Source organism: Mastigoproctus giganteus, chromosome 6 (genome assembly GCF_048544385.1).
Source record: "Mastigoproctus giganteus isolate SK-2022 chromosome 6, ASM4854438v1, whole genome shotgun sequence".
Classification (NCBI taxonomy): Eukaryota; Metazoa; Arthropoda; class Arachnida; order Uropygi; family Thelyphonidae; genus Mastigoproctus; species Mastigoproctus giganteus.
In genome coordinates, this window is record NC_143580.1 from 159,912,896 (window position 1) to 160,966,424 (window position 1,053,529).

At 37.1% G+C, this 1,053,529-nt stretch overlaps 3 protein-coding genes across 4 annotated transcripts; all 3 read left to right on the forward strand.

Annotated features, from left to right (window-relative positions):
* Nucleotides 1–966: 966 nt before the first annotated feature.
* LOC150084701 (fasciculation and elongation protein zeta-2-like) lies at nt 967–216,080 on the forward strand. 2 transcript variants are annotated; one of them, XM_090375435.1, is made up of 9 exons: nt 967–1,288; nt 35,583–35,691; nt 68,132–68,260; nt 116,929–117,075; nt 126,070–126,175; nt 152,559–152,797; nt 180,803–180,878; nt 198,623–198,688; nt 215,433–216,080. In XM_090375435.1, the coding sequence occupies exons 1-9, from the start codon at nt 993–995 to the stop codon at nt 215,447–215,449; spliced, it is 1,185 nt and encodes a 394-aa protein (XP_090231561.1). In that variant the 5' UTR covers nt 967–992; the 3' UTR covers nt 215,450–216,080. The 2 variants fall into 2 exon arrangements, with proteins under 2 accessions (XP_090231561.1, XP_090231562.1); XM_090375436.1 differs by lacking the exon at nt 116,929–117,075.
* Nucleotides 216,081–260,221: 44,141 nt separating this feature from the next.
* Nucleotides 260,222–932,687, forward strand: Ino80 (chromatin-remodeling ATPase INO80). The gene is made up of 38 exons (XM_090376565.1): nt 260,222–260,360; nt 269,372–269,519; nt 305,928–306,025; nt 318,213–318,277; nt 335,253–335,387; nt 369,858–369,981; nt 401,214–401,266; nt 414,657–414,839; nt 427,010–427,063; nt 445,870–446,073; nt 464,563–464,752; nt 482,854–482,921; nt 503,419–503,491; nt 519,453–519,553; nt 533,785–533,898; nt 543,113–543,208; nt 572,973–573,175; nt 591,152–591,236; nt 614,694–614,811; nt 621,093–621,178; nt 633,829–633,996; nt 645,397–645,496; nt 668,328–668,435; nt 698,975–699,074; nt 730,883–730,963; nt 749,336–749,612; nt 759,955–760,071; nt 773,289–773,514; nt 797,119–797,246; nt 825,878–825,972; nt 854,300–854,372; nt 865,238–865,396; nt 879,064–879,166; nt 894,763–894,845; nt 903,645–903,788; nt 916,336–916,462; nt 924,088–924,333; nt 932,264–932,687. The coding sequence occupies exons 2-38, from the start codon at nt 269,374–269,376 to the stop codon at nt 932,461–932,463; spliced, it is 4,731 nt and encodes a 1,576-aa protein (XP_090232691.1). The 5' UTR covers nt 260,222–260,360; nt 269,372–269,373; the 3' UTR covers nt 932,464–932,687.
* Nucleotides 932,688–973,902: 41,215 nt separating this feature from the next.
* LOC150084703 (putative glutathione-specific gamma-glutamylcyclotransferase 2) lies at nt 973,903–1,039,568 on the forward strand. The gene is made up of 3 exons (XM_090375437.1): nt 973,903–974,327; nt 1,028,371–1,028,406; nt 1,038,914–1,039,568. Exons 1-3 carry the CDS (start codon nt 974,193–974,195, stop codon nt 1,039,445–1,039,447), a joined length of 705 nt encoding a protein of 234 aa, XP_090231563.1. The 5' UTR covers nt 973,903–974,192; the 3' UTR covers nt 1,039,448–1,039,568.
* Nucleotides 1,039,569–1,053,529: the final 13,961 nt, after the last annotated feature.

The following is a 1,053,529-nucleotide window of genomic DNA, read 5'->3' on the forward strand; positions in this document are numbered from 1 at the left end:
ATATTAAATTTATCTGACAAGATAAATTTAAGTTCATTAAAAAAATACAATTTTCTTCTGGGGGGGGGGGGGACTTCTGCTAATATTCCAAACTAACAAGTCGCACACTTACTGCTGCTAAACAATTCATCAATCAACAACAACAAAAAAAAAAAAAAAAAAAAAAAACACTTACCTGATCAGTTGGACGCCCTGAACCACTGTCCTCAGCTTGTAAACCCTTTTGCTTGAATGCGTCCGAATTAGTAGCGTAAACTAATCTAACCTTTTTTCACTAAAATGAAAGTGTATTAAAAAATTCACACTTCTTTTGCTTGAATCCCTTCCGAATTATTGGCGTAAACTAACAACCTTTTCTTCACTAGACAAAAATTAAAGTCTATTAAAAACCCACACCTTTTTGCTGATATGACTTAACCTTTTTTCACTAAATAGAAATAAAGGCTATCAATTAAAGACGTGACCTTTCCCTGTGAATGTTTTTCCCCTTCTAATTGCAACTACTTTTCTCAGTTCAGGTCCGTCACGTGATCTTTCCCTGTAACTCGCCATGTTACACTAGGAGGGGAGGAGTAATCACGTCCGTCACTTTGACTGTTCATCAGCCATTCCCAGTGGCACCCTAATCTAGACTTTAGCCGAATACGGCTGAATACGTTTTTAATTCTTTTGCTGGCTTTAAAAGACTAATAAATATGAAAATAACCCCCCCCCCCATATATATATATATATATATATATATACATATACATATATAACTGGAATTGCTGGCTTTAATCTTAAAAAAAGTATAATTTAAATATAATGAACGAAAAATAACACTTAAAAATATGGAAATTGCAGTGCTTTCTGAAGTATCTTTGCAACTATACTATTTGGCTATTGGTGCTCTCGATAGCGACAAAAATTCACGATGTCAATAAACTGCTTCGCGCATTGCAGGCGTTAGGAGTGATGTGAGGGGGGGAAACAACACACAACGTTATTCAAAGATGGCTGAACTTAAAATTCAAGCTCCTCTTGCACAAACCGAGGACTGGATTGATTTTACTGACTTTCAAAATTCCGGAGACAATGAAAAACCTTTCAGAGATTCTTATTCCAGTCCGGAAACGAATGAAAATTCGCTAGTAGATACCTTCAGCGATACATTTTCGAACTCACTTGAGGATTTAGTAAACACTTTTGACGAAAAAATAACGCAGTGTTTCTATAATTATGATGAAAGTGTTGAAAAACTTGCTCCCGTTCAGGTTCGAACACAAGATGAAATTATGAATGATTGTCAGTAAGTATAAATGAAGTTCCAGACTGCTTTTCTTTTAAAGGGTTTGTTATTGTCACCCATTAAGGTGACAATAACTTGGGTATGCAAAACCTTTGATGAAAGTACATTATTTGATTTAAAATATTCTTTATGCGAGATTGCGATGTTATGCAGAATGGGTAGCAGTTGTTACTTATGTTGAATCGTAGTTCTTTAAATATTTACTTTGAATTTTTAAAATGACAATGAAAATTACATTATTAATAGGTTGGGGAAAGTCAAGATTTAAGGAGACAAAGTTGAGTATTTTGTAGTGGCAAAAAGATTGCCAGAAAAATCGAGAGTAGGAGTGTGTTGTAGGCCTAATCACTCTGGTTAGTATTGGTCACTCACACACCAGAAAGGCTTTTGTGGATTTATTGGATGATTGTTTTCTACAGCAGCATGTTTGGGAGGCAACCAGAGGGAGTAATACTCTTGATCTGATTATCAGTAGTGATTCTTCATGCATTAAGAATCTGCAGATAAAGGAATCACTAGGTGGCAGTGATCAGTGTGCTGATGTGGGATTTACCCAAAGAAGTAACAACCATCAGGGATGAAGGGAAGGGATTTTGCTTTTGTAAAGGTGACTACTATGGTGGTCTGAGACAGTTTTTAAATTCCATACAGTGGGACCAACTGATGATGTTACCAACAACAACAAAATCTAAATGGGGAGTATTGAAGGAAGTAATCTTGAAGCAACTAGGCTTTCATACTAACTAAGAAATATTGTTCAAGGTTTAGGCCAAAATGGATGTCAGGTGAACTAATGAGACATGTGGCAGAGAAGAAAAATGGATGGAATACATATAAATTAACAGGTGACATGAAAGCTTATGGAAGATATAAGCTGGTCTGTAATCAAGTCATGAAGGAAGTTAGGCAGGCAGAGGCAGATTGCGAGAAATCTTTGGCAAAGAAAAATATCAGTTCTTTACTTATGTACACTCTAGAAGGAAGGGGAGGAATCAGATTGGTACACTTGATATCGATGGTTCAACTGTTGATGATCTTACTCAGGTAGCTAACAAACTAAATGATTATTTTGTATCAACATTTACACATGAGAAGTTATTCAGGGAGGGCAATGTCAAAGGTGAATTAAACTTTGGCATTGAACTAAATGATTTTGTAATAAGTTAGAGCAAAGTGGAGTAGAAATTGTTGAAAATAATCATAAGAAAGGAATTTGAGGTGGATGGGATCTATGCAGTTATATTAAAGAAGGCAGCAAAGGAAGTAAACAAACCCTAAAGCATAATATGAGAGGCTCCCTTGGACTTGGGAGTGGTACCCATGGAATGGAGATGTGCAAATGTGACCCCAGTTCAGAAAGGAGGATCAAAAGGTGACATAATTAATTACAGACCTGTTAGTTTAACTTCTGTTCTGCAGAAATTAATGGAGGCACTGGTTAAAGCAGCACTGCAGGATCATCTAGACAAGACTTCAGTTATAGTTTGGACACAGCATGGGTTTGTTAAGGGGTAGTCTTGTTTGACAAAATTTGATTGGATACCATGATGTGGTCACAAAGGAACTGGATGCAGAGAATAATTTTGATATCATATACTTGGATCTTAGGAAGGCTTTTGATACTGTTGCCCATGGAAAAATGTTGTACAAATTGGAGCAATGTGGCATTAAGGGCAAGTTTCTGCTATGGATAAAGGGATGCTTGAGTGGGAGAAGACAGAGTGTGATAATCAATGGACACTGCTATTTGTTCTTATGTTATTAGTAGAGTTTCCCAGGGTTCAGTGTTTGGTCCATTGTTGTTTGTTTTCTGTATTTATCAATGAGATATATCAGGATGATGGTATATCAGGGTTATTGTCTAAGTTTGCAGATGATACGAAGGTTGGCAGGGTTGGTAATGATAGTACGCTACTGCAGCAACATCTGGAAAAGTTGAGCAGATGGGCTGAAAGGTGGCAACTGAAGTTTAATATTGACAAATGTAAAGTACTGCATATGGGTAGCAGTACCCCAGAGTAATGTATCAACTGTGCGGTACTACACTCAGAGTGGTAGAGATTCAAAAAGACCTGGGGGTAATTGTGCAGTCAGATATGAAGTTTTCTGAGCAGTGCAGAGAGGCTGCTAGAGCAGGTCATGGGGTCTTATCCATGATATACAGGAATTTTGCTAGCAGGGATAAGAAGGTGATTATCTCCGTATATAAAGAAAAGGTTAGGCCACACCTTGAATACTGTATACAGCTCATTTTAGGAAGGATGTAGAGCTGCTGGCACAAGTACACAGAAGGGCAAAAAGATTAGTGAATGGAACAAATGGTTGCTCTTACGAAGAGAGGCTTAAGTTTTGCAAATTACAGTGTCTGAAGACTAGGCATCTGAGAGGTGATCTGATTGAGGTGTATAAGGCCTTGAATAGTCTGAGCAAGATCAGTGCTGATGGGATTCTTCCTATTGCCCAGATTAATTGCCTGAGGGGACATAAATTGAAGATGAGGAAAGACAGTTGTAGAATAGATGTACAGAAATTTGCCTTTAGCCAGCGGGTGGTTCCTGCTGGAACAAACTTCTGTCATAGAAGGTGACAGCTTAAATAAATTCAAGGCAGGACTAGACATCCATTTGGAGCAAATGGATAAGTGAAATGGGAAGGTATTTTATTTTGTTTTTTTTTTTGTTTGATGCTGTATAATCTTGTTTTCTTGCATCATATTCCTCTACTAAAGCTAATGAAGCAAGAAAGCAAAGCTTAAACAACATTAGCCGAAAGGAAAAAACTTTTTGCTCATTCCTTCTAAAAATTTGCTCAATCCATTGAATTTATTCAAATTACCCATTTATAAACAACAGGTGGAAGTTTATTACTAAAATCAAATCATCTGGCTGAATGCAAATTTCTGCATGTGTGCCCTGTAATCAACCTTTTTCAGTTTAATTTCATGTTCCTTTTTGTTTGTCATCTATGAAAGAGTAAAATGCATATTTAGTTAATGTTACCTTTTTAAAGCCTTAAAATTTCCCCAGGGGCTCCCATCTCGTATGGGCTTAGCACAGCCATGGTCCTGAGCTGGATATCATCATTCTTCTCTTTCTTGATGATTCCTTTCTACTTCTCTCTCACAGGGTAACTCTGGAATTTTTTTTGGCTGGTGCAGCATAAGCCTCAGGCTTCTTTGCACCATATGGCTATTAATAATAATAATAACGCTGCAATAAAGTCACCTTGCAGGTGCCTAGTTTCCAGATACTGCAGTATATACTCTTGGTAAGAATAACCTTTTGTGCCACCAACTCATCTTGTTGTTGTTGTTTTCTGCATCTCCATCCAACAGATGTTGCCTTCCTAAAAGGATGTTTCCAAACCTCTATAGAAATTTTGAAATATGCAAGTATTCCAGATGACAAAAGTACCTTGATCTGATCCCTGTGCAGACATCTGACCATGACATTTTGTAACCCAACCAACAATATATTCTTATTATTAACTATATGGTGCAAGGAAACCTGAGTCTTATGCTGCACCAGCCAAAAAAAAAAAAATTCCTGAGTTACCCTGAGAGAGAGAGAGAGAGAGAGAGAGTGAATCAAAAGTAGAAGGGAATCACCAAGAAAGAGAAGAATGATGATATCCAGTTCAGGACCCTGGGTGTACCAAACCCACCAGATGTGAGCCCCTGGGGTTATATTAAATGCAATAATCACCGCTTTGTCTTTACTAGCCAAATTCATGTGCATTGTTACTGAATTGTGAAAATTCATAAGAACTGTTTTTATAGGGATGGTAGGATACACTTTAGAAAAGGTATAGGAATATTTCCTGATGCTATTCGGTGTGTTGGAAAGCTGCTAGCTTGGAAAGATATACCTACTAATAGATTAACAGCACCCCCAGGCAAAGGTGAAATTGATTTTTGCACTTCCCTTGAGACACATAGCAGCCTGGAAATAAAGGTGTCAGAGATTTTAAGACCTACTTGGAGCCTTCATGGAACAAGCAAATACATGGGCTGTATTAGGGTTATTAACAGTAAGAGTTAGCATTAGTAGAGGCATATGATGCAAGAAAACAAGCTTATGCAGCATCAGCTAAAAAAAAAAAAAAAAAAAAAAAAAACCACGCTCCCATTTCATCCCTCTGTTCGTTCCAAGTACCTGTCCAGCTCAACCTTGAATTTATTTAGGCTATCAACTTCCACAACAACGGATGGAAGTCTGTTCCACCAACCAACCACCCGCAGGCTGAAGGCAAACTTCCGTACATCTGTCTTTCCTCAATTTGAATTTATGCCCTCTCAAATGATTATTCTGAGCAAGAGGAAGAATTCCATCAGCATTAAGCATGCCCAAACCATTCAAGGCTTTATACACGTCAATCAGATCACCTCGCAGGTGCCTAGTCTCCAGACACTGTAATTTGCAAAATTTAAGCCTTTCTTCATAAGAGCAACCCTTTGTTCCATTCACTAACCTTGTTGCCCTTCTCTGTACTCGTTCCAACAGCTCTACATCCTTCTTAAAATGAGGCCTCCAGACCTGTATACAGTACTCAAGGTGTGGCCTTATACAAGGGAATAATCACCTCCTTATCCCTGCTAGAAAAATTCCTGTATATCATTGACAAGACACTATGAGCTACTCTTGCAGACCATCTGCACTGCTCAGAAAACATCATATCTGCCTGCACAATTACCCCCAGGTCCTTTTCGTTCTCTACCACTGTCAGTGTAGTACCACAGAATTAATACATCACTCTGGGTTGCTGCTTCCCATATGTAGTACTTTACATTTGTCAATGTTAAACTTCATTTGCCACCTCCCAGCCCATCTGGTCAACTTTTCTAGATCCTGTTGCAGCAGCGTACTGTCATTAGTGTCCTTAACAACCCTGCCATCCTTTGTATCGTCTCAAACTTGGACATTAAGCTTGATATACCATCATCAATATCATTTATAAATACAGAAAACAGCAATGGACCCAATACTGAACCCTGAGGGACTCCACTAATAACATTAGTCCACGATGAGCAGTGTCCATTGATTACCACTCTCTGTCTTCTCCCACTCAACCATCCCTTTATCCATAGCAGCAATTTGCCTCCAATACTACATTGCTCTAATTTGTGCAGCAGTCTTCCATGTGGAACAGTATCAAAAGCCTTTCTAAGATACAAATATAAGATATCAAAGTTATTCCCTGCATCCAGTTCCTTTGTGACCACATCATAGTATCCAATCAAATTGGTCAGACAAGACCTGCCCTTAACAAAACCATGCTGTGTCTGAGCTATAACTGAATTCTTGTCCAGATCTTTAACCAGTGCCTCCATTAATTTTCCTGGAACAGAAGTAAAACTCACTGGTCTAGAATTACTTGTGTTGCCCTTTGATCCTCCTTTGTGAATTGGGGGCACATTTGCACATCTCCAGTCCATGGGTACATCCCCTGAGTCCAAGGAAGTTCTCATAATTATGGCTAAGGGTTTGTTTACTTCCTTTAATATAACTGGATAGATCCCATCCACTCTGGGTGCATTTTTTATGTTTATTTTCAACAATTCTCCTCCACTTTCCTCTCAGTTATTACAAAATCATCCAGCTCATTGTGAAACTCACCTCTGGCATTCCCCTCCGTGAATAACTCTTCATGGGTGAATGTAGATGCAGAATACTCATTTAGTTTGTTAGCCACCTGAACAGGATCATCAACAGTTGAACCATCAATATGAAAGTGTCTGCAATTCTGCCCAGACACGATAGGAGGGAGTATATGATGAGAGCCCTGTCAATCAATTCGGCCCTGGAAAGATTGTTCAGGGCTCAAGGGGTAGAATTTTTTTCAGCCTGGTCTGTACTTGTTAACAGGAGAGACTGCTTCTACAGGGATGGGATACACTTAAATAGAAAGGGTGCAAGAATGTTTGCTGATGCTATCGAGGCAATGTTAGGTGGGTCGGAAAACTGCTAGATTGGGGGGATACAAGGACTAATAGATTAACAGTAGCCACTGGCAGAGGTGAAAGTGATTCTTGCACTGCTTCTATTGGAATGAGCCGCAGCCTGGAAAATAAGATGCAGGATATTTCAGAGACTGCTGGGAATCATTGGGGTACAAGTAAACACATGGGTTGTGTTAGGGTAGCTAAGAAAAAGAACAGGTGCATGTATACTTGTGTGTACACCAATGCTAGGAGTTTAGTAAATAAATTTGATGAATTTGAGGTATTGCTCAAAACATCAAAGGCAGATATTGTGGGGATTTCAGAGACGTGGTGTCACACAGATATAAGGAATGCAGAACTGGAATTTGGGGAGTACAATGTCTACAGAAAGGATAGACAGGATAGGAAGGGAGGAGGGGTTATGCTATTAGTTAAAAAACACATAAAATCCAAGGAAGTGAAGCCAGTCGACATCGCTGGACAGTGCAGTGTCGAGTCAGTTTGGTGTGACATAAGCATTGGGAGATCAAAATTGAGAGTAGGAGTGTGCTATAGGCCTAATGACTCTGATGAGTATAATAAGAAACTGTACAGGGAAATAGAGCGGCCAGTAAATCAGAGAGTCTTATAATGGGGGATTTTAATTTCCCAGATATTGACTGGAATTTTGGAGCTGGTCACTCACACACTAGAAAGGCTTTTGTGGATTTATTGGATGATTGTTTTCTACATCAGCATGTTCGGGAGGCAACTAGAGGGAGTAATACTCTTGATTTGATTATCAGTAGTGATTCTTCATGCATTAAGAATCTGCAGATAAATGAACCACTTGGTGGAAGTGATCACAGTGTGCTGAAGTGGGAGTTACTCAAAGAGGTAACTACCATTAGGGGTAAAGGGAAGGGGTATTGCTTTCGTAAAGGCGACTACAATGGACTGAGACAGTATTTAAATTCTATACAGTGGGATCAACTGATGATATTGCCAACAGCAAATTCAAAATGGGAAGCATTCAAAGAACTTATCGTGGAAGCTACTAGGCTTTACGTACCAACTAAGAAATATTGTTCAAGGTTTAGGCCTAAATGGTTGTCAGATGAACTAATGAGGCATATGGCAGAGAAGAAAAATGCATGGGATACATACAAATTAACACGTGACACGGACGCCTATGATAGATACAAGTTGATCTGTAACCAAGTTACAAAGGAGGTTAGGCAGGCGAAGGCAGATTACGAGAGATCCTTGGCAAGGGATGCGAAGAAAAACAGCAAAGAGTTCTTTACTTATGTAAACTCTAGAAGGAAGGGGATGAATCAGATTGGTCCACTTGAGATCGATGGGTCAACTGTTGATGACCCTGCTCGGGTAGCTAACAAACTAAATGAATATTTTGCATCGACATTCACACATGAGGAGTTATTCAGCGAGGGGAATGCCAGAGGTGTATTCAACTCTAGCAGTAAGCTAGAGAATCTTGTAATAACTGAGAGCAAAGTGGAGGAGAAATTGTTGAAGATAAACACAAGAAAGGCACCTGGGGTGGATGGGATCTATCCAGTTATATTAAAGGAGGCAGCAAAGGAGGTAAGCAAACCCTTAGCCATAATTATGAGAGCTTCCTTGGACTCAGGGGAGGTACCCATTGACTGGAGATGTGCAAATGTGACCCCAATTCACAAAGGGGGATCAAAGGCTGACACAAGTAATTATAGACCTGTGAGTTTAACTTCTGTTCCCGGAAAATTAATGGAGGCACTGGTGAAAGAAGCACTGCAGGATCATCTAGACAAGACTTCAGTTATAGCTAGGACACAGCATGGTTTTGTTAAGGGGAAGTCTTGCCTGACCAATTTGATTGGATACTATGATGCAGTCACAAAAGAACTGGATGCAGGGAATAACTTTGATATTATATACTTGGATCTTAGAAAGGCTTTTGATACTGTTGCACATGGAAGACTGCTGCACAAATTGGAGCAGTGTGGCATTGGAGGCAAGTTGCTGCTATGGATAAAGGGGTGGTTGAGGGGGAGAAGACAGAGAGTGGTAATCAATGGACACTGCTCATCGTGGACTAATGTTATTAGTGGAGTCCCTCAGGGTTCAGTATTGGGGCCTTTATTGTTTTCTGTATTTATAAATGATATTGTTGATGGTATATCAGGCTTCCTTGGACTCAGGGGAGGTACCCATTGACTGGAGATGTGCAAATGTGACCCCAATTCACAAAGGGGGATCAAAGGCTGACACAAGTAATTATAGACCTGTGAGTTTAACTTCTGTTCCCGGAAAATTAATGGAGGCACTGGTGAAAGAAGCACTGCAGGATCATCTAGACAAGACTTCAGTTATAGCTAGGACACAGCATGGTTTTGTTAAGGGGAAGTCTTGCCTGACCAATTTGATTGGATACTATGATGCAGTCACAAAAGAACTGGATGCAGGGAATAACTTTGATATTATATACTTGGATCTTAGAAAGGCTTTTGATACTGTTGCACATGGAAGACTGCTGCACAAATTGGAGCAGTGTGGCATTGGAGGCAAGTTGCTGCTATGGATAAAGGGGTGGTTGAGGGGGAGAAGACAGAGAGTGGTAATCAATGGACACTGCTCATCGTGGACTAATGTTATTAGTGGAGTCCCTCAGGGTTCAGTATTGGGGCCTTTATTGTTTTCTGTATTTATAAATGATATTGTTGATGGTATATCAGGCTTAATGTCCAAGTTTGCAGACGATACGAAGGTTGGCAGGGTTGTCAAGGACACTACTGACACTATGCTGCTGCAACAGGATTTGGAAAGGTTGAGCAGATGGGCTTCGAGGTGGCAAATGAAGTTTAACATTGACAAATGTAAAGTACTACATATGGGAAACAGCAACCCCAGAGCAACGTATCAACTCTGTGGTACTACACTGACAGTGGTAGAGAATGAAAGGGACCTGGGGGTGGTGGTGCAGGCAGATATGAAGTTTTCTGAGCAGTGCAGACGAGCTGCAAGAGTAGCTCATGGTGTATTGTCAATGATATATAGGAATTTTTCTAGCAGGGATAAGGAGGTGATTATTCCCTTGTATAAGGCAATGGTCAGGCCACACCTAGAGTACTGTATACAGGCCTGGAGGCCTCATTTCAGGAAGGATGTAGAGCTGCTGGAACGAGTACAGAGAAGGGCAACTAGATTGGTGAATGGGACAAAGGGGTTCTCTTACGAAGAAAGGCTTAAGTTTTGCAAATTACAGTGTCTGGAAACTAGGCACCAGCGGGGTGATCTGATAGAGGTGTACAAAGCCTTGAATGGTTTGAGCATGCTCAATGCTGATGGGATTCTTCCTCTAGCTCAGAAAAATCACCTGAGAGGGCATAAATTCAAATTGAGGAAAGACAGATGTAGGATAGATGTGCGGAAATTTGCCTTTAGCCAGCGGGTGGTTGGTGGGTGGAACAGACTTCCATCCCTTGTCGTGGAAGTTGATAGCCTAAATAAGTTTAAGGCTCAGCTGGACAGGTATTTCGAACGAACAGAGGGGTGAAGTGGAAGTGGTTATTTTTATTTATTTATGTTACTTTTTTTTTTTTTTTTGGCTGATGCTGCATAAGCTTGCTTTCTTGCATCAAATGCCTCTGCTAATGCTAATATCCAGTGGACCAATTTGATTCATCCCTTTCCTTCTAGAGTTTACATAGGTAAAGAACTCTTTGTTGTTTTTCTTTGCATCCTTTGGCAAGGATTTCTCATAATCTGCCTTTGCCTGCCTAATCTCCTTTGTGACTTGGTTACAGACCAGCTTATATCTATCATGGGCTTCCATGTCACCCATTAATTTATATGTATCCCATGCATTTTTCTTCTCTGCCACATGTCTCATTAGTTCATCCGACATCCATTTAGACCTAAACCTTGAACAATATATCTTAGTTGGTATGTAAAGCCGAGCAGCTTCCAAGATAAATGCTTTGAATGCTTCCCATATTGAATTTGCTGTTGGTAACATCATCAGTTGGTCCCACCGTATAGAATTTAAATACTGTCTCAGACCACCGTAGTCACCTTTACAAAAGCAAAAACCCTTCCCTTTACCCCTAATGGTATTTATCTCTCTGAGTAAATCCCACTTCAGCATACTGTGATCACTGCCACCTAGTGATTCCTTTATCTGCAGATTCTTAATGCATGAAGAATCACTACTGATAATCAGATCAAGAGTATTACTCCCTCTAGTTGCCTCCCGAACATGCTGATGTAGAAAACAGTCATCCAATAAATAAACAAAAGCTTTGCTAGTGTGTGAGTGACCAACCCACAAATTCCAGTCAATATCTGGGAGATTAAAATCTCCCATTATAAGACTCTTTGCGTTACTGGCCCATTCTATTTCATTGTACAGTTCCTTATTATACTCATCATAGTTATTAGGTCTATAACACACTCCTACTCTCAATTTTGATCTCCCAATGCTTATGTCACACCAAACTGACTCGACACTGCACTGTCCAGTGATGTCGACTGGCTTCACTTCCTTGGATTTTATGTGTTTCTTAATTAATAGTATAAGCCCTCCTCCCTTCCTATCTTGTCTATCCTTCCTGTACACAATGTTCTCCCCAAATTCCAGTTCTGCATTCCTTATATCTGTGTGACCACGTCTGATATCCCAACAATATCTGCCTTTGATGTTCTGAGCAATACTTCAGATTCATCAAATTTATTTTCCAAACTCCTAGCATTGGTGTACATGCAAGTATACCTGCACCTGTTCCTATTCTTAGCTACCCTAACACAACCCATGTGTTTACTTGTACCACAATGACTCTCAGCAGTCTGAAATACCCTGCATTTTGTTTTCCAGGCTGCTGCTCATTCCAATAGAAGCAGTGCAAGAATCACTTTTACCTCTGCCAGTGGCTACTGTTAATGTTCCCCCAAGCTAGCAGTTTTCCGACCCACCTAACACTGCCTCGATAGCATCAGCAAATATTCTTGCACCCTTTCTATTTAAGTGTATCCCATCCCTGTAGAAGCAGTCTCTCCTGTAAACAAGTACAGAGCAGGCTGAAAAAAATTCTACCCCTTGGGCTTTGCAAAATTTTTCCAGGGCTGAATTGATCGACAAGGCTCTAATCATATACTCCCTCCTATCATGTCTGGGCAGAATTGCAGACACTTTCAAATTCAACCTAATTCACCGCTTTTTTTGAACAGTAACCTGTACTTGTTAAGTAATTCTGCCGGTCTCCTACTCTTAATATCATTAGCAATATCATGAGTTGCATGTTCACTATTGCTAGGAGCTTAATAAATAAATTTGATGAGTTTGAAGTACTGGTCAAGTCATGACAGAGATTTCACCTGTGAATCAGGCAACACAGCGGCAATCCCCAGGTTAGAATGCACTGGTCCCACAGGAGGTAGATATTGTTAGTGACTCTATTATCAGAGAAATAGGAAATATAGGTGGAATGGGACCAGGATGTGACTGCCAGGGGAAAAAGCAGATGATGATCAGATATCATGTTTTAGGGCACAAAAGGTGATATTGTATATGTTAGCACTAATGATATTAAGAGTAGGAGATCTGAGGACTTAACAAGTACAGGGAAATTTTGGAAAAAAGTTGCGAGTTGGAATTAAATTCGAAAGAGTCTGCAATCCTGCTGAGACACTATAGGAGGAACTATATGTTGAGAGCTTTGTCAATCAATTTGGCCCTGCAGAGACTATGCAAGGCTCATGGTGTAGAATTTTTCTCACCATGGTCTGTGCATGTTGTTTGTTTGTTGTTTTTTTTGGAGCATTAGCAACTAAGGCCATATTGCTCTGGGGATATGTGATGGTCATTCCCTGACTTTTCCGCATCCTCCTTATTTGGTGGTCACGGGCTCAAACCTCAGCCTAATCAAGAAGCTTGTGCTACACACTGCTGCACCTGGCTACAGAGGTGCCTCTGTGCATGTTAATGGGAGAGACTGTGTTTACAGGTATGGGATACACTTAAATAGGATTGCAAGACAGTGTGCTAAGCTTGCTTTTTTGTATCATTTGCCACTACTTGGTGTCATTCAGGTATAAAGGATTCATAATTTAAACATTTGAAGTAAAATGTGTACAGAACAGATGGAGGGTAATGCTTTTAGTTAAAGGGCACATAAAGTCTAAAGAACTGCATCTAGTGGACATGGGTGTCCAGTGGAATGTTGAGTTAGTCTGGTGGTTTGGCTTAATCACTGAGAAGGCAAAAGTGAGAGTACAAGTGTATTACAGGCCTAATAACTCTGAACAGTACAGTGAACACACACACACACACACACACACACACACACACACACACACACACACAGAGAGGGAGAGGGGGGGTCCAGTAAATCAGAATGTCTTATAATGGAGGATTTTAACTTTTCAGATATTGATTGGACCCTCTGGGTTGGTCACTCACACAGGAGCAATACTTTCATGGATTTATTGGATGATTTTATTTCTAAACCAGCAGGTTAGAGAGGCAGCAAGAGAAACCAGTACTGTTGTTCTAATTATTGGCAGCAACCCTTCGTGCATTAAGAACCCATAGACAAAAGACCCACTGGGTAACAGTAATGTGGGATTTACTGAAAGATGTAACTACTATCAAGGGTAAAGCGAAGTGAAGGGTTTTGCTTTTGTAAAGCTGACTACAGTTTTGCAGACAGTTTCTAAATTCTGTGCAGTATGTCCAACTGATAAAGTTACCAACAGCAAATTCTAAATGGAAAGCATTCAGAGATGCAGTAGTTGGTTAGTATAAAAATAAAACTTATAGATAGTTGGTATAAAATGCCTAGTAGAAGCTACTAGGCATTTTATACCCACTAAGAGGTACTGTTCAAGGTTTAGACATCAGTTTACACTGATGTCTAAACCTTGAAGGGTAACTCTTAGTGTTCAAGGTTTAGACATCCGACTTATGTAAGGGTTGCGTTCCGCCAAACACTACGTAAGTCGGAATTTTCCCCATGCTTGTGCAGCACTTGCAACTGTGCTTGTTGAATCGATTGAATCAAAAAAAAAAAAGAAATGTTCAATGAACATGTAAATAGAATTATTTATTGTATTTATTCAATTTTTTATCTCATGCGCAGGAAAAATCTCAAAATTATAAAATTACAAAAAAAGAGAGAAGACAGGCATAACGTCAGTAAGTTTTACCTCTCGAGCATCGTTGCTGGAATCGACGTCTTCAGGTGATAAGTACACTGCTGTGGAGATTGAAGGATGTAGAGATTTAGAAGGGGTCGGCCGCTCAGCCTTACAAAAGAACATATTAATGGATGACTGGAAGGTGGCTTTTTTCTTTTCATCGTAGATTTCTTTGTAGCAAGCAAGCAAGCATTATCATTCACCCCTCTGTTAACCTTTAAGAACTGTTCACTGTCAGGATCCATCTTCTCAGACCTCGCCATTGCCGATGCAATTTCACGAAATGCCATTGCATCTGTCTCGTGATGAAGTGTTTTGGCTCCTCGTTTAGTTCATCATAAGCATTGCCTGTAAGTCAATAAGTTCTTCGTTAGATAATTCCTTCTCTTCTTCCTCTATTAGCTCCTCCACGCCTTTGGCATCAACCTCCAACTGAAGTAGCTTTGCAACCTTTTACAATGTTATCTGTCATATGATTCGTCTTTTTCAAATCCTTCGAAGCCTTACACATGCCGTGGGCATATTTTCTTACATGCGCCATTTAAACAACTTTTAGTAATTTCTGCCCAGGTCTTATTAATGTTTAAGATGGCATGGTAAATATTGTAAGATTTCCAAAGGTCTCTTAATGTAAAATTTTTCTCATCGTCTACAGCAGACAATGCCTGAGGCAAATGTGCGTAAATAAATAGTATGCTTTTAAATTCGAAATAACACCCTGATCCATAGATTGGATAAGTAAAGTTGTGTTTGGCAGTAGAAATATGACTCTCATGTTCGAATTGAAATCACCTAGATGCAGATGATGTCCAGGAGCATTATCTAATAGAAGCAAAATCTTGAACGGAACGTCGCAGTCTTTACAATATTACTCAACCTCGGGAATGAAGCAGCATTTAAACCAATCCTCAAAGAGAGAGATTTTTATCCATACTCTCTGGTTCGATCGGAAGTGGCTTTATTGATGCCCTTAAATACGTGAAGATTTCCAGAATGGTACACACAAGCAGTGATTTTAATCTGTAATCTCCCCTGTGTTAGTCCCAAGCAAGAGCGTGTTTCTCTATCTTTTGAAGCCTTGAAACCTGGCATTGTCTTTTCCTCTTTGGCAATGTATGTTTGATCCAGCATTTTTTTCCAATACAGAGCAGTCTCGTCAGCTTTAAAAATTTGCTGCGTTGCATAGCTGCCTTCATCAATAATTTTTTCCAACACATCACAAAATTTTTTTGCAGCTGCAGAATCGGCAACTTCACCGTATACTAACGTTGTGGAAACCGGCGGGATGCTTGAACCTATTAAACCACCCGTTGCTTGCCACGAACTTGGCTTGGGGTTCGCCGTACTTAATATCTTCATAAATACTTCTTGCTTTTGCTTGAATGGCCATTCAACTCAAGAACACTTGCTTCTGAATCTAATTTTCCATCCATATTGTTAACAGCAGCTGTTCCATCTTTGATATAGCACCTGAGCACTGTTTTCTGATCACTGTTGATCTTAAGTGCATTTATCCTTTGACACGTTCTTTTATATGCATACTGTCCTTTAAAATAGTATTCACTGTTGAAGTAGTGAGACTTAATTCCCCTGCAATAGTTGTTGCTATTTGGTTTTTAGGAGCATTAGCAACTAAGACCATATTGCTCCGGGGATATGCGGTGGTCATTTCCTGACCTTTCTGCATCCTCCATATTTGGTGGTCACGGGCTTGAACCCTGGTCTAATCGTGTGCTACGCACTGCTGCTCCTGCCCACCTGGCTATGGAGGTGCCTCCTTGCAACAGAAGACAAACTTTATCCTGCTCTGTACTTCTTAATCATTTTCATCTTTTCTAAATCAATTTTGTTTCATTTCCTGTCACTGCCAGCACTTGCATTTTCTGTTGGTCGCTTTCCCTTCCTCGTTGTAATACGTAAATAGGAATGAAGAGAATTTTCTGAAAATTTGTTTTTTATATGATTGAAGATTTCAGTGAAGGGGAACACATTTTACCTTAATACCATAACAAAAAAACTCACGCAATTCCAGTTTTGGTATTATTACAAATGCAATAAAATCGAGTTTACTGCCCGTTTATAACAGATTACACTAACAGGAAAGCCCAATAAACCAGAAAGTGCAAATTGTTGTTTTTATTGTTTTCTGGTAGTGACCTCCAAAAATGTTTTCGAAAAATATCACAAAGGGGTTCAAAATTGATTCTTATAACGGAACATGTGATAATAATGAAAGTGTAGTGCAATTTCCATTATAAAAGTGACCTTTTAGAGAGATAAGTATCTTAGTAATTCAGTATTGTGAAAATTTCAACTTCCGAAGTCTTGGAACGAATTACCAAAAAAAAAAACCAGTGTGTAATTAAGTTCACATTACGATATTTTCAAGATACCTCCATTTATTCCGACGGGATGCAAAATACATTTCCACGATTTTTTTAGGTTTGCACCTGCCGGCAAAAACTTACGTAAAGTCGAGTATTACGTAAGTCGGAGAGTTCCTGTAAATGATCAGATGGTACATTTCCTCAAAGTAGATATAAACTAGTTTACACTAAATTCTGCAAAGAGTTTAGCCAAGATATGGCAGATTACAAGAAATCTGTTGCAAAGAAATGAACCAGAGGCTTTACTTATGTAAACATAATGTATAAGTTAAACTTAAGGCATCATAGGTTTAAGAGTATAAATAGTCTATATAATATTGGTGTGAATGCACCATAGATCACTCTTAAAGGCAAAAAACTACGTTTGTATCGTAAAAGGGCATAATTTTAACTGTATCTCATATTGTGCTCCTCCTTCACAACGAGTTGCCATGTATTGCACTACTTCAAATAAGTAATGCTTCACTAAAAAGAGAAGACGGCACCATTATTAATTTTTTAGGGATGGGAATGTTGGAAGTGTGTCAAATTGTGACAGGGAGAGCTGAATGATTTTGTGATAATTGAGAGGGGTGGAAGAGAAATTGTTGAAACTAAATGTGAAAAAAGCACCTGCAGCAGATGTAAGCTATCAAATTACATTAAAGGAGGCAGCAAAAAAATAAGCAAATCTTTATCCATGATTTTAAGAGCATTCTTGAATTCAGAGGAGGTTCCTATGGACTGTAAATGTGTGAATATATTCTCACTTCATAAAAGGGAGTCAAAGGATGACACGAGTAATTTATAGACCCTAGCCTGACATGTTCCAGGGAAAATAATGGAGTCGCTAATTAAAGAATTGATGCAGGACCATCTAGACAGGAGTGCAGGCATACTTCAGTAGCAGCATAGGTTTGAAGGGAGATCTTGTCTGACCAATTGAATGGATACTAAGATGCAGTGACAAAGGAACTGGAAGCCAAAAATAATTTTGATATCCTATACTTGGAATTCAGGAAAGCTTTTGATACTGTTGCACATAAAATGCTGCTGTACAAATTGAAGAAATGTGACATTAAGGTCAAATTACTGTTATAGATAAAGAGCTGGAGAAAATAAAGAATGGTTATCAATGGTCACTGCTCTTTTTGGACAGGAGAGACTACTTTTACAGGGATGGGATACACTTAAATAGAAAGGGTTCAAGAATATTTGCTGATGCTATCAAGGCAGTCTTAGGTGGGTTGGAAAACTGCAGCAGATGTAGATTAACAATAGCCGCTGGCAGAGGTGAAAGTCATTTTTGCATGGCTTCTGTTGGAATGAGCAGCAGCCTGGAAAACAAGGTGCTAGGGATTTCAAGGACTGCTGGGAGTCATTGTGGAACAAGTAAATACATGGGTTGTGTTAGGGTAACTAAGAGTAAGAACAGGTGCATGTATACTTGCATGTAAACCAATGCTAGGAGTTTAGTGAATAAATTTGATGACTTTGAGGTTCTGGTCAAAACATCAAAGGCAGATATTGTTGGGATATCAGAGATATAGTGTCACACAGATATAAGGAATGCAGAATTGGAATTTAGGGAGTACGTGTTCAGATAGGAAGGGAGGAGGAGTTATGCTGTTAGTTAAGAAACACAAAAATTTAAGGCAGTGCTTACAGCTGACATGGTTGGACAGTGCAGTCTTGAGTCAGTTTGGTGTGACATAAGCACTGGGGAAATAAAATTGGGAGTAGGTGTGTGTTATAGGCCTTAATGACTCTGATGAGTACAATGAACAACTGCACAGGAAAATAGTGGGCGAATAAATCAGATTGTATTATAATGGGGGATTTTAACTTCCCAGATATTAACTGAACTTGTTGGGTTGGTCACTCGCACAGTAGCAAGGGGTTTTTCGATTTATTGGATGATTGTTTTCTACAGCACCATGTTCGAGAGGTAACCAGAGGGAGTAATACTCGTCATCTGATTATCAGCAGTGATTCTTCATGCATTAAGAATCTGCTGATAAAGGAACCACTAGGTGGCAGTGATCACAGTGTGCTAATGTGGCTGCAATTGCCATTTTGGACCCAGCCTTAACTGTTACAAAAATTTCTAGTCTTTGTACTACACATGCTGTGTATGTTTGTTTGTTTGGCCAGATTTGTGTAGTTTCCCTGTACTGTGTTCTCAATATGGGGATTCTATGTAGCCTTTTGTAGATTATCTTGATATAACTTTGCAATTATTTAACGACAAACATGTCATCATAATGATGGATGCTAATGCTGAATCTACGCTCTGGAATAGTGCCCATACAAATGAAAAAGGTGGATTGCTGGAATATATTATTCTGTCTCATTGATTAACTATCTTAAACACATCAGGCCATCCTCGAATTTGTGTGACGCCATTAGGTCATTCGTATATTGATGTCACTCTAGCAACTGCAAGTGTTGCTCCCAAACTCAGCAATTGGAATTTGCATACAAGCTGGTTGACTAGTGACCACACTGTCACAACATTTCATCTTGGAGGTGATGTCATGCGATCAGGATTGGATTCTACAGATGTCCATAGATTTTTATACGAAAAATGGCAGATCTTTGATGGCTACCTTACGGAGTCTTTTACACAGGAACTGCTGAATACGGTCGATCTGCCAACCCGCACTGGACCAGCGTGGCAGATTATGGTCCATTTCCCTCAGCATGAATTGTTGAGGAGGCTTCCATCCTGCAGTGGGTTGATAATGGCTGTACTTTACTTTTTTACGGAGTCTTGCCTCCGTAGCCGAGTGGGCAGGAGCGGGAGTGCAGTAGCACACGCTCTTTGAGTAGACCGGGGTTCAAGCCCCTGACTGCTGAATACGGTCGATCTGCCAACCCGCACTGGACCAGCGTGGCAGATTATGGTCTATTTCCCTCAGCATGAATTGTTGATGAGGCTTCCATCCTGCAGTGGGTTGATAATGGCTGCACTTTACTTTTTTACGGAGTCTTTTACACAGGAACAGCTGAACTCTATGAAATCTCTACCTGTCAATGATCAGGATTTTTTACAAACGAAAATCTTAACAGCTTGTAAAATGTAAATATATTATAGAAAATAGAAACCTTATCATGTACCGTGGTGATCCCCTGTTCTATCTCAGTTGAAATCATTGACCAGGCAAACAAGACGAGAGTATCAAAGAGCAAAAAGAGATAACTGTGCTATAACGGAAGAAAGCCTCTTTGGAAAACTTGGTGAGTACTCAGGGAAATGCTGATCCCTGAGGACTTATCTATAAGCTGTTGAACAACAAGGTTCCGCCTAGAGAGGTATTTGCTTCGGCCAGAGTGGCAGATGATCAGGATACTTTGTCTTGGCCACCCACTATTAATAGGATCCTTGATGTTATTATTCATCAGGATAATGAAGATTCTGTTCATCCCACAGAAGCAGAAATCAAAATGAAAAACTCTACCTGTACCAGTTCTCCTGATGAATCCCCTTTCTCAATAGAGAAGATTGACTCTGCTATTAAATCAATGCACTCTGGAAAATGCCTGGGTAATGACGGCTTGGAGGTTGATGGGATTAAACAGGTTTGGAAGATTGTTCCTGCTGTTATCCTTGCTTTGTTTAACTCTTGCCTTTTGCAGGGCATTTTTCCTAGGGCATTGAAGGTTGCTAATTTGAAGATTTTACTAAAAAAAAAGCCAGAAAAGCCAGAGTCTGATCCATCCTCTTACAGGCCTACTTGTATTGCCTTGCTCCCTGTTTTGGGCAAGGCACTTGAGAAGGTTATTGCTGGATGTGTTTTGATTGCTTACACTAATAAAAGACTTCCGTCTCCAATGCAATATGGATTTACATGTGGCAAGGGTACAGAGGATGCTGCTTCTCTTTTAGCATCACAGGCGGAGACTGCAACTAAATATTTGCTTGGTCTCTTTGTGGACTTCAAAGGGGCCTTTGACATTCTTTGATGACAAAGTGTCCTGGAGGCCGAAGTGTCAAGAGCAATATGTAATCTTTTGTCAAGCTATTTCTCACATCGTCCCATCAACTTCGAGAGTGGATCTGTACAGGTCTCTAGGAATGTTTCAAAGGATGTCCACAGCGGTTAAAATTGAGGTCCCTGTGTTGAAATGTTGTATTTGACTCTCAGCTTAACAGAAAATTTGAAGCCATCACCATGATTGCATGTGCTGATGACCTTACCATTCTTGTGCAGGGAAACTCAAGGACATCTTTGGAAGTTACAGCCAATCACGTACTGCAAGAACTTTCCACTTGGTCTGAAATACACAAACTCCAGATCTCAATGGCTAAAACATCTCAGACGTTGCTGATGGGTAAGCTAGATAGGGGACGCCCTCCACTGATCAAGTATCGAGGACAGTCCATTAAGTATAATTCCACAACTAAGTATTTAGGCATTTATCTTGATGACACCTTTCTGCCTCATGTAAGGTACATAAAGGAAAAATGTAAATCAATTCTAGCAAGATTATGATTAGTAACCAGAAAGGAGTGGGGTCTGAGAGGTCACTCTCTGACTATATTACAATTGTCTTTTTGTCTGTTATTACCTATGGTGCTGGTGCTTGGGGCTATTGAGCTACTAAGTGTGCTGTGATTAAACAGTTGTTATAGGCCCAGCATGCTGCTCTCCTGATGTCTAGAGCATGTAGGACTACATCTACTGTGGCTTTATAGGTTCTGTTGGGAGCGCCTCCGTAGCCAGGTAGGAAGGAGCAAAAGTGCGTAGCACACGCTTCTTGATTAGACCGGGGTTCGAGCCCATCACCACCAAATACGGAGGATGCGGGAAGGTCAGGGATTGACCATCGCATATCCTTGGAGCAATATGGCCTCAGTTGCTAATGCTCCTAAAAAAAAAACCAAATAACAGCAGTTCTGTTGGGAAAACTACCAGTACATTATTAGATCCAATACAGATACATGAATTATCATCTGAAGAAAGCACGCCCTGTTTCCTTGGAAGATGTGCAGCTTGATTTGAGTGCCTCTTTGGCTTCTGAAAGGAAAAGACTGCATTCCATCTACATTGAAAAGTGGCAAAGAGATTGGAATACCTCAGATCTTGGTAGTGTAATGAGAGAATTTTACCTTTAGTTAGAGAGTTCAAGAAGAAAGAATTTTTATGGTTTTCTCCAGGTTGCATAGCACATTCCTGCTGTTGGGTCATGGCAGCATTAATAGTAAACTTTATAAACTAGGACTGTCTCCTATTGCACTTGTCTGTGTGGGGCTGAAGAGAATGTGGATCATATCTTATTTGATTGTCACTACTATTTGGACTATAGACAAGAACTTCAACTTACTGCAGGACACTTCACTAGTGAAAATAAATTTTTACTTGTTCGATCTCAGGATGTATTTAATGCTCTCAATACATTTGCTACACGAGCCCAAGATTGTAGACTGTTGTTCTTGTGACTCTTTGTACCTTATGGTTGGTGTACAAAAAAGTGACTTTAACTATGAGTTCTCACAGTGATTACTTGTATTAGATGGTAACAATTTAATTGTTATATATTAGAACTACTAGATTTCTACTGCCTCTGAAGATTCTACTTTTTGTTCCTTGGTAATGCTACTCCAGTGGATTATCCTTTTGGACTTGTATTGTTTGAAAAACTGTTGAAGGCAACTAAGACTTTATATTGATTGCATATAGTACATATATTTGTTAATGATGAATCTTTCCCTATTAATAGTTTGATGGGGTGAAATTTTATTCCATGATATTTGGACTCTTTCCTCAACGAAGAAAAGAATGTCTTTAGGAGTTTTCTCTGTTTGCTGATTCTGATACCAGGATGGGACTTTTGGTAAGATGCCAGGTGCCCGTCATGATGACAGCAGAACAGAGCACAAAATTTACACACGTGACCAGTTATGGTGAAAGCCTCACCACAAGAAGTATACAAGCAGCTAATGGGGGAAACCCTGGGGTCCGCAACAACTACTTAAATACTTATACTTATTATATTTTGAAACACTATTAATTATGATCACTTTGGCTAATACACACTGTCCTACCCTATTTGTAGATGTACAGACACCTGCATATTTTCAAATAACCTTTATTTACAGGAAAACTACAGGAACTCCCTGACTTACGTAAGGGTTGTGTTCTGCAGAATGCTACGTAAGTCGGATTTTACATAAGTTGGAATTTCCTTAATTAAGCATTTAGGGAAATTCCGCACTCGCAACTATGTGTGCTGAATTACATGTAAATAGAATTGTTAAATTTTTTTTATCTCATGTGCAGGAAAAATTACAAAGTGTACACAATTTACAAAAATTTAAAAATTATAAAATTACAAAAAGAGAGAGGAGACAGGCATAACGTCAGCAAGTTTTACTCAACTTCCACAGCAGCAGCATGCTTTACAAGCATGCTGCTGTGGAAGTTGAGGGCTGTGGAGATTTAGAAGGGGTTTTTCCTAACTCATCACAAAATTTCTCTGCAGCTGCAGAATGAGCACTGGTGACTTCACTGCATACTTCAATATTTTGGAAACCAGCGCGATGCTTGAACCTATTAAACCACCCGTTGCTTGCCACGAACTTGGCTTGGGGTTTGCCACACTTATTGTTATCTTCATAAATACTTCTTGCTTTTGCTTGAATGGCCATTGGACTCAGGGCACTTGCTTCTGAATCTGATTTTCCATCCATATTATTAATAGCTTTTTCATCTTCGATGTAGCACCTGAACACTGTTTTGTGATCACTGTTGATCTTAAGTGCATTGATCCTTTGACATGTTCTTTTATATGCACACTGTCCCTTAAAATAGTATTCGTTGCAGCGAGACCTAATTTCGTGCAATAAATGACAAACTTTATCCTGCTTCGTACTCATCTTTAATTTCTAAATCAATTTGTTTTTTTTCCTAGCACTGCCAGCACTTGCATTTTCCGTTGGTCCCTTTCCCTTCACCATTGTAATAAATAAATAGGAATGAAGAGAAGATTCAGAAAATCTATTTCTGTTTTTTATATGATTGAAGATTTCAGTGAAGGGGGGAACACATTTCACCATAATAACGTAAAAACCCACACAATTCCATTTATTGGGATTATTGCAAATGCAATAAGATCAAGTTTACTACCCATTTATAATAGATTGCGCAAACAGAAAAGCCCAATAAATCAGAAAGTGCAGATTGTTTTTATTGTTTTATGGCCTCCAGAAATGTGTTTTAGAAAATCACAAAGGCGTTCAAAATTGATTCTTATAATGGAACATATGTTTTAGGTGGTAGATGACTCTCATCAACCGGTGCAGTACCACCACTTTGCTTATTGGAGGCTTGAACTATTAAACTGTTTAGTCTCTAGAGCAAAGGTTCCCTTATATTTCTCCTTCAACCCATGCATGGTACTAAGTACTATAGGTTTTGATACCTTTCGTGTTTGAGGATTTTATAAAAAAAATAATAATAAAAACAACAATGAAAGTGCAGTGCAATTTCCATTATAAAAGTGACTTTTTAGAGAGATAAATACTTAGTTATATAGCAAAAATTTTCTTTCAACTTCCAAGGTCTTGGAATGAATTACCAAAAAAAACAATGTGTTATTGGGTTCACATTATAATATTTTCACAAATCTCCACATATTCCTACAGGATGCAAAATATGTTTCTACGTTTTTTTAAGTTTGCACCAGCCGGCAAAAACTTAAGTAAAGTCAAATTTGCGAAAGTCGAGTATTACGTAAGTGAGGGTGTTCCTTTACTAATGTGTTTGAAACCTTTGGCCATTGTGACAGATTTTAGTCTCTGTGGAACACTGTCCACCAGATTTTTTAACATGAACTTCTGACATTTTCTTCCATTCTTCCATTTGATCTTTAAAGTGGTGACCAGTTCAGCCTTGTGTTTTGGACAGTCACTCCTCACATACACCTGATGATCCAGTTCATTCTGTGGGATGGACTGGATTGTACTCAATCCTATATACAGTGAAGCTCAAAAAAAGTCATTCCCTCCTTTTTTAGGTTGTTTGTCCTTAAACTGGCAGCTAATCTTTTAGAAATGAATTAACAAAAGAACATAAGTAATAACAATACACATATGAAACTATTAATTGCAGAAAAATTTGCTTTTATGCTTTATGGGTAAATATACTATGAAAATATACTATCAGGATATTCTTCCTGATGAGGTAGAACATGCATTGAAGAAAATGAAGAATCGGAAAGCCCTGGGGGAAGATGAAGTTACTGTAGAGTTGTTAAAATTGGGAGGAAGAGACATAACACAAAAACTGGCAAGGCTCTTCACAAAGTGCATTAGAAAAGGTGTGATGCCTAAGCAGTGGAATAATGCAATCATAGTTTTGCTGCATAAGAAAGGAGATAAATCAGAAATTGGAAATTATAGACCAATTAGCTTGTTATCCCATATCTACAAGTTGTTCACAAGGGTCATTACTAACAGATTAGAAAGAATACTTGATGAGAATCAACCGAAAGAGCAAGCTGGCTTTAGGACAGGATTCTCAACTATGGATCACCTTCACGTAATATCACAGCTAATGGAGAAAGCAAATGAATATAAAACACCATTATGCCTGGCATTTGTGGATTATGAAAAGGCATTTGACTCCATACAGCATAAGGCAATGTTTCGGGCACTGGAAAGACAAGGCATAGATACTCCATATATTATGATTTTGAAGAAAATATATGAGAGTGCTACATCCTTTATTAGACTAGACAAAGACAGTAGCAAATTTAAAATCGAGAAAGGAGTTCGACAAGGAGACACAATATCTCCGAAGCTGTTTACTGCTGCCCTTGAGGAAGCTTTCAGAAGATTAGACTGGTCGCAGAAAGGAGTCAATGTGAACGGAGAGTACCTAAACCATTTACGATTTGCAGATGACATTGTGGTCATAAGCCACAATCCCAAAGAATTAGAGGAAAATCTTAATCAGTTATGCACAGTTAGTAAGGATTTTGGACTAAAGATGAATATGGCTAAAACAAAAGTAATGATGAACAAGTATGTCACGGAAAGGGAAATAATGATTGAAGGAGCAGTAATTGAAAAGGTGGAGTCATATACTTATCTGGGACAAGTTATTAGCTGTAATAATGATAAAATGGCTGGAAGTCAAGAGAAGAATAAATTTTGGATGGATAGCATTCAGGAAATATAGTCACATACTGAAGAGCAATATCCCAGTTTGTCTGAAACGTAAAATAATGAATCAATGTATACTCCCCACCATGACTTATGGAAGTGAAACTTGGGCACTCACCAAAAGAATGGAAGAGAAGCTAAGAACTACACAGCGAAGAATGGAACGAATTATATTGGGAATCAGACTGTTAGATAAGAAGAGAAACACATGGATTAGGCAGCAAACTCAAGTAAAGGACATTCTTATCAAAACTAAAGAACTAAAATGGTCTTGGGCAGGACACATAGCTCGAAGACATGATGACAGATGGACTAAGAAAATAACAGAATGGTACCCAAGAGGAGCTAGAAGAAAACCTGGAAGACAAAGGCGGAGATGGATAGATGAAATTCATGAGTTTTTGAGTAGTAAATGGATGGCCAGTGCTCAAAACAGAAGGAACTGGAAAGTTGCTGGAGAGGCCTTCATCCTGCAGTGGATTGAAAATGGCTGATGATGATGATGATACTATGAAATAAGTATTTTTCTCTAGAATAATAACATGGAACCATAAGTAACCTATAATAACAAAAATTCTGTGAAAGCAGTGATTTTTTTTTTTTTTTTTTTTTTTGTTACTGTGATGACAGACAGCTATATAACCAAAAACACAGCAAAATGCATACTAATATTTCATTTGCCCACTCCTTATTTTAATGGCTGCTGCACATTGCCGTGGCATTGATTGGATAAGGTTCTGAATATATTTCTGGGAAATTTCAATGCACCAAAAACAGATTGTCTCTTGCAGCTTTCTAAGTGCTTTTGGTTTCTTTTGGATTACTGAGACATCCATTTTGTTCCAACAATTTTCAATTGGATTGAAGTCTGACTGTTCCCAGGCAGTGTTATTGTGCAAACTGATTTATCCCTCATCCATTTTTGCACCTTTGGACAGTAAAGACAGCAAAATAAATTACATTTATTTAAGCAGGCTTTAAACGTTTCATAAATTTAAAACTTTTGCTAATTTTATGAAGTAGCATGTATGGTCTTTGAGTAGATCAGGGTTAAGGCCCTTGACTGCTGAATACGGTTGATTTGCCAACCTGCACTGGACCAGTGTTGCAGATTATGGTCCCTTTCCCTCAACACAAATCGTTGAGGAGGCTTCTATCCTGCAATGGATTGATAATGGCTGCAGTTTTCTTTAATTTTTTTTTATTTTTGGTTTTGGCACTCTATAACATGAAGCAGAGTCATCCTGAAAAATGCAACTGGCAACATCCCCATAGTGATCCCTAATTGTGGGAAGTAATTTTGTTTCAAGAATGTCCTTGTACACCACAGCATTCATTGTAACCTTCACAACTCCTCTATGTGAAATACAGCCCCATACCATTTGAGATGCAGAATGTTTTACTGTGGAAAGTACAGTAAGGATGAAATTCTTCTCTTCTAACAGTCTGCTGGCCATCTGAATCATGCAAGTTGAATTTTGATTCATCAGAGAAACTAGCCTCATTCTACCGATCCTCAGACCAACTAGCATGCTCTTTTGCCTGTTTTAGACACTGGGCTTTAATTTTTTGCATGAAAAGTGTCTTTTTTTTCTTGGCGATGTACTACTAATCTTGATGAGAAAGGGCATCAATGTATAATGTAGACACCTTTACAGCGTACTTACCTTTACTCCTGCAGTCTCCCCTTATGCTGTTTTTAGATCTGTCAGTGGGATCTTCTGTTTTGGATATACATATGGATCAAAAAAAAAAATATGTTCTGCACTGCAGAAAATATTCGTGGATGTCCACTTCTTTTCTTTCTGTTTAGACTGCCAGTTTCTGATCATTTTTGTAATAATTTTCATTTCTAATTTCATTTATAAATTTCATTTCATTAATAATTTTAATGGCATTTCTTAATACCATTGTTGACTGATTACAGTGAATTCTTTTAGCTATTTCATCCATAGAATGACTCTCTGTGTTCAGTGCAGCAGCAGCGACACTTTTCCAGTGTGGTGTTAATTGTGAAAACTTAGCCGTAGTAATAGTATTTGCTATATAGTGCAAGAAAGCTGCAGGCTTTTGCTGCACTGGGAAAAAAAAAAAAAAAAATCCCAACCAAGTAGATAAGAAAACACTTAATTATATGCTTCCCTTCTCACATAAGAAACCATCCAGTTGACCTTCAAAATTATTCACTGTCAGCCCCAATTCCCTGCGAGTGCAACTTGTTCCAGCAATCAATGACTCTCTGGCTAGAAGAAAACTTCCTACAATCTAATCTAAACCTCAAGCCCTGTAATTTAAATTTATGATCCCCTAGTTCTGGAATTCCTTAGAACAGTGATAATTCCACCTTCATTCATTTTACTAATCCCTCTCAGTACCTTATAAACCTTAGTCAGGTCACCTCTGAGATATCTAGTTGCCAATCTCTGTAACCCAATAGCACATAATACTGGGCTTGTGGCATATGTCCACTGTATTTATACTACCTCTAGGTGATGCAATCATGTATGGCATGTGAAATCATCTAAGAAAGCTTGCTAGAGATGGATGATGCAACAAGGTAGTGATATTACAAAACATTTGTTCCTTGAGGGTGTTGCAGACAATCTCACAGATATGCCAAGCTGTGTTTGCTACTTGGGAGTCTAAACGATGATGGAAGTGATATTCGAGTGACACTCAAATCAAGTGGACCAAATTTTGTCAAAGTTAGTTGATCTGCGATAGCCAAATTCTCTGTCTGCACCTTCATGATGGTGGGACTGTTAGTAACCCTTGGTATAACCCCCATGTGCAAGTCCTGAAATACGGCACCTAGCACATTATGGATGATCATCCAGGTGCAAACAAACATAAGCGGGGGTTGAGGTGTGGCACCCACACCACATGGAGAAATGCTGCCCCTCTTGTGTTACCAGACAATACTAGGTGGTAGATGACTCAACCAGTGCAATATCATCACTTTGCTTATTGGAGGTGGTGGAACCCATGTTTAGTCTCTAGAGCAAAGCTCCGGTAAACCCCCTAATCCCATCTCTTCCATCATGCAGTATTATTGATGTCTTTTGAGGTTATGATGGACATCATGGTAAAATCCAATCTTTCTTACATTTCAAGGGTACAGCTCAAAAATGGTAATCACAGGATGGCCGCTACTTAGTACACCGGACTGAACCTGTTGGTAACTCCCTAGGAAACTTTTGGATCAGCTAGTGTATAATCTCTTTGCCTCTACTCTGCCAGATAGCTAATGGAGGTAGTCTGAGTACAGCAGGCCCCTGTTATAACGCGGTTCACTTTACTCTGATTTGCTATAATGCTGTTCTTATATTATAATCCGACTATATCTGACTATAACACTCTTTTACAGATTGCATTTTTGGCATATTTAACGAAATCGTTTCATTTGATGGCGTCGATAGCGTGAAAATGAATAGCAAAACAGCATTAAAACGTTTCCCACGCCGACTTGAGAAATTTTCCCATACTCAGTGAAATTTTCTCACATGCTAATTTAATTGCAGTACACTGACTTGTTCGTAGTTCCGAGATAAACATTTAAAAAAATGATCAAATATATTGCTTGAAATATTTGCGTTATATGCATTTATCCGAAGTCTAGTCATCACTCAGTACAGTATTAGACATCGTGCGTATCGGACAGTTTACTTGAACATTGTATCGTAATTAATGCAACCAACGCAGTTACATTTTTGAAGAGTTAATAATGGCCGATAAGAATGAAAAAGCAACATCTGGGCGCAGTACGAAGACTATAAATGTAAGAAAAAGACTGAATTTGAAAATTAAATTAGACATTTTGAAGCGAATAGATTCCCGTCAGCGACAAGCGGATGTGTGCCGTAATTTAGGACTTGCAAGTTTAACTGTAAGAACAATTATAAAAAAATAAAGAATTAATTTTAGCAGCGGGAAGGATAGCTGTTCCACTGCAAGCAACTAGGGCTAGGCCGGCTATTAGGATTGAAATGGAAAAGACTTAACTAATTTTATTGAAGATAATGTCCAATGCAGAATTCAGTTAAGTTAAATATTATAAAAAAAAAGAGAGAGAGAGAGAGAGAGAGATTAGCCAATATGATGATCTGAAGAAAACTCACCTAAAAAAAAAAAAAAAGTGGAACCATTTAAAACTGGTAAGGGCTGGTTGAATATATTTAAAATCTAGGGAGAAGCCGCAAGTGCAGATCAAGGAGCCGAAACTTTCAAAAAAGAACTTGTTAAAATTATTGAAGAGGGTTATTATGTGTTATACTTCTCAACAAGTTTATAACGTAGATGAAGCAGGACTTTTGTGGAAACGAATGCCTAAAAGAAGTTTCACATTGAAAAAACATGCCAGGTTTCAAAGCGGCGAAGGATCGGGTGACTTTATTGTTGGGTGGTAACACTGCGGGGGATTTAAAATCAATACCCCTTTTAGTTTATTTAGAAGAGGACCAAAGTTCAACCCAAAATCGACACATTTTTTATGATTAAATTCATCAATTAAATCAATTTAGATCAATTAAATTTGTGATTTTAATTGGAATTTTAAGTTTAATTTTGATACGTAAGTAGTTACCACATAATTATATATGTATGTAATGCAGAATATTTTATATGTCGGTCAAATATTTTGACCGACATTTGTGCATCTTTTCACTATCGTTTATTATTGATTAGGAAATATCCTATGACACCGACCACAACTTAACATATGTTACCTTATGCGAATGTGGAGCTTGCTTAGCGCGGATTCACTTAGTGCTCTGTTTTTACGGAACAAATTATCAGCGTTATGCTTTGACAATGCTCCCCATACAGTAGTGTGTATGGGGGGCATTGTCAAGGCCATGTTTGTTAAAGAGAACTATGGGTATATTCTTACCATGTGTATGCCATATCCAAAAATTTCATTACTTCATACAGCATGTCCCCCACCTTTTCTTACTACTGAATACTGCATGAATTATCAAACTAACAGGGCAAACTCATCTGCTAAGAAATCTAAACCTCCCAAACACTTTTTGTTCATTTCACAAATGTCTCAGTTCAAATCCAAATGATTTCCATTTCCACTTACAGTCTGTCAAACCCCATGTACTTTTTCTGACAGAATCTCAGTCATTGGTTAATTCAACCACTGTTCATCCCAGTTGTCCGAATTATTCGCTCTATGATTCCTTACACTTGAAAGGATATACTTCTGCATATGTTCGTTCTGATATTCACTTTCAGAGACTTAGTAATATGGAATGTCCTGTTTTCTATCTTCTCTGGCTTAAAATCTCTCTACCACATTCTGTCAAATTCATCTGTTGCCTCTTATCATTCTCCCAACTCCACTAATCACTTGGAACTCTTTGACCTCCTCTCTTTGAAACTTTACTTTCTCCAGTCCAACTTTCCTAACAGTGAGGTAATTTTCCTTGGTGATTTTAACATTCACAACTCTAGCTGACTTCCATTTTCTAGTAACATAGACCCAGCCGGTCGAGATGCTGAGGCTTTTACAATGATTGCGCACGGATTGTTCATTTACTACCAGAATACCAGACAATCCTAACCATGCAGCCAACACGCTTGATCTCTTTCTCACAAACAACCTTTCTAAGTAGACTGTCGAGGTGAGTGGTTCCCTATGCACCTCAGATCACAACTTGATGATGGTCTCTTCTCCATTGGAGCCTTTCTCTCATTGCCATTCTCATACTCATGTTATTTGACATTACAAGAATGCAAAATGGGATGATCTGAGAGATTTCTTTTCCTTGATCAGATTACTGTTTCAAAACTTCTGATGTCATTTTTTGCTCAGATCGTGTCAGTAAAATTATTCTTGTAGGGATGGAATCCTTTATTCCATACTCCACCTTGAAATCTCATTTTTTATCCAAACCTTGGTTTTCCAATAAATGTGTTAAGGCTGTTCAAGTGAGAAATGTGGCATATCATAATTGGCTTTTTTCCAAATCTCCAGGTTCATTTTTTGCCCACACCAAAGCTCGCGACAATTGTAAAGCAGTTATTAATCAGTCCAAACTAGATTTTGAACAAGCTAAGAGTAGAAAACTTGTTTCTTGTCCAAATGATAGCCAAGCATTTTGGTCCCTTGCCAAAAGCTATTGGTCGCAACTTTTGCCCTTCTCTGTTCCCACCATCTGTCAAAACCAAATGGTTCAATTGCCACTTCAGCCAAAGATAAAGCTGACCTGCTTACATCCTATTTTGATTCCAACTTGTGTATTGATCTGGGTAAACCACCTTCCGCCGTTTCCAGCACACTCTATTCAGTGCCTCCTGTGGTCTTCCGTAAAAAGGATGTCAGAAGGATTTTGATCAATCTTGATGCTAAGAAAGCTCCAGGTTCTGATATTTCTCCAATTATTATTCAAAACCTGTGCTCCTGAACTTACTCCTGTTCTGTGTCACCTTTTTATTACTTTCTTATTCTATCAGTGTTTTTCCTTCTGCTTGGAAATTAGCTCATATCCTGCCAGTTCCTAAAGAGTGACAAATCTCTTCCATTGCAATTACTTCTACTCATTTTAAAGTAACGGAGAAATCAATTAACCACCAACTCTTAAACTATCTAGAAACTTTGCATCTGATCAACAATTGCCAGTATTGATTCTGTCAGTGCTGATCCACTGGTAATATTCTGGCATATGTTACCCATCTATGGACAAATTCAATGGAATGTTTGGTAAAACTCAAGCAATTTCTCTTGAAATATCAAAGGCTTTTGATCATGTTTGGCTTAAGTCTTCTGAATAAGCTTCCATCTTATGTTTTGCCAACTGATTTTTGTAATTGGGTATCCAGTTTTCTCTGACTGCTCGCTGTGGGTGATGATAGATGGCTCTCTGTCTTCTAACTTCTCCACTAATGCTTGTATTCACCAAGGTTGAATTCTCTCTCTCTCTCTCTCTCACTCTTTTCCTGTTGTATATTAATGACCTTCCATTGACCAGAAATCATATCCATAGTTTTGCTGATAACAGCACATTGCATTTCACCTTCCAGTTTGCGAAACCGTGCCCTGCTCAAACTGCTTCAACTTCTCGAATATCCACTATCAAATCCTTAAATGCTGATCTCCAGGTAATTCTCCAGTGGAGGCAGAGATAACTTAGTTTATTTCAATCCTAAAACTCATTCCTGTCTTATATCTCACAAAAAAAGGATTCTTCTGCTCTTATGTTTATCTTTGATGACAATGATTTCTAAGCAAGCCCATATATCTCTATCGGGTATTACTGTGACTTCTGATCTCTCTCTCTCTCTCAGCATAAGCACATTACAAATATGGCTTCCCCTGCATCTAAATAATGGTTTTCTCTTACACTCTTGCCATTACTTTTCTTCCAAACAGCTGTTCATTCTGTACAAATTGCAAATCTGCCCTACCATGGAATGTTGTTGCCACATCTGGGTGATGCCTCCAGAACCTCTCTCTCTCAGGCTTCTAGATTCCATTCAAAAGAGGATAATTAGTTAATTAATGACATATCTCTAACCAAGTGTCTCCACTTGTCTCATAGACATTCTGTTTTTGCCGTATGCTTTTTCTATAGATACTTAGGTACTTTTTGATACTTTTTTACTTAGGTACTTTTTGATACTTTTTTTACTTAGATAATTTTTGATACTTTTTTTACTTAGATACTTTTTGATGCTTTTTTTTACTTAGATACTTATAGATACTTTTTCTATAGATATCTATAGATGTGTCATGGATACTGTTCTTTTGAGTTGGCTTGTTGAATCCCCCCCCCCTCTCTCTCTCTCTCTCTTTCAAAGCAGTCAGAACACATGCTGCAACTAGTCAACATCCTTTTACTTTCCAAATTCAAACTCACAGAACGAACTTTTCATTTTCCTTATTTATTCATTCAACTTCCATTTTCTGGAACAACTTCCTTTCATACGTATTTCCTGAAAATTACAATCTACAGAAGTTCAAGTGTAATGTCAACAAATATCTTCTCAACTTCCATGCATGGTACTAAGTACTATAGATTCTACTACCTCTCGTGGAGGATATTATTAACCCCTGAGGATAATATTGACAGTATTGAGCTCTGACCTCAGTCCTATAGGTTTGAGGTTAGGGCTCTGGGCCAGCCAATCCAACTTTTTAATCCTCTTGTTCTCAAACCAGTTCATCATAGCACAAGTGGTATGACATGGAGCATCTTCCTGCTGATGCAGGTATTGACCTTCCCTGACCTCCATTCACAATGTAGGGAATGCATTATTGCCCAGGACATGCAGACAGACCTTAGCATTCACATTTTTATCCAAAAAAAAGCAATGGTTCCTGGTTTCAATGGCCAGGAACCATTGAAAAACCATGAAAAATAGTCCCACACCATCACACTACCTCCAAAAAACTTTATTGTTGGGTGATACAATCCAGCAGGTAGCTTTCTCTGGTCATCCACTGCACCTAGCTAGGCATGACTATTCAGACTGGTAGGCCATGTACCATGATTTGTCAGTCCAAAGCACAACTTTCTGTTGGTTTACCATCCAAGAACAGTGGGCTTTACGCTAAGCTTGATGGGTCTGGGATTAGTCGGAGTGAGCAGTGGCTTGTGGGTGGCTGCACAATCAGATAACCCATGATGTGCAGCATCCTTCGCACTGTACTAGTGCTGGCCTATGTGCTGTGACAACATTGATCTGCATTCTGAGCAGATGATTCTTTGTAACTTCAGCTCTTCTGTCAGGTTTTATCAGATTTAAAGTTGTTTCATGATGGTTTCAGCACCATTTCCATGTGCAGATGACATCACCACTCATTGACCTAGGGATCTTCAGTGCTTTTGAAATGTCATGTACAGACTGATTGCTTATTAGCATTACCATAGGCATATGACACAAGAAAGCAAGCCTATACAGCATCAGCCAAAAAAAAAAAGTCCCATTTCACACATCCATTTTATGTAGCACCTTATCACTATCTCCTCGAAGGGCTATGACCATTTATAGTTGTCTGAAATGTGGTGCTTGGGTAGGACGTGACCAGCTTTCACTTGGTGGGTGTCCAGATATTAATGCTAGGGCAGTGTATATGGATAACCCATGATATATATGAAATAAAACTATTCTTATTGTGCAATTTTAATGAAATTAGGAATACCTCAATAAATGTATTTAAAAAGAGCACCATATAAAATTTATGAAAATCCATTCATTATAAGTAAAGTTCTTATGTGGATGAACATGATGGACATCCTGAAGCTAATTGGCACTTTACCCATTTGTGAATATGCCTAAAAAGGGATATTTAATCCTAAAACAAAAACTAATTAGAGAATAGAAAGCCCAGAAAAGAAACAGTTTTTATATTTTGAAAATTTTAAACGAAGTAAAGCTAGGCTGAAAGGTTACTGGCAAAACCTGCACTTCTCCCCTCTGGCTATTCTACTGGCTGGGTATTTTTGTAGTGTTGTAATGCATTTTTTTTAGAAAAAGATTTCATTTCTTCGTATTTCAGGGGCAGTTTCAGATTAAACAACTTTATTATAAGTAAATATGCCGTTTTGTGAATTAAAAATTTTTAAATTGCAGAAAATAAGCAGGGTTTCTTGAATTTTGATGACTTATTAAAATGTTAATAATCATTTATTACAGAATGTGGTGGACACTAACTGGGAATTTTGGCAATATTCTTCCTATTGATTGGACAAAGTCATGTGCCCAGAAGCCTGAAATTACCTCTCTCAATTTAAATCAAAAGCAGGTATAAAAATATTGATCTATAAGAATATCTTCACTTTAAAAATTGAGAAATTTAATGTAGTAATTCAATGTGTTTATTACAGAAACTTACAAACCAAAGTTAAATATTCAGCTTGCAAAATCTTTTTAGTACTGTTTTATTTAACTGATCTTTATTTTTCTTAGGCAATTTGGATACTTTATCATTATTGCAAATGCACTATAGATTGGATCAAGTTTTGAGTACAGTAAATAATTTATATGGCGTTAAAACAGCAATGCATATAGTCAATGGGTTTATATAATATGCATTTGTTACCTGTAAAGTGTACTGTATATTGAATAACATTGAACAATAAATTTTAACCTTTTATCAGTCTCTTCAACAGAGATATATTTATAGATGGTATTAGGAAAATAATGCACAATGATTTGCAACTCATGTAACATAAATTTTGCAAAATTGTGTTGTGGCAAAAACCAGCCAGCAGTATTTGTGATATGTCATACAGTATAACCCTTTATGTATATGTGTACAAGAGGAAAGGAAACCATGGAGAATAAAAGTTTAATTGCAAAGTAATTTAAAACATGCATAACTGTAAAAACCTTATGACAATTTCTGCTTTGTGATGTGACAAAGATGTCATACCAAACAGTGTATGGTACAAGATACTTATTGTCATTTCCCCACTCATAGTAACAAATGTTCAGTGGCCACCCAGCATTGCAGGGTGTTAAAGTACAGTACACCAATTCCTTTAATCTCAGGCATGTTGTCACTTTGGTCATGTCAAAAAGGGCACATTTCTGCAAAGAAAAATACATCATTCAGTATTTTTGATAAAAAAAAAAAAAAAAACCAAAGGCAAAAAATAGCTTATAATGGTGCACTTTATAATTTTATTTCAGTGCTATATTGGATAATAATAATAAATAATACAGTGAATGCTGGTTATTTTTATCAACCTCTTATAATCAAAAATGAAAATCCAAAACCATTTATATTATGTTTTTATTCTGCCACTTTATATGATCATACCACCATTTATTTTTATTAATTTTCGTTTCAGTTAGGAGAAATATGTCTTCCATCTAAATTGTGTATAAGTTAGAAATTTATCAATTATTTACAACCATGACCATGCTAAATAACGTTTGCGACCAGTACCTTTTTAACTCCTAATCCCTGCCACATGTCTGTAGTTGTAGCTTTCTGGAAAAGGTTGAGTGTGCCTGTGAACAAAAGCAAGTAAACAATCATGAAAATTATACTTTTGCTATCTAGGTGGGGAAATGAGCAATCAGACCCACCGTTGTGAAGTTTATCAACTATGTATGATAAGTTATTGGTGTTTAATTGCACTGTCCAAACATTTAAGTTTTCCCACAAGTGACCACATGATCTCACTGTATATGTGCAATACTGTATCCACTGTCTGCTCTCCGTGAATAGTTCAGTTTGCAATTGATATCCATTGAGAATTAAACAGTTATTTATTTTTTCTTAGAATAGAAATGTTGCATAAATGTTGTAGAGATTTAAGTTCAAATGAAAATAACAAAGTTTTTAAGTGCTTATGATAATCTTACCTAAATTTAGTCAGAGAAGCTGCATTGAAACTTGCTGTTTCACAGTCTCTTTTGTGTAAACTTTTAAAGAATAGAAAATCCCATGAATTAGGGAAAAAAACTCTATGGAGAAAAATTAAACTCAGATACAGGTTCAGCACAAAAATGAGTGGAAAATGTCTTACCTAATTTATTGGAAAAATTTAGTCCTGACTAAATAATTATTTAGTCAGGACTAAATTTCAGCACTTAGTGAAACTGTGTCTATTTCAGAGCAATGCCTGAGTGTACTTTATTATTCAGAAATGAACATTTGACAGCTGAAAATAGCAGAAAGAAAAAGTGCTGTACTTATGTAATGAATGGAAGCATGGGTGTCAGTGAGAAGGAACAAATTCTAATTTTTATTAATTGTTATTAATACTAACTCTTATTTTAGTTGTTTTTAAACTTTAATTATTCTGTCTTAAGTTAATTTTAAAGTATTATATTTGAAATTACATTGCACACCATTGCATTCCCACCCTGGTGCGAGAAAGATGAATGTACGAAAACAATTTAACAAAAAAAAAAAAAAAAAAAAAATTAAATGTATAAAATGTAAAAAAAAAGTACAAAAAAGAGAATGGAAGCAGAGTGTGAATGGGAATTAAGTGTATGAGATTGTGCATCTTTCTCTCCTTTCCCCCCCCCTGTCAGATAGGAGGATGGGCAGATGGCCCTCTGCCCATCAAGCTGGCTACTTAGCCAGCTTGGTGCGGGATGCAGACACTGGCAAGCACAACTTGCTCCCTGGCCAGTGTGTGATAGAGCACCAATATAGGCACTCCAACATAGGAATCTCTTTCCCCATGAACTTTCACTCCTACCACCCGGATTGGTTGTTATCTCACTCCACCCACTCCCCAACCGGTGTAGCACCCTTTCCTCCATCTGGTGGGTCACCCCACCACCTGCTATCACATCCCACTCCCAGAGCAGGATGGGCATCCTGACCTGGGAGATTCTCTTCTGTCCCTTCCTTTAACCAGGCAGGTGCCTTCACTACTGCTCTCCTCTATTCTTCTACCACTTTCACCCTCTGCCCTACTTCCTATCCCCTCATTACTCCTTTCACAGTTTCACTTTTTTCTCACAATTTCACTTTTTCCCTATCTAGCTTTGGCTACCACAGGGTTTGCCCTGCCAGTGCTTCATGCTCCCTACTGCCTAGACCACCTCCTCATGGTGCTGGATGGTAAACTAGAGGTTTCTGTGCAAAAACACAAGCCCCTAAGCTAAGAGGCTGAATGAACTACACAACCAATATAACCCACACTAACACTTCACAAATACTCACTAACCTACATAAATCTGGCTGGCCTTTTCAGGGTTTTGTATTCATCACATTGCCTGACGTGGAGTTCGGGGATCCTCCCCCCAGAGCCACATTACAGATAATACTATGTATGTCTTATTGCACATAAGACATACTATCTTATGTGCAATATGACAGCGACAATATAAAAAAAGCTTTTCATAATTGGGAAAAGTAAGCATCCACATGTCTTCAGAGGGACAAAAAAACCTACCAGTTGAATATGAGCAACACAAATGCATTAATGACATCTCATATTTTCATTGACTTTCTGAAGGAATGGAACAGAGAATTATCGCATGTCAGTAAAAAAAAATTATACTTACCTCAGATAACTGTACAGCTCATCCAAATGTGCAGTCGAACAACATAAAACTCATATTTCTTCTAGCGAATACAATGTCCATAGTGCAACTTTTGGATCAAGGGATCATAAAGGTTTCCAAAGCATTGTACAGGAGTGCAATGCATTGAAAAATTATTGCAGAAATTGAAGAAAGCAACAATGCCTAAACTAAGGACATAGCAAAAACAATTAACTTCTTAGATGCAGTATGTATGGTGGTTAGTGCTTGGGATTTAATTTTCGAACAAATAATCAAAAACTGTTTTCCTAAACCCAGATTTATTCAGCCAGATGTTGTGATAAATATTGAAGACAGTAGTGCAGTGCCAACAGAGTATACCAATAATTCATTTAATATTACACAATTTCGACGAGTGGGTAAAATTTGATGAAAATCTTCTGACAACAGATGATCTATCAGTAGAGGATATAGTTGATGGAATTATACCAGATAAACCTGACACTGAGGAAAATAAATTCTGATAACAAAGATATCAAGGTCTGAATATTTATGCCAATGGCCACATTAGGAAATCTGAAGTGTTACAGAGTGCATTAGAACTTAAGGGAGGGAAAAGTGAAGACTGCAAATTATTGTACTGGTTACAAAAATGTATTGAAAATTTAACTGCTAAGGATTTAAAACCAGAAACATTGGAGAAATTTTTTAAATAGGTCAGTACAGTAAGTCCCCGACATACGTAAGAGGTACGTTCCATAAGTCGAGTTTTACGTGACTCGGGAATGACTAATAAAATATTGCTACTATATCCCTGTTATGCCAAAATTACAAAACCACATATCCCCAGAAGAATGAAGAAAAATAGTTATATATTTTTCAATTAATTATTTATATATTTTTATATATTACTTATATATTTTTATATTAGTTATATATATATATATAAAAATTAGTTATAAAAATATATAACCATTTTTATATATGAGGGTAATTCAAAAAATAAGTTACTCTTGACTATTATAGCCCAAGAGACATTTATTGAGAGGTATGTAACATTATGCAATAGAAAGCACATACCTTGCACTAATTTTCTGCATAGGCACTGAGTTGGTGTAAACACTTCTCAGAACGTGTGACTTAAGGTTCGATTCCCTGATGATAGAAATCTACTCCTTAGTCATTCAGCCACCATCAAACTGCTGTTTGCACCTGCTCTTCATTTGCAAATCGCTGTCCCCCCCATATGTTCTTTCAGCTTGCCGAAGATGTGATAGTCTCAAGGCGAAAGATTGGGACTGTACGGGGGATGTTGCCATACCTCCCATCCAAAACTTTGGAGCAAGTGTTGTGTTGTGCTTGCATTGTGTGGCGTGGCATTGTCTTAAATGAGAACACCTTTGCTTAACTTTTCAAGGCTCTTGTTTTTCATGGCATTTTGACATTGCATTTTCCCCATACACCGTCATTATTTCACAGTGAATCTCGGAAAAATTCAGACATTTCGCCTACAAAAATCATACCATTCTGCATACCTCAAACTTGGACTAACATTCTTGCTGATGTGCCATTATGAATGCTTGATCCTACACAACTGTTACCACTACATCAACAAAACTCACCTACTAGGAGGTGCACGATATGAATTCCATTCCGCACAGGTGCCACATTTGTTGTGCAGTTATACCAAGAGATGGCAGCAGGTGTAACTTATTTTTTGAATGCCTCTCATATATATATATATATATATATATATATACAAAGGGTACTAGGAAAGTTTTGCAATATGACGCAACAATGAATCACAGGAAGCTGCTTGTTGCTGCATGTTGAGACATGTTCATACGTGCATAGTAGCCACCGCGCCAAGTCGATGGGCTCAGTTATTCATTAGTAGTGAGAGTGTAAAGTGCTTGCGATGGCATCGTGGTCACGAAATGAGATAAGGACAGTTTTGCGGTATAATTTCGTGCGTGGTTTAACCATAGACCAGTGCTTAGAAGAAATGACTCTTGCACTAGATGATGATTGTCCACATCGTACAACGATATTCAGGTGGTATAGAGAATTCCAAAGGGGAAATTTCACTCTGGAGGATTCGGAGAGGCCGGGAAGGCCACGAACGTCAGTTACGGAGGAAAACGTTACTGCTGTGAGGAAAATGCTTGACGAAAACGTGAGTGACCTACCAACAGATAGAGGATACTTTGGGCCTAAATGCACCAGCAGTTCGTTCGATTCTGCAAGATCATTTGCACGTGAAGAAACATTGTTCTCTCTGGGTGCCGCATCAACTGACTGAAGAGCAGATGACACGACGTGTGACTTGGTGCCGGGAGATGTTAAAAAAGTTTGATAAGGGACAATCTCGGTATGTGAACAACATCGTGACAGGTGACGAGACTTGGCTGTACTATTACGATCTGCCGACCAAGGCTCAAAACAAAGTTTGGGTCTTTGATGATGACGACACACCCGTAATTGTCAGAAAATCCCGATCTGTAAAGAAGAAAATGATAGCTGTATTTTTCAAATCGAGTGGAATTGTGGAACGTGTCGTTTTGGACACGCAGAAGACAGTCACAGCTAAGTGGTATACTGAACAATGCCTGCCTAAAGTCATTGGATCTATGAAGAACCTGCGGCCAAAGTCAAGAATGGACACCTGGTACCTCCATCACGATAATGCTGCAGCTCACCGCGCCAAAGCCTGCACCGAATATTTGACCACGACAGGACTGAAACTTCTCGAGCACCCTCCCTACAGTCCAGACCTTGCTCCCTGCGACTTTGCACTGTTCCCGCATGTGAAAATGAAGGGAGGCGGTTTTCCAGTGATGAGGACCTTCTTCGGGCTTGGGACAACGAGTGTGCTTTACTCCCTAGTGGAACTTGGCAGAACTGGTTTAAAGATTGGTTTCGGAGGATGGAGAGGTGTATTGAATGTAGAGGAAATTACTTTGAAAAAATTAAATAAACAAAGCTGTATTGCAAAACTTTCCTAGTACCCTTTGTATATATATAACTCCAGATCTTGGGTACTAGTCCAATTTTGACAAACGAACAGAAACAAAGCAGTGATTGGCAGGTGTCATCACTCACTGCTTTCCCCGCCCACTGTCCTCCTAGGTTGATATGCCTAGGGTGTTTTTCCCCCCACTTGCTGCTGTTTTTAAATCGGGAACTCGTTTTCTGATTTTAAAACAGCAGGATGGGGGAGATAAACACCCTACCTAAGCTAAGCACCTCCCCTCCTCGATGACACAAAACATTCAGAAAGAAAATGCCTGCACAATAATCACCCAGTCACGGAACTCGGCCATACAATCACTCTGTTTGATGACCATGCCCACTGAGTGGAGATAAGTGGTACCCAAATAATGGAGTTTAATTAAAACTTTATCTGGGGACAGCTGTGAAGTAGCCGGAGTGGCACATAAGAAAAGAAAACATAAAAGGAAGAAAAAAAAAATGCATGTTATTGTACTGTAAAAAAATGATATGTATTTCTTTTGTTGTTATAGTTGACTTCATTGGTGCTGCTCCCTTCACTGCTTCTCGTATTCTGTCTTTGTCTTTTATTATTGTGTTCACTGTTGACACTGACAAATCTAAATTGTGTGCGATACTTGTTAATGTTTGACCATTTTCATACATCCTTATTATTTTAATTTTCCGATCCAAATCAATCGCTTTCCTTTTCTTGGTAGATTTACTAGTACCGTTGTCATTTATTCTCTTAGTCAGCACCATGATAACAGTCAGAATGAAATTTTCTGTAAAAAACTTCACAGGGTAAAGGGGGAAACACTATCATCACCTCACACGAGCTCACATTTTACTAAAACACATTTCTGGAGGTCACTGCCATAAAATAATAAAGACAATTTACAGCTTCCGTTTTATTGGGCTTTTCTGTTATTGCGGTTCATTATAATTCATTATACGGGTAGTAAACTCTATCTTATTGCATTTGCGATAATACCGATAGCTGGAATTCTGTGAGTTTTTATATTATTAAGGTGAAGTGAGTCCCCCCTTCACTGAAATGTTCAGTCATATAAAAAAAAAAAAAAAACAAATTTTCAGAATCTTCTCTTCATTCCTATTTTTAAGCCTGTTACTCCGAATCTCACTTGTGCAATTTTTTCATGCCGTGTTCGTCATTATTGCTTGCTTGTTTATTTATTATTATTTTTTTTTTTACTGTTTTAAATTTTACAATTGGAAAAAAAAAAAAAAAAATTGAGTGAAAATTTACGTTAAGTGTTGAAGTTACTTAAGTTGGGGACTTACTGTATGTTTATAATGTGTTTTTTCTTTATTTTATTATTATTTTTTTAAAATTTCAATGCTGAAATTGGTTGATATGTGTTTAAATTGTACTTATGTATATAGAGTACTATACAGTAGGCCTTCTTTACTGGCGCCTCCGCAGCCAGGTGGGAAGGAGCAGTAGTGCGTAGCACATGCTTCTTGTTAGACCGGGGTTCGAGCCCGTCACCACCAAATACGGAGGATGCAGATAAGGTCAAGGGAGCGACCACCGCATATTCCTCGGAGCAATATGGCCTTAGTTGCTAATGCTCCTAATAACAAACAAACAAACAGTAGCCTTCTTTATAACGCGGTTCGCTTTATGCTGATTTGCTGTAATGCTGTTCTTATATTATAACCCATATCTGACTATAACACTGTCACAAATCACTATAACGTTCCTTTACAGATTGCATTTTTGACATATTTAACGAAATTGTTTCATTTGATGGAGTCGACAGCTTGAGAATGAATAGCAAAATAGCATTAAAACATTTCCCATGCCTACTTGAGAAATTTTCCCACGCTCAGTGAAATTTTCTTGTACGCTAATTTAATTGCTGCACAGTGACTTGTTATGTATTCCGAGATCAACATTTTAAAAAAATTATCAAGTATATTGCTTGTAATATTTGTGTTATATGCATTTATCCAAAGTCTAGTCATCACTCAGTACAATATTAGGCATTGTGTGTAACGGACAGTTTACTCTAACGTATCATAAGTAATGCAATCAATGCAATTACATTTTTGAAGAGTTAATAATGGCAGATAAGAATGAAAAGCAACAACGTCTGGAGTCAATACGAACTATAAATGTAAGAAAAAGACCTGAATTTGAAAATTAAATTAGACGTTTTGAAGCGAATCAATTCCTGTCAATGACAAGTGGATGTGTGCCATAATTTAGGACTGGCAAGTTTAACTGTAAGAACAATTTTAAAAAATTACAATTATAATTTTAGCAACGGGAAAGACAGCTGTTCCACTGCAAGCAACTAGGGCTAGGCCGGCTATTAGAATTGAAATGGAAAGACTTTAACTAATTTTATTGAAGATAATATCCAATGCAGAATTCAGTTAAGTTAAATATTATAGAGAGAGTGTGAGTGAGTGAGTGAGTGAGATTAACCTATTACGATTTGAACTCACCTAAAAAAATATATATATATATATATGGAACCAATTTTAAAACTAGTAAGGGCTGGTTGAATTGATTTAAAATCCAGGGAGAAACCGCAAGTGCAGATCAAGGAGTCGAAACTTTCAAAAAAGAACTTGTTAAAATTATTAAAGAGGGGTATTATATGTTATACTTCTCAACAAGTTTTTAACATAGATAAAGCAGGACATTTTTGGAAATGAATGCATAAAAGAAGTTTGATATTGAAAGAAGAAAAAAACATGCAAGGTTTCAAAGCAATGAAGGATCGATTGACTTTATTGTTGGGTGGGAAGTGGGCCAAAGTACAACCCAAAATCGACATATTTTTCGATTAAATTGATCAGTTAAATTAAATCAATTTAGATCAATTAAATTCCTGATTTTAATTGGAATTTTAAGTTTAATTTTGATATGTAAGTAGTTACCACATAATTATATACGTAGGCAATGCAGAATATTTTATTTGTTCAAATATTTGAATATTAAATATTTTGACCGATATTTGTGCTTCTTTTCACTACTGTTTATTATTGATTAGGAAATATCCTATTGCACTGACCGCAACTCACAAATACATATATAACCTTATGGGAATACGGTACTTGCTTAGCGCTCTGTTTTTCCCGAACGAATTATCAGTGTTAAGTGGGGGTTACTTGTATATACTGTATTGGATAATAAATAAATATTAGTAATATAAACAATTTTCTATACTTTATCAAAAAAAAAAATCAATTTTTATAAACTAAATGAAAAAAGTGTCACCCACTGTATTTAATTAAAAAATATATGTACATATTAGTACACTTATATTTTCAGCTTTTTTTTTTTTTTTTTTTTTTTGAATAACAATACAATGTTATTATTCAAAAAAAATTATTATCCTGCTTACCCCTCTTCCAGCATGATGCAAACCAAGAGAAATCAAAGCTGGAACCAAAGCTCAACAGAAAACACAGCATGTACAAATGAAAATCAACACACTTATACACAAATACTGAGCCTTAAAGAAATTATGGCTATATTTCAATTAAAAATTGAGTTAATTGAATTAATTAAATTGATAATTTAATTAATTCAGTAAAACTATACGAGAGGATTGAATTATTAGAGGAATACTAGAATTCACACCACTGTGAATTCTAAGAGTAAGAGAGGGGCTTAGAGGGGAACAGGTATCCTGTGTGTTATCAGACACTCAGCCTAAAACACTGATGGATCCAATATCTCTCTATTACAGAAGATTTAGGGAGGCAGTCCGGTTGGCCTGCCTCCCTAAAATCCACTCATGCACACCTTCTCAATGGTAAGCCCTGTTACGTCACTTAGGTGGCAACGAATGTGTAGAGTGGTTCTCTTCAAAACGCCTGGTCAGCGCTAAGAGGAAAAGACCAAACCCTCCAGCAATGAGAGCACAACAATACAAATGGCCCTCAGTCCCCAGCAGCTTTCACTCTCTCTCTTACGGCAGCGAGAGGATCAGAGTGGAAGCAGAGGGGTGCTAAGAATTTCTGGGTACGACCAGGCTGCCATGCACGGAAATTGAACTTGGCCTGTTATAACGTATGATCACTCATCGGTGAAGACAGGATATTAGAGCTGGAAAAGGAATTAGAAAATGTGAATTGGAATATCATCGGTTTGGCTGAAACAAGAAGAAGAAATGAATCACTTATAAGTTTATCAAGTGGAAATCTGCTGTACACCAATGGAAACAGTGAAAGGAGTGAAGGTTGGAGTTGGGTTTCTGGTCCATAAAGATTTTAAAAACAACATTTTGGAATTCAAAAGTACATCACCAAGGGTGTCAAGACTAATACTCAAGATTTCTAAGAGGTACAAGCTGAAGATTATAATGATTTATGCAGCAACATCGAGCCATGATGATGAATAGGTTGAAGAAATGTACACTGAAATTGAGAGTCTTCTAGATGAGCAGAAAACCCACTACACTATTATTATGGGGGACTTCAATGCTAAGGTTGGATAAAGGCAAAACAGCGCAGAAAGAGGAATTATAGGAAATTTTGGAATTGGTGAAAGAAATAAAAGAGGTGAAAGACTTGTGGAATTTGCAGAATCTCAAGGAATGTCAGTAATGAACACTTTTTTTCAAGAAAAGGGTGAACAGAAAGTGGACATGGAAGAGTCCAAATGGATTAACAACTAATGAAATCGACTTCATCCTCACTAACAGAAGATATATTGTGAATGATGTTACCGTCCTGAATAAGGTAAATGTTGGAAGTGATCACAGAATGGTAAGATGTACACTTGATGTAGGAAAGGAAAGGAAAAAACTGACTCGAGTAAATAATACAAAGGTCTTTGAAATAACAGAGGAGGAGAAAAAGCAGTATGCACTGGAACTTAAGAACAAGTTTGAGCTTCTGCAGACTGCTCAGGACCAAGATATCGACGAGGAATATTACAACTTTCTGAAAATGATAAAGCCCAAGAAACTTATAGGGAAACAGAAATACAAAGAAGAAAAAATTAGTCAAGAAACACTTGTCATGATGAACCAAAGACGACAAATGAAGAGCAAGAAAAACACTGACAGGGAGAAAATTGAGTATACTGAGTTATGCAAAGCCATTAGAAAGAGACCCAGAGAGGACATAAGAAGATTTAACACAAAAAAAGTAGAACAAGCATTAAGGGAAAACAAAGGATTTAAATCAGCAGCCATGAGCAGTAATACAGAAAGACAAATGATACTGAAACTGAAGAAATAGCGATGGTGTACTTATAAACAGCAGAGAAGGCATAATTCAAATAGCAGAAGACTACTATAGAGAATTATACAAGGAGCGAGGGAATGATACCAGCAGTGGGGAAGATGGATTGCAAAGTAGCAACACATACGACATACCCGATATTCTTCCTGATGAGGTAGAACATGCATTGAAGAAAATGAAGAATCGGAAAGCCCCGGGGGAAGATGAAGTTACTGTAGAGTTGTTAAAATTGGGAGGAAGAGACATAACACAAAAACTGGCAAGGCTCTTCACAAAGTGCATTAGAAAAGGTGTGATGCCTAAGCAGTGGAATAATGCAATCATAGTTTTGCTGCATAAGAAAGGAGATAAATCAGAAATTGGAAATTATAGACCAATTAGCTTGTTATCCCATATCTACAAGTTGTTCACAAGGGTCATTACTAACAGATTAGAAAGAATACTTGATGAGAATCAACCGAAAGAGCAAGCTGGCTTTAGGACAGGATTCTCAACTATGGATCACCTTCACGTAATATCACAGCTAATGGAGAAAGCAAATGAATATAAAACACCATTATGCCTGGCATTTGTGGATTATGAAAAGGCATTTGACTCCATACAGCATAAGGCAATGTTTCGGGCACTGGAAAGACAAGGCATAGATACTCCATATGTTATGATTTTGAAGAAAATATATGAGAGTACTACATCCTTTATTAGACTAGACAAAGACAGTAGCAAATTTAAAATCGAGAAAGGAGTTCGACAAGGAGACACAATATCTCCGAAGCTGTTTACTGCTGCCCTTGAGGAAGCTTTCAGAAGATTAGACTGGTCGCAGAAAGGAGTCAATGTGAACGGAGAGTACCTAAACCATTTACGATTTGCAGATGACATTGTGGTCATAAGCCACAATCCCAAAGAATTAGAGGAAAATCTTAATCAGTTATGCACAGTTAGTAAGGATTTTGGACTAAAGATGAATATGGCTAAAACAAAAGTAATGATGAACAAGTATGTCACGGAAAGGGAAATAATGATTGAAGGAGTAGTAATTGAAAAGGTGGAGTCATATACTTATCTGGGACAAGTTATTAGCTGTAATAATGATAAATGGCTGGAAGTCAAGAGAAGAATAAATTTTGGATGGATAGCATTCAGGAAATATAGTCACATACTGAAGAGCAATATCCCATTTTGTCTGAAACGTAAAATAATGAATCAATGTATACTCCCCACCATGACTTATGGAAGTGAAACTTGGGCACTCACCAAAAGAATGGAAGAGAAGCTAAGAACTACACAGCGAAGAATGGAACGAATTATATTGGGAATCAGACTGTTAGATAAGAAAAGAAACACATGGATTAGGCAGCAAACTCAAGTAAAGGACATTCTTATCAAAACTAAAGAACTAAAATGGTCTTGGGCAGGATACATAGCTCGAAGACATGATGACAGATGGACTAAGAAAATAACAGAATGGTACCCAAGAGGAGCTAGAAGAAAACCTGGAAGACAAAGGCGGAGATGGATAGATGAAATTCATGAGTTTTTGAGTAGTAAATGGATGGCCAGTGCTCAAAACAGAAGGAACTGGAAAGTTGCTGGAGAGGCCTTCATCCTGCAGTGGATTGAAAATGGCTGATGATGATGATGAAGAGAGCTGCACATTCTGCTTGCCTAGGATTATCAGTTTAATTTTGTGTCAGCTGAATTTTGTAAGACTGTGATACTCAGTTGACTTTCTGTAATGATTTTCCTATTCATTCAACCACTTCATCTGCCACATGGGCGCCTCCGTAGCCAGGTGGGAAGGAGCAGCAGTGCGTCGCACACGCTTCTTGATTAGACCGGGGTTTGAGCCCATCACTACCAAATACGGAGGATGCGGAAAGGTCAGGGAATGACCACCGCATATTCCCGGAGCAATATGGCCTTAGTTGCTAATGCTCCTAAAAACCAAATAACAAACAAACAATCTGCCACATGCAGTCTGCCTGGTGATTTTTTCTTCTCAACATTGCCATTTCTCTAAACTGATTATATCAACAAGAAATAGCTTTGGGTCAAAAGGATCTCATCTATATTTTGTGGCTAAAATTATGTTGCACAGTCGCATTCCACATAACACAAATGCTGAACTTTCTCTTGTATGGACACTATCTTACCGACACTAATGCCACTATGATACTGACACTGGCATAAACAAGGAAACTTTTAGTTTGTTGATATTTTGTGAAAACAATTGCTGCTGTTGTCTGATTTAAAATTTTTAATAAACTACAGCTTATACAAATATGGGTGTTCTTTTATAATGACCTTATATGCTGTCTGAAGGACATACAAAGTGCAAGCCAAAAATTTTCTGATCTGGCCACTTGGATTGCTTGTAGTATTGCTGTGTGGCATTTTACACTGCTGAACTAATTCACTTGGAGCTAATACCAATAGAATTTTGTGCCTTTGTGCAATTAGTAAGTTTCTTTTGAGTGCACCTTGTGATTTTTGTAGCAGAGTAAGATGGTAGGTGTTAAGGAACAGCAATTCGTATCAAATTTTGTCATAAACTTGGGGAAAACAGCTTCAGAGTCAACAACACAGGAGGTGTTTCACACAATTATAACTGATAATAGTGAAACAATGGATTGGCAATCAACAGTACAAGTGATGGCACAGGTTTGTCCAGAAGATGTGTTGGATGAGAATGGGGAACAAACTTTGATCAGGACCTGTAATGCTGGATATTTTACAGATTACAGGCATACCTCGAATAACGAATAGGATGCGTTCCACGAAATTACTTCGTTAAGCGAAACTTCGTTTTCAGAGGTAAAAATACTATGGCCAGAATAGGGATACGTTCCTACGTAAAGAAAATGAAAAGCTTTTTTTTTTTTCGGACAAAGAAAAGTTTTATTAAATAAACAGTCAACTTACATACAAAGTGAAATCACATTTTAAAATACGAGTCTAAAGTTGATTGTTTATGCTCTTTTTCTCTTTCATTTAACAATTGCCTATACGGAGTTATTGCATTTCACTGATCGCTTAACAATAATACGTCTTCCTAAATCAGGATCATTTTCACTAAAAAAATTTAAAACGTTTTCAATGTCATTTAAGCACCTTTTTAAATCTTTGGTTTTTTAACACTTTTTCGGCTGGAACTTCTTTAACGTCGTCTTCATTGCTAACAAGGTTTTCTAAATCTTCCACTGAAAAACCATCATCTTCTGCATTCAATAAATTTCTAACATCCTCTTCATCGACATTTTCGAAACCTATTGATTGAACCATCTGGATAACTTCATTTCTAATTTCTTGGATGTTATTTTCTTCTTCTAGTACAACTTCTGGCCATATTTTGCGCCAAACTCCATTTAAGCATTTCTTAGTGACTTCTTTTCAAGAACTATCAATGTTTTCAATTGCGTTTTTAATGGTGTAGTTTTTCCAAAAAGTTTTAACTGTCATTTCCTCTTTATCCTCTAGTTCAGTTAAACTGCTTAATGTTCGACGCAGATAATAAGCTTTAAATGATGCTATTACTCCCTGATCCAATGGTTGAATCAGGGAAGTTGTGTTTGCTGGAAGAAACACAACTTTGACAGGAATGCATGTGTCCAACGTGTTAAGATCAGTAGGATGTCCCGGAGCATTGTCTAACAACAAAAGAGCTTTTTCTTCAAAGTTGTTTTTTTGACAATACCGTTTTACTTCAGGACAAAAGTGGTTAACAAACCAATCAGTAAATAACTCCTTGGTAACCCACGCTTTTCTATTTGCTTTCCATATTACAGGTAAATTCATTTTTATGTTACCTTTTAACGCCCTCGGATTTTCTGAATGGTAAACTAATAACAATTTTAATTTATAATCGCCAGAGGCATTTGATCCAAAGAGTAACGTTAAACGGTCTTTGGCTGCTTTGAACCCAGCAGCTGATTTTTCTTCAATAGAAATGAAGCTTTTTGTTGGTAGCCGTTTCCAGAACAAACCGCTTTCGTCAACATTGAACACCAAATTTGGAAAATTTTCACGTTCAATTATTTCCTTTAGTTTTTCTGGAAACTTATTTGCAGCTTCTCCTGTTAATTTTACACTATGAATCCTGACCCGTTTTTTAAATTTCTCGAACCAACCACGAGAAGCCCCAAAGGTTTCCATAATTTCTTCAGTTTGTTTAGATTTCAGGTGATTAAACTGGAATATTTTTTTTTAATGTTAAATGGGGCTTGAAATTGCGGACTTCGTTATATCGAAGCTTCGTTATCAGAGGTAACGTTAACCGAGGTATGCCTGTATAATGATTCTTTGTTTGAAAGAATATCAAATTCAAAATCAAATTTGAAAGAATATCCAATTTTTAATACTAAATATTAATAAAACTCCTGGGCTGGATTTAGTAGAGAATATTGCAATAATTAAATTTATAGATTTTTATCCAAGTGTAGTTTTAAATATATATATATAATAAATATTTATTGGAATGTATTTTTTCTGATTTTTGAAAGAATGCACTCCTGAAATTGATAAGAAAACCAAGTAAGGAAATTACTAATCTAAAGGCCTTCAGGCCAGTATCATTATTATATAATCTTGGTAAACTGTATGAGAGATTGTTGTATGGGCAATTACAGCAGTTACTGATAAATAGAAGAATTACCTTGTGTCATCAATTTGGTTTCAAGAAAAATGTCTCAACTGAAGTTGCAATTAATGCACAGCTAAATTATATACATAATTCAAGATTTAATTATCAATTAGCTTTCAAAGAACAGAGCATTCAAAGGCCTAGTGGAGTCCAAAAGTCTCAGAAAGCTTCCAGATCAAACAAAATATGCACAAGAGGTGGAAAAACTCTGGCTCACCCTCAGACAGAATTGCATTCTCCCGAGCTAGGATGCTTTTTATTGGGAACAAGGGGGAGGCATTAAAACTTCACCTAGAGGCTACCGTAAATAAGGGGAAGCCCTTCCATAGAAGCAAATCAGAGGATGCCATCGACTCACTCAATCTGAGCAATTGACTCGACCATATAACTAGGTTTGCAGCTCAGCCAGAATCCACTACACCAGTGGAATTCCCAATCAATTCGATTTCAACAGACCCCTTAAATTCAGTTCAACTCACCAAATATCAGCTGATCGATGCAATAAATAGTTTAACACCTACGGCTACATCCGGCGCCAATGGGATTCCTCAGTTTATGCTGAAATGCCCAAGTACATTTATTGTTGATCCCATTCTGTCGTTATTAAAAAATCATTCATCAAAAATTCTTCCCTCCTATATGGCATGTCTGTCTAGTAAGACCGCTGCCAAAAATACACTGCTTCTCAGCCTTGTCACTTCCGTCCGATTTCTTCTGCATCAAGCCTATTAAAGCTCTTCGAGAAATCTCTTCTGAAAACGTTAACCACCCAAATAATGACGCATCAGCCACCGTAGATCCACTATGCCACCCGGTCAAGATCCACCTCCACAAATCTAGTCACGACCGCTACCAAGATCCTCGAGGCATTTGATTCCTTGTCCGTTCACGCATTGGCAAGGCTACTACACGAGTATTATCTCATTGGCAGAGACGTGCTCTGGTTTATTCAGACAATGCTTGAGAACAGGACTATTATTGTTCGTGATGCCAATCATTGCTAAACCGGAACTATTACAGTTTGAATCCCACAAGGTGGGGGTCTTCTCTGGTATCTTGTTCTCATCTGTTCTTCTGCCTTTTGTGACTGGCCGAACTGATATTATCACCTTCACTGATGATATAAAGCTGTTCACTGCTATCAACCCTGGAGACACTGCTGACTACACAAATGCCTTAATCCTACAGAAAATCCAGAAACCTCGAGGCTTTCCTCTCTGGTTTCGGCCTTCACATCAATCCTGAAAAGTCAAAACAGTTGACTTTTTTGCTCAAATGGAACCCAACAATGGAGCAACCCAATCTAAGACGATTTGCAATTTCTGCTGTTCAGCAACACACCGAAGTGGGCATTATTTTTGACCAGAAGCTCTCCTTTCTACCACACATAGACCACCTGCAAATAAAGTTCTGTCGACTCCAGTGGATGCTTAAGCAACAACTTGTGCATGGCCATGACCAAGCTGTTGGATGTAGATATATTAAGATGTGCCTATCCAGTCATACTTTATGGTGCAGAAGTCTGGACCTCAACTGCCACAATACATCTGAGACAGATTTTCCCGGGCAAATTTTGGCTACTGAAGTGGGCCATATGGAAATTTCAGCTTCTCCCTGCACCAAGGACCACCCAGATGGCAGCAGCTCTAAATATCAGACGTCTTCCTGCCATTAGCTATGAGAGAAGACTCGTGTTTGCTGTAAAAATGATGGTTGGCATTATTTCGGAACTAGACTTCTGGGCTAACTGTGGATGGAGAATCCCAGTACCAAGCCTTAGGGCCAATCCAGTCCTTCAGGCCACTCCAAACCAGTTAAAGTTATCTGATCGGTTCTTACCATGCAAATGCTACAGTTCATACACTTCTTGGATGGTGACCTCTACAAGTTTGCAGTTGATAAAAAAATATAGGCAGAACTTACTCCATAGACTTCCTTCTCAGGACCACATCACAGGACATTAGAACCTGCCCCCGAGGACCTGTCCATCACTGCCATGGATCTATCACTACATTGTTCAGCTTTCTGTGCCTGCTCAGATGACGCCAGCACTGTAAAAGGACTGCTCCCTGGAGAATAATTTAACTTAATAACATGCTGTTGTATATATATTTTCATATGAAATTTGTCATTTGTTTTTCCCCAATGTTTAATCCCACACTTGTATAATTAGTAATAATATTGTTTTTTTTCCTCCTATCTCATCCTTGTTCATTACATAGTATTAGCCTCTACTGTAAACCCCTGAGTTGTAGCCGTGAAGGGTATTGTGTACGGCATGTGCGTTTTGCATGCAATAAAGAGCCCTTCTTCTTCCTTATTTATAGATTTTTAGGTGGCATTTGATGCCGTTTGGCATCAAAGTATTTTATAAGAGTTAAGGAAAGTTAACTGTCCTTTTAATATAAAGTTATAAGTAGTTATTTGACCAACTGGCACATTACTGTTAGATTGTAGCATTTACAATTTAATAAGAGTGTTACTAGGGGATGTCCACGGGGGTCTGATTTGGAATTTAGTGATAAATCAGTGGTTATCGAGATCATTTGATTATGTGGAGAGTTGCTTTAAGATTGCTTTTGCTGACGATTTGGTCATTTGCATATCTGGGAAATCAAGGAGAATGTTAGAAGACAAAGTGTGGAAGATTATACATGATTTATGCAAGTGACTATAACTAATAAGCTAAAGATTTCTGCAAACAAAATGGTGATGATGTTATTAAAGGCAACCTTGATTATAATAGGCCACCCACAGTAAAAATAAATAATAAGCAAATTCCACTGGTTCCTCAGACTTAGGTATCTGGGGGTTATATTGGATCATAAGTTATCTTTTTTGCCACACTTAAATAATTTAATGAATAGGGTTAGGAATTTTAGTATGGCAATTATTAGAGTATCTAGATCTGAGTGGGGATTGCAAAGAAGTGTTAAATCTTTACTACAAGGCAGTATTTCTGCCAATTGTGGTTTATGCTGCATCAGTTTGGGTAAACTGTGTCAATAAGATTAAAATTTAGGGCAAAATTGTATTCCTTACAGAGAGTTCTGTTGCTTGCTATGCGCAAAGTATGTAGAACAGTGTCAACACGTGCCTTACAGGTTATTGCTGGCCATATGCCTCTTCATTTCTATATTGTGTACCTAGCTTTCAGTTATTACATAAGGAGAGGCAAGCAATACACATTTATGAGTATTAGCAATAATGCTACAGGAGATCCCAAAAAGGAAAGAAAACTCATATTAAGGAAAAAATGTTGGTTCTTTGACAGCAGAGGTGGGAGGCTGGTATAACAGATTCTGTTACCAGATTATTTATTCCGAACATTCGGTTTCCTTTTAATTATAAGAAGAATAGATGGTTCTATCCTAATATGGAACTATCTTATTTACTAACTGAGAATGGTTCATTAAGAAGTAAATTATACTATTTTGGCTTACAGTCATCTGCTTTGTTTGTGTAGATCTGAGGAAACTTGGAGTCACATATTATATAATTGTCCTATATATTTACCTTATTGAGATGACACCTGATTTTAGTCTTGGTAATGAAACTCTGTCTATATAACTGGATAGATCCCATCCACTCTGGGTGCATTTTTTGTGTTTATTTTCAGCAGTTCTCCTCCACTTTCCTCTCAGTTGTTACAGAATCATCCGGCTCATTGTGAAAGTTTGGCTCACCTCTGGCATTCCCCTCCGTGAATGGCTCTTCATGGGTGAATGTGGATGCAGAATACTCATTTAGTTTGTTAGCCGCCTGAACAGGATCATCAACAGTTGAACCATCAATATGAAAGTGTCTGCAATTCTGCCCAGACACGATAGGAGGGAGTATATGATGAGAGCCCTGTCAATCAATTCGGCCCTGGAAAGATTGTGCAGGGCTCAAGGGGTAGAATTTTTTTCAGCCTGGTCTGTACTTGTTAACAGGAGAGACTGCTTCTACAGGGATGGGATACACTTAAATAGAAAGGGTGCAAGAATGTTTGCTGATGCTATCGAGGCAATGTTAGGTGGGTCGGAAAACTGCTAGATTGGGGGGATACAAGGACTAATAGATTAACAGTAGCCACTGGCAGAGGTGAAAGTGATTCTTGCACTGCTTCTATTGGAATGAGCCGCAGCCTGGAAAATAAGATGCAGGATATTTCAGAGACTGCTGGGAATCATTGGGGTACAAGTAAACACATGGGTTGTGTTAGGGTAGCTAAGAAAAAGAACAGGTGCATGTATACTTGTGTGTACACCAATGCTAGGAGTTTAGTAAATAAATTTGATGAATTTGAGGTATTGCTCAAAACATCAAAGGCAGATATTGTGGGGATTTCAGAGACGTGGTGTCACACAGATATAAGAAATGCAGAACTGGAATTTGGGGAGTACAATGTCTACAGAAAGGATAGACAGGATAGGAAGGGAGGAGGGGTTATGCTATTAGTTAAAAAACACATAAAATCCAAGGAAGTGAAGCCAGTCGACATCGCTGGACAGTGCAGTGTCGAGTCAGTTTGGTGTGACATAAGCATTGGGAGATCAAAATTGAGAGTAGGAGTGTGCTATAGGCCTAATGACTCTGATGAGTATAATAAGAAACTGTTCGGAGAAATAGAGTGGGCCAGTAAATCAGAGAGTCTTATAATGGGGGATTTTAATTTCCCAGATATTGACTGGAATTTGGGGGCTGGTCACTCACACAGTAGCAAGGCTTTTGTGGATTTATTGGATGATTGTTTTCTACATCAGCATGTTCGGGAGGCAACTAGAGGGAGTAATACTCTTGATTTGATTATCAGTAGTGATTCTTCATGCATTAAGAATCTGCAGATAAATGAACCACTTGGTGGCAGTGATCACAGTGTGCTGAAGTGGGAGTTACTCAAAGAGGTAACTACCATTAGGGGTAAAGGGAAGGGGTATTGCTTTCGTAAAGGCGACTACAATGGACTGAGACAGTATTTAAATTCTATACAGTGGGATCAACTGATGATATTGCCAACAGCAAATTCAAAATGGGAAGCATTCAAAGAACTTATCGTGGAAGCTACTAGGCTTTACATACCAACTAAGAAATATTGTTCAAGGTTTAGGCCTAAATGGTTGTCAGATGAACTAATGAGGCATATGGCAGAGAAGAAAAATGCATGGGATACATACAAATTAACACGTGACACGGACGCCTATGATAGATACAAGTTGATCTGTAACCAAGTTACAAAGGAGGTTAGGCAGGCGAAGGCAGATTACGAGAGATCCTTGGCAAGGGATGCGAAGAAAAACAGCAAAGAGTTCTTTACTTATGTAAACTCTAGAAGGAAGGGGATGAATCAGATTGGTCCACTTGAGATCGATGGGTCAACTGTTGATGACCCTGCTCGGGTAGCTAACAAACTAAATGAATATTTTGCATCGACATTCACACATGAGGAGTTATTCAGCGAGGGGAATGCCAGAGGTGTATTCAACTCTAGCAGTAAGCTAGAGAATCTTGTAATAACTGAGAGCAAAGTGGAGGAGAAATTGTTGAAGATAAACACAAGAAAGGCACCTGGGGTGGATGGGATCTATCCAGTTATATTAAAGGAGGCAGCAAAGGAGGTAAGCAAACCCTTAGCCATAATTATGAGAGCTTCCTTGGACTCAGGGGAGGTACCCATTGACTGGAGATGTGCAAATGTGACCCCAATTCACAGAGGGGGATCAAAGGCTGACACAAGTAATTATAGACCTGTGAGTTTAACTTCTGTTCCCGGAAAATTAATGGAGGCACTGGTGAAAGAAGCACTGCAGGATCATCTAGACAAGACTTCAGTTATAGCTAGGACACAGCATGGTTTTGTTAAGGGGAAGTCTTGCCTGACCAATTTGATTGGATACTATGATGCAGTCACAAAAGAACTGGATGCAGGGAATAACTTTGATATTATATACTTGGATCTTAGAAAGGCTTTTGATACTGTTGCACATGGAAGACTGCTGCACAAATTGGAGCAGTGTGGCATTGGAGGCAAGTTGCTGCTATGGATAAAGGGGTGGTTGAGGGGGAGAAGACAGAGAGTGGTAATCAATGGACACTGCTCATCGTGGACTAATGTTATTAGTGGAGTCCCTCAGGGTTCAGTATTGGGGCCTTTATTGTTTTCTGTATTTATAAATGATATTGATGATGGTATATCAGGCTTAATGTCCAAGTTTGCAGACGATACGAAGGTTGGCAGGGTTGTCAAGGACACTACTGACACTATGCTGCTGCAACAGGATTTGGAAAGGTTGAGCAGATGGGCTTCGAGGTGGCAAATGAAGTTTAACATTGACAAATGTAAAGTACTACATATGGGAAACAGCAACCCCAGAGCAACGTATCAACTCTGTGGTACTACACTGACAGTGGTAGAGAATGAAAGGGACCTGGGGGTGGTGGTGCAGGCAGATATGAAGTTCTCTGAGCAGTGCAGACGAGCTGCAAGAGTAGCTCATGGTGTATTGTCAATGATATATAGGAATTTTTCTAGCAGGGATAAGGAGGTGATTATTCCCTTGTATAAGGCAATGGTCAGGCCACACCTAGAGTACTGTATACAGGCCTGGAGGCCTCATTTCAGGAAGGATGTAGAGCTGCTGGAACGAGTACAGAGAAGGGCAACTAGATTGGTGAATGGGACAAAGGGGTTCTCTTACGAAGAAAGGCTTAAGTTTTGCAAATTACAGTGTCTGGAAACTAGGCACCAGCGGGGTGATCTGATAGAGGTGTACAAAGCCTTGAATGGTTTGAGCATGCTCAATGCTGATGGGATTCTTCCTCTAGCTCAGAAAAATCACCTGAGAGGGCATAAATTCAAATTGAGGAAAGACAGATGTAGGATAGATGTGCGGAAATTTGCCTTTAGCCAGCGGGTGGTTGGTGGGTGGAACAGACTTCCATCCCTTGTCGTGGAAGTTGATAGCCTAAATAAGTTTAAGGCTCAGCTGGACAGGTATTTCGAACGAACAGAGGGGTGAAGTGGAAGTGGTTATTTTTATTTATTTATGTTATTTTTTTTTTTTTTTTTTTTTTGGCTGATGCTGCATAAGCTTGCTTTCTTGCATCAAATGCCTCTACTAATGCTAATGCTAAATACTTATACAGCCAGGCCTCGCATAATGTGAGTTTGATTAACGCGTTTTTCAGTTACTGCTATTTGAAAAAATTATACCACTTTTCACTTTACATGATGCAAATTTCCAGTTAACGCGATGTTTTTTTTTTTTTTTTTCCCATGTGGTAGTTGAAAAAGATTTGAATTGCGCATTAAGCTTACCATGCGTCGGACAGGCAATAAACAAAATGTTTGCCTGCTTCCCGCCTCCAGTGTGTTTCATCAACCATCGGAAGAAGATGTGTTACTTGTTGGTCTTCCACTAATAAAGTCAATGCAGACTTGCATTTAAAAAGTCTAATTTTTCTAAATTCTAATTCAAATTTTTAAATGATACAGATGAAAATGCTACTGTGAAGGAGATAGTAATCGTGGCATGTGATGCAAGAAAGCAAGCGTATGAGCTTATGTAGCATCAGCCAAAAAAAATTTCACACAAACATACCCTCTAAATGTTTGTCCAGTTCCTCCTTAAATTTATTTAACTTACAATTTTCACAATGACAGATTGAAGTTTGTTCCAGCAATTAACCACCCTCTGGCTAAAAGCAAATTTCTGCACATCTATTCTACACTGTCTTTCCTCAATTTGAATTTATGCCCCCTTGGGTTCGTAATCTGAACAAGTGGAAGAATCCCATCAGAATTCAGCGTGCTCAACCCATTCAAGGCCTTATACACCACAATCAGATCACCTCGCAGATGCCTAGTCTCCAGCTGCTGCAGTTTGCAGAATTTAACCCTCTCTTGGTAAGAGGATCCCTTCATTCGCCTCACCAAAATTGTTGCCCTTCTCTGTACACACTCAAGCAAATCTACATCCTTCCTAAAATGAAGCTTCCAGACTTGTATGCAGTACTCAAGGCGTGGCCTGACCATTGCATTATATAGAGGGACAATCACCTCCTTTTCCCTGCTAGCAAAATTCCTGTATATCATTGACAACACCCCATGATCTGCTCTGGCAGCCTGTCTGCATTGCTTAGAAAACTTCATATCTGACTGCACAATTACTCCCAGGTCCTTCATTTTCTACCACCCTAGGTGTAGTACCACACAGTTGGTATGTTCCTCTGAGGTTACTTCTACCCATATGCAGTACTTTGCATTTGTCAATGTTAAACTTCAGTTGCCACTTCTCGGCCATCTTCCCAAATTTTCTAGACCCTGTTGCAGTAGCACACTGCCATTACTGTCATTAACAACCCTGCCAACCTTTGTATCATCTGCAGACCTCTACACTAAGCCTGATATACCTTCATCAAAATCATTGATTAATATAACAACAGTGGACCCAACACCGAACCCTATGGGACTCCATTAATAACATTAGTCCACGAAGAGTAGCGCCCATTGATTACTACCCTCTGTCTTCTCCCACTCAACCATCCTGTTATCCATTGTAGCAACTTACCCTTAATACCATTCTGCTCCGATTTGTACAGTAGTCTTTCATAGGCAACAGTGTCAAATGTTTTGCTGAAATCCAAGTATATGATATCAAAATTATTTTTTGCATCCAGTTCCTTTGTAACCACATCATAATATCCAATCAAATTTGTCAGACAAGACTTTCCCTTAACAAACCCATGCTGTGTTTGAATTATTGCTGCATTCTTGTCTAGATGATCCTGCAATGCATCTTTAACCAGTGACTCTATTATTTTACCTGGAACAAAAGTTAAACTGGTCTGTAATTATTCATGTCACCCTTCGATCCCCCCTTTGTGAATTGGGGATACATTTGCACATCTGCAGTCCATGGGGATCTCGCCTGAGTCCAAGGATGCTCTCATAATTATGGCTAAGGGTTTGCTTACTTCATTTGCCACCTCCTTTAATATAACTGGATAGCTCCCATCCACCCTAGGTGTCTTTCTTATATTTAACTTCAACAATTTCTCCTCCACTTTGCTCTCAGTTATTACAAAATCATTAAGCACCCTGCTACAATTTGATAAACCTCTGGCATTTTCAATCCTTAATAACTCCTCATGTGTGAATGTAGATGCAAAATACTCATACAGTTTGTTTGCTATCTGAGCAGCATCATCAACATTCAAACCATAAATATTAATGTGGACCAATCTGATTCATCCCCTTCCTTTTAGAGTTTATATAAGTAAAGAAATCCTTGCTGTTTTTCTTAACATCCTTTGCCAAAGATTTCTCGTAATCTGCCTAGCCTGCCTAACCTTCCTTGTGACTTGATTAGAGACTAGCTTATATCTGCTATAGGCTTCTGTGTCGCCTGATAATTTATATGCATCGGTAAAAGAACTAGATGAAATCTTTCGTATCACAGAGAACCTCAAACAAAAGGTTTGAGGTTCTCTGTGATATTTATTTTGCCAGGGCCCAGAGAAGATTGTTGTTGGCTATTGGAAATTGATGGATGATAAGAGAAAGTCAACACAGTTCAAACGACTCTGTTCAAATGTTTCCATAACAAATTGTTTCTTCATTGTGTATTTTATGTCAGAGGTTCCCAAACTTTCTCAGTTCACGGCCCCTTATATTGTCTCAATAATATTTTTACGGCGCACCTAGACCAAAAGATATGCCTGACAGCTCCATTTATTAAGTAGTTAGGTCCAAGCAACTTAATAAGAAATGTTAAAACTTAACTACCTCGAGCTAGTAGTTCGCGCGGTGTTCGACAGATGTCAAGTATTGCTGTGTTTCCCTCGAAAGTTTAAAATATTTCACGGTGCATAGTTTTGGAACCGCTGTTTTATGCGATAAACTGTTAATTCCATAATTATTTTCATTATCTTTTACATGGTATACAGTTAAAAAGTTATTTAAAAGGTATTGTTAAAATTCTTTATGGACATTTCTGAAAGTCAAGGACCAATTATAATTTTTCCTATTGATTAATTATATTCCTATTGATTATTATATTTGATTAATGCATTTCCATTTTGTGCGATGTGCTCGTGGGACAAATTAATCACGTTAATTTAGGTCAGCCTGTAATTGTTATGTAGTAATGCAAGATTTTGCCAGGCAAGTTTTCCATAAAAGGTGAAAACTTGCCACACGGATAGTGTGGCAAGTTTTGATGATTTCTGTAATTGAAAAATAAATTTTTTTTTCCTTCTCTGTTTCAAACTTGCATGTTTTTTATTTTATTTTATTTATTTATTTATTTTATTTATTTATATATGTTTTTTGCAGGCACTGCAAAATTGGACAGTGTGGGATGAATATACTTGTGGGCTTGATTGCGGATTTTTTCTTTTTTCTTCTTCTTCTTCTTCTTCTCCCCACCATTTGGGTATTGGTTACTTTGTTTTCCACTATGTGGTGTGGGGTTAAGTTTTTTTTTTTTCCTCCGTTATTTTTTATTTTATTATTTTTATTTATTTATTTTTTTTGTTGGCTCCCACCCCTGGGCAGCCTGGGATCTGGATTGCTGCTGCTGGGCCGTTTTAATGCATGGGGGCACCCTGCAGATGCCAGGGGCCCTCAGTTGTCGATCTTAAATAATTTTTTAAAATACCCTCTGTCCCATATGTTACGTTGCTGCTGAAAGCACTGCAAACACGGAACATAATGATATGTTTTTATATGTTATTAAATAGTTTAAAGTGCCGAAAATATTAATATTTAGAAAAATAATTAACAAATTAAATTTTCGCTTATGATTGTAAATTAATAATATTTATATAATCATATATTATGATGTTAGGAATACAAATAATGCTAGGAATGCGACTAAGAGAGGCCCAGAAAAAAATTAAAAAATTAACTGAATGGGGGCTACATTTGGAAATTTGCTTGGGGGGGCGAGAGTTCTTAAAATGACCCCAGATTGCTGGCATCCTCTGGTCTAGCACTTCTACTGGAGGGTGCAAGATTTTTGTTTAGCTAGCACAGACAGATTGGTGGACTAGGGCCTGCCTTGATGTGCCTGGGGTTGGGTGCCGGGTAGCTGTTTCCAAGAACAATAAAGAACAGTGACAACAGGTAGATTTGGACACATGTCTATGGGCCACCGACAACCATAAATAAATAAATACATACATACATACCAGCAACTCTTAGGAGACCATGTGCATGCTGCCATGTCGCATATTTTCCAGACAGAAATGGCTCTTCCAAGACAGTGTGCCATGTCATCGGGCCAGTACTGTGTGCAAGTGGTTCAATAAATGCAGTGGAACACCTATGAGATGTTGTGGAACAGGATGTGAGTTATATGTACAAGCAACTGCCATCTATTCTGACACTGTGGAAAGACTTACAGGCTGCAGGTCCCTATGTATGTCTTCAGCCATCTAGGTGAGTCAATGCCTAGCTGAATAGTGGCTGTTATCCGTGCGAACAGTGGTCCAACATGGTATTTGGTAGGTGGTCATAATTCAGTGATCACTGTATTGTGACTACCTATCTTGTGTATATACTGAATGTATATACAAGATAATATACAAAATATCCATCACTGCATGGATATTTTGGATATTATCTTTGTATTTTGTATATCATGGACTAGGGTCAGCCATCTAGATTGAAAGGAAAATCAATGGTAATGAGGTTTCTCTTTCTGTGATCAATATATGCATCAAAATGAGAGAAGTTCATCTGTGTTTGAGATCCAGCATAGGATCCGTTCCATAAGTAATACCAACTCATTGCATCAGATTTCATTTCCCAGAAAACAAGCTCCAGTTCATAATACCAAGTGTGATTCACTGCTTTTCTAAAATAGCCAATTCCATCTCTTGACAATCCCCTGTTGTAGCCATCGGTACATGTGGGTCTACTGTGGTTAACCCACTTCAAGTGACCTGACACAGTCCAGAAGGTCAGTGACATTAGTCATATACTGAGTAAATAGTGAACTGGACAATTCCATTTGTTCCTTTGTCTATAATTAGCATTTATAGTTGAACATTGTATGGTATTATTGTAATTGTGTTTGCTGTTATTATCTGTTTTTTTTGTAGTTTCTAGTATCAGTAATTTATTGTTAAAATTAAGAGCATTAGTAGAGGCGTATGATGCAAAAGAAAAAAAAAAAACTTCCACTTCACCCTTCCGTTCGTTCAAAATACATGTCCAGCTGAGCCTTAAATTTATTTAGGCTATCAACTTCCACGACAAGGGATGGAAGTCTGTTCCACCAACCAACCACTCGCTGACTAAAGGCAAATTTCCGGACATCTATCCTACATCTGTCTTTCCTCAATTTGAATTTATGCCCTCTCAGATGATTATTCTGAGCAAGAGGCAGAATCCCATCAGCATTGAGCATGCTCAAACCATTCAAGGCTTTATATGCCTCTATCAGATCACCTCGCTGGTGCCTGGTCTCCAGACACTGTAATTTGCAAAACTTAAGCCTTTCTTCGTAAGAGCAACGGTTTGTTCCATTCACTAACCTTGTTGCCCTTCTCTGTACTCGTTCCAGCAGATCTACATCCTTCCTGAAATGAGGCCTCCAGACCTGTATACAGTACTCAAGTACTGTATTAAGTAATCTGCTCCCATAAAACATTCAAGTGCTATTATTTTCAATTGAACCAGGAAGGGTTATTTGGTTTTAAATTTTCATAAAGATTCCAAAGTTTACTTTCACAAATAATTCTCCTTTTAGCAATTATGCTCATGTTTTCTAAAGTGTTTGATCAAGATTCCAGTCATAGATGTTTCCCAGATATGCTATTTTTTCAAGTTGATAAAGCTGAATTAAACAGTCGATGTAAACTTTTTTTCACCTGACATTTGATCCATCTCAGTGTATGCTTATGAAATATGTGAATAATATAAGAGTTACTTAATTTTTAAATTATATTTTAAATTGGAGAAAATTAATGTTTCCTACTCCACTCTGTTTTGTTATTAACTTTCAGATCTACCCACGTAGTCATGTTTTCAACTGGAACTTAGTCATGTTTTCAACTGGAACTTTCTTATATTAATATCAACAAGTGGAACTAACAAAATTTAGTTAAATATAAATGTGGAATAGCATCTTTTTTTCATGTGTGTAGCCTTAAATAAAACCAAATGTAAAGAACCATAAACCATAAAAACCTTTGGTGTATGGTTTTTTACAAAAAGCCATAAAGATAGCTTTATGCATAATTTACTTATAATCATAGACACAACTAGTAGAACTGTTTTTAATATTCATTGTTCAGGAAAAAGGCAGGAAAGGTTACATAGTGCTTCTGGGAGAAAAAAGTAAATACAGGTAACCCTCATATAACATGGTTGTTAGGTTCCGATAAAATCTCACGTAGTGCGAAACCATGTTATACAGGACTAAGAATCAGTAGAAAAAGGAGGGATTACATTCCAAAAGCTAACAAAAATATGTCATTTTTTTTGATAACTATCAGAAACTTAATTTTTATTAAAAATAGTAATAATTGAACAAACGTCTTAAACTGTGATACATACATGTCAGATAATGTATGTTCATTTAATTTCCTTCCTCTTTAGACCGGGGTTCGAGCCCTTCACCACCAAATATGGAGGATGCGGAAAGGTCAGGGAATGACCACCGCATATCCCGGAGCAATATGGCCTTAGTTGCTAATGCTCCTAAAAACCAAACAAACAACAACTGCTGCTAAGCACAATCAAACGAGAATGTTTTCCCCATTGCAGAATATCTTCACCTTTTGAATCTTCTGCTGCAGCATCTAGATTTCGTGTATCTTCTGCTCCCTTTAAAAAATCAGTAATCCAGGATTGTTTGCTTTTGCTTGATAGATCTTTGTAAATTGCATCATATGGAGCTAAGCATTTTTGAAGCTCCCATTTGAATTTTGTGTTCCTTTCAGTGGAAGAATCTACATTAAAAAAAAAAAAAAAAAAAATAAGATTCTAATTGTTCGGATAAGTTTATGCCTTCCCATATGCTTTTTTAGTTTAAAATTTGTAACTTCAGAATTTTTATCTGCATTATCATCCTCAGAATTGATTTGGTTTACCTCCAATGACATTTCCACCAAAACTCTTCACCAGCTTCTTTTTCTACCAGTAATTCTTGAATGTCTTCAGTAGTCATATCATCAAAACCTTCCCCTCCTACCAACTTAGAAAGTTCAACTATTGCACTGATTCTGTTTTCTGCCTGTTCGACCATATTTCCTGAATGAACTGACTCTGGCCATACATTTTTCCAACATGCATTTAATGTTCACTATTTTACTTCTTTGATCGATAAAGCTGTGATTCCAATACAGTCCACAACTAAAAAATGTTTCCATGCCTCTATCACTTCAATAGATTTGGAATCATTTTTTTCCAAAATCCATTGTAATGGATTTTGGGGAGGGAAAAAAAAAAAATTGTGATGTAATGAGTTTTAAAGGTAGTTATAATGCCTTGATCTAATTGCTGAATTAAAGAAGTTGTATTATGTGGTAATATTCATTGTAAGGGGGGCATGTTTACCTTTTAGGTTACTGTGGTGGCTGACTGACTGGAATGCCTTTCAACATCTGGCAGAGTTTAACCTCAGTACAGTCAGTCAGGAGCCTATGAACATTGTCCATGCAGCAGCAATTACAATTCCAGAAACATCCACCCGGTTTCCACCATTTCCAAAACCTTGTTGGAATGCTGAATGCATATCAGCAAAAAAGGCACAAAACAAAGTTTGGGGGATATTCTTATGATATCCTGCCACAGCCATTACCTAGCCTTCAATGCATGTTCCAAAGCAATCCATATAAGCCATCAGAGCAAAAAAGAATCATGGATCCACTTTGCATCCATTATTACCCAATCGACCAGCACTAAAGGTTTCTAGGACAAAATCTGGAAAATGAATGGGAAATATACATTACACCCTTCATCGGTATTGGAATATAATGGATGCGTTATTGCAGGCCCAACTGCAATAGTCAGTGCTCTTGGGGAGACTTTTTCTACCATCTTGTAATATCTTTGTACTCCTCCAGAGTTTCTGTTCCTGAAAGATAAACATGAGAAACAGCTAGTTAACTTCAAATGTAAAAATTCTCATCTTTATAATGGGCCTTTCACCATAGAAAAGTTAAAAGTAAATCTAACACTTACCATGGTAAGTGCTTTTGGACCAGATTTCACCCATTATGATATGATCAAACATTTGTCAGCAAAACTCATGGACTAACTGCACTTTCTGTACAATAGAATCTTTCTAGAAGAGCAGGTTCCTTTTCTAAGCGAAGAAAATATCCAGAAATTCCAACAAACTACTGTCCTATTGCTGTGACTAGCTATCATGCAAAATCCTGGAAAGTGGTAAATGCCTGTCTTATGTGGGAGCAAATGAGCTCTTTTCCAGCAAGCAGTGTGGCTTCTGAAGGAATAGGTCCACTTTGTTCCATTTAAATCGGTTGAAAATGTCCATTTCAGATGCCTTTTTAAAATGATAACACTTGGCGTCCTTGTTCTTCGATATGGAAAAGGTTTACAACACAACTTGGAGATTTGGAATTTTAAAAGAACTTTATAGCATTAGCCTTAGAGGTCATCTCCCAGCTTTTATTGAAAACTTTTTTATCCTGTCATTCCTTCCAAGTTCATGTGAGTTCTGTCTTCTCTCAATCTTTTTGCCAATAGGAGGGGGTATCGCAGGGATCAGTTTTAAGTGTTACAACTTTTGCCATTAAAATGAATTCCATCATAGGACAATTTCCTCCAACTGTAAACTGTGCCTTTTATTGATGATTTCAACATATTTTCTCAATCCTGCAACATGAAAGTTATCGAGATACAGCTGCAGTATGATACCGATCACCCGAAATCATGGGCAATGAATAATGGTTTCAGGTTCTCCCTGCAAAAGACCATTTGCATACATTTTTGCCACAAGTGCAACCTTTACCGCAAACTCGATATGAGACCGGATAGAATGCTATTCCAGTACTACCTGAGACTAGATTTTTGGAGTTTGTGTTTGATAGACGGTTGACTTAGATACAATACATATGTCAACTATGTATGAGGTGCATAAGAGGTTTGAATATTTGACATGCTGTCTCTTCTAATTTTTAGGGTGCTGATCGATGCACTTTATTGTGCCTCTATCATGCATTTGTTGATTTTGTGTTGATTTTGTGATGTTATGTGGAAAGAATATGTAAAAATACATGTGGTAATTGATGATGGTACTTATTGTAACAACAATTACCATCCAACAATTATCAGCAGTTACATTTTATTAATTTTCTTAATTCAAAGATATTTGTAAAATCTTATGTTACCTTTTTTCTCACTTAGGATGAACAAATAAATACACCTGAAGATGAGTTAACTAAAGACTTGTACTCTGTTATAATGTCTAATCTTCAACATCAGCCACTTTTTACAGCAGAAGAAGTTTTGGAGGAAATAGACAACATGATACAGGTGAGTGAAAATTAAAAATAATAATTAAAAAAAAGCTTTATGCCTTTATTTCAAAAGTCGTACATCACTTTGATTTTGATATGACCATAGTACTATTACAGAATATTTTGCCAATTGGTAGAAAGGTTAGTAAGCAAAGAATAAATTGAAATTGTGGAGAGACCAGATACTGTTTCCTTGTTCCAGTAATGTTTTGAATATTTGTCATTTCTTTTGTTGCTTAGAATTTTACTCAAGCTTTTATCTAATTTTTTGTTATTTTTTTTTTAATATTGGCTTTTCCCAAGCCATATCTCATTTGACCTTAATAAATATGATGCAAAATCTTTTTTAAGCCTGAAGCATACGGGATGGAATCGAGAAATTTGGGGACTGATCTAATAGTATTAGTAGTGGCAAATGATGCAATAATGGAAGCTTATAAAGCATCAACCAAAAAAATTCCTTCCCACATCATATCCATCTATCTCCCTCCCCCCCACAATAATTTGTCTAGTTCTTCCTTGAATTTTTTTCTAACTATCCATTTCCAATTTGGCTTGTTTCCAATTCTTCAGTTTGACACAAACAATAGTTTGACATAAGTACTGGAGAGAGGGATGCAACCAAGTAAATAATTGACTCTGGTTGGTATAGGTGTTTTGTGAATAAAGATTGTGTTCGTAAAAGAAAAGGTAAAAAACTTATCTTTATGTGATCAGTTGATTGTTCCATTTATTTTTGAGCATCATCTAACTGGACAGGTCTATCTCCAGTTTCTGCAAAATGAATTGCTGGAACTGTTAGAAATTGTACCTTTGGCTACATAATGTCAAATGTATTTGAAATGCAGTGGAGCTCCTCTTCATTGTTCACATGCAATGGTTATCATCTAAATCAGTGCTTCTCAAACTTTTTTGGATCAAAAAAGTGCCCCTAAAAAAAAAAAAAAAGCCCTCGCCAGTGCTTTTTTTTTATCCCACCAATATAAAGTGAAGCTAAATAACTAAAATGAATATTTGTCTGTTTGCCTCCAAAAACGTAAATGCAGCCCTGCATGTATGTGTGTGAATTATAAAGAACACTATTTACTGCACTTTATTCCTTCTTCGTAAAAAATTACAACTACATAAATAAAGTTAGTTATAGTCACTTAAATTAAGTCATAAAAATTAAAGTTAATTACATAAGTAAGTCATGATATTAATGGAAATAGTTAATTATATTTTAATATTTAATGCGATGGATAAGCTTGGTAGAGATTTATTAGCTTATCAATATTACGTTTAATATCTGTAAGTAGAAGTTGTAAATCGCTACGTTTAACAACATCCAGACAATTCCTTTGTTTTGTCAGCAATTGAGATACAGCACTGAAACTGGTTTTGACTAGATATGATGTTGGAAAAGAAATAAGTAATTTTTTTACAATTCCCCACAATGCAGGATAATGGTCAGGGATTTTCTTTTGTAACCAAAATTCCTGATATGAATTTTGAAATTTTGGCTTCAGTTCAACTTCATTTTGTAACTCAATCAATTCTTCTTCTACAAAATGTTCACCCTCGTCATTATTTAAAAAAGGATTTATAACCCAATCTGGAATTCAAATTAAGGAGACCTTCGAACCTTTCCTGCATATCTCTGTGCAACATTTCTAGATGATTACAAAAAGTTGGTAGAGTTTCATCAGCTATTTTTTCTTTTTTCTCTATTTCCAACAGATTTGGAAATTGATACAATTCACGTCATACTACTTTGCGCATAAAAAGCTTTAATTTTGAAATAAATGCTGAAATTTGAGTTTTTGTCTTAATAAGTGTTACATCTTGTCCTTGTAAATGTAAGTTCATTGAGTTTAATCTAGTAAATAAATCTGCAAGATAAGCAATATCAGTTTTCATTTTCTTGAGGTCATTACTAAGGTCATTGTTCTTATCTGCAAAAAACTCGACAACAGTACCAAAGAGTTCATAAAATCTGTTGAGACAGTTGCCTTTTGACAGCCACCGAACCTCGGAGTGAAATAGCAATCTTTCAAAATCTTCACTGTTTTGATCACAAAGCTTTTGAAATATACGATCATTCAAAGAATGTGCTTTAATTTTGTTTATAGCAGTAATAACAGTTCGTAGAGAATTGTGCAGTTGATCACCAAGTTTTTTTGCAACTAAATGCTGACGGTGAATGACACAATGAACAGTAATAATATTTGGCACAGCAATTTTAAATAAGCCATAAAACCCTTGTAACAGTCAATCATTGATGGTGCTCCGTCCATCCCCTGTCGTCCTCTTTCATGCCTAACACCACCATGGATAATTCAAATGCCCCCCAGGGGCGATATCGCCCACTTTGAGAAGCACTGATTTAAATGATTGGTTCCCTTCAGATGGTTTAGTCACAGTGGTCCACAGAATTGCCCACCTAGGTCACTGGCCCTAAACCTTAAACAGCAGGAAAAAATCTAAACCTTTAGATTTTTTCCTGCTGGATTAAATGAAAGATCTTGTATACCACACAAAAGTGCAAACATGAGCTACATTACTTGATCCACTGTTGAATAGTGCAGCATGCAGAAAAGACAGCCAGTGATGAGCTTAGGCAAGTGTGCTATTCATGTGAGTGGCGAAATGAAGTTAAAGGTAGTGTTTGTGAATCTGCTCTAACCATACATGTGTTATGTATAGACTGTCCTAAATAAATAACTCATTACTTTTTCAGTTGCATTTGTGTCTATTGTTATTTTTGTTTTATATTGCTCATAATTGCTGTTTTTTTTTTCTAAGATTAAAACAGCCACAGCCATTAAAACTGTAATCATTTGAATGGAACCCATGTTTTTATTCATTTTTAACCCAAAATTGCTTCAGAAATCAGCTCTAAAGTTATGCCATATCTTTATGAATCATCCTACACACACACACACACACATGGGTGATAGTATGGATGGATATTTACTACTTGATTACAATTTGGACACTGCGCAAGTTACTCACATTAGCATTTTCAAAATTAAGTTTGGATTTATTTATTGCTTTTTTACACTGTTGTGATGTTGAGTGTAGGCAGGCAATGAAGCTGGAGGTTTGAATAGAAGCCAATTAGTGATATGCTATGTTCTTATAACACCCTTATCACATTTATTGGAAAACTAAAGTTTAGATAAAGGACAAGGTGGAATGAGGAATAAGAATTTCATGCTGACATGAATATACTGTCATTTACATTAATTGAGCAAATGCTAGATTCAGGAAGCTTAAAATAGCAGTCAGCCAAGGAAAAGAGAAATAAATATGTGTGTAGATCATTCCATTTTTCATGTTGCAATGCGAAATGACTGTCAAATGTAAATATCTATTGGTGATTGGGGGGGAGGACAGAGAGAAGAAATGACAGATGAAGAAGTTGTGACAAGTCACCGGTAACAGCAAAAGTTTCAGTATTACCAGCTAGTTCTATGGAATATTAAAATCACCACAGAAAATGACTTCGTCAGGAAAGAGGAAAGTTAGCATATCTTATCGTAGAAAAGCAGATAGTATTAGTATTAATAGTGGCAAATGATGGTAGAAAGCAAACTTATGTAGCATCAGCCAAAAAAAAAAAAAAAAAAATTCACCTATCCCTTCCAATAGTTTGTCTAGTTCTTCCTTTAATTTATTAAGACAATTCCACTTCCATAACAACAGATGGGAACTTGTTCCAATCAACCATCTGTTGGCTGAAGGCAAACTTCTGCACATCTATTCTGCAACCATCCTTCAGTTTGAATTTATGCCCTCCCATTAGCATTGAGTTTGCTCGTCAAAAGCCTTAAACACCTCAATCATAGTCTGTACGTGATAGCACCTCACAGGTGCCTAGTCTCCAGATGCTGAAATTTGCAGAACTTAAGCTTTTCTTGATAAGAGCACTCCTGTGTTCCCCCACCAATCTTGTTGCCCTTCTAAGTACCTGTTCCAGCAGTTCTATATCCTTTCTAGAATGAGACCTCCAGATCTGTATGCAATACTCAAGATGTGGCCTGACCATTGCCTTATACTAGGGCTGTTCAATAAAGAATGATCAGAATTTTTTTTTTTTCATAACTTATCTTTATTAATCATTCAAATTTTGATGCTTTTTTGTGGTCCCCATTTGATGAAATGCACCTACTCCAATTTCTGACATTGTTCAAAAACATGATGGATGGAAGCAGTGTTTTGACATATGTCTGAGACTCGCATCTGATATCTTTGCAACTTCTTCTGATGACTGGAACAGTTTTTCTCGCAGCTCCTCCTTTAACTCTGGAAATAAATAATATTGCAGGATGCAAGATCAGGGCTATAGGGCAGATGAGAAACACATTTGACATTAATGCCGGCTAAGTACTCAATGGCAGTATGAGCAATGTGAGGTTTCACATTGCTCTAATGTAACATCTGCCCACCTGCATACAGTTGTGGTCATTTGTAATGAATGTGATTCTGCAAAGTATGCAGTACAGTTCTATAATAAGGTTCTGTAACAGTCATAGGATATGGCACAATATGAAGGTATACTGTTTCTTGAATGTCAAAAAAAGAGGCAACCATAACCTTTCTTGCAGAAGCTACAACTTTTGCTTTGTTCGGTGTTGGCGATGAAATAGACTTCCAAAGATAGCTTTGTTGCTTACTACTGGATTGAAATGACTAAGCTGATGAAGCCATATCTCATCTGCCATTATCACCTTGCAGAGGTGATAATGGCAGATGAGATATGGTTTTCTTCTGATGACTGGAACAGTTTTTCTCGCAGCTCCTCCTTTAACTCTGGAAATAAATAATATTGCAGGATGCAAGATCAGGGCTATAGGGCAGATGAGAAACATTTGACATTAATGCCGGCTAAGTACTCAATGGCAGTATGAGCAATGTGAGGTTTCACATTGCTCTAATGTAACATCTGCCCACCTACATACAGTTGTGGTCACCATATAATACAGTTATGTCTTTACCATCAGACGGGCAAAGTTTGATGAACTTAGAGCTGCTCAGAACAACGACCTTCAAGTGCAAACACAAACTGGGGTCGGATAGCATTTTCCCAACTGATAAAAGTGTAAGACTGAAGATTACAATACTATGCTGGCATCATGGTTGGCACTCCTTGAAAAGCTGACTCCCAGAGAGTGCTTGGCCTTTGGCACTCGCACAGTGGCTCCTGCCCCTGTGACTTTTGATCCCTCTACCCATCCCCTATTTCTCCTTACTCGGGTGGACTGCCTTCTCTATCTGTCCACTTTAGCTTGTTCCTCACATTCAGACCCCCTTCCTCTTGTTCCCCAGGCCTTCTCTTCTCTTCTCTCTCTTTTTTTTTTTTTTAACTTGGTCTTCGTCCAGGACGCTCAGGCGACCCTGGCGGAGACCAGCCAGAGAATAAAGGGCAGCCTGGCTACCTCCTAGCGGTGTGTGCGGGCAACGTGAGGTCCCACCAGGGGCCCCGCGGCCAAATGCCAGGACAACCAACAGAACCTAACGCAATATGTCATATACAACAGACAACACTTTTCTGGCATTTACAGTAGTTCTGTATTTCTTCACAGCGTACATATGGCGCAGATGTGAGAAATCACAGGTGGCTCCTGACCCCAACACTATGCAACTATCACCTTGCAGAACCTCACCATCTTCAGTAATCATCTGTTGAAACTCCTGAAAAAATGCCAACTTCCTGTTGCTGAGTTGTTATTTGATTTTTAGGCGCCTCCGTAGCCAGGTGGGAAGGAGCAGCAGTGCGTAGCACACGCTTCTTGATTATTCGAGCCCGTCACCACCAAATATGGAGGATGCAGAAAGGTCAAGGAATGACCACCACATATCCTGGAGCAATATGGCCTTAGTTGCTAATGCTCCTAAAAACCAAATAACAAACAAAAACAAACAAACATTTGGTTTTTAGGAGCATTAGCAACTAAGGCCATATTGCTCCGGGATATGCGGTGGTCATTCCCTGACCTTTCCGCATCCTCCGTATTTGGTAGTGACAGGTTTGAACCCCGGTCTAATGAAGAAGCGTGTGCTATGCACTGCTGCTCCTTCCCACCTGGCTACGGAGGCGCCCGTTGCTGAGTTGTGAGTATTCTTGGAACATAGCATGCACAAACACGTGTCATATGCAAGTTGTCATGGAGAATACCATGCATGCTTCTTACTGATGTTCTCAACATCTCTACGAGTTGCTTTACTGTTATGACAATCTCTCACAATTACAGAAGCAGTGCTTATGGTTTCTGTGATTGGAGCTCCAGGACTGCCGATTTTTTGATTGGATCACATCCATCTTTAAACTGCTAAACCATCTGTGTGCTGTGGTATATGGTAGAGTAGATTCACCATAAGCCTCTTTCAACGTTTCATATGCTTCAGAGAGCAGCATACTGCTCCTCGCATGTCGTGTCCATTGTTACATCTGTGAAACTGAATATGTGTAAACTCTGCTGACTGCCAAAGTCATACCACATGCACAAGCCAACTGCACAGTTGCTATGTGATGCAGCTTAGTTTGGTCTTAAATTCTGCAGCTCATCTGGAATTAGCAAGCAGTACAGTTGTGTGTGAAAAATTATTACCATTCTTTATTGAACAGACCTCATACAATTGGAAAATAACCTCCTTATCCCTGTCAACAAAGAAATTCATATCAAACTGCACAATTCTTTTTATTATCTGTTACTTTGCCATGTTCTTTTTATTATCTCTTACTTTGCCATGTTCTTTTTATTATCTGTTACTTTGAGTCGAGTACCACACTGTTCATACATTACTCTGGGATTATTGTGACCCATGTGCAGTTCCTTGCATTTGTCAATGTACAACTTTAATTGCTATTTCTCAGCCCATCTGCCTAATTCTTCTAGATCTTGTTGCACCAGCATACCTTCATCACTGCCATTAACCACCTTGCCGACCTTTGTATCATCTGCAAACTTAGACATTAATCCTGATATACCTTCATCTATATCATTAAGAAATACAGAAAACAACAATGGGCCCAGCACCAAACCCTCTGGGACTCCACTAATAACATTAGTCCACAAAGAGCAGTGTCCATTGATTACCACTCTTATCTTCTCCCACACACCCACCCCTTTATCCATAGCAGTAACTTTCCCTAAATGACACACTGTTCCATTTTGTGGAGCAGTCTTTTGTGGGCAACACTATCAAAGCCTTCCTGAAATCCAAATACAGTAAACCCCAGGTATTCGCATATTTGGCGTCGCTGATTTAATGTAAAATGAAACCTAAAAAAATGTGAATTTTAAAGCGCCGTGAACGTTTTCCGCCATAAAAAAACATGGGCGTGGCTAAAATTATCTTTCCCGGTCAAAACAGCGCTCAGTGGGTGGGGGAGAGGGGTGACAAAATCCCAAGCGTGGATGTTTCTCACTAATCCTTGTTCAGTATGTGTTATGCGCTTGTCATGGAAGGTTTCGTTGTTTGCTTTTAATTTATATGCTTATAAATTGTATAAATTTATCAATTTATAAATTGATATGCTTACAAAAGTGATAAATCTAGCGTTTTGCAGTGTAAAACAGACTTTTTCGAGTGTGTTAACGGAAGAAAGTGACTTTATTGTGGACAAGTTTTTTCTAACCAACCCGTACAAAAATATGGCTACGAATAACGAGAAATGTGAAAATATGAAAGAAGGTGATGACATTAGCGAATAAAATTGAGTTATTAAACAAAATTTCTAATGGTGAAAGTGTCTCCTCAGTGGCAAAACATTATAAAATCAATGAGTCAATGGTACGATCAATCAAAAAATCAGAATAAAAAATCAGCCATAGTATCCGTAAAAATGCGCTAATTGCTTCAAAAATTTGCTCTGTAACTCGTGATGTTAAATTAGAAAAAATGGAAAAGGCTTTAAATCTGTGGATAGAAGACCGAACTCAAAATAAAATTCCGTTAAGTTCACTCATCATTCGTGAAAAGGCAAAACGCCTTTATCAACACTTTAGCGAAACTGGTGATAGCACTGGCGGGATAAGTTTTTTAGCTATATCAAAGGTGCTGGATTGAAAGATTTGTTTGAAATTTCTAATAAATATTACATTTAATATTAAATTGTTTCTTATTTCCATTTTGATTCCTTATGCTTGCATTTCAGGCACCTCCGTAGCCAGGTGGGAAGGAGCAGCAGTGCGTAGCACACGCTTCTTGATTAGACCGGGGTTCGCGCCCGTCACCACCAAATACGGAGGATGCGGAAAGGTCCGGGAATGACCACCACATATCCCGGAGCAATATGGCCTTAGTTGCTAATGCTCCTAAAAACCAAATAACAAACAAACAAACAGCTTGCATTTCACTATGTTCTGTCTATGTACATAGTCATATTGTGAAGGTACATATAAAACATACATAGACAAAATTTTAGACTAGTTTTTCTTATATATTTCATACTTTGGAACGGAACCCCTTTATTACTATGGGAGCCATAACTCAGTATTCGCATTTTCCGTATTCGCTGCCTTTCTCAGGAACGTAACCCCCGCGAATAGTGGAGGTTTACTGTATACAGCCACTCCCCGACTTATGTAAGGGTTGAGTTCTGCGGAACTCTATGTAAGTTGGAATTTCCCTAAATGCTTATGCAGCACTCACAACTATGCTCACTGAATTTGATTGAAGCAAAAAAAAAAAAAAAATATGTTCAACGAATGTGTAAATAGAAATATTTATTCAATTATGTTATCTCACATGCAGGAAAAATTACAAAGGTGTGCTTTGAAATATACAATAAAAAGATTAAGACAAGTGCCAGTACAAACACCTCAAGGGGCACTCGCTTCTGGATCTGAACCTTATTATTAATAGCATTTCCATCTCCGATTTAGCACCCAAATGCTGTTTTGTGATCACTGTTAATTCTTTAACACATTGTTTTATATGACCCTTTAAAATAGTACTTGCTGTTGAAGCAGCAAGACCTAATTCTCTCGCAAGTACACAACAAACTTTGTTCTGCTTCGTACTTCTTAATCATTTTCATCTTCATTTCTAAATCAATTTTATTTTGTTTCCTCGAACTGCCACCACTTGCACTTTCTTTGGTTGTTTTCCCTTCATTATTGTAAATAGTAAATAGGAATGAAGAGAAGATTCTGAGAATTTGTGTGCTTTTTATGTGATTGAAGATTTCAGTGAGGAGAAACACACATCACCATAATAACGTAAAAATCAACACAATTCCCATTATCGGTATTATCACAAATGCAATAAAATCGAATTTACTACCCATTTATAATAGAGTTCACTAACAGAAAAACCCAATAAACCGGAAAGTGCAAATTGTTTTTATTGTTTTATGGTTGGGCCCACCAGAAAAGTGCTTTAGAAAAATATCACAAAGGCATTCAAAATTGATTCTTATAACCGAACATATGATTAAAAAGATGAAAGTGTAATGCAATTTCCATTATAAAAATGACCTTTTTAGAGAGATAAATAGCTTAGTTATATAGTGAAAATTCCAACTTCTGAGTTCTTGGAATAAATTACCCAAAAATTTTGATTTCACAAAACCTCCATTTATTCCTATTGGATGCAAAATACATTTCCACGAATTTTTTAAGTTTGCACTGGCTGGCAGAAACTTACGTAAAGTCTAATTTATGTAAGTCGTGGAGTGCCTGTATATGATATCAAAATTAATTTTTGCATCCAGTTCTTTTCTCACTGCATCATATATCTAGTCAGATTGGTCAGGCAAGGTCTCCACTTAACAAAAACCCATACTTTGTTGAAGTATAACTTCACTTCTGTCTAGATGGTCCTGCATTACTTCTTTAACCAGTGACTCCATTATTTTTCCTCTAACAGAAGTTAAAGTAACAGGTCTCTAATTACTCATGTCACCCTTTGTTCCCTTTGTGAATTGGGGATATATTTACACATCTCCAATCCATAGGGACCGGATTGAATCCAAAGATGCTCTTGAATTATGGCTAAGGGTTTGCTTACCTCCTTTGCTTCCTCCTTTAACATAATTGGATAGATCCCATCCACCCCAGGTGCCTTTTTTATGTTTAACTTCAACAATTTCTCTTCCACTTTCAGTTATCACAAAATCATTCCACTCCCTATTAGAGGTTGATAAACTTCTGGCATCCCCTCTTTAAAGAATTCCTTATGTGTGAATGTAGATGCAAAATACCTATTCAATTTGTTGAATAGCTATTTGGCAGCAACCTGAGCAGGGTCATGAACAGTTAAACCATCAACGTAATTGGACCAGTTTGATTCAACCCCTTGTTCTTCTACCGTTAATATAAGTAAATAAATCTTTGCTGCTTTTCTGGCATTCTTTGCCAGAGATTTCTTGTGTGTCTACTTTGGTTTGCATAACCTCCTTTGTAACCTGATTGCAGAGTAGTTTATATCTACCATAGGCTTCTGTATCACCTGATAATTTATATGCATCCCATGAATTTTTTTTTTTTTTTTATAACTTCCGGCATCCACTTCCCTAAAGAATTTTTGTGTGTGAAATGCAGTATATCTATTCAGTTTTTCAGCGACATGATATTGATCATCAACAGTTAAACCATTGATATCAAGTGAACCGATATGATTCATCTCCTTCCTTCTAATGCAGAGGTAAAGAAGTCTTTGCTGTTTTTCTTTACATTCTTTGCCAAAGATCTCTCATCTGCCTTGGCCTGCCTAACCTCCTTTATGACATGATTGAAAACTAGTTTATATGTAACATAGGCTTCTGTATCACCTGACACAGGCGCCTCGGTAGCCAGGTGGGAAGGAGCAGCAGTGCGTAGCACACGCTTCTTGATTAGACCGGGATTCGAGCCCGTCACCACCAAATATGGAGGATGCGGAAAGGTCAGGGAATGACACCACATATCCCCGGAGCAATATGGCCTTAGTTGCTAATGCTACTAAAAACCAAATAACAACAACAGCTTCCTTAGATTCAGGAGAAGTAAGTGCAGATCGAGATGTACTACAAATGTGTCTTCTATTAAAAAAGGTAGTCCAAAAGGTGAATTATTAGTATTAGAAAGGCCACATGGTGCAAGGAAGCCTATGCTGCACCAGCCAAAAAATAAAAATAAATAAAATAATAATTAATAAGAGAAAAGGAAATAGACAACCTATGTGTTTCCCTCCTCCCGTAGGTAATCATCCAACTGACCTTTGAATTTTCCAAACTGTCAGCCTCTACCACCCGTGTAGGTAACTAATTCCAGTAATTCATTTTATAATTTATAAAATAACTTCCTGCAATCCAGTCTAAACATCACTCCCTGTAACTTGAATTTATGGCCATAGTTCTAGAATCATTTATAAATGTGAAAATTTCATCTTCATTCATTGTACTTGTGCCTCTCAGATTCTTAAACACCTCAATCAAGGTGCCTAATTTCCAAACTCTGAAACCCACATATTCAAAGTCTTTCCTCATATGGATGCGCTTTTGCCGATCTCACCAGGTGAGTTACCCGTCTTTGGACCCTTTCAAGCACAATGTCTTTCTTTAGGTGCACCATACTTGAACACAGTATTCCAAGTGTTGTCTGACAATAGCCTTATATAATGGGATTATGACATCCTTATCTCTACTAGCAATGTTCAATAAATCATCGATAGGACACCATGGGTCTTCCTTGCAACCTGTTTACAATGCTCAGAGAACTTCATGTCTGACCGTATCATAACACCCAAGTCCCTTTCCTACATTACCGGCTTTAGTTCAACTCCACGAAGCGTATAAGTTATTTTGGGGTTACTGTTCCCCAGGTGTAATACCTTACACTTTGCTGGATTAAAGCATAGTTGCCATTTTTCTGACCATCCCTGAAGTCTTTCTAGGTCTCTATGAAGAAACTCTGCTTGGTGGTGATCAGTAACTACTTTACTAATCTTTACATCATCTGCGAATTTAGACATCATGCCCTCTATCCCTTCATCAATGTCATTTATGAAAATCAAAAACAACAGTGGTCCTAATACTGATCCTTGTGGAACCCCACTTCTTACATCAGCCCAATCTGAGGAATAACCATTTATCACAACCTCTGCTTTCCAGCTATCCATCTAAGGATTTTCCCTGTGATTCCAACCTGTTCCAGCTTATAAAGTAACTGTTCATGTGGGACTGACTGAGTCAAATGCTTTGCTGAAATCCAAATAAAACAATGTTGAAATTATTACCTAAGTCGAGCTCTTGAGTGTTCCTGTCCAAATAGCTAACCAGATTAGTTAAACATGATTTTCCCTTTACAAAATCATGCTGAGAATCCTTCAGAATTCCATTTCTATCTAAATGATCCTGAATTCCACCCCTGATCAGTCTCCATGGTTTTCCCTGCTCCTTAAGTTAGACTGACTGGCCGGTAATTTCCCACTTCACTCTTAGAACTGCCCTTATGTATTGGAGATACTTTGGCACTTTCCTAATCCACCGGAATTACTCCCGAGTCCAGTGATGTTGTCATAATTTGCCTCAATAGTTCAATGTACTCATTGCTGCCTCCATTAAGATTATAGGGTAATAGCCATCGCCCTCAGGAGCCTTATTGGCCTGTAGGCTCAATTTTTTCATTAAATAAACATGTGAAATTTCAACATTATTAATTAAATTTTTTTTCAACTTCACTCCCATAATATCTCATTAACACAAAGGGTTTTTCTTCTGTAAATATCGATGCAGAGTAACCATTGAGTTCATCTGCAACTCCAGCTAGGGTACCTAATACTATCCCATGCCTAATACATAAGGGTCTGCTCTGGTTTGTCCTTCTCTTTGCATATATATATGTGAAGAATTCCTTATCCCCACTCTTTGCTCTTTTTGCCAGCAATTTCTCATAATTTGCCTTTGCCAGCCTAACCTTTTCTGTGGCACTATTAATATCAATTTGTCCCTGTTATAGGCTACAGTACTTTTTATTGCTCTGTAACTTTTCCGTTCTGTCTTTTTCTGCTCAAGTAATCTGTCAACATCCTTATTCATCCAACTTGGAATCTTCCTCGTGGAGTTTTTTTTTTTAATGGTATATAAGCAAGATGCATTTAGGCTTAAAGCCTCAAGCTGCAAGCAAATTCAGACTATGTATATATTAAGTGCAATAGCATCATTAATACACAGCCATTTCTGAATAAACAGAATATTTATAAGGCGGCATAGTTTTAAGTTATATATCATATTGTGAATACCTTCACAACGAGTTGCCATGATATTGCACTACTTCGAATAAGTAATGCTTCACCTATGGAGAAGACTAATGTTACTTATACTCAGATAGGTACCACCACCCAGATTAAACCGGGGTTCGAGCCCATCACCACCAAATACGGAGGATGCGGAAAGGTCAGGGAATGACCACCGCATATCCCAGAGCAATATGGCCTTAGTTGCTAATGCTCCTAAAAACTAACTACCTACCTACCACCCAGACGGCACCATTTCAGGGCTATTTTATATTTGTGTGGGATTATAACTCGACTATCCAGTTGTCCCTATTAGACTTAGAAAAGCAAAAAGATAGAGGGAAAGTAATAGTAGGAGTGGAAGAGGAAAAGAAACTGTGTAGAAGAATGAAAGGGACAGTAACTCCTTCAACTCACACCACTGAAAAACTTAAACTTCTCGAATAGGCAACGCTTCCCCAGTGGACAAGGCTGTTACCTATTCTTGGAAACTCAGGACATCATTAGGCTTTCCCTGGTGCCGTTTCAGGGCTCTTTGGCCTTTCTTCAGTGTCATCTTAAATGGGAATGTGGCATCTTAAGCTGTTGTACCCAAGTGATGCAATGATGGCAAAACAGTTATGAAGTAAAATAAATAAAAAATAAATTGCAGCCATTATTAACCCACTGCAGGATGGAAGCCTCATCAACAATTCATGCTGAGGGAAATGGACCATAATCTACCATGCTGATCCAGTGCGGATTGGCAGATCGACCGTATTTAGCAGTCAGGGGCTTGAACCCCGGTCTATTCAAAGAGTGTGTGCCACTGCACTCCCGCTCCTGACCACTCGGCTACGGAGAAGTATAACTCCACAATATGAGAGATGCCTGATTGTATATGATGTAGTACTAGTAGTAGTCGCATGTGATGCAAGAAAGCAAGTGTATGAGCTTATGCAGCATCAGCCAAAAAAAAAAATCACACCATTCCCTCCAAATGACTGTCCAGTTCCTCCTTAAATTTATTCAATCTATCAACTTCCACAACGACAGATGGAAGTTTGTTCCAGCAATTAACCACCCGCTGGCTAAAGGCAAATTTCCGCACATCTATTCTACATCTGTCCTTTCTTAATTTGAATTTATGCCCCCTTAGGTTCGTAATCTGAACAAGTGGAAGGATCCCATCAGAATTCAGCGTGCTGAACCCATTCAAGGCCTTATACACCTCAATCAGATCGCCGCGCAGGTGCCTAGTCCCCAGCCACTGCAATTTGCAGAACTTAAGCCTCTCTTGATAAGAGGATCCCTTCATTCCTCCTCACCAATCTCGTTGCCCTTCTCTCTACACGCTCAAGTAAATCTACATCCTTTCTAAAATGAGGCTTCCAGACCTGTACGCAGTACTCAAGGCGTGGCCTGACCATTGCCTTATACAGAGGGATAATCACCTCCTTTTCCCTGCTAGCAAAATTCCTATATATCATTGACAAAACCCCATGACCTGCCCTGGTAGCCTGTCTGCATTGCTCAGAAAACTTCATATCTGCCTGCAAAATTACTCCCAGGTCTTTTTCATTTTCTACCACCTTAAGTGTAGTACCACACAGTTGGTACGTTTCTCTCGGGTTACTTCTACCCAAATTCAGTACTTTGCATTTGTCAAGGTTAAACTTCAGTTGCCACTTCTTAGCCCATCTGCCGAAATTATCCAGATCCTGTTGCAGTAGCATTACTGTCATTAACAACCCTGCCAACCTTTGTATCATCTGCAAACTTCGACATTAAGCCTGATATACCTTCATCAATATCATTGATAAATATACAAAACAACAGTGGACCTAACACTGAACCCTGTGGGACCCCACTAATAACATTAGTCCACGAAGAGCAGCACCCATTGATTACCACCCTCTGTCTTCTCGCACTTAACCATCCTTTTATCCATTGTAGCAACTTACCCTTAATACCATTCTGCTCCAATTTGTACAATAGTCTTCCATGCGCAACAGTGTCAAAAGCTTTCCTGAAATCCAAATATATGATATCAAAATTATTTTTTGCATCCAGTTCCTTTGTAACCACATCATAATATCCTATCAAATTTGTCAGACAAGACTTTCCCTTAACAAACCCATACTGTGTCTGAATTATTGCTGCAGTCTTGTCTAGATGATCCTGCAATGCATCTTTAACCAGCGACTCCATTATTTTACCCGTAACAAAAGTTAAACTAACTGGTCTGTAATTACTCGTGTCACCCTTCGATCCCCCCTTTGTGAATTGGGGATACATTTGCACATCTCCAGTCCGTGGGAACCTCCCCTGAGGCCAAGGATGCTCTCATAATTATGTCTAAGGGTTTGCTTAGTTGCTTTGCCGCCTCCTTTAATATAACTGGATAGATCCCCTCCATCCCAGGTGCTTTTATTACGTTTAACTTCAACAATTTCTCTTCCACTTTGCTCTCAGTTATTACAAAATCATTAAGTATCTTGCTACAATTTGATAACCTTCTGCCATTTTCAAACCTTAATAATTCCTCACGTGTGAATGTAGATGCAAAATACTCATTTAGTTTGTTTGCTATCTGAGCAGGATCATCAACAGTCGAACCATCGATGTCAAGTGGACCAATCAGATTCATCCCCTTCCTTTTAGAGTTTATATAAGTAAAGAAATCCTTGCTGTTTTTCTTAGCATCTTTTGCCAAGGATTTCTCTTAATCTGCCTTCGCCTGCCGAACCTCCTTTGTGACCTGATTACAGATTAACTTATATCTGCCATAGGCTTCTGAGTCGCTTGATAATTTATATGCATCCCATGCATTTTTCTTCTTTGTTACGAGTCTCATTAGTTCATTTGACAACCATTTAGGCCTAAACCTTGAACAATATTTCTTAATAGGTATGAAACTTTTAGTAGCTTCCACGATTAATTCCTTGAATGCTTCCCACTTAGAATTTACTGTTGATAACATCGTGAGTTGATCCCACTGTACAGAATTTAAAAACTGTCGGAAACCACTGTACTCGCCTTTACGGAAAGAAAAACCCTTTCCTTTACCCCTGATGGTAATTAAATCTTTAAGTAAATCCCACGTCAGTACACTGTGATCACTGCCACCTAGTGGTTCTTTTATCTGCAAATTCCTAATACATGAATGATCACTGCTGATAACCAGATCAAGAGTATTACTTTCTCTGGTTGCCTTTCGAACATGCTGCTGCAGAAAACAATCTTCCAATAAATCCACAAAAGTCTGACTAGTGTTTGAGTGCCTAACCCACAAGTTCCAGTCAAAATCTGGGAAGTTAAAATACCCCATTATAAGACATTCCGAATTACTAGCCCACTATTTCTCTGTACAATTGTTCATTGTACTCATTCGAGTCATTAGGCCTATAACACACTCCTACTCTAATTTTTGATTTCGCAGTGCTTATGTCACACCAAACTGACTCAACAGTGCACTGTTGAGTCAGTTTGGTGTGACAGGAGGCCTCTTTTCAAGAAGGATGTAGAGCTGCTGGAACGAGTACAGAGAAGGGCAACAGGATTAGTGAATGGAACAAAGGGGTGCTCTTACGAAGAAATTCTTAAGTTTTGCAAATTACAGTGTCTGGAGACTAGGCACCGGTGAGGTGATCTGATTGAGGTGTATAAAGTGTTGAATGGTTTGAGCATGCTCAATGCTAAAGGGACTCTTCCTTTTGCTCAGAATAATCACCTGAGAGGGCATGAATTCAAATTGAGGAATGACAGATGTAGGATAGATGTGCGGAAATTTGCCTTTAGCCAGCGGGTAGTTGGTTGGTGGAACAGACGTCCATCCCTTGTTGTGGAAGTTGATAGCTTAAATAAATTTAAGGCTCAGCTGGACAGGTATTTCGAACGAATGGAGGGGTGAAGTGGAAGTTTTTTTTTTTTTTTGGCTGATGCTGCATAAGCTTGCTTTCTTGCATCATATGCTAATACTAATGATAATCCCCTCCTTATCCTTGCTCGCAAAATTCCTGTATATCATTGACAAGACCCCACAACCTGGCAGGCTGTCTGCACTGCTCAGAAAACTTCATATCTGACTGCAAAATTACCCCCACGCCTCTTTCATTCTCCACTACCCTGAGTGTAACACCACATAGTTGGTACATTTCTCTGGGCTTACTGCTACCCATATACAACTGAAGTTTAACATTTGTCACTGTTAAAATTCATTTGCTACTTCTCAAGCCCATCTATCTAACATTTGCAGATCCTGTTGCAGCAACATACTGTCGTTACTCTTATTAACAACCCTGCCTACCATTGTATCATTTGCAAACCTTGACATTAAGCTTGAAATACCTTCATCAATATTATTGATAAATTTACAAAACAACAAAGGGCCCAACACCGAACTCTGAGGGACACCACTAATAACATTAGTCCACGTAGAGCAGTACCCACTGATTACCACTCTGTCTTCTCCCACTCAACCATCCTTTTATTCATTGTAGCAACTTTCCCTTAATGCCATACTGCTCCAATTTGTACAGTAGTCTTCCATACACAACAGTGTCAAAAGCTTTGCTGAAATCCAAGTATATGATATCAAAATTATTTTTTGCATCCAGTTCCTTTGTAACCACATCGTATATGATGTGGTTACAAAGGAACAAATATCCTATCAAATTTGTCAGATAAGACTTTCCCTTAACAAACCCATGCTGTGTCTTGTCTAGATGATCCTGCAGTGCATCTGTAACCAGTGACTCCATTATTTTACCTGGAACAGAAGTTAAACTAACTGGTCTGTAATTACTCATGTCACCCTTCGATCCCCCTTTGAGAATTGGGGATACATTTGCACATCTCCAGTCCGTGGGGACGTCCCCCGAGTCCAAGGATGCTCTCATAATTATGGCAAAGGGTTTGCTTACTTTCTTTGCCGCCTCCTTTAATATAACTGGATAGATCCCATCCACCCCAGGTGCCTTTCTTATATTTAACTTCAACAATTTCTTCTCCACCTTGCTCTCAGTTATTACAAAATCATTTAACTCCTTGTTAGAGTTTAAGAAACATCCTGCCCTGTCCTCCTTGAATAATTCCTCATGTGTGAATGTAGATGCAAAATACTCATTTAGTTCGGCAGCTATCTGAGAATGATCATCTACAGTCAAACCAATGATATCAGGTGGACCAATCTGATTCATCCACTTCCTTTTAGAGTTTATATAAATAAAAAAAAGTCTTTCCTGTTTTTCTTTGCATCCTTTGCCAAAGATTTTTCATAATCTGCCTTTGCTTGCCTAACCTCCTTTGTGACTTCATTACAAACTAGCTTGTATCTACCATAGGCTTCTGTGTCACCTGACAATTTATGTGCATCCCATGCATTTTCTTCTCTGCCACAAGTCTCAGTTCATCTGAATGTAGATGCAAAATACTATTCAATTTGTCTGTAAACTGAACAGAGTCATCAACAGTAGCCCACTGACATCTAGTAGCCAAATGTGCTTCAATCCCTTCCTTCTAAGGGATTGAATATAAGCATAGAAGTCTCTGATGCTTTTCTTTGCATTCTTTGCCAGAGAGTTCTCATAATCTGTGTTAGCTTGGCTATCCTCCTTTATGACTTGATTACAGACAATTTGTATTTACTATAAGTTTCTGAATCACCTGATAATTTAAAAACTTCCCTGTCATGTTCTCTTCTTCTCTGCCACTTGCGTCAATAGTTCATCTGACATCTAATTAGGTCTAAGCCCTGAACAGTATTTCTTCTTTGGCAAGAAAAGCCTAACTTCTGTGATTACTTCATTGAATGCTTCCCATTTAGAATTTGCTGTTGGAAACATCATCAGCTGGTCCCACTGCATAGAATTTAAAAACTGTCTGAGACCACTTTAGACATTCCCTCTACCCTTGACAATAGTTATGTATTTAATAAAATTCCACATTAGTACACTGTAATCACTGCCACCCAGTGGGTCTATTTCCTGCAGATTCTTAATGCATATAGAATCACTGCTGATAGCCAAATCAAGAATAATGCTTCCTCTTGTTGCCTCTCGAAAATGTTGATGTAGCAAACAATAATCCAATAAATCCACAAAAGTGTTGCTGGTGTTGTAAGTGACCAACCCACAAGTTCCAGTCAATACCTGGGAAGTTAAATTCCCTAAAAATAACACAATGCTAACATAAAATAGGAATAATAATACAATAATATAATACTAACATAAAATAGCACTAATAATAAATACTATAATATAATAGCAACATAAAATTAGCACTAATAATAAATATTTTAATATAATACTAACAATAGGTGGTAGACAATTCATCAACCGGTGCAATACAACACTTTGCTTATTGGAGGCTTGAAGCGATGAAACCCATGTTTAGTCACCATAGCAAATTTTCCGGCATCCACTCCCCCCATCTGCTTCAACCCATGCATGGTACTAAGTATTATAGGTTTTGATACCTTTCATGTTTGAAGTTTTCATAAAAAAATAAAATAATAAAAAATAAATGTCTCTACTATCTCTACAATGTCTGCATTTGATGACTTAACAGTACTTCAGATTCATCAAGTTTAATTATAATGCTCCTGGCATTATAATTAGTGTATATGCATGTTCTTACTCTTAGTTACCCCTACACAGCCTGTGTATTCACTTGTTCCATGATGATCACAGCAGTGCCTGAAATCGACACCATGCTTTCCAGGGTGCTGCATTTTCCAATAGAATTTGTGCAAGGATTACCCTCATCTCTGCTTGCAGCTCTGGTTAATCTATTAGTCTGTGTTTCCCCCCTCAGCTAGCAATTTTTTGACCCACCTATTACTCAATAGTATCAGCAAATATTCTTGTGCCCTTCTTTTTAAGTGTATCCCATCCCTATAAAAACTCTCTCCTGTTAACAAGCACAATCCATGGCTAGAAATATTCTACTCCATGAGTCTTACACATTCCCTCCAGGAGCATATTGATTGACAGGGCTCTCAACCTGTACTCCCTCCCATCATGTCTGGGCAGAATTGCAGACACTTTGAAATTCAATCCTAACTCGTGAGTTTTTCCCAACATTGCCCTATACTTGTTAAGTAAATCCTCAGATCTCCTACTCTTAATATCATTAGCACCAACATGTACAACAATATCACCTTTTTTTTTTTGTCCTTAAAAGATAACATCTGTTCTACAACTTCATCTACTTTTGCCACTAGCAAATATATCCTAGTCCAATTCCACATTTCCATCTTGCATAACATATTTCCCATTTCCCTGACAATAACCACTTTTTCTTTTTTTTTTTTTTATGAAAACCCCAAACACAAGTGGTATTAGAACCTTTAGTACTGTGCTTGGGTTGGAGGTTGAGAAGATGAAAAAAGATATTTGTTGACATTGATCTTGAACTTCAGTAGACTGTAATTTTCAGGAAATATGTATAAAGGAAGGTTGTTCCAGAAATCGGCAGTTGAATGAACAGACGAGAAAGATGAAAGTTGGTTCTGTGAGTTTGAAGTTGTACAGAAAATGAATGTTGGCTGGTGGCAGCACGTGTTCGGGCTGTTTTGAAAGAGAGTGCAGGAATTATAGAAGCCAATTCGGAAGAACAGTGCCCATGGAAGTATCTGTAGAAAAGGCATGCAGTAGAAACAGTATATCTAGAGAGGAGTCATAAATTAACCTTACTGTCCTCTTTTGAATGGAATCTAGAAGCCCGAGAGAGATTTTGGGGGCACCACCCCAGATCTGGGAACTATATTCCACGGTAGGGTTTGTATAGGGTGAACAGCTGTTTGGAAGAAAAGTAATGCCGAGAGTGAAAGAGAAAACCAAGTTTTTTAGATGCAGAGGAAGCAATATTTGTAAGGTGCTTGTGCCAAAAGAGATTAGAAGTCAGGGTAATCCCCAAAAGAGATATATCATTTTGCCTAGAAATCGGAGTGTCACCAAAGATAACCATAGGAGCAGAAGAATCCTTTCTGCGATATTATTATTATTATTATTATCTATATGGCAAAAGGAAGCCTGAGGCTTATGCTGCAACAACAAAAAAAAAAAAAAAAAAAATCCCTACTTACCCTGAGAGAGAGAGAGAGAGAGAGAGAGAGAGAGAGAGAGAGAGAGAGAGAGAGAGAGAGTAGAAGTAGAAGGGAATCACCAAGAAAGAGAAGAATGATGATATAAGACAAGACTGAGTTTTAGAAGGATTGAAATCAACTAAGTTATCTTTGCCCCACTGGAGAATTACCTGGAGATCAGCATTTAAGGAATTGGTAGGAAATATTCGAGAAGTTGAAGCTGATTGAGCAGGGCAAGGTTTCTCAAAATGGAAAGTGGAATGCAATGTGCTATCATCGGCAAAACTATGGATAGGATTTCCAGTCAATGGAAGAAGGTCATTAATATACAAGAGGAAAAAAGTGGAGGAAAGAACTGAACCTTGGGGGACACCAGCATTAGTGGAGAAGTTAGAAGACAGAGAGCCGTCTACCCTCAGTGAGCGGTCAGTGAGAAAAATAGATAACCAATTACAAAAAACAGTTGGCAAACCATAAGATGGAAGCTTGTTTAGAAGACCTTTATGCTGAACACGATTGAAAGCCTCTGAGATGTCAGAAGCAACTGCTTGTGTTTCACTGAACTGTTCCGTTGAATTTGTCCATAAATGGGTAACATAAGCCAGAATATCACTAGTGGATCGACACTGATGGAATCCACACTGGCGATCGTTGATCAGACGGAAGGTTTCTAAGTAGTTTAAGAGTTGGTGTTAATTGATGTCTCCATTACTTTAGAAAGAATAGAAGTAATTGCAATGGGATGATAATTGAATGGGAGGGATTTGTCACTCTTTTTAGGAACTAGATGGATATGAGCAAATTTACAAACAGAAGGAAACACATCTGGAATAAGAAAGTGAAAAAAGGTAGAAAAGAAAAGTTGTAAGTTCAGGAGCACAGGTTTTGAGAACAAGCGCAGAAATACCATCAGGACCTGGAGCTTTCTTAGCATTCGTCAAAATCCTTCTGACATCCTTTTGATGGAAGACCACAGGAGGCATTGAATGGAGTGTGTTGGGAATGGTGGGAGGTGTTTTACCAAGATCATTAATACGTGAGTTGGAAGAAAAGTGGGATGCTAGCAGGTCAGCTTTATCCTTGGCTGAAGTGACAACAGAACTATCTGGTTTTGACAGAGATGGGAGCAGAGATGGTCAAAAGTTGCGGCCAATAACTTTGGCAAGAGACCAGAATGCTCGGCTACCATTAGGGCAAGAAGCAAGTTTTCTACTCTTAGCCTGTTCAAACTCTAGTTTGGACTGATTAATAACTGCTTTACAATTGTTGCGAGCTTTGGTGTAAGCAGAAAATGAAACTGGAGAATTAGAAACAAGCCAATTACGATATGCAACATTCTTCTCTTGAAGAGCCTTAGCACATTTATTGGAAAACCAAGGTTTAGATAAAGGACGAGATTTTAAAGTGGAGTATGGGATAAAGGATTCCATTCCTGCAAGAATAATTTCACTGACACGATCTGAGCAAACGTTGACATCAGAAGTTTAGAAACAGTAATCCGACCAAGGAAAAGAAGAAAAGAAGTCTCTCAGGTCATCCCATTTTGCATTCTTGTAATGCCAAACAACACAACGTTGGGAATAGCCATGAGATAAAGGTTCCATTGGAGAAGAGACAATCACCAAGTTGTGATCTGAAGTGCCTAAAGGACCTATCACTTCGACCGTGTACTTAGAAGGGTTGTTTGTGAGAAAAAGATCAAGCGTATTGGCTGTATGATTATCCGGTATTCTTGTAGGTAAATGAACAATCTGTGCAAGGTCATTAGTAATTGCAAAAGCCTCAGCATCTCAACCAGCTGGGTCGGTGTGACTAGAAAACGGAACCCAGCTGGTGTTGTGAACATTAAAATCACGAAGGAAAATTACCTCACTGTTAGAAAAGTTGGACTGGAGAAAGTCAAGTTGCTAAGAGAGGAAGTAAAAGAGCTCCAAGTGATTAGTGGAGTTGGGAGAACGGTAGAGACAACAGATGAATTTTACACAATGAGGTAGAGAGATTTTAAGCCAGAGAAGATCAAAGAGAGGAGATTCCAAATTGCCAAGTCTCTGACAGGGAATATCGGAACAGACATATGTACAAGTACCACCTTTGAGGCGAAAGGAATCATATAGCGAATAATTTGGGTATCTGAGATGAGCAGTAGTTGAATCAACCGATAACTGAGATTCTGTCATAAAAAGTACATTGGGTTTGGCAGACTGCAAGTGGAAATGGACATTGTTGAGATTAGAATTGAAATCACGTATATTTGTGAAATGAATTAGGAAGTGTTTGGGAGGTTTAGATCTTTTCGCAGATAAGCTTGCTCTATTAGTTTGACAATTCATGGTGTATTCAATAGTAAGAAAAAGTGGGTGGTACATGCTGTACGAAGTAATGAACTTTTTGGATATGGCGTACACATGGTAAGAATATACTCAGATCCTTGACATAACGTGGTCTTGACAATGCTCCCCACATACACACTACTTGGACTCCCTCCAGTCACTATCTGGCAGAGTAGAGGTAGCAAGATTATACATTAGCTGATCCGGACGCCTCCTAGAGAGTTACCAGTAGGTTCGGTCCGGTATACTAACTAGCGGCCGGCCTGCAAACACCAGTTTAGTGCTGTACCCTCGAAATGTAAGGAATATTGGATCTCACCATGATGTTTATCATAACCTCAAAAGTCATCAATCATACTGCATGATGGAAGAGATGCTTACTTCCTTTGCTGCCTCCTTTAATATAACTGGATAGATCCCATCCACCCCAGGTGCCTTTCTTGTGTTTATCTTCAACAATTTCTCCTCCACTTTACTCTCAGTTATTACAAGATTATCTAGCTTACTACCAGAGTTGACTACACCTCTGGCATTCCCCTCGCTGAATAACTCCTCATGTGTGAATTTAGATGCAAAATATTCATTTAGTTTGTTAGCTACCTGAGCAGGATCATCAACAGTTGAACCATCGATATCAAGTGGACCAATCTGATTCATCCCCTTCCTTCTAGAGTTTACATAAGTAAAGAAATCTTTGCTGTTTTTCTTTGCATTGTTTGCCAAAGATTTCTCATAATCTGTCTTTGCCTGCCTAACCTCCTTTGTGACTTAGTTACAGACCAGCTTATATCTGTCATAGGCTTCTGTCTCAAGTGTTAATTTATATGTATCCCATGCATTTTTCTTCTCTGCCATGTCTCATTAATTCATCTGACATCCATTTAGGCCTAAATCTTGAACAATATTTCTTAGTTGGTATGTAAAGCCTAGTAGCTTCCAAGACAAGTTCCCTGAATGCTTCCCATTTTGAATTTGCTGTTGGTAATATCATCAGTTGGCCCCACTGTATATATAGTATTTAAATACTGTCTCAGACCATCGTAGTTGCCTTTACGAAAGCAATAACCCTTCCCTTTACACCTGATGGTAGTTACCTCTTTGAGTAAATCCCACTTCAGCACACTGTGATCACTGCCACCTAGTGGTTCCTTTATCTGCAGATTCTTAACGCATGAAGAATCACTACTGATAATCAAATCAAATCAAGTATATTCTTGATTTGATTTGATAATCAAATCAAGAATATTACTCCCTCTAGTTGCCTCCCGAACGTGCTGATGTAGAAAATAATCATCCAATAAATCCACAAAAGCCTCTTGTCCCCTTGTAAAGCCTCTTATCCCCTTGTATAAGGCAGTGGTCAGGCAACATCTTGAGTACTGCGTACAGGTATGGAGGCCTCATTTTAGGAAGGATGTAGAGTTGCTAGAATGAGTACAGAAAAGGGCAATAAGACTAGTGAAAGGAACAAAGCTGTGCTCTTATGAAGAAAGGCTTAAGTTCTACGAATTGCAGCTTCTGGAGACTAGGCACCTTTGAGGCGGTCTGATTGAGGGTATAAGGCCTTGAATGGAATGAGCAGGCTTAATGCTGATGGGATTCTTCCTTTTGCTCAGATTACAAACCCGAGGGGGCATAGATTCAAACTGAGGAAAGACAGTTGTAGAATAGATGTGCGGAAGTTTGCCTTTAACCATCGGGTAGTTGATTGCTGGAAGAAGTTGATAGCTTAAATAAATTCAAGGCAGAACTAGACAAACATTGGGAGTGAATGGATCAGTGAAATGGTAATGGGTTTTTTTTGTTCATGCTGTTATAAGCTTGCTTTCTTGGATCATATGCCTCTACTAATGCTAATGAGGGGTTGGCAGAAGTTTATAATTGCCTTTAGGGAAGGGGTTCTTTAGGGAAGGGGTTGGCAGAAGTTTATAACAATAACAAGGAGTTAAATGACTGATAACTGAAAGGAATGAGGAATTGTTGAAGCTGAACAACAAAAAAGCACCTGGAGTGGATGGAATCTATCCTGTCATATAAAGAGAGGCAGCAAAGAAGGTAAGCAAGCATTTAGCCATAAATATGAGAGCATCCTTGGATTCAGGGGAGGTCTCTATGGATCTAGGGTCGGTCAAAATGAGGATCAAAAGGTAACATGAATAATTGCAGTGATACAGGAATGAAATTATACTGCAGTCACAGCAAATGGTAGTAATTGTCTAACCAATTTGATAGGTTACTATGATACTGTGGCCAAGGAACTGAATGCAAAAAATAATTTTGATATCAAAATTATTTTTTGATTTCACTGTTGATTCTGTTCCACATAAAATACTGCTGTATAAACTGGATCAATGTGCCAATAGCATTAGTAGAGGCATATGATGCAAGAAAGCAAGCTTATGCAGCATCAGCCAAAAAAAAAAAAAAAAAACCCCCCACTTCCACTTCACCCCTCAATTCGTTCGAAATACCTGTCCAGCTGAGCCTTAAATTTATTTAGGCTATCAACTTCCACGACAAGGGATGGAAGTCTGTTCCACCAACCAACTACCCGCTGGCTAAAGGCAAATTTCCGCATGTCTATCCTACATCTGTCTTTCCTCAATTTGAATTTATGCCCTCTCAGGTGATTATTCTGAGCAGGAGGAAGAATCCCATCAGCATTGAGCATGCTCAAACCATTCAAGGCTTTGTACACCTCTATCAGATCACCTCGCTGGTGCCTAGTCTCCAGACACTGTAATTTGCAAAACTTAAGCCTTTCTTCGTAAGAGCAACGGTTTGTTAAATTCACTAATCTTGTTGCCCTTCTCTGTACTCATTCCAGCAGCTCTACATCCTTCCTAAAATGAGGAAGGATGTATACCTGTATACAGTACTTAAGGTGTGGCCTGACCATTGCCTTATACAAGAGGATAATCACTTCCTTTTCCCTGCTAGAAAAATTCCTAAAAATTCCCATTGAGGGCAAGTTATTGCAATGGATAAAGAATGGTTAAGTGGATGAAGATAGAGAATGGTTTTCAATGGACACTGCTCTTCGTGGACTAATGTCATGAGTGGAATTCCCCAGGGTTCTGTGCTGGGCCCATTGTTATTTTCATTATTTATTAATGGTATTCTTGTAGGTTTATTAGGCTTAATATCAAAGTGTGCCTATGATACAAAGGTTGGCTCGTTGTTAATGACAGTAATCAGGGTGAGCTACTACAACAAGAACTAGGAAAATGGGGGTGATGGGCTGAGAAATGGCAATTGAAGTTTAACATTGACAAATGCAAGGTACTTTATATGGGTAGCAGTAATCACAGAGTAACTTATCAACTGTGTGGTACTATGCTCAGGGTTGTGGAAAATGAAAAAGACTTTGGGTTAATTGTGCAGTCAGATATGAAATTATCTGACAGTGCAGACATGCTGCCAGGACAGCTCATGGGGTTTTGTCAGTGATATACAGAAACATTGCTAGCAGATATAAAGAGGTGATTTTTCCTTTGTACAAGGCCATGGTTAGGCTGCATCTGGAGTATTTTATACAAGCCTTGGGGCCTCATTTTAGGATGGAGAGAAGAGTGACCAGATTGGTGAAGGGAACAAAAGGGTGCTCTTACCTAGAAAGGCTTCAATTCTGCTAATTCCAGCTTCTGGAGACTAGACACTCTAAGGCCTTGAATGGAGTAAGATGATTGATTGAGGTGTTTAAGGGCTCGAATGGATTGAATAAGATGAAAGTGAACGGTATTCTTCCTCTTGCTAAGGCTACACACAGGGGGACATAAATTTAAGTTGAGGAAGGATGGTTGCTGGATAGATGTGTGGATGTTTTCCTTGTCAGTGGGTTGTTAATTGTTAGAACAGGCTTCTATCTATTGTTGTGGAAGTGGATGGGCAAATAAATTCAAGGAAGAACTAGACAAATTCTTGGAGGGTATGGATGGGTGAAGTGTGTTGCTTTTTTTTTTTTTTTTTTTCTTTTCCTTTTGATTGATTCTATAAGCATGCTTCCTTGCATTATTTTCACTACTACAACCTGAACTTATTAAATACAGGATGAAATACTTGTATATATTTCTCAATGGGATAGTTCACAGCTCTGGACCTATCTTTATGCCACTGTTTTGTCTTCATGCATCAAGTGGACAGTGCTGAATAACTTGCTCGGCAGGAGTCGTGTTCCACTAATTTTTAAATTGCAAATGATATTGTGAACACATGCAGAACAAAGGAAAAGATGGAAGTTCTCCAAAGCAGATTGGAAAGCTTTGCACTAGTATTGCCCTGAACAACCACATCATCCAGATGGAATCGATAGATAATATCACTGAGCATATTACCAAACAAATACTTATTAGCAGCTGCCAAGGCCTTACTACAATTGTCTAATGAAAAACATACTTATACAAAAAAAAAATTTGTACTAAACATTCATAGAACATTTTTCCTAAGTATCCGACAACCTAAAACCTGATTAATTACAAAAGACATAAGGCTAAAAGCAAGACAAATAATATTAACAGTGGAAAAAAAAAAAAAAAAGACTCCTGGATATGCTTTGTTTTGGGTATTACTAATGGTAGTACAGATGCCAGATTAATATGGGGAAAAAAATCCAGCAATAAAATGGTAAATACTCATGGATATCATCTCCAGTTTTCAGTTGTAATGGGCAGAAGTATCATTCACAGTAGATATAGCAAATGCCCTTGCAGTAAACTTCTGTAAAATATCAACAGTAACTGCATATGAACCATCTTTTCAAAACACCAAAACCTTATCGGAACGATATGCAAGATAAACTTTAACACCAATGTTTACCTTTTGTTCAATCAGCTCTTCATCATACGTGAGCATAGTCTTTATTCTTGAATGCACAACAGTATCGCTGGTTCTGATGGTATTTATAACATCATTCTAAAACAGTTGAATGAAATAGTATTGGATTCTCTGTTGATTTTTGATAATTGAATATAGGTGACCCCCGCTTAACGCTGATAATTCGTTCCATAAAAACAGAGTGCTAAGTGAATCCGCGCTAAGTGAAGCAAGCACCGCATTCCCATAAGGTAACATATGTATTTGTGAGTTGCGGTCGGTGCCATAGGATATTTCCTAATCAATAATAAACGGTAGTGAAAAGATGCACAAATGTCGGTCAAAATATTTAATATTCAAATATTTGTACATATAAAATATTCTGCATTACATAAATAAAAATGTGGTAACTACTTATGTGTCAAAATTAAACTTAAAATTCCAATTAAAATCATGAATTTAATTGATCTAAATTGATTTAATTTAATTGATGAATTTAATCATGAAAAATGTGTCGATTTTGGGTTGAAATTTGGCCCTCTTCCAAATAAACTAAAAGGGGTATTAATTTTAAATCCCCCGCAGCGCGTTACTATGCAACAATAAAGTCAACCGATCCTTCACCGCTTTGAAACCTGGCATGTTTTTTTCTTCTTTCAATATGAAACTTCTTTTAGGCATTCGTTTCCACAAAAGTCCTGCTTCATCTATGTTAAAAACTTGTTGAGAAGTATAACACATAATACCCCTCTTCAATAATTTTAACAAGTTCTTTTTTGAAAGCTTCGGCTCCTTAATCTGCACTTTCGGCTTCTCCCTGGATTTTAAATCTATTCAACCAGCCCTTACTAGTTTTAAATGGTTCCACATTTTTTTTTTTTTTAGGTGAGTTTTCTTCAGATCATCATATTGGCCAATCTCTCTCTCTCTTTTTTTTTTTAGGTGAGTTTTAGTTAAATTAGTTAAAAAAATTAGTTAAGTCTTTTCCATTTCAATCCTAATAGCCGGTGTAGCCCTAGTTGCTTGCAGTGGAACAGCTATCTTTCCCGCTGCTAAAATTAATTCTTTATTTTTTTTTTTTATAATTGTTCTTACAGTTAAACTTGCAAGTCCTAAATTATGGCACACATCCACTTGACCGGAATCGATTCGTTTCAAAACTTCTAGTTTAATTTTCAAATTTAGTCTTTTTCTTACATTTATAGTCTCGTACTGCGCTCAGATGTTGTTGCTTTTTCATTCTTATCGGCCATTATTAACTCTTCGAAAATCTAACTGCATTGGTTGCATTAATTATGATACAATGTTCAAGTAAACTGTCCGTTTCGCACGATGTCTAATACGGTACTGAGTGATGACTAGACTTCGAATAAATGCATATAATGCAAATATTACAAGCAATATACGTGATCATTTTTTAAAATGTTGATCTTGGAACTGCATAACAAGTCACTGTACTGCAATTAAATTAGCGTTCGAGAAATTTCACTGAGCGTGGGAAAATTTCTCAAATCGTCGTGGGAAATGTTTTAATGCTGTTTTGCTATTCATTTTCAAGCTGTTGAATCCATCAAATGAAACGATTTCGTTAAATATGCCAAAAATGCAATCTGTAAAAGAGCGTTATAGTCAGATACGGGTTATAATATAAGAATAGCATTATAGCAAATCAGCGTAAAGCGAACCGCGTTATAACAGGGGCCTGCTGTATTGTCAGAAAATTCATCTGTAATGTTGTTGACATTCTATTGTTTTAGCCATTCTGAAGGCCTGGAAAAGATCAATCAGATTTACGTAGTTGCAGGCCGATTTCTTTCTCTTAAGTTGCCTAGGCAAGGTATTAGAAAAAATTATATATACAAAGTGGTTCACACAGTTTCTTGAAACTAAAAAATTTAATGAACAAAAACCTGTATGGTGTCAGACAAAATCAATCTACACTGGACATGATGGTCAAAATGGAGTCAGATATCTGTAATGCCTTCATTAGAAAGGAACATAGTCATGGTGAGATTTAATGTGGAAAAATATTTTGACACCTTGTGGAAATTTGGCATTCTTCAAGACCTTTGTGTTGTTGGACTCTGTTACCTTGTCTTATACAAAGTTTTTTTTTAATTATGCAGAACCTTCCAGGTATGCCATCAGAATGTTGTCTTGATCATACAAGAAGGTGTTCTGCAAGGTTCAGTCTCTCAATTGTTGCCATGTTTTGCAAATACATGAAATGTATTTGCAAAACATGGCAACATTTGAGAGACAATTTAGACTGTGATTTAAAACAATATCGTTTTGGATGAAATTTAATGGTTATTACCTATCAGAACAAAAATTGACATTAATTCACTTTTGTAAAAAACAAAGCATACATCCTGAACTCTGCCAAGTGCCCAAGTCATTCTGGTCACCAGTACACCAGATTAATCAGCAAAGGTAAAGAAAGCCAACACGAGAACCATGGCAAACTTTGGAAAAGTTTTACTGGACAAACTCATTTCCTGCTACCGCAGTTTTTCCCTACATTCTCAGTAAACAGATGGTGCGCGTTATAGGTAGTGGCAGCAGAAGTCGATAATGATGTATAGATTAGTTTTTTCTCATTATTAAAAGCAGATTATTGGAGTTCGTGAGAGTGCTGAAATCTATTTACAGGTACACCCTCCAGACTGCTTCAGTCTTAGGGAATTTATCCCCCTTTCCTGCTGTTTTAAAATAGAAAAATGACTTCTACAGATGGTGCATGTTATCAGAAGTGGCAGTAGAAGTCTTTTTCCTATTTTAAAACAGCAGGAAGGGGGGATAAATGCCCTGACTGAAGCAGTCTGGAGGGTGTACCCGTAAATAGATTTCAGCACTCTCACGAACTCCAATAATCTGCTTTTAATGAGAAAAAAAACTAATCAATATATCGTTATTGACTTATACTGCCACTACCAATAACATGCATCATCTGTTTACTGAGAATGCAGGGAGAAACTGCAATAGTGGGAAACAAATTTGCCTGGTAAGTTCCTAGAAGTTTGCCATGGTTCTCGTGTTGGCATTCTTTACCTTAGCCGATTAATTTTTGACAGCAAACTTACATTTTCTGCATGTATTTCAGATTTACAAATCATTTGTGTGAAAATATTAAACATCCTTAGAACTTTCTCTGCATTGTTATGAGGTATGGATCACTATACACTGTTACATTTATATCATGCCTTAATCAGATACTACATAGATTACAGCTCTGCCAGAAAATGCATACTTATAAAGTTGAATACCATACAACCCAGTGCTCTGTAAATAGTCTTGGGAGCTTTCACGAGTTCAAAGCCTATACATAGAAGCCGAGGAATCCCCACTTCATCTTAGGAGGAAAAAACTACTGCCGAATTATATGGCAATTTTTGCCACATTGTTCAGTAGTAAATTTTCACATTCATTGTGGATTTCCATAGTCTCTCTTCCCATAGAGTTCAAAAATATCTCTTTGAACCACAGTTTGTGTATAACTCAACAGCAAACCCAGTGAAAACAATCCAACTGGTTGTTGTTATTTGCTTTTTAGGAGCATTAGCAACTAAGGCCATATTGCTCCGGGGATATGCGGTGGTCATTCCCTGACCTTTCCGCATCCTCCGTATTTGGTGGTAACGGGTTCGAAATCAGCTGGAATCAGACTACAAGAAATAATGGAAATCTGGGACATACACCTTCACAATATGTACTGAGAAACACAAACTGGATCCACCTTGGAACACAGGAAAACCCTTTTTGGCAATGGAACAAAAACTCGCTAGACACCCTCAGCATTAGGCAGTTGCATGCAGTCCAGTCCCTAGACAACTCTCACAAAGTCCAGATATACTGTGGTACCTTGGTTTGTGAGCATAATTCGTTCTGGAAACGTGCTCGTAATCCAAAGCACCCGTATATCAAAGCGAATTTCCCCATAAGAAATAATGGAAACCCAGATGATTTGTTCCAAAACTCAAAAATATTCATATACTGTAAAAATAATTAATACAAAATACATACCTTTTTTATATTTTTAATATTTAAATTTAATATACATAAAGCAATCGAATTTATTAATTATTGGGTAGGACGACTTTCACTGTCTCTAAAGGAATCACTGCTGTCTGTTGACTTTTTCTTTTTGTGCGACTTTAACAAGGAATCTTTCCAATGACACTTGCTTTTGCCTCCTTTTGAGGATATCACGGAAATCAGATTCATCGCTCGCACTATTACAAAATGAGGAGGCACGCTTGATACACATAAACAAAGCTGCGCACGTGTAGCAACTGAATAAACAACACCGTAAAGGCAAAGATACACTATTAACACCTCACATTTCACTAAAGCACATTTCTAGGGGTTACTACCATAAAACAATAAGAACAATTTCCAGTTGCGTTCCTGCTAGTGGAATCTGTTATAAACTGGTAGTAAATTCGATCTAATTGCATTTGCAATTATACTAGCTGGAATTGTTGGTTTTTACGTTATTATGGTGAAATATGTTTCCCCTTCACTGATATAAAAAACCATAAATACATTTTCAAAATCTTCTCTTCATTCCTATCGTGTTGCGTTCGGTTGGGGTGATTCTGCGTTCGACTGCCATTTATTGTAAACACAAAGGCGAATTGTGCATAAGCGAATTCGGTTCGTGTTATATAAGATATCGTTCCCCTATTTATAAATCGTGTATGATCGAATTCGTTTAGCATAAACACGTGTTATACGAGGACTGACTGTACTCGTATTGCAAGACCTCGCTCGTTTATCAAGTTAAAATTTATTAAAAATTTTTGCTTGTCTTGCAAAACACTCGCATACCAAGTTAATCCTAATCCAAGGTACCACTGTACATTGACAGGTTGAAAATGCAAACCAGCATGGGAGTAGTAGCAATATCTTGTTCATCATATGTTACTGTCTCCCTTCCAGTAGAATGCAGTGTTATACTGCAGAATTATATGCAGTTCAGCTAGCATTAGAACAACTATCAACTTATCCATTCCACAGACCTTAATATATACCAATTCTTTGTAAGTGCATGAAGCAAATACAATCTGAGTTGAGGCGTATCCATCTGAGTATCCATCCCACAGACTTTAATATATACCAATTCTTTGTAAGTGCATGAAGCAAATACAATCTGAGTTGAGGCAATTAAGTGCAAAGGCAAACTAATAACAAACTATTCCAGATAAAAGTGAGACCACGACTTTGGCTTTATAGTTTCAGACAAAATTTACATGAAGTAGTAGTTATTTTTTGTTCAGAGCATGCTTTAGTCATATTCATTTGGCTCACCCACCAGTTTCTGTTAAAAGGTAATCTACCCCAGTGTCAATTTTGTTGTAGGCAACTTACAGTACAGCACATTCTTGTTGACTGTAGTAATTTAGGCCTGACGTAGCCAAGTGGTCAGAATCACGAGTGCAGTAGCACACGCTCTTTGAGTGGACTGGGGTTCAAGCCCATGACTGCTAAATACGATTAATATTTGTATTGATTGATTTATTGTAAACTCCACTGACCTGGTGGTCGTGCCGGAGTATAAACAAGAACATTTTAAACAGTCCTGATTCATGATGAACTTTTGGATTAGCACATACTGGCCTCAGAAGCCCTTGTTACAAAAAACCGTAATTTCAACCAACCAACCAATTCTAGAAACTAAGCATTTGTGTGCTGACCTAACTGAAGTGTATAAGGTTTTATATAGGTTAAGTAAACTAAATGCTGATGGCATCTTTACCTTTTCTCAGATGAAACACACACGGGGGCATAAATTTAAAATTGAAAACGATGGTTGCAGAATAGATGTGCAGAAATTCACTTTCAACAGAGAGTAATCAATTGTTGAAATAGACTTCTACTTAATGTTGTGGAGATAGGTAGTTTGAATAAATTAAAGAAGGTTTGGACACATTATTAGAAAGAATGGGGAAATGAAGTGCGTACTTGTGTTAGCTATGCTTCTTTATATCTTGTTACCATTACTAATACCCGTGAAAAGGCTAAAAATTTAATGGGAACATGCAGCGTACCTGAAGATATATTTTCTCTGGTTATTCTTGTCTCTAAATGGTTGTAATAATAACAACAACAACAAATAATATGGAAAACACTGAACCAGAACTAGAAGAGGAAGAGCAAGAAGTAGTACAACCCAAAGCAACCGAAGTGGGAACAGATGAGATTGTAATATCTAGAATAGAAGACAACTGCCGACCGGGCTAGCCGAGTGGGTAAAGTACCTGCCCAGCAACCCAAAGGTCGCGGGTTCGATTCCCGCCTTGGGCTTGGATCAAAGTACTGCAAAAACCTTGGGAGGTGCAATATGGCCATAGAAGCCGATGCGCCAACAACTACCAAATCAAAAAAAAAAAAAAAAAGAAGACAACTGGCAGACAGCCCTAGTATAAGTTGAAGCAATAGACTCCACAAAGACCCACACCATACCAAAGTAGAAACACAATAGAATTCTTTGGCAAGTTACAGACTGCCTAAATTGATGAATGATATCAGATTACCTCAACAACAAATTAATGATAAGCACCATCTGCACAGCTGTATATCTTCTCTTTATCAAACTGATTGGAAAAGTAAAGAGCATTCTCAAGAAAGAAAATACTCATAGCAAACATGAGACCAAGAATCAGAGGATAGAAGTACAGTAATACCCCGAAGTTACATGATAGGTGGGTCCGACGAAAATCACGTAAGTCGGAATACAACTTTGCATATAAATACATATAAATTTTGTTTAATTGGGACCAAGGATTAACAAAAACACTAGTTTAGAAGAAAAATATTTAATAAAATTGCAGTTCTTTATACATATTAATACAAAATATGTATTAAAAAAATAAATGAGTTACGTAAAAAAGTTATTTCGATGTCGATGGCTTCATAAAATCTAACAAATTCGTCTGACGACACACAGCGCCTTCTTTTTTTCACGCAGAATTTCTTCGTATCAAGCTAATAATTTTCTTATTCCTTTCTTTGTAGCTATAACGTGTTATTTGTTGGAGTCTGTTTTCTAAAATTTTTAAGCCCTTTTCAATTGAGCTGAGACCTGTCAAGCTTGCAATTGTCATGTGCTTTTTTAGTGGAACTGGGTCTGAAGTGTCGGATACTTAAGTGACATTTTGCTCACGCATCTCTATGAGCTCATTCATTGTCAGCTCCTGACTATGTGAATCCATTAGTTCATTGACATCACCATTGACTTCCAAATCTAATTGCCTGGCAAGATCAACAACTTCTTCTGTCACATGAGCGACATGATCAGTTTCTGGCGTTGTTTTCGTTTCAGTTTTGAAAAAAAAAATGGACAAAGTTACTTCCAGACACCATTCAATGTTTTTTTTTGTGAATTTCATCCCAAGATTCTTTGATGATTCTTACGGCATCTAAAACATTGAATTCTTTCCAAAAGTCTTTAACAGATATCTCATTATTTTGTCTAATAGCTTCATTCAGATGTGCAAACAAACGCCACGTGTACTAAACCTTGAATGTTTTGATGACTCCCTGGTCCATCGGTTGAAGCAAGCTGGTTGTGTTTGGAGGCAAAAACACAACTTTCACATGTGGGTTGAAATTAATTAGGGTGGCAGGAGGTTGACCGGGTGCATTGTCAATAAGAAGCATCACTTTAAATGGAATCTGTTTAGACTTGCAATAACGCTCGACTTCGGGTATGAAGTGGTGACCAAACCAGTCCTCAAAAACGGAAGCTGTCACCCAAGCTTTATGATTTGACTTTCAAATCACTGGTAAGCTAATTTTAGATATACACCAAACGAAAAAATCAAGAACCACGTAACTCCGACTATGCGTAAGTCGGGGTATTACTGTATAACAAGACACCCAAGAGACAATGCTGATACAAAGAAAACTCAGCAGAAAACAATCAAATCTTTAACGAAAACAAAGAGTCTTCTACAGGGGCATCAGCCAGCTCACCAGAAGGCAATTGAGGACTTCTAGTACAGTTTATGGAGCAGTGATGTTAGGCATAATGCCCAGGCCCCATGGGGAGACCTAGAATGGAAGAAACCAAGGACACTGTTGATGATCCTGCTCAGAAAGCTGATAATCTGAATGAGTATTTTGCATCAACATTCACACATGAGTAGTTAAGGGAGGAAAATGCCAGAAGTTTATCAAACTGTAACAGGTGCTTAATGATTTTCTAATAACTGAGAGCAAAGTGGAGGAGAAATTGTTGAAGTTAAACATCCTGGGGTGGATGGGATATATCCAGTTATATTAAAGGAGGTGGCGAAGGAAGTTGTTGTTGTTATTTGGTTTTTAGGAGCATTAGCAACTAAGGCCATATTGCTCCGGGGAATTTTCAGTGGTCATTCCCTAACCTTTCCGTATTTGGTGGTCACGGGCTCGAACCCCGGTCTAATCAAGAAGCGTGTGCTATGCACTGCTGCTCCTGCCCACCTGGCTATGGAGGTGTCCCCGGCAAAGGAAGTAAGCAAACCCTTAGCCATAATTACGAAAGCATCCTTGGACTCAGGGGAAGTCCCTATGGAATGGAGATGTGCAAATGTATCCCCAATTCACAAAGGGGGATCTAAGGGTGACACTAGTAATTACAGACTGTTAGTTTAACTTCTGTTCTGGGTAAAATAATGAAGTCACTGGTTAAAGATACATTGCAGCAATAATTCAGACACAGCATGGGTTTGTTAAGGGAAAGTCTTGTCTGACAAATTTGTTTGGATACTATGATGTGGTTACAAAAGAACTGGATGCAAAAAATAATTTTGATATCATATACTTGGATTTCAGGAAAGCTTTTGACATGTTGCACATGGAAGATTACTGTACAGATTGGAGCAGTATGGTATTAAGGGTAAGTTGCTACAATGGATAAAAATATGAGTGGGAGAAGACAGAGAATGGTAATCAATGGGCGCTGCTCTTCGTGGACTAATGTTATTAGTGGAGTCCCACAGGGTTCGGTGTTGGGCTCACTGTTGTTTTGTATATTTATCCATGATATTGATGAAGGTATACTGAGTGTGTACATATGTAAATTTGCAGATGATACAAAAGGTTGGCAGAGTTGTTAATGACAGTATGCTACTGCAATAGGATCTAGAAAATTTGGGCAGATAGGCTGAGAAGTGGCAAGTGAAGTTTAACATTGACAAATGCAAAGAACTGCATATGGGTAGAAGTAACCCCAGAGAAATGTACTAATTGTGTCATACTGCATTTTGGGTGGTAGAAAATGAAAAAGATCTGGGAGCAATTGTGCAGTCAGATATGAAGTTTTCTGAGCAATGCAGACAGGCTGCTAGAGCAGGTCATGAGATATTGTCAATGATATACAGGAATTTTGCTAGCAGGGAAAAGGTGATTATCCCTTTGTATAAGGCAATGGGCGGGCCACGCCTTGAGTACTTCATACAGGTCTGGAGGCCTAATTTTAGGAAGGGTGTAGAGTTGCCTGAGTGTGTACAGAGAAGGGCAACAAGATTGGTGAGGGGAAACAAAGGGGTTCTCTTACCAAGAAAGGCTTAAGTTCTGCAAATTTCAGCAGCTGGAGACTAGGCACCTGCAAGGTGATCTGATTGTGGTGTATAAGGCCTCGAATGGTTGGAGTATGCTGAATTCTGATGGGATTCTTCCGCTTGCTCAGATTATGAACCTGAGGCGGCATAAATTCAAATTGAGGAAAGACAATTGTAAAATAGATGTGCGGAAATTTGCATTTAGCCAGCAGGTGGTTAACTGCTGAAACAAACTTCCATCTGTAGCTTAAATAAATTCAAGGAGGAACTGGACAAACTTTAAGAGGGAATGGATGTGTGAATTTTTTTTTTTTTTTTGGCTGATGCTACATAAGCTCATATGCTTGCTTTCTTGCATCATTTGCCTCCATTACTACTACCATCTCCTTGTCCCAGCAAGAAAAGTCATGCATATCATGAACACAAGATGTCCTAGCAGCCCATCTGCATCAGTGAACATACATGTCATACTACGATTTATGGTCCTGTCTATAATGACATAACTGTTTATATCCAGTAGACCAGCAGTTTCCAGCCGGTGGTTTGTAAAGCCCCAGGGGTTTGCAAAAGTGTTATAGGGAGTTTGCACTAAAAATTCTGTAATGGCATCTGCTTAGATTTACATAAGTATATTATTCTCAACTACAAAATATAACTAATAATAAAAAATAATGTAAAATAAAACTAAATAAAAAGTAAACGAATTTCTAAAGAAAGAATCCATATCTCCCACAATTCCTTATAATTAGTTTACTATCTTACAGTATATCATGTTAAATAAATGTTTTCCATACTAAATTTTTTTTTTTTTTTTCATTCTCAAGGAACATTGTTATGTATAGGTACTTACTTTTTTTTTTTTTTTTTTTTTTTTTGTCTAGAAACTAGAGTACAGTACTTAGTACTGTGCATGAGTTGAAGGTTGAAAAGATGAGAAAAAAGATACTTGTTGACATTAGACTTGAACTTCTGCAGATTGTAATTTTCAGGAAATACATAAGAAACAACATTGTTCCAGAATATGGAAATTAAATGAGGAAGAAGAAAAGTTGGTTCTGTGAGTTTGAACTTGGACAGTAAAAGAATGTTGACTGGTTGCGACATGTGTTCAGCCAGTCAACATGTGTTCAAACTGCTTTGAAAGAGAGAGTGGGAATTATAGAAACAAATTCAGAAGAACAGTGCCATGGAAGTATCTATAGAAAAGTCTTTGAAACAAAAGAGTGGAGAGACTCTGTTAGAGATGAGTCATTAGTTAACCTAACTGCCCTCTTTTGAATGGAATCTAGAAGCCTGAAAGAGGTTTTGGGGGGCACCGCCCCAGATATGGGAACAGTATTTCGTGGTAGGCCGAATTTGCGATTTCTATAGAGTCAACAACTGTTTGGAAGAAAAGTAACGCCGAGAGCGAAAGAGAAAATCTAGTTTTTTAGATGCAGAGAAAGCAATATTTGTAATGTGCTTTATGCCAAAAGAGATTAGAAGTCAGGGTAATCCCCAAGATCTTGCCTAGAAATCAGAGCATCATCGAAGATAAACAAAAGAGCAAAAGAATCCTTTTTGTGAGATATTAGACAGGACTGAGTTTTAGAAGACTGATCTCCAGTGGGAGAATTACCTGGAGATCATTTAAGGAAATGTCGTCTATATTTGAGAAGTTGAAGCTGTTTGAGCAGGGCAAGGTTTCGCAAAGCAGGATATCTGGTCAATGGAAGAAGTTCATTAATATACAAGAGAAAAAGAGTGGGAGAAAGAACTGAATCTTGGGGAAAGCCAGCATTAGTGGAGAAGTTAGAAGACAGAGAGCCGTCTACCAGTGAGCGGTCAGAGAGAAAACTGGATACCCAATTACAAAGTTTTTATAAGTGACATAGCATAATAATAAAAATTATTACTGTGTTATTTATACTTTGTAAAGCAGTTATTAATCAGTCCAAACTAAAACAGCTGGAAAATCATAGGATGGAAGCTTATTTAGAAGAACTTTATGCAAACACAATAAAAAGCCTTTGAAATATCAAAAACAATGGCTTAAGTTTCACCAAACTTTTCCATTGAATTTGTTCATAGATGGGTAACATAAGCCAGAATATCACCAGTGGAATGACACTGATGGCATCCATACTGGCAGTCGGTCAGATGAAAGATTTCCAGATAGTTTAAAATTTGGTGATTAATTTATTTCTCTATTTCTTTGGAAAGATTATTACTTAGAAGTAATTGCAATGGGATGATAATTGGATGGAAGAGATTTGTCACCCTTTTTTAGGAACTGGCTGGATATGAGAATTTTCAAGCAGAAGGAAAAGTGAAAAAAATACTACACAAAACAGGAGTAAATTCAGGGGCACAGGTTTTGAGAACAAGCGGAGAAATACCATCAGGACCTGGAGCTTCTTAGTATCAGATTCATCAAAATCCTTCTGACATCCTTTTGATAGAAGACCACAGGAGGTACGGAGAATGGAGTGTATTGGGAATGGTTTGAAGTGATTTACCAAGATTATCAATACATGAGTTGGAAGAAAAATAGGATGCTATCAGGTCAGCTTTATCTTTGGCTGATGGGACAACAGAACCATCTGGTTTTGACAGAAATGGGAACAGAGACGGGCAAAAACTGCGGCTAATGACTTTGGAAAGAGACCAGAATGCTCGGCTACTATTTTTCTTCTCTTAGCCTGTTTGAAATAGTTTGGACTGATTAATAATTGCTTTACAAAGTATAAATAACACAGTAATAATTTTTATTATTATGCTATGTCGCTTATAAAAACTTAGTACAGAAATATTTTATAAGATTTCAGAGAATATAGGCTTAGTGGTTCACTTTAAAAATATTATGTTGAAAGGGGTTCGGGATGAAAAATATTACGTTGAAAGGGGTTCACAAGTCAAAATAGGTTGGGAACCACTGCAATGGGAAGAGGTATTGAAGAAATACGGATAAACTTATTTGTGAATGGACTTTAAAAGCATGTTGGTTTATTTGTATATTTGGCTGACAATCTTTGTTAAAGAGAAACAAAGAGCTTTTTTATTTCTCTTTCAGAGTTTCAGCTGTGGAATTTTCTTGAAACAACCAAGTCTAATGATAAATAGCAAAGAGATTTATACCTTTCATTTTTCTAGACTTTCAAAGCATTTTATTATGAGAATTTTCACAGATAAGCTGAACCTTTTTAAGAAACAAGTATATACAAAATTGTGAGTTTTTTGTAATTTGATTTTTAAAGTTTTGGACATGCAGTCTTTTTCACACTTCTAAAAATCAGTAACCCTGGAAAATACAAAAAAAAAAAAAAAAAAAACTCAAATGAATTTCTAGAAACTAAAACATCTTAAAAGTTTTCCTTTCTGTTATGCTTAGTTAACCAAAAAGTAGTATATGCATTTTTCACATGTACAGAACACAATTTGTTACCTTATGTGGCTATGCTAGCCATGAAAAATGAGAGATACTAATTTTTCCACACAGATACACCAAGAAATACAAAGGCTGATTAAAGATTATTTGGTTTGAATTCATGAATCTAAGATATTTTATGATATAGGGAATAGGCTTCTTCAGCATGTTCACTTGCATTCCACTATTCCTCTCAGTGCTGGAAGCACTCCTCAAATTTAATTTTGGAACTGCCAAAAACTCTTTTGTCAAGTTCTGTTTGTTTTCACATCTTCAGATCTTTTTCTTTTCAAATTTTTGAAGTGTAGAGAATGTGTACCTATAAGTATGCATGTAAATGGAATGAGAATAAACTGAAATTTATTTATATAATTAAAAATGGCTGAAATAGATATAATTCAAAGATGAATGATTATAGACTATATGTAACTGTCAACACACAATAGTAGTAGAATGTAGCAGAATAGTACTAGAAGTAGCAACATGGCATTAGTCGCCAATGCTCCTAAATCCCAACAACAACTAGTTCTCACTAGTTAAACTGCTTTCACTGGTAGAACAGTGGTTATAACAGTCTTTCTACACTGTATGGAAAAAAGTTTAGCTCGAATTCCATGAATCAATGACACGAAAAATTTTTATGGACTTGCGCAGCATGGCTGAGTTAATCTGTCTCAAGGGATGGTTTCGTGATACTTTCTTCTGAAACTTGAATATTCGTCCAGTACACAGCAAACAGACTAAATAAAACACTCAATTACAGACACAATGTACAGATATCTCATAGCCCTAGTTGCTCTGGCGATTAGCACATAGCTTATCAAATATAATCTAACCTTACTTAATCAGCTTAAACTAGAACGTCTTGTTTCAACTCTCAATTATTGTTCCACAACATCCCAGAGGTATCCAATTGGATACAGATTTATGCTCTAAGCTTGAAATGTCAGGTTCACTATTTTATTCGCTTTAAATCACTGTTTATAAGTGACAGTTCTGTGCGCCAGAAAATTTGTAATTTCCTGGCACACATAATTGTCACTTTGATACAGAAATGCCCCATCGGCAAAAAAATTGTTGCACTGTAAGTAAGTCAGAATTGCTCCCAATATAATAAATGAGAACTGCATTCATGGTCTCATTGATGAGAGGCAGGGGTCAAAATCTAAGCCACCATTTTTTATCCCTGTAACTCGCATTTTTCTTCCAACAACAGAAATTCGACCACAGAACATATGCAATTTACAAACAGTATATAAGAAGCAATATGGCCTTAGCTACTGATGCTCCTAAAATCCTATTATTACTACTACTACTAACACCTAGCTAAAACAGGTACACGCCATCACACTACCATCACTGAACTTCGTTGCGGGCACAATAGAAACTCGGCGAAACCAATCCTTGGGCATAGGCTACACCAAACTGTATCCTTATGATGCACATAAATAATTTATATTAATTTAAAAAAAAACTCTGTTCACCTGAGACAATGAAACTGGTAAAGTTAAAAAAAATTCTTAATACAACTGCTACATTTGGAAAAGTATCTGTAAAATCGATTTTAAAAATATATTATAAAACTTCAAATGGAATAATATTGTCTTCAAATTTGAAGAACACTAAATTCTTCAGATAATGCTAAACCATCAGTATCGAATTCATTACGATCAATGTCAATTAACTTTATATGTAAATGATTTAATAAATCATTTACATATGTGACCATTTTTTAAATTCGGAAATATTATAAAACATTTTAAATATTTTACATGTTGTTTCATATTTGTAAACCTTTCAGTTAATGAGGAAACCGTCGTGTCCATAATTTGAAAAAAATACTAATAAATAAATAAATAAATAAATAAATAATTTTGAAATTTAGTTGCAGATCCTGAATATCGAAGTTTGCAGATGATATTGCTAACCTTTGTATCATTTGCAAGTATACAATAGTAATGACGTACTGTCATTACTATTAATGATAGTAACGACAGTATGCTACTGCAACAGGATCTAGAAAAGTTGGGCAGATGAACTGAGAAGTGGCAATTGAAGTTTAACATTGTTAAATGCAAAGTACTGCATACAGGTAGAAATAACCCCAGAGAAACGTACCAACTGTGCGGTACTACACTCAGGGTGGTAGAGAATGAAAAAGACCTCGGGGTAATTGTGCAGTCAGATATTATTGTTTGGGGATTTATTAGGCACATTGGCATCTGTGGCCATAGTGCGCCAGTCAGATATTAAGTTTCCTGAGTAGTGCAGACAGGCTGCCAGAGCAGGTCATGTGGTCGTGTCAATGATATACAGGAATTTGCTAGCGGGGGTAAGGAGGTAATTATCCATTTCTATGAGGCAATAGTCAGGCCGTGCTTTGAGTACTGCGTACAGGTCTGCATTCTTATTTTAGGAAGTAGTGTTGTTAGAATGGGTACAGAGAAGGGCAACAAGATTGGTGAGGAGAACGAAGGGGTGCTCTCACCAAGAAAGGCTTAAATTCCGAAAATTGTAGTGTCTGGAGACTAGGCACTGTGAAGTGATCTGATTAAGGCCTTGAATGGGCTGAGCAGGCTCAATGCTCAACAAACCTGAGGGGCCATAAATTCATATTGCAAAAGGACAGTTGTAGAATGGATGCTCGGAAATTTGCCTTTAGCCAACAGGTAGTATTGCTGGAACAAACTTTCATCTATCGTGGAAGTTGATGGTGCAATATAGCAATGACTTAATTTATCAGTACTCCCCTCATGTCTGCATGGGTAGCACAGTGGTATCGCCATTTTTCTTCCCACACTGGGTGGAAAACGCCCGGGTTTGAATCCCATCAGTGACGCAAGGAATTTTAGTGGGCTGTTTCACTCCATGGCTGGATTAGTCCGTCTCAGGCGTAGATCGCAGGGTTTTTTCGTCAGGCAAATCAACCTGAGAACACACGCAATTTACAGACAGAAGTACGGGTAACCTGAATATAATAATACTCACCTCACTATTAAGCCTATTGGCTCAATATTATAATTAAGTCAATTATATTATTGAGTAATCAATATGGTACTTTATTAAGGTTTACTGTAAATTTTTCATTGGACTTTAGCTTAAATAAACTCAAGGAAGAACTGGACAAACTTTTAGAGCGAATAGTTGTGTGAAATGGAAAATTTTTTTTTTCCATTTCACAGCAAGCTTATACAGCTGATGCTGTATAAGCTTGCTTTCTTACGTCATATGCCTGCCTCTACTAATGCAAATGCTTCTACTAATGTTGCAGCTTGGATAAACAAAAAAAAAATATAGTTTAAAGTATTGTAGTGGCTAACAGATAGGATCAACAGTAACATTGTATTTTCCTGCTCTCCTCTTACTGCTACTTATACTTGTCAGAATTCTTCTTGGCAGGCAGGGCAGAGCAAATGTGCAGTAACAAACCAATTGTAGTTGTACTATAGGATTAGTTCAGAACAAGATAAAAATGTTGAAGGATTCTAATTTTAACAGGTGAACATTGATTGAACTCTTCTTCTTCTTTTTTTTTTTTTTTTTCCTTCTTTCAAATATTGTCCTCGTTAGAAAACACAAAATAGAATTTTTCACAGTCAAACAAGAGAAATGACCCGTGAAGCTGAATGGAATGCTCTGAAAGCAAACTGTATATTTTATGTGCTAGTTCATTGAAATTATACATATAAATTCATATAAGAAATAATTAAAAGGTTCAAAATTATAAGTTAACCAATGTTTGATGTTTTTGAAATTATATAAAGTTAGGAGGAATATCTCATCCTTTCATATACATTTGCGGTAGGATTTAAAGTACAGCAGTGGGCTTAATGAACAATCTTTGCCTTCACAAGTTGTTGCGATATCACATTACTTACAAAATGAATCACCAAACGATTAATCTGACGTTATTAATACTTGAAAGATAAGATTACTATAAAAGCCCATTTCAGGTCTTGCTGATTCTCTAGATGATCTTAAGTGACAAATAATCAGACAAAATACAAAAAATATCCATAATAATGTTTAAAAACATGTTTCAATATCTGATATCTGCAGTAGCACTAACAATCATTCATAATGGCACTCATATTTTCATTTCAAATTTTCTGATTAACTAAACATTTTGGTGTGTACTTTTCTGTATTCTATGTGTTTTATTGAATTATTTTATGTAATAAAATAATAACTACATGAAACTTAAGAGTTCTTTCATCTAGTTTTTCATTTATTCAATAAAATAATTACACGAAAGGACTATTTTTGTGATTTCATGTTTTTTTTTTTTTTTTTTTTTTTTTTATTACAAATTTTAAACTGCTTACTCAAAAAACAGTATTACCATTTACAAAGAAAAAACTTCATCACGATGCATTGCACTGCTTTCAAAATTTGAGGAGTGATCATTTAATTTGCGGAACGTGCAAGATTTTACGTTTACCATGTAACTGCACTAGAGGCGCTCTCCCTGATCGCTAGTGAGTAGACTCTGTATGCATGCCAGTACAGTTTCATGTTGGACATACAGATTGAACAGCGATGTGTAATTCATTATGTGTTAGAAGGGCTTAAATGCATCGGAAACAATTGTTGAAACTTATTTGGTTTTTAGGAGCATTAGCAACTAAGGCCATATTGCTCCGGGAAAAATTGGCGCCTCCGTAGCCAGGTGGGCAGGAGCAGCAGTGCGTAGCACATGCTTCTTAATTAGACCGGGGTTCGAGCCCGTCACCACCAAATATGGAGGATGCGGAAAGGTCAGGGAATGACCACCGCATGCCCCAGAGCAATATGGCCTTAGTTGCTAATGCTCCTAAAAACCAAATAATAACAACAATAACAAAGCTCCGGGAATATGTGGTGGTCATTCCCTGACCTTTCCGCATCCTCCGTATTTGGTGGTGACAGGCTCGAACCCTGGTCTAATCAAGAAGCGTGTGCTACGCACTGCTGCTCCTTCCCACCTGGCTACAGAGGCGCCTCAGAAACAATTAAAGAGATGAATGAAGTGTATGGTACTGGGTAGGATGGCCATATTTAAATGGCACAAGCGATTCAATGAAGGCCATGAGGCTGTTGCAGATGACCCAAGACCTGGTCAGCCTTCCTCCTCAACTCCTGAGCAAATCACAAAAGCCCAGGAAATTTTGAATGAAATTAAATTAAACTTTGTGAATTAGCTGTTAGAATGTCCATTTCATATAGTAGTGCTCACAATATTGTGAAAGCTCGCCTGAAAATGTTGCAAATCTGTGCCTGCTGGATTGCACTCAGTTTGATTCCAGAACAAAAACAGCAAAGAGTTGCAAAGAAATGCTTGATCGTTTTGAAACATAGGGTCAAAACTTCTTAAATTGAATAATGACTTGTGATGAAATTTGGATTTTTCACAATGATCCAGAGATGAATGAGTGAACGCATTCTGATTCAAGAAGACCTAAGAAATTTTGAGCTTCTCATTCGATTGACAAACAAATGGGTCGTGTTTTTTGACATAAAAGGCATTCTTGTTATACACTTTGCCTCATGGAACAACTATGAATAAGGAAGCATACTCTGAGGTTCTCAGAGTCAAACTTCACTGTGCCATTCGTGAGAAACTTGAACTTTCCTGTGTGAGGCTGTTTCTCCATCAAGACAGTGCCAGGCCCCATACAGCTAATATTGTGCAGTAATCACTGCCATAGGTGCCGAGGTCCTACCACATCCCTCTTATTTATCAGACCAAGCCCCTTGTGATTTCTTCCTGTAGGCGCCTCCGTAGCCAGGTGGGAAGGAGCAGCAGTGCGTAGCACACGCTTCTTGATTAGACCGGGGTTCGAGCCCATCACCACCAAATACGGAGAATGTGGAAAGGTCAGGGAAATGACCACCGCATATCCCGGAGCAATATGGCCTTAGTTGCTAATGCTCCTAAAAACCAAATAACAACAACAATAACATTTCTTCCTGTTTCCATGTCTGAAGATAGCTTGAAAAGGCAAGCGTTTCACGCCCAACAACAGTGGTTGCAGAGCCACAATGGAAGCACTTCGGTCTTTCGAAAAATGGCTTGCAATAGGTGCGGATGTGCGGATGCGATGGTACCGAAAGTGTAAGTTAAAAGGAGAGTTCAGATGATGACTTATGATAAGATCTTGCACCAGCCCACAAATTAAATGATCGTCCCTCATATATATGTATTGGTAGGAGGTTAATCTACCATTTACTTAAGAGATAACCCCCTAGTTTCAAGACTTATCAGTTCCTCTCACATAGCTAAAAGGCAGAAACCTTTTAGCGATAGTGTTACTTTTAAAGTAGTGTAATATCAAGGCAATTTGTGGTAAAGGCAAAGTTTATTCTGCTGTGGGCAATAAGACTGTTGCATCCAGTAGACAGTTTAAATCCTTCTGGCTGCCCAAATATGCGAAAAGACAAGATATCTCTCCAAGCGTCATATAACTTAAAAGACCAAATACATTTTAATAATGTAAATTGTTATTATATGAATAGAATTGTGATGTTATATATATGTTTCTTTCATTTCTTAGCAATAAATACTTTCAACACTGACATCAACAATTTTGGGACGCATTACCGCACGACAGTGGTAAAATTAGAAATTCTGTCTGCACTACCACCACATGTTATTATAAAAATATAACAAATTCCTTGCTTTTGTAAGTTTAGCACTGAGTTCCCTACTTTCAAGATTTGGACTTGCCCTGCAATCATGTGTATTGGGCAGCTAAAGCTACACCCTGCCAAGCAGGATTCCATTAAGTGTACTCTTTCTCTCTGCCTGCATTATTACAAAACAATCTCTAAATCCCCTGTGTTTTATTCATATTAATTTTATAAATTTTTAATATTCAACCTAAATTCTAATTTTGTTGCTAACATATACTTAGTGTCGTGGCTATATCCATATATATGATGAATAACATATTTTTCCCCACCCATCCACCAGTTGCCATCATGTTTTCTGGAAGCTTAAATTTATTAACACAGCTTCTGACATTGTGATGTAAACTTGCTCTTTTAACTTAGTTTTTGGTTTTGTTTAATTGAAATCATTTTTCTTGGTTTAATTGAAATTTTTTACTTCACCAGCTTATTTTCAAAGCTATATGGACCAGTATTAGTGTTACTACAGATCCTACCTGTTAATCACTCAACAATACATTGAACTATTGTTTAGCTTGTGCGCGCGTGCACACACACACACACACACATTGTATCTTACTTTTCATCTAACTCTTGCATTAATAATCTCGTAAATCCCCTACCATGCTAAACACATCCCACTCAGTATCTTCCTTGGTTTTCCAACAGAAAGCGATTGGAAGAATCCTGAACAATCTTAATGCCAAGAAGTCTCCAGGTCCTGATGGCATTTCTCCATTTGTTCTTAAAACCTGTGCTCCAGAGTTAATAACTTGTTTTGTGTCATCAGAAAAAAGTCATGGGAAGCCATATCTGGTGAGTATGGAGGCTGTCTCACTTGTGGAATATTTTCTTTTTTTAGCTAAACACTACTTCACAACTGGGTGGAGTGGTAGGTGCACTGGCTTCAACATGCCCCATTCCCAAATCTTTAATTAAAGGGGCATGGCATGCTATAAAGAAATGCCTCTCTCATCAGTTATTTAACAAATTGTCATCTCTCATTTTGCACTAAATTATGCACTTCAACTACTTGTTTATCATTTCTACTAGTTGAAGGATGTCCAGAATACTCATTACTTTCAACAGACTTTCATCCCCTTTTAAATGACATCATTCAAAAACCTATGCATGCCTCATTCTTGGATCAGTGCTAGCTGCATAAGCTTCGTTCGTAGTCTGATGAGAGCACAGATCAATGCAATTGTATTGATTTGTGCTCTCAGATACAGCTGATTGCAAAACATTACAAAAACACTGACTTTCATATTCCAATCACAAACAACTGAAGCAGTGGGATGAGATGTAAACATGCCAGGATATGTGGTAATGTGTTAGTCAATGCTCATCAAAGCAGCACTCCCACTAGGCAGTATATTTGAAGAATAATTTTGGTGTGAACAATAACAAACATTCTTTCCCACACCATAAAGTCAATGTCAAATAGTGAAAGCTCTGCACATTTCACATTGTGAATAATGAGTTGTTTTTTTATGCTAATTTTCAGTGGCGTAGAGAGAGACTCACAGATTGCTTTGAATCTACACTGTAGTAGAATTCCAGTTATCTAATTTTTTTTTGATTTTTCGCCTAATATCACTAAAAGAAATTGACACATTTAATACTTAACTGTAAGAAACAAAAATAAAATTATAAAATTTTAATAAAAATAAAAATAATAAAATTGTGATGCCTTTATATATACCATTATAAATGAAGCAAAGGAGAGTAAATTTCATCTGTTCACTTTTATATAATGCCAACCATAATAATATGCATGAAAACTTCACTGCAAAAAAAAAATAATAATAAATAAATAAAGTTAATATATAAATTACTTCAAATGAAAGTTTATGTAACAATCAAATGCAGACATCTTGTTACTTTTCTATCAGAATTTTTATGCATCACATCAGAGAAGTGGCATGGATAATCTATCCAGCCTGCTTGGTTTCACTGACCCATCAAACTTCTTAGTTTTTTGCTATACCTTGTTATTTAAATTTTCTATGGTAGTCCCTTGATTTAATTTTCTATGAAGTTTCTCTGGACAGTTTGATATAAATTCCTTAGATGTTTGAACAGCAATGAATATACACCACTTGAAGTCAACAGCCAGTAAGCCTAAAGCATTTAGATCACTTCAGATTGCTACCAGAAGTTTGAATTGTAACAAGAATTAAATAATCAATTAATATACTATATACAGTACAAGTTAATGTATACAATGCATTACATTACATTTGAGTGTTAGATTTTTATTTCTTAAATTAATTAGATTTTTCTTTTTCTGTGGTTAATAGAACTGAAAAGTAAATAACTAATTATCTGGTAAATCAATTACTAATTGATTGACTAATAATATATGAAAATAATTATTTTCACGTCATTGTACGTATTTTCCAACTTTATAATCAGCATGTGAAATGCAAAACATATTTCAGGCTTTGCGATTTAATAAATTAAAACAGTTTTAGTATACTTTTAGTATACTAAACTTTTGATCAACAAAACTTTTGTAATGCAGTTTACTTATTTCTTCCTGAATTTTAATAACGATTGAAATATAATTTATTTAATGTTTCCCTTTGATTAATATAATAAGCAAATAATAATTCATAATTTATGTATTTATTAAACGATAATAATAAAAAAAAGAGCAAAAAGCAACAAATATAAATTTCCTGTGCTTCAGGTGCAATATATGGTATATGGATAGCCTATGTGATATGTATGAAAAGAAATACATCTGTATTTGCTGGATTTCTATTGGTCTGATTTGAATGAAATTATGGTATTGTTTGACAGATCTTTCTAAAAGAGTTAGATATAAAATTTAATGAAAATCCATCCTCTGGGGAGTCAAGTTGCCAAATGCAAACAGACAGATGGAAAGACATGCTGAAGGTGATAGTTGCTTTATGCATATATAACAATGTGCCTTAAAATACTGTCATATTTCAAGCAACAAAATACTGGTATTTATTTTAAAAGCTGCACATGCATTTTCAGCATGAATAATGTTTAAATAATAATGAAAATTTATTATTTAATTTTCTTTCATTAAGTTTTATCCTACTTATCTTTTATACTCTATAGAAATTACATTTAAAGTCAGTTATCCAAAAAAAAAGAAAAAAAAAAAGATTCATTTAAAAAAGAGTAACATTTAAAAAAAATGTTTTTTGGGCTATACAGATTCTGCTATATTTATAAATGATAAATGATTATAAATATACAAACACATTTATAATAAATAAATAATATTTAAAGTATTAATTGTTTGAATCGTTACCAAAACAGATTTGCCATAATATTATTTTTGCTCAAGTTATTTTTTGTGTTAAATTAGGTTGATAAGCAGATGCAGTTTTGTGTGAAGTATAAAGGTAGTATTTGTTGAAAACAACAAGAAATGAACTTTTTATAAAATAAAAATGAAATATTTCACAAATAAAAATATTACAGATGTTACTCAGTACATTTCAGTGAATTATTGAAGTCTGTAGCTTGATTTAATCAGATACGGCTGTTATTTAAATTAAGGGATAAATGGAATAAATTAACTTAATGTTGAAGTGAAAATAAATACCTTTTTATATTAAATCTTAAGAGTTATTTGTATGCTTTACTCCATTCAATTTTTGTTTATGGAGATCATTCTACTCCCACTGAAGAGCTAGGCTGGATAATTGTCACTAAGCCTTGAGCTATGTTCAATGTAGAGTCTAATACCATTATCAGTAGTTCTACCTAAGTTGCTAATATCTTTTTAACTTTTGTAGCATCACAAGGACAGGTGTTTCTGAGCTACTGGCTTATCATCAACTGGCAGGTGGTTTCTATTAGTGAACATATGCAGAACTATGAATAATGTATTTTGTTAAAGTGAACAGCCAAGTATTGTATGGAAATAAAGTTTCCATTTAAATACGTTTAGAACTCTTATGTGTACCTTGCCTCTTAGCCCCTAGAACCATGAGTTAAAGGCACACATAATTGGAGTGGTAATTGTTTAAATTTAAGGGAAAGAAAATATTAAGATAGAATAAATTAGGATTTAACATTGAATTGAATAAAATGAATTCATGTAAAATATTAATAGCACTAATTAAACCAAGTGGATCGTTGTTATGAAGGTGTGTGTGTGTGTGTGTGTGTGTGTGTGTGTGTGTGTGTGTGTGTGTGTGTGTGTGTGTGTGTGTGTGTGTGTGTGTGTAAAGTATTACAATAAGTAAGTTAAACTAACACATAATAGAACTATGTAAAAATTGGTAAAGTTTCTAGATTTCATGGGTAGTCCTGTTTATCAGGCCTAAAATTGAGATATTAACGAAGCCAAAATTACACAAGTTATTTTAAAGTATGGAGGGTGCAGAAGAATTGCATAAGGATCAGAAAAAAGGTGGAAGGTGCACTATTATTCCATTCCATTCTATTTTCTTTGTTGTTCAGTATTATACTTTTAAATATTATTAAAAGGAACCTAAAATGGTGGTTGGAGAGGCAAACTTAGTGTATACTCCTCCTCCTAGGGCTTGGCTTCCTTTTTTATAGAAAATTGTATACTTTATGAAATATACAAATTACCAATAATAAATGAAGATAATTATACAGAAACTCCCTGACTTAAGTAATACTCAATTTACAGAAATTAGACTTTACGTAAGTTTTTACTGGCCGGTGCAAACTTAAAAAAATTGTGAAAACGTATTTTGCATCCCATAGGAATAAATGGAGGTATCGTGAAAATATCGTAATGTGAACCCAATAACACATTGTGTTTGTTTGTTTGGTTTTTTTTTTTTTTTTTGTAATTCGTTCCAAGTCCTTGAAAGTGGAAAATTTCGCTATATTACTAAGCTATTTATCTCTCTAAAAGGTTATATTTATAACCTTTTAGATGTAACCTTTTAAATGGAAATTGCACTACCTTTCATTGTTATCATACGTTCCTGTTATAAGAATCAATTTTGAACCCCTTTGTGATATTTTTCTAAAGCACGTTTCTGGAGGTCATGACTATAAAACAGTAAAAACAATTTGCTTTCCGGTTTATTGGGCTTTTCTGTTAGTTCATCTAATTATTAACGAGTAGTAAACTTGATCTTATTGCATTTGCGATAATACTGATAACTGCAATTGTGTGGGTTTTTATGCTTATTATGATGAAATGTGTTCCCCTTCACTAAAATCTTCAATCACATAAAAAACAAATTTTCAGAAACTTTTCATTCCTATTTACATATTAAAATGATGAAGGGAAAGGGACCAATGGAAAGTGCAAGTGGTGGAAGTGCCACGAAACAAAACAAAATTGATTTAGAAATGAAGATGAAAATAATTAAGAAGTAGTACGAAGTACGAAGCAGTACAGAGTTTGTCATCTATTGCCGTAGCCTAGTGTCATCTATTGTCATCTGCCGTAGCCTAGTGGTCAGGCGCGCTGGTGCATAAGTACACGTGCCTTGAGTGACCGGGGTTCAAGCCCGTGACTACTGAATACGGTGCTGTTTCTTGTATTCTATCTATCTTGCGAACTCCTCTGACCGTTTTGTCATCCCGGAGTATAAACAGAAAATTTATTTATTTATTTATTTATTTATTGCAAGGGAGTTAGGTCTAGCTGCTTTAACAGTGAATACTATTTTAAAGGACAGTGCATGTGCAAAAGAACATGTCAAAAGATCAATGCACTTAAGATCAATAGTGATCACAAAACAGCGTTCAGGTGCTATATCGAAGATGGAACAGCTGTTAATAATATGGATGGAAAATCAGATTCAGAAGCAAGTGCCCCTGAGCCTAATGACCATTCAAGCAAAAGCAACAAGTATTTATAAAGATATTAAGGATAAGTACGGTGAACCCCAACCCAAGTTCATGGCAAGCAATGGGTGGTTTAATAGGTTCAAGCATCGAGCTGGTTTCCACATCATTAAAGTAGCATTAGTAGAGGCATATGATGCAAGAAAGCAAGCTTATGCAGCATCTGCCAAAAAAAAAAAAAAAAACCACTCCCATTTCACCCCTCCATTCATTCGAAATACCTGTCCAGCTGAGCCTTAAATTTATTTAGGCTACCAACTTCCACAACAAGGGATGGAAGTCTGTTCCATCAACCAACTACCCGCTGGCTAAAGGCAAATTTCCCCACATCTGTCTTTCCTCAATTTGAATTTATGCACTCTCAGGTGATTATTCTGAGCAAGAGGAAGAATCCCATCGTATGCGGTGAAGTCGCCAGTGACAATTTTGCAGCTGCATAGAAATTTTGTGATGTCTTGGAAAAACTTATCGATGAAGGTGGCTATTTGATGCAGCAAATTTTTAACGTTGACGAGACTGTTCTTTATTGGAAAAAAATGCTGGATCGAACATACATTGCCAAAGAGGAAAAGACAATGCCAGGTTTCAAGCTGTCAAAAGATAGGACCACACTCTTGCTTGGAGCTAATGCAGCGGGAGATTACAGATTAAAACCACTGCTTGTGTACCATTCTGGATATCTTCGTGCATTTAAGGGCATCAATAAAGCCACCCTACCCTTGCATTTCCAATTGAACCAGAGAGCATGGATAACAGTATCTCTCTCTGAAGATTGGTTTAAATGCTGCTTCATTCCCAAGGTTGAAAAATATTGTAAAGACAACATTCTTTTCAAGATTTTGCATTCTATTAGATAATGCTACGGGACATCCTATGCATCTAGATGATTTCAATTGGAACGCGAGAATCATTTTTTCTGCCAAACACGACTTCACTCATCCAACCTATGGATCAGGGTGTTATTTCAAATTTAAAAGCATACTATTTATGCACAACATTTGCTCAGGCATTGTCTACTGTAGACGAGAAAAATTATGTTAAGAGACTTTTGGAAATCTTACAGTATTTACCATGCTATCTTAAACATTAATAAGGCCTGGGGGAAATTACTAAAAGTTGTTTAAATGGCACATGGAAGAAAATATGCCCACGCCCCGTAAAAGGCTTCGAAGGTTTTGAAAAGACTATTCATATGAAGAGGTTACAGATAAGATTGTAAAGGTTGCAGAGCTACTTCAGTTGGAGGTTGATGCCAAAGACGTGGAGGAGTTAATAGAGGAAGAAGAGAAGGAATTATCTAATGAAGAACTTATTGACTTGCAGGAAGCTCAAGATGAACCAAATGAGAAGCCGAGATGCTTCGTCACCAGAGAGACGGCAATGGCAAGGTTTGAGAAGATGGATCCTGACAGCAACCGATTCGTGCTTGCTACGAAGAAATCTACGATGAAAAGAAAAAAGCCACCTTTCAGTCACCATTAATGTTCTTTTGTAAGGTTGAGCGGCCAACCCCTTCTAAATCTCCACAGCCCTCAACTTCCGCAGCGGCATACTTATCAGCTGAAGATGTCGATTCTGGCAACAATGCTCGAGAGGGTAATACTTACTGACGTTATACCTGTCTCCTCTCTTTTTTGTAATTTTATAATTTTGAATTTTTTTTAAATTGCACGCTTTTGTAATTTTTCCTGCACATGAGATAAAAAATTTAATAAATACAATAAATAATACTATTTACATATTCGTGGAACTTTTTTTTTTTTTTTTTGATGCAATCAATTCAGCGAGCACAGTTGCGAGTGCTGCACAAGCATGAGGGGAAATTCTGACATGTAGTGATCCGCGGAACGCAACCCTTACATAAGTCAGGGAGTTCATGTACATCTTATCCTGCTATGACACACAACATGCATTCCAATAAAATGGCACATAGTAGAAATATACATCATAGAATGCACATTCCATATAACAGTCAGGGATAGGTTCCATAAAAGTTATAAATTGTCAATATTTACCTCACTTTTAAACTTTTTGTCATGAGCTGGATATCATCATTCTTCTCTTTCTTGGTGATTCTCTTCTACTTTTGACTCTCTCTCTCAGGGTAACTCGGGAATTTTTTATTTTTTTTTTTGGCTGGTGCAGCATAAGCCTCAGGCTTCCTTGCGCCATATAGCTAATAATAATGATATATTTTATACCATGATTGGTAAATAACATTAAAACTCAAAAGTTATTAAAAAATATTCGTTGAAATCAAGCATGTGTGACCAATATTGTTTTGTTTTTTGTCTTAATTTTCAGTTAGATAAGGTGGGGGGGTCTTCTTGTATCAGGCTGGTTTTTTAAAAAATGAGTGTAAGGTTGGTTGCTTAGCTTGCTTTTTTCTCCCCTCTTCTAAAATAAATCCGTAATTACTAATCAGATCATCCAATTTTTTTTTGAACATATCATCCAATTTTTTTTTTATGTCTGAATTCATGTCAGAAACCATTTTAGCCTGAACTTTGCAACTTCTATTTTTATTTCAATATTTAATACTTTCTTTCTTTTTTTTTTTTAAACACTATTGTTTTTCTTGTACTCATTTTTATAGCATGGGTAGTAAGAAATACATATACAGGGTGTTTCAATTAAAAGGGACTAGTCTGTCAATTGTTTTTAGGTTTAGGCATTTTGTCACCTGGACTTTTTTTTTTTTTTTTTCATATTTCAGCTGAAATTTCTGAATTTGATTTTAAAAATTGACTAAATATTTCTGTTTAGATTTTATTATTTCTAAATTAATATTTTGCCTAATCAGCTGTTTTTTTTTCTCAGTGGGTTTAGTCTAAAAGCATCATCAGTATACTTCTGAAACCAATTTTATTTGTGGGGGGGAGGGAAGAGAACAGTAATAAATAAAGTAAATGCAACAGTTGTATTTGATATCCACCCTTCGGTACACTTATTTTGGCAGTTTGTATATCTGCACACTACAACCATTGTGTTATCATTATTTTTTTAATTCTTCAAATGGACTAAACTGAGGATGAAAAAATGCAATTGATTAGGCAAAATTTTAATTTAGAAATTGTATGTTCAAAAGTTTCATCCCAAATATGACAGAAAAGGTTCAGATGACAAAATTCTGAAACCTAAAAATAATTGAACTACATGCCAGTGCCTTTTGATTGAAACACTCTTTATGGGAACTGTATATACATTTTTACACAGAAAATATATGCAATACTCGCTCGTGAATAATCATAAACTGAAATGACTACTGAAAAAGAGTGTAATATGCCATCGCATAGGTTTTGTAGGCATAATTTGAAATGCATGTTGTAAAAAGGCATGCTATAGCAGAATGAGCTCTATATAAATACTTCTGTGTACCTACACTCTCACACATGCATATAACTAAAAAATATTGAAAGCTGTGGATTCCAATAATGAACTATTGAAGTTAGAGTGAACTGCCAATAACTTTTCTGTGACTCAGTTCATCAATCTTTGATTAGTGGATTTGTGAGGTTTACTAGCCATCCAAAAAGTTTTGATTTTATTAGCTTGTACAGAGTAATTTCTGTAAACTTAATTTAAAATAAGTTATAAAGAGATTTGATTTAATTTTATGTTTATTGTCATAATTCACAGTATGTGCAATGGTCATGTTACACTCTAACATTTTCCACCAACATGGCTGAGATCTATATTTGTACAAGCTTGGGGAATGGGTGGCTAATGCTTTTGTTACATAATATTGGGGGATGGATAAAAAGTTACAAAAAATTTTAAAAAAATCATGTGTAATTTGTGAAATAGCTCCTTACATTAATATATATTATATCATTACAAATATTTCTCTTGTATTTTTTTTTTTTTTTTTTTTTTAATACTAGTCACTCATCATACCATTTCAGTTACAAATATAATGAAGTGGTCAAGTGAATTAAAAATTCACCTTGTATGTGATACAGTTTATTTCATTGAAAATAGCACTCACCATCATCTATAACAGCAGCTTCGTATGCTACTCCAGAAAAATCTCCTGATTCTGACTACAGAGATAAAGTGGCCTATTACTGTGGAATGTATAAAGATGGTAAGTCTGAATGCTGAAGATTTTTATACATTACCTTAGATAAGTTTTGGATTGTTGTATCTCTGCTGTTTATTAAAAACTACTCATAGAATTATAACTGCTGTAACAGCTTTTGTTGTGAAGTTGAATTTCACCTTGAATTTAATGAAAGGTTATGCCTTTTTGCTTATCCCTTCATCTTGGATTTGGTATAGCTTTTCCAGTTCTCTGCTATTCTTGCAGAGAACCTGCACATATAACAGCTCTGCATGAATAGCTGGTTATCCTTGTCAGGTTACATCCTCTCTGACATCAAGCTTAAAAGTTGCTCTTTGAGGTTGAGTTCAGAGCACTACACATGACATAAATGTTGGAAATGTTTATTCCACCAGCTCTCAAAATTTGTGTACATTATAGTACTTATTACTGTGAAAGAGAGACCAACTTCACTCAGTTCTGCAAACATTAAAAATGCTGTCTTGTCTAGAATGGCACTTCACAGTTTTGTACGTCTGAGCACTTAACCCATAACTAACTGCACAAGTGATTTTCTTTTTTTACACACACACACACACACACACACACACACACACACACACACACACACACACACACACACACACACACACACTCTTAATGGAGTTACTTATTTTTTCAGAATTGTTCACTTTTTCATACCACATTTGTTTTCAATTTTCTTTAAACACAACTGTCAAAAATCCATTTTTATTTTTAAAAAGAAATAGTTTAAATTTGAAAATAAAATGCCTCTGCAGCACTGTAGATTTGTTTCTTATTCTCTCTCACTTGAATATTATCTCCATTATTATCTTTGAAAGCAAGCAAAATGTCAATAGAAAAACCTGTGCCCTTCAGCAATTGAGCCTTTGTTCCCAACTTGCATTATGATAAAGCTTTAATAATGATTGGATATGAGAGGTAATTTTAAATTGTTTTTCAGCATGTGCATTTAATTATCAAGACAGCTTAACTTATCCTGTATATTTACTTTTTGTGCAGTAACTAACAGAAGTTACTGGAATTTTCAATGGAAAAATCAAAGAAACACTTTTGTTGGAAGGTATTAAGAGTTTCAGCTTGTGGTACCGTGTAGATGAAGAGCAGGACATCACTGAATGTAAATGTGCAGAAAAGTATGCTGCTTTAAGTGCCAGAAGCATGGACATCTGTTGGTGGTATACCATCCTGTGCAGGATGTGCATCAATATAACCCTAGTATAACTATCAAGTTTATAATCCTTCCCAAATTGAATTTTTTTTTCTGTTAAAGTGGTTAAATTGAAGCTGCAGCCTGTGTATCCTCAGCATGTCTTGTGTCAGAATTTAGTTGTGCACCTTTTACAAAACATAGTGGAAAGATGAGGTGATGACTAACAAGATTCTAAGACATTTAACGAGGATCTGGATATATTTCCTGTTTGGAACTTTGTTTTTGGTTTGCCATTCTAGTCAGTGAGAGTATTTCCTTGCCTGTGTTCTGTGTTGAAAAGAACAAACTGACTTGAAGGATATGTTTTTTAAAGCAAACATTCAAGATAACAAAAAAGTTGAATTTGTATTAACATCTGTAAACCAAGGACTCCTATTATAAGAAATAAATATATAATTTAAGATTAGTGCTTATTGGACTAATTTGTGCTATCAACTATTTGATAATATTTTGTAACACCAAGAGTGATTGTTTTTATCTGTTGTTTGCAAGCTTCCCTGGATGACCTCGATGTATTTGGGTATATTTCCTGCCTTGCCTTCTTTTTTTATTATTATAGCAAATAGAGGAAATTGAACTTATTCTTGAGTATGTGAATGATGCGAAAAATGAAAGGGCTAATCAGAAATATGAAACAGAAATTTGTTTCATATTTCTAAAGTGTCAATCAAGACAAAAACATTTACCTAGAATCACTTTCTGTATTGAGCAAGAGAAAATGTTACACTTAAGGAACGTCTCCTTTGATATCCTATATTCCCTTTGATATTCCTGGATCCATTTGATGCATATGCCACTGCCCTGTTATCCTCCTTGTTGCATCTGATACTACTCTCTTTCCCATTAAACAGACAATAATCTGTTTTATTGTCTAAGATTCCCATTCCTTTTCATTCTTTATGATCTTCAAAAGCTAGCTCTCACAATCCCAGAGTTGTTGAAAGGGAAGCCTAATGGTGTTATTTTGCTCCTCATGGAAGGGATGGAAATCAGCAAGAATCTCTTCTGGTAGGGTCACTGATGGTTGTTAAGAGGCTAGTCACATAATAAAATCAACATACTATGACACAAATCACAAAAATTCTACACAGCATACATGACTAATTATTCAGTAATGCTCATCACAGAGGCACAAAGCAGGTTGTATAGGAATACTTAGGTATAGCCATAACAATGACACATAAATTTAATGGCATTCCATCAAAATCGAATCCAAGGTCACTACCAGATAGAGGCTATTTTGGGTCTTCTTCTTCACCTTCCATTAAGTGTGCTGCTTTTGAGTCTGTTTTAGGTACAAAGAGTTTCTTTTGTCCTGTCTTAAGTGTAAAGAAGATAACTATTGTCTTTAGTAATTCATCACTAATAAATACTGGTGAATTACTAAAGACAATTGTTAGATGTTACACATTAGCTATTAATTGAAATTGTTATTCAAAAGCATTTCAGGATTGTTTATATTATTTATTTTTGTTAATATCATATTATTATAAAATAGTACATTTAATATCTGCATTCACTCCCACTGCTACTTCAGTGAATCTACTTCAGCGAATCTTCAGAAAATTTATTTTCTAGAGTAGCTTTATATTCCTAGTTTAATTTTTAACTTCAATAAAGATTTTGTAAGTTATTACTTAGTATCGGTAAGGGTATCCAATCCACGTGTTTTACAAGGTTTGCAGCTCGGGTGCATGCAACATTTTTAGCTATATTTAGCCGCTTTATTGACTTAATTGTTATATTAAATTATTTTCTATAAAAATAATTTAATATAACAATAATAGACCTAGTCAAGATCCTTGGTTTATTCTGAATTTATATAGCAAGATTTTGGAAGTTAATTAATACTTAGTGGCCGTAGATTTACCATTCTTAACTTGCGGCCATAGTGTTAGTTAGCTTCACATAAAAAAAAAATATATATATAGTATTATCGATCAATCAGTAAAATTTATTAATCTTGTTAAACTTCATTATCAATTAAATTGTATTTTTTGACTAAATAACGACTTAGATTTTACAAACGTAACATTATTAATTAATACATAACTCGATACTGAAAAAAATAAAATAAAATATATATATATATATATATATATATATAGTGTTATAACTGCATTGGGTTATAATTTTGTACTGAAATTGAATTTTATTGAAATTAAATCTAAATCATGACTCAGACCAGAGGGAGTAATACTCTTGATCTGATTATCAGTAGTGATTCTTCATGCATTAAGAATCTGCAGATAAAGGAACCACTAGGTGGCAGTGATTACAGTATGCTGAAGTGGGATTTACTCAAAGAGGTAACTACTACAAGGGTAAAGGGAAGAGTTTTTGCTTTCGTAAAGGCGACTACGGAGGTCTGAGACAGTATTTAAATTCTATACATTGGGACCAACTGATGATGTTACCAACAGAAAATTCAAAATGGGAAGCATTCAAAGAATTAATCTTGGAAGCTACTATGCTTTACATACCAACTAAGAAATATTGGTCAAGGTTTAGGCCTAAATTAATGTCAGATGAACTAATGAGACGTGTGGCAGAGAAGAAAAATGCTTGGGATACATATAAATTAACACGTGACACAGAAGCCTACGATAGATATAAGCTGGTCGGTAACCAAGTCACAAAGGAGGTTAGGCAAGCAAAAGCAGATTATGAGAAATCTTTGGCAAAGTATGCAAAGAAAAACAGCAAAGAGTTCTTTACCTATGTAAACTCTAGAAGGAAGGGGATGAATCAGATTTATCTACTGGATATCGATGGTTCAACTGTTGATCATCCTGTTCAGGTGGCTAGCAAACTAAATGAGTATTTTGCATCTACATTCACATATACAGTTCATGGGTAATGAGTATTTTGCATCTACATTCACATATGAGGAGTTATTCAGGGAGGGGAATGCCAGAGGTGAACTAAACTCTGGCAGTGAGCTAGATGATTTTGTAATAACTGAGAGGAAAGTGGAGGAGAAAACATAAGAAAGGCTGGAGTGGATCGGATTATCCAGTTATATTAAAGGAGGCAGCAAAGGAAGCAAGAAAACCCTTAGCCATAATTATGAGAGCTTCTGTGGACTCAGGGGACGTACCCATGAACTGTATATGTGCAAATGTGACCCCAGTTCACAAAGAAGGATCAAAGGGCGATACAAGTAATTATACACCTGTTAGTTTAACTTCTGTTCCAGGGAAATTAATGGAGATGCTGGTTAAAGACGCACTGCAGGATCATCTAGACAAGACTTCACTTATAGCTCGGACACAGCATGGGTTTGTTAAGGGGAAGTCTTGTATGACCAATTTTATTGGATACTATGATGTGGTCACAAAGCAACTGGATGCAGGGAATAACTTTGATATCATATATTTGGATCTTAGAAAGGCTTTTGATACTGTTGCACATGGAATACTGCTGCACAAATTGGAGCAGTGGTATTGGAGGCAAATTGCTGCTATAGATAAAGGGATGGTTGAATGGTCATTAGTGTTAATAACACTAACGACCGTATGCTGCTGCAACAGGATCTAGAAAGGTTGAGCAGATGGGCTGAGAGGTGGCAAATGAAGTTTAACATTGACAGATGTAAAGTACTACATATGGGAAGCAGTAACCCAGAGTAACGTATCAACTCTATGGTGCTACACTGACAGTGGTAGGGAATGAAAAGGACCTGGGAGTAATTGTGCAGGCAGATATGAAGTTTTTTGAGTAGTGCAGACGGTCTGCAAGAGTAGCTCATGGTGTCTTGTTAATAATAAAAAGTGTCAATGATATACAGGAATTTTTCTAGCAGGAATAAGGAGGTGATTGTCCCCTTGTATATGGCGATGGTCAGGCCACACCTTGAGTACTGTATACAGGTCTAGAGGCCTCATTTTAAGAAGGATGTGGAGCTGTTGGAACGAGTACAGAGAAGGGATTAGTGAATCGAACAAAGGGTTGCTCTTATGAAGAAAGGCTTAATTTTTGCAGATTACAGTGTTTGGAGACTAGGCGGCTGCGAGGTGATCTGATTGAGGTATATAAAGCCTTGAATGGTTTGAGAATGCTTAATGCCGATGGGATTCTTCCTCTTGCTCAGAATAATCACCTGAGAGAGCATAAATTCAAATTGAGGAAAGACAGTTGTAGGATAGATGTACAGAAGTTTGCCTTTATCCAGCAGGTAGTTGATTGGTGGAACAGACTTCCATCTTTTGTTGTGGAAATTGATAGCCTAAATAAATTTAAGGCTGTGCTGGACAGGTATTTGGAATGAATGGAGGGATGAAATTGCAGTGCTTTTTTTTTTTTTTTGGCTGATGCTGCATAAGCTTGCTTTTTTGCATCATTTGCCTCTACTAATGCTAATCCTTTACTTCTAAAATAGACTGTTCTTGGTGACCTTGAGTTCACATCTCATTGTGGCACAGCTGTACATATGCTCATACTTACGGGTTCTTTTAATTTTCACCCCCCCCTCCACACACACACACTACCACCATCAAGTAACCTTTCCATGATAAATTTATATGCATTGGGTGTAGGCTTGTACAGTGAGTTTTAAGAATTTGAAAATTCAAAAAGATTTAAATTTTTTTATGTAAATGCTGTTAAATGTTAATTTCTTATTTTGTCTTGGCTTCCCTCTGCCTATTAGAGTGAAGTTATTTCAAAAAATCAAATCAGAATTTGTTTTAAAAAAATTATAAAAACTCACAAGAGAAGATGTATAGTAGAGCATTGAAAATCCGAACAGCATTAATTCGAAATATCAGTAATCCGAATGAGCCAGCATTTATTTATTTTTTATGCTAGTGCCTTAAAACAATTACAGTAAGCGCCGGTTATTATGATCACATTTGTGAATTGAATTTTGATTCTATTAAACAGCAGTTCTATTAAATGAAAATCGGATGAATATTATCCACAATTATAAAAATGAAGATATAAAGCACAAATTTACACTTTTATTAGCTTGCCAATTACAAAATTAAATGATATGTGAAAATCAACAAACAAACTGAATGCTGAATTGACAAACGATCAACAAATTAAATGCTATTCAACTATACTCTTGCTGAAAAGAGAGAGAGAGATCTGGCAACAAAGAAATGAAGTTCTAAAAATGTGCAGCAAAAAATAAGTAATTATTTTTATTAAAGGCTTATTCATATGTTATTGTGGCTGAAAGTTCCATTTGTTTTGTTACTTATGAATAAAAATACGTATGTTCAACTTAGTGTTTTTATTTCTAAACTTACTGAACCTTTTTTTTTAGTCTCCAGAACAGTATTTTTGATAAGTATAAAAATCCGAACTACACCCCCATCCCAGTTAGTTTGGATTATCGACAATCTACTCTAAAAGTATTTTCTAAACCTATTTATATATGACTTGATATATATATTTCATAAACTTCTAGATCTGAATTCCAGCTTCTTTTGAATTTGTAAGCCAAAATCAGACAACGGTCCTACAATTTTAAAATCTCTCTTTTTGCTACCATCAGTATAAATTATGTGTACATACAATTATTTATAAACACAGAAAACTGATCAGCACCTACTGAAAGATTTGTAATGTACTTCAAACCATTATCTGAAACAACCTTGAAAAATGCATAGCTGCCAACTCTTCAGATTTATGACAGAGATTTATGTACAGTAGTAGTCTTTCATGTTGCACATTGGAAGACTACTACTGTACAGTTTCAAAAAGCTTTCCATGAAATCCAAGTATATGACATCAAAATTACTTTTTGCATCCAGTTCCTTTGTGACCACACATAGTATCCAATCAGATTGGTCAGACAAGACCTGCCCTTAACAAACCAATGCTGTGTCTGAATTTAACTGCAGTCCTATCTATGTGATCCTGCAGTCCTTCCTTAAACAGTCTCCGTTATTTTTCCCAAAACAAAAGTTGAACTAACAGGTCTGTAATTATTATTACCCTTTGATCTCCCTTTGTATATTGGGGACAAATTTGCAGATCTGCAGTCTATGGGGACTTCCCCTGAGTCCTAGGATGCTCTCATAATTATGGCTATAGGTTTGCTTACTTCCTTTGCTGCCTCCTTTAGTATAACTAGATAGATCCCATCCACCCCCAGGTGCCTTTCTTATGTTCAATTTCAACAATTTGCTCTCAGTTATTTCAACATCATTTAGCTCCCTGCTAGAGTTTGATAAGCTTCTGGCCTCCACTTCCCTACAGAATTCCTCATGTGTGAATGTAGATGCAAAATACTCTCTGTTTGTCAGCTACCTCAGTAGGATCATCAACAATTGAACCATCAATATCTAGTGGACCAATTTGATCCATTCCCCCCCCCCTTCCCTCTAGAATTTACATAACTTTGCTGTACCTCTTTGCATCCATCCTTTGCCAAAGATTTCTCATAATCTGCCTTCACTTGCCTAACCTCCTTTGTGACTTGATTACAGACTAGCTTATATCTACCATAGTCTTTTGTGTCACCTGATAATTTATATGTATCTGATGCATTTTAATTCTCTGCCACAAGTCTCATTAGTTCATCTAACATCCATTTAGGCCTAAGCCTTGAACACTATTTCTTAGGTGGTATGAAAAGCCTAGTAACTTTCAAGATTACTTCCTTGAATGCTTCCCATTTAGAATTTGCTATTGGTAAAATCATTAGTTGGTCTGATTTTATGGAATTTAAAAACTATCTGAGACCCTGTAATCACCTTTACAAAAGCAAAAACCCTTCCTTTTACCCATGATGGTAGTTACATATTTAAGTAAATCTGCAGATTCTTAATGCAAGAAGAATTTGTGCTGATAATCAGATCAAGAGTATTATACTCTCTCTGGTTGCCCCTCGAACATGCTGCTGTAGAAAACATTCATCCAATAAATCCGCAAAAACCTTGCTAGTGTGTGAGTAGCCAATCCACAAGTTCTAGTCAATATCTGGGACGTTAAAATCCCCCATTATAAGACATTTTGATTTACTGTGTTGTGTTGTGTTCTTAATTCCTGTTTTGTGTCACCCTTTTAAGTAATCAATTGGGATTTTCCCATTTTGTTATAAACACATTTCCTTTGCAACAAAATAATGCTTCTAAAAAGTTTATTTTTCTTGGATAGCATTGCAGCTATGCTGATTTTAACTGAATGTTATTTACTTTAAGTACTTACACTTATTTTTTCACATTCATCTCCACTTGGTACAAAAGATACACATTTTCTCCACTACTTTTGAACCAGAACTTGCATCCCCTCTAATGATAGTTGTAGTCAGCGTAAAGAGACTTCTTGACAACTGCAATGACGGCGACAGCATCAGAAAAGTGTTCCCCTACAAAGGCCAAACAGGTGGAAGTCTGATACTGCAGGGTCAGGCTGGTATTGGGGAATCAGATTGAACATCTAACCCTGTTCCAGGAAATCCACAAGGATAACTTCCCAAAAAAAAAAACCCACTTTTTTTTTTTTTTTTTCACTGGATGGCTGACCCTTGAATTTCTTATCAGTAAATCCTTGTAATACTGCTCCATAGACTGCCACTTTCACTCCAATTCACAATTGTGTATGCAAGTCTCATCTTCATTGATAATGCTTCCAAAAAATTGTCGCTCGTTATCTCGTGCTATTGAATGAGGTCAACATATGCACTTTCTGCTTCTTGTGATGGCATTAGCATTCATGGAACCTACCTGGCACACAATTTCCTGTATCCAAGATTGTCCAGAATTGTTTTTCAATGCATTAAAGCATGTTCCCACTCTCTTACACATTTTCCATTTTGTAATGCATCTGCCTTCATGACTCAGTTTATACACCCTCTCCTCATTTTCCACTGTTACTTCAGTGTGATGACAGCCTGATCTTGGCATGGTCTTCAAACCACTACCACCATTACTGACATGTCACATTGACTGTCATCCCCATAAATATTCAGTGAATCTGAAGGTTTTCTGCATTCAGGAGCTCAGTAATACACTGCTGCTTCATATACATATTAATGTCACCCTCCACCTCTGCTACCCAGTATGCAGTATTGAAAGTTGCAAGGAGGTTTGTTTAAATTTTTGCTGACACCATTATATTTTGTATATTCTGAGAAGAAAAGATAAAATCGTTTTTCATTATATTTGGCATTAATAAAATGACCAAATCAAACATTCCATAGGTAAGTCAGACTAGTCCAAAAAAAACTTTATCCGTGAGAAAAGTAACATGTTGATATTAGTGAAAGTAGGGTCAAATCATGATTATAGAAAAAACTTCATTGTTTTATATGCAAATTACATAATGATATGATAGTTCAGTGAAAATTTGCATTCAGAATAAAGCAGAGACATCAAAATATGTAGTACATTACCACATATGAGCAGATTAATTTTTGATCTGTGCATCTCTCTCTCTTTTTCAATTTTAAGTGGCAGGAAACATGATGTAATCAGAAATTTGCAAACAGATAAGCACAATGACAGTGTTTGCAGTGCATAGAAAGAAATCCAAAAGTAATATTGCATTTTATGGTGACAATAATCTCATACATGCTGAATGTTTATTTGAATCTCATTTCATACAACATAATTTTCCTTTGAGTTATGCTAATTATTCAGGCCTGTTGTTGTTAAGAAATATGTTTTTGGCAGCTATGAAAATAATCCATTTTCCAAATGTGGGTCCTGAGGAGGCCCACATTTGGTGTGTGCATACATACAAACAAAGGTAATGCAAAACTAAGTAGTCAGTTGCACTTATTTCAGTGCCATTGGAAGAAGATTTTCATTAAAAAAAAAAAAAGAACAAAGATACAGTAGTAACTCCAGTTGTAATAATGGAATAGACATGATGGTAAAACTTCAAAAAAGAAACCAACTTTCCCCAGTGACAGAACCAAAGTTTCTGTCAAAGAAAGACACACACATATGCTTGCAGTTTTAAATTTGCAAATCCCTATTTAATTGCATATTCCTCATCCCTCTGGATTATAAACATTTCATTATTTATATAAACTGTCACTGATGAGAGAATCAGTAGTGGGCATTGCTTAATGACCCCGGGTGCGAAGTGTTCCGTGGCCAAGCGATTTCTAGTGCATTTCTAAAAGTGATTTCTGCAAAGAGCATTTGAGCGAACAGATTCTATTTTTTGTTTCAAAAACCGATTTCTTGATTTTATTTGTATATCAGAGTAGCACTTTCGCTCTACAAGAAGTAGGCAGAGGCCCAGAAAGGGAACCCACCTTTCTGTTTCTTTTTTCTATAAATACTAATTTACTAACTCAGCTGCTTGGTCACCTGCTTGGTCACCTCGTGGCACTGCTCCTGCCTCCCTGTGGTGGGGCAGGTAACCTGGGTGGTAAAGATAAACCCCCAGGGCAAAAAGGAGCCATCATGGATTTTAACAATTTTCCACCCTTAGAGCCTTAAAGCTCAAGGCAAGAATTCTGTCATGATAACAACAGTAGTCAACCTAAAAGGCTTTGAACAGAAGCACACTCTCCAGACATTCCCAATTTTTTGGTGATACACTCTTCTGTCCATCCAGCCTCTGGGTAAGTTATCTCCATTCATGATTCAAAGACATCTGGAATCTATTGCAGGGTCACCAAAAATGGTAAAGCAACTACAATCCGGAGATATCCTGATTGAAACAGCCACCACCAAACATTGAGTGGCTGTTAAAGACAACGACATTTGGTGGGTTGCCAGTATCTGTTATTCCCCACAATACCTTAAATTCATCAAAAGGCGTCATCACAGAATGGGACTTAATTACAGTGTCTGAGGAGGAATTAGTTCAAGAACTTAGCAATCAAAGGGTAATCAGTGCTAAAAGAATAATGACAAAAAAAATATGGAAATCTCATTCCAACTCTTTCCATCATTTTAACTTTTAGTACTCCTGATTTGCTATCCTCACTAAAAGCTGGCTATTTAAATTGCCGAATTCGCCCATACATCCCGAATCCTCTCCACTGTTTTAAATGGCAGAAATATGGCCATTCGCAGCAGGCATGCAGAGGTGACGCCATCTGTCCTATTTGTAAATCAAAAGATCATACTCAAGCAGATTGTCCAGCTGCAGTTCCTATTTGCCCCAACTGCAAAGGCAGTCACCCTGCCTTTTCTAAATCATGTGAAATGTGGAAAACAGATAGGAAAATCGAAAAATACAAAGAGGAACATAAAGTCACATCCTGAGCCACGCAGACAAATAATGTTGACCATGCCTAGTCCATCTTATGTCTCTCAAACCCGAAGTTTTCATACAACTGCAATTCAAACAGATGTGCCAATACCGCCCAACACCTCGCTAGCTAATTGGGTTAAAGCAACTTCATCAACCACTGGAAAAGATAATTCTAAAACTAAAACCAGCAATGCCACCAACACCCCAATTAGTATTCCAACTGATACTTTGACAGTCTCAAATGACAAAGAAAATTTGAAACCTAATAAAGACTGTAAGGAAACTGATCCACCCACCAACACTATGGAAGTGGATATACACCTAAATTATGAAGAACTTATCCTAGAACTCCATGCCAATGACATTATGGATACTGGATGCCTCTTATTCCCAAAAAAAAAAAAAAGACTGGAAAAAATGTTCTGCATGCAAAAAAAGTCAGATGAATCATCCTCAGCCAAACCAAAATAATGCCTAACATCATACAGTGAAACTTTAGAGGACTAAGCAGCCATTCTGATGACTTAAGGGATTTAATCTCTCAGGTTAATCCCATAGATATATGCCTACAGGAAACATTCTTGTCACCCCAAGTTTCACCGAAATTCTCAAATTATATGATATACAGAAGAAATAGGAGCCCAGAGTCTCCTGCCCATGGAGGAGTAGCCATTCTTGTAAATTCTAACATACCATCCAGACCAATCCAATTAAGAACCACCCTAGAAGCTGTGGCAGCTCGGATTGCAGTTGGTATTTCAGTTACCATTGTTTCGATTTATATTCCACCATCTCTACCACTTGCCCTTTCAGAACTTGACAACCTCATTACACAACTCCCAACTCCAATTTGTCTTTTCAGTGACTTTAATGGACACCATCCATTGTGGGGATCAGCTACAGTGGACAGAAGAGGCAAGTTGATTGAGGAATTTATAAATAATAATGATCTGAATTTATTAAACTCTGAATCTCCTACCTACAGGATCTACTTCTGAAATTGACTTGTCAGTTTGCTCACCTTCCATCTTGCCAATCATGACATGGTCTGTATTAACCGATCCTTTTAACAATGATCACTTTCCGATTATTTGTTCCTTGTAGTTAGGGGTAACTCCAAATCCTGATCAACGATCCACTTGGAAGTTTAAAAAGGCGAACTGGGATGGCTGTTCTGTTCAAATACAGTGGATTCCGGTTATTTGAGCCACAGGTTAATCGGGGCAGCCATTTATTTGGGGCAAATCTTAAAAAACAGAAACCAATCGAGAAAATAGCCAGGGTTTACTTCGCTTAATTGGGACAAAATGCCATTTAATCGGGGCAGGAGACCTCAGCACTGGAGATTACCCTACGATTGTCTCCGACTGTACCACGTAGTTCAGTTGGATTTGTGGAGGTCACAACCATAAAACAATAAAAACAATTATCAGTCACCTGTTTATTAGGCTTTTCTGTTAGTGCAATCTATCATAAACGGATAGTAAACTTGATCTTACTGAATTTACGATAATACTGACAACTGGAATTCTGTGGGTTATTATGGTGAAATGTGTTTACACTTCCATGGAATCTTCAATCATATAAAAAAATTAATTTTCAGATCTTCTCTTCATTCCTATTTTTAAAGCTTTGTAACTTGTTACTCCATTCTCACTTGCGCATATCGTGTTACTTGGAATTTGTGTGTGCCATGTTTTTTGTTATTGATTGCTTATCTTTTTACTGTTTTAAATTTTAACCCCCATCCACAAATGTCAGTGAACAGAAATGTCAACTAGTTTAGTTAGTATGTACATATTACAGTACGTATTAATTATTCCGATTATTACGTGTATTCTTCCGAATTTCACGTATCATTTAATTTTTTAATTGGCAAAGTAATAAAGGGTAAATTTGTGCTTAATATATCTTTACTTTTATAGCCTGTGGATAATATTCCTCCTGTTTTCGCTAATTAGAATAGCTGTTTAATAGAATTAAAATTCAATTCACAAACATGATCACAATGACCAACACTTACTACACATCGTATAGTGAACGGTACTTTACTATGGTGACTCCATCGTAACGTCGTTTGATTGTACAGTGAACTAATTGTAAAGGGGGGTACATTGTATTTTTAACTATTTACATGAAACTTCGGATAATTGGGGCAGTCGCTTAATCGTGCCAAAATGCACTAGTCCCGATGTGTCCCAAATAACCGGAATCAACTGTACTTCTAAACAGACTTTCTGTTCAAAAAGAACCTATTGATGATGTTAATACTTACATCACCAATCAGATTCTGACTGCCTACATTCCAAAGTTTCCATTTCACTAGTGGAATGCAGATTGCTTCACTGCCAAACAGGGGGAAAACAGAGCTTGGAATAATTTCTGTAAGAATCCCACCACTAATAACCTCATTGCTTATAAAAGGCTTAAAGCAAAAGCAAGGCAAAATTAGACAGAAAGTGAAACGAGACTCGTGGATCACTTTTGTCTCAACAATCACAAAAGACACCGACACACGCCTTATCTGGAAAAGAATACAGGCATAAATGGGGAATTTGCTCGTTTGCCCTCTCCAATACTTCATTGGAAAGGGAAAGACCTATCTACAGCTGTAGAAGTTGCTGAATCATTTGTTACAATTTCTGCTTCTGCCTCCTATGCGTCCACATTTCAGAACATCAAAGCTAGTGCAGAACAACATAAAATCAATTTTTTCACACACCGCTCTTTCCCGTACAACCAACCCTTTACATTCATAGAACTTCAAGAATCGTTAAACAGATTTTCAAATAGTGCCACAGGCCCAGATGGAGTTCATTACATTATGCTGAAGCATTTACTTGAAGAGTATTTGAGTACCATGTTAATCTTTTATAATCAGATATTCTCCGAAAATGCCTATCCTTCTTCCTGGCGTCATTCTTTCATTATTGCCTTACCAAAACCAGGAAAAGATCATTCCTGTGTTGAAAATGATAGGCCAATATCTCTTATGAGCTGCATGGGTAAAATTTTCAAAAGGATGGTTTATACTAGGCTTACTTACATCCTGGAGTCACAGAATCTCCTTCCAGATCATCAGTATGGCTTTCGGAAGAATAGACCAATGCTGGACGTGCTTATCAAAGCTGAATCTCATATCCGCAGTGCCTTTGTCACGAAACAACGTCTAGTCATGGTCAACCTAGATCTTGAACATTTGACGCTACATTGCATCATGGGATTATTATGGACCCTTACCATTTGAGGCTTAGGGGCCATTTGTCAAAAATAATTCAAAATTTTCTGCATTTGCATTCTTTTCAGGTTCGATATAAAAACGTACTCGCTGCATCTCACATTCATGAAGAAGCAGGGCTGGCCCAAGGGGGTGCGAGCGCACAAGGCCTCGCGTTTCTGAATGCCACAAGCCGCTGACTGATTTTGCAAAATAAAAATAGTTTCATTTTTTTTTTGTTGTTTAATACTGTCGCAAAATCTAGCAGCATCACCATAAAATGGCCATATTTTTAATATACATAAGAAATAAAATGTCAATAGTCATGTTATTAACATTATCTGAAAGCCCGCCAAGAATTCTCCAAAGAACGTGGAAAAATATATTTTCTTTCAGATATATTTAAAATATCTCTCCTTATAAATAATAATTATATAATAATTTATTGGAGTTTCATTTGAAATTATTGAATAAATATTCCCCCAAATATATATATATATAAATAAATAAATAAATAACATATTCGTATCTATTTCGCAACATGACTAGTAGAGACAGAGATGCAGGAAGAAAGTATATGTGTGGCTCTGATAAATTGAAGAAAAAAAGAAAGAGAGAAGAAATTGTGGAAAAACAGAGGAACTCCCTTGCAAAATTTTTAAAAACCGAAAATGTGCAACTGAAGAAATGCATAATTCACAATTACTGGAAGATCAAACTCCCGGAAATGAAATTACGCCGTGCGACATCCACGAAAACGATCCTGATCATTATAAAGCCAGCTCTCGTCCTAATGAAGAGGAAAACGATGATAAGAAAACTGTAGAATAGGAAGATAATCATGAAGCAGAGGGAAACGTTTTTTTCAGCGTCGAACAAAGAACAAGATGAATTATTCCAAAGACGAAAATGTCAATATCAATGATCCTGGTACTTGGCCCGAAATTATAACTGATAAATTTAGAATGGCTATCATGCAAAATGGCGTGACACAAGTAAAAAACTACAATTTTCCGAAAGATAAAAATAACAGATAAGATTTTCTGAAAATTATTATTTAAAAAAATTAACGAATGGGGAATGTCAAGAACGAAGGTGGTTACTCTACTCAAAGTACAAAGATGCAACATTGTGTTATGCGTGTAAGTTGTTCTCTTCAAATACCACTTCTTTGTTTAACTGGACTTAACGATTGGGTACATTAAAGTTCGCAATTATAAAGTCATGAAAGATAAGAATATCATTTACAAGCTATGTACAAATTGTTACAACTTGAAAAGAATTTGAAACTTGGAAACACTATTGACAAAGAACATGAAAAAATAATTAAAAACAAAACACAGCGTTTAAAATGTGTTTGTGAACGAATAGTGGCTGCAATTTTATATTTATCAGAACATAATTTGGCATTCAGGGGCAGTAGCGATGCTTTATATAAACCGCACAACGGTAATTTCTTAGGTCTCATAGAATTACTTGCAAGATTTGACCCAATCATGAAACAACATTTGGATCGGTGCATAGAGTCAGCATCACGTTCCTATTTATCTCATAGAATACAAGATGAACTGATTTCTGCTTTGGCTAAAAAAGTTAGAAAGGAAATAATAAATACAGTTAAGTATTTCACAATTTTATTAGATAGATTGCACTCCAGACGTGAGCCATCAAGAACAATTTGTTCTTGATTTGTTGCAAAGACTTAAATGCGACCTTGCAAAACGATATTGATTGCATTGATTTATTTAATGAAATCAAAATTTGTCTTCGAGTTTTGCCTACCAGGATCACAATATTACAATATTTACTGAAAAATAATTTATTTGAATTGTATCCAAATTTTGTTACTGTTCTGAAAATTATATTGACCTTACCAATTACCGTCGCATCTGCAGAAAGATCTTTCTTAAGATTGAAAATAATAAAAAATTACTTGATCTAGCATTAGTCAAGAACGATTTACCTCCTTAGCCATTTTATCTCTCGAATCCGAAATAGCCAAAAAACTAAATTATGATGATATTATCAACGAATTTGCTATAAAACATGTAAGAAAATGAAAAAACAAAAATCACATATTGTGACCTTATTCGATTAAGTCATATGCCAAATTGTATTTTATAAGTATATGAAGCAATTATTTTTCTTATTTGATTTTTTAAAGATTTTTTTGTGATTGAAATGTTAATTTTATTAAAATAATTTAATTATTTATCATTTTCATGTAATCCTTTCTAAAACAATTTGTGCAGTGTAATAAATATCAAAATGCAATAAATTATTCTGTTGTACGAAATTAGTATCGAGGCCCCGCAAGTCAACTTTGCACCGGGCCCCACTTTTGTTCGGGCTGGCTCTGTGAAGGAGTCCTGCAGGGATCAATACTTAGTCTAACACTATTTTCAATCTTAGTTAGCAGCATAACATGAGATATCCAAAAAACCGTTGAAACTTACATGTAAGTGGATGACCTTGTACCATTTCCTGTCAGTCTCAAAGTATGAACACCATTGAATGGCAGCTCCAACTTGCCATTACCAAAATACAATCCTGGATTTCACAGAATGGCTACCAACTATCAAAAAAGAAATGCACTCTCACTCACTTTTGCAAGAAACAAACTCTCCATCCCGATCCGGAACTACAAATAAACAATATTCCAATCCTGCTTGTTAGTACCATTAAATTTCTTGGACTGATATTAGACAGCAAGCTGAACTTCTAAGCTCACACCTCTCATTTAAGAAATACATGTCTAAAGCATCTGAATATACTACGATCAGTCTTGGCTATGTCATGGGGCACTGATCAGTATACTCTACTGCATCTTTATAGAACTTTGATCCATTCACAGCTAGATTATTGTTGTCCCATCTATGACTTTGCCAGGACCACTACTTTACAATGTTTAAATGTTATCCAGCATAGTGCTCTCAGGACAGCATTGGGCACTTTTAGGACTTCCCCAATCCAGAGTCTATATATCGAAGCACATGATCCTCCATTACATCTTCGCAGGAAATCATTACTGCTCCAATACACTGCTAAGATCCAGAGTCTTCCTTCTCACTCCGGTTGGGAGTATCTTTGTAATACTCGGTGGGATTTGTTTTATGAGAGCAAGCCAAATGAAAACAGACCTACTTCACTCAGGATTAAAGAGCTTTCTCAGAGTTGGAATATCAATTTAAGCGATATTTTTCAGAATGCAACTCCGCCTGTTCTACCTTGGACGTACGTTTCTGCCTCTCATGATACACATTTTCTGGAGTGGGGGGAAGAATACTGTACCTTCCTTTAATATCCAGCAGTTGCACTTAGCTCACACTACTCTGAACTTCCATGCCTGTAAAATCTATACTGACTGATCCAAAACAGCCAGTAAGATTGGTGCTGCTGCAGTTTTTCCTTCTCTTACTGTTACAGCCTCACTACCATTAGCCTGCGGCATCTTCACAGCCGAATTATATGCCATCAAATTAGCACTTAGTAAAATTATTGAACTTTTCATCTCACCTGCCATAATTTATCCTGACTCCCTCAATGCTGTTTCTGCCATAAGGAAGAATTTCTCATCTTCTATCTTACCTTGAAACACATTCATTCTCAGCTATTTTCCTGCAGCATGTCCAATCAGTTTTTGCTGGATCCTTGGCCATTCTGGCATTCCGGGAAATGAAAGTGCGGACCTTGCAGCTAAACATCCTCAACCAGCTGTCCCAGAGTATCCTCTGGTTCCTTACGCTGATTATAAGCCTGTTATTCACAAAGCAAGTTATGACAACTGGTCACAGATCTGGAAAAGAAACGCTGACAGCAAACTTTACCAGATAAAGCAAGAACCAAACATGTGGCTCTCAGGCTTTCTACGAAACAGACGAGGGGAAGTGGTACTGGCAAGACTCAGAATTGGACACACTCATCATACCCATCTGTTCCTGCTACTGGGAGAAGATCCACCCCAGTGTTCATCCTGTGACATTCAAGTTACTGTTAGATTGTCCCTTATATTCAACTATACGGTCAAACACTTTTCAGTCGGTCTCTTGGCATGATTTACCTCTCACATGATTTAACTCATATCCTGGGAAATGATGCAAGCACAGAAGGACTTGTAATCTATTTAGGCTGCCATAGCCTAGTGGTCAGGCACACATGTGCATAAGTACACGTGCCTTGAGTGACCAGGGTTCAAGCCCGTGACTGCTGAATACGGTGCTGTTTCTTGTATTCTGTCTATCTTGTTAACTCCTCTGATCATTTGGTTGTCCCGGAGTATAAACAGAAAATTTATTTATTTTATTTTATTATTTAAAATGTATTGGCCCATACAGGAGTATTTAATTTAACATCTATACCGGTATATTTCAAATAAATAAACTATGAGCAGACACAATTTGGCCTCAGTAGCCCCTGTGTCGTTAATCCAAATACCAACAACAACAACAACAGCATTGCTTAACGAGGATGCCATCGCTTGATTGGTCAATAATTGGAATGTATAAATACTTCTCTGATGTGTGGATAAAAGTTACTGATTAAGAAGACTCCCTTGGACAGCTCTATAGCCATCTCAGGGTGTATCCCAACCACTTCACCACTAAATATATGCTATTATCAATGAAAAGTGTACATTTAATATAAGTTTCCTTGGAAATCTGTACTAAAAACATAGTACATGTTTTTAGTACAGACTTCCACAGCTTAGTGTTTAGTTGGAGTCATTAAAACAGAGCACTAAGTGAATCTGCATTAAGTGGGAGGAGATTTACCAATAAGAAATAATGTAAGTTATTATAATTGGTGTGATCAGGATTTCTGTTTGATTTTAAGGCACAATTACTCTATAAAAGAATATTAAATATTACTGAAACATGAAAACCTTTACATGCAAAAATTTATGCAATAACACACACACACACACACACACACACACACACACACACACACAGTATGATCATGAAAATAAAGAAAATTTACCTTAAAATTATGGAATCTTTTATATTGTGTTTACATTATTTACAATGGTTTGTGATACTCTTAATTTTAAGATTGCTCAAATTCACTTAGTGCAAGAGCTTGAAGATGGACAGGATGGTTTTTGCACTGGGATATCTGCAGCGGCTGATGCTGAAGACTGATTTCCCTTAGAGACCAAGGGAAAAATCTAGAAAAGAGTTGTTTAGTTTTCTTCTTGTTGTTATAGATTGTCCCACAACTGCTGATAGTATTTTCAATTATTCTACATACCTTGAGAGATCTTTCTGTATCCTTGTCTTGGCCATACTTTTAATGGTGATGATCTTAAGCGGTTTCATGTTCTTCCTTTTCTGTTTCTTTTCAATATCTTCAGTGGCTTATTTCTGTTTGGCAATATTTTCTGTGATTTCTTCATTGCTTAACTAATCTTTCTGGTTCTCAGTTCTCAGTGAGTGTGTATCTTCAGATTCTATATCATCCCACCAAGTTCCTTGCCAAGCTCTGCTATGTTGTTTTTAGTCTTCTCAATATCAGAGCAATGAATTCCCAACACTTCTTTCCCAAAGCTTTCTCCACACTCCATTTGTTAATTTTTGTTGCACTTCCTACAAGGCTTTTATTAATAGTATGTTTAATGTTGTTTTCTCCTGCACTTACAACTCTAATATCCCAAGAAGGGATAGGCCTTGAAAGCCACTATTGCTCCTTGGCCCATTGGTTAGATGACATAAGTGGTATGGGGGAGGCATAAAAATGACTTTAGCATTAAACTCTTGTCATTGTCCTTGTGCATTATCCAATATCAAAAGAGCTTTAATGCTCACAGTACTGTTCAACTGCTGGACAAAAATAATCTGAAAACTATGTTGGGAAAAGACTTCTGGTGATCCAAGCTTTCTTATTAGATTTTCATATGATTGGTAACTTTAATTAAAAAAATCTGTCAACAGTGCTGGAGCTTTCTGAGTGGTAGATTAACTGGAGCTTCAACTTGGTCTGCAACATTAAGGGAAAAGGTATGTTAATAATGAGTATTGTGTTCAGATGAGGTGTGAATATTTCAAGAGTTGAGAATTTAATTTCTTGATAAACATGATCAATTCATCCATAACCAGAATATAGCTGAGAAATCAAGAGTTGTGTGTGTGTACATTGCAAGATGAGACACTGACAAAAGTTTTCACTTTTATTCATATTTTGAGCAGCAGTTCTTGTATAGGCATACAGTGAAATAGATATAACTGCTGTTCGTGTAATATTCTTTGTGCTTAACCTTCTGCGGATGTCGAAGTACAGAGTATTTGCTCTTCACATTTTCAGTTTGTCAAAATCTTTCTATATTAGCATTTAGGCCTAATAGTTTCAGCATATCTGTTTCTCTAAGTTTTGTACTAATACTAAATAAGTACTAATATTTTGTACTAAAATAAGTTTTGTACTAATTGCGCTTGAAATTTTTTTGCCCATCTGTCAACAGCTGTAAAATTCTTATGAATCTCACCATAAATTAAAATCATATCAGTTAAATTAGCAAAAGTAAATTGATTGTGGTGCCTCAATGTGATTTTAACAAGTGCTGTTCAATAAACATAAGGTAGTCATTGTGGAATCTGAAACTCAAGTAATAGACTTGTTGATATTGCTTTTAAGTACTCTGTTCCTGTGTTAATTTGGTATGATTCATATAGTAGAATAATACTATTTATGTTGATACATATGCTTTCTGCTTTTTACAGTCATATTTTTATGATATAAATTTGAAAAATGTTTTGCCATTTTACACGGTTTTGTAATTTAATATTAATGTATAACTTTTAATAACACCTTGGAAGTAGAAATTTTTGAAACATATGATTATGGAAATTTTTTCTTATTTTTAGCTGTAGAATATACTCCTACATTTGTTGCATGCAATTTTGAAACACCATGTAATTAAATAAAACTGGCAATACTTCTCATTGCAATCACCATAATTTGTTCAGTTACATGCACTCAATCCTTCCAACTCCTCCATTAAAATTTCTCCCCTTTGAAACTTAAATTTTCTCCCTTTTTAAACTTAAACTAAGAGTTTAAAAGTTGAAGAATCTGAGTTTTATGTCCAAGTTGGAGAAAGGATTAAGTAAGCTTCCAAATAAGTGTTAATTAATTATCCAAAGATTCAATGCACTCACTCCTTCCAACTCCTCCATTAATATTTCTCCCCTCTGAAACTTAAATTTTTACCTAAATTTTAACACTCCGTCACCTGGAGTGTTAATTCATATACCCATGTGTATTGTGTTCTCTGCTTGATTTGCCTGTTCTGTTGGATGAAAACCCCCAGTTTCTGGGAAAAAAACCTTGCTATCTACACCTGAGACTCACTAACTCGGGCCTTTTCCACTCGGTGCGGGGAGGGTGGTGATGATAGCACTGTGCTATGCATGCAGACTAAACTTGATATAATAAAGAAAATAGAATGAGGGGGGGGCATCACCACCTCTATTAATAGTTAATTAGAACTGATTAATTGAAAATTTATTGAAGCATCGTTTCTAAAAGCTTCTATTATTCTAGAGGGGGCGGCATCACCACCTCTATTAATAGTTAATTAGAACTGATTAATTGAAAATTTATTGAAGCACTTTCAATTCATTTATTGAAAATTTATTGAAGTTTATTGAACCCTGCCAACCTTTGTATCATCAGAGGCGGCATCACCACCTCTATTAATAGTTAATTAGAACTGATTAATTGAAAATTTATTGAAGCATCGTTTCTAAAAGCTTCTATTATTCTAGAGGGGGCGGCATCACCACCTCTATTAATAGTTAATTAGAACTGATTAATTGAAAATTTATTGAAGCATCATTTCTAAAAGCTTCTATTTAGGAATTGTCATTTCCTTGAAAGGAATTGCTTTTAGTAGTAATAATAATAGTAATCGTGGCATGTGATGCAAGAAAGCAAGCGTATGAGCTTCACCACCTCTATTAATAGTTAATTAGAACTGATTAATTGAAAATTTATTGAAGCATCATTTCTAAAAGCTTCTATTTAGGAATTGTCATTTCCTTGAAGGGAATTGCTTTTAGTAGTCACCACCTCTATTAATAGTTAATTAGAACTGATTAATTGAAAATTTATTGAAGCATCGTTTCTAAAAGCTTCTATTTAGGAATTGTCATTTCCTTGAAGGGAATTGCTTTTAGTAGTAATAATAATAGTAATCGTGGCATGTGATGCAAGAAAGCAAGCGTATGAGCTTATGTAACATCAGCCAAAAAAAAATTCACACAACCATTCCCTCTAAATATTTGTCCAGTTCCTCCTTAAATTTATTTAGCCTATCAGCTTCCACAATGACAGATGGAAGTTTGTTCCAGCAATTAACCACCCGCTGGGTAAAGGCAAATTTCCGCACATCTATTCTACAGCTGTCTTTCCTCAATTTGAATTTATGCACTCTTAGGTTCGTAATCTGAACAAGTGGAAGAATCCAATCAGAATTCAGTGTGCTCAACCCATTCAAGGCCATATACACCTCAATCAGATCACCTCGCAGGTCCCTAGTCTCCAGCCACTGCAATTTGCAGAACTTAAGCTTCTCTTGATAAGAGGATCCCTTCATCTTGTTGCCCTTCACTGTACACGCTCAAGCAAATCTACATCCTTTCTAAAATGAGGCCTCCAAACCTGTATGCAGTACTCAAGGCGTGGCTTGACCATTGCCTTATACAAGGGGATAATTGCCTTATACACCTCCTTATCCCTACTAGAAAAATTCCTGTATATCATTGATAAAACCCCATGACCTGCTCTGGCAGCCTGTCTGCACTGCTCAGAAAACTTCATATCTGCCTGCACAATTACCCCCAGGTCCTTTTAATTCTCTACCACTGTCAGTGTAGTACCACACAGTTGGTACGTTACTCTGAGGTTACTGCTTCCCATATGTAGTACTTTACATTTTTCAATGTTAAACTTTAGTTGCCACTTCTCAGCCCATCTTCCCAAATTTTCTAGATCCTGTTGCAGTAGCACACTGCCATTACTGTCATTAACAACCCTGCCAACCTTTGTATCATCTGCAAACTTCGATACTAAGCATGACATGTCTTCATCAATATCATTGATAAATATACAAAACAACAGTGGATCCCACACCGAATCCTGTGGGACTCCATTAATAACATTAGTCCATGAAGAGCAGCGCCCATTGATTACCAGACACTGTCTTCTCCCACTCAACCATCCTTTTATCCGTTGTAGCAACTTACCCTTAATACCATTCTGCTCCAATTTGTACAGTAGTCTTCTATGCGCACCAGTGTCAAAAGCTTTTCTGAAATCCAAGTATATGATATCAAAATTATTTTTTTGCATCCAATTGTTTTGTAACAACACCATAATATCCAATCAAATTTGTCAGACAAGACTTTCTATGAAACCCATGCTGTGTCTGAATTATTGCTACAGTCTTGTCTAGATGATCCTGCAATGCATCTTTAACCAGTGACTATTATTTTACCCGGCACAGAAGTTAAACTAACTGGTCTGTAATTACTCGTGTCACCCTTCGATCCCTCTTTGTGAATTGGGGATACATTTCCTCATCTCCAGTTTGTGGGGACCTTCCCTGAGTCCAAGGATGCTCTCATAATTATGGCTAAGGGTTTGCTTAGTTCCTTTGCCACCTCCTTTAATATAACTGGATAGATCCCATCCATCCCAGGTGCCTTTCGTACATTTAACTTCAACAGTTTCTCCTCCACTTTGCTCTCAGTTATTACAAAATCATTAAGCACCCTGCTATAATATGATTACCTTCTGGCATTTTCAATCCTTAATGACTCCTCGTGTGTGAATGTAGATGCAAAATGCTCATTGTTTGTTTGCTATCTGAGTAGGATCATCCACAGTCGAACTTTTGATATCAAGTGGACCAATCTGATTCACCCCTTCCTTTTAGAGTTTATATAAGTAAAGAGATCATTGCTGTTTTTCTTGGTAAAACTGCAATTGGTTTTTCTTGGTTTTTCTTAGCATCCTTTGCCAAAAATTTCTCATCTGCCTTCGCCCACCTAACCTCCTTTGTGACTTGATTACAGAATAGTTTATATCTGCCATAGGCTTCTGTGTCGCCTGATAATTTACATGCATCCCATGCATTTTTCTTCTCTGCCACGAGTCTCATTAGTTCATTTGACAACCATTTATTCCTAAACCTTGAACAATATTTCTGAATAGGTATGAAATGTTTATTAGCTTCCACGATTAATTTCTTGAATGCTTCCCACTTAGAATTTACTGTTGGTAACATCGTCAGTTGATCCCACTGTACAGAATTTAAAAACTGTCGGAGACCACTGTACTTGCCTTTACAGAAGCAAAAACCCTTTCCTTTACCCCTGATGGTAATTAAATCTTTAAGTAAATCCCATGTCAGTACACTGTGATCACTGCCACCTAGTGGTTCTTTTATCTGCAAATTCCTAATACATGAATGATCACTGCTGATAACCAGATCAAGCATATTACCCTCTCTGGTTGCATCTCGAACATGCTGCTGCAGAAAACAATCATCCAATAAATCCACAAAAGTCTTACTAGTGTGTAAGTGACCAACCCACAAATTCCAGTCAATATCTGGGAAGTTAAAATCCCTCATTATAAGACATTCTGATTTACTAGCCCACTCTATTTCTCTGTTGCACATTGCACAAAAGTACTGATTAACAGTACTGTTTTCGGTTTAGTTTTGGTTTCAAATCAGTTTACTTATTTGTTTACATGCATTTTATGGCGCTATGATTGATTCTGGTTTACTCATTGTTTACGTGCATTTTATGGTCATATGATTGATTCTGGTTTACTTGCATATAAATTTGTTTATGTGTCAGTTAATTGCATTTTTTGGCTATATTATTGATTTTTTAGATAGTTTTAACTCTCTCTCTCTCTCTCTCTCATTCAATGGTCTCAAGTGAATTAGGTAGTGATAATAACACAAATGAGAAACTAAATTGGAAGTTATAAAATAAATTTACACTGCTTTAATGTTTTGTAACAATCTAAAAATTAATATCACATGCTGTTATTGTCAATAATATAAATACAGTATACATCTATGGTTCTGTAATTTTAAGGTAATTTTTCTTGAACACATACTTTGTTTTATTTATGTATTTAAAGTTTTAAATATTTTTTTTACATTTAATATTGTTATATAAAGAAATGGTGCATCAAAATCAATCAGAAATGGTGCATTAAAATCAACCTGGCTGATTTTAATGCATTTAAAATTATTTACATTATTTCCTATGCCAAAGATTTCTCATAATCTTCCTACGCCTGCCTAATAAATGTTCCCTCCCCCACTTAATGCAGATTTATTCTGTTTTTCCAGCCCCAGTTAAGTGTACTGGAGCTGGTGGATTATGCCAGTATTTGTGAGTATTCAATTTAAATACACAATGAAACTGAAATTTGGTTTTGGATTTCTGTATTTTCTGAATTTAAAAAAAAAAAAAAAAAAATTAAATGCAACTTAAAATGAGTACAGTTTGGCATATTAGGTTGTATATGTATTTCACCCAGGAATGAAAGTTCTTTAGTTTGTTATCAACTGAATATTATCATGCTTTGTGCTTTTTCTATTTGATTCTATATTTTGAAGTGCTCTTTTGGTATAGTGAACTTGTCAACCTTCAAATAAATATCAAATGTAATATTAATTCTTATCATTCCTCATTTCTTTTAAAGCATTTTCATTCTTTTAGCTCTATTTTTAATATTATATTGAATAACATTTCTTTCATTAGATTTGAAATCACTGAGCTTAATGCAACTGACTAAGGTGTTTGATGAACTGGAAAGATTAATTCAGGAGTATTCAGAAATGCTTATTCAGGAATTAGCATTGCGAGATGAACTTGAATTTGAAAAAGAACTGAAAAATAAATTTATATCGTTACTTCTCAGTATTCAAAACAAACGTCGGCTTCATAATATGGAGAGGAGGAAAGGTCATTCGATAGGAGTTAATGGAATTGAACCAAAGGTAATAAGTTTGATTTTTCTCTTTTTATAAAATTCATATTAAGATATTTATTTATTTATTAATTTTAATTGCTTCCGGATGTATATTTTAAAAATTAAATAATTTAAATTGCATTGAACAGTACATGGTATCAATTAATTCAGGTATTTCTAAGTACATTGCAATTGCAACCTCGATATAATGCAAGTGTCAGGTAACAACTTTAATACCCGTTTTATTAGTGAAACACATTTTAGCAAAAAATAAATAAATTTTTCCCAGTTTTTTCCTTGTTAATATACACTTTGCTTAGTAAATAAATATTTTATTTACTATTTTATGAGTATACAAACTAAAAGACAAAGTATTAAAGGTTGTATCATTCCCTTTACATTCTACTAATACTGTAATTGTCTTACATTTAATGCATCCGTTTCGAAATATCGTGTAATGTCAGATGAACTAATGAGACTCATGGCAGTGAAGAAAAATGCATGGGATGCATATAAATTATCAGGTGACACCGAAGCCAACTGTAGATATAAGCTGGTCTGTAATCAAGTCACAAAAGAGGCAAAGAAAAACAGCAAAGAGTTTTTTATTTATGTAAACTCTAGAAGGGGATGAATCAGATTGTCCACTTGATATCGATGATTCGAGTGTTGAGGATCCTGCTCAGGTAACTGACAAACTGAATGAGTATTTTGCATCTACATTCACACATGAAGAGTTATGCAGGGAGGGGAATGCTATAAGTTTATCAAACTCTGGCAAGGAGCTAAATGATTTTGTAATAACCGAGAGCAAAGTGAAGGAGAAATTGCTGAAGTTAACACATTCGCTGCCGATCACGCACCAGCGCGTGATGTCGCAGCAGTATTGAAGAGCCGATCACGCTCTGGCACGGGATGTGGCATCATTACCCAGTAGCCAATCACGCGCGAGCGTGGGATTCATTAGACTTTTGTATGAAGTTGTCAACTTCGGTTGGCATTGTGTTTCTGCTGTGTATATTTGTTTCGGCGTCAAGTTAAGGGTGTAAACTACATGTAGTTGTATGTGGTGTTGAATATTTTGTTACGTGACGTGCGGAAAAGCTTTGTAATATGAGTTGTGCAGATGACAGTTTAGCAGGCCAGTCATGCCCAAAAAGAAGAAAAGTGCAATATAAAAAATCCCTTACAGATGAAGAAATTGCAAAGATGTTGGAGGATTTATCTGATGTATATCCCAGTGACGTCAGTTACGACAATGACGACGATTTTATCCCTCCAAAGGACGATTCGGAAAGTGTAGATGAAGAAGATATTGTGGAAGAGGCTACACTTTCACTGCAGGATCCCGGTAAGTTGGAAAACGTCATGTGGGAAAATGACGCAATATCGATGGAACAGTTTCGTTTCACAAAATCCGAGTCTTTACTGCAACCCGTGCCAGGTGATAATCCAGTAGATTACTTTCGTCATTTATTTACCGACAATATCTTGGATGAAATAATTACACAAACAAATGTTTATGCTCATGAAATACTTCTTCCCCGAGAAAATAAAGAACATTCTCGAATAAATGCATGGAAGGACACCACTAGAGATGAAATGCTGGTATTTTTAGGATTAATTTTACATATGGGAACCATTCGACTGAACCGCATACAAGATTATTGGAAAACAGATAAGCTGTTCGGATTACATGTGTTCGCAGATAACATGAGCAGGAATCGTTTCTTATTATTACTGCGGGCCTTGCATTTTGCAAAAAATCCAGAAAAGAAAGAGGTATGTCCACGGGATCGCCTATATAAAATTCGAAAAATGGTGAATCTGTTCAATGCACGAATGTCGGAAATATATTATCCAGGACGTGAGATTAGCTTAGATGAGTCTATGATATTGTGGCGTGGAAGGCTTGTTTTTCGACATTCAAAACAAACGCCATAAGTACGGCATCAAGTTATATATGATCACAACGCCTACTGGCATGGTTATCAAATTTCAAGTGTATACCGGTATGTTAGATGATTCTGGTGGAAAAGGACATGCACAAAAAGTCGTCATGAACTTACTTGATGGGATGTTAGATGTCGGGCATAGCATATATTTATGGACAATTATTACAATAACTATGAACTCGCTAAGTGTCTCGCTGACAGACAAACCCATTGTACTGGGACAATCAGAAGTAATAGGAAAACATTTCCGAAAGAGGTTTGAGAAAAAAAGCTGAAGAAAGGGGAAACTTTATCAAGGTGTGCCCGTGGTGTAATGATTGCTAAGTGGAAGGACAGAAGAGATGTCAGTTACATATCTACAGAATACCAAAATGATATGGTGGAAATGCAGAACAAACAAGGCGAACTGAAGTCAAAACCATTGCCTATAATTGAGTATAATAGGTTTATGTCAGGCATTGACAAGCAAGATGAAATGCTTGCCTATTATCCTTGCGAAAGGAAAACCATTAGGTGGCCTACAAAAATATTTATGCATATTTTGCAACTAATAATGATTAATGCACACCATATCTATAATAAATATTCATATAACAAGGTGCAACTTTATGACTTCCGTTTATCAGTGATCAGATCTTTATTGAAACAGGCATCTGATCTCCCTCATACTGTGCATGATGTACCTGAACTGGAACATGTGCTCAAACCACGGGAAGAAAGAAAAGGTGGAAAGATATTGAGGAAGCAATGCAAACGTTGCTATTCTGAAGGGAAACTTAAGGATACAATCTATATCTGCAGTGTTTGTGAAGCATCACCCGGCTATTGCTTAGATTGTGCGAAAATTATTCATAAGTAACATTCTTACACATAGAATTTATAATCTGTAGTGGTTCGGTATGAAATAAAACGTATTTCTTAATGTTACCATGTTTTCTGTTTTATTATTTACAAACTACATTATTATGTTTTTGTGTCACGCGCCAGCGCGTGATTCGGCATTTAAAGCCAAATTTGACCTCCAGTGCCTATCACGCGCTGGCGCGTGAATCTCCAAATCTTTTGGAAACTGTTTATACGACACTTAAATATTGATATCGTATACCGAACAATCCCTTATTACCAGTTTTCAAGCTTTTTCGTTATGGAAACACAGTCGGCTTCTGGCGATAGTCTCCGCCAGGCTATTGACGATAGCATGCTGCCTCATGACCGGCAGCGAACGTGTTAAACATAAGAAAGGCGCCTAGGGTGGATGGGATCTATCAGTTATATTAAAGGAGGCAGCAAAGGAAGTAAACAAACCCTTAGCCATAATAATGAGAGCTTCCTTGGATTCAGGGGAGGTCCCCATGGACTTCAAATGTGACCCCAATTTACAAAGGAGGATCAAAGGGTGACACAAGTTACTACAGATCGGTTAATTTAACTTCTGTTCCAGGGAAATTAATGGAGGCACTGGTTAAGGAAGAGATGCAGAATCATCTAGACAAGACTGCAGTTATATCTTGTCTGATCAATTTGATTGGATACTATGATGTGGTCACAAAGGAATTTTAGGAAAGCTTTTGATACTGTTGCACATGGAAGACTACCGTACAAATTGCAGTATGACATTAAGTGCAAATTGCTGCTATGGATAAAGGGATGGTTGAGTGTGAGAAGACAGAGAGTGATAATTAATGGACACTGCTCTTCATGGACTAATGTTATTAGTGGAGGCCCGCAGGGTTTGGTGTTGAGTCAATGTTTTCTATATTTATTAATGATATTGATGAAGATATATCAGGCTTAATGTCCAAGTTTGCAGATGATACAAAGATTGGCAGGGTTGTTAATGGCGCTAATTTCAGTATGCTGCTACAACAGGATCTAGAAAAGTTGAGCAGATGGGCTGAGAGGTGGCAAATGAAGTTTAACATTGACAAATGTAAAGTACTACATATGAGAAGCAGTAACCCCAGAATAACATATCAACTGTGTATTACTATACTCAGTAGTGCCAGTTCACACTGGTATTATACTCAGGGTGGTAGAGTATGAAAAAGACCTAGGGGTTTTTGTACAGTCATATATGGAGTTTTCTGAGCAGTGTAGACAGTTGGCAAGTGTAGCTCATGGTGTCTTGTCAATGATATACAGGAATTTTTCTAGCAGGGACAAGGAGATGATTACTCACTTGTCTAATGGTCAGGCCATCTTGAGTAATGTGTACAAGTCTGGAGACCTCATTTTAGGAAGGATGTACAGCTGCTAGAATGAGTACATTACCATTTTAACCTCCATTCGCCGAATCCGCTACCGAGGCCGTAGCCTATCCGCGGTAATGTCAGAGAATGGGATTTTTCCTAACTTTTAGAATTCAATTTTGTTAATAAATAAATAAATAATAACCGAACAATAAACAATTCCTATCTGGCCACTTAGCCGCATGCAAGGAGAATCAACTTTGATTTTCTATCCATTGATCCTAATTGGATGAGTTGACATCCCTGCCACTTGGAGGCGTGCCACTACTACCCAGCAATCTAAATCTTCTTTTAAAGATTTCCGAAACGTACTTATTAAAATAAGTAAATAACCTTTTATCAGTGAACATAACATGGAGTCTCTCTTTCTCCAGATAGCCAATTGATAGTTCCAATTCTATTCTCAAGTCAACATAATAATTGCAGTCAAGCATAACATGCTCAGATGTTTCAAGCTCTCCACATTTACACAACCCATTTTCTTTAAATCCAAGCTGAAAGAGTCTCAATGCCAATCCATGTCCAGTTAACAAAAACGTAGAACAAAGACCAAACTGTTGCCACAACTTTCTTTTAACATCAATTATATTAATTCTCGGCAAAAACATAAAGGTCTGTCGTCCTTTTTCAGATGTTTCCCATTCCATTTGCCATCTAATTTTAACTTCTTCTAAAACTCTGTTCTTTTCATTTTTAACATCTGCTCTTGTATAAATTTTTCCTGGTTCTGGACAAGTTCTTATTCTTACTATTGTCTTCCTGATGTTTCGCTTAGTAAGATATCCAACTCCAGCTATTAATACTACATACTGGACTGGCAACCTACCTGATATTACCTGCAAGGCTTCTGTGGACACCGTCCGACATGCCCGAGTAATCCCTAGTAATGCAAATCTTTGTGCTTGTAATAGGTGTTTTTGAATAACCTTATTCCCAATCCTATGAACCCAAGCCCCGGCAGCATAACACATTATAGGTGAAAATAAACAATCATATAACAGATTGAGGCCTCTACCTTTTATACCCCAATCTCTTCTAATCACCCTCCAGAGCTTGGCATATAAGGTTTTAATTTTAACTTTGCTAGAATGAGTACAGAGAAGGGCAACGAGATTGGTGAATGGAACAAACGGTTGGTCTTACAATGAAAGTCTTCTGCAAATTGCAGTGTTTGGAGACTAAGCACTTGCGAGGTGATCTGATTGAGGTGTATAAGGCCTTTAATGGTTTGAGCAAGCTCAGTGCTGATGGGATTCTTCCTCTTGTCCAGATTAGTCTCCTGAAGGGACGTAAATTCAAATTGAAGAAAGAAAATTGTAGAATAGATGACTCATGTTTTCCATTACATTTTTTCATTGCAGTTTTCAATTGCTTTGAGCTTACTTTCTCTCATGCAAATTCAGTATAGTAGTCAATGTCTTTCAGTGTAAATGTTTTCAGTAATTCATAAACTTCAGTTTCTGAGTTCACGACACCAGCAAGGAGTGAATAATGTTCTGATGCAATGGTACAAACCCACCTTCAAACCATGAAGCAAAAATATCACTCATCATCCAAGTAATACTTGGATGATGAGTGATATTTTTGCTTCATGGTATGTTTCATAAATCACAGGTAGAGATTTCGTATGGACATGCTTAATTTCCCATCTTTTTTGTACACAGCAAAACAGTAATTCTCTTTTTGTTAGTTTTCATGGGTTAGTTTTCATTTTGCTTTGTTGAGTTCCTTTTTAATATCTAGTGACTTATCAGGAAGACATTGATAGTACAGTGCTGTTTTGTCGCAGTTTTACAACTATTCATCTGTGAATTCATCATCTTTAATCACATTATACAGAAATTTAGGAAACACTTCTGCTGCTGTAATGTCACCAAATGCAGATTCACCTACAAGACTAACCTAGGATATCCCATGATGAACCTTCCATCTCTAAAGCCAAAGTTTTAAATGTATCATCATCTCCACTGAGTAGCTTATGAAATTGAAATGCCTGTGCTTTCAAAATTATGGCATTTGTCAGTACTCTTTTATTGCCCTTCTGTAGAAACTTGTGTAAGCATTAGTCACATCACTGTTTTCAAAAAGTCTGATTTTCTTACTTTGGAGGCCTAGCTCATCTATGAAATCTACAAATTAATGCAGTTTTTCTTCCTGTTTCATCCAACAGCAGATCGTTCCTTTTGGTATTCCATACTTGCAAAATATGCTGCATTTTGTTTCACCACTCTTAACTTGTTCAATAATCTTTAACTTTTCTTCAACTGTATCATTTTTTCTTTTGGCAGCAAGTACTTCAGTCTTGCTGATTTACTAATTTTGCTGTGTATTTATTTCTGATGCCCTAGAATTTACCATGTTTTAAGAAAACTAAATCAAAGCCAAACTGTTCAGCCTATCATGGTGCCAAAGTATAGCACATGATTTCCACAAAAATCACTTGTCAGTTCATGTATATTTTTGTCTAGCTTAGCCCTTAGCAGTTGTTGCCATCCTGAGTGTAACTTCTAGTCGAACAAAGGATGTCATGCGTTGTTGTTTACAAAAATTTACTTTGTAACTAACGTAATGTACTTGATGAACAGTAGCCATATTCTATTCCTCTCCAGAGGTAGCTGTTTGTAATTAGTATTCCACTGATAAGCTCTTTTATTGCATCTCTAGCTGAAGGGTGACTACAGTAATTAGTCTGTGACGAGTCCTGTTGTTTACAAAAATTACTCTGCCGCTGAATATATTAAAGCGAATATACTCTGAGTGGACATAAATCATGGGATACCTACCTAGTAACAGGTAGGCCCACCTTTTTTTGCCCGGATAAAGGCAGTCACATGGCGAGGCATTGAGTCGACTAGTTCACGAATGCTTTCCACAGGTATTTCCATCCGTGCCTGCTGCACCACTGTCCATAATTCCAACGTGGTGGAGGATCCAAAGCTCGAACGGACCTTTCCACAGCATCCCAAAGATGCTCCACAGGGTTCATGTCCAGTGAATGTGCAAACTAGCAAAACAACAAGTGATACATGTTAGGATGATAATGATGAAGAAAAATGGCATTCTCACTCCAATCTGATCAGTTATTCTCACCTGTAACAATCCTTCTCTTCCCCATTCAGTTAAAACAGGATATTTAAATGGAAAAATCACTCATATATACCGAATCCAATAAGTAACAATCCTTCTCTTCCCCATTCAGTTAAAGCAGGATATTTAAATTGCAATATTCACCCATATATACCGAATCTAATAAGGTATTACAATTGTCAGCGATACGGACACTCTCAAGCAACATGTCGGAATGATCCTATCTGTCTGCTCTGTGTATCAAAAGAATACAATCAAGCAAACTGTACTTTAACTTCACCACTCTGTCCAAACTGTCACGGAAATCACCCTGCATTTTTTAAGACATGTAAAATGTGGATATTGGGAAAACAAATACAGAAATACAAAATAGAAAATAAAGTATCTTATCTGGAAGCAAGAAAACAGATACTTTCAACCAAACCTTCACATTCCTATGCTTCGGCAGTAAAACAACAGCAAACTATAGCTACTCAAATGGAGGTGGTATTACCTCCAAATCAAACACCAGACTGGAGTAAAGTATTGTTAATGACCAAAACTTCAAATGAAAAATCCAGTGTTAAAGAGCAAGATATTTCCATGCCTGGAAAGCAAATATCAGAATTAACATCTTCAAAAACGAAACATACAGCATCTAGTAAACTGTGTAGACAGAAACATACAAACAGATGAAATGGATATTGATGAACAGGCAGAGAACATAGTGGAACTTCACCCTGCAGAAGATATTGTTACACCTCATCCTATTTTTCCGAAGAAAGACAGACCCAAATATGAAAATGAAATAATGCAGCATATTATTATACAATAGAACTGTCATGGTTTATGTGGAAAATTGGATGAAATAAGAGATATTATTCAGCAATATAAACCAGTCTGCATTTGCCTTCAGGAGACCCATCTAACACCTCAATCTTTATCCACATTTCAAAACTATACACTATTCGTGAGAGACACAAATGGTAATACAATTGCCAAAGGAAGAGTGGCAATTTTGGTGAATACAAATATATCAGCTAAGCAAATAACATTAAAAACAAATTTAGAAGCAGTAGCATTGAGAATAGCCATCGGAATTTCTATTACAATCTCATCCCTTTATCTTCCATCAAATCTTCCTCTCTCCAGATTGGAATTAAACGATCTTAGTATGCAGCTACAACCTCCCTATTGCCTCATGGGAGATATGAATGCCCATCATCATTTGTGGTTCTCTTCTCACATGAACAGTAGAGGTAACTTGATTGAAACTTTTCTGGATGATCAACAACTGAATTTACTGAACACAGAGTCTCATACTTATATTAGTTTGGCTATAGGTATCACTTCTGCAGTAGACTTAACAATATGTTCTCCATCGATTTATCCAAATATAGACTGGTTTGTATTAATTTATCCTTACAACAGTGATCATTTTCCGATAGTATGTTCCATACACGCACAATTGACTCTAACAGAAGGAACCAGAACAGTATAGAATTTTAAAAAAGCCAACTGGAGTAAGTATATGCAATTAATCCAGCTGGATAAGCAATTAATAGAATCCCTGCCAATCAATAGATGATGCTGTCATATATATCAACAACCAACTGTTAGGAGCATAAAAAGCTACAATACCTCAAATGAGTAAGGCAAGGCAGGCATGGTACAACTCTTTGTGGAATGCAGAATGTGCGACAGCAAAAACAAACTCATGCATGGAATGAATTCCAGAAATATCCATCTAATGTGAATTTGATTACATATAAAAAAGCCAAAGTGAAGCAGAGGCGAATTCAGAGAAAGGCCAAGAAAAATTCTTGGATCATGTTTGCTTTCATACTTACTAGAAACTCGAGTCCTGGTTTGGTGTGGAAAAAAATTCGGACTTTGAGTGGAAGATACCTGAGCATGCAGTCTCCAATTTTCCATTGGAAAGAGCAAGACATTTCCTCAACAGAGGAGATATCAGACATTCTGGCTGAATCTTTCGCTTCTACATCAGCAGTTACCAGCTACAGCACTGATTTTCAAAAATTTTAAAAATCAGCTGAACGGAATAAGTTAAATTTCTCTACCACTACATCTCATTCATATACTCTGCTATTCATAACAGAGGAATTACTTACAACCATTACAAATTTGCCTAATAGCGCACCAGGTCCTGATGGCATTTATTATACTAAGATACAACACATAAACGCTGATTCTCTGAATATCCTACTAGCTTTATATAATATATAATTTTTCTAAACAACTTGTATCCATCCATATGGCGGCATGCAATTGTCCTTACATTTCCCAAACCCGGAAAAGATCCTTCCTATACATATAACTATTGCCCTATCTCATTGGCCAGCTGCTTAGGAAAAATCCTTGAACAAATGGTGCATAACAGATTTACATGGTTGCTAGAAAAGAGAATGTTTCATCACTCCAGCAATTTGGATTCAGGATAAATAGATCGATGCTAGCTAGATCTACGTGTCAAAGTCAAAACAAACGTTAGAAACACATTTATAAGAAAACAGCATATGTCGATGGTAAATCTAAATCTTGAAAAAGCTTTTGACACAGCATGGAGATTTGGAGATTGCATAAATATTTTACAGTTAGGATACAGAGGAAAACTTCCTCAATTTATAGAAAAATTCCTTACTGACAGAACATTTCAGGCACAATATAAAGGGTGTCTATCCACAATACATGTACAACAGGAAGGAGTCCCCCAGAGCTCAGTATTAAGTGCAATCCTATTTGCCCTTAAGGTGAACAATATCACAAAGGTTATATCACCTTCACTTGAAATCTATATGTATGCAGATTATTTTTCCATTTCATTTCAATCACAAAGCATAAACGATTGAGCGACAGCTCCAATTATCCATAAACAAAATAGAAGCATGGGCAAAATATAATGGATATAGAATATCTGAGAAAAAATCAGCTGTTATACACTTCTGTAAAATCCGTGGTCTTCATCCTGAACCAATTTTATACTTAAATAATTTTTCTCTACCTGTTGCTCAAAATTTCTCCTTCTTAGACTTAACATTAGACAGGAAACTAAACTTTAATGAACATATATTAAAACTTCGAACTAGCTGCCTCTCAAAACTTAAATTTTGCTCAAAGTACCTTTAATGGCCTGGGGAGTCAACAGGTACATGTTACTAAAATTATATAAAACTTTGATTAGATCTCGATTGGATTATGGATCTGTATATGCTTCAGCAAGACGGAGCATGTTACATCGCCTAGATACCATTCACCATAGCGCCCTCTGCATAAACTCTAGGAGCCTTTAGAGCTTCACCAATTTACAGCTTGCATGCAAATGCATCGGAACCCCTGCTGCACCTTCGGCAAGATTATCTTCTATGCATATATACAGCAAAAATATGCAATCAACCATCACATCCAAATTGGCCCATCCACCATGGACGAGTAATTATGATCGCGCTGCCTCTCACTTAATTTGAGTTTGGGAAATGCATTTCCAGCAGGCCCCGCATGCCAAACGATTATGGCTGAGCGATTTCACTGTGATTTTCCAAAAAAGTGAATTCTAGATCTCTTTTACATTCCTCTCCTTAAGAAATCTTTTTATTTAATAGCAGCTCTTGTATCAAAAGTACTGGTAGCGAGCAAGGAAAGTAACAGTTCTTTGTTTTTCATATTTTATAGACTAACCCCTACTGATTTCACTTGGTCACACTAGGCATTGCTCCTACCTCCCTGTGGCCATGCCACAGTGAGGCAGGAGCAGAAAAGTTCATATGCCACTGGCTAAAAGGAGCCAATATAGAACACAATATGTTTCCCTCTTTAGACCGACAAGCTGTTGGCTAGAGACAGAAAATGACCATGACTTGTTGCAACCAAAGAGGTTAAAAACCAATTCATCGGCAACAGACTTTACTGCATTTTTAATAATGCATTCATTATCAGAATAGCCTCTTAGTAACCCCCTTTCTAATCCAAAAACACTTGGAAAGTATTGCAGGGTTTCCCAAGATGGTTAAGAGACTGCAATCAGGGGACACTTGTTGAAAGTGTAAACCACAGGCATTCTGAAAAACATTTACAAAAGACAAATTTTGCTTAAATTCCAGTGAAAGTAACTCCCCGTGCAACCCTAAATACATCCAAGGGTTTTATATCTAGTTAGGATCTTTTGAATGTGACGGAGGAAGAAATTAAAGAGCTTCAGGAACAAAATGTAATTGCTGTCAAAAGAATTATGATCAAAAGAAACAATATACTGACACCTACCAGAAATATTATTCTCACCTTTACAGTCCAAACCTACCTTCATCAGTAAAAGCAGATTATCTACTTTGCCATATTCATCCTTTCATTCCTAATCCATTGAGATGTTATAAATGCCAAAAGTATGGCCACTCTCAAACGGGTTGCAGAGGGAACCCAATTTGTCCCAACTGTGGATCCTCTGAACACAGTCAAAGTGATTGTTCCGCGAAAGAAATGATCTGTCCTAACTGCAAAGGCAACGGTCCTGCTTATTCTAAAACGAGGTGGAAAATGGAGAAAAAAATTGTGAGATATAAAGTTGGAAACAAAATTAGTTAGGAAGCAAGAAAATTAATTGTACCAAGTACACCAACTGTACCTATGCCAGTATTGCAAAAAATATCAAACAATAGCCACTCAAACTGATGTTACCATTCCATCAAGCATATTAATCTGACTGGGCTCGGGCTGTCCTCTCTCAGCAACAGTCCAATGCCCCTAAGCACTCAGACCAAACAAGTAATACGTCTCTTACAATACCAGCGAAATCTTCTCTTCTGCCAGTGATTGCTACTACTTCAAATAACCCTATTTTGACTTCAAAAAAGATTATTCAGGACACATCAATGGATGCAGAGTATTCATCCAAACAGGAAGATCCAATTCTGGAAATATTTGTAGCAGAAGATATGGACACCAGTCACCCTAACTTTCCAAAAAGTGACAAACCAAAGCCTGAACATCATAAGACAGCCACGTCAAGTACAGCTTCTTCTAAATTCAAATAATACCTTATATTTTACAGTGGAATCAGAAGCTTTCGTGTCAACACTGACGATGACATTCAGTACTTAATTAATCGCAACTCTCCAGTTGATCTCTGTCTACGGGAAGCTTATTTAACTCCTCAAATTTCTATTTCCATAAAAAACTACTCAATCTATAAAAGAGATCAGAATACTTCAGATTCTGCTCGTGGTGGTGTAGACGGCGTGATTAACTCACAGATCCCAGCTGGGCAAATCATTCTCCAAACCAAAAATGAAGCCATTGCTGTCAATCTGATTACTTTGATTGCTTTAACACTAGTCTCAGTATAAAGATCTTGAACTTTTAATGCAGCTACCCTCTCCTATCCGCCTGCTAGGGGATTTCAATGGCCACCACCCTTTATGGGGATCATCTAAATTAGACAGACTCAGCCGATTGATTGAAACTTTACTGGAAGAGCAAAACCTCACTCTTCTTAATAGTGGCTCGCACACCCTTATACGGTTACCTACTGGACAGACTAGGCGCCTCCATAGCCAAGTGGGAAGGAGCAGCAGTGCGTAGCACACGCTTCTTGATTAGACTGGGGTTCAAGCCCGTCACCACCAAATACGGAGGATGCGGAAAGGTCAGGGAATGACCACCGCATATCCCGAAGCAATATGGCCTTAGTTGCTAATGCTCCTAAAAACCAAAATAACAAAATAACTAACTGGACAGACTTCTGGGTTGGCCTGTCGATTTGCTCCCTGGTACTGTTTCCAGTCATGCAATGGTCCACTCTGGCTTATCCCAAGGGCAGTGACAATTTTTTAATTGTTTGTAATCTGATGACTACACAACCACCATTAGACCAACCCTTCAGGAAATAGAAATTCTCTAAAGCTAATTGGGGCTAATTTCAGTCAGCAATCATTCTGGATAAAAAAACTATTCAACTACAGCCCATATATAAAGTCTATGGGCTGCAGTTGAATAGTTTGATTATATCACACTGATAGTATCACATCTCATCTTTTAGTTGCAGCTAAATACTCAATTCCATTATCAAATTCCCCGACCCGACGGCACTTCAACTAAGAGTGCACAAGAGTGAAGAAGGAAAAAAATAAAGCGTTTAATTTATTATGTCGATCTCCAACCAAAGCTAATCTAATTAGCTACAAGAAGCTAAGGGCAAAAAGCATGTTTCATTCAAAGGCAAGCCAAGAAAGATTCTTGGACTCCGTTTGCATCTATTACACTGGTTTACAGTGTATCTGGGGTTTGAGTAAAAGTATGTGGCAGTTATTTATGCATGTTTACTGATTACTAAACCGAAGTCCGTTTCTTTCTATCACGTAAAGATTTTTCACAATTCATTAACAAAATATTACCTAGGTATTATACGCAAATGTGTACATAACTATAGTTTCTGCATTGGTTTACAAGTTTTATACCCCTATATTCGTAATCAATATCAAATATTTGCCTAAATACAACAGATTGTGCATGTTTAACCCAAAGTAGCCGACCTTGACCCAAGAAGGTAGATGGCCCCACCCCACTCTTCCAGCCCATCTGTGATTCCCAGAATTTTATTTTCCAAGTGGAGTCTGGGAGACTCCTGGATGTAGTTATGGGTTAAACTTGTCTGAGCATGCACTCACTTGTTTGTACAGTCCACTCAACCACAGAGCCTATATAAGTAGCACATCCCTTATGCAGTCACAGTACTCCTGTAAAAACTGTCGTAAACTTTCATTGTGTGTTAATTTTCTTTTAGTATGGCAACCAGAAAGTGTATAAACATCCCGACATATTTTGTTACATATGTGGTTGTTTTGTTCCTGTAAAGCAGAAGCAAAATATTACAGATTTTGTAAAAAAAATCGTATTATGCATACTTTGACATAAACCTAGGCGATCAGGATAAATCATGGGCACTGCATTAAGTATACCATACATGTGTTGAAAATCTTAGAAAATGGAGTCAAGGAAAAAAGGTGTGCTTGCTATTCTTATGGTGTGGTGCGAGCCAGTAAGCCATGCCAAATGTTATTTTGGTTTATGTGACGTTAAAGGTTACAATTCAAAAAATAAAAAGGACATCAAATATCCATATCTACTGTCAGCCATAAGACCGGTTTCGCATGGTCCTGATCTGCCTGTAAAAAATCTCCACCAGAAACTTTGGAGTCCACATCTTCTTCCATCGAAGCAGAAGCTAAAGAGGTTAGCAAAGAGGAATGTTATCAACCAGAAAATATTTTAATGCCACAGCAATTCACACAAGTCAAACTGAACGATTTAGTAAGGGACTTAGTTCTTCCAAAGTATGCTGCTGAAATTCTGGGATCAAGCGAAGAACTTACTTGCTCCGGGTACATCATTTTCCTGGTACAGAAATCATGAAAGGGAGTTTATACGGTATTTTTCACAAGAAGGTCCTCTCGTATATTGCAGTTTAATAAGTGTCTTAGGGGCTCCATCATATGTTCCTAGTGAATGGAGACTATTTATAGACTCTTCTACTAGTTTAAAAGAGGTTCTCTTGTATAATGGAGATAAGTACACATTTATGTCAGTTGCTCATTCAGTCTACTTAAAAGAAACTTATGACAATCTAAAGTTGCTTCTGGAGAAAGTTAAATATCAAGATCACGAATGGCAACTATGTGGAGACTTAAAAGTGTTATATATGTTGTTGGGGGCAACAGGGTGGGTACACTAAAATGCCATGCTTTATTTGTGAATGGAATAGCAGAGCTGAAGTGCTGCATTTGACAAAGAAGCAATGGCCTCGAATGCACAATCTTACACCAGGGTCACAAAATATTGTGCATGAAAGTTTGGTGAAGCCAGATAAAATACTTTTACCTGCACTGCATATCAAGTTAGGCATAATGAAGCAATTTGTTAAAGCATTGAATAAGGATAACAACTGCTTTAAGTACCATTGCAGTAAATTTCCCGGTTTATCTGAAGCAAAACTTAAAGGGGTATCTTCATTGGTCCCCAAATTAGAAAATTGGTTTTAGACAGTCAGTTTGAAACTCCTATGACTGACGTTGAAAGGGAAGCCTGGATTGCTTTTAAAAGTGTAATGGAAAACTTTCTGGGAAATCATAAATCACAGGATTACGAGAAAATTGTTCAAAATATGCTCAAAGCTTCGCAATTTAGGTTGCAATATGAGCATCAAAATTCACTTTTTGCATGCCCATCTTGATTTTTTCCACGAAAATCTTTCACAGATGAACGAAGAACAAGGGGACAGATTCTATCAGGACATAAAGGAAATGGATCAGAGGTACCAGGGAAGATGGAATACAAGCATGATGGCTGACTACTGCTGGTGTTTAAAAAGACAGAAACCTGGCACTGTACATAAAAGAAAAATGATTAAACGTTCTTTTCAAACAAAGAGACGAAGGTCTGATTAATGAAGGTTTCAGAATTTTGATTAATACTTGTTAGTATTTACGTATTTTTTGATATATGAAAATGTAATCCTATCAATTTGTCATTACTAAATACAATAAAGTTATATACTTCCATAAAAAACAATACTTTTTTATTTCTTAAATTGTGTTGTATCTGGATGTGATAGAAAAAAATCTAAGTCATATCTGAAATCACAGCAACATATTTCGGCAGTAGGACCTAATGAAATTCAAACCCCAGTGAACAAACTTAAATTTGTAAACTAGTGTTATCAATAAAAACACAGGCTCCAGATTAATATGAAAGAAAATTAGGCAGCTTTCTAAGAAGTTTCCAACCATCCTTCCCCAATTCTTTCCTGCAATGGGAAAGAACTCTCTGCTCCTCTAGATATAGCGAATGCCTTGGACAAAACCTTTGCCCAGGTTTCAGCTTCATCAAACTACACTCCAGATTTCCAGAAAATTAAATTTGCCACCAAACAGAGATCCATCAACTTTCGAACCTCACTATCACTTCCATATAATCAGCCTCTTCAATACTGTGAACTTTTACAGGCCATCAGAACATCATGCAACACTGCTGCTGGGCCAGATAGGATATATTATATTATGTTACAGCACCTTGATGACAAAAACTTACAACTGCTGCTAGTTTTTTTTAATCAAATCTTCCTAGAAATTGTTTATCAGCTTTTTGGCACCATGCTACAGTTCTGGCTTTTTTGAAACCCGGAAAAGATCCCTCCGGTCCTTATAGTTAAAAGTCAATCTCTCTGTCAAATTGCCTTGGTAAAATTCTTGAAAAAATGATCCGCAGTCCATTTGGATCATTTAAAATCAACATCTACTGAGTAATTGTCAACTTGGTTTGCCCAAAACAGGTCCTCCTTAGATCTGATGATCAAGGCTGAATCTGAAATTCACAGTGCCTTTGTTAAAAACGAACACCTTGTTATGGTCTGCATAGACCATAACAAGGTGTTCATTCCAAGGAAGGCATTTGATACTACCTGGCAGTATGGCATTCTCATTGATCTTCATACTCTTGATCTATGAGGCAACCTGCCTATATTCATTAGGAACTTCTTCCAGAGCTGCCCTTTCCAGGTTCATTATCAAAACTCCTTTTCTTCTACATTCTCACAGAAAGAAGGCCTACCACAGGGGTTGGTATTGAGTATAACCCTATTTTCCCTTAGAATTGATTCCATTACAAAAGAACTCCCAAATGCTATGGAGACGTATCTTTATGCTGACAATCTCTCTATTTCTTGCCATTCTCAGAACATGAGAGCTATCGAGTGGTAAGTGCAGATATCCCCTCAATAAAGTACAAAGATGGACTATGCTTGATGGTTATAGTCTTTCCCATCATAAAACAGTTGCAATCCACTTTTGCAATTAACATAAATTGCATATAGACCCTGAACTTTGGATATCAAATTCCACCATTCCAATTGCTAACAATATCAGATTCTTGGGATTGATTCTTGACAGCAAGTTAAACTTCTTTGAGCACATTAAATTAATATGTACTGCCTGTCTGATAAAGCCGAACATGCTAAGAGCTTTATCTGCCCTGTCTTGGGGAGCATGTTGTACAACTTTGCTGCTCCCATTTAGATTATGGTGTCCCAGTTTATGATTCTGCCCGAAAGAGTGTATTATGCTGGCTCGATTCTATACAACACAATGCACCGCAGATTGCTCTTGGTGCTTATAGGACATCTACAACCTATAGTCTGTATATTGAAGCCCATTAGCCCCCTCTGTACCTTTGCAGAAGAATGTTACTACTTAAATATACAGCCAAAATACAAAGTAGTTCTCTGCACCCCATTCTGCCATACCTCTTTAATCCACCAATTCACAATCTCTATAGAAATAAACCAAGTAAAATGCGACCAGCAGGCTTACAACTCCTTGAAATATCACAGAATTGGAATGTTCCTCTCCACAATAGGCAGCAGATAGAGAATTTTTCTCACCCACCATGGACTTCCTTTCTTCAACCAACCTGTGGTACTTATTTTCTCCAGTGGGGAAAGAATTGGCTACCGACTCTCAAGATGCAACAACTCCATGCTAGCCATATTCAAAACTATGTTGACTTCTTATCGATATATACTGTTGGTCCCAAATCTCATTCAACTGTTGGATCAGCAGCAGTATTTCCCTTTGCTATCATATCAGCTTCTCTTCCACCTGAGTACAGCAACTTTTCAGCGGAACTATATGCAATACTATTAGTTGTAGAAAATTTGACTCTTCATCCATCTGCAAAATATTTAGTTTACACAGACTCAAGCTCAATTAGAGCAATGCAGAATCCCTCTGATAAGGATCACCCTGTTTTAAATAAAATCAGAAATTTGCTGTTAAAAATTGAGGATCGTCAACAACTAGTGAACTTTTGCTGGAATCCAGCAAAAGTTATATTAAGATCTGGATTTTATGAATCAGCAAATTTCTGATTTTATTTAAAACTGCGTGATCCTTATGAGAGGGATTCTGCATTGCTCTAATTGAGCTTGAGTCTGTGTAAACTAAATATTTTGCACGTGGATGAAGAGTTAAATTTTCTAGAAATAATAGTATTGCATATATTTTTTACTAATAGTATTGCATATAGATTTAACCTCTGTCTTTATTCCAGTGTCTGATTATAATATCATAATTCAAACAGCATACCGAGCAAATAATAAACTCTTCCAGTTTAAACAGGATCCAAAATTTTGGCACTCAAGCATTCAAATAGTTTGGCAGGAAGTAGTACTCACACATATTAGAATAGGGCATACTCATCTGACTCACCTGCAAGAATGTTTGCTGATGCTATCGAGGCAATGTTAGGTGGGTCGGAAAACTGCTAGATTGGGGGGATACAAGGACTAATAGATTAACAGTAGCCACTGGCAGAGGTGAAAGTGATTCTTGCACTGCTTCTATTGGAATGAGCCGCAGCCTGGAAAATAAGATGCAGGATATTTCAGAGACTGCTGGGAATCATTGGGGTACAAGTAAACACATGGGTTGTGTTAGGGTAGCTAAGAAAAAGAACAGGTGCATGTATACTTGTGTGTACACCAATGCTAGGAGTTTAGTAAATAAATTTGATGAATTTGAGGTATTGCTCAAAACATCAAAGGCAGATATTGTGGGGATTTCAGAGACGTGGTGTCACACAGATATAAGAAATGCAGAACTGGAATTTGGGGAGTACAATGTCTACAGAAAGGATAGACAGGATAGGAAGGGAGGAGGGGTTATGCTATTAGTTAAAAAACACATAAAATCCAAGGAAGTGAAGCCAGTCGACATCGCTGGACAGTGCAGTGTCGAGTCAGTTTGGTGTGACATAAGCATTGGGAGATCAAAATTGAGAGTAGGAGTGTGCTATAGGCCTAATGACTCTGATGAGTATAATAAGAAACTGTTCGGAGAAATAGAGTGGGCCAGTAAATCAGAGAGTCTTATAATGGGGGATTTTAATTTCCCAGATATTGACTGGAATTTGGGGGCTGGTCACTCACACAGTAGCAAGGCTTTTGTGGATTTATTGGATGATTGTTTTCTACATCAGCATGTTCGGGAGGCAACTAGAGGGAGTAATACTCTTGATTTGATTATCAGTAGTGATTCTTCATGCATTAAGAATCTGCAGATAAATGAACCACTTGGTGGCAGTGATCACAGTGTGCTGAAGTGGGAGTTACTCAAAGAGGTAACTACCATTAGGGGTAAAGGGAAGGGGTATTGCTTTCGTAAAGGCGACTACAATGGACTGAGACAGTATTTAAATTGTATACAGTGGGATCAACTGATGATATTGCCAACAGCAAATTCAAAATGGGAAGCATTCAAAGAACTTATCGTGGAAGCTACTAGGCTTTACATACCAACTAAGAAATATTGTTCAAGGTTTAGGCCTAAATGGTTGTCAGATGAACTAATGAGGCATATGGCAGAGAAGAAAAATGCATGGGATACATACAAATTAACACGTGACACGGACGCCTATGATAGATACAAGTTGATCTGTAACCAAGTTACAAAGGAGGTTAGGCAGGCGAAGGCAGATTACGAGAGATCCTTGGCAAGGGATGCGAAGAAAAACAGCAAAGAGTTCTTTACTTATGTAAACTCTAGAAGGAAGGGGATGAATCAGATTGGTCCACTTGAGATCGATGGGTCAACTGTTGATGACCCTGCTCGGGTAGCTAACAAACTAAATGAATATTTTGCATCGACATTCACACATGAGGAGTTATTCAGCGAGGGGAATGCCAGAGGTGTATTCAACTCTAGCAGTAAGCTAGAGAATCTTGTAATAACTGAGAGCAAAGTGGAGGAGAAATTGTTGAAGATAAACACAAGAAAGGCACCTGGGGTGGATGGGATCTATCCAGTTATATTAAAGGAGGCAGCAAAGGAGGTAAGCAAACCCTTAGCCATAATTATGAGAGCTTCCTTGGACTCAGGGGAGGTACCCATTGACTGGAGATGTGCAAATGTGACCCCAATTCACAAAGGGGGATCAAAGGCTGACACAAGTAATTATAGACCTGTGAGTTTAACTTCTGTTCCCGGAAAATTAATGGAGGCACTGGTGAAAGAAGCACTGCAGGATCATCTAGACAAGACTTCAGTTATAGCTAGGACACAGCATGGTTTTGTTAAGGGGAAGTCTTGCCTGACCAATTTGATTGGATACTATGATGCAGTCACAAAAGAACTGGATGCAGGGAATAACTTTGATATTATATACTTGGATCTTAGAAAGGCTTTTGATACTGTTGCACATGGAAGACTGCTGCACAAATTGGAGCAGTGTGGCATTGGAGGCAAGTTGCTGCTATGGATAAAGGGGTGGTTGAGGGGGAGAAGACAGAGAGTGGTAATCAATGGACACTGCTCATCGTGGACTAATGTTATTAGTGGAGTCCCTCAGGGTTCAGTATTGGGGCCTTTATTGTTTTCTGTATTTATAAATGATATTGTTGATGGTATATCAGGCTTAATGTCCAAGTTTGCAGACGATACGAAGGTTGGCAGGGTTGTCAAGGACACTACTGACACTATGCTGCTGCAACAGGATTTGGAAAGGTTGAGCAGATGGGCTTCGAGGTGGCAAATGAAGTTTAACATTGACAAATGTAAAGTACTACATATGGGAAACAGCAACCCCAGAGCAACGTATCAACTCTGTGGTACTACACTGACAGTGGTAGAGAATGAAAGGGACCTGGGGGTGGTGGTGCAGGCAGATATGAAGTTCTCTGAGCAGTGCAGACGAGCTGCAAGAGTAGCTCATGGTGTATTGTCAATGATATATAGGAATTTTTCTAGCAGGGATAAGGAGGTGATTATTCCCTTGTATAAGGCAATGGTCAGGCCACACCTAGAGTACTGTATACAGGCCTGGAGGCCTCATTTCAGGAAGGATGTAGAGCTGCTGGAACGAGTACAGAGAAGGGCAACTAGATTGGTGAATGGGACAAAGGGGTTCTCTTACAAAGAAAGGCTTAAGTTTTGCAAATTACAGTGTCTGGAAACTAGGCACCAGCGGGGTGATCTGATAGAGGTGTACAAAGCCTTGAATGGTTTGAGCATGCTCAATGCTGATGGGATTCTTCCTCTAGCTCAGAAAAATCACCTGAGAGGGCATAAATTCAAATTGAGGAAAGACAGATGTAGGATAGATGTGCGGAAATTTGCCTTTAGCCAGCGGGTGGTTGGTGGGTGGAACAGACTTCCATCCCTTGTCGTGGAAGTTGATAGCCTAAATAAGTTTAAGGCTCAGCTGGACAGGTATTTCGAACGAACAGAGGGGTGAAGTGGAAGTGGTTATTTTTATTTATTTATGTTACTTTTTTTTTTTTTTTTTTTTGCCTGATGCTGCATAAGCTTGCTTTCTTGCATCAAATGCCTCTACTAATGCTAATCTACTCACAGATGATGATTCTCCTCAGTGTTCACACTGCTCAGAACATCTAACAGTCAAACATATTTTGATTGATGTCCGCATCATCGCTCTCTGGCTAAACTCCGAGAACCGATAACATTAAATCATATCATTGGAGAGGAGGCAAATACCAATGAACTTTTCTGTTTTTTGAAACAAATTGGAACGTATGAACGAATATGATTAGTATCTGAGCTAAAATGAAATTGTGCTGGCTTCATATTACTTATTTTTTTTAACATACCTATGATTAGGTGCACTATAGCCACAGAAGCTTGTGCACCATTAAACACACACACACACACACACACACACACACACACACACACACACACACACACACACACACACACACACACACACACATTTCTGCAGTAGATATAAATTCAGAACCTCCTCGGCTGCCGACTGTGCCTTTGTCCATATCATGTCTTACAAACTGGAAGAAAAAAAAGACATATCTCCAATCGTTATACAGAAACTCTACGCACCACACAGTTTTGAAAATAGGAACAGTCACCAAATTTACACTGGTGGATTAAAATCGAACAACTCAGTAGGTGCTGCAGTGGTTTTACTGGAATATACTATATCTGTCTCCTTGCCTATTGTTTGCAGTATTTTTGCAGCTGAATTACAGTCTTTATTATTTCTATTACATAGTCATAGAAACTAGCTCTGGATGATATTAACAAGCACCAGCTTCTTCCTTCTGTAATCTATACTGACTCCTTTAGTGCAATAGCAGCTCTACAGAATAGCAAATATTCTTCAACCCCTTGTTTCAACATCTTAAAAAACAACTCAAAGATTTTCTTAAGCAAGAAAACAAGTTTCTATGTGTTGGATTCCCAGCCATGTTGGAATCCCAGGAAATAATGATGCAGACCAAGCTGCCAAAAATCCAGATCTTAATAAACATGATAACTTTCAGTTCATACCTTTTACGGCTTATAGGGATGTCTTTCATACCAAATATACTTCCAATTGGACACAGCTTTGGAGGGACTAACCATGCAATAAACTCCACCGAATAAAAAAAAATCTGTTTTTGGAATTCTGGTTCTCATACAAATAGACGGGAAGAAGTTATATTGACAAGACTTTCCATTGGGAATATCTTTCTCACACATAAACATCTACTTCTAAGAGAAGATCCCCTGCCCTGTCTGTCAGATACAACTTACAGTAAGGCACATCCTATTCAGCCGTTTGTACCACCTCCTTCCGATCATTAGCAAACTTGCACACTCCTCTGACTCTCTTTCATATACTTGGTGACAAAGCAAACCTAAATGAGCTCTTTATATATATATTAAATACCTTGGAATAATAAATACACTTTGATATATCCATAAATCATTAAAATAAAGATAGTAACTCTGACAGACACATATTGACCTTAGTTGCCCTTGTGTCGGGAAACCTACATAACAACAACTACTATGAATAAAGGGATAGTTAAGTGTCAGAATACAGGGTTTTTATAACCACCCTTGGTTATAAAAATAGTATTAATGGACTAATAGTATTAATGGAGTCCCTCAGGGTTGTGATGGGCCCTTTACTGATACAAAGTTGGCAGAGTGGTTAAACAGTAATCAGGGGTATGCTACTCAGTGATTACTAAATGTTTGATGACTGTAATCAGAGTAGAAAAAGTAGGTGAGAAGTGGTAATTGAAGTTTAACATTGATAAATGCAAGATACTGCATATGGTCAGCAGTAATTTCAGGATAGCATATTAACTGGGTGGTATCACATTCAAGGTGATGAAGAATAAAAGAGACTTAGGGATAGTTGTACAGCCCAACACTAAATTCTCTGACTAGTGCAGATAGGCTGCTAAAACAATTAATGAGGTTTTGTTGATGATGTTCAGGAATATTGCCCGCAGGGACAGAGAAGTAGTTATCTCATTTCATAAGGTCAGGCAGCCTCTTGCATACTGCAGTACACATCTTGAAATCTCTGTTTAAGAACTATGTGGAACTGTTGGAACAAGTACAGAGAAGAGCACCTGAAGATTACACTTACAATGAAAGCTTCAGTTCTACAATTCACTGAATTTGGAGGCGCCTCCGTAGCCAGGTGGGCAGGAGCACTAGTGCGTAGCACGCTTCTTGATTAGACCGGGGTTCGAGCCCATGACCACCAAATACGGAGGATGCAGAAAGGTCAGGGAATGACCACCGCATATCCCCGGAGCAATATGGCCTTAGTTGCTAATGCTCCTAAAAAAAAAACTCAAATAACAAATAACAAACACAGAATTTGGAAACTAGGCACCTGTAAAGGCACTTGACTGAAGTTTTTAAGGCTTTAAATGGATTGAGTACACTAAATACATATCATACTTATTCTTTCTTGGATTACATGCAAGTGGGCTTAAACTTAAATTTAAAATGGAAAGTTTGGCTGAATAGAGAGAAACTGGATGGTAGTAACATGTTTTCATTTAAATCTCAAACTGAAATATATAAATTATTCAAAATTGATATATATAATATTTTAATTATATTCGAAATATATAAATTATTCGAAATATTGAAAGAATAATTTAAAAAAGTGCTAATGTATTTGTAAATATACTCATGAATATTAATGTATTAAAATTTTGACCACTATTATTGACATATTGTCTTCAATACATTATATTAATAAGATAAAAAATTTAATTTAAAAAAAAAAAAAAAAAAAACACCCAGTAAGGAATACTGATAATGTTTTTGTTTCAGTGATGCAAATTACAGTGTCTGGAGACTAGGCACCGGTGAGGTGAACTGATAGAGGTGTATAAAGCCTTGAATGGTTTGAGCATGCTCAATGCCGATAGGATTCTTCCACAGGGCATAAATTCAAATTGAGGAAAGACAGATGTAGGATAGATGTGCAGAAATTTGCCTTTAGCCAGCAGGTAGTTGGTTGGTGGAACAGATTTCCATCCCTTGTTGTGGAAGTTGATAGCCTAAATAAATTTAAGGCTCAGCTGGACAGGTATTTCGAACAAACGGAGGGGTAAAATGGGAGTGGGTTTTTTTTTTTTTTTTTTTTGACTGATGCTGCATAAGCTTGCTTTCTTGCTGTGCATGGATGAAACAAGTCAAAAATTATGTTGATAGAATCACTTCAAGATTTTGTTGTATGGCTTCTGCTTGCTGACATTACAAACCATAGTTAGGGTTTCATATCTCGGTGGCATTGAATAAGCCCAAGGCCTTCTGAAATCAACTGTGTCAGTTATTAGCTTTTATCAGAAAAGAATGTGTTGAGAATTCACTGCCCGCCAATTATGAAGCATTTCAAGAAATAAATGGATGAAACAAGTTAAAATTTTTAATGTATTACTCAATCAATTACATTAATATATGCAGTGAAAGAAAATCAGAGTGAAAACTATGCTGATATGATTGTAAAATTTTACATATACAAATGTGGCAACACCCACGTTTGTATATGTAAAAATGATTTATAATATCTCATTTTTGTATTTTTCATTTGGTAATAAACTGATTTTACACACAGCTACCAACTCTCTGCATTTATGATGGAGAATCCATCTTTTTTTACATGATTTAATTCTTCTCTGTCTCACTATTGTAATACAATTGGTGATAGTTTCTTTTCACAAAACAGTTTTTCTCAGTCTTTTTACGTTTTTTTTTTTTAATATAAAAAATAAAACAAAGTTAAAGCTGGAATTTCCCACCCCAATTTAAAGCAATGGGAAATATAATGTAATCATACATTTGCAAACAAATAAATATTTATTTGCATTGTTGTCATGAATATATTCTTCTTCTGAGTTTTTCTGATCATACAGATGTGTTGCTCAGAAATGTTTCCCAATGAAATAGCAAAAAATAAAAAATATACAGTTGTTGAAAAATAAAAACAACAGCAGCATCTTTATTGAAATTGCACATATAGGAAAAGGAGAGGTAGTGATGGCTCTGAAAAGTTGGCCATTTTTGATTACTACAGATAGCAGTAATCAAATTGATTGCAAACTATATCCCAATGTCACTGCATTGGGATATAGTAATATAGTATGGGATATAATAATAAAGTAATTGTCAAATCGAAAGCAGTTTACTCTCAGTTCCAGCGTTGGAAGGCGACTTTACAAGGTACAACATTGGACATCTGAATAACCTGAAAGTATGTGGAATTCCTTTAGAAAACTGTCTAGCCCTTAGTCTTGATAAAGCACCTGTTATGGTAGGTTTGAAAACTGGAGTAGCAAAGGTATTAAAAGATGAGATGGAGCATTTGGTGATATGCTGTCCTTGTTATTTTATTAATTTGTGTGCTAAAAAGGGTGCTGTATACCTTTCTGTGAAAGTGGATGAATACTTGTGGAAATTTGATACTGTCTAGAGAGAAGCGATAAAAGGAAGGATAAATTTAAACAATTTCAACAGATGCATGCCACTGAAGTAAGAACGATTTTGAAGAGTATGTATTCATTGGCTGTCTCTGGTTAAATGTGTAATTAGTTGAATAGTGCCCAAGATTGTTGCTAGTAGAACAGTGACAACCTTTGACAATCCTGTTAGAAGTTATTAGAAAAGCAATATGAGCTCTTTTCAAAGTTACCAAAGTGAAAAGTACAATAAGTGAGTGATACTGACTCATTTTCAAATCCAATTCATGACCAAAAGCTTTGCAAGAAAACAATGATTTCAAGAAAAATAACTTTTGAATTGCAAACCTCTGGTAAAAGTAATCCAAAACATGCCAAACAAACATATAATTCTAGGCATGTTATTCTCACTTGTACAGAAAGTCTTTTCATGTTTCTCTCTTTCGGCTTGAATAAAGCAGTTTCTTTTAAATGTTGTGGCAAATTTTTAAAATCTGAACAGTAGTTCTTCAATCCAACATACCTCACATCCACATACTGAGATTGATATGTTGAAGAATGTTATGTGCAGATTTATTTTACCAACAGTTCAAATCTTTCACTTCCATTTTGAAAATTGACTACCATAGCAGACTAAACCAAGTGGATGATCCAGACTTAGCCTTAGGCATTTCTACTGCTAAGGTCATGAAGAGTCTAGACCAGGAGAGGATTCTTTTCTTTCACTTGGGGAGGAAGTAATACCTGGCTGCATGTGACTACATGGTGCACAAGTTGCCATTGAAAAATAAGGTTCTTTTAAATGTTGAGCTAGCACAAACTGCATCACTTGGCAGTACATCATTTTCTGATTTGAAATATTTCATGATCAATTTTCCAATGCTTTTGGTGGCATTAAAGAAAATGTATAGTGGTTCTTGGTTGGAGAACTGATGTGCTTAAAATATAACAAATTATCCCAAGTTGTGCTTGACATTTTAAGACTCCCTTATAGCAATGTTGGGTGTCAGAGAATATTTAACCAGATTGGTAGGGGGGGGTAGAATTCAGATCTTTGGAAATGCTCTTGGAGGCCAAGTCTGAACAACAGTGTCATTGTTATAAACAAAACTGACTCAACGTTTCTAAAGAGAGCAAAGTCTACAGCGGTATTTTTCTTGAAGCAATCGAAATCAATTGTTGTCTAATAGCATATACAACAGAAATCCACAGATTAGTTAAGCTAATGTTGTTAAGCATACTGTACTGGTAAATGATCCCAGGCTATATTTTAATTAAAATGTGTATTTTGCAGTGAAATTTAATTTTTACTGCTTTAAAAAAAAATTCTCCTGTTTCAGCCCAAAAATTCCCTGTTTTCCTTCTGCTTACAAATACCTGATCTCCAGCTTTTTGAAGATCAAAAGTTGGCAGGTGTGTGTGTGTGTTATTTTTTTGAGAATGGCACTATATAAAATGACTAAATTGCAGGATTTATATATATATATAAAGTTCATTGGCTTTTGTGTACCAAACCCTACCCATGGACTCAGAAAATCTGCAAATAGAGCCTTCAATCTAAAAAGATTGAACATATTTCCACTGATTTTTTTTTTTTTTTTTTTTATAGCTGTTCTGTTTTTTTGTTAGTTTCTGGTCATGTCCTTAGAGATTGTATTCACAGATTCGTACTGTAACACACTATGCAGTGCATTATGGAACTGTTAATATATTAAGTAAGCATTAATCTAATAATCAGTATTGCTGCTCTTGGTAGTGAAGTGTTTAGAGGAACAGTTCTCCCCCCCCCCCCCCAAACCACTCCATTAACTGTAATGAGATGTCTACATTCTGAATATTATGTTTATATGACAATTATATCACTTAGTTTTACTCTCCAGAATGGGGTAACTAATTTTGTTTTTGATATTTATTCTAAGAAACTTTTTGATGAGGAAGCAATAAGTTGTTCTAATTTTTTCTCCTTTCTGTTTTAGTATCTCACAACTGTTATTCCATATGATAATGAACAGGGATTGCCTGATAATAAAACATTAGAGTTTCTTATTAAAAGTAAGTAATTTTTATAAAAAGCAATTTTCTGTTGGTGTACTGGTTTTTGCAATTTATCTTTTTTTTATTACAAAGAGCATCTTCATTACCATTTATTTCTGTTTGAATTCACATACTATTTTGTTGATTATCTATTATTATGTTGGCTGTTTAGTTGTTGAGAAAAGGAAGAAAAGCAAAATTCCCTTAGTCAAAAATTAGAAGTATAACATGATGTCAGCTAAATAATGATTATTTATTTACACAGTAGACTCTCGATTTTCCGGGATAGATGGTAAAAAACAAATGCCGGATAATCGATTTCCCGGTTAATCCAATAATACAGAAGTCCCCGACATCCGTAAGAGATATGTTCCAGGACTTCTTACATAAGTCGACTTTTATGCAACTCGGGAATGACTAATAACATTGCTACTATATTATTATTGACAAATCTGAATTCGGCACGATACTTGTTAATGTTTGACCATTTGCATATATCCTTATTTATTTTAATTTTCTGATCCAAATCGATTGCTTTCCTTTTGTTGGTAGATTTACTAGTACCGCTGGCACTTATTCTCTTAGTCGCACCATGATAATAGTGAAAACAAAATTTTCTGTAAAGAACTTCACAGGGTTAAGGTGAAAACTCACTATTATCACCCCACACGAGCTCACATTTTACTAAAGCATGTTTCTGGAGGTCATTACCATAAAAACAATTTGCACTTTCCGGTTTATTGGGCATTTCTGTTAGTGCATTTAATTAATTATAAATGGGTAGCAAACTCGATACCAATAGCTGGAATTCTGTGGGTTTTAATGTTATTATGGTGAAATGTGTGTCCCCCTTCACTGACATCTTCAGTCATATAAAAAAAGCATTAATAAATTTTAAAAATCTTCTCTTCTTTCTTATTTTTTTGCTCGTTACTCCGTATCTCACTTGTGCAATATGTGCATGCCGTAATCGTCGTTATCGATTGCTTATTATTTTTTTGTTTATTCTAAATTTTACAATTCTAAAAAACAAAAAAAAGGATGAAAAAAAATTTATATAAGTCTGAAGTTGTGCAAGTCGGGGACTTACTATATCCAAAAATGCTCAGCAACCTACATAAAAAGTATGGTGATAGATAAAAAATTTTACCACGCACTACTCGCGTGTCTAATATGATGCTTCCCTTTATTTTTTACTATGTCCATTTTAAATCTAATAACTTCCCTTTAATTTTTACAATATCGTGTATGGTTTGGTCACCAACGTTATAATGGTTCTTTAGAGATTTAACGGATGTACCATTTTCAAACTTTTGAATATTCAAGTTTTTGTTTAACTGAAAGCGCAACTCTTTTGTGTCTACCCATTATTTTCACAATTTCTAAACAAAAATAAAATATTTACTATAAAAAAAATTGACATCCCTGACATAAATAACAAAACAAAATTTTTGTATTTTTGCGGTGCAACGGAACACAAGAATCAACGCGACGCACTAAAACTAAATATTTGTTCTGTTTTTTTATTTTTTTGAGTGGCGGTGTGAAGACAGCAGGGTTGCAAGATAATAGGTACATTATCACCCAATGACGACTTATAATGGCGCTTTTTCTCGCTGTAGTTGGCCAGTTTCCTCCTGCATGGTTTTACAGGCACCATTAAATTTAAAATGTTTTAGCTCTTAATTCGTGGAATTACAGCCTTTATCTATTAAAAACTAAAGGGACTAATGCTTAATCCTTTTAGCCCTTAATTCATGCTTTCTACAGCATCAGCTTTATTGCCTAAAGGCCAGAGGTGTGAACAATGCATACTCAGGTCTCTCGAAATTAGTTCATTATATGGAAATTTTCTTCATTATATGGAAACTATTTCCAATGTAATGATCAAGGGGAAATCAAAAGAGTTTGCTACTTAGAAAATTTCGCCATGTGGAAGTTCGTTAAAGAGAGGTGCGACTGTACTACATAGATTTTTAAAAAAACTTTTTGTTAGAGTTTTGTTCATCCAAACATTGATACATATTTTTCCGTCATCGGTAAAAACTATTATTATTAGAAATTTTTATCACTGCTTTAGAAAATATTTGCACTGAAATGGGCCCCTCTTCGTGTGAGCCCCCCCCGGCCATGGCCGGTTTGGCCATAGTGTTAACGCAGCCCTCAACAAAGAGCTGATTATCCCATAGTATAAAGCAATGATTAGGCCACATCTTGAGTACTACATACAGGTCTGGAGACTAAAATTTAGGAAGGATGTGGATCTGTGATATGAGAGGAGCAATGAAATTAGTGAGGGGAACAAAGGGATGTTTGTACCACGAAAGGCTCCATTCTGCAAATTACAGTGCCTGGAAACTAGCCATATTCAAGGAGATCTGCTTGAAGTTTTAAATGGATTGGATAAGCTCATTGCTGATGGATTCCTTCTTCTTGCTTGTACTATAACATGAGAGGGCATAGATTCAAACTGAGTAAGAATCGATGTGTGGCAATTTGTTGATTAGTTGGGTTTTGAAACAAACTTCCATTAGTCTTGTTGAAGTAGGTATTTTGAATAAATTCAAAAAGAACTAGAAGACAAACTAATTAGAAGGGATGAAGAGGTGACAGATGAAAAAAAGTTTGTTTGTTTTTTTTTTTATACTATATAAGTTTGCCTTCTTGTATCATTTCCACTAATAATACTAATTATGACTCAATGACAGCAACTGTAACATCTAAGCTCAACCTTGGGGCTGCTATATCATGTCTCATAGCATCCCCCTCCCCCCATACTTCTCCTTCAACCTATGCACGGTACTAAGTACTATAGGTTTTGATACCTTTCGTGTTTGGGTTTTCATAAAAAAAAAAATAAAAAAATAAGGTGACCAGGTGCCCCAGTTTACCTAGATTTTAGCATTTTGTCGCGGTGTCCCGAATTTTTTTTTCAGGATGCACTAATGTCCTTGGTTTTTTATATTAATAGTGGTGGTTTATGTAGTATCTCTTCCCCATTGATAAGTAAATATTTTGGAATCCGAACTACTTAATTTACTTTTCTTAAATAGAATGTTGCATTAAGGCAACATTCTTCCATGTTTGCTGTCTGAACCTCAGTAGTAGTACTGAGAATTCATGGCAAATTCTTCAAAATATCATTAGCATTAGTAGAGGCATATGATGCAAGAAAGCAAGCTTATGCAGCATCGGCGGAAAAAGAAAAAAAAAAAAAAACCTTTCACTTCAACCCTCCGTTCGTTCGAAATACCTGTCCAGCTGAGCCTTAAATTTATTTAGGTTATCAACTTCCACAACAAGGAATGGAAGTCTGTTCCACCAACCAACTACCCGCTGGCTAAAGGCAAATTTCCGCACATCTATCCTACATCTGTCTTTTCTCAATTTGAATTTATGCCCTCTCAGATGATTATTCTGAGCAAGAGGCAGTATCCCATCAGCATTGAGCATGCTCAAACCATTCAAGGCTTTGTACACCTCTATCAGATCACCTCGCCGGTGCCTAGTCTCCAGACACTGTAATTTTCAAAACTTAAGCCTTTCTTCGGAAGAGCAACCCTTCGTTCCGTTCACTAACCTTGTTGCCTTCTCTGTACTCGTTCCAGCAGCTCTACATCCTTCTTGAAATGAGGCCTTCAAACCTGTATACAGTACTCAAGGTGTGGCCTGACCATTGCCTTATACAAGGGAATAATCACCTCCCTATCCCTGTGGCGCCTCCGTAGCCAGGTGGGAAGGAGCAGCAGTGCATAGCACACGCTTCTTGATTAAACCGGGATTCGAGCCCGTCACCACCAAATGCGGAGGATGCGGAAAGGTCAGGGAATGACCACCGCATGACCCGGAGCAATATGGCCTTAGTTGCTAATGCTCCTTAAAAAAAAAAAAAAAAACCCAATCCCTATCCATGCTAGAAAAATTCCTGTATATCATGGATAAGACACCATGAGCTACCCTTGCAGCCCATCTGCACTGCTCAGAGAACTTCATATCTCCCTGCACAATTACCCCAGGTCCTTTTCATTCTCTACCACTGTCAGTGTAGTACCACAGAGTTGATACGTTGCTCTGGGGTTGCTGTTTCCCATATGTAGTACTTTACATTTGTCAAGGTTAAACTTCATTGCTACCTATCAGCCCATCTGCTCAACCTTTCCAGATCCTGTTGCAGCAGCATAGCGCCAGTAGTGTCCTTAACAACCCTGCCAACCTTTGTATTGTCTGCAAACTTGGACATTAAGCTTGATATACCATCATCAATATTATTTATAAATACAGAAAACAACGATGGACCCAACACTGAACCCTGAGGGACTCCACTAATAACATTAGTCCACGATGAGCAGTGTCCATTAATTACCACTCTCTGTCTTCTGCCGCTCAACCATCCCTTTATCCATAGCAACAATTTGCCACCAATGCCACACTGCTCCAATTTGTGCAGCAGTCTTCCATGTGCAACAGTATCAGAAGCCTTTCTAAGATCCAAATATATAATATCAAAGTTATTCCCTGCATCCAATTCTTTTGTGACTACATCATAGTATCCAATCAAATCGGTCAGGCAAGACCTTCCCTTAACAAAACCATGCTGTGTCTGAGCTATAACTGAATTCTTGTCAAGATGATCCTGCAGTGCTTCTTTAACCAGTGCTTCCATTAATTTTCCTGGAACAGAAGTTAAACTAACAGGTCTATAATTACTTGTGTCAGCCTTTGATCCTCCTTTGTGAACTGGAGTTACATTTTTACATCTCCAGTCTGTGGGTACCTCCCCTGAGTCCAAGAAAGCTCTCATAATTATGGCTAACGGATTGCTTACTTCCTTTGTTGCCTCCTTTAATATAACTGGATAGATCCCATCCACCCCAGGCGCCTTTCTTGTATTTATCTTCAACAATTTCTCCTCCACTTTATTCTCAATTATTACAAGATCCCATGCATTTTTCTTCTCTGCCATGTCTCATTAGTTCATCTGACATCCATTTAGGCCTGAACCTTGAACAATATTTCTTAGTTGGTATGTAAAGCCTAGTAGATTCCAAGATAATTTCTTTGAATGCTTCCCATTTTGAGTTTCCTGTTGGTAACATCATCAGTTGGTCCCACTGTATAGAATTTAAATACTGTCTCAGACCATCGTAGTTGCCTTTACAAAAGCAATAACCCTTCCCTTTACCCCTGATGGTAGTTACCTCCTTGAGTAAATCCCACTTCAGCATACTGGGATCACTGCCACCTAGTGGTTCCTGTATCTGCAGATTCTTAATGCATGAAGAATCACTATTGATAATCAAATCAAGAGTATTGCTCCCTCTAGTTGCTTCCCGAACGTGCTGATTTAGAAAACAATCATCCAATAAATCCACAAAAGCCTTGCTAGTGTGTGAGTGACCAACCCACAAATTCCAGTCAATATCTGGGAAATTAAAATCCCCCATTATAAGACTCTCTGATTTACTGGCCCTCTTTATTTCCCTGTACAGTTTCTTATTATACTCGTCAGAGTCATTAGGCCTATAGCATACTCCTACTCTCAATTTTGATCTCCCAATGCTTACGTCACACCAAACTGACTCGACACTGCACTGTCTAGCGATGTCGACTGGCTTCACTTCCTTGGATTTCATGTGTTTCTTAACTAATAGCATAACCCCTCCTCCCTTCCTATCCTGTCTATCCTTTCTGTAGACGTTGTACTCCCCAAATTCCAGTTCTGCATTACTTATATCTGTGTGACACCACGTCTCTGATATCCCAACAATATCCTCCTTTGATGCTTTGAGCAATACCTCAAATTCATCAAATTTATTTACCAAACTCCTAGCATTGGTGTACACGCAAGTATACATGCTCCTGTTCTTTTTCTTAGCTACCCTAACACAACCCATGTGTTTACTTTTACCCCAATGACTCCCAGCAGTCACTGAAATATCCTGCATCTTAATTTCCAAGCTGCTGCTCATTCCAATAGAAGCAGTGCAAGAATCACTTTCACCTCTGCCAGTGGCTACTGTTAATCTATTAGTCCTTGTATTTCCCCAAGCTATCAGTTTTCCGACCCACCTAACACTCCCTCAATAGCATCAGCAAACATTCTTGCACCCTTTCTATTTAAGTGTATACCATCCCTGAAGAAGCAGTCACTCCTGTTAACAAGTACAGACCAGGCTGAAAAAAATTCTACCCCTTGAGCCTTGCACAATCTTTCCAGGGCCGAATTGATCGACAGGGCTCTCATCATATACCCCCTCCTATCGTGTCTCAGCAGAATTGCAGACACTTACAACCCTAATTCACGGCTTTTTGTCAACAGTGACCTGTACTTGTTAAGTAATTCCGCCGGTCTCCTACTCTTAATATCATTAGTGCCAATGTGTACAACTATATCACCTTTTGTGCCCTTAAAAGATGATATCCGCTCTACAACGTCATCAACCTTTGCCCCTGGCAGACATATCCTGGTCCTGTTCCACCTATCCTTTTTACAAAGCATGTTTCCCGTTTCCCTGACAATAGAGTCACCAACAACTACTAGTTCCTTTGGGGACCAGCGCATTCTGCCTTGGGGGTTGCCGCTGTGTTGCGTGATGCCCAAGTGCAAGCTCTGGCGTTGGTGTGGGCAGCTGAGAGCTTGATGAACCCTCACTTTTAAACCTTCGAGGGCATCCACCCTGTCCTTCAAGCTCTTATATAGACCCATAACAACGCTGAGTTGTCGCCTGATTTTCTTACACTCCTTGCATCGCGCACATACAAAGACATCCCCCATGGCAGTATCATGTCCCATACCTGAATGCTCCACAAACATCTCAAGCAAATAGTGTATTTTAAAAGGCTGTGATTCAGAAAGCAACTTCTCCCCCCCCCCCCCCTCAGTTCTCCACTGAGCCACAGCACTCCCATTAGCTTGAGCCTTTTGCTTTGCTGCTCTGGTCTGAGTCATGATTTTGATTTAATTCGAATAAAATTTCAATTTCAGTTCAAAATTAAAACCCTAAACTTGTATCCTAACACAGTTATAACGCTATATTTATGTTTCAGTATCGAGTGTTATCTACGAAATCCCTTTATATAACTTCCGTATCAAGTTAAGTATTAATTATTTATTTTTGCTAATTATTTTTATTACGCAACCTAAGTTGTTATATGTATATAGTTAAAAGTACAATTTAATTGACAATATTATATTATGTACTATACTATACTAAGCTTATGCTATCTAGTTCGAGATATTTTGTATCGCATAACAATGGCGGTAAATCTGCGGACATGTAAGTAGTAGTAGTAGTGGTGGCATGTGATGCAAGAAAGCAAATGTATGAGCTTATGCAGCATCAGCCAAAAAAAAAAAAAAAAAAATTACACCATTCCCTCCAAATGCCTGTCCAGTTCCTCCTTAAATTTATTCAACCTATCAACTTCCACAACGACAGATGGAAGTTTGTTCCAGCAATTAACCACCCACTGGCTAAAGGCAAATTTCCGCACATCTATTCTACATCTGTCCTTTCTTAATTTGAATTTATGCCCCCTTAGGTTCGTAATCTGGACAAGTGGAAGGATCCCATTATAATTCAGCGTGCTGAACCCATTCAAGACCTTATACACCTCAATCAGATCACCGTGCAGGTGCCTAGTCTCCACCCACTGCAATTTGCAGAACTTAAGCCTCTCTTGATAAGAGGATCCCTTCATTCCCCTCACCAGTCTTGTTGCCCTTCTCTGTACATGCTCAAGTAAATCTACATCCTTCCTAAAATGAGGCCACCTGTACGCAGTACTCAAGGTGTGGCCTGACCATTGCCTTATACAGAGGATTAATCACCTCCATTTCCCTGCTAGCAAAATTCCTATATATCATTGACAAAGCCCCATGACCTGCCCTGGTAGCCTGTCTGCATTGCTCAGAAAACTTCATATCTGACTGCACAATTACTCCCAGGTCTCTTTCATTTTCTACCACCTTAAGTGTAGTACCACACAGTTGGTACGTTTCTCTGGGGTTACTTCTACCCATATGCAGTACTTTGCATTTGTCAAGGTTAAACTTCAGTTGCCACTTCTTAGCCCATCTGCCCAAATTATCCAGATCCTGTTGCAGTAACACACTGCCATTACTGTCATTAACAACCCTGCCAACCTTTGTATCATCTGCAAACTTCGACACTAAGCCTGATATACCTTCATCAATATCATTGATAAATATACAAAACAACAGTGGACCCAACACCAAACCCTTTGGGACTCCACTAATAACATTAGTCCAAGAAGAGCAGCACCCATTGATTACCACCCTCTGTCTTCTCGCACTTAACCATCCTTTTATCCATTGTAGCAACTTACCCTTAATACCATTCTGCTCCAATTTGTACAATAGTCTTCCATGCGCAACAGTGTCAAAAGCTTTCCTGAAATGCAAATATATGATATCAAAATTATTTTTTGCATCCAGTTCCTTTGTAACCACATCATAATATCCTATCAAATTTGTCAGACAAGACTTTCCCTTAACAAACTCATGCTGTGTCTGAATTATTGCTGCAGTCTTGTCTAGATGATCCTGCAACGCATCTTTAACCAGCGACTCCATTATTTTACCCGGAACAGAAGTTAAACTAACTGGTCTGTAATTACTCGTGTCACCCTTCGATCCCTCTTTGTGAATTGGGGATACATTTGCACATCTCCAGTCCGTGGGAACCTCCCTTGAGTCCAAGGATGCCCTCATAATTATGGCTAAGGGTTTGCTTAGTTGCTTTGCCGCCTCCTTTAATATAACTGGATAGATCCCATCCACCCCAGGTGCTTTTCTTACGTTTAACTTCAATAGTTTCTCTTCCACTTTGCTCTCAGTTATTACAAAATCATTAAGTATCCTGCTACAATTTGATAACCTTCTGCCATTTTCAAACCTTAATAATTCCTCATGTGTGAATGTAGATGCAAAATACTCATTCAGTTTGTTTGCTATCTGAGCAGGATCATCAACAGTCGAACCATCGATGTGAAGTGGACCAATCAGATTCATCTCCTTCCTTTTAGAGTTTATATAAGTAAAGAAATCCTTGCTGTTTTTCTTAGCATCTTTTGCCAAGGATTTCAAGGATTTATATGCATCCCATGCATTTTTCTTCTCTGTTACGAGTCTCATTAGTTCATTTGACAACCATTTAGGCCTAAACCTTGATCAATATTTCTTAATAGGTATCAAACGTTTAGTAGCATCCACGATTAATTCCTTGAATGCTTCCCACTTAGAATTTACTGTTGGTAACATCGTCAGTTGATCCCACTGTACAGAATTTAAAAACTGTCGGAGACCACTGTACTTGCCTTTACGGAAGCGAAAACCCTTTCCTTTACCCCTGATGGTAATTAAATCTTTAAGTAAATCCAACGTCAGTACACTGTGATCACTGCCACCTAGTGGTTCTTTTATCTGCAAATTCCTAATACATGAATGATCACTGCTGATAACCAGATCAAGAGTATTACTTTCTCTGGTTGCCTCTCGAACATGCTGCTGCAGAAAACAATCATCCAATAAATCCACAAAAGTCTGACTAGTGTCGATTAACTTCCAAATCTCGCTGAATAAAATCAGAATAAAGTAAGGATCCTGACTAGCTACTTACAGAAAATAATTTGATATAACAATTGGTTAATAAATCAGCTAAATATGGTAAAAAAAAAAAAAAAAAAAAATCTCTCGTTCAACGGAGCTTCAACTTGTAACACTTGGATTTGATACCCTTACCGATACTAAGTAATACCTACAAAATCTCTATCTAAGTTAAACTTTAAACTAAGTATCGTAACTAGGAATATAAAGCTACTCTAGAAAATAAGTTAATATGCCAATTTAAGCTAATAAAACAGAAAATAAATCAGAAAGAACTTCTCTGTTCCAGGAGTGGCAATAGCTACGTCCGTACAGGCTACCCTTGTCCTCAAACTCCAAATATTCAAGGTATAATTTCCAACTGTCTTCTTGAACTTTTTTAAGTTTATTCAGTCACAGCTCTATACACACATTACGCTCTGATACCTGGTGAAACCATATGTTGTGTGCTCTGTGATATTTCAAGAAGAGTAAAAAGAATATTACACATTCTTTCAGTGGATAACAGGAGTGGACATCCAAATCCACAACACATTTACAGAGATGTTGTGCTTAATTTACTAATACTAATTAGTAAATTTATCAAGAGAGAAAGAACTAATAATGAAATGGAATGTGAACTGTAAAAATGATACATAAACATTGGTCACAGCAGACAGTCTGACATAACCAACCATGTTAATACAAAAAAAAAAAAAAAGTATAAAATCAAATCAACTTGCCTTGGAAACGCTGGATTTTTTAAAATATTTCCAGTACTTTTGAGAAGAAAAAATCCAGTCGAGGACTGTCTTACTGTAGAAATTAGTTGACAATGGTCTATCATATCGTTAAGCACCACCATGCCTTTAGAACAGCTGATTGTAACAATGAACTATTTAAAAAAATATTTTGTGACTCAGAAATAGCTGCTAAATATCCATGCTCATGAACTAAAACTGCAGCTCTTATTAAAAACGTTATTGAGGTATTTTGTAGGTAAGATTAATTGGCAGATTTAAAAAAGTTATTGTGTTTTGGAACATCTACAGACACAAGCAGTTGCAAAATGGAAAAGATTTCCCCTTTAATTACACTAGTTTACAAATTTAAGTTTGTTTAATGGGGTTTGAATTTCAATAGGTCCTACTGCCTAAATATGTTGCTGTGATTTCAAATATGACTTAGATTTTTTTCTATCACATCCAGATACATCACAATTTAAGAAATAAAAAAGTATTGTTTTTTACGAAAGTATATAACTTTGTTGTATTTAGTAATGACAATTTGATAGGATTACATTTTCATATATCAAAAAATATGTAAATACTAACAAGTATTTATCAAAATTCTGAAACTTTCATTAATCAGACCTTCATCTCTTTGTTTGAAAAGAACATTTAACCGTTTTTCCTTTATGTACAGTGCCAGGTTTCTCCCTTTTTAAACACCAGCAGTAGTCGGCCATCATGCATGTATTCCACCTTCCCTGGTACCTCTGCTCCATTTCCTTTATGTCCTGATGGAATCTCTCCCCTTGTTCTTCACTCATCTGCGAAGATTTTCGGAGGAAAAAATCAAGATGGGCATGCAAAAATTGAATTTTAATACTCGTATTGCAACCTAAATTGCGAAGCTTTTCGAGCATATTTTGAACAATTTTCTCATAATCCTGTGATTTATGATTTCCTAGAAAGTTTTCCATTACACTTTTAAAAGCAATCCAGGCTTCTCTTTCAACATCAGCCATAGTAGTTTCAAACTGACTGTCTAAAACCAATTTTCTAGTTTGGGCACCAATAAAGATACTCTTCTTAAGTTTTGCTTCAGATAAACTGGGAAATTTACTACAAAGGTACTTAAAGCAGTTGCCATCCTTATTCAATGCTTTAACAAATTGCTTCATTATGCCTAACTTGATATGCAGTGCAGGTAAAAGTATTTTATCTCGCTTCACCAGACTTTCATGCACAATATTTTTTGACCACGGTGTAAGATTGTGCCTCCGAGGCCATTGCTTCTTTGTCCAATGCAGCACTTTAGCTCTGCTATCCCATTCACAAATAAGGCATGGCATTTTAGTATACCCACCCTGTTGCCCCAACAACATACATAACACTTTTAAGTCTCCACATAGTTGCCATCTGTGATCTTGATATTTAACTTTCTTCAGAAGCAACTTTAGATTGTCATAAGTTTCTTTTAAGTAGACTGAATGAGCAACTGACATAAATGTGTACTTATCTCCATTATACAAGAGAACCTCTTTTAAACTAGTCTTAGAAGAGTCTATAAATAGTCTCTATTCACTAGGAACATATGGAGCTCCTAAGGCACTTATTAAACCAGCGATATCACTGCAATATACGAGAGGGCCTTCTTGTGAAAAATACCTTATAAACTCCCTTTCACAATTTCTGTACCAGGAAAATTATGTAACTGGAGCAAGTAAGTGCTTTGCTTGATCCCAGAATTTCAGCAGCCTACTTTGGAAGACCTAAGTCCCTTACTGAATCGTTCAGTTCGACTTGCGTGAATTGCTGTGGCATTAAAATATTTTCTGGTTGATAACATTCCTCTTAAATAACCTTCTTTAGCTTCTGCAGATCAGGTCCGTGCAAAACTGGTCTTATGGCTGATGGTAGATCTGGATATTTGATGTCCTTTTTATTTTTTGAATTGTAACCTTTAACGTCACACACACAAAAGTAACATTCGGCATGGCTTACTGGCTCGCACCACACCATAGAAATAGCAAGCACACCTTTTTTCCTTGACTCCATTTTCTAAGATGTTCAACACATGTATGGTATACTTTATGCAGTGCCCACAATTTATCCTGATCGCCTAGTTTTATGTTATGTTAAAGTATGCGTAATACGATTTTTTTACAAAATTGGTAATATTTCGCTTCTGCTTCACAGGAACAGAACATCCACATATGGAACAAAATGTCAGGACTGTTTATTCACTTTGTGGTTGCCATACTGAAAGAAAACTAACACACAATGAGAGCTCACGACCTGTACAGGAGTACTGTGACCGCATAAGGGATGTGCTACTTATATAGGCTCTGTGGTTGAGTGGACTGTACAAACAAGCGATTTCATTCTCAGACAAGTTTGTGAGTGCATGCTCAGACAACCCGTAACTACACCCAGGAGTCTCCCAGACTCCACTCGGAAAACAAAATTCTGGGAATCACAGATGGGCTGGAAGAGCGGGGTGGTGGGGGGCCATCTACCTTCCTGGGTCAAGGTCGGCTATCTTGCAGTGTGTGTGTAGTTACGGGTTAAACATGCACAATCTGTTGTATTTGAGGCAAATATTTGATATTGATTATGAATATAGGGGTATAAAACTTGTAAACCATTGCAGAAACTATAGTTATGTACACATTTGCGTATAATACCTAGGTAATATTTTGTTAATGAATTGTGAAAAATCTTTACGTAATAGAAACAAACAGACTTCGGTTTAGTAATCAGTAAACATGCATAAATAACTGCCACATGCTTTTACTCAAACCCCAGATGCACTGTAAACCAGTGTTATTTATGCAAAACAAAAGGAATTCAGATAAAAATATTAAAAATTTAATCACTACCAAATGAAACTTCTGATTCCATTATTAATTTTATAATTAACACGCTTTGTAAGTATGATGTTGATATAAAAAAAGTGAGTGGCTTAACAGATTTTGTTTCATCATGGTCACATTGGTTTTTTTTTTTTTTTTCAAAATTTGAATTTTAAAAACAGACGTCAGAATTTGAGAAATGGCATAGCTTTTTGTTTGCCATTCCAGCACACTGTTGATTTCAAAAAAGTCCAACTAAGAAGTTTTTTTTGAAATCATCATACCCAAATTCATAAAGAAACATCAAGAAATGCAAATAAAACAAAACCTTGTTTGAAAATTTGTTACATAGTGTTATTTGGATGGGCTGAAAAGGAGGCAGCTAAAGTTTGTTACTGGAGAAAGCAAGGTCTTGCATCTGATATCCAAGAGTAACGTGTTTTTTTTTTTTTTAATATCATCAAGTTCAAGATTGCAGATAATGAAAAAGGCTTGGAAGTAATTGTACAATCTGATATGAAGTTATTAAAATGTAGATAGGCAGTTTGAACACATTGGGTTTTGTTTGTGATATATAGGAATTTTGTTAGTAAAGATAAAGAAAGGATCATTTCATTTTATAAAGCAGTGTTTAGGTCACATCTTGAATATTATGTACCAGTTTGGCGATCTCATTTTAAGAAAGATGTGAACCTGTTCACATTTAATTTAATTTTTAATTAAATTAAAAATTAAAGAGTATAAAGAAAAGTAATTAGATTGCTTAAAGCACTGAAAAGTATTCTTATCAAAAGAGAGACTTCAGTTCTGAAAGTTACACTGTTTAGTATATGCAGAATGACTTAATCCAGGTGTTTAAGTGCTTGAAAGGTTTTGTAAACTAAATGCCCAGTGATTTTTATGCCTAGTCAGATGACATACACAAGATGGCATGAATTTAAATTGAGAGGATATAATTTTAGATTGGATGTTCAAAAGTTTTCCTTTAGTCAAAGAGTGTTGACTGTTGGAATAAACTCCCACTTACTCTTGTTGAAATTAAGTTTAAATGAGTATATTCATAAGAATTCTTATAAATATTCATAAGAAATGAAATTGTGGCTAAGGTAAAGAAAGTCAACACGAGAACCAAGGGAAACTTTGGGAATCTTTTACCGGACAAACTCATTTCCCGTTACCACAGTTTCTTGGTAAACAGATGATGCATGTTATCAGTAGTGGCAATAGAAGTCGATAACGATGTATTGATTAGTTTTTTTCTCATTATTAAAAGCAGATTATTGGAATTCGTGAGTGGGCTGAAATCTACTTATGGGTACACCCTCCAGACTACTTCACTTAGGGTGTCGGCGCCTCCGTAGCCAGGTGGGAAGGAGCAGCAGTGCGTAGCACACGCTTCTTGATTAGACCGGGGTTCAAGCCCGTCACCACCAAATATGGAGGATGCGGAAAGGTCAGAGAATGACCGCCGCATATTCCGGAGCAATATGGCCTTAGTTGCTAATGCTCCTAAAAACCAAAACAACAACAACTTAGGGTGTCCCCCCCCCCAGCTGTTTTAAAATAGGAAAACGAACTTCTATTGCCACTACCAATAACATGCACTGTCTGCAGAAGTCATTTTTCCAAAGAAAGAGTCCTATGACTGTTCCAACGTTGTGTAGTGTGTCATTATAACAGTGTGAAATGCAGTGAATTGTGAGATTTCTGTCACTTTTCTGTGGTTGGACCACTTTTTTAATCCATTTGGTATTTGCTCAAATTGTGTCATTGAAATTATTCTTACAGGGATGAAATTTTTTATACCCCATTCCACTCTAAACATTTGTCCTTTACCTAAACCAATGTTTCTCAGCCACTGGAAGAATCTAGAAATTTTATTGCAATGTGCCCTACCTGCTGTCTTAAGTATGTCTTCAGTGTAACATTGTTGATTCATGGATGTTGTTACTAAGCTCATATCACCATAAATACACACACACATTGATTGAAATAATAACTGAAATCTTAACATGCTCCATTTCCTGCTTGATACTTCAAGCTTACTACAACGACAACATCAAACTCTTTGGTGTTGTCATTGTAGTAAACCAGCCCTACGTGATTTGAGGTGTCTGATAGTCTGTGTGGTCTGAGCTGTCTCTGTGTCTGATGACATGGGCATTGCCATGCTGATGTTGACAAATCCCATTTCTGTAATACTGGCATAGTGTAGATAACATATAATTGTTCAAAATATCCAAGTAGGTTTTGGACTTTGTAGTTTGAGACACTACTGCCAACAGATCACCCATGTTTAGTCTCTAGAGCAAAGTTTCCGGCATCCCCTCCCCCATACTTCTTCAACCCATGCACGGTACTAAGTACTATAGGTTTTGATACCTTTTGTGTTTGGGGTTTTCATAAAAAAAAAAAAAAAAAAAAAAAAAAACCTTGAACTAGCTGAAACAGCTCCCATGCCATCAGACAAAGAATGGATTTCAAAATTTGCATATTTATCTAATATATTTTTGCTTATAAATTAGCAACAAAATAGACGAATTTAAAAGAAAAAAAATAAAGGTTTGGTTGGAAGATGACAAAGAAATAATTATGAAATGGTTCCTCATTTTCGGATTTCGTAAGCTCAGCAGCTTTGTGTATTAGAATGTTTGTTGAATGACTGTTAAATGCTGAATGGCTGTTGTTTGTTTGTTTTTTTTTACCATGGCAGTAATCAACACAGAGGAGGATTTTTTTAACTGCAAGGATTAAAGTGTGAAAGAACAACAGTAATTACACTGAATATTTTTCTCACTGAATGTTTCTGTAGTTTATTATGCTATTTCATTTTAAATTGTATTGTTTTTATTGTTGATTTATGCCATTTTTGTGATAAAATAAATTAATGAATATGAATATATTATTTTGTCAAAAATTATTGTTGATTTTTTTCATTTATTCATTGCAGAATTTAAAAAATTAAAAAAAAAAGTTATTTGCATTATTTTATTTTGAACTGTGGTAGAAAATTCACTAATCTATATTATATTTTGAATTGATTGAGAAATGGTGAATTAGATGACTTTGTCAGGCACCACAATGCCATCCATGACTGCACTACAAGAAGGATTTAAATTTCATAAACATTTATGTGGACAAATAGATTTAGCTAAGATGGAAACTGATTTTGATTGTATTTCTTGATTATGAGAATGTGACAAGAAGCAGTGGCGTACGGTAGTGTTACTTTTTTTTTTGTTTTGGCTGATGCTTTCTGACCTTTCTTGCATCATTTGCTGCTACTACTAATACACTGAGTGGACAGAAATCATGGGATACCTACCTAGTAATAGGTAGGCCCACTTTTCCTGGATAAGGGCAGTCACACAGTGAGGTATTGAGTCCACTAGTTCACGAATATGAAGGCATTGCTGGAAGAGTCCATTGCCCTATGGACACATAACCTGAACCGTTGAGAGATATGTGTAGACATACCAGAGGTCCCAGTGTGTGCCAGTTGAACATGCCCCATACCATTACCGACCATCCACCTGCCTGAACAGTTACTTGTTGACATGATGGGTGCATAGCTTTGTGCAGTTTCCTTCAGATACGCACCCACCCATCTGCTCAAAATAACTGGACTCTTTGGACCAGGAGACCCATCTCCAATCATCCAGGGTCCAGTGCCGATGTTCTTTCACCCAGTTAATATGTAGAGTCCTGTGTCGTGGTGTTAGCAATGGGACTCTGGTGGTTCAGCGGCTCCCATAACCTATTGCAGCTAATGATCATCTTGGTGGAGACATTTCTGGCACCTCCCTCGTTGAAGTTTGCAGTGATTTGTGCCACTGTCACTCTCCGGTTGGTTGAAACAGTGCGAGACCGACATCGACAGCCACGTTCATTACCTTTCTCCACCCAAAGCACTGTCCACAATGTTATGCCGGAAATGCATATTCCCGATACACTCTTGATATTGTTGAACAGGGATAGTAAAATTTCTGTACCACCTCTGCAATAGAGTGACCTGTGCATCTGGCACCCACCATCATCCCTCTTTCAAAGTCTGTTTATATCTCACGATGTTTATCCATGCTAACATCGAATTACCGTCTATGTGAATGCAATGATGCAGTGTACCCATATACCTGCCAAGTGGTGGGTTCGTCCACTATTGAGAGGGGTTACAGCATTGCATTACCCAGGAACCAGATATCCCATGAATTCTGTCCTTTCAGTGTACTATATACTAATACTATGTCATGGCTGATGGTAGAAAATTGCCACCGTACATTATTCTAAAAAAGAGGACACTACCTAAAGGTTTTTTTTTTTTAAGTTGGCTTTCAAAAAAATGGGGCGTGCATCTTATTTGGGTATTATTGGTATTCAAATTAAGGAATTAACTAAGCTTACATTTACTGCATTCTAAACAATTTAATAAATAACTTAGTCATGCTAAATAAATGTTTCTGTGCATAATGGCTAGAAAAATATAATGCAAAACATTAAATTTTATTTCAAATTTGTGCTATAGCAGATAGCAACAAGAAATAGTATGTAGATCACCATCCTTTTGTTTTCTTGCAGTTTTACATGCTATTAATGATGACAGCCCAACAGTTCCCACTCTGCTTACAGATTATATATTGAAAGGTAAGGATTTTTTAATAGAATATGATTAATTAACAAGATTGAACAGAAAATCCATGATTCTGTTAATGTATATTGGAGTGTACATAATTACATAATCTCTGTAAGATTAATTTCATATTGGCTATTGTAGAGATTATGTACAATTAGTCAAAATTGCCAACTTCAGAGAATCTTTCAGTTTTATATACTGTTTGATCATTGCTTATGTAGTCACACTTCAAATCTGACATCCTCAGGGACATAGCATGTTCTGGGGTTTTGAAAAATATTTTTTTCGGTTATGCATAATATAGCCTGATTATTCAGGGATAATTCATTAGATAATGCAGTGGCCCTGATTCCTGTAATCTCCACAGAATGTGATATTCACCAGTGTTAAGCCAAATTGTTAACCCATACTGCCCAACAGATTGGTTCAGTGGGTAATTACTTGCCTAAGTATTAAAGATTGTCAGTTCAAATTCTGCCTCTGGTATGGGTATTGTAATTGTTTAATAATTTTTAATATGTGAAATTGCGCAATAATTAGGAAATTGTTGTGAAGACAAGAAGAAAAGATATCGAATGAGGGATAGTTACAGTAAATGCTCTACAGTTTTATGAATTAAAGAAATTAAATGAATAGGAAAGAACACTGTTTACAAGAAAACCTTATGTTATATATATATATATATATATTTATTTAGAAACAAATTGTGTACATTTGATTAAAAATGTAATTAATAAAATGATTCCAAGAAACTATCAAGGGTACAGAGACAACCATTAGTAATTGCTCACATGATTTAAAGGTCTAGTTATCTCAAACACTGCATAGTTTATTTGAATCCCCAGAGAAATGGAAAATAGAACTTCTGTAACTGGCTACTGCCTATTATTTACAAAGAGGACATAAACAAAAAAAAAAACAACAAATATTAAAGGTTTGGTACATTAATGTTTTACATTACTTTCATGTAATGAAAATTAATTATTGAAAAAATTGTTTTATCGCAAAACTAGCAAAAGATTAATCAAAACGAATGAGAATGCTGTCAACCATTCCTGGTTGACAGCATTCTCAAAGACAAAAATTGTTTTGATTTATTGTTACTCTCAAATGGAGAGCAGAAGGATATTTAAAAATTTTGTTAAACCTAAATGAGATTTGGTATCCAAATCTATATTTTTTGAGTATTGTGTTCCAAATGCAACTAATTTTTAATCAGTTTTGACTTCTAAATGTTCAGCAGAAGCGGCAATTATCAGTTATTAACTTTATTCTTAACACAATACTCAAAAAATATAGATTTGGATACCAAATCTCATTTAGGTTTAACAAAATTTTTAAATATCCTTCTGCTCTCCATTTGAGAGTAACAATAAATCAAAACAATTTTTAAGTTCCTCAATCAGATCATTTGCATCAATACCACAAAAATCGCCATTTGCAGAATGGCATGTTTCGTGAGAGTGCAGTATCTATATTTTTAAAATCACTAATATTTAAAATCCTAAAATGCAATATAATTTTTCATACATTTTTTCCCCCCTACCCTGAGATGAGCATAGTTAATTTTTAAATGAACAATGTTTTTGAATAATTCTTCTGCATCTGCATTAATTTGATTACTAAATTCATATTTGAATAATTTTCTTTTCTTTAGTTACCTCCTCATCTTAAGTTCTGGGCTTATGTACAGATTTTTGGATGGTGCATAGCTCAGACTATACACGGCATTTTGAAATCATTTGGCAATATTTTCTACAAAGAAAAAAGAAATAATCCTTTAAATGTTTTAAAACAATGAATATGTGCAAGATTTTTGTAACATTTTTCTCATTATATTCACCTTATATTTTGTACTGTATAATTGTTCTTTTAAAATTCAAAAGCTATTTAGATGTCGATGTGCCGATACAACTTCTGATTTAATTGTAATATCTGTGGTGTTTCAAAGTTTTCTCTAAAGTCTTGTTTACTCTGGATGTTGGAAAATATACCATTTTGCTTTGTCCATTCCAGCTGTGATTTTGATAATGGTTTTGCTGATAATAAAGAGGCAGATTTTTTAAATTTCCCATCCAGCAATTTTTTTTTACAAACAGTAAGAATTGTTTTCTTAGGTACACATTCCATGTGTATACAGTATGCATGCTACTTTGTGACTGATGGCAGTAGTGCCACGTTCCTATGTGCTGCCAGTAAGCAAAATAAAATTTGCCGCCCCCAATGTTGAATACTGATAAGTGTTAACCAATCAGAAAACAATATCAAAAAAATTTGATGCCCTCCTGAACTGCTGGCCGTAAGCAACGCTTACCTCACCTACCCACTTGCAGCAGCCCTGACTGATGGATGTAGACATGCCTGGTGTGTTTAGACATATCACAAGCTGCAAGTCAGTTAGCTGCATAAACCTGTGAAGTGATATATTTTGTTACATTTAGAGTAACTATTTTATGTCAGAATAATGCCAGGGGTCAAAAATGTATATGCCACATATTTCAGAATTAAATTGGGTGACCAAGATTTAAAAAAAAAAAAAAAAATGACCTTCCCCCACGCAAAGTTGCCTTACATGTGTGGAGGGCTTGCAATTGTGGAAAAAATATAGTAGAAAAAAAGCCAAAATTTTCCATTCCCTTGTTTAAGAGGGAATCTCAGGATCATATTAGTCACTGCTACATTTGTTTTGTAAACATAGGAGGTTATGATATGAAGAATAAGCAGAGCATTACATACCCCAACAACATTTAGCTGTAAGGCCAGTACACTGTGGACCTGAATTACTGGTACTACCTCCATCAGTTGTTCTTGAACATATTCATCAGATGCCTAATATGATAATTGTAATCTAGATGATGGTATAAACTAGTTTTTGTGAAAAAGAAATTCAGAAGATTCAAAAGTCAAATTCAAAGCAATTCTTTGTGGACTCTCACAAGATAAGAGTTCACTTTGAACTCTTATCTTGTGAGAGATTTATATCTACCCAAAGGACCAGCTGACATCAGGAACAGTCTTTTCATGGTATAGATATCGTGAAAAAGAATTGGTTCCCCATTTTTCCAAAGAAGGCTCGATAACATATTTCAACAACATTCCCAAAGTTATGAACTTTTTTGTAATTTTCTATCAGCCAACAAAGTTTAGACTATTTAAATAAATAAATAAATAAATAAATCTTTATTGTGAAGTAGAATTACAGCACAATATCCCATCACGGCGACGAGCGCCAGGGGTTCACATATAGATAACATAAGTACAAATTCGAATGGCTACAAAATATAGCGAACACATACAAAAGGCTACAAAATACAGATTACAAATGCAAAACGAAATACAAATACATCATAGAAACAAGGAGCTGAACACAAATAAAGAAAAACAAATACAACTTGGCAGTGATTCAGGTTTCAAGAGCTTTGATAAAGTTGTGTCTGTCCTTCTTTTTACTTATTATGGTGTCGATGTCAGCGTCCACACGGTTGAGGGCAGCGAGCATCTGCTTGGGCAGAAATCTTTCGGTGAGTACAAGCCTGTTGTGGTGAGCCACAAGTGCTGGTACCGACCTTAGGCTTGGCTGTGGAATCCTCCAAGAGCAAGCGTTCCAAATATTTGGAGATGATATTTGGCCTGAGATGAGTTTGGCTGTGAAGACTAGCCTCTTTTCAACTATCAGGAACTTCAACCTCGGGATGTCGCGTGCTTGTGCCATCATGGTAGTTGTGGTAGCGAGAGGTAGCCGAAGCTTGTTATTCGCCCATTTCAGTAGCCAGTATTCAGCAGTGTACACCCGCTTAAGGTGTGTATGTGCAGCAGAGGCCCATATTTCTGCACCATAGAGAATGGCAGGGTAGACGGTGGAGGTGATGAACCTTTTAACAGTGGCAGGATGTCGGACGTGTAGCAGCTGCTGCTTTGAGATCCACCGTAGACGAGAAAATCTGGTACTGAGTTTGTCGATCTGGTTGACAAAGGACATCTTTTGGTCGAACAGAACGCCAAGGTCTGTGTGCGAGGGTACGTTTGGTGACTCATAGAAGCATAGCCTCGAAGGAGTTCTTTTTCATAATGGAAACAAGTGTGCATCCATTCCTGTAGCCCATTCAGCACACTTAAAGGAAAACTATGAAACTGTTAAGCTTCTTTTGGAAAAAATTCAGTACAACGGTCATGGTTGGCTAGCATACTGAGGAAAGTGTGACCACCAAGACAGTCTCTGAAGCCAGGTTCAGAGAATGTTAAAGATGAGCCACTAGTAGATTGAAACAAAGTACTGTTACTTGCTCGCACTTAAAGCTAAGTTTAATGAAACAGTTCATCCGACCTCCGAATAAAAATATTAAATATTAAAATTTTTTCAAGTATATTTGCACTACATTACTAAATTCCCGTTTGTTTACAAAAAAATTGAAGCAGGAATTTTTGTTGGACCTCAAATCTGCAAGCTGCTGCTGGACTCTGTATATGAAGAATCCATCAACCAAATTGAAAAAACTGCTTGAACTGGCTTTAAAAATGTAGTACATAATTTTTTTGGGAAACAGATTATGAGATGATAATGAGTAAGATGATGGAGAAGTTCAGAAAACTTGGCTGCAATTTGTGTGTTTAAGGTACACTTTTTGTGCTCACATCTGAACTTTTTCCTAGAAAATTTAGACAGTTTAAATCAAAAGCAGGGGAAAAGATTCCATCAGGATATAAAAGAAATGAAAAAAAGTACCAAGGGGAATGGATTATCAGTGTGATGGCCAACTACTGCTGGATGCTAAAAAGAGGAACAGCCACCAAAACTAGCTGCCTGAGGAAGTCAAAAAGGTAGCAGTTTAACCTATCCCCATTGACATGACAGGAAGGTGTAACTTTTGATATTTCATTTTTACATATTTTTATTAGTGTTTCAAATATAAAATTAACCTGTTTGTAATACGCCCAAATTTATAACCATGTGACTTTCATGGTTTTGGGTCATTGAAAAATATTTTCAGAGGGATGCTGTTTCAATTTCAATGCAGAAGTTAAAATGACTATTGAATAGTTCCCTCAACAGAATAAGGAATATATAGATTAGTGAAACAATTTGACATATGTCTAATTGATAAAAGTGCCTTTTAACAATATTTCAAAGCCTTAAATGTGTTTTAGTTGAACAACCCCTTATATGTGACCATATTAGCACACGCTTCTTGATTAGACCGGGGTTCGAGCCCGTCACCACCAAATACGGAGTATGCGGTGGTCATTCCCTGACCTTTCCGTATTTGGTGGTGACGGGCTCGAACCCCGGTCTAATCAAGAAGCGTGTGCTAATATGGTCACGTGCCATATAGTGCAAGGAAGCCATGGGCTTTTGCAGCACTGACAAAAAAAAAAAAAAAAAACTCCGAAGTAAATAAGAGAAAACACATGTTATATGCTTCCTTCCTCACACTCGTATCTAGTTGACTTTTGAATTCATTCAGTCAGCTTCAACTACCTGCGAGGGCAACTTGTTCCAGCTATCAACGACTAAAAGAAAACTTCCTATAATCCAAGTATATCCCCAATTTACAAAGGGGGAGAGATCAAAGGGTAACACAAATAATTACAGACCTGTTAGTTTAACTTCTGTTCCAGGGACCCTAGTTCTGGAATTCTTGAGAAGAGAGAATTCCACCTTCATTCATTTTACTAATCCCTCTCAGAGCCTTATGAACCTCAATCAGGTTACCTCTGAGGTGCCTAGTTGCCAAACTTTGTAGCCCGCATAATCAGTCTTTCCTCATACGGTCGTCCTTCTGCTGATCTCACCATTTGAGTTGCTCGTCTTTTGACCCTATTCAAGAAGCTCAATGTCTTTTTTCAGTGGTTGTTTCAATACTTGAAGACACTATTCCAAATGTGGTCTTACAATTGCCTTATACAGTGAGATTATGACATCCTTATCTCTATAGGATGGCATTCGATAAATCATCGATAGAACGCAACACAGCGGCAACCCCCAAGGCATAATGCCCTGGTCCCACAGGAACTAGTAGTTGTTGGTGACTATATTGTCAGGGAAATAGGGAACATGCTTTGTAAAAAGGATAGGTGGAACAGGACCAGGGTATGTCTGCCGGGGGCAAAGGTTGATGATGATGTAGAGCAGATATCATCTTTTAAGGGCACAAAGGTGATATTGTTGTACATGTTGGCACTAATGATATTAAGAGTAGGAGACTGGCAGAATTACTTAACAAGTACAAGTCAATGCTGAAAAAAAGCCGTGAGTTAGGGTTGATTTTGAAAGTGTCTGCAATTCTGCCCAGACACGATAGGAGGGAGTATGTCATGAGAGCCTTGTCGATCAATTCGGCCCTGGAAAGATTGTGCAAGGCTCAAGAGATGGAATTTTTTTCAGCCTGGTCTGTACTTGTTAACAGGAGAGACTGCTTCTACAAGGATGGGATACACTTAAATAGAAAGGGTGCAAGAATATTTGCTGATGCTATCGAGGCAGAGTTAGGTGGGTCAGAAAACTGCTAGCTTTGGGGGTGATACACGGACTAATATATTAACAGTAGCTGCTGGCAGAGGTGAAAGTGATTCTTGACTGCTTCTGTTGAAATGCAATTGAGCAGCAGCCTGGAAAGCAAGGCAATGGGGATTTCCAGGACTGCTGGGAGTCATAGTGGAACAAGTAAATACATGGGCTGTGTTAGGGTAACTAAGAGTAGAAACAGGTGCATATATACTTGCATGTACACCAATTCTAGGAGTATAGTTAATAAATTCGATCAGCTTGTGAAGTGCTAGTCAAGATATCAAAGGCAGATATTGTTGGGATATCAGAGACGTGGTGTCACACAGACATAAGCAATGCATAATTAGAATTTGAGGAGTACAATGTGTACAGAAAGGATAGACAGGACAGGAAGGGAGGAAGGGTTATGCTGTTAGTTAAGAAACACACAAAATCTAAGGAAGTGCATCCAATTGATGTTGGTGGACAATGCAATGTTGAGTGTTTGGTGAGACATAAGCACTGGGAAAGGAAAAACGAGAGTAGGTGTGTGTTATAGGCCTAATGAATCTGATGAGTATAATGAACCATTGTGCAGAGAAATAAAGTGGGCCAGTAAATCAGAGTGTCTTATAAGGGGGGATTTTAATTTCCTAGAGCTTTTGTGGATTTATTAGATGATTGTTTTCTACAGCAGAATGTTCGGGAGGCAACTAGAGGGAGTTAATACTCTTGATCTGATTATCAGTAGTGGTTCTTCATGCATTAAGAATCTGCACATAAAGGAACCACTAGGTGGCGGTGATCACAGTGTGCTGAAGTGGGATTTACTCAAAGAGGTAACTACCATCAAGGGTAAAAGGAAGGGTTTTTGCTTTCGTAAAGATGGCTAAGGTGGTCTGAGGCAGTATTTCAATTCTATACGGTGGGACAACTGATGATGTTACCAACTGCAAATTCAAAATGGGAAGCATTCAAGAATTAATCTTGGAAGCTACTAGGCTTTTCATACCATCTAAGAAATATTGTTCAAGATTTAGGCCTAAATGGATGTCAGATGAACTAATTAGACATGTGACAGAGAAAAAAAATGCATGGGATACATGTAAAATAACAGGTGACACAGAAGCCTATGATAGGTATAAGCTAGTCTGTCATCAAGTCACAAAGGAGGTTAGGCAGGCAGGCGAAGGCAGATTAGGAGAAATCTTTGGCAAAGGATGCAAAGAAAAACAGCAAAGAGTTTTTTATTTATGTAAACTCTAGAACAGGGGTTCCCAATTGGTGGTTCGCAAAAATATTCCAGGGGATTCGCTCTAAAAATTCTGTAATGGCGTCTGCTTAGATTTACATAGGTATATTATTGTAAACTACAAAATATAACTAATAATAAGCAATATAAAATAAAATAAAATTAAAATTAAAGAATTGCCAAGGGAAGAAACCACATCTCCCACAATTACTTATAATTACTTTACTATCTTACAGTATATCATGTTAAATAAATATCTAAAATTATTTCTTGACTAAATGTTTAAGAGTATGAAAAAGGTTGTTTATGCATGTGTAGTGCACTTCCATCATTTCTACTACCCAGTTAGTATGCATGCATCATTTGATTACATCTCATACTGTGAATATCTTCACGAGTTGCTGAGGTATTGCACTGCTTTGAATAAGTAACGCTTCACCAGTGGAGAAGACTAATGTTACTTATTCTTGGCGGATACCACCACCAAGACGGCACTGTTTTGAAGCTTGTTGGCTTACTCATTGGTGGGTGGGCAGGTATCCTGTTGTTTCAGTAATGACATTCCAATTATGAAGTATAACTCCACAATATAAGAGATGCTTGATGTGTGCATGGTTTAATCTAAATATATTTCTTGACTCAATTTCTAAAAGTATGTAAAAGATTGTTTATGGCTGGGTAATGCGATATATAATCAACCGATGCATGCATAATATGTAGGTAGTAGAAATGATGGAAGTGTATTACCCATGCATAAACCTTTTTCATACTTTTACACATTTAGTTAAGGTGCCTCCGTAGCCAGGTGGGAAGGAGCAGCAGTGCATAGCACACATTTCTTGATTAGACCGGGGTTCGAGCCCGTCACCACCAAATACGGCGGATGAGGAAAGGTCAGGAATGACCACCACATATTCACAGAGCAATATGGCCTTAGTTGCTAATGCTCCTAAAAACCAAATAACAAACAAACATTTAGTCAAGAAATATTTTAGATTAAACCATACACATCATCAAGCATCTCCCATATTGTGGAGTTATACTTCGTAACTGGGTTATCACTATTGCAACACCAGGGTGCCTGCCCACCCACCCACCGAAGATAAGCCATTCAGATCCAAAACGGTGCTGTCTGGGGGGGGGGTCTTGATGAGGCCCTCATTACCACGAATAGGTAACACAATCTTCCCTAAATAGGGAAGTGTTGCCTATTCAGGGGATTCATGAATGTTTGAGCAGTGAATGTGAGGAGTAACTGTTCCTTTCCTCTTCCTCTCCTACTATCACTTTCCTACACCTTTTTTGCTTTCCAAAGTCTAATAGGGACAGTAATTGGATAAAAGCGTATTTTATCCCATACCATTCTTCAAATGGTGCCGTCTAGTTGCTGGTAACTGCCGAGAATAAGTAACATCAGTCTTCTCCATAGCTGAGGCATTATTTATTCAAGGAAGTGCAATACCTCAGCAACTCGTTGTGAAGGTATTCACAATATGAGATATAATCGGAAGACGTATGCATACTACCTGGGTAGTAGAAATGATGGAAGTCCATTATCCATGCATAAACAACCTTTTTTTAAATAAATATGTTTTCCACACTAATTTTTTTTTTTTTTTTTTTTTTTCATTCTATAGGATCATTGTTATGTATGGGTACTTTTTTTTTAATTGGTTGAAAAGACGAAAGAAGATATTTGTTGACATTAGACTTGGATTTCTGTAGATTGTAATTTTCAGGAAATTCGTATGAAGGAAGTTTGTTCCAAAACACAGAAATAAATTGAATGAATAAATGAGGAAGAAGAAATGTTGGTTCTGTGGAATTGAACTTGGACAGTAAAAGGATGTTCACTGGTTGCGGCACATGTTCGGACCTGTTTTGAACAAGAAAACAGGTCCGAACATGTGCTTATATAATTTCCCACTCTATATAAGAGTGGGAAATTATATAAGCCAGTTCAGAAGAACAGTGCCCATGAAAGTATCTGTAGAAAAGGCATGCAGCAGAAACAGTACATCTATGAGACAGAGTATGGAGAGACTCTATTAGAGATGAGTCATTAATTAACCTAACTGCCATTCTTCTGTATGGAATCTAGCAGACGGGAACAATATTTCATGGCAGGCCGGATTTGAAATTTCTACAGAGTTAACAACTGTTTTTTTTTTTAAAAGAAAAGTAACATCGAGAGCGAAGGCAAAGTTTTTTGGATACAGAGGAAGCAATATTTGTAATATGTTTTATGACAAGAGAGATTAGAAGTCAGGGTAATCCCCCAAGGTCTTGCCTAGAAATCGGAGCGTAATCGAAGATAAGCATAGGAGCAAAGGAATCCTTTTTGCGAGATGTAAGATAGGAATGAGTTTTGGAAGGATTGGAATTAAGTTTCTTTGCCCCACTGTCGAATTACCTTGAAATCGGCATTTAAGAATTGGCAGTGGATACTCAAAGTTTAATTTGTTTGAGCAGGGCAATGTTTCTCAAACTGGATGGTGGAAAGCAATGTGCTATCATCAGCAAAAGATAGGATTTCCGGCCAATGGAAGAAGATCATTAATGTACAAGAGGAAAAGAGTGGGAGAAAGAACTGAACCTTGGGGAACATCAGCATTAGTGGAGAAGTTAGAAGACAGAGACCCATCTACCATCACCTGCAGTGAGCAGTCAGAGAGTAAACTGGATACCCAGTTACAAAGCTGGCAAACCATATGATGGAAACTTATTTAGAAGACCTTTATGCCAAACACGATCAAAAGCCTTTGAAATGTCAAGAGCAATGGCTTGAGTTTCACCAAATATTTCCATTGAATTAGTCCATAAATGGGTAACATAAGCCATAATATCACCAGTGGATCGACACTGACGGAATCCATACTGGCGATTGTTGATCAGACAGAAGGTTTCTAGGTAGTTTAAGAGTTGGCAGTTGATTGATTTCTCCATTACTTTGGAAAGAATAGAAGTAATCGCAATGGGACAATAATTGGATGGAACGGATTTGCCACACTTTTTAGGAACTGGCTGGATTTGAGCAAACTTCCAAGCAGAAGGAAAAATACCTTTGGAAGAAAGTGAAACAAGACAACACAAAACAGGAGTAAGTTCAGGGGCAGGCACAGGTTTTGGGAACAAGTGGAGATATACCATCGGGACCTGGCACTTTCTTAGCATCAGATTCATCAAAATCCTTCTGACATCCTGTTGACGGAAAACCACACGAGGCCTCGAATGGAGTGTACTGGGAAAGGTTTGAGGTGATTTACCAAGATCATCAATACATGAGTTGGAAGAAAAATAGGATGCTAGTAGGTCAGCTTTATCTTTGGCTGATATGGCAACAGAACCATCTAGGTTTGAAAGTGGTGGGAACAGATGGGTAAAAATTGCAGCCATTAGCTTTGGCAAGAGACCAGAATGCTCGGCTACTATTTGGACAAGAAGCAAGTTTTCTACTCTTAGCCTGTTCTAAATCTAGTTTGTACTTATTAATAACTGCTTTACAAAGTATAAATAATACTTAATAATTTTGATTATTACACAAGGTTGCTTATAAAAACGTAGTACTGGAAATATTTTATAATAAAAATTCAGAAATATTATACGATTTCAGAGAATACAGGCTTAATGGTTCACGTTAAAAATATTGTGTTGAAAGGGGTTTGCAATAAAAAAAATATTACGTTGAAAGGGGTTTGCAGGTCAAAAAATATTGGGAACCGCTGCTCTAGAAGGAAAGGGATGAATCAGATTGGTCCTCTTGATATCGATGGTTCAATTGTTGATGATTCTGCTCAGGTAGCTAACAAACTAAATGAATATTTTGCATCTACGTTCACACATGAGGAGTTATTCAGGGAGGGGAATGCCAGAAGTGAGTTAAACTCTGGCAGTGAGCTGGATGATTTTGTAATAACTGAGAGGAAAGTGGAGGAGAAATTGTTGAAGATAAACATAAGGAAGGCACCTGGGTGGATGAAATCTATCCAGTTATATTACAGGAGGTGGCAAAGGAAGTAAACAAACCCTTAGCCATAATTATGAGAGCTTCCCTTGACTCAGGGGAGGCACCCATGGACTGGAGATGTGCAAATGTGACACCAATCCACAAAGGAGGATCAAAGTGAGCCACAGGTAACTACAGACCTGTTAGTTTAACTTCTGTTCCAGGGAAATTAATGGTGGCACTGGTTAAAGAAGCATTGCAGGATCATCTAGATAAGACTTCAGTTATAGCTCGGACACAGCATGGGTTTGTTAAGGGGAAGTATTGTCTGTCCAATTTGATTGTATACTATGATATAGTCACAAAGGAACTGGATGCAAAGAATAATTTTGATATTATATATTTGGATTTTAGAAAAGCTTTTGATACTGTTGCATACGGAAGTCTGCTGCACAAATTGGAGCAGTGTGGCATAGGTGGCAAATTGCTGCTATGGATAAAAGGATGGTTGAGTGGGAGAAGAGAGTGGTAATCAATGGACACTGCTGTTCGTGGTCTAATGTTATTAGGGGAGTCCCTCAGGGTTCAGTGTTGGGTCCATTGTTGTTTTCTGTGTTTATAAATGATATTGATGATGATATATCGGGCTTAATGTCCAAGTTTGCGGACTATACGAAGGTTGGCAGGGTTGTTAATGACACTAATGACATTACGCTGCTACAACAGGATCTAGAAAAGTTGAGCAGATAGGCTGAGAGGTGGAAAATGAAGTTTAACATTGACAAATGGAAAGTACTACATATGGGAAGCAGTAACCCCAGAGCAACGTATCAACTCTGTGGTACTACACTGACAGCAGTAGAGAGTGAAAAGGACCTGGGGGTAATTGTGCAGGCAGATATGAAGTTGTCTGAGCAGTGCAGACGGGCTGCAAGAGTAGCTCATTGTGTCTTGTCAGTGATATACAGGAATTTTTCTAGCAGGGATAAGGAGGTGATTATTCCCTTGTATAAGGCAATGGTCATGCCACACCTTGAGTACTGTATACAGGTCTGGAGACCTCATTTAAGAAGGATGTAGAGCTGTTGGAACGAGTACAGAGAAGGGCAACAAGATTAGTGAATGGAACAAAGGGTTGCTCTTATGAAGAAAGGCTTAAGTTTTGCAAATTACAGTGTCTGGATACTAGGCACCTGCGAGGTGATCTGATTGAGGTGTATAAAGCTTTGAATGGTTTGAGCATGCTCAATGCTGATGGGATTCTTCCTCTTGCTCAGAATAATCGCCTGAGAGAGCATAATTTCAAATTGAGGAAAGGCGGTTGTAGGAGAGATGTGCGGAAGTTTGCCTTTAGCCAACCGGTGATTGATTGCTGGAACAAACTTCCATCTGTTGTTATAGAAGTTGTTAGCTTAAATAGTTTCAAAGCAGAACTTTACAAACATTTGGAGTGAGTGGATGGGTGAAATAAGGGGGGGGTTTCACTAATGAAAATTGGTTTCAAACTAATGGAAGTTTGTTTTCACAGAGTTCGGTTTTGGTAGCAGCCACCAGTTCCTCATCCTAGTCCCACAAAGAGGACCATCCAGTATGACCATAGATTAGTGTGGAACCGGAGATAATTGCTGCGAACTGGAGGGGGAAAAACAACTTTAGGGTCCTAATTAAAGTGTTGGAAATCCCTCCCCAGGAGTCTAACATGGTTTGGTTTCATCTCATCAGCCTCACAAGGCACCTCAAAAAGGAACTGGTATTGGATCAGGAGCAGGAAGAGAGGAGAGGGAAGGTTATGTGGAAAGGTAGGTGAGTTGGAGTCCATGTCTCTGGATAATTTGCATTCCAGAGGTAACCTGAGGGGTTTCCCCCCGTCCATAAGAAAGGGTCCATATTTCCAAAAATGTTCTGGCAAGTGGGCCCAGCCAAGGTAAGCCCATGCAAAGCCTGTCAAGCACATATATATATACTACCATTTGGAAAAGAGGAGTTTCTAACTTAATTTTTTCAAAGTTGAGATTGTTTATAATTGTTCAAAATTCCAATGAAAAACATGGGTGTGAGGGCACAAAGCATTGACCAGGTGTCTCCAGCTCATGAGAAGTCTACACCATTATATCCCCCCACATACATTTCTTCAAGTTGAACTGTTTGAATTTTACTAACTGCACATAATTTTCTGATGCCAATCTGACACATTACTATAAAGAAGACTCATAAGTAAATTATTAAGTAGAGTTTATAATATGTGACAAATATAAAGTTCTCTGAAAGGTTCAATATAGCATTAACTTCCCTTTGCAAAATTCAGAAGACATCCATTTTTTCTAGACCATTTGGACAAATAAAATTTGAAATAGTTCTAGTTGATCAAATTTAATGACAGAAGGGTGCTTCCTCAGTTTCAGATGATAGTGAATGCCAAACTGGATTTTAAATTTTTAGCAATTAGGTATTGGTTCATATAATTGGAAAGTTATTGTGTATGGAGTATTCCCTCCTTTTTTAAGTGTCACTAAATTAGTTAATTTATATTTTTTAACATGGAGCATAACATTATTTTATTAATATTTACTCAGATTATACCACAGTTTATGGGATAAGTGCAGAGAAGAACATAGACTGCGAAGCAATGCACCTGGTTGACTTAGGTGGACAGAATTATTGAGTCAGTTTGGTAGTACATAAGCACTGGAAAAACAAAAATGAGGGTAGGGATTCATTATAGCCCAAATGACTGTGATGTGTATAATGAAGAGCTATACAGACAAATGCTGTTAAACTGAATAAGTATTTTTGATTTATAGATGGGCAGACCAATTTATAACTGAGAGCTAAATAATTTTGTAATAACTGAGAGGAAATTGGAAGAGAAATTGCCAAGGCTAAAAGTAAACAAGGACTGATGTGATCTATTCAATTATATTAAAAGAAGCAGCAAAAGAGTAAACCATTAGCTGTAATTATGAGAGCATCCCTGGATTGAGGTGAGATAAAAGAGAAGTAAGTAATTATAGACTTGTAAGCTTGACTTTTGTTCCAGAGAAAATAATGGAGTCAGTGAACAAAGTAGTGCAGGATCACATTCATAGAAACAAAATTAAATGGCATTGATAGCACAGATTCATTTAAGGAAGATATTGTCTGATTGGCTATAGTAGCAAAGGAAACTGGATGCAAAAAATAATTTTGGCATTGTATATTTAGATTTTAGCCAAGCTTTTGATACTGTTCCACACTGCTGTATAAATTGGAGCAGTATGGCATTAGAGGCATGTTACTGCTATGGATCTTTATCCAAAGCAGTAACATGCTATGTTTGGTTAAAAGCATGAATGGTTATTGGTGGAGTCCCTCGGGGTTCAGTGCTGGGCCCTTTATTTGTTTTCAGTGTTTATTAAGATATTGATGAAGATATGTCAAGTTTAATATCCAGGTTGGTTTGCAGATGATTCAAAGGTTGGTTAACAACAAAAATCAAAGTATGATTCTACAGAAAGATCTAGAAAATTGGGCAGATAGGCTGAGAAGTGGCAATTAAATTTTAACATTGAAAACTGCAAGTTACTGCATGTGGGAATCAGTAAGCCCAGAATATTACATACTAATTGGGTAGTACTGAACTCAATGGGGTAGAGAAAGGAAAAAGACCTAGGGTGAATTGTAGTCTGACATTATATTTTATGTGCAATGTAGACAGGCTGCTGAGACAGCTCATTGGATTCTACCAATGATATACATAGGAATTTTGCCAGCTTGGATGAGGAGATGATTGTCTTGTTGTATAAGGCACATCTTGAGTACTGCAGATCTGGAAGACGCCTCCGTAGCCAGGTGGGAAGGAACAGCAGTGCATAGCACATGCTTCTTGATTAAAAACCGGGGTTCGAGCCCGTCACCACCAAATACGGAGGATGCGGAAAGGTCAGGGAATGACCACCGCATGACCCAGAGCAATATGGCCTTAGTTGCTAATGCTCCTTAAAAAAAATCAAACAAGCAGATCTGGAAACCTCATTTTAAGAAAGATGTGGATCTCTTTGAACAGGTACAGAGAAGAGAAACCAGATTAGTCAAGAAAACAAAGGGTTCCTCTTACCACAAATGATTTTGATGCAAATTGCTGTGTTTGGAAACTAGACAGTTGCAGGGTGACTTCATTGAAGTATTTAAGGCTTTAAGTGGATTTAGTAAACTTAGTGATGTTTGCTTTCAGCCAGAAAGTAATTGATTATTGGAACAAACTACCATCTGGTGTTGTGGAAGTGGGTAGTAGTTGGAAATAATTTAAAGAAGAATTAGACATATTAGAGTGGATGAACAAATTAGCATTAGTAGAGGCATACGATGCAAGAAAGCAAGCTTATGCAGCATCAGCCAAAAAAAAAAATTCCTATTTCACCCCTCCATTCATTCCAAATGCCTGTCCAGCTCAGCCTTAAATTTATTTAGACTATCAACTTCCACAACAAAAGATGAAAGCCTGTTCCACCAAATGAGGTGGTTAGTGTTGTTGTTTTTTTTTTTTGTTTTTTTTTGCTGTTGCTGTATAAGATTGTTTCATTGTATCATTTGCTTAGAATAATACTATGCCTTTTACATTGTGAAAGAAAGTGTAGCGCTTATTTATATAAAATTATTCCCATAAAATATTTGCTTCATTCTATCCATTATTCTGATATTCCTTTACTGTAGTATTTCACTGTTTTTTAGCTGACAGTCCTATCTGATCACTTAAAAATTAATGAATAATTTATAAGCTGCCATCCTTAAGAAATTGTTTAAAATTCCTTTGTCTAGATAATTTTATTGGACAGTTTACCTTCCAGGACTTTCAGATGCTAGGCAAATTTGCATATCAAAATTAAAATAATTATCCCACCAATAATTAGCCTAAGCCAAATTGTATTATTAATTCAATTAGTATTTCATTAAAAAACTAAGTCATCATATCTAATAAGTGATATATTTTGGCATATATATCTATATTCACCCCCCCCCCAAAAAACACAGTATTGTTTGCTGTCATTAACATTCATGTAAACACTGACTAAAAATGAAATCTAATTTGAATTTCAGTGCTCTGCCCAACTTGAGGAATTCCAGAAAGCTGAAAACAGACTGTTTATGAAGTTTTCCAGTTCATAGGCTTACTTTTTTTTTTTTGTTCCTTAGATGAATGAATACCTATTATGTATATGTGTAGTTCTGCGCTTTAATAGTTATTCCAGCTGAACTTAAGAAGAAGAATTTTTTTATAAAGGCGTGACTGTTGGCCCATCAAACTGTTTATCAAATAATTACGATATCTTGATCTTCCCTACAGTTTATGAGAGTTATAAATATATTTCTGTTTTTAGTGTTCCATTATTTTTGAGGTCACAAGTGGCACTGATGATAGTATAGAATTTATTGCCAACATTGAAGTTTCCATATTTGTATGGAGGTTGGTTGTACGTAAAATTTGTAATGTATGTATTAATTTCCTTATTTAACTGTTTATTTATTATTTATTTGAAATGAAATGTCTGTCATCATAAAGTTGCTTATTCATTTAGCGTATTTTGTAACTAATTATGTTCTGTATTCACATTTGTTCAAATTCAGATAAAACTATATGTGCTAATATTTAATATACATTACCACTACCACTAGATCTTTATTATCGTCACCATCATCATCATCTTCACTGTTATTAGTAGTAGTATCATTTTCATTCACGTACGTTTTTTGTGATAAGTATGATTTAGAGACAAAAAAAAAAAAAACTAGATGGGTGGAACACACAATTTTCGAAAAATTTTAAATTAGTTGCTTAGAATAATGATCATTTTAAAGTTTTATTTTTCTGAAATATAAAATTTTTTTAAATTTTTGTTTTCTGGATCAGTGTTCTAAAGCTGACATAGCTTTGGCTCATTAGCTAAACTAATAAGTAAACCAGTCCCTTGTTTGTTTTTTTTTTAATTGACTTGTTTTTATTGCCATGTTATCTAGTGCCTAAATGTATCTCTGAAAACTCATATCCTCTAGATGTATGCTCTCACACAGGTTTCCTTCACTGATCACAATACTCCCTGATTGCAATTTTGTCATTAGAAATTCATTGTTTGAAAACCAGGATGTGCTTTATTTGTGGTAATTGTGGTCAATCATGTTCAGAAAATGTGATGATTTAAAGTGAAAAAAAAAAAAGTCAATTAAGAGCTCGACTCTTGCAGTAAACTCCCATTATAACATTCTCTAAAAAAGACTAGCCCCTAAATGGGCCCGGCCCACTTACTACAAAGGTCATGAGTGGGAAAATGTTAAGCATGATACCATTTTTTGGGAACTCTTTTCATGTTTTCTCAATTTATTTGGCAGATGAATTTTTTCTTTGTTTGTGAAACAATGCCTTATATATAAGTTAAACCTGCACACTTAATGTGCTGCACTTTCCTTGCTTTTTTTGGCACTGTCAACTTTTTATCATACTATTAAAAAAGAATGAAAAATTTTATTAAATTAAAACTAAACATACATTGAGTATTATAAACATGATAAATGTAGTATTAACATTGTAATACTAATGCTGTCATTTATGAAATTTATCTATGCCAAATGAGCGCGCACACACACACACAAAAAAATAATTTATGCACAAATAAATTAAACTTAATTGTGCTTAACAATTGAATTTAAAAGAGAGAGAGAGAGAGAGAGCATGCATTTGCAACGAAAGAGGCTAGAGTTGAAACACTGAGTTGTAAAGAGTGGTGGCATTTATATCCTCAAAGCTTTGAGTTAAACATGAAATGAAGAAATGTCACATGCACTATAAACAATTTCTATGAAGTAAACGAGCTGCACCATAAATGATTCCCGGAATTTAGTCCTATTATTCCTTTCCCAAATCTGGGATTATCTCTTCTCGGTTTTATATCTGGGTTTATCTCTTCTTCAGATCTTAAAAATCAGTATAAGCAAGAAAGCATTTTAAACAGGATGATATAGATGTTAAAAAAATATATGGTGCTTTACCGGATTGCCAGCGGGACCAGTAGTGCTGTAAGCAAGAGTGTTATAACAGAAGTTTATTTGTTGTAACTAATTAAAAGTTGACAAAAAATATGCATAATTTTTTTTTCTTGTAGCCAAGCTTATTAATTCCCCTCCCAGTCTTCAAGGATACCTTTACCTTGCAGAATGGGGAAATAGGGCATTGGTGGAGAACCCTTGCAAATGACAGATTTAAAAGTAATGGAGAATATGGTTGTATTCCCAAAGAATTGGAAAATACAGAAATATAAATTAATAGATTTATTAATTTAGAAATTAATAACATGGCTAATTAGCATTAACAGAGGCATATGATGCAAGAAAGTAAGTTTATATAGCATCAGCCAAAAAAAAAAAAAAAAAACCTTCCCATTTCACCCATCTATTCACTCCAAATGTTTGTCTAGTTCTGCCTTGAACTTATTTAAATTGCTTACCTACACTACAACAGATGGAAGTTTGTTTTAACTATCAACCACCCGCTGGCTAAAGGCAAATTTCACACATCTATTCTACAATTTTCTTTGCCCAATTTGAATTTATGCCCCCTCAGGTGAGTAATCTGAGCAAGAAGAAGAATCCCATTAGCATTGAGCTTGCTCAATCCATTCAAGGCTTTATACACCTCAATTAGATCACCTCTCGGGTGCCTAGTCTCCAGAACTGCAATTTGCAGAACTTAAGAAGCCTTTCTTGGTAACAGCAACCCTTTGTTCCACTCACAAATCTCGTTGCCCTTCTCTGTACTCATTCCAGCAGCTCTACATCTTTCCTAAAATGAAGCCTCCAGACCTGTGTACGGTACGTAGGTGTGGCTTGACCTTTGCCTTATTCAAGGGGACAATCACCCCCTTATCCCTGCTAACAAAATTCCTGTATATCATTGATAAGATACCATGAGCTACTCTTGCAGCCTTTTTGCACTGCTCAGAAAACTTCATACCTGGCTGCATAATTATCCCCAGGTCCTTTTCATTCTCCACTACCCTGCGTGTAGTACCACCCAGTTGATACGTTACTCTGGGGTTACTGCTACCCATATGCAGTACTTTACATTTGTCAATGTTAAACTTCAGTTTAACTTTGACAAATGTAATTACATAATTAATTAATTAATTATAATTAATATAATTCAAAGTACAGGCATACCTCGAATAACGAATAGGATGCGTTCCACGAAATTACTTCGTTAAGCGAAACTTTGTTTTCAGAGGTAAAAATACTATGGCCAGAATAGGGATACGTTCCTACGTAAAGAAAATGAAAAGCTTTTTTTCGAACAAAGAAAAGTTTTATTAAATAAACAGTCAACTTACATACAAAGTGAAATCACATTTTAAAATATGAGTCTAAAGTTGATTGCTTATGCTTTTTTTCCTCTTTCATTTAACAATTGCCTATACGGAGTTATTGCATTTAACACTGATCGTTTAACAATAAAACTTCTTCCTAAATCAGGATCATTTTCACTAAAAAAATTTAAAACGTTTTCAACGTCATTTAAGCACCTTTTTAAATCTTTGGTTGTTAACACTTTTTCCTCAGGAACTTCTTTAACTTCGTCTTCATTATCTTTGTCTTCATTGCTAACAAGGTTTTCTAAATCTTCCACTGAAAAACCATCATCTTCTGCATTCAATAAATTTCTAACATCCTCTTCATCGACATTTTCGAAACCTATTGATTGAGCCATCTGGATAACTTCATTTCTAATTTCTTGGATGTTATTTTCTTCTTCTAGTACAACTTCTGGCCATATTTTGCGCCAAACTCCATTTAAGTATTTCTTTGTGACTTCTTTCCAAGAACTATCAATGTTTTCAATTACGTTTTTAATGGTGTAGTTTTTCCAAAAAGTTTTAACTGTCATTTCCTCTTTATCCTCTAGTTCAGTTAAATTGCTTAATGTTCGACGCAGATAATAAGCTTTAAATGATGCTATTACTCCCTGATCCAATGGTTGATCAGGAAAGTTGTGTTTGCTGGAAGAAACACAACTTTGACAGGAATGCATGTGTCCAACGTGTTAAGATCAGTAGGATGTCCCGGAGCATTGTCTAACAACAAAAGAGCTTTTTCTTCAAAGTTGTTTTTTTTTTTGAGAATACCGTTTTACTTCAGGACAAAAGTGGTTAACAAACCAATCAGTAAATAACTCCTTGGTAACCCACGCTTTTCTATTTGCTTTCCATATTACAGGTAAATTAATTTTTATGTTACCTTTTAACGCCCTCGGATTTTCTGAATGGTAAACTAATAACAATTTTAATTTATAATTGCCAGAGGCATTTAATCCAAAGAGTAATGTTAAACGGTCTTTGGCTGCTTTGAACCCAGCAGCTGATTTTTCTTCAATAGAAACGAAGCTTTTTGTTGGTAGCCGTTTCCAGAACAAACCGCTTTTGTCAACACTGAACACCAAATTTGGTGGAAAATTTTCACGTTCAATTATTTCCTTTAGTTTTTCTGGAAACTTATTTGCAGCTTCTCCTGTTAATTTTACACTGTGAATCCTGGCCCGTTTTTTAAATTTCTCGAACCAACCACGAGAAGCCCCAAAGGTTTCCGTAATTTCTTCAGTTTGTTTAGATTTCAGGTGATTAAACTGGAATATTTTTTTTTTATGTTAAATGGGGCTTGAAATTGCGGACTTCGTTATCAGAGGTAACGTTAACCGAGGTATGCCTGTACAGGTAACCCTCGTATAGCACAGTTATTAGGTTCCTGTAAAATGTTGTGTTTTGCAAAATTGTGCTATACGGGGACTAAGAAAAAGGACAAAGGGGGGGGGTTCAGTAATCTGGGTTTGTTTGCGTTTGCTTGATAAATCTTTGTGAATTTCATCATATGGAACTCAGTATTTTTGAAGCTCCCTTTTGAACTTTGGACTCCTTTCATTCAAAAATCTGCATTCAAAAAATAAGATTCTAATTGCTCGGCTAACTTTATGCTTTCCCCTATGCTTTTTAGTGTAAAATTCAAAAGTTTAGAATTTTCATCTGCAATATCATCATCTGAATTGATTTGATTTTACTTCCCATGCCATTTGCACCAAATCTGCTACGCCGGCTTCTTTTTCTACTAGTAATTCTTGAACATCTTCAGTAATCATATCTTTTTTTATTTTTTTAGGAGCATCGGTGACACGTTACTCTGCACATATTGTCTATAAATTGCGTGTGTCCCGAGATCGATTTTCTGTTTTGGTTGACGAAAAACTAGCGTTTCTGGGATGAAAAACCATGCTACCCTTGTCCAAGCCAGACTAACTCAGCATGTTGTGAAAAAATCCTATAAAAATTCCTGCCTTCATCAACGGGATTTGAACTCTGGTATTTTCCATCCGGTGTGGGGAGGAGGAGGGTGATTCTATCAACTGTGCTACCCACTTGAGCTTCAATAGTCATATCATCAAAATCTTCCCCTCGTACCGATGTATTAAGTTCTACTATCCCACCGATTCAGTTTTCTGCCCGTTCGATCATATTTCCTGAATGAACTGACTCTGGCCATACATTTTTCCACACACATTTAACGTTGACAGTTTTACTTCTTTCAGCAGTAAAGCTATGATTCTGATACAGTCCACAATTGAGAAAAGCTGATTCTGATACAGTCCACTATTGAGAAAAGCTATGATTCTGATACCGTCCACAATTGAGAAATGTTTCCATGCCTCCATTACTTCAATAGATTCAGAATAAATTTTTCCAAAATCCATTGTAACGATTTTCTGATGGAATGAGTTTTAAAGGTAGATATAATGCCTTGATCTAATGGATGAATGAAACAAGTTGTATTAACCCAGTACAACCGTGGCGGTAGGAACATAACTTCAACGTTTGGATGACTCAAATCTTTTGGATGGCCTGGTGTGCTATCCAATAGTAATAAAACTTTGAAATCTAGATTTTTCCACAAGTTCAATAGCACAGAACGCAACATGGGGATTTCTAAAATTTTTTTTGATTAGTGAGTCAACAGCAGGGATTCAAAAAGAGTGTAAACGTTGAAAAATCACATCCAACATATAACAGGGTTTTCCCTGCACAAAAGCTCAAAAATACCCTGTTATGCGAGGTTTACTGAAATTCTCTAACCGTGTTATATAAGTACCATGTTGTGCGAGGATTGCCACAATTTATCAATCATGTTAGAGCGAAACCGTGTTGTAGAAGTACCATGTTATACAGGGGTTGCCTTTATCTAATATTTTTATTTTTTGGCGTGTTTAATGACTTAATGATAAAAATGAAGACTGAACTAATAGCCAAGTTTCATTGTAGTTAAGCAAAAAATCCTTTCAAAAATATGAAGTAAGGTAAGACTCAGGAAAGTTCAACTATTAAAATTCTCTTTAAATATGATAACTGATTGCTGAACAGTTCTTGCGGTATAACTTTTCTTATATAATTATGAACATTCTTGTATATGAAAAAACAATTTTATATTTGTGTGATGTTATATACTAGTATCTTTTCATATACATATATAAAAAGACATAATTTTGTACTGTAATAACTCATCAGTCAAAAGTTACCATATAAATATTCAGAGCTAAAACCTGAGACTGTGGGAAAATTTACAGACATAAAAGTTAGTGCAAATGCAGCATATCTATACACAATAAATTTACCATAGTTATTATAGTGGCATCATTTCATTTCATCTCATATTGTTGAATACCTTCACAATGAGTTGCTTACCATATAAATATTCAGTGGATACCACCACCCAAATGTGGATTTTCATCTATTTTTTTCAGGGCTATTTGGCCCTTCATCAGTTGGTAGGCAAGTATATTGATGGTATAACAGCCAGCAAACCAGTTGTGAAAATAATTCCGCAGTATTGAGGGATGCCAATTGGAGTTTAGTATTTAATACGTAATAAATATCCACTGCTAAAGCCTCATATTAAATTACTAAACACCAATTGGCAGATCTCATATTGTGGAATTATTTTCACAACTAGCTTGTCAGTTGTAATACCATCAGGGTACCTACCTGACCACCAATGAAGGGGCTAAATAGCCCTGAAAAAAATAGATGAAAATCCACATTTGGGTGGTGGTATCCACTGAGAATAAGTAGTCTTCTCTATTGGGGAAGCATTATTACTTATTTGTAAATAAGTATATAAGATTGACTTTCCTTACTGTATATTTTTGAAACTATTTTTTGCTTGACTGCAGTGACCCTTGACCATTAGCGAATTCGGTCTTCATTTCTGTCATTAAAATACCATCAAAAAATAAAAATATTAGTGAAAGTAGTTTAACTTGCATTCTTAATTTTTCCTATTTCTTTTGTTAAAAAATAAAGTTTCCCTGTTTTCCAACTTACTAGGAAAATTTAGTATTCGTATTTTCCATTGATTTTAAGTTTTGCCAATTGCAAGAGATCTGTGCATTAAATAATGCATTGAAATGGAAATAAGCTTGGCTGTTGGAAGGAATCTAATTTTCCTCGATGATGTTGTCTTTTAGATATTCTTAATCATTGGAAGTAACCGATTTAATTCACAGATGCAAACAATTGTATTTGCATTTCATTATCTGTTGGTTCTTTGAAATCTTTGTGAAATATGCTCTTTGTGCTGTTTACTTGATAACCATTGTGCATTTATAAATATTTATAATGAACTCTCTTGAAAAAAAAAACTTAATTTTCACTTAAGTCTGCTATATTATGGAAAATACTTTCAAGCTTTGTTTCAGGTAAGACTCTATTTTACAAAGCATTTATTGAAAACTATTTTTGAGATTGTTTAAAATTTTGCTAGAAAACAGTTGTATATGACTTAATAAAATTTTAAATTGAGCCAACATTAGGCAATTAAGCCAACAATAGGTACATGTTGTTTTGCAATATGTACACATGGAATGGATTTGTATCCCAAAATTGTGTATATGTTATACTGTATACTCATTTATGAATATTTCTGCTGTTGTTGTTTTTTTTTTTTTTTCTCTCTCTCTCTCTTGGTCAGTAACTCCTAAAAACATTCCAGAAAGAAAATATTGTATGCATGTTGACTGATCGCAATTATTTTTAAAAAAAAACTTCTGTAACTTCAATGATTATGATGACTTATTTTCAGAATGTAACCTTTAGATACCTTATAATCCACCCAACAATAGGTTTTTGAATGGATATAAAATTATACTCTGTGTTAAAGAATTGATTTCTTTTGGACTGACTCTGTTAAAATAAAAATTTTAATGGCCAGTTTGATACATATTTGCTTATCATTGGCCTAAAGGTAGTAAAAGCATTAAAACTAACTAATAAAAGCCTTTTGCTGAAGAGAACAAAGAAACTGCATTGTTCCTGATGGCTAGAAACATTATAAATTTGCAGCCCAAAACAATATATCCATCCTTGGCCTCTACAAAGGTAATCCAGGAAGAAATTTCAATATAATGATGCTTGAAAAACTAATTTGAGACTAAATTTTTTTATTTAAAAAATGGTATAGTGGCTATGACATATATTGTTTTCTAAAGAAACTGTTGCACATACCTAATTTAAAAAGATGGCATTTGGTATGTGTGCAATAGAACTTGGACTTCAGCTCATACAAATTAATCCTATGCAGTTCAGTAGTTTATCTTGTCTTAGCATATATATTAAGCCTTGGTTCTTTAATTAGTCCAAAATAAATCAAGTGTTAGTGTTTTATTATATACCTGTTTTCAAAAATACTAAAAACATGGCTCCCTATCTGTCAACAATTCCATATGCATTGCAAAAATTGAATGTCATATTCAATAGTTCCCCCCCCCCATATCTAGTAGGTTTCTACTGTGTTTTATTGAAAATGCATATACTTATGAACAATTCTTATAAATGCAATTGCTTATTAATATTTCTCACTAATTTACTGGTCAATAATATTGTAAACATTGTAAAAATAAAATGTTTTGTTTATCATGCTGTAAGCATTGTAAAAATAAAATGTCGTATTTATAGTGTCAATAATGTTTTATTTTGTTAATTGCCTAACAAAACATTGTCTTTAGAATGTTTATAATGCAACTGCAAAAAGTATTAGCAGTGGCAAATTATACAAGAAGGCAAGCTTATGCAGCATCAACCCAAAAAAAAAAATCCCAATTCACCTATCCATCCCCTCCAACAGTTTGTCTAGTTCTTCCTTGAATTTATTTAAGCTATCCACTTCCACAGCGTCAGTAAATCTATGTTCCAGCAACCAATCACCTCTGTTGACTAATGGCAAGCTTCCACACGTGCAAAAAAGAAAGATTCCCATCAGCATTGCACTTTCTCAATGCTGATGGGAATCTTCCTATATAGCATTGACAAAACCCCCATATGCTAGCCTATCTGTACTGCTCAGAGAACTTCATATCTGACTGTACAATTACTCCCAGGTATTTTTCATTTTCCACTACCCTGATTGGAAAATGACTGCTGCATATGGGAAGCAGTGATCTGGGATTACTGCTGCCCATATGCAGTACTTTGCATTAAATAAATATTAAATGGGATTTTGAAGAATAGAGCCATTTTTGTACTTAATGCATTCCATATTTTGAAAGGATTTTGAAAACCCCTGGTACCGGGACACCATAATGTGGAGACATTTCTTGTCTCTTTTGCTTCATAAGTACATTCAAGAGTCAAATATTTATAGGTAAAATGAAAAACATTTTTTAACGAAGTATTCGATACACCTGTCACCTTTATCCTACATTTTCAGTTACTAAAATATTAGTATTGGCCATATGGTGCAAGGAAGCCTAAGGCTTATGCTGCACCAGCCAAAAAAAAAAAAGACATAATAATATAAAATTAAATTAACAAATAACTAGTGGGCTTTGCTTCTTTTGATAAAATAAAATATTTACAGAATTTTTCAACACAGTGTGTCTCTTCCTCAACTATGAATACATAAATACCTTACATATGGAAATAAAGAATGATACCACGTGGTCATTTTTGATAAAGTGCGTGCACAAGGTTTATCTAGCATGACTACGTAAAAACAGAAGCTTTGTTTTACCACAGTAAAAGCTTCTGTTATGTATTACCACGTAATCTGCATCCCTCTTCTCCCATTGGCTGAATAAAAATCACTAGGAGGAAAATTATTTTAATGTACAGAAAAATAAAAAAAAAGGAAATAGACAACCTATGCATATACTTTCTCCCTTTGAATTTCCCCATACTGTCAACCACTCGTATAGGAAACTTATTCCAGTTATCTACATGGGTGGTTCCAGTTTTTAAATCGCTGGCTAAAATAAAACTTCCTGCAATCCAGTCTAAACATCTCCCACCGTAGACAAGAGACAATATGGTAACTGACTTCTCCTCTGTTTCCAGAGGAGAAGTCAGTTACCATATTGTCTCTTGTCTTGAAGCAATCAAGAAGGCTATACACCAGATGCTGTGGGACAGTCCTTTTCTGTTGATCCTGCCGTGCCTTTACAAAGGACTGAACTGGTGTGAAAATTTCCTGCGTTCACCCAGGAAAACATGGGACACACTTAGATGAGATAAGCCATTTTATATATCTAATATACTTACCTAATAGTGAATAGGTCCCCCTTTAGCCCTCAGAACATTCTAAATTTTTCAGAGCATTTACTTGAAGTGCTAAAAGCACACAGGATGCTTGTTCATGTTGACTGAATTGACCCAGTTGCAGATTGGATGGTTGTAGATGTCTGCTCTGAAGAATTCATTCCACCTCATCCTGCAGGTGCTTGGGTTAGATTGAAATTTGGTTACTGCGGTGGCCACTGTTGAATTCACTTGTTCCTGGAACCAGGTCTGTATAGTTCTGACAGGATATGTGACATGGTTCGTTATCCTGTTAGAAGAACCTATTTACAAATGTTTATTTTGCAGCCAGGAAGGGATGAACTTGGTAAGAAACATTTTCCAGATAACCCGTACCAGTGTTGTTCCACTGGTATCAAAGCACCCAAATGTGTACCACAAAACACTTCCTATACAATTACGCTGCTGCCATCAACCTACACTGCCAACACCTGGCAGGGCCCCCTGGATCCATGCTGTTTTCACAATATTCAGATTCTCTCATCTGCATAAAATGGCATAAAAACACCAGACAACGTTTCCAGTCTTCCACTGCCCAGTTTTGATGTTCTTCAGCTGAATGTAACTACATTTTTGTGACCAGGAATGGAATCCTGTTGGGCCATCACCTCTGATACCCTATCCATGACAAGGTAAAACAAGTGCATTCTGAAATTCTTTTTTGATTATCACTGTTGTAATTCATTGTTATTTGAAGTAATTATTGTCGGTGACTATTATCGGGCAAATATGTTGTTCAGAAAGGATAGTTAGAATAAGATCAGGGTATATCTGTCAGGGGCAAAATTAGATGATGTAGAGCAGATATCTTTTAAGGGCACAAAAAGTTATATTGTATGCGTTGCCAGTAATAATACAGTCGAAGCTTTTTAGTGACCCAACACGTTATAATGCCCTTTGTTACTGGCCACAGCCAGTGTCTCATAACGTAATGCTATTTTACATTCAGTACAACAAAATCGAAAATAAAACAATTTCTTTATAATGACTATAAATTTCTACCTTTTAATCTGAATTTTTACTTTACTTTTTTATTATAATATTCACTTTTAAAAATGACAGCGCTTAAAATATATTGAAGTAATTAACAACACTGAAGTTTCCGGAACAAGCCTTTCTTGGTAAGAGCACCCATTTATTCCCCTCCCCAATCTTGTTGCCCTTCTCTGTACTTGGTCCAGCAGCTCCACATCCTAAAATGAAGCCTGGCCTGCATGAATTTCCTCAATTCATCTGACATCCATTTAGGCCTAAATCTTGAGCAGTATAATACTGAAGGATTTGCACTGTACTTTGGGATCAGGCAATTGTTGGAATGTTTCCATCTGTTGGGAAAGATACCATCCCAAAGATAGGAATTATACAGTTGGATTAGCAAGCTAAGGTGATTAGCCTACAGATAAACAGCTTGACCTTTAATGAGAACTAGGCCCGGGGCTTTACCAGATTTTATTTTAGAGGCGTTATCAACTTCAGCATGTGAGAAATCTTCATCCATAAGTGAGGAAAAGGAACTGTCGTTCAGATTGATGATATCTCTTTGGTCTCTTCAGTATTAAGGCTCAGATGATCTTTAATCACTAGTGCATCAAGGATCTTATCCATGATAGAAGTCCATGTAGTGGTTTCAAGACACCCTTCAATTGTTATAGAATCAGTGATATCCACAGGAGAGATCTTGTTATGGATGATTTTGTGAATAATGCCCCAGGGATTGGTGTTTCCTTTCCTTTTGACCAGATTCTTCCAAGCATTTTGCTTTTCACAGTATATCAGATTTGTATATTTTCTACGTAATGTCCTGAAGCGGTCAAGAAGGCTATACACCAGAAGCTGTGGGATAGTCCTTTTCTGTTGATCCTTCCGTGCCTTTACAAGGACTGAACTGGTGTGAAAATTTCCTTCATCCACCAAGTAACACTGGAAGACGTGAGCACTTCCTCATTGATGCATTGAAAGCGCGTAGGAGAGTGTTTGAATGTAATCTTTTAGTTTTCCACTCATAAGTTTATAGTGCTTGGGTGGATTTGCGTTAATCATCAAGAAGAGTGGTCAGAGGCATCCCACTTGGCATGCTTTATTGCATATCTGATTGTGTCATTGGATTGCTAGATATAAGAATTTTTTGCAAGATCAAAGCAGATAAGGCAATGATCGCTAGAAGTAGCATATTCACGAATGCCAGTGGGAAATGACATCACTTAAGGAAGGTTTGATGGGGTAACACCAATGTTAGTCTCACCAGTAGTAGAGCAATAAGAAAAAGGTAGATTGATAATCTCCAAGGCACACAAAGCTATTAGTTCCTCCAGAATATGTCCTCTGAAATCTGTGAATGGGTGAAACCAGGCAACTGACTTCTCATTTGAGTCAAGGGCAATAAGGATCCGCCTGCCCACAAGGAGATCAAATGCATACTAGATTTCTGCAATGCCTGGCTCTATATCATGGTAAGCAGTAAAAACTGATGCATCCAAGTCACCTTCCAAAGCAGCTGTAGCCGTGTGTGTGTGTGGTGTAAAGAGGTTGGATTTGAGTGATAACAGTGTGGGTTTCTGATGACTGCAAAACAGGTGGGACCCAAGGTTTGTATTTTTCAATATGAAATTGGGTACCCTGAGACCCTCAACAAATGCAGTATGGCTCTTGAAAGAGGACATCAATGTCCTGTTCAAGATGTCGGGACAGCTGATTCGACTGAAATAGCCTTTTGTGCATTAATTTGTGCATATTCCAGCCTGTATGATTATTCTTGGGTTTATGGTCCATACTTCTGTTGTAAGGTTAGTAGCTACTTGTTGGTAGGCTGGACAAGCACTATTGCAGATAGAATGGGCAGCAGGCTTATCGATGTTTTACAATTGGCACGCATCTAGGTTGCTGATCCTTCACAGGACAATTGTTAATTAAGTGACCAGAGTTGCCACAGTGTCCACACACCTAGAGGCGATATGCCCATAACCAAGGCATTTGTTTACCAGATCAAAATCTCTGAAGCACTGCAAGGACTAACCTACAAAAATATGGGACTGCTTGTTGAGAATGGTTCTTATATTCGGGTAAGTCTCAACTACACAATTTAAATTATCCCTGGATTTGGTACTGGTTAAGTATTGTATAAAAATCTCACTGTTAGCCTCATCAAGATCCATGTGCTCGGTCAAATTCCGAGGTGCAATTTCATTTAGAAGTTCCTCTTTGGAATTGCCTTTATCCACATCAAAAGTAAGCAGGATAGGCTCTCTGACCCATGGCATCTCCATGATCAGGCCGTTGCAATGTTGAAATTTCTCCAAGTCTGCTTTGGAAGCAGCCTCAATAATGATGCCTCTGTCTTTAATTTTTTGCAGATTTGACTTTAATACTATACTCCCCAGTTTTGGTCTCTGAGAGTTGAAGACTTCCTTTTTGACATCTTCGCTGCTTGGAAGTTTACTGTCCTCTTTTCCCTTGATAATCAGCATGTGTTTTTGTTCTCGTGGAGGAACCTCGTTTGATTTCACTACAGTGGAAAATGACACAGGAGCACATTTTGGAGAGACTTCGACTGTGATGTCAACCAGCTGTCAACACGGGTTACGTTGTGTTTCTCATTCATTATCATATATCATCCAGCTTATATAGCATCTTTTACAAGGTCCCCCCACCATCTTGTGATCTTTAGGGAAGCAGGTTTAGTGATCCTGACCCAAGCAGCACTCCATTCTACACTTGAGTGAAGCAATCTGCTCAATATCTGTTGTAAAAATAGATAAACAGGGCAACAACATACAGTGGATTGAAGAAAAAAAAAAAAAATTATTTTTAGGCCACCCGAATAATTAAATTCATCTTCCATGCTGTTTGTCTTATACTTGTTAATTGCGTATGTTCTGTGGTCAATTTGTCTGTTTTACTGGACGAAAAAGCCCAGATTATTGGGGGAATTGCCTTGCTATCTACACCTGAGACCGATTAACTCAGCCATGCAGTGAGAAGAGCCCATTAAAGTTCCTCACATCATCGGTGGGATTCGAACCCTGGCCTTTTCCACCCGGCGTGGGAAGGACAGTGATGATACCAGTGCAGACATCCAGGGGATTCCCTAGCCGTTTGGAATATGGTGTAGATCAATCCAGGCCAACCAGGTGATTTTTATGCTACTGATTAAATCATTGAGAATGACAAGCGCCTATACTCAGAATGACTAGAGCCTGCCGTACACCCTCCATGGAAGCCATACAATATTTCACGTGTATGATACTAACCCTGGAAATATGTGATGCCTTCCTTCGACTTCGACACAGCTTATGTGAACATGAGCCAGTAGAATTTCTAAAGCTCACTACCTGTGTCATCAGATAATCAAGACAGAACAAGCGATTATGGGTTAAATTATACAAACTTCGCAAAATCGGTAAACCATTAGTAATAAAGCGGAAATCATCCAGAATTTCTTCACTGCTGTGATAGCATTACTAAATGAATATGATGCAAGAAAGCAAGCTTATACAGCACCAGCCAAAAAAAAAAAGCTTCATTTCACCCATCCACTCGCTCCAAATGTTTGTCTAGTTCTGCCTTGAATCTATTTAAGCTATCAACTTCTACAACAGATGGGACTTTGTTAGAAGAGTCAACCACCCGCTGCTGCTGCTGCTGCTAAAAGCAAACTTCTCCACATCTATCCTACAACTGTCTTTCCTCAATTTGAATTAATGCCATCTCAGGCGATTATTCTGAGCAAGAGGAAGAATCCATCAGCATTGAGCATGCTCAAACCATTCATGCCTTTATTCATCTCATTCAGATCACCTCGTAGGTGCCTAGTATCCAGACACTGTAATTGGCAAAATTTAAGCTTTCTTCGTAACAGCAACCCTTTGTTTCATTCACTAATCTTGTTGCCCTTCTCTGTACCTCGTTCCAGAAATTCCACATCCTAAAATGAGGCCTCCAGACCAGTGTACAGTACTCAAGGTGTGGCCTGACCATTGCCTTATACAAAGGAATAATTACCTCCTTATCACTGCTAGAAAAATTCCTGTATATCATTGACAATACCCCACGACTTGCTCTGGCAGACCGTCTGCATGGCTCACAAAATTTCATATCTGACCGTGCAATTACCCCCAGTTCCTTTTCATTCTCTACCACTGTCGGTGTAGTACCATGCAGTTGATACATTACTCTGGGGTTACAGCTTCCCATATGCAGTACTTTACATTTGTCAATGTTAAACTTCAGTTGCCACCTATCAGCCCATCTGCTCAAATTTTCTACATCCTGTTTCAGTAGCGTACTGTCATTAAAAACCCTTTAAACATTCGTATCGTCTGCAAACTTAGGAATCAAGCCTGATATACCGTCATCAATATCACTAATAAATACAGAAAACAACAATGGACCCAACACCGAACCCTGGGGGACTCCAATAATAACATTAGTCCACGAAAAGCAGTGTCTATTGATTACTACTTGCTATCTTCTCCCACTCAACCATCCCTTTATCCATAGCAGCAATTTGCATCCAATGCCACACCGCTCCAATTTGTGCAGTAGTCTTCAATGTGCATCAGTATCAAAAGCCTTTCTAAGATTCGAATATATGATATCAAACTTCCTTTGTGACCACATAGTATGCAATCAAATTGGTCAGACAAGACGTCCCCTTAACAAACCCTGTGTCCAAGCTATAACTGAAGTATTGTCTAGATGATCCTGCAGTGCTACCTTAACCAGTGCCTCCGTTAATTTCCTGGAACAGAAGTTAAACTAACAGGTCTGTAGTAATAACTTGTGTTTCCCTTTGAACCTCCTTTGTGAATTGGGGTCACATTTTCACATCTCCAGTCCACTGATACTGTCCCTGAGTCCAATGAAGCTCTCATAATTATGGTTATGGCTATCATCATCATCATCATCATCATCATCATCAGCCATTTTCAATCCACTGCAGGATGAAGGCCTCTCCAGCAACTTTCCAGTTCCTTCTGTTTTGACCACTGGCCATCCATTTACTACCCAAAAACTCATGAATTTCATCTATCCATCTCCGCCTTTGTCTTCCAGGTTTTCTTCTAGCTCCTCGGGTACCATTCTGTTATTTTCTTAGTCCATCTGTCACCATGTCTTCGAGCTATGTGTCCTGCCCAAGACCATTTTAGTTCTTTAGTTTTGATAAGAATGTCCTTTACTTGAGTTTGCTGCTTAATCCATGTGTTTCTCTTCTTATCTAACAGTCTGATTCCCAATATAATTCGTTCCATTCTTCGCTGTGTAATTCTCGGCTTCTTTTCCATTCTTTTGGTGAGTGCCCAAGTTTCACGTCCATAAGTCATGGTGGGGAGTATACATTGGTTCATTATTTTACGTTTCAGACAAACTGGGATATTGCTCTTCAGTATGTGACTATATTTCCTGAATGCTATCCATCCAAAATTTATTCTTTTGACTTCCAGCCATTTATCATTATTACAGCTAATAACTTGTCCCAGATAAGTATATTACTCCACCTTTTCAATTACTGCTCCTTCAATCATTATTTCCCTTTCTGTGGCATACTTGTTCATCATTACTTTTGTTTTAGCCATATTCATCTTTAGGTTATGGCTAAGAGTTTGCTTATTTTCTTTGCTGCCTTCTTTAATATAACTGGATAGATCCCACCCAACCCAGGTGCCTTTCTTATGTTTATCTTCAACAATTTTAACTCCACTCTGCTCTCAGTTTTTACAAAATGATCTAGCTAAATCCCAGAGTTTACTACATCTCTGGCATTCCCTTTCCTGAATATCTCCTCGTGTGTAAATATAGATGCAAATTACTCATTTAGTCTGTTAGCTACCTGAGCAGGATCATCAACAGTTGAACCATCGATAGCAAATTGTCTAATCTGATTCATTCCCTTCTACAGTTTACATAACTAAAGACCTCTTTGCTGGTTTTTTTTTTTTTTTTGCATCCTTTGCCAAAGGTTTCTCGTAATCTCCCTTTGCCTACCTAATCTCCTTTGTGACTTAGTTATAGACCAGCTTATATCTATCATAGGCTTCGGTGTCACCTGTTAATTTATATGTATTCTATGCATTCTGCTAAACCTTGAACAATATTTCTTAGTTGGTATGAAAAGTCTAATAGGTTCCAAGATTAATTCTTTGAATGCTTCTCATTTTGAATTTGCTCTAGGTAACATCTGTTGGTACCACCGTATAGAATTTAACAACTGGCTCAGACCACTAGTCACCTTTACGAAAGCAAAAACCCTTCCGTTTTTCACGTGATGGTAGTTACCTCCTTAAGTAAATCTCACTTCAGCACACTGTGATCACTACCACCTAGTGTTTCATTTATCTGCAGATTCTTAATGCATGAAGAATCACTACTGATAATCGGATCAAGAGTATTACTCCATCTAGTTGCCACCTGAACATGATGCTGTAGAAAACAATCATCCAGTAATTCCATACAAGCCTTGCTAGTGTGTGAGTGACCAATCCACAAATTTCAATATATCTGATAGGCTTCTTCACTCCCAGCACCCTGATCTGAATTCTAACTTGGAGACTACCTGCATAACTAAAATTAACAGAACAAAGTTTTCTGCGTGAATATTTTATCGTGAACAGTGTTGCCGAAGGAGAATATTCCACATAATAGGCTTACGGCATGCAAATTCCGAGTATCCAATAGAAATCGATCCACCACCACCACCGTACAGAGCCACACATACAAATTATTTATGCCTATGAAAAAGTGGGTTGCAATGACATGATTTCATATCTGGGGTTTTTTTTTTTTTTTTTTTTGGCTTACCTGGTGGGCTCACCACATCTGCAGTACTCAGAATTGCATGTAATTGGCGTTTATATGATTCCTTTAAATGGCAGACAGTCGAACAACCTAAACTGGGCTTCTGCTTGCGGACGGTGGTATGCTGGCTTAATGTGTCGCGCAGTGTTGTCTCGACACTGCCAGCAGTTTCAGGAGAGAGTAACCATTACAAGAAGAGCTAGCAAAGGTCTCTCCACTGTTACTTCAAGGAGAACAGACTGCTATATGACTCTAACAGTAAGACAGAACCCGATATTCTCCTGTGATCAACTGTCCTCTGACTTTTGCGACATGTGAACACATTTCGAACCGGGCTGTGTTAAGAAGGTGCAATTCAGGTGGACTATGCAAGGAAGCCAGTGGTTGGTGTTCCATAAAAAGAGGTCATCGAAACTGGTGTCATGAACATATGCCCTGATACTCTGACAAATGGGGTACAGTTCTGTTCTCTGATGAGTCCCGTTTTAGCCAACTAACATTCTAGACGTCATTAGCATTAGTAGCGGGCATATGATGCAAGAATTCAAGATTTTATAGCATTCGCCAAAAAAAAAAAAAAAAAAAAAAACTTCATATTTCACCCATCCATCCACTCCAAATATTTTCTCTAGTTCTGCCTTGAACTTATTTAAGTTGTCGACCTTGATTACAACAGATGGAAGTGTGTTCCAAAAATCACCACCTACTGTCTAAAGGCCAATTTCTGCACATCTATTTTACAACTGTCTTTCCTCAATTTCAATTTATGTTGCCTCGGGTGAATAATCTGTGCAACAGGAAGAATCCCACTAGCATTCAGCTTGCTCAACCCATTCAAGGCCCTATACACCTCAATCAGATCACCGCGCAGGTGCCTAGTCTCCAGCAACTGCAATTTGCAGAACTCAAGCCTCTCTTGGTAAGAGGATCCCTTCATTCCCCTCACCAATCTTGTTGCCCTTCTCTGTACATGCTCAAGTAAATCTACATCCTTCCTAAAATGAAGCCTCCAGAACTGTACACAGTACTCAAGGCGTGTCCTGATCATTGCCTTATACAGAGGGATAATCACCTCCTTTTCCCTGCTAGCAAATTCCTATATATCATTGACAAAACCCCATGACCTGCCCTGGCAGCCTGTCTGCATTGCTCAGAAAACTTCATATCTGCCTGCACAATTACTCCCAGTTTTTTTTTTTTTTTCATTTTCTACCACCTTAAGTGTAGTACCACACAGTTGGTACGTTTCTATGGGGTTACTCCTACCCATGTGCAGTACTTTGCATTTGTCAAGGTTAAACTTCAGTTGCCACTTCTTAGCCCATCTGCCCAAATTATCTAGATCCTGTTGCAGTAGCACACTGCCATTACTGTCATTAACAACCCTGCCAACCTTTGTATCATCTGCAAACTTCGACATTAAGCCTGATATACCTTCATCAATATCATTGATAAATAGACAAAACAACAGTGGACCCAACACCGAACCCTGTGGGTCTCCACTAAAAACATTAGTCCACGAAGAGCAGCACCCATTCATTACCACCCTCTGTCTTCTCCCATTTAACCATCCTTTTATCCATTGTAGCAACTTACCGTTAATACCATTCTGCTCCAATTCGTACAATAGTCTTTCATGCGCAACAGTGTCAAAAGCTTTCATGAAATCCAAAAATATGATATCAAAATTATTTTTTGCATCCAGTTCCTTTGTAACCACATCATAATATCCTATCAAATTTATCATACAAGACTCCATTAACAAACCCATGCTGTGTCCGAATTATTGCTTCAGTATTGTCTAGATGATCCTGCAATGCATCTTTAACCAGTGACTCCATTATTTTACCCGGAACAGAAGTTAAACTAACGTCTGTAATTATTTGTGTCACCCTTCGATCCCCCTTTGTGAATTGGGGATACATTTGCACATCTCCAGTAAGTGGGAACCTCCCCTGAGTCCAAGGATGCTCTCATAATTATGGCTAAGGGTTTGCTTAATTGCTTTGCCGCCTCCTTTAATATAACTGGATAGATACCATCCACCCCGGGTGCTTTTCTTATGTTTAACTTCAACAATTTCTCCTCCACTTTGCTCTCAGTTATTACAATATCCTGCTACAATTTGATAAGCTTCTGCCGTTTTCAAACCTTAATAATTCCTCATGTGTGAATGTAGATGCAAAATACTTATTCAGTTTGTTTGCTATCTGAGCAGTATCATCAGCAGTCGAACCATCGATGTCAAGTGGACCAATCAGATTAATCCCCTTCCTTTTAGAGTTTATATAAGTAAAGAAATCCTTACTGTTTTTCTTAGCATCTTTTGCCAAGGATTTCTTGTAATCTGCCTTCGCCTGCCTAACCTCCTTTGTGACCTGATTACAGACTAGCTTATGTCTGCCACAGGCTTCTGAGTCGCTTGATAATTTATATGCATCCCATTCATTTTCTTCACTGTTACGAGTCTCATTAGTTCATTAGATAACCACTTAGGCCTAAACCTCGAACATTTCTTAATAGGTATGAAACTTTTAGTAGCATCCACGATTAATTCTTTGAATGCTTACCACTTAGAATTTACTGTTGGTAACATCGTCAGTTGATCCCACTGTACAGAATTTAAAAAAATTCTGAGACCACTGTACTCACTTTTACGGAAGCAAAAACCCTTTCCTTTACCCCTGATGGTAATTAAATCTTTAAGTAAATCCCACAACAGTACACTGTGATCACTGCCACCTAGTGGTTCCTTAATCTACAAATTCTTAATATACGAATGATCACTGCTGATAACCAGATCAAGAGTATTACTCTCTCTGTTTGCCTCTCGAACATGTTGCTGCAGAAAACAATCATCCAATAAATCCACAAAAGTCTGACTAGTGTGTGACCGACCAAACCACAAGTTCCAGTTAATATCTGGGAAGTTAAAATCCCCCATTATAAGACATTCTGATTTACTGGCCCACTCTATTTCTCTGTACAATGTTCATTGTACTCATTCGAGTCATTAGGCCTATAACACACTCCTACTCTTATTTTTGCTTTCGCCGTGCTTATGTCACACCAAACTGACTCAACAGTTCACTGTTCATTTATATATCAACTGGATGCACTTCTTTTGATTTTATGTTTTTCTTAATTAACAGCATAACACCTCCTCCCTTTCTATCCTTTCTGTACACATTGTACTCCCCAAATTCCAGTTCTGCATTCCTTATATCTGTGTGACACCACGTCTCTGCTATCCCAACAATATCCGCCTTTGAAATTCTTGACCAACACTTCAAATTCATCAAATTTATTTACTATATTTCTAGCATTAGTATACATGCTCCTATTCCTAGTTACAATAACACATCCCATATACCCACCTATTTCAGGATGACTGCCATCCGTCCCTGAAACCCCCAACACCCTTCGCTCCAGGTCGATACTTATTGTAATAGAAGTTGTGCAAGAATCGCCTTCACCTCTGCCTGTGGCTACTGTTAAACTATTAGTCCTTGTATTCCCCCAAGCTATCGGTTTTCCGACCCACCTAACACTGCCTCGATAGCATCAGCAAATATTCTTGCACCCTTTCTATTTAAGTGTATCCCATCCCTGTAGAAGCAGTCTCTCCTGTTAACAAGTACAGACCAGGCTGAAAAAAATTCTATCCCTTGAGCCTTGCACAATCTTTCCAGGGGCCGAATTGATCGACAAGGCTCTCATCATATACTCCCTCCTATCGTGTCTGGGCAGAATTGCAGTCACTTTCAAATTCAACCCTAATTCTCGGCTTTTGTTCAACAGTGATCTGTACTTGTTAAGTAATTCTGCCGGTCTCCTACTCTTAATATGATTAGTGCCAACGTGTAAGATGATATCCGCTCTACAACGTATTTTAGTATTTGTTGCAAATTACCACATAACCTGTACTCTCTTCCCCTACTAGCTGAATAAATATTACTAGAAGGAAAATTATTTTCATGTATACTAAGATAATAATAATTGACTGCTGTAAAACTTTTCACATGGTTCCTCATGGAAGGCTGTTATATAAACATTAGTAAATTGGGAATTTTATTAAGGTTTTTGTTAGATGATGGTTGCCATAAAAAATAAAATAATAATAAATATTGACTTGAATTGGAATGCTCCAATTCTTACGGTCGTTTTTACAAACTTGCGAACCCTAGACAAAATAACTATAGACGGTCCCCTTTCCCTTAGTTTTTATTAAAATTATGCCGATTTTTTTTTTTTTTTATGTTTTCGGAGTAATTATTAGAGACAAGAAGTGTTTGTTGCAATTGCATTTTTTTAAATTTGCTCACCGCATCACAAAGCTACATGTCAATAATCTGTTATTCGATAATATTACAGATTTGACAATGTATTTTTACGAACAATGGTTCTTTGTGAAACATTCGAAGTGTACATATAATTACTAGATATTTGAAGCTACTCATTGTACGTATCCAATGTATATGGTTAGTTTTCCTCATAACGAAATCATTTATTAGCCAAAAAAAAAAGTTTGATTCTGGTGAAGAGAAAGGATGTGTGTTTACAAGATGAAGGAATTCATGAAAGAAATAATTTCTTAAACATGACTACCCAACCAAGGCGCCAGATGAAATGTGCAAATTTTCTTCGAGGAGCATTGGACAGTAGTCGTAATGTCTTCTTCATGGTTATAATAACATTTTTTATTGCTAGTACGTTTTTCCACCAACATTTTTCTGTAGATAAAGTAGATATTCGACCTGCTTCAGCCGCAACAAATTATAGTAAGAAACAACCTTTGATAAAGCATATTTTGGATTCAGGGTTTAAAAAAATCAAGAATGTTTTTTACAGAATACTCTTATACTTTATCCGTACTGGATTCATCATTAAGATCAAAACTATTAGAAAAGAAAATGATGTACTGCAAAGTTTTTGCCATATTGCTAACTGGACTACTGAAAGTGTCACGAAACGTTTAAACCAAATGACTCTTGTACGATGGAATAAAGTGAACGAGAGGATTAGAATCAGCGTTTATGGTTGTATTTGTAAAATGACAACGCCAACATTTTTGCAGTCCATAAAAAAATTGTACGAATATTTTGTTTTGATGACAGAAAATATTAACTTGGAAGCATTTCACTTTCGAAGCGTGACCAAAATTATTAATTTTTACGCTGCTTTTGAAAAAACGGTTAATCAAAAAATTCAGCTGTATCGTTACAAAGTACTAAAATGTTTAGAATGCATTAAGGAAACTGGGGATAAGAATTTCAGTAAACGAGTATCGGATTTTTTCTCTGGTTTAATAGATTACATCAACGAATTTGTAAAACCCATTTGTGTAACTGAAATATTAGCTAAAAAGCTGAGGGACGAAAGGAAAATGCAGAGTGTCACAAAAATGTGTCAGATACTGGAGGAAAAGATGAACATGCTTACAGTGCGAAATATACTGATAATATTTATTTTTATTTGTCTCAACATATACTCAGTACTAATGAAAGCAAGACTTTTCTTGCACCGAAGGTTTCTGACTGAAACTATTGAGAAATTGCCTTGCTCTGAGCTACAATTAAAATTTGGCGAGTATGGAGAAGAAAACGAAATTGAAACGATGGCGCCTATTGAATTACTCAGCAGGTGGATGGAAAAGCAAACAGCTGCGATATCCAATGAAGGACAATTCATAGAGGACATCGACCATCTTTGTTCCTTGGAGAACAATTCGAATTTAAAGGATGAAAAATGTGATGAAATTTTGTATCTCATATCGAGATTGGAAAAGATGTTAGAAAAAAATGATATTAAACAGGACACAGAATTATGTCTTCCCACCGAGAATACAGACTTTGATGTTATCTGTTATCCGACCGTCCAACATTATTTAAATACTTGTTTTATTGTTATAGATGAAGATGACAGTCAAATCAATGGAAAGTGATAGTACATTAATAAGAAAATATTTTGTAAATTTATATATAATTATTCTTTTAGTATTTGATGATCTAAATTGTCATTAAAGTTAAATGAAATTCCTTAATGCGTGTTTAATTTATAAGCAACCATATGATGTTTCACTGGGCAATATCAGATATTTTTCTGAGAAATAGCATTATTTTGCTAGATGTAATAGCATAATTATTTATCGTAATTCATTGTTCTTTTTATTTATTTTTATAAATATGTTAGAAAAAGGAAGAAGAGTCATTGTTAAACTCCAGCAATCTGAAGGTGGAGCAATAGTTCGGGAGTAGTACCCAAAATGCTTTTCTATTCCTTTCATAGTTTACTGAAATTTTTGTATATAGAGCGAATATACCAAACAAACAAACAAAAAAAAAAAAAATCTCTAAAATTGGGTGAAATTGACCAGTAGTGCATTCAAATGAATTGGAATCCTCGAGGCGCAGAAGTCTCCTTTATAGAAATCACTATCTTTTCGAGTCATATGGGCTTGGTTTTCAACATGTTACATTAAAGCTGTCACAATCGTTATGGAACTTCATAACTATGTGTGTGTGTGAGACAGAATCTCAGATATTCTATCTGCCTCGCTACTTCAAATTTATTTAATTTAATTTATTGCTCCAAATTATCGTTGTTTATGTTTCTGTGAGACAAGTACAGACGTGCAGACAAGTACAGACGTGATTATTTTCTACAGTACATGATGAGAGCCTTGTCAATCAGTTCGGCCCTGGAGAAATTGTGCAAGGCTCATGGGATAGAATTTTTTTCAGCCTGGTCTGTGCTTGTTAATAGGAGAGATTGCTTCTACAGGGATGGGATACACTTAACTAGAAAGAGTGCAAGAATATTTGCTGATGCTATCGAGACAGTGTTAGGTTAGTCGGAAAACTGCTACTTTAGGGATATTCACAGACTAATAGATTAATAGTAGCTGGAGGCAGAGGTGAAAGAAGTGAAGCTTGCACTGCTTCTATTAGAATGAGCAGCAGCCTGGAACACGACGTGTTGGGGATTTCAAGCACTGCTGGGAGTCATCATGGAACAAGAAAATACATGGCGTGTGTTAGAGTAACTAAAAGTAGAACAGGTGCATGTATAATTATATGTACTAGGAGTGTAGTATATAAAATTGATGAATTCGAAGTGCTAGTCAAAACACCAAAGGCAGATATTGATCGGATATCAGAGACGTGCTGTCATGGATAAATAAGGAATGCAGAATTGGAATTTGTGTGAGTACAGTGTGTACAAAAATGGATACACACGATAGGAAAGGAGGAGCGATTATGCTGTTAGTTAACAAACAAAATCTAAGGAAATGCATCCAGTTTACAAGGATGGACTGTGCAACGTTGAGTCAGTTTGGTGTGACATAGGCACTGGGAAGACAAGGATGAGAGTAGGAGTGTGTTATAGGCCTAATGACTGCATTGTTCACCAACATCAATTGGATGCACTTCCTTAGATTTTACGTGTTTCTTAACAGCATAACCCTTCCTCCCTTGTCTATCCTTTCTGTACACACTGTACTCCCCAAATTCCAATTCTGCACTGCTTATGTCTGCGTGATACGTCTCTGATATGCCTTTGATGTCTTGATTAGCACTTCAAGCTTATCAAATTTATTAACTATACTCCTAGCATTGGTGTACATGCAAGTATACATTCACCTGTTTCTCCTCTTAGTTACCCTAACACAGCCCATGCATTTATTTGATTTCCAGGCTGCTGCTCATTCTAACAGAAGCAGTGCAAGAATCACTTTTGACTCTACCTGCGGCCACTGTTAGCCTTTTAGTCTGTGTCCCCCCATAAAACTAGCAGTTTTCCGACCCACCTAACACTGCCTCGATAGCATCAGCAAATATTCTTGCACCCTTTCTATTTAAGTGTATACCATCCCTGAAGAAGCAGTCTTTCCTGTTAACAAGCACAGAGCAGGCTGAAAAAAATTCTACCCCTTGAGCCTTGCACAATCTCTCCAGAGCCGAATTGATCGACAAGGCTCTCATCATATACTCCCTCCTATCGTGTCTGGGCAGAATTGCAGACACTTTCACATTCAACCCTAACTTGCGACTTTTTTTCAACATTGACCTGTACTTGTTGAGTAAATCTGCATATCTGTTAATGTCATTAGTTTATTAATTAATGACCTCTTAATGTCATTAGTTCCAACTTGTACAACAATATCACCTTTTCTGCCCTTAAAAGATATCTGCTCTACAACGTCCCTGGTCCTGTTCCAGCTATCCTTCTTGCGTAGTATATTCCCCGTCTCCCTGACAATAGAGTTACCAACAATAACTAGTTCCTTTGGGACCAGCGCATTCTAACTTGGAGATTGCCTCTGTGTTGCCTGATGCACAGGAGTGAGTTCTGTCTTTGAGCTGGGCAGCTGAGAGCTTGATGGGCCCCTCACATTAATTTCTTCGAGGGCACTACCCTACATCTCAAGCTGTCATAGACGACGATCAGAAAGCTGAGTTGCCACCTAATTTCTTGACCTCTAGACACCTAGCACACACACACAAAAGCATCCTCCTTGGCTATATAATGTTCTGTTTTAGAAAGGTCGGCAAACATTTCATATTTCGCCCTTTTTTTGAGACTGTGATGCGTTGGAGAATCAGCCCCTTCGTTTCTCCCCCGAGTCACAGTACTCTCGCTAGTCTGTGATCGTTGCTTGCAGATCTAGTCAGGGTCATGATTTCCGTTTAAATACAATTTAATTAACAATGAAATTAAATAAGATTAATAATATTTTGATTAATTGATAATACTATAATAAGCTAACAGATTCCTAATTGAGTGCTTCGTATTACGCTATCTAGTTTTACTTTATACCTTACACTATCAATTCCCGATATATTTCTTATCGATTACAATATGGCGGCTAGTTCAACAATATTGACGCCAACACCGGGAGTCGTAACTTCAAAAAATCGCTAGTTAAATGCAAAATAAGAAACTTACGAACGCTACTAAACCTATTTAATATCTCTGTAAAACACAATGTAGTATGTTAATTAACGAAGAATACGGTAAAAATTAAAAATACTTATCCATTTACAGCAGCCAAAAATCCACTGACCAAAATATAAATTATTACTAATATAAAAAAAAAAAAAAAAATTAGCGAGATCAAGCATCTCACTTAAACTAAGGGACAATAATATGACAGTAATATTTTTTGTTAGGAACATAATTGTATATTGTGAATAAACAAAATATTATATGCGTAAAAATGCTATTATAAATAAAGATTGTAGTTAATAAACACATTTTTTATTATTAATATTCCTTATATTATAAACAAATAATACATGTTATAAATAAAAAGTGCAGTTGATGAAGTACATATTTATTATAAATATTACATTCATCATAATTAAACAATGAGGGGTGGGTCCACAGAGGTGAATCAAACTCAGAAGTAGGCCACGAGCAAAAAAAGATTGAGACCCACTGGTCTAGGTCAGTAGTTTCCAAACTACTGAGATCCACGGACGCCTTCAAAAATTAAAAAAAAAAAATTCGGGGACCTCCAATATACGCATATATTTCTGTGTGTGTCTGTGCATATGTTTCTGTATGTGTGTATACAGGGTGTCTCAAAAATATTCGTACAAACGTTTAGGGGAGGTAGGTAACATCTAAAGGAATGTGAATCGCATAGGAACCCATAACCGGAACCGTCACCGTAAGGCGGTACACGGCGCTGTTCATCAGTTCGCGAGAGAGAAAATTTCTGGTTTACTCATTCAAGCTGCGCCTCCGTAGCCAGGTGGGAAGGAGCAGCAGTGCGTTGCACAGGCTTCTTGATTAGACCGGGGTTCGAGCCCGTCACCACCAAATACGGAGGATGCGGAAAGGTCGGGGAATGACCACCGCATATTCCCGGAACAATATGGCCCTAGTTCCTAATGCTCCTAAAAACCAAACAACAACAACTCATTCAAGCAGTAGTCGCCGCACGAAGAGCATGCATCGATATATGAACTGTGAGCTGGCACTGTGTGTGCCATCTTGTGTATGAACTAGGTGTATGGATTAGCAGAGGGCAATGGACGAGCCGCTCAACGAATTGATGGAGAACGCTTCCCAGACAGATATGTACCAGACCACCGTTTGTTTGCACGTGTGCATCAAAATTTATGCAGTTATGGGTCATTTAGAGGTAACAGGAGTAGTGCGGGCAGACCACGCTCGACGCGAACTCCCGCCATGGAAGAAAGCGTGTTGAATGCCATCCAGAATAATCCTACTACCAGCACACGTGCCGTTGCCTTTGCCTCAGGAGTGTCTCGTTGCAGTGTACAGCGTGTCTGGCACGACGATTCCTTATACCCCTTTTATCTCTAAAAGGTTCAGTTATTGCTCCCCAAGATCATCCTGTACGTGTGGCTTTTGCGCAGTGGTTTCTCCAAGAAAGCGTTCAAGACTTGAATTTTCTAGCCTATGTTTTGTTCACGGATGAGGCTTATTTCACTCGGGAAGGCTTATTCAATCAGCACAATGCTCATGTGTGGGCTCACGACAACCCACAACGTGTGCGCCCCCACGCGGCACAACATCGCTTTGCAATAAATGTGTGGGCAGGTATGGTCAGTGACTGCTTAGTCGGCACATACCTGTTACCATCCCGCATGAACTTCGCTAAATATCGGCTCTTTCTTGAACAAGTTCTACAGGGTTACTTGACGATGTTCCAGCAAATGTGAGACGCAACACTTGGTTTCAACATGACGGGGCGCCTGCGCATTATGGAATGTGTGTTCGTGACCATTTGAACAGGCGTTTTGGGCATCGATGGATTGGCCGTGGTGGACCCGATGCCTGGCCTCCACGCTCACCTGATTTATCGAGCCTTGCTTTCTTTCTGTGGGGGGGGGGCCCTCAAATCTATCGTATGAATCGCCTGTGGAGATGGAAATGGATCTCGTGGCGAGACTCGTCTGCGCTGTTGCTACTGTCAAAGAAACTCTAGGTGTGTTCGACCATGTCCGCCAATCCATGCTGCCTCGGTATCACGCATGCATCGCGTCTCATGGTGGAACCTTCGAGCATCTGTTGTAATATCATGAAATGCATCCATCTCGTACTCCATTGTTAATATTATGTCAAATAAATGTTTGCCACTAATTACTGTCTTGTGTCATTTCTCCTTCTTTTGCCTCTGCTACTACTTTCCCGTGACGTTTCCGGTTATGGGTTCCTATGCGATTCGCATTCCTTTAGATGTTACCTACCTCCCGTAAACGTTTGTACCAATACTTTTGAGACACCCTGTTTATGTAGGAACACTATTTTTCTGAAAAAAAAATTTAATTTTTATTTTTAAAACAACTGAACTTTATTCCTATTTTTACATAAATATATAATAATAACTTTATTTATCATCAATTTTCTAAACATAGAACGAATAAATTGACCAGTTTCAGAGGTTTCGCGGACACCCTAGAACTGGACTACAGACCCCAGTTAATGACCCTAGGTAATTATCTCAAGACCAATTTTTGTGATTTTATAAGTTTAGTTCAAAGAAGTAGGCCTGACGTAGCCCAGTGGTCAGGAGCGAGAGTGCATATCACGCGTTCCTTGAGTGGACCGGGGTTCAAACCCGTGACTACTAAATACGATAAATATTTGTATTGACGATTTATTCTAAACTCTACTGACTTGGTTGTCGTGCCTGAGTATAAACAGAAAATTTATATGTATTTAATTTATATGTCATATGTGAATATCTTTATTTATAAAAAATATGTGTATTGTATTGACATCTGGAGAGGGGGGTTAGAATTCCATCCTTCCCACATGTTTCGCATTGGAATACCTAGGATCTGGTCACTTTATGTATACCCAGCTTGTATCTGGCTCATACCTAAAGTGGGGTATACATGTGTGAAAATTAATTACTTTAGATATATCAATGGACATGTAAAAATTGGTCTTGAGATAATTACCTAGACCAGCGGTTCTGCAACTGGGGTCCGCGGACCCCTGGGGGTCCGTGTGCCAGTTCCAGGATGTTGGCTGGTGGCGGCACGTGTTCGGACTGTTTTGAAACAGAGAGCGGGAATTATAGAAGCCAATTCAGAAGAACAGTGCCCGTGGAAGTATCTGTAGAAAAGGCATGCAGCAGAAACAGTACGTCTATGAGACAGCGAGTGGAGAGACTGTTAGAGATGAATCATTAATTAACCTGAATTCTGAACGGAATCAAGAAGCCTGAGAGACGTTTTGGGGGCACCACCCCAGCTGTCCCCTCCATACCCTGCCACCCTATTTCTTCCCTCTGGTGGGGCATGGGCATGCCCCACTGTAAACTGGAGTTGCCTTCCCTTTCGGCTCCATATTTCTGTCTATTTGCCCCCCAGTCTTCAGCCTTCACCCCGCTCTATCTGATAGCAACGTGGACACGCCCCACACAATCTAAAATCACCAATCTAAATTAATTTTGCCCAACATTTTGGACTTCTAGCGCTCCCCGCGACGCGTACGCGATTTTTTTTTTTTTTAAGGTCCTAGCCACTGAAATCTTAGGAAATTAGGTGGCAGGACCTGCCAGAGTGAACTATATACTAGTGAGTACCTGGTCTGCCTCCACATGGTTAAAGTGGGACAACGTCGGGCCTCAGTAGGGGTCTGGCGGCTAAATGACCAGATGAACAACGGTACAAGGCATCAAATATATACAAAGTCCATACACTTTTAAATCTCTGGCTTTTCCAGTCAACTGGTTCACCCACAATGTAAACTACGCGGAGATGGGGGAAACCCCTGGTGCCGCTTGACCCTAAACACACTTTACACTTTACACTTTACATCCCAGATGTGGGAACAATATTCCATGGCAGGGCGGATTTGCGATTTATACCGAGTGAGCAAAAAAAAAAAAAAAAAAAAATCAAATTATTATTTTAGGGTTTCCCGTAATTAAATACATTAACCCGTATTTGTATCTGTAAATTGCGTATGTTCTATGGTTGATTTGCCTGTTTTGCTGGACGAAAAACCCCAGTTACTGGGGAGAAAAACCTTGCTATCTACGCCTGAGACTAACTAACTCAGCCACGCACGGAGTGAAAAGAACCCATTATAGTTCCTCGCGTCATCGGATTCGAACATACAGAGTGAGCAGCTGTTTGGAAGAAAAGTAACGCTGAGCGAAAGAGAAAACCAAGTTTTTGAGATGCAGAGGAAGCAATATTTGTAATGTGCTTGCGCCAAAAGAGATTAGAAGTCAGGGTAATTCCCAAAAGAGATATATCATTTTGCTTAGAAATCGGAGTGTCACTAAAGATAAGCATGGGAGCAGAAGAATCCTTTTTGCGAGATATAAGACAAGACTGATTTTAGAAGGGTTGAAATCAACTAAGTTGTCTTTGCCCCAGTGGAGAATTACCTGGTGATCAGCATTTAAGAAATTGGTAGCAGATATTCGAGAAGTTGAAGCTGATTGAGCAGGGCAAGGTTTCTCAAAATGGAAAGTGGAATGCAATGTGCTATCATTGGCAAAACTATGGATAGGATTTCCAATCAATGGAAGAAGGTCATTAATATACAAGAGGAAAAGAGTGGGGGGAAAGAACTGAACCTTGGGGGACACCAGGATTAGTGGAGAAGATAGAAGATAGAGCCATCTACCATCACCCTCAGTGAGCGATCAGAAAGAAAACTGGATAATCAATTACTAAAAACAGTTGGCAAACCATAAGATAGAAGCTTGTTTAGAAGGCCTTTATGTCAAACACGATCGAAAGCCTTTGAGATGTCAAGAGCAATTAAGTGTGTTTCACCGAACCTTTCCATTGAATTAGTCCATAAATGTGTAACATAAGCCAGAATATCACCAGTGGATCGACAGTGACGAAATCCATACTGGCGATCGTTGATCAGACGGAAGGTTTCTAGGTAGTTTAAGAGTTGGCGGGCGGTTAATTGATTTCTCCATTACTTTAGAAAGAGTAGAAGTAATTGCAATGGGACGATAATTGGATGGGAGGGATTTGTCACCCTTTTTAGGAACTGGCTGGTTATGAGCAAATTTCCAAGCAGAAAGAAAAACACCTTTGGAATAAGAAAGTGAAAAAAGGCGGCAAAGAATAGGAGTAAGTTCAGGAGCACAGGTTTTGAGAACAATTGGAGAAATACCATAGGGACCTCGAGCTTTCTTAGTATCAAATCTTGATGCTAAGAAAGATCAAAATCCTTTTGACATCTTTTTGACGGAAAACCCCAGGAGGCATTGAATAGAGCGTGTTGGGAATGGTGGGAGGTGTTTTACCATGATCATTAATACATGAGTTGGAAGAAAAATGGGATGCTAGCAGGTCAGATTTATCCTTGGCTGAAGCGACAACAGAACCATCTGGTTTGGGCAGAGGTGGGATCAGAGATAGTCAAAAGTTGCGGCCAATAACTTTGGAAAGAGACCTGAATGCTCGGCTACCATTAGGGCAAGAAGCAAGTTTTCCATTCTTAGCCTGTTCAAAATCTAGTTTGGACTGATTAATATCTGCTTTACAATTGTTGCGAGCTTTGGTGTAGGCAGAAAATGAAACTATAGAATTAGAAACATGCCAATTATGATATGCAACATTATTCTCTTGAACAGCCTTAGCACATTTATTGGAAAATCAAGGTTTAGAAAAAGGACGAGATTTTAAAGTGGAGTGTGGGATAAAGGATTCCATTCCTGCAAGAATAATTTCACTGACCCGATCTGAGCAAACGTTGACATCAGAAGTTTTGAACCAGTAATTCGACCAAGCAAAAGAAGAAAAGAAGTCTCGCAGGTCATCCCATTTTGCATTCTTGTAATGCCAAACAAAATGAGGTTGTTTATTTCTGTTTTCCTCTCTAGATGGTGCTAGTAGTATTTTCAATTTTATTTTTACCTTGAACTGGTCTGAAATTTGGGTTGGCTTGCTTGGCTGCTGGTGATGTATCATCACAGCTCAAAGGTTCCCTGTTAGTTTCAGATTAGATGTTACCAAATTAAACAAAGTGTGGCTCCATCTGTTGGTAGAAAGCTGAAAAAAAATTTTACCTGTGCAAATCCTCGCCAAGAATAAAGTGTATATTTTTAACAGCTAGTAAAAGTGTTTTTCCAGAAACTAAAAAATTTGAAATGTAAAATTTTGAAAATCAGACTGTTTATTTTGTCTATATCTTTAAAACCAGTTAAGTTTTTGTAAGCATTAACATCTTTAGCATTTAATTTTAAAGTTTATTTTCGCAATAGTACTTATCCTTAAAAATAAAGAAACACAGTCACGGATAAAATTTAGAAAAGCATAGTAATAGTATTATTTCTTGCCTCACGTGCTTCTAATAGAGGCACGTGAGGCAAGAAAGAAAGCATATGAGCTTATGAAGCATCAGCAAAAAAAAAAAAAAAAAAAAATTCACACAACCGTTCCCTCTAAAAGTTTGTCAATTCCTCCTTGATTTTATTTAAGTTATCAACTTCTACAACAACGGATGGAAGTTTGTACCAGCAATTAACCAGCTGCTGGCTAAGACAAATTTCCGCACATCTATTCTACAGCTGTCTTTCCTCAATTTGAATTTATGCCCCCTTAGGTTCGTAACCTGAGCAAGCAGAACAACCCTATCAGAAGTCAACATGCTCAACCCACATAAGGCCTTACACACCACAATCACATCACTTGGCACGTGCCTAGTTTCTAGCCGCTGCAATTTTCAGAACTTAATCCTCTCTTTGTAAGAGAACCCCTTCATTCCCCTCACCAATCTTGTTGCCCTTCTCCGTACACGCTCAAGCAAATCTTCATCCTTCCTAAAATGAGGCCTCCAGACCTGTACGCAGTACTCAAGGCGTGGCTTGACAATTGCGTTATACGAAAGAAATCACCTCCTTTTTCCTGCTAGCAAAATTCCTGTATATCATTGACAAAACCCCATAACTTGCTCTGGCAGCCTGACAGCATTGCTCAGAAAACTTCATAACTGACTGCACAATTACGACCAGGACTTTTGCACTTTCTACCACTGTAAGTGTACTACCACAGAGTTGGTACTTTCCTCTGGGGTTTCTTCTACCCATCTGCAGTATTTTGCATTTATCAACGAAAACCTTCAGTTGCCACTTCTCAGCCCATCTGCCCAAATTTTCTAGAACCTGTTGCAGTAGAACACTAGAATTACGGTCATTAACAACCATGCCAAACTTTGTATCATCTGAAAACTTCGACACTAAGCCTGATATACCTTCATCAATATCATTGATAAATATACAAAACAACAGTGGGCCGAAAACCGAATCCTGTGGGACTCATCTAAGAACATTAGTCCACAAAGAGCAGCGTCCATTGATTATCACTCTCTGTCTTCAACCACCACTCCACAACCCTTTTATCCATTGTAGCAACTTACCCTTAATACCATTCTGCTCCAATTTGTACAGTAGTCTTCAATGCGCCTCAGTGTCAAAAGTTTTCTGAAACCCAAGAATATGATATGAAAATTATGTTTTGCATCCAGTTCATTTGTAACCACATCATAGTATCCAATAAAATTTGGCAGACAAGACTTTCCCTTAACATACCAATTCTGTGTCTGAATTATTGCTGCAGTCTTGCCTAGATGATCCTACAATGCATCTTTAAACAGTGACTCAATTATTTTACACGAAACAGTAGTTAAACAAACTAGTCTGTAATTATTCGTGTCATCCTTCGATCCCCCTTTGTGAATTGCAGATACATTTGCACATCTCCAGTCTGTGGGGACTTCCCCTTAATCCAAGGATGCTCTCATAATTATGGCTAAGGGTTTGCATAGTTCCTTTGCCACCTCCTTTAATACAAATGGATAGATCTCATCCACCCCAAGAGCTTTCCTTATGTTTAATTTCAACAATTTCTCCTCCATTTTGCTCTCAGTTAGAACAAAATCATTAAACACCCTTTGACAGTTTGATAAGCTTCTGGCATTTTCCTTCCTCAATAACTCCTCATGTGTGAATGTAGATGCAAAATACTTATTCAGTTTGTTAGCTATCTGAACAGGATCATCAATAGTCGATCGAACCATCGATATCAAGTGGACCAATCTGATTAATCCCCTTCCTTTTAGAGTTTATATAAGTGAAGAAGACCTTGCTGTTTTTATTAACATGCTTTGCCAAAGATTTCTCGTAATCTACCTTTGCTTGCCTAATCTCCTTTGTGACTTGATGACAGACTAGGTTATATTTGCCATAGGCTTCTCTGTCGCCTGTTAATTTATATGTATCCCACGAACTTTTCTTCTGTGCCACGTGTCTCATTATTTCATTTGACAACCATTTAGGCCTAAACCTTGAACAATATTTCTTAATCGGTATGAAAAGCCTAGTATCTTCCACGATTAATTCCTTCATTGCTTCCCACTTAGAATTTTCTGTTGGTAACATCATCAGTAGGCCCAACTCTACAGAAATTAAAAACTGTCTGAGACCACTGTATTCACCTTTACGGAAGCAAAAACCGTTCTCTTTTACCCCTGATGGTATTTATGTCTTTAAGTAAATCCCACATCAGTAAATCCCACATCAGTGATTACTGCCACCTAGTGGTTCCTTTATCTGTAAATTCTTCATACACGAATGATCACTGCTGATAACCAGATCAAGAGTATTACCCTCTCTGGTTGGCTCTCGAACATGCTGCTGCAGAAAACAATGATCCAATAAATCCACAAAATTTTGCTAGTGAGCGAATGACCAAACCACAAGTTCCAGTCAATATCTGGGAAGTTAAAAACCCCCATTATGAGACATTCTGATTTACTAGCTCTCTATTTCTCTTTACAATTGTCTGCGCGGTTGCACAGTGGTATCGTCGCCGTCCTCGCCACACTGGGTGGAAAAGGACTCGGTTCGAATCCCGTTGATGACGCGAGGAAGTTTAGTGTGGTTTTTTTCACTCTGCGGCTGAGTTAGTCGGTCTCAGGCGTAGATAGCAAGGTTTTCTCCCGAGAAACTGGGGTTTTTTCGTCCTGAAACAGGCAAATCGACCAGAGAGCACACGCAATTCACAGACAAAATAAATATGGGTTGATGTAACCGTTTACAGGGAACCCTAATATCATAATTTGTTTTTTTTTTTCCTCTGTACAATTGTACTCATTAGAGTTATTAGGCCTATAGCTCACTCCTACTCTTATTTTTGCTTTCCCAGTGCTTATGTCATGACAAACTGACTCAACATTCCACTGTCCATCTATGTCAACAGGGTCCACTTCCTTAGATTTTATGTTTTTCTTAATTAAAAGCATAACCCCTCCTGCCTTTCTATCCTCTCTGTGCTCATTGTACTCTCCAAATTCCAATTCTGCATTCCTAATATCTGTGTGACACAATGTCTGTCTTATCCTAACAATATTCGACTTTATTGCTGCTAAGTACCGTACATGTACTAGGAACAATAATTCTCATCACGGCGACATAGCCAGTAGTTAAAATTAAATTTTCTGTTTATACTCCGGCACGACAACCAAGTCTGTAGAGTTTACAATAAATCGTCAATACAACCATTTATCGTATTTCGTAGTCACGGGCTTGAACCCCGGTTCATTCACGGAACGCGTGCTAAACATTCTCGCCCCTGACCACTCGGCTACGTCAGGCCTGAGACATTGATATCTTGACCAGCATATCAATTTCAACAAATTTATTTACTTTACTTCTAGCATTGGTGTACATGCAAATACACATGCAACTATTCTTATTCATAGTTACCGTAACATAGCCCAAGTATTTATTTGTTTTATGATGACTGCCATCATACCCTGAAACCCCAGTATCCGTTGCTCCCGTCCGCTGCTCATTCTAATAGAAATAGCGCAAGAATCACCTTCACCTCTGCTTGAGGCTAATTTTAACCTTTTAGTCTGTGAATTTCTCCAAACTAGTAGTTTCCCCTACCCATCTAACGCTGCCTCGATAGCGTCAGCAAATGCTGACGTTATCGAGGCAGCGTTAGGTGGGTAGGGGAAACTCTTGCACCCTTTCTATTTAAGTGAACCCTTTGTATTTCTCTCCTATTAACAAGCACAGACCAGGCTGAGAAAAATTCTACTCCTTGAGCTTTGCACAATAAGGAATGCAGAACTGGAATTTGAGGAGTACAATGTCTACAGAAAGGATAGACAGGGTAGGAAGGGAGGAGGGGTTATGCTATTAGTTAAGAAATACATAAAATCCAAGGAAGTGAAGCCAGTCGACATTGCTGGACAGCGCAGTGTCGAGTCAGTTTGGTGTGACATAAGCATTGGGAGATCAAAATTGAGAGTAGGAGTGTGCTATAGGCCTAATGACTCTGATGAGTATAATAAGAAACTGTACAGGGAAATAGACTGGGCCAGTAAATCAGAGAGTCTTATAATGGGGGATTTTAATTTCCCAGATATTGACTGGAATTTGGGGGCTGGTCACTCACACACTAGCAAGGCTTTTGTGGATTTATTGGATGATTGTTTTCTACATCAGCATGTTCGGGAGGCAACTAGAGGGAGGAATACTCTTGATTTGATTATTAGCAGTGATTCTTCATGCATTAAGAATCTGCAGATAATTGAACCACTAGGTGGCAGTGATCACAGTGTGCTGAAGTGGGATTTACTCAAAGAGGTAACTACCATCAGGGGTAAAGGGAAAGGTTATTGCTTTCGTAAAGGCGATTACGATGGACTGAGACAGTATTTAAATTCTGTACAGTGGGACCAACTGATGATGTTACCAACAGCAAATTCAAAATGGGAAACATTCAAAGAACTTATCTTGGAAGTTACTAGGCTTTACATACCAACTAAGAAATATTGTTCAAGGTTTAGGCCTAAATGGATGTTAGATGAACTAATGAGACATATGGCAGAGAAGAAAAATGCATGGGATACATACAAATTAACACGTGACACAGAAGCCTATGATAGATACAAGTTGATCTGTAACCAAGTTAGAAAGGAGGTTAGGCAGGCGAAGGCAGATTACGACAAATCTTTGGCAAGGGATGCGAAGAAAAAAGCAAAGAGTTCTTTACTTATGTAAACTTATGTATGTAGGAATGGGATGAATCAGATTGTTCCACTTGATATCGATGGATCAACTGTTTATGATCCTGCTCAGGTTGCTAACAAACTGATTGAATATTTTGCATCGACATTTACACATGAGGAGTTATTCATCGAGGGGAATGCCAGAGGTGTATTCAACTCTGGCAGTAAGCTAGATAATCTTGTAATAACTGAGAGTAAAGTGGAGGAGAAATTGTTGAAGATAAATACAAGAAAGGCACCTGGAGTGGATGGGATCTATCCAGTTATATTGAAGGAGGCAGCAAAGGAAGTAAGGAAGTAAGCAAATCCTTAGCCATAATTATGAGAGCTTCCTTGGACTCAGGGGAAGTACCCATGGACTGGAGATGTACAAATGTGACCCCAATTCACAAAGGAGGATCAAAGGGCGACACAAGTAATTCTAGACCTGTGAGTTTAACTTCTGTTCTAGGAAAATTAATGGAGGCATGGTTAAAGAAGCACTGCAGAATCATCTAGACAAGACTTCAGTTATGGCTCGGACACAGCATGGTTTTGTTAAGTGAAAGTCTTGCCTCACCAATTTGACTGGATACTATGATGTGGTCACAAAGGAACTGGATGCAGGGAATAATTTTGATATCTTATATTTGGATCTTAGAAAGGCTTTTGATGCTGTTGCCCAAGGAGGACTGCTGCACAAATTGGAGCAATGTGGCATTGGAGGCAAATTGCTGCTATGGATAAAGGGATTGTTGACTGGGAGAAGACAGAGAGTGGTAATCAATGGACACTGCTCATCGTGGACTAATGTTATTAGTGGAGTCCCTCATTGTTCAGTATTGGGTCCATTGCAGTTTTCTGTATTTATAAATGATATTGATGATGGTATATCAAGCTTAATGTCCGAGTTTGCAGACGATACGAAGGTTGGCAGGGTTGTCAAGGACACTACTGACATTATGCTACTGGAACAGGATCTGGAAAGGTTGAGCAGATGGGCTGAGAGGTGGCAAATGAAGTTTAACATTGATAAATGTAAAGTACTACACATGGGAAACAGCAACCCCAGAGCAACGTATCAACTCTGTGGTACTACACTGACAGTGTTAGAGAATGAAAGTGACCTGGGGGTGGTTGTGCAGGCAGATATGAAGTTTTCTGAGCAGTGCAGACGGGCTGCAAGAGTAGCTCATGGTGTATTGTCGATGATATATAGGAATTTTTCTAGCAGGCATAAGGAGGTGATTATTCCCTTGTATAAGGCAATGGTCAGACCACACCTAGAGTACTGTATACAGGTCTGGAGGCCTCATTTCAAGAAAGATGTAGAGATGCTGGAACGAGTACAGAGAAGGGCAACAAAATTAGTGAATGGAACAAAGGGGCGCTCTTACGAAGAAAGGCTTAAGTTTTGCAAATTACAGTGTCTGGAGAGTAGGCACCGGCGAGGTGATCTGATAGAGGTGTATAAAGCCTTGAATGGTTTGTGCATGCTCAATGCTGATGGGATTCTGCCTCTTGCTCAGAATAATCACCTGAGAGGGCCTAAATTCAAATTGAGAAAAGACAGATGTAGGATAGACGTGAGGAAATTTGTCTTTAGCCAGCGGGTGGTTGGTTGGTGGAACAGACTTCCATCCCTTGTTGTGGAAGTTGATAGCCTAAATAAGTTTAAGGCTCGGCTGGACAGGTATTTCGAACTAACAGAGAGGTGCAGTGGAAGTGGTTATTTTTTATTTATTTATTTTTTTAAATTTTTTTGGCTGATGCTGCATAAGCTTACTTTCTTGCATCAAATGCCTCTACTAATGCTAATGCTAATGATGCATCGTGAGATTTGAATATCTATGTGAGTTTGGAGGGTCTGGTAGAAGATCTTGAATATATTAAAGTGGGAGACCCATCGAGCTCTCAGCTGCTGAACTCAATGCTAGAGCTGACTTTTGGGCATCAGGCAACACAGCGGCAATCTTCATGGCAAAATGCGCTAGTCCCACAGGAGTTAGTTATTGTCAACCACTTTGTTGTTAGGGACACGCCTAATATATTAGGCAAAAAAGTCTGTGTATAGCACAGTGTTATCGTGCCGACCGGGCTAGCTGGGTGTGTAAAACTCCTGCCTGGCCACCAAAAGGTGGCGGGTTCGATCCCGCTTCGTTCCGGACATTACGATGGTATGGTGCCGTACTCTTCGGTTGGACCTCCCGGCCACGATACACGAAGGAAGCAGGAGAAAACTGGTTCTGTCGTGTATTGCTCACATCATACGATTAAAAAAAAAGAAAAAAAAAAGAAAGTGGTATCTTCACCGTTCTCCCCAAACCAGGAGGAAAAAACGCTCGGGTTCAAATCCCGTCGATGACGCGAGGAACTTTAATCGGATTTTTTCACTCAGTAGCTGAGTTAGTCAGTATCAGCCGTAGATAGCAAGATTTTTCCACAGAAACTAGAGTTTTTTCGTCCAGAAAAACAGACAACTCGACCTGAGATCACATGCAATTGAGAGAAACAATTCATAAACGGGTATATATGTAACCATTTACAGGCGTCCATAATATAATAATAATAATAATTTTTTTTGTGCAAAAAAGATACATGGAACAGGACCGGGTTATGTCTGCCACGGGTTAAAGTTAATATCTTTTAAGGGCACAAAGGGTGACCTTGTTGGCCACGTTGGCACTAATGACAGGAGATCTGCAGATTTATTTAAGAAGTACAGGTCGCGAGTTAGGGTTTGGGCAATTTTGCCCAAACACGATAGGAGGGAATATATGATGACTGCCTTGTCAATTAATTCAGCCCTGGAGAGATTGTGCAAGGCTCAGGGATTTTTTTCAGAGTGGTGTGTGCTTTTTAACAGGAGAGACTGCTTCAACAGGAATGGGATACATTTAAATAGAAAGTTTGTAAGAATATCTGCCGACGCAATCGAGGTTGTTAGATGACTGCTAATTGGGGGGGGGGGTGAGATTCACAGTAGTTGCAAGCAGAGGTAAAAGTGATTCTTGCATTGCTTCTATTGGAAGAGCAGCAGCCTGGAAAGCAAGGTGCTGGGGATTTCAAGGTTGGATGAAAGTCATCAAGAAACAAGTAAGTTTCTTGGGCTGTGTTAGCATAACTAAAAGTAAGAACAGGTGCATGTATACTTGCATGTACACCAATGAAAGGAGTATAGTAAATGAATTTGAAATGCTGGTCAAGATATCAAAGGCAGATATTATTGGAATATCGAAGATGTCGTGTCACACAAATATAACGAATGCAGAATTGGAATTTGGGGAGTATTCTGTGTAGAGAAAGGACAGACAGGGAGGAGGGATTATGCTGTTAGTTAAGAAACACATAAAAGCCAAGGAACTGCTTCTAGTTGACATTGGTGAACAGTGTAATATTTAGTCAGTTTGGTGTGACATAAACAGTGGGAAAGCAAAAATGAGAGTAGGAGTCTAATTCTAAATGGAACGCATTCAAGGAATTAATCTTGAAAGCTACTAGGCTTTTTATACCAACTAAGAAATACTGTTCAAAGTTTAGGCCTTAAAGGATATCAGATGAACTCACGAGACTTGTGGCAGAGAAGAAAGATGCATGGGATGCTTATAAATTATCAGGCTACACAGAAGCCTATGATAGCTATAAACTAGACAGTAATGGAGTCACAAAAGAGGTTAGGCAGGCGAAGGCAGATTACGAGAAATCCTTGGCAAAAGATGCTAAGAAAAACAACAAGGATTTCTTTACTTATATAAACTCTAAAAGTAAGGGGGATGAATCTGATTGGTCCACTTGACATCGATCATTCGACTTTTGATGATCCTGCTCAGATAGCAAACAAACTGAATGAATATTTTGCATCTACATTCACACATGAGGAATTATTAAGGTTTGAAAATGGCAGATGGTTATCAAATTGTAGCAGGATACTTAATGATTTTGTAATAACCGAAAGCAAAGTGGAGGAGAAATTGTTGAAGTTAAACATAAGAAAAGCACCTGGGGTGGATGCGATCTATCCAGTTATATTAAAGGAGGCGGCAAAGCAACTAAACAAACCCTTAGCCATAATTATGAGAGCATCCTTGGACTCTGGGGAGGTTCTCACGGACTGGAGATGTGCAAATGTATCTCCAATTTACATAGGGGGATCGAAGGGTGACACGAATAATTACAGACCAGTTAGTTTAACTTCTGTTCCGGGTAAAATAATGGAGTCACTGGTTAAAGATGCATTGCAGGATCATCTAGACAAGACTGCAGCAATAATTCAGACGCAGCATGGGTTTGTTAAGGGAAAGTCTTGTCTGACAAATTTGATAGGATATTATGATGTGGTTTCAAAGGAACTGGATGCAAAAAATAATTTTGATATCATATATTTGGATTTCAGGAATGCTTTTGACACTGTTGCGCATGGAAGACTATTGTACAAATTAGAGTAGAATGGTATTAAGGGTAAGTTGCTACAATGGATAAAAGGATGGTTAAGTGGGAGAAGAAGAGAGAGGGTGGTAATCATTGGGTGCTACTCCTCGTGGACTAATGTTATTAGTGGAGTCCCTGTGGGACTCCACTAATAACATTAAGGTTCGTTGTTGGGTCTACTGTTGTTTTGTATATTTATCAATGATATTGATGAAGGTATATCAGGCTTAGTGTCGAAGTTTGCAGATGATACAAAGGTTGGCAGGGTTGTTAATGACAGTAATGGCAGTGTGCTACTGCAACAGGATCTAGATAATTTGGGCAGATGGGCTAAGAAGTGGCAACTGAAGTTTAACCTTGACAAATGCAAAGTACTGCATTTGGGTAGAAGTAACCCCAGAGAAACGTACAGCTGTGCGGTACTACACTTACGGTGGTAGAAAATGAAAAAGACCTGGGAGTAATTGTGCAGTCAGGTATGGAGTTTTCTGAGCAATGCAGACAGGCTGCCAGGGCAGGTCATGGGGTTTTGTCAATGATATATATTGGAATTTTTCTAGAAGGGAGAAGGAGGTGATTGTCCCTCTGTATAAAGCAATGGTTAGGCCACGCCTTGAGCGTACAGGTCTGGAGGCCTCATTTTAGGAAGGATGTAGAATTACTTGAGCGTGTACAGAGAAGGGGAACAAGATTGGTGGGGGGAATGAAGGGATCCTCTTACCAAGAGAGGCTAAGTTCTTCAAATTGCAGTGGCTGGAGGCTAGGCACCTGTGCGGTGATCTGATTGAGGTGTATAAGGCCTTGAATGGGCTGAGCACGCTGAATTCTGATGGGATCCTTCCACCTGTTCAGATTACGAACCTAAGGGGGCATAAATTCAAATTAAGAAAAGACAGATGAAGAATAGATGTGCGGAAATTTGCTTTTAGCCAGCGGGTGGTTAATTGCTGGAACAAACTTCCATCTGTTGTTGTGGAAGTTGATAGGTTGAATAAATTTAAGGAGGAACTGGACAGGCATTTGGAGCGTATGGTGTGATTTTTTTTTTGGCTGATGCTGCCTAAGTTTATAGACCTGCTTTCTTGCATCACATGCCACTACTACTACTACTACATTTCCCTTACTTTGAACTTCGTGTTAACAGTATGTCAGAGAAGGCTCAGTGGATGATTGTGGCTGCCTCTTTTTATTTTTTTTATTCTTTATTATCCTTTCAATATTTAATGGAATCTTTCATTTTGGTGAAGTGTTTAGTTAGCCAGTCTTTATAATTTATATCGCACTATATATTGACCCCGGGGGCTCACATCTGGTGAGTATGGGCTTGGCAAACCCAGGGTCCTGAGCTGGATATCATCATTCTTCTCTTTCTTGGTGATTCCTTTCTACTTCTCTTTCTCTCTCTCAGGGTAACTCGGGGAATTTTTTTTTTTTTTGGCTGGTACAGCATAAGCCTCAGGCTTCCTTGTACCATATGGCTAATAATAATAATAATAATAATAATAATAATATATGACAATCCAATGCTGTTTTTCACGCATTTGGCTCAACCGTTGTTTGTTCCCATGTGATAAACAAATGGATAATGTGTTTGGGTCACATTTTACCAATCAAAAAAAAAAAAAAAAAAAAAAAAGAAAAGAAAAAAAAGCAAGCAGCTTACTCCCGGAAGTTATTAACACAATGTTCTAGAAAATATTGCAGCTGATTCCGTTTCAATGTCCCTCTTCATGCTAAGAAGACTTTGGTATGGTAATGACAATTAGGGCTGGCACATCAAGATTTATATTGAAAATAAAGCATTTTCAATATATTATATATCTTTGAATAAAATAAATAGTATTTCACAATTAAATAGTAATTTTTTGACTTTAACTCTTTATCTGAAAGACAATTAAACCATTAACCTGCTAAACATTTTTGAATACAAAGGACAATTTCTTAGTTCAAGAGTATAGTGTATATGGCGAACTGGTGCCCCCTGCGAAATGAAGGTAGAGTCATGAGTAGGTTTTTAGTGTGGATTCGCAAGTGTTATAAGGATGACTGTTGCTATCGCCATTTTGTTTACGAAAGGAAATTTCACTCGCTCTTTTATAAGCATTCTGAATCGGAAACGGAGTCTGCTAACAAGGTAGGGTCATCACTTGACATTGTGGTTAGTTAGTGCCATGTGTTGAATTAAAGCTTCGACCAAGTGGTAAAATGTTAAAGGGCTGCAATTAATGTTACGATAGGAATGTATATATAGCTGTAACTATTTAATTTCTTGAGTGTAAAAGCTTAGTTGAACATTTAAGTTGGAATTCTGAAGTTGTGTCAAGGAACATTTTGGAATGTTGAATTTATTTTTCTGTTGTATGCAGCTACTCTGTTTATTTAATTTTAAATCTTCGTGTACTAATGTAGATTTACTGGTGAAGGTGGACAATTTTTTATTCCTAATGGAGATTTGAAATTCGTTCCAGCAGTTTTTTTCAAGTGCGTACGTTTTGGACTGATGAGCAGTAATGAAACTTTTTCACCTAAGTTTGATCAATGCTTAGCTTATTCACATATTCCAAATACTTAAGGTACGCATCAGCTACTGTAAGCAGCTGAGATAATGTTATTTATTATAAGAATTTATTATTATTTGAAATTGTTTTTTGTTTCACAAGTCGATTAATTAAAATTCATGCCAGAGTTGCACGTCTGGAGCAGATTTAGCAAAAGTTGATTGACATGAAATATTTTCACAATTATGCTTAACTTCACCACATGCTATGATAAATATGTCATTAAAATTTAACCAGAATATGATTAGATTCAGAGTAAACAAAAACACGAAACATTTTAAGTGGTACTTTAGTACCAGTGTATTAAGTGTTATTTTAACCCAAAGAGGAACAAAGTGTTTAAAGTTTTTCCCTTGTGAGAAAACACTTATTACCATTAGAGAGAGTCACTCTATCTTGATTAAAAGTTTTTGATTTTGATCTTTTGATTAAAATTTTGATTGTGTTGCTGATTAAAAAAAATTACCTTGATAATTTACGAATTGTGAGTATGAATTAATTCATTATTAATGGTCACAATCACATGAAACACTTTTTTTGTGCCTATCAAGGAATCTCATTTGGAAGATTGGATGCACTCGTAGGCCAGAACCAGAAACTCTTCCTCTTTCACAAAAAGTGGATTTATGTATCTTGCACATTGTGTAGTGTGTATTTTGCCAATTCATTTTGAACTGTATATTCAAAATATAACCAATAGTGATTATTTTTAACCAAAAATTATTGGTCATAGAAATTATTGGATAGGTGGTTGTACAAAAATTGGACCTAATAGTCTACTCAAAATCAGTATACAGTATTTAAAACAGCCTGGGCAGCTTGTATTTGAATTGAATGAAATAACAAAGTAATTTAAACTTAATTTGGTTTTTAAAACATTTCCGTTTCTTTTAAAACAAATAATGGAATTGCATGTGATGTGTTATTAAAATGAATTTGTTACATTATGGCATCTGAAAAAACTTTCACAAAAGCATCTTTCGTTAAATTTTTTTCCCTCTTTGTATTGACGCATTGAATTAAACAATTTTTTTGCACTAACAATATATTTTAATGCTTAATTGTTATTTTTATTCCAATACAAGCTTTAGCTTTTTTAACATATTTACTGGAATAATATTTTGCAATATTTTCATTCTTGTCATACCCGGTCTTTGGATTGCAGTGTGTTTTCTTTGTTCCAATCATCTGTTATTTTTTGCTTTGTCTTTTGGGTCCATTCAAATATCAGAATGTCGATGTTAATCAATTTTCTCGTAGCGGTGCACAGTGATATATAGATTTTAAAAATAATCATATATGCATAACAAATATCTTTGCTGTTTTCCTTTTTGTTTAGATTAGAGCAATCTTTGACTGTGAAACTTGCTTTGAAGTTTTTAATGATTGTGGCTTGGTTAACTTTATCACTTGCACTGTAATCTTTACTGATGAAAGATCCTTCATGGTGAGGAGAGGCTGTGAGAGTGAGGTTGAACCTATCAAATTAGTGACTTCAAAATTACAGATAACTGTTTATTAGAAAAACTTTCAAGCCTAAAGGTGAGTAAGGCTTCTGGAGTTGATTGTATATACTCAGTAATTTTGAAGGAGGTGGCCAGAGAGTGCATTGAGGACATCATTGGACTTGGGAGAGATTCCTTTGGATTGGAAAAGTGCCATTGTATCGCCAGTGCTTAAAGGTGTTTCTGAGAATGAAGTCTAACTGCAGAATGGTTAGTCTGACTTCAGTGGTAGGAATAATCTTGGAGGCAATGATTAAGAGTGCAATCCAGGGATATTTAGATAGAAATAGTATTTTGAATGGAAAATCATTTAATTAACCTGGTTAGCTCTTTTGACATAGTTACTCATGAGTTGAATGTAAGGAACAATTTGGTCATTGTTTATTTCGATTTTAGCAAGGCAATTGATTTGATTACTGTATAAGCTGGAACATGTTAAGATTACTGTCATGATTCTAAGGTAGGTCACAGAGTGAATGCAAGGCAGGAAACAGAATTGTGAATAATGGATTTTCTTCAGATTGGTGTAACATCAGATGTAGGATTCTCCAAAGCTTGGTTCTTGGACAACCATTGTTTCTGATTTTTGTCAACAATTTTACAGGGTGTGTGTTGTCAAAACTTGCAGTTGCATGAAGATTGGGAGAGTAATTAATGGTCAATGATTGCCACGGAGTGCCTTTTCAGGATGACTTATTTTATTACTATTGTTATTGTTGTAATAACTTTTATTTTTTATTTATTATTAAATTTTTTTTTTTTTTTGATGGTGCAGCAAAAGCCCGTGGCTTTTTTGTATTATATGGCTAATAATAGCAGTGTGGAAATGGCAGGAACATCAACATATGTACGTGGTTGGCAGTGGTGGTTGAAAATGTCTTTGCCATCAGATATCCTTGTATGTGTATCAGAGCACTTAAGATACCTAGGCAAAACATACCTGCTCCCCAAACTAGAAAATTACTGCACTGGTCTACACTATCTGTATGGCTCCACTGTCTCTTGTCATTGCCACACTCATACCTTTCTATTGGCATGATACAGAAGGAAAATGACTGGAATAAGGAAAACCACACCTTATTCCAGTCATTTTCTGTCCACCCATGGTGTTTGTGGTACCAAGTGAGATGCAGGTTTTTGTGACATGTAGTCAGAGAGGATATACATTTTGCTCTTTGTGTTTGTATGCTGTTGAATAGTTCTACTGAAAGTGCTCTGAACTGTCCCACATTTTATTGCAGTCAGATGCAGCATCAACTATTTTGTTGATCCACATGAGCTTTGAGCTGCTGCAGTAGTCTCTCACCTTGTTTGTCTACCATTTGTTTTGTGCCACATGTCAGCTGGATTTTATCTCACGTATGTCACTCCTGGCAAAGTTGTATGTTGAGAACAGACCACTAGGTGCATTGTCTCAGAGATGTAAACACCTCCCTCCATGCCATATCTCACCAACTTGTATCAACAAGTATGCCTTATTGAAATTTCCTCTTATTGCGATGGCTTTCTGTACTCATTACGTGTAACACTTCATGGTGAGGTATAATCCTCATTTATATTGTCTGGATCCAATGTGATTCATTCTCTCCATACTTCCCTGATGTGAATTTGGCAAGTCTCTTCTGGTTTTCTTGCAACATAATGATTAGGCAATATGATTTGGCTGACATTGCAGCCAGATCAGCCATTCCTACAAGTTTACTTGGCTCATAGTCCACTATGCAGTTCCTGTAGCGGAGATGGGAGAAACCCCCTGTGCTGTCAGACAACTAGCACTTAGGCTTCTCCATAGCCAGGTGGGCAGGAGCAGCAGCAATGCGTAGCACATGCTTCTTGAATTGACCGGAGTTCGAGCCCGTGACCACCAAATATGGAGGATGCGGAAAGGTCAGGGAATGACCACCGCATATCCCCAGAGCAATATGGCCTTAGTTGCTAATGCTCCTAAAAAAAAAAAAAAAAACTAAACTATCACTTAGTCCCCTATATAGGAAAATGATAAGAATTAAGATTAATTAAGAATGGGCAAATGATTTAATTAAAAATGGGCAAGTGATAAGAATTAAGTTAGGTTCCCAAGGTTTCCCAACACGAGCACATCACATTTTTCCTGGCATGAACAGGCTGCAAAAAAAAAAAAAAAAAAAAATTCCAGATTAAATCTGTAATTATATTTTGCATGTAGACATGTATAGTATGTTACATAGAGTTACCCTGGAATGCTAGTTCAACTCTGCTGTGGTAAATTTTGATGATACAGGATGTTATAAAATGGTCAGAAATATGTGTAACGTTATGTTTTGTGCAGTGTGCGTGTTGTTTTGTTGTTTCTGGCCACTTTGTCACATGTAAAGCCTGCCAAGCACCCGTCTACACCATGAGGAGGTGGGCTACAACTAAGCCCTAGTTGTGGTGGACTCCAGCTATCTTATACTGAATGCTCAAAAAAAGTTTTTGGGATAGTTAAAAAAAAAAAAAAAAGAACAAAACAAAAAAAAAACAACATTCATCCACTGGTGGAGTGCTAGACCAGTGATCTTATACCCAGGGGACCGAGGCACCAAGAAGATCCTACCTCTAACACAAAAAAAAAAAAAACAGCAAAATTTAAATTAAAAAATCCTGCCTCCACTAGTGAAGCACAAGACTAGTGGATGGCAACCTTGTGTTTAGGAGCCCCATTATTGGCGCCAGGAAAATCTCTCTTCTAGCTTATGACTAAAGGTCAGCATTCCCCTCCCCCCCCTCTTGAAGTCTGATGTTCCATTTCTGATGTAGCTGAGTGATTTAGTGAAACAGTACAGAAGTTCATATGCTTTGAGTGACTGGTTCAAGACTGTGATGACTAATATATATGATGATCATGTATTCTCCTACCTTGTGAACTCCTATGATCTTATGTGGTTGTCCTGTAGTATAAACAGAAAATTTATTGCAAATACTGCCTTAACAATCCTTTATATTTCAATTAATTTCCTCTATTTAACAATGTAGCATATTTTTTGTTACTTTTAAACTTTTGTCTGATAGTCTTAAACACTCGTATTTTATGTTAGTGATTGTGGTTAAAAATGAAAAAATAAATTTTAAAAATTATTAAATTTACACAAATATAATATAGAATAGCATTACACTTTTCTCTATTTTGTCTTATTTTTACCTGTTATACAGGTAACTGTTTAATAAGGTTACCAAAAAAACTTTTATTTTAAGTGACATTTTGGTTCATTATTGTCTATCTGATGCTCCAAAAAAACTAGACGAAATCAAACCAAACCCTGAGTTTGGTAATACTAATTTGTTTTTCTTTCTTTCTTGTTTATTTTTTATTCATTTATATTTTTTATATGTTAAATGCCAAATTCCTTAAACAGAAAGCTTTTGAAGTCCTAATATAAGAAGAATTTGTGTGACATTCATTTATTGTATCATAGGGGAAATGGGAATAGGCATATTTGTAAATAGTGTAGATCAGGAGTCAACAACCTGTGGCTCTTTGAACATGTAACTGCGACTCTAACGTTTAGTCCACATGTATAACAGCGATGTATTTCTGCAAGCAAATATTTTCGAACACGAACTATATTAAAAATAAATTAAGAAACCATCCGAACAATGCAAGTCTTTCAGCATGTTGGAAGATGAAAATTACAGCATACTCACTGTAATTAGTGAGTATGCTGTAATTTTATTATTATTATTATTATTAGCCATATGGTGCAAGGAAGCCTAAGGCTTATGCTGCACCAGGCAAAAAAAAAAAAAAAAATTCTGAATTACCGAGAGAGAGAGAGAGAGAGAGAATCACCAAGAAAGAGAAGAATGATGGTATCCAGCTCAGGACCCTGGTTGTGCTTAGCCCATACTCACCAGATGTGAGCCCCTGAGGGTTATAATAGTACTTTAGCTGATTCCATTTAAATAATACATTTTTTGTATTACATTTGCAAATGTAATACAAAGTTAAAAATAACTTACATTACTTTATATATACTGTACTAACAAACATTTACTAACCACGTAAACACTATCACTGCATTCTCCCCTGGCCTGCACACAACTGAAGAATAACAGTAAGTTGAGGTGCCCAGAGGGTGCAGTGCAGAAAGTAAGAGCTGAATAAATGAGATGAGAGCTAGAAGAATGAATAAAAGTGAAGCGTGTGAGAAAAAGAACACAAACCATAAATGCTACATTAAGTACATTAACCCTAGTTTTAATTAGTATATAAATTTACACTACACATCATTGCATCCCCTCCTGGTGTGTGAGAAAAAGATGAATGAGTTGAGTGAAAAAAAAAAAAAATATATATATATATATATATATATATATATATATAAATAAAACTTGGAAAAAAAATGATAAAATAAGAAAAAAGTATTAAAAAAAAAAAATGCAGCAAGTAAAGTGAGAATGCAAATTATGAATGAAGTAAATGTCTCCCCCACCCCTTTGCCTGGTGGGTTCCCCACCGCCAGCTAACGTATCCTACCCCCGTAGCGGGATGGGCAGCTTGACCTTCATACCGGATTTGACACTGCTTGGACATGACACCGACGAAGACATGCGGCTTTGCTGCCAACATATCTTTGCTGGGCACAACATATCACACTGCACAGACATGGCCCACACACTTTCAAGTCTCTGGCTTGACAGTGCACTGTCCTCGATACTGCGGAACACAACAGAGATGTGAGAAATCCCAGGTGCCGTCTGACACGAACATACTTTATAACCTTATAACATGGAAAGAATCTATAGTACTTTAGTATTATGTGTAAGTTTGATCGGTTGAGGAGACAAATGATATTGGCTGACATTGAACTTGATTTTCTTGAATTGTCAGGAAATGCATGTGAAGGAAAGTTGCACCAAAGAACAGATGGGATAAATGAGGAAAAGTTAGCTGGGTTAATTTGGACTTTAACTGTAAAGGAATGTTGGCTAGTTGAGGCATGTGTGTAGGAGAGAACAGTCAGATGAACAGCTCTCATAGAAATATTTGTAGGAAAGGTACACTGCAGAAACTGAATGTCTGGAGTTGTGATTTTGTAAGTGATAAATAATCAACCTGACTGCCCTCTTCTAGATAAAGTCTAGTAGCTTAAGAAAAATTTTTGGGATATCACTTCAGATGTGGGAACAAATTCCATGGAAGATTCATGATTTGCACAGTCAGAAAAGTTATTTGTTATTTGATTTTTTTTTTAGGAGCATTAGCAACTAAGGCCATATTGCTCCGGGATATGCGGTGGTCATTTCGTGACCTTTCCGCATCCTTCGTATTTGGTGGTGACGGGCTCGAACCCCGGTCTAATCAAGAAGCGTGTGCTACGCACTGCTGCTCCTTCCCACCTGGCTGCTCCTTCCCACCTGGCTACAGAGGCGCCTGTCAGAAAAGTAACACAAAGAGTAAAAAGAGAACCAAGGTTCTCCTTTTACTCTTTGTGTTACTTTTCTGATGTAGAGAGAAATGCAGAAGAAGCAATATTTGTGATGTGTTTATTCCAAGAAAGTTTAGAAGTTACGGTTAATTTTCAATAATGAGGAAAGAATATTGTACTTTCTTGTAATATTAAACAATTACATGTAGATTACTCTATCTAATTCTCAGACCTGTGAAATATATACTGATGGTTTGAAAACTGGCATTTGTGTAGCTGCTGTGGGAGTCGTCCCTTCTTTTACCACATCAGTGTCATTAAAATTATTTAGTATTTTTACTGTTGAGCTTTATCCCAATGAATTAGCTCTGGGTCGGGTTATTGAATATTCTGTTTCATGTAACTTAGTATGTACATACCCTCTCCTTTTTGAACCCTATATTAAAAAGCATATGATCGCAGTTACTGTCTTGCAAATTAATTCAACCAAACTAACATTTTCCTGGATTCCATGCCACTTTGTCATCACCGAAAATGATAAAGCTGATTGTGCTGCAAAACAACCCCACAACCATCCCTGTACAGATTATAAAAAGCTTTTATATATGCAGCGGCAATGCAGAAACTACCGGTCTTAACTACGGCAACCTGAAGTTAATATAATAATAAATTCCTACAGAAAAAAAAAAAAAAAAAAGACCCAATACTGTAGGAATCAAGCTTCTGGCATAATAGATGGGAAGAGATGGTACTGGCCAGATTCTTATTGGTATTTCCTACTTAACTCATATTTTTCTTTTGGGAGAAACCCTCCTCAGTTATAGTATTGGACTCAGCTAGCAATCAAACATATTCTCGTTATTTCACTATCTGTAAAACTATATTTGACTTATTATATAACTTTCAGGAACCTTTAAATCACTTTTATATTCTTGGAAATAATGCCAACTTTGATAAGTGATTCTGATACATAAAGTGCATTTGTCGGTTCGACAGAATTAAAATTTTTTTTTAGACTTAATGGCATTAAGGTGATCATGAACAGGTAACAATTTGACCCAAGACACCTCTTGCCTCCAAACAACAACAAGAAGCTAGCCATGTATTATTCCCAGTAGTAATATGTGATCTTTTCTAGAAATAAGACAAATGGGTTTTGGAAGTAAACCGATTTTTCTTTTTGCCATAGAAAAATATCTTGAGATCAGCATTTAATGAATGCTTCTTGAATATCCACTTTTGGTGTTCGTTCAAGAAGTTTCAGCTGTTTGTGCACAGTGGATTGTTGAACTTCGATGTGAAATGTGTATATCATCAGCAGAAATGGACAATTTCCAGCCAGTGGAAAAAAGTCATTAATATACTTTATCAAAAGAGTGGGTGAAAGAATAGAACTTTGGGACTAGAAGCATAACTGAACGTGATTAGAGAAACATTCTTTGAAGTTTGCATTTCTCTGAATTAAAGAATTAGTACTTTCTTTGTGAGTGTTGCTGAAATGGATATTATTTGACATTGTAACAGGACGTAATATTGATTTTGTTTTTTAACTCTAACATTTGCTTGATTTTTGCATTAATCAACCGATGTCTGCTTATTGCTTTGTGTATTTCAGTATATGGTATAGTAATGGTCATTAATATCTTTCTGCATTAATTTTTTTTTTTTATTTTTTTTTTTTAAATTTTAATGTAGGTATGGCTAATAGATCAATATCTGAAGCCTCCATAAGTAATGATCATGGACTTCTGGCAAAACCTTTACACCACCAACGCCTGGAGCGTGCTGTTTGTTTAGATGCATTTCTTGACTATGTTCAGAACATATTTAATCCTTCTCTGAGGTAATAAATTTGCTTACATTTTATATTAGCATATCTTCATATGCCTATCAGCTTTTATGATTTCTTATAAAAAATTGTCTTATGGTTTTACTGATAAGCTTACTTTTTTAAAAATAATTTTAGTCATATTTCTGTTATGATTTTTAATGAAGACATGCTAAATGATGGTCATGTTTACAATATGTTTGTGTTGGGCGTATGCTTATTTGTGGATCTCCATGACGTTACAGGGATTTTGTTATTAGTCACTCATATAGAGAGAGGTCTGGGTTTGATTCAGAGACGACGTATCTTATTCCAGCAGTGGTAGTGTCCCCAGTTGTAACATGGTGGTATGAGGCCATAGGCTCACTTATTTCTTTTTTATTTCTTATAAAAATTTTTTGGTTTTTTACAATTGTTGTTATAATATATTAGTATGTACATCAATTTCTAAATAAATTGCAGTACTCATTAAATGTAATTATTTGTTTTCATGAAAAATTTAAATTTAAGAATTTTTTTTTTTTTTTTTACATTTGCTTTTTAAAAGCAAACTTTTAATTCTCTTGGGCTAAAACCACTATAAACATCCAGCGTAAACATGAAAATTTTAGCCACTTTGGTTTCCAACTCCATAAAATCATTAAACATGAAAAAATTCAAATTAATGCATGTGCATATTACTATATTGGCCTCTTCAATTGGGGTTATAGTTGGCCAATCCCAGGCAGAGAGAATGTCTCCCCCCCCAACTTATTTCAAATTTTTAAATCTGCACCACTACATACAGATTCACCCAAACATTCATTTGTACAGGCTTGTAATATATTTTGCTCAATGTGGTCTTAGATGCTGATGTGTTATATAAATAATAACAAACAACAGGAATTAGTATTATGCAGAGTGTATGCTGTAACTGGTATAAATATGATGAAATTGGGGTATTCTCTCGGGAAACTATTCCCAGAATACCTGTTAAAACAAGATCATCATCACTCCCTGGTCTTGTGCAAGGGACTGAAGGGAAAAGCTCAAAAAAGAAAAAGTCAAGAAGAAAAGGTGCTGATGTAAGTCAAATAGCATTTTCAGACTGATGTTCAGGAAAAGGATAAAAATAGAAAGAGAAAGGAAGACAGTATAACTGAGAAACCTGAAAATGAAGTATTTGAACACGTCCAAGAAATCTGTAAAAGATCGAAGTTTTTTATGGGATGAGAATAGTAAAGTCTCTATGGCAGCAATTCAAATAGTAATGGACTTCTGAGATAACTTGGAAACAAAGGCTTGTAATGTTTTCATGGACAACATAGTTCTAAAAGACAGACTTGAAGGAAAGTGGATAAAGACAGTGAAAGTTATTCTTCAAAAGTCAAGTAGAAGTCTGATACTGAGAACAAAGCTCCAAAAGTTATGATTATTACTTATGCTATTAAAAATAAAGTTAAAAATTGGCAGGTGTTGGAAGATTATGCAACCAGTGATCATAACATCATCTCCTTCAGTATTGTTAACAGAGATTAAATAAGAGAATGTTGTGATACTGGGAGATATTTGATTAAAAACACAGGCTTAAGTTCCAAAGTTTGTATATAAGGTATGTTAATGAAGTAGATTGGCAGAAAGCCAGTTGCTGGGGATTTCAGGAACTGCTGGGGATGATGAAACAAGTAAATACATGGGCTGTGTTAGAGTAACTAAGAGTAAGATCAGCTGCATGTATACTTGCATGTACACTAATGCTAGGAGTATAGTAAACAAATTTGATGAATTTGAAGTGCTGGTAAAAACATCCAAGGCGGATATTGTTGGGATATCAGAGACTTGGTGCCACTCAGATATAAGGGATGCAGAATTGGAATTTGGGGATTACAATGTGTACAGACAGGATAGGAAGGGAGGAGGGGTTATTGCTGTTAGTTAAAAAACACATAAAATATAAGGAAGTGCATGCATCCAGTTGACATAGATGGACAGTGCAATGTTGAGTCAGTTTGGTATGACATAAGTACTAGGAAAGCAAAAATGTTGGTAGGAGTTTGTTCTAGGCCCAATGATTGATGAGTAAAATGAACAATTATACAGAGAAATAGAGTAGGCCAGAAAATCAGTGTCTTATAATGGGGGATTTTAACTTCTCAGATATAGACTGGAACTTATGGGTTGGTCACTTGCACACTAGCAAGGCTTTTGTGGATTTATTGGATGATTGTTTTCTACATCAGCATGTTCGGGAGGCAACTAGAGGAAGGAATACTCTTGATTTGATTATCAGCAGTGATTTTTCATGCATTAAGAATGGGGACTTCCCCCCCCCCAATAAGGGGGGGAAGTCCCCACGGACTGGAAATGTGCAAATGTATCTCCAATTCACAATGGGGATCAAAGGGTAACAAGTAATTACAGACCTGTTAGTTTAACTTCTGTTCCAGGGAAAATATTGGAGTTACTGGTTAAAGAAGCATTGCAAGATCATTTAGACAACACTACAGCAATAATTCAGACACAGCATGGGTTTGTCAAGGGGAAGTCTTGTCTGACCAATTTGATTGGATACTATGATGTAGTCACAAAGGAACTGGATGCAAAAAATAATTTTGATATCATATACTTGGATTCCAGGAAAGCTTTTGATACTTTTGCAAATAAAAGACTACTGTACAAATTGGAACAGTATGGCATTAAGGGCGAGTTGCTACAATGAATAAAAAGTTGGTTGAGTGGGAGAAGACAGTGGTGGTCACTGGGTACTGCTGTACATGGACTAATGTTATTAATGGTGTCCCTGAGGGGTCAGGGTTGGGCCCCTATTATTGTTTTGTATATTTATCAATGATTGATGAAGGTATATCAAGCTTAATGTCAAAGTTTGCAGATGATACAAACGTTAGGGTAGTGGAGAATGAAAGAGACCTTGGGGTAATTGCACAGTCAGATATGAAGTTTTCTGAGCAGTGTAGACAGTCTGCTGGAGTAGGTTGTTGGGTCTTGTCAATGATACACAGGAATTTTGCAAGCAGGGATAAGGAGGTGATTATGAAAAATCAGGCCTGACCATTGCCTTGTATAAGGCAATGGTCAGGCCACACACTGAGTACTGCATATAGGTCTGGAAGTCTCATTTTAGGAAGTAGAGTTGCTAGAACAAGTACAGAGAAGGGCAACAAGACTGGTGAAGAGAACAAAAGAAATGCTCTTATTTGAAGAAAGGCTTAAGTCCTGCAAATTGCATCTTCTAGAGACTAGGCACCTGTGAGGTAATCTGACTGAGGTGTATAAGGCCTTGAATGGATTGAGCAGGCTTAATGCTGATGGGATTCTTGTTGTTCAGATTACAATCCTGAGGGGGCATAGATTCAAACCGAGGAAAGACAGTTTAGAATAGATGTTGGAAGTTTGCCTTTAGCCAGCAGTTAGTTGATTGCTGGAACAAACTTCCATTTGTTGTTGTGGATAGCTTAAATAAATTCAAGGCAGAACTAGACAAACATTTGGAATGAATGCATCTGTGAAATGGGAAGGTTTTTTTTTTTTTTTGGCTGATGCTGTATAAGCTTGCTTTCTTGCATCATGTGCCTCTACTAATGCTAACTTTCAATTTGGCCACTAGGCCCAAAGTGAGAAAAATCAACTTTATGCTTCCTATCTGTAAATATTAGTCAGGTGGATTCCCGTCCCTTCTATGAGGAGGCGGGCTACCTCTATCTCACATTAGTGTTTTCCCATCTTCTAAATACTTCACCCATGAAGTCATTAAAATATGTAAATAGGTGACGATCTGTGAACAGAACTCAGAGTTGCTCTTTCTCTAAAATACCAACTGATCTTTCCAATTTAGATCGACATCCAAATAACAATGACAATCTAGCATATCTGTGGTGAACCACAAACATCTAGCTGATGTTTGTGGTTCAGATATGAAGTTTCTGAGCAGAATAACCACAAACATCTAGCTGATGTTTGTGGTTCATCACAGATACAACCCTGCTCACATAATCTTAATGACAATTTATATGCCAATCCTTGTCCAGTAATGAGACTTGACATGAAAACCAAATTGAAGCCATGGTTTTAGCTTTGGATTGATAATTTTATTATTGGGGAAAAATGTAAAGATCTGTCAGCCTTTTTGTACATTTTCCCAATCATCTTGCCACATGTCCATTATTTGCAAAACAATTCTCTTTTTCTCAGATTTCAAATCAACTCTAGAATAGTTCTATTTTTCTCTGGGCAAGGTGTTATGCCCAGAATAGCCTTCTAATATTATATTTTGTATAATGTAATAATCCAGCCAGCAAAACCCCATACTGAACAGGAAGCCTTCCAGAAATGATCTGTAAAGCTTTAGAGGAGACGGTGTGGCATGCACATGTCAACCCAGAGGAGCAAATCTCTGAGCTTGAATCAAATATTTCTGTATAATAACATTATTAATTCTGTGAACCCAAGCTCCATAGGCTTAGGTAACGATTGGGAGGAACAAACAGTCATATATAATAAATTTAAAGCTCGTCCTTTGATTCCCCAATTGGTCCTAATGATCCTCCAAACCTTGGCATATAATGTTCGAATTTTGGTTTTCAAAAACTTGACGTGCTCAGTAAAAAAGATACCCCCTCAAGGTATAAACCTAAATACCTCGTGACTCTAACATACCGAACCGCATCCCCATAAAGCCTAACAGTAGGTGCATGATTTATACTAAGGCACCCCTTCAGAAGCATCTGAACAGTTTTTATATTGGAAATTTGCAATTTATAATTTTGACACCAATTTTCTAACATATCTAAAACCTCTGCTGCTCTGTTTTCAATCAAAGAGCAGGAGTTTCTTTGTACTAATACAGCTAAATCATCAGCATAAACTATAAATATTATGCCGGAAATCTGTTTCTTTAAAAATTCATCAAATAGGATGTTCCATGCAAAGGGGCCAATTACTGATGAGCCTTTTACTGAGGCCATTTACTGGACATCCACATGAAATCTTCTTAATAATTTAAGTATAGCTTGTCTTTTCTCTAGAACAAAAATAACTCGTAAATACAGAATATAAATTCTGTGAACAATTAGAAATCCTTATTCTACTCAAGATACCCTCCAACTGTAGCCAGTCGAATGCTCCCCTGAAATCCAAAAATATAGCAAGGACGTACCTGGTATCACTTCACTCCACTGTGTATCAATTGATACACAGCATCCTTTTATCCTTTTCTGAACCCAAATTGATTTCTAGAGGACAAGTTTTCTGCATCATACAATCATTAAATGGTTGATCAACAGCCGTTCATACTTTGCCTATAACAGGGAGCAAAGCAATAGGTAGATGCGACCCTGTCTCTAAGCATTCTATCTATACCTTTAACAATTAATCACCCAAACATTCTTCCAGCATTGGGGGAAGTCTCCTTCTTATAAACATTAAATAACTCAACAATTAATCACCCAAACATTCTTCCAGCATTGGGGGAAGTCTCCTTCTTATAAACATTAAATAACTCAACAATTAATCACCCAAACATTCTTCCAGCATTGGGGGAAGTCTCCTTCTTATAAACATTAAATAACTCAACATACAATTCGGGTTTCAATTCATATAACTTTTTCATAACAGCAACTTCAATTTTATCTAGGCCTGGTGACTTGCCATCCTTTGCATGGCTAACTTCTTCAATCGAGAAATTTTTCTCTGCATTCACTGACTGATACTGAGCATTTTCAATAATCATTTGTTATTATTCTAGGCTTTCATTCCCAATTCTAATATCAAGAAAGAGTCTTCCAGAATTCTGCCCACAGAATCTTGCCAAGTTAAAGTTTGATTTTTGCCAACTCCAATGGTATTAAGAACTTCAAATAGATTTTTCTAATTTGTTAGTACGGTGGATTCCAGTTATTTGGGCCACCAGTTAATCGGGGCAGCCATTTATTTGGGGCAAATCTTAAAAAACAGAAACCAATCGAGAAAATAGCCAGGGTTTACTTCGCTTAATTGGGGAGACCGCAGCACTGGAAATTACCCTACGATTGTTTCCGATGGTACCACGTGGTTCAGTTGAAGTTCTGGAGGTCACAACCATAAAACAATTAGCAGTCACCTGTTTATTGGGCTTTTCTGTTAATGAAATCTATCATAAACGGACAGTAAACTCGATCTTACTGAATTTGCGATAATACCGATATTATGGTGAAATGAGTTTCCATGAAATCTTCAGTCATATGAAAATATTAATTTTCAGATCTTCTCTTCATTCCTATTTTTAAAGCTTTGTAACTCGTTACTCCGTTCTCACTTGCGCGTATCATGTTACTTACAATTTGTGTGTGCCATGTTCTTTGTTATTGATTGCTTATCTTTTTACTGTTTTAAATTTTAACTCCCACTCACAAATGTCAGTGAACAGAAATGTCAACTAGTTTGTATGTACATATTACGGTGTGTATTAATTATTCCGATTATAACGTATATTCTTCCGATTTTCACGTATCATTTAATTTTTTAATTGGTAAGGTAATAAAGAGTAAATTTGTGCTTAATATATCTTTACTTTTATAGCCTGTGGATAATATTCTTCCTATTTTCCGCTAATTAGAATAGCTGTTTAATAGAATTAAAATTCAGTTCACAAACGTGATCATAATGACCGGCGCTTACTACACATTGTATAGTGAACGGTACTTTACTATGGTGAGTTCATCGTAACGTAATTTGATTGTACAGTGAACTAATTGTAAAGGGGGGGGTACATTGTATTTTTAACTATTTACGTGAAACTTTGGATAATTGGGGCAGCTGCTTAATCGGGCCAAAATACACTAGTTTTGATGTGTCCCAAATAACCTGAATAGACTGTACTTTAAAAACAGTACTCCATGGATCTCGGGATCCTTGCTCTTCAATATATTTTCTCCACGACATAATCTTAGCCCTATTGACAGCTTTAACATATTGTTTCCTTTGCTCTCTATATAACTCTAAATAAATACAACATATATCTAAATTTCTATATCTTCATTGCCTCTGATATTGCCTTCTCAGTTTTAAAGTTTGAGACCTGAGTTGACTAAATTCTTGACTCCACCAAAAAACTGGCTTTGTAACCATATTCTTTTTCATACACGAATTACAAATTTTCACTAAAATTTCAGTCAATTTTTCAGCATTCTGTTCAGATGTTAACACTTGCCAATGCTGCTCATTCCAATAGAAGCAGTGCAAGAATCATTTCCACCTCTGCCTGCAGCTACTGTGGGCCAGAAAACTGCAGGCTAGCAGTTTTCCTACCCACCTAACATTGCCTCGATAGCATTAGCAAATATTCTTGCACCCTCTCTGTTTAAGTGTATCCCATCTCTGTAGAAGCAGTCTCTCCTGTTAACAAGCACAGACCATGCTGAGAAAAATTTTACCCCAGGAGCCCTGCACAATCTCTCCAGGGCCGAATTGTTTGACAAGGCTCTCATCGTATACTTCCCCCAATATCGTGTCTGGGCAGGATTGCAGACACTTTCAAATTCAACCCTAACTTGCAGTTTATTTTCAACATTGACCTGTACTTGTTAAGTAATTCCTCTGGTCTCCTACTCCTAATATCATTAGTGCCAACGTGTACAACAATATCACCTTTTGTGCCCTTAAAGATATCTGTTTTACGTCATCAACTTTTGCCCCTGACAGACATACCCCGTCCTATTCCACCTATCCTTTTTGCACAACATATTTCCTGTTTCCCTGACAATTGAGTCACCAACAATAACTAGCTCCTGTTGGTGACTCAGTTGTCAGTGAAACTGGAAATATATTGTGCAAAAAGGATAGGTGGAATAGGACCAGTGTATGTCTGCCAAGAGCAAAAGCTGATGACGTTGTAGTTCAAAAATAAGAAAGGAAATTATGTGTGGAGCCATTTTTGTTGTCTATACCAATCCACTGTAAACAACTCTGATTCAGTTAACAGCACAACGTTGCAGTTGATAGTCACGGATAGGTTGTGGCATTTAGAATTAATGGAATCTTAAATGTAATGTAACTGGTATAAGTGATTTAGCATCTAGCTATGTTTTTGTGCTTGCGAATATCAAAGTTAGTTATTCTGAATTATTTATATTCATTACAAATAATGATCCCGGGTGAGAAGAGTGAGAATCATGCGTTTGTATTTTGCTATTTATGCTGATGTTGAAAGAAAAATTTTTTTTATTGAAAATGATTCAGATGTTATCCAGAAATTCAATTTTCAGAATAATTTCTATATTTATTTTTTGAGGAACATTAATTTAATATTTTTAATTATTTTGTGTGTCTTTTCTATATATTTTTTCTAGGTTGTTTTCTAATAATAAAAAAAAAAGGTCCTGGAACAAAAGATCAATAGTTAGTATAACATAATAAATAAAACAGGAAGAAAAGAAATTATGATGGCAAAAAAAAAAAAAATCTACGTTAATACTCCAGCACAACTACTAGGTCAGAGGAGTTTATAATTAATCATTTGGCAATGAATGCAATTGTTAACTGTATTTGGTAGTCATGTGGGTTTGCACCATGATTCAATCAAATGTGTGTGCTACAGAATCTTGTTTTCTTGACTGCTTAGCTATGTCGAGCCAAGCAAATAACTTTAAAATACAGTTTATATACTTTATAATGACAATTTTCTAGAAGCACTGTACAGGGTGTTTCGTAACATGTGGGCCACACTTTCAGGAGTGATTCACATCTTTAAGCAATAAAAAAGTTCTTATAAATATGTCAGGCTGAACAGTAATGTAGTTTTTTTTATTATGAAAACACAAAAGGTATTAAACCTATAGTACCTAGAACCATGAGTTTAATGTTGAAAAGAAGAAAAAGATACTCGTTGACTTGAATTTTGGTAAATTGTAATTTTCAGGAAATGCATGTGAAGGGAGTTGTTGTTCTAGAAAATGGAGTCAAAGAAATAAACGAGGAAGTTGATTTTCAATTTAGATAGTAAAAGGATGCTGACTAGTTGCAATACATCTTTTGTAAGAGAGAGAAGACAGAAGCCAATTCAAAAGAACAGTGCCCATGGAAGTATCTGTAGAATAGGCATGCAGTAGAAATGGAATGTCTATGAGACAAAGTGGAGAGACTTTGTTAGATATGGGTCATTAATTAACCTAATTGCCCGCTTCCAAGTGGAGTCTAGAATCCTGAGAGAGGATTTCAAGGGCACTGACCCAGATGTGGGAACAGTATTAGATGGTAGAGTGGATTTGAGATTTCTACAGAGTGAGTAAATGTTTAGAAGAAAAGTAATGCTGAGAATGAGAGAAGCACAGTTTTTTAGATGCAAAGAAAGCAATATTTGTAATGTGCTTATGCTAAGAGAGAGGTTAGAAGTCAGGATAATCTCTAATAGAGATAGGTGATCTTTGCTAGAAATCTGAGTGTCATTGAAGTATAGAAAAAGAAGCATCCTTTTAGTGATATAAGACAGGACTGAGTTTTGCAAGGATTGAAATATTTAAGTATTGCTTTGGTATTTAAGGAATTAGTAGTGGATGTTTGAGAAGTTGAAACTGTTTGTGCAGGGCAAGGTTTCTTAAACTGGAAGGTGGAATGCAATGTGCTATCATCAGCAAAACTATGGATAGGATTTCTCAATTTTTTTTGACTAGTGAGTCAACAGTGTGGAAGAGTTGGATATTTTGAAAAATTACATTCAACATAATAGCAGGGTTTCCCTGCACAAAAGCTCAAAAATACCCTGTTATGTGAAGTTTACCAAAATTCTCTAACCGTGTTAGAGTGAAACCATGTTATATAAGTACAGTCAGTCCTCGTATAGCACGATAGTTGTGTTCCTAGAGACTCAAGTGCAATGCAAAATCATGCAATATAAACCACAGGCCCTATGGGAAAAATAGGGTTAGGTGCCTACCACCCAAGATTGAACACACATTTGTAACCAGAGCATTACCAAACACAATAAATAATCGTAATAAAATACGTATTTTATTACGACTATTACGTAATAAAATATTCTAATGCTTTTGCTTCTATCGTAAGTAGATTTGTTTTTTGTTTGATTTTCTATCCAAACAGACGTACAGCTGTTCCATCTCTTCCAATTCTTTGTGTCTTAATCTAATGGATTTTAATTACACTTTGAGTTGTTCCTGCTATGAAAGTTTGTTTTCTCTGCATTCTTTGTAACCTAATGCTCCTAAAAACCAAATAGCAAATAGCGACCTGCTGATCAAAGAGGACCACTGTATCACAATGTGCAAATTGTGCAGTTATAGGGAAACCTGCTGTGATAACCATCTTAAAGGAACTAGGCTACAAGGTTTGCATCTGGTGGGTTCCGAAAAGGCTGACACACGAGCACAAAGAAGCCTAGAAAGTCATCTGTATGGAACTTTTCCGGTGCTACAAGAGTGACGGAGAGGTTTTTCTTTCGCACATAGTCTCGGGTGATGAAACCTGGGTCCACCATTATGAACCTGAAACAAAGAGAAAGTTGATGAAGTGGCACCATCAGAATTCACTGCACAAGAAGTTTAAAAGACAGCCTTCTTTCAGTAAAGGCATGGCAATAGTGTTTTGGAACAAATATGGGGTCTTGCTTGTGGACTTCTTGGAGTGTGGCACTACAATCAACTCTGATCGATATGTGTAAACACTGAAAAAGTTGAAAGCCCGCATCCGTAGAGTTCGGGCGCCTCCGTAGCCAGGTGGGAAGGAGCAGCAGTGCGTAACACACGCTTCTTGATTAGTCCGGGGTTCGAGCCCGTCACCATCAAATACGGAGGATGCGGAAAGGTCCGGGAATGACCACCGCATATTCCCGGAGCAATATGGCCTTAGTTGCTAATGCTCCTAAAAACCAAACAAACAAACAACCGTAGAGTTCGATCCGACAAAAACCGCAATGAGATTATTCTTCTCCATGACAATGCAGACCCCACACCAGTCTGTGCATGATGGAGGCCATTGCAAAACTGGGGTGCACTGTTCTTCCTCACCCCTTTCATTGCCTGGATCCTGCACCTTTCAAATATCACCTCTTCGGCATCTGCTGAAGGAGTTGCAGTACAAGTACAATAGGAGGCATTACTTGTACCACTCCTCGTACACTGGTGAGTCAGATGGTTGGAGCATGATTGGGGGCTATTCGGCAGACCAACTTTACTTACTGTGCTCTTGCTAAGCATTATTGTCATGAACAGCATGTTAATTGTGACTTATGTTTCAATGTTGAAATTTTGACTATTCACATGATCCTTGAAAGTGCTCCATAGAGCTGTGACGGGTTCCAACATTAATTGCATTTGTAGAACCCACGTACACTATTATGGAAGCAGTTATTTTACGTGATAAGAGTGGTGAGCTTGTAATGTGACAAATGTGTCATCCTACTTCTGCAGAGCCTTGCAGCTGATATTTTCTCCCCCTCTGTTTCTCTTTTTTTCTTCTTTTCTTTTCTTTCTCACCCCACATCCCCCAGGTGAAGGGGTGGGTGCCACCCAGCTTGCACCTCCTTGCCTGGTGAGTACCTCCACTGCCCTCTGTCAACTCCCACCCTCAGGGTAGGATGGGCATTCTGCACTGAGCCCCCTCTACTGTCCACCCCACTTCAACCAGGCAGGTGCCTTTACTACTGTTCTCTTCTTTCTTTCTACCACTTTAATCTCCCACCCACTTCCTGTCTTCTCACTACCACCTTCAATCTTTCACTTTTTTTTAATGGGCTCTCCCTGTCTGTAGCCTTGGCTATCACAGGTTCGCCTTCCCAGTGCTTTACACTCCCTACTGTCTGGCCTGCCTCCTGTTGGATGGTAAACTAGAGGTTTTTGTGGGAAAACCTAGATTAAGAGGCTGGATGAACAATACAACCTATACTAACACTCACTAACATACATAGGCCTTTACAGAGTTTTGTATTCATCACATTGCCTGACACAGAGTTGGGTGAAACTGCCAGAACTGTATTACAATTAACACTATACACCATTTTCATGATCTGCATTGGTCTATTGTAGCATGTGTGCAAAATACAATGTATGTCATACTACTTGTTTTCAAAGTTGATAAAGGAGCACATTGCTCTTAAAGCTTCTTAGTCCAGTGTTCTCCCCTGGACCTATCGAATGGGTGCAGTGCCCAGTGAATTTAACTGACCGCCCAGCTAAACTTTAAGCGATTCTCGCAGTATCATATGGTACTACTCCCTGATCTCAATCAATATTAATTCGAACATAGTATGTAATCGAGGTAAATGTGAGAGGAGCATATAATGTTAAATTATGCAATTAATTTTTGCTCTAGATCCAGAGCTTAAGTCACATTTATAAATAACAGAAAATTTTATAATATTGCGAAGTATTACATTCGCCACCTGACTGGCAAAATTTTCTGGGGAGAACACTGTAGAGTATATTTTGTTTTTATCTCTTAAAATTTATCTGTATATTTTATTTCTGTTTGTCTTAGCGTCTATGCTTTATATAGTTTTTGTATATTGTACTTTATTTTTCACTGTATTTTGAACAAAGTAGTTTTATATTTTGTCAGTAGTTACAAGATTTGTTTCAGTATGCTTATTCTTGATGCACAAGGCTTTTTTGCTAACACTAGGTTCAGTCTTCCAGTGTTCTAATACTACATTCCACTTTCCTTTTCCCTGCACAGACAGTTTCAACTTCTTGAATATACACTACCAATTCCTTAAATTCCAGTCTCCAGGTAATTCTCTAATGGGACAAAGAAAAGTTAGTTAATTACAGTCTTGTCTATTTCTCACAAAAAAAATAAAAGAAGAAGAAAAGCTTATTCTGAGCATCCTTGTACAGCTGCTAAATCTAAATGTTCTCTTTATTAAAAACCACAATCATATTCTAGTGAGAACTTGTTCATAGAGAATACTTTTAAAGTGCAGCCTTTTCTTCCTTTCTGTTTGCTGCAGTACCAGATCCATTTTTTCATCACCTTAATTTCTGGTGGTTCTTGGCTGCCAAACAATATTGTTCAGGTTAGGATGTCCCATCAAATCAGTAACAAGTTTAGAATAGTGAGGTTATTCTCTGAGTATTTGAGTCCATGAGATGGTTTCTGAATTGGCTTGAAGAATTGATTTGGATATAGTCTGGGATGACCAGTATCTAGTATTTCAATGCTTATTATTGTGGGTAATATGCAATTCTTAAGAGTTAATGTTATTGATATCTTCAGTGTATGGAATAATTTAAACTCTATGCTGTAGACTAGTTGTTTTGTCTTATTAACTAAATTTGCTGTTCTAATCATAGTTTGAGTTTTGCAGGTGATGCAAAAGCTGACATGGTGGTTAATGACAGGAATCAAGGCATACCCCTGTAACAAGACCTAGAAAAATTGGACAGATGGGCTGAGAAGTGGCAATCGAGGTTTAATATGGATAAATGCAAAGTACTGCATATAGGCAGTAGTTATCCATAATTATCAGCAGAATAATGTACCATTTTGGTGGTGCCACATTCAAGTTGGTGGAGAATGAATTGATACTTAGAGATCTAGGGGTAATTGTGTAGTTCTTAAAGATCTCTGAACAGTGCAGACATGGTGCTAAGACAGCTCATGGGGTTCTGTTAATGATATAAAGGAATTTTGCCACCAGGGACAAGATGATTATCTTGTTGTATAAGACAGTGGTTAGACCATGTCTTGAGTACTGCATGCAGGTTTAGAAGCCTAATTTTAAGAAAAACATGGGTCTATTGGAATGTGTGCAGAGAAGAGCAACAAGATTAGTCAGTGACACAGAAGGGCACTCTTCCATAAAAGACTTCAATTCCCCAAATTGCAGCATTTGGAAACTAGGTACCTGGATAGTACAAATAAGGGGACATAAATTGGAAAAAGGTGGCTGTAGGATTGATGTGAAAATTTGCTTTCAGCCAGAGCATTGTCAATTGTATAATTTTTCCTTAAATTTAAGGAAGAATTGAACAAATTATTTGAGGGAGTGGAAAGATGAGTTTTTTTTTTTTTTTTTTTAGAGGGATTGAATATTGCTTCTGTGCTGATCTTCCATGACACTTAGATTTATAGATAAAATCAGATCTGTATTGAGGATTATCCTCACTTAAAACTTCCCTTTGGTAAGCACATCACAAATATTGCTTCTTCTGCATCAAAAAAACTGCATTGTCTTTTTTTTTTTTCTTGGCATTTAATTTCTTCCTAACAGCTACTGACTCTGTACAGACCATTTATGGAATATTGTTCCCACAATTTGGATGGTGCTTCTCAAAACCTCTTACCCTCCTTGACTGTTTCAGGATAATTAATGATTTGTCTCTTATAAATTCTCTTCAATGTCTCAAATTTTCAATTTCTGAATTTTTTGCCATTTTTGTCGATATTTTCCTGGACATTGTACCTCTGAATGGCATTTGTAATTCCACTGCTCTCTTCTAAACTAGTCTGAGCACATGTCACCAGTCTAAACCAGTCAACATCCATTCACTACATAACTCCAAACACAGAACTAACTTTTCCTCTCCTTTAAATATCCCTTTTAATTCTGTTCTCTGGAACAATCTTCCTATACTTGTATTTACTAGAAATTACAGGAAATTTGTATAATTTCAACAAGTATCTTCTGGCTTCTCAATCTTTAATCCATGTATAGTACCAGGTGTTATAGGTTCTAATATCTTTCATGTCACTCCAAACACAGAATTAACTTTTCCTCTTTTGCAAATATCCCTTTTAATTCTGTTCTCTGGAACAATCTTCCTATACTTGTATTTCCCAGAAATTACAGGAAATTAGTCTGATGCCAACAGTGGGTTTTAATAAACATTCTGGCAAATATTTATATATTAAAAAAGAAAAAAGAAAAAAACGGAATTTTCTGTGAGTACACAAGAGTGTGCTTGCAGAGAATTTCAGCTTAGTAACTATATTCTTCTCCTTTACAGAGTGCATTGAAGTGCGAAAGGTGAATGAAGATGGTGACTGTTTAGGGAATCAAGCACCATGCAGTCATTGAGTACCTTCATTTAAAGGGAATGTCAGTGAAAGAAATTCATTAAAACATGCAGCAAACATTAGGGGAATCCTGTTATTCATACACCACAGCCAAAAACTGGATTGGAGAATTGAAGTGTAGATGAGACAATGTTGAAGATGCACCCCACAGTGGGGATAGGCATGTTAGTGTTGATACCTACAAATGTGGATGCCATTCATGATCTGATCATGCAAGACCACAGAATAACAGAGGCACATTGAGAATGACATTCAGCATCTCCCATACAAGTCCATGATATGGTGAATGTTTTAGGAATGAAGAAGGTTTCTTCAAGGTGTGAGGTATTGTCAGGAGATATTTCAGCATTTTGAAGAGCTAATAAAGCTGTTTTGGTGGTGGTATGTCACTATGGATGAAACATAAATTTGTTGATAATAAACAATCAAAACAGTGGAAGCATCCTTCTTCTTCTTCCCCTCCTCAAGTTCAAGTGCAGAAGTCGGCTGGGAAAATCATGGATCCATCTTCTGGGATGCAGGAGTGATCACGGTTGATTTCCTGGAAATCAAGTGCTACTATCAGTGCTGAGTATCATTCTAACCTATTGAGACATTTCCACAAGGATCTGAATCTCAGGAAGTGTGAGAAATTGGCCAAAGGAGTCATCTTGCCTCAATGCAGTGCACCAGTACTCACAGCACTGGTGCATTAATGCAATGTACCAGTACTAAAAAAAGAAAAGAAGCATTCTCCAACCTTCCAGCATTCCTTCTATGAGAGGCCAGAAACTTTTCAACATTCTCCTCATATATAATTGATGTCAATTATGTGTAGCTTACTTCAGAATAAATCTCAAAATTAAAATAGATTACCAATAATTTTGGGCCAAAAATGTACCCAGACCTGGGAATGCCTAAATGGGTACTGGAAGAAACTGTCACCTTAAATATTAATAGAAATTAAATTTATCAACAAATTGCTTTTATTAATTTACTTTAAGTTAATTTGTGAAATAACTCTAGCTTTTGTACTTTTTTAATGTCTATAGAAGCTCGGAGGTCTGAATCAGTTATATTGCCTACCCAGCTATCACTCAATGTACATTTCAAACAGATAAAAAATGTGAAATGCTTACAGATATAAATGCTAATAAAATGTCACTTTTTCTTTGTTTTGTAAATTTGTTTCTGTTTCTGAAAGTAATCAATTTTTTTTTTCTAGGGAATATTAGTAACTGTAAAAGTCACAATCTTGAAAGAGTTTGTTACTCTGCCATCAGACCCATGTAATTCATGGAATTTGAATCTATTCAGGATTACATAGTGCTGCTCTTGTGCATCATTTGTTTATTTATTAAACAAGGTTTTAAGGATGTCACCAAACCAATTTAAAACAAAGCATTGGCTATAGCTTTTAAATGCTGTATAAAAATCAGCACATGCCTTTTTAAAAGTAATTGTTGTTCTTGCAAATAAAGTACTTTAATTTTACAGTGCTTATTTTATTATTGACCAAGAAAGAGGAATTTATTCATAAAAACTTGAAGTTTGTTGTTTTGGAGGTGAGACTTTCACTTGGTAACTTTTTAACAACTGGCTCACTAAAGAAAACAAGACAAGAATATGTGTGTATATATTTATTTTAAGGTTTACTGATTTAGAACAATCTGGAATACAAAAATTTCAAATGATAATAAAATATTCTTTTTTTTTTTAATTATAATTTAATTGTAGCCAATTGATCATCACAAAATGTTTTCATTGACTTTTGCCAAGTCTTGAATCTATAGCCAATCTATGGTTGCAATTCAACCATGATTTGGCAAATGGAGTTGCATCCTACTCCACTAACTTTTTCCCAATAAATTTATTGTCATTCAAACTGATATGTAATCTAATGTTAAACTATTTTCCACCCTTGTACAAATTATGTTCATTAACCTGAAACCTCTTTTAGCTTCAGCACTACTGATTGCAATAGTTCTATCTTTTAGCTTTTTGAATACTTTCAGGGACTGAAAAAACATTTTTTGATTCTACATTATTATTTATAAAATCCCGAAATCGTTCAAATCAAATCAAATTCAATTTCATTTTAAAATTTCACTTAAATGGTGCATTTTTTTCACCAGCTGTTCATGGCGAAGTTAGTTCTTCATAAGGCCAAGTAGATGGTTCTAATAAATTGAAATAATTTAAAATGTTTCATCATTATTTCTGTTTGATAAAAGATGTAAATTTGTGTGTTGAATTATATTTTCTAGTAATGTATTCCTAGGAAGAGCATTGAATTTATTATTTTTATTAAATGGAATATCTTTAAACTTATCTGATTTAATGATTAAATCTTCAACTTGAGATTCATGTTTTCCTGTACCAACCTTTAAATTTCCCAAAGCTCTTATTGTGCATTTGTTTAATATTTGCACTTTCTGAATGTTAGTTGATCTTGACTGAAGTGCAGTTGAAAGTAATGAAAATTCTTCAAGTATGTCTATCATTAAAACAAGTTCTTGCAAAAAATTAATGTTAGCATTAGCTAATCTCTTTGCCAGACACGAACAACTTGAAAAATGCATACATAATGCAGGATATGCAATAGCAGCTTGTAAACTACATGCCACCCATCATGGTCCCAGTACGCGACCAAATTTAATAATTTCAAGTTTCTAGCTCAGTGTGCTTATTTCATGTGCCGAAATAAGCACACTCTGGCGGGACTTTCCATTCACCATATACAAACTTATCACCTAAATGCTGCAAGCCATTGTGGATTGAAGTGCATGCTGCTCTACAGTTTATAACCATTGTCGGATTAGCATTAGTAGAGGCATATGATGCAAGAAAGCACGCTTATACAGCATCAGCCAAAAAAAAAACAAAAAAACTTCCTATTTCACCCATTTCTGCAACTGTCTTTCCTCAATTTGAATTTATCCCCTCAGGTGTATAATATGAGCAAGAGAAAGAATCCCATCAGCATTGAGCTTGCACAAACCATTCAAGGTCTTAATCAGATCACCTTGCAGGTGCCTAATCTCCAGATGCTGCAATTTGCAGAACTTAGCCTTTCTTGGCAAGAGCAACCCTTTGTTCCCCCTTCTCTGTACTCTTTCCAGCAGCTCTCTTTCCAGCAGCTCTACATCCTTCCTAAAATGAGGCTTCCTGTATGCAGTACTCAAGTGTGGCCTGACCATTGCCTTATTATACAAAGGGATAATCATCTCCCTATCCCTGCTAGCAAACAACCAGCTCTCAAAATTCTTAAAAATTTAACAATCGGCTTGCGCGAGCTGGCTCCAGCACACTACTGCTAGCTAGTAGCGGTAAATGAAATGTTGAAATTATTAAGATGCAAAATAAATGGCTGATTGATTGAGTTTTGTTGTAACAAAGAATATGCTATTCCTAATGGGTTAATAAGGCATGGCATAACCAAGTGGTCAGTGGTGGGCTCAGCAATACATGCATTGAGTTGACTGTGGTTCTACATGACTGCTAAATATTGTGAAATAATATTAATTTGAAGTTCACACTGAACTTCATGTAAGGAATCCTTGAAATTTTATAATTTAGGGACTTAAAATGTAAAATTTAAAATCATTTGTTACCCATTGAACTGTCATCCTACTTTGCAAAAATGAAAAGCAGGTTTAAGAGATCACCATGTCTGTGTTCCTCCACTAATAAAATTTAGTGTTCATTCAGTTTAGTACAAATTAATTTTATAGATGACATGAGGAGCTATTAGGAGAATCCCAATGGATGGTGTACTTTATCTTGATCTGTCATATTAAAACAGGATGGCTGCCATTAAAATTGAAAACATTGCCCATTTAGAATTTTCTTGTTTATCATGAAAGTTTATCATAAAAATAAACCATTTCTGCTTCTGTTGGATGGGTTTATTTTTATCTGCCATCTTGAATGCGATGGCTACTTTTCAGATTATTATTACTACTATAGAACTCTTGTGTTTGAAGATCCATCCATACTAAATTTGTAATAAATGAGGGGACGGCACATAGGGGGAAACCCTGGAGACCGCCTTAAAAAACAAGAATATCTTAATACACGAGGGGAAGGTGTCCTAAAGTATCTTGACAAGAGTATTTTAATTTTGATCCACCATGTTGAGCCAGGTTGTATGGTGGAACAAAACTTTTGAACTTTTCATGCCATCCTAGTTTTAATTGTAATTGTGGCTAAATTTCTCATTAAAAAAATTGCAAGAAATTGATATAGTGCACTGTGATGTGATATACTTACTAAAATATACTTAGATGAAATATCCTGTTTTACTATTTTGTGTGGTAGATATTAAGTCGGCTACATTGATCCACTTGTTGCTTCTGATTACAGCATTGATGATCTGGAACTGGTTGCTAATATAAGCTAAATAAATGTTTTGTATTCACATTTATATGTGAGGAAGATTTTGAACTCTGAGGATACTTATTGCCTAGCTAATTCTGAATAGGAGTGAAGTGGTTTTACAATAACTGAAATGGGACAAGAAGCAAACCTATTACAATTAAAAGTGAACAAAGCACCACAAGCTGATGGAATGTATCCAATTATACAAAAGGAAGCTGCAAAAGAGTTTAGCAAACTGTTGGTTATTATAATGAGAGCATTCTTGAACTCGTGTGAAGTCCATTTAGATTGGAGATGTACGAATCTTATTCTTGTTCGTGAATTCTTCTTCATTCACTTTACTGTCCCAGTCAATATGTTGAATGTCTTATTGATTTGTTAGTAATAATTGTAGATTTGTCCAACTGAAAAGTTGAAGGTTTTAGTTTTTTCACTTTCTGTAATAGTTGCTGATAAATCATTGTTGTGATCCATCTCACCACTATATTGTCAGAGTGGAATTTGTCTCATTTGTTTAGCTGCTTTCTCTCTCAAAATTTGACTTGCATGCATCTACTAAGTAAGACAATTAAGTTTTCTCCTGTGGTGAAAGGCTTTTTAGTTTTGGCTATTCAGATTGAAATTAAGAATGATGTTTTAAACATTGCATATGTTACTAATTAATTGATTCTGGCCTTTGCATTAATTTTATTTTCTCATAAAAACACCCAACTGGCTTATTTTTATACTGTTATTGTTTTTTTATCAGAAGTCTTTTTAGTTTTGCTGGAAACATGGCTCTATTTGGTAAAACTTCTGAACAAATAACATGCTGTGAACTGCTGTCTTGACTTGTGAAACTGTACTTAATATAACCAGGATTAAGACTGATGCCTCAATCTACGGAAAGATTCACTAAATGGACAAGTTAGTGCAGCTGCATCATATTAGTAGTAGTATGTAGTGAACAACTGAAGTAAGTAAATTGGCATCATTTTTGTTCTATATCATATTGTGAAAACCTTCACAATGAGTTTCCCTGATATTGTACTACCTCGAATAAGCAACGTTTCACCGATAGAGAAGACTAATGTTACTTATTCTCTTAGTGGATACCACCATCCAGATGGCACCATTTCGATTATATGAGAATGAGGATTATATTTGCGATATACTGTTTTCTGCTTTTTCTGATCTGACTGTGATGATGAGCCACATGGTTTATTACCGATGTTTCTTTTGGAAGTATTCACTCATTTCAGAATTTTTCATAGAGTTAACTTGGTCCATATTTATTTTGTGGATACAAAGTACTTGATTTCATTAGAATTAATGGAAATACATTGAGGTAATTACCTTATCAGTATTGAAAATACCGGCAAGGTAATTTTATTAATGTAAAAGATTTCTCATGTGCTGTCAAAATATTGATTGGAAAATGGTTATGCAATAAAACATTGCACAACCATTTGCTGTTGCTTTTAAATGTATGCAATGGTAAGGATAAAAAATGGATACATAAACAACCACAATGGAACACACAACAAATGAACATCCACAGGTGGGGCTAGATTGCAAGATTTAAAAAGTGGCTAAATTTAATATAGCAGCCATACTGTGATTATCTGCTGGTGCTCATGTGGTGGCAATTTGGAGAAAAGTCTGTGGGGTATTCACTAAAAGTTAAGTATATGTCCTGTCACGACTAACAGAATGGTTGTGAACTCCATCATCTTATGTCGGGTAGAAAAGGCATGAGTTTGATTGACCTGTTATAAGACCTATATATTTACGAAGTTATATATTGGCTTTATTAGCCTGCCAAAAGCTCTGATGGGTAGCATTAGCGAGTGAGAGTGCATCATGCTGTAAAGCAAGTGATATTATGACTGAAATGTAGTTTCCTACGTTGTCTTCACTCTGAAAAGGATAACAGATGTCATGAGAACACTCTGCCTGAACTACGATGACTGGCCAAAGTACATGCTATGAGTTTCATCCACCTTTTAAGCAAGGAAGGCTCAATTACCATGCTAATTTGTTTCTGCTTATGATACTCTCATTTGTCTCATAGTTCAATTTTAGTTTTATTGGCAAAACGCTGTCTATTTCTATTGCATTTCAAAATGTTTTATACTGCTGTTTCCATTGAACAAAAACCAATAAAATTGGTGGATTTTACTATCGGACCATAAAAAAAGAAAAAGAGAGAGAAGAAAGTTTGTTTTTGTAAGCTAAGATTCTTTACAATTCATACATATTATACGTGGTGAGGCTGCATAGATTCACTTTTTAACAAGATGATCAAATAATAATTAGAAACAGTATTTTCTATATGTTGTATGGAAGGCACAGGCTTTTTCTGCACTGGCAAAAAAAAAAAACCAAGTAGATAAGAAAATACAAATTATATGTTTCCCTCGTCACATAAGTAACCATCCATTGACCTTTGAAATGGCGCCTCCGTAGCCAGGTGGGCAGCGGCAGCAGTGTCTAATCAAGAAGCACACGCTTCTTGATTATACCTGGGTTTGAACCCGTGACCATCGAATACGGAAGATGCGGAAAGGTCAGGGAATGACCACCACATATCTCCGGAGCAATATGGCCTTAGTTGCTTATGCTCCTAAAAACCAAAAAACAAACAGACCTTTGAAATTATTCAGACTGTCAACCTCAATTACCTGCGAGGGTAACTTGTTCCAGCAATCAACGACCCTCTGCCTAAAAGAAAACTTTCTACAATCCAATCTAAACCTTTTCCCCTGTAACTTGAATTTATGCCCCCTAGTTCTGGAATTCTTTATAACAATGAAAATTCCACCTTCATTCATTTTACTAACTCTTTTCCAGAACCTTATAAATCTCGGTCAAGTCACCTCTGAGGTGCCTAGTTGCCAAGCCTTGAAGCCCACATAATTGGAGTCTTTCCCTGTACAGTTGTCCTTTTGCCAATTGCACCATGAGAGCTGCTCATCTTTGGATCCTTTCAAGAAGCCCAATACCTTTTTTTTTTTTTTTTTATAGATGAGGTCTCCATACTTGAATACAGTATTCTGTTTCAATTAGATTATTATTAAAAGTTAATGATGGTAAGCAGTTCCACTGAAAGGGTTTACAGGTTTGTTTATAAGTTCATCATTAAATAAAATCGCACTGCAGAGGTTGAGTAATGATCTGAAAAGAATTTTTTTTTTTCATTCAAAACTGCATATACAAACTTTACTTGCAAAGTCAAATTGCATATCATAATGTTCATAACAAAGCCTCATAAGTTCGAAGTCCAAGTTGTCAGTTAATGGATCTGGTACGATAAAGGATTAAGTCTGTTTTATGATCAGCAGGATTGGGCGCAGATTTGTAGGAGCAAATGGCTATTTCATGCCTACTCATCTCTGAAAATTCTTCTCTAAGGCCAACATAATAAACTTTAGTACACTCAGTGCCGAAATTTTTTGGAAAGTGGATCAAAAGACTATATACACTCGATAATTTCATAATCTTAACAGGATATTCTATGGTACCAGATGAACATGGATAAAGCTGAAATTCTCGATCTGTAGTGCCCTCAGTATCATCAAATGTAAGATTAGGCCTATTTTTGAAAAGTCTCATTCTTGAGGGATGAGATTTATCTTCTCCACCTGCAATGATTATTCCTTTCAGCTTTACATTTCCTGTAAAAGGAATATTAAATAGAAACTCTTCATCAGCATCACTTTCCACATAAAAGTTCTGTGGGTGTTTTGTGTTCTGATTTACCACAACAGTGCTATGTCTGGCCATAAATCAAAAATTCTGTAACAAAAATTGTTTGTTAATTTTCAAGCTGTTTCACATAAAGGTTCATTAGATTTTTAAACAAGTGAATATGAAATGGAATATATCTTCTATAGTTCATTGGAAAATAGGAAGTGGTCTTAGTTACAAAATATTCCATTTAACAGTTCATTCACATTTTTCAATTTTTAAACGAATACAAAGGGGTTATTCGTTTAAAAATTGGGGCTATTAAAGGAAGAAATCTTATTTTGAAAAATATTTTGCAGGCCACGATTTTTACTAGTGGCAAGAAACCAAGCTTATATAGCTTAAGAAAAAAAAAAAAAAAAAAAAAAAAGGGAGTTTAATCCTACAATCAATCACCATCTGACCAAAGGTAAATTTCTGCATGCCCAACCTGTGACCATCCATCTTAAATTTGAATTTATGTCCCTCGTGTAGTCTGAGCATGAGCTCATCAGCATTGAGCTTATTCAATCCATTCAAGGCCTTATACATCTCAATCAGATCTCGTAGTTGTGCCTAGTCTCCAGATGCTGCGATTTGCGAAACTGAAGCCTTTCCTGGTAAAGAGAACCATTTTGTTCCCTTAACCAGTCTCATTGCCCTTTTCTGGACCTGTTCCAGCAGATCTACATCCTTAAAATGAAGTCTTGTATGCAGACTTCTACTTTAGACCTGTATGCAGTACTCAAGATATGTCCTAACCATTGTCTTATATAGTGGGATAATCGCCTCCTTATCCCTGTTAGCAAAGTTCATGTATATCATTGATAAAACCCTCCTCATGAGCTGACCTGGCAGCCTATATCTACACTGCTCAGAGAACTTCATATCTGACTGCACAATTACCCCTAGTTTCTTTTCATTTCCCACTACAGCACAGTTGGTGTGTTACTCTGGGATTACTGCTGCCCATATGCAGTACGTGCATTTGACAATGTTAAACTTCACTTACCATTTCTCAGCCGTCTCCCTAATTTTTCTTGATCTTGTTGCAGCAGTAGCATACCTTCATTACTGTCATTAACCACCCTGCCAACCTTTGTATCATCTGCAAATTTATACAATAAACCTGATATATCTTCATCAATATCATTAATAAATACAAAAAACAACAATGGGTCCAGCACTGAACCTCATGGGACTCCACAAAGAGCACTGTCCGTTGATAACCACTTTCTGCCTTTGTCCAATCAGCCATTCCTTTTTCTGTGGAAGTAACTTGCCCTGAATGCCACACTTCTCCAATTTGTATAGCAGTTTTTTTTATGTGCAATAGTATCAAAAACTTTTCTGAAATCTAAGGATGTCAATATTCTAGTTCCTTTGTTGCTGCATCATAGTATTCAATCAAATTTGTCAGACAAGATTGCCTCTTAAATTCTTGCTCTGACTATAGTATAATTGTATTCCTGTCTAGATGATCATGCATGACTTCTTTAACCGGATACTCCATTATTTTCCCTGGAACAGAAGTCAGACTAACAGGTCTGTAATTACTCATATCACTCTTTGATCTCTCTCTCTTTTGTCATGGGTGAAGTTTGCTTACTACTTTAGCTATCTCCCTAATTGGATAGATTTCATCCTCAACAAGTACCTTGCATTTGTCTTCAACAGTTTCTCTTCCACTTTCCTGTTGGTTATCACAATCATTTGGCTCTCTGTTATGATTTGATAAACTTGCGGCATCCCCATCCATAAAAAAATTCCTTATGTGAATGTATATGCAGAATATCTGTTCAGCAACCTGATCAGGATCATCAGTAGTTAAACCATTCATATTTGGCAGACCAATGTGATTCATATCCTTCCTTCTTTCTGGTTTTTGCATAAATTAAGTGGTCTTTGGTGCTTTTCTTTGCATTCTTTTCCAGACACCTCTTAATCTGCTCCTTTGTGACTTGGTTGCAAACTAGTTTATGTAGATTTATTCAACTGTATAATTTTAAAACAAGGGTGTAGGGGTAAGGTGGTCATTTATCCCTCTTTTTAAATTGTCCTGCTTTCATCCTTAACAGCTTTATGTATAACAAAGTCACAAAAGCAAAATTAATTTGAATTTGGTGCTTTGTACTGCTATTCATGGCACTTTCTCGAATGGTATAATTCTTTCTTATCGTAATAAGTAATTTATTTATCTATGGTTCTTGATGTGTTTTGGTCTTTAGATTCTCTTGTGCCATAAAGCATCTGATAATAACCATTGTTGTGTGGGACCGTTGCTTATATTTTAAGTTAGCTTATATTTTAGAGGCTCTATCCTAATAGTTTCCATATGAAGAGGGAAACAAATATATTTAGTATGAATGGAATACAAAACAATGTGGGTTAGAAATAAATTGATTTAAATGCAATAAATGAAATGAGCGGTTTTAAAGTAAATGAACTGCAGCATTTATAATCTTAAAATACTCCTTACATTAATTATGTTGGTTGACCTGACCAACGTAATTAATTGTAAGGAGTCCTTTCCTGACCATGAGAGTGGCCTGTCAACTGCTCTGTTGAACCTAGTAATTCTGTCACCTTGATAAAAGGTCACTGTTTGGCTACCCAGTCATGTTACTGTAGTTTAGTTGGCGTGGTGTTTTCTGTTGTTTATTCATCTGTTTTAGACATTTTTAGTCTATTTAAATATGTCATTGCAGATAGTGCAGGGTTATACTCACTATTTTCCCACACCTCATGGAAAGGACTGGATTAGATCTTGTCAATAATGCCAGGAACTTTTATGGCTTTTTTCCACATATTTACTGCATTAGTTTATTTCGGCTGAGAGCAGCATTTTTTTTTCTCCTGGAAATATTGTCTTTTTTGTTTACCAAACTGTCAACTGAGCTGGGAACATATGGTTTACTTTTTTTGTGTTTAAAAATATATGAATTTTAAAAAATATATGAATTTTAAAGTGTGGTCCATTCTGAAATGAAAAGCAAAAGTATGTTACATTTTTGCTTCTCATTTCACAATTGATGTGAGATTGGTGGACATATTTTCCAATTTTTTAAAATGTGAAGTGCTTCATGAAAATCAAAAGCAGTGAATGGAGTTAGTATTCTTAATAGGAACCACTCACTCCCAAAAGCACAGAGGCAGTTCTTGAAAATATACTTTGGTAATTGTCAGTTTCTTTTGCAAAACACTTCTATATTGAGGCATTGTTTACATAAAAACAGTGCAAAGAAACCAATTTGCAGTAGACTACTAAACAGGCAGCAAGGCATGGTGGGGTTCCATAATCAAAGCTTCCGTGTGCACATATATCATTAATAACGAGTGATATATTGTCACCTATGACTTTGGTTTCATGACCTAAGGGAATGCTGTGCTTCATTGTGCATTTATGTTTGCCATTCATATTTTGTTCATAAATATAAGGCTTTGTCCAACACTGCCAAACTATCAGTAGTTCCAAGATGTCTATTCAAGGTGTGGACTGAATTCTGAGAAACAGCTCTGGAAAAAATTTAACAAAACACAGGTTCTGCTACTGTGCCCCCCTCCCCACAACCCTTTACTTAGTCCCCAAAAGAGGGTATTTCTTTAAAAAAAATTTACAACAAAGTTAATCACTGTTTGGGTTTCCTTACTTTAAAACATAGGTCCAGACAGCTGATTCTTTCATTGTGCATTGACTCTATTAATAAACATCTTAAAATATAAAAGAACAACATGATTCGTGCATAAAAAAAATGTTATATTTTGGCTTTTCGAATGAAAATATACAAGATTATAATTTACCGTTCCCAAAAATCTTACATATTCAGATCTCTTATTTAAGAAGTAAAATCTTTAAACTAAAATGGCCACTATGGTTAAAACTGTATTTCCTTTATTACTAAAACTTCTTCATTTTTCTTTATTAACAGATTGAGGAATTCAAGTTTAAATTTGATTTCCCTAAAAAAAAGTTGTAAATCCTCTTTATCAGTGTTCCCTAATCTTTTATCTTATCTTGATCTTGTTTTCCGTGTGGTCTGCTTTTTGAGTTAATAATAAAAAAAAAAATTCAGTAATTTCCATTATTAATGAAGAATCTGCATGCAGCATTAATTTTTTTAGCTTTTATGATAAAATTTTCTCCCCACCTTGATAGTGCTTGCTGTTATAGAAATGAAAGTTTCCCACCCCTTTTTTTTTTAGTGTGAACCTTTTAAACATTCTCCATTATCTTTTTTGGGATTTTTCATCACTAGCAGTTTTACATTTGCTCTTTCTTTTGGCCAGTAAAATAAGTGTTCCATTTTTAGCACAAACTTTTAAGCTGCACTTTCATAATTAACATTTTTCCATAAAATGCAAGTTACACAAGTTTTATTCATTCTTCCAATTTTAGGCATCTTTGACTGGAACAAAACCTTTTTTTACTTTTGAACCCACTTAATAAAATTCTCAACTTGGAACTTAAATTTCGCAAGGCAGCTTTATGCTATTAGCACATTAAGTACAGACTCTAAACTTTTAGTGCTCTCACTCTCTAAACAAGCTGTAACCAAGTGAAGAATGTCATCACTTGTGCATGTGTTTTCATTGACAATGCATGGCTTTAACTCTAAACGTGTTTCTGGTCAACAGTAAATCGCTGCTAGTTTAGCTAAATTCTAATGTCTATTCTTTATAATCAAACAAAGGTTTCTCTACATCAGCATTTCCCAAACTTTTTTAGTCACGGAACACTTCATCTCACAATATATTTACAGAACACTTATGAAACAAGTTTAGTGGGAGCCAAAGAACTGTTTACTAATATTTTATTACATACGATGCACTGTGCATCAGGAGCATCTTTATTTCCAAAACATGTAAATCCAAAATTCAAGTAACTGTCATCATACTTTCGTTTTGGTTTTATTAGTTGGTTCCTGTTTTTTCACTTTGGATTTTTGGTTCCTGTTTTTTGAAGGAATTGAAATCCTCACTTTGAAGTGTGACAATATTGTGTTCATTTTCATCGACCACAATTGCAATACTAGAAGTACTTGCTTTTCGTTTTAAAGTTCCTTTTGTCAACCACAAATCCATTGTCATTTATTTTAATAATAATATTTCGAAATACTGATAATTATCAAAAAAATTTATACAAGGAAGTGAGTTTAGTTATGCTATCTGTTCGCTTCTCCCTGCCCTTCAACCCTTGTACTCCAGGCTAAATCGCATATAAATGGCATATTGGATCGCTACATTGCTACTTTTTCGTAGATGTCATTATCTCTATGCATACTTCTCTATGTTAAAGCCTGCCAAAATAGTGTTCTGCTGTATATTTGATTATTAGTCTATGCCAGTATATTAATAACTGAAAAAAATTGTTAAAAATTATAATGATACAAAAGTGGTGTACGCTACAAATATGCAAAATTTATTTTATTTTTTAAATTATTAATTAAGATTTTTCATGGAACACTTGTTCATTCTCATGGAACACAGTTTGGGAAATGCTGCTCTACATAAAGGTAAATCTGTTACATAGACTTAAATTAATGAATAACGTTACAACAACATAGCAGTAACAAGAAGTTTGCTTAATTTTTGCTTAATCTTGTTGATCTCTTAGATTATGATTGTCATATTTAAACTCACTGTCCTTGAATCAGGATGTGAAGGGGAATCTCCCGAAGCATCAATGCTATGAGTTTCTCCTCTCAATATTTGATTGCTCAGATTCGTGTACTTCTGAACTCACTTCAGGTCTAACATGTTCAGCATTACGGACAAGATTATTGGGTGCAGAGTTATTTTTGCCACAATACTGTCCCCTCGATGTGGGCACTTCCCAGTGACACTGCTCGACCTCCAGATTAGCATCACTGGGATCCAATGCCGCAGCCTATGTTCCAGGCTAACACCATAGGAATCTGGTGTGTTTGCTGTGCCCTGCGACCTGTGGAAATTAGGAAAGGGGGTTTAGGAGCCTTGCTTCAACAAGACAGGTGTCCTGAATGGCTCAGCCAGTATCAATTGGCTAGTGGGCAAATGTTGACGGCATGCCCTACTCTAATGGTCCGAGAGACTGGATTCAGCCTGGTGGAGGTGCAGGTATAGTGTCTGGTGCGGGTATAGTGCATCTGCCATCCCACTTCCAAGTGCATTTTTGCTTGTCAAGTAGTAAGCGTTCCTTTGGGCTTCATGGTGAGTGGGGAGCCTAGGCACTGAACAAACATAAAAACCACTATGAATCCTTGTTTTTTTTCTGGTAGGGACCCCTACTACCAGAAAAAAATACCAGAGACCCAGAAAATGCTACCCCAGGAAAAAAAAAGACCTAGGACTGAAGATACATGAGGTCAGTACCTCGATACCTGATTGTTCATTCTATCAATGAAAAGCCCATAGCAAAAATGCCACCCTTCATCCAAAAGGGTTTGGAAGGGCTAGTGGGCTCACCCAAATTGGTAAAACGTCTTCGTTCTGGTGACATCCTACTTGAGACAAAAACTGATAGGCACTCTGAACAACTCCTCTGAGCAACATCTATTGGGGGAATACCAATTGTAGTAACCCCAACAAGATAGTCAACTCATTCCGAGGCATAATCATGGAATGGGATCTACTCGAAGTGTCTGAGGAGGGAATCGGTTCAGAACTAAAAAGCCAAAAAGTGACAGCAGCAAAGTGAATGTTTGTACATCGGGATGGGAACTTAGTCATGACTAGAAACCGCTTCCTTGCTTTTAACACACCAATATCCCCAAATGAGATTAAAGCTTATTTGGAACATATGGACATACTATGCAGTTGATCCAAACTGCACAGCATGTCCATATGTTCCAAATCCATTAAGGTGCTCTAAGTGCCAGAAATATGGACATTCACAAATGGCCTGCTGTGTTGCTCTTGCATGGGCAAAATGTGGTTCAAAGGACCATGAGATAATGTCATGCAAAGCTCCAAAACCCACCTGCATTAACTGCCAAGGCAAGCACTCTGCCTACTCTCGAGCATGCTAGAGGTGGAAGGAAGAAAAGGAAATACAATGACTAAAGGCAGAACTGAACATCTCATACCAAGAGACCAGGAAAGCAGTAAACCAGTAAGTAGCCGTAAGGCAACCAAAAAAAGGTATCCATGAAATGTTTGATTTTGACTCAAAATGGAAATGAGCTCAGAAAAACTAGCACAGAAATCTCGGTCAGCTGCCACTTCATTATCAACACCTCCTAGTGCTACAGCATTACCAAAAGTGAGCACTAAATAATAGCAACTTATTCTGAAATGATTTGATGTCACCAAACAAATCAGACCAATTTTCCTTTCCCTTGTAGTTTTAAATTAAGAGCATTTAAATGACTAGAAATGTATGAATTGCAAGATCAGACATCCACTCCATATTTGATAGTTGTTTTATTGGTTTGCCCTTTTCTGTGTTGAAACATTCATTGATGTTTCAACATCTACATTAAGGCCATGTGATCTTGTAAAATGTACAGTTGAAATAACCACATACATAATGTGTTGGAGATCCAATACTTTCCCATAAAGAGCTTCTTGATGCACAATGCAGTGAATTCCAATTGGAGTTTCAGCTCTGATATCTATCACTTTCTTGGTTGTTCTACCCATAAGCCCAATGTTTTTACCAATCATGTTTTTTGTACCGCATGGTACCAGTTGTGACTCCTAACAGGTTTTTAATATTTAATCCCAACTTTTAGATAGATTGGCAAAAATTTTCAGAAAGATTTTCACCTGTAGTTGTTCTTCTCCTACTCTGTAGATCAGCTAAATCTTCAACTGGTACAAAATCATTAATTCCACGTATGAAGATGAGGAGTTGGGCTGTGTCATTTACATCAGTATTGTCATCCAGTGCCACACTAAAATATTTCATTTGTTTTATGTTTTCCAAAAGTTGTTCGAACAGATTATTTCCAATATCTTCTACTCTCCGCATAATTGTTTGTCGAGATAAACTAATTTCTTGTATCATTGTTCGTTTCTCCAGACAAATTTCTTCCACAACTTTTAACAAACAACGCTTAGCAAATTCACCATCATTGAACGATTTACTTTCAAAAGCGATCAAATGTGCAACTTGATAACTGGCACATACAGCAGATAAATTTCTTGACTGATATATTGACGTTTTCAATGTGTTTTGTTGTTTTCTTAATTAGTTTTGTAACTTTGAACACTTCTTTTTGCAGCACTCCTTTATGTTGATCATAAGATTTATGATTGGAATCACTGTGGTTTTAAATTATATTTTTTAAAATCTCACAGTCTCATGACACACTAAACACACTGCTTTTTCGTGGTAATCAATGAAGAAATAGTTTTAATTCCACCTTGGATCAAAAACACAACACTCCAAATTGATTTTCCCCTTTTGAAACATTTTTAAGAATAATTTTTTAAAATTCAATACAAATTATATAATTAATTCAATGCAATGAATTAATTATATAACAAGCTATATCAAAATACATAAATGTATTTAGCGTACATGTGACTGCACTGAATCACGGGTACCAGTTTGATACAGTTGAGCTGGACACTTGCATGCCTGTACTCACAGTGGTAATTGAAACTGTTTTAGTTCACTTTCCGCATGGGCCTTATAAAAATTATTCGCGGGCTGGATCTGGCCTGTGTGCCGTAAGTTGGACGCCACTGCTCTACATGATGCTTGAAATATAAAAGTAAAGTAAATTAAATTAGAATGATAATTAAAAAAATAAAAATAATGCCAGTAGCATGGCAAGACAGAAGAGCGATAATAGTCAAAATTAAACATAACAATCAAACCAACAGGGAGGGAAGAGATGGGTAAGATGCAGTAGAAACTCTCCAAGATAATTTAGAAATTCTAAATATAAAGATAATAATCGATTAAATTTTGAAAGCCAATTAAATAGCAATTTAATGGTGCCCCCTCTGACGGGCACCAAGTCCAAATTTATGTGAAATATCACCAGCAGAGAAGTAAACCAACTACAATAAAATGAAAAAAACCAAAAAATAGACTGACCATTACGCCCCATCCCAACAGAGGACCACAAGGCCAATAATGGTCAGGGAATCGCTGCATTTTAATCGCTAGACAAATCGCCGCAAAGGCGAGTCGATCGAAAGATCAGTCTGCCATCTGATCCCCAGATCGAACTGCCAATGCAGAAGACTTGAATACCTGTGGTCCTGATGCAGCGAAAATTAAAAATAGGACAGATACTAGAACTCCAATTCAAAGCCACACCACTGACAAAAAGTAATCTTAACCAGATTATATAAACGAATAATTAACTATGGATGGCAGCACAGGCGCACCATTAGCAAATCTGCCCACTACTGTTGTGATATACTTATATTTGAATAATGTTTGAAATAATTGAAAACTGAATCTTTCATAATAAAAAGATAAAGCAAACATCTTTCAAAATTTAATCGATTATTATCTTTGTATTTAGAATTTCTAAATTATCTTAAGAGTTTCTCTGCAATATTTTTACTCTCGTTACCCTTCTCTTCCCTCCTTGTAGGTTTGATTGTTATATTTAATTTTTATTATTTTCACTCTTCTGTCTTGCCATGCTACTGGCATTTTTTTTTTTTTTTTTTTAATTATCATTCTAATTTACTTTACTTTTAGTGCCTCCGTGGGCAGGAGCTGCAGTGCGTAGCACACGCTTATTATTATTATTATTATTAGCCGTATGGTGCAAGGAAGCCTGAGGCTTATGCTGCACCAGCCAAAAAAAAAAATTCCCCAAGTTACCCAGAGAAGAGAGAGAGAGAGAAGTAGAAAGGAATCACCAAGAAAGAGAAGAATGATGGTATCCAGCTCAGGACCCTGGGTGTGCCAAGCCCATACTCACCAGATGTGAGCCCCGATTAGACTGGGGTTCGAGCCTGTGACTACCAAATACGGAGGATGTGGAAAGGTCAGGGAATGACCACTGCATATCCCCGGAGCAATATGGCCTTAGTTGCTAATGCTCTTAAAAACCAAATAACAACAACAACAATATATTTTTTATTATTATTTTTTTTTATGGCATCCAAGTGCACTGATTGTTTGTTGCTTTATTTTTTAAGTCACCCTTGACAGTTTCTTCAACATCCTGAAAGGTCTTCTACTTTTAACATGTATCTTGTTATTTTGATCTCTTTTTCCTTACATATTTCAAAAGAACTAAATCTCCTTTGATAGGCTTAATTTTTCTCACCTGGGTGAGAAAGTTTTTCACTATAGTTCTTTATAATTTCATTAGTGACTCTAAACTTAGTGGTTTTCTTGTCAGTATCCTCAAATCCACTTTCAAGATTGATTGAGGAGATGTCATGAGAAAATGAAGGCTCATGACTTTAAAGAATTAAAAAAAAAAAAAAAAAAGCTTCTCTTCAATTCTACAATGCCATGCTGTGTTATAACAATACGTTGTTTGACTCAAAAAAGCTGTCCCATGCTTCCACATGGTTTTCCATTAATTTACCAAGAATCTGCTTGATCGATTGATTCAGACATTCCACTAGCCCATATATCATTCCAGTTATGATATAAGTTGTCATAAATATTTTTTTAATACCCAGAAGTTTAACACATTTGCAAAAGGTACAGTTTGGTTCTCTGTCATTCAAAATAGATTGAGGGCAGTGAAAATGACAAATGATACCTTTAATCAATATTGAGGCACTAGACTCCATCTTCTGATCTGGAAGAGCGAACGGTTCCATCCATCTGTAAAATAAATTCACAACTACTAAAATATATTTACTAGCAGTTTGTGTTGTTGGAAGGGGTCCAACCACATCTACAGCATTATAGTGGAATGCACATGAAGGTTCTCTGTCTGGCCTGAATAGGGCCCTTCCTTTAAACTTGGCATGAACTTCACAAGAATGGCAAGCTTTAAAATATTTAGTAATATCTTGAACCGTAGCCAAAAGAAATTATCTGAAATACGGGTTATAATCTTGTTGACTCTCAAATGTACTGTCAAACAACTTATAGGTCTTGCAAATCCATTGTTGCATTCTCTAGGGTGCTACTGTAGCATCTAAAAAATGTCCATTGATGTTGCCTTTAATTCTCACCAGGCCTCGGTTATCAACATAAAACAAACCATCATTTGTTAAATGGAAATTCAGATTTTTATTGCAGAGAAAAAGAGACTTTTTTTTTTTTTGCTCTGTGACAGTACTCTGATTATCCCAAGCACTTGAGGCGCCTCCGTAGCCAGGTGGGAAGGAGCAGCAGTGCATAGCACACGCTTCTTGATTAGACCGGGGTTCGAGCCCGTCACCACCAAATACGGAGAATGCGGAAAGGTCAGGGAATGACCACCGCATATCCCGGAGCAATATGGCCTTAGTTGCTAATGCTCCTAAAAACCAAATAACAAACAACAAACAACAATCCCAAGCACTATCTTTCAAAGTTTTCAATAAAATTCCAATAACTGAGAAAATTTCTTCATTTGGTTGGGAATTAACTCTATCCTTGTGTAAGGGAATCTTCACCACCAGAAGGAAAGTTGCCCTTCTTTCCTTATAACTTGAGGTGAAGTTCTGTTTTTTCCAATATTTGGTACTCATATTCACCAAGCAGACTACGTTTTTCCTCAAAGATGAACTTAACACTGTGTCCAAGAAGAAAATCTTCACATAAAATTAGGTTATCAGTGGAGGCTATGTCATCCGATGTTTTGAATGTAGCAAAGAGCTTTGGTGGTCTGGAATAATCAGCAATTTGAATTTAATAATTTCAAACACATATACAGAGAAGGATTCTGAGCCAGTTACCTTTACTTGCTTTTCAAGCTTAACCTTCAGCTTCTCAACTTTCTCAGGAACCCTGCAAATGATTTTATGTGCTCCTAAGTCCAAAAGAGCAATGACCTTGTTGCTATCAACAGTCACTTCCAAAGAGACCATAGCTCCATAACGCACTGGTTTACTGGGTTTTCTGCTTCTTTAACAAGGGCACTCAAAGGAGAACTCGTTTCTTTATTATCATCTTGAGATCCACAGGGTGGCAAAGTTGGCTTTTGCATTTGGAAAGTTAGGTTGTAGTGCACAATTTTCCCACATCTGAAACATGAAATTTGTTCGGGTTTTTTTATTTACTAGCCCAACCTAATTGGTTTTGTGTAGTGGCATTAGTGAGAAGATTTAAACCAGCTTGATTCTTTGAACTTTGTTCAAACTTTCAAACTTTGTCTAATAAACAGCATAAAATCTTGATGCTCTCTCTCTCTCTCTCTCTCTCTCTCCCCCCCCTCCATATTCCGGCAGAATTCTTCCACGAGGCTCCTGTTCTCTTTTCATTCTGATTCAGAAGCTTCAGCTCCTTATGGAACTGACTTATTTCATCTTTCTCACTATATTCAGAGTGTGGGAAATATCCTTACCTTCTCATCTTATTGTCATTTAGCTTGCTGTCAAAATGGATGTTTTTAATTTTACTGCAGAGTTCTAAACACAGATGAATGTACACTGGATCCCTCTAGAAGATTTTGACCCTCATTTGTTCAATACCAGCAGTAAATCAGTAATGTACATGATGAAAAGATGGAAAATGAGGCATCCTACAAAATCCTAACCATCAGGTTTTATATTCAAGTGAATCTTTATAGTGAATCTTTGATGGAAAACCTTCACAGGCTCATCTGACCCTTTTGTACAATTGAGAATCTGGTGAAAGTTTGAAGAAAGTCTTATACAGCACTCACTTATGTAGAAGGTCACAAAAGCAAACTTTTTCTTCACAGTTTATCATTGTGACATTTTATTGCAATGTAAAGTGTAATTAAAAAAACTGACATTTTATTACACTGAGCAGTGTAATAAAATTGCACAATGTAAACTTTTAATATGGAGAGAGCAGAAATTAAATTAAAATGAAGACAGTAGTTCTAATTCAGATTTTACTATAATACACCACTATGCGAGATGTGAAAGATGATTGTAAAAAAAAAAAAATGAAGGTTGACTTATGATGAATTTTAGGCAAAATCGAAGTTGACGTATAGCCATGATATTTAGTAATATTATAGTTCTGATAATTAGAGTTTTCACCTTTATCTTTTTAAAGATTTGTGGAGTACCACTTGAGAAACTATTTGTGTGTGTGTGTGTGTCCAGCGAGGTGGAATATAAGCAAATTTGGTGCTTATACTAATTTGAATTTAGTTTAAGAAAATCTTGTTTTCATGTTTAACCTAGCTAATGTTCAGCAAACTGGATTCATTTTAAATTCGTAAAGAAAACACGAAGCCTAAATACCAGCAGTAAATTTTAATCTATAGTGCCCTTTGCGTCTGTTCAGCTTCTGAATCAGTAACCTTCTTGTTTTTCTAGGGATAGGGAAAATGAAATTGAACCGGACAGTAATTCTCTATGTGATGGTGAAGAAAGAGTTGCTAAATTGGTTAATGGATTGCATAACTCTCGTCAAGGTAAGATAATAGGCCAATTTCTTGGGAATGGAAACAATTTTTGATATATTTAAGTAAATGGAAATGTTTATTATTAATTATAATTAAGTAAATTAAGTATTATATATAATTAAGTAATTGAAAATGTTTATTATTATATACACATGGATTGAACTAATGCTTGGCAAATGTGACTGTTCACACCAGACCATTTAAGCTAGGCCCTCAGATTAGAATTATTTTTTTGTGGAAATACATATTAAATTTGAATACTTAACTATTTTGTTTAAAATTCAATTAAAAAAAACTGAATTTTAAACAAAGAGTTCTTGCATATTGTTTTTTATTAATCTCATTTGCTGCATAATAAATACAAGCTTGTGAAATACAAGCTAGAATAAGAAGAAACTGCAGTTTCTTCTTATTCTAGCTTGAATCTAAAAATATAAATAGAACCATCCTGTATTAAATAATATTTATTCTAAAAAATTAAATGACAGGCTGACAAAGGAATTAGTATTGATGATAGCCTCATTGTAGAGGGCTAAAATTTTAATAATGTAGTAAGAAAGGCATAAGTGATAATCAGAGTTATAAGGTGAAGTTTACTTACCTCCACAGAAGTTTTTCACTTCATATTTTTGTTGCATTCAAAAAATACTTTAGGCGGTTGTAGGCATACAGTATTATTTATTTTGCTGAGTGTCATGTTGAAGTTTATTTTCTGGAAGATCTTAATTTAAGTTAACATTGTGCGATAAGCATATATCTGTTAAGAGGAAAGTTTCCTGTGTATTCTTTTTTGTATTCAGATCTCATAGGAGCTAGTTCACCCAAATTTTGCATAGCCTCCTCTATCCAGGATTGAAAGTTGGAGGCATTGCTTGGATCCAAAATAATATAGAAATTATTTTAAGTGTTCATCAAAGTGATTTATAGAGTGAAAAATAAAGGGTCTAAGCATATTTTGTGACATTCATGATTAGTAACTCACTCAAAATCATAAGTCTGATAGTGTTTAATATGTGATGCACAAAATTTGGATTTGTCTAGATAGAATGGTTCTTACTGTTAAGAAAGGGGCGCCTCCGTAGCCAGGTGGGAAGGAGCAGCAGTGCGTAGCACACGCTTCTTGATTAGACCGGGGTTCGAGCCCGTCACCACCAAATACGGAGGATGCGGAAAGGTCAGGGAATGACCACTGTATATCCCGGAGCAATATGGCCTTAGTTGCTAATGCTCCTAAAAAAAAACCAAATAATAACTGTTAAGAAAATAACTTTAAAATATGTCCATATGAAGCTTACCTTATATTAGCTTGAATAAATTAGCTTGGTGCAGGTGATCAGTAGTTGCTACTGGAGTCATTATACGAAGTATGATCAAAAAGTTTGGAGGATTTAATGCTGCAATCTTAGAATTGCAGCATTATAGCAAGTGACATGTCACAAAATGTGTGGTGACTCTAGTAATGCATAAATCACCATTCATCTATGGTTATGAATCAAGTGGTTTATGTTTTGCATTTTAAAATTAGTGAAATTACAGAACAGAGAATTGGTGTCAAATTTTGTTTCAAATTAGTGAGAAGTGCAAGAGAAACTCGTGAGGTGTATTAATAATACACCTTCAGAGAAATGCTGTATGCCGTTGAAGGGCCTCTTGTCCATATCAAGATGATCCTTACTCTGTTAACTCTTCAACTTTAAAAACTAATGATTCAATTATTATGTTTGTGATCTAATCAGGAATGATTGACATTTAATTATCCACAAAGTTGCTAGCCAAATTGGCATTTCTTGTGGGACTTGTCGTTTAATTTTAACACACAATATTTGTGAATTCAGTGCATTTCGGTTCGTCTCATCCTCTTCTCCAAGACCCAAAAAAGCAAGACAATCTCAAATCAAGTTCTACAGCTATTCTCTCTAATACTATGTCAATGGCGGCATGGTGACCTGACCCATTGAAAATAGTGTTCGATAAATAACATGATAGTTCTCACTATGTATCCCAAAGAACACAAAAAAGAATATCACCAACGTAATATGAAAATTGTGTTTATCACAATTTTAACTCTTGCAAGACAAATTCATAATGATGAATTTGCCTTGTATGATCAAACAGTGAACCAGGAACACCCCCAAAACAGTTCTATGGTGATTGTGTGATTCTGTTTGGAGAAAACAGCCAGAAAAGTGGGTTTCAGGAAACTGACAATCATTTTGACAGTGCTTTCCATTCAATAATTTTTTTTGTGAAGCAGTTCATCACCGAGGTCTGTCATATTTATTGGATTTAGGCTCCCTGTGATTTTTTTTTTTTTGTTTCCTTAGCTTAAAGCCCCCTTGCAATGACACTTAGGAAATTATTCACATAGAATAATTTCTATTTTGTTTAAAGTCAGGAACTATTATCTTTCTAGAAGAACCCTGTTAGAAATACTTTGAAGTTGTGAAGCATAGGAATTGGTGGGTACTGTCAAGGAGACAACTTTGAAGGAATTATTCAGATAAAAACTCCCCTCAGAAGGAGTTTCTATCTGAATAGCAATAAGTTCGATCATTTCCCAAATGTAGTTCAGTCTCCACATTTTTGATCACACTTCATATGGGGTTCTGAGGTTTTTATCAAAAAATATTTATTGGAACAAAATATGAACTGTGCTACATGACTTCCTACAAGATATTCTTGTTGAGGTGTTACATTATGCGCTTCTTCTACGTATAATACAATTTTTGAAGGCAGTCTTTGAATCCATCTGTTGTGGAAGTGAGTGGTTTGAATAAATTTAAAGAACTAGACAAATTCTTGGAGGGTATGGATGGGTAAAGTGTGTAGTTTTTTCTTTTTTTTTTTTGACGGATACTTTAAGCTTGCTTTCTTGCATCATTTTCCACTACTAATGCTAATCCTCCTTCTGCCATGAAATTGAGAAGTTGCCTTGGCAATGGTGATCATTTCAGTTTGGAAGCCTTCATATGTGAATTTCCATAGTTTGACAAAAATCGACATTAGCACAGTACAGTAAACCCCCGCTATTCGCGGTATCTGTATTCGCGGTTTCGCGTATTCGCGATCGCCGATTTAATATAAAATGAAACCTAAAAAAATGTGAATTTTAAAGCGCCGTGAATATTTTCTGCCATAAAAAACATGGGCGTGGCTAAAATTATCTTTCCCGGTCAAAACAGCGCTCAGTGGGTGGGGGGAGAGGGGTGACAAAATCGCGAGCGTGGATGTTTCTCGCTAATCCTTGTTCAGTATGTGTTATGCGCTTGTCATGGAAGGTTTCGTCGTTTGCTTTTAATTTATATGTTTATAAATTGAATAAATTTATAAATTGATATGCTTACAAAAGTGACAAATCTACCGTTTTGCAGTGTAAAACAGACTTTTTCGAGTGTGTTAACGGAAGAAAGTGACTTTATTGTGGACAAGTTCTTTCTAACCCCTACAAAAATATGGCTACGAATAACAAGGGAAATGTGAAAATATCAAAGAAGGTGATGACATTAGCGAATAAAATTGAGTTATTAGACAAAATTTCTAATGGTGAAAGTGTCTCCTCAGTGGCAAAACATAAAATCAATGAGTCAACGGTACGATCAATCAAAAAATCGGAAGAAAAAGTCTGCCATAGTGTCCATGAAAACGCGCTAATTGCTTCAAAAATTTGCTCTGTAACTCGTGATGTTAAATTAGAAAAAATGGAAAAAGCTTAAAATCTGTGGATAGAAGACCGAACTCAAAATAAAATTCCGTTAAGTTCACTCATCATTCGCGAAAAGGCAAAACTCCTTTATCAACACTTTAGCGAAACTGCTGATAGCACTGGTGGGATGTTTTTTTTGCTAGCAAGCAAAGGCGCTGGTTTGAAAGATTTGTTTGAAATTTCTAATAAATATTACATTTAATATTAAATTGTTTCTTATTTTCATTTCGATGCCATATGCTTGCATACATAGACAAAATTTTAGACTAGTTTTTCTTATATATTTCATACTTTGGAACGGAACCCCTTTATTACTATGGGAGCCATAACTCAGTATTCGCGTTTTCGGTATTCGCGACATTTCTCAGGAACGTAACCCCCGCGAATAGCGGGGGTTTACTGTAAACTGAAATAGTTTTGTTCAGTTTGCTATGGCTGAACATATGTTCTAAGGGAAAGCCATTGCATTTACTGACAGTAGATACCTGGCATGTTCAAACCATATAAGTGAAGGAGCCTCCCTCCTGCTGTGTGGCTGATGTTCCATCAGATGTCTCAGAACTTCTACTCTACTGTGTATATCTGTACAAAAGGCCTAATGCAGTTAACCCCCGCTATTTGCGGGGGTTATGTTCCTGAGAAATGCCACAAATACCGAAAACACGAATACTGAGTTATCGCTCCCATAGTAATAAAGGGGTTCCGTTCCAAAGTATGAAATATATAAGAAAAACTAGTCTAAAATTGTCTATGTATGTATTATATGTACCTTCATAATATGACTGTACGGCATCGAAATGAAAATAAGAAACAATTTAATATTAAATGTAATATTTATTAGAAAGTTCAAACAAATCTTTTAATCCAGTGCCTTTGCTATAGCTAAAAAACTTATCCCGCCAGTGCTATCACCAGTTTCGCTAGTTTTGGTAAAGGAGTTTTGCCCTTTCATGAATGATGAGTGAACTTAAGGGAATTTTATTTTGAGTTTGGTCTTCTATCCACAGATTTAAAGCCTTTTCTTTCTAATTTAACATCACGAGTTATAGAGCAAATTTTTGAAGCAATTAGCGCGTTTTCACGGACACTATGGGTGGATTTTTTCTTCCAATTTTTTGATTGATCGTACCGTTGACTCATTGTTTTTGTAATGTTTTGTCACTGAGGAGACACTTTCACCATTAGAAATTTTGTCCAGTAACTCAATTTTATTTGCTAATGTCATCACCTTCTTTCATATTTTCACATTTCTCTTGTTATTCGTAGCCGGGTTAGAAAGAACTTGTCCACAATAAAGTCACTTTCTTCCGTTAACACACTTGAAAAAGTGTTTTACATTGCAAAACGGTAGATTTATCCCTTTTGTAAGCATATCAATTTATAAATTGATAAATTTATTCAATTTATAAGCATATAAATTAAAAGCAAACGACGAAACCTTCCATGGCAAGCGCATAACACATACTGAACAAGGATTATCGAGAAACATCCACGCTCACGATTTTGTCACCCCTCTCTCCCCACCCACTGAACGCTGTTTTGACCGGGAAAGATAATTTTAGCCACGCCCGTGTTTTTTTTATGGCGGAAAATGTTCAAAGCGCTTTAAAATTCATTCTCTTAGGTTTAATTTTATATTAAATCAGCAACCGCAAATACAGATACTGCGAATAGCGAGGGTTTACTGTATTAACAGATGAGAGATTGAGATGTACCCTATGTTTTCCAGCCTTTTTGTTGCATTATTTGTGGGGGGGGGGCAGAATGGCAGCTTTATTTATGAACAATGCTCTGTTTTGTTTAAAGTGACCAGACGTACCAGATTATGTGGGATAGTCCAGATTTAAGTTTTGTCTCGCATTGCAAACTGCCAGAAAATGTCCCAGATTGGACCTGTAGCCTCCATGCTTATATCATAAATCACGATTTTGCATTTTTTATTTTATTTTGCATCCTTGTGACACCTTTTGCCTCATAGATGGTGCTGGCTGACCACAAAAACTGTCATCTCGCATCTGTCATTTGTGATTGAAGTTTGTTGTTAGAAGGTTAGATTAATAATTAATTGGGTGCAGTTTTTTTCACACGATAATTGTAACTTTAGACAACAAAAACAAATACATATTTATTAATTGCATTAAGTTTATTTGTATTTTCAAAATGAAAGTAGCGTTAAACCTAAATTCTAAATTAAAAAAATAATAATTTCAGATTTACCCTCCATGTCAAAGAAACAATACCATATATTTACTGATGAATAAAAAGAAGAATTTGGTTTCATGAAAAAATCCAAAATTGAGCACAATGTACACTGCAATATCTGCAACAGGGGGTTTTTGATTGCGTCAGGAAGAAACAATGATATCATAAGGCATATTTCTTCTGATAATCATAAACAGGCATTATCAGCTGCAGCTTCTTCAACAAAATTAAGTAGTTATTTTCGAAAAGTTGATTTCACATCCAAAGAATAATTTGGCAATTGCTGAGGCAATATTCACGTAAAATACCATTTTTCATAATCAAACATTTATATCAACCACACAGATTTGTACAGCCACACTCATTTGTAAATTATTCGAACAAACATTCACCTGTGGTTATACAAAAACCGAAGCAATTATAAAAAGGTTACTTGCACCTTATACGATTTTTGAACTTTTGAAAACGTTAGAAATAATTATGTATGCATCAAATCACAACAGACATTAAAATATTTCCCTTTTTAATTTGTTTCTTTGACTGAAAAGTAGCGGTGCAAATGAAACTCTTGGATTTTGTATCTCTCCCAGGAAAAACTTCTGAAATACTTAGACTGAAATAATAAAAAAAGAATAATTTAGAAAATAAACTTCTAGCAGTTTGCGCTGATAATGCTAATACAAACTTTTGAGGTCTTCTATGAAAAGGAACAAATACTGTTTATAATGAGCTAAAGAACCATCTTCAGAAATGTGAAAAAATGGGATGACACCCCCGACAAACACTGGTTAAGATCATAGCATCCTTCAATGTTGTGTCTCTATTTAACTCTATTCCAGTCCAATAGGCCGTCGTTTGTATGTACTAGACAGCTTCTAGAGAATGATCCCAGCTGATTGGATAGAACATCACTATCTACGTAAGATATCTGTGCAGCCCTTATTCAGTATATTTGAATAATATTCAGTATTCAAGCCACACTCTTACCTAAAATTGGCCACATTGTTTGAGTTAGGATTGCTTTAACTCTTCTGTAAAAGCAATCATATAACATTGGAAGAGAGCAGCAATCATTTCCATGGAATATTTACAGCATCGTATTCTCTTGAATCACAAATTAATGCAGGTATTTATTGAACAATTCTTCACTCCCGTGTGACTGTACAGTGTTCCCAAAACTGCAGAGGACCGGAATCGAATCAAAGATTTCATTGCATGTGGACAAAATGAATTTGTAGTGTATATGAAATTCTGAGAAATATTCAGATCAAATACATGTTTCTTACATTAAACCTTCTCATGGCAAGTTTCAGCATTTAACAATGCCTCTTAAATACAGTATACCCTTATTAATTGAATATTGGATTATTCAAAATGGGATGTGATGTTTTTTTTTTAATATAGTTAATGAAAATTTGCTTGAATACTGCATGTAGTATCGTTATACAGTATATTTGTAGTATCATTAAATTTTTGATTTCTGTTCATTTCCCCAATAATTATATTGTATTATAGTGTAATAGGACTGGGGTGCGTCTTCAAGGGGAAAAGTATATAATGTTGAGCAATTATCATCTTTTAAGGGCAGGAAAGTTGGTAATGTTGTTGTTCATGTTGGAACCAATGATATTAAGAGTAGAAGATCACAGGACTCGCCTAATAAGTACAGGGCAGTGTTGGGGGAAAAGTCATGAATTAGGATTAAATTTGAGTTCAATTCTGCCTAGACACAATAGAGGGAGTACAAGTTGTAGAGCCTTGTCAGTCAGTTTGCCTTTGGAGAGACTGTGCAGGTCTTATTGGGCATAATTTTTCTCAGAGTGGTCTCTTTTTGTTAATAGGAGAGACTTTTTACACGGATGGATACACTTAAATACAAGGGGTGCGGGGATATTTGCTGTTGCTATCAAGGCACTGTTAGGTGAAAACTACTAGCTTAGGTGGATACAAAGCCTAGTAGAGCACAGGCAGAGTGAAAGTGACTCTTGCACTGTTTCTATTGGAACATGCAGCAGGTTGAAAGGCAGGGTCACTGGGATTTCAAGCCCTGCTGTCATCATGGAACAAGTAAATACATGGACTGTGTTAGGGTAACTAAGAGCAAGAACAGGTCATGTATACTTGTATGTAACTTAATGCTAGGATCATAGAAAATAAATTTGATGAATTTGAAGGACTGATTAAGTCATCAAATGCAGACAGGGATATTGTCACTCAGACATAAGGAATGCAGAATTTGAATTTGGGGAGTACAATGTCAATAGAAAGAGTAGACAAGAATGAAGGAGGGATTATGCTGTTAGTAAAGAAACACATAAAATCTAAGGCCGTGCATCCAGTTGACATTGGTGGACGGTTCAATGTTGAGTCAGTTTGGTGTGACATAAACACAAAGAAAAAATGAGAGTAGGAGCATGTTATAGGCCTAATGATTCTGTTGCATATAGTAAACAACTACACAGAGGAATAGTGGGCTAGCAAATCAATATGTCTTATAATAGGGGATTTTAAGTTTATAGATATTGACTGGAACTTGTGGGTTGATTAGTCACACACTAGCAGCTTTTCTGGATTTATTGTATGACTGTTTTCTATAGCAACATGTTATAGAGAGGCAATAAGAGGAAACAGTACGCTTGATCTGGTTATCAGCAGCAGATTCTTTATGCATTAAGAATCTTTAGGTAAAAGACCTACTGGGTGGGTCATCACAGTGTTCTTATATGGGATTTACTTAAAGGTATAACTACTGTCAAGTGTAAAGGGAAAGGCTTTTATAAGGAGACTATAATGTTCTTAGACAGTTTTTAAATTTTATACAGTGGGACCAAATGATGACATTACCAACAGCAATTGGGAATCATTTAGGGAGGTAATTGTTAGAGCTACTAGGTTTTCATACTAAATAAGAAATATTGTTCAATGATTGGACCTAAATGGATGAAGTAATGAGACTTGTGGCAAAGAAGGAAAATGCATGGGATACATATAAATTATCAGGTGATACAGCAGCCTGTTGTAGATAGAAACTAGTCTGAAATCAAGTCACAAAGGTGTTCAGGCAAGCTAAGGCAGATTATGAGAAGTCTCTTGCAAAGAATTCAAAGAAAAAGCACCAAAGACTGCTCTACATATGTAAAAACCAGAAGGAGATGAATCACATTGGTCCTAATGATATGAATTAGAAGACGAAATGCACAAGGCATAAATGGATAAACTATGGTGTATCTACCCAATATTATATAGTTAATTAGATATGAATGGATTAACTGTTGCTGATCCTGGTCAGGTTGCTGACAAACTGAATTGATATTTTGGATATAAATTCTCATGAGGAATTTTTTAGGGATTGGGAGTTTATCAAATCATAATAGGGAGCTAAATTATTTTGTGATAACTGAGAGGAAAGTGAAAGAGAAATTGTTGAAGCCAAATATGAAAAAAAAAAAAAAAAAAAAACCAGGGGTGGATGGGAGATCCCATCCACCCCAAAGGAGGTAAGTAGTCCCTTAGTAATAATCATGAGAACAACTTTGGATTCAGAAGAGGTCCCTATGGGCTGGTGATGTGCAAATAATCCCCAATTCATAATGATGGATCAAAAGGTGAATTGAGTAATAATAGACCTATTAGCTTAACTTGTGTTTCAGGGAAAATAATGGAGCCACTGGTTAAAGAGGTAACGCAGGACAGTCTAGACAGGAAGGCAGTTATATTTCTTAAGGTTAATCCTGTATGATCAATCTGATCGGATACTATTATACAGTAACCAAGGAACTGGATGAAAAAATAATTTTAATGTCATAAAACAGGATTTCAGGATACTGTTTGCATATAAAAGATTGCTGTACAAATTGGAGCAATATGGCATTAAGGGCAAGTTAAACCTATGAGTAAAGGGATGATTCAGTGGAAGCAGACAGGGTACCATCTGAAAATGTAGGCTCAATGCTATAAGTTTGCAGATGATACAAAGGCTGGCAGGATGGTTAATGACAGTAATCAAGCTAAGCTTCTGCAAGAAGATCTACTAAAATTAGGCAGATGGGATGAAGTTAAAGTGTAACATTGACAGATGTGAAGTACTGCATAGTGGTAGCAATAATTAATAGGTTAACACACTGTTAATTAACACATTAAAAATCTGTTAATTAACACATTAATTAAAAGATTAACACACAAACTGTGTGGTGCTACACTCAGAGGAGGGTTGTGATAATTGTGTAGTTTGATATGAAGTTCACTGAGCAGTGCAGACAGCTACTCTACAGTTATTTCTTTATGTATGAAGGAGAAACTAAATGTAGAATTGTCATGAAGGAGAAGCCCCTAGGACAGGTCTTGGGGTTTTGTTAATGATATACAGGGATTTTTCTTGTAGGGATAACAATTATCCCATTGTAGAAGGTAATGGTTAGGCTGCATCTTGAGTTCTGCATACAGGTCTTGGAGGCTTCATTTTAGTTATAATGTTGATATGCTGGAACAGGTGCAAAGAAGGACAGTGAGATTGGTGTGGGGAAGAAATGTGTACTCTTACCAAGGAAAGCTTCAGTTCTGTGAATTGCAGTGTCTGGAGACTAGGAGACCTGTGAAGTGATCTGATTTAGGTGTTTAAGGCTTTCAATGGATTGATCAAGCTCATTGCTGATGGCATTCTTCCTCTTGCTCAGACCACACCCATGAGGGGGGGGGCCAGAATTCAAATTGAGGAAGCTCAGTTGCAGAATAGATGTATGGAAGTTTTCCATCAGCCAGTGGGTGGTTGATTGTTGGACGAACTTTTATCTGTTGTTGTTGTGGGAATGTGTTGTTTGGATAAATTCAAAGAAAGACAAACTATTGGGCAGATAATGTGGGAAGTTTTTTTTGTTTTTGGCAGATGTTTTATTGGCTTGCTTTCTTGCATCATTTGCCCCTACTGATACTAAATTGTGTGTGGAATTGCTGAGATTTAACATAATTGTGACTTACATTATGGGTGCACAAGTATCCATTGTTTGCAGTGCTTAAAAAAAAAAACAGACAAAAAAAAAACTATAAAATATGTGATTTCTCAACCTCTAGTCCAGTGGTAAACATCATTTCAGGCAGTCAGCTGCAATGTGCAACAATGTTCAGTATTCTTAATTCCATCCTGATGAGATGACATGATAGTTTTTCAAACTTTTCATTTAAAAATTTATTTTTTTACCCCTTTAAATGTGATCGAAAATATATCTGCATCTTGGCTAGAAAACACTGCCAACAACATGCGTTCTGTTTGGTAGAATGTTTTGCCCTATTTGGTAAATTTCCCTGGTTTTGAATTGCAAGTTCAGATAATTGCCAAAGACATTGTTTGAAAAGACTTGCAATTTGAAACTTTGGACACACTCAATGTACGTGACTGCATTGACTCACATGTGACTCAGATGATGCAACTTTCCTTGAAATTGACAAGCAAACTGCATATGCAGAAGAGGAAAGCAATTATGAAGTGCCACCGAAACAGTTTTCAACAGAAGAACTGGAGAAAGTTTTTTGGGGGGTTGACATGGTCTGCGAGGTGATTAAGAATGGAGATCCGAATTTGAATATAGCATCAAGATACAGCAAATTTTGCAAGATGGGATTTGATGCTACAAAGACTTATACACTGAGAAAAAGAAGAGGTGGCTTCACCAGACTTCATTATTGAAATACCTAAATAAACAACTGCTTTTTTAAAGTTTTTTTTCTCATCTCTCATGATGTTACCTTTTCATTAATAAAATTTTGCAATGTTTTTTTTAAATTTCAAATCCTTTTAATTGGCTATCAAGTGCAAATTGTTATAAATTTATTATAATTTGTTTATAGACTGTTTCTCTGGTATGCATTCAGTTAAAACCCATTTTTCGGTACTAATTATCAGTGCTCTGCGGGGTATTGCTGTGAATTTTTCAAAAAAAAATATTTTTTTAATTTTTATTTTTTCTTATTATCTGATTTGGTACTAGAATTAAAAATAATTTTAAAATGTATCATCTTAAGCTTTGGGTAAAGCTTTTATTATTTGGTTTTAGATGTTAGACAAATTTCTGTTAGTTCAACATAAAAGACTTCAAATAAATTTTGATGTGGTAATGTCCATATTGTAAAATATACAAAAACCTATATTTTTTGTAGCCCAAGAACAACAATGCTATCATTTATGGTTGTTATTACTCCTCAGCTTTGAATTGATAAAAATAAAGCTAATGTGGGTTTTCTGTATATGATCTCTCCCCCCCCCCCATGGTCAGTATTAATAATTTTTAATTCTTTCAGAGAGGTCCACCATGATGAGATTTTATAACTTCAGCAAGGTGAAGAAAAACCGAAAGTGGTTAAAGGTAAGGTTTTCATGTGTTATTAAGATTTTTTTTTTTTTTTTAAAGAAGGAAAATGCCATATATTATAAGGAGGTTAATTTTATCACAAATTTATTTACATAATGCGTCACTGGTGATGTCCACATTATTTTGTTTGTTGTGAACACTGATAAATTGGCACTTTCATATTGCCATATCTGCAACAAAAATGAAGGCCGAAGACTGCCTTTTCATATTCTTGGCCATCTGATTTGACTCTGCCTTGCAAAAAACAGGAATTTGATAATGGATCAAAGTTTAACTTTATCTGTGATGACTCGCTGTCATCACAGACATTTTGTTACATAGCTCTGTAACAAAATAAAAAAAAAACAGTTAGCACAATGAAACTTCTGGCATATATTACTAGATAAACAAGCAATACAGTCAATTAAATATAATGTTCATAGATACATAGAAGGTCAGGGGAAACTTTCTGATACCTCACCCCCGTAATAATATTGATTTTGTGTGTCAAATTGCTTCACTTCATGCAGTGATTATAGCTTATGTACTTAAGAATGAGTTTTAAGACTGTCTAGACATTAAAAAGTTCCAGGGCTGAATTTCTATTTAAACATATGTAATATCTATAGATAATTATGTAATGAATTTTTCAAAATAATGATGTTTGCTGTTTACTTTGGCATTGCAAAAAAAAAAAAAAAAAAAAAAAATTTGAAGTTTTTTTTTTTTTTTTTGAAAATTCCTTGAGTGTGTACTACTAAGTGATAATTTCCAAGACTCAAATTGCCAGGTTGAAATGGTCGGGCATATTAGTGATTTTACCAAAGCTCTTGTATCCCAAATAAAAACAATTACAACACTTCCACAAGAAATAAAGATTTATTAACTAAGATATCAAGTGTGTTGTCATTTAATTTGGTAACTGCAATATTATCAACTCTTAGATAAGCTTTAAATTACTGCCAGTCCATCAGCGTAAATTCCTGCTGCTCACAACAGGATGTAAATATAATCCTGCCTATTTTTTAACAGAAAAAAAAGTTTTTTAAATTTCTTAGACAGGCTGTCAGTTCAAGAAAACGATAACAGTGCTCTTAATTATGTATTCAGCCAAAAAAAAAAATTGTCCAAGAACTTATTTTTTCAGTATTATTCTTAGTTATTTAAAATAGCATAAGATTTTATGTTAAAATCATATATTTTTTAAAATCTGTCTTCATTCCTAGTCCTTAAAATACAGTACTTTCCGTGAGGAAAGTGGAACACTAATGTGTTCCACTTTCCTCATATAAAACAAAGTGGCTTACCTCTGTTACCTTCATTATCAATAATAATAAACTCCTGAAAGGTTAGTGTGTGTAATAATGTGTTATCTTTATTAGAAATATTGACTGTATGAAAAGTTTAGTATTCTTCTTCCTTCAGGCATCTGCAGTTCAGCACTTTAGATCAGAAAAAGTTCCTCTATTTTTAAGCAATTGATGCTCATATAACAGGATCAGATGAAAACTGGTGCACCAATGCAGTTTTGAACACAACTTTAGTTGGGGAAAAAAAAACTGTATATATTAGTAGTGACAAATGATGCAAGAAAGGAAGCTTATACAGTATCAACCAAAAAAAAAAAAAAAACACCCCTATATCCAGTGTTGCCAATTTAGCTGTTTTCCCGCTAGATTTAGCGGAATTGCTTCAGGTTTGGCGGATTAAAATATGTAATAGCGGATAGCGGTTTTTTTTTAGCGGAATGAGTTTAAATGAAAAAATTTAAAATATGTTTAGCATTTTATATATTTTGGCAATGTAACATTTAAATTTAGAAATATTTATCAATATAAATATTTCATAATTAAAATGTTTTATTGATATACATCGTAAACATAGTAGGGATATCTTATTTAATAGTTTTTTCTTTATAAAGCGAAGAATCGGTTTTATATTATTCAGGGATATCCTGAGGGGAACCACAACAATTTCAATACGTAGTTACACTCGTGGTCAAACGACTGTTGGTTCATAGCTTTAAATTGTTGAATCAAATCTAAAAATGTGTAAAAAATTCTAATGAATTAGCCCCACCTTTTTTTTTTTTGAAACTGCGAATGAATGGCATTGGATTATTTTTCTTTGTCGTAATTGAATCATCTGGAGAAACAAAATAATAGCGATGAATAACCTCATCATGGGTATAATTAATGTCTCGGTAGAGATCTTTATATGCAGGCCATCCATCACCGATGATTCTTGTACCTGACAATATTCTCTTTCTTATAATTGATAATAGAGTTGTTTTATTTCTATTTTGTACCGGAACTCAAAAAAAAACATCGTTTGGTAAATCTTTCGAATGCACCAAAAACCCATTGTGTTGCTATTAGTCATCCTCTATTATTTTATTATTAGCTATGCGGTGCAAGGAAGCCTGAGGCTTATGCTGCACCAGCCAAAAAAAAAAAAAAAAAATTCTGAATTATTGAGAGAGAGAGAGAGAAGTAGAAGGGAATCACCAAGAAAGAAAAGAACGATGATGATATCCAGCTCAGGACCCTGGGTATCCCAAGCCCATACTCACCAGATGTGACTCCCTAGGGTTATTATATATTTTCTTTTGAAAAATGCTGATTCGATAGGTATTCCATTTTCTGAAACCCCCACTAGTTAACTATCTTAATCAATTATTGATATCATGCAGATCTCCCTCAGATCTTTACATTTTCCGATAACAGTGTTTTTTTTTTTTTTTTTTATTGATATTTACATGAAGAGCAATGTGATCTTGAGACCAGTCTTAGGAGCAGAAGTATAGAAATAATAAATTTTGAGATAATGCTATTGTACTGTCTAATATTCTTTGTTTTATGGCAAGGTTTCTTACAACCCCATCTAAACATCAGTTTTACATTTTACTTTTTGTTAGCTGCATTTCAGGTTTGCAAACTTCACTAAAAGCTGTACTTTGCAAAATATGATTTTTCGCCAACCAAGAAATCAAGTGATTTCTATTGCCACTGCATAAATTCATCAACTCTGATAAATGGTAGTTGTTATTTTTGACTTCTTCCTCAGAATAAACTGCATTTGATATGCAATTTGGAGGTTTTTGTCTGGACATAATGTAGGGTCTTAAAATTTTTTATGGCGTCCATTAATAGGATTTAACCCAAATGAAAATTTAAAAAGTTGGCGGGTTAAGTGTTAAAAATAGTGGATTTTGAGCATGCGGCTAGCAGGAAGTATTATTAAGAGTTGGCAACACTGCCTATATCATGTCTATTTCCTCTCCTTGCATTTTTTGAAACTACTTACTTCTACAACACCAGATGGAGTTTGTTGAAACAATCAACTACTGGTGGCTGAAGACAAATTTCCCCTCCTTCTTGTATTATAATATCTTCTCTCCTTCTGCAACCATTCTTCCTTAATTTTAATTCATGCCCTCTTTGTGTAGTCTGAGCAAGAGGAAGAATTTTGTTAGCATTAAGCTTACCCAGTCCATACAAAACTTTAAACAGCTTGTCAGATCTCCTCGCAGGTGCTTAGTCTCTGGATGGTATGGTTTGCAGAACTGAAGCCTCTCCTGGTAGAGTACCTTATTGCTTCACTCACTAATCTTTTTACTCTTCTCTACATCTATTCTAACAGATTGATGTCCTTCCTAAAATGAAGGTTCCAGACCGCTATGCATTACCCCAGATGTAGCCTAACTATGCCTTATAGCAGCTGCCGAAATTCTTGATGAAGTCCCATGAGCTGTCCTAGTAGCGTTCTACAGTGCTCAGATGATTTCCTGGCTGCACAATTACCCCCAGGTCTTTTTTCGTTCTCCACTATCCTCAGTATGGTACCACACAATACGTTAATCTGGGATTACGGGGTGCCTCCGTAGCCAGGTGGGAAGGAGCAGCAGTGCGTAGCACACACTTTTTGATTAGACCGGGGCTCGAGCCCGTCACCACCAAATACGGAGGATGTGGAAAGGTCAGGGAATGATCATCGCATATTCCCGGAGCAATATGGCCTTAGTTGCTAATGCTCCAAAAAACCAAAGAACAAACAACAATCTGGGATTACGGCTACCAACATGAAGTACCTTGCATTTATCAATATTAAACTTCAATTGCCACTTCTAAGCCCATTTGCCTAATTTGTGTAGAGCATTTTACAGTAGCATTTTTTTTTTTTTTTTTTTTTTTTTTTATGAAAACCCCAAACATGAGAGGTATTAGAACCTATTGTACTTAGTACCGTGCTTGGGTTGGAGGTTGAGAAGATGAAAGAAGATATTTATTGACATTAGACTTGAACTTCTGTAGACTAATTTTCAGCAAATATGTACGAAGGAATGAATAAACAAGGAAGATGAAAAGTTGGTTCTGTGAGTTTGAAGTTGGACAGTAAATGGATGTTGGTTGGTGGCAGCACGTTCACACTGTTTTGAAAGAGAGAGCGGGAATTACAGAAGCCAATTCAGAAGAACAGTTCCCATGGAAGTATCTGTAGAAAAGGCATGCAGCAGAAACAGTACATCTATGAGACAGCTAGTGGAGAGACTCTGTTAGAGATAAGTCATTAATTAACGTAACTGCCCTCTTCTGAATGGTATCTAGAAGCCTGAGAGAGGTTTTGGGGACACCACCACAGATGTGGGAACAATATTCCATGGTCAGGTGGATTTGCGATTTGTACAGAGTGAACAGCTGTTTGAAAGAAAAGTAAAGGTGAGAGAGAAAGAGAAAACCAAGTTTTTTAGATGCAAAGGAAACAATATTTGTAATGTGTTTGTGCCAAGAGAGATTACAAGTCAGGGTAATCCCCAAAAGAGATATATCATTTTGCATATGAATTGGAATGTCACCAAAGATAAGCATAGGAGCAGAAGAATCATTTTTGCAAGATATAAGACAAGACTGAGTTTTAGTAGGATTGAAATCAACTAAGTTGTCATTGCCCCAGTGGAGAATTATCTGGAGATCAGCATTTAAGGAATTGGTAGCAGATATTCAAGAAGTTGAAGCTGATTGAGCAGGGCAAGGTTCCTCAAAATGGAAAGTGGAATGCAATGTGCTATCATCAGCAAAACTGGATATGGATTTCCAGTCAATGGAAGAAGGCCATTAATATACAAGAAGAAAATAGTGGGGGGAGAGAACTGAACCTTGGGAGACACCAGCATTAGTAGAGAAGTTAGAAGACAGAGAGCCATCTACCATTACCTTCAGTGAGCAATCAGAGAGAAAATTGGATAACCAGTTACTAAAAACAGTTGACAAACCATAAGATGGAAGCTTGTTTAGAAGACTTATGCCAAACAAGATCGAAAGACTTTGCGATGTCAAGAGCAACTGACTGTGTTTCACTGAACTTTTCCATTGAATTTGTCCATAAATGGGTAACATAAGCCAGAATCTCACCAGTGGATCAACACTGACGGAATCCATACTGGCGATTGTTGATCAGACGGAAGATTTCTTAGAGGATAGTTTAAGAGTTGGCGGTTAATTGATTTCTCCATTACTTTAGAAAGAGTAGAAGTAATTGAAATGGGATGATAATTGGATGGGAGCGATTTGTCACCCACTTTAGGAACTGGCTGGGTATGAGCAAATTTCCAAGCAGAAGGAAAAACCCATTTGGAATAAGAAAGTGAAAAAAGGGGGCAGAGAACAGGAGTAAGTTCAGGAGCACAGGTTTTGAGAACAAGTGAAGAAATACCATCGGGACCTGGAGCTTAGCATCAAGATTCGTAAAAATCCCTCTGACATCCTTTTGACGGAAGACCACAGGAGGCATTGAATGGAGCATGTTGGGAATGGTGGGAGCTGTTTTATCAAGATCATTAATACATGAGTTGGAAGAAAAATGGGATGCTAGCAGGTCAGCTTTATCCTTGACTGAAGTGGCAACAGAACCATCTGCGTTTGAGAGAGGTGGGAGTAGAGATGGGCAAAAGTTGCGGCCAGTAGCTTTGGCAAGAGACCAGAATGCTCGGCTACCATTAGGGCAAGAAGCAAGTTTTCTATTCTTAGCCTGTTCAAAATCTAGTTTGGACTAATTAATAACTGCTTTACAATTGTTGCGAGCTTTGGTGTACGCAATGAAACTGAAGAATTGGAAACAAGCCAATTATGATATGCAACGTTCTTCTCTTGAACTGCCTTAGTACATTTATGGGAAAACCAAGGTTTAGATAAAGGACGAGATTTTAAAATGGGGTGTGGAATAAAGGATTCCATTCCTACAAGAATAATTTCACTGACATGATCTGATCAAACGTTGTTTGATCAGATCATGTCAGAAGTTTTTAAACAGTAGTTTCAGAAGTTTTTAAACAGTAATCCGACCAGGGAAAAGAAGAAAAGAAATCTCGCAGGTCATCCCATTTTGCATTCTTGTAATGCCAAACAATAAGAGGTTGAGAATAGCCATGAGATAAAGGCTCCATTGGAGAAGAGGCAATCACCAAGTTGTGATCTGAGGTGCCTAAAAGACTTCTCACTTCGACCTTGTAGTTAGAAGGGTTGTTTGTGAGAAAAAGATCAATCATGTTGGCTGTATGGTTAGGATTGTGCTGTATTCTTGTAGGTAAATGAAAAATGTGTGCGAGGTCATTAGTAATTGCAAAAGCCTCAGAATCTCGACCAGCTGAGTCTGTGTGACTAGATAATGGAAGCCAGCTACAGTTGTGAACATTAAAAGTTGGGAGAGCAGTTGAGACAACAGATGAATTTGACACAATGAGGTAGAGAGATTTTAAGCCAGTGAAGATCAAAAAGAGGAGATTCCAAATTACCAAGTATCTGATAGAGAATATCGGAATGGACATATGCACAAGTACCACCTTTGAGGCTAAAGGAATCATACAGCGAATAATTAGGCAACTGAGATGAGCAGTAGTTGAATCAACTGATAACTGAGATTCTGTCAGAAAAAGTATATGGGATTTGGCAGACTGTAAGTGGAAATTGACATCATTGAGATTAGAACTAAGACCATTGAGATATACTAAGAACTAAGTATATTTGTGAAATGAACTAGGAAATGTTTGGGTGGTTTGGATCTTTTTGCAGATAAGCTTTTAGTTTGATAATTTGTGTTATATTCAATAGTAAGAAAAAGTTCTGTATGAAGTAATGAAATTTTTGGATATGTCACATGGTAAGAATATACCCAGATCCTTGACATAACGTGGTCTCGACAGTGCCTCCGACATACACACTAGTCGGACTCCTTCCAGTCACTATCTGGCAGAGTAGAGGTAGCAAGATTATACACTAGCTGATCCGGAACCCTCCTGAAGAGTTACCAATAGATTCAGTTCAGTGTACTAACTAACGGGGCGTCTCCGTAGCAAGGTGGGCAGGAGCGGCAGTGCGTAGCACACACTTCTTGATTAGACCAGGGTTTGAGCCTGTGACCACCAAATACAGAGGATGCGGAAAGGTCAGGGAATGACCACCGCATATCCTCGGAGCAACATGGCCTTAGTTGCTAATGCTCCTAAAAACCAAATAACAATAATAACAACAAGAACTAACTAACGGCCGGCCTGCGAATGCGATTTAGAGCTCTACCCTCGAAATGTAAGGAAGATTGGATCTCCCCATGATGTTCATCATAACCTCAAAAGTCATTGGTTATACTGCATGATGGAAGAGATAGGGAAGGGTTGACTGGAACTTAGCTCTGGAAACTAAACATGGGTTCCACCACTTCAAGCCTCCAATAAGCAAAGTGGTGGTATTCCACCGGTTGATGAGAGTCATCTACCACCTAGTATTGCCTGGCAACACAGAGGGGACGGCATTCCTCCGTGTGGTGTGGGTGCCACACCTCGACCTCTGCTTACGTTGGTTCACACCTGGGTGGTCACCCACAGTGTTCTTGTGCATGGAGGTAATATCCAGGATTACTAACAATCCCATCATCATGAAGGTGCAAGCAGAGGATTTGGCTGTCAGAGACCGTCTGGACTTCGCCGAAATTGGGTCCACTTTACTTGAACGTATGCACACCCTGCTTACTGTGATTAACCATCCTGTCAACCTTTGTATCATTTGCGAACTTAGGCATTAAGCCTTGTATACCTTCATTAACATCATTAGTAAATACAGTAGGGCCATGCTTTTTTGGTGTTCCGCTAATACTGCAGTTTTCAATTATATCTATGTTCATTATGTTTGGTGTTTGTTCTGCTTTTTCAGCATTTTTTTAATGGTACAGTCAACAGTATGATTGCATGCCTACTGATTGCATTTTTTTTTTTTTAGGCCTAGCTGTATTGTGCACTTAATATATGATAGTGTAAACATGTTATTAGGTTTTTATATGCATTTGCAAGTGAAAAAAAAGGCCGTGTTGCACTTTTCGCCAATTTTTGATTTGGTTTTTGATTTTGAGCAGGTTAGGCTCCGGACCCTACAGAGGATCCGGAGCCTAGCCTGCCATATGAGTGGGCCCTACTGTATAGAAAACAACAACAATGGGCCCAGCACTGACCCCTGCTTTACTCAATAACAGTAAAGCTGTGCCCATTGATAACCACTCTTCTCCCATTCAACCATCCCTTTATTTATAGCAGTAACTTACCCTAATGCCACACTGCTCCAATTTATACAGCAGTCTTTTATGTGCTACTTTCCTAAAATCAAAGTATATGATATCTAAATTGTTTTTTGCATCCAGTTCCTTTGTTACTGCATCATAGTATTCAATCAGATTGGTCAGACAAGATTGCTCCTTAACAAATTCATTCTGTGATTTTCATATAACTCCATTCCTGTCAAAATTATCTTGTAATATTTTCTTTTATCACAGGCTCCATTATTTTCCTTGGAACAGAGGGCAAGTTTACAAGCCTCTAACTAGAGTGGCTCTTCATTTAGTTTTGCATTTGTCTCTCGTTAGTGTAAGTTATCATTCATATAAAGTCTTATCTAAAAATAATCAAATTCAGCATGTCTATTAACTCTTTCAGACCCGTGTAGGTGAGTAATAATGTTGTTTAACCAAGTGCAAACCTTAGCAACTGGTTTTTGTTTTTCACACTTTTTCTTATTTTTAACTAAATAATAAATTCCATTAACTGCCTCTTCTGCTGCGTTTTGCCTTTCATTATAATCTTCTGAGTGGACTCGCTCATCTCTCAGTCTTCAGAATTTAGTTTGTCATCTGTACATTCAGTTATCCATGTAATAGTAATGCTTCACTTTCAGCACTAAAATTACTAACTCTGATTATTTTAGAACACAAATTAAGAGTGAACAAGTTCACTCTTAATTTGTTCAAAAGAGGGTAGGAATCAGTTGGGGATGATCCAAGGTCTGATTGGTCAGAAGCAGTCAATTCTGAAAACAACTGCCATCATTGAAGAAAAACTTTAGAAAAACAGAAGAATTAAAGTGTTTGAAGTTTTAAAAATACCTAACATTTCCCATGGATGCATTTTAACAATAATACATGAACATTTGGGAATGTCCAAAGTTTGTGCTTTGGACATTCCCAAATGTTCGTGATGGGTTTCCAGAAACCTTTTATGACAAACATTAGAGGATGGAATCATTAAAAGAGAATTTAAAATTAATTCTTTTCAATCCAGATGGATTTTTAACCTGTTTAGTTGGTGATGAACGTCTACATTTTTATGACCTTAATCCAAGTTAAAAAGCATTCCATGGAAGCACAGGGGATCTCCAAATCTGAAAAATTTCCAGGACATAAAAAACGGATTGTTGTTAATTGTGATTACCTTGCACCTAAAACCACAATAGCAGGGCAACATTATGATAGCCTTATGTCAAAGTTAAAAGCAGCTATTCTGGGAAACCCAATCTTGTGGATTGTAATGTAAAGAGAATCACATCTTAAATTGAGTACTCCTACTCCACATTTTGATCTTTTATTCAGATGATATTGCTAACTGTCAGTGATTGGTAAACTATTAATTGCTTAATGTAGGAGTTTTATTCATTCCGTATTAGATAACAATTATATTTTTCTCTCATATAAAATAGCAGTATTAAAATTTTAAACCTAAACAAAGATAACATTCATTAAAGATTCTTATAAATAGAAAACAAAAGTCAGTTTCTCTATTTTTATTCCTACCATTCCTCCACTGTTAAAAATCAGTGCTTTGTATTAATACTTAATGTCATGAAATATAGTTTGCAGTCTTTGCACAGATATGGAATAGATTACAAGAGTTCCTTATTGGTGTAAATTTCTCCACAGAGTACTTAATTTATATGTCCATATTTCTCTTGCCTTGAACGAGTAGTTTCTGGTACTACATAAGACAGTGTATGCAATTCTTAATATATGGGAAGTATCTTATTTCAGTTCTACCACAATGTTGGTCACCAGCTTATTATGATGATTTAAGTTTTATTGTGATTATACACAGAGCTCAGTCAACATGTACAATTTTCATTAAATTGTTTATGGGTTTATGATACATTATTTATTTAAATTGCATTTTAATTATAAATTACAAGTATGTGCAAGTTGTTTTATCTCTTGAATTTCTCTGAAATACTGTAGTTGTGTAGACCAGTGTTTCTCACCATTTTTTTTAATTATTGCCTCCTAAAAGGCTTTTTCAGTCAATTTTTTTCCCTAATTATCTCCCATGGAGTTTTAAACAAGAAAATACTTTATACTTATTCTTTTTATTAAATGGGATCCCTGAACCTATTGCTTCTTAGCTAAAAGTTCAATATTTGGTATGATGTTAGTAAGTTTAATTCTAATATATCCTCTTGAACATATCAGTTCTGTTTCTTTCCTTTGTTAATATTTTATTTACTGAACTAAAACCACTTTTAACCATATAAGACATTGAAACAAAGAAGTACTCTGGTCATTTCAGACCACATTGTTTTTGACCTTTACAACACAGCCATTTCACCTTTTTCGAATTTATATTTGCATTCTTTGTTATATTTTAATTCAAGTTCTTGAATTTCCTCACTAGCAGACCTGACATTGCATCCAATTGGATCTAACATCCATGGCTTCGCTTCAGAAAAAAAAAAAATAAATCTGAAAATCTATTTTTTATTTCACTTTTTAAAGAACAAAAATTATATGAATAATTCTTAAGATCATTCTCAGAGAGATTCATTGATTTCAGCTAACTCTTGCATACCATGAAATTATTTTCTCATTAAATTGCTTACAAATATTTCCAGTTTTTCAGTGAAGGCTTTTAATACGCGTTTGCAGAATATCATTGTAATTAATTTCCCTTGAAGTTGAAGTGATACTTCATTAAGTTTTTGAAAAATCCAAGCCATATAGCAGGAGAGACTGCTTCTACAGTGATGGGATACACTTAAATAGAAAGGGTCCAAGAATATTTGCTGATGCTATCGAGGCAGAGCTAGGTGGGTCGAAAACTGCCAGCTTGTCGGGGGGGGGATACACAGACTAATAGATTAACAGTAGCTGCCGGCAGAGGTGAAAGTGATTTTTGCACTGCTTCTATTGGAATGAGCAGCAGCCTGGAAAACAAAGTGCAGGGGATTTCAGAGACTGCTGGGAGTCATTGCGGAACAAGTAAATACATGGGCTGTGTTAGGGTAGCTAAGAATAGGAACAGGTGCATGTATACTTGTGTGTACACCAATGCTAGGAGTTTGGTAAATAAATTTGATGAATTTGAGGTGTTGGTCAAAACGTCAAAGGCAGATATTGTTGGGATATCAGTGAGGTGGTGTCACACAGATATAAGGAATGCAGAAATGGAATTTGGGTAGTACAATGTGGATAGGAAGGGAGGAGGGGTTATGCTGTTAGTTAAGATGGCGCACTAGGGCAATAATGCCCATGCACCAAAAAAATCCTCAAACAAGCTATTAGTTAAGAAACACAAAATCCAAGGAAGTACAGCCAGTCGACGTGGCTGAACAGTGCAGTGTTGAGTCAGTTTGGTGTGACATAAGCACTTGGAAAGAAAAATTGAGATTAGGAGTGTGTTATAGGCCTAATGACTCTGATAAGAGTCATTATAAACAACTGTACAGAGAAATAGTGGGCCAGTAAATCAGAGTGCCTTATAATGGGAAATTTTAATTTCCCATATAATGACTGGAATTTGTGGGTTCGACACTCACACACACACTAGAAAGGCTTTTGTGGATTTATTGGATGATTGTTTTCCACATCAGCATGTTCGGGAGGCAACAACAGGGAGTAATATTCTTGATCTGATTATCAGTAGTGATTCTTCATGCATTAAGAATCTGCAGATAAAGAAACCACTAGGTGGTAGTGATCACAGTGTGTTCAAGTGGGATTTACTCAGAGGTAACTACCATCAGGGGTAAAGGGAGGGGGGGTTTGCTTTCATAACGGTGATTACTGTGGTCTGAGACAGTATTTATATTCTTTCCAGTGGGACCAACGTGGTGTTACCAACAGCAAATTCAAAATGGGAAGCATTCAAAGAATTAATCTTGGAAGCTACTAGGTTTTTCCTAACAACTAAGAAATATTGTTGAAGGTTTAGGCCTAAATGGATGTCAGATGAACTAATGAGACATATGGCAGAGAAGAAAAATGCTTGGGAAACATATAAATTAACAGATGACACGGAAGCCAGTGATAGATATAAGCTGGCCTGTAATCAAGTTACAAAGTAGATTAGGCAGACAAAGGCAGATTACGAAAAATATTTGGCAAAGAAAAACAACAAAGTATTCTTTACTTATGTAAACTCTAGGAGGAAGGGGATGAATCAGATTGATCCACTTGATATCGATGGTTCACTGTTGATGATCCTGCTAAGGTAGCTAACAAAGTAATTGAGTATTTTGCATCTACATTCACATGAGGACTTATTCAAGGAGTGGAATGCCAGAGGTGAATTGAACTCTGGCAGTGAGCTAGATAAATAACTGAGATAATAACTGTGTAATAACTCAGTGTAATAACTGAGAGCAAAGTGGAGGAGAAATAGTTGAAGCTAAACATAAAAAAGGCATCTGGGGTGGAAGGGATCTATCCAGTTATATTAAAGGAGGCAGTAAAGGAAGAAAGCAAACCCTTAGCCATAATTATGAGAGCTTTCTTGAACTCAGGGGAGGTACCCATGAACTGCAGATATGCAAATGTGACCCCAATTCACAGAGGAGGAACAAAGGGCAACACAAGTAATTACAGAGGCGCCTCCGTAGCCAGGTGGGAAGGAGCAGCAGTGCATAGCACACACTTCTTGATTAGACCGGGGTTCGAGCCCGTCACCACCAAATACGGAGGATGCGGAAAGGTCAGGGAATGACCACTGCATATTCCCAGAGCAATATGGCCTTAGTTGCTAATGCTCCTGAAAACCAAATAACAACAAGAAGAAGTAATTACAGACCTGTTAGTTTAACTTCTGTTCCAGGGAAATTAATGGAAGCACTGGTTAGGAAACAGCACAGGATCATCTAGACAAGACTTCAGTTCTAGCTTGGACACAGCATGGGTTTGTTAAGGGGAAGTCTTGTCTGTCCAATTTGGTTGGATACTATGATGTGGTCACAAAGGAACTGGATGCAAAGCATAATTTTGATATCATATATTTGGACCTTAGAAAGGCTTTTGATACTGTTGCACATGGAAGGCTGCTGCACAAATTGGAGCAGTGTGGCACTGGAGGCAAATTGCTGCTATGGATAAAGAAAAAGGATGGTTGAGTGAGAGAAGACAGAGTGGTAATCAATAGACATTGCTCTTCGTGGACTAATTTTATTAGTGGGGTCCCCCAGGGTTCAGTGTTGGGTCCATTGTTGTTTTCTGTGTTTATTAATGGTATTGATGATGGTATATCAGACGTAATGTTCAAGTTTGCAGATGACACGAAGGTCGGCAGGGTTGTTAATGACACTAATGGCCGTGCGCTGCTGCAACAGGATCTAGAACAGTTGAGCAGATGGGCTGAGAGGTGGCAACTGAAGTTTAACATTGACAAATGTAAAGTACTGCATATGGGAAGCAGTAACTCCAGAGTAATGTATCAACTGACAATGGTAGAGAATGAAAGGACCTGGAGATAATTGTGTAGGCAGATATGAAGTTTTTTGAGCAGTTCAGATGGTCTGCAAGAGTAGATCATGGCGTCTTGTCAATGATATACAGGAATTTTTTTTGCAGGGATAAGGAGGTGATTATCCCCCTGTATAAGGCAATGTCAAGCCACACCTTGAGTATTGTATAGAGGTCTGGAAGCCTCATTATAAGAAGAATGTAGAGGTGCTGGAACGAGTACAGAGAAGGGCTACAAGATTAGTGAATGGAACAAAGGATCCCCTTATGAAGAAAGGCTTAAGTTTTGCAAATTACAGTGTCTGGAGACTAGGCACCTGCGAGGTGATCTGATTTTTCATATAAGTACAAAGCTTTGGATGGTTTGAGTATGCTCAATGCTGATGGGATTCTTCTTGTTCAGAATGATTGCCTGAGAGGGCATCAGTTCAAATTGAGCAAAGACAGTTGTAGGATAGATGTGTGGAAGTTTGACTTTAGCCAGCGGGTGGTTGATTGCTGGAACAAACTTCCATCTGTCGTTGTGGAAGTTGATAGCTTAAATGGATTCAAGGCAGAACTAGATATCCATTTGGAGCAAGTGGATGGCTGAAATGAGAAGGTTTTTTTAAAATTTTATTTGGCTAATGCTATATAAGCTTGCTTTCTTGCATCATGTGCCTTTACTAATGCTAATGTTGTTTTTTGTGTTTGCTGATCTCCTTTGCTAAATCTGTGTCTCCACTTTCTAAAAAACTAATTATCGTATCAAAAAGGTTGATAAATCTTGTTGGACAGTTTGCCTCAGAAAGGCATCTGACTTCTGTGTGTAAAGGAGGCCTCACACACTGTTTCTTGATTATCAACACAATATTCTAAAAAGGCAACCATATTTGCTTTGTGACTATTTTATTGATGGTTTTAATAAGTATACTGAGAGATTTATTAAGAACTGGACTAATATTTTTTGCATTCAGATGTTGGTGCACAGTGCGGTGTATTGCAATAACTTTTGGACATAGTTCTTTCAGGGGAGCTATAAAACCTTTGTCTTCCAGCCGTGGAGGTAGCACAATCAGTGGCACAGGATACCAAATTTTCCAGTGGTACTTGTTTTTCAATAAACTATGGTTTTTTTCAGCAACAAAAATGGATGTGCCAGTACAGCAGTTTCTATAGATTTTACAAACAATCTCTTGCAATTTACGATCATCAGCGAAATAATGAACGTATGCCATTAGAAGGGCCTTATTGTCAGTAACTGTGAATTCATCAATCTGAATAGAAAATTTTCTAGTTTTTAGTTTGTCAAATAGCCGCTCTTCAATGTTAACTGACATCTCATCAATTCGTCTTTGAATTGAATTGTTGCTCAATCGCAATGCAGTTAAAATACTGGAAGTATTTAGATGCATCACTGTTGATATTACAATCTCTAATGCGGGTCGTATAATAGTCTCAGTAACTGTATGAGCACTATGAGTTTTTGCAGTGATTTCTGCAATTTTATAAGATGCAATCATTCCATCATTTTTTTGTGTCTTCTTAAATAAGGAAGTAACAGCGTTACTGTTTCCCCAAATTCTGTTTTAAATTTTTAAAATATTCAATATATTTACTAATTTTATCAGGATGTTTCATTAGTGATCTAAAAGTCTTGATGATTTCATAGCCTCATTTGAAACAGAACTGTTACACAGAAGACATATGGACTGTTTTGAATCGAATGGGCTTTCAATAAAACCATAAGCTAGATATTCATCCAGATAATGTCGACACTTTTTCTTTTCAGCACTTGACATGACTGATGATGGACTGAATAACTAAAGAATTAAATAATAAAATATAAACTGTTTTTATTTAATTCATAGCCCATGTCACTCACAAAAGCACCCTGGATCAAAAATAAACAACTCCCACAAGCAAACAATAAATCAATACTAACTGTCACTTAGAAAGTAGAAACAGTAGACCGAAACATTTCCTCATCCCATCATGTCTCATATCGGCCGCTGTAGCCGAGTGGTCAATGCAAGGGTGCATAAGTACACGTGCTTTGAGTGAACAGGGTTCAAGCCCATGACTTCTAAAGATTGTGCCGTTTCTCCTATTCTCTGTATCTTGTGAACTCCTCTGAACGTTCCGGAGTATAAACATAAAATGCATTTATTTATATATTGACCAGTGAATAAATAAACCATGTCCACTGCACCACTGCCAAAGTTGCAGCTGTCAGAAATGCGCAAATGCCAAAGATTGCAGAGACATTACCTCTGAAAGCACTTAGGCATATAATGCCTATGAAAAAGCAAAGGTGGTTGAATTAAATCACTCCTAAAATAATATATATGTATATGTTAAAAATCAGTTGTCTCAGAGCAAAAGAAAACCCAATGAGAGGAATTAAATATTAAGGAATAAGATGTCGTTGGGTAGGGTTGAACTTCGGAGGGCCACAAACCATTGTAATACCCATGATCTTTTCAACCCCCAAAAACCAAATTTTTCCCTCTTGGGGGAAATGTCACCCCCATTGAAATACCCTGGTGTAGACTGATTGTATGAGCTTACAATAAACATGAACTCAACACCAGAAGCCTCATAGGTCATTGACTGCTTTTTACTCCTTTCTAGTCTCTCTTTTAGCCTTTAGCCCCGTGAGGATAATATTTTAACCAATTCTTCTGGCCCTCAGTGTTTTTTTTTTTTTTTTTTTTTAGTTCTTTTGGTTGTCAGTTTTGATGAACTAATACACAAAAAGAGCCCTTTTTGCAAAGGGGATGGTTGTTAATATTTAATTCCGTGATATTTTACTCTTGCCTTTCTTGACAAATTAAGAAGGGGTCTTAAAGTTTATAAGTAATTGACGCTTAACCTAATTAGATTTTCCACAGTTAGCAAGGCTTTTAGATGATAGTGTTATATGAGTCACACTAGGAAGTTTTAGATGCAAATTTTGGCTAAAGTTATTGGTATTTTACAGAATATTTTGGTAAGTGATTCATCTGAAAGTGAAGAGGGTAGTGATGATACAATTACTGAAGATGAGTTTCAGAACATGATCAAATTTCATAAACTTAAGAAATCAGCCCAAGGAGAATTTGAGACCAATCCTGAGGTATTTTGATTTTATCAACTTTTAAAAGTTTTAATGTATTTATAATGTAAAATTTTTTTCTTTTCAGTGATAATAATAGTGAAATCTTGGAACTTAAAAGTAAAATTTGATGAAGGTCTAAAATTCTGACCTATGCATAATAATGGATAAAATTTTAATGCATAATAAAATATCTAAGAGAATTAAAAGTGCTAAGATCTGATGTAGCTTTCTAAAAACTTTGTTTTGTTTATTAACAGCATACCCATGTCCTTAAGGTATACTAAATATAAAGAATTATATTTTCAACATACATCTGTGAACAAAATCATCCATGCATTGTACTCAAGATTGAAGCATAGGCACTTGAGCCAGTTCATGTTCTAAAACTATGAGTCCTTTGGTGGCTGCATCTAAGGAAAGAAATTTGGTGCCCCTCTTGTAAGAAGGGGGGGGGAATACTTACACAAGTTCTCAGCTATAGCAAACTGTCCATAATGACTCCTTGAATTCCCCCCCCCCTCCACAGGACAGTTAGCTTGCTTTATGATGATGGGCTTACTGATTGTTAATTCAAACTTCATTTATTTTTCTTCTCTTCTCTTTCTTGTTATACTTATCTTCATAACACAATTCTATAGTGTTATGAAGATAAGTATGCTGACTTTAAATGTACATAAATACCTGTGCTAGATAGTTAGATCCCTAACTTGCTAGTGGCAGCTCACTGTCTACCAGCCACACACTCAACACTACACCATGATACACTTAGACCACTTCACTTGAGCCTTTATTGGAATGGTATCTGCACACTTTACACTGGCGTTTACAATAAATAAATGGCGCCTCCGTAGCCAGGTGGGAAGGAGCAGCAGTGCGTAGCACACGCTTCTTGATTAGACCGGGGTTCGAGCCCGTCACCACCAAATACGGAGGATGCGGAAAGGTCATTCAGGGAATGACCACCGCATATCCCGGAGCAATATGGCCTTAGTTGCTAATGCTCCTAAAAACCAAATAACAACAACAACAACAACAATAAATAAATAAAAAATTGTAATCCCTCAGGCAAATCCTGAATATGTTTTGCTTGTTTACCTAATGTTTCCATAATCTGGTATTGTATGAAGTGTACAATCGTATTCCTATTGTAAAGAAGAAAAGAAGTGTACAATAGTATTCCTAAACTTTGCAGTGTTTTTAACTTCTGTACAAAAATTCCAGCCTTTCCTCTCAGAATACATTATATTTCCATATGAGTGGAAAATATGTATTCATGCCATATTTGGATATTATCTAGTAATACTATTTGGGCAATATTGATTAAAACTTGGTAATTCTTGGATAATAAAGAATGAATGCAATGAAATGGTCAGATATGACTAATCAGAACATTGACATATTGAAATCTGTCGCTAAAGAACTTATTTAGAATACACTGAGGGAGGGGTAGGATATGTGTCTGCAAAGGGCCACCACCACTGCTCTATTTTTGTCTGTCTTCAAATATAATATAGTTTGACTATACTTTGTCACAAATAATTTCCATGTTACAACTGACTAAGTACAAAAATCTAAATAATACATTTAGTAAAATAATGTACAGGTGAAGAATAGAAACTTAAAACCAGTTATGAACTGATAAAAATACACTAGTAAAAGTGATAAAATTATGAAACACCTAAGGTATATGGAAACCTATCCATAAATAGATACCATATGACTGTCATCATAAAACTGTGTCACATAATAATGTTCTGGGGCATGACCACATTCAAGGGAAGTTGGGGGGAATAAGAAGAAAAGAAAATGATAAATTCAGGGAAAAAAATCAGTTGAATAGAAGAAGACAGCATATATTAGATCATATGTACATAAAGGATGCCAGAACTTTATGCACTGCAAAATTGTAGAACCCCTAGAATGGGATGCATATGAGTTTCTTTGTTATGGTTAATACTGGGACCCAAACTTGATGCAAAAATATGGAGGGATTGTGCACCTTTTTGGTCATTAATTTATCTGTTTGCTCTCTGCTTCTATTAATTTATGAGAGATGCCAGCCTTCTTGGAATGATCACTTTTCTATCATATCCACTATGATCAGTGGAAGGACTTGCCATGCTAGAAACTTGATTGTGCTTATTGATAAATGCTGCATTTTGAATCATCTGAAGTTACCCAAGATCCAATTAGCCATGCAGTAAACCACCTGATGGAGAGTATAATATATAACAGTATGTATTGTCACTTCAACAGATACTGTTATATATTATAAGTATGTGTTGAACTGGCAACACATGCTTTTCCAACAACATCTGCTTGATTCCCTTTGTGTCCTAAGCTGTGTCAGACATCTGACTCCATAGCCACTAGAAAAGCTCAGAATAAGGTATGGATCTATTTCTTTCAGCCTTATCCATTCAGCTTGATCCAAAGTTGTATGAGATAAAATCCAGTAGATGAGAGAAAAACACCCTTCATGCCCTCTACCAGTCTTAGAGCATAATGGCTTAATGGTTGCTAAGTTGTGGGAAGAAACTTTTGTGCAGATCTCCACCAGAATTTCTTACTGTTATACAGTGGTGGACAAAAAAAAAACTGCATCACTTGTGAATTTTGCAAATAATGTGTTTTGCACTGCATTATGGGTTGCATAAATGTTCGAAATGCATTTGTTAAATGGGATATATCTCTCTGTGAATGAAATCCAATAAAAAGATTCCACTTGATACACCTAATTGCCATAAATATCTTCCCAAAGGGTAAAATGCATAATTAATGGAAATATGAGAAATCATGCAAATGGCAATCATGACAACCAAACATACATTTTATTGCATTTATGTATACAAACTGAAATGACAAGTTAATACATAATTGTATTATGTACTGTAAATTAGCAAAATAATCCTCAATATTTTGTTGTTCCTCCTCAAGCTGCAATTACAGCCTTGCAACGATATGGCACAGAGTTAATCAACTTCTGGATATACGGTTGTCCAATTTCGTGGTACCACACCCTTACAATGCTCTCCTGCAGCTGAATCTTACTTGTTGGCTTCTTCTGAGCAATTTTAGATGACATTTATGTACCAGCAATTTTCAATAGGGTTCAAATCTGGACTGTGCCAGGCCAGTCCAACACTGTAATGCCAGCATTTCTGAGGTATGACTGCACTTCTGAGTCCTGAAAAATGCAGTTTTGGACGTCTGTGTGGTGATCCCTAATAACAGGTTTCAGGCACTCCTCCAAGTAGGTTTCTGCATTCACCATTCCATTAATAAACTTAATTCGCTCCACCCCTTTGCTTGATATGCATCCCCAGACCATCTGACCAGCAGGGAACTTTACAGTCAGTGTTATGAAGTCAGGATGGTATGCCTCCGATTTTTGTCTTCTGATGTATTGCTTCCCATCCGAGCCATGTAGGTTGAATTTCGATTCATCAGAAAAGATGGTGTCCCATTGCTCTTTTGTCCATGAAACTTGAGTTTTAGCCCAAGCAAGTCACTTCTTTGGCCTATCAGCCCAAGAAGAAGCCTTGGATAGTGCGTGCTCTTGTTTCAACTCCAGAGGCCATCTCAAAGTCCAGTTTTAGAGCAGGAGCACTTGCATGGCGATTATGAAGGCATAGCAGTTTCAAATATTGATCATGGGAAGGTGCAGTTGCTCTCACGGCCTGATCCAGGTCTTCTCTTCACATCACCCGTTTCATGCTTTAATTTCACCATCCGGGATACTGTTGACTGGTGGCAGCCTATTTTATCAGTGATAGTACATGTAGAAAGCCCTTCCTGGGACAGAGCAACAGCTCCACTTTTTTTTTTTCTTGTGTTAACTGAACATATGGAGCCATGCTTACACCTCCACAAAACAGGATACTAACGAGCATGTATACCCTTCCATCATTATCTGATGCAATACCTTTGCTTTGTGAAAAAAAAAAAAAAAATTACTCTAATCAAACAATATCTTATACATTTCACTACAAATGTTACTTTTTGACTGCCACTGTAGATAGGTAGATAGAGAAAAAGTATTGAGGATTAATTTTTCTTCCATGGGGTTTGAACCTTATAACCAGCTATTTACTAAGGAGAAACACTGCAGATTGCAATTTCTGTTTCTACCTCTATGCAGAAGTGCCAGACAACATCCACTATGCTATGCTAAAATATCTGCCAACAACAGCTATGGACTACTTGTTACCTTTGTACAGGCAAATATTTCTTGAAGGGGAATTTCCCAGATTCCTGGCCCAAGGGATTTTGTCTTTTCCGAAGCTGGGAAAGGATCCTCACTTGTTGAGTAACTGTTACTTGATAGCTTTAACTTGTTGTCTAAGCAAAGTCTTGGGATGGATGGTGATTGCTGGGTTAATGTGATATTTAGAAACAAATCAATTCCTTTCTGGTTCATACCCAGTTTGGTTTTTGAGAGGACAGTTCCATATTAGAACACTTATTTCAGCTTGAAACAAGCATCTGCATTTATAAAATCAGAATACTTTGTGGTAGCTTGGAGATTTATCGATTTCAATAGACCTTCATAAATTAGGATGGGGGGGGTGGATATCTCTTTCTATCTCATCTTTATATATATATATATATATATATATATATATATATATATATATATATATATAAAAAGATGTGTGTGTGTGTATATATATAAAAGTTCTTTGTCTGACCGTACATTTAGGTACAGTATTTTTTTCTCTCATTCCTTTAACCAAGAAGAAGGCATACATATAACTCTGCTATGCGTAACACCCTTTGCTATCAAGATTATCTCTATAGCAGCTTAGCTACTGCCACCAGTTTCCAATGCTTTTTATATTGATGACTTCAGTATTTTCTGACAGTCTCTCATAACACCACTTATAGAGACAATCGCAGCATGCCATCAGTTGCCTTTGTAAATGGGCACTTCACAATATCTTTATGCTTTCATCATAGAAAACAGCCTATGTTCATTTTTATCATAAGTGGAATTTCAGCTTTGACCCTGAATCAGTGTTAGCTGGAAGTGCTATTCCAGTGAAATCAGAAACATAGTTTATAGGGGTTATATTTGATTAAAATCTGACCTTTCTTCAGCTTATCTTACTAATATGGACAAAGCGTACAAAGGGCATCAACATTCTTCAGGCTCTGTCTTCCACATCTTGGGGGTATCAACAGATGTTCTTTCCTTTGCTTGTTCTGGGCATTGGTCTAGTCCAAACTTGACTATGGTGCTCAAGTATAGGTGTTTGCTAGAGAGGAGTTTCCCTTCTATAGCTATATATGATCCATCATCACACCTTTATTGCTACAGGTGCCTTCCCATCTCTCTGACTGGTAGCTTATATATTGAGACCAATTAACCATTACTATCACATAAGTGTGAGCTGCTTTCACTCTGATATGTACTTAAACCACAGTCCATGTGATATTATCCCATATGGCTATCATTGTTTGTACCACATTAGGAAGTGATCTGTGATGTTCACCCCAGGACCAGCCAACTATTTGGCATTGAAGTCAGAGATATTAATTTTCACCTGACAGTTATCTTGCACCTCTCTATAAGAATCCTTTCCCACCCTGGGAAAGGATTCTTGAAGGGAGGAATATTCCAGTAAAAAACTGGAATATCCACTTTCCAGTTTGTGACTTGTTTTTTTGGAAAGGGGGAAAATGTACTACACCATCATCAGTTTACCGGCCATTACATGCTGAATGCAGAGCTCTGCTTTTGGACTTCTTACCAAACTTTATAGATGGTTTTAAATCTGAATATGTAGTGGGATCTCCAGCAGTTTTTCTGGATACTACTTTATCCCTGTTGATTCCTGTTGCTTGTATTGCAGAGCTATACACCCCAGAACATACAAACTAGCAGTATAAAAAGTGTATGTTGTATACTGGTTACTTAAGAAGAAGGCGCCTCCGTAGCCAGGTGGGAAGGAGCAGCAGTGTGTAGCACACGCTTCTTGATTAGACCGGGGTTCGAGCCCATCACCACCAAATACGGAGGATGCGGAAAGGTCAGGGAATGACCACCGCATATCCCAGAGCAATATGGCCTTAGTTGCTAATGCTCCTAAAAATCAAATAACAATAACTTAAGAATACTACACTCTGCAAAATACTCACTGTTATCACTCGGTTTTATGTAGGATTTGCTGTTCTCTTTCTGAGAATATGGTTTGAATGTCACATTTCTTTGATTCCAGGTCAGTGGAATTAGAGGCAATGAGTTAGCAGACAAGGCAGCCAGATCTTAGAGGCCCTCAATGATCATAGTTACTTGGTTCCATATATGTACTGTAAATGATAATCTGTCACCAGACTGCAGATTGGTAAACTTTATGGAATGAATAAGAGAAATTGTATAAAACTATGGCAGTAATCATGGTATGCAATTCCAGTTCTAAGAGAGCAATTACTCTGGCCCAATTTTGCACCGCAAAGCTGGTTCATTCACTCACTCTTTCTTGCTTGACCTGTTGCTGTGTTGGAGCATACTGCTTTGTAACCACATTTTAGGAATGAATGATATGGGGGCAGGTGTTAAAGTTTTTATCGCAATATAGATTGCAAAGGTCTTCATGAAAGATCTGTGTTGTGACTCTTCTTATTTGTCCACAGAGATTTTCAGGTTTGTAACTATATTGGTTTTCTTTACAGAGGGCATTGAAGAGTGGAAGGTGAATGAAGATGGCAGGTGTTGAGGGAATCAAGTATAGTGCAGCATTGAATACTCATTTAAAGAGAATGTTGCTGAAAGAAATTCATGAAAATTTGCAGCAGATATGCAGGGAAATCTTGTCCTTCCTATACCATGGTCAGAAACTGGGTTGCAGAATTCAAGCATGGATGAGACAGTGTTGATGTCCCTGCAGTGTTAGGCCTGTTACTGTGTCGACACCGGCAAATGTGGATATTATTCATGACCTGATCATGTAAGCTCGCAGAATCACATTAAAGCATATCAAGATAACATTCACATATCCATTAGTGAGCTCACAATGTGGTGAATGTTTTAGAAATGGAGACATCTTTGTTAGGTGAGTCCATAAAATGCTGAATGCAGATCAGAAGTGGGAGATAATGAGGTGTTATGAGATTGTGCAACATTTCGAAGTTAATGAAGCTCAGTTTTGGGAATAGTATATCATTATGGAATAAAAATGCATGCACCAATTTGACTCTAATAAGAGTCAAATTGGTGCATGAAAATTGTCAAATTGAAACAGTGGAAGCATCCCTCTTCTTCCCATCCTAAAAATTTTCGAGTGCAGAAGTTAGCTGAGAAAGTCATGGCATCCTTAAGGGATGCAGAAGGAGTGATCGTTGTTGATTTCCTGGAACGAGGTACCACTAGAATAATACAATGCTGATATTATTCTAACCTATTGAGATGCTTCCACAAAGAATTGAAGCCCAGGAAGTGTGATAAATTGACCAAAAGAGACATCTTGCATCAAGAAAATGCACTGGTGGACACAGCATTTGTGACTTGTGCAAGACTGCATATCTGTGGCTTCGAGCATATTGCACATATGCTGTACTCAGCATATTTGGCTCCATTGGGCTATTTTTTTTTATTGGTGGTCAAGAGATTGCTACACCATCTTTTAGGGCAATAGTTTTGTCTTGTTGTAACAGTGCCCAAAATCAATGTTTGTTTTAAACTCATTTGTTGCAACAGTCACTCCACAGATTTCCTTGGGCTATAAATAACACTGGTTGGTATCAATTTCCGCACTGAAATAATTTTGACAGATTCTCGTAGGAAATATGTTCAGAAACTCAGATGTGTTTAAAAAGTTCTCATCACACTATAATTTTTCAAATATCATAGGTTTATGAATGAAAACCTGTCATTAACATATTCCATATAGTTTTCCTTTAATCATCCCTGTAGTTAGTTTAATCATCTTTTCCATCTATTTTAGCTATTTATTTTTTATTTAATTCTTTTCAAGAACATTCGGGAGATTTCTAGAGAATTCAGGAGCTTTCTACAACAGTTCTGGACTGATCTGGAACATCCTAGAATATTGTTACATGCAGAAGGAAAGGTCAGGATGTTTCTGGAAGGGTCTAGAACTTTCAACAGAGTTCTCTAGGAACATTGTGAGCCTTCTAGAAACTTCTTCACTCAGGCGTACGAGGGGGTATCAAAAAATCCGTACCCTTACCTAGAAATAATAGCCCTAGAAAGGTAAAACTTCACAGGAACTTTAACCCTTTTATATGTACTCTCCATGTATAGTAACACATTTCTCCCATTTATGGATCAGTTGTTTAATGTCTTGATCATAGAACTCTGCACTTTTTCCCTAAAACCATGATTCCACTTCATTGATGGCTTTGTGTGAGACCAAGCATGCCACTTTGAAGTTTAACATGGAAAAATGCAGTACTTTGAATTTTTCAATGTTAAACTTCAGTTGCCACCTCTCATCCCATCTGCCAAACTTTTGCGTTTGTTATTTCCCAAATGTAAGACAGACCTTACATTCTGTTACGTTAAAACAGAGGTGCCACTTCTCTGACCTTTCAGAAGTATATCTAATTGGTGTTGAAGAAGCGCTGATCATTAAATACTCTCTCAATCCTGGCATCGCGTCCTGTATCCCTTCTTTGATGCCAGCTAAGAAAATCAAAAACAACAGTGACTGATTTATGGATCAGTTGTTTAATGTCTTGATCATAGAACTCTGCACTTTTTCCCTAAAACCATGATTCCACTTCATTGATGGCTTTGTGTGAGACCAAGCATGCCACTTTGAAGTTTAACATGGAAAAATGCAGTACTTTGAATTTTTCAATGTTAAACTTCAGTTGCCACCTCTCATCCCATCTGCCAAACTTTTCTAGATTGTGTTGAAGTAGTGTACTGTCATTAACAATCCTGCCAACCTTTATATCATTTGCAAACTTGGACATTAAACCTGATATATCTTCATCAGTATCATTGATAAATGTAGAAAATAACAATGGGCCTGACACGAACCCTGGGGGACTTCACTGATAACATTAGTCCATTGATTACCACTCTGTCTTCTCTCATTCAACCATCCCTTTTTCCATAGTAGCAATGTGCCCTTAATGCCATACTGCTCCAATTTGCACAGCAGTCTTCCATGTGCAATAATATCAAAAGCTGAAATCCAAGTATATGATATCAAAATTTTTTTTTTTTTTTTTTTGCTTCCGGTTCCTTTGTGACCAAATCATAGTATCCAGCCAAATTGGTCAGACAAGATTTTCCCTTAAACTCATGCTGTGTCTGAAATATAACTGCAGTGTTGTCTGGATGACTGGCAATGCCTCTTTAACCAGCGACTCCATTATTTTTCCTGGAACAGAAGTTAAACTAACAGGTCTGTAATTACTTGTGTCACTCTTTGATTCCCCCCTTCATGAATTGGGGGGGCCTCTGTAGCCAGGTGGGAAGGAGCAGCATTGCGTAGCACATGCTTCTTGATTAGACCGGGGTTCGAGCCCGTCACCACCAAATATGGAAGATGCGGAAAGGTCAGGGAATGACCATCGCATATCCCAGAGCAATATGGCCTTAGTTGCTAATGCTTCTAATAAAAAACAAACAAACAATCATGAATTGGGAATACATTTGCACATCTCTAGTCCATGAGCACTTCCCTGGAATCCAAGGATGCTCTCATAATTATGCCTAAGGGTTTTCTTACTTCCTTTGCTGCCTCCTTTAATATAACTAGATAGATCCCAACCATCCCAGGTGCCTTTCATATGTTTAGCTTTAATAATTTCTCCTCCACTTTGCTTTCAGTTATTACAAAATCATTTAGCTCCCTGTTTGAGTTTGATAAACTTATGGCCTGCACTTCCCTACAGATTTGCTCATGTGTGAATGTAGATGCAAAATACTCATTTAGTTTGTCCTGAGAAGGATCATCAACATTTGAACCATTGATTTCAAGTGTACTAATCTGATTCATCCCCTTCCTGTTAGAGTTTACATAAGTAAAGAAATCTTTGCTGTTTTTCTTTGCATCCTTTGCCAAATATTTCTTGTAATCTGCCTTCGCTTGCCTAACCTCCTTTATGACTTGATTACTGACTAGCTGATATCTACCATAATGTCTGTGTTGCCTGATAATTATATGCATCCTGTGATGTGGCGCATTATAGCCTTAGTTGCTGACGCACCAATAAAACTGTAAACAACAACAGCATCCCATGAATTTTTCATCTGTGCCATGAGTTTCTTTAGTTCATCTGCCATCCATTTAGGCCTAAACCACAAACAGTATTTCCTAGTTGGTATGAAAAGCCTAGTAGCTTCCATGATTAATTCTTTGAATGCTTCCAATTTAGAATTTACTATTGGTAACATCCCACTGTATAGAATTTAAAAACTGTCTGAGACCACTGTAGTCATCTTTATAAAAGCAAAACCCCTATCCTTTACTCTTGATGGTAGTTACATCTTTAAGTAAATCCAACAATACACTGTTATCACTGCCACATAGTGGTTCCTTTATCTGCATTTCTTAATGCATGAATAATAATTCCTGATAATCACATCAAGCGTATTACTCCCTCTGGTTGCCTCTCAAACATTCTGCTGTAGAAAGCAATCATCCAATAAATCCACAAATGTCTTGCTAGTGTGCAAGTGACCAATCCAAAAGTCCCTGTCAGTATCTGGGAAGTTAAAATCCCCCATTATAAGACAATCTGATTTACTGGCCCACTCTATTTCTCTGTAAAGTTGTTTGTTGTACTCATCAGTCTTAGGCCTATAACACACTCCTACTCTCATCCTTGCTTTCCCAGTGCCTATTGTCATACCAAACTGAAAATTGACTCAACATTGCACTGTCCATCTATGTCAACTGGATGAACTTCTTACATTTTTGTGTTTCTTAACTAACAGCAATAACCCCTCCTCCCTTCCTGTCCTGTCTCTCCTTTCTGTACACATTGTACTCCCCAAATTCAAATTCTTCATTTCTTATGTCTGAGTGGCACCATGTCTCAGATATCCTAACAGTATCTGCCTTTGATGTCTTGACCAGCTCTTCAAATTTATTTACTTTACTCCTACCATCGGTGTACAACCAAGTATATATGCACCTGTTCTTATTCTTAGTTAACCTAACACAAACCATGTATTTGCTTGTTCTATGATGACTTCCAACACTTCTTGAAATTTTCAGCAACTTGCTTTCCAGGCTGCTGCTCATTCCAATAGAAGCAGTGCAAGAATCACTTTCACCTCTTCCTGCAGCTACTGTTAGACTATTAGTCTGCGAATCTCCCCAAACTAGCAGTTTTCTGACCCATATAACACTGCCATGATAACATCAGCAAATATTCTTGCACCCTTTATATTTAAGTGTATACCAACCCTGCAGAAGCATTCTGTCCTGTTATCAATTCCTGTGATTGATATATTAGGGACTACTAAACAAAGTAGTGAAAGAGAACCTTGAATTTGTTTAAAATATGGTTACTACAAATCTTGTGCAAGCTTTGGATGTCACAGAGAATTTAATCAAATTTTTGGAAACATTCACACTTTCAATGATGTTTTTAATGTCCTAAGTTATAATAAAAGGAAATCTAAGAGATTTAAAATTGAAATCGACGAAACAGGCCACACTTCTGAATTATCTTTAAAAGGGTAAGTGTATTTTTAATAATGATGCATATGTATTTTAATTTTTTTAATTTGCTTGCTTTAATTTTTTAAATTTATATGCATTTTTATATTGTTCTTATATGTTAATTATGTATACTCTATATTTACTTTTACTTTATCTGTACATTTTCACTTTTACTTACTACATTGATGCTTTTATTATATTAATACATGCACGATTTTTATGTTCATGGGTGTTACCAATAATGATTACATCAAGTAAAAATAATCGATCCCATGGTGCTCATTAAAACAAGTTCAGATCTGTATAAAATATGATCACATTATTTTCCCTCTCGAACCTGAAAAGTTCAAGAGAAGGTGCTCTTGAATAGATTTACAAACTTATAACAGACAATACAAAAAGGCACAGGACGTCTTGCCACATTAGTGGACTAATTCTGGTCACAACAGATAGCCATTTTAAATATTAATTTGGCAAATGAGCTCTTTTTTTACATCAACAGCAAGGTTTTTTTTTTAATATGATATGCAACATTATTTGCAAGCTGTATTATGTTAATTTTTTTTTATTTTCAGTAGATTTCTTATTAAACACGTGCATTGCAATATCTCATGCACAGATATAATGACTTTCTCCAATGGTATATCCTTATTTGAGGAGCACCATGTGATAACTGTGTAAGATGGCCCTGTTTTCTTTTGTTGTGTTTTTTTTAACAATTTTAACCATTGAGTGTTTACAATTTAAGCAAGTCAACATGTTTCTTGAAAAATCTTATGTCTTTGTATTGAGCATAGTTGGGCATAGTTGGTTTCTAAGAGGTACAAGCTAAAGTAGGGATTTTTATAAATTTGGCTAAATGCCCGGATTTTTATATTATACGCCATTTTTTTTATGCAAACTCAATGAAAACTACCAAGTTATGTTATACAGAATCTTTTTCGGAATAGGAGATGATTCTTCAATTCGAATTTCCGTGTTGACAATTAGGTGGAAGACCCCGACGACGCTCAGTTTAGTGCATTGAGATTGTTACCAACCCACACCTGCTTCAGAATTTACGCACATATAAATTTTATATAGTCTAGAAATACAATATTTTGGTTTAGAGAGTAGATAACGTGTGAAGATCAGATGGTGTGCTAGAAAAAGATATATAAATTACAGGAATTCCAGCATGTCAAATAAATATTGACAGTTAGAGGGACTGTTTTCTCTAGAAATTGATTGCAGCATATGAAAATATGGATTTGAGCTGTGTGCACACCAAATTGATCGAAAGTTGTGTACTGTCCACTAAATTTGGTATACTTATCAACGATCCAATCAAGAGGCAGACACTAGTTTATTTAATACCAAAGTTTACCTCTTTTTAAAATACTGTTTTTCACTTTAATTACAAAAATATTTATTATCCATCTTTATGCCTGTAGGTACTTTTCTGCAATTAGGTTAGTTTAGTTGTGAATGTAAAACATAACCTTAATAAAATTTATGCTTCACTACTTACAATAAAAATATTTATTATTATTTCAATTATAAAAATTAATAATTAATGCCTAAAAGGAAGTGCATGTTTACAGAAGAGATGAAAAACAAATTTCTATGTTTTGTATCTGGCCGAGAGGAATGGGAAGCTGAATGTAAAGTTTGCAGAATGGGGACATACGTTTCAGTAGCCAATAAAGGGGTTGGTGATTTGAAGCATCACATTGAAACTGAGAAGCACAAGAAAGCAGTTCAAGGTGAGGCCTCTTCGGAAAAGGTTACAGATTTTTTTGTCAAAGCTGTCGGTAAAATAGAATATGATCTGGCGGATGCAGAGGGTACCTTTGGTTTTCACACTGTTAAACATCATAGTAGTTACAAATAAATGGATTGCACAACTGTCATGTTAAAAAATATATTTTTTGATTCTGAGATAGCAAAAAGATTTTCCTGCACTAGAACCAAGACAGAAGCCATTGTAAACTTTGTACTTGCAAATCATTCCCTTAATGTTACTGTAAAAACTTTAAAATAAAATTGCATACTGTGGGGTCTCAACTGATGGAAGTAAGCATGGTTCTGAAAAAATCTTCCCATTAATTATTCAGTATTTTGATGTAAATGAAGGAGGGTTACAAACAAAATTAATTGAATTACAGAAGATGCCTAACGAGACTGCAGATACCATTTCTACGTATGTTAAAGAAACTCTTGAAAAAAATGGTTTGTGTGAAAAATGTATTGCATTCACTGGGGACAATTGCAATACAATGTTTGGAGGACTAACACGAAATGAAGAAGGGAATAATGTCTGCAAAATTAAAGAAATTGTTGCATAACAAGACTTTGATTGAAGTGGGCTGCCCTGCACATATTTTGAACAATTGTCTTCAGAATGCTGCAGAACTTTGAAGTTGATGTAGAGAACATTGTTTTTAAAATTTACCAGTATTTTCATAATTATACAGTCCGGACTGAAGAGCTTAAGGAATACTGTGAGTTTGTTGAGATTGAATATAGACAGCTCCTTTCTCACAGCAAGATGAGATGGCTTTCATTATTTCCAAGCATCACAAGGCTCATAGATATGTTTCCAGCTTTACAGGCTTATTTTCTGTCCCAAGAAAAACCTCCCATTGTGATTAAAAGTTTCTTTGAAAATGGATTTAGTGAGATTCATCTTTGGTTCATGCAATCACTTATGAGTGTATTCCATACACACATACAATGAATTGAAAGAGAAAGTAACTCAGCTGCAGAAGTGCTAGCTGTCTTAGTCTCAGTGAAAGAAATTATCTCGAAATGGATGGATCATGCCATTATGAGTAAAGGAAATGCTATACAAAAAACATGATGGACTTGCACTTGAATGTGAAATATTTTCTAGTGATACAAAAATTCTGTATAGAAATTGCATGGAATATTTAGATAAGTGGCTTCACCACATGGAATCCATTTCCTGTTTTATGTGGATGAAAATGAATGCAGTACCAAGCTGGAATGATGTAGAATGTTTTGCTTCCTACTTGATTGACAAAGGGGTAACAATTGATGATGTTAAGTGTTTTGACCAATTTAACAATTTGAAGAAATTTTTTTACGGTCAAATGAATAATAAAGACTTCAAAAACATGCTTAGACATGAAAAGTGGGCCAAATATTTTAGTAATTCAAAAAATATTGAATTCCATTCAGAATTGTTGAAAATTGCCCAGTTTTTCTTTGCAATTCCTCCTCGCAATGCAAATGTAGGGAGAGTATTCTCTCTAATGCAAAGTCAGTGGACGAAAGAAAGGAATAGGTTAAATGTCAGTTCTGTGAAAGGTATTTTGTTTTTGCAGTACAAATTCAATGCGTTGATTTTTACACATATTTGAGAGACAATCCAGAGCTATTGAAAGAAATAATTTCTCAAGACAAATATGAATGTACTAATCCTAAACATCAGTAAATGTGTTTTACATTGTCTTTATTTTATTATTTGCATAATATATTTGTCCTCTTTCTGTCCATTTTTTTTAATCCAAGATGAACTTTTTTTCCTCTTTTATTCGCCCCAAAACATGTAAATTTCCTCTTTTTATGAGTGCAGAAGATGGTAACCCTAGCTAAAGGTTATAATGATTTATGCACCAACATCGAGCCATGATGATGGAGAGGTCGAAGAACTGTACACCTGAAATTGAGAGTCTTCTAGATGAGCAGAAATCCCACTACACTATTATTATGTGGACTTCAGTGCTAAGGTTGGAAAAAGACAAAACAGTGCAGAAAGGGGAACTATAGGAAATTTTGGAATTTGGATTCTGCAAATTTGTGGAATTTGCAGAATCTCAAGGATTGTTGTAATGAACACTTTTTTCAAGAAAAGGATGAACAGAAAGTGGACATGGAAGAGTCCAAATGGATTAACAACTAATGAAATCGACTTCATCCTCACTAACAGAAGTTATCTCGTATCGTGAATGATGTTACCATCCTGAATAAGCACTTCCTAATTCATTTCACAAATATACGTGGTCTCAATTCTAATCTCAACGATGTCCATTTCCACTTGCAGTCTGCCAAACCCCATGTACTTTTTCTGACAGAATCTCAGTTATCAGTTGATTCAACTACTGCTCATCTCAGATGCCCAAATTATTCGCTGTATGATTCCTTTCTCCTCAAAGGTGGTACTTGTGCATATGTCCATTCTGATATTCCCTATCAGAGACTTGGCAATTTGGAATCTTCTCTGGCTTAAAATCTCTCTACCTCATTGCGTCAAATTCATCTGTTGTCTCTACCGTTCTCCCAATTCCACTAATCACTTCGAGCTCTTTGAATTCCTCTCTTTGTAACTTGACTTTCTCCAGTCCAACTTTCCTAACAGTGAGGTAATTTTCCTTGTTAATTTTAATGTTCACAACTCCACCTGGCTTCCGTTTTCTAGTCACACCGACCCAGCTGGGCTAGATGCTGAGGCTTTTACAATTACTAATGACCTTGAACAGATTGTTCATTTACCTACAAGAATACAGGATAATCCTAATCATACAGCCAATACGCTTGATCTTTTTCTCACAAACAAACCTAAGTACGCGGTCGAAGTGAGAGATCCTTTAGGCACTTCAGATCACAACTTGGTGATTGTGTCTTCTCCAATGGAACCTTTATCTCATGGCTATTCCCAACCTTGTGTTTGGCATTACAAGAATGCTAAATAGGATGACCCGCGAGACTTCTTTTCTTCTTTTCCTTGGTCAGATTACTGTTTCAAAACTTCTGATATCAACGTTTGCTCAGATCGTGTCAGTGAAATTATTCTTGCAGGAATGGAATCCTTTATCTCACATTCCACTTTAAAATCTCGTCCTTTAACTAAACCTTGGTTTTCCAATAAATGTGCTAAGGCTGTTCAAGAGAAGAATGTTGCATATCATAATTGGCTTGTTTCTAATTCTCCAGTTTCATTTTCTGCCTACACCAAAGCTCACAACAATTGTAAAGCAGTTATTAATCAGTCCAAACTAGAGTTTGAACAGGTTAAGAGTAGAAAACTTTCTTCTTGCCCTAATGGTAACCGAGCATTCTGGCCTCGTGCCAAAGCTATTGGTTGCAACGTTTGCCCATCTCTGCTCTCACCTCTGTCCAAACCAGATGGTTCTGTTGCCACTTCAGCAAGGATAAAGCTGACCTGCTAGCATCCCATTTTTCTTCCAACTCATGTATTAAGGATGTTCGTAAAACACCTCCCACCATTCCCAACACGCTCCATTCAGTGCCTCCTGTGGTCTTCCGTCAAAAGGATGTCAGAAGGATTTTGATGAATCTTGATGCTAAGAAAGCTCCAGGTTCCGATGGTATTTCTCCACTTGTTCTCAAAACCTGTGCTCCTGAAATTACTCCTATTCTTTGGCGCCTCTTTTCACTTTCTTATTCCAAAGGTGTTTTTCCTTCTGCTTGGAAATTTGCTCATATCCAGCCAGTTCCTAAAAAGGTAACAAATCCCTCCCATCCAATTATCGTCCCATTGTAATTACTTCTACTCTTTCTAAAGTAATGGAGAAATCAATTAACCGCCAACTCTTAAACTACCTAGGAACCTTCCGTCTGATCAATAATCACCAGTATGGATTCCGTCAGTGTCGATCCACTGGTGATATTCTTGCTTATGTTACCCATTTATGGACTAATTCAATGGAAAGGTTCGGGGAAACACAAGTAGATGCTCTTGACATCTCAAAGGCTTTCGATCGTGTTTGGCCTAAAGGTCTTCTAAACAAGCTTCCATCTTATGGTTTGCCAACTGTTTTTAGTAATTGGTTATCCAGTTTTCTCTCTGATCGCTCACTGAGGGTGATGGTAGATGGCTCTCTGTCTTCTAACTGCTCCACTAATGCCGGTGTCCCCCAAGGTTCAGTTCTTTCCCCCACTCTTTTCCTCTTGTATATTAATGACCTTCTTCCATTGACTGGAAATCCTATCCATAGTTTTGCCGATGATATCACATTGCATTCCACTTTCCATTTTGAGAAACCTTGTCCTGCTCAATCAGCTTCAATTTCTCGAAAATCTGCTACCAATTCCTTAAATGCCGATCTTCAGGTAATTCTCCATTGGGGCAAAGACAACTTAGTTGATTTCAACCCTTCTAAAACTCAGTCTTGTTTTATATTTTGCAAAAAAGGATTCTTCTGCTCTTATGCTTATCTTTAGTGACATTCTGATTTCTAGGAAAAATGATATATCTCTTTTGGGGATTACCCTGACTTCTAATCTCTCTTGGCACAAGCACATTACAAATATTGCTTCCTCCGCATCTAAAAAACTTGGTTTTCTCTTTCGCTCTCGGCGTTACTTTTCTTCCAAACAGCTGCTCACTCTATATAAATCGCAAATCCACCCTGCCATGGAATATTGTTCCCACATCTGGGGTGGGACCCCAAAACCTCTCTCAGGCTTCTTGATTCCATTCAGAAGAGGGCAGTTAGGTTAATTAATGATTCATCTCTAACAGAATCTCTCCACTCACTCTCTCATAGACGTACTGTTTCTGCTGCATGCCTCTTCTACAGATACTTCCATGGGCACTGTTCTTCTGAATTGGCTTCTATAATTCCCGCTCTCTCTTTCAAAATGGTTCAAACGTGCCGCCACCAGCCAACATCCATTTACTGTCCACCTTCAAACTCACAGAACCAACTTTTCATCTTCCTCATTTATTCATTCAACTGCAGTTTTCTGGAACAACCTTCCTTCATATGTATTTAAATTACAGTCTACAGAAGTTCAAGTCCAATGTCAACAAATATCTTCTTTCATCTTCTCAGATTCCAACCCAAGCACAGTACTAAGTACTATAGGTTCTAATACCTCTCGTGTTTGTGGTTTACATAAAAAAAAAAAAGAAAAAAAAAGGGTAAATGTTGGAAGTGATCACAGAATGGTAAGATGCACAGTTGATATAGATAAAGAAAGGAAAAAACTGACTCGAGTAAATAATACGAAGGTCTTTGAGATAACAGAAGAGGAGAAAGAGCAGTATGTACTGGAACTTAAGAACAAGTTTGAGCTTCTGCAGACTGCTCAGGACCAAGATATCGACGAGAAATATTACAAATTTCTGAAAGTGATAAAGCCCAAGAAACCTATAGGGAAAAAGAAATCCAAAGAAGAAAAAATTAGTCAAGAAACGCTTGTTATGATGAACCGAAGGCTACAAATGAAGAGCAGGATAAACACTGACAAGGAGAAAATTGAGTATACTGAGTTATGCAAAGCCATTGGAAAGAGGCTCACAGAGGACATAAGGAAATTTAACACAAAAGTAGAATGAGCATTAAGGGAAAACAAAGGACTTAAATCAGCAGCCATGAGCAGTAATACAGAAAGACAAATGATACTGAAACTGAAGAATAGCGATGGTGCACTTATAAATAGCAGAGAAGGCATAATTCAAATATCAGACGACGACTATAGAGAATTATACAAGGAGTGAGGGAATGATGCCAGCAGTGAGGATGATGGATTGCAAATTAGCAACACATACGACATACCCGATATTCTTCCTGATGAGGTAGAACAGACATTGAAGAAAATGAAGAATCAGAAAGCCTGGGGGAAGATGAAATTACTGTAGAGCTGTTAAAATTTGGAGGAAGAGACAACAAAAACTGGCATAGCTCTTCACAAAATGCATTTGAAAAATGCATTTTGTGAAGCCTAATGCGATGCCTAATGCGAAGCCAATGTGATGCCTAAGCAGTGGAATAATGCAATCATAGTTTTGATGCATAAGAAAGGAGATAAATTGGAAATTATAGACCAATTAGCTTGTTATCCCACATCTACAAGTTGTTCACAAGGGTCATTACTAACAGATTAGAAAGAATACTTGATGAGAATCAACTGAAAGAGCAAGCTGGCTTTAGGACAGGATTCTCAACTATGGATCACCTTCACATAATATCAAGTTAATGGAGAAAGCAAATGAATATAAAACAGCATTATGCCTGGCATTTGTGGATTATGAAAAGGCATTTGACTCCATACAGCATAAGGCAATGTTTCGGGCACTGGAGAGACAAGGCATAGATACCCCATATATTATTATTTTGAAGAAAATATATGAGAATGCTACCTCCTTTATTTGACTAGACAAAGACAGTAGGAAATTTAAAATCGAGAAAGGAGTTCGACAAGGAGACACAATATCTCCAAAGCTGTTTACTGCTGCCTTTGAGGAAGCTTTCAGAAGATTAGACTTGTCGCAGAAAGGAGTCAGTGTGAATGGAGAGTATCTAAACCATTTACGATTTGCAGATGACATTGTGGTCATAAGCCACGATCCCAAAGAATTAGAGGAAAATCTTAATCAGTTATGCACAGTTAGTAAGGATTTTGGACTAAAGATGAATATGGCTAAAACAAAAGTAATGATGAACTAGTATGCCACAGAAAGGTTCATAATGATTGAAGGAGCAGTAATTGAAAAGGTGGAGTCATATACTTATCTGGGACAAGTTATTAGCTGTAATAATGATAAATGGCTGCAAGTCAAGAGAAGAATAAATTTTGGATGGATAGCATTCAGGAAATATAGTCACATACTGAAGAGCAATATCCCAGTTTGTCTGAAATGTAAAATAATGAACCAGTGTATACTCCCCACCATGACTTATGGAAGTGAAACTTGGTCACTCACCAAAAGAATGGAAGAGAAGCTGAGAACTACACAGCGAAGAGTGGAAAGAATTATATTGGGAATCAGACTGTTAGATCAGAAGAGAAACACATGGATTAGGCAGCAAACTCAAGTAAAGGACATTCTTATCAAAACTAAAGAACTAAAATGGTCTTGGGCAGGACACATAGCTCGAAGACATGATGACAGATGGACTAAGAAAATAACAGAATGGTACCCAAGAGGAGCTAGAAGAAAACCTGGAAGACAACGGTGGAGATGGATAGATGAAATTCATGAGTTTGTTGGTATTTAATGGATGACCATTGCACAAAACAGAAGGAACTGGAAAGTTGCTGGAGAGGCCTTCATCCTGCAGTGGATTGAAAATGGCTGATGATGATGATGGTTTCCAAATGCCTTTGAAGTTTAACAGAGATCAGTGAACTGTTGTATAGTATTTTGTTGCACATGTGCAAAACATTAGGAGCATCTTTATTGCTGTGCCTGCATTTACAATGATCAAATAGCTATTTGGACACTTAAAAAAAAAAAAAAAAAAAAACCCTATGGCATTAAAAGATTTTTTTCATGGCTTACATAATATCAAAAATTTATGTGTGTGCTGCTGAAGAAGGAACATGCTAAGATTTAAAAAAAAAAAAAAAAAAAATTTATCTACTGTGAGCTGCAGAATATTCTTCATGGTTCTGAATGCTTCATCCAGGCACAGTGTTTATCATAACTTGTCAGTTTTGTTACAAGGTCTGTAAGTAATGCCTATTGGGTGACAAAGCATTTTGCACTTAAATTAGCATCGTGAAGTTTTATATATTTCTAGCATAGCTGTTTTGACATAGATAGTTTTTGATAGTTCCTTTCCAAGTCAGGAGAAAATTCAGCAGACCAGATTCATGAAAAATTAGTGAAAGTGTACCAGCAAGACGTTATTAATATAAGTAATGTTTGTAGAGATGGCTTGCACATTTTAAAGGAGACACTTACATTGATCAGCGAAGGAGTGGGACTAAAGTCTTTGTGCATTGAAGAAAACACTAGCATTTTGAATAATGTGATTCAAAAAGAGAGGACAATAATAATATATGCATCATTACAAATATGATTGTTGTAGGTGCTAGGGTGTTCAAAGAGAAGTGTATTAACTATCTTAGAGACATTGAGTTATAGGAAATTATGCTGCAAATAGGTGCCCAAGCTGTTAGTACAAGAAATAAAATTCTCCAGGCAGGAGATCAGCGAAGACTGAAAATCTCCTTGAAGGTTGTAGGAGTGAATTTTTTTTTTTTAAATGCAGATTATTTTTAAAGGCTTGATAACAAGTGATGAGACCCTATTATGACCCTTATTCTAAATGCCAATGTATATAATCCATAAACTTCACTGAAGGAAAAAAATCACAAGTTGCCAGAACGTCACAAAAAAGTGATTTGGGACAAAGAAAACATAATTTTGGTTAATTTTTTTTTTTTTTTTTTGGAGAAAAGTCAGACTGTAACTAAGGAAAGATATTGCTAATCACTTGGTAAGCTTAATAGGGTTATAAAAACAAAAGAAAAGCTCTGACAGAACACCAAATCATTACATCATGATAATACTATGCTGCACGCTGCCCATATGAAAATTGCAGAAAATTGGAGTCTTATCTAATTTTTGAATAAAGCTTGAACTTGGCTCAGTCTGATTTTTTTTATATTTGGACATCTTAATGGAAAACTTTGAGTGATGAGGAGCAGATGGTGACAATGATAGTGACAAGCCAGTTGCAGGGTTAGTCCTTTTATTGTGCCTATGTTGGTTTGACAATGACAAAAAAAATTATTGATAAACAAGATGTGTCTTGTTTATCGTCTTTGCCTCTAGAACAGTGTAGCAGCTGTTCAGTGAAAATGGCATCTGTGACACAAAGTGTGCATTGTGTTGTTTGACTTGCAGAAACAGATTTCCTGTGAGTGTTCAGTGATTGTTCAGAATAAGAATCCATCTGATGTGAAATTAATTAAGTGGTGATGGGAAAATTCTTGGAAAAAAAAAAAAGTTGGAAAGGGAAGGAGCAGTGGCAGATCAATTTCTGATGAGACAGTGGTAAACATTCAAACTACTTTCTCATGATTGCTAACAATATCATGAGACAAGCTCCACATTCAAGATACTGAAGGCAATGGTTCACAAGGTATTATACAAGCATTTGATGTTACATGCTTACAAGGTACAAATTATTCAGAAATTAAAACCTAGTGACCATCCAAAACACACAAAAATATGCTAGTAACATTTTGAACCTCATTGATGAGGATGATTGCTTCTTGCAACGTGACTGCTTTTAAGACAAGTCTATGTTGTATGTTAGTAGTAAATCAACAGACCTCTGAATTTGGGGATCTGAAAACCTGCACGTTCTTAGGGAGTATATTTGAGTATATTTAATATTAGCATTAGTTGAGGCATACGATGCAAGAAAGCAACCTCATACAGCATCAGCGAAAAAAGAAAAAAAAACAAAAAACAACCACCTTCCCATTTTACCCATCTGGTCACTCCAAATGTTTGTCTAGTTCGGCCTTAAATTTATTTAAGCTATAAACTTCCACACCGACAGATGGAAGTCTGTTCCAGCAATCAACTACTCGCTGGCTAAAGGCAAACTTCTGCATGTCTATTCTACAACTGTCTTTCCTCAATATGAATCTATGTTCCCTTAGGTTCTTAATCTGAGCAAGCGGAAGCATCCCATCAGCATTGGGCCTGCTCAAACCCATTCAGGCCTTATACACCTCAATCAGATAACCTTACAGGTGCCTAGTCTCCAGATGTTGCAACTTACAGAACTTAAGCCTCTCTTGGTCGGCGCCTCTGTAGCCAGGTGGGCAGGAGCAGCATTACGTAGGACACGCTTCTTGATTAGACTGGGGTTCGAGCCCATGACCACCAAATACAGGGGATGCGGAAAGGTCAGGGAATGACCACTGCATATCCCCGGAGCAATATGGCCTTAGTTGCTAATGCTCCTATAAACCAAATAACAAACAAACCTCTCTTGGTAAGAGCACTCCTTTGTTCCTCTCACCAATCTTGTTGCCCTTCTCTGTATATTCGTCGCTGTCTGAAGATTGACTGGTGTGGGCTGATGCATGATAGGATAATCGGTTCTTTCTTCTTTGTTGAGAACATTGTTTCTGCAAATATGTGTATCTGGATACAGCCACTAATTACATCATCCCTGAGCTTCAGGATAGGCAGTCAAATGTCATCGTTCAACAAGATTGGGCATCCCCTCATTGGGCAATTGATGTTTATGAAATTCTAGAAACAAGATTTCTAAATCTATAGATTGGCAAGGAAAGACCAATCCCATAGCTCCATAATCATCAGACATTACTCTGTTGGATTTTTCATTTTGGGGTTACGTGAAAGATTTGGTTTTCCCTACAGTTGTTTTTGATATCAATAATTTACACTAATGCTTTGTAAGTGCAATTGCTACAGTTACCCCACAAATTTTGGAAAACTTGTGGCATCAGTGTGAATATAATTTTAGATAATTTAATACCCACTAAGGGTGCACATATATTTTATTAATAATGTAACAAAACTGAGTATATTTATCTACTTCTGTTTAAAGCTGTTTGTGATTACCAGTGTTCATTAAAAATTATAGACTACTGTAATCAGGGTAATTATTTGTGGACACTGTATAACAAGAATGGATAATGCTGCTTCCTGCATTGTATATTTTGGAAATTTAATTATAGATATGCGTTGCTATATCATAAACCATGTCTTAAATAAGTTGTTGTTGTTGTTTTTTTGGAGCATTAGCAACTAAGGCCATATTGCTCCGGGATATGCGGTGGTCATTCCCTGACCTTTCCACATCCTCCATATTTGGTGGTGACGGGCTCGTCACCACCAAATACGGAGGATGTGGATGAGGGCCCGGTCTAATCAATAAGCGTGTGCTACGCACTGCTGCTCCTTCCCACCTGGCTACGGAGGCGCCTTTAAATAAGTTATAGGTACTAAGCACTAGTAACATTATTTTTAATAAAAATGTGGCATAATGCTACATTGTGCCAACCTCTTCAGTTTTATATTAAGCATTTTAGAAGGAAAAATATTGCTGGTCTTTATTTATTATTATTTTTTGTGTTATTTATTCACATAACATGGAACAGTTTGGGAAGCACTGGCTTAAAAGATTGTGACTTATCTTTTAGAAGAGGAAATTTGCTGCAAAATGAGTTTGTCATTAACTTTCAGACAGTTGAAAGATTTGGGAAAAGAATTGCACAACAGCTGCTACATTATAATGGAGTTCAAGAGTAGGATTTTATGAACAGTGTTTTCGTTGGCAGAGTTTAAGATTTGTGGTTTCAAATCCCTCAAACCGTACTCCACAAAGTGGAAACATCTTTCATAACTTTATATAAAAATGTGCTGCTATCAGTAATCAAAAGTAAAGCCAGCAATTATTTCTGATAATACAGATGCTGTTATAGTGACCAGTAGAGTGCCTCAGTAAATGGCTGTTTCAACTGCTTGTTACAAAAGTTTTCTCCAAAAAAAGTTGTCCAGAAACTCGAAACAAGTGGTGTGAACATTGATATCTTGTTCTCTTCCACTTAAAAACACTACCTAAATGCAAACCTCCAGTCAGACAAACAGTTTGTATTCATTAGCATTAGTAGAGGCATTTGATGCAAGAAAGCAAGCTTATGCAGCATCAGCCAAAAAAAAACAAAAAAAAAAAAAAACTTCCACTTCACCCCTCTGTTCGTTCAAAATACCTGTCCAGCTGAGCCTTAAACTTATTTAGGCTATCAACTTCCACGACAAGGGATGGAAGTCTGTTCCACCAACCAACCACTCGCTGGCTAAAGGCAAATTTCCGCACATCCATCCTACATCTGTCTTTCCTCAATTTGAATTTATGCCCTCTCAGGTGATTATTCTGAGCGAGAGGAAGAATCCCATCAGCATTGAGCATGCTCAAACCATTCAATGCTTTATACACCTATCAGATCACCTCGCTGGTGCCTAGTCTCCAGACACTGTAATTTGCAAAACTTAAGCCTTTCTTCGTAATAGCACCCCTTTGTTCCATTCACTAATCTTGTTGCCCTTTTCTGTACTCGTTCCTCATTTCTTCTTGAAATGAGGCCTCCAGTCCTGTATACAGCACTCTAGGTGTGGACTGACCATTGCCTTATACAAGGGAATAATCACCTCCTTATCCCTGCTAGAAAAATTCCTATATATCATTGACAATACACCATGAGCTATTCTTGCAGCCCGTCTGCACTGCTCAGAGAACTTCATATCTGCCTGCACAACCACCCCCAAGTCCCTTTCATTCTCTACCACTGTCAGTGTAGTACCACAGAGTTGATATGTTGCTCTGGGGTTGCTGTTTCCCATGTGTAGTACTTTACATTTGTCAATGTTAAACTTCATTTGCCACCTCTCAGCCCATCTGCTCAACCTTTCCAGATCCTGTTGCAGCAGCATAGTGTCAGTAGTGTCCTTGACAACCCTGCCTACCTTTGTATCGTCTGCAAACTTCGACATTAAACTTGATATACCATCATCAATATCATTTATGAATACAGAAAACAATAATGGACCCAACACTGAGCCCCGAGGGACTCCACTAATAACATTAGTCCACGATGAGCAGTGTCCATTGATTACCACTCTGTCTTCCCCCCCTCAGCCACCCCTTTATCCACAGCAGCAATTTGCCTCCAATGTCACACTGCTCCAATTTGTGCAGCAGTCTTCCATGTGCAACAGTATCAAAAGCCTTTCTAAGATCCAAGTATATAATATCAAAGTTATTCCCTGCATCCAGTTCCTTTGTGACTGCATCATAGTATCCAATCGAATTGGTCAGGCAAGACTTCCCCTTAACAAAACCATGCTGTGTCCGAGCTATAACTGAAGTCTTGTCTAAATGATCCTGCAGTGCTTCTTTAACTAGTGCCACCATTAATTTTCCTGGAACAGAAGTTAAACTCACAGGTCTATAATTGCTTGTGTCAGCCTTTGATCCTCCTTTGTGAATTGGGGTTACATTTGCACATCTCCAGTCTGCGGGTACCTCCCCTGAGTCCAAGGAAGCTCTCATAATTATGGCTAAGGGTTTGCTTACTTCCTCTGCTGCCTCCTTTAATATAACTGGATAGATCCCATCCACCCCAGGTGCCTTTCTTGTGTTTATCTTCAACAGTTTCTCCTCCACTTTACTCTCAGTTATTACAAGATTCTTTAGCTTACTGCTAGAGTTGAATACACCCCTGGCTTTCCCCTCGCTGAATAACTCCTCATGTGTGAATGTCGATGCAAAATATTCATTTAGTTTGTTAGCTACCTGAGCAGGATCATCAACAGTTGACCCATCGATATCAAGTGGACCAATCTGATTCATCCCTTCCTTCTAGAGTTTACATAAGTAAAGAACTCTTTGCTGTTTTTCTTTGCATCCCTTGCCAAAGATTTCCTTGACATCCAATTAGGCCTGTACCTTGAACAATATTTCTTAGTTGGTATGTAAAGCCTAGTAGCTTCCAAGATAAGTTCTTTGAATGCTTCCCATTTTGCATTTGCTGTTGGTAACATCATCAGTTGGTCCCACTGTATAGAATTTAAATACTGTCTCAGTCCATCGTAGTGGCCTTTACGAAAGCAATACCCCTTCCCTTTACCCCTAATGGTAGTTACGTCTTTGAGTAAATCCCACTTCAGCACACTGTGATCACTGCCACCTAGTGGTTCATTTATCTGCAGATTCTTAATGCATGAAAAATCACTGCTGATAATCAAATCAAGAGTATTCCTTCCTCTAGTTGCCTCCCGAACATGCTGATGTAGAAAACAATCATCCAATAAATCCACAAAAGCCTTGCTAGTGTGTGAGTGACCAGCCCCCAAACTCCAGTCAATATCTGGGAAATTAAAATCTCCCATTATAAGACTCTCTGATTTACTGGCCCACTCTATTTCCCTGTACAGTTTCTTATTATACTCATCAGAGTCATTAGGCCTATAGCACACTCCTACTCTCAATTTTGATCTCCCAATGCTTATGTCACACCAAACTGACTCGACATTGCACTGTCCAGCGATGTCCACTGTCTTCACTTCCTTGGATTTTATGTATTTCTTAACCAATAGCATAACCCCTCCTCCCTTCCTATCCTGTCTATCCTTTCTGTAGATATTGTTCTCCTCAAATTCCAGTTCTGCATTCCTTATATCTGTGTGACACCAAGTCTCTGATATCCCAACAATATCTGCCTTTGATGTTTTGAGCAATACCTCAAATTCATCAAATATATTTACTAAACTCCTAGCATTGGTGTACACGCAAGTATACATGCACCTATTTCTATTCTTAGCTACCCTAACACAACCCATGTGTTTACTTGTACCGCAATGACTCCCAGCAATCTCTGAAATATCCTGAATCTTGTTTTTCAGGCTTCTGCTCAATCCAATAGAAGTAGTGCAAGAATCTCTTTCACCTCTGCCAGTGGCTACTGTTAATCTATTCGTCTTTGTATCCCCCCAAGCTAGCAGTTTTCCGACCCACCTAACACTGCCTTGATAGCATCAGCAAATATTCTTGCACCCTTTCTATTTAAGTGTATCCCATCCCTGTAGAAGCAATCTCTCCTGTTAACAAGTACAGTCCAGGCTGAAAAAAAAAAATTCTACCCCTTGAGCCTTGCACCAGGGCCGAATTGATCGACAAGGCTCTCATCATATACTCCCTCCTATCGTGTCTGGGCAGAATTGCAGACACTTTCAAATTCAACCTATTTCACGGCTTTTTTTCAACAGTGACCTGTACTTATTAAACAATTCTGCCGGTCTCCTACTCTTGATATCATTAGTGCTAACGTGTACAACTATATCACCTTTTGTGCCCTTAAAAGATGATATCTGCTCTACAACGTAATCAACCTTTGCCCCTGGCAGACATACCCTGGTCCTGTTCCACCTATCCTTTTTACAAAGCATGTTCCCCGTTTCCCTGACAATAGAGTCACCAACAACTACCAGTTCCTTTGGGACCAGCGCATTCTGCCTTGGGGGTTGCTGCTGTGTTTCACGATGACCAAGTGCAAGCTCTGGTGTTGATGTGGGCAGCTGAGAGCTTGATGGGCCCCTCAATTTAGTTCCTTCGAGGGCATCCACCCTGTCCTTCACGCTCTCATATAGGCCCATAAGAACGCTGAGTTGTTGCTTGATTTCGATACACTCCTTGCATCGTGCACACACACAAAGACATCCCCCATGGCAATATCATGTCCCGTACCTGAATGCTCGACAAACATCATGCAAGCTGTGCATTTTAGAAGGCTGTGATTCAGAAGGCAACTGCCCCCCTCAGTTCTCCTCTGAGCCACAGCACTTCCATTAGCTTGAGCCTTTTGTTTTGCTGCTCTGGTCTGAGTCATGATTACTTTTAATTTAAATAAAATTTCAATTTCAGTTTATAATCCTAACTTATCTCCCAACACAGTTATAATGGTATATATATTTTTTAGTGTCAAGTATTAACTATCTCAGAGTTCCCTTTATATAACTTCCGTATCAGTTATGTATTAATTAATTATGTTACGTTTGTAATCTAAGTCGGTATATGTATTTAGTTAAAGTGCAATTTAAATGCCAACGAAGTTCAACAAGTTTAACAGATTTTACCTATCGCTGAAACTATTATAACCTATACTATACTAACGCTATCTAGGTTCGATATATAACGATCGTATGACAAAGACAGGCGGGAATTTACAAACGGTAATCTATGGACACTTAAGTATTAATTAACTTTCAAATCTCGCTGTCTCGATTCAGAATAAACTAACGATCCTTACTAGGTCTATAAGCTACTTACAAAAAATAATTTGATCTAAAAAATAATCAAGAAGCGGTTAAATATGGCTAAACTTCTCGTTCAGCGGAGTTGTAACTTGTAACACATGGATTTCATACCTTACCGATACTTTTATGCAATTACAAGGCCGAGTAAAGAATAAATACACCAGATTAATCAGAAATATCACTAAATAATGCTATACTACTAAATTTAAATCAAAAGTTTTAGAAAAACAATAATTTCAAATCAATAAATAAGAAAAATCCACTTAGTGGCTTTGAACACGTCTGGCCCCTACTAACCTCGCAGCAGACCTGGATGTTTGGCTGAGGAGGCAATGAATAAATTGACACCAGTGCAACCTGTACAAAAAAAAACAAAATTGCACACCACAGAATTTATTCAATTGTATTAAGAATTCTCAATAATAGGAATATTGCACTGACAAACCAGATATCAATGCATACAAAGAAATGTTACCTATGGATGCCCACAGGGTTCAGTACTGGGCCCTTGTTTTTGGAACCTGGTGTTGGGGTAGTTCCTGGGAGCAGACACAAGTCAGGTGGACAAGGTCACCTTTGTTCTCCTTGTGAAAGGATGACCTTGTTCTCCTTGTGAAAGGATAATACCAGCACTGCCCTAGAAGCCAGTGCAAACCATGCCCTGAACCTTCTACATGACTGGGCAAAAACCCACAAGCTGATTATCTCAATTACAAAAATCCATCCTCTTAAAAGGAAAGATAGACAAGAAAATGGCCTCAGATAAAGAATGCAGACAAAACACTAGCCTTGGCAACAGAGTTAAAATATCTGGGAGCCATTTTTGACTCTAAACTCACCTTCCCTCATCTTGGAAATGTTGATAGCAAAGTGAGAAGCTATGCTGGTATGATAATTAGAGTTAGTAGAACTGACTGGGGCTTAAAAAGATGACACTTACAATCATCTACAAGGCTATCTTCCTCTCAGTAATAACTTATGAGGTTGGAGTGTTCTATCCTAGAATATTGTTAGCCAACAACAGAATTAAACTAGGATCTATCCAACATGTCATTTTACTCACAATAACTAGGGAATTCTGCATTGTCAGTGCCCCTACCCTACAAGTCCTGCCTGGTGCACTGCCACTAGATTTGGAAGAAATAAGAGGCTTGAACTGTAGGCTTAGAAGACAAATCCCTGCCAACATCTTGGGAATTAATCTTGACTTAACAGCTGATCCCAAACATGAGAAGAAGCAAATACTGACCTGTCTATACCAGCAATGGCAGGACAAGTGGGATCAATCAGACAAAGAAGTTGCTAGATGTTTTCTGTCACAGGTAACCCTGATGTCCCATAAACCACCACCCCCTGGTTTGCACCAGGTTTATACACCATGTTTTTGCTAATAGAACATGGTTCCCTGAATGTAAAACTGTCAGTTGGCCCTCATAAAGGACCTTAAATGTACCTATGTACCTTAAATGTATGGTGCTGATGAGAATTGGGCCCATGTCTTATGACTACCACAGTTATCATCCCACAGATGTATATTAATCAGCAAAATAGGACCTGAAAACCACAGAGATGAGCAATTGCTCACCGCTGATGACATGCATTACGTGGCCTTCTCTGAGTTTGCTTAAAAAGTTTTTGAGATGAGGAGAAGCCATGCTACAATTACTTAAAGTGAGACCCTCCACTTGTCAACTATTTACCTGATTATGACTTGAACTCAAATGTTTTTGGCCTGCTAGAATGTAAATTCATTTTATTTTCAGTGTTATTTTATATATATGATTTTATTTGTATGTTATTTATTATCCTATGTATGATTGTGAGTGAATGTGTATTACTAAGTGTGTATGTAAGTGAGTGTATTTGTGTAAGTATATGAGTGCATGTAGTGTGTGTGTGTGTGAGTTTTCGTAAGTGTTTGGTATGTATGTCTTCAAATTAGTGAGTAAATTTGGTGTTTTGCTTCCATGTACTTTGTATGTGTGCATAATACTGTAATATGCTGGGTGGGAAGTGAGCCTGCTTAAATCAAAGGGAAAAAAAAAACAGTGTGTGAGATTGTCTTATTCAGGGTACAGTTATGAATGTGTTGAATGTGGATTGAATGAGAACATTCAACTGAATGATTGAATGTTCACTGTTGTACCCTGAATATATATAAAAATTTAATGTTATCTCCAGGTTAAACAGTACAAATGAGAGTGTAAAGACTGGCCACTTGTGTAAACTATGCGATGACTGTGTGAATGCACTGTGATTTGCTTAAAAGAGAAAAAAAAAATCCCCCCTCTTGACTTCATGTCCTGTCCTCATTTAGGTGGCACTTATATCCTATCCGAATGTGTGATGATGGATGAAACAAGGTAAATGAGTTAGTAAGTGTTGTAACCAATCTGTGCCTAACTAAATATATGGATTTCGGTTATAATTTGGGTCACCGGTTAATCAGGGCAGCCGTTTATTTGGGGCAAATCTTAAAAAACAGAACTCAATCGAGAAAATAGCCAGGGTTTTACTTTGCTTAATTGGGACAACATGCGTTTAATCGGGGCAGAAGACCGCATTGCTGGAGATTACCCTACGATTGTCTCCAACCGTACCACATGGTTCGGTTGGATTTCTGGAGGTCACAACCATAAAGCAATAAAACAATTAGCAGTTACATGTTTATTGAGCTTTTCTGTTAGTGCAATTTGTCATAAATGGGTAGTAATTGTGATCTTATTGAATTTGCGATAATGCCGACAGCTGGAATTCCTTGGGTTAGTATGGTGAAATGTGTTTACACTTCCATGGAATGTTCAATTATATAAAAAAAATTAATTTTCAGAATCTTTTCTTCACTCCTATTTTTAAAGCTTCGTAACTTGTTACTCCGTTCTCACTTGTACGTATTGTGTTCCGTGCAGTTTGTGTGTGCCGTGTTCTTTATTGATTGCTTATCTTTTTACTGTTTTAAATTTTAACCCCCACCCACAAATGTCAGTGAACAGAAATGTCTACTAGTTAGTATGTACATATTACAGTATGTATTAATTATTCTGATTTTCACATATTTAATTTTTTAATTGGTAAGGTAATAAAGGGTAAATTTGTGCTTAATATATCTTTACTTTTATAGCCTGTGGGTAATATTCCTCCTATTTTTGCTAATTAGAATCTCTCTTTAATAGAATTAAAATTTAATTCACAAACGGGATCACAATAACCGGTGCTTACTACACCGGTGCTTACATCGTACGATTTGATTGTACAGTGAACCAATTGTAACGTGTGTGTGTGGGGGGGGGGTCCATTGTATTTTTAACTATTTACTTGAAACTTCAGATAATTGGGGCAGCCGCTTAATCGGGCCAAAATGCACTAGTTCTGATGTGCCCCAAATAACTGGAATAGACTGTAATAATAATAAAAAATTATAATTGTTAGTATGATAGCTGTATATTGAGTGGAATAGGTTAGTATGTGTTATTCTAGCAGGCTCCCCTCCAAATTGGAATGCAGTGGGGTTAACCTACATGGAGCCCCATGCACACTGTTGATGTCATTCCCTCTCATTTGTGGCGTGGGATATGCTGACATCGGTTACAGCTGGTCTGGCTGGTGTAGGACTATCCTCAGTGCAATCTCTGCCCAATATTGGGCACCCTAGCCTTGTGCTTTATTCCCAACTTATCTATATTCCCTTTCCTCCCATCCCTATTTTTTGCCTGGTGGACACTACCACCACAAATTTTTTTTTTTTTTATGTGAACCCCAAACACGAGAGGTATTAGAACCTATAGTACTTAGTACCGTGCTTGGGTTTTACTTTTCTTGTCTGTCCTGCCCAGGTGGATGATGGGCTTCTTTCCACAGGGGTGCCCCTCTGTTCTTTCAATTTTTCTACTTCTTGGTGGACATATATCTTTATAGCCCGCCTTCCTATCATTCACCTTAACCTTCTTGCCTTGTCCCCTCTCCCCTCTACTGTCACCCTTTCACATCTCACCCGCTAGAGCAGTGGTTTTCAACTGGGGGGGGGGGGGCTGCAACAACATTCCAGAGATGCCACGTAATTTGCATTTAAGTTATTTAAACTTTTGTTTTAATTTATATATTTATTTCATTATAAAAAGGTGTACGGTATCTTTTTAATTTTGTGGTGATCTATAACTGATGTTATTTAGTTCCTCTATATAAAGAATGAAATTATTATATATATATAATTTGTATTGTGAATTGTAATTTTGTTTATAGTTGTGTTATTGTAATAACTATCATACAATATGTATGATATATTTTACGTATGTTATACACATACATATAAAATATGTTATACGTATACAAAAATATGTATAACTTTTTTTTTTTTTTAATATTACACACCCACACACGGAATTGGATCTAACAGGCAGAAAATTGAGTAGGGGTGCCACAAAATAAAATAAATTACTTAGGGGTTCCGTTACTAAAAAAAGGTCAAAAACCACTGCTGCAGAGGTTTTTTTACACTGGGGCTCTCCCAAGCACAGTCCAGTGTTCACCCCTGCCGTAGTCTCTCTGTTACTATACTGGCTGCCTTCCTGAGGCTGCAGGCGGAAACTTGGTGTGTCCTACTAGGGACTCTGGTTGCTAAATGCGGAGGAAAAACAGATCAACATAACTCCATACTACACTATGCAAACTAACGCTAATACCTACGCTATCTCTGGCATTTACAGAGTTGGTACTGCGTCACAAAGCATACTTTGTGGTTTGTAGGGAATGCCACTAGACAAGAAACACTATACTATGTTCCCATCAAGCATGATTACAAAACATGATTTCATAGAAATAATTTTGAATTTTTAAAGGAATGTGGATGGGATTTATTTTGAAATCCATCCCACTATTCTGATATCAGTCTGTTTGAGTATTTTTTTTTTTTCGGAGGATTGTGGTTTGCACTGAAGTGAGTTGAGCCATTTGATATCGTGTTAAGGTTGGTTGGATAACTATAATGAAGAAAACCTACCCCTTGGTAAGTTTTCATCATTACAATTAGCTAATCAGTGGAAGACATTTGGGAGTCAGTTATTACAAAATAGGACATAATATTGAAGAAATGTAATTTTGATAGTGTACAATAAATAGTTAACATTTACATTGCAGGGTACTGCCTGTTACTTTTGTGTTAATATTGATAAGTAGTCTGTAGGAATTTATTCTCTGTTAATATATTTTAAACTTTTAATTGTTTTTTTAATTGTTTTTAATTCTTTGCAAGTTGTTTACTGTATTTTTTATTTTCAGTTGCGCCAATATCAGTACTATAGTGCTGGACTTTTGTCTAGCTATGATAAGTTTTATGAACATCAGAAACTTGTATTAGGTGGAAAAAAGAAATCAAAAGAAAAGAAAATAGATAAAAAGAAAGGTAGGTAATTATAGTTTTACTTGTTAAAGATAAACTAAAATAACAGTAATTAACTGACTGGCAGTTGCATGAAATCTTGTGTTTCTGTAGGATATAACTGTTTTGAGCAACACATAATTGTAAATATTCATTAAATTCCATTCATTAGAGAATTCTAAAATTTTTAATAGTAAAATTGTGGGAAAAAAATATAGAAAAAGTGGCACAAGTTACTCCTGAGAAAACTATGCATGTGTGTGTGGGGGTGGGGGTCAAATTAACCTCAGTGCAGCTGTCAGCATGATCACTGTTTTGTCAAATAAGCAAGTCAGTCTGTGTCAGAGCATTTTTCAGCAGAGTGTTGCAGAATATCATATAATATGAACTCCATTATGCTAAATTGTAGATTTCTTCATTAGTTAATAATGGCCATTTAAGGATAATCTGTAATTCCTGTGATGTCTTGCTTGGGTTGAAATTTCAGCCTGCTAGTATCTTCCTGCTTATGTCAACAATACTAAAAGTAACGGATCTGATTATGCTTTTCGTTAGAACTGATTTTGATCTGATTTTGCTTTTCGTTAGGATTTCAAGTTAGTTAATTCTTCGGTTCATCACAAGAGATGTTCTGAAATTGGGCATTTAATCAGTATCATTTGTACAGATTGCTGTGCCTCTTCCTTTTTTCTATTTATAATAGGCAGGCAGACTCTGCTATGTTTCAGTGTATACTACCATTCTTACTACTTAAACATTCAATCAATTACATTGGTCAACACTTAAAATGTTGCAAAAATGAAAATACCCAATCTTGACTAATTTTATGCTGCTGAACATGAAAATCCCTTTAAAATTTGTCAATTGGCTCTTGTTTTGGAATTGCAGTTGGGGTCTCATATTAGCAAATTACTCTACATTATCAACTATGTCTCTTGGCAAAATGGCAATACCACAATTTCAGTACCACCATGCTCTTATAATGTGATCGGCAACTGTTGCCTTGCTCTGCATCACATGATAAATTGTTGTCACATCAACGTCCTCTGTGAGATTTCTACTTTGTGTGCAGTATTTGAGTATTTGTAAGATTAATATGCCCTGTAATTGTGTGAATAATCCGGCTAACTCTTGTTACTTACATAGCGTCACATTAGCTTCAAGAAAGCTTCCCTTAACTCGAGCCATAAAAAGCCTTATACACCTCAGTCAGATCACCTCGCAGGTGCTTAGTCTCCAGATGGTGCAATTGCAGAACTGAAGCCTTTCTTGGTAAGAGCAACCCTTTGTTCCACTCACCAATCATGTTGCCCTTCTCTGTACTCATTTCAGAAGCTCTACATACTTCCTAAAATGAGACCTCCAGACCTTATATGCAGTACTCAAGGTGTGGTGTGACCATTACCTTATACAAGAGTATAAAACTACTATGACTTATGCATAAAACAACATACACACAGCAATGTGACCTATCCATAAAACAAATATACACAAATGTGTGGTTTCTTTGATTTTGATAACAGTGTGGCAACTGTGATTTGCATGATTGTGCAGATTGCAGAAGCTCTCTTGACAGGTTTGTTGCTTTAGAGGTGTGGAATAAGAGTTGTACATTCTAGTACATTTGGAGAATTGTGAAAATTTATTGCCCTTATTACCCTTTTTTGAGCCAGTTTTAATTAAAGAGAGAAAGAGAACCTTTATTGCAACAGAAAGAAGGTATACATACGTACAGTTGGACCTCTCTATAATGAAATCAATTGTTTACTTGAAAAAGTTCGTTAAAAAGCAATTTCATTATAAAGAAATATGACCTTTTCAACAATGAAAAATACTGCAATTCAAAATTCAGAAATATAGTAAAGGATGGGATATAAATCAGAAATAAGTGGGAATGAATAAATTTAACATTTTAAAACAGTTAATTTATTATTACATACATATTAAGAATTCTTTTAAGTGTACTAATACATAGTGCATGATGCGCACAATATAGTGCACTTTTAAGAATTATTTCGTAAAATATTTGATTATTTTTTGTTGTACACCAGATTTTACTGTACATCATTCATAAAAATGGTTGCATTTGTTTAAACACCCAAATGTATTTTTTGGCACATTTTCTTCATACCGAAGACCTTGAAGTTTCAAATACTGCCAAAATTTCATGTTTGGAAGATTTAATATTGCCCTCATTTTCATCCAACTCACCATCGACATTGTCATTAGTTCTTTGAATACTCTCCAAAATATTGGTACTCAGATGACATTATTATAAACTCCAAAAAATTCATAACGAACAAACAATAACGGGAAAAAGTAGAAGTGCTTAATAGTGTAGATAGAGGCGTTAAAACAATTTCTTTTCTTTTTTTTTTTTTAACGCCTCTATCTACACTGTTAAGCACTTTCTTTTTCCCACTATACTCAAGTATTTCCTTAGGATTAAGGAGTAACCCTAAGGATTAATCTAATGGATAAGGATTAATCATAAGGATTAACCTAATCTCAATAAATTAATCATAAGGATTAACCTAAGGAACAAGGATTAAGGTTAATTGTGCAGCAGCTAAAACAAAACTGATTTAATGACCACTTGTACCTACCATGTAAACAGAGTCAGGTGAAAGTGTGGATCACTCATTTCTGCGAAACAACAGATGAATTTCCAGGATAAAGGAAAATCACTCCTAATTCATTAATAGGGTGCTTACAGTAGAAAACAGGTTGACTAGGGCCAACATCCACGTTTGGAATATTGTCTTAATATTTGCCAGTGGCTGTGGACACATAGCAATTGACCAGCACAACTTCTCGGTACAATAGAGACAGTTGTATAGTTGTACACACACCACTCAATTTTGGAATGTTTTAGCTCTTAATTCTTTATTTCTACAGCATCAGCTCTGTTGCCTAAAGGCCAGAGGTGCGAACAATGCATACCCAGGTCTCTTGAAACCAGTTCGTTATATGGAAATTTTCTTTGTTGTAGGGAAATTATTTTCAATGTAATGAAAGAGGGAAATCAAAAACAAATTGCTACATAGAAGTTCATTAAAGAGAGATCCAACTATGTATATACCTTCTTTCATGAGCACACAAATAAATTTTTCTAAACGTTTGGTTTTATAAAAGTGGTTGCTGTATTATTATAGTAGTAAGACCTAACTTTAGAAAAACCGTGGAGCAATATGATTAATTAATAACAGATTATTTTATCATGATAGGCAACATATGAGTAACGTGTGCGCTTACTACTCGCTTGCGTGCGGCACACACACATACATACACACAGTGATAATGTATGGCTCATCAGTGTGACAATCAATCCATACTAGGATAATCATCATACTTTAATTGATTATGAATAATAGATTAATTTCACAATAAACAACAATAAAAATTACATTTATATATGATTTGAGAATTAACATTGGTCCTAAATATGAGATCATAAATTATTTATATTTCTCAGTTACAAGTTATTTATTCTGGAAGGCTTTTATTTAACTAGTTGAAATTGTTCGCGAGTCAGGCTGCACATTAGGTTTTTTTTTTTTTTTTTTTTTAATGACACCAAACATGAGGTATTAGAACCTATAGTATTTAGTATTGTGCAAGGGCTGAAGGTTGAGAAGATGAAAGAAGGTACAGAATTGAAATTTGGGGAGTACAATGTGTACAGAAAGGATAGACACGATAGGATCAGAGGACGGGTTTTGCTGTTAATTAAGAAAAACATAAAATCTAAGGAAATGCATCTAGTTGTCATAGATGAACAGTACAATGTTGAATCAGTTTGGACATAAGCATTGGGAAAGCAAAAATTAGAGTAGAAGTGTGTTATAGGCCTAATGATTCTAATGAGTACATTGAACAGTTGTACAGAGAAATGGAATGGTCCAGTAAATCAGAATGTCTTATAATGGGGGATTTTAATTTCCCAGATATAGACTGGAACTTATGGGTTGGTCACTCGCACACTAGCAAAACTTTTGTGGATTTATTGGATGATTGTTTTCTGCAGCAGCACGTTCGAGAGGCACCCAGAGAGTGTAATACTCTTGATCTGGTTATCAGCAGTGATCATTCGTGTATTAAGAATTTGCAGATAAAGGAACCATTAGGTGGCAGTGATCACAGTGTACTGATGTGGGATTTACTTAAAGATATAATTACCATCAAGGTTAGAGGGAGAAGGGTTTTTGCTTCCTTTAAAAACTGTCTGAGACCATAGTGACTACAGTGGTCTCAGATAGTTTTTAAATTCTGTACAGTGGGATCAACTGATGATGTTACCAAGAGCAAATTCTAAGTGGAACGTATTCAAGGAACTAATCGTGGAAGCTACTAGGTTTTTTTATACCAATTAAGAAATATTGTTCATGGTTTATGCCTAAATGGATATCAGATGAACTAATGAGACTCGTGGCAGAGAAGAAAAATGCATAGAATGCATATAAATTATCAGGTGACACATAAGCCTATGGCAGATATAAGCTAGTCTGTAATCAAATCACAAAGGAGGTTAGGCAAGTGAAGGCAGATTAAAAGAAGTCTTTTGCAAACGATGCTAAGAAAAACAGCAAGGACTTCTTTACTTATATAAATTCTAGAAGGAAGGGGATGAATCAGATTGGTCCACTTGATATCGATGGTTCGACTACCGATGATCCTGTTCAAATAGCTGTTAATCTGAATGAGTATTTTGCATCTAAATTCAGGAGGAGTTATTAAGGAAGGAAAATGCCAGAGGTTTATCCAACTGTAACAGGGTGCTTAATGATTTTGTAATAACTGAGGCAAAGTGGAGGAGAAAATTGTTGAAGTTAAATATAAGAAAGGCACCTGGGATGGATGGGATCTATCCAATTGTATTAAAGGAGATGGCAAAGGAAGAAAGCAAACCCTTAGCCAAAATTATGAGAGCATCCTTGTACTCAGGGGAAGTCCCCACGGCATGGAGATGTGCAAATGTATCTCCAGTTCACAAAGGGTGATCTAAGGGTGACATGAGTAAATACAGAAAAGTTGGTTTAACTTTTGTTCTGCGGAAAATAATGGAGTCACTAGTTAAAGATGCATTGCAAGACTATCTTTAACCAGTGACAAGACTGCAGTAATTCACACAAAGAATGGGTTTAAGGAAAAGTCTTGTCTTACAAATTTGATTGGATACTATGATGTGGTTACAAAGGAACTGGATGCAAAAAATAATTTTGATATCGTATACTTGGATTTCAGGAAAGCTTTTGACACTGTTCTGCCTGGAAGACTACTGTACAAATTGGATCAGTATGGTATTAAGGGCAAGTTGCTGCAATGGATAAAAGGGTAGTTGAGTGGGAGTTGACATAGTGGTAATCAGTGGACATTGCTCTTTGTGGACTAATGTTATTAGTGGGTGTTGTGCCCACTGTTGTTTTGTATATTTATCAATGATATTGATGAAGATATATCAGGCTTAATGCTGAAGTTTGCAGATGATACAAAGGTTGGCAGGGTTATTAATGACAGTAATGGCAGTTTGTCACTGAAAAAGGATCTAGAAAATTTGGGCAGATGAGCTGAGAAGTGACAACTGAACGTTAACATTGGCAAATGCAAAGTACTGCATATGGGTAGAAGTAACCCCAGAGAAACATACCAACTGTGTTGTACTACACTAACAGTGGTAGAAATTGAAAGGACCTGGTGGTAATTGTGCAGGCAGATATGAAGTTTTTTGAGCTGTGCAGGTGGTCTGCAAGAGTACCTCATGGTGTCTTGTCAATGATATACAGGAATTTTGCTGTTAAGGAAAAGGAGGTGATTATCCCTTTGTATAAGGCAATGGTCAGCCCACTCCTTTAGTACTGCGTACAGATCTCAGGCCTCATTTTAGGAAGGATATAGAGTTGCTTCAAAGTGTACAGAGAAAGGCAACATGATTGGTGAGTGGAACGAAGAAAGGCTTAAGTTCTGTAAAGTGAAGCAGCTGGAGACTAGGAACCTAATAATTGATTTTATTGAGGTGTATAAGGCCCTGAATTGGTTGAGGATGCTGAGTTCTGATTGGATTCTTCAGCTTGCTCAGATAATGAACCTGAGGGGGCATAAATTCAAATTGACGAAAGACAGTTGTAGAATAGATGTGTGGAAATTTGACTTAAGCCAGCGGGTGATTAATTGCTGTAACAAACTTTGATCTGTTGTTGTGGAAGTTGATATCTTAAATAAATTCAAGGAGGAACTGGACAAACAAAATGGATTTGTGAAATTGTTTTTTTTTTTTTTTTTTTTTTTGGCCAATGCTTTGGCTGATGAAGCATATGCTTGCTTTCTTGCATCACATGCTTCCATTACTATTACTACTAATTGATATTAGACTTGAATTTCTGCAGATTTTAATTTTCAGGAAATACGCATGAAGAAAGGTTTTTTCAGAAAAGAAAATTTGAATAAATAAATTTGGAAAATGAAAAGTTGATTCTGTGAGTTTGAAGTTGTACAGTAAAAGGATGTTTACTGGTTGTGGCACTTGTTTGGAAAAGGCATGAAGCAGAAACAACTTCTGTGAGACAGAGTTGTTAGACTGTGTCATTAATTTGCTTAGCTGCCCTCTTTTCAATGGAATCTAGAAGCCTGAGATAGGTTTGGGGCCACTTTCCCAGATGTGGCAACAATATTCCATGATTTGTGACTTGCATAGATTGAACTGCTGTTTGAAAGAAAATTAATGCGGAGAGCGAAGAGAAAACACATTTTTCTCAAACACTGATTTCTTGAGAGCAAAAACTCTTGGCATTACTTTTCTTCCATTAAGTATTAAGACAGGACTGAGTTTTAGAAGTATTGAAATGAACTAAGTTATCTTTGCCCCACAGGAGAATTACCTGGAGATCAGTGTTTAAGGAATTGGGAGTGGATAATTGAGAAGTTGAGGCTCCGTAGCCGAGTGGTCAGAGCAGGAGTGCAGTAGCACACTCTCCTTGAGTAGACCGGAGTTCAAGCCCCTTACTACTGCTAAATACGGTCGATCTGCCAACCTGCACTGGACCAGCATGGCAGATTATGGTCCATTTCCCTCAACATGAATTATTGAAGAGGCTTCCATCCTGTAGTGGGTTGATAATGGCTGCAGTTTACCTTTTTATTTGAGAAGTTGAAGGTGTTTGTGCAGAGCATGGTTTCTCAAACTGGAAAGTTGAATGCAACATGATATCATCAGCTATGGATACCATTCTGTTCAATGGAAGAAGGTCATTAATACATAAGAGAAAACAGGTGGGAGAAAGAAGTGGGGATCACCAGCATTACTGGAAAAGTTTGTTTTCTACAGCAGCATGTTCAAGAGACAACCAGAGAAAATAATACTCTTGATCTGATTATCAGCTGTGATTATGCTTTAAGAATCTGTAGATAAAGAAACCACTAGGCAGTGATAGATAAAGAAACCACCAGGCAATTGGCAGTGATCACATTGTACTGATGTAGGATTTACTTAAAGATGTAACTACCATCAGGGGTAAAGGGAAGAGTTTTTGCTTTCATAAAGGTGACTACAGTGGTATCAGAGATTTTTTAAATTCTATACCATGGAACCAACAACAAATTGTAAGTGGGAAGCATTCAAGAAATTAATCGTGGAAGCTACTAGACTTTTCTTACTGATTAAGAAATATTGTTCAAGGTTCAGGTCTTGGATGTCTGATGAACTAATGAGACTCATGGCAGAGAAGAAAAATTCATGAGATGCATATAAATTATCAGAAGATACAGATGCCCGTGGTAGATATAACCTAGTCTGTAATCAAGTCATAAAGGAGGTTAGGCAAGCCAAGTCAGATTATACAAAACCTTTCGCAAAGGATGCAAAGAAAAACATCAAAGACTTCTTTTCTTATATAAGCTATAGAAGGAAAGGAATGAATCAGATTGGTCCACTTGATATCAATGGTTCGATTTTTGAGGATTCTGCTCAGGTAGCTGACACACAGAGTATTTTGCATCTACATTCACACATGAGGAATTCTGTAGGGAAGTGGATGCCAGAAGCTTATTGAACTCTAACAGAGAGTTGAATGATTTTGTAATAACTGAGAGCAAAGTGGAGGAGAAACTGCTGAAGTTAAACATAAGGTAAGTACCTGGGGCAGATGGGATCGATCCAGTTATATTAAAGGAAGCAGCAAAGGAAGTAAGCAGGCCATGATCATGAAGGCATCCTTGGACTCAGGGAGGCCCCCACCGACTGAAGATGTGCAAGTGTATCCCCGATTCACAAAGAGGGATTGAAAGGTGGCACGAGTAATTACAGACCTGTTAGTTTAATTTCTGTTCCAGTGAAAATAATGGAGTCCCTGGTTAAAGAAATGCTGTTGGATCATCTAGACAACACTGCAGTTATAGTTCAGACACAGCATGGGTTTTTTATGGGGAAGTTTTGTCTGACCAATTTGATTAGATACTATGATGTGGTCTCAAATGTCTGGATGCAAGAAATAATTTTGATATCATATACTTGGATTTTAGCTTTTGATATTGTTGCACATGGAAGACTATTGTACAAGTTTGAGTAGCATGGCATCAAGGGTGAGTCACTACAATTTATAAAAGAATTGTTGAGTAGGAGAAGAGAGAGAGAGAGAGAGAGAGAGAGAGAGAGAGAGAGAGAGAGAGAGAGAGTGGTAATTAATGGACACTGCTCTTCAGACTAATGTTATTATTGGAGCTCTCCAGCCCACTGTTGTTTTGTCTATTTATCAGTGATATTAATGTCCAAATTTGCAGATGGTCACTACAATTTATAAAAGAATTGTTGAGTAGGAGAAGAGAGAGAGAGAGAGAGAGAGAGAGAGAGAGAGAGTGGTAATTAATGGACACTGCTCTTCAGACTAATGTTATTATTGGAGCTCTCCAGCCCACTGTTGTTTTGTCTATTTATCAGTGATATTAATGTCCAAATTTGCAGATGGTCACTACAATTTATAAAAGAATTGTTGAGTAGGAGAAGAGAGAGAGAGAGAGAGAGAGAGAGAGAGAGAGAGAGAGAGAGAGAGAGAGAGAGAGAGAGAGAGAGAGAGTGGTAATTAATGGACACTGCTCTTCAGACTAATGTTATTATTGGAGCTCTCCAGCCCACTGTTGTTTTGTATATTTATCAGTGATATTAATGTCCAAATTTGCAGATGATACAAAGGTTGTTAATGACGGTAAGGATTGTACACTGCTGCAACGGGATTTAGAAAAGTTTAGCAGATGGGATTAGAAGTGGTGACTGAAGTTTTAACATTGACAAATGTAAATTACCGTATATGGGTAGCAGTAACCCCAGAGTAACATACCTACTGTGCTCTACTATTACACTCAGGGTAGTGGAGAATGAAAAAGACCTGGTGGTAATTGAGTCAGATATGGAGTTTTCTGAGCAGTGCAGACAGGCTACAAGAGTAGCTCATGGGTTCTTGTCAAATGTATATACGAATTTTATTAGCAGTAATCCAACCAAGCAGAAGAAGAGAAGAAATCTTGCAGATCATTCAATTTTGCAATCTTGGAAAGCCAAACATGAATTTCAGAATGACCACAAGAGAAAGGCTTCATTGGAGAAGAGATCATCACTAAGTTGTGATCTGAGGTGCCTAGAGGACCACTCACCTCGACTGTATACTTAGAAGGGTTGTTTGTGAGATAATGATGAAGCATGTTGGCTTTGTGGTTTGGATTGTCTGATATTCTAGTAGGTAAATGAACAATCTGTGTGAGGTTATTAGTGCCGACCGGGTTAACCATGTGGGTAAAGTGCCTGCCTGGCAACTCAAAGGTCGTGGGTTTGAATTCCGCCTCGGGCTTGGATCAGAGTAAAAATACAAAAAATTTTGGAAGTGCATTATGGCCACAGAAGCTGATGTGCCAACAACTAAAAAAAAAAAGAGGTTATTAGTAATTGCAAAATCCTTAGCATGACCAGCTGGGTCTGTGTGAATAGAAAATGGAAGCCAGCTGGAGTTGGGAACATTAAGATTACCAAGGAAAATTCCCTCACTATTAAGCAAGTTGTACTGGAGAAACTCAAGTTTCAAAGAGAGGAAATCAGAGTTCCAAGTGATTAGTGGAGTTGGGAGAATGATAATGGCAATAGATGAATTTGATAGAATGTGGTAGAGAGATTTTAAGCCAGAGAAAATCAAAAAAGAGGAGATTATGAATTACTAAGTCTCTGACAGGGAATATCAGAATGGACAAAGCATGAGTATCACCTTTGAAACGAAAGGAATCATAGAGTGAATAATTTAGACAACTGAGATGAGCAGTCACCCGTTAACTGGGATTCTGTCAAAAAAATTAATGGGATTTGGCAGACTAAGTGGAAATGAACATCATTGAGATTAGAACTGAGACCATGTATATTTGTGAAATGAACAAGGAAATGTTTGGGAGGTTTAGATCTTTTTGCAGATGTTTGTCTTATTATTTTTACAATTCATAGTCTATTCTGTAGTAAGAAAAGGTGGGGGACATGCTGTATGAAGTAATGAAATTTTTGGATGTGGTGTACACATGGTAAGAATATACCCAGCTCCTTGACATAACATGGCCTCGACAATGCCCTCGCATACACACTATGTGGACTTCTTCCAGTCACTAGCTGATTCGGAAGCCTCCTAGAGTTACCAATAAGTTCGGTCTGGTGGACTTTGTTGCTGCCAGCCTATGAACACTGTTTTAGAGCTGTACCCTCAAAATGTATGGAAGATTGGATCTTGCAGTGATGTCCATTACAACCTCAAAAGACATCAATCACTCCATGATGGAAGAGATGAGAGGGTTGGTTATATATGTAGAGATTATATATGAATGGTTATTATACAGGGTGTCTCAAAAATATTGGTACAAACATTTAGGGGAGGTAGGTAACATCTAAAGGAATGTGAATCGCATAGGAACCCATAATCGGAAACGTCACCATAAGTCGGTACACGGCGCTGTTCATCAGTTCGCGAGAGGGAAAATTTCTGGTTTACTCATTCAAGCAGTAGTCGCTGCACGAAGTGTATACATCGATATATGAACTGTGAGCTGGCAAACATGCACCTAGTGTATGGATTAGCAGAGAGCCCACACAGTGTGCGCCCCCATGCTGCACACCATTGCTTCACAATAAATGTGTGGGCAGGTATGGTCGGTGACTGCTTAGTCGGCCCATACCTGTTACCATCCCGCATGAACTCCGCTAAATATCGCATCTTTCTTGAACAAGTTCTGCCAGGGTTACTTGACGATGTTCCAGCAAATATGAGACACAACATTTGGTTTCAACATGACGGGGCGCCTGCCCATTATGGAAGGTGTGTTAGTGACCATTTGAACAGGTGTTTTGGGCGTCGATGGATTGGTCATAGTGGACCGGTTGCCTTGCCCCCACACTCACCTGATTTATCGAGCCTTGATTTCTTTCTGTGGGGATCCCTCAAATCTATCGTGTATGAATCTCCTGTGGAGACGGAAATGGATCTCGTGGCGACACTTGTCTGCGCTGCTGCTGCCTATCAAAGAAACTCCAGGTGTGTTCAACCGTGTCTGCCAATCCATGCTGCATCAGTGTCATGCATGCATCGCATCTCATGGTGGAACCTTCGAGCATCTGTTGTAACATCATGAAATGCCTCCATCTTGTACTCCATTGTTAATATTATGTCAAATAAATGTTTGCCACTAATGTGCCTCTGCTACTACTTTCCTGTGACGTTTCTGGTTATGGGTTCCTATGCGATTCACATTCCTTTAGATGTTACCTACCTCCCCTAAATGTTTGTACCAACATTTTTGAGACACCCTGTATATGTGGATGGATGGGAGGGTTATATATTAAGGGTTATTATATATGTGGAAGGATGGGAGGATATATTTGTAAGTATTTTAGATTTTTTTTTTTTTTTCCCTATAAATTTCTTTGCAAAAGAAGTTTAGTTTATGTTAATCTGAATATGTAAGTGACGTGACTGCATTGTGGCAGTTGATTTGCTAGTATTGGAGTAGTCAACTTCAGCTGTAATTAGGTACATAAATTTTGGAATAGCTAATTCTGTGTAATTGAACAGAACAAAAAATAAATAAAGCAAATAACGTTGAAATGCAGTTAATTGCATTTTGTGTTTGCATGCATAATTTAACTGCTGCAGTGTGTTAATTAGCTACTATTGATTTGGAAGAAAAGTCTGGAAACATCATTTGAATAGTGCTCACATGTAGTTTTGCGACATTCTGCTGAAGCCATATCTGTATTATAAAAGGCTTGCTTTTTTTTTTTTTTTTTTTTTTTTTTATTTCTGAAAGTCAGCAGATATGTAATGTTCCTGTAGTAGCAATCACCTGCAAGTTTGTTAAGATGTGCATCAAAGCCTTGCACAAACACTAGCATTCGGAATGGGAGAATTCATCCACCAAGCACTTAGGCAAGAGAAGCAAGGATTTAGCAAAGATTCACAAAACAGTGAGGGTGGGGGGGGGGCTTGCCACAAGTTTGTTCCATAGTAGTTGAGTAGTGGTTATTTCAATCAAAAGTGGTATTCAGTTGTTTAGTTTCACTGAGCACCAAAAAATGCTGAATTCCCAGGAATAAAGATAGTCATTTGGTCCTTTGATAGAGCTGTGATTTCCAATTAGTATACTTCAGCAGCCAGAACTCTATAGCAATGATGGGCTCAATTGTATGTGAGTGCATTATGAATTTGGATGTGCTTTCTAATTACTAAGTAGTCTTTGATGTACAAGAGGTGCTGCTTAGCAAACCATCTGAGACTTCCTGCACACAGTGTGAGATTATTGTGATGTTGATGAAATCAAAGTTTTAAATATTTTAAAATTGGAATTAAATATTACTGAGATCTCTGTGGTTGAGACAGTTCAGATAAGCAGGGGGGAGCTTGCCACAAGTTTGTTCCATAGTAGTTGAGTAGTGGTTATTTCAATCAAAAGTGGTATTCAGTTGTTTAGTTTCACTGAGCACCAAAAAATGCTGAATTCCCAGGAATAAAGATAGTCATTTGGTCCTTTGATAGAGCTGTGATTTCCAATTAGTATACTTCAGCAGCCAGAACTCTATAGCAATGATGGGCTCAATTGTATGTGAGTGCATTATGAATTTGGATGTGCTTTCTAATTACTAAGTAGTCTTTGATGTACAAGAGGTGCTGCTTAGCAAACCATCTGAGACTTCCTGCACACAGTGTGAGATTATTGTGATGTTGATGAAATCAAAGTTTTAAATATTTTAAAATTGGAATTAAATATTACTGAGATCTCTGTGGTTGAGACAGTTCAGATAAGCATGTTATCATTGTAACAACAGCTATCAGTAAGGTGTGTGTGTGTGTGTGTGTGTGTGTGTGTGTGTGTGTGTGTGTGTGTGTGTGTGTGTGTGTGTGTGTGTGTGTGTGTGTGTGTGTGTGAGTGAGTGAGTGAAGGAAGTGAGTGGTATCTTGTCTGCCTCTGAACACAGAGAGGAGCACAGCCATTTAAACGATGAAGCAACAGTTGATGCTGCCCAAGGAAGCTACAAAAACGTTTAATGAGACTCAAAGAGATTCATATGTTGCTTAAATGGCTGTGCTCCTCTGTGTTCAGAGGCAGACATGATACCACTTCTTGTATCTAGGTTAATGGTTGTGTAGTGGTTTGGAAGGCATAATGGATTTGAGATGATTTATCTTGTACACTTGAATGAATCACTTAATGAATAACCACATTGAAAAAAACCAAGTGACTAATGTGTCATTGGTTTTATTTAGATCGGAATCTTTTATAGCCGTTTAAAAAACTGAGTAAACTCAGTTTTTTAGCCTACATTTCTGATGCAAGTACTCACATGCACAACTATCTATGTTGTACCCACCCTTAATGATTGTGTTTTTCATATGTGCAGCTTCATCAGTAATGTACTAATGTCAGTAATTAATATCGGTGACTACAGTAAATAACTTAGCATTAGTAGAGGCATTTGATGCAAGAAAGCAAGCTTATGCAGCATCAGCCAAAAAAAAAAAATAAATAAATAAATAAATAAAAAATAACCACTTCCACTTCACCGCTCTGTTCGTTCGAAATACCTGTCCAGCTGAGCCTTAAACTTATTTAGGCTATCAACCTCCATGACAAGGGATGGAAGTCTGTTCCACCAACCAACCACCCGCTGGCTAAAGGCAAATTTTCTCACGTCTATCCTACATCCATCTTTCCTCAATTTGAATTTATGCCCTCTCAGGTGATTATTCTGAGCAAGAGGAAGAATCCCATCAGCATTGAGCATGCTCAAACCATTCAAGGCTTTATACACCTCTATCAGATCACCTCGCTGGTGCCTAGTCTCCAGACACTGTAATTTGCAAAACTTAAGCCTTTCTTCGTAAGAGCACCCCTTTGTTCCATTCACTAATCTTGTTGCCCTTCTCTGTACTCGTTCCAGCATCTCTACATCCTTCTTGAAATGAGGCCTCCAGACCTGTATACAGTACTCTAGGTGTGGTCTGACCATTGCCTTATACAAGGGAATAATCACCTCCTTATCCCTGCTAGAAAAATTCCTATATATCATCGACAATACACCATGAGCTACTCTTGCAGCCTGTCTGCACTGCTCAGAAAACTACATATCTGCCTGCACAACTACCCCCAGGTCCCTTTCATTCTCTACCACTGTCAGTGTAGTACCACAGAGTTGATACGTTGCTCTGGGGTTGCTGTTTCCCATTTGTCATTTACATTTGTCAATGTTAAACTTCATTTGCCACCTCTCAGCCCATCTGCTCAACCTTTCCAGATCCTGTTGCAGCAGCATAGTGTCAGTAGTGTCCTTGACAACCCTGCCAACCTTCGTATCGTCTGCAAACTTGGACATTAAGCTTGATATACCATTATCAATAACATTTATAAATACAGAAAACAACAATGGATCCAACACTGAACCCTGAGGGACTCCACTAATAACATTAGTCCACGATGAGCAGTGTCCATTAATTACCGCTCTGTCTTCTCCCCCTCAATCACCCCTTTATCCATAGCAGCAGTTTGTCTCCAATGCCACACTGCTCCAATTTGTGCAGCAGTCTTCCATGTGCAGCAGTATCAAAAGCCTTTCTAAGATCCAAGTATATAATGTCAAAGTTATTCTCTGCATCCAGTTTTTGTGACTGCATCATAGTATCCAATCAAATGGGTCAGGCAAGACTTCCCCTTAACAAAACCATGCTGTGTCTGAGCTATAACTGAAGTCTTGCCTAGATGATCCTGCAGTGCTTCTTTAACCAGTGCCTCCATTAATTTTCCGGGAACAGAAGTTAAACTAACAGGTCTATAATTACTTGTCGCCCTTTGATCCTCCTTTGTGAATTGGGGTCACATTGGGGTTACAAATCTCTAGTCCATGGGTACTTCCCCTGAGTCCAAGGAAGCTCTCATAATTATGGTTAAGGGTTTGCTTACTTCCTTTGCTGCCTCCTTTAATATAACTGGATAGATCCCATCCACCCCAGGTGCCTTTCTTGTATTTATCTTCAACAATTTCTCCTCCACTTTACTCTCAGTTATTACAAGATACTCTAGCTTACTGCCAGAGTTGAATACACCTCTGGCATTCCTCTCGCTGAATAACTCCTCATGTGTGAATGTCGATGCAAAATATTCATTTAGTTTGTTAGCTATCTGAGCAGGATCTTCAACAGTTGATCCATCGATATCAAGTGGACCAAACTGATTCATCCCCTTCCTTCTAGAGTTTACATAAGTAAAGAACTTTTTGCTATTTTTCTTTGCATCCCTTGCCAAAGATTTCTCGTAATCTGCCTTCGCCTGCCTAACCTCCTTTGTAACTTGGTTACAGATCAACTTGTATCTATCATAGGCTTATGTCTCACGTGTTAATTTGTATGTATCCCATACATTTTTCTTCTCTGCCATATGTCTCATTAGTTCATCTGACATCCACTTAGGTCTAAACTTTGAACAATATTTCTTAGTTGGTTTGTAAAGCCTAGTAGCTTCCAAGATAAGTTCTTTGAATGCTTCCCATTTTGAATTTGCTTTTGGTAACATCATCAGTTGGTTCCACTGTATAGAATTTAAATACTGTCTCAGTCCATCATAGTCGCCTTTACGAAAGCAATAACCCTTTCCATTACTCCTGATGGTAGTTACCTCTTTGAGTAAATCCCACTTCGGCACACTGTGATCACTGCCACTTAGTGGTTCATTTACCTGCAGATTCTTAATGCATGAAGAATCACTACTGATAATCAAATCAAGAGTATTACTCCCTCTAGTTGCCTCCCGAACATACTGATGTAGAAAACAATCATCCAATAAATCCACAAAAGCCTTGCTAGTGCGTGAGTGACCAGCCCCCAAATTCCAGTCAATATCTGGGAAATTAAAATCCCCCATTATAAGACTATGATTTACTTGCCCACTCTATTTCCCTGTACAGTTTCTTATTATACTCATCAGAGTCATTAGCCCTATAGCAAACTCCTACTCTCAATTTTGATCTCCCAATGCTTATGTCACACCAAACTGACTCGATACTGCACTGTTCAGTAACGTCGACTGGCTTAACTTCCTTGGATTTTATGTATTTCTTAACTAATAACATAACCCCTCCTCCCTTCCTATCCTGTCTATCCTTTCTGTAGACATTGTACTCCCCAAATTCCAGTTCTGCATTCCTTATATCTGTGTGACACCACGTCTCTGAAATCCCCACAATATCTGCCTTTGATGTTTTGAGCAATACCTCAAATTCATCAAATTTATTTACTAAACTCCTAGCAAGTATACATGCACCTGTTCTTTTTCTTAGCTACCCTAACACAACTCATGTGTTTACTTGTACCCCAATGATTCCCAGCAGTCTCTGAAATATCCTGCATCTTATTTTCCAGGCTGTGGCTCATTCCAATAGAAGCAGTGCAAGAATAACTTTCACCTCTGCCAGTGGCTACTGTTAATCTATTAGTCCTTGTATCCCCCCAATCTATCAGTTTTCCGACCCACCTAACACTGCCTCGATAGCATCAGCAAACATTCTTGCACCCTTTCTATTTAAGTGTATCCCATCCCTGTAGAAGCAGTCTCTCCTGTTAACAAGTACAGACCAGGCTGAAAAAAATTCTACCCCTTGAGCCTTGCACAATCTTTCCAGATCATATACTCCCTCCTATCGTGTCTGGGCAGAATTGCAGACACTTTCAAATTCAACCCTAATTCACGGCTTTTTTTCAACAGTGACCTGTACTTGTTAAGTAATTCCGCCGGTCTCCTACTCTTAATATCATTAGTGCCAACGTTTACAACTATATCACCTTTTGTGCCCTTAAAAGATGATATCTGCTCTACAACGTCATCAACCTTTGTCCCTGGCAGACATACCCTGGTCCTGTTCCACCTATCCTTTTTACAAAGCATGTTCCCCGTTTCCCTGACAATAGAGTCACCAACAACTACTAGTTCCTTTGGGACCAGCGCATTCTGCCTTGGGGGCTGCCGTTGTGTCGCGTGATGACCAAGTGCAAGCTCTGGCATTGGTGTGGGCAGCTGAGAGCTTGATGGGCTCCTCACTTTTAATCCTTCGAGGGCATCCACCCTGTCCTTCAAGCTCTCATATGGGCCCATAATAACCCTGAGTTGTCACCTGATTTCCTTATACTCCTTGCATCGCGCACACACACAAAGACATCCCCCATGGCAGTATCATGTCCCGTACCCGACTGCTCCACAAACATCAAGCAAGTAGTGCATTTTAATAGGCTGTGATTCAAAGGGCTACTGTCCCACTCAGTTCTCCCCTGAGCCACAGCACTCCCATTAGTTTGAGCCTTTTGCTTTGCTGCTCTGGTCTGAGTCATGATTTCGATTTAATTTAAATAAAATTTCAATTTCAGTACAAAATTAAAACCTTAAACTTATATCCTAACACAGTTATAACGCTATATTTATGTTTTAGTATCGAGTGTTATCTACGAAATCCCTTTATATAACTTCCGTATCAAGTTAAGTATTAATTATTTATTTTTTACTAATTATTTATGTATAGTTAAAAGTACAATTTAATTGACAATGAAGTTCAACAAGATTAATTATCTAATTAATTGACAATATTATGTACTATATACTAACTATATTCTGCTATACTATATTAAGCTTATGCTATCTATTTCGAGATATTTTGTATCACGTAACAATGGCGGCAATTACGAACGTTAAACACGTGGATTTGATACCCTTTCCGATACTAAGTAATACCTACAAAATCTCTATCTAATTTAATCTAAGTATCGTCAATAGGAATATAAAGCTACTCTATAAAATAAGTTAATATGCCAATTTAAGCTAATAAAACAGAAAATAAATAAAAAAAAAACTTTTCTGTTCCAGGAGCGGCAAAAATGTACGTCTGCACACACAACCCTCGTTCTCTTGTTGGCTTCATGCTTTTCTTTGTTTGACCTGTCAGTGTTGGCATAAAATTTTGTAACTTGATTTTTGGTGTGGGAATGAAAAAAGCTTATCAAATCAAAATTTATGTACTTTACATTATGAGTGTTCACTTTTGGTCATGAAAAAGAACTTAACTTTCTGCTTTTACCAAAGGCTGAGTTCTCAGCACTAAGGACTTTGGCTTATGTTCATTTAGAGACAAATACCATCATCCATGGTTCTGCCTAAGCTTCTAAAATCTTTTTAAATTATAGCATCACCAGAATAGGTGAATTTGATATACATTTAAAAATCTGTAAACCTTATAAAGGTATTAGTATCTTAAGCAGAAACCCGTATAATGGTCTTTTTCTCTGAGGAGAATATAAGCCCTCGCCTTAGCAAGGAGGACATGATCTATAGTGAGAGCAGAAAGTCCGTGATTGAAATCGAATGAGATAAAGTGTATGAATTTTGATTTGATTTCAACTACTGCTTTGAAACACCCTGCAATCCTATAGTATTGTAAAATGTTTATCCCATAAGCAGTTTTGAATATTTCTCATTGGGATTGAAAAATTCATGGTCAATGGTGGGAAGAAGTTATATCTTCATGAAAAGTTCCACAGTGAGGGTGCCATTTCTGTTATTAATCTTAAAATACATTAGCATCTAAGGCCATATTGTGTTCCGTATTTTCACAGGCCAATTTGTATATTGTTTGAGCTGTAAAGCTCTGAATAACTCAGAGGAACTTTACCCCATCCTCCACAGATTGGCTAACTACCACTCAAATTGAAGAGACTTTTAAGAATCCTTCCTGTCTCTAGTGGAATTCAAATCCAGACCTCTCTGAGTGACAAGTTCAAACCACTTATACTGTCATGGAGGATGGCAGAAGTGCAAAATCACATAGAAGAAGATTTTGACCACAGTTCTGTTCATAATCATTGACCAATAATATTTTAGGGAAGAAAGCCTCAAACCATGTAAAATTCAAACTGTGACATTAGTTAGTGCATTTGCATTATTACTATATAGTTAAATTTTTTATACAAACTGAATTTTGTACATTTGCATCATTATTGTGTTGTCTCATGTTGTGAAATCCATCACAACAAGTTGTCCTCCTTATATTTCAAATACGTAACTCTTCCCCATTAGAGAAGACTACTGTGACTTATTTTCAGTTGAGTACCACCACTCAGACAGCACTGTTTTGAAGCTATTTGCCTTCTCTTCAGTGAAGCCAAAAAGAAGTATTTACCCAATCACTGATGAGAAGCTGAATAGCTTCAAAATAATAAATAAATTTTTTTTTCTGTTTATACTCCGGCACGACAACCAAGTCAGTAGAGTTTACAATAAATCGTCAATACAAATATTTATCGTATTTAGTAGTCACGGGCTTGAACCCCGGTCCACTCAAGGAACGCGTGCTATGCACTCTCGCTCCTGACCACTGGGCTACGTCAGGCCTAATGCTGTCTGAATGGTGGTACTCAACTGAAAAAAAAAAAATTGTAACCAGTGGTGGGATTCAAATAATTTAACAACCGGTTCGCTGCCCTAATGACCGTTCTAAGTATAAAAAAAACTATATACCGAAAGGTAGTTTATTATTTTATGCAGTTAATACTTAAATAAGAACAATAAAAGAGGTCCACAAAACTAGATTATGTTATAAGAAAGAGTTTTAAAATATTAATGAAAAAATATTAAATAATACCTGACAAAACTAAAACTGTTATTTAAGATATTTCCATATTGCTTCTTGATTGGCGTCCTCGCTTGCAAGTTTCTTCGCTTTTATCCGAGCATCATCGGCTGAGTGATTTATCCTTAACCACTGTAGGAATAGGATCCCATTCCTTTAGAGGTAGGCCGATTAGACTAATAGTCATTGTGTTTGATATATTAGAAACAGTTAGGCGACTTCTCATCTCTGAACATATGTTTATCTTTGAAAAACCCCTTTCCACTTCTGCTGAACTTACAGAGCAATTGTTCTGACAATATTTTTAGCTCTTTGAACACTTTCAGGAATTGCATAATTCTGGGAATTTTTTAAAACCTTTTCCAAGAAATCTCGATAATCATTAATATCAATTTGGTAATTAAAAATGTCATTGAATACGAGCAATTGTTCTTCAGCTGCTTTCCATGGAACTAGTACTTCTTCAATATTCCAGTAATCTGGCTCCAAAAAATTGAGAAATTGTAATTTATTCTTATCTTGAAATTGGCTACAACTTGCTTTTAAATGTTCACAATCCATTAGTCTTTTTTTCAAATTCGTTACGATGTTTTCTAAAAGTCTTTCTCGAGGAAGCCCGAGACAAATCGATGATTTTCTACAAATTTTATATTTTTGAAGGTTTCTGAAGTAATTAATTCATCAACTTTTTTTTCGTATGGACCCTTTTCCTTTCCAAGCATTTGAAATGCTTTAATAGATCTTATCACGAGTTTTTCAGCGTTTATTATGTCTATATTTCTTGCTTGCAGTGCATTTGAAAGAAGAGAAATTTCGTTTAAAATATCAATCATCAATGCCAAATCAGTTATAAAATATATATTTTCAAGACGGGCAGCCATACCTAAGTACCTTTTATTTGAATAAAAATAGTGATGTAGCGCTGGATAAGCGCGCCACACAGCTAGGGTTGACCTTAAACTACAGGCAGCCCATCTTGGTCCCAAAACTCTACCAATCTTTATAATTTCAATTCCAAGTTTTTCGGATATTTTGGAAAGTTCAATTTGGTTCTTATTGGATTGATGAAAAATAGTATATATCTTATCAATAAATATTTTAAAATGATTTATTTGCTTTGTTTCCTTTATCGAATCATCTAAAACAAGATGGAGGCAATGATTTAAACAGTGCCATATTATTATGTTTGGAAACTCTTTTGCAATCCTAGTGCTCATTCCAGATTTTCTCCCAAGCATAACGCTGGCACCATCTGAGCAAAATCCTATTAAATTTTTTTCTAGGTAGTTCTTAGTAAGCCCAACATTATTTAAACTTCCCATAACTGAAGAACATATTGTCTCTGCATCTTGTTTTTCCAATTCAACTAGTTCAACGAAAATTGTTGGTGATGTAACTGAATCCAAGGCCAATTCTAATGCAACAAATTCTGATTTTGGTTTCTTATTGAAAAAAATCTGTCAAACTCTGTTGCCTTTTCATCCTTTTAAGGGCTACTGCAAAAAATTTTAAAAAATGTTTTATTTTAATATATTATAGAGCAGGAGCAGATATGTGCCAATATATTTGAATATTTTTACTGGTTCTGTCCACGTATGGTCATATCATAAACTTTTATAAACAAAGCACTATGCTTATACCATTGATAAACATCAGTCAGAACATACATTTTCTTCATTTTATCGATACTGAACGAAAATTTCTTGCTGAATTAATAAATGGCATAGAATACCAGGCGCCCACCTTAAAGAGAACCCTGATCACAAGTGCCATTTTAACAACCGGTTCGCCGAACTCAACAAAAAATTAGGTACCGGTTCTGCTGAACCGGTACGAACCGGCTGAATCCCACCACTGACAGTAACCTTCTCTAATGCAGAAGTATTAGGTATTTGATGTATAAGGAGAGCAGCTCGTGAAGGATTTCATAATATGGAATGTTACAATAGTGATTGCAAATGTACAACATTTGGTTTGTCTAAAAAATTTAACAATGTAGTAAGGATGCAATCATTGACCATAAATGGAATTTATTTGCTATTGATTTGTCTTGTAAAATTTCCTTAAGTACTAAAGAATACAATAGGATTAGAAAGAAATGAGTTCCCGAAATGAATGTTACTTTATTTTTGTTATTTTTTTAAAAAAATCATTGCCACACAATGCAAGGGTAATTTTTTCAGGGCCAGTTGCAACATTAAGCTTTGCTTTGGGCATTTGTCTGTTGCTTGGTATGTATAGAATAGATCCCGTCTGGCTGATGAATTTTGTTGTAATTTGGAAATACAGTTGGAACTCTCTCTTTAACGAACTTCCATATAGAGAATTTTTCTGTTTAGCGGAATTTTTTGATCTCCCCTTGGTCATTACATTGAAAATAGTTTCCATGTAATGAAGAAAATTTCCATATAACTAACTAATTTCGAGAGACCTGGGTATGCATCGTCCGCACCTCCGGCCTTTAGGCAATAGGGCTGATGCTGTAGAAAGCACAGATTAATACCTAAAAGGATTTAGACTTAATCCCTTTAGCTCTTAAAAGCTAAAGGGATTAATTCTTATGAGCATGAATTAAGAGCTAAAACATTCCATAATTTACTCATTCCCATAAAACCTATACCCGATAAGTCGAGCTTTTACAAGTTGTCCGTAAAATCTATTCATCCAAAACCTCTACTTTACTGAGAAGTCACACTGGTCAACTGCTATCTATGTATCCACAGCAATTGGCAAAGATTAAGGCATATTCATGTAGATTGGGGAGTTAAAAAAAAAATTGCTTTAAAATTTGGTATCTTTGTCAATAGTGTGCCAACCATTCTGAAAAACCATGTTTCGATTGACAAACTGTTTGAGGAAACGGAACCCAGTTGAAAGTGTGCGAAATTATGCCTGTATGATTATTTTATGTAGATGAAGCCGTTATTAAGTGGGTGATGTTGATTCAAGACCAAAACATGCCAATATCAGGGCCATTAATAAAAGAAAAGGCTATGGAGTACACATCTTTTCTGGCCCCGGGTGCCAAGTGAATCTTGAGGCCAAGCGATCTTCCCTGCGACTTCCACTGTGATTATATTAGAAAGATAAGTTTTTCCCTTTGAGTTCAGATGTTTTTTCTTCCGTTATTCAAATATATAATAAGAGTTTTCTTTCTTAAAGCATAAGGACGAAGTTTCCAGAAAGGAAAGTAACCTTTCTTAATTTTTCTGTGTACTAACCTTCTATTTTACTCGCTTTGTCACTTGGTGGCATTACTTCTGCCTCCCCGTGGAAGGGCTGGACCTGGGTGAAAAGACACCACCACGACTAAAAGGAGTTTAAAATGGACCAAAAAACTAACAAAAGATTGGAGAAAGTTAACTCCAATGTATCTGATGACTCACAACTGAACATGTCTGGGGCTAAGAGAATGAAAATCAATGCCTCTCAGCCTACCGTTCCTTTCTTTTTGGTGATACATTTGTTATCAACATAACCCATTGGGAAATTATCCCCATTCTTAGTCCAGAAGACTATAGAGTCTATGGTTGGATCACCAAAAATGATAAAACGATTATTATCAAGTGATCTCTTAGTAGAAACCTCACTAAGTCATCAATCTGAGAAATTGCTAAAAAAAAAAAAGACTTGCAGGACTGCCAGTTGAAATTACCTCACAATTCCCTGAATACATCAAAAGGTGTTATTTATGAATGGGACCTTTTAACTGTTTCAGAGGAAGAGTTACTGTGCAAGCTAACAGAACAACAAGTGATATATGTTAGGAGGATAATGAAGAAGAAAGATGGCATTCTCACTCCAACCTGATCAGTTATTCTCACCTTTAACAATCCTTCTCTTCCCCACTCAGTTAAAGCAGGATATTTAAATCGCAAAATCCGACCATATATACTGAATCCAATAAGGCGTTACAACTGTCAGCGATATGGACATGTATCGCTGACAGTACGGATAGGATTCGATAGATCTCAAATCCTACGAGATCTATTTCAGTAAGAATACAGAGGGCAACTTCCACAATTTATAGAAAAATTCCTTACTGACAGAACATTTCAGGTATGATATAAAGGCTGTTTATCTACAATATATATACAGGAAAGAGTCCCCCAGGGCTCAGTATTAAGTGCAACCCTGTTTGTGCTGCGGGTGAACAATATCACAAAGGTTATAGCACCTTCACTGGAAATATATATGTACGCAGATGATCTTTCCATTTCATTTCAATCACAAAGCATGAACACAATTGAACAACAGCTCCAATTATCCATAAACAAAATAAAGCATGGACTAAAAATAATGGATATAGAATACCTGAGAAAAAAATCAGCTGTTATACACTTCTGTAAAATGCATGGCTTCATCCTGAACCGAACTAATACTTAAATAAAATTGCTCTATCTGCTGTTCAAAATTTCTCCTTCTTAGGCTTAACGTTAGATAGAAAACTAAACTTTCATGAACATATACTAAAGCTTCGAACTAGTTGCCTCTCAAAACTTAAAATCTTGTGCACAGTATCCTCAATGGCCTGGGGAGCCGACAGGTACACATTACCACAGTTATATAAAACTTTGATTAGATCTTGTTTGGATTATGGATTATGGATCTCCTGTATATGCTTCAGCAAGAAGGAGCATGTTACATTGCGTAGATACCATTCACCATAATGCTCAACGTATAGCCCTAGGAGCATTTAGAACTTCACCAATTTACAGCTTGTATGCAGATGCATCAGAACCCCCTCTGCACCTTCAACAAGATTATCTACTGTGCATGTATGCAGCAAAAGTATACAGTCAGCCATCGCATCCAAATTGGTCCATTATTCACTATGGGCGAGTAATTATGATTGCAAGCCAAATGAAAATAAACCAGTAGTACTGCATCTCAGACACTTAGCAGCTCGAGTTTGGGAAATGCATTTCCAGCACATTTCTGCAGTAGATATAAACTCAGAACCTCCTTGGATGCCTACTGTGCCTTTGTCCATATCACACCTTACAAACAGGAATAAAAAAGAGATCGTTATACAGAAGTTCCACGCACTGCACAGTTTTGTCAAAATAAGTCATCAGATTTACATGGATGGATCAAAATCAAATAACTCAGTAGGTGCCACAGTAGTTTTACCAGAATATACTATATCTGTCTCCTTGCCTCAGCTTGCAATATTTTCACAGCAGAATTATATGCTGTTAAACTAGCACTGGATGATGTTACTGAGCACCAACTTCTACCTGCTCAAATCTATACTGACTCCCTTAGTGCATAGCAGCTCTACAGAATAGCAAATATTCCTCAAATTCCGTGATTCAGCATCTTAAAAAACAACTCAGTTTTGCATAAAGCAAGAAAACAAGTGTCTATCTGTTGGATTCCCAGCTATGTTGGAATCCCAGGAAATAATCATGCAGACCAAGCCGCAAAAAATCCAGATCTGAATGTATAAGATAACTTTCAGTTTGTACCATTTACAGATTATAAGGATGTATTTTGTACCAAATATACTTCCATTTGGAAACAACTTTGGTGGGACCAACCGTGCAATAAACTCCGCAGAATAAAAAAGATCTATGTTCATGGCATTCTAGCTCACATACAAATAGACAGGAAGAAGTTATGTTGACAAGACTGCGCATTGGGCATACCTTCCTCACTCACAAACATTTACTTCTAAAATAAGATCCTCCGCTCTGCTCTGTCTGTCAGATACAACTTACAGTAAGGCACATCCTGATTGATTGTCCATCCTATTCAGCCATTTGAACCACTTCCTTCCAATCATTAGCAAACTTGCAAGCTCCTCTAACCTTCTTTCATATAGTTGGTGACAAAGCAAACCTAAGTGAGCTCTTTATATATATTAAACATCTTGGAATAATAAATACACTTTGATATATCCATAAATCATTAAAATGAACATAGTAACTCTGACAGACACATATTGGCCATAGTTGCCCTTGTGTCGTGAAATTTGCATAACAACAACAACAACAGCACATCTTTTATGGGTCATAAAACATTCCGAGGCAGTTGTCGTTGGCTAGACAAATTTGAAAAGAGCCATGGCTTACTCAAAGTTATTTCTGGTGAAAGTGGAGTTGTAATGGAAGAAGACTTCCATTATGCATTACAATCTTCAATGGAAGTCTTCTTCCATTACAACTCCTTTAATTTACAATCATACAGTGTTTCCAATCCCTCTTCCATTGCAATGGAAGAAGGATTGGAATGAAACAATTTGAAAAAAATTAAGGACTATGAGCCCAAAGACATTTAACGTTGATGAAACAGGTCTGTTTTTCAAATGTTTGCCGAACAGGGCACTGACTTTAAAAGGTGGTAAAATAGTAAGGAGAGAATTAGTTGTCATTGGTGCAGATATGGCTGGTAATAAAAAACTGAAGTTTACAAGTAAAAGTAAACAACCCCAATGTTTCAAAGGAGTATAGTCATTAGAGTTAAACTACAACAAAAAAAAAAAGCTTAGATGATAAGTGAAATTTTTGAACAGTAGATTTAAATTTCGATAGAAAGATGACGAAAGAAAACAGAAAAATCATGTTGATTGTTGACAACTGTCGTGCCCATCTTCACTTTGTAATTTCGAAACTTAAAAGTTTCAAGCTTGTTTTCTTCCATCCGAATACCTCGTCTAAACTGCAGCCAATGGACCAAGACATTATCAAGAATATGAAAATGTACTACTGAAAGTGCATACTGAAAAGAATTATACTGAGAATATAAACCAGCCAATCTATAGAGGTGCCTCCGTAGCCGGGTGGGCAGGAATGGCAGTGTGTAGCACATGCTTTTTGATTAGACCGGGGTTCGAGTCCGTGACCACCAAATATGGAGGATGCAGAAAGGTCAGGGAATGACCACTGCATATCCCCAGAGCAATATGGCCTTAGTTGCTAATGCTCCTAAAAACCAAATAACAACAACCAATCTATAGATTTTGTCATAGATTAGCAGATGTGCATATCTGATGAGATGGCATCAGGCAAAAAAAAAAAAAAAAAAACACCCCATTTTACCCATCCATTCACTACAAATATTTGTCTAGTTCTGCCTTGACCTTATTTAAGTTGTTGCCCTCCACTACAACAGATGGAAGTTCGTTCCAACTATCAACCACTCACTGTCTAAAGGCAAATTTCTGCACATCTATTCTACAATTGTATTTCTTCAATTTGAATTTGTGTTCCCTCAGGTGAGTAAACCAGGCAAGAGGAAGAATCCCATCAGCATTAAGCTCATTCAAACCATTCAAGGTCTAATACACATCAATTAGGAGACTAGGCACCTCGCAGGTGCCTAGTCTCCAGAAGCTGCAGTTTGCAGAACTTAAGTCTTTCTTGGTAAGAGCAACCCTTTGTTCCACTCACCAATCTCGTAGCCCTTCTCTGTACTCATTCCAGCAGCTCTACATCTTTCCTAAAATGAGACCACCAGACCTGTATACAGTACTTAGGGTGATTATTAAGCCTGACCATTGCCTTATACAAGGGGACAATCACCTTCTCATCCCTGCTAGCAAAATTCCTGTACATCATTGACAAAACACCATTCTTGCAGCCTGTCTGCACTGCTCAGAAAATTTAATATTTAACTGCACAATTACCCCCAGGTCCTTTTCATTTTCAACTATCTTGAGTGTACTACCATCCAGTTGATACGTTACTCTGGGGTTACTGCTACTCATATGCAGTACTTTACATTTGTCAATGTTGAACTTCAGTTGCCACCTCTCAGCGATCTGCTCATCTTTTCCAGATCTTGTTGCAGTAGCATACTATCATTACTGTCATTAACAACCCTGCCAACCTTCATATCATCTGCCAACTTAGACATTAACCCTGATACACCTTCATCTGTATCATTGATAAATACAGAAATCAACAACGGGCCCAACACCGAACCCTGGGGGATTCCACTAATAACATTAGTCCACGAAGAGCAGTGTCCAATGATTACCACTCTCTGTCTTCTCCCACTCAACCATCATTTTATCCACTGCTGCAATTCATACAGCAGTCTTCCATGTGCCACAGTATCAAAAACTTTCCTAAAATCCAAGTATATGATATCAAAATTATTTTTTGCATCCAGTTCCTTTGTAACCACATCATAGTATCCAATCAAATTAGCCAGACAAGACTTCCCCTAAACAAACCCATGCCATGTCTGAACTATAACTGCAGTCTTGTCTAGATGATCTTGCATTGCTTTCTTAACCACTGCGTCCATTAATTTCCCTGGATCAGAAGTTAAACTAACAGGTCTGTAATTACTCATGTCACCCTTTGATGCCCCTTTGTGAATTGGAGACACATTTGCACATCTTCAGACCATGGGGGACCTCCCCTGAGTCCAAAGAAGCTTTCATAATTATGGCCAAGGGTTTGCTAACTTCCTTTGCTGCTTACTTTAATATAACTGGATAGATCCCATCCACCTGGGGAGCCTTTCTGATGTTCGATTTCAACAATTTCTCCTCACTTTGCCCTCAGTTATTACAAAATCATTTAGCTGGCTGGCAGAGTTTGATAAACTTCTGGCATTCGCCTCCCTGAATAACTCCATTTGTGAATGTAGATGCACAATACCCATTCAGTTTGTCAGCTACATCTGCAGTTTCATCAACCATCGATGTCAAGTGGACCTGTTTGATTATCCCCTTTCTTTTAGAGTTTACATAAGTTAAGAAGTCCTTACTGTGTTTCTTTGCATTGTTTGCCAAAGATTTATTGTCATCTGCCTTTGCTTCCCTAATGTCTACCATAGGCACCTGTGTCTCCCGGTAATTTGTGGTCCCTTCATTTTTCTTCTCTTCCACGAGTCTCACTAATTTGTCTGGCATCCATTTAGCTTCAGCCTTGAACAGTATTTCTTAATTGGTATGAAAAGCCTAGTAACTTCCAAGATTGATTCCCATTTAGAATTTACTGTTGGTAACATCATCAGTTGGTCCCACTGTATAGCATTTAAAAAACTCTTGAGACTACTGTAGTTACCTTTATGAAAGCAAAAACCCTTCCCTTTACTCCTGATGGTAGTTACCTCTTTGAGTAAATCCCACACCAGCACACTGTGATCACTGCCACATAGTAGTTCCTTGCATTAAGAATTTGCAGATTCTTAACGTATATGCATGAGGAATCACTGTTGATAATCAGATCAAAGTATTACTCCCTCTGATTGCCTTCGAACATGCTGCTGTAGAAAACAATCATCCAATAAATCCATGAGTTCCAGTCTATATCTGAGAAGTTAACATCCCCCATTATAAGGCAATATGATTTACTGGCCCTCTCTATTTCTCTGTACAGTTGTTCATTGTGCTCATCAGAGTCGTTACACCTATAACACACTTCTACTCTCAACTTGATTTTCCCAGTGCTTCTGTCATACCAAACTGACTTTCTTGTTGGCAAACTCCAATTCGTTATTTTGAAAATAGGCATTATTTTATTCCATTGTTTAGGACAGTGGTTTTCGACCCACTGCACTGTCCACCCATGTCAACAGGATGCACTTCCCTTAGGTTTTGCTGTTTCTTAACTTACAGCATCACCCCTCCTCCCTTTCTATTCTGTCTATCCTTTCTATACAAGAGTTCGTAAAAATTTGTGATCAAGATGTGATGGAAACAACAATAAAGTATTGTTTTGCAGAAGCAGGTTTTGCTAAAATGCCAATTAATAGCAATGAGAAGGTTACTACCACATAGTATTGAGCAATCTGGGAAAAGCTCCAAGTGAGAGGTTTGATCAGTGGAGAAATTGTTCTTGATGAATTTTTAGTAGTTGATAATGATGTCCTAGTAGCTGATTATCCAAATGGCTGATATTGTCATTAGTTCTCTGAATATTAAAGAATATTCAAAGAACTAATGACAATATCAGCATTGAGTTGGATGAAAATTAGGGCAATATTAAACCTACTAAACATCAAAAGTTGGTAGCATTTGAAACTTTGCTTCGAGGCCTTCTGTGTGAAGAAAATGGGCCAGGAAATATATTTGAGTTTTAAACAAATGTGAACATTTTTATCAATGGACTGTAATATCCACTGTACAACAAAAAATAATCAAATATTTTATGAAATAATTCTTAAAAATGTATTAATATATTGTGCACCATCATGTATGTAGTCATTTCTTTATATATATGTATATATATATATATGTTTTAATAAATTAATTGTTTAAAATGTTAGAAAATATATTCATTCCCACTTATTTCTGATTTATTTTCCATCTTTTACTATATTTCTGAATGTTATATTGCAGTATTTTTCATTGTTGAAAAGGTCATATTTCTCTATAACAAAATTTCTGTTTAATGAAGTTTTTCACGCGAATGACCGATTTTGTTATATAGAGGTAAGACTGTAGTTCTTTTAAAAAAAATTAATTGTAGGCCATATTCAATTCTGCTGCAACCTGGGAAATTAGGGTGCCACTTTCTTTTATACATTTTTACCTAGTTAAATAATATACTAGCCTAGGTGGACAAATCTCATCAACTTGGCTGATGTACCATGTCGGGTATGCGAGGTTTTTTTTTTTTTTTTTTTTTTGTGTGTGTGTGGGGGGGGGGGGGGAGTTTGGTAATCATTTGTTGTTTTTGAAGGTTGGCTGTTGCTGATAGTGTATATCATAAGTAATATATATAATGTAAATTTAGATCTGAGTGCTGCCATGAAATATGTACAGCCCTTTGATAACTGAGTGTTATACCAGATTATTATTTTATTTTTTTGTTTTATAATATATCAAGATCAATTTGAAACTAGTATGGATATTTATATGTATGGTGCATTTGTTATCATTCACAGTTGAATTTTGAGTTTGGTATTATAATTATTATTCTTAATGAATTCAAATCTATGTAAAAACTAAAATTAATTTTTTTTGCACAAAAGAATTTCAGAATTTATCTACTTCTTGGGATATTTAATATTTTGTAATTTGATGTTCAGCTGTAGCAAAATATACTCAAAGCTATGCTTATAACGTGTAAAAAGATACTGCTCTTAATATATATAATTTAATAGTGATTTCTTTTCATTTTTTTAGGAAAATTTAAAAAGGTTAAAATGGAGAACAAAGGGTCAAGAGATGCGTCAAAGGTTAGAAATTATATATGAAGGAATGAAGTAAATTCACACACACACACACACACACCAGAAACAGAAAAACTTAATTTAAATATCTATTAGAATTATGTTATAGTTAATTTTAGCATTCCCCAACAGGGTTCCTCTTAACCTGGAACCCTCATGGATTTGGAAAGTATTCATGTCTTAGGGGAGATTTTAATTATGTATCTGTACATAAACAGATTCTGGTACAAAATCTAAAAGAAGAGTCCTTAATAGCTATATATGAGGTTTATGAAGTTGTTACAGTTGTATGGGATACATCAAATACTGAAGTAACAAATGATCCCTTGACATTGACACCTGTATGTGATGAGGGGACTTCCCAATGACACTGCATGGTCCTCCAGATTACCTTCACTGGGATCCAGTACCTACAGTTAGGTTCTAGGCTAATGCCATAGGCATCTTTCATGTTTACCCTGTGCTGTACCCATGGCAAGGGCTGTCGGTGTGATAGTTTGGGAGACACTTTTAATCTCTGTATGGGTGGAGGCTATTGCCCCAGAAGGTGGAGCAGCATCAGTGGGTTCAGCAACAGGGCTTTGGTCAGGGGCCAATGCCAGTGGTTGCCCCTCATTTTGGGTCACAAATTCCGAGCAGAGGAGAGCAGCCCATGTCTCCATGGTCTCCTTAGTTTTCTTGTTGGCCTTCTTTTTCTTTTCTTTTTTCCTCGCGAGATATCCACTTTTGAGCTGGATCTTTGGCGGGGTACTAGTTGGAGGGGGATTCTCTGGAACTGTTTCAGGCTCCTCCTCACTAGCAGAACTGAAACTTTCCCTCCCGCTCATGTCAGGTGAAGGGAGTGCAGGATGAAAAGCAAAGCACAAGTGTAGCGATGTAGCATTGACAAAAACCAGCAGCTTGTTGGGCTGGAGGTTGGGCTGTCTGAGGAGATAATTTTTAATTTGCACTTGCTGCGAACTTGCTTCTCAAGTTGCTAGGGGGCACTGCGAATAGCGTGCTGTTACAATCTGAAGGTTTTGATCAAGTTTCCAAGCACTAATTAACTATACTGATTGTGGAGACAATTGAATTAATTCCACTCATTATACTCTATAACACATTATGAAATAAGGGGATTATAAATTTAAGAAAATAAGCAGCAGCATAATTAAAATATAGGTTCATGGCAGTTTTCAAATGCAGGAATTCCAGCAACCAATCACAGAAGAAAGCACTGTTCACGTGACTTGTTTCCGGAAGAAGCAATGGCCGACTATTTGCTAATTAATTTATCGCTAAATGTGGCAACAATACTAAGAACCCCATAGTCTTCTTGGTAGTGAGTATAAATGATATAGAAACAATAACAATTTCCCCAGTGTTCCAAAAGTACAGTTAATCAAACTAACAAGCAGCAGGAACAGTATTAACTGACACTATAGAAATTATTACAAGACATACCATAGGCAGAACTACAGTGGGAGCGGCCATTACATACAAACAACAACGAGGTAGCATGTCTGTACAATGCAAATTAGAAAAACGTTAATATCTTCTCACTCACTTAAAATTTAGCCACAAAAATACATGCACCAACTCACCAACTAATATGGAGTCGACGACACTACTTTAAAATCGCTAATTCCAAAAGTAATCCATAATTTGAACGAACTTTTGAGGAGCTTCACAAACACAACATAACTATATAATTCGCCGCCTGACGTCACACACATATCTGGCCCATTTGTAGTGATACTGTTCTTCACAGAGATACGAGGCGGAGTTGAACTAACGTTCTAGGAGCCGCCCATTACAAAAACACATGTCCACATGTCCACATGTGCTGTACCCATGGAAACTCACAGAAGGTGGATCTGGTGGTTGAGGGGCTTAGCTTTCAGCACACCACTTTGGACCCCCTGCTTTAACAAGATTTGTGATCCTGGATATCTTGGCCAAAATCAATAAGCTAGTGGGTTTGTCTGCAACGGTCAACTGTGACAATGCCGTGCCCCTTCCCACTGGACAGCCTTGATGTTCCACTCCTGAGTGCATTCATTGCTTGCCAGGTAGTGGGCATCCCATTTGAGCTCCATGGTGAGGTTTGGAGCCTGGACAAGGAACTAAAATAATAAACACTTTGAATCCTGAGAATCTAAGCTTTTGTTCTGGGACCCCAACATTATCCTTATCAGAAAATGATGATAATGAAACAGACACCATTCACTTCAGAGAAGAGGCCCAGAATGGAAATGATATCATCAGGTCCAACACCCAGATATCTGATAATCCACTCCATCAGCAAGAAACCTATAGGGAAAATGTCACCTTTCTTTATTCACCTTTCTTTATTTAGAAGGTTTGGCAGGCTCCCCAAAATCTGTAAAATGGCTATGTTCTGGGGATATCCTTATAGAAACTAAATAGAAAACTTATAGAAGATAAATGTTCCAAACAGCTCCTCCTAGCCAACTATTGGGGAGAATGCCAATTACCCTAACTCCCCACAAGACACTTAACTTATCCAGAGGCATGATCTCTGAGTGGGATCTTCAAGAAGTGTCAGAAGAGATTGTAGTTACTTCAGAACTACAATCACAAGGAGTGACAGTTGCAAAGTGAATGTTTGTACTTAAGGATGGGAATCTAGTGCTGACTACAAACCTAATCCTTACTTTTAATATACAATTCTTTACTTATTTTTAATATACTGATAAGATTTAATCCTAACAAGATTAAATCTGGCTATGTGAACTGCACAGTACGTCCATATGTTTTAAATTGTTAAGGTGCTTAAAGTGCCAGAAATATGGACATTCACAAATGGCCTGCCTTGGTGCTTTTGCATGTGCTTGTTGTGGTTCAAAGGACCATGAAATTACATCATGCAAAGCTACAAAACTGACCTGCATTAATTGCCAAGGCGAACAACCTGCATACTCTTGAACATGCCAGAGGTGTAAGGAAGAAAAAGAAATACGACTAAAGGCAGAGCTGAACATCTTATATGAGCAGGCCAGAAAAGCAGTTAAGTCAGTAAATAGCAACAAGGCAACATATGCTGAAAAGGTTGCCAAGAAATGTTCCATGGGCTCAAACCAAAATGATTGTACCACCAAAAGAGTCATTTACACTCATAGCCTGCTATATACCGAGCTCAGCAAAGCCAACACAGAAAATATAGTCAGTTGATTATATATGAAGGAATGAAGTAAATTCACACACACACAAATTCAACAGCTAGCAGCAGCACAAAAAAAAAATGAATGTTGAATCCAAGGAGGTACCCGATGAAACAATCTTGGAACTCTTTGCAGAGGAAGAAATGGACACAGGATGGCATCTATACTTACCCACAAACCAAGACTAAAAAGAGTAAGCCTCAGCACTTCAGAACTGATTGACAGGTCTGCCAATTCCAAATAATGGCCAAATTCCCAGCATGCATAACATTATTATTCATAAGGATAGAATTGTGGATGGCCCTGCTCATGGAGGAGTCTGAATCCTCATGGGCAACCAGACCCCATTTCAGTCTTTGTGACTTAAGACCAACATAAAGGCTGTAGCAATTTGCCTTACAGTGAGATTTTTATTAACTGTCTGTATATTTGCCACCTGGGACTGACTGATCCCCCAGAAAGACCTTGATTATCTTGGTATGGTATGCAGCTTTCCCCCCCCCCCCCCCCCTTCCTCTCTTTTCTTACCTCTTGAGGACTTCAATGGATATAACACCTTCTGGGGTAGTGAGGATATCAGTGCAAGGGGATGAGTCATAGAGTATATGCTCACTGACAAATGACCTCTCCCTTCTTAATGTGGGAACAAACACTTTCCACATTCCTATCCATATACGTTTTCTGTCATTGATCTTTCTGTCTAATACCCTTCTTTCTTTCTTTCCTTCACTTACTTGGAAGGTGGAGGAGAATCCCTATGGATGTGATCATCCATAGGGATTCCCCATGATTACTACACCAATTAGTGAGAGACCATGGCTTCCATTTAGGTTTCTGCAGTGGAAGATTGATCAGGCTGACTGGAATACATCTCAACATTTGGCAAATATTGACATTGCTTCAGTCAGTCAGGAGCCTATCAATTGATGCAGTCACATACATTACAGAAAGTATTGTCCATGCAGCTGCAATTGCAATTCCAAAAATATCCACCTGATTTCCACCATTTTTGAAACCATGGTGGAATTCATAATGCACAGCAGCAAAAAAGGTGCCTTGGGGGATATTCTGCCAATATCCCACTATAGAAAATTTAATATCATTTAAACATGCACATGCCAAAGCATGCTATGTACAATGTCAGAGCCAAATGGAATCTTGGATTTGTTTTACTTCTTAGATAACCCAGGCTGTTAGTTCAAAAGTAGTCGGGGATAAGGTTTGAAAATGAAGGTCAAATATTCACCAGGCCTTTCTATGATCCTCGAGAACAATGGATGTCCAATTGCAGATTCAACTGCAATTGCAAATAATCTAGGAGAAACATTTGTAAAAATCTCAGCAATAACATCATTCCACCCAGAGTCCTTGGCCCTGAAAGAGGAAAGAAATGTCCATTAAACTTCTCCTCAAAAGGACTTGAACTATTCAACAAGCCCTTTATGCAGGAAGAATTAAATGCAGCTCTCTTACATGAGTCAGTGCAGTGGGGGCCAGTCCACACAAACCACGTGCCACTGTAGAAACAAAATTTCAACATCGTTTCTCTGTAAACGTGTGATGCGGTATCATCGACAGTCAATTGATTGGGTCTGTTATATTACAAAATCGTCTTATAGGGCCCATTTACCTAGAATTTATGCAAAACGAACTTTCACTACTATTGGAAGATGTTCCCTTGGCTACAAGAATGGGTATGTACTTTCAGCATGATGGAGCTCCTGCACATTATACCCGTCTGGTGAAAAAAATATCTAAATTGAACTTTCTCTGAACGATGGACCGGCCGTGGTTGGTCCCTTTCATTGGCTACCAAGGTCTCCAGACCTCACTCCATTAGATTTTTGTTTGTGGGAATGGATGAAAAGCACAGTATACAAAGAAAAGGTGAATACAAGAGACGGATTGTTTGCTCGCATTTTGGATACTGGTGCTCCCATAAAGGAACGCCAAGGTGACCTCAGAAGAACAACACCTCATATTACCACAAGAGTTGCAAAGTGCATTGAGGTTGGTGGTGGTGTGGTTTTCGACCATTTATTGTGAACTGTAAAAAATTTGTGAATTTGTGTTTTGTATCATTTAAAAAGTCAATAAATACAAACAAGTCATTTATCGTTCTTTAATACTTCTCATAATGGCTTTGTGCACGCCAGTTTCAAACAGATGCATCTCTATATCCATTGAGAATTGGACACATGTTTATAAGAACTTTTTTACTCGGAATAATTGATACTATATAACCTCAAAAAATATTTACTATTCCTCCCGAATCACTCTGTATTATGTGATATTATATTTTTTTAATGACTAAGTTACTACACCTGGACTGGTGAAGTGTAAATTATAGAAAATAATAGTGGATTTTGCATTGTTTCACTCCAGTAACATTTATTGTGTACCAGTACTTGATGGTAATGAGGAACATAATTGAATGATTAATGAAGCTTCAGTTCTGTGATGTTTTGTGGCACTCAGCCAGTCCTCCATGCCCGGTTAAAAGTCCATGATTTGAGTATACTTGTTGTGTGTACTTTATCATATCTCTTGGCTAGGTGAAATTAACATTAAGTTGTTGTAATTTCATCTGTAATCTTCTTGACATTTCAAATAAACTCAGTTACTTTTTTGACACAGCTTGAAGGTATATTTATTGACCCTCCAGCACTTTTTTTAGTTTTAAATTTGAATACATGTTAATAATTACATGTTTTGTTTAATATGATAATTTAGTTCCTTCACTGAATTTTTTGAATAAACCTTTGCCCATTGCAGTTGAAGGTTTATGTGCACAAATTTAATGCACATCTAAACTTTGATGTGAATAATTTTATTCACATCAAATGAAAAACTGAAATTATTTTCTTCACATAAATTATAGCCCCATTAAAATGTTACTTAAATTGCTAACATTTGTCTCAGTGAATTGTATTATCTAGCCTAGTGACATATCTTATTGCACCTCTTCCATAGACCTTAACAATGACTTTATTTGCTGTTGCAAATTATAAATACAGGTTCTTTTTTGTTCCCTTGACCTTTGGGCAATATGTGATTGTGTGAACATTTCATCCTGGCATCATCTATTTGACCTAAAACCAAACTATTCTTTCTGAAGTTTATACTCAGCAGTAACTGTTACTAACTCTCTAAGATACTTACATAGATTTTGCCTTTTAGGTATAAGTTGTGAAATTGCACTGTAAGTTCAACATTAAGCATCATTTCTCTTTTTTATATTAGTATAATTAATGGCTTAGTCTTTAGAACTTTAGAAAATGCTCTCTAGTTCAGCATTTTATGAAAGACCAACGGACCTTGGGACTTCACAATAAAAGAGCTTTTTTTTGCAGTAGGCAACAGTCCTATTAACAGTGATGGGAAATACATATATACCTATAACAACTAAGTATATGCTATATATGTTAGTATTAGTAATGGCCACATGGTGTAAGGAAGCCTATGGCTTATGCCCCACCAGCCAAAAAAAAAAAATAATAAATAAATAAATAAAATAATAATAATAAAATAAAATAACAAAAATACATAAAATAAAATAAGAATAAAAACAAATTAATAATAATAATAACAAGAAGAAAATTTTAAAAAAAATTAAGAGAAAAGGAAATGGAAAACCTATGCATTTCCCTTCTCCCTTAGGTAATTATTCAGCTTACCTTTGAATTTCCCCAGACTGTCAGCGTCTACCACCCATGTAGGTAACTTATTCCAGTCTAAACATCTCCCCCCTGTAACTTGAAATTATGGCCCCTAGTTCTAGAATCATTTATAACTGAAAGTTTGATCCTCATTCATTTTGCTTATGCCTCCCTCTCAGAGCCTTAAACACTTCAGTCAAGTCTCCTCTAAGGTGCCTAGTTTCCAAGTCTTTCCTCATATGGACATCCTTTTGCTGATCTCACCAGGCGAGTTACCTATCTCTGGACCCTTTCAAGAAGCACAATGTCATTCTTTAGGTGCGGTCTCCATACCTGAATGCAATATTCCAAGTGTGGTCTAACAAAAGCCTTATATAATGGGATTATGATGCAATTGCTTGATAAATCATCGATAAGACACCATAGGCCTTCCTTGCAACCTGTCTACAATGCACAGAGAACTTAGTCTGACCATATTGTAATACCAAAGTCCCTTTCCTCCACTACCGGCTTTAGTTCAACTCTGCCAAGTGTATAATTTATTTTGGGATTACTGTTCCCCAGTAACACTTACACTTTGCTGGATTCAAGCAAAGCTGCCATTTTTCTGACCATCCTTGAAGTCTATCTAGGTCATTGTGAAGAAGCTCTGCTTGGTGGCGATCATTAACTACTTTAATAATCTTTACGTCGTCTGAAAATTTAGACATCAATGTCATTTATGAAAATCAAAAGCAACAATGGTCCTAATACTGATCTTCGGGGAACCCCACTTCTTACATCAACCCAATCTGAGGAATAATCATTTATCATAACCCTCTGCCTCCTGCCCTGAAGCCATCCAGCTATCAATGTAAGGACTTTCCCTGTGATTCCAACCTGTTCCAGCTTATAAAGTAACCGCTCATGTGAGAGTTAAATGCTTTGCTGAAATCTAAATAAACGATGTCGAAATTATTCCCAAAGTCCAGCTCTTGAGTAACCCTGTCAAAATAGCTAACCAAATTAGTTAAACATGATTTTCCCTTTACAAAACCATGCTGAGTATCCTTCAGAATTCCATTTCTATCTAATTGATCCTGAATTCCAACTTTGATCATTGTCTCCACGATTTTCTCTACTACTGAAGTTAGACTAACTGGCCAGTAATTTTGGGTATATTCTTACCCCATGTGCGCCCTATCCAAAAATTTCATTACTTCATACAGCATGTCCCACCCACTTTTTCTTACTATCGAATACACCATGAATTGTCAAACTAATAGAGTAAGCTTATCTGCGAAAAAATCTAAACCTCCCAAACACTTCCTAATTCATTTCAGAAATACAGGGTGATTCACTACCAGTGCGACAAACTTGCAGGAGGTGTAGGGGGCACAAAGACGAATCGAAATCACATAGCATTGCAGGGTCTGAAATGCCTTCGTCATGCGGTAGAGGACCTTGAACGGGAGGTTGCATGAACAGCGATTCCACTGGAAGTCAGCATTTGCGAACCGGTTCACGAGGCAGTAGGATGGATGAGTATTCAAACGTTGAACTAGCTGACATGCACCTCGCATATGGAGCTGCAGACTGTAACAGGCGCACCGCTCTGCGCTTGTACCAGGAACGTTTCCCGCACAGGCGTGCTCCTCATCATATGATTTTCACACGTGTGCACAGAAGGTTACGTGAGACTGGTTGTTTCACGAGAGGTACCATGAATCGAGAGTGAATGACGAGGACGCCAGACAATGAGGAGAATGTCCTACGTCTTGCAGAAGGCAATCCGAGTAAGAGTACTCGAGCGATAGGCCAACGATTGGGTATTTCCAAATCCACTGTATGGAGGATACTGTCAACAAACCAAATGAGTTCATACCATCTGCAACGCATCCAATCATTGGAGCCTGCAGATTATCCACTCCGGAGGACTTTTGCTACTTGGTTTCTTCAACAGAAACAGTTCGCAAATGCTGACTTCCAGCGGGATCGCTGTTCACGCGACCTCCCATTCAATGTCCTCTACCACATGACGAAGGCATTTTGGACCCTGCAATGCTATGTGATTCCGATTCGTATTTGTGTCCCCCTACACCTCCTGCAAGTTTTTCGCACTAGCAGTGAATCACTCTGTATATGTGGTCTGAATTCTAATCTCAACAATGTCCATTTCCACTTGCAGTCTGCCAAACCCCATGTACTTTTCCTGACAGAATCTCAGTTATCAGTTGATTCAACTACTGCTCATCTCAATTGCCCAAATTATTCGCTGTATGATTCCTTTCGCATCAAAGGTGGTACTTGTGCATATCTCCCTTCCGATATTCCCTGTCAGAGACTTGGTAATTTAGAATCGCCTCTTTTCGATCTTCTCTGGCTTAAAATCTCTACCTAATTGTGTCAAATTCATCTCTTGTCTCTACTGTTCTCCCAACTCCACTAATAACTTGGAGCTCTTTGACTTCCTCTCTTTGCAACTTGACTTTCTCCCTTCCAGCTTTCCTAAGAGTGAGGTAATTTTCTTTGGTGATTTTAATGTTCACAACTGCAGTTGGCTTCCGTTTTCTAGTCACACTGACCCAGCTGGTCGTGATGCTGAGGCTTTTGCAGTTACTAATGACGTTGCACAGATTGGTCATTTACCTACAAGAATACCAGACAATCCTAACCACACAGCCAAAACGCTTGATCTTTTTTTCACAAACAACCCTTCTAAGTACACGGTCGAAGCGGAGAGGTCCTTTAGGCACCTCAGATCATAACTTGGTGATTGTCTTTTCTCCAATGAAGCCTCTATCTCATGGCTATTCCCAACCTCGTATTGTTTGGCATTACAAGAACGCAAAATGGGATGACCTGCGAGATTTCTTTTCTTATTTTCCTTGGTCAGATTACTGTTTCAAAACTTCTGATGTCAGCGTTTGCGCAGATCGTGTCAGTGAAATTATTCTTGCAGGAATGGAATCCTTTATCCCACACTCCACTTTAAAATCTGGTCCTTTATCTAAACCTTGGTTTTCCAATAAATGTGCTAAGGCTGTTCAAGAGAAGGTCGTTGGATTTCATAATTGGCTTGTTTCTAATTCTTCAGTTTCATTTTCTGCCTATACGAAAGCTCGCAACAATTGTAAAGCAGTTATTAATCAGTCCAAACTAGAGTTTGAACAGGCTAAGAGTAGAAAACGTGTTTTGGCCCTAATGGTAGCCAAGCATTCTGGTCTCTTGCCAAAGCTATTAGCCGCAACTTTTGCCCATCTCTGCCCCACCTCTATCCACACCAGATGGTTCTGTTGTCACTTCAGCCAAGGATAAAGCTGACTTACTAACATCCCATTTTTCTTCCAACTCGTGTATTAATGATCTCTGTAAAACACTTCCCAACACACTCCATTCAATGCCTCCTGTGGTCTTCCGTCAAAAGGATGTCAGAAGGATTTTGACGAATTTTGATGCTCAGAAAGCTGCAGGTCCCGATGGTATTTCTCCACTTGTTCTCAAAACCTGTGCTCCTGAACTTACTCCTATTCTTTGCCGTCTTTTTTCACTTTCTTATTTGAATGGTGTTTTTCCTTCTGCTTGGATATTTGCTCATATCCCCAAAAAGGGTGACAAATCCCTCCCATCTAATTATCGTCCCATTGCAATCACTTCTACTCTTTCTAAAGTAATGAAGAAATCAATTAACCGCCAACTCTTAAACTACCTGGAAACTTTCCGCCTGATCAACGATCACCAGTATGGATTCCGTCAGTGTCGATCCATTGGTGATATTCTTGCTTATGTTACTCATTTATTAACCAATTCAATGGAAAAGTTCGTTGAAACACAAGCAGTTGCTCTTGACATCTCAAAGGCTTTTGATCGTGTTTGGCATAAAGGTCTTCTAAACAAGCTTCCATCTTATGGTTTGCCAACTGTTTTTTGTAATTGGTTATCCAGTTTTCTCTCTGATCGCTCACTGAGGGTGATGGTAGATGGCTCTCTGTCTTCTAATTTCTCCACTAATGCCGGTGTTCCCCAAGGTTCAGTTCTTTCCCCCACTCTTTTCCTCTTGTATATTAATGACCTTCTTCCATTGACTGGAAATCCTATCCATAGTTTTGCTGATGATAGCACATTGCATTCCACTTTCCCTTTTGAGAAAACTTGCCCAGCTCAATCAGCTTCAATTTCTTGAAAATCTGTTACCAATTCTTTAAATGCCAATCTCCAGGTAATTCTCTAGTGGGACAAAGACAACTTAGTTGATTTCAACCCTTCTAAAACTCAGTCTTGTTTTATATCTTGCAAAAAGGATTCTTCTGCTCCTATGCTTATCTTTGGTGACACTCTGATTTCTAGGCAAAATGATATATCTCTCAGGGGATTACCCTGACTTCTAATCTCTCTTTGCACAAGCACATTACAAATATTGCTTCCTTTGCATCTAAAAAACTTGGTTTTCTCTTTTGCTCTCGGCGTTACTTTTCTTCCAAACAGCTGTTCACTCTGTGCAAATCGCAAATCCGCCCTACCATGGAATATTGTTCCCACATCTGGGGTGGTGACCACAAAACCTCTCTCAGGCTTCTTGATTCCTTTCAGAAGAGGGCACTTAGGTTAATTAATGATTCATCTCTAACAGAGTTTCTCCACTCACTGTCTCATAGACGTTCTGTTTCTTCTGTATGCCTCTTCTATAGATATTTCCATGGGCACTGTTCTTCTGAATTGGCTTCTATAATTCCCGCTCTCTCTTTCAAAACAGTCTGAAAACGTGCCGCCACCAGCCAACATGCATTTACCGTCCAACTTCAAACCTTTCATCTTCCTCGTTTATTCATTCAACTGCTGTTTTCTGGAACAACTTTCCTTCATACATATTTTCTGAACATTGCAGTCTACAGAAGTTCAAGTCCAATATCAACAAATATCTTCTTTCTTCTTCTTCTCAACATCCAACCCAAGCACGGTACTAAGTACTGTAGGTTCTAATACCTCTTGTGTTTGGGGTTTACATAAAAAAAAAAAAAAAAAAAGCATACTGTACTGAAACTCGTCATCCCCTATCTCCGGGTGGCACCACGTTTCCGTAAGCCCTATTATTGTCAGCATTACTTGTCCTAGTGAGCAGTTAAATGAGTACATACTATTGTACTTAAAAAAATGGTTAAAATATATTTTTATGTGGATAGTTTTATTATTTACTGTGCTTTGGCTTCTTTCTCAAAATAAAAGTGATTCATGTTTGAAAAAAGTGTGAGGAACACTGCTCTAGATAATGCAACATAACCAATGTGACATCCCCCCCCACACACCCCACCCAGCTTTTAGCATTTCATGTCTAATATCATTCACACTTGCTGTCTTTCCCTATCTGATATTTCCCTTTTCACTATAGCAATAGTATTAAAGATAATATCTATTTCAAGCCTTTTCCCTTCTTTTGTGATGTCTTCAGCTTCTTGTAGCAGTTCATCAAAGTATTTATGCTATATTTCTAAAATGTCTTCTAAAGTTTGCTGTCATCATTTTTGATTACTGCAGTTAGGACTACTCTTCTCTGTTCTGAGATTTTTAACTTTACACCATTAGACCTATTTGAGTGATACTGATTAGATTTCTCAGATATCACAGAACAAGCTCTGTAAATTCCACCCTTTGCTATTACCTCTCTTTGTAGCTTTTGAGTTTTAGGTGCATCAGTGACTTCGACAATATTGTGCCATTATATATTATGTCAGTATAAGTGTGCCCACTGCAAGTTTACTTGTTGTGCTGACTGAAAGACCTGGAATAACTTATTGGTTAGGGACCTTATTCCCTCCGTCTGAGATCAACTACAACTTTTGAAGATTTTGAAATTCCTTTAATCTATAACAGGATTTCCCAAATCCAGACCTCTCCAAATGAGTAATAAGCAGCCAAATCACTATAGCATGGATGACACTTGTCTTTGTGAAACAGGATTTTCCAGGAATGAATTTCTAACTACAGTTATCTTTGCTGAAGTATCATATTTTAACAGGATAAAAATGAATATAGGCTTACTTACATATTTAATTTGAAGGATGAGTCTTTAAAGGCTGGGGGAAAGACAAATGATACTATGTGAATACAGTTAGTCCTCGTATAACATGTGTTTGCACTACATGAATTCGATCATACACCATTTATAAATAGGGGAATGATATTGTATATAACATGAACCGAATTCACTTATGCACGATTTGCCTTTGTGTTTACAAGAAATGGCAGTTGAATGCATTTGTACCATTATTGTGTAGTCACCACCCACTACTTGCCTTTGTTAATTATTTGGCTTTTATGATTTCCTCATTTTGGCCTCATGACAAGTTTCAGCAGGATATCAAAACATTGTCATGTGTTTTAAGTACTAGCATTGAGGTAGTTATTCATATTTCCTACTGTAACCATTTACAATAAAGTCACTTCAAAACTAACACATAGAGTTATCCAATGTCTGTTAAATACGTTCCTTAAATTATTTTTCCGATGGAGTTTTTTTATTATAATTTTATACTTATGTACTACTGTTTCCTTTAGTTACATCAGAAAATTCTAAGTGATATTTTCTTTTTTATATAGGAAAACAATATGGGTCTGTTACATGTGAAACAAGAAGATAGACTGTTTGTGAAAGTCACCGAGGATGGTTCTCCAAGTTTTTCTAAGTTGCATTGCAAGAAAACGCATGCATCACATGAAGCAGTGATGGTAATGAAGAGACGTCGCTTATGGGTAGCCCTTGTGAAAAAGGAAATTGGGAGAGTAAGTCGTTTTTCTCGCGTATCTGTTCCTATCCTCCCATTCTGATTACTTGCTTTTCATCCAGTGATAAAATATTGCTTGAAAAAGTCCATTTAATTCATTTAAAAATTAAGTTTCCAATAAATAATTTTATGTACTGCTTAGTAATTTTCAAAATAATTTTTTTATAGTATATAGTAATTTTACTGCTTAGTGTTGATATTATCTTAATTACTGAATGCCTGAATTTTTCCAAAATTGTACTCCAGTAGAATTGCTTTTCTCTCCCCCACCTTTCCCTCCTAGGTCTCATGGCAAGACTCAACATTTCGTTTGTTTTATAGGTACAATTTTACAATAGGTCTGCATACTGGTTGCTGTATTAGATTTTTGGCTGAGCCTAATAATATTGTTTTAAATTCATACAAATCATAGAACAAATCTCACTGTTCCATGTTGTCAAGTTATTCTTGAAGGAAATATGAGTGCTAGTATTCAGGCCTAGATTACAGTGAAAATTGTGACGCACCTTCAGTGAGGAATAACTTAGTTGCATAATTAGAGACTCTCCTGTACGCATATAATATAATAACAAAGTAAGAGTAATGTCATGAAATGCCTGCAGGTTTTGGTTTGCATATGCTCATTGCTTCTTTCACAGTTTACTGTGCAAAATAATAAAATATCACTCTGAAAACTTAAAAGAAAGCAAAAATAATTGAATTGAAAGTAGTCAATGGGCCCTAATGCAGACTTTACTGTAATATGCTAATATGCAAGATGTAAAAAATGACTGAAAAAGGACAACTCTAGAAAATGAGAATTTATACAACATATGTTCGTGTCAGACAGCACTTGGGATTTCTCCCATCTCCGCGTGTGTTCGCTGTATCGAGGACAGTACACTGTCAAAGTGTGTGGGCTATGTCTGTGCAGTGTGATGTGTTGTGCTGAGAATTTATACAGTGAATACTTAATATTTATTCACTGGAAAATTTGACATAGTTGAGTGATAAATCAACTATGTCAAATTAAAAAGACATGTTAAAATGACAATTTATATGGGGATTTTTCTTATCTGATGTAATTGTTTCATAGTCAAGTTGGCATTATTTCTAAATTGACTTTTATAAAATACAGTTTGACTGTATTTTCAAATGTTTTGTGTATTTTTTTTTTGTACAAAAGCTTTTCATCAAGATCCCTGCTACATGCCTTACCTTACCCTAAGATTTATACTGTTGTCATGCATCAAGAAATAAAGTTTCCTTAGCATTAGTAGTGGTATGAAGCAAGAAAGCAAGTTTATATAGAATCTTCCAAAAAAGGGGGGGAAAAATTTCCCAGTCTCAGCCATCCATTCCCTCCAAAAGTTTGTTTGGTTCTTTCTTGAATTTATTTAAGCTATCAACTTCCACAATGACACATGAAAGTTTGTGCCAGCAATCAACCACTCACTGGCTAAAGACAAATTTCAGTACATCTATTCTGCAACTATCCTTCCTCAGTCTGAATTTATGTTCCCTAAAGTGCATAATCTGAGCAAGGGAAAGAATCCCATCAGCATTGAGCTTGCTCAATCCATTCAAACCTTAAACATCTCAATCAGACCATGTGGCAGGTGCCTAGTCTATAGGCTCTTCACTTTCATAACTGAAGCCTTTTTGATAAGCACACTCATTTGTTACCATCACTAATCTTGTGGCCCTTCTACTTACTCATTCCAGCAGCTCTATATCCTTCTAAAGTGAGGCCTCCAGACTCCACACTTTGAGTACTGCATGCAGTACTCAAAGTGTGGCCTGACCATTGCCGTATACAAGGGGATAATCACTTCCTTATCACTGATAGCAAAATTCCTGTATATCATTGACAAAACCCCATTAGCTAACCTGGCAGCATAACTGCACCACTCAGAACTTCATACCTGACTGCACGGTTATTCCCCAGATGTTTTTCATTTTCCACTATCCTGAGTGTAGTACCACACAGTTGGTATGTTAGTCTGAGGTTACTGCTGCCCATATGCAGTATTTTGCATTTGTCAATGTTAAACTCCAGTTGCTACTTCCAAGCCCATCTGCCTAAATTTTCTAGATCCTCTTGCAGTAGCATACTGTCATTAACAACCCTGCCAATCTTTGTATCATCTGCAAACTTGGACATTAAGTCAGATATACCTTCATCAGTATCATTGATAAATAAAGAAAACAATGGGCCTGGGAAACTACACTAATAACATTAGTCCACAAACAGCAGTGTCCACTTATTAACACTGTCTTCTCCCATTCAACCATCTACCATAGCAACCTCCCATTTACCATAGCAACAACTTACCCTTAATACCATGCTGCTGCAATCTGTACAGCATTGTTTTATGTGCAACAGTATCAAAAGCTTTCCTGAAATCCAAGTATATGATATCAACATTTTCTGCACCCAGTTTCTTTGCAATCACATTGTAGTATCCAATTGAATTGGACAGACAATTTTTCCTGAAGATATCCACATTGCATCTGAAGTATAACTGTAGCCTTGTCTAGATGATCCTTCAATGCTTCTTCAACCAGTGGCTCCATAATTTTTCATGGAACGGAAGTTAAACTAACAGGTCTGTAATTACTCATGTCACTTTTTGAAATTCCCCTTTGTGAATTGTAGATACATTCGGACATCACGAAGACCACCGCTGAATCCAAGCATGCTCTTATAATTATGGCTAAGGTTTTCCGTTCTTCCTTTGCTGCCTCCCTTTATATATAACTTGATAGTTCCCACCCACCCCAGGTGCCTTTCTTATGTTTAATTTCAACAATTTTGCTTCTACTTTCCTCAATTTTTACAAAATCATTTAGTTCCCTGTCAGAGTTTGATAAACTTCAGGCCTCCACTTCCCCAGAGAATTCCTCGTATGAATGTAGACACCAAATACTCGTTCAGTTTGTCAGCTATCTGAGCAGGTTCATCAGCAGTTGAACCATCGATATCAAGTGGACCAATTTGATTCATCGCCTTCATTCTACTGTTTACATAAGTAAAGAAGTCTGCTGTTCTTTTTTGCACCCTTTGCCAAAGATTTCTTGTAATCTGCCTTTGTTTGCCTAACTTCCTTTGTGACTTGATTATAGACTATCTTATACCATAGTCACCTCATAATTTATATGTATCCCATGCACTTTTCTTCTCTGCCTCATGAACTACTGAGCCATGTAGCATATGTATCCCATGCACTTTTCTTCTCAGTAGTTCATCTGACATCCATTTAGGCTTAAACCTCGAACAGAGTATTTCCTAGTTGGTATGAAAAGTTTAGTAGCTTCAATGATTAATTCCTTGAATGCTTCCAATTTAGAATTTGCTGTTGGTAACACCATCAGTTATTCCCACTTTATAGAATTTATAAACTGTCTGAGACACTGTAGTCACCTTTATGAAAGCAAAAACCCTTCTCTTTACTCCTGATGGTGGTAGATCTTTTAGTAAATCCCACATGAATATATTGTCACTGCCACCTAGTAGTTTCTTTATCTGCAGATTATCACTGCTGATAATCAGAACAAGAGTATTACTCCCTCTAGTTGCTTCTTGAAGAGGCTGCTGTAGAAAACAGTCATCCAATAAATCCACAAAAGTCTTGCTAGTGTGCGACTGACCAACTCACCAGTTCCAGTCAATATCTGGAAAGTTAAAATCTCCCATTACATTATAAGACATCTTGATTTACTGTCCTGCTCTTTTTCTGTACAGTTGTTCATTTTACTTATCAGAGTCATTAAGCCTATAACACATTTCTACTCTCATTCTTCTTTCCCAGTGCTTATGTCGCACCAAACTGACTCAACATTGCACTACCTTAGATTTTGATTGTTTCTTAACTAACAGCATAATCCTTCCTATCCTTTCTTTACACATTGTACAGAAAGTTTTCTTTATCTGCAGATTCTCCATATTCAAATTCTGTATTCCTTATATATCTGTGACACCACATCTCTGATATCCCAGTAATGTCCACATTTGATGTTTTGACCAACACTTCAGCTTCATCAAATTTATTTGCTATGCTCTCCTCTTTTCTTCTCTGGCTTAAAATATCTCGTCCACCTGTCAAATTCATCTGTTGCCTCTATCATTCAACGAACTGAACTAATCACTTGGAATCCTCTCTGAAATTTAATACATGGGCTGTTAGGGTAACTAAGAATAGGAATAGGTGCATGTATATTTCCATGTAAACCAATGCTAGAAGTATAGTAAATAAATTTGATGAATTTTGAAGAATCAAAGTGCTGTCAAAGAAATTTGATGAATTTGAAGACGTGGTGTCACACAGATATAAGGAATGCAGAATTGGAATTTGGGAAGTACAATGTATACAGAAAGGATAGACAGGGTAGGAAGGGGGGAGGAGTTATGCTGTTAATTAAGAAAAACAATCTAAGGAAGTGCATCCCGTTGACATAGATGGACAGTGCAATGTTGAGTCAGTTTGGTGTGACATAAACACTGGGAAGGTAAAAATAAAAGTAGGAGTGTGTTATAGGCCTAATGACTCTAATAAGTACAATAACAATTATACAGTGAAATAGAGGGGGCCAGTAAATCAGAATGTCTTATAATGGGAATTTTAACCTCCCAGATATTGACTGGAACTTATGGGTTGGTCACTCGCACACTAGCAAACTTTTGTGGATTTATTGCATGATTTTTTTCTGCAGCAGCTTGTTCAAGAGGCAACCAGAGAGGGTAATACTCTTGATTTGGTTATCAGCAGTGATTATTCGCGTATTAAGAATTTGCAGATAAAGAAACCACTAGGTAGCAGTGATCACAGTGTACTGATGTGGGGTTTATTTAAAGATATATAATTACCATCAGGTACCCATAATGGTAATTATATTAAGGGGGAAGGGTTTTTGCTTCCATAAAGGTGACTACAGTGGGACCAATTGATGATGTTACAAACAGCAAATTCTAAGTGGGAAGCATTCAAGGCTTTTCATACCAACTAAGAAATATTGTTCAAGGTTCAGGTCTAAATGGATGTCAGATGATCTAATGAGACTCATGACAGAGAAGAAAAATGCATGGGATGCATGTAAATTATCATGCGACACAGAAGCCTATAGCAGATATGAGCTAGTCTGTAAAAATCACAACAGAGATTAGGCAAGCAATGACAGATTACGAGAAATGGGAGTTGCCCATTGGTTGGGTATTTCATTCCCCTGATGCAGACCTGTTGCTGCACTAGCAGCAACAGGTCTGCACCAGGGGATGAGTTTGTTTCAGATTTAAAATGTTGTTTTAAATGCTTTCTGATTTAAAGACAATGTGCTCATGTTAAGTTAAATTTTGGTAATATTTTCAAAGAATTATACTCAATAGAACTAATTAAAATAACCACTTATGATGAAAAGATTTTAATTTTGTAGTCACACACCGTTGTCATTTCAATTCCAATATGTTATGCCATACATGTAGGAATATTATAATTACCTAAAACATTTGATATGAAATCAAATACAGTAAACCCCCGCTATTCGCGGGGGTTACGTTCCTGAGAAATGCCGCGAATACTGAGTTATGGCTCCCATAGTAATAAAGGGGTTCTGTTCCAATGTATGAAATATATAAGAAAAACTAGTCTAAAATTTTGTCTATGTATGTATTATATGTACCTTCATAATATGACTATGTAAAAGACAGTACATAGTGAAATGCAAGCATATGGCATCGAAATGAAAATAAGAAACAATTTAATATTAAATGTAATATTTATTAGAAATTTCAAACAAATCTTTCAAACCAGCGCCTTTGCTAGCTAAAAAACTTATCCCGCCAGTGCTATCACCAATTTCGCTGAAGTGTTGATAAAGGAGTTTTGCCCTTTCATGAATGATAAGTGAACTTAACGGAATTTTATTTTGAGTTCGGTCTTCTATCCACAGATTTAAAGCCTTTTCCATTTTTTCTAATTTAACATCATGAGTTACAGAGCAAATTTTTGAAGCAATTAGCGCATTTTTACGGACACTACGGTGGATTTTTTCTTCTGATTTCTTGATTGATCGTACCGTTAACTCATTGATTTTATAATGTTTTGCCACTGAGGAGACACTTTCACCATTATAAATTTTATCTAATAACTCAATTTTATTCGCTAATGCCATCACCTTTGATCTTTTCACATTTCTCTTGTTATTTGTAGCCATATTTTTGTACGGGTTTGAAAGAACTTGTCCACAATAAAGTCACTTTCTTCCATTATAAGATTATATGATAAAATAAAGTCACTTTCTTCCATTTGCAGTGTAAAACAGACTCGAAAAAGCCTGTTTTATACGGCAAAACTGTAGATTTATCACTTTTGTAAGCTTATAAATTGATAAATTATATAAGCATATAAATTAAAAGCAAACGACGAAACCTTCCGTGACAAGTGCATAACACATACTGAACAAGGATTAGTGAGAAACATCCATGCTCGCGATTTTGTCACCCTTCTCCCCCCACGCACTGAGCGCTGTTTTGACCGGGGAAGATAATTTTAGCCACGCCCATGTTTTTCATGGCAGAAAATGTTCACGGCGGTTTAAAATTCAAATTTTTTAGGTTTCATTTTATATTAAATCAGCGACCGCGAATACAGATACCGCGAATAGCGGGGGTTAATTGTATATACAGGGTGTTTCAGTTAAACGTTTCAGAACTTCTAAGAGGGGTAGGGTACATCCTGACAACTCGAAATCATATAGCAATGTGGGGTCGGAAATGCTTTCCTGAAGCGGTGTTGTACACAGAAGCACCATAAAGAAAAGAGACCGTAAGTGAGAAATCGTTTTAATAATACATGAAAAGAAGCAAAAGGTACATGGATTAAAGTAAGTGTTCGAAGTTTCTTCCACGGGCTACAATGCACGCCTCACATCTCCGACGCATGGACATCCGAACATTCTGGAATACTCCAGGCGAATTTCGAATTTCTTCGGCAACTACTGCGATTCTTGCAACTAGCTCCTCAGCATTGTCAACAGGGGTGTCATAAACTAGCGATTTCATATGACCCCAGAAATCAAAATCAAGACATGATAGGTCGGGTGACTGAGCAGGCCAACGCACGGGACCACCACGTCCGATCCACTGTTGACCAAATGTGACATCCAGGTAGTTACGAACATCTCCGCTATAATGGGCAGGGGCTCCATCGTGTTGGAACCACATTGTGTGTTGCGTCGATGCAGAAATCTGTTCATCTCTCAAAAGTTGTGGCAATACTTGCTGCAGAAAGATCAAGTAGATAGGTCCGGTTAGATGACACGGTAACAGGTAAGGTCCGATGAGGTGATCTCCCATAATACCGGCCCATACATTGACCGAAAATCGAATCTGTGCTGCACGACGTCGTATTGCATGCGGGTTCTCGACCGCCCAGATATGGTCGTTATGCGTGTTGAAAATTCCTTCCCTTGTGAAGGATGCCTCATCGGAAAACAACACTTCAGCAGGAAAAAGGGGATTTGTAGCACATTTTCCAAGGTACCACTGTGCGAAAGCAATACGAGGTGCATAATCCTCCGGTTGCTGTGTCTGGACACGCTGCCTGGAGTATTCCAGAATGTTCGGATGTCCATGCGTCGGAGATGTGAGGCGTGCATTGTAGCCCGTGGAAGAAACTTCGAACACTTACTTTAATCCATGTACCTTTTGCTTCTTTTCATGTATTATTAAAACGATTTCTCACTTACGGTCTCTTTTCTTTATGGTGCTTCTGTGTACAACACCGCTTCAGGAAAGCATTTCCGACCCCACATTGCTATATGATTTCGAGTTGTCAGGATGTACCCTACCCCTCTTAGAAGTTCTGAAACGTTTAACTGAAACACCCTGTATAATTACCTAAAACATTAGATATGAAATCAAATATATATAATTACCTAAACATTAGATATGAAATCAAATATATATAATTACCTAAAACATTAGATATGAAATCAAGTAAATATAATTACCTAAAACATTAGAATATGAAATCAAATACCAATTCAGGCCACAATACTTATTCACCCTTCAAATTTTGGGACAAATAGGTAAAATTAAAGGGAATTGCAGAGTTAATATGGAATTTAGAAATTTGGAATTTAAATTTAAAAATTTAAATCAAATTGCTTTGCTTTACAGTCATGTTTATATATACGATATTGCCAAACTCCTAATTTGTTAAAAATACCTATTGCTATACCTATCGTTCACATTCCATGGGTGATGCACATGGGTTGGGACATTGAGCTTAGTGGCTTTAGTGTGTCATGTTTGATAATATGGTATCCTATGACCAGGGAATCATTATAGAATGCTATATTATCAGTCAATCTGTTCATGCCATTGAGAGGAAACTGCAATAACATAGAGCAGTCGTGGGTAATGTAGTTGTGAAATTGAAATGCCATGATGTAAACTGCAGGAGGGAATCATTTGTGTAGACTGCAGAAATTGATGGAAAAAGACTGGAGGATGCTCAGAAGGGCAGTATGCAGATCCCACCAGTCTTCATTGTAGGTTGTCAATCAGGAATTAGGGAGGCCAAAAGAACTAATGAGTTTTGGACTCCCTAAGCGATAATAAATAAGAAGACTGCATAGGGTTGGATTTTGTGAAAAAGCTGCAGCACTCACATCTAAAAGTGGTTGCCTGACAACCACTTTTATATGTGAGCAAGATAATGCACGATAATGTACAATAACGACTGACTTTGGAACCAAACATCTCAATGTATTGCATGTCTTTGACTTCCCTTGCACAACCCATTGTAATTGGCCTCTGGAATTGGAAAACCATGTTGTTGTGTGTGGACAATCATAGTATGTGATTTTCTGATCTGATGGTTATGTTTGGGTCTCATAGATACCTGTGAAACATTGTTTACCAGAGTGTACTTGCTGTTCCAACTGTATGGTTTGGCAGGGGTGCTGTCACTCACCACATTTTTTATGGTTTGGGCTTGGTTTGTTGTTGTTGTTCCTGAAACAATGAAATGTGGTGTTCTGGGCAGTTTTGTTATTGCTATGTTGTGGCAGCAGTATAGGGAAGGGGGACCTCTTTATGGTATACTGCACATCCTGTAGTGACTTGGTTTGAAGATATGGGCATACAGAAATTTCATTGGCTTGCCCACAACCTTGACATTTACACCAACAGACACTTTTAGGGCTACCTTGAATGTTGATTTCACGCTGTGCAGGCCAAATACACATATGCACCTGCATATGTGTATTTGGCCTATGTAGTTAGTAGTATGATTTGACTGCTCTGTTGGAAGATAGGATATTCTTGATATTCTATTATCAAGGATTAGTTTGTAATCTGCTTACAAGGATATACTATGTAAATAATGCCACAGGTTGGCTGGCAATATTATTAAATATTTGATAACAACAACAGCTTATATCATGCAAAGGCTTGAAAAAAAATGGCCAAACATGCATGTACTGAAGAATGAATATAACATACAACTGTTGTCCCCCTTCCCCAAATAAATTTAGTTTATGTTCATTTCAGAAGCACTACAGTTACATTTCTAGACTGAGGAAGGGAAACAACTTCCATTTGATGAAAAAACAGGTGATTAGGCAAAATTTTAATTTAGAAATAAAATCTAAACAGTAATACTTAATCTAATATTAGCACCAAATTCAAAAGGTTCAGCACAGATATAACAAAGGGTCCCGATGAGAAGCAGTCAAAATCTAAAAATAACAGAGATGGATCCTGGTGCCTTTTAATAGAAACACCCTGTATACATGTAAATCTGTATTTGTATATAAGCAAAAAATTTTAAAAACAGGTGTAAAGAATTCAATATGTTAATTAATGGTGGAAAATGTGGAAAATACTGCAAAGTTAATGCTAAGTCTTAATTTAAAATTTTTAATTATTTATTACTTAAATATGCTATTATACAGTAATGGGATTTTTTTTTTTTTTTTTTACACTGGTGCAGCAAAAGCCTGTAACTTCCTTGCACTATCTGGCTAATACTACCAATGCTAACACACATGAAGTCATGTTTCTTGCAAGAGTCACAGCATTATGATTATTTGAAAAAAATGGAATACTTTGAAAACATTCATTCATTCTTTCCTGGAATCACTAACTGAAATTGCTAAGTAGTAGTAGTAGTAGTAGTGGCACTTGATGCAAGAAAGCAAGTGTAGGAGCTTATGCAGCATCAGCCAAAAAAAAAAAAAAAAAAAAAAATCACACCATACCCTCCAATTGCCTGTCCAGTTCCTCCTTAAATTTATTTAACCTATCAACTTCCACAACGACAGATGGAAGTTTGTTCCAGCAATTAACCACCCGCTGGCTAAAGGCAAATTTCCGCACATCTATTCTACATCTATCCTTTCTTAATTTGAACTTATGTCCCCGTAGGTTCGTATTCTGAACAAGTTGGAGGATCCCATCAGAATTCAGCGTGCTCAACCCATTCAAGGCCTTATAGACCTCAATCAGATCACCACGCAGGTGCCTAGTCTCCAGCCACTGCAATTTGCAGAACTTAAGCCTCTCTTGGTAAGAGGATCCCTTCATTCCCCTCACCAATCGTATTGCTCTTCTCTGTACACGCTCAAGCAAATCTACATCCTTCCTAAAATGAGGCCTCCAGACCTGTACGCAGTACTCAAGGCGTGGCCTGACCATTGCCTTATACAGAGGGACCATCACCTCCTTTTCCCTGCTAGCAAAATTCCTATATATCATTGACAAAACCCCATGACCTGCCCTAGCAGCCTGTCTACATTGCTCAGAAAACTTCATATCTGACTGCACAATTACTCCCAGGTCTTTTTCATTTTCTACCACCTTAAGTGTAGTACCACACAGTTGGTACGTTTCTCTGGGGTTACTTCTACCCATATGCAGTACTTTGCATTTGTCAAGGTTAAACTTCAGTTGCCACTTCTTAGCCCATCTGCCCAAATTATCTAGATCCTGTTGCAGTAGCACACTGCCATTACTGTCATTAACAACCCTGCCAACCTTCGTGTCATCTGCAAACTTCAACATTAAGCCTGATATACCTTCATCAATATCATTGATAAATATACAAAACAACAGTGGACCCAACATCGAACCCTGTGGGACTCCACTAATAACATTAGTCCACGAAGAGCAGCACCCATTGATTACCACCCTCTGTCTTCTCCCACTTAACCATCCTTTTATCCATTGTAGCAGCTTACCCTTAATACCATTCTGCTCCAATTTGTACAGTAGTCTCCCATGCGCAACAGTGTCAAAAGCTTTCCTGAAATCCAAGTATATGATATCAAAATTATTTTTTGCATCCAGTTCCTTTGTGACCACATCATAATAACCAATCAAATTTGTCAGACAAGACTTTCCCTTAACAAACCCATGCTGTTAAGATAAGGCACTTAACTTAATGTGAGTCGTGAGCTAAGATTGTTCGTTTATTGGGCTTTGAGGTGTATCCCACATGCTTTGTCTGGTGCTTAAACTACCTAGCAGGTGAAATTTTCCCTTATTCAACCACTTGACAATGCTGTTCTATACCAGTTACTTCCCCCCCCCCTCCAACTTTTGTGTTGGAAATGAGCTATTTACAATTACAAATAGCTATATTTTAGCTATTTGTAATTTGCATAGTATTTATAGGATTGTAAATTTCTCATAGTATTTAAAAAAATCAACCATTTTTATCCATATTACTTTCTGGAATGTGTCAGATTTTGTGCATTCTGTTTGCAAGTATGCTTTTTGCATTTTCTGTACATTCTTTTTAATTTTGCATTACTGTGTTGGGATTCTGTCTCCAAAACAGTGAGATGGATTTTTAAAATTTTATATTCTTTAAATATTTTTTAATGCAGAATATCAAATTATTTCAACACCAGCATTGAAATGCAACTGTTTATTTTGTTAATTATCTCATTCCTCTGCCATACAATAATTCTTTTATGTTACCTGAAATGTTTTGGCAAAGAAAGGTTTTCAGCAGTTTCTTCATAAACAGTGTTCTTTAGCATGTATTGATATCAAACATGATCCAATTGCAAATGTGACTATAAGATTCTTCAACTGTGTTTTATAAAAATGAAAATACATTATTATACATTATTTTACATTATTATCACTCCTGCTGTTCTCTAAATAGGTGTCTTTTTCAGGCCCAAAAACAAAAGGCAGCAACCCATAAAGAAGTATTAACCACTGCTAAGAGAGTAAGTGCCTTCATTTTTAAATATCAGTTTAGTAACCCTTAAGTAAACATGCTACAAGTTGTAAAGCCACTGATTGAATGGAATACTGGTGACACTCCAATGTAAAAAGAGTATAGTAGTTATAGTATAGCTTTTTATGGTTTATTTTTTGTCACTGCTATTCTGAGTGCCGTGAAATCATAATCATGTAAATATGTGTTCTGTTTTGTATTTGTATTTGTTTTCTTTTGGGTTCAATTATAAATTCCTAAGTCCTAGAGGGCACTGACACTCTTTAAAAATTACAGCTATGAATTACAGGCTCCAAAAAAGCAATAAGTGTTTGCCATTTTATTTATTTAATTATTATTTTATTATTTTTATTTTTTTTATTACTTTATAAGCAGCTTTATAGTTCTAGTTACGCTGGTTATTTTTCATTTAGATAGTTTTTGTAGGTTACTAATTAATGTATGTAAAACCATTGTTTTGTTCGAATCTTGCAGCCATTGTTTTTGTATGGAGAGTGGTCGGGAATTCAAATTTTTAAATCTGGTAAATAGGTAGCTCTAACTTAAAATTATATAGCGTAATACGCATCACTGCATTTAGGATTCTATTAGATAGTGTAGTATTGATAATTAATTAAATTTATTGATCTTATTAATTTTAAATATCATGCCCCAGACTAGAGCAGCAAAGCAATGGGCACAAAGTGGCAGGAGTGCTGTGACTCAGGAGAGAAAACTGAGGGGGGGGGGGTAATTCTCCAATGCATCAGAGCCTAAAAAAAATGTGCAAATTGCAAAATGTTTGCCGAACTCTCTGGAACAGAACATGATCTAGCCAAGGAGGATGTCTTTGTGTGTGTGTGTGTGTGTGTGTGTGCGTGTGTGTGTGTGTGTGTGTGTGCGCGCGCGCACGCGCGCTAGGTTCAGATAGTGTCTAGAAATTAGTCATCAACTCAGCGTTCTGATTGGTATCTATGAGAGCTTGAGGTGCCCTCAAAGAAATTAATATGAGGAGCCCGTCAAGCTCTTGGCTGCCCAACTTTAATGCCAGACAGAGCGCACTCTTGTGCATCAGGCACCACAGTGGCAATCTCCAAGGCAGAATGCGCTGTTCCCACAGGAGTTATTGTTCATGACTCTGTTGCCAGGAGACAGTTAATATATTGTGTAAAAAGAATAGATGGAATAGTACCACGGTATGTCTGCCAGGGGCCAAAAGTTGATATTGTGCAGATATCATCTTTTAAGGGCACAAAGGGTGATATTATTGTACACGTTGGTACTAGTGATATTAAGAGTAGGAGATCTGCAGATTTACTTAACAAGTACATGTCAGTGTTGAAAAAAAGTTGATTTAGGGTTAAATTTGAAATTGTCTGCAATTCTGCCCAGACACGATGGGGGGGGGGGGTGATGAGAGCCTTGTCCATCAGTTCAGTCCTAGAGGGATTGTGCAAGGCTCATGGGGTAGAATTTTTTTTCAGCCTTGTCTGTGCTTGTTAACAGAAGAGACGTGCTTCTACAGGAATGGGATACACTTAAACTGAAAGGGTGCAAGAGTGTTTGCTGATGCTATCGAGGCAGCATTAGGTGGGTTGGAAAACTGCTAGCTTGGAGGGATTCACAGACTAAAAGGTTAAAAGTAGCTTCAGGCAGAGGTCAAGGTGATTCTTGCACTACTTCTATTAGAATGAGCAGCGGCCTGGAGCAAGGGATGCTCAAGGTTTTAGGGACTGATGGCAGTTATCATGAAACAAATAAATACATGGGCTGTGTTTGGGTAACTAAGAATAGGTGCATGTATACTTGCATGTACACCAGTGCTAGAAGTATAGAAAATAAATTTGAGGAAGTTGAAGTGCTGGTCAAGACATCAAAGGCAGACATTGTTGGGATATCAGAAATGTGGTATCACACAGATATTAGGAATGCTGAATTGAAATTTGGGGAGTACAATGTGTATAAAAAGGATAGACAGGATAAGTAGGGAGGAGGCATTATGCTGTTAATTAAGAAAAACATAAAATCTGAGGAAGTGCATCCAGTTGACATAGATGGACAGTGCAATGTTGAGTCAGTTTGGTGTGACATAAGCACTGGGAAAGCAAAAATAAGAGTAGGAGTGTGTTATAAGTCTAATGAGTACAACAAACAATTGTACAGTAAACCCCTGCTATTCGCAGGGGGTTATGTTCCTGAGAAATGGTGCAAATACCGAAAACATGAATAATGAGTTATGGCACCCATAGTAATAAAAGGGTTCCTTTCTAAGGTATGAAATAATAAGAAAAACTAGTCTAACATTTTTTTCTGTGTATGTATTATATGTACCTACTTAATGACTATGTACATAGACAAACATAGAGTACATAGTGAAATACAAGCATATAGCATCAAAATGAAAATAAGAAACAATTTAATATTAAATGTAAAATGTTTATTATTACATTTAATATTAGAAATTTCAAATAAATCTTTCAAGAACATATCAAGAATATGGGTTGCTGGGCGAAAAATAACTCGCAATCAAAGTTTGTTTCTTCATTTTTTTGTTGAGCTCCTTTTGAATTTTCCTGTAAAGCAAGAGCAATTGTTCTAAGTCTCATTTAAACTTGATGCATCTTTCTAAATTAGGATCTATTTCCACCACCTCTTCTGAAAGTTGTATGGAGAGGCTAAAGATTTCCTTTAATGATTTACTATTTAATTCTGGTCTAACAACGTCTAGGTCTTCCTCCTCAGGATCACTTTGGTTCTCATTTGACCTTGTTACTAATTCATCCAACTCTTCTATTGTAAGTTCATCTGCATGAGTCTCAATAAGTTCCTGAATGTCTGTTGCATCAATGTTTTCAAATCCCTCACCTCCTATTCCCTGTGCAATTGCTACAATATCAGAAGCTAGTTCATTGACATTAGGGATTCTTTTAACAACAACCACTTCTGGCCACAATTTTTGCCAATACGTGTTAATTATAGATGCTCTAATCTCATCAACTGGCAATCTGTGATGTTATAATTTTTCCCACTTTGACTTACAGTTAAGTCACTCCCTTTCCATATTTTCAATTAAGCCAGTAAAAGTTCTCCTAACATAGTAGGACTTAAATGTAGCAACTGCACCCTGGTCTAGCAGTTGTAAAAGTGATGTGGTGTTGGGTGGCAAAAACACAATTTCAACGTTTAGGTGGTCAAATCCTAGACTTCTTGGATGTTCTGTCTCGTTATCAATAAGAAGCAGAACTTTGAAAGGCAGAGATTTAGAGATTTTGAAACTAAGTAACTTTCCACCTCTCGCACAAAGCTATCATTAAACCATTCTCTAAAAAGTGTAGTTGTTACCCAGGCTTTTTTATTTGATTTCCAATAAACTGGAAGTTGATCTTTATTCTTTTCCTTCAAAGCACATGGATTCTGCGATTTCGTTTTGTGTTAATTTTGTGTTAAGTATGTTACATTACATTCATTTTGTGTATGTAATGTTAAGTACATTCATTTTGTGTTAAGTATGTTCTGGCTGGCATTCTCTTCCAAAACAACCTGGTTTCATCTGAATTGAACACCTGTTTGGGAACATATATTCTTTGTCCGTAATTAATTTTTTTAATTCAGTCAGGAAACTTTCTGCAGCCACGAAATCCACTGATATAGACTCGCCTACAAGTTTCATGTTATGGAGGCCATATCGATTTTTAAAACTTTCAAACCATTGTTTGCTAGCTAAAAAACTTATCCCACCAGTGCTATCACCAGTTTTGCTAAAGTCTTGATAAAGGTGTTTTGCCTTTTCAAGAATGATGAGTGAACTTAACGAAATTTTATTTTGAGTTCGGTTTAAATCCACAGATTTAAAGCCTTTCCATTTTTTCTAATTTAACATCATGAGTTACACAGCAAATTTTTGAAGCAATTCATGTGCTTTCACTGACACTATGGCAGATTTTTTCTGCCAATTTCATGAGTGTCGTACCATTGACTCATTGATTTTATAATGTTTTGCCACTGACGAGACACTTTCACCATTAGAAATTTTGTCTAATAACCGAATTTTATCACTAATGTCATCGCCGCCTTTGATCTTTTCACAGTTCCCTTGTTATTCGTAGCCATATTTTTGTAAGGGTTAGAAAAGAACTTGTCCACAATAAAGTCACTTTCTTTTAACCGTTAACACACTTGGAAAAGTCTGTTTACACTAACACACTGCAAAACAGTAGATTTTTCACTTTTAAAAGCATATCAATTAAAAGCAAACAATGAAACCATCCATGACAAGTGCATAACATATACTGAACAAGGATTATTGGGAAACATCCGCGCTCACAATTTTGTCACTTCTTTATCCACACCCACCAAGCACTGTTTTCAGCGGGCAAGGTGAATTTAACCACGCCCATGTTTTTTATGGTGGAAAATTTTCACGGCACTTTAAAATTCACATTTTTTTGGTTTCATTTTATATTAAATCAGCGACCATGAATACAGATTCTGTGAATAGCGGAGGTTTATGGTGCCGTTAGACACTTAACACACTTTGCACTTTGTACAGAGAAATACAGTGGGCTAGTAAATCAGAATATCTTATAATGGGGGGTTTTAACTTCCCAGATATTGACTGGAACTTGTGAGTTAGTCACTTGCACACTAGACTTTAGTGGATGTATTGGATGATTGTTTTCTGCAGCAGCATGTTCGAGAGGCAACCAAAGAGTGTAATACTCTTGTTACTATGATTGGCAAAGGATGCTGTTGATCTGGTTATCAGCAGTGATTATTCGTGTATTAAGAATATACAGATAAAGGAACCACTAAGTGGCAGTGATCACAGTGTACTGATGTAGGATTTACTTAAAGATATAATTATCATCAGGGGTTAAGGGAGGGGGTTTCTGCTTCCGTAAAGGTGACTATAGTGGTCCCAGACAGTTTTTAAATTCTGATTAGTGGGACCAACTGATGACGTTACCAACAGCAAATTGTAAGTGGGAAGCATTCAAGAAATTAATCGTGGAAGCTACTACACTTTCCATTCTGATTAAAAAATATTGTTCAAGGTTTAGGCCTAAATGGATGTCAAATGAACTAATGAGACTTGTGGCAAAGAATAAAAATGCATGGGATTCATATAAATTATCAGGAACACAGAAGCCTATGACAGATATAAGTTAGTCTGTAATCAAATCACAAAGGAGATTAGTTAAGTGAAGGCAGATGCGAGAAATGTTTGGCAAAGGATGCTAAGAAAAACAGCAAGGACTTCTTTACTTATGTAAAATCTAAAAGGAAGGGGATGAATCAGATTGGTCCATTTGACATCGATGGTTCAACTGTTGATGATCCTGCTCAGATAGCTAACAAACTGAATGTGTATTTTGCATCTACATTCACACATGAGGAGTTATTAAGGGAGGAAAATGCCAGAAGTTTATCAAACTGTAACAGGGTGCTTAATGATTTTGTAATAACTGAAAGCAAAGTAGAGGAGAATTTGTTGAAGTTAAACATAAGAAAGGCACCTGGGGTGGATGGGATCTATCCAGTTATATTAAAGGAGGTGGCAAAGGAACTAAGCAAATGCCTAACCATAATTATGAGAACATTCTTGGACTCAGAGGAAGTCCCCACAGACTGGAGATGTGCAAATGTATCCCCAATTCACAAACTTCGTTTAACTTCTGTTCCAGGTAAAATAATGGAGTCACTGGTTAAAGATGTTTGCAGGATCATCTAGACAAGACTGCAGCAAAAATTCAGACACAGCATGGGTTTGTTAAGGGAAAGTCTTGTCTGACAAATTTGATTGGATACGATGATGTGGTTACAAAGGAACTGGATGAAAAAAATAATTTTGATATCATATACTTGGATTTCAGGAAAGCTTTTGATACTATTGTGCATGGAAGGCTATTGTACAAGTTGCAGCAGAATGGTTTTAAAGGTAAGTTGCTACAATGGATAAAAGGGTGGTTGAGTGGAAGAAGACAGAGTGGTAATCAATGGACTCTGCTCTTCATGGACTAATGTTATTAGTGGAGTCCCACAGGGTTTGGTGTTGTGGCCACTGTTGTTTTGTATATTTATCAATGATATTGATGAAGGTATATTAGGATTAATCTTGAAGTTTGCAGATGATACAAAGGTTGGCAGGGTTGTTAATGGCAGTGTGCTACTGCAACAGGATCTAGAAAATTTGGGCACATGGGCTGAGAAGTGTCAACTGAAGTTTAACATTGACAAAGTACTGCATATATGAGTAGAAATAACCCCAGAGAAACATACCAACTTTGATAGTTAGGGTGGTAGAAAATGAAAAAGACCTGGGAGTAATTGTGCAGTCAGATATGAAGTTTTCTGAGCAATTCAGACAGGCTTCCAAAGCAGATCATGAGGTTTTGTCAATGATATACAGGAATTTTTCTAGAAAGTAAAAGGAAGTGATTATCCCTTTGTATAAGGCAATGGTCAGGAGGTCTGGAGGCCTCATTTGAGGAAGGATGTAGATTTGCTTGAGAGTGTACTGAGAGGATTGGTGAGGGGAATGAATGGGTCCTCTTATCAAGAGAGGCTTAAGTTCTGCAAATTGCAGCTGCTGGAGAACCAGCACCTGTGAGGTGATCTGATTGAGGTGTATAAGGCCGTGAATGGGTTGAGCATGCAGAATTCTGATGGCATTCTTCTGCTTGCTCAGGTTACGAACCGAAGGGGGCATAAATTCAAATTGACGAAAGAAAATTGTAAAATAGATGTGTCTAAATTTGCCTTTAGCCAGTAGGTGGTTTAATTGCTGGAACAAACTTCTGTCTGTTGTTGTGGAAGTTGATAGCTTAAATAAATTCAAGGAGGAACTGGACAAACTTTTAGAGGGAATGGTTGTGTGTATTTTTTTTTTTTTTTTTTGGCTGAACCTACATAAGCTCATACACTTGCTTTCTTGCATCACATGCCTCTATTACTACTCAGCGTTGTTATGGGCCTATATGAGAGTTTGAAGGACAGGGTGGATGCCCTCGAAAGATCTAAATTGAGGGGCCCATCGGGCTCTCAGCTGCCCACATCAACGCCAGAGCTTGCACTTGGTCATTGCGCAACACAGCGGCAACCCCCAAGGCAGAATGCGCTGGTCCCACAGGAACTAGTAGTTGTTGGTGACTCTATTGTCAGGGAGACGGGGAAATATATTGTGTAAAAAGGATAGGTGGAACAGGACCAGGGTATGTCTGCCAGGGGCAAAGGTTGATGACGTAGAGCAGATATCATCTTTTAGGGGCACAAAAGGTGATATAGTTGTACACGTTGGCACTAATGATATTAAGAGTAGGAGATCGGCAGAATTACTTAACAAGTACAGGTCACCGATGAAAAAAAAGCCGTGAATTAGGGTTGAATTTGAAATGTCTGCAATTCTGCCCAGACACGATAGGAGGGAGTATATGATGAGAGCCTTGTCAATCAATTCGGGCCTGGAAAGATTGTGCAAGGCTCAAGGGATAGAATTTTTTTCAGCCTGGACTGTACTTGTTAACAGGAGAGACTGCTTCTACAGGGATGGGATACACTTAAATAGAAATGGTGCAAGAATATTTGCTGATGCTATCGAGGCAGTTTTAGGTGGGTCGGAAAACTGATAGCTTGGGGGGGGGATACAAGGACTAATAGTTTAACAGTAGCCATAGGCAGAGGTGAAGGTGATTCTTGCACAACTTCTATTAGAATAAGTAGCGACCTGGAGCGAGGGGTGTTGGGCGTTTCAGGGACGAATGGCAGTCATCGTGAAACAGGTGGGTATATGGGATGTGTTAGAGTAACTAAGAATAAGAATAGGTGCATGTATACCAATGCTAGAAGTATAGTAAATAAATTTGATGAATTTGAAGTGTTGGTCAAGACATCAAAGGCGGATATTGTTGGGATATCAGAGACGTGGTGTCACAAAGATATAAGGAATGCCGAACTGGAATTTGGGGAGTACAATGTGTACAGAAAGGATAGATAGGATAGGAAGGGAGGAGGTGTTATGCTGTTAATAAAGAAAAACATAAAATCAAAAGAAGTGCATCCAGTTGATATAGATGAACAGTGCACTGTTGAGTCAGTTTGGTGTGACATAAGCATGGCGAAAGCAAATATAAGAGTAGGAGTGTGTTATAGGCCTAATGACTCGAATGAGTACAATGAACAATTGTACAGAGAAATAGAGTGGGCTAGTAAATCAGAATGTCTTATAATGGGGGATTTTAACTTCCCAGATATTGACTGGAACTTGTGGGTTGGCCCCTCACACACAAGTCAGACTTTTGTGGATTTATTGGATGATTGTTTTCTGCAGTAGCATGTTCGAGAGGCAATCAGAGAAAGTAATACTCTTGATCTGGTTATCAGCAGTGATCATTCATGTATTAGGAATTTGCAGATAAAAGAACCACTAGGTGGCAGTGATCACAGTGTACTGACGTGGGATTTACTTAAAGATTTAATTACCATCAGGGGTAAAGGAAAGGGTTTTTGCTTCTGTAAAGGCAAGTACAGTGGTCTCCGACAGTTTTTAAATTCTGTACAGTGGGATCAACTGACGATGTTACCAACAGTAAATTCTAAGTGGGAAGCATTCAAGGAATTAATCGTGGAAGCTACTAAAAGTTTCATGCCTATTAAGAAATATTGTTCAAGGTTTAGGCCTAAATGGTTGTCAAATGAACTAATGAGACTCGTAACAGAAAAGAAAAATGCATGGGAGGCATATAAATTATCAAGTGACTCAGAAACCTATGGCAGATATAAGTTAATCTGTAATCAGGTGACAAAGGAGGTTCGGCAGGCGAAGGCAGATTACAAGAAATCCTTGGCAAAAGATGCTAAGAAAAACAGCAAGGATTTCTTTACTTATATAAACTCTAAAAGGAAGGGGATGTCTCTGATTGGTCCACTTGACATCGATGGTTCGACTGTTGATGATCCTGCTCAGATAGGAAACAAACTGAATGAGTATTTTTCATCTATATTCACACGTGAGGAATTATTAAGGTTTGAAAATGGCAGAAGGTTATCAAATTGTAGCAAGATACTTAATGATTTTGAAATAACTGAGAGCAAAGTGGAAGAGAAATTGTTGAAGTTAAATGTAAGAAAAGCACCTGGGGTGGATGGGATCTATCCAGTTATATTAAAGGAGGCGGCAAAGCAATTAAGCAAACGGTTAGCCATAATTATGAGTGCATCCTTGGACTCAGGGGAGGACCCCACGGACTGGAGATGTGCAAATGTATCCCCAATCCACAAAGGGGGATCGAAGGGTGACACGAGTAATTACAGACCAGTTAGTTTAACTTCTGTTCTGGGTAAAATAATCGAGTCACTGGTTCAAGATGCATCGCAGGATCATCTAGACAAGACTGCAGCAATAATTCAGACACAGAATGGGTTTGTTAAGGGAAAGTCTTGTCTGACAAATTTGATAGGATATTATGATGTGGTTACAAAGGAACTCGATGCAAAAAATAATTTTGATATCATATATTTGCATTTCAGGAAAGCTTTTGACACTGTTGCGCTTGGAAGACTGTTGTACAAATTGGAGCAGAATGGTATTAAGGGTAAGTTGCTACAATGGATAAAAGGATGGTTAAGTGCGAGAAGACAGAGGGTGGTAATCAATGGGTGCTGCTCTTCTTGGACTAATGTTATTAGTGGAGTCCCACAGGGTTCGGTGTTAGGTCCACTGTTGTTTTGTATATTTATCAATGATATTGATGAAGGTATATCAGGCTTAATGTCGAAGTTTGCAGATGATATGAAGGTTGGCAGGGTTGTTAATGATAGTAATGGCAGTGTGCTACTGCAACAGGATCTAGATAATTGGGCAGATGGGCTAAGAAGTGGCAACTGAAGTTTAACCTTGACAAATGCAAAGTACTGCATATGGGTAGAAGTAACCCCAGAGAAACGTACCAACTGTGTGGTACTACACTTAAGGTGGTAGAAAATGAAAAAGACCTGGGAGTAATTGTGCAGGCAGATATGAAGTTTTCTGAGCAATGCAGACAGGCTGCCAGGGCAGGTCATGGGGTTTTGTCAATGATATATAGGAATTTTGCTAGCAGGGAAATGGAGGTGATTAACCTCTGTATAAGGCAATGGTCAGGCCACGCCTTGAGTACTGCGTACAGGTCTGGAGGCCTCATTTTACGAAGGATGTAGATTTACTTGAGCGTGTACAGAGAAGGGCAACAAGATTGGTGAGGGGAATGAAGGGATCCTCTTACCAAGAGAGGCTTAAGTTCTGCAAATTGCAGTGGCTGGAGACTAGGCACCTGCGCAGTGATCTGATTGAGGTGTATAAGGCCTTGAATGGGTTGAGCATGCTGAATTCTGATGGGATCCTTCCACTTGTTCAGATGACGAACCTAAGGGGGCAAAAAAAATCAAATTAAGAAAAGACAGATGTAGAATAGATGTGCGGAAGTTTACCTTTAGCCAGCGGGTGGTTAATTGCTGGAACAAACTTCCATCTGTCGTTGTGGAAGTTGATAGATTGAATAAATTTAAGGAGGAACCGGAAATTCATTTGGAGGGAATGGTGTGGTTTTTTTTTTTTTTTTTTTTTTTGTTAGCTGATGCAGCATAAGCTCATACATTTGCTTTCTTGCATCACATGCTACTACTACTATTCCCAAAAAGAGGATTTAATTCTGAGAATTCAAATTTGTCTAGCCCATAGGTTCCCAAACTTTTTCAGTCCACCGCCCACTTTGCAAGACAAATTTTGTAACGCCCCTCCATTATAACAGTTTTCCGCATTCAAGCCGTTTGATATTTTCGACATTAACAGCAACTAATGATACATTACTGCTTATGCCATTAAATTATTGAAAAAGTAGTGGCCAATATGTGCTTCATCTTGAACACAGTTATTGCTATTCCGATTTTGATGAAACATAGCCCATATGTAAAGTGTATGTTCGAATAACATTATGCACAGTTTCCTACAATGGTTTAAATATGAAAATTTGGAATACATATTAGGAGATTGTATTACATTAGTAAAGAATCTTATTGTAATAATTAAAACACAATCAAATGTATTAGAAAATTGTTTATTTCAAACTTACAAAGTAAAAATACAAAAAAAATAAATTAATGTGAAGGATGAGCCTGATGCATTTTTAAAAGTTTGTTAATATCGGGTTCAACTTTCGTTAAAACAGTCGTAAATCGCCACTCTCAGTTATATGTAATTGGTTCCTTTTCTTAGTAAATTCGCTACAGCACTAAACCCACGCTCAGTCAAATAAGAAGAAGATGGAAATGCAATTAAAAATTCCTGCACTATTTCCCATAATCCAGGGTACAGTGTCAGTATTGATTTCTGAAGCCAGAACTCTTGGTATCCTCTTTTGAATTTTATTTTTAGTTCTTCATTTGTTGTGAGTTCTATGAGTTCCTCTTCTAAATTTGATGATCCTGCTATGTTTACACATGAGAAAGGATCTAGAACCCAATTTGGTATATTCATGTTTAGAATATCCTTGAATTGCTCATTAAAATCAGCATTGGTAACCTCCAAGTGTTGGCAGTATGTAAGTAACTCTTCCTTTTTGAGAGACACTGCTGATAAATTTTAAAAGTGGCTATATTCCCCTCAGCCTTGATTCTGCTTGAACAGAATAAGTTTCCCCACAAAAGTGGCAATAACTTTTTTGTTTTAATTAAATTCCATTCATCACCTTGTAATTGTAGATTGACTTCATTAAATATTTTATAGAGGTCTGTCAAATAAGCGATGTCATTTTTGGATGTAATCAGATTGGCCCGCAATGTGTCATCTCTGTTTTCTAGGAACTCTAGTACTGAATCTAACAAATTGTAAAATCGATTCAGAGAAATACCTTTTGAAAGCCAATGAACTTCTGTGTGAAGCAGCAAACAATTGAAATCTTCATCATTTTCACTACAAATTTGGCTAAACAATCTGTCACTCAATGAATTGCTTCTAATCTTGTTGACTGCTCTAATAACATAATGGAGCGACGTATGCAGGCGTTCACTTAAATTCTTCGCAACCAAATGTTGACGATGAGGAACACAATGTATAGCGAGTACATTTGGTGCTGTTTGTTTCAGATACGCTACGAAACCCTTGTGATGCCCTGTCATTGCTGGAGCACCATCAGTAGCAGCAGACAAAATATTACGAATAGGAATGTCTTTCTCTTGAAAAAACTTATTCATGGTATTAAATATAGATTCTCCCTTTGTATCCGCTTCCAAATTTTTAGGCAATAATAATTCTTGACAAACTTTTTCTTCTTTTATGAATCGTATGTATGAAAAGAGTAGTGGTTCATTATTTGGGAGAGTTGATCCATCGAGTTGAATGGAAAATTGGCATGTCTTCAAATAAACGCACAATGATTTTTCAATGGCTTCAACCACTTCATCGATTCTTCTTTGCACTGAATTATTGCTCAAAGGAATTTTCCTGTTGATATCTGACACTGGCTTATGAAGCACAGTGTTTATTACTTCTTTTACTGCCGGCAAGATTAATTCCTCACCAATTGTGTGTGGTTTTCCCGCTTTTGCAATTAATAATGAAATATTATAAGAAGCTTGTAATCCATCATTATTGTGTTTAGTGGACGACGCAAAAAGTTTTTATATAGTTGGACATTTAAAATATTTTTCTTCTAGTACTTGAAAATAGGACAAATCTTTATCCTTTTCGTCAGCATGCATTTTAGTCAAATGCTCTTGTAGCCTTAGAAGGCTTCATTGCTTCATTTGAAAATACTTTTTGGCAGATCAAGCACATAGGTAATAATTGGTTCATAGGAGACTGAATAAAGTCATATTTCAAAATACTCAATACTGTACTGTCGACATTTCTTCTTAGATTCAGACATAATGAAGTAATAAAATTTGCAACAATATTCACAAAATAAAAGATTTAACATTAGCATTAGTAGACGCATATGATGCAAGAAAGCAAGCTTATTCAGCATCAGCCAAAAAAAAAAAAACAAAAAAAAAAAAAAAACAACCATTACTCCCATTTCACCCCTCCGTTCGTTCGAAATACCTGTCCAGCTGAGCCTTAAATTTGTTTAGGCTATCAACTTCAACACCAAGCGATGGGAGTCTATTCCACAAACCAACTGCCCGCTGGCTAAAGGCAAATTTCCGCACATCTATCCGACATCCGTCCTTCCTCAATTTGAATTTATGCCCTCTCAGGTGATTATTCTGAGCAAGAGGAAGAATCCCATTGGCATTGAGCATGCTCAAGCCATTCAAAGCCTTATACACCTCTATCAGATCACCTCGCCGATGCCTAGTCTCCAGGCTCTGTAATTTGCAAAACTTAAGCCTTTCTTCGTAAGAGCAACCCTTTGTTCCATTCACTAATCTTGTTGCCCTTCTCTGTACTCGTTCCAGCAGCTCTACATCCTTCTTGAAATGAGGCCTCCAGACCTGTATACAGTACTCAAGGTGTGGCCTGACCAATGCCTTATACAAGGGAATAATCACATCCCTGTCTCTGCTAGAAAAATTCCTGTATATCATTGACAAGACACCATGAGCTACTCTTGCAGCTCGTCTGCACTGCTCAGAGAACTTCATATCTGCCTGCACAATTACCCCCAGGTCCTTTTCATTCTCTACCACTGTCAGCATAGTACCACAGAGTTGATACGTTGATCTGGGGTTACTGTTTCCCATATGTAGTACTTTACATTTGTCAATGTTAAACTTCATTTGCCACCTCTCAGCCCATCTGCTGAACCTTTCCAGATTCTGTTGCAGCAGCATAGTATCAGTAGTGTCCTTAACAACCCTGCCAACTTTGGTATCTGCAAACTTGGACATTAAGCCTGATACACCATCATCAATATCATTTATAAATACAGAAAACAACAATGGACCCAACACTGAACCCTGAGGAACTCCACTAATAACATTAGTCCACGTTGAGCAGTCCATTGATTACCACTCTCTGTCTTCTGCCACTCAACCATCCCTTTATCCATAGCAGCAATTTGCCTCCAATGCCACACCTCTCCAATTTGTGCAGCAGTCTTCCATGCGCAACAGTATCAAAAGCCTTTCTAAGATCCAAATATATAATATCAAAGTTATTCCCTGCATCCAGTTCTTTTGTGACTACATCATAGTATCCAATCAAATTGGTCAGACAAGACCTGCCCTTAACAAAACCATGCTGTCTCTGAGCTATAACTGAATTCTTGTCCAGATGATCCTGCAGTGCTTCTTTAACCAGTGCCTCCATTAATTTTCCTGGAACCGAAGTTAAACTAACAGGTCTATAATTACTTGTGTCAGCCTTTGATCCTCCTTTGTGAATTGGGGTTACATGGGTACCTCCCCTGAGTCCAAAGAAGCTCTCATAATTATATTTGCTTACTTCCTTTGCTGCCTCCTTTAATATAACTGGATAGATCCCATCCACTCCGGGTGCCTTTTTTATGTTTATCCTCAACAATTTCTCCTCCACTTTCCTCTCAGTTATTAGAAAATAATCTAGCTCACTGCCAATGTTTACTTCACCTACGACATTCCCCTTCCTGAATAACTTCTCATGTAGATGCAAAATACTTGTTTAGATTGTTAGCCACCTGAGCTGGATCCTCAACTGTTGAACCATCAACATCCAGTGGACCAATCTGATTCATCCCTTTCCTTCTTGAGTTTAAATAGGTAAAGAACTCTTTTCTGTTTTTCTTTGCGTCCTTTGCCAAGCATTTCTCATAATCTGCCTTTTCCTGCCTAATCTCCTTTGTGACTTGGTTACAGACCAACTTATATCTATCATAGGCTTCCATATCACCCATTAATTTGTATGTATCCCATGCATTTTTCTTCTCTGCCATATGTCTCATTAGTTCATCTGACAACCATTTAGGCCTGAACCCTGAACAATATTTCTTGGTTGGTATGTAAAGCCTGGTAGCTTCCAAGATTAGTTCCTTGAATGCTTCCCATTTTGAATTTGCTGTTGGTAACATCATCAGTTGGTCCCATTGTATAGAATTTAAATACTGTCTCAGACCATCATAGTCGCCTTTACGAAAACAAAAACCCTTCCCTTTACCTCTGATGGTAGTTACCTCCTTGAGTAAATCCCACTTCAGCACACTGTGATCACTGCCACCCAGTGGTTCCTTTATCTGCAGATTCCTAATGCATGAAGAATCACTACTGATAATCAGATCAAGAGTATTGCTCCCTCTAGTTGCCTCCCGAGCATGCTGGTGTAGAAAACAATCATCCAATAAATCCACATTGAATTTTTTTTTTTTCTTTTCTTGCTGGAGTTTGAATGCTATATTTTAATGATATGCCACATCAGTTAGCTACTTTAGATAAGCTGCTCTCCCAAGAAGAGATATATATATATATATATAGTGGTGTTCATTTAACTTCTTGCCATGTGTGGTGGTTATTTTGATTAAAATCACACTTTAAAAAAAAAATTGCAAAAGCATTTTGATCCCCCACCCCAGCTCAGTATTTTTCCAGGAAAGATTTAATTTCTCTGTTAAATATTGGGGAAATTTCTGTTGAATTGAGTGGGTCAGAATACTCTACAATTTATTAGGTTGTTTTTTTTTTTTTTTATTTTGTGAGTGCCATTGTGTTAGAAGTGCCCCTGCTGTGAAAGCTCTTGAGAAATGCATGGTACTGCATATGGGTAGCAGTAATTCTGGATTAACATGCCAACCATGTGGTACCACTTTGATGGGTTGTGGAGAATGAAAAAGACCAGGGGAAGTAACAGTGCAGTCAAATATGAAGTTTTCTCAGTAGTGAATATTTGCTGCCAGGACAACTGATGCAGTTTTGTTAATGATATACTGGAATGTTTCCTGCAGGGATAAGGAGTTCATTATCCTGTAGTATGAGGAAATGGTTCAGCCATATCTTTAGTATTTCACACAAGCCTGAAAGCTTCATTTTATTGAAATGGATATGTTTGAATGGGTGCAGAGAACAGCAATGGGAATAGTGAGGTGGAACAAGAGGGTGCAAGGAGACCTGATTGAGATGTTTAAGGCTTTGAATGGATCCCTTCTCATGCCCACCTAGCATATCCAGGGACATTAATTTGAAATGAGGAAGGCTGGTTTTAGGATAAATCTATGGAGATTGGCCTTTAGCTAGCGGGTAGTTGAATGTCAGAACAAACTCATCTGGTGTTGTGGAAGTGGATAGTTTGAATAAATTCAAGGAAGAGTTAGACAAACATTTAGAGTGGATGGACTGGTGATATGAGAAGTTTTATTTATTTATAGGTTTTTTTTTTTCCTTGCATTATTTGCTACCACCAATACTATATCTTAGTTTTATGTATTTTTAATTTAGTGCATAAAATAATATCTGTTTGAACCAAAAATAAATAGTGTACAGAAAAGTAAAGAGCAAAATTTCATGATACTAAATGAATTTTTCAGAATCAAAAAATCTGAAAGTTCATACAGCACCCTTCACTGCTCAGTTGAGAAAGCATGTTGACTGCTGCTGTTTTGAAAATGTATATGCATGTGCAGGCAGAATAACCTGTGCAGCACTACCTGCACAAACTGGAATGATTTTTATTTTAGTAATTTATATCCATTTGTAATCTTTAATCATGAAGATTTCTATAAAAAAAGTCTTTGAATTCAAAGGCAGAAAAAACATGAATTTATTTCCTTTCCCTTTTACATTAACACCACATAATCAAACTGTCGACACGGAGCAGGATCCTCATCCATGTTTCTGAATCCAACAGCTATCAAAACAGCTATGAATATCAAAACGTGGACTAACACCACCACATTTATTAAAATGTCTAATGAGATATTTTACACAATTTTTCCTGCTCTGATCATCTACTCTTTCAGATTTTAGTGTAATTGTTTCATTTCATCATGTCATTTCACCCTAAGTAACTTATGACTTTTCCTCTCTTTTCTGCATTACTGATGGATTTTAAATCATCTTCAAGCACACTCATTTGCACTATTCTTTATCTGAAAGTGTCTTTCTAGATTTCAGTTAATATCAGAATAGAAAGATTCCCAGTGTCACCATAAACAAGTATCTATACACTCACAAAGCTTTCACGCTTCCACAAAAAGTCCGATGAAACACTGATTGACATCCTAGATATGTAGGGCCTGTGAAAATTACATTGCAACTTCTTTTCGTATAAAACAAATTTCTGGCAGTTCACTTCTGTGCCTGTACCTACCTTAATTTCTTGCTTTTTCCTAGTCACAATGCATTTTGTCCTTGAGAAACAAATATAATTTGACTCTTTGTTGTAAAATTTTTATCTGTGATATTAATTTACTCGTAAATTTAATTGTGTAATCTCTCTCTCTCTCTCTCTCTCTCTCTTTCTTTCTCAGGATTAGATCATTCTCTCCTAACAGCCATAGAAAGGAAATTTAAATTTTGAACCAGCCAGTCTACTTGGAGGTCAAGGTTGTAGGGAATGTACTGTTTATTTGATATACTCTGCAAAAAAGGGATGCCTACCTCCTAAAACAGCCATTGTCAAAAAGAATTCTAAAAGAAACATAAGAATGATTTTTGTGTTTGTTGTGAATATGTGTTGAAATTTTACTTCGGTAGTTTTTGCCCCAATTAGTAAAGGCAATTTATAATATCCAATTTATAATTAATTGAAAAATCCTGTATTTGTCTCAAATATTGAAAAGGTTTACCTTTTACATCCATTCAACTCCCTATTACCTGTTTATGGTTAAAGGTCTTTCCATTTGTTGCTATAGTTAGTTGATCCCAGGGTGTGTCCACCAGTAAGCTGTACACATTTTTTTCCTTACACAATGTGCAGATTGGTCCACCAATTTGCATGTAGTAGATGAAATACATATAATTCATCTACTGCTGTAAACAAATTGGATCAGTGTGATCATTTCTGCTGATTTGAGAAGAAGCAGCTTCCAACTCATTCAGCTGAAACACTGAATCAACAGATGTATAGGTATTAGTAATTCAATGCTGCTAAAACATTTAATAACAGGAGTAGCAATATAAGATTTATTCTCACGAAAATATAAGGAAATTAAAACTGCAGGAAAAGACTTTCACTTTGTCTACAGACTTAGAATAGTAAATTGGAATAGGGCAGTTCCATCTTTCTATAGTTCAACTTAATTTATATTTTGTGTAAGTGTAAACATAGTTGCTGATGTGCCTAATAAATCCCTAAACCAACAACAACAACTAAGTGCAAATTTCAAGCATCTACAATCTCTCTATGGCTTAAAATATGAATAGGAACCACATAGTTCCACCTATTTTGTTGCTTACTTTAATTTGTATATTTTCTCTAAGCACAAATTTCAGTCTACACAGTATCTCATAGTTCAGCACTGTTTGCCAAAGTTGAACTTAACAGTATTTGTTTGGAAGCTGTCAGGTGGCTAGAAAAGCTTTAGAATGATGGCACTTTCAAATAAATAAGAATATACTCTTCTTTGAAGAAATGAGGGCTAATCATTTGAAGAAATGAAGGCTCTTCATTTGTGAGCAGCTCAATATGTGTTAACTCATGATTAAGTTAATGTTGCTTAATTCAGTGATAACTAATTTATTTTTCTAATTAATAAATAATTAATAAGTCATTAAAATAATGACTTATTTATTTTTCTTAGTCTTGTAAAACTCTGAATAGTTAAAAGAAGAAGGGAATGGTTCCACTGTATAAATTGAGTGATGTATTTGTTTTATGTTTAATATGCTGTTGAAAACATTGAACTTTTGATAAAAACAAACATTTTATCATTTTAGCTTGCCCAGGCTTGCCAGCGGGAAGTGAGGAAATCTGCACTTCTTTCTCAGAAAGTAATTAAAGATACTCCTGGAAGGGCAAAACGACTGACAAAAGAAATGCTTCTTTACTGGAAACGATATGAAAAAGTTGAAAAAGAACACAGGAAGAGAGCTGAAAAAGAAGCTCAAGAACAGCTTCGAATGGATATTGAACTTAGAGAGGTATTGTTATTCAGTCCATTTATAGTTTCACTTTCACACACACTTTCACTCACTCACTTAAACCATTGTTTACTTAGGAGTAACAAGTGCTCTCCAGGGCGATTCTTTGTCAGAACTTTTTTTTAAAAAGTTAAAAAAAAAATTTCACTGTTGAATCAAAATTGCCCTCAGAGTTTGTATTACATTTATGCTAACCAAGTTAAACATTTGTACAGGACCTGTCAGTTATATATATATTTATTTTTGTAATCACAGAATGTGTTAACACACAACATCCTCATTATATATCAGTAGCCTTGTGTCAAGTAGTGTGGAACCATTCAGTGAAGCGACTTTTTAGTTAAATAGTTTTAGTTGCCTGAGTCAAAGGAAAAAACTGACTTGAGTAAATAATACAAAGTTCTTTGAGATAACAGAAGAGCAAAAAAAGCAGTATGTAATGGAAATTAGGGACAAATTTGAGCTTCTGCAGACCTTTCAAGACCAGTAACTTTCTGAAAGTGATAAAGCCCAAGAAACCTATAGGTAAAAAGAAATTTACAGAAGAAAAATTAATCAAGAGATTTCATGATGAACCAAAGACGACAATAGCAAGATAAACACTGACAAGGACAAAATTGATTATACTGAGTTATGCAAACCCATTAGAAAGAGACTCAAAGAGGACATAGAAGAAGATTTAACACAAGAAAAGTAGAACAAGCATTAACAGAAAACAAAGAACTTAAATCAGTAGTCATGAGCAATAATACAGAAAGACAAATGATACTGAATCTCATGAATAGTGATGGTGTACTTACAAATAGCAAAGAAGGCATAATTTAAATAGCAGAAGACTACTATAAAGTATTATATAAGGATATCCTTCCTGATGAGGCAGAACATGCATTGAAGAAAATGAAGAATCAAAATGCCCCAGGTGAAGATGAACTTACTGTAGAGATATTAAAAATTAGGCATTTTATATTCATTTGCTTTCTCCATTAGCTGAGATATTACTGGAAGATGACCATAGTTGATAATCCTGTCCTAAGGCCAGCCTGCTCTTTTGTTTGCCATTATGCCTGGCATTTGTGGATCATGAAAAGGCATTTGATTCCATACAGCATAAGGCAATGTTTTTGATACTGGAAAGACAAGGCATATACATCCTATACATTATGGGATGTATATGCCACTTCAACTAAAGGATGCAAGAACAAAACACGTTTATAAATGCTGTTATTGGCTGAGAGAAAGGATCATGTGGTCTGGTTGGAAACAGTTGTAAGGCCATTGTAAAGTGAAATAAGTAGGCACTGGCTAACATGATCACTGGTTAGTAGAATCAGCTGCTTTATAGAATCAAATTTCAAAACCAATTCAAATCATTAAAATGCACTACACTTTCATTGTTATCACTACACTTTCATTGTTTGGTATTAAGAATCAATTTTGAATGTCTTTGTGATATTATTTTTCCAAAGAACATTTCTGGAGGTCACTACCATAAATCAGTAAACACAATTTGCAATTTCCAGTTTGAGTTTTTCTGTTAGTGCAATCTATCATAAATGGATAGTAAACTCAATCTTATTGCATTTGCGATGATACCGATAGCTGGAATTCGTTATATTTTTATGTTGGTGAAATGTGTTTCCCCTTCCATGAAATTTTCAACTGTATAAAAAACATTAATAATTTTTCAGAATCTTCTCTTCATTCCTATTTTTTTAAGCTTCGTAACTAGTTACTCTGTATCGCATTTGTTATTCTCTGTATCGCATTTGTTATTGAATTTTTCTGTTTTTTAATAACTGATCAACAGTGATTAACCCTTTGTCAGTCACTATGTATCTCTCAGATACATAAGTCATATGTCTTTGTTTCTTGGAACAAGATGTAGCAGTGCACTTGTGCTTCTCAGTAGCTTAATTGATTGCTCGATGGAAACCATTAGAATTGGTTTTGTTTTCCCAAGTTTTTGGTTTCAATTCGGTCTGCTATTTGTATCGGTGAGATGCAATGTGACTTCGCGTGTAAGTGATGCTGCATTGCTTTTGATGGCCGGGATGGATTGCTTAAACCAAATTAATGCAAATGTTGCCAAAATTATTCATGCTTTTCTGTTTTCTGAGGAAGTAAGTGATGAAAGCATAGATGATGGGACAGAATCTGATGAGGATTACGCTGAAACAAGAGAAGGCAACTCGGAGAGTGCACAAGATGCTACATCAGAGGAGGAAAGTTGCAACAAATGGGATGACACTGATAGTTTTTTTATAGGAAAGAATAAATCAACACAGTGGAAGAAAGTAAAGAGATCAACAAAAATTCGGTGCAGATCTCAAAATCTTCTAACAAAATTGCCTGGAGTTATTGGTAATGCAAAAAACTTCAGCACGCCCTCCAAAGCATGGAACTGCTTTATTACAGACAATTTTAGATGAAATTGTTGAATACACAAATCAGTATATTCAAATTGTTCAGTCAAACTACAGCCTGGAAAGAGAAACCAAATTTACAGACAAAATTGAGATAAAAGCTTTCATTGTCCTCTATTTAGGTGGAGCACTTTGGAGTAACAAACAGAGATTGGAAGAATTATAGGGAACTGATGGAAATGGCTTTGAAAAATATCTCTTAGTAATGAACCAGAGGCACTCAAGTTCCTCATCAGGTGTATAAGATTCAATGATCGAGAAACCAGGGATGGTAGAAGAAAACAAGATCACCTCGTCCCTATAACAGAGATTTTCACTGAATTTGTGAAAAACTGCAAAACTTGTTACTCTCCAGGTCAGAATCTAACTATTAATGAGAAATTAGAGGCCTTCAGAGGAAAATGTGGTTTCAAACAGTATATACCTTCAAAGCCCAACAAATATGGACTCAAAATACATGCCTTAGTAGATTCTAGGGTGCCGTACTCTTACAATCTTGAAATATATGCAGGGAAGCAACCCTACATATATTTCATACTAAATCAGTAGTAGACCAGCTGATGTTGTCAAAAGACTGGCAGAACCTGTCCATGCGACTGGACGGAACATTACAGCAGATAATTGGTTTACAGATGTTAATTTAGTTTAGAATTCAGAAAAAGGAAACTTATGTCGGAACAATAAAAAAGAACAAACCGCAACTCCCAGTCAAATTTGTCAGCCAAGAAATGACCTGAAAAATTGATTGTTTAACTTCAGGCAACAATTGTTTTTTATGTACCAAAGGAATCAAAGAATGTCTTCTCGATTTCCTCCTCTCATTTTGATGTTGCCATTGACTGTGAAACAGGTGATCAGCTGAAACCAGAAATTGTAACATTTCATAATGCAACCAAGTCTGGAGTAGTTACCGTGGATCAGATGTGTGTGAGCGACTTATGTGGATCAGATGTGTGTGAGCGACTTATGTGGATCAGATGTGTGTGAGCGACTTATGTGGATCAGATGTGTGTGAGCGACTTATGTGGATCAGATGTGTGTGAGCGACTTATGTGGATCAGATGTGTGTGAGCGACTTATGTGGATCAGATGTGTGTGAGCGACTTATGTGGATCAGATGTGTGTGAGCGACTTATGTGGATCAGATGTGTGTGAGCGACTTATGTGGATCAGATGTGTGTGAGCGACTTATGTGGATCAGATGTGTGTGAGCGACTTATGTGGATCAGATGTGTGTGAGCGACTTATGTGGATCAGATGTGTGTGAGCGACATGTGGATCAGATGTGTGTGAGCGACATGTGGATCAGATGTGTGTGTGAGCGACATGTGGATCAGATGTGTGTGTGAGCGACATGTGGATCAGATGTGTGTGTGAGCGACTTATGTGGATCAGATGTGTGTGTGAGCGACTTATGTGGATCAGATGTGTGTGAGCGACTTACGTGGATCAGATGTGTGTGGTGCAAGCTTTTTGGCGTTGAATGATGGTGATATTCTATGTCAGTGGTTCCCAAACTAGTGAAATCTATGGACCCTTTCAAAAATAAAAATAAAAAGTTTGTGGACCCCTATATACAGGGTGTCTCAAAAATACACGGCATAACTTCAGGAATGAGTTCCTCATATGTAGACAATAAAAATATTTTATATCAACATTGTTCCGGAAATGCTTGGTTCCCGAATTATTAACTGGAATGTCTTGTCTCCCGCATTGATTTCCTTCATCACAAGGTACTTTTTTTTTTTTTTTTTTTTTTATTAACACACAACTGTATATACCTTCTCTAATATACATTAATCAATTTATATACAATATTTATATACAGATTTTATATACATACTCTTATATATATACTGTAGTCTTTCTGTACATTTGATTGTGTGTGTCCTGATAAGATCATCACAAGGTACTGACAGAATCTGGTGGTTTTCCATTACGACCATGTACTCAAATCAGGAGCAAGCAGATATGCACTTTATGTACAGTTTGGCGGACGGCAATGCTCTGGAGGCTTGTCGTTTGTACTACGAAAGGTTCCTAGAACGAAGATGTCCAGACAGGAAAACGTTTAAAGGTATCCATCGCCACCTTTGTGAACATTGGACCTTTACACCTCGTGTTGCCGACAGAGGATGACCAAGATCAGCGACCTCTGAAGTAGAGAGGTGAACCAACTGCCTTTTCGCTCATTTGATTTAAACCCATTAGATTTCTTCTTGTGGGCAATTTAAAGTCATTGGCCTCCGGTAGCCGATGTGAAAACTCTCCGCGATCGAATTATGGCAGGTTGTGAAACAATACGAAACATGCCAGGAATTTGACATCGTCTTTGCAAGTCCATGAGACGTCGAGATGTTGAGGCCTGTATTCAGGCAGAAAGTGGACATTTTGAACAATTACTATAAGGTGATGTGAACAGTTAAGTGTCATAGACGGACCTTCAAAACTCGGAAACCAAGCATTTCCGGAACTATGTTGCTGTAAAATATTTTTATTGTCTACATATGAGGAACTCATTCCTGAAGTTATGCCGTGTATTTTTGGGACACCCTGTATATATGCATGTTTTTCTGTGTGTATATGTATGAACACTGGGTTTTCTGAAAAGAAAATTCAAAGTTTTATGTTTAAAACAACTCAACTTTATTTTTATTTTTACATAAATGTATAACAATAACTATTTATTATCAATTTGCTGTACATAGAACAAATAATTTGACCAGTTTCAGAGGGGTCCAATTTGCACACCTAATTTCACAAAATTGGGTCCGCAGATCCCATTTTGTGAAATTAGGGAAACAATTTTTAGGCAAATAGGGAATTTTCATTTACCATGTGATCTACATGGAAAATGAAAAAGAAGTAAAGAGCCGCAGACTCTTCTTCAAGCAACTCTCTGCGGAATTAGTGGCTGAAGAACTTCATTGGAGGAGCCAGGTCCCTCGAGGTGTGAACTCCCTTCAACCAAGGTTCCAGAGTACAGTAAACCTCCGCTATTCGCGGGGGTTACGTTCCTGAGAAATGCCGCGAATACCGAAAACGCAAATACTGAGTTATGGCTCTCATAATAATAAAGGGGTTCCAAAGTATGAAATATATAAGAAAAACTAGTCTAAAATTTTGTCTGTGTATGTATTATATGTACCTTCATAATATGACTATGTACATAGACAGTACATAGTGAAATGCAAGCATATGGCATCGAAATGAAAATAAGAAACAATTTAATATTAAATGTAATATTTATTATAAATTTCAAACAAATCTTTCAAACCAGCGCCTTTGCTAGCTAAAAAAACTTATCCCGCCAGTGCTATCATCAGTTTCGCTAAAGTGTTGATAAAGGAGTTTTGCCTTTTCACGAATGATGAGTGAACTTAACGGAACTTTATTTTGAGTTCGGTCTTCTATCCACAGATCTAAAGCCTTTTCCATTTTTTCTAATTTAACATCACGAGTTACAGAGCAAATTTTTGAAGCAATTAGTGCGTTTTCACGGACACAACGGCGGATTTTTTCTTCCGATTTCTTGATTTATCGTACTGTTGACTCATTGATTTTATAATGTTTTGCCACTGAGGAGACATTTTCAGCATTAGAAATTTTATCTAATAACTCAATTTTATTCGCTAATGTCATCACCTTCTTTGATTTTTTCACATTTCCCTTGTTATTCGTAGCCATATTTTTGTACGGGTTAGAAAGAACTTGTCCACAAAAAAGTTACTTTCTTCCATTAACACACTCGAAAAAGTCTGCTTTACACTGAAAAACGGTAGATTTATCACTTTTGTAAGCATATCAATTTATAAATTGATAAATTATTCAATCTATAAGCATGTAAATTAAAAGCAAATGACGAAACCTTTCATGACAAACGCATAACACATACTGAACAAGGATTAGCGAGAAACATGCACGCTTGTGATTTTGTCAACCCTCTCCACCCACCCACTGAGCGCTGTTTTGACTGGGAAAGATAATTTTAGCCACGCCCAAATGTTCACAGCGCTTTAAAATTCACATTTTTTTAGGTTTCAATTTATATTAAATCAGCAACCGCGAATAGCGGGGGTTTACTGTACTCAGCTTTCTAGAAGTGCAGAACAGGAGAGCAATCACAAGTAGTGCACTAATTGTTGGCAAGCAACAAAGAGAACCAGACTGACAAGGTATTCTTTCATAAATTGTAAGAGCTACCTGTGCTTAGAGCACACACACAAATGATTTGTGCATCAGCTCTAAAAAAGCAATGTTCTATGAACAAGAAAATGAAAAAATTTTTATATAAAAATATTTCATATAAAAAATTTATGTAAAAATGAAAACTTCTTAATGTATAAACATTTGAAACTATTGTATATGTTATTTATGAATTAACTAGGGTGATTTTTAACATAGTCTTTAATTTTTTGATATGAAAACTGGTATGTATCTAAGATACATTGGTGACCAACTATGTTCGTTTTGCTGGTGCGTCCAACGAAGGGTTAGTCCAAACTAGATTTCAAAAAGGCTAAGAGTTGAAAACTTTCTCCTTGTCCAAATGGTAGCCAATCATTCTGGTCTGTTGCTAAAGCTATTGGCTGCAACTTTTGTCCATTTTTGTTCCCTACTCAGTCAAAATCGGATGGTTCTATTGCCACTTCAGCCAAAGATAAAGCTGACCTGCTAGCGTCCTATTTTTCTTCCAACTTTGTGTATATTGATGATCTTGGTAAACGCCTCTCACATTCCCAGAACACTCCATTCAGTGCTTCATGTGGTCTTACATGAAAGGATGTCAGAAGATTTTTTTCAAATCTTGATGCTAAGAAAGCTCCAGGTCCTGATTGTATTTCTCCACTTGTTTTCAAAACCTGTGCTCCTGAACTTACTTCTGTTCTGTGTCGCTTTTTTTTGCTTTTTTATTCCAAAGGTGTTTTTCCTTCTGCTTGGAAATTTGCTCTCATCCAGCCAGTTCTAAAAAGGGTGACAAATCCGTCCCTCGAATTAACATCTCATTGAGATTAATTCTACTCTTTCTGTAAAGTAATGGAGAAATCAATTGACTGCCAACTCTTAAACTATATAGAAACTCTCCATCTAGTCAGTGATCGTGAGTATGGATTCCGTCAATGTCGACCCATCTGCAGACATTCAATGGAAACGTTTGGTTAAACTCAAGCAGTTGCTCTAGAAATTTAAAGGCTTTTGATTGTGTTTTGCATAAAGGTCTTATAAATCTTATGGTTAGCCAACTGTTTTTTGTAATTGGTTATTGTTTTCTCTCTGACTGCTTACTGAGGGTGATTGTAGATGGCTCTCTGTCTTCTAACTTCTCCACTAATGCTGGTATCCCCCAAGGTTCAGTTCTTTCCCCCACTCTTTTCCTCTTGAATATTAATGACCTTCCATTGACTGGAAATCCTATCCATAGTTTTGCTGATGATAGCACATTGCACCTTCCAGTTTGAGAAACCTTGCCCTGCACAAACAGCTTAAACGTCTCAAATATCCACTACCAATTCCTTAAATGCTGATCGCCAGGTAATTCTGCGGTGGGGCAAAGGTAACTTTGTTGATTTCAATACTTCTAAAACTTTGGTGACACTCTGATTTCATGGCAGTGTGACATGACTAATTAATGTAGGCTTTGATTATGTATCTGAGCAGGTTTTTTTTTTTTTTTTTTTTGTGATGTGGAAATCGATTCTTTGTGAAGAGAACTTCCTTCAGACATATGGAAATTCTATGAGAGACTAACAATTTCAAAAGTTTATTTTTAAGTACGTGCTAAATATTATGTATGTACTTAATAAAGTGGCCTTTTTTTTTTTTTTTTTTTTTTTTTTAGTGTTTTAGAACACCATAATAAATCACCATATGTTGTGGTTTCCTGAAGTGAGTGATGTATGGATGTTTCCAATGATTCTCATCTTATAATTATATTTAATGTATGCATATCATTTACATTTGATTTAATGTTTGTTTGGGCTTTACTTTTAGATCATGGCTGTTGAATATTCTATTTCTAGAAAGCATGGTGGCATCTTGTCATTTCATGTTTTTAGGACTTGGGCATTTAATGTATAGATACTTGTATAAATTTTTTTTAAACATTTGCCTGAGAGCTTTCAATTAATCAGTCTTTTTTAGACTATATGCAGAGTATTGAACAGTATATTTGCACAAGAACAGAAAATACATTATCATTATCATCATTTAGAAATCATTGATGAAGAAGATGATTACATGTGTGAGTGATCTCACTCCCAAATTCAGAGAAATTACAGGAAAGCAAAAATCACAAATTATTCAGCGGCCATGTGAGCCAGCAAGTTAAAATTTTGTTTCAGAATGACAGGTAAATTATTTGAAAATTGGCTGAAGGTAAATTTGTGATATCTTTTGGTACTGTTCCATATAAATGACTGATGGACAAATTGGAGAATTGTGGCATTAAGGGCAAGCTACTGTTTTGGTTAAGGGGATGGTTGGGTGAGTGAAGCAAAGAATGGTTATCAATCGGCACTGCCCTTCTTTGACTAGTGTTATTAGCAGAGTTCCCTCAGTTCAGTACAGGGCCCATTGTTCTTTTTCTCTTCTTCAAGAGGAGTGTTTCCATTTACAATGGGTTTCCTCAGCCTACAAGTTATTTCTTGTTAGGAATTTTTTCCCGCCATAAAGTGCGGTTCTGTGTGTCTTGGTCAGTTAAGCCCCAGACTGTCATGCACTCCCGTACTCCATCCATCTGTGTCCTCCTAGGTCTTCCTCTTCTTCTTCCAGGAGGTATCCATTCCAGGATAGCCTTTGGATATCTTTCTTGCATCTGTTTTACATGTCCATACCATGTGAGATGCTTTTCTTTGATGGTGTGAATAGTAGTCTTTTTCACTACCATTTTTTCTCTTAGGTCTTCATTCCCTTTTTTCTCTTAGGTCTTCATTCCATTTTCTGTCTCTTCTAGAAGTTCCTGCTGAATGTCTCCAAAAATCCATTTCTGTGGAGAGCAATTTGTTTTCCACTCACCTATTCAATGTTCAGGTTTCCGCTCCATACAATAGAAGATTTTGTACAGTCGTTTGAAATATAAGTTTCTTTGTTTTATTTAGGATATTTTTGCTCCACAGAACAGAGTTTAACATGTCAATAGCCTTTCTGCCATCTGCAATTCTCTTATTGATCTCTGCTTGGATGATCCATCACTTTGTAAGATTGATCCAAATATTTGAATTTATCGACTTGTTTGATTTTAAAACCTGCAATATTTAGAACGTGTCCTGGTCCTGAAGACAACATTTCAGTCTTACTAAAATTGATTTTTAGACCCCATTGTTTATATTCCTCAAACAATTGACAACATGCATACTTTGCTGCATCTTCTAAGTCTTGTGGTATCACCACCTGATCATCTGCAAAAAAGTAAATTGTGAATATAGGTGTTCTTATTAATCGGCAGTCCCATTTTATTCCTTTTTTTTTTTTTTACCAGGATCTTAGGCAGATGTCGATATAAATTTTGAAAAGTGTTGGTGACATGCAACAACCTTGTAATAAGCCTTTTGAAGTGTGGAATTCAGGTGACAAAGCTGATCCCACTTTAATTCTGCATCTGTTATTCCTGTAAATTCCCTTAATAATGTTAATCAGTTGTCCATCAATATTTGCCTCTTTCAGTGCTTCCCATAAGAGTTTTCTTGAAACACTGTCATATGCCTTTTCAAGGTCAATGAAAATCACAAAGGTTTCTTTTCCTTTTGATTGACATTTTTCAAGGATCTGTCGTACTGTTGAGATATGGTGTATACATGACCTCTCGGCTGGAAAACCACTTTTTCTTCTGATATCTTGATTCGGGCTTCTAAATGGTTCCTGATCCATTTTCCAAGGATCTTTAACAGTGGGTTCAGGACGCATATTCCTCTGTAATTTGGACAGCTTTTCCAATTGCCCTTATAAATTGATGTAATATATCCTGTTATCATCTTTCGGTATTTCTTCTCCTCTCAGTGTACTATTTAACAGTTTTTGTATCAGAACAGCCACTCCTCTTCCTCCATATTTCAGAAGTTCCATGTAAACTCCTCCAGGTCCAGGTGATGATTTGCCATTCCTTCCTTCCTTTAGCAGGAGTTCAACTTCCCTAACAAACTTTTAAGCCCGAGTCTTCTATACCAAAATCCTCCATCATCTTGAACTCTTCCCGGTCTTCTTTTAAAAGTCCTTCATAGTACTCCATCCAATCTTTCAAAGGTATTAATTGCAAACCAGAATTGTGTTTATTCTGTTTTCTCAAGTCTTTAAGGACCTTCCACGATTCCACTGATTGTTTGAAGCCCAATTTGCTATTAATAGTTGCGCATAATTTTCAACATAAATGTTCCTATATGCATCATTCCTATCACCCAGCCATTTCTGATATGCAAGTTTCTTTTCCTCTACAGCAGCTCTTACTTTCTCTGTAATCCACGTCTTTTTTGGTCCTTGGCTTTTGTTTTTGCCTAGGATTTCATGAGCTATTTTTTTTTTTAACAGTATTTTTTAAATATTCGTAGATTTCTTCAGTATTACCTTTTATCTCTATGTTAATTGCAGCATCCAGTCTCTGGGTGAAGTTGTTTCTAATGCTGTCATCCTGGAGTAGGTCAATGTTAAATTGATCCACTTGTAGCATTTCTCCTTCCCTGCATTGTTGGCTGTCCACACATTTTCTTAATCCAGTTCTACCTCAGTGTTGTTTTAACAAGAAAATGATCAGATCCACATTCGGCTCCTCTATAAACTCTGACGTCTTTCAATAGATATGTCCTTGAATGTTTTGAAATAATGTAATCTATAACTGATCTGATTTGTCTTGTCTCCTGTGACCAAGTATATTTATGTATATCCTTGTGTTGGAAAAATGTGGTGTTTATTCTCAAGTCGAACTGTTCACAAAGATTGCATAGTCTATCTCCGTTGTCGTTCCTCTCTTTTTCTCCAAATCTTCCAATAACTTTGCTATTTTGTTCAGTTCCTACTCTTGCATTGAAATCTCCCATTAGAAATATCTCTTTGGTCTTATGGATTTTTTCTATCAGATCCTCCCAAAATTCATCCTTCAAGGTATCGGCGGTGTCATTAGTCGGGGCATATATTCCCAAAATACATATTTCTCTCCCATACGTTGTCAGTTCCAATGAGATCGTTCTTTCATTAATAAATTGCCAGTTTTTGATGTTGTGTCTCAATTTCTTTTTATCAGCAGTAGAAACTCTTGCTCTTTCACTCTTATTGACTCCACTCCAAAAATGTTAGTATTCTTCCATTATTTCCTCTCCACATCCCTTTTTCTTTGTGTCTTATAACATGACAGTGTCAAACTTGAATTTTTGCAGTTCATCCGGAAGAAAGTTTCTTTTAGTTGAAAGGCCTTGAATATTCCAGCATCCCAAAATCATAGTCCTTTTCTGTTTGCTGAGTCGTTTCCAAAAGTGCAGTCCGTTTTCACTTGTAGGTCATTTAGTATTTGTGTATTTTTTACACTGAACGAGGAGCTAGCCCGTTGCAGCAACCCCCAACCTGGAGGGCTGGGGTATCTCTCTTAGTCTGGCCCTTACCCTTTGACCTGTCCAGCTTGGGAGGCCCTACCAGTAGCTAAGCTACCGCCGACTTAGCTCTCCAGGTCTTCGGGACACACAAGCCCCCCCTCCCACTGTGACAAGGTAGAGAATACTATCGGGGGAGCTGGGCCCATTGTTGCTTTCTATATTCAATAATGGCATTGAGAAAGAATATCAAGCTAAATGACTAAGTTTGCAGATAATAGGAAGGTTAATGAAAGTAATCAGGGTATGCTGCTGCAACAAGATCTAGCAAAATTATGTAGATGGGTTGAGAAATGACAGTTGAATTTTAATATTGACAAGTGTAAGATACTGCATATTGGAAACAGTAATCTCCGAATAACATACTAATTGGATTATATCACGCGCAAGATTTTCAGGTGTTCAGGGTTGTGGAAACTCTGTAAATGGAATGTTATGTTATTCATGGATTAATGAAAAATTCTTCCCAAAAGCACTAACTTGCATTTATCAATTTCAAACCTGAATTGCCATGTTTCATCCCATCTACCTAGTTTATTAGAAAGAGACCTGGGGGGGGGGGTAATTTTAAGGCCAAATTAAGTTCTCTGAACAAGGTTAAGATAAGCTGCTAGGATAGCTCATGGGATTCTGTCAGTGATACATAGAAGATTTTATCAGTTGGGATAAGGAGTAATTATTCTGTTGTATAAGACAATGGTTAAATCATATATTGAGTACCGAATCTCAACTACAGATTACTCAACTACAACTTGTACCGAATCATATCCCAACTACACTTGTTCCAACAGATATGGATATGTTGGAACAAGTGTAGGGAAGAGCAGTGAGATTAGTGAGTTGACTAGAATGTAAATAAGTTCTGCAAATTGTAGCAGGTGGAGACTAATCACTTGCGCCTCCCTAGCCAGGTGGGAAGGAGCAGCAGCAGTGCATAGCACACGCTTCTTGATTAGACTGGGGTTCGAGCCCATCACCACCAGATACGGAGGATGCAGAAAGGTCAGGGAATGACCACCGCATATCCCGGAGCAATATGGCTTTAGTTGCTAATGCTCCTAAAAACCAAATAACAAACCAACTAGCCACTTGAAAGGAGATCTGATTGAGGTGTTTAATGTTTCTGGGGCCATAAGATTAAATTGAGGGAAGGGTGGTTGGAAGATAGACATGTAGAAATTTGATTTCAGCCTGTGTAGTTGATTGTTAGAACAAACTTCTATGTGGTGTTGAGAAAGTGAGTAATTTGAATAAATTCAAAGATGAACTAAGCAGGTTGTTAGAGGGGATGGACAGTAGATGTGGGTTTCCCCCCTTTATTTTTTATTATTATATTTTATTTTTTGCTGCAGGTATATGTGCTTCGTTCCTTGCATAATTTGTCCCCTCACTAATAATACTAATCTGTCCTGCAACCATTCTTTTCCTATTTAAAGAATACCATCACCATTCAGTTTATTCAATGTGTTTAATTCTTTAAACACTTAATTCAGGTGTTCCAGCAGTTTCCTAATTGCCAGAGGCTGTTGTTTACAGAACTCAGATCTTTATTGGAGAGTACTGTGCTGGAGAAAATAAGTACTTGGAGAGTACTTGTCCCCTCTGGCACAAAATCCTGATGTTCTTTTTTGAACCTTTCCCATAGTTCTTGTATCCTTCCTGAAATATGGTTTCTAATCATTCTACAATTGCCTGGTAGAGAGTGCTATTCACTTCATCCCTGCTGACAAAGTTTCTAGATATCAGACAGAACTGCATGGGCTGTTATAGCAACCTGTCCACTTTTCTGAGAACTTGATGTCAGCCTTTCCAATTACCCCTAAGTTTTCTTACCTGTAAGCACATTGAGTTTGGAAACTCTGCAAATAGTATGTTAGTCAGGGATTAATGAAAACTTCTTCCCAAAAGCACTAACTTGTATTTATCAATTTAAAACCTCATTTGCCATGTTTCACCCTATCTACTTTATCTAGATCTCCTTCAAGTGATGTATAAGCCATGTGCTCATACGTGGCTCCCCTCACTGTTTTTAATGCCCTGATATTATAAGTTATATTATATAAGTTTGATATAATTTGCTAACATGCCTACATCAGCAAATTATACATCAAACTTGAAACACTTACAAAATGGCATTAAAAACAGTGGGGGATCCAACACCAAATCCTTTATTACTCCACTTCATAATATTGAAGAGTGGTGGCCATTAAATAACTATTCACTCGCCATATAACCATCTCCTTGTCCATTATAGTTACTTGCCCCACACAGTTCCAATTTATGCAACACTTATTCATGTTGAATGGTATCAGAAGTTTTACTGATATCAGGTACGTGACATCAAAATTATTTTTTAACGTCTAGTTCCATTGTGAACTAGATGTAAAATTTTTACATCTAGTGATAAATGAGGATTTTTTTTTTTTACATCCTCATTTATCATTAATCCCCTTAAGAAAATCCATGGTTAATTGGATTTCCCTGTTGGGACGATCTTCCACTGCTTTTTAACTGTCGTCTCCAGTGGTTTCCCTGTCAGACATATTTGTAATTACTCACTTCACTGCCGACTGGGCTAGCCGGGTGGGTAAATTGCCTGCCTAGCAACCCAAAGGTCGCGGGTTCGAATCCCGCCTCGGGCTTGGATCAGAGTACTGCAAAAACCTTGGGAGGTGCATTATGGCCACAGAAGCCGATGCGCCAACAACTACCAAAAAAAACTCACTTCACTCTTTGAATTATTTGTAAATTGGTGAGACATTTTCATGTTTCCAGTCATTAGGGATATCTCCTAAATCCAAAAATGCTTTCGCTGTTATAACTGGAAATTTGCTTACCTCTTTTGCTATTTCCCTTAATATTTAGAGATCTTATTTTCCTTCCCCCCCCCCTCTCTCTCTCTCTCTCTCTCTCTTGTTCGTTATAAATTTATTCAACTTCCAATTAGAATTAGCTATACTTTATTATTCTCATCTGTAAAAAAATTCATGTTTATTTTGATTACAGACATGTTTATTTATTTTAATCATAGATTAGGACTTGATTGCTTAGTATTTTATACTTAATGCAGAACTCTGTATCACCTTATAATTTATAATCATCCCATTTTTTTCCTCTTGCTTGTTTCATCAGTTCATCTAACATCCATTTAGATCTAAAACCTATACACTGTTTCTTAGTTGCTAGTGAAAGCTTAGCATCTATGAATACTTCCTTAAATGCTTCCCATTTGGTATTTTTGTTAACAGCATTAGTTATTAGTTAGACCCATTTAAAATTTTAAAAATATCTTGGACTATTGTAGTTACCTTTGCAGAAAAAAAAACCCTTCCCTTTACTCTTGATAATAGTTATATCTTTAAATAAATCCACATTAGTACTTGGGTGAAAACTATCCTCTAGTGGCATCTGTACTTGAAGATCCTTAATTCGTAAAGTATCGATAATCAGAGCAAGAGTATTGCTTTCTCTTCTTGCCCCTTCAACATGTTTGTATAGAATGCAGTCATCTAGTACTTCAGATGGGTGTAAATACCAAAATCTGTTTTAGAAAAGAAAGACAGCTATTCTAAGTAGGCTGATAAGTAATATAGAAAACCATTTTAAGAATAGAGAAGAGAAGACTTGTAATTAGTTTAGATTAGATAATTTTTGAATTGGATATGACTAGTTACTAATAAGAATAGAATATAATATTACATATAAGGAGAATGTTCTTACCTTAACTCAAGGTAAGATCTCATGAAATGTTTCTCCTTTGAAGCTAGCACTTGCAAAATTGATTAAATTTTCAGCTTGTATTTTGCCTAGTTATACGAGAGTATGTGAGAGAATACTATGATAAGATAGTTATATATCTGGCCTAGGATAAAAAATATGCCTAAATCTGACATGGCCCTTGTGGAGTAACTTGTGGAAAATTAACCAGTATTTTATGACTAAATCAAGCTCCCCCCAGACAAATTTGAAAGAAAAAATTAACGAGGGTTATTGTAGGAAATGGAATAATGGCTGAATATTGTTGAATTATTACAAAATAAGGAAAAGGTTATAGGCCAAATGACAGTGACAAAGTATATAAAAAAAAAAATATGTGGACAAATGTCCATATATTTATTTTTTATTCTTCTAATAGTCATTTGGCCTATAGCATATTCTTCCCATTTTTGTTTTCCAGTGTTTATTAGGCCAAATGAATTATGCTTCTTGTTGTGAAACACACAGATTCTACAACATCCTATATCAGTTGTGTGCTGTTGTAGAATCTATGTGCTTCTTAATCAAGACCATAATTCATTTCTCTCCACCCACCTGTCCTTCCTGTATATATTGTACTTGCAGTATTCAAATTCTGCATCATAGAAAACCATAAAAATGTCATTTTCCTTTGTCACTGTGGTCCCACTACAGTAATAATTTATCCTAAATGTGTAATTGATAAGCAGAATAAATTTGTGCAACAACATTCACATGAAAATAAGTCTGAATTCGCATACACTAGTGGTTCAATGTGAAGCTTTGCTTCACTGAAAATAGAATACAGTGGATGCCACTTATTGTGATCACTTTAGGACACAGCTTATTTAATAATAACTTATTGATAACAATAATCAAAGGAACAAGACTGCAGCTGTTCAGCATTGTTTATTGTCATAGAGCGGAAATGTGTACATAAAAAGATGGAAATGGGCAGAAAGAAAAATCAAAATAAAGCAATATAAAATACATTAATATGACTGTCCACTATTTCTTCCATAAGGTCATCAGTAAAAATGAAACTGTTATGATGTTTTTGGAAATCCACACACACACACACACCATTAAAAACAAATAAAGCAAATATTAAAATCAAGGATTAGAAAAGGGGGATAAAGTAAATAAAGCCAACCCGAGAACGACGAGAAACATTGGATAACTTACGTGGAAAATTAGTTTCCCGACACCAGACACTAGCACTGTTCGCTCAGTAAACAGACTGTAGGTGATTATTGGTCTGGAGCCGAAATCGAGAAGGATATATTGATTGACAGGTAGGCATGGCAAACGATGAAATGATTGGTGGTGGGCGCGACAGACAACAAGCTACTGTGTAGTCATTGGTTGGCATTATAATGTGTATTTATGAGTAAAGAACAGTGCATAATAGTTTTGTGATGAACGGTAAACAGGTAATAGTAGCAATGAATCTTTTAAAGATGGAAGAAATTTGTAAGGAATATAAAACGTTGGTTGATTTTTTGTTGAAAACTAAATTAATAACAGTTACGTTCTGTTCGTTTTTATGTTCTTCATTATGTTTTTTTTCCTCATTATTAAAAGCAGATTTTTGGAGTTCATGAGTGCTTTTAGCATACTGTTGATTTAGGTTTGGTTACGAAAAAAGGAAAAGGTTTCCTTTTCCTTTTGTGGAAAAGGAAAAAGGAAAAGGAAACGAAATATAACGAAAAATTTATTTTTCGTTATATTTCGTAACCTGACCTTAAAAATAAAAGTACAATAATAAAAAAATTAATATTTTGTTAATAAACAACTTATGCACTAGTCTATCCATGATTCTAAAGGAAAAAGGTTAGATTGCCCCTCCATTTCAGGAGGGGTTCAAGCTCCCATGGGATTCAAGTGGAGGTAACCTGACCTTTTTTTCACCATTATGAAAGCATTCATTAGGGCAAGTTACCATTAGCACTTCTGAGTGATACTAAACCATGCCTACCTGTCAATCAATATATCGTTTTCAACTTTGCTCCAGACCGATAACACCTACTGTCTGTTTACCAACAAGCAGTGCTAGAGTGCCATATCGGGAAACTAATTTTCCGCATAAGTTATCTGATGTTTCTCGTCATTCTCGTGATGGCTTTCTTTACCTTCGCCAAAAAGGATTATTGATTTCCTATAAAACTCAGTTTGGTTGGAGTGTAGTACTTTCTTTCAGAATAATGACACCAACAACCATAATGAATGGTACAAAGCAAAATCAGTAACTGGCCACATGTATTGGAGTTCAAGAATAGAATCGCTTCCACTGCACATGCATAAACTATGATAAGGCAAAAAAGAATAACATAAACTGAAGAGCTGACTACAGTAATTCGGGTTTTTTCTATGTATTGGTATGAGTCTGATTGGGACTTCATAAAAGTGATAACATTATTCGAATGAAAACATTATCCGTGATTTCAATAAGTGGCGTGCGCTTGTAGATGTTTTTCATTTTATAAGATTGTCTGGTTTTCTCAGTCTGGGAAAGCAGGTTGTGTTGTGGGCTATGTGAAAATGGTCTGATTCATTTTTGTTGCCTTTTGGTTGCCCATCCATGACATAAAGGGAAACCAGGTTTGTTCATTTATGAGTTTCTATGATTTCTGTTTCTGTACAGAACTTTAAACCTTTTAAATACTAAAGTTAAAACATTTAGGACAATTTATGAAAATTGAGTATTGTAAGCAAGGATCAAAATTTTAATGGAAATAACAAGGCCTTTAATATTTCAGGCAAAGAGGCAACAGAGAAAATTAAACTTCCTAATTACTCAAACAGAATTGTATGCTCACTTTATGAGCCACAAAATTTCAGGTGTGGAAGGTATAGAAAAAGAGCAGATTCTGTGTCAGCTTGATGAAACAAAAAAAGATGCTGAATCTTCATCGAGAATGTTCCTTGATATTGATGATGATGACTATGGTAAGTTAAATTATAATTTTTGTTACTTGTTATTAGTAATTTAGATAGTTACAGTAAGTCTTAAAGTACTGTATAATTAGACTAAATTCAAAAATATCAAAGGCTTAATTTTTTCAGTACTCACCTTGATCGATCTGCATTTGTTATTAGGGTGAATAATAAGAGATTGGCTAATTTTAGGGTGATTAGTTTTTTAAGTTAAGGGGATAAGTTACGGGTAAATGATAATTATAATGGAAACAGGATTAAAATATGCCCAAGGAAGTAGAAGTGTACTTACTCCGTCCTTGGTTGTCATGAAGTTGATTTAAAATTAATATTCTAAATTGTGAATAAGCCAATAGTTGTAACGGTGGACTTCCGTTGAAACGTCTTCAGTTGGCTAGTTAAGTGAAAGGGAATGCGTACTGTATTTAAGAAGAATTTTGTAATCCCATGATGCATTTTGCCACAAGCAGAAATCTCAGATTGGTGAGATTCCAAACCGGAGAAAGATTGAAGGGGAGTTTTGCATTTAAAATGTTTAAGTCGGAGTGGTGATGGAATGACTCTATTGTAGGATTGTAGGATTCGTATTGTAGGATTTTGTAGCTATTTTTTAATTTTAATATGGTAATAGCTGAATCAACTAGGGGGGGGGGGTGTGGTTGTTTGAGTGAACATGTAATGTGAGTTCAGTGTAATGCGTATGTGAGTGCTGGATTGTCCTGTTCTGAAATTATTGTAATGATAATAAGCTCTTGTATTAGAGGAATGGGTTGAACCGAATTTGGTTGTGGTACTGCCAATATAACATGCATTACAATTTTGTTGACATTTAATTAAATAAATGTATTATTCATTTCGCTTGTTGGGTATTTATGTGTTTCTTTATATTTGTTGAAAAGTGATCCAAGTTTATCATAGGTAGAAAAAATAAGTGTGATGTCTGTACCTGCAAAAATTTGTCCAAATTGTCCTGCAAGACCACTGTGGAAGGGGAGAATGAGGCGTGTATTGCTATTTGTAATTTGTTTTATAGGGTCATTAATATTGTTTTTTTTTGCAATGGAAATAGTTTGTTGAATTAAGTGTTGTGGGTAGTTTCTGGCTATAAATATTTTTGTGAGATATTGTAACTCGTTGGATAGGTCATCTTGTGAGGTACTGTATTTAATGGCATTATGAATTTGATTATAGAGAACAGATTTTTTTGTGCTAAGAGGATGATGCGATGTGAAGTGTAGGAATTTCCCTGTGCGCGTATGTTTTCTAAAAATCTTAGTTCCTAGTTTAGTACCTGTTTTATATATATAGGTGAGATTATGAAAGTTGATTTGGTTATTAGTTTCTGTTTCAAGTGTGTATTTTAATCTGTCTTGTATTGAGTTAAATTTTGTGAAAAGGTTATCAATTATAATTTTATTTCCTATTATGAGTATATCAACGGCGTATTGTATATATAGCTTTATTCCGGAGGGGTAAGGTTGTAGGATTTGATTTTCTACTGTAGCTAGGTGAATTTCGGATAGGGGCAGAAATTCCTAAACCCATTGGCAAGCCGAATACTTGTTGGAAGATCTGATTATGAAACCTGAAATGTCTGGCGTCTAATAGTAAAGAGGTAAGTTCTAAGATATTATTTATAGAAAGGGAAGTACGGTTGATAAGGGTGCTGTCGGCAGTTAAGTATTCACGTCAGGCTTGTAAGGTGAAAGGTATATGTACATTGGTGTATAATGATACATCAAAGGATGTTGTATCATTGTATGTTGCATCGCCCTCCCTATCCGAAATTTACCTAGCTACAGTAGAAAATCAAATCCTACAACCTTACCCCTCCGAAATAAAGCTATATATACGATACGCCAATGATATACTCATAATAGGAAATAAAATTATAATTGATAACCTTTTCACAAAATTTAACTCAATACACGACAGATTAAAATACACACTTGAAATAGAAACTAATAACCAAATCAACTTTCTTAATCTCACCATATATAAAACAGGTACTAAACTAGGAACTAAGATTTTTAGAAAACATACACACACAGGGAAATTCCTACACTTTACATCGCATTATCCTCTTAGCACAAAAAATCTGTTCTCTATAATCAAATTCATAATGCCATTAAATACAGTACCTCACAAGATGACCTATCCAACGAGTTACAATATCTCACAAAAATATTTATAGCCAGAAACTACCCACAACACTTAATTCAACAAACTATTTCCATTGCAAAAAAAAAACAATATTAATGACCCTATAAAACAAATTACAAATAGCAATACACGCCTCATTCTCCCCTTCCACAGTGGTCTTGCAGGACAATTTGGACAAATTTTTGCAGGTACAGACATCACACTTATTTTTTCTACCTATGATAAACTTGGATCACTTTTCAACAAATATAAAGAAACACATAAATACCCAACAAGCGAAATGAATAATACATTTATTTAATTAAATGTCAACAAAATTGTAATGCATGTTATATTGGCAGTACCACAACCAAATTCATTTCAACCCGTTCCTCTAATACAAGAGCTTATTATCATTACAATAGTTTCACAACAGGACATCCAGCACTGAACTCACATTACATGTTTACTCAAACAACCACACCCCCTTAGTTGATTCAGCTATTACCATATTAAAATAAAAAAATAGCTACAAAATCTTACAATACGAAGCCCTTATTATAGAGTGGTTCCATCACCACTCTGACTTAAACATTTTAAATGCAAAACTCCCCTTCAATCTTTCTCCGGTTTGGAATCTCACCAATTTGAGATTCCTGCATGTGGCAAAATAAATCATGGGATTACAAAATTGTTCTTAAATACAATACACGTTCCCTTTCACTTAACTAGCCAACTGAAGACGTTTTAACAAAAGTTCACTGTTACGACTATTGGCTTATTCACAGTTTAGAATATTAATTTTAAATCAACTTCATGACAACCAAGGACGGAGTAAGTGCACTTCTACTTCCTTGGGCATATTTTAATCCTGTTTCCATTGTAATTATCATTTACCCGTAACTTATCCCCTTAACTTAAAAAAACTAATCACCCTAAAATTAGCCAATCTCTTATTATTTACCCTAATAACAATTGCACATCGATCAAGGTGAGTACTGAAAAAATTAAGCCGTTGCTATTTTTGAATTTAGTTGTTATTAGTAATAATTAAATAGCAAACTGTTATTGCTTAAACTTTTGTGTAAAGAGATGAATACAGAACGTTTTTAACACTTGGTTTTGAAGTTGTCACTCTGAAATCGAAATTGTAAATATTAATTATAGTGCCAAGAATAAGAAGTGCAGTAGCTAAATCAATATTTAAATTGCAGAATACATGGGTCTATCAAGTGCTCTTGAGACCCCCTACTAATCCACCCATGTTTAGTGACCAAACATTGCAAAGAGCTGTCATAAGCAAAAAATGGTTGAGTAACATTGTTGTGTATTAGTAACTTACATTTTGCAATCCCATTATTATACTAGCATTTCAATCTTTTGTTATTTGTATTAATATATGGAAATTTGATTATGCACTGGTTACTTCTGTGATGAGATATTGTATGCCTGCTTTTTTTTTTTTTTTTTTTTTTAAATGAAAACCCCAAACATGACAGGTATTAGAACCTATAGTACTTAGTACCGTGCATGGATTGGAGGTTGAGAAGATGAAAGAAGATATTTCTTGAAATTAGACTTGAACTTCTGTAGAAGGAAATACGTATGAAGGAAGGTTATTCCAGAAAACGACAGTTGAATGAATAAATGAGGAAGATGAAAAGTTGGTTCTGTGAGTTTGAAGTTGGACAGTAAATGGATGTTAGCTGGTGGCGGCACATGTTCGGACTGTTTTGAAAGAAAGAGCAGGAATTATAGAGGCCAATTCAGAAGAACAGTGCGCATGGAAGTATTTGTAGAAAAGGCATGAGCAGAAACAGTACATCTATTAGACAGAGTGGAAAGACTCTGTTAGAGATGAATCATTAATTAACCTAATTGCCCTCTTCTGAATGGAATCTAGAAGCCTAAGAGAGGTTTTAGGGGCACTGCCCCAGATTTGGGAATAATATTCCATGGCAGGGCGGATTTGCAATTTGTACAGAGTGAACATATATTTGGAAGAAAAGTAATGCCAAGAGCAAAAGAGAAAACCAAGTTTTTTAGATGCAGAGGAAGCATTATTTGTAATGTGCTTGTGCCAAGAGACATTAGAAGTCAGGGTAATCGCCAAAATAGATATATCATCTTGCCTAGAAATTGGAGAGTCACCAAAGATAAGAAAAGGAGCAGAAGAATCCTTTTTTTGCGAGATATAAGACAGGACTGAGTTTTAGAAGTATCGAAATCATCTAAATTGCCTTTGCCCCACTGAAGAATTACCTGGAGATCAGCATTTTAGGAATTGGTAGGAGTTATTTGAGAAGTTGAAGCTGATTAAGCAGGGCGAGGTTTCTCAAACTGGAAAGTGGTATGCAATGTGCTTCATCAACAAAACTATAGATAGGATTTCCAGTCAATGGAAGAAGGTCATTAATATACAAGAGGAAAAGAGTTGGGGAAAGAACCGAACCTTGGGGGACACCAGCATTAGTGGAGAAGTTGAAGACAGAGAGCCATCTACCATCACCCTCAGTGAGCGGTCAGAGAGTAAACTGGATAACCAGTTACAAAAAACAGTTGGCAAATCATAAGATGGAAGCTTGTTTAGAAGACCTTTATGCCAAACACGATTGAAAGACTTGGCAATGTCAAGAGCATCTGCTTGTGTTTCACTACACTTTTCCATTGAATTTGTCCATAAATGGGAAACATAAGCCAGAATATTACCAGTGGATCGACACTGACGGAATCCATACTGGCGATTTGTTAATCAGACAGAAGGTTCCTAGATAGTTTAAGAGTTGGCAGTTAATTGATTTCTCCATTATTTTAGAAAGAGTATAAGTAAGTGCAATGGACTATAATTGGATGGCAGTGATTTGTCACCATTTTTAGGAACTGGCTGAATAGAGAATTTCCAAGCAGAAGGAAAAACACCTTCGGAATAAGAAAGTTAAAAAAGGTGGAAAAAAAAGGAATAAGTTCAGGAGCACAAGTTTTCAGAAGAAACAGAGAAATACCATCAAGACCTGGAGCTTTCTTAGCATCAAAGGTTCATCAAAATCCTTCTAACATCCTTTTGATGGAAGACCCTAGGAGGCATTGAATGGAGCACGTTGGAAATGGTGGGAGGTGTTTTATCAAGGTCATTAATACACGAGTTGGAAGAAAAATGGGATGCTAGCAGGTTAGCTTTATCCTTGGCTGAAGTGACAATAGAACCATCTGGTTTTGAAGAGGTGGAAGCAGAGATGGGCAAAAGATGCGGCCAATAGCTTTGGCAAGAGACCAGAATGCTCGGTTACCAATAGGGCAAGAAGCAAGTTTTCTACTCTTTTCCTGTTCAAAATCTAGATTGGACTGATTGATAATTGCTTTACAATTGTTGCAAGCTTTGATGTAAGCAGAAAACGAAACTGAAGAATTGGAAACAAACCAATTACGATATGCAACATTCTTCTCTTGAACAGTCTTACCCCATTTATTGGAAAACCAAGGTTTAGATAAAAGACGAAAAGGGGGTAAATTTCATTCCTGCAAGAATAATTTCACTGACCCAATCTAAGCAATTGTTGACATCAGAAGTTTTGAAACAGTAATCCGACCAAGGAAAAGAAATCTCGCAGGCCACCCCATTTTGCATTCTTGTAATGCAAAACAATACGAGGTTGGGAATAGCCATGAGATAAAAGCTCCATTGGAGAAGAGGCAATCACCAAGTTGTGATCTGAGGTGCCTAAAGGACTGCTCATTTCGACTGTGTACTTAGAAGGGTTGTTCCGGTATTCTGGTAGGTGAATGAACAATCTGAGCGAGGTCATTAGTAATAGCAAAAGCCTTGGCATCTCGACCAGCTGGGTCTGTGTGACTAGAAAATGGAAGCCAGCTGGAGTTGTGAACATTAAAATCACCAAGGAAAATTACCTCACTCTTAGAAAAGTTGGACTGGAGAAAGTCGTTGCAAAGAGAGGAAGTCAAAGAGCTCCAAGTGATTAGTGCATTGGGAAAACAGTAGAGACAACAGGTGAATTTAACAGATGAAATAAAGAGATTTTAAGCCAGAGAAGATCGAAAAGAGGAGATTCAAATTACCAATTCTCTGACAGGGGATATCAGAACAGACATATGGACAAGTACCACCTTTGAGGTGAAAGGAATGATACAGTGAATAATTTGGGCAACTGAGATGAGCAGTGGTTGAATTAACCGATGACTGAGATTCTGTCAGAAAAAGGAAGTGGGGTTTGATAGACTGTAAGTTGAAATGGACATCTTTGAGATTAGAACTGAGACCACATGTATTTGTGAAATGAACTAGGAAGTGTTTGAGAGGTTTAGATCTTTTTACAGTAAAGTTTGCATAATAAGAAATGAAAACATTTAGATCTTTTTACAGATTAGTTTGCATAACAAATAAATGATTATTTTTTATTTATTGATAAGCCCTGTATTGTAGTTTGAGATGACTGATTCTGTTGAACAAGTAACATGTCATGGCAAAATTTTGGCTTGATCTTGGAAAATTAGCTTCAAGAACACAACAACAATGCAAACATTTGGTAGCGAACCACTGAAACATTGAAATTGCAATAGTCAGGGTTCTCAACATTTAATAATGGCTATTTTTCAGATGATTTGGCCATCTATAAACCTTTCAGGAATGATACAGGCATTTCTTGCATATGATATTTAGTTCATGTTATCTGTTTCTCAATTTGTGAGCTTGCCATCAGCATATTATACAGCTTCTACTACTTCTGTGCCATTGATTTTAGATATGCACAGTAGTTGCAGAATTTGCACTTGTTACTGTGTGATGACTAAAAGCAGAATTGCATGAGTGTGAATGTGTCAAACTTTATTCTTATGGAATGGAATTTCCAAATTTTCTTTCCGGTGTTGTAACTATTCAATCAAACTGCAACAATTGCCCATGTGGAAGAGTATCATTTCATGTCATTTGAGAACGGCATAACAGATGCTATCAGTTGTCACAATCTCGCACAACAGTGTCGCAACAGTGTTGCGACACTGTTGCGCATGGAAGACTACTGTACAAATTGGAGCAGAATGGTATTAAGGGTAAGTTGCTACAATGGATAAAAGGATGGTTAAGTGGGAGAAGACAGAGGGTGGTATCAATGGGTGCTGCTCTTCGTGGACTAATGTTATTAGTGGAGTCCCACAGGGTTCGGTGTTGGGTCCACTGTCGTTTTGTGTATTTATCAATGATATTGATGAAGGTATATCAGGCTTAATGTTGAAGTTTGCAGATGACACAAAGGTTGGCAGGGTTGTTAATGACATTAATGGCAGTGTGCTACTGCAACAGGATCTAGATAATTTGGGCAGATGGGCTAAGAAGTGGCAACTGAAGTTCAACCTTGACAAATGCAAAGTACTGCATATGGGTAGAAGTAACCCCAGAGAAACGTACCAACTGTGTGGTACTACACTTAAGGTGGTAGAAAATGAAAAAGACCTGGGAGTAATTGTGCAGTCAGATATGAAGTTTTCTGAGCAATGCAGACAGGCTGCTAGGGCAGGTCATGGGGTTTTGTCAATGATATATAGGAATTTTGCTAGCAGGGAAAAGGAGGTGATTGTCCCTCTGTATAAGGCAGTGGTCAGGCCACGCCTTGAGTACTGCGTACAGGTCTGGAGGCCTCATTTTAGGAAGGATATAGATTTGCTTGAGCGTGTACAGAGAAGAGCAACACGATTGGTGAGGGGAATGAAGGGATCCTCTTACCAAGAGAGGCTTAAGTTCTGCAAATTGCAGTGGCTGGAGACTAGGCACCTGCGCGGTGATCTGATTGAGGTCTATAAGGCCTTGAATGGGTTGAGCACGCTGAATTCTGATGGGATCCTTCCACTTGTTCAGATTACGAACCTACGGGGACATAAGTTCAAATTAAGAAAGGACAGATGTAGAATAGATGTGCGGAAATTTGCCTTTAGCCAGCGGGTGGTTAATTGCTGGAACAAACTTCCATCTGGCGTTGTGGAAGTTGATAGGTTAAATAAATTTAAGGAGGAACTGGACAGGCATTTGGAGGGAATGGTATGATTTTTTTTTTTTTTTTTTGGCTGATGCTGCATAAGCTCCTACACTTGCTTTCTTGCATCATGTGCCACTACTACTACTACTATCTCGAGGTGTTAATTTTTTGATTGAAAGCCTACTTCACTATGAATACCTTCCTTGAGATATATGGTGATTTAAAGGTACTCACCATTTTATTAGGACTACAAAAGGGTTACACTAAGTATTGTTGCGTTTTAAAGTGGAATAGTCGTGCAGCATAAGCCATAGGCTTCCTTCCCCCATGTAGCCATTGCTAATACTAATACTGCTATCACTTTACATACGAGGGATATATATTTATATAGCAATACCATTAAAAGTTTTATTACAGTAAAAATACCAAGTAATTTATAAAATGAAAAATATACAATTTTACATGAAATTCATAAAATCCTTAATGTCATAATAAATACATATATTACATGTGTAAAACCAAATGACACATGCACAAACAAATGAAATGTTTACGAGTAATATTTAAGATAAAAATTATATAAATTTTTATAAATAAAATATAAATAAAAAAAGAAAACACTGATATTAAAATAACTAAAAAATATATAAATATTAACTGTAAAAAATTATTCAATACATATATACTGGAGAGCTTGTCTGTTATTTAAATGCATAATTCAAAATATATTCGAAGCAAAATATTTTACCTGGAAAATTTTACATTTTACAAAAAAATTAAATAAAAAAATATGAGAGTGGGGTTGTGGGATATTGGTGATATTATCATTTTCCTTTGTTTTATCTACCACTCTGTTGCTATTTACTGTTGTTTTCCGCTTGTCACAATGTTGAGGTGTTAATTTTTTAATTGAAAGCCTACTTCACTATGAATACCTTCCTGGAGATATATGGTGATTTAAAGGTAATCACCATTTTATCAGGACTACAAAAAAGTGTTTGCCATTTTATTTACCTAATTATTATTTTATATTGAACTTTATAAGTAGCCATATAGTTATAGATACGCTAGTTATTTTTATTTTTAATTTAGATAAGGGTTTTGTAGATTACTACTTAATATACTTAAAACCGTTGTTTTATTCGAATCTTGCAGCCATTGTTTTTGTATAGAGTGGTAGGGAATTCAAATTTTTAATTGTGGTAACTAGGTAGCTCTAACGTAAAATTATATAGCGTAATTCGCATCCCTGAATTCAGTATTCTATTAGATAGTGTAGTATTGACAATTAATTAATTAAATTTATTAATCTTATTAATTTAAAATATCATGCCCCAGACTAGGGCAGGAGTGCTGTGACTCGGGGGAAAACTGAGGGGGGTGATTTGGCAACGCATCACAGCCTAAAAAAATGTGCAACTTGTGAAATGTTTGCCAAACTCTCTGGAACGGAACATGATCTAGCCAAGGAGGATGTCTTTGTGTGTGCGAGGTGCAAAGAGTGTCTAGTAATTAAGCATCAGCTCAGCGTTCTGATGTGCGTCTATGAGAGCTTGAGGTGTAGGGTAAGATGCCTCAAAGAAATTAATATGAGGGGCCCATCAAGCTCTCAGCTGCCCAGCTCAACACCAGAACTCACTCCTGGGCATCAGGCAACATAGCGCCAACCTCCAAGGCAGAATGCGCTGGTTCCATAGGAGTTAGTTATCGTCAGGAGACAGGGAATATATTGTGTATAAAGGATAGATGGAATAGGACCAGGGTATGTCTGCCAGGGGCAAAAGTTGATGATGTTATAAAGCATATATCATCTTTTAAGGGCACAGAGGGTGATATTGTTGTACACGTTGGCACCAATGACATTAAGAGTAGGAGATCTGCAGATTGACTTAACAAGTACAGGTCAATGTTGCAAAAAAAGTTGTGAATTAGGGTTCAATTTGAAAGTGTCTGCAATTCTGCCCAGAAACGAAAGGAGGGAGTATATGATGAGAGCGTTGTCAGTCAATTCGGCCCTTGAGGAAATGTGCAAGGCTCGAGGGGTAATATTTTTTGCAACCTGGTTTGTGCTTGTTAACAGGAGAGGCTGCTTCTACAGGGATGGGATACACTTAAATAGAAAGGGTGCAAGAATATTTGCTGATGCTATCGAGGCAGTGTAGATGGGTCGGAAAACTGCTAGCTTTGGGGGGGGGGGGGATTCACAGACTAAAAGGCTAAAAGTAGCTGCAGGCAGAGGTGAAGGTGATCCTTGCACTACTATTAGAATAAGCAGTGGCGTGGAGCAAAGGGTATTGGGGATTTCAGGGACTGATGGCAGTCATCATGAAACAGGTGGGTATATGGGATGTGTTAGGGCAACTAATAATAAGAATAGGTGCATGTATACCAATGCTAGAAATATAGTAAATGAATTTGAAGTGTCGGTCAAGACATCCAAGGCAGATATTGTTGGGATAACAGAGATGATCTCTGCCATCCCAATAGTGAAGCAGCGAGACCTAATTTCATGGAATAGATGACAAACATTTTCCTGCTTCGTGCTTCTTCATTATCTTCATTTCTAAATCAATTTTGTTTGCACTTCACTGTCCGTTGGTCCCTTTCCCTTCACCATTATAATAAGGAAATAGGAATGACGACAAGATTCTGAAAATTTATTTGTTTTTTATATGATTGAAGATTTCAGTGAAGGGGGAACACATTTCACCATAATAAAGTAAAAACCCACACAATTACAGTTATCGGTATTATCGCAAATGCAATAAGATCGAGTTTACTACCCATTTATATAAGGAATGATATAAGGAATGCAGAACTGGGATTTGGGGAGTACAATGTGTACAGACAGGATAGGAAGGGAGAAGGTGTTATGCTTTTAATTAAGAAAAACATAAAATCAAAAGAAGTGCATCCAGTTGACATTGGTGGAAAGTGCAGTAACGAGTAAATTTTGTGTTAACATAAGCACTGGGAAAGAGAAAATGAGTAGGAGTGTGTTATAGACCTAATGACTCGATGAGTTCAGTGAACAATTGTATAAAGAAATAGAGTGGGCTAGTAAATCAGAATGTCTTATAATGGGGGATTTTAATTTCCCAGATATAGACTGGAATTTATGGGTTGGTCACTCACACACTAGTAAGACTTTTGTGGATTTATTGGATGATTGTTTTCTGCAGCAGCATGTTCGAGAGGCAACCAGAGAGGGTAATACTCTTGATCTGGTTATCAGCAGTGATCATTCGTGTATTAAGAATTTTCAGATAAAGGAAGCATTAGGTGACAGTGATCACAGTGTACTGATGCAGGATTTAGTTAAAGGTATAATTACCATCAGGGTAAAGGGAGGGGTTTTTGCTTCCGTAAAGGTGACTATAGTGGTCTCAGATAGTTTTTAAATCCTGTACAGTGGGACCAACTGATGAAGTTACAAACAGCAAATTCTAAGTGGGAAGCATTCAAGGAACTAATAGTGGAAGCTACTAAATGTTTCATACCTATTAAGAAATATTTTTCAAGGTTTAGGCCTAAATGGTTGTCAAATGAACTAATGAGACTCGTGGCAGAGAAGAAAAATGCATGCGATGCATATAAATTATCAGGCGACACAGAAGCCTATGATATATATATATATATATATATATAAGCTAGTCTGTAATCAAGTCACAAAGGAGGTTCGGCAGGCGAAGGCAGATCACGAGAAATCTTTGGCAAAGGATGCTAAGAAAACAGCAAGGATTTCTTTACTTATATAAACTCTAAAAGGAAGGGGATGAATCTGATTAGTCCACTTGATATCAATGGTTCCACTGTTAATGATCCTGCTCAGATAGCAAACAAACTGAATGAGTATTTTGTATCTACATTCCCACATGATGAGTTATTAAGGTTTAAAAATGCCACAAGGTTATCAAATTGTATCAGGGTGCTTAATGATTTTGTAATAACTGAGAACAAAGTGGGGGAGAAATTGTTGAAGTTAAACATAAGAAAGGCACCTGGGGTGGATGGGATCGATCCAGTTATATTAAAGGAGGCAGCAAAGGAAGTAAGCAAACCCTTAGCCATAATTATGAGAGCATCTTTGGACTCAGGAGAGGTCCCTACTGACTGGAGATGTGCAAATGTGTCCCCAACTCACAAAGGGGGATTGAAGAGTGACACGAGTAATTACAGACCAGTTTAACTTCTGTTCCGGGTAAAATAATGGAGTCACTGGTTAAAGATGCATTGCAGTATCATCTAGACAAGACTGCAGCAATAATTCAGACACAGCATGCGTTTGTTAACGGAAAGTCTTGTCTGACAAATTTTATTGGTTATTATGATGGGGTTACAAAGGAACTGGATGCAAAAAATAATTTTGGTATCAAATACTTGAATTTCAGGAAAACTTTTGATGCTGTTGTGCATGAAAGACTACTGTATAAATTGGAGCAGAATGGTATTAAGGTTAAGTTGCTACAATGGATAAAAAGATGGTTGAGTGGGAGAAGACAGAGGGTGGTAATCAACTGGTGCTGCTCTTTGTGGACTAATGTTATTAGTGGAGTCTCACAGGGTTTGGTGTTGGGTCCACTGTTGTTTTGTATATTTATCAATGATATTGATGAAGGTATATCAGGCTTGGTATCGAAGTTGGCAGGGTTGTTAATGACAGTAATGGCAGTGTGTTACTGCAACAGGATCTAGAAAATTTTGGCAGATTGGCTTTGAAGTGGCAACTGAAGTTTAACATTGAAAAATGCAAGGTACTGCATATGGGTAGAAGTAACCCCAGAGAAACGTACCAACTCTGTGGTAATACACTTAAGGAGGTGGAAAATTAAAAGACCTGGGAATAATTGTGCAGTCAAATATGAAGTTTTGTGAGCAATGCAGGCAGGCTTCCGGGACATGTCATGGGGTGTTGTCAATGATATACAGTAATTTTGTTATCAGGGAAAAGGAGGTGATTGTCCCTCTGTATAAGGCAATGGTCAGACCACACCTTGAGTACTGCGTGCAGGTCTGGATGCCTCATTTTAGGAAGGATGTAGATTTGCTTGAGCGTGTTCAGAGAAGGGCAACAAGATTGGTGAGGGGGAATGAAGGGATCCTCTTACCAGCAGAAGCTTAAGTTCTGCAAATTGCAGCAGCTGGAGACTAGGCGCCTGCGAGGTGATCTGATTGAGGTGTATAAGGCCTTGAATGGGTTGAGCACGCTGAATTCTGATGGGATTCTTCCACTTGTTCAGATTATGAACTTAAGGGGGCATAAATTGAAATTGAGGAAGGATAGATGTAGAATAAATGTGCGGAAATTTGCCTTTAGCCAGCGGGTGGTTAATTGCTGGAACAAACTTCCATCTGTCATTGTGGAAGTTGATAGGTTAAATAAATTTAAGGAGGAACTGGACGAATATTTATAGGGGGTTGTTTTGTAATTTTTTTTTTTTTTTTTTAAGCTGATGCTGAATAAGCTCATATGCTTGCTTTCTTACATCACATGCCACTGCTACTACTACTTGCATTTCTTTCTTTCAAAATCTTCTCATTTTATAATTATCCTCACTCTGTTTAGTTTAAAAAAAATAAATTATGTTTTGCATTTATGTATGTTAGAAATAACAAATTTTAGATAAATTCAAAAATCGGAAAAATTATTAAAAAAAATCATGCTTTAAGTTTGTTAGGGAATATGAAGAAAACAAGCATGCTTCCTAAGTGTTCTGGTAGGTATCCAGTTTACCAGTAATAAGTAAATGTAAAAAATTTACAATCTGCTGTAGTTCTTCTTTGATGCAGTGGAAGAAGTCTAAAGAACTTATACCACTCATAGGATTTCATTTCTTTGAATGTTAAAAACCTAATCAAGGATCTCTGATGGACATGTTCAATTTGACTAATGTGATTTTGGGGTTAGGGGTCATACTTGGGAAGTATATTCAAAAAGTGTCAGCAGCAACAAGTTTTATGATTACTTGCCATCGAAGTTTCAGAGTTGTATAGCCATGCCAGATGATTGTATAGCCACTCCCCGACTTATGTAAGGGTTGCGTTCTGCAGAACTCTACATAAGTCAATTTTACGAAGTCGGAATTTCCCTAAATACTTATGCAGCACTTGCAAATTTTATTGAAGCAAAAAAGAAATGTTCAACGAAGATGTAAATTAGAATTATTTATTACATTTTTTTATCCCATGTGCAGGAAAAATTTCAAAATTATAAAATTACAAAAAGAGAGAGAGGAGACGGGCATAAAATCAGCAAGTTTTACATTATGAGCATCATTGCCAGTATTAACTCTTCAGCTGATAAGTACGCTGCTGCAGAAGTTGAGGTCTGTACAGATTTAGAAGAGGTTTTTTCCAACATGTCAGAAAATTTCTTTGCAGCTGCAGAATCGGCACTGGTGACTTCACCGCCTACTTTAATGCTTTGGAAACCAGCGCAATGCTTGTACCTATTAAAACACCCTTTGCCACGAACTTGGCTTGTGGTTTACCATACTTATCCTTAATATCTTCATTGATACGTCTTGCTTTTGCTTGAATGACTATTGGACTCAGGGGCACTTGCTTCTGAATCTGATTATCCATCCATATTAATAGTATTTCCATCTTCGATATAGCACCTGAATACTGTTTTGTGATCACTGTTGATCTTAAATGCGTTGATCCTGTTCTTTTATACGCACACTGTCCCTTAAAATATTATTCACTGTTGAAGCAGCGAGACCTAATTTCATGCAATAGATGATAAACATTTTCCTGCTTCGTGCTTCTTAATCATCTTCATTTCTAAATCAATTTTGTTTCCTTTCCTAGCACTGCCAGCACTTGCACTGTCCGTTGGTCCCTTTCCCTTCTCCATTATAATAAATAAATAGGAATGACAACAAGATTCTGAAAATTTATTTATGTTTTTTATATGATTGAAGATTTCGGTGAAGGGGGAACACATTTCACCATAATAACGTAAAAACCCACACAATTTCAGTTATCGGTATTATCGCAAATGCAGTAAGATCGAGTTTACTACCCATTTATAATAGATTGCACTAACAGAAAAGCCCAATAAATCAGAAAGTGCAAAATTTTTTTTTTTTTTATTGTTTTATTTTAGTGATAATAACAGTCTCAGTGCTACAGTGTCCTGCTCCGATTGTACGGTGGCATGTTGTCCCAACTAAGTAAAAAAACTGGCTATTTTCTCGATTAGGCTCTGTTCTTTAAGATTTGTCCCAAATAAACTGCTGCCCCAAATAACCAGAATCCACCATATTAAATTTGCTTAGTGTGGGAAAAGAAATCCACATAAACAGTTTCATTTTTTTTGTTTTTCACTACATTCCCTACATAAGAAGGGATCATTAAGTAATCTGGTCATATTTTCAAAATATATTGATTGTAATAAAAACTAGAAGTACATAATGCGACATTTATATTTCATTTTGTCTTTTGGCAAGATTGTTTTAGCATTTGTTCCAGTGCACTGAATACTGTTAATGCCTTCATAATAGAAATTTGTCTTTACTTGCAATGTAAACTGGTCTTTGATAGCCGTAGTAGTAGTGGCATGTGATGCAAGAAAGCAAGTGTATGAGTTTATGCAGCATCAGCCAAAAACCATTCCCTCTAAATGTTTGTCCAGTTCCCCCTTAAATTTATTTAACCTATCAACTTCCACAATGACTGATGGAAGTTTGTTCCAGCAATTAACTACCCACTGGCTAAAGGCAAATTTCTACACATCTATTCTACATCTGTCTTTCCTTAAATTGAATTTATGTCCCCTTAGGTTCGTAATCCAAAGCGGAAGAATCCCTTCAGAATTCAGTACTCAACCCATTCAAGGCCCTATACACCTCAATTAGATCACATGTAGGTGCTTAGAGTCCGGCCTTTGCAATTTGCAGAACTTAAGCCTTTCTTGGTAAGAGGATCCCTACATTCCCCTCACCAATCTTGCTGCCCTTCTCTTTACACGCTCAAGCAAATCTACATCCTTCCCAAAATGAGGCCTCCAGACCTGCATGCAGTACTCAAGGCGTGGCCTGACCATTGCCTTATACAGAGGGACAATCACCTCCTTTTCCCTGCTAGCAAAATCCCTATATATCATTGACAAAACCCCATGACCTGCCCTGGCAGCCTGTCTACATTGCTCAGAAAACTTCATATCTGACTGCACAATTACTCTCAGGTCTTTTTCATTTTCTACCACCTTAAGTGTAGTACCACACAGTTGGTATGTTTCTCTGGGGTTACTTCTACCCATATGTAGTACTTTGCATTTATCAAGGTTAAACTTCGGTTGCCACTTCTCAGCCCATCTGCCCAAATTTTCTAGTTTCTTTTGCAGTAGTACACTGCCACTGTCATTAACAACCCTGCCAACCTTTGTATCATCTGCAAACTTCGACACTAAGTCTAATATACCTTCATCAATATCATTTATAAATATACAAAACAACAGTGGATCCAACACTAAACCCTGTGGGACTCCATTAATAACATTAGTCCACGAAGAGAAGCACCCATTGATTACCACCCTCTGTCTTCTCCCACTCTCCAATTTACCCTTAATACTCTTTTATCCACTGTAGCACCCTTACTCCAATTTGTGCAGTAGTCTTCCATGCGCAACAGTGTCAAAAGCTTTCCTGAAATCCCAGTATATGATATCAAAATTATTTTTTGCATCCAGTTCCTTTGTAACCCCATCATAATAACCAATAAAATTTGTCAGACAAGACTTTCCCTTAACAAACCCATGCTGTGTCTGAATTATTGCTGCAGTCTTGTCTAGATGATCCTGCAATGCATCTGTAACCAGTGACTCCATTATTTTACCTGGAACAGAAGTTAAACTAACTGGTCTGTAATCACTCGTGTCACCCTTCGATCACCCTTGTTGTTATTGTTTTGCATCTTCATAATATTTCCAAACAGTTGACTGGGACTTGATCAGTGTTGCAGCCTAGTAATATATCATATAACTACAGTAGGCTTTCAAAATAACGGTACCCTTGGGGATTCAAGGTGCCGTTAATTCTGTTTTTCCGTTATCTAGAAAGTTTTATTTTTAATGTATTTAATGTAGAAATAGAGAGCTTAAGAATGCAATTTTATTAACTGCACATAAAAAAAACATAAACATGTTGCCATTAATACTTCTGCTTACACCCCATTCTATTTTCTTTATTATCTCAAGTTTAGTCTGCTCATGTAGCACAGTGGTATTGTCACCGTCCTCCCCACACCAGGTGGAAAAGTCCAGGGTTTGAATCCCTTCAATGACGCGAGGAACGTTTATGGGATTTTTTCACTCCTTGTCTGAGTCAGTGGGTCTCAGGTGTAGATAGCAAGGTTCCCCCCCCCCCCCCCCCCAGAAACTGGGGTTTTTTTGTCCTGCAAAACAGGCAAACTGAGCAGAGGACATATACAATTTACAGAAACAATACACATGGGTACATGAATTAACATGCCAAGCAAATTGAGCAGAGAACACATACAATTTACAGAAACAATACACATGGGTACATGAATTAACATTCCGGGTGACCCTAATGTAATAGTTTGGATTATATGAAGTTTGTCACTAAGTTTTAACGTTTTTCTTCTTTTCTTCTCTGTATGAGGTTTATTAACTTTAGGAGCCATAGTGAGGGATTTTTAATTTAAAATAAATGTAAAACAGCAGTATAATCCATGATATTAGTATATAATTCACTTTGAAAATGGCAAATGTAAACAAATACTATAATCACGTGACTTGCTGTTTTCTTTTTTGGCACTGCAAGACATCTGCGCTGTGTGTATACATCCGATCTCAGTGTGCCGTTATTTCGACAGTCTGCTGTAGTACTTTATAAAGGTAGTTTGTGTGACCTAACATAACACACAAAATTCTGATTATTTCTTAATCCCTTTTCATTTATAAAAAAATATTTAATTTCTGTTTCCTGAGTTATTTTTTTCATACCTTTCTTTTTAAAGATTCAGAAGAGATAAAATCCCATGCTCTTCAGAATGCCGAAGAAGCCTATAAGACACACCTGGCAAGGGTAAGTAACAGATATTCATTACACTAGTTTTGCATTGTTGTCTGATCTCTGTGAAACTTGTTAAATTAAAACATGTTTCTGTTGAGAAAATTCTACAAATCATAAATACAGGTGAACCCCTCTAAAGCGTTATAATGATCAAGTGACTCTCTGAGTGATTTATAGAGCATTTTCTTACTGTGACAGTTCTTGTTAGATTTTGAAAGTTTTTCTTTCAAGACTTTTGCAGATTTTATTGGATGATTGTTTTCTGTAGCAGCATGTTTGAGAGGCAACCAGAGGGAGTAATACTCTTGATCCAATTATCAGCAGTAATTCTTTAGCATTAAAAATCTGCAGATAAAGGAGCCACACAGTGTGCCGATGTGGGATTTACTTAAAGATGTAATTACCATCGGGGGGGGGGGGGGGGTAAAGGGAAGGGTTTTTGCTTTTGTAAAGGTGACTACAGTGGTCTCAGATTTTTTTAAAAATTATATACAGTGAGACCAACTGGTGATGTTACCAACAGCAAATTCTAAATGGGAATCATTCAAGGAATTAATCTTGGTAACTACTAGGTTTTTCATACCAACTAAGAAATACTGTTCAAGTTTAGGCCTAAACGGATGTGACATGAACTAATGAACTTATGACAGAGAAGAATGCATGGGATGCATATAGCATATAAATTGTCAGGTGACACAGAAGCAGATGGTAGATATAAGCTAATCTATAATCAAGTCACAAAGGAGGTTAGGCAGGCGAAGCAGATTACGAGAAATCTTTAGCTAAGGATTCTAAGAAAAACAGCAAGGACTTCTTTACTTGTATAAACTCTAAAAGGAAGGTGATGAGTCAGATTGGTCCACTTGATATTGATGGTTTGACTGTTGTTGATGATCCTGTTCAGATATTTGAAAAACTAAATGAGTATTTTGCATCTACATTCACACATGAAGTCTGTAGGCGGGTGGAGACCAGAAGCTTATCACATTCTGGCAGGGAGATAAATGATTTTGTAATAACTGAGAGCAAAGTGGAGGAGAATTCGTTGAACTTGAACATAAGAAAGGCACCTGGGGTGAATGTGACCTATCCAATTATATTAAAGGAAGCAGCAAAGGAAGTAAGCAAACCCTTAATCATAATTATGAAAGCTTTCTTGGATGCAGGAGAGGTCTCCAAGGACTGAAGATGTGCAAATGTGTCCCCAATTCACCAAGTGGGATCAAAGGGTGACACAAGTAATGACAGATCTGATACTTTAACTTCTGTTCCAGAGAAAATAATGGAGTCACTGGTTAAAGAAGCAATGCACGATCATCTAAATAAGACAGCAGTTGTAGTTCAGACACAGCATGGATTTGTTAAGGATAAGTCATGTCTAACAAATTTGATTGGATAATGTGATGTGGTCACAAAGGGATTGGATGCAAAAAATAATTTTGATATCATATATTAGGATTTTAAGGACGCTTTTGATACTGTTGCACATGGAAGACTACTGTACAAATTTGAACAGTATGGCACTAAGGGCAAGTTGCTACAATGGATAAAAGGATGGTTGAGTGGAAGAAGACAGAGTGGAAATCAAAGAACACTGCTCTTCATGCTAGTGTTATTAGCCGAGTTCCCCAAGATTTGGTGTTGGGCCCGTTGTTGTTTTCTGTGTTTATGAATGATATTGATTAAGATATATCATGCTTAATGTCTAAGTTTACAGACGATACAAACATTGGCACGATTGTTAATGACAGGAATGATAGTAAACTACTGCAACAGGATCTGGAAAAGTTGAGCAGATGAGCTGAGAGGTGGCAACTGAAGTTTAACAATGACAAATATATAGTACTGCATATGGGTAGCAGTAACCCCAGAATAATGTACCAACTGTGCGGTACCACACTCAGAGAAGTGGAAAATGAAAAAGACCTGGGGGGTAATTGTGCAGTTAGATATGAAGCTTTCTGAGCAGTGGAGACATTCTGCAAGAGGAGCTCATGGTGTCTTGTCAATGATATACAGGAATTTTGCTAAAAGGGATAAGGAGGTGATTGACCCCTTGTATAAGGCAATGGTCAGGCCACACCTTGAATACTGCATACGAGTCTGTAGGCCTCATTTTAGGAATGATAGAGATGATTGAACAAGTACAGAAAAAGGCAATGTGATTGATGAATGGAACAAAGGGTTGCTGTTACTAAAAAAAGGGGGTTTAAGTTCTGCAATTTGCAGTGTCTGGAAACCAGGCACCTGCATCTGATCTACATGAGGTGAAAAAGCCTTGAATGGTTTGAGCAAGCTCAGTACTGATGGGATTCTTCCTCTTGCTCAGATTACTCACCTGAGGGAACATAAAATTCAAATTGAGGAAAGACAGTTGTAAAATAGTTGTGTGGAAATTTGCCTTTAGTCAGTGAGTGTTTGATATTTGGAACAAACTCCTATCTGCTGTAGTGGAGGTCAACAACTTAAATAAGTTCAAGGTAGAACTAGACAAACATTAGGAATAAATGGATGTGTAAAATGGGAAGGCTTTTTGTTTTTTTTACTAATGCTATATAAGCTTGCTTTCTTGCATCATAAGCTTCTACTAATGCTAAACTGAACAAACTGAAAACCTGTTACTTTGTAGGAGTTACTTGTAGAGCAGGGATTCTCAAAGGGGGCGAAAATTGGTTTTTGAAGGAGGAAAAAATCATGGGTATTAAAATCGTTTGTGGACCTCCAAAGTTCAACCCTACCCGACGACATCTTATTCCTTAATATTTAATTTCTCTCATTGGGTTTTATTTTCCCCTGAGACAACTGATTTTTAACATATAGGTATATTGTATTGGGAGTGAGTGAGAAATTTTGATAAAAGGAAGATAGTGGGTGTGATTCAACCACCTTTGTTTTTCTTAGAAATTTAATGCCTAAGTGCTTTCAGAGGTAATGTCTCTGCAATCCTTGACATTTGCACTTTTCCGACAGCTGTGACCTTGGCAGCAGCATGGTGGGCGTGGTTTATTTATTTATTTCTTTTTCATTTTTCAATATATGAGGAATGGATGGGATGAGGAAATGTTTCAGTCTGTTTCTATCTACTTTCTAAGCGACAATTAGTATTGATTTATTGTTTCCACATGGAAGTTGTTTATCTTTGATACACAGTGCTTTTGTTAGTGACATTGGTTATGAGAGTTAAATAAAAATATTTTATATTTTACTACTTAATTATTTGTAGTTATTCAGTCCATCATTCATATCAGGTGCTGAAAAGAAAGTGTTGACAGTATCTGAATGAATATGTAGCTCACCATTTCCCAAGCATTTTTTGCTCATGGAGCACTTTTCATCTCACAATATATTTATGGAACCCTTACGAAACACGAGATTAGCAGGAGCCAAATAACTGTTTGTAATATTTTATTATATACGACACACTGTGAATTAAGAGCATCATTATTTCCAACACAATGTAAAGCCGAAATTCAAATAACTGTCATCATACTCTTGTTTTGGTCTTTTATTAGTTGGTTCCTGTTTTTTCACTTTGGATTTTTCAGAGAACAAAAGGCTGTGATTGTTCATCCCCACTTTGAAGCGTGGCAATAATGTGTTTGTTTTCATCGACCACAGTTGCACTACTAGAAGTACTTTGCTTCTCGTTTTAAAGTTCCTTTTTTCAACCACAAATCCATGGTCATTTATTTTAATAATAGTATTTCTAAATACTGATAATTATCAAAAAAAAATTTAAACAAAGAAGTGAGTTTAGTTATGATATTGGTTTGCTTCCTCCTTTTTCAACCCGTGCACTCCAGGCAAAATTGCATATGAATGGCATATTAGATCACTACATTGCTACTTTTTCAGTAGAGGTAATGAGATGTCATTACCTCTACTGATATTTCTCTATGCAAAAAGCATGCCAAAATAGCATTCCACGGTCTATTTGATTATTAGTCTATGCCAATATATTAATAACCGAAAAAAAAAAAATATATATATAATGATACAAAAGTGGTGTCCGCTGCAAATATGCAAAATTTATTTATTTTATTATTATTTTTTTAATTATTAATTACAATTTTTCGCAGAAGACTTGTTCACATCTCACGGAACACAGTTTGAGAAAAGCTGATCTAGCTTATGGTTTTATTGAAAGTCCATTTGACTCAAGACAACCTGTGTCTCAAGTGTAATAGTTATTTTTCAAATGAGGTTATGAAACCATCAAGTCTTTTAGATCGCTTAAAAAGGAAACATCCTGATGAAGTTGGAAATATATTGAATATTTTAAAAATTTAAAACAGAATTTTGAGCAATAACACTATTACTTCCTTATTTAAGAAGATCACACAAACAAATAATGGAATGATTGCATCTTTTAAATCCAAAATCATTGCAAAAACTAGTAGTGCTCATACAGTTGCTGAGACTGTAATACCACCCACATTAGAGATAATTTCAGTAGCAATAGTGATGCATCAAAATCATTCCAGTATTTTAAAAATATTACTATACAGCAATGTTTCGATTAGTCTTCAAATTGAAACATTACCATTCAGCAATGTTTCAATTTGAAGACGAATCGATGAGATATCAGTTAACATTGAAGAGCAGCTAATTGACAAACTAAAAATGTGAAAATTTTATTTTCAGATTGATGAATCCATTACTGACAATAAGGCCCTTCTAATGGCATAACTTCGTTATGATGATGTTTGTAAATTGCAAGAAGAGGCATTGTTTGTAAAATCTATAGAAACTGACTGTACTGGAGCATCCATTTTTGCTGCTGTAAAAACATGATTTGATGAAAAACAAGTATCATTGGAAAAATTGGTATCCTGTGCCATTGATGGTGCTACCTCCGTTGGTTGGAAGGCAAAGGTTTTATAGCCCACCTAAAGGTAGCATGTCCCAAAGTTCTTGCAATACACTGCATTGTGCACCGACATCATCTGATTGCAAAAAATATTAGCCCAATTCTTTATCAATCTTTCAGTACAGTTATTAAAACCATCAACAAAATAAAGTCACGTAGCAAATATGATCACCTTTTCAGAAAATTGTGTTGATAATGAAGAACACTATGTGAGGCTTCTTTTACATACAGAAGTCAGATGCTTTCTAAAGGAAACTGTAAGAAGATTTATAAACCTTTTTGATATGATAATTATTTTTTAGAAAGCGAAGGAGACACAGGTTTAGCAAAGGAGATCAGCAGACACAAAAACAGCATATACTACATGGCTTGGATTTTTCACAAACTTAATGAAGTATCACTTCAACTTCAAAGGAAATTAATTACCGTGATAGACTGCAAATGCATATTAAAAGCCTTCGCTGAAAAACTGGAAATGTTTGAAAGCAATTTCATGGTCATGCAAGAGTTAGCTGAAATCAATGAATCTCTCACAGAAAATGATCTTAAGAATTATTCAGATCATTTGTGTTTCTGTAAAAAATTAAAAATAGATTTTCAGATTTATTTTCTTTCGAAGTGAAGTCATGGATGTTAGACCCAATGGGATGTGATGCTGGGTCTTCTAGTGAAGAAATTCAAGAACTCATTGAATTAAAATGTAATGAATAATGCAGATATAAATTTGAAAAAGGTAGAATGGCTGAGTTTGAGTTGTGGGGATAAAAAACAACTAAACTTCTTTATCTAACAATGTGGTCTGAAATGGCCGAAGTACTTCTTTGTTTTCCAATGTCTTATATGGTTGAAAGTGGTTTTAGTTCAGTAAATAAAATATTAACAAAGGAAAGAAACAGAATTGATAGGTTCCAGAGGAGACATTAGAATTAAATTTACTAACATCATACGGAACATTGAACTTTTAGCCAAGAAGCATTAGGCTCAGGGATTCCATTGAATAAAAAGAGAAAGTATAAAGCATTTTCTTGTTTAAAATTTCATGGGGGGCAGTTAGGAAAATTTTTTCTAAAAAGCCTTTTAGGGGGCAATGATTAAAAAAAGGTTGAGAAACACTGTTGTAGAGCACAGTATATTTATTCTTTAACATTTCTAGTTCATTGAAATTTCCCTCTGCTTTCATTTTGTCAATGGTTTTGGCATACCTTTTTCTCTAAGTCACCTCTCAACAGCAGCAAGATTTTTTATTTTTTATGAAAAATAAATCACAGAAGTGGTATTGAAATCTGTAGTATACTAAGTACTGTGCTTGGTAAAGTGGATAAGATAGAAGATACTCTTTGATATTATTGAATTTATATTGATTATAACTTTTTCGAAATATATGTAAAGGAAGTTAATATCTAGTAGTTGGAGATTGATAAGTCCCCTGCAGAGCTTGCATTGACGAATACTACACCTTTATGTATCCAGTTGAATTGATTATTGTTACTGAGTTTGTTAGGCAGCTGTCTACATAAGAAATAGTGGGATTGTGAAGGCCCCTGTAATCACAGCATGAGCATTTGAGTTGATAGTGATGGTCTGGATGAAGATGAATATAAAAGCCAAAAGTGATATAGTTCTGAAAAATTGTAAAACTATACTATAGATTGTTTGAATACCATAAAATATAAAAAACTACAAATGAATTTTAAAAATGTTACAAAATATAAAATGTTAAAAGATGCAAAGGAAAATTAAATATACAGTAACTTCTTAATTAACACGATGGTTACGTTTGAGAACATCTTGCACAATTTAAATTCATGTGTAAATGTAAATAATCACCAAAAAATGCGATAATAGGCCTATGAGCCTATTATCTTGCATCTAAGTTATCCCTACCAGTTTGTTTTCTTTGGTTGGAAGACTGGGCACTCTAAAGAAAATGAAATGATGAGCAACCAAAGAGATTCAATCACCTTTATTGATTTATTTATATATATATATTTTTTTTTTTGTACAGTAAGAAAAAAGATGTTCATTATAACTAGCATATACAGTACAACACAAACAACAATTGAGAGAGAGAGTGAGAGTGGGGTGGGGTGGAGGATGGCCTTAGGCAGATTGAGAGGGTTTGTAATGTTCAGATTCCATTCCCTTGGATTTGGACCACAAAGGTGAGGGTGGGAATGTTACAATAACCCGGGAGTTAGAGGGTTCACTTGACTGTTCCCTTGAGCGCTTGAAAAAAGAATCGATAGTTAGTTACTTTGCACGTTGTCTCTTCTCGCACAACAACACATAGTAACAACCAAGTTGTAGCATAACTTTATGTTGCGCTTTAGAGCTTTGTTCAAGATTATGGTCTTTATCAGCTAACAGATTTAGGTCTTCATCTATAAGATTTAATGTTTTTGATATTCCTTTCACTGTCAGGCTCTGTTCTTTAACCTGTGGGCTTTCCCTCGCTGCTGCCTCCTCCTCTTGAATGTGATACTGCTCCAGTGCAAACAGATCTTCATTTGACAATTCTTGATGATGCAAATCAATTATATCAATGATATCAGTTGCCTCCACTTCAGTAAACCCTATCTTTTTTAGTGAGTGTCACGCATTTGTCTTTAGTTTGTGCATAATCATTGTCAGTATCAGAGCCCTTTGAACATATTCCATGAACTTTGAATACAGTTATGTGGAACTGCACAGCACGGAGCATCAATGGATTTTAAATCATCTTTTTTAATTGAAGGTCTGCCAATATTGCTGCACACTCATCTGTTTGTGGTTGGTCTTGTCAGTTAGGTCAGCCAGAGTGCACTTTAAATACAGAGCCTTAAAAACTTAATTACATGATGGTCCTTAGGCTGGAGTATTGAGGTTGTATTTGCCGGAAAAAATACAATCTTGATATTAGAACAGACATCAGCAATACTGGGTGGATGGCTTGTGGCATTATCAAGAATAAGTAACATGTTGAATGGAATTCTTTCTGCCTTGTAATACACTTCCAATTCTGGTCGTAACTGAGATCCAAAATAACTCCTGTAAATAACAGCAATCGTCCAACCTTTAGGGTTTGAGTACACGGGCATGTCCGACCTGTCATAATCTTTAAGGGTACGAGGGTTTTGATAATGGTAAATGCACACAGGGTTCAGTTTATGATCCTCCATATTAGCACCACACAGAAGTGTTAGCTGATCTTTTGCAGCCTTAAAGCCAGGCACAGCCTTTTCAGCAATGGAAAAATAAGTGCGATCAAGAATTTTTTTTCCCTCCAATATAAACCTGTTTCGTTGAAGTTGTATAGCTGTTTGGGTATGTAATCCGCTCCTATGATCGCCTTCAGTTTCGTAGGGAACGCATCTGCAGCATTTTTATCGGCTGATGTAGCTTCTCCACATATTTTCACATTATGAAAACCACACCTTTTACAAAAATTCACAAACCATCCTGAACTTGCCGAAAAGGGTTTAACTTCCCCATCCTTATGTTCTTTTAAATCATCACAAAGGTTACGAGCTTTCTCTTGCACTAGGCTAATATTAACATGCTTTTTTATTTTGTTCACGACGAGCATATGCCGACTTTTGTGCAGTTAAGGCCATACTACTCTTAACACATTCTTTAATTTATCAGCATTATCTCAAGTAATGTACTCTCATTCAGACTCAAGAGCATGTTTAATGCATGCCATGCTCTCACCTCATTCGTAGTGCTTAAGAACTTCCAGTTTGATTTCAAGCGAAATTGATTTCCTTGAGCATTCACCATTACTTTCACTAGAACTATGAGGATGCTTACTAGCCATAAGGGTAATAATAAAACAAAATAAGTAAAAATAAGCACAGAAGTAAAAAAAAAAAACAATATGCACTTCCAGTAGACCACCAAATGACAATCTTCAGCAAAACAAAATGAGAAAATGGTGGGTTATTGAGCTGCCTCTTGTGGTGCTTTCCATAAATATGGTTGCCCCATGTTATTTTAAATTTGCGTAATTTAAACGCGTAATTTAAGAAGTCACTACTATGAATACCACAAAAATATCAAGGAAGGAAAATTAATTGACAATGTCTCATCAGGGACAACAATTTTGTTCATTTGTTAAATTGTAAGGTCTGACGCTATCAGTTCATTGCTCTGATTGGTTGCTTAGTAGGTTTTGGTGTCAAATTCAGTTGAAGCAACTGAATAGGATAGCCAAGCTCCAACATTGGCAATGCTTTAGATCAGTAGTTCTCAACTTTATACCCCCACCCAAAATTTGGCAAGGTTATTGTAGGTAGAATGCTAAGAAAAGGGTGTTTTTTTTTCAGTTTTTTGTGTGTATTGTGTTATAATGGAACAAAAATAATATTGCAGAGAAAGTACAAAAGGATTACAAATGTGATTAAAAACATGCCACGGTTTCATCTCACATAGCAATTGATTGATCACATTACACACATTATTCGTTTGTTCGTTGGTTGGACATTAACCAGTGCACACATATAGCACATTGCTGCACTTGATTGTATCTGGTGGTTATGCATTTTGGAACTTCATAGCAAGTCAGTTTTTGGAATAATTTTGAGATTTTTTTTATTTAGTATACTAAACTAGTAAACAATGGTTTGAATCCATATAGTCACATAGGATAGTTTATTTTTGTATTTAGTTAGGTACAGGCAACCCCCATATAACCCCCATTCGTCTTTGTCTCCCCCCATTGGGGGGAGACAAAGACGAATAGATTGACAGTAGCCACTGGCAGAGGTGAAAGAGATTCTTGCACTGCTTCGATTAGAATGAGCAGAAGCCTGAAAAACAAGATGCACGGTATTTCAGAGACTGCTGGGAGCCATTGCGGTACAAGTAAACACATGGGTTGTGTTAGGGTAGCTAAGAATAGAAACAGGTGCAGGTATCCTTGCGTGTACACCAATGCTAGGGGTTTAGTAAATAAATTTGATGAATTTGAGGTATTGCTGAAAACATCGAAGGCAGATATTGTTGGGATATCAGAGACGTGGTGTCACACAGATATAAGGGATGCGGAACTGCAATTTGAGGAGTACAACGTCTACAGAAAGGATAGACAGGATAGGAAGGGGGGAGGTGTTATGCTATTAGTTAAGAAACACATAAAAACCAAGGAAGTGAAGCCAGTCAACATCGCTGGACAGTGCAGTGTTGAGTCAGTTTGGTGTGACATAAACATTGGGAGATCAAAATTGAGAGTAGGAGTGTGCTATAGGCCTAATGACTCTGATGAGTATAATAAGGAACTGCACAGGGAAATAGAGTGGGCCAGTAAATCAGAGTGTCTTATAATGGGAGATTTTAATTTCCCTGATATTGACTGGATTTTGGGCGCTGGTTACTCACACACTAGCAGGGCTTTTGTGGATTTATTGGATGATTGTTTTCTACATCAGCATGTTCGGGAGGCAACTAGAGGGAGTAATACTCTTGATTTGATTATCAGCAGTGATTCTTCATGCATTAAGAATCTGCAGATAAATGAACCACAGTGATCACAGTGTGCTGAAGTGGGATTTACTCAAAGAGGTAACTACCATTAGGGGTAAAGGGAAGGGTTATTGCTTCCGTAAAGGCGACTACGATGGACTGAGACAGTATTTAAATTCTATACAGTGGGACCAACTGATGATGTTACCAACAGCAAATTCAAAATGGGAAGCATTCAAAGAACTTATCTTGGAAGCTACTAGGCTTTACATACCAACTAAGAAATATTGTTCAAGGTTTAGGCCAAAATGGATGTCAGATGAACTAATGAGGCATATGGCAGAGAAGAAAAATGCATGGGATACATACAAATTAACACATGACACAGAAGCCTATGATAGATACAAGTTGATATGCAACCAAGTTACAAAGGAGGTTAGGCAGGCGAAGGCAGATTACGAGAAATCCTTGGCAAGGGATGCAAAGAAAAACAGCAAAGAGTTCTTTACTTATGTAAACTCTAGAAGGAAGGGGATGAATCAGATTGGTCCACTTGATATTGATGGGTCAAGTGTTGATGATCCTGCTCAGGTAGCTAACAAACTAAATGAATATTTTGCATCGACATTCACACATGAGGAGTTATTCAGCGAGGGGAATGCCAGAGGTGTATTCAACTCTAGCAGTAAGCTACAGAATCTTGAAATAACTGGGAGTAAAGTGGAGGAGAAACTGTTGAAGATAAACACAAGAAAGGCACCCGGGGTGGATGGATCTATCTAGTTATATTAAAGGAGGCAGCAAAGGAAGTAAGCAAACCCTTAGCCATAATTATGAGAGCTTCCTTGGACTCAGGGGAGGTACCCATAGACAGGAAATGTGCAAATGTGACCCCAATTCACAAAGGAGGATCAAAGGCTGACACAAGTAATTATAGACCTGTGAGCTTAACTTCTGTTCCAGGAAAATTAATGGAGGCACTGGTTAAAGAAGCACTGCAGGATCATTTAGACAAGACTTCAGTTATAGCTCAGACACAGCATGGTTTTCTTAAGGGGAAGTCTTGCCTGAACAACTTGATTGGATACTATGATGCAGTCACAAAAGAACTGGATGCAGGGAATAGCTTTGATATTATATACTTGGATCTTAGAAAGGCTTTTGATACTGTTGCACATGGAAGACTGCTACACAAATTGGAGCAGTGTGACATTGGAGGCAAATTGCTGCTATGGATAAAGGGGTGGTTGAGGGGGAGAAGACAGAGTGGTAATCAATGGACACTGCTCATCGTGGACTGATGTTATTAGTGGAGTCCCTCAGGGCTCAGTGTTGGGTCCATTATTGTTTTCTGTATTTATAAATGATATTGATGATGGTATATCGGGCTTAATGTCCAAGTTTGCAGACGATACAAAGGTTGGCAGGGTTGTCAAGGACACTACTGACACTATGCTGCTGCAACAGGATCTGGAAAGGTTGAGCAGATGGGCTGAGAGGTGGCAAATGAAGTTTAACATTGACAAATGTAAAGTACTACACATGGGAAACAGCAACCCCAGAGCAACGTATCAACTCTGTGGTACAACACTGACAGTGGTGGAGAATGAAAGGGACTTGGGGGTGGTTGTGCAGGCAGATATGAAGTTCTCTGAGCAGTGCAGACGGGCTGCAAGAGTAGCTCATGGAGTATTGTCAATGATATACAGGAATTTTTCCAGCAGGGATAAGGAGGTGATTATTCCATTGTATAAGGCAATGGTCAGGCCACACCTAGAGTACTGTATACAGGTCTGGAGGCCTCATTTCAAGAAGGATGTAGAGCTGCTGGAACGAGTACAGAGAAGGGCAACAAGATTAGTGAATGGAACAAAGGGGTGCTCTTACGAAGAAAGGCTTAAGTTTTGCAAATTAGAGTGTCTGGAGACTAGGCACCAGCGAGGTGATCTGATAGAGGTGTATAAAGCCTTGAATGGTTTAAGCATGCTCAATGCTGATGGGATTCTTCCTCTAGCTCAGAAAAATCACCTGAGAGGGCATAAATTCAAATTGAGGAAGGACAGATGTAGGATAGACGTGCGGAAATTTGCCTTTAGCCAGCGGGTGGTTGGTTGGTGGAACAGACTTCCATTCCTTGTGGTGGAGGTTGATAGCCTAAATAAGTTTAAGGCTCAGCTGGACAGGTATTTTGAACGAACAGAGGGGTGAAGTGGAAGCTGGTTTTTTTTTTTTTTTGGCTGATGCTGCATAAGCTTGCTTTCTTGCATCAAATGCCTCTACTAATGCTAATGCTAATAACACGGTTCTTCTGCAACATGGTTTCACTCTAACATGATTCATAAATTGCGGAAATCCTCACACAACATGGTACTTAAATAACATGGTTTCGCTCTAACATAGTTAGAGAATTTCAGCAAACCTTGCTTAATAGGGTATTTTTGAGCTTTTGTGCGGGGAAACTCTGCTATTATGTTGGATGTAATTTTTCAAAATATACACTCTTTTTGAATCCACGCTGTTTGACTCGCTAGTCAAAAAAAATTGAGAAATCCTTGTATTTTGTTTTGTTGGGAAATCCCTGTGTTACATTCTGTGCTTGTTGAACTTGTGGAAAAATCTAGATTTCCAAGTTTTATTACTATTGGATAGCACACCAGGCCATACAAAAGATTTAAGTCATCCAAACGTTGAAATTATGTTCCTACCATCACAGTTTTACTAGGTTAATACAACTTCTTTCATACGATCAAGGCATTATATCCACCTTTAAAAGGCGCCTCCGTAGCCAGGTGGGAAGGAGCAGCAGTGCATAGCACATGCTTCTTGATTTAGACCGGGGTTCGAGCCCGTCACCACCAAATATGGAGGATGCGAAAGGTCAGGGAATGACCACCGCATATCCCCGGAGCAATATGGCCTTAGTTGCTAATGCTCCTAAAAACCAAACACCAAACCCACCTTTAAAACTCATTAACATCAGAAAATCATTACAATGGATTTTGGAAAAAAATTGATTCAGAATCTATTGAAGTAATGGAGGCATGGAAACATTTCTCAATTGTGGACTGTATTGGAATCATAGCTTTATCGCTGAAAGAAGTAAAACTGGCAATGTTAAATGTGTGTGGAAAAATGTATGGCCAGAGTCATTTAGGAAATACGTATGGTCGAACTGGCAGAAAACAGAATTGATGCATAGTAGAACTTGCTACGTTGGTAGGAAGGGAAAGTTTTGATGATATGACTACTGAAGCCCTCGTGGGTAGCACAGCTGTTTTTGCAAGAGGAATTTTGTATGTCTTTTTCACAACGTAGCTGAGTTAGTCGGGTTCAGACTAGGGTAACATGGTTTTTTCCTCCCGGAAACACAGGTTTGTTGTCCTGCAAAGCAGAAAATCGATCTCAGGACACATGCAATTTATAGATAGTATACAGAGTAACGTGGCCTTAGTTGCCTATGCTCCTAAAAAAATAAAAAAGATATGATTACTAAAGACATTCAAGAAATACTGGTTGAAAAAGAGGCTGGTGAAGTGGATTTGGTGGAAATGACATTGGAGGTAAAACCAAATCAATTCAGTGGATGATAGCACAGATGAAAATTCAATACTTCTAAATTTTACACTAAAAAGCCATATGGCATAAAGTTAGTCGAGCAATTAGAATCTTATTTTTTGAATGCAGATTCTTGAATGAAAGGAGCCCAATGTTCAAAAGGGAGCTTCAAAAATGCTTAGTTCCATACTATGAAATTCACAAAGATTTATCAAGCAAAAGCAAACAAACCCAGATTACTGATTTTTTAAAGAGAATAGAAGATACATGAAATCTAGAATGGTGTATTTTTGTTAGCTTTTGGAACATGACCCCTTCCCACTTTGTACCTTTTCTTAGTCCAGTATAACACAGTTTCGCACACCACATTTTAAAGAAACCTAACTGCCATGTTAAATGAGGGTTACCTGTACTTATAAAGTTACAGCTTGCTATTCAGAATGACCTTGTCATCTATACAGTAGACTTTCAGAATAACGGCACTTTTGGGGATTCAAGGTGTGTTATTTCGATTTTTCCATTATCTAGAAAGTTTTATTTTTAATATATTTAGTGCAGAAATAATGAGGCTAAATAGAGAGATCAAGGATGCACATTTATTAACTGACCTAAAAAACTTAAACATGTTGATGAGCCATTGTTATATTCTGCCATTAATACACTCCTGCTTACACCCCGATTTATTTTCTTTATTATCTCAAGTTTAGTCTGTGTGAGTAGCACAGTGGCATCATCACTATCCTCCCCACACTGGGTGGAAAAGGTCTGGGTTTGAATCCCGTTAATTACGCAAGGAACTTAATCGCTTTTTTCACTCTGTGGCTGAGTTATTTAATCTCAGCTGTAGATAGCATAGATAGGTTTTTCCCCTAGAAACTGGGGTTTTATGTCCAGCAAAACAGGCAAATCGACCAGAGAACACATGCAATTTACATACACAATACACATGGGTATATGAATTAACTTCCCAGGGACCGTAATGTAATAATTTGGATTATATGAAGTTTGTCACTAAGCTTTAATGTTGTTCTTCTTTTCTTCTCTGTATGAAGTTTAACTTTTGGAGCCATAGTGAGGGGTTTTTAATTTAAAAGAAATGTAAAACAGTGGTGTAATCTGTGATATCAGTACAGAATTCACTTTAAAAATGGCAAATGTAAACCTATACAGTAATCATGCAACTTCCCAGATAAGAATTCTGATCCCAGATAAGAAAAGTCAAATGCATACTGCTCTGGTTGAAGGTGATCTTGTTTTATTGAGAGACTATTGTCAGGGAAACAGGTAATATTTTTTTGTAATAAAGATAGGTGACCAGAGCCAGGGTGTTTCCCAGGAGCAACAATTAATGACATTACTAACAGATTGCCAGATTTTAAGGGATAAAGAGGGCAGTTTTATTCGTGTGGGATTAACAATATTAAACGAATATTTATCCATTTGTTGGATAAATATAGGACCATGCTGAAAAAATTCTGTGAGTTTGGTCAGAATATGTATGTGCCTGCAATTCTGCCCAGGCACAGTAGGAGAGATTATATGCTTTAAAGCCTTTGGGGATTAACTTGATTTGAGGGAATCTTCCAGGTTCTGGGGAGGGGGGGGGATTTTATCAGTGTGACTAACACTTGTAGATAAAGGATCTGTTTTATACAGATGGTTTCCATTTGAACAAAGGTAGTGCAAGGATTTTTGCTAGTATCATTGAGGACACTTTAAGGGTTCAGGAAAACTGCTGGTTAATGTGCAGAAGATAGTGCAGAAGGTAACATATAGATCTATATTTATCTTGGTTCAAAGTAATGCTTGCACTCACCTCAAGAATTCTTGATTGTTGCCACAACAGCCAGTGTTGACTCAGATGTTCTGAGTGTAGCAATGTTTCAAAAGAATGGGATGTGAAAAATAGGGAAACAAGCTTAAATAACTTCAAGGGGTGTGTCAGACTAGTAAACTGTAGAAGAATACTTAGTGTTAACTATGTCTACAGTAACGTCAGGAGTGTTATTAATAAAATGGCTGAATTTGAAATCATGGTTAGGACAACTAATGCTGATATAATAGGGCTAACAGAAATGTGGTGCCACCTGGAAATTCGTGTTAAGTTCCATTATGGTATATAATAATGTATTTAGGGAAGATAAAATGAATGGTGGTGTCACCCTCTTATCAAAACAGGCTGATCACGTAAAGGGTGTTTGCCAAGTCTGAAGTTACATTTGCCCTCATAGAATCTGTGTAGTGTGAGTTTATTGGAAGCAAAGGTATGGGAGTGGAAGTAATCTACAGACTAGCAGATTGCGAAGAGTATGAAAAGTCTTTACATGTAAATGGAAAGGGCAAGCAAGTGCGAATGTCTTATCTGCTCCAGTTGATTGGAATAAGTGGGAAGGATACTCGCCTTGGCGGAAAATTATTCTAAATAAGATGATTATTATTGTATAAGCATGTCAAAGATAATACTATGGGTGAGAATATTTTCGACCTCATTACTCACAAATTAAATGACATCACAGGGCTCGAAATACAAACCATTGGCAAGTAGCAAACATGCAGTGGTCAGTTGGAAGATGAAGAAACATGTTGCAGTATTAAAGAGCACTGCTTTTAATTTCGGAAGAGGGGACTTTGACAGTTTAAGGCACTATGTGGCTTCTATTAATGGGTGGATTGCAGATTGAGAGCAAATACACTTGAATTATGGAATACCTTTTAAAGTGAAATTCGTAGAAGCCATAAATGAGTTCGTACCATTAAGAAAATATTGATGGAGGAGCATGCCAAAATGAATGAATGAATGCAGAGCTGGCTGGTCATATAGAGTAGAAAAAGATAGCATGGGACAGTTACAGAGTGATCAAAAGTACTGAAGCTTATAACAGCAACAAGTTGATGTAATAGTACCACAGATAAGGTTAGAGGCCAAGGCTGCATATGAGAAAGTGCTGACTAAGAGAGCAAAGAATGGAGACAAGAAATTTTTTATGTATGTGAATATAAGGAAGAAAAAAGTGAATCAGATCGGACCCTTTTGCACTGGGTGTGGGGAAGTCTTAGAGAACACAGCATATGTTGCAAATGTATTGCACATGTACTTTGTATATGTCTTTACTGAAGAAAGACCCTTCATGCTGAGAAGCTATGTAAATGAGGCTGAGTCATATGAAATTAGTGATTTTGAAAATACAGATGACTGGCTATTAGAAAAACTTTCGAGCATCAACTCCAGGAGCAAGTAAGGCTGCTGGAGTTGATGGCATATACCCAGTAATTTTGAGGGAGGCCACCAGGGAGTGTATTGAACCATTGTGGTTAATTATGAAGGCATCTTTGGAGTCAGGAGAGATTCCTTTGAATTGGAGAAGAGCCCATGTTTCATCAATACATAAAGGCAGTTCTAAGGGAGAAGTTGATAACTATAGAAGAGTGATTTCAGTGGTAGGAATAAATCTTATAGGCAATGATTAATATTGCACTCCAGGGACATTTCAGTAGATGTGGCATTCTGAACATGGTTTTGTCAAGGGGAAATCATGTTTATCTAACTTAGGAAGCTAATTTGACAGTTAATCATGACCTGAATGTAGCGATTTCACTATCGTTTATTTGGATTTAATAAGGCATTTGACTCAGTCCTCCCTGAGAGGTTATTGTATAAGCTGGAACATGTTGTGATTACTGGAAAAATTCTAAGTTGGATTACTGGGTGGCTGTAAGGTAGAAGGCAGAGGATTGTAATTAATGGATATTCTTCAGATTGATCTTAAGTCAGAAGTGGAGTTCCCCCAAGGATCGATTCTTAGACCACTGTCTCTAATTTTCATAAACAACATCGACGATGGAATAGAAGGTTTGATGTTAAAATTTGCTGATAATGTAAATATTAGTGGAATAGTTAATGACCAATACCAAGCAGTACTCCTTCAGGATGACTTCGATGGGCTGCAAAAAAGGTCGAAAAGTGACAGCTTTATTTTAATGCAGCAAAATGCATGGTCTCTAATTTTCATAAACAACATTGATGATGGGATAGATGGTTTGATGTTAAAATTTGCTGACAATGTAAATATTAGTGGAATAGTTAATGACCAATACCAAGCAGTACTCCTTCAGGATGGCTTCAACGGGCTGCAAAAATGGTTGACAAGTGACAGCTTTATTTTAATGCAGGAAAATGCATGCTCTTACACTTTGGGAATAATAAATTATACACTTGGAGTTGAATTGAAAATAGCAGAGGTTTTTTTAAAACCAGTAGGCGACAGGTTGTGAGTAACAACTATTTTTGTTAGTAGCATTAATGTTCTGTGTCGCAATTTTGCAATGAAATTAAATGAATATCAACTTTTGCTTTAAATCTGCAACAGAAACATATGAAATGTTAAAAACTGTTTATGGTGATGAAATATTAAGTTAAACCAGTGTGTTTGGGTAGTATAAGCAGTTCATAGATGGACATGAGGATGGTCATCTCAAGAAGAGGGCGTCTATACAACTAAAAATGAGAAAAGAGTTGTAAAATTTTTGGAATTTGTGGAAAGTGATTTTCGTTTGATGCTGAGAATAATTGCTGATGAGTGGGATATGAATAGGGAGATGATTCATCAAATTCTGCATGAAGATTAGGGAAATGGAAGATCTTTGCAAAATTTGTGCCACACAGCTTCATGGATGAGCAGAAGCAACTTTTCTTAAAATGAAGACCATTTTTTTTCAATCTGTCACCAAGTTTTTTCAATAATTCTATTGGTAATGGCATGTTGAGGCCTTCCAGCTCATGTAAACTTGTCTTAATACTAGATTCACCCATTCACTGTCTCTAGTGGAAGAATATAGTTATATCAAGAAGGATATGTTAAACATCTTGCAAAGATCAGTAGCTTTTACATGCAGATTAGCTATGTGCTGTTTCAATATATAGAAACATTCTTCCTGCTTGGTCAACTCAATTCACATGGCCATAACGAAGTTACATGGATTCACATTTGTCACTCATATCTGTAACGGGGGAAGTAGTATCAATGAGTTTGTTAGTGTATTTTATTAGTGTATTTCTGATATTTATTGAACGATTTGCTATATAAACATAATTTACAGGGAACACTACACTGTTCATATAACCAGGGAACACTACACTGTTCCCTGGTTATATCAGATTTCAGTGGATGGCTGTGACCCATGTGATAAGACAATTGTGCTGAATGATGTGTACAATTTTTCTCTAATTCGTTGCTTCTCTAAAAGTCTAGGAATCCTTTTAATGTTACACTGTTGAGCATGACTTATTGCACTGAAATACCAAACACAAAGATACATTTACATAGCTTTGAATTCGGCATTGTTTTAACAACTGAAAAATAAAACCATGCGAATGCATGAGGATTACCGGGGAAGTGCTGATCAAACAGTTGGTATTTAATACTTATATATGAACATACAAAATTTTCAGAAATACTTTATTTTTATCATAAATATTTTGTGATAAGTCAACATAAAAAAATTCAAGAAACTTATTTTATGACTTTAAAAAAGTCTGTAAATTTTGTTGTTTTTTTATGGGAGAATCTTTTCTTTAAGATCATATCTTAATGACATTAATTGTAAAATCTTTACTTTGCTCAATTTCCTGCTGTGCCTCTAACTGCTTATTCACAGTCTCTAAGCCTTGTAATACCTCCTAATCTTCGGAATGTCATCATTTTCTTCTGTCCTTTTCTCATTATTGATGCCTTCAAGAATGCTTTCATCTGTTAATACCCCACTTTTTTACTCTGTCAATTATTTAGCTTTTCCTTGATGGTGTAAGACTGTTTTATTAATGTTCATCATAACCCATGAAATCAGTTCATAATTTATTATGAATGATAGTTATATACATCTGTAAAGCTTTCAAAAATGTGAAAATTCACTGATACACTCGAAATAGTTATAAAAAAGACAACTGGCACAGGTAAGTTCTCAAACTATGGATTAACTTTTTCTGTTTGCAGTGACAACCCTTACACTAGCAGTAGCTACTTGATACAAACTGAAGTGGCTATAACAGTGTAGTGATTAGTAAGCTTGAAGAAGATTATTCTGCCACTCAAAGAAAGGATAAGGTAGGAGAGGATTTCATCAAATGAAAAAAAAAAAAAAAGAAAAAAGAATTGCTTTGTTTGATAAACATTCTTTATTGCTTCTTAACTCGGCTGGATGGTATATGTCCCTGGGATTTCCAGCTTTTTCTATCCCTCACCAAGACTGGGTCATTTGAGTGGGAAGCTTCCTGCAGTACAAGGTTTGCAGAATCAACATTAATATTTTCCTCAGAATTTCATTCAACAGCAGGGTGAGGCAGAAAGATCTGCAATGTATCTGAATTCTCAGTATAAATGACTGCATTATAATAAAGGGGAGCAGTGTGCTTATATTTTATGAAATATTGATGGCTGTGTAGAACTTACTGACTTTATTATGAGAGTCAGTCTTACTGACTGACTCTCATAATAAAGATATATTTCAAATCAGAATTAATAAGCTGTTATAGAACTACCATACAGATTATTTGAGCATTTATTTTCAATTCAGTGATTTCTTTCTTTATTTTTTATTAAAATTTTATTGGATTATAATCAAATTGTTTTTTTTTTTTTTTTGTTTCAGACAAGAGCCTTTGATTTTGAGGTATCAGACTCACTAAAGAATCGTAAAGTTAATAATGAAGTACAACAAGATTGTAAGTGTTTTAACAAATATGGCTCCTGTGGTACCATTAAAACATTTAGAATGTTTTAATGGTAATTCATTAAATTTAATTTAAAAAATAATTTATTATATACTCCTTTACCTCTTTTAAAAATAAAAATCTAATAAAAAAAATTGTTTATCCACAATTGACAAAAGGCACCCACTCATTATCATAATGTTTTTAAAAAAATATCCTAATATTTCCTCTACCTCTGTATTCTCTTAATTTATAATCACTGAAACTTTATTCACTGTAACTTTAAAAAAAAAAAAAAATGCTTCATTTAAAATTTTATCACAGAAAACTACAAATAATCCCATAATGCAAAATTGACAAGTCAGTGCATCTTCTTTAGCAGCACTTAAAAGCTTTAACTGCTGTAAATCACAGTAGTTAAAGAAAGCCTTTATTTTATATTGTTTTATTTTATATTTTATATTTACTTATTTTATATATGCCTTTATTTTATATTCTTATGCCTTTATTTTAATAATAATACTTAGTGAATTTGACCTGATATGATTGGCAGAGTACGTGCAAGGTGCTAATGTTCTCAGCATAGCTAAAATTACATAGATAATTGTTAGTAACACTGTTTCCTGTGTTCATTGAAGTTCCCTACTCTTATTTTTATTGTTTGTTTATTGTAAGTTAAAAGCATTGCCCTTTCAGTATGACTTATTCTGGATTATGGTACTGTTCAACAGAGATAATAAGGAAGGTGCAAAGAATATCAATAATCTCTTTTTGCTATATCAAACACAAATTTCCGTTGTGCAGGAAATATACAATTGTCTTTGATATAACAAAAAGCAATTATTGATATTCCTTATCATCTTGGTTGAACAGCACCATAATCTACTTTATTGGACCATGGGGGTTTAGGCTATTTGCAAAAATATGGAAACCTAAGGGGTCTCATGATTTATGACCCGGCTTGTGCCCAAATAAGTTTACTGGCAGAGAGAGAGAGAGAGAGAGAGAGAGAGAGACTTCATTGCAACTAATGAATATAGGTAAATAAGTAAAGTTGCAACTGTCCCATCACGGCCAAAGGAGTGGAGCTTACATTACAATTAAATAATTATGTACAAAACAAATAAAAAGTAAAAATTTTAAAAATATAACGTTATTATGATTCCTTACATAATGCAGTATTAACTATATTTACATGCTGCCTCGCTTAAGGTTAAATTTACAATAATATACATGAATGGCACTCATACCTACTCTGCGAAGACTCATTGATGCGGTTTTGTTTAAAGACGCGTCGGTATGGTGAGACTTTGTTCCCACGCGTTGTAAACAAGTTTTGTCGTAGCACAGGAGAGCTTGGTGGCAGATGGTGTGAAGAGGAGCACGGACTTGTTCCTGTTGGCTTCTGTGATTCGAGTGAACTGCTAAGATCTTTTTCCTATAGGTTTTATTGGTGCAGAACTTATTCAAGTCATCATCGAGGTGCTGTACTTCTGCTAGCATTTGATTTGGGAGGAAGTGATCTGAGTTATGAAACTGTCGATTCTTCGCACAGAGCATCTGGGTTGACTGAAGTTCAGGCTTGGGTATGTGTCAGTAATATGAATTCCAAATGGATGCTGTTGAGATTTGGTCTGCCACCTTAACTGTGGCTACCAGTTGCTGTACTTCAATGATTTCTGTTAGTCGCTGCATCCCCAGTGAAGTAGCTAAGGTGGGGAGACCATTTCCGGTTAGCCCATTTAATGATTAAAGTGTGAGTTCAATCTCTCTCTCTCTCTCTCTCTCTCTCTAAATTAAAATGGAAATGGGCAGGTCACATATCAAGAAGAAATGACAATAGAATGATCAAATGAATTTTGAAATGCCTAAGAAAAACACCCAAGATATGGTGGATTGATGAAATTGTGAAATTTGCTGGTATACAATGGCAACAGAAAGCACTAGACCACGGATATATATATATATATATATATACAGTAAACCCCCGCTATTCGCGGGGGTTACGTTCCTGAGAAATGTCGCGAATACTGAGTTATGGCTCCCATAGTAATAAAGGGGTTCCGTTCCAAAGTATGAAATATATAAGAAAAACTAGTCTAAAATTTTGTCTATGTATGTATTATATGTACCTTCATAATATGACTATGTACATAGACAGTACGTAGTGAAATGCAAGCATATGGCATCGAAATGAAAATAAGAAACAATTTAATATTAAATGTAATATGCCTTTTCTGGCAAAAAAGCTTATCCTGCCAGTGCTATCACCAGTTTCGCTAAAGAGTTGATAAAGGAGTTTTGCCTCTTCACTGGGTTTTCTGAAAAGAAAATTCAAAGTTTTATGTTTAAAACAACTCAACTTTATTTTTATTTTTACATAAATGTATAACAATAACTATTTATTATCAATTTGCTGTACATAGAACAAATAATTTGACCAGTTTCAGAGGGGTCCAATTTGCACACCTAATTTCACAAAATTGGGTCCGCAGATCCCATTTTGTGAAATTAGGGAAACAATTTTTAGGCAAATAGGGAATTTTCATTTACCATGTGATCTACATGGAAAATGAAAAAGAAGTAAAGAGCCGCAGACTCTTCTTCAAGCAACTCTCTGCGGAATTAGTGGCTGAAGAACTTCATTGGAGGAGCCAGGTCCCTCGAGGTGTGAACTCCCTTCAACCAAGGTTCCAGAGTACAGTAAACCTCCGCTATTCGCGGGGGTTACGTTCCTGAGAAATGCCGCGAATACCGAAAACGCAAATACTGAGTTATGGCTCTCATAATAATAAAGGGGTTCCAAAGTATGAAATATATAAGAAAAACTAGTCTAAAATTTTGTCTGTGTATGTATTATATGTACCTTCATAATATGACTATGTACATAGACAGTACATAGTGAAATGCAAGCATATGGCATCGAAATGAAAATAAGAAACAATTTAATATTAAATGTAATATTTATTATAAATTTCAAACAAATCTTTCAAACCAGCGCCTTTGCTAGCTAAAAAAACTTATCCCGCCAGTGCTATCATCAGTTTCGCTAAAGTGTTGATAAAGGAGTTTTGCCTTTTCACGAATGATGAGTGAACTTAACGGAACTTTATTTTGAGTTCGGTCTTCTATCCACAGATCTAAAGCCTTTTCCATTTTTTCTAATTTAACATCACGAGTTACAGAGCAAATTTTTGAAGCAATTAGTGCGTTTTCACGGACACAACGGCGGATTTTTTCTTCCGATTTCTTGATTTATCGTACTGTTGACTCATTGATTTTATAATGTTTTGCCACTGAGGAGACATTTTCAGCATTAGAAATTTTATCTAATAACTCAATTTTATTCGCTAATGTCATCACCTTCTTTGATTTTTTCACATTTCCCTTGTTATTCGTAGCCATATTTTTGTACGGGTTAGAAAGAACTTGTCCACAAAAAAGTTACTTTCTTCCATTAACACACTCGAAAAAGTCTGCTTTACACTGAAAAACGGTAGATTTATCACTTTTGTAAGCATATCAATTTATAAATTGATAAATTTATTCAATTTATAAGCATATAAATTAAAAGCAAACGATGAAACCTTCCATGACAAGCACATAACACATACTGAACAAGGATTAGCGAGAAAAATCCACGCTCGCGATTTTGTCACCCTCTGCACCCACCCACTGAGCGCTGTTTTGACCGGGAAAGATAATTTTAGCCACGCCCATGTTTTTTTATGGTGGAAAATGTTCACAGCGCTTTAAAATTCACATTTTTTTAGGTTTCATGTTATATTAAATCGGCGATCGCGAAACCGCGAATTCAGATACCGAGAATAGCGGGGGTTTACTGTGTGTGTGTATATATATATATATATAAAGAACAATGTTTTTTATTTTTAGACAATATAGCCTAAGATATATGTGTAACCATAACTTACAAGACCCCTTATAGTAACTATAATTAGCGAAGTCATGCTAAATCGAATGTTAACAAAATACCAAATCAGAGTTTATGTATATAAGTACATATTAGGTACTTCTCATAGAACTGTCGATCTGTGTCTTACGCTCTGAAAAAGTTGTACCCATAGTTCTTTGGGAAGGAATAAATTTTTTTCTTTTCATTTGATCTTGTCCAGAGGTCACCTTTGTTCATATGGCTTCTAATTGGTGGATGCTATTTCTCTAATCGCATTTGTCAGTAGAGGGAGTTTTGAATTTTCTTTTGTTTCACGCTGTAGCTCGGGCCAGTCCATGTCCTTGGAAGTATCAGTAAAAACGTTTGCATTTTTCTGAAATATAGTCTTGCGGTGCTTTTACCATGACTTTCATTTATGCATTTAAGTCTTTTAACCTTAGTTATAAGGTACGTGTCTCTTTACACAACAAATTACCAGCAACCCGACTAAGGGGCGGGGATTTACACACCCGGTAATTAATTTTCCGAAGCTTGCTGTCTTTGCCTCTACTTTTATCTATTTGCTATCTAACTCTCATATCTTATGCCTCAAAATCTATTAGAGTAATTCGAGGGAAATTGAGGTGTGCTACTATTCCTGTTGCATTTTCCTTTCGTCTATTTCTTGGGCCTTTGCTTTGCTTTTCCTACCCATTAAGCTACAGAAACACTCATGTAAATATTCTAATAATGTAAGAATAAAGCTGTCTGTAGGGATATCAGTTATATTTTGCCAGTCAACCCTTCGTATATATTTCTATTGCGAGTTTCACTTTTTGCACGTTTAGCAAATTTATGCTATTCTTAACTTAAATTTAATCTTAAATTTGATCTTAAAACTATTATGTTTACTATATTTAGTATATATTAATATGGTGAGACTGGTATATAACTAGAGAAACAGATGGCTCATGTTGTTATTGATGGCATATATTGAGAGGTGCTAGCCCCATGTTGATGAGCCGTTCAATGTAAGCCTTATGTAGTAGCTGCATTACGATACTTTTGATTTGGTATTTGATTTAGTATAATTTTGCTAATTATAGTTGCTATTAGGGATCTTGTAGGTTATGGTTACAAACATATCTTAGGCTATATATTGTCTAAAAATAAAAATAAAACTTATTGTTTTTATAATTTAGCAGGCATATGTAATATGTAATCAAAACTGATGGCATTAATCTATCCTGACAATTTCACTTTTCAGTTGTTTATATCACTTAGATATTAGAGATTTTATTTCTTCTTTTGTATTAATATAATATATGTATATTATATTAATATATATATGTGTGTGTGTGTGTGTGTGTGTGTGTGTGCGTGCGCGCGCACACACACACACACGTCACAATATTATGACCCCCCCCCCAATTCAGACATCACACATGCTTAGCGAATCATACAGCATATGTGTCAAGTTCACACATTTGCAAGCATATAAGGCTTGATGTTCGACATCTGTGAACATAGTAACAGCCTCTGTCATGGGCAAAGCATGCAACCTATCAGACATAGAAAAAGGCATGATGATCAGCTATCAGGCCAGGGGTGCCAGCATTTCTGAAACAGAAGACTTTGTGAAATGCTTACGTGTTGCAGTGGTGAAAGTGTATCAAGACTGGATGAATGGAACAATTTTGATGACCCGATGTGCCAGTTGTGGAACCACATTCGCCATTGATCCCAGAGGTAAACATCAGCTAAAACGGGTGGTCAGTACCAATTGGTGTACCCGTTGCTTAACCGGCCATTCAAATGAACCTAGGTACCAGAAAGGTCTCCAACATGATAGTGCAATGAACCCTGTTGCACATTAGGCTCTGGAGCAGACACTTGGTGACAGCACCCATGCTGACAGCCATTCATTGTAAACAACGGCATCGGTTTGCACAGTAATACCGACACTGGACCCCAGCCTGAAACCTCCAAGAACAGACACCCGGACACGATTGTTGGCAGAAGGCAGGCTGGTGGGGGCAGCGTTATGATCTGGGGAAGGTTTTCATGGCATGGCTTGGGTCCGCTGATACCTCTGGAGGGCACCCTGAATGTAAACGGTTACCTATCAGTTGTCGCTGATGTAAACCCATACTTGTTGACAGTGCTCCCTGGGGGCGATGGTATCTATCAGCAAGACAGTATGCCATGCCACGTTGGCAGAATTGTCTGTGAGTGGTTTAAGGAGCACGATGAAGACTTTAAGCTACTCCCTTGGCCACTGAATTCCCCGAATCCTGACCCAATTGAAAATCTATGGGACCACCTTGATCGACACATCAGACGGATGGATCTTTCACCAAGGAGCGGACAGGAACTCCAATGTGCACTGCAGTCTGCATGGTCACAGATACCTGTAGCAACCTTCCGTGGACTTATTGAGTCCCTCCCACAGCTGCCTGTGGTGCATGCTGCGAAATGCACATATTCTGGATACTAGGTAGGTGGTCATAATAATGTGACTGGACCCCTGTATATATATGCAACCCGAGCACCACCTTTATCACTCTTTCTCATTATATCTGCTATCCTTAACCCTATTTACTTTCCTTCTTGAGCGCAATTAGGTTTTCGAAAGCAATCAAGATGCTATTTTCTACTATATTCAATGTTTTCGCCTTACAATAAGTTCAACATCTATATCGCACTACTTTACAGTCAATTCTCCGTTTTCCTGGAAACGTGCTACATGCATTTAATCCATTCTCACCCAATCATAATTCTATGTTCTGTTTATTTCCATTTTCCTACACATGTGGTTGCTTCAACTATTAGCAGGAATCTCCTATGCTGCGTTCGGGCACGCAGTCCGCAGCCCTCTCCCCAGCTTCAGCATGGCATGTTACTAAGTACCACCTCGACCTACAAATTTATTTTCCTAGTACTTTCTTAGTTTTTTCACTTTTACGCCAGTTGTTATTATTATTATAGTTATTATTATTAGTATTTCTTCCACCTCTCTAGGGTCAGCTGCGAGATATACGTCAGCTTTCACACTCTTTTCCCGCTTTTATTCTCTCAGTTATAACAGTAATTTATACTGCATTCAGCATAATTTACACTGCATTGAGTATATCACATGTTCGAAACAGAGGCCCTTACTCGTTTGTTACATTTCCTTTTGTTTCGGCAGCTGACCCCTGAAGAAATCGCCAGAATCATCGCAGTTGCAACCACGGGTAATTTTACATTACTAATTGCATATTTATTTTAGGTATTTTCTTGCAATTTTCCTTACAGGTGCTTTCTGGTAATTTTCTTTACAGGTACTTTCTGGTAATTTTACTATGGATTCAACAAATAGTTCCTTTAGACTACTCTGCACCCTATACCTATAGACTATATATATATACACACACACACAGGAATGAAATAATGTTAAATTGTAGAAATGTAGAAGACGTCCTGTAGTTTAAAAGCTAAACCCCTACAAAATACATAACCCATGGCTCGCAGAGCCATCAGTTTCTGTTGTGATCTGCCTGTATAACTAGGACCGAAAGATGTCGAAATGGACACATAAGTTAGGTATTAAAATAAAATAGTATAATAAAATAGAAATTAATACTGCATTAATTTTCATATGCAAATGACATTTAGCCTGACCGATAGCTGTAACAAAATAGTAAATAAGCAATGCCGAGAACCAAATAATCTGCTAAACATAATAAGCTAAATTAGCTAACAAAAGGAGAACGGAGAGAAGGCTAGTTAAAGTAATAGTACCTCAATCCTCCCCCCTCAAATTGCTCTAATAGTTCATGAGGTATGAAAAATAAGAATAAGATAGTGAAAAGTGTTTATGTGATTATACATAGGATGGTACCAGGAGCGTAACTTCCCAACCCTATAAGAAAGGGATCCTGGTATAGTAAGATAATATCAGCAAAGAAGAGCTGATAAAAAAAAAATGGTAATACATAACGGAAATATATCGAGGTTTAGCTATAATAAACCATTTGGGCTTATGGTATGTAACTATAAACAGCTTGCCCATAACTTAGATAATGGCTACAAGGAGGCCATATGCAATTGCCACTTACCACAATACCACGATTATGGGGATACGCACTATAAACATGTTATTACGGTGGACCTTAATTTGGTTCCAGACACTGAACTGCGTTTATTACTATCCTATGGTTTTAAATATAGACATAATACCCTACCTAATGCTAATAAAATTACAAACAGTTACATTCGGACCTTATGCATTTTTGCTTAAAACTAGCCTATAAACATAATTTACCATTAGAGGCTTTCTATAAATGGTTGGTGCTTACACATACTGACTTTAATCAGCATATACATATGACCCATAACACCAATTGGGATATTAAAATATTTGATCTGCACAAAATCAAACAGCAATTAAAGAAATTACAAGCTAATTTTATCATAACTACTATAGACAAGGCCGCTAACAATTACAGTTTCATATGCAAAAAATTCTATGCCACACTATTACAAAATGAACTATATAACAGTACCACTTACACAAGAATAAATAGCAACCTTAGCACGATTACTAAAAAGTTACTTGCCGTACAAAAAAAGTTAAAACTGAATAACCACAACACCAACTTCCCTTATTTATATGGTATACCTAAGTTTCACAAATCGCCTATAAGTTTCAAATTTATAACATTATGTAGGAATAGCTATGCTAAAGTCCCACATAAAAAGCTGGTTGACCTGTTAAGCATCATTTTTAATAAATTGCTTTACTAGAATTATTAATAACAATAGCCCAATTTTAGCATACTTGAAAGGCAATAAACATAACATCAAATATATTAACACTTTTGATTTTAAAAACTTATTTGCTAGCATTCCACGTGATAGTTTAAATTTAGTTTTAAAAAAATATTACACAGATTATAGTAACATCTTACCTTTCCAACCTAATTACTGAGATAATTTATTAAATCTTTGCATTTTTAACAGTTTTTTTTCTTTATTTTTTATTTTTAACATCTATAACGGTAGCAACGTTTTCATACAGCATACAGGCATTGCTATGGGGGCGTGTAGCTCTTGCCTAAGTGCTAACCTGTATTGAAAATTGCTAACCGTTTTGAAAATAATTTCAGTAAAGATATCATGTATAGATATATTGACGACCTAATTGTGTTTAATTATCCTAACTTTCATGCAGAAGCTACAAAATATTATCCACAGGAATTGGTTCTATACTAACATGAATGGTACTAATAAAGCTACCTATCTGGACATAGACATGCATATAAATAATAATTATTTATATACTAAGGTATATGACAAACGCAGTGAATTTGAGTTCAAATCTAGTTGGTTTACCAATATCTCTATACGTATCCATAAAAACATTATAGTTTCACAATGTATCAGGAGGATACAAATTTGCAAGAATACAAGTGATATTATCGACACTCTTATCGACCTCAAATAAAAATTAATAGGTAACGGATTCCCAAATAATTTTATTATGAAGAATATGTATACGGCCATGTCTATAGCCCTTAAAAAATACCACGTTAACATAAACCTTTTGGAAACCATATCAGCTGTTAGACAGCTTTAGCAATGGTGTATTTTTGGATAAATATATATTGTACTTTTTGGTTTTTGGATTTATAACTATTGGAATCTTGGAATTTGGTTTATTACATCGGTATCTCTTACGAGTAATGGTTTCTACATAGCCTATGTATATACATGTACATAGTAGGTACTGCTGTAGTAACACGGCATATATAGCTTACACTCATTGAAAAAGTCGTACCTATATGTTTTGCTACAGTAGGAATTAATTTCTTTCCTCTTCTACCACCGAGAACTGTGAACTGGATTTGGTTCTGCTTTCAACATGATAGAGGGCGCTTCCCATCCATTTATCTAGTAATTTCATTTTTGTAGCTGCTTGACACATCTGAGGTGGCACTGTTTTCATCTAGGTGAATATATGACATGTGCTTTGACATGGTCCTTCTTGTCTACGCTTCAACAGGGTAAGGTAACGTATATTTAACGCCGTATTACCTAGTGTTTTCACCATGGGTATATCCTACTCTCTATGACCTTAACCTTTTCACTATGAATATTGCCTATTTAGCATTTAGGAATTTATATTAGGAATTAGCCATTCCGGTATTCCACTTTTCAATATATTTCGTTATATATTACCATTTTTTATCGGCTCTTATTATCGGCTGATATAATCTTATAGGGTCGGGAAGTTACGCTCCTGGTGCCATCCTATAAACAATCGTATAAACACTTTTCCTTCACTTTTTACTTTTAACTATCTTATTCTTATTTTTCATACCTCAAGAACCATGAGCTATTAGAGCAATTCGAGGGGGATTGAGGTACTATTACCTTAACTAGCGTTCTTTCCACTCTCCTTTTGTTAGCTAATTTAGCTTATTATGGTTAGTAGATTATTTGGTTCTCAGCATTGCTTATTTACTATTTTGTTACAGCTATCGGTCGGACTAAATGTCATCCAGCCTGTCTTCTGCAAAATTACTATTAATAAGCTACTTAATTTCTATTTTATTATACTATTTTATTTTAATACCTAACTTGTGTCCATTTCGACATCTTTCGGTCCTAGTTATACAGGCAGATGATAACAGAAACTGGTGGCTCTGCCAGCCATGGGTTATGTATTTTGTAGGGGTTTAGCCCTCGACAAAGTCCCTTGCAAAGTATATTTTCCCATGGTTGGCTAATTATGTATATTTTTTATTGAATTTAATATTTATGTTTAACCATTGTTGCCTAGGGTCCGGTTTGTTCTTGGATTGCTTCGGGTATTTTAAACTACATTTTTACAATTTAACATTATTTCATTCCTGTATATATTTAACGACGGATGTAATGTTCTAACGGATGTAATATTCTATTTAACGACGGATGTAATGTAATGTTCTATCTAGATTGCATTAATCTGATTGGTTTATAAAATCTTATAATATCCCAGTTCTACGCTTTAGTAATTTGATTCTATATGTACAGTCGATTCCGGTTATTTGGGACACATCGCGACTAGTGCATTTTGGCCTGATTAAGCGGCTGCCCCAGTTATCCGAAGTTTCACGTAAATAGTTAAAAATACAATTTATCCCTCCCCCCTTTACAATTAGTTCACTGTACAATCAAATCACGTTACGACGAACTCACCACAATAAAGTACCGTTCACTATACGATGTGTAGTAAGCGCCGGTCATTGTGATCACGTTTGTGAATTGAATTTTAATTCTATTAAACAGCGATTCTAATTAGCGAAAATAGGAGGAATATTATCCACAGGCTATAAAAGTAAAGATATATTAAGCATAAATTTACTCTTTATTACCTTACTAATTAAAAAATTAAATGATACGTGAAAATCGGAAGAATATACGTGATAATCGGAATAATTAATACGTACTGTAATATGTACATACTAACTAGTTGACAATTCTGTTCACTGACTTTTGTGGGTGGGGGTTAAAATTTAAAACAGTAAAAAGATAAGCAATCAATAACAAAGGACACGGCACACACAAATTGCAAGTAACACAACACGCGCAAGTGAGAACGGAGTAACAAATTACGAAGCTTTAAAATTGGAATGAAGAGAAGATTGTGAAAATTATTTTTTTTTATTTGATTGAAGATTTCATGGAAGTGTAAACACATTTTACCATAATAACCCACAGAATACCAGCTGTCGGTATTACCGCAAATTCAATAAGATCGAGTTTACTGTCCGTTTATGATAGATTGCACTAACAGAAAAGCCCAATAAACAGGTGACTGCTAATTGTTTTTATTGTTTTATGGTTGTGACCTCCAGAAATCCGACCGAATTACGTGGTACGGTTGGAGACAATCGTAGGGTAATCTCCAGTGCCGAGGTCTCCTGCCCCGATTAAACGGCATTTTGTCCCAATTAAGCGAAGTAAACCCTGGCTATTTTCTCGATTATTTGCCCCATATAAACGGCTGCCCCGATTAACCGGTGGCCCAAATAACCGGAATCCATTGTGTGTATATATATATATATATATATATATAAATAAAATAATATATATATATATATATATATATATATATAAATAAAATAATATATATATTTTATATATATATATATAAATAAAATAATATATATATTTTATATATATATATATAAAAATGATAAAGATGCAATGAAATTACTGAAAGTCTTAGTAAACAGGAATGAGAAATTAAAATATATAAAAAATATATATAAGACTGGGTTATGGATCCGGGGTACTACCGTAAATGTAGAAAAAACCAGCAACCATAATGAAATATAGACAAAAAAATAATTATTGTGTATTTGGTAGGGGAGTTGAGCTATCAGGTGTAATAACCATGGAAGAAATGAGAGAACCCGTATGCTAAAAAAACAAATTACCTGAAATAAAATGCAGTTAATATAAGCATAAGGACTTTAACTACATACTGTAGTTAAAGTCCTTATAATACTTGAAGTACTATCCTAGGATTTTAACTACTTCGTCTGGGGGTTGGCAGCGAAAATCGTAGGTGCCACTGCAATAAGCCAGATCTCTGTTTCTGTTTTGATGTACACATAAAAAGTATACATCATAGCCGACCCAACAGAGACCAGAAGGAAGAATAAAAGAATAAATAAACTTTAAAAAATAATAATAATAAATAAATAAGTTCATGCTAATAGAATTCTGTGGAAAAAGAAAGAAATCTAAGAGAGGGGGCAAAACAAGAAAACTTATCAAACAGATGAGGCAAAAAGCCAGAAGAAGGAGAAACAAAAACTAACAAAGTAGTGTGGAAAAGACACTAAACTTGGTAATAAGTAGATATCTACTTACAAACCATAGGTACCCCCATGGGTAGCCCTGCTAGCTGCATCTTAGCTAACCTATATCTATACTGGTCTGAGACAGCTCTACCCTCAGACATACAGCTTTATAGATACATTGATGACTTGATAATTTTCAACTACCCTACTTTTAAACTGGACTTTTGCTGGTTTTTACCCCTGAGAACTGACCCTGGATAAAACAAATAATAACCTTTCAGCCAACTATCTAGACATAAATATTGACAGCCCTCATACTGCTATCAACATATACAACAAAAGAGAGGCTTTTAGCTTCAGTGTAGTCAGTCTTACCCATTGGCATTCTAACATTTCTAAAAAGGTTTAGGCAAATAAAATTCTTTCCCAATGTATAAGAATTGCGACAATATGCAATAGTATCAGTCTATTGTCAAACAATATTAAAATACTCTACAATAAATTACTACAAAATAAATTCCCAGCTGTTTTACTCTACCATCACTTCAAAAAAGCATTTAACATTATTAAATTTAAAAACATTACAAACTATGACTTAGTTCTAAACAACATGTTTGTAGACTAACTTCCTTGACATTCAGGCCTGTACATATTGTATAGTTTTATACCCCCAAGATTCTTTCGTGTCTCACAGTGTGAAAAGCTTATGCCTACGGATTGTCTATATACGGGGGTATTATATTATTTGTCTTGTCCTGTCTTCATTATTGTTTATTTTACTTTTTTTCTTAAAAATAATATTTTAATTTTAATTTCATTAACATTGCCATTATTGACTTAAACACGAGGCAATTGTCCAGTCATCCGTCCAGGGACCAACTATGGTACGGGTTTGCAACCATGCACAACCCGAGCACTGCTTTATTCACCTCCATTCCAATTACTTTCTGCTGTTTTTTTTTTATTACATTTTATTTCTCATGATCAGTTAGGCTGGCCAAAAGCAATATCAAGATGTTATTTCTCTACTATCACTACAGGGTGGCCACTGAAAGATTGAAGGGTTTGAAAAAGTCATAACTTGTTCATTTTTAATATTTTTTATTATTTTTTTTTTTTACAGGTTATAGAACATCCCCTGGAGATTAAAATGGCTACATATGATGTCCAGTAATGAGTAAAACTCGTTGGGTTTTTCTATTCCAGTGAAAGATCAATTATTGAAACTCAGAGAAAATACCAGCAACATTTTCAAGTCCTCCTAGCAATAACATGATTCGGAACATAATCGCCTGGTTTGAAAGAACTGGATCAGTCGGCGATCTTCCGGGAAGAGGCCTTAAGCGCACTGACGCAGCAGTGGAAGCTGTATGGCAGAGTGTTCTTGAGGATCCATCTGCCTCTACCTGTCATCGCTCTGCTCAACTAGGCATCGCCAGAACATCACTTCAGAAGATTCTGAAAGGGTGGTCAGTCTTTCAATGGCTACATTTTAATCTCCAAGGGATGCTCTATAATCTGTAAAAAAAGAAAATAAAAAAGATTAAAAATGAACTAGTTATGACTTTTTCAAACTCTTCAGTCTTTCAGTGGCCACCCTATATTACAGAGTTGTCTTTTCCACACTACTTTGTTAGTTTTTGTTTCTCCTGCTGGCTTTTTGCCTCATCTGTTTAATTGCTCACCTCTCCGTCACACGGGTGCAGTTCCTGTTTATGAATTCACCCCCCCCACACCACATGGGGCCACTTCAACTGACATATATACCGCACATGAACATTCGGCTCTCTCCTTTGGTCCCCATTGACTTTCAGCATCTTCCATACAGACAGTAAGTTTTCTTGTTTTGCCCCTCTCTTAGATTTCTTTGATTTTATATTTCATTCTTTTTCCACAGGATTCTATCGGCATGAACTTATTTATATATTATTATTTTTATTTATTTTTATTTTTTAAAGTTAATTTATTCTTTTATTCTTCCTTCTGCTCTCTCTCGGGTCGGCTATGATGTATATGTATACTTTTTACGTGTACATCATAATAGAAACAGAGACCTGCTTATTGCGGTGGCTTCTACGATTTTCGCTGCTGACCCCCAGACGAAGTAGTTAAAGTTCTAGGACCCACAGCTTTAGGTACTAACAATAATTATGCTTATATTAATTGCATTTTATAATTTGTTTATAAAATGCAATTTTATAAACAATAGGTAATTATACAAGTAATTTGTTTTTGAGCATACGGGTTCTCTCAATTATTCCATGGTTATTACACCTGATAGGTCAACTCCTCTACCAAATACACAAATACACTGATAATTACCTTTTTGTCTATATATTATATATATAGTATTTTATTTCATTTATCTCTAATTACACATGTATGCATGTATATATTAAATGAGAGGTTAGGACTGGATAGTTATTAGCTGTTTAGTACTTATACTGCTAATTCAAGGTTCTTTGAAATAAGTTCTAGGACCCACAGCTTTAGGTACTAACAATAATTATGCTTATATTAATTGCATTTTATAATTTGTTTATAAAATGCAATTTTATAAACAATAGGTAATTATACAAGTAATTTGTTTTTGAGCATACGGGTTCTCTCAATTATTCCATGGTTATTACACCTGATAGGTCAACTCCTCTACCAAATACACAAATACACTGATAATTACCTTTTTGTCTATATATTATATATATAGTATTTTATTTCATTTATCTCTAATTACACATGTATGCATGTATATATTAAATGAGAGGTTAGGACTGGATAGTTATTAGCTGTTTAGTACTTATACTGCTAATTCAAGGTTCTTTGAAATAATAAAAATTTTAAAAATATTTTAGAGATTAGCATGAAAATTGCATTAGGTTAAAGTAAAAATTTATATGCAGTTGGCTAATTCTTGGATAGAAATGATTTGTAACGATGAAAATATAAAGTACTAAATGTGTTCAAGATTTTTACATTCACTGTAGCTTTAAATTTTTTTTTTTTTTTTTATGATCAATACTTAGTTACTGAATTTTATTTTTACTTTGACTGAGTCAAAGTAAAAAAATATTAGTGCAGGCATTTGTCTTGATTAAGATTTTGTTTGCATACCATTTTTATTTATAAATGCAGCCATAGCTGTTTTAGAAGCAAGTTTTGCTGCACATACAATTGTTGCTGACTGTATACTGAAGCAGCTTCTTTCACAAATAAGTTTTTTTTTTTTTTTCCCCCCCTCTCCCAGTTAATGAAAACTTTCGACTCACCAACCCAAGTCTGAGTACAGATGAAGACCTCCCACAACCTGAACTCTTTGTTGGAAAGTTAAAAACGTATCAGCTGAAGGTCAGTTTTTAAGAATATTTATAATTAATTTTTATATTGCTTCTGCATTATATTAATAAGGGACAAGTATAACGTTGACTGCTGTCTCTAGATTTTGAGAATCATCCAGTGCATTTTTACACCTGCCAACATTTCTGCTTTTGTCCAGAAATTTTCTGAAAATTGTGCATATATTAGAATTTTATTGAACATTTATTTTCTTTTGGATTTTGTCAAATTTTATGTTTTTCAGTTGCATCTCTACCAAATTGATTGGTATAGGCTCTGAGTCACCATTAGGTAGATTTGGTTTTGTTGCTTATATTTGTGTGTAGTGTTTGGGTTGGGGGCATCTCTGGTGGTTTCCCACAGCTGCACCCTGTACTCTGTGCTGCAGTACTCTCTAAAAGCCAGAAGTGTGAGTAGTGTGTTGTTTTAGATTGTGTTGACATCTGGCTTTTTGCCACAGGGCCCCTGATGGGACTCCATTAACATCTGGGAGGTAGCCAGGCAGTCCGAAAATCTCTGTCTAGTCTCTTCTAGGGTCGCCTAAGCTTCCTGACAGAGACCACAAAAAAAAAAAAAAAAAAAAAAGAGAGAGAAAGAGAGTAGGAAAGCGAGGATATAGTTGAGGGAGGAAAGAGGATGAGCCTTGAGGACAATGGCAAAGATATCCTCAAGTGAGATGGAGATGTCTCTATCAGGAAGGGGGGGGGGAGAAGGGGTACAAAAGTGACAGTGCAAGGGAGGACTGTGTAGGTTGCCGTTTGGCAGGTAGAGTCAAGGCCAAGTGATGTTTAGATTTTTAGATCCAGTGATCATCCAATTGTTAAAAGGTTATAGCATAGACAGGGTTTTCCACTTCTTGAACAGGTCCTGGGCGAAGCGGGTGAAGGCAGTATAGTCTTCTTTGTTTTCCAGTATTTGGTGCTCAAGGTTTTTTGGAAGATAGGGTATCCTTGTGAATAGAGTACATCTTATATCCTCATAGATTTCACAATAGTACATAAGATCGTCCCAGTTTTCAGGAGAGCCACATTGGCACAGGGGGTCATCAATTTTCCTTTGATTGATCTGTAATCAATAAAATGAGACATACAAGCCAGGGGAGAACCATGAAGGCGACTCTGGGTAGGTTCTGGAAATTTCTGGGATGAATTTTTTAGTGATATTTCCTTTAGTAGAATTAGTCCATCTTGATTGCCAAGTCTGCATCGTGTTGTGTCAGCCACTTTTTTTCTGCCTTGGTACTGTTGGCAGGACCAGTTGTGAATCCAAGGCATGGGTGGATCTCCCCCTGGAAAGACTGTACAGCAGCCCACATCTGACAACCTCCAAGTCCATCTGAAGTACACCAGCCAGCTCCTGCAGAGCATGGGTTCTGACAGTGCAATAGGCCCTTGTAATGGTAAGAAGGATGGCACGTTGAATTGTTTTTAGTTTCCACCTGTAATTGCTTTTTGAAACCATACCCTAAATCCACAGCTGATAATGGGCACAAAGACAGCTCCACAGTAAATAGAGGGCATGCTTTTTCAGGCCCCAATCTCATCGTGAAATTTTCTTTATTATTGTAGCGTAGTTATGTGATATTTTCTTTGTAAGGTAGTTCAGGTGTGGACTGAAGGAGAGATGTCTACCCAATATAATTCTGAGATATTTAAGTTTTGAGGACAGTTGGATAGTTTTGTTCTGTATCTTTATTTGTTGTGGTCTTGTGGGTTGGAGCGTCCCTTTCAGCAGTAGGGAGTTTGTTTTTGCAAATGAGATATGTAGCTGGTTATGTTCAGCCCATTCCTGCAGGCTGACAAGAGTCCTGTTTGCTATGTTTTCTAATTGTTTTCTGGAGTCCACTGCTAGGGTAAGGATCAGATCATCTGCATATGTTTGGGAAGCAACATCTTGTAAGTTCTCAGCTAGAAAGTCGTCTAGTACTATATTCCATAGGACAGGCCCAGGACTGAACCCTGGGGGGCATCCTTTCTATGGACTTCTCCAGAAACTGAGCTGTGTGGTGCTTTAATTGTTATGCTTGTTTGTGAGAGAGAATCCTTGATGCAACAGTAAAGGTTTTGTGGAAGGTTGCCTGTACGGAGTCTGCTGAGCATGCTTGGCCACCAAAGTGAATCAAACGCCCTGCCAAAATCAATTGAGATCATCAGGAAATATTTTTTGGTGGAGTTTCTTGCAGCAGAGATGATGCTTTCCAACACATCCACAATGGAGAAGCCCTGTTTAAAAATCCATATTGATTTGGTGATTGTAGGCCTGCATTGTTATAGTGGGTGACTGATCTGTTATGCAGTAGGTGCTTAAAAAAGTTTACTAAAAATTGAGAGAAGTGCTATGGGCATGTATGAGTTTGGTTAGTCCTGTGGCTTGGTTGGGTTTTTCAGGATGAGGCGTACATTGACTTCTTTCCAGGCAGATGCTCAATGCTGATGGGATTCTTCCTCTAGCTCAGAAAAATCACCTGAGAGGGCATAAATTCAAATTGAGGAAAGACAGATGTAGGATAGATGTGCGGAAATTTGCCTTTAGCCAGCGGGTGGTTGGTTGGTGGAACAGACTTCCATCCCTTGTGGTGGAGGTTGATAGCCTAAATAAGTTTAAGGCTCAGCTGGACAGGTATTTTGAACGAACAGAGGGGTGAAGTGGAAGTGGGGGTTTTTTTTTTTTTTTTTGGCTGATGCTGCATAAGCTTGCTTTCTTGCATCAAATGCCTCTACTAATGCTAATACTAGATGGGAAGTGGCCAGTGTTTAAACATTTTTAGAGAAGGAAGGGGATGAATCAGATTGGTCCACTTGATATCGATGGGTCAACTGTTGATGATCCTGCTCAGGTAGCTAACAAACTAAATGAATATTTTGCATCGACATTCACACATGAGGAGTTATTTATCGAGGGGAATGCCAGAGGTGTATTCAACTCTAGCAGTAAGCTAGAGAATCTTGTAATAACTGAGAGTAAAGTGGAGGAGAAATTGTTGAAGATAAACACAAGAAAGGCACCTGGGGTGGATGGGATCTATCCAGTTATATTAAAGGAGGCAGCAAAGGAAGTAAGCAAACCCTTAGCCATAATTATGAGAGCTTCCTTGGACTCAGGGGAGGTACCCATAGACTGGAGATGTGCAAATGTGACCCCAATTCACAAAGGAGGATCAAAAGCTGACACAAGCAATTATAGACCTGTGAGTTTAACTTCTGTTCCAGGAAAATTAATGGAGGCACTAGTTAAAGAAGCACTGCAGGATCATTTAGACAAGACTTCAGTTATAGCTCGGACACAGCATGGTTTTGTTAAGGGGAAGTCTTGCCTGACCAATTTGATTGGATACTATGATGCAGTCACAAAGGAACTGGATGCAGGGAATAACTTTGATATTATATACTTGGATCTTAGAAAGGCTTTTGATACTGTTGTACATGGAAGACTGCTGCACAAATTGGAGCAGTGTAACATTGGAGGCAAATTGCTGCTGTGGGTAAAGGGGTGGCTGAGGGGGAGAAGACAGAGAGTGGTAATCAATGGACACTGCTCGTCGTGGACTAATGTTATTAGTGGAGTCCCTCAGGGCTCAGTGTTGGGTCCATTATTGTTTTCTGTATTCATAAATGATATTGATGATGGTATATCAAGCTTAATGTCGAAGTTTGCAGACGATACAAAGGTAGGCAGGGTTGTCAAGGACACTACTGACACTATGCTGCTGCAACAGGATCTGGAAAGGTTGAGCAGATGGGCTGAGAGGTGGCAAATGAAGTTTAACATTGACAAATGTAAAGTACTACACATGGGAAACAGCAACCACAGAGCAACGTATCAACTCTGTGGTATTACACTGACAGTGGTAGAGAATGAAAGGGACCTGGGGGTGGTTGTGCAGGCAGATATGAAGTTCTCTGAGCAGTGCAGACGGGCTGCAAGAGTAGCTCATGGTGTATTGTCAATGACATATAGGAATTTTTCTAGCAGGGATAAGGAGGTGATTATTCCCTTGTATAAGGCAATGGTCAGGCCACACCTAGAGTACTGTATACAGGCCTGGAGGCCTCATTTCAGGAAGGATGTAGAGCTGCTGGAACGAGTACAGAGAAGGGCAACAAGATTAGTGAATGGAACAAAGGGGTGCTCTTACGAAGAAAGGCTTAAGATTTGCAAATTACAGTGTCTGGAGACTAGGCACCAGCGAGGTGATCTGATAGAGGTGTATAAAGCATTGAATGGTTTGAGCATGCTCAATGCTGATGGGATTCTTCCTCTCGCTAAGAATAATCACCTGAGAGGGCATAAATTCAAATTGAGGAAAGACAGATGTAGGATAGACGTGCGGAAATTTGCCTTTAGCCAGCGAGTGGTTGGTTGGTGGAACAGACTTCCATCCCTTGTCGTGGAAGTTGATAGCCTAAATAAGTTTAAGGCTCAGCTGGACAGGTATTTTGAACGAACAGAGGGGTGAAGTGGGAGTGGTTTTTTTTTTTAATTTTTGGCTGATGCTGCATAAGCTTGCTTTCTTGCATCAAATGCCTCTACTAATGCTAATGCTAATTTCAGACTCTATTAAGTCCAGCAGAGGCGTCTTGCAGTTCCTAATCTTGGCAGTTGTTGAGAGTCAGTTCTTCCAGAGTGAAGGGAGGTTCAGTCTGTTGGGTTGAGTATGCTTCATTTTCGTGGCAGAGCTGGGTGGCAGAAGTGGCCATCTGCTTGAAAATAGTTGAGGATATTATTTTTTGTGCTTTGCCAGGTTGCTGTCATTGTGCTGTCCGGTAATTTTTTTGTTGGGATTACTTCACCCCTTGCATAGTTTGTTGATAGTCACTTTGAAGACAGCATGGATCCCTTGGAGGGATCCATGCTGCCCATCGTGAAAACGGGGTCCTCCCAAGATTTCTTCTTTCTCTTCTGAATGAGAGCAGTGTATTTGTTTTGCACTTGTGTATATTGTTGCTGGAGCACCTCGACCTCCATCTCAGGCCACGTCGAGGCAGTCGTTTTGAAGTGGATGTGGAGTTTTATACGGGATCCCTCAACACATTAGCATAGGTAGGGGTACTCTGTAGCATTTGGTTCCCCTACCATCAAGATACGCCTCTAATAATCTTGCTGCATTTTTCTCTATCTCAAGATGTACATTCAATAAGGCTGTCTCCAGTTTAGTCCATAGACCTACTATCTCTCCACACAGTACAGTGGCGATTTGGCTGCTGGACTCTTGTATTATGTTTTCTATTTGTATCCGAAGGGTCGGGACCTGTTCAACCACTGGGCCATCTGGGAGGTTGGGTCAGTATTTTCTGTCTTATTAATTTCATAATTTGTCTCTACTTGAAGGTCTGAGTTGCCTTTGGCATCTATCTATCTACCAAGGAGAGGATACCAAGTCTTTCCGACTTGGTATCCTCTCCTTGGTCATTAATAGCGTTAGCATGGCTTTGTTTATCCAGCTGACTGAAATACCACATGGCTGTCACTGACATGCCTCCTTCTACTATGCTGTAGCACTTTCGCTCCTAATTCCCTTTGAACATGATGACAAAATACTCATTTCAGTGTCATTTCCTATCTTAATTTTTACTGAAGTAATTTTATTTTCCTCAACCAACTCCATATTACTAAACATTTTTCTTAACTTTACTTAATCCCTCATCAAAATCATTCTCAAGAGTATTGATCTTAACACTTTTCTCCTATTGCTTCTTCTTAAAGCAGGAGACTTACTGTATGTTGAACACAGTGATCCAACTGAACTTTCTTCCCCACCATAGCATTTTTGCCTTTGATGGGTGTTTTAATGGGACATTCAGACGATCTGCATGGTGTCAAAAGTGTAGTACTCTCATCATTGCTATCATTCTCACTATCCAATTCTGCCAACATGACAGCGTTACCCATGACAACCTCCCATTCCATCAATTTCTCACTCACACCTCCAGAGACCAAAGCCTCAGCAGATTCTCTTCTTGCACCCTTTGACAATTTTCCTTGTGATATATTTTGATCCTGAAATTCCAGCTTATGTGTAGAATTTCAGTTCTTCCTCAATTTACTTGTGATTGCTGACTTAGTGGTCTCTCTACTAACATTAGACTCTTTTTTTTTAAATCCATAAAATCTGCAACATCCTCTAGTTCCACACCATAAATTTCATCACATGTGAGACCACCCCTGTGTGAATCTAACTCCATTTAACAAATGATTTATATATATATATATATAGCGAGCAAATAGAATACGTGAACAGAATTTATAAATAACTAAACAATAGAGTCTAGGAGCGAGAGAAATACTAAAAATACTAAAAGGAGAAGAGCTGATTAATGCCATCAAAAATAACATGATAAAACATTACATCAGTCTTAATATGTTAAAAGCAAGTAATAGATAAGTTAGTGGCAACAGAACGCTATACTAGCCATTACTGGTCCTTAGTTCAAACCTGGAAAGGATACATATAAATAGAAGAGTAGAGAAAATAATATAATATAATAGATAAATCATAAAGGTAGAACATAACATAAATAAGTATGGTATGTTAATTATAGGAGATAGTAACACAAAGAAAGGGACTTTTTCAAGGGCTAACCCTTTCACTGATAGCTCAGCTCAGTTAATTATAGGAGGACACATTGAAAGGGTTAGCCCTTGAAAAAGTCCCTTTCTTTGTGTTACTATCTCCTATAATTAACATACCATACTTATTTATGTTATGTTCTACCTTTATGATTTATCTATTATATTATATTATTTTCTCTACTCTATTCTATTTATATGTATCCTTTCCAGGTTTGAACTAAGGACCAGTAATGGCTAGTATAGCGTTCTGTTGCCACTAACTTATCTATTACTTGCTTTTAAATATATATATATATATATATATATATATATATATATATACAGGGTGATTCACTACCAGTGCGACAAACTTGCAGGAGGTGTAGGGGTACAAAGACGAATCGGAATCACATAGCATTGCAGGGTCCGAAATGCCTTTGTCATGCGGTAGAGGACGTTGAATGGGAGGTCGCGTGAACAGCAATCCCGCTGGAAGTCTGCATTTGCAAACTGGTTCCCAAGACAGTAGGATGGACGAGTATTCAAATGTAGAACTGGCCGACATGCACCTCGCATATGGAGCTGTGGACTGGAACGGGCGCGCCGCTCTGCGCTTGTACCAGGAACATTTCCCGCACAGGCGTGCTCCTCATCATACGATTTTTGCACGTGTGCACAGAAGGTTACGTGAAACTGGTTGTTTCACGAGAGGTACCATGAATCGAGAGCGAACGACGAGGATGCTAGACAATGAGGAGAATGTCCTACGTCTTGCAGAAGGCAGTCAGAGTAAGAGTACTCGAGCGATAGGCCAACGATTGGGTATTTCTCAATCCACTGTACGGAGGGTACTTTCAACAAACCAAATGAGTTCATACTACCTGCAACACGTCCAGTCATTGGAGCCTGCAGATTATCCACTCCGAAGAACTTTTGCTACTTGGTTTCTTCAACAGAGTGTGGCAGACAGTGCATTTGCTGCGTCCGTATTGTTCACGGATGAGGCAAGTTTCACAAGAGAGGGAACCTTCAATCAACGTAACGCACATTTGTGGGCTTTGGAGAACCCCCATCGCAAAAACATGCAACTCAGTGCCGTTTCTCTGTCAGTGTTTGGGCCGGCATTGTTGGAGACCACCTCATTGGACCATACCTTCTGCCCCCTCGTCTGGACGGTAGGGCACACTTGATCTTTCTACAGCAAGTCCTGCCCGAACTTATTGAAGAAGCACATGTTCCTCAGTCTTTGCGCTGCTCAATGTGGTTCCAGCATGATGGGACTCCCCCATATTACACCAATGATGTCCGCCAACACCTAAACGTTACATTTGGACAGCATTGGATAGGTCGTGGTGGTCCGGTTCGTTGGCCTGCTAGATCGCCGGACCTATCATGCCTGGACTTCTTTTGCTGGGGTCAAATGAAGACATTGGTGTACGAGACCCCCCATTGATTCAGTTGAAGACCTTGTCGCTCGCATCTCTGTAGCTGCCGGGGAGATTCGAGACACGCCAGGAATCTTCCAGAACGTTAGGAATTCCGTACAGCGACGCTGTGAAGCCTGTGTGAAGTCTGTGTGACTTCTGGTCGAACTTTCGAACACCTTCTGTAGCATGGCTTTTTGCCAATGTAAAACTTGTCATTAAAATGATTTCTGTTACACTAACGAGTTGCTGTTTCTGTTCTTTTTCTTTGCTCATGTGACCTCCCACATGACGAAGGCATTTCGGACCCTGCAGTGCTATGCGATTCCGATTAGTCTTTGTGCCCCCTATACCTCCTGCAAGTTTGTCACACTGGTAGTGAAGCACCCTGTATATATATATATAACAATGGCTGTATATGCCTTTACTAATTAAACCTCAAAATCTTTAAAAATCTATATCTTTTGTGATAAGATGATATTTTGTCCCAATAGCAGCTCTTCAAACTTTCAAATACTGGCAGCTGGAATTGACAGTTAGAATAAAGAATGCTCTAACTGTGAAAACACACATTGTAAACATATCCTATCCTTGATTATAAATATTTATACAGAGAGCAGCATATGCTGTCTACTGAAGTCACATGCTTGGCATGCACAGATTTTGGCCTTGTGGTTTGTATTAGACTGGGGCAGCCGCATCTTCGTGGTTCTTGTAATAACCTTTTATGCTTGGTAATAAATGTTTTCCTCTTCCACACTGACTCTCACAATTAAAGGGGAAAAAATACTACTTTGTTGTCACCTGATTGCTTTTGACTTCACTGCATGTGTGCAGCCAGTGGATTCAGTGGATCTACCTGATCAATGAATGTGGGGGCAGGCAGTTTCCATACATTGATTACACCATTATTACTATTAAGTTACTATTATTATTGTAAAAGTTGCTTTTTATTGTTTTCCTCCTTTTATTATAAATAGCAATTTATTTACATTTTTGTTATACAATAAACACCCGTTATTCATGCTATCTGTATTTGCAGTCCCTGATTTAATATAAAATGAAACTTAAAAAAATGTGAATTTTAAAGTGCCGTGAACACTTTCTGCCATGAAAAACATGGCATCGTTAAAATAATCTTGCCCGTTCAAAACAGCGCTCAGTGGGTAGGGGGGGAAGGAGAGGCATGACAATTTCAAGCGTTGATCTTTCCCGCTAATCCTTGTTCAGTATGTGTTATGCACTTGTCATGGAAGGCTTCGTCGTTTGCTTTTAATTGATATACTTACAAAGGTGAAAAATCTATCTTTTTGCAGTGTGCTAGTGTAAACAAACTTTCAAGTGTCTTAATGGTTAAAAGAAAGTGACCTTATTGTAGACAAGTTCTTTTCTAACCCCTACAAAAATATGGCCACGAATAACAAGGGAATTGTGAAAAGAACAAAGGTGGTGATGACATTAGCAAGTAAAATTGAGTTATTAGACAAAAATATCTAATGGTGAAAGTGTCTCGTCAAAGGCAAAACATTAAAATCAATTAGTCAACGTTATAATTAATCAAGAAATTGGAAGAAATAATCTGCCAATGTGTGCTTAAAAACGCACTAATTGCTTCAAAAATTTGCTCTGTAACTCGTGATGTTAAATTAGAAAAAATGGAAAAAGCTTTAAATCTGTGGATAGAAGACCAAACTCAAAATAAAATTCCGTTCACTCATAATTCATGAAAAGGCAAAATGTCTTTATCAAGACTTTAGCGAAACTGATGATAGCACTGGTGGGATAAGTTTTTTAGCTAGCAAAGGCTGGTTTGAAAGATTTTTTTTTGAAATTTCTAATAAATATTACATGAATATTAAATTGTTTCTTACTTTCATTTTGATGCCTTATGCTTGTATTTCACTATGTACTGTCTATGTTTGTCTGTGTACATAGTCATATTATGTAGGTACATGTAAAACATACATAGGCAGGCAAAATTTATTACTATGGAAGCCATAACTCACACATTTTCAGTATTCGCTGCATTTCTGAGGAACGTAACCCCCTCGAATAGCAGGGGTTTACTGTATTTTATCGTAAATAGTAATTTTTAATTTAAAGTCAATAAATCCTGCTAAGTGTATTTTTATCAAACAGGTGACTAGAATTGAAAAATATATTTTTCTGTGATTCACCTGTGATTTTTTTATGTATGTTTGGTTTTTTTTTTATATGTTTTAGATTAATTCTTTTAATTATGTGTTCTTGAAAATAACACTTTGTAGATTACCTGAAGATCAGGTTATTTTCTGTAAGTATAGGTTTCCTCCGAATATATTAATAGAGTTATTGTGTCATACTTAACACTTTCAGTTTTGTTGTTTGTAATTGAGGTAATTCAAATTCTCATATAATCTAATATACTATAACAATTGTGGCAAGTTGCTGCCCTTGTTATAGTATATTAAATTGATACAGAATAGCATAAAATATATCCCAAACTTGATAGCTTAAGGTATGACATAAAACTACATAGCATTGTATTGGGAATCTGTTAGCTTAGTATAGTATTATCAATTAATCAGTAAAATTTATTAATTTTATTAAATTTCATTATTAATTAAATTATGCTTATGTGGAATCATGACCCAGACTACAGCAGCAAATCAACGAGCAAAAATTAGCGGGATTGCTGTGGCTCGGGGAGAACCGAAAAGGGCGATTCCCTAATGCATCACAGTCTAAAACGTTTGTGCAAAATGTGAAATGTTTGCTGACCAATGAATGACATTAGTTCGACTGTTGATGATTCTGCTAAGATAGCTGACAAACTGAATGAGTATTTTGCATCTACAGTCACACATGAAGAATTCTATAAGGAAGGAGAGGACAGTAATATACTAAACTCTAACAGGAAGCTAAATGATTTTGTAATAACGGAGAGCAAATTGGGGGAAAAAATCATTGAAGTTAAACATAAAAAAGGCACCAGGGGTGTGCCCTTTTTAATGGAGTCACTGGTTAAAGATGCATTCTAGAATCATCTTGTCTAGATGCAGTAATATTTCACATACAGCATGGGTTTGTTAAGGGGGGGGGTCTTGTCTGACCAATTTGATTGGATGCTACAATATGGTCACAAAGGACCTGGATGCAAAAAAATAATTTTGATATCATGTACTTGGATTTCAGGAAAACTTTTGATTCTGTTGCACATGGAAGACTGCTGTACAAATTGGAGTGGTATGGCATTAAAGGCAAATTGCTACAATGGATAAAGGGATGGTTGAGTGGGAGACAATAGAGAGCGGTAATCAATGGACACTGCTCTTCGTGTACAAATGTTATTAGTGGAGTCCTCCCAGGGTTCAGTGCTGGGCCCATTTTTTTTGTATTTATAAATGATATCGATGAAGGTATATCAGGCTTAACAACACTGCCAATTTTTGTATCAGCTGCAAGTTTGCAGATGATACAAAAATTGGCAGGGTTGTTAATTACAGTAAAGACAGTACGCTACTGTAACAGGATCTAGAAAACTTAGGCAGATGGGCTGAGAAGTGGCAACTGAAGTTTTATATTGACAAATGCAAAGTAACCCCAGAGACACGTACCAACTGTGTGGTACTACACTTAGGGTTGTAGAAAATTAAAAAAATCTGGGAGTAATTATGCATTCAGATATAAAGTTTTCTGAGCAGTGCAGACAGGCTGCCAGAGCAGGTCATGCGGTGTTGTCAATGATATACAGGATTTTTTCTAGTAGGGAAAATGAGGTGATTATCCCCTTGTATAAGACAATGGTCAGGCCACACCTTGTGTACCGTGTGCAGGTCTGAAGACCACATTTTAGGAAGGATGAAGAGTTGCTTGAGCAAGTACAGAGAAGGGCAAGAAGATTGGTGAGGGGAACGAAGGTGTCCTCTTACCAAGAAAGGCTTAAGTTCTGCAAATTGCAGCATATGGAGACTAGGCACCTTCCAGCTGATCTGATTCAGGTGTATAAGGCCTTGAATGGTTTGAGCAGGCTCAACACTGATGGGATTCTTCCTCTTTCTCAGATTACAAAGCTCAGTGGACATGAATTAAAATTGAAGAAAGACAGTTATAGAATAGATGTGCGGAAATTTGCCTTTAGCGAGCAAGTTGTTGATTGCTGGAACAAACTTCCATCTGTCATGGAAATTGATAGCTTAAATAAATTATTATTCTTAACAAATTATATAAATCCATACAGTGTGACCTGACCCAAAGGTCACGAACGGTCACTGGTTCGAATGCCGCCTCGGGCTTGGATCAAAGTACTGCAAAAACCTTGGGAGGTGCATTATGGCCACAGAAGCCGATGCGCCAACAACTACCAAAAAAAAATCATATTGTAAACTTAATCTCCCCTTGGAGACCCCACTGGCGCTAATGACTGGATTTCTATTCATGCTTAACTATCCCTTGGGCAGCATATGTGCTGTTTACTGGGAAGATATCTGCAATTTATATATTTTTTATGCCAATTAAGAATTTTTTTTTTTTTTTTTTTTTCTGAAGCCACAGAAGCTCTGTCTTCTATTTCCGATCTGGAATTTCCATAAACCCGGATCACAAGATCATTAGCTATGCCACATAATCAACTGATTTAATCTCCTGATGAAGCACATTCCAGGCAAAGGATCTTAACCAAAACAATATGGATTTAGACCTGGAAGTTCTTATCATTGATTTTTATCATGCACGTTAGACATCAAACTAAAACTAAACTGAGTCTCTTCAAAATCATACAGTAGATGTTTGCCTGCAACAATGCCAACAACGTTGCAGGAAAAGGCACTATTAGTGAAGCTGTACAATCAGAACAGCAACAATGCAGCTGTGGCTATCAGAGAATTCCAGCATCAGAAGTGCATAAGGCGTGGTGGACCTATGACTGTTTGTGTTGTCCACAAAATGATTGCAAAATTCGAAGTGACAGGACATCTTGGTTTCGACCTCAGGTCGAAACCAAACTACAGCAGCTGAAGCATGATGATGCAGATATTCGTTTCACATACGCACTTCAGTTTGTGGCACGAATGACAGTGGATATCATTTGGCCATGGAACATCTTTTGGAGTGATGAAGCCCACTTCTGCTTAAATGGACAAGTGAATATGCACAACTGTTGCATTTGGGCAACAGAAAACCCTCAATTTATCCAAGAGGTTCCATTGCATTTTCCAAAAGTGACAGTATGCTGTGGATTTATGGCCGCATTCATGATTGGGCCATATTTTTTTGAATAGGTAACACCGATTGAATCCCTCACCTGTTCCCTCACTGGAAAGTGATATTTTGAAATGTTGGTAAATTTTGCAGTACCAGAGCTGCAATAACGTGGTTGCCTTCAGGATATTCATGCAAGATTTCATGCCACCCTACATCTGCCGTTGTGTCCAAAGGTTGCTAAGGCAACACTTTACAGATGAACATGTCATCAGCCGTTGTTTCCAGACATCCTGGCCACCCTGATCACTCGACCTCACCACATGTGACTTCTGATTGTGGAGTTTTTTGAAAAACCAGGTGTATCGGAAAGGACGTCAAACTCTGGCAGATCTGAAGGACAGTATTAGATGTCATGTGCTGGCTATTCCATTTGACATGAGGCGCCTCCGTAGCCAGGTGGGAAGAAGCAGCATTGCCTAGCACACGCTTCTTGATTAGACCTGGGTTCGAGCCCGTCACCACCAAATACGGAGGATGCGGAAAGGTCAGGGAATGACCACCGCATATTCCCGGAGCAATATGGCCTTAGTTGCTAATGCTACTAAAAAAAAAACCAAACAAAAACCAGTTGACATGTTATGATTTGCTGTAGAAAATAATGTTCTTCAAATGGAAACTGTCGTTGACCAAAATAGAAGACACGGTGAACAATTGTAGCCCTGTTCAAGTGATTTATATTGCCACAGTGCCATATAGTGACATATTTTGTAACTAATCTTTTTTTTTTCCAATAAATGGCGAGCACTTTCTTTATTGTACCTGTTGTCCAAATGTCTCTTGAGTATGAGCCTTAGAACTCACTCCAGAGCATTCTACATAGGAATACTTTAATTTTAACAACCCTGTATATATATCTTTTGGGTGGAGGAGGAGGTTAATAAGTTCATAAGTTCATTTTAATAATAGCACTCTGCAAAAATATATTGCAGAGTGCTATTCTGTATCAGTTTCCCTTTGTCTTTTTTTAATTTTTTTATTTAATATAAAATGTGCACATTATTATAAATAGCATTGTATTATATTGTTTAGGGAATGAACTGGTTGTATAACTTATATGACAAAGGTATCAATGGAATATTAGCTGACGAAATGGGTTTAGGAAAGACTGTGCAGACTATAGCGTTTCTTGCCACGCTGGTTGAGGTATAGTTTCTTTTCATTTTTAAATTGTATACAGCTAATAATTTTTATTCTAATTCATAGTGTATGTACTAAATAAGTTTAATGCCACTTGTATTTTATTATTGGCATATTATTTCAATGTTTCAACACAAAAATAACCATGCCACAAGACCAGTTCATACTTTAGCATATCATTAATATATGAGATTTTCTAGATACCAACCAACACTTGTTACTTTCCATTTCTGCTAGATTATTGAATCCTATAGCAAGAATGATGTGGAGGGGATGGGATATAATAGCAGTGAAATGATAAACAAATAAAAAATATATATAATATAACCAGACCATTTGAAATACAGACTAGAAAAGCATAGGAAAACACTTGTTTCAGACTCATCTTCTGTTTACAAGACCCAAAGGTTCAGATGGCATACACAAGCTATTCCAGAGTTTTAAACTGTTAAATGCAACTTAGTTTGTGAACACACTTTTGATGTATAGATGTAATATATACACACTTTTGATCTATAGATGTAATATTTATCTATACAAAAATAAAAAAAAAAACAAGAGGGACACCAGAAGGACTACTGCACTATGGTCTTACTAGTCTGTCCAGCAAGAGAACTTGTATGTGACTACTCTCAGATAGTGATTCTTTTAGATATAAAAGGCAAAGGTCTAACAACTTCACTTGCCATATTTTGAAGGTTTTTTTTTTTTTTTTTTTTAGGAAATAGTATGTTGATTGGGGTGCCTTGCTCCTGACTACACTTTTGAGTTGGCACTCATGACAGGTTTTATATAATCAGAGTTCTTCATGCATACCCCTCCAGAAATATTTCTTCACTATTTTAGACAAGGTTTTATCAATGCCCGAATGTCCTATGAGGACATTTCTATGATAGGATCTAAAGATCCACGGTTTCATGCCTTGTAGAGCTACAGGTGCTGCATCTTGACCATATCAGTTTAAAATCTCGCAATCATAGTTTTGCTGCATAAGAAAGGAGATAAATCAGAAATTGGAAATTATAGACCAATTAGCTTGTTATCCCAACTGGAAAGTTGCTGGAGAGGCCTTCATCCTGCAGTGGATTGAAAATGGCTGATGATGATGATGAACCTCACGTGAATCCAGATATTAAACAGTACTGCATTTCTTTTCCCTGGGATGCAAACACCACAAAGTAGCTCCATTTTGGAACCCACCTGCCCCTCGACGTGGGCACCTGTACGTGGTGAGGGGACCTCCCAGTGACGCTACTGGACTTCCAGACTAGCATCACTGGGATCCAACGCCCACAGCCCAGGTTCCAGGCTTACATCAATGGAATCCGGTGTGTTTGCCGTGCGCTGCGACCCGTGGAAATTCGGAAAGGGGGATCCTGGTGGTTGAGGGGCCCAGCTTCAATACACCACTTTGGCCCCTGCTTCGACAAGACGGGTGGTCCTGGAAGGCCCGGCTAGGATCAATCGGCTAGTAGGCTCGCCTGCGAGGGTCAACCGTGTCAATGCCACGCCCCTACCCTCATGGTCCGAGGGACAGGATTCAGGCTGGCGGCGGTGCAGGTATAGTGTCTGGGTAGCCCTGGTGTTACACTCCCTAGCGCATTTATTGCATACCGGGTAGTGGACGACCCTTTGGGCTCCGTGGTGGGTGGGGAGCCAGGGCACTGAACAATTTAAAATTTCTATGAATCCTGATAAACTTAGTTCTTCAGGGGCCCCAACCCGGTCCCTATCTGAAAATACAGACGGAGAGGCAGATATTATTGCGAAAAAGAGACAGCGAACTGAAACATCATCATCAGGGCCTGTCCCAAGATTTTTAATTATACACTCGACGAATGAAAAACCGATTGGCAAAATGTCACCCTTCTTTATACAGAAAGGGTTAGATGGGTTAGTAGGGTCACCCAAATCAGTTAAGAGGCTCCGTTCTGGAGACCTCTTAATTGAAACCAAAACTGACAGGCAGTCTGAGCAGCTACTCCGTGCAACATCAATCGGAGGAATACCCATAACAGTAACACCACATAGAACACTAAACTCATCGAGAGGTGTCATTTCGGAATGGGACCTTCTCGATGTAACCGAGAAGGAAATCTGCTTGGAACTGAAACCTCAGGGAGTTATAGCCGTCAAGAGAATTAGTGCGCGTAGGGATGGGAAACTTGTTAAAACCAGGAGTGTTATCCTGACTTTTAACTCTCCCAAACCTCCTGATGAGATTAAAGCTGGATACATCAACTGTTCAGTGCGTCCATACGTTCCGAACCCCTTACGATGTTTTAAATGCCAGAAGTACGGACATTCTCAAATGGCCTGCCGTGGAGTCCTTGCATGCACCTGATGCGGTGCAAAGGACCACGAAACAACAGCATGTTCAGCCGCAAAACCCACCTGTATTAACTGTGAGGGAGAACACCCGGCCTACTCACGAGCATGCCAGAGGTGGAAAGAAGAAATACAACGGCTGAAGGCAGAGCTAAACATATCGCACCAGGAGGCAAGGAAAGCGGTGAAACCGCTCAACATCAACAAACCTACCTACGCCCAGAAGGTAGCAGGGAGGTGTTCCATCGGAACACAGACGGACATGTCCATCCCTCCAAAAGAATCATTTACGCCCATCGCACGCTATCTTTTAAGCTCCCAAAAACCTGTACAGAAGGACCAATCAGCTGCCACTCCGATATCTGTACCTCCTAATGCTCCAGAAGTAACAAAGGCAATCACCAAAGAAAAAAATAAGAAAGGTGAAGTACCTCCTACTACCCAAGAAAACATGGAGGTCGAGCAGAAGGATGTACAAGAAGATTCAGTTTTGGAGCTCTTTGCTGAGGAGGAAATGGACACTGGTCAGCGTCCGTACTTCCCCAGGAAGGATAAAACCAAAACTGAAAAAGGTAAGCCCTCAGCACCTCGGAAGCCGCCTGACGGACCCACCAAGCCAAAATAATGGCTAAATTCCTACAATGGAATTGTCGTGGATTCCGGCAAAATACTGATGACATCAAGGCCCTCCTGCAAAAGCACGAGCCAGTTTGCTTTTGCTTGCAGGAGACTTATCTGAAGGCAAATGATGATCCCACCATGCACAACATCGCAATTTTTCGAAAGGATAGAATTGTGGATGGTCTTGCTCATGGAGGAGTGGCTATCCTTGTGGTCAACCAGACCCCAGTTCAGCCATTGCAAATTACAACCAGCATAGAGGCTGTTGCAATTCGCCTTTCAGTGGGATTTTTATTAACCGTCTGTTCTATTTATTTGCCACCTGGGACTGACATCTCCCAGGAAGACCTTGATGATCTTGTAACGCAGTTGCCTCCCCCTTTCTTACTTCTCGGGGATTTTAATGGACATAACACCCTGTGGGGTAGTGCTAACCTTAATGCAAGGGGACGAGTCATAGAGCGCACGCTCAATGACAATGACCTTTCCCTTCTAAATACTGGAACAAACACCTTCTTCCACATGCCTACCCGTACCCTTTCTGCGATTGATCTCTCTATCTGCTCCCCTTCTCTACTCCCCTCACTCACCTGGGAAGTGGAGGAGAACCCATTCGGAAGTGATCACTTCCCTGTGATAACCTCGCTACACAGTGGGAGACCATGTCTTCCCTTCAGGTTACCACGGTGGAAAATTGATCAGGCTGACTGGACTGCCTTCCAACATCAGGCAAATTTCCACCTCAATACCGTCAGTCAGGAGCCTATCAATGATGCAGTAACGTACATCACAGAGGTTATGGTCCAAGCAGCTGCGAATGCTGTTCCAAAAACATCTGCCTGGTTTCCACCATTTCCCAAACCTTGGTGGAATTCCCAATGCACAGCAGCAAAAAAGGCTCAAAACAAAGCGTGGGGGGTATTCCGCCGATATCCTACCACGAACAACCTTATAGCGTTTAAACGTGCACGAGCCAAAGCATGCTACATCCGCCGTCAGAGTCAATGGGAATCGTGGATCCGCTTTACATCATCTATTACCCAGTCTACCAACTCTAAGGTAGTCTGGGATAAAATCCGGAAAATGAAGGGAAAACATACATCCCACCCTACTTCAATCCTAGATTATAATGGATGCACTATTGCAGATCCAACTGCAATAGCCAACTCTCTTGGGGAAACATTCTCTAACATCTCTGCAACATCTTCGTATTCCCCAGAGTTCCTGGTCCTGAAACATAAAATAGAAAAACAGGCACTTAATTTTAGGTGTAAGAGTGACTGTCCCTATAACGGGGAATTCACTATACACAAACTGAAAAGAGCCCTCACTCTTTCCAAAGCAAGTGCTGTTGGACCAGATGGCATCCATTATGAAATGATTAAACATCTTTCACCAAAATCTATGGATTATCTGCTCACTCTGTATAACAGAATCTTTATTGAAGGGTTTCCGGATTCCTGGCGCAAGGCAACCGTTCTTGCTTTTGCTAAGCCAGGAAAGGATCCAAAAGTCACTATAAATTATCGTCCCATTGCTCTGACTAGCTGTTTGTGCAAAATCCTGGAGAGAATGGTTAATTCTCGCTTAATCTGGTATTTAGAATCAAATGACCTTCTCTCCAACATCCAGTGCGGCTTCCGAAGGAACCAGTCCACTTTGGACCATCTTATTAGACTGGAAACATCCATCCGGGATGCTTTCCTAAAACGCGAACACTTGGTGTCGGTGTTCTTTGACATGGAGAAAGCGTATGACACAGCTTGGAGATTTGGCATATTAAAAGATTTGCACAGCCTAGGCCTTAGAGGGCATCTTCCTGTGTTTATTAAAAATTTTTTAGCCAATCGATCTTTCCAAGTTTGTGTGGGATCCTCACTCTCTCGTTCCTTTAGCCAAGAGGAGGAAGTACCACAAGGATCAGTTTTAAGTGTCACGCTTTTCGCCATCAAAATAAATTCCATCACAGAACAACTTCCTCCAACTGTAAACAGTGCCCTCTGTGTTGATGACTTCAGCATTTTTTGTCAGTCATGCAACATGAGGGTTATTGAAAGACAACTGCAGAAAGCCGTTGATCGACTCAATTCCTGGGCACTTGCTAATGGCTTCAGGTTCTCGCCGGAGAAGACCGTTTGCGTACATTTTTGTCGTAAGCATAATCTTCATCCCGAACCTGAATTAATGCTCGGACAAAATGCTATTCCAGTAGTGTCAAGCACAAAATTCTTGGGACTTGTGTTCGACAAAAAGTTGACCTTTCTTGAACATATTCGTCAACTTCGTACAAAGTGCACGAAGGGACTAAATATTCTTCGCTCTCTCACCTCTACGTGTTGGGGAGCAGATAGGTGCACCCTACTACGTATTTATCGTGCACTTATACGATCCAAATTGGACTACGGGTCCCAGGTATACTCCTCTGCTAGAGACAGTGTCCTTCGATGGTTGGATCCCGTCCACCATCAGGCTATCCGTATCGCTACTGGAGCATTTCGAACATCTCCTGTCCAGAGCTTATACGTCGAAGCAAACGAACCACCGTTATCCCTTCGACGTAAGCAGTTGTCTTTAAGCTATGCTTTAAAGCTGAAATCCCTGCCAGACCATCCTACGTGGACACCTGTCTTTGAGCCACGTTGGGAAAACTTGTACAATACCCGTCAGACTGCCAATCAACCTTTTGGTATTCGTGTCCAAGAGCTACTAAGAGAGTTTAACATCATGGTAGACAAGGTTGCACAAACACCAAAAGAGACTCTTCCACCCTGGCATGCTCATACTCCATCGTGCGACTTCTCCCTTAAGAAATGTTTAAAATCTGAAACCTTGTCATCTGTCTACCATCAGCTCTTTTCCGCACACCGAGCTGAGTATTCCGACTTCCTGCCCGTCTACACAGATGGCTCGAAGTCTGAATCGTGCGTAGGATCTGCTGCTGTCTTTCGGGACACTATAATATCTCAGCAGATTCTTCCTGAATCCAGCATGTACACTGCAGAGCTGCATGCTATAGAGTTAGCCTTGGATCACATTCGAACTTCTCAATGCCAAAGGTCAATAATATATTCTGATTCTTTGAGTGTATTACAGGCTTTATTATCTTTGAGACACAACTGTCATCCAGTTCTCTCTCGGGTTCAGCAGAAAATATATTCTCTTCATAAATACAAATTTGATATCCGCTTCTGCTGGATTCCTAGCCACATTGGGATAAAGGGAAATGATTTGGCTGACACTGCAGCCAAATCAGCAGCTCCCACTAACAATTGTTGCCTGTCAGTCCCCTATACAGACTACAGGCAAATAATACACCAAAAGATATATTCCCAATGGCAAGAACTATGGCATAGAGAGAGAACAAATAAATTATACCAAATAAAGCCTCTAATACAAACATGGCAGTCCAGTCTGCGCAGGAATCGGAGCGAGGAAGTTGTTCTTGCCCGACTCCGCATAGGACACAGTCATCTGACACATTCGTTTCTGCTGAGGGCGGATGATCCTCCTATGTGCGAGCAATGCGACACCATTTTATCCGTTAAACATATTTTATGTAACTGTTCCAGTTTTAGTAATGCTCGTTTTATCGCTTTTAACCATCTGACTGAGCCTTATACACTCAGTCAGATTTTATCCGACAATGACAATGTGTCTGCTGTTTTTAGCTTTTTAAAATCAATAAACATTTTTGCTCGTGTATAAAATTTATATTTTACTGTGATTTTTATTGATTATACCTTTTATACATTTTGACATAGTGACCTAACTAATTAGGTCACTGAATGTTTAAACTTTTTTACATATGACCTGGTCTTGGCGCATTATAGCCTAGGAAGCTTATGTGCCAATAAAAAATCAAAAATCAATCAATCAATCGAACCCACCTGCAAGGTGGAACAACAGATTGAAGACCCTAGAAAAATAATTTCTGAAGTTATTAGATGTTAACATGAATCTTACAGCTGTGTAGAAACTTAGCAGTGGCAAATGATGCAAGAAAGCAAGCTTATATAGAACACTGGCCGAAAAAAAACCCCAAAAAACCACACCTCCCACCTCCCACCTCCCCTATTCATTCCTTCCTATAGTTTTAGTTCTTCCGTGAATATATTTAAACTATCAACTTCCACAACAAATGGAAGTTTGTTCCTATAATCAACAACCTGTTTGCTAAAGGCAGACTTCTACACATCTATTCTGCAACAATCCTTTCTCAATTTCAATATGTGCCACCTTGTGCTTAGTCTGAGCAAGAGAAAGAATCCCACCAGCATTGAGCTTGCTCACTCTATTCAAAGCCTTAAATACCTCAATCAGATCTCCTCGCAGGTGCCTAGTCTCCAGACACTGTAATTTGCAAAACTTAAGCCTTTCTTAATAAGAGAACCTCTTTGTTCTGCTCACCAATCTCTTTGCATCTCTCTGTACTCGTTCCACCAGCTCCACATCCTTCCTGTAGTGAGGCCCCCAGACCTGTATGCAGAACTTAAGATGTGACTTGACCATTGCATTGTGCAATGGGATAATCACCTCCTTGTCCCTGCCAGCAAAATTCCTGTATATCATTGACAAAACCCCATAACTGTCCTGGCAGCCTGTCTGCATTGCTCAAAGAACTTTTTATCTGATTGCATAATTACCCACAAGTCTTTTTTCATTTTCCAATACACTGAGTGTAGTACCACACAGTTGGTACATTTTTCTAGGATTACTCTGCTACCTATATGCAGTACTTTGCATTAATCAATGTTAAATTTCAATTGCCATTTCTCAGCCCATCTGCTTAACTTTTTCTACTTCCTGTTAAAGGAACACACTGTCATTACTATCATTAACTACCCTGCCAGCCTTTCTATCATCTGCAACCTTGGACATTAAGCCTGATATACCTTCATTGATATTACTGATATATATATATAGAACACAACAATGGATGGGCCCAACACCAAACTCTGGGGAACTTCACTAATAACATTAGTACACAAAGAGCAGTGTCTACTGATTACCACTTTGTCTTCTCCCACTCAACCATCCTTTTATCCATTGCAGCAACTTACCTTTAATACCAAACTGCTCCAATCTGTACAGTAGTATTTTATGTGCAACAGTGTCAAAAGCTTTCCTGAAATCCAAGTATATGATATCAAAATTATTTTTTGGATCCAGTTCCTTTGTGACCACATCATAGTATCCAGTCAAATTGGTTATACAAGACTTTCCCTTAACAAACCCATGCCCTACCCATAACCCCACTAGAATTGAATGCAGGCAGCTCTCTCCCAAAGAATAAATCTCCACACAGAATGGCTTGACATTACAATTGTTTAAAGCCTTCTGGGATCATCTTTATCCTCATTTTTCTATGAATGCTTGAAGCACACATCTGTGAATTGCCAGTGACAGTTAACTTAATTACTCATCTAATTCCTAAGAAGGAAGACTAGAGAAACCTTCAAAACTGCAGTTTACTTAATAAATACATCCTGAAAATAATTTCTTAATCCATCATAAATCATCCAAACATACAGAAAGGTAGATACATGCCAACTGTATCTTAATCCATGACCTCATTAACACCCAATCTGCAAGAAAATTTGGCACTAGTTAGCCTTTACTGGGAAAAGGTTTTTAATAGATCTGCCTCTTTGAAGTCTTCAATGTCAATGTATATGGTCTTTACATCATGAAATTCATTCTTCTGCTTATACCAAGGGAAAAATTTCTGCCTGAAAGGAAATAACCAGCTCACTTGCGTTTACCATATTAAAGAGGAATTGAAGTGGTGCAGAAAGCAGGCACCTTATTTTCTGGACCATTGTGTACACATTTCTATCAAACCATTCCTCAAAAAAATTGACATCATAAAATTAAAAAGAAACCTACTACTATATTTATATATGAGACAATATCATCATTATTATGCGTAATGTTAAAGAATTCAAAGACATTCAGTCTTTGAATTCTTTAACTTCTAAAATCTTTAACTTCTTCTTTGAATTCTAAAACTAGTATTATAATCCATTAGTAAGTGATCAAGCATTGGTGTACTTAAAACATAATTTTTTCCAGAAAAAAATGAAAAAGTAGGTACCTCTTAGGCTGTGTTATTATGATCAGGAGGATGACTACTACTACCTACTGCTGCCAGGTTAAAAGTAGTTTTGATAAAGTTTAATAGATTACACCACTGTTGTTAAGGCTTTTAAATAATAATTTTATTGTATATTTTTTGAATGTTTCAAATGAACTTTTTTCCCACCTCCTCCAGACGCAGGGTATTTGGGGTCCATTTCTTATTATCGCTCCAGCCTCAACACTCCATAATTGGCAACAGGAATTCACAAAATTTGTTCCAAAATTTAAGGTAGGTTAATTTTTTTGATAATATTTAAAGTTAAGCAAAGCTCAGAAAGATAAAGTAGACTAGCCTAATCAGTATATCATTTTCTAGAAACAAATAGCACAGTTATGGCTATGCTGTGGAATCAAGTACAGGCACTGCCCAAATTACGTAATACTCTACTTATGTAAATTTAACTTTACATAAGTTTTTGCCAGCCAGTGCAAACTGAAAAAAAAAAAAAAAAAAAAAATATGGAAACGAATTTTGCATCCCATAGGAATAAATGGGGATATTGTGAAAATATAATGTGACCCCAATAACACATCATTTATATATTTATTTGTTTTATTTATTTATTTATTATTTTTTTTTTTGATAGTTCGTTCCAAGACCTCGGAAGTTGAAATTTTCGCTCTACAACTATACTATTTATCTCTCTAAAAGATCATTTTTATAATGGAAATTGTATTAGTTTTATATAAATTTATGTCAAATAAGCAACAAAAATCACTTAACTAAAGGATGCAAAAACAAAACAAACAGCCCACACATTTACAAACGCTACTGTTGGCTGAGAAGAAGGGCTACGTGGTCTGACTGGAGAGTGCACTGCACTTTCATAGTTATCATATGTTCTTTGTTTTTTTTTTTTTTTTTTTTATGAAACCCCCAAACACGAAAGGTATCAAAACCTATGGTACTTAGTACCGTGCATGGGTTGAAGGGAAGTATGGGTGGAAGGGGGATGCCGGAAACTTTGCTCTAGAGACTAAACATTAGTTTCACCACTTCAAGCCTCAGGCGTCTCCGTAGCCAGGTGGGAAGGAGCAGCAGTGCGTAGCACACGCTTCTTGATTAGACCGGGGTTCGAGCCCGTCACCACCAAATACGGAGGATGCGGAAAGGTCAGGGAATGACCACCGCATATCCAGGAGCAATATGGCCTTAGTTGCTAATGCTCCTAAAAACCAAATAACAAACAAACTTCAAGCCTCCAATAAGCAAAGTGGTGGTATTTCACCGGTTGATCTGTTATAAGAATAAATTTTGAATGCCTTTGTGATACTTTTCTAAATCACTTTTCTGGAGGTCACTACCATAAAACAAAAACAATTTGCACTTTCTGGTTTATTGAGCTTTTCTGTTAATGCAATCTATTATAAACAAGCAATAAACTCAATCTTATTCCAGTTGCGATAATACCAATAACTGGAATTGTGTAGCTTTTTATGTTATTACGGTGAAAGGTGTTTCTCCTTCACCGAAATCTTCAAACATAAAAAAAACATAAATTTTCAGAATCTTTTGTTCATTCCTATTTACTTATTACAATGATGAAGAGAAAGCAACCAACGAAAAGCGCAAGTGGTGGCAGTGCTAAGAAACAAAACAAAATATTGATTTAGAAATGAAGATGAAAATGATTAAGAAATAAGAAGCAGGACAAAGTTTATCATCTATTTTTTTTAGCATGGGAATTAAGTCTTGCTGCTTCAACAGTGAATGCTATTTTGAAGGACAGTGTACGTATAAAAGAACATGTTAAAGGATCAACAGTGTTCAGGTGCTGTATCAAAGTGCTATATCCATGGATGCAGAGTACTCATCCAAACAGGAAGATTCAATTCTGGAAATATTTATAGAAGAAGATATGGACACTGGTCATCCTACCCTTCTAAAAAGAGACAAACCGAAGTCTGAACACCATAAGACAGCAACATAAGGTACAGCTTCTTCTAAATTCAAGTAATGCCTTATATTTTGCAGTGGCTTTGCAGAGGCTTTCATAACATTGATGACATTCAATACGTAATTAATTGCTGCTCTCAAGTTTGTGTCTGCCTGCAAGAAACCTACTTCTCACATTTCCATAAAAACTTCTCTATCTGTAGACGAGATCGAAATACATTCGATTCTGCTTGTAGTGGTGTAGCTATTTTGATTAACTCAAAGATTCCAGCTAGGCAAATTACTCTCCAAACCCAAATTGAAGCTGTCGCTGTGCATCTGATTACTCAGATTGCTTTAACACTAGTCTCAATCCATCTCCCACCAAATCATACCTACTGTTAGAATGATTTTGAAGAATTTTAATACAGCTACCATCCCCTATCTGCCTGCTAAGGGATTTCAATGGTCACCAGCCTCTATGGGGATCATCTAAATTAGACAGACACAGTTGACTGATTGAAACTTTACTGGAAAAACAAAACCTCACTCTTCTTAATAGTAGCTCGCACATCTCCACACCCATAAACAGTTACCTACTGGACAGACTTCTGCAATTGACCTATCAATTTTCTCCCCGATACTGTTTCTAACCATGCAATGGTCCACTCTGAATGATCCCATGGGCAGCGACCATTTTCCAATTGTTTGTATTCTAATGAATACACAACCACCATTAGACCAACCCTGCAGGAAATGGAAAATTCTCTAAAGCTAATTAAATTTCAGTCAGAAATCACTTTGGACAAAAAAAATTATACAACTTGAGCCAGGGCACCTCCGTAGCCAGGTGGGCAGGAGCAGCAGTGCGTAGCACACGCTTCTTGATTAGGCCAGGGTTCGAGCATCAAATACGGAGGATGCGAAAAGGTCAGGGAATGACCACCGCATATCCCTGGAGCAATATGGCCTCATTTGCTAATCCTCCTAAAAAAAACAAATAACAATAAAATAACAACAACTTGAGCTCATAGATGAGGTTACTAATTATATCACATCCCGCCCTTTATTTGCAGCTAAATGCTTGATTCCGTTATCGAATTCCCAGACCCGATGCCACTTCAACTATTGGTGGAATTTATTTCGTCCAACTGCAACTACAGTTAATCTTATTAACTATGAGAAGCCAAGGGCAAAAGTGCATCTCATTCAAAGACAAGCCAAGAAAGATTATTAGACTCTGTTTGTATCAACTATCAATAGAAACACTAACCCAAAATGAATATGGAATAAAATTAGGCAGCTTTCTGGGAATTTTCCAACTGTTCCTTCCCCAATTCTTTCCTGCAATGGGCAACAACTCTCTCCTCCTATGGAAATAGCAAATGCCTTGGACAAAACTTTTCTCAAGTTTCAGCTACTTCCACCTACACTCTGGAATTCCAGACCACCACAGAACAGAGACCCATCAACTTTTGAATCTCACTGTTACTTCCATATAACCAGCCCTTCCAATACTGTGAACTTTTGCAAGCCATCAGAACAATATGCAACAGTGCCGCTGAGCCAGATGGGATATATTATATTATATTACGTTATGCTACAGCACCCTGATGAGAAAAACTTACTACTGCTGCTGCTAGTCATCTTTGACCGAATCTTCCTGAAAATGTTTATCCAACTTCTTGGCACCATGCTACAGTTCTGGCCTTCTTGAAATATGGAAAGATCCCTCCAGTCCTAATAGTTACAGACCAATATCTATGTCAAGTTGGCTTGGTAAAATTCTTGAAAAAATTATCCATAGTCAACTCACTTGGATCATTGAAAGCTAACATCCACTAAGTAATAGTCAGCATGGCTTTCACCAAAACAGATCTTTCCTTTGATTTGGTGATCAGGGCTGAATCTTAAATTTGCAATGCTTTTGTGAAAAACACCTAGTTATGGTCTCCATAGATATAGAGAAGGCATTTGATTCTACCTGGCATTATGGCATTCTCCGTGACTTCCATAATAATGGTCTACGATGCAACCTGCCTATATTTATTAGGAACCTCCTCAAGAGCCACTTTTTCCAGCTCCGATATCAAAATTCCCTTTTTACTACATTCTCACAGGAAGGAGTACTGCAAAGGGTCAGTATTGAGTGCAACCCTGTTTGCCCTTAGAATTGATTCCATTACAAAAGAACTCCCAAATTGAGGCATACCTTTATGCTGGAAATAGATCTCTTTCTATTTCTTTTCATTCTCAGAACATGAGATCTATCGAAAGGAAATTGCAAATGTCTCCCAATAAAGTACACAAAGTGGGCTGAGCTCAATGGATATCGTCTTTCCCAACAGAAAACAGTTGCAGTCCACTTTTGCAGTCAACGCAAATTGCATACAGATCCTGAACTTCGGATAAGGTACTCAAAGTGACAACATAAAAATATGTAACTGCTTTTATATAAAGATATCAACACATGGGCAGGGGGGGGTTTAAAAAGTTTGTAGCTTTACTATGAAGTGGACTCATACCAGTGGTTTTTTTTTTTTTTTTATGTATTTATTAAAGAAGGTGGTCCCAGCCAGCTTTCCTGGCAACCCCATCATCTGTTGCAATACTGCACAGGTAATTTCTAATATAAAATATACTACCACTAATTGGTTATCATTTCTGCCACATGGAGACAGCCAGGGATTGTCTGCCAGCAAACACGTGATATCAAATACAGCATCAGTCATCTGCCAATGTATTGATAGCATCAATATAATACCCCCAATCTAGAGGGTATGTTAGTTCGTTAGTTCATATTTCAATGAAACAGCTATGTCACACTAAAGCTGATCAAGAGTCTGCTGGTCTTGGTTAGAGCATAGTCTTTCTCACGAGGAAATATTTAACTGCTTCACCTTGCCACAGAAAGTTGACTTTGCATTCACTACATAAAATCACAATCAGGATATGTCAAGCACTTTGTTCTCACAACAAATGCAGCTGATGTACCCATCATGTAGCAATGGTGAAGATGTAATCAAGAATAGCACTGCTCAGAAAATGGAATTCAATTCATATACAGGTCCATGCAGTAATGGAATGAACGGGGGGATGTAGCATCATTTCATTAACTACTAAGGAAACGCAGCTCAGTAGCAGACCAGTCTGAACCAACATCTTCAAGAAGCAAAGTAATGATTTGCTATTCATCAGACTTATTTTTGTTTCCCAAGTTAAATTTTAAAAATTCAAAATAAATGAAGAGATATTGTTGGAACAAGTGTGCAGCTCCAATGAGACTCTGCTGAAAAATAATGCACACCAGTGTTTGTCCAGCCAAGTGAAATTTAAGTTTGGGAAACAAAAAGAAGTCTGGGACCAGATTTGGTGAATAAGGTAGGTGCAGCAGAAGAATTGCAGTTATATGGCAACCACAGTTTGGATTTGTTGAGGGGATGATCTTGTCCGACTAGAAGCTTTTGATACTATTCCACATAGAAGACGGCCTATACAACTCAGAGCTGTGGAATTATGGGCAAGCTACTATTATGGATAAAAGGATAGTTGGTTGGGAGAAAACAGAGAGTGGTTATCAGTGGGCACTATTCTTTTTGGACTAATGTTATTTGTGAGGGGTTGCCTAGGGTTCTGGACAAGGCCGTTATTCTCAATATTTATTAATGAAGGCATAGCTGGCTTAAGTTTGCAGATGAAACAAAAGGTTGGCAGGGTGGTTATGACAGTAATCAGGGCATACTTCTGCAACAAGACCTTTACAGATGAGGTGCTAGAACAGCTCATGGGATTTTGTCAATGATATACAGGAATTTTGCCTGCAGGGGCAAGGAGGTAATTAGGTCACATCTTAGGTACTGCATACAAGTTTGGAAGCCTCAATTTAGGAATGATGTGGATCTGATGGAACTGGTGCAGCAAAGAGCAACAAGATTAGTGATGGAAATAAAAGGGCACTTTTGCTAAGAAAGATTTCAGTATCTGGAAATTAGGCAGCTACAAGGAGATCTGACTGAGATGTTTAAGTCATTGAATGGATTGAGTAAGTTGATGGCATCCTTACTCTTTTTCAGAAAATGCACGCAAGAGGACAAATTTAAATTGAGGAAGAATGGTTGCAGGATAGATATGTATAAATTTGCGTTTAGCAGCAGCTAGTTGATTTTTGGAACAAACTTCTATCTGGTACTGTGGAAGTGGCTAGTTTTAATGAATTATTTATGGAGAAGCTGGACAAATTACACTGCTCTTTGTTTTGAAGAGAAAATTGCTCTGTTTTCTCAGTGGGGGTGTTTCTGAGTCGTTTTCTGGTGCTGATTTTAAAAGTGATCTGTTTGTTTCCATCATCTCAGGTTTCTTCGAAAATCATTAGAAAAAATTTTGATTTTTCACAAATTTTTATTACAATGGGTAAAATTTTTGTTTTTTAGATTTTCTTGCAGATCCTTCTACTTTACATTCCCTCTTCAGCATGCGGCAATAGTCAGCCATCATATTGACATTCCACCTACCCTAATACCTCATTTCCATGTCTTTAATTTCCTGGTAAAACCTGTCTCCCTATTCTTCAGTAACACTTCCTAGATTTTCTGGGACGTAGTCACTGTGGGAGTGTAAAAATTATACCTTGATACTAATATAGTACATGATACTAATAAAAATTGTACATGATACTAATAGCCCGGATTCTTGAAGTTAGCCAACATATTTTCAACTATATTTTTGCAGTCTGTATCCTTGTTGCTTCCAAAGAAGTTCTCAACAACAGACCCAAAGTGAATCCATGCTTGTTTTTCTCTTTTATTCATAGTTTCCTCAAAATTTCACTTTACAAATTTGAGGTCCAACAAAAATACCTTGTTTTAGCTTCTCTTGGGTGATCAATGGGATGAAACAAAAGTAGTTGAAGCAGGGACCTTCCTGAGGTAAAACTTTTACAAACTGTTTCTCAAACCCAGTTGGATGTACAAAGGATGAAAGAAAGACAGTTTTGGGTTCTACCAGTGGTTTATGAACTATATTCTTTGATCCAGGCAACAAACTGCCCCTCTTTGGCCCAACTTTGTCGGGCTGAGAAATGGCAATTGAAGTTTAACACTGATAAATGTAAAGTACTGCACATGGGTAGCAGTAATTCCAGTGATGTACTATTTGTATGGTACTACACTCAGCGTAGTGAAAATGAAAAAGACCTGGGGTAATTGTGCAATCAAATATGAAGTTCTCCGAGCAATGCAGACAGGCTGCCAGTACAAGTTATGGGATTTTGCCAATGATATACAGGAATTTTGCTACAAGGGATAAAGAGGTGATTATCCCATTGTATAAGGCAATGGTCCGGCCACACCCTGAGTACTGCATACAAGCCTGGGGGCCTCAATTTAGGAAGGATGTGGAGCCGCAGGAACAAGTTTAGAGAAGGGCAATGAGATTGGTGAGGGAAACAAAGGGGGTGCTCTTAACCCCAGGGGCTCACATCTGTTGAGTATGGGCTTAGCAAACCCAGGGTCCTGAGCTGGATATCATCATTCTTGCTTTCTTGGTGATTCCCGTCTATTTCTGACTCTCTCTCTCTCTCTCTCTCTCTCTCTCTCTCTCTCTCTCTCTCTCTCTCTCTCTCTCTCTCTCTCTCTCTCTCTCTCCCCCCCCCCCAGGGTAATGTGGGAATTTTTTTTTTTTTTTTTTTTGCCTGGTGCAGCATAAGCCTCAGGCTTCCTTGCACCATATGGCTAATAATAATAATAAATATGAAATTCCACCATTCCGATTGCCAGCAATATCAGATTCTTGGGACTAATCCTGGACAGTAAGCTAAACTTCTTTGAGCATATTAAATTAATACATACTACCTGCCTTAAAAAGATCAACATGCTAAGAACTTTATCTGCCCTGTCTTGAGGAGCAGTTCTTATGATTTGCTGCTCTTTTATAGAGCAGTGATTAGATCCTGCTTGAATTGTGGTGCTCCAATCTATGATTCTGTTTGAATGAGTGTACTACGCTGGCTGGATCCTATTCAACATAATGCACTGAGGATTGCACTTGGTGCATATAGGATATCTCCAACTCATATTGAAGCTCATGAGCCTCCTCTGTATCTCCACAGATAAATGTTATTACTTAAATATGCAACCAAAACAGACTTCCTTTTCGCATCCTATTCAGCCATACCTTTTGATCAACTGCTACTCAGTATCTCTAGAAATAAACCAAGTAAAATATGAACAGCAGGCCTATGGCTCCTTGAAATATCACACTATTCCAATGTTCACAAATTTTTAATTTGAGATTGGTACACTAGTTACGCCAGGGCTCATGTGCCAAACATTTTGTGTGACTGAAGTTTTATGTTTGCATTTTAGTGCGTATTAAATTTCCTTATTTAATAACAACTCATCTTTCAAAAAGTATTTGAAGAGAATAAAGAAGGAAAGTTACCTTTCCTTATTTTTTACTAGTTTAGTTACTAACACATATTAATGTTCATTTGGTCATACCCCAGTACTCCCACTTCCCCTGTGATAGGGCTGGTCACCTGGGTGGAAGAGATCACTCAGGATCAGAACAAGTTTCAGTGGATCAGAGTCTCCAAGACCAAGACTTATACCAACACCAGAGAACGTGACTCCAGTCATTCATAGAGAGAGAGAGAGAGAGAGAGAGAGATTGGCGCCTCCGTGGGCAGGAGCAGCAGTGCGTAGCACACACTTCTTGATTAAACCGGGGTTCGAGCCCGTGCCCACCAAATATGGAGGATGCGGAAAGGTCAGAGAATGACCACCGCATATCCCTGGAGCAATATGGCCTTAGTTGCTAATGCTCCTAAAAACCAAAATAACAAACAACAGAGAGAGAGAGAGAGAGAGAGAGAGAGAGAGAGAGAGAGATACAAAATCACGAGCAGATAAAGGTGGTGATGCACTCCCTGTCTGGTCATTATCATCATCGTTTTTCCTGAAGCACCCCTTATCTGCTCAGGTTATAGGGACTATCACCATTCCTGATACAAAAATGACTAGAGCTTGCTGTTGGATCCCCAGAAATGGTGAAATGCCTCAAGAGTCGGGACTCACTACTTGAAACTATAAAATCAAAACAGTGCAACTATTAAAGTTAATAACCTTTAAGGGAATATCAGTAACAGCCACTCTCCATAATACCCTAAACATCTAAAAAGGTGTTTTGTCTGAATGGGACCTGCTAACTGTGACTGAAGTGGAAATAACTAGAGAACTTAGTAAACAAAAGATGATTCTTGCAAGATGAATTAATATCAGAAAAGGTGGCAACCATATTCCAACCAGGTTCATCATCCTGTCATTTAGCACTCAAGTTTTTCCACCCACAGTGAAATCTTGTTACTTAAGCTGCAAGATTCAGCCTAACTTACCAAATCCCATTCAGTGATTTAAGTGTCAGAAGCATGCCCACTCTCAGACGATGTGTTGAGGAAATGTTGTGTGCTCTGTTTGTGGGTTCTAAAGAGAATTTTCAAGCAGACTGCAGTTTCCACTCCCATCTGCCCAAACTGCAAACTTCAAAGGAAGCCATCCAGCTTTTTCTGAAGCATGTGACCTTGGAAAACTGTGGGGGAAAAGTCTAAAAATATGCATAAAGTCATATATCCTGGCCATGAAAGGTTCTTTATGCATGCTCAACCACTCTTGCATATTGATCACTCAAAGCTGCCACTCACCTGCAACACAAACAGATGTCTCAATCGAACTGTACACTTCTTTTGCTAACTGGGCTAAAAATGTGCTAGCAAGCTCTAAAAAAATATATATAAAATATATGAATCCAGTAACACTCTGATTAGTATCCAAACTGATACTATCTCAACCTCTCATGAAATAACTAAACCTAAAATTGTTGAAGTTCAGAAGAAAGTGGAGTCAATCACTTGTAGGTGATGTTCACTCAAACAATGATGACAAATCTAGAATTATTATGCAAATGATACCATTTGCATAGGTAGCCTGGCCTTTTCCCAAAAGAGACAAATTAAAGAAAGAAGAGCAGAAGCCATTCTTGCTTTAATTTGCCTGTCTATTTTTTTTACCCACAAAAAATAGACAGATCAGACTTCCTGAACTAAACATAAATCTTCTTAGGATTTATTCCATTATTACAATGGTTCTCCTCAACCTAACATTGAAAAGTGATTCCCTTATTCTTTTTTTACATTTTCTTCGATCTTCTCAATCTCCATCCACCAGTCCTCTATTCACAGCTGCTCTCACACCTTCTATCCACATCCTTCTTGGTCTTCCTCTCTTTTTCCTTCTCCATGGCACCTCGGCAATCTGTTGTCCTTCATTCTCTTCACATGGCCAAACCACTCCAATCTTTTCTCCTCTATTTTATTAATGATGGTTTTTTTGGACATTCATTTTATTCCTTATCATGTAATTTCTAACTTTTTCAGTACTAGCCTTTCTTGCTGACCTTCACACAAAATCCATCTCAACGGCCAGTAGTTTATTTTTTTGTCTTTCAGTTAAGGTCCAAGGCTCACATCTATATAATAAAACACTTTGCAGTATTTCATTATATATTTGATGTTTAGTTTTGTTAATAATATTTTTATTCCATAGCACAGAATTAAGCACTCCTATGACCTTCACCCAGTCTCTCAATTTCCAACGCAGATGATCGGTCAGCCTGAATAATTGCACCCAGGTATTTAAATTGCTGTACAGTTTCACCTATATTCCATGTAAATCCAGAACCTCCTGACCTCGATTCATGTACGCTGTCTTATTAAAATTAACTGTCAGTCCCCATGTTTTATATTCTTCTAGTAACTTTCTCCCCATTCTCTATATTCTTCTAGTAACATTTTTTCCTTATGTAGTTTACATCATCATTGTCCGGTTGCTACCACAACTTGGCTGTCTGAAAACAGTATATTGTAAAGGTACTTATTTTGACCAAGGGGAACACCCCTTGAACTGCATGCTGTGACCATGGTCTTAGAACAACTTCCAGGTATAGCTTAAACAAAGTAGGTGATAAACAGCATCCTTGAAGTAGCCCGTTTGGCAGTCTTAAATTTTCTTGATATTTTTGAACCAATTTTTATACAGCGTGTATTTTTCTTGTAGATTCTTCTAATTATTTCAATTAATGGCTGACTAATTGACATTTTTTTCATAGCCTTCCACAGAAGATTTCTTGGCACATTATCATATGCTTTCTCTGAGTCTATGAACAGTATACCTATATCTTGGTTTGTAGCCTGACATTATTCCAGAATTTGCTTAACAGTGAATAAACAGTCTATACATGAGTGTCCAGTTAAAGCCACACTGTTCCTCAGAAATAACAATCTCTTGTTCCAGTTTTGATTTTATCACTTTTCCAGATAGTTTAGCGATAGAGCTCATAATACAAATTACCCTATAGTTGGAGCATCTTTTGTCACCTTTCTTGAAAATTGATGTAATGTATCCGATGTCATCTCATCTGGTATCTCTTGGCCATCACATAATTTGTTGAACAATCGCGTTATTAGATTTGTAACTTTTCGACCTCCATATTTAAGCAGCTCCATGTTAATTATATTTAGCCATTTTATTGACTTAATTGTTATATTAAATTATTTCTATAAGTAGCTTATAGACTTAGGCAAGCTTTGTGGTTTATTTTGAATTTAGATAGCATGATTCTGAAAGTAATTAATACCTAGTGTCCACAGATTTATGGTTTGTAACTTGCCGACATTGTTATACAATACAACCGTATACCCTGAACTAAATAGCATAAGTTTTGAACATAAAACTAGATCGCGAATATAGTAGTATCAATTAATCAGTAAAATTTACTAATCTTATTAAATTTCCTTGTCAATTAAATTGTACTTTTTTAATTAAATACATATAACCACTTAGTTTTTACAAATGTAACATTATAAATTAATACGTATAACTTGACAGGAGATAAAGTCATATAAAGTAACTCGAAGATAATATTCGATGCTGAAATATGTATACAGCAATACCCTGCATAGCACTGATAATTGGTACCGGAACTATTACGTGTTATGTTAAACCATGCTGATTGAGGTATAATTATAATGTGTTTTAATTGAATGCATACTAGAGAAACAGTCTATAAACAAATTATAATAAATCTATAAACAATTTGCACTTGATAGCCAATCAAAAGGATTTGAAATTTAAAAAAAATATTGCAAAAATTTTATTAGTGAAAAGGTAACATCATTAGAGATGAGAAAAAAGCAGTTGTTTATTTAGGTATTTCAATAATGAAGTCTGGTGAAGCCATCTTTTCTTTTTCTGGACGTACAAGTCTTTGTAGCATCGAATCCCATCTTGTAAAATTTGCTGTAGCTTGCTGTTATGTTCAACATTCGGATCTCCATTCGTAATTGCCTCGCAGGCCATGTCAGCCCCCCAAAAAACTTTCTCCAGTTCTTCTGTTGAAAATTGTTTTGGTGCAACTTCAGTGTTATCCACTTCAGAATTGTTTTCCTCTTCTGCATATGCAGTTTGCTCATAAGTTTCAAGGAGAGTTGCATCATCTAAATCGCATGTGAGTCAGTGCAGTCACGTACATTGGCAGTGTCCAAAGTTTCAAATTGCAAGTCTTTTCCGACCTTCACACAATGTCTTTGGCAATTATCTGAGCTTGTGATTCAAAATCAGTGAAATCATTTACCAAATAGGGCAAAACAATCTGCCAAACAGAACGCATGTTGCTGGCAGTGATTTCTAGCTAAGACACAGATATATTTTCGATCATATTTAAAGGGGTAAAAAATAAATTTTGAAATGAAAAGTTTGAAAAACTATCATGTCGTCTCGTCAGGATGGAATTAAGAATACTGAACACTGTTGCACATTGCAACTGACTGTCTGAAATGAACTGTTGTCATAAGCTGTTATTTGGGTGTGTTTTTTTTTAGGAGCATTAGCAATTAAGGCCATATTGCTCCGGGGATATGGGGTGGTCATCCCCTGATCTTTCTGCATCCTCCGTATTTTGGTGGTCATGGGCTTGGATCCCGGTCTAATCAAGAAGCATGTGCTATGCACTGCTGCTCCTGCCCACCTGGCTACGGAGGCGCCGAATTGTCACATGCACATGGTAGACAACAGAGTTGGCACCGCAGCATGTATGTATAGTACCCGTCTAGGCTATTGAATGAGTTTTAATATGTGCAGTAAATTTTTGACTTAATTGAAAACCATGTTATAGTGAAATCTATAACATGGTTTATAGTGAAATCTATAATCTGTGCTGTTTGAAGCTGTGCTAAGGCGGAGTATTGCTGTTTATAGTGTTATAACTGCATCGGGATATAAGTTTAGGGTTATATTTTGTATTGGAATTTTATTTGAAATTGAATAGAAATCATGACTCAGACCAGAGCAGCAAAGAAAAAGGCTCAAAGTAATGGGAGTGCTGTGGCTCAGGGGAGAACTGAAGGGGAATTGATGTTTGGAGCAATCAGGAACAGGACATGATATTGCCAAGGGGAATTTCTCTGTGTGTATGCAATGTAAGGAGTGTGAAGAAATCAGGTGCCAACTCGGCATTGTTATGGGCCTATATGAGAGCTTGAAGAACAGGGTGGATGTCCTCGGAGGTTTTTAAATTGAGGGGCTCATCAGACTCTCAGCTGCCCACATCAGTGCCAGAGCTTGCACTTGAACATCACACAACACAGCAGCAACCCCCAAGGCAGAATGTGCTGGTCCCAAAGGAACTTAAAGTAATATATAGACTTTAAGCAGATATCATCTAGTTGTCGGTGACTCTATTGTCAGGGAAATGGTGAACATATTGTGCAAAAAGGATGGGTGGAACAGGACAGGGGTATATTTGCCAGGGGCAAAGGTTGATGATGTTGTAGAGCAGATATCATCTTTTAAGGGCACAAAAGGTGATACACGTTGGCACTAATGATATTATGAGTAGGAGACTGGAGGAATTACTTAACAAGTAGAGGTCAATGTTGAAATAAAGCTGCAAGTTAGGGTTGAATTTGAAAATGTCTACAATTCTGCCCAGACACTATAGGAGGGAGTATGTGATGAGAGCCTTGTCGATCAATTCAGCTCTGGAGAGATTGTGCAAGGCTCAAGGGGTAGAAATTTTCTCAGGTGCTTCTACAGGGATGGGATACACTTAAATAGAAGGGGTGCAAGAATATTTGCTGATGCTGTCGAGGCAGAGTTAGGTGGGTTGGAAAACTGCTAGCTTGGGAGGATACACAGACTAATAGATTAACAGTAGCCACTGGTAGAGGTGAAAGTGATTCTTGCACTGCTTCTATTGAAATCAGCAGCAGCGTAGAAAACAAGGTGCAGGGGATTTCAGAGACTGCTGGGAGTCATTGCGGAACAAACAAATACATGGACTGTGATAGGGTAGCTAAAAATAGAAACAGGATCATGTATACTTCTGTGTACACCAATGCTAGGAGTTTTGGTAAATAAATTTGATGAATTTGAGGTCAAAACATCAAAGGCAGATATTGTTGGGATAACAGAGATGTGGTGTCACATATAAAAGGAATGCAGAACTGGAATTTAGGGAGCACAATGTGTACAGGAAGGATAGACAGGATAGGAAGGGAGGAGGGGTTATGATATTGGTTAACAAACATAAAATCCAAGGAAGTACAGCTATTCGACATGGCTGGACAGTGCAAAGTCAAGTCAGTTAGGTGTGACATAAGCACTGGGAAAGCAAAATTGAGAGTAGGAGTGTGTTATAAGCCTAATGACTTTGATGAGTATAATAAACAACTGTACAGAGCAATAGAGTTGGCCAGTAAATCAGTCTTATAATGGGGGGATTTTAATTTCCCAGATATTGACTGGAATTTGTGGGTTCATAATTCACACACTAGCAAGACTTTTGCAGATTTATTGGATGATTTTTTTCCTACATCAGCATGTTCAAGTGGCAACCAGAGGAAGTAATACTCTTGATCTTATTATCTGTAGTGATTCTTCATGCATTAAGAATCTGCAGATAAAGGAGCAACTAGGTGGCAGTGATCACAATGTACTGAAGTGGGATTTACTCAAAGAGGCAACTATCATCAGCGGTAAAGGGAAGGGTTTTTGATTTCATAAAGGTGACTACGATGGTCTCTGACAGTATTTAAATTTTATATGGCGCCTCCGTAGCGAGGTGGGCAGAAGCAGCAGTGCGTAGCACATGCTTCTTGATTAGACTGGGGTTCAAGCCCGTGAGCCACCAAATATGGAGGATGCGGAAAGGTCAGTGAATGACCACATCATAACCCCTGAGCAATATGGCCTTAGTTGCTAATGCTCCTAAAAACCAAATAACTGCAACAAAATTATATATTCTGGGACCAACTGATAATGTTACCAACAGCAAATTCAAAATAGGAAGCATTCAAAGAACTTATCTTGGAAGCTACTAGGCTTTACATACCAACTAAGAAATATTGTTTAAGATTTAGGCCTAAGTGGATGTCAATTGAATTAATTAGACATGTGGCAGAGAAGAAAAATGCATGAGATACATATAAATTAACAGATGACACGATATGATAGATATAAGCTGTTCTGTAACCAAGTCACAAAGAAGGCTAGGAGGCAAAGGCAGATTACAAGAAATATTTGGCAAAGGATCAAAGAAAAACAGCAAAGAGTTCTTTACTTATGCAAACTCTAGAAGGAAGGGGATGAATCAGATTGGTCCACTTGATATTGATGGTTCAACTGTTGATGATCCAGCTCAGGTAGCCAACAAACTAAATAAGTATTTTGCATCTGCATTCACACAAGAGGAGTTATTCAGGGAGGGCGAATGTCATAGATATATTAAACTCTGGCAGTAAGCTAGATAATATTGTAATAACTGAGAGTAAAGTGGAGGAGAAATTGTTGAAGATAAACATAAGAAAGGAACCTGAGGTGAATGGGATCTATCCAGTTATATTAAAGGATTCAGCAAAGGAAGTAAGCAAACCCTTAGCCATAATTATGAGAGCGTCCTTGGACTCATGGGAGGTACCCATGGACTGGAGATGTGCAAATGTGATCCCAACCCACAAAGGAGGATCAGAGGGAGACAGTTAATTACAGACCTGTTAGTTTAACTTCTGTTCCAAGGAAATTAATGGAGGCACTTGTTAAAGAAGCATTGCAGGATCATCTAGACAAGACTTCAGTTATAGCTCAGACACAGTATGGGTTTTTTAAGGGGGAAGTCTTGTACAGTCGGTCCTCGTATAACACGTGTTTACATTACACGAATTCGATCATACACGATTTATAAATAGGGGAACGTTATCTTATATAACACGAACCGAATTCGCTTATGCACGATTCGCCTTTGTGTTTACAAGAAATGGCAGTCGAACGCGGAATCACCCCAACTGAACGCAACACGATAGGAATGAAGAGAACATTCTGAAAATGTATTTATGTGTTTTATATCAGTGAAGGGGAAACACATTTCACCATAATAACGTAAAAACCAACACAATTCCAGCTATCTGTATAATCGGAAATACAATTAGATCGACTTTACTACCAGTTTATAACAGATTCCACTAGCAGAAACGCAACTGGAAATTGTTTTTATTGTTTTATGGTAGCCCCCAGAAATGTGCTTTAGTAAAATGTGAGGTGAATAGTGTATCTCTGCCTTTACGGTGTTGTTTATTCAGTTGCTACAAGGGCGCAGCTTTGTTTATGTGTATCAAGCGTGTCTCCTCATTTTGTAATTGTGCTTTATTCTCTAAAAATTAGTAAAATACTTAAAAGGTGTGAAAAGGAAGCGTCCTGGCGAAGACACTGCAGATTCAGAGAGAAAAAAAAAAAAAAGCAATATCGATAAACAGAGGCGGACTGGGTCAAAAATTCTTACCCGGGAAAATTTATAGTGGCCTCATACTACGGTTTATGGCCAAAATTACACTGGCCTCCGGCCCACCGGGATTTCCCGGGTAAGGCTTATGGCCAGCCCGCCTCTGTCGATAGAGAAAAAAAAAATGAAATTGTGAAACGCTTTGAGCGAAATGAAAGACCATGTGATATTGCACGTGCTACACACCTGAATGAGGCAACTCCGAGAATTAGAAAGAATGCAGAGAAAATAAAAACAACTTTCATAGCGGGAACAACTCAAAGTGTAATTAAAATCCATTAGATTAAGAGACAAAGAATTGGAAGAAATGGAACGGCTGTCATCTGTTTGGATAGAAAATCAAACAAAAAACAAGTTTGCTTACGATAGAAGCAAAAGCATTAGCAACATTTTATTACGACTTACATATTATAATTTATACTTACTTATTATAAAATACGTAAGTATTTTATTACGACTATTTTATTTAATATAATAATTTTTTTACTATTTTATTAATAAATTTTTTATTATTTAAATAAATAATAAAAAATAAATATTTTTTATTATTTATTATATTATAATAAAAATTAAAAAAATTATAATATTATTTTTCATTACGTATTTTAATTGTTATAAAATACGTAAGTATTTTATAACGATTAAAATTACCCGATTATTTATTGTGTTTGGTAATGTTTTAGTTCCAAATGTGTGTTCAATCTTGGGTGGTCGGCACCTAACCCCACTTTTCCCATAGGGCCTGTTGTTTATATTGCACGATTTTGCATTGCACTAGGGTTTCTAGGAACACAACTATTGTGCTATACGAGGACAGACTGTATGACCAGTTTGATTGGATACTATGATGTGGGCACAAAGGAACTGGATGCAAAGAATAATTTTGATATCACACATATTTGGATCTTAGAAAGGCTTTTGATACTGCTGCACAAAGTGGAGCAATATGGTATTAATATTGCTGCTATGGATATAGTGATGGTTGAGTGGGAGAAGACAGAGAGTGGTAATCAATGGACACTGCTCTTCGTGGAATAATGTTATTAGTGGAGTCTTCCAGGATTCAGTGTTGGATCCATTGTTATTTTCTGTACTTATTAATGATATTGATTATGGTATATCAGGCTTAATGTCCAAGTTTGCAGACGATACGAATGTTGGCAGGGTTGTTTATGACACTAATGACAGTATGCTGCTGCAACAGGATCTAGAAAAGTTGAGCAGGTGGGCTGAGAGGTGGCAACTGAAGTTTAACAATGAGAAATATAAAGTACTGCATATGGGAAGCAGTAACCCCAGAGTAACGTATCAATTGTGTGGTACTACACTGACAGTGGTAGAGAGTGAAAAGGACCTGGGGGTAATTGTGTAGGCAGATATGAAGTTTTCTGAGCAGTGCAGACGGTCTGCAAGAGTAGCTCATGGTGCTTGTCAATGATATACAGCAATTTTTCTAACAGGTATAAAGAGGTGATTATCTCCTTGTATAAGGTAGTGGTCAGGCCACGCCTTGAGTACTCTATGCAGGTCTGGAGGCCTCATTTTAAGAAGGATGTAGAGCTGTTGGAAAGAGTACAGAAAAGGGCAACAAGATTATTGAATCGAACAAAGGGTTTCTCTTACGAAGAAAGGCTTAAGTTTTGCAAATTACAGTGTCTGGAAACTAGTCACCTGTGAGGTGATCTGATTGAGGTGTATCAAGCTTTGAATGGTTTGAGCAAGCTCAATGCTGGTAGGATTCTTCCTCTTGCTCAGGCTAAGAACCTGAGGGGGCATAGATTCAAAATGAGGAATGACAGTTGTTCAATAGAAGTTCGGAAGTTTGCCTTAAGCCAGCAGGTGGTTGATTGCTGGAACAAATTTTCATCTGTCGTTGAAGTTGATAGCTTAAATAGATTGAAGGCAGAAGTAGACAAACATTTGGAGTGAGTGGATGGGTGAAATGAGAAGGGTGTTTTTTTTTTTTTTAATTTTTTTTTCTTTCTTCTTCTTTTGGCTGATGATATATAAGCTTGCTTCCTTGCATCTTGTGCCTTTGCTAATGCTAATTCTACCTGGGCCTGGTGCTTTTCCATTTTTTGCAATTTTTATTTTCACTTCATTCATTTGGAGGTTCAATCAATCGTTTTTTCCGTGATAACTGTCTCTATTTCAGTTTCTCTAAATTCCTCTCTTCTTTCATTCAATAGCTGTTCATAATAATTGACCGATTCTTCCAGATCTATCATTTCCAGTCTAGCATTTTGCTTATGAGGTTTCCTTAAACTCTTCAGTACTCTCCATGCCTCTGCAGATCTTGTATATCCTAGTTTGGTGTTCACCTCGGCACATACCCTATTCCAGGACTCGTTCTTTGCCTTGATGACTTCCGCTTCCACTTATTTTTTTCTTTATATACTTTTCTATATTTTTTGAGCTTAGCTATCTTTGGGATGCTTCCTTTTTCTCCTTTATTAATTCATTAATTTCCATGTTCAGCCAATCATTTTGTTTCATCTTTTGAGATTTTCCTAGTGCCTCTCCAGCAGTTTTCTTCACTGTTTCCTTTTGGTATTCATATATCTTTTGCACTATAGGTTTCATCTAATTCTTGGTCTAATCTTCATTAATACAAGCCGATAGAAAGGATGCATAGAAATGGTGCAAGAATATTTGCTAATGCTATCGAGGCAGTGTTAGGTGGGTAGGAAAACTGCTAGCTTGGGGAGAGACAAAGACTAATATATTAACAGTAGCCACTGGCGGAGGTGAAAGAGTTTCTTGCACTGCTTCTATCGGAATGAGCAGAAGCCTGAAAAACAAGATGCAGGATATTTCAGAGACTGCTAGGAGTCATTGCGGTACAAGTAAACACATGGGTTGTGTTAGGGTAGCTAAGAATAGAAACAGGTGCATGTATACCTGCGTGTACACCAATGCTAGGAGTTTAGTAAATAAATTTGATGAATTTGAGGTATTGCTCAAAACATCAAAGGCAGATATTGTTGGGATTTCAGAGATGTGGTGTCACACAGATATAAGTAATGCAGAACTGCAATTTGGGGAGTACAACGTCTACAGAATGGATAGACAGGATAGGAAGGGAGGAGAGGTTATGCTATTAGTTAAGAGACACATAAAATCCAAGGAAGTGAAGCCAGTCAACATCGCTGGACAGGGCAGTGTCGAGTCAGTTTGGTATGACATAAGCATTGGGAGATCAAAATTGAGAGTAGGAGTATGCTATAGGCCTAATCACTCTGATGAGTATAATAAGGAACTGTACAGGGAAATAGTGGGCCAGTAAATCAGAGAGTCTTATAATGGGGGATTTTAATTTCCCAGATATTGACTGGAATTTGGGGGCTGGTCACTCACACACTAGCAAGGCTTTTGTGGATTTATTGGATGATTGTTTTCTATATCAGCATGTTCAGGAGGCAACTAGAGGGAGTAATACTCTTGATTTGATTATCAGCAGTGATTCTTCATGCATTAAGAATCTTCAGATAAATGAACCACTATGTGGCAGTGATCACAGTGTGCTGAAGTGGGATTTACTCAAAGAGGTAACTACCATTATGGGTAAAGGGAAGGGTTATTGCTTTCGTAAAGGCGACTACGATGGACTGAGACAGTATCTAAATTCTATACAGTGGGATGTTACCAACAGCAAATTCAAAATGGGAAGCATTCAAAGAACTTACCTTGGAAGCTACTAGGCTTTACATACCAACTAAGAAATATTGTTCAAGGTTTAGGACTAAATAGATGTCAGATGAACTAATGAGACATATGGCAGAGAAGAAAAATGCATGGGATACATACAAATTAACACGTGACACATAAGCCTATGATATATACAAGTTGATCTGTAACCAAGTTACAAAGGAGGTTAGGCAGGGAAAGGCAGATTACGAGAAATCTTTGGCAAGCGATGCAAAGAAAAACAGCAAAGAGTTCTTTACTTATGTAAACTCTTGAAGGAAGGGGATGAATCAGATTGGTCCACAGAATATCGATGGGTCAACTGTTGATAATCCTGCTCAGGTAACTAACAAACTAAATGAATATTTTGCATCGACATTCACACATGAGGAGTTATTCAGCGAGGGGAATGCCAGAGGTGTATTCAACTCTGGCAGTAAGCTAGAGAATCTTGAAATAACTGGGAGTAAAGTGGAGGAGAAACTGTTGAAGATAAACACAAGAAAGGCACCCGGGGTGGATGGGATCTATCCAGTTATATTAAAGGAGGCAGCAAAGGAAGTAAGCAAACCCTTAGCCATAATTATGAGAGCTTCCTTGGACTCAGGGGAGGTACCCACAGACTGGAGATGTGCAAATGTGACCCCAATTCCCAAAGAGGATCAAAGGCTGACACAAGTAATTATAGACCTGTGAGTTTAACTTTTGTTCCAGGAAAATTAATGGTGGCACTGGTTAAAGAACACTACAGGATCATCTAGACAAGACTTCAGTTATAGCTCGGACAGCATGGTTTTGTTAAGGGGAAGTCTTGCCTGACCAATTTGATTGGATGCTATGATGCAGTCACAAAAGAACTGGATGCAGGGAATAACTTTGATATTATATACTTGAATCTTAGAAAGGCTTTTGATACTGTTGCACATGGAAGACTGCTGCACAAATTGGAGAGTGTGGCATTGGAGGCAAATTGCTGCTATGGATAAAGGGGTGGTTGAGGGGGAGAAGACAGAGTGGTAATTAATGGACACTGCTCATCGTGGACTAATGTTATTAGTGGAGTCCCTCTGGGTTCAGTGTTGGGTCCATTATTGTTTTCTGTATTTATAAATGATATTGTTACTGTCCGTAACAATATCACGTGTTAATGTCCAAGTTTGCAGACGATACGAAGGTTGGCAGGGTTGTCAAGAACACTACTGACACTATGCTGCTGCAACAGGATCTGGAAAGGTTGAGCAGATGGGCTGAGAGGTGGCAAATGAAGTTTAACATTGACAAATGTAAAGTACTACATATGGGAAACAGCAACCCCAGAGCAACGTATCAACTCTGTGGTACTACTCTGACAGTGGTAGAGAATGAAAGAGATCTGGGGGTAATTGTGCAGGCAGATATGAAGTTCTCTGAGCGGTGCAGACGGGCTGCAAGAGTAGCTCATGGTGTATTGTCAATGATATATAGGAATTTTTCTAGCAGGGATAAGGAGGTGATTATTCCCTTGTATAAGGCAATGGTCAGGCCACACCTTGAGTACTGTATACAGGTCTGGAGGCCTCATATCAAGAAGGATGTAGAGTTGCTGGAACGAGTACAGAGAAGGGCAACAAGATTAGTGAATGGAACAAATGGGTGCTCTTACAAAGAAAGGCTTAAGTTTTGCAAATTACAGTGTCTGGAGACTAGGCACCAGTGAGGTGATCTGATAGAGGTGTATAAAGCCTTGAATGGTTGGAGCATGCCCAATGCTGATGGGATTCTTCCTCTTGCTCAGAATAATCACCTGAGAGGGCATAAATTCAAATTGAGGAAAGACAGATGTAGGATAGATGTGCGGAAATTTGCCTTTAGCCAGCGGGTGGTTGGTTGGTGGAACAGACTTCCATCCCTTGTTGTGGAAGTTGATAGCCTAAATAAGTTTAAGGCTCAGCTGGACAGGTATTTCGAATGAACAGAGGGGTGAAGTGAAAGTGTTTTTTTTTTTTTTTTCTTTTTTTTTTTGCCTGATGCTGCATAAGCTTGCTTTCTTGCATCAAATGCCTCTGCTAATGCTAAGCTCATAATGCTCATTTTTTAGTGAGTCCATTGTATCTTTCGGTGTGAAGTTCACTCCTCTCAAGGTCTTTCTTCCTTTTCTCCTTCCTTTTTTGGCACATCCATGGGAATAACAAGCCTTCACCAAAAAGTGATCAGAGCCACAATATGCTCCTCTCTGGGAGGAGTGAATTGTGATGACATGATCAATTTATTGATTTTAGTTCTTTTGTTTCTTGGAACCGTGTGAACTTATGAATGTCTCTATGTTGGAGGAAGGTGTTGCTAATCGTCAGCTTATATTGGGAACAAAGTTCTATCAGTGTCTCTCTGTTATCAGTCTTTACATTTTCTCCGTATCTTCCTACCACTTCATTGTCCACTCTGGAGTTCAAATCCCCCATTATGACTATCTCTCTGCAACGTGGAATTGCTACTATACTTAAATACTGAATAAATTCATAAAGTTAAACTGTAGATGCTTTTGCTTTAATTTAGGTTTAGTGAACTGATTTATATATCCTCAAAAAGGCCTTTGCGGTTGGGAGAATAGTTCATATCACAAATTTAAATAAATACACCAACCATTTTGATTAAAATAGTTTAATATTATAAAAATATAAATATAAGAAAATGTACCAAGCGATGTACTAAATATTATTTTACAGTGGATACTGTAAAATAATATTTAGAAAACTGATTTACTGATTAAAATAAAATAAAAATTTATTACGAAAATGTTAAAATACAATAAAATACAAAAATTAAAAGCGATAAAACAATGATTGTAGCTTTCGGGGGCATCCGCCTCCTTCCTTAACAACAATGCTACTTGGGCAACACATCCTTTAGTATCAGGTTCACGGCACCCGTGACTGACCAGGCGCATGTTCAGTATTACTTTCATGTGCGCCAGAACCGGAAGTGGCTCGAGAATTTGGAAACGTGAAGCGCTCATCTTTTGCAAAGACTACAGCTTCCAAGATGGGGTGGAGCCGAACGCCCCTATTCGTGCTACTGTTTTCGGACGAGCCAATTCACAAACTCTCCAACCACTTAGTCCCAGAACCTATGCTCCCGGTCAAGGATGACAGCATTCTCAGGGGAGACATGGTGCTGTTTTTCCCAATAATGCTCAGCAATTGCGGATGTATTGAACTCTGCGGTCTGTTTGGCTCTGATGTGTTCCCCCCAGACGGTCTTTTAGTTGCCGTCCTGTCTCCCCCACATAACACTTCCCACAATCCAGGCATCTGATCTCATATATAACCCCACTACTAGAGTCCCTAGCAATGGGGTCTTTGACCTGTGACACTACCATGTGCAACCTCCGGCCCGGAAGTTGCACATAGTGTGCCTGAAAGTCAAGAAGCATCCTTGCAATATGATTCGATAAGCCCGGATAGTAGGGAATATAAACTGTGGTGACTGGAACGGACGGTGTTGTTTCATGATTAGATTGCACGTCTCTACTATATTAATCAATGACCCTCTGGGGGTAACCGCATTTTATAAGGTCCGTCCTGACTTGCTCGGTTTCTTTCTCTCTCTCCTCAGAGGTAGCACAATGTGTTCTAATCCTACCCAAAAGTGCCCTGGCAACACTATTTTTGTGCTGCGCAGTCTGCACTGACCTGTAATGGGTGTACTGGCTCCTACACATTGGTTTCCTGAAGATTGTAGTTCTAAGCCTGGAGCCTTCTCTGTACACCATCACATCCACGAATGGGAGGGTACCATTCTACCTCTGAGGTAAACTGTATGAAAGGAGAGAAACCATTGAGAAAACTATCCTCCTCCTCCTCCTCTCTCCCCTTCTGTACCATAGTGAACGTGTCATCCCCGTATCTTTTCCACCTATGCATAGGGAACTCCGAGTTTGCAAAAATCCTATTCTCTAATTCTTTCATTGCTAGATTTGCTACCAAAAATGGGCTACGAAAAACTCATAAAGTGGGGGTCCCCGCTACGACCCATTGTTTCTTTTATTGGTAGTCCTACTTATGCTTTGTCAAAATTTCTGGCACAGCTGATTTCCCCTATAGTGGGACGATCTGTGTTTGTTATCAAAGATAGTGTGGAATTTGTGAGCTTTGTAAAGAATCAAAATGTAGAAGAGAATGAGGTAATGATGCCGTTAGATGTAATATCATTATTTACTTGTATCCCCATAGTACATGGGGTGGAATGTGTAAAGTTAGCCCTGCAGAAAGATGATACCTTAAGTGCCAGATCTCATTTAAGTTTGGAGGATATATTTTTTGTGGCGTAGAGTTATGCCTCTCTAGTACCACCTTAGTATTTCAAGGAGTAATGTACAAGCAGATTCACGGCACAGCTATGGGTTCTCCGATTAGCACAATTGTCGCAAACCTAGCAATGGAAGAATTAGAGAATAGGATTTTTGCAAACTCCCTACGCATAGGTGGAAAAGTTACGTAGATGACACGTTCACTATGGTACAGAAGGGGAGAGAGAGAGGAGGAGGATAGTTTCTCAATGGTTTCTCTCCTTTCATACAGTTTTCCTCAGAGGTAGAAGTGAATGGTACCCTCCCATTCCTGGATGTAATGGTGTACAGAGAAGGCTCCAGGCTTAGAACTACAATCTTTAGGAAACCAATGTGGGAGCCAGTACACCCATTACAGGTCAGTGCAGACTGCACAGCACAAAAATAGCATTGCCAGGGCACGTTTGGGTAGGGTTAGAACTCATTGTAGTACCTCTGAGGAGAGAGAGAGAGAGAGAGAGAGAGAGAGAGAGAGAGAGAGAGAGAGAGAAAGAAACTGAGCAAGTCAGGACAGACCTTATAAAATGCGGTTACCCCCAGAGGGGTCATTGATAAATATAGTAGAGACGTGCAATCTAATCATGAAACAACACCGTCCGTTCCAGTCACCACAGTTTATATTCCCTACTATCCGGGCTTATCGGATCATATTGCAAGGATGCTTCGTGACTTTCAGGCACGCTGTGTTCAACTTCCGGGCCGGAGGTTGCACACGGTAGTGTCACAGGTCAAAGACCCCATTGCTAGGGACTCTAGTAGTGGGGTTATATCAGATGCCCGGATTGTGGGCAGTGTTATGTGGGGGAGACAGGACGGCAACTAAAAAACCGTCTGGGTGAACACATGAGAGCCATTCAGACCGCAGAGTTCAATAAGTCCACGATTGCTGAGCATTGAGTCTCCCCCGAGAATGCTGTCATCCCTGACTGGGCGCACAGGTTCTGGGACCGTAAGTGGTTGGAGAGTTTATGGATTGGTTCGTCCGAAAACAGTAGCATGAATAGGGATAGGGGTATTTGACTTCACCCCATCTTGGAAGCTGTAGTCCTTGCAAGAGATGAGCGCTTCACGTTTCCCCATTCTCGAGCCACTTCCGATTCTGGCGCATGTGAAAGTAATACTGAACGTGCGCCGTGTTGCCATGTGTTGTTCACGCCATGGGTGCCGTGAACCTGATACTAAAGGATGTGTTGCCCAAGTAGCATTGTTGTTGAGAAAGGAGGCGGATGCCCCCGAAAGCTACAATCATTGTTTTATCGCCTTTAATTTTTGTATTTTATTTTATAGTAAATCAGTTTTGTAAATATTATTTTACAGTATCAACTGTATCGTTTGGTACATTTTATTATATTTATATTTTTATATTTTTACAGTATTAAACTATTTTAATCAAAACGGTTGGTGTATTTATTTAAATTTGCAATATGAACTGATTTATATATCAAATCAGTCCAGGTGTATGCTAACAGGAGACATTTCTGTCTCCTGTAAGCATACAAATTTTGCCACAAGTTTCTCTCATATTCCTAAACCATATTATGTATAGAAGAGATAACAGTTCTGAGTTTGCTTGCAGTAGGAATATTGATATTGCATCAATTCATATTCCACCTTCTTATATTTGCTCTCAGACTGAACAACAATCTTATCAGTAGCTATTGTCTCTCTTCTGTTTACTTGGTGATTTCAGTGGTTGCCATCCATTATGGATATCTTCCACCATGGATATGGGAGGCCAAACTAATTGAACCATTCCTTGATAATCATAACTTGATTTTATTGAATTATGGCTATCCAGTTCACGTCTTGCCGTGTGTGGATACCACTTATGCCATCGACTTATCCATCTGTTTAGCCTTTCTTTTTACAAGCATGGGATTGTCGGTATTGAGCTTCTCATTCCACAGTGACCACCATTTCTCTGTTATCTTCACACTTCAAACACACATCGTTTCATATCCTACAGAATGTACCATTTGGAATCTTTAAAAAGTAGTCTTGAATAATTACTCCACTTGCACAAAAAAAAAAAAAAAAAAAAAAGCCAGAGCTAGGCAAGTTAGCAAAAATCAAAATGTGACTTGTACATTACTTTTGCTTCTAACTCTCAACAAAAATACTTATCCCTCACCTTATCTGGAGAAAAATACAAGCACTGAATGGGAAATTACTACCTTCACAATTTTCTGTAATATGATGGAATGGGCATTACCTATTTTCTCTTACTGAAATCACAAATGTCTTAGCAGAATCATTCTATAATATATTCACTTCCTCTTATGCATCTTCCTTTCAATGCATTAAAATTAGAACTGATGAAGAGCATTATAAAGTTAATTTTTCAAGACATCTATCACTTCTGTATAATCAGTCAGTTACCATGACAAATCTCAAGGAGTAATTGATCAGATCTCCAGATAGTGTAGCAGGACCAGATGGGATTCTTCAATATTAAAAACTTGTCTGAGCAGACTTATTGCACTTTATTATTCTCTTATAACTGAATTTTTTAAGAAAGCATCCATCCTCTCTCTCTCATTGCACCATTCTTTTATTTGTGCAGTACCAAAAAAATTCATTCAAAATATGAATTTTTTGGTATGGTACATCACATATTTATATTGAATTTTTAATATGAATATGTGATGATTTAAGCAAGTATTTTTATTTTGAACAATTTCATTTTAGTGTGTGCATGTTAATTTTTACATTTCAAGATAACCCCCCCCCCCCAAGGAGACTGATGTGAGGGCATTTTGTTTTATTGTTTGCAAATCTGTATAAACTCTTCCCATCATTAGCTATGCAACAAATATTCTTGTATTTATCTCTTGTTTTCACTACCAAAAAAAGTTACTTTTTTTATATTCATGCCTGCTCTTCTCATATTACACAGTAGCCTGTCAACTGCCAGTATGAAAAGGGATCAGACTGTAAAATAGTTTATTTGTCCTAATTTCATGTTTAGCCATTTGGGACAAAATATCTGTTTGCATGTGTTGACGTAATTGTTCCAAGTTCTCCCTTCATGTGGGCGGAGAAGGAAGTAGTTGCTTCATGACACTATAGCTGTTGATAGTGATTGTTCTGCAGCAGGAGCACTTGTTCCCCAATTTTTATGGTGATAGTAGTGATTATAAAACATACTGGACTCTTATTGTGAAGGGTGATATTCTTACTTTCCTGTGCTGTAGTGCATTATTTTTGTTTAAATAACGAACCCAAATGAAACATCTCCATTTGATACCCCAAAGTAAAAAAATCTTGATTATAGAATAAAATATGTCAACATTCACTATCAACACTCAGTATGAAAATATATCAATGTTCAATGTTGAAGCTCTTTTCAGAAAGATGTAATTGTTGTATGCTTCATTTGATACACAAATTGTATGACATATTAATTCTAAGCAGGGTTGGATCACATCACAAGTGGCCTAAAATCAGGCCACTGTGAAGTTTTAATTAACTTTAAAAAAACATACGAAACAATTGCAATGTAAAGTTTTAACTTTAAAAGTTAAGAAGTAAATGTTCCCATTACATTATAGAAAAAAAGCCTTGTCTAACAAGTACTCCTTCATTAATTGGCCCCAGGCAAGAGTTGCATGGTTTTTCCCACAGTAACTCTGAGGTTTGTTTCAGCCAAAATGCAAATTAATTGCAGAATACTTGCAATTTACACACACGGTATACTGATGCTTCATAGCCTTAATTGCTTTGCTGATTAAAACACACACATACCTAGATTTTGTTTTTCCAGTCTTTTACAGTTTTCTTTCCTTCCCTTTAAGAAAAGGAGTCTTTCCTGAGCATCCAATTTAGTTTTCATAGAAAAACCAGTGACAGATTCAGGGTAGGGGTACACGTTCCCCCTTCGATTTTCGGAGAATATACACCAGTTGTTTAAATTCCCTTTAACTACCAAAACAATTTATTTTTTCATTGTTTACTTAGGATTTTATCTATTTTTGCATTGTGGCTCAGTTTTTTTTTTTTTTTTAACTGACTATAGTTGGCAACACTGATGCTGATGTGATTGCCATTTTAGTTTGAGGAGTCACACAGTTTGGTCATATGTAACGTTTACTTCAACTGTGTGCTTGTGTCCACCAGTCACATTATGTTTGAGTGTCATAATTGTTTTGTTCTCTGCATTATTTTGTGCCTTATTTGTGCACAAACAAGGCACAAGATGGTGCCCCTCCTGTCATTTTTTTCTGGTTCTGTCACTGGAAAAATCTCTTTTCTCGCCAATATTTTATTTATTTATCGTTTTGAATATTTTCATTAGATTCTTTTAATTGCGTTAATTTTATTTTTAATTGTTTTATTTGAATTGATTTTAAATTGATTGAATTGATTATTTAATTATTTATATTTTACTCTGATGTACTGGTAAGTTGTCGATTTTTTTTCGTTTTTTCCGTTTTAATTTCTGGAGGGTATCATACGGAAGTGTTCTACGCACTATATTGAGGTAAACTCCTCTTATTATTTTGCTAATTTTATTTATTTATATAATATTTAAATTACTTACTGTAATTGTAGTAAAAAATAATTTAATGGAACAAACATGGTTTTGTTTACACAGTTTTCCAAACTGTTATTTATTTTTTTCCATTACCCTTTCTTTCTTTCTTTCTTTCTTTTTTTTTTTTTTTTTTTTGTCTTTTCTTTTTATGATGCAACTGATTTCTTGAGAAGCATACAATTCAACAGATGAATGTGATATATTGTACTTTCCAAACATACTTTACCAGTGAATGATGCACATTGAATCTCAGGTAGAGGGAAGGGTCCTTTCCCCATGAGTTATTCTGGGTTTTTTTCGGACTGAACACATGCTACAGATGTAATATAAAATGGCACAGTATGGTCCAAAGTTGCTGTGTGGGGGGCCATTAGACAATGCGTTATTAATTAATTAGGAGTGTTGGTTAATCTGGCAAGTGAATTAAGTGGAGTTTGGTTAAGACAATTTCCCATCTGAAAAGGGTGCTTCGTAATAATAAGGAAGGTATGCCTTTTATGTATTGCTATTTATATGCTGTGAATCAAATATATCAGTTATGTGTGATGAATCCATACTGTAGGTTTGAATTAAATTGTTTTTAATTGAAAATGTTTGACCAACAGGAGTAACACTTCTTCTTCTCTCTTCTTTCTTCTTCTTCTTCTTCTTCTTATTATTTTTTTTTCACAATTCATTTTTAATTTTAGGTTTTGCCATACTGGGGAAATACAGGTGATCGTAAAATATTGAGGAAATTTTGGAGTCAGAAGGACCTCCATACAGAGCATGCTTCATTTCATGTATTGATTACTAGTTACCAGTTAGTAGTACAAGATGTAAAATATTTCCAGAGAATTAAATGGCAGTATATGGTGTTAGATGAAGCTCAAGCTATTAAAAGTACTTCCAGGTAAATTGCTCTTATATTGATTTTATATGTAGGTGATATTAAATACTAAAATAGCATAATGGGAAAATGTTTCGCAGATATCTTGGTATAAATTACTATATATATCTTGATATAAGTTGTATTGTTGCATTGGGCCTAAAGATTATGTTGAACAACAAAATGGTTTGTTTCATAATTCTGAATGTGCTGAATGTGCAATATAAAAACACTTTTATATTGCCCATCCTTTCTAAGATAAAGGAAATCAAAGACTTGTATACAGATAAGCTCATTATCACTAACAGCACCCATGTCTAATGGACAGAATGTGAATGCAGATAAAGTATGGTTAAGGATATGTTTCAGTCCCTTTTTTCAGAGGCAGTGAGCATTTCTTTAATAGTACCACCATAATTTTCCACTCTTATCATCGCCTAGGAGGTTGGCAATAATCTAAACTTCCATGTTGCTTTCTCAATTGCATGTAATGTGGCTTCAAATGTTCTGTCTCAAAAAGTTTTATAATTTGCAGGCTAACAAAAATACTATCATTAATTTTGGCTTAATTTATTCTTGGGAATTTATTATTTTAGTATAAAATCCTGTTACCCGAATGTGAAACTGAACGAGGCATAACTGATATATATCGCTTGAAAGTCCATATCCATATATTGAATGCTATACGCTTCCTATGCATCACTTGATTATTCTTCTTTCAAAGCTCATCTTCCAGGTGCAGCCCAAGGTGTCAATCATTTCATAGGAATTCATTCGTTCTTCAAAGTGTTCTCTTTAAACACAACTTTTGCAGTAATGAAATTCTTTTTTGTTCAATATACTGTTTTTTTTTTTCTTATTTTGTATTAGACTAGCCCTTTCATTTTGAAAGAAGCAGGCAGAAACCCAGAAAGGAATTTTTCTTATGCCACTAACAAACTCACTCACTCACCTGGTCACCCCACCACAGAGAAGCACTGTTCCTACCTGCCTTTGGTGGGGGCTGAAAACCTTGGCAGTGACTCCAACTCCCCAAGGCCAAAAAAGTAGAAAATCATAGAATACAATAACTTTCCACTGATTAAGATTGCAACTGCTTTTAACTTTGCATTCTTTGCTAGACTTCTCTTAAAAAATGCCTAACCTTCTTTGCGATTTTATTGCAGAGTAGTTTATATTTATTAAGGGCTTCTTTTTTTTTTTTTAGGAGCATTAGCAACTAAGGCCATATTGCTCCGGGGATATGCGGTGGTCATTCCCTGACCTTTCTGCATCCTCCATATTTGGTGGGCACGGTTTTGAACCCCGGTCTAATCAAGAAGCGTGTGCTACGCACTGCTGCTCCTGCCCACCTGGCTATGGAGGCACCTTTAAGGGCTTCTGTTATCACCTTATTTCTATGCTTCCCACACATTATTTTTCTCTGTCATGAGTTTCATCAGTACACCTCACATCTATTGAGGTCAAAACCTTGAACAGTATCTCTTAGGTATAATAAGCCTAGTAGCTTCTATGATTACAAATGCTTCCTCAAATGCTTCCCATTTAGAATTTTCTCTCGGTAACTTTATCTATTGATCTTAATGTATTGAATTTAGAAAAAATCTTTATCTCCTCCTTATTCTTTGGAGTATGAACTACGTTGAGAGGCAGCTGCAAATCTCAATAGATTACATGGATTGCGGGTGATACAGAAAGTTAAAGACAGTTCTGTCAGAAATCTACTGCCATTCATTTCTGTAACAAGTACGAGATGCATCCTGATGTCATTCTCTTCCAGTAGTGAATATTATTCATCTTTTGATAGCAGGTTAAATTATCTAGAGCACATCAAACACCTTCAGTCTACTTGTAAAAAAAACATAATAAATAAATAAATGAAATGATATTCTCCTGGCCATTTCAGCCCCATCATGGAGTGCCGCTCATTACACCTTTCTTCACTTATATAGATCCCTAATCAGGTCGTGCATGAACTCAGTGCTCCTGTTTATGATTTTGCTAAGGAGAGTGCTTTGTCCTGCCTTGTCCCTATCCAGTATTCTCCCCTCAGACTGGATAGGGACAAGGCAGGACAGTTCACTCTGGATGTTTTGCAAATTGCTCTTGGTGCTTTCAAAAATTCTCCAGTAAAAAGTCTGCGAATCTCCCAACTATCAAGAGAAAGATTTTGCTGCTGAACTATGCAATCAAAGTTCAGAGACAGCCCACCCACTCACCCACATTTGGTTGATGCTTGGCTAGCACAAATTACCTGCTGCTATCAGATTAGGAACTAACAGAAACCTGCAATATGCATAGTCCTTCGAGATTCCATATAAAACCATACCCTCCGTGACAATTATTTACAGCAATGAGAGAAAACACTTTCTAGCAGATGTTAGACTTTTGGGCTGAGTTGTTCTGATTTTGAAAAATCAGAACCATTTTGTAATTGCAGGAGTTAAGGTGTGATAAAGTCCTTTAGCATTACAGAAGTGTGAAATGGAATGATCTTAATTTCATTTGAACTATTGTTTTAAATCATTTGATTTTAATATTTGTCCAGATCATGTCATTGAAATTATTCTTGGAAGGTGGAAATTCTTTATTCCTCATTTTTCCGTAAACCTTTGTCCATTATTTGAACTTTGGTTTTCGAATATGCGTAATAAGGTTGTTCAAGAAATTTTGATATAAGCCGTTTGCAATAATATAATATTTTAATTGGCTTCTGTCCAAATCTCTAGTTTCATTTTATGTCTACAATAAATCTTGAAACAATTGTAAAGTTATTAACAAATTCATATTCAATTTTGAAAAGGCTAAAAGTAGAAAATTAGCTTTCTGTTCAAATTGTAGTTGTGACTTTAGGTTTATGAAAAAACGTTTTTTTCTGAAACTCTTAACCCTTGCTTGATGATTTTGGTAAACTTCCTTTGGCCACAGTGAACACTATCCATTCATTTCCTCCCTCAGTCTTCCATAAAAGGACATTAGAAGAAATCTGAAATATAATTCCAAGACTTGTCCAGGTCCTGATGTAAATTGTGCACTAGTTCTTAAACCATGTGGTGGAGAGCTTGCTCTTATTTTGTATCTCCTTTTTGCATTCTCTTATTGCACTGCTATTTTTTCATCTGCATGGAAATTGCTCATATCAAGTTAAATAACTTGATATGAGCAATATCAAAACTTACCTAAAATCTTTCCAAAATAACGAAGAAATCTGTCAGTAGTGGCCAACTCGGGCACTAATTTTAATCTTCCCTCTGATCAAGATCATCAATGTGGAATATTTTAAAATCAACTAAATTATAATTTAGTTGATTTTAAATTATAAATAACTGGCAATTTATTTTACAATTTTTTTTTTTTTTTTTTTTTTTTTTTTTTACAATCTGTAAGAATTTTTTTTCTCAATTTTTTCCCCCTCTTTTAAAAACATCCAATTTCACTTTTAGCAATAATTTCACTGTAGCACTAGACAATCAGCTCAAAATAAGCAAATTAATATTTAAGAGCATTTCACTCATTTTTGTACAGGTTTCAGGGGAAAGTTCAATGAGGCCCAATCTGCTGCTCTTGACATTTCTGTGTTTTGATTATTTCAATAATGGTCTTTTAAAGATGCTTCTGTGTGTATGGGTTTATGGTAGTAGGATATCTGCTAAAGCCATATGGAGTGGATTTTTTTTTGTAAATTTTAGAAATATAAAAATTAAAACTTTTTACCAGAATGCTATTAAATATTAATTTGCTTATTTTGAACTGATTGTCCAGCATTACAGTGAAATTGGATGTTTTTAAAAGAGGGGGGGAAAATTGAAAAAAAAAATACTTACAGATTGTTAAAAAAATAGTAAAATAAATTGACAGTTATTATTATTATTTAACAAAAAATGTTTTTTTTTTTTATATTTAACTATTTCCTCTATGTATTTTATGTGCTGAATCCCAGTGTCATTGGTTTTTTTTATAGTTTTTTTGCAGAAATCAAAAGTTTACTTTTCTAACATTTACCAACACAAAACAAAAAATTAGTCACACTTGTGATTAGGACATATAACAGATTGAACCATGTATATGTATATTCAGTGCTTGTTTGCTTGCATTACTGAAATTAGATTATATGGTTAACTGGTTTTCTCTGTTTTTCTGTGACAAAAACAGAGAAAAATGGGGATGCAGAAAGATATTGAGTGGCAAAAAGAAATAACAGCATTTGGCAGGTATAAAGGACATTCTGTTGGGACTACATCTCAGAAGCCTCTTCAAGTGCCATATTTCTCTTATCAGAAAGAATTTGATGCCTTATTCAGGAACTTGCATCTAATCATCCATTGAACTCTTGTATAGAAGAGAGGTATGTATGCTGGGACTTCAAGATGCTGAGATACCTTTTGGATTTGCAAGGTGGTTCACTATGTTTCCTTGCTTTCTCTCCCTCTCAGACAACAGGGCAGTAGATCAGCCGACAGGAGAACACTATGGTGTGCAACAATTTACTTGCGGCATGGTGCATACAATGTATAAAATGGCCCCTTAGCTCCAAGAAACCATCCTGCTGCCACCACTCCATGTCAAGCTGGCACTGGTCAAACAATTTGTTAAAATACTAGATCCTTAAGATGAAACCTACAAGCATGTACAGTCTATTTTTCCAGAATTGTGTGATGGAAGTGTGAAAGATGGCATATTTATTGTTCACAAAAAAAGCAGTGTGACTAATGTTGAGCAAAATGCCTGTCAGTTGTTTTGCCTTGCAGTTGAATGTATTTTTTTGGTAACATTTAAGAATAAAAATTACAAAAAAGATAGGTAAGTTGATTGACATTCATAGGAAAAATGTACAGAACGTCATCAGGCTCCATTATTTTTCTTGTACCAAATATGGGCAAGGTTAGTGAGAAGAATGAGAAGAGATTGCACTAGGACACACAGTCAGTGGAGAAGAGGTACGAAGGAAGGTGGGATAGGGCTGTGATGACAACTGTTATCTGATTCCTGGTTTTGTAATGATCACATTGAGCACAAAAAAGATGTCAAATATACATTTTTAAGGAAACCCAAGAAGAGTATGTATTTTTTTTTTTTTTCTTGTTTACTTGTAGCAAAGCAGTTAAACATTTTTAATAAATCTGATATAGTATTATTGGATATTTCTTTCATTTTGGGAAAAACTGTTGATGCTGTTGAAAATTTTTTTTATCATGTTTGATTTTTACAGTATTTTTGTGCTTGCATCTAATAAAACTGTTTTCTGTTAGTTGAAAACACAACCCTTCCCCATCTCTTCCATCATGCAGTATGATTGATGACTTTTGAGGTTATGATGAACATCGGCAAGATCCAATCTTCCTTACATTTCGAGGGTACAGCTCTAAAACGGTGTTCGCAGGCAGCTCGCTAGTTAGTACACCAGACCGAACCTATTGGTAACTCTCTAGGAGGCTTCCAGATCAGCTAGTGTATAATCATGCTACCTGTACTCTGTCAGATAGTGACTGGAAGGAGTCCGAGTAGTGTGTATGTGGGGGGCATTGTCGAGGCCACGTTATGTCAAGGATCTGGGTATATTCTTACCATGTGTATGCCATATCCAAAAATTTCATTACTTCATACAGCATGTCCCACTCACTTTTTCTTACTATTGAATACACCATGAATTGTCATACTAATAGAGTAATCTTATCTGCGAAGATCTAAACCTCCCTAACACTTCCTAATTCATTTCACAAATATATACATGGTCTCAATTCTAGTCTCAACGATTTCCACTTGCAGTCTGCCAAACCCCATGTACTTTTTCTGACAGAATCTCAGTTATCGGTTCATTCAACTACTGCTCATCTCAGTTGCCCAGATTATTCGCTGTATGATTCCTTTCGCCTCAAAGGTGATTCTTGCACACATGTCCGTTCCGATATTCCCTGTCAGAGACTTGGTAATTTGGAATCTCCTTTTCGATTTTCTCTGGCTTAAAATCACTCTACCTCATTGTGTTAGATTCATCTGTTGTCTCTACCGTTCTCCCAATGCACTAATCACTTGGAGCTCTTTGACTTCCTCTCTTTGCAACTAGACTTTCTCCAGTCCAACCTTCCTAACAGTGAGGTAATTTTCCTTGGTGATTTTAATGTTCACAACTCCGGATGGCTTCCGTTTTCTAGTCACACAGACCCAGCTGGTCGAGATACTGAGGCTTTTTGCAATTACTAATGACCTTGCATGGATTGTTCATTTACCTACAAGAATACCGGACAATTCTAACCATACAGCCAACATGCTTGACCTTTTTCTCACAAACAACCTTTCTAAGTACACAGTCAAAGTGAGTGGTCCTTTAGGCACCTCAGATCACAACTTTAGCATTAGCATTAGTAGAGGCATTTGATGCAAGAAAGCAAGCCTATGCAGCATCAGCCAAAAAAAAAAAAAAAAAAAAAAAAAACCACTTCCACTTCACCCCTCTGTTCGTTCAAAATACCTGTCCAGCTGAGCCTTAAACTTATTTAGACTATCAACCTCCACTACAAGGGATGGAAGTCTGTTCCACCAACCAACCACCCGCTGGCTAAAGGCAAATTTCCACACGTCTATCCTACATCTGTCTTTCCTCAATTTGAATTTATGCCCTCTCAGCTGATTATTCTGAGCAAGAGGCAGTATCTTCACAAATATATACATGGTCTCAATTCTAGTCTCAACGATTTCCACTTGCAGTCTGCCAAACCCCATGTACTTTTTCTGACAGAATCTCAGTTATCGGTTCATTCAACTACTGCTCATCTCAGTTGCCCAGATTATTCGCTGTATGATTCCTTTCGCCTCAAAGGTGATTCTTGCACACATGTCCGTTCCGATATTCCCTGTCAGAGACTTGGTAATTTGGAATCTCCTTTTCGATTTTCTCTGGCTTAAAATCACTCTACCTCATTGTGTTAGATTCATCTGTTGTCTCTACCGTTCTCCCAATGCACTAATCACTTGGAGCTCTTTGACTTCCTCTCTTTGCAACTAGACTTTCTCCAGTCCAACCTTCCTAACAGTGAGGTAATTTTCCTTGGTGATTTTAATGTTCACAACTCCGGATGGCTTCCGTTTTCTAGTCACACAGACCCAGCTGGTCGAGATACTGAGGCTTTTTGCAATTACTAATGACCTTGCATGGATTGTTCATTTACCTACAAGAATACCGGACAATTCTAACCATACAGCCAACATGCTTGACCTTTTTCTCACAAACAACCTTTCTAAGTACACAGTCAAAGTGAGTGGTCCTTTAGGCACCTCAGATCACAACTTTAGCATTAGCATTAGTAGAGGCATTTGATGCAAGAAAGCAAGCCTATGCAGCATCAGCCAAAAAAAAAAAAAAAAAAAAAAAACCACTTCCACTTCACCCCTCTGTTCGTTCAAAATACCTGTCCAGCTGAGCCTTAAACTTATTTAGACTATCAACCTCCACTACAAGGGATGGAAGTCTGTTCCACCAACCAACCACCCGCTGGCTAAAGGCAAATTTCCACACGTCTATCCTACATCTGTCTTTCCTCAATTTGAATTTATGCCCTCTCAGCTGATTATTCTGAGCAAGAGGCAGTATCTTCACAAATATATACATGGTCTCAATTCTAGTCTCAACGATTTCCACTTGCAGTCTGCCCAACCCCATGTACTTTTTCTGACAGAATCTCAGTTATCGGTTCATTCAACTACTGCTCATCTCAGTTGCCCAGATTATTCGCTGTATGATTCCTTTCGCCTCAAAGGTGATTCTTGCACACATGTCCGTTCCGATATTCCCTGTCAGAGACTTGGTAATTTGGAATCTCCTTTTCGATTTTCTCTGGCTTAAAATCACTCTACCTCATTGTGTTAGATTCATCTGTTGTCTCTACCGTTCTCCCAATGCACTAATCACTTGGAGCTCTTTGACTTCCTCTCTTTGCAACTAGACTTTCTCCAGTCCAACCTTCCTAACAGTGAGGTAATTTTCCTTGGTGATTTTAATGTTCACAACTCCGGATGGCTTCCGTTTTCTAGTCACACAGACCCAGCTGGTCGAGATACTGAGGCTTTTTGCAATTACTAATGACCTTGCATGGATTGTTCATTTACCTACAAGAATACCGGACAATTCTAACCATACAGCCAACATGCTTGACCTTTTTCTCACAAACAACCTTTCTAAGTACACAGTCAAAGTGAGTGGTCCTTTAGGCACCTCAGATCACAACTTTAGCATTAGCATTAGTAGAGGCATTTGATGCAAGAAAGCAAGCCTATGCAGCATCAGCCAAAAAAAAAAAAAAAAAAAAAAAACCACTTCCACTTCACCCCTCTGTTCGTTCAAAATACCTGTCCAGCTGAGCCTTAAACTTATTTAGACTATCAACCTCCACTACAAGGGATGGAAGTCTGTTCCACCAACCAACCACCCGCTGGCTAAAGGCAAATTTCCACACGTCTATCCTACATCTGTCTTTCCTCAATTTGAATTTATGCCCTCTCAGCTGATTATTCTGAGCAAGAGGCAGTATCCCATCAGCATTGAGCATGCTCAAACCATTCAAGGCTTTGTACACCTCTATCAGATCACCTCGCCGGTGCCTAGTCTCCAGACACTAATTTTCAAAACTTAAGCCTTTCTTCGTAAGAGCAACCCTTCGTTCCGTTCACTAACCTTGTTGCCTTCTCTGTACTCGTTCCAACAGCTCTACATCCTTCTTGAAATGAAGCCTTCAAACCTGTATACAGTACTCAAGGTGTGGCCTGACCATTGCCTTATACAAGGGAATAATCACCTCTCTATCCCTGCTAGAAAAATTCCTGTATATCATGAATAAGACACCATGAGCTACTCTTGCAGCCCATCTGCACTGCTCAGAGAACTTCATATCTGCCTGCACAACCACCCCCAGGTCCCTTTCATTCTCTACCACTGTCAGTGTAGTACCAGAGAGTTGATACATTGCTCTGGGGTTGCTGTTTCCCATGTGTAGTACTTTACATTTGTCAATGTTAAACTTCATTTGCCACCTCTCAGCCCATCTGCTCAACCTTTCCAGATCCTGTTGCAGCAGCATAGTGTCAGTAGTGTCCTTGACAACCCTGCCAACCTTTGTATCGTCTGCAAACTTGGACATTAAGCTTGATATACCATCATCAATATCATTTATAAATACAGAAAACAACAATGGACCCAACACTGAGCCCTGAGGGACTCCACTAATAACATTAGTCCACGATGAGCAGTGTCCATTGATTACCACTCTCTGTCTTCTCTCCCTCAACCACCCCTTTATCCATAGCAGCAATTTGCCTCCAATGTCACACTGCTCCAATTTGTGTAGCAGTCTTCCATGTGCAACAGTATCAAAAGCCTTTCTAAGATCCAAGTATATAATATCAAAGCTATTCCCTGCATCCAGTTCTTTTGTGACTGCATCATAGTATCCAATCAAATTGGTCAGGCAAGACTTCCCCTTAACAAAACCATGCTGTGTCCGAGCTATAACTGAAGTCTTGTCTAAATGATCCTGCAGTGCTTCTTTAACCAGTGCCTCCATTAATTTTCCTGGAACAGAAGTTAAGCTCACAGGTCTGTAATTACTTGTGTCAGCCTTTGATCCTCCTTTGTGAATTGGGGTCACATTTGCACATTTCCAATCTATGGGTACCTCCCCTGAGTCCAAGGAAGCTCTCATAATTATGGCTAAGGGTTTGCTTACTTCCTTTGCTGCCTCCTTTAATATAACTGGATAGATCCCATCCACCCCGGGTGCCTTTCTTGTGTTTATCTTCAACAGTTTCTCCTCCACTTTGCTCCCAGTTATTTCAAGATTCTGTAGCTTACTGCTAGAGTTGAATACACCTCTGGCATTCCCCTCGCTGAATAACTCCTCATGTGTGAATGTCGATGCAAAATATTCATTTAGTTTGTTAGCTACCTGAGCAGGATCATCAACAGTTGACCCATCAATATCAAGTGGACCAATCTGATTCATCCCCTTCCTTCTAGAGTTTACATAAGTAAAGAACTCTTTGCTGTTTTTCTTTGCATCCCTTGCCAAGGATTTCTCGTAATCTGCCTTCGCCTGCCTAACCTCCTTTGTAACTTGGTTGCATATCAACTTGTATCTATCATAGGCTTCTGTGGCATGTGTTAATTTGTAAGTATCCCATGCATTTTTCTTCTCTGCCATATGCCTCATTAGTTCATCTGACATCCATTTTGGCCTAAACCTTGAACAATATTTCTTAGTTGGTATGTAAAGCTCTAGTAGCTTCCAAGATAAGTTCTTTGAATGCTTCCCATTTTGAATTTGCTGTTGGTAACATCATCAGTTGATCCCACTGTATAGAATTTAAATACTGTCTCAGTCCATCGTAGTCGCCTTTACGGAAGCAATAACCCTTCCCTTTACCCCTAATGGTAGTTACCTCTTTGAGTAAATCCCACTTCAGCACACTGTGATCACTGCCACCTAGTGGTTCATTTATCTGCAGATTCTTAATGCATGAAGAATCACTGCTGATAATCAAATCAAGAGTATTACACCCTCTAGTTGCCTCCCGAACATGCTGATGTAGAAAACAATCATCCAATAAATCCACAAAAGCCCCTGCTAGTGTGTGAGTGACCAGCCCCCAAATTCCAGTCAATATCTGGGAAATCCCCCATTATAAGACTCTCTGATTTAGTGGCCCATTCTATTTCTCTGTACAGTATCTTATTATACTCATCAGAGTCATTAGGCCTATAGCACACTCCTACTCTCAATTTTGATCTCCCAATGCTTATGTCACACCAAACTGACTCAACACTGCACTGTACAGCGATGTCGACTGGCTTCACTTCCTTGGTTTTTATGTGTTTCTTAACTAATAGCATAACCCCTCCCTCCTTCCTATCCTGTCTATCCTTTCTGTAGACGTTGTACTCCCAAATTGCAGTTCTGCATCCCTTATATCTGTGTGACACCACGTCTCTGATATCCCAACAATATCTGCCTTTGATGTTTTGAGCAATACCTCAAATTCATCAAATTTATTTACTAAACTCCTAGCATTGGTGTACATGCAAGTATACCTGCACCTGTTTCTATTCTTAGCTACCCTAACACAACCCATGTGTTTACTTGTACTGCAATGGCTCCCAGCAGTCTCTGAAATATCATGCATCTTGTTTTTCAGGCTTCTGCTCATTCTAATAGAAGCAGTGCAAGAATCTCTTTCACCTCTGCCAGTGGCTACTGTCAATCTATTGGTCTTTGTCTCCCCCCAAGCTAGCGGTTTTCTGACCCACCTAAGACTGCCTCGATAGCATCAGCAAATATTCTTGCACCCTTTCTATTTAAGTGTATCCCATCCCTGTAGAAGCAATCTCTCCTGTTAACAAGTACAGTCCAGGCTTAAAAAAATTCTACCCCTTGAGCCTTGCACAATCTTTCCAGAGCCGAATTGATCGACAAGGCTCTCATCATATACTCCCTCCTATCGTGTCTGGGCAGAATTGCAGACACTTTCAAATTCAACCCTAATTCAAGGCTTTTGTTCAACAGTGACCTGTACTTGTTAAGTAATTCTTCTGGTCTCCTACTCTTGATGATGTCTCTCCTCGAAAGAGGTAGTTGTTTGTGCTTGTAACTTTAGGTGCATCTGAATCCCACAACTTCTACAATGCATTATTTTATGATTTCCATATCGCTAAATGACTTGCTTCTTCTTCCAAGTATGTATGCTACTTTATATATTGCTGCTGTCCATCTTTCATTGTTTTCTAAGTGCAGACTTTCGAGGTTCTTCTTCTAGTTTAGCATATTTGTTGTCCTTATGAGTCGTATAATGCTGATATACATTGTATTTCTTCACTGTTGCTAATATGGCTTTGCAAGCAAACACATCATTTTATCTTGCACTGTAACAACAATTCTCATTCTTCATTAAATACTCTCTTTTCTTCCTTTAATACTCTTTTTCTTATTTCTTGACATAATCAGGTTACCAGTAAAAATTAAAAATGAAATACACATATTAATTGAAGATTCAGTTTTGAAGGAAACAAACACTGGAAACCGATGGTACTGGGGAGAATGACCAGAATGTCAACTGATATTGATAGCAGTCAGCGAGATGTATCATTTCTAATAAATAAGGCAAAGTTGCCAAATAAAGTTCAGTTTCAAGTGGAAGTGATGTCATATCATCTATATAGGAAAAATAATATTCTGTAAAGATTAGTGAATTAGAATAAATGCTTTATTTTGTATTTGCTTTAATATATAATTCATTATTATTTTTCCTTAACTAGAAAAGTCAATGCATACATTTTCTTTAACATGTTACAATTCTTTCTTAAGAAGCTCTAAGGCCTGTGATGGGAATCACTCAGTGGTTGCCACTGACAGGCCTTTCGCTAACTACACAGTTACCGATATAAATAATTTTACCTCTTCACTTTGTTGTGTCCTCTATCGATTTATAAAATGTTTTTATGCTTCTTTTGGTAGTGCATAGTGTAACTGTAAACTAAACTATATAAGGAGGGTAACAATATATAAAAAAGGGAATAGATAAAATTTACATTAGAGATAGACAAAAGGCTGCAGGCTCCCCACCCCTGGTATATATGCTTTCATTGCTTCCATGATTATTGCTTTGAAGGTATTTAATGATTCTGATGTATTCACACTCCCTCTATAATCTATCCAAAGGATCAATGCCATGTAGCACCTTAAACTGCCATAGTCCCCTTTCCAAAATTAAAACCCATGACTTTGCCTTTAAATACTACATCTTTCCTTATTTTTCAACTAACGACTGTGTGATCATTATCCGTAAGGAAGGGGAGGAGAGAAGTTTACTAAACTCTAACAGGGAGCTAAATGATTTTGTAATAATGGCAGCAAAGTGGAGTAGAATTTGTTGAAGTTAAACATAAAAAAAAGGCACCCGGGGAAGATGGAATCTATCCAGTTATATTGAGGGAGGTAGTGAGGGAAGTAAGCAAACCCTTAGCCTTAATTATGAGAGCATCCTTAGATTCAGGGGAAGTCCTAATGGACTGGAGATATACAAATGTATTCCCAATTCACAAAGGGTGATGCAAATAATTATAGACCTGTTAGTTTAACTTCTGTTCCTGGGAAAATAATGGAGTCACTGGTTAAAGAATCACCTAGACAAGACTGCAGTCATAGTTCAGAGACAGCATGGGTTTGTTAAGGGGAAGTCTTGTCTGACCAATTTGATTGGATACTAAGATGTGGTCACAAAAGAACTGGATGCAAAAAAGAATTTTGATATCATATACTTGGATTTCAGAAAAGCTTTTGTTACTGTTGCAAATGGAAGACTACTATAGAAATTGGAGCAGTGTGGCATTAAGGGCAAGTTGCTACGATGGATGAAAGGATGGTTGAGTGGGAGAAGACAGAGAGTAGTAATCAATAGATACTGCTCTACATGGACTAAAGTTATTAGTGGTGTCCCCCTGGATTCAGTGTTGGGTCCATTGTTGCTTTGTATATTTATCAATGATATTGTTGAAGGTATATCAGGCTTAATGTCCAAGTTTACAGATCATGCAAAGGTTGGCAGGGTTGTTAATAACAGTGAAGACAGTATGCTGATGCAACAGGATCTGGAAAAGTTGGGTAGATGGGCTGGGAAATGGAAATTGAAGTTTAATGTTGACAAATGCGAAGTACTGCATGTGGGTAGCAGTAACTCCAGAAAAATGTACAACTATGTGGCGTTACACTCAGGGTAGTGCAGAGTGAAAAAGACCTGGGAGTAATTGTGCAGTCAGATATGAAGTTCTCTGAGCATTGCAGACGGGCTGACAGAGCAGGTCATGGAGTTTTATCAGTGATATACAGGCAGTTCTCGCTTTACAAGTTCCTGGGTTTACGAGTTTTTTTCCCCCAAGTAACAACAAAATCGAAAATATGAACATTAATTGCAAAAAATGAATGTTAAACATTCATAAATACCGCATTCCAAACCATGTGTGTAGCTATACAATACAGTGTACCCCGATTTACGATATTAATCAGTTCCAGAGACACATCGTAATGTGAACTTAATAACACATTGTTTTTCGGTAATTCATTTCAAGCTCTAGGAAGTTGAAATTTTCGCTGTATAATTAAGCTATTTATCTCTCTAAAATATCATTTTAAGGTCACGAGTGTGACCTTAAGGCCATATAAAAGGTCATGAGCGTGGTTTGTAAATTGTATTAGTTACCAATTCAAATCATTAAAATGCACTACACTTTCATCGTTATCATATGTTCTGTTATAAGAATCAATTATGCCTTTGTGATATTTTTCTAAAGCACATTTCTGGAGGTCACGACCATAAAATAATAAAATCAATTTGTACTTCCCGATTTATTGGGCTTTTCTCTTACTTCAAGCAATTATAAACAGGTAGTAAACTCTGTCTTCTGGCATTTGCAAAAATACCAATAGCTGGAATTGTGTGGGTTTTTATGTTATTATGGCGAAATGTGTTTTCCCTTTACTGAAATCTTCAATTGTGTAAAAAAACAAATTTTCAACATCTTCTCTTTATTCCTTTTTTTTTTAAGCTTCGTAAACTTGTTACTCCCTCCGAATCTTGTTAGTTGCAATTTGTGTGTGCCATTAAAAAATGCTTATGCATGCAGTTGTGAAATTTATAATTAAAAGAGAAGATTATCTTGGAAACAAACGCCTCTTGAAACATTTCTGAAGAAGATGACTCCTTGTGCAACAAACCAGCGAGTACCAAGCCAATAATGAGTGATCAACGAGTGTGCATTTAGTCAATGATGAAGAATAAACATTCTTTAACATTTGTAAGCCATAAATGATTTCTCTAATATTATAATTTGCTTGAGTTTATAGGCTACGTTTTAATTTCTTTGGATAAATCAATCATTGTTTAAACATAAACTAATTAGCTAACTAATTTCATTGTTGAGAATGTAACCCCTATTTTAACCTTATGTCTATGGGAAATAAATTCCTGCTTTACGAGCATGCACTAGGAACAAATTAACTCATAAAGACGAACTACCTGTTTACAAATTAACTCATAAAGACGAACTACCTGTTTACAAATTTTGCTAGCAGAGACAAGGAGGCGATTATACCTTTGTATAAGGCAATAGTCAGGCCACACCTTGAGTACTGCTTACAGGTCTGGAAGCCTCATTTTAGGAAGGATGTAGAGTTTCTGGAGCGAGTAGAGAGGGCAATGAGATTGGTGAGAGGAACAAAGGAATTCTCTTACGAGGAGAGGCTTAAAAAATGTGGAGACTAGGCACCTGTGAGGTATATGTGATTATACCTTTGTATAAGGCAATAGTCAGGCCACACCTTGAGTACTGCTTACAGGTCTGGAAGCCTCATTTTAGGAAGGATGTAGAGTTTCTGGAGCGAGTAGAGAGGGCAATGAGATTGGTGAGAGGAACAAAGGAATTCTCTTACGAGGAGAGGCTTAAAAAATGTGGAGACTAGGCACCTGTGAGGTGATCATATTGTGGTGTATAAGGCCTTTAATGGTTTGAGCAAGCTCAATGCTGATGGGATATTTCCACTTTCTTAGATTAAGAACCTGGGGTGGGTGTGCATAGATTCAAATTGAGGAAAGACAGGTGTAGAGTAGATGTATATAAGTTTGCCATTAGCCAGCGGGTAGTTGATTGCTGGAACAAACTTCCATCTGTTGTTGTTGTGGAAGTTGATAGCTTAAATAAATTTAAGGCTGAACTAGACAAACATTTGTAGTGACCAGATGGGTGAAATTGGAAAGTGTGTTTTTTTTTTATTTTTTTTTGGCTAAGGCTTTATAAGCTTGTTTTCTTGCATCATATGTCTCAGCTCATGCTAATACACCAAAGGTTCCTGTACTTTAAGCCCTGTGATGTCATCTGATTCATGAATAATGAAGAAGTATAGAATGTTCTTACTCCTAGAATTTTCTACAATATGCTGGTACAAATAATATAGTTTATTGAAATATTTTGTTCTCCAGGGGCAGATTGAAGTTGTCCCTAAGTACATTCATACTTTCTTGCTTGCCCATTCCATCTGTGTGTAGAGACTCTCATCATACTCTTAAATGTTTTGGTCCATAGATTACTCCCACTGTCATTATACCTTTGCTTTCAACTAACTCACGCTACACAGACTCTATTTCTCACTTTGCAAAAGCTCTTTTTGACTCAGTCTACTTTTGTTAAGTAACATCACCCCACCACCACCCCTTCTATCTTTCCTAAATACATTATACATACAAAGGAGGTTAGGCAGGTGGAAGCAGATTATGAGAAATCCTTGGCAAAAGATGCTAAGAAAAACAGCAAGGATTTCTTTACTTATATAAACTCTAAAAGGAAGAGGATGAATCTGATTGGTCCACTTGACATTGATTGTTCAGCTATTGATGATCCTTCTCAGATAGCAAACAAATTGAATGAGTATTTTGCATCTACATTCACACATGAGGAATTATTAAGGTTTGAAAATGGCAGAAGGTTATCAAATTGTATCAGGATACAAAATATTGAAGATAACAAAGGCACAATACTATGCATCACTCCCGCAAGCACTGAATAAAGGGTCTAAATGAGGCAAGTTTCAAAATTTTCACGAAAGAAATTTTTTATTTACTCGCAATTTTTTCCCCACAATTAAATCTATTGTATTTTCAAAATTGCATAAAAGTTAAATTTGGTGAAGCTGCTTTTTTGGAGAACATTTGATAGCAAATTTAATAGGAATAAAGAAGCAAAAAACTTTCTACGGTTGAAATTTGATGCAATATTCAGCGAATCTGTTTCTAGTGGGTAACCATCAATAAGGTGTGTTCCATAACTTGCCTGGCAAACAAGATAGATGGAACGGAAAAATATTGAGCATTTTCTTTTACGCTATCGCTCCGATCACTCAGTCGTAAATCAGTACACCTGCATCATGCCATGATACAGGTGGGAAGATAAAAGGTACCCCCTCCTAGATTTAGGTCACTTGCCCATGAGATTCGTACCTAAAATAAAATAAAAAAATATGTTTAAAACATAAAGCAGTTGAACGATCCAGACAAATGAACAAACAAAAGAAAATGTGCGTAACAAAAAAAAATTATATTCGAATCCGGTTTTAGAAGCTCGGTTTCGGTTTTAACAACTCAGTATGAAAACCGATTTAATCGGTTTTATAAAACCAGTTTGCAAGCCCTAAATAAAATATACCAAATTACTGAAATAAGATATAAAAATTAAAGAAATTAATTTAAACAAATTTTAAACAAGAAATTTGTCTACCGACACATGGTGTTAATCAACTTCACTTAGTCCCTACACTACTCTACTCACCTTCAGGAGTCAGATTGAAACATGTCTGCTGTCTTTGACTGCCTACAGCAGAATCAACAACAGTTGTAAGGAAACTGCTCATTTCCTGTCCAAGTATCTGTAATTGTGAACATTAAGCCTGGTTCCTTTTTGTGGAGTATGGGCACCAGGTATAACTCACTGTAGTAAACCCTGCACCTCTATATGAGGCCAACTAAATAAAACCTAACTGAAAAAACCATAGATATTCTTTCTGTTAGCAAGGGGAATTGAACCCATACATTTCTAAGCAATTTGTAATTATGTATGAAAATAAATTAAAATGTTGCTCTTTCTGTTTTCAGAATATTTTGCAAGCTTGTAGATACATTCCTCTTTCTTTCATTGACCTTTTATTTACAAAAACTAACACAAATTATTTTCCTCAAAAATATCTTGCATCCCACAATTCACACCACTGGCCTAATGTATAAGAAATGAATAACAGGTCCTCTTTATAATTGAAAATTAGTGTTCTATTTAATGTTCAATACTAAAAATTAGTTATCATTATTTTTGTGACAGCACCTTGTATGTTACTTATTAACATGTACTAAAATTTACTTTTATGAAATGCAGTGATAAAATGAGACTTGTGCACTTCAGATAGTAATTTTTTATTTTAGTGTCCGATGGAAAATTCTGCTTGGTTTCAACTCCAGAAATAGGCTGCTTTTGACTGGCACACCAATTCAAAATAGCATGGCTGAGGTAAGAATTTTCTTAAATTATGATTCTTTAATTATTATGTAATCTCCCTCTCTAAAACTGCATAATATTTCGTCCATATACTTCAAGCATATGGAAACAATAAAAAAGAAATACATTTGTTTATGAGAAGGAAATCATAGCTAATCTAAAAATCAAGCCCATTTCTACTTTCATTGTGGTGAGGTATTTATTTGGGGCTTAAAGGGGAACAGGCATTCTTTATATTATGAGATATTCAGTCTAACAACTGATGTAACTTCTCCTAACTCTTCTAAAACAGAAAGAATCCGATATCTTTCTGTTTTAGAAGATTTAGAAGTCCAGTTGTCCTGCCTCCCTAAAATCTAGTCATTAACACCTCGTTGGTAAGCCCCATTATGCCTCTTTAGTGGCAACGAATGTGTAGAATGGTTGTCTTCAAGATGCCTGGTTGGTGTGAAGACCAAACCCTCCAGCACTTTATTAAATTTGGCAACACAATGAAACAAATTGCCCTCAGTCCCCAGCAGGGTTTCACTCTCCCTCTTATGGCAGCTAAGACTGCAGTAATATTCAGATCAGCATGGGTTTGTTAAGGGGAAGTCTTGTCTGACCAAGTTGATTGGATACGTGATGCGGTCACAAAGAAACTGGATGCAAAAAATAAATAATTTTGATATCATATACTCGGATCTTAGGAAAGCTTTTGATACTGTTGCACATGGAAGACTACTCTACAAATTGGGGCAGTATGGCATTAAGGGCAAATTGCTGCTATGGATCAAGGGATGGTTGAGTGGGAGAAGACAGAGTGGTAATCAGTGGACACTGCTCTTTGTGGACTAATGTTATTAGTGGAGTCCCCGGGGGGGTCGGTGTTGGGTCCATTGTTGTTTTCTGTATTTATTAATATTGATGAAGGTATATTAGGCTTAATGTCGAAGTTTGCAGATGATACAAAGGTTGGCAGGGTTGTTAATGAAGTAATGGCAGTGTGCTACTGCACAGGATCTAGATAATTTGGGCAAATGGGCTAAGAAGTGGCAACTGAAGTTTAACCTTGACAAATGTAAAGTACTGCACATTGGTAGCACTAACCCCAGAGTAATGTATCAACTGTGTGATATTACACTCAGGGTGGTAGAGAATGAAAAGGACCTGGGGTAATTGTGCAGTCAGATATGAAGTTTTCTGAGCAGTGCAGGCAAGCTGCAAGAGTAGCTCATGGTGGCTTGTCAATGATATACAGGAATTTTTCTAGCAGGGATAAGGAGATGATTATCCCCTTGTATAAGGCAGTGGTCAGGCCACACCTTGAGTATTGTATACAAGTGTGGATGTCTCATTTTAAGAAGGCTGTAGAGCTGCTGGAACAAGTACAGAGAAGGGCAACAAGATTAGTGAATGGAACAAAAGGTTGCTCTTACAGAGAAAGGCTTGATATCAAATGATATCAAATAATCAGTAAACATGCATAAATAACTGCCACATACTTTTACTCAAACCCCAGATACACTGACACTGTAAACTAGTGTTATTTTCATATGGTAACCAGCAGGGTAAGGCATGTGTGCAAACTGATATTCATGCTGCTGACCTACACTAATTCCTACCCTAATACAACAAAATGCACATAACACCATACTTATTTCTTGCCATTTTACAGAGTTCTGTATTCATCATAGTATACCATGGTAGAGTTGAACAAATGTTTAGGCCCTATACAAGGCACTACTCATACCCACAAGCTGATCTATGCTTTGTTTCCTCCACCATTAAAAATTATTAAATATCATAGATGTATGTCTGTGCCTGGAAATAAAATTGGAGTACCAATTGGAACACCTGACTGTGTTTTCTCCAAGAGACCTAAAAAAGCACAAGCTTGATGAAATGTGAAGATCATTCTTATCATATTTTGTAGCTGACAGGTCATTGTTTAGTATGAATTTGTCCCACATGGTAAAGCAGTAAGGATATTACAAAACAGGTATATGACAATTGTAATACTGCTTGGAGAACTGGAAAAAGTGGGCTTCAGGGAATTAGACCCTGCTTCATGATAATGCCTGTGCAGCACCCCATGTGGTTTTTCACATCTATGCTCATTGAATTTATCTCCGTTTTTATTCTCCTCAATCTTAAAGTCCCTTTGAAATTCACAGATTTGCAATGATTGATGAAATTATTCAGACTTCAATGCATGAACTAGTAGCATTTCCAAAAGAAGCCTATCATATAGCTGCCAAATCTCCAGATTTACCAAGGAGAATCCATTTGTTTTACTCACTTTGGCCCTTCTCCATCTTGCCATTGTTAGCTGTAATGGTGGTGACAATGAGTTTCTCCACCTTTTTGCAAAAACTAATTTTTTTTTTTTTTTTTTTTTTTTTTTACATCTTTTCTTTTTACAAAAAAAAAAAAAAAATAAATGAATAAAGCTACATTAAAACAGTTTTTTTTTTTTTAAATTTTGCAACTTTCTGCTTAATTTCTTAATTTTTTCAACGTACAAGGCCAATTCATTAATGAATTGGTGTATTGAATTGGATTGGTGTATGTTGCAAAACAAATGAATGATAATAGCGTTCTCTGTGCAGTCATTTCATAATACTTGTATAGTGCAAAGATATTTAACAGTGTCTTTCAGTAAGATGCCAAAGAATACAACATAAAATTTCAGAAGATATATATATATGAAAGATTTTCTACGTATTGTAAAATTGAAAAAGTGATATATTTGCCTTGTGTACTATATATGTAGATGCGATTTTCCAATTTCAAGAGGGGGAAGTGTGATGGAATCAGACAGTTGCCAGCAATAAGGGTAATGACAGTATACAATGAATAGAAAGAAATGCGAAAATACATGTTACCCTTTCACGATGGCAATGATGTAATATGTCCTGAATGCTTATTTGTATCCACTGTATTTTACTCTTGTATTGATCATGAAGGCAAGTTCTTCAGAAATTCTTCCTGATAGCAATAAGCAAAAAATTGTGGTTATGGACAAATAAAAACAACAGGCATTGTTAGTGAAATTGCACAGATAGGAAAGAAGAAGTAATGATGGCTCTGAAAAATGGCTGATTTTTGATTTCTACAGATGGCAATGATCAAAATCATCCTGTTGTGATGACCTTTTGTGATAAATATAAAATCATCAACTTGAAAGCCACTTGCTCTCAGTGCTAGCATTGGAAGGTGACATTAGAGATTATAGTACAGTGGTCTCAGACAGTTTCAATTCTGTACAGTGGAATCAACCAACGATGTTACCAACAGTAAATTCTAGGTGGGAAGCATTCAAGGAATTAATCGTTGATGCTACTAAAAGTTTCATACCTATTAAGAAATATTGTTCAAGGTTTAGGCCTAAATGGTTATCAAATAAACTAATGAGACTCGTGACAGAGAAGAAAAATGCATGGGATGCATATAAATTATCAAGCGACTCAGAAGCCTCTGGCAGATATAAGCTAGTCTGTAATCAGGTCACAAAGGAGGTTAGGCAGGCGAAGGCAGATTACGAGAAATCTTTGGCAAAAGATGCTAAGAAAAACAGCAAGGATTTCTTTACTTATATAAACTCTAAAAGGAAGGGGATGAATCTGATTGGTCCACTGGATATCAATGGTTTGGCTGTTGATGATCCTGCTCAGATAGCAAACAAACTGAATGAGTATTTTGCATCTACATTCACACATGAGTTATTAAGGTTTGAAAATGCCACAAGGTTATCAAATTGTAGCAGGGTGCTTAATGATTTTGTAATAACTGAGAGCAAAGTGGAGGAGAAATTGTTGAAGTTAAACATAAAGGCACCTAGGGCGGATGGGATCTATCCAGTTATATTAAAGGAGGTGGCAAAGCAACTAAGCAAACCCTTAGCCATAATTATGAGAGCATCCTTGGACTCAGGGGAGGTCCCCAATGGACTGGAGATGTGCAAATGTATCCCCAATTCACAAAGGGGGGTTGAAGGGTGACACGAGTAATTACAGACCAGGTTAACTTCTGTTCCGGGTAAAATAATGGAGTCACTGGTTAAAGATGCATTGCAGGATGATCTAGACAAGACTGCAGCAATAATTCAGACACAGGATGGGTTTGTTAAGGGAAAGTCTTGTATGACAAATTTGATAGTATATTATGATGTGGTTACAAAGGAACTGGATGCAAAAAATAATTTTAATATCATATATTTGGATTTCAGGAAAGCTTTTGACACTGTTGTGCATGGAAGACAATTGTACAAATTGGAGCAGAATGGTATTAGGGGTAAGTTGCTACAATGGATAAAAGGATGGTTAAGTGGGAGAAGACAGAGGGTGGTAATCAGTGGGTGCTGCTCTTCATGACTAATGTTATTAGTGGAGTCCCACAGGTTTTGGTTTTGGGTCCACTGTCGTTTTGTATATTTATCAATGATATTAATGAAGGTGTATCAGGCTTAGTGCCGAAGTTTGCAGATGATACAAAGGTTGGCAGGGTTGTTAATGACAGTAATGGCAGTGTGCTACTGCAACAGGATCTAGATAATTTGGGCAGATGGGCTAAGAAGTGGCAACTGAAGTTTAACCTTGACAAATGCAAAGAACTGCATATGGGTAGAAGTAACCCCAGAGAAACGTACCAACTGTGTGATACTACACTTAAGGTGGTAGAAAATGAAAAAGACCTGGGAGTAATTGTGCAGTCAGATATGAAGTTTTCTGAGCAATGCAGACAGGCTGCCAGGGCAGGGCAGGTCATGGGGTTTTCTCAATGATATATAGGAATTTTGCTAGCAGGGAGAAAGAGGCGATTGTCCCTCTGTATAAGTCAATGGTCAGGCCGCGCCTTGAGTACTGCGTACAGGTCTGGAAGCCTCATTTTAGGAAGGATGTAGATTTGCTTGAGCGTGTACAGAGAAGGGAACAAGATTGGTGATGGGAATGAAGGGATCCTCTTCCCAAGAGAGGCTTCTGCAAATTGCAGTGGCTGGAGACCAGGCACCTGCGTGGTGATCTGATTGAGGTGTATAAGGCCTTGAATGGGTTGAGTAAACTGAATTCTGATGGGATCCTTCCACTTGTTCAGATTACGAACCTAAGGGGGCATAAATTCAAATTAAGAAAAGACAGATGTAAAATAGATGTGCGGAAATTTGCCTTTAGCCAGCGGCAGCGGGTGGTTAATTGCTGGAACAAACTGCCATCTGTCGTTGTGGAAGTTGATAGGTTAAATAAATTTAAGGAGGAACTGGACAGGCATTTGGAGGGAATGGTGTGATTTTTTTTTTTTTTTTTTGGCTGAAGCTGCATAAGCTCATACACTTGCTTTCTTGCCTCACATGCCACCACCACCACTACTACTACTACTACAGAGTACAACATTGGACAATTTCAGAACAACCTGAAACCATATGGATTTCCTTCAGAGAGGTCTCTCTCTCTCTCAATCTTGCCCTTGTCCAAGAGCCCTACTTCCCCTATGGTAAAGTATTGGATATCCCCTCTCTACTAGAAATAGTAATTTGGACTAGCCATGTGTCTCTCCTCATTCAGCTATAATAGTCTTCAGTTAATGTCTAGATGACTCCCAGCTGCCAACTTGGAGACGGTCTTAGGTTCTTGGATTTTGCTCTTCAAACATTGTAGCTACCCTTACGAAAGAAAAAGCATTTCCCTGCACCGACTCTAGAGGGTTACCCTTGGTTGAATTTTTGCAGAAGTATCATCTAATTGTCTCTACCCTCCCAACGTGCTAACAACTTTCAATTCCACCCAAAGCTCATCTCACATTGATGTTACTACGATAACTTCTCTAAATTCCTTTGTAACTTCATGGAATTTTCTTGGTGACATGATATCCTTGGATCTTTGAGTCAGTTATCCTACTTGGTACTCTAAAGGAATCCCAAGTAGCATCAGTAAACCCCATTAATAGATTTTTTTCTGGAAGACTGGGAAACTGGGAACAGTTTTCCATACCCTTGTCTCCCAACATCAAGCGACTCCTTGGTTGACCAATCACACACTAGCAAGACTATTGTGGATTTCTTGAATGACTTTTTTTACAGCAGATTTTAGCGAGATAACAAGAAGAAATATTCTTGATCTTGGTATTGGCAGTGATTCTTTATGCATTAAGACCTGCAGGTAAGGTGGCAGCAATCAGTGTACTAATGTGGAATTTAATTAAAGATAACTACTGTCAAGGGTAAAGGGAAATGCTTTTTCTTTCGTAAGGGTGACTACAGAGGTCTCAGATATTTTTATATTCTATGCAGTAGGACCAACTGATGATGCTACCAACAGCAAATTTTAAATGGGATATATGCAGAGAAGTAATCAAAGAAGCTATTAGGCTTTTCATACCAACAAAGAAATACTGTTCAAGGCTTAGACCCAAATGGGTATAAGATGAACTATTGAGACAATGGCAGAGAAGAAAATTTGCATGGGATGCATATAAATTGCCAGGTAATACAGAAGCCTATGGCAGATATAAATTAGTCTGTAATCAAGTCACAAAGGAGGTTAGGCAAGCTAAGGCAGGTTATGGAAGATTCTGGTAAAGAATGCAAAGAAAAATAGCAAATACTTCTATGCATATATTAACAGTAGAAGGAAAGGTTTGAATCACATTGTGCCATTTTGATGTTCATGGGTAATGTTGATGACCCTGCTCAGGTTGCAGACAAATTGAATAGATATTTGCATCTGCTTCACACATGAGGAATTCTTTAGGGTGGGGGATGCCAAAAGTTTATCAAACTAACGAGCAGCTAAATGACCTTGTGATAACTGAAAGGAAAGCGTAGAAGAAATTGTTAAGGATGGACATAAAGGCACCTGGTGCAGAATCTATCCAATTATATTAAGGGAGGTAAGCAAACTCATAGCCATAATTATGAGAGCACCTTTGGATTCAGGGGATGTCGCTATTGACTGCAGAAATGCAAATTCCCAATTCAGAGAAGGGGATCAAAAGGCAACATGAGTAATTACAGACCTGTTTCCTTAACGTCTGTTCCATGGAAAACAGAATCACTGTTTAAAGAAGTAATGCAGGACCATTTGGAAAGACATGCAATTATACAGCAATCACAGCATGGATTTGTCAAGGGGGTGGTCTTGTGTATCCAATCTGATAGGTTACTATGACACGGTGACCAAGGAACTGGATGCAAAAAATAATTTTAGTATTAATATTAGTAAAGATCATTTGGTGCAAGGAAACCTAAGGGAATTAATTAATTAATAAAAGAAAAGGAAATATACAACCTATGCATTCCATTCCTCCTGTAGGTGTTGGGCCCATTGTTGTTTTGTATATTTATCAATGATATTGATGAAGGTATATCAGGCTTAGCGTCGAAGTTTGCACATGATACAAAGGTTGGTAGTGTTGTCAATAACAGTAATGATTGTATGCTGCTGCAACAGGATCTGTAAAAGTAGGGTAGATTGACAAAGAAGTGGCAACTGAAGTTTAACATTGACAAATGCATAGTGCTGCATATGGGTAGCCGTAACTCCAGAGAAATGTACCAACTATGGTACATTTCTCTGGAGTTACACTCAGGGTAGTGGAGAATGAAAGAGACCTGGAGGTAATTGTGCAGTCAGATATGAAGTTTTCTGAGTAGTGCAGACAGGCTGCCAGAGTAGGTCATGGGGTCTTGTCGAAGATATGCAGGGATAAGGAGGTGATTATCCTCATATATAAGGCAATGGTCAGGCCACATCTTTAGTACTGCGTACAGGTCTGGCGGCCTCATTTTAGGAAGGACGTAGAGTTGCTAGAATGAGTACAGAGAACGGCAACAAGACGGTGAATGGAACAAAGGGGTGCTCTTATGAAAAAAGGCTTAAGTTCTGCAAATTACAGCTTCTGGAGACTAGGCACCTGTGAGGGGATCTGATTGAGGTGTATAAGGCCATGAATGGATTGAGCAGGCCTAATACTGATGGAATTCTTCCTCTTGCGCTCAATTACAAACTTGAGGGGGCATAGATTCAAACTGTGGAATGGCAGTGGCAGAATGATTGTGCAGAAGTTTGCCTTTAGCCAGCAGGTAGTTGATTGCTCAGGGCAGAACTAGAGAAACATCTGGAGTTGAAATGAGAATTTATTTATTTATTTATTTTTTTTTTTGGCCGATGCTGTATAAGCTCGCTTTATTGCATCATATGCCTCTGCTAATGCTAATATTTAGCAGAGAAAATCAACAAATTTCCTTCCATGTGTATTTGAATTTCCCATCAAGTGTAGTTCCAAAACCCTCAAATGTGGGAACTGACACACCTTCCAAATGCCTACTCGTACGTTTTCTGCCATTGATCTTTCTATCAGCTCCCCTTCTCCACTCCCTTCACTCACTTGGGAAGTGGAAGAGAACCCATATGGAAGTGATCACTTTCCTGTGATAACCTTACACAGTGGGAGACTGTCTTCCTTATAGGTTACCACGGTGGAAGATCGATCAGGCAGACTGGAATGCCTTCCAACATCTGATAGAGTTTGACCTCACTGCAGTCTGTCAGGAGCCCATCAATGATGGAGTCACGCACATCACAGAAACGTCCAAGAAGCTGCGAATGCCATTCCCATCTGACTGAGCCATATACACTCAAATTTTAACCGACAATGACAATGTGTCACCAGTTTTGAAATGTTTAAAATTGATTAATATATATACACTTTTGTGAAATATAGAATTTTTTTTCTCTTGTAGTGATTTTTATTTGTTGATACATCTTCATAATATGTGAACTTGACAAGGTAACCTTTTTGCCAATTTAAGGTTACCAAACTCATCTTTTTGAATTTCAAATTTTATCTTTTTCATGAGCACTATAACCTTGTTGTTTTTGCACTAAAAAAATGAAATCAAAATCATCACACTTAACAGATTTGCCTGTTTTTTTTTTTTTTTTTTTTATCAGTAGTTTTGTCAATCGCAATTATTTGAACTTGCACTTCCTCATTTGCTGTAATTCTTATTTGTCACTTAATTGTTAGACTGTAGTTAATTCTATTATTTTGCTGGAGACAGTAAAATAATAGAATTAATAAATAATAATAATAGAAATGCAGATTACGGTAAATCCGCCGTAGCTGAACATTTTTGGGAGAAGCAACATCATATCTCCCCGGACGAAGCAGTCATCACTGATCAGGCGCATAGATTTTGGAGAGTGGCTCGAGTAATTCGCAAGTGGCTCGAGAGCCTACGAATTAGTTCTATTGGGAACAATATAAATAGAGACACGGGTACACGCATTCATCCCCTCTTTGAGGCGGTAATCCTTGGAGGGGATGAACGTTTTCGCCTGGAACGCTCCCGAGCCGCTTCCGGTTCCAACATGTACGGGAACAGTACATGGTTACGTGAGATGCACCGTGAACCTGCTGGTATTTAATGAGGCACCGCAGTATAGAAGTACACTGTTGAGGAAGAAGGCAGAAGCCTTTGAAAGCTTCAGTTATTTTAGCGCTTTTAATCTAGTATATTTTATTGCATTTTAATTCAGTATTTTATTAACATTTTATTTATATATTCACTGTAAGTTACATTTGTTTTATTTTATCCTAATTCAGTATTTTATTATCAGTAACATTTTGTATAATCGTATTTTGTTTGATCTACTGTAAATTTATCGTAAACTTAAACAAACTTTTTAAGATTTTGGTTTCCGTTTTTACTTCAATGGTTGGTGAGAAACACTAAAAATTATAGTATGAATATACCCAACCCCAGAGGCCTATTTGAAGAATTTTGCTGGAGGTCAGGGCTTGTGCAGCATTGACCACAGGATTCCTGGCACCCACTAGTATTGCACTCCTTCCAATGGGTGTGGGATTTATATCCATCCTTGGACCATTAGAACAGTAGAAGTTGCCCACCACTTCGTTCGTTGAGGCTAATCAACACATAAACATAACACAAAATTGCCCATCACAAAAAACATTCTATACACATGCTGGTCTCTCTCTCTCTCTCTCTCTCTCTCACACACACACACACACACACACTTCCTTTCACATGAGAGTGTGCTGGCCGAGTTGAATGGTAGTTCTAGGTGCAGGTAGGTTTATATTCTGTTCTTTTCTTTTCCTGTTTCAGGTCATTTTGTAGGTTAATATTGATCCCTAAATGTCCATTGGCATCTGCCTCAAGACTATAGTTGAGGCCTCTTCAGATCACTTTTAGGTCAGGTAGCATTGCGCCAGCCAGGACCTACAAAGCAATGGTACTGACTGTGCAGCATGGCCTAGTTATTATGAGTAATATGAAATGCTGGATGGATCCTAGTTTGTTTCTGCTGTGCTGTTGGCTATCAACTTCCTACGAAAAAAAAAAAATTACAAACATGTCCATAAAATTAATCTTGCTAATATGTACGTCTAAATTTTTAATCTAAATTACCATTAGCATTAGCATTAGTAGAGGCATATGATGCAAGAAAGCAAGCTTATTCAGCATCAGCCAAAAAAAAAAAAAAAAAACCCCACTCCCATTTCACCCATCTGTTCGTTCGAAATACCTGTCCAGTTGAGCTTTAAATTTGTTTAGGCTATCAACTTCTACAACAAGTGATGGAAGTCGGTTCCACCAACCAACCACCCGCTGGCCAAAGGCAAATTTCCGCACATCTATCCGACATCCGTCCTTCCTCAATTTGAATTTATGCCCTCTGAGGTGATTATTCTGAGCAAGATGAAGAATCCCATTGGCATTGAGCATGCTCAAACCATTCAAAGCCTTATACACCTCTATCAGATCACCTCGCCGGTGCCTAGTCTCCAGACTCTGTAATTTGCAAAACTTAAGCCTTTCTTCGTAAGAGCAACCCTTTGTTCCATTCACTATTCATTGATTCATTCATTGATCATCAAATTCATTGATTCTTCATTTCTGTTTTCCTGTGATAAACTTGTAACAGTATCCAGCACTTTTTGGAAAAAATTAGTTAAAATTGTTTGCTTAGAAGCACGCTGTTTTTCTCGATAAATTTCTCTATTGGGGGAATATTATAATTCCCCCAATAATCTCGAATTGAAAGACTGCTGTTCCATCAGTAGGTTCAACCAATTGTGAAAAAGATCTTCTTAGGTAATAAAGTTGAGGAAGCTATAAACCTTGGTCCATCAGCTAAATAAATGAACTTGTATTCACTGGAAGAAAGGTAACTTTCACATTTGGGTGCAGATCAGACAAATGTACAGGATGACTCTGTGCAATATCAAGAATCAGCACAATTTTGAATTCTATGTTCTTCAGGCAATATCTTTTGTTTCATTACAAAAGCAATTTAAAAACCAATCCTCGAAGATTTTAGCTGTCATCCAGGCTTTTTTTTTGCTCAATTTCCAATGAACTGGTAAGGTGCCTTTTGATATTCCTTTAAAATCACAAGGATTTTTTGACATATAAATTAGAATCGGTTTACACTTAAAGTCACCATCTGCATTGCCACATAACAAAAGTGTTAATATATCTTTTGTAGCTTTGAAACCCGGGGTGGTTTTCTCTTCTTTTGAAATGTTCGGCTTGGCATACTCTTCCAAAATAAGCCATCTCATCAGCATTAACACTTTACTTGCTAGATTGCCCTCAGTCTCAATAACATTCTTTATAGTTTTCGGATACAAAGCTTCTATATCTGCACTGGCCGCTTCAACCATTAATTTTAGATTGTGAAGACTTTGACGTTTTTTAAAATTTTCAAATCAACCCTTACTAGCCTGAAAGATGTCTGCATTGGATTAACCAGCTTCTTCTTGTAAGCGATTAAAAATTTGCAGAGTTTTGGCGTGAATAATATCTGAACTAAGAAGTATTCTTTTTTTGATTAAGAAGATCTATACAGAAATTAAGTAATTTTTAAGTTTTCTCTATTAATGGATTTCTCACTTTTGTAGTGCTTTTTGCAGCCAGAACTAGAGAGATAACTGAACTTTAAATTTTCTCAGCATTTTCCCTAATTCGTCGAATGCTAGATTCATTTATGCTGTATTTCTTGACCAATGTTGCAACCTTTTTGCCATTCTCTAACTCAATTTCTCAACCTGTGTGCCACGGCACACCAATGTGCCATGGAAAATGCAAATAAGAAATCAAATTTTTATAATAAAAATTAATTCAAATAAAAAAATTAGTTTATTTATGCTGTGCCAATTTGCGTTCCTTCCAGTGGCTAATGTGACGTCACGTTTAATTCCTAGTACTAGATCTGTTCACCTTTATTCACCTTTTTATTCCTAGTACTAGAATTGTTCACCTTTATTTGACCATTTTATCACTTGAGGGATTCTCTTCCAGGCACCCTACAGTGCATTTTGCAGTTTTATATATGTGCATAATGCATAGGGCTATGAATTAATTGCAAGCAGCATACTAAGAAATTTCCTTTCTGTTTTAAAAGTGCTTTTTGTGTTTTTATCTTTAAAACATCATATTCAGTTAATTCATATAGAACAGTTATTTTCAATTAACTGTATTTAGCTTCTAGAAGTAAATTTAATATTTTTAGAAATTATAAGCAATGGATAAATATTTAGTGAAAGAAAATCAGAAGAGGCAACTTGATAACAATGAGCTTGGAGAAAATGACAAAAACAAAAACGAGCAACCATCAACATCAAAAAAGAAAACTTGTGTCGTAAATATGATGCTGATGATTATTTGGCAATGGGATTTTCTTATACCGGTACCCAAGATTGTCCTCAACCTTTGTGTGGTATGTGGTTTAAAAGGGGCTTAGAGGAGAACAGGCATTGTGTGTGTTATCAGAGACTCAGTCTAAAAAAACACTGATGGATCCAATATCTTTCTATCTCAGAATATTTAGGAGAAGTCTGGTTGGCCTGCCTCCCTAAAATCCACTCATGCACTCCTTCTCGATGGTAAGCCCTGTGACGTCACTTATGTGGCAACGAACGTGTAGAGTGGTTCTCTTCAAGACGCCTGGTCAGCGTGAAGAGGAAAAGACCAAACCCTCCAGCACATGACAGCACAACGAAACAAATAGTCCTCAGTCCCCAGTGGCTTTCACTCCCCTCTTAAGGCAGCGAGAGGATCAGAGTGGAAGCAGAGGGTGCTAAGAATCTCGGCGTACGACCAGGCTGCCATGCACAGGAACTGAACTTGGCCTGTTACAACATAAGATTGCTCATCGGTGAAGATAGGATATTAGAGCTGGAAAAGGAATTAGATTAGAAAATGTGAATTGGAATATCATTGGTTTGGCTGAAACAAGAAGAAGAAATGAATCACTTATAAGTTTATCAAGTGGAAATCTGCTGTACACCAATGGAAACAGTGAAAGCTGCGAAAATGGAGTTGGGTTTTCTGGTCCATAACGATATAAAAAACAACATTTTGGATTTCAAAAGTACGGCACCAAGGGTGTCAAGACTACTATTCAGGATTTCTAAGAGATACAAGCTAAAAGTTATAATGATTTAAGCACCAACATCGAGCCATGAAGATGAAGAGGTTGAAGAAATCTACACTGAAATTGAGCAGAAAAACTTCTAGATGAGCAGAAAACCCGCTACACTGTCATTATGGGGGACTTCAATGCTAAGGTTGGAAAGAGACAAAACAGCACAGAAAGGGGAAACTATAGAAAATTTTGGAATTGGTGAAAGAAATAAGAGGTGAAAGACTTGTGGAATTTGCAGAATCTTGAGGATTGTCAGTAATGAACCCTTTTTTCAAGAAAAGGGTGAACAGAAAGTGGACATGGAATAACCCAAATGGATTAACAACTAATGAAATCGACTTCGTCCTCACTAACAGAAGATATATCGTGAATGATGTTACCATCCTCAACAAGGTAAATGTTGGAGGTGATCACAGAATGGTAAGATGCACACTTGACATAGATGTAAGAAAAGAAAGGAAAAAAACTGACTCCAGTAAATAATACAAAGGTCTTTGAGATAACAGAAGAGGAGAAAAAGCAGTATGTACTGGAACTTAAGAACAAGTTTGAGTTTCTGCAGACGGCTCAGGACCAAGATATCGATAAGGAATATTACAACTTTCTGAAAGTGATAAAGTCCAAGCAACCTATAGGTAAAAAGAAATCCAAAGAAGAAAAAAATTAGTCAAGAAACACTTGTCATGATGAACCAAAGACGACAAATGAAGAGCAAGATAAACACAGAGGAACTGACAAGGAGAAAATTGAGAATACTGAGTTATGCAAAGCGATTAGAAAGAGACTCAGGGAGGACATAAGAATATTTAATACAAGATAAGTAGAACAAGTTTTGCTGCATAAGAAAGGAGATAAATCAGAAATTGGAAATTATAGACCAATTAGCTTGTTATCCCACATTTACAGGTTGTCCACAAGGGTCATTACTAACAGATTAGAAAGAATACTTGATGAGAATCAACTGAAAGAGCAAGCTGGCTTTAGGACAGGATTCTCAACTATGGATCACCTTCACGTAATATCACAGCTAATGGAGAAAGCAAATGAATATAAAACACCATTATGCCTGGCATTTGTGGATTATGAAAAGGCATTTGACTCCATACAGCATAAGGCAATGTTTCGGGCACTGGAGAGACAAGGTATAGATACCCCATATATTATGATTTTGAAGAAAATATATATATGAGAACGCTACCTCCTTTTTTAGACTAGACAAAGACAGTAGCAAATTTAAAATTCAGAAAGGAGTTCGACAAGGAGACGCAATATCTCCGAAGTTGTTTACCGCTGCCTTTGAAGCTCTCAGAAGATTAGACTGGTCGCAGAAAGGAGTCAGTGTGATTCGAGAGTACCTAAACCAGTTATGATTTGCAGATGACATTGTGGTCATAAGCCACAATCTCAAAGAATTAGAGGAAAATCTTAATCAGTTATGCACAGTTAGTAAGGATTTTGGATTAAAGATGAATATGGCCAAAGCAAAAGTAATGATGAACAAGTATACCATAGAAAGGAGAATAATGATTGAAGGAGCAGTAATTGAAAATGTGGAGTCATATGCTTATCTGGGACAAGTCATCAGCTGTAATAATGATAAATGGCTGCAAGTCAAGAGAAAAATAAATTTTGGATGGATACCATTCAGGAAATATAGTCACATACTGAAGAGCAAAATCCCAATTTGTATGAAACATAAAATAATGAACCAATGTATACTCCCCACCAATGACTTATGGAAGTGAAACTTGGGGACTCACCAAAAGAATGGAAGAGAAGCTGAGAACCACACAGCGAAGAATAGAAAGAATTATATTGGGAATCAGAATGTTAGATAAGCAGAGAAACACATGGATTAGGCAGCAAACTCAAGTAAAGGACATCAAAACTAAAGAACTAAAATGGTCTTGGTCAGGACACATAGCTCGAAGACATGATGACAGATGGCCTAAGAGAATAACTGAATGGTACCCAAAAGGAGCCAGAAGAAAACCTGGAAGACAATGACGGAGATGGACAGATGAAATTCATGAGTTTGTGGCTAGTAAATGGATGGCCATTGCACAAAACAGAAGGAACTGGAAAGTTGCTGGAGAGGCCTTCATCCCGTAGTGGATTGATAATGGCTGGTGATGATGATGTGGTTTAAAATTGTCGAATGAATCAATGGTGCCGAGTAAATTGCATCTTTTTTTTTTTTTTTTTTTACAAAACACGAGAATTTATTGTCAAAAACTATGGAGTATTTTAAAAGACTGCAAGCCTCTACCAGAAAACAAAGTACAGAGTTTTATAATTTGGCTATAATTAGTAGCCGAACTGGTGGCAAAAAGAAAAAAAAAAAAATCTCACCCGATTGCAGAAAGTGATTTTACCAGCATGTCAGGTAATCGTGAAAGGAATTTTGGGTGAGGAAACTGGGAAAAAAATGGCAGTACCACTTTCGAGCAGCACAATTAGCAGCCATATAAAAGAAATGTCTGATGATATTGAAGAGCAAGTTGTTCAACATATTAATTTTGGCAAACTGTTTGCATTGAAAGTGGATATTATACAGATATTAACATTAAACTCAACTAATATCATTTGTCAGGTTTATCGAAAACAACACAATTATTAATCTTTTTTTTTTTTTTTTTTTTTGCTAAGAACTCACTGAAAGAACAACTGGCCAAGATATTTTCGAAGTAATGAATAATTATTTACAAAAGTGTGGTATATATTATGGTAGTCATGTGTTGGCATTTTTACCAATGGTGCTCCCCCATGACATAGAGCACCAAAAAGATTTGATGGGATTTTCTTATACTGGCACCCAAGGTTGTCCTCAACCTTTGTGTGGTATGTGGTTTAAAATTGTTGAATGAATCAATGGTGGCGAGTAAATTGAGTTTTTTTTTTTTTTTTTACTGCAAGCCTCAACCAGAAAACAAGGTACAGAATTTTATATGGCTATAATTAGTAGCCAAACTGGTGGAAAAAAAAAAAAAAAAAAGAAGAAGAAATCTCACTTGATTTGCAGAAAGTAAAATAGTAAAACAACACAATTCAAATATTATTACAACACACTGTTTTACATAGAGAAGTTCTAGTAGTGGAGACAGTCGTACCTGATTTAAAACTTGTACTTGATCAAGCGGGTAACATGGTCAATTATATCAAAACTAGACCACAAAAAATACGTATTTTTGGAAAATTTTGAGGAACTGGAGTCTGATCATTTTTCTTTAATAATGCATACTGAGGTTTGGTGGCTATCGAAAGGAAATGTACTTATGCATATGTATGAGTTGCATGAGGTAATAATGCTCATATATTTTTTTTTACTGGAACAATCCGAATTTTGTGATTATTTAAGTGATGAAATTTGGTGCTGTTAATTAGCTTTTCTAGCAGATTTATTTGTGCAGCTAAATAAATTAAATATCAATATGCAGGCTCAGAGGAAAAATTTACTTACTACTACCTACAAGTTGCCTGCCTTTAAAGAAAAGTTGAGTGTATAAAAATAAAAATTTAGAAATGTTTCCCTTGACTGCCAAAATGATTTATAATAAAATAATTAATGTAATAAGCGAAAGGCGCCTCCGTAGCCAGGTGGGAAGGAGCAGCAGTGCGTAGCACACGCTTCTTGATTAGACCAGGGTTCGAGCCCATCACCACCAAATACGGAGGATGTGGAAAGGTCAGGGAATGACCACCGCATTTCCCGGAGCAATATGGCCTTAGTTGCTAATGCTCCTAAAAATCAAAACAACAACAACAGTAATAAGCGAAACATTAAAGCTGTTGAAGACAAAAATTGAGCATTACTTCTCATCCCTTGATACCAAAAAAATATTTGTGGGTAAGAGATCCATTTGCAACAAGAAACCTTCCAATGCTAGAACCTAATTTGCAAGAGGAAGGAGAATTGGCCGAAATCCGTATACCAGTTGCTGGAAATTCACTTTAATAACACTAATATTAGCAAATTTTGGATCAGAATTCAAAATGAATTTCCATGAATTTTGGAAAAAGCAATTAGAATTTTATTGCTGTTTTCCACTTCCTACTTGTGTGAAACAGGGTTTTCTGCTTCATGTGACATTAAACAAAAACTAAACAGAGACTAAAGTCAGTAGAAGAGGAGCTGAGAATAAGCCTATCCACAATAAATCCTCGAATTAAAAAAACTGTTTGCTCCCATCAAACCCAGCCATCTCATTGATTAAAATGTTAAAATTGTTTTAACATTTTAATATTTTTGTATGTTTTCTTTTAAATTTCATGTATGTTCCTTTAAATAATTTCATTTTAAAATTTCTTTTCAATTTCAACCAATTCATGCATGTTAAAAAAAGAGACATTAAAAGCATTTAAAACAAATAATAAGTGTCTTTTTTAAATATGCCCAAAAGAAATAACTTCCAGTTTGTGGGGAGGGGGGGAATATATATATTAAAACACTTTACTTTTAATTTAATTTAATTCCTTTTAATTTAAATTAAAACACTTTACGTTGCATGAAATAGAAAAAGATTTTCTGTACAGCTAACGTAGGATAACTGGTGAAAGGGTTATCGAATTAGAAAATTATTTCAAAAATAACTAGACAAACACACCACCATTTGTTGCTATGTTTAGTTATAAGAATCAGTTTTGCACACCTTTGTTATATTTTTCTAAAGTACAATTCTGGAGGTCATGACCAAAAAACAATTTGCATCTTCTGGTTTATTGGACTTTTGTCTTAGTGCAGTCTATTATAAATGGGTAGTAAACGCAATCTTATTGTATTCCTGATAATCCCCATAGCTGGAATTCAGTGAAATGTGTTTACCCTTCAATGAAATCATCAGTCATGTAAAAAACATAAGTAAATTTTGAAAATCTGCTCTTCATTCCAATTTTCGAAGCTTTGTTAATAAAGATTGCACAGGTAGCAAAACTCTTAGTGCATTCTAAAATTTTGATAGTAAATATCTAACCGTGCAATAAAAAAAACACGCAAACAAGGGATTACTGTATGTATGATATCAAAATTTATTTTTGCACATCCATTTCCTTGGTCACTGCATCATAGTAACCTATCAGATTGGTTAGACAAGCCACCCTTTAACAAATGCAGTCTATAACTGTGGTATAATTGCATTCATATCCAAACGGTCCTTCATTGCTTCTTTAACCAGTGACTCCATTATTTTCCCTGGAACAGATATTATGCTGACAGGACTGTAATTACTCATGTCACCATTTGATACCCCTTTATGAATTGGTGATCCATTTGTACATCTCCAATCCAAGCATGCTCTCATAATTTTGGCTAAAGGTATTCTCACCTCCTTTGCTGCCTTCCTTAATATGATTGCACAGATCTCATCCACCCCAGTGCCTTTTTTTATGTTCAGCTACAATGCCTCTTCCACTTTCCTTTCAGATATCATGAGATCATTTAGCTCCCCATTGGAATTTGTTAAACTTCTAACAATTCCTCCAATAACGAATTCCTTATGTATGAATGTAGATGCAAAATATCCGTTCAATTTGTTTTCAGCGATCTGAGCAGTTAAGAGTTAACCCATTGATATCAAGTGGCCCAATGTGATTTAACCCCCCTTCCTTCTATTGTTAATATAAGCATAGAAGTCTTTCCTGCTTTTCTTGCCATTCTTTGCCGAAACATTAGCATTAGTTGATGGAAAAAAGAGTTTATATATCATCAACAAAAAAAAAACCCTTCCCATTTCACCCATCTGGTCACTCCAAATATTTGTCTAGTTCAGCATTAAATTAATTTAAGCTATCAATTACCACAAAAGCAATCAACTGCCCACTAGCTAAAGACAAACTTCCGCACATTTATTCCACAACTGTCTTTCCTCTATTTGAATTTATATACCCTCATACGAGTAATCTGAGCAAGAGGAAGAATCCCATCAGTATTGAGCTTGCTCAAATAATTCACGGCCTTATACACCTCAATCAGATCACCTCGCACATGCCTATTCTCCAGATGCTGCAACTTGCAGAACTTAAGCTGCTCTTAGTAAGAGCACCCCTTTATTGCTCTCACCAATCTTGTTGCCCTTCTCTGTACTTGTTCTAATACTCTACATCCTTCCTAAAACAAGGCCTCTAGACTTGTACAGTATTCAAGGTGTGGCCTGACCATTGCCTTATACAAAGGGATAATCACCTACTTGTCTCTGCTAGCAAAATTCCTATATATCATTGACAAACCTCCACGACCTGCTCTGGCAGCCTGTCTGTACTGCTCAGAGAACTTTGTATCAGACTGCACAATTACCCCCAGGTCTATTTCATTCTCCAATTCCCTTTGTGTAGTACCACAGAGTTGGTACGTTTCTCTTGGGTTTATGCTACCCATATGTAGTACTTTGTATTTGTCAATGTTAAACTTCAGTTTCCACTTCTCACCCCCATCTGCCTAACTTTTCTAGATCCTGTTGCAGCAGCATACTGTCATTACTATTATTAACAATCATGCTAACCTTTGTATCATCTGCAAACTTGGACATTAAGCCTGATATACCTTCATCGATATTATTGGTAAATACACAAAACAACAATGGGCCCAGTACCGAACCCTGGGGGACTACACTAATAACATTAGTCCATGTAGGGCAGTGTCCATTTATTACCACTTTCTGCCGTTTCCCACTCATCCATTCCTTTATCCATTTCAGCAACTTGCCCTTAATACCATACTGCTCCAATTTGTACAGCAGTCTTCCATGTGCAAGAATGTCAAAATCTTTCCTGAAACCCAAGTATATGATATCAAAATTATTTTTTGCATCCAGGTCCTTTGTGACCATACCGTAGTATCCAGTCAGATTGGTCAGACAAGACTTCCCCTTAATACGTCCATGCTGTATCCGAACTATTACTGCAGTCTTGTCTAGGTGATACTGCATCACTTCTTTAACCACTGACTGCATTATTTTCCCCAGAAGAGAAGGTAAATTAAGAGATCTATAATTATTTGTGTCACCCTTTGAATCCCCTTTGTGAATTGGGGATACATTTGCACATCTGCAATCCATGGGGATCTCCCTTGAATATAAGGATGCTCTCATAATTAAGGCTAAGGGTTTGCTTTCTTTCATCGCTGCCTCCTTCAATATAACTGGATAGATTCCATCTGCCTCAGGTGCCTTTTTTATGTTTAACTTCAACAGTTTCTCCTCCGACATTCTCATAATGTGCCTTAGCTTGCCTAACCTCTTTTGTGATTTGTTTAAAGACTAATTTATGTCTATCATAGGCTTCGGAATCACATGATTCCGAAGCCTATGATTTATATGTATCCCCTGCACTTTTCTTCTCAGACATTTGTCTTAGTAGTTCACTTGATCCATTTAGGTCTGAGCCCTGAACATTATTTCTTTGCTGGTATGAAAAGCCTAGTAGCTTTTATGATTACATCATTGAATCCTTCCCATTTAGAATTTGCTGTTGGTAATATCAGTTGCTCCCACTGCATAGAATTTAAAAACTGTCTGAGACCTTGTAGTCACTGTTACAAAAGCTTTTCCCTTTACCCTTGACAGTAGTTACATCTTTAATTGAATTCCACAGTATAATGTAAAATACAGACCCAACCAGTGGGTCTGTATTTTACCTGCAGATTGTTAATGCATGTAGAATCACTGCTGATAATCAGATCAAGAATAATACTTCTTGTGGTTGCCTAACATGCTTCTCTCGAAACCAGTAATCTAAGAAATTTCCTAGTCGTGTGTGTGTGTGTGTGAGAGGGAGAGAGAGAGAGAGAGAGAGAGAGAGAGAGAGAGAGAGAGATACCAGCCCACAAATTCCATTCAACATGGAAAGTTAAAATCCCCCATTATAAAGACATTCTAACATTCCTACTCTCAATTCTGTTTGCCCAGTGCTTATATCACACTAAACTGGCTAAACATTCTACTGGTCTTCCATGTTAACTGGATGCACTGCTTCTGATTTAATATGCTTTTTAACTAAGAGCATAGCTCCTCCATCCTGTCTGTTCTTCCTGTATAAATTGTACTCTCTATATTCAAATCAGCTTCAGTTGTCGGACTGACACCCTGTCTCTGCTATCCTTACAATGTGTGTATTTGATGACTTAATCAGTACTTCAAATTCATCAAGTTTATTTACATTGCTCCTTGCATTAGTCTACATGCAAGTATTCATGCACACATTGTTACGTTTAGTTACCCCTTACACAGCCCATGTATTCACTTGTTCCATAAGACCCACAGCAGCAGGCCTGAAATCCTCGACATGTTGTTTTCCAGGCTGCTGCATTTTCCAATAGAAACAGTTCAAGAATCACCTTTATCTCTACCTCTGATTCTCTTTAAAAGGATGATTGAGTGGGAGAAGAGAGAATTGTTATCAGTGGACTTCCTCGTGGTTCGGTGTTGAACCTATTGTTTTTTTCCTCTATTTATTAATTATATTTAAGGTGTATCAGACTATGTATATATTGCCTAACATGCATTGCCTAACCTACACTGTGTATTAATGATGCTATTGCACTTAATATATACATAGTCTAAATTTGCTCGCAGCTTGAGGCTTTAGCCCTAAATGCATCTTGGTGTATCAGACTTAATGTCTAGGTTCGGAAATGATAGGCGCCTCCGTAGCCAGGTGGGAAGGAGCAGCAGTGCATAGCACACTCTTCTTGATTAGACCGGGGTTCGAGCCCGTCACCACCAAATACGGAGGATGCGGAAAGGTCAGGGAATGACCACCGCATATCTCGGAGCAATATGGCCTTAGTTGCTAATGCTCCTAAAAACCAAATAACAAACTAACAAATAACAATCGGAAATGATATGAGGGTGACAGGGTGGTTAATAACGGTAATGACAGTATGCTACTGTAACAGGATCTGGAAAAATTAGGCAGTTTGGTGGAGAAATGGCCAAGGTTTAACATTGTGCACTCAGCTTTCGACACTCCTTGGACATGACACCGGCGAAGACAATCTGCGGCTTTGCTGCCAACACGCCATTGGCTATCCGAACTGGGTACTCTAACCTGGTTCCCTTTAAAACCCCATCCCCAGGCAGGGAATGGAGGAGACGGATCTCTGTCTCCTCTCCTCCCTGCCTACCCCCCATATTTCACCTGGTGGGGCTCGTCTCCACTGACCTCTTTGGGGGATGCCTACTCTATCCGTCCCTATTCTTCTATCTGTTTCCTCCCCAGTCTTCAATCTCCCCCCCCTCTCTCTCTCTCACTAAATCGACCGAGTACACCCCTTAACAATGCCGCCAAATTATAACCAACGTCTAAATTCTACCGGTTTTGTGCAAATCTCTAAGATATCTAACACTATCAGCTTTTATCTAGCGTTACATGTCTAAATTTAATAACATCAAAATTTTGCCCGACCTATTTGGCCTTTAACACATCTCTTTAGTGTTCAACCCTAACCAGCGATTTCCTAAAGCAATCCCATTAAGCATTAATGTCAAATGCATAAACTTTTTTTTTTTTTTTTTTTTAATAGGCCCTAGCCACTGAAATCCCAGGAAACTAAATGGCAGGACCTGCCAGAGCAAATTGTTGTGATACTGGATACACCCGGCTAGCCTCCACGTGGCAGGGTATGGGCAACGTCGGGCCCCACTAGGGGCCTGGCGGCCAATAAGCCGGATAAACAATGGGCACAACATATCACACTGCACAGACACGACCCACACACTTTCAAGTCTCTGGCTTGACAGTGTACTGTCCTCGATACAGCGAAACACACGCGGAGATGGGAGAAATCCCAGGTGCCGTCTGACACGAACATACCTTATACCTTATGTGCACTCAGCCTTTGTAGCTGACTGCACAATTATCACCAGGTCTTTTTTGTTCTCCACCATCATCATTGTGGTAATAGCTTTAAAGATCATAAAAAAAAAAATCAGAAATGTTAACTTTAGTTCTCTTTATCTATGAAAAATTTATTTTAAAAGATTCAAACTTATTTGCTGTTTGTGACTAGAACTAAACAACTATGTAAATTATTTTCTTGTAGTTATGGGCATTACTGCATTTTATTATGCCAACTCTTTTTGACTCGCATGATGAATTTAATGAGTGGTTCTCAAAAGATATTGAAAGTCATGCCGAAAATAAGTCTACTATTGATGAAAGTAAGAAGTTTCATTATTATGCTATTATTGTTAATATTTTCTTGATACAACAGATTTTGTTCCATACTGTTTATATGTATTTCTATTATAATTATATATTGATAATGTTCTGTATAAGTAATTTAGTATTTTTTAGGTTTATTGTAATTTTATGCAAATGCACTTTTGAATAATTAAATCAACACTAATTGCTCTTTATTGGGTTTTGGAGTAAAATTCATATGCCATTCTTGTTGACCCAACCAAATACTGTACTCAATCAATGGAAATTTTAAATAAAGAAAAAAAAAAAAAAAAAAAGTCCCGTTTTTAAGGTACATAGAATGATTGGAAGAAAAGGAAAACTCCAGAAAAGCCATTGAGATAGAATGCAGACTTCATTTTCACAAAATGAAGCAAATGGAATGACTGGAATAAGATTTCTGAAGTGAAAATTCCAGAAAATTAGTTAGCAGATATAACCCCGGGGGGCTCACATCTGGTGAGTATGGGGGCTTGGCACATCCAGGGTCCCGAGCTGTATATCATCCTTCTTCTCTTTTTCGGTGATTCCCCTTCTACTTGTCTCTCTCTCTCTCTCTCTCTCTCTCTCTCTCTCTCTCTGGGTAACTTTGGAACTTTTTTTTTTTTCCTGGTGCAGCACAAGCCTCAGGCTTCCTTGCACCATATGGCTATTAATAATAATAATAATCTCCTTTGCTGTCACAAGCTGAAGTTATGAATTTAGAGAGAATAAAGTAAAACTTATCAAATGAAGAATAGGTGGAAATACCTGGGAAGAAGTAGGAAGAGGTATTTGCTTGCAAATGCCATATCTCGTTTGGGGTGAAACCATTCCACTTGGTGAAAGAATGTGGTGATTGAAACTCCTCAGTCCAACAAAGAATGAGTTGAGTTGCACTAGCTCCTACACTATGATGACAAATAAGCAACTGAAGCTGTAAAAAAAATTAAATATTAATATCCATAAGAACAGCACCTATAGTAAGGATAAAGTATATAATAATTTTGTTTCAAACTTAATTTTGTTTCAAATTTATAAATTAATTTATAAATTGAGTAAAATGAAATAAATTTTAAGAGATGAGAACCAAAGGAAATGTTTGAAAAATAACAAGCATTAGTTGAAAAGCATGACCAGGCATTAAAACAAATTAAACCATACAAATGTGATGGAATGACTTTGTTGTTCCTGCATTTTTTCATGGGTTTAATCTACTTTACTTGACCAAACAGTAGTATTGAATCCTACACTCAAGATGCATGTTGTATTTGGCAAACTGCTTTCTTGTTAAATGCTGAGTAGTATGAATCAATATGTCAATTGGTCGGTCAGTCGGTCAATACTGTATATTAACTGTCAGTCACAGTTAATATACAGTGTAAAATTAACACTGTATATCATTATAGAAAAAAAGATAATGTGAACACATGATGTTATAGTCTGTTATGTCAACATATCACTCAATCAATGGCTCACATTATCTTTTTTTCTATAATGATATACAGTGTTAATTTTAAGATTGACCAGTGAATTGTGTAAATCAGGGGTCGGTGACGTTCTTGAGTGAAGAGCCATTTTTGATCTAATTAAAAAAAAAAAAAAGAGAATCCAAAGAGCTGCACTTCAGCTCAAGATGGGAGGGGGGCAATTTTTTAAGAAATGGAATAGAGGGAGAAGGTGTTTTATTAACAAAATATATATTTTGAAATGTTATTTATTAATAATATTTCTAATTAATGTGACTTTTGCTGCTGAACTTCTTGAGCGAGTATTTCAACATCAGGGAAGTATGCCATAATTTTCATCTTTAAGCTTTCTAAGAGATTCTCATTATTCAGATGGTTTCTTTTGAAATATAGTTTGTTTGAAAATATTTGGCCGCAGAAATTCATCGAACCAAAAACTGAGAGAAGTCCAAACGTAAATATTTTCAAATTTATATATGTCCAGTATGCCACACCATGCATCAAACACAATTTGGTCTTGCTTTTTCAACTTATCTATCGCCATCCATTTGTGTAGAATTGCCAGGGGGCAGTTCTACATAAATGGATGGCTGCCTCTCCAAATCCTCAATTTCAGTTTTAAGGCATTTTAGTCTTGCACTCCATGTGTCCTTGATTTTTGTCCTCTAACTCCATTTCAAACTTTTTGCTTCATGTGGGCTAAAAGTTTGAAACTTGCTCTCTTAGTTACATGCTCTCTCAGTTACATGCTCTCTGAGCATGTAACTGAGTTACATGCTTAGAGAGCTGCAGGTTGCTGGCCCCTGGTGTAAATCACTACAACATACTATGGTTGACTTGCGATTTGAACATTCCTATTCGTTAGCTAGTTATATCAGGTGCTAATTACTAAACTTGTCAAATGTTATCCAGTGGCATAGAAGATGCTTTTCTTTTAACCAGTCAGCAGCAATTTTTTTTTATAGTATATAAAATTTTTTCATTTAACCCCATTAGTTGATTATAACCTGTTTGTTTTATGGATTGAGTTTTATCTTTTAGCAGTAGTGGCAAAAGATACACGGAAGCTAGCTTATATAACATTAATCCAAAAAAAAAAAAAAAAACACTACCTGCCATTTGTCACCCCCTTCCTTTCTAATAATTTTTATAATTCTTCCTTAAATTTATTCAAACTACCTAACTCCAGCTAGAAGTTTTTTCTAACAATCATTCACTCTCTGGATGAAAGCATATTTTCTCATATATATTCTACAATCATGCTTTTCAATTTAATTTATGTCCATTTATGTGTGTCATCTGAGGAAAAGTTAGGATGCTATTCCCATTTAATTTATTCAATCCATTTAAGGCCTTAAACACTTCAGTTAGGTTGCCCTACAGGTGACTAGTTTCAGATGTTTGTAATTTACTAAAATCTATTTTGATCCTTTTTTGCCTCTGACTAATCTTGTTGCTCTTCTCTGCACTCCAATGGATTTCAGTTGATTGACATACTTCTTAAAATGAGGTTTCCAGACCTGTACTCAAGATATGGCCTAGCACATTAATGTGGTCATAGATATGGCCTAGCACATTAATGTAGTCATATTGACACACTGGGAAACAGTCATCTTGAAAGAGCGGTTGATACATGCCAAGAGATTGAACAGGCATTCAACACGCAAATTATATAATAATATCACGACTTCTATAAACATCTTGACGAACCTTTAAGGTTGCATAAAGAAGATTATAAAATTTCAGTATAATATTTAAAAAAAAATCGTTTGTCATTACGTATGAGTCAGGCTACCCAAATGCAAAATTTAAAGGGGGGGGGGGGGATTCAGGCCATAATCCAAAAGTCACCACATGAAAATATTTTAGTGCAAAAATTAATCTTCCGTTATAAATTTCATGTTTACTCTGTATCTTCCCCCCCCCCTAGCATGTTAAAAAAAAATGTGGTTCTATAGTTCTGTTTCACTGAATAGAAAACAATGTGCTTACCTACCTTTAACAGAACCTATACTTTACTTCTGGAAGTGTCTGGGTGTAAGGTTATATTTATTAGAATTAGATGGTGTGTAAACTTGTTTCTTCCTTTAGAAGTTTAAATTTTACCTTTTGAGATTGGCAGAATTTTTTTTTTTTTAGCATTGAACTGTCATAAGATAAAGAACAAACAAAAAACTAGTACACCAGTGGATATTTATACATAGTGATTTCTTGTATAATGTAAAAATATTTCATAAATAAAATCAGATAAATTCAGCACAACTACCCAATCCTTAAAAAATTTCTATAATATTGAAGAATTGCATCTTTTTCTTATTCTGTTATGAGAAAATAACATTAAATGTGTTGCTCTTACCAAAACTTCTTATTAATATATTTATTAGAACCTCTTGTAATGTTTTGTTTCCAAACCAGGTAAATAGGTAACATTTGTTAATCCCTTTAAACAATCACATAATTCAAAAACGTTACGAGTATATCACACGTTGTGTGTAAACTTTCTTCCTTTATTATGACTGTAGCAGTCATTTTGTTCGCCACTGAACTGTACATAATGTTGGAAAAATAAGCAAAGTTTAAAATTATATTTTTGTTTAACTGCTTCATGGATTATCCTGAGATATCTTGTTTTTAGTTTTAAAAGTTATTTGGAACTACACGAAATATCTCAGGATACAATAATCCTTGAAGCAAACAATAATACCTCCAAATTTAGGACCGAAACGTATTTTCTCGGGCATTTATCTGGCTAATTTTGCATTAGCCAGGTAAATCCCGAGATTTCTCAGGATTTTCTTATGCCGGACAGCAGACAACTGGCTTTCACTTTACTTATATTGTACAGCAATGTCAGAACAGTAGCGTGCGTTCGTGTGCTGCCAGTAAGCAAAATATAATTTGCTGTCCTAAATAGAGAACTGAATTCACAAAAATAATGCAAAAAATAATAATAATAATATATCGAAAAATATTTCGGCACCTCTTGAACTATGAATATGACTATGATTGGAAATTCACTATAGATGTTTAATGAACATCAATACTTGTTCAGATGAACAAGTATTGACATTCAAGTATTGTGGGAGCAAAAGTTCTAAAAGTAGGATGGTTTTCCCTGCAAATGAATTAAAAATCCAATACTGCATATTTGCTTGAAGAATCAGTGAACATGTTAAGATCTGTTGCTGATTGGTGTCCACATGTATCAATACCAATTAAACTTCAATTAATATGGACCATGGTATTCACATGCATCTTATTTTTAAACCTTTGCTGTTATGTGAGTTAAGCAGATGTCCTTGTCATTCCATTCCTCTGTTTCCTCCTCTCCTGCTATTACCTAGACCTTTTTCATTCTACTCCAGCATATCACATTTTCCTTTTCCACCCTTTCTCCTCCATGACTCGTGCTTGCTCACATGATTAGCTGTACTCATACAGTGTATTTAAACCATGCCAACCACTCATACTTCAATCAAAGTCTGCATGATACAGCAGCTGATGCTATATACTTATTTATTGTGTTTTTATTTTATTCATGTATATCTTTAATGCATTTAACCAGTGTATTTTAATTTGCTTTTATTCGGTGTATTCTATTTGTAATATTTTGTAACCTTTCTTTCAAATTGGTCAAGAGTCTACAATAACTTATTCATCAAAATTATTTATTTCAATATTTTCTTTATCCGCTTTTAATGGTTTGTATGGATTTCTAGAAACATTATTACATTTCGTTTTTATTAATGACTTTCTCAAAGAAATAGTGTACATTCAATTTAAGTATTTTTATATTGCTTGATTTTCATGTTTTCCTACTGTCCATTTCCACCTTTTTATGTACAAATTTCTGCTTTGCATCAATAAACAGTTGAACAGCTGCATCGTGTTTCATCAGTTGTTGTTACCAATTAAGCTTTGTACCCAAATGGTCACAAGCCATCTGGTTTATATATATATATATATATATATAATTCTTTTTTTCTGGCTAATTATGCTGTCTGCTTTGTCTGAATGATAACTGTTTTTTTTACCAAAACTTTTCCTAACCACGGTGATCAGTGGATTAATTTTCACACCCAAATTTATAGATGTTTATATCTATTGCTTCCAGTAGAGATTACCAATTAAATTGAAATTATACAAGACAGAAAGTAAATGAAACTATAGAAGGCAGCAGTGGTAACTGCCGCTGATGTCACTTTTTAATGAGAATGCTTTTTTATATCTTGTTGATATGAGCAAACAGTAATTTTTGTTAAATAATTTTTTTTCGTGTAAATGCCTCTTTTGAGACACATGTATCAAACATAAGTATATTATTCTCTCCTCATTATTATTATCATTAGCCATATGGTGCAAGAAAGTCTGAGGCTTTTGCTGCACCGGCCAAAAAAAAATTTCTGTGTGAGAGAGAGAGAGAGAGAGAGAGAGAGAGAGAGAGAGAGAGAGAAGAATGATGAAATCCAGCTCAGGATCCTGGGTGTGCCAAGCCCATATTCACCAGATCCTGAGGTTAAATAAGACATCTGCTCATTACATTAAACAAAGCAAGTAAGGAAGGCAACAGCAGTGCCTGCTGTTGGTGACAATTTTTCAGAGTGTATTTTTAAATTCTAGGTATGCACTTGCATGCACAGTGGGTGCACACTAAAATTTGCCTCTACTTCTGAACTAAAACATCTCTTTATAATTGGACAAATTAAGAAATTTCATTTCATTTTTTTTTTTTTTTTAAATTTTTAATAGTTCTCAGAGAAAATACTTTTAATTGCAAGTGTGATCGTAGTTTTTTATTTATTCTCTTGTAGAGCACCTTTCAAGGCTACACATGATTTTAAAACCATTCATGCTTCGTAGGATAAAGAAGGATGTAGAAAATGAACTTTCTGATAAGGTAAATGAAAAATTTATTGCATATAAGTACAGGTAACCCTCGATTTACGTCGGGGTTAGGTTCCTGGAGGGAATGGCACAAATGGAACCCTTTATATAATAGTCAATTGGAAATTACAGGGTTAGGTTCTGGCACCGATTGTTTTACTTTATTAGCATTCTTCCTAGTTGTAGTAATAGTTGGTGGAGGTATATTCATAGCCCTGCATGCATTACGGCGACTTTCACCAGATTCCCTCTTCCGAATATTGCACTAGGATTCAATGAACTACTTTTACTAGACATGCCACCTCTTTATTCTATTAAATTAAAAACTTTATAACACGATGGCAAAAACTGCACATGACTATCACTATTATTATATTTAATTTATTAATAGCACACTTATAAAAAAAATGTTAGCGTAAACATCTACTAACTGAATGCTTCACCACATTGACCTTTAACACCCGCATCCACGAATGGCTACTTTGAGGGTGGGAATCTTTCTCATCTCTGATATGGATGCGCTAATTGCTGATTGGCTCAGATTGTATTAAATCACGTGAACAGTGCATGATACATAGCACAGTATGATGCCGATAAATTTTGTCTGACGATTTTAAACTTTCAATTTATAAAAAAATTAAAAAAAAAAAAAACCCAAAATAAATAAATAAAAATAAAAGTGCCGTTGTCAGTGAGAGGTGCTATTGTGAATCGACACAAATCGGACTGGCGGAAAACGAGGCTACCTGTAGTTAGTTTTTAACCATTTTGATGCTTTTTTTTTTTTTTTATCAAAATGTTTAGTTTATCATAAAATATTTAATTATGCTTCAGTCTTTTCTAAGATTGCTTTGGAATTTAAATACCATAAAGAGCAGATTTTAAGAAAATGCGTTATAATGCATGAAATTATATATGATATGAAACCCCTGTGTTGTGCTGAATGTAACTGGCATTACCTCACTTGTCCAAAACCATATACCCTAATAGCTTAAGCTCCATATTTCACTTTCCCTAAAAGAATGTGCCCTACGTTCCATTTACCCTAATTGCATTGTCTATATCCATCTTGCCCTATTCCAGCATTTCCATTGTGTGTATTCTATTTTTTCCAGAGAGGTAAAAATGTACTTCAAAAACATAATGAAAAAGATAAATGAAAATGATAAAATGAAAATACAGTAATAAAAAAATTGTTTTGTTAATAAACATTTTATTTTTCTTTATGTATAAATGTTTTGATATCAAATAAAGAAATGAACACAAGTTTAAAATACAAATTTAAGTTTAAATTATAGTAATAATTTAGTTAATATGAATCAGAGCTGTAATACTCAATACGTTCTACATTGATAATAATATTTGTAAAATCAAAATCAAAAACTTACATTAGAGTAAAAAATAAATATATTTATTTTTTACTCTAATGTAAGTTTTTGATTTTTTTCATTTTAATTTTTGGAGAGTATCATACGGAAGTGTTCTACGTACTATATTGAGGTAAACTCCTCTTATTATTTTACAAGTAATAATTTAGTGGAAGAAAGTAACCAACTGCTTGCACAAAAGTGTGTAAATCGATGTCCCCGATTTGGCTATCTTCTGTTAATTTCATTAATTTCTTATTAATGCCCTCGTATTTACAAATTTTACAAGATGGAAGATTTCAAACATTTACTAATCCTAATATACTCTTAAATGTGTCAGAGTTTCCTAAGCAAAAGGTGTCCTGGTTTTGTCCAGGCCTAATTTTATCATTTCCACTTTCAGGGCATGGCAATCTGAACTCCAAACTGTTTACTTTGGAGTTGGCTGCCTCGTGCTTTGTATGTGCGATGTTCCAGAAACAATAGAATGCTTAGTTTTTAATTATAATTTGTACGTAATAATTCCTAAGACAGGAATTATAAGTTTTGACTGATGAAGTAATAGTAATGGAGGCATGTGATGCAAGAAAGCAAGCATATGAGCTTATTTAGCATCAGCCAAAAAAAAAAAATTCACACAACCATGCCCTCTAAAAGTTTGTCCATTTCCTATCTTGAATTTATTTAAGCTATCAACTTCCACAATGACAGATTGAAGTTTGTTCCAGCAATTAACCACCCATTTGCTAAAGAAAAATTTTTGCACGTCTATTCTACAACTGTCTTTCCTCAGTTTGAATTTATACCCCCTCAGGATTTGTAATCTGAGCAAGCGGAAGAAATTCAGCAGAAATTCACCCATCAGAATTCAGCATGCTCAACCCATTCAAGACCATGTGCACCTCAATCAGATTACCTCGCAGGTGCCTACTCTCCAGGCACTGCAGTTTACAGAACTTAAACCTTTCTTGGTAAGAGGATCCTTCGTTCCCCTCACAAATATTGTTGCCTTTCTCTGTACATGCTCCAGCAACTCTACATCCTTCCTACAATGAAGCCTCCAGACCTGTACGCAGTATTCAAGGCATGGACCATTGCCTTATACAAAGGGATAATCACCTCCTTTTCCCTGTTAGCAAAATTCCTGTATATCATTTACAAAATCCCATGACCTTCTCTGGCCGCCTGTCTGCATTGCTCAGAAAACTTTACATCTGATTGCACAATCATTCCTAGGTCTTTATCATTTTCTACCACCCTAGGTGTAGTACCATACAGTTGGTATGTTCCTCTAGGGTTGCTTCTACCCATATGCAATACTTTGCATTTGTCAATGTTAAACTTCAGTTGCCACTTCTTCACCCATCTGCCAAAATTTTCTAGATCCTGTTGCAGTAGCACACTGTCATTAACAACCCTGCCAACCTTTGTATCATCTGCAAACTTCGACACTAACTCTGATATACCTTCATTAATATCATTGATAAATATACAAAACAACAGTTGGGCCCAACACCGAACCCCATGGGACTCCACCAATAACATTAGTCTGCGAAGTGCAGTCAGTGTCCATTAAATATTTGTATTGACGATTTATTGTAAACTCTACTGACTTGGTTGTCGTGCCGGAGTATAAACAGAAAATTTATTTATTTATTTATTTATTACCACTCTCTGTCTTCTCCCACTCAACCACCCTTTAATCCATGGTAGCAACTTACCTTTAATACTATACTGCTGCAATTTGTACAGTAACCTTACAAGCACAACAATGTCAAAAGCTTTCCTGAAATCCAAGTATAGGACATCAAAATTATTTTTTTGCCTCCAGTTTCTTTGTAACCAAATCGTAGTATCCAATCAAATTTGTCAGACAAGACCTTCCCTTAACAAATCCATGCTGTGTCAGAATTATTGCTACAGTCTTGTCTAGATGATCCTGCAATGCATCTTTAACCATTGACTCCATTATTTTAGCTTGAACAGAAGTTAACTGGTCTGTAATTATCTGTGTCACTCTTTACATAAGTAAAGTTTTTTGTGTTTCTTTGCATCATTTGCCAAAGATTTCTTATAATCTGCCTTTGCTTGCCTAATGGCCTTTGTGACTTACAGGACTATCTTATATCAACCATAGGCATTTGTGTCTCCTGATAATTTATATGCTTCCCATGCATTTTTCTTCTCTTCCACAAGACTAACTAGGTCATCTGACATCCATTTAGGGCTAAACCATGAACAATATTTCTTAATTGGTATGAAAAGCCTAGTAGCTTCCAAGATTAATTCTTTGAATGCTTCCCATTTAGAATTTGCTGATGGTAACATCATCTGTTGGTCCCACTGTATAGAATTTAAAAAATATCTGAGACCACTGTAGTCACCTTAAGAAAAGCAAAAACCCTTCACTTTGCCCCTGATGGTAGTTACATTTTTAAGTAAATTCCACATTGTGATACTGCCACCCGGTGGTTCCTTTATCTGCAGATTTTTAATGCATGAAGAATCGCTGCTGATAATCAGATCAAGAGTGTCGCTCCATCTGGTTGCCTCTTGAACATGCTACTGTAGAAAACAATCATCCAAAAAATCCACAAACGTCTTGCTAGTGTGTGAGTGACCAATCCACAAGTCCAGTCTTTCGTAAAGGTGACAATAGTAGTCTCAGAGATTTTTTAAATTCTATACAGTGGGACAGACTGATGTTAACAACAGCAAATTTTAAATGGAAATCATTCAAGGAATTAATCTTGGAAGCTTTTCATACCAATTGAGAAATGCTGTTCAAGGTTTAATAAATGATGTTGGATCATGTAGTGAAATGATGCAAAGAAAAACATTAAAGACTTTACTTGTGTAAAAACTCTAGAAGGAAGGGGATAAATCAGGTTGGTCCAATTGACATTGATGGTTCAATTGTCGATGCACCTGATGAGGTAGCTGATAAACTGAATGAGTATTTCGCATCTGCATCTATACATGAAGGGTTATTCAAGGAGGTGAATGCCAGAAGTTTATCAAACTGGCAGGCAGGGAGCTAAATGATTTTGTAATAACTGAGACCAAAGTGAAGGAGAAATTGTTGAAATCGAACATAAGAAAGGCGCCTAGAGTGGATAGGATCTATCAAGTTATATTAAAGGAAGCAGCAGCGGAAGTTAGCAAACCCTGAGACATAATTATGAAAGCTTCCTTGGACTCAGGGAAGCTTCCCATGGACTTTAGATATGCAAATGTGCTCCCAATTCACAAAGGGTGATCAAAGAGTGACGTGAGTAATTAGAGACCTGTTAGTTTAACTTCTGTTCCAGGGAAATTAATGGAAGCAGTGGTTAAGGAAACAATGCAGGATCATCTAGAGAAGACTGCAATTATAGTTCAGACACCATGAGTTTGTTAAGGGGAAGGCTTGTCTGACTAAATTGATTGGATACTATGATGTGGTCTCAAAGGAACTGGATACAAAAATTAATTTTGATGTCATATACAGTAAACCTCCGCTATTCGCGGGGGTTACATTTCTGATAAATGCCACGAATACCGAAAACACGAATACTGAGTTATGGCTCCCATAGTAATAAAGTGGTTCCATTCCAAAGTATGAAATATACTGTATAAGAAAAACCAATCTAAAATTTTGTCTATGTATGTATTATACTACCTTCATAATATGACTATGTACATAGACAGTACATAGTGAAATGCAAGCATAAGGCATCGAAATGAAAATAAGAAACAATTTAATATTAAAAATAATATTTATTAGAAATTTCAAACAAATCTTTCAATCCGTCGCCTTTGCTATAGCTAAAAAACTTATCTCGCCAGTGCTATCACCAGTTTTGCTAGAAGTGTTGATAAAGGAGTTTTGCCTTTTCACGAATGATGAGTGAACTTAACGGAATTTTATTTTTAGTTCGGTCTTCTATCCACAGATTTAAAGCCTTTTCCATTTTTTCTAATTTAACATCACGAGTTAGAGCAAATTTTTGAAGCAACTAGCGCGTTTTCATGGACACTACAGCGGATTTTTTCTTCCAATTTCTTGATTGATCGTACCGTTGACTCATTGATTTTATAATGTTTTGCCACTGAGGAGACACTTTCACCATTAGAAATTTTATCTATTAACTCAATTTTATTCACTAATTCCACATTGTGATACCTTCCACATCACCTTCTTTGATCTTTTCACATTTTCCTTGTTATTCGTAGCCATAATTTTGTATGGGTTAGAAAGAACTTGTCCACAATAAAGGCACTTTCTTCCGTTAACACACTCAAGTCTGTTTTGTACTGCAAAAAGGTAGATTTATCACTTTTGTAAGCATATCAATTTATTCAATTTATAAGCATATAAATTAAAAGCAAACGACGAAACCTTCCATGACAAGCGCATAACACATATTGAACAAGAATTAGCGAGAAACATCCATGCTCTCGATTTTATCAACCCTCTCCCCCCACCTACTGAGCGCTGTTTTGACCGAGAAAGATAACTTTAGCCACGCCCGTGTTTTTTTATGGCGGAAAGTGTTCATGGCGCTTTAAAATTGACATTTTTTTTTTTTTTTAGGTTTCATTTTATATTAAATCAGCGACCGCGAATAGCGGGGGTTTACTGTACTTGGATTTTAGAAAAGTTTTTGATACTGTGGCACATGGAAGACTACTGTACAAATTGGAGCAGTGTGACTTTAAGGGCAAGTTGCTACAATGGATAAAAGGATGGTTGAGTGGGAGAAGACAGAATGGTTATCAATGGACACTGCTCTTTGTGGACTAATGTTATTAGTGGAGTCCCGCAGGCTGCAGTATTTGGGCTCATTGTTGTTTTCTGTATTTATCAATGGTATTGATGAAGCTATATATCAGGGTTAATGTCAAAGTTTGCAGAACGATAAGAGGGTGGCAGGGTTGTTTATGACACTAATGATAGTATGCTACTGCCACAGGATCTGGAAAAGTTGAGTAGATAGGCTGAGAGGTGCAACTGAAGTTTAACATTGACAAATGTAAAGTATTGCATATGGGTAGCAGTAACCGTAGAGTAATGTACCAACTTGAAGGTAGTGGAGAATGAAAAGGACCTGGGGTAATTGTGCAGTCAGATATGTAGTTTTCTAAGCAGTGCAGACAGGCTGCAAGAGTACCTCATGGTGTCTTGTCAATGATATACAGCAATTTTACTAGCAGGGATAAGGAGGTAAATGTCTTCTTGTATAAGGCAACAGTCAGGCCTCATCTTGAGTACTGCAGACAGTTCTGGAAACCTTATTTTAGGAAAGATGTAGAGCTGCTGGAAAAAGTACAAAGAAGGGCAATGAGATTGGTGAGTGGAACAAAAGTTGATGTTACCAAGAAAGAGTCAAGTTCTGCAAAGTACAGTGTCTGGAGACTAGGCACATGTGACGTAATCTAATTAATGTGTATAAGGCCTTGAACGGTTTGAGCCAGTTCACTGCCAACGGGATTCTTCGTCTTGTTCAGATTATTCACCTTAGAGGACAAATTCAAATTGAGGAAAGACAGTTGAAGAATAGATGTGTGAAAATTTGCCTTTAGTTAGCTTATGGTTGGAACAAACTTTCATCTGTTGTAGTGGAGTTCAAGAACTTAAATAAGTTCAAGGCAGAACTATACAAAGATTTGCTACCCATATGAATTTGATGGGTGAAATGGGAAGGGGTTTTTTTTTTTTTTTACCCCTTTTTGGCTGATTCTTTTATAAGCTTGCTTTCTTGCATTATATGCCTCTGCTTTTGCTAGTATCTGGAACTTAAAATCCCCCATTACAAAACAATCTGATTTACTGGCCCACTATTTCTCTGTATAGTTGTTCATTCTACTCATCAGAGTCATTAGGCCTATAACACACTCCTACTGTCAACTTTATTTTTTATTTATTGTACTTGGTGATCTGTACCAACCTTTGGCAACCTTGCCATAAATTAGACTATCGTACACATTTAGAACATCATACAGAAAATGCAGAAAATTATCTTACAAACAGTATCATACAGATTTAAAATAAACAAATATTTAATGTTCAATAATGAATCAGAATTAAAGCCTGGCTTATGATGTATCCAGTTCAGAGATTTTAGGTATATCATATATCCTAAATTTACTCAAACTCAGAACAATCTGCTCACCAAAATATTAATGTCCAGCAATTGAATTACAATAAAGATCAGCTCATTGTCTCCTAATTCATAGATTATAATATAGATCATTATATTCAAATATACTCACCCCACCAAATTATTCTTAAATTTTGCCCAATAATAATAGTTGAAACCACTCTAGAGAAGCTTCATCTAGTTAACATTCTATGATATGTTAATAAAAAATTATTTCGTAATACCTGGAAATCACAAGTTGTAATCATAAGTCCATGCAGCATCCAACTGATGCTACATGGACTTATGAAGTCCATGCAGAAGTTGTTGAGCTATGTTTGATATTCAGAATAGGGTTGTTTCATAAGTAATAGAAATTGAGTTCCAAGAAACTTCATTGCATCAAAGTTCAGTTCCCAGAACAGGTTCTAGTTCATATAATAACAGGTGTGAGTCGCTTTTCTAGCATTGGTTATTCCATCTCTTGACATCTTTTCATGTTGTATTCAAATACAACACTCAGATAAATAGACAAATTCTGTATGATCTAGTAAAGAGTTTTAATAATAGACGATAAATGACACGTATCTTTCAGGGTTAAATGGACCCCTTCTTCAGCAAAATTCTAATCCGATAAAGATGTTAGAGACAAATTTTTAACAGATACAGAGTTGTGCGTGCATGAGATTAAACATTCAACTACTAGGATGCTGCTCATTGTTGTTGCACGGATGTGTGTGTGTGGATTTGCTGCCAGCATTTATCCAGTTTCAAGATAGTTGCTTCTAAGATATCCAGTTTCAAGATAGTTGCCTCTAAGATAAGTCTTGTGCCCCTTACAGCGATTCATAGTTCTTGAATTGCACGAGATGTTAAGCGACTCTAGCCAGAGGTGGTGCTAAAGTGTCAGGATTGGTCAATCACTTCATAGTCGTGCTTGGGATTAAGGTCATGGTGGGTCAACCAGAAGTGTTCCGTGATTGCAGATTGGTCAGTCTCACCAAGGCGAATTGACCTGTCGTACTCTGCAAGGTGGTCTTGAAAGCATCTCGAGCTCTCCCCCATGTAGCAGCTACTACAATCTTTGCAAGTTATGCGATATACCACACTGCTGCGCAAAAGAGGAGTGATTGGAGTCTTCATGTTAGAAACCAGAGAATGCAAGCTTCTACCGGGTAATTGTGCATATTTTATGCAATATTCCCGGAGGATTTTTGAAATCTGGCCCGACATGCCCAGATAGTAAAGAATATAGGCAGCAGGTATATTGTCATGCATTGATTATGGTGTCGGGTGGATCGAGAGCTCCTGTGCTTGCAATGAGCACTTGTCCAATATGTGGGTTGGATGGCCACCATTGACCAGATCAGTTCTAACTCTGGAAATCTCAATACCCTAGCTTCATCTGAGCTGGAATGGCTAGAAGCATGGGAGAATTGGGTGCGGGCGGTGCTGTTAAGATGGCTAGGGGCGTGCCTTGAGCTGTAGTTGGTAAACTGCCTGCACCACATTGGCTTATGGTATACTGAGGTTTCCACATGTTTTACAAAGACTTCTAAGAATGGAAGGGACCCGTCAACTTCCAACTCTAAAGTGAACTGGATGAACACTGACAACGAATTGAGGTACTCCAGTAATGTTGCTTCAGAACCAGATTAGACCTGGGTTCAAGCCCGTGACCACCAAATACGGAGGATACGGAAAATAACAGACAACATAAGCTTCAGAACCACATGGGATGACAGTGAAGATGTAATCGATGTATCTGCACTATGATGTAATAGGCATTGGTGGGTTCAGGAATATCTGTTCTTCCATGGCAATGTTGGCTATGACGGAGCTAACAGGAGCATCCATGGCAGTACCGTGCACCTACTTGTATAAGGAATCCCTGAAGGTGATGACCCCTGCCTGATAAGCATCGGTTGATGGCGGTACAGATGTCCTCTGCGGTTAGTGATGTTGTGCTCGGCAGATTTGAGTCAATCTCCAGAAGCCTCCTGGCACATTTTACAGCCTGTTGGATTGGAATTGATGTAAACAGGGACACTAAAACTACATCAAATGACACCATAATCTCACTGTCAGGGATTGAGAGCTCTTTAATAAGGTGAATGAACTCGCCGCTGTTAGTGACAGTGTGGGCGGAATTTCCCACAAGAGGTGTAAGGAGTTGTGCAATATATTTAGATAGTTCATATGTAAATGCATTGCAGCAGGACACAATGGGCTGGAGGGAAATGCCTGGCTTATGAATCTTAGGTAGGCCATAAAACTGAGGCAGTTCGCAGTCTGTGGCATGCAGAAGCCACCGAGCCGAAGCAGAAATTTTCCTTGATTTAAACCGTGCATAGACTAGTTTGATAATGCTTGACTCCAGGCATCCCAAGACTTTGATAGGTGGATCTGTCACAAGTTCAGAGACATTGGGGTCTTGTAGCAGGATGAGGGCTTTCTCTAGATAATCTGTTCGGTCTAATATGACAGTGTAGTGTCCCTTGTCTGCGGGAGGCATGATGATGGTGTTTTCTCTTCTTATGGAGGAAAGAGCAGCGTGCTGTCAGTGATTAAGGTTGGAGCCGGTGGACTGTATGCATCGGAGGATTGAGGCTGTTTTTAAGCAGATTTCATTATCAGCTTCTTCAGGAAGGTTAGTAATGCTTGCTTCTAGTCCCATTGCAAATTGTGTGATCGGTGGCTTCGACAGCAAGACAGCGAAATTCATTCCGGCGGTCAAAATGTTGAGCTGCTCGATGGTTAATTGTTTGTTGTTCAAATTCAAAATGAAGGAAGCATTATTAGTTGAGTGGGTGTTTGTCCTTGAGGAGTGGGCTTCTCTGTTCAAACTCACAAATTTACGTTGATTTGTAAGTTCTTCAACAACAGTATTATCCAGCCTTTTGACAGAATGACAATGGCAGTTTACCCATACTGACACATACTCTTGCTTCGAAATTAGAAATGGCAGCTGATAAAGTAGCTGCGTGCGAGTTTTTATTGGTTTATTTATTTGTGTGTGTGTGTGTGTGTGTGTGTGTGTGTGTGTGTTCCTCCAGCAAGCACAGAATTTAACATGGGAGGGGTTTCTGACCTATTACATTAAAAAGGATTCTTAGTATAAACAGCGAATATAGACTGAAATTAGTGCTTGATCTAATTATCCACGATGAAAATTGTCAAAATGAAATGTTCTAAACAAAGTTAAAACTAAAAGTTAATTGTGTTATATACTAAATGTTTTATTATTTATTAAATGTTAATTATGTATTAATTGCTGAAAGTTAACTAATTAAACTACAAATACAATGGTCTTGAATAAAAAAAAAAAAAAAAATCTAAGCAACCAGCAACAGCGAATTTCATTTTTCCAAATTATTGAACCTGCCAACGCAGACTTTTTCAAAGTGTATGCTTCTGTACAGTGGACACCTTCATCTGACCCAGTTGCGTCTCCTTTAGAGGTTGGTTTCACTGTATTTGAATCAACAGTTTAATTCTTAACTCCCAATACTTTTGGGAGTTCCTGCTAAACTGTTCTCTTGAAATTGTGTACTTTTTCTCTGGCTGTTAGCTGTTCCCAAACTGGGTCTCTAAACTTGTTTGTCTAATCTTGTTTGTCTCATTCAAAAGCATTGCCCCCCCCCCCTCCAAATAATTTTGCTTTTTTTCAGCTTTAAGAAAAATTTTTTTTTTTACTTATATAAAAACTTCCCGTATGAAGAACTTTTTTATTCAATAGCTTGTATCTTTAACAAAGGGGGAAAAAAACTCCTTAATCAATGATTTCATTGAAAAGAAATTAAAAACTCACTCCTTATTATACCTTGAAACAAAATTTACTCTGCACCATTTTTATAGTTTCATTAATTATCTTTGCCATATTTAATATTCAACTTGTCATTTGAAGAAACTTACCTCACTATAATTTAAATACCATCTGTAGTTCAAACAATCAAATACAAAAAAAGAAAGCTATGATTCTTTTCCACTAAAGGAACATCCACCACTGATGGAATCCATTTATTATAATAATTTTGTTGCAAAGTTTTTTGGTTAGCCTTTGGTTGCTAGTTTCATTCTTCTGTTTGGTTAATGTATAAACTCAACCCAACAGCTCTTAAAAAATAGTTGTACATACTAATAAATGCTTAATCATGTATTGATAGTTGATCGTAATATTTTTCACCTTTGATTAGTATGTTGATGAAAAATGGCATTAATTAATTAGAACATAAGCAAAATGATACTAATAATGCAAAAGCCTTAAACAGTTTCTATCTAATCAACTATTTCCAATTCATTCATGAGCATCATTCACACTAGGTATTGCCAGTCATTCAATAATAGCTAATATTCATTACACAATATTTTGCACCCTAACATTACTTAATGACATTGTCACGTAGATTATTATTTATACAGAAATTCTAAACCTTTTCACCAATCTGCTAAAACCTCAAACTTTAGTTCACTTTAATGGTATTCAGAGGAAAGTGTTTGTTTCATCTGGCATTCCACAGGGTGATAGGTACTCTTAATTAATTTTAACTAATTTTAATTCTTTGAATCCTTCCTTATATCACAAGATTTCCTCTCAACAGTAATTAAAAAATTTTCCAGTTGTTGCCTGTTTAAACTTTCTATAAATATATCTAAATTTGAAACTGCATATTTCTTCTCAAAGAGGCCTTTTGATGTGTCTCTTTGGATAAGAACTGAGCATAAACTTTCTTCAGAATGAAAGTTTATGCTCGGTTCCAGAGACACTACCATATCATAATATGGTAGTGTCTCTGCAACAAACCAATGAGTGCCAAGCCAATAATGATTAATCGAGTGTGCATTTAGTTGATGATGAAGAATAAACATTCTTTAACATTTGTAAGTCATAAATAATTTCTTTATTATTATAATTTGCTTGATTTTACAAGCTGTTTTCATTTCTTTGGATATCAGTCATGGTTTAAACATAAACTGATTAGCTAAATGATTTCATTGTTGAGAACGTAACCCCTATTTTTAACATGGTCTATGGGAAATAAATTCCTGCTTTACTAGTTTTCGCTTTACATGTGTGCGATAGGAACGAATTAACTTGTAAAGCTCTGGAACTACCTGTATATATGTGTATGTATATATATGCATTTTTTTTTTTTTTTTTTCTCTGTTTTCAGATTGAGATACTCTTGTATTGTCAGCTAACACAACGACAGAAATTACTCTACCAGGGATTAAGGAATAAAATATCTATAGAGGATTTAATGCAGTCATCTTCATCTACTCCTTCCCAAGCCCAATCTGCCACTTCTAGTTTAATGAATTTAGTGATGCAGTTTCGTAAGGTATTTTTTTTTTTTTTTTTACTAAGTACTTCTTAATAAAGGAATTATTTTACTTGAATTATCTTTCACATTAGTTCTAAATATCAAAAAACAGTATCAATAATCATTAAGTTGTTGTGTTTAAAAATAAATGTTTAAATGTAAAGAAAGTTAAAAGCAGTGATTAAGGAAATTCAAATTTCTAACCAGATATGAGCATATAGGTTCTAGGATGGATGTCTTCAAGTATTCAAGTAAGTTACAACAGATATATTGAAATTTATAAGCACATTTCACAGAAATGTTAAAAAAAAAAAAAAAGAAAGGAAAGCAAAATGGTAATAGGAATCTGTCTCAGAAGAAAAATAAATGCATATAAAATGCTGAGTACATGCTGAAAATTTCATTGAACATACTCTTTATCATAACTGTTTTGCTCCACAAGCTGTATTTTAAAAAGAATGCTGTTCTAGTATTTTGTCAGACTAAATACTTGAAGAAGAGTTTCATTTTTGAACACATACACAGCAAATCCTTTCAGCTTGACTAAATACACCATTGATGGGTGAACTTGCACCACAATGAACTACTAACAGTGGAAGAAAGCTAATAGAATGGTAAAAAGTGTACTTAATGCCTTTCCTTGAATTGGCAGTTAATGAAACTATGATGACTCATATCGCAGAAGCTTCTGCGTATTTTTCCACTGGTGGTCACAGAAAGGAGCAAAATGACTAAAACAGATGCTAGCATATTTTATGTCCGATGATGACTAAACACACAATGATTAACGTGTGTTGTATTCAAATATTCTAAGATACATAATGGAAATGAGCTACAATTCTATAAAGACAAGTATAAAAAAATGATATAAAAATAAGTACACATTTGCCAAGATGCTTTTCATAAAAAAAAAAATAAAAAAAAACCTGAATGTTTGTAGTTATAAAAATATAAGCAGAAATACTTCACTCCAGAAAATAAGTATTGAAGGTAACAGACAAAAATTCAAGTGTTGTTTTTTTTTTTTTTTTTAAATCAACAGCACCTAATTAATTAATGGGAAGGAGAAAGGAAAAAACTCACAATAGCAGAGTAATTTTATGATTGAGAATTAGATCAGTATGAACCAAATGTGATTACTAAAGTTGTAATAATCAACCAAATACGTGCCTTAACAGAATAAGCATTAAGGAAAACAGCTATACCCCATTTGTTTGAAAGACTTGTGGAGGTGGGGAGTTAACTTGCCTCCTTATACTTCATGCAAAATTTCAACTTAGGTGAGAATATTCCTGTTATAAATAAAATGCCTGAAAATTATTGGTAGGGTATTGAAAATTGCTCAGAATTGTGAAATTTATGACATTTAAATAGGTATTAGGGAATTGCAGTCTTTAAGGTTGGGGAGAAAAAAAAAAAAAAAACTTCTTCTGCAAAATTTTTTTTAAATAACCTTTTGCTAAATATTAGAGAAATGCAGCCTTTGACGATGAGAAGGGGAGGGGGAAAACAATTTTCTTCATGGTACTATGATACAATATAGTACTATATAATTCATACTAAAGAATATTATTCACTTAGAAATGAATTAAGCATTTTTTATATAGGTAGGACTGTGTAGAAAGAAGATTTTTAACATTTTAATAGTATTGAATTCAAAACCAATCCTGAAGACCCACTAAAAAAAACTTTCATGTTTAGTTACAGATGAAACTTGTGAAAATCCTATCATCCTGCATTGTCACATTGAGCTTAAACAGCAAGGCTTTAAAATGTAAGGTTCTTGATCATAATCTATTAGAAGAAAGTAATTTAATGAAGTATTGCTAAAACTCCAAAAAAGTGCCTTAAAGAAGCTTGTCAAAAAAGAACAAGTTGGACTTTGCAAAAAAAAAAAAAAAACCCTCTGATGTGCAAAAATTTTCATTAAAATTATAACCTTATTAGAAAAGCTATAAGAAGACAACTAGCAAAGTACCCATATGTACAACATATTACAATGTGTGACTGTTCAATGACAGGTTAATTACTTAATAATTAACTTGTCATGAACACTTTTGTTGCTGACATGCCCATGTAAGGCACAGTTTCTTGTGTCTTCCAGTGAGTGTGGGTGTCAGTCAATGGCTATCAACTGCTGCATCCTATAAACTAATGCTGAGTGCAGAATCCATCTGTTGTACTGGGTGGTTAGCTGGATCACTGTGCTACATTGTTGCTGTTATTGCTAGACGAGATATACAACACTCACCACAGGCATCAACCACAGGTTCTAAATGTGCTCAGTTGGATTGAGATCAGATAAGTTGGGTGGTCCCATGGAAGGATGGAAAATTTCCATGTTCTTGAAACCAGTTAGTAACATGATGGGCCTTGTAGCATGCCATGTTGTCTTGTTGATAGATGCCAGAGTTGTTTGGATATACTGTCATCATGATGGGATGTGGTGATGATAAAAGGTAAGCATTCCCATCAAGCCGTTAATTAACAGTGATTGTAATGCCCAGGACCTGCCAGGAAAATCAGTAAACCATAGCACCACATCCTCCAGGCTACTGAACACTGACAGTACATCCAGGTTCTATAGCCCCAATTTCCTCTCTCCAGGTGCAGACACACCCATCAGCATGATAGAGTTGAATGGGATTTGTTAGAGTTGGTGACAGATATCCATATGTTAGAGGTTCAGTGTTCCTTCAGAGTAATGAACACTTTTCCTGACATGCCCATGTAAGGCACAGTTTCTTGTGTCTTGCAGTGTGTGGGTACCCATCAATGGCTATCAACTGCTGCAAGCTATATGAACTAATGTCCAGTACAGAATCCATGTGTTGTACTGGGTGGTTAGCCAGATCACTGTGCTGCATTGCTGCTGTTATTGCTAGATGAGATGCACAATACTCACCACAGGCATCAACCACAGGTGGCTGTTCTTATGTGGTCTTTGGCTGGTTGTTCAGCCACTGTTGAGCCAGTCACAGTAGACTTGTGATACCACAGAATGTTGCATTTAACCATTTTTAGCTGTTGTTGAGATATTGGCACTTGCATGTCCCCCCCCACACACACACACACACACACACACACACACACACACACACACACACACACACACACACACACACACACACACACAATCATTCCATATTTGAAGTTGGAAAGATCTTGATGCTAACTCATTCTCCCTCACAATGTCCCAGTGCAAAGCAAATTGCAGTTTCTAGTGTGACTCTGTTAGCTAGAGTTACTGCAGCCTTATTGCTTTTCTTGATTGCAATTGACTGCCTTCACTCAAATCAAACTGCTTCATTCACACCATTCTACTTTGCTCACAATGTACTGCAACCCTTTTGCTTGCAATGTACTGCACATTCTTTACTGACTTGACCACAGGTGGCACAGCTCCTGCCTCCATGCGGTAGAGCTGGAAAACTGAGTGGAATAAGCAGAGTTAAAGGAGCAAAATGAATACAGATCCCTACCCAATGCTAAAATCATCACCCACCACCAGTATGGTTGGCTACCTTGATGAAAATGATAATCCTAAAAGACTGACACAATGGTGCAACTCTGCCCATTGTTCGTAATTATTCAATCTCTGACTAGATGACCTATGAGTATATTAGCATTAGCAGAGGCATATGATGCAAGAAAGCAAGCTTATGCAGCATCAGCCAAAAAAAACTTTCACTTCACCCCTCCATTCGTTCAAAATACCTGTCCAGCTGAGCCTTAAATTTATTTAGGCTATCAACTTCCACTACAAGGGATGGAAGTCTGTCCACAAACCAATTGCTGGCTAAAGGCAAATTTCCGCACATCTGTCCTACATCTGTCTTTCCTCGATTTGAATTTATGCCCTCTCAGGTGATTATTCTGAGCAAGAGGCAGTATCCCATCAGCATTGAGCATGCTCAAACCATTCAAGGCTTTGTACACCTCTATCAGATCACCTCGCTGGTGCCTAGTCTCCAGACACTGTAATTTTCAAAACTTAAGCCTTTCTTCATAAGAGCAACCCTTCGTTCCGTTCACTAACCTTGTTGCCTTCTCTGTACTCGTTCCAACAGCTCTACATCCTTCTTGAAATGAAGCCTTCAAACCTGTATACAGTACTCAAGGTGTGGCCTGACCATTGCCTTATACAAGGGAATAATCACCTCTCTATCCCTGCTAGAAAAATTCCTGTATATCATGGATAAGACACCATGAGCTACCCTTGCAGCCCATCTGCACTGCTCAGAGAACTTCATATCTCCCTGCACAATTACCCCCAGGTCCTTTTCATTCTCTACCACTGTCAATGTAGTACCACAGAGTTGATACGTTGCTCTGGGGTTGCTGTTTCCCATATGTAGTACTTTACATTTGTCAAGGTTAAACTTCATTTGCTACCCCTCAGCCCATCTGCTCAACCTTTCCAGATCCTGTTGCAGCAGCATAGCGTCAGTAGTGTCCTTAACAACCCTGCCAACCTTTATATCATCTGCAAACTTGGACATTAAGCTTGATAAACCATCATCAATATTATTTATAAATACAGAAGAAAACAATGGACCCAACACTGAACCCTGAGGGACTCCACTAATAACATTAGTCCACAATGAGCAGTGTCCATTAATTACCAATCTGTCTTCTGCCACTCAACCATCCCTTTATCCATAGCAACAATTTGCCACCAATGCCACACTGCTCCAATTTGTGCAGCAGTCTTCCATGTGCAACAGTATCAGAAGCCTTTCTAAGATCCAAATATATAATATCAAAGTTATTCCCTGCATCCAATTCTTTTGTGACTACATCATAGTATCCAATCAAATTGGTCAGGCAAGACTTTCCCTTAACAAAACCATGCTGTGTCTGAGCTATAACTGAATTCTTGTCAAGATGATCCTGCAGTGCTTCTTTAACCAGTGCTTCCATTAATTTTCCTGGAACAGAAGTTAAACTCACAGGTCTATAATTACTTGTGTCAGCCTTTGATTCTCCTTTGTGAATTGGGGTTACATTTGCACATCTCCAGTCTGTGGGTACCTCCCCTGAGTCCAAGGAAGCTCTCGTAATTATGGCTAACGGATTGCTTACTTCCTTTGCTGCCTCCTTTAATATAACTGGATAGATCCCATCCACCCGAGGTGCCTTTCTTGTATTTATCTTCAACAATTTCTCCTCCAGTTTACTCTCAATTATTACAAGATCATCTAGCTCACTGCCTGTGTTTATTTCATCTATGGCATTCCCCTTCCTGAATAACTCCTCATGTGTGAATGCAGATGCAAAATATTCATTTACTTTGTTAGCTACCTGAGCAGGATCATGAACAGTTGAACCATCGAAATTTTTTCCCTTCCTTAATTCAGAAGCACATGGAAAGTACTTTAAAGATTTAAAATGGCTAAAACACTGCAGTCAAGACTACTAGTGGAAACTATGATACAAAGGCATTCTGAAAACTCAACTTGCTAACTTCATTACCAGTTGCACATAATATCTTCACTGCTAACTACATGCTGAAAGTTAGCACTTGACCAGATTGTTGAACTTTTACATTTCACCTGCATTAATCTATACTGACTTCCTCATACCAGCATTCTGCTATAAGGGAGAATTTCTCTTCCTACATTTTATTATATATGAAGTGCATTAGGCCCACTATAGCCAGTGTAGCTTATGTGCCACTAAACACATACACACTGCATTGGTTTATACGGATATGTATAATATCTCTTTTAAATAAACTGTGAACAAACACGATTTGGCTTCAACAGCCCTTGCATTGTTTGTTAAACTTCATACCAACAACACCAACACCCTACCTCTCATTGGAATGCAGTAGCTTTTCAGCTGAACTACATGCAATTAAATTGGGTTTAGAAAACTTTAATTCCGAATACTCTTTAAAATGTTATTTGTGCTGATTCCCTCAGTTCAATTATGGCATTTTGTAACTTCTGTTATAATATTCATCCCATTTTGAAACAAACCAGAAGAGACCCCATGCTATTGCAAATTACAGAACACCATTAATTGTTCACCTTTTGTTTGATATTGACAAATGCAAAGAACTGCATATGGATAGAAATAATCCCAGAGAAATGTATCAACTGAGTAGTACTACACTTAGGGTGGTAGAAAATAAAAAAGATCTGGGAGTAATTGTACAGTCAGATAAGAAGTTTTCTGAGCAATGCAGACATGGTGCCATAGCAGGTCGTGGGATATTGTCAATGATATACAGGAATTTTGCTAAGAGGGAAAAGGAGGTGATTATCCCTTTGTATAAGGCAATGGTCAGGTGATGCCTTGAGCACTGCATACAGGTGTGGAGGCCTCATTTTAGGAAGGATGTAGAGTTGCTTGAGTTTTAGAAGATTTAGGAGAAGTCTAGTGGTCCTGCCTCTCTAAAATCTACTCATTCACAACCTTCTAGTTGGTAAGCCCTGTTACGCCTCTTTGATGGCAACGAACGTGTAGAGTTGTTCTCTTAGAGATGCCTGGTCAGTGTGAAGAAGGAAAGAACAAACCCCCCCAGCACTTTATTAAATATGGCAACACGACAAAACAAGAGACCCTCTGTCCCCAGCAGGCTTTCACTCTCCCTCTTATGGCAGCTAAGACTGCAGTAATATTCAGATCAGCATGGGTTTGTTAAGGGGAAGTCTTGTCTGACCAAGTTGATTGGATACTATGATGCGGTCACAAAGGAACTGGATGCAAAAAATAATTTTGATATCATATACTTGGATCTTAGGAAAGCTTTTGATACTGTTGCACTTGGAAGACTACTCTACAAATTGGAGCAGTATGGCATTAAGGGCAAATTGCTGCTATTGATAAAGGGATGGTTGAGTGGAAGAAGACAGAGAGTGGTAATCAATGGACACTGCTCTTTGTGGACTAATGTTATTAGTGGAGTACCCCCGGGGGTTTGGTGTTGGGTCGATTGTTGTTTTCTGTATTTATTAATGATATTGATGGAGGTATATTAGGCTTAATGTCTAAGTTTGCAGACAATACAAAGGATGGCAGGGTTGTTAATGACAGTATGCTACTGCAACAGGATGTATGAAAAGTTGAGCAGATGGGCTGAGCGGTGGCAAATGAAGTTTAACCTTGACAAATGTAAAGTACTACATATGGGAAACAGCAACCCCAGAGCAACGTATCAACTCTGTGGTACTACATTGACAGTGGTAGAGAATGAAAAGGACCTGGGGGTAATTGTGCAGTCAGATATGAAGTTTTCTAAGCAGTGCAGGCAAGCTGCAAGAGTAGCTCATGGTGTCTTGTCAATGATATACAGGAATTTTTCTAGCAGGGATAAGGAGGTGATTATCTCCTTGTATAAGGCAATGATCAGGCCACACCTTGAGAACTGTATACAGGTCTGGAGGCCTCATTTTAAGAAGGATATAGAGCTGCTGGTACGAGTACAGAGAAGGGCAACAAGATTAGTGAATGGAACAAAGGGTTGCCCTTATGAAGAATTTGCAAATTACAGAGTCTGGAGACTAGGCACCTGTGAGGTGATCTGATTGAGGTGTATAAGACCTTGAATGGTTTGAGCAAGCTCAATGCTGGTTGGATTCCTCCTCTTGCTCAGGCTAAGAACCTGAGGGGGAGCATAGATTCAAATTGAGGAAAGACAGTTGTACAATAGATGTGCATAAGTTTGCCTTTAGCCAACGGATGGCAGATTGCTGGAACAAACTTCCATCTGTCTTTGTAGAAGTTGAAATCTTAAGTAAATTCAAGGCAAAACTAGACAAACATTTGGGTGAAATGGAAAGGTTTTTTTTTTTTTTCTGATGCTGTATAAGCTTGCTTTCTTGCATCATATGCCTCTACTAATACTAAATGTTAATGCTAATGTACAGAGAAGGGCAACACGATTGGTGAGTGGAATGAAGGGGTCCTCTTACCAAGAAAGGCTTAAGTTTTGCAAATTGCAGCAGCTGGCGACTAGGAACCAAAGAGGTGATCTGATTGAGGTGTATAAGGCCTTGAATGGGTTGAGCACAAAGAATTCTGATGAGATTCTTCCGCTTGCTCATATTATGATCCTGAAGGGGCATAGATTCAAATTGAGGAAAGAAAGTTGTAGAATAGATGTGTGGAAATTTGCCTTTGGCCAACAGGTGTTTGATTGAAGGAACAAACTTACATCTGCTGTTGTTGAAGTTGATGGCTTAAATAAATTCAAGGAGGAACTGGACAAACTTTTAGAGGGGAATGGATGTGTGAAATTCGTTTTTTTTTTTTTTTTTTTTTGCTGATGCTCATACGCTTGCTTTTTTGCATCACATTACTACTAATATATCACTATATCACACATTGTGGAATTTTGGGGAATGAACTGGCTAAATAAACTACAAAAAATCCAAACACCTTACATTTTTTTTTTAACCAATATCCCTCTTCCAGCCTCAGATTGTTTTGAACAATGGAAACACTATAGCATGCTCGAACCAACAGTAAGCTTTTTCGGTTTAAACTAGATCCGAAAATTTGGCATTCCAATGTCTGTACGTTATGGTGAAAAGAAATAATCTTTGCCTTGTAGAATAAATTTCAAGATAGTTTGTACAAGTTATTAGAAGAGAATGGACAAATGAAGTGATAAAAAGGGGGGGGGGGGGTGTAGAGAAACCAAAAACTAATTTTAATGTTAACAAAAGGAAAAAAAAAAAAGAAAAACACCGTGTGTACCCTGTGTGCATGAAAGATGTTTTATTTTATGTAAAAACATCCTTGACTTGGACGAGGTTAAAGGGGTTTAGTATGAAAACAATCTGAACACAGTGAACATTTTAAAGCCTTTATTTTATTTTATTTTTTTTCCGACAGTTTCATGAATTTGAGGTTACAAAACTACATGTTCACTAGGTAATTTACTTACAATGGGTTTGTGATAGCTAAAATATATACATACACTTGAGATTGTAAAGAGTGTAAATGTCTTTGAAGCACAGCATCAATTATAGTTCCATGATTAGCAGTCGATACAGAGCTAGACATATTTAACATTATTCCAAATTTATTTTCTAAGAAATCAGTCAAAGGTCTGGATTGAGTATCTGCAAAATTAATGTTGAAATCTCCACTTAGTATCATTGGTATTTGGTCACATTTCTTGTGAGAAAATTGTAGCAATTCAGCTCCTTCAATTGTGTAAGGAAGTGAAACGAAATGAATGAATTCAATGATGTAGTAGTGGCATGTGATGCAAGAAAGCAAGTGTAATGAGCTTATGCAGCATCAGCCAAAAAAAAAAAAAAAAAATCACACCAGTTCCTCAAATTTATTCAACCTATCAACTTCCATAACGACAGATGGAAGTTTGTTCCAGCAATTAACCACCCGCTGGCTAAAGGCAAATTTCTGCACTTCTATTCTACATCTATCTTGAATTGTCCTATGAATATAGTACCCATTTTCACAGCTTTCTCTCCAGCTTGCAGCTTAGTTTGCATCATTGTGTGTAGTTTACATTAGAGCCATTGATGCTTTTAGGGAATTAAGACATCGTTGGTGTATTTAAATATTGATTTCAGAATGTACTATTACAGACTTTATTCTCTGTGTTGAATAAAATTAGGAATGCTCAAACAATTCAGTTAAAGTTGAAATAGTAAAAAAAAAACTAACTCTGCTTTTTTTTTTTTTTTTTTTTTATACAGGTACCCCAATTTTGTATTTACAAAAGTGGAATACCCCATTATAATGTAGCTATGACTTTGTTATAATCAAGTGTCTCATTTTATTGCCAAGTGGTCTGGTCAGCATACCAATGACCAGTGGTGAGCTATAGTGGGCTCGCGAGAGCCCATTGTTATTTTTTTTTTTGAAGATTTGCGAGCCCATTGTTGAGACGATCATTTATTTTACAAATGAAATCCTGGATGCAATTTGAGAATCCACAGCGGAAACTACGGTGGGGTGAACAAAGCCCCATTCCCAGCACTTTAATGGCGCAATCAATCAATTATGTATTTTAAAATCGCTTCATTTTTGATTTAATTACAGTCGGACCTCTATTTAACGAAGTTTTTTATAGCGAATATTTTTATTCCCCTTGGTAATTACATTTAAAATAGTTTCTGCTGAACGAAGAAAATTTCTGTATAACGATGGATTAGGAGGGACAACTTTGTATTTTTTTTAATTTTTTTTTATGTGAAACCCAAACACGAGAGGTATTAGAACCTATAGTACTTAGTACCGTGCTTGAGTTGGAGGTTGAGAAGACGAAAGAAGATATTTGTTGACATTGGACTTGAACTTCTGTAGATTGTAATTTTTTCTGGAAGACAAGATACAATGGATTTATGATAACTGAAGTAAGAGATGTATACTTGCAAGTGCCATATCTAAATATCTCTTTAAAATAGCACCAATTGATGTACTGATCTTGTATTTGAAGCAACATACACAATGAAATGGAACCTAACAATGAAATGTAACAAAAATGTGAGACGAAAAAAGAAATTGTTGACAAATATTTGTATAGTTGCAATCATACTTACTGCAGCAGTAACTTCAGGAAGCATGATTGTGACGTCATGCTATTCAAAGATTCTAAAAAGTTAGAACTCCATAAAAACCTTAAAAACCTTGTTTATCTGCATGGTTAAAGGGTAATAAGCCGTGTCTGTCCAACTCCCTAAATCATCCCCTGACTTGAGATGTCACACCGGTCACAAAAAATGCGTCATGTGCTCTAATCACACTACTAGTAGTGCGAGCGTGGGAAGCACCTCTAGCGGAAGCCGCGGATGACGTCACTTCCATGACTGATCAAATTTACTCAGTAGAAAGTGGAAAAACAGCGAGCCCATTGTTAAAATATTCACAGCTCACCACTGCCAATGGCTGAAGTCAGCTAAGGCCTCCTGTATTCAGCAACCATACTCAGTCCTGAAACTCCTTTTTTGTTGCCCCTGTTATATGTTATCTGAAATGGTTACCCATAAAAGAGTTACTCTTTAGAAGGCCACCTGGACTTTATGGTCATGTTATATCTACTCACAGCCAAAGATAAAGACCTCAATGCATGCATCTAGTATAGCTTCAGACCATAATTTGCAAGGGGATTTTAGGTAACATTTTTCAGTTTTAAAAATGCATCTTATGGTCAAAAAATGTGTGTGCATTTAAAGAAAAAAACACACTTTTTTTTTTTTTTTGCATTAAAACAAAACTGTATTTTATTTTTGAATTTTGTACCTTTTTTCACAACTATATAAACTTTATTTGATAATTCATGCTGAATTAGACAATGTGATTTATTGTTCAGAAACCAACATCCTCCGATTCTTGATTGCTAGTGTTTGGACTTGTATACATCTTTTTATTTATTTATTTATTTATTTTTTTGTTTTAATTTTTCTTCCATGCTGTATGAACTTTATTTTTCAGGTTTGCAATCATCCTGATTTATTTGAAAGGAGAGAGGTAAAATCTCCATTTTTAATGAAGATGGAAACTCAGATTCTCCCAAAGCTTTTATATGAAGAAAGTAAGTATTTTGTTTCCGAATATTGTTTATATATATTATTTTGGGAATAGCAGATAACTATAGCTCTTGCCAAGTTTATGGCACAGAACAAAATATGTGCAGAATTTTAGTCAATCAAAATTGAGTCTATAATCCAGTGCAATGTGAATGTCCATTATCAGCTGAAACTTACTTGTTTCTGAAGTTAAACTGCCAAATAAAAAATGGGTTTTTGTCAGATGTTAAAACTGAAGTTTTACTTAGTCAAGGAAGAAGAAATTGTTTCTTGTGTAATAGCATTTTGTTAAAAGGAAGCTGAAAATGAAACTCATTTTAAAATTAAACTTCTGTGATAACGGGATTGTTCAAACAAAGCACATATTGAATAAACAATGATTCTTTAAATATCCCAAATCTCCTAAAAAAGTATTGTTATATTCATCCCATAACTGAAATCAATTTTTTTCAGTGCATAATATATAGAACTATAAATAGAACTTCATATAAAAACTCATTTCATGTCAAAAATTAAGTATATTTAACGAAAATGCCAAGTTTAAAGTAAAGAAGGGTTATAAAAAGACAGGCATATTAATGGAGTAAATATAAATCCGGTTGTTCTAATTTTAAAATAAAAAAAGCAACAATAATAGGATATTCATCAATACAGAGAAAGTGGGCAGTTAGATGAAATGCTTAATAGCTCTCACATGGTAAAAGAAAACTGAGAATGTTAACCCATTAATTGACAGTAGGTCATTGATATTTCCTGAAAGTAACGAGTGCCCATTTAATTATATACCATGCAGGAAGAAGGATGGGATTTGTCGAAAATATACTTCTAATATACAGGGTGTCTCAAAAATATTGGTACAAACATTTAGGGGAGGTAGGTAACATCTAAAGGAATGTGAATCGCATAGGAACCCATAACCAGAAACGTCACTGTAAGTCAGCACATGCCGCTGTTCATCAGTTCGGGGAGAGGGAAAATTTCTGGTTTACTCATTCAAGCAGTAGTCGCCGCACAAAGAGCATGCATCGATATACGAACTGTGAGCTGGCAGACATGCAGCACCTAGTGTGTGGATTAGCAGAGGGCCCACACGGTGTGCCCCCCCCCCCACCATGTGGCACAACATCGCTTCACACTAAATGTGTGGGCAGGTATGGTCGGTGACTGCTTAGTCGCACATACCTGTTACATACCTTAGTCGCACATACCTGTTACCATCCCGCATGAACTTCGCTAAATATCGGATCTTTCTTGAACAAGTTCTACCAGGGTTACTTGACGATGTTCCAGCAAATGTGAGACGTAACATTTGGTTTCAACATGACAGGGCGCCTGCCCATTATGGAAGGTGTATTCGTGACCATTTGAACAGGCGTTTTGGGTGTCGATGGATTGGCTGTGGTGGACCCGTTGCCTGGCCCCTACACCTGATTTATAGAGTCTTCATTTCTTTCTGTGGGGGCCCTCAAATCTATCGTGTATGAATCGCCTGTGGAGACGGAAATGGATCTCTTGGTGAGACTCGTCTACACTGCTGCTACTGTCAAATAAACTCCAGGTGTGTTCAGCCGTGTCCACCAAACCATGCTGCATCGGTGTCACGCATGCATAGTGTCTCATGGTGGAACCTTCAAGCATCTGTTGTAGCATCATGAAATGCATGCATCTCGTACTCCATTGTTAATATTATGTCAAATAAATGTTTGCCACTAATTACTGTCTTGTGTCATTTCTGCTTCTTGTGCCTCTGCTACTACTTTCCCGTGACGGTTATGGGTTCCTATTTGATTCACATTCCTTTAGATGTTACCTACCTCCCCTAAACGTTTGTACCAATATTTTTGAGACACCCTGTATAGTGCCAACCAGATAACAGGAAATTATCATGAAGAAATGAACTAGATTAATTTTGAGAAATTAAGAAATTAAACATCTAGCAGTATTTTAGTAATTGACACTGCTCCATATAATAATATTTTAGGTAAAAAAAAAAAAAAAAGTTAAATCAGATGCAGATCTTAATCCAGTTGAATTACTATGGATAAAAACCAAACAATTGCCACTGCCAATAAAATTATCTTAAAATTGGACGAAGTTATAGAATTATTTATTAAGAAGCTTTTGAAAATTGACAGTGATATGGGAAGAATGTTGCAAATATGTTATTCACATTGAAGATGAATGCGTGATCAGTCCATTAGTTACTGATGAGAATATTGAAGTTTTCATTATAAAGTTTAATGAAGAAACTAGTTCACCCAATGAGGTCAGTGAAGGTGAGTCATTCTAAAAATAATACCTATTGTACAAAATAAATTTTTATTTCTAAAACTCTGTGCTGTGCTCAGTATTCTGTTTTTAATAAACTATACAGTTTAAATTATTAAAATCTGCATATTTGACAGATACATAGCAGCAAATTTATAGTTTTAAGCCTAATACACTAAAAAAGCAAACTCAGATTTTTCTCTGCTAAATGAAAAGAGATCTTTTTAAAGCATTTCTTGTAGTATTGAAACTTTTGCTTAGAATTTTTATTTTGATTTTTAATCTATATATGCTTAAGTGTACTAAATCATTTAAATAAAATAAATTTTAGTAAGTTGAAATCATTGTTTGAAAATGCAAATACAGTGGACCCCACTTTACGATTGGTTCACTGTACGATCAAATCACTTTACGATGGACTCTCCAGAACAAAATGCTGTTCACTATAAGATATGTGGTAAGCGATGGTCATTGTGATCACGTTAGAGAATTTAATTTTAATTCTATTAAATGGTGATTCTAAAATAGGAGGAATATTATCCACAGATAAAGATATAAAGCAAAATTTTGCACTTTATTAACTTAACAATTAACAAAATTCAATGATACATGAAAATTGGAAGAATATTTTCCACAGGTTAGCAAAATAAAAATCAATTTACACTTATGTACATAGCTTAATTAATGCATGCTAACTAACTGATATTTCTGTTCACTGACATTTTTTTGGTTGTAAAATATAAGCAATCAATAACAAAGAACATGGCATGCACAAATTGCAACTAACACAGTATGTGCAAGTGAGATATGGAGTAACAAGTTTATGAAGCTTAAAAAGTAGGAATGAAGACAAGATTCTGGAAATTTATTTATTTTTTATATGATTAAAGATTTCAGTGAAGGGGAAACACATTTCACTATAATAAATAAAAATCCACAGAATTCCAGCTATCAGTATTATCACAAATGCAATAAGATCAAGTTTATGGCCCATTTATAATAGATTGTACTAACAGATCTATTAATCTATTTTTTGTTAATAGATTATTAACATCTATTAATCTATTTTTTGTTTGTTTTATGGCCACTGCCATAAAACAATAAACTTATGTTTTATGATTTGAATTAGTTTCCTAAATTTTGATTCTATAAAGCGACTGATTGCGGTGGACTTGAGATTGTCTCTGACCGAACTACGTGATCCTTCCTCTCAGCTAATAGCAGTGTTTGTAAACGTGTTGGCTGCATGTTTTGTTTTTGCATCCTTAGTTGAAGATATTAGTTTTAATCAATTATTTTTAATCAATATGTACAGTTTCCATTATAAAAATCGCCTTTTAGAAAAATAAATAGCTTAGTTGTGTAGTGAATCAACTTCCAAAGTCTTGGAATGAGTTACCGAAAAACAGTGTTATTGGGTTCACATGATATTTTCACTATACTGTGGTTTCTCTGGAGCAGATTAATATCGTAAAGCGGGGGTCCACTGTACTACTCTATCCACAAGAAATGCATCTTTCCCTAAAGCGATAATGAGAAGAATCCTTGCAGAGAACTGTACTTGCAAACTTGCCCCAACCTGTAATTTGTTGGATTAATAAATGGAGTTGGATTAATAAATAAAAGGTTACATCATGATCTAACATGAGTAGAATTTGAATTAACATTTTTGGAAGGGCAAAATGATTGCATAGAAATAATATTATTTCTATGCAATGATTCTGCACTTGTGTAGTATTTGTATTTAAAGTATACTTAAATTATATCCAAACTGCACTCTTTCTGCAAGATATCTTAATAAGTGGGTATCAGGGAATAACTCTCATTGGTTAAAGGACAGGGTTTAAAGTGTAGCCTGAATTTACTGTATCTGTGGTTATCATGAAAAATAGTCTGAGTGTTGGTACCGTAGAATTGATTTATTTCGAAAGCTCTCAGTATCAGCTATGTTATCATTGTTCAACAAAAATGTTTTTAATTACTTCACAGTTGTTACTTCTGTACATCTTAATGAATCTGATATTTTTTAGATTGCATTTTATAAATGAAGTCTTTGAGAGGCAAAAACTTTTTTGAAAGTTCAACTTTTTCAGATCACCCAGGTTCTATACAAAAATACTATACATAAAACAGCCCATTAGCATCAGATCAAATCATTTAGGATTGTGGTTCTTCCCCCCCTTCCATTGCCATTGCATCATATTCCTACACTTCCACAAATATGTAATCATGCATGTGGAAGTGTAGAACAGATTTCCTCTTCAGATGCTCAGAATGAGAGTGCCCAGCAAAGAAATCTGTTTATAGATAAAAAGCCAAGGTGCGTTGCACAGCAGATGTATATACTTAGGGATGGGAATCTAGTCCTGACTACAAACCTCATCCTTACATTTAATACACCATTATTTCCTAATGAGATTATAAAGCTGATCATCTGGACTGCACAATAGGACCATAGGTTCCAAAAATAAAGGTGTTTCAAGTGCCAGAAATATGGATATTCACAAATAGCCTGCCATGATGCCTTAGCATTTGCAAATTATGGTGCAAAAAACCATGAGTAAACATGAGTTAATGCTGGTGGGTAAACCATGAGATTACCCACCAGCATTAACTGCCAAAGTGAGCACCCCCACCTACTCTCAAGCATGCCAGAGGTGGAAGGAAGAAAAAAAAATACAATTAGCATTAGCAAAGGCACATGATGCAAGAAAGCAAGATTATATAGCATCAGCCAAAAAAAAAAAAAAACCCTTATTTCACCCATCCACTCGCTCCAAATGTTTGTCAAGTTCTGCCTTGAATCTATTTAAGCTATCAACTTCTACAACGACAGATGGAAGTTTGTTCCAGCAATCAACCAACCCGCTGGCTAAAGGCAAACTTCTTCACTTCTATCCTACAACTGTCTTTCCTCAGTTTGAATTTATGCCCTCTCAGGCAATTATTCTGAGCAAGAGGAAAAATCCCCTCAGCATTGAGCATGCTCAACCCATTCAAGGCCTTATACTCAATCACCTTGCAGGTGCCTAGTCTCCAGACACTGTAATTTGCAAAACTTTTCTTTATAAGAGCAACCCTTTGTTCCATTCACTAATCTTTGTTGCCCTTCTCTGTACTTGTTCCAACAGCCCTACACCCTTCTTAAAATGAGGCTTCCAAACCTGTATACAGTACTCAAGGTGTGGTCTGACCATTGCCTTATACAAGGGGATAATCACATCCTTATCCCTGCTAGAAAAATTCCTGTATATCATAGACAAGACTCCATGAGCTACTCTCGCAGACCATCTGCACTGCTCGAAAAACTTCATATCTGCCTGCACAATTACCCCAAGGTCCTTTTCATTTTCTACCATCTGTCAGTGTGGTACCACAGAGTTGATACGTTACGCTGGGATTTCTGCTTCCCATATGTAGTACATTTACATTTGTCAATGTTAAACTTCATTTGCAACATCTCAGCCCATCTGCTCAACTTTTCTAGATCCTGTTGCAGCAATGTACTGTCATTAACAACACTGCCAACCTTCGTATCATCTGCAAACTTGAACATTAAGCCTGATATACCATCATCAATATCATTTATAAATACAGACAACAACAATGAACCCAACACTGAACCCTGAGGGACTCCACTAATAACATTAATCCACGAAGAGCAGTGTTCATTGATTACCACACTGTCTTCTCCCATTCAACTATCCCTTTATCCATAGCAACAATTTGCATCCAATGCCACACTGCTCCAATTTGTGCAGCAGTCTTCCATGTCCAACAGTATCAAAGGCTTTTCTAAGAATCAAATATATGATATCAAAGTTATTCTTTGCATCCAGTTCCTTTTGTGACTACATCATAGTATCCAATCAAATTAGTCAGACAAGACTTCCCCTTAACAAACCTATGCTGTGTCAGAACTATAACTGAAGTCTTGTCTTGATGATCCGGCAATGCTTCTTTAACCAGTGCCTCCATTAATTTCCGGCGCCTCTGTAGCCAGGTGGGAAGGAGCAGCAGTGCTTAGCACACGCTTCTTAATTAGACCGGGGTTTGAGCCCGGCACCACCAAATACGGCGGATACAGAAAGGTCAGGGAATGACCACCGCATATCCCGGAGCAATATGGCCTTAGTTGCTAATGTTCCTAAAAACCAAATAAACAAACAAACAAACAAACCATTAATTTCCCTGGAACAGAAATTAAACTAACACAGTCTGTAATTAACTGTCTCCCTTTGATCCTCTTTTGTTGATTGCACATCTGCACATCTCCAGTCCATGGGTACCTTCCCTGAGTCCAGGGAAGCTCTCATAATTATGGCTAAGGATTTGCTTACTTCCTTTGCCACCTCCATTAATATAACTGGATAGATTCCATCCACCCCAGGTGCCTTGTGTTTATTTTTTTTTCTCTCAGTCATTACAAGATTATCTAGCTTACTGCCAGAGTTGAATACACCTCTGACATTCCCCTCCCTGAATAACTCCTCATGTGTGAATGTCGATGCAAAATATTCATTTAGTTTGTTAGCTACTGAGCAGGATCATGAACAGTTGAACTATCGATATCAAGTGGACCAATCTGATTCATCCCCTTCCTTCTAGAGTTTACATAAGTAAAGAACTTTTTGCTGTTTTTCTTTGCATCCTTTGCCAAAGATTTCTCGTAATCTGCCTTCGCCTGCCTAACCTCCTTTGTAACCTGGTTACAGACCAGCTTATGTCTGTCATAGGCTCTGTGTCACATGTTAATTTATATGTATCCCATGATTTTTCTTCTCTGTCATGTCTAATTAGTTCATCTGATATCCATTTAGGTCTAAATCTTGAACAATATTTCTTTTTTGTATGAAAAGCCTAGTAGCTCCAAAGATTAATTCTTTGAATTCTTCCCATTTTGAATTTGCTGTTGGTAACATCATCAGTTGGTTCCACTGTATAGAATTTAAGTACTGTCTCAGACCACCGTAGTCACCTTTACGAAAGCAGAAACCCTTCCCTTTACCCTTGATGGTAGTTACCTCTTTGAGTAAATTCCACTTCAGCACCCAATGACTAAAGGCAGAGCTGAACATCTATAGGAAAAGCAGTTAAACTTATAAATAGCAATAAGGCAACATTATGTTGAAAATGTTGCCAAGAAATGTTCAGTTAGGACTCAAACAGAAATTATCACATTTGCCGGCTATTTGTTGAGCTTAGAAAATCCAGTGCAGAAATATCAGTGAGCTTCCACTCCAATTTCAATACCTCTTTTTGCTCTTGCACTTCCAAAATTGAGCACTAAATTAACAGTATAGAAAACTGAATCACCCATGCTGGTGCAAGAAAAAAATGTATGTTAAAATCAAGGAAGTAAATGATGATTTAGTCTTGAAACTCTTTGCGGAGGTAGAAATGGACACAGGACAGTGTACATACTTCTCCGAAAAAGATAAATCCAGGATTAAAAAAAACTGAACCTTCAGCACTTCGGGAGCCAACTGATAGATCCACCAAGCCCAAGTAATGACTAAATTCCTACAGTGGAATTGATCTGGATTCCTGCAAAATGCAGAATAAATCAAGGTACTCCTCTAAAAGCATGGACCAGCATGCTTTTGCTTACAGGAAACTTATCTAAAGCAGATGATGACCCCCCCCCCCCCACTATGCATAACACACCATTTTTCATAAGAATAAAATTGCAGATAATGCTCATGGAGGAGTCTCTACCCTTGTGGGCATCCAGACCCCAATTCAGCCCTTGCTACTTGCAACCAACATAGTGGCTGTTGCAGTTCGCTACCATGGGATTTTTGTTAATAGTCTGCCCTATTTATTTGCCACCTGGGACTGATATCTACCTGAAAGACCTTGATGATCTTGTAATTCAGTTGCCTTCCCATTTCTTACTTCCTGGGGATTTTAATGAACATACCACCCTGTGGGGTAGTGCTGACATCAATGAAAGGGAATGAGTCATAGAACATATGCTTACTGACAATGTCCTCTCCATCCCAAATGTGGAAGAAACATCTTTTTCCACAATTAGTCTTGAAACTCTTTGCGGAGGTAGAAATGGACACAGGACAGTGTACATACTTCTCCGAAAAAGATAAATCCAGGATTAAAAAAAACTGAACCTTCAGCACTTCAGCACTTAGGAGCATCTACCTGTACGTTTTCTGCCATTAATCTTTCTATCTGCTCCTCTCCTCTCCTCCCTTCACTTGGGAGTTGGAGGAAAACCCATATGTAAGTGATCACTTCCTTGTGATAACCAACATAATTAATGGAATCTGTGTCTTCCTGCTAGATTACCATAGTGAAAGATTGATCAGGCTGACTGTAATGCCTTTCAACATCTGGCAAATTTTGACATTACAGCAAAAAAAGGCTGAAAACAAAGCTTGGGGGATATTCTTGCGACAGGATACCATGGCCAACCTTATAGCCTTTAAGTATGCATGAACCGAAGCATGCTACATTTGCCATCAGAGTCGAAAGGAATTGTAAAATTCGTTTTAATGGTGCAAAAATGTCAATGGTTCACATCATTTATCACCCAAATGACCAATGTTAAGATGGTCTGAGAAGAAATCTGGAAAATGAAGAGAAAATACACAGCATGCCACCCTGTCAGTCCTGGAATATAATGGATGCACTATTACAGACTCAACTATAATAGCCAGTGCTCTTGGGGAGACGGCACCTCCGTAGCCAGGTGGGCAGGAGCAGCAGTGCATAGCACACACTTCTTGATTAGACAAAGTTCGAGCCCGTGACCACCAAATACGGAGGATGCGGAAAGGTCATGGAATGACCACCGCCATATCCCCGGAGCAATATGGCCTTAGTTGCTGATGCTCCTAAAAACCAAATAACTAACAAGCTCTTGGGGAGACATTTTTTAACAATCTCAGCAGCATCATCATCATATTCTGCAGAGTCTGTTCCTTAAACACAAAACTGAAAAACAAAAAAAAAAAAAAAAAAATCCTTAAATTTTACATCCAAGGGTGTTTCCCATAAAATTGGGCCATTTACCAAAAACAACCTTCTCACCCTTATGAAGGCTATCACCCTTTGACCAGAAACCATTAAACACTGTTCATCAAAATCCGCGGATCTCCTGGTCTTCCTATACAACAGAATCTTCATCAAGGGACAGTTTCCGGATTCCTGTTGCAAGGCAACTGTTCTTGCTTTTACTAAGCCAAGAAAGAATCCTAAATCTCCAAAAAACTATCTTCCTATTGCTCCAAATAGCTCTTTGTGCAAAATATTTGAGGGAATGGTCACCATTCGTCTTTTATGGTACTTAAAATTGAATGACTTTCTCTCCTACTTTCCGTGCATTTTCCAAAGGAATAGACCATTTGGACCATTTACCCTGGGAACATACCCTTCTATTCAAGTTGCTTTCCTAAAAAGAAAGCACCTGGTGTCCATCTTCTTTGACATGAAAACAGCAGACAAACATATCTTGAAGATTTGGTATTTTAAAAGATCTTTATAACCTCAGTCTAAGAGGTCACCTTCCTGTTTTTATTAAAAACTTCTTAAAAACTTCAATGGTGACCCGTTGTCTTTTCGAAGTTCGAGTAGGAGAGAGGTACCCTCTCCCCCAAGAGAAGGGGGGGAGGGTACCTCAAGGATCTGTCAAGTGCTCCACTTTATACCATTCAGGTAAACTCCATTACCAAAACAACTTCCTTCAACTATAAACAGTGCACTCTATGTAGATAACTTCAGCATATTTTCTCAATCTTGCAGTATGAGGGTTATTGAGAAACAGCAAAAGTTATTGACCATCTTAACTCCTAGAACGTGGCAAATGGTTTGGGTTCTCACCAGAGAAGACCATTTGCATCCATTTTTTTTGAAAGCCTTCACCCCAAATCCGAATTAAGACTTGAACAAAGCACCATTCCAGTAGTAATGGAGATGAAATTCTTGCGACTGATAATTCTCCAGCACATTTTTATTAGTTATATGCACAAAATGCATGTTGGGGCTTAACATTCTCTTTGCTCTCTCTCTTGTACTTCTTGGGGTGCAGACCGATGCACTTTACTCCATCTGTATCGTGCAATTGTATGTTCAGAATTAGATTGAGTCTCAGGTATATTTGCCCACTAGAAAGAGCATCCTTCGGTGGCTTGATCCCATTCACTATCATGCCATTTGTATTTGCTACTGGTGCATTCAGAGTATCACCTGTCCAAAGTCTGAAGCAAATGAACCATCTTTGTCGCTTCAGTGAAAACAGTTGTCTCTATAGTAATCCTTTCAGCTGAACTCCCTGCTAGATCACCTCACATTTACATCTGTTTTTTACCACAATGGGAAAATCTTTATAACACACATGACTGTCAACCATCCATTTGGTATTTGTGTCCAAGAGTTACTCAGAGAGCTTAACATCGTCAAAGCAGTCCCTTCCACCCTGACATGCTGAAACTCTCGCATGTGACTTCTCCATGAACTACATGAAGTCTGCTGCTCCACCTGCCTTCTGACTTCTTATCTATGTATACAGGTGGCTTGAAGTCAGAATCATAAGTGGGATCTGCAGTTGTCTTTTCTGACTATAGTATATCTGAGTATATTCCCCCTCAATGAGGCGCCTCCGTAGCCAGGTGGGAAGGAGCAGCAGTGCGTAGCACATGCTTCTTGATTAGACCGGGGTTCGAGCCCGTCACCACCAAATACGGAGGATGCGGAAAGGTCAGGGAATGACCACCGCATATCCCGGAGCAATATGGCCTTAGTTGTTAATGCTCCTGAAAACCAAAATAACAACAACAACCCCCTCAATGTAGCGTATCCACTGCAGAGCTGTATGCTGTAGAGTTAGCCTTGAACCACATAACCTGCCAACATCATCATCATCTGACATATATATATATATACCGATTCTTGGAGTGCACTCTGGGCTCTATTAACGATGATAGTCTACCAACCCTGTCCCGGGTTCAGCAGATAATATGCTCTCTCTATGAAGGTGGATTCAGTATCCACTTCTGCTGGATCTCCAGCCACATGAGCATTACTGTAAATGATTTGGTTGATAATGCAGCCAAATCAGCATCCCTGATGAATAATCTTGCCTTTCAGCCCCCTGTAAAGACTACAGGAAAATAATCCATAATAAGAGTTATTTGCAGTGACAAGATTCATGGCATGGGTAACAAACAAACTATCAGATTAAGGCTGTAATCAAACCATGTTGTATACATATATACAACTTTTTGATGAGGTAACCTCTTTAAAGATTACCAAAATGTGGTAACCTTTAAAAAGGTTTAAAGAAGAAACCTTTAATGTTCAAGTATTGAGACTGCACCATTAAAAAAAAAAAAAAAAAAAAAAAAGATTGAGCTTTATGATAGGATCCAAAGATGGGCAACTTGCCTGGTGAGATTGGAAAAAGGGTATTCATATGAGGCAAGACTGAATATGTGGGTTGAACTGCTTGGAAATTAGGCACCTCAGAGGCAACATGATTGAGGTGTTTAAGGCTCTGAGAGGCAATAGTAAAATGAATGAGAATGAAATTTTCACTAGAAATGATTCTAGAACCAGGGGCCATAAATTCAAGTTATGGGAGAGATTTTTAGACTGGATTGCAGGAAGTTTTATTTCAGCCAGCGAGTTATAAATTACTGGAATAAGTTACCTACATGGGTGGTAGAGGCTGACAATTGGGGAAAATTGAAAGGTCAGCTGGTTAGTTATCTATAGGAGTAGGGAAACACATAGTTTGTCTATTTCCTTTTCTTTTATTAATTATTTTTGTTATTTAAAATTTTTTATTATATTATTTTACTCTTTTTATTTATTTATTTAATTTTGGCTGGTGCAGCAGAAGCCTTAGGCTTCCTGATGCATGATAACCATTGACGTTTTTGCACCATAAAAACAAATCAAAACTATACCTTTTTTTTTTTTTTGTTTAACTGTGACTTTCAGACCCGTCCGGATGCAGTATTCTATGTATGAAAACACCAACATTTTTATAGAGAAGGATGATGGCCTTCTCATTGCCTGCTTATAATGCATTTTGAATGTAACATCCCACTTTAGTGCATCCTTTCTTTTGTATCATAGTCTGCAAGTCTTTCTCATCCTTCTGAAATAGCACAGCTTGGTTCTGATCATTAACCATCCTTCCAACCTTTAAGTCATATGCAAACTTTGAACACTTCCATTATATCCATTTAGGAAGGTAAGAAACAAGAGAGGTCTGAACACTGATCTCTGAGGGACCCACTTGCTACTCCAGTCCATTCTGGAAAATACTCATATATGACCAGACTGTCTCTTCTCCCTCAACCAAATATAATCCTCTAATGAATGTACTCTGTTTATGCTGACCTTCTCTAATATATGCAATATCCTCCTTTAAGAAATCATATCAAAATTCTTATTACAATCCATATATATAGTGTCATATGTGTAAGGCAAAATGTCTCCTTCATGAAACTATGCTGGGACCCATTTCGAATACTATTCTTTTCTCTATGGACTAAGAGTTAGTCGTATAGTGCAAGAAAGCCAGTCGTTTGCTGCACTGGCCCAAAAAAAAAATAATAATAATTAAAAGAATAAAATAAAAGAAGATATATAAAAAGTAAATAAAAAAATAGACCAATAAATAAATAGACAAAAATAGACCAAAATAATAGAGCAAATGTTATCTAGTCGACCTTTGAATTTCGTCAAAGCATCAGTCTAAACTATCCGTGGAGGCAACATGTTCCAGTATTATATATATATATACCTTGCTGGCTAAAAAATGTTTTTTACAATCCACTCCAAACCTCTTCCCCCAAGGTTCATATTTATGCCACTAATTCTGGAATCCTTTATAACAGCTAATTTTACTATACACTTCATTTTACTATACATTCTTATGACGCTATAAGAGCCTTATAGACCTCAATCAGATTCCCGGGTTGCCAAGCTTTGTAGCCCACATAATCAAACTCTTTTCTCATATGGTTGGCCTTTAGCCAATCTTACCATTGCCTGTCTCTGGATTCTCTCAAAAAGCTCAATGTCTTTTTCTTTATGAGGTATCCATACTTGGACACAGTATTATAAGTGAGTTTTACAATTGCCTTGTATAGTGGGACTACAATCTCCCAAAGACACCATGAGCTTTCCTGGCTACCTGTTTACACTGCTCAGGGAACTTCATATCCTCCACTATCATAATTCCCAGATTCCTTTCTCCTTCTATTTTTATTTCAACCCCACCAAGACCTTGCATTTTTCTGCATTAAAATACCAGTATTGAAATTCAAGTTGTCCTGGAATGCTCCCTGGCACTGATTACACTACTCTACATCTTGAAAAAAAAATCACTGTTTTCTTAGAAAAAGGTGTCTTTGAATCATTTTCTAATGCTGATTTCGAAAACGATTTCCGTTTGTTTTCATCACATAGGTTTCTTCAAAAATCATAAAAGAAAATTTGTGCACTGAAATTATAACAAAATGCTACTTTTACCAGACTTTTTAAAACACTATTACATGCAACAAAAGTATAAATACAGTGGTATCAAAGAATTTAAAAAAAGAGGCTATTAACACTGGCCATAGAAAAACAAAAAAACATTTTTGAAGCATCTGTATATTACAGAACCTTCTGAAAAGGCAAAAACCTCAGTCACACCATGAAATTTCATCTCATTAGCAAAATAACGGCTCTAAGAAATTAATATTTCTCATTTCAATTTCAGAAGTAAAACACTATTAAAAAGGGCAGTGGGATAAAAAGTCCACTAAACACTCGCCACTCATTTTAAAAAATGATCTGTGATGGGTCAAATTTTTCTTTCTCTGATTTTCTTGCAGATCCTACTTCACAGTCCCTCTTCAGCATCTATCAATAGTCAGCCACTGTGTTGACATTCCACCTCCACTGGTACCTCATCTCCATGTCTTTATTAATGTCCTAGTGAAACCTCTCACCCTGTTCTTCACTAATACTTCCTAGGTTTTCTGAGAAGTAGCCAATGTGGGAGTGTAATGTACCTTGATACTCGTGTTTCAGCACAGCTTCTTGAAGTTTGTCAACATATTTTCATATTTTCAATTATATTCTTGTAGTCTTGATCCTTGTTATTTCCTAAGTTCTCAAGCTAATCCTTTTTTTTTTTTTTTTTTTTTTTTTTATTCATAGTTACTTCAAAATCTTAGTCCATCAGTTTTCAAATTTGGAGTCTAACAAAAACACTTTGTTTTAGTTTCTCTTGGGTGATCAATGGGAATTTAATACAAAGGTAGTTGAAGCTGGGTCCTTCCTGAGGTAAAGCTTTCACAAACTGCTTCATCAAATATCATTCTGATGTGCAGAGGTAGAAGGAGGGCATTGTGTCTTCTAGTGGTTTCTGAACTATGTTCTTTGATGCAGGCAACAAACTCCTCTCTTTGGCCAAATTGACATACCAGTGCTTACTCCTTGCCTGACTCTTCCCCCCACACAAAAAGCAAGGCATTTTTGTGTAGCCAGATTGCTATTCAAACATGCCTATTTAAAGTCAGCACAGACTAACCAACCAACCAACCATCTTCTTCATACTTAATATATGTCAACAACTTCAAGTTCTCGTGTTTCCTTCTAATGCACAAAGTGAGCTGCTGGAATTAAAATGTATAAATATGTATAAATAAAAATGTAACACATTGCAATTATCTTGCATCTAAATCTCCAGCTTCTTTTCGTGCCCAAACTAAAGCTCACAGCAGTTTCAAAACAGTTTTTAATCAATCCAGATTTAATTTTGAACAGGTATGATAAGAGTGGAAAACTTTCATTTCATTCATATGGTAATCAAGCTTTCTGGTCTCTAGCCTGTTGACTGCAATTTCTGTCCATCTGTACTTCTAACTCTATACTTGCCTATCTCTGTACTTAAAACCTCTTGGTTCTGTTGCACCTTGTGTTTCCTCTAAATCTGGTATTGCTGACCTTGATAAATTACCTCCTGCCACACCTAGTATATTTCACTCAATGCCTTCCATGGACATCAGACAGAAAGATATTAGAAGATTTCTGATGACTCTCATTACAAGAAAGTTACAATCCTCATGGCATTTCTCAATTGTTCTCCCGAGCTTGCCCCTTTTCTGTCTCACCGTTTTACACTTTCTTATTCCACTGGTGTTTTTCCTTCTTTATGGTAATTTGCACACATCCAATCAGTTTCCCAAAAGGATTACAAATCCCCAGTGTTCAACTGTTGCTAATCCTTTTTCACTTATATCATTACAGGTAACCCTCGTAGAACACAGTAGTTCGGTTCCTACAAAATCTCGTGTAATGCAAAACCATGTCATACGGGACTAAGGACCAGTACAAAAAGGGGGTGGGGGTAACGTTCCAAAAGCTAACAGAATACACCATTTTTTTTTTAATAACTATCGGAAACTGAATTTTTATAGTACTAATAACTTAATATTTTAACTTTATTTTTATAATAGTAGTAACTTAAATAGTAATAACTGAACAAACATCTTACCTTACAAACTGTGATACTTATATGTCAGATAATTTACATTCATTTAATTTTCTTCCTCTTCGTTGCTGCTAGGCACAATCTCTTCTGCAGCATCTAGAATTCATGTACCTTCTGCTTGCTCTCTTTAAAAATCAAGAACTGCACGCTTCAAAAGTCACGATTTTTTATGGTCTCAAACAAGCACAAAAGTTCAATTGCACAGAACCTAACCCAGAGATCTCCCAACAAAATACAGTGGACCCTCGCTTTAAAGATATAAAGCACAAATTTAACTTTATTACCTTACCAATTAACTAAGTTAAATGATACGTGAAAATCGGAAGAATATTTTCCAGTTAGCAAAATAAAAATAAATTTATGCTTATGTACATAGCTTAATTAATACATACTATAATATGTACATACTAACTAATTGATATTTCTGTTTGCTGCCTTTTTTTTTTTTTTTTTGGTTGTTGTAAAATTTAAAACAGTAAAAATGATAAACAATTAATCACAAAGAACACTGCACCCACAAGTTGCAACAAACATGATATGGAGTAATGAGTTTCAGAAAATTTGTGTTTTATGTGATTGAATATTTCATGGAAGGGGAAACACGTTTCACCGTAATAACGTGAAAACCCACAGAATTCCAGATATCGGTACTATAACAAATGCAAGAAGATCGAGTTTACTACCTATTTATAATTGATTACACTAACAGAAAAGACCAATAAACCAGAAACTGCAAATTGTTTTTATTTTTTTATGATTGTGACCTCCAGAAATGTGCTTTAGAAAAATACCATAAAGGTGATAATGACTAGCAAGTCAACAGCAGGGATTCACAAAAAGGAATGGAAATGTTGAAATTACATCTAACATAATAGCAGGGTTTTCCCAGCACAAAAGCTCAAAAATATGCAAGGTTTGCCGCAATTCTCAAACCGTGTTAAGGCGAAACTCTGTTATATAAATACCGCGTTGTGTGAGGATTGCCGCAATTTATCAATTGTGTTAGAGTGAAACTGTGTTGTAGAAGTACCATGTTATACGGGATTTGCCTGTATTTCAAAAGTAATGAAGAAACCTATCAAGTGCCATCTCTTAAACTATCTCAACCTTCCATCTAATCGGTGATCACTACTCCAAATTCCATCAATGTTGGTCCACTGTTGAAGTATTGGTTTTTATATTCAACTTTTGACAAATTCATTTTGATATTTATATTTGGCAATAAGGTCTTATAAACAAGATCTCATCATATGAATTGCCTTGCAACTGGGTATCCAGTTTGCTCTATGACCATTCACTGCAACTGATAGCAGATATCCCTCTATCTTCTAACTTCTTTGAAGATAAAGAACTGAACCTTCCTCTATTATTCATTCATTCTTTCACTCATATCTTCTTATTTTATTAGTGATATTCAGATGATATCTTAGCTGCTGATGTGCCAATAAAACCCAAAACAACCAACCAACTAATCCACTGACTAAAACTGAAAGTGATATTCAGCCAGGCCTCACATGACACTGGTTTAATTAATGCGTTTTTCAGTTACCACTATTTGAAAAAATTATACTACTTTTCACTTTACAAGATGCAAATTTCCAGTTAACGCAATCTTTTTTATGTGATAGTTGAAAAAGATTTGAATTGCGTTCTAAGCTTGTCGGAAGGGCAATAAACAAGAGTTGGCCCGCTGCCTCTCTCAGTGTTCCATCATCTATCAGAAGCAGTGTTACTTGTTTGTCTCCTGCTAAAATTTTTGCATTTAAAAATTCTAATTTTTAAATGCAAAAAAAAAAAATAATAATAATAAAAATTTTTTTTAAATGAGCCAAATGAAAATGTTACCGCAAAGGAGATAACAGTAAAAGACCTAGATGAAATCTTTCATATCACAGAGAACCTCAAACAAAAGGTTTGAGGTTCTCTGTGCTATTTATTTTGCTAGGGCTCAGAGAAGATTGTTGTCGGTTATCAAAAATTGATTGATGAAATGAAGAAAGCCAACTCTGTTCAAATATTTCCGTAACAAATAGTTTCTTCATTGTGTATTTTATGAAATAAACATTTAATTCTATAATTATTTTCATTATCTTTTACTTGGTATACAGTTAAAAAGTTATTTGAAATGTATGTTTAAAATTCTTTATGGACATTCCCTGAAGGTCACGGACCAATTGTAATTTTTCCTATTGATTATTAATTTTCATTAATGCGTCTCTATTTTGTGTGATGTGCTCGTGGGATGAATTAATCATGTTAATTGAGGACAGCCTGTACACAGCTTTGCTGATGATAGCACTCAATAGCCCACCTTTGAGAAACCTTGCCCTGCACAAAGCTTCAACTTCTCAGACATTCACCAATTTCTGAAATGCTAAGCACCAGGTAATTCTCCACTTAGTTCACTCCAGTCCTATCTTTATGTCAATAAAGAAACTACTGCTATTATGTTTGTCTTTGATGACACTGAAATGTGTGGTGATATTTCAGACTGACAGTGAGTGATATAATGTATTATGGCAGTTATATCACTGAATTATATGTCATAAAGTTTGCTCTAAAATATATTTTACATCTGTTAATTTTAAAAAACAGTATAATGTATACTCACTAACAGAATGCTCTCTTAGATTTTCAAAATGCCACCTCACCTAGCCATCTCATATTAAAGCAAATAAAATCTCAGTTGATAGTTATCTTCTTTTAGATCAGATCATACTGGAGACAAATGTACAGCTCATTCTGCCAAATACCCACACACAGCCTTAAGACATTGTCAGGGTTTCTAGATAAGATTACATTAACTTTCCTCTTGGCATGATAGATCATAAGTATTGCTTCCTATGCATAAAAAAAAAAAAAAAAAAAAAAATCTTCTTTTCTATCTTATTATTTTCTTCTTAGCAGCTTTTCTCTACAAATCTCATATCTTCCCTGCTATGAAACGTTGTTCCCACATTTGGTGTGCTCCCAAAACCCCTCTCAGTCTTCTAGACTTCATTCAAAATTTGGTGGTTGGGTTAATTGATGGCCCATTCTTACAAAGTCTCACCACTCTGTCTCATAAATTGAATGTCTGAGACAGGGAGTGGAGAGACATCAGTACTAGCATTTTTTTGATTATAGTTCTGCTATGAGATTAAAATGTAAAAATCAGTGGCCACGGTAAACCAAATCTAAAACAATAGCTGAAAAACCAGAGACAGAACTGTGACTTCTACCATTCATCTGAACAGACAGGACGGATAAAAGAAAAATCCTATTATACCACCAAAGAGTACAACATACTAATGCAGCAATTAAGGTTATGGGTTGCAAATTGTGATTATTCTACTTGAGTACTGTGATACGTCAATGATTTCAGTAAATAAACTCACAAAAAAAAAAAAAAAAAAAAAGTCATTCACCAAAGGAAGAGTACTATACATCTATGATAAATAAAATAAAGATAGGAAACCCAAAAGCACCACTTCTTCGGGAAGTGTCATTTATGAATTCAAAAAGGAATGTCTTTTAATCATTGACTGCTATCCAGCAAAGTATCAACGGATGTCCCTATACAACCCAGATACAAGATATAATTAACAAAACTGAACTAAACAATTAGATAACATAAATGCCATGACTACTAAATTTTATATTTTAAAATGAACAAATGTAATGAATAAAATGAAAATTGCTACATAAACCAGCAGTTGACAATTCTAAACTAAATGGAGATATCTAAATTAAACAAAATCATAAAAACAGATTAAGAAAAATTGATCAATTTTAATAAAGTTTAGTCATAGTAAAGGCATAATGTTGTCCATTGCAGTTTCCTCCCCATCTTTAATTTATACGTACATGGCCATTTCTAGTTTCTTTCATTATGTTTTTAATTCATTTTGTTGTTTAATGAATAACAAAATGAATGAACTGTATTATTGTTATTATTATTAGTCACATGATGCAAGGAAGCCTGAGGCTTATGCTGCACCAGCCAAAAAAATTTCCCGAGTTACCCTGAGAGAGAGAGAGAGAGAGAGAGAGAGAGAGAGAGAGAGAGAGAGAGAGAGAGAGTGAGAGAAGAATGATAATATCCAGCTCAGGACCCTGGGTTATTATTGGTTAATTCATTTAATCCTGTTTTTTATGATGTGATGTTAGATTAATTTGCATTTAGCTTAATTTTGTTGAATGGCATGATTAATATGTAGAAGTTTGCATTTTGTTATGGTAGCCATGACATTTGTTATTCTATTTTTTTGATTCAGTTTTTTACTTTGTATTTTATCTGGATTGTATAGGGAAATCCATTGACACCTTGCTGGACAGCAATCAATTGAATGAAATAAAATCCTCTGAATTTGCAAGGGCTGATGCTGTTTTATTTATTGTGGTTATAGTATTCTTCTTTTGGTAGATATGAGAGTGCCCTACCCATCCTTGGGCAGGGCATTGAGCATTTGCACTGGTAGAGATGGTTGTCACCTTTGTTTTTTAATTTTCCGATTTTATTTTAAAAAACTAAGGTATCTCAATGTTCACGTAGCAGAATCACACCTTGCAAAGTATAACCTTAACTGCTGTGTTAGTTTGATAGTATAATAGTGTTCTTTTTCTACATCTTTTCTTAATTATAAATACAGAATATAATGATTTTCAGTGTTTGTTATTTAAGAGAGAAAAAGGAAAATTCATGTATATCCATTTCTAGTCCAGAGCTAAAAATTGATCTTCATGATTTAACTTTTCTACCCACAGAAGACTATTCTCTCTCTGCTGTACATACTGCTCTTCCCCACCCACCCAGGAAAACATATTAAATGCATCTTGTAAGCCAGTGTTTCCCAAACTTTTTCAGTCATGGAACACTTTTCATCTCACAATATATTTACAGAACACTTACAGAACATAAGTTTAGCGGGAGCCAAAGAACTGTTCGTTAATATTTTATTACATACGTTGCACTGTGCATCAGGAGCATCTTTATTTCTAACGTATGTAAAGCCAAAATTCAAATAACTGTCATCATACTTTTGTTTTGGTCTTTTATTAGTTGGTTCCTGTTTTTTCACGTCTGATTTTTTGGGAACAAAAGGCTGCGATTGTTCATCCTCACTCTGAAGTGTGGCAATATTTTGTTCGTTTTCATCGACCACAATTGCAATACTAGAAGTACTTTCTTCTTGTTTTAAAGTTCCTTTTTTCAACCGCAAATCCATGGTCATTTATATTAATAATAATAATATTTCAAGATACTGTTAATTATCAAAAAAAATTTATATGAGGAAGTGAGTTTAGTTATGATATCGGTTTGCTACCTCTTCTTCAACCTGTGCACTCCAGGCTAAATTGCATACAAATGGCATATTAGATCACTATATTGCTACTTTTTCCTAGATGTCATTATCTCTACGCATACTTTTCTATGCAAAGCCTGCTAAAATAAAGTGTTCTGCAGTCTATTTGATTATTAGTCTATGCCAGTATATTAATAACTGGAAAAAAAAAACACGTTAAATATTATAATGATACAAAAGTAATGTACGCTGCAAATATGCAAAATTTATTTATTTTATTTAATTTTTTTAATTATTAATTACAAATTTGCAGGAAACACTTGTTCATATCTCACAGAACACAGTTTGGGAAACGCTGTTGTAAATGATGCCCTTTTGCTTCCTTTTGCTCTCTTCATTATCTGCAAGAACTTTAATCACTCTGCCATGTTGTATAGAAGATCTACCTTATTTGAAAGTTTCTGCTCTTTTTTAAACAAATAAAATTGTATAACTGCCAAATGCATCCTGCTTATTCCCTAAGTATGTGCCTTATTTAACCATGATCAAGTTGTTAGGTGCAGTATGTTGTGTTGTAAGCAGCCTTTATATATATGAAACCATCATAACAATAAATAACCATGCTATCAACACAGTGGTCAGATAAGAGGAGAAAGTTTTAAAAAGCATATTTCATAAAATGCTATATCCAAGCAATGCCAACAACAATGAAGGGGCTTACTTCAATGAGTAGTACCTTCACCTGTTTGAAGATGAAATCATATCCAACAAACCAGAACAAGACAAAATCATGTGTGAAGTTCCCAGAGCAGCTCCTAGATTAACCAAACTCCTCTAGAATCCAGTTGTGGCACTGGAAGAAAGATCTTTTGTCACAAACACCAGGATGCACCAGAATAGATCCAATATATTAGTTTAGAAGCAACAGAACAATCCAAAACACATGAATTTAGAGATTTGAGTGTGAGAGCTTGGTGATATAAAGGCTAATTAAGCATGTGTATGTTTAAGATTACATTCATAATAATGATATTTTATTTACTTGAAAGTAAAGCTGTCTTAAATGAGAATCTAAAATTAAAATCAATACAAAAGATTAAAGTAATTGATATTAAAGTTTGCTACTAATGATAGAACTAAACTCACCTTAACAGAAATCTGTTTGTCATAGGCTTATAGTAGTAAAAAGAATCAAATGTGCTATTTATCATAACTGAACTTTGAACAGCTAAATGAAATGGTGTGATTATTGCACTTAACTTTATTAGTAAGTGTTGCTTTATTTGTGTGTGTGTTTTTGGAAACTATAACACATTTAGTTTATTATAATGTTGATAAAAAGACATCTTTTTACCAACATAATAATTGTGTAATATTAGTTATAAAATGAAGACCCTGTTTTTAACCGTAGCTTATGTCAAAAGATGTTGTGAACAACAAATTTAGACCATAGGATATGATTTTAATTTCAGATTATTCACTTCCAAAAAAGGGTGGGGGGCTTTTATTCCACCTGGATTTGTCACATCTTGCACATATTTCAGCAAATATTGGTTCCTATCATGACAAAACCATCGAATGTCAATATTGAGACCCTTCGATAGCCCTATGACAGTTCTAATGACATTTCAATTTACCTACATTTAAAAATAAGGGCTTCTTATACATAATTATTTTTTATATTTTCTAACTGAGGCTCTAATTGGGCTTAATCTTGAGTGTCATTATTAATTATGATGATAGTAATATTTGAAAATCATTCTGGATTAGGTCTCCTGCTTGTAAAAGATGTAGCAAAATGGAAGCTTCTGCTTAACACATTAGGAATTTTTCATCCACAGCATATTCATCATTCTCTCTTTCCAGAGTTAACACCAGGCAAGTAGCTTCTTTAGTCTGTCCTTTAATAATTTCCTCAGGAACTGGTAACTAACATAAGTATTAATGGAATGCACACTATGGTTAGGGGAGACATAAAAATTTTAATATATATTGACATTTCATGAATTATAATATAAATTCTAATGGTAGAAGTGACAGATTGCAGTTAGTTTCATCTGATATGATTATTTTGGTAAGTGATATGACTGGCCCTCCAAGGAAACCAGTGGTTAAGTCATTGTAAATATTGCTATTTTGCCCATTCAGTATAAATAAGATGATTAACATGAGTCCTGATGTGGTGACAACTACAAAAATTAGCATTTTTTCTGCATTATATTAGATGACTGGTGACACTTTTGCAGTAAAAGTAAATGGCGGAAAACATAAGTGCAGTTACAATGGGGAAACTGCAACTCTCTCTCTCTCTCTCTTTTTTTTTTTTTTTTTAACTGAATATTATAGAGTATTATTTACTATAAGAGCAAGTGATATAGTGTTGGTTTGTTTGTAATATTTGTGTCATCTGGCATTGTCAGGTGCTCACTTTATTCATATCCAATACTTTGACACTGCAACAAGTGCTGTCTGGCCCCAAATGCCAAGTGATAGTTCCCAAGTGATTTCTAGTGTTTTTCCTAGAAGAACTAGGGCGAGTACTAGTTCTTTTATAAATCCTCCTTGCTTTCATCGTTACTGCTGACTGCTTGCAACATTACTGCCTTCCTTCGCAAGCAATGTCACTGCTAACCCCACTTGCAACAGTACTGTCACATCCACTAGGATTGTACTGCTCTCTTAGTCTTCTGATTGCTTGGTCACTGATTGGCACTGCTCCTGCCTCCATGTGGTGGGGCCGGTAACCTAGGAGAAGAAAGTTTCTCTCCGAAGGAACAATTATGGACTTCAATAATTTTCCACCTTTAGAGTCATCAAGTTCAAGGACAGAAATATCCAATGAAAATGACGCTAACCTAACCAACCTAAAAGGTTTCAAAGAGAAGCACAGTGTCCGAACATACTTAACTTTCTAGTGATACAATCTCTAGAAATCTAATCGAAGTCGGCAAGTCATCATTTATGAACCAAAAGTATTTGGAATATATTGCTGGATCAACAATAATGAAGTGACTACAATCCAGAGACCTGCTAGTTGAAACAGCCACTTCCAAACATTCTGTGTTGCTATTAAAGACAATGAAATTTGGTGGACTGCAAGTATCTGTTACTCCCCACAATACCTTAAATTATCAAAAGTTGTCATCACAAGGTGGGACCTACTTGCAGTGTCTGAGGGAGAATTAGTTCAGGAACTTAGTAATCAGAAGGTAATCAGTATGAAATGAATAATGATTAAAAAAAAAAAAAAGATGGAAATGTCATTCTTACTCGATCCATCATTTTAACTTTCAGCACTCCTGATTTGCCATCCACAGTAAAAGCTGGCTACTTAAATGCTGAATTTGGCTGTGCATCCCAAATCCCCTTTTTTGTTTTAAATGCCAGAAATATGGCCACTCAGCAGGCATGCAGAGGTGATGCCATATGTCCTATATGTGGATCAAAGGACCATACACAAGCAGATTGCTCAACCTCAACTCCCATTTGTCCCAACTGCAAAGGAAGCTGCCCTGCCTTATCTAAATCATGTGAAATATGGAAAACCAGAAAGAAAATTATAAAATACAAAATAGAACATGGTCACATGTCCTGAATCATGCAGACAAATCATGTTGACCATGCCTAGCTTATCCTATGCATCTCACACCTGGAGCTATCGTTCAACTGCAGTTCAAACAGATGTGTTGATACTACCCAACACCTCTCTAGTGAATTGATTTAAAGCAACCTGATAAGCCTAGAACTAAAAAAGAGAAGCAACTAACACTCCAATTAGTATCCCAACTGATACTACAACAGTCTTGCATGACAGTGAAAAATTGAAAACTATTAAAGATAGCAAATAAAGTGAATCATCCACCAACAGTATGGAAGTAGATGTACACTCAAATTATGAGGAATCCATACACTAGAACTTCATGCAGATTACATTATGGATACTGGATGCCCCAACTCCCCCCCCCCCCCAAAAAAAAGGGAAAAATGGCATGCATACAAAAAGCAGCCAGATGAATCATCCTCAGCCAAACCTAAATGCACATCATCCTACAATGGAATTCAGATGACCAACCAGCCATTCTGATGATTTAAAGGATTTACTTGCTCATTTCAATCTCATAGGTTATGTTTACAGGAAATATTCTTATCACCACAAGTTTCACCAAAATTTTCAAATTATATCATGTACAGACAAGGCAGGAGCTCAGAGTCTCCTGCCCGTGAAGGAGTAGGTATTCATATTAATTCTAACCCACTGTACATTCCCATACAATTATCAGCCTAGAAGCTGTGGCAGTTCGTATTGCAGCAGATATTTCAATTACTTTTGTTTCCATTTATATTCCACCATCTCTACCATTTCCACATTCAGAACTTGGCAACCTCATTGCACAACCCTCAACTTCAATTTGTCTTTTTTTGGTGATAATCCTGTGGGTCCTGCTACAATGGACACAAGAGAATTTATTGAATAATATATGAATAATAATGATCTTAATTTACCAAACTCTGGATCTCCCACATAATTTCACTTACCCTACAGGATCTACTTCTGTGATTGATTTCTCATTTTGTTCAATATCCATCTTTCCAATCATGACAGGGTTGTTATTAACTGATCAATGGTCACTTATATATACAATTATTTGCTCATTACATATGGGTAACTCCAAATCCTGACCAATAATCCAATTGGAAGTTTAAACAGGCAAACTGGGATGGCTTATCTGCCTAAATACAAAGGGTACTAGGAAAGTTTTGCAATACAGCTTTGTTTATTTAATTTTTTTCAAAGTAATTTCCTCTACATTCACTACACCTCTCCATCCTCCAAAACCAATCTTTAAACCAGTTCTGCCAAGTTTCACTAGGGAGTAAAGCACACTCGTTGTCCCAAGCCCGTAGAAGGTCCTCATCACTGGAAAACCGCCTCCCTTTTAGCTTCATTTTCACATGCGGGAACGGTGCAAAGTTGCAGGGAGCAAGGTCTGGTCTGTAGGGAGGGTGCTCGAGAAGTTTCAGTCCTGTCGTGGTTAAATATTCGGTGCAGGCTTTGGCGCAGTGAGCTGGAGCATTTTCGTGATGGAGGTACCAGGTGTCCATTCTTGACTTTGGCCGCAGGTTCTTCATAGATCCAATGACTTTAGGCAGGCATTGTTCAGTATACCACTTAGCTGTGACTGTCTTCTGCATGTGCAAAACGACACGTTCCACAATTCCACTCGATTTTAAAAATACAGCTATCATTTTCTTCTTTACAGATCGGGATTTTCTGACAATTACGGGTGTGTCGTCATCATCAAAGACACAAACTTTGTTTTCAGCCTTGGTCGGCAGATCGTAATAGTACAGCCAAGTCTCGTCACCTGTCACGATGTTGTTCACATACCGAGATTGTCCCTTATCAAACTTTTTTAACATCTCTCGGCACCAAGTCACACGTCGTGTCAACTGCTCTTCAGTCAGTTGATGCGGCACCCAGAGAGAACAAAGTTTCTTCATGTGCAAATGATCTTGCAGAATCGAACGAATTGCTGGTGCATTTAGGCCCAAAGTATCCTCTATGTGTTAGTAGGTCACTCGCCTGTTTTCGTCAAGCATTTTCCTCACAGCAGTAACGTTTTCCTCCGTAACTGATGTTCGTGGTCTTCCCGGCCTCTCAGAATCCTCCAGAGTGAAATTTCCCGTTTGGAATTCTCTATACCACCTGAATATCATTGTACGATGTGGACTATCATCATCTAGTGCAAGAGTCATTTCTTCTAAGCACTGGTCTATGGTTAAACCATGCACAAAATTATACCGCAAAACTGTCCTTATTTCATTTCGTGACCACGATGCCATTGCAAGCACTTTACACTCTCACTACTAATGAATAACTGAGCCCATCGACTTGGCGCAGCGGCTACTATGCACGTATGAACATGTCTCAACATGCAGCAACAAGCAGCTTCCTGTGATTCATTGTTGCGTCATATTGCAAAACTTTCCTAGTACCCTTTGTACATCTAGACAGAATTTATGTTCAAAAATAACCTATTGATGTTGTCACTACTTACATAACCAATCAGATTCTGACCGCATATGATGCTTCTATTCAAAAATCCAAGACATCGCATTCACTGAAATCACTGGTGGAATGCAAATTGTTTTAATGCCAAAACAGAGAAAAATTGTGCTTGGAATAATTTCTGCAAGTAGGTTACCACTAGTAACCTAATTGCCTATAAAAGACTTATAGCTAAGGCAAGACAATGGTTGAGACTAAAGCTTTTGCCTCAACCGTTACAAAAGATACCAACACACGGCTCATCTGGAGAAGGATACAGGTCCTAAATGGCAAATTTGTTCAGCTGCCCTCTCCCAAACTTCACTGGAAAGGGAAATATATATCTACTCCTGATGAAGTTGCTAATGCGATAGCATAATTGTTTGCCACAATTTCTTCTTCTGCCTCTTGTGTGTCCTCTTTGCAGAACATCAAAGCAGTTGCAGATGGTGCAAAATCAACTTCTTCATGCACTGCCCCTTCCGTTTACATTAATAGAATTTAAAGAATCATTAAATGGATCTTCCAACAGTACTGCAGGCCCAGATGGTGTTCATTGCATTATTCTGAAGCATTTACTTGAAGAGGACTTGTGTAACCTCATGATTTTCTACAATTGGATCTTCTCTGAAAAGGCCTATCCTTCTTTCTGGTGCCATTCTTTCATTATTGCCTTAACAAAATCAGGCAAGAATCCTTCTCTACTTGAAAATTATGGCCAGTATCTCTCACAAGCTATGTGGGTAAAATTTTCAAAAGGATGCTCCAACAACTACTATTCGCAATTTGAGTTAACGTGACACAGGATATGCCAAAAACTGTTGAGACTTACATGTATTCAGATGACCTTACCATTTCCTAACAGTCTCAAAGCATGAACATCATCGAATGGCAGCTCCAACTTGCCATAACCAAAATAGAATCCTGGTCTTTGTGGAACAGTTATCAACTATCAGAAAAGAAATGCACTGCCATTCATTTCTGCAAGCTACAGGCTCTCCATCCTGATCTGGAACTACAAATAAACAAAACTCTAATCCCACATGTTAATACCGTTAGAGTTCTTGGATTAAACATGCTGGTATTAAACAGCAAGCTAAACTTCCAAACTCACATCACTCATTTAAAAACTACTTGTCTAAAGCATTTGAATAAACTTTGATCAGTCTCATCCATATCATGTGGAGCCGATTGGTACACCTCTACAAGTCTCTAATCCATTCACACCTAGATTGCAGTTCTCCGGTATATGACTCTTCTAGGATAAGCATATTAGAATGGCTAAACATCATCCAGCACAGTGCTGTGAGACAGCCTGAGAGCTTTCAAGACTTATCCAGTCCAAAGCTGGGAGATGGTGGATGTAATGGCAGATTTTGTGCTTCATTTACAATGAAGCACATGATCCGCCATTACAACTTCACAGAAAAACATTGCTGTCTCACTATGCTGCTAAGATCCAAAGTCTCCCATCACCTCCTAGTTGGGAGTATCTGTGTAATACCCGGTAGGATTCCTTTTATGAGAGTAAGTCACATGAAAACTGACCTGCGTCACTCAGACCTAAAGAACTTCATACTTGGAATGCTGATCTAAGTGACATTTCTCAAGACACAACTCTTCCTGCACCACACTGGTTACATTTTTATTCACTCATGATGATCACTTTCTCTAGTGTGGAAAGATGTTTTATCCTTGGCGGAATGGGATATTAGCAGAAATGAGGAGAAGAGTGAACAGGGCTAGGAGAAATTTCCAGAGGGTACGGAGAAGAATAAGTGAACAAATGGAGGATTTAAAGAGGCAATACCAACAAATAAGATGGGAATATGTTGGTAGAATTCAAAAAGAGAAGAGAGAAGCATGGCGAAACTATGTAAAAGAGGAAATGAATAAGAACGTATGGGGATTACCATACAAATTATTATATTATTTGATAGAATGAAAATTGATCAAGTTTATGGTACTATTAAAATAGAAAATCAGAGTACAAGGGACTGGGAGTCCATGCGTGGTTTGCTCTCCTCATTGTTTCCTATAGATTAAATAAGTTTGGATAGTAGAGAACAAAGACAGATCAGGAAATTAAATGATGAATATGTGGGGGAGCAGGAATTTAAAGGTTAATTACGGAGGAAGAATTGAAGATAGCATTGGAGAAAGTTAAGATAAAGAAAGTACCAGGCAGAAATGGATTGCTACCTGAAGTGATAAAGAAGTTTGGTTTGAAATTTGGAAAGAAATTGGTAGAGTTATATAATGTGTGCTTAAATGAGAAAATCTTTCCTAGTTGTTGGAAGGAGGCATACATGAAAATATTATTAAAGAATAGAGAAAAAGAGAGGACGGATCCTGGATCATATAGACCAGTGGCATTATTAACGGTTATCACAAATGTTTTTGATGAATAGATTGGAGGAATATTACGAGAGTAATGGAGTGAGCGGCCGTAGGAAGTTTGGCTTTCGGAGGAGCAGATCTACTGAAGATGCTGTGGTTGAAATGGTGTCATATGTACAAGAGACTTCAGAAAATTATGTCCTGGGTATATTTCTTGATTTAGGGGGGCATTTGATTGTATGTAGTGGCCAAGCTTTCTAGCAAGGATGAGAAAAATGAAGTGTACTGGGCAGTTCTATGGAGTTTTAAAAGATTATTTTGGCGCCTCCGTAGCCAGGTGGGAAGGAGCAGCAGTGCGTAGCACACACTTCTTGATTAGACCAGGGTTCGAGCCCATCACCACCAAATACGGAGGATGTGGAAAGGTCAGGGAATGACCACCGCATATTCCCGGAGCAATATGGCCTTAGTTGCTAATGCTCCTAAAAACCAAATAACAAACAAACAACAAAAGATTATTTTAAAGATAGGAAAGTTACAATTGTAACAAAATATGGGAAAGTTACTCAGGAAGTAACAAGAGGTGCTCCACAAGGTTCAATCATAGGTCCCTATAGTTGGAATATTGTATTGGATGATCTACTGGTTCAAGAGTGGGTAGGATGTGAACTGGTAGCATATCCTGATGATTTGTTAATAATGGTGGTGGTGGGAAAGTCTAGAAAAGAATTGGAGGAGAGAATTAAGAGGGCTATGGGACAACTGGAGAAATGGGCTGAGGTCCATAAAATGGAGATATCGATGAAAAAAACTCGTGGTTCTGCTCAAAGGGAAGATCAGTGAAAGACGGCCAACTGCAAAAATATTTGGTACGTCGATAGCATATGCCACCTTTGTCAAATATCTAGGAGTTTATGTGTATGAAAGGATGATTTTTTTGCCTCACATGCAGAAATTAAAAGATAAAGTGAGGATGATTTATTTAAACATTAGGAAAGTCAGAAGGGTAGAATGGGGAGTGAAAGGCAAGTCCTTTATAAATGACCTTCTCTATTAATGTATATTTCTACCAATTGTGACGTATGCATGTGGGGCTTGGGGTCATAGAGTGACTAATAGCCATGTTAAAAGAAGTCTTATTTCAGCACAGATTTGCCCTTCTGGCAGTGACACGGTCCTGCAGAACCATTTCAAATGATGCACTGCAAGTTATTGCAGGAAAGGAAACCAGTGGATCTGATTATACTTGAAAGGATAATGGAATGTGCGATTAAGAATAATAAGAGAATAGAATTTATGGGAATAAAATCTCGTAGAGAAGAGAGTATGGAAGACACGATTTGAAAGTAGAAAAGAAAAGGTTACAACAAGATATAGATTGTATATGGCAGGAAAGATGGAGCGGTTCTCCTAAGGGGCATGTTAACTTTACCTTTCTGCCTGGGGAGAAAACTATGCAAAGAGATTTCGTCTTGGTCGGTCTAAGAATGTTCCAAACAATGTTAATAACTGGACATGTTTTAAAGAAAAGACTGGTAGAGCTTGGTGTAGAAGAAAATCCAATGTGTGTTTGTTTAATGGTAGAGGATACAGAGCATATTTTACGGCAGTGTGTAAGATATGATATACCAAGGAATATGTTAATTATGTAGATTAGCTCCAACTCATACACCTGGAGTGACTTGTTTAAGAGTAGAGAATGGAATTGCTGAGAAATTTCACTAGAGAAATAAACAGGATTAGACAATTGTGAAAATTTGTATATATGTAAAGTGTTTTTATGGAGTTGAGATTTAGTTGGAATTGGAATTTATTGATCTTATAGCTTATAGTTGTATAAAAAGGAAATGTTAAAAAAAAAGTATAAAATACAAAATACAATAATATATTGATGAATTTTATTGTTTAGAATTTTATATTGATTTTAGAGTTTATAGTTGTGTAAAAGAAAATGTAAAAAGTATAAAGTACAAAAATATATTGATGAATTTTAAATGTTTAGAGTTTTAATTTGGCTGGAACAAGAATCACAATTTATAGAAGTTTGCCTTTGAAGTTTAAAGTTTAATTGAGCTCTAGATAGTGGTTATCTGCCTCTTCGGGGCAAGGGCAGTAACATATCCTCAATGTTTGATTTATCATAAATAGGATATGATTAAGGATCAAAAGATTAAAATTGATAGGATAGAGCAGTGGTGGCCAACAAATCGATCGTGACAAATTTTAAATATATATAAAAATAGATTAGTGAAATGCACACAGTTACGTTGTGGAGAGTATAGCGCATGTGTTGAATTCTTATTTACTTTACTTAATATTAATGACTGGACAGTACTTATACTTAATTTAATAACCTTTGATTTAAAATTAATACAACGAAAAAGAGCAAAACATATTTTTATCAAGAGTGGTAACTAGAATACTTTTTTGTAATGATAAAAGAAAAATGTTGTTTGATTTGCAGTGGCTATACGCAAAAAAAAGGAAATTTAGAAAGGCACTTCATGCACTGATTTCTGCATATAAATATCAATTTTTGGCAATGGCTAAGGATTTCAAAAAAAAAAAAAAAAAAAAAAAAATCTGATCATTTTGAAAATATGCAAGATAATTTGCAAAAATATCCTTTTTTTGAATTTAATAGTGAGAAATATGTTTCTGAAATTGAGAAAGTTGTGGATGATTTTGAAACCATATTTCTTATCCATTTAATGTCGACTTAGATACAAAACAAATCGCTGAAATTTTTCACACAGAGGAAAGATTACTTGAAAATGAAATTATTACATTGCAAAACGATATTTTTCTTAAAGCCAGAAGAAGACTTTTGGAAATATGTTTGCCTAGAAAAGTACTCAAATGTAAAAAAATGCAGTGAACTTTTAAATTCCTGTTTTGGTTCCACATATCTATGTGAATCGGCGTTTTCATATTTGAAACAAACAAAGATAAAGAATCACTCTACTTACACACTTGCATACAGAAGATTCTTTACGGTTGACCTTAGCAGCTGCTGATAAGGCAGCCATAGCCGAGTGGTCAGCACGCAGGTGCATAAATACACGTGCCTTGAATGACCGGGGGCCTGTGGCTGCTAAATATGGTGTTTCTTGTATTCTGTCTTGTGAACTCTTCTGACTGTTTGGTCGTACCGGAGTATAAACAGAAAATTTAATTTATCACAGTATATCCCCGATTTTGAAAGCTTGACATATGAAATGAAGACACAAACTTCGCTTAAATTAAAGTTTTAAATACGTATGAATTTAAGATAAGAATTCTGAATTGTATTTAATTTTAAATTTTATAAACAATATTTTTCAATATGTGTTGATTAACTTTTTTAACCATGTACAATGAAATTCTTGAGATGGTAAATCATCGCACATTTTGAAGAAAAAAAAGTAGATCGCATCACAGATTAAGTTGGTCACCCCTGGGATAGAGGAATAAAGCATGGATGAGCTTATTGCTCAGGAAGTGCAGGTACAAGTAGGTGTTAGGATAGTATTGATGATGATGTCTCTTATGAGGGCTGTATACTGATTCCTGAGAGATTCTATAAGAATCTCTCAGTGCATCTACCTCATTTTGTGGCCAAGATTTTCTGGCTCTTTGAAAATTTATCCTCACCTGGTTCCCCTCTCTCCTGAGTATAGTCAGTTCAGGGCACCACCAGAGGACTGCCTGCTTCCTCGGTTTTTTCCGTGGGATAGTCAGGTTTGCTGTTTGTGTTAAAATGTTTGCCGTAGTCAGAGCTTGTTCGTCCGGGCTGCAGTTGCCTGATCTAGATCACTCATTCAGCTGCTGTATGTTCTGCAAATATTTTTGCAGAACATACAGCAGCTGATCTGCAAAAACAGTTTGCCTTTTTAAGGTTATACCTTTTGATATTTAACAAGGAGCGTTGGGTTGTTGTAATTGCCTGTTTAGTTTGAAGGTGATGACTCTGTGATCTGATGTGGTCCAGGTTGGCTTGACACACCAGTCTTTAATTTTATAGGCTATTGAATTGGTGGCAAGAGTGACCTCAGTATCACTCTCCCACATGGTACTGCTAAAAGTTGGTAAGTTATTAGGTTGATTTATCACTTGAAAGGGTGAGGTGGCTATAAAATCTGATGATACCTGGCCATTGTGTGTGCCTGCTCTGTCTTCTGTACAGCTATGCTTTAAGGCTGACCGGCAGTTGACAACAAAATGCCGGTTGTGAGCCCAGGGGTTCACATCTGGTGAGTATGGGCTTGGCACACCCAGGGTCTGAGCTGATATCAACATTCTTCTCTTTCTTGATTTTCTTCTACTTCTCTCTCTCTCTCTCTCAGGGTAATTCAGAAATTTTTTTTTCTTTTGGCTGGTGCATCATAAGCCTTAGACTTCCTTGTACCATATGGCTAATAATAATAATCAGCGCATGCGCCCACACACACACACACACACACACACACACACCACTATGATATTTGCTGTAGGTAGCAGGTCTGTGACTGCTTGTAAATATTCTATGGTAGCATATCTTCACCAGGTCTGGAATAAAGTGAGGTAACATAGAACTGTGTCACAGCACTATGATGTGAGCACACATTGCCACTGGGAAGCAGAGGTGACCCACCTGAGGTGTATTCTATGATTTTGTAGCTTCTTGGATATCCTTGAACCCTATTCATATGTGTGTATGGTTCTTGGAGTACCAAGATGTCTATGTCATTTTCTTCTAATTTGAGCTTGATCTGATCTACAACAGCTCTTGCTTTTTGAGCATTCAGTTGGACGAGATTTATAACCCTAGTCACATTTATATTTTCAATCTGGCCCATAATTGGTCCTAGTTGTATTAGCTTTACCATTTTTTTTATAGCAAGGGAATTTTTCATCCCTGATGCTGTGTGCATAGTCAGTTAGCCATACTGCCTTGCAGGTTGCACATTTTGGCTGCTGAGACTTATTTTTGCACCTTTTGTAATCATGGCCAGTGACTGCACAGTGACCACAGACAGGTTCTTTTTGACTGCAAACCCTGGCAGTATGTCTCCATACTTATGACATTTAAAACATTTTTGTATGGGGACATGTTCCCTGAATTTATGGCTGGTCCAGTCAGCATAGATTCTCTGTTGTTCCTGTAGTGCCTTCCATATTTTAGGTGTCATTTCTGCTATTATGTTAAATAATCCATTTCTTTTGCTTTTGTTCCTCTTTTTAGAAGGAATTCGGCTGCAAATTCATCTATTGTCATTATTCTACTGAAGTTTTTATAGTATATATCGATAATTAGGTCTTTTTCTAATGTTGCCTCTGGTACATCAAAAATTAAGATGAAGATTTTTTCCTTTTGGCTTTTCTGTTTTAAGCCCAAGTTTTGTGACTTCAGGTATTGCCTCTACCTTTTTTAAATCCTCTTTATTTGCTACTTCCAGTAGCTCCCCATTTTCTTTCACTTTTCTCATACTGTTAATTTTTATGTCCTTTAAGTAGGGCTTTAGTTATGTCATCACTGTTAGTCACGGCGCCCAGCATGCACATACGTATCATATGCAAATGGTTGTATAGAATACTGTGTATGCTTTCAGCTGATATTTTCAACATCTTTTCCAGTTACCTTACTGTGGGTTTTGTGGTAATAGCAGTGGTTGGAGCTCCAGGTCCACTGCTGATTTTTGTGATTGAATTATGCCCATCTTTAAACATTTTGAACTACATGTGGAAGTATAGTTTCACCATAAGCCTCTTAACATTTCTTATGCTTCATGAGATAGAAACAAAATTTGAGAGCAGCATGCTGTTACTCATGTGTCATGCCCATTGCTACATAGGCAAAACTGAACAGGCACAAACTTGACCCAACCACCAAGGACCCACTATGCGCACGAGTCAGTTGCTATGTGACGTAGCTTGGTTTGGCCTTAAATTCCACAGCTAAGCTAGATATAGCAAGCAGAACAGTTGTTGATGAAAAATTATCATTCTTTTTTTGAACAGCTGTCATATATATCACTCATTTGGTGAGATTTGAGTGTCATCAGTAAGTGGAGGAATTTCTAAAGATCTCTTCAATCAAGGCTATAGTTTGTGTGGGAGAATTGCGACACTATATTCACCTATTTGTCCTATTTTATCTGGGTGTTCTCTTTTTAGCAGTGAACACGAGTCAGCTGTTACTTAAGTTAAAAAAACAAGAATAAAATTTTTATTAAGTTAAGAACAGTTTGACAACTTTTTTTTAGCTTATTAAAAATTTTATTCTTGTTCCAACATATTTAAAATGGAACTTGGTAATGCTTTCAGTTATGTTATCTGTTTTATATAATAAAATAGGCAAATAGTTTTTGAGGTAGTAAACTTAAATTTTCTTCTATGCTGGTATGAACACCACATTAGAAGAGTTTACAACCTTTCTTTTTTTCTTTTTCTTTTTTTTTATTGAATACGATCATATCCATATTTAGTATTCATGTGGGCTCACACAGAACTCAACTCAAATGCATGTGCTACTGTACTTCTTCACTTAACCACTCTGTTACATTAGGTTTACTATAGCATATCAGAATTTTTTTTTGTTTTACTCTTGTTTTGTACTCAGTTTTTGAACCTAATCTTTCATATGTTTCTTTTCATGTACCAGTAACTCAGAATGTCTTATAATGGGGGACTTTCCAGATATTGACTGGACCGTGTGGGTTGGTCACTCACAACATAGCCAGATTTTTGTTGATTTATTGGATGATTGAGACCCTTCATGCATTAAAAATCTGCAGATTAAAAAAAAAAAAAAAAAAAACCTATTAAGTGGCAGTAATCACAATGTATTGCTGTGGGATTCACTTAAAGTTGTAACTACTGTCAAGCAAACTATAAATGCAAGGTGACTTCAGTGGTCTCAGACAGCTTGTAAATTCTGTGCCGTGGGACCAACTGGTGAAGTTACCAACAGCCAATTCTAAATGAGAGTTATTTGGGGATGTTATCATAGAAGCCACTAGCCTTTTTATATGAACTAAGAGAAAGAGTTCAAGGCATAGACCTAAATTGATGTCAGATAAACTGATGAGGCTCATGGAAGCTAAGAAAAATTTATGGGATGCATATTTATTATCAGGCAATACAGGTGCTTGCAGTAGACATAAAGTAGTCTGCAAACTGGCATAAATTCAATTTGAGGAAGAATGATTGCAGGCTGGATATGTAAATTTGTCTTCAGTCTCAGAGTGATTGATTGTTGGGATAAATCATTAAAGGGAGTGGATAAATGAAATGGAAAGTTTGGGTTGCGTTTTTTTTGTTTGTTTGTTTTTTTATTATTATTGGCTCTATAAGCTTGCTTTCTTATCACTTGCCACTATTAATTAATTAAAAAAAAAAAATTCTAGAGCTAACTTTGATCTCTTCCACTGAACCCCTACCAGTATTATAAGAAACAAATACACTGATCCCTAAGAGACTCATTTGCCACACCACACCATTACATCCTAATGAATGCCTATTCCTGACAATCCTTGAATCCTGTTCTTAAGACAACCCTTAATTCATCTTAGCATTTTCCTTTTAGTTCCAATTTTTTCCAGTTTACGCAAATTTCCATTCTGGCCATATGAAAACCTTTACTGAAATCTAAATCAAGGAGTCTAAAAATTATTGATTTCAAAAACATTTTGTTCAGTCAGAGTACATAGATTTAAAAATACAATATAATTTTCTGGATAATAATGTTAGAAATCTTATCACTTGCCTCATTTAGTTTAAGTCTCAGATTTTTAGATCTCCACATAAGTTGCTTTATATAATAAAAAAAAATAATAATAAAAATATTAAATCCTGCAACCACCATATTTTATATAAGATAGCAGTGATGTAGCAGTATTGAATGGTGCTAGCTCTCGAAAAAATACCATATTATTATTGTATTATATATTATGTGTTTAATTATAGGGTATAACAATGAAGTCCAACTTAGGTTACCTAAATACTTGGCCTTATGGCTCTATAGGTATACTTTTACTCCGAATACCTATATTCCATATTCTTATTAAATTTCATTTGTCATTTGATCCCCTGGGTATATCGTTCAATAAATACTGTAATATAAGTTTTATAGACTGATGTAATGTTTAATTAATATCTTGATGGCATTAATCTGATGTGACACTCTTTTTCCAATTCTCTATTTTTTCTACATTTTTAACACTTTTTTTTTTTTTTTTTTTTTTTTATTTGGTAGTTGTTGGCGCATCGGCTTCTGTGGCCATATTGCACCTCCCAAGGTTTTTGCAGTACTTTGATCCAAGCCCGAGACGGGAATCGAACCCGCGACCTTTGAGTTGCCGGGCAGGTACTTTACCCACTCGGCTAGCCCGGTCGGCATTTTTAACACTAATTTCATATATGTTTATATATACAGTCTGTCCTCGTATAGCACGATAGTTGCGTTCCTAGAAACTCTCGTGCAATGCGCAATCGTGCAATATAAACAACAGACCCTATGGGAAAAGTAGGTGCCGACCACCCAAGATTGAACACACATTTGGAACCAAAACATTACCAAACAATAAATAATCGGGTAATTTTAATCGTTATAAAATACGTTAAGTATTTTATAACGATTAAAATACGTAATAAAAATATTATAATAAAGTATTTTTAGTATTTTTTAATACTAAAAAAGTATTTTTTACAGATAAAATACGTATTTTATTCGTAAAAAATTTATTATATTAAATAAAATAGTCCTAATAAAATACTTACGTATTTTATAATACGTAAGTATAAATTATAATACGTAAGTCGTAATAAAATATTGCTAATGCTTTTGCTTCTATCGTAAGCAGACTTGTTTTTTGTTTGATTTTTCTATCCAAACAGATGACAGCCGTTCCATCTCTTCCAATTCTTGTGTCTTAATCTAATGGATTTTAATTACACTTTGAGTTGTTCCTGCTATGAAAGTTGTTTTTATTTTCTCTGCATTCTTTATAATTCTCGGCGTTGCCTGATTTAGGCCTATAGCACGTGCAATATCACATGGCCTTTCATTTCACTCAAAGCGTTTCACAATTTTTCTCTATCGACAGAGGTGGACAGAAGCCTTACAGGGGAAACCACGGTGGGCCGGAGGCCTGTGTGATTTTGGCCATAAACCATAGTATGAAGCCACTATAAATTTTCCCGGGTAAGAATTTTTGATCCAGTCCGCCTCTGTTTATCGATATTGCTTTTTTTTTCTCTCTCTCTGAATCTGCAGTGTCTTCGCCAGGACGCTTCCTTTTCACACCTTTTAAGTATTTTACTCATTTTTAGGGAATAAAGCACAATTACAAAACGAGGAGGCACGCTTGATACACATAAACAAAGCTGTGCGCGTGTAGCAACTGAATAAACAACACCGTAAAGGCCGAGTACACTATTAACACCTCACATTTTACTAAAGCACATTTCTGGGGGTTACTACCATAAAACAATAAAAACAATTTCCAGTTGCGTTTCTGCTAGTGGAATCTGTTATAAACTGGTAGTAAACTCCATCTAATTGCATTTGCTATTATATCGATAACTGGAATTGTGTTGGTTTTTACGTTATTATGGTGAAATGTGTTTCCCCTTCACTGATATAAAACACATAAATACATTTTCAGAATCTTCTTCATTCCTATCGTGTTGCGTTCAGTTGGGGTGATTCCGCGTTCGACTGCCATTTCTTGTAAACACAGAGGCGAATCGTGTATAAGCGAATTCGGTTCGTGTTATATAAGATAACGTTCCCCTATTTATAAAATCGTGTATGATCGAATTCGTGTAATGTAAACATGTGTTATACGAGGACCGACTGTATAACGAATACATTGTACAGAATTGTATTCATTGTATATTTAAATGTATATCTGTGCATGTATGCCACTTACTTGCTGAATCCTCCGGTCATTGACTGGAGGTCTACAAGCAACTGGCAGACATGTACGGATATACATTTAAAACTGCATAACAGAGCCTTCTGAGCCTTAGCTCATATGTCCTGCATCAAACTTCTTATAAAAAAAAAAAAAAAAAACCTCTAACAATAGAAATAATAAAACTCAATAAATGCAATTTTAAATAAGCAAAAATTAATATGGTATGAATGCCTGATCATTCAGCTCTACACGTATTGCTACTCTAGCCACTCTGCAATTTATTGCACTGCTTTTATCTTTTTTTTTTTTTTTTTTTAATATTTTAATATCAACACTTATTATGTCCATACCAATAATAATTTAAAAAAAAAAAAAAAATCCCCACCCAAAATTTTGTACTTATTGACACCTCACCTTTTTAATTTCATGGTAAATGGGCATGCAGCTTCCTGTGTTTCAACCCCAAAAATATATAGACAGGGTAAATGTGTCATGCTAAACACAAGCGTAAAGTGAGAGAGAACTTGTTCAGAGCTCACCAACCACTGAGTGTGAAGCAAGTGAAAACATAAGTGTTGTGAAGTTTTAATTTATTACCTAATAATTGTATTTCAACGAATCAATTATATAAACATATGCAAGTGAAAAGAAACCAGAATGAAAACAATAATGACATTATGCCAAAATTTGGTAATGCCTCTTGGAACAAAGCACCCACTCTGGAAAGCCCTGCTGACCTAGTGAAGCCACACTTACTAACTTAAATTGGTGTCTAATTTATACAGTCTAACAGTAAATTCATCAATCTCTTTATCTTTTTCTAATTTCACTTAACTTTTTGTTCGGTTATCTAACTCCAACTGTTAATCATCAAATTAGACTCCATTATTATATAACTGGTCTTCAACAGAAGACTGATCGGAAGGAGCAACCTTGCTCATCATTCTTAATCATGCACTCACTTACTAGTCAGCCTATGAGCAAATTGTTTCCCTTTGTCATACAAAAACATCTGGAGGGTATTGCAGGATCTCCCAAGATTGTGAAGAGACTGCAATCAGGAGACTTACTAGTAGGAACCACAGACATTGAGAATCTATTACAACCTACAAGCCTTGCTGGAATTCCAGTAAAAATATCTCCTCATGCAACCCTAAATTCATCTAAGGGTGTGATATCCAGTTGGGACCTATTAAATGTCACAGAGGAAGAAATAAAACAAGAGCTACAGAGACAACATGTACTTCAAACAAGACGAATAATGATCAAAAAAGATAAATCAACCAACCAGAAATATTATTCTCACCTTTAATACACCCAACTTGCCCTTCTCCATAAAAGCAGGTTATTTGCTTTTCTGCATCTGCCCTTATATTCCAAACCCTTTAAGATGTTATAAATGCCAAAAGTATGGCCACTCACAAACTATATGCAGAGGAGTTCCTGTCTGCCCCAATTGTATGTCCTCACATACAAAGTGACTGTACAGCTACAAAAATGACCTGCCCAAATTGCAAAAGTGACCATCCTGCATATTCTAAGACATGTGGAAAGTGGAAAACCGAGAAAAAAAATAGTAAAATACAAGGTTGAGAACAAAGTCAGTTACCAAGAAGCAAGAAAACTAGTTGCACCTACTATAACCAAAAATATGACCTATGCCAATGCTGTAAAAAAGTATCAAGCAGTCTCCACTCAAACTGAATTTCTGATTGGGTTAGAAATGCCCTTTCTGAGCAACAACAAAGTGTATGCACAAAACAATCCAAGTTTTCCGACCAGGCAAATAATACTCCCCTGACAATACCAGCACCATCTCCTCCTCCAATGATAGAAACCATATCGCATAGTACAAACTCAAATGTAATGAAAAATATTCAGGACAAAACTGTGGACACAGCTGGCACATCTGTACAGGAAGATCCCCTTTTAGAAATCTATGCAAAAGAAGAAATGGACACTGGCTGGTCAGTTTTCTCCAAAAAAAGATAAACCAAAATTCGAATGCCATAAGCCAGTCACCTTCAAAAAGCAGTCGATCAATTAAACACAAATAATGCCTTGTATTTTACAGTGGAACTACAGAGGCTTTCATTGCAACACAGTTGATATCCATTATCTAATTAACCAAAATTTTCCAGTTGCCCTTTGTCTTCAGGAAACTTACCTAACCTCGCAAATTTCTCCTTCGATAAAGAACTATTGCCTTTATCGAAGAGATCGTAATATAGCAAATGCTGCCCATGGTGGTGTAGCAATCCTGATAAATTCAAAGATTCCAACTAAACAGGCGCCTCCGTAGCCATGTGGGAAGGAGCAGCAGTGCGTAGCACATGCTTCTTGATTAGACCGGGGCTCGAGCCCATCACCACCAAATACGGAGGGTGCGGAAAGGTCAGGGAATGACAACCGCATATTGTCGGAGCAATATGGCCTTAGTTGCTAATGCTCCTAAAAGCCAAACAACAACAAAAACAAACCACTCCAACTAAACATATTCCACTTCAAACTGAAATAGAAGCTGTTGCTGTTCATATAACTCTCCTTATTTCAATAGCACTTGTCTCAATCTACCTACCACCAAACCACACTTACTCTTTAAAAGATCTTAATCTCTTCATACAGATACCTCCACCTCTCTGTATATTAGGAGATTTTAACTGGCACCACCCCTTATTGGGTGATCCTAAACTAGATAGACATGGTTGACTCACTGAAAGCTTTCTAGAGTCACAAAACCTCACCATATTCAATACTGATGCACGCACTCACATACAGCTCCCAGCTGGACACACCTCAGCAATAGATTTCTCCATTTGTTCTCCTGTACTGGTCCCGACCATGGAGTGGTACATTATAAATGATCCTATGGGCAGTGACCACTTTCCCATTGTATGCAACTTTTTAATAGCACAGACTCCTTCAACCAAACTTTGCAGGAAATGGAAATTTATCCGAGCAAATTGGGCCAAATTTCGGTTATCATTCTCTCTTGATGAGGAAAAATTCCAGCTCCAGAATATTGATAATGTAACAGATTACATCATATCACATCTTCTAAAAGTGGCCAAGGACACAATTCCATTATCAAATCCCCCTGTCGAAAGCATTAGAATTACTGGTGGAATGAGGAATGCACAAAAGCAAAGAAAGCAAAAATTAAGGCCTGGAATTTATTTCAGCAATGTCCAACCAGAACCAACCCCATTAATTATAAGAAGTTAAGGGCAAAAGCATCCTATATTTGTTACAAAGACAAGCGAAGAAAGAACCCTGGACCTGTTTTGCATCAAGCTTTAACAGAAACTGATCCCAAAATAATATGGAAAAGATCAGACAGTTATCTGGGAAGTTTCTTACCATACCTTCTCCAATCCTCTCCTGGAATGGGCAAGATCTATCCAGTCCCTTACATATTGCTAATGCTTTGGGCAAAACATTTGCTGAAATCTCAGCAGCATCATCCCGACAAATTAAAAACACTAGAGAAAAGTATGCTATTAACTTTCAGACTGCCCCTTTTCTTCCATATAACAAACCTCTGCAATATTCTGGACTTTTGCATGCCATTAGAACAGCTCACAGTGGTGCTGCAAGGCCAGATGGGATTTATTATGTCATGCTAAAACATCTTGATGACAAAGCTTTGCACCTGCTCCTAGTTTTTTACAATCGTATATTTTTAGAAAATGTTTTTCCAGCTTCTTGGTATCACTCTACTGTTTTGGCATTCCTAAAGCCTGGGAAAGCTCCAACCAACTCCCATAGCTATAGACCAATATCTCTCTCAAGCTGCCTGAGAAAAATCCTAGAAAAAAATTGTCCACAGAAGACTCGTCTGGATCACTGAATCAGAACATCTAATGAGCCATAATCAGTATGACTTTCATCAAAATAGGTCATGCTTGGATCTTATGGTCAAGGCTGAATTCGATATTCGAAATGTTTTTGTTAAACATGAACATCTTGTAATGGTTTCAATAGATATAGAGAAGGCTTTTGACACCACCTGGCAGCATGGCATACTTAGTGATCTTTTCCCTCTTGGTCTGCAAGGCAACCTTCCTATATTTGTTCACAACTTCCTACATACTAGATTGTTTCAAGTTCAATACCAACATGTCCTCTCTGCAACCTTCATGCAGGAAGGTGTTCCATAGGGATCCGTACTGAATGCCACTCTTTTTGCTCTTAGAATAGATTCTATCACCAAACATCTTTCAAATACAATTGAGACCTACCTTTATACAGATGACCTTTCCATGTCCTACCATTCCCAAAACATGAGGTCTATTAAACGGCAGCTTCAGATATCACTTAATAAAATACAACAGTGGGCCGGCATCAATGGCTATTGACTCTCGCAGCAGAAAACAGTTGCTATCCATTTTTGTAGACAACGCAAACTTCATCCGGATCCTGAACTTCAAATTTCTAATATCTCCATCCCACTCACTAATAACATCAGATTTCTAGGATTAATCCTTGATAACAAGTTAAATTTTATAGACCATATTAAAAATGTATGTACTTCCTGTCTAAAAAAGATAAACATACTCAGAGCTTTATCCTCCCAAACATGGGGTGCAGATCGTACCCCTCTGCTTCAGCTATATCGGGCATTAATCAGATCCCATATTGATTATGTAGCTCCCATCTATGATTCAGCCAGATTGAGTGCATTGCACTGGCTTGATCCAATTCAACACAGTGCTTTGAGGCTTGCACTTGGTGCTTTCAGAACATCACCAGCACATAGTCTCTACATTGATGCCCATGAGCCCCCACTAACTTTATGTAGGAAAACACTATTATTGAAGTATGCTGTCAAGATACAAAGTTGTGCCATGCATCCCATTCAGTCATACATGTTCAATTCACCATTAGAAAACCTCTTCAGAAATAAACCTAGCATGGTAAAGCCAGCTGGTCTTCGCCTTCTTGAGCTGATGCAAGTTTGGAATGTTTTCATCCATTCCATACGACAGGCAATAACTTGTACTCAACCACCATATGTTCCACCTCCTATACCAATGTGTAACACTTACCTCTGTCAGTGGGGAAAGAACATTTTACAAACATCAAATATCAAACAACTTCATGAAGCTCTCACACAAATATATATTGATTTTTCTCCAATTTATACAGATGGCTCTAAATTTAATTCAAATGTTGGCTACAGTGTTCCCAAATACCAATATTTCAGCATCCCTTTCATCTGAATTCAGTATCTTCTCAGCTGAATTATATGCAATTAAACTAGATTTACAAAATCGCTGTTCTGACTTCTGCTTTAAAATCTGTTATTTACAGTGATTTCCTCATCTTAATCATGGTTTTATGTAATTCCTCAGGTAAAGTTCACCCTGTTCTAGAAGAAATAAGAAGCATATTATTAAAAATTGAAGAAGGCCTTCAACTGGTCACCTTCTGTTGGATTCCTGCACATTCCGGTATTTTGGGCAATGAACTGGCTGATAAAGCTGCAAAAAATCCAACAACCGTAGACTTAACTAATATCCCTGTTCTGCCTTCAAACTATGCATTAACCATTCAGTCTGCATGCCTGTCAGAATGGGCAACAATATGGCATTCTCAAACTAATAATAAATTCTTTCAATTGAAATTCTTTCAATCCAAAAATTTGGTACTCCAGTGTCCACACATCAAGACAAGAGGAACTAGTCCTTTCAGAGGCAAGAATAGGCCATACTGATCTCCCAGTGTACACTTTGTAATATAAATCTAACTATTAAACACATTCTCATTGACTGCCCCTACTATAAACAAGATACAGCTTCAACCCTGCTATCACTTCTCAATCTTGGTAAACCAATAACACACTAGTAAGGCTTTTGTGGATTCATTAGATGATTGTTTTCTACATCATTATGTTAAGGAGGCAACTAGAGGGAGTAATACTCTTGATCTGATTATCAGTAGTGATTCCTCATGCATTAAGAATCTGCAGATAAAGGAACCACTAGGTAAAGCTGTGATCACAGTGTGCTGAAGTGGGATTTACTCAAAGAAGGAACTACCATCAGGGGTAAAGGGAAGGGTTTTGCTTTCATAAAGGCGACTACGGTGGTCTGAGACAGTACTTAAATTCTATACGGTGGGACCAACTGATGATGTTACCAACAGCAAATTCAAAATGGGAGGCATTCAAAGAATTAACCTTGAAAGCTACTAGGTTTTACATACCAACTAAGAAATATTATTCAAGGTTTAGGCCTAAATGGATGTCACATGAACTAATGAGACATGTGGCAGAGAAGAAAAATGCATGGGATACATATAAATTAATGGGTGACATGGAAGCCTATGATAGATATAAGCTGGTCTGTAACCAATCACAAAGGAGATTAGGCAGGCAAAGGCAGATTATGAGAAATCTTTGGCAAAGTATGCAAAGAAAAATAGCAAACAGTTCTTTACTTATGTAAACTCTAGAAGGAAAGGGATGAATCAGATAGATTGGTCCACTGGGTATTGGTGGTTCAACTGTTGTAGCTTATGCACCATCAAACCCTCATATCAACTATAACTGGTCTTCAATTCCTCACACTAACTTAATGGATTACTACCTAAATACCTTTATCAGAATTGGACCACTTCATATGCCAGATTACTTCTAGTTCAGTTTGTATATGTAATCTTTTACTGCTCCATCCTAAACCACTATCCTCTGATTCTGAACATGAAACCACACTGAATGCTTCACTTGCAGGTCATTACTGACTACAGCACAGCATACATGAGTAATGAACAAGATAATCCATTGCACTACCATCAAATGTCATACCATTTCAACTCCTTTTCACCATGCAGCAGCACTATAAGTGAAGTTATTTATTTTTATTTTTATTGTTTTTTTCTGATAATTAGCATCTTCTATCAGTTTCAAGCTCAGCAAATTAGGGGATAATGACACAAGTATACAAAAGATTAACCACTTTTCCTTTCAAACTGCAACTAATTTGTGCAACCCTTTTAATCTTTGAAAATGTCTTCATAATTTTATCTCTTACACACACACACACACACACACACACACACACACACACACACACACACACACACATGATGTATTCATTATTCGTGCTACGATTTATCATAATCCATAGATACAGTACTTTTTTTTTTTTTTTTTTTTTTTGGCAGGGAATGAACTGGAACACTTCATTCTTACATTTGGTGATCTAAAGTCCCATTTATCATCATAACTCCTGATTTATTATTTGTGTACATGATCATTTTATCTTTACACCAGAATGTTAAATTTTCAATTGACAATCTCATGCTGCTTATAATGAAGTAGTCACCATTTCAAAAGATCATTGCAGGAACAAAATATCAACAGTCATTAACTTGTCCCAGGAATTCATCCAGGGCACACCTCCATAAAAAAATTTGGGCAGAGCCTCAGTGACAATCCTTATTTCCCTCCTTGATTATTTGTTCAAAGCTAGTCTTGAACAACCACTGCCTTTTTGGCTGATTAAGTAGAGTTTTTTTGATTTTCTAGGCAATCATCTTGTTTACGGAGTTGGATTGTGGTGGGGGTTCGGTGTATTTTTAACAACATCAGGCAGTATTTAACTACTTATAGACATTAGTTTATTTTGACAGATGGAACATTAGTTTATTTAGTTTGACAGGTGGAACATTAGTTTATGACAGACATTAGTTTATTTTGACAGGTCATAATTTTTTTAACTAATGGTCAGTTAATTGTTTGCCTATGCTACAGCATAGCATAAATACTTAAAATTGTTATCTGGCTATAATTTAAAATCCTGATGCTTAGTCTGGGGACCTTAATTAATGAGAATGACCTTACTGTTCTGTGTGTTGGGGTTTGAACCTGTGGAAATATAATTAAACTTAAAAGCTTAAAACAAGTGATTTTTGGAAATTGTAGTGGGGACTGTATTATGATTGAATTTTGATTAATAAGTATAGTAAACCCTCAATTTAACCTTACTAATGGGGGGGGTGCATGTTTTATTGTTCTTAATGTAAAAAAAAGCTTTAGTACTGTATAATTTTATATTATATAGTATTGTATAATATAAAATTATGTTGCAATTTGGATTTTAATTTACGGATATCTTTTTTTTTTTTATGGTGTAAATTTCATAAACACGTGCTACTGGGATGCCTTGTTCTAATTTCTCAATTAGCTCTAATTTCTGTGCCACATTTAAGTTCACACACTTTCTTTTAACTCCTCTGTAACTTGATGCCATTTTAAATTGTAAGGATTGCAAAATTATTTAATAAATAAAGTCAATTCTGAAATCAAAGAAACACTCTGTAGACGAACTGACCACACGATCGCTTGAGACCGAAACAAAGCGAGTCGGTAGACCTGCAGTTTAGTGCCCCAAGTCACGTTCAGCTCGCAAGTCACCGCCTGCTGTTATATGTAATCTAGGAAAACAGCTATTTGAACATGTTTTCAGAAAGACAAAAAACAATTTCCTGAACTTGATTATAAAAATAAAAGTAGGCAATTATCAAAACAATAATGGAAATCGGTAATTATTATTAATTTTTAATTAATAATAACACTGAAGTTTTGTATAACCTAAAACAAGATAATATAGTCGAGATTAATATGTACATTACTGTATTATTATTTGTCCAGTCCAAGGATCACAGCCAATCAGAGCTTCTTCAGAGTGACCTAGATAGACTTCAGGAATGGTCAGAAAAATGGCAGCTATGCTTTAATTCAGCAAAGTGTAAGGTATTGCACCCGGGGAACAGTAACCCCAAAATAACTTATACACTTGGTGGAGTTGAACTGAAGCCAGTAGTGGAGGAAAGGGGCATGAAGTTCTCCAAGCATTGTAGACTGGTTGCAAGGAAGGCCCATGGTGTCCTATCGATGATTTATCGAACACTTTCTAGTAGAGATAAGGATGTCATAATTCCATTATACAAGGCTGTTGTAGACTACACTTGGAGTACTACATTCAAGTAAGGAGACCACACCTAAAGAAAGACATTGCGCTTGTTTAAAGGGTCGAAAGACAAGTAACTCGCATGGTGAGATCGGCAAAAGTGTGTCCATGTGAGGAAAGACTTCGAATATGTGGGTTGTAGAGCTTGGAAACTAGGCACCTTAGAAGAGATTTCATTGAGGTGTTTAAGGCTCTGAGAGTCATAAGTAAAATGAATGAGGACGAAATTTTCATGGTTATAAATTATTCTAGAACTAGAGGTCATAATTTAAGTTACATGGGAAGATGTTTAGACTGGATTGCAGGAAATTTTATTTTTGTCAATGAGTTATAAATTACTGGAATAAGTTACCTACATGGGTGATAGAGGCTGGCAGTTTGGGAAGTGCATAGGTTGTCTATTTGCTTTTCTCTTATTTAATTTTTTTTTTTAATTTTCTTATTTTTTTTTTATTTATTTATTTTATTATTTTTTGTTTATTTATTTATTTTATTTTATTTTTTTTGGCTGGTGCAGCATAAGCCATAGGCTTCCTTGCACCATGTGGCCATTACTAATACTAATCTGGAAAGTTTGGCTTTGAAATTGGGAGTAGATAATGAATGTTTGAAAGAGAAATAATGTTTAGAGGGACTAACTGAATACATTGCAGTAATTACAGGTTTGAGGTGTATTGGCAAGCTATACAGTGAGGTTGTTAAAAATGGTGTTAAGGAAAATTGGAAGGATGACCTAACTAATTATGACAGCCATGCAAATAATGGGCTTAGAAATAATGTTAGTTCTAATAATGTACTTCTGATGAGGCCTGATTCTAACTTAAGTCTAACATGAATGTAGAAAAAGCAGTCTCTAAAATCATAGAAAATTTGCTTAAAAGGATACAAATTAGGCGGATGCGAAGACTACCTGACAAGGGTATTGAAATTGAAACTGATTCTGACAAGGAGCTTGAAGATATTAGGACAAATGATCTCATAAAGAAATTGCGATTGAATATCGTAAGCCTAAGAAACCTGGTTTAAAAATAATATTATATGGTATAATTAAGGATATAAATAAAGACCTACTTAATGAGTTATATGAAAGAAACCTAATACATATGGGTCTATGCAGAGATGATATCAGTGATCAGGTGAAAATCCATTTTTCTAATGAAAACAAAAACAAAAAATGGAAGTAACTGGATATTGGAAATATCCTGTAGCATTAAAAAGTTTCTTGATAAAAAAACATGGATCTTTATTGGATTGATGTCCTACAGGTTTAAGGAAATTCATTTGGTTACCATTTGTTATAATTGTCAGAGGTACAGGCACACTTCTAAGGCTTGTAGAAGTGATAGGCTGGTTTGCAGTCATTTTGGTGTAACAGGTTATAATTTTAAATTCTGTAAAAATAAAAACACCTCTGTGTTGTTCCAATTTTAGTGCAAAAAAATAGGTCTGCCGATCATTTGGTTAGAGATAAGAAGTGTCCTGAATACATATTTGCACTGAAAGTTACTAAGGAAAGAATGTATTCTGCGCTTTATGGTAATGAGCAATAGCACTCTTACCCATAGAAATAACTTGTATGGCAATCTCAAGTGATCCAAATGAATGCGCAGCATGCAAGATCTGTGACAGTTGAACTAAGATTAGTTTGTGAATGTGAAAGAATTGACAGTGTTTAGGAACCTTACCAACTAACTGGATATCCCAACTCTTAGAATTGTCTCAAAGAAGTGTGACAAACTAAGGGCTACTATACTAATTTTGAACTCTGTCTGGTTGTCAAAGGAATCAAATCTGGTTGTGACCAGATTTGATTCCTTATGTACATCACATGCAGTCTGTGTTGGTATTTAAGCTAGTTGGGGACAATTTTTCATTATATCTATGTACTGTCAGCCTGATGCGGACCTTCATTGCTCTCTTAGCTATTTGGAAGAGGCGTTATTCAGATTGAAAGGCAGAAAAGTGATTATCTGTCTGCATTCAAATGCTAAAAATCTTTTATGACATTCTAGATTTGTGGATGCCAGAGGCAGGTTATTGGAAGAGTTGATATCCTCATCTAAACATGCTTGGTGTGACTTCATTAATTAACAATATCCTAGTCAAAAACAAAAATATTATTGCTAAAGGGGACCTACCTGTTCATAGAGAACTTCATGTGCTGATTGGTTGTGAAAGTTCGAGTGAAAGCAAGTAATACTTGCTTTCTCACAATGTTTTTCAATTGAGATACTTTTTTTTTTAATTCTAAATTATATGCACCTTTCTTAAAAGTTTAAAATCCGTAGCCGAGTGGGCAAGAGCGGGAGTGCAGTAGCACACGCTACTTTGAGTAGACCGGGGTTCAAGCCCCTGACTGCTGAATACGGTCGATCTGCCAACCCGCACTGGACCGGCATGGTAGATTATGGTCCATTTCCCTCAGCATAAATTGTTGAGGAAGCTTCCATCCTGCAGTGGGTTGATAATGGCTGCACTTTACATTTTATACATATCAAAATATTTAATTGTGAATTTAGCTTAAATTCTCAAAAGTCCATCTTAGATTTGACACCCATATTCATTTTCTATCTGAAAAGGTTGCAAAATTTGTTAACATGATAGCAAGAATTACTAGGAAAGATTGGGGTTATTAGATGTAGGGCACTATCTCTTATGACTGTGTTTTCCTTCCTAGTGTTTCTTATGGTATCTCAGCTTGGATAGACTGTGTTAATTTTAAAAATAATATAAGAAAACTGTATTCCATTCAGGGGATGGTGCTCCTGAAGATGGCTCTAGTTTGTAGAACTGTCTCCACTGATGTGCTACAGATTGTCACAAAGGAAATGCCAATTGACCTCTTTCTGATTTACAGAGTAATAACTTTCAACGTTCGGCGTGAAACTCCTTTATTATTCGTGATCTTGAGTTGGATTTGGCTAATGATCCTAAGAATGAGGCCAAGCAAATCTTAGATATCTTAATGGCTCTTTGGAATCATAGATGGGCTAACTCAAATTAAAAAAAAGTAACTCGTAGGTTCTTTCTCTCTGTTGTTGATGTTCCAAAAAAAAAAAATGGTTTGTGCCTAATCTACAAACTACATTTTTGTTAACCGGTCATGGCTCATTTTTAGAAAAACTAAATCAGTTTGGTGTTTTGGAAAGGTTGCAGTGTCACTGCACTGCTCTGGAGAATGGAGTCATGTTTTATATTATTGTCACGAGTACTGGGATACTTGGTGGCAGTGATCACAGTGTGAGGTGGGATTTACTCAAAGAGGTAACTACCATCAGGGGTAAAGGGAAGGGTTTTTGCTTTCATCCAGCCGACCGGGCTAGCCGGGTAGGTAAAGTGCCTGCCTGGCAACCCAAAGGTCGCGGGTTCGAATCCCGCCTTGGGCTTGGATCAAAGTACTGCAAAAACCTTGGGAGGTGCATTATGGCCACAGAAGCCAATGCGCCAACAACTACCCAAAAAAAAAAAAAAAAAAAAGCTTTCATCCATAGCAGAGTGGTCAGGAGCGGGAGTGCAGTAGCACATGCTCTTTGAGTAGACAGGGGTTCAAGCCCCTGACTGCTGAATACGGTCAATCTGCCAACCCGCACTGGACCAGCGTGGCAGATTATGGTCCATTTCCCTCAGCATGAATTGTTGAGGAGGCTTCCATCCTGCAGTGGGTTGATAATGGCTGCACTTTACCTGTTTTTTACTGGGATCTCAGAAATGAATTTTTTTTTCTAGTCCCAATCTTGCTCACATGACTGAGGGCGATGAGTCTCAATTAAGACTGAGGAAGATTTTCAGGCTTTTCAAAAATTTTCCAAGGAATTATTCCAGGGAAGATTAGTGCTGCTTGAACTCGAGAAAAGAACAGTAGAAGACTTAGACTATTGACATGAATTCTGTGTAACAGTTAAAGATGCTGAAATAAACAGTATAATTGACCTGGTAGTTAATGATCATTGTGTTCCTTTGTAAACAGGCTAATCTTATTGGACAATTTATGTAGTTACTTGTGACCATATTGTTGTCTTCATCTCACGTTGACTTTGTAAGATCAGTGGCCCCTTGCCCCACATTTGGTCTTATTCATGTTATATGTCTCATTGTGCCATGTGCTTGTCCTATGATTCCTTGTGCTGCAATTTATATTTCTGTATATATATCATATGAATCTATATATAATATATATGTATATAGCATAATTGCCAGTTTCTGGCTAGGGGCCGCATGCTAATAAAAATTTAAAAAAATGAATGAATGCCCTTTTGGCTGTGAAAGAAAAAGTATATATATTTCCTTTGAACAACTTGTTCTTCTTAACCATTACATAATACTACACCACCAAAAGTTATAAAAGGCCCCACAAAACTCCACGAATAATATAATTTAATTTGTTGCTTGTACAGGAACTTCGGGGATATCAAATATTTAACTAGTGCCCAGTGTTGCATTTCATAGATTCTCTTCTATGCCTTTTAAGTGGCTCCATCTATTGCTCAGAATTTTAAATTGTGTGTGAAGTAGTCAAAATACCTGTATGAGTAATATTAACCAAAAAAATGGAGTTCTGCATTGTTATTATGCAGAAATAGGATAAACCAGGCTTCCTGCACATAGTAAATACTGTAGCAGGAAGGGTTATTTCATTAGTATATATTACGGTTGACAACCATCACACATTTCCTTGGAAATGTGTGATGGTTGTCAACCGTAATATATACTAATGGTCAAATGGATGCATAGGCTTTCTCCTTGATAATATGTTAATATTGAGAGAAATGGGGGGGGGGGGGTTGTATGCTATTTACTTCATCCATAAGGTAACATACTATGTGAGAACAGAGTCGAGATAAATGTGTCCTAGAAATACTCTAGTCTCAAGAGAAATTCTGGTATTGATATTGTCAGAAATAGCTTGTAGTGTAAAAACCTTTGTGCAGTTCCAGACTACAAAATCATTATTGTGAGGTATTGAGAAAAAAACTGGATGAGATTGCATCAATTGTGTTAATGTTCATTGCTCATTGTATGCATTGCATCTTGAATAGTGAAATGACTTTCAGTGATTCTTTAGAATCCGTTTTGTATTTTATTCATATGTGTTATTTTATAAAGAAATTTAATATATGAAAAAAGTTTTAGAATTATATAGGCTGCTAAACATTTGTTATTCCTAATTTTTAGGCAAAATAAAGCACAGTGACTGCTGCTTTTCTTTTACTCGTTTCATAAATCTTTCCCCAGAAGAGTTGTCAAGAATAGTCCTTAATGGACTTCTAGTAAGGTAGTAATTTCTCTTTTAAATAATTTAGGTCATGCAGTTAAATACATATTTATTTCTTAGATTAGCAATTCTCAACCTGGGGTGTGGGGGTCCTGGAAGGATATTATGGTGTTTATGATGCACCATAATAAATTATAAATACCAAACTGAACCTCAGACAGAAGAAAGGAACTAACCTTGTTAATGGTTGAGAAATGCTGATCTTAGTTTGTTTATTATTTTAAAGGAACTGCAAAGTATTTCTTGTTGTTGTCATTTTATGTTAGTATCTTATTTAATCTTGGGACATCCATTTTTACAACTTATTCTAAACATTAATATAAAGAATATTATGTTGTTGAAGAAGCAGTAATTGAAGAGGTTGAAGTTTTTTTATCACTGACTTTCAGAAATAATCACCTATTTCCACCCCTAACTTTAGGCTGTTCAGGGTTACTGTAGCTATAACTTGTAATCATCACAATGACAACCCCTCCTAAGAAGCACCACACAGATTATCAAGAATTCGTTTTAAACTATGTTAACAAAATGTGTTTATAAAGTTACCCCATTAAAAAAAAACAAATACAAAAAAATTAGGAACTAAATAACATGACCTCATGTGGGCTTGTCATGCAAAATTCAAATTGAAAATCATGTTCATAAGTGTACAATGTCCTGCCGGAGAGTTAATTATAAGCATTAGCATTAGAAGAGGCATATGATCAAGAAAGCAAGCTTATATAGATCAACCAAAAAAAATTCCAAAAGTTTGTCATTTATTATTTTACTATTATTTTCAAACAACTGTGAAGAAGTATTAAAAATACATCCAATTATAAAAAGGCCAGAAAAACCAACACTTGCTAAGATAATGGTAATTGTGATTGGTCTTAAATAATGCTGCTAGAAACAATAAAAATCCACACTTTACAATCCAAATTTTTTTAAAATCCAGCACATATTCCAATCTGTAAATATTTAGAAAACAACCCTGCACTTGTATTTATATCAGTGATACCAGTCTTTAAGAATGCATGGAAAAAGATGACATTTCTTTATTTTATTCACAGCTCCAAAAGGAAAATTTTATAAAACTGAATGCTAGTTAGTAAACTTGCAATTCAGTTTTGCAACCTATTTTTAATAATCAAGTAAGTGTGTTACATCACTGATATGCGACAATTTTAAACAATGTTCTGGTGTGCCCATTAGGCCTTTAGGGGGGGGGGGGGATATTGTTTGTTTGTTCAGTGAGGTAACTTAGCATAATCTGCTCTTGCAAGTTACAACTACGTGGCTGATCATCTGAGATCAAAAAGAGATTGAAAATTCTCAGTGTGAGTTGAGTACATTTGGAAAAATCTGTCATTAAATGTATAGATAATTGTTTTCATAAGCAGCAACTTTACTGATGAACATAAACAGTGGATTTAATTTTGCACAACCCAAGTTTTTGCTGGCGACATAACTACTGATGCAGCTATCTTTGTTATTACATCTGAGAAGCTGAACTTCTCCAATTACATTATTAAGAGCAAAATGCAGTGTAAATTGATAAAGCTTGTGCACACCTTCTTTTAATTCTTCCTTAGAAGAATAGTTAATTAATTTTGATCTTTCCGTACTAGCATGCCTTTAAAATTGACACTAAAGTACATGGCAACAGTTGCATTGGTTTTTATCATTTGTTTCTGTTTATTGTCATTTTTGTGTATTTTTAACAAATTGAACTGTTATTTTTATTTTATATCATTAACACTACCATTAAAAATGTTTTGTAGTTACTATAAATGTTTAGAGATGAAAAAGGTTCATGTTGTTAGTGCTAAATATTTATAGAAATGTGCTTCTCCAGAACTGTTCAGCCACTATTACCTCTTTAAAATATGAAAAATTTTAAAATTTTACACTTCCCAATCCCCAAAGGTGCACTAGGTTCTAAAGACTGTTGTAATAATCATAATAGTAATAATAGCTGTTAAAGTCAAATAAAATTTCAAAATTGAAGTTAATTTTTTAAAAAAAAATATTCAATGAAAACACAAATAGAGCAAGCATTAATCCCTCTGCCACAAGAAGAAAACATTATTATCACTGAATTTAAAATAGAATTGGATAAGTAAGAGGTAACCTATAAAAATTTATGATATATATTCATATTCGTTTGGACCAAATGTTATGTCATGTGATTACGTTAAATTCTATGACAGTTTTGCTTTTAGTTGGTGAAGTTAGAATAGAGATACACACTTCTCCTCTTGATAAACTAACAGATCAGAGTGTTGGAATAAATATTTGAAGAAAAGTGAAAAGACGGACAAAGACAAGTTTTTAGTTGGGTTATCCTGGAGTGTAATTTCCTGTCTGTGCTAATGATGGCCCTGAACATTGTATAGTGATCAGAAAATGGTTGTATGCAATGAAATTATATGTAAACCATTAAGATTTACAGCCAAAATTGCAAAATTTTATTTCAAATAACTACACCAAACTACTACTGACACATTATCACAGGTGGTATAGGTGTTATGGAAGGTGAAGTGCTGAAGGACCTAATGAAAGTCTTAAATTAGAACCTAATAAGAATAACTTGCAAAAAATTAGGAAAGAGATATTAAAATACAAATATTACAATATAGGTTAGCTCTTGAATATAATATACCTACCAAATACTTTAATAGCTGGATAAGAAGTGTAGTGGACAATAGGACAAATGAGTTAAAAGGAAAAATACATGTACAATCAACAGCCTTGAAAAATACAACCATTAAACATCAAATTAGCGAATTACAAAATAAAATTATAATTATGAGCAGTTAAAGCCACAAATAATTTCACCATAATTTGTAAAAAATTACTGGCTGAAGAAAAAAAAATAGCAACATTCAGAAAAAAAAAAGTTACTATCAGAAAAATGTGTATTATTAATAAAATCGTAGCATACTTAAAAAAAAAAAAATAAAAAAATACTTAAGACCAGTTAGTTTCAAGTATATAACTAGCAGCAGAAATAGTTATGCCAGTGTAATTGAAAGTAGGTTTGAAGAGATACTAAAACTGATACATAGAGGATAGACAGTACTTACATAATTAACAGTAATATTGAAATTTTTAAGACATATAAAAAAAACAATTCCAACGTTGGAATTGTTTCACAAGCAGTTGAATTAATAAATATCAGCAGCAGTATAAAAAAAAATTATATGAAGCACTATGGTTATTAAAAGAAAACTTTAAAAAAATGGAATTCTTACTAATCTGATTAAATTCTGCTTAAATAATATGCTGAGCAAAAGCAAAATAGAAGGTCCTCTTTTAATACAGTTGATTATCTAACCCAGTGTTTCTCAACCTTTTTGTTGTTGCGGCACACTTTTTACACGGTAAAATTTTGCAGCATACTACAATCACTATTATACTCATATATATATATATGTACATTCATAATAAATATTACTTATAAATAATATATATATTATATTTATGTTGGGTATATTTAATAATACACTTATTATTTTTTAAATGTTTTTAATGTCTCTTTTTGAACATGAATTGCATGAAATTTAAAAGAAAATAAATTATTTAAAAGAACATACAGGAAATAAAGGAAAATATATAAAAAAAATTAACATAATTATGTAAAAACAAAAAAATATATATAATTATAACATTTTAATAAATGAGATTGTTGGGTTTGATCGGAAGCACACAGTTTTTGTTTAATATGAGGATTTATTGTGGATAGGCTTACTCTCAGCTCTTCTTACAACTGTACTCTCTCTCACTTATTTTGTTTAATCTCGTTTAAAGTGGGAAACCCTGTTTTGTGCAAGTAGGAAGTGTAAAACTGCAATAAAATTCTAATTGCCTTTTCCAAAATTTGTGGAAATTCATTTTGAATTTTGATCCAAAATTTGCTAATATTAGTGTTATTAAAGTGAATTTCCAGCAACTAGTCAATACAGATCACAGCCATTTCTTCTTCATCTTGCAAATTAACTTCTAATGTTGGGAGGTTTCTTGTTGCAAATGGATCTTTCCCACAAATATTTTTTGGTATCAAGGGATGGGAAGTATTGCTCAATTTTTTGTCTTTAACAGCTCTTATGTTTTGCTTATTACATTAATTATTTTATTATAATTTTTTTTGGCAGTCAAGGGAGACATTTCTAAATTTTTTTCATTTAGATGTGTTTTCCATATACTGAACTTTCTGTAAAAGCAAACAGCTAGTCACTGGAAGTGAATAAATTTTACTCTGAGCGTTGCATTTTGATATTTATTTTATTTAGCTGCATGAATAAATCTGCTAGAAAAGCTAATTTACAGCACTAAATTTCATCACTTAAATAATTGCAAAATTCTGATTGCTCCAGTGAAAAAAAAAACTAGCATTTCCTCACGCAGCTTGTACATACACATGAGTACATTTCCTTTTGATAGCCACCAAACCTCAGTATACATAAATAAAGAAAAATGATTAGACTCCAATTCCTCACATAATTTTCCAAAAATACATATTTTTGTGGTCAAATTTTGATATAATTGACAATTTAAACACTTGATCAATTACATGTTTTAAATCCGGTCCGGTTTTAAATACTCTCCTCTACTAGAACTTCTCTGTATATAAAACTGTGTGTTATAATAATGTTTGAATTGTGTCTTTTACTAAGTTTACAAATCCTTTTAGTGCTCCTGTCATTGTGGGAACACCGTCATTACAAATGCCAACACACAACTTCCATAATATATTTCATTTTAGCATTAGCATTAGTAGAGGCATTTGATGCAAGAAAGCAAGCTTATGCAGCATCAGCCAAAAAAAAGAAGAAAAATCCACTTCACCCCTCTGTTCGTTCAAAATACCTGTCCAGCTGAGCCTTAAACTTATTTAGGCTATCAACCTCCACCACAAGGGAATGGAAGTCTGTTCCACCAACCAACCACCCGCTGGCTAAAGGCAAATTTCCGCACATCTATCCTACATCTGTCTTTCCTCAATTTGAATTTATGCCCTCTCAGGTGATTTTTCTGAGCTAGAGGAAGAATCCCATCAGCATTGAGCATGCTTAAACCATTCAAGGCTTTATACACCTCTATCAGATCACCTCGCTGGTGCCTAGTCTCCAGACACTGTAATTTGCAAAACTTAAGCCTTTCTTTGTAAGAGCACCCCTTTGTACCATTCACTAATCTTGTTGCCCTTCTCTGTACTCATTCCAGCAGCTCTACATCCTTCTTGAAATGAGGCCTCCAGACCTGTATACAGTACTCTAGGTGTGGCCTGACCATTGCCTTATACAATGGAATAATCACCTCCTTATCCCTGCTGGAAAAATTCCTGTATATCATTGACAATACTCCATGAGCTACTCTTGCAGCCCGTCTGCACTGCTCAGAGAACTTCATATCTGCCTGCACAACCACCCCCAAGTCCCTTTCATTCTCTACCACTGTCAGTGTAGTACCACAGAGTTGATACGTTGCTCTGGGGTTGCTGTTTCCCATGTGTAGTACTTTACATTTATCAATGTTAAACTTCATTTGCCACCTCTCAGCCCATCTGCTCAACCTTTCCAGATCCTGTTGCAGCAGCATAGTGTCAGTAGTGTCCTTGACAACCCTGCCAACCTTTGTATCGTCTGCAAACTTGGACATTAAGCTTGATATACCATCATCAATATCATTTATAAATACAGAAAACAATAATGGACCCAACACTGAGCCCTGAGGGACTCCACTAATAACATTAGTCCACGATGAGCAGTGTCCATTGATTACCACTCTCTGTGTTCTCCCCCTCAACCACCCCTGTATCCATAGCAGCAATTTGCCTCCAATGTCACACTGCTCCAATTTGTGTAGCAGTCTTCCATGTGCAACAGTATCAAAAGCCTTTCTAAGATCCAAGTATATAATATCAAAGTTATTCCCTGCATCCAGTTCTTTTGTGACTGCATCATAGTATCCAATCAAGTTGGTCAGGCAAGACTTCCCCTTAACAAAACCATGCTGTGTCTGAGCTATAACTGAAGTTTTGTCTAAATGATCCTGCAGTGCTTCTTTAACCAGTGCCTCCATTAATTTTCCTGGAACAGAAGTTAAGCTCACAGGTCTATAATTACTTGTGTCAGCCTTTGATCCTCCTTTGTGAATTGGGGTCACATTTGCACATTTCCAGTCTATGGGTACCTCCCCTGAGTCCAAGGAAGCTCTCATAATTATGGCTAAGGGTTTGCTTACTTCCTTTGCTGCCTCCTTTAATATAACTGGATAGATCCCATCCACCCCCGGGTGCCTTTCTTGTGTTTATCTTCAACAGTTTCTCCTCCACTTTACTCCCAGTTATTTCAAGATTCTGTAGCTTACTGCTAGAGTTGAATACACCTCTGGCATTCCCCTTGCTGAATAACTCCTCATGTGTGAATGTCGATGCAAAATATTCATTTAGTTTGTTAGCTACCTGAGCAGGATCATCAACAGTTGACCCATCAATATCAAGTGGACCAATCTGATTCATCCCCTTCCTTCTAGAGTTTACATAAGTAAAGAACTCTTTGCATCCCTTGCCAAGGATTTCTCGTAATCTGCCTTCGCCTGCCTAACCTCCTTTGTAACTTGGTTGCATATCAACTTGTATCTATCATAGGCTTCTGTGTCATGTGTTAATTTGTAAGTATCCCATGCATTTTTCTTCTCTGCCATATGCCTCATTAGTTCATGTGACATCCATTTTGGCCTAAACCTTGAACAATATTTCTTAGTTGGTATGTAAAGCCTAGTAGCTTCCAAGATAAGTTCTTTGAATGCTTCCCATTTTGAATTTGCTGTTGGTAACATCATCAGTTGGTCCCACTGTATTGAATTTAAATACTGTCTCAGTCCATCATAGTCGCCTTTACGGAAGCAATAACCCTTCCCTTTACCCCTAATGGTAGTTACCTCTTTGAGTAAATCCCACTTCAGCACACTGTGATCACTGCCACCTAGTGGTTCATTTATCTGCAGATTCTTAATGCATGAAGAATCACTGCTGATAATCAAATCAAGAGTATTACTCCCTCTAGTTGCCTCCCAAACATGCTGATGTAGAAAACAATCATCCAATAAATCCACAAAATCCACAATTATTTTTGTAAATAATTATTCATTCTTCGAAAATATCTTGGCTAGTTGTTCTTTCAGTGAGTTCTTTACAACAAAGAACCTGGACTGGTTCATATGCAGTTAAGTTGAAAGACTTTCTCCAACAGGTTGCAATTAACAACCAGTTTCATTAGTAGCATTGATATTCCATGTTATGATTTTTCATAACATGGAATATCAATTCCATGTTATTGCAATGGAGCAATGAATGAATATCAAATTCTGTAACAGAAATGTATGATATATTAAAAACTGTTTATGGCGATAAATATTAAGTCATACCAGTGCATTTAAATGGTTCAAAGACAGACATGAGGATGTTCACAATGATCCAAGAAGTGGGCATCCATCAACTTTTCAAAATGAGGACAGAGTTGCAAAATTTCAGGAAATTGTGGCAAGAGATAGTTATTTGACCCTCAGAATAATGGCTGAATAAGGAGATGATTTATCACATTCTGCATTAAGATTTAAGGAAAAGGAAGTAGTTCTGTATAAATTTGTTCCGCACGGCCTCACAGATTGAGCAGAAGCAATGAAGAGTCATCATGCAAAGACTTCATTCAGAATGGTCAAGTCTCCCAATGTCCTCAGCTGTATTGTTACTGGATATGAGTGTCGGGTGTTTCACTACAACCCAGAGATGAAGCCTCAGAGCAGCATTCAGTGGACTTCAAAATCATCACTAAGGCCCAAAACGTCCAGGATCAAGATGATGCAGATTGTATCACATTTGGTGCTGCATTCTATATATAACGCCTTCAAAGAGTGTAGAATGGCATTTCCTGGTCGCAATTACAAGAGAAAGGCAGCTGATTCTTGTTTCTCAACAATGCTACTGCCTATTCTGCACTTGTTGCGAAGATATTTCTTACAAAACATTGCACTGTGCAGATGAACCATCCACGCTACTCGATGGATCTAGAACCAACAGGCTTCTACATCTTTCACCTTGATGTGGGCACCTGTCAGTTGTGAGGGTACCTCCCAGTGATTCTGCTTGGTCCTACAGTTTAGCAACCCTGAGATCCACACCCGCAGTCTACATTCCAGGCTAATACCATAGGAATCTGCTGTGTTTGCCATTCACTGCAACACATGGAAACTCGGAAAGGGGAATTCTAATGGTTGAGGGACATAGCTTCAACACACCACTTTGGCCCCTGCTTTGACAAAATGGGTGATCCTGATAGGTCTTGCCGGGATCACTTGGCTGTTGGGTTCCCCATCAAAGGTCAACTGTGTCAATGCCATGCCCCTACACTCATGGTTTGAGGGACAGAATTCAGGTGGTATGGTTATGGCATCTGTGGAGCCCAAGCCCTGAACCTAAATTAAAAACACTATGAATCCTGATATTGTTATTTCTTCTGGGCCTGCCAACATGGTCCCTATCAGAAAATAAAATTGCAGAAATGGACAATGCCAGTACATTGAAGAGTCCCCAAACAGAGATACTGTCAGGTCCCATTCCAAGATTCTTAATCATGCATTCAAAAATGGAGAAACATATTTGAAATGCCACCCTGGAAGTCACCCGACTTCCACAAGTGATGGAAGTCGGTTCCACCAACCAACCACCCGCTGGCCAAAGGCAAATTTCCGCACATCTATCCGGCATCCGTCCTTCCTCAATTTGAATTTATGCCCTCTGAGGTGATTATTTTGAGCAAGATGAAGAATCCCATTGGCATTGAGCATGCTCAAACCATTCAAAGCCTTATACACCTCTATCAGATCACCTCGCCTGTGCCTAGTCTCCAGACTCTGTAATTTGCAAAACTTAAGCCCTTCTCTGTTCCCGTTCCAGCAGCTCTACATCCTTCTTGAAATGAGGCCTCCAGACCTGTATACAGTACTCAAGATGTGGCCTAACCATTGCCTTATACAAGGGAATAATCACCTCCTTATCCCTGCTAGAAAAATTCCTGTATATCATTGACAAGACACCATGAGCTACTCTTGCAGCTCGTCTGCACTGCTCAGAGAACTTCATATCTGCCTGCACAATTACCCCCAGGTCCTTTTCATTCTCCACCACTGTCAGTGTAGTACTGCAGAGTTGATATGTTGCTCTGGGGTTACTGTTTCCCATATGTAGTACTTTACATTTGTCAATGTTAAACTTCATTTGCCATCTCTCAGCCCATCTGTTCAACCTTTCCAGATCCTGTTGCAGCAGCATAGCGTCAGTAGTGTCCTTAACAACCCTGCCAACCTTTGTATCATCTGCAAACTTGGACATTAAACTTGATATCCCATCATCAATATCATTCATAAACACCGAAAACAACAACGGACCCAACACTGAACCCTGAGGAACTCCACTAATAACATTAGTCCACGTTGAGCAGTGTCCATTGATTACCACTCTCTGTCTTCTGCCACTCAACCATCCCCTTATCCATAGCAGCAATTTGCCTCCAATGCCACACTGCTCCAATTTGTGCAGCAGTCTTCCATCTGCAACAGTATCAAAAGCCTTTCTAAGATCCAAATATATAACATCAAAGTTATTCCCTGCATCCAGTTCTTTTGTGACTACATCATAGTATCCAATCAAATTGGTCAGGCAAGACCTGCCCTTAACAAAACCATGCTGCATCTGAGCTATAACTGAATTCTTGTCTAGATGATCCTGCAGTGCTTCTTTAACCAGTGCCTCCATTAATTTACCTGGAACAGAAGTTAAACTAACAGGTCTATAATTACTTGTGTCAGCCTTTGATCCTCCTTTGTGAATTGGGGTTACATTTGCACATCTCCAGTCTATGGGTACCTCCCCGAGTCCAAAGAAGCTCTCATAATTATGGCTAGGGGGTTTGCTTACTTCCTTTGCTGCCTCCTTTAATATAACTGGATAGATCCCATCCACCCCAGGTGCCTTTTTTATGTTTATCCTCAACAATCTCTCCTCCACTTTCCTCTCAGTTATTACAAAATCATCCAGCTCACTGCCAATGTTTACTTTACCTACATCATTCTCCTTCCTGAATAACTCCTCATGCGTGAATGTCGATGCAAAATACTTGTTTAGATTGTTAGCCACCTGAGCAGGATCCTCAACTGTTGAACCATCAATATCCAGTGGACCAATCTGATTCATCCCTTTCCTTCTTGAGTTTAAATAGGTAAAGAACTCTTTTCTGTTTTTCTTTGCATCCTTTGCCAACAATTTTTCGTAGTCTGCCTTTGCCTGCGTAATCTCCTTTGTGACTTGGTTACAGACCAACTTATATCTATCATAGGCTTCCATGTCACCCATTAATTTGTATGTATCCCATGCATCTTTCTTCTCTGCCATATGCCTCATCTGTTCATCTAACATCCATTTAGGCCTAAACCGTGAACAATATTTCTTAGTTGGTATGTAAAGCCTGGTAGCCTCCAAGATTAGTTCCTTGAATGCTTCCCATTTTGAGTTTGCTGTTGGTAACATCATCAGTTGGTCCCACTGTATAGAATTTAAATACTGTCTCAGACCATCATAGTCGCCTTTACGAAAACAAAAACCCTTCCCTTTACCTCTGATGGTAGTTACCTCCTTGAGTAAATCTCACTTCAACACACTGTGATCACTGCCACCTAGTGGTTCATTTATCTGCAGATTCTTAATGCATGAAGAATCACTACTGATAATCAGATCAAGAGTATTGCTCCCTCTTGTTGCGTCACGAACATGCTGATGTAGAAAACAATCATCCAATAAATCCACAAAAGCCTTGCTAGTGTGCGAGTGACCAATCCACAAATTCCAGTCAATATCTGGGAAGTTAAAATCCCCCATTATAAGACTCTCTGATTTACTGGCCCACTCTATTTCCCTGTACAATATCTTATTATACTCATCAGAGTCATTAGGCCTATAGCACACTTCTACTCTCAATTTTGATTTCCCTATGCTTATGTCACACCAAACTGACTCGACACTGCCCTGTCCATCGATGTCGACTGGCTTCACTTCCTTGGACTTTATGTGTTTCTTAACTAATAGCATAACCCCTCCTCCCCTCCTGTCCTGTCTATCCTTTCTATACACATTGTATTCCCCAAATTCCAGTTCCGCATTCCTTATATCTGTGTGACACCACATCTCTGATATCCCAACAATATCTGCCTTTGATATTTTGAGCAATACCTCAAATTCATCAAATTTATTTACCAAACTCCTAGCATTGGTGTACACGCAGGTATACATGCACCTGTTTCTATTCTTAGCCACCCTAACACAACCCATGTGTTTACTTGTACCGCAGTGACTCCCAGCAGTCTCTGAAATATCCTGCGTCTTGTTTTTCAGGCTTCTGCTCATTTCAATAGAAGCAGTGCAAGAATCACTTCCACCTCTGACAGTGGCTACTGTTAATCTCTTAGTCCTTGTATCCCCCCCAACTAGCATTTTTCCGACCCACCTAACACTGCCTCGACAGCATCAGCAAAAATTCTTGCACCCTTTCTATTTAAGTGTATCCCATCCCTGTAGAAGCAATCTCTCCTGTTAACAAGTACAGTCCAGGCTGAAAAAAATTCTACCCCTTGAGCCTTGCACAATCCCTCCAGGGCCGAATTGATCGACAAGGCTCTCATCATATGCTCCCTCCTATCGTGTCTGGGCAGAATTGCAGACACTTTCAAATTCAACCCTAATTCGCGGCTTTTTTTCAACAGTGACCTGTACTTGCTAAGTAATTCCGCTGGTCTCCTACTCTTAATATCATTAGTGCCAACGTGTACAACTATATCAACTTTTGTGCCCTTAAAAGATGATATCTGCTCTACAACGTCATCAACCTTTTCCCCTGGCAGACATACCCTGGTCCTATTCCACCTATCCTTTTTACAAAGCATGTTCCCCGTTTCCCTGACAATAGAATCACCAACAACTACTAGTTCCTGTGGGACCAGCGCATTCTGCCTAGGGGGCTGCCTCTGTGTTGCCTGATGACCAAGTGCAAGCTCTGGCATTGATGCGGGCAGCTGAGAGCTTGATGGGCCCCTCAATTTATTTCCTTCGAGGGCATCCACCCTGTCCTTCAATCTCTCATAAAGCCCCATAACAACGCTGAGTTGTCGACTGATTTCCTTGCACTCCTTACATCGTGCACACACAAAGACATCCCCCTTGGCAGTATCATGTCCCGTACCCGACTGCTCCGCAAACATCAAGCAAACAGTGCATTTTAAAAGACTGTGATTCAGAGGGCAACTGCCCCCCCTCAGTTCTCCCCTGAACCACAGCACTCCCATTAGCTTGAGCCTTTTGCTTTGCTGCTCTGGTCTGAGTCATGATTCCGATTTATTCAATAAAATTTCAAAGCAAAATTAATTCCTTAAGTTAAATCCCAAAACAGTTATAACACTATATTTATTTTTTCGGTATCTAGTGTTTTCTACGAGTTCCCTTTATACAACTTCCGTATCACGTGTACCACTATAGTTATGTATTAATTATTTGTTACGACCAAGTCGTTATATATATATATATATATATATATATAGTTAAAAGTACAATTTAATTGACAATAAAGTTTATCAAGATTAATAGATTTACTGATTAATTGATTGACAATATTATATTATGCACTATACTACACTAAGCTTATGCTGTCGTGTAAAAATGGCGGGAATTCACGAACGGTACTTCTACGGACTCGTAAGTATTGATTAGCTTCCAAATCGCGCTATCTCAATTTAGAATAAACTAAGGACCCTGACTAGGTCTATAATCTACTTATAGAAGATAATTTGATATAACAATTGGTTAATAAATCGACTAAATTTGGTTAAAAAAAAAGACCTCTCGTTCAATTTGTAACACGTGGATTTGATTCCTGTTACCGATACCTACAAAATCTCTGTCTAAGTTGAACTTTAAACTAAGTATCGTAACTAGGAATATAAAGCTACTCTAGAAAATAAGCTAATATGACAATTTAAGCTAATAAATTAGAAAATAAATCAAGGAAAAACTTCTCTGTTCCAAGAGCATTGAAGAGCTTCGTCCTCACAGGCTAACTTCGTACCCAGACTCGAACCCAAAGTTAAAAGGCTTTGTTCTAAGGATCTCTTAATTGAAACCAAAAATGACACACTCTGAACAATTTCAGTCAGAGGAATACTGATTACTGTGATACCTCAAAAAATGCTAAATTCATTGAGAGGTGTCATCTCAGAATGGGACCTCCTTTTACTGAGGAGAAAATCTGCTCCCAACTAAAGCTACAGTTAGTGATAGCTGTTAAAAGAATTTTAGTGCATAGGAGTGGGATTTTAGTACCAACCAGAAACTGGTTCTTACATCTAATTCTCCAACATCTTTTAATTCAGTAACATCCAGCTACATGAATTCCACAAGGCCACACATCCCAAACCCACCACAATGTTTTAAATACCAGAAATAATGGACATTCACAGATGGCCTGCAATGGAGGACATCTGCGAATGCCCTCACCATCTGGGAATATCACCTTCCCATGCTCGGTGCAATGCAAAAGACCATGAAAGCAATACATATAGAGTCACCAAACCACATGCATTAACTATGAAGATGAATGCCCTACATACTCAAGGTCATGTCACAGATGAAAACAAGAAAATCAAATACATTGATACAGAAGAGCTGAATATTCTGTATCAGCAGGCTATGAAACTGGTAGTGTCAATAAGTAGCAATAAGTCCACAATAACACCCAGAAGGTTTGAGAGAAGCAGTCTGTTTGAACTGAAACAGATATTCAATCCCAACCAAAGAACCTTTTGCTCCTATTGCACTCTACATATTGAACACTTGAATTCCATTACAAACTAATTGATCAGTTAATTTCAGGGTAACTCAGAATTTTTTTTTTTTTTTAGCTGGTGCAGCATAAGCCTCAGGCTTCCTTGCACTATATGGCTAGTAGTAGCTGCCACTCCTATATCGATACCACTTACTGCTTAACCTCTTAACTAAATGAAATACAGTATTCCCCATACAACACTGTACTTATATAACATGGTTTTGCTCTAACATGGCATTTTTGAGGTTTTATGCAGGGAGGAACCTTGCTATTATGTTGGATATAATTTTTCAACATTTCCATTCTTTTTTTGAATCCCTGTGTTAGGTTCTGTTCTATTGAACTTGTGCTTGTTTGAGATGATAAAATATTGACTTCAAAGCATGCAGCTCATGATTATTTTGGTTTTTATTTGAGCATTTATAAATTTTTCCAGGTATTTATTACTAAATTTTGTTCTTAAGGACCGTATTGAAATCATTTCTTTGGTTTGAATTAAATTCCAGCCTTAAATTATGCATAAGGAAAGTAAAAAGGTGCTGCTCAAACTTTATTTCTCTAGAATCAAAAATACAAATTTTGGATTGTCTTGAAAGAAAGGGTGAAAGGTATCATACATTGCAAAAAGTGGATTTAAATGAAGCAACAATCTGAACCATAAAGAAAAAGGAACAGAAAATTAGAACTGCTGTTTTTGCAGGATCTTTTTTCTCTGCCAATAATTGGGAAAATGGAAAAAGCACTCAGTATTTGGATCGACTATAGCAGTAAAAAATGGATTCCATTAGATGGCAATGTAATTAAACAAAAGGCACTTAAAACTTTTAACTATTTAAAAGAAAATGGAGAATCTTCTGTTAACCTGGAGTTTGATGCCTGTAAAGGTTGGTTTGAGTGATTTAAAACCACTTCTCATTACATAATATAAGAATTCAAGGGGAAAGTGCATCGGCTGATAATGAAGGTGCCAAGAAGTATGCAGAGGAATTTCAAAAAAATTATTGAAGAGCATGGATACACACCACATAAAGTTGGTCCGCACAAGGTAAAAATGGCCAACAGAACATTTATTTCAAAAAATAGAAAAGTGCACCAGGTTTTAAGGCATCAAAAGATCATGTAATGTTACTTATGTGCAGTAGAGCATCGGAGGAGTACATGATAATACCTATGCTGATTTATAGTTCCTCTAATCCTCGTTCAATGAAAGGTGTAAATAAAATAGCTTTACAGGTATATTGGAAAAAGCAAATAAAAAAGCTTAGGTAACTGCCAATTTATTTAAAGAATGGTTTCTAAATTGTTTTGTGCCAGCTATAGGAAACTAAAGTGGAAAATTCTAGATTTCAAAGTTTTATTACTATTGGATAATGCACCAGGTCATCCAAAAGATTGAAATCATCTAAACATTGAAGTGATGTTCCTACCACCTAATACAACTTCTTTAATTCAGCCACAAGATCAATACATTATATCCACTGTTAAAACTCATTACACCAGAAAATCGTTAGATTGGATTTTGGAAAAAAATTATTCCGAATCTATTGAAGTGATTTAAGCAGTGAAACATTTTTCATTTGTGGACTGTATTGGAATTATAGCTTTATCAATCAAAAAAGTAAAACTGTCAACATTAAATGCATGTTGAAAAATGATGTCCAGAGTTCGTTCATTCAGGAAATATGGTTGAACCAGAAGAAAACAGAATCAGTGAGATAGTAAAACTTGCTAAGTTGGTAGGAGGGGAAGGTTTTGATGATATCAATACTGAGGACATTCAAGAATTAGAATTAGCATTAGTTGAGGCATATGATGCAAGAAAGCAAGCTTATAGAGCATCAGCCAAGAGAAAAAAAAAAAATCCCTTCCCATTTCACCCATCCTATCACTTCAGATTTTGCCTAGTTCAGCCTTAAATTTATAGAAGCTATTAAATTCCAGAACAACAGATGAAAGTCTGTTCCAGCAATCATCTACCTGCTGGCTAAAGGCAAACTTCCGCACATCTATTCTACAACTGTCTTTCCTCAGTTTGAATCTATGCCCCCTCAGGTTCTTAATTTCAGCAAGTGGAAGTATTCTATTTGGATTGAGCCTGCTCAAACCATTCAAAGCTTTGTACACCTCAATCACACCACCTTGCAGGTGCCTAGTCTCCAGATTCTGCAACTTGTGGAACTTAAGCCTTTCTTCATAAGAGCACCCCTTTGTTCTTCTCACCAATTTTGTTGCCATTCTCTATGCTCGTTCTAGCAACTCTACATCCTTCCTAAAATGAGGCCTCCAGACCTGTACACAGTACTCAAGATGTGTCCTGACCATTGCCTTATGCAAAGATATATAAAATCACCTCCTTGTCTCTGCTAGCAAAATTCGTATATATCATTAACAAAACTCCATGAGCTGCTCTGGCAGCCCATCTGCACTGCTCAGAGAACTTCATATCTGACTGCACAATTACCCCCAAGTCTTTTTCCATTCTCCACCTCCCTGAGTGTAGTACCACACAGTTAGTACGTTTCTCTTGGGGTACTGCTACCCATATGCAGTACTTTGCATTTGTCAATATTAAACTTCAGTTGCAACTTCTCAGCCCATCTACCTAACTTTTCTAGCTTCTGTTGCAGTAGCATACTATCTTTACTATCATTAACAACCCTGATATATACCTTCATCGATATCATTAATAAATACAACAATGGGCCCAGCACCAAAACCTGTTGGACTCCACTAATAACATTAGTCCACATAGAGCAGTGTCCATTTATTACCATTCTCTGCCATCTCCCACTCAATCATCCTTTTATCCATTGCCACAACTTGCCCTTAATGCTATACTGCTCCAGTTTATACAGCAGTCTTCCATGTGCAAGGGTATCAAAAGCTTTCCTGAAATCCAAGTATATGATATCAAAATTATTTTTTGCATCCATTCCTTTGTGACCACATCGTAGTATCCAATCAATTTGGTTAGACAAGACTTCCCCTTAACAAACCCATGTTGTGTCCGAACTATTACTGCAGTCTTTTCTAGGTGAATCTGGATCACTTCTTTAACCAGTGACTCCATTATTTTTCCTGGAACAGAAGTTAAACTAAGATCTGTAATTACTTGTGTTACCCTTTGTGAATTGGGGTCACATTTGAACATCTCCAGTGCATGGGGACTTCCCCTGAGTCCAAGGAAGCTCTCATAATTATGGCTAAGGGTTTGCTAACTTCCCTCGCTGCTTCCTTCAATATAAATGGATAGATTCCATCTGCCCCAGGTGCCTTTTTTATGTTTAACTTCAATTTCTCCTCCACTTTGCTCTCCGTTATTACAAAATCATTTAGCACCCTGTTAGAGTTTAGTAAAAGTCTCTTCTCCCCTTCCTTACAGAATTCCTCATGTATGAATGTAGATGCAAAATACTCATTGTTTTCAGCTATCTGAGCAGGATCATCAACAGTTGAACCACCAACATCACATGGGCCAATCTGATTCATTCCCTTCCTTCTAGAGTTTACCTAAGTAAAGAAGTCTGTTGTTTCTCTTTACATCCTTTGCTAAGGATTTCTTATAATCAGCCTTCGCTTGCCTAACCTCCTTTGTGACTTTATTACAGACTTATCTGCCATAGGCTTCTGTGCCACCTGCTAATTTATATGCATCTCACACATTTTTCTTCTCTGTCACAAGCTTCATTAGTTCATATGACATCCATTTAGGCCTAAATCTTGAACAGTATTTCTTATTTGTTATGAAAAGCCTAGTAACTTCCAGGATTAATTCCCTGAAGGCCTCCCATTTAGAATTCACTGTTTTTAACATCATCAATTGATTCCATGGATACAATTCAAAAGCTGCGTGAGACCACTGTAGTCACATTTAATAAAACAAAAACCCTTCCCTTTATCCTTGATGGTTGTTACAACTTTAAGTAAATCCCACATCAGTAGACTGTGATCACTGTCACCTAGTGTTTCCTTTATCTCCAGATTCTTAATGCCGGATAATCACTGCTGATAATCAGATGAAGAGTATTACTCCCTATGGTTACCTTTCGAACATGCTGCTGTAGTAAACAATCATCCAATAAATACACAAAAGCCTTGCTAGTGTACGAGTGACCTACGCAAGTTCCATTCAATATCTTGGAATTTAAAGAACCCCTTTTATAAGACAATCTACTCTACTGGCCCACTCTAATTCTCTGTACAGTTGTTCATTGTACTCATCAGAGTCATTAAGCCTATAACACACTCCTACTCTCATTTTCCCTTTCCCAGTGTTTATGTAACACCAAACTTACTCAACATTGCACTGTCCACCCATGTCAACTGGATGCATTTCATTAGATTTTGTTTCTTAACTAACAGCATAACCCTTCCTCCCTTCATACCCTGTCTATCCTTTCTGTACACATTGTACTCCCCAAATTCCAATTCTGCACTGCTTACATCTGTGCGACACCATGTCTCTGATATCACAACATTATCTGCCTTTGATGCCTTGATCAGCACTTCAAATTCATCAAATTTATTTACTATACTTCTAGCATTGGTGTACATGCAAGTAAACATGCACCTGTTCTTACCCTAACACAGCCCATGTATTTACTTGTTCCACAATGACTCCCAACATTCCTTGAAATCCCCAGTACCTCTCTTTGCAGGCTGCAGCTCATTCTGATAGAAGCAATGCAAGAATCACTTTTACCTCTGCCTGTGGCTACCATTAATCTGCTACTCTGTGACCCCCCCCCAAGTTAGCAGTTTTCCGACCCACCTAACACTGCCTCGATAGCATCAGCAAATATTATTGCACCCTTTCTATTTAAGTGTATCTCATCCCTGTAGAAGCAGTCTCTCTGGCTTTAATGGTTAATTACTGGGAGAAAAAGAACTGGTGAAGCAGATTTGGTGGAAATGGTATTGGATGTAAACCAAATCGATTCAGAGAATGATGGTGCAGATGAAAATTCTAAAGTTCCAAATTTTACACTAAAAAGCATACAGGAAAGCACCTAGTCAAGCAATTAGAATCTTATTTTTTGAATTCAGATCCTTCAACTGAACCAAGCACAAAGTTCGAAATGGAACTTCAAAAATGCTTATCTCCTTACAATGAAATTTACAAAGATCTTTCAAGCAAAAGCAAACAAATCCATTTTTACTGATATTTTTTAAAAAGCAGAATTTGCACAAAATCTAGATGCTGCAGAAGAAAGTTTAGAAGGGGAAGATATTCTGCAACAGAAAAAATGTTCTCATTTGATTGTGCTTAGCAACGATAAAGAGGAAGCAAATTAAATGAATGTACATTGTTGGACATACAGCAGACTCTCGATTTACTGGGATTGGATTAACCGGGACACTTGAAGAAACAATCGAAAACCATGAAATTCAAGAAATAAACATGTTTTGCAAGTCATAAATAAGCGACAAGAAGCAGCATTATAAGTAGTGATTAGGAGATGAATGTACCTATTCCCGCAACCTCCGCTGTCTTCACAACCACCACTCAAAAACAGTAGAAAGAAGACAAATGTTTAGTTTGTTTTAGTGCAACACATGGATTATTGTGTTCAGTCGCACCGCAAAACAAATTTTGTTTCATTTTTTATGTCAGGGATGTCAATTTTTTTATAATATATATATATATATATATATATATATTGTTTAGAAATCGCAAAAATTATGGGTAAACACAAGAGATTTGCTTTCAATTGAACAAAAACTTGAAATTATTCAAAATTTTGAAAACAGGGCATCCATTAAATCTTTAATAAACCATTATAATGTTGGTGACTAAACATATGCAACATCATAAAAATAAAGGGAAGCTATTAGATTTTGCAGGCACATCTGATAGCATTAAAGGCATGATTATCAGAAAAATAATGAAACAGTCTACATACGAGGATCTAGACAAGGCAATGGTGTTGAGGTTTAGCAAACAAACAGCAGAAGAGCCAAGGCAAAATATTTCTTTGGTGAATTAAAATTGCAGGATGATTTTACCACATCTTCTGGATGGTTGATCTTGTTTAAACAGAGGGGCATGGCATCGTCAAATTGCCATTCAAGTTGAAAAACTAAGTTATGATGCTCTGGCCGCCCAAGAATTCACCAGTGGGTTTCAAAAATTTATTGAAACCAGTGAACTTGTGCCAGAGCAAATTTACCATGCTGATGAAACAGGATTGAATTGGAGATGTCTTATTGAAATTTTGAAAAAAATCTGACTGGTTTTTTCAAATTGAACGCAATTTACAAAGGTTCTGCAGCATAGAAATCAATAAAAAGCATAACCTTAAAGAGGTCTTGGCGTAAAATTTTACCAGCAAACGATGAAGGATTCTTAGGATTTGAAGAAAACTGTGACCATCTGGTACCAGAAATGTTATGAAATTTGCAACAAATTGGGGAATGGGGATGTGTCAATGAGCATTCAATTCATGATTCTGACAAAGATTTATCTGGCCATGAAGTACTAAATTATGAAGAAATTTTATATCATGTAACGACTACTACACCACCACTAAATAATAATGGTGAACCTGAAGAAGAGTTTATATTGTCACAAAAATTTAGCCAGTGTTGCTTAAAACCATGCAGAAGCACTTCTTGACTACGTGGAGCAACAAAACAATAGTTTTCTAGTGGAAAAAATGGTTTGAAGAAATATCCAAAGCGCCAATCATCAAAAGGTTGCAAATGACAAAAAACAAGCTTCTATACTTTCGTATTTTTCTAAGTAAATTGATTTTCGCTTATCTCTCCTATTTTGCATAAAATTAAAATATGTTAAAAACAAAACATGTTTTAAAGAAATCAATAGACTTTTTAAAATATTGTGAAAATTATTGTGCACCCCCATCACAAGCATACACATTACCTATAGGTATGTTTTTAACCTGTGTATGCATCATTGACTACTCGTGTCCAATATGTGTGCATATTGGACACGAGTAGTGCATAGTAAGTTTTTTTTTGTTTTTTATATATCGCCATATTTATTAGGTACGTTGCTGAACATTTTTCGATATTTTTGGATTTTCCGGAAAATTGAGAATCTACTGTATATGTCAGAGTTTCTCAACCTTTACTAAAAGAAGCTAAAATTTTAAATTATAAATAAAAATTATACAATCAAACTTGGTTATAACGAGCACGGAAATAACGAGTTCATGGCTGTAACGAGCAAAAAGCCATAATGATTTTAATTTATGCATATTCTTATACTGTCGCTCACTGTTATAACGAGTGTACTACATGGATATAACAAACAAATTTTGATAACTATGCAAACATTCTTAATTGCTCTGGTTGTCGGAAAAACCCAATTCTTGGAATAGACGAAAATGAAAGGGCAACTTAGCTTTATGACCACCTGCATCGGATTAGCGGCTGGTTTATAACCTTGTTGTCCTCCAGGGATGGAGGCCTATACAATAGTGCATTGGCATTCCGCTTGTCGCATTACCCTATTTACAGATTGTCTTGTATTCACTGAACCATAAATTTATTTCGGGACTTCCAAGAATTTTAGAAACGGGACTTCTAAGAACTTTGTATGCATTTTGGGACTTCTAGGAACGTTTATCCATTTCGGGACTTCTATGAACTTTGTATGCAGATCACTTTATCATTTTAAAGTAAAATCAGTTAGAAACGCACCTTTCCTTTGGAAATGGTAACAAAAGAAAGTCTCACTCGATTCGCGAAAAAGTCGAAATTATTATGTGGTGCAAAAAATGTTGAAGTGTGTAAAAAGTTTTCTTTATCCTCTTCAAGTGTATCAACATTGTGGAAGAATAAAGATGTTTACATATTGGCACTGGAAAAGAACATAACCAAAAAAAAAAAATTTAGAAATTGTAAGGTTACAAACGTTGAGTAAGCATTGCTTCAATGGTTCACCACACAAAGAAGTCCTGGATTTTCAATAGACTGTCCAATCTTGAAGGCTCAAGCAGAAAAAGTTGCTAAACACTTTGGATGTGATGATTTTATTGGTAACAACAATTGGCTGGAATGATTTAAAAACCTTTTTTTTTTTATGCAAAAATTAGGGGAGAATCTCGATCTGCAGATCCAATAATGGCAAAGGAATGGATTGACCATGTTTGGGCAGAAATCAGGAAAGATGTCAATGAGAAGACATCTACAGCAGTTGTGCTACTGCAACAGGACCTAGAAAACTTGGGCAGATGGGCTGACAAGTGACAAGTAATCCCAGAGGAACATACCAACTGTGTGTACTACATTTAGGGTGGTAGAAAATGAAAAAGACCTGGGAGCAATTATGCAGTCAGATATGAAGTTTTCTAAGCAATGCAGACAGGCTGCCAGAGCAGGTCATGGGTTATTGTCAATGATATACAGGAACTTTGATAGTAGGGAAAAGGAGGTGATTATCCCTCTGTATAAGGTTAATGGTCAGGCCATGCCTTGAGTACTGCGTACAGGTCTGGGGGCCTCATTTTAGGAAGGATGTAGATTTACTTGAGCATGTATGTTGTGGAAGTTGATAGGTTGAATAAATTTAAGGAAGAACTGGACAGGCATTTGGAGGCAATGGGGTGATTTTTGTTTTTTGTTTTTTTGGCTGATGCTGCATAAGCTCATACACTTGCTTTCTTGCATCACATGCCACTACTACTACTACTACTTGTCTGTATATAAAACAGTGTGTTGTAATAATACATGTATTTGAATTGCATCATTTTACTAAGTTTACAAATCCTTTTATTAGTGCTCCTGTCATTGCAGAAGCACTATCGGTAGTATTAAGCCATCACACGACTTCCATAAAGTGCCACACTTTTGTAAATTATTAATTACTTCAATAATATCTTGGCCAGTTGTTCTTTCAGTAAGTTATATTGTTATTATCATTGTTATTAGCCATATAGTGCAAGGAAACCTGTGGCTTATGCTGCACCAGCCAAAAAAAAAAAAAAAATTCTTTACAACAACAACAATAATAAAAAAATAATAATTGTGTTGTTTTCGATAAATGCCATTAATTGGGTTTTCCCGCTAATATCTGTAGAATTATCTACTTGCAATACAAACAGTCACCCAAAATTATTAATACGTTGAACGACGATTATTCTTCAGATATTTTAGCCATACTTTAAAATTCTGTACCTTGTTTTCTAGTAGAGGCCTGCAGTCTTTTAAAATATTCCATAGTTTTGGATGATAAATTCTCGTGTTTCATAGAAATAGAACGTTGCAATTTACTCGGAAGCATTGATTCATTCGACAATTTTAAAGCTTATATACCTCACAAAAAAGGTAAAGGACAATCTTAGTTACTAGATTTATCTACTACTACGAAAATCCCATCGCCAAATAATCATCATCATATTTACGACCTGTTTCCTTTTTTTTTTTTAATGTTGATGGTTGCTCGTTTTTCTTTTTGGTATTTTCTCCTAGCTTGTTATCCAGTTGCCTCTTCTGATTTCCTTTCACTAAAAATTTATCCATCGCTAATAATTTCGAAAAAAATTAGGAAGTTACTTCTAGTACAACTGTACTAATACAGTTAATTGAAAATACAAACCATTTGTGTGCACAGCAGGGGTGTACCTAATAAAGTGGCAGCATAGTGTGTGTGTGTGTGTGAGTGAGTGAGTGAAATGTAGCAGGGGTGGCCAAAAAATCGATCGTGGCTTTAATTTTGGTCAATTACAATGAATTTTAAATATAAATAAAAAATAGTCAGTCTAAATGTTATTATTATTATGCACCCCACTGCATATGCTTCTTGCAAATCCGTTGAACCACTTGACTACTTTTGTTGCCGAACAGCCGCTAGGTGTCTCTTGTGAAAATTCACGCCGTTACATTGTGGAGAGCATACTGTATGTGTCGAATTCTTATTTAGCATACTTAATATTAATAACTGGGCAGTACTTTTACGTTAATTTAATACTCTTTCATTTAAAATGAATCCTACGAAAAAGAGTAACACGTATCATTTTTATCAAGAGTGGGAACTAGAATACTTTATTTGTAATGCTTCCGTGGCTATACCCAAAATAGGAAATTTAGAAAGGCACTTCAACACTCCAATCTTAAATACCAATTGGATTTTCTGCCTAATAGTGATCTTAGAAAAAATAAATTAAAAGAACTTAAATCCAGATTACTTGCACAACAAAATTTCTACATGAAATTTACAATCTAAAGCAGTAACTGTAGCATTATTTAAAGCAAGTCATCTTCTTGCAAAAAAATGCAAACCATTTTCTGATGATCAATTCATCAAAGATGCATTTTTAGGAAGAACAGATTCTCTTTTCAAAAACGTTAAGAATAAAAAAGAAGAATGGGATTCTAGCAGGACAGCTTTATCCTTGGCTGAAGTGACAATAGAACCATCTGGTTTTGACAGAAGTGTGAGCAGCGATGGGCAAAAGTTGCGGCCAATAGCTTTGCTAGCATTAGGGCAAGAAGCAAGTTTTCTACTCTTAGCCTGTTCAAAATCTAGTTTGGACTGATTAATAACTGCTTTACAATTGTTGCAAGCTTTGGTTGTAGGCAGAAAATGAAACTGAAGAATTGGAAACAAGCCAATTACGATATGCAACATTCTTCTCTTGAACAGCCTTAGCACATTTATTGGAAAACCAATAAATTTGATAAAGTTTTAGATAAAGGATGAGATTTTAAAGTGGAGTGTGGAATAAAGGATTCCATCCCTACAAGAATAATTTCATGGATGCGATCTGAGCAAATGTTGACATCAGAAGTTTTGAAACAGTAATTCAACCAAGGAAAAAAAGAAAAGAAATCTCGCAGGTCATCCCATTTTGCATTCTTGCAATGCCAAACAACACAAGGTTGGGAATAGCCATGAGATAAAGGGTGCCTCCGTTGCCAGGTGGACAAGAGCAGCAGTGCGTACCCCGGTCTAATCAAGAAGCGTGTACTTCTTGATTAGACCAGGGTTCGAGCCCGTGACCACCAAATACGGAGGATACGGAAGGGTCAGGGAATGACCACCGCATATCCCTGAAGCAATATGGCCTTAGTTTCTAATGCTGCTAAAAATACAAATAACAAACAAACATGAGATAAAGGTTCCATTGGAGAAGAGACAATCACCAAGTTGTGATCTGAGGTGCCTAAAGGACGACTTAATTCGACCGTGTGCTTAGAAGGGTTGTTTGTGAGAAAAAGATCAAGCATGTTGGCTGTATGGTTAGGATTGTTTGGTATTCTGGTACGTAAATGAATAATCTGTGCGAGGTCATTAATAATTGCAAAAGCCTCAGCACCTTGATCAGCTGGAGTTGTGAACATTAAAATCACCAAGGAAAATTAACTCACTGTTAGGAAAGTTGGACTCGAGAAAGTCAAGTTGCAAAGAGAGGAAGTCAAAGAGCTCCAAGTGATTAGTGGAGTTGGGAGAATGATAGAGATAACATATGAATTTGTCAGAATGAGGTAGAGAGATTTTAAGCCAGAGAAGGTCGAAAAGAGGAGATTCCAAATTGCCAAGTCTCTGACAGGATTATCGGAACGGACATATGCACAAGTTATTCGCTGTATGATTCCTTTCACCTCAAAGGTGAAAGGAATCATACAGCGAATACACTCAAAGGTGAAAGGAATCATACAACAAATAATTTGGGCAACTGAGATGAGTGGTGATTGAATTAACCAATAACTGAGATTCTGTCAGAAAAAGTACATTGGGTTTGGCAGACTGCAAGTGGAAATGGACATAATTGAGATTAGAACTGCAACAACATACATTTGTGAAATGGACTAGGAAGTGTTTGGGAAGTGTAGATCTTTTTGCAGATAAGCTTACTCTGTTAGTTTGACAATTCATGGTGTAATCGATAGTAAGAAAAGAGGGGGGGGAATGCTGTATGAAGTAATGAAAATTTTGGATATGGCATACACGTAAGAATATACCCAGATCCTTGATATAACATGGCCTCGAAAATGCCCCCTGCATACACGCTACTTGGACTCCCTCCAGTCACTATCTGGCAGAGTAGAGGTAGCAAGATTATACACTAGCTGATATGGAAGCCTCCTAGAGAGTTACCAATATGTTCGGTCTGGTGTACTAACTGGCGGCTGGCCTGCAAGCACTGATTTAGAGCTGTACTCTCGAAATGTAAGGAAGTTTGGACCTTGCCATGATATCCATCATAAACTGAAAAGACATCAGTCATACTGCATGATGCAAGAGATGGGGAAGGTTTGACCAGAACCTGGCTCTGGAGACTAAAAATGGGTTCCACCACTTCGAGCCTCCAATAAGCAAAGTGGTGGTATTTCACCAGTTGATGAGAGTCATTTATCACGTAGAGAGTTATCTACTACCTACCAACTAATTGACATTTCTGTTCAGTGACTTTTTTTTTTTTTTTTGGTTGTAAAATTTAAAACAGTAAAAAAGATAAACATTCGATAACAAAGAACATGGCACACACAAGTTTATGAAGCTTAAAAAATAGGAATGAAGGGAAGATGCTGAAAATTTATTTATGAATTTTTATATGATTGAAGATTTCATGGAAGGGGAAACATTTCGTCATAATAATGAAAAAACCCACCAAATTCCTGAATGTCTCTAGAACAGTATTATCGCAACTGCAATTAGATTGAGTTTACTAACTGTTTATAAAATATTACACTAACAGAAAATCCCAATAAACCGGAAACTGTAAATTTTTTTTATTGTTTTAAATGTGCTTTAGAAAAAAAAATTTCACAAAGGCATTCAAATTAGCAGGTCTCAATTACTCAAGTTGTTTGTCCAACTGTCTAATAAAGTTTCAAGACTTTAGGACCTCCACACATTTTTTTACTCTATGTCAAAGGCATTCAAATTGATTCTTATAACCGAACATATGATACTGATGAAAGTGTAGTGCATTTTAATGATTTGAGAATTGGTTTTTGAAAAATGGGTTCCACTGATTTGAGAATTGGTTTTTGAAAAATGGGTTTGACTAAAAATGGGTTCCACCACTTCGAGCCTCCAATAAGCAAAGTGGTGGTATTTCACCAGTTGATGAGAGTCATTTATCACGTAGAGAGTTATCTACTACCTACCAACTAATTGACATTTCTGTTCAGTGACTTTTTTTTTTTTTTTTGGTTGTAAAATTTAAAACAGTAAAAAAGATAAACATTCGATAACAAAGAACATGGCACACACAAGTTTATGAAGCTTAAAAAATAGGAATGAAGGGAAGATGCTGAAAATTTATTTATGAATTTTTATATGATTGAAGATTTCATGGAAGGGGAAACATTTCGTCATAATAATGAAAAAACCCACCAAATTCCTGAATGTCTCTAGAACAGTATTATCGCAACTGCAATTAGATTGAGTTTACTAACTGTTTATAAAATATTACACTAACAGAAAATCCCAATAAACCGGAAACTGTAAATTTTTTTTATTGTTTTAAATGTGCTTTAGAAAAAAAAATTTCACAAAGGCATTCAAATTAGCAGGTCTCAATTACTCAAGTTGTTTGTCCAACTGTCTAATAAAGTTTCAAGACTTTAGGACCTCCACACATTTTTTTACTCTATGTCAAAGGCATTCAAATTGATTCTTATAACCGAACATATGATACTGATGAAAGTGTAGTGCATTTTAATGATTTGAGAATTGGTTTTTGAAATTCGATTTTATAAATTCTACATATCTACTGATTCTACTAACCAGTGATCATGTTAGCCAGCACATACTTATTTCACTTTATGATGGGCTTACAACTGTTTCCATCCGGACCACATGGTCCTTCCTCTCAGCCAATAGCAGTGTTTGTAAACATGTTGGCCGTGTGTTATGTTTTTGCATCCTTTAGTTCAAGTGATTTTTTTTCATGTTATGCTTTAATCAATATATTAGTTTTAATCAATTTTTTTCAAATCAATATGTACAATTTTCATTATACACATCACCTTTTAGAGAGATAAATAGCTTAAATATATAGCAAAAATTTCAACTTCCAAGGTCTTGGAACGAATTACCAAATAACAATGTGTTATTGCATTCACAGTACAATATTTTCACAATACAGTTGTGTCTCTGGAACAGATTAATACTGTAAAGTGGGGGTCAGAATACAGATGGAAAGAACTAAACACGAAGCCGGCAGAGGAAGCTCTCCAGCTACTGGCCCTAAAGCTCACAAAATCTGCCTGTGAAGGAGCATCGAGGGTCATAAGGATAACCAGGAAATCCAAGAACTGGATTTCCTGGTTATCCTTATGGTTTAATCCACAAATAAAATGTCTTTTGTAAAAAGCAAAGACTTTACAGGAAATGGCTGAAGACAGGACATCCTAATGACTACATTCTGTACAAAAAAGTGTGTGCTCACTTTATAAAGCTGAAAAGAAAAGCACATTATGCAGCTGTACTCCTCCCTTCCTATCCTGTCTATCCTTTCTGTATGCATTGTACTCCCCAAATTGCAATTCTGCTTTCCTAATATCTGTGTGACACCACATCTCTGATATCCCAACAGTATCCGCCTTTGATGTCTTGACCAACACTTCAAATTATCAAATTTATTTACTATATCAAAACTAAAACATGGAAAAAGGTTCATTGGTGATAACAGAAAAAAGGGTCTCATGACTGCCAAGGGCTTTACCGAATGGTCCAAGAAGACATTTGGACAACATCCCGCACCCAACGAATTAGCAACCAAAGAAAACAGGAAGAGAATAACTGATTTACTTCACTGAATCGCAGAAAAAGAAGAATCCGTTACAAACTAACTAAGAAAAATACCTCTAACAATTATCAAAGAAAACCTCATGAAAGCCATAATGAACTTCCTAATAAAGCAACTGTTGGTCCTGATAACTTCCCTCTTTTCATGGCAAAAATCAGCAGCCCTTACTTTATTGAGGTGTTGCATCACACTTTCAATGAAATCATTCAAAAAGGTACTCTCTCTCCTGTATGGAACAGCTACATAGTCAGGCCCATTCCCAAAATAAAGAAACCAAAAAGTGCCCAAGTCTATAGACCCATAGCCATAAGTTGCATCATCTTGAAAATTTTTGAGATGACCCTTCTCTCAGCTCTCACCCAACACTGCTTCAGACATCGTCCTCTGCACCTACACTGGACGAGCAACCATCACAAATCTCCTTGAGACCCTTTTCCAGATACAGAAAGCTCTCAACAATAAGGAACAGCTCGATATTATCTTCCTCGACATATCCGCAGCTTTTGACAATATCTCTATAACGGCACTGGAACAAATTTTATCTTTCTACTTCAAAATTCAAGGCAATCCTGTAGATTTTAAAAAAATGTTACATAAAATCTCCTGCAGATTTTATATAACATTCTGAAGGAAAGATGCCTCAATCTGTAAACCATTTTTCGCATCCCATAAAGACAACTTTATTACATATGCTGATGACCTGAAATTCTTCGTCAAATCTAAAGATCTACAGCAAGTTAAGCAAACAAATCACAAGCTAATACCATAATAAAAGAACTGGAGCATTACCTCAACTGTATTGGACTACGTTTAAACCCAAGCAAATCTGCTCAGATGATGCTGGTAAGCACATGCAAAGTTACACAGGTTAAATTGCACGTAGACCTTGGCCTAAAATGTAATGAGGGACTAACATTCTCCGAGCACTTTGATTACATCAAAGCAAAAACATATGCAGTGCTCTGGGCTGCATATGGCATTAGAAACCCAGACCTTGTTAAAAAGTATATCTTGGAAAATATACTTCCCATCCCACTGTGTGCTTCACAGATTTGGTCCTCTGCCCCACTGAGCAACCTGAAAGCTTTCCTTAGTATTGAATACTGGCTCTTGAGATGGCTGAACAGATCTCAAATCACCCATTTACTAGAGCCATCCTATTTTCCAATCTCAGCATTCCTCCCTGGAAACAGACAAGAAACATTTTCACATTAGCCCAACTGCTAACAGGAAGATTAGATACTCCCAATGTTGACAGCTTGTTTCACTATCATCGAGAAGCCACCAGGATTGCTAAAACAAGACATCCTCTTCAAAGCAACTTAAAAAACCTGGACAGCCTAAGTCACTTTTTTCTAGCAAACACAATAGAACTCTTCAATCAGCTAGGAAGTGAACCAGAAAAGCTCTGTAACAAAAAAGCCTACAGATTGCAAGTCTTTGCTGAATCCTATCATCTTGTACAACTGTAATGCACAGCCACTTGGCTCAGAAACTGCATTTAATTTTGATCCCTTTTAACTATATATTCTCAGTATTCTAGATGCCAACCTAAGATGTCAAAATTTTAAATATTCTGTTATAAAAGCATAATTACTCGTGTATTCCAAAATTCTGTATTCAACCTTTCAGGGTGAACGTCCCATGGACTTTGTAACCTTTTGCTCATGGGGGTCCACTTCACAACTTAGAATGTAACTCTCACCCTTCTAGACAATGGTTGTCCCAGAGGTGTCACTTCAACAGAGAAATAAATTGATAATAATAATAATATATTGTAAAGATTAATGGAATGGACAATGGTCCATAATCAGTTTACTTTTTTCTAGTCCTGTGGTGCATTTTCTAGCCCTAATGATAGCCAGAAAGGATCTAACAACCATAATAGTATAATAAGTAAGTAAATAAAAGTAGTAGAGATAAGAGGAGTAAACAAATAAAAGTTGTAGAGAGAAGAGAATACCATAAGTATTCTCTTATCTCTACATGAAAGAAAATATGAAAGAAAAGAGAAAAGAATGGTAGGGAAAAAAATAATACATATATGAAGAAATAACTCGATATAATTATACACAATATATTGTCATATATTGCACAACAGTAGGTGAAATTAGGCAGGTAATAAGGATAGAAATAGACGTTCCTACTCCCGTATTATACTAATAGCCCAGAGTGTGGAAAACTGATAATTTTAGGAAAGTGAACAGTATGTGACTGAAGAATATAAAGTTTGTAGATAGAGTTATCCGGGAATGTGATTTCCCATCCATGCTAGTAATGGTCCTGGTCGTATATATGAGTAATAAGCAGAAAGCTGCAGGAAACTAAAGAACTGTAACTATAGATTATGTACAACACTAAGAAAATAAGGTGAAACCGATGAATAGGACTAAAGGACTGACTATTAAGCAAACTCTACTGGTAGTCCAGTTTCTGTGTGAACAGAAGTTGTCCTTGCAAGAATACATACCCCCACCATTTTCATTTCACAAATGTAGTGAAACATTCTGCTTGACGTGTGTGCACACTGTCTATATAGATAGATATATCCTTTCCATTTGAATCTCATCTTTTAATTCTCTTTCAGCTCACAGAACTCATTGTAACTCAGTAACCTTCTAGAGGACTCTGCAGTTTTAACTGGATTCTTCTTTAAATATGAATTTAAATTTAGCACATTTAAGTATATTCCATTCACCTCAGTTGAAGTAGAAAGATATGCTGTTTCAAAAAACATGTTTTCTCTGATAGGAGACAAAGTTAAAATTTTGAAATTTGAAGAAAATTTGTGTTTTAATTGTGTTGATTAGCTACTGGACTTGTTGTGACTGTGTTGCCAGAGACTAAATGTTAAAGATTATATAGAACCTTTTTAAAGAGCACCTGATACCCACTGTACATTCTACAAAAGCTGTGTGTGTGTGGTCTATATAGATATATATATACTCTGTGGATGTGTATATCTGTTTATGGGGTAGTGATGATACCATTATTCCATCAGAAAAATGTTTCTCCTGTACATTCTACAAAAGCTGTGTGTGTGTGGGGGGGGGGGGTCTATATAGATATATATACTCTGTGGATCTGTATATCTGTTTATGGGGTAGTAATGGATAGGAATCCTCATTATTTATAATTATAAAGATTATTATTAATTTTTTTTTTTTTTTAGGTGGTTAGCTATATTTTTAACTATGAAAGCTACATATAGGATATACCATAAAGCAGTATGGCATAGTGGTGCAGAGCTCTGGTAAGAAAATCTACTCTGTAAATTTATTTTTCTTAATTTTTAAAATTCAGTTGTGACAAAACTTAATATAACTTTTCAAGAACTTAACTCTAATCCTAAGTTTAGTATGTTTGTTTTTACTCTGCATGGCCAGTCATGCATGCTATGTGTAGTCATACTGCCAAGAGAATGAACTCAAGGTCACCACCTCACTCAGTTTACTTTAGGAGTAAGCAGGTGATGGGGTGATTATGGTACTTTGATTTTTAGATAATTTATAATATTAAACAAAGGTGATCATATAAATGAATAATGTATACAATCAGTTCTTGTCTATGATAGAAATCTGATATCTGCATCCCCCTTCCCCTTTCCTACCTTGCTAATCCCATCTACTTCTTAAATAGACTGTGTATTATGGTTACCTTCAGTTCATTCTCATGGCGGTAGAATTATAATTACTTACTCCATGGCACTACAGTCCTTGTAGAACCTTGGTCTCCTCAACGATTTTTCTCCAGCTGTCTCTTTCCCTGGCCATTGCTCTCCATCATCTCACCCTAAGCTGTCGTAGGTTGTTCTCTATGTCATCCACCCACTCCTTCTCATTCTTCTTCCTCCCGGTTGCCCTTCCATTGCTTTCGTTGGCTATCTGTTCCCCCCCCCCCATTCGTATCACATAGCTTACACATCTAAGTCTTGAGCTCTTTATCACTCTTGCTATATCCTGTTCTCCATACAGTTCCTTCAGCTCTTGGTTTGTCCTTATTTTCCACTCTTCCCAGACTTTTACCAAGCCAAGGATTTCGTTATCTTCCTTTATTACCTTCCTTTCCAACACATTTAAAGATTTTTTTTTGTCCTTTTTATTAAGCACTCATGTTTCACTAGCATAAGTAACATACCACCGTTTTGTATAAAATTAATTTTGTTCTTCTAGAGAGCAGCCTTGATTGAAAGTGTTTCTGCAGGGAAAAATAGCATTTATTACCAGCATTAAGACAAGCCTGAATTTCTGGGGTGTTACTATTATATTATCATGTTGAATCATAGCTCCCAGATATTTGAAAGATTCTGTTCTATTGAAACTATGCCTCACTGTTTGCCAGATCTGTTGGGTACTTTGTCTCTCCATCCTACTTGTAATCAAGCCGTTTTATTTTCATTTACCTTCAACCCAACCCCTTTCTGCTTCTTTCTCAAACCCTTCAAAAGCTATCCTCAGAATATTTGGGAAAATATGTCAAAATATTCTGGAAGTCATCTACATAGACTAAGTGCTGGTAGTCTTTTATATATGATCACATTGGAGGTGGCTGATACTTTCCTCATAACCCTCTCCAACACAAAGTTAAAAAAGGACTGGCGACAAATGGTCCCCCTATCTCAGCCCTCTCCCTACTTTGAAGGACTCAGAGATTCCCCTTGCACCTTAACCTTGCACTTGCTTCCTTTCAGAATGATCTTCATCAGCCTTACAGGCTTTTTTTTTTTTGGTATTCCCAAGCTTCTCATCATTTCCAACAACTGCACTCTATCCACACTATCATATGCCATGCTGAAATCAATAAAGATGGTGCAGATCTACATTATATTCGTAGCACTTCTCCAAGATCTGTCTGAAGGTGGAAATATGGTCAACAGTCAACCTCCCTACATCAAACCCACTTTGATATTCACCAACTATTCCTTCTGCTAGTCTTGATATTCTTCTAGTCAGGATGAAAGATAAAATCTTATAAGTTGCACTAAGTAAGGCAACCCCTCTGTAGTTTCCACACATTAGTACTATTTGTGTGAGAATAGGATTATAGGTTTTTGTATTTATGGTTTTGTGTGTTGGGCTTCTAGGGAAACCATGAGAATGAGTATATATACAGGTGACCCCCGCTTAATGCTGATAATTCGTTCTGGAAAAACAGAGCTATAAGCAAGCGCCGCATTCCCATAAGGCAACACATGTATTTGTGAGTTGCGGTCGGTGCCATAGGATATTTCCTAATCAATAATAAACGGTAGTGAAAAGATGCACAAATGTCGGTCAAAGTATTTAATATTCAAATATTTGTACATATAAAATATTCTGCATTACATACGTATATAATTATGTGGTAACTACTTACGTATCAAAATTAAACTTAAAATTCCAATTAAAATAATGAATTTAATCATGAAAAATGTGTAGATTTTGGGTTGAACTTTGGCCCTCTTCCAAATAAACTAAAAGGGGTATTAATTTTAAATCCCCCGTAGCATTACCACCCAACAATAAATTCAACAGATTCTTCGCCCCTTTGAAACCTGGTATGTGTTTTTCTTCTTTCAATATGAAGCTTCTTTTAGGCATTCGTTTCCCCAAAAGTCCTGCTTCATCTATGTTATAAACTTGTTGAGAAGTATAACACACAATACCCCTCTTCAATAATTTTAACAAGTTCTTTTTTGAAAGTTTCTGCTCCGTGATCTGCACTCAGACGTTGCATTTTCATTCTTATCGGCCATTATTAACTCTTCGAAAATGTAACTGTGTTGGTTGCATTAATTATTATACAATGTTCAAGTAAACTGTCCGTTATGCACGATGTCTAATACTGTACTGAGTGATGACTAGACTTCGGATAAATGCATATAACGCAAATATTACAAGCAGTACACTTGATCATTTTTTAAAATGTTCATCTCAGAACTCATAACAAGTCACTGTACTGTAATTAAATTAGCGCGAGAGAGAATTTCACTGAGCATGGGAATATTTCTCAAGTCGGCGTGAGAAACATTTTAACAGTATTTTTATATTCATTTTCAAACTATCACTCCATCATGACTTTCATCAACCGGTGAAATACCACCACTTTGCTTATTGGAGGCTTGAAGTGGTGAAACCCATGTTTAGTCTCTAGAGCAAAGTTTCCGGCACCCCCCCCCCATACTTCTCCTTCAACCCATGCACGGTACTAAGTACTATAGGTTTTGATACCTTTTGTGTTTGGGGTTTTCATAAAAAAAACGAAACGATTTTGTTAAATATGCCAAAAATGTAATCTTTAAAAGAGCATTATAGTGATCTGTGACAGCATTATAGTCAGATACGGGTTATAATATAAGAACAGCATTACAGCGAATCAGCATAAAGTGAACCGTGTTATAACGGGGGCCTGCTGTATATATATATTTATATATATATATGAGAGTCTAATTGTTTTGTTGTAGAGCGGGCCAGCAGAAAATCACCTAGAAATTTCTTGGCTAATTCTCTCCCCTAACCACATGGAGGAGGGCTTTTTTTTTTTTTTTAATGAAAACCCCAAACAAGAGAGATATTAGAACCTATAGTAATTAGTACTCTGCATGGATTGGATGTTGAGAAGATGAAAGAAGACATTTGTTGATATTAGACTTGAATTTCTGTAGACTGTAATTTTCAGGAAATACGTATGAAGAAAGGTTGTTCCAGAAAACGACAGTTGAATGAATAAACAAGGAAGATGAAAAGTTAGTTCTGTGAGTTTGAAATTGGACAGTAAATCGATGTTGGCTGGTGGCAGCTCGGCCGTGTTCGGACTGTTTTGAAAGAGAGAGCGGGAACTATAGAAGCCAATTCGGAAGAACAGTGCCCATGGAAGTATCTGTAGAAAAGGCATGCAGCAGACAAGTACATCTATGAGACAGAGTGGAGGGACTCTGTTAGAGATGAGTCATTAATTAACCTAATTGCCCTCTTCTGAATGGAATCTAGAAGCCTGAGAGAGGTTTTGGGGCACTGCCTCAGATCTGGGAACAATATTCCAAGGTAGGGCGGGTTTGCGATTTGTACAGAGTGAACAGCTGTTTGGAAGAAAAGTAATGCCGAGAGCAAAAGAGAAAACCCAGTTTTTTAGATGGAGAGGAAGCAATATTTGTAATGTGCTTATGCCAAAAGAGATATATCATCTTGCCTAGAAATAAGCATAGGAGCAGAAGAATCTTTTTTTTTGTGAGATATATGACAGGACTGAGTTTTAGAAGGATTGAAATCAACTAAGTTGTCTTTGCTCCACTGGAGATTGGCATTTAGGGAATTGGTAGCAGATATTCGAGAAGTTGAACCTGATTGAGCAGGGCAAGTTTTCTCAAACTGGAAAGTGGAATGCAATGTGCTATCATCAGCAAAACTATGGATAAGATTTCCGGTAATTGGAAGAAGGTCATTCATATACAAGAGGAAATGAGAGGGAGAAAGAACTGAGCCTAGGTGGACACCAGCATTAGTAGACAAGTTAAAGACGGGGCTATCTACCATCACCCTCAATGAGAGCGGTCAGAGAGAAAACCATAAGATGGAAGCTTGTTTAAAAGACCTTTATGCCAAACACGATTGTAATCCTTTGAGGTGTCAAGAGCAACTGTTTGTGGTTCACTGAACTTTTCCATTGAATTAATCCATAAATGGAGTGTCACCATAAGCCAGAATATCACCAGTGGATCGACACTGACAGAATCCATACCGGCGGAAGGTTTCTAGATAGTTTAAGAGTTGGTGGTTAATTGATTTCTCCATTACATTAGAAAGGGTAGAAGTAATTGCAGTGGGATGATAATTGGGTGGGAGGGATTTGTCACCCTTTTTTAGGAACTGTCTGGATATGAGCAAATTTCCAAGCAGAAGGAAAAACACCTTTGGAATAAGAAAGTGAAAAAAGGTGGCAAAGAACAGGAGTAAGTTCAGGAGCACAGGTTCTGAAAACAAGTGGAGAAATACCATTAGGACCCACATCTTTCTTAGTATCAAGATTGTTCAAAATCTTTCTGACACCCTTTTGGCAGAAGACCACAGGAGGCATTGAATGGAGCATACTGGGAATGGTGGGAGGTGGTTTACAAAGGTATTTTAATACACGAGTTGGACAAAAAATGGGAAGCTAGCTGGTAAACTTTATCCTTGGCTGAAGTGACAATAGAAGCATCTTGTTTTGACAGAAGTGGGAACAGAGATGGGCAAAAGTTGCAGCAAATAGCTTTGGCAAGAGACCAGAATTCTCAGCTACCATTTGGTAGCCAAGCATTCTACTCTTAGGTGTCTTTGATGTAGGCAGATAATGAAACTGAAGAGTTGGAAACAAGCCAATTACGATATGCAACGTTCTTCTCTTGAACAGCCTTAGTACATTTACTGGAAAACCAAGGTTTAGGACGAGATTTTAAAGTGGAGTGTGGAATAAAGGATTCCATTCCTACAAGAATAATTTCACTGACACGATCTGAGCAAACGATATCAGAAGTTTTGAAACAGTAATCTGAACAAGGAAAAGAAGAAAAGTAAACTTTGGATTTTTTTTAAGGCATTTCATCCTGGATTTCTTGACATTGAAGCTGATTACAGATGAAGAGAAACTGAATTGGGTAAGGCTGTTATTCTTTGTTGCTTTAATATATTTTTGTGACTTTAAGTTTTTTTGAACAGCATGATTGCTACAGCATCAGCGATCCTACTGTCTCAGCTTCAGACTTGCTTCCACTTCCAAAACACGTACTTTTAAGTATACCATATTTAAAACTGGTTACTTTAAGGTTGTTTTGTATGGGGAATCTAGTTCTAATAACAGAGTTAGAATTAGTAGGGCATATCATGCAGTAATGCAAACTTATACAGCATCAGCCAAAAAAAAAAAAAATTGCCTTCCCATTTCACCCATCCATTCACTCCAAATATTTGTCTAGTTCTGCCTTGAACTTATTTAAGTTGCTGACCTCCACTACAACGGATGGGTTTGTTCCGACTATCAACCACCCACTGGGTAAAGCCGAATTTCCACACATCTATTCTACAATTGTCTTTCCTCAATTTGAATTTATGCCCTTCAAGTGAGTACTCTGAGCAGGAGGAAGAATCACATTAGCATTGAACTTGCTCAATCCATTCAAGGCCTTATACACTTCAATTACATCACATCGCAGGTGCCTAGTCTCCAGAAGCTGCAATTTGTAGAACCTAAGCCTTGGTAAACCCAACCCTTTGTTCCACTCGCCAATCTTGTTGCCCTTCTCTGTACTCGTTCCAGCATATCTACATCTTTCCTAAAATGAGGCCTCCAGACCTGTATGCAAAACTGAAGGTGTGGCCTGACAATTGCCTTATACAGGGGGACAATCACTCCCCTTATCATTGCTAGCAAAATTCCTGTATATCCTTGACAAGACACCATGAGCTACTCTTGCAGCCTTTTTGCACTGCTCAGAAAACTTCATATTTGACTGTAGAATTACCCAAAGGCCTTTTCATTCTCCACTACCCTGAGTGTAATCTGACCCAGTTGATATTTTGTAGTTACACTGCTACCCATATGCAGTACTTTACATTTGTCAATGTTAAACTTCAGTTGCCATTTCTCAGTTCATTGGCTCAGCTTTTCCAGATCTTCATGCAGTAGCATACTATCATTACTGTCAACAACCTTGCCAACCTTGGTATCATCTGCAAAATTAGACATTAACCCGGATATATCTTCATCAATATCATCGATAAATACCGTAAACAACAATGGCCTGAACACTAATTCCTGGGGAACTCCACTAATAACATTAGTCCATGAAGAGCAGTGTCCATTGATAACCACTCTCTATCTTCTCCCACTCAACCATCCTTTTATCTATTGTAGCAACTTGCCCTTAATGCCATACTGCTCCAATTTGTACAGTAATCTTCCATGTACCACAGTATCAAAAGCTTTCCAAAAATTCTAGTATGTGATATCAAAATTGTTTGCATCCATTCCTTTGTGATCTCATCATAGTATCCAATCAAATTTGTCAAGCAAGACTTCCCCTTAACAAACACATGCTGTGTCTGAACTATTACTGCAGTCTTGTCTAAATGATACTGCGTCGCTTCCTTAACCAGTGACTGCATTATTTTCCCCGGAACAGAAGTTAGACCAACGGATCTCTAATTACTTGTGCCATCCTTTGTGAATTGGGGACACATTTGCACGCATCCTCAGTTCATGGGGACTTCCCCATGAGTCCAAGGAAACTTTCATAATTATGGCTAAGGGTTTGCTTACTTCCTTGTGTTTAACGTCAACAATTTCTCCTCCACTTTGCTCTCAGTTATTATGAAATCACATAGCATGTTAGAGTTTGATAATCTTCTGGCATTCCGCTCCTTGAATAACTCCTCATGTGTGAATGTAGATGCAAAATACTCATTCAATTTATCAGCTACTTGATCATGATCATCAATAGTCAAACCATCTGTGTTAAGTGAACCAATCTGATTCATCCCTTTACTTCTAGAGTTTACATAACTCAAGAACTCTGCTGTTTTTCTTTGCATCCGTTGCCAAAGATTTCTCGTAATCTGTGTTCGCCTTCCTCACCTCTTTTGTGACTTCGTTACAGACTAGCTTATATCTGCCATAGGCTTATGTGTCGCCTGATAATTTATATGCATCCCACATGTTTTTCTTCTCTGCCACGGGCCGCATTAATTCTTCTGATATCCATTTAGGCTTACACCTTGAACAGTATTTCTTAGTTGGTGTGAAAAGCCTAGTATCCTCCAAGATTAAATCCCTGAAGCCTTCCGATTTAGAATTCACCATTGGTAACATCATCAGTTGATCCCACTGTATAGAATTTAAAAACTCTCTGAGACCACTGTAGTCACCTTTACAAAAGCAAAAAAAACCCTTACCCGTGATGGTAGTTACATCTTTTAAGTAAATCCCACATCGGTACACTGCGATCACTGTATTACGAATCTGCAGATTCCTTTATATGCAGATTCTTAACTTGTGAAGAATCACTGTTGATAATCAAATCAAGAGAATTACTCCCTCTGGTTGCTTCTCAAACATGTTGCTATATAAAACTCATCCAATAAATCCACAAAAGCCTTACTAATGTGTTCGAGTGACCAAACTACAAATTCCAGTCAATATCTGTGGAAATTTAAAATCCTCCATTATAAGACATTCTGATTTACTTGCCCAATCTATTTCTCTGCACAGTTGGTCATTATACTCCTCAGATTCATTAGGCCTATAACATACACCCACTCTCATTTTCCTTTTCCCAGTGTCAATTGGATGCACTTCCTTAGATTTTTATGTTTCTTAATTAACAGCATAACCCCTCCTTCCTTCATGCCCTGTCTTTGCTTCCTGTACACATTGTACTTCTTATATCCGTTTGGCACCACGTGTCTGATATCCACTTTTTTGATGTTTTGACCAGCACTTTAAATTCATCAAATTTATTTACTATACTTCTAGCATTGGTGTACATGCAAGTATATATACACCTATTTTTACTTTTAGTTACCCTAACACAACTCATGTATTTTTTTGTTCCACGATGACTCCCAGCAGTCCTTGAAATCCCCAGTACCTCGCTTTTTCAGGCTGCTGCTAATTCTAATACAAGCAATGCAAGAATCACTTTTACCTCTGCTTGTTGCTACCCTTAATCTATTACTCTGTGAATCCCCCCCCTCTAAGCTAGCAGTTTTCCAACCCACCTAACACTGCCTTGATAGCATCAGCAAATATTCTTGCACCCTTTCTATTTAAGTGTATTCCATTCCCATAGAAACAGACTATACTGAGAAAAAATCTAAACCGTGAGCTTTGCACAAACTCTCCGGGGCCGAATTGATTGACACATATTTTTAGATCTTGATAAAGTCTACTTTGGCTCAGGCGATTTTCCTGCCAAAGCTAGAAAATCACGTTACTTGAGTGTTATTAGGTCAAATCCATCAAATAAGGTATCATTAGATTTGTTAGTCTACAGACTTAGATTATTGCAAAAAGGTGTTAAAATCGAATAAGATGTAAAAAATAACCAATGATCTAAATATGGATATAGGCAAGAAGGGGCTTTCTGAGCATGATGTCGGAATTCTCTGAGAGAAACCCCCAAATAACACAACAAAGAATGAACTGAAACTGTTCCCCAGGTCCTTTTAGCACTAAGAAAGAAAAGGCTCAAGCAGAAAACATAGGTACAGTCAGTCCTCGTATAACACTTGTTTACACTACACGAATTCGATCATACACGATTTATAAATAGGGGAATGATATCTTATATAACATGAACCGAATTGGCTTATGCACGATTCGCCTTTGTGCTTACAAGAAATGGCAGTCGAACGCTGAACAGTCGAACCCAACTGAACGTAACACGATAGGAATGAAGAGAAGATTCTGAAAATGTATTTATGTTTTTTATATCAGTGAAGGGGAAACACATTTCACCATAATAACATAAAAACCCACACAATTCCAGCTATCGGTATTATTGTAATTAGATCGAGTTTACTACCAGTTTATAACAGATTCCACTAACAGAAACGCAACTGTAAATTGTTTTTGTTTTATGGTAGTGACCCCTAGAAATGTGCTGTAGTAAAATGTGAGGTGTTAATAGTGTATCTCTGCCTTTACTGTGTTGTTCATTCAGTTGCTACAGGCGCGCAGCTTTGTTTATGTGTATCAAGCCTCATTTTGTAATTATGCTTTATTCCCTAAAAATTAGTAAAATACTTAAAAGGTGTGAAAAGGAAGCGTCCTGGTGAAGACACTGCAGATTCAGAGAGAAAAAGAAAAGCAATATCGATAAACAGAGGCGGACTGGGTCAAAAATTCTTACCCATAAAAATTTATAGTGGCCTCATACTATGGTTTATGGCCAAAATTACACCGGCCTCTGGCCCACCGGGGTTTCCCCGTTAAGGCTTATGGCCAGTCCGCCTCTGTCGACAGAAAAAAAAAATGAAATTGAATTGTGAAACGCTTTGAACGAAATGAAAGACCATGTAATATAGCACGTGCTACAGACCTAAATGAGGCAAGGCCGAGAATTACAAAGAATGCAGAGAAAATAAAAACAACTTTCATTGCAGGAACAACTCAAAGTGTAATTAAAATCCATTAGATTAAGATACAAAGAATTGGAAGAGATGGAACGGCTGTCATCTGTTTCGATAGAAAATCAAACAAAAAACAAGTTTGCTTACGATAGAAGCAAAAGCATTAGCAATATTTTATTACGTAATAGAATACGTAAGTATTTTTTTACGACTATTTATTGTGTTTGGTAATGTTTTGGTTACTAATGTGTGTTCAGTCTTGGGTGGTCCGCACCTAACCCTATTTTTCCCATAGGGCCTGTTGTTTATATTGCACGATTTTGCATTGCACGAGGGTTTCTAGGAATACAACTATCGTGCTATACGAGGACTGACTGTATAAGGGAAATCAATGAAAGTGAACCACAAAGAAGTGAAGAAAAGATAGTTTGGAAAACTAGTGACAGACCAATAGAATAACATCTGCAGTAAGATTGCAGATTGTTAACTGTTGGGCTTAAAACAGCCCAACAGAACTGTCTCTGTTCTAAAATGAACAACTGAACCTAGAAAACTTAGAAAAACTTAACCTAGAAAATCAAATATTGAAAACCAAACTCGAAATGACTATTGAAGAAAAAGAGAATTACAAACAAATAAATATCATGTCATGTGCACAAGTGGTAAAGACCAGTGCAAGAAAAGAAAATGCCAATCAAAATCAAGTGATAACTAAGCAGATAAATACTGCTAAAGAAACTAATATTATTATTCTGAAACCAAAAGATGACTCATATATAAAGACAAGTGAACCTGTTAAGGAAACAGTCATAAATAAACTGAAACCACATTTGAAAGATAAAAGTAATCATCATCATCATGAACTTGATCTGGCTTAGGTCTTTTAAGACCTGTTCCATTGTAGCTCTTGGAGGTCACTTTGATCTCACCATCATTGTCTTCGTTGACCCACATCTGTCTCTCTTGCTTGTAGGTTTGTAATTAAAGGCTAATTTTGGGTCCGGTTTGGGTTCATGTGGCTGATCCATTTTTTCTGATACCGTTTTATGTCATTTACTATGTTATCTACTTAAATAATCTAAGAAAAACCAGAAATACTGGTGTCATGCTAGAGGTGAAAACAAAAGAAGATTTGAACAGGATACAAATTCACCCTGAAATACCAAAACTGTGCTTAAAATTAGACAAACCAAACGGAAGGAATCCAAATATATTAAATTTTGATATTACAGAGTCAACTCCCGAAAGAGAGCTTATGACCAAGTACTATTATAAAACCTGGACATCCGAACTGTGGATGTTTGCTAATGAATTTATACTGAAGAGATGAACTGAAAGTAGAAAGAATGGGCAGCTTAATGTTACTGCTGAAATTTCACCCAGACTTAGGCAACGTTTAAAAGCACAACAAAAAATCTATGCTGGCTGGACCACTCATAGATTTAGGAAAAATTTCCATATAACAAAATGTTACAATTGTCACAAATATGGGCACACTGCCAGGGACTGCAGTCAGAAAGAACCTGTCTGTGGTCACTGTGCAGTTCCTGGCTATGACTAAAATGGCAAAAATAAAAATCACCAGCCTGCATGCAAGGCAGCGTGGCTGACTGACCATGCCCACAGTATCAGGGATGACAAATGTCCCTGTAATAAAAAAATGATTGAACTTATACAGTCTAGGACAAATTATGGGCTAGATTGAAAACATAAATGAGACTAGAGCTTTAAATCTTGTCAAATTGAATGCTCAAAGAGCAAGAACTGTTGTAGATCAGATAAAACTGATTAGGAAAAAATAATATATATATCTTGATACTCTAAGAATCCTACACACATATGGGTAGGGATCAAGGATACCCAAGTGGCTGTAAATCATAGAATATGATTTTACAGCAATAGTAGTTAAAAATACTGACCTTACAGTCAGAAAGGTGGGACACTTCTCCCCAGCAGTGTGTGCACATATCACCAGTGCTGCAGGATAGTTCTATTTTATTTCAATATACAATAGACCATGTATTATTGAATAGTGCAAAGATATAAATCACCGTATTGAATACTTACAAGTAGTTATAGATTTGCTACCTAATTCCAGTGGCATTATGTGTGTGCTGATGTCAACTGCCGATCAACCTTATGGTACAGTCTTGCAGGCAAACACAATGGCCAGATGCCTACTGAATACGTACCTCCATATTTCAAGTATTGAATCAGCCAAATAACCTGCCAACTTTCACCAGAACTGTGTGGGAGAGTGACATTGATGTTCCTCTTGCTATAAATTGAATAGCTTATAAATTACATACTGGTGTTTTCCTTATGTTCTATGATCTGATGTGGGCCGCGCTGTCCAGCCAGCCTGGACCACATAAAATCATAGAACAGTTATTCTCAAACTAAATAAATAGCCCAACAATCCCTCTTTGATATCAAAAGATATAACATAAAGAAAGCAAATTGGAATATTTTCACATTACTTACAAGATGAGCTGTTGTAAGTAATGTGAAACTATCCGGCAGGCCAATCCATACGAACAATGTCCTCACTTTTCAAAAGCATATCAACAGCTGCAGTGCAATGGGGTGTGCCGTTATCTTCCATAAACACGAACTTGGGGTCAATGGCACCTCAGAACAGGCGCATGTAGAGAAGGATTACCTCAGTACAGTAGCGTGCACCAGTTGCAGTACCGCCTTCCAGTATCTGGAGTTGTATATGTCCATCCAAGATAATGCCTCCCCAAACGAGACCACCTCATATCGATCCCTTTCAGTGATGATTGCGGAGTGATACCATGTGCCAACCTCTCGCCAGATTAGCTGACGTCCAGAATGGCTGCTGAAACTGAATATACTCTCATCAGTAAAGAGTACCTTGAGTAAAGATTTTGTGGTTGTGACCTTGCACACCAGTGTATATGGTGTGTTGTGTTTGTTTTATGCCTGGCAACTCATCCCACATGTAATGTGAAATTGTGACAGTTATCCTATATTGATCTATTTGCTCCCTTTCTCTCATCCCTTTGTTCACATGGGAGGTTGAAGAAAATCCCTATGGGAGTGATTACTTCCTTGTGATATCTCTTCTGACCTGGAAAAAGAGCATGCTAACCATAAAGGATATCCCATTTCACAAAAGTTTGATAAGGCTGACTGGAATGCCTTCGAACATCTTGCACAATTTGACATCACAAGAGTCAATCAGTCAGCAGCCCATCAATAATGCAGTTTTCATTTCAGAAGGTATTGTCCACACGGTAGTTGCAATTCAAAAAACGTTTACGTGATTTCCAAAACCTTGGTGGAATTCAGAATGCAAGCAGCAAGAAAAGCCCAAAACAAGGCATGGGGGATATTACCACTGAAAATTTAATAACCCTTTAATATGCATGTGCCAAACCATGCTATATGTGACATCAGAGCCAAAGGGAATCTTAGATCCACTTTACCTCCTTCATAACCCAGGCTGCTAGCTCAAAAGTTGTCTGGGATAAGATTCTGAAATGAAAGAGAAATATCCACCATGGTCTTCATTGATACTAAAGCATGATGGATTATCCAAATGCATATCCTCCAACTGCAGTTGCAAATACTCTTGGGGAAACATTTCCAAAAATTTCTTCAATATTACCATTTCCTCCAGAGTTCTTGGTCCTGAAAGAAAAATGTGAGAATTCACCAAATTTCTCTTGAGAAGAGCATGAACCATACAACAAGCACTTTACAGAGGGAGTTAAGTGCTGCACTCATTCTCTCATGAGCAAATGCTGTGGAGCCAGATGACATCTGCTATAAAATGATAAACCACCCCTCAATATGATCTAAGGATCATCTAGCCTTATTTAACAGAGTATTTCTCAACAAAGAATTTCCAGATTTCTGGAAGAAGGTAATCACTCTTGCCTTTCCCAAACTAGGATAGGATCCCAGAAATTTAAGTATCGATTGTCCCATCGTGCTGACAAGCTGTTGTGCTTCCCGAAAAAATGGTTAATGTTTGCCTCATATTATATTTGGTAACAGATGGTCTACTTTCCAGTGTGCAGTACAGCTTATGAAGAAACAGAGCCACTTTGGATCATTTAATTCAGACTTGAGACATACATTTGTGATGCTTTCATTAAATTTGAGCATCTGGTAGCAGTTTTCTGTGATATCAAAAAAGTATATGACACAGCCTCCAAATCTGGCATATTACAAGATCTCCATAACTTTGGTCTTAGGGGTAGCCTTCTGTTTTAATTAAAATCTTTGTAATTGCCAATTTCAAGTTCATGTAGGATCTACTCTCTGTCTGATGAAATCTGATGAGGATCCATTATAAGTGTCACGCATTTTGTCATCAAAATAAACTCTAGCACAGAATAACTTCTACCAACAGTAAACAATGTCCTCTGCTGTAATGATTTTACCATATTTTTTCATTCATTTAATATGAGTGTCATTAAAGGCAACTGCAAAAAGCCATTGAACACCTTATATCTTGGTCTTTGGCTAATGGGTTTGGATTTTCATTGCAGAAGACCATTTGTGTGTACTTTTGTCACAAACGTAATCATCTTCATCCTGACCCAGAATTAAGTCCTGGAGTCAAATTCCTGGAACTTGAGAATTTAGAACATATTCATCAGCTAAGGACAAGATATGTGAAAGGGCTTTAAATCCTTCGTGCCCTTTTGTCAACTTCATGGGGTGCAATCCATTATACCCTACTCTTGTGAATACTAAACTTGATTATGGTTCCCAGGTTTATGCTTCTGCTAGAGATAGTGCACTTCAATAGTTAGATCCAGACCATCACCAGCCCATCCGCAATGCCATGAAAGCATTCTGTACAGCTGCTGCCAAAGCCTCTACATTAAAGCAAATGGGCCATCTCTTTCCCTTCAACATAAACAGTTGTCCTTTCAGTACACTTTCAAATTAACATCCCTACATAACCATTCCACATGGACATCAGTCTTTGAGCCAGCCACAATGGGAAAATCTCTGAACCACCCCTCAGACTTCTAGCCAACCTTTTGGTATTCAAATTTGAGGGCTGTTAAGTGAACTAATGTGATGGTAGACAACATAGCCCAGTCACTAGGGCAATTTCTTCCACCTTTGATTTCTCCCTCAAGATCTGGAAGAAGGCTAACACACCACCAGCAGCTCTTTACATCTCATCATATGCAGTGTTCTGACTTGTTGCCAGTCTACACTGATGCCTCAAATTCAGAATCATATGTTGTCCTGTTCAAAACAATATCCAAGCCTATATATTGCTGAGTTGGATGCAATTGAAATGGACCTTGATCACATTAAAGATAGCGATTACTGAAAGTATGTGATACATACTGATTCGGCATGTGTGTTTCAGGCTCTATTATCAGTGAGATGTAACCCTCATCCAGTCCTGTCCCAGATTTGGCAGATACTTTTTTCTCTTGTTGAACCTGAATTTGACATTTGCTTCAGCTGGATTCCATGCCACATTAGGGTCGGAGGAAATAAATTATCTGATACTGCAAAAATCAGCCATTTCCCTGAATAACCATTGCCTTTTGGCCCCCTATACAGAAAACAATACACATCAAACTGTTCCCAGTGGCAAGACTCTTGGTTTGGACAAGCCCCAAATAAACTACACCAAATTAAACCTGTAATCAAGCAATAGCAGTCCAGTCTACTGAGGGTCCAAAGGAAGGAGGTTCTTGCTCCACTTCACATAGGTCACAGTCATCTGATACACTCATTCCTGCTGAGGGTGACCTACCCATGTGTGAGAACTGTGAAATTATTTTAACTGTTATTCATATCTTTATGGAATGTATGCTCTTTACTGCAGAATGCCTTTAATGTTTTACAGATTTTATTGATATGGCTGAAATCTTTAGACTCAGCCAGATTTTAGATGACAGAGACAATATGTCTGTTTTTAACTTTTTACAATCCCTTAATTTATACACACATATTTGAATTTATCCCTTTATACTTTTGATATTAATGCACCATAAAACAGGAAATAACCAACCAGCCAACCTGGTTTGGAAATCATTTGCAAAAGTGAACATTTTGTCTTCATTCATTTTACTTTTCTTTCCTTTTAGAGCGTGCTATTCCTTAATTACGTTTTTGTTAAAGAACCTATTTACCAATCTCTATCTGTATCTTTCTGTTGATAGTCACTGTTCTATACAACACTGTTCTGTTGAATTATCATTAGCCATTTATTCTGATAGCTGATCATGTAGAGCAGCAGTTCTCAAACTTTCTGAGCCCACGCCTCCCTTGACCTATAAAATTTTCTCAGCACGTCCCTTGAAGTCAAACATTTACAATTGTGCAATTTCTTATTTTTAATATGTTAATACAATAATTATTAATGTGTTGATACGTTTTCTTCATCAAAAATACACCAAATATTTTCTATAATTATTTATACATTAATAATACAGATAAAATAGTAGTAGATATCTAATAGTAAAAAAAATCTCATTCTTAATACATTTTTAATACTTGCCTTGAAAATCTTACATAAACTATTACATTGTTTGCAATGCCCCTGGTAAATTATGGTGCCTCCCCAAGGCATTGCGACACACAGTTTGAGAACCTCTAATGTAGAGTATTGCTTCAGCTGAAGCTGTTATTATTAAAAGTTTTTAAATAAAAGTATTAATGTCATAAATGTAAAATGTCATAATGCCATCTTATTTAGCAGCACAACTTTGAAAAAATTAGTGCAGCAGTTAACTCTGCTAATTTAAAAATTCATAACTGTTCCATGCAGTAACATTTTCATATTTATTATTATATGTACAGTTGGGCCTCGACTTAGGATGACATTGACATCTGATATTCTCAGGAACTGATATACCTTTCATATGATCATTTATTTTAAGGACCGATGATATTTGCAGGTACTGATATAGCTGGAACAATACATGTATGAAAATTTTCAGATGCTTGGTGCACGGAACATTACTCGTACAATTGTTCTCAACCAATTAGCATCTTTTTTTATTGTTTGACAATGTTATTGTTCAGTGCATGGCGCACGGAACATCACATATACAATTGTTTCAGATCTATGACAATCTGAAACTTAAAGCTCCATCAACCTCTTCTGGAAGCAAATGCTCAAGAGAACATACATCACTAAGAATGAGGAGAGTTTACCTAGGCATAAGCCTATGAAAGATAGGCTCACTCTCCTGTTGGGTGCCAATGCCTCTTGAGATTTTAAGCTGAAGCCTTTGCTTGTGTATCACTCTAACACCCCCAGAGTATTTAAACAAAAAAAGGTCGACAAAGGCATGCTGGGAGTGTTTTGGTGCAGTAACAAGAAGGCCTGCATTACAGGATTATGTCTTCAATGAATGAGTGCTTGGGGTTTTCTGTCCTTCAGTGATGAATTATCTTGAGAAAAATAAGCTTCCTGTGAAGGCATTGCTCCTACTGGATAATGCCCCAGGCCATGATCCCAACCTTGTTCAATCTCTTGAGACACAATTTGTCTTTGTTCAAGTCAAATTTTTGCCACCCAACACCGTTCCTCTTCTTCAACCAGTGGACCAGCAAGTGATTGCAAACTTCAAGAAAATCTACACCACGAAAATGTTTGCAAGTTGCTTTGCAGCGACCTCTGGTGAAAATGTTATCACCCACAAAGATTTTTGGAGGGTGAAGTTCAACATGCTGGATTGTGTGAGGCTGATTGTAAGTTGTTGGAATGATGTTTCCACCAGGTGCTTAAATTCAGCCTTGAAAAACATCTGGCCTTTAATTAATTTGAAGATGGTGCTTTGATAAATGATATTGTTACTCTTGATAAACCAATGGGTCTGGAGGTTGGCGAAGAGGATGTGGAGGACCTTATTGGCAGTCGAGCGTGAGCTAACAGCAGAGGAGTTACAAGAGTTGGAGAAAATTATAGAGTGTGACACTGAAGAGGAAGAAAAAGACACCCAAAAAGTGTAAGCTGAAGAGTTGAAGACTGCCATTTCTGTTGGGAGCATTTAAAAGAAGTGGTAAAAAAACACCAAACTCTTGATGTGCAAAATGGAAGACAGTCATTTCTTACTTCAGGAAGCTACAAAAAAGTTGTATAAAACAGTCCACTTTGGACAGTTTCTTTGCCAGTAGCAACAAAAGACTGAAAAGACACCTGATGCTTGATATAGTCCCACCACTACCACTATGCCACCATTGATTTCATCAGCTCTGCACTTCAACTCTAAGGTAAATGCTAATCTATTGTTTGTGTTTTTTTTATTTTTTTTATTTTAAGTTGTTTTGTGACTGTTTATTAAATCTACATTTCAATTCATTTTTAATCATCTTCATTTTTAATATAAAAATGAAGTATAACATATATAACCTGGGGAACGAATTACAAGAAATCAATGTATTATTGGTTTCAACTTGCAATATTTTCAACATACAATGGGTTTTGTGGAATGAATTACCATCTTATGTTGAGGCCCCACTGTAATTTGTATTCGCAGTTAATAGAATTATATTATATATCTTTTACTTTTTCAATTGTATTATAGCTACCTAGGTCATGATGGGTTATTGCTGTTGCCATTCATTTCAATTTCCAGCCTGCATTTGGCAAACAGTGCCTTATATCCACTATTATTCACATCTTGCTGTGATCCAGTGTACACTCTAACATCCCAATTAGTTCATTGTACTCCTGAAACTCCTCAACATTATGAAATGAGACTCCGGAAATGGCGTGTGACATCATTATCATCAAAGGCCACTTGCAGTTCATCCAGTTTTCTTAATCATTCATCTCATTTATCTCTTTTATCTTCAACAAAGGTATGTCGCTTCTTTGTACATTGTAATTATATACTACTGATTATCATTCGTCATACCTCCTATTTTCAATAAAAAGAAAACTTATTAATGTTGAAAAAGAAAAAATATAAAAATGAAACTATTAGGCATTTACATTTTTAATTGCATAAAATTATTAAGTGCAAAAAAAATATCAGTATTACACATTTCTCTTTATAGTGTGAGGTGTGATCAGAAAGTTTAGAGACTAACTTGGCACCTTGAAATTGTGGCATTGCAATGAGTTGTGACTTATTGCAACATGTTCAGTGACCTGTCTATACATATTACACTTGGATCACCCTTTTATCTGTAGTCAGTTCTGAATTAGCATGCCTTGAATAGTGGTGTTATGTGCTAAATCACATTTTAAAATGAGATGAAATTTTATTTCAATTTTGGGAAAAGTGCAACAGAAACCCAAGAATTGTTAAAAACTGCTTTCTCAGAAGATACTATATGTGCTTCAAAGTTTTTTTCAGGAGTTCGCAAAGCGTAATGCCAGCAGCTTGTCTGTCAAAATTGATTTTTGCTCTGGCCAGTCCTTCAACTTCAAAAATGCTAATTCTGTTTGGTTATGAATCATTTAACTCTCCACAAAGGCCTGTCATAGCTGAGTGATCGTGAGAGAGAGTGCAGTAGCACATGCTTTTTGAGTGGAATGGGTTCAAGCCTGTGATTGCCAAATACGATTAATGTTTGTATTGATAATTTATTGTAAACTCTTCACCTGGTGGTCGTGCTGGAGTATAAACAAGAATTATTTTTTTTTAAGTAATTGGTATTTCTCTTGTCAAAATGATTGAAACGTCAGTCGATTTTAACAATAGATTTTTGGAATGTGGCACATTTCAGCAAAGTTTGTGCCTTGCATCCTCACTGATTATCACTGAGTAGCAGGTTCTTGCTTGTCAGGACCTTCACAAATGTGTCGTTGCTGACTCACACTTTGTTTCTTCCATCGTTACTTGGGATGAATCGTTGGTGTATTGCTATATCCAGTAAGTCCATTCCTCTCAGTCGAAGACTTGGGTTTCTTTAAAGCTCAAAAAAAGTGAGACAATTTTGATCAAAAATAGAAGAATGTGGTAATCATATTTTTTGACTTACAGGACATTGTTCATTATGAAGTGACTGATTTTTGATCAGTGTATTGTTCTGGGAAATGTGTATGCAAGGGGGAGAATAGGCTTTAGTGCATTAAAAACAATTGTGGACAATCTGGGATATAGCAAATTGTCAAGTTGTTCCACAAATGCTAATGATAGATCACAAGGAGTAGAGAGTGCAGACTTGTGCTGATCTTTTGAAGTTATATAAGGATGACAGTATCCTTGACTACATCATTGAAAATGAGATGTGGGTAACTACTATGAATGAGACTCAAAGCAGCAATCTGTGGAGTGGCAGCACAAGTATAAAAGAAGAAATTCGAGGCTTAATCATTGATGAAAAATCCTGGGTTCCATTTTTTGAGACAAAAGTGGGGATATCCTTGTTAGTTTTCTGTAATGTGGATACAATCAATTCTGCTCACTATATGGAGACTGGAGAAGCTGAAGACACAAATTTCAAGAGTGAGGCCCAAGAAGAAAGGAAAATTTCTCCTTCAGCATGACAATGCCAGACCCTATCCCAGCATCCTTACAAGAGAAACCATTTCAAAATTCAGGTGAACTGTTCTGCCACATTCCTTGTACAGCCCTTGTGTCATCAGACTTTCACCTAATTGGCTTCATGAAGGACTGGTCATCTTTGGGTTGGAAACACTTTGCCAATTATGATTTGCTGTCATTACAACTGTCACAAGTAGCTCTTGAAGGCTGATAGCAACTTTATCAAGTGGGGAATATAAGCTTTAGTTCCATCATTAGAAATGGCATATCTGCAGTGGTATCCAATAGAAAAATTGAGAAGCATTATTTTTGGAGCACCCCTCTTACATATTTGATATACACTGAGTTTGCTTTGCATTAGCAACGCCTACCCAATACCTCATGGGGCCACCTTTTTTGCCCATAATTTAACCTTACCCACACGTCTTGGCATGGACTCCACAAGGTGTTGCAGGATATCCTGTGGTAGTGCTACTCATGCATTTCACAATGTGTTCAATAATGCCCACACATGGTTAGGTGGATGGTTGTAGCATCAAATGTCCTTTTCCAATAAGTCCCCAACCTCATTTGGGTTGAAATCAGGTGAGTTGGGAAGCCATAGGAGGATGGAGAGTTTATTGTTGTGTTCCTAAAACCATTTAGCAACCTGATGGGCCTTGTAGCATCTAACACTGTTGTCTTGGATGCCCCAGCTGTCTGGATGCACTGTCATTGTAAAGAGGTGTACTTGGTTGTCAACCATAGATTCCTCATCAGGTTGGGTGTCTGCGGGAACCCACAGGTTACCTGCAATGCAGATCGGGTTTTACTGTTAATAAGAGGAGAACAATCTCTCCACACTAATGGAAATTTAAAATTGAGCACTCGATGTTTTTATTCAAAACTTGAAATTGTGGAAATGGGATTGATCCAGTGGATGCAGTCCCCCTTAGTTTCAGAGGTGTTATAAATAGTTTCTTGCAATTAAGTAATTTGCATAAATTATACAGTGTCATCTGGAGATGCCAGGTAACATTTTAGGGTATACTGTTTGGTTCAATTTCTGTCATTCACATTCCTCCCCTTTCTGGAAAGACCAGACGGATTTAATTCTTGCCATTCCTGCCCGGAGCCAGCAAGTGAAAGTTTTTCAGCATCCCTTCTAAAATCAAGAAAGACAGCTAACCTGGAAACTATTGATGTCCTGTTTCCACATAGCCAAAAAAAATTGTAAAATTAATTATATTTTTAATATATTTAGCAGGGCCACTGTGCTGCTTTGTTACGAGATGTGATAAAAGACACTCTCATGGGTGTCAACCATACATGGCCATCACATGTGTGACTGCTGGCTGTTTGGCTCTGTTGATCTGGTAATTGTAGACTTGCGTGAACACAGAACAGGAGCACTGAACCATGTTGGCTCTTATCAAGTTACTAGCACCTGCCTATTTTGCCCCCACAATCATTCCACATTTGAAGTTGGAAAGATCTTGACGCACCCATTCTTCCTCACACACTCAAAACTCATTGCCGCATGTGCAAACTACAACATCATATCAGTCATCCCTGACTTTGCAACTTCAGCAATATCACAGAGAAATCCATTCCTACACAAGGGGTTGCTAATGTAATGCCAATTCAAGTCTATACTGTTGTTACTTAAATTTTATATCTGACCTGTCTGTCTAGTTCTTCCTTGTAATACTGTACTGACTTTATTATTTCTTACAGTTCTTCAATATATGTTCATATACTGTGATTGGAGGTGTCATTTGTAATATGTTTTATAATATATGCCTTGTAAAATAAATAAATAAAAATAATAGAGAAATCATTTTATATAATAATTCAAACATAAAATGAATTATATCTAACATTTTGTAGCAATCATGTTAACTGTCCAACATGAACTATACTTTTTCACATAATACTGAAGACAAAAATAGTAACACCAGGAGTGGTGCAGGGTCTGTCAAATCCTTTTCTATGCATAATTCATGATCTAGATGTAATCACAGTCACTTCTTTAACTGGTGATTAATCCAAAGTAGATAATTCATTGAAGGTCTATCAGGCTGGACACCTTCTTGCCAGGTTAAAGGTGATCAACGGGAACCCATATGAATCATATGTTTCCTGTTGGTATATTGTGCCCAGAAGAGTGAAGTGATTTTAATTTGGAAGCAAGGACCCTATAAGCATCTACACTGTAATATCATCTTTCTAGGTCAGATGTATTGATGACTGATGACATGATTGATATGACATTAGATCATTAAAGAATTCCAAAGACTTGGTAACTCAATTCAGAAGCCTTTAAACAAACTAACATCCTAAAAAATCTACTTTACCATTAATGATATAGGGCCAATAAAAAACCAAAGTGTACTTAATCACAAGGGCTATGATACATCTGTCCATTGGACAAAGGTACTTCAGCTCTCAAAAACAAGCAAAATATTAAGTCTGTAGATAGTAATCGGGAAAAGAGGACCCATGTAAAAACAAAACATCTAACAGAAGGGGTGCTTAATCTTGTATTGTTATACCCAAGTCCACATATTGCCCCAAGACCACAGCTATACTGACAAATGTCATTACTGTTTGAAACCACAACTGCCCTACTCTCATGAGATCTTTTAACCATCCCAATTACTTTCATTTCATAAAGGTGACTACAGTAGTCTCAGACAGTTTTTAAATTCTATACAGTAGGACCAAGTGTGTTACCAACAGCAAATTCTAAATGGGAAGCATTCAAGGAATTAATTGTGAAAACTACTAGGCTTTTCATACTAATTAAGAAATAAAACTGTTCAAGGTTTAGGCATAAATGGGTGTCAGGTGAACTAATTTCTCCTCCACTTTGATCTCAGTTCTTTCTGAGATCAAAGTGGAGGAGAAATTGTTGAAGTTAAACATAACAAAGGCACCTGGGGTGGATGAGTTCTATCCAGTTATATTAAAAAAGGCAGAAAAGGAAGTAAGCAAACCCTTACGAGAGCATCCTTAGACTCAGGGGAGGATGTTCCTACGGACTGCAGATGTGCAAATGTATCCCCAATTCACAAAGGGTGACACAAGTAATTACAGACCTGTTAGTTTGACTTCTGTTCCAGGGAAAATAATGGAGTCACTGGTTAAAGAAGCATTGCAGGATCATCTAGATAAGACTGCAGTAGGTGCCCCCGTGGCCAGGTGAGAAGGAGCAGCAGTGCATAGCACACGCTTCTTGATTAGACCGGGGTTCGAGCCCTTCACCACCAAATACGGAGGATGTGGAAAGGTCAGGGAATGACCCGCAAATCCCGGAACAATATGGCCTTAGTTGCTAATGCTCCTAAAAACCAAAAACAACAAAAAGAAAAAAAAAAACAAGACTGCAGTAATAATTCATATACAGCATGAATTTGTTAAGGGAAAGTCTTGTCTCACAAATTTGATTGGATACTATGATGTGGTTACAGAGGAACAGATATGCAAAAAATAATTTTGATATCATATACTTGAATTTCAGGAAAGCTTTTGATACTGTTGCACATGGAAGACTGCTGTACAAATTGGAGCAAATTGGCAAGTTGCTACAATGGATAAAAGGGTGGTTGAGTGGGAGAAGACAGAGAATGGTAATCAATGGACACTGCTCTTTGTGAACTAAAGTTATTAGTGGAGTCTCCTAGGGTTCAGTGTTGGACCCATTGTTGTTTTCTGTATTTATCTATTATTGATGATTTATCTATTATAGTGATATTGATGAAGGTATATCAGGGTTAATGTCTAAGTTTGCAAATGATATGAATTTTGGCAAGGTTGTTAATGGCAGTGTGCTACTGCAACAGTATCTAGAAAAGTTGAGCAGATGGGCTGACAAGTGGCAACTGAAGTTTAATATTAATAGATGCAAAGTACTGCATATGGGCCGACCGGGCTAGCCGAGTGGGTAAAGTACCTGCCCGGCAACCCAAAGGGCGCGGGTTCGATTCCCACCTCGGGCTTGGATCAAAGTACTGCAAAAACCTTGGGAGGTGCAATATGGCCACAGAAGCCGATGTGCCAACAACTACCAAATCAAAAAAAAAAAAAAAAACTGCATATGGGTAGAAGTAACCCCAGAGTAACATACCAACTGTGTAGTACTACACTTAAGGTGGTAGAAAAAGACCTTGGAGTAATTGTGCAGTCAGATGTGAAGTTTTCTGAGCAGTTTAGACAGGCTGCCAGAGCAGGTCATGGGGTGTTGTCAATGATATACAGGAATTTTGCTAGTAGGGAAAAGGATGCAATTGTCCCCTTGTATAAGGCAATGGTCAGGCCACACCTTGAGTACTGAGTACAGGTCTGGAGACCTCATTTTAGGAGGGATGGTGGAGTTGCTTGAGCAAGCAGAGAAGGGCTACAAGATTGGTGGGGGGAACGAAGGGATCCTCTTACCAAGAAATGCTTAAGTTCTGCAAATTGCTGCATCTGGAGACTAGGCACCTGCAATGTGATTTGATTGAGGTGTAAAAGCCTTAAATGGCTGAGCAGGCTCAATTCTGATGGGATTCTTCCTCTTGCTTAGATTACAAACCTGAGGGGACATAAATTGAGGAAAGACAGTTGTAGAATAGATGTTTAGAAATTTGCCTTTAGCCATTGGATAGTTGATTGCCTGAACAAACTTCATCTGCCATTTTGGAAGTTAATATCTTCAATAAATTCAAGGAGGAACTGGACGAACTTTTAGAGGGAATGGATGTGTGAAATTGTTTTTTTTTTTTTTTTTTTTTTGGATGATGCTGTATAAGCCTGCTTTCTTGCATCACATGCCTCTACTACTACTGTCCCCCCCCTGACCCTCACCATGGAACTGGTGACTAATAACTTCATTCCCTATGTTGACATCCAACTCATTAAACAAAACTATGAGAGCAAATGCCATTTAATATATGTTGCATCATTTGTTACATTCTACACCAGCTGACCACTCTTGAAACAATGATGTATTATTTCATAGGCAATCAGAATAGTTGAATTCAGTGTTATGGTCTCATTTTGTGCTTCCATTGTTATGTGCACTCGTCTTGATCATGATTTGCGTCTTGATCATGAAACACCGGGAATAACTTTCTTTAAAAAATGTTGTAGTAGCACTTTTTTTCAGCACTCAATTCAATGTTTATCACAAAACACACAAAACTAGTATTAATAGGGGAATGATGCAAGAAAGCGAGCTCATAGAGCATTAGCCCGAAAGAAAAAAAAAATCCCATTTCACCTATCCATCCTGTGCAATAATCTGTCTAGTTCTTCCTTGAATTTATTCATACTGTCCACTTCCACAACAACGGATGGAAGCTTGTTCCAGCAATCAACCACCTGTTGTTTGAAGGCAAACTTCCACACATCTGCTCTGGAAATTCTTCCTCAATTTGAATTTATATCCCACTCATGCTTTATAGTCTAAGGAAGAGGAAGGATTCTCAAGCCATTCAAAGTTTTAAACACGTGAATCAGATCCTAGTCTCCAGACTCAGCAATTTGCAGAACTGAAGCCTTTCTTGGTGAGACTACCCTTTATCAATCTTGTTGCACTTCTCTGCACCCACTCCATCAGATCTATATCCTTCCTAAAATGATTTTGAAATAACTGAGATCAAAGGGCTATGATAACCACTCTCTTCTCCCAGACCTGTATGCAGTACTCAAGGTGTGGCCTGACTATTGCCTTATATAATGGGATGATCACCTCCTTATCCCTACTAACAGAATTGCTGTATATAATTGATAAAACCCCATGAGCTGTCCTGCAGCCTCTCTGCACTGCTGAGAACTTCATGTCAGACTGCACAGTTACCCCCCCCACCCCCCCCCCCCCCACCCAGGTCTTTTTCATTTTCCACTAACCCGAGTGTTACACAGTTGATATGCTATTCAGGGATTACTGATACCCACGTGCAGTACCTTCCATTTTTCAATTATAAACTTCAATTGCCATTTCTCAAGTACATCCGCCTAATTTTTCTTGATTTTGATGCCACAGACTTTTGTTACTATCATTAACCACCCTGATATACCCTCATCAGTATCATTAATAAAAATATAGAAAACAGAAATGGTCCTAGCACTGAAGCCCCCCACAGAGTTCGGTGCCTAGGACCATTGTTGATAATCCTATTAATAACCACTCTCTTCTCCCACACAACCATCCTTTTATCCATAGCAGGACTTTTGCTTAATGTCACACTGCTCCAGTTTGTACAGCAGTCTTTTATGTCCAACAGTATCAAAAGCTTTCCTGAAATCCAAGTATATGATAACAAAATTATTTTTTTAATCCAGTTCCTTTGTCAATGCATCGTAGTATCCAACCAGATTGGTGAGGAAAGATCTCCTGTTAACTAACCCATGCTGTGATTGAAAGGTAAATGAACTCCTGTCTAAATTGTCCTGCATCACTTCTTTAACCAGTGACTCCATTATCTTCCCTGGAACATAGCCAGTGTTCTTCCCTGAAAGTTAAGCCAACAGGTCTGGAATTATTCATAGCATCCTTTGAATCCCCTTTGCAAATATATTTGCAATCTCCAGTCTACAAGAACATCCCCTGAATCCAGAGATGCCGTCATATTTATAGTTAAGGATTTGCTTGCCGCCGTTAATATAATTGGGTAGATCCCAATAGCCCAGATGCTTTTCTTATATTTAACTTCAACAATTTTGTCTTTACTTTCATCTCAGTTATCACAAAATCATTTAGCTCCCTATCAGAGTTTGATAACCTTCTGGTATCCACCTCCCTAAATAACTCCTCATGTGTGAAGGTAGATGCAGAATACCTATTTGTCCTGTCAGCAACTAGAGCAGAATCAGCAACAATTAAACCATCGACATCAAGTGGAACAATGTGATTTCTCCCCTTCTTTCTACTGTTAATGTTAGTATAGAATTTTTTGCTGTTTTCCTTGGCATTCGTTGTCAGAGACTACTTGTAATCTACGTTGGCCTGCCTAACTTCCTTTATGACTTGATTACAGATTATTTTATATCTACCATAGGCTTCTGTCCTGATGCCCATTTAGGTCTAATCCTTGAACTGTATTTCTTATTGGTATGAAAGTCTAGTAGCTTTTATGATTATTTTTCTGAATGCTTCCCATTTAGAATTTGTTGTTGGTAACAACATTAGTTAGTCCCACTGTGTAGAATTTTCAAAATTGTCTGGGACCACTGTAGCCTCCTTGATGAAAACAAAACTCCTTCCCCTTTACTCTTGATGGTAGTCACATCTTTAAGTAAATCTCACATCAGTACACTGTGATCACTGCCACCTAGTGGTCCTTTTATCTGCAGGATCTTAATGCACAAAAAAACTTACACCAAACACTCTTTTTGAATGATGGGTGTTCGGTTTTATAAGTTGCAGCTCTTACTCCTCAATTTATATATCATTACAAAACATCCTTGAATCAGTCTTCTATAATATTGAATCAGTACTTCCAATTTCTAGAATATTGTAAAATGATCTACAATGTTCTACCACATTCAGGAACTTTCTATACCTTTCTGGAATATTCTATTCTCAAAATTTCTTAAATATTAAATATTATTTAAGTTTTTTAATGTTCATACATAATAGAAATATTTTTTTAAAAATTGTAAACTACTTCTATATTAATAAAATTTTAATAATCCAGTTCCATTGAGAAAAATGAAATGTGATTCAAAACTCTTAGGTGGGAGTGTGTATGTGGACAGATGATGGCCATGGAAGAATGTTTGTTCAAAATAAAATTAACCTTTTATCTTTAAATGGAATCAATGTCCTGACACTTGATTAATATATATCCACCAAGTATTTGTAAGACCACAGTTCTAGAAAAACATGTATATGATATGGGATATACAATTTACTGCTTTTGTGGGTAAAAGTATCTTAAAGTTTTTCCACCTACAGTTATAATAATTCTAATTTACCAACTGACCTAGAATACATGCAATTTCTGATAACACACAAATCTCTCATGACCTTATTTGGCATATTACTTAACTGAAATCAGCAAACAGTGGATCCCTAATGACTGATATATACTGTGTGCCTTTTGAATAATTTTTCTAAAATGTTTTTAAAATGATTATTTTTTTCTTTTTACTTATTGCAGATGCTTATAAGCATATCATGAAGTTCCAGTGAACACTTCTTCCATGAGGTTATCATTAGTAGAGTCATACGATGCAAGAAAGCAAGCTTATACAGCATCAGCCTTAAAAAAATATATATTAATAAACTTCCCATTTCACCCATCCATTCGCTCCAAAAGTTTGTCCACCTCTTCCTTGAATTTATTTAAGCTATCAACTTCCACAGCGACAGATGGAAGTTTGTTCCAGCAATCAATGCCCGCTGGATAAAGGCAAATTTCTGCACATCTATTCAACAACTATCTTTCCTCAATTTCAGTTTATGCCTCCCCTCAGGTTTGTAATCTGATCAAGAAGAAGAATCCCATCAGCATTGAGCCTGCTCAATCCATTCAAGGCCTTATACAACTCGATCTGATCACCTCAGAGGTGCCTAGTCTACAGATGCTGCAATTTGCAGAACTTAAGCCTTTCTTCGTAAGAGCACCCCTTTGTTCCTTTCACCAGTCAATGCTAGGAGAATTTTGAAGCATGTAGCATTATTTATTGGCAATATTTATTTTAAAAGAAATTAATCAGTAAAATTCTTTTAATATTTTCAGAAATCAAGTGTGTCACCTCATGCACCATCTAGAATTCACCATGCTAAACATCCAGTACAAATACTAGAGTGTCAACCTACCATTCTACCTAGGTTTCTCATGGATATCAGTCCAAAGGTAACCTGATTTAATTGATATCTTCAACATTATATTATAGTTAATCAGCACGGTTATTGGAAATGGCTTTAAAAGGCTAGAACTATTAGATCAGTTAACACATGTCTAAAATAACAAATATTTATAGATTTTTATGTATTTAAGAACTTGTGAATAAAATCTCTAACCTTCGCAGATTGAAAATCAGTATAGTCACGGAAGTTGAAACAGATAGGCAACACTTGACGTCTCACAGTTAAATTTTAATCTCGTTCCTCTCTAGTTAATGAATTACCCATCAGGTATGTGCTAGTCTATTCTTTGTTTCCTTGGTTTGCTGTACCACAGCAGCTGAGCAACTTTTCATATTACAGATTTTGCAGCCTGTGTAAGTTTTATGAAAAAATGTGCAGCTCATTTAATTTTTTTTTGCAAATTTCCTTGTGACTGAGTGGTCTCACATGAAATACAGTGTTTAAGTGAAGGTTGTTTATTTTAGTTCTATATCATTCCATTAGATTCTTAACATTTTCCAGAGAGATTTTTGAAAATGTCTGTACCCTGATGTGAGAATGGTGTTTTTTTTTTTTTTGTTTTTGTTTTTTTTGCATAAATGCTTTTTAAATATTAAATTGTTCATGATTATTTTTACTTGGCCACTCAATATTACTATGAAATTATTTCAAAAATGAAATATATTTTTTTTTATTTTAAAAATGTCAATGAATTTGGAAGACATTTTAAAAATTCCTAAAAAATTCTTGTGTTACTTATTTTTTAAATATTTATACTGGCTTCTAAATCTATTTGTGTATCAGTTGATTCAGTTCCCTCAACTTCTGTATCTGAATTCCAGAGGATCTCAGAATTTATATGCTAAAATTGGACATCACTGGTGGTAGGTACAATCATCTCTGTAGATTTTAAAATCTATTTTCATTCTCTTATCTATCATATTGTACACTCTGTTACAATTACTTAGAAACACAAATAAGGGATGTCCTTACTTTGCTGGAAGGTTTTTAATATAATACGAGGCATTAGTAGTAGTAGTAGTGGCATGTGATGCAAGAAAGCAAGTGTTATGAGCTTATGCAGCATCAGCCAAAAAAAAAAAAAAAAATCACACCATTCCCTCCAAATGCCTGTCCAGTTCCTCCTTAAATTTATTCAACCTATCAACTTCCACGACAGATTGAAGTTTGTTCCAGCAATTAACCACCCGCTGGCTAAAGGCAAATTTCCGCACATCTATTCTACATCTGTCTTTTCTTAATTTGAATTTATGTCCCCTTAGGTTCGTAATCTGAACAAGTGGAAGGATCCAATCAGAATTCAGCGTGCTCAACCCATTCAAGGCCTTATACACCTCAATCAGATCACTCCGCAGGTGCCTAGTCTCCAGCCACTGCAATTTGCAGAACTTAAGCCTCTCTTGGTAAGAGCATCCCTTCATTCCCCTCACCAATCTTGTTGCCCTTCTCTGTACATGCTCAAGCAAATCGACATCCTTCCTAAAATAAGGCCTCCAGACCTGTATGCAGTACTCAAGGTATGGCTTGACCAATGCCTTATACAGAGGGACAATCACCTCCTTTTCCCTGCTAGCAAAATTCCTATATATCATTAACAAAACCCCATGACTTGCCCTGGCAGCCTGTCTGCATTGCTCAGAAAACTTCATATCTGACTGCATAATTATTCCCAGGTCTTTTTCATTTTCTACCACGCTAAGTGTAGTACCACACAGTTGGTATGTTCCTCCGGGGCTACTTCTACCCATATGCAGTACTTTGCATTTGTCAATGTTAAACTTTAGTTGCCACTTCTCAGCCCATCTTCCCAAATTTTCTAGATCCTATTGCAGTAGCGCACTGCCATTACTGTCATTAATAACCCTGCCAACCTCTGTATCATCTGCAAACTTCGACACTAAGCCTGATATGCCTTTATCAATATCATTGATAAATACACAAAACAACAGTGGACCCAACACTGAACCCTGTGGGTTTCCACTAATAACATTAGTCCATGGAGAGCAGCACCAATTAATTACCACCCTCTGTCTTCTCCCACTCAACCATATCCACTCAATCCATTGTAGCAACTTACCCTTAATACCATTCTGCTCCAATTTGTACAGTAGTCTTCCATGTGCAACAGTGTCAAAAGCTTTCCTGAAATCCAAGTATATGATATCAAAATTATTTTTTGTATCCAGTTCCTTTGTAACCACATCATAATATCCAATCATATTTGTCAGACAAGGCTTTCCCTTAACAAACCCATGCATTATTGCTGCTGTCTTGGCTAGATGATCCTGCAATGCATCTTTAACCAGTGACTCCATTGTTTTACCCAGAACAGAAGTTAAACTAACTGGTCTGTAATTGCTCGTGTCACCCTTCGATCCCCCTTTGTGAACCGGGGATACATTTGCATATCTCCAGTCCGTGGGGACCTTTCCTGAGTCTAAGGATGCTCTCATAATTATGGCTAAGGGTTTGCTTAGTTCCTTTGCAATCTCCTTTAATATAACTGGATAGATCCCATCCACCCCAGGTGCTTTTCTTATGTTTAACTTCAACAATTTCTCCTCCACTTTGCTCCCTTATTTGTGTCCGATTACTTGTATTTGTTTATGTTTATGTAAAAGTTATTACAAAATCAATAAGCACCTTGCTACAATTTGATAACCTTCTGTCATTTTCAATCCTTAATAACTCCTCATGTATGAATGTAGATGCAAAATACTCATTCAGTTTGTTTGCTATCTGAGCAGGATCAGCTGCATATCTTTAAAGTAAATAAGGGAAAATCATCCAGTCCAGCTGTGGACCTGCTTTTCAGGATGTTAATAATCCTTGATCTTCTCAGATAAATTACAGGGTTTCGCGTTACTGTGCAAAGTTGCTTTTCATCTCCAGAAAGATGTTTTGGGCGATAATCATTTTTTGGCTAGCTAAAGGATTTCTTCACCCATCCTAGGAATGTTTTTTACCAGCCTTTTTAATCATAGCTTGGCTATAACTGTTTCTTGTTATGCTTTATTTGATTGTAAAAGGAAGGCTCCCCTTTCTAATACACAGAAATTATTTGCAGGTGATAAAAAGGTCATTTTCTTGTAAATGACCTAATCTTACCATCTGCTTAGATATAAAGAATTTTTGGACTTTTTATATGTCACAGGCAGATTCATCCTTATTTGCTTTGTAAATTAATTTGTGGTGAATACTGTTCTTATTGTATGTTATGGTGTTCAAAGTAATTTCTGATAAATCTTAGAGTATCTTCTTTTCCTAGATCAGGGGTTGCAAACCTTTTTAAGGGTACATGCCAAAATTGACTAAATCTTTTAAAAAACTACCATCGTGTGCCGCTCAGAATTTTGCAAAGTACATTAGAGCATCGATTATCCGAACTACCATCGCTCCCCCAAAAAATTGCGGTATCTACTCTCAGTGCACTGGTTGTTATGCTGAAATATTACTCCTCTGCCTAATGCACATGAAGGCCCACGCAGAGGCCTTCACTGCACTAGAAACTGCAATGGCATAGTGTGAGTAACAGGCTGAATGCAGTTCTACACAGATACTGCTATTAAATAGGATGAGAGATCTTGCTGCAAAAAAAAAAAAGACATTCTTGCATAGTTCAAAGAAAAATTCAAGATTAAATATTTTAAAATATAAACCTTCCCAATATTCATTATACTCTTATTTGTGTCCAGTTACTTGTGTTTGTTTATTTAGTTTATTTATGTTTATGTAAAAAAAAGTGTGGTTTACAGTTGAAACTATGTAAAACGATTAGATAAGTTCAAAATGAATATAATATACATTGTTTCTTCAAAATGTTTTGGTTATTATTTGCAAATCATTTTCTAAATGGTTATTACCATTTGTAAATAATAACCAAAAATTATTTTTTATAATACTTCATATTTCAAAATACAGTGTCATTTCAAAATACCTTCCGTACAATAATTTAATTCTGGGCTTAATTGCACTTCGTAAAAACTGGATATTCTCATGTATGTTTGATTATCCGAATCAACCTTGGTTCCAATGAGTTCGGATAATCGACGTTCTACTGAATTTTTATTTTTCCCATACCCAAAAAAACAATGAAATAAAAGACATTATTTCAAAGATGCTTTAATAAAGATATTAAAATAAAATCATAACAAAAATGTAATTTTTAGCTTACAGAATAAATTTAATATAAAATGATAAACCTCTCCTATATTATAAATATAAAACATCAGTGAAACTTTCGTTGCTACACCTTTGACGACAGATACTTTACATCAGGCTTATATTTTGTAACTTTTAGAGCTATGCATGCAGCACTGATTTCATACGTAAGACTACTACTCCTTAAAGTTCATCACTGAGAACAACGACTCACAAGAATATGCTGTGAGAAATTTGTTAGTAATGCTGTTGCCAGATTTTTTAAACAGACAGAATTTTCAGAAATGGAATTCCAAACTTTTAATACCTCATTTTCTGCAATTTTCTTTGCTAATCTTGTCACTAATTGTTCCCTTTCAGTATTTTCTAAATCAGCTCTGAGGTCAATAAATTTTTGCCTCCAAATTGAGCTGCTCTGAAAATCAATCAATTGCATCTCAATCGTCCAGGTCAATCCACTGAAACATTTTCAGGTTCAGTTCAGCTAGTTTTACATTGTCTGCAAATTTAATGAATTTTGCAGTTTCTTCCAATTCTCTGAACTTGACAAATCTTGAAGAAAACTGTTCAATTGTTGACTCAATTTTTTTGGGATGCTCTGAATTTTGAATGCCCAAAAAATAGGTTCACCACCCCTTTCCTAGGTTCATATTGTAATACTCCTTCCATCGTGTCCTCTATTTCAGTAAATAAGGCCAGTTTGCAAATTATTGATAGCGGTTGGACAGAAATTTGCAAGTGGTGGTGGTGGTCATGCTTGGAGCTTAGGTTACTATAGAGAAGGCCCAGCTGTTGACTTCTAGTGAGCGAGAGCGTATTGCTAAACTAGCACAAACTACTAGTACTTTGTCTAGTGTTCTTGCCTTCAGAAAGGCTGGATATGTGTATATTAAAATCATCACAAGTAGTGGCATGCAAGGCATGTGAGTTGCTGCAACCCAAGTTAGCAATTTGGTTCTGCTGTCTTTATTGTAGTTGGAAGTATGCTTACAGTTGTGAAAGTCTTAACTAATAATTGTCACATAGTACTTCAGAATTGGATTAACAACTAATGTAATTGACTTCATCCTCACTAACAGAAGATATATTGTGAATGATGTTACTGTCCTGAAGAAGGTAAATGTTGGAAGTGATCACAGAATAGTAAGATGCACACTTGATGTAGATGTAGGAAAAGAAAGGAAAAAACTGACTCGAGTAAATAATACAAAGGTCTTTGAGATAATAGAAGAGGAGAAAAAGCAGTATGTACTGGAACTTAAGAACAAGTTAAAGCTTCTGCAGATGGTTAAGTGATAAAGCCCAAGAAACCTATAGGTAAAAAGAAATCCAAAGAAGAAAAAAATTAGTCAAGAAACACTTGTCATGATGAACCAAAGACAACAAATGAAGAGCAAAATAAACACTGACGAGGAGAAAACTGAGTATACAGAGTTATGCAATGCCATTAGAAAGAGACTCAGAGAGGTCATAAGAAGATTTAACAAAAGAAAAGTAGAACAAGCATTAAGCGAAAACAAAGGACTTAAATCAGCAGCCATGAGCAGTAATACAGAAAGACAAATGATATTGAAACTGAAGAATAGCGATTGTGTACTTATAAATAGCAGAGAAGGCATAATTCAAATAGCAGAAGACTACTATAGAGAATTATACAAGGAGCAAAGGAATGATGCCAGCAGTGGGGAGGATGGATCACAAATTAGTAACATATACAACATACCTGATATCCTTCCTGATGAGGTAGAACATGCATTGAAGAAAATGAAGAATCAGAAAGCCCCGGGAGGAAGCTGAAGCTGAATAGAGTTGTTAAAATTGGGAGGAAGACACAGGACACAAAAACTGCAAGGCTCTTCACAAAATGCATTAGAAAAGGTGTGATGCCTAATGATTGGAATAATGCAACCATAGTTTTTCTGCATAAGAAAGGAGATAAATCAGAAATTAGAAATTATAGACCAATTAGCTGGTTATCCCACATCTACAAGTTTTTCCCAAGAGTCATTACTAACAGATTAGAAAGAAAACTTGATGAGAATCAACTGAAAGAGCAGGCTGGCTTTGGGACAGGATTCTCAACTATGGATCACCTTCACGTAATGTCACAACTAATGGATGAATATAAAACACCATTATGCCTGGCATTTGTGGATTATGAAAAGGCATTTGACTCCATACAGCATAAAGCAATGTTTCGGGCACTGGAAAGACAAGACATAGCTACCCCATATATTATGATTTTGAACAAAATATATGAGAACACTAAAGTTGTTTACTGCTGCCCTTGAGGAAGCTTTCAAAAAATTAGACTGGTCATCGCAGAAAGGAGTCAATGTGAATGGAGAGTACCTATACCATTTACGATTTGCAGATGACATTGTGGTCATAAGCCATGATCCCAAAGAATTGGAGGAAAATCTTAATCGGTTGTGCACAGTTAGTAAGGATTTTGGACTAAAGATGAATATGGCTAAAACAAAAGTAATGATGAACAAGTATGCCATAGAAAGGGATATAATGAATGAAGGAGCAGTAATTGAAAAGGTGGAATCATATACTTCTCTGGGACAAGTCATCAGCTGTAATAATGATAAATTGCTGGAAGTCAAGAGAAGAATAAATTTTGGATGGATAGCATTTGGGAAATATAGTCACATACTGAGGAGCAATATGCCAATTTGTCTGAAACGTAAAATAATGAAACAATGTATACTGCTAAGGAAGAGGAGAGCCTGTAGAGCTTACATTTTATCTGTTGGTTTAATTGTAACATTTTGAGTGAAGGCTTAGTTTTTTTTTTTTTTTTTTTTTTCATTTGCTATGTTTGGTTTATTGAATTCTGAGGTTTCGGCAAATAATAAATTTTCATTGATATGCCATGGGGACCAAAGGCACTCCAATCTGCAAGGATGCCTATATGGATAACAAGAGATTATCTGAGATCTATGTGGATAGCAAAAGATTACCAATGATGAATATGTTGCAACTGTTTGTGGCCTTGTTTTGATTTTTGTTTCTTATCTGGTGTTAGTATTTATCTTATTGGTGCAGGCCCGGCATTAGGGTTTTTTGCATCACTCTGCAGAAATTTGTTTGGGACCCTTGAAGATTGTAATGAATACTACAATTTTGATTAAATAGGAATGAAAATACAGGCAACTCTCGGTTTACGAACATTCGATACAAATAACGTCACAATTCTTTCAAAATTTCTTAAAGTTGCCAGTAGGATAGAGTTCCTTATAAAACAAATTGCCAAATGTATAGTGAACATAATTATAAGATTTACATAAATAAACTTTAAAAATGTATTTATTACAATAATTATCAGAAAATTATTATATTGAACTGTTGGTTAATAAAACTAATCTAGCCATAAAAAAACATTGGTTTACATGCCACTCCGCGTCAAATGTTGAACTCTGATGAAGATATTGACGAGTAAAAGTTGAATACATATGTTATATTATGTTAGTACTCATTTTCTTTATTTCTATTTTGTCACTCTGTGTTTTTAATTAAAATTAACAAGTGCGATAGCTTGATTTTTTATTATTTTATTTTAGTTTACATTACCTATTGTATACGATAAACCATAATGCATGCATACATTATAGTAAAGCTTATTATATAGACCATTTGATGTTTAATACATGGTTTTAATGCTTTAAAATGGCTGCTAATGTATACAATACATATTGTAAGAGGTCAGGAATGCAAGATGCACATAACAAACAAAACATGTAACGAACAACATCTTGGAACAGAACTCGTTTGTAGACCGAGAGTTGCCTGTACGTTTTTTTATTAATTTTGTTTACATCAGATGCATTTTCACTTTGTGCTTTAATATTGACAAAATCATGTACAAGTTCAGATACATTTAATTGTTCTATAGATATCATTGCCTGATTTACAAGCCTGTCTTGTGACATACCCCTGATCTTAAATAGTTTTTAATGAGTTTTAATCTGGAAAATTATCTCTCTCAGCTTGTGTCACTCACTGGAATTGTTAATAAAATTCTTAGGGATATTGTCAAATTTGGAAAAGGAAATTTATTTGTACACATTAATTTTAATGTTTCATAGGGATTTTTTAAATTTATCTGAATCCAATTTAAAAAGATTCCTGAATAGACATATTTCACTGAATAACTCAGTTCCATTTGTGTATTTGCAAATTGTTACAATTCTGTCAAAGTTTTTCATGATCAGAATCGCTGAGTTGATATAAATCATACAAAAACTAAACTGTTCGTTGTGTTGTGTTGTGTTGTGTTAGGTATTCAAATCTTTTGTTTAGGGAAGACATCACAACATCTAAAATGGTGTTGAAGAAATCTACTCAATTTTATCTTCCGGCAATTGTAACGATCCTTCCTCACACTTGTTGTCAAAATGCTTACTCCGCAACCCCCCCCCCCCACACACACACCGGTAAACTCGTTCGATAGTTTGGAAGTTTAGTATAGCATCAAGATCTTCACAAAGTTCTTTGGCTTTTTGTTGAAGTTTCTCATAGCTGGCATCAGAACGACAGTTCGAAATAAAAGTTTTTGTAAATTTTTTATGGATGTCAGTAATACAGCCATGGTTGCACTAATATTTTTAAGTATTTCACTTACTGAATTGATATTATTTAATACGTCAATGCTGTAGTATCAGTGAACACAAAAATTTTAAATCATTTAGCTTAATGCACAATTTTTTTGCATCACATCGTGTTTCTTTAGAAATCATTTTAGTGCAATAAATTTCATATAGGGAATCATATTTCTCCAGTTTGATGCCTTAGAAGTCACAAAACATCAATGTCGCTTTCCCATCGGGTATTCGCAACAGGCTTCAATGTCAGTGAAGAAATGTTTCTTGAGTACTTTTCAGCATTTGCTGATCCTGTGAAAAATTTTTATATTTCTTGTACAGTTCCAAAGAAACTGTTTGTTTCTGTATTTACTTTAGCTGCATCATTGCATTGACAACTAAATTGAGGCTGTGGACAGCACAGGGTACAAAGATGGTGCTAGAGTTTTTGTTTAAAATCATTTTTTGTAGTCCATGTTCTCCATCCTTCATATTTGCACTGTTATAATACCCTTGTCCTGTTGTGTTGCCAATATCCAGATTCCAAGCTCGTAATTTGTTTACAGTAGAGCTACATAAACCTTTGCCGGTTGAATCCAATATTGGAAAAATACCCCAGGTAGTTCTCTTCAATTAATACTGCATCATCTGAACATGAAACATAACATGTAATAACTGACATTTGCTCAATATGACTGACATCCTGAGTACAATCCAATATGATAGAATAATATTTTACTTTTTTATTGCAGTCAAAATCTTCTCAGTGATAGCATTGCCAAATAAATTAATTTTATTTTGAATATCTTTGCTTAAATAATGGCATTTAGACTCAGATCTTAAGGTGCTTTCGATATGTGTTGACATAACAGGATTGAATTTACCAAACAATTCTATTAATTTTTAAAAAGTTGCAATTGTTTCTCTTGAAAAGTTTATCAGATGAACCCCATAATGCTAAACATTGAGATCTAAGATATTTTACAATTTCGATAATCCTTGAAATGACATCTGTCCAATATTTCTTCTTCAGTTTGCATAATCTTTCATTTTGTGCATCAGTTGTGGTTTTATTCATAAGATTCTTGCTCAAGTCACACCATTTTTTCAAACTTCATATGACCAATGCTTGTTTCATGTGTGTGAAGAGCATTGGATAGATTTCTCCAATTATTGTAAATGGTCAACACAAAAATACCACCCAAATCGCATAAATCCGTTTTCAAAAGTAATTTGCAAGAAAAATAAAATGCGTAGTCTTCGGAAGGTGAATACACCAGCCAGGTTCTCGGAATAATTTATTTTTTGATTATAATATACATTACTAAATTTATGTCCAGTTGAATTTCTAGGATACAGGATATTTCTTTTGAACAGGTGCCAATTCTGTTAAAATGATGCATAATTGATCAGTGAGTTTTGGCCACTTTGCAAGATCTTTTAATTGAATTTGTTCCTCCACAAATGTGCCCAAATTAAATGCCAATTCACATTGTTCTTTTAAGCTGATTGTTATTTCTACTGAGAATTCATTACAGTTGGTTTTGATGTTTTTTTTACCAGAACCACTGATGATTTGAATTTTTTCCAATGTAAATGTTGAGAAATCTTACATAGACATGAGTTTGTTCCTGAAGTACACGATAGATTTTCAGAAGTTTGAGTGGTTGAAAAGTAATCATTATTAAGCAGATAACTGCTTAAGTCATAGATGTTCGGTTGTGTGAAAGAAACTTCATCTTGATCATGAACTGTTTCTTAAGGCCAAGAATTTATATTTGCAGATTTCAATTTTTAATGTAATGATCAAATGCTCCAGCTTGTTTTCGAAGAGCTTCTTCTTTTGTAGCCTTCCTTTTTCTGTTTTGCACACCTGAGAGTTTCTTTTTTGATTCTAATTCTTCCATTATATTAAAATGAATCTTAATAAAATAAATTTAATTAATATATAAATGCATAAGAAGAATTATAACTTTGATTTAATACGGCATAACTTATCTGAATTATCTAACTAAACAATGTAAAGAACCTCATCTTATATGTACCATCTGTTTTTATGATGCCATACCACTTTTATATATTTTGTAATAAAAGCCATCATTCTGACAATACTAGGTTCCTATATAGTATTGTTGCTTCAGATATCTGATGCAGTGAAATCCCGTTGTTACAAAAGCAATATAATGAAAAATTCAGTATAATGAATTTTTTTATGGTCCCAACATAAATCCATAAGAAATAATATTAAGCAGATCTCAATGAAATGAAAAAACTGCAACGAAATTTCTGATTTTTATGGCGGAATTTGCTATTCTTCTATTGATTTTTTTATAACTAACTGAAAATTATTCATGCAATAAAATATCAGAGTTATAAAATGTTTTTAGCTCATTAGAAAACCTATAATCAGGGTGCTAGAAACCAATAAAGATAAAATGTTACAATGAGGCACCTGGTAAGCTTTTAAGTTTTTGATATCCTTCAGTTAGTTGGAATCAAACTGCAGTGAATACATGAAAATGTGAAAATGATTTTTAAAAAAAAGCAGTTTATTCTTAATAAAAAAGAAAAATTATCAAACAAGTTGAAAAAGAAATTTCACGCAGCAGTTCATTCCTACCATATTAACAACTCTGAAAGATGGAGAGATTTTAGTATAATAAGCAATGTACTGATTTGAAATAAACTAGTTTATTTTTCTTTCATGTATAATCAAAATCTGTATTCATTATATATGTTTAATAAACTAGAATTAACAATTTTAATTCTAATTTCAAAGTAATGAAATTTCAGCATTACGGAAAAAAAATTTCCTGGTCCCTTTGAATTTGTTATAACAGGATTTTACAATTCGGAGAAATCATTTGTTGATAATTTACAAATAAGTTCATAATTTTGAGTGTGAACGAAGTAATTTAGCAAACATAAAAAAATTGATTTTTGAGTTTATTTCCTTTATCACCCATAATAAACAGAGATAGACTAACAGTTTCTAATTTTGTATTCTCTATCTGATCCCTCAGCAACTTTTGTGTTGTGTAGTGTACATAAACAAATTTTAGCTGCAGGACAGCATCAATATTAACCAAAATAATTTAAAATTTTATTATTATTTAATAAAAGGAGGTACTTACCAAGAACAAAAGAATTCAGCACCACACAAACTGAAAGACACAATTACTGTTACAGAGTGTCAAGCACTGATATAGTCTGTATGCATGGTTGTTGGCGTCAAGTGTAGTGCAGAGCATATACATATCAACGTACGTTACAATTTATACATACAGCTAAGCTGTGAATAAACATATTCACAGCTTAAGTGCATCGCGAAATAGGGCACTATTTCGCTCTACAATTCAATAACAATTTGTTTCTATATTGAGATTAAAGTCGCTATTTGGACTTTGAGATATTTTTATTAAATATTATTATAATAAAAATTTTGAATTTCGGTGCCCCTATGCCCTGCTTACTAAGCTTACTATGTTTCACCGGCCCTGTATGAGTGACAGTACAGCTCAATGTTTGTTCTTTGAATCATGATCATGAGAGAAAGAAAGATGATTTCTTATCCACAGCTGTAACACATATTGACATGAGCTTTGTAATAATCCTCCATACATTCGTTCATATCCCACTCAGCATTGAATTTGCTTATTTGAAGGAACTGGTATCCATTTCTGCGATCCAATACAAATATCTGGTTAGCAATTAGAAATTCATTTATTACATTAATTTCTGAAGTATCACTATTGTTATTGTTTAGAGCAAATGCATCATTACTCATTAGTTGAATTTTAAGACAAACTAAAGTTTGCACACTAGGCTTTCATTATTGTAATGCTCCCTGTTAGAGAAGTCTGCTGTTCTCATTTAAGTACCACCACCGAGACAAACCATTTCTAAGTTATTTGACATCTCATCATTTTTAGGTATCCAAAGTATAAGAACTGACAACCAAATATGAGAAATGCCTTAAAATTTTATAATTTCTCAATATCATAATTCAATAAATGGTTTCATCTGTTCTCAGAATCTGATTCTCTATAATCACCTTTGCTATAATCTGATTCTCTATAATCACCTTTGCATCCAGTGAAATTTCTTCGACATTGCAATTTAATTGCAAATCTGTCCTCAAAAGTGGTAAGCAAAAAGAGCTTTGTAGGTCATATTAATAGCTTAAATTAGCAACATCGGCTTAGAAGTGTTAAACTTGATACCATAATGTGTAATTCTGAATTTGGATAGACTTCATATAAAAAAAAAATCCTCTTTAATGGAACAAATTGGGGTGAAAAAACAATTGCAAATTAATAGTTCTAAATGGGATTTTATAATAATCACTCTGGTTTACTGTTTTGTAAATTTCTATTTGGATGGGAGTTTGTATGCATTATTCAATATATGAAGAATGTTAAAAAATAATTTTAAATGAAATTTTTTTCTGCAGGTATTAGCTTCCCCTCTGCAAATTTACTTTAACGATAGAAGGTCAGTTTGGCAAGAAAACAGACAACATATAATTGATAATTTTGAAGTACTGCCATTTTTATTTCATGCATGTACTGAAAAGTTGACATTTTATTTGAAGTGCACTTCAATATTTATTCCTCCCATTTCTGGAGCTATATCATCAGTGAGGCCTTATAATGGGTGGTCACATATTATCATACCAGGTAAATGTTTATATATTATTTTCCTTGGTTAAAAATTAATACTTAATATTATCAAACTGTTTATTAAACTTTTTATGATTTTGTGTATCATTTAAATGATGTGGTTTGAATCAATATTACCTGAATTTATATTGATTTTTATAATAAAGTAAGTACAGTGGACCCCCACTTTACGATTGGTTCACTGTACAATGAACTCTTCATTAAATGCTGTTCACTATATGATATGTAGTAAGTGCCAGTCATTGTGATCACTTTTGTGAATTGAATTTTAATTCTAATAAGCAAAAATAGGAAGAATCTTGGCCACGGGCTATAAAAGTAAAGATATAAAGCAAAAATTTACACTTTATTACCTTGCCAATTAACATAATTAAATGAAATGTGAAAATCTGAAGAATATTTTCCACAGGTTAGCAAAATAAAAAAAAATTTACGCTTACATACATAGCTTAATTAATACTGTAATATACACATACTAACTAATTGATATTTCTGTTCATTGACCCTTTTTTTAGGTTGTAAAATTTAAAACAGTAAAAAAGATAAGCAACCAATAACAAAGAACACGGCACTCACAAATTGCAACTAACATGGTATGTGCAAGTAAGATGCAGGGTAACAAGTTTATGAAGCTTAAAAAGTAGAAATGAAGAGAAGATTCTGAAAATTTGTATGTTTTTTTTGATGTGATTGAAGATTTCATGGAAGGGGAAACACATTTCACCATAATACGTAAAAACCCACAGAATTCCAGATATTGGTGTTATCACAAATGCAATAAGATCGAGTTTACTACCATTTATAATAGATTGCGCTAACAGAAAAGCCCAGTAAACTGCAAATTGTTTTTATTGTTTTTTAGTAATGACCTCCAGAAATGTGCTTTAGAAAAATATCACAAAGGCAATATCGCAAAGACAGTGTTCAGTCATTCACTAGGCCAGATCAGGTGATTGCTGTTGGTGCGCAGCGTGCATATGGAATTGCTGCCGGCACTTGTATTTCAAAACTACTGACTCCAAAATCGGGTGTAGCCTTGTACCTGTACTGTGATTTAAAACTTTGTGACAGCTGGATATATTTAGGGACTCTAACCATAGGCAGTGATAGTAGTGTCGAGAATCGTCAATCACCTCACTATCACGCCTGGGGTTGAGGTCATGATGAGTTGAACAAAATGTTCTGCAATTGCAGAGTGTTGAATCACCCAACAGATGGGCCTGTCATGTTCTACGAGGCGGTCCTGAAGATGTCTGGAGCTTCCCTTACATAGCAGCTGCCACGATGGCAAGTAATCCGGTATATAATGCCGCTGCGTAAGAGGGGGTGATGGGTGTTTTTAATCTCGAGACCAGAGATCGTAAACTCCTACCAGGAAGTTGTATGTATTTCATGCGGTACTCACGCAGGATCTTAGTAATATAGTCTGAGATGCCCAGCTAATATGGAATATAAGCAATAGGTGCACTGTCACGAGGGCCTCAGATGAGTTGCAAGCTTTTGTGCTTGTAATGAGCACCTGTCTAACACGCAGTCTGGGTATCCACAATTGTTGAGGTCAGATTTTACTCTAGAAACCTCGGTGCACCTGGCTTCCTCTGAGCTCGAGAAAGTAGAGTGCGTGCAGTGCTGTTTAGATGACAAAAGGGCATGGACTGACTTGTAGTTCGTGAATTGCCCACACTATTGGTTTCCGGTATACTGAGGTTTTCAGACGAGAGAGCCCACTCACCTCACTAAAACATCCAGGAAAGGAAGTGTCCGGTTCGTTGTTAGAGTGCCTCAACTCCCTATCCCCCTCCATCCAGTTCACTTTGGAATTGGAAGCGAATGGGACACTTCCTTTCCTAGATGTTTTACTGCTTCCACTAGCTCTACTGTATTCTCTTCTTCTAAACCATGGAAAGCAGTGCCACTCTACTAACCAGTAATCATGTTAACCAGCGCATACTTATTTCACTTTACAATTTTCTCCGACCAGACTACGTGGTCCTTCCTCTCAGCCAATAGCAGTGCTTGTAAACGTGCTAGTGACATGTTTTGTTTTTGTACCATTTAGTTGAAGTGATTTTTTGTGTTGTGCTTATTTGACATAAATTTACTGTATTGCATTCAAGTATGACATTGTGTAAAAGAAAAGAGATAAATAGTTTAGTCATATAGCAAAAATTTCAGCATCCGAGGGCTTGGAACAAATTACCAAAAAAATAGTGTGTTATTGGGTTCACATTATGATATTTTCACGATCCAATGGTGTCTCTGGAACAGATTAATATCATAAAGTGGTGGTCCACTGTATACAAGTATAGTCATGGTACATATGCTACTGCAAGAACATCATTACCACTATCAACATTATCTGGATTTATATTGATTTTTATAATGAAGTAAGTATATAAGTATAATCGAAGTAGGTATGCTACTGCAAGAAGATCTAGAAAAACTAGGCAGATGGGCTGAGCAATGGCCACTGAAATTTAATATTGAGAAATGCAAGTTATTGTGCATGGGTAGCAGTAATTCCAGATTAACGTACCAACTGTGTGGTACTATCCTGGGGGTAGTGGAGTAATTGTGCAGTTTTCTGAGCAGTGCAAAGAAGCTGCCTGGACAGCTAATGAGGTTTTGTCAATGATATACAGGAATTTTGCTAACAGAGATAAAGCAATGGTATCCTTTTGTATAAACAAGGGTTAGGCCACATTTTGAGTACTGCATACAGGTCTGGAAACCTCATTTTAGAAATAATGTGATGTTGGTAGGGAGGACAAAAGGATGCTCTTAAAAAAGAGGACCCTTTTGGTCCAAAAAAACTTCAGTTGTGCAAATTACAACATCTGGAGATTAGGCATCTCAATCACATCTCAAAATGTGATTGAGCTGTTTCAGGCTCTGAATGGATTCATTAAGCTCAATGCTGATGGCATTCTTCCTCTTGTTTAGAAGGCTGCCCAAGAAGGCAGACTACACAAATGAGGGGACATAAATGCAAATTAAGGAAGGATAGTTATAACATAGATTGAAATCTGCCTTTGGCTAGTTGGTAGCTGATTGTTGGAACAAACTTTCCATCTGTTGTGGAAGTGGGTAGTTTTAATGAATTCAGGGCAGAACTAGACAAACTATTTGAGAGGATGGACAGATAATGTGGGAAGGATTTTTTTTATTTTATTTTATTATTATTATTATTTTATTTTTTTTTTTTTTTGATGCAGTATAAGCTTTGTTTCTTGTATCATTTTCCACTATTAATACTAATACAATACCAGGCTATCTGGAACTAATTTGATTATAATAGTAATGGCCATCCTTTGAAAATCTATCAATTATTGATAAAATGGCTTCAAAATCCTCTAAAGAGAATTTTGGAACTATTGTCTTTTCTTAAAAGGAAAGTACTTTCCTTTGTAGATAGAAATTGTGTAAGCTTAATACTAATAAACATGAGTTAATAGAAAAGAGACTATAAGAGGGGAAAAAACATGAGAAGTTACAAACTTTATGAATTCTCATACCATAATTCTACATCAGTAGAATTATATTCAGGCTAAACTTACTTAAAAGAAACAAACAAAACATAAAAAAAAAAATTTTAAAAATCAATAATTGAGGAGCACATATTCATTGTGAACATCCAAGCATGGCACATTCAAGTAAGCATAACCAAAAACAAAATGCCTAGTGTGCTGCTTGGAAGTTGGAAATATTGTTCAAGGTTTAGGCCTAAATGGATGTCAGATGAATTAATGAGACATGTGGCAGAGAAGAAAAATGCATGGAATACATAGAAATTAACACGTGACACGGAAACCTATGATAGATATAAGCTGGTCTGTAACGAAGTCACAAAGGAGGTTAGGCAGGCAAAGGCAGATTATGAGAAATGTTTGGCAAAGGATGCAAAGAAAAACAGCAAAGAGTTCTTTACTTATGTAAACTCTAGAAGGAAGGGGATGAATCAGATTTGTCCACCTGATATTGATGGTTCAACTATTGATGATCCTGCTCAGGTAGCTAACAAACTAAATGAGTATTTTGCATCTACATTCACACATGAGTTATTCAGGGAGGGGAATGCCAGAGGCGTATTAAACTCTGGCAGTGAGCTAGATTATTTTGTAATAACTGAGAGCAAAATGGAGGAGAAATTGTTGAAGATAAACATAAGAAACGAACCTGGGGTGGATGGTGTCTATCCAGTTATATTAAAGGATGCAGCAAAGGAAGTAAGCAAACCTTTAGCCATAATTATGAAAGCTTCCTTGGACTTAGGGGAGGTACCCATGAACTGGAGATGTGCAAATGTGAGCCCAATTCACAAAGGAGGATCAAAGGGCAACACAAGTAATTAGAGACCGGTTACTTAACTTCTGTTCTGGAGAGGCGCCTCCGTAGCCAGATGGAAAGGAGCAGCAGCGCGTAGCATACGCTTCTTGATTATACCGCGGTTCGAGCCCGTCACCACCAAATATGGAGGATGCGGAAAGGTCAGGGAATGACCACCGCATATTCCCAGAGCAATATGGCCTTAGTTGCTAATTCTCCTAAAAACCAAACAACAAACAAACAACACTCTTCTGGAGAAAGTAATGGAGGCACTGTTTAAAGAAGCAGGGCAGGATCATCTAGAGCAGACTTCAGTTATAGTTCAGACACAGCATGGGTTTTTTAAGGGGACGGCTTGTCTGACCAATTTCATTGGATACTACGATTGGATGCAAAGAATAATTTTAATATCATATATTTGGATCTTAGAAAGGCTTTTAATACTGTTGCACACGGAAGACTGCTGCACAAATTGGAGCAGTATGGCATTGGAGGCAAATTGCTGCTATGGATAAAGGGATAGTTGAGTGCAAGAGACAGAGAGTAGTAGTCAATGGACACTGCTTGTTGTGGATTAATGTTATTAGTGGAGATCCGCACCCCACGGTTCAGTGTTGGGTCCATTGTTGTTTTCTGTATTTATTAACAATATTGATTATGGTATATCAGACTGAGAGGTGGCAACTGAAGTTTAACATTTTGACAAATGTAAAGAACATTGACAAATGTGGGAAGCAATAACTCCAGAACAATGTGTCAACTGTGTGGTACTACACTGACAATGGTAGAGAATGAAAAGGACCTGGGATTAATTGTACAGGCAGGGATGAAGTTTTCTGCACAGTGCAGACGGTCTGCAAGAGTAGCTCATGGTATCTTGTCAATGATATACAGGAATTTTTCTAGCAGCGATAAGTAGGTGATTATTCCCTTGTATATAAGGCACTGGTCAGTCCACACCTTGAGTACTGTATACAGGTCTGGAGGCCTCATTTTAAGAAGGATGTAGAGCTGCTGGAACGAGTACAGAGAGGGGTAACAAGATTGGTGAACTGAACAAAGGTTTGCTCTTACGAAGAAAGGCTTAAGTTTTGTAAATTACAGTGTCTGGAGACTAGGCACCTGCGAGGTAATCTGATTTAGGTGTATAAAACCTTAAATGGTTCGAGCATGCTCAATGCTGATGGGATTCATCCTGTTGCTCAGAATAATCGCCTGAAGGGGCATAAATTCAAATTGAGGAAATAGTTGTAGGACAGATGTGCAGAAGTTTACCTTTAGCCAGTGGATGGTTGATTGCTGGAATTGCTGGAACAAACTTCCATCTGTTGTAGAAGTTGATAGCTTAAGTAGATTCAAGGCAGAACTAGACCAACATTTGGAGCGAGTGGATGGGTGAAATGAGAAGGTGGGTTTTTTTTTTTTTTTTTTGGCTGATGCTATTATAAGCTTGCTTTCTTGCATCATGTGCCAATGCTATTTGAATTGTTAATTTAAAAATTAACTGAGCCAAATCTCAGAATGGACTGTACAACACTAGAACACTGTTCATCACACACTTCAGTAATAGTAATGTCATCTATATGTTACTATTTTTTATTTTATTTTATTTATTTATTTTTATTTTTTATTTTTTTTCATTCTGTTACATAAAAGTTTCCATTTCAGTTCCTGAACTGAACAGCTACTTTTTAAACCGATTTCATGTTCATTTTATAAATTCATTATTTTGTTTAATTTGGTTTATTTGATAAATTGTTTGGATGTAGTAATGGGACTGCCCATCCATATAGCTGAATTAAGCAGTAACCCATTCCACAGTTTTTATAAACATTAATTCAGCCACAGAGAAAAATGATTTCCAGTTTCCAAAAAAAAAAAAAAAAAAAACCTTGGTTCTTTGGCTACATCTGCTCCTGCAGTTGCCAAGGAGAGATGATTCCATATCCTATCTAGGATAAAGTACTCTAAGTCTTACTTGGTGTGATCCTGCCTTTTGTCTTTTATTATTATAACTTCTAAGACTGAAACAGTAAGTAAGAATGTTAACTATATCTAACATTTTGATACAGTGGTTCCCATAGTGAACAATACCATCCTATGAGAAGTGATGGGGATTATGTGTGGGGGGGGAGGTGCTAAGAGGCCAGGAGCTGGAGGAGGTGGTGGGAGCTTCCCTTCCAGCTTGTTGATTGCGTATTTATGATTGACCAGACTAGAGCCTCGAGTGAAGCCCCTCTTCATATTTAAAGTTTTACTACTCTTATCGCTTTCAAAGTGATTTCCTGTGGTCACTTTGTTTGTATTTGTGATGGAAATGTAACCTCCTTATTGCATTTTGAGCATCATATTTGGTGGAACGTGGTTTAGTGTGGTCATTCAAGTTCTCTCCAAGCAGAGAAATCTATTCCAGAAATGATTTAAGACTTCTAAGTAAATTTAAACCAGACATTGGAAATTGGTGTCATTTCGTCATGTCAGTCCATCGCATTAAGAATTTTTTTGAACAGTGAAGTAGTCACTAAATGTGGTATCACTTGATCAAGTTCATTAATTTTGTTGAATTAAACTAAAATGTTTTAATTGAATTTTGAATAAATGTGCAATTAATTGTTACTGTTTTTAATTTTATTGTGTTATCTTCCCTAGTGAGTTATGCAGACCGCCAGCCTGAATAATGCCTTTTATAGGGTAGAGTATGGGGCACTTGGGATGAGTTTATGAAACCAAGGGGGCAGTGGTCGAAAAAATTTGGGAACCACTGATCTAATAGATACCAAAGAAATGTGGCGTTTACTGTGCATTGTGTGGAATAGACATATAAAGTAAGGAGCATGGTTCAGAAGCTGTGCTACCCCCTTTTACTTTGCTATATAAATGGAGACTATGGGTTCCCGTTACATGCACAGGCCCATAAACATTTTGTATCTCTTAAACATTGGCATGCATTTGAGTACAGAAATGTGTGTGTTGGAGACATAAACAGACATTTTTTATATGAAATAATGAGAAGACTACATTCTGAGTCTAAAATTTATAACTAAATATGTATGTATGTATATAGACTCACAACGTTCCAATGCAAGTTGCAATGGAACATTTGCAACACATGTAAAAATTCAGACCAACTAATATTAGTTGTGTTAAATCTGGTAGTGGCCACATTCTTAACTGTCTATCTAATGTTTATGTTACTCATTATTAGATGCAGTGTTTTCACTGTACAGATATTTTTCATTTGGAGTTAATTCCAGTGCGCCTGCTTTTATGCTGTTAGTGTCTCTTCTTCATGCAAATAAAACTTTATCTTTTAGTAAAAGATTTATAGGTGGTCCAGTGAATTGAGCCATTAAATTAGTGGTTCTCAACAGGAGCAGTGCCCCCACAAGGGGGCACTTTAAAAATCTTAGAGGGCATTTGGCCTATCTTTGTTTAAGGGGCACTGCTGTTATGTAGTGTGTGCTACTGCCATCAAGTGGACACTAATGTAATCTTGTAGGAAGTGCTGGTAAATATGTTATTTTCTCTATAACTACATTCATAGTGTCAGTTATTATATATTTATGTAAACTGTCAACCTGTCACCCTATGAAGAATCTGAATATCTTTTATTCCACACGGAAGTAAAACAGTTCCCAAATTTAAATTGTTTGAAGAGATTTTATGCACTATTTCATACATTTGTAGAATTTCTTGATTCTGTTAATCAAAAATTAAGTATCGACACTGAAATCTTACAAAATGATGTGCCATACTTCCGCATGTGTTTGGAAAATTAAATGATATTCTTCTTCTCAAGCTGCAAGGAAACAAGATCAAGCTTATTAACGTAAAAAATGTTATAATAGGATTTATTAACTGACTTACTATTTAAAAATAATCTTGTTTGCCAGGAATTTTCTCAGTTTTCATCTTTGCAACAGTTAGATAAGGATAGATTTAAGGATACTAATTTTCATCCATGGAATTTTAAATTGGTGCCATTAAAAGGTAACTGTACCTGCAGCTGGGCAGCTCTCAGTATCTTCCTATCTTAAGCTAATTTATTTTTTTTCTATGTGAATCAAGGTAATTTGCACACAAATTGGCCTAGAGAATAATAGTCATCCATGTGACTAATCCTATTACACTTCTACTCCATTTCACATTGCTGCATTCTAGTTTACTGTTGATTCCCATCGTTATTTTATTCTGTCCTTTCTATGATTTCAGTTTTTCTTACATTTTAGAGTGCAGTGTCTTCGTTTGCACTTAGTTTATTTGTACATAGATTTTGCTGTCATGTTCTAAAAGAATTAGCAGGTGATTTTAGTTCTGAGATTGAAGCAAAATTATTACAGTGGATAAATAAGTGTACAGATGATGAACTAAACTAACCTAAATTATATTTACTATAATAAATTTGATAGGATAAACCAGAGCTGTGATGCTTAATACATTCTACTTGGATTTTAATATTTGTAAAAGAATAAGAGAAGTTTACCTCAATATGATACAGAGAACACTTCCACTCTCCGGAAATTAAAATTAATAAACACTTAATACAAATAAAAATAAAACACATACGAATAAAAAGTTTTTATTCATTTTAATTTCTGGAGAGTGTCATATGGAAGTGTTCTACATATCATATTGAGTTAAGCTTCTCTTATTCGTTTACAAAAATTGCTATAATAAATATCATTTCTCAAAAGAAATATTTCTTCAAAAATTATAGTACATATCGTGAAAACCAGTATCTTTACTCAGTGTTTAATGCTCACGAAATACTAATAAATATTCCATTAGATTATTCCATGAAGAATGTATTATTTATATTCTATATATATTTATATACACTGGTGTTCAAAGAATGAGGCAATATTTCTTACAAATTGCATCAGCTGTTACTTTCAGCTATATAAGCACAAGTTGCAGTCATTCCTTGCTTGTGTCAGGATGGCGAGTTACGCACAGTTGACACCACGAAGGAGGAGTGATATTGTTGCTTTATGTGAGGAAGGATGTTCTTCCCATCATATTGCTTATAGAGTGCCTTGTTATCAGTCTACAGTGAGTAGATTTGTTTCTAAACTCAAGAATACTGGTTCTGCTGGTAGGAAAAAAAGGAACCGGATACAAACAAGTCTCTGTGCCAAAACAGGACCTCATTTTGAAGCATTTATGCCTTAAAAACTGTAAAGCTTCTTCGAAAAGAGAATGGGAAGAACATACAGGAGTGGGGGGGAAAAACTTTGATTCAAATTGTATTCAATTTATCCATGATACTTTGACCTAATAATTACATTCTTATGGCCTTTGCTTTTGCTAATTCATATTTATTATGTTTTTGCCATTATAAAATTGATATAAATGAAACCAGTCTTTATTTTGTTGTTTTTTGATTTTTGTGTATTCTCAAAGCTTTGGGACGAGTTGAAATTGGATTGATGTTTTTGGAATGTAGTGTGTCAGTGTTACAAACTAGCCTTTTTTTCTCACTTTATGTTCTTAATTTTCTAGTATCTGTGAACTCAACTGAAATGGTTGTCAGTGTTTCTTTGTACTGCCATATTAAATTTCAGAAAAGAGAGACTGTGCATATTAATAAATGCACATAATACATGTGATGGATGGGATCTATCCAGTTATATTAAAGGAGACGGCAAAGGAAATAAGCAAACCCTTAGCCCTAATTACAAGAGCATCATTAGACTACAGCAAAACATTAGACAACAGCAAATTCAAAACGGGAAGCATTCAAAGAAATAATCTTGGAAACTACTAGGCTTTTCGTACCAACTAAGAAATATTGTTCAAGATTTAGGCCTAAATGGATGTCAGATGAACTAATGAGACATGAAGCAGAGAAGAAAAATGCCTGAGATACATATAAATTAACAGGTGACACAGAAGCCTATGATAGGTATAAGCTGGTCTGTAACTATCAAAAGGACGTCAGAAGGATTTTGATGAATCGTGATGCTAAGAAAGCTCCAGGTCCTGATGGTATTTCTTCACTTGTTTTCAAAACTTGTGCTTCTGAACTTACTCCTGTTTTTTGTCGCCTTTTTTCATTTTCTTATTCCAGAGGCGTTTTTCCTTCTGCTTGGAAATTTGCTGCTATCCAGCCATTTCCTAAAAAGGGTGACAAATCCCTCCCATCCAATTGTCATCCCATTGCAATTACTTCTATTTCTAAAGTAATGGAGAAATCAATTAACCGCCAACTCTTAAACTACCTAGAAACCTTCCGTCTGATCAACGATTGCCAGTATGGATTCCATCAATATCGATCCACTGGTGATATTCTGGCTTATGTTACCCATTTATTGATAAATTCAATGGAAAAGTTCAGTGAAACACAAGCAGTTGCTCTAGACATCTCAAGGCTTTTGATCATGTTTGGCATAAAGTTCTTCTAAACAAGTTTCCATCTTATGGTTTGCCAACTGTTTTTTGTAATTGGTTATCCAGTTTTCTCTCTGATCACTCACTTGAGGGTGATGGTAGATGGCTGCCTTCTAATTCTCTGCCTTCTAACTTCTCCACTAACGCTGGTGAACTGAAATAACTGAACCTTGGTGTCCCCCAAGGTTCAGTTCTTTTCCCCACCCTTTTCCTCTTGTATATTAATGACCTTCCATTGAATGGCCAGTCCTAGCCATAGTTTCGCCAATGATAGCACATTGCATTCCACTTTCCATTTTGAGAAAACTTGCCCTGCTCAATCAGTTTCAACTTCTTGAATATCCACTACCAATTCCTTAAATGCCGATCTCCACGTAATTCTCCAGTGGGACAAAGACAACTTAGTTGATTTCAATTCTTCTAAAACTCAGTCTTGTCTTATATTTCACAAAAAGGATTCTTCTGCCCTTATGCTTATCTTTGGTGACACTCCGTTAGGCAAGTTGATATATCTCTTTTTGGGATTACCCTGACTTCTAATCTCTCTTGGCACAAGCACATGACAAATATTTCTTCCTCTGCATCTAAAAAACTTGATTTTTCTCTTTCACTCTCGGCGTTACTTTTATTCTAAACAGCTGTTCACGCTCTGCCCTACCATGGAATATTGTTAACCACATCTGGAGTTATGCCTCTAAAACCTCTCTCAGGCTTCTAGATTCCATTCAGAAGAGGGCAATTAGGTTAATTAATGACCCATCTCTAACAGAGTCTCTCCACTTGCTGTGTCTAGAAGTACTGTTTATGCTGCATGCCTTTTCTATAGAAACTTCCATGGGCACTGTTCTTCTGAATTGGCTTCTATAATTTCCGCTCTCTTTCAAAACAGTCTGAACACGTGCCGCCACCAGCCAAGATCCATTTACTGTCCAACTTCAAACTTGCAGGACCAACTTTTCATCTTCCTCGTTTATTCATTCAACCACCGTTTTCTGGAAAAACCTTCCTTCATATGTCTTTCCTGAAAATTACAGTCTGCAGAAGTTCTTATCTTTTCAACCTCCAACCCAAGCATGGTACTTCGTACTGTAGGTTCTAATGCCTCTCGTGTTTGGGGTTTTCATTAAAAGGGAAAAAAAGTACTGTCGAAATAATGGCATCCCAAATAATGGAACATTCAAGTTAACGGCACATTGCAATCTGATGTTTACAACCAGCGCAGATGACTTGCAGTGCCAAAAAAAGAAAATGGCATGTCGCGTGATTACTGTATTTGTGTAAGTTCACCATTTTGAAAGCAAATTCTGTACTGATGTCAAGGATTATTCTGCTGTTTTACATTTATTTTAAATTAAAAACCCCTCACTATATTATGCCTCCTAAAGTTAATAAACCTCATACAGAGAAGAAATAAAGTACATTAAAGCTTAATGAAAAACTTGGTATAATAATAGAAAATAGAACGGGCATAGGTCAGAGTGTATTAATGGGAGAATATAACATTGGCTCATCGATATGTTTATTTTTTGTGTGCAGTTAATAAAATTTCATTCTCTGTCCCTCCCCCCTCCCTCTCTCTCTCTCTCTCTCTCTCTCTCAAAAATCAAAATAATGGATCTTGAATCCCCGACATTACCATTATTCTGAAAGTGTACTGTACTACTCTTCTTGGACTAATGTTATTAGTGCACTCCCTCAGGGTTCAATGCTTGGTTCCTTTATTGTTTTTAATATTTGTTAATGATATTAATGAACCATATCAAGATTAATGTCAAAGTTTTCAGATCATACTAAGGTTGGTATATTCAGGGTATAATGCTGCAATGTGACCTTAGAAAATTGGGCAGACTGGACTGATGGAAAAAATATGGTTTAACGTTGAAAAATGCAAGGTACAACATGTGGGAAGCAGTAATTACAGAATAACATAAGAATAGAATAGTACTGCACTTGAGGTATTAGAGAAAGAAAAAGACCTCTGGGTAATGGTGTAGACAGTTTGCTAGGAGCTTCTCTCAATGATATACAGGAATTTCACCAGCATGGACAAGGAGTTGATTGTCCCATTGTATAAGGCAGTGATTAGGTCACATCTTGCATACTGCATGCAAGACTGGAAACCTCATTTTAGGAAGGATGTGGATCTGTTTGAATTCCAAATTACAGAATCTGGAAACTAGGCACTTGTGCAGTTAACTGATTGAAGTATTTGTGGCATAAATGGATTGAATAAATTAAATGAAGATGGCATCATAACTTTCTCAGACAAAGCACACAAAGGAACAAACTAATTTTGAAACACAAATGACTGCAAGATAGATAAACAGAAATTTGCTTTTAGCCAGAGGGTAATTGATTTTTGGAACAAACTTTCATTTGGTGTTATGGAAGCAGTGGCTATTTTGAATAAATTTAAGCAAAAATTATGGAAATTATTAGAAAGGATCTAGAGGAGCAATGAGCAGGTTTTTTTTTTTTTTTGCTTATTTTGTATTAGCTTGCCTCCTGGCATCATTTGCACTACTAATAACAAGGTGCAAGCCCTTTACTGTGGTTACTTGCTTTTATTTGTTTCAGCTATGGCCACTTGACATGTTTTATTGATTCCCCCTCCTGTGGCCATTGTGCACATTCAGGTCTTTTTTTTTTTTCTGAGTACCCTAATAAGGATCAACTACCTGCTTGTTGTCAGTGTAAGAGAAAGAAAGTTTTAAACATTCTGTCAGAGATGCCAGTTTCCCTGAATGTGCCTTCAAGCCCTTAGATAATGAACGATCTAGAACTCAGTAAGACTCATACATTACTGTATCCCCTCCAACAAGCAATCAATTCTGACTGTCCTGGTGATCTTGCTAAGGTGATTAAAATTATTGCTCACTGAGCTCGCATTGTCACTGACGAGCTACAACAATATTCTCTTGAAAAATCTGTTTATTGCTTTCATTCAAGCACCCTATACTTTGTATGGCAAAGTCTCTGGTTATCCAGTCATTGCCAGGATAATTATGGCTGACCACTTTGCCCCTCTTTCTGCTATTATCGTTTTTACTCAGCACAAATGTTACAATCATTACTGGACTTTGTAATCAGCTTACATGTGCCCTCATTGGTGGTCCTCTTGGATCTGCTTACTTTTTTTTTATCTGATGTCTGCCATCTTCTGATCTAGAAACTAATGTAACATGTCATGGTTATGCTTTAAGAATGCTGAGTACTTCTGAAGTTTTTATTGGTGGTGACTAATGCTAAGTCCTCATCCAGGTTTAGCTCCTATTCTGATTCTCTTGGTCACCGTTAGATTATTTCATTCTGCAGCATCAGTTAAATATCCTTAATCTTCCTAACATGCTAGTCACATTCCAAACATTGTAGGGTTCATCTTAACATGTGTGTGTGTGTGTGTGTGTGTGTGTGTGTGTGTGTGTGTGTGTGTGTGTGTGTGTGTGTGTGTGTGTGTGTGTGTTACCTCCCCCCCCCCCCCCCATCTAATTCTCTTTATTCATATATCACTTCCTGGAATGCCATTAATGACAATACTACTTCTGATCACCATATTATTACTTTACTTATTTATTGCTTTGCTTTTGGTAATTTAAACGTTTCTGTACCCCTGCCTTTGAAATCTGTTTCTCATTATTCTTTGAACAATCTGGATTGGAACAAATTTTCTAGAGTTCTTGCAACAGATTTTGCTAACACCACTTCTAAATTAAAAATACGTTGTTCCAAAATAAGCTACTGGTGGACTCTGGAACTTTAGGTTGCCTGGTGTGCAGTTCATCGTGCATGAAAAAACTATCAACACAGCTACTTGATCTCATAATGTTCAAAGATTGAAGGATATCTATTGTGATGTAAAAAACAATTATGTAAAGGCTATTTCTAGAAGTAAAATATCAATATGGCAAAAATTAGTTTCACATTTGGGTAATAAGGATATAAATACATACAATAAACATACATTAAAATGCAAAATCTGTATATAATTTAATTTTACATTAAACGTTTGACGATTTTTCTATATCTCTTGTGTATGTAATTGTATATTATTTACAAACATATTGTTCAAAATCTGTATGTATATTAATTTAATTTTAACGTTTAACGATTTTTCTTTCTTTTTTTTTTTCTCCCTCAGACTTCATGTTAGCGGACACTTCTCTCTAACGGACAAATTCTCGTTCCCCATGGCTGTCCGTTAAAGGGAAGTTTCAATGTATATGGAATTTGTCATGGCATGATACATAAACATTATTCTTGACTCTCTTTTCCCTTCTGATGATCAATCTGCACATGATTCACCTTGTGATCAGGCAGCTTAATTTCCAATATTCTCCTGAATTGTCTTCAGATCTGTTCTCAATCGATGAGGTCAAGGCTGCAGTTCAAAAAAATCAAACCTGATAAATGTCCAGGCTCCAATGCTCTAGAACAGGGGTGGGCAGTTTTTTTCGTTAGTGGGCTGAATGAAATTTTCGTATCATGATGCGGGCCGTAATAGATTGAACAATTTAACAAAAAAAATCAGAACCTAAAAAATGTTATATTACTTGAATTACCAAATTATTAATGTATTTTAAAAAAAAGTAAATGCAATATTTAAATAGGAGTCAATTATAGATAGGTACAGATAAGAACTACAATTTGGAATAAACATTTTTATTGTTATGATAACAAAGTAAATGCAGAAAACAAAAACTTTAATGTGAGGGATTACATTTGGAATGTTCCTGATTTATGATTTCATCAAAATTGGGATTCAATTCACTAGTGGCTATTCGTAGGACTGCTCCTAAATTTTCATCCGTTATTCATGATCTAATTTTGCTCTGTATTTTTCCTTGAAGAAAATGTAGTTTCGCATAGATATGTCGATCCAAAGAATGACAAATATTTCTGCGCATTATCCAGAATATTTTTAAACATTTCTGGATTTAACAAGGCATAAAAGTCCATTATTGTTTTTTCAGCAAATTGATTCTTTAATATTAAATTGGATTGTAAATTTATCAGTTCCAACTGGATACAAGGTGATGCATCATTGCCATTAAAATTAAATGGTAGGCTTACTAAAGACAGATCTTTAGAAATATTCTGAAAATCATCAAATCTTCTTGTAAATTCATTAAATAAGTCACTTATTATAGCCTCATATTTCTTAAAATCAGCACATTTCAAGTTTTTTTCTCTTTTTTGTAAGATTGGAAAGTGAGTAAACTGTTTATTTTGGAATTGTTGTGAAAATAACTTGTTTTCTCGTAAACGATGTGACATTTGTATACATATCAAAAATAAATAGTCCTTTCCCTTGTAATAATAAATTTAATTCAGTTTGATGCGAAAACATATCAACAGAGAAGAAAAAGTCGTTCAGCTATTGTTCATCTTTTAATTCACAAAATTCATTCAGCTTGTCCTTATCATTTAAGAAGTTTACAATTTCATCCAACAAATAATGAAATCGTTTTAACACTTTTGCAAGACTAAGCCATCTTACGTCTGTATGGTAAGGAATATCAGTAAAATCACGTTCAATTTCTTTCAAAAATGTTATGAATTGCCAGTGATTTAAAGCTCTTCCACGAATAAAATTAACAACTTTCGTTACAACCGATATAACATGCTTCAGTTTAACTCTTTTGCAAAGGGTTTCTTGATGAATTATACAATGTAAGAAAATTATTTCTTTTAGCATTAGCATTAGTAGAGGCATATGATGCAAGAAAGCAAGCTTATTCAGCATCAGCCAAAAAAAAAAAAAAAAAAAACACATACACCACTCCCATGTCACCCCTCCGTTCGTTCGAAATACCTGTCCAGTTGAGCCTTAAATTTGTTTAGGCTATCAACTTCAACAACAAGTGACAGAAGTCGGTTCCACCAACCAACCACCCGCTGGCCAAAGGCAAATTTCCTCACATCTATCCGACATCCGTCCTTCCTCAATTTGAATTTATGCCCTCTGAGGTGATTATTTTGAGCAAGATGAAGAATCCCATTGGCATTGAGCATGCTCAAACCATTCAAAGCCTTATACACCTCTATCAGATCACCTCGCCGGTGCCTAGTCTCCAGACTCTGTAATTTGCAAAACTTGAGCCTTTCTTCGTAAGAGCAACCCTTTGTTCCATTCACTAATCTTGTTGCCCTTCTCTGTACCCGTTCCAGCAGCTCTACATCCTTCTTGAAATGAGGCCTCCAGACCTGTATACAGTACTCAAGATGTGGCCTAACCTTTTCCTGGAATAAGCTTTATTTCGTCGCTTATTCTTTTTAATAATCCAATGTTTTTTCCTGTCAAACTAGGACACCCATCGGTTGTGATGTTGACAATTTTGTCCCACTTTCTATTATGTTTTTGCAAAGCTTCTTGAAGAGCTATAAAAAAAATCTTCGCCAGTCGTTGTCTTTCATAGAATATGCAGAAAGTAATTCCTCCGTAATTTCAAATCTATGATTTATATCTCGAATAAAGATTAAAAGTTGACTCGTATCGGTATTGTCACATGACTCATCTAAAGCCAGTGCATGGTAAGTACAATCTTCTAATTTTAATTGATCGCATAAATTACTCGAAATATTATCAATTCGTCTCAAGTTCTTCGTGACAGAGAAATTTTTTAAAATGTCAGTTTTTTATCGGGGCATAATAATTCAGCAATATCTATCAAACATTCCTTCACAAATTCCCCGTCAGAAAATGATTTACATTGTTTTGCAACCTTATGTGCAACAATGTAACTAGCTTTTGTCAGAGCTCTATCTGTATTTGACAAAATTTTCAAAGTATTTTGTTGCTTATGCAAACACATTTTAAATTTTCTGCTTCAATTTTCATTTGTTCTGGTGAAAATAGCTTATATTTTACGAAATGTTTTATTGAAAAATGCCTTTTTAGATTATATTCTTTAAAAATGGAAATAGTTTTGTTACAAACCAAACAAACGGCTTTATCGTTTATATTTGCAAATAAATATTTGAATGTCCAATTATCATTGAAAATGCGGCATTCGGCATCAATTTTTCTTTTTTTAATTGGCTCATTTTATGGCCTATAAATTATATTAAATAAATTGTAATAATTAGAAAAGGCATAAACTGACTTATAAAATATCTTGGCACTAATATTTTTTTTTTCAATAAGAAGTCAAACCCAATGGAACTTCGTTCGATCGATGCTACAATAATAATTAGGAAATAATACTCTTTGATGTTGCATAGAATCACCTGGTTAACTGTGCACTGCTTGCTGCTGTATGCTGCACTGGCCGTGATTCCCGATTGAAGCGAATTAAGCCGAACGTTTATGGTTTACGGCAAGTGTACCTAGTGTAGTCAAGTACATGTATGGATTTTCTATGTTTATGCATTTACGGAGGGGGCCGGATGTTGCCCACCCCTGCTCTATGATGAAAGTTTATAGTACTTTTCTAGACCAATTGCCCTTTTGTCTTTCCATACTTCTGCTGTTAATCAATACAATTTCTCCTGTGGTTGTGGCTGAAAAGATGCTCTTCTTGAAATTTTGAGACTCTTCCATCTCATATTTGCACTGTTGTTGTTTTTGTGGACTTTGAGGATGCCTTTGATTCTCTTTTGTGGGGAAAGTGGCCTCAAACATCTCCTTCTTCAGTGTCCTAAGCAGCTTTATCTAACCATTTGGGATTATTTTTCCATTATCTAGAATTGATTCTCATTCTGGCCCTTCAATAGATTTATTTTTTTCCTTCATTTAGCAGGAGTGTCCTCCATCCTAGGGGTGATTAACTTCAATACAACAATTATTAATATACGTCCAAATGGAATACATTTTGAGCATGTTCCCCTTTTTGTTTGGTCTGTTAAAATCACTGCAATTTTACATGTTACATATTTTTTGCGGTAGCCTCCAGTTATATTCCTGTTTCTAGACCTGTTTCTTTGTGGCTGTCCTTGGGGATCCATGTTAGATCCATTCTTCTGGAACTTAATTCTTGATCAGTGGCTTCTTAAGCAGTATGAATTAGACTTTGCTGATAATCTTGACTTATTTTTTACAGTTTTAAGAGCTCAGCTGGAAGTTAATGTCAGCAGCATTTTAAAGAATCTCTTTAATTGAGCTTCTCTTGATAAATTAAAAATCTCTCCATCGAAAACTTTGTATGATGGTTTTTAAGGGTCGTCTTACTGCAACTAGACCTTCACTCATCAAAATTAATGTCCAGCCTGTTCCTTTTGGGACAGCAACTAAATATTTGGGCCTTCATAATTGACTAATATTTCTACCCTATTTTACTCACAATGCAGATAAAATTAAAAATTTTATAGCTATGTTCATTTGTATTTCTCGGCAGGAGTGGGGATTTAGTGCAAAAACACTTGGGCTTGTGTGCAAAGCTGTTTTTTCTTCCTGTTAATAATTATGGGGCTGGAAACTGTTCCATCGTGCCAGATGCTTACTGCTCAGTCTAAAAGCTTAATTCTATTCAGCATACTCGTCCTTGTTCATGCTTGTTACATAGCCTCCACTTCCACACTCTAAATTCTTGCTGCTATCCTTCCCCTTGATCTTCTTTTAGTATACAGAGGGCTTTCTTTTTATATCTAACGAGATCATTCTTATGATTTGATGACATATTAATTGACCCCGAAGTATCTCATAAAGAACAAAAATATCACTGTTCAAATTTTAATTTCTTGTTGGCCCTACCTTTGGAAAAGAAAGATATGTCTTCCTCGTACAAAGATAGAATTTACAAGTTTTTTTTTTTTTTTTTTCTATCTGCCTCTATTTTCAGCAAACTCACTTACTTATATCTCCTTTCTGGCCATGGCTCCGTTAATACCAAGCCATTTTTATTTCAAGCTTTTCACAACGGAGTTTTGTTTTTGTGGCACTCCTGACGATATTCCCCATATATTATTCTACTCTCCAGCTTACGAGTCCTCTAGACCAGTGGTTTCCAAACTATTGAGATCTACGGCCTTTCAAAAATCAAAAAAAGTTTGTGGACCCCTATATATTTATATTTTGTGTCCATTAGCATTAGTAAAGGCACATGATGCAAGAAAGCAAACTTATATAGCATCAGCCAGGAGGGAAAAAAAAAAAAAAAAAAAAACCTCTCGCCCATCCACTCGCTCCAAATGTTTGTCTAGTTCTGCCTTGAATCTATTTAAGCTATCAACTTCTACAACAACAGATGTAAATTTGTTCCAGCAATCAACTGCCTGCTAGCTAAAGGCAAACTTCCACACATCTATCCTACAACGTACAACTGTCTTTCCTCAATTTGAATTTATGCCCTCTCAGGCGATTATTCTGAGCAAGAGGAAGAATCCCATCAGCATTGAGCATGCTGAAACTATTCACGGCTTTATACACCTCAATCAGATCATCTCGCAGGTGCTCCAGACACTGTAATTTGCAAAACTTAAGCCTTTCTTCGTAAGAGCAATCCTTTGTTCCATTCACTAATCTTGTTGCCCTTCTCTTCAACAGCAACTTCTCTCAACAGAGAAACATATATGCATGTTTCTCTGTTGTGTATATATGTATGAACACTGAATTTTCTGAGAAGAAAATTCAAAATTTTGTTTAAAACATCTCAACTTTATTCTTATTTTTACATAAATATATAATAATAACTTTATTTATCATCAATTTGCTATACATAGAACGAATAATTTAACTGATTCCAGAGGCTCCATTTCGTGGACCCCCCCCCTGTTTGGGAAGTGCTGCTATAGGTAAAGCCTATTTACAAGTACTAGTCCTCTAAAATTAACTTTCAAACACTGCAAGACTTTGCTCTTGAGGGCTGCTTATTACAGAAGGCACTAGTACTACTTCTACCAACCAGTAATCCACAGTCGTCATAAACTGCAAGTTGAATTGTACCTTTGACTGAAAATACTTATACAGTGTTTCAGACAATGATTGTGACTCATAAAACACATCTAAATTTTTGAGATTTGTCTATTAATTCTGTTATTTGGCTTACTGATTTGATACTTTATAATCACAAGACTGCACTGACACAGACCTTATATCTCAGTTCTTATTCAGGTTTACACAAGGTTATATAACCTTGTGTAAACCTGAATAAGAAACCTGATGACTATAATTCCTACTTGGTTAATTTAGACTTAATGACTTTGTTTATTGTACTGTATTTTATGGTTTTCTAAATGCTGATGTAGTTGTGCCTGCAAGTTGCATGGCTTTTCTATTTTATAATATTGTCTACTCCAACCTTCTTTTTCTTTCCTTCTCCTCCCTTATTTATTTATTTTATTTTATTTTTTCTGGTAGTTGAGGCTGGGATGGCTGGCATCCACTAGTATTGCATTACCTCCAGTGGGTCTGAATGGAGATTTTGGCACATTATAGCCTAAGTTGCTGATGCGCCAATAAAACTCAACCAATCAATCACCTCCAGTGGGTGCTGAATAATATCTGTTTCGGGATACAGGCATATGAGATTACTAAGTGGGCTTTGGTACATATACATACTTAGTTTTGGCCCACCTCCCCTCAGCATAGACACATTAGGCAAGTTTTCCAGATAATTGCATTCCTGGTTACTCTGGTAAGAAACAACTAAACAATAGAACTTTTAGTGCACAAACACAATTTCTGGCCTTTTGTAGAGTTCTGTATCATCACGGTGTACCACAATAGAGTTGAACTAAAGTCCTGAAACTATATGTGTCTACATAATAACAATGTATGTTTAAAAAATTAACAGTACACAGAAATATTTACAGTGAAAATTAAAGCTTAAATTTATTGCAGCTGTATTGTTTAATTTTCTAGGCTATAAATTGCTAAAGTTAATAATTTCCTGTTTTTTTTTTTTTTTTTTCAACTATTATTATGTACCTCAATTTTCAATAATCAATAAAGAATTTATTAAAACACATAATTATAAGATTAATTATACATCACCCTTATAATGCGGCTACCTGATTATGAGAAACAAGTATACTTTAATTTGCTTACTGTATTATAATACAGTTGTATTATCAGCAGATCCCACAAACCATCCTGTGTTTTTCTAGTCTGTAATTCATGCAATGCAGCCACATAATGTGGCTACATTACACAAATGGTATGGGTGCAATGAGGGTTCCCATTTTCTAGTTTAGAAAATCTAGTCACATAAAGCATAATAGTACATCTACTTATGAAGATATAATTATTTCAAATTAAGGCGCAGAGATCAATCAATAATTTTTTTTTTTTTTTTTTTTTTTGTGTTATGCTTGCATTATTTTATTTATTACAGAGTTTTGTATGGGGGATGGGGACTTAATGAGAAACATTCAAAAACAGCTTTGCTATAAGTACTTAAATGTTGGGATAGATTTCTATCTGCTGACAACCAGCCAGGAAATAGACAACCTATCCAGGAAATTAGAAATATTATATAGAAATTCTCATTTTTTCTGACATTTAAACACTTCAGTATTGTTTTGGTGCTTTCTGGTCATATTCAAGCACATTGTGTTATCTCAGGACTTAACATTTTTCCCATGAATTTTTCATCACTGCTCTATATTAGATATTTTATTATATAAAAGCCATGTGAATTGCATAATTTATGTTGCTAGTTCTGTCTGCTCAGATCAGATTATGCTTGGCCGGTAGTGACTGGTCTTATCAAGTTAATGAACTAGTCATGCCCAACTACCTTCCCCGCATGGCTGACTAAGCTGGTGTAATTATGCAGTTGTTAACACGAGGTATGATTGTGCATTAATAGGAAGGAATACAAACTACACTACATTAATAACAAATAATTGAGCCCTAGCAATTTTGGAAATCATATCTGAAGCTGACAAAGAGCTGAGCTGATAAAGAATGTAGTTTGGGTTGCATTTCTTATTTAATCTGTTAGTTTGTCTTGAAATAGTTATGTCAGATGTCTGTAGAAGTATGTGTTAACTGGCAGTGTGCATGTTTTGCAAGATAAATCCCATGCATTCACTTGAAACTGGCTTTTCTGCATCCCCAACTGAAGAAACACCTCTGTGCTGAGAGTACTCAAAATGAGAGTGAAAAGTGGTAAAACCAGTCAGATAAAAACAATCTTCTGCTATTAGAGGATTAGATTGGCTTTGATTATAAGGTCATATTCTCTGTTTTGGGATATATATTTTTGTTAAAAGTTTTTAGCTTATCCAGGAAATTAGAAATATTATATACAAATTCTCATTTTTTTTCTGACATTTAAACACTTCAGTATTGTTTTGGTGCTTTCTGGTCATATTCAAGCACACTGTGTTATTACTCTCATTGAATGGTGCTTACTAATTTAGGGAAGGTCCATACTTCTTCACTTACGCTTCCATCATCTCCGTCAGGAGATGAAAATGATTAGGGAGGGATGGAGAGAATTGGGGTAAGGGTTTTGATGGGGTGTAGTGAAAATAAAAATTGAATAAATGGAGGTAGGGGAAATGAAAGGGGGAAGTAGAGCCCAAGGGAGTAGTGCATTGAAAATTAACTGAGTTGATTTTCAATGCTAGCAGGTTGTTGAACATGGGAATAACTTGCCACCCAACATGGCAGAAATTTAGAAACTCAATTTAGAGAAAAATTAGATGGCTACCTTGTGGGAATAGGATAAATATTCTGCTTTATTTTAATCTGTATTTTTTTTTTTTTTTTTTTTGTTGATGCAGAAAATTTATCTTTACTAAAATAAATAAAATACCAATACTAAATTGAAAATATTAAAGAAAATTGATAAGCAGTATTGCACGGGATAAAAAAAACTTAAGAGTGATGTATATTTGTGTTAGCAATTTTATGTGCAGTAATTTGTGTTAGCAATTTTATTATCAAATGAATGTAACAGAAGAAATTAGGGGTTTTTTTGTTTTTTTTTCCTTATGTAGATAGAGAAACTCTTGTTACTGACTCAGGTAAACTTCAAGTTCTGGACAACTTACTGACAAGACTGAAAGCTGAAGGCCATAGGGTGCTCATATATTCTCAAATGACCAGAATGATAGATCTGTTAGAGGTAATCTCTTTATATATGTAAATCAAAGTTATTTAATTATTTCTTGAAATAAAGTAAGTCTTAATTATGATTTCAAGGGGAGATTACAACGTGGTTATCAGGATTTCAATAATACTGTTTGTGTGGATAAGGGGAAAGCATGCTTCTAAACGTTTTCGAGAAAATCGAAGTTAAAAAATCCCAAGCGACTTATGAGTAAGTTTTGCAGAAAGTTTCACCGAAGAGCATGTGCACAGCGGCAGCGTGCTTGACTCATATTTATGAGATCGCTGGTTCGAGTCTTGATGAGTAAACCTTTTTCCCAAATCAGAATGCAATTTTTACATAAAATAATTGTAAATCACATGGGTTTATACATTTTGTCTTTATTTTCTCTTAAAAATGTGCATTTTCCCTTTTTTACCATCTGCCTTGAAAATTCGTTTTCAGAATTTCTGTCTATTAAAAATAAATTTAATTAAAGATTTTTTTTTTCTAAAAATTAACAAATTCGAATAGGTGATTGACATAAAAAACATGTTTATGAGGCAGGGTGATATATGTCGTAGGAGCAAGAGAAACAATAAGTCACTCGACATTTTGCGCATCATACAAAAGCTTCTTTTTTACACTCACAATGTTTTTTTAGAACATCAAGAGCAAAACATACTTCATTAACATTCATAAAAAATTTCCCTTTCATCCGTAAGTTTTGAAGCGAACCATGTATAATGCAACATTTTTGCGAAAATCGGGGCTGACAGTTGATGATGGATAATTGAATGAATTTTTGTGCAGTCTTCTCGGGACGATATTTCGTGTTCTAGTTCAATCAGAAATGAATAATTTTGAATGCACTTGATAAATTTTTTTACTTGTCTATAAAAAATAGACATCGCAAGGTTGGCATAAAGGTACATTTGGGAGGAATGACCTTGATAGTGCACATTCTTACACTTTCATCATCCTGAAAGATCTTGTCATTTGATCACCACCAAAGAATCTATTAACAGAAGAAATTTCTCTTTTCCTATGTAAGAAACTAAAGCTTCTGTTAAAAATTTCATATAAAGCTGCGTAGTCAGTTTCCCTGACTTCGAAAATGTTACAACGACGTTTGTATATTTTTTTGAAAATTCATCGACAGATTTTTTTACTCTGGGCCCAGAAACACCTGTAGATTCTTGCAAGTGCACAAAAACGAGCGGTAGCAATTTTCCAAGCATGGTGATTGCATATCGTGCAGTGTAGGAATGAGTTACTTTATTGACACTTTGCCTTTTCACAAAAACTGTTTTCGATCCTTGCATAGAAAGAGTTCTGTCGAACATGGATTGATATTGAAATCCTGAAAAATTAAAAAATATAGATTATATAAAATTGTAAATATATGTACGTTTTATTTTATGTAATTTTGTAAAGAAATTTTAATTTACCTGTTTGGTCTGTGTTGATAATGAACTCTTTGTCATAATTTGGGATTAGTGCCCGTGTCTGTTTGCGAAAGATTTCTGCTGCAGCCAAAGTTTCCTCCAAGGGATGGTTTCTTTTTTTCTGTGAAGTGTTTTGTGATTTTTGTTGTCAGAATTTATGCTGTTTTTTAAATTTTTTAACCCACGAGTCAGATGCTTTGAAGTTAAAATTGTCAAACTGACTTGCAGCACTCAAAGCCCATTGTTGCAAATTCCTGGTCGTTACTTGCTGATAATTTTATCTGGCTTCCACGAAGCGATCGTATGTCCAGGAGTCAATGATGGAACAACTTATCAATAGGTGTTCCTCCACTTTTAATGTGTTCTTCCCACTTCTTCAAATGCCTGATATTTTTAGTGTGAGCATCCTTGTTTCTGAAGATTTTGTAAACTCCACTTAGGATGTTCTTTAGCAATGTTGACGACCTTTACTTTATAATCCAAGGGAATGTATTCCATTTGTTTCATCTCCTTTTCTTGTGGTACATACTCATCAGAATCATCGTCCTCAAGCTCATGAAAAATACATTCTTCGTCAATTTCTTGTATAAGAACGAATTCTTCTGTAGTTATATATTTCTGTTGGCCTAACACAGTGGTTTTCAACCAGGGTGCCGCTGCACCTTAGGGCGCCGCAACAACATTCCAGGGGTGCCACGTAATTTGGGTTTAAGTTACTTAAACTTATTATTTTTTAATATATATGTTTATTTCATTATAAAGAGGTATACAGTATCTTTTTAATTTTGTGGTGATCTATAATTGATGTTTACTTAGTACCTCTATATAAAGAATAAAATTATATACTGTATATATATATAATTTGTATTATGAAATGCAATTTCTATATATTGTAATAAATATCATATAACATATTTTTTTAATATTTTATATATATATATATATATATATATTTTTTTTTTTTTTTTTTTTTTGAGAAAATTGAGTAGGGGTGCCGTTGCCGTTATTAAAAAAAGGTTGAAACCACTGGCCTAACATTTTGACAGTAGTGATATGTTTGTTTCCCAATTTACATAGCTTCTTCAGAAAATTTTCAGAAATGATTCCAGGGTCACCAGGTCATTTTCTACAAGCAGTTGTTCGTAATACACAATTACATCTTTCAAATGTAATTTCAACTCTTTATTGTGAATCGAATCATCGTCACATTCACTTTCCAACATCAGCGAAGGACCAAGTATAGATTTCATGTTAAAAACATTCACTGTTCAAGCAGTATACGATCGTCCACCTTCTGCTTCGGTAGCTAGCAACCAAGAGCCAAACCTGCTTTGTCACTGTATAATGGAACTTTCCCTTCCCTTCTCATCCTTGGTTCTTCGTTGCCGCCTGGCTGTGATATCTGCTTCGAGGGTATAACCCAGTGGGTTTCAATCGGGGTGCCACAACAACATTCTTGGGGTGCTGCGTAATTTGGGTTTAAGTTACTTGAAGTTATTATTATTATTTTTTTTTGAAATTTATATATTTATTTCATTATAAAAATGATACAATATAAAGAGTACGATACAATATCCATTGTACCATATCTTTTTAATTTTGTAGTGATCTATAATTGATGTTTATTTAGTACCTCTATATAAAAAATAAAATGATATATATAGGTATATATTAAAAGGTTGAAAACCACTGTGTTAGGTATTTCTTTTGGCCTTGGGGTACCGTGAAAAAATTACTGGGACAGTAAGGGCGCCGTGAACCGAGAAAGGTTTGGAACCTATGGTATAACCAGTGGTTTGGTGAGCTGTGAATATTTTAACAATGGGCTCGCAGTTTTTCCGAATTTCTACCAAGTAAATCTGATTGGTAACGTAAGTGACATCATCCGCTGTTTCCACCAGAGGCGCTTCCCGCTCTCTCACTACTAGTAGTCACCAAATACAGAGGATGCGGAAAGGTCAGGGAATGACCACCGCATATCCCGGAGCAATATGGCCTTAGTTGCTAATGCTCCTAAAAACCAAATAACAAACAAACAACTACTACTACAAACAACTGTAGTAGTAGTTGTTTGTTTGTTATTTGGATTTTAGGTTTTTGTGGTGATTAGAGTGCTTGACACATTTTTCATGACTGAACGGTATGATATCTTGAGTCAGAAGCAGATTATTACTCCCTTAACCTTGCGTATAAGTGTATAATATTCCTAGGTCTATCTAAAAAAAAATTTTTTTAAAAACCTGGTCGTCATGCCTCCACTTACAATGATACTTGGATACGATATTGTGTGGGGTTCTTTTTAGAATTTTTGAATAGTATGATGTCACAATCATACTTCCTGAAGTTACTACTGTAGTAAGTATGACTGCAACAATATAAGTATTTGTCATATGACTGCAACGATACGAGTGTTTATCATATAACTGCTATAATACAAGTATTTGTCAACAATTTCTGTTTTTTTTTCGTCTCGCATTTTCGTTACATTCCATTCTTAGGTTTCCCTAACAGCTGTAAAAAGGAACTATTTACTTTCCTAAACTGGATACAAATATATCATAAAATATAGTTATTATTTCACATTCACCATTCGAAGACATAATATGGCCCAAGTAGCCTATGTGTCATTAAACCCAACAACAACAACAACAACAACCCTAACAGCTGCGTATGTCGCTTCAACTACAAGATCTGTACTTCAGTTGACTCAGTTTTCCAAAGACATTTAGATATGTTGCAATTGCAAGTATACATCTCTTACTTTAGTTATCATAAATCCATTGTATCTTAACTTCCAGAAATTATGAAAATTTGGGAATGGTCAATAAAATATTTACAATAAAAAAGCTCTTATTTCGTAATCAATATATACAAATCAAAATACCTAAAAAAAAATGCGAAGCATGTTTCACATAAACCATCTACCGTGCGTGCTCGGCACATGCTCAACTTTTTTGTTTGTATTTTTTTTTAACAACTAGGAAAATATAATGAATACATGTTTTTCATGATAAAATTTTAATATTGCGAATAAAAAATAACATGAAATATTTCCTATATCACAAATGACAAAACTATCACAAAACATTCCACAATATAAAATCACAGATTACATGAAAAAAAATTATTACACAAATATTCAAGAAAAATTTATTCTAAAAAGTGCCACATAGAATTTACTTCTTTATTAATATTTGTTGTCGATCTTCTGCTTTGCTCAATAGCTCAGCAATGATTACAGAGGAATGATTTGAATTTGACGTAACGATCCGGATCAAATTGAAGCAATGGTTTTCCATTTAGATCATAATAATAAGCAAAATGTTTAATTGTCAATATTATTCATTACGCTGAAAGCTCACCCAGCTGAAGCTTCAGCACTGCTAATCGCAATGGTTTAAATGATATTTCTTGCTTTCTTAATTTAAAAGGGAATTTCACTCAATTTTAAAGATAAACTGTCTTTGACAAAATCTCTAAAATCATTAATTTTTATTGCATATTTTATCAAAAAACTTAAATTTCTTATTCGTTTTTCACCGTCTTGCCACCGAGACGAAAGTTCTTTCATATTCCATGATTTCAGTCTAGCATATATAAATTTTCTTTCAATTCCTTGTCATCGATGGTATCATTATTTAATTTAAAATCACTGTTGCATCTCTTACTTTAGTTATCTTATCCTTTAAGGATAAAACAATGCATTTAATAACTTTTCATGAGGTAATTTTAAATGTGTTCTTACTTTTGAATTTGATTCCTTCAAATTCTTTCTACTTGAACATGCTCTCACTTTTAGCGTCATAATTTCCTACAGAATTTTTCAAATGGCGATTGCATTGATTGTTCAAATAATTAATTTATCTGTTTTTACCATAATGATTCTGTAAAGCTTCTGAAAGATAAGAGAGCTCCTGCACGATGCTGATCATTAGTGTTAAATGTTTAAGAAATTCCAGATTTAAAAGTCGATTTAATAATCCGGAATATTTAACTTCTGATTCAAAATGTTTGCACAAAACGGGATAATTCCTCCAACCCTCAATTGCCGTCCACAAGCTATTCGGGCCTCGATTCAGTTCAGGCCCGAACACTTGCTAAAGAACTTGATGTTTCCACATCAAGTTCTTTAGCAATCAATCATATCCTTAATTTGTGCTGGTTTGGTGATATGATGCCATTATATTTTAGAATATTTTCTACATGATGAAAGGCTCGACAAAGTTTAAAAATCTGCCATCATTACATCTTCGTAAAGTTCGTATAATATCTTAGTTGCCTCAATCGCTCCCACCTCTATGTTGCTACTGTCACTAGTTCTTTGAAGATTGTGCAAAATGTCGGAATTACATGGATATTTGGCTACTGTGACCGTGTAGACATAGACAGTAGAAATTTACTGGAAGGCATGGATCACTCACTTCTGAAAAACATATGCTCCTTTGTCGGAATAAAGGGGAACCACAACACAGGTTGACCAGAGGCTATTATCCATGTCGGGAATCTCCTTAATCCTCTGACTCGCTATGACTTGCAGTCACATACCGAGAAGTCACGCACATTGACTTGCGTTACTTCTCGGTATGTGACTGCATAGGTTTTACAGAAACCACTAACACTGTGGAATGGGAATCCCTTTCACCCTTAATTCACGCTTTCTAATTACCTAAAGGCCAGAGGTCAGAACAATTGCATACAAAGTTGTCTCTCGTAATCCGTCGTTATATGGAAATTTTCTTCATTCAGCAGAAACTATTTTAAATGTAATTACCAATGGGAATTCAAAAAAATTCACTATAAAGAAGTTGGTTAAACAGAGTTCCGACTGAAATCAAATCAAAAATGAAGTAACTTTAAAATACATAGCTGATCTAATGCTGGGGGTGGTGTCCCGCTCGTTCCACCGTAGTTTCGGCTCTGGATACTCAATAATTGCATTCAGGATTTCATTAGTAATTTGTAAAATGATTGTCTCAACAATGGGCTCAAATTTTCAAAAAAAATAACAATGGGCTCTCACGAGCCCATGCAAGCCCACTATAGCTCAACACTGGGTATAACATTAAAGAAACGTTATAAGGGGACGTGTAATACGTTATTTTAAACTGCTCCAAACCATTTTAAAGAAACTGATTTCAGGAAGTTTTCAAATGATATGATATTGTATCAATTTTCTATTTTGAAAATGACAAATTTATAAGTTTTAAAATGTATTTTTCATCATTTTTTGAATTTATTTAATTTCTTAAAAAGTCAAATTATTCATAATGTTCTTACATATCCAAATGTAAAAATCTTTAAATAAATTTATTTTTAATAGACAACATTCCGAAAATGAATTTAAGGCAGAGGGTAAAAAAAGGAAAATGCATATTTTTAATAGAAAATAAATATACAAAATGTATAAACCCATGTGATTTACAATTATTTTATGTAAAAATTGCATTCTGATTTGAATAAAAAGTTCACTCATCGAGACTTGAACCAGCGATCTCACAAATATGAGTCAGGCACGCTGCTGCCCTGCCACGTGGTCTTCGGTGAAACATTCTGCAAAACTTATAAGTCGCTCGGGATTTTTTAATTTTGATTTTCTCGAAAACATTTGAGAAGCGAGCTTTCTCCCTTTGCCCAATAAAGGTTCATACCAAGACTTATCTACACACAAACAGTTATTGAAATCCCTGAGGACTACGTCGTAAGCTCCCCTTGTTAGAGTTCCTTAGTTTTAAAGAAAAAAATGTTTCTCTACAAAATTTGTTTCTTTAACCCAGCACCCAGCATGGGAGACCTTACAGGTGAACTTCAAAAACATTTGTTGCAAATTAATCATTGATTAGCAATTAAAAATCTGAATATTTTTTCTACCTTACTAAATGAATTCTAACTTTTAGTTGAGATGTTTGGAAGTGAAAAATTATTATTTACATGGAATTATAAATGCAAAGAACTGTCAGGTGCCACATGGCCATTTACTTTTTTTTTTTTTTTCCTTCTGTTATTCTTGATGTCTGTTTCATTTTCAAGGTTTTATAAACACATTGCATGCATGTGCGTTTTGAAACTGGCATGTCAGCTGACATACGACTGAGGCGTATGCCACATAAACTTCAAGTTCTGGATAACTTACAAAGTTGCAAACTGAAGTTTGATGTTATGTCTTTTGATCATTATTATTATAAAATTTTCTCCTTTATGGGATTTTTCCCATCCCATGATTGGTACTGGTACCAAGTGCATGGTGTGGTTGGTTGTGTCTGTTTAATATTGTTACTGTTGGTCAAGGAACTCTCATCCTACAGGATTGTGGCTTTCTGGAGTTCCATGTAAGTGTTCTCTGGCCTACTGCTACTAGTTTCTTATGGATGCTTTTTGGCACTACGCTGATGGTTGACACAGTGATCGGGATGGTCATTACTTGTCCCTTCTGCCGCATATCTTTGACTTCCTGTCTTAGGTGTGAGTGCTTCGTGATCTTTTCCTCGTGTGTTTTCTGGAGGTTTCTGGTTGATCACCACTATGTTGATCAGGTAGGTAGCCATTTCCTTCTTGTCAAATTAATTAATTGTTAACTTAGTATTACGAATTGTAACTAAGTTACAGAAAGGAAAACCACCTTTCTTTTTTCCATTAAACTAACTTTTACACTGCTTGGTCACTCTAGCGGCACTGTTCCTGCCTCCCCATGGCGGGGCCGGTAACCTGCGAGAAGAAATCCACTCTCCCAGGGCCAAAATGAGCAAAGATGGAAAATAGTTCATTTCCACCTTTAGAGCTATCGAGCTCAAGGCTAGAAAATATACCAAAAATAACTATTCTCAACCCAAGAGGTAGAATACAACCCCTCAAGAGGAAATGCCAGCATTCCTCATACTGCACTCTGAGTAAACTATCCCCATTCCTTGTGCAGAAATGCATAGAGTCTGCTGCATGTTCACCAAAAACAGTAAAGTTACTCCAGTCTGGGAATCTTCTGGATTTCATGGTAGAGACCATGAAATCCGAGCATTTTGAAAAGTTATTAAACATGACTACTTTTGGCGGACAACCAATAAAAGTTACTTCCCGTGCCACCCTAAACTCCTCGAAGGGAGTAATCGCAGAATGGGATTTATAACTGTATCTGAGGAGGAGATAGTTCAAGAGCTACGTGAACAAAAAGTTATACAAGCAAGGAGAATTATGACTTGAAAAGATGGTGTTCTTGTTCCCACTAGGAGCATAATTCTCACTTTCAGCTCTCCCATCCTACCATCATCTGTTAAGGCAGGCTAACTCTATTGCCGTGTCTGTCCTTACATCCCGAACCCAATCAGATGCTACAAGTGCCAAAAATAAGAACACTCCCAAACTGCATGTCGAGGTGAGGCAATATGTCCTAATTGTGGATCAAAGGAGCACAATCAATCTGAATGCACTGCTACCACTTCTCTTTGCCCAAACAGTAAGGGTGATCACCCAGCTTTCTCAAAAATTTGCAAACTATGGAAGCAAGGGGGAAAAAATTCAGAAATATACAAATTGAGAATAAAGTGACATATTCAGAGGCAAGAAGGTAAATACTGAAAACAGATCCAAAACATACATATGTAATGGCTGCTAAACAATTCCAGTCAATAGGTATACAAACAGATGTTGCCGTTCCCCAAATATATTTATCAATAATTGGCCATGCTCCATGCTCTCTGCCCCCAAACAGTCCTTCGCAACAAAAAACTGAACAAGCCTGTAATACCCCAATTACCATTCCAGGCAATGTACCCCAACAGCAAAACCAAAAGTGACAGAAACCATGGTACTGAAACCACCAAATTCAACCAGAATGGATATTGACCAGCACAATGACTCAGAAGATGCCATATTAGAACTTCATGTAACTGATGACATGGACGTAACACATCCCTACTTTCCAAAGAAAGACATAGGAAAATTGGATCGATGCAAACAAATCGCAACTAAAAAGCAGTCAGAAGCAAAAACAACCAACAAAACCGCTTAACGGAAAGAATTCTTCAATGGAATTGTAGAGGCTTTCGCAGTATTAAAGACTAATTAAAGACTAATATTAAAGACCACCACTAATAACCATCCACCATTGCGATCCAGCAGGCATATCCCTACAGGAAATTTATTTAAATTCACAAGTCTGTCCTACTATAAAAAATTACACTATCTTTAGAAGAGATAGAAATATTGACTCACCGGCCCATGGGAAAGGTCAGGGAATGACCACCGCATATCCCCGGAGCATTAAATATGGCCTTAGTTGCTAATGCTCTTAAAAACCAAATAACAAACAAACACTGGCCCGTGGAGGAGTGGCGGTTCTTATAAGAAACAATGTACCATCCAAACATATTGCTCTTCAGACTCCTTTTGAAGTAGTGGCAGTGTGCATTGAAATTGGCATCACTCTTATAATAGCATCTATATATATTCTTCCTAATTTCTCATTTTCTTCAGATGACCTAGAAAATCTAATAGAATAGATACCATTCTCCTTTCTGCTTACTTGGAGACTTTAATGCTCATCTGATGTGGCGATCTCCAACAATTGACAAGAGAGGCAAGTTAATAGAATCCCTTCTTGATTCTTATCAACTTACCCTTTTGAACACTGGTGAACCTACCTATATTCATTTTTCGACAAAATCCATGAGTGCAATTGACCTATCAATCTGTTCTCCCTCTGTATATAGTATTATGACATAGTCTGTTCTTGAAAATCCACTAAACAGTGATCACCTTCCAATTCTCTGCAAGCTGCAAACACGGGCAAACTCTCCTTCACTACTTCACTCCACTTGGAAATTTTGTAGGGCACACTGGAATGAATATGCTTCTCATGTTCAGTTAGACGATATAATCCAACCCCAACCCATAGACAATGTCACAGAACATGTAACTAATCAAATATTACAAGCTGCTACCTCTGCAATACCAAAATCTTTACCTGGGAAATGGGAACACAGTAATTACTGGTGGAATTAAGATTGCACTTGTGCCAAACAGTACAAAAATATAGCTTGGAATTTATTTTGTAAATTTCCCACCACTAATAACCTAATTAACTTTAAAATACTGAAAGCCAATTTCTACCAAATAAGACAAAAAGCAAAGAAAGATGCCTGGATTAGCTTTTCCTCTAGTATAAACGAGAATACAGACAGCAGAATTATCTGGAGGAAAAATATGTTCAGTCCCCAGCTACAATACTAAAATGGGAAGGGAAAGAGTTGTCATCACCGGGATAAATATCAAATGCCTTAGCAGAATCATTTGCCAGTATATGAGCAATAGCCTTTTTGATTTGGTTTATTGAGTGCTCCAATAGAACTTTTTGGAGCATTTAATAAACCATCCAATAGTGCTGCTGGTCTAGATGGGATCTACTATATAATGTTAAAACAACTGAACAACAGAGCAAAAAAAGATCATTGTTAAACTATTATAACTGAATATTCTTAGAAAATGCTTACCCAATCTCCTGGTGTCACTCAATGGTTTCAGCCTTCCCAAAGCCCAGAAAGTATTGTACCTTTCCACATAACTATAAGCCACTTTCATTGACTAGTTGTTTAGGCAAAGTCCTGGAAAAAATGGTTTACAGGCGGTTAATGTGGTTCCTGGAAACTAACAACTTGCTAAATAGTAATCAGTACAGGTTTCGCAAAAACCGTTCCACGTTAGATGTAATGATGAAAGCAGAGGCAAATATACGTAATGCCTTCATAAGGGGACCAACATCTGGTCATGATTAATCTTGATATTGAGAATTTTACTGCAATTTATACAAAACTTCCTACTCCACAGAACTTTTCAGGTCAGATACATAATAATTTATCCAAAACATTTGAACAAGAGGAAGGTGTACCACAGGGTTTCATTCTCAGTCCAACGTTATTTGCAATAAAAATCACAAACATGACAAAAGATGTGCTAAATACAGTAGAATCGTACATGTTTGCTGATGATCTCATTATCTCTATTCAATCCCAAAGTATGAACACCATTGAAAGGCAACTTCAAATTGCTATAGCCAAAATAGAATCGTGGGCATTGCAGAATTATTCCCTGGCAGAAAAGAAGGCCACGGCCATTCATTTTTGTGAAAAACGCAAACTACATCCAGATCCAGAAATATGAAAATATTTCTGGATATATAGTTGCACAGCTATTATAGCTAACTTTGCTGCTCCACAATTTGTCCCAAAACTCCTCAAGTACCTTCTTGTTGGGAGGTCCGTTGCCTTCCTTCTCCTCTTGTCCAAATTTCCTATAGAAGGCTCTCTATATTTCATCAGATATTCTGTTATCTGTTTTCCTCTGGGCACTCTGCCTGTAATGGCAAAATCCCTTGTTGGGTACCAAAAGTTTCTGTTTAAGGGTACCAAGGTATTCTTTGATTGTCTTATTATACATTTTGTGTTTGCTGTGGATGTCATTTTAATGATGGCCTTCACTTTTCTAGGTATTGTGTCAGTTGTTCTATCTTCACTCTTATCTCTTCAATCTTCTGCCGTAACCTGCTTTCCCAGGTCGGTGGTTCCTTGTGTTCTTTGCATTTTGTGTATTTGTTCTCTGGTTTTCTTTCCATTCATCCTGGTGGTTGCTACAGCAGCACAGTAAATGGCAGTGCAGGTTAATAGTGTCTAGTCTTATTTCATTGTTGTTGAGATAATCCAGTATTATTCACCTATTGAGGTGGTCTGCGACTTACCACAGGATTCTGTTGGGTCTCTGCTTCTATATGGTGTGGGTCTTTGTGTGGTTCATTCCCTCAAATTCTGCTAGGGCTTTCTTCTGCTCTGGCTGTTGCAGTCTTGTCTGTTTCGACTTTGGCTGCTCCTGGTTGTTGTTGTTGTTACTTGATTTTTAGGAGCATTAGCAACTAAGGCCATATTGCTCCGGGGATATGCAGTGGTCATTCCCTGACCTTTCCGCATCCTCCGTATTTGGTGGTCACGGGCTCAAATCCCGATCTAATCAAGAAGCGTGTGTAACGCACTGCTGCTCCTGGTTGTAGTTCGTGTACTTGCTGTTCCTCCTCCAGTTCTGGTTCTGTTGTGTCTGTATTCATTGTTGTTTGTAGTTGGTTGCTCACATCCTGCTTGGTTTTTTCCAAGGTTGCAGGAACTATCAGGTTCTTCTTGACAATGGTCCATCTCTGGTCCTTCAATTGAGAAAGAGGAACATTCTTAGTTCTAAAAAATGAAAACAAGAAGTACATAAACAAGAGAGGATAGTTCCTTGATTTGAACTATCAGTGGGTAGTGGTTATGGATGCTTACTGTTCTGATAGGTTTGGAGTAAGTTAAAGGGAAGTAAATATGTTTCACTGAACAGTGCATATGGAAATATCTTGAAGATATGCAACTATCCTTTGGATGTGAAATGAATTAGAGGAAGGAGTGTTACTAATTAATTTGACCTTTCTCTTTTGAATGCTCTTAAAGTTTGAGATGCATCATTCCAAATGACAATGTTCTAGGTTAGGTAAGACTGAGATTTGCATAAAATTAACAGGTTTCTCTGATTTATTTATTATTATTTTTTTTTTTTCAAGTGCCAGGCAGGGCTGTGGAGCCGGAAGAAAATTTTGTGGCTCCATCTCTGGCTCCTTTGATTTATGCCGACCAGGCTAGCCGGGTGGGTAAAGTGCCTGCCTGGCAACCCAAAGGTCGCGGGTTCGATCCCGCCTCCAACTTGGATCAAAGTGCTGCAAAAACCTTGGGAGGTGCATTATGGCCACAGAAGCCGATGCGTCAACAACTACCAAAAAAAAAAAATCCTTTGATTTATCAAATGTTTGACTTCGGTTCCGGCTCATTTAATTTATCAAAATCTTGATTTAGTTTTGAACTGTTGAAATGAGCAATGATCCTGCCCAACTGACAAAGGAAAACACCGTTGTAATGATCTTTACATTATAGGCTAAAAATACACAGTTAATTTGACCTTTAATTTAATGAACAAAAGGAACAAAAATGAATGAATTATGAATTGAAAACAACTTATTGCATTATAGGAAAAAACATTGACTTATATTTGCCATATAAAAACATGCAAATTACTTTAATTCCCTTAAACACTGAATTTCGAAATTTTTAATTATGTATAGCAGTTTGTTCTTAAGAACAAGATTGCCTCAAGCAAGTCCTCTTTCATTTGATGCTTTCAAATCTGATTTCATGATTTTTAGAGCTCAAAATAAACTCTCTACACTAGCTTGAGTAGGGGGCAATGCAAACACCAGTTGTCCAATATCTTGTATGATTTTAGGGTACTTTAATATTGCATCTTTTACTGACATCTTTGATTGATGATCAATTTTTTCAACTTCAGTGAGGGACACATACTTCTAAGTTGAATTTAGTCAATGTACTAATAGGAGTAACATGTGGTATGCCTTTTTCTAATTCCAGTCGACTTTCAAGCTATGCTGTTTGTCAGTAATCTTTTCAGTCAAACTCATGTTCAGAATTAGTATTAGATGATGATGTTGAATTGATTTGTAATTCATCTCCTGGGAATCCTTGAGGGTTTCTTATTCTGATTGCTATATCACATAAAGCTTGCTTTGTTGTTCATCTGTTAAACATCTGTACTTGTGATCAACATAAATGCTAGTTAATGGTACATCATTTCCCAATAAAGATTTTTCCTTAACTTCCATTGAGGTCATGAAACCTTCAGCTATGGGACCATATATCTTGAAGAGGCAGTAGATCAGAGGCTTCCATTCATTTAGGAACTGACCAGGAGTCAAGTTTTCACCTTGAATTTTCTCTGTAGTAGTATGTGGTTGGTAAAGCAAGTTTTTAAGTTTCTGCACCTGGTCCCACAGTACTTCTATTAGTGTTAGTTCAGGGTTGGCCATATCAATAAGGATATTTATGTATGAGGATATGTGTTGTCTTATTTAAGGCGGCCCCTAAACATCTCAGTTCTAAACATCTTAGTTCATCTCAGCCATGGTTCCATGGTTCTCTGTGATGATATACAAAACTCTGTACAATGGCCAAAAAATGAGTGTAGTGTTGTCTTTGCATAGTGTGTATGTTGTTTAGTTGTTTCTGGCCATTTAGCTACCAAAAAGCAGCGATCACCAGGAAGGCTGCTTCCCAGTACCTGTCCACAGCATGAGTTTCAGTTCCAGTAAACGGTCCATGATCATATATGCTCTACCCCACCTACTAGCCTGATCCAAAATTGCTACTTTTCCAGCACACAGTTTAATTCTTCATCATCATCATCAACCATTTTCAATCCACTGCAGGATTGAAAGCCTCTCCAGAAACTTTCCAGTTTCTTCTGTTTTGAGCACTGGCCATCCATTTACTACCCACTAACTCATGAATTTCATCTATCCATCTCCGCCTTTGTCTTCCAGGTTTTCTACTAGCTCCTCTTGGATACCATTCTGTTATTTTCTTAGTCCATTTGTCATCATGTCTTCGAGCTATGTGTCCTACCCAAGACCGTTTTAGTTCTTTAGTTTTGATAAGAATGTCCTTTAATTGAGTTTGCTGCCTAATCCATGTGTTTCTCTTCTTATCTAACAGTCTGATTCCCAATATAATTCGTTCCATTCTTCGCTGTTTAGTTCTCAGCTTCTCTTCCATTCTTTTTGTGAGTGCCCAAGTTTCACTTCCATAAGTCATGGTGGGGAGTATACATTGGTTCGTTATTTTACGTTTCGGACAAACTGGGATATTGCTCTTCAGTATGTGACTCTATTTCCTGAATGCTATCCATCCAAAATTTATTCTTCTCTTGACTTCCAGCCATTTATCATTATTACAGCTAATAACTTGTCCCAGATAAGTATATGACTCCACCTTTTCAATTACTGCTCCTTCAATCATTATTTCCCTTTCTGTGGCATACTTCTTCATCATTACTTTTGTTTTAGCCATATTCATCTTTAGTCCAAAATCCTTACTAACTGTGCATAACTGATTAAGATTTTCCTCTAATTCTTTAGGATCGTGACTTATGACCACAATGTCATCTGCAAAACGTAAATGGTTTAGGTACTCTCCGTTCACATTGACTCCTTTCTGCGACCAGTCTAATCTTCTGAAAGCTTTCTCAAGGGCAGCAGTAAACAGCTTCGGAGATATTGTCTCTCCTTGTCGAACTCCTTTCTCGATTTTAAATTTCCTACTGTCTTTGTCTAGTCTAATAAAGGAGGTAGCACTCTCATATATTTTCTTCAAAATCATAATATATGGGGTATCTATGCCTTGTCTTTCCAGTGCCCAAAACATTGCCTTATGCTGTATGGAGTCAAATGCCTTTTCATAATCCACAAATGCCAGGCATAACGGTGTTTTATATTCATTTGCTTTCTCCATTAGCTGTGATATTACGTGGAGGTGATCCATAGTTGAGAATCCTGTCCTAAAGCCAGCTTGCTCTTTCGGTTTATTCTCATCAAGTATTCTTTCTAATCTGTTAGTAATTACCCTTGTGAACAACTTGTAGATGTGGGATAACAAGCTAATTGGTCTATAATTTTCAATTTCTGATTTATCTCTTTGCTTAGGCAGCACACCTTTTCTAATGCACTTTGTGAAGAGCCTTGCCAGTTTTTGTGTTATGTCTCTTCCTCCCAATTTTAACAACTCTACAGTAACTTCATCTTCCCCTGGGGCTTTCTGATTCTTCATTTTCTTCAATGCATGTTCTACCTCATCAGGAAGAATATCGGGTATGTTGTATGTGTTGCTACTTTGCAATCCATCTTCCCCACTGCTGGCATCATTCCCTCGCTCCTTGTATAATTCTCTATAGTAGTCTTCTGCTATTTGAATTATGCCTTCTCTGCTGTTTATAAGTATACCATCGCTATTCTTCAGTTTCAGTATCATTTGTCTTTCTGTATTACTGCTCATGGCTGCTGATTTAAATCCTTTGTTTTTCCTTAATGCTTGTTCTACTTTTCTTGTGTTAAATCTTCTTATGTCCTCTCTGAGTCTCTTTCTAATGGCTTTGCATAACTCAGTATACTCAGTTTTCTCCCTGTCAGTGTTTTTCCTTCTCTTCATTTGTCATCTTCTTTTCATCATGACAAGTGTTTCTTGACTAATTTTTTCTTTGGATTTCTTTTTCCCTATAGGTTTTTTGGGCTTTATCACTTTCAGAAAGTTGTAATATTCCTCGTTGATATCTTGGTCCTGAGCAGTCTGCAGAAGCTCAAACTTGTTCTTAAGTTCCAGTACATACTGCTTTTTCTCCTCTTCTGTTATCTCAAAGACCTTTGTATTATTTACTCGAGTCAGTTTTTTCCTTTCCTTTCCTACATCTGTATCAAGTGTACATCTTACCATTCTGTGATCACTTCCAACATTTACCTTATTCAGGACGGTAACATCATTCCCAATATATCTTCTGTTAGTGAGAATGAAGTCGATTTCATTAGTAGTTAATCCATTTGCACTCTTCCATGTCCACTTTCTGTTCACTCTTTTCTTGAAAAATGTGTTCATTACTGACAGTCCTTGAGATTCTGTAAATTCCACAAGTGTTTCACCTCTTTCATTTCTTTCACCAATTCCAAAATTTCCTATAGTTCCCCTTTCTGTGCTGTTGTCTTTTTCCAACCTTAGCATTGAAGTCCCCCATAATAATAGTGTAATGGGTTTTCTGCTCATCTAGAAGACTCAATTTTGGTGTACATTTCTTCAACCTCTTCATCGTCATGGCTCGATGTTGGTGCATAAATCATTATAATCTTTAGCTTGTACCTCTTAGAAATCTTGAGTATTAGTCTTGACACCCTTGATGATGTACTTTTGAATTCCAAAATGTTGTTTTTAAAATCTTTATGGACAGAAACCCAACTGCACCTTCCAGTTTAATTACTGCTTCTATTTTTGGCTTTAGCAGTTGCATGTTTATTTCCTAAGCCATCATGAACTGCCAGCTATAAAGTATTAACACCACAACGTATGTGCTGGACTCTTGAGAGGCTTGAAATTTCATCCATGATGTCACTTAAACCAGTTCTGCTTCTACGTCATCATCAAGTTCTAATTCTAGAGTCTCACCACTTGACTCATCTTTCACTTTCATCATCTGTTATTGAATCACCTCTCTCTTGGTCTTTATTGACTTCTCAATGATACTTGACATGTTTTCGGCATTATCAGTCACAATGCACAATACATGCTCTTTTCTTATTTCAAACTCTTGCAGAATGCCTCTCACTAGTTGATGAAGGTACTCGCTTGGGCATATGGGCATATGTTGAAACACTGAATTTATTGGTCAAAGTTTTACTAATTTTTACTCCACAGGTCAAAATCTTGCCATGAGTGTCATTCATTTGGCATGTGCAAATATATTATTTATAATCTTCAGTGACCATAAAAAGTATTCAAGTACATTAGATTTTGTTCTAGATCCTTTGTTCATTGTAGAGGGCCTCCACACATTTGACATTTCTGAAAAAAATAAAATGTGCATTATTCAAAAACCACTCACTGGTTTAGACATTTAAAAAAAAAAAAAGTAAACAAAAAGAACAGGGAAATGAAACTACACCATGAAGCATAAAACATATGTGCCAGTTTTTTTTTTTTTTTACTGGCTCCGGCTTTGATGGCGGGGAAACAACCAACTGCAGTGGGTGACAGGAAAGGAAATTGGTTTTCCAGTTACAACAAAAGATAGAATTTTGCTTCTAAGCTAATGTGTATTTAGCAGTCCCTCTTCTAAAATATCATTTACTACTACAAATAATTTAATATCCATTTTACTCACTTCCTCTGACACATATTAGATTCTTATCTAAAATATTTTCCATTCCATTGTTCCCTTGAACCTCTCCCATTAGTATAACTCTCATCCTTTCATTTTATCTCCTACAAGAAAGCTAGTAGTATTTCTTTCTGCTTGCTATTATTTTTCCATTTGTAGATATTGTGCTTTCAGACAATTTCCAGGTATTTCTGGTACCTTATAATTTGCTTTCCATCCCTGCATCCCTGCAGTATAGCTTTTCCATTACTGTCTTATTTTGAGAACAGTTCTCTGTTAATACTGAAGGAAATTACCACAGCAGTAGTAGAAGCCAGGGCACTGTCTGACTGGCTTGTTATTCAACTTCTGGATTAACTTCTAGCACAGGAACATGCTCAGCAGAACCCTTCACTATATAGCAGGACACTCCCAGAACTACCACTGGAAATCTGCAACCCCTCCAAACAACAACCACAAACCCCTCTTTTGGTGCAAGCACCTTATTTATTTCCTTCTCATTTATTTGTTTATTGAATTGATTGCAAGTTATAATCGCCCCTTGTACTAATTTTATATGCAAGCTTATGTGCAAACCCCAGAAGGGTTTGCACGCATTTACGTATCTCCCCCATCTAATTTAAACGTGATTCAATCACGGTGTTAGTCTTTAAACTCACTCTTCTTCCTTTGGTGGGAAAAACAAAATATTTTTCCCACACAACAAAACGCTTTCATCTTTTACCTCAAGATCATCTGTTCACAATACCTTTGAACTGCTCCATACCGATACCCTTTCCCAAAATGTAGTAAGTGTCGCATCCTCAAGTAGCAGTGTAATCGAAGAATTAAACTATTGTTCAGAAGCTTTTAATTTTAACCCTTTCGCAGTTGCCATACCATTGTTCACCATATTCCTTAATTGCACTACCAGGCCTACTGACTCTAATGGAAATATTTCTGAAACAATGTTTTCGTTATTCCTTAAGTCCTTTACTTCCACACACACACTATACTCACTAAGAGAAATATATTTGTAAGATTTTGTCTTACAGTTTCATGACTCTTTCATGTTTCGGTTGCATTTGTACTGTGTCAAACAATCTCTCTTTTGCATATTCAGCAGTATTAATGATTTATTGTTGTCGATTTTATAATCTTTATGTGAATAAATTATGGATAATTATTTTTTAAATTAGTACCAAAAAAAAGGGTATTTTTGTATCAATACCGGGATTTGAATACCCGGAAAAAAATTACCAGGATCTTGTAAGCCCTAAATAAAATGTATGTTTGATTGTCAAGATTGCCATTTGCATGATTTCTCATATTTCCATTAAATATGCATTTTACCCTTTGGGCAGATATTTATGGCAATAGATATATCAGGTGGAGTCTTTTTATTGGATTTCATTCAGAGATATATATCCCATCTAACAAATGCATTTCGAAAATTTCTGCAACCCACAATGCAGTGCAAAACACATTATTTACAAAATTCACAGGTGATGCAGTTTTTTTTGTCCACCACTGTATCTTTGACCAGCTTATACAATTCAAACATGCTGGTACAACTTAATGTTTCATCACCGTAAACAGTTTTTAACATTTCACATGTTTCTGTTCCAGATTTTCTCAGTTCAAAGCAATGAATGATATTCATTCATTGCTCCCTTGCAAAATTATGAAATGAAACATTAACACTACTAACAAAGATGGTTGTTACTTGCAACCTATCAGCCTTCTGGAGAATCTTTGTACCATCATTTGTTGGAGGAAGTTTGAAATACAGTATATTTCAAACTCATCAAACATCATTGTAACAGCATCAGTCCAGGAACTTTATTGCAACACATTGTAAGTGTAGATCAATGTAAATTAAACACCATCTACATTGCTTTTCACCCTCTTCCCCAGGATTTATTTCCATCCTTTTTTTTATTTTTCAAATGGTAAAATTGGTCCTGTAGACATTAATGCATGCAGTATGAAAATTATAGAAATGACAAGGTGATTATAAAAAAAAAAAGTTTCCCCAAACTTATACATTGAGCAATGGTAGGGAGTGTTGTTACATGTATTAATGCATGTAAATTTAAGGCAAAACCCTTGTGCTATAAGAGTTATTAGCATTAGTAGAGGCATATGATGCAAGGAAGCAAGCTTATATAGTATCAACCAAAAAAAACCTTCCCATTTCACCCATCTATTCACTTCAAATGTTTGTCTAGTTCTGCCCTGAACTTATTTAAGTTGCGTCCACTACAACAGATGGAAGTTTATGCCAAATATCAACCACCTGCTGGCTAAAGGCAAATTTCTGCACATCAATTCTACAATTGTCTTTCCTCAATTTGGATTTATGTCCCCTCGGGTTTGTAATCTGAGCAAGAGGAAGAATCCCATCAGCCTTAAGCTGCTCAAACCATTCAAGGCCTTATACACCTCAATCAGATCGCCTTGCAGTCTACAGGTGCTGCAATTTGCAGAACTTCTGCCTTTCTTGGTAAAAGCTCCACTTCGTTCCCCTCACCAGTCTTGTTGCCCTTGTCTTTACTCATTCTACAACTCTACATCCTTCCAAAAATGAGGCCTCCAGACCTGTGTGCAGTATTCAAGGTGTGGCCTGACCATTGATGCACCTTCATACAAGGGTATAATTACCGCCTTATCCCTGTTAGCAAAATTCCTGTATATCATTGATTATACCCTAAGACCTGCTCTGGCAACCTATCTACACTGCTCAGAAATTTCTTGACTGCACAATTACCCTGAGGTCTTTTTCATTCTCCACTACCCTTAGTGTAGTTGGTATGTTTCTCTGGGGTTACTTCTACCCATATGTAGTACTTTACATTTGTCAATGTTAAGCTTCAGTTGCCACCTCACAGCCCATCTGCTGAACTTTTCAGATCCTGTTGCAGTAGCATACTATTATTACTGTCATTAATAACCCTGTCTGCAAATTTAGACATTACCATTGATATACCTTCATCAATATCATTGATAAATACCAAAAACAACAATGAGCCCAACACTGAGGGACTCCATTTATAACATTACTCTGCGAAGAGCAATGTCCATTGATAACCACTCTGTCTTCTCCCACTCAACCATCATTTTATCCATTGTAGCAACTTGCCCGAAATGCCATACTGCTCCAATTTGTACAATAATCTACCATGTGCCACAGTATCAAAAGTTTTCCTAAAGCCCAGTTATATGATATCAAAATTATTTTTTGTATCCAGTTCCTTTGTGACCACCTAATGGTATCCAATCAGATTTGTGAGGCAAGACTTCCCGTAACAAACCCATGTTGTGTCTGAACTATAACTGCAGTCTAGTCTAGATGATCCTGCATCTCTTCCTTAACCAGTGACTCCATTATTTTTTCTGGAACAGACTTTAGATTAACAGGTCTGTAATTACTCGTGTCACCCTTCTTGAACTGGGGACACATTTGCACATCTGCAGTCCATGGGGACCCCCCCCCCTCCCGAGGCCAAGGAAACTTTCATAATTATGGCTAAGGGTTTGCTTACTTCCTTTGCTGCTTCCTTTAATATAACTGGATAGAACCCATCCACTCCAGATACCTTTTTATGTTCAATTTCTACAATTTCCTCCCCACTTTGCTCTCAATTATTACAAAATCATTTAACCCCCTGACAGAGTTTGATAGGCTTCTGGCTTCCACTTCCCTACAGACCTCCTCGTGTGAATGTAGATGCAAAATACTCATTGTTTGTCAGCTACCTCAGCAAGTTCATCAACAATTGATCCATCAATGTCAAGTGGACCAATCTGATTTATCCCCTTCCTTCTGGAGTGGTGCCTCCGTAGCCAGGTGGGAAGGAGCAGCAGTGCATAGCACACGCTTCTTGATTAGACCGGGGTTCGAGCCCGTCACCACCAAATACGGAGGATGCAGAAAGGTCAGGGAATGACCACAGCATATCCCGGAGCAATATGGTCTTAGTTACTAATTCTCCTAAAAAAAACCAAATAACAATCCTTCTGGAGTTTACATAAGTAAAGAAGTCTTTACTGTTTTTCTTTGCATTTTTTTGCCAAAGATTTCTCATAATCTGTCTTTGTTTGCCTACATCCTTTGTGACTTGATTACAGACTATCTCATATCTACCATAGGCATCTGTGTCTCCTAATAATTTATATGCATCCCATGCATTTTTCTTCTCTGCCACTAGTCTCATTAGGTCATCTGAAACCTTGAACAGTGTTTCTTAGTCAGTTTTAAAATCCTAGTAGCTTCCAAGATTAATTCCTTGAATGCTTCCTATTTAGAATTTGCTGTTGGTCTCACTGTATAGAATTTAAAAAATGTCTGCAATCACTGTAGTCACCTTTACGAAAGCAAAAACCCTTCCCTTTACCCCTGATGGTAGTTACATCTTTAAGTAAATCCCACATCAGTACACTGTGATCACTGATCACTGCCACTTAGTGGTTCCTTTATCTGCAGATTCTTAATGCATGAAGAATCACTGCTGATAATCAGATCAAGAGTATTACTCCCTCTGGTTGCCTCTCGAACATATTCCTGTAGAAAACAGTCGTCCAATAAATCTGCGAAAAAAACCTTGCTTGTTTTTGTGTGACCAACCCACAAGTTCTAGGCATTATCTGAGAAGTTAAAATCCCCCATTATAAGACAGTCTGATTTACTGGCCCACTTTATTTCCCTGTACAGTTGTTCATTGTACTCATCAGAGTCATTAGGCCTATAACACATTCCTACTCTCAGTTTGGGTTTCCTAGTGCTTATGTCACACCAAACTGCCTCGACACTGCACTGTCTACCCATGTCAACTGGATGCACTTCCTTAGAATTTATGTTACTTAACTAACAACATCACCTCTTCTATCCTGTGTTTCCTTTCTGTACACATTGTTACTCCCCAAATTTGAATTATGCTTTCCTTATCTCTGTGTTAAACCATGTCTCTGATATCCCAATAACCTTAGCCTTTGATGTCTTTACCAGCATCTCAAATTCATCAAATTTATTTGCTATTCTCCTAGCATTGGTGTACATGCAAGTATACATTCACCTGTTCTTACTCTTAGTTACTAGTTACTAATACAACCCATGTATTTACTTGTTCCATGATGACTCCCAGCAGCCCTTGAAATCCCCAGTAGCTCGCTTTCCAGACTGCTGCTCATTCCGATAGAAGCAGTGCAAGAATCACTTTCACTTCTGCCTGTGGTTACTGTTAATCTTTTAGTCTGTGAATTCCCCTCTCCCAAGCTAGCAGTTTCCCGACCCACCTAATACTGCCTCAATAGCAGGGGTGTGCTAGTGAATTTTTAACAACCAGTTCTCTAAGAAAAAGTAGAAAAGGTACTGATGATTGAACCGATTTTAATTACTGCCTCCTGCTCTCTCTGCTCCGTGACTTGTTTTTTCGATGGCTGGTTATTTTAAATTTTGCTGCTTTTTGTGAGGGTCAAGTGTTTGTTTTTTTTTTTTTTTTCATAAAAACAAAAAAAAAAATGTTACTTGGTGCCGTTTGAACTGAGGTCTACAAACTTTATGGATCAGCATCTTAACCACTGGGCCAGGCAGATATTTACTGATAAGCCTGAAAATGTGGTATTAGAATATAATATTTAATTATTTTTAAAGTGCTTAATAATTGTTTACAAGTAATTCCTGCCTTTACGAATTAATTTGTTCTTAGTGCACTTTTGTAAACGGGAATATTTTCCCATATATGTAATGTTAAAAATAACAATGATTTAATTATCCAAAGAAATGAAAACATAGCTTTTAAAATCAAGCAAATTATAATAATAAAGAAATTATTGATGTTCTACAAATGTTAAAGAATGTTTAAATTCTTCACCATCATCGACTAAATGCACACTTGTTGATAGATCTTCACTTATTGTGGGCTCAGTACTCGTTAGTTTGTTGGAAGCACAAGGAGTAGTCATCTTCTTTGGAAATGCTTCAAGTCATTTGTTTCCAAGGCAGTCTTCTGTTTTCTTTATAAATTTCATGATAGCATGCATAAGAATTTTTTTTTTTAAATCTGTAGCAACTTTTCTAGTGCGATCGAAATTTGAATCTTGTGACTTGAAAATCTCAATTGCTTTCGCTGTGTTAAGCTTCTTCAAGCCCCTTGAGAGGGAAGGAATGAATGAGTTTCAACTGTTAAATATGCTCCTTCACATTCTGCCATTTCAAGGTGGTCTTCATTTGTGAACTCTCCATTGTGTTGTTTGAAGCAGATCAGTATCATCAGTTGTAGAAACCTCAAGCTGCAATTGGTTAGCAATGTTAATGACAGCTTCTGTTTGATTTTGTACAATCTCTGCTCGTTCTTGAAATCTTTCAAAATTATCAATAAACTGAGCACAGAGTTTATTCCAAACACCCTTCGTATTCTTCTCTGTAATTTTGCCCCATGCTCGTTTTATTATTTTGATTGCATCTAAAATATGGAATTCTTTCCAAAATTCTTTAAGAGTTGGACCTTCCTCCTTATCTCTGCCTGAAAAAATTAACAGATGCACAGTAATAATGTATTGTATAGCTATGCACGTGGTTTGAAATGCTGTATTTATGAATGTTTAGCATGTATTTATTGCAATTAATGTTCATATTTTCGATTCTGTTGATACTTGATATTTGAAAAAAAAAAAAAAAAAAAAAAACAACAACACAGTGGTAACTGCCTGTATTTATTTCAGACCACAATTTAATTAATGAGTATTAATTTTAAACATAAATTAATGAGTATTAATTTTGAACAAAAACTGAGTGGTATATTCTGGGTATATTCTTACCATGTGTACGCCATATACAAAACTTTCATTACTTAAAGTCAAGTGGATCCAAGTCCGGATGATCTGTGGCAGCCAAATCCTTTGCTTGCACCTTCACGATGGTGGGACTGTTAGTAATCCTGGGTATAACCTCCATGCACAATCACATGGTGGGTGACCACCGAGATGTGAACCAACGTAAGCAGAGGTCAAGGTGTGGCGTATGCTTATCTGCGAAAAGATCTAAACCTCCCAAACACTTCCTAATTCATTTCACCAATATACATGGTCTCGATTCTAATCTTGACGATGGCCATTTCCACTTGCAGTCTGCCAAACCTCATGTACTTTTTCTGACAGAATCTCAGTTATCAGTTGATTCAACTACTGCCCATCTCAGTTGCCCAAATTATTGGCTCTATGATTCCTTTCCTCAAAGGTGGTACTTGTGCATATGTCCTTTCCAATATTCCCTGTCAGAGACTTGATAATTTGGAATCTCCTCTTTTCGATCTTCTCTGGCTTAAAATCTCTCTACCTCATTGTGTCAAATTCATCTGTTATCTCTACTATTCTCCCAACTCCACTAATCACTGGAGCTCTTTGACTTCCTCTCTTTGCAACTTGACTTTCTCCAGTCCAACTTTCCTAACAGTGAGGTAATTTCCTTTTGTAATTTTAATGTTCACAACTTCAGCTGGCTTCCGTTTTCTAGTCAGATGCCGAGGGTTTTGCAATTACTAATGACCTTGCACAGATTGTTCATTTACCCACAAGAATACCGGACAATCGTAACCATACAGCCAACACACTTGACCTTTTTCTCACAAACAACCCTTCTAGATACACGGTCGAAGTGAGAGGTCTTTTAGGCACCTCAGATCACAACTTGGTGATTGTCTATTCTCCAATGGAGCCTTTATCTCATGGCTTTTCCCAACCTCGTATTGTTTCGCATTACAAGAATGCAAAATGGGATGACCTGCGAGATTTCTTTTCTTCTTTTCCTTGGTTGTATTACTATTTCAAAACTTCTGATGTCAATGTTTGGTCAGATCGTGTCAGTGAAATTATTCTTGCAGGAATGGAATCCTTTATCCCACACTCCACTTTAAAATCTTGCCCTTTATCTAAACCTTGGTCTTCCAATAAATGTGCTAAGGCTGTTCAAGAGAAGAACGTTGCATACCGTAATTGGCTTGTTTCTAATTCTTCAGTTTCATTTTCTGCCTACACCAAATCTTGCAACAATTGTAAAGCAGTTATTAATCAGTCCAAACTAAAGTTTGAACAGGCTAAGAGTAGAAAACTTGCTTCTTGCCCTAATGGTAGCCGAGCATTCTGGTCTCTTGCCAAAGCTATTGGCCGCAACTTTTGCCCATCTCTGCTCCCACCTCTGTCTAAACCAATGGTTCTGTTGTCACTTCGGCCAAGGATAAAGCTAACCTGCTAGCATCCCATTTTTCTTCCAACTCACGTATTAATGATCTTGGTAAAACACCTCCAACCATTCCCAACACACTCCATTCAATGCTTCCTCTGTCTTCCGTCAAAAGGATGTCAGAAGGATTTTGACGAATCTTGATGCTAAGAAAGCTCCAGGTCTTGATGGTATTTCTCCAATTGTTCTCAAAATCTGTGCTCCTGAACTAGCTCCTGTTCTTTGCCACCTTTTTTCACTTTATTATTCCAAAGGTGTTTTACCTTCTACTTGGAAATTTGCTCATATCCAGCCAGTTCCTAAAAAGGGTGACAAATCTCTCCCATCCAGTTATCGTCCCATTTAAATTACTTCTACTCTTTCTAAAGTAATGGAGAATTCAATTAACCGCCAACTCTTAAACTACCTTGAAACCTTCTGTCTGATCAACCTTCTGTCTGATCGCCAGTATGGATTCCATTAGTGTAGATCCACTGATGATATTCTGGCTTATTTTACCCATTTATGGACTAATTCAATGGAAAAGTTCGGTGAAACACAAGCAGTTGCTCTTGACATCTCAAAGGCTTTCGATCGTGTTTGGCATAAAGGTCTTCTAAACAAGCTTCCATCTTATGGTTTGCCAACTGTTTTTTGTAATTGGTTATCCAGTTTTCTCTCTGATCACTCACTGAGGGTGATGGTGGATGGCTCTCTGTCTTCTAACTTCTCCACTAATACCAGTGTCCCCCAAGGTTCTTTCCCCCACTCTTTTCCTCTTGTATATTAATGACCTTCTTCCACTGACTGGAAATCCTATCCATAGTTTTGCCGATGATAGCACATTGCATTCCACTTTCCATTTTGAGAAAACTTGCCCTGCTCAATCAGTTTCAACTTCTTGAATATCCACTACCAATTCCTTAAATGCCGATCTCCACGTAATTCTCCAGTGGGACAAAGACAACTTAGTTGATTTCAATTCTTCTAAAACTCAGTCTTGTCTTATATTTCACAAAAAGGATTCTTCTGCCCTTATGCTTACCTTTGGTGACACTCCGATTTCTAGACAAAATGATATATATCTTTTGGGGATTACCCTGACTTGTAATCTCTCTTGGAACAAGCACATTACAAATATTGCTTCCTCTGCATCTAAAAAACTTGATTTTCTCTTTCGCTCTCATCGTTACTTTTCTTCCAAACAGCTGCTCACTCTGTATAAATCGCAAATTCGCCCTGCCAGAATATTGTTCTCACATCTGGGGTGGTGCCCCCAAAAACTCTCTCAGGCTTCTTGATTCCATTCAGAAAAGGGCAGTTAGGTTAATTAATAACTCATCTCTAACAGAGTCTCTCCACTCGCTGTCTCATAGATGTACTGTTTCTGCTGCATGCCTCTTCTACAGATACTTCCATGGGCACTGTTCTTCTGAATTGGCTTCTATAATTTCCGCTCTCTTTCAAAACAGTCTGAACACGTGCCGCCACCAGCCAAGATCCATTTACTGTCCAACTTCAAACTTGCAGGACCAACTTTTCATCTTCCTCGTTTATTCATTCAACTGCCGTTTTCTGGAACAACCTTCCTTCGTATGTATTTCCTGAAAATTACAGTCTACAGAAGTTCAAGTCTAATGTCAACAAATATCTTCTTTCGTCTTCTCAACCTCCAACCCAACCACGGTACTAAGTACTATAGGTTCCAATACCTCCCGTGTTTGGGGTTTACATAAAAAAAATAAATAAATTAAAAAAATTGCAAACTACGCAAAACACACTGCCAAAGAACTGCGCATAAATATTCAATGACTATCCAGCCTGATGCCACGTGGCACAAGTCTGTACTAGATGTAGTTCCCATGCAAAACATTCAAATTTCAAGAACATTTGGGTGGTACCTCATATACAAGTGGCATACACTTTAAATAAAAAGCAATATTGTTCTCTATAGGAGCAGTCCATTTTAATTAAAGTAACACAATACCAAAGTGTAACGCTCAGCAAAGTATCTCTGCAATATGCAATTAATGCATTAAATATAAAAACCTTGTTTTCTCATTGTGTTGAGAATGAAATTATGCTATTCCTACAATATCAGTTTTAATTTAATTTTTGTAATAAATAATTACTATTCATTGCATGAGATGTATGGTGTCATCTAAAATGTCATGCCAAGTGAATATTTCAAATAGATCATTATATTGCATTCCATTAATCTGATGTTGCCCTAAACAACCATTTTTGTATTACAGGAATTTATGTGGCACAGAAAACATACATATATGAGGTTGGATGGTTCATCCAAAATATCTGACAGAAGAGACATGGTTGCTGATTTTCAAACAAGGTAGAAGCATTCAATTAAAAATGAATTATTTTTTTTTCATTTTTAGTAATTAGTAAACTAACTCATTTCAGTTTATGAAAGCTGAAGGAAAAGTTAATGATGTCCTGCATTTAAAAAAAAAAATTGAATATTTCATGGGAAGAAGGAAGATGCATGCAAAATACTTTAAAGATGTTAACAATTGGTGATTTCTTAAAAAAACATTAATGGCTGCAAAGAATATCCAACTGCACATTGCCAAAACATAAAATTAAACTAAGTTAGCAGAATAAATAAGCTAAGTAGGAAGCAAATATAATGGAAGCTAGTACGTACATACTAAGTACTATACATATACAAACAGTCAAGAGATGGAGAAAGAAGTGAAGTATAAGAGCGTTGCAGAAGGAATACATATTGATAATGATTTTGAATAAATTAAAAGGCCAAATTTCATAAGGCCAAATCTCATAAAATGTATATCATATTACCAATAATAAAAACCAACTGCAACAACATGAGCAATACAGGAAATAAAAATAAATGAAAATAGAGTGACCATTGAGACCCATCATGTGAGAAGACCACAAGATAAAAATGGCAATAAAATCGCTACATTTCAAATGTTAAACAAATCAGTACATTGATGCTATAAATTAACATAATGGTAATATAAATTAAAACAAAACAGCTCAGGGAAACTGCTAATGAGAAATACTTATATGTGAAATGAGAATATATGAAACCAGGATATAGATGGTATGGGCATCATTTTGCATCTCAGCTCACTACTACCATATTACATAAATTGAAATTAATATTAATAGTGAAGCATCATCCAAAATAAACTATCCATATCATCTAATAAAGCCCGCTAATAATTTTTCTTATTCTTCTTTAAATTTATTCAAACTAAACACTTCCACAGCACCAGATGGAAGTTTGTTCCATTATGAAACCATCCTTTTCCATTTTATTTTTAACTTCCCTTATGTTTGTTATCCAAGCAAGAGTAAGGATATTTTAAACATTTCAATGAGGTCTCTTTGCAGGTGCCTGGTTTCTGGAGGGTGCAGTTTCCAGAACTGAAGTCTTTCATGGTAAATGTCCCCTTTTGAACCCCTGACTAATTTTGATCCTTTTCTCTCCACCCATTCCAACAGATCCATATCTTTCCTGAAATTTGGACCCGAGTGTGAAGTCACTCACTTCGTGCTCAGGTCCAATCAATTCCAAAGTGTGTGGGGGGGGACGAAAAGCCTTCTCTCGCTCTCTCTCTCTCTCTCTCGGGGATAAAAAGAGCAATAATGAGTAGGCCAGATCCATTCAGTACTCCTCCTGGGCCTTCAGAGAAGCTCCTACCTAATTGCACAACTGACAACCTAGAAACTAATAACCTCAGTGGTGAGACAGAAAACAGAAACATGTCTGAAATCACAACCTTTATATCTCATTATATACTCCACTGGAGAACACACAATTGGAAAATGTCTCCTTAATACAGAAAGAGAGACACCTGTGAACTCCAAAGTTCCAGAGACATCCTTGTAAAGACAAGTTACAAACACTCAGAAAAACTGTTGAAAGTAAAAAAAAACTTTGGGATTTCCTCCATGATGCAGATGGTGAGAACTGCAGAGAATTAAATGATAAGAGAAACAAATGTCAAAAGAACAATGATCTGGAAAGATGGAAATATTATGCCTAACAGATATCTGATTCTCACTTTTGACATGCCTTGACTTCCAACAATTATTAAAGTGGGATACCTGAACTGCCTAGTGAGGCCATACATTCCAAATCCCCTGGTGTTTAAAATGCCATGGATATAGACTCACTCAAGCAACTTGCAGAAGTAAATAGTACACCTGTTTCTACCTGTTGTGAACTGACAGACTGTGACAATGAAGAATGCACCACCTCCGTGGCAATGTGCCTTAACTACAGAGGGTGTCATCCTGACTATTCTAGAACTTGTGGCTACTGGAAATAAGTGAAAGCCATTTTTAAAGTATAACACTGAACATAATGTCATAGTGATTCTTGCATTGCTTCTGTTGGAAAATGCAGCAGCTTGGAAAGCAAGGTTGGGATTTCGGACTCTGCTGTGTATCATCATGGAACCAGTGAATACATGGACTGTGTAACAGTTACTAAGAGTAATAACGTACATGTACACTAATGATAGGAGCATGTTAAATAAATTTGATGTATTTGAATTACTGATTGAGTCATCAAATGTAGACATTAGCATTAGTAGAGACACATGATGCAAGAAAGCAAGCTTATGCAGCATCAGCCAAAAAAAAAAAAAAAAAAAACTCTCCCATTTCACCCCTCTGTTCATTCCAAATACCTGTCCAGCCCAGCCTTAAATTTATTTAGGCTATCAACTTCCACAACAAAGGATAGAAGTCTGTTCCACCAACCAACTACCTGCTGGCTAAAGGCAAACTTTCGCACATCTATCCTACATCTGTCTTTCCTCAATTTGAATTTATGCCCTCCCAGGTGATTATTCTGAGCAAGAGGAAGAATCCCATCAGCATTGAGCATGCTCAAACCATTCAAGGCTTTATACACCTCAATCAGATCACCTCGCAGGTGCCTAGTCTCCAGACACTAATTTGCAAAACTTAAGCCTTTCTTCGTAAGAGCAACCCTTTGTTCCATTCACTAATCTTCTCTGTACTCATTCCAACAGTTCTACATCTTTCTTAAAGTGAGGCCTCCAGACCTGTATACAGTACTCAAGGTGTGGCCTGACCATTGCCTTATACAAGGGGATAATAACCTCCTTATCCCTGCTAGAAAAATTCCTGTTTATCATTGACAAGACACCATGAGCTTGTAGAGATAGTAGCGAAATGATGTCACTCAGACATAGATGAAGCTGAATTTGAGTATGGGAAGTACAATGTATACAGGAGGGACGAGGAGGTTTATGCTCTTAGTTAATAAGCATATTGAATCTAAAGCAGTGCATCCAATCAACATGGGTGACTAGTGCAAGGCAGCTACTATCTAAGGTAAAGGAAAAAGGCTTTTTCTTTCATAAGGAGAGTGCAGTGGTCTCAAAGGTTTAAATTCTATGCAGTGGGACAAACTGACGATAGTACCAATGTCATTTTCTAAATGGGAAGAATTCAGGAAAGTAATCAAAGAAGCTATTAGATTTTTCATACCAACAAAAAAATACTGTTCAAGACCTAGACCTAAACGAATGTCAGATGAACTATTGAGGCATGTGGCAGAGAATAAAAGTGCATGGGATGGATATAAATTATCAGGTAATACAGAAGCCTATAGTAGATATAAATCAGTCTGTAATGAAGTCACAAAGGAGGTTAGGCAAGCTAAGGCAGATAATGAGAGGTCTCTGGCAAAGGACGCCAAGGAATTCAGCAAAGACTTATATTAACAGTAGAAGGAAGGGGGTTGAATCACATTGAGTAACTGTTGAGGACCCTGCTCAGGTTGTTGACAAATTGAATAGATATTTTGTATCTACATTCACGCATCAGGAATTTTTTATGGGAGGAGATGACAGAAGTTTATCAAACTCCAACAGGGAGCTAAATGATTTTGTGATAACTGAAAGGAAAGTGGAAGAGAAATTGTTGAACCTGAACATAAAAAAGGTCGCAAAGAAGTTGAGCAAATCCTTAGCCATAATTATGAGAGTATTCTTGGATTCAAGTGAGGACACATCTCCAGTCTCCACGGACTGGAGATGTGCGAATGTATCCCCAATTCATGAAAGGGGATCAAAAGGCAATGAGTAATTACAGACCTGTTAGCTTAACATCTGTTTCAGGGAAAATAATGGAATCAGTGGTTAAAGAAGTAATGCAGGAACTGAGTTATACTGTAGTCACAGCATGGATTTGTTAAGGGCAGTCTTATCTGACCAATCTGATATATTACTATGATGCGGTAACCAAGGAACTAGATGCAAAACATACTTTTGATATCATATACTTGGATTTCAGGAAGCCTTTTAATACTGTTCCGCCTAAAAGACTACTATATATTGCAAGTTACTTTTATGGATAAAGGAATGGTTAAGTTGAAGAAGACAGAGATTGGTTATCAATGGGCACTGCTCTTCGTGGACTAATGTTATCAATGGAATTTCCCAGGGTTCGATGCTGGTCCCATTGTTGTTTTCAATACTTATTAATGATATTGATGAAGGTATATCAAGCTTAATGTCAAAGTTTCCAGATGATACAAAGGTTAGCAGGGTGGTTAACGACAGTAATGATGGTATGCAGGGCCGTGCCAACCCATTTTAGTACCTGAGGAAAAATGAAAAATTGCGCCCTGTTGTTAATGATGGCAACTTTGCAATTATTTAATCTTTCTTTTGACACCCCTTTTAGCTTTTAACGTGAGGAAAGAGCCTCTTTCTTCTCACCCTCAGCAGGGCTCTGGTGGTATGCTACTGCAACAAGATTTAGAAACATTTGGTCACTGGGCTGATAAATGTCACTTGAAGTTTAACATTGACAAATGCAAGGTACTGCATGTGTACTGATGTCAAGAGCAACTACTTGTGTTTCACCGAACCTTTCCATTGAATTAGTCCATAAATGGGTAACATAAGCCAGAATATCAGGAGTGGATCGACACTGACGGAATCCATACTGGTGATCGTTGATCAGACGGAAGGTTTCTAGGTAGTTTAAGAGTTGGCGGTTAATTGATTTCTCCAATTACTTTAGAAAGAGTAGAAGTAATTGGATGGGAGGGATTTGTCACCCTTTTTAGGAACTGGCTGGATATGAGCAAATTTCCAAGCAGAAGGAAAAACACCCTTGGAATAAGAAAGTGAAAAAAGGCGGCAAAGAATAGGAGTAAGTTCAGGAGCACAGGTTTTGAGAACAAGTGGAGAAATACCATCGGGACCTGGAGCTTTCTTAGCATCAAGATTCTTAAAAATCCTTCTGACATCCTTTTGATGGAAGATAGAGGAGGCATTGAATGGAGCGTGTTGGGAATAGTGGGAGGTGTTTTACCAAGATCGTTTATGCATGAGTTGAAAGAAAAATGGGATGCTAGCAGGTCAGCTTTATCCTTGGCTGACGTTACAACAGAACCATCTGGTTTGGACAGAGTTGGGTGCAGAGATGGGCAAAAGTTGCGGCCAATAGCTTTGGCAAGAGACCAGAATGCTCGGCTACCATTAGGGCAAGAAGCAAGTTTTCTACTCTTAGCCTGTTCAAACTATTGTTTGGACTGGTTAATAACTGCTTTACAATTGTTATGAGCTTTGGTGTAGGCAGAAAATGAAACTGAAGAATTAGAAACAAGCCAATTACGATATGCAACATTCTTCTTTTGAACAGCCTTAGCACATTTATTGGAAAACCAAGGTTTAGATAAAGGACAAGATTTTAAAGTGGAGTGTGGGGTAAGGGATTCCATTCCTGCAAGAATAATTTCACTGACACGATCTGAGCAAACGTTGACATCAGAACTTTTGAAACAGTAATCCAACCAAGGAAAAGAAGAAAAGAAGTCTCGCTGGTCATCCCATTTAGCAATCTTGTAATGCCAAACAACACAAGGTTGGGAATAGCCATGAGATAAAGGTTCCATTGGAGAAGAGACAATCACCAAGTTGTGATCTAAAGTTCCTAAAGGACCTCTTACATCTACCGTGTACTTAGAACGGTTGTTTGTGAGAAAAAGATCAAGCGAGTTAGCTGTATGATTAGGATTGTCCAGTATTCTTGTAGGTAAATGAACAATCTGTGCAAGATTATTAGCAATTGCAAAAGCCTTAGCATCTCGACCAGCTCGGTCGGTGTGACTAGAAAACGGAAGCCAGCTGGAGTTGTGAACATTAAAATCACCAGGGAAAATTACCTCACTGTTAGGAAAGTTGGACTGGAGAAAGTCAAGTTGCAAAGAGTTCCAAGTGATTAGTGGTGTTGGGGGAACAGTAGAGACAACAGATGAATTTGACACAATGAGGTAGAGAGATTTTAAGCCAGAGAAGATCAAAGAGAGGAGATTCCAAATTGCCAAGTCTCGGACAGGGAATATCATAACGGACATATGCACAAGTTATCACCTTTGAGGAAAAGAATCATACAGTGAATTATTTGGGCATCTGAGATGAGCAGTAGTTGAATCAACCGCCGATAACTGAGATTCTGTCAGAAAAAGTACAGGGGGTTTGGCAGACTGCAAGTGGAAATGGACATCGTTGAGATTAGAATTGAGACCACGTATATTTGTGAAATGAATTAGGAAGTGTTTGGGAGGGTTAGATCTTTTCGCAGATAAGCTTGCTCTATTAGTTTGATGGTGTATTCAATAGTAAGAATAATATACGTAATAGTATCAATAGTAAGTATTCAATACACAATTCATGGTGTATTCAATAGTAAGAAAAAGTGGGTGGGACATGCTGTATGAAGTAATGAAATTTTTGGTTATGGCGTACACATGGTAAGAATATACCCAGATCCTGACATAACGTGGCCTCGACAATGCTCCTCGCATACACACTGCTCGGACTCCCTCCAGTCACTATCTGGCAGAATAGATGTAGCAAGATTATACACTAGCAGATCTGGAAGCCTCCTGGAGAGTTACCAATAGGTTCGGTCCGGTGTACTTACTAGCGGCCGGCCTGCGAACACCGTTTTAGAGCTGTACCCTCGAAATGTAAGGAATATTGGATCTCACGACGATGTTCATGATAACCTCAAAAGTCATCGATCATACTGCATGATGGAAGAGATGGGGGAAGGGTTGACCGGAACTTAGCTCTAGAGACTAAACATGGGTTCCACCACTTCAAGCCTCCAATAAGCAAAGTGGTGGTATTGCGCTGGCCGATGAGTCATCTACCACCTGGTACTGCCTGGTAACATAGAGGGGCGGCGTTCCTCCATGTGGTGTGGGCCCCACACCTCAACCCCTGCTTACGTTGGTTCACACCTGGATGTCACCCACCATGTACTTGTGCATGGAGGTTATACCCAGGATTACTAACAGTCCCATCATCGTGAAAGTGACCAGTTATTCTTCGATAATAAGCTTTGCTTTCAAATTATTTATGCTCAATTCTAAGCCATGTTAGGCCACTTCTTCAGTATTGTATAAAGATCTGGAGGTCTCACTTTGGGAAGGATGTAGATTTGCTGAAATGGGTGCAGCAAAGGGCAACCAGATTGATGAAGCGAACAGAAGAGTGCTCTTATCTAGAAAGGCTTCAGTTCTGAAAATTGCAGTCTCGAGACTAGGCACCTGCATGGTGATCTGATTGAGTTGTTTAAGGCCTTGAATGGATTGAGTAAGCTGAATGTGGATGTTATTCTTCCTCTTGCTGACACTAGACACACATGAGGGGCATAAATTTAAGTTGAGGAAGGATGGTTGCAAGATAATGTGCAAAAATTGTCTTCAGCCTGTGAGTGCTTGATTGTTGGAATAGGCTTCCATCTTTTGTGGAAGTGGGTGGTTTGAATAAATTCAAGGAATAACTAGACAGATATTTGGATGGTAAGGGGGTGTGTGTGTGTGTGTGTGTGTGTGTGTGTGTGTGTGTGTGTGTGTGTGTGTGTGTGTGTGTGTGTGTGTTTTTAGCTTTGCTATATAAGCTTGCTTTCTTGCATCATTTTCCACTACAATATCAGGGAGAAAAAAATTGTATGAGCAAGTATTTGAAGTAAACCTTATGCACAAATTGTAACAAAAAAATTATTCATTCAGGACCCAACCTGACCTTTCCATTCCTCCACATGGGTATTTTTCCACTATGCCTAGACCCCTGCTGAGCATTCCTCAGCCATCAAAACAGCAAGTAAAGTTAAACACCCCTATTGCAATACCATCAGATATCACAACCGCATATAACAGAGATTAAATGGCACCTCCGTAGCCAGGTGGGCAGGAGCAGCAGTGCATAGTACACACTTCTTGATTAGACTGGGGTTCGAGCCCGTGATCCACCAAATATGGAGGATACGGTAAGGTCAGGGAATGACCACCGCATATCCCCGGAGCAATATGGCCTTAGTTGCTAATGTTCCTAAAAACCCAATAACAACAACAACAATAACAGAGATTAAGAAGAGAAAATTGAGGATCTGCCTGAAGAGGAGATGGATATACAAAAGAAGGAAGGAGATGACCAGTTTTGGAAATCTTTGTTGCAGAAGACATGAATATGTGGCACCCATATTTCCAAAGAGAGAAACCAGAAGCAGAAATCCTCTTCCGTAAGGAAATAACCCAAAGGGACCATCAAAAACTAAACAATGAATTGTTTTATGAAGTGAAACTGTCAAGGTTTCTGTATAAATATGAATGATATCCAACTTCTGATAGATCAGTCTGTACTCAAGGTATACCTTAGGCATAAGGTATACCTTGTGCCTAAGGCAAACCTTAGGCATAAGGCAATTCAAACTTTTAAAAAGCTATATGTTATACCAAAAAGGTAGAATAAGTGAAGGGCTGGCTCGTGGCAGCATGCCAACTTAATAAATACCCATTTTCCAAAGCACTGCACACCTCTGACTAACCATCTCAAAGTAGTAGCAGTTTGCCTTTAGGAATAGCACTGACATCAGTAGAGAGGACAGATTGTGGAACAAATACTTGATCACCACCTCTTCCTCTTGAATGAAAGACTTTTCTTTCATTCAAGATGAGTTGTTTTTTGTTTTTTTTCTTTTGATACCTTTTTCTATTTTCCCACTCACACATCCTCTGTTGTAAATCTATTAGTATGGTCCTCTTCCCTGTTTTCAGTGTTGGGAAGTCAGTCAAAACACTGACTTCCCAACACTGAAAACAGGGAAGAGGACCATACTGTGTTGGGAAGTCAGTCAAAATCCTTTTAAGCAGTAACCACCACCTAGTGGTCTCTACACTCATAAGCAGTTCTTTTTATCATTCTAGCAGAACCCCTTTCGCAATGGAAACTTGGAAAGACCAAATGGGTGTCTTACAGTAAACTGGCCTCCTTAGATATAAAAAATAATCTATAAGACTCAGTAAGTGATGCTGTAACACACATCACTTAGTGCAGGCTGCCACACATTCCATCACAAAAACCTCTGCACATTTCTCACTCCATCAAAAGTCATTGTGGACTGCCAACTGCACAGAGGCAGGAAAAGCACAAAATAAAGAGTGAAACCGGTTTCATTGATATCTCCCCACTGCAAATACTATTCAAACATGCTTGCACAAAAGCTAGATAATATATAAGACATAAAAACCAAAAAGATTCCTGGATCCATTTTGCATCATCAATAAATAAATCATCTGGTAGAACAAAAGCCGAGTCTGGAACAAAATCCATAAAATGCAAGGTAAATACAGAAATTCAGCCTCCAATATTGCAATATAATGGTACTATTTCAAACCTACTCTAATAGAAGATTCATTAGGTGAAGCATTGCTAGGTTTTGGCACAAACATCAAACTAAACTTCTGCTATTGTGGACTTGAATTGTACTTTACCCTTTTACAGTGAAAGAACTCCATACAGCACTTTCATTTGTAAAGGCTTGGAAAGACTAACAGATCTACATTAGATATACATTAGCATAAAAGATGCCTTTGTAAAATTAGGACATCTGATATCTACGTTCTTTGATATTGAAAAAACATATGATAATGCTTTTTCGATATCCTAAAAGATCTCTATAATGTGGGCCTCAGAGGACATCTCCCACTTTTAATGAAAAACATCTTATCAAGCAGAACTTTTCAGGTCAGAGTATGATCTTCTTTTCCCACAGACTTTCTGCCAGGAGGAAGGTGTTCAGCAAGGATCAGTCTTGTGCATCACATTATCTGCAATCAAAATAAATGATGAAACAGTTACCACCCACAGTGTCAATGCCCTTTATGGAGACAACTTTGGCATTTCCTATTCACAGAACACGAGAACAATTGAAAGACAACTGCAGATTGCTATAAACAATATCAGCATATGGGCCTTATATAATGGATTCTCACTTTCAACAACAAAAATTGTGTGCACGCACACACTTTTTGCCACAAAATACGTCTTTGTGCAGATCCAGAACTTGAAATTAGATGAGGGCTGGGCCCTGTAAAAAGCACTGTCAAATTTTTAGGACTAATAATAGAGATGTGGTTGATCTTCTTTGAGCATATCTGCCAATCGTAAACAACTGTATGGAGAAACTCATCACGCTGCTACCTGTCTTGTAATCAACCAGTTGGGGGAGCAGATTCTTTACTCGTATTATACTGAGTTTTTATTCAATCCAAACTAGATTATGGTACTCCAACGTATGATTCAGTCAAGAGAACTGCTCTCAGGTAGTTGGATCCAGTCCATCATAGTGCTATTTGTATTGCCCCAGGAGCTTTCTGTACATCTCCTGTCCATTGTTTCTATGAAGCAAATGAACCACCTCTCTCCATCAGACATCATCAACTAGCATTGCAATGTCTTTAAACTACAATCCCTACTAGATCATCCTACATGGCTAGCCATACGCTCCACTGGGTGAATCTATATAATTCTTGCCAAAGTGTCAATAGAGACCTCTAGGTATTCGAATACTGGAACTTTAATATCATAGAATTTGACCATAGACCATGTGACTCATATGCTAAAGCACTCCACCTTGCAATGCCTACCTGCCCTTGGCTTCCAACAACTATGTACAACCAACTGTTCTCGATTTGCCAAATGGAAACAAAGGTATAATGAGAGTGGGAGTAATCTGCAAACCAGAAGATTATGAAGAATATGACGAGTCTTTACATGAAGATGGAATTGGCAAGAAAGAGCAAATGTCTTATTATTGGTGACTTCAATCTGCCCAAGATTAATTGGAATAAGTAGGAGGGTAACTAACCATAGAATTTTTTTTTTTTTTTTTTTTAAATAAACTAGATTATTATTATTTGTATCAGTATGTTAGAGAAAATACTAGGGATGAGAATATTCTTGATCTCATCATTACACACAAATCATATGACTTTACAGGGCTTAAAATACAGGAAACATTTTCAGGTAGTGATCATGCAATCACCAGTTGGAACATAAAGAAATATAGTGCAAAAGGTAAAGGCATGGCTATTAACTTCAAAAGAGGAGACTGACATTTTAAGGCAGTATATAGCATCTGTGAACTAGGCAGATTGCCAAGAGATGGTGAATATATTTGAATTGTAGAATACTTTTAAAGCAAAAAACACAGATGCCATGAATGCATACATACCTTTAAGAAAATATTGCAGGAGGAGGATATTGAAATGGATAACTGCAGACCTGGCTGGTCAAATAGAGCAGAAAAAGATAGCATGGGACCATTATAGAGCAATGAAAAGTACTGAAGCCTACAACAGGTACAAGTTGATCTGTTATAGTACCACAAATAAGGTCAGGGAGACCAGGGCTGGATATGAGAAAGCTTTGGCTAAGAGAGCAAGGAACTTTTCATGTATGTGAATACAGGGGGGGGGGGGGAAGCGAATCAGATTGGACCCTTGTGCACCAAGTGTGGGAAAGTCTTAGATAACCCAGCTGATGTTGCAAATGAATTGAACAGGTACTTTGCATTCTTCTTTACTGTAGAAAACCCTTCATGCTGTGTAGGTGAGGCTGGGTCATACGACTGTTTATTAGAAAAATTTTCGAGCATAAAGGCAAGTAAGGATCCTTGAATTGATGGCATATACGCAGTAATTTTGAGGGAGTGTACTGAAGTTGATTTGAAGTACATTGAAGTTAATTACGAGAGCATCTTTGGTTTTGGGATAGATTCCTTTGGAGTGGGGAAGTGCCAATGTATCACCAATATATGAAGTTGGTTCTAGGAGCAAATTTGGTAACTGTTATCATTATTATTATTATTATTAGCCATATGGTGCAAGGAAGCCTGAGGCTTATGCTGCACCAGCCCAAAAAAATTCCAGAGTTATCCTGAAAGAGAGAATCAAAAGTATAGAGGAATCACCAAGAAACAGAAGAATGATGATATCTAGCTCAGGATCTTGGATGTGCCAAGCCCATACTCATCAGATGTGAGCCCCTGGGGTCACCCATTAAAAGAGCTTCACACTTGCTCACTCATTGCACTACATGCAGAGACTCTCAGCCAGCCTATTCTTCACAATTTTTTGATCTGTAGATTATCTCCACTCTCAATTTGCCTTTGCATTCAACTACCTTGCACTACACAGATTTTGTGTGGACATGTGTATGTTCTGAATCTGGGACAGCTTTTATCGAATTCAGGCTGCTCTTGTTAAGAAGCATGACCCCCCCCCCTTTCCTAGCATTTGTTTTTTTAATTAATAATTCAGATTCACTCATTTTATTGGCAACATTCCTGATATTACAATAGACACAGTTAGGGCTAGAATTAATATCATTAGACCCTAGTTCTATAGTTTGCTACCCTGACATGCCCCTTTTAAGTTATTTAAACTTGCTTCCCTAGCATTAGCTCCCCAATCGTTTGAAACATCCCTGTCCTTGGCACAGCTTGCCAGTATTGGTTTTTGTGACCACAAACAACTCCTGAGATGAGTGCACCTATACATTATATGGAAAACCATGTTTATATTATTCCTGTTCCACAAATTAGCAATTTCCCAAAATCCTTTAGTCCTCCTCGATGATATTTGCCAAGGCCCTTGCACTAAGGCGCCTCCGCATCTAGGTGGGCAGGAGCACCAGTGCGTAGCACACACTTCTTGATTAGACCGGGTTCGAGCCCGTGACCACCAAATACGGAGGATGTGGAAAGGTCAGGGAATGACCACCGCATATCCCAGGAGCAATATGGCCGTAGTGCTAATGCTCTTAAAAACCAAACAACAACAGCCCTTGCACTACCTTTGTTCAAATGTATTTCATCTCTACTGAATAGATTTCTTCTACCTACTAGGGCAGGTCATTGTGATAAAAATTTCCCTTCACAAGCTTTGTAGGTTCCTTCAAGCCTTGAGTTAATCCACAAGGTTTTCAGCATACAAACGTATCATGCCTAGACAGAACTGCTGCAGACATATATACATTATGACCTAACTTGCAACGTTTTTTAGAATGATCCTATATTTATTCGGCACCTCATCAGTTTCTGTCTACATGTTTAATAATATTCGCGTGAATAACAATGCTCTCGTTATCTCCCTTGAAATACAAAGGGTACTAGGAAAGTTTTGCAATATGACGCAACAATGAATCACAGGAAGCTGCTTGTTGCTGCATGTTGAGACATGTTCATACGTGCATAGTAGCTGCCGCGCCAAGTCGATCAGTTATTCATTAGCAGTGAAAGTGTAAAGTGCTTGCGATGGCATCGTGGTCACGCAATGAGATAAGGACAGTTTTGCGGTATAATTTCGTGCGTGGTTTAACCATAGACCAGTGCTTAGAAGAAATGACTCTTGCACTAGATGATGATTGTCCACATCATACAACGATATTCAGGTGGTATAGAGAATTCCAAAGGGGGAATTTCACTCTGGAGGATTCTGAGAGGCCGGGAAGGCCACGAACGTCAGTTACGGAGGAAAACGTTACTGCTGTGAGGAAAATGCTTGACGAAAACAGGCGAGTGACCTACCAACAGATAGAGGATACTTTGGGCCTAAATGCACCAGCAATTCGTTCGATTCTACAAGATCATTTGCACGTGAAGAAACTTTGTTCTCTCTGGGTGCCGCATCAACTGACTGAAGAGCAGATGACACGACGTGTGACTTGGTGCCGGGAGATGTTAAAAAAGTTTGATAAGGGACAATCTCGGTATGTGAACAACATCGTGACAGGTGACGAGACTTGGCTGTACTATTACGATCTGCCGACCAAGGCTGAAAACAAAGTTTGTGTCTTTGATGATGACGACACACCCGTAATTGTCAGAAAATCCCGATCTGTAAAGAAGAAAATGATAGCTGTATTTTTCAAATCGAGTGGAATTGTGGAACGTGTCGTTTTGGACACGCAGAAGACAGTCACAGCTAAGTGGTATACTGAACAATGCCTGCCTAAAGTAATTGGATCTATGAAGAACCTGCGGCCAAAGTCAAGAATGGACACCTGGTACCTCCATCACGAAAATGCTCCAGCTCACCGCGCCAAAGTCTGCACCGAATATTTAACCACGACAGGACTGAAACTTCTTGAGCACCCTCCCTACAGTCCAGACCTTGCTCCCTGCGACTTTGCACTGTTCCCGCATGTGAAAATGAAGCTAAAAGGGGGGGCGGTTTTCCAGTGATGAGGACCTTCTACGGGCTTGGGACAACGAGTGTGCTTTACTCCCTAGTGAAACTTGGCAGAACTGGTTTCAAGATTGGTTTCGGAGGATGGAGAGGTGTATTGAATGTAGAGGAAATTACTTTGAAAAAATTAAATAAACAAAGCTGTATTGCAAAACTTTCCTAGTACCCTTTGTAGAGTGTACTTCGAATCAAATTCCAAGTAGATTTCATTGCATAACTGGAAAGATGTGCTGCTATAGCAAAAAGTTATACATTGGAGTAGGGTTTCATTTCAATATATGTGTTGATATAATATAAAAATTATATACATCTCTATGTTTGGGTTTTCCCCTTAGAGATGCTTTAATCCTTCCAGTGGCAAAAAGCTGAACTTCGGCTGTCAATACTTTGATTTATGCTCACATTAGAGATGACATTATCCTCCACACATTGTTCTAAACTGCAACAATGTTTTATAACAAAGAATCACAAATAAAGAGTAGAAAAGATGAATCCACTGTTTTCTCAAAACTGAGAGTAACATTCAGACAGCTGTTTCAATTTTGGGATGTATCCTCTTAAAGACAGCAGAAAACAGATATATTTTTCTTCGCTTATCAGTTGATAAGTGGTCCTATTAGCAAACATATGCCAATCAGTTCATAATAATGTGCTAAATATAAGTGAACAGCTCAGTGGTGTAAGTTGTTATTATGGGAGCTTTTGGTGCAAGGGCTACTTAAGCCATTTTGCACCTACCAAAAAAACTGCTAAGGAAGCAGTCACACATCTGAAAAGAAAAAAATTCGGAGTTCTGTCTCATTATCCATGATACAGCTGAGTGACAAATGTTCTTGTATATTTGAGAAAAAACTGAATGACAGTGTCTGGCATTATTACTGAACAAGGTACATTTGATAAATATATGCTTTACTGTGAGTGTGTATACTGCGGAAGATCATTTCCGTAAGCAGAAACATGAATGGTGAGTATGAACTATTCAGGTTCTGGTTAGGACAAGGCTTCCCAACCTTTTTTTACCTTTAAAATATGCATTTTTTCCTCATCACTTTACTGAAATCTAAATAAACAATGTTGAAATTATTCCCTAAATCCAGCTCATGAGTGATCCTGTCAAAATAGCAAAGCAGATTTGTTAAAATTTTCCCTTTACAAAACCATGCTGCGTATCCTTCAGAACTCCATTTCTATCTAAATGATCCTGAATTCCATTCTTGATCATTGCCTCCATGATTTTCCCTACTACTAAAGTTACACTCCCACTACTTTTATATTGAAGATACATTGGCACATTTCCAATCCAAAGGAATCTCTTCTGAGTCCATTGATGCTCTCATAATTAGCCTCAATGGTTCATTGCACTCACTTGCCGCCTCCCTTAAAATTATAGGGCATATGCCATCAACCCCAGGAGCCTTACTCGTCTGCAGGCATGAGAGTTTTTTCATTAAATAATCATGTGAAATTTCAATATTATTAATTACATATTTTTCAACTTCACTCCCATAATTTCTCATTGACATAAAGAATTTTTTGGCGAAGGTAAAGAAAAACCACTCAATATCCCACTGTCTATATCCTCAAGAAAGCCAACACGAGAACCACAGGAAACTTTGGGAAACTCCTAGCAGTCAAACGCACTTCCCAGCACCGCACTCCCAGCAAACAGATGGTGGGCGCCATTGGCAATGGCAGCAGAAGTCAACAATGATGCACTGATGAGCCTCCTCTCACCATCAGAAACAGATTATCGGAGTTCGTGAGTGTAATGCCTTTGCAGCTGAAACCCACTTACGGGCACACCCTCCAGACCGCCCCAGCCCCAGGGTGTCCATTCCCCACACTGCTCTAACCCAATAGGAAAACGACTTATACTGCAACTACTGATAACACGCATCGTCTGTAGAAGTCATTTTGGTATTGGGTCAAAACAGCGGGTGGGGGTGAAAACACCCAAAGACCAATGCAGTCTGAAGGATGCACCCCATAAACAAATTATTTCCACTCACGAACTCTGATCCTCCCCTTAATAATAAGAAAAAACCAATCAACACACCGTAAAATGTTGTGTTGTGCGAAACCTTGTTATACAGGGCTAAGAAAGAGTACAAAAAAGGGGTTACATTCCAAAAGCTAACAAAAATACACCATTCTAGATTTTGTGTATCTTTTGCTCTCTTTAAAAAAAATCAGTAATCTGAGTTTGTTTGCTTTTGCTTGATTAATCTTTGTGAGTTTTTTTGAAACTTTCTTAGTTTCAAAACTAAGCATTTTTGAAAGCTTCCTTTTGAACTTTGGCTCCTTTCATTCAAGAATCTGCATTCAAAAAATGAAGATTTTAATGAAGTTTAGAATTTTCATTTGATCATCTGAGTTGACTTGATTTTACCTCCGATGCCATTTGCACCAAATCAGCTATGCCAGCTTCTTTTTCTACCAGTAATTCTTGAACATCTTCAGTAATCATATTTTTTTTTTATAGGAGCATAGGCAACTAAGGCCATGTTAGTCTGTGTATATTGTCTATAAATTGTGTGTCCTGAGGTCGATTTTCTGTTTTGCTGGACAAAAAAACCAGTCTCCAGGAGAAAAAAACTGCTACCCTCTCCTGGCTAACTCAGCCATGATGTGAAAAAGACCCATAAAGGTTCCTCCCTTCATCGATGGGATTCGAACTCTAGTCTTTTCCATCTGGTGTGGGGAGGAAGGTGATTCTATAAACTGTGCTACCCACGGGGGACTTCAGTAGTCATACAAAACTTTCCCCTCCTACCGACATAGCAAGTTCTACTATCACACGGATTCTGTTTTTTGCCAGTTTGATCATATTTACTAAATGAACTGACTCTAGCCATACATTTTTCCACACACATTTAACGTCAACGGTTTTACTACTTTCAGCAATAAAGCTATGATTCTTTAAACATATACACCAACCGTTTATAACTGATTTAATAATAAAATAAAATGATACAAAAGACTGTAAAATAATATTTACAAAAAATATGATTATTTACAAAAAACTAATTTACAACAAAAATAAAATAAAATAAAATAAGTAAATCAGTTAAAATGCATTAAAATATAAATTTAAAATTGATAAAAACACTATTAAAGCTTTCGGAGGCGTCTACCTCCTTCCTCAGCAATAATGAATATTTAAGCGACACATCCTTAAGTACCGGGTTCACGGCACACATGGATGACCAGGCACATACTCGGTATTCCTTTCACTTGTACCAGAACCAGAAGTGGTCTGGGGACGTGGAAAACTAAAACGTTTATCTCTGGCAAAAACCACCGCCTCAAAAAGGGGGTGAAGCCTAACTCCCCTGTCTCTGTTCATGCTATTGTTGCCAGAGGATCCAATCCACAGACTTTCCAGCCACTTGCGGTCCCAGAATCTATGCGCCCGGTCAAGGATGACAGCGTTGTCGGGGGAGATCTGGTGTTGTTTTTCCCAATAGTGCTCGGCAATGGCGGATTTATTGAGCTCTGCGGTCCGTATCGCTCTTGAATGTTCCCCCAGACGGTCCTTGAGACGCCGTCCTGTCTCCCCCACATAACATTCCCCACAATCCGGGCATGTGATCTCATATATGACCCCACTACTAAAATCCCTAGTAATGGGGTCTTTAACATGTGACACTACTGTGTGCAACCTCCGGCCCAGGAGCTGCACACAGCGTGTCTGAAAGTCGCGAAGCATCTTTGCAATGCGATCCGACAGGCCCGGATAGTAGGGAATATACACCGTTTTTTTTTTTTTTTTTTTTCCTGCCAGCCTTTGGCGTACGCCTAATATACGGTGGTTATAGGGAAAACCCTGGGGGCCACCAATAACTACAAAGAATACTTTGAAATACTTTGTGGTAAGCGGTACAGGCGGAACTACCTGATTGGGCTCTTCCTTTCTATTGTATTTATCAATGACCCTCTGGGGGTAACCGCACCTCATAAGATCCGTCATTATTTGCCTAATTATTTCCTTCTCCCCCTCCTCAGAGGTGCTGCAATGTGTCCTCACCCTACCCAAAAGTGCTCTGGCCACACTATTTTTATGTTGGGCAGTCTGTGCCGTCCTATAATGTGTGTACTGGCCCCTACACATTTGTTTCCTATAAACCTTAGTTCTAAGTCTGGGGCCTTCCCTATAATGTCCAGAAATGGGAGGGTACCATCTATTTCTACCTCCGAGGTGAATTTTATAAAGGGGGAAAACCATTGAGAAATGAGACCACATCTTCCTCTCTCCCCTTCTTTACAATAGTAAACATGTCATCAACATATCATTTCCACTTACGCATAGGGAACTCCAATCTCACAAAAATCCTATTCTCTAGTTCCTTCATAGCCAGATTTGCAACAATGGTGCTGATTGGAGAACCCATGGCTGTGCCGTGAACCTGTTTATACATCACTCCTTGGAAAACCAAGGTTGTACTAGAAAGATATAATTCAACAGCACAACATATATCTTCTGTGTTTAGGTGGGATCTGGCACTTAAGGTATTATCCTTCTGTAAAGCCAACTTCACACATTCTACCCCATGTGCTATGGGGATACACGTGAATAATGATATGACATCTAATGACATCATCATCTCGTCCTCTCCAATATCTTGACTCCTTACAAAGTTCACAAATTTCACACTATCTCCAATAACCAGCACGGACCGACCCACAACCGGAGAAATCAGCTGCGCCAGATATTTAGATAGAGCATACGTAGGGCTACTAATGAAGGAAACTATGGGCCATAATGGAACATTCTTCTTGTGCGTCTTAGGTAACCCATAAAATCTGGCCAGCCGACACCCTGTTGCATGCATGGACCAATACTTGTCCTTTGGAATCTTTTCCATTTTTAGCCAGGAAAGTAGCATCTTATTTACACGTTGTTCTAAGCTAGCCAAGGGGTTTCTATGGATAATCTTATAAGTACCACTATCACCTAATAAGTCTAACACTTTCTTGTGGTAATCTTCCTTGCTTAATACCACCGTTGATCTGCCTTTGTCTGCTGGTAGGATTATAATATTTTCGTCCAATTTAAGTTCTCTAGTGCTTTCTTCTGTTTCGGGGTAAGGTTTGGAGCAACCATTTTTGCCTGGCCCAGAATGGCAACAGTTTTAACACGAATTTGATTGGCAATGTGTTCAGGTAATTTGCTAATTGCCCTCTCAATGTCCATAGATGTTTTGGTGATTGGAGGTTTGGGGGGCAGCAATGCAAACTTAGGTCCAAGAGCCAATAGTCTCTTGTTCTTGGGTTAAAGGCTTGCCACTTAAGTTCTGAATAAAGTTAGCATGGTTACAACCCCTAAATACAGTGGACTGCTCCTCTAATAATGTGTTGAACTTCCTAATATGTCTCTGTTTATATGAATAGGTAATCCTATTCGTCCTCTCCAAAACTAACCTCTTCACACTCATCAGGTGTAGAGGGGACAATCTACTACTAATATCACCTAATGCTACATTAATCAATCTCCTACTATGTCTCAAATCATTAATGTAGCATTAGGTGATATTAGTAGTAGATTGTCCCCTCTACACCTGGGGTCGATTTTCTGTTTTGCTGGACGAAAAACCCGAGTTTTCAGGGGGAAAAAGCTATGCTACCTTGCCGACTAACAGCCACGTTGTGAAAAAGATCCATAAAAATTCCTCCCTTCTTTGCTGGGATTCGAACTCTGGTCTTTTCCAGCTGGTGTGGGGAGGAAGGCGATTCTATGAACTGTGCTACCCGTGGGGGCTTCAGTAGTCATATCACCAAAACCTGCCCCTCCTACCGATGTAGCAAGTTCTACTTTCGCGCAGATTCTGTGTTTTGTCAGTTCGATCATATTTACTGAATGAACTGACTCTGGCCATACATTTTTCCACACACATTTAACGTTGACGGTTTTACTTCTTTCAGCGAAAAGCTATGATTCTAATACAGTCCACAATTGAGAAATGTTTCCATGCCTCCATTACTTCAATAGATTCAGAATTAATTTTTTCCAAAATCCATTGTAACGATTTTCTGATGGAATGAGTTTTAAAGGTGGATAATTCCTTGATCTAACGGCTGAACGAAAGAAGTTGTATTAACCCAGTACAACTGTGGCAGGAAGAACATAACTTCAACGTTTCGATGGCCTTGTGTGCTATCCAATTGTAATAAAACTTTGAAATCTAGATTTTTCCACAAGTTCAATAGCACAGAACGTAACACGGCAATTTCCCAACAAAACAAAATACAGGGATTTCTCAGTAATTTTTTTTGACTAGCGAGTCAACAGCAGTCAACAACAAAAAGAGTGGAAACATTTAAAAAATTTCATCCAACATAACAGCAAGGTTTTCCCCACGCAAAAGCTCAAAAATACCGTGTTATGCAGGGTTTACCAAAATTCTCTAACCATGTTAGAGCGAAACTGTATTATATAAGTACGTGTTGTGCGAGAATTGCCACAATTTATCAGTTGTGTTAGAACGGAACCGTGTTGTAGAAGTATCGTGTTATATGTGGGTTGCCTGTACTGTGTTCAAGTATGCAGACCTCATCTGAAAACAGTCATTGAGCTTGAAAAGGTCCATAGATGGCCAACTTGACTGGTGAGATTGGCAGAAGGATGAGAAAAGACTGATTATGTGGGCTACCAAGCTTGGCAACCAGGCACCTCAGAAGTGACCTGATTGTGGTTTATAAGGCTCTGAGAGGAATTGGTAAAATGAATGAAGGTGGAATTCTCACTGTTATAGAGAATTCTAGAACTCTTAGGCATAATTCAAATTACAGGGGAAGAAGTTTAAACTACTGAATTGTAGGAAGTTTTCTTTTAGCCAGCAAGTTAATTGCTGAGTCAGGTAGCCTTCACGTATATTTGAGGCTGAAAGTTTGAATAAATTCAAGTCTAGTTACCTATGTGAGGAGGGAAACAAATAATTTTTATTTTCTTATCTTCTCTCTCTCTCTCTCTCTCTCTCTCTCTCTCTCTCTCTCTCTCTCTCTTTTTTGCCAGTGCAGTAAAGCCTGTTGCACTATATGGCTATTACTACTATTATGCATCAGTTTACACTTCTGATTCAAAACCCAAAACTGTAACAGAAGCAGCAGTGTCTTCCCCGATTTTAACATTATCCAGTAGACTCCCTTTGAATGTATGATATACACAATTTAATTATATGCCATACTACTTAATATAGAATATCTCATGCTTAACTTCATAAAAAGTACTTCTGTGTACAATTTCTTGACTATGCTACAAGCTTTACAAAGTTGGAAAAAAACATTCTCATTCATATTTCTTCAACATCCAGTTTTTTCTTGTTTTCTGTTCAGAGGAAATTATGATAACCATTTTTGTTAGATCCCAGGGCATGTTGGAATCAATTGTAAATATCTGATCAAGCTGTTTCCAATAGCGATCAAAACCACTAGCTTCTATAAATTCATACATTCTTATACCATGCATAGAATATGAACAATCCAAAATAGTAGCATTTCACAATAGGGAACATCCTGGAATGAACAGCTTTCGAACAAACTGTACCAAACTAAACCAGTGATCATACCATGGCAGTCTGGCTTGAGTAAAATCTGACGAGAAGTAGTCGTTCTCACCTGACTTCAGATTGGTCATGCATATCTAACTCATTTCTACTGTGAGAAGAGAAGCCAAGCCACCGTTGTTTAGAAATTGTGATAAAGTTCCAACCATGAAACATTTTCTCATTGAATGTCCCTCCTTTAATAATTAATGCCAGCTATGCTTCTAAGTCATTGGACCAGCCAGGGGAATTATGTACATTGCAACAACTTTTAAGTCATGAGGGAACCTTAAACGATATTTTTTCCTTTTATGCAGACAATTAACCTCTACTGTTCCATCTAGTTGTCATTATTTTCCAGACTTTGCTTCAAAATCTGTTTAAGATAAACTTATAAAATTTCTCTCTGGAGCATTTTACACTAGATGCTTCATTACTTTTTTCATCTGAACTGGTGCAATATGGCCTTAGCCAACATTAAATGCCAATCCAGTCCTTCCTGAAATGAGACTTCCAGACCTATATAGTATTCAGTGAAGCCTAACCATTGCCTTATACATTGGAACCATCACCTCCTTGTCCCTGCTGGCAAAATTCCTGTATATCACTGACAGAACTCCATGAGTTGTCTTAACAGTCTGTGTATACTTTTTAGAGAATTTCATGTTGTATTCTACAATTACTCCCAAGACTGGCCAGTGCGACACTCTTTAAGCAGTGCAGCGAGGCTGCCAGACCTTGAAAGAAGAATAAAAAATATAATAAAGAATAAAAAGTATAGAAAGGACATTTGTGGCTGCCAAACAAATCCAACTGAATATTGCAAAAACAGTGTAAATTAAATAATGGGTAGGACACAAACCAGTACTTTATGCACAGAAACAACTGGGGGGGGGGGGGGGCAGATAATTAAATTAAGAATAAGGATTCTGTTGGGGGAATATGTACCTGAAACAACAATGAGCAAAATTCTTCTTTTATGAATCTCATTATATACATAAAGAACAGATGCAATCTACATTGGGATATTTGCATCATAAGACCCCTTATTATAATTGACTAAACTACAAAAAAATAAATAAGCTGAACTGAAAATTAAGCAAATAAAAACCATTAAACACATCTTACGGAAAAAAATTTTAAAAAATCTAACCAAAACCACTAAATTAAAAAATAAATAGACAATATACAAGTTGTGGCTATAACTAATGAGAATGTGCATGTAGCTGTCCTCAAACCTTTCCCTAGTTGTTGGCTGTCATGCTGCATTCACTTTACTGTGAAACAGGTTTTTTAGTACCTTGTGTTTTTACAATTTTCCAAAAAAAAATTAGTCAAAAAACGAATCAACCTCAAATTTTAAAAGGAAGTTTTAAATTTAATTTTAAATTTTAGAAGGAAGTGAGAGATGTTGAAGATGATGAATGACCAGGCCGTCTGGTAACCATGAAAATTGATGAAAATGTGGATCCGGTAAGGACACTGATTATAAGTAATTTACACATTAGAATGGTTGCATCAGAACTCAATATGGACAAAGAAACAGTTAGGCAAATTTTAACTGAAAATTTAGGCATGAGAAAAGTGTGCGCCAAGATGATGCCAAAAATTTTGAATGAAGAAAATTTTTAAAGAATGAGAGGATTCCAAGTTTGTGAGGATGATTTGAAAAAAAATTAAAGGGCCAGACTTTGAGTACTGTAATTACTTACAATGAAAGTTGGCTGTTCCATTATGATCCAGAAACTAAAAAACAGTAAATGCAATGGAAGACAGAACAATCTCCCAAGCCAAAAAAAGCAAAGTACAGCAGACTTTCAGAATAAGCACCTTCAGGGATTCAAGGTGCTGTTGTTTTGATTTTTCCATATCTAGACAGTTTTATTTATTAATTGCACGTAAAAAACATAAACATTCTGCCATTAATACACTCTAACTTATACCCTGTTCTATTTTCTTTATTATATCGAGTTTAGTCTGCACAGGTAGCATAGTGGTATTGTCACCATCCTCCCCACACCGGGTGGAAAAGGCTCAGGTTCTGATGATGAGAGGAACTTTTATGGGCTTTTTTCACTCCGTGGCTGAGTGTTAGTTGGTCTCAGGTGTAGATAGCAAGGTTTTTCCCTCCAGAAACTGGGGTTTTTCCTTACCGTCTTCCCCAATGAGTCTCAACATAAATAAACACGGCCCCTTAACCTCATTTGCATCAGGCTCCCCAAGTACCTTTGCACAGCCCTGCACACAGTTATGTTAGCATTTGGTAAAAGAGCTGTAACCGTTTGTAGGTATTGAATGGCAAGATTTATATCTTCACCTGGTCTAGAGTACATTGAAATAATGTAAAATTGCCTACTGCACTGATGATTTGAGTGTACCACTGGGAAGCAGAGGTTGACCCACTTTTGTGACAGTAAAATCAGTATTTTTTTTTTACAACTATTGCAGTAGAAGGGACACCTATAGTGTATTCTGTGATCTTATAAAGTGTATTGGGTATCTTTGAACTCTACCCATGTGTGTAAGGTTCTTGGAGTACCAAGATATCTATATCATTTTCCTCTAGCTTGATCTGATCAACAACTGTACATGGTCTTTGAGCATTCAGTTGGACAAAGTTTGGAACCCTAGTCATATCATATTCTCAATCTGACCCATAATTGGTTCTAGATTGGATTAATTTGATCATTTTCTGATAACGGGCATTTTACATCCCTGATACTGGGAAAATAGTCAGATAGCCTGGCTGGCTGACTTACAAATAGCACATTTTGGCTGCTGATTTTTATTGTTGCAGTTTTTAAAATTGTGGCCAGTGACTGCACAGTGGCCACAGAGGAGTTTTCTGGCTGCAGTCCTTGGCAGTATTTCCATATTTATAACAATTAAAGCACTTTTGAACAGGGAAGTGCTCCCTGAATCTATGGCTGGTCCAGCCAACATAGATTCTCTGTTATCCTTTTAGTTGTTGCCATATCTTTGGTGAAATTTCAGCTATTACATTGAGCTGCCCATTTTTTTCTACTCTTAGTTGCCTCCCTTTAATTGAAATTTCTCAGCAAATTCATCATTTCTCATTGTATTTTTTAAATTTTTGTAGTAAAAACCAGTCATAAGCTCTCTTTCAGGGGTACTTTCTGCAATGTCAAAAACTATTATATTGGAATTTCTCTCCTTTGGTTTCTCAGGTTGTAATCCCAGGTTTTTAACTTCTGGGTGATTCTCTATCTTTTGTAAGTCTTCCTTGATGGCTACCTCTATTAAACCCCCATTGTTTATCCCTTTCCTTGTGGTATTTACCCTTATCTCTTTTAAATGAGTCCTTGAGCTTTGTGATGATCCTTTACAGCCTCACTGCTCTTGAGGGTGGAATCACTCTTGGCTTTTAATATTATTACATTAGTTTCTTTTGCTTTAGGTTTTTTCCTTTATTTTCTGATTTGTATTGCTTAGTTGATTATTTTCATTTTTGTTGGCCCTTGCTACCTGGTCATAACTGAAAGTATTTAGATTCTTGTGACTTTCGTTTTTTTCAGTTACAGTGTCAACTTTTGATTTCAGAACTCTGCTTTCGGTGTTGAGCTCTATGAGTCTGTTCTAATATAGACCAACAGTTCACAATCTGCTTATGCATGTATAAGTATAATTTATAAAGTATAATTTACTTCTTTTATTTGCTTGATAGGATCTTCTGTTTCATTAAGAGTATAAAGTTTTCTTTCTTCCTCTGTTTTTGTCACTTCTGGTTCTGTTATCTTTGTCCATATTTTCTGGCTGATTTTTCCTTCTTGGCCCTTTTTGTACTAAGGGGGCCCAAGGGACATGTTTCTAAATCATCTTTATTAATTTCTTCATAATTGGGGGTTCTCTCTCAGAGTACTCTTTCAAATTCGGGCGGGGTGGGGGGGGTCATCTAAATGTCATGATTGATATTTCCAGTTATTTGGCTTTTTTTTTTTTTTTTTTTTTTGAATAAATTCTGGGCTCTACTTGCCATCTTATTATTATATTGTTGTTGCTCAAGTCTTCAGGAGTATTTTGATATTTTATTTCAGTCCATAGACCTATTCAAACCCAAGTTATATGACTTTGTTTGGGCTGGAAATGTGGGGGGGGTTTCCCGGCCATTTTAAGGACGTTAACAAAGAATATTTTTTATCAATGACATGATCAGTATTTTTCAACTTCTAAATGATCAAAGTAACGACATTGGCAGGAACACCCTTGCCACATCGGTCGTTGTATCGATCATATTGCTTCGAAATTTGTTCACAAGCTGAAAAAAACTGCAATTACTAAAAGTACTCTCACCTGGTTTACTTTATTTCAGTTCATTTGCTTCTTTCTTTCTTTAAAACGATGAAATCCATGATGAAAACCACTATATAAATCCAAAAGCTAGAGCAATCACGTTCCACCAGTCCGCCGTTTACCAATCAAATGGACCGTCGCTCCATATGTCTGCTCACTACCATGTCTACTCTCCAACTCCTTTATGTTTGTACTGCCAGACCTTGTCTACAATCTATATCCACTCATATTACACTCTTCCCACTGCATGAAGTTGGGATGAGTATGATATTCAACTGCCTCTTGATCTCTGATGGGTGCATTGTAGTACAAACAAAAATTCAAAATCGAAAAGAATAAGTTGAGCATGAAATGTGGTATTCTCCAGTATTTTCTTCATTTTTTATTGAGTCAATGTAATTTTTATTTCTTTTGTGCTCTTCAACTACCTTATCTACTGAGTTGAAACTTAGTTTCAAAGAATGTTCTCTTTAATTTCTGTATGGAAAATTTTATATCTGTTAATTGTCGTGCTGCTAAACCTAATTCTGAGCAATGCTATGTTTTGTATTCTTGCCCAAAAAAAAAGTAGCACAAAAAGACATCTTTTGAAAAACATAGTGGAATGTCTATAAGTCAGATGTTGTAAACATGAAAAGAATTCATTTTACTATAAAAAAAAAAAAACCTGTTGTTTCATGTTATTTTACAGTTTCATAATTTGAAGGAGAAAACATTTCCCAATTAAATATTTTGGCTCACACAATCATCATTTATTATTTTCCAGAAAATTTTAATAAAATGTTGGTGTAGCAAATGCCAGAGTATTCAATAAAGTTATTTACCATTCCATGCCCATTTACTATGGGGTCGCCTCCGTAACCAGGTGGGAAGGAGCAGCAGTGCGTAGCACACACGCTTCTTGGTTAGACCGGGGTTCGAGCCCATCACCACCAAATATGGAGGATGCAGAAAGGTCAGGGAATGACCACCACATATTCCCGGAGCAATATGGCCTTAGTTGCTAATGCTCCTAAAAAAAAAAACCAAATAACCAATAACAAACCATTTACTATAAAAATTATAGTAAATCATTTATATAAAAATGATTCTTTTTAATGAATATCAATATAACAAAAGCCACTTTAGCACAATAAAAATTTATTCAACTAATAAAAAAATTAAATCATCGCAACAAAATTTTTAAAACTTTTCTTTGCCACCCAAAATTTCTAAACCTTTCTCTACAGTGTAATGATGTTAATACAAAAAGTTTGAAGCTTGTAAAATTGCAAAGAAAACAAACTGAGTGATGAATAAAAAAAAACATTGTGTGTATATATGTATGTGCATGCAATCTGTAAAATTTTCAAAAACATTTTAGATTTATGAAATTTAAAATTAATACTGTAATGAAAAAAAATGTCATCTGACTGTTATTGCATATTCTAAGAAAACTTGCTGAGAAAAAAAAATTCATTTTAAAAAATCAGTCTTTAATGTGTACTGAAATGTTTTATACAGTGTGTGTATTTTATTTTAACCTTTACATTTTTACTATCTTTCACTTAGCTTATTGTAGTGACTTTATTTGAACATATCAGTTTCTTAACAAGAGATTTTGATTAAAACAGCATGATGATATTATTGATTATCAGTCAATTAAGAATGCTAGTTTCCTGCGATTTCTCTGTGTGATGAACAACACTCAGGTTTTTCAAATTAGTGGTGGTGGTGGAGGCTATTTAGGGACATTAGTTTGTGTTAGACAATTCTGTAGACAATATGATGTAAGGTAGGTGAATGGGAAGGGGAATTGAATTTTTGCAACATACTGAATTGGCAGAAAAGATTAATCATCTTAATCACACTTATCCCATTACCTGTGCGTAGGATGAAATTTAACCTTTATGATTTGCTTATTAAATGACTAGAATTACTGAAATTAGTTATTTTAAGTAATAAAAGTGGCTGAAGTTAATAAATTTAGAAGAAATGACTAATGGCAGAATCATAACTTTAAAACTTATTAACATGTATACTACATATTTAACGTGCATGTTGATCACCATAAGGGATCCCAACGTATTATACAAGGAGGAAAGGTTATTAAGGGAGGTCAGTTATATTATGTTTGACTGCTCCATAAACCATGTATGATAAAAGGTAAATGATGTTTGAGGGTGGGGGCAGTTTTTTGGATTTTATTGTCTTCCCTTTCAGTGTATTTGTTTTTATTTATTTGTTTATTTATTTATTTATTTTAGGTCAGATATATTTGTGTTTTTGTTAAGTACACGAGCGGGTGGACTGGGCATTAATCTTACTGCTGCTGATACTGTGAGTAAAAATTGTCATGTTTAACTAATTTTTTTATATATTAATCCTAAAACTGATTGATTTTTTTTTTTTTTTTTTGTTTACGCGTTACTCTCAGTGACCACTTATATTTTAATTAAATGTAAATTTTAAATAAAGACTCTTCATAGAATCTTATTAAATGTTTTATTTTTCTCAAGCTAAATAATAATATGAGGAATGATCATTTAATTCATAGTGGTGCAAGATCTTATCTTAATTGTCATCATCTGAATCTTCTTGTGAATTTCTTCTCAAAATACTTTCAACTTTATACACTTTTGCTACCATAGTACCCACACATTAAATGCTTCTTGCAAACCATTTTTTGAAAGACTGCAAAATTCTTCCATTGTGGTGCAGCGAGCATCATTGTTGGAACAAAATGCTTGCCTTTCAGAGTTTTCTTCAGGTGTGGAAACAGGAAGTAATCACAAGGCTAAGTCCAGCAAAACAGAGAGATGTTGCAGAACCTCAGCACCTATGACAATGATAACTGACTGCACAATATTAGCCATATGGGGCCTGGCGTTGTCTTGGTGGAGAAACCACTTCATGCCTAAAAGTTCTTGATGTTTATCACAAATGGCACAGCAAATTTTTCTTTGAGAACTTCAGAGTATGCATCCCTATTCGTAGTTGTTCCAAAAGGCACAAAATGTGTTACAATAATGTCTTTTATGTCAAGAACCATTCGTTTGTAAGCTGAACGAAAAGCTCAAAATTTCTTATGTCTTGGTGAATCAGAATGCTTTTACCCACTCAACCGTTGTTTTGTCTCTGGATCAAAGTAAAAAATCCAAGTTTCATCACAGGTCACTATTTGATTTTAGAAGTTTTGACCCTGTTTCAAAATGATCAATCATTTCTTTGCACAAGTCTACTCTTTGCTGTTTTTCTTCTGGAGTCAAATTGTATGGAATCCAGCAGGCACAGATTCATGACATTTTTGAGTGATCTTTCACGAAGTATAATTCACCCGTCTTCATCCAAGATTTCTTGGACTTTTGCGATTTGCTCAGGAGTTGTTGAGGAGGAATGCTGATCAGATCTTTGGTCATCTGTAACATACTCGCGGCCTTCATTGAATCTCTTGTGCCATTTAAATATGGTCATCCTACCAAGACACTTATTAGCATACACTTCATTCATTTTAACTGTTTCCGATGCATTTAAGCCATATCTGACACACAATGAATCGCATATTGCTGTTCAGTCTGTACAACATGATACTTGCTTCAAAATGGCCATCAATGATTCGTCTAAAAAACTCTCTTCATGCAACACTAGCTCGACAAGTACTGGTATGTGCACACAGAGCCTGCTCAATAGCAATTGGTGAGAACAATTTTAACAGCAGTTATGGAGAGTTCACACAGTAAACATAAAATCTTGCACCAGTCTGCAAATTAAATGAGCACCCCTCGTAAAAAGGCAACATTGAAAGTGGAGCAGATTTACTTATTTTTGTATGACATTTGAGATGTACAACAGTATACTTTGCTTTCTCTCAACAAAAAAAAAAAAAAAAAAATTTCATTTTATCCCCCTCATTTGAAGTATTGCATCTAAATTATGATCTGTCGTACCAAGAAGAGATTTTACCAGTTCGTTGAAAACCTTAAGTTGTTATTATAGGTCATATTTTTCTCTTTTTAAGTGCTTTTGCATATGCCTAAGGGCTTATTGATTTCACTGTATTCACCCACCTGCATTTAACAGCTTATCTTCTAATGTTCAAAATCAAAATTTTCATGACATTTTATATTTAGTTCATTTAGAAAGATTTGTCAGGCCATCCCAAATTTCATTAAAATTTGACAAATAGAAATTTGACAATTATTTCTTTTTTACCAAATGACTTGTGTGGAAAAAAGAAATTCGTAGATTGAATATAGTTTAAACAGTATTATTAGCTTTAAGCTTACGTAAAAACACGTCACGTGTATTTTTATGTAAGGCTTATGAACGTGACATTGAAAACATACATATATAGAGAAAACAGGCTTTAGAAAAAAGAGTATATGAAACATGTAATAAAACATTTTTGTTTATAAAACTGCAGTTTTTATTAAGTGTTCTATAAAGTTATAATCTTAGTAACTAATTGATAAGGAGATAACTATATTTACCTTTCACTTCTACTAAATACAGCAAAAGAAAAAAAAAATTCAAACATGCCTGAAATCTAATACACTGTGTGACATTAATTAACTTGGGGTTTTTTTTTGCTTCCTCCCCTCCATCTTTAACCATCCGAAACTTTCTCTGTTCATGGCTTGTTCTTCTGTCTTTGAAGCAATAAACTGTGCAATGGACACTGTCCTTTAAATATGACTTCATTATATATCACTTCTATATTGTGCATCAACAGTGATCTGTCATGCAAGGAGAGTCTAATTCCATGCACAAACAGAAGTTGGCATTGTACCTTGCTGCTGTTGTTATTGTTATTTATATAGTGTTTTAGATCAAGGCCATGGTGTGTGTGCGCGCACCAGTTTGCATGTTGTGTGGCCTGAAAAAAAAGAATATGGTTTTCTCATGGAGAAAACCATACTCTCCACCTGCTTGAGAACACTAGCTAGATGTTCTCAAGCAGGGGGAGAGTATGAAAACATCTAGCTAGAGCCTCATTTGAAGAGGTCTTTAAGCATTACTCTAGTCTCTTGCAGAATTTGAACCAGGACTTTTTATTTTTTTTTTTTTTTATGTGAACCCCAAACACGAGAGGTATTAGAACCTATAGTACTTAGTACCGTGCTTGGGTTGGAGGTTTGGAAGACGAAAGAAGATATTTGTTGACATTGGACTTGAACTTCTGTAGATTGTAATTTTCAGGAAATACATATGAAGGAAGGTTGTTCCAGAAAACGGCAGTTGAATGAATAAATGAGGAAGATGAAAAGTTGGTTCTGTGTGTTTGAAGTTGGACAGTAAATGGATGTTGGCTGGTGGCGGCACGTGTTCGGACTGTTTTGAAAGACAGAGAAGGAATTATAGAAGCCAATTCAGAAGAACAGTGCCCATGGAAGTATCTGTAGAAGAGGCTTGCAGCAGAAACAGTGCACAGCGAGTGGAGAGACTCTGTTAGAGATGAATCATTAATTAACCTAACTGCCCTCTTCTGAATGGAATCAAGAAGCCTGAGAGAGGTTTTGGGGGCACCACCCCAGATGTGGGAACAATATTCCATGGCAGGGCGGATTTGCGATTTATACAGAGTGAGCAACTGTTTGGAAGAAAAGTAACGGTGAGAGCGAAAGAGAAAACCAAGTTTTTTAGATGCAGAGGAAGCAATATTTGTAATGTGCTTGTACCAAGAGAGATTAGAAGTCAGGGTAATCCCCAAAAGAGATATATTCTTTTGCCTAGAAATCGGAGTGTCACTAAAGATAAGCATAGGAGCAGAAGAATCCTTTTTGCGAGATATAAGACAAGACTGAGTTTTAGAAGGGTTGAAATCAACTAAGTTGTCTTTGCCCCACTGGAGAATTACCTGAAGATCGGCATTTAAGGAATTGGTAGCAGATTTTCGAGAAGTTGAAGCTGATTGAGCAGGACAAGGTTTCTCAAAATGGAAAGTTGAATGTAATGTGCTATCATCGGCAAAACTATGGATAGGATTTCCAGTCAATGGAAGAAGGTCATTGATATACAAGAGGAAAAGTGTGGGGGAAAGAACTGAACCTTGGGGGACACCAGCATTAGTGGAGAGGTTAGAAGACAGAGAGCCATCTACCATCACCCTCAGTGAGCGATCAGAGAGAAAACTGGATAACCAATTACTAAAAACGGTTGGCAAACCATAAGATGGAAGCTTGTTTAGAAGACCTTTATGCCAAACACGATCAAAAGCCTTTGAGATGTCAAGAGCAACTACTTATGTTTCACCGAACCTTTCCATTGAATTAGTCCATAAATGGGTAACATAAGCCAGAATATCAGGAGTGGATCGACACTGACGGAATCCATACTGGTGATCGTTGATCAGACGGAAGGTTTCTAGGTAGTTTAAGAGTTGGCGGTTAATTGATTTCTCCATTACTTTAGAAAGAGTAGAAGTAATTGCAATGGGACGATAATTGGATGGGAGGGATTTGTCACCCTTTTTAGGAACTGGCTGGATATGAGCAAATTTCCAAGCAGAAGGAAAAAAACCTTTGGAATAAGAAAGTGAAAAAAGGCGGCAAAGAATAGGAGTAAGTTCAGAAGCACAGGTTTTGAGAACAAGCGGAGAAATACCATCAGGACCTGGTGCTTTCTTAGCATCAAGTTTCATCAAAATCCTTCTGATATCCTTTTGACGGAAGACCACAGGAGGCATTGAATGGCGCGTGTTGGGAATGGTGGGAGGTGTTTTACCAAGATCATTAATACATGAACTGGAAGAAAAATGGGATGCTAGCTGGTCAGCTTTATCCTTGGCTGAAGTGACAACAGAACCATCTGGTTTGGACAGAGGTGGGAGCAGAGATGGGCAAAAGTTGCGGCCAATAGCTTTGGCAAGAGACCAGAATGCTCGGCTACCATTAGGGCAAGAAGCAAGTTTTCTACTCTTAGCCTGTTCAAACTCTAGTTTGGACTGATTAATAACTGCTTTACAATTGTTGCGAGCTTTGGTGTAGGCAGAAAATGAAACTGAAGAATTAGAAACAAGCCAATTACGATATGCAACATTCTTCTCTTGGATAGCCTTAGCACATTTATTGGAAAACCAAGGTTTAGATAAAGGACGAGATTTTAAAGTGGAGTGTGATATAAAGGATTCCATTCCTGCAAGAATAATTTCACTGACACGATCTGAGCAAACGTTGACATCAGAAGTTTTGAAACAGTAATCTGACCAAGGAAAAGAAGAAAAGAAGTCTCGCAGGTCAATCCCATTTTGCATTCTTGTAATGCCAAACAACACGAGGTTGGGAATAGCCATGAGATAAAGGTTCCATTGGAGAAGAGACAATAACCAAGTTGTGATCTGAAGTGCCTAAAGGACCTCTCACTTCGACCGTGTACTTAGAAGGGTTGTTTGTGAGAAAAAGATCAAACGTATTGGCTGTATGATTAGGATTGTCCGGTATTCTTGTAGGTAAATGAACGATCTGTGCTAGGTCATTAGTAATTGCAAAAAGCCTCAGCATCTCGACCTGCTGGGTCGGTGTGACTAGAAAACGGAAGCCAGCTGGAGTTGTGAACATTAAAATCACCAAGGAAAATTACCTCACTGTTAGGAAAGTTGGACTGGAGAAAGTCAAGTTGCAATGAGAGGAAGTCAAAGAGCTCCAAGTGATTCGTGGAATTGGGAGAACGGTAGAGACAACAGATGAATTTGACACAATGAGGTAGAGAGATTTTAAGCCAGAGAAGATCAAAGAGAGGAGATTCCAAATTGCCAAGTCTCTGACAGGGAATATCAGAATGGACATAGGCACAAGTACCACCTTTGAGGCGAAAGGAATCATACAGCGAATAATTTGGGCATCTGAGATGAGCAGTAGTTGAATCAACCGCCGATAACTGAGATTCTGTCAGAAAAAGTACATGGGGTTTGGCAGACTGCAAGTGGAAATGGACATCGTTGAGATTAGAATTGAGACCACGTATATTTGAGAAATGAATTAGGAAGTCCTTGGGAGGTTTAGATCTTTTCGCAGATAAGCTTGCTCTATTAGTTTGACAGTTCATGGTGTATTCAATAGTAGGAAAAAATGGGTGGGACATGCTGTATGAAGTAATGAAATTTTTGGATATGGCGTACATGTGGTAAGAATATACCCAGATCTTTGACATAACGTGGCCTCGACAATGCTCCCCGCATACACACTACTCGGACTCCCTCCAGTCACTATCTGGCAGAGTAGAGGTAGCAAGATTATACACTAGCTGATCCGGAAGCTTCCTAGAGAGTTACCAATAGGTTTGGTCCAGTGTACTAACTAGCGGCCGGCCTGCGAACACCATTTTAGAGCTGTACCCTTGAAATGTAAGGAATATTGGATCTCACCACAATGTTGATCATAACCTCAGAAGTCATCAATCATACTGCATGATGGAAGAGATGGGGAAGGGTTGGCTGGAACTTAGCTCTAGAGACTAAACATGGGTTCCACCACTTCAAGCCTCCAATAAGCAAAGTGGTGGTATTGCACCGGTTGATGAGAGTCATCTACCACCTAGTATTGCCTGGTAACTTAGAGGGGCGGCGTTCCTCCATGTGGTGTGGGCGCCACACCTCTACCCCTGCTTACGTTGGTTCACACCTGGGTGGTCACCCACCATGAACTTGTGCATGGAGGTTATACCCAGGATTACTAACAGTCCCACCATCATGAAGATGCAAGCAGAGGATTTGGCTGTCACAGACCGTCCAGACTTCGCCGAAATTGGGTCCACTTGACTTGAGTGTCACCCGAATATCAGTTCCATCAGCGTTTTAGACTCCCAGGTAGCAAGTACAGCTTGTCTGGCATATCTGAGAGAATGTCAGTGACAACCTCAAGGACCAAAACAACCTCACGGCTTCCTTGCACCATATGCTATTAATAATAATAATAACAACAACAACAAGTAGCAAAACTATTTGTTGCTTGGCGAAACTACACTAATCTGAAGAAAATCCATTAATCACAGACCTACTCAAAACTGAATTTTGCAAGTAAGAATAGTGAAAATAGTAATTTTCACAGGCAAAAAAAAAAAAAAAAAAAAAGTAGAGAAGGTCAATGTCTTTTTTTGGATAAGGTCTCCGTACTTGAACACAATATTCCAAATGTGGTCTTACAATGGGATTATGACCAACCTTTTTCTACAGGGTGGCATTCGAGAAATCATTGATAGGACACCATGGGCTTTCCTAGCTGCCTATTCAGAAAACTTTGTATCTGCCCATATCTCCCAGATACTTCGAGATCCCTTTCCTCTTCCACTGTTTTTAATTCAATTCAATTTAATTTTAATTTAATTAAAAACAGGGGAATGAATTAAAAGCGGTGGGTTGAATTAAACAGTCAGACTAACCAGTCTGTAGTAACCAACGTCCCTCTTAGAACCGCTTTTATGTATTGGCAATACATTGGAACTTCTCCACTCCAAAGGAACCTCCCCGAGTCCAAAGATACCCTCATAATTAACCTCAGTTGTTCAACACACATCCTCGCACTCTTCCTCAAAACTACAGGGTATATGCTATCAACTCCGGGAGCCTTACTTGCCTTTATGCTCAAAAGTTTTTCTAATAAACAATCATCTGTAGTTACGACATCTCTAATTTCATATGGCTCAGTCTCACTCGCACTGCCTCTTCTTGGCATGAAGGGTCTTTCGTCAGAAAAGTCAGATGTAGAATACTTGTTCAATTCATCAGCAACATCAGCTGAGTTGTCTAAGACTTTACCACACCCAGTGCACAAGGGTCCAATCTGATTTGCTTTTTTCTTGTATTCATATACATGAAAAATTCTTTGCTCTCTTAGCCAATGCTTTCTCATATGCAGCCTTGGCCTCCCTAATATTATTACAAGTCAATCGTGTACCTGTTGTAGGCTTCAGTACTTTTCATCACTCTGTAATTGTTCCATGCTATCTTTTTCTGCTCTATTTGAGCTGTCAGCTCACAGTATTCCATTTATTTCATCATCCTCCTGCAATATTTTCTTAAAGGTATGTATGTATGTGCTCAAGGCTTCTGTGATTTTTACTTTAAAAGTATTCCATAATTCAAATATATTTGGCAATCCACCTAGTTCACAGATGCCATATCTGCCTTAAATTGTCGAAGTCCCCTCTTCTGAAGTTAAAATCCATGCCTTTACCTTTAACTACTGCAACATCTTTCTTCATCTTCCAGTGGACGATTGCATCATCACTTCCTGACAACAGTTCCTGTACTTTATGCATGTAATCATCTGATTCGTGATTAATGATGAGATCAAGAATATTCTTACCCCTAGTATTTTCTGTAACATGCTGATAAGAAATAATAATAATCGAGTTTATTTTTTAAAAAAAAAATTCTCTATGGTGAGTTACACTCCTCCTTATTCCTATTAGTCTTGGGGAAAATAAAGTCACCCATAATAAGATATTCACGGTTGCTTGCCTATTCCATCTGCATGTAAAGACTCGCATCATATTCTTCACAATCTTCTAGTCTGTAGATTACTGACACTGTCATTGTTCCTTTGCATCCGACTAACTCATACTACACAGATTCTATGCTGGCAGACATAACTTCAGATTTTAGCAGATTAACTTCAGATGCTGTTGATAAGAGGTGTGACCTCTTCTATCTTTCCTAAATATATTATACATACTGTAGTGGAACTCATCATCGCCTGGCATTACTGTACAACACTCTGACATTACTGTAGATACAGTTGAGACTAAGTAATCTTCTATAGTTTGGTACCCTGACACACCCCTTGAAGTTCTTTAGATTTGTATCTCAAGCTATATCTTCCCTCTCATTTGACACATTACTACCCTCAGAACATCTTATCAACTTTGACTGTTGTGGCAACAAGCAAGAATTCACGAGGTGAGTGCAAGCATTACTTTGACCCATATCATCAGATAAATGCGGATCTAAGTTACCCTTAAAAATTCCCCCCCTCCACCAAGAGCCTTGCAGATTTCTTCAAGTCTCATGTTAATCCATAAGGCTTTCAGCACATAGTCCCTCCTTCTATCATGGATAGGAGGGACTATGTGCTGAAATATGTGTTTTCGGCATAGTCCTATATTTCTCCAACAGATGGTCATGTACATTTAATATCGTTAACCACAACATAAATAATAATTCTCTCTCTTTACCTCCCTTAAAATCCAACAATCTGTTGGTAACATCAATTATTGTTCCTGGCAAACGCACACTCTTTCTAGACCATCTATCTTTATTACAAATAATATTACCCGTTTCCCTGACAATAGATCACCCAATAAAACATCGATCAGAGTGGTCTGCACTTGGCTATTCTTTTCTGGGACCTGAATCAGAGGGGGGTGCATCCCTTGGCAAGTCAGGAGATACTTGAGTCCCTGATGAGCACCCAGTTACATTTGTTTCTAAGGCAAGCACTGGTTTCTTCAGTGACTCAAATTCTTTTCGTAATGCATCAAGTTGTAATTTGAGATCGATACACTCCTTACATTGATTTATAAACATTGGCTCATAAAATCTGCATGGGAGTCTATTGATGCAAACACCATAAAGAACTGTTTCACCAAAGTGGTCTTTTGTCCTATGGTTCCAATTGGCTTCTTCATAGTAGATACTAAATGTGGTCCAGCAAGATGAATAATTGCAAATCCTTGTAATTGTGTTAGCTTCAATTATTATGTTGAGTGTGACAACAGCATCATTATTCCATAATTTTGTCATCATTGTCTTCCGGCCTTCGGCGCCTCCGTAGCCAGGTGGGAAGGAGCAGCAGTGCGTAGCACACGCTTCTTGATTAGACCCGGGTTCGAGCCCGTCACCACCAAATACGGAGGATGTGGAAAGGTCAGGGAATGACCACCGCATATTCCAGAGCAATATGGCCTTAGTTGCTAATGCTCCTAAAAACCAAATAACAAACGATCTTCCGGCCTTCATAGCTAGAAGAAATGGAGCAGCACCAAGCAGAAAGATGCAGTGATGAGGATGACTGTGGAGAACAAGAGCTTGCACCATTTCCAACCCTGTGAAATGGAGCAGCACCAAGCAGAAAGACCAGTGACAAGGATGACTGTGGAGGACAAGAGCTTGCACCATTTCCAACCCTGTGAAAAGCCATAGAAAACCATGGAGACTGGCATTATATATTTGCAGTTTTGATGTTGAAGATTGCTTCATTAATCATTTGTCAAACATGAACACAATTTTTAAATATTTGACCAAAAACAATAAGAAACAAAAGCACTCTAGTATGTTTTTTAAAATGCATGTTAAATAAATACATGTTTTTTAACTCTCGTGAGAATTAGTACTTTTCCCACTTGAGATGATGGTTTTTTTTTTTTTTTTTTTTTTTTCTTCCTCCCTGGTCCACTGAAAAACACTAATGAGATTCTACTGTATTTGTATTCACATGTATAACAAATTACATATCTTACCCCTGATCAGGAAGGTAATCCCATTATGTTTTCTGTGGGAAAAGCCATTTCCAACAAAGGTCATTTCACTTGTATCACATTTTTTAGGAATGTAATCTACCATAAGTCTGAGGAGCAGAATGATTTCAAATTCTGTAGTACAAATAGAAGAAAGTTGAATACCATTGTTATATAAGTTTTAAGATGCTATTGTAAATTATTATTATTTTTTTCCTAGAAAAATATTGGCACAAAACTAATGAGTGCCCATCTTAATACTCAGAATTTTATTTAGACGACTTTTTTTTTTTATTTAATTCATGTGGTAAGAGAAAAGTTGTCAGATTCTGATGTGAGTACCAGTATACCATTTTATTTTATTAATTTTTTTTATTGTCCTATTGTTGCCCAGGTAACATTTATTAATGTTCCCTGGACAACATTATGTACGTATAGTGGTGGAAATAACCACAGTACAATACAGTGACGTATATGCAAAACAGGATTATTCTTTTTTTATTTATTTATTTATTTAAATGACTAGTTTTATATTACTAAAAAAAGTTGTACATTTGTCTCTTAAGCTCAGGAAAAGAATGTTCTTTTTTTTTTTTGCTTTTAGCCTGACTTCATTAGAGTTGGGGGTGATGGGACATTTTTATTACATTTTCTTCATATACATTCATTTTTATTGTCCTTTGAAAAATATCAACAGGGGAATATAGGTAATTTCGGAGCAGCTATTGTTAAAAATATTTTCCCTCCTCTACCAGGTGATATTTTATGACAGTGATTGGAATCCTACAGTAGATCAACAAGCAATGGATAGAGCTCATAGGCTTGGACAGACTAAACAGGTTACAGTCTATCGGTTGGTATGTAAAGGGACAATTGAAGAAAGAATACTCCAGAGAGCAAGGGAAAAATCAGAGGTGAGTAAAAGCTCTTCCTGTTTTTTCAATGAAGTGAGAACTTATTCTTGTGCTAATTAATGAAAAAAAAATAACTTGAATCCTCTCTTCATTCCTGCATTTAATCCTAGGGCTTACATCTGGTGAGTATGGGCTTGGCACACCCAAGATCCTCAGCTGGATATCATCATTCTTCTCTTTCTTGATTTCCTTTTACTTCTGACTTCTCTCTCTCTCTCTCTCTCTCTCAGGGTAACTCAAACTTTTTTTTTTTTTTGGCTGGTGCAGCAAAAGCCTCAGGCTTCCTATAATAATATACAGGTTTATTCTTTTGTAAGATAAGCTCAGAAGGCAAATCTGATTCAATTTTCCAAGCACATCTGACCTTTGGGTAGTGCAACAGTACAAGTAATAAATATTCATTATCCTGTCTACAATAATTCTGGGCCTAAATAGCAGATCTTAAATTAACATTAAATTGGCCTGTTATAGCACTTTCATAGTAGTTCTGCTTATCATGGCGTAATATTATTTCAGCTTACCCAAATGCTTCTTCAACTTCCTTAGCTTAATTCTTCAGCAGAGCAAACGTACAAACCAACAAAGTGATCTCCTGTGTTATGATATGTCTGACATCCTTTTTTTGTGGCTGTACTGGTACTGCTCCTGGCATCTTACCCACAGTGTGCCAATGATTTGAAATATTTTGTAGTATGCAAACAGTGATGGCTCATGGCCAGCTTGTGGGTTTGCAGTATTGTCAGCCAGCAACATGCATAAAGACCTTTGTTCAATGGTATTTCCATTTATGCACATAGATCCCTGGCATAGGCATAGTGATGCAGCTTGGTTGGAGAATGTGAAGTGTTTACAACTTAGGAGCTCAATGAATGCTTTGTTAAACATATTGCTTTTTCTTGTACTTTCACATGAATGAAGTAAACAGAATTATGAATATAGTTTAGTTTTAAGTTTAAAACATTACATGCAATAAAACAATTATAGGTAAACAATTGACTGTATTAGAGAAATGCCTAGCAGTACTACAGCTCAGCATAAAATCAACACAACTTACAGTCACCAAGATGAAAGGACCAGAATGGTATATAAATCTCATCCTAACATTAGATTAGGACCTTTACCTTCCTGAAAATTTAGAAGAAACCCGTACTGCTCTGTGGTACAGGAGAACACAGAGAGTGTAATCAATGGACTAATGTTATTAGTGGAGTCCCACAGGGTTCGGTGTTGGGCTCACTATTGTTTTGTATATTTATCGATGATATTGATGAAAGTATATCAGGCTTAGTGTCAAGGTTTTGTGGATGATACAAAGGTTGACAGGGTTGTTAATCACAGTAATGGCAGTGTGCTACTGCAACAGAATCTATAAAATTTGGGCAGATGGGCTGAGAAGTGGCAACTGAAGTTTAACATTGACAAATGCAAAGTACTGCATGTGAGTAGGAGTAACCCCAGAGGAATGTACGAACTGTATGATACTACAATTAGGGTGGTAGAAAATTAGAAAGACGGAGTAATCGTGCCGTCTAAGCAATGCAGACAGGCTGCCAGAGCAGGTCACGCAGTATTATCAATGATATACAAGAATTTTGCTAGCAGGGAAAAGGTGGTGATTATCCCTTTGTATACAGCAATGGTCAGGCCACGCCTTGAGTACTGTGTACAGGTCAGGAGGTCTGATTTTAGGAAAGATGTAGAGTTGCTCGAACGTGTACAGAGAAGGGCAACAAGATTAGTGAGGGAAACAAATAGGTCCTCTTACCAAGAAAGGCTTAAGTTCTGAAAATTGCAGCGGCTGGAGACTAGGCACCTGTGAGGCGATCTGATTGAGATGTATAAGGCCTTGAATGGGTTGAGCAGGCTCAATTCTGATGGGATTCTTCCGCTTGCTCAGATTACAAACCTGAGGGGGCATAAATTCAAATTGAGGAAATACAATTGTAGATTAGATGTGCGTAAATTTGCCTTTAGTCAGTGGGTGGTTAATTGCTGGAACAAACTTCCATCTGTCATTGTGGAAGTTGATAGCTTAAATAAATTCCAGGAGGAACTGGACAAAATTTTAGAGGGAATGGTTGTGTGAATTTTTTTTTTTTTTTTTTTTTTGGGCTGATGTTTCATAAGCTGATACGCTTGGTTTCTTGCATTTTAAGCCTCTATTACTATGTGACAGGAGCTGACTAACTTTAACTCAACCTACCTCAAGAGGATACACAGGCCAATAAATTAACAGCAGCTGCAGGCAGAGATGTGATTCTATGGGAACATGAAGCAGTGTGAAAAGCAAGGTATCTGGGAATTCAAGACCTGTTGGGATCCTCATGGAACAAGCAAATATATGGGTTCCCTTAGGATTACAAAGAGTAAACATGGGTGCATGTATACTTGCACATACACTAATGTTAGGAACACAGTGAATAAATATGACGAACTGGTGACATGTCACTTAGACATAAGGGTGCAGAATTTGAATATGGGAAGTACTTTTTGTTTCCTCAGTCCACCCTATAATTTCTGTACAGTGTGTACAGAAATGATAAGGTGTGACTGAGAACACAAAATTGGGTGTAGGAGTGTGTTATAGGTGAAATCACTGTGATGAGTATAATGAACAAATTTTACAGACAAACAAACTGGGCTATTGAATCAGAATGTCTTACAGTGGTATACTGGGAGATTTTAACTTTCCAAATATTGACTGGAACTTGAGGGTTGGTCATTCACACAGGAGTAAGACTTTTTGTGGATTTATTGAGTGACTTTTTTTCCTACACTAGCATGTTAGGCAATGAGAGAAAGCAGTGGTATTCTTCATACAATAAGAATCTGCAAATAAAATAAACACTAGATGTGGGATTTGGTCTGCTAGATGGAGGATTGGTATAACTGTTGATGATCCTGCTCAGGTCACTGACAAAATGAATAGATATTTAGCATCGTCATACAGATGGATCAAAAACTGAGACCCAAGTAGGTGCTGCGGCAATCTTCCCATCATTCGCTATTTCTGTCTCATTACCTGTAGAATGCAGTATCTTCACTGCTGAGCTTTATGCTATTAACTTGGCTCTAGATCACATTACTCAACTTCTAATTTCGTCTGCCTTAATATACACTGACTCACTCAGTGCTGTCTCTGCCATAAATAGTAATACCACCTCCTCTCACCCTGTTATCAAACAAATCCATTCTAAATTACTTGTGTGTAATGAGTCAAACCAAACTGTGACATTCTGCTGGACACCAGGGCATTCTGGTATAGCAGGAAATGAAAGAGCAGATCTTGCAGCCAAACAACCAGATACCTCTATTTTACAGAATGGTCAAGTTCCGTATTCCGATTTCAAACATATCATCCGTAAAGCATGTTACAATAGCTGGTCACTGATCTGGAGAGGTTATCCAGAAAACAAACTATACCAAATAAAACCAGAACCAAAGCTGTGTCTCTCCAGTTTCTGGAAAAATAGACGAGAAGAAACAATTTTAGGAAGGCTTAGGATTGGGCATACTCACCTCACTCACCTGTATCTATTAACTAATGACAGTGCTCCCCAATCATGCCAAATTCAACTGATCATTCGCCATTTGCTAGTGGACTGTCCCCGCTTTCAAACCATCTGCTTAGACACCTTTAATACGCAGTCATCAATAAATTTAATGCAGATTCTGGGAGATGATCCTAATAAAAAGGAACTATTTACTTTCCTAAATCGGATAGGAATATATCATAAAATATAGTTATTGTTTCATATTCACCAGCAGCCTATGTGTCGTTAAACTCAACAACAGCATCAAGAAAATTTTTACATGGACTCAGAACAATGGCTTCCATCTCTCACTTCAAAAAATTTTGGAATATAGTGTAGTAAGAAGCATAACCAAGACAGAACTTCCATTAGACACTCAAGTAATTTCTGCTTTTCAAGTGTAATATATAACAACAAACTTGCCTTCCTCAGGCATATAAAAGCTCCAGTTTGTGTCTTATAAAACTAAATGTTTTAAGAGAGCTATTTGCCACATGAGAAGCCGAACCGTTTACAATACTTCTATAATCTGTAGACCTGCTAGACTAAGTGCCTTTCATTGTGGTGTACATAATCAGGTGGCTTGATCCTATACACCACAATGCCCCTTGCCCTGCACTAAGGGCATCACCAATGCAGACAGATACTTGTAATAAACTATGCAGCAGATCTTACAGGGCAACTAAATTACTCAATTTTAAATGTGCTTTTCTGCCGAAAACAGGAAAATGTTTAGTGGGGCTTTACCCATCAATCACCCCATCAAATAGGGATATGCCTTCACTGTGCTTGCTGATTGCTACAGAAAACCCATATGATATAAGTCAATTTGACATATCATATGTGTTTTCTGCATTTATGTGTGCAAATACTGTGTTAACTTAGCCATTCAGGCAAAAATGGGCTTTGTTTGTAACCATATACTTTTGAAAATGAAGGGATTATTCTAAAATAAAATTCATAAATGAACCACAGAAGTTGACTATCCTGCCTTTATAACTATCACCAAAAGCTTGCTGTGCCAAATTTTGTTATGAAAACTGTTTCATACTTATTACCTAGTCTGTTTATTGCAGTTGTTCAATAAACAAACTAGTTAATAGTTAAAACACCTAACTTTGTATATGGATATACTATCTCTTGATAAAACTCTTTTGACATATGCTTCAGTAATAATTTCTAGTCTTTTGAGGATGATTTCTTCAACAAAATCTGAATTTTATAGATATTTGTTCAAAAAATTATACTGTAAAACAGTAATTACAAATTACTATCAGTAACAAATAAAATTAAGTCCTTTAGACATCATCATCATCATCAGCCATTTTCAATCCACTGCAGGATGAAGGCCTCTCCAGCAACTTTCCAGTTCCTTCTGTTTTGAGCACTGGCCATCCATTTACTACTCAAAAACTCATGAATTTCATCTATCCATCTCCGCCTTTGTCTTCCAGGTTTTCTTCTAGCTCCTCTTGGGTACCATTCTGTTATTTTCTTAGTCCATCTGTCATCATGTCTTCGAGCTATGTGTCCTGCCCAAGACCATTTTAGTTCTTTAGTTTTGATAAGAATGTCCTTTACTTGAGTTTGCTGCCTAATCCATGTGTTTCTCTTTTTATCTAACAGTCTGATTCCCAATATAATTCGTTCCATTCTTCGCTGTGTAGTTCTTAGCTTCTCTTCCATTCTTTTGGTGAGTGCCCAAGTTTCACTTCCATAAGTCATGGTGGGGAGTATACATTGATTCATTATTTTACGTTTCAGACAAACTGGGATATTGCTCTTCAGTATGTGACTATATTTCCTGAATGCTATCCATCCAAAATTTATTCTTCTCTTGACTTCCAGCCATTTATCATTATTACAGCTAATAACTTGTCCCAGATAAGTATATGACTCCACCTTTTCAATTACTGCTCCTTCAATCATTATTTCCCTTTCCGTGGCATACTTGTTCATCATTACTTTTGTTTTAGCCATATTCATCTTTAGTCCAAAATCCTTACTAACTGTGCATAACTGATTAAGATTTTCCTCTAATTCTTTGGGATCATGGCTTATGACCACAATGTCATCTGCAAATCGTAAATGGTTTAGGTACTCTCCGTTCACATTGACTCCTTTCTGCGACCAGTCTAATCTTCTGAAAGCTTCCTCAAGGGCAGCAGTAAACAGGTTCGGAGATATTGTGTCTCCTTGTCGAACTCCTTTCTCGATTTTAAATTTGCTACTGTCTTTGTCTAGTCTAATAAAGGATGTAGCACTCTCATATATTTTCTTCAAAATCATAATATATGGAGTATCTATGCCTTGTCTTTCCAGTGCCCAGAACATTGCCTTATGCTGTATGGAGTCAAACGCCTTTTCATAATCCACAAACGCCAGGCATAATGGTGTTTTATATTCATTTGCTTTCTCCATTAGCTGTGATATTACGTGAAGGTGATCCATAGTTGAGAATCCTGTCCTAAAGCCAGCTTGCTCTTTCGGTTGATTCTCATCAAGTATTCTTTCTAATCTGTTAGTAATGACCCTTGTGAACAACTTGTAGATATGGGATAACAAGCTAATTGGTCTATAATTTCCAATTTCTGATTTATCTCCTTTCTTATGCAGCAAAACTATGATTGCATTATTCCACTGCTTAGGCATCACACCTTTTCTAATGCACTTTGTGAAGAGCCTTGCCAGTTTTTGTGTTATGTCTCTTCCTCCCAATTTTAACAACTCTACAGTAACTTCATCTTCCCCTGGGGCTTTCCGATTCTTCATTTTCTTCAATGCATGTTCTACCTCATCAGGAAGAATATCGGGTATGTCGTATGTGTTGCTACTTTGCAATCCATGTTCCCCACTGCTGGTATCATTCCCTCGCTCCTTGTATAATTCTCTATAGTAGTCTTCTGCTATTTGAATTATGCCTTCTCTGCTGTTTATAAGTACACCATCGCTATTCTTCAGGTTCAGTATCATTTGTCTTTCTGTATTACTGCTCATGGCTGCTGATTTAAATCCTTTGTTTTCCCTTAATGCTTGTTCTACTTTTCTTGTGTTAAATCTTCTTATGTCCTCTCTGAGTCTCTTTCTAATGGCTTTGCATAACTCAGTATACTCAATTTTCTCCCTGTCAGTGTTTTTCTTGCTCTTCATTTGTCGTCTTTGGTTCATCATGACAAGTGTTTCTTGACTAATTTTTTCTTCTTTGGATTTCTGTTTCCCTATAGGTTTCTTGCGCTTTAACACTTTCAGAAAGTTGTAATATTCCTCGTCGATATCTTGGTCCTGAGCAGTCTGCAGAAGCTCAAACTTGTTCTTAAGTTCCAGTACATACTGCTTTTTCTCCTCCTCTGTTATTTCAAAGACCTTTGTATTATTTACTCGAGTCAGTTTTTTCCTTTCCTACATCTATATCAAGTGTACATCTTACCATTCTGTGATCACTTCCAACATTTACCTTATTCAGGACGGTAACATCATTCACAATATATCTTCTGTTAGTGAGGATGAAGTCGATTTCATTAGTTGTTAATCCATTTGGACTCTTCCATGTCCACTTTCTGTTCACCCTTTTCTTGAAAAAAGTGTTCATTACTGACAGTCCTTGAGATTCTGCAAATTCCACAAGTCTTTCACCTCTTTTATTTCTTTCACCAATTCCAAAATTTCCTATAGTTCCTCTTTCTGCGCTGTTTTGCCTTTTTCCAACCTTAGCATTGAAGTCCCCCATAATAATAGTGTAGTGGGTTTTCTGCTCATCTAGAAGACTCAATTTCAGTGTACATTTCTTCAACCTCTTCATCATCATGGCTCGACGTTGGTGCATAAATCATTATAATCTTTAGCTTGTACCTTTTAGAAATCTTGAGTATTAGCCTTGACACCCTTGGTGATGTACTTTTGAATTCCAAAATGTTGTTTTTAAAATCTTTATGGACCAGAAACCCAACTCCACCTTCACTCCTTTCACTGTTTCCATTGGTGTACAGCAGATTTCCACTTGATAAACTTATAAGTGATTCATTTCTTCTTCTTGTTTCAGCCAAACCGATGATATTCCAATTCACATTTTCTAATTCCTTTTCCAGCTCTAATATCCTGTCTTCACCGATGAGTGATCGTACGTTATAACAGGCCTTTAGACATATTCCACTTAAATGCTACTTACTGTAAAACAATTCTAAACATTCTCATTTAAAATTAGTTTTCTTTGATGGAACTTTTTGATCCTGCTTTGTACATTCATTGCATTTTTATAATAAAATAAAGAGTCTTATTCCTTTATAGAAATGTGGCCTGGTATCATTAGGCTGCATAACTACTTTATTGTTTCTTGAGGACAATAAACACGAAAGTGCTTCCGCCCCCAGCAGTTTAACATATCTTGTATGTGAAATGTATATGTATATATATATGTATATATACACACACACACACACACTCACACACTTTTTGTATACGAGATCTGTGGGGTACATACATATATATTTAAGATCATTAGCATTAATAGAGGCATATGATGCAAGAAAGCAAGCTTATATAGCATCAGCCAAAAAAAAAAAAAAAAAAACCTTCCCATTCACTCCAAAAGAGATCATTTTAGATAATGTAAATATACATTCAAATTGTCTAGAAAAAGGATGTTGCCATGTCTTATTTGTGTTTTCAGGTAATTGTAGACAGTTTATAATATCTAAAAATATATTCTTGGCTAAATGCTGAGTATGAAGGAGATGATTTATGCATGGGTACTGCACATATCATTTCTACTACCCAGGTAGTATGAATGCATCGTTTAATTATATCTCATATTGTGAATCAACCTTCACAATGAGTGGGAGAGATATTATTATTAGCCATATGGTGCAAGGAAGCCTGAAGGCTTATGCTGCACCAGCCAAAAAAAAAAACAAAAAAAAAAAAAATTTCCCACGTTACCCTGAGAGAGAGAGAGAGAGAGAGAGAGAAAGGGAATCGCCAAGAAATAGACGAATGATGATATCCAGCTCAGGACCCTGGGTTTGCCAAGCCATACTCACCAGATGTGAGCCCCTGGGGTAAAATATTGCACTGCTTTAATAAGTAATGTCACTTATTCTTGACTAATGTCACTTATTGTGTGTCACTTATGTGACATTAGTCACATAAGTGACTAATGTCACTTATTCTTGGCAGATACCACCACCCAAATGGCACAATTTCGAAGCTTATTGGCTTCTGATCAGTGGGTGGGCAGATACCCTAGTGTTGCAATGACGACGACATTCCAGTTATGAAGTATAACTCCACAATATATATATATATATATTTTTTTTTTTTTATGTAAACCCCAAACACGAGAGGTGTTAGAACCTATAGTACTTAGTACCGTGCTTGGGTTGGAGGTTGAGAAGACAAAAGAAGATATTTGTTGACATTGGACTTTAACTTCTGTAAACCGTAATTTTCAGGAAATACGTATGAAGGAAGGTTGTTCCAGAAAACGGAAGTTGAATGAATAAACAAGGAAGTTGAAAAGTTAGTTCTGTGAGTTTGAAGTTGGACAGTAAATGGATGTTGGCTGGTGGTGGCACGTGTTCGGACTATTTTGAAAGAGAGAGCAGGAATTGTAGAAGCTAATTCAGAAGAACAGTGCCCATGGAAGTATCTGTAGAAGAGGCACGCAGCAGAAACAGTACGTCTATGAGACAGCGAGTGCAGAGACTCTGTTAGAGATTAGTTATTAATTAACCTAACTGCCCTCTTCTGAATGGAATCAAGAAGCATGAGAGAGTTTTTGGGGGCACCACCCCAGATGTGAGAACAATATTCCATGGCAGGGCGGATTTGCGATTTATACAGAGTGAGCAGCTGTTTGGAAGAAAAGTAACGCCGAGAGCAAAAGAGAAAATCAAGTTTTTTAGATGCAGAAGAAGCAATATTTGTAATGTGCTTGTGCCAAGAGAGATTAGAAGTCAAGGTAATCCCCAAAAGAGATATATCATTTTGCCTAGAAATCGGAGTGTCAATAAAGATAAGCATCTGAGCAGAAGAATCCTTTTTGCGAGATATAACACAAGACTGAGTTTTAGAAGGGTTGAAATCAACTAAGTTGTCTTTGCCCCACTGAAGAATTACCTGAAGATCGGCATTTAAGGAATTGGTAGCAGATATTCGAGAAGTTGAAGCTGATTGAACAGGGCAAAGTTTCTCAAAATGGAAAGTGGAATGCAATGTGCTATCATCGGCAAAACTATGGATAGGATTTCCAGTCAATGGAAAAAGGTCATTAACATAGAAGAGAAAAACAGTGGGGGGAAAGAATGAACCTTGGGGGACACCGGCATTAGTGGAGAAGTTAGAAGACAGAGAACCATCTACCATCACCCTCAGTGAGCGAACAGAGAGAAAACTGGATAACCAATTACTAAAAACAGAAGACCCTTATGCCAAACACGATCGAAAGCCTTTGAGATGTCAAGAGCAACTACTTGTGTTTCACCAAACCTTTCCATTGAATTAGTCCATAAATGGGTAACATAAGCCAGAATATCACCAGTGAATCGACACTGACGGAATCCATACTGGCGATCGTTGATCAGATGGAAGGTTTCTAGGTAGTTTAAAATTTGGCGGTTAATTGATTTCTCCATTACTTTAGAAAGAGTAGAAGTAACTGCAACGGGACGATAATTGGATGGGAGGGATTTGTCACCATTTTTAGGAACTGACTGGATATGAGCAAATTTCCAAGCAGAAGAAAAAACACCTTTGGAATAAGAAAGTGAAAAAAGGCAGCAAAGAATAGGAGTAAGTTCAGGAGCACAGGTTTTGAGAACAAGTGGCGAAATACCATTGGGACCTGGAGCTTTCTTAGCATCAAGATTCGTCAAAATCCTTCTGACATCCTTTTGACGGAAGACCACAGGAGGCATTGAATGGAGCTTGTTGGGAATAGTGGGAGGTGTTTTGCCAAGATCGTTAATGCATGAGTTGAAAGAAAAATGGGATGCTAGCAGATCAGCTTTATACTTGGCTGAAGTGACAACAGAACCATCTGGTTTGGACAGAGGTGGGAGCAGAGATGGGCAAAAGTTGCGGCCAATAGCTTTGGCAAAAGACCAGCATGCTCGGCTACCATTAGGGCAAGAAGCAAGTTTTCTACTTTTAGCCTGTTCAAACTCTAGTTGGGACTGGTTAATAACTGATTTACAATTCTTGCGAGCTTTGGTGTAGCAGAAAATGAAACTGAAGAATTAGAAACAAGCCAATTACGATATGCAACTTTCTTCTCTTGAACAGCCTTAGCACATTTATTGGAAAACCAAGGTTTAGATAAAGGACGAGATTTTAAAGTGAAGTGTGGGATAAAGGAATCCATTCCTGCAAGAATAATTTCACTGACACGATCTGAGCAAACTTTAACATCAGAAGTTTTGAAACAGTAATCAGACCAAGGAAAAGAAGAAAAGAAATCTCTCGCAGGTTATCCCATTTTGCATTCTTGTAATGCCAAACAACATGAGGTTGGGAATAACCATGAGATAAAGGTTCCATTGGAGAAGAGACAATCACCAAGTTGTGATCTGAAATGCCTAAAGGGGCCTCTCACTTCGACCGTGTACTTAGAAGGGTTGTTTGTGAGAAAAAGATCAGGTGTATTGGCTGTATGATTAGGATTGTCCAGTATTCTTGTAGGTAAATGAACAATCTGTGCAAGATCATTAGTAATTGCAAAAGCCTCAGCATCTCGACCAGCTCGGTCGGTGTGACGAGAAAACGGAAGCCAGCTAGAGTTGTAAACATTAAAATCACCAAGGAAAATTACCTCACTGTTAGGAAAGTTGGACTGGAGAAAGTCAAGTTGCAAAGAGAGGACGTCAAAGAGCTCCAAGTTATTAGTGGAGTTGGGAGAACGGTAGAGACAACAGATGAATTTGACACAATGAGGTAGAGAGATTTTAAGCCAGAGAAGATCAAAGAGAGGAGATTCCAAATTGCCAAGTCTCTGACAGGGAATATCAGAACAGACATATGCACAAGTACCACCTATGAGGCGAAAAGAATCATACAGTGAATAATTTGGGCATCTGAGATGAGCTGTAGTTGAATCAACCGATAACTGAGATTCTGTCAGAAAAAGTACATGGGGTTTGGCAGACTGCAAGTGGAAATGGACATCGTTGAGATTAGAATTGAGACCACGTATATTTGAGAAATGAATTAGGAAGTCCTTGGGAGGTTTAGATCTTTTCGCAGATAAGCTTGCTCTATTAGTTTGATAGTTCATGGTGTATTCAATAGTAAGAAAAAGTGGGTGGGACATGCTGTATGAAGTAATGAAATTTTTGGATATGGCGTAAACATGGTAAGAATATACCCAGATCCTTGACATAACGTGGCCTCGACAATGCTCCCCACATACACACTACTCGGACTCCCTCCAGTCACTATCTGGCAGAGTAGAGGTAGCAAGATTATACACTAGCTGATCCGGAAGCTTCCTAGAGAGTTACCAATAGGTTTGGTCCAGTGTACTAACTAGCGGCCGGCCTGCGAACACCATTTTAGAGCTGTACCCTCGAAATGTAAGGAATATTGGATCTCACCACAATGTTGATCATAACCTCAGAAGTCATCAATCATACTGCATGATGGAAGAGATGGGGAAGGGTTGACCGGAACTTAGCTCTAGAGACTAAACATGGGTTCCACCACTTCAAGCCTCCAATAAGCAAAGTGGTGGTATTGCACCGGTTGATGAGAGTCATCTACCACCTAGTACTGCCTGGTAACATAGAGGGGCGGCGTTCCTCCATGTGGTTTGGCCGCCACACCTCTACCCCTGCTTACGTTGGTTCACACCTGGATGGTCACCCACCATGTCTTGTGCATGGAGGTTATACCCAGGAGAGATGCTTGATGGTGTGTGTGGTTTAATCTAAAAATATACTGACAAAATGTTGAGAGTATGAAGGAGATGGTTTCTGCTAGGAATAAGTAACATTAGTCTTCTCCACTAGTGAAACTTTACTTATTCAAAGTAGTGCAATACCTTTGCCACTTGTTGTTGAGGGTTGATTCACAATATGAGATATAATTAAATGATGCATTCATACTACCTGGATATCATGAACGCAACAATGTATGTGCAGTACCCATGCATAAACCATGTTTTACAGTTTATAATAGATTTTGGTAAGAAAATTGATTTAAAAATTAGAATGAAAAAATTATCCTTGTTAGCGGCAGTTGTCTAGTTTGGGCATAGAACAGCCAAAATTGAATAAATTGTCGGAATTCTGACTATACAAAATTGATGAAATTAAATCACATGATATATAAATAGATATAGAGAATATTATTACATAGGGGTGTGGAGCTTCCTATGTATTATTACATAGGAAGCATGCCAGTGGGTTATTTATTTTTTTTTCATGATTTTTTTCAGTTTTTGCCTTCCTCCCCCTTTTAATTTTGATTTTTGAAAATTTCACTTTAATGTCGGACAGTCAAAATTAAAATAAGAGCACTAATATTTAAGAAAAAGTTTTATATGTAAAGTGTTCATCTTTAAATTCCGAGATAACATGTCTGAATCCACCACCATCAACTCATTACCTGTAGCCCACGTGCACTTGGGAAAGTCAGTACCACAGGCTTACTTTCCAGGAACTCACCTAAAATATTTCTTTTCCATTTGTGAAAGATTTAAACTACAACTTGCTAGGTACAGTGACATTTTCTTTATAATTTTTATCTGAGCTTATGGTTCCCCCCCCTACTTTCACAGAAGGAGCTTTTCCTAAAGTACCAGGGGCTCACATCTGGTGAGTATGGGCTTGGCACACCCTGGGTCCTGAGCTGGATATCATCATTCTTCTCTTTCTTGGTGATTCCCTTCTACTTCTGACCTTCTCTCTCTCTCTCTCTCTCTCTCTCTCTCAGGGATAACAAATTTTTTTTTGGCTGGTGTAACGTAAGCTTCAGGATTCCTTGCACCATATGGTTAATAATAATAATAATAATAATGCTTTTGATCCCCAAGTCCATAATTTTAACTTCTTTTACTTTATAATGTGAAATTTCAGCCTTCTTTTCAAGTTTTTAACTATTTGTAAAAGCATGCTTATTATAATTGCATTTCCTTTGTTTAAGATTCAAAGAATGGTTATTAGTGGAGGAAATTTTAAGCCTGATACCCTGAAGCCAAAAGAAGTGGTTTCTCTACTTTTAGATGATGACGAACTAGAAAGAAAGTGTAGGTATTTGTTAAATCTTTAAGTTTATAGTGTGTGTGCACCACTTTTTTTTTTTACGATTATGCCCTTTTGTAATGCATATGTTAGCTTTGATAGCCTGTTATAAATGAAGCATTCTGTCTTCTTCTGAAAGCTATTTATGGCTAATTCATGTAGAAAAGTATAATATATTTATAATTATATATTCAATAATATAAAATATAAGCCACGAATTATATGCAAGTATAATTCGTGGCTTATTCAAAAACTAACTTACTTACTGTAGTCAGTTAATTTTTAATTTATTGATAACATGTTTTAATTTTCTTTTATTGAATTATAAGGCATGTTTTACTAAAAGTGATTAAATACAATGACAACTTGCATTCACTAAACTAAACTAAACAGCTAAATAGATATGGATATTGGCTAATATCAAAATGCATTATACAGTAATACCTCACTTAATGAAGTAGATTCGTTCCATTACTTTAGTTCATTATAATAAACTTCTTTATCAGGGGTAGAAATACCATAGCAAGAATATGGATATGTTCCTACACTTGAAAAAGAGGTACGAATTGTTCAAAATAAATTTATTTGAAATGAGAACATACATATTATATTATAAAATATTAAAGAAAACTTCACAGGAGTCAAGTAAAAGAGTAAACTTAAAATCTATTATGAAAAATAACACAAAACAACACTAGTGCTCACTTGATGACTTTTTCAAAAATGCATCTAATCCAATTGGAATCTGCTTGCAGGAAACATGTTCAACACTAGAGGTGTCTCCCACAATAAAAAATTATATTCTTTCATTAAGACAGACCTGTTACAAATAATCAGAGGTGTAGCTATACTCGTAGATTAACAAATCCCTTGCAAACGTATTCCTTTACAAACTGATATTGAAACTGTTGCCATGTGAATAGTGATTGGCAGCCGACCGGGCTAGCCGAGTGGGTAAAGTACCTGCCCGGCAACCCAAAGGTCGCGGGTTCGATTCCCGCCTCGGGCTTGGATCAAAGTACTGCAAAAACCTTGGGAGGTGCAATATGGCCACAGAAGCCGATGCGCCAACAACTACCAAATCAAAAAAAAAAAAAAAAAAAAAGTGATTGGCATTAGTCTGCCAATCACTATTCACTGTTTCAATATTTTCAATCTACCTGCCACCCAGTCATCCTTGTGTCCTTCATGAATTTGAAGACCTTATTCTGCAGTTGCCAACCACTTTGTTTTTTGGATGATTTCAATGAACACTACCCATTGTGGGGTTCTGCCAGCGCAGACAAACGAGGGCAAATTATTGAAATGCTCATCAATGGACAAAATCTAACCATATTAAATACTAGCTCACCAACTTACATCCATCTCCCAACAAAAACAACCTGTACAATAGATCTCTCTATCTGCTCTCCTGTCCTCCTTCCTAGTATCAAGTGGACAGCTCTGGATGATCACTCAACAGTGACCACTACCCATTAATCTGTAAAATTCAAACATCACACTCCATAACTTCAGAAAACCACATAAAATGAGAAATTTTCCGAGGCTTTTTGGGCAAAGTACACTTCTCATTTATCTTTTGACAATCAAATCATTGAATCTCATCCAATTGACACAGTTGCCAACCATATTATAAAATAGATTCTAGCAGCTGCATCTACTGCCATATCACAGTCAAGCACCCATAGAACCATAAAGTATTGGTGGAACGAGGATTGTAAGAATATCAAAAAAATGGGAAAAAAAACCATTTATTCTGGAAACATCCTACCGTCGCTAATCTTATAAATTACAAGAAACCAGCCAAGGCCTGCCACATTAAGAAAAAAGCAGAAAGAGACTCTTGGATTCGACTCACAACTACAGTTAATAAAAATACTGATGCAAGGATAATATGGAGAAAAATAAAGCAGTTAAATGGCAAATTTCCCTCGTTATCCTCTCCACTTTTCAGCTGGAATGGGCAGGAGCTGTCTACTCCTGCAGAGATTGCCAATGCCCTAGAGTCCGAATTTTCACAGTTGTCTGACTCAACCACATATGATCCACTTTCAAAAGATTAAAGCTTTAGCCAAAAAATCTTAAGTGAATTTCAGAACCACATCCTATTTACCATACAATCAACCACTTACTTTGTTTCAACTTCAAGAGGCTAAATCCACTGCAAAGAACGGTGCTGCTGGCCCCGACAGAATATATTACATAATGCTACAACACTTAAATAATAAATTGTTATCCTCTCTGCTGACCTTCTCACCTTTATTCCCACTATGTACTGGCAATGCTCAAACCATGGAAAGATCACCTTATTCCTCACATCTATAGACCCATTTCTCTTACCAAATGTTTAAATAAAACCATAGAAAAAATGATACACCATAGACTAACATGGTACCTTGATTCCCAAAATATGATCTCCGATAACCAATTTGGATTCGGAAAAAATTTGCCATCCCTGGATCTCATGATTATAGCTGAAACAAACATCAGGAATGCGTTTATCTGAAATGAACATCTTGTTTGTTTGTTATTTGGTTTTTAGGAGCTTTAGCAACTAAGGCCATATTGCTCCGGGGATATGCGGTGGTCAATCCCTTACCTTTCCACATCCTCCGTATTTGGTAGTCACGAGCTCGAACTCCAATCTAATCAAGAAGCATGTGATACGCACTGCTGCTCCTGCCCACTTGGCTACGGAGGTGCCTGAACATCTTGTAATGGTATGCCTTGACATAGAGAAGGCCTTTGATACCACTTGGTGTTTTGGTATCCTAAGAAAGATCTTTATTCCCTTGACCTGAGAGACCACTTACCATATTTCATACAGAATTTCCTTCAGCATAGGACATTTCAAGTTTACTATCTGCAAGTCTTTTTGCAAACATATATACAAGGAGTCCCTCAAGGCTCTGTTCTTAGTGCAACCTTATTTGCAATAAGAATAAATCAGATGACTAAAAATATTCCCAACACTGTAAATCCATACATTTATGCCAGTGATCTGACTCTCTCCTGTAGTTTGCAGAACATGATCTATGGATGCCACAGAATGGTTTTATTATTATTATTATTATCCATATGGTGCAAGGAAGCCTGAGGCTTATGCTGCACCAGCCAAAAAAAAAAATTCCTGAGTTACCCAGAGAGAGAAAGAGGGAGAGGAAGGAAGGAAGGAATCACCAAATAAGAGAAGAATGGTGATATCCAGCTCAGGATCCTGGGTTTGCCAAGCCCATACTCACCAAATGTGAGCCCCTGGGGTTGTTACTGACTATCTTATCAGAAATCTAGAATCATTCACTTTTGTAACAAACGGAAGATGCATCCAGATCCAGAGCTACACTTAACAAATCATCCTATTGGTTGTGAACAGCATTCATCTCCTTGATCTGATTTTTGACAGTAAATTGAAGTTACTCAGAATTATTTCTTCTACATCATGGAGTGCAGATTGTTACGCCTTACTTCACTTGTATAGAGCCCTAATCAGATATTTCCTTGATTATAGTGTTCCACTGTTTGATTCTGCCATGGAAAGCAACATTCTGCCCTGAGGATTGTGCCCTATAGGTGCTTATAGAACATCACCAGTACAAAGTCTGTATATTGAAGCCCATGAACTTCCCCTCAGCCTCAGGAGAAAGATGTTACTTCTGAACTATGCAGCGAAAATTCAAAATCTACCTACCTACCCCATTAGGCCAATACTTAATGATTCACAATGTACTATAGAAATAAACTCAGGGCAGCTCAACCTACTGGTATCAGATTGCAGGCATTATCACAGACTTGGAATATACATTTGACAAACATTTGGACCTCCAAGATCCAAACAGTTCAGATCCTCCGTGGTCTTCTATTAAACCATCCTGTGACAGTTATTTCCTAAACTGGAAAAAACATTCCCTTGCAAATATTAAAATGCACCTCCATATGGTTCACACACAAAGTGATTGAACAGTATGGAGTTGTACCCATATTTACAAATATATACACTGATGGATTAAAGCCCAAGAATGGAGTTGGTGCTGCAGCCATCTTTCCCTATAGCACCATCTTTGTTTCACTTCTCACTGAATGAAATAGTTATACAGCTGAATTATGTACCATCAAGCTTGCCCTAGAAAATATTCTACATCTGTCCATCCAAAAAAAAAAAAAAAAGAGTGTAATATATATATACTGACTCTCAGAGTTTACTTTTAGCCTTACAAAATTCCTCCTCACCGACACATTCTTTAATGAAAACCATAAAAATTCAGCTGATGCAAATCCAGGATCACCAGCAAATAGTCATATTTTGCTGGAACTCGGGTTACACTGGAATAGCAGATAATGAAATAAGATTATGCAGCCAAACATTCATCCAGCAGAGCATCGCCACATTATTACTTCCATATGTTGACTACAGATCCAATATAAGAAGTATATGTAAGGCACAATGGACGCTTCTATGGCAACCTCAAACACATAATAAGCTCCTTTAAATAAAATCTGAACTGCAGTTATGGGCTTCCAGTTTCCAGTTAAGCAGAAAGGAAGAAGCCAGAGTATGAATCAGTCACAGTCAGCTCACTCATTTTTTGCTTCTCACAGGAAATTATCCTCCACAGTGTACGGACTGCAATACTGTGCTCACAGTGAAGCACATTCTTGTTGAATGTACATTATACAATCATGCCCAAAAAGCCTCATTCAGTTTTCTACAAAATTTTGATGAACTTTTGACACGTCACCCTTCCATAGTCTAACAGTTCAGATCTCTTGGAATTCTCCTGCATCCTAAAATGGATACATCTATATGACTGTTTCTGGCTGTGTTTATCAATGAGATGGAGGTCACACAGGGCGTGACCTCCATCTCATTGATAAACACTCATTGATAGGTGCAATATGGCCTAAGTAGCCCTTGCACCAGAAATAACAATATCGATCAATCAATCAATCCTAGAAAAATAATTAAAATTAACAAGCTGCACTTTGCCCATACCATGAGACAAGTGATTTCCCTCTGTAACACTGATAATTTGACTGAGGGATCTCAATTATAGTACAGTTATTCAGAAAGAAGAAAAGAGTTGGGTCGCTCTGAAAGATTGTGAATTTTCATCATACTTCCTATATTCTTTCGAAATTTTAAAAACGGTGCAGTGTAAAAATGAATGTCTCCAGTTTGTGGAGTTCTCACTTTTTTATTGTCTTTCCCACTTATCTGGCACTCTAAAACTTGGATAAAATTCACCCATATCTAAATAAACACCAAATAATATGTGAACTCTGCATATTAAGCATCCACAGAGGAAAGCATGACAGATGTCAGACCTGTGTTAATTGTGTAACTGATATTTCATAGAGAAAGCCAGAGAGAGAGAACCATTATTTGATTTTGAAGAAGTTTTACACTGGAGTTTCTCATGGATAGCTTAATTCTTGTTTGTTTTATGTCAGGAAATATTACTCTGTGCGCATTTTCTCCATTACAAATAATGTAATAAAGCATAATTCTACTAAGATAAGGTAACACTGCACTCTATAAATTTTTGTAGGCATGAATTGTTCAAGTTTATTGAAACACACTGAAAAAAAGCCTTACAGTTTGCATTTGCATACAGAAAACATTCCACTAACGAAACAATTTAAAAGCCAATTTTAACAAAGTTTTGAAATCCTTATAGATATCCTTGCCAAGTCTAGAGGAAGGAAAGAATAAGGTGATTGTCAGAACTGGTTATATGAAACTCAACTATTTTTAAATTAAAGAAATTATGTGAATTTAATGAAAAACATACATTAATTGTGTAAAATGCTGCACTATTGTTAATGAATTATGCAATAATTATGAAATTGCCACTGTCAAGTATAGAAAAATATTAAGAGCTAGTTAAAAAAAATTTTGCACTATTTTTATTTTGAATTTAAAAAATTAAATGAATTAGGTAATCCTTTTAATTTCTCAATTAAACTTATTTGTTTAAATGAATTGAAACATTCTGTGTATTGGGTGGGAAAGGCTTGTGCTATTGTAATTAAATTAATAATGTTATTAAAAATTTACTTAGAGTGCAGTGTTTAATTTGTTATTAGAATTAGTTATTTCCCACATATCTATCTCCCAAGAAATTCTGTAGTAAAATGGTTATTTTTAGCTTTCATTTTAATCTTAACCATCTCTCACTTTCCCTTTCACATTTTCATCATTTCCAAAAATTTTTATATGCATTCTCATGCATACACAGAATGGTTTTATACATTCAGTTACAGTCAATTTCTCTCCAGTAATTTGTGATTGATATGGACATTTACTCCTGTATTTGTTTTTAATGGATTTTGGGCACATATCACTTATAAACAAAATGTAAATACCCGGTTGTGATGTGTGTTTTTTTTTTTTTTTTTTTTTTTGTGCAATCAGTTGTCTTCTTCCTTTGATAACACTAAACAAAAATTTTGGGTCATATCTTGTTATGGGTGTGGAAGTAAGTTTACTTTATAGATTTTGGGGTGCTAAACATAGAAATAGTGCTTAAAATGGCAGATTCGCTCTTGTTTTCGAAAAAAGTATTTTTTATATATATATACAACGTATTTTTTATTTTTATGGCAGTAAGATGTAGCTACTGTATCAAACACAGGACCTTTTTGGTCTTTCACTTGTATTCAGCTTTGGGAGCATCCCTTTTCACCATCCAACAATAATTGGCTAACATGGCAGCACTCCATTTGCTTTTGTATCTTTGTTCCATTGCTGCAATGTCTTGATGGAAGCATGCACCACGTTCGTTGCTGACGGCACCACAGTTTGACGGGAAGAAATCCAGGTGTGAATGCGAGAAATTCATCTTCAATCACATATTGCACCCCAGTTTTTTTTTTTTTTTTTTTTTTTTATAAGTAATGAGATCTTCCACAAGCTACATGTAGTTGTCTGATTTAACATTTCCTAGAAAACCAGTTGAAACATTTCAAAAGACTTTCCACACTGATTTCTTGCTATCACTAAGGACAAATTTCAACTGTTCATCTTTGAAAAGTTGCTTTATTTGGGGACCAATGAAAACGCCTGCCTTTAGCATTAATAGAGGCATATGATGCAAGAAAGCAAGCTTATGCAGCATCAGCCAAAAAAAAAAAAAAAAACTTCCGCTTCGCCCCTCCGCTCGTTTGAAATACCTGTCCAGCTGAGCCTTAAATTTATTTAGGCTATCAGCTTCCACAACAAGGGATAGAAGTCTGTTCAACCAAACAACTACCCACTGGCTCAAGACAAATTTCCGCACATCTGTCTTTCCTCAGTTTGAATTTATGCCCTCTCAGGTGATTATTCAGAGCAACAGGCAGAATTCCATCAGCATTGAGCATGCTCAAACCATTCAAGGCTTTATACACTTCTATCAGATCACTTCGCCGGTGCCTAGTCTCCAGACACTGTAATTTGCAAAACTTAAACCTTTCTTCGTAAGAGCAACCCTTTGTTCCATTCACTGATCTTGTTGCCCTTCTCTGTACTCGTTCCAACAGCTCTACATCCTTCTTGAAATGAGGCCTCCACACCTGTATACAGTACTCAAGGTGTGGCCTAACCATTGCCTTATACAAGGGAATAATCACCTCCTTATCCCTGCTAGAAAAATTCCTGTACATCATTGATAAGACACCATGAGCTACTCTTGCACCCGTCTGCACCGCTCAGAGAACTTCATATCTGCCTGCACAATTACCCCCAGGTCCTTTTCATTCTCTACCACTGTCAGTGTAGTAACACAGAGTTGATTTGCTCTGGGGTTGCTGTTTCCCATATGTAGTACTTTTCATTTGTCAATGTTAAACTTCATTTGCCACCTCTCAGCCCATCTGCTCAACCTTTCCAGCTCCTGTTGCAGCAGCATAGCATCAGTAGTGTCCTTAACAACCCTGCCAACCTTTGTATCGTCTGCAAACTTGGACATTAAGCTTGATATGCCATCATCAATATTATTTATAAATACAGAAAACGATAATGGACCCAACACTGAACCCTGAGGGACTCCACTAATAACATTAGTCCACGATGAGCAGTGTCCATTGATTACCACTCTTTGTCTTCTCCCCCTCAACCACTCCTTTATCCATAGCAGCAATTTGCCTCCAATTCCACACTGCTCAAAGTTGTGCAGCAGTCTTCCATATGCAACAGTATAAAAAGCCTTTCTAAGATCCAAGTATATAATATCAAAGTTATTCCCTGCATCCAGTTCTTTTGTGACTGCATCATAGTAACCAATCAAATTGGTCAGGCAAGACTTCCCCTTAACGAAACCATGCTGTGTCTGAGCTATAACTGAAGTCTTGTCTAGATGATTCCTGGAGTGCCTAAATTAATTTTCCTGGAACAGAAGTTAAACTCACAGGTCTATAATTGCTTGTGTAAGCCTTTGATCCTCCTTTGTGAATTGGGGTCACATTTGCACATCTCCAGTCCGTGGGTACCTCCCCTGAATCCAAGGAGGCTCTCATAAATATGTCTAAGGGTTTGCTTACTTTCTTTGCTGCCTCCTTTAATATAACTGGATAGATCCCATCCACCCCATGTGCCTTTCTTGTGTTTATCTTCAACAATTTCTCCTCCATTTTACTCTCAGTTATTACAAGGTTATCTAGCTTACTGCCAGAGTTGAATACACCTCTGTCATTCCCCTTGCTGAATAACTCCTCATGTGTGAATGTCGATGCAAAATATTCATTTAGTTTGTTAGCTACCTGAGCAGGATCATCAACAGTTGATCCATTGATATCAAGTGGACCAATCTGATTCATCACCTTCCTTCTAGATTAAGTAAAGAACTCTTTGCTGTTTTTCTTTGCATCCCTTGCCAAAGATTTCTCATAATTTGCCTTCGCCTGCTTAACCTGCTTTGTAACTTGGTTACAGATCAACTTGTATCTATCATAGGCTTCTGTGTCATGTATCCCATGCATTTTTCTTCTCTGCCATATGTCTCATTAGTTCATCTGACATCCATTTAAGCCTAAACATTGAACAATATTTCTTAGTTGGTATGTACAGCCTAGAAGCTTACAAGATAAGTTCTTTGAATGCTTCCCATTTTGAATTTGCTGTTGGTAACATCATCAGTTGGTCCCACTGTATAGAATTTAAATACTGTCTCAGACCATCGTAGTCACCTTTATGAAAGCAATAACCCCTACCCCTGATGGTAGTTACTTCTTTGAGTAAATCCCACTTCAGCACACTGTGATCACTGCCACCTAGTGGTTCCTCTATCTGCAGATTCTTAATGCATGAAGAATCACTACTGATAATCAAATCAAGAGAACTCCCTCTAGTTGCCTCCCAAACATGCTGATGTAGAAAACAATCATCCAATAAATCCACAAAAGCCCTGCTAGTGTTGTGAGTGACCAACCCAAAAATTCCAGTCAATATCTGGGAAATTAAAATCCCCCATTATAAAACTCTCTTATTTACTGGCCCACTGTATTTCCATGTACAGTTTCTTATTATACTCATCAGAGTCATTAGGCCTATAGCACACTCCTACTCTCAATTTAATCTTCTCTGTACTAAGTCTTGGGAATTTCTCTTACAAGTATGTGAATGGACCGTTTACTTCCAAAGCCTTCACAAAATTTTTCATTAGTCACAATTTGATGTAGAATGGTTGAAGCAAAACTTTATTTGGATCTACCAGAGGTTCAAATGCTCCGTTCTTCATTCCTGGTGTTAATGATGTTCATTGAAGCCAACTCCTCTTCTCTTAGTGCATATCCTTGCAACAACTATCCTACTCACAGAGAAAGCAGCAGTGTTTAGTGTAACCCTTTTGTACTCCTAATAAAATGCCAATTACCTTTAAACCACCACATACCTGCCACTCATACTTCTGATAGTGTACACCTAAGAGGATGTTCTCGGCCCTGGAAAGATTGTGCAAAGCTAGGGTAGAATTTTTTTCAGCCTGGTCTGTACTTGTTAACAGAAGGGACTGCTTCTACAGGAATGGGATACACTTAAATAGAAAAGGTGCAAGAATGTTTGCTGATGCTATCGAGGCAGTGTTAGGTGGGTCAGAAAACTGCTAGCTTGGGAGGATACAAGGACTAATAGATTAACAGTAGCCACTGGCAGAGGTGAAAGTGATTCTTGCACTGTTTCTATTGGAATGAGCAGAAGCTTTGAAAACAAGGTGCAGGATATTTCAGAGACTGCTGGGAGTCATTGCGGTACAAGTAAACACATGGGTTGTATTATGGTAGCTAAGAATAGGAACAGGTGCATGTATCCTTGTGTATACACCAATGCTAGGAGTTTGGTAAATAAATTTGACAAATTTGAGGTATTGCTCAAAGCAATAAAGGTGGATATTGTTGGGATATCAGAGATGGCGGTGTCACACAGATATAAGGAATGCAGAACTGGAATTTGGGGAGTACAACATCTGCAGAAAGGATAGACAGGATAGGAAGGGAGGAGGGGTTATGCTATTAGTTAAGAAACACACAAAATCCAAGGAAGTGAGGCCAGTCGACATCGCTGGATAGTGCAGTGTCAAGTCAGTTTGGTGTGACATAAGCACTGGGAGATCAAAATTGAGAGTAGGAGTGTGATATAGGCCTAATAGCACACTATATAATAAGAATTTATCATAGTCTTTATTTCGAGTACGAAATGTCACTTTCACAGAATGATTAAGAAGATTCCATTGTTGTAGCCTCGAAGCCAAAAGCTCTGCCTTATTCTTTGGCAGTTCAAGATCCTGATAAGGTCATTTAGCTCACTTTCTTGATCTTATGTAGTTCAGAAGGATAATGGTTTGGACAAAGTGGTGGATTCCTTGGCTGCTGTACTTCTTTGTGTATATCAAGTTGATGTTCATCAGTATGTTCATCTTCATCAGAGTGTACAGTAAAACAGTCGGATGGTTCAGCAATAGGTAGTACTTCACCATAAGGCACGGGACGAATTGTAGATGGTATGTTTCAGCACGTCACTGTCCACTTTTCTTCATTGTCATCCCTTTTCTAATAGGAAGTACCATACAGAAATAAGTCTATGTGCATGATTTGTTGGCTTCTTCATATCATGGGCACTGCGAAAGGCACAAAAATGTCTCTTTCAATTCACCCGTGCATTGAGTTTCAATGAACAGATAGTGCAGTATATGTGTGGAGCACAGTTCTTGTCCTGGTTGCCTACTTTACACCCATAGTATAAGAAATAGTAATGTTAGTTAAAATGGAGCAAGAACATGATGAATCTTGTGAAACAAACCAAGTGCAATTCTTCTAGGTTTTTTTACATATATATATATTTTTTTTTTTTCCCCAGTCTTTGAAATTTGTTCTGCCTACACCTAATTAATACTTTGTGATGGTCATGGCACATTGCAGTGTGCTTCGAGCATCAAACAGCATGTTTTAAAGAAGGAAGGTGACATCAGTTAATCTGGTGAGTTGGTTAAGCAGAGTATGATTGAGTGCTTCTAATGTACTTTATTAGTTTGCTATCCTTCATTTAATAATGAATAACTGCACGCTAAAACCATAACTTGTTGGGTAGACAGTAAAATGCTCCACAGAGAAAAAAAAATACATGTAAACTCATCAGTAAAAGTATTAGAAGTGCAAAACTGGACTACGGTATCAATATGGATTATCAGAAACTTGTCATCTGAATATCATTTACAGAATATGACAAGATATAGTGAAGTCATTATTGCATTCACAGGTGATCTCATGACATTGACTGTGATAATGCATATGTGTATCTCCAAGGTACTGCATATGTTTGTCCTTCTGAGTTTCTTCTCTTGATCAGAGTGTTGCCAAATAGAGTTATTCTGGAACATTAAATAATTATTTGGATAGGTACAGAGAAGTGAAATGAAAAATGAAAAATTATATAACCTAATTTGTTTTTATAATGTACTCTCAGATGAATACCACAGTAGCATGAGGAATAAAGTTTTCTTTTATGAAAACCTCAAACACGAGAAGTATTAGAACCTGTAGTACTGTGCATGGGTTGTGGGTTGGAGGTTGAGAAAATGAAAGACATTAGATTGTTGACATTAGACTTGAACTTCTGTAGATTGTAATTATCAGGAAATACGTATGAGGGAAGGTTGTTCCAGAAAACAAGTTGAATAAATAAATGAGGAAGAAGAAAAGTTGATTCTGTGAGTTTGAAGTTGGATGGTAAAGGGATATTTAGTGGTAATGGCATGTGTTTGGACTGCTCTGAAAGAGAGAGCAGGAATTATAAAGCCAATTCAGAAGAACAGTGCCCATGGAAGTATCTATATAGAAAAGGCATGCAGTAGAAACAGAAAGTCAGTCAGACAGAGTGGAGAGACTCTAAGAGATGAGTCATTAATTAATCTAACTGCCCTCTTCTGAATGAAATCTAGAAGTCTGAAAGAGATTTTGGGGAACCACCCCTGATGTGGGAACAATATTCCATGGTAGGGCGGATTTGTGATTTGTACAGAGTGAACAGCCACTTGGAAGAAAAAAGTAATGCCAAGTGCAAAAGAGAAAACCCAGTTTTTTATATACAGAGGAAGCAATATTTGTAATGTGCTTATGCCAAGAGAGATTAGAGGTCAGAGTAATTCCCAATAGAGATGTCACCTTGCCTAGAAATCAGTGTGTCATCAAAGATAAGCATAGGAGCAGAAAGATTGAAATCAACTAAGTTATCTTTGCCCCACTGTAGAATTACCTGGAGATCGGCATTTAAGGAATTGGTAGTGGATATTTGAGAAGTTGAAGCTGTTTGAGCAGGGCAAGGTTTCTCAAACTGGAAGGTGGAATGCAATGTGATGTCGTCAGCAAAACTATGGATAGGATTTCCAGTCAGTGAAAGGTCATTAAAGTACAAGAGGAAAGAATGGGAAAAAGAACTGAACCTTGGGGAACACCAACATTAATGGAGAAGTTAGAAGACAGAGAGCCATCCACCATTACCTGCAGTGAGCGGTCAGAGAGAAAACTGGATACCTAATTACAAAAAACAGTTGGCAAACCATATGCTGGAAGCATATTTAGAAGATCTTTAAACCAAATACTACCAAAAGCATTTGAAATGTCAAGAACAACTGTTTCAGTTTCACTAAACGTTTCCATTGAATTTGTCCATAGATGGGTAACATAAGCCAGAATATCACCAGTGGATCGATGGAATCCATACTGCCAAGTATGGATTCCATTAGTAAACTTGCCAATCATTGATCAGATGGAAAGTTTCTAGATAGCTTAAGAGTTGGCAGTTAATTGATTTCTCCATTACTTTAGAAACAGAAGAAGTAATTACAGTGGGACAATAATTGGATGGAAAGGATTAGTCATCATTTTTAGGAACTGGCTGGATATGAGCAAATTTCCAAACAAAAGGTTTTCCTTTGGAATAAGAAAATGAAAAGGGGCTACACAGAACAGGAGTAAGATCAGGAGCACAGGTTTTGAGAACAAGTGGAGAAATACCATCTGGACCTGCATCTTTCTGACATCCTTTTGACAGAAGACTGCAGGAGACATTGAATGGAGCATACTGGGAATGGTGGGAGGTAGTTTACCAAGATCATTAATACACGAGTTGAACGAAAAATAGGATGCTAGCAGGTAAACTTTATCCTTGGCTGAAGTGGCAATAGAACCATCTTGTTTTGACAGTAGTGGGAACAGAGATGGACAAAAGTTGCAGTAAATAGCTTTAGCAGGAGACCAGAATGCTCGGCTACCATTTAGACAAGGAACTGACTTTATTGTTGGGTGGTAACGCTGCAGGGGGATTTTAAATTAAAACCCCTTTTAGTTACCAGGAAGAGGGCCAAACTACAACCCAAAATCAACATTTTTCATGATTAAATTCATCAATTAAATTAAATCAATTAAAATCAATTTAGATCAATTAAATTCATGATTTTAATGGGAATTTTAAGTTTAATTTTGATACATAAGTAGTCACCACATAATTATATATGTATGTAGTGCAGAATATTTTATATGTACAAATATTTGAATATTAAATATTTTGACCGACATTTGTGCATCTTTTCACTACTGTTTATTATTGATTAGGAAATATCCTATGGCACGATCGCAACTCACAAATACATATGCTACCTTATGGGAATGCAGCGCGGATTCACTTAGCGCTCTGTTTTTCCGGAACGAATTATCAGCGTTAAGCAGGGGTCACTTGTACATCATATTTTGCCTGAGCGTTCTAGTTTTATCAGTGAACTTCATTTTTTACTGCCTGTAGCCAACTGACTAAGCCGTATACACTCAGTAAGATTCTAAATGACAGTGACCATGTGTAAGCAGGCTTCAGTTTTTGAAAATGTCTAAACTTGTATAGACAAATTTAAAATGGGAATTTTAATATTTCCCGGATAAGTTTCATCCCTTTTACAAATTATTACTCCCTTTTATAAATAAAAGGGATAAAATATAAATAAATATATTTATAAATAAATTAATAATAAATAACTTTTCTTCCTATGTGCCAATGAAACCCTAATCAACCAACCAACTCTCCATCTCCACCTGTTTCCCTTCCATCTGTAACTGTTAGTAACTAAGGATAAAGCAATGTTTGCATTGATGAACTGTACACAGTGCGGTTGGCATTAGACAGTATTGGCAGTCTATCTAACTTATGCTTAATACATACTCTAACTATGAATGTAGTTGAAAATAAATCTCCCTTTCACCCTACCTTGAAACAAATAAGATCCCAATCAGATCATTTTGAAGAAGAGAAACATATGATTGATTTCTGCTAGATTCCAAGACAACTGAAATTCCTGGAAATGAATATGCAGACACAGCAAAGCAACTGATCACTATTGGTTAAACTTTCTTTCAGATCCCTTTCATTGATTTTAAAACTGTAGTACAGGAGCACAAGTTGACAGACACAAATAAGGCAGACTCAGAGCATAAATTGCAAGCATAGAACCCAGCTTCCAGTAGGATCTACCCACCAAAAGCACCTTTTTGTTCTTCCAAAAGCCGGTCCACTTTAGCTGTTCAGTTTACTACTTTCTACTTATATATTCTTATTTTCATAGAATGTGCTCATTATCATGTTGCCATGAATGTAGCTTTTTTTTTTTTTTTTACTTTTTAAAAGAAATCCATTTGTACAACTCATATCATTCTACAGCCCACCCCATCTAACCATAGCATGAAAAACACAAAGCACAATTTGATCTTAATACCACCAAAACTCCCACAACAAGGTCATTTGAAGTTTTGTATCTTTCATTAACAATAACTTATATTTTCTGTATTAAAAAATGTTAGCCATTCATAACAATGAATGGCTAACATGGAAAAAAAGAAGTTTTTTTATATTTATTTTTAATTATTTTTGACTAAAACTTCGGAATATACTGTTATGATTAATAGAATTAAAATTGAAATATTCATTTTTTATTAATTACATATGATTTTACTTGAATTAAATGCAATTCATTTTATTTTGATATATATATATTAAAAAGAACATCTATCCCAAATAGTTCTCCTAAGACAATGATACATAAAAAATTAATTAATACGTATTTTACCTACAATTGACATATAATTTCAGTTTATCAAAAGCAAGAAGAACGGAGGCAACAGGAAAGGAATAATATTAGAGAAAGAAAACGGAAACTGGAAAAGATAGAAAAAGTAAGATAATTAGTATATTCTGGTGAAATAATTGTAAAATAAATTTTATAAAAAAAAATCTCCCCAAATATCATATCCTAATCTTTAAAAAAATAAAAAAATAAAGCTTTAAGCCTGACACAGAATATTGCTGACAGTAGTTAAGTTAAAAGTCCTTTGAATAGGACAACTAAACAAATTCTGCACTTCAGTATGCCTTGGCTTACACCACAGGTGTGCAGTTAGTTTTATGTGGGGAGAGGGAAATAGGAGAATGTTGTGATTACCATGGGCCAGAGAACTTCTGGAATGAATTCTGCAGTTTCAAAATTACCAGGAATTACTGATGCTAACAGTGTATAATATAATGTACCATAAATAGACAAAAGCTATTTTCTTATAAATCATTTAAAATGAAATAGTTACAGCTCAGCTAAGTAATAAGTAACCCAGAGCTATGAAAATTCACTGCCTTGCAGTGAATTTTCATAGCTCTGGGCTCTATAAGTGAATTACTTCATGGAACTTTACATTTTTTTTGCAAAAATGAAAACTCTGTGCATAAATTCTTTCAAATGTTTTTTATTCTTATTTTGACTTTTTTGCCAACAGTAGAGTAAAATTACTGTTAAATATAAAATTAGAATTTAAAAAAACATAAAATGAAAAACATTTTATTCATAAAACAGCGTATAACACCAAGATCATATTTAGCATAGAAATCTTTGTTTGCATGTGTTAATTAAACAGTGCATCTAGCGATTCTAAGCAATACTAAAGCAGTAACTTGGTAGTCTTGTATATATCTTAATTTTTGTTGTTATTTTGGATTTATTTATATTGTTAATATAATGTAACTGCTTCTCTCAGTAAAGTAACTTTACTGGTTAAAGAAGGAGTAATACCTTCTCTTGGCATCATTCCTTCCCTTTACCCACTAGCATCTCCAGCTGCTCACTAGGTGGTATTGTTGCTTCCACACCATGTTAGGACCAGAAACCTGGAAAGTTATAGGATCATTTGGATCAAGAGAACCCAGCCCAATGGACTAAAGTCATGAGGAATCAAACTCTCCTGCAAAGAGGCAGAAAATGGTCTATTCAACTGCTTTACATTTCTATTACGCAAAAAACAATTTGAAAAACTTTAACATTTGACATTCCTCTTTGCCGACTTGAACTTTAGAAACAAATAAGTTACACTTTCAGTTAATAATGGACACTCATATAACACTTGGATATTCTCTATGTGCTTCACCCCTTCAGGATTATAGACTTGATCCTGATGAACTTCTTCACTTATTTTGTTCTGTGCTAGTAAACTTAAGAAAAGCAATGGATCTAATTTTCAGTAGTAAGTTAAACTTCTTAGAACACATTCAGTGTCTACAGACTACTTGCCAAAAAAAAAATTGTGTGCCAAGTACGCATAGTGAAAGTTAAGTGAAACTTCCTTAAGGCCAACATTTATCACTTGAACAAGGATCTGGTATTGACCATATGAATGCATCAGATGATATTTAAAACCATTTGACTTCGATAGAGCCAGAATCACTTAGTTCTTGAGAGAGCCACGACAGTTGTTACAAGCTGACATTTGACTTACATCCTTATTTGGAAATGCTGTTTGAAGAAGAGCATGATGTCGAGCTACTACAATCTTCACAACATTCTTGAACCAAGGTCGATCACACATGGAACAGACTGAACCGAAATCATTATTAGCATTAGCTGGGGCATATGATGCAAGAAAGCAAGCTTATACAGCATCACCAAAAAAAATCTTCCCATTTTGCCCATCTGGTCACTCCAAATGTTTGTCTAGTTCAGCCTTAAATTTATTTAAGCTATCAACTTCCACAATAACAGACGGAAATCTATTCCAGCAGTCAACTACCCACTGGCTAAATGCAAATTTCCGTACGTTTTTCTACAACTGTCTTTCCTCAGTTTGAACCTATGCCACCTAAGGTTCTGAATCTGAGCAAGCGGAAGTATCCCATCAGCATTCAGCCTGCTCAAACCATTCAAGGCCTTATACGCCTCAATCAGATCGCATTGCAGTCTCCACATTCTGCAACTTGCAGAGCAGAACTTAAGCTTCTTGGTGAGAGCACCCTTTGTTCCTCTTACCAATCTTGTTGCCCTTCTCTGTACTCGTTCTAGCATCTCTACATCCTTCCTAAAATGAGGCCTCCAGACCTGTACGCAGTACTCAAGGTGTGGCCTGACCATTGCTTTATACAAAGTAATAATCACCGCCTCGTCTCTGTTAGCAAAATTCCTATATATCATTGACAAAACTCCATGACCTGCTCTGGCAGCCCGTCTATGTATGCTGATGATCTTGCTATATCATGCCATTCACCAACCGTTAACAGCATAAAGAGGCAGTTGCAACTTTCCATAAATAAGTTAAGAGACATGTACCATACAAAATGGTTATTGCCTGTCAATACAAAAGACATTTGCAATTAATTTCTGTAAAAAGCATAGATTACATCCAGAGCCTGAACTTAAATTAAAAAACCAACCAATCCCCCTCTTCCCAGCAATATCCACTTTTTAGGCTTGATATTAGATACTAAACTCAATTTTGCTATGCACATAACTTATCTAAGAACTCTCTGCTTGAAAAAACTCAATATACTCAGAGCCATCTCTGCATACTATGATAGATATACATTGCATTTATATCATTCACTTATCAGGTCACATCTAGATTATGGTGTAATAGCCTATTACTCAGCTAGGAAAACTGTACTTACAAGACTGAATACCATACAGCAGTGGTCTCAAACTGGCAGCCCGCGGGCCACATCCGGTCCCCGAAGCAATTTTACATGGCCCACGAATACATTTCAATTATGTATTTGTTGTAAATACGGTGCTTATATTCACTCTCATTTTGTTAAAAAAAAATTCCGGCACGTCAGCTGCTTTCAGATCGTGCATTCGGCCCGCATGCAATTTGAGTTTGAGACCACTGCCATACAGCACAGTGCTCTTCACACTGTTCTTGAGGCTTTTCGAACATCCTCAGTCCAAAGTCTCTATATGGAGCCAAACGAACCACCACTCCACCTCAGAAGGAATATGTTACTCCTCACCTATGCAGCCAGACTTGAAAGCCTTCCAGATCATCCAAATCAACTGCTGCTTTTCAATCCTGAAAGGATAACGTTCTATAACAATAAACCCACTGAAAATAGACCAACTGGTATTAGACTACAAGAGTTGATGCATTGCTATGCACCACTCTTGTAGCATTGCTGGAATATTCCTTTTGAAAACACACTGAAAGAAACCAAAATATCTGATCTGCCTTGGTGCTCAAACCCACCTTACTGTGACACCTATTTCCAACAATGGGAGAAACAGTCCCTGGAAAACCATTACATCAAACAACTGCACAAAGGACATGCTGCTAGCAATGCACAGAGCTGCTTAATATATACTGATGGCTCAAAATCAGATGCTGCCATGGGTGCTGCAGCAGTCTTTCCCTCATTCACAGTATCTGTATCTCTCCCGGCTGAATGTAGCAGTTATACTGTAAAACTGTATGCAATCCACCTAACTATAGACAATATCAACATCTGTCTCAACACTAATAGTTTAATATACACAGACTCCATGAGTGCGCTATCCTCAATAAGTAACAATTTCTCAACCACACATCCCATAGTAAAAGAAATCTGAACTTGTCTAATTCATTTGAGGAATAGGTACTGTAATATATACTGGCATCACAGGTAACGAAACAGCAGACCAGGCAGCCAAGCACCCAAACAGCAACACACCTCCATCTTACCAAGTACCCTATATAGATTTTCCAAAACGTATCCGACGTATCTGTAGGGACCAGTGGTTAAATATTTGGAAGACACATGCAAACAATAAATTATTTGAAAGTAAACACGAACCACAAATATGAAGCTCCAGCTTGAGGAAAAACAGGCATGAAGAAGTAATGCTGCCAAGGCTGCACTTAGGACGCACACACACACACACACACACATACACATCTGACCCACCCGTTCCTGCTCATGGGCGATGACCCTCCTATATGCATGCGTTGTTCGTCACAACTTACAGTTCGACATTTCTGTTAGACTGTTCATATTATTCCTATACCAGAAATACTACCTTCCTCTCTCTGACACAAATGCAAGAACCTTTATCACTAACCCAGCTATTAAGGAAACAATGCCAATCTGGAAGAGCTTTTTGCTTATCTTAAACAAATTAGACTTTATGATTATATCTAATATCAAATAAGACAAACTCTGGTACCATTCCAAATATTTGAATAGGCACAATTTGGCCTAAGTTTCCCCTTGTGCTGCTAAACCTCTACACCACCACCAAATTTGCTCTCCTGGCTGTCTTATGTAGAACATTAAAGTGAGCAAAAATGCACTAACCCACATGAGTACCCTGTGTTATTTCTGTTTTCTTTATTTCAACTTTTTTTTTTTTTTTTTTTTGTAAACAACAATGCATGACATCCTTTCTTCAACTATAAGTTAGACTTAGAATGGCAAAAAGGTGATAATTAGCCGCAGTACGTTATAGGAGCACTAGACCTTGGATTGGAAATGGATGATTGGAAACTTTATTTTGAATGGACAGGAGGGTGCGTATCTGGTGGAAACCGTACGAAGCTATGCACCCATCGTGTCAACAAGGAATTGTTCGGGCAGGTCTAGGGCATGCTCAACTGGCGCACATTGGGACCTCTGGTACGTCCAGGCACGTCTCTGAATGGTCAAGGTTACGTGTCCATCCTTGCAGGCCATCTGCATCCCTTCATGATCATTGTGCACCCACAGGGCAGTGGACTCTTCCGTCAGACAATGTGCACAGAGCCGTGGTGACTAGAACATTTTTCGAAGAGCATTCCACATATTTTACTACCATAGAATGGCCCCACATTCACCAGATATGAATCCTGTAGAGTATCTTTGGGATGCTGTAGAAAGGTCCGTTCAAGCTTTGGATCCTCCACCCACAAATGCGATGGAATTATGGACAGCGTTGCAGTAAGCATGGATGGAAATACCTGTGGAATGCTTTCTTGAACTAGTGGACTTAAGCCTAGCCATGTGACTGCCCTTATTCATGCAAAAGGTGAGCCTACCCCTTACTAGGTAGGTATCCCATGATTTCTGTCCACTCAGTGTCTGTAATCAAGTCACAAAGGAGGTTAGGCAGGCCAAGGCAGATTATGAGAAATCTTTGGCAAAGGATGCAAAGAAAAACAGCAAAGATTTCTTTACTTATGTAAACTCTATAAGGAAGGGAGATGGATCAGATTGGTCCACTTGTTATTGATGGTTTGGCTGATCATGATCCTGCTGAGGTAGCTGATAAAGTGAATGAGTATTTTACATCTACATTTGCACATGAGGCATTCTGTATGGAAGTGGAGGATAGAAGATAATCAAATTCTAGCAAGGAGCTAATTGATTTTGTAATAACTGAGAGCAAAGTGAAGATGCTACTGTTGAAGTTCAACATAAAAGAAAGGCACTGGGGGTGGATGGGATCTATCCAATTATATTAAAGGAGACAGCAAAGGAAGTAAGCAAATCCTTAGCCATAATTATTAGAGCTTTCCTGGACTCAGGGGAGGTCCTCATGGATTGGAGATGTGCAAAGTATCCCCTATTCACAAAGGGTGACACAAATAATTACAGACCTGTTAGTTTAACTTCTGTTCTGGGGAAAATAATGGAGTCACTGGTTAAAGAAGTAATGCAAGATCATCTAGAAAAGACTTCAGTTATAGTTCAGACACAGCATGAGTTTGTTATCCAATCATAGTATCCCATTTGATTAGATACTACAATGTGGTCACAAAGGAACTGGATGCAAAAAGTAATTTCGATGTCATGTACTTGATTTTAGGAAAGCTTTTGATATTGTCGCACATGGAAGACTACCTACTGTACAAATTGAAGCAGTATGGCATTAAGGGCAAGTTGCTGCTATGGCTAAAGGGATGGTTGAGTGGGAAAAGACAGAGTGGTAATCAATGGACACTGCTCTTTGTGGACAAATGTTATTAGTGGAATCCCTCCAGTGTTCGGTGTTGGGCCCATCATTGTTTTGTATATTTATCTATGATTCATCTGTGATATTGATGAAGGTATATCAGGCTTAATGTCCAAGTTTGCTGATGATACAAAGGTTGGCAGAATTGTTAACGATACCAATGACTGTACACGACTGCAACAGGATCTGGAAAAGTTGAGTAGATGTTCTGAGAGGTGGCAACTGAAGTGCAACATTGACAAATGTGAAGTACTGCATATGGGTAGCAGTAACCCCAGAGGAATGTACCAATTGTGCAGTACTATACTCAAGATAGTGGAGAATAAAGAAGACCTAGGGACAATTGTGCAGTCAGTATGAAGTTTTTTGAGTAGTGCAGACAGGCTGCCAGAGTAGTTCATGGTGTCTTGACATGATATACAGCAATTTTTCTAGCAGGGATAAGGAGATTATCCCCTTGTATAATGCAATGATCAGACCACACCTTGCATTCTGCATACAGGTTTGGAGACCTCATTTTAGGAAAGATGTAGAGCTGCTGGAATGAGTACAGAAAAGGGAAACGAGATTAGTGAACGGAACAAAGGGTTGTTGTTAATTAAGTCCTGCCAATTGCAATGTTTGGAGACTAGGAACCTACGAGATGATCTGATTGAGGTATATAAGACCTTGAATGGTTTTATCAAGCTCATTGCCAGTGGGATTCTTCGTCTTTTTCACATTACTCACTTGAGAGGACAAATTCAAATTGAAGAAAGACAGTTGTAGAATAGATGTGTGAAAATTTCCCTTTAGTTAGCTTGTGGTTGATGATTGAAACAAACTTCCATCTGTTGTAATAGAGGTTGACAACCTAAATTAGTTCAAGGCAGAACTAGACAAACATTTGGAGTAGATGGGTGAAATGGGAAGTGGTTTTTTTTTTTTTTTTTTGGGCTGATGCTATATAAGCTTGCTTTCTTGCAGCATATTCCTCTGCTAATGCTAATCTCTTAGATGGAATAAAACTCTTAGCCGCCTCTATAATTATCTCACTGATCATTTTGCATTTACATTTTTTAAGATTTGGTTGCTACCACTGAAAAAAGTTTAAAAAAATGTCTGAGCCCATTATACTCACCTTTGTGAAAACAAAATCTCACATCAGTATGCAGTGATCACTGCCACCTAAAGGTCCCTTACTTGAAATTCATTAATGCTGATTACTAGAGCAAGAATATTGCTTTTTCTTGTTGTTGCTTCTATAGTGTATTGGTGTAGAAAGGAGTCATCTGGCTACCCAAGGAATGGTCTGCTACTGAGTGAGCTGCCAACCCATGAGTTCCAGTTGATATCTGGAAAGTTAAAATCCCTCTTGATAAGATACTCTAATTTGCTTGCTCATTCTGTTTATCAGTATAGTTGTTCATTGTACTCATTTGTGTTTTCCACTGTTTATGTCACACCAGACTGACATTATTACTCTTTCAACGCTTGACTACTGATTGTAGTATAGAGTCTGTATGCTTTTTAACCAAAAGTATCTCTCCTCCATAACCCATCCCATCATCATATCCTTTCTGTACACGTTATGGATACCATATTCGAATTCTGCAAATTACACAAATGTGGTATCAGAATATGGTATCCATATTCTGATACCACATTTGTCACACCTATAGTGTAAGCAATTGATGAATTAACTAATATTTCAAACTAATTAAATTTATTTACTATATTTCTAGCTTTAGTGTGTAAGCAAGTAAATGTGCATGTGTTTGCGTTTTTAGTAACTCTTTCACGGCCCTTATAATTTCTGGTCCCATATGGATTCATCTTATTAGGTCTTGTAATCTCTGCCCTCTTGCTTTTCATGCTATTATATATCAAAATAAAAGCAGTGGAAGAACCATTTCCACCTCTGCTTATAGCTGTCATTATATTATTATGACAGCTGTAAGCAGATGGCAGCCAAAACAAATGTTTTTCCTATCCTCCTAACACTACTATGATAGCATTGGAAAATATTCTTGTACCTCTTCCAGTATCTGATCTATATAAAAACAGTTCTATCTGTTACCAAACAGTGGCCATGCTGCGAAACATTTTACCCCAGGAACCTTCGTGCAGTCCTTCCAAGGCCAAATTGATTGACAAAGCCCCTATCGTATACTCTCTCCAGTAATGACTATTTGCTGTGTGATTACAACAGCCAAGAAAAAGAGGTAGTGCAGAAATTTTGATGATTATCATTAAAGAAATACTGAGTGCCATTTTAGTGGGATTTGGGTATACCCTTTAGAAATACATTTTCTTTCTTTCACATTTAGATTTCTTCCATTCAAATCTAGATGCTGTCACTGATTAATGTGGCAGTTTCATCAAGAGGTATCTGATATGGAAGAGTATTGCCATGGAACATGGAATCCATGCTGGCCAACTATTGTTAAACATTAATTGAAGAAGTCATAGATGTCAGTTATAAAAATTTTTTAAACGAATTAAAGTATTTTATATTTATTTATTAAAATTAAATTTTATTTGTATTTAAATTCTTCATTTCCTTTCCCTTAAAAAGAGTGATTGATATAAGATATAAAATTTTCAATCCCAAATTTAAATTAGCACAAAAATTTATTAGAATCACTTCTATTCTCTTCAGTGGACAGAATAAAAAAAGTTTTTTATTCATTGTTATGTTAATTACAAGTAGAATAGAAGTTTATACACAAAGCATTGATATTTCATAAGTAACATTTCTTTATATTTTTTTTTTTTTTAGAAAATTACTGGCAAAAGAAAACGAACTGAAGAAAACGTTACAATACCTGCAATACCAGTATCTGTAACGCCAACGCCTAGTATAGGACAGGATGCAGAATCTGTTCTTAGTATAGATTCTGTCCCACCAAGCCCATATAGTGAAGTAAGCCTATTACGAGATAAAAGCCTGTTATAATCCAGTTTTTATATAATTAGTCTTGTTTATACTTTTATTATACTTTTATAATACGTTTATACTACAAGTATACTTTTATTTATCCTTTTGGCAGACATATTGGGTCATTTTAACATTCATTGGGATGGGCCCAGTATGTTTTTTCTTTTCTTTTTAACTTTAACTATGACTTCAACTGTGACTATATAACTGTTAACCCAGCTGTGACTCACAGCAACATTCAAGAAGGGTCTCCTCCCAGTTTCTCTATTAAAAATTAAAAATTTTCAAAATAGTTCCAGTTCTATTCCAAAAATAAATATATTTTTTATTGATTTGCAACATTATGAGTCTATGGTCTGATGAAATTGTAGCTCATGTGATGTGTAACATGTAACAGACAAGATTGAGTGGTCTATGTCTTCACAAAGTGTGTGGGGATTTGTGCTATCATTAGCATTGACTTCCTGAAGATATCCAGTAGAAAATTAAATGTGTTTAATGAAATGATTTTTATCAAAATGCTATTGTGGTTTTATTTAATTCAGCTTGGATTTTGCATAAAATTCAACAGCTCTGAAATGATCAGTACTGCTGATAGTAAGAAAGGTCATGGTAGGAGAAAACAGCAAGAGTAGTAGGGAAGCAGTTGGTGTCAAGTCAATGTGTAAAATGTCTCTCTCTCAACAATTTCATTTAAAAATTACATTGACTTGCAAAAGACTAGAAAATGTTTCCATATAAAATTTAAATGTAACAAAACCGTTGAGCAGCATATGGATGTATAAGCCACAGGAAATTATAATTCAGCTACTATTCTCAAATATGCATAATGTGACACATTTTTTCAAGTCTGGAAATTATTATATCACTTTTGCAATCGATACAGTGAATACTGTATTGTTTTGGAAAATATAGTCATTACCTGACTGTCCTTGAACAAGGCATAGTTGTTGGTTTCAGTGAAACATTTTTTGAACAGGAAATATTTGAATTAATACAATGGGTTTTATATATATTCAGTGGCATACAGTTGTCAAATTAAACTAGAAACTATATCTTTCATGATCAACGTCAGTCAGTTTTGACTGGAGCAATGAACTGTTTTCAAAGATGGCTACAAATTACCTGGATGCCTGTGGTTCACATATCAGAAATTTCTGATTTACAGTTTTGCAACACTGCTTTGCTTTGGGACACCCAGTTCAGTTCAGTACGTTATGTATTTATTACCTTATGTATTTTGTCTACGCATGTTTAAAGTAAAAGATAGCTAGCTACAGGAGGAGTGAGAAGCATTTGTCTTTTGATGATGTAGTAGAATGGGTGGATACATTACAATAAGTGGCTGATTCCCACACCAAACATTCCACATGAAGAGAGCATGGAGATATTTAAACTGGAGATATTTAAACTGGAGATATTTTTTTGATTTTTTTTTTTTTTTTTTTTTTCTTAGAATGCCTTGTAAACATATTACAAGCCTATGTGCATCAGTGATATTGGTTTTCTGGAGGAATGTTGAGCCACTAGTGTCAAAAGATAATTAATAGAGTCTGGCAGTCCATCCATTTAGAAGTAAGATACAGCATGAGGTACCAGTGGAGCTGTGGGCAAAATTTAAGATGGGAAGTTAGTTACGTGATGAAATTTATCTGTGCATATGTCCCAGTTTAAGGCTGAAAATGTGATGAAATAGAAAGTTCTTTAATATCTTAGAAACAGCAATAGAAAATATGACAAAGAAAAAATGGTATTGGTTGGAGATTTAAATAATAAGAATGAAAATAGCAATTATAGAAGGATGATGTCAGAATCAGTTGTGGATGCATGAGATACTCGTACCGGGAGAGACTTCAATTCCATAAACTGCAATGTTTGAAGACTTGCATCTTCATGGGGATCTGCTATGAAGTGTTAAATCTTTATATAAATTACATGCCCCATAATTATATTTTCTGCAACCCTTAAAATCGTTGAGGAAAATATGATTATGAGGTGGGGAGCATGCTTTCTCTTTCTAGGATGATGTATATACTGTTGTTTGTATGTATTTAGTTCCCTAACTTATTTTCCTTAGTTGTCTCAACAAAGGTAGTAGCAACATAATAGGACTGAATTCCCTCAATTTTGCCACAATACTTCAGCTGCCTTGCAAGAGAATTCAAATCAAATCCTTGCAGTCAAACTTATAATCAGTATAAGACTGCATAACTGTAACTTTATCTGTCTTATCTGAGTGAAATAGAGACAAAAAGTTCCATCTAGCAGTAGATGGGACTTCTTGAATTACAATAAACTTTCAAATTTTAGTGCATTCAAACCCAACCGGTTTCTTGACACTTCAGCTGACTATCTTGTTTCACTTCCTCATCCAGTTAGACTAAAAACATACAACTGTCCAAACAAGCTTTGAAATGGGCATATTTAAACTACACTGCTTTAATCCTTTAATATCTAAATACCTTTGGGCTTTAATATCTCCAAAACTCATGTGTCTACATAACTATTTGTTTCCATTCCAACTAATGGAAACAAAAAGTTTTCATATATTTTTACCCGACAAGGTATTTATTTTCCTTACCGTAACTATTGCCTAATCCTTCTTATTTAAACCATGCAATTGGGATGGTGCTAAACATGATGAGCTACACTTGTTCATGCTTGTGAAACCCAGGGCCGAATTTCCCATGAGGCACTGTGCCTAGGGCCTACGACAGTTTTAGGGCAAAGAAGGAAAGAGAAAAAAAAAAGTAACAAAATAGGGAGGAGAAAGGTTTTCAGATTAAAAAATAATGCAACTATAAATCTTCAACATTATTCTTGAAATTAAAAGGAAACAAAATCTACAATATCGTCAATATCTAGGTTACTTGTAACACATGTAGCATTTCTTAATATCACAAACGTTTCTTGCTTCGGTTATTAAAGATTTTGCATGTCGTAGCAAAATCTTTAATAACTTCCTCGAAGTCCATATGACTCGAAATATCGTTCTCGATACATAGAAGTGCCAACGACAATAAGCGATCTTTGCTCGTAGTAAAACAACCCTTCTAAGTACACAGTCGAAGTGGGTAGTCCTTTAGGCACCTCAGATCACAACTTGATGATTGTCTCTTCTCCAATGGAGCCTTTATCTCATGGCTATTCCCAACCTAGTGTTGTTTGGCATTACAAGAATGTAAAATGGAATGACCTTGAGTGCTGTGTACAGGTCTGGAGGCCTCATTTTAGAAAGGATGTAGATTGTTTGTACAGAGAAGGGCAACAAGGTTGATGAGGAGAACGAAGGGGTCCTCTTAGCAAGAGAGGCTAAAGTTCTGCAAATTGCAGCGGCTGGAAACTAGGCACCTGCGAGGGGATCTGATTGAGGTGTATAAGGCCTTGAATGGGTTGAGCACACCGAATTCTGATGAGATTCTTCCGCTTGCTCAGATTACAAATCTAAGGGAGCATAAATTCAAATTGAGGAAAGACAGCTGTAGAATAGATGTGCAGAAATTTGCAGAGGAATTTGTTTAAATAAATTCAAGGAGGAACTAGACAAATGTTTAGAGGGAATGGTTGTGTGATTTTTTTTTTTTTTTTTTTTGGCTGATGCCGCTATTACTATTACCTGCAAGATTTCTTTTCCTTGGTCAGATTACTGTTTGCTCAGATCGTGTCAGTGAAATTATTCTTGTAGGAATGGAATCCTTTATTCCACACTTCACTTTAAAATCTCGTCCTTCATCTTAACCTTGGTTTAGATGAAGGACAAGATTTTAAAGTGAAAGGAAGAGAAGAAGAAAAGAATGCTGCATAACGTAATTGGTTTGTTTCCAATTCTTCAGTTTCATTTTCTGCCTACATCAAAGCTTGCAACAATTTTAAAGCGGTTACTAATCAGCCCAAACTAGATTTTGAACACCCTAAGAGTAGAAAACTTGCTTCTTGCCCTAATGGCAGCCGAGCATTCCGGTCTCTTGCCAAAGCTATTGGCCTCAACTTTTGCCCATCTCTGCTCCCACCTCTGTCCAAACCAGATGGTTCTATTGTCACTTCAGCCAAGGATAAAGCTGACCTGCTAGCATCCCATTTTTCTTCCAACTCGTGTATTAGTGATCTTGGTAAAACACCTCTCACCATTTTTACGCTACTCCATTCAATGCCTCCTGTGGTCTTCCGTCAAAAGAATGTTAGAAGGATTTTGACGAATCTTGATGCTAAAAAGCTCCAGGTCCTGGTGGTATTTCTCTGCTTGTTCTCAAAACCTGCACTCCTGAATTTCTCCTATTCATTGCTGCCTTTTTTCTCTTTATTCCAAAGGTGCTTTTCTTTCTGCTTGGAAATTTGCTCATATCCAGCCAGTTCCTAAAAAAGGCTGACAAATCCCTCCCATCCAGTTATCATCCCATTGCAATTACTTATACTCTTTCTAAAATAATGGAGAAATCAATTAACCACCAGCTCTTAAACTATCTAGGTTTCCGTCTGATCAACGATCTCCAGTATGGATTCCACCAGTATCGATCCACTTGTGATATTCTTGCTTATGTTACCCATTTATGGGTAACATAATGGAAAAATTCAATGGAAAAGTTCGGTGAAACACAAGCAGTTACTCTTGACATCTCAAAGGCTTTCAATCATGTTTGGCATAAAGGTCTTCTAAACAAGCTTTCATCTTATGGTTTGCCAACTGTTTTTTGTAATTAGTTATCCAGTTTTCTCTCTGACTGCTCACTGAGGGTGATGGTAGATGGCTCTCTGTCTACTAGCTTCTCCACTAATGCTGGTGTCCCCCAAGGTTTAGTTCTTTCCCCCCACTCTTTTCCTCTTGTATGTTAATGACCTTCCAGTGACTGGAAATCCTATCCATAGTTTTGCTGATGACAGCACATTACATTCCTCTTTCCAGTTTGAGAAACCTTGCCCTGCTCAATCAATTTCAACTTCTTGAATATCTGCTACCAATCCCTTAAATGCCAATCTCTCCAGGTAATTCTCCAGTGGGTCAAACACAACTTAGTTGATTTCAATTCTTCTATCTCTTTTGGCACAAGCACATTACAAATATGGCTTCCTCTGCTTCTAAAAAACTTGGTTTTCTCTTTCGCTCTTGGCGTTACATTTCCATCAAACAGCTGTTCACTCTGTACAAATCTCAAATCCGCCCCATGGAAAATTGTCCAACATCTGGGGCAGTGCCCTCAAAACCTGTCTCAGGCTTCTAGATTCCATTCAGAAGAGGGCAGTTAGGTTAATTAATGACTCATCTCTAACAGAGTCTCTCCACTCTGTCTCATAGACCTACTGTTTCTGCTGCATGCCTTTTCTACAGATACTTCCATGGACACTGTTCTTCTGAATTGGCTTCTATAATTCCCACTCTCTCTCTTTTAAAACAGTCCGATCACATGCTGACACCAGCCAACATCCATTTACTCTTCCACTTCAAACTCACAGAACCAACTTTTCATCTTCCTCGTTTATTCGTTCAACTGCCGTTTTCTGGAACAACCTACCTTCCTTCATCATATTTCCTGAAAATTACAGTCTACAAAAGTTAAGTCAAATGTCAACAAATATCTTCTTTTATCTTCTCAACCTCCAACCCATGCACGGTATTAAGTAATATAGGTCCTAATACCTCTCATGTTTGGGGTTTCCATAAAAAAAAAAAAAAAAAAAAAAGTTGAGCTTTACACAGTTCTTTATCTGCTTAAGTTTCGAAAATATGTGCTCTCCTTCAGCATTCGATCCAATTATGCATAGATAAATTCTTAAAGCTATGTGTACATTTGGGAAAATAGTAATCAGTTTATCTTTTTTTTTTTGTGGCGAAAACAATAGGAATTCATCAACGAAGTCTACTTCTAAGTCAGAAGAGTAGGTGTTGACTAATGCTGTGATTTTGGATTGAATTTCTTCTTTCGACATAGATTTATCTATAAGAAAACTGAAGGTATCATGCAATGTATGCAGCAAGTCGTTTTGTCATTTCTGTGACTAGTACATCTACAATATAATAAAAAAACTTGAATTCGAAATGTGTCTTTTGCACTTTTTTCTGGTGGTACCAATTCCTCTGCTGTTTCATCAAACAGTTTCTTCCTTTTCTGCTTTCTGTCTTCATATTGTCAGTAATCAGAATTAGGGACGAATTCTTTTGCCATTTTTTCAAAATCATAAAATTTTTCTTTGTCATGAACATCAATCAGATTACCCACAAGAGCATCATATAATTTCCCAGTTATGTAGAACTCAGTTCCAGGTTCTTGAATTGCTTTATTCGCTCTACGTTTTTTTTTTTTTTTTTTTTTTTTTTTTTTAGATCTTCCCAAATGACAGTCATTAATGCTATTTCTAACCTGTTCAGTTTATTTATCAAAGCTTTTGCTTCATGAACGACTGTCAGTTTTTGTTCTTCACATTCTGAGATATCAATATGTGCTGCACAAATTTTACTGTAATTTTTTTTCAGTGATCTTGCAGCATCATAACACGATGATCATCTTGTGTCTGATAGATTTTTGACTGAGATTGTATTCTCCATCGTACTCAATTTAGACCATTATTGTGGTGAGGCTGCAGAGAATGTGTAGAGCGACTGTAAAATGCCAAAAAAATTAACAGCAGCCAAACAGCTTCCTGCGGATGTGGTTCCTACTAAATTAAGACTGTGTGAAGCACATGGAATCCATACGGCTAGTTTGTTGTCTTCCTTGAATCTGGCTTGGACTCCAGAATCCATACCACTCATATTAGCAGCATTGTCATATGACTGAGATGTGTAATTTTCTACATCTATTCCATGTTTATCAAGAACAGATGCTACAATGTCAAAAAGATATTTTACATCATGCTTTTCAATGGAAACAAACATCAAGAAACGCTTATGTACTTCACCATCTTTTTGATACATAACGAGTAATGACTGACAACTGATCTATGTGACTTATATCAGGTGTTGAGCCTTCATTTTACCCAAAGCTTTTTCTTTTTTCATAACCAGATTCGTGTTTTTGCATATATCCATCAGACATTTTAAATCACATGAAACACAGTTAACACAATAAATTATTCTAGGATCAGAATATGAAAAATTGAAAATACATCTCATCAGTCTTCAGGTGCCTCCGTAACCAGGTGGGAAGGAGCAGCAGTGCGTAGCACATGCTTCTTGATTAGACCAGGGTTCAAGCCCGTCACTACCAAATACGGAGGATGCGGAAAGGTCAGAGAATGACCACCGCATATCCCGGAGCAATATTGCCTTAGTTGCTAATGCTCCTAAAAACCAAACAACAAACAACAACAAAAAATCATCAGTCTTCTTTTAAAATTCACACTTTTTTGTTAAAATGTCACACCACAAACTTATTCGGCTATTTAAAAAAATATAATAATAATAAATGTTTTTGTTTATGCTCCGGGACAGCCACCTACAGCTGAGTTTACAACATTATTATCATTAGCCATCTGGTGCAAGGAAGCCTGAGGCTTTTGCTGCACCAGCCAAAAAAAAAAAAAGAAAAAGAAAATTCTGTGTTACCCTGGGAGAGAAAGAACAAGAGTGTCAGAGGGAATCACCAGGGCAAAGAAGAATGATGTCCAGCTCAGGACCCTGAGTGTGCCAAGCCCATACTCACCAGAAGTGAGTCCCTGGGGTTCAATATAAATCAATCAATACAAATGTTAATCATATTTAGTAGTCACATACTTGAAATCCAGTCCACTCAAAGAGTGTGCACTACCGTGGTCACCGTCCTGACAACTCGGCTACTGCTCTCTTTACGTAATAACTCGCATGTATGTATTTGTGAGTACAACTGTTTTGAACAGGAGAATGCACATTTGACTCTCTACAAAACAAGTCAGTTTAACAAGATAAGCATGAGACAACAGTCATAGACGACGATGATGATGATTATTATTATTATTGTTGCTCTTATATTATTTCTCCCTGATTGGGGGATTCCACTCCGTAATGGGTACTGCTACCCAAATACACAGGGTGGTTGTAATGTCTGGTGTTACTGTTTGTCGCGGAACTCTCTGACTATCCTACAGGTGTTCAGGATTGCAGCTTTCTGGAGTTCCTTGTAGGTGTTCTCTGGGAGACCTATTGCTGCTATGTAGGTCTTTGGCACCATGCCGGTGGTCAACACAATGATCAGGATGGTCATTACTTCTTGCATATGCCACATCTCCTTGACCTCATGTCTCAGGTTCATGTACTTCCTAATTTTTTCTTCATGGGTTTTCTGCAGGTTGCCAGTGTTGGGCACCGCTATGTCAATCAGGTAGGAAGCCTTTTCCATCTTGTCCACAAGGGTTATGTCCGGTCTATCGTGCGGGATGGTCTTATCCATTATTATGGCGCAGTCCCAGTACAGCTTGTGGGTTGGGGTCTCTAGTACTGCCTGGGTTTGTACTTGTAGTATGGTATGATCAGCTGCTCATACTTGCAGTACATCAAAAGATGTAATTCGCAGCCAGTATGTTGATACAGTATAATTTGTTATAAGAAATATTTTACTTCTCTTTTCCCACTTTTCAGAATAAAAGTGCCTAGGGCCTACAAACGTTAAAATCTGGCCCTGATGAAAATAAAACATTTTGTTAGTAAGAAAGCCTTTTGAGATAAGCCATGCTTTACATAACAGTATAATAATTTATCTATAACAGAAAGACTATTTATTCACAAACTGTAGTGGTGAATTAATGATGTTATTCATTCATAAAAGGATTATTACTGTCACATAACCTTAGCTTTAGATCCATTATATACAATAATATAAGTAACCAATATGCCTTTACTCTTTAGTCACTAACTGAGTAATTAACCATTGGAATAAGAGACTACTCTAGTCTTTTAGAGTCAGAGAAGTTATGTAGATTTAAAAAGAAATTAGATAAATATTTGAAAGCAGTAGATGAAATATAAAACTTAGAAAGCCATTTTATTTTAGTTAATTTATTTATTATTTCTTAAACTTATTTAATGGAAATGCCATATATAATTGAAACTTTAATATAAATGCTGTCTTAAATTTCATCTCTTTGCGATTTGCTATTTTCTGTCATAATAATTTCATTGCCATTTTTCTTACTGATGGGAGCAAGTGAGATTTACACGCATGTAAAGTGCTGTGATATATAGCTGCTTTATAGTGAAATTTACAGACATACAAGTTAGTGCAAATGCATCATTTAAGTATATCTCATATTGTGAATACCTTCACAACAAGTTGCCATAATATTACACTACCTTGAATAAGTAACGCTTCACCATTGGAGAAAACTATTGTAACTTTTTTTTGGCGGATACCACCACCCAGACGGCACCATTTCAAAGCTTTGACTTCTCATCGGTGGGTGGGCAGGTACCCTGGTGTTGCAATGTTATGAAGTATAACTCCACAATATGAGAGATGCCTGGTGATGTGCAAATAGATCAAACTTAAAAGAATTTTAGGGCTAAAGCCTCAGGTTGCAAAAAAGTTAACTGATGTACAAGTTAGTGCAAATGCATCATTTTATACACAGAAAACTACTAAAGTAGCTAAAAATTAGCATCACTTAGATATATCTCATATTGTGAATACCTTCACAATGAGTTGCCATGATATTGCACTGCATCAAATAAGTAACGCTTCACCATTGGAGAAGACTATTGTTACTTATTCTCAGCAAATACCACTGCCGAGATGTAAAATGCTTTTAAGTTTGATTTAAGGTCAAAATGCTTTTAAGTTTGATCTACTTGCAGGCATCTCTCATATTGTGGAGTTATACCTCAGAACTGGAATGTTATCATTGCAGCACTAGAGTATCTGCCCACCCACCAATGAGAAGCCAATAAGTTTCTAAACGGTGCCATCTAGGTGGTGGTGTCTGCCAAGATCAATAGTCTTCTCCAGTGGTGAAGTATATTCGAGGTAGTGCAATATCATGGCAACTCATGAAGATATTCACAATATGAGATATACTTAAATGATGGCAATTCTTAGCTGCTTTAGTGATTTCCTGTATACTAAAATTATGCATTTCCACTAACTTGTACGTCAGTTAACTTCTATGCATTTTAGGGCTAAAGCTTGAGATTTTAGCCCTAAAATGCTTTTAAATGAAATTTACAGAAAGAAAAATGGTAGAGAAGTCGTGTGTTGCAATCTAACAAAAGGCTGAGGTTCTGATTTTTTTTTTTTTTTTACCCTCACTGGGGGGAATGTAATGGCTGCACAGAGATTTCATGCTTTTTTTTTGAAACTCGCTATGCACTGGCAAGAATACGATACTTCATTTATCTGAACAGTTTGAATAGGAGAGCTATGTGAATGAATGAAAATTACCTTCCTTGCAAAGCCAGTGTTCATTCTCCAGAGAATGTTGAAGCTGAGTTGCAGGCCAGTGTAGTCTAATAAATTCAACAAGAAAAGTGGCATATGAACTTGAAATATCTCGGTGTTCTGCTCAACAAATGCTTTAATTGAATTTGAAAATATACCCATACAAGATTACGGATTACACAAACTTTACAAAAATGATAAGCAGAGAAGTCTTTGATTTTTCTCAAAGCAGAGGGAAGGCATGCAGTGCTACACTCCTGTTTTTCAGATGAAACTTATTTTCATTTAGATAGGACTGTGAACAAGGCAGAACATAGCAGTTTGGGCAACACTATCCTACCAGCTTCATGAGATAAGTAGCCATGGAGGGTGAGTGACCAGGTGGGGTATCACTTTTAAGCTTTGAGCTTTGGTTTAATTAGACTTCTTCAACAAAATTGTTGGTTCACAACAAGCAGTGTCTGCATATGTTTCAAATTGACTTCTATCACAGTTCATGGTAACTCAGTTTACTGAAGTTTATGTAAGATGGGAGCCATACTACATACAGCTAATGTCGTGTTGGATTTTTCTTATGGTTTTTAGCCCTCACATATTGTCATACTCTTAACCTGATCATCACATCTGCTGGTATTTTGGGCCACCCCTGAGTTCAGCCTTGATCTCATGTAACTTTTTTGAAGGAAAAGTCACATGGGTTCTCTTGAAAGAGAAGTTGTTTTGCAGGAAACCTGCTACACTCTTGAGAGCCCAGGACAAAGATGTCCAGACAGGAAAACAAACATGCATGTGCTGATTCCAGGTGTGTGCTGATTCTGCGTGTGTTGATTCCAGGAGTGGCATGCACAACATCCAAAATCTCCTCCTCTACTTCAAGAGTCGTAGATCTTGGTCATCCTCTGTCGGCAGCACGAGGTGTAAAGGTCCCGTGTTCACAAAGGCAGCAATGGATACCTTCAAACGTTTTCCTGTTTCCAGAGCATTGCCATCTGCCAAACTGTACATAAAGTGCATATCCACTTGCTCCTGATTTGAGTAAATGGTCGGAATGGAAAAAACACCAGATTCTGTCAGTATCTTGTGATGAAGGAAATCACCTGCGCGAGATGAGACATTCCAGTTAATAACTCAGGAACCAAGCATTTCTGGAACTATGTTGATATAAAATATTTTTATTGTCTACATATGAGGAACTCATTCCTGAAGTTATGCCATGTATTTTTGAGACACCCTGTATATGTTATGGGAATATATGATTTTGTGTAAATTTGAAGAAAATTTGTCAAATTCAAAGGATATTATATGTTATCTAAGAAGTGAGGTTACCACTTCTTAGATAATGTATCTGACCTCTTATCTAAAGTTAGATAAGTGTTCAGGGTTCAGGCTTAGGGTAAAATAGCTAGGTTTGGAAATTGGTAAGCATAAATGTTCTCATAAGGCAACAAAGAATGTTCTTGTTTGTTTATACTCCTGCACGACCACCAGGTCAGTGGAGTTTAAAATAAATCAATCAATACAAATGTTAATCGTATTTAGCAGTCACAGGCTTGACCCCCACTTCACTCAAAGAGTGTGTGTTACTGTACTCTTGCTCCTGACCACTTGGCTATGTCAGGCCTATAAGATACTGGTAATAGAATAGAATAAATAAATGAAGTACAAACCATTGTACTTCACTAATGCTGTTAAATGGTAAATGGTATTCAGATTTAAATCTGCAAATTTCTTTCAACAGGTATTGAACTTAATGTTAGCTTCCCTCTTAACTGGATTTTCCATTAGAAATTTAAAATAAATCAATAAAAGTGTATCTCTCTCTCTCTCTCTGAGCAAAAAAAGCCATCACATATTTGCGAACATTTAAGCATGAGATTACAGGCTTTCCTTCCCCCTACCACCACCGTCTGATCTAAGATATCCTGAGCGACTTGACTACAAAGTAGCCTATGGCAAACATTAATGACTTATCAGAAATTAAAATAGGAAATTTCACATCTCAGTTAAGCATTTCTTTTCTCAAATTACACTCATACTTGTGACTTATATGTTTATTGATAAACACTAGACTTTTTTTCCCATGGCTATATAAAACTGAAAATCAATAAATTGTGCTCGTTAATTTTAAAATATATATCTAAATTAAAATTAATTATTATATATCTAAATTAAAATTAATTATTATAATTTTTCAGCATTCCTTGAGTAGTCTTGCTGTGCCTCAAGATGATACAAGTAGTGAAGGTCCTTTAGTAGTAGATGATGGTAGCCCATCTACAACACCAGCTCCTATTTTAATTCCTCAAAGCATCTTGCATTCAGGTACTTATTCCTCATTCAAAGTTCATTAGAACTGTGCAGTTCTTATGTTATAATTTCAGATTATTTTATATCAAATCAGTTATATAAGTATGCTAAATGAGCATAATCATAATTCTCATTGATTCTTAGTTTTAGCACCATGCTATATTTTAAAAATTTTGAAAGGATTTTAGAAAGCACCAGTGAAAGATCACTATGTATATGCCGAAACTCTCCACCATCTGTGAATAGAGCAAAATTTTTGAAATTGATTGAAAGGCATTAACAAAAATAGCAAAAAAAAATTTGCTGACACTTTTTTTTTGTCTCATTTTTCAGTTACTAGAAACTGTGTGACATTCAATATTAAATAGCAAACTCAATATTGAAATGAAAACCATGAATTCCCGGAAATAGGAAAGTTTTATCCACCCAGACTCCATTTTGTCAGACCATCCAAAAGTACGTAGCATAACCCCTAAACCATCAGGGACTGGAGTTTCTGACCTGAAACTTTTTTAAAATACATATATTGTTAAAACTAATAATTTATATTCCATGCATTAATTACCCTTCAGCTGCCATTTATTCCATAATACTTCACTAAAAGCTGAGTCACTATTAAGCTATTTTGCAAATTCAAATGAATAGTCAAATATGAATGATGTGTTTATTCAGAGTAATTCAATGTATGTGCACCAGTTGTGTTACCATAATGAGGAGCACATTACCACTCATAACCATCATAAACTGCTTCAGTCGAAACCACGCTATACATGGCACTTATTCATTGAGATTGTGCTTAGTGAAAGTTCTCTTCTCTCAAAAAGCAATCGCCTGAGCCTTTAGTGAATATCAGTATATTTTAGTCTTTTTGGTAGTTAAGCTTTTTAATGTAAATTTAGTAATAGGTTACACATTCAGTAGTCAGTGTTTTTGCCTCCTGTGCATCCATGTAGATTCTTTTTTTTCACTTGCAACATGCTACCTTATATTGCTTGCAACGTATACTACATTCTGCTGGAAACATGCCACCTCTTATCTGCTTGCAACATACAGCATACTTTTTCTGCTTGCTTGATCACAGATAATACAGGAACAAATGGACTGTCTTCCCACCTTTAGAGTCAAATTAGAGATAGACACGCATATTGTGACAGTTCTCAACTCATATAAAACAAGCCCCTCTACACACGGTAATATCTCAGCATTTCTCATCATACACTACACTCACTTTGGATTAACCAGGAACCTTCTTGTGCATAAATGCAGTGGATCTATTACAGGTTCACCAGAAATGCTCCAATCAGGTGATCTATCAGTAGTAACTTCTCAAAAGCATTTTTAACATCTTTTTAGGCTTTCTGCCTCTGGCAGACTTCCAATTAAGTCAACTCCACTTGCCACTCTGAATATTTCCAAGGGAGTAATAACAGAATGGGATGTTGCAGAAGTCATGGAATTTATTGTTCGAGGACTGCTTGACTAAAGGTGGATTTGGGCTAAGGGAATTGTGATCTGAAAGAGAATTATCTGTCAAAACTGGTTATTTAAACTACAGAGTTCAACCACATTCCATATTTGTTCAGGTGCTGTAAGTGGCAGAAATATTATATGGCCACTCATTGAAATGAAGCAGTATATCCTGTCATTCAAAGAAACATGCACAATTTGATTGAGTGTTTCTTTGAACATCAAAATTGCAAGGGTAATCATCCAGCCTACTGTGAACTGTGGAGGTAAGGCAAAAATATATAAAGTGGAAATCAAGTTTGTTTGTTTTTTTTTTGAAAACACAAAAGTTATTAGAACCTATATATGTAGTACCATGCATTGGTTGAAGGCTGAAAAGACAGACGATACTTCTTGACATTAGATTAGAATTTCTGTACATTTATAATAGTCTTTGAAGCACCTGTAAGTAGAATGCAACATTGACACTTTCTCTCTTCCTCTCCCCCACTTCAGGTACAAATTCCTTGTTAATTACACCCTGTCAAAAAACATAATCATCATCTTGACCCTGGACTTCTCTAAATAAAACTTTTTGGACCTTGTTTATGATTTTGAAGTTCACTGCATGTTTTGACACTTCATCTCTGGGTCATACCAAAACACCCAACACTTGTCTCCAGTGACAATACAATCAAAGAAATTAGGATTGTCTCGATGAAGTGTTTACGTGATGACACTCTTCGTTTCTTCTGCTTATCCATAAAACTATGCAGCACAAACCTTCATTTTCCATAAATCTTTACATAATTTGGTGAATCATCTCCTTATTCATATCCAACTCATCAGCCATCATTTTGAAGGTCAAATGATGATCTCTTGCCATGATTGCTCAAACTTTTGCAGCTCTCTTCTCATTTTAAGAGGTTGACAGACTCCCACTTCTTGGCAAATCTCAAAAATCCTCGTGTTAGTTTTTGAACCTCTTATGCCATTCAAATGCACTGGTATGACTTAAAATTTCATCACTATAAACAGTTTAACATTTAATACTTTTCTGTTGCATATTTTCTCAGTTCAGAACAAAATTTTATATTCATTCGTTGCTCCATTGCAAAGTCATGACACAGAACATTAATGCTATTACGGAAACAGGTTGTTACTTGCAACCTGTCAGCCTACTGGACAATTTCTGTATCACCATCTGTTGGAGGAAGTTTGAACTACAACAGATCACTTCAGTTTATTTTCAAACTTATTGAACATGACTGCAGCAGCACCAGTCCGTGAACTTTATTACCACACCTTTAGTGTTTAAGAAAACATATATGCTATATTTTCTGTGCATCATAAAATGTAGCAAGTTTGATTTGTGTATGTAGGTTTGATTTTTCAGTTTCAAATGACAGAAATGTGATGTAATCAAATTGGTCAGGCAAAATTTCCCCCTAACAAACCCATGCTGTGTGTGGAGTATAACTGCAGTTCTGCATTACTTCTTCAACCAGTGACTCCATTATTTTCCCTGAAACAAAAATTAAGCTATCAAGTCTGTAATTACTCGTGTCACCCTTTGATCCCCCAACTCCCTTATGTGAATTGGGATACATTTGCACATCTCCAGTCTGCGAAAACTTCCACTCAATCCAAAGGTGCTCTCATATTTATAGCTAATGATTTGCTTGCCTCCCTTAATATAAAATAGGGTAGATCTCACTAGCCCAAGTGCCTTTCTTATGTTTAACTTCAATAGTTTCTCTTCCACTGTCCTCTCAATTATTACAAAATCATATAGCTTCCTATTAGCTTGTAATAAAGGTCTGGCATCTATTTCTAATCAATTTGTCAGCAACTGTTGATGATCATGCAGGGTCATCAACAGTTAAAACCATTGTCATCAAGTGCACCAGTGCGATTCATTACCTTCCTTTTTTCTGTTAATGTAAAGAATGCTACGATTAATTGGTGCATAAAATGAGCTGGCCTGTTTGGATCAAAAAAACAGCTTTATCTACTGTTTGGCATTTCCCTTCATGCTTCCTTTTTCTAGTTTCACTAATTACATTAGTGTTTAATGTGTGGAGTGATTTTAATAATTTCGATAAACATGACCGAGGCACTCCTAATTTTACTGCTGCTTCCTTTTGAGACATATTGCTTAAGTTTAATTTGTCATGTGTTTTTATAATTCGTAACATCTTTTACACTCAAATTCACTCACTTTCTGTTCATTGACATTTTTTGTGTAGTAAAATTTAAAACAGAATAAAAAAGATAAGCAGCAATCAATGACAAAGCCCACGGCATGCAAAAATTGGAACTAACACGACACACACACACACACACACACACACACACACACACACACACACACACACACACACACACACACACACACACACACACACACACACAAGTGAGATACGAAGTTTAGATATAGGAGTGAAGAGCAGATTTCAGTGAAGGGAAACACATTTCATCATAATAACGTAAAAACACAGAATTTCAGCTATCGGTATTATCACAAATGCAATAAGTTCGAGTTTATAATCTGTTTATAACAGATTGTACAAACAAAAAAGCCGAATAAGCCAAAAACTGCAAATTGTTTTTATTGTTTTATGGTTGTGACCTCTAGAAATGTAACCTCCAGAAATATCACAGAGGCATTCAAAATTAAATTCTTATAACCAAAAATTTGCTGCTGTCTTTGCTGCTTTTCTTAGCATTCTTTGCTGCCTCTCATAATCTGCCTTGGCTTGCCTAACCTCCTTTGTGACTTGATTGCAGACTAGTTTGTATCTACTGTAGACTTCTGTCACCTGATAATTTATATGCATTCCATGCATTTTTCTTCTCTGTCATGTGTATCACTAGTTCATCTGACATCCATTTAGTTCTAAGCCTTGACTCCCCATATTCAAATGCTCCCTATTTAGAATTTGTTGTTCGTAACAACATTAGTTGGGTCTACTGTAGAGAATTTAAAAACAGTCTGTGATACTACTGTAATCTCCTTTATGAAAGCAAAAACCCTTCAACTTACCTTATATGGTAGGTACATCTTCAAGTAAATACCACATCAATACACTGCGATCACTGTTACCTAATGGTTCTCTTATCAGCAAATTCTTAATGCATGAAGAATCACTGCTGATAATCAGACAAAAGTATTGCACTCTCTTGCACTAACATGACTGTAGAAACAAGTCATCAATAAATCCACAAAGGTCTTGCTTGTATGTGAATGACCAGCCCATAAGTTCCAGTCGATATCGCAAAAGTTAACATGTCCCATTATAAGACATTGATTTACTGGCACACTCAATTTCTCTGTGTAGTTGTTCATTCTACTCATCATGTAATCTGGCCAATAACACAATCCTACACTCATTTTTGTTTTCCCATTGCTTGTCACACCAAACTTAATCAGCATTGCATGGGCCACACATGTCAACTGGATGCACTGCCTTAAATTTTATGTGCTTCTTGACTAAGACAATTATCCCTCCGTCCTCTCTGTTCTTTCTGTATACATTGTACTCTTCCTATTCAAATTCTGCATCCCTTATATCTGAGTGGCAGTACATCTTTGATATCCTAACAATGTCTACATTTGATGCCTTGAACCCTAGTTCAAATTAATCAAATTTATTTACTATGCAGCCGACCGGGCTAGCCGAGTGGGTAAAGTACCTGCCCGGCAACCCAAAGGTCGCGGGTTCGATTCCCGCCTCGGGCTTGGATCAAAGTACTGCAAAAACCTTGGGAGGTGCAATATGGCCACAGAAGCCGTTGTGCCAACAACTACCAAATCAAAAAAAAAAAAAAAAAAAATTTACTATGCTCCTAGCATTGGCATAAATGCAAGTATACACCTGTTCTTTCTCTTAGTTGCCCTAACGCAGCCCATGTATCCATTTGTTCCATGATTACTCAGGGCTGGCCTTGAAATCACTGGCACCTTGCATTCCAGGCTGCTGCACATTCCAGTAGAAGCAGTGCAAGAATTACTTTCACCCCTACCAAGATAGCAGTTTTCCAATCCACCTACCCCCTCAATAGTATCAGCAAATATTCTTGCACCCTTTCTATTTAAGTGCACCTATCCCAATAGTAGCAGGCTGTCATGTTAACAAGCACAGACCATGCTGGGAAAAATTCTACACCATGAGCCTCACAGAACCTCTCCAAGGCCAAATTGATTGACAAAGCTCTCATCATATACTCTGTACTATTGACATTGTCCTGTACTTGATAAGTAAATCCTTGGTCTCTCTTACCTTTAATGTAATTTTTGTGAAACGTATATAGCAGTATTACCTTTTGCACCCTTAAAAGATGATATCTGCTCTACAACATCATCAGCTTTTGCCCTGGCAGACTTACCCTGGTCCTATTCCACATATCCTTTTTGCACAATATATTTCCTGTTTTCCTGACAGTAATCACTAACAGTAGCTACCTCCTGTGTGACAGGTGTATTCTGCCTTGTGGGTTGCCTCTGTGTTGCCGAATGCACAAATGTGAGCTCTGGCATTGAATTGGACAGCTTTTGGTGGGCCCTCCATTTTAATACCCTTTGTCGGTATATTAAATTACATGCTACATATCTTGTAAGGATATCTTGTAAACTTATTCGTGTAAAAATAAATGCATATTTATTTATTATTTAATACATTAACTTGTATTTGGATGTGCCAAGGATTTTCTGTTATACAGATGCACTTGTTTAATGGGATAAAATGTTACCTCATTTATCTCTTGGCTGTTCTATTCCCGAAAGGTCCGCAAAAATTGCTTAAGTAGTACATTTCATTAAGCCGTGATTCATAGGTGAGTCTCGCCCTTCAATTGCTACCCAAGCCACAGCACCCCCCCCCCCCCCCATTTTGAGTCCATTGCTTTGCTGCCCTAGCATGGAGCAGGATTTCCGTTTAAATTCAAATATAATTGAGAATACTACAGTAAAATGAAATATTTAAATGCAATAAATAACACTACTCTATTCGCCAGTTATGCAGCAACAATATGTTCTGCCTCATGTTTACATTATATCTATTACACTGTTAGGTGGGTAAAGTGCTGCCTGGCAACCCAAAGGTCGCGGGTTCGAATCCCACCTCGGGCTTGGATCTGAGTGAAATGCAAAAACTTTGGGAGGTGCATTATGGCCATAAAGCCAATGTGCCAACAACTAACAAAAAAAAAAAAAAAAAAAAATCTATTACACTATAAAGTTTTTTATTTGTATTTTGCTATACTGTTACATTTATAAAGTTACAAGTTAATTATAATAGATAATAAAATAATCTAATTATGCCAACCTTCATGAATCGAACTTTTAAGGTACGTACAAGCTTCTTGTTAGCTACAGGTAAAAATCTACAATTCCATTACAACACTAGTTATGCGATATGATATGCTCACCAAATCACCGATACATGCTCTATGAATATTAATGTCTATGTGATAAAGTTAAATTATTAAAGCACATATGTATTGCTTTAAATTATAGTTCATAAGCCTCTTCTAATACTGATTACACTGCTACAAAATTTTGTAGAAACCTCTAAATATCTCCTATATCAATACTAAAACAGTGGCAGCATAAATCAACTACGATTTTTTTAAGCACTTACAGGGGCCAGGTTAAAAAAACAAATATAAGCTTCTTGTGATGAAGACTCTTAGGGTGGTATTGCATAGGATTTCAACACATTTTATTTCATAGAATTGTCTCCATAACCAGATTAGCAGAATGTGATTAACATTTTGTTATTTTCATATGCATGCTTCTGTTGTGATTATTCCTGATCCCTAAAAATTATCTGAACAGTATCACCTTAGCATTTCAAAAATGCTTAGGAAAAATTTTATGGTTTGCAGTCCAAAGATGAAATAAAGTTAATTTCAAAGCATGTTATATGATTACTTATTTTTATAATTCTAAAGAATGTAGGTAAATTGCAAATTATGTTTTTTTTTTTTTTCTTTTTTTTTTACCTATTAATTCATTAAATCTTATGTATTTATGATTTTTATATATTTTCACTTATGAAGTCAAATTTTATTAGTTGCTTATCTTTTGGACACCATTTGTCTATCTATATATATATATAGAGAGAGAGAGAGAGAGAGAGAGAGAGAGAGAGAGAGACTTGTTTTTAATGTTTTATCCTCTTTCTTTACAGATAATTCAGTTGGATCAGAGTCAGTTGTGTCCTTTGTTGGCTCTTCACTCTCCTCGTTATCAGCTAATGGTAAAAAGCGTGGAACTGGCCGTGGCCGGGGACGCCCTCGTGGTTCTGGCCGTCGTGGAAGCAATAGAGGCAGGGGTAGCACTCTTGCAGCAGCAGAACTAGCAGGTGCCCAAGCTGGAAAATCAGCAGCCTTTGCAGCATATGGTTACACATTACAAGGGTCACATAATGCTGCAAGTAAGTGGTAATTACTGATGTTAATTGATTGTGATACACACACCAAAATATAATCTTACCCAATATGGATCCACTACAAGGTATGGTAATGCATTTTATATGTGAGAATATTAATGAATAAAACCTGTGGATTATGGGATCATGTGAAAAAATTTTGGGAAAAAATTTTCCAGTTTTCATTCCACATCTAGTCATCGGTATAGTGATTTTGCCACTTATCATATTTGGAGAAGTCCTCTGGGAACCTGGGCTTCCCCAAGTTATCCTGGATTGTTTAGTTCATGTACATATATATTAACATATGTATGCCATGAACATGCACTTGTGTGAACATTCTTAGTACAAAAATATAAAGATCACAATAATATAAGAACCAACACAATATGTACCAAGAAAATCACCAAAACAACAACATTCTATACACAAATTTGAAATCTATCAGCATTTCAGATTTGTATACTTTTTTATTTTATTTTTTAAATGCCTAAATTCTTTTTTTTTTTTTTTTGATGAAATTTGCATATAGTTATGAAATCTTTATCATTACTGCATCTAATAAGCATATGAATTGAAAGTGAAAAAATAATTCAAGACATTTACTAAAGTCACCATGTTTTTAATTGGTTATATTTATTGAAATACATTTAGTATCTAAAGTTTTCTCAGCACCGTTATGTTTCTTGCATTAGCATATTTTTGGAATACCTGTTTTTTTAAAAGAATGCTATTCCTGAATTTATGCCAATAAATCTGTGTATAAGGAAATTGTTTTCTGCTGCTGGATAAGATATATGGATATAGTGGCATAGTGTTTGGGTAAGGCACCACTTGTGGTTTCCCACATCTGTACCATAGTACTCTTGTGATGTATACAGAAACTTTGTAAAAAACAAGAAGTGTAGTGTGTTGTGTGTGAAAAAGTGCTGTGTTGGGTTCTGTTATGTTCTAGCTTCTTAGCCGCACAACCCCTAGTGGGACTCCGTTGCCCACCACCACTGGGAGATGAGCCAAGCTGTCCACAGTACCCTGGCTACTCTCTGTCAGGGGTAGTCTGAGCTTCCTGGCAGAACCAAAAAAAAAAAAAAAAAGACTGTGAGATTGAATGGGGAAGGTAGTACAAGGAGTGGAATCAAAGTGGGGATGAGGAAAGAAAGCATCCTCCAGTGGAGCAAAGAGTTTTTTTTTGGGGGGGGGAGAAGTAGGAATCACCCCGGGCATTGGAAGCCCACCCATTGCTGGGGAAAGAAAGATCGTTTGTAGAATGAGGGAAGTCTGCAAAAAAGTGCCATGATGGCATCCCACATCTGGCAAGCCAGGTGTCAGCTACATCGATCAACCCATAAGGTATTCAGGTGCAAGAAAAGTGCAAGGAGTTAGTGTCATCATTGGGATTGTCCTGGAATGAGTAATGTGTACCTCAGGTTGGCAGAATGTCTACTCTTGAATACATCTCGAGCAAACTCAGTGAGAGCTAGATAGAAGTTTTCTTCTGTGAGAAAAGGGTGCTCAGAATTTCAGGGATTTTCCTGTATCTTAGTAAATAGTCTAGTCCGGTAATCATCATACTGGGGACAGAGGTACATGACATGTTCCCAGTTTTCTTCATCGCCATAGAATGGATTTTCTTCAATTCTGAGTTTGGTTTATTTATGTCTAAATGACCTGTAAGCAGGAAAATGACCTGGAGTCCTGGTGCAAACCAGAGAGGAGATGGAGGCTTTGGGTAAGTTAGTGATACAGTTGGAATAAATTTATTGGTTACAGCACTTTTGTTATCAAATCCCAGTGATCTTGCTATATATCACACAGTTTGTCTTCTGTCATTCTTTTTTCTTGTTTTGGGTCATTTGCCATGCAGCCAGCAACTATGCAAAGGATCCCTTTTCTGAGTTTATGGTGTAATCTGCACTTGATGACTTGAAGGTGGAGAGACACAAACAGCCAGCCAGGACCTGGAGAGCGGGGGGGGGGGGGGGGTGCTTGTGGTGCAGCACAGACTACACCTCAAAAATTAAAAAAACAGTCAGAACAAACAGCAAATTCAAGGTATTCAAAGTAATGGAACATATTATGTAGTGGAACTGTAGTTTATGTGGAAAATCAGATGAAATAAAAAAACATTATCTAACCGTGCAAGCATATCTTCAAGGAACTCACCTCATGCTCCAGTCTTCACCCAAATTTCAAAACTACATATTATTATGGAATGATAAAAATGCAATTGCAACTCCCAAAGGAGGAGTGATAATACTTATGAATATAGCAATTACCAGCATTGCAAACAAATCTGGAAATAGTGGCACTAATCAAACAGCATTGCAAACAAATCTGGAAATAGTGGCACTAATCAAACAGCATTGCAAACAAATCTGGAAATAGTGGCACTAATCATTCCTATATCTTACACCAATTTTTCACATCTTCAGACTAAATTTTCCCATACAGCTTCAACCTTTGCCTTATGGGAGATAGAATTCTCTTGTGGGAATCTGCTCTCATGGGCAATAGAGTTAACGTGATCGAAACGAAACGTCTTGGATGACCAAAACCTGAATTTATTAAACACTAGATCTTGCATTTATATCAGTTTGTCTACAGGTATTACTTCTGTAATTTATTTATCAATATTTTTCCATTTAATCTCAACATAGAATAGTCTGTATTAAGTGATCTCCATAACTGATTGTAGTAAATATATCAGTGACCAATTGTTGCAAGCTTCAAAAGCTATAATATCTCAAATACATAAGGCAAGACTGGCATGTTATAACTTTTGGTGGAATACAGAGTGTGCAACATTAAAAACAGAATAAAACAGTGTGTGGAATGAATTCCAAAAGTATCCAATTACAGCTATACTGGCTGCATATTAAACAGCTAAAGTTGAAGTAGAGCAGATTCAGAGAAAAGCACAGAACAGTTGAATAAATCTGCATCCACGATCATTCATTAAGAACTCAAGTCCTGATTTAGTGCGGAAATGAATCTAGATATTAAATGGTAAGTATTTTAGCTTACATATCAAATAAATTGATTTTTGGAATCAAAAATTTATTTCAGAAATTACTGTATTACAAAAAACTAACACTTTAAATTAATTAGCTTTTTATGGATACTAAAGAAATATTGAAGTTTGTTTGCTCTTAGTCAGTATTTATCATTTGGTCATAAAAGATATTTTCATCTACCTGTATTCAATCTGGCCTTCTGAGAAATTCAAGTGAAGAGAAATATGGTATTCCTTGTAATTTAAATATTTAACCCACAAGAAGGTGCACTTTCTCTCAAGGCCCCCAAGTGCCAAGAGATTGTTTCCAAGCTATTTCTCTATGATTCAACTAGTATTTTAATAGTGCAAGTATTAGCCTTCATAATTTTCATTCCACTTCCAGGATTTCTACTGACCACTTTCATCATACTGCTATTCACTAGCAACATACTACTACTCTCTAGCATTGTGCTGCTACTTTACTTTTCTGATCACTTTGTCATTGGTGGCATCTCTCTCTTGCCTCCAAATGGACTTCCCCCAGGGCTAGAAGTTCTAATACAGGGATCAGTAACCTTTCAAGAGTAGTGTTCTGTGTTCAAAACACTAGGTGCTCATCATACCATGATTCATCATAATCAAAAAAGATTACATAAAGAAATAGACATGCCACAACAGGAATGCCCCTCATTTGCTGATGTTCCTTCCTTGTCATATAAATTTGTGAACATTTTAATCCTTTCTTATCCAGAAATGTTTTGAAAAAGCAGTGGGTTCATCTAGTGAGAAAACTTAGATTCAGTGACTTATTAAAACTGTTAGCCATAAGCACTTAGAGAAGTTGCTTTGCTTTCAATCTTTGGTGGTATATCTGAAAAGTTGCCCCCCCCTTGCAACAGTAAATACTTCTTGCAAATACTGTCACAAGTCTGTACAGAGTAAGATGTGATGAATGTCTCAGAAGATGGAAACCCAATCAGATGCTACAAGTGCCAAAAATTTGGGCACTGCCAAACTGTATGTCAAGGATATAGTATCCTAACTGCAAGTCCAAGGGCCATGCACAAACAGAATCTACTACAGAAACATCACATTGTCCAAATTGTAAATGTCAGTACCTGCAAACTTTGGAAAATAAGGAAAAGGATTCAGAAGTAGAACAAAAAGTCACTTACCAAGGGGCAGGAAAGCAAGTTATGCTTTCCAATACTCAAAACAACAAAACAAGCCTGTGCAGCAGCAATCCAGAAATACCAGTACACAAATGGAAGTCTCAGTACTTCCAACAATTTAGTTGTAAGGTGGGCCCACAATGTACACAATGTGCAATCCCCCTAAGGAGCACTGTGTCATAAATTGTTCCAACAATATTCTAATTACAGTTCCACCAGTTTCTTCTCATTCCCCATCAGATCCAGTAAAATTGGAAATAGCAGCTTCAAATCATCTAGTGCAGTGTCTATGGATATAGAAGCTGACATGAACACTGAATATCCAACCTTAATGAACAGAAAGTTGAAATCAGACTGCAATAAAAACTGGAGTCAAAATGCATATCATTCATTGGAATTTAAATGCTTTCATACTAATGCCAATAACATATTATCTAATCAAACAGTACAGTAGTATGCATCTGTTTACTGGAACCAACCTAACCCTTCTGATTACCTGAGTGACTATTTTTCAACAAGACAGGTAGAACATGGCTGCTGCTTGTGCTGGTGTAACCATTTTTGTGAATTCCAGAGTTTTTTTCCGCTTCAGACATCACTAGTTGTATATATTGCTTTAAGAATCATTCTTTCATTAAGTAAAGTAAAGATTATGCAGCTTCCTTCTCCCTTTTGTCTACTGGGCAATTTTAACTGGCTTCACTCTCTGTTAGGCTTTCCACAAATAGACCAAGCAAAATTAATTGAATCTCTTCTTGACAACCAGATACTTATACAGTAAACCCCCGCTATTCGCGGTTTCACGTATTCGCGATCGCCGATTTAATATAAAATGAAACCTAAAAAAATGTGAAGCGGAAAGAGGTTTTTCAAAGATGAACATAATATGTTCAGAGAAGAGAAGTCGCCTGACTGTTTCTAATATATCAAACAAAATGACTATTAGTCTAATCAGCCTACCTCTAAAGGAATGGGATCCTACTCCTACAGTGAAAAGATGGTTAAGGATAAATCACTCAGCCAGTGATGCTCAGATAAAAGTGAAGAAAATTGCAAGTGAGGACGCCAATCAAGAAGCAATATGGAAATATCTTAAATAACAGTTTTATTGTTTTTTGTCAGGTATTATTTAATATTTTTTCATTAATATTTTAAAACTCTTTCTTATAACATAATCTAGTTTTGTGGACCTCTTTTATTGTTCTTATTTATGTATTAACTGCATGAAATAATAAACTACCTTTCGGTATATAGTTTTTTATACTTAGAAAGGTCATTAGAGCAGCAAACCGGTTGTTAAATTATTTGAATCCCACCACTGGTCGGAGCCCCTAGTATATTATTAAAATAAAGATTGATGTCCACAGTACACACTTCTAATCTCTTTCATTGTTCTAACAATGTTGAATGGCTGCATATCCTGTCGTGCACGAGTAGATATGCTTTACAGAAAGTGTCAGCAGATGCTTTCATTTAAAAAATATATATATTTTAAAATATACATTTCTAATTTTTAAAAATATATTATTCATAAATTTTAACTAAGAATAAATGAGAAATTCTTTGTGTAATAAAGGATTACATGGAGAATTTCTCGTGTAGAGCTATTTCGTGCCAATTCCAAGGTTATTAAATGCTGAACTTTATACATAAGCTTACCTACTTGTTGGGCTTATATTTAGATAATAAACTTAATTTTATTACTCATATAGATTACTTATGGACAGTTTCTTTTAAAAAATTTAACATCTGAGAGTCATCTCTGCTATATCCAGGGGTGCTGATAGAAGCATCTCTGTAGACCGCTAATTCGGTCTCACTTGGATTATGGAGTACCAAATCTACTGTCGAAACTCTATATGATGATTCCCCCCCCCCACACACACACACCAGAGGAATGAACAAACTACCATTATATCGATTGTTCATAAAATAGTATTAGGTTAATGAGAAATTGGCTGGAACCAGCCACATAGGACATCATAACGTATGTAATGTAAAAAAAAAAGAGGGTCGCTATAACGAGCTTTGACTGTATGACTCTGCAAGGAAAAGTTCTTTATTATGTCTGAATACCATCCTACATTGAAGGCTCCCATATATATCTTAGGATAGATGTGGGCGCCTTCAGAACATCTCCATTCCACAACCCATATATTGAGGAGGCAAATCCTTCCCCTGCACCCAAGGATAAAAATCTTAGGTAACTATATGGCAAAAATTAAAAGTATTCCATCTCACCCAAATTGGATGTACCTATTTGATCCTCAGTATGTCATTCTAACTGGCCTCCGTAGCCAAGTAGTCAGGAGAGTGAGTGCAGTAGCACATGCTCTTTGAGTAGACCGGGGTTCAAGCCCCTGACTGCTAAATACGGTCAATCTGCCAATCTGCACTGGACCAGCATGGCAGATTATGGTCCATTTACCTCAGCATGAATTGTTGAGAAGGCTTCAATCCTGCAGTGAGTTGATAATGGCTGCAGTTTATCTTTTTTTTTTTTTTTTTTTTTATATCATTCTATACCACAATAAACTTAATGAAAACAAAACTTCAATTGGAAGATTGGGATATTGACTTCCAGCATGTCCTTCAAGACAAACTCCTAAACCATCCTGGACTCTATACTTGCCTCTATGTGGTGATTTCTTTCTGAATGAAGAAAATGCTCCCTAGAAAACAAACTACCTTCAGCAGCTGCATGAAGTACATACATTGGAAAACACAAACTACATATCTACTGGTGGCTCCAAAACAGGCACAGCTGTAGGTGTGCTGCAGTTTCTTCCACCCTCTCAGTAGCTGTGTCTCTTCTGACAGAATGCAGTACATATACTGCAGAATTTTAAGCAATAAAATTATCCCTAGATGATCAAGGCTGTGCAAAGTTACTCAGGGGCCTGGATGCAAAAGGGGTTAAGGGGCCTCGTTTATTTATGTTGAGACTGATGTCTCCCTTGACTGAGGCCCCCTAGATCAGGGGGTCCTGGTGCGGTGCATTCAATGCACCTCCCACTCCCATTTTTCACAATTCTGGCAGTCATCATTCCAACCAAGCTTTGATATATGCAGATTCATTAAATGCAGTTACTGCCATTCAGTATACTTTTTTCCTCCCTCTCAGCCCATACTGAAAGAGATTCTATATAGATGTCACTGTGAAATGTTCAACCAAATGGTTACCTTCTGCTGGATAATGTTGGCATTCCAGGGAATATATGGATCATGCTGCTAAACATTGACACCAGACCTTTCTGTCACTTGCAAGTGCTCTGCACTGATTACAAATCCATTATTAAAACAACATTAGGAATCACTGATCGTGACTGTGTCAGACTAAAATCAATAATAAATTGCTGCAGATAAAAAAAAAAAAAAAAATCTGCAGCTGTAGACTGGTTTCATTTTAATCAGGAAGAGGTAATTCTGACAAGACTACATCACTCATTCCCATTCAAATCATTTTTGCTTATGGTAGAGAACCATAAGCAAAATCTTCCTCAGTGTTCATTCTACCAATCCCAGCTAACAGTCAAACATATCCTTGAATGTTCCCAGCAGTCTAGTATCTAGAAAACTAGCTCTTTATCCAACTTGCAGGAACTGTTAACCTTATTGCACATTCAAGTTTGAAGTAACTACTTTATCCTACCTCTACCATTTGACTCTAATTAAAGTTTAATTATTACATACACACTAATTTACCATTAACTATGAAATATTTTAAACTTGTAATACAGTATTTTTTTTCTTCTTTTTTTTATTTTAGCTACCAGAGCAACATCTAGTGTTAGGGTTAATCGTGGTGTTTTACGTGGAAATAGTTTCTCATTGCGTGGTCTAGATAGAAGAATGCAAAGACAGCAGTTAGTTTCCCAATCTACAGAAAGTAAAGGGACAACAGAAAATATTTCTTCACCGCCATCTGCAAGTGGAATGGGGTTTTATGTTCAAGGCACAGACCTCTGATGTTATGATTTACTTAAAAGAACTTTTAACAGCAGTCAAGTTGGAATAAAAATTATTTCTTTGTTATTGTACAGCAGATGTCCAAGAACCTCTGAAAATAATTGAAATACTACTTCCAGTAATCTTGTTTATAAAGAATTATGTTGTTGTAGTGGTTTTTCTCTCATAAAGTCTGTTCTAAAAAACTTACTCTTCCCTGGCCATTGTTGACCAGATATGAGAGGAGGTGTAAATTGACTGTTATTAAAGTATGTCTGTGATTGGCATACTATGTAAATATATATATATGAAATTTATATATATATATATATATATATATATATATCTATGCGCACACATGCACACACATACATACACATTATTTATTTATATAAATATATATATTTGTTTATATAAATGTGTGTATGTGTGTGTGTGTTTGTGTGTGTGTGTATATAGTGTGTGATTTTACTCAGTGGTTGTAACCTGTTTAAGAGGTCACTGATTGTATAAACTGCTGTTTATTATTCTCTAATAATGTATATACAGATACATTGACTTTTCAAAAGTAAATCTGTCAGGTTTTAATTTAAACATATTGCCATTGAGGTACACAAAATGTTTTTCAGTTCAAACATTTTGTGTACCTGTATGCAAAAATGGTGAAAATTGAAAATTGTTTGTACATGAACAAGGCAAATATGATAGTAATTTAATGCATCCATTATAAAAAAAATTATTTTAACATGATCAAAAAATAAATAGAAGTGCACATATTGTATATTTCTGCATATTGTGCACACGTTGTATATTTCTGCTTATTGACAGATCGTTTGACATTCATCAAAAGTAGTAAAATAAAATATTTCAGAATGTTAAATTATGAGTGTTTGTATTGTATTGGTGAATAATTCTTAGGAATAAGCTAATTACTTTCTTTATTCTCTTCCCTTTTTTATTTATTTATTTTTTTAAAATAATTATTAAAATTAGTTTCTGTTGGCCTTGTGACCATATTTATTTGAATCAAAGATAATCCCCACCTCCCCTGGTTATAATCAATACCAAATGAATGACTTTAACTACACACAATCATGTGTAGTGATAGATATGAACCATGATTAATATGACGACTATGTGAGAAGGCCAAGAAAATTTACTATACATTTACAAAACTGCATTGAGTTTGTACATGGACACTGTTTTCAAAAGTACCTGGACATACTGGGATTTGGTTAAAACATGCCGTACTTTTCATCATCTTATGGCCTGTCGAATGTTTTTGCAATTGAGTACCTAGTTTTCTCTGCAGGTGCTGGTAGATTCTCTGTCTTCTAATGTCTTTTAAAATAAGCACATCACAAACATTGCTTCCTCTGCATCAATAAGCTCTCAGCATCATTACTTTTATTCTAAACAACTACCTACAAATTTCAAACCTGCCCTATTATGGCATATTGTTCCCACATCAAGGGTAATGTGTCATCCTCCTCCAAACTCCACAAATTCATGCAAAATAAAGCAGTCAGGTTCTGCTGCATGCCTTTTCTATAGATTCCATGGACACTGTTCTTCTAAATTGGCATCTGTAATTCACCCACTGTCTTCCGAAACAGTTGAAACATGTGGCAACAAGTTAACCATCCATTCACTGCCCAACTCTAAACCAACAGAACCAACTTTTTCTCTTCCTCATTTATCCCTTCTACTTCTGTTGTCTGAAACAACCTTCATTTATTTCCAAAAAATTGCAAGGTACAGAACTCAAATCCAATGGCAATAAGTACTATAGGTTCTAATACTTTTTGTGTTTGGGGGTTTTTCATAGAAAATCCCCAAACACAAAAGGTATTAGAACCTATAGTACTTAGTGCTATGCCATCCATTTGTCACGAATAGATATAAAAGAAAATATGTTCACACTAGAAGTAAGCAAGTAAATGAAATACAATAGACAGGTCAAGTTTAATTGAACTTGATGACTTCCAACTAGAAATCATCATTGGATGTCACTTGCATTCAGTTTGTTGTGTTATTGCAGCATATACACACCCAGGGTCCTGAGCTGGATATCATCATTCTTCTCTTTCTTGGTGATTCCTTTCTATTTCTGACTGTCTCTCAGAGGTAACTCAGAATTTTTTTTTTTTGGCTGGTGCAGCAAAAGCCTCAGGCTTCCTTGCACCATATGGCCAATTATAATAATAATAATATCACCCTAGATCCATCCAACCTCTTTGAGACAAACTGACCTTTTGGCAAGTATTATTTTCTAAAAGCCCCATAATGGAGATCAAAATAATTTTTTCCTGTATAAAACTAGTTGAAAAAATATTTACTATGTATATAAATAGTGTATGATTGGAAATCTGCCTTAGAGCAATGGTGGTTGGCATAACCACTAAATGGAAATATAATGGCACAATTTTACAGCTGCAAACTTGCAGTTAATGTATATAGTGCAATATTGCAGGCATTATAAATAGTAAATAGCAATCGTAGGAAAGGTAGTTTTAATAATAATAATTTATAATTTGTATAAAAAAAAAAAAGAAAATGAGCAAAAAGCAATAATGTTTATGCTCAAACCGAGAACACATTTTTTTTCTACCTATGTGCCATATTGCCTATTCATTTTTCTGATCAGCACATAACAACAAACATGATATCCAGTGTTTCACTTACAGTATCTGGATCTGTGATATGTATTTAAAAAATAAATAATTTCCAGGTTTCTATTTGTTCAGTTTTAATGAAATTTGGGAATGCCCAACAAATCATTCTAAAAAGCCAAGTGCAAAATTTCATGGGAGTCACGTTATTACATGCGGATGGAGAAACAGTTTTATAGTGTTTCTTGTCAAGCAGTGCTGGGGGAAAGTCTCCCCAAATTTGCATAATAGCATTGTGTTGTAATACAAACTGTATTACAGACCAGATGGTATCAGTTTAGTCTAGGGATGTATGGAACACTACCAACCGCTAGTTACTGTCCAGACTACAAGGGAGGTGGACTAGGTACAATAGGGTAGACCCCTGGCTTCATCTGGGCTTACCAGGAAGGGCCCAAAAAAAGTCAGTTGTTATTGAAAATAAGTAGAGGGCTGACAGTTCAAGTTTCGAGAATAGGTGAAAGCAAAGAATGTGGATGATAGTGAGAGCTCCAAGAATCTGAAGAATAGGGAATAGAAGGGGCATCACTGTACCAACCAGCAACCGTTATTCTGGGGAGGGGACTGTTAAGGACAGCAGAAAGTATTTAGGGTGGTGGGGGAGCAGCAGTGCTTGGGGTGTTTGAGGGGGATTAAAGTCATGTCAATACCCTATGTGGGGTGATGTTGCTATCAAGCTTGTAAGTCAAATCTGACTTCAGCAATGCAGGCTGTGATGCCTAAAAAGTCAGCACAGGTGCTGCGGAGGGTGCATCCAGGTAAGTCACTTCCCCCCAAGTGCACTCATATTTGGGGAGGAGGGGGATACCTATGAACAAGAGTACACATACAACAGTCACAAATCAAGTACACAATGTTTTTTATATATAGCGGCAGACAAAAAAACTGCATCACCTTAAAAAAGTAACATTTGTAGTGAAACGTGTAAAATATTCTTTGATTACAGTCGTTTTGTTTGTCACAAAGCAAAGGTACTACATCAGATAATGCTTCTATTGCATCAGACAGTCATTGCAAGGTATTGCATGAGCCGTTTCTATAAATACGGCATTGGAAGTGTATAGACAGTCGTTAGTATTCTGTTTTGCAGAGGTGTAAGCATGGCTCTATATGTTCAGTTGACCAAAAAAAAAAGTGTAGCTGTTGCTCTATCCCAGGAGGGGCTTTCTATGTGTGCTTATGCTGATAAAATAGGCTGCCACCAGACAATGGTATCCTGGGTGCTGAAATTAAAGCGTGAAACCAGTGATGTGAACAGAAGACCTAGATCAGGCCATATGAGAGTGATTACGCCTGCTCAAGATAGATATTTGAAACTGCTATGCCTTCATAATTGCTATGCTACTGCTCCTGATCTAAAACGACTTTGAGATGGCCTCTGGTGTTGAAACAAGTGCACAAACTATCCAAAGACGGCTTTGGTAATGTGGTCTGCATGCATATTGGCCCAAGAAGAAGCCTTTGTTGACCCAACATGAGAAAAAAGTGACTTGCTTTGGCTAAACTGCCTGTTTCACAGAAAAAAGAGCAATGGGACACTCATCATTTCTGACAAATCAAAATTCAACCTGCATGGCTTGGATGGGAAGCGATAGGTCAGAAGACGAAAATCAGAGGCATATCATCCTGACTGCATAACACCGACTGTAAAGTTCCCTGCCGGTCAGATGGTCTGGGGATGCATAATAACCAAAGGGATGGCACGAAATAAGTTTATTAATGGAACGGTGAATACAGAAACCCACACTGCTAACTTAGAGGAGCACCTGAAATGTTTTTTGGACGTCTGTGTGGATCACCACACAGATGTCCAAAATTGGTAAGTTTTATGCTATTTAGATTTAATGATGAGTTTGTCTTCTTGTCTCACAAGGCTTAAAATGTTCTCACCAGTGTTTTCCCTCATTTTTCTCCCTTAAGGTGTGCAGAAATGCTGGCATTACAGTGTTGGACTGGCCTGGCAACAGTCTAGATTTGAACCTATTAAAAATTGCTGGTACATAATGTCTAAAATTGCTCAGAAAAGGCCAAGTAAGATCCAGCTGCAGGAGATCATTATAAGGGTGTGGTACCACGAAATTGGGCAGCCCATATATCCAGAAGTCGATTAACTCTATGCCAGATCATTGTAAGGCTGTAATTGCTGCTTGAGGAGGAACAACAAAATATTGAGGACTTATTTTGCTGATTTACAGTACGTAATGCTATTATGTTAACTTTTCATTTCAGTTTGTACACATAAATGCAATAAAATGTATGTTTGGTTGTCATGATTGCCATTTGCATGATTTCTCATATTTCCATTAATTACGCATTTTACCCTTTGGGAAAATATTTATGGCAATTAGGTATATCAGGTGGAGTCTTTTTATTGGATTTCATTCACCGAGATAGATATATGTCCCATCTAACAAATGCATTTCAAACATTTCTGCAACCCCTGAACAGCGCTAAACACATTATTTGCAAAATTCACAAGTGATGCAGTTTTTTTGTCTGCCACTGTATATATAAAATCCCTAAGTAAGAAATAAAAATTGTGGTTGGTGGATTCAGATGTGAAGAATTGTAAACCAATACTGTTCCACTGCATGTTTTTAATTTATGTAGAGAGGCAGGCTCATGTACTTGGGGGAGGGGGGAGGGGACTCTCAGCTCAGTGTGACTACTGCATATCTTTCCATACTTGCTCTAACATATGTCACATAATCATTAGCAACTAAAATTATCTTCTTTGGTATCAGTTTAAGTCAGTATCTGATGAAAAGGTTAAATTGAGCTATATTACTCAAGACAGTTTTTTAAATGTACTATTGATTAGGAAATTCACTATATAAGCATTAGGGCAGAGGCTCCCAACCTTTCTCGGTTCGCGGTGCCCTTAGTGTCCCAGTAATTTTTTCAGGCACCCCTAGGCTAAAAGAAATACCTAACAGTGGTTTTCGACCTTTTAATGTATACCTATATAATAATTTTATTCTTTATATGGAGGTACTAAATAAAGATCAATTATAGATCACCACAAAATTAAAAAGATACGGTACAATGGATATTGTACTGTACCCTTTTATAATGAAATATATAAATTTCAAAATAATAAGTAACTTAAACCCAAATTACACGGCACCCCAAAATGGTTGTTGCAACACCCTAGTTGCAACAACCATTTTGTATGGTTGTTGCATTAGGGTAATGCTTCAAAACTAAAAATCTCAGGATACAGTGTCATTTCACTGTAGAAGTTATTCAATTTTTCATGCATGCTATGGACAAGTGATGACCTGTGTTTCTATTAGTCCCCCTTCATAGAGTATCACTTAAATTTTCACTAAGCCAAGTTCTAATAATAATGTAATGGTAATTTGACTGAATAGATGAACGATTAATTCTGGTTATTTCTTGATACTATAAGAGTAATATTATCTCAATCTTTTTCGTAGAATGCTTCCGGTCAATGTCGTCCAAATGTAAATGCATAACATAAACGGATAAAATGATTTTAATGAATTTTTTCACTCAGAGACATGACCAATTCAGACGCACAATGGAATCAAAAGCCAAGAGCCCTAACCTGACCCTGAAACCAATTAAACCAACTCAGAAAAACCATGAGCGCAAGAAGACGTGTCAGAATAATTAAAATCTATTATAAAATTTGGATAAACACATTGAACATACAAATTAAACAAAATTTACTATATTTTCCTTCTTTAAGCAGACAACACTTTTCAACTATTCATCTTGTTCACAGGTTAGAAATAATGCAGTGTGTGTGTTAAGCTCTTAAATGGAGAGATTACTTGCATGGGCACATGCCTAAAAAAAAGATCCAAAATTAGATAAGGATTGCGCCCGTTGATAGAAATTGCGTGTGACTTAATTTCAAGAATTTCAGCGATCAATAATTTTATGTAATTATGTTGTGTGCATAAAATTTCCACTTCATTAAATAGGAATATGTGACCTTGATGGTATAAAAAGCCATTTCCGATGTGGTGGACCGAAGCAGAGAGATGTTTCACGCGTAAATCAAGAGTACACGTGTCGATCCCTGATACAATGAAACGCACTGACCACAAGAAATATTGTATACAAGATCATTTACTTGTACCTAGAGAGATGGAAGAACTGTGATTTCTCAATATGTTATGGAGCTTCTGCATAAGCCTGGCTACAGTGTTGAATTGTGTATCTTTAAAGAGTTTATTGAGTTGCTTATGCCATTGCTCAACATACCGAATAAAGTATTTTTTTATTGCTTTTATTAATAGGTATCGTATTTTCTGCCTTATTTTTAGCTTGTAATCTAATTTAATTAATAATGGAGAGTGGATAGCCCTATTTAAAAACCTGTTGGTTAGTATATCAATTTCTAAGTCTAAGGTTGGTTCAGAAGTAGAAAATCTGTAAGCGTTAAGGAAATGGTTAAATATTGTGGACCTTTTATAAGTAAACGGATGATAACTTCTGTAGTGCAGGAACATCCCCATTTTGGTGAGTTTTCGCTAGACGTTAAATTTTATTTTTTGCATATCTCATGTAAGAGTGAAATTTAAGAAATTTAGAGCTTTTGTGTCTGTATATTCTTCCAATGTAAAATGTAGTCTCGTATGAATGTTGTTAAATATCTGGAGAACATCCTGAGTGCTGTCATAATCCGTTATAACAAGAACATTGTCAAGATAGATCTCCGCTATTAGGCCGATCTTACTCAAACCCATAGGTAATTCAGTCTGTTTGTATATTGTCTTTAAAGGCAAAATTAGCTTCAAGTAGAAGCTTGATTAAATGGAAAATTTCTTTTTAAAGTAATTTAGTGTGATTAATTGCGATGATATCGTTTAACAGTTCCCAAAGTACATCGAGTATAGTGTACAAGGAAGTGACGTCTAATGAAAATAATATACAGGGTGTCACGCTGTACAGTGCAACGAGACACTCCTAAGGCAGAGTCAACAGCACGTGTGCTGGTAGTAGGATTATTCCGGATGGCATTCAACACACTTTCTTCCATGGCGGGAGTTCACGCCAAACGTCTTGCCACACTACTGTTACCTCTAAATGACCCATAATCGCACAAATTTTGATGCGCAAACAAACGGTGGTCCATTAATGTCTGTCTGGGAAGCTTTCTCCATAAATTCGTTGAGCGGCTCATCCATTGCCCCTGCTAATCCATACACTAGGTGCATGTCTGCCGGCTCACAGTTCGTATATCGATGAATGCGCTTAGTGCGGCGACTAATGCTTGAATGAGTAAACCTGAAATTTTCCCTCTCGCGAGCTGATGAACAGTGCCGTCTACCGACTTACGGTGATGTTTCCGGTTATGAGTTCCTATGCGATTCACATTCCTTTAGATGTTACTTAACTTCCCTAAACATTTGTACCAAGCTTGACGTCTTTAAGACTGTTAAATAGAATCAGTTTATTATACCGAATTTTATCATCCTGTCCTAATAGTACTGGAATATTATAACTCCTAGGTTTCAGCTCTTAATTTAGCCATAGAAATAAAATCACTTTTAGGGGCTCACATCTGGTGAGTATGGGCTTGGCACATGCAGGGTCCTGAGCTGGATATCATTCTTCTCTTGGTTATTGCCTTCTACTCTCTCAGGGTAACTAGGAAATTTATTGTAGCTGGTGCAACATAAGCCTCAGGCTTCCTTGCATTTTTTGGCTAGTAATAATTGTTTTCTTATATTGATTTACTAAATTCGTAAATACAGACGGGTCTATCTCCCTGCAGGTTGAACTTTTCCATGTGACCAAAAGGAAGAATCCTATCAGCACTGAGCATATTCAATCCAAGTCTGTGAACACTGTAATTTGCAAATCATAAGCAAACCTTTCTTCATAAGAGCAACCCTTTGTTGCATTCACTAATCTTGTGGCTCTTTTCTGTACTCGTTCCAGCAGCTCTATATCCTTCCTGAAATGGGGCCTCCAGACCTATATAAAAATGACCATTGCCTTATACAAGGGGATAATCACCTCCTTTTCCCTGCTAGAAAAATCCCTGTATGTCATTGGCAAGATACCATGAGCTACTCTTGAAAACCGTCTGCTCTGCTCAGAAAATTTCATATCTGACTGCACAATTACCCCCAGGTCCTTGTCATTCTCCACCACAATAAGTAGTACCACACAGTTGATACGTTACTCTGGGATTACTGCTACCCATATGCAATACTTTACATTTGTCAATGTTAAGCTTCATTTGCCACCTCTCAGCCCATCTGTTCAACTTCTCTAGATCCTGTTGCAGCAGCGTACCGTCATTAGTGTCATTAACAACCCTGCGAACCTTCGTATCATCTGCAAACTTGGACATTAAGCCTGATATACCATCATCAATATCATTTAAAAATACAGAAAACAACAATGGACCCAACAACTGCCTGGAGCAAGTGTTGAAGATTCATTTAGTGTTCTTCTTGCTGCTTTAAACGAGCTAGGGCCATCAATCACAATGGCTTATGGCCAGGCATATGATGGAGCCATGACCATGGCTTGTCAAATATCAGGTCTTCCAACAAGGATAAAAGAAATTACCCCTCTTTTGCACTTTATATGCATTTTTGTGCTCATAATTTAAATCTAATCTTAGGGGACTCAGTAAATTGCAATGTTCACCGTCGGTTGTACTTTGGAACTCTAGGAAGCTTGTACACTTATTTTTCTGTAAGTTTATAAAGTTTGCCTCTGTGTTCTGGGAGGAGCAACGTAACCAGTTAGTCTTTTGCATTAAAATTAAAGAAACTATTTTATGCTAGATGGGCATTCAAGAAATCTGAGGTAGAGGCAGTGGTGCAAAGCTTACCAGCTATTATTATTGCCCCGCAACGAATATTAGATGGCATATTAACAGCACCTCACAGCAGCTTGCTGAAGAAAAGTGCATTCTTACAACAGTTAAAACATACGAATTTGTGATTTTTCTTATGGTATGAAAAGAACTGTTAAACAAGGCGTTTACTTTATTCAACTATTTGCAGAAAGCAAACAGACAACCTGAAAGTCTCTCACCTTAATTAGGTGTTCGACAGTGATTTAACAGCCAAGCAAAATAGTGACGAGTTATTTTAAGGAAATCTAGCAGGAAGTCAGTGCACTTCAAAGTATGAGATAGCTTCCACATTCAAATTCCTAAGAGGATGAAAGAGAAAGAGATCCATTATGAAATTACAGAAGAGGACAGTATGATTTATAGTAGAATTTTACTTGATGTCTTTGGACACAGGTCAGGTTCAAAAATTTCCTTGATTTGGCTTCAAACTTTAGTGTACTGGAACCCAAGCATTTTGATGATGACGGTAATATCAGTAGGTTAGAATTTCTAGCAAAGGAATATGCCAATGTCCTTGATGACCAAAGTGAAATTGTTCAGGAATAATTTTCCTTTACAGCCCTGATGAAAGAGATGAGTATTGAAACAAATTTTGGAGAACTTACCATCACAACAATGTTGAAATTTATGACTACCAATGAATGATTTGCTCTCACGTTATCCTAATGTAACCACACTATAGCAAATATTTGGTAGAAGCTAGACAGAAATTGGGCAGAAGCTAGCAGTTTTGCAACACTCCTAACACTGCCTCGATAGCATCAGCAAATATTCTTGCACCCTTTCTATTTAAGTGTATCCCATCTTTGTAGAAGCAATCTCACCTGCTAACAAGCACAGACCAGTCTGGGAAAAATACTACCCCATGAGCCTTGCACAATCTATCCAGGGCCGAATAGATTGACAAGGCTCTCATCATATGCTCCCTCCTGTCGCGTTTAGTTCGTTTAGGGTCTAACAGCACCAAAGGTTCCCCCATCTCCGCAAAGTATACATTGTGGTGCGATACAGACTACTGTAGAGGCCAGAGGTTTAAAAGTTTATGGATATTGTGCTGTGTAATGTTTTGTACCGTTGTTCATCTGGCCTTTTAGCCGTTGGGCCCCTAATTGGACCCACTGTTGCCCACACTAAGCCCCATGGAGGAAGACAAGCTACTGTAGTATTTTAGTTATTTACTCTGGCAGGTCCTGCCACCTAATTTCCTGAGATTTCAGTGGCTAGGGCCTAAAAAAGGGGAGGAGAAACGCTAGAAATTAGGTCAGACCGAAAGAGATATAAGTTATGCAATGTACAGTTAAAATTTTGAGTGTGGCGCTTGTGTAGTTTTGACTTGGGTAAAACGCTACTAGTGAAATTGCTGAAGAGGAAATGGAGACAAGACTGGAGAAGGGGTGAGAGACAGAAGTATGGAGACTGAAAACTGGAGAAGGGGTGAGAGACAGAAGTATGGGGACAATAGGGAAGATGGCCTCAGAGTATCAGTGAGGCAGGCCCATGCCTCACCAAGAAAAGAGTGGGGTGGCAGGGTGTAAGGTGTGTTGGGGGTCTAACGGCTCCTGGGGTTTCCCCCCCATCTCTGCGTATTTTCTATGTTTCGGGCAAGCCTGAGATTTTTTTTAAAATATATATGGTTCATGTGGTGTGTTGTGCCCTTTGTTCATCCGGCCTATTAGCCGCCAGGCCCCTAGTGGGACCTGACGTTTCTACACCCTGCCACGGGGAGGCTGGCTGGGTGTACCCAATGAGGCTATTTTACTCTGGCAGATCCTGCCACTTTCCTGAGATTTCAGTGGCTAGGCTAAAAAAAATATATATATATACAAAAAAAATAAAATACATTGGAGAACTTGCGAGCGTAGTTTAGTTAGTTAAGGTTCTTTTAAACATCGTTTGGGGTTTACACTGAAAGTCTCTAAGACCTAAAAGGTCGGGCATAAATTTTTATGTGTCTTAAATTTTGATGGTGGGCTGATCGCTATGTAAGATGACAGTTTTGGGTGGGGAGGCAGAAGACTGGAGGTGGAAATAGGAAGCAAAGGGGTCGATAGAGAAGATGACCCCTCCCCATTTTTCTTTGGAGCATGCCCATGCCCCACCAGAGGGAAAGAAAGGTGACAAGGGGAGAAGAGGGTTTTCCCCTGCGAGGAAATGGGGTTTAAAGAGGTTCCTGCAGGATCTGAGCCAGATGGCGCTCTACTCTAGCTCTGGGACGCTTCAGTATTGGAATCTCTTTCAGGAATTTCGTCAGTGTGACGAGAATTTGTCTTGTCTGGGGTAGTTTTCCTCAAGATAGTTGTTTTCTCCTTTTCCTGTGAGCAACTTTGATTAGACTTTTAGGCACTAATGGTGCATTTTTATGTACTGTTGAATTTTCTTCTTAGATTCTGGTTTGTTTGAGTTTATCCGTTGTTCTGGTTCATCCATTCCTTCTAAGTTTAGGCTTTTCTATTGGGTGTTGTTGTCTTCCTGCTGGACAGGTTGTAGTACAATAATTGTTTTCCTTCTTGTAAATAGTTGAGTTGCAAAGTTGGTAAAAGCCACAAACTCTTCTTGCGTATTCAGGAGTCGGGATTCTTGGTTAATTGGATTGTACTGCATCTTTGTAATGAAGCTCGCTCTTATGTCGTCATAATTTTTACATTCATGCATGATATGAGTCCATGATTCGGGTTCTCCGCAAGTACAATTTCTATCTTCTGTTATGCCTAGCATGTTTAGTTTTCCTTAAACGGACCATGACCCGTTAGTAGATACGTAGTGTTAAGGCCCGGGAAAAACCACGGTGGGGCTTTCGGGTGCATTTTTGTCATAAGTGGAAGAAACTTATGGGTTATTGCTCCTTTGATGGTTTCATTCCACCTTCTTTGCCAGGTTTCTGTTAAGAATTCATCTATCCTTTTTTGTACCCTCTTCCAGCCACTAGTCACGTCAAGGGTTATGCCACAGGTTGTAATTGGGATCGCTTTTTTGTAATAGTACACTAGTCCCGCGCAGGGAGGGGAGGAGAAGCACACCTTCTCCCCCCCTTCCCAGGAAGGGGAAAGATAGGGGCGCCTCACTAGAGAGTGAGGGTCAACATTAACTGTACTAAACTTACACAATAATCTGCCTACATTCTGCAACAGATTATGGGAGGCCACTATAGACGTCACCATGGCAATGAAGAATACTGCCAACAACATTTCCATTTGGACCGTCCGTGAGGCCTGGAAAACATCTGATCATCGCGCCATTACGTTCAGTCTAAACAAATCACTGGCCACAGTACCTGTGAACAGACAAACCGCCCATAGATATATGCCATGGCAAAGGCAGACTGGGAACTCTTACAGACCACCCTACGGAATAGCATACAACAACGACAGAGAGAATTTCAACGTATCGAGTACCCAAGAATCCTCCAAATTAAAACGACTGAAATCATAAAACAAGCCAGCGACACAGCCACCAGGAAGAAAAATCCCCCCTTGCACCGGTGGTGGGACGGTCCCCCCGACTATTCTAGTCTATCATCGCCGTATTTCTGCCTTAACCCCCCCCCCCCAGCCTTCAGTCTATCTTTATCCCACACACAAAAACTTAATTATGTCAAAATTCCCGTTTGCCCATTCTTTCGGCCTTTATTATGCAAGCAATATCCCCCTCACCTAACGATCATCAAACCTACGATGATGGATATATGTATCGCATATATATGGATCTGTCTGTACGTAGGTGCATATAAAAGAGCGCACGCGTTTTTTTTTTTTTTTTTTTTTTTTTTTTTAGGTCTAGCCTCTGAAATCTCAGAAAATTAGGTGGCAGAACCTGCCAGAGTGAAACTAAAACTACTGGGTTCCTGGTCTGTCTCCACGGGGCGAAGGTGGGGCAACGTTGCGCCTCAGCAGGGGTCCAGCGGCTAAACGACCAGACAAACAACGGTACATGACACTACACATATGCAATATCCATACATATCTAAACCGCTGGCATTTCCAGCAAACTGGTACTGTACACCACAATGAAAGCAACACGGAGATGGGGGAAACCCCTGGTGCCGTCTGACACTAAATACACCTTACACCTTAGAGAGTGAGGTACAAATCGCCAATGGCCCCAGCATAGCTGAGAGTTTTCACAGTCAGTACTTGAATCCAAATCAGTTGGTGCCTCCGTAGCCAGGTGGGGCAGGAGCAGCAGTGCGTAGCATACGCTTCTTGATTAGACTGGGGTTCGAGCTAGTGACCACCAAATACGGAGGATGCGGAAAGGTCAGAGAATGGCCACCACATATCCCCGGAGCAATATGACCTTAGTTCCTAATGCTCCTAAAAACCAAATAACAACCATATCAGTTGTCGGAACTCCGCTGTGAGTCATTCATGGACACGTCCCGTCCGGTGAGGTTGTCTTGATGTAGTTTTTTGGTCCACTCGAGGTCCAATTTGGGTGACTTCCTGGTTATACTTATGTGTCCATCCAGGAAATGGAATGTCCCAAATCTTTGTGTGTAGTCTCTTCTTTATCTAGTTCGAGTTGTGTTTAGTTGGTACCATGAATAGCAATCAACGTTCTTCTCCTGGAGAATAAGCCCTGGGCGAAGCCTGAGAGCGCTCTGTAGTCGTCCTCCATTTCGAATATGTACGACTCTTGACTCAGCAGTGTGTACCTTGTCCTTAGGAGACATCGCAGGTCTACAGTGTTCCCATTGGTGCATCAGATGGTCTTATGTCTCCCCCTGCCTACAAATACATAGTGGGCTATCAATCAAGTTAAAGGCTGCCAATTTGGTGTTCTATGGGCTAAAGGTCATATTCAGTCCTGGATGAAACCAGGGAAGGAGTTGGGGGTTCACCCTGTCAATATCTGGTAGGAATTTCATTGTTACTTCTACTTTCGTCGATTGCGCCCATCTGTTCTGTCATGCCTGCTGCAGGTGTTGGATTAGGTTGGCTTTCTCCGTGTTCTGATTTTTTTGTGGGCTCTACGGTGTATCTAGCAAAGGTAGTGGGGACTCCCTTTGCAAGGTATAGCATGACTCTCTTGGTTACTTCTAGATCCAGCGGGAGGATTCCTGCGAGGGCCTGCAGAGCGTGTGTACTGACCGTTCAGTATAGTTCTTTGGATGGTATAAAGGGTTCTTCTCTTTACGACAATTATGGATTTGTGGTACCATATAGGCGAGGCATATGCGATTGCAGGGATGAAGATGGTTTTTTAATATAGTGAAAGGATGCGTTTTTTTAGTCCCCAGTCGCTCCTGGCGACTCTTACAACTAAGACTGCATAGTTTCTTATTTTACTCTTTATATGTTTGAAGTCCGGTTGGAACGTCAAGTTGGTGTCCAGGACGGTGCCTAGATATTTCAGTTCCGTGGTGAGCTTGAGGTTCTTAAATCCAATCATTATTTGTGGTGGCCGTCGAGGATCCAGTCTTCCTTTCAAAAGAATGGTGGAAGTCTTCGTGGAGGAGATTTGTAACAGGTGGGTCGAGGCCCATTCTTGTAGTTTTGTCATTGCCTGGCTTGCAGTGGTCTCCAATTGGGCTCTTGAGTCTGCGAATCATAAGAACGAGATCATCGCAAAACCCTGGGAACGGGCAGCATCACCCAAGTCCAGGGTGAGGAACTCGTCGAGAACTATATTCCACAGGAGCGGCCCCAGGACCAACCCTGAGGGCAGCCCTGCTGACCAGTCTAGTTAGGTTTCTATATGGCGTGTTTACGGCTATTTCCCGTCCTGAGAAGTACGATTTCATAATGTCATAGAGGTTCCTTGGTATAGAGGTCTGTCTCGGTCTAGCGAGGACACTTGTCCACCAAATGGTGTCAGACATCCCTGCAAAGTCAATCGAAATGACCAGAAAATACTTTTTATCGCATGCCGCAGCAGCATCTAGGAGACCTTTCAGTGCCTCGGTGGTGGAGATTCCTGGCTTGAACCCAAACTGGATCGGACTTGCAAGTCCGGCCAAGTCGTGGTGGGATTATGTTTTTCTGGACAGCATCCTTTCAAGGAGTTTGCTTGCAACTGTTAGCAGGGCAATTGACCGGTATGAATCTGGTCTGTCTGGGTTTTTTTTTGGGGGGGCTTTTCAATATCAATTTCATGTTCGCATTTTTCCAGTCTTTAGGAAAATTGCCTGTGATGATGCATCTGTGGTATAAGTTTAGTAGTTGTTTTGGTACACTTTCTACTGTCTTCCTGACGATTTCTGGTTCTAGGAGGCCAAAACCTTTAGTTTTTGATCTGAGCCTCTTCCACACAACAGAGTTCCTATTCCGTGAAGGGAGCTTCTGGCTGTTCGGTGGTATAGTTTTCATTGGCTTGGTGGATCTGGTGATGCTGTAGTGTGATGGGAGAGAGTGGTTCCGCAAAGATTGCGTTCAGGATATTATTTATTGATTCTTCCCCTCCTATCTTGTCTGGGCAGAATTGCAGACGCTTTCATATTCAAGCCTAACTCATGGCATACTTTACATTGACCTGTATTTGTTAAGTAATTTCGCTGGTCTCCTACTCTTAATATCATTATCGAATCAATTTGGAGTGACATAAGCACTAGGAAAGTAAAATTAAGAGTAGGAGTATGTGTTATAGGTATAATGACTCTGATGAGTATAATGAACAACTGTACTGAGAAATATGACAATCTGGTTTACTGGCCAGTTTTTTTCAGTTTTTTCTTATAATGGAGGATTTTAATTTCCCAGATATTGACGGGAACTTGTGGTTTGTTTTCAACATTGACTTTTACTTGCTAAGTAATTCCATTGGTCTCCTACTCTAAATATCATTAGTACAACAATATCACCTTTTGTACCTTTAAGAGATATCTGCTCTTCAACATCATCAACCTTTGTATCTGGCAGACATACCCTGGTCCTGTTCCACCTATCCTTTTTGTACAAAGGATAGGTGGTTAGGCAGGCGAAGGCAGATTACGAGAAATCCTTGGCAAAAGATGCTAAGAAAAACGGCAAGGATTTCTTTACTTATATAAACTCTAAAAGGACGGGGATGAATCTGATTGGTCCACTTGACATCGATGGTTCGACTATTGATGATCCTGCTCAGATAGCAAACAAACTGAATGAATATTTTGCATCTACATTCACACAGGAATTATTAAGGTTTGAAAATGGCAGAAGGTTATCAAATTGTAGCAGGATACTTAATGATTTTGTAATAACTGAGAGCAAAGTGGAGGAGAAATTGTTGAAGTTAAACGTAAGAAAAGACCTGGTGTGGAGGGATCTATCCAGTTATATTAAAGGAGGCGACAAAGCAACTAAGCAAACCTTTAGCCATAATTATCAGAGCATCCTCTGATAAAAGGGGGATCGAAGGGTGACAATAGTAATTACAGACCAGTTAGTTTAACTTCTGTTCCGGGTAAAATAATGGAGTCACTGGTTAAAGATGCATTGCAGGATCATCTAGACAAGACTGCAGCAATAATTCAGACACAGCATGGGTTTGTTAAGGGAAAGTCTTTTTTGACAAATTTGATTGGTTATTATGATGTGGTTACAAAGGAACTGGATGCAAAAAATTAATTTTGATATCATATATTTGGATTTCAGGAAAGCTTTTGAAACTGTTGCGCATGGAAGACTATTGTACAAATTGGAGCAAAATGGTATCAAGAGTAAGTTGCTACAATGGATAAAAGGATTGTTAAGTGGGAGAAGAGGGTGGTAATCAATGGGTGCTGTTCTTCATGGACTAATGTTATTAGTGGAGTCCCACAGGGTTCGGTGTTGGGTCCACTGTTGTTTTGTATATTTATCAATGATATTGATGAAAGTATTTCAGGCTTAATGTTGAAGTTTGCAGATGATACAAAGGTTGGCAGGGTTCTTAATGACAGTAATGGCAGTGTGCTACTGCAACAGGATCTAGATAATTTGGGCAGATGGGCTAAGAAGTGACAACTGAAGTTTAACCTTGACAAATGCAAAGTACTGCATATGGGTAGAAGTAACCACAGAGAAACGTACCAACTGTGTCGTACTACACTTAAGGTGGTAGAAAATGAAAAAGACCTGGGAGTAATTGTGCAGTCAGATATGAAGTTTTCTGAGCAATGCAGACAGGCTGCTAGGGGCAGGTCATGGGGTTTTGTCAATGATATATAGGAATTTTGCCAGCAGGGAAAAGGAGGTGATTATCCCTCTGTATAAGGCAATGGTAAGGCCACGCCTTGAGTACTGCGTACAGGTCTGGAGGCCTCATTTCAGGAAGGATGTAGATTTACTTGAGCGTGTACAGAGAAGGGCAACAAGATTGGTGAGGGGAATGAAGGGATCCTCTTACCAAGAGAGGCTTAAGTTCTGCAAATTGCAGTGGCTGGAGACTAGGCACCTGCGCGGTGATCTGATTGAGGTGTATAAGACGTTGAATGGGTTGAGCACGCTGAATTCTGATGGAATCCTTCCACTTGTTCAGATTACGAACCTAAGGGGGCATAAATTCAAATTAAGAAAAGACAGATGTAGAATAGATGTGCGGAAATTTGCCTTTAGCCAGCGGGTGGTGAATTGCTGGAACAAACTTCCATCTGTCGTTGTGGAAGTTGATAGGTTGAATAAATTTAAGGAGGAACTGGACAGACATTTGGAGGGAATGGTGTGATTTTTTTTTTTTTTTTTTTTGGCTGATGCTGCATAAGCTCGTACACATGCTTTCTTGCATCACATGCCACTGCTGCTACTACTACTACAATATATTCCCTTTTTCCCCAACAATAGAGTAACTGATAACAACTAGTTCCTGTGGCTCCAGCGTATTCTGCCTTGGAGATTGTAGCTGTGTTGCCTTATGTTCAAGTGCAAGCTCTGACATTGATGTGGGTAGCTGAGAGTTTGATGGGCCCCTCAATTTAAATCCTTCGAGGGCATCTACCCTATTCTTCAAGCTCTCATATAGACCATAACAACGCTGAGTTTCTGCCTGGTTTCCTCACACTCCTTACATCGAGCACACACAAATACCCCTTGGCAATATCATGTTCCGTTCCTGATTGACCACAAACATCGAACAAGAAGTACGTTTTAAAAGGCTGTGATTCAGAGAACCCCCCCCCTCAGTTCTTCTCTGGGCCAGAGCACTCCCACTAGGTTGAGCCTTTTGCTTTGCTGCTCTGGTCTGAGGCATGATTCCGATTCAATTTCAATTCCAATACAATTAAAAATATAACACTAACTTATATCCCAATGCAGTTATAACACTATATATACACAGGATGTCCCAGAAATACACGGCATAACTTCAGGAATGAGTTCTCCATATGTTGACAATAAAAATATTTTATATCAACATAGTTCCGGAAATACTTGAGCACAGTTCTGTTTCCCGGTTTTGAAGGTCTGTCTATGACACTTAACTGTTCACATCACTTTACAGTAATTTTTCAAAATGTCCACCTTCTACATTAATACAGGCCTGAATACCACTGACAGAACATTACTCGCGCAGGGTGTAAGGATATTGCAGTATTGCAGATTGTAGGGATACAGTTGGTGTCCTCGCAACACTCTCCAAATAGTCGAACGTTGAACAGCCATTTGCATTGCTATTCTGCGTGTGCTGATTCCAGGAGTGGCATGCACAACATCCAAAATCTCCTCCTCTATTTCAGGAGTCATAGATCTTGGTCGTCCTCTGTCAGCAGCACGAGGTGTAAAGGTCCCATGTTAACAAAGGCGGATGGATAACTTCAAACGTTTTCCTGTCTGGACATCTTCGTTCTGGCGTTTCGTGGTACAAACGACGAGCCTCCAGAGCATTGCCGTCCGCCAAACCGTACATAAAGTGCATATCTGCTTGCTCTTGATTTGAGTACATGGTCGGAATGAAAACCAACAGACTCTTGACAGCAACTTGTGATGAAGGAAATCATCTGCGGGAGATACGATAAGACATTCCGGTTAATAACTGGGGAACCAAGCATTTCCGGAATTATGTTGATATAAAATATTTTATTGTCTACATATTAGGAACTCATTCCTGAAGTTAAGCCGTGTATTTTTGAGACACCACTATATATATATATTTATATTTCAGTATCGAGTTTTATCTCCAACCGAGTTACCCTATATGAATTTCGTATCTCCTATCTAGTTATATGTATTAAATTAAAACGTTATGTTTGTAAAATCTAGGTTGTTATAATAGATAATAAATTTAATATCTATTGCCATCCGAGTGGTTCGAACTCTCAAGCTAGCTATCTACGACCGATTCTAAAAGCTTTACGAAGATTAGGGTCGTACATTACGATCTACATGACAAGTCAAAGTATTAAATCAGGTAAGTAGTGCTATAATTTATAATCTTCTGCTGATACTGATTACACTGCTACAAGTTTCGTAGAACTGCTAGTGTCTGCTATATCGATACGAAAAACAATGGCGGCTGATTCGAATGCTACTGTCGATACAATGACGGCAGAAATCGATTGTTGTTTCTGTGCAATTACAAGGACGAGTAACCAATAAATGCACCCATTTAATCAGAAAATCAAAAAATACTATACTACTAAAATATGTTTCAGCGACCGCTTGTGTAAATGTGTCCGGTTTGTTAGCAGGTATATTTACGGTGACCATACGTCCTTTATTATAAAGGGCATTCCTCTATTTCAGGAAGCTGTCCTTTAGGTTTATTTATTCTTTAAAAACCCACTTATGTCCTTTATTTTTGTTTAGTCATTTAACTTTTATTGTACGAATTGGAACCGCTTAATAACTAACCCCGGGGACTCACATCTAGAGAGTATGGGCTTGGCACACCCAGGGTTCTGTGCTGGATATCATCATTCTTCTCTTTCTTGGTGATTCCCTTCTACTTCTTTCTCTCTCTCTCTCAGGATAACTTGGGAATTTTTTTTTTTTTTTTTTTTTTTTGGCTGGGGCAGCATAAGCCTCAGGCTTCTTGCACCCTATAGCTAATATTAATAATAATAATAATAATAATACACGGTCTGATTGCACAAAATCCTTTTCTAATACTTCCTTCTTCTTATTATTATTATTATTAGCATTAGCATTAGTAGAGGCATTTGATGCAAGAAAGCAAGCTTATGCAGCATCAGCCAAAAAAAAAAAAAAAAAAAACCACTTCCACTTCACCCCTCTGTTCGTTCAAAATACCTGTCCAGCTGAGCCTTAAACTTATTTAGGCTATCAACCTCCACCACAAGGGATGGAAGTCTGTTCCACCAACCAACCACCCGCTGGCTAAAGGCAAATTTCCACACGTCTATCCTACATCTGTCTTTCCTCAATTTGAATTTATGCCCTCTAAGGTGATTTTTCTGAGCTAGAGGAAGAATCCCATCAGCATTGAGCATGCTTAAACCATTCAAGGCTTTATACACCTCTATCAGATCACCTCGCTGGTGCCTAGCCTCCAGACACTGTAATTTGCAAAACTTAAGCCTTTCTTCGTAAGAGCACCCCTTTGTTCCATTCACTAATCTTGTTTCCCTTCTCTGCTCGTTCCAGCAGCTCTACATCCTTCTTGAAATGAGGCCTCCAGACCTGTATACAGTACTCTAGGTGTGGCCTGACCATCGCCTTATACAATGGAATAATCACCTCCTTATCCCTGCTGGAAAAATTCCTGTATATCATTGACAATACTCCATGAGCTACTCTTGCAGCCTGTCTGCACTGCTCAGAGAACTTCATATCTGCCTGCACAACCACCCCCAATTCCCTTTCATTCTCTACCACTGTCAGTGTTGTACAACAGAGTTGATACGTTGCTCTGGGGTTGCTGTTTCCCATGTGTAGTACTTTACATTTGTCAATGTTAAACTTCATTTGCCACCTCTCAGCCCATCTGCTCAACCTTTCCAGATCCTGTTGCAGCAGCATAGTGTCAGTAGTGTCCTTGACAACCCTGCCAACCTTTGTATCGTCTGCAAACTTGGACATTAAGCTTGATATACCATCATCAATATCATTTATGAATACAGAAAACAATAATGGACCCAACACTGAGCCCTGAGGGACTCCACTAATAACATTAGTCCACGATGAGCAGTGTCCATTGATTACCACTCTGTGTCTTCTCCCCCTCAACCACCCCTTTATCCATAGCAGCAATTTGCCTCCAATGTCACACTGCTCCAATTTGTGTAGCAGTCTTCCATGTGCAACAGTATCAAAAGCCTTTCTAAGATCCAAGTATATAATATCAAAGCTATTCCCTGCATCCAGTTCTTTTGTGACTGCATCATAGTATCCATTCAAATTGGTCAGGCAAGACTTCCCCTTAACAAAACCATGCTGTGTCCGAGCTATAACTGAAGTCTTGTCTAAATGATTCTGCAGTGCTTCTTTAACCAGTGCCTCCATTAATTTTCCTGGAACAGAAGTTAAGCTCACAGGTCTATAATTACTTGTGTCAGCCTTTGATCCTCCTTTGTGAATTGAGGTCACATTTGCACATTTCCAGTCTATGGGTACCTCCCCTGAGTCCAAGGAAGCTCTCATAATTATGGCTAAGGGTTTGCTTACTTCCTTTGCTGCCTCCTTTAATATAACCGGGTAGATCCCATCCACCCCGGGTGCCTTTCTTGTGTTTATCTTCAACAGTTTCTCCTCCACTTTACTCCCAGTTATTTGAAGATTCTGTAGCTTACTGCTAGAGTTGAATACACCTCTGACATTCCCCTCGCTGAATAACTCCTCATGTGTGAATGTCGATGCAAAATATTCATTTAGTTTGTTAGCTACCTGAGCAGGATCATCAACAGTTGACTCATCTATATCAAGTGGACCAATCTGATTCATCCCCTTCCTTCTAGAGTTTACATGAGTAAAGAACTCTTTGTTGTTTTTCTTTGCATCCCTTGCCAAGGATTTCTTTTAATCTGCCTTCGCCTGCCTAACCTCCTTTGTAACTTGGTTGCATATCAACTTGTATCTATCATAGGCTTCTGTGTCATGTGTTAATTTGTAAGTATCCCATGTTTTTTCTTCTCTGCCATATGCCTCATTAGTTCATCTGACATCCATTTTGGCCTAAACCTTGAACAATATTTCTTAGTTGGTATGTAAAGCCTAGTAGCTTCCAAGATAAGTTCTTCGAATGCTTCCCATTTTGAATTTGTTGTTGGTAACATTATCAGTTGGTCCCACTGTATAGAATTTAAATACTGTCTCAGTCCATCGTAGTTGCCTTTGCGGAAGCAATAACCTTTCCCTTTACCCCTAATGGTAGTTACCTCTTTGAGTAAATCCCACTTCAGCACACTGTGATCACTGCCACCTAGTGGTTCATTTATCTGCAGATTCTTAATGCATGAAGAATCACTGCTGATAATCAAATCAAGAGTATTACTCCCTCTAGTTGCCTCCCGAACATGCTGATGTAGAAAACAATCATCCAATAAATCCACAAAAGTCCTGCTAGTGTGTGAGTGACCAGCGGCCAAATTCCAGTCAATATCTGGGAAATTAAAATCTCCCATTATAAGACTCTCTGATTTACTGGCCCACTCTATTTCCCTGTACAGTTCCTTATTATACTCATCAGAGTCATTAGGCCTATAGCACACTCCTACTCTCAATTTTGATCTCCCAATGCTTATGTCACACCAAACTGACTCAACACTGCACTGTCCAGCGATGTCGACTGGCTTCACTTCCTTGGTTTTTATGTGTTTCTTAACTAATAGCATAACCCCTCCCCCCTTCCTATCCTGTCTATCCTTTCTGTAGACGTTGTACTCCCCAAATTGCAGTTCTGCATCCCTTATATCTGTGTGACACCACGTCTCTGATATCCCAACAATATCTGCCTTCGATGTTTTGAGCAATACCTCAAATTCATCAAATTTATTTACCAAACTCCTAGCATTGGTGTACACGCAAGTATACATGCACCTGTTCTTTTTCTTAGCTACCCTAACACAACCCATGTGTTTACTTGTACCACAATGGCTCCCAGCACTCTCTGAAATACCATGCATCTTGTTTTTCAGGCTTCTGCTCATTCTAATAGAAGCAGTGCAAGAATCTCTTTCACCTCTGCCGGTGGCTACTGTCAATCTATTGGTCTTTGTCTCCCCCCAAGCTAGCAGTTTGGGGGGAGACTAATAATAATAATAATTATTATTATTATTAGCCATATGGTGCAAGGACGCCTGAGGCTTATGCTGCGCCAGCCAAAAAAAAATTCTCGAGTTACCCTGTGAGTGAGCGAGAGAGAGAGAGAGAGAGAGAGAGAGAGAGAGAGAGAGAGAGAGAGAGAGAGAGAGAGTCAGAAATAGAAGGGATTCACCAAGAAAGAGAAGAATGACGATATGCAGCTCAGGACCCTGGGTGTGCCAAGCCCATACTCATCAGATGTGAGCCTCTGGGGGTCATGGCTCACTTAAAATGCGTTAGGGTTTTTTAGTATTATGCGAATGCTTCGGGAGAGACCCGATGTAACGAGTTTGCTTCGCACGGAAAAGGTGATGAAGTTGATATTGAAGTTGTATTGGTGAATTTGTATTTGTAGTTGTATGAGTGGCTGATCGCAAGAATAGGGTTCTCCCCCCCCCCCTCCAGACTGCCTCAGTCTTAGGGTGTTTATCCTCCCCTTCCCACTGTTTTAAGATAGAAAAACGAGTTCCGATTTTAAAACTGCATGTAAACATGTATAGTATCTTATGCAGGACGGCGCCTGAACGTCAATTCATCCCCGCCTTTGTACACTGTGATGATTACAGAAGGCACTGTAAAAGGCCAGAAATGTGTGTAAAATTATGTCCGTGCAGTGTGTGTGTGTGTGTTGTTTTGTTGTTTCTGGCCATTTTGTTACCAGGCAGGCGATCACCTGGAAAGCCTACCCAGTGTCCGGCTACACCACGCGGAGGTAGGCCACAACTACTCATGTATCGCGACCGCCCTCCGAACGCTCTGGTTTACCAGTCTTACTGCCCTAATATCAGAGCAAAACAAAAAAATAAAAAATATAATAAATTTAAAAAATATAATAATAATAATAATAATAATAATAATAATAAATATATATGTAAGAAAATAATAAAAACTAGATAATAAAATCCTGTCCATCGGGCAGCCCAAGCCCAGGGAACCAGCAAAAATAAATAAGTAAATAAATACAAATAAAAAGTAAAAATAAATTATTAATAATAATAATAAAATTAAATTAAATAAAAAAAATAAATAAATAAAAAATAACATAAAATAAATAAAAGAAAGAAAAAAAATTATAAAATAAAAAATAAATAAAAATTAGAAAAATAAAAATAAATAAATAAAATTGAAAATTGAAAAAAATAAAAAGAGAAAAGAAAAAAGAAGGGAAAAAAAAGAATATATATATCTGATCCCGCACTGGCCAAAAGCCAGTGGCAGCAAGGGGTCTCCACTAGGAAGGCTAGGAGGTATTCCATAGTTGAGCGAAAAGGCGTCTGCGGCGATCAAAAGCATGACGAGCAAATTCTTGCAAGGACTGGAAATTTTCTCTGGTGCTCAGGAAGTCCGGCTCATTTCTGGGGACAGTGATACTGGTGGAGAGAAGAAGGTTCTGTCGAAGATCTAGGTATTGATGGCAGTGGTATCAAATATGTTCCCAGTCTTCTGGGTCACCACAAGAACAGAGAGATGATTCAGCAAGGTTGAAAGTTGCAAGTTTCGCATTATGGGAGCCATGACCAGAGAGTAAGTAGAGAGTGAACAGACCAGGAGGAAACCATTTCTGAGTGGACTCTAACGTGGCAAAGGTGATCTGCTACCTCTAACACCTTTAGAGGTAGCAGACCATCTGTCTTGCCAGCTCTACATCAAAATATTCCAACAGCATCTTTTCTCTGCCTTGGGATCCACAGTAACATCGATGGTAAAAGTGTAAAGTGTAAAATGTTCATAGTCTAACGGCCCAAGGGGTTTCCCCCATCTCCGTGTTGTGTACTCTGTTTATGAAACACCGAACACTGTGAAGGCCAGAGATTTTAAAAAGTGTAAGGTACATGTTTTGTTGTGTAGTGTCATGTTGTGTTGTTCCTCTGACCTTTTAGCCGTTGGGCCCCTAGTGGGACCCCCCGTTGCCCACACTTAACCCCGAGGAGGAAGGTCAGGCATAGAGGGATCGCATTAGAAGTAATTACTCTGGCAGGCCCTGCCACCTAATTTCCTAAGATTTCAGTGGCAAGGGCCTATAAAAAAAAAAAAAAAAATACTAAAAAAAAAAAAATAATAATAATAATAAAATAAAATAAATCAATAAATAAATAAAAAAACAAATAAATAAATAAATAAATAAAATAAATAAAAAAATAATTATAATAAAATAGAATAAAATGCATATTTAGTTAGAGTAGGGGTGAAGACTGAGGAAGGGGGGACAGATAGAAATATGGGGATGATAGGGAAGGCAACCCCGGAAAGGTTAGTAGGGACTGGCCCCACCAGGAGAAAAAAAGGGGGTAGCAGGGAGGGGAGGAGACAGAAACCCGTCCCCTCCCTCTCCCTACCAGGGGTGGGGGTGTTAAAGTGAACCAAGTTAGGGTACCTGGTTTGGAATGCTAGTTGGCCAAGAAAAGAAGTTGACATCTAATGGCATGCCGGTGGCGTTGTCAGTCTTTATCTAGGAGATTGTCTTATTGGTCACATCCGTGAGAGACAAGTCCAGAAATATAAGAACCTTTTGTCTTTCTTAGATTGTCTTAATTTGTGGGTTGTCTCTATTTAAAGGTTATTTGGTAGTTGTCTTTGGTGGGTGACATTTTGGAGAATGTATAGTAGTTCACACCAATGATGGTAATGCTGGTCAAGTTTAGCTGCCTGGTTCCAGTACCATCAGGGTCCCTGGGTTCATTTAGTAGAGGGTTATCATGTTGCTGCAATTAGTTGTCTTCTCAAGAAAAGCTGCTGTGCGTAGTTGGTGAGAGCTTGATACTCTTCCTTAGTATCCAGTAAGTGGTTTTCTTTGCCTTTTGGTATATAAGTCAGCTTTGTGATAAGCTGGCAGCGGAGGTCATCGTAGAGGAGGCACTCGTGCATGAGGTGATCCTAGTCCTCAATTCCTCCACAGGCGCACGTTGGGTCCTCTTCTAGGCCAAAGGGTTGTTAGTTTTGCCTTTATTGAACCATGGCCAGTAAGCAAATACATGGCATACAGGCCTGGAGAAAACCATAATGGGGATTTTGGATAGATTCTGCTAACATCTGGGATGAATCTCCTGGTGATTTCCCCCTTGGTTGAATTTGTCCAGCGGTCCTGCCATACCCACTGCATGTGTGCTTGAAGTCTCCTCTTCTCAAATTTTTGGCTGTTGGTAAGATTCAGCTCGAATCCCAAGCAGGTCTGAGACACACCCTTAGACAGATGATACAACATTCCATTTCTCACCACCTCCAGGTCGAGGGGGAGGGCCCCACCAGGACCTGGAGGGCGTGAGTACTCACAGTGCAGCAGGCACCACAGATGGAGAGCAGGACCGTGCGTTGAGTGGAATCCAGGATTCGTCTGTTTACTGCAGTCGTAGCCTTGCCAAACCAGAATCCGGCTGCATACGTAATCACAGGGATGAAGATAGCCTTGTAATACAACGTGAGGGTTCGCTTGCTGAGACCCCAGTCCCGACGGGATATCCTAGCAACCATGGCAGTATAGTTTCTCACTTTGGTTCTGATGTATTTGAGATGAGCTTGGAAGGAGAGTTTTCTATCTAGTACTATGCCAAATATTTCAGTTGCTCTGAAAACTTTATGGTCTTGTTTCCAATTTTAATCTGTGGTGGTCTTGTAATACAGAGAGTTCCTTTAAGAAGCAGAGAGTTTGTTTTTGATGGTGATATGGTCAAACAGTGTGTTTTTGCCCAGTCCTGGAGGATTTGGAGTGCATGGTTTGCCAAGGTCTCAAGCTGGGCCCTGGAATTTGCAGTCACCATCAGGATGAGGTCATCAGCAAAGGCTTGTGAACGAACCTTCCCCAGGTCAAGGCATAGAAATTCGTCCATCACCATGTTCCATAAGGTCGGCCCCAGGACCGAGCCCTGGGGGCAGCCACGGTGTATCCGTCTCGTGAATTTCTGATAAGGTGCATTTACTGTGATTACCCTATTTGAGAAGTAGCTTTTCATGATATTGAACAAATTGTCCGGTACATTTGCTTGCCTGAGTCTGCGGAGGACGCTCGGCCACCAAAGGGTGTCGAACGCTCCCGCGAAATCAATTGTAATCATCAGGAAGTATTTTCTGTCTGTTTGGCGGGCCTCAGTGAGCAGTGCCTGTAGAGCATCAACCGTGGAACGCCCTGGTCTGAAACCATATTGGTTTGGAGATATTAGGTTTGCTTTCTCATAGTGGCTTTGGATCCGTACATGGAGGAGACCCTCTAGGAGCTTGCTGCATACGGACAATAGGGCTATGGGCCTGTATGAACTTGGTAGATGTGGTGATTTTGTCGGAATTTTAAGGATCAGTTTCATATTTGCAACTTTCCAGTAATCAGGGAAGGTGCTAGTGTGTAGGCAGAGATTGAATAGGTGCAGCAATAGCTCCGGGAAAAGCTCCACAACCTTCTTCACAATGTCAGGCTCGAAAAGTCAGGCCCCTGGACATTTTTTCCCTTTGATAAGAGCTGCTGCCGCTAGGAGTTCTTCCTGTGTGAACTGCGGTTCAACTTGTCCAGTCCAATAGGTTTCATTTTCTCTGCAGATCTCATGCTGCTCAGTTGTTGTTGTTGGATTAATGTTTGGATGAAAAACGTTGTTTAAGATGTTTGAGACTGAGTCCCTCCAGGTGGTGGTTAGGTTTCCCTGCGGGGTTTCTGTAGCGGTTTTCACTTCCCCCCTGGGGAGTTTGTTTGTGGTGATTTTGTACACCACCGCCCAGGGGTCAGAATTTCCCGTGTAAGAGACAAGTTGCTCCCAGGATTGCTGCTTTGATTTCTTTATTCTTTCCGTATACACTTTTCTTGCTGTTCGATATACTTGTTTAAGTTCTTCGACCTCCACATCAGGCCAAGATTTCTCGCCCTTTGGAACGCTTTTCGTTTGGCTTGTACCTCCTTTCTCATCCTTCGAAGCTCCTCATTCCACCAGGGCACCGCTCCCGGAGAAGGTTTTTTCCTTTTAATTGTGGCATTGCAGACTTGTGTTAATAGGGTGGTAATCTCTTTTTGATGAAGGTTTGGATTTTGAGTTTGCCTGAGTTTCTGCTGCTGTTTTCCCATCATTTCCAGCAGGGCACCCCTGAACATATCCCAGTTTGTTTTTTCTATTGCATATCTATGTTGCTGGAAATTGGTTGTCTATTACAGTTTTTTGTGATCCTGAATGTAATGGCTCGGTGGTCCGAGGTCGTCCAATCATCTTGGACCTTCCAGTCGGAGATATAGTTGGCTGTGTTTCTTGTAGCAAGAGAAATGTCAATGGTGGCTTACCAAAGGGTGCTGCTGAAAGTGGGGAGGTTGTTTGGCTGATTGAGGATTCCGAAAGGGGAGTTACCCAGGTAGTTCTCCAGTCTTTGACCGTTTGTTGCTCCACGACGGTCTGGTGTTGTGCTCTACCACGCGGGAGACCTGCAGTTTACATCTGCCCCAACGATAATTCTCCCTCCAGGAAGAGTATTTAGTACACTTTGAAGGTATCTTATAGCCCTGATAATATTTTCTCCTGGACGGCAGTATAGGGCAACGACGTAAAAGTTTCCAAGCGCTGTAATAATGTGGGCACATACGACCCAGGCTGTGAAAAGTTGTGTTATCTTTGTGGCTGTGATGTCAGGGTTTCTTACAGCTATTGCTGCCCAGGGGGTTTCCCCTTCCACCTGGATGACTTTGTAGGTCAAGGGATAGCCTCTGACCTGGTTCTTATGGGTGTACGGCTCTTGCAGGATAATTACATCCGTGTTGTCCTCTTCTGCCCGAATCCTGATTTGGCCGACCACAGCCCGGGCCCGCTGCGCGTTAATTTGCATTATTTTTACCTCTTCGAAGTTACATTTTTTAAGGTGTCTCCCCATAATCGATCCATTGTTGGTGCTGACCCTTGGCTTTTATATATGTTGGACATATTCTGTCTCTGATGGAATGTGCTGAGTCGATTTTGAAACTTTTACAGTTCACACAAATAGGATCTTTAGTTTTGTTAGGACAGCTGTTAAATTCGTGGCCTTTTTCAGCACAATGGCCGCACGTTGGCACTGTCTGGATACTAGTGTGTGAGATGTGGCCGAACCTACAACACTTGAAGCATTTAGGCACAGCCACATGTTCGCGAAAGCGGTGGCTGCCCCAGTTTATGTATACCCTTGCTTGATTGTTAAGGATCTTCCAGGCGATTGGGTTGATTTGAACAATCCAGTTTTTGCCTCCTCCTCCTTTGTCTTTTTTTTGAGTATTTAGATGTGATTAAGGCATCTGCCTCTAAGTCTGGGAAGTACTCCTGCAAGTTCCTACAGTATAGTTCCTCAGTGAGTTGCTGCGGGGTCAGGTTGTCACTGAGGTCAAAAATGATGATAGAGGGCCCCAACCTTTTTGGCTCCTCTGCCTTTAGACCCATTGTCATTATTTTTGCATTGGTCATAATTTTGTTAGCTTCTTTTTTAGTTTCCGTTTCGATCACTATGCCTGTATTTCTGGTTTTTCTTATTGCTTTTATTTAACATCGATGGTAATGCCAAGAAAGGTGACAGGGACAGCGTGCCTAATGTAGAAGCACAGGCCTCGGTACATAAGAAAGAGATCGAGGGGCAGACAGCCGTTAAGGACCTGCAAAGCAGGAGTAGACACGGTCCTACAGGCCTGCACATTGCTAAAAGCATTTTACGTTGAATGCTGTGGTTTAATCTGCACTGAAACCTTCTTAACATCCCAGAACCAGGCTGCCACGCCATAGGAACAAATTGGTAGAACACAGCTTTGTAATATAACCGTAGAGAACGAGAATTAAGACCCCAAGATTGTTTAGAGAGACGCAAAAGTGAGAAGGTAAGTTTTTTGACCTTCTCTGAGAGCTCTTCCAAGTGTTTAGTAAACGTAAGTTTACTATCAATGATCAGACCAAGAAATTTTAGAGAATAAACCATGGAAAGTGATTTGTTTTGAAGTTTTACAACAGGTGGCCGTGAAATATTAAGCGAACCCTTAACCAGCATCATTTTAGTTTTCGATGAGGATATGGATAATTTATTTACGGTGGACCACTGAGAGAGAGATCTGACATGACTAAGTTGTCAGTACTTTCAAGGGAGGCACGGGAATTGCCCTGGATCAGCAGGGTGAGATCGTCTGCATATGCCAATTTGAAAGTATAAGCAATAGTTTTAAGGAGTCATTCGTCAAGAACGATGTTCCAGACAAGTGGTCCAAGAACAGAGCCTTGGGGACAGCTCCTAGTGACAGAGCAGGAGATGGAATTAGATCCAGAAATAACAGATTCTGTACGGTTTTCAAAATAACTTATAGAGAGGAAGAGGACAATCGGCAACACACAAGATTTTAAAACTGCATAGTGTGCATAGTGTTAGGGTCGGGCGCCACCTGTGGTTTCCCACATCTGCGCCATATGTACACTGTGAAGAAATACAGAACACTGTAAATGCCAGAAAAAGTGTAGTGTGTTGAATGTGTAGTTTTGTGTTGGGTTCTGTTGTGTGTCCCGGCATTTGGCCGCAGGGCCCCTGATGGAACCCCACGTTGCCCGCACACACCACTAGGAGGTAGCCAGGCTGCCCATTATTCTCTGGCAGGTCTCCGTCAGGATCGCCTGAGCTTTCTGAACGGAGACAAATTAAAAAAAATAATAATAATAATAAAAAAAATAATAAAAAAAAATAAATAAAATTAAAAAAAATAAAATAAAAATAAAAAAATAATAATAAAAAAACCGATGATAATAATAATAGAAAATAATAATAATAAAAAATATATATATAATAAAAAATAATAAAATAAAATAAAATAATAAAATAAAATAAAATAAATAAAAATAAAATAAGTAAATAAATAATAAAAATAAATAAAAAATAAGGTAGAGTGCGGCAATACAGGGTGTATGGAAAAAGATGGGGGATGAAAGTAAGAGTAAGGGGATGTAGGTAAGGGCATCCCGTAAATTGACAGTGGAGCATATGCCCCACCAGGAGAAAAGGGGAGGGGATAACTCCAGAAGGGTAGAAAAACCACTCAGCGAGAGTGCTGAGTGTGACTTATATTTTGCGGTGGAGTGGTCAAGACCACTGGAGCCTACCAAACCATATGGAAAGTTATCAGGTAATCCTACTTTGGATGTTCCAGGGTTAGCAAGTCGATGCTGGTAAAACAGTCAAGTACAGATTTTTTATTTCAAGTTTGAGTAAGTCCTTTACAGGTTTCTGTCCCTGGCTTGAATTGGTTGTAGAGTCCTGCGCCTAGAAAAGAGGTTTTGTGCGTACTCAGTTAATGATTTATAATATTGTTCTTCAGAAATTAGCAGGTGCTCCTGTCCTTGAGGTATGTGTTGTAGCCTGGTGTACAGTGTTCCTCGAAGATCGTTATAAATTGGGCAGTTATAAAGAAGATGTCCCAATCTTCAATTTCTCCACATGTACAGTAGGGATTATTGATGATTCCCAAGGTAGTCAACTTATGATTTGTAGAACCGTGTCCAGTTATAATATATGTATAGTAGAGGCCAGGAGAGAACCAAGGCGGCGACTTTGGATAAACTAGTTTGACATCCGGGATGAATTTCTTAGTTATCAGGCCCTTGTCCGTCTCCTCCCATCTTGTCTGCCAGATTTGAAGTAGCATGGCAGCTAGTTTTTTCTTTTCTTGCTTGCAGTCAGTGCGGGTGTCGATGGTATGTCCAAAGATGGTAGCTGGGATTCCCCGCGACAGGCAGTAGTGCAATCCTTGACGGATAACCTCCAAGTCAAGGGGGAGGACACCTGCAAGAACCTGTAGGGCCGGAGAACTTACTGTGCAACAGGCCCTGGTAATGGCAAGCAGTATACTTCGCTGAATTGTTTCCAGTTTGCATTTATTGTGAACAATTATTGCTCTATGGTACCAAATCCCGGATCCGTATGTAATAACACGGAGGAATATAGCGTTATACAGGAGTTTGAGTGTTCTCCGGTTCAGACCCCAGTCACACCTGCTTACTCGGACGATTAAGGCTGCATAATTTCTGATTTTTACTTGAAGGTATGAGAGGTGCGGGAAGAAGGAGAGCTTTGAATCCAGGATGATACCCAGGTGTTTTAGGGAAGTTACCAGCTTGATGGTTTTTCCTTGTACCTTGATCTGAGGTGGCCTTGATATTTGTAGGGTGCCTTTGAGAAGTATGGATTGTGTCTTCTGTGGAGAAATCCGGAGCTTGTGTAGAGTTGCCCAGTCCTGTAAGATCTCTAGAGCCTGATTTCCAGCTGCCTCGAGAGCTGCTCTGGTGTCCGCTGCGATGGAGATGGTAATATCATCTGCGAATGCTTGGATAGTAACAGGGCCCAGATCCAGACCAAGTAACTCATCAAGGACGATGTTCCAGAGGAACGGGCCGAGGACCGAACCCTGTGGGCAGCCTCTGTAGATAGATTTGGTGAGCTTCTGGTATGGTGAGGAGACGGTGATCTTCCTGTTGGAAAGGTAACTTTCTATACACCTATATAAGTTGGCTGGTATGCGTGCCAATCTTAGCCTGAGAAGAATGCTTGGCCACCAGAGCATGTCAAAGGCCCCGGCAAAGTCAATGGTTATGAGGAGGAAGTACTTGTAATTAGTGTTGGCTGCAGCTTGCGTTATTTGGTAGAGAGCATCCTCTGTGCAGCGTCCTGGGCGAAATCCATACTGTGAATTGGATTGTAGGCCAGCTTCTATGTAGTGTGTTAGGAGTCTGGTATGGAGGAGGCGTTCAAGTAGTTTGCTCAATGTGGACAAGAGGGCAATGGGTCGGTATGAGTTAGGCTGTTCTGGAGGCTTCGATGGATTTTTCAGTATTAACTTTAATTCAGCTATTTTCCAGCTTTCTGGGAAGGATCCCTGGGTTAGGCATTTATTGAACAGGTTAAGCAGAAATTGGGGATTTACCTGGGCGACCTTTTTTAGTATTTCTGGTTCAATGCGATCTAGTCCTGGGGATTTTTTATCCTTCATTTTGCCAAGGGCTTGCTGCAGTTCTTCAGTATTAAATTCTTCCTCCACAGAGTCAATGTGGTAATTATCATTATCTAGACAAATTTGCTGCTGTTGTGTTGTGAGATGATCGGTGTCGCTGATAAAGAGAGTATCCAAGATATTCATCATGGATTGCTCCCATGACGTTGTCATGATTCCTTGTGGTGTTATTGTGGAATGGACTAGTTCTCCTCTTGGCAATTTGTTGGTAGTAACTCGGTACACCACTCCCCAAGGGTCCGAGTTACCAGTGGTGGTAACCAGCCGCTCCCATGTAGTTCTTTTTCGCTGCCTGATCATGGAAGTGTATTGGTTCCTGGTCCTCTTGTAGTCTTCACGAAGGGCTTCCACATCAGTAGCTGGCCAAGAGGTGCGAGCTCTCTGAAAAGCTTTCCTCTTGTTATGAACAGTCCAGCGTAGACGTTCGAGTTCCTGAGACCACCATAGTACAGCACTTGGAAGAGGTTTTTTCTTGGGCATAGATTGATTGCAGGAGAGGGTGATGATGTTAGTTACAAGCTTTTGATGCTGCTCGGGATTCAAGGAGAGGATATCAGAAGGGTGATCCATGATTGTTGACTGGAGAGAAGTGGTGAACAGGTCCCAATTGGCTTTGCTAATGGCATAGCGGTTGATATCATAGTGCGGAGTAGGAGTTGATTCTATATTTCTTGTGAGGCTGTATGTAATTGCTCTATGGTCGGAGGTGGTCCAGGCTTCATTTACCTGCCACCCCGACACCTTACTTGAGATTGATCTTGTAGCAATTGTTATGTCTATTGTAGACTCCCACATGTACTAGAGAATGTTGGGAGGTTATTGGGCCTGTTTATTATATTAAATGGTGAGGTGGCTAGAAAGTCTTCCAAAAGCCGCCCATTATGGCAACCAGGTCGGCCAGCTGTGAGGCTATGCCAAACAGGAGAACGGCAGTTAACATCTCCCCCAGGATGATTTTAGCTTTAGGTAGAGTAGTAGTAACAGTTCTTAGGTAGTCAATAGCTGGGCCGATGTTTTGACTGGGTCTACAATAGAGTGATATTAAATAGAAGGCACCTAAGGGGCCAATTACATGGGCACACACTGCCCAACCTGTGCAGAGAGAAGAGATTTTGGTGACCATTATGTTCGGGTTCCGGATGACTATGGCAGCCCAGGGAGTATCTTCATCTGCTTGAATTATTTTATATGTGAGAGGATAGCCTCTAACTTTTTTGGAGTGGGTGTATGGTTCTTGCAGTAGTAATATATCAATGTTTTCTTCATCTGCCTTTTTTCTTATTTCCGCTGCTACTGCACGTGCTCGCTGAGCATTAAGTTGTATAAATTTAATAACACTGTTATTGAATGGCTTAGGCCTCACTACCATAGTCGGTCTTCAGTTGTTAGTTTCGCTTTGCCTTGATGTAAATAGGACATTTGTTGTCCCTGATTGAATGGGATGCATCCAGTTTTACTGCTTTGCAGTTTGCGCACGTCGGAGCAGATGATTTGTTTGGGCAACTGCTATAATGATGCCCTTTTTGGGAACAATGCCCACAGGTAGGATCCGTCTGTGTGCATGTGTGTGGTGTGCCCAAAACGACAGCATCTGAAGCATTTAGGAACAGCCACATGTTCCTTGAAGCGGTGGCTGCTCCAACCAATAAAGATCCTGTCTTGAAGTTTTAGCTGGTTCCACGCTTGTGGAGAGAGATCCACTAACCCAATTGCAAAGGTTGGGAGACTTTGACTTGGTGCAGTATTTTCGTTTTATGTGCTCCTTGTCTCTTTTTTCTTGGGTCGAGTCTCGAATGTTCCTGTGTAAAATTTCGTCAGCGATGCTGTCTGGAGTAATTTCCCTGTCCAAGTCGAAAATAAGAATTGATGGACCTTTCTTTTTGGGGTATTCTGCTGTTACACCGAGGGAACTAATTCTAGGATTAGAAATTATTGCCTGGGCCTCTTGTTTTGTTGCAGTCTCAATTATGACACCAGTGTTTCTAGTTTTCCTGATGGATTTTATTTTAGTTGTTTTTAAGTCGTGAGCAAGCTGCTGAACCACAAGAGTTTTAACTGATTCGCTCGAGTCTAGCGATGAGTTGTTTGTAGCTTTCAATAGGACAAGGTGAGGTTCTTTGAGAAGCGTTTTCTTTTGATGATGATCCGTTAGTTTGTTGGTGGTAGTTGTATCCGGTGGAATCGTCCTCAGCGCTTGGGAGTATGTAAGGGGTGCTGTAGTATTTTCATTCACCCTTTTATCTAGGAAGGCGTCAAGTTTCGCTTTGGTTCTCTCGTGTTCCACGTTCAAATTTGATAGCACATGCTCCATTTTCGACCACACACGGATAATTTCTCCTCTAACTGCAGCAGTGATTCGATTATCCTTTTGGAGCATGATATCCTCCAGGTCCAGGCGCAATGACAGTACCTGGTCCGTGATGGTTCCGTTTGGTAGTTGGGTAGTTGGCAGTTGGTATTTTAAAACTGCAGCGGGGGGGATAGAATAAACATTCTAACTAACACTAACCACAGCGAGCTAGTCATGCCAATCACTGCCTTCTTCCTCTTCTTCTCGCCGCCATTTTGGAAGGGAAGGGAACCCTGTTATAAATTTTACCAAAATGTATTCATACTTTTTGGTAAAATTTATACCACAATTAGAATGGAAAAATTTAAGGAAATATGTGATGATATACTGTGCTGCCACTTACTAGGTACACCTACCTAGTAGCTTGTTGCGCCTCCTTTAGCCTTCAGAACAGCCTGAATTCTTCTAGGCATGGATTGAACAAGATGCTGAAAACGTTGTGCAGGAATGGAGTATCATGCACACATGAGCGTGTCACACATTCCTTGAGATTCGACGGTGATATAGGCCTGCAGCGAACAGCGCTTTCCAGCCCATCCCAAAGGTGTTCAATAGGTTTGAGGTCCGCGGACTGAGCGGGCCACCGCAGCAAAGAAAAGTCACTGTCATGTTCCTGGATCCATTCCATAGTGATTCGGGCTTTGTTCTCCCGCGCATTATCCTGATGGAAGTAACCATCTGACTGAGGATAAACTGTCAATAAATAATTAGATTATTGAAATTGATTATCCTGAGGGAAAATCCAGAATCATTGTGACAGTATTATGCCAGGTTGTGGTTTCAGAGTCATTAATCCGTATGGAATTGTAAATATCATTGGTTGGCACTCTACTAAGTTTATAGAGCAGTCCCAGCGTACACAGCAAATGAGACAAAAAATGAGAGAATAGGAGAGTATTTGGACACATTGAGGCAGAATCTCCTTGCAATCAGCAAGAGACTACGCCGATACAAAGAGAGCTCCCAGAGGAAAATAAACAACCGAATCTTCGATGAGGACCAAAGAGGCTTCTACAGGAGTCTCGGAGAAGACAGGAAAGAAGGAAACGGACCACCCAAGCAGAAAAAGATTGAGGAGTTTTGGGGAAACATATCGAGCAGGGAAGTAAGACATAACAGCCGAGCCACCTGGATAGAACTAGAACGCAAGAAAACCAAGAACGTATAAGAAATGAGAGAATGGGAGATTCGGGAAAAAGAAGTAAAACAGACGATCAGGAACACCCACAACTGGCGGACTCTAGAAATAGATAACGTCCACACTTCTGGTACAAGAAGCTCACTTGCACACACAAGCACCTGGCAGTGCATTTCACCCGAATGATAAGGCACCCAGAAACAATCCGAAATTTCTCCCTCAAGGAATCACATATCTGAAACCTAAAGACGAAGGTACAAGAAACCCGGCGAAATATAGGCCAATCACCTGCCTCCCAACAATGTACAAGATCCTGACCGGCTGCATAACCAGGGAGATATTAGACCACTTGGAGAGCCAGAACATAATGGCCGAACAGCAGAAAGGACGCAAGCGGCTTAGGAAAGGATGCAAGGAGTAATTAACCATAGATGCCGCGGTTATGGAGCAAGCCTACAAGAAGCACCGAAACATGTACGCAGCCTACATCGACGACGGCCTTCGACTCCGTGCCTCATAACTGGCGAATAGAGACCCTGAAGATCTACAAGGTCAATCCCATAGTGACAAACTTCTTAGGAGAAAAGATGGCGAAATGGAGTACCACCATTAAGGTCGGAAACATCACAACCAGGCCAATTCCCATCAGGAGAGGAATCTTTCAGGGAGATGCCCTGAGCCCATTGTGATTCTGTCTAGCATTTAACTCGCTACCCATCATGCTCAACAGTAGCAAGTACAGATGTAACCGTAAAAAAAGAAGGAAGAACCTGTACACCTGATACCTGTACCCACCTGACGTATATGGATGATATCAAGCTCTACGCGGGAACCAATAAGCACCTCCAGAAACTACTCCAGATCAGCGAAGAATTCAGCAATGATATTAGGATGGAATTTGGTCTAGACAAATGTAAGACCCACGGATTGTACCAGGGAAAATTAGTCAACCGAAACTACCAGCTGCAAAGTGGTAAAGAGATCGAAGCCATGACAGAGAGGGAGGCCTACAAATACTTGGGGATGATGCAGGCTCAGCAGTTACAGCACAAGGAAATTAAGGCCTGCCTGACCGAAAAATACCATCATAGACTCAGAAGCCTGCTGAAAGCAAAGATGAACTGAGGGAACACAGTTAAAGCCATAAACACCTATGCAATCCCAGTGCTAAAATACTGCTTTGGAGTGATATATTGGACTAACACCGAACTGGAGGATGTTAAAGACAAGGACAATGATGACCAAGAGCCACCAACACAACCCGAAATCAGCCGTGGAGGGACTGACAATTGCCCGGAAAGGAGGAGGAAGGGGCCTGATAGACCTCATTGAGCAACAGAAGACAGTGATTGTTAACCTGAAGGATTACTTCCAAAAACACACTACAGGTGTTCAATCCTGAACACCTGTAGAACAGTCAGAGAGTTCCTCGACCAGTAACACCAGACAACAACGTTCACCCTGTGTACTTGGTAGCAATACCCGCCACGAGGTGGAACCCCAAATCAGGGAGAAATAATATTAGAGCAATATGTATATAAAGTGCTTAGCATCATAATACACAGCCATTTCTGAATAAACAGAAAATTTTTAAGGTGGCATCGTTTTAGGTTATATCTCATATTGTGAATACCTTCATAACGAGTTGCCATGATATTGCACTACTTCGAATAAGTAACGCTTCACCTAAGGAGAAGACTAGTGTTACTTATTCTCAGATAGGTACCACCACCCAGACAGCACTGTTTCAGGGCTATTTGGCCCTTCGTCAGTGAGTGGGTAGGTACCCAAGTGATGCAATATGAGATATAACCTAAAACGATGCCACCTTAAAAATTTTCTGTTTATTCAGAAATGGCTGTGTATTATGATGCTAAGCACTTTATATACATAGTCTAAATTTGTTCGCAGCTTGAGGCTCTAGCCCTAAATGCGCCTTAGTCTAAATACATCATACACCATCAAGCATCTCTCATACTGTGGAGTTATACTTCATAACTGTTTTTGCCATCATTGCATCACTTGGGTACCTACCCACTCACTGACGAAGGGCCAAATAGCCCTGAAACAGTGCTGTCTGGGTGGTGGTACCTATCTGAGAATAAGTAACACTAGTCTTCTCCTTAGGTGAAGCGTTACTTATTCGAAGTAGTGCAATATCATGGCAACTCGTTATGAAGGTATTCACAATATGAGATATAACCTAAAACGATGCCACCTTAAAAATTTTCTGTTTATTCAGAAATGGCTGTGTATTATGATGCTAAGCACTTTATATACATAGTCTAAATTTGTTCGCAGCTTGAGGCTCTAGCCCTAAATGCGCCTTAGTCTATTAGAGCAATAATAATAAAAATAAAATAAATAGTTTTCTATAAAGGTTATTGTGTCATTTTACTTAAAGTCGGAGCCACTACACGTCATGTCATTAATGCACTTCAACTGTATTAACGATATTTATTTGTTATCGTTAATATTAATGATAATATCATTTTCTTTAATATTAAAGGAAATGATTTCATAAAATAAGACTATTTTAATTTGTTCTAGTTATGTATTTTTTTTTTTTTTTTTTTTTTTAATTTTCCACTTCAATAATTTAGACTGGAAAGAAACAGTTTGTTTTTATTTGGTTTTTAGGAGCATTAGCAACTAAGGCCTTATTGCTCCGGGGATATGCGGTGGTCATTCCCTGACCTTTCCACATCCTCCGTATTTGGTGGACACGGGCTCGAACCCTGGTCTAATCAAGAAGCGTGTACTACGCACTGCTGCTCCTGCCCACTTGGCTAGCTACGGAGGCGCCTAGAAGAAAACACAGTAAGTTCATGCTTAGTTTCAATGAGCACAGAAGTGGAAACATTTGCGAACCTGAAAGCTCGTTAATAAAATGACTTGTTTTAATAATCAGGTTATGCATAAGAATTTGGGAATGCATATGACAACATAGAACAGCGCCTCGGTTCATTCTAAGCAATAGTTTCAATGACAGCAATATTCTGTTATAACAAGGAGGAAAGAAGGAATGTGCTATCATAGCTGCATGTGAGTTACAACCGTTTCGATTTTTAATTTAAAAAAGTTTTTATACGATATTGATTCAAAAGTAGTGTCTGGACTGTATAATTAGGAACAGTGGGGGTCCCAAGAGCTATAGCCTTCTCTATGATAAAAAAAAATAATGTGGATATTTTACTGCTACAAAATAAAGCTTAATGTTTCCCGAAATACCGCTTTAGCTTTACACCTTGAGAAAATCTTGGGATCATCACTGATTGAAAATAATAATATTAATTAATATGCAATTACATAACATCAACAGTATTCCAGTTATTTATCCGTTTTATTGTGGGCGGTGGCATTTCGTATTAGTATTAGCAGTGGCAAATGGTGCAAGAAAACAATTTTATGAAGTATCAGCCGAAAAAAAAAAAAAAAAAAAATCCCACACCACCTGTTTATCCCTTTAAATCATTCCTCTATTTTTTTCATTGAATCTGAATTTAACTACTCACTTCCACAACAGATGCAATTTCGTTGAAGATCACCCTCTGCCTAAAAGCAAACCTCCGCACATCCGTCCTGTAACCATCCTTCCTCAATCTGAATTTATGCTCCCTCCTGTGTGCAGTCTGAGCAAGAGGAAGAATGCTCAACCATTCAAAGCCATAAACATAGATTACTTCTAATAGCAGCTTTTTCGACCTTATAGAGGAAAAACCTTATGAAAGTAATAATCTTGCTCCATTACGGGAGAATATTTTTCTTCCTTGCTACTGAAAGAGGTCAGAGCAGATATTGGTTTGAGCTATGAAGAGAAAATCAGTTTTGACGCACGTCTGTTACTGAACTAGTAACAGACGTGCGTTGTACTGCCGAGGTGGGCGCCCAATTGCACACTGCGTTTGTTTTGTATTTTGTATGTCTTTGCGGACATACAAATATTTTTTCAGGAATATCCAATTGTAGTTCATTTTTATGGGTTGGCACCTTGTTCACGTGGAACAATTCACACTTTGCATTTTGGAGATGCTGGTTTGATTTATGTTAGCGAAAACCTAAAAAAAGGTAGCAATCTAATCTTAAGCCCATTTTTTTTTAAAAAATCCCAATTCGCTTTAATATATGTTTCTAGATCACCGCATATACGTTTATATTCAATTTATTATTATGATTTATTTATTTTTTATTTATTGCAGTTTCGGTTTCTTTTTTTCGGCTGCCAAATTAAGAACGTGGACCTTTGCCAGTTCAACATTCTGACCTTTTTCATAACCTTAACCTACGATGACCTGCCTCGATCAGTCGGTCATGTATACAAAAGTACAGTTTTAAAAAGTGGAGAGAAATATTACAGTGATAACCCACAGCGCATAAAGTTCACTATTGTGTAAATCTTCGAACTTGATGCAAATATGTTATTCGATATACTTTGTTACCGAAACTAGTGGCATCCTTCTCTTCCACTTACAGCGATCGCGTAACCGCTGATAGCGGTTGCATCAGCTGTAAGTTTCTTTCGTTAAGTAGTTTGGCCTCGCAGAGCCACGTTCACTTCGCCTAAGAATGTACTGACAGCCGTGTTACTTCACTTGGCCGAAATCCTGGATTGTAAATTTTTCGGAGATGTGGGTGTTCGGTTACGGTTCATTAGTATGGAATCAGGGATTTGAATATCATAACAGGGAGGTTGGTTATATCGAAGGATACGTCCGTAGATTTTGGCAAGGGAATAGTGTTCACCGAGGGACATTGGACAAGGTAAGAAGATTAAATATTTAATTTAATTCGGTAGGAATCATTTCTTAATTATCAGTTAAATGGGGAAAAGTTATGAATTTGAAGAATTTATATGGATAATTTGTGGTAAGTGCTAATGGAGCTTTGCGCTCCAGTAATATATAGGATGTGCGAGATTCTAATCTTTTAAATGTCAAGAGACTGGTTGTGGGTTTTATAATGACTGGTTATATAATGGACAAAATATTCACAGAAAGCCACCAGATTTCAACGGTCAGTAATTCTGAAAACAACTTAAACTTGAATTTCACAGTTGAATGAATAATGCTATGAAGTTTCATATTTGGCTCAGTAAATTCAGTTTACATGTGGCCTCTTAGTCGTAGAAATTCCAGCCCTCCTCATGAATCAATGAATCTCTGCTTCCAAGTTGGCAAATCTGGTACAATAGGCTATGATATCTCATTAAATTATAGAGGAATCAAACCCTGGCAAATGCAAAGTAAATATCCTGGAGATCTTCCTTCACCACTAATAAAGATGCAGGTGCAAGACTTGTATGGAAAAAATCCAGTTACTAAATGGAAAATAATTGCACACCCATTTTGATATTAAATTAGAAAGGCCAATAAAGAACCTTCTTCCCCAGCAAAAATAGCTAGTGTGATAGCAGAACCTTTTTTCTGATGTGTCAACTTCCACTGTGTATAAAAACATTGTAATATTAGTCGCCTGAGAACAAACTTATCTGCTCGTGTGTAATATGTCTATAAATTGCATGTATTATCTGGTCATTTTGCCAGACATTAAATCCAAGTTTTCATCTTCCTCATTTATTCATTCAATTGCCATTTTCTGGAACAACCTTCCTTCGTACGTATTTCCTGAAAAGTGCAGTCTACAGAAGTTCAAGTCTAATGTCAACAAATACCTTCTTTCGTCTTCTCAACCTCCAACCCAAGCACGGTATTAAGTTTGGGGTTTTCATAAAAAAAAAAAAAGTTTGTCGGGGAGAACTTTACAATCCCTGCCCAAGACTAACTCAGCTGTAGAGTGAAAAAAGCTCATAAAAGTTCTTCACATTTGACAGGATTCAAACCCAGGCCTTTTCCACCCGGTGTTGGGAGGATGTGATTGTAACCACTGTGTTACTTGTGCAGACTTTTTTTTATTTGTTACACTAGGCAGTCTCAGCCAATTTTTTGCCAACCCTACCACCTATTTACAATATTATATAGATAATATATAGATAGACATTAATAGTAACATAGTTATTGCTACTGGACATGTTTCCCTCTCTTTATTCACAGAAAGAAAGTTAGAGCTAATCGCTTTTCTTCTTTTGAAATATCCAAGATCATTTTCTTTCTTTTGACAGAACTGAGTTGTCCAAAAGTTTATTGGATATACAGCTTCCTAAAGCTATCTATGATAGGTTTCTTTCAGTTGAGGATGTGTCATAAGTTAGTGAGCAGCACAAGTCGCTTTTAGGACATTGTAGTAGTAGTAGTAGTAGTAGTTCAGTCACAAGCAGCACAAGGAGATGTGTGATCCCTCCTAATCTGTTCTCATTTCATATTGGTACCAAAAGTTGCATCCTGGTCTGTTCTTTGGTCATTAGCACAAGAAGTCCTTTGATGATGCAATAATTCAGTCAGCCAGCAGCAAAAGAAGCTCAATCATTATGAGTTACTACAGTGCCATAATGCAGCACAAAGAGCTGCATTATGGCATTGTAGTAACTCATGTCATGGTAATAGTTCAGCCACAAGCTGAACTATTATTACGTCATAAGTGTTGTAGTTCAGGCATCATGTGACAGTCAGAGTGCAATAGAATGAATTGTATAAATTTATTAGTTAAGTCCCAGCAGCACCAGTAAGAAGTAATTGACTGCACAAAGGATGAAGTGTTTAGTTACATCACGGCACAAAGTTGTATAAACAGTTTGTAAATTAATCAAGCTTATTTGGCTTGCAGCAGTACGGGCTTCATGAAGTGATTCTGCAGCATAAGGAGGTGCATGAATAGTCACTAGTTACAATGTAGCAGAAGCTACGTGAAACACTAAGGATAATACACCGATGAGCCAAAACATTATGACCAGCAAGTCATTACGCAAATTGAAGCAACTGTAGGTAAACTACGGCACGGGTCGGGACATGGTATAAAAAAACACCTGATACTGAGCTCCGTTAATCAGTGTTACTCTTGTTCTTCAGATGGGAAAGGCAGCGGACTTAAGTGAATTTGACAAAGGCCAAATTGTAATGGCCAGACGACTGGGTCAGAGCATATCTGAAACGGCACAGCTGGTGGGGTGCTCGCAGTCAGCCATGGTTAGGACCTACCGAAAGTGGTCTGAGGACGGCAAAACCCACAAACTGCCGGTGAGTTGTTGGACGACCACGGCTTATTGATGCTTGAGGTGAGCGAAGGCTCTCCAGGATGGTACGTGGCAACAGAAGGGTGACTGTGGTGCAACTCGCCAGTAATTGGAGTGCTGGTGATGGGAGTAATGTGTCAAAACACACAGTACATCGAACCCTGCCGACAATGGGGCTGCACAGCCACAGGCCGCTCTGAGTGCTCATGCTAACCATGGTTCACCGACGACAGTGCCTACAATGGGCATGCGAGCATTGAAACTGGACCTTGAGCGATTGAAAGGGGCACTAGGAGCGGCCTCTTCACGTTTCCTGTTGCACCATGTGGATGGCCGGGTACATGTGCATCGTTTACCTGGGGAAATGATGGTGCCTTCCCCATATGCCGGGCACTCTGACATCTACCACCTACCTAAACATCATTGCTGACCAGTACACCCTTTCATGGCAATGGTCTTCCCGTCTGGTGGTGCTGTCTTTCAGCAGGATAATGTGCCATGCAACACCACCTGGATTGTTCAAGACTGGTTTATGGAACATGAGGAAGACTTCCAGGTATTGGCTCCAAATTCCCCAGACACCAATCCCATTGAGCATCTGTGGTTTGTGTTGGAACAGCAACTCTGATCTGCAGTGTATCAACTGTGAGGACCTTACAGGAGTTAAAGGATCTGCTGGTTACATGTTGGTGCCAGATACTACAAGCCACATTTAGAAATCTTGTAGCATCCATGCCTCATCAGGTACGAGCTGTTTTGGCTGCACGTGGAAGACCAACATCATATTAGGTAGGTTGTCATAATGTTTTGGCTCATCAGTGTAGTCACAATGCAGCACAAGAGCATGATAGATCAGTTGTCTCAGTGCAACACAAGTAGGTGCTAACAGGAGCAGTTTAGTCATATAACAATATATAAGGTCATGATATAGCATGTCAGGAGGGAGCTAGAGATAAGTCTACTTAACACCTAACAGTGCTGTAGTGTGCAATTAGACACCCATTGTACAAGAACAGATCACACATCCATGCCCACCTCCACTTATAACATTCTCTGTTCCCAGGAACCTCTATACAAGGCAGTCGGTGCTTCAATAAGATTTATTTCCAAAGAAATGTATTCTCAAAAATAGAATCCAAACTTGCTGTAGCATTTTATGGCACTACTGAGACTCCTTGTTTTCTTATAAGCCAAATCCATTGCAGTTTTTAATCCAGCTAAGGCTTTAGCACATTAAGTTCGAGGGTCCAGAACAGATTGAACAGACTATTCAACACTGATCTTAACATTCTAACAACATGGTCTTCATTTATTTGGAGTATGCTTCCTATCCAAGTTTCAGAACATGTCACACATCAGTTGCTTTTCCGTTATGAATGTCTGTTTGTTCCTCAATTCTTCATAGCAAAGCAGTGCATCTCAAATGCCGACCTAGCATAAGTTTAAAATGCAATGAAATGAGCCTAAGTTGCAATAGTGAACTGCCATTGCCATTTTCAAGTCAGGCTAGGCTGGAGTGATCAATTCCTGCCTTAGTTCTGGGTATGCTTTATAGTAGTAAGTAGTACATAATATGCTCCCACTTTTCTTATAGTCCACAATAATATGTAGTTTTCTATTAGAAATATCCAATTGGCTGGATTTTGCATTAAATGAGCTATGTTCAGTGCAAATTAAGTTTAAACCATGTTGCTCTATTATATGCTATGTTCCTTACATTTGGAAAAAATTTCAGAGTAATAGCACCTTTCATACTTTCAGTTCAAATTCCTTGCCATCTATCCATTAACCGTTACCAAAGCTTTTCTCTCTCCTTCTGTGGGTCGTTGGCTATATCAAACCTAGGGCCTTGAAAGCTATGTTCAACACCCAAACATGTGTAGTAGGACAGACCTCTAAAGATTACTTGAAAATCTAATGGCATTTTTCCACCTATTACCTGAAGTAGTGGTAAAGGGAAATAATGCAAGACAGCAAGCTTATATAGCATCAGCCAAAAAAAAAAAACAGTTCACCCATCTATATCCCAACAAAAATTTGTATAGTTCTCCCTTGAATTTATTCAGCCTATCCACTTCTGCAACAACAGATAGAAGCCTGTTCCAACAATCAATCACCTCATGACAAAACCCCACTGGCTGAAGGCAAGCTTCCATACATCTACCCTGCAACCATCCTTCCTCAACTTGAATTTGTCCTCCCTCTCGTGTGTAGTCTCAGCAAGTGGAGGACCATTAGCATTCAGCTTACTCAGTCCGTTCACGGCCTTAAACACCTTAATCAGATCTCCTTGCAGGCGCCTGGTCTTGACACACCACTGCAATTTGCAGAACTGAAGCCTTTCTAGCTAAGAGCACCCTTTTGTTTCCTTCACCAATCGGGTTGCCCTATTCTGCACCTGTTCGAGCAGATATACATCTTCCTAAAGCAAGGGCTCCAGACCTGTATACAGTACTCAAGATGCAGCCTAACCATTGCCTTATACAAAGGGATAATCACAGCCTTATCCGTACTAGCAAAGTTTCTGTATATCTTTGACAAAACGCCATGAGCTGTCCTGGCAGTGTTTGTACACTGCTCAGAGAATTTCATGTCTGACTTCACAATCATCCCCAATCTTTTCATTCTCCACTACCCTGAGTGTAGTATCATACAGTTGATAAGTTATTTAGGGTTTAATGCTACTTATGTGCACTACCTCTCATTTGTCATTGTTAAACTTCAACAGCTCATCAACCCAATTTTCCTAGATCTTGTTGCAGTAGCTCACCCTGATTACTGTCACTAACCACCCTGCCCACATTTCTATCATCTGCAAACAGACATTAAGCCCGATATACCTTCATCAATATCACTGATAAGCAGTGGCATATCAGGCACCATTGTAAGGGGAACATGGGGACCAGATGTTTGAATGTTTTTTTTTTTTTTTTTTTAGATAGAGCTAGGAACACTTATACACGCACATAAATAATGTTTTATTGATTATCTTTTTTTCAAATATTAGGAAAGCATGTGAATAATAATACATATTAATCACAAAAAATGACAATAATATATTTCCAAACATTTGGCAATATAACACATGGAGCAAACAAGTTTATGAAATAAGAAAATTATAAAAGGAAAGAATAAAGAAGTATGTGCAGAGGTGGATTTATAGTGAAGCTAATGAAGCTTCACTATAAATAGTGAAGATAGTCAGAATAGAAAGAGACTGCTGTCTCTTTCTATTCTGACTTCCCCTCCATCACACTGTGTTGGCATTGGAGATTCCAGCACCACCTGAACTTTGAGTGGCCACCAACTTTAAGAAAAATACAAAGAAATTTTGCATTATTTTTCTTAAAAAGGGCCCCAAAATTTATTGTATAAGCTTCAGACCCCACAAAACCTCCTATGAAAAATGCTATGCTGCTTTCTGCCGTTGCACATTCTGTATCCAATTTTCTGATGCTGAAAACTAAAGGGTTCTTTGGCTTTCTTGTGCGTCGTTTGTATTACAGTGCCTTTGAATATCACTTAATTCGGCTGCCAACATGCATTTAAATATTTACAAAAACATTTTAAATAATCACCATCTAACTTGTAGAGCCAGTTCTTATATTTAGCATCTTTGAGCCATTGATTGTAAAAGTGTTGACTATATTTTTTTTCTCATTTTCAAAAGGAGGCAAAATTACACATATGAATTATAGTTTAATATGAAAATTCATAAGAGGAAAAAAAAAATTAGTCAACACTTTTACGATCAATGGCTCAAAGATGCTAAAGAAAAAGAACACTGGAGGCGTTTTTCTCTCTCTCTCTCTCTCTTTTTGAAAAGTGAACAAGCATAATGCAACCCTCCATAATAGGAAAGTTAGACTACAGAAAGTCAATTTTCAAAGAAAGGAAGTTGAAGAGTTCTGAGTGATTAGTGGAAATTCATATTATATGATCCAGCAACAAATTTTTCAATAAAAAAAAAAAAATACTTACATCAGAGTTATAAAATTACAAATCCTGTCAAATTGTAACAAAATGCAAAAAAAAAATAAATAAAAATATATCTTGAGCAATGGGTAACATATATTAGTATAGCAAACTATACAACGTTTGATGATCATTGACGTCATGGACCATTCATAATTGGTGAATGGTCCATCATGTAAACTTATGAAAACTGGAATAATAAACTCACTTACATGAAGGCCGCCACAGCCAAGTGATCAGGTGCGAGGGTCATAAGTTCATGTACCTTGAGTGACCAGGGTTCATGCCGGGTTCATGGGTGCGCATGGTTCAAGTGCACTGCCTTTGGATTTCGAAGTAATACACAATTTTTAATATTTTCATTAATTTATTAGAACATTAAAACAATACAAATTCTTTCTTTCAAAACACAAGTACTTTCTCCACTGATCACGAAATGTTGGCGCACCTGTACACATAAATCAGTCAAACTTAACTTAATTCAAATATTGCATGTATTTGAAAAATTGGTTAACAAAAAATTTATTCCCATTTTTCGAGCCTTGCAAAATATTCTGCCAGTACCCATGCCCGTGACTGCTAAATATGGTGCCGTTTCTTGTATTTTCCCTATCTTGTTAACTCCTTTGACCGTATAGTCACCCCAGAGTATAAACAGAAAATTCATTCATAAAATCACTTATTACAGAATCACTACAAAGTGAGCACTGCATTGCATTGCACACATAAATCAAATTAATGCACACTTCTCTATTCAGAGGTGTGCATTCAGTGTTTACTGAGCGCAAAAGGAAAAAAAAAAAGTGAGGACAAGAAAAATAACTTTTTGAAATTCATATATCTTTCTCTAATCCATCAACAGGTTTTCAATAAAAAAAAAAAAAAATTAAAAAAAAAAAAAAATTACTGACACCAGAGTAACAAAATTATAGATTGTTCTGTCAATTTGTAACAAAATGCAAATAATAGTAAAAATAATAATAATAATAAATCTACAGCAATGAGTAACATTAGTATCATAACTGGACAACATTGACGATCACAGACATCGTGGATCATTCAAAATGTGTGAATGGTCCTTCATGTAAACTAATGAAAAACAGAATAATAAATTTACTTACATTTTCAGCCTTTCTATTACAGATTAGAAAAGAATGGTTGTATAATGGTAATGGGTGAATTTTTTTTTTTTAATTTTAGAAACTTGAAAGTGTAAAATCACTACACTTGAGCCTGGCAACCCAAAGGTTGCAGGTTCGAATCCCGCCTTGGGCTTGGATCAGAGTGGAAAATGCAAAAACCTTGGGAGGTGCAATATGGCCACAGAAGCCGATGCACCAACAACTAACAAAAAAAAAAAAAAAAAAACACTACACTTGAAAATGTAGAATCACAGAATAGTACATGCTTGATAACAGCTGCAGAACTTTTTTTTTTGCTGGCAATAATGCAAAATGAAAATACCGTATCTGTGTTTGGCTGAATTCTTTTGTTTCATTTCCCACTCGTTTCCCCAGTTTCTCCTTCAAGTAAATTTACAAATTTTCTCACCACAAGCGAAAACAGAACAGATACATATAAAATGGTTATAAAATATATTAAAAGCAACAAAGTCCAGTCCTGTTGCCTGTTTAGAAAGAAAGCAATAGACAAGGGTAGAATGTTGTTGTGAAAATGGCAAATGAACCTCAAAACCATAAATTTAATGAAACTACGTGCTTTGGCGTGACATGTTGGATAGACAATTGTGTGATGGAGACTCACTAATTTTGGGGGCGACTGAAGTAGATGTTTTACTCTTCATTGTCATTGCTTAATCTGCTCTCTGAATACCATTGATTAAACACTAATTACACAAAAGGTTCCTCTCAACATACTGACCATGTACAGAACATCATCGACGTATGTGAGGATCAAAGGATCGGTAATTTAGATGTGTCTCTGGTTAGCATACTAATAACTCATTCATAGTCCTTGGATGGCGAGGAATATGAATAAATGAGAAAAAAAGGCAAATCTAAGGCAACTAAAATGACAACACTGGCTATAGCTAGACTGTTATGTGACAAATTTGTGTATTATAAAATAAAACATATTGTCCTCCGACAACAATTAGTGTACCCACACACAAAAAATGTAAAATAAATTCAACACTAGAATAAAATCAGATGTGATGTATATCTACACTGAGTGAACAGTGAATTATGACCACCCCTATGAAAACTGAATGCGACCCGTTGACCATGTGAGGTATGAGAGTGCAGAGTTAGTTGTTCTACATAACATAGATAAGGTGTCAGTGGTTCAGTAGGTAGTAAAATTCTGAGCATGATGGGTAAAAGAAAGGATTTATCGGACTTTGATAAAGGGCAGATTGTGGGTTCTTGACAAGCTGGTGCCTCGATTTTCCAAATGGCTGAACTGGTGGGGTGTTTGAGAGCCGTCGTAGTTAAAGTGTACCAGGACTGGTGTTAAAATGGTCAAACAACAACCCAATGACAAAATGCAAAGGTCAGTGAAAGGTTGACGTTAGAGGTGAGCGCTGGGTCCGACGACTCGAACAGGCACAGCACTGTTGAAGAGTTGACTACCCAATACAACATGGGCCAACCGGGAACAATATCTGGCATGACCATGCTCGCATGTATGGGCTATACCAGCAGACAACCCCTACGGCATCCTCTTCTAACCAAGGTTCATCGGCATAAAAGAATCACCTAGTGCAAAGAGCATGCAAGTTGGATGTTAGAAGATTGGAAGATGTGCTGGTCAGATGAGTCACGTTATTTACTCTACACCACGGATGGTCATGTACAGATTTGGCGTCAACAACATGAGGCTCTTGATCTATCATGCATGGTATCAAAAGTGCAGGCCGGTTGTATGGTGTGGGGCATGCTTCACTGGCAGGAAATTGGACCCCTTGTGCATGTGGAACAATGTATCAGTGGTCTCTGCTATCGTCAACTGCTTGCTGACTGTGTACACCCCACTACGTTATAATTTTTCCTGAATGGCGATGGTGTCTTCCAAGATGACAATGTGCCAAGCCATTGGGCTCTTGTTGTGCAGGAATGGTTTGAGGAAAACATTTCTAACTTCCAGCATACTGATTGGCCTCCGAACTTCCCCAATATCAATCCCATAGAGCACTTATGGAGTACTATGGAAAGTCATATCAGGCATCTATATACACCAATCATCTCCATACCTGCATTGCTGACTGCATTACACACACACACACATCTTGGTTGGTCATACCTCCCAAATGCTTCCAACATCTTGTTGAATCAATGCCATGTCAGATAGCTGCTGTTAGAGGGCAAAAGGAGGACCTACAAAGTATTAGGTAGGTGGTCATAATTCAGTGATCAGTCAGTGTATATTTAGCAGTGGTTTTGCTGAATATTTCAGGACTATTTTTTATTTGCTACTATTTCTATAATTGTGGCACAGTCACAACAATACTTGGATTGCTAGTCAGCTGTGCTGAAAAAATTGCTTGTTTATTAATGAAATTCGTTAATTGTCTTGAGTAATGAATCTGTTTTCCAAATTTCACAGGCCCCTTTCAAGATCTGGCCGAAATGCAGCTGCATTACAATAGTTACACCACCGAACAAAATCATTGGTTTTTCTGGAGATTTTGTCTTTCAGTTAGCTCTTCATATGCCTCCTGCATTCTTTTTCTTTAATATCTGTCCCCCCCACCTGAATACACCCCTGCTGATAAGTATTGAAAACAACAGTGGCCCATCACTGAACCCTGAGAATTCCACTGGGAAATAACATTAGTTCACAAAGTGCAGTGGCCATTGATAACCACTCTGTCTTCTTTCACTTAATCATTCCTTTATTCAAAGCATTAACTTGCCCTTAATGCAATATTGTTCCAGTGTGCACTGCAGTCTTTTATGTGCAACAGTATCAGTATCAAACCCTTTCCTGAAATCCAATTATATGAAGTCAAAATTATTTTTTGCATCCAGTTTCTTGGTCACTGCATAACAGTAATCTATCAGATTAGTTAGACAAGACTGTCCCTTGAAAAATCCATGATGTGATTGCAGTATAATTACATGCCTATCCAAATGATCCTGTGTTACTTCTTTAACCAGTGATTCCATTATTTTCCCTGGAACAGGCGTTAAGCTAACAGGTCTGTAATTACTCATGTCACCTTTTGATCCCCATTCACGAATTGGGGATATATTTGCACTTCTCCAGTCCACAGGGGCCTCCCCTGAATCTAAGGATGCTCTCATAATTATGGCTAAGGGTTTACTTGCCTCCTTTGCTGCGTCCCTTAATATAATTGGATTGATTCCATCTACCCCAGGTGCCTTTTTTATGTCAATCCTCAATAGTTTCTCCTACACTTTCCTTTCAGTTATCACAATATTATTTAATTGTTTGTTAGAGTTTGAAAAACTTCTGGCATCCTTTTCCCTAAAGAATTCCTCATGTGTGAATGTAGATGCAAAATACCTATTCAATTTGTCTGCAACCTGATCAGGATCATCAACATTTAACCCATAGACATCAAGTTGCCCAATTTGATTCAACCCCTTCCGTCTACTGTTAATATATACATAGAAGTCTTTGCTGTTTTTTTTTTTTTTTTTTTTTTTACATTGGAGACTGCTTCTACAGGATTGGGATACACTTAAATAGTGCAAGAATATTTGCTGATGCTATCGAGGCAGTGTTAGGTGGGTCTGAAAACTGCTAGTTTGAGGGGATTCACAGAATAAAAGATTAACGGTAGCCAGGCAGAAGCGAACTTGATTCTTGCACTGTTTCTATTGTAATGAGTAGCAGCCTAGAGAGGAAGTTGCTGGGGATTTCAAGAGCTCCTGGGAGTTGTCATGGAACAAGTAAATGCATGGGCTGTGTTAGGGTAACTAAGAGTAAGAATAAGTGCATGTACACTAATGCTAGAAGTATAGTAAATAAAATTGATGAATTTGAGGTGCTGATCAAGACATCAAAGGCAGATAATGTTGAGATATCAGAGACATGGTGTCGCACAGATATAAGCAGTGCAGTATTGGAATTTGGGAAGTACAATGTGTACAGAAAGGACAGACAGCGTAGGAAGGGAGGAGGAGGGGTTATGTTGTTAGTTAAGAAACATAAAATCTAAGGAAGTGCTTCCAGTTGACACGGGTGGACAGTGCAATGTTGAGTCTGTTTGTGTGACATAAACACGGGGAAAGGGAAAATGAGAGTAGGAGTATGTTATAGTCCTAATGACTGATGAGTACAATGAACAGTTGTGCAGAGAAAAAGTAAATCAGAATGTCTTGTAATGGGAGATTTTAACTTTCAAGATATTGACTGGAACTTGTGGTTTGGTCACTCACACGCTAGCAAGACTTTTGTGGATTTATTGGAGGATTGTTTTCTACAGCAACATGTTTGAGGGGCAACCAGAGGGAGTAACACCCTTGATCTGATTATCAGTAGTGATTATTCATACATCAAGAATTTTCAGATAAAGGGACCACTAGGTGATAGAAATCACAGTTTACTAATGTGGGATTTACTTAAAGATGTAACTACCATCAAGGTTAAAGGGAAAGGTTTTTGTTTTCTTAAAGGTGACTACAGTGGTCTCAGAAAGTTTTTAAATTCCATACAATGGGATCAACTGATATGTTACTAACGGTGAATTCTAAATGAGAAGCCTTCAGGGACTTAATCAACGTTCAGGCCTAAATGTATGTTGGATGAATTAATGAGGCTCGTAGCAGAGAAGAAATATGCATGGGATGCATATAAATTATCAGGTGACACAGAAGCCTATGGCATATGTAAGCTAGTCAGTAATCAAGTCACAACGGAGGTTAGACAGGTGAAGGCAGATTATGAGAAATCTTTGGCAAATTATGCAAAGAAAAACAGCAAAGAGTTCTTTACTTATATAAACTCTAGAAGAAAGGAGACGAATCATATTGGTCCACTTAACATAGATGGTTTGACTATTAATGATCCTTCTCAAGTAGCTGATAAACTGAATGAGTATTTTGCATCTACATTCACACATGAGGAGTTATTCAAGGAGGGGAATGCCAGAAGTTTATCAAACTCTAACAGGGAGCTAAGTGATTTTTGTAATAACTGAGAGCAAAGTGGAGGAGAAATTGTTGAAGTTAAACATAAGAAAGGCACCTGGGGTGAATGAGATCTATCCAGTTATATTTAAGCAGGTGGCAAAGGAACTAAGGAAACCCTTAGCCATAATTATGAGAGAATCCTTACAGTCAGGGGAGGTCCCCATGGACTGGAGATATGCAAGTGTATCCCCAATTCACAAAGGGGGGTTCAAAGGGTGACACAAATAATTATAGTCCTGTTAGTTTAACTTCTGTTCCGGGGAAAATAATGGAGTCACTGGTTAAAGAGGTCATACAGGATCACCTAGACAAGACAGCGGTAATAGTTCAGACAGAGCATGGGTTTGTGAAGGGGAAATCTTGTCTGACCAATTTGATTGGATACTACGATGTGGTTGCAAAGGAACTGGATGCAAAAAATAAGTTTGATGTCATATACAGGTAGGACCCGTTTTACGACATGGTTAGGTTCAAGCAAAACAGGGTCGTAAAATGAAAAGTCGTAAAACGACCAAATTATAATGTAATTGAATGAGATAGGTTCCAAAATTCCCAAAATTTTTCCAAGTATGCACTAATATTTCTGTTCTTTATAAATAATTAAATATTTTAAACATTTAATGCACATGTTTTATTTATACTTATATATAAAATAATTAATAAAATAAAATTTTACTTTGGTCCTGTGGGGTACGTATTTACTCAAGTGATGACTCCACTACCCGTTTCATCCACATTAAAAACTAAATCAGGGTGGTAGTTGCCTTCCTCTATTAATCGTTTAAATTCAGAAGGATACTCTTCCACCACTGCAACGTCAGCACTAGCAACCTCACCAGACACTTTAACATTGTGAATTTTACAACAGTTTTTAAACTGATGAAACCACCCTTTGCTGGCCATAAATGTTTCAGTGCTACCAGACTCCTCACATATTTCGTCAAATAACGACTTTGCCTTGTCCAAAATTACCTGTGTAACAGGAATGTTATTTTGGTTCATATCATCAACCCACAACACCAACAATTTCTCCATTTTTTCCATTGTCTCGCTGCATAAATAAGTTGTTCTGGAGGATGACACACTTGTTATCCCTGTGTATGTGTGTGCGCTTTATTTTATCAGCATTGTTCATAATCGTTGATATAGTAGAAGGTGCTAAACTCAACGCCTTACACACATCCGACCAATGCTCACCAGACTCCATGTGACGATCACATCCATTTTCTCCTTAACTGTTAGTGTTTTACACTCTTTTTGCCCCCCCCCCCACAGAAACTGCCCTACGCTTAGAGCTCTTGGTTACGCAAAAATTATTATTAATGAGAAATAACACTGTGTAACCCATTAACAATTGAGGGAAAATTCACGATGAAACGAACATGGCACACTGAAAGTAAACAGAGAACACCGGGGGGCTCACATCTGGTGAGTATGGGCTTGGCACACCCAGGGTCCTGAGCTGTATATCATCATTCTTCTCTTTCTTGGTGATTCCCTTCTACTTTTGACTCTCTCTCTCTCTCTCTCTCTCTCTCTCTCTCTCTCTCTCTCTCTCAGGGTAACTTGGGAATTTTTTTTTTCCTGGTGCAGAATAAGCCTTAGGCTTCCTCGCACCATATGGTTATTAATAATAATAACTCTTGGCATAGCTATTCCACTCACAATGCACCATGAAAAACAAAAGAAATGCATAGTACGTGTTTGGACTTGCAGGTGTTGCTGCTACTGAGTTGTGATTTTTTTTGTTATTTTCAATTTTTTCAGGTAATATTTTGAAACGGTTGTTAATGTGAAAAGTCGTAAAATGGACCATTGTAAAACAGGACCTACCTATACTTGGATTTCAGGAAAGCTTTTGATACTGTTGCACATGGAAGACTGCTATACAATTTGGAGCGGTATGGCATTAGAGGCGGATTTAACAGCGGGCGCACCGGGCGTGCGCCCTGGGCCCCGACTTCTGAAGGGCCCACGCAAAACCCCAACAAATTAGTTGAACATATTAGTTTAACTATTAGTTCAAAACTTTGTGATTATTATTATGCTATTATTAATTATATTATACATATATTATATTCAAATTTTATTGGAAATAAAACATTAATAGTACATAATATTTTTTACTTATTTAAAAAATGGTTAACATGTATTTTTATTTTCCCTGTCTCTCTTTTTTTTTAAAGGACCCAATATTTTCTTCTGCGCCCTGGGCCTCAATCCGCTTAATCCGCTCCTGTATGGCATTAAGGGCAAGTTACTGCAATGGGTAAAGGGATGGTTGAGTGGAGGACAGCAGAGAGTGGTAATAAATGGACACTGCTGTACATGGATTAATGTTATTAGTGGAGTCCCCCAGGGTTCGGTGCTGGGCCCATTGTTGTTTTGTGTATTTATCAATGATATCAATGAAGGTATATCAGGTTTAATGTCCAAGTTTGCAGATGGCAGGGTTGTTAATGACAGTAAAGACAGTACGTTACTGCCACAGGATCTAGAAAAGTTAGACAGATGGGCTGAGAAGTGGCAACTGAAGTTTAACATTGACAAATGCAAAGTATTCCATATGGGTAGCAGTAACCCAAGAGAAACTTACCAACTCTGTGGTGCTACACTCAGGGAAGTGGAGAATAAAAAAGACCTGGGGATAATTATGCAATGAGATATGAAGTTCTCTGAGCAGTGCAGACAAGCTGCCAGAGTAGGTCATGGAGTTTTGGCAATTATATATAAGAATTTTGCTAGCAGAGACAAGGAGGTGATTATCCCTTTGTATAAGGCAACAGTCAGACCACACCATGAGTACTGTATACAGGTCTGGAGGCCTCATTTTTGGAAGGATGTAGAGTTGCTTGAGCTTGTACAGAGAAGGGCAACAAGATTGGTGAGGGGAATGAAGGAGTGAAAGGCTTAAGTTCTGCAAGTTGCAGCATCTGGAGACTAGGCACCTGTGAGGTGATCTAATCGAGGTGTATAAGGCCAATGCAAGGCTTTAGATAACTTAAAATACCGTGTAGATGGACTAATAATGAAATAGCAAATGCTTAAAAAAAGCAGTACTCACCTTGAATAAATCTGCATGGTTTAATTAAAAAGGGTTGGTTAATATTTAGGATGAATAGTTGAGTTAAAAAGACTAAGGGAGGAACAAAAAAATTAGGTGTTATTCCAGAAATAAGAATAAGTGCAAGGAGGCAGGTGTGTACACATCTAATCCTTGGTTGTCATTAAAGTAGGGAAAAATAGTTGAAATTAAATAAATAATGTAGTGGGCCAATAGTCATTACGGGGACTTTCATTGAATTACAACGTCTTCAGTTGGCGATTGAGTGGATAGAGAATGCACGCGATATTTAAGAAATTATTTATACTCTCGTGATGCATTTTTTGACATGTGGTAACCTCAACCGTGAGAGGTTCCAAATCAGTGAAAGGCTGGAAGGAAGTTTTGTGTTTAAGACTTTGAGATTGGAATGGTGTCGATACCATTCAATGGCTAGTGCTTAATATTGAAGAATCCTATAGCTGAATTTAAGTTTTATAATAGAAATGGCAGAATCAATGAGAGGGGTGTGGTTATGGGTTTTTGCATGAGTTGTGAGTTCTGTAACGGTTTGGTTAGTCGTAAGACTGTAGTAGTGGTAGTATGCACGGGTATTAGAGGTTTTGGATGAGCCATATTTTTTAGTAGTGCTTCCAATGTAGCAGGTGTCACAGTTTGGCTGGCAATTGATAAGGTATATTATATTATTAAGATTGCTGGTAGGATATTTATGTGTGTCTTTGTTAAGTGCCGAAAAAAGATCCGAGTTTATTGTAAGCGGAAAAGACAAGAGAGATATGCGGAGAGGTCAGGGAGTGACCACCGTATATCCCCGGAGCAATATGGCCTTAGTTGCTAATGTTCCTAAAAACCAAATAACAACAACAACAACCTACTAGTTCACTATGATAGGGGAGGACTATGCGGGTGTTTGTATTATTGTTATGTGTAATCGGGTTATTAATTTTATTTTTGACAATGGCAATTGTATGTAAGATAAGCTGATGAGGGTAACCCTGGCTATGAATTTATCAGTGAGATATTGGATTTCGTTGTATAGGTCATTTTGTGAAGAGCTAAATTTTAGGGCGTTGTAGATTTGGTTGTATAAGACGGCTTTTTTAGTGTTAAGGGGGTGATGTGAAGCGAAATGTAAGTATTTGCTGGTATGTGTGTTTTTCCTGAAAATTTTTGTACTTAGTTTTGTGCCTGTTATGTAGATGGCGAGGCTGAGAAAAATTGATCTGGTTGTTTTGTCCAATTTCAAGGGTAAATTTAAGCATGTCATGTACAGAATTAAGTTTTTTTTTTTTTTTTTTAAGCATTTGCTATTTTATTATTAGTGTATAAGGCCTTAAATGGTTTGAGCAGGTTCAATGCTGCCGGGATACTTCTGCTTGCTCAGATTAAGAATCCGAGGGGGCATAGATTCAAATTGAAAAAAGACAGTTGTAGAATGGATGTGCGGAAGTTTGCCTTTAGCCAGCGGGTAGTTGATTGCTGGAACAGACTTCTATCTGTTGGTTATGGAAGTTGATAGCTTAAATAAATTTAAGGCTGAACTAGACAAACATTTGGAGTGACCAGATGTGTGAAATGGGAAGGCATTTTTTTTATTATTTTTTATTTTTTTGGGTGATGCTGCATAAGCTTACTTTCTTGCATCATGTGCTAATGTCTGGAGACTGTGCCCAAAACAAAAAAACAAAAAAAAAAAAATCCGCCCTCTGTAGAGGGCTTAGCAGAGAAGGGCAACCAGATTGATGTAATAAATGCATTGTGAACAAGAGCAGTCCCGGGAGTTTCTGAAGGGGGAGGCAAAGGAGCAGTGTTCAAAGGAATCATTAAGTTTTATTCATTATCATGAAGCAATTCCAAAAGAACACATTATTTTTATTATAAGCAGGGGGCTATAGCCCTATTTGAAATGCCCCTTTATGTGAAGAACAGCTTAGAAGGTGTTGACTGCAAAGTTTGACAACTAGAGATCAAAGGGGAGATCTAATTGAGGTGTGAAGGCACTGAAGAGATTGAGGAAAGTCTACTCTCCATCTTAGGTGAGACATCAACCAGGGAACAGAAATGTAAAATCTCAGGGAATAACAGAAGATTGGATCTCATGAAGTTCACCTGTGGGCAGCGGGTAGTCAAACATTGGAATAAATTCTCTCCCATCATGGTGATAGCAGTGAATCAAAGTTTAAAACCGAATTTGATGATTACCTTTTGGGAGTGGGTATATGATGAATATTCTGCTTTGTTTAATTTTTTATTATTTTATTTATTTACATGTGGCTTATTCAGAAAAAAGTTTGCTTCCTTGCATCATTTGGCTTTCCGGGGTGGACGGGATCTATCCAGTTATATTAAAGGAGGCAGCAAAGGAAGTAAGCAAACCCTTAGCCATAATTATGAGAGCTTCTTTGGACTCAGGGGAGGTACCCATGAACTGGAGATGTGCAAATGTGACCCCAATTCACAAAGGAGGATCAAAGGGGAACACAAGTAATTATAGACCTGTTAGTTTAACTTCTGTTCCAGGAAAATTAATGGAGGCACTGGTTAAAGAAGCACTGCAGAATCATCTAGACAAGACTTCAGTTATAGCTCGGACACAGCATGGTTTGTTAAGGGAAAGTCTTGCCTGACCGCGTTGATTGGATACTATGATGTGGTCACAAAGGAACTGGATGCAGGGAATAACTTTGATATCATATATTTTGATCTTAGAAAGGCTTTTGATACTGTTGCACATGGAAGACTGCTGCACAAATTGCAGCAGTGTGACATTGCAAGCAAATTGCTGCTATGGATAAAGGGATGGTTGAGTGGGAGAAGACAGAGAGTGGTAATCAATGGACACTGCTCATCGTGGACTAATGTCATTAGTAGAGTCCCTTGGGGTTCAGTATTGGGTCCATTGTTGTTTTCTGTATTTATAAATGATATTGATGATGGTATATCAGGCTGAATGTCCAAGTTTGCAGATGATACAAAGGTTGGCAGGGTTGTTAAAGACACTAATGACAGTACACTGCTGCAACAGGATCTAGAAAAGTTGATCAGATGGGTTGAGAGGTGGCAAACGAAGTTTAACATTGACAAATGTAAAGTACTACATATGGGAAGTAACAACCCCAGAGTGACGTATCAACTCTGTATTACTACACTGACAGAGGTAGAGAACGAAAAGGACCTGGGGGTAATTGTGCAGGCAGATATGAAGTTTTCTGAGCAGTGCAGATGGTCTGCAAGAGTAGCTCATAGTGTCTTGTCAATGAAATACAGGAATTTTTCCAGCAGGGATAAGGAGGTGATTATCCCCTTATATAAGGCAATGGTCAAGCCACACCTTGAGTACTGTATACAGGTCTGGAGGCCTCGTTTTAAGAAGGATGTAGAGCTGTTGGAACGAGTACAGAGAAGGGCAACAAGATTAGTGAATGGAACAAAGGGTTGCTCTTATGAAGAAAGGCTTAAATTTTTCAAATTACAGTGTCTGGAGACTAGGCACCTGCGAAGTGATCTGATTGAGGTGTATAAAGCCTTGAATGGTTTGTGCATGCTCTATGTTGATGGAATTCTTCCTCTTACTCAGAATAATCATTTGAGAGGGCATAAATTCAAATTGAGAAAAGACAGATGTAGGATAGATGTGCGGAAGTTTGCCTTTAGCCAACGGGTGGCTGGTTGGTGGAACAAACTTCCATCCTTTGTTGTGGAAGTTAGCCTAAATAAATTTAAGGCTGAGCTGGACAGGTACTTGGAATGAACGAAAGGGTGAAATGGCAGAGTGTTTTTTTTTTTTTTTTTTTTTTTAAAGAAGCTTGCTTTCTTGCATTATATGCCTCTACTAATGCTAATAATACCAAGTTGCTAAGAGTATGTACTGAGGTTTTCTCAGTAAAATTCTTAATATATAATAATATGATATAAGGGTGTTCATTTCATTATTACTACTTTTAATCTTTAAGGAGGTTTACCACAGTGTTCTTGTTCCAGTATATCACAGTATGTAGGATCATACAGTCTCCTCTCACTAGGATTTAGTATGAGTAGTAATATTCCAATATTCCATGTGAATAACAGATCTGTATCACCCCAGGGGCTCACATCTACCCCCTCTCTCTCTCTCTCTCTCTCTCTCTCTCTCTCTCTCTCTCTCTCTCTCTCAGGGTAACTCAAGAAATTTTTTTGACTGGTGCAGCATAAGCCTCAGGCTTCCTTGCACCATATAACTAATAGTAATAATGACATGTGGCCAATGATTATTTATTTTTTTTAGTTAAAATGTTGTCCATAATGCTAAACCCCTTTCACAATTAGCATTACTTAGCATTTCTTATAACAAGAAATAATTATTTCAGTCTGGTTAGAGACATATGGGTTGCACAAGATTTACAGTCAACAAATTCCAAGTGTGCTTCTAGATTTATTTTTAAAGTAATACAGAGAGAGAGCAAAAATTTTAGTTTTGCCAATTCATGGACTTTCTCGAATTCCTTGCAGTGATTCAAATTTCAAAATGGCAACATCACAATTAGATTGTTGCACAAAGAAGAGAGCAATAAAACCTATAGTTTCATTGGCTTTTTTCTACAGTGAGATCGACAGTAGATTGATCGTATGAGGAAAGACTCCGAATATTTGGGCTTGCCGAGCTTGGCAACCAGGCACCTCAGAGGTGACCAGATTGAGGTTTACAAGGCTCTGAGAGGGATTAGTAAAATAAATGAAGGTGGAATTCTCACTGTTATAATTCCAGAACTAGGGGTCATAAATTCAAATTACAGGGCTTGAGGTGTATCTGGAATGAGTTGTCCTTGCAGGTAGTTGGGGCTGACAGTTTGAATAAATTCAGAGGTCAACTGGATAGTTACCTGTAGGAGGAAGAGAAGGGAAGCATATAATTTGTTTTCTTATCGACTTCTTTTTTTTTGCCAGTGCAGCAAAAGCCTGTGACTTCCTTGCACTATATGGCGAATACTATTACTATTGCAATCTTCTATGTGCAATGATAGGTTTTATCTCTGTCTCTGTGCAATGATAGGTTTTTCATTGCTCTCTTCTGTGTTTCTGTTTCATTTTTTGGCCTAAATGATGAATAATTTTCTCCTCACATTACCAAACACAGGCTGAATGAACTGTGATGAATTAATTGCAGTTTTACCAATGCTGATTAATGTTATGGTTTTGAATATCATATTTTTAGTTTTTTGTGAGTAACTGTTTAATCTAGGAATCATAATGTAAGCTTTCTATCTGCTGAAAATGTATTTTAATCATATTGTTAGGCTTTGATATGTAATTAATGTTTCTCTCTTGTGATGTTTCAGATAAATCCTTCAACTTAGTTTTACTTGTTTTGGGTTTATGAAATAGATGAAGGCAATATTGGTGAAAGATACCGTTGTGTATCAAACATTAGACTACATCATGCTTAGTATCTTCAGCTGATACATTTTCTAATTCTGTCATTTTCTAATTCTGTCATTCAGAGGAAATGCTATTGGGCCATTCATAGTCCAGTGGTTAGCATGCATGACCACCAGTTGGAAGGTTACTGGTTTGAGCCTGTGTGCTGCCACAAAAATTGCACAATCCATTGTGAACTTTTTACAGAAAATCCTGGTTGCTGTTAATTCCATATTTTTTTATAGTTACAATGAACATGTAAATTATTTTGGTCTTGGCTGTCTCAAGAATAAATTAGAAATTTATGGGATCCATAATATAATCAACACTAGTCTTTTTCATAAAAATTTATCAGAGTCAAATTTTGAGAAAGTGTGGTTGAGTCATCCACTAATATCATGCCTTTTTATTTGGTTATCTGCAATGTTAAGTTCTTCATTTCTGAAGAAATATGTTCTGTGATATCAATGCAGTTCTGCTGTAATGCAGTCATCCCATATCTAATGTGTTGGTTTTTTGTAAATCAGTTACTCTGTTTTCCAGATCATACACCACTTTTCCTTTGAAATGTTTCCCAAAATTCCCTTTTATCTGATGGTATGCTAGGTGATGTTTTTATCTCTAGCTACGGTCAGGGAAAGTATGGTCATGTTAAACATGTTAAAAAAAGCCCTTTTTTTTTTTTTTTTTTTTTTTTTTTTTAGTGTGTGACCATTTCCGATCACATGTAGTAGAGGTAACAAAAAGGATAGTTGGTGAATTAAGCATTGAGTTAACTGTAATTCCAAGAAATTATAGCCAGCAGCCACTGGACATCTCAATTAACTAACAAACCCTTTAAATTATTCATGCATGAGGACCAACAACTGGATGGAGGCAAGAGATCATGATTTGTCTCCAGCAGGATGAATGAAGCAAACAAGTGCACAAATAAGTGAAAGCATGGGAGTTGCTTTGAAGAATGTGGACATTCAGACCATAATATATACAGCATATCCTGCTATATTGTGCCACCAAAACAACTTGTGTTTCAAGTTATTGTGCATATTTATTTGACATCTTGTCTGCCCATTATACATGCAGAAATTCAAAGTTATTTGCATGAAATGCAAAGGTACACTGCACTAGGGTGTACCTTTCGGTGTGCAAGGTACATCCTAGAAGGTAATCACTTGTCATTTCAATTTATGGTTGTTCACAAGTGTATGTTGCATATTTTGATATATTGTTATATTTTTTATATAAAAATTTTTATACAGTTCCTATATATATCTCCTTACTACCATTATGTAAGCAATGAAGTAAATTTTGAAATAAAAAATTCAAGTTTAAAGTTTTGGCGAAAATGATTTCAGACATGGATCTGGACAGCGAAAGAAGTTCAAAAGAAAATGAGAAAATGTGATAATTGGTTACAGATTAATTTTAGAAAAGGGAGAGAAGAAGCAAACTAGACAACCGACTTTACAACCATTCTTTCAGAAACTACAAGAAGTGCATCCCCACAATTCCCATCTTCCTCCAGTTGAAAAACTAGTGAATCAAAAAACAGTATTGCTGATGTAATGTTTTATTTCAATAAGTTTTTATTATTTTCATTAAACAGGTTTTGAGTTTTAATTTTATTTACCATTCATAGCACAGCATGTATTGTAAATGTGATACATAGGGTTTAGTGTCAAACAACACTACAAAATCATTTTGTAGTAAACATTTTTGTAATTAAACAAGAAATAGTCATTTGATATTTTCTTGGTTTACTGGAAATGTGCTTATAGCCCAAGCTAACTTGTAAACTACTAGAGAGATGCAGTTCTATGACAAGATATACATTGTTATTTGTATAAAGTAAAACTAAAGTTGTCTCAAAAAAAAAAATGCAATTTAGTAGGTTAACGTTGTTTGACACTAAACTCTTGATACTGTATTGATAACTAAACTGTCGATACTGAGAAAATTTGAAAATAGGGTAAGTAATGAAAATTTTTAGCTTTTATGGAACTTGTCCCTGACTGTTACATGACAGTGTGCATGCCGCTTGTTTGGACTGCACGTTGTAGCAGGATTGTGTGCATGCATGCGTGTGTGTGTGTGTTAATTGTTAAATTGTCTTCTAAAACGTTCATGCATCTCATGGTATGGTGTATCCTATCGTCCAGAAAATACTTTGATAGTCTGAATATGGCCAACTCATTCCCATTATAATAGGCTGTCTGAAGCACTCAGACAGTAGTCTCAAATGCAGATTCTTCACTTTGCATTAATGTTTATCAACATATAATTTCTAACAGTTTTCAAAATTCTTCCTTTTTAGTTAAAAGATAACAGTTCAGTTACCTTGAATTTTCTGTATGATGTAACTTGACATCCTGCCCACTGAGAAACAACATTAGTATTAGTAGTGGCAAATGATGCAAGAAAGCAAGCTTATAAAGCATCTGTCAAAAAAAATAAATAACCTTCCCACATCACCTGTCTATCCCTTCCAATAATTTGTCTAGTTTGTCCTTTATATTCTAACATCAGGCAGAAAATTTTTGAATTGAACCCGTCCTTACATATTGTACAGCCCACCTTGCCTTTAGAGGTAAACCTTCAGTTATTCTTCTGGAATTTGTTCAACTGACTACTTGACCTTACAGTTGGATGTGTTTCACAAGGCATGGCAATTTTATGATGCTGTAGATTCCTCCTTATTTTGTTTAAGCTGTAAATTTGATTTCTCTGTGATATTAGGCATTATTGGTACTGGTCCTTTAATATTTGGTGTTTTGGAGACACCATTCTCATTATTCATTATTGTTTAGAGAAATTTTTGATTGGTTGCTATGACATTATGATGATTACAACGAACAACTACACAGAGAAATAGTGGACCAGTAAATCAAAATGTCTTATAATGGGGGAGTTTAAATTTCCAGATATGGACTGGAACTTGTGGGTTGGTCACTCACAGTAGCAAGACTTCTGCAGATTTATTGGATGATTGTTTTCTATATCAGCATGTTAGAGAGATGAGGGAAAGCAATACTCTTGATCTGATTATCAGCAGTGACTCGTGCATTAAGTATATGCAAGTGAAGAAACCACTAACTGACAGGGATCATACTACAGTAAACTCTATAAAATCCGGCACTTTACAATCCAAAAATTTTAAGAAAGCAATCAGGCACTTGTATAAACAGTCGCGTTTGTCTTTAAGAATCCACGTAAAAATGGTGAAATTTCTTTCTTTATAAGATGCTTGCAGGATTATCTTTTTTAAACTGTGTTTGTGGATAGCAGGATTTAAGCTTCATAACTAATGCAGTGTTCTTAATTTTCAGAACAAATTTGCCTGTGCAATATGTTTCCCTGGTATCGTTACTTTCAAACAGATGACCTCTCCAAAAGGTTAATTGGCCATTTCTTTAAAAGATGGGACTGCTGTGACAGCCTGGTTCAAGACAAACTGGCCTCTCATTAGATAGCAGGTAATCTCTATTGACAACTTGCAGACAAAAGAGTCGTAAAGCAGTTGCTATTAGTATTAGCCATATAATGCAAGGAAGCCACAGGCTTTTGCTGCACCAGCCAAAAAAAAAGAAAGAAAATACAATTATGTGCTTCCCTCCTCCTCACATAGGTAGCTATTTAGATGACCTTTGAATTTCTTCCAACTGTCAGTCCCAATTACTTGTTCCAGTAATCGAAGACTCGCTGGCTAAAAGAAAATTTCCTACAATCTAGTCTAAACCTTTTCCCTGTAATTTGAATTAATTTATTGCCCTTAGTTCTGGAATTCTTTATAACAGTAAAAATTCTTCCTCCGTTCATTTTACTAACCCCCTCTCAGAGCTTTATAAACCTTAATCAGGTCCAATCTAAGGTGTCTGGTTGCCAAGCTCAGCAGCCCACATAATTGAAGTCCTTCCTTGTACAAATCGCCTCATCTCACCATGTGAGTTTTGTTTTTTTTTTGACCTTTTTAAGAAGCCTAATGTCTTTTTTTAGATGCGGTCTTTACACTTCATTCTAAATGAACACAGTATTCTAAATGCAGTCTTATTAACCAGGGTTCTGCAACTGATGTGCCACCAGAAGATTACAGGTGTACTGCGAACTTTGCTGAAGCTGTATACCTATAGATAATACTATACATACTATGATTAGAAATTGACAACTGAGAATTTTTACTTATTGTAAGAAATTAACTGTACATTATTTACTCCCAATTATAGTTTTTATATATGCATGTAATGCTACTCGTTATATTTCACAATATGGCATTTTTACTGAAACACAATGTTGTTTGTGTGTGCGACTATCCAAGTCGCTTTCTAAAGTTATTTGTGTGTTTGTTCTTCCAATATTTCTCGTTTTGTCGTTGCACTGACTGAAATAAGATGCTGCTTGTTAAAGTTAGATATGGGGGCGCCTCCGTAGCAAGGTGGGCAGGAGCAGCAGTGCGTAGCACACGCTTCTTGATTAGACTGTGGTTCGAGCCCATGCCCACCAAATACGGAGGATGCAGAAAGGTCAGGGAATGACCACCGCATATTCCCGGAGCAATATGGCCTTAGTTGCTAATGCTCTAAAAACCAAATAACAACATAACAACAACAAAGTTAGATATGTATGTGCTGTTCTTTAAAAGTGTAAGGATTAGCAAAACATCCCCCATCTTTTATTATTTTATTGGCTTGTTTTGATATTTGTCCCTGTTTGTCCGTGCTACTTCAACTTTATTACTTTGTTCCTGTGCCGATGCACTCACCCTTTGTTATAAAACTATATTTTAAAGTGATAGATATGCCTCTCCTCTGTTCGAAGAGTATTGGTCCCGCATCTGCTACTTTCAATTTCCTCGCAGCTGTGCTCTGAAATAGTCAAAAAACTGTGATCACAAGCCATAACATCGTTGATTTTACTATTTTCTTTTTTTAACAATGGACAAGTTCCCCGTAAGGAGTATAATACGTCGACGAGTGCAAGTACTGAAAGTGACGAGCCTGAAAAAAAGAAACAAATTAGTGTATAGACAGTATAGTGATAATTATTTGGTTTTCTCTGGTGTAGTGATAAAACATGCCCACTCCCTGTGTGTCTTGTGTGCGGAAAAAACTCAGCAATGCTGCTATGGTTTCCAGTAACCTGAAGCATTTCTCAACAAAACATTCTTCTCTGGTATGCAAAGATATCAATTATTTTCGACAGTTGTTGCAACAGAACAAAAAACAAGCAATGTTCATGACTTTGTCAGTACATGTTTTGGAAAAAAGTACAGGAAGCTAGCTATAAAGTAGCCAACTTGGCAAAGGTCAAGAAAGCCAACACGAGAATGATGAGAAACATCGGATAACTTACGCGGAAAATTAGTTTCCTGATACAGCACTCTAGTGCTGCTCGCTCGGTAAACAGACAGTGGGTGTTATCAGTCTGGAGCAAAGTCGAGAACGATATATTGATTGATAGGTAGACGTTGTTGTTATTTGGTTTTTAGGAGCATTAGCAACTAAGGCCATATTGCTCCGGGGATATGCGGTGGTCATTCCCTGACCTTTCCGCATCCTTCGTATTTGGTGGTCACGGGCTCGAACCTCAGTCTAATTAAGAAGAGTGTGCTATGCACTACTGCTCCTGCCCACCTGGCTACGGAGGCGCCCAGGTAGACATGGTAAATGATGTGCTGCTTGGTGCGCGAACACAATACACGATAACATCGGGTTAGTATCGTTTTAGTAGCACTCAGAAGCACTAATGGTAACTTGCTCTAATGAACGCTTTCCATAATGGTGTAAAAAGGTCAGGTTACCTCCACTTGAATCCCATGGGAGCTTGAACAGCTCCCAAAATGGAGGGAGTAACCTAACCTTTTTACTTTAGAATCATGTGGACTAGTGCATAAATTTCCCTGTTGTCAGAGAGTTGTCAACAAATTTATCCATTTTGTTGACAACTCTCCTGACATTACTCTGGGCACAATTAAGATGAAGCATTCTTTTAAGTTTACTGCCCTGACACACCTCTTGAAGTTATTTAAGCTTATCTTCCTTTGCCACCCTCAGAAAATCTTGCCAGAATCAGCTGTTGTGGCAACAAACAAGAATTCTTGATGTGTTCAAGAATTACTTTGGCCCATATCATCAGATAAATGCATGTCTATATTGCTTTTATTCCCCCCCACTAGAGTTTCCCTGAACCCTTAGAGTATCCTCAATGATACTGGCAGAAACCCTTGTATCACCTTTATTCAAATGAATACCACCTGGAAAATGAATTCCTTTTACCTATTAAATCCCAATAAAACTGAATCTCCTTCAACCAGAGTTCTTTTGCTCTGAGATCCACATTGCAGGAGTATCACTTGAAAGGTCACAAGATACTTGGGTCTCCTGATGTGTTCCCAGATACATTTATTTCTAGGGAAAGTACCTATTTCTTCAATGACTGAAATTATTCTAGTAATGCACCAAGTTTTAATTTGAGATTGGTATATTCCTTTAATTGGGTGCAAAGAAAAGAATCATCAGTCGAGCTTAGTTCATCTACTAGACCAACTTTGAATACAAGTACACAGGCTGTACAAGCCACAAACTCATTACACTCTGGAAATGCTGACAGGTGTTTCTCTCATGATGTCCTTGAACTTTCTATTGAAAGTGGATCTTGTAATAACAATTATTTAGGTAAAATTTGAACTTAAGAAAATTATAAAATTTAAATTTACAATAAAGTATCAGAGAAATGAAACTGCTACCAAAACTATACACTAGTGAAGTTAAAATTAAGCTACCAAAGTAGCAGGAAATAATTTAACTTAGCAGAAATACTTTAGAGAAGTTAAGGATTAAATTTGCAAAATTCTGAAAATTACTGCAATAAAATACAAAATTATTGCATTAAGATTTAAAAATTACACAAATTAAATTTAAAGAAATTTTAAACAAAAATTGTCTACCAGACACCTGGTATAGTTGGGGAAGACCGTTATTTGCTTGTTATCCATTAAGAATTATTAATATGTATAATTAACCACTCTTTTAGCACGTGGAGTTTTTATTATATATTTTATTAAGCATAGCCTAAACTAATGTATACAATAGTGTGATGTACCCATCATCAGACCGTGCTGTTTGGGAATAGAGATAAAATTAAAAAGGTGAAGGTTACTAATTAGATTTACATTGAGCAGTTCTGAATTACAATCATAATTTTTTTAACAAAGGATCAGTTATAAGATGTATTAACAATTAGTCATTTCTAATTTTCAATAATGCCAGTGAGTAGATAAATAATTCTAAGTTATAATAACAAATTGAGCATCTCCAAGATTATAGTTACGACAAAAATTATTTGAAGCTCTCAACAATCACCACCAAAAAAAATCTATTTCAAAATGGAAATAAATCCTGTCATCCTTTCTCCACGAAAATAGGCATCCTAAAGTCCTTCATCAGAAGAGCCTACAGAATTTGCAAAGAAGATAACATACAAAACGAACTACAAACAATAACTAGGCTTGCCATAAAGAACGATATCCGATGCATGTCATCAAAAAAAAGCCATCATAGACACCTCCAAGCCCATCACACAACCCCAGCCCAACATCAGAAGAAGAAGAAAAACCTCCAAGAGAAGCCAAAAAATTCGGTATATTCACCTTTTACAAAAGTTCAGCCTCCATAAAACAGGCCATAAAAGAACAGTCCAACAACCCCGACAATCCTAGAGGTGCTTCCATGGGCAGGAGCAGCAGCAGTGCATAGCACACACGCTTCTTGATTTCTTAATTAGACAAGGGTTCAAGCCCGTGACCACCAAATACAGAGGATGCAGAAAGGTCAGGGAATGACCACCGCATATCTCCGGAGCAATATGGCCTTAGTTGCTAATGCTCCTAAAAAAACCAAATAACAACCGACAATCCTAGAGGTCCAATCTATAAGATAGATTGTGGGTGTGGAAGTATATATATATATAAGACATTGTAAGTGTCTGTAGGAGAATCCTACAGACACTTACAATGCAGAATAAAAGAGCACAAAAAAGATGGAGTATGGCAGAATCAATCAGTCTGATACAGCTATCCATGCCTTCAAATGTGGGGACACCTGGAACTTCCGTAACACAAGTATTATTTCCATAGATCACAACAGAAGAAAATTTAAAGAAGCATTTCTTATCAAATTATTAGTATCTTCAGCAATTAATAGAAAATGGGGTTGAGTTCAAACCACAGTATTTTCATCTCTTCAATGAGAAAATAAGTGGAGAAATAAGGACTCAGGAAGGAAAAAGAAACAAGGCATCCAGAGGTGCAGATCGCATACAACCCCTTCCAGACCCCCCAGAACCAGCCTGCACACCATAACGGACAATCCTAGGTCAACAGCAACCCGGAACCAGAGCAGGAGGTCAAAGGTCAGCTTTTAACTTCCTGGATCTAGGATAACTTAACACTATTCCCATTGGCTAATTATAAGAATCCCTGGCCTATAAAAGGCACTGCTGGTGATCCTCTTTCCCATTTCTCTTCAGGTCTGAGGGCAGTCAGCAGGTAGGATTTGTTTTGATTGTCTTAATTCATCTTATAAAATAGACCAAAAGTAAAGTAACTTAAAAAATAGACCAAAAGTAAAGTAACTTAAAAAATTGCTCAGTGTAACCAAGTTCTGCTCATATAATTGTGTGATAGTAACATAGAATTGCTCCTTTATGTAGTAACTGTAATCTTAGAGATACTCAATTTGTTATTATAACTTAGAATTATTTATCTACTCACTGGCATTATTGAAAATTAGAAATGATCAATTGTTATTGGTCATTTCTAATTTTATCTTATAACTGATACTTTGTTAAAAAAAATTATGATTGTAATTTAGAACTGCTCAATGTAAATCTAATTAGTAACCTTCACCTTTTTAATTTTGTCTTTATTCCCAAACAGCATGGTCTGATGATGGGTATCGGCAAGATACACAAAAGGTCTAGGCTATGCTTAATAAAATATATATTAAAAACTCCAGGTGATAAAAGAGTGGTTAATTATATACACTGGTGTGCAAAACTTAAGGACCAACACTATTTCTAAAGGTTACAATCACAAAATCAAATGAAACAGCCTGTGGTGATTTGCATAACTGTGGCCGTTCAGTAGAAAGCTGGTGCACATGCAAAAATTTGAATTGTGATGCAAGGGCTCACATAAACAGATAAAAAGGAGCAGTTCAGCAGATATGTGCAAATTATCGAATGGTGAGCACAATTGTTACTGACGTTCGATTTGTTTCATACAGTGCTACAGACAACGAAATGGCCAATAGACAACATCTGGATGACTTTACCCGGGGTCGAATAATTGGGAAGGTTGAAGTGCGAGGAGTGCAGCTGCAGAGTTCTGTATTGCCCATAGCATCGTCTCACATACGTGGTAGGGCTTCAGAACACAGGTACAGCTGTTTGAAGGACCAGTGGTGGTTGTCCACGAAAAACAGCACCCAATGATGATGGCTATGTATCCCTACATGCCAAGAGGATCCGACACCAGACAGTGGGATCCATTGTAAATCAGCTACACAGGATATCGCGGTTTACTGTGGCCAGGCAACTCCACAAAGGTGGACTGTTTGCCCAACGGCCAGTATGCTGTGTCCCTTCAACACCTTCCCATCGGAGACACAGTTTACAGTGGTGCATCAAACACAAGGACTGGACAGGAGCACAATGGGGTAAGGTACTCTTTACTAATGAGAGTAGATTCAGTCTCAGCAGCGATTCTGGATGTCAGCTAATCTGGCACACAGTATCACCCCACAAACATCACTGAAAGGGATCGATATGGCGGTTGAGGTGTTCTCGTCTGGGGAAGCATTATCTTGGATGGATGTACACAACTCCAGATATTGGAAGGCGGTACTGTAACTGGTGCATGCTACTGTACTGTGGTAATTCTTCCCATGCGTGTGTCTGTTCCGAGGCCCCGAGTTCGTGTTTATGGATGATAACACCACACCCCCATCGCACTGCAGCTGTTGATTTGCTTTTGGAAAGTGAGGACATTGTTCGTATGGATTGACCTGCCCGTTCCACCAATCTAAATCCCATCGAACACCCGCCAGAAAATGTTCACCAGCTGAAGATGGTGCTGACAGAGGAATGAACGATTTTACTGCAAGAACTTATCAACAACATTGTTCTCAGTATGGACAGACAGTGCAAAGCCTGTATCGACATTAGGGGTGGCCATATTTCCTACTGAGGACCACCTCTTCCCTTTGTTCCATCTTTGACAGTGATGCATGTGTATCATGGCAGCCAGTGCTATGTTGCCATTTTTGAATAAAGTCCCTCTGTACCGTTTCGTTTCCTTTGTTGTGTCGGTGTTGTTTCCTTCATTTCTGTACCTCATGAGGTTCCTTTGGTATGCTTTTCCCATATCCAGGCCACTCCTATGAGAAGCTACAGGTCCTTAAGTTTTGCACACCAGTGTACATATTAATAATTCTTAATAGACACCTGACATCAAGCTTCTTCAGTTATTCTGCTGGAACCAACTTCAAACATGTCTGCTCTATTCAACTGCCTAGCAGAATGTTGCTTGATGTGAGCTGCCATGTGTTATACATAATCTGTTTTCAAAGTTGTAATAGAGTTGTCTGTTGAAAGTAGTGGAATACCATGGAAACTTTTTACAAAGACAATTTTTTTTTCTGTGGTAATTAAGTCCATTGCATTATGCATAGTTTAAATCCTTGTAGCTGCAGAAAGAAATGAAAGGACAGGATAATCACTGTAAATGTTTACAGATGTAAATAAGTTCACTTGTTGGCTTAATATTTATTGAAATGTCTTCCTCTAAAACTGCTCACCCAATAGGTACACTTCTCTAAAATCTGCCACCTCTCATTCCCGGAAGGCACTGGATTTTAAACAGTTTACTGTATGTTGATGTGGGAGCTACTTAAAGATATAACTAATGTCAAGAATAAAGGGAAAGGATTTTGCTTTCGTAAAGGAGGTGACTGCAGTGGTTTAGTGTTTCCCTTCAGTGTGAGCAACTAATGTCGTTACCAACTGCAAATTCTAAATGGGATATATTCAGGGAAGTAATTATAGAATCTACTAAGCTTTTTATACCAACTGAAGGCCCAGAGTGCCAAGCGATTTTCTTATTGTGATTATAGTGCTCTCTAAAGTGATAGTTTTGATTCTTTTCTAGTGTGCTTATTCTTTTGTTTACTTGAAGTGGTTCTGCACTTTAGAGGTCAAAAGTAAGAACCAAGAAAGGAAATCTCCACCTTTCTTTTCTTAGTCTTTATATTTATTATAAACCAACTCTACTAATTTAAACAAGTGCTTGGTCACTGGTGGCACCGCTCCTGCCTCCATGTGCCAGGGCAGGTAACCTGGGGGATAAACCAACCCTCAGGGCTAAAAGGAGCAGAAATGGAAACAAATGACTTTCCACGTTTAGAGCCAAAGAGCTCTCAACCAAATGACAATCATGACACTGACCATGACTTCTCTCTCTCTCTTTTGAAGAGAATGAAAAAAGACACTGGCAGACAGGAATTATCAGCATTCTTGATAATACATTCTCTGTCAACACAACCTGTGAGCAAGCTCTCCTCGTTCATCTTTCAGAGATGCCTTGAACATACCGCAGGTTCACCAAAAATGGTGAAACACCTCCAACCTGGAGATTTATTAATAGAGACCACCAATCCTTGACACTCTGAACTATTATTATGTCTGAACTATAATTTTAAATTTCAGTTCTCCAAACCTACCAGCTTCAATCAAGGCAGGATATTTAAATTGTCAGGTTTGGCCATATATCCCGAACCCCCTAAGATGTTTTTAATGTCAGAAATTTGGCCATTCTCAGACAGCATGCCATGGAGATGAAACATGTGCAAACTGTGGATGTAAAACTCATACACAAACAGAATATAAGGCACCAACTCCACAATGTCCTAATTGCAAAGGCATACTCCAAAGACTGACCTCTGGAAGTTTGGGAAAAAAATACAAAAATATAAAACTGAAAATAAAGTTTTCTACCAAGAGGCAAGAAAACAAGTAAAATGAAGTACACCAAAATGTACTTATGCTTCTGCCACTTAGTCACCAATCAGTAGCATGTCAGAAGAAGTGTCCATTGATCTCAGACTGGGCTCGATCAGTCCTCTCAGTCCAGCATCCATCTCCACCAGGCTCAAGCTAATGGGAGTGCTGCGGTTCAGGGGAGAACTGAGGGGGGCAGTTGCCCTCTGAATCACAGTCTTTTAAAATGCACTGTTTGCTTGATGTTTGCGGAGCAGTCGGGTACAGGACATGATACTGCCAAGGGGGATGTCTTTGTGTGTGCATGATGTAAGGAGTGCAAGGAAATCAGGCGACAACTCAGCGTTGTTATGGGCCTTTATGAGAGCTTGAAGGACAGGGTGGATGCCCTCGAAGGAAATAAATTGAGGGGCCCATCAAGCTCTCAGCTGCCCACATCAACGCCAGAGCTTGCACTTGGTCATCAGGCAACACAGAGGCAGCCCCCTAGGCAGAATGCGCTGGTCCCACAGGAACTAGTAGTTGTTGGTGACTCTATTGTCAGGGAAACGGGGAACATGCTTTGTAAAAAGGATAGGTGGAATAGGACCAGGGTATGTCTGCCAGGGGCAAAGGTTGATGACGTTGTAGAGCGGATATAATCTTTTAAGGGCACAAAAGGTGATATAGTTGTACGCGTTGGCACTAATGATATTAAGAGTAGGAGACCAGCGGAATTACTTAGCAAGTACAGGTCACTGTTGAAAAAAAGCCGTGAATTAGGGTTGAATTTGAAAGTGTCTGCAATTCTGCCCAGACACGATAGGAGGGAGTATATGATGAGAGCCTTGTCGATCAATTCGGCCCTGGAGGGATTGTGCAAGGCTCAAGGGGTAGAATTTTTTTCAGCCTGGACTGTACTTGTTAACAGGAGAGATTGCTTCTACAGGGATGGGATACACTTAAATAGAAAGGGTGCAAGAATTTTTGCTGATGCTGTCGGGGCAGTGTTAGTTGGGTCAGAAAACTGCTAGTTGGGGGGGGATACAAGGACTAATAGATTAACAGTAGCCACTGGCAGAGGTGGAAGTGACTCCTGCACTGCTTCTATTGAAATGAGCAGAAGCCTGAAAAACAAGATGCAGGATATTTCAGAGACTGCTGGGAGTCACTGCAGTACAAGTAAACACATGGGTTGTGTTAGGGTAGCTAAGAATAAAAACAGGTGCATGTATACCTGCGTGTACACCAATGCTAGGAGTTTGGTAAATAAATTTGATGAATTTGAGATATTGCTGAAAACATCAAAGGCAGATATTGTTGGGATATCAGAGACGTGGTGTCACACAGATATAAGGAATGCGGAACTGGAATTTGGGAATACAATGTGTATAGAAAGGATAGACAGGACAGGAGGGGAGGAGGGGGTTATGCTATTAGTTAAGAAACACATAAAGTCCAAGGAAGTGAAGCCAGTTGACATCGACGGACAGGGCAGTGTCGAGTCAGTTTGGTGTGACATAAGCATAGGGAAATCAAAATTGAGAGTAGGAGTGTGCTATAGGCCTAATGACTCTGATGAGTATAATAAGATATTGTACAGGGAAATAGAGTGGGCCAGTAAATCAGAGAGTCTTATAATGAGGGATTTTAATTTCCCAGATATTGACTGGAATTTGTGGATTGGTCACTCGCACACTAGCAAGGCTTTTGTGGATTTATTGGATGATTGTTTTCTACATCAGCATGTTCGTGAGGCAACAAGAGGGAGCAATACTCTTGATCTGATTATCAGTAGTGATTCTTCATGCATTAAGAATCTGCAGATAAATGAACCACTAGGTGGCAGTGATCACAGTGTGTTGAAGTGGGATTTACTCAAGGAGGTAACTACCATCAGAGGTAAAGGGAAGGGTTTTTGTTTTCGTAAAGGCGACTATGATGGTCTGAGACAGTATTTAAATTCTATACAGTGGGACCAACTGATGATGTTACCAACAACAAACTCAAAATGGGAAGCATTCAAGAGACTAATCTTGGAGGCTACCAGGCTTTACATACCAACTAAGAAATATTGTTCAAGGTTTAGGCCTAAATGGTTGTCAGATGAACTAATGAGACATGTGGAAGAGAAAAAAATGCATGGGATACATACAAATTAATGGGTGACATGGAAGCCTATGATAGATATAAGTTGGTCTGTAACCAAGTCACAAAGGAGATTAGGCAGGCAAAGGCAGACTACGAAAAATCCTTGGCAAAGGATGCAAAGAAAAACAGAAAAGAGTTCTTTACCTATTTAAACTCAAGAAGGAAAGGGATGAATCAGATTGGTCCACTGGATATTGATGGTTCAACAGTTGAGGATCCTGCTCAGGTGGCTAACAATCTAAACGAGTATTTTGCATCTACATTCACTCATGAGGAGTTATTCAGGAAGGAGAATGATGTAGGTAAAGTAAACATTGGCAGTGAGCTGGATGATTTTGTAATAACTGAGAGAAAAGTGGAGGAGAGATTGTTGAGGATAAACATAAAAAAGGCACCTGGGGTGGATGGGATCTATCCAGTTATATTAAAGGAGGCAGCAAAGGAAGTAAGCAAACCCCTAGCCATAATTATGAGAGCTTCTTTGGACTCAGGGGAGGTACCCATAGACTGGAGATGTGCAAATGTAACCCCAATTCACAAAGGAGGATCAAAGGCTGACACAAGTAATTATAGACCTGTTAGTTTAACTTCTGTTCCAGGTAAATTAATGAAGGCACTGGTTAAAGAAGCACTGCAGGATCATCTAGACAAGAATTCAGTTATAACTCAGACACAGCATGGTTTTGTTAAGGGCAGGTCTTGCCTGACCAATTTGATTGGATACTATGATGTAGTCACAAAAGAACTGGATGCAGGGAATAACTTTGATATTATATATTTGGATCTTAGAAAGGCTTTTGATACTGTTGCACATGGAAGACTGCTGCACAAATTGGAGCAGTGTCGCATTGGAGGCAAATTGCTGCTATGGATAAGGGGATGGTTGAGTGGCAGAAGACAGAGAGTGGTAATCAATGGACACTGCTCAACGTGGACTAATGTTATTAGTGGAGTTCCTCAGGGTTCAGTGTTGGGTCCGTTGTTGTTTTCGGTGTTTATGAATGATATTGATGATGAGATATCAAGTTTAATGTCCAAGTTTGCAGATGATACAAAGGTTGGCAGGGTTGTTAAGGACACTACTGACGCTATGCTGCTGCAACAGGATGTGGAAAGGTTGAACGGATGGGCTGAGAGGTGGCAAATGAAGTTTAACATTGACAAATGTAAAGTACTACATATGGGAAACTGTAACCCCAGAGCAACATATCAACTCTGCGGTACTACACTGACAGTGGTGGAGAATGAAAAGGACCTGGGGGTAATTGTGCAGGCAGATATGAAGTTCTCTGAGCAGTGCAGACGAGCTGCAAGAGTAGCTCATGGTGTCTTGTCAATGATATACAGGAATTTTTCTAGCGAGGATAAGGAGGTGATTATTCCCTTGTATAAGGCAATGGTTAGGCCACATCTTGAGTACTGTATACAGGTCTGGAGGCCTCATTTCAAGAAGGATGTAGAGCTGCTGGAACGGGTACAGAGAAGGGCAACAAGATTAGTGAATGGAACAAAGGGTTGCTCTTACGAAGAAAGGCTTAAATTTTGCAAATTACAGAGTCTGGAGACTAGGCACTGGCGAGGTGATCTGATAGAGGTGTATAAGGTTTTGAATGGTTTGAGCATGCTCAATGCCAATGGGATTCTTCATCTTGCTCAAAATAATCACCTCAGAGGGCATAAATTCAAATTGAGGAAGGACGGATGTCGGATAGATGTGCGGAAATTTGCTTTTGGCCAGCGGGTGGTTGGTTGGTGGAACCGACTTCCGTCACTTGTTGTTGAAGTTGATAGCCTAAACAAATTTAAGGCTCAACTGGACAGGTATTTCGAACGAACGGAGAGGTGAAATGGGAGTGGTGTGTGTTTTTTTTTTTTTTTTTTTTTTGTTTTGGCTGATGCTGAATAAGCTTGCTTTCTTGCATCATATGCCTCTACTAATGCTAACAAGTAAAATTAAGTACACCAAAATGCACTTATGCTTCTGCCACTTAGTCACCAATCAGTAGCATGTCAGACAGAAGTGTCCATTGATCTCAGACTGGGCTCGATCAGTCCTCTCAGTCCAGCATCCATCTCCACCAAAGGTAGTAGACCAATGCAGTAATACACTTCTGACAGTTCCATCCCAGAGACTTCCCCATTGTCAAGCAGTGGGGAACTTGCAAAAATCAGATCCAGTTGAGGTGAAGCAATGTCACTTGATAGGTTTGCTTACTACACTAATGCTAAATAGCATAGTAAGCAAGCCTATCAAGCATGGACACAGATGATAACACCAACTCAGAAGATCTGCTTGAAATACATGCAAATGATGATATGGAAGAAAGCAATGACTCAGGATCGCCAAATTTTTCAAAAAAAGATAAATCAAAACCTGACAGATATAAACAAGCCATTCACAAAAAAGCAGACAGACTCTTCTTCTGCTCACAAAACCAAATCATACAGTGGAATTGCAGAGGTTTTTTGCAGCAATATTGATGATATCTATGAACTAATTCACTGTTACAATCCTGCTGCCATATGCTTACAAGAAACAAATTTAACAACAAAAATATCCATTTCTGCCAAAAATTATACTTTGTTCAGACAAGATCGATCTGATAAACAGCCCCCATGGAGGAGTAGATCACTCCAACACTGATCTCAATTTATCTTCCGCTGAACCAATCATGTGCAATACAGCAACTGGAAAATCTTATTTCTCAATTACCATCTGCTATTTATTTATTAGATTTTAATGGACACCATCCATTATAGGGGTTCTCTGGTCACAGATGGATGTGGTGAACTTATTGAAATGCTACTTGACAGAGAGAATTTGACACTATTGAATACTGGCTTACCCACTTGCATCCATTTTCCTACTGAGTCAACCAGTGCAATAGATCTCTCAATTTGCTCTCCGTTCCTCTTCCCAAATATAGAGTGGGCAGTACATGACAATGCTCTAAACAGTGACCACCATCTGCTGATCGGTAGTATTCAAACCACCCATTCCAAACAAACAAAAACAAAATGGAAATTTTCCAAAGCAAACTGGACAAAATTTACCAGCCATTTATCGTTTGATGATGACATCATAGTATCTTCTGCTATTGACACTGTCACCGATCATATCACAATGCAGATACTAAGAGATGTAACAGCCACCATCCCAAAGTCTCAAATAAGAAACCATCGGCATACCAGTCACTGGTGGAATGGTTATTATAACAAAGCGAAAAGATAAAAAAACGCAGCATGAAACACTTGCAAGTATCCCACCACTGCCAAACTTATTAATTTCAAGAGACCGAGAGCCTCACATCTGGTGAGTATGGGCTTGGCACACCCAGGGTCCTGAGCTGGATATCATCATTCTTCTCCTTCTTGGTGATTCCCTTTACTTCTGACTCTTGTTTTCTCTCTCTCTCTCTTGGGGTAATTTAGAAAATTTTTTTTTTTTTTTTTTGGCTAGTGCAGCATAAGCCTCAGGCTTCCTTGCACCATATGGCTAATAATAATATCCGGCGGAAGGTGAAAAAAGAATCGTGGATTAAAGTTTCCTCTTCAATCAACAAAGACACTGATTCCCGAATAATCTGGGAAAAAATAAAGTAGCTAAATGGTAAATATCATTTGTTACCTTCATTATTATTAATTGGAATGGGAAGGAGATCTTATCTGCTGAGGAAATTGGAACAGTGTATTGTGAACTGTCTGCCTCAACTGCATATCAACCCTCTTTTCAAAAAATTAAAGCTGAAACTAAGAAAAGGAAACTGAACTTCAAAGCTACATGTCCTTTACTCTATAACCAACCACTCACAATATCTGAACTGGAAGAATCTATATATATACCTCAAGAAATAGCTTTCAAGGCCCTGATGGAATCTACAGTATAATGCTTCAACACTTCAATCAGAAATCACTATCTTCATTGCTAATATCTTTTACAATATTATATTCTCAGAACATATTTACCCCACTTCCTGGCGACATTCTTATGTAATAAAAAAGTAAAGTGCAGCCATTATCAACCCACTGCAGGATGGAAGCCTCCTCAACAATTCATGCTGAGGGAAATGGACCATAATCTGCCACGCTGGTCCAGTGCGGGTTGGCAGATCGACCGTATTCAGCAGTCAGGGGCTTGAACCCCGGTCTACTCAAAGAGCGTGTGCTACTGCACTCCCGCTCCTGCCCACTCGGCTACGGAGGCCTCTTATGTAATAGCCATACCTAAACCTGGAAAAGATCATTCGATTCCTAACAACTATAGACCAATTTCTCTAACCAGCTGCCTGAGTAAGACTTTGTAAAAAATGGTTCACCATCGACTCACCTGGTACGTTGAATCCCAAAACATAATCAGTGATAATCAGTTTGGCTTTCGGAAGAATAGATCTTCCCTAGACCTCATGACAAAAGCCGAATCAAACATAAGAAATGCATTCATCAGAAATCAACGTCTCATCATGATATGCCTCGATATAGAAAAGGCATTTGATACCACATGACGTTATTCAAAGCTTCCTTTGGCACAGATCTTTCCAAGTTAGGTACCAACAGGCTTTATCTCAACGTACATACAAGCAGGAGTCCACCAAGGCTCTGTTCTTAGCACCACTCTGTTTGCAATATGAATAAACAACATCACAAACAGCATTCCAAACACCGTTGACGCGTATCTCTATGCAGATGATCTTACTATATCCTGCCATTTCCAGAATATGAACAATATATAAAGGCATCTACAAATATCCATTAATAAAATTTAATTATGGATGGCACAAAATGGAGACAAACTGTCAAGTCACAAATCTACAGCCATACATTTCGGAACCAAGCGCAGAATGCATCCTGAACCAGAGTTGAATTTGGCCAATCATCCTCTACCAATTGTGAACAGTATTTGCCTCCTATGGCTAATTTTTGATAAGAAATTAAACTTCTAGGAGCACATCAAATACCACTTGCACAAAGAAAATGAATATACTCCGGATTATCTCCAGTACATCTTGGGGTGCAGATCATTATACTCTGCTCCACTTATATAAGTTCCTAATTAGTTCTCAACTAGATTACGGAGCACCTGTATATGACTCAGCTAGGGAGAGCACCTTGGCCCATCTTGTGCCCATCCAACATTCTCTTAGGATAGCCCTAGATGCATCACCATGCAGAGTTCAAAGTCTTTACGTTGAGGCTCATGAACCTCCACTTAGCATCAGAAGAAAGATGTTAATGAACTACTCAGCTAAAATTAAAAGCCTGCCTACTCATCCTATTAAGCCACTACTGCATGATCTGCAGTGGAAAACTCACTATGCATATAAACCCCAGGACAGTTCGGCCTACTGGTATCAGACTGCAGAATCTAACAGAAAGCTGGAACATTCAGCATGATAATATCCTCAAAGAATCAAAAGATCCAGATCCCCCCGTGGACTTCCTTCACACTTTCTTCTGATGAATACTTTGAGCAATGGGGTAAAGGTTCTATAGCAAATATTAACATCCAACAACTGCATTTTTCTCACAAACAAAAGTACTCCCACTTTACCAAGATCTATACTGATGGTTCAAAGTCTGACAATTGGGTGGGTGCAGCTGCTGTCTTCCCTAATACAGCTATTTCAATTTCACTTCCAGTGGAATGCAGCAGTTATACTGCTGAGCTTCATACCATTAAGCTTGTTCTGAAAAAACGTCTCACTGCTGTCAATAAATAAAAATATAATATATACTGATTCACAGAGTGCTCTTTTAGCTTTGAAAAACACTTCCTCACTTAACAATCCATTATTAAAGCTCATAAAACATGAGCTGATGCGTCTTCGTGAGCATCAACAAACTTATCTTCTCTTGGATCCCTGTCCACAGTGGTATTCCAGGAAATGAATGTGCAGATGATGCTGCAAAGCATCCTTCCAACATAGCCTCAACAAATGATCTAGTCCCATATCCTGATTATAGATACAATATATGGACAACATCTATGGAACAATGGACACTTCTGTGGAAAATGCAAACAGATAACAAGCTATTTCAAATAAAACCTGAACCACAATTATGGACTTCTAGCCTTCATAAAAATAGAAAAGACAAAGTAATCTTAGCCAGAACTCGAATAGGTCACACGCACCTCACACATCTATATCTGCTTACAGGAAATGATCCTCCTCAGTGTGTGCACTGCTCGCAACCACTTACAGTAAAACATATACTTCTTGAATGTAGTTTGTTCAACAGTGTCCAACGAACATCTTTTAGTTTGATTTCAGATCAACAGCAACCTCTCTCTCTCTATCAATAGCATCATGGGTAAAGAAGCAAATCTCTCTGAATTCTTTCACTATTTAAAACAAATTCAAATATATGACTGTTTATAATTGCTGCTCAAGCAGTTTTTATATGTAAAGTCAATTTATTTGGGAGGTGCAATATGGCCTATGTAGCCCTTGCACCAGAAAACACCACAACAACAACAACATACCAACCGAGAGATATTAGCATTAGCATTAGTAGAGGCATTTGATGCAAGAAAGCAAGCTTATGCAGCATCAGCCAAAAAAAACCACTTCCACTTCACCCCTCTGTTCGTTCAAAATACCTGTCCAGCTGAGCCTTAAACTTATTTAGGCTATCAACCTCCACCACAAGGGATGGAAGTGTGTTCCACCAACCAACCACCCGCTGGCTAAAGGCAAATTTCCGCACGAAATGGATGTCCGCACTAAATGGATGTCGGATTTCCGCACTAAATGGATGTCAGATGAACTGATGAGACTAGTGCCAGAAAAGAAAAATGCATGGGATGATTATAAATAAGCAGCACACACTGAAACCTAAAGTAAGTCAAGTAGTGTGCAATCAAGTCACTAAAGGTTTATGGAAGCTAAGGCAGATTATGAGAAGTCTTTGGCTAAGAATGCAAAGACAAGTAGCAAAGAATTCTTAGCCTATGTTAACACTAGAAGGAAAGGGAATGAACCATATTGGCCCACTAGATATGAATGGCATAACTGTTGATGGTCCTGTCTAGGTTGTTGACAAACTGAATGAGTATCTTGCATCTATATTCACCTGTGAAAACGTTTTTAGGGATAAGAATATCAAAAATATACAGAATTATAACTGGTAGCCAAATTATTATGTGATAACTGAGAGGAAAGTGCAAATGAATTTTTTTTTAAGCTAAAAGTAAATGAGACACATGGGGCTGATTAGATCTATCTAATTACATTAAATGAAGCAGGAAAAGAGGAAAGAAAACCCTGAGCCTTAATGAGAACATCCTTGGATTTAGGGGTTGACTCTATAGATTGGAGGTGTGCAAATGGTGTCTTCTACTCACAAAGCGGAATCAAAGGGTAATGGAAGAAATTACAGATCTGTAAACCTGACTTCTGTTCAAGGAAAACAATGCAGTCACTTGTTATAAAAGCAATGCAGGACCATCTAGGTAGGAATGCAGTTATACAGCAGTCATAGCTTGGATTTGTTAAGTAGTGATCGTGTCTTGTCTGACCAATCTGATTTGATACTATTATGTAGTAACAAAAGAACTAGAGGCAAAAAATAATTTTGACATCTAATACTTAGATTTCAGAAATACTTTTGATACTGTTCCATATAAGCCTGCTATTCAAATTGGAGCATTAGGGTTTAAGTTGCTGCTATAATAAAGGGATGCTTGAGTGGAAGAAGATGGAATTGTTATCAATGGATACTGCTATTTTTGGGCTTAATGTTATTAGTGGAGTGCTTCAGATTTCAGTGCTTGGCCGATGGTTGTATTTAATATTTATTAATGATTGATAAAGGTGTTTTGGGCTTAATGTCTAAGTTTTCAGATGATACAAAATTGGCAAGAATGACAGCAATTAGAGTATGCTACATCAACAAGGTTGGACAAATTAGACAGATGGGCTGAGAAGTGACCATCAGGCTCAACAAAGGGGGGGGGATTAGAAGTCTACAGTACCTGAACCCACATTTCTTCATTATGTCCTATAATGGAGGATTTTAACTTCCCAGATATTGACTGGAACTTGTGGGTTGGTCACTTGTACATTAGCAAAAACTTTTGTGGATTTATTGGATGATTGTTTTCTGTAGCAGCATGTTCGAGAGACAACTGGAGAGAGCAGTACTCTTGATCTGGTTATCAGCAGTGATTATTCGTGCATTAAGAATTTGCAGACTAGGTGGCAGTAATCACAGTGTACTTATGTGGGATTTACTTAAAGATATAATTACCATCAGGGGTAAAGGAAAGGGTTTTTGCTTTCGTAAAGGTGATTACAGTGGTCTCAGACAGTTTTTAAATTCTTTACAATGGGACCCACTGATGATATTACCAACAGAAAATTCTAAATGGGAACCATTCAGGGGAATTAATCATGAAAGTTACTAGGCTTTTCATACCGAATAAGAAATACTGTTCAAGGTTTAAGCCTAAATGGACGTCAGATAAACTAATGAGACTCGTGGCAGAGAAGAAAAATGCATGGGATGCATATAAATTATCAAGCAACACAGAAGCATATGGTAGATATAACCTAGTCTGTAATCAAGTCACAAAGGAGGTTAAGCAAGCGAAAGCAGATTACGAGAACTCTTTGGCAAAAGATGCTAAGAAAAACAGAAAGGACTTCTTTACTTATATAAACTCTAGAAGGAAGGGCATGATTCAGATTGATCTGCTTGATATCGAATGTTTGACTGTCTGATTGTTTGATCCTGCTCAGATAGATGACAAACTGAATGAGTACTCTGCATCTACATTTACACGTAAGGAATTCTTTAGGGAAGTGGAGGACAGAAGCTTATTAAACTCTCACAGGGAGCTTAATGATTTTGTAATAACTGAGAGAAAACTGAGAAATTGAAGTTAAACATAAGAAAGACACCTCGAGTGGATGGGATCTATCTAGTTATATTAAAGGAGGCAGCAAAGTAAGTAAGCAAACTCTTAACCATAATTATGAGAGCATCCTTGGACTCAGGGTAAGCCCCCCACAGACTGGAGATGTGCAAATGTATCCCCAATTCACAAAGGGGTTCAAAGAGTTACACAAATAATTATAGACCTGTTAGTTTAACTTCTGTACCAGGGGAAAATAATGGAGTCACTAGTTAAAGGAGTATTGCAGGATCATCTAGACAAGACTGCAATAATAGTTCAGACACAGCATGTGTTGTTAAGGGGACATAGTAGTATCCAATCAAAGTGTCTGACCACTTTGATTGGATACTGCTATGTCGTCACAAAGGAACTGGATATGGAAAACAATTTTGATATATACTTTGATTTCAGGAAAGCTTTTGATACTATTGCACATGGAAGACTGCTGTACAAATTGGAGCAATATGGCATTAAGGGCAAGTTGTTACAATGGATAAAGGGATGTTTGAGTAGGAGATGACACAGAGTGGTAATCAGTGGACACTGCTCTTCGTGGATTAATATTATTAGTGGAGTTCCCCAGGGTTCGGTGCTGTGCCCATTGTTGATTTGTGTATTCGTCAATGATATCAATGAAGGTATGTGAGGCTTAATGCCCAAGTTTTCAGATGATACAAAGATTGGCAGGGTTGTTAATGGCAGTAAAGGCAGTATGCTATTGCAATAGGATCTAGAAAAGTTAGGCAGATGGGCTGAGAAGTGGCAACTGAGGTTTAACATTGACAAATGCAAAGTACTTCACATGGGTAGCAGTAACCCAAGAGGAACATACCAACTCTGTGGTACTACACTCAGGGAAGTGGAGAATGAAAAGACCTAGGAGTAATTGTGTAACTCACAGAACTCAGAGAACTCCACTCCAAAGAACCCCGTTTTGTCAATGATATATACTAATTTTGCTAACAGAGACAAGGAGGTGATTATCTCTTTGTATAAGACAGTGGTCAGGCCCCACCTTGAGTACTGCATACAGGTCTGGAGGCCTCATTTTAGGATGGATGTAGAGTTGTTAGAACGAGCACAAAGAAGGGCAACAAGATTGGTGAGAGGAAGTCCTGCAAGTTCAGCGTCTGGAGATTAGCCAGTGCAAGGTGATCTGATTGAGGTGTATAAGGCCTTGAATGGCTTGAGGCTCAGTGCTAATCGGATTCTTCCACTTAATCAGATTAAGAACTCGAGGAGGCATATATTCAAATCACAGGAGAGGATCCCCCTCAGTGTTCACACTGTTCAGCACATTTATCAGTGAAACATATCCTAATTGACTGCCCACAGTATCAACAGGACAGAACATCCATCCTGTCTTCCCTGACGAATCTGCAAGAACCAATGACATTAAAGAATATTATTGGCGATGAAGCAAATATCAATGAATTTCTCTTTTCTGAAAAAAAATTGGACTTGATCACAAATTCTGGGAAATATCTCCGTAATTAAAATGGTCATTACAACTGAATTTTGTTTTTTAGCATTTCACTGTAATAGGCGCACTATATATAACCCCAGAAGCGCACATGCGCGCGCACACACACACACTCAAATTGAGGAAAGGCAGTTGTAGAATAGATATGTGCGGAAGTTTGCCTTCAGCCATCAGATAAGTTGATTGCTGGAACAGACTTCCATCTGTTGTGGAAGTTGATAGCTAAAATAAATTTAAGGCTGAACTAGACAAACATTTGGAGTGACTGGATGGATGAAATGGGAAGGTGTTTTTTTTTTTTTTTTTAGCTGATGCTGTATAAGCTTGCTTTCTTGCATCATATGCCTCAGCTAATGCTAAGGGTCTAGGTTGAGATATTGATATTACATTACATTTTTAATAATCAGGAAAGAATCCACACAAATTTTAACTGGTAGTGTTTTTGTTTTGATGATTTTTATTTTATTGATTTATTATACTCTCCCACCTAAAAAATTTTTAATTAATTTTAATTTTCTTATTTTTTAAAATTTTTATTAAAATAGACCAATATGTTTACCGATTTTTATCAAAATATATTCTATTATGAATAATAAAAAAAAATTTAAATAATATTTAAGAAATTTCTAAAATGTTTGATAATATTCCCGAAAAGTGTAGAAGACTCTTGAATGTAATGGAATATTGTGGAAGGTTCCTGACCATTGTAGATGATTCTAGTGTTTTGCAATAATATAAATTGAGGAGCAAGAGCTGTAACTTAAAATCAAATGCCTGTCATTCAGAAAGAGCGTGTGGGGTGTGAATTTGTGTGTTTCGTGATAAACATAGTAAGAAATAAGGAGCTGAGTGTTGAAAAAAGAAGTGCTATTATAACTCTGTAAAAAGAAAGTTATTCCGTGAGAAGTACTGCCAAAAAATCAGAGATTTTTTTTTTTTAAAGGAGTACTGTACAAACTACCATTTGACTATTCAACGAGACTGATAGTTTAAAGGAACTGCCAGTCAGCATGACTGTATGTAAAAATGGAAGTATAAGATAAGACCATAACACTGATTTCTAAACACACTTGATGACTTACTGTACCGGAAATTCCTGCCTGAGTTCAGTAGTAAAAGAGAAATCTGCCCATCTTAACAAAATTTATGGGGAACCTTGCAGATCACTTGAAATAATTTATTAGGACACTATTATAAAATTAATCACCAAAATGCCATTTCTGTGTAAGGCATTGATAAAATCTCATGGAAGATATTTTGATGAAAAATCAGTACAGTTGTTAATACAGTATTAGTCATTTCAATATTTTTTGCTGTAATTTTTTAATGCTTAATAAAATATCTTAAAATACTTTACAGTGTGTTGCTTTTTAGATTAAACCTTACAATCAAACATTGTTATAGCAAATTTCAAAAAAATTAAAGAAAACTGTTGTCATATGCTGATTCCAAACTTTTAGGTGGGAGTATATATTAGAATTCACTAATTGTTTTTTAACTTTCTCATCCACAAATGTGAACACATTTGATGTGAACTTTAAATGTGGCTCTGAATGAATTGAGTAACCTAAATGTTGATGGCATCCCGACTCTAGTGGCGCCTCCGTAGCCAGGTGGGCAGGACCAGCAGTGCATAGCACACACTTCTTGATTAGACTGGGGTTCGAGCCAGTGACCACCAAATACGGAGGATGCTGAAAGCTCAGGGAATGACCACCGCATATCCCTGGAGCAATATGGCCTTAGTTGCTAATGCTCCTAAAAACCAAATAACAACAACCTACTCTAGCTCTGACAACAGATGTAATGGGGACATAAATTTAAACTCAGGAGGGATAGTTTTAGGATATGTCAGAAATTTGCTTTGGCCTAATGAAGCTGAGGCATGAGGGTGCAGAAGCAGATGCACTTTAAGCAGACCATGTTTCTAGCCTGTGTATCTGCTAAATATGATTAATGATTCTATTTGTTGTCAAAACAATTAGCTTAAACTTTTCATTTTAAACTATTTGTTGTTTATACTCTGGTTGTGCCAGAGTGTAAACAACAGTCAGACAGTGGTTGGTTATTGGATCAAACTCTCATCTGGTATTGTGGGAGTGATTAGTCAAATAAATTTATGGAATAATTCGAAAATTTATTAGAGAAGATGAACACATGATGTGGGAATTTTTTTTTCCCCTCATGCTGTATAAGATTGATTCCTTCCATCATTTGCCAGTACTAAATAATTGTATGTTGTTATTATTATACATTATTACGAAATTATATATAACATGGCCTTACTAGATTTTAACCCTATAATTTATGGTTTTGAAAAAAAAAGCAAGTGTTTTTTTAACCTTTCTATTCTTTTACAATGGCTAATCTAATTATATTTAAGATTGCTACTCTTTCCTCCTCTTGTCATTTAATCATAACTAATTGATTGAAAGATCACTTTATCTCCATGCTTAGTTTAGTAGGTCTACTACTTAGTTTAGTGTGTTTTTTATTAGTATTAGGCAAACGATGCAAGAAACTAAGCTTATACAGCATCAGCCAAAAAAAAAACTCTCCAATAGCTTGTCTAGTTATTCCTTGAATTTATTCAAACTATCCACTTCCACAACAACAGATGGATACTTGTTCTAGCAATCAACCACCTGTTGGCTGAAGGCAAACTTCTGCACATCTGTTCTACAGCGATCCTTCCTCAATTTGAATTTGACCCCTTGTACATAGTCTGAGGAAGAATCCCATCAGCATTCAGTTTTCTCAATCCATTTCAAAGCTTTAAACACCTCAATCAGATCACCCCACAGATGCCTAGTCTCCAGATGATGCAATTTGCAAAACTGAAGTCGGTTTTTGGTAAGAGCACCATTTTGTTCTCCTCACCAATCTCGTTTCCCTTCTCTGTATCCATTTAAGCAGCCCTACATCAAACTTAAAATAATGCCACGAGACTTGTTTATTGTTATGTTTGTTATTTGGTTTTTAGGAGCATTAGCAACTAAGGCCATATTGCTCAAGGATATGCGGTGGTCATTGCCTGACCTTTCCACATCCTCCGTATTTGGTGGTGACGGGCTCGAACCCTGGTCTAATCAAGAAGCGTGTGCTACGCACTGCCCACCTGGCTATGGAGGTGCCATGAGACTTGTATGCAGTACTTAAGATATGGCATCCCTACTCTCTGTTCCTACCGTTGTCTTATGCAACAGGATAATCACCTTCTTATCTCTGCTAACAAAGTTCCTATATATCAATGACAAAATCCCATGAGCTGTCCTGGCAGCCTGTCTGAACTGCTAAATTTCATATCTGACTGCACAGTTACCCCCAAGTCCTTTTTATTTTCAACTACTCTGAGTGTAGTATCACACAGTTGGCAGATTACTCTGGGAATTATTGCTATCCATATGCAGTACCTTGCATTTGGCAATGTTAAACTTCAATTGTCATTTCTCAGCCATCGACCCAATTTTCCTATTATTCTTGTTGCAGTAGCTCACCTTGATGACTGTCGTTACCACTCTGCCAACCTTTGTATCATCTGGAAACTTAGACGTGAAGTCTGATATACTTTCATCAATATTAAATATTGAAAACAACAATGGGCCTAACACTGGACACTCCACTAATGACATTAGTCTATGAAGAGCAGTACCCACTGATAACTGCTTTGTCTTCTCCACTCAACCATCCCTCTATCCAAAACAGTAACTTGCCCTTAATGCCACATTGCTTGAGTTTGTATAGCAGTCTTTTATGTGCAACAGTATCAAAAGCTTTCCAAAATCCAAGTATATGATAACAGAATTATTTTTTGCATCTAGTTCCTTTGTTGCATAGGAGCTGAATGCAAAATAGTATCCAATCAAATAAGTCAGAAAAATCAAAATCCTCCCCCTTAACGAACCCATGCTGTGACTGAAGTATAACTGCACTCATGTGTAGATGGTCCTGCATTACTTTTTTAATCAGTGACTGTTATTTTCCCTGGGACAGAAGTTAAGCTAACAGGTGTGTAATTACTCATGTCACTCTTTGATCTCCCTTTGTGAATTGTGGATATATTTGCAGCACATCTCCAGTCCACAGGAATCTTCCCTGAATCCAAAGATGTTCTCATAATTATGGATAAGGGTTTGCTTACTGCCTTTTCTGCCTCCCTTAATATAATTAGATAGATTTCCATCCATGCCAGGTGCCTTTTTTTATGATTAATTTCAGTAATTTCTCTTTGTGTATGGACAGAATTGCACACACTTTCAAATTTAACCCCAACTCATGACTTTTTTCTGAGCATTACCTTGTACTTGTTAAGTAAGGCCTCAGATCTCATATTATTTATATAATTAATGCCAATGTGTATAAGAATACCACCTTTTGTGCTCTTAAAAATATCTGCTCTACAATGTCATCAAACATCCCCAGTTTCCATTCCACTTATCCTTTTTGCACAATATATTTTCCATTTTCCTGACAATAGGGTCACCCAACTACGTCCTGTGGGACCAGTGCATTGTGCCTTGGGGGTTGTTGCTGTGTTGTCTGGTGTGCAAGCTCTGTCATTGAGGTGGGCAACTGAGAGCTTGATGGGCCTCTAGTTTAATTCCTTCGTTGGCATCCACTCTGTTTTTCAAGCTCTCATAAACACTCATAAAAATGCGGAGTTGACATCTAATATCCTCCTACTCTACATCAGACACACCCTTTGACTATATCATGTCCTATTCCAGAATATTCCTCAAACAGTACATTTTGTAAGGTTGCGATTCGGAGGATAACCACCCTCCCCGACAGTTCTTCCTTGAGCCAAAACACTCCTGCTGCTTTGAAACTTTTGCTTTGCTGCTCTAATCTGAGGCATAATTTCCATTTAAATTCAATTTAATCGAGAACTACACTTAAATGCATTAATAACACTGTGCATCTGTTATGCAGTATATTATCTTAATGCACTTTACTGTTTTAATACATTCTTGTTCTTTAGACCTGATAAATTCCTCATTTCTGTAATTTTGGCCTGCTTACTTAAATCTTAACCTTCCTTGAACATATGGCCGACCCATTAATTTATACTTTATTTGTGCAGTTTAATTATTACTTGTATTTGGCATATGAAATAATTTTCTTATTCTGCACTCTTATTTCCTTATTTTCATCCTTCTTTTATAGCACCTTCTATGCATGGCAGCCTGTACCAAACACTGCAACCTCTCTTCAATACATTCTTAAATGAACATATATTTTACTTTACATTCTTTTTAACCTGCTTTGGTCTTATAGTTGTAATTTGCCTGTACCATGTTTTATAATGGATAGATGTAAGAGTTTGAAATATAACATTTCTATATTTCATTTCAAAATACATCCATCCATACTAATGTTTTTCTGTTGCACATCGAATAGATATTTCCTTTCTACTTTGCTTTTTGTATAGTTCTCACATTATTAACTTTTGTAATGTAAGAAATATAAGAAAAAATCCCCCCCCCCCCAGATTAAAGCAGTGAACTTTGAAGCTGGTTTGTAATCTAATTTTAATTCATTTCAACAGTAGCTTTTGATTTGGACTATATTAGTAAGACAGGAGTTAGAGTTGCATGAGGATATCCTGTTCCTGGGTGTAGGTATGGCATAATGTATGTAAACAAGTTTGAGTTGCAATGCAGATGCTGTTAACAGAGTTAGATCACTATCAGTAATACTTTTCACTGTAACTGGTGGGTGGTAGTAGTAGTTTGTCTCACAAATGATTATTAGCTGTTTCATAATAATAATGATAAAAAAAATGCATTTTAAAATTCTCCTAGTTTTGTGTGCAAACCTGAACATTTCATTGGAACATAATCTGAAATATTTTTTAAATGCTTTACTGGCACTTTTTCTTTTTTTCCAGCATTGGATATAACTGAATTGGATGTATAGATGGACAGAAGTTGCAACCAGTGGCTTTGACAAGAGACCAGAAGGCCCCCATTACCATTTACACTTCATTTCTCATTGGAGAAATAAAGTTTGCAACTCTTGGCCTTTTCAGTATTGAGTTTGGATTTATTAGTAACTTGTTTACAGCTTCTGCAAGATTTAACATAGGCAGAAAATGAAGCTGTAGATTTGAATACAAGCAAATATATGAGTATTGTGTGGAAGGAAGAATAAAGGATATTATCCTCACATAAATTTGGTGACACAATCTGAGCAAGCATTTGAACTTGGATCAGGTGATTTAAAACACCTGATTCTACATTTAAATTGTGATACCTATGTTAACACCTGATGTTAGTTCAAATTGTGATAATTATGCTATTTAGTGTTGTGGTGATGTCAAAGGGCTTGAAGCTGAGAAGGGCCCCTTGGACAGAGGTTTCATTGGAGAAGAGACCAAGTTGAGTTCTGAGGTACCCACAGTTCAGTTAATATTAACTCTATACTTTGAATGTATATTGGTGAAAAGCCCAAGAGTGTTAGGTATGGTTTGGATTATCTGGTATTCTAGTAAGTGAATAAAGAAGTTAAGTTATGTAGACCATTATTAAAGCAAAAGTCTCTACATTTATCAGCTAGGTATACTGAACTAAAAAACTGGAGCCAGTGAGGTTATAAACATTGAAATCACAAATAAAAATTTCTTCCCTTTTCAGGAAGTCAGGATGCAGAAAGTAGTCTCAAAGACAGTAATTTCAAAGAAAGGCAGAAAGTTCTCTAGGTTGTCAAGTTAGAAGATAATTTGAGGTAACAAATGAATTTGATGAATGAGATAAAGGGATTAAGAGTCAAAAGAGATCAAACAGAGGAAATTCAAGATTAGGTAGTCTTTGACAAGGAATATAAAAGCAGATACATGCACAAGTTCCATCTTTGAAAGCAGAAGAAATTGGAGTGTAATTTAAGATAAAATCAATAGTATTTTAAAACTGATAGTTGAGATTTTCACAAATAAAATAAGTGGGGCTCAGCAGACTGTCTATGGAAACAGATAAGAACCAAGACTGTATACTTGAAGTAATCCTTTGATTTAACACATTTGCTGATGTATATACATGTCAAATGCCACCTAAGTGATGTACTGCGACACATATATGCAGTCATTTCTAAATGGTCAATAAACAAGTACTATAAAAGTAAAAGCACATGAAATTAACAACTGCTTGATATCGGCAACTGGACGTTGCTTTTTTTGTTATCAACAGGGTGCTATAAATACTTGATATATATACAGGTAGCTTTATTTATTCTTATCTTGTGTTGAAGTTAATTTACATGTATGGAATAGACTTTTGATAAAAAGTTGAGGTTTGTTCTGATTTTATGACTTAGCCCAAAAATAAGTGTGATGACATTCTGTTTTCTGTGAGGATACCTGAAGCCTGTGATTTATGACTCAAAACCAAAGACTATATCAGCACTGAAGGAAAATATTCAGATTGCATTCTCAGAGATCAGTTTTCTTTCTTAAGCAACATTCAAGAAAACCCTACTAACCCACGATTGGACCCAGGATGAGAGGTGCACTGAGATTACTAAGGTTAAGGCAGATCTGGCAAAGTGCAGATACCCTGCTAGTGACCTGGATAGATATGACCTACAGGCCCATAACTACATTGCCAACCACAGGGTCCCATGCAGTGATGACCCCACCTCAACCGCATTTATCCCGTACTACTTGAACCTGTTACAACAAATTTCTTGGATCTTACAGGCTCATGGGATAAAGTGTTTACAACTTCCAGGGAGAAAGTTGTGGTTCTTCTTTTTGAGGGTTAAGACCCCATTTCCCCCCCCCATTGCAAAAGTGGATTAGTGTACCATATTTCCTGCTGTGATTGCACTGGCTGCTACGTTTGGGAAACTGGCAGAAGACAGTAATTGGGTCTCTGAGCACTAGAAAGCCATGCGTTCGGTGGGTGTAGCACTCAGCTTCTGGGTAGACCAGAAGTGCTCAGCAATTGCTGAGCACTTCTGGTCTACCCAGCACAACATTGATCCATGCTGTGACGTCGAGATTGTTGACCGATCCCACAACTACCATCGCCGTGTCTTGTTGGAATTACTCCACATCTCGTGTTGTAGTGGTTCCTTTAACCGGAAGAGAGAATGTCGCATCAACCCTATCACTGAGGCAACCATCCTCTTAGCTGACAAACGTTGGCACTCAGAGCATTCCCAAGTATTACAACTACAACCACCTCCGCTTCAACCAACTAATTGTTGCAAGCACCTGTACCATGCGATTTTCACCACACGTGTGATATTCTGTATTTTTACAATAACGGTCACGATCACAACTGAAGAAGGACGTCCTCCATCTGAAAGCTTTTGTGTTTATTATTTTTGTTTTTTGTTCCTAACCTAGTTTATTAAACGAATTTTAACTCAACCCATTTATTTATCTGTTTTTCCCAGTGGCACAACAATTTTGAATAATAAATGAATTAAGAGTATATTGTTTCATTTTCCATAATGGTTCAGACTGACTTCTGATAAACCTCTACAAACAAGATTACATAATTAATGATGCATATTTTAGTCATTTCTCTTCTCATTCACAGTTTTAAAAGGCTGTTTCTTTTTGCAGCCAGGAAGAGTGGCTACCTTAGTGGAAGAAGAAGGTGTAAGTATTATTTTGTGTTATGTACTGTGTACAGACTTCTTTTACATTGAACATGAACTAGCTTCTCTATGTGCTGTTGTCTCAGTGTCACATGTAATATTCATTATTGCTCTTTAAAATTTCAATGGTCCAGGTTGCATTACAACCTTCGAAGACTGGAAGTTTGTATGTACTTCAAAAGCAACTGATTAACTGTTTTTGGGCCTACAAAGATTATATTGCTGTAATCTTTTTAGTATTAATAGTGGAAAATTATGAAAGAAAGCAAGCTTATAAAGTATCATCCAAAAAAGAAAAAGAAAAAAAAACCTCCACACTTCACTCGCCCATCCATATCCTCTAAGAATTTGTCTAATATTCAAACCACCCACTTCCACAACAACAAATGGAAATTTGTTACAATAATCAACCAACCACTGACTAATGACAGTTTTGCACATTTATCCTGCAACCATCCTTCTTCAACTTGAATTTATGCCCCCTCAGTGTAGTCTCAAAAAGAGGAAGACTACCATCAATGTTTAGATTACTCAATCCATTCAAGGCCTTAGTCAATTAAATCTCCCTGCAGGTGCCTAGTCTCCAGATACTGTAAATTGCAGAAATGAAGCCTTTCTTGATAAGAGCATCCTTTTGTTCCCTTCACCAATCTGGTTGCCCTTCTCTGCACCTGTTCAAGCAGATCTACATTCTTCCAAAAATGAGGCCTCCAGATCAATATGCGATACTCAAGATTTCATATAATCATAACCTAGTACAAGGGGATAATCACCTCCTTATCCCTGCTAGCAAAGTTTCTATATATCATTGACAAAACCCCGTATTCCTTTATATCCCTGTCAAAACCCCTGGCAGCCTGTCTGCACTGCTCAGAGAATTACATATCTGACTACAAAATTATCTCTCCCCCAGCAAGTGTATTTCATTTTCCACTTCCTTGGTATGTTAATCTGCGATTACTGATATCCATATGCAGTATCTTGCATTTGTCAGTGTTAAACTTCAACTGCTATTTCTCAGCCCATCGACATAAATTTCTCAGATATTGTTGCAGTAGCTCACCCTGATTACTATCATTAACCACCCCGCCAATATTTATTTCATCTGCAAACTTAGACATCAAGCTTGATATACCTTCATCAATATCATTAATAAATATTGAAAACAACAATGGGCCCAGCACTTGAACACTGGGGGACTAACAAACCATTAGTCCACAAACAGCAGTACCCATTGATAACCACTCCCTATCTTCTCTTGCTGAACCATCATTTTATCCGTGGCAGTAATGTTCCCATAATGCCACATTGCTCGAGTTTGTACAGCAGTCTTTTATATGCAACAGAATTCAAAAGCATTCCTGAAATCCAAGTATATTACATCAAAATTAATTTTTGCATCCAGTTCCTTGGTCACTGCATCATATATCCAGTCATATTGATCAGATGACAAGACTGTCCCTTAACAAACCCATGCTGTGACTGCAGTATAATTGCATTCCTGTCCTGATGCCCTGCATCTGGACTGCCAAGCTAGTTTAAGAAAAAAAAATTGCCCTCGGGGCAGAAAAATATTTTGTAAATAATTTGATTAGTAATTCTAAAATATTTTAATGTTAGTGTTATGTCTTTTTTTTTCACTTAAAATCTAAAAACAAATGTTTTTTTTCTTTCTTTTTCTTTTTTTTTGTGTGCATGTCACATATATATGGCTGACATGGCTCAGTAAGTTACTTTATTTCTTGAGAAGCCATGTCAGCCACATATTATGCCTACAATTTATGCCTAAAGAAGTCATGTACTCAAAACTAGATAAAGGGGTGAGGGGGATGATCACCAAGGAAATAAAAATGGAACTGTTGTTCTAAAGTGACGAGATGCTTGAGATGTAAGACTATTGACAATAATGCATGCTCCAGAAATGGTTGATGAACCCTCCACCAGTAAAAGAAGACAAAAAGAAATCAAACAAAAACCACTTCCTATTATAGCATATAATAAAGGAAAAGCAGACATTAAGCTTTTGGACCAAATGGATTTATATGCCACAACACCAAGAAAGGGGATAAAGTGGTACCGCAAATTAGCAATAGAATATATACTTGGTATAATACTTGTCAATGCCTACATGATGTACAAGAGTGGTGCCATGTGAAAAAATATAAAGATAAGAAGCTTTTGGGAAAAGATAGTTAGTGATTTACTAAATATAGCAGAGAAAGAGAAACGTAAAAAGCCAAATAGTGGTAATATTCATATATTAAATACAAAATTTGATACAAACAATAAGAAAGTTAGAAGAATGTGTGTTTTATGTTATGCAAAATTGAAAGAGTCTGAAGAAAGATCTGCTGCTAGAAAGAAGGGGGGAAAGAGTTTCTACTTATTGCCCACACTATAATCATCAGCCTTTCATGTGTTTAGTGTTTTCGTCAACACCACACATCTACATAATTTTGTAATTGTAAAATCCGTATAATAAATAATTAGCAGTTACTATCTTATTTTTTCTCAATTTCTCACAGTGCCAAGCAAATTTCATTAGATGTATCACCAGAAGCCACTTTTCAAAAATAATGTAAATTCTCATCAATCATCAGCACTATACAGCTGATGCAACTCCGACTGAAACAGTGTGTCAACCATTTTTGTCCGACACAGCGCCTAAAAAAACCTAATGGTGTCAGACGTATACAGATGACATGGCAGTCAACGTGTTAAGCAGTGACTCCATTATTTTCCCTGAAACAGGCATTAAGCTAACAAATCTGTAATTGCTCATATCAACTTCTGATCTCCCCCACTCCCTTATGAATTTGGGGAAAATTTGTATAATAAATAATTAGCAGTTACTATCTTATTTTTTCTCATAGTACCATGCAAATTTCATTAGATGTATCACCAGGGGCCACTTTTCAAAATTAATGTAAATTCCCATCAATCATCATCATCATCACTATACAGCTGATGCAACTCTTCCGACTGAAACAGTGTGTGTCAACCATATATGTCTGATACGGTGCCTAAAAAACCTAATGGTGTCAGATATATACGGATGACATGGCAGACATGTTAACCAGTCCACATCTCCAGTCCATAGGACCTCTCCTGAATCCAAGGATGCTCTCATGATTATGGCTGAGGGTTTGCTTGCCTCCTTTACTGCCTCCCTTAATATAATTGGATAGATTCCTACCAACCCATGTGACTTTTTTATGTTTAACTTTAACAATTTCTTTTCCACTTTCCTTTTAGTTAACACAAAATCATTTAGCTCCCGGTTAGAGTTTGATAAACTTCTGGGATCTCCCTTCTCAAATTGGCGCATTATAGCCTAAGTTGCTGATGCGCCAATAAAACTCAACGAACCCTTCTCTAAATAATTTCTCGTGTGTGAATGTAGATGCAAAATACCTATTCGTTTGTCAGCAACCTGAGCAGGGTCATCCAACAGTTAACCCATTGACACAAAGTGGTCCAATGTGATTCAGTCTCGTCCTTCTACTGTTAATATAAGTGTAGAATTTTGACTACTGTTCTTTGCCAGAGACATCTCATAATCTGCCTTAGCGTGATTAACCTCCTTTGTGAATTGATTACAGACTAATTTATATATACAATAGGCTTCTGTAACACCTGATATTTTATATGCACTGCATTTTTCTTCTCTGCCACAAGTCTCATCAGTTCATCTGATATCTATTTAAGTCTAAGCCTTGAAAAGTATTTTTTAATTGGTATGAAAAGCCTAATAGCTTCTATGAATATTTCCCTGAATTTTCCCAAATAGAACTGGCATTAGTAACATTAGCATTAGTAGAGGGATGTGATGCAATAAAGCAAGCTTATACAACATCAGCCAAAAAAAAAAAAACCTTCCCATTTCAACCATCCATTCGTTCCAAATCTTTGTGTAGTTTTGCCTTGAATTTATTTAAGCTGTCAATTTCTACAACAACAGCAACAGATGGAAGTTTGTTCCAGCAATCAACCACATGCTGTCTAAAGGCAAACTTCCGCACATCTATTCTACAACTGTCTTTCCACAAGTTGAATTTATGCCCCCCTCAGGCAATTAATCTGGGCAAGAGGAAGACTCCCATCAGCATTGAGCTTGCTCAAACCATTCAAGACCTCTTACACCTTAATCAGATCTCCTCGCAGATGCCTAGTCACTACACACACTGTAATTCACAAATCTTAAGCCTTTCTTCATAAGAACAACCCTTTGTTCCATTCACTAACTTTGTTGCTCTTCTCTGTACTTGTTCCAGCAGCTCTACATCTTTCCTAAAATGAGGCCTCCAGACCTGTATACAGTACTCAAGGTGTGGTCTGACCATTGCCTTATACAAGGGGATAAGCATCTCCTTATTCCTGCTAGAAAAATTCCTCTGTATCATTGACAAGACACCATGAGCTACTCTTGCAGACTGTCTACACTGCTCAGAAAACTTCATATCTGCCTGCACAATTACCCCCAGGTCCTTTTCATTCTCTACCACTGTCAGTGTAGTACCACACAGTTGATACGTTACTCTGGTGTTACTGTTTCCCATATGCAGTACTTAACCTTTGTCAATGTAAAGTTGACACTTCAGTTGCCACCTCTCAGCCCATCTGCTCAACGTTTATAGATTCTCTTGCAGTACCATACTGTCATTAGTATCATTAACAACCCTGCCAAACCCTGTCTGCGAACTTAGACATTAATTATAATCAATAATATTGATCTTCATCAATATTATTAATAAATACAGAAAACAATAATGGACCTAACACCAAACCCTGGGGGATTCCACTAATAACATTAGTCCACAAAGAGCATTGTCCATTGATTACCACTCTCTGTCTTCTGCCACTCGACCATCCCTTTATCCATAGCAGCATTTTTCCCTTAATGCTATACTGCTCCAACTTGTACAGTAGTCTTCCATGTGCAACAGTATCAAAAGCTTTCCTAAGATCCAAATATATGATATCAAAATTATTTTATGCATCCAGTTCTTCTGTGACCAAATCATAGTATCCAATCAAATTGGTCAAACAAGTCTTCCCCTTAACAAACCCATGCTGTGTCCGAACTGTAACCGAAGTGTTGTCTAGATGATCCTGCAGTACTTCTTTAACAAGTGCCTCCATTAATTTTGATGGAACAGAAGTTAAACTAACATGTCTGTAATTACTTGTGTTACCCTTTGATCCTCCTTTGGGAAATGGGGTCACATTTCACATCTCCACTCCATGGGTGCCTCCCCTGAGTCCAAGGAAGCTCTCATAATTATGGCTAAGGGATTGCTTACTTCCTTTGCTACCTCCTTTAATATTATTATTATTATTAGCTATATGGTGTCAGGAAGCCTGAGGCTTATACTGCACCAGCCAAAAAAAAAAAGAAAAGAAATTCTCAATTACCGAGAGAGAGTCAGAAGTAAAAGGGAATCACCAAGAAAAAGAAGAATGATGATATTCAGCTCAGGACCCTGGGTGTACCAAGCCCATACTCACCAGATGTGAGCCCCTGGGGTTAATATAACTGGATACATCCCATTTGCCCAAGGTGCCTTTTTTATGTTTATCTTAAATATCTCCTCCAATTTTTTCCTCAGTTATTAAAAAATCATTTAACTCACTACCATAGTTTAATACACCTCTGTATTAAACTATGGTAGTTTACTTAACTTGCTGAATAACTCACATGTAAGTGTAGATGCAAAATACTCATTCAGTTTGCTAGCTACCTAAGCAGTATCAACAGTTGAACCATCGATATCAAATGGACCAATCTGATTCATCCTTTTCTAGAGTTTATATAAGTAAAGAATTCTTTGGTGTTTTTCTTTGCATCCTTTGCCAATGGTTTCTCTTAATCTGCCTTTGCTGCCCATAACGTCCTTTGTGAAAAATACACATTGTATTTTTCTTCTCTTCCACATGTCTCATTAATTTATCTGAAATCCATTTAGACCTAACCCTTGAACAATATTTCTTAGTTGGTATGAAAAGCCTAGTAGCTTCCAAGATTAATTCTTTAAATGCTTCCCATTTATAATTTGCTGTTCGTAACATCATCAGTTGGTCCCACTGTATAGAATTTAAAAACTGTCTCAGACCACTGTAGTCACCTTTATAAAAGCAAAAACCTTTCCTTTACCCCTGATGGTAGTTACCTCTTTGAGTAAATCCCAGATCAGCACACCTGCCACCTAGTGGTTCCTTTATTTGCAGATTGTTAATGCATGAAGAATCACTACTGATAATCAGATTAAGAGTATTACTCCCTCTAGTTGCTTTCTGAACATGCTGCTGTAGAAATCAATCATCCAATAAATTACAAAAGCCTTGCTGGTGTGGGTGACCAATCCACAAGTTCCAGTCAATATCTGGGAAATTAAAATCCCCCATTATAAGATAACCTGATTCACTGGCCCACTTTATTTCTTTGTACAGTGGTTCATTATACTCATCCGAGTCATTAGGCCTATAACACGCTATCAAATTTGTTTTGCATGTCACACCAAACTGACTCAGCATTGCACTGTCCACCCATATCAACTGGCTGCACTTCCTTAGATTTTGTTTCTTAAGTAACAGCATAACCCCTCCTCCCTTCCAGGCACCTCCGTAGCCAGGTGGGAAGGAGCAGCAGTGCGTAGCACACGCTTCTTGATTAGACCGGGGTTCGAGCCCGTCACCACCAAATACAGTCGGTCCTCGTATAACACGTGTTTGCATTACACGAATTCGATCATACACAATTTATAAATAGGGGAACGTTATCTTATATAACACGAACTGAATTCGCTTATACACGATTCGCCTTTGTGTTTACAAGAAATGGCAGTCGAATGCGGAATCACCCCAACTGAACGCAACACGATAGGAACGAAGAAGATTCTGAAAATGTATTTATGTGTTTTATATCAGTGAAGGGGAAACACATTTCACCATAATAACGTAAAAACCAACACAATTCCAGCTATCGATATAATCGCAAATGCAATTAGATGGAGTTTACTACCAGTTTATAACAGATTCCACTAGCAGAAACGCAACTGGAAATTGTTTTTATTGTTTTATGGTAGTAACCCCCAGAAATGTGCTTTAGTAAAATGTGAGGTGTTAATAGTGTATCTCGGCCTTTACGGTGTTGTTTATTCAGTTGCTATACGCGCGCACCTTTGTTTATGTGTATCAAGCATGCCTCCTCGTTTTGTAATTGTGCTTTATTCCCTAAAAATGAGTAAAATACTTAAAAGGTGTGAAAAGGAAGCGTCCTGGTGAAGACTGCAGATTCAGAGAGAAAAAAAAAAAAAGCAATATCGATAAACAGAGGCGGACTGGGTCAAAAATTCTTACCCGGGAAAATTTGTAGTGGCCTCATACTATGGTTTATGGCCAAAATCACACCGGCCTCCGGCCCACCATGGTTTCCCCCGTAAGGCTTATGGCCAGTCCGCTTCTGTCAATAGAGAAAAAATATGAAATTGTGAAACGCTTTGAGCGAAATGAAAGACCATGTGATATTGCACGTGCTACAGACCTAAATGAGGCAACGCGGAGAAAATAAAAACAACTTTCATAGCGGGAACAACTCAAAGTGTAATTAAAATCCATTAGATTAAGACACAAAGAATTGGAAGAGATGGAACGGCTGTCATCTCTTTGGATAGAAAATCAAACAAAAAACAAGTTTGTTTACGATAGAAGCAAAAGCATTAGCAATATTTTATTACGACTTACGTATTATAATTTATACTTACGTATTATAAAATAAGTAAGTATTTTATTACGACTATTTTATTTAATATAATAAATTTTTTACGAATAAAATACGTATTTTATCCGTAAAAAATACTTTTTTAGTATTAAAAATACTTTATTATAATATAATATTATTTTTATTACGTATTTTAATCGTTATAAAATATGTAAGTATTTTATCACGATTAAAATTACCCGATTATTTATTGTGTTTGGTAATGTTTTGGTCCAAATGTGTGTTCAATCTTGGGTGGTCGGCACCTAACCCTACTTTTCCCATAGGGGCTGTTGTTTATATTGCACGATTTTGCAGGCGCCTCCGTAGCCAGGTGGGAAGGAGCAGCAGTGCGTAGCACACGCTTCTTGATTAGACCGGGGTTCGAGCCCGTCACCACCAAATATGGAGAATGCGGAAAGGTCATGGAATGACCACCGTATATCCCGGAGCAATATGGCCTTAGTTGCTAATGCTCCTAAAAACCAAATAACAAACAAACAAGCACGATTTTGCATTGCACGAGGGTTTCTAGGAACGCAACTATCGTGCTATACGAGGACAGACTGTACGGAGGATGCGGAAAGATCAAGGGAATGACCACCGCATATCCCGGAGCAATATGGCCTTAGTTGCTAATGCTCCTAAAAACCAAATAACAAACAAACAACAAACTCCTCCCTTCCTATCTTGTCTATCCTTTCTGCACATATTGTACTCCTCAAATTCCAATTCTGCATTCCTTATATCTGTGTGACACCACATTTCTGATATCCCAACAATATCTGCCTTTGATGTTTTGAGCTCAAATTAATCAAAAGTTATTTACCAAACTCCTAGTATTGGTGTACACTCTAGCATATATGCACCTGTTCTTATCCTTAGCTACCCTAAGACAGACCATGTATTTACTTGTTCCATGGTCACTCCCACCAATCCTTGAAATCCCCAGCATTTTGCTTTCCAGGCTGCTGCTCATTCCAATAGAAGTATTGCAAGAATCATTCTCACCTCTAATTGCAGCTACTGTTAATATATTAGTCTGTGAATCCATCCAAGCTAGCAGTTTTCTCACCCATCTAACACTGCCTCAATAGCATCAGCAAATATTCTTGTGCCCTTTCTATTTAAGTGTATCCCATCCCTGTAGAAGTAGTCTCTCCTGTTAACAAGCACGGCCTACACTGAGAAAAAGTGTACCCCATCAGCCTTGCACAATCTCTCTCTCTCTCTCTCTCTCTCTCTCTCTCTCTCTCTCTCTCTCTCTCTCTCTCTCTCTCCAGGGCCAAATTGATTATAAATTGTCTGGGCAGAATTGCAGGCACTTTCAAATTCAACCCTAACTCATGGCTTTTTTCAACATTGACCTGTACTTGTTAAATAATTCCGCCATTCTCTTACTCTTATTATCATTAGTACTAACATATTATTCCGTTGTTGTTGTTATTTGGTTTTTAGGAGCATTAGCAACTAAAGCCATATTGCTCCGGGGATATGCGGTGGTCATTCCCTGACCTTTCCGCACCCTCCGTATTTGGTGGTCACAGGCTCGAACCTGGTCTAATCAAGAAGCGTGTGCTACACACTCCTGCCCACCTGACTACGGAGACGCCATTATTCCATAATATATCAGACGTGTTGGAGCAAATTTGCTTTGTTAAAATGCACATTATAGCAGAATTGACTGTATATATTGATAGTATATAGAAAGGATGAGACAACAGAAATTTGCTAAACAATTATTTGAAGCAAAAATTTTTGAATTGAAGCAAAAATGCTCACAGGCCCAGAAGTAGACCAAGAGGAGAGTGAATCAGAAGTGTCAAGCAAGCATTACAAGAAAGAGAGTTTACTCTGGTCAGTGTTTAAAAAGTCTAGCAGGAAATAAGACATCATGAAAGAAAATAGTGAATGGAAAGCCAGTAATCCAAAAGTACTAATTTGGACTGCCATAGTGACTTGCGAACCCACTGATTTAAACGATTTGGATGATGATAAAATAAACTTTAAGATAAACTCAAAATTCATTTTCTAAGTTTTACTGGAGATATTGGAAATAGTAAAATTTTTCAAGAGTAGAAAAATTAGAATTAGATTTTAGGTCCCCATAACTAAAAACAAAAGAAAAGAAAATTTTTCTTCTCAAATATGAAAAAAACATCACAAAGTTTACTTTCAGGCAGCATGTTGTGGAGTATTGGAATGAATTGGAAATGCCTGTAACAGTAGCTATCTAATTGTGCTTTGAACTTTCCAAATTCTCTGCTTTGATAACCACTGTTTCAAGCAGTTTATTCCAGTGATCTACAAATGCTGCCTGAAAGAAAACTTCATGAGAGCCTGCCTTCTGTTACTCTCCAAAATTTAGTATTTTTTCCCCCCTGGTTTTTCTTCTTTCTACAAGTGATAATATACCATTCTCATTCATTTTACTGATTCTCTTCAGTGGCTTATATAACTCTATCAAGGATCTCCCCCCTAAGATTCTTAATTGTCACACTTTGTAGTCCACATCATTACTGAAAAAAAAAAATCATTTTCTCTATATTAAAATGAAGTTGAAATTTATATAACCTTATTGTAATTAAATAAGTACTTTGTGACTGATTGACATAATGCTTATCCATACCATCCACTTACCGGGGAAAATCTTAATAACCAAGGGATATTGTTCATTTTTATATTGATATTTTACAATTTTCATTTTAGTAGTGAACATTTTAAAAATTTATGATATTTGTATTTTCAGGGAATAACATGGGGATGTGCATTCCAAATGACTGAAAAAGAGGCTGAAACATCATTAGTTTATTTGGAGAACCGAGAAACAAAGCTTGGTGGCTATACAACATCAATTGTATACTTTCATCCTCGAGATTCCAGTCAAACTCCATTTCCAGTACTTTTGTATATTGCTCAACCAACAAACTCTCTTTATCTTGGGCCTGCTCCATTACTTCAGGTAGCTACTGAAATTGTTGGAACTGAAGGCATTAGTGGGCACAATATAGAATATTTAATTAGACTTGCTGACTTCATGAGGAACCAAGTGCCACATGTTTGGGATGATCATTTGTTTACATTAGAACATTTGGTGAAAAGCAGAATGAAGGAACAAAATATTTCGCTTGAAAGTGTTATGAGAACTTTGCATGAAAGTAACAGTAAACAAGCAGAAGAAAGGCATAATTCTGAAAGTAATGGGAGAGGAATATTGTCACATCATAATGTAGATTTTGCCTCTCAAGTGCCTTCTAGAAAACTGAAATGTTTGAATATTTAAGTTTTAGGAAAAATCATTTTGCATGCTGTTTTTCATTTTCAAAAATAAGCATTTGTTGCCTAACTGTTATTAAGACCATGACAATAAGGATTCTTTCTTACTAAAAAAAATGCCACTTTTATATATTTTGTTTGTTTCTTATCCAAACATTCTATATCATTACCCAGTTTTGCCCAACAAAAAAAAAACACTGGCTCACTTTTCCTAGAAAACTGATTCTTCTCATGTATTGATTAGCATTTCTAGGATAACATGAGAAATGTTAATTGTTTGATAGATACACTTTCTTGTATCACTTCTTCAGCATAATTATACCATTTGCTTCATGTAATAATCTTAGGGGAGGGGAGGACTTAATAAGTAATTTGTGAGAAATATTGACTAGGAATGGCTCTCTCTGTAATGGGAAAAGGAAGGACTTGCTGGCAGTGGAAAATTTTCCATCACAGCTATGTAAACAGGATAAGAAAAGAACAGTTTCTTTTTATTAGAAGAAAAGTGCATTGGGGGGGGGGACAAAATTGCACAAAACTTGTTTTGTAACATATTAAAATAGGAGATTACTTATATTTTAATATAAGACTATTTATATTTTAATACGAAGTGTCAGCATGTTTTTGAAGTCCACTGCAGTGGACTTCAAAAACATGCTCTGACACTTCGTCTCTGAAACACCCAACACTCATTTTCAGTGACAATACAGTCAAGGAAATTAGGATTGTATTGACAAGTCTGGATAGTCTTTGTATGATGACACTCTTCTACTCATCAGTGAGGTTGCACAGCCTTCCTTTTCCCTAAATCTTCACGGAATTTGACAAATTATCTCATTATTCATTCCCAACTCATCAGCTATCATTCTGAGGGTCAAACAATCTCTAGCCAAAATTTCCCGAACTTTCGCAATTCTGTCCTCATTTGAGAGGTTGGCAGATGCCCACTTGGGTAATTGCAAACATCCTCACATCCATATTTGACCCACTTATGCCATTCAAACACACTGGCATGGCTTAACATTTCATCACCATAAACAGGTTTTAATATTTCATACTTTTCTGTTCAGATTTTCCCAGTTAAAAGCAAAATTTGATATTTATTTGTTGCTCCATTGCAGGATCTGATATGGAACATTAACGCTACTAATGAAACTTGTTGTTACTTGTAACTTTCATCCTAGAGGATAATCTCTGTACCACCTTCTGTTGGAGGTGAAATACTTCTGTGAAATACAACATACCACATTTGTTTATTTTCCAACTCATTGAACATAACCTAACAGCATCAGTCTGTGAGCTTTATTGCCACACCTCATATTTCTAGTACTGTGAAAAATAAAGAAATAGTGATAGTATTTTTCAGCTAAAGTCCTCAAGAAAGAGGGATGAAGGACATTTGTGTAGATTCTCCTAATTGGCTGGTCACCATCCACATCAGCCCTGGGCAAACTTTTGGGCTGAAAAGCCACAATAGGAATTCAAAAATAAGGTGGGCCGCACGTAAAATACTATTTTTATATATATATTATTTGTTATCATGAAGAAGAAATATAACATAAAAAAATTATTCTCTAACAACCAAGAATTTAATGAGATGAATGGAACTGTTTTACATCTTTTAACATTTTTTTTAATTTCGAGTGTTAATTTTGTAGTTGAGATTCTTAAAACTGCTTGTAAATATTCATCGGTGATGCTTGATTGTAAAGAATTTTTATTTAGATTCATGATGGAAAATGTTTGTTTACATATATAGGTTGATCCAAAAATAACCAACATTTTTCGGGCAAAATCTTTAAGTTCGTTGAATTTCTCCGAATTAACAGTATTGTAAAATTTACAGATTTCCTCACGACGGTGCAATTCCCTTAAATCGGTATCACACTGCAGATCTATAATCTGAAGCTGTAGTTCGCTCAGTGCACTATCAATTTCTATTGAAAATGGGTCGCGCACTATTGCCAAACTTGTCTCAATTTTTCGGAAGTCGCCAAATCTTTGTGAAAAGTCATCATTCAAAGCGTTGATAATTTCACAATATTTTTCAAATTTATTTTCTGGAATCTTCAGCAACTTCGTGGTTGGAAAGTGGTCTACCTTGTTAATCAATAAATGTCGAAGGAACAACTGGAGTTTTAATTGAAATCCATTCAAACTTTTTACCATATCATGGGCGTATAAATTTTTCCCTTGTAACACAGTGTTGAAAGTATTTAAGTGTGTCACGATGTCCAGGGTAAACGCAAAAGCACAAATCCAGTTATTATAAGTTAATTCAGGAAAGTCTATAATATTTTTCAGTTTTAAAAAAGAACGATGTCATCTTTAAGATCCCATACTCCCCGAAGAACTTTTCCTAAGCTAAGCCATCGAATTTGGCTATGATAAGGAATATCTGTGTACTCTGATTCAATATCTTGAAGAAAATTAATGAATCGTCTGTGTTTCAGGCCCCCTCAATCGTATTAAATTTACTAGTTTAATAATACAAGATGTGACATGTTCAACTTTCGTATTAAATTTACTAAATTTAATTTCGTATTTAATTTATTTATTTAATTTATTAAATTTCGTATTAGTTTAATAATACAAGATGTGACATGTTCAACTTTTAACACATTTTTACATAATACTTGATGTATAATACAATGAATTGTAATTAAATTATAATCAGGATAATTTTCACAAATTTTATTCTGAATTTTCTTTAAAGCTCCAACATTTTTACATGTCAAACTTGGTGCTCCGTCAGTTGTTACGCTTATAATTTTGTTCCATTGTAAATTATATCTTGTTAAGCATTTTTCAACTCTTTCAAATATATCAGCTCCCGTTGTTTGGTCTTTAAGAGATTCCATTGAAAGAAGCTCTTCAATAATTTCAAAATTAGAGGTACATCCACGTATAAAAATTAATAACTGCGCAGTATTCTTTTGATCGTTACTTTCGTCAAGAGCTATCGAGTACCATGTTATGGATTCTAATACTGATAATAACTTCTCATTCAAATTTGTATCGATACATTCAATTCTTCTTACTACGGTTCGCCGAGATAAACTTATATTCTCAAATTTGTGTTTATAATTCATATAATTCCACAAGCTTCAGTCATACATTCTTTAATATAGTCTCCATCAGAAAAAGGCTCGTTGCTTTTTGCAATTATATGAGAAATAACAAAACTTACCTCTACAGTAGCTTCTTGTTCCTTGGTTAGCCACGTAAACACATTTTGTTGTCTAGATAAATTTTGAATCAATTCATCAGCAGTTTTATTTCTCGCTTCCGGAGTTAAATTGGCACCATATTCGGAATGTTTAGTAAAGTGTAAAGTGTTCATTGTCTAACGGCCCAAGGGGTTTCCCCCATCTCCGTGTTGTGTACTCTGTTTATGAAACACAGAACACTGTGAAGGCCAGAGATTTTAAAAAGTGTAAGGTACATGTTTATGTTGTGTAGTGTCATGTTGTGTTGTTCCTCTGACCTTTTAGCCGTTGGGCCCCTAGTGGGACCCCCCCCCCGTTGCCCACACTTAACCCCGAGGAGGCAGGTCAGGCATAGAGGGATCGCATTAGAAGTAATTACTCTGGCAGGCCCTGCCACCTAATTTCCTAAGATTTCAGTGGCAAGGGCCTAAAAAAAAAAAAAAATAATAAAAAAAATAAATAAATAAATAAAAAAATAAAATAAAATAAAATAAAAAATAAAATAAAATAAAAAAAATAAAAATAAAATAAAAAATAAAATAAAAATAAAATAAAAAATAAAATAATAAATATAAAAAAATAATAATAAAAAAATCAATAAAAAAAATAAATAAAATAAAAAAATATATAAAAATAAAATAAAAAATAAAAAATAAAATAATAAAAAAATCAATAAAAAAAATAAATAAAATAAAAAAAAATAATAAATAATAAATAAAAAATAAAAAAAAATAAAAAGTAATAGTAATAATAAATAAATAAAAAAAAATTATAATAAAATAAAATAGAATAAAATGCATATTTAGTTAGAGTAGGGGTGAAGACTGAGGAAGGGGGGGACAGATAGAAATATGGGGATGATAGGGAAGGCAACCCCAGAAAGGTCAGTGGAGACTGGCCCCACCAGGAGAAAAAAAGGGTGTAGCAGGGAGGGGGAGGAGACAGAAACCCATCCCCTCCCTCTCCCTACCAGGGGAGGGGGTATTAAAGTGAACCAAGTTTGGGTACATGGTTCGGAATGCTAGTTGGCCAAGAAAAGAAGTTGACATCCAATGGCATGCCGGTGGCATTGTCAGTCTTTATCTAGGAGATTGTCTTATTGGTCACATCCATGAGAGACAAGTCCAGAAGAATAAGAACCTTTTGTCTTTCTTAGATTGTCTTAATTTGTGGGTTGTCTCTATTCAAAGGTAGTTATTTGGTAGTTATCTTTGGTGGGTGACATTTTGGAGAATGTATAGTAGTTCACACCAATGATGGTAATGCTGGTTAAGTTTAGCTGCCTGGTTCCAGTACCATCAGGGTCCCTGGGTTCATTTAGTGGAGGGTTATCATGTTGCTGCAATTAGTTGTCTTCTCCTCAAGAAAAGCTGCTGTGCATAGCAGCTTTTCTTGAGGTGAGAGCTTGATACTCTTCCTTAGTATCCAGTAAGTGGTTTTCTTTGCCTTTTGGTATATAAGTCAACTTTGTGATAAGCTGGCAGCGGAGGTCATCGTAGAGGGGGCACTCGTGCATGAGGTGATCCCAGTCCTCAATTCCTCCACAGGCGCATGTTGAGTCCTCTTCTAGGCCAAAGGTTGTTAGTTTTGCCTTTATTGAACCATGGCCAGTAAGCAAATACGTGGCATACAAGCCTGGAGAAAACCATAATGGGGATTTTGGATAGATTCTGCTAACATCTGGGATGAATCTCCTGGTGATTTCCCCCTTGGTTGAATTTGTCCAGCGGTCCTGCCACACCCACTGCATGTGTGCTTGAAGTCTCCTCTTCTCAAATTTTTGGTTGTTGGTAAGATTCAGCTCGAATCCCAAGCAGGTCTGAGACACGCCCTTAGACAGATGATACAACATTCCATTTCTCACCACCTCCAGGTCGAGGGGGAGGGCCCCCACCAGGACCTGGAGGGCGTGAGTACTCACAGTGCAGCAGGCACGAGAGATGGAGAGCAGGACCGTGCGTTGAGTGGAATCCAGGGTTCGTCTGTTTACTGCAGTCGTAGCCTTGCCAAACCAAATTCCGGCTGCATACGTAATCACAGGGATGAAGATAGCCTTGTAGTACAACGAGAGGGTTCGCTTGCTGAGACCCCAGTCCCGATGGGATATCCTAGCAACCATGGCAGTATAGTTTCTCACTTTGGTTCTGATGTATTTGAGATGAGCTTGGAAGGAGAGTTTTCTATCTAGTACTATGCCAAGATATTTCAGTTGCTCTGACAACTTTATGGTCTTGTTTCCAATTTTAATCTGTGGTGGTCTTGTAATACAGAGAGTTCCTTTAAGAAGCAGAGAGTTTGTTTTTGATGGTGATATGGTCAAGCAGTGTGTTTTTGCCCAGTCCTGGAGGATTTGGAGTGCATGGTTTGCCAATGTCTCAAGCTGGGCCCTGGAATTTGCAGTCACCATCAGGATGAGATCATTAGCAAAGGCTTGTGAACGAACCTCCCCGAGGTCAAGGCATAGAAATTCGTCCATCACCATGTTCCATAAGGTCGGCCCCAGGACCGAGCCCTGGGGGCAGCCACGGTGTATCCGTCTTGTGAGTTTCTGATAAGGTGCATTTACTGTGATTACCCTATTTGAGAGGTAGCTTTTCATGATATTGAACAAATTGTCCGGTACATTTGCTTGCCTGAGTCTGCGGAGGACGCTCGGCCACCAAAGGGTGTCGAACGCTCCCGCGAAATCAATTGTAATCATCAGGAAGTATTTTCTGTCTGCTTGGTGGGCCTCAGTGAGCAGTGCCTGTAGAGCATCAACCGTGGAACACCCTGGTCTGAAACCATATTGGTTTGGAGATATTTGGTTTGCTTTCTCATAGTGGCTTTGGATCCGTACATGGAGGAGACGCTCTAGGAGCTTGCTGCATACGGACAATAGGGCTATGGGCCTGTACGAACTTGGTAGATGTGGTGGTTTTGTCGGATTTTTAAGGATAAGTTTCATATTTGCAACTTTCCAGTCATCAGGGAAGGTGCTAGTGTGTAGGCAGAGATTGAATAGGTGCAGCAATAGCTCCGGGGAAAGCTCCACAACCTTCTTCACAATCTCAGGCTCGAACAAGTCAGGCCCTGGACATTTTTTCCCTTTGATAAGAGCTGCTGCGGCTAGGAGTTCTTCATGTGTGAACTGCGGTTCAACTTGTCCAGTCCAATAGGTTTCATTTTCTCTGCAGATCTCATGCTGCTCAGTTGTTGTTGGATTAATGTTTGGAGGAAAAACGTTGTTTAAGATGTTTGAGACTGAGTCCCTCCAGGTGGTGGTTAGGTTTCCCTGCGGGGTTTCTGTAGCAGTGTTCACTTCCCCCCTGGGGAGTTTGTTTGTGGTGATTTTGTACACCACCCCCCAGGGGTAAGAATTTCCCGTGTAAGAGACAAGTTGCTCCCAGGATTGCTGCTTTGATTTCTTTATTCTTTCCGTATACACGTTTCTTGCTGTTCGATATACTTGTTTAAGTTCTTCGACCTCCACATCAGGCCAAGATCTTCTCGCCCTTTGGAAAGCTTTTCGTTTGGCTTGTACCTCCTTTAATGTCTTTTAATGTTGTACTCTTTCAACACTGAGACACTCTCCCGGCAGATGAGACAAATAGTCTCGTTATTTATGTTAGCAAAAAAATATTTTGTGTTCCACTCTTCATTGAAGACATGGCGCTCTTGTTGAATTTTTCGCTTTTTATTCATTTTTAAAAGGGCATAAATATTATTTTTATCACTACTGGCACCAAGATGATAACCAAAGATAATGCAAAAAAACTAACTGCAGGATGACCGTCAGAGAAAACAGATTGGAACTGCGGCCGGTCAGCAGTCCTACCCTATTACTGCACCACCGCAGCAAAGCCGTTGTCATCATCACCGGTTGTCTGTTACCATAGTTTCGCGCGGTTAGTTTATAATCGCAAATTATACTGTTATAAAAGCGCCCGTTGGCTCACTCCGGTTCGTGCACAATTTCAAATTCTATCTCAATTTAAACAATATTTACAAAAGTCAACAAATTCTATAATGTATTATATATATATAAATTTATTTTTCAAAAAGGCGTCGCAAAAGGCATAAAATAGGTAAACTTTTTTCGAAAATACAATTAAAGCTCGCGGGCCGCACAAAAATGTGCGGCCAGCAGGCCATAGTTTGCCCGGGCCTGATCCACATGATAAAGGATTATCCTATATAATTTCCCCAAGCCCAGTGGCATATCGCCACTGGGCTTGGGGAAATTATGTCATTACTGCTAAATCTGGGAGTATTGCTTTGTTATTATCTGGACATTAAGAGAATTGAATACATTATCTAGGTTTTTAGCTTAGCACCCTTGTTTCTGGATTGGTGATTTGGTATGATGAAAGTGAAGTCAGCCAAGATAGGAGAACTGCAAATCGTCTCTCTTTCTAGTTATTATTTATTTGCAGTTATTTTTAGATGTTGAAATTCTCCATAAAGCCTTTCCTTGTTTAGTGTTGTACTATATTCGGATTGAGCTATGAACACACTTGCATTAACTGAACCAGAGATAATTTATATATTGGTGTAATGTGATTTAAGATACTGATGCTCCATAAAGCTAGCAACTATATTCAGAATTTCCAGATTAGCCAGACTGAATCCCTAGTTTTCCATGATTGTATATGTTACCTTGTTGGGTATGTTGGTCATAATCTTCTGCTCTTGTTCTGAGCTGGTACATTTGGCCTATGTAGTATTCCCCTCAGATACAGTCTAATTTAAATTGAACTTCTTGTGAATTATGGTATTGGGGGGGGGGGGGAATTGGTGTATTGGAGCATCAGTTTCAAGTTTTTATTTCCAGCAAAGGAGACTAGCACTGCATGTTTTGGTGATTATGTTGTGCCCTCCTCTACTCCTGGGTAATAAGAGAACAAAAAACAGCCAATCTGGAGCTAAGGAAACTAAAGTAGTTGTTTAAAAGTAGTAATTCAGTTCATAACTGTTTATAAATCAGATTGAGTACCATTTGCTAATGAGTGTTTTTTTTATGGTAGAATGGTTTTACAATTATTTTGTTAAAAAAAAAAAAAAAAAAAAAGTAAAATCATCCAAAAGGAAAAATTAAATACAAATGAAAACAATTTTGTTTGATAATGCCTCCACATCCTTCCAGTTTAATTCTATCAAATTACAACCACAATTATCAAGTGCTTTTTCTGACTTCACAATACCACACAGCCTTCGTGGCTAGTATTAAAAATTATAATATGGAATGTGCTAGGTATGCTGCAAGTTTGAATGAAGCAAACACAGTACAGTAGCAAGTGTATGGAGAACTTATTAAATGATAATATATAATATTCTTGTTTATTTGGATGGAATCAAAGATGAAGAGTATCAAAATGTGTTGTACAACAAGTGGTGAAAAGATATTAATTTAAGCAATGTAAAAATATAACCAGAAGAAGGTTAAATAGCAACAGCATTTCAAGTGGGGAAAATTTGCAAGCGTGAAGTGAATAAAAAGTTAAATTACATGGTCAGAAGGTTCCTCAATGTTCATTACATTTAACTAATTATGATGATTCCAAAAAATATGTATAAAAAAAAAATGAGGAATGACATTATGAAATATCAGTACAACACAATCTTCTTTACTCATCGTATATACAATTTCTTCAATCTGATTAAATTTATAATTATAAATGATTAACACAATTAAAATTTGTTTAAAAAATCTTATTTTATGTTATATTTGATTTGGATTCTTTCCAGTTTTATTTTAAATATAAACATTTTCAAAAAAATTTAATTAGAAAATGAATTTTTTTTTTTTTTTTTTTTTTTGTTCTAATACCACCTAAAATTAATATCTATCTAGATTTTGAATAATCTTGTTTGTTTTTATTTCATAAAAACAGACAAGATAAAATACAAACAAAAAATGTTTTGTTCATAAAATATTAACAATGTTTTATGAATAAAAATATTGTTTATAAATAATATAAAATACAGGTGATCCTTGTATAACACAGTAGTTTGGTTCCTACAAAATCTCGTGTAATGTGAAACCATGTTATACGGGACTAAGAACCAGTACAAAAAGGGGGATTATGTTCCAAAAGCCAACAAAAATATGGCTTTACTTTTTTTTTTTTATAACTATCATAAACTTAATTTTTATAGTAGTAATAACTTAATATTTTAACTTTATTTTTATAATAGTAGTAACTTAAATAGTAATAACTGAACAAACATCTTACCTTACAAACTGTGATACTTATAAGTGAGATAATGTACGTTCATTTAATTTTCTTCTTCTTCATCACTGCTAAGCACAGTCTCTTCTGCAGCATCTAGATTTCGTGTACCTTCTGCTCTCTTTAAAAATCATGAACTGCACTCTTCAAAGTCACAATTATTTTTTATGGTCTCAAACAGGTACAAGTTCAGCAGCACAGAACCTAACCCAGGGATCTCCCAACAAAATACAGTGGACCCCTGCTTTAAATGATACATGAAAATCGGAAGAATATTTTCCAGTTAGCAAAATAAAAATAAATTTACACTTACGTACATAGCTTAATTAATATGTACTGTAATGTGTACATACTAATTGATATTTCTGTTCACTGACTTTTTTTTTCTTTTGTTGTAAAATTTAAAACGGCAAAAATGATAAGCAATTAATAACAAAGAACACGGCACGCACAAGTTGCAACAAACGTGATACAGAGTAATGAGTTTCTGAAAATTTATTTGTTTTTTTATATGATTCAATATTTCATTAAAGGGAAAACACATTTGACCACAATAACATGAAAATCCACAGAATTCCAGCTATCGGTACTATAGCAAATGCAAGAAGATCGAGTTTACTACTCATTTGTAACTGATTACACTGAGAAAAGACCAATAAACTGGAAACTGCAAATTGTTTTTATTGTTTTATGATAATGATCTCCAGAAATGTGCTCTAGAAAAATATCACGAAGGTGATAACAACTAGCAAGTCAATCAGCAGGGATTCACAAAATGGAATGGACATGTTGAAAATTACATCTAACATAATAGCAGGGTTTTCCCAGCACAAAAGCTCAAAATTACCACGTTATGCGAGATTTCCAGCAATTCTCAAACCATCTTAGAGTGAAACCTTGTTGTAGAAGTTGTTCTACAACAGAAGTGTTCTATTAGAATGAACAGAAGCCTGAAAAACAAGATTCATGATGTTTCAGAGACTGCTGGGAGCCATTGCGGTACAAGTAAACACATGGGTTGTGTTAGAGTAGCTAAGAATAGAAACAGGTGCAGGTATACTTGCGTGTACACCAATGCTAGGAGTTTAGTAAATAAATTTGATGAATTTGAGGTCTTCCTCAAAACATCAAAGGCAGATATTGTTGGGATATCAGAGACGTGGTGTCACACAGATATAAGGGATGCAGAACTGGAATTTGGGGAGTACAACGTCTACAGAAAGGATAGGAAGGGGGAGGGATTATGCTATTAGTTAAGAAACACATAAAAACCAAGAAAGTGAAGCCAGTTGACATCGCTGGACAGTGCAGTGTTGAGTCAGTTTGGTGTGACATAAGCATTGGGAGATCAAAATTGAGAGTAGGAGTGTGCTATAGGCCTAATGACTCTGATGAGTATAATAAGAAACTGTACAGGGAAATAGAGTGGGCCAGTAAATCAGAGGCGCCTCCGTAGCCAGGTGGGAAGGAGCAGCAGTGCGTAGCACACGCTTCTTGATTAGACCGGGGTTCGAGCCCGTCACCACCAAATATGGAGAATGCGGAAAGGTCATGGAATGACCACCGTATATCCCGGAGCAATATGGCCTTAGTTGCTAATGCTCCTAAAAAACAAATAACAAACAAACAAACCAGTAAATCAGAGAGTCGTATAATGGGAGATTTTAATTTCCCAGATATTGACTGGAATTTGGCCGCTGGTCACTCACACACTAGCAGGACTTTTGTGGATTTATTGGATGATTGTTTTCTACATCAGCATGTTCGGGAGGCAACTAGAGGGAGTAATACTCTTGATTTGATTATCAGCAGTGATTCTTCATGCATTAAGAATCTGCAGATAAATGAACCACTAGGTGGCAGTGATCACAGTGTGCTGAAGTGGGATTTACTCAAAGAGGTAACTACCATTAGGGGTAAAGGGAAGGGTTATTGCTTCCGCAAAGGCGACTACGATGGGCTGAGACAGTATTTAAATTCTATACAGTGGGACCAACTGATGATGTTACCAACAGCAAATTCAAAATGGGAAGCATTCAAAGAACTTATCTTGGAAGCTACTAGGCTTTACATACCAACTAAGAAATATTGTTCAAGGTTTAGGCCAAAATGGATGTCAGATGAACTAATGAGGCATATGGCAGAGAAGAAAAATGCATGGGATACTTACAAATTAACACATGACACAGAAGGCTATGATAGATACAAGTTGATATGCAACCAAGTTACAAAGGAGGTTAGGCAGGCGAAGGCAGATTACGAGAAATCCTTGGCAAGGGATGCAAAGAAAAACAACAAGGAGTTCTTCACTCATGTAAACTCTAGAAGGAAGGGGATGAATCAGATTGGTCCACTTGATATTGATGGGTCAACTGTTGATGATCCTGCTCAGGTAGCTAACAAACTAAATGAATATTTTGCATCGACATTCACACATGAGAAGTTATTCAGCGAGGGGAATGTCAGAGGTGTATTCAACTCTAGCAGTAAGCTAGAGAATCTTGAAATAACTGGGAGTAAAGTGGAGGAGAAACTGTTGAAGATAAACACAAGAAAGGCACCCGGGGTGGATGGGATCTATCCAGTTATATTAAAGGAGGCAGCAAAGGAAGTAAGCAAACCCTTAGCCATAATTATGAGAGCTTCCTTGGACTCAGGGGAGGTACCCATAGACTGGAAATGTGCAAATGTGACCCCAATTCACAAAGGAGGATCAAAGGCTGACACAAGTAATTATAGACCTGTGAGCTTAACTTCTGTTCCAGGAAAATTAATGGAGGCACTGGTTAAAGAAGCGCTGCAGGATCATTTAGACAAGACTTCAGTTATAGCTCGGATACAGCATGGTTTTGTTAAGGGGAAGTCTTGCCTGACCAATTTGATTGGATATTATGATGCAGTCACAAAAGAACTGGATGCAGGGAATAGCTTTGATATTATATAATTGGATCTTAGAAAGGCTTTTGATACTGTTGCACATGGAAGACTGCTACACAAATTGGAGCAGTGTGACATTGGAGGCAAATTGCTGCTATGGATAAAGGGGTGGTTGAGGGGGAGAAGACAGAGAGTGGTAATCAATGGACACTGCTCATCGTGGACTAATGTTATTAGTGGAGTCCCTCAGGGCTCAGTGTTGGGTCCATTATTGTTTTCTGTATTTATAAATGATATTGATGATGTATATCAAGCTTAATGTCCAAGTTTGCAGACGATACAAAGGTTGGCAGGGTTGTCAAGGACACTACTGACACTATGCTGCTGCAACAGGATCTGGAAAGGTTGAGCAGATGGGCTGAGAGGTGGCAAATGAAGTTTAACATTGACAAATGTAAAGTACTACACATGGGAAACAGCAACCCCAGAGCAACGTATCAACTCTGTGGTACTACACTGACAGTGGTAGAGAATGAAAGGGACTTGGGGGTGGTTGTGCAGGCAGATATGAAGTTCTCTGAGCAGTGCAGACGGGCTGCAAGAGTAGCTCATGGAGTATTGTCAATGATATACAGGAATTTTTCCAACAGGGATAAGGAGGTGATTTTTCCCTTGTATGAGGCAATGGTCAGGCCACACCTAGAGTACTGTATACAGGTCTGGAGGCCTCATTTCAAGAAGGATGTAGAGCTGCTGGAACGAGTACGGAGAAGGGCAACAAGATTAGTGAATGGAACAAAGGGGTGCTCTTACGAAGAAAGGCTTAAGTTTTGCAAATTACAGTGTCTGGAGACTAGGCACCAGCGAGGTGATCTGATAGAGGTGTATAAAGCTTTGAATGGTTTGAGCATGCTCAATGCTGATGGGATTCTTCCTCTAGCTCAGAATAATCACCTGAGAGGGCATAAATTCAAATTGAGGAAAGACAGATGTAGGATAGACGTGCGGAAATTTGCCTTTAGCCAGCGGGTGGTTGGTTGGTGGAACAGACTTCCATCCCTTGTAGTGGAGGTTGATAGCCTAAATAAGGTTAAGGCTCAGCTGGACAGGTATTTTGAACGAACAGAGGGGTGAAGTGGAAGTGGGTTTTTTTTTTTTTTTGGCTGATGCTGCATAAGCTTGCTTTCTTGCATCAAATGCCGCTACTAATGCTAATGTACTGTGTTGTGCAAGGATTGCCGCAATTTATCAATCGTGTTAGAGCGAAACTGTGTTGTAGAGGTACCGTGTTATATGGGGGTTGCCTGTATGTATAATAATTTACTTTATATTTTTATTAAATAATAAATAAATAAATTTTTCTGTTTATACTCCGGCACGACAACCAAGTCAGTAGAGTTTACAATAAATCGTCAATACAAATATTTATCGTATTTAGTAGTCACGGGCTTGAACCCCGGTCCACTCAAGGAACGCGTGCTATGCACCCTCGCTCCTGACCACTGGGCTACGTCAGGCCATAATACATAATATAAAATTCAAAAAATTTAATAACTATAAAATAATTTATTAACAATATTTTATAAACATTAGTTCGTAAAATATTGTTATTAATTATGTAAAATAATTATACATAAATATATTCACTAATTTGGGCTACCAACATTCCCTTCCCCCAGCCTTTCGGGTGGGGGAACGGAAGGTTGCGTTTAAAAGCATGCGGATTTTCAGAGTGGTAAACCAAAAGAGGATTAATCTTACAATCCCCACTTGCATTAGCGCACAATAAAA

Bases quoted from the DNA above. Each gene is read 5' to 3' on its own strand.
- LOC150084701 (XM_090375435.1), top strand. From the start codon at position 993: ATGGCTGAACTTAAAATTCAAGCTCCTCTTGCACAAACCGAGGACTGG. The intron at 117,076-126,069 runs GTGAGTATGGAG...CATTGAAAATAG, and splicing joins GTCATGGGAAGCCATATCTG to CACTCACCATCATCTATAAC. The intron at 180,879-198,622 runs GTAAGTAATTTT...GTTTTCTTGCAG, and splicing joins ATTAGAGTTTCTTATTAAAA to TTTTACATGCTATTAATGAT.
- Ino80 (XM_090376565.1), top strand. From the start codon at position 269,374: ATGGCTAATAGATCAATATCTGAAGCCTCCATAAGTAATGATCATGGA. The intron at 335,388-369,857 runs GTATTTTGATTT...TTTTATTTTCAG, and splicing joins AATTTGAGACCAATCCTGAG to TTGCGCCAATATCAGTACTA. The intron at 894,846-903,644 runs GTAAGATAATTA...TTTTTTTTTTAG, and splicing joins AACTGGAAAAGATAGAAAAA to AAAATTACTGGCAAAAGAAA.
- LOC150084703 (XM_090375437.1), top strand. From the start codon at position 974,193: ATGTGGGTGTTCGGTTACGGTTCATTAGTATGGAATCAGGGATTTGAA. The intron at 974,328-1,028,370 runs GTAAGAAGATTA...TTCTTTTTGCAG, and splicing joins ACCGAGGGACATTGGACAAG to CCAGGAAGAGTGGCTACCTT. The intron at 1,028,407-1,038,913 runs GTAAGTATTATT...TTGTATTTTCAG, and splicing joins CCTTAGTGGAAGAAGAAGGT to GGAATAACATGGGGATGTGC.